Source organism: Excalfactoria chinensis, chromosome 18 (assembly GCF_039878825.1).
Source record: "Excalfactoria chinensis isolate bCotChi1 chromosome 18, bCotChi1.hap2, whole genome shotgun sequence".
Taxonomy (NCBI): Eukaryota; Metazoa; Chordata; class Aves; order Galliformes; family Phasianidae; genus Excalfactoria; species Excalfactoria chinensis.
The window spans coordinates 16,609-1,050,217 of NC_092842.1; the positions used below are offsets into that span (position 1 = coordinate 16,609).

Here is a 1,033,609-nt window from a genome sequence, read left to right on the forward strand (position 1 = left end):
AAAGAAAGCTGCAAGGGACTCTGATATGGGAGGGAAGACCCAAGAGAATACAGGAGAGAACACCAAAACAGAAAACAAACCTAACAGAATGCTGAAAAGAACAGCAAAACTGAAAACAAAGAGAACACTGCAGGAAATACATGAGCAGTGACAAAGTGCAAAAGCAAACAGAATGCAGAAGGACGAGAGCAGACAGCCCGTAGGGCACCCCAAAAGTGCAGAAAGGAGCTCTGGAACTCTACCTTAAGTCACAATATAGAACAGATAAAACACAGTCAGTGTGTGCTGCTCTTACCTGCTGGGCTGAGAGTTACCCCTCAGCAAAGCTGGTTCTGCGAGGTTCCAGGCAATGCAGGTTTCTGTTCCTCGCTGTTCTCATCGGGAGCCGCGCATCTCTCGGGGCTCTGCTGGCACCTGTTGAGCACAATACTGCAATGAAGGCACTGCCCAGATCTGCAGGTACCACACTTGTTCATAATGCTTCTTACCTGCAGCAATAGGGCTGGGAACACAAAAGTAGAATGCTGAGGTACTCAACCACATTTGTACCTCTGTGTTCTCTGATCGCTGCTCATTATACACAGCCCTCGCCTTTGCTTTGGGAGGGAGGGATGGAGGAAGCGACGCCAGCCCTGCTGGTTCCCTCCTTGTCCCGCGCTGTGAGTGACATCCACCTTTAGATGTCCTAAGGACCTGAAAACCAGGACTCTGTGGATCCTGATGAGACGCGTCACAGAGCGAGGAGGTAATTCAGTGCTGCAGTCACCGAGCTGCTCTCAGTGCTGTGTGAGAAGTGGTGGCAGTCAGGTGCGGTCCTGGTGAGCTGAAACACGGCCAACATCGCACTCCTGTTTAGGAAGCGTAGAAGGGATGATGATGGGAACTGCTGACCCGCCAGTCTCGCTGCTGTGCTGAGAACGACCACCGAGCAGATCCTCCTAGAAGAGAGCCAGGGCACGTGGAAACTGGATGTGATGTGGGAGAACCGGCGTGGCTTCACCGAGGGCAAATCCTGCTTGACCGACCTGGTGGCCTTCTGTGACGGTGTCAGTGCAGGGATGGAAGGGGAATAAAGAGCTGCTGATATTATCCAGCTGGAACTCAGCAAGGCCTCTGACGTGGGAGCCCACAGCATCCTCGGCTCCAAATGAGGAAGACACCAACTGGATGGGTGGACTTTGGATGCATGACCAACTCGCTGTACAACCAAGTCCAGACAACGGCGGCCAAAGGCTCCACGTCCAGATGGAGATGATGAAGATGGTGATGATGGAGATGATGACGATGATGACAACTGCAGCGACGAGCGGTGTGCCACAGCAATCACAGCTGTAGGAGATACTCTGCAATACATAATCATAGAATCATATGATGGCCTGCGCTGAGAAGGATCATTAACTATCATCTCCTTCCAACCCCCCTGCTATGGCTAAAATAACCAAGCACCACAGCAGGCTACACGCAGCCTAAACAGCTCCAAGGATGGGACAGACCAACTTGTGCCCCCTGTTCCACCCCGCTTCCTTCACCCCCAAAGCCCTGAAATAAAGAAAGGATGGGAAATGGCTCACCCAGCTCTCCAAAGGAAGCGGATTCCAGACACAAATGCTGCTCCTTCTTCCCATCCTTAAACGCAGCCAAGAACCACAAAAAGTGGAAATCTAAAACCCAGTAATAAAGAAGGAATTTCTTACCGCACTGCAAAGCCCAACACTCACTGTGCAGCCCAAAGGAAAGGCTCTCCAAGCAGAGACAAGGCCCATACCGCATCCAGCAAGAAAGAGCAAACACTCATTGGAATGCTCTCTTGGAGGCACCGCACGGAGCTGATGCTGCCCCCTGCCCTGCACAGCCCTTAAATGTGGCTCAAGGAGGGGGGTGGAGCCAGGCTGGGCCCAATCAGCTTCCAGCCCTGAACTGCTCCCACCTGTGCTCACTGGCTGCCCACGCCCCCCAGCAGGAAAACAATCAGGCTGTTACGTAACAGCTGCAATCAATACTAAAGACATATACTATAGTATAGACAATACTATAGACAATACTAGACAATACTATAGACAATACTAAAGTCATAACCAGCCAACAATCACATCTACCTGTAAAGAAAGGGGGGTGCATCAGTAGATGAGAAATGACGGCACGTAGATTCCGTCAGGGGGGTGACATGCGGGTGATGCAGGGGGTGATGCGGGGGGCGATGCCGGGGGGGACGTTGGGGTGCTGCAATAGAAATGCTGAGTCATGCAGGAAGCCATGATTGGGGGCAGACATGGCAGCAGAGCACAGCTGAAGGCAATGCACCTGATTGGCTGCAGGGCGGACCCTGGCTCCGCCCCCTCTCAATCCTCATATAAGGGCTGCCAGTGGAAGGGAGAATGTTTTTGTTGCAGCTCCTTCTGCCGGAAGCTCTGCCCACATTGAGGAGCTCCTCTTCTCTGTTCTGCCTTCGTAGCTGCTGTGTGTGACCGTTACCTGCCGTGCTGTGCTCCTGGACTGCGCTTCTCTGCCAGTGCTGCTGCATTGCCTGTTCTATTACTGCACTACAGCAGGTAAGGCCTTGCTCTGAGACTGCACTGATGGTGTGGGGTGAGAATGTGGGGCAGAGACAATGTGAGAGTTGATGGGAGTGAGTGACACTGTGGGGCAATGAGGGAGAGTGAGACGGTGGAGTGATGTTGACTTAGTGTTGGAAGGCCAGCAAGGACTGAAGGGGGAACTTTGCTGGACTGACCCGGAGGACTGATGTTCCTGAAGTGACCCGTAAGGCTGATAGGGCCGCCATAGGGCCGTAATGCTGTGCTGATGCTGTAGATAAATAGCAGGCATGGGAAGTTGGAGCTGTCACTGGGACGAGACACTGAGCTGATGTTTGGCACTGAAGCTGTGTGTAGATCTGGAGGCATCGTTGGTGTTACACAGCAAGGAGCCGTGCTGGATTGACGCTGTAAGGGACGCTGTGTGGCAATGCTGAGAGCTCATGGAGGGGGAATCGGGTACAGAGTTAGTAGAGAATTAGAACAAGGGAATGATTACGGTCAGAGGCAGAGAATGATGACAATGAGAGGCAGCAAAATAGAAGAGAAATGAGGCAGAGAATTGCTAGAATGAGTGAGGGAGAAGAACTGTACCTGGTGGCAAGGAATGGTTGGACAAGGAGAGGAAAGAACGGTAACACAACGAGAAGCAACCAGGGATGCCAGAATAAGAGGCAGACAGTCATTACAACAAGAGGCAGCTAATTAGTACACAATGAGAGGCAGAGAGCTACGACATTTGTGGGCAGAGCGCTGATAGAAAATGCTGGGCAGTGAGGGGTGCCCAGGGATGGACAGACAGAATGGTTGGACACTGAGTGGAATGAACGGGGAGAGAATGAGACAGAACGACTGGACAATGAGTGGCACTGAATGGGGAGAGAATGAGACACGGAAAATGGTTGGACAGTGAGGGGCAGGGAATGGGTACAGACTGAAACACAAAGAACGATTGGACAAGGAGCAGCAGGGAACTGTGACAGAGTGACACGCAGAAAATGATTGGACAGTGAATGGCAATGAATGCGGAAAGAACGTTCATAAACCCCATAGGATCCCCTAAGACCCCATAGGGCCCCATTAAACCCCATAGAGAGCCCAGAGAAGCCCCAAATGATATCATAAGACCCCATATGCCCACATTAGACCCCATAGATACCCCACATAGACCCATAAGACTCCATAAGCCTCATTGAACCTTATAGACACCATATAGGACATTGACAGCAGCAATCTGAATCTCCCTTTGCTTTGCAGCCCTATTAACAGCAATGAGAGCAACAACCTGGTGGACACAACGCAGATCTGCAATGGAGGAGCAACAGCAGCAATAAAGAACTGAATGGAACCACGGGGGAACAGAAACGAACTTGGGGGGCAGAATATGATGGCTGGACATGGGGGCAGAATGTGATAGCGGCACTTATGGGGCACAACATATAGGCTGGACTTGGGGGGCGCGATGATTAGGCTGTACTTGGGGGCTCGATGCATAGGCTGTACTTGGGGGGCACGATGCATAGGCTGTACTTGGGGGGCAGAAGAGAATGGCAGCACTTAGGGGTCTCAACGCATAGGCTGTACTTGGGGGGCAAAAGAGGATGGTGGCACTTGGGGGGTGCAACGCTTAGGCTGTACTTGGAGGGAAGAAGAAGATGGCAGCAATTAGGGGTCTCGACGCATAGGCTGTACTTGGGGGGAAGAAGAGGATGGCAGCAATTAGGGGTCTCAACGCATAGGCTGTACTTGGGGGGAAGAAGAGATGGTTGTACTTGGGGGGCGCGACGCATAGGCTGTACTTGGGGGGTTTGATGCATAGGCTGTACTTGGGGGGTGTGATGCATAGGCTGTACTTGGGGGGTGCAATGCATAGGCTGTACTTGGGGGGCAGAAGAGAATGGCAGCACTTAGGGGTCTCAATGCATAGGCTGTACTTGGGGGGTGCGATACATAGGCTGTACTTGGGGGGCTCGATGCATAGGCTGTACTTGGGGGGCAGAAGAGGATGGCAGCAATTACAGGGCGCGATGCTTAGGCTGTACTTGGGGGGCGCAATGCATAGGCTGTACTTGGGGGGCAGAAGAGACTGGCAGCACTTAGGGGTCTAAACACATAGGCTGTACTTGGGGGGCAAAAGAAGATGGTAGCACTTGGGGGGCGCGACGCTTAGGCTGTATTTGGGGGGAAGAAGAGGATGGCAGCAATTAGGGGTCTCAACGCATAGGCTGTACTTGGGAGACAGAAGAGGATGGCAGCACTTATGGGGTTTCAACGCATAGGCTGTACTTGGGGGGAAGAAGAGGATGGCAGCAACTATGGGGCACAACGTATAGGCTGTACTTGGGGGACAGAAGAGAATGGCAGCAATTAGGGGTTTCAACACGTAGGCTGTACTTGGGGGGAAGAAGAGGATGGCAGCAATTAGGGGGCGCAACGTATAGGCTGTACTTGGGGGGCTCGATGCATAGGCTGTACTAGGGGGGCGCAATGCATAGGCTGTACTTCGGGGGCGTGATGCATAGGCTGTACTTGGGGGGCAGAAGAGGATGGCAGCACTTAGGGGTCTCAACGCATAGGCTGTACTTGGGGTCCAGAAGAGGATGGCTGGACTTGGGCAGCAGAAGAGGAAGGCGGCAGTTAGGGGGTGCAATCCTTAGGCTATACTTGGGGGGCACAATGCATAGGCTGTAGTTGGGGGGCAGAAGGCAATGGCTGCCATTGGGGGCAGCAAGAAGGGCACTGCACTCAGCATTCAGCACTGCAGTGCAGCAATGAGCTCTGGCTCATGAGCTCAAGTCCCACTAAGGAACAGATCCAACACAGTCAGTGTGTGCTGCTCTTACCTGCAGGGCAGGCAATTCCCGCTCAGCAAAGTTGAGTTCCGAGGCGTTCCAGGCAATGCAGGTTTCTGTTCCTCGCTGTTCTCATCGGGAGCCGCGCATCTCTCGGGGCTCTGCTGGCACCTGTTGGACACGACACGGCAATGAAGGCGCTGCCCACATCTGCAGGTACCGCACTGTGAACAATGCTGTTACCTGCAGCAATAGGGCTGGGAACACAAGCAGGCACTGAGTGAGTAACATGGATGGAGGCTGATTGATTAGCAATGGAGTCTGATTAGCAATGGAGTCTTATTTATTGGCAATGGAGTCTTATTTATTAGCCATGGAGTCTTATTTATTGGCAATGGAGTCTTATTTAATGGCATTAGATTCTTATTTATTGGCAATGGAGTCTTATTTATTGGCAATGGAGTCTTATTTATTGGCAATGGAGTCTTATTTATTGGCAATGGTGTCTTAATTATTAGGAGTGGAGTCTTTTTAGCAATGGATTGTTATTTATTGGCAATGGAGTCTTCGATATTAGCAATGGTATTTTTTTAATTAGCAATGGAGTCTTATTCATTGGTCATAGGGTCTTAATTACTGGGAATGGTGTCTTAATTATAAGCAATGGAGTCTTTTTCACTGGCAATATAGTATTATTATTGGCAATGGAGTCTTAATTGTTGGCAATGGAGTCTTATTAATTAGCAATGGATTCTTATTTATTGGCCTTGGAGTTCTATTTATTGGCAATGGAGTTCAATTTCTTGGCAATGGAGACTCATTAATTGGCAGTGGAGCCTTACTTATTCACAATGGAATCTCATTATTACCAATGGAGATTTATTGATTAGGAATTGAATCTTATTTATTGTCAATGGAGTCTTATTTATTAGCAATGGAGTCTTATTTATTAGCAATATAGTCTTCCTTTGCAATGGAGTCTTATTTATTGGCAGTGGAGTCTTATTTATTGGCAATGGAGTCATAGTAATTAGCTAAGGAGTCTAATTAGCAGTGGATTCTTATTTATTGGAAATAGACTCTTACTTATTAGCAATGGAGTTTAATTTATTGGCAATGGATACTAATTAGCAATGGAGTCTTATTTATTGGGAATGGACTCTTATTTATTGGCAATGGAGTCTTATTATTAACACTGGAGCTTTACTAGCTCTAAAGCGGAATTAGTATTTGACGGAGCATTATTAATTAGCAATTGGCCATTATTATTATGATGGAGGTGATGATGATGGAGATAGATGATCCTACCGCACACAATGGGGTCCTTCAGGCACGGGATGATCCTACCGCACACAATGGGGTCCTGCAGGCAATAAGATGATCCTGCAGCCAATCGGTGACTGGTGTTTCATTGTGCACACAGATGCTGAGCTGACACACATGGATGCGGAGCGGCAACAATCTGGACTCAGTGGAGGAATCCAACGTGCAGCATGTGAGGATGGAAAGCAGGGAGGATTAATAAAGGCATCAGCACTGCAATAGGAACAACAGGATGGATATGGGGTATAAGGGATATATATATATACACACACACATATACACACATCAAACCCCATTAATACCCCATAACTCCCCATTACACCCCTTACGGACCCCATCAATTCCCATAGTCTCTATGTACCCCCCATACGGATCCCCAATAAACCCCATAGGACCCCCTTAGACCCCAGAGGTCCTCATTAAAGCCCATCGATGCCCCATATGACCCCGTTAGACCCCATAGGTCCTCATTAAGCACCATAGAGACCTAATATACGCCCCATAGGATCCCCTAAGACCCTATAGGGCCCCATTAAACCCCATAGAGAGCCCATAGAAGCCCCAAATGATATCATAAGACACCATACGCCCACATTAGACCCCATAGATACCCCACATAGGCCCCATAGGATTCCATAAGACTCCGTAAGCCCCATTAAACCTTATAGGTATCATATAGGACATTCACAGCAGCAATCTGAATCTCCCTTTGCTTTGCAGCCCTATTAACAGCAATGGGAGCAACAACCTGGGGGACACAACGCAGAACTGCAATGGAGGAGCAACAGCAGCAATAAAGAACTGAATGGAACCACGGGGGAACAGAAACGAACTTGGGGGGCAGAATATGATGGATGGACCTGGGGGCAGAATGTGATGGCGGCACTTATGGGGCGCAACATATAGGCTGGACTTGGGGGGCGCGATGCTTAGGCTGTACTTGGGGGGCGCAATGCATAGGCTGTACTTGGGGGGCAGAAGAGAATGGCAGCACTTAGGGGTCTCAATGCATAGGCTGTACTTGGGGGGCAGAAGAGGATGGCAGCACTTAGGGGTCTCAACGCTTAGGCTGTACTTGGAGGGAAGAAGAGGATGGCAGCAATTAGGGGTCTCAACGCATAGGCTGTACTTGGGGGGCAGAATAGGATGGCAGCAATTAGGGAGCGCGATGCTTAGGCTATACTTGGGGGGTGTGATGCATAGGCTGTAATTGCGGGGCACGATGCATAGGCTGTACTTGGGGGGCGCAATGCATAGGCTGTACTTGGGGGGCACGATGCATAGGCTGTACTTGGGGGGCAGAAGAGAATGGCAGCACTTAGGGGTCTCAACGCATAGGCTGTAATTGGGGGGCAAAAGAGGATGGTGGCACTTGGGGGGCGCAACGCTTAGGCTGTACTTGGGGGGAAGAACAGGATGGCAGCAATTAGGGGTCTCAACGCTTAGGCTGTACTTGGGGGGAAGAAGAGGGTGGCAGCAATTAGGGGGCACGACGTATAGGCTGTACTTGGGGGGCTCGATGCATAGGCTGTAATTGCGGGGCGCGATGCATAGGCTGTAATTGGGGGGCGCGATGCATAGGCTGTACTTGGGGGGCGCTATGCATAGGCTGTAATTGGGGGGCGCGATGCATAGGCTGTACTTGGGGGGCGCTATGCATAGGCTGTACTTGGGGGGCAGAAGAGAATGGCAGCACTGAGGGGTCTCAACGCATAGGCTGTACTTGGGGGGCAGAAGAGGATGGCGGCTTTTAGAGGTGCGACGCTTAGGCTGTACTTGGGGGGCAGAAGAGGATGGCTGCACTTAGGGGTCTCAGCGCTTAGGCTGTACTTGGGGGGCAGAAGAGGATGGTGGCACTTGGGGGGGGCGCAATGCTTAGGCTGTACTTGGAGGGCAGAAAAAGATGGCAGCATTTGGAGGTGCGACGCATAGGCTGTACTTGGGGGGCAGAAGAGGATGGCAGCACTTAGGGGTCTCAACGCTTAGGCTGTACTTGGGGGGAAGAAGAGGATGGCAGCAATTAGGGGGCGCGATGCATAGGCTGTACTTGGGGGGCTCGATGCATAGGCTGTACTTGGGGGGCAGAAGAGGATGGCAGCACTTAGGGGTCTCAACGCTTAGGCTGTACTTGGGGGGAAGAAGAGGATGGCAGCAATTAGGGGGCGCAATGCATAGGCTGTAATTGGGGGGAAGAAGAGGATGGCAGCAATTAGGGGGCGCGATGCATAGGCTGTACTTGGGGGGGCTCGATGCATAGGCTGTACTTGGGGGGCAGAAGAGGATGGCAGCAATTACGGGGCGCGATGCTTAGGCTGTACTTGGGGGGCAGAAGAGAATGGCAGCACTTAGGGGTCTCAACGCATAGGCTGTACTTGGGGGGCAGAAGAGGATGGTGGCACTTGGGGGGCGCAACGCTTAGGCTGTACTTGGGGGGAAGAACAGGATGGCAGCAATTAGGGGTCTCAGCGCTTAGGCTGTACTTTGGGGGAAGAAGAGGATGGCAGCAATTAGGGGGCGCGACATATAGGCTGTAATTGGGGGGCTCGATGCATAGGCTGTAATTGCGGGGCGCGATGCATAGGCTGTAACTGGGGGGCTCGATGCATAGGCTGTACTTGGGGGTAGAAGAGGATGGCTGGACTTGGGCAGCAGAAGAGGAAGGTGGCACTTAGGGGGTGCAATCCTTAGGCTGTACTTGGGGGGCACAATGCATAGGCTGTAGATGTGGGGCAGAAGGCAATGGCTGCCATTGGCGGCAGCAAGAAGGGCACTGCACTCAGCATTCAGCACTGAAGTGCAGCAATGAGCTCTGGCTCATGAGCTCAAGTCCCACTAAGGAACAGATCCAACACAGTCAGTGTGTGCTGCTCTTACCTGCAGGGCAGGCAATTCCCGCTCAGCAAAGTTGAGTTCCGAGGCGTTCCAGGCAATGCAGGTTTCTGTTCCTCGCTGTTCTCATCGGGAGCCGCGCATCTCTCGGGGCTCTGCTGGCACCTGTTGGACACGACACGGCAATGAAGGCGCTGCCCACATCTGCAGGTACCACACTGTGAACAATGCTGTTACCTGCAGCAATAGGGCTGGGAACACAAGCAGGCACTGAGTGAGTAACATGGATGGAGGCTGATTGATTGGCAATGGAGTCTGCATTATTAGCAATGGAATCTAATTAGCAATGGAGTCTTATTTATTGGCAATGGAGTCTTATTTATTAGCCATGGAGTCTTATTTATTGGCAAAGGAGTCTTATTTAATGGCAATAGATTCTTATTTATTGGCAATGGAGTCTTATTTATTACCAATGCAGGCAAATTAGCAATTGAGTCTTATTAATTGGCAGTGGAGTCTAATTAGCAATGGAGTCTTATTTATTGTCAATGCAGTCTTACTTATTGTCAATGGAGTCTTAGTTATTAGCAATGGTGTCTTATTAATTAGCAACAGACTTTTATTTATTGTCAATGGAGTCTTAGTTACTGGCAGTAGAGTCTTATTTATTGGCAGTGGAGTCTTATTTATTAGAAATGGAGTCTTATGTATTATCAATGGGGTCCGATTAATTGGCAATGGAGTCTTAATTATTGGCAATGGTGTCTTAATTATTAGGAATGGAATGTTATTTATTATCAATGGAGTCTTATTAATTGGCAATATAGTATTATTATTAGCAATGGAGTCTTATTTATTGACAGTAGAGTCTAATTAGCAATGGAGTCTTATTTATTGGCTATGGAGTCTTAACTATTGGCTATGGAGTCTTATTTATAGGCAATGGAGTCTTAATTATTGGCAATGGAGTCTTAATTATTGGCAATGGAGTCTTAATTATTGGCTATGGAGTCTTAATTATTGGCAATGGAGTCTTAATTATTGGCAATGGAGTCTTAATTATTGGCAATGGAGTCTTATTTATTGGCTATGGAGTCTTATTTATTGGCTATGGAGTCTTACGTATTAGCAATGGAGTCTCGGACATTGGCAGTGGAGTCTTATTTATTAGCAGTGAAGTGTTATTTATGGGCAATGGATTCTAATTAGCAAAGGAGTCTTATTTATGAGCTATGGAGTCTTATTTATTAGAAATGTTGTCTTATTTACTGGATATGGAGTCTTATTTATTGAATATGGAGTTATATTTATGGGCAGTGGAGTCTTATTATTAGCTACGCAGCATTATTAATTAGCAATGGAATCTTAGTAACAAAGGAGTATAATTAGCAATGGAGTATTATTTATTAGCAATATAGTCTTATGTATTGGCAATGGAATCTTATTTATTAACAATGGACTCTTATTTACTGGTAATTGAGTCTCATTTATAGGCAATGGATACTTCTTTATTAGCAATGGAATCTTATTTATTAGCAAACGAGTCTTATTTATATGCAATGGAATCTTATTTATTTGCAATGCAGACTTACATATTAGCAATGAACTCTTATTTATCAGCAACGGAGTCTTAATTATAAGCAATGCAGTCTTATTTATTGGCAGGAATGGAGTGTTATTTATTAGCAATGGAGTTTTATTAATTGGCAATGTAGTATTATTATTGGCAATGGAGTCTTATTTATTGACAGTAGAGTCTAATTAGCAATGGAGTCTTATTTATTGGCTATGGAGTCTTAACTATTGGCTATGGAGTCTTATTTATTGGCAATGGGGTCTTAATTATTAGCAATGAGGTCTTATTTATTCGCAACGGAGTCTAATTAGCAATGGAGCCTTATTATTAGCAATGCAGACTTTTATATTGGCTATGGAGTCTTATTTATTGGCAATGGAGTCTTATTTATTGGCAATGGAATCTTATTTATTGGCTATGGAGTCTTAATTATTGGCTATGGAGTCTTAATTATTGGCAATAGGGTCTTAATTTATTAGCAAACGAGTCTTATTTATTAGGAATGGAATCTTATTAATTTGCAATGCAGACTTACATATTAGCAATGAACTCTTATTTATCAGAAATGGAGTCTTAATTATAAGCAATGCAGTCTTATTTATTGGCAGCGGAGTCTAATAAGGAATGGAGTCTTAATTGTTGTCAAACGAGTCTAAATTGTTGGCAATGGAGTCTTATTAATTAGCAATGGAGTCTTATTTATTGGCCTTGGAGTTCTATTTATTGGCAATGGAGTTCAATTTCTTGGCAATGGAGACTCATTAATTGGCAGTGGAGCCTTACTTATTCACAATGGAATCTCATTATTACCAATGGAGATTTATTGATTAGGAATTGAATCTTATTTATTGTCAATGGAGTCTTATTTATTAGCAATGGAGTCTTATTTATTAGCAATATAGTCTTCCTTTGCAATGGAGTCTTATTTATTGGCAGTGGAGTCTTATTTATTGGCAATGGAGTCATAGTAATTAGCTAAGGAGTCTAATTAGCAGTGGATTCTTATTTATTGGAAATAGACTCTTACTTATTAGCAATGGAGTTTAATTTATTGGCAATGGATACTAATTAGCAATGGAGTCTTATTTATTGGGAATGGACTCTTATTTATTGGCAATGGAGTCTTATTATTAACACTGGAGCTTTACTAGCTCTAAAGCGGAATTAGTATTTGACGGAGCATTATTAATTAGCAATTGGCCATTATTATTATGATGGAGGTGATGATGATGGAGATAGATGATCCTACCGCACACAATGGGGTCCTTCAGGCACGGGATGATCCTACCGCACACAATGGGGTCCTGCAGGCAATAAGATGATCCTGCAGCCAATCGGTGACTGGTGTTTCATTGTGCACACAGATGCTGAGCTGACACACATGGATGCGGAGCGGCAACAATCTGGACTCAGTGGAGGAATCCAACGTGCAGCATGTGAGGATGGAAAGCAGGGAGGATTAATAAAGGCATCAGCACTGCAATAGGAACAACAGGATGGATATGGGGTATAAGGGATATATATATATACACACACACATATACACACATCAAACCCCATTAATACCCCATAACTCCCCATTACACCCCTTACGGACCCCATCAATTCCCATAGTCTCTATGTACCCCCCATACGGATCCCCAATAAACCCCATAGGACCCCCTTAGACCCCAGAGGTCCTCATTAAAGCCCATCGATGCCCCATATGACCCCGTTAGACCCCATAGGTCCTCATTAAGCACCATAGAGACCTAATATATGCCCCATAGGATCCCCTAAGACCCTATAGGGCCCCATTAAACCCCATAGAGAGCCCATAGAAGCCCCAAATGATATCATAAGACCCCATACGCCCACATTAGACCCCATAGATACCCCACATAGGCCCCATAGGATTCCATAAGACTCCGTAAGCCCCATTAAACCTTATAGGTATCATATAGGACATTCACAGCAGCAATCTGAATCTCCCTTTGCTTTGCAGCCCTATTAACAGCAATGGGAGCAACAACCTGGGGGACACAACGCAGAACTGCAATGGAGGAGCAACAGCAGCAATAAAGAACTGAATGGAACCACGGGGGAACAGAAACGAACTTGGGGGGCAGAATATGATGGATGGACCTGGGGGCAGAATGTGATGGCGGCACTTATGGGGCACAACATATAGGCTGGACTTGGGGGGCGCGATGCTTAGGCTGTACTTGGGGGGCGCAATGCATAGGCTGTACTTGGGGGGCAGAAGAGAATGGCAACACTTAGGGGTCTCAATGCATAGGCTGTACTTGGGGGGCAGAAGAGGATGGCAGCACTTAGGGGTCTCAACGCTTAGGCTGTACTTGGAGGGAAGAACAGGATGGCAGCAATTAGGGGTCTCAGCACTTAGGCTGTACTTTGGGGGAAGAAGAGGATGGCAGCAATTAGGGGTCTCAACGCATAGGCTGTACTTGGGGGGCAGAATAGGATGGCAGCAATTAGGGGGCGCGATGCTTAGGCTATACTTGGGGGGTGTGATGCATAGGCTGTAATTGCGGGGCGCGATGCTTAGGCTGTACTTGGGGGGCGCAATGCATAGGCTGTACTTGGGGGGCACGATGCATAGGCTGTACTTGGGGGGCAGAAGAGAATGGCAGCACTTAGGGGTCTCAACGCATAGGCTGTAATTGGGGGGCAAAAGAGGATGGTGGCACTTGGGGGGCGCGACGCTTAGGCTGTACTTGGGGGGAAGAACAGGATGGCAGCAATTAGGGGTCTCAACGCTTAGACTGTACTTGGGGGGAAGAAGAGGGTGGCAGCAATTAGGGGGCGCGACGTATAGGCTGTACTTGGGGGGCTCGATGCATAGGCTGTAATTGCGTGGCGCGATGCATAGGCTGTAATTGGGGGGCGCGATGCATAGGCTGTACTTGGGGGGCGCTATGCATAGGCTGTACTTGGGGGGCAGAAGAGAATGGCAGCACTGAGGGTTCTCAACGCATAGGCTGTACTTGGGGGACAGAAGAGGATGGTGGCTTTTAGAGGTGCGAAGCTTAGGCTGTACTTGGGGGGCAGAAGAGGATGGCGGCTTTTAGAGGTGCGACGCTTAGGCTGTACTTGTTGGGCAGAAGAGGATGGCTGCACTTAGGGGTCTCAACGCTTAGGCTGTACTTGGGGGGCAGAAGAGGATGGTGGCACTTGGGGGGCGCAATGCTTAGGCTGTACATGGGGGGCAGAAAAAGATGGCAGCATTTGGAGGTGCGACGCATAGGCTGTACTTGGGGTGCAGAAGAGGATGGCAGCACTTAGGGGTCTCAACGCTTAGGCTGTACTTGGGGGGAAGAAGAGGATGGCAGCAATTAGGGGGCGCGATGCATAGGCTGTACTTGGGGGGCTCGATGCATAAGCTGTACTTGGGGGGCGCAATGCATAGGCTGTAATTGGGGGGCAGAAGAGAATGGCAGCACTTAGGGGTCTCAAAGCATAGGCTGTACTTGGGGGGCGCAATGCATAGGCTGTACTTGGGGGGCACGATGCATAGGCTGTACTTGGGGGGCAGAAGAGAATGGCAGCACTTAGGGGTCTCAACGCATAGGCTGTAATTGGGGGGCAAAAGAAGATGGTGACACTTGGTGGGCGCGACGCTTAGGCTGTACTTGGGGGGAAGAACAGGATGGCAGCAATTAGGGGTCTCAATGCTTAGGCTGTACTTGGGGGGAAGAAGAGGGTGGCAGCAATTAGGGGGCGCGACGTATAGGCTGTAATTGGGGGGCTCGATGCATAGGCTGTAATTGCGGGGCGCGATGCATAGGCTGTAATTGGGGGGCGCGATGCATAGGCTGTACTTGGGGGGCGCTATGCATAGGCTGTACTTGGGGGGCAGAAGAGAATGGCAGCACTGAGGGGTCTCAACGCATAGGCTGTACTTGGGGGGCAGAAGAGGATGGCGGCTTTTAGAGGTGCGACGCTTAGGCTGTACTTGCGGGGCAGAAGAGGATGGCTGCACTTAGGGGTCTCAACGCTTAAGCTGTACTTGGGGGGCAGAAGAGGATGGCTGGACTTGGGCAGCAGAAGAGGATGGTGGCACTTAGGGGGCGCATTGCATAGGCTGTACTTGGGGGGCAGAAGAGGATGGCTGGACTTGGGCAGCAGAGGAGGAAGGCGGCACTTAGGGGGTGCAATGCTTAGGCTGTACTTGGGGGGCACAATGCATAGGCTGTAGTTGGGGGGCAGAAGGCAATGGCTGCCATTGGGGGCAGCAAGAAGGGCACTGCACTCAGCATTCAGCACTGAAGTGCAGCAATGAGCTCTGGCTCATGAGCTCAAGTCCCACTAAGGAACAGATCCAACACAGTCAGTGTGTGCTGCTCTTACCTGCAGGGCAGGCAATTCCCGCTCAGCAAAGTTGAGTTCCGAGGCGTTCCAGGCAATGCAGGTTTCTGTTCCTCGCTGTTCTCATCGGGAGCCGCGCATCTCTCGGGGCTCTGCTGGCACCTGTTGGACACGACACGGCAATGAAGGCGCTGCCCACATCTGCAGGTACCACACTGTGAACAATGCTGTTACCTGCAGCAATAGGGCTGGGAACACAAGCAGGCACTGAGTGAGTAACATGGATGGAGGCTGATTGATTGGCAATGGAGTCTGCATTATTAGCAATGGAGTCTAATTAGCAATGGAGTCTTATTTATTGGCAATGGAGTCTTATTTATTAGCCATGGAGTCTTATTTATTGGCAAAGGAGTCTTATTTAATGGCAATAGATTCTTTTTTATTGGCAAAGGAGTCTTATTTATTACCAATGCAGGCAAATTAGCAATTGAGTCTTATTAATTGGCAGTGGAGTCTAATTAGCAATGGAGTCTTATTTATTGTCAATGCAGTCTTACTTATTGTCAATGGAGTCTTAGTTATTAGCAATGGTGTCTTATTAATTAGCAACAGACTTTTATTTATTGTCAATGGAGTCTTAGTTACTGGCAGTAGAGTCTTATTTATTGGCAGTGGAGTCTTATTTATTAGAAATGGAGTCTTATGTATTATCAATGGGGTCCGATTAATTGGCAATGGAGTCTTAATTATTGGCAATGGTGTCTTAATTATTAGGAATGGAATGTTATTTATTATCAATGGAGTCTTATTAATTGGCAATATAGTATTATTATTAGCAATGGAGTCTTATTTATTGACAGTAGAGTCTAATTAGCAATGGAGTCTTATTTATTGGCTATGGAGTCTTAACTATTGGCTATGGAGTCTTATTTATAGGCAATGGAGTCTTAATTATTGGCAATGGAGTCTTAATTATTGGCAATGGAGTCTTAATTATTGGCTATGGAGTCTTAATTATTGGCAATGGAGTCTTAATTATTGGCAATGGAGTCTTAATTATTGGCAATGGAGTCTTATTTATTGGCTATGGAGTCTTATTTATTGGCTATGGAGTCTTACGTATTAGCAATGGAGTCTCGGACATTGGCAGTGGAGTCTTATTTATTAGCAGTGAAGTGTTATTTATGGGCAATGGATTCTAATTAGCAAAGGAGTCTTATTTATGAGCTATGGAGTCTTATTTATTAGAAATGTTGTCTTATTTACTGGATATGGAGTCTTATTTATTGAATATGGAGTTATATTTATGGGCAGTGGAGTCTTATTATTAGCTACGCAGCATTATTAATTAGCAATGGAATCTTAGTAACAAAGGAGTATAATTAGCAATGGAGTATTATTTATTAGCAATATAGTCTTATGTATTGGCAATGGAATCTTATTTATTAACAATGGACTCTTATTTACTGGTAATTGAGTCTCATTTATAGGCAATGGATACTTCTTTATTAGCAATGGAGTCTTATTCATTGGCAATGGAGACTTATTTATATGCAATGGATTCTTATTTATTAGCAATGGAGTCTAATTAGCAATGGAGTCTTATATATTACCAAAGGAGTCTTATTTATTGCCAATGGAGTCTTATTAATTGGTAATAGGGTCTTAATTATTGGGAATGGTGTCTTAATTATTCACAATGTAGTCTTTTTCATTGGCAATATAGTATTATTATTGGCAATGGAGTCTTATTTCTTGGCAATAAAGTCTATTTATTGGCAATGGAGTTTTCTTTATTAGCTATGGAGTCTTTCTACTTAGCAATGGAGTCTTATTTATTAGCAGTGGAGTCTTATTTATTAGCAGTGGAGTCTTATTTATTGGCAATAGCCTCTTAATTTATTAGCAAATGAGTCTTAATTATTAACAATGGAGTCTTATGTATTAGCAAACGAGTCTTATTTATTAGGAATGGAATCTTATTTATTTGCAATGCAGACTTACATATTAGCAATGAACTCTTATTTATCAGCAATGGAGTCTTAATTATAAGCAATGCAGTCTTATTTATTGGCAGCGGAGTCTAATGAGGAATGGAGTCTTAATTGTTGTCAAACGAGTCTAAATTGTTGGCAATGGAGTCTTATTAATTAGCAATGGAGTCTTATTTATTGGCCTTGGAGTTCTATTTATTGGCAATGGAGTTCAATTTCTTGGCAATGGATATTCATTAATTGGCAGTGGAGCCTTACTTATTCACAATGGAATCTCATTATTACCAATGGAGACTTATTTATTAGGAAGTGAATCTTAATTATTGTCAATGCAGTCTTAGTTATTAGCAATGCAGTCTTAGTTATTAGCAATGGAGTCTTATTTATTAGCAATATAGTCTTCCTTTGCAATGGAGTCTTATTTATTGGCAGTGGAGTCTTATTTATTGGTAATGGTGTCATAGTAATTAGCTAAGGAGTCTAATTAGCAGTGGATTCTTATTTATTGGAAATAGACTCTTACTTATTAGCAATGGAGTTTCATTTATTGGCAATGGATACTAATTAGCAATGGAGTCTTATTTATTGGGAATGGAGTCTTATTATTAGCACTGGAACTTTACTAGCTCTAAAGCGGAATTAGTATTTGACGGAGCATTATTAATTAGCAATTGGCCATTATTATTATGATGGAGGTGATGATGATGGAGATAGATGATCCTACCGCACACAATGGGGTCCTTCAGGCACGGGATGATCCTACCGCACACAATGGGGTCCTGCAGGCAATAAGATGATCCTGCAGCCAATCGGTGACTGGTGTTTCATTGTGCACACAGATGCTGAGCTGACACACATGGATGCGGAGCGGCGACAATCTGGAATCAGTGGAGGAATCCAACGTGCAGGGCGGATTAATAAAGGCATCAGCACTGCAATAGGAACAACAGGATGAGTATGCGGTGTGAGTGGTGTATTACTATACACACACACAGATACACACACAGATATATACACACAACTATACACGCACAGATATACACACAGACAGATATATACATGCACAGATATACACAAAGATACACACAGATATAAACACACAGATATAAACGCACAGAGATATACACGCGCACAGATATACACACGCACAGATATACACACACACAGATATACACACAGACATACACACACAGATATATACACACACAGATATATACACACACAGATATATACACACACAGATAGATACAAACAGATATACACACACAGATATACACACACAGACATACACACACACAGATATACACACACACAGACATACACAGGCATACACACACAGATATATACACACACAGATATACAGACTCAGATATACACACACAGATATATACACACACAGATATACAGACACAGATATATACACACAGATGTACACACACATAGATATACAAAAACAGATATATACACACACAGATATACACACACAGATATACTCACACAGATATACACTCACAGATATACACAAACAGATATACAGACACAGATATACACACACACAGATATATAAAAACAGATATATAAACACACACATACACACACAGATATATACACACACGGATATACACACACAGATATATACACACACGGATATACACACACAGATATACACACACAGATATACACACACAGATATATACACACACACAGATATATACACACACAGATATATACACACACAGATATACACACACAGATATACACACACAGATATATACACACAGATATATACACACACAGATATACACACACAGATATACACACACAGATATACACACACAGAGATAAACACACACAGATATACACACACAGTTATATACGCACACAGATATACGCACACTGATATATACGCACACAGATATATACACACACAGATATACACACACAGAGATAAACACACACAGATATACACACACAGTTATATACGCACACAGATATACACAATCAGATATACACACAGATATACACACACAGATATACACACACAGATATATACACACATAGATATACACACACAGATATACACACACACATATATATACACACACAGATATACACGCACAGATAGAAACACAGATATTCACGCACACAGATATATACCCAAAGACATACATACACAGGTAAACACACAGACAGACTTACACACAGATACACACACACACAGATATACACACACACAGAAATACATACACGGATATATACACACACTGTTATATACACACACAGATATAAACACAAATATACTCACACAGATATACACACACAGATACAAACACACCGATACAAACACAGATATACACACACAGATATGTACACATACAGATATTTACACACACAGATATACACACACAGATATATACAGACACAGATATATACACACAAAGACATACACACACACTGATACACACAAAGATATATTCAAACACAGAAATACACGCAGAGGTATATAGACACAGATACAAACACAGATATACACACAGAGATATACACACACAGATATACACACACAGATATACACACATAGACATAGACACACAGATATATACACATGCAGATATACACACACACATAAATACACACACACAGATATAGACACAGAAATATACACACAGAGATAAATACAAACATTGATATACAAACACAGATATACACACACACAGATATTTACAGACAGATATATACACACACAGATATATACATACACAGACATACACACACTAATACACACAGATATATACACACACAGATATACACACAAAGATATATACACACAGATATATACAGACACAGATATATACACACAGATACAAACACAGATATACACACACAGATATGTACACATACAGATATATACACACACAGACATACACACACAGGTATACACACAGATATACACACACAGAGAGATATACACACAGAGATACAGACACACACAGATATACACACACACAGATTTATACACACAATTATATACACACACACATATATATACTGACACAGATATTGTTGCGGACAGGGACACCAGGGAGAGACTCAAACTCGTGGGTACTCTAGTGTTGATTTTATTAACAAGCTCAGTACAACAGACATACAGAGCTCGGGTCACTCCTAGTGAATGACATTCAAGCTATACAAAGGTCCTATATTTATATGATCAGAAAAACATTACATCACTTATTTATCCATTCTTAAGACTAATTATTAATAGATCATCAGTTCTTCTTCTCGATGCTGTTTCCCATCTTAGGATCTGGTTCGTGCCAGTTTTCATGCTTCGCGTGTTATTCTTCTTTCATCTAAGCTATCCGGTCTTGACCAGTCCATTCCACCTGTCTCATGGTCTTCTTTCATCCGAGCTATCCAAGCTAGACCAGTCCATTCCATCTGTCTCATGATCACAAACTTATTAACTACTAAATAACAATGTCAGCACTATTTTTGTCTTACTCTACTGTTTATGATTTCACAAAGTCTAACACCCCTACATGGGTCATGGTTCGGGGCTGTACAGGGGATAAATGAGTAGCATATTGGCTGAGGATTTTACCATTTTCCTTATCAGATATACACACACAGATATATACACTCACAGATATAGACACACACAGATACACACACACATACACACACACAGATACAACCTCAAATATACTCACACAGATATACTCACACAGATATAGACACACAAAGATATACACACACAGATACACACAGAGATATATACAATCATGGATATACACACACAGATATACACACACACAGAAATACAGACAGATATATACAGGCACAAATATACAGACACAGATATATACACACAGAGATATATATACACACACAGACATACACACTAATACACACAGAGATATATACAAACACATATATAAAAAGATATACACACACAGATATACACACAAAGATATATACAGACACAGATATACACACACAGATATATACACACAGATATGTACAAACTCGGATATATACACACACAGATACAACCTCAAATATACTCACACAGATATACTCACACAGATATACACACACAGATATACACACACAGATATACACACACACAGACATACACACACAGACATACACACACAGACATACACACACAGACATACACAAACAGATGTACACACACACAGATACACACAAAGATATACACGCAAAGATATACACTCACACAGATATATAAAAACACATATATACACACAGAAATATATACACACAGATACAAACACAGATATACACACACACAGATATAATCACAGATATAATCACACACAGACATACACAAAGAGATATACACACAAACAGATATATACACACACAGATATACACACACACACAGATATACACAAACAGATATACACACACAGACATACACACGCAGATATACACACACACAGATATATACACACAGATATACACACAAACAGATATATACAGGTACAGATATATACAGGCACAAAAATATACAGGCACAGATAAACACACACAGATATATAGACACACATATATAAACACACAGACATACACACACTGATACACACAGAGATATATACAAACACAGATATACACACACAGATATACAGGCACAGACAGAAACACAGATATTCACACACACAGATATATACCCAAAGACATACATACACAGATATACATACACACAGACATACACACAGATACACACACACACAGATATACACACACACAGAAATACATACACAGATATATACACACAGTTATATACACACACAGATATAAACACAAATATACTCACACAGATATACACACACAGATACAAACACACTGATACAAACACAGATATACAAACACAGATACACACACAGATATATGCACACACACATATATACACACACACAGATATAGACACACACAGATATAGACACACACAGATATAGACACACAGATATACACACACACAAATACAGACACACAGATAAACACACACAGATACACACAGAGATAAATACATAGATATACAAACACAGATATACACACACACAGATATATACAGACAGATATATACACACACAGACATGCACACACTGATATATATTAACACAGATATACACACACAGATATACACACAAAGATATATACACACAGATATATACAGACACAGATATACACACACAGATTTATACACATACAGACATACACACACTGATACACACAGAGATATATACAAACACAGATATAAACACACAGTTATATACACACAGATACAGACACAGATATATACCCACAGATATACACACACAGAGATATACACTCACAGATATATGTAGACACAGATATACACACACAGATATACACACAGAGATATACACACACACAGATATACACACACAGAGATATATACAGGCACGGATATACAAACACAGATATACACACACAGACATACACACACAGATATATTCAAACACAGAAATACACACAGAGATATATAGACACAGATACAAACACAGATATACACACACAGATACACACACAGAGACATGCACACACAGATACATACACAGATATATACAAACACAGATATACACACACAGATATATAGAAACACAGATATATACACGCACAGATATACACACACACAGATATACATGCAGATATAAACACACGCAGATATAAGCACACGCAGATATAAGCACACGCAGATATAAACTCACGCAGATATAAACTCACGCAGATATAAACACACGCAGATATAAACACACGCAGATACGTACTCACGCAGATACGTACTCAGGCAGATACGTACTCACGCAGATACACACTCACGCAGATACACACTCACGCAGATACACACGCAGATACACACTCACGCAGATACACGCACAGATATATGCACACAGATACACACACACAGACATTCACACACAGATATACACACACAATGACATACACACAGAGATATACACACACACGCAGATATACACACACGCAGATATACACACACACAGATATACACAGATATACACACACAGATATACACGCAGATGTACACACACGCAGATGTACACACACGCAGATGTACACACACGCAGATGTACACACGCAGATGTATACACACGCAGACTCACACACACGCAGATATACACAGATATACACACACACAGATATACACGCAGATGTACACACACGCAGATGTACACACACGCAGATGTACACACACGCAGATGTACACACACGCAGATGTACACACACGCAGATGTACACACACGCAGATGTACACACACGCAGATGTACACACACGCAGTGTGTTACAGAACTTCTTTCTTCTTCCTTATGGTTTCATGATTTCCTTGACTTTTCCAGAATGAAAGATATTTTACTGAGAATCCTCACGTTTTTGTAGATCTTTATTGAAACTTTTTAGGTGTTTAATTGCCAAACCCATCCTGTCGCTTTTATTCCCATACCACTGGCTCAAGTATCTCCGTACAGAGCAAAAAGAAATACAAGCAGTCTTAGAAAACACCATAACAGAAAAGCCCAGAACAACAGATGATTGAGGAACTTTTTATTTCTTTTGGTTCAATTCAAGGCTAGCTTAACCTAGGAAGTGTTAAGTCTCCCAAGGCAGAAGCTGGATGGTCTCCAATCCATTCCATTTTCTAAGGTATTTATCCCCAAGCTGCCCACACTTAGTTGAGATCTTAGTTTTGCAGAGCCTTGGATTCGCCTGTGCCCCTGGGAGACCTCTTAGACTTCTATTCTAATGATCACAGCCTGACCCTTGGGACCTCCTGGCCTTCTTCCTCAGGCCCCCAGTCATAACTTGAAGTTATTTCCCACGGTGTCATGAGACAGTGAGAACAACTTCACATCGCCGGGTCACCTGGTGGCAGAATGCAAACAATGGGGTCCAGCAGCCAATGGGATGATCCTACAGCACACAATGGGATGATCCTACAGCACACAATGGGGTCCTGCAGCCCATGGGATGATCCTACACCCAATGGGATGATCCTACAGCACACAATGGGGTCCTGCAGCCCATGGGATGATCCTACACCACACAGTGGGGTCCAGCAGCCCATGGGATGATCCTACAGCACACAGTGGGGTCAGTGGTGCACAATGGGGTCCAGCAGCCAATGGGATGATCCTGCAGCCAATCGGTGACTGGTGTTTCATTGTGCACACAGATGCTGAGCTGACACACATGGATGCGGAGCGGCAACAATCTGGACTCAGTGGAGGAATCCAACCTGCAGCATGTGAGGATGGAAAGCAGGGAGGATTAATAAAGGCATCAGCACTGCAATAGGAACAACAGGATGGATATGGGGTATAAGGGATGGTTAATAAAGGCATCAGCACTGCAATAGGAACAACAGGATGGATATGGGGTATAAGGCAGGGATGGCTCATAAAGGCACCAACACACAACAGGAACAGCATAGGGACAAAACGCCATCCAGCTATGGGATATAGGGCCATTATACAGACACACACAGACACACACAGACACACACAGACACACACAGACACACACAGACACACACAGACACACACAGACACACACAGACACACACAGACACACACAGACACACACAGACACACACAGACACACACAGACACACATCTCACATCAGGTCTCTATGGGGTTTAATGGAGGCCTATGGGGTCTTATGGGGTCTCTATGGGGTCCTATGGGGTTCAAATGGGGCCTATGGGGTCTTATGGGGTATATGCACACACACACACACATACACACACACACACACACACATCATGGCCCATAAATATCCCAGAAGATCCCATTAAGCCCCATAAGGACCCCATAACATCCCATAGGCCCTTATTAAACCCCCATAGGGATCCCATAAGACCACATTAAACCCCATCGGACACCCTAAGGCCCCAAAGGCCCCATTAAACCCCATAGAGACCCCATAAAGGCCCCAAATGATCCCATAAAACCCCATAGCGCCCATTAAACCCCATAGTGACCATAGAGGACATTAATAGCAGCAGTCTGAATCTCCCTTTGCATTGCAGCCCTATTAACAGCAATGGGAGCTACAACAGCGCCGCCTTGTGGACACAACGCAGAACTGCAACGGAGGAGCAACAGCAGCAATAAAGAACTGAATGGAGCCATGGGGGAACAGAAACGAACTTGGGGGGCAGAATGTGATGGCGGCACTTATGGGGCACGACACACAGGCTGTACTTGGGGGGCAGAGAGAGATGGCAGCACTTGGGGGGCAAGAGGCAATGGCTGCATTTGGGGGCAGCAAGAAGGGCACTGCAATAAGAATTAAGCACTGAAGTGCATAAATGAGCTCTGGAACATTATCTTGGGTCTCAGTATGGAACAGATCCAACACAGTCAGTGTGTGCTGCTCTTATCTGCTGGGCTGAGAGTTACTGGTCAGCAAAGCTGGTTCAGGGCCATTCCAGGCAATGCAGGTTTCTGTTCCTCGCTGTTCTCATCAGGAGCTGCACATCTCTCAGGGCTCTGCTGGCACCTGTTGGACACAATACAGCAATGAAGGCACTACCCACATGTGCAGGGCAGCACCTTTTGCACAAGCAGGCACTGCAGTGGTCGGGATACCTAAAAATGGCAGAGCTCACAGCCCTGAAACAAAGCAGAAAACATTCACCCCATCCCAAAGACAAACACTCACCCACAGCCCGCAGGAGGCAAACTCCAGGGAGAAACACCACCCTTACAGCTGCTGACACTGCAATGTGGTCAGGCTGCCCCAGAAATGAGGGCAGCACAGCCCTGACATAAAGAACCCCTCACCCCAATCCAAGGCCCAGAGCTCACCCCACACTCCAAAGGAAGCAGTCCCCAAGGAGAGATACTGCCCTCATGGCTGCCAGCCTTCCAATGCAGCTATGAGCCCCAACAGGGGCAGATCACAGCCCTGCAATAAGGCAGGAATCACTCACCCCTTCCCGAGGAGCGGGGCTCACCCCACAGAAAACAGTCTGCAAGGAGATATGTGTCCCTTGCAGGTGGCACCCCTTAAATATGGTCACAACCCCCTGAGAAAAACAGAGCTCCCAGCCCCAAAATAAAGGAATCACTCACCTCATTCCAGAGACAAACAGCCCACACTCCCAAGGAAGCAATCAGGTACAGATGCTGCTCCTGCCGCTGCCAGCCCTGAAATGGGGTCAGGATCCACTAAAAAGAGAAAAACACAGCCTTAAAATAAGGAAAGGATCACTCACCCCACAAGGAAGGGAACACTCACCCCACCCCACAAGGAAGGAATCACTCACCCCACTCCACAAGGAAGGGAACACTCACCCCACCCCACAAGGAAGGGAACACTCACCCCACCCCACAAGGAAGGGATCACTCACCCCACTCCATGGCTCACCCCCACACTCCTAAGCAATGGAGGGCTATAGGGGGCAATGGGATGATGGGGGGCTATAGGGGGACATTAGCAGCAATTTTATATATCATAAGTAAACCAACAATAGACGACCATCTATTTCATAGTCACACACACTGCCGGCTTCACACTGCACTGAGTCAGAGCTGCAGGCCTTCTTTCAAGCGCTTTGATAGCACTGACTGCAATACACGGTACCTGGCCATAAGCAATAGATGGGAACAGCAGCACGAACACACCGTTATCGTTGCCATGGCTGAGAACAGCAACGAGGCAACAACCTGCAGCTCCTGCTGCGACGCTCCCGGACTTTTCCCTGCGTCCAAACGCTGTTCCACGGTCCGACTGTTGTTCCCCGGGCAGGAACTGCCGGCAGCTTTTCTACCCCAGCCGGAACCAACCGGACCCGGGAGCTCACCCGGCCGGGGGCAGCGACGATCGCTGCGCTTCTACCCCGCGTAGGACGGCTCCGTCCGGCTGACGGGCTGCCCTGATCCCACGCACAAACCGCTCCGCCGATGGAGGCTCCTTGTCGGCTCCCGCGGGGTTCGGCTGAGGGAGAACGGACGAGAAACCGCGGGGCGCGCAAAAGGCGGGAGAGAACGCCGCTAAAATAAGAGGTCGCCATTTTGGTCATGCGCAGTAGCGCTTTTCCGCCGCCATTTTGGACATGCGCAGTAGCGCTTTTCCGCCGCCGTTTTGGACATGCGCAGTAGCGTCCCTTCTGCCGCGGTGCATTGTGGGATATAACGCGGCAGGAGGAGGTCGGCATTTTGGACATGCGCAGTAGCGCTTTCTCCGCCGCCATTTTGGACATGCGCAGTAGCGTCCCTTCCGCCGCGGTGCATTGTGGGATATCCCGCCAAAATTGGAAGACGCCATTTTGGACATGCGCAGTAGCGTTTCTCCGCCGCCATTTTGGACATGCGCAGTAGCGTCCCTTCCGCCGCGGTGCATTGTGGGATATCCCGCCAAAATTGGAGGACGCCATTTTGGACATGCGCAGTAGCGCTTCTCCGCCGCCATTTTGGACATGCGCCGTAGCGTCCCTTCCGCCGCGGTGCATTGTGGGATATCCCGCCAAAATTGGAGGACGCCATTTTGGACACGCGCAGTAGCGCTTCTCCGCCGCCATTTTGGACATGCGCAGTAGCGTCCCTTCCGGCAATATAGTTTTATTAGTTGTTAGTTTATTAGTTTATTAGTATATATTTCCGAAAATATAGTTTTATTTCAATTAATCTTTTCGATTGGCAATGGAGTCTCATTTATGGGCAATGGAGCCTTACAATCAATACACTCTTACTTATTGGCAATGGACTCTTATTTTATGGCAATGGACTCTTAAGTCTTAATGGAGTTATATTTATTAGCAATGGAGTCTCATTTATTAGCTATAGAGTCTTACTAATTAGCATTGTAGTCTTTTCTGTTGGCAATAGAGCCCATAGGGTTTAATGGGGCCCATAGGGTATAATTGGGGCCTGCAATACCATTAACAGCCACAAGGCGGCGCTATAATGGAGCCCATAGGGTTTAATCGGGACCATAGGGTTTAATGGGAGCTGCAATACCATTAACAGCCACAAGGTGGCGCTATAATAGAGCCCATAGGGTTTAATGGGGCCCATAGGGTATAATGGGGGCTGCAATATCATTAACAGCCACAAGGCGGCGCTATAACGGAGCTCATAGGGTTTAATGGGGCCCATAGGGTATAATGGGGCCCATAGGGTATAATGGGGCCCATAGGGTATAATGGGGGCCTGCAATACCATTAACAGCCACAAGGCGGCGCTATAATGGAGCCCATAGGGTTTAATCGGGACCATAGGGTATAATGGGGGCTGCAATACCCTCAGCGGCCACAAGGCGGCGCTATAACTGAGCTCATAGGGTGTAATGGGGCCCATAGGGTATAATGGGGCCCATAGGGTATAATGGGGGCCTGCAATACCATTAACAGCCACAAGGCGGCGCTATAATGGAGCCCATAGGGTTTAATGAGGCCCATAGGGTTTAATGGGGCCCATAGGGTTTAATGGGGGCCTGTAATACTCTCAATAGCCACAAGGTGGCGCTATAATGGAGCCCATAGGGTTTAATGGGGCCCATAGGGTTTAATGGGGCCCATAGGATTTAATGGGGTCTGCAGTCTCCAGTCTAAAGGGGCGGAGCCCCATATGCTAATGAGCCATGAAGCCACACCCCCGGTAGGCTGGAGTCCAAAGGGGCGGCCACCAGGTGGCGCTCTAACATAAGCTATATGGGACCCCGTAGGGTTTCATGGAGCCCATAGGGTTTAATGGGGCCCATAGGGTATAATTGGGGCCTGCAATACCATTAACAGCCACAAGGCGGCGCTATAATGGAGCCCATAGGGTTTAATCGCGGCCATAGGGTTTAATGGGGACCTGCAATACCCTCAGCGGCCACAAGGTGGCGCTATAATAGAGCCCATAGGGTTTAATGGGGCCCATAGGATATAATGGGGCCCATAGGGTTTAATGGGGCCCATAGGGTATAATTGGGGCCTGCAATACCATTAACAGCCACAAGGCGGCGCTATAATGGAGCCCATAGGGTTTAATCGGGACCATAGGGTTTAATGGGAGCTGCAATACCATTAACAGCCACAAGGTGGCGCTATAATAGAGCCCATAGGGTTTAATGGGGCCCATAGGGTATAATGGGGGCTGCAATATCATTAACAGCCACAAGGCGGCGCTATAACGGAGCTCATAGGGTTTAATGGGGCCCATAGGGTATAATGGGGCCCATAGGGTATAATGGGGCCCATAGGGTATAATGGGGGCCTGCAATACCATTAACAGCCACAAGGCGGCGCTATAATGGAGCCCATAGGGTTTAATCGGGACCATAGGGTATAATGGGGGCTGCAATACCCTCAGCGGCCACAAGGCGGCGCTATAACTGAGCTCATAGGGTGTAATGGGGCCCATAGGGTATAATGGGGCCCATAGGGTATAATGGGGGCCTGCAATACCATTAACAGCCACAAGGCGGCGCTATAATGGAGCCCATAGGGTTTAATGAGGCCCATAGGGTTTAATGGGGCCCATAGGGTTTAATGGGGGCCTGTAATACTCTCAATAGCCACAAGGTGGCGCTATAATGGAGCCCATAGGGTTTAATGGGGCCCATAGGGTTTAATGGGGCCCATAGGATTTAATGGGGTCTGCAGTCTCCAGTCTAAAGGGGCGGAGCCCCATATGCTAATGAGCCATGAAGCCACACCCCCGGTAGGCTGGAGTCCAAAGGGGCGGCCACCAGGTGGCGCTCTAACATAAGCTATATGGGACCCCGTAGGGTTTCATGGAGCCCATAGGGTTTAATGGGGCCCATAGGGTATAATTGGGGCCTGCAATACCATTAACAGCCACAAGGCGGCGCTATAATGGAGCCCATAGGGTTTAATCGCGGCCATAGGGTTTAATGGGGACCTGCAATACCCTCAGCGGCCACAAGGTGGCGCTATAATAGAGCCCATAGGGTTTAATGGGGCCCATAGGATATAATGGGGCCCATAGGGTTTAATGGGGCCCATAGGGTATAATGGGGGCCTGCAATGCCATTAACAGCCACAAGGCGGCGCTATAATGGAGCCCATAGGGTTTAATCGGGACCATAGGGTTTAATGGGAGCTGCAATACCCTCAGCGGCCACAAGGTGGCGCTATAATAGAGCCCATAGGGTTTAATGGGGCCCATAGGATATAATAGAGCCCATAGGGTTTAATGGGGCCCATAGGGTATAATGGGGGCTGCAATACCATTAACAGCCACAAGGCGGAGCTATAACGGAGCCCATAGGGTTTAATGGGGTCCATAAAGTTTAATGGGGCCCATAGGGTATAATGGGGGCTGCAATACCATTAACAGCCACAAGGCGGCGCTATAATGGAGCCCATAGGGTTTAATGGGGCCCATAGGTTTTAATGGGGCCCATAGGGATTAATGGGGCCTGCAATACCTATAGCGGCCACCAGGTGGCGTTCTAACATAAGCTATATGGGACCCCATAGGGTATAATGGGGCCCATAGGGTTTAATGGGGCCCATAGGGTTTAATGGGGCCCATAGGGTTTAATGGGGCCTGCAATACCTACAATGGCCACAAGGTGGCGCTCTAACATAAGCTATATGGGATCCTATAGGGTTAATGGGGCCCATAGGGTATAATGGGGCCCATAGGGTATAATGGGGGCCTGCAATACCATTAACAGCCACAAGGCGGCGCTATAATGGAGCCCATAGGGTTTAATGAGGCCCATAGGGTTTAATGGGGCCCATAGGGTTTAATGGGGGCCTGTAATACTCTCAATAGCCACAAGGTGGCGCTATAATGGAGCCCATAGGGTTTAATGGGGCCCATAGGGTTTAATGGGGCCCATAGGGTTTAATGGGGTCTGCAGTCTCCAGTCTAAAGGGGCGGAGCCCCATATGCTAATGAGCCATGAAGCCACACCCCCGGTAGGCTGGAGTCCAAAGGGGCGGCCACCAGGTGGCGCTCTAACATAAGCTATATGGGACCCCGTAGGGTTTCATGGAGCCCATAGGGTTTAATGGGGCCCATAGGGTATAATTGGGGCCTGCAATACCATTAACAGCCACAAGGCGGCGCTATAATGGAGCCCATAGGGTTTAATCGCGGCCATAGGGTTTAATGGGGACCTGCAATACCCTCAGCGGCCACAAGGTGGCGCTATAATGGAGCCCATAGTGTTTAATGGGGCCCATAGGGTATAATGGGGGCTGCAATACCATTAACAGCCACAAGGCGGCGCTATAATGGAGCCCATAGGGTTTAATGGGGCCCATAGGTTTTAATGGGGCCCATAGGGATTAATGGGGCCTGCAATACCTATAGCGGCCACCAGGTGGCGTTCTAACATAAGCTATATGGGACCCCATAGGGTATAATGGGGCCCATAGGGTTTAATGGGGCCCATAGGGTTTAATGGGGCCCATAGGGTTTAATGGGGCCTGCAATACCTACAATGGCCACAAGGTGGCGCTCTAACATAAGCTATATGGGATCCTATAGGGTTAATGGGGCCCATAGGGTATAATGGGGCCCATAGGGTTTAATGGGGCCCATAGGGTTTAATGGAGCCCTTAGGGTTTAATGGGGGCCTGCAATACCTACAATGGCCACAAGGTGGCGCTCTATCATAAGCTATATGGGACCCCATAGGGAATAATGGGACCCCATAGAGTATAATGGGGCCTCTAGGGTTTAATGGGGCCCATAGGGTTTAATGGGGCTCATAGGGATTAATGGGGTCTGTAATACCCTCAGCGGCCACAAGGTGGCGCTATAATAGAGCCCATAGGGTTTAATGGGGCCCATAGGGTATAATGGGGGCTGCAATATCATTAACAGCCACAAGGCGGCGCTATAATGGAGTCCATAGGGTTTAATGAGGCCCATAGGTTTTAATGGGGCCCATAGGGTTTAATTTGGGAACGACAATGCGCATGCGTGAGTCCCTGAGCTGCACTACGCAGGCGCCGGTTCACTAACGAGAATACGCATGCGCGAGTTCCGAAGGCGCATTACGCACGCGCTAGTTCTAGAACGAAAATACGCATGCGGCGATTTAGGAATGACACTACGCATGCGCCAATTTGGAACGAGAAAACGCATGCGCGAGTTTGGGAGCCGCACTACGCATGCGGCACTTTCTACGCCAGTTGTGTCAAAGTAGTATCCTTGCGTAAGGCCGCGGACATCCGCGCGGTTACGGACGCAGAAGGAAAAACAGCGAGAATGCGGGCGCATAAATTGTGCCGTTCTGACACTTCCGCTTACGAATTAAAATTGGCGCATTGCGTATTGCCGTTCCGGAATGTTCGCAGTAGTAGTGCGGCTCCGCAACTTGTGCATGCGTATTGCCGTTCCTGAATTGCTGCAAGCGTACTGATGGTCCGTAACTAGCGCATGCGTATTACGGTTCCGGAATTGGCGCATGCGTTCTGCCGTTTCGAACCTCGCGCATGTGTATTGCCCTTCCGAAATTGGCGCAAGCGTAGTACCGCTCCGGATGTTGCGCATGCGCTTTCTCGTTCCCGAATTGGCGCATGCGTTCTGTTGTTTCGGAACTTGCGCGTGCGTATTTCCGTTTACATGTTGGCGCATGCGTGTTGCCGTTCCTGAATGGGAGCATGCGTAGTACGTCTCCGCATCTCGCGCATGAGTATTACAGTCCCAGCATTGGCGCAAAAACTGCCGCATGCGTAGTACGTCTCTGAATGTCGAGCATGCGCAGTTCCGTTCCGGAATTGGCGCGATAACTGACGCATGCGTATTGCTGTTCTTGAATCGGCGCAAGCGTACTGAGTCTGCGGAACTTGCGCATGCGTGTTGCCTTTCCGGAATTGGCGGAAAAACTGGCGCGTGCGTACTGCCGTTCATGACTTTGCGCATGCGTTCTGCTTTTCCTGAATGCGCGCATGCGCATTGTTAGTCTGTATCTTGCGCGTGCGTATTTTCGTTCCGGATTTGGCGCATGCGTACTGTTTTTCTGGAGTCGCACATGCGTATTGCCGTTTCTGACCCTGCGCATGCGCATTGATTTTCGGATATTCGCGCATGTGTATTGTCGTTCCGGAGTTGGCGCATGCGTATTTCCTGTGCGGGTACTCGCACATGCGTATTGCTGTTTCGTATCTTGCGCAGGCGCATTGCTGTTTTCCGATGCTGGCGCATGCGTATTACTGTCCGCGAATTTCCGCGCTACCGGCGCTCGCTTTTTCTCGTTCCTGACGTTCCGCATTGATGCGTCGATGTTCGTCAACTCGCACATGCGCAGTGCCGTTCCCGGACCGGCGCTTTCCTATTTATGTGCGGAATTTGGTATTTGCGTAAATTTGTTTCGGAACTCGCGCATGCGCCTTGATGTGCGGAATCTGGCGCATGCGTACTGTCAGTCCGGAGCTGGTACGTCAATGCGCATGCGCTCTTTCCGGAACGGCAGTACGCATGCGCTTCTCGTTGCTTATCGTTGCGCATGCGCCTCCTGTTGCGTAGGAATACGCATGCGTCAGTCTCCCTTCGCGCATGCGTCTTTGCTTCCGCGCTGCTCGGTACAGACGGGCTGCGTTTCTCTGTTTGGCCACTTGGTGGCAGCAGCGTCTGCGGAAGGAATTTCCTTGGGGTGGGCGCTGAGCTGCGGCTCGGCCCGTGTCCGCCCGTTCTGTCCTGACAGGAAAACCGAAGTTAGACGGGAAGTAGAGAAAGTAATAAAAGAAAAGCAAAAAAACAGAAGGGGAACTTCTCCAGTCCCAGCAAAGCTGTGCTACGTGCTGGGGAACGTCTGTGAGGAAATACATCATCATCACATTGATGTTGTCACGCTGTTTCGTTTTTCTCACAGCATCTGAGATGATGAAGAAAGCCGGTATCAATTGGACAGATTCATGCAGCGACGCCAAGGATGGTTTGGAATGATTACAAGAGCAACACAAAACAGCTGAGCAACTTATAAAAAAGAGCAGCCACAGCTTCCACAGCCGGCCTCACCACTCAGATTCTGTCCTGTTCACCCAAAGCTTGCAAATATCCCCTGGCTCAGTTTGGTTATCAAGTGATTTGTCATCAGTTCTTTCATTTGCAACTGTTGCCAGCCCCCAACTTTGTCACTACAGCGCCATCTCCATGTCCTCAGAATCTCCAGTGCCCCTATTGTCCCCAGTGTCCCCATGTCCCCCACCATCCCCAATGCTTCCAGTGTCCCCATTGTCCCCATTGCATACAGTGTCCCAATTGTCCCCCTCCAAAAATGCACTTTGCACCAGCCCCGTTGTCACCCCCCATGCTGTGACCCACATCCTGTATCACCATGGCTAGGAGGTGATGTGCATGTCACTCCCCCTCAGGGTGACTCATTGCTGCTGGGAACCTCACATATAACTTTTTTTTAGAGGGGACAGGAAGTATCACCCCCAACTTGTGGAGCGGTGACATGTGAAGGGTGACGGTGGGGGTGGGGATGTGGGGGTAGGAGGTGTTGGAACACACCCCACAGCTCAGGACACAGCGTGGAGGACAGGTGAGTGCCAGTGTCCCCATGTTCCTACGTCCCCTTGTCCCCATATACTTATGTTTCTGTGTCCCTATATCCCAGTGTCCACATCTCCCTGTATCCCCATGTCCCTATAGCCCTATATCCTGATGTCCCATGTCCCTGTTTCCCCACATCTCCATGTACCCATCTGCCCACAACCCTTTGTCACTATGTCCCTATGTCCCCGTGTTCCTATGGACCCATGTCCACATCTCCATGTCACTGTCCCTATGTTCCTGTCTCCATAGCCTCATATTCCCAAGTCCCTGTGTTCCCATATCCCTGTATCCTCACCTCCCCCACTCTCTCCATGCCCACACCCCCATGATCTCACCACATTTCCATTCCCCTGCAGCTGATCACCATGAAGACCACCCCCCACTGCCTTGCCTTCTCCATCCTCCTCCTCTTCAACCATCTCCCCACCATCTGCTCCCATTGCCACCGTGCCGTCGGCAAATCCTGCCACGTTCCCCCCGTCCCTGGCACCAACATTCTGGGTTCAGGTCTGGATGTCACCACCATGTCCCTCACTGAGGGACAAGTGTTGGCCATCACCAAACCCAGCAGCAGGCACTGCACTGTCTGCGTGGACCCTCTCCACAAAGGACGGTCCCTCCTCCTCTACACTGGCATCAGCAAGTGGCGAGCAGGGAGCAAGTGCCAGCAGAGGTCCTTGCTGGCCACTGGCAGCCAATCCATGAAGAATCTGGTGGCTCAGACAGAGAAGATGGCGCAGAATTGGAAAGTGGGGCTGGGGGCGGCCCTCAGCCCGGGGGCGGGGGTCACCCTGGCCATGGCTGGGTCCCACTCACGGGTGGCAGAATTCGGGATGCAGAAGGAACAGGAGGACCGCTACTCATACGCCAGCACTGAGCTGCGCTGCGTGCATTACTGGTAGGTATTCAGCTCCCTGATCCCTTCTCCCTGCTTCTCCATCTCCTCTCCTCCTCCATCTTCCCCTGCTCTTCCATTTCTCTTCCAGTTCTCCTCCTTCTCCTCTCTCTCCACCATGTCCTCCCCATGCTCCTTGTCTTCCATTTCTCCTCCATCTCCCCCTTGTCCTTCTTTCTCCTCCATCTCCATCTCTCTTCTTTCTCCTTTCCTCCAGCTCCTCATCCTCCATGTCTTCCTTCTTCTCCATCACCTCCACCATTGTTCCCTCTCCTCCGTCTCCCCCTTGTCTTTCTTGTTCTCCGTCTTTTCCCCATCTCCCTCATCATCATTTCCCTCTCTACCCCCTCCTCCATGTTCTCTATCTCTCCTCCTTCTCCTCTATCTCTTCCATCCCTCTACCTCCACCCCACGGACCCCCACACACTCCTCCAACACCTGCACAGCACCCCAAACTCCCCTAAAAAATCCCATATTCCACACAATCATCTCAGACCCCTCCAGCACCCCAAGACCCCCCCCCCCCCCCCACTGACTCTCCCAATCACTCCATAGACTCTTGTAATCATCACATAGGCAGTCCATACCCCCCCACTGGTACTTCACAGACACCCCACAGAACCCGCCCAATAACCCTGGTAGCCTCCCCAGAGACTCTCAGACTGCCCCATAGACACCCCGGGGACATTCCACAGAATCCTATAGAATTCCCCCACAGACCCCTTCAATTACCCCATCTACAGAGTGTCTTACATTTCATCATCACCATCCACTTTGCCACACCGCACTGACACCCAAGAAGTGGCTGATTTTTGGGATGCAGAAATGACCTCCATAGACACTCCATAGATCCCAGTCACACCACACATGGCTCAAACACCCCATAGGCTCCTCATAGACCCTCCTCCAGAACCCCATAGTCACTCCACAGACCCCATAAAATCCACCATGTCCAGTCACTCCACAGCTTTCCTCCAACACCCCATAGACCCCTCAATCACCCCCATAGACACTATAGAGGCCACAGACACCAATTATCCCATAGACACTTCAATCACCCCATAACTGCCCCGTAAATCCCCATTAACCCCAAAGGCTCTGTAGAGCCCCGATGACTTTTTCTCTCTCTCCCCCCCCCACAGGATCGCAGCTTCACACAAACCCAGACTATCACCCCACTTCCTCCACGCTGTTCGATCCCTCCCACCCCACTTCACCCCCACCACTGCCCCAGATTATGCTGATCTTTTGGCTGCGTACGGCACCCACTACATCCACTCAGCCCAGCTGGGCGGACTCCTCCGCTCCATCACCGCCATCCGTCTGTGCCGCGCCGCCATGATGGGCGCCGGCACCCAAGAAGTGGCTGATTGTTTGGGTGCAGAAATGACCGCCAACGTGAAGTCAGTCACGCTCAGCGCCATGTCCAGCGCATGCCGCAAAGCCAGATCAAGCAATAGCGCCCACAGTGCCTTCAATCAACTCTTCAATGAGAGGATGGTGGAGGTGGAAGGTGGTGAGCAACATGGCGACCTCCTCTACGGTGCACCGGAGAACTACGCCAAGTGGTTGAGCTCCCTGCAGCGCCTGCCTGGGTTGGTCGCCTCTAACGTCAGGCCCCTGCACACCGTGCTGCCCCGCCAGGATCCGCGCCGGGCAGCACTGAAGGCGGCCATTGGTCACTACATCGCATGGAGAGCGCTGAGGGCGAACTGCAGCCAGCAGTGTGCCGGTCATGGTACGGTTGGGTTGTGCCAGTGCGGGTGTGCAGCTAACAAGGTGGTCAGTGCCGACTGCTGTTCCAAACACCGCGGGATGGCGCAGGTGACAGTGACAGTGTTGGAGGGCAGCGGGTGGCGCGGTGACATTTTCACTGCAACTGATGCATATGTGCTATTGTACTTCAATGGTCACCGTGTACGGACAGCAACAGTGTGGAACAACAATCAGCCCAAGTGGGGTGCACGGTTTGATTTGGGGTGGGTGATACTACACCCGCACCAGAAGATGAAGGTGGAGGTGTGGGATCAGGATAACGGGTGGAATGACCACCGCTTAGGGGTGTGCGAATTACCGGTGCAGGCCACAGGCAGACAACAACGCAACGTTGTGTGTTTTCCGGGAGGTGGTCACCTGAAGCTCAGCTACAGCGCAACGTGTGGGCCAAGTCTGGGGGGTTCTCAGTGTTCAGAGTACATTCCACAGCCCCCAAAAAGTCAGGGTGGGCTCTATAGGTTGTCACAGTGGCCACCGAAGTCTGGAGGTGGTGGTCCTGTGGCATGGCCACAGCACGAGGAGGGAGAGGAGGACGAAGAGGGTGAGGGGGAGAATTTTGGGGAGGTATTGGGGGTTTCTGAGGACAACTGGAAAATGGTTGAGGATGAGGACCACCAAAATCCGTTACCAAGTCTCCAAAATCCATCATTCAACCCTTGGAATCTATCAGTGGGTCTCAAGAAGGATCCAGATCCGCAGATTCCATTTCTGCACTATGGGGCAGCTCCTCCAGCCCCATAACATCCACCCTTCATCTTGATGGTGGAGTCACACACGAAGGCCTTTGGTCCTCCAGCCCCAGATCCTGCCCTGCAAGTTCTGGTTTCCCCCATCTCCAGTATAGTGTAATCCGTGGGACCTATACATTTCCCTCATCCCCACAGCTATGGGTAGGATTAAATGCTTTTTGCTGCAGCATCCCCTCTGACTTGGTCTGGTTTCTCGGGGTATGTTATGGGTCTCCATGGGGCACTATAGGGCTCTATGGTGCTATGGGACCCTACAGAGTTACATGGGCTATCAGCCTCTCTACTGTAACCTTTCTTGGTCACCAACACATAATGCTGACTCATGATCACCTGCTGGGCACCAGAACACCCACGTCCTTTGCTGCAGAGCTCCTCTCCAGCAGGTCATCCCCTAACCTATACTGATGTGTGTAGTTCTTCGTGCCAGTTCTGCAGACATTTCTGTTTGTGCAACAACACAAAAACACATCAAATAAGCAATGCACAAACAGTGGGTTCCAGAGACTACAGAGATACTGGCACAGCCTAACGTCTTTTATTTCCTTGGCCGGATCCCTGAGGTCTTCTAAGGTGTTTCTTGCTCCTAGGAGAGGCTGGGAGGGACCCAGAGACATCCTCTTTACTCAAATACACCTCTGCAGGAATCTGCACTAGCTCAGGTACTGCTGCCTCCTGGAACAGAGGCTCTAGGAACAGACATACAGCGGCATTAGGTATGGGGCCACAGGGGACGTGGGAAGATGGAGGGGATATGAGTGAGCAGAGGTCAGACACTAAAGCTGGGAGTACATGCAAACAAGGCACAGAGCGTGACAGAAGCTACAGCTTGATACCAGTGGCAAGGAAGTGCTTGGGAGCACAGGGCAGGAGGGACAGATTAAGAACCTGGCACAGGGCACAGCAGAGACTAGGAACACAAGGGACATGTGTCACCAGGAACACAGCAAGACATGGAGAAGACAGGGTTCAAGACAAAGCTGCTGATGGACAAAAAAAGCCACAGAAGAACCATGGGAATGAAGCAATGTATAGGCTGCTCTTGGGAGTTCCCAAGGCCACCCATGGTCTAGGTCTGCCTTCCAGATTTCACCCAGAACCTCACAACCCTAAGGACTCCCTTTGATCCTTCTGCATGCTGTGGTGCTTCACAAGGCCCTCACTGTAATCATAACCACAAGGTGCCCCTTTAATCCCACCAGACCACTGTGTGCCCCCAGGAACCCAATGCCCTGACCATGATCTTCCAGCCTCCTGAGACCCTAGGGTATATCCCAGATATGAGGGTACTCCTCCACTTACTCTACGGTCCCTTTCATTACCCTGTACTTCCCTATACTTAAAATCTCTCATAAACCCTCAGCCAGGGGGATACCACCTGTGTCGGGATTCCCAGTCTCTCCTTCTTCCTCGGGGAGAGTGGTAGGCACCTCTCCCTCTGGGCCATGTTCGGGGCTATCCACATAAACCAGGGTCAAATCAAGGCAAGCCTGGGCACAGGGACAGAAGACAGGCAGCAGAATCAGGGCAGACCTCACCTCCATTGCCCATTTACTTTCAACAGTGTTGAGCTCACCTGAGGTGTAAGGACATAGGCATAAAGCTTGGCATGCCGAAGGACAGTTCCAAAGAGGTGATCTGCGATGCAGGCAACCTGGGTCAGCCCAAATACAGCCACACTGACTGGAGGATGCTACAGCGATGGCACCATGGTAGCAGCAGGCAAGAGAAAGTCAGTGGCTGAGAAGCATGCAGAGGGTGTGGGAAAGAAGGGGAGGGTGTCAGGAGTCTGAGGGTATAGAGCACAAGGAACATGCAGGTTCTGGTGAGGCTGCAGGAAGTGTGCAAGAGCGTGCTGGCTCAATCAAGTACAAGGCAAAAGTTTGTAGAACATGAAGGCACCAACAGAAATACCAGGAATGCTGGGGACATAAGTAAGTATATGGAAAGTACGCAAGGAGCACAGGAAACCCTACAAGATGTGAAGACCATGCAGGCTTCAGTAAGCACAGATGGAGTGTGCCAGTGTCAATAACTTAATAACTCCATGAAACATATTTAGGTTGCTGTGAGGATGCTGGGGAGTGCACAGGGAGCACACTGGTACCACTGAGCATGCAGGGGTGCAAGGAGCACCTAGGGGCCAATAAGTGTATGAGGGGTGAAGACTCACGTGCACAGCATGGCACAGCAGCAGCTCGCTGAAGTAGGCATAGCACTCCTCCACATCAGGCAGGGGTGTCTCTGGGGTTGGGGCAGTCAGTGGTGAGACCTTTGCAGTTCTGTGTCCCCTGCCACCCCCTCCTGGCTCTGCACTCACGGGTGCACATGGAGATGGCACAGCGCACAATGGCCAGCAGGGCAGAGAGTGGCACTGGGGACAGCTCTAACTCCTGGCCCAGTTCCACAGCTGCCTCATAGGCATCCAGAAGGACAGGGGGACCTGGCAGGACCTCAGCCAGTACACTGGAAGAACAAGCATACCATTAGAGGGCCCGACAGGGACACCACGGGGAAAATGGACATGGAAGGGACAACCAGGGACAACACAGCAGGGAAACCAAAAGGGACCAGAACATCGTTCAGAGATGCAATGTGGGCACTTTCAAGGAGAGTAACAGAGATACACTGAAACACTGAGAGGTAGGATACAGTGGTAACAGCTTATGGGGAAAACATGGACACTTAGAGGGCTGAGAGGGAGAACAGCACTGGTGAGAGATACAGGACCATCTTAGGAAGGGACATATTCACCCAGGACTGGGTTCTAAGTTGTCTTGAATGAGACACTGGGACTGACAGAGAACCAGAATACCACATGGATGAGAGGAAGACTACAGGAATATAACAGTGAATGGAGTTAACCAAGTGACATCCCTGGCTATCCTGAGGTGAGGTACCAGAGTTGTCTTAGTGGTCTCGGGCCTGTTTTTTTTTTTAGGGATTCCCAAAGGCATTCTTCAGGTGTCCCATGCATGCCTAGAGTATGTTCAGGGTTGTCCCACAAGTGTATGGAATCCCCACAATGTCCTAGTGTGTTCCCAGCGAGTCTTACAGGGTCCCAGGTGCTCCCGAATGGCTCTACAGTGTCTCCAGGGTGCCCTGTTCTTGTTCTGGTGGCTGAGCCCCCAGGTGTTTTTTCTCCTGGGTGTCTCAAGTGACTCAGGGTAGCCCAGGGTGCTCTGGAGTGTCCTAGGTGTCCCAGATCCCTACAGACAGCCCTGTCCCCCCACTTACACACGTCGATCCTGCAGGGTTGGGGCTGCCTGAAGTCGCTCCACAGCCACTACATCCAGGTCTGTCCTGCAGAGACAGAGCTAAACTAGGGAACGGCAGTAAGGAGAGGACAAGGGACATGGGGACAGATAGAGAGAGTGGAATCTGAGGGAGAAAGAAGACAGCTGGGAATGTGGGTGCCCAGATACGCAGTTGGGAACCCACTGACCTGAACAGTCCCGAGAAGAATAAGGGACAGAAAGGAGGAAGGGGCAACTGTGGACAGCCGAGAATAGGAGACCTGAGCATGGCTGGGGACAAGAGGGTAAAGCAGACGCACGGTGGTTATTTCAGAACAGGGCCACACTCACCACAGGCAGATCCCGGTTTCACAGCTGTCGGGCTAGAACAAAAGGAGAGGAGCTGTGAGCACGGCCACTGCCAAGGCCAACGCCCAGCCCCGAGTCGAGGAACGGGGAGCCCCAGCACTACAGGGATGGGTGTGTGGCACCTCCAGTCCAGCCGGCACAGCCATCGCTGTCACAGCCCCGCCCCGCCGAGCAGGCCGCTCCCATGCCCGCACTCAGGCACAGGACGCGTCCGAACCGCCAGCGGGGCCGCAGCCGTCCCCAGCTCCGGGCCTCTCCGGCCTCAGCAGATCCGCCTCAGTCCGACCCCGGGGACACGGGAAGGTCCCGAACCGCTGGCGAGGCCTTACTGCCCGTCACCTCAAGCCCTTCACCGCGGCCTGCGGGCCGCACGACGGCCGCCACCGTAACACAACACAGTAACACCGTAACACAACACCGTAACACAGCACAGGGCGGCGCTGCCTGCCCACTGCAGACGGGGGCGCGACCACCGCCACCCTGAGCCGCCCCACGAGCTCCCACCTCTCTGGTCCCCGCCGTTGCCATGGCTACCGCCGCTCCGCCGCACCAGAGGAGGCAGCCACTCGGCAGGAGGGTTGCTGAAAGGCGCGGAAAGCGATGACCAATCAGAGAAGCTCTCACTGCTCCCCTACAGCCGGTGGTAGGGGTTCTTCTTCCGAGGTGGCAGAGATTCTAACCAATCAGAGAGTGACTTCTTAGCAATACCCTTCTTTCAGTCCTCCATTGCACTTCCCGGAGCGAGTCCATCAGGGCGCGCGGCTGAGCGCAGCCGTCCTGCCATCCCTGCCATCCCTGCCTGCCGTCCCTGCCTGTTCTGCCTGCTGTTCCTGCCGTCCCTGCCTGTTCTGCCTGCTGTTCCTGCCGTCCCTGCCGTTCCGTCCTGCCGTCCATTCCTGCGTCCACAGCTGTTGTATATGAGCAAATCCTCATTTTCTGCAGCCTGGGAACCTGCTGCTCTGCTGTCATTATTGCTCTTCGACCGTGTTACAACTGAAGATCATGAAGTCCAGCCTACACAGCGCTGCCAAATCTACCACTAAACCATGTTCCTAAGCACCGTGTCTGTGGTTTTTAGCTGTCTCCATAGATGGTGACTCAGCTACTGCCCTGGGCTGCACTACAGTAAAATCCCTTTGGAAAGGAACTAACGAATTACTGAGTGCCGCTCTTACTTCATGTATGTAGTAAATAAAGGAGTTTGTTTAGCAAATGTACTTAAAATGCTACAGATAATATACAATGTACATATATACATGTTGTAATGTATGTTTTTATTTTTTAGATTCATTATTCTAAGGTTTGATTGATAAGGTATTTTCATAGCTTGTAACACTTCAAATTATTATCATAAATATATATACAGTAATAACATTTAGTATATAACATCATGGTATATGTAATAATCATATATACAGCACGTTATAATACTTTCTCCTGATTTCATTGCAGCCTTACAGAAACAGATGTCACATCTGTTTCTGATGTCTCAATTTATCATTAACTTTCCGGTTCGGTTCTGAATGGAGTGTTGCTATAACAATTACCTGCACAGGTAAAACTCCTAAGAGACATTCAGACTTGAAACGGTGAGTAGTTTAGGAGCAGTAAAAGGTGTCTCACAAAAAATGAAAGGAAAAAGCATATTTCCAATGAGCATTTTCGAAGGCTGCCCCAGACAAACTGTAAGGACGAAGCAGACCACAGTTCTAAGTAGATACAAAGAACACTGCATTTTCCAAGACAGAAATGTAAGTCATACCTGATAATATTTATAATAGACAAAGCACCACTTTCTCACAGCGAACGGTGCCCTGTCTTCACCAAGGTTTCATCCTGCTAGCTGTACTGACAGAGCATGAAGATGGTGCTGTGCTTCAGCAGCAGCACTCTGCACAGGATGAAATGGCCATGGAGCCAGGCAGCAGAAGCACAACAGGTCCTTCTAGCAAAGATCTCCTTTGTCACCTGAGACTCAGCATGGGTCTGGATATCTCTTCCAAGAGAGTGGATGGGGCAGGCAGAAAGCCCAGCAGAAATGCAGCTCTGCATCCACCTATGGCTGCCTTCAGGATGCCAAGCAGATGCGGTCTCACAGCCATACAGATGCCAGCCGACAGAAAGTCATTCCCTGCTGTGAGCTGCATAACCCAGACCAGCTGCATCCAACTGCTGCCCTCTGCCTCCAGGGCAGCCTGCAGACCTTGATGGCCCATGAGGGATGGTTCCCAGTTCGCAATGATCCTCACACCATGTCCAAGTGCTGGGGACAGTGCTGGTGGTCTGGGGCAAGCCCACAGCAGTGAGGGACCAGCTGCTGCAGTGCTGGTGGTGGCTGGCTACCCCTGAAGACACAAGGTATATCAGTGCTGTTTCCACTGCCTTTGCGGTCCATTTCACTCCAAATTGAAAAGCAGGCACTCTGCCTTCCATCAGGTTAAAAAGCTTCCATCCTTCTTGGTCTCCTGCTTCCCAAGGCTTTACTCCTCCCACTGGCAGCATTTCCCAGCAGGAAGCTGTTTGCTGGTGTGTGTCTCTGCTGAGCAGGTTTCCTGCGCGCAACTGTCATAGCACAGAGAAGCACAGTGGTAGCTCCAGGGATAGAGGGTTCTGGACAAGTGGCTGAGCCGATGATCCTGGTACCATTCAGCGCGTTTCATGTTCCTTATGATCAGGAATCTGCTGAAAACACTGCACTCCACCACAACTTCTGTCTCAACACACTACCACTGCTCCTTTATGTGGGTGCCAGGGCGCAGAGGCACTGGGTCACATGTGACCCCAAATTCTGCCCAAGAGCTCGAGATGAGGTCCACACATAGGTCTACAATGCTATTTGCACACCTCATTATATAATCTACAAATGCTTTTTGGTGCACAAAGGGTCCCTACTCCAAGAGGTTACAGTCTACAAGAAGAGATACACATCTCCACCACCATACAGCTGTCACACCTACCGACAAACATGGATACTTTGGTCCTAAGTAGAACACATCCCTCCCAATGAGGCCTGGCAACCAACTGAACTGGAGACAAGTACCTGTGGGAGGATGAGAGGTGCATCTCTCCCACCTCCAGACCCTGACAGAGGGCTGTGGGAAGAAATCCAGATAGCTGCAGCACTAGAACAGAGCACAGCACCAGTTCTAAGAGGAGATATTGGTAGGTTGGCTCACACCTTGGTGAGGCACACCTCCCCCACACCTCCCCAAAACCTCACAAGATGCTGGTGTGCCCTATGCACACGTCAGGGGATCCCACCAGCATCACTACACAATGCAGGCATCCCTGCAAGGCCACCCAAGGAGGGTTTTAAGGCGTTGAAGTGTAAGGCAACTCCAAGGCTCTCTACGTGCCCCAAAGCCCACAGCTTTGCTCCAAAGGGATCCCAGTCCCCACAGAGGTTCCCCAAGGACAGAAGAGACATGGAAGGGGAAGGCCTGAAGCCCGGAGAGCATGGGGAAGCAAGAGGGCTGCATTTCTGTAGGGGATTTGGAAAGCAACCTCAAAGGGAATCCAGGTCCCTGACCTGCCCTCCAGGATCATTTACTTTTATCAAGCTAGAAAAAAAAAAAAAAAAAAAAAAAAAAAAAAAAAAAAAAAAGGCTGTTTGCTGTCTGAATTACATCTGTTAAAAGCCTCAGATAAGACCTTGATTAAGTCTCCTCTCCATTGGGTCACTTAGTTCTGTTCTCCACCTTCTTTCTTCACTTCTGACCTTCCATTTACAGTCTACCCATTGGGCTTCGCAGGGGGCCCACAGCTCAACTCAAAAGTGGATTGTCCCTCCTGGGCTCCAGGCTCTCTGCAACATCTTCCAGCTCATCCAGGATATCGGAGAAATATGGCCTCTTAATAGCTTCCACCTGGAATGAGAAGAAAGAACTGAAGAGGACATCCCGGACAGGTGGGTACAGTGCAGCAGCCCTCCCAGGTCCCCCATGGCCAAACAGCACTCACCCAGTGCCAGAACTGCCCAGACTTTGTGCATGTGCACAAAGAGCTTTCTGGCATCACACACTGAAAGCTGGCCTGACATCTCCTGACACCAGTGGGGTGTGAGAACTGCTCAGCCCAAAGGCAGCCTGAGCAGAACAGGATCAAGGGAAAAGCTAGAGGGAGCAGGGGGAGTTGTCTCCTCCCCAGTCCTCCCAGCACCACTGGGTGTTCCCAAAGCTGGGATTCATTCCTTTTCCTTTCGAAGGTCAAGATGCATTCCTTACAAGAGAAAACCCAGCAACATGGTGGGGGCACCTCTTAGTCCAGGTCACCCCACTATGCCACCCTGATGCTGCTCATTCCTGGCAGAGCTGCACCAACCCTCGCTCCAACCTGGGCACAGAGCAGTCCCAGCAACACTATCAGAAGCTGTCACAGAACACCTCGCTTCAGAGGATGTCTGTCAGAGGTACAACACCCACGCAGCTCACAGCCAGTTGCTGTGTCACTCGTGAGTTACTCATGAGGAACAGGGAGGACTCACCCGACAGCAACAGGCAGCAAGGTCCAGCACCCGCCGGGGGCATCCACTGACCATCCTGCAGAAGGCAGTGACATCCAGGCCATAGTCCTGAGGGAAGGGGAGAGTGTGGGGCAGCAGCCAGCTGGGCAGGGGGGATGGAGCTTCCCCAGGAAAATGGGCTCATCTCCTGTTCAAGCATGTCCCACCTAACCCTCACTTACAGAGATGGGCCTTGTCTGGGTTTTATGCTCCTCTCAGCTGGAATGCCATCCTTTCACCTCCCAGCCACCAGGATAAAAGGCAGGGGGAAGTATCTAGATGATCTTTTAGGTCCCCTCCCACATAAGCCATTCTATGATTTTACATTAATGTATTAAAGTTTTTAGGGTCTCCACCTCAACTGTCTTCCTGATGACTCCACAAAGGTACCAGGGAACTATCAGCTCTGCAGTGTGGCAGAATGGTGCATGACATGGGAGTGCGTATAGAGCAAATATATGGCACTGAATTCCTCTATGCAGAAAAAATGCCAATGGATGTCATTCATTGACACTTGTGATCGCTGATGGAAACCAAATTGTGGATGTGAGCACAGTGAGGGGTGGGTGGTGCATTTCAGCAGCGGTAACAGCAACAGTGGTTACCTCAGCTGGTGTGGGTTTGTACAGAGCAGTATGCATCTCTTATCACTGGCAAAAATGCAGAGCTAATGGTGCCGCTACATTGAGAAACAGTGTTTTGTATCTAAGAATTTGTTCTATCCGTGTTACTATGCTGACTGTATCTGTTTAAGTTTCCATGGAAACAAATAGGAGGCATTACTTGCAGATCAATCTACATACTCCTTTGATGATGCTTGTGTTTCATTTTCTGCTTCAATGTAGATGTTGAAATGCCAGAGCCAAGTGGAGCATTTGGACTTAACACCTCTAAACAAAAGAGTCGCTTCTCGTTTTGTTGGTGCAACCAAAATTTTGATAAACAGATGATTCCATTTGTGTAACGAACATTTTGTCATCAGATTTTCTCACAATTAAAATTCTGGAGTGACACCTCAGTGTGCGCACATACACGCACGCAACTCTGCATGGCCCACAGAGAAGCTTCTGTCCAGAATCATGGAGAAAATACTGTTAAATTTGGCTGTGGGAATTATTACCTGAGTTCTGGGAAGTACTTCGGGATCCGCTGGGATCCTGCCCAGGATTTCACAGAGCACAATGCCAAAGGAAAACACATCCACCTGCAAGAAGGGTGGGAGAGGTGGGCTCAGGCATGCACAGAATGCAAACTACAGGAAAGAGGAGCACTAACATCAGCAGGTTCCTCCATTAGGGGATGCCCTCCATCTCGTGCGGGAGCTGTGCTGATGAGCCAGGAGCTGGAAGCAGCGCCATACCTTCCGGTCATAGGGCTCTCCCCGCAGCATCTCAGGAGCCATCCAGTAGGCAGAGCCCACCAGGGACAGCTTCCTCTCTGTATACTGCACAGGCAGCTCCACCACTTCTCTGGCCAGCCCAAAGTCTGCAACTAGTGCCTCGCGGCCACGTGACGTCACTCGAATGAGGCAGTTCTGAAAGGAGAACCACAGGGACATGGCATGGGATGTGGCAAGGAAGGGGCCAGCTGCTACAGAGCCCTGCTGCCCTGATGGGTTGCAACCTGGGCATGCAGTGCAGGCCAGGGCTGGGCTGATCACACCCAAAGCCAGAAGCAGTGGGAAGGAGATGTTCCTCAGCCCACCTCCATCAGTTCACTGCCCACTCCACACCCTCACAGTGCAGTCTGCCTGGCACCACACAGCCCTCAGTGCTGCCCCATCCTGACACATCTGCACTGAGATTCCCAAAGGCACTTGATATGGACACAGTGATCCACATCCTTCCATCTGAAAGAGACCTAGAAACATGCACATCAGCTTTGCTCAGTCAGCCCAAGACAGGCGAATCACAGCCACTGCCCTACTCACTGTGCCGAACTGTACATCCCTAATAATGCCTTCTGAAGAAATTTCTACAGAATTATCTTGAGGTTTCTCAAAAATCCAAGTGACCTTAAACTATTCAGATCCCTGGGTTTTACTCCTTGGCACCTGCTCCCAGAGAGCCAGCAGAAACTGCAAACAGAATGGCTCCAATTGGAAGGGCCCTCACAGCCCCCTGTCCCACCCCTGCCATGGGCTGGCTGCCCCCCAGCTTAGGCCACCCAGGGCTCATCCATGGCTTTTGGGAACCTTCAGGGATGGGCACCACAGCTCCGGGCAGCAGTGCCGGGGCCTCCTCCTTGGGAAGCAATGAATACAGCGCCATGGCAGGTTTTACCAAGAAATCTTCCTTGTCCACAGGGCTATTAGCATGCAGCAGAGGACCCATAACATGAAGTCCCCAGGTCACTGCCCCACATAGCCTCTGTGGGGTCCCCTAATACAGCTCCCTTCCATCTGTGTACCTTAGAGTTGAGATCTCGGTGGTAGATGTTCTTGGAGTGCAGGTAGATCATGCCCCTGGTGATGTCAGAAGCTAAGTCCACTTTCTCTTTCCATGACAAAGCAATGTCTTTGCTGGCCAGGAGCTCCTCCAGGCAGCCCCCATTCACATACTGTGAAGAGACAAAAGGCAGCACCTGTGTAGCTGGACGCAGGGTCTCCTGGAGCCCCCCAGGCGTAGGAACAAAATAAGGCATCCCCGTGCCACCCCAGGCTTTCCTGTTCATTCACAACACTGCCAGAGTCACCTCAAAGGCACTGCCAGGCTGCATCCCAATACACTTGCTCCTCAAATCCTGTTCCTCTGCTCCCCCACACTGGCCTGTCCTGGTCCTGTGGTGGTACTGGGCCACCACAAAACCCTTTATGGACACTCTGCCTGAACCTCACAGTGCCTGTGCCCAGCTCCAACCATGAGAGGCTGTGGGGCAGAGTGGAACAGAAGCCTACCCAAGGCAGCCTGCTCACCCAGAGTCACTCACAGCTCCCTGCCTGCCCAAAGCACACTTAAAGACAATAACATTTTACCTCCAGAATGGGGTACAGCTTGTCATCCTTTACGCATATCCCAAGGTACCTAAGCAGGACGGACCAAAACAAAGAAAACAAGCCATCAAGGTTCCATTCAGTCCCTCCCCACAGAACTGCCACAGAGACACTGAGGCAGCTCCAGCCCCATATGCGCCCCCTCCCATGGCCAGAGTTCATGCCTACCTGACAATGTTGGGGTGGGAGAGCTTCTGCAGCAGGCTGATCTCACGCACTATCACCTCCTGGTCCACATCGTTCTTGTAGATCTTCACCACCATCACTTTACAAGCAGCAGCTTGGGTCACCTGGAGCAGGACATGTGTCAGCCTCCAGGTGTCTGCCATCCCCTCCAGACAGCTGCACCCCTTCCCAGCCAAAGCCTTGGCACCTGTTTCCCTGCTGCCCAGAGCTCGAGACAGCCACCAGCACAAGTGCAAGGTGCTGTCCCTTCCCACGCCAGTTCCACTTTGCAATGCCTGACATGGTGACTGGGGGCAGCTAGCCCCCTCCTGCCCCAGCACACCAGGACACTCAGCCAAAATTTGAGTCACTTTGGCTGGAGCAGTTTCTCAGCCCACACTGAGTTACATCAGTGCAGCAACACACAGTTGCTCTCCCCCATTTCTGAGCTCCCCCGGAGCAGTCGCCTCACTGCTCAGGTTGCCCCAGCGCTCTCACCTTGTACACCTTGGAGAAGAAGCCGCTCCCAACCAGTTCGGCACTGAAGCTTTCCCAGAACTCCAGCCTCCGGACGGCCGTGCGCAGCCTCTGCCAGCGGTCCATGTGGCAGCAGGTGTCCGACGACTCGCCATAGTGCTGCGCTGCCTCCGAGGGCTCCGGCGCCAGCAGCCCCGCCTCGCACATCACGGAGCAGCAGCTGAAACGCAGCGCGTGCCGCAGGGAGCAGACAGCAGCACGTGTGCTCCAACCCAACTGCTGCACTGGGAAGCAGCTGCACAGAGCCGCAAGGACGGAGGGAGAGCAGACGCCGTGCCACGCCGCACCCCAGCGCACACGTCGCCCGTGGACACTATCTCTGTGATGAGGCGCTCTGGGCTCAGACCTGCCTCAGGTAGGCTGCGTTCAGACTCCTTCAGACAAGAATTTAAAGATGCCACATTAATATACATTCACCTATACTTCCTGCAGATCTAGGACAGGCAGAACGCATTGCCTTCACTGCCTGACAGCGCAGCCCACGGAAAACCCAGGGAACACTGCCTGACCCGACCACCTCACACTGGGCTACAAGCCACCACATCAGAACTGTGCTCCTAACGCAGGTCACGCGGCACTGACTAACACCACGTTCATTACTGCAGACCTCCAGACAGGCCTTCTCCTGAGCGTGCCATGCCAAACATGCCATCTTAAAAGGGTCTTGGCTCAGTGGGTGCCCTCTGTCCAATAGAGGACCTGAAGAATAACATAAGGGGGAAATGCCCCAGCAACTCCCTGCCTCTCTGTGCATCCCAAATCTGTCTCTAACTCCCCAGATCCTTCTATTAAATTGTCTCACTTCTCCACTGATACCATCTTGACAGCCCTCTCCCCCCAGACCCTTTCTGCCTTTGTTAGGACCATGTTCAGAACTCTCCAAAGTGCTCCCCTCTACTTCCCCACTGCATTGCTTTCCCCCAGACGCAGGGAAGGCAAATACAGAAGTGGAAAAAGGGATTCTGAGGCTGATGCCAGAGCAAGTACTACTTCTAGGTACCTCACAAGCCATCTGAGCATTTTCCCCTCTCAGACCATAACCTAAGAAGACAACAATTGGCAGAAGGGTGACTCTCCAAAGCTTCCAGCTGAAGCCACTGAAGCTCTGCCCTCTCTGAGCTCCCATCCCAGGTCTCGCACCACAACATTTGCACCAACCTCCCCACCCTCCGCAGCCCTGCAGCCAAGATGCAGGGGGAGAGCTGCCAAGGGAGCATGGGGGCAGCAACTCGCCCTCCCTGCCTGCAGGCTGCCCACACAGGCACGCACAGCTCCTCTCCAGCCAAGCAGGCTGCAGGGAGCTGCCCCTGCACAGGAATGGTGTCCTTTCCACAGCCCACTCTGTTCCCTGCTTTTCCCACATACCATCTCCTCCTGCCATGACCCAATTCATCAATTGCCCCTTTGTCCACAGAAGAATCCCCACTATGCCCTCGGCACGCCAGGATGCCCTGAGCATTATACCAGCCTTTATTTTCTTCCCAGAAACGCGTTTGTCCCCAGATGAGGGCTGACACACAGTAGGCAGGGGAAGAAAATGGCCTTCCAAAATGCCAAGACTTATGTCACGGCTTCTTTGCAGCCAGGGGAGAGGGGAATGTGGAACACGGGTATTTCTCAGGACTCCCCAGCTACAAGCAGCAGGGCTGAGCACATCCCCACAAGGCTTGGAGCACCTGAAGCTGCATGCTTGTCTGAGTGGGCACTACATGGGCACAGCTGCTTGTATTTTGAAAATCCTCTGGGATTTCTCCATCTATAGATGCTGGGACACCCAAGCATCCCAACAGACCCAGGCTGTCCTGCAACCTTCCAGCCTGTGGAGGTTTGAAGGAAGTGAAATGTGACAAAAATCGAAGGAAAACATTCCCCAGGACAGCCAGCTGCAAAGGCTTTGATTGAGCTTGCTGTGCAAAATGGTGACTGATGAGGCACACAGATCCCTTTGAAACAGAAATAGCGCAGAAGGAAGAAAAAAATTCCATAACACCTTAGCAGTCACAAGGCCAGTCCCACGACTCCCACTACACACACTGAACAGGACCACCACCAAACACCCTGCACGTGCCCTGTCCAGGGTATGTTTAGAGGCTACAAATAGGGCTCTGCACTCGAAGCCGCGTGAGGAGTGACTCCATTCTACAAGTGGAAAGCCATCTGAAAAGGGCTTGGTGACAGAAGTAAGCAAGGCACTGCTTTGGAAAGGTCCTGAGCCCTGTGCTCTACCTACATCTGTCCCTCAGAAATGGGGAAACAAGGCAGGTGAAGAGACAGCTGACACAGACCCACATCCCAATTGCTCTTGACCCCAACTGAACCAATTTTTCCATCCATAACCAAGTAGTATTTGTACTACAACACATGAACACATTTCTCAAGGCAAGCAAGCTGCTTTCTTGTGCTCTACAAGCAGCAGCAGAGACAGCTAACACTAGGAGCACCAACCCATTGCAGAGGGTCATGGAAACTCAACAAGAGAACAAACTTGTACCGGAGATGACCGTTTTTGTAGCAACACAGTGAAGTAGCCTGAGTCCTGAGGCAATGCCAGCTCCGCACAGATGTGAGCTCCAACCTTTCTCGCCCTGGTTTGCAAAGACCTTAATATTGCTAAGAGATAGGAAAACTGAAGGCAAATCGTCCCAGGCAGACTCACAGCACACAGACTCTTTCCAGACTCACCCACTCATCACACCACGCTGACACAGGTCAGAGCTGCCAGCGCATTTGGCATCGCAAGGTAGTGCCGGCAGTGACACCTCACTCCTTGCCCAGAGGTATCCATCCATCACCTGCGGCCCTTTCAGCCACCACCAGACAGAGCAGGAGCAACAGAGCTGCTGCCCCAGAAAACCCAAACCCCACGGCCTTCCTCTGTACCAGCTTTCTTCCCCCAGCCTGCTTTTAAATTAAAACTCCGTGCAGTATCAGAGACGTCGCTCTGCACGGAGGGGCTGCAGCTGGGGAACTGCAGCCCAGCTCAGCCCCGCCGGGGCCACGCACAAAGCGGGCTCTCGAGCCCAGCACCAGCTCTGTCCCCTCCCGAGGCCGCCAGCCGACAAGGCTTCACTAACCAGCAGCCGCCCGCAGCCGGGTGACGGCCGGCACTCACCCGCTCGCCCCGCAGCTCCTCCGCTTCCTCGGACCGAGCATCCCGCAGCACCGCCCCGCGGCTCCTCCCTCCGTGGCCCCCGGAGCTGGAGAAGTTCCCCCCGCGCCGGGGCTGCGGGTCACCCCCGAGACGAGGAGCGCGCAGCGGCGGCCCAAAACCAGACAGCGCTGCTCGCAACGCGTCTGCCTCACGAGGACGCTGTTGTCGGACCCCACCGGTACATGGAGACTGACCCCTTCACCGGGACGACCCGGCACTTGCGCGAAGCCAGAGCCCACGGAACCCCAACCTGAGGAGTGCGTTTCTCTTCCCATCTCTGGCAGCAGCTCACGTCCCCTCGCCGGCTCTGCCCCCTGTTCCAGCCCCGGCCTGGCCCGCAAAGATCCGACTCTCCATGAACCCCCACAGGGCATCAGCCGGGCAACCCCCTACTTGTGCAATGGGCGCTGCAAACCCAGCAGCCAATGGGGTTATCCGCTGAGGGCAGGCCAACCAAACCTGGGTCACATGCTAGATGGAGGCAGCTGGGACTGGGACGCAGCTGGTTGTAATGGGGGCAAGTACTGGCACTGCATATGGACACGGGCAAAGGAACACCTCGTGGCTACCGGCATCAAGAGAGCATTGCCCAGCTCTCCCCAAACCCCAGCCACATCTTGCAGCCCCTTCTACCCCTATAAAACGATCCTTAACAAGAGCAGCAACAGAAGTCACTCTCCTGCAGGATGCCGCATGACCCTCCAGGGGTCACGTAGCCACGTGACTCTGCAGAACGCGCCACCAAAAGCTGCTGCAGAGCAAAGGGCAGCATTTAGATGTAACCGGTAATTGAGACTCTTGAAGGCTGCTAGATACCTGATCTGAAGAGGGTTTAAAGCCCATTTACTGCTGTCTTGCACACATGGTTGCTAAGCAACAGCTGTAAGTAACATCTCCAGCAGCGTGCCTCTGCTGCAGCAGTAGAGAGCAATCAGCCCTGCTGTCACAGAGGAGAGTTGGGGCAGCAACAAAAACAGAACTGCACAGTGTGACCATGCTCAGCCAAACCAGGCTACAGCTTCAGGCTACATTGTTCCTACCAAGCAGGGACTGTTTGGTGTACACCATCCTTTCAGCCAGCAGCAGAAATGCGAGGGATGCAAAGAGTAACAAGATTTCTGCAGGTACATTAGTAAAAGCATGAAAGACAAAGAGAGCGCACCCCTCTGATAAAGGAGAAAGGGGAAATGGTCCAGGCAGAGGCCAGTGATAGCGGTGTTCCCAAGGGAGTCGGTCTTGGGACCTGAACTTCTTGGAGAAGAGAAGGCTCTGGGGAGACCTCACTGTGGCCTTTCAGTACTTGAAGGGAGAGTATAAACAAGAGGAGAACAGCTGTTTACGAGGGAGGGCAGTGACAGGACAAGGCAGAATGGTGTGAAACTGACACAGGGCAGGTTTAGGTTGGATCTGAGGAGGAAGTTCTTCCCCCAGAGGGTGGTGACGCACTGAACAGGTTGCCCAAGGAGGCTGTGGGTGCCCCATCCCTGCAGGCATTCAAGGCCAGGCTGGATGTGGCTCTGGGCAGCCTGGGCTGCTGGTTGGTGACACACAGCAGGGGTTGGAGCTGGATGAGCACTGTGGGCCTTTGCAGTCCAGGGCGTCCCATGATCCTGTGACTATTGACAGGGGACAAAACCAGATTCTTCCTTTGTGTCTCAAACGGCTTTTTGTGCCACCCACAAGAACTTCGTCCTGAGATGCTTTTTCACTGGGATCCAGTTACACAAAAGGCCTCGCAGAAGAAACCTTCCATTCAGCCCAGGCAACTTCGTCCCTCAGCATCTCTGGGTGTCCCCACGCTCCTCTTAAAGCTCAGCAAGGAGAACAAGTAACTTCCTCCTCCTTTAGAGCCCTGGACCTCAAGGATCCTCCCCAGCTCCGGCTCCACCCTGCGCTGCCCACAGCGGCTCCCACTCGCACGTGGGCGGCGATCGCCGGAGAAAAGCCCCATGAAGACGCCCCGGTAGACAACATGGCAGCGCCTCGGTAGGCATGGCGGCCGCGCGGTCACGTGAGGAAAGAGGCACTGTCACGTGCTGCCACTGGGGTCACGTGCGCCGGTGGTCTCCCGTCTGGCGGTCGTGTCCGCGTGCGGAGCAGGGCGGTGCGATGGGAGCGCGCTCGCCGCCGTCGCCGCTGCTGCTGCTCTTCCTGCTCTCGCTTCTGCCGCCGGTCCGCGGCGCGCACGGTGGGTGCTCGAGCCGCAACCCCCCGTTTCTCCCAACCCCGGGCCCAGAGCCGCCCCCTCTATAGGTGGGAGCCTTCAGTCGGACCGGGAGACTCCGGGCTGCCCCGCGCTGGGCCGGGCCGTGGGGCGGCGGCGGCAGGCGCTGCCGGTGTCCCGGAGCTGACTGTTCCTTCTGCAGCCGCCCGGCCGGCGGGGCCCGACCTGGAGGAGCGGCTCTTCTTGCAGCTGCGGGACCACTTCCGCTTCGAGGCCGGCGGCAACGAGACCTTCCCGCAGCGGTACCTGCTCTCAGGTGGGTGCCGGGCGGCGGGGCCGCTTGTTTTCCTTTGCTTGTCCCCGACCCGCTGCAAACCCCGGCCTCCTTCCCTTCCGCTCCTGGAGAGGCGCCCCGCGGGTCCGTGTTTCCCATCGCTGATAGCCCCACAGCTGCAACGCCAGCGCTGTGCCGAGCAGTGGGGGCTGCGAGAGGGGCGGGCGGGCTTCCTGCCCGTGTGGTGATCTGGGGACAGAAGCCCTTGGGGATCAACCTGTTTGCAGTGTTTCCTCGTTAAGCTTCTGTCCAGACACACCAAAACGAGTCCTTTCATGCTCTGACACATTTCTCATGTCTTCTGTCAATTGTCTCATTCAGCAAAGTTCTGGAAGAAAGGGTTTGGGCCAGTTTTTTTCTACACTGGCAATGAAGGTGACATCTGGACTTTTGCTGAGAACTCCGACTTCATATTTGAATTAGCAGAGCAGCAGCAAGCTCTTGTGATTTTTGCCGAGCATGTGAGTATGGCAGTCGTTGTGCACACTGAGGAGTTGTGCTGACATTACCAACTTCAGTTTTCTCCATGTCCAGAAGAATAGTAGCATCTCTTGCCATGAAGCTGGGGCATACCTGCCATAGGCTTTCTCATTGTGGAAGCAGCTCTCGTTTTTTGTTTGTTCTCTCAGTTATGAATGAATTAGTGGACGCTGTGTGCTGTTTCCACTTCCTGTCTGAGCAAGCTTATCCCAGTCCGGTAGTAAGGACAGGGAGACCCCATCATTTCTGCAGAATCTCTCTTTCCTTTCAGAGGTACTATGGAAAATCTCTTCCGTTTGGACTTGAGTCAATGCAGCTAAAGAATACTCATCTACTCACTGTGGAACAAGCCCTTGCTGACTACGCAGTGCTAATTACTGAGCTTAAGCAGCAGTATGGAGCTGTGGGCTGCCCTGTCATTGCTTTTGGCGGCAGGTAAAGGTTGTGTATAGCTGTACCCTTTTCTGCATCCTTTTCCAGCCACAGTTGTGTTATTCTCATAAGTCTACTTGCATTTAAAGCTTGCTGAAGAGCCAGAGCTCTGAGCTCTGGCTTAGTGCAGATGTGCTTGTGGCCGAGCTCCTTGGGGGAGTCAGACGTCCCATAAAGCATTAGTCTTGACTTGTGATTGCCTTTGAGAATCTTTACTTTGGATACTGGAAGTTTCTAGGCATCTTCAATGTCAGCCAGAACTTCAGAAGATGGAAATTGTACCTGCAGGATCAGAACAATCTACGTGAAAAATACAGAAAAATAATAATTAGCAAAATATTCATTTGAGAGACCATCTGGCAATTCATTAAACGCAGCCTGCTGTAGTGTTGGATATTGGGGCAGCGTTTACCTTTATCTGCAGAAGCAAATTGGGCTGCTGTATTCCTGGAAGAATTGACCCAAGGGTCTACGGGGCAGATGATGAGAACACAGTGTGCTGCTCATCAGCCATAACTGCTTCTTTCTTTGTTCTCCAAGTGAGGATGGGTTTCCCTAAGCTTCTTGTTGCTCTGGGTGTGGTGAGCTTGTGACTACCGGCCTGAGCATCCAGCTTTACAACATCAACTGTCTGTTAAAGGAAATAACACTTTCCTCTCTCCTGTGCCAGCTATGGAGGAATGCTGAGTGCTTACATGAGGATGAAATACCCAAATGTTGTGGATGGGGCATTAGCTGCCAGTGCTCCTGTGCTGTCTGTGGCTGGGCTTGGAGATCCCACTCAGTTCTTCAGAGATGTGACAGCAGTAAGTGGTAGCTCTTTTCAGAAACATTATCCTTCTTCCTATTAGAAGCCAGGGTTTTTTTCTTTTCAGTGCCTTTAACCAGACATGTACCTTCAGTGTGACTGCTGGGCAGACCTGTAAGGAAGAACAGCAGCTGCAGTTGTGATGGCTGCTGTGTTTGTGGCAGCTCTGGGCCCAAAGGCACTGCTCTTACGAGCAGCACAAATTGGTTCCAGTACCTTTAGTATCAGTGACAGTTCCCTTTCCCATTTCTAGTAACTTAGCCAAATTACAAGCCTGAAAGTTTCCCTTTATGCCTGGCTGTAACCTTTGGATAATATATTCTTCAAATCCTCTTCCAAAATATGTTTTGCATTGGTATGGGTGATTTACAGCAGGTCCTTAGGTGCGGAATGGTGACATTTTTCAATGAAGAGTTTGAAAATCTTCATTTCACTAAAAAAATGTGCAAAGTGTCCTGGGTTCACTTTAAACCAAAACTTAAATGTCTTTCCACATTCTGAGGAGATCAGGACACTTGGGGAGGTAGTATTGCTGATAACTGACTTGCATTTAGTTCACATGGATAGAAATTTACTAGCTGGTAAGACTGAAAGCTTGTGAGAGTGTCTCTTTTGCCTCTTTCTGACATGAATTTCTAGATGTGGGCGGCACATCTAGAAAACAGGTGCCTACCTGTTATGAAACGCAGTCCTTGTGACCTTGTTGCATACACAAAACTTGATTTTAATGCAAACGTTTACAGCACAGACAGCATTACTGCTAAGTGTAAAGAAAGAAGAGTTTTGTTGAAATAAACTCAAGTACTTGAAATTTTTAGGTATTTAAAGAACAAAATACATCTTGCCTTAAAATTGTACATTTTAAAACAAAATATACAGTACTGCTCCATTATATAATGGGCTCTGCAGTGGGAATTCTTCCCTGGAGGAAGGTAATTACTTCTGAGAAGCCCCGTTCATCTGACAACTCTTGCTTCAGTTGTGAATGTGCTGTGAGTCATTACACCCCTGAAACTGGAGCCTTGACCTTTTTGTGTGGGGAAAACAATGTTTCTCATTCATTTTAAAACATATTCTATGCAGTGGTAAGTCAGCCCCTGGGCTGGGATCATAAACAAGTAATTCCTTCCACCTTCCATATGTTTAAATTGCAGCAATCTGTGCATCTGAAGGCTGAATTCTGCTCTTCTTGGTGAAAGAAGCAAACGTGTGCCCCAGAGATGTTAATGCTAATCGAGGCACAGAGCTTCCATGAATCATTGCAGGAGCACTCTTCTGCTCTCTGCTTCTGAGTCAGAGCACTTTGTTTCAAAACAACTTTCTCTGTGACTTTTATTGAGTACCTCCTGCACATTTCATGCTCCTACAGCTTGCTGGGGAGGGGGACTGAGCAAAGGGCATACATGTTATTTTTTTATGGCATTTACACAAGGCCAGGTTCTATGTGCCCACTGCCTTCCCTGCAGCCACAGCAAAGACACGTGTGCAGCAGGGTGCTGCTAAGGGGCCGCAAAGGGCATGCCCACAAAAATTCCAAAGTGATTTCGGCAAGAGAAACTTTCAGACAAAGAGAGGAATCAAAGAGAGGGTCCCACATCTGTTTTCATTTGAGGCAGTGTCATTTTGAGAAAAGTGCCTGGGTTACCTGCCATTGCTCTGGAGGGTGAGGGCACTGTGGGGGAGCCCTGCTAGTTCCTGTTGTTAAACTACAAAGTACACATTGCCAGCAGATGGCAAACTGCCTTACATGCTGATAGAAGAGAAATAGTTTGGGTTGCTGGAGACTTCAGTGACAGGAGCAGCTTGTTGTGACAGCCACAGCCCTTCAGACATACCTTGAAATGCTTTGTCAAGAGGATTAGCAATGGTTTTCCCAAGAAAAAGTGACATAGCTTTCTTGGCTATCTGGCTAGTTCTCAGCCCCATGTGGCTCCTGCTCATAGACATGGAACAGTGTGATGACAGTTGTGTTTTAAAGCAGCATCTCTGGGGCTGAGCAGCCTGGCAGCTGTTCTATGTCCCAGCTGAGGCAGGTGTGATCTGATGGCTTCATGTTCAGTCTGTCGGCTCCTCTGGGCACACGTGGTTCTGTCTGACAGCACAGACCTGGTGCAGCAGCTGCTGCTTGCTCTGAGCTGTCCAGGTGTAGTTTGTGCTGGGATGTGCTGGCTGCCTGGAACTGGAGGCAGAAGCACCGGTATCACTGCATCTGAAGGTGCAGGTGAGACTCTGTCCTCTCCAGGCTGGCAAGCTGCCGCCTCCCAGTACAGCTGGTGTATCCTCTGCGCAGCTGTAACACCATGACTTTCCTGTCCCTTCAGGATTTTCAGAAGTCCATCCCAGGCTGCGTCACTGCTGTCCGAAGAGCCTTCCAGCAGATCAGGGATCTGTTCCTGAGTGGAGGTAAGGACAAACAGCCACACATGGCAGTCAGCAGGCAGGCCAGGGGTGGGAAATGAAGTTGGTTCCGTTTTATTTCTGTTAGGTCTTAAACTGGTTTTGCTAAATCGGTGCAGATGCCCACCCGATCTTTCTGCTCATATAATTGATTTTTTTATTGAAACCAGCTTTTTTGCAGTTAAAAAAACAACAAACACAAAAACACCTGTGGTTTGATGCCAGTAAAGCCTCATCTTTCACCCAGTGCTTGTCCTCAACAACCATGCTGTTGTGAATTGTTCTGGTGGGTATGACAACAGTATGGTCCATCTCACTAGACATTTCTGGAAGGCGATGTAGGTTTTGTAGTAGCCATCAGTTTCTCTCATTTCCAGCACTGGACAGTTAGTGATGTCAAGAACAGAGACTGAAATGTCTGGTCTCATCCTTTTAGACCAGACCAGGTATCATGGCTCAGTGAAGCTTTTCCTGGGAGCCCTGCATGGCCTTGGAGCCCTCATGATGGGTTCATGGTCTATTTGCTGGGCAGCCTTGAGCTACCCTTGGTCCAAAACCACTTGTAGATTTGCATGACAGAAAGTACATTACTCTTCAGTGGCTGAGGTATTTGAGATCTGTCTGGCACCACGCTTTTCTGCAGCATGGTGGTTGTATTTGAAGTTCTGTTACTCAAGTGAGTATCCAGACGTAGGTCCCTTCGGGCTCCGGTGGGACAGCTCAGTGAGTAGAATGAGGACAGACAGGAGACATGGAAGCTGAAAGGAGTACCTTCTTCCAGCAGGAATGCAAAAGTGCCCAAGTACATCTGGAATTTCTTAAAAGGTAAATTTCCTGACTCCAGCTGAACTTTCTGTGTAACATCAGAGTTTGAAGGCATATCTCAGGAGTCCTTGGTGGCACTGTGAGGATTACTGTTGCCTGTCAATTTTTCCTGCTCCTAAGAAGCTCTTTTTTCCTATGGGATATCTGTGTTGTACTCTGTTTTAATGCGTGAGCCTGGCTGATGAGCTGCCCTGCCTGGCACTGCAGTGAGCAGTGGTGGGAGCCAGTGGAGCCCAGGGGAGCAAGGAGGATCTTGCCAAGCAGGGTGCTGGGCAGTAAAGCCTTGTAGTGAGCTGCTTTGACTGCATCCATTTGGAACATTCTGCCTAGGAACGTACTGCTGCCACTGTATTCCCCAGGGAGGTTTCTGTGGCTCAGCAAGGCGAGATGCAAGCAGTGGATCAGCACAGGGTCATGAAGTCACAGGGGAAGTCTGTTCCTGAACATCTGTGTTTGTAAACTTAGGTGTAACATATCCTCCTCACTGGAAACCTCACCTCTGTGTTCCAATATCACATGACTCCAAAGTGAAACAAGATGCTGAAGCCTGATCGCAATTTACTCAGTTGAAGTTATTACCTTTCATTTGCCTTCCTTCTGCAGCTTATGATGATATCAGCAGCAAAATGGCCACATGCAACAAGATTTCTAGCAAGGAGGATGTTTACCAGCTTTTTGGTTTTGCTAGAAATGCCTTCACCATGATTGCCATGATGAACTACCCTTACAAGACTGATTTTATGGGGCACCTCCCTGCTAATCCAGTGAAGGTGAGTACCAGGACACAAGTGAGAACTGCTGTGTGTACAGAGAGGGTCACGCACCTCAGTGACCAGACCTGGAGGCTGCAAGTGCTTCTGGCCTTGTGCCTAAGAGAACAGCTGGCATGTGTGGTTCAAATCTCACCTGGAGCAAAATACATGCTTTCCAAGGGATCACACAGGCTGTGATGTGTGGGGGCACAGAAGATGCTGTTCCTGGCCATGCAGTTCATTTTTAGGGTCTGTTTAACAAATAGTAAAATGGAAGAAGTTGTTCTAAGTTTGCTTGAGAAGGGCCTTAAAAAATTTTGGTTGGAGGAGGAAGGATTTGTTGGTTATCACTGGCCTCCACACAGCTGCTTTCTCCCTTTGTCTATGTAATTTTTTACTGGAGAGAGAGAAAATAAAAAGATAAATGTTGCTTTTGGCCATTGGAAAGCTGTGCAAGCAATGCTTTTAACCTCCAGCTTACCCCTCTGCAGTGTAGACTGTTGTCTGTCCTGTCTGCAGTTTGCCTTTAACGTGTCTCATGCAGGTTGGCTGTGAACAAATCCTTGCCCACACAGACCCAGTTCAAGGCCTGGCAGCTCTTGTTGGTGAGTTAATCTTATCAGATGGATCTTTTATTTAAAATCTTATTCTCCAGAGGCACCTGTATGTGGGAGGTGGGAGACCTACAGTGAGCAGAACGATCCCCTTCCTCCCCTGCCCCTTTCCAAGGCTAAAGGTTTCTTGGCTTACCTCATTTGATGTCTGCTTTCCTGTGGGACTGAATGTGCTCTGCCCCACCAAGACAAAGAGGAAGTCTTTGATGACAGCTGTGCAGTGGTTGTACAGGGCATGCAGAGGTCCTCAACTTTGTGCCAGGTGCTGCAGCTCTGCTCTGCAGCCCACATCTCTGCAAATGCTGTTGGTGGTGGTTCTGCCGCCAATGATGAGCAGCACAGGGGAAGCAGAGCGGAGGGTGGTGTGCAGGGTCTGCCGGGTGCAGAGCTGGAGGTGGTGGGTCCTTCGGCTCTGGCAGCCACTGGTGTAACTGCATTCCTGCCCTGCTGTCTGGTAACCGCCCCTCTGCGCAAGCAGCCTGTTCCTCCAGCCCTCCCCAGCAGTACTTTGCTGGGCAGGTGCTCTTTCCTTGGGGCAAGCCTGCACATGCCAGCCTTTCCTGTCTAGGATGCATTCCCCCACATTGGTCCTCCTGTTCAATTTGATGCATTCACACAACAGTAATTGTCAGGGAGGGGGTGGGGTGGTTGCAGCAGTCGCACCCATCTCAGATGGGTCCCAGGACAGTTCCCATGCACGGAGCTGGGATGTTGTGCTGGAGATGCAGGGGCTGACGGGTGGGTCACAGTGGTGAGCAGAGCCCCTGGGAGCTTGTTGCAGAGTGGGGTGTAATATGCAGGCAGCAGCAAGATATGAAGCTGTGACTGTAACCTACAGCAGGTGCCTTGCTCTGGGCCTGCCACAGCCCCAGCCACCCCCCAGCTGGTCCTGGCCTGCACAGAGCCTGATGGATGAATCGGCAGAGGGTACCACACCGATGAGTCTCTTTGTGCCCTTCCCACTTGGCAGGGGTGTTCTACAACTCCTCTGGCTCAGTGCAGTGCTATGATGTGTACCGGTTGTACCAGAGTTGTGCTGACCCCACGGGCTGCGGCACCGGCGCGGATGCTGAGGCCTGGGACTACCAGGTGAGGCACTGGGGATGCCAGCAGGCGGCAGCCACTGCACCGCCAACCGCTCCTCCGTGCCAGCTTGCATTCTGTTTCAGGTGTGTACGGAGATCAACTTAACTTTCAACAGCAACAACGTGACAGACATGTTCCCTGAGATGCCCTTCACAGAGGCCATGAGAGAGCAGTACTGTTGGAGTCGATGGCGTGTGAGGCCACGAGCACAGTGGCTGCAGATCAACTTTTGGGGCGGAGGTATGTCTGCTGAGAGGTGCTGCTTGCTCAGCCCTTTGTGCTGCTGTGCAGTTCTCTCCATGTTCCACCTGGCTGAGCTCTATGGGAAAGACACAGCTTGAGGTGGAAATAGGAAGTACTTATCTGTGTTTGCTGTTACTGTTGGCTGCGGTTGCTGGGCAGGGAGGGGGCTCTCACATGTCATCTTTGAATTTCAGACCTGAAAAGTGCAAGCAACATCATCTTTTCAAATGGAGACTTGGACCCGTGGGCTGGAGGTGGGGTAAGCGCACACACTGCCGCCCCCAGGCACAGAGAGCTGCCTTTTGGGGCAAGCACTGCCCACAGCTCTTTGAGAGCAGCCCTGCTAGTCAGCGTTAGCCCTTGTGAATTTCTGTGTGTGGCTGTTCTATGCTGCAGTCCCTGGGGACATTAATGACAGGCACTTGGAGTGGTGAGATGCCACAGCCAGGAACATTGCTGTGGCAACGGTAGCTTCATGAGCAGCAGGTTCAGCAGGATAGTCTGCCCCAACCCTGGGGGTACTCGGAGACAGGTCAGATGGGGCTCTGGGCAACTTGCTCTATGGAGGTGCCCCTGACTGTGGCAGGGCTTGGAACTGAGTGGGCTTTAAAGTCTCATCCAACCCAAACCACTCTGCGATCCTTTAATTCTGAAAACCTGTTGGAGTTCTGTTTTGAGACAGCACAGACAGCTCAGTGCTCTTTGATCTCTCCCTTCTCCACATACGTTGTGAGACCAGGCAGTTGCTGTAACCAGCAGCCAAAGCAAGAAGCACTTCAGTTTAGATTCAACAGAACTGAGCTCTGGTTATAAAGGACCCAAAGCAGGATGCAGAGTTAGTTGAGATCTTAATTATAATGCTGCAGGCTGGCTGAGGAGTAGGTTGCTTAGGGCGGGTGGCCATGAGGAGCCTGCAGTTTCAGCCTGCCTGTGCTGGGTTAGGTTGATGGTTCCCATCTAATGGGAAGTCTTGAGACAGAGTGGCCCACACATCCTGTGAGCCACATGCACAGTACTGGCTGTATCACAGATCTCTTTGCACACTTTTCCCATGTCCTTCCCAGCTCTTCATCCAGTTTTCAGAACTGATGTCCAGTTTTGCCTGTTCACTTGATGAGAGTTTCTCTCTGCTGCTGTCATTCCAGATAAATAGCAGCCTGAGTCCTTCACTGACTGCCGTGACCATTCAGGGAGGTGCTCATCACCTGGATCTGCGGTGAGTACGTGTGCACTGACAGCTTCCAGGCAGTGATGTTTCCTTTGCCAAACTCCTCCTCCCCTGGGCCAAGAACCTAGGAGATAATTATGTTTAAGCAGAACTGGATACCATGTTGCTACAGCATCATTCAAGAAGAATCCTTTTTTAAACCTCTACAAAAGCTCTTAATGTTTCAAAGTCATAGAATCATAGAATAGCATGGATCAAATAAGACCACAATACTCATCCAGTTCCAACTCCCTGCTATGTGCAGGGTCTCCAACCATCAGACCAGGCTGCCCAGAGCCACATCCATTCTGGCCTTGAATGCCTCCATCAATGGGGCATCCACAGCCTCCTTGGGCAACCTGTTCCAGTGCGTCACCACTCTCTGGGTGAAAAACTTCCTTCTAAGAACCAACCTAAACCTCCCCTGTGTCCGTTTGAAACCATCTCCCCTTGTCCTATCACTATTCAGCCTCATAAACAGCCATATCCCATCCTGTTTGTATGTTCCCTTCAAGTATTGAAAGGCCACAGTGAGGTCTCCCCAGAGCCTTCTCTTCTCCAAGCTAAACAAGCCCAGTTCCCTCAACCTTTCCTCATAGGAGAGGTACTCCAGTCCTCTGACCATCTTTGTGGTCCTCCTCTGGACCCACTCCAAGAGCTCTGTATCTTTCTTTTACTGGGGACCCCAGGCCTGGACCCAGTACTGCACATGGGACCTCACAATAGCTGAGCAGAGGCAGACAGTCACCTCCCTTTCCCTGCTGGCCACTTGTTTTTTAATGCAGCCCAGCACACAGTTGCCTTCCGGGCTGCAGGCACACAGTGCTGGCTCGTGCCCAGCTTCTCATCCACCAGGACCCCCAAGTCCTTCTCCACAGGGCTGCTCTCAAGGAGATCTTCCCCCAGTCTGTATAAAAACCTGCACTTGGCTTTGTTGAACCTCATTAGGTTCGCATGGGTCCAGTTCTCCAGCCCGTCTAGATCCCTCTGGATGGCTTCCTTTCCCCTACAGCCTATTGACTGCACTGCTCAGTTTGGTGTAATCTGTGAACTTTCTGAGGATGCACTCAATTTTTCTGACACTTCTCTGCTGTCCCCAGGGGACACAACCCAGCTGACCCCCCATCTGTCATAGAGGCACGCAAGTTAGAAGCAAGTATCATCAGCAACTGGGTGAAATCTGCAAGGGTGGAAAGAGCATGGGAGCAACATTCTGGAGCACCAGCAGGGGGCTGGCAGTGAGTGCACCCACGGGAGTCATGCTCAGGTGCTGCCAGATTGCCTGAGGCTGCAGAGCTGTGCTTCTGGAGGTGTTGCCTCCTCTGCAGTAGTAATTCAAGCAGCAGAAGAAAACAAAAAAGCTAAATTACTGACTGAAGTAAAAACTGTGTTGTATGGGTTTCATGCTCACCTGCTCATAACAAGAAGGTACTTGGAATGGTGGAAAGAATAAAATTTTCCTGAAGGTCCAGGAGTCATTGATGTCCTGAACAATGTGTTGAGTAGGATGAAGGTAAATTATTAGTCATCTCCTTTTTATTTTCTGTCTAGAGGGAAAGCAGAGGTATAGTCATTATATACATGGATTCGACATAAGAACTGATCTGCAGAAATCCCATTTTGTCTCGCTGTTCCTCAGAAGCCACACATTAGTGAGGAGGAAAGCACATTTACACTTGAGACAACATCAGCTCTTTAAAATAAATAACAAGTTTATTTAAGTGTATGACAATTTCATGGCTTGGTAAGTATAACCGAATACGACAAAAAAGGATTGCTTTGATTTTTCAAAGTGGAGCAAACTATCTCTGCACATTAACAGGTAAATTCTCACCTACTCGATGTACTCTGTACCAGTAAATACCAGCAGAACCATAAAAATACATGTTTTGGTCATCAGGTGCCTCGTTTCATCAGTTTACAATGCTTTCATGAGTTAGTGGAGAAGCCTCGTGGCTCACCCCAGGCTTGCACTGCTTACACAGTCACAGCATTGCTCCAACTTACATCACATGGCTTAAACACAAGTATTTGCACTACCAGGTCCTCCCTGCTGTCACAGTACACCGGTTCCCAGAGTTAGACTCTCGGTCACTGATGTTACTTCACAATAGTCAGGTACTGATAAAAGGTCTATGCTTTGTATCTGTTGTTTTTTTGCATATAGACCAACTTACCTCTGCCCTGTTCTTATGCTCAGAAGGACAAAGCTTCTACCTTGTGCTCCTCTTCGAGAGGTGCGGAGAGGAAGAACAGGACCAGATGTTCTATTTATCAAATTATTCAGATATTTACAAATGAAGAGCAACATACGGAAGACCTGATTAGGCAAACTCCAGCCCCAAAGAGAGGCTTTAAGACTGTTAACAGAACTACTACCTCAGTGAAATCTTTTTTTCCCCTTTTGCTGTAGGAAGTCCTGCTACCTCTGCTAGGATCTGTCAGCATGCCTTTGGCTCACACTGAAGTCAGGACTCAGGTTGTCTTGCTGAAACTATGGCTCAAACTGCTCTGCCACCGCCAGCCACATTGAGCTGGAGTCTGGCACTCTCCCTCCACATGCACAGACCCCAACTTCTGCACTGAGATCTGCTGTACCCTAGCAATTGTTCAGGATGAGCACCACATAAAATAGGCATATAGCAGCAGGTGTCTGTGCAGACACAGAGAATCACATCTTGCCTTTATTGCCTTTGTCCCTGTTTTACTGCAGCTCCCAGCAAGCAGACACTCTAAACCAAGCCAGCAGTGCATTACAGCAGCCAAGTTCAATATTAGTCTTTTGGGTAGCAGTCTGCAATTTACCACCTTTGGACAGTTGTTTGCTTTGTGCCTTTCCATTAACAGGTCCCCAAGGTGTCTTCTGACCTTCCAGAGGGATACAAGTTCTTGAATTCTTACAGTGGACTACACAAATCCTTTTAGCTTCCTTCTGCAGACAGTACTTGCCCCAAAGGAATTCACAGTGTGAGGGATATACATGAAGTGTAATATAAATAATTTTAAAAGTCTTCAAGAGCAGAAGTGCCACAAACTGTTCGAACATGGCAGATGCAAGAAATCCTTTATGCATCCTTTATCTCTGCAACATCACGCTATAGAATAGGAAAGAAAGCTGACTGCTCATATTTGGAGATGCAAACACTGCTGTTTTTGAGCTTGGCACGCAACGCTGAGAACCTCGCAATCAGAAAGCAGTGTGAAACATGGAAGCTCCCTATAAGCCAACACCATGGACTTTGCCAAACTGCCAGTTTCCATGCCTGGTATGGAAAGTTCTGTGTTCAAGAAAGTTGAACAGATTAGATGCTAAATGTGCCTGCATCCAGATACTGAATTTTCTTTGAACAAACAGGTTAAATCCCAAGCAGGATGCTTCCAGCCCTACACCTGAGGATCTTGATGGCTGTCTTACCCCATCCACTTCTCAGTGAATGGTATAGGTAGGAAGGGTTGGGCTTTTTTGCTTTATTTTAATTAGACAAGGCACTCAAGCTCTTGGAGAGAAACCAAGGCAGCTCTCTGTGCAAAAGGAAAAAATCTTGGCTTGAAGTAATAACTTTTCCCTGATGTTCAGCCTGATCACCAGAAGCACATCATGGTGGCAAAACATCAGAGTGGATTACAGACCCCAGAGTTAAGGCTTTGGTTCAAAGAAGCACAAGAATATAACCCCACACCATGGAGAAAAAAAAAGGAATTTAAAGGTGTGCAAAGTTTCTGTTGGGCTTCAGGGAGAGTAGCAGGGAAACGCGTATAGAAGTTAGAAGGACAAAGTTGATCTGACAACACATTATGCTAAGGAAGCAAAAATAAATAAGCAGTTTAAATGACCTTTGCAAAAGATCAGGAAGAAGCAGACGAGCTCTTATCAGATTATTTAGGTTTGTGGCATTGCATATGTGACAGAGATGTCAAACATTTGCTTTCTAAACTAAACAGAGCTAAGCAATCTTAACTTCATATTTAAGGGATGTGCACAGTAGAGACACTTTGCAAAGACAACTAAGTTTCCCAAGAAGAATTAGGTAGAGCAGAAATGGAGTTGGACCAACAAGCTCAGCTCTGAGACAAGAAGTGTGTTGGGAAAGTGCATGTTTATTCTGCTTCCTTTCACTCATTCTGCAATGGATTAGCATCACCCTCATACAAGACAAAAGAAAATTATCTGTAGAGTTAACTACACTAAGATCAGTACAAGACTCCACCAACTTATTTCTGGCAAGCTCCTCAACGCATTCCACATTGTAATAGTTGTCTTTATTTCCTCTGTGGGGTTTGCCCCATAGGTGAAATACCTGTTCTGGAATTTGTATCTTTCACTGCAAAATCCACAGTTCAGGGATTGCTACGAGCTGCAGCGGGAGGCACAAGGCCAAGCAACACCTTCCAAAGTTACTGCTGCCCTCACAGCAGGAGGAACATGAATCTTCTGCACAGGTTTGTCCTGTATAGGAGAACTTGGGGTCCCTCTGCTGACAAAAAAAGGTGCATTCATGTAATTTGCACCATTTCTCCACTCCCAAACGCCATCGTTACTACATGGAATGATATATGTTCTTTAAAGGACTTTAAGAGCAGTCCAAAGGACAAGTTCTGAATCCAGTAAACAGAACTGATCAGCACAGAACAAAGCAGTATTTTACTTTACGAATCAAAGGTTACAGAGGCTGTAAAACACACATATACCCAAACTGCTGGAAATTAACCATTGGAGTCAGATTAGATCTGTTTTAAAGCCCTCGATTATGAGGGGGCTGTATCTCACCCCCACCCCCACATACCTGCATGCTTCCCACTGCTCCCATTAATTCATTAGAGAAAAAAGGACGTTTTGGCAAGAACAATCTCTTAAAAAAAAAAAAAATACAAACAAGCACATTTCTGAGATTGGTGAATATAAGACTGTCCATACAGTTACAAAATCAAAAGGTAGAAAGCTACAGGATGCTGAAACAGAAGAACGCTGATTTCCAAATTCATGGTTTAAAACCTATCTTGCACATATAAAAACAAAAGGTCCGAAGGCTCCCATAGGATTATCTAAGAAGCAAGCCTAGCTCTACTTCCTTTTCAAACTGAAAAGACTTCAGTAGTTCTACTGGGTCCAGAAATTGTCATAACACATGGAGACTGCCTGCTTGTAATGCTCCTCATGGAAATACTTCTATTACAAAAAAACCAAAAACTGACAACTTCCCTACAGTCCAAAAACTGATGAATAACATGAAGTTTGCTAAGCCTGCTGAGTCAACAAACACAATGCAAGATGTGAACAGGAAGGGATGGGAGGAGGCTGACATGGAAATACAACTAATGTGCTCACAAGCTTTCCCAGTGCCCAGCCTCACAAAGCAGCTTTCAGTCAGAATACCTGAGTCTAACTGATGCAAGTAATACACAAAATGCATGTGTATTCACTTTTTTTTTCCACATTGTCTCCTGCATTCCGCAGATAAGTTAAAAAAACTGCAATATGTCTATAAAATTATATACCATTTTGAGCCAAACCAGTAGCAAATTCTCTCTCACCATTCATTTCAGCCACTCCTTGAACAGACTGTTCGAAGTGCTCTATAAAACTAAGACACTGTACAACAGACACTTTGCTGCCACTTCCTCCTTCTAACACAATGCAGCACAGCTCGGCTGCTTGGAATGAGATCTCACTATCAGTATCAACACTGACAGCTTTACTTCTACCTTGGACAACATTCAACACTTATTCCACTTACCATCTGAAACACCACAGGCACTTATGAAGAAGTGGTGCCATAACCAGGTGTTTCACATGTTGGGAATAAATCAGAAACCTGAAGGCTTATTCCTTCTCTCCAGACACTCCTGTGCTTTAAGACAACTTTCTGCATTCCTGGTATTTAATTAGTGTTTAGTAAGACTGACAAAAGGAGTTCTGATTCACCAGAGCCCTGTGTCATGGTCCACACTATGATTATTCTCTGAACCTCACCATCAATACCAGGAAAAACAGCTTAATATTGCACAGTTTTTTCATCCCAGGTCCAAAGCACAGGGATTAGATTTAAGACTGACATGACATCTCCAAATGAGAGATGCTTTCTCAAAGGTTTTGTTTAAGCCAGAAAAGGTGTCCTATAGCATCTCTCCACACACCCTGCAAAATAAAGTGACTCGAAGATTAAAACACCACCACTGGAAGCCCTGCTGAGATCCAGTCTATGCTGGCACCCAGATGGGGAGTGGATGAGCTTCAGTGTTAAATACGTATTTGTCAAGATTAATCAAGTCTATGTCATCTGAAAACAGTAGAAACATATATTTGAGCGTTTCCCCAAGAAAGAAACTCTCCATCTTATCTCGTGGCTCTGGGTTAATGGGGTTCTGAACGTTGTTAATAGAAGTATAACCACCTGTAGGAACCTGCAAAAAGAGAAAAAAAAGCATTTCATATATTTCTATTATCTAAAATATTGTTTTAACCTCTTAGCATGCAGATGCTTTTAGAGAAAAACAAGTACTAGGCAGCAGAATTAGTTCTTGTTTTTCATTTGTACATAAAAATCAGTTACAAAAATTCTGTGCAATTCACTGAATTCTGTGCAAACCACTGAACACACCACCAGAACAAAAAGAAATGTCTATTTATGCTCATTTTGTAGAGACAGAGCAAAGACCACACCACTGATGTTCGTGGACAAAGCTACAGGAAATCATGTACACTTTCAGTTGGTCAGAGCACCACGCTTATCTTTTAAGAAGAGGCCACAGATATTTAATCACCATTGCGTGTTTTTTCAGCATATCAAAGTGGACTCTTCAAAGCACTCTCGTTAGAATGACTACGCAAAAGATCTCTATTAAGGCACTAATGCACTTCCCATGGCAGTCTGTATCTGGCAACCAAAATGTTGTTTCAATCCAGCAAGATCCTTCTCAGCTTCTGAATATTAAAGATCACAGCACAGATTCTAACAGCTTCCAAGAAGACACAGATGTTTTGGTAGTCTGCACAGAGCTTCTTCCATTCACTTTCTAATCAGTTTAATTTTGCGCATCTTTGACTGTAAGACACTGCACAAATTGACTTTGTTTTGCTCTTACGAGACTCCCTGCAGATCTTTGATGGCTTTGAGAGACAGAAGATAGCCTTCAGCTCTTCTTAGAGAGCAAGTGAACATAGTTTTGTAAGAATGACAGCATTATGAGCCAACCTTACCCGTGTATATTTATTGAAGTTCTGCAAGATTTCCCAGCCCCAGTCTTGGTATTTCTTATCTCCGGTGAATCTGTACATATAAAAAAGGCTTTCCACAGTTTCTGGTCGCAATAGGTTGTGCCTGTCTGCAGGCTGCAAGAGAAAAATAATAAAGCCAAGAGGAATTCAGATAAGTAGTTCCTCCAAAAGCACATACACAGAGAGAGAAACAGCAACTCCCATCCCCATCTACTCCAAAAGAGTTTTCTACACATAACTTAGAAGCTAAATACTCTGCAGGGATAATTTTTAAAAAAGGGCTAGTATACACCTGCAAAGCAATGCAGTAACAGAACAACCTGCTTTATGAAGTACATCACCAATGTGTGGCCAGGATATTCAGCAGCAGAATAAGAGATAAGAAGGGTCATTAATGCCAAACTGGCATCAATGATACCAGTTGGCTGCTCACCTTGATTTCTACATCTTTGTGGCCATTTTGTGCATGGAGATTGAAGTGTACGATCTCTGGACTCAGGCCTGTCTCTACTTGTGCATACATCTGGTAACATGTTTCTATCAGGGCTTCAGCCAGCTTCATATGATCAGCAGTCAATCCATTGTGAGCTCCCAAAGCTAAAGTCCCAGGCAGGAAACAAACCAAGTGATCCTGTAAGACAAAACAACTCTTACTAGGAAAAAAAAAAGTCATATAAATCAAGTGAAGTAGGATTCATATCACACTACTGGAACACAAATTGTGACTTTTTTTCTCCCTGACTTTTTAGGTATCAAGATCTTGAGGGTAAATTTAGCAATCTGCTGTAATGCAGTACTGAACTGGAAGCATTATGACAGTGCCAACCCAAATCTGGAAAAAGTACAAGTCCACATGTTTTTATGTCAACTATCCGAAAGAGAGGTGGGAGGTAAGGGGGAGGGGAGAGGCAGCAATCAACAGAAGATAATTATTATAATGTTATCATCATGTATAATATAATATATATTACATATATATATATATATTACATATATATATGATATATTATATCATGTATAATATATAATATTATATATTGTGTATATCACGTACAGAATTTCAAATGATTCTTAACATTCAGAATGAAAGCTCTGGTTTCCCGCTCTAACACAGTACACATGCCCTGGTACTCAAGCAGCACTGGTATGAACTGTTAAACACTTTGTCCAATTCCATAGACATTGGTTGAGGTTCAGCATAAACACAGGAGAGTGACACCATGCTGCAAAAAAGAGCTGAATGCTATAAAGAAAACAAATAAGCCAAAGGGTTCCCTAAAGCTCACTACAGGTATTGAAAAAGTGCACACAAGGCCACACATATATCAATAATGCACCACTCATCTTACAAAAAAAAAAATAATAATAATAATAATAATAATAATAATAAAATCTTAACATACTATTTATATTTGCATAAGATATTTAACTGAAAGACTTTAAAACCGTATTTTAAATAGTTTGACTTTGCAGATTAAGAGCAGGGAGTTAAGCTTAACAAGTTCTCCCAACAGCAAATGGCACAGTGCTACAACTACTGAACCATGTGCAGAAAAGTGAACAAATGTCATGAATAGACAGAACCTTCCAAAATTCTCAGTTTTTAGTACTAACAGAGCAAGATGAGGTCAACTGCTTGTTTTCAAGGTTAATCTGAAAAGCCAGGTGTATTTTAAGATTCTTATATTTCTAAATTATGGAGAAGTAGTAGTATACAAAGCAGACATTGTCGCAGAATCTACAGACACTAGAATTCTATGACAAAGGTGGGTGGGTTGGAGTAGAATTCAAATCCAACACCAAAACATTAACTTTCGTATGAAAGTAAATGCAGTTACTGAGCTAACTCAAAAGGTAAATATAAGTCAAAGAGAAGGGCCCCAGGTGACCATTATCCTCAAACTAATTATTGTTATTACATTGCTGCACACATCCATAGAGCCTGCAGCCTTTGAAAACAGGCCAGTGAGCCTGGTGGAGCTGCAGCAATTCTCCCACTCTCTCTGCAGTGCTCCTTACACCTCAGCTGTGTGTAAACTGTCAAAGCCATTGCTAATCATCTTCAAGTAGTGGCTCACAAAGCCAGAGGAAACATCTTTGCTCAGAAAGTGTTTGCTACAGGTCCGATTTTGTCTGAAAAGCTACACACAAGAACACCATAGCCTCACACTTGCATATGTTGATTTTTTTTGTGGTGGTAGTTTTGCTCTTGTTTTCTTGTGTAGTTGTGTGCAGGTGTATTCTTACCATCTTAGCACTGAAATGGCCATGAGCAAGCTCTCCTACAAAGGTAAGCTTCTTGGGTTGTGATCTCTGAAGAAGATGCTTTTTCACTCCTTCTATGGCTCTCATATAATCCTCCAACAGTCTGCAAATTAAAACCATTCCCAGTTGGCTCACATACAGAATCCATTTCATCACAGCTGATGATGTACATTTATTAGCTACAGCTACCACATAGCTACGTTGGGTTTATTTTTCGAGTAACTCCTCGGTAATAAAGCAAACATAACTCCAGCTCTGTTTCCAAACAACTTAATTTTAATTTCAGGAGTCCTTAGGAGTATTGTAATCACAAAAAGCCCCAGCTGGTAATGATGTCTTAGACATCTGCACAGTGCAGTCTCCTACTCTGAAGCATGTTGGGTTTTATCAGGTTGCTTGGAGAGTTACCCGGTTAATCTCTGAGCATCTTCTAGGCAATGACTTCAAGCAGTCTTTGCTGGTATCTAGCAGGACCTGTCCTTCCCCAACAAACCCAGAGAATGCTTGGACAGCTGGTGAAAGGCAGCTGTCATTTCCAAAGGCAGCCTGTTTATGCTCCATATTTAGTGCAAAGACCTGAAATTATTCTCCTGTCTGTAACATTCATCACATCTGATGTGATGATGAAAAAAAGTATTTTGAGGAGAAGACATTTTGAGAGCAAGTCCAATTCTCAAGCTGTTTTAACTTCAGCTTACCAGAAGTCATCACACACCTGCTTCTAAAGGTGAGCTACTTTAAGCTGACTGTTACATATACACATTATATTTTTTTCAGCATTAAGCTACAACAGAAATGTTTACAACTTGTATCATTTTCATATCGGGTATGTGAAGTAGAAAAAACTTACTCGTTTTCTGTTTTCCCACCCTGAATCCACTGCTTGAGCAAGTACTCATAGTAGCTGTCAGCTCTGGCTCCAAGAGTATAAACACCTAAGTGAGTGAACTGCCCACTGTTGGTGTTTATGAACATAGGCACCAGTCCATCATTCTTCCCTGAAAGGGTGTGAACATGCTTCATCACCTCATCAACAGCTTTCTAGAAGAAAGAACAATATAAACATAAATTACAAACATACAAATGACAGATAAAAACTGTGGCCAGTAGCTTCCGGCCAGTAACAAATCTTTAGTTACCCTTCTGAAAACAAGCTCTGCTCATGGGATGTAATAAACACAGCATTTCAAACTCACTGACTATCAATCATGTTCTCGGTATGTTTAAGTACTCTGAAATAATTAAAATTCTTTCCTTCTCAAATACAAAACTCAAGTGTATTCCTGAGTGCAGAAAGTCCACTCAAAAACCAGTACTTTGGTGTGAGACTGTGATCTGATTCTCTCATACAAATCTCTTTAGCAAAGCCCAGCTAAAACAACTGCATGAACCATGTTATTCCTAAATAAATAACAGCACTATTCAAAACACGAGCTCCAGATACAGCTTAAAAACAACAGAATAACATTACCAAGAAACAACAGTGGAAATTATTATTTTCCATGGAATTATTTTTGTTTTAAATAAATTCTTCTTATACTACGACACAGAATCTAATTTATTGCCATTTTAATCCCACAAAGGGCAACAACAGTATTTTTTTCTTAGAATTTACATAATGACATGAAGTCACATGCAGAACTCTAAGAACATTAAGCTATGCACAGCTTCACAGCCCACATTTAATTTTTTTTCAAATCTGATAATGTAGCGTCAAGCAGAAATATCAGTCCTGAGAGTGAAGGGACAAGTGTGAGGAGATGGTTGTCCTGTTTTTGAAAAATAAAAAGCTGTTCCTTAGGAAGAAAAATAATTATCTACACCTTTTGGCATTTAAGGAAATAATTGGAATGACTAGAATTTTCCTTTCTTCACCTATAGTTTCATAACATTTAACATCAGGGAGACTAAAGTGCTGGTTGTGCTGTAGGTAAGTACAAAGAAAAAAAAAAGGAAAAAACAAACAAACAAAAAAGAGTAACATCATCTGGTCCTTCTATACCTGGTATTTTTCATCCCCAGTGAGTCGAGAAAGCTCTCTGAACTCCAGCTGAATACTGGTCACCTCTGCCACAGTGCTGTCAGACGTCCAGCGGGGCGGATGCGCAGTGCCCCGGCCAATGTTGACATCAGAGTATGGAATCTTGGAAGGAGTCTTGAACGCTGGCATTAGCCTGTTCCCAATGTCTTTCTACAGAAAACAAGAGCACAGGATAAAATGAAAAGTAAACACAAACACGTGCAAACTTCCAGGTTTTCTTTCAACAGTCAGATGAGGATGACAGCAATCTAGTTTTAGACTGTGAGAGAAAGACAAGAATTTATAATGGCCACAGGTTAATTTGGAAGAATAACTGGAGTTTCTACCTTGTTCCCGCACTGCATGCCTCAACCAAGCCTGCAGTCCCTATACAACATGACTTAATGCTGAAATCATTGACTGTCAGATTTAAGGAGGTAGCTGATGCTGTCAAGATGCACTGAAAGAGTGACAAACAATGGCCAATTTCAAGCCATTTATTTAACCTTTTGTTTCATAAAATTCCTTATGGTGGCCAGCTCTTCATCAACAGAAGAATCTAAGAGGCCCATCTAAAATAGTACCAGGTAAAGCACAGTAGAGCTCTAAGTTGATCCAGAGAGCAAACAAAAATTGAAAAATTAATGGTAAAAGCCTCTCCCAACATTCTGATTATGAAACAGCAGTAAAATGCAACATTTAACTTCCTGATGAACCCCTCTCCAACTTTTTCAACTATGAGATACTAATCCAGTTTAATTTCCAGGACTAATAACTTACAGCTTTTTCCAGGAAGAGGCCATCTCCAGAGAGATGGTAGGTGCTCAGCAAGCCACCCAGGATACGAATAGTGCTCTCAAACAGGTTCACATCCACATTTTTATCAAAGGCTAAATCATTTGCTACCCATTTTCTTGCTTCTTCAAACTCTGCAAAGTATAAAATATATAGTACAGTTATGAACCTCTGGTCTGTTCTAGCAACTGTCCTAGAGGCATTAACATAGTACCTATCTTTAACCTCTCCTGGCACTGCTTGAGGCCATCACCTCTTGTCCTATCACTGTCACCTGGGAGCAGAGGCCTACCCCACAAAGTGGCTACCACCCCCATTCCTCAGTTTCTTACACACATATATCCACATATTATACATAATAGTTGAATATTCTTTTCCAGCATAAAATACTAAGCCAAGAGAAATGGCTCCTGTTCACACAGGGCTGTGGGGTATTACATGCATATACAAACATATTTACACATGCTGTTTTTGTGTGTGTAGAATTTTATTTATATAAAATTAACATGAAAACTACTCCTTTCAGCCATACGTAATAAACCTTCCCCACAAAAACCTCTAACCATACACTGCCTAAATAGAAAACAAAGAATTTCAGGGGTGAGAAAGGAGAAGCAAAAAGAAATTACCTTCTTTTAGGCCTAAAATCCACATAGTATCCAAGGCATCAATTAATGTGAGCCCGAGGCCAAACCACTCACTATAAGACTTGGACAGTGGCTTCAATTCATCGTGGCCCCAGGCAAAATCTTTGTATCCTTTCCAAGCATGGCGGAACGCTTCTACCACAGCCATCTGACGTTCATTTATGGGCACTGCAAAAGGAAAAAAGCATCTTGCTCAAGAGTTCTGTAGCAATATCAAACACTGTTTCACTAAATCATACCCACATAAACTTTATTCTAAAACTCTGTGAAATGTAAATATGAAAAATACATTCTTTTAAAAAGTTATCCTTTTCAGCACAACCTTTTCTACGTGGGATAACTACTCAGTAACTGTGGTCAGAAAGTGAAGTAGGCACAGAGAACATACACTGACAACGTCATTTCTCCAAATAAAGTATTAAAATACAACATCCACAGATGTGAGATGTGAATTGCTAAAGCTCAAAAACATGAAAAACGTGAAACACCAAAATTAAGACTTCAAATCAACTGTAATTCAACTGCTGCACATGTATGCCTACTAGTAAAAGCCTCATCTCATTTACCAACACACACTCTTTTCCCTAACTTTCCCTGTCTAATACGTTAATTTCTGCTACATTTTAAAGTCTGTTTAAATAAATAAATAAATAAATAAAATCGCTTTTCTAGAGCTTTTCATTTAAATTCAGGGAAAATTGTTACTTTCTATTTTGGGCAAATCCACATCTTTTTCTACAGTTCAACTGAAGTCTGGTTTGGTAAATGCTGCAGGTAAATCATATTTCCTACCTGTGTCCTTCTCCTTCCAGAATTTCCTTTATTTAAGACAAAAACAAACAAAAATGACACAAAAGGAGGAACTGGATAATTTCAAGAGTAAAAGTGAACCAGAATAAGGGTGTTCTACTTACCTGGTTCTTTCTGGCTCTCACTTTCCACAGACGAAGGCTTTTCTGGTTCCTTTATTCTACTAGATGGAGGTTCACTGCTTTGGTCAGGTTCTATCACTGCTCCTCTCCAGCTGCAAAAGCAAGAGGCTGACATCAATAATTCATATATTTCATATTTAATAACAATAATTTAGAAAAGAAAAAAAAAAAAAAAAGCTATAACTTGCTGGAAACCCTTCTACCTGATAACAGATTTCTCTGTTTTCCCCTGTTTATCAGCCTGGGCTGGCTCTTCTACTGCCTTGCTGGTGTCATGTCGGGTTTGCTGCCTCACATCCCCCCATGGGGGCTTGATCTGAAAATTGGAAGGATTACGCCGACCATGTAGTAATTTTGGCTTCTTCTGCAAAAAAGAAAAAATGTGTGCTCAGTATTTCACACAAACAGTAAAATTCAAACTATAAGTCAAAAGCATTAATTCTGATATAATACCAGCATGCAAAACCTGCCTTGAACGGAAGACATGCAGCAATGTCTTTGTGTTGTTGGTAGTGCTAGCTCTGGTTTGTTTCTTCATTTAACAATTCATGAGAAAAATACATGTAGAAAAACACAGGCGTATGTTCAGCAGCAGCAATCCTCTGCTCTGCTAATCCAAACAGCCAATTCTTTTTTCTTTCTTGTCATGCTGCCTACAGATGTAACCCTTCAAAACCTACTGAACACCCACTCTTTTCACTGCTATTTTTCAAGTTACCACAAAAGCTGTGCTAATTCAGCATGACACTGACTGCACCTTATGTGTCACAGTCAGCCACTACATCATTCAGACACATCACAGCTGTGTCAGTGACATCCAGAGCACTCCAGGTGCAAACAAATTTATTACAGCAGGTAGGTGAGAGGTCAAGTGAGAGGTCAGTGTGACATAAAGTCCTATCACTATGACATGTATCACTGACTACAAAAAAGTGAACTGAACACTTAGATCAAAAAGCTAAAGCCAGGACACGGATCATGCCAAGAGTTGTTCCTAAGATGACAGCACTGTGTCCACAGCAGGTCTGTATTGCAAGTTATAAAACTTCTTTCCATAACAACAGTTGGAAAATATCACTACTTGCATCCTCCACAAACTCTTCAGCAGGTCTGTAAATCCAATTTCTTCTCTTCATACCTGAGGTGAAAGCTCCGGGTAGTCTCCAGCATTGGCATCTGCCTTCTGGGGTGCCGGCAGGACAGCTGGATTTGCCAGCTTTAATCCAGGTGCATCTGGTTCGGTTCCACGCTCATCCAGTGATTTGTTTGTTAAACCTGAACGCACAAAACTGCTCAGTAAAGGCAATCAGCAACTTTGGCTCCAGCTAGGATATCCTAACAGCCTGCATTCCTACAGGAGACCTCCTCCAAACAATGTTTCTGCTCATCAAACAGAGATGAACATGTTATAATTCTTAGATACAAAGTACCAAGTGGCATTAACAAATTCCTGAAGTCAAAGGAGGCTGCTGAAAGGCACATGCTTTCCAATTTCCATTATCCTTGCTTCAAAATACAGTCGAGAATATTAAATCAGAGGTAAATGTGCCTTTGTACCGTAGAAAACCTTGGAACTTCAAATCTTATAGACAATCAAAACCAAAAGAGGATCATCTTATCCTACTGCTTTGGTTTGAGTTACTGATACCTACATACAAGCATTATGAAAAGAACTTTCACAGCCTCCAAGCCTTCATCAACTAAAGCAAAATGCTCTCCAGTCAAGATAACACAGAGGCATGAAAAATGTTTCTGATTAAGCATATCCTTTGAAACATGTCATAATGCTACTGCAATGGATGCAATCAGCCACTGTCAACAGAATAAACACTATTCAGAAGCATTACCAAAACCTCTTAAGTGTAGCACTACGTTCAAGGAATTTAGAGCCATTCAGAACACGTACTTTTCCAAGGTTCCCCCACGCTTGTATATGAAATTACTCCGCAGACTGTCAAGGCAGCAAACAGGAAGAGAATTATGCTCCGCTGTAGTCGAGACAGCTGCTTCCATTTCTTCCGGAGAGAAAAGAAGAGGAAGAAAATTTAGCACTCCATTAAGGGCCCACTCCACCAAAACTAAATTCCTATCTGTTCATTCACAGCAAGGGACGCAAAACTAAGTTTAATTTCACCCTCTGTTTCCAGCAGAGAAGCTCACTGCTTATTTCCTCTGATGACAGAGAAAACAGAAATACAACATGCTGCCCTCGGGCACAGCAGGCATGGTGAAACACGAGAGCTGCTTGCTGCAAGAACCCTGGAGAACGCCACATGTTGAGACTGCCGGAGAGCATCACCTGCAGCACACTGCCTTCCAGCGCAGCCCTGGCTGGCTGACCTGTGCATCTGCCCAGATGTCAAATTGGAAACATGCCACAAATCCCTTCCAGTGCAGAGCTTCTAAAGAACAGACGTGCAAAATGAAAACAAGGAAAAAGTGGCAGGAAAACTAAAAATATTACTGCAGCAAAGAAGAAAGGCTTCACATCAGCCACTGCCCAGGAAAAGTATGGCAAACTGCATCGAAAAAACACATCTGTAGAACTGCCATATGTAATGGTTTGTCACCAGAAAAAAAGCCACCAACCCATACAAAATAAAGTGAGCCAACAGTATAATGAACAAAACAAAAACATGACAAACTGTACTTACAGCAAATCACTAAAAGCCAGACACCAAATGCCACATCAATCTAACAGAGAAGTCAGCTCCAAGAACTCCAACCCACAAACAGGTCAGAGTTAAGCATTAACAGTTAAGTTACCAATGTGTTGATTTTCTAAGAATAGAAGCAAAATGCATCAGAGCAGAAATTTGCGTCCAATTTCTGCCTTTGGCAGACGGGGAGTTCTGGCGTTAAAGCTTCGCTCGGTAACATCCCGCAGCCCTGCTACGAATCTCTCCGCACCTCACAGCTCTTCCTACAGCTCAGTCAGGGCCGGGGGCTGTAAGCACCCCAAGACAGACCATCCCGCCCCGCAGCCCCTCTGCTGCCCGCCCCACGGCTGACAGCAGCGCAGCTCCGCCACACGCACTCCACAAAACGCTTCTCCTGCTCTGCCGCCTGCAGCTGCCCGCTGCGACACCCCAGCTGCAAAAGGACGCTCGGAACGCGCCTCTTCGCCCCGGCAGAGCAGCCCCGTCCCGCACAGCCCGCAGCGCCCCGAGCCCTCCGCGCTCACCCGCCAGCAGGAGCGCCGCCTCCAGGCCTTGCTGTTGTTGTAGCCGCCGGCGCCCGCCGCCTCCTCCGGGCTGAGGGTAACGGAGATGAAGTCCCGCCTGGGCGGCGAGGCGGCGACGGCGGCGGCAACGTACATGGCGGCAGCCTCAGAGGCCGCAGCCCGTCCGCCCCGCGCCCAGCCGCGCGCCCAGCCCCGCGCCCGCCGCCATTTCCCCGCGGCCTCCCCGCACCGAGCAACGACGGAGCGGCCGCTTCCGAGCGCCGCTCTCTCACCCCACTACGCTTCCGGGTGCCGATCTCTAACGCCGCAGCACTTCCGGGTGCTGCGCGAGCCCCGCAGTACTTCCGGGGTTGTGTGCCGCTGCCGGCTGCAGGCACGACACAGCCTCACAAACGGGGAAGACAGAGACATGTCGAGATCACAGCAACATCTTTATTATCACAACGCTCAATTGTCCAAAAATCTCTGGAAAACAAAACAAAATATACGAGGCACTCGGCATCCTAATTCCTCTCCTAAAAACAATCTCTAAAGCATATCAGCAGTTCAGCGTTCACATGACTAAACCATGCACAAAGTGAGCTATAATTCAACTTTCAAAAGCATTTTAAAAATAACAGAAGAATATTCTTTCTTTATAGCACAGCACAATTTAAAACAACCCGAACTGATGAGCAATGCTCCCGAAGGTACAATGAATCAGTTCTCGGATGCAAAACTCAACTGAGTGGAATGGAAATGACCCATAAAAACGCACAATAAAAAATACAGAACTGAGTGTCAAAGACAAATGCTCAATTTATACTAAAAATTCTACTCAAAATACTAGTTGCACACGCAGCAAGAGGTAATCAGAACTGTAGTTAGAGGGTCTGCACATAGAAAAGGCTAATTACTCATATTCTGCCGTCGGCATTTAGATGGTCTCTCTATAAAACATAAGTCTACTTATAAATGATAACTGCTCTCGGAGCTATTTTCATTTTCTTCAGCATTCTGAATACAGCTTCACAGAAAGAATTTCACAATGGTATAAAAGATTAATGCTTAATATCAGCATCAGCAATTCTATAGTAGAAGCAGAAACATGAAATGCCTCATCTGAAACATCTTCTCCCCTACTAATACTTGAAGGGAGAGTATAAACAGGAGGAGGAACGTCTGTTTAAGAGGGTGGGTGGTGATAGGACAGGGGGGAATGGTGCTGAACTGCACCTCCTGAGCAGCAGAGGGTTACAGAAAAAACTGATCTTCGGACAGAAAGGGTCCGGTACACAAAGTCATTCCATACTTTTCAGATTGGGGCATCACAATGATTCTTCTTCAGCTCTTCACAGTTTAATACAAACAAGCAAATATATGTATATACATATATATAATAACAGCACAAATAGGGTTAAAAAAAAAAAAAAAGGCACTGCAGAGATCTAATTTCATGAATGCAAAGCTGATCGATCAGATTCCAGCTGGCTCTGTTATATATTTGTATGCACTTGAGAAAGGAAATACAAAATCTGTCTGGTACCTGGAAAGTATTAATCATCATTCACATCGCTGTCTACAAAACAGACCAAGGTAAAAGGCACAGACTTCAAAGTCACCAAACGGATCTGGTGAGTAGGCACAGATGTGTATATACAACTGCTGCAAGGATCTGGCATCAACATGACACTGCAGAGCAAGTTTTCGTAAGGCACTTCATATGACAGTTTAGTAGGGTCAGTTCTTATAATGGCTCTGACAGACACGCATCTGATTTGAGGGGGAGAAGTCCTCCCTCCTCTTCAAGAACTTCCTAGCATTGCTGCTTTGTCTTCATCGAGTATAAAGGGAGAACAGAAGTCTTTGTTCTTCATGTACCTCTCCAGACCCTGAGAACGCATGAAAATCGTAAGGTTAGGTTGTAAACACATCAGATTGATCACATGTACTTTTTTAAAGTCTCTGTAACATTTACAAGGAATGACTGACTCCCCAAGTTAAAGGGCCACACAAAGGACAGACAGTAGCAACTGTTCCCCAGTGAGGGTAGAAAGCACTTCAGCCATATGACTAGAGTTTATGAGAGGCACAGACAAACTATAGAACAGTGGACCTCAGGAGCAAGCCCTGCTGAGGAGGGTGAGGCATGGGGCAGGTGTGTTCTGAACTCATACTAGAACAGTCCTAGCAAAGAAAGTCACATTGTCTCACCTTTGTTTTATTCTTATAAGAAACCAACTGTGGTGAGCCAGCTACCTGCAGACAGAAACTTAACAAAGATGTAAAGGATTCAGTGAATCTCAAAGTACCAATGAGTCCTAACGAAACTTCACCATCTCATTATATATCTCATTTTAGGTATTCCTAAAACTGAGATACGTGAAATATTCCTGAGCAAACTGCTCAAGGATAAGCCACGGTGGAACTACAAATATAACACAAACCCTAGCTCCCTTTACCTTACCATTTCTGAGCAAGCACAGGCTAAAGAAATCTCATTTCTGTAAAGAAATCAGATGTATTCCTGCATATCTTAAAAATTTCATTCTCACCTCTCCAAAGTAAGATACTAATGGAGAAATCTCACACACGGCCGGAGGATCTTCGGTTCCTGAAAGACTGAACAACAGAACACTGGGTTAACTTCTTGCTATGCTTACAAAACAGCGTGTTGTCTTTGAATGTTTGTCAAGAGTAAGACATCCAGAAGGATACAACATTTGTTATGTTCACATGCATCAGATACCACTTGAATATAAACTATGAAAGCAAAAGAGAATTAGCAGGTTCTCATCAAAACAATTACATGACTTTTTAAAAGGTGCTTCAAATAAAACAATCAGCTTCTGGGTTTATTAAACTGACAGTTGATGAAATAATTGTCCCACATAGTAAAAGCAGCTTTACATTCAGCATGGTGCAGGAAGTGTCTGAATTGGTAACTGCTGTAATATCCATCTGAGACTCTTCCTGGGCTTTAAAAACTGGGACCACAATCAGAAGAAGTAGGAATGACTACAGATTACAGTCCCTTGAGCTGGTTACATCCTGAGTGATAGAAAAGTCTGCTTCTATCTAAGGCAGTTGTCTTACTGTGTTCAAGTTGCTATAGGAGGAGTCAACTTGTAACCCCCAAGGCAGGAATCTGCCAGAGTTAAAGCAAAGGGTACTGTGCACAAAGTACTCACAATACCAATGGAGCAGTAGGTGTAAGAGGATGTTTGGGAAAGGCCGGCTGAACAGAACTCATACCAAGTGATCAGATAAATGCTCTGTTTTGTAGAGCACACTGTGCATGCCATCAGCCAGCCATCAGGCTTGGGAAGACACAGGCAAAGAAGCTGCAGGGAACATCACTGAGGTTCACACCTGAGCTTCTCTGGTATCGTGCAGCCATCTGCATCCAGAAATCTGGCCCCAGCCCTGAGAGCCCAGCGGTAGTGCTGGGCCAGGAGGGACTGCCGAGCAGTGGTAGGATTGTCTTTCTCAGATGTGTCTGCATTTTTTAATGGTGAGAACTCCTCTTCTCTCAGAACTTCAAAGGCCACAAAATTCCTATCAGCAAAGGGGAGAAAACAAGAATAATGAAAAGCAAAGCTAGCCATCAGATAAAAGATGCAACACCAACTTTCATGGGGAAGTGCTCACATATATTTTAACAAGCAGTACAGCCTGGGGCAGAGTCACGCTAAGGAAAGTCCACCTCCCATCTGAGAAGCAAATAAGAACCAGGGCTGTATGACAGAAAACCAGAATGAGTTGCAACGCCTGAAGCCCAGATACATGGCAGTGCTGTGTTTTTCACATCAGAGCACAGCACCCCTGGCTCAAAGAAACAGTCGCTCAACATGGGAGCCTGAGGGCAAGGAGTGACTCAGGACTGCAGTTTCCAGGTATGAGTAAGCAGTATAGAAGGACATACAGTCAAATGTATGTACAGAAGTTTACCAGAAAAGGGAATGCAAATAAAACCACAGCAGCACCTTCATGTTTCTGTACTTCACACACAAAGAGCATCTGCCAAGCAATTTGTTCCATATTATCAAAAAAGTACATGAAGTAACATGAAAAAAAACTTAAAGTAACTGCTTGCAGTTGTTTCAAAACCCACTGCTCTGCATTATTTCCACCACACTGACTTTGCTTTTAAGTATGTTTCCTTACAGACTGCATGTCAGGGACTAAAGACCAGGGTTCAAACCTTATCTCCTTCACCTACAGTAAATCCTCTTAAAACAAAACCACTACCTTCAAACAAAATACTTCAGTTTGCCTAAGGTGTCTTTTTTGCTGCTGTTGTTGTTGTTAATTTCAGCTTAGAGCAGAATCTTTGTTGCTGAATTCTAGGCTTTGGAAAAGAGGATTCATACACTTATGGTAAATTCCTAAATTATCAGAAGTCCACATTCTCTGAACACAAAGTGCTGTGATAGCACCACAGAGATAACACAGCTATCTCTGCTATGTCTTAGTGCTTGGCAAAGCCACGTTTACAGTTCTGATGGCAACCTATCCCCAGGGGGCTCTGGCAACTTGTTCTCTGAACACAAAGGGTGTGAACCGGCTTCGGCTTCTCATGCACCTAAGACCCAACAAAAGCTGCAGTTGCCATGGAAGCCACAATTATGAAAGGCCAGATTTCTGAGAATCTGAACATTCCAACATGCTCTTATTGTACCAAATGCTGGCTATGTTCTATGTTTCCTGTCTTCTTTCTTTCCTAGGGTCAGCAGAGGGAGGGCCAACCAAACCATCCTCAGCAGAATTAACGATTCCCAATGAATGATTCCCAAAGAACAGTCAGAGCAAGCCAGCTCTGCACACAAGGACTCCAAACGCACTGTTAGTGCCTGCAGAGTTACTGCCATACTATACCTTGATAGATCCAACAGTCTCTCTAACACAAACTACACACAACCTGTCAAGGTCTTCTACAACTTACAATCATTCAAACAAATATTGAAAAGGGGGAAAAAAAGATCACTTCTGCCACTAACTTAGAGAACTGGAACACATCAAACACAAACTTCTCCAGCTTTATTCCATTCGGTTTTAGTGGTTTTACCAGATTTCCCTCCTCGTCAATGTAAGGCACCTTCTTTATGGCCACATGGTGCTTCAGCTGGGACTCGTGTTTTCTGCAAAAAGAAGGAAAAACAAGTTCATTTGCTTCATGTCTACTCTGGAAAAAGAAGTACATTTCTGGGAAGCTGAAATGGCTTATTACTACTCCAGGTCATATCTCAACTGTTGTGGATGTTGACCTGAAGTAATGTCCAGGAAACACTTCACTGAGCAAAGCAGCTCAGACACCTGCATGACATGCTCAGACAGCCAGGGCACTCCACTTCTAATGCACAGTGTGACACTATAGGGTAAAGCAAAAAGTGATGGAGTGCACAGCTGCAATCACAGACAGAGGGGGAAAAGGTAACCTGCACTGTTATTTGGCCAGGACTAAAGTGGAATTGAACAGATCCTTCGCACAAAGGGATCAAGCTCTTCTGGAATGCTGTCTGCCTCAGAATTAGACAGAAATGAAATCAGGTCTCCTTTAACTGCCCCCACACCTTTAAACTACATCGCTTTCATATCTTCCCACAGCAACAAACCCCACAAGAAAACAGTACCTACAGTCCAGGGTCAGAACTGGACTTACTGGGCCACTGTCTGCAGAAACTCAACAGTGAAGAAATGGTTGCAGATATTGCCAACGCTGTACATCAGCCCTCCATCAGGTCTTCGCTGCTGCGCAGTCTCTGGGCTGATCTCACTGTACTCCACCACCACATGAGAGACCCCATCCATGCGGCACACCACCCCAATAGGCTCTGTGGGGTAGGCCTTCTCCACCACCTGCAGCCACAGGACAGAGGGCTTATCACAAAGGGGAAGAAAACGCCAACAATATTCAAACTCCCATGCACAATTTGGCCTACGAGACATTGCTGTACACTGATCCTCCAGTGCCTCACTGGGCAGAGATCTGAACGCATCCAAGCTCACACTGAGATCTTAACTCTGCTCACCCCCCAAGATCTTAACTCTGTGGACAATCAGCCCAGCATTAGCACCACCTCACCTTGGCACCACAATCTGCTCCTTTGGAAACACAGAAACCTATGAAGACTGGATCTGCTATTTTGACAAGAATGTTGTCTACACAGTACACATGGACATACTGGATACCACGCTGCTTCATGTCATCCAAGATCTTATTATCCACCAAAGCACGATATAAACCACCATTGCCATCTATAACGCAGGAGAAAAGAGGAAGACCTGGTTAATTAGTGATTTTGCAAGGTTTATTTTGTGACTAGCAGAGCAAAGGCTAAAAGTACTAAACAGATTTTCCTGAATAGCAAAGTAGAAAATGTTTTCTAGCTGAGTCAGTGCCAGTGGGCTTCACTTCCAGATCTGATGCAGTCTCAGTTCAGACAAGGCTGTCTCCCTCCACAGCCTAGTTCCCTCATCTGCAAAGCAGGGTTAATGGTATCAGCCTCACAGGGAGGCATTATAAAAGTTGGAAGTGTTGTAAGACTTACTATCAGCCCTGAAAAGGAGCCTTCAGCCAGGCGGATTTTCTGCACAGCCTGACAGCTTCATCCTGGGAAGCAGCACCCCAGGAACAGAATCCTGGGGCCTCTTCCACTGAGTATACACACAGCACTGCCCACGCAGGCTGGTCCAAAACTGCAGCAGACACACTCTTCCTAATCCTGCCAATATTCCCAACTTTGATTTAAAAAAAAAAAAAAAAAAAAAAAAGAAAAAAAAAGAAAACGTGCAACATGGACAAAACTCCAGCAAGAACTAAACAGAGGTGTTCTTGATTACCATCCCAAAACACCTAATGGAACTCTCCCATGCTAACTAGAGGCATTGACAATGATCTCCCAGGGCTGCTCCTGGGTGCCAACAATGGCTAACAGTATTTTCAACACAGGATACTGCATCAAATAAGGGCAAACAGCAAGGTACCTGGAGCCATAGCAATTTTCCCCTTCTCCTCCAAGATGGCCTTCCCATCAAAGGTGACAGCTGGCAGCATCCTCTGCTCAAACATGATTACACTGGATTTATCCAGGTTGAAGTAGCTGTGTTTTACAAAGAACTTCTCTGTTGGCCCCAGCGTGAACTCACTTGTCATGATGTACCTGGGTAGGAGCAGGTGCAGAGCAAGGAACAAGAAAAATAAAAAACTACAGGTGGGACACGGAAGGGAGGAAACCTTAGGATGTTAAATGAGAGACAGCGGGGTATCTTGAGTTCTGCTGCTCAGCCACATGCCTCTTCTCCAGAACCCATCCTCCAGGAAGGCTGCGCAAAAGGACTCAAGAGCAATCCTACCCACAGCCTTAGCTCCACCCAGAACAGAAAAGCACTTCCCTAAATGTGCAAACGTCTGCAAATACAACTCCAAAAGAGCGCAAAGAATGGCAGAAAAGATTCATTCATTTCAGTTTGAAATGGAAACCAAGGGACCTCAGCTGCTCCTCATACATTTTCCTTTCTAGACCCTCTCCCATCTCTGTTGCCCTCCAGTAGTTTTATGTCTTTATGCTGTGGCACTCAACATCTGCTCCAGGTGAGGCTGCGCCATTGCAAAGCAGAGAGCATCACGAACCTGTCAAACACTTCAACAATTTGGTATAGGTGTATGTGGTCCTCTGCTAGCTCAATAGAGTATCCATAGTCTGCATAGGAGAGCCTAGAGCTCATACACACACTGATTTACATATTTGCAGCACAGTAGATACTGTCCTCCCAGGTACTGCAGCTGCCAGCTGTCCCTTCAACCCAAGGGAGATAAACTGTAACCATTATCAGCAGATGTTGCTGATGCCTTCCAGCAGCATCAGGGATGGATACATTTGCAATTCAGGTCATGTATATATAGCTTTAGAAACATACAATCTGGAGTTGAATCACCTTCAGTCTCCTTCTTGTAAAACAATGTGCCATTCTGAAGACCTAAGACATACACACTCCTTCATACTTCCCACACCCTGCCCCAGACTAGACAGGGATTTTGTAATGGTATCTCTTTATAGGCTAAGGGTGAACACACGGTCAGAGCTTTCCCCTGGTATGTCTCTGCATGGCACCTGTCAAGGCACTTCTAGAAGACAAGACACACAAGACTGCAAAGCAAAACCCCCATAGGGCAGCCCACCTACCAGGGGATGGTACACTTGCAGTGGTGCCTCTGGCCAGCGAGCTGCTCCACTTTGCGGATTCTTTCTGCTTGGATCTGATACAAGGTTTTGCCACTGGGCAATCCCACATTGTACATGCCCTTGGGGTAGCTCACACCCAGGCGGGTTCCTTGTCCTCCAGCCAGCAGCAGCACTGCCACTTTGTTCTGTGAGATCTGGTACAAACCTTGAACAGTAGAAAGAAACCAAAGAGATTGTGAGAATCACAAAGACAGTCCATGCCCTTCTCCTGAGCCTTTCTACAGAGCTCAGGCAACAGCCAGAAGCTGTTCCATGTCAACTGCTGGTAGTTCAGAGAGCAAAATGGTGCTGTATGCCACATTAAAACAAATCACCTCTCTCTACACGTTTCCTTATCTGAAGCAGCAGATGGCATAACAACAGGAAACAGCTGTGAGTGCAGCTTAGCATGTTCACACTGGACATGAGAACAGAAATGATTTACTGGGAAAGTTGTGCATCCCTGGAAAAGACATGCAGAGAAGTGAGGGCAACTGTCCCTTGGGGTTTTCAAGACTCAGAAGTATCTTGGTATAAAAAAGCCCCGCAGAGCTGCCCTAGTTCAAAACAGGGACACTTTTCAACACTCAGACTAAAAGACGCAGGCACCAAAAACAATGCATTATAAAGAAATCAGAATCATTATTACGCTCACTACGAATTCATAGGATCACAAAACATTGGTTGGAAGGGACCTCTAGAGATCTGTAGCCCAACCTTTGGCTACAAGTGGGATTAGGAGAGCTTTCTAGGGGGAAACCTGCACCTTGGGTCTTGGAGTTTCAAAGTTTCAGGAGGTTCTTGGCTAGATAGAAAAGCCACTTCACATTCGTGAACAAAGCGATGTGAAATTTAAGAACTGCATTCCCCTCTCCTAGTGGAAAACAGAAGAGGCCTGCAGGCGAGATAGGGATCAGGGTGATCTGGATTTTAGGGTCAAGTGACTTTTGTAGGGTGCTGGCAGACAGTCCCAGTCACATGGGGCGTTCCAAATTCCCACCAGTGAGAACTGCTTGCAGCAAGGAAGGCCAGCCCCATGGTTTGCCTTGCTCACTGCTGACACTGGCACAAGTCAGCTGGGCCAGCCCCTCTCTGGCCTGGAGCTGAAGATGAAGGACCTAGCTGCCTAGTTTAGTAAAGTAGTTAAATTAACTGTGAAGCTCTGACCTAGATCAATCCACCCCTAAAATTCATTGCTCCTCAATTTGACATCCTGAAGCCTGAGGCAGCAAGCACGATCCTCACAGGTCTGCTCCCAAGCCATCCTTGGTACTCCTGTATGGCTGCTATGGGCCCAGACAGCAGCTGCCACTTTATGTGGATCAGGAAGACTCTGTACAGAAAGGCCCAGTGCGATGTGTCAGCACCACCACTGGAAAACCTGGCTGGGAACAAATGTGACTGCTAACCAGGAGCCAGCCCAGAGAAGAGGCAGAACTGACACTGGACCCCAAAGAACTCTGCCCCAGCAGTGGGGCAGCTGCCTCATCACCACTTGGCCCCATCTGGGGAGTCTGACACATCAGAAAAGATCTTCTGCCCTGGAACCTCGTGACTCCTATTTCTGCATTTTTGTTTCCGTTTGGAAAATTTACTCCTCTGCCCACACAGCCCCATGTCTTCACTGGCAGCTGTGGGTCAGGACTGTGCAGATGGTTGCCACTTCAGGATATTCCTTTGCCTGCAGCCGTTTTTCTCTTGTTTTCTTTCAATTTTGCATCAATTTACTTGTTAACAGCATTGCTGTATATTGTAAAGAAAAAGGGGACATGGCTTTGAGAAGAAACAGGGTGTACGCTCAGAAAAAAAAACACGAGATGTTTAATACACGTATGACGGGGAGGGGGAAGCTCAGCATCCCACTGCACACAGCCCAGGTCTGAGCACCACCTCTCCCACCAGCCCAACCCTTCATGGACCAGGGAAAGACATGCGGTGCCCTGCAGCTCATCAGAGGGATGCAGGCAGGCCAGCTGGACTGGCCTAGCCAGGCACAAGGAGTCTCTGCACCCCAGACAAACCACCCATCTGCTGGCCAGGCCTGCCCCAGGCTCAGCAGCCACCAGGGATGATGCAGAAACTGTAACACACACAAAGTCAGAAGACACTGAGAGCAGAGCTATCCTCCAGTGTGTGCTCACCCGCCCTCCTCCTGTCATCAACACTTTCCTGTCTCCTGCACTACCTGCCACGTCAGCACTTCCCTACTCTGCTTTCAAATTCTCGTCTTCCTCCTGGAACAGAGGCTCTGTGCTAATGCCACACTGCCCTCAGCAGAGCTGCAGCCCACAACACAGTGCGTGCTCTGCTGCAGCTCTGGGCCCAGCAGCAATGCTCACTGTCTGTAAACAGTGCCGTTCCACATCCCAGCAACCTCATGCCTCTCCAGTCTGTGCTGCTGTGTTTAATTGTTTGCAGCGCCTGCCTCGCCAGCATCTTCCCCTCACTGCAGGTCAGCACCACACGCTGTGACAGTCACCACGGGTACAGAGGCACAGCCGTCACACCGGCTGCTGGCCGCTCCCCCGACGTGACGCAGCTCTGCCTCGCTGGCAGCAGCGCTGAGCCGGGACTCGGCCGAGACCTACCGGGGCACCGCCGTCACGAGCAGCGCCGGGGATGGCAGCGCACGGCTCGCGAGGGCAGCACGGGGCGGCTCACGGGCAGACGACGCTCTCTATTTGCGGCGCTCCGCTGTGCAAGCGCCGTGACCATGAGTACCCCCTGACAACTGCTTCCTGCCAACCTCAGCAACAGCTGCAGCCTCGCAGCCTCACCAAAACCCAGCGTTTTTAGAGACAACGCTTCTTCGCCGGGCCGACCGGCACCGGTGGGCACCGCCTGCAGTCGCTCCGAGCCCCGCGTCCGTTCCCCCGGCGGCGATCCCCCTCCCCGCTCACCTTCGTCCTCCCAGAGCTGCAGCGCGGCGGGGCCGCAGTGCCGGGCGCTGCCCAGGAGCGCGGCGGGGAGCGGCTCCACGCGGCCGTCCAGGCGCTCCAGGTGCTCCCACTGCCGGGCGCAGGCCGCCGCCAGCCGGCAGTGCTCTCCCAGCCAGGGCGGCAGCGCGGCCAGCAGCTCCGCGCGCTGAGCCGGGTCCAGCTCGGCCCAGAAGCGCAGGACGTGTCCCTGCCCGGCCCGCTCCAGCCGCGCCCGCACCTCCTCGGGCGGCTCCATCCTCGCAGCGCTGCCGCGCGGCCGCGACGGTCCCGGGAAGCGGCTGGGCGGGGCCGGGAGGCTGCCCTTCCCTGCTCGGCCCCCGAGCCACCTCTCCGTCTCCTTTTTCCTCTCCCTCTTCCTCTACTTCCTCCCCGCGCCTCCCTCCCGGCCCTGCGGGGCACGACGCTGTCGGCGTCTGCGCCTGCTGCAGGGAAAGGCGTTTGGCTGTTGGCGTGCATCCGCCGGGGATGCCGGAGGAGCCGGGAATTTCGAGCTCGGGAAACTGACAAGGATGACACGGAGCAGCAAGCGCTCAGCATTATTTCAGCACAGCACACGGCCTCCTTTTTCGCTTTCTTATAATGGGAGCAATGTTACCCTCTTTTCCAGTTATATGGGAGCAATGTTACCCTCTTTTCCAGTCCCCGGCTTCACGTGATAGCTCTGGAGCGGCTGGAAATGCAAGGTGTTCAGATCTCCCTGCTTACAAAGGGACACATTCCACTTTCCACAAGGTTACAGTGTCCTTGATGTGGAAGAGGCAGACATCCCAGGGAGTGAGCTGAGAAAGCTTCCCAGGAGAAGAATGTGCACTCACCAACCTCGCTAAGGCTGTGCACCCCTACTCCTGTTCAGATAGGTGGGCATCTCAGCTTCAGAAACACACGAAACCCAATGGGCACAGAGCCCTGTCCCTGTCAGAGGCTGCCTGTCACCATAAGACAGTGCCCATTGAGCACAGGTAGCAGAGTCCTAGTTCTGCTGGGCAATAAGCAGATTTACAGCAACAGGAGCAGCAGGTGAAGGCCTGTGCTGTGAGAAAAGAGGATTTGTGCCTGTTAAAATAATAGCACTGCTCAAACCGGTGTTGCTTTTTATGGGTCTCTCTCCTGCAGGGAATGTCTGCAGGCAGAGGTCAACACACCGTTCCCTTACACCACACGGCAGGGGGGCAGCAGCTGCCAACCCAGCACACGGCCAAGCCAGCAGCCACGGGCAGAGACGGAGGGATGGGAGCAGGCAGCGTGAGAGCCGTGGGGATGGAAAAGCAGGGAAGGACTTCCAGAACACCCTGAAGCGGCTGTGAAGATGGAGTGATGTGTGCGAGGAATGGCTGAGATCCCCCGGTTTGTCCAGCCCAGAGGAGGCTGAGGGAAGCCCTCGTGGTGTCCTGCAGCTTCCCACAGGGAGCAGAGCGGCAGCGCCGATCTCTGCTCTCTGGTGACGGCGACACGGCCCGAAGGAACGGCCCGAATCTATTAGGGGGAGGCTCAGGTGGGGCTGGGGAACGACTGTCCCCACGGAGCAGGGCGCGGCACAGCTCCCGGGGCGGCGGGCACGGCCCCGAGCTGCCGGAGCTGAGGGAGCGCCGGGACGCCGCTCTCGGCCGCAGGGCTGCGGTTCGGCTGGTGCTGCGCGGGGCCGCGTTGGGCCGGGCTGGGCCGGGTTGGGCCCGGCGGTCCCTCCCAGCTCGGGGCGGCCCCACGGACCCCGCGGGGAGGAGCGAACCCAGCGCGGGGCCGCCTCGTGCCGCGCGGAAACTCAAACCCGCGGCCGCCCCCGCAGCCAATGGGCCCGAGGCGCCGCCCGCCGCCAGCCAATGGGAGCGCGCTGCCGGGGCGGGGCGGGGCGGCGCTGCGGGGCGGCGGTAACTCTCCGGGCCGCGGCGGCGGCGCTCGCGATGGCTCCGGAGCGCGGGTCCCGGCCGTCTCCCCCGGGGCCGCTCCCCGCCGGCACCGAGGGGCTGCCCAGGGCCTTCCTGCAGAGCCTGCGCACCCTCTTCGACATCCTGGACGACCGGCGGCGGGGGTTCGTGCACCTCCAGGAGATCGAGTCCCGCTGGCAAGGCGCCGAGGCCCGCGAGCTGCCCGCCGGCGTGTTGGACGGGCTGCGAAGGGCGGCGCCGCCCAGCGGGTATCTCACCTTCGAGCGCTTCGTTCTGGGGCTGCGCGCCGCGCTGCCCGGAGCCGACGGCGGAGTCCCGGGCAAGGGCAGAGCCCCGGGGCGCGGGGAGCCGCGGGACAAGGAGCGGGACAAGGAACGGGACAAGGAACGGGACAAGGAGCGGGGCCGCGGCTCCGCCGTCAGCTCCTCGCGGAGCCTGGAGAAGCTGCCGAGCCCGCACGGCAACGAAGAGCGGCGCGGGCAGAGCGGCGGACACCGCGAGCCGGAGCCGAGCCAGGGGCAGCCCCGCGGCCGAGGTGAGCGGGACGGACCCCCGGCCGGGCTGGGTCGGGCTGCCGGAGCGGCGGGGTGGGCGGGCCGGTTCCTAAGCGGCACCGACCTGTTCTTCCTCTGGCATTTAAAACAGCGGCAAATTCTTGCCCCGGGCCTGGTGTGGGACTCTAAGGAGTCGCTGCTGCTTTTTATTTTGGCTTCCGTGGGCTTTGTTTCAAGCTCCAGATAAACCGGAATGGAGAGCGTGCTGTTTGCAAATCCTGCTCTTTTCCCAGGCTCGTTCTTCCCTTTGCAGTTCTCCTCGTGTGGGTGCTTGTCTGTTTATAGTGGTGACAAGAAGAATTAAGGGCTTTGCAGTAACATGTCCGGAGTTGTCCTCTGGCACCGATTCTGTAGGTGACCTCCATGTGGGGTGGATCTGATCCTCAGTCGGAGCTGCTGGGCACTGCGATGGAGAAGCAAACTGCTGCCAGCCCGGTGCTGCGGTCGGTGGCAGAGCCCAGCAGCACTCAGCACTCAGTACTGCCCCCGGGCCCTTTCCCTGGATCCGAGGCCACTGTGCCAATCTGCTCCTGCTCTGTCTCAGTGAGCTGTCAGCAGGTCATGCTGTCTGTCCTGCGTGGCTGCAGGCTGTTATGGAACCCACTGCAGGGTATCTGCCTCCTTCCTTGTGTTGCACAGTGCTGGGGAGACTTGTATTGAGAGCCGTTCAGCCAGCTGGATGGGTGGAGGGTAGAAGCATATAAGGAGGTACGTGGTTTTTGATAGCTCAACAGTGGTTCACTTTGACAGACCAGTGGGATCTGGGGGCTGACAGAGGCAGGAGAGGGAGAGCACTGCTCCCAGCACCTCTCCCCTCCATTGGGAAGACTCCTTCACTGACCTCTTGACTAGCTGCCAGTGTGAAGGGAATGCCATAAGGAATACAGGACCTCCCGGCTGCTCCTGTGCAGTGCTCTGAAATCTCCTGACACAGAGTTCTGTGTGAAAACTTGGTGTTTTGCTGTTTCAACACTTGAGCACAGTGCCTTCCTTTACCTCAAAAAGGTGCCCAAGCTGGTTTCCCTTCCCTTCCCCACCCTTTCCTTACCAGTTCCTTCTGCAAGGTGGAGAAGGAATGTTAAATGTCCCAGAGATTCTCTGCTTTTCATTTTGCTTTCAGGTTAACCACAGGAGCTTCTCCCAGGGGACTGTTGTTAAGCAGACTGGTTTTTGTTTGTTTTAGCATTAAGAATCTAAATCTGGAAAAAAACCTGCGTGAAAGGTAAAATCCTCCTTGATAAGTCATCATCAGATTGAGAGCTCTTCACTAGCTGAGACTGAGCAGATGAGAGCTGCAGAGCACAAGCTTTGGGTCAGTCCCAAACACCAACAGTCCCAAGTTCCAGGTTGGTTCAGCAGCTCAGTGTTCCATTTTCCACTTTCCCATTCTGGTTGTGCTGCAGGTTCAGGAGAACATGTGTTCAGTTGTGCTGCTTGTGCTGTCTTAGCTGTTCCTCCCAGGTAGATACTGGTGTCTGAAATCAAAGGTATCTGGCAAAACAGATAAGTGAGTGATGTCAGACTTTGTGTTAAGTGAGATGCCAGAGACCTGTCTGTGCTGGAGCTCTTGATGGTAAGAGAAGCAGGATGCTATGATGAACCAGCAGCAGGACTTCTTGTGTGCCACCCCGGTACCTTTCTGAAGTAGCACAGTAATGGTTTAAGTGAGGTGAGTGTGCAGCTGCACTGCTGCTGGGATGTTGCTGGCTGCTGCTGTGAGCGCACTTCCACTCCTGTTTCTGAACTAATAGATTCTGGCAGCACAGACACCCTTGCAGTTGTGCAGTTCTCCTATCTCTCTGCCTCTCAGCCCCCTCCTTTGAGCTGGGCTCATCTTCCAGATGAGTGGTGACTCCTGCAGCATCAGCTCGCTTCTCCTGCCCCATATTGTGCACCTTTGCATCTGTGTGCCCTGCTGACAGCTGTACAGACCTCACACCCTGCTCAGTCCTGTCTGTCCTGCCTGTCTGCACTACAGAGCATGCTGCGCGTGCCTGGCCGGTTGGAGGAGAGAACTGCAATGGGTGGGGGTGCCTGGGAGGTATGTGGGCAGCAGTGTCAGGGAGATGTGCTCTGCAGCTGTCTTGCTGCCTGCTTCTCCTTGCCTACCTCCCTGCTACTATTTTCTGCTTCTTGTTTAGAATTCAGGGTAGGAAAGAAACTCTTCGAGAAAGCAAAAAGCTGTGACCAGAGAGCAGAGGGAGCAGCAGGAGAGAGGGGATGAGCACAAGGCAGGCTCTGCTGGACACGCAGCAGGGGCCTGGAGTGAGTAGGGAGTGCAGCACGCCTGCTGCCCAGGCACGTTAACAGAGGGTGCTAGCTGCACTCTGGGTGCCTTGGTGCCATGGTGCTTAGCAGCAGGGCAGTGCTCTGACAGCGTGTCCAGAAACACAGGGCTGAGCTGGCTTGGATGTGGCTGCAGGGCTCCTTTTCTGGCAGGGTGTGGAGCACAGGGGACGTGCGGACTTGGGCAGGTGCTCAGCCCATACCTGCTTCAGCACACAGTCATCCAGAGCTGGCAGGAGGCATCTGATCCTGCCCAAAACCTGCCAGCATGAACTTAATCTGCAGAAGTAGGTTACGTGTGGATTTGAACTGGTGTCATGTGTTTGTAGTAGATTGGCCTTTTGAGAAATAGGATGTTGAGATTTTAATAACATCTTGGAAACCCTGGAGACAAATTTTCTGTGTTAAGACCACATGCACGGGGGCTTCTGGTGTGCATCACCTTCTTGGACAGCAAACACATATCTGAGTGGGGAAGGAAAGTGTTTGCTCTGAAATGAGCTGGTCTGCTCTTCATGGTCACCTCTAGAGCAAGCTCCTTGTGAGAGCTGACATGTCCAGAGATGGAGCTGACTCCTGATGTTCTTTGGTGCTGCCAGGCTGCTGCAGCTGATGCAAATGGGCCAAGGGAGCACCTGTGTGGCTGAGTCCATCACCAAGCAGACTGCCTTCAGGAGATGAGTGCTCGGCAGAGCCTGTGCTGCCTGAGTGGGAGCCAGGGGTCCTGTGAGGACAGAGCCAGGGCAGGCGGTGTCGCTGGTGGTTTGGTTGTGCTGAGACTGAAGCAGCACTGCCTGGAGGCTGCCTGCTCTATTCAGAAGGTGACCACAGAGGGCACTTGCATGCCTGGCCCAACCAAGTGAAATTACTGTGGTCTGTCTTGCCTGTACAAATATTTTTTAGCAGATGCCAGGGCTGGTGCTTGCTCAGCTGCTCCCTGCCTGGCTGGCTTGCAGGAGTGCCTTGCAGATTAGCCCCACGGAGGCACAGTGGGGAGGTTTCTTTTGCAAGCAGGTGGTGCCCTTATGCTTTCTTCTGTTACAGGTATTGATGTAAAGTCTGCTGGGCAGTCCCAGGGAGATGGTGGCCATGTCGGACCTGGGGACGTTCGGAGACATCAGAGGGGACGTGCAGAACACCGGAGACACACTATTGCCAATGGTGTGGACTTTGGCATGGTAAGAGAACAGCCCTGTCATGGACTCTTGCCCCAAGTGAGGATATTGCAGAGATCCAAGCTGATATGAGTGCTATGGGCTATTGCTCTCTCCTGTCCACCTTGCACATGGGAGCTGTAGGATCTTTGGATGTCAGGAAGATCCTGGTGTTTCTGTTACAAAGCTTTGTTAATGTACATGATGGCCATGCAGTTATTTCTGAGGTATTTTGCTTCTTGAAACGTTCAGGGGAAGGAGGAGGTACATATTTCCAAGAGCCAGGTCAGTCAATGGAGTTGGCATGTGTGCTGTCAAACACTTTCTCCATGGGCAAAAGTTTGGGCCAGGAAAGGGAAAAGTTTTGCAGTGTTAGGATGAGGCCCCAGTGCTGCAATGGTCTCAGTAGATCAGTCTCTGGGCCTTTCAAGCACTCCAGAAGTCACATGCGCCTTGTGCTGGTGACTGGTGGTGCTGAGGCATGCTGTGCTGCGGCCTGAGGACCCCAAGCAGCCAAAGTCAGCCCTGCAGGCTTCCCTTCTACCAGTAAGTGGACAGAGCACAAGGAAAGGGCCTTGTGTTGTGACCTCTGCTAGATGACGTGGGTCTGGGCTCTAGCGTGTTGATCCTCATGGCTCCTGAGAGACTTTTTGCAGAGAAATCTGAACTGAATTTGGCTGGAAAACCTGGAACCAAGTGATCTGCTTCTCTCTCTGTTGCTTAGTGGAGAGGCTTAGATCATGTTACCCAGACCAAGGGATCTGTTCCGCTCCCAAGCAGAATGCAGAAGCTGACTGGGTGTATTGCTCACAAGCTCAAGCAAAATTTGATTGGGATGAGAGCCAGGACCTCATCTGTAGGATGAGTGATCGTCCAACCTTCCTTGCTTTGTCTCATGGCTCTGGAGCTGCTGGCAAGGCTGCAGCTCTCACATCTGCACTTCCCCTTTTCGCACCCTGGTGTCACTCGCTGCCTGTTCTGGGCCAGCTGGCAGGCTGTGTAGCTTGTCCTTGTGCAGCATCGATTGCAGAACTGTGCTGGCTTTGGGAAATATAACATGCTCTGTTTCCTGGCCTGGTCTGACCTGCCTGGGAAGGGTTGGATTATGCACATGTGGGAAGAAGTCTGCTAGGCTTGCTGCAATGCAAAGGGCTGGTTCTTTCATTTCCTCTCAGACTGAGAGGGTCTCAGCTGAGTGGTGCTGGCAAAAGGCAATAACTGTGGATGTGCCTGCCTGGGGTTGGGCTCCCTCTGCTCCTCAGGATGGGGAGGGGATGCCCTCCTCTTCTGGCAGGGCTCTTGTGTGTTCATGCAGCTCCAGGCCAGAGTGCAGCAGAGGTGGCAGTGCTCCATCAGCTCCACTTCCTTCCTGGTGCTGGTGAGAAAGGGTTTTGGTGGCCAGGCTGTTTTGCTGGGAGCTGCTGTTTGTTCCTGGGACTGCTATGCATGCTGTAGCTTTGGGCTAGTATTACTCTTACCTTTGTTTCACTACACTGCTTAGTTGCCATGGGGGATATGGGAGGCAGTTATCCCACATTTCTTCCTTCCACCCCCTTTAATATCCAAGTGCTGCACTGCCTTTGTGCTCCTCCTCTCAGAGATGAGGTATGCTTGGCACAAACATATCCCAGGAAGCCTTCCCCAGCACCAGGGCACAAACGTTTGGGTGCCAGTTCCACATTTCAGTATGCAGAGTCAGCTGGGGCAGGTTTGAATGTATCAAGGATTGAGTTTGTGTGCAGAACAGTGCTTTTGCCTGCTTCCATCCTCCCTGGAGCTGGGAAGATGCTGGCCCTGCAGAGACAGGGTGCACAGCTGTGATTAGGCTAATTTGCCCCATTTCCAGAGGAGTGGGAGTAGAAAGGACTGATGGACTGATGTCTGTTTGGCCTATGAACACAATAAGACCTGTTAAGCTTGATCAGCAAGGTAGAGGTTTGGGGGCTGTGCTGCAGCCCAGGGATGCTTTAAGATGGACAGCTGGTGCCTGTTCAGATGGTGTTTTGTTTGTTTTTTTGTTTTTCCACTGTCTATTGATTGGCCCCATTTCCCCATGGCCTTAGGGTAGTTGGGATGAGGCCTGTGAGAGGCTGAGCACTTTAATTTGTGGGCAGCCCAGGGCATGACACTCTCCCCTCCCATTCTACCACAGCCCACTCCACCTCCCTGTCCTGGCCCTGCATGAGCTGCTATATCCCATCCTGCTGTCCCTGCTGCCAGCAGAACTGCTGATGTCCCCCTGCTCAGTGGGTTGCTGCCCCTTCCTCCCGTCTCTATGCTGACCAGCAAGTCAGGTGGGATCAGGATGGGACAGGCAGTAGCAGGCTGCAGCCAGAGCTGGATGGGGGTCCTTGCCACATACAGCACCTTCTTCATGCCCCTCAGCAACAGCTTGTGCAGTACGAAGGCTCTGCAGTTCTTCCTGTGGGTATGTTCCTCTGTCTGTCTGAGCCTGTGTGTGTGTTGTTGCTGTATTGTAAACAGCATTTCCAGGAGAAGAGAGAGCAATAACAGCCCTGGTGTTATGGGGTGGCTGGTGTGTGGGGCTCCTGTTATGAGGATGGGGAAGTTCTGCCATCTCAAGGAACATTTGGTACATCCTCGTCTATCTGTTGGGTGAGGAGCTGACCAGGCAGTGCTTCTCTGAGTGTTTGGCTTGGATAAGGAGAGAGTAACGTGTCTGCACTCTGTCCTGCAGCTGAAGCATATGAAGGAGCTGGAACAGGAGAAGGATTTCCTGCTTCAGGGTCTGGAGATGGTTGAGCGTGCCCGTGAGTGGTACCACCAGCACATCCACTTCATGCAAGAACGCCAGAGGCTCTTGGGGAAAAACAAAACCAGCAGCGTGAGTCTGGGGCTTGTTCTGGGAATGCTCATCAGCTTGGGAGAGTCTGTGGGCTTGAAGAACTAACTGGGCTGGGACATCTTGTTGCATGTGGCATTGGCCTTGCTATGCTGTCTGTGTGTGCTCGCACTTTTGGCCTGGGGATCACAGATGTGTGGGGGGAATTGGAGCAGCCCCCCACCCCAAGCAGAAGAGGAGGAGAGGCAGCAAGCAGGGTCCCTCTGTTCTATGGGAGATCTTATCCACACACGTGGTGCAGAGCTGAGACATAGTTGCAAGGATGGGATCAGGCCTGGCCTCATGGCAGTAGCTTTTCCAGGCAAATATGACCTATGCAGTAAGACTGGCCCTTCCCCACTGACTGGGATGTTCTGCTGCTCACATGCCAGCCACGGGGCTCTCCCTTGAGCCTGCTGAGAGGGATCTGAGCCAGCATGCACCCTCAGCACAGCTGGCCAGCCCCACTCACAGGATCCTGCATACAGCATCAGGATCCCAGCCCAACAGAACAGCCACAGCCTTGGCCCTCGTGCTGGCTGTGCTGTGAGGCAGTATGCATCCTGTGTCATCTAATTGCATATGCATCTCATGGCTTGTGTGGGCTTTGTGCTGGTGAGGCTGTGGGGCTGGGATGTGGGAATGGAGCAGTGCCCTGGTGCTGGGAGGTGTGGGGAGAGCTGCAGGATGGACAGCCACTGAGCCTTCTCATTGGGCAGCATGATTCCCTGGAAGCTGGCACTGAAGTAACATCTGGCCTCTTTCACCTCATTTTCCAGGACTTTCTCCCTGATGGCAGCCAGAGCCACCTGGGACGCCTGATCCCAAAGCTGCAGGAGGTGAACCGCTGCCTGGGTGACCTCCTGACAGCTGTGGGCAAGGTGAGAACAACGCCTTAGTGGCTTGCAGTCACTTGTGTGAGATAGGTGCATGCCCTTGTGCAGGCAGCTGAGCTGGTATATGGGTTACGAGAGCTTCCCCAGGCTATAGAGAGGTGACTTGGCTCTGTTGCCAAGATGGGTGAAGAAGGATGTGCATCTCGTCCTGGCTGGAGTGTGCTCAAGGCATTTGGAAACCTAAAGAAGATCCCCCTGAAGGTGTAGATCTTTGCATGCGAATAGGGAAAGCATCCTGCTGAGGTGCTGAGTTGGTCCTCTTAGAGCTGAGTGTCCTGGCTGCTGCATGGGCTCCTTGCAGGAGCAGGACACGCTGCAAGGAGTGCTTCCATGTCTGTCTGGAATAGCATTTCTAGAGACACTGCATTGGCCCGTGCTGACTGTACTGGTGGATCTTAATCCTATGCTGGGTTTCTCTCAGCTCCCAACCCATTAGTTCCCCTTGTGCCACTGAAACAGCTTCTGGCTGCAGCAGTAGGTGAAGGAGAGCCACCAGAAGGTCATTGTCTCATTCTTTCCCTTCATCCTCTCCACAGCCAGGGGACCCCAGCCCAGCACTGAGCAGACTGGCCCCCGCTGCCCCTGCAGCATCCCCGGCCTCAGCAGGTACCCAGCAGGCCATCAACATGCTGAAGGAGCAAAATCGGCTTCTCACCAAGGTGAGCAGGGATGGTGGGGAGGAGAATGCTGAGAAGGAACCATCAGAGAAAGAATACGTGACCATGGAAAGTGATCCTTCAGCTTGGCCAACCGTGGTCATCCTGGAGATGCTCCATGGGCTGCACTTCAAGCCCTTCCCTCTCACAGTTGAATGCCCCTCATGCGATGGGCTTGGGCTGTTTGCTGGGTATGGGACAGTGGATGTGGACCTCATTGGGCCTGCTGTAGAGAAAAGACTGTGACAGGTGAAGACTACAAGAGGATGCAGATGCTAAGGATGCCTCTGCCTGGGTAGACTCACTGCAGGGGTTTTAAGTTCTGACATCTGCAGATGGTGCTTTTGGGTTGCAGGGAGCGCAGAGAATCTGAGCCTGGCCCAGATCACGGGGACCTTGGGCACAGCACAGAGCTCTGAGCAGCATTTATCTCTTTCCAATGCAGGAGGTCACTGACAAGAGTGAACGCATCACCCAGCTGGAACAGGAGAAATCTGCTTTGATCAAGCAGCTCTTTGAGGCACGTGCCCGCAGCAATCATGAAATGAGCCAGCTGGACTCCACCTTCATCTAGCACCTGTCTCCCAACACTCCTGGCGCCGTATCGAGCTTCTCCAGGGGGTTGGTGGGCTGGGGCTCTTGCTCTAAAACCATTCTGTTCAGGTGTTCATCTCAAGGCCTATGGAGGCCTGGAACTGCCCATAGTGTCTCAGTGGGAGGAAACTGGGGACAGTGCTTCCCTGACCCTGCTTGGTCAGGCCTTGGCAGTCCTCTCCCTGCCGTGCTGCTTCACGTGGCTGGCAGTGTTTCTTCACAAGCTGCTCCTATTCTAAACTGACTGCAGTTGACTGCTCTCCCACCCCCTGACCCCCCAGTGTGTCAGGTAGCATAAGGCTGCTGCTCTTACTGTGTGAATGGGGAGAAGTGGGGGAGAGCTGCTGTACCCTGAGCCTGACCTAGGCTGAATTTTGGCTGCTCTTAAAGAAAGATGCTGCATCTTTAAAATTCCATCTGGCATTCCCAGGCAAGCTTGGCCATTGGAGGGCATCCTTTCTGCTGCTTGTCCCTCTGTCAGAGGATGGGATTGAAAATCTGTAATGGAGTGTGCTTAGTTCCTCCCTGCTGCCTGTGTTCTGCCTGCCAGTGGAACCAGATTGGGCTATGGCAGTGCCTGAACTGATGCCCCTCCTGGAATAATCCTTTCCAGTTTGCCATAGTGATGCCATAGTTGCTGTTTACACGTTTGTAGGCTCCTGTAGTTGGTGAGCCATAGACCTGGATTGGGTAACCTGTACCTCTGAGCTGCTCTTTCGGGCTGCTTGCAGATTGAGGCAGATACCTCTACCTCTCTTTATCTTCCTGACCTGGCAAACATTTCCTAATGACTGCCAGACTTATATTTTTTTCATGATGACTTTAAAAGCAGAGGTTATGTCTTGCATGTCAGCATGAGCCTGATTTCACAGTGGGGCTTTAGGACTTGTTTTCTTGTTTAAGTGAATTTGGGTGATGGAGAAGAGGCTGATGGTCTCTTTCTTTTGCACATCTCCTAGTGGAGAAATGGCAGCTTTGCTTGACCTGGTGGTATGTGCAGACCACCCATTCTGGGTGTGAGCTGCACCCTTGTCCAGCTCTTCTGGGGTGGTGGTGTAAGCACGGGTCGTGTTAGACTGATGTGTCTTGGGATACCTCTTCCTTTCCATGCAGTCCAATGATGGGTCTTGACCCGAGTGATATTTTCCAGTGTGACTTTTTACTTTGTATCCATGGTACTTTTGTAGGTGATCGGTGGGAATCCCCACACAGCACAGCTCTGGCCCTTCAGCACTGTTTTGTGTTCAGACTTCTGGCTCAGTGCAGTGGCACAATGCACCAAGCTGGGCAAAAAGTGCTGGGCCTGCCCTGCTGTGCCAGTTTCAGCTGTGTTAGGTTGGGAACCGCACAGACCAACTCCTTGCTCACTCCTGAGAAGATCCTTTTACCCGTCCAGTGTGGTTTGTACCACTCTGAGGCTGACCTTGACCTGATGTGCACTGCATGGTGTTCAGTCCCTGCTCATTTCTTGCACCTGCTGCCAGAGCGGGGATCAGCAGAGCACAAGGGAGAGGGAGGAAGATCAAGGCCAAGGCGAGTCACATCCCCTATCTGCCAGAGTAGGGTGTTAGTTATCCCCTGGGCATCCGTGCCTGCCGTTCCTATCATGATGCCACCTCTGGTGTCCGGTACCTGTTTTATCTGAGGCTTAATGAAAAGTGACTTTCCTCGTAACCTGTCTTTAGAGATAATAAAGTGGGGTGGTCTATTTAATTTATCCTTCTGTCTCTGACTGAATCAGTCATCAATTGCTGCAAGCCTTACAGTTCCTGCCTATCTTATCTGGAGGGACTGCAGGTGAGTAGAAGTTGAACAGCCATGAGGAGCCTGGTGGGTCATGTTCCCATGCCCTTTTCTTTTCCCTCTGGGCATCCCTGTGCTGTTGGGCTGGGGTCACTCCTGGCCTTTCCTCACTGCTGTGCAATGGGATTACAAATCACTCATGCCCTGCAACCCTTGGAGCCTATGGCTGCTCCTCCAGGAGCTGTGCTGTGAGGCTTCTGCTCAGGAGGTGCTGGTGTAGAGCAGTGCCCTCCTGCAGTACAGCTGGGATGCTGTTGCACCCTGTAGGAGCCAACCTGCATTTCTGTGCTCTGCAGCTGAGCTGTCTGTGCCTCCATCTGGTGTGGGAACAGAGCTGTGCATGAGGATCTGAGCCAAAGCCCTCCTGTGCTTGGGAGAGTGATCTTTGCAGCGGCTCTTTTCAAGTGGTGAGTGGGGCAGCCACAAGTCCCAGACAGGGCAAGGAGGGAGTGATAATTGCCATAAATACCCCGGTTTTTGCTAAGATGTGAAGCCCAAAAGGTCTTTTAAAGCAAAGAGAGGATCATTGTCTCTGCTCAATGCTCCTCTGTGTGCGGAGCCAGGGCAGCTCTGCCCCTGCCCTGGTGCTGGGCCTGCCTGACTGCATGGGAACATCCTGTACACTGTCCAGACTGTGCTGGCCCTGGGCCTGCTCAGTGCAGGGAAGCCCTGGGAACTAGGAAGCCCCTGTTGGGATCAAGGTCTCCCTGGGAGTGGGAGCCCCTGACACTGTGCTGATGTGTTGCTGTGTACCTGTCCCTCATCTCCATGTCTGGCCATCCTGTTACCATGAGTATGGTGGTCCAGTGCAATGAGAGCTGTGTCTGTACCCAGGGCTGTGAGCAGTGCTGTGCGCATCTTCCCTTCTTGCTGGGCTCTGATCTCACTGGGTTTGTACAGATCTGTGAATGCACAGCCAGAGATGCTGCTCACAGCTGGAGGCTGCTATGCATAGCAGGTCTTGGCTATGTCCAGCCTAATAAGCTGCACTAAGCCCTGACCCTGAGATGGTCATTATGGTGCCATGCCACCTGAGGACTCAAGACTTGAAGTATCTGTCACAGGTCCCATAACTGCTGGCTCAAGAGCGAGACAGTATAGGGGGTCCCCCATTGTAGGATCCTGATGTTGGGGCTGTTACTGGGCAAGGGGAAGCCACAGAGAGGCCTAGGCTCAACCAGGAGTTGCATCTGGCCTCCAGCCTGCACCAGGGGATGCAGCAGAGCAATTATTCCAAATGCCAGCAGGAACCACCACATCTTGGGACCCCAGCCCATGTGTTTTGTGCCTTTGCTTTTCCCCCCACTGTACAGAACCTGCTTTCTGCACGGTCAGCTTTCCTGCTGCTCTGGGCAGTTTACAGGAACTCCAGTACCCGGTGTGCAGTCGGACTGCCCACACCTTTCTATCCTGCTCTCTTCGTTGCAAACCACTGGGATGTGAACTGAGGACCTGAAGAAGCCACTGGGACCTGGGACACGGTTGGTCCCCTATGAGGTATGGAGTGAAGCCAGGCAGGGTGTGCTGTGCAGCTGCTGTCTGTGTTTGCTCTCAGTGCCTGGTGCTTTTCAGCCCTTTGGCCTGACACCCTGCTTATTCACAGGGGATGGCAGTGCCCCTGAGGTGTTCATCAGCACAGCACTCCTGGCCGGGCCAGTGACTGCAGCATAACCCTGACCTGCCTCATGTGCTCACTGCTGTCTAAGTCTGAGCCTCTTCCAAGGTACAGATTATTGAAGACAGATGCTCCCTCTGCAGGGAGACCTGGCAGGATGGGGATGGGGTGGAGGTGGGGCTCCCAAAATTCCTACTTCCTTCCGCAGCTGCGTTCCATGGGGATCGTGACTTTACTCTCCCCATTACATCAAGTGCAGCTGCTGTGGTGGATATCTGCCCCGCTTCCTCCCTGGGGGAGTGTCAGCCATAAGGGAGCAGTGTGGTGCTGATGGGGCCTTGAGGTGCACAGGAACATTGCCACGTGTCCCTGGGAGTGCTGCAGCCGTGGGGAGGGCTGAGAACGAGGTGTGCTGTGAGCAGCTGCACCCCTGAGGGCTGCTAACAGGCAGTTCCTGCACAGTGCTGGGCTAACCGGAAGAGGAATGTGCTTTGTCATGGACTAAACAAAGCAACCCCAAAGGCATTGCCTCAGAACCAAAGTTTTGTTGAGCCCAAAATGCTTTGTATTGGTTTGAGTTCACTTTGGACTTGTTAAAAGATGCTTTTTTTTTTCCTTCTTCTGTATTTAGGGCCAGTTCGAAGGGAAAGGCCATTTTTAAGTGACAGATGCAGATTTGGTCCCATCTTGGTTCCTCTGGTATGAACTCTCTACACAGAAAGTATCAACTGCTTTGGGATGCTTCCAAAATCTTGATTAGATCTTAATGTCTTCCAAAACCCCTATCAGTGCTCAGGCCAAGGCACTTTGCAGGCAGTTTGATGTACTGGGCTGGGAGCTGCCCGGGGTTCAGAGGTGAGCCCAAGGCAGCCTGGAGAGAGCTCAGCCATGAGTAACCAAGTAAGCTCAGATGTCATTAAATATTTAACGTGGATGGCTTGGTAAGAAAACTGGGCTTGCATGAGACATCTTGGTGCTGTGTCCCTGTATGGAGCTGGGGACAGAAGTAGCTTCCTCCCCATGGCTTCCCCTGCTTTGCACCATCCAGCACACGAGGCAGTGCCTCTTCCCCCTTTGCTTCTTTGCCCAAACCTGGAGGGCTGTTTCTGACTCTGCTGCTTTGCACATTTCCCTCTGCTGAGCAGAGTCAGCTGCTGCTGACTCTCAGAAACCCATAAATCTCCTCAAACCTTCTGAAATTGTGAAATTAGCCAAAAAAAGAAGAAAAAAAAAAGAGGGGGAAGGAAGGAGGAAGAAAGCTTTGTCAATAATACATCCAGGAAAGAATTTTTTTCCTCTCTGGGGGGTTCTGTATGCACAGGAATCATCTCAGAAAGCATCTCAGAACACAGCTATTCCCACCACCTTTCCCTCGCCCATGCCTCTGCTCCTGCTAAGGAACCAAGTTTTAGTGAGCATCACCCCAGGATCAGGCCCTGTTTGCTCTTCTACTCCACAGTGCAGAATTTCAGGATCACAGAGTGCCATTATTTCCTCCAATTGCAGCTGCCGACATCGCGTGTTTCAGCTCAAAACTCCAGTTCCCACCAAAAGACAAAAAAACCTCCAGTTTCGCCATCGTGTTCAAAAACTGAAAACTGCAACATTGTTCTGCAGCTCGTTAGCTGTCTCTTCCTCTTTTTCTTAATTGTTTATTTAATTGTCATGATTTGGGAATATCCAATTCTCATTTTTGAGTTCTGAGTCATTTGAGAAACAAAGCCCAAGAAAGACAAGGCAGAACGGGAAGGCAGGAGCTGTGCAGGAGGACTCCTACCAAAGGTCCTGGCTTGGGCAGCCAGGAGGGGCGAATATGGAAACAAATGGCCTTAGTCAGCTGATTGGAGTTGATTTGTCCCTGGCCTGGGTATGGGTCAGGTCGATAACCTGGCTTCGGTTAGGTGGTTTAGCAGCAGCTGCACAAAGCTTGCAGGTATTGCCCCGCACATCCCTGGGTTTGCTGGAGGAGCTGAGCCCAGATGCTGCCCAGGAGGCCGCATGGAGGTAGATGTCAAGGCAGTGGCTTAAGGAGAGCATATTTCCAGCATCCTTTGCCCAAAGCAACAGCTGGAGAGTTTTCCTACCCAGTACCCAGGTGTCTGTAAGCGTGGAGCTGCAATCCTGCATGTTTGGGCACAAAGGTGGCTGTGACACAGCACAGGGCGGCCACCGAGCTCTGGGAGCTGAGATGGGGAAAGAGGCCACATGGCCAATCCTCGGCCTGCAGGCTTTGCTCCCCCATCCCTGTGCCCTGGGAAGCTCACTGTGCCCTCCCTGCAGTCTGTCCTGTGAGTGCCTTCATCTGCACCGCCCACGCCATCACAGCAACACTGCTCTGCTGAGCACCTGGGTTCTGCTGCCAGGAGTGACACCTCAAGGCAGGACGGCTGCACGCAGGGAGCTGGATGGTCACAGATGGGCTTGTTGGGGAGAGGGTGGGAAAATGCCATTTACACAAAGTGCTCCTTTCCTCATCACTGGGACAAGCCCCAGGGCGACAGCTCCAGAAAGGAAGTGGTTCTCAGGGGGTTTTCTCCTTGTGTTCTGGGGTGTGGGAAGGACTGGAAACACGCCTGCTGGCTGAAGGCGCTCCTTTGGGGCCGTGTGCCTCCACCGAGGGACAAAAACCATCTATCAAAAGGAAACTCTGTTGCTAGGGTGAGAGACAACAATGCCAGCACACTTACACTGAGCCACAAAGCCAGCGCTTCCCCTGTGGGACCGGCAGGATGTGGCAAGGAGAGGGCATGAGGTGGGGGGCTGCTCTGGGGGAGCTGGAGCATTCACTGCTTCATTTTGCTTCAGTTGTAACTCTGTCTTACATAGTTTTCTTCCGCTTTATCCTTATTCCATAAGAAAATGCCTTAATTCCTGAAAGGCTGATCGGGGCCTCAAATCATGAGGCTTTCAGGCTGTGGGTGCCCATCCCTGGGTCCCTCCAACCCAACCGTGCTTCAGTTCTGTGATTTTGACATCCCAGCAGGGCAGCTCCATCCACCCCCCAACCCCCCCCCCCTGCAGAAACGGCCCTATTTCCTGGCTCTTTGGGGACTGGGAATGCTGCTCCCCCAGCCAGGGACCCCTCTGTGAGCCTCTGGGCCACTGTTGCCCTGGGAGATGAGAGCAGGAAAAGGTTTTAGAAAAGAAGGCAAGAATGGAGACTTGTGCTTGGGTTTGATCTTCGCTTCCAGGCAAGCAAAACTTGCCAGGAGCAGATTATAGTCTTGGAAAAGCGGCTACATTGTTGGTGAGAGGAAAAGCTTTGGGCTCAGAGCTGAGGCTCAGGGCCATCGGGGTGAGCTCCCACCCCCAGGTGCTGCGGACACTGGCTTAGCAAGAGGTGTCCTCATTTTGTTTTGTTGCACCCCTTCATTTCTTCCTATCCCAATGGAAACTGAATCTGCAGCCTTGCTGCCCACAGATGGAATTCCAGACACAGCAGCTTCACATTTGTGTGCTGGTGGCTCGGTGCTGGAGGCTGGTGCATGCACTGAGGAGACATTCAGCACCAGCAGTTTGGGCGGCCCAGGTGCCCAAGTCATTGGGCTCATGCAGAATTCAGAGTGCTCACAGGTTCATGGGGAGGATCCCCAGGCTCTCAGCAGGTCTGAGCTCAGTGTTGTGCTGGAGCAGCTCTTGAGCATGTCGTGAGGCAGTGTGAGCGCTGCTGAGCTGTGCTGGGGCTCATCTTATCACAGCTCATCCATATCTCTAGAAGCCGCTTTCACTGCTCTCCTTGGTGATATCTCCTTGTTTATTATTTTGCTCACTGTTTGATCCCTCTGTGTAAGCAAGCTCAAAATGTCCTTCTCAGGCAGGGGCCCAGCCTTGCTTGGCTTGGTGCTCCATTTGGAAATGCATTACATTATTCACTTGTGACCGTATTCAAAACAATCCCAATATATGTGTGAGCTCCTCAGGGCTGTCATAAACTTGCAATGATTAAAAACAGTAACGGGTTGGTAATACTTAATCTTGGAAGGCGAGACTCCTGAGGGCTTTCCATAGCGTTCCTGGTGTTGCATACACTGAAGCTCTCGGAGTCTTGGGGACGAGGGGTCCTCCCCTTTCCCGGAGCCCGGCTGGGGGTGGGGGCGCGGGGGCCTGAGCCCCACGGGAGGGTGATGGTCAGGGGCCGGGCAGGGTTTGCGCCCTGGGACGGGGACAATACCTGGAGCGGGGGGAGACGGAGCCCCGTTCGGGGGCGTGGGGCGGTGGGGGCCGAGAGTCCGGGGCGGGGGTCGGCGTAGGGCCGAGCAGCACGGCAGGGCCCGGTGTCCCGCCCGGGTGGGCCGGGGCGGCGGTGACTCAGCCGGGAGAGGCGGGCGAGGAGGAGGAGGAGGAGGAGCGGCGGCCGCCGCAGAGCCGCTCACCTGCCCCCACAGAGCAGCAGCAGCGCCCGCCCGGCCCCGCCATGGCCCGCCGGGCCGCCGCCGTGCTGCTGCTGCTCGCCCTCGGCTGCCTCCTGGGCATCCTCCTGCTCTGCCTCGGCTCCGGGGACACGCGCGGTCCGCCGAGCTTCAAGGTGAGCGGGGAGGGACCGCGCTGTGGGGTGGGGGTCCCGGGAGCGTCCCGAGAGCCGGGCAGCCTCTGCGATGCGGGGCGGCTCCGCGATGCGGGGCTTCCACTGCGGTCCTCGAGCCGCTGCCGCGGGGTCGGGTCGGGGGACGGCGAGCCGGGCGGGCGCCTCCCGCTGCACTGCACTGCGGAGCGAGGAGAGCAGCTCTTGTCTATGAGAACCAGCTGCTCTTTTTTTTTTTTTTTTTTTTTTTTCATTGTACTTTCAGGCACCGAAGGAAGTTTCCAACCAGCTCCTTGCTGGGGAAGTGCTCCAGTTTACTCTTTTGTTTTAAAAAATCCCATGTCCTCCAGGGACAGACAACTAGTGCAGGCAGCTCCTGTCCTGAAAGTGCTTCACCCCAAACCTCTTTCTCACCCCAAGCTTTCTGAGCGAGCGTGGATGCCAGCGGTGTGTCTTCCCTCTGGATTTGACCGCTGCCATAAAGATTATGTTGAGAAAATGAGTTGGCTTAGCCGGGGTGATAGTCCCCAGTTGTCACTAGACTGTAATAATTAACTCTTTCCCTGTGACGCATTGCTCTGCCCTGTACTGTGGCATTTAGGACTAGGCTTATAGCTGTTTTCCAGATGGATTTCTTCCCTTTGGACAGCGGGGAAACAGATGGACCCCTGCTGAGTCCCACCTGTGTTTGCAGTGCTTTTGTCGCTGTTCAAAGCCTGTTCTCCTGCAGTGGAAACCTGAAGCCAGCTGTGCTTTCCTCTTTTCCTTTTCTCTCCCTGCAGGATGGGGCTGCACCCAGGTTCCCGAGGCTGAGCCCAGGGACCCAAGCTTTGCCCCATCTCTGGATGGAGCAAGCATAGATGCAATCCAGCACAGTGACCGCAGTGGGGCCGTTGCCACTGAGGCACCACCCACAGCCACTCTGGAAGACAGGAACTGTGTCCACAGCCCTGCTTGGGGCAGGAGGAGGCTGAGGCAGTGAAGCAGGGGGTGCCAGGCAACAACCAGCAGCTTCCCAGCCTGTGTCACGCTGCTGGGGGATGAAGGTGCCCTTGGGGCGGGCGGGGTGTGAGCTCCTGCTGGCCTCAGGATCAGCCCTGGGGTCAGGTTGTTGGCAGTGGTAGGAGTGGTGCCGTGGCCCTGCTCCATTACTTAGTCCTCTGCTCCTGTACTTAGTCCTCATTAGCAGCGACTGCTGGATGGTAGCTCAGCTCACTGGTGAGATAAGGTTAACCCACAGCTCCACTTCTCCTTCCAGCTCCTCTGCTTGGAATATAGCCCTAAAAATACCCCAGATTATTTATTCTGCTGCCAGAGGGACTGATCTTGGGAGTGTGCTCTTCTTCCCTTCTGGGTACACAACTGAACTTACAGCATCGCAGCCTCACAGCTCTGAGCCATTTTCTTTCCTTCTGTGGGATCAGTGGATCCCGTGGATACACAGTTCAGCTGTCACAGTGCCACCACTGCAGTGCACTACAGGTGCACAGGGCTTCTACTGCCTGTCTGGCCCAGTCATCCAGGGCAATACTGGGGATGGTGTGGAGGACATTGGGCCCCTGGGCCACCTTCCTGCTGGCCGCAGGTCTGGTGGGCACACACGTGGTGCTGAGCAGCTGGGTGGAGCTGGGACCCCCCTGGGGACCCTCACCTTCAGGGCCCTGTCCCCACCAGCAGCCCACGGGCAGGGCTGGGAGAGAAGCAGCCTGTCTGGGGGCCATGTGGGTGGTAAAGGGCTTCACAACATGCAGGTAAAGCCCTTCTCCGGGCCACGTTTAGGATGGAGGTGGTCTCACCCCATGGAGATACTCAGCTGGGGCAGAGTGCTTTCTGTCTCCTGCCAGCAGCAGCACAGCCGGGCCCGGCCAGTGCAGGATGCCCAGCAGTCCCATGTCCTTAGTGGAGTCTGGGGGCTGTGGGTGGTTTGGGAAGGGGTGGCTCCTCCTGGAGCCGGGTAACCATGCTTGGCAGGAGGAAAGGGGTTATTTATAGCCGGAGAATGGCCGAGCCTTACAAGGGCAGGCAGGGATGAGGTGGCGGGCTGCCCTTCTTTGGAGCGCAGGGTCCCGGGGCAGCACTGGATGAAGGGAGCGCTTCCCCGTGTCCCCCCGCCCTGAGCCGCGCCTGTTCCGCGGAGGGAGCGCGGTGCGCGTGGTGGGGCCATGCCGGGCACAGCGCTGCCCGCCTGCCGGAAGGGCCCGGCTGACCCTCACCTCTCCGCCTGCAGTATGGCATCGTGCTGGACGCCGGGTCCTCCCACACGGCCGTGTTCATTTACAAATGGCCCGCGGACAAGGAGAACGACACTGGAGTGGTCAGCGAGCACAGCATGTGCGACGTGGAGGGTAAGGGCTGTCCCGGGCGCGGCGGTGGCACGTCCCTCGCTGGCTCTGCCGCCTCCCCGCGCTCCGAGAGGGAGCAAGGAGGTGCTAGGAGGGGTCCTGCCCTGCTCCCTAAACCTCCCCCGTTCCCAGGGAAGATGTGCTTGGTGGGAGCAAAGCCTCTCTCCAAGCATCCTCCCTCCATTCCCGTGGCTGCAGGGTGATGCAGTTTCCCTCTCTATAGGTCCCGGCATCTCCAGCTACAGTTCAAAACCTCCGGCTGCTGGGAAAAGCTTAGAGCACTGCCTGAGCCAGGCTATGAGAGATGTGCCCACGGAGAAGCATGCAGGCACTCCACTCTACCTGGGTGCCACAGCTGGCATGCGCCTGCTCAGGTGAGCGTTAACCCTGCTGTGCTGCCAGGGGCTTGGGGATGTCCCTGCAGGTATGCAACCTTCCCCACCTGCCTGCAGCTCTTGCTCTGCTCCTTGCACTACCGTGTCTCCATCTATCCTGCAGAATTGCAGACCCACAGTCCTCAGATGCTGTCCTCAGTGCAGTGATGGCCACACTCAAGTCATACCCCTTTGATTTTCGGGGAGCAAAGATCCTGTCGGGGGAAGAGGAGGGGGTGTTTGGCTGGGTCACAGCAAATTACCTCCTGGAGAACTTCATCAAGGTGAGCAGGGGCACGCAGCAGGGCAAGTGGGACAGCCAGGCTGCCTGGCAGCTCACCACGTCCTACACCCACCACTGTCTCCTTGCCTAGCGTGGTTGGCTTGGGGAATGGATCCAATCCAAGAAGAGGACCCTGGGGGCCATGGACTTCGGAGGTGCTTCCACGCAGATCACTTTTGAAACCAGTGATGCCATTGAAGATCCCAAAAATGAGGTGATGCTGAAGCTGTATGGCCAGCCATATAAGGTGTACACCCACAGCTTCCTCTGCTATGGAAGGGACCAAGTTCTCAAGAGGCTGCTCTCAAAGATCCTCCAGGTACTGGCACATGCTCACCTGCCTCCACCCCAGCATTCATACAGAATGGGAGGTACCAGACCCGACTCCCTACAAGCACCATGCTTTGGACTTTTGTCTGCCCCCCTGGGTTCAGCAGTGGGGGCTGGGGAGGGATGATTTGCAGAGACCCAAGGGTTGCCAGGCCTCTTGCTTCCCCTGCAGGCATCTCGTAGCCCTGTTCACTAGGATGGGACAGCTGCACACATTTCCCAGGCAACTCAACTCAGTGCAACTCAGCTCAAAAGCCAACACTGGGTTTTGCCCCTTAAACCTCTCCCACAGTCCCAGGGCTTCCTCCCCTCTCCCTAAGCCTGTGTCAATTATCTCCAGACACTGATGGCAACTGCTGGCTTCTGTGCTCCTCTGCGTCCTGCTGCCCAGGCTCATCAGCACCTCCCGACCAGGAACTGGAGGCAACGCAGCACGGGCTGTGGCACAGGGGAGCTGGGATGATGTGTGTTGCTCCTCCGGCAGGCTGAGAACTACCAAGGAACTGTTGCCAATCCTTGCTGGCCCAAGGGCTACCGCAAGAGTCTGTCACTGAGCAGCATCTATGACAGCCCCTGCACGGAGAAGGAGAAGCCTGACCTTCCCCTCAACACCACCATCATCATGTCCGGCACTGGGAATGGGAACCTCTGTGCTGTGCACGTCAGCAAGCTCTTCGACTTCACCAACTGCTCTTTCTCCCGCTGCTCCTTTGATGATGTTTTCCAGCCTGAGGTTTCAGGAAACTTCATTGTAAGTTCCAGCACAGAGCAGGGTGGTGGGCTGGCAGTGTGGAGGGCCCAGGTGTCACATGGCAGCAAAGCCAGACCACAGCTCTGCAAGGGTTTGCTATCAGCTTGTCATACAGCTGCTTCCATTCCTCCATTAGGCCTTCTCTGCCTTCTTCTACACGGTGGACTTCATACAGACAGTGATGGAGAGACCTGTACACTTGCCCAGTGACCTAAAGGATGCTGCTGAGGCCATCTGTGCTACCAACTGGAATGAGGTAGGCTCCCCAGGGAAGAGCTTTGTGTGGCTCACAGGCTCAGAGAGCATCCCTTAGAGGGGCCTGGGTGTCCTGGCACCCTCCCATCCCATGCAGCAGGGTTGGTGATGGTTCCCACATGGGACTAAGAGGGGCTCAGGGGGGTATGAGTAGCACCTTGACCAGCCAGGTGCAATCACCCAGAGCCTCAGGCTACAGAAACATCCTGGACCCTACTGGCTTGATCTCTTCTCTCTGTCCCCCCATGGTCCCATTCAGCTGTACCAGAAAGCTCCCAGGCTGGAGAAGAGGCTGCCTGACTACTGTGCTACCAGCATGTTTGTTTATCTGCTCATCACAAAGGGCTACAACTTCAACAATCGTTCCTTCCCCAATATTGCCTTCCAGAAAAAGGTGGGTAACACAGGGGCAGGTAGCCATCCCATGGTGTTCATTCAGCACTGGGACAAAAAGTAAGGGAGATGAGCCCACACCATTAGCTGGAAAATGTGCAAGGGAAGGTCCTTGGGAACAGGAGCAGGATGGGACTCCCAGTTTTGGGGACAAATGAACTGAGTTAACCGTAGGGTGGTCACTGAGTCAGGAAATTCAGAGTCCACCAGTTTCTCGTTGGTTCTCCAAACAGTGCAGATCTCAAACAACCCGGGCTTGTTGGGAAGTGAGCTCAGGGTGGGACCCTTTTTGCCAAGACCCACCACGTACCTGGGGCATGGGATGGGCAGGAAGGTCAGGACTGACCCAGGCACATAAAATCCTCTTCCCATCAAATGAGACCAGTTAAGAATATGAACACTGACCCACCAGGGCATTGTTTGTGCCTGGGCTGACCGGACCCACAGGTGAGCAAGGACTCGGTGCTGTGAGCTGCATTGGGCTGACAGTGGAAGGTCCCCTGGATGGCCTGCAGAGCTGGGCTGACTGGGACAGTGACCATGCTGTGCTGTTTCCAAAGGCAGGAGAAACATCCATCGGTTGGGCCCTTGGCTACATGCTGAACCTCACCAATATGATCCCAGCAGAGGAACCTGCTTCCCACAGAAGCATGCTGTACAACTACTGGGTCATCCTCATCCTGCTCTTTGTGATCACCACCCTGACAACTCTGCTGACTGCTGTCTACCTGCTCCGGCACAGCAAGTCCAGCACAATCTAACCATGGGACAGGACAGGCCTTCTCTGCAGCACTCAGCACCATCCTTCCTGATGGAGTCTTCATGGCCTGAGTACTTGGGATGCAGCAAGTGCTCAGAGACACCCTCCCCGACACCTGATGCTGTCTGCCCCAGAAGGAAAGCTGCACCTTTTTGCCCTCCCCTTGCTTTCAAGCTGCAGAAAGAGGGGGGATAAAAGAGGAAGAGAATGTCTTAAGGGATTCCCAGTGCTACTCAGGGACAGATGCTGGAGCAGGCTTGAGGTCTGGACATTCGTATCTGGGGTATCTGTCTGCCTCTGGTCTGGACCACTGAGCACAAACAACTGTATTCTCATATACATGGGGAAGGTGGGAAACATTACTCTAGTCCTTATAGACGATTCACTACCTGTCCCTGGAGAACCAGCCCAGCCATTCAGGGGAGCTCTGGGCATCACCCGGAACTTAACTGTCTTTCTGGTTGATGCACAAACCCCACTGAACTCCCTGAGGGCCAAATCCTCACCTGGACTTCCACCTGTCTCAGCTCAGGGCCATCGGGAAGGGGCTTAGCAACAAGCAGAGCAGGCAGCTTCCCATGACCCCCCAGCAATCAGATGCAGTGCCTTCCTCATTCCTGCAGTTCCTACACCAGTCTCAGCTCTGCCACAAGTGCTGCCTTAAGTTCCCAGGTGTGCGACTGCTTCAGCAGGGGCTTGGACTTGCTGCAGGAGCAGTGCTTTGTGTTGCTTGAGGGTTTGAGCCCTGTGTCGCCCCAAGGCAGACAGCTGGGAGGATGTGCCTTTATTTCTGAATGAGTGAAGGAAAAAAAACAGGGACATGGGAATGTGCAGGAAGGCTTGTGGGCTTTGTTTTCTTTTGTTTTGTTGGTTCTTTTTTTATAATCAGAAATAAATCTTTGTAACCACTCCCATGGCTTTGTTGGTATCACAGCAATGGGCTGACAAAGCCTGGCTGTGCTGCAGGCACGGGGGCACCAGTGGGCTTCTCTGGGATACAACTGCATGCCCAGCTTTACCCAAAGGACTCACTCCCTTCAAGCCCACCTGGTGCTCAGACACAGCCATGGCTTTGTATGCTCTCCCAGCTGCAGAATCCCCAAAGAGAGGCCAGGCTGGACTTAAAGTCTGCGATCAGGCCCACCTGGAAATGGAAGTTTCAGCCAGCCTAGCTGAGTTCAGGCTTCCCAAACATGGTCAGCCCAAAGGCGCACGCTGGCAGCTCCGCTCTGTGCAGTCCCTGCACTCCGGGACACACAGGAAGGGCTCTGGTGGCCATGCAGGGCAGAAACATAGTCTGCAGCACTCCAGTTTGTCAGGGCAGGCTGCTCTGAGCTGCCAGGCTCCCAGAACCACCCCGACAAATGCACAGAGGCCATCCCAGCTCCTCAACCCCATCCGCTCACAGACTGCTGCCCAGCCAAGTTCCTCAGGAGAGAAGCAGCCTCTCACTGCCCTCCTTGTTCTCACAGTACCATTTCTGCTCCACGGGTTTCCACACCGACTGACATCCTGCCCTGTTCTCATCGCGTTCCTGTAGCACCGTGCTCTGCTTAGTGCGTCCTTTTCTCATTTCAGCTTCTTCCCATCTCCCTTTAGGAGCAAATAGGATTCCGGCTCAGACGATGTTCCAACGTTGCCTCCCGCCTTTCCCTTTCCCAGCACAGGAGCTCCCTCCCGCGGCTCTGCTCAGGGACTGTGCTCGGCTCTCAGGCGGAAGGAAGCGCTTCTGCTCCCCCTAAGAAGCCGAACTGCTGCCGCCCCGCTGTAAGAAAGGAGCTTGCTGCAGCACCCAGGCTGGGCTCTCTGAGAAATTCAGCTGCAAGCGATTCAGAGCTGCACATCCAGAGCTGCCAGTTTAACCTACGGGCTTCATTCGGGGGTTGCAATTAGGAGAGAAAAAAAAGGACATACAATTCCAGATCTTCCCCTGTGCATCTCTGGACACTTGAGCATTCCCTTCCCCACGGGTACAGCACCCAGAGGCAGAGCCTGAGGCCAGTGGGGTGTCTCAGCCCGGCTCTGGGCACGCGCACCCTGCTCCCTCCATTGGGGCAGATAGCAAGGCAGTTCAGGGCAGCAGCATTTGGGTGAGCAAACAAGCTGCGCTGTTGGGAGCGCAGGGAGACTGTGATCAGCAATGCTCAATGACCAGAGAGCGTGTGGCAGCAGCTTTGCCCCCTCACAGTTCTGTCTGGACGTGTCCATGTCTAGAGACATTTCACAGCCCAGCACACTTGCACTGTGACTCCTGTGGTCTCAGACAGACCAGATTTTTCTGCTTCAACATACAGCAGAGATGTGTCCAGCTGATGTTTGCCACCTGCACTCCAGCTCCTTCCATTCCACTGCCAGACATTCCTTCCACCACAGTGTGTGCGTTCAGCTCAGAACTTTTATTGGGTGCCCAGACACAATCGCTGGGGACTCATCTGAGCTCCCCAGCACCACTGCAGAAGTCTTCCATGCTGCAGGGGCACACCAAGCAGACAGAAGGGCTGAGGGCAGGAGCAGCAGGATGTGGGCACAGCATGCTGTGCTCCTGGCTACTCCATTACGTCCCCATATTTGTTCCTCCTCACAGGTGGTGACACTCTCTCTACATCCTCTGGGCCAAGCAGATTGTCTGCAACAGACAAGAGCAAGCTCCTTGGACCCCAGATAATCCCAGCAAACAAAAAGCCCCAGCTCTTGTGAATGTACAGAACAGGCAGACCAGCAGGCAGCAGCTGTGCCGGGGAGCTGCTGAGCAGGCCATGGGCACAGAGTGCTGCAGGGCATCGGGGTGGGGGCAGGCAGGGTGCTGCCACCCCAGGGAACTGCTGCAGTCCCGCGAGAGGGGGGTCCTCAACTGGAGGGTGCCACCATGGGACAAGGATGCAGACAGCAACCAGTTTAGTTATGAGGCAGGAACAGCAAAGAGCCGCAGCAGGGAAGCACTAAGCCTATCCCAGGGAGAGCTGCAGGAGAGACACAAAACCCACCTTGGGGCTGAGGCACTCCGTCAGCCATGCTGTGCTCCTGCGGGGACGTGCCCGTCTCCAAATAAATCCAGAAGTCCGAGCACTTCTGCGTCTCCGCTCTGGTCACCGTATAGCTGGCCAAGGACCCTGCCACTGGACAGACCAGCATGCGAGTGTCCTCCCTCTAAGGCGGGCTGTGCAGCCCCTGCGAGCAGCGCCCGATCCCTCCGGGGCACTGGGGAGCAGGAGGGCGATCGGCCAACAACCACAAACGCGCCTCTGCTCCATCAGGCCCGGGCTGTGCTCCCCGCGGGGCCGGAGATATCACCGGGCAGTGAGCGGGGCTGGGGGAGGTCGGCGCGGGGTACTCACCCACAGACAGCAGCAGGTTCCACTGCAGCGGGTACGGCGGTCTCCTGCTCACCAGCTTCTGCACGGCAAACGCAGCGCCGCCGCCTGTCCGAACAGCAAACCGGGCGGTCCTGACCACGCCGCCGTCAGGGCCTTGGGGGGGTCGTGGGGGGGAGGGGGGCAGTCAGAACCGGGGGCGGCCCCTCCCGCTGCGTTCCTTGGCCACCGTACCTGCCAGGAAGGTGCCGATGCCCTTCATGAAGGCGTGTGCCTGGCAAGCCGCGTACTGCTGCAGCGCCTGCGGAGACACCGTCAGCACGGCGATACCGGCCCCGCCCGTCCCGCTCCCCCCGCTCCCATCCGCACCGGGTGTTTGGCGGCCACGCTGTCCTCCACCCGCCGCAGCCCGAGGTGCACCATCACGGGCCGTCCGCTCCGCAGCGCCGCCCGCACCGCCCCTTCCGGCGCTGCCATGGCGGAGCCGTCGGGGCCGCTCGGAGTGCTGCGGGACGGCCCGGACCGCTACATCTGCTACTGCCGCCCCGCGACCGACCCCGGTTCGGCCGCCACCGTCTAGTGAGTGCCGGACGGGGCGGGGCGGGGCGGGGGGCGATGGGGCCCGGCCTGAACCTCTGCCCCGCAGCGTGACCGACGCGCTGGAGGTGTGGGCCGGGCGGCTCGGCGGGGATCCGCCGGAGGACGGCGTCGCGGAGCTCAGGTGGGCGCCCGGCGGGGGAGGGAGGAGGACCCGGAACCTCCGTTAGTCCGTCCGTCCCCCGCCGGGCTGCGGGTCCCGGCTCACCGCGCTCCCTCCCGGCAGGGCAGCGCTGGGCCGCGGGGCCGCCTCGCTGGGGCTGCGGGACGGTGCGGCCGCGCTGCGGCTGCGGGAGGGGCACGAGGCGCTGCTGCTTCCCCGGCTGCCCGCTGCCGAGGCGCGGGCGCAGCTCCAGGCGCTGCTGTTCGCCATGGCCGTCCGCGTCCTGGACCTGGAGGAGCGCCTGGAAGGTGCGGCCGCGGGGCGGGGGAGAGGGGCGGGAGGCTCGCGGCCGTCGGAGGGGCCCCGCGGGAAGTGGGGGGGGTCTTTACTGCATCCGTCCTCTCCTGCTGCGGTTGCCGTGTGCCTGCGGGCCGGGCCGTCCCGGAGCACCTCGGGCAGGAGATCCCCCGCGTGGAAGCTGCTCTCCGCCTGCAGCAGCACAGCCGTGTTCTCGCGGCATCTCCGTGCGCAGAAGCGCCCTTCCTGACGGGGAGGTCCCCGCGTGGACGTGGGCCGGAGGAAGGCGCTGTGTGGCCATACAGGGCTGGGAACTGTTGGGCATAGAACTGCTGGGCAGGCGCTGGCGTGAGCTGTGACCCTTGCTCCTGTCTCACAGTGCTGGGCACGCTGAGCTACAGCCCTGAGAAGAACGCCCCCCAAAGCCAGAAGCCCATCCTGCCAGGTGAGTGGTTCTGGGGCCTTGCTGCACGCTCGTTTGCTTTCTTACCCCCAGGAGGCTGCAGGGGCTGGGAGCCCCCCGGGGTGCTGAGCCTCCTTCACCATGGCTGCTGCCCCGACTGCTGTCAGTGCCCTCTCTGGTGCAAGAAGGGCCTGGCTCAGTGCTCCTGAGGTGTGCAGTGCGTCCCTGGGCAGGCAGTGTGCCTGTCTGCAGGGGAGGGCTGGTGTTCATGCTCTCCCAGACTGAAGGGCCTGGCAGCTCCCCTGGGCGTTCCTGCCCCACTTTGGCTGCCAGAGGTGCTCAGAAGGGCCTGCAGGGCTGCCAGAGCCCCCCGCTGACCTCTTGCTTTCCCTGTCCCTCCCCTCACATCTGAGGCAGATCCCAGCCCCAGAAAGAACAGGACTGCTGGCTCCGCTTTGTCAGCAAAGAGGAAGATCCCAGGAGAGTCCCTCATTAACCCTGGCTTCAAAAGGTATGTGCTGCTCCACAGCCCAGTGCTGGGCCTGAGATCTGCTGGGCCATGCTTTGCAGGGTGCACAGCTCGGTCTGGCATGTGACTCCCCGTATCCTTTTCTAGCAAGTCTACTCCATCTGGAGTGGATTTTGAAGACTCGTGACTTGCGTTGTTCCACCTTTTCAACAGTAGCCGTAAGCCATGTGGCCACTGAGGTCTGTCTGCACCGTGCTGCTCTGCAGGTGCGATGCATGCAGGGCTTAGAGCTGTGTGGGGCAGGCAGGACCTGCAGGCAGCACCAGGCAGACCCGATGGGCAGCAGCTCCTTGGCTGTGCTGGGGCACAACTCTGGGGGCAGGTGAGCCAGTGCTGACAAAGTGGTGGCTTTTTGCCTTGCAGCTTTTCCCTGCTGACAGGTGCCACTCCTCTACCCCACTTGCTATGAGTTGCTGGGGTTTTTTAAAGAGCATTGAAAGATAATTTATAAAGGTTGTCTGTGCTTGTCTTATTGCCAGTAAAGATGGTACTCAGCCAGCGTGACGGTGTGTGCGTTTCATTCTACACTTCCATTGCTGTGCAGCCAATTTCAGCTCAATCTGGAAGCTCAGGGGCTCCAAGGAGTGTACCGTCTCACCAGTTTTGTACCAGTGGACGGGTGGGTGACTGGTGAGAGCCTCCCCAAGCTGCAGGGGGCAGCTACAGTGGCTGGTCACTCCAGAGACTCTTGTCTTGCTTGCAAAGCCTTTATTGATTTCCAAATGCTCTGATACATACGTGGCTTGGATTTTCCCCACTTCATCCCCATCCCTGTCCCAAATCTGCTCCAGAGAACTTCCTAGCAGCAAGTCCTGGTGGGACATTGCCCTCTGCTCCCCTCGGTGGGGCAGTGGTGACAGGGCAGGGTGCTGCAGTGTCCCCCCAGCTCCATTCCCAGGGCTTTGCTGCGGCTGTGCCAGTTCCCCTCGCCCTGTGATGCTGTTTATGGACACCCTGCAGTTACTGCTGTCCTGGCCACAGACACACTTAAGGCAGCTTGTGTGGTGGGAGGCTGCAGGGATTCCCACTGCAGTGTGCTGCCCTCCAAGCAGCTTTTCTTCCCAAGCCCCTGCTGTTCCCCTCAGCATCGCCCAGTTCTGTTACAAGCAGTGCCCATGCCTGTACCCATCCTTAATGCTTGAGGGATGCAGAGTGGGTCAGGGATATCCCGGCCAGGCAGGGAGGGCGACATGAGAAGCAAGAAAGTGTTGGCAGGCTTGACGCAAGGCACCTTGGGTGCCAGCTGGGAAAATCTGGGTGCTGATGCTCTGCCCTCCCAAGCACATGTGGGCAGGATGGCGATGGGAGCAGCAGGACCAGGTGGTGCTGAGCTGCTGCCTGGCCCTGTGCCCGCCTGGGCCTCTGCCCAGCTCACTGTGGGGACCGGACAACGGAGCGGTAGGCCTGCACAATCTCCTCACTGCTGGGACAGGTGTATTTGAACTCCTTGGTTTCAGCAGCGTTGTTAAGGTAGCGCCACACTGCCTGCAGGTCCTTGGGGATGCCGAAGCGGCGGTAATGCTGGCAGACAATCTGTGGGCAGAAATAGCCCATTGCTGTGTGCCTGTGGTGTGCTCGGGGGGGGCTGCAGCTGGGAGCTGGTGGTGCTCACCAGTAGGAGCCAGGGAGGATGGCATGGGGCAAGAGGACATCACTGGCATAGCACAGGATAGAGGGGGGGCACCCAGTGTAGGATGCAGAGGGAGTGGGGCCTGGGAGGGAGTTGTGCTGGGCTGGAGCTGTGGGGTGCCAGGCAGCCACCTGAGGGGTACAGCGAGCCAGGGGATGGCACAGGAGGGGAAAGGGAATTTGCTGCAGGCAGGTGGCAGGTGAGTACCCAGGAGGAGGTGAGAGTGTGGGGCAGGCAGCACCAAGGAGGCAAGGCAAGGAAAGGCGGCAAGGCAAGGGAAGGCGGCGTGTAGTGGGAACAGCCATGCACCTGCACGATGTTGAGCTTGGGCAGCAGATTGCAGTCAGCCGATGTGAGCTCGTTGCCATCGAGGAAGCGGCGCTGGGAGGTGCGGAGGTGGGGCTCACGGGCCAGCTCATGCTCCAGGGGTGTGCTCAGGTACTCATCCAGCTTCAGCAGGGCCTTCAGCAGGTTCCGCTGCAGCGCTGTGTAGGGCGGCAGCAGTGTGCAGTCAGGGCAGCAGGCAGCCTCCTGCCCCTGCTCTGCCGGCACTGTGCCTGCACCGCTCTCGCCTGGCCTAGGCTGGCGCTGCCTCTGCCCCTGCCCCCCACAGGGCACGGCACGGCACGGCCTGCCCTCAGCTCCTCACCCTCATCCTGAGCAGGGACTGGGTTCTTGATGAAGGTGGAGAACTTGTGGAAGATGTCGTTTCCAGCCAGCCGTGACTCCTTGTACCGCGGGACCAGGCTGGGGAACCTGCGGCGACATAGGCACAGCTGGGGAAGGAGACAGCAGGGCTGGGAGCTGCCACTCCCGCCCCTTCCTCAGCTTCTCCACCCCTCCTTGGCCCCTCTCAGGGCAGTGCCAGCCACTGACGTGGGGGGGGCCAGCCTGGCCTCCAGGAAATCCTCGATGGTGACTGTGTCGGTCTTGGAGTCTCCGTTGTAGAGCAGAACGGGCAGCTGAGCGCCGGGCGCAAAGTCCTTCAGCACATCCAGTGCCCTGCAGGAGAGAGGAAGCTGCTGATGCCCCGCGTTGCTCGGGGATCTACAGCACCGGGACCCGGCGTGTCCTGGGCAAAAGGATGAGGTGTTCTCCGGGGGCTGTTCCTGCCCTGGGTTTGCCTATGGCAGCTCCGCCCAAGAAGTGACCGCCGCCCTTCCTTACAGTAATGGTGGGCAGGCAGGGGGTACAACAGGTGTCCTCAGCCCCTTTCCCACGTGGTGAGACCTCCCCGCACCCTCCGGGCCAGTGCACGCGACAGGGCGGTCCCCCCCCACGCCCCCAGGCCGGCAGAGCGTCGCGGGGCACGGCTCACCTCTTCGTGTCCACGGTTGTGAGGGTGAAGGGAGCTCCTTTGAGCAGCAGCACCATGAAGATCCGCTGGCAGAAAGGGCAGTGCCCCACGCTCTCCCCGTCCTCGCTCGCCTGCGGGCAAAGTCAGAGCTGAACCGCCACGCTCCGGTGCAGCCCCCGCGGCGGCCGTGGCAGTGGCCGAGGCAGCGGTCGGACGCTGACGGCGATGCTGGCGGTCCCGGCATTCGCGGGCAGCGGCAGCCGCGACCCTTGGCCCGGCCACCCCCGGCCCCGGTCGGGTCCTCACCTTGACGAAGAGCTGGATCTGGGGCTTCTCGTCCATGCTGGGCGGTGGCTGAGCGGTGACTGTGCAGTGAGTGCCCGTGCCGGAGCTGCGGCCCCTCCCAACCCACATTCCTCCCCGGGGTGCTCCCGCTCCCACCCACGCGTGGCCCCACGGCACAGAGGGGCCGCCCCGTCGCGGGGCCCCGCGACCGCAGCGGAGCGGCAAAGGGCGGCTCAGCCCGAGGTGTGTGTGTGTGTGTGGGAGGGGGTGCTGTGCCCCGCGGCGCTCCGTGCCCCCCCACGCCATTCCCGCACCGGCTTCATGCGATGTCCGTGCCGTGCCCCTGTACCCCCCTGCCCTGCCCAGGGCACTGTGAGCCGCTCCTTACCCCCTGCCCAGCCACCTCCCCCCGCCCCGTTCCGCAGCAATGGCATTCCCACTACCCGGCCTCGCTGGCTCCAGTTATTTTTTATTGAAAACAATCATTATTTTCACATTTCATTTTCTTTTTTCTTTATGCTAGCAATGTACAGGCTCCTCCGGAGCACCCTCACCCACCGGGGTGCCTCACACTCGGTGCCGTGCATAGCACAGGAGCTGCTCCTGCGGCGGTGCGGGGGGGGGGGAGGCGAGCTGGGAAACGGGGCCAAACTCAAGAAAGCAAACAGTGTTAAGGCAGCGGGCACCCCGCCCTGGGCAACGCGCCGCTCCAGCCCAGCTGCCTTGGGGCACCTTTCTGCACGGCCCTCCCGCACCTGGAGCAGGGAGGGCACGCGGCCCCCAGGCTCTGCTGGGGACTCTGCGAGGGGTACAACGGCTTTGCTGAGCACCCAAGGACGGCGAGACGGCACCGGGTGGGAGTGCTGGGGTGAGGATGTCTCCTTGCACGAGTAGCCCCACAGGCGCAGCAGTGGGACGAGCACACAGCCCTGCAGCAGAGCCGGGGGCCGTGCCCACCTTTTGGTGCCCGGAGGGGGCTGAGCTGCCCCCACTCCCAGGCCACACCTGGATACCTACAGGCGACACGGTCCCTCCTTTCCCTGGTGGCTACGGGCGAACCCAAAGCGCTCGCTCTTGCCTCCTGCACCACCCAGGGACTGGCTAGTTTCCAGCATGCCATAAAAAATATATGGTCTGAAAAATCTGAAAATAGAGCTTATCTCCCCCCCAGTTTTTCCCCTATTGAAAATACTGTATATTGTATCACAGTCTCTAGTAGGTGGCACACTGGACTGGCGGTCTGTGGGCACAGCAGAGGGCAAGGTGGCACTGCTTCCACCCCCATCCTTGAGCAGGGGCAGCAGCAGCCCCATCCCACACCCCCCAGCACTGCCCCCACCGCAATGAGCCCGTGCCGGAGCTGCCCCGTTGCACGCTGGGCAGGAGGCGGGCACAGGCAGCACAGTATGGACAGCAGGGCATGGCCACCTCGGAGAGGATGGGAGCCCTGGGGTGCAGAGGGTCGGCCAGGTTAGCAGTACAGGCTCAGCAGTCACCCCTGCTTTGGGTATGGCTGTGAGCCGCTGAAAAGCTGCAGTCCGGAGATGTCGGGCACAGACCCCATGGTGAGGAGGTGGCAGGACCATTTGCACCAAGGAGGGCTGCTGCTGCCCTGAGGGTGCCTGCTCCAGCCCAGGGTGATGCTGTACATGGATGGGCACAGCACCGCCGCCAGCTGATGTCCTTCCCTGCTTAACAGCTTGGGTACTGCTGCCAGGATGACCAGTGCCCTGGTGGGCTGCCCTGCCCTTGCCCCTCGAGGTTGCTTCCAGGCTCAGAAACCATCCTGGGTGCAGCAGCTCCTTCTCAGTATTTCCAGTGACCCAACACTTCTGCACTGGGCCGTGGCCATGGAGAACAGGATGGGTGAGAGCAGAATGGTGGCACAGCTGCAGCACTGACCTGTGCCTGCTGCGGGGCACAGGAAGCAGGGGGGCAGGGCAGGGACCTGGAGGACGTGGTTGGGGGCAGAGGGGAGAAACAGCTGGTGCCAGCATGTGAAATACCCTGTGAAATACTCCTCTGCCCCACCATGTGCCTCTTGGTGCGGGTGGTGGTGCCCTGCCCCAGCAATGGCACTGAGTGCCCAGAGCAAGCCAGGGGAGTCAGGACAGAGCAGGTCCTGGGTATGGCAGTAAGCAGGGGGGCTCAGGGGGGTGAGGGCACAGCAAGGTCCTGGCAGCAGCACCAGCAGCAGCGATCCAACGAAGGTGAAGCACCAACGAAGGCCGTGCTGCACCACTGAGCCCCTGCGATACCATGGCTAGCAACCAGCCCAGCAAGCGATGGAAATGAGAAAGCAGCAGTCCTTCCTCTGACCACACCAGGGCCAGGCCTGGGCTGGGACAGAACAGGGGCATTTCCATAGCCAGGGGTCCCTGGGGTGAGTGCAACGTGGCTGTCTGAAGGCACCACTCTCACTGGCCTCCCTCCCCACTCTGGGATGTGTGGGGCTGGTGGCACTGGCATCATATCCGTCTCTTCACAGTCTGTTCGTGGCACACGTCAGCCCGACGAGCTGGCGAGGACGGCAACCCCAGGTATGGCACGGGGACACGGCCCAGGAGCTGAACGGGACAAGGCAGGCTGGGGTGGCAGCTTGCAGGGTCCATCAGGGCTGATGCTGCACCCACCGCATCCTCCTCAGCAGCAGGGCAGGAGGAGGAGACCATTCACATCCCCATGCCAGCTGCATCCACTTGATGGGGACGAAGGGAGGGGAAAGGCAAAAGTGTTCAATGGCATCACAACCCGGGGATGTGGCTCCTCCTCAGCACAGAGTGTCCGTGTTAAATGACAGCTGAGCCTGGGGACACACAGATGGCAGGGCTCAGGGAGAGGTGCTCTGCTCAGGAGCCGGAGGAGCCCCCAGACCCCTCCTTCCCTGATGAGCACCCTCACGTCTAGCCCCCATCAGGCCTTGATTTCCCAGGCATGATGGTAGGGCCCCTGACAAGGACAGAACTGAGAGTGGGGACGCTGAGATGCCGGGACACCAAGATGCTGGGGTTGCCTCTCACCCTCTCCTCCTCAAAGCTGATGAGGCCTTCATCATCTGTCTCCAGGTCCTCCTGCTCCTCCACCACCAGGGCCCGCAGCTCCGTGGGTGTAGCTCGTGGGCGCAGCAGGCTCAGCACACGCTCCCAGGGGGACTGCAGAGCACAGCTGGGGCTCGTCTCTTGCTGCTCCAGGTTGTCACTTTGCTTCTTGGCAAAATTCACAAACACCTGGAAGGAAAAAGGGGTGAGAGCCCTGCCCTGGGGCTGCCCCTCACCTGGCATCTCTGTCGCTGTGATCCAGCTTCCATGTACCCCCACATTCTCAGCCCAGAACTTGCTCCTGTCCTGAAGGCTTCTGGCAGGCACATGGACACTGCCACCCCCCCTCAGCATGAACACCTGGCTGCTTGCATCATCCCCAGCCTCACATTATCCAGAGTGGTCTGGCTGACAGAGTAGTCCTCAATGCCCAGCACATCCACCACCTGCTCCATCTTGCTGAAGATCTGTGCCAGTGAAATCTGGTCCGACTTGAGCTGGTACTGGGCCTTAGTGTGGTGCCTCTCCTGCAAAGTCACCGAGGTCACATTGGAGCACTCACTCTCCACACCACAACAAATCACCCACATCCCCCTAGCTGAAGGGAAGATGAGGTCCCTTGGGGGATGAAGGCTGCTTCCACCACAGCACGGGCTGGCAGAGGCATCACTGCCACTGCTGGGATGTTACCTTGAGGATGGCCTCAGGAAAGTTGCGGTTGAAGAACCTCACCACCTCCTTGACGTTGAGGCTGGACTTTGTGCGCACTGTGATCATGTAGCCATCACCAAACCTGCAAAGGGATGGTGTCCCCGTGAGGCCCTACCTCCTCACCTGCATCTCTGTGGGGAAAGACCAACTGCACGGACACCTGTCTGCTAGGGATGTGCCCATCAGGACCCCCTGCCCACCCTCTAAAGCACCTGCACAAAGAATTGTAAGCTTGGGGTGGATGCCATGCCATCGCTCTGCCACGTGGCACCTGGCACCTCCTGGCAGGCTGCTGGATCTCCCCCCAGGCTCTTACCTGTTCTTCAGGTGCTGGATGCTGCCGAGACATTTCAGCCGCCCATTCACCATGATGGCCAAGCGGGTACAGAGCGCCTCGCATTCCTCCATGCTGGGGACAGAGGGCAGGCGTGAGCCTGAAGACACGTGGCATAGGCAGCCAGAGGGGAGCTGAGCTTCCCAGGCCTTCACCTGGTACACCAGGGCCACCACCACTGCCATCAGTGATGGGAGACAGCAGCAGGCTGACCCAGGCTCCCTCTACTTCTATGCCCTTTGCCATATGTTGTCCCCAGAGGCCAAATAGACTCTCTCACCCTCCCGCCCCATTCATCCACAATGCATGAGGTGCCTAGAGGCACTGCAGGTGTAGCCTAAAGCCCCTCGGACCTGTGGGATGTGAGCACTACGGAACGGCCCGTCTTGATGACATCCAGGATGAGGTTCCAGAGGAAGCGCCGTGCCTTGGGGTCCATCCCTGTAGTAGGCTCATCCTGTGGGACACATGGAACCCTCAGACAAGCCAGCTCTTGGGGGGAACCCCACAACTCCATTCCCATTGCATGAGCACAGCTCTGCCTCCCTGCCCCCCCAGCTTGGAATGCTCATGGCAAAGCCCAGGGCGCACCAGGAAGATGAAGGCTGGGTATCCAATCAGAGCAATGGCTGTGGACAGCTTCCTCTTGTTGCCTCCGCTGTAGGTGCTGGCAGGCTTGTCAGCATACTTGGTCAGTTCAAGCTTCTTCAGTGCCCACTTCACCACCTGCAAGGCGGAGAGGGCTGTGATCTCCCCCTGGGGACCCAAACACTGCTGGGCAAAGGATGTGAAGAGCTGGCAGAGAGCAATGGACAAATAGCCCCGTGGCAGCCTCTCACACAGCGCTGAGCACCACTGGGGCCTGCCTGCACCTATGCCCAGCCCTGGACATGCAGCATGAGCACTGCTGGGGCAGCACTACCCTGGGGCAGAAGAAGGCAGAGCCATGAGTGGGGCTGCACCCACTTTGGTGCCTACCAGTGATACCTGAGATGCTGTTCCCAGAGCAGAAGGTGGCACAGCACCAGCCCTCAGGCACTGCCAAATGCCCGTCCGAAACCCTACCCTCTCCTCGTCCTTCCAAGGGATGCCACGCAGGCGCGTGTAGAGCTCCAGGTGCTCCTGGGCTGTCAGCTCATCAAAGAGCGCATCAAACTGGGGGCAGTAGCCCAAGCTCTGCTGGACCTGCAGGAGCTCCTTCAGGATGCTGTGAGAACGACAGAGAGGCCAAAGGGAGAAGGAATGCCGAGGTCACAGGCAGCACACAGGCAAGGGTGGTCCAGCAGGATGCGGGGCTGCACCACCAAGCCCTGGGGGCAGGCTCATGCTGCTTTTTTGTGGGAAGCTCCAAAGCAGTCCTCATTCCATCCACAAGCAGGAGGGCAGCCCCCGCCAGCCCGTGCTCCCGTACCTGTGCCCATTAACGAAGGCCTCTCCTCCTGTCGTGCTCTCATCCCCTGTCAGCATCTTGAAGGTGGTCGTCTTCCCCGCACCATTGACACCCAGCAGCCCGAAGCACTCTCCTGGCCGCACACCCACACACAGCCGGTCCACAGCCAGGATGCGCCCGATCTTGCGGGACTTGTACACCTGGCAGGGCAGAGCAGGGTGCTTAGCCCAGCACCCCAGCCCAGTCTGCGTCCCTTGAATGCCCCACAGCATGTGACCTGTGTCACCCCCCCAGGGCAGCTGTACCTTGGTGAGGTTTTCAATCTTCAGCATGTCATTGTCAGCATCACCGCGCAGGACACGGTGCCGCTCATTGGCCACGTCGATGTCATCTTCAATGGGTTTGGTGGAGACTGGGAGCCTCCTGCAGAAGGAAGCAAGGGGTGGGCTGGGGGGGCAAGCTGTCTTCCCGCACCCCTCCACGGGGCAGAGGCTGGGGACAGGTAGCAGGGGCAGCGTGGAGCTGAGGGTCCTGCAGCAAAGCTTTGCCCCGTTGTAAAGGGCTGGGGAGGCAGCAGCCAGAGGGAGCATGGCCCTGCAGAGCCCCACAGAGCCCTGCCACACTCACTGAGGCTTCCGGAAGAAGTTGTACTGGCACATGATGGTGATGAAGAAGCCCACAAAGCCTTCGATTGTCATGGCAACGAGCCCTCGCGTCACGATGTCCCATTCGAAGGGTGATTTCATTTTATCAAATTGCCCTGAGTGGGATGAAGAGCACAGAGCAGATGGGGGCACCTTCCCAGGAGGACAGCCAGCCCATGTGCTGAACCCATAGCCCCTGTGTGACAGCTCCAGGGGACAGAGTCACCACAACAGACTGGAGGTAATGTGGGTAATGCCTCTGCCCAGAGGGTCAGCAGCAAAACTGCCAGGTAGCAGCAGCTGCTGTCTCACTGCCATGCTCACCGTAAGTCTTAAACTAGGCTGACATGTGACAATGCCCTGCTTCTGCATCCCCTCCCCTGCCACATTCCTCCATCTTTCCAGGCTGGCTGGCATTGCTGGCACCATGGCTGGTTACAAGGCTTTCCATTCACATTTGTTGTTGCAATTGCCTTGCAACTTTTCAACCTCGGTGAAATACCCAACTGAGAGTGGGTACTAAATAGATAAGTTGGATTCTGCTCCTAAATACTTACCATGATGCCAGCAGCACCAAAACTTTCTGATGCCAACTTGAAGCTGCAATTAGCAAAAGGGTGGTTTTGGTAGGGCAATGCAGCCATGCAAACAAGAGATTACATCTGGAACAAAATAGCCCCTGCTTTCCCATCTCTCAGATCGCTGCACAGTGCCCACACCACGGGCAGTGTGATGGCAGCAGAAATGTGCAGTTCTGCCAGGGCTCATATACGGAATGGCCCGAGAAACCACGTTCCGCATCACTGGCACCACAACATGCCTCTCAATGGGCTCAACTGTGGCTGCTCCCTCATTCACATCCCCCAGCTCTTTGCTCTAGGTTGCTCTAAATCCCAGGAGGGTCCCACAGGGTGGTAGGAGGGGATGTGCAGCACAATGACCTCCCCTGACCCACTGTGGAGCAAGGGAGGGTGGGAGGAAAAGGCCATACCAATCTTGGCATAGTATTCATTGATGTATTCATTGTAGGCCATCTCCATCAAGCCATGACCCAGGTTGTAGTTCGGGAATACAAGGAAGCAGCTCTTCAGGTAGCTGTTCACCAGCTTCAAATCCTGTGGAGAATACAGCCATTAGAAACATCTGTGGGAACTGAGAGCACCTGGTGGGATCAGGATGGCTGTGAGCAGGAGTTTGCAGTAGAGACCTCCTGAGGTCCCATCCTGCCTGGCACCGCCTGGCAGCACCACCACCAGTTGCTGTGTGGGAGCCACAGGCTTTGTCACAGTGTTCTGGCTCCTTGTACCGTGCCAAGGGCATCTCCCCTCTCAGCAAGTTAAGGGAGGCATCTCCTCCCTTCCTGGTGGCCGCCACCTGAGCTGTGAAGCTCATACCTTGTCATGCTCAAATAGCTGCAGCAGGAACGTGGCAACAGTGGCTGTGATGCCAATGAAGAGGTTGATGACGATGAGGAAGACATAGGCGGAGCTGGGCACCTCAAACCAGAAGGAGGCAGGGTACATGATGGGGGTAATGGACCAGCTGGGGAGGCAAGCAGCAGGACTGCATGTGAGTGGGGCAGGAAAGGGACCGTGGCAACAACTAGCGAGCCGTGGGATCTCCCAGAGCCCATCTCCAAGCCCCATCCTCCCCAGGGTCTCCCAGCCCATAAGCCACAGAAACTGCAGAACAGAAACACAAGGCGGCCCCAGACCTGGATCCTGGTGCAGCCCCAGTGCAGATGGATACGCCATGGCTCACCCCCTGCCCTGCTCACCCCATCTCAGCAACATACCCATACAGCAGGAAGAGCGAGAGGACAGCAGGGAAGTTGGTGGGAGAGGTGTACGCTGGGAGGTCAAACACGAAGAGGATTATGATACAGCACGTGGCCGGCACCAGGTAGTTCAGCTGGAGAAGACAGAAACTTCAGTGACTGCCTGCCTGCTCAGCCCAGGGTGATCAACAGTGAAGCCATGTGCCCTGCTCACCATATCCCACACATAGTTGGCCAGCCAGTAGATGACAGGGTCACAGCCGCTCACAAACTGCAGGTGTTTGGCCTTGGTGGCCTTCTCAGCCACCAGGAACACCACAAAGCTGGCTGGCACAAAGGACATGGCCACGATGATGAAGATGGCAATCACCACATCTGTGCCTTGCAGGCTGCATCAGGAGCAAGGAGAAGAGCAGAGACACCATCACCCATCATTCTCAGCTGCCCGCCCTACTGCGAGACAGCCTCTGTGCACAGAACAGGGACTCCCGTGTCACATGTCCCTCCCCATGGTGCATGCACAGCAGAACCCTCAGCTTTCCCCTGCAAACCACAGCAGGGAGCTCCTTTCCATTCTACATGATGGCCACCCTCCCATGAACCAGCTCCCCACACGTACAGATAATCCAGGGACAGGCTGGCGCTGGTCTTGTTCATGGGATGGTTGGTGACTGTGATGCCTGCAGGACAAATAAATGTCGAAGTGTGAAAGCTGGCCTCAGCAGGATGAGCTTCCCTCTTTGCAGCTCAGAAGCAATGCAGCACTCTGAGGCCAAGCCCACCCTCTCACCAGCTGGCAAATAGCATCTTTCAGACAAGTCTGCAAACCCAGGAGGTATTGCCCCAGCCAGACCCTGCCTAGCCCAGACCCCAAGCCACATATAACCAAGGAGAGTGAGCCCTCTGCCCCAGCTGGGCATTAGCTTGCTTGGGCCAAGGGGGAACACTGCACTTTGGGGCCTTGTTGGGTCATGTCCTCAAGCTGTTCCTGCTGTGCTTCTGCCCTCAAAACTCCTTCAGGTTCTCACCATAGGCAGCAGGGTTGCCTTTGCTCTTGGGCAAGTTGGCTCTCAGGATGGCATTGTTGAGAGCGTTGAGGTAGGTGGGCATGCTGTGGTAGCCCTTGTTGTTGTAGAAGACCTATAGGAGCAGAGAAGAGTGGTGGGAGGCAGCAAGAGCTGGGCAAAGCCAGATATGCAGGACAGGATGGGGTCAGGTGGGACAGCCACAGGGTACTCCTGTGTTCATGGCTGCGAGGAAAGCAGGCCACTGCTGAGCCAGCGGGTCTGACCCGCTGTGGTGGGAGCGTTAGAAAGTGCTCCACGGTGAAAGAGCCCTGACAGACCCCTTAGTAGAAACCATGGCTGTAGAGCAGCTGATAAGTGGGCCCTGCTGTGCAGGTGGTGCTGTCCTCCTCCTTCCCATCATGCTGGGGCTGCTGCCACTCGCCCACATCCCAGGTGCCTCAGGGCTCAGCATGCTCCTACCTGGGCTGTTCTCCGGACTGCAATCTTGCGCACCATGGCAGGAGCTCTGGCCCCAAAGGAAGCTGGGATGGATTTCTGGACATTGCCAAAGGTGAGTGCTCCGTACCTGTGGGACAAAGCATGTCCAAAGAGTGACTACTGTACCCTGTGCTCAGGAATGGGGCCACACTCGACTGCACCCCTGGCTCCTGTCAGTGCCCCTGAGGGCCCCGCTCCCATCCATGGTGCTGGGTGGGACCCCCAGCCTCTCTCTTGCCTGTGCAGCCGGAAGCGGTCCGAGGTGTAGAGCAGGTACTCGGAGACGTTGCGCCCTGTGATGTCTGCCAGGATGTCCCCTGTCACCACCTTCATCTGTGGGGGGTGGCCCCCCACACCACTGGGGCAAGAGAAGCCAGTCCCCTGCATGGAGCACGTGCACTTGATGGGCTCATGGATGATGCGGGGCAGGGAGGGGGCAGAGGTGACAGTCTCTGTGGGATAGAGGAGGCAGTTTGTAGCCAGGCTCCTGGCAACAGTGGCTGTGGGGTGGCATAGGGCAGCCAGGACAAGAGGATCTGACAGGGAGCAGTGCTGTGGGGCCAGCACCAGCCCTGAAACAGGAGTGCAGCCAAGCAATGCTCTGCCATGGCCAGAGCAAGCTGCACCTGACCAACACTTGGATCTGCTCCTGCAGGAAAACACACTGCCCCACTGGAGATGAATTCCCAGCCCAGACTGACCTGCACACCAGGTGCAGGTGATACCTTTGATGGTAGAGAAGGTTGTGGAGTTCCAGGCACGCAGCAGGTCCTCATCCATTGAGACAGGGTAGTCAGAAGGTGCTGGGGATGGAGGTGGTGGCACGAAGTTGGAGAGCGGCAGGCCCTGGGTGAAGGAGTCAATACACATAGCATCAAAGTACTTAGCTGCCAGCATCTTGGACTCGTTGCTGTTGAGGTTCAGGGTCTGCATGGGCTGGTCCAGTGTGTTGTTGAAGGCTGTCTTGAGCACACAGGTGGCCCCTATGCCAGAGGGCAGGTGGAAGGTGTTCACCAGCTGCTGTGGGCTGGCATCAGGAGACAGTCTGAGGCTGCAGGGAAAGGAGTGTGTTAGGAGAAATGAGAAACAGAAGATTGGGGAGTTCCCACCATGTCCATCTTTTTCTGGGCAAGTCCCTGCAGCGTCAGTACATGCAGTGGCTGAAGGTGCACAGGCACTGTGACTGTACAGCCCTGGGTACCCACACAGCCCAGGACTGGCAAGAGTCAAGCTGCTGCTCACTGTCAGCATCAGGGCTGGCACCTCTCCATAGGGGAGGATAGAGGACACCGTGCATGGGGACAATGTGTTGACCAGGCTTTGCTCCAAGCCCAAGCCAGCTCCAGCACCAGACCTGCTCTGAGCTGCCCTCCCCTCACCACATGGAGGTCCTGGGGACAGGGTTGGAGAAGAGGATGCAGCTCTCACCGGTACTCACGCCGTTCCTCATTGGCATAAGGAATGAAATTGCCCTTGGGCTGGGTGTAGTTGTGGTACTGTGATGGGGAGAGGATGAGGGGTGGCAGGTCACCTGTGCAGATAAGGACATAAATCTGCTTGTGGCCTCAGCACCCTGCCACGTGGCCCCACACCCACAGACCTGCTGGCCAAACACCCTCAGGCCTTGGCCTCATCCCTTCTCTTCCCCCTCAGCATCACTGCTGGCCACACTAAGGCAGGCAGGAAAGGGCAGGTCAGTGAGACCCAGCTGCTGTGGGGGCAGCGGAGTGGGGCACATACTCTCCCTCCAAGCTGCTGCCAATGTAGAAGGTGAACACCCAGTCTGGGGCTGAGGCATGAGCCTGGGCCCTGGAAAGGGAATGGGACAAATACCCGTGTCCTCCCAAACCCAATGGGACAAGGGCTCGCAGGTACCTATTTCAGGAACAGAGAGTGCCACAGTCATGGCCACGCAGACAAAGAAGGCGGGCAGGAGGATCTGAGAGAAGAGGGCCTTGGTGTTGCGCTTGGCACAGTGGAAGCGTTTGACAATTAGTCCATGGAACTGGCGCAGCTTCAGCCATGAGCCCTCCAGCTTGAAGCTCCCCTGCCCAGCCAGGTCGTGGTCCTCTGCCTCCACATCAGCCTCTTGGTCTGCAGTGAGGGGACAGCAAAGAGGAGAGTGTGAGCCCAGAGGTCTCACACCTGTGAGTTCAGTGCCCTGGCACTGAACTGGGGACAGCCAACCTGAAGGGTCACTGAGCCATGGCACGACCATGGCATGAAGCAAGGTGGCTGGCTGGTTTTCTCTTGGCCCAAAATGGGAAACTGTGACAATAGTTTTTAAAGAACAAAACTGGTGCCTTTTGGCAGAACACCTCCATCTTCCCACTGGCTGCAGTCAGCCCAAAGTGGTTAGCATTGATCAGGAAGAGTGGGAACAGGTCACACGTGTAGGGACCCAGCAAGCACAGAGCTGGGACACGAAGAGCCCAGCTGCAGTGCCACGCTGCTGCTGCTCTGCCTCCCGCTGACCCAAATTCAGCAATGCTCAGAGCAATCTGCAGCCCTGGCAGGGGAGGGAGAGTGTCACAGCAATTAATTAATCATGACAAGAACTGGTGGGATAACCCAGAAAAGGATTTGTAAATAAAACAGTCGCCTTCAGGCTTCCGTCTGCATGCTCTGTGCTTGTGCAATTTGAGCATCCGGGCAGGGATGGCCTTGAACCTGTGCCAGGGGCTGGAGGGCAAAGTTGCTCTCTGGAAGACAACTCCACACTGGAGGGCCAAGAGTTGAAACTCAGCAGCTCAGCCATGGGGTCAGCGTGCCCTGTGCCGGACAGTGCTGCTGCCCCAGCGGCCACTAGCGCAAGCAGCATGTTAGTGAGTGAGTGTGCAGGTCAGCACCCCGGGATTCGAGAGAGACAAAGGGAAGGGCTAATGCAGGTGTGCCTCCACCTGCCCATGAGCCTGCCAACTCCGCATCTCAGCACGGGGTCCGCCAGCTCAGGGGCACAAACTCTGGCTAGAAGCATCAGTCTCCAGCCATCCCCCCCCAGCCACGTCCTCAGGCTGCAGACTCTGCACTTCCCCTTCTCTTTCTCTGCACAGGCTCCCTGGACACATCATCTGCTGGAACACAGGCTCAGCCCCATGGGGCTCAGCTGAGCCAGCACGGTCTCAATCTCCAGTGCACCAGGCACCATGTTCCTTGGAGAGCCAGCTCTGCTCCTGCCTTGGAGCAGCCATCTTCCCCGTCCCAGAGCACCTCCATCGTGGTGCACAAGCAGCACACCGCTGCACAGTACTACGAACCTTGCAGACTGATGTTATCAGGGTCCTGACGACTGTCAAACAATGGAGAGTAATCCCCAAAGAACTCGGAATAAGCCCCACCTTCATCACCCCGTACGGAGCCCACCGAGGAGACTGAATGCAGGGATGCCTGTGACTGTGCTAGCTTGGAGCAGGTCACCAGGTTGCTGAGCTCCACTTCGGGCTTCTCAGGCTCATCCACCTCAGCCAGTGGCTCCCTGTTGGCCTCTGGCTTCGGGTCCAGCTCAGGGAGGGGTGGCTGCAGGGCATCCTTCTTGGACTCCTTCATGTCTGGAAGAAGGGGAGCCGCTGCTGGTTGTGGCAGCCTTCGCTATGCCTCACCCAGCAGATCTGGTTCACAAACACAGGCTGCCCCTAGCTGGGTCAGCCCATGTGAAGGCACACAATGCCTTTACCTCACTGCCATGACCCCCTGCCAGAAGCACCACAAGCTCCCCAAAAGCCGTACCCGCATCGCTGTTCTCCAGGGACTGGTCTTCCTCAGATACTTTCAGGAACACCTCCTCAAGTGTGGTGTCCATCAGCCCAAAACTGGTGAGGTCCAGCTCCTCCAGGCTCTGCTCCAAGTGCTGTGGAAGAGAAAATGAGGAGGGCAGGAGGCTCCAGCACCGCTGCAGCTCCTCATGAGTGCTGGTGCCAGATGGGATCCCTGCCCCACACCAGCTGCTGTTGGCAATTACAGGTGATGCTCTTTGACAGAGCTGGAACAGGCTCAGTGCCATGTCCTGCCCCTCAAAAGCCCACTCACACATGCTCACATGCACATTTTCCCCATGTCTCACAGGGTGCTGTGCCCACTGGGCTCATGCCATGCCTCAACACTGACTCTATCCTTGTGCAGCCAGCAAGGTGGTGAGGTTGTGTGTGACGTGGGTACCTGGAAGAGCCTCTCGAAGCAGCCCTTCTTGACGGCCTCACTGGGCAAGATGTAGGAGAGCTCAGTGTTGGTATCTGAGATAAGGAGGCAGGAGGCCACGTACTTCTTGATGAACTGAGAGACGCGGGGCTCGGAGCAGGGGCTGACGGATGAGTGGCCTGGAGGACTGTGGGGCTGGCCGGGCTCTGTGGCAGAGGGGCAGCACTGGTCACTCCTCATCCAGCCTTCTACCAGGACCACCTCTCCCTTCCCATGCTATCCCCAGTGCCTTGGGGGATCCTTCTGCACTGATCACAGGGTGCTGTTGGCTTTCCAGCTGCCCCAGCTGTGCCATCTGGTCCTGAGTCCCATGGGGCACCACTGCCCATGTTGGGCATCAGCAGGCAGCCCCTAGTCTGGACCAGGATCAGAACCTGGGGGCAGTGCCTCCATGCAGGGTCTTTCTGGGGACCCAGAGGGAGAAACCAGGGCTGGGCAGTGCCACCTTCTGCATCACTGTGCTGTCCTGCTGTGCCCTCCACCTGGCCTATAGAGACTTGGGGTGGGAGCATTCAGGTTTTGACCTCTTGCTCCTTTCCCAGGCACAAAAAGGGCTGGTCCCATCTACTGATGCTCTGAACCATAGGTCCCACTGGGCCCACAAACCTGCACTGTTCCTGGTGTCCGACTGCTTCTTTACCACAGTCAGCTTGTAGCCATCACCATAGGTGCTCTTGAGGAAGAGTGGGGAGCCGCAGCACTTGAGCTTGCCATGGGAGATGATGGCAATGCGGTCGCCCAGCAGGTCAGCCTCATCCATGTGATGGGTGGACAGCAGGATGGTCCTCCCTGTGGCACAGAGTGTTAAGAGAAGGTGTGAGGTGGTGCCAGGGCTGCTGTATATTCTGCCTGCCCTACCAGGCACTGCTTTGGCATGGCATGCTGTCAGCATGTGTGGGGACTGAGGGCATGGAGCTGGCTGATCCTACAAGGATCTCACAGGGACCCCTGGCTCAGATGCAGAGGAGTCTGACCACCATACAAAGACAGATGTAGGGAGAGGTCATGCCACAGCTTGGGCTGGGAACCAGGAGAGGCATACCTGGTCCCTCTTAGGAGGACAGTGAGAGGTTCTCCCTCCACTCTTAAGCCTAAGCTCAGTTTTCTGCCCCATGCATGGCTCTGCCCTTCCCTGCTCACCTGGCTTGTATTTGAGGATGAGGTCCCAGATGGCTCTGCGCGCATACGGGTCAACTCCAGCTGTGGGCTCATCCAGGATCACAGCCCGCGACCCACCCACAAAGGCAATGGCCACTGACAGTTTTCTCTTCATGCCCCCTGAGAGGGTCTGCACTAAGGAATGGCGTTTGTTGGAGAGCTCCAGATCCTCAATCATCCTGGGAACAGGGACAGAAGCAGCAGACTGCTGGGGCCAGCCTGTGCCTGCAGGGAGCACGTCACCGCTCTTTCCCATGGCTCTTGGCAGTCAGGGCCACCCAGCTACAACCAAGCTATGAAAGGAACTTATGCCAGCCCAGTACCCCAAGTTTCCAGACACACTTGTTGGAGCTGCAGTAGGGGTGATCCCTGCTCCCAGACAACTCCCTGCAGGCACAGCCAACAGAGCGGGACCTGCTTCTGCAAAAGGTGCATATGTGGGCAAAAGGAGCTGGGGGTGCCTACTTGTCCATCTCCTTGCGGATCTCCTCCTCTGCCATGCTCTTGAGTTGTGAGTAGAACCAGAGGTGCTCTTCCACTGTCAGTCTGTCAAAGAGCACGTTGTGCTGGGGACACATGCCCAAGTTTTTCCGGATCTCATCCATCTCTGTCCGGATATCATGACCATAGATGGTAGCGGAGCCTGAGGTTGGTGGGAATAAGCCAGTCAGGATGGACCTGGATGGATGAAGAAAGGAACACAGTGAGGGACCTTGTGTACCTTCCTCTGTCTCCAGTCCCAATCTTCACTTCCCAGAGTATCTGCTGGGCCCTGGCAGAGCAGTATCAGTGCAGGGCTTTGCATTGGCCACCTCTTGCCCTTCCACACCACTCTCATACCCACACCACCTCCCTCTGGGCACAGCATCAGACATGGAGCCCAGTGAGGATGGCCATGTGACACCTTCCCAACTCATCACTGACCAGGACAAAGCCCATGGCTGAAACTCACATGGTGGTGGTCTTGCCTGCACCATTGTGCCCCAGGAAGGACACCACCTGGTTCTCATAGAGGTTGAGGCTCAGCTTGTTCAATGCCAGCTTCTTGTCGGTTTTGTAGACCTTGGTGAGCTTGTCAATGCAGACAACCAAGGGGAGGTGGGTCGGCTCCTCCTCGATGCCCCGTGTCTCCTCTGTCGTAAAAACAGGGTTCCTGGGGACAAATCTCCCCAGCTCCACCCTGGAGTGGCTGTGCTGGCTCCCAGCCCTTCCTGCTCTGAGCTGTGGGCAGCAGCCCCCAGGTATGCAGCACCAGGGATGCACGGGCAGCATGCTCACAACAGGGACCAAGCCCTAGAGCCTGGCTGCCACCCCTGCCTGCCAGCTTACCCAGCCTCCTGCTCTCCATGGCACAGGCCTGATCCTCCTCCATGATGCTGAGGCGTGTGGTGCGGGACCAGGGCCATGTCCACTCCCAGGTCTCCACTCGCCCGTTGCCCAGCCAGTAGGACTTCTGGAAGGGGAAGTACCAGGGCCGCGGCAGGCCGAACATGCCTGCAAGCACAACCCTGTGCAGTCAGGGCCACCTCTGCAGCGTGTCCAAATTCCCAGTGGGTGAGGGCAGGTGCCCCCAGGAAGACACACACAGGGGACCACAGAGGCACATTGTGCTGAATCTGGTTGTATCAGGGCTGAGCACAGGCAGGAAACAACAGCATCCCCAGTGAAGAGGTGCTCCAATGATGCCCCTGCCCACACATACCTGGGTGCACAGCCTCAATGTACCACGTGAGCACCCCGTACACCACGGTATCGATGATCAGCATCATCATGGACAGCAGGAGGTTGAAGTCATCTCCTTCCACAGGTGACTGGCTGAAGGTGTGCCACTGGATGCCCACACCAGCCACCTCGTACAGCGCAAAGTACTTGGAGCCCAGTCCAAACGCTGTGGTGGACATGAGAGACTGCAGGGAGGAGGAAAGGGCACGTCAGCAGGAGCCACATGCCAACTCTGGAGTAAATTTCCATCTGGCTTTGCCCCACCCAAACCCATGGAAATGCTTCCCACCCTGGGAGTCACCAGACCTCCTAGAGATGCCTCCAAAGTCCCATGGAGAGCCAGTTCACATGGGCACAGATCTGCCTAGGGGTCGGTGGCCCGTCAGTGAGATGTGGGATGCCCAGGACCAGTAGCTACACAGGGGACATAGGGTACCCACGGCAAAGCCTGGGCCAGGCACCTCCTGACAGCTGCACCCAACTCACCGCGATGCACTTCTCAAACGCTGTGATCTTATCATGAGCCACCTCCTCCCGGATGGCCACATACATGTAGGGCACGTAGCTGAGGAAATAGATGATGCCACCACAGGCAGAGGCCAGCTTGGCCTTGGAGTAGAGCACCGACACTAGGAAGCTACAGAGAGGACAGTGTCACATTGCCAGCCCCACTGCAAGGCAGAGGTGGCCCTGAAACCCCAAGGAACGGATTGGACCCAGCACGTCCCTCTGATTAGTAATGAGAGGGCCAAGGATGGAGGAACCCTCCAGCACCCAAACCAGGATCCTGCCCCACCAGGGTACTCCCCACACTGATTCTGTTGGTGTTGAGGTAATAAAGGCAACCCTCAAATTGCCTGGTTGGGGTGTCCCTCCCTCCACCAGCCCTTACCACCGGGTTCCCAGCACCCACACCCCAAGGCACAGGGACATTCCGCCAGGGACCTGGCACTGCTGGTGGACCCTGAGCCCACTGAGGGAGCCTGGAAACTCACCAAAACATGATGGTTGCTACAGCATAGATGGCAAGAAAGAGCCAGATGATGAGGACGTCGCTGTGCATCAGGACCTTGCCATACTTCAGGATGGCGGTGAGTGCTGTGACTGAGATGGAGAGCTGGACAAAGCCAGTGATGAACCAAGCTACCCAATGCACTGCATTGTTCAAGCCCATCATCTTCATCACCTGCAAAGCCGACACTGCTTAGCGAGGCTGTCCCCTATCCCACACATCCCCCAGCCCTTCACTCGCAGGGGCTAGAAGAGCTAATGGCAGCACTGAGGATCCAGGGTCTGGCTGCCTAGAGGCTCCGTTCCCTGCAGGGCTTCTACCAGGGATGCTCAGTAGAACCAGCTCTGCCCAGAGATGAACTGCAGCAGAGCTCTAGGAGGTGAGATCTGTGCCTGGGGCACCAGGAGTGCAGAGAGAGACGAGGTCCTGCAAAGGGTATCCCCATCCCAGCAGCAGCAGGCTGAGTGCCTCAGCACATGGCAGGATGTGCCACAATGGGGCTGCAGGCTGAGCTGGGGTCAGTGCTCTCCTGCAGGCCGCCTTGGCTGCTGAGGGTGGTTCTCTGAGACACTGGCCAGCTCAGCCTGGCACTATGCCTAGCAGCGCACTCTTGATGGCTTTAGAGCTCTTCCCTTATCAGGCAGGGCTCTAGGCTGCTGCTATCTAGGAACTACTGTTGGATAACATAGGGGGCAACTTGGCAGCAGAGCACAAGTTCCTGTGCCTGGGCTGCCCTGGGCAAACAGGCATGGAAGATAACTGCTCATCCCCAGGGATCTCCCCCACCATCCCCACCTCTTTCAGGCGATGTTCCTTCTCTGTCACAATATGCTGGATCATCATGGCCACTGAGTAAACCCAGGAGATCACCATGCACAGAGGCATCATATGCTCAATGACGAAGAGAAAGCTGGTGGAATGTAAGAAGAGAAGAGAGAGCTGGAGCCTGGGAAGACCCTAAGGACAGGCTACCAGACAGTGGAGGGGCTCTCCTGCCACCCAGGGACTATTACAGCCCTCAGCAGCTCCTCAGTGACCTGCAAGAGCTACTTGTCCCATCACCATTCAATATGTGAGGAAACTGAGACACAGGAGGGGAAAATGTTTCTCAGAGCTCCTCTAATGAGGAACACCTGTGCAGGCCCTCAGGTTCCAGCAGCCAAGCCTGCAGCACTGTGCAGACTATCCCAGTGCCCTGCCTACCCTGGTGTGGACAGGGCCCCTAGCACCTTCCTGCCCTGCAGGTTTGGGACTTCTCAGTGCTTCATTTACATCACTGCGCTCAATAACCACTGATGTGGTTACTATGTGCCACCCATTTACCACACTTCTCTTTGTTCTTCCTGAGTATTGCAACCTCTGAGATGCCCTGCAGCCATGAGTCCCTCATTTGAACTATGAACTGGGGAAAAAAATATTTCCCCATTTGCTTGGCTTGGGAGTTCAAGATACAGCATAACTGGTTGCTCGTCATTCCCAAGGCATTCTCCAGCCTTTCTAAGGCCTCCAGCCTTGTCTCTGTATCCCAGACGTGTCCTGGCTGATTCAGACTGGCTGATGGGAAGAGGGAAAGTCCTGCCCCTGCCCTTCCTTGCCCAGAGAAGTGTTACTCACTCATCACGGGTGTAACATGGATATGGGAACATCTGCACATAGTTGCCAGGTTCCACCACATCATGGCCAACAAACGTGTTGATGAGGGCACGCTCCATCATGTCTGGGGAGGAGGGGAGGCCAGGCTGAGTGGGCTGCACAGGCAGGGGCTGACGGGTAACCGGTCAGGCAGCTGGGACTCACCCTGGATCCAGACAAAGCCATAGAGGAAATAGAAGCGGCCTCCAGTGTTGGGACCAGGCCGCCAGTACGCCCGCCGGATCTCATTGGTCTTCTCGGTGAAGCTGGAATTCTGCCGGATCTTATACATGACATGCGGGGGCAGCGAGCCATCCTTGTTGGTCTGGAAGATCACACCTGTGGGCAGCAGAGAGGCAGACAGCCTGCTGAGATGGGCAGGGACACAGCGGGAGCCAAGATTCAGGGCTCAGCATGTCTCTGCCCAGAGCAAGGCAAGGGCTATGATGGCCGAGGATGGTCCTGGCACAGGATGTGGGGCCACTCTGACTGCAAGCAACCATGGTGAGCCAGGACAGTGGCCAGGACCAAGGGACAGCAGAGAGGGACAAAGAGCTGGCATGCTTGACCCATTCATTCATCCAGCACACAGACTGAGGTGGTCAACATCCCAGAGCCAGTGGCCCCAGGCCTGGGGCACAGCTTTGGATATGGTTTCAGGGACCCCTGTATAGGAGCTGGTTCCCAGGGACGCACTGGCAAAGACTGTGACATTGTCCTGGTAGGCCTGGTTCAGTGTGTAGTTGACGATGCTCTCCTCATCTGGGAAGCCCTTGAAGATGTCCACGCTGACCTGGAGGGATGGGACAGCCAGTGAGATCCTGCTGCCTCTCACAGGAGGTCTGAGCTCTTGGGCTCTGTAGAGTACAGCAAGGGGTGACAGGTGCTGCTCCAAGCTCCCGTGTGTCTACAGATGGGTGCAGCCTCACCTTGGCCATGAAGTGAACCCAGCCGCAGGCAGCATTATCAATGGTGTCCAGCTGCTGGAGCAGGACACTGGCATTGGGCAGGGAGAAGTTGCCATTGAGAAAGCTGTGCAGAAGGTCATTGTCGGAGACGTTCAGGATTTCTGGGTGCTTGCGGAGGTCAGTGGTGAACTGGAACAGGGCAGAAGAGTTGAGAGAGGGAGGTTGGAGCATCCCCCACCATTCAGTGCTGCCCCCATTGTGGACACAGATGGAACCAACACATTGCAGTGCTCCTTCTGGACATGGCAAGACAGCACCCAGTCTGAGCAGGGAGACAGCCTGGTCCTCACCAAGGCAGGCTGGGCACCCAGGAGCACCTCATAGACAGAAGTAGAGGGTACCTGAGGACACGACATCCCCTTTCTGCCCCTGGGACAAGCCAAGGCAGATTCAATCCCAGCACCACTCTACCTGCTGCAGCCAGCGGATGCGTCTCTGCAGCCTGCCCTCCTCCAGGTAGGTCCGGATCTCGGGGGAGATGTTCAGCCACACTTTGGCATAGTGGGTGACATTGCCCACAAAGGCAAAGGTCTCATTGGCCTGCAGGAGAGAGGTAATGCAGCTGGAGGAGGCAGGGCTGCTCACTGCCCAGGCTGCTGCTGCAGAGCACCCAGCAGCCATGAGGTCCCTATCCATCCCAAAGGCACCAGCTAGCAGCTGCCAGCCTCCTCCTGCTCAGCCCTACCATCACACAGTGCCTGTCTCACTAAGCCCATCTGGCAGGGCTGGCACATAGAGATGGACAGGCACCCGGCCTCTGTGCCCTCACCTTCAGGATGACCTTGTCCACTTCAGTACCCACAGGCGCATACAGGATTTTGGGGTTGCTGGTCATAAGATGCACAAGGAGGCCCAGGTTTCGCTGCTCCTTGCTGGTGAAGCCCAGAGAGCTCATGTTGCCCTGCTTCAGTGCCTCAGGTTCAATGGTCCTGCGAACACAGCCCAGGCTGCAAACCCCACACCAGCCCCACACCCCTCACTGAGGGCAGTCCCTGTGCAGGGCTCCCCCAGAATTTCCCCCAGCCATGGCACAAGGACATGGTGCAGCATCAACTGCTGCACGCTGTGAGGAGCACCTGGCCTAGGCTGTCCCCTGCTCCCATTCTCCTCCCAGGCCTCCTACCGGTTATTGCCACAGAGGATGGGCTGCAGCCCAGCCCAGAGCTGCACAAAGGCTGAGAACTGCCCCTGGGGGTTGTCACTGCCTGCCGGGTCCCCCCCGGCACCCTCCTCCTCTGTTGTGGTGTTGCTGGAAGTGGCATTTGCACTGGCCCAGCCAGTGCTGTTGGCTGTGGGCAGCGGAGCCTTGGTGGCACAGGCCCCCCTGGGCAGGAGCCTGGCCAGAGCTGAGAGGATGTCCATGTCACGGAGAACCTTCTCTATCTCTACGATGTCTTCCAGGAGTGTGCGGAGCCGGTGCTGGGCTGCTGTGCTGTTCACCTCATCCAGCTGCAGCTATGAGGACAAGCAGACAAGGGGTCACTGAAGCGGCCCTGCTCGCCTGCTGCCAGGGAAAGGGGGCCAAGGGGACCCCAAGTGATGCCATTTCCCCTTTCTTGGTTACAAGGCTGAAGCCGCATCCAGGACTCATCACAGCACATCTGCAGCAATCAGGCAGCAGGAACATGGCCAAATGCTGACAGGGTCTTGCTAGGGGACACGTGAGAGGCTAAGGGGTGGCCAAGGCATGTACTGAAGTACGTCTCAGAAACCTGGGCTGGCCGCAGGTCCCCACACAGCCCCAGGTGGTTGGAGAAAAGCAGTTTGGAACAGCCCTGCCCCACCACCCACCCCATGCCATGGGGCCATGGATGCTGGGCCCGGCTGGCGCTCACCTTGCTGACAATCTTGGGGGTGTCCATCTGGTCCCGCAGCTCAGCAGCCAGCTGAGCAAAGCGCTCCTCGCGAGCTGCCCGGCTGCCATTGCACGCCAGCACACGGTACGCCTGCAGCAGCGGCTGCTGGCTGGGAGCCACGCGCAGGAGGCGGCGCAGCGTCCCTGATCTCTGCTCACAGGTCAGCTGCTCCAGAACCGGAGCCGTGAAGAGGATGCGCTGTAGGGAGGGAAGTGTGGCTGAGCTGTTCGGGGCGGTGGGAGCACCACGGCTATGCCAGCACCTCCATGTGGCTCACTGCGGCCGGCTGCTCACCTCCATCTCAGCAACAAAGGCCTGGGGACTGTAGGAGCCAGTGGGGGCTGCAGCGGCACTGGCGAGGCCCAGGGCCTGGGACAGCAGATGGAGCAACGCCGGCCGCTGCAAGGCTGCAGAGGGGTCACGCAGGGCCCTGTGGACCAGCCCCTCCCGCAGGCTCTTCCAGCCACTGGGGAGGCTCTTCTGCAATAGGACCAATGGGGTAGATGGGCACTCCCCAGTGCCCCCTCCATCCCGAGCACATGAAAGCCCCCGCAGCACACATGTCCACAGTGGGGACAATGGGAGCATGCAGAACTGGGGTAGCACCATCCTTGGCACGTCACAGGGCTCTCTCCCCACAGCCAAAGGCACCTGGGGCCACAGGGGGTAATGATTTCCTCCTCCCTTCCTGACAGTGCCATCACCTTTTGCCACAGGAAATTGAGGCACAGGTATGAGCCTGCCTTGAGGGATCAGTGGCAGCACCAGGATGGAACCCTGGTGGCCCTAATGCCACTCTGTCCACCTTGACGGTGTCCCTACTCAGACAGATAACTTCACACAACCCTGCACGCAGAGCAGAGGGGATGTAGATGAGCTTGTCTCTGCCACATCCCCACACGCTCCTCACCTCCAGCTGTGCCATCTTCTCACGGCGTCCAAACCGATCCCACAGGTCTCGCTCATAAGTGTCATCAGGTGCCAAAGGAGAGGTCCCAAAGAGCAGGCGGTACACCTGAGCCAAGGACAGGAACAGGGCTGCTGAGTGTGCTGACAACAGAGAGAGCCCACTGCCGGCAGTGCCCCAGCATTGGGTAAATGGGACGACAGGGCAGGACAGCAGGAGTCCCACAGGTCTGGCAGCCAGGGCTCAGTCTGGGCCAGGATGTGCCCACCAGCTGCTGCAGCACCGAGCTCAGCAAAGCCCACACTGTCACTCACCTCCCGCAGGTCAACGCTGGAGCCCAGGAGCAGCTCGGCTGTGCCATTGGGGAGGGACAAGTTCTGTGTGAGAAAGCGGTGCAGTTCCCCCCGATCCTTAGCAGCCCACCCCAGTGTGAAACCAGATCCTGTCAAGGAGCAAAGCAGGGGCTGAGAGCAGTCCATGAGCAGCCAAGACGTAGGACATAGAGCCAGCCCTGCCACAAGGGCCTGTGGCTAGGCACTGCCATATCGCTGGGTGCCCACTGCAGGGACCCCCCTACTGACCTGCCTGGTTGCTGAAGTGGGTCTCCATGGAGCTGGGCTCACTGCTGCTGAGGGCCTCCAGGCGCCGGCGCAGGGATTCCAGCTCCTCCTCTAGGCCTGGGTGCTCTGGGTCAAACAAGTTGCTCTGCTCCACCACCTCAGTGAGGTGCTCCAGGAGCTGTGTCACCCTGCAGGGAGCAGAGTACCATGCAGCATCAGGTGTGGGATGCATGCAACCTGAGGGGATGAGCCCTTCAGGTGCACTGTGCAGCTGCACATCAAATCTGTGCATGTGCCAGGAATGCAGGGGACAGAGCCAGTAATCCCAGGTGTGGCCAGGGCCACCTCCTTCCTCCTCCCCAAATGCTGCCACTGGAAGTGCAGGGAAATGAATGGGCTTAGGTGTCCCCTGAGGACAAGGGACTCTGTACCCAAACACTTCTAAGGATGCTCACTGCTGCAAGTTCTCATGCAGAATGCAGTTCAATGTCACCGATGGGAAAATGGGTAAACCATGCAAAGGTGTGCATTCGAGTGTGTGTGTGCATGTGTGTGCATGGGCATGTACAGGACCAAGAAGAGCATGGCAATGCATGACTCACGTGGAGTTGGAGTACTGCAGGAAGCCAAACTCATCGCGCTGGCCGTCGGGACACAGGGACTGCATGACAGGCAGGATCCCGGCTGAGGTGAGTGGGGCCGCCGTGTAGAAAGCTGGAGCCAGTAAGAGCGTAGAAGAGGCAAGGGAAGGCAGGGGCAGGAAGGAGGAGAGGCAAGGGCAGGCAGGGGCCACCAGGGAGACAGACACTTAGTTCAGAAAGAAGCATACACTGCATCTGGTGAGGCCCAGGGGAAGGTTGGGCAGCCAAGCTCAGAAGTCTGCAGCCCATGGCGGCTGTCCCACCAGCAGCTCCTTGGGGCTGGGGGCAGCAGCTCCTGCCTGCCACCAGGGCCACCCAGCTCCACCCAACAGCCCGTGCCTGCTCCCCTCTGAGTGGCAGTGGCCACCCGGCCCCAAGACAATGCTGACTTCTGATGCTTGCCTAGCAGGGTGCTGCCAACCTCCCCCAGCCTCACAGCTGCTCTTGTTAGTAACCTCAGAAGCACCGCTGGATTTCCAGAGGAAGAGAAGGAGGAAGAATACAACAGGAAAGAATTGGCCCCCAGAGCTTCCCAGGTCCCCCAGGCCCTCTTGAGACCCATCCTCCTCCCCACCCGGCTGCCCCGATGTGTGGCTGCTGGAGATGAGAAATGGAGACACGGTAAAGGGGGAGATGGAGAAAACAAGGAGCAGCAAGGAGACAGCAAACAGGAACCTGGCCAGGGATGAGCTCTCACCAGCCGCAGCCTCCCCCAGTCCTTCCTGGGCAGGGGAAGCCTGGCAGCCCTTCCTGAGGGGGACCCAAGGTAGTCACTGGGCAGGGACAGGGGTCGTGCAAGAGGGGTGAGTCCCAGCCCCAGTGCCCCAGTTAGAGGCAGATCAGTGTGGTTAGCACAGCCATGACAGGAGGGCTGGTGAAGGTGGGCTTGTGTGCACAGACAGGGCCAGTTCAGGGCAGATGGGGCCAGTCAGAGCATGGAGCCACAGGCTGGATAGGCCCCATGTTAGCAGTCATGCCACAGAGAGGTGACAACAGCATCACTCGGGAGGCATCCCACTGTCCCTATGGCTGCTTCCAACAGTGCCATGTCCCAGCTCCATCCCAGAGCTTAGAGGCTGGGACAGGGACCTGGTGGCAGGGGACTACAGCTGCCTGCAGCCTGGCTGCTTCGGGGGTGAGCACAGACACATCTGGGCAACCAAAAGCTGCACTGGAATCTGCAGGCAGCAGAGTTTGCCCCAGGAGAGATGGGGGAGGGATCTGCCTGTTCTGGGAGGCCCTGTGCAGCCCAGCCTACCAGGGTCACAGCTGCCAGTGGCCCCAAGTTCCCTCTGACTCAGTCTGGGCCAGTAACAAAAACCCACTGCAGGCAGCAGCAGAAGGGCTCTGGGCACAGCAGCTCGAGCTCATCTTCACCAGCCAGGGAAAGAAGGCAAGAGGTTTACAGAGGTGCTGATTAGACCAGAGTGAGCTGATCCCAATCGGGCTCTGTCTCCCCAAAACTCCTGGCTGGCAAAGGCAGGGGAGGGGGAGAGGCACCCACCCATCCAACCAACTTACAGACTGGAGCATGCAGCAGAGGCATGGAGGGCAGGCAGGCAGGGATGATGGTGGGAAAGAAAAAGAAAACATGAGAGAAAAAGAAAGAAAAAACAAACCAAAAAACACAACACAGAGTGCACATCAGCACTGGGGCAGGAACCAAGGCAGCACCCATCACTGCCCTCCACTGGGATTCCCTTGCTGGCACGTGCTGAAACAAAGGCTCACGCTTTGTCATGCAGGAACACAGCCACCAGCTCCTGGCACCTCTGCCTGGCCCTGCAGCAGCCAACTCCAAGCATCTTGCTGCCACACAGTCCTCCTCCTGGTGGCATGGCCCCATGACCTCCAGCTGCACATCTCCAGGGCACCTTGAGTTCCTGCCCCATCCATTGCTGGCTTTGCCTCAGCCTGGCAAGCCTCTGAACCTGCACAGCTGTGTGCAGGGCTACATGCAGAGCACAACCCCTGCCCCTCCCCAGAATTCCCCCAGCTGCTCCCTAGGAACTCAGGGCACTGCAGCTGTCCTGGCACCACCCAGCTCCAGCACCCCTCTACCTGCAGAAGTGCCTCCAGGCAGAGACAAAAAAAGCCCTGCTCGTGGCATCTGGAGGCTGCTTCACCCCTTGGTTGGGAATGCCTCTGGCTCTCTAATCCCACCATTCTGGTACGCAGCTCCTCCTCTACACTGACCCCCCAGAGGCTTCAAGGGATCCCTGCCAGCTGTCAGCATCCTCCTCAGCCCCAGGCTGTCCCAGGGGGCTGGAACAGCTCCCCAGTGTCCCCATCCTTCCCCCAGGTGTGGATGCCCTGGGCACCACCTGTTTACACGCACCTTCCTTCACGGGGATGGTCGGCTTCTTCTGCCTCAGCCCCAGAAGGATGAAGAAGAGCACCAGCGGGATGAAGATCTCGAAGGCCAGCACCCACTGCAGATGACACAAAGCAGGTGGACCGTGATGCTCGTGGCCAGGACCCCATTGCCAGGAGGAATGTGGGCATCACCAGGTTGGCAGTCCTGGGAACACCCCCTGCTTGTGCCCCAGTGCAGTACAGCACTATGCCCATGTCCTGCACCACAGCTCTGCCAGAGATGAACAGGGCTACACGCACCTGTACCTCTCCAACTGCCCACCCCATCCTGCCAGGGGCACCGCAGGGTAGGAGCACATCGCGCTGGTGGGCCCCTGGTAGATGGGCAACAGCTGGGCAGGATTTCCACCAGCAGCATATGGTGAATCACAGCAAATCCTCAGGAATCCCTGACCCCAATAGCACAAGCGGCCCAGGCTGGGCTCTGTGCCCAGAGGCCCTGGGGAAAGGCACCAACACCTTCATCTGTCCGCAGATGCAGGCACAGCTACTGCAGGTTTGCACCAGGAGTGCCGAGACCACACCGCAGTACTACTGCTGCTCTGCACTGCAAGACAATGGGAAACACCACATCTGGGGGAACTGAGACAGGCATGAGGTAAGCCAACCTCCACCTACTCCAGGACTGGACCAGACCCCAGGTGACCTATGCAGAAAGGGCAGCCTCACATCATGACTTAGGACACATCAGATATGCTGGAGAGCAGCAAAGCCCCACCATGCTCAGCCTGGTGCTGCGTGGCCATGCCGGCTGGGTCACAGGGCACCTGGGCTGGGCCATCCTCCTGCTCTCTTGGCCTCATCACAGCGTGTGGCCATGGCTACTTCCATGGGTGCTGCCCACAACATTCCCAGCCCATCCTGTGAAGCCTCTCCACTGCCCACTCCGTGCTGGGAACCAGATCTGGGAAAAAGAAGGTAATGGAGGAACAAGGTCTGGAGCAGGTGGGAATGGAAGATGCCCCAGGAAGGAGGCCAGGCTGCCTGGGAGCAGTGCCAGGGCCAGGGGATCCCTGTTTGTGCAGTAACCCTGGTCCCACGCACCATTCCTACTGTCACTGTCCCTGTGCTGGAGGCTGGCAGGGGCATCCTGACCTGCCCTGCCCATGGTCCAGCTGCCACAGGCTGCCTGCACCCCTCCCTGCCTGTTGCCTGTTTACCAGGCACACAATGGCATCTCTGTGTGCAGATGGGTGCGGGTCCGTTCCTCCGCCGCCCCCCCAGCACCCTGCACTGGGCCCGTACCAGGCGGGGCTCCTTTGGAGGCTGGTCCTTGTTGGCAAAAGGAGGGGCCTGTTTGTTGTGTGTTTTAAAGCAGGTCGTTGACCTCCTGCTCAGCTCCTTCCCTGGATCAAACCAGAAATGGGTCTGTGCAGCAAAGCCCTCCCTCATCCCCATCCCAGCACCAGGCATTCACTTGGGGGGCAGGCAGGAGGGGGCCTGCTTACAGGAAGGACACTGCTCCAGCACAACCTCAGTCTGTGCTAAGGGGAGGCAGACAGCAGGGCCACCTGCCACTGGTCACCACCTATGGGCATGGGACACTGCAGGGCAAAGGGAGCACGTATCATATTGGGACTGCCCAGGTGCTGGGCACCAGGGGAAAGGATTTGCTTGACCTCTGACCCAGGGAGCAGGGAGGCAGCAATGTCCTGCTGCCCAACTTTTATGGCTGAAGAAAGCATTTTGATGGCACCAAACCTTAATCACCGCATTGCCAAATGCTGACTTACTGCAAACACGGAGTTATAGCTGACCCTTGTGAGAAGGGTATCACAGAGCTCAGCACCTCCAGGGTAGTACTCAGAGCTGGGCAAACCCACAGCCCCCAAGAGGGGGTGGTGACCCACAGGGATGCTGCCTGGCACTGCCGCGCCTACCCAGCACCAGCTGCAAACAAAAAGGGGGCAAAGAGCACCCTGCGTCAATGCAGGGCCCAGCCCAGTGATCCCTGGCCAGGGCTGATGTCAGCTCCCACCCAGTGCTGGGACGGCTTCTGGGAGCTTGTGGCAGAAGCAGGATGCCATAGTCTGATTGAGCATTGTATCCTTTTTCTAAGGGCATCGAGGTCATCCTACTCGTTCACACACAGAAGGACTTTTCAGGACAATTCCCCTGTGCAGTGGGATGCTTCCCAGCCCTTCAGCAAGGAACAGAGAAGCACACAAGCCCTTCACAGCATGAAGCAGCCATGCCACTGCCCAGCTCTCCAGGTCAGCTCTGCCCTGCACCCTGGGGACCCTGCTGACACTGGAGACAAGCTGCAGCGTCCAGAACCTCATCTTCTGTTCACCACTCCTCCAGGAGTCCTGTGCAACCTGCACTTTCAAATAAGATGTCAAATAATATCCAACAGTGCCCCTCCATCACGGACACTTCAAAGCCAGTAATTCCTGTGGCAGCTGCATTCCTGTCCCAACCACATTTGCACAGAAAGCGGCCAGGAAAGGCTGCCGATCACCCTGTTATACCCTCAGTGTCCAGGGTAACCTGAGTTCACCTGTTCATTTTACACCCCATGTAGGTTTAATTAACCATTGAGAGTTATCTGAGAGCCCATCCCTCAACAAGATGCATGCAGCTCTGCTCCCCATTCCAGCAGAATTGAGGCACCTCTCCAGCCCGCACCACCTGGGGCTGCTGAACCACCTCCTGCACTGCAGAATGGTGCCCGCACTCCAGGTAGCCCCCAGCTGTGCGGGGCAAGGAGAGGGATGACTCAGCCGAAGGACATCACCCTCAGCCACGCACAGGGCTGCCCAGGCAGACACCTGCAGGCAGCACGGCGTCACCCGGCCCTGCCCACACGCACTGCCCTGCGGGTATCGGGATGGTTAAGGAGGCCAGCAGGATGGGCCTGCACGGCATTCGGCGTTCGGGAGGGAAAAGAAGTGAGCATCATCAGTCGAGAGCAGCAGTCCGCTACCCTCCCCCAGCCTCTAAAAATAACCGGCTCCCCGCACCCATCCCCGGCCAGCCCTGCATGCGCGCCGGGCCGCGGGGACCTCTGCACCGTGAGGACCGAGCAGGGCTGGGGGAGGGCCGTCCGCTGGCATCGCGCCTCCCCGCACACACAGAGCCCGACACCCCCTCCTCCCATCACACCCTCCCCTGCATGCTGCAGGCCGACGAGGCTATGGAAGGGTTAATCCGGTTCCCAGACCCCGGCGCACCGCGCGCACCGCAATGTCCCGGGGGCAGGTAGCGGGGAATCCGCACCTCCCTGGGATATGAGGAGGGCCCGAGGGGGCCTGCAGAGCCCCGCGCCACTCCGCCCGGTGCGCAAGGAGCCCAGCGGGCAGGGAAACCGCAGCCCCGACCCACGTACGGTTTGGAATCCTATTTATAGCGCGCAGATAGCGAGCGCTCGGAAAGGCTCTCAGCCCCGAGACGCGGCCTGGAGGCACAGCCCGAGGGCGCCCAGCGCAGCCGGCACGGAACGAGGTGGGGGGCAGACGCTGCGCACGGTGGGACCCGGGGAGGGCCGAGGAGCCAACTGTTGCTGCTGAGCCGCGCTCCCGGGCTGCGGGGTGCGAGGGACGAGCCTCAGCCGCACCGTTTGTTCGCGGATGGCATCCGCACTCCTTTTTCTCCGGCCCCCGAGGCGAGCAGACGTCGCTAGATCTCCGCATCCAGCGCCCCATGAATTATTCATCTCCTGAGTCCGACCAAGAAGAAGAGAAGGTACCCCGAGGCGTCAAAGGGAGCGGCGAACCCGGGACGGCCCTTCCCGGCGCACGGCCGGCAGCGATGCGGAGCGACCCGCGGCACCGGGAGGGGATCCTCCGCCGGCGATGGGCCGCGCTCACCGCGCGGATCGACCCGCACAGCACCGCAGCCCCGAGCCGGCCCGGCGGACGCATCCGAGGGGACACCCTCCAGGCCGGGGGCCGCGGTTCACCCCCGGTCGCTCCCGCAGCGGGCCCCGCCGCACCGCACCGCACCGCACGGCCCCCGGCGCTCCGCCGGCGCTCACCGGGCTGCGCCGCTTCAGCGTCACGTTCTTCCAGAGCAGGAGATGGAGCTGGTGCAGGAACCCCATGGCCGCGCCGGCCCCGCCGCGGAGGCAGCCCCGCTCCGCTCCGATCGGCGCCGCGGCTCAGCCACCTCCCACCGCCATGCCAGGCGCGGGCCGCCGCCTTTGTCCGCAGCAACCTAAGCTCGGTTCGGTTCGGCTGGCGGGGCTGGCAGCGGGCGGCCGTTCCCACCGTCCCAGGCCCGGCCCCGCACAGCACCGCCTCCGACCTGCGCTGCCGCCCCTTAAAGGCACCGCCGGGACTCCGCTGCGGTGGCCGTGGGGCTCGGGGCAGAGCTGCGCAGTGACGCACCTCGCGGCCGCGCTGCGAGATGCACCGCCCCGGTACCCTCGTCCGCCCCGAAGGCGAGGCGAGGCGTGCGGAGCACCAGCAGCCTCTGCTCCTCCCTCCATCACGGAGCACAGTTACAGCACAGTTGTGTTGGAGGGACCTTAAAGCCCCCAACCCCACCCCAGCCGTGGGCTGTCTGCCTCCCAGTTCAGGCTGCCCAGGGCTCATCCACGGCCTTGGGCGCCTCCATTGGTGGGTACGCACAGCTCCGGGCAGCAGTGGCACCGCAGACCCTGCTGATTCCGTAGCAGTCATGGCACACATCCTCACCCCGAGGAGTGCCCGGGACAGCGCTCTTCCTCGGTGTAGCCCGGACGACCTGTTACTGGGAGATTTACGTGGACCCGTCTAGTTGCTTTTGTCACACGGCAGCGACCCTCTTCCCTCCTGGACGTGGCATGCAGTGCCACGGACCCGTCGTGCCCACCCCTTGCAGCAAGGCTTGCCTGGGGGACCACACTGGGGACGAGCCTTTGGGGGTGGCCCCTTCTGTTGCTCGTGTTCACAGAAGAGCAGAGGCAGCTCTAGGGGCCGGCAGCTTCACTGCTCACCCTCCATACCCCTGCTCCCCTTCCCCTCTTTACTTAATGTCCTACCATCCTGATCCCACGCTGCTGCCAGGGCCAAGGGCAGCATAGTGAGTGCCTTGCCTGCCCGCCTCCGAGTTGTGTTGCTAAGGGCAACGACGTTGCAGGCTTTGCTCCAGAGCAGCTGCCTGGGCACCACAAAAGCTTCCCTTGTCCTGCCACAAAGTGCCATTATTCAAAAAACTTCTGGGCGAAACCTTGCATGGCATCTTTGCCAGGCAAGTGCCACCTCCCAGGGCTGATGGTCAGTGGCTGAGGGCAAGGGATGCCCGTGCAGCATTCCTCCTGCTCTGAAACCCTGGTGGTATTCTCTCTCAGCAGCACCAGGGGAAGCCGGGCCATAGCATTGCTCTCTGTGCAGACTGTGATAGAAACCCCGAGGCCACCTGTGCTGGGGACAGCAGGGAGTGCTGCCGATGGTGCTCAGGTCGGGGCAGCCTCGGGCATGCAGTGCCAAGTATCCGGGCTGGCAGTTAGGGAGGAGAAGAAACACAGAAAGGAGGGTTGACAAAGGTAGCAGGAAACAGGGTACATGTCTGAGAGAGGAAAACACCCAACCCCAGTGCTGCAGTTGGCAACAGAGGTCTCTGAGAGCAGCACTGAAACCACAGAGCCCCGCTACGCCCCAGCACGGTGGCACAGCACTGTGCCAAGCCTGGTGCCAGCTGCTGCCTGCAGTGCCCTCTGGTGCTCCATCAGCACTGGGGCTGGAAAGGAACAAGGGTACGATGGGGGCATCCCCCAGAGATGCTTGAAAATCCCAAGGAACCCCGTGGAGTGGTTTAGGGGTGCAGAGTATGGTGGGACCTCACTCCCCTGCTCTGTGCACGCTATGCAATGAAAGTGCCAGTCTGCACAGGACAGCACCGTATGCCCTGGAGCTCTCCTCTCTGCCTCTCCTTCGATTTCCTCCCCTCTTCACCCTGCCACAGCTGTGGGGGAAGGTGATGCCCAGGCAGTGATACCAGTGAAGATATAACTAGGTGAGAAGATGCATTAGAACAGTGGTATAGACTGACCTGGGCACAGGAGCAGCTCTCTCTGCAGGTGCCATGGGGGCATACACATGCCAGCTTCCCCTTTTGGCCACATGTGCCATGCCTGGCAGCAGAGAGGAGCTGCTGGTGCCTCTTTAGCTGACACTTTCAAGATGAGTCAATGTGAGCCAAAATCAGGCTGGCATCCTGTTTTCAACCCAACTGTGGGGTGGCACACTGGGTTGGCTGAGGGCAGGGCCGCACCCAGTCTCAGCACAGGCACAGACCCAGTGTGCACACCTGGGCTTCTTCCCAGCACTCACCAGGAGGCCATTGGCTCTGGCCTAACCAGGGTCTGAGTGGTCCTGCTTGCAGTGCCAGGCTGAGAAGCTGGGATCATTTGTGCCCCTCTCAGCTCTGCAGTGGGCTGAAGCAAACGCAGAGACAGCAGCAGGTTTCAGTCCAAGCTGAAGGAGCATCTCCCTGTTTTGTCAGACCAGGCTGTGTGTGTCTCCCTGCTGCTGCCTCCTCAGTGTCACCTTATGCCCCCTCCCTGTCCCTTGGTGCCCTGCTGCTGTGGGATGGGGGTAGAAGGAGTGGGAGAGCTATAGACCACAGACTGTAAGCATGGAGCTCATCCCTGTCTGCTTGTGAAGGCACCCCAGGTGTAGGGACACAGGGACATTATACAAACCCCAAACCAGGGGCAGGTACAAGGGAAAGCTGAAGCTAATCCGGGGCTGAATAGCAGCAGGGATAGGAAAGGTGCTCAACAGGAGAGAGGTATTCTTTGTTCTTAGTTTCAAGGCTGACTCATCAGAAACAACTTTGGAGACTTGAAACCCTATGAAGGGTCAAATGCCTCTTCTGCAAAGAGCCCCTGGAGCCACAGCCATGCCAAGGAGCGGAGGGGAAGCGGCAGGGCATGAGGCAGGACACCTGAGCACAGGGAGCTGTGAGCATCCACCAGGCTGCCAGCACACTGCTTGGGGCAGAAGGATCCCATCTGGCACAGGCACACATCTGGCCACGGGCATTCACTCATCCAAGGTTGATACTGCCACCCGTTCTGCATAGGGGAAGTGATCAGAGTTCTGACACCAGGAAGGATCTGCTGAGAGGCAGTTGCACAGCAAAACCACAGAAAAGAGGAAGCCCTCGAGTACTTCAGGCCAGAGCCAGCAACTGCCCGCAGCACCCACACTGCCGTCACCCTCTACGCTGTGCCACGGTCCCTTCCAAGGTAAGTCTGCAGGCTGAGCCCATGTGCCAGCACTGCCACACACCAGGGCTGGGGCTGAGCAGTGCATTGGCTCCTGGCACTGCTAGCCTGGCAGCAGTTCCCCAGAGGGTCCCTCCAAAGTGGGGCTGTGTCCCAACTACAGGGTCAGGCAGGTGGGGGGTCATGGCCTGCACACAGTGCGGGACGCATGCAGAACTTTCCCAGCCTTCCCCTCTGCGGATGATTTTCTTCTGAAGCCTGAACTTGGCATTTAGTATTTTAGCATGACAGAACGAGCAGGCCAAAGCAGGGAGGGATTTTCAAAGACAAAGCTGCTGCAGCTCAGCTGAGAAAGCAGAGCAACCTCTTCCACAGCCCTCGGAAATCAGAAGGCCCAGCACCCCCGGCTGGGTCAGAGGCATCCAGTGGGCTTTGGGGGGTTACCCAGAAAGGAAGCAGTCTTTGTGCGGAATGCCGTGGGCAAGCTGCAGGCTCCGAGCCTGGACAGGAACATGGCTGCAGCATAAGCAGAAGTGCAGATTGCTGGGCAGTGGGGGAGCAGAACTGGGGAGCTGTGCCCTGCAGCCTCCTCCATGGCCCTGCCACCCAGCATTGACCTGACATGGCAAAAACAGGCAGTCCTGCTGTGCAGCCCCTGGGACTGACACTCGAGGGGGTTTTGTACATCCCCCTTGCAGCCCCACAGACATTCCTGCCCTGTATCTGTGGGCTGAGCCCTGCTTACTTCAGTCCTATGGGGCTGAAGGGCCCTCTGGCTGCAGCACCCAATGCACTGCTGGCTGGGGACATGGGACATGCTGGAAATAAGGGATGGGCATTGAGGTGCCCATGGCAAGCTCTCAGCCTGGACAGCTTGGGGTCTGGGGAGACACCCTGAGGCCAGCAAGAGCACTGCCTTTGCTACACTAGGGTGTAGGGTGAGGGGGACAAGTTTTGAGGAAGACGCTACTCTCTGGTCTTGGGATTTAGGACTTGCCAGCTGCTGCCAGGAACATCTCGAGGGAAAATCTGCCGGGGAAATTGAGGGAGGGGGGCAAGTGGCAAGACAAGCATTCTTTGTGTGTCATTGAGAGTGGTGCCCATCAGCTGTGAGCAGAGGACAGGTGGCTGCTGCTCTGTGTGCCCTTTGGCAGCAGCACTGCTTGCTCCAGAGATGGGGGTGCTGGGGGGGAGCATGTGGAGGTGATGTAAGTGGTAGTGCTGGGGGTGATGGGGACGGGATGCCTCCTGCCTCTTGATGCCCTGTCAGGTAACCTTGGGCACAGCCTTTTGATTTTTTGTATGAGGGATTTTCCCTGGTGCAGCTGCTGTGGGCACACAGGGGTCAGGCTCACTGGGCTCCCAATACTCTCTGCTATGCTCGAACCCCATAGGGTTTGGGTGGAGGAAGCAAAGAGAAGTCCTCCTCCAACCCTACCAACCCCGTATCTCCCCTCTGCCTTTTGCCCCCCCAGCTGGGTGGCTGAGCTGCCAGTTCTCACAGGCCTCTTCTCTGTCCAGGGAGCTGCCAGCAGACCCCAGGCACCATGTCCTGGGAGCTGCTGCTGCTGCTGCGGTGGTTGTGGGGCCGGCCCAGTGTGAAAGCAGCAGCTACTGCAGGGCTGTTGGTCACTGCACTCTGGAACCTGAAGTGCTTCATCCACTCATCCAACAGCTCTGATGAAGCCTTCAAGCACATGAAGGCGCTGACAGTCCTGGTGTGGGAGTGGCCCTCAAGGCAGGTCCCAGACTTCAGCAGGGATGTCTGTCTGGAGCGGTACGGCATTGCAGGCTGCCGGCTCAGCACGGAGCGGCGGCTCCTGAGCCAGGCTGACGTGGTGGTGTTCCTTCACACCACCCTCCCGCGGGGCCGGGACAAGCTGCCCCGAGACAGACCACATGGGCAGAGCTGGGTCTGGGTGTCCCTGGAGTCCCCCACCAACACAAGAGCATTAGCAGGATGGAACCATACCTTCAACTGGGTGATGACCTACAGAAGGGACTCGGACATCTTCATGCCCTATGGCAAGCTGGTTCCCAACCAGTCAGCCACTGTGCGCATCCCCACAAAGACCAACTTGGTGTCCTGGGTCATTAGCAACTATCACAGGACTCAGAAAAGAGCTGAAGTCTATAGGAACCTGTCTAGGTATCTCCACGTGAACATCTATGGGAAAGCAGCCAAGAAGCCGCTTTGCAAGGACTGCCTTTTGCCCACAACATCCAAGTCCAAGTTCTACCTGGCCTTTGAAAACTCCATCCACCAGGACTACATCACTGAGAAGCTCTGGAGGAACTCTCTGCTGGCCGGCACGGTGCCGGTGGTGCTGGGCCCCCCCCGGGCCAACTACGAGCAGTTCATCCCCGCAGACTCATTCATCCACGTCGATGACTTCAGTTCCCTGGCAGATTTGGCCACCTTCCTAAAGACCATGAACTCCAGCCGCTACCGGCAGTTCTTTGCGTGGCAGAAGGGGTACAGCGTGAAGCTGTACGCAGACTGGAGGGAGCGCATCTGCACCATCTGTGCCACATACCCCCGCCTGCCCCAGGGCCACCTCTATCCCAACCTGCAGGGCTGGTTCAACACTTAGCACAGGGCTGGCGCTGGGTGCATTTGGGTGTCAGAGAGCAGTCCTAGAGAGCAGGATGCCAGGCAGGGAGGATGTGGGACCTCTCATCCCGGCCCTACTGTTGCCACACTGTGACCTTGAGCAACACCATGTGACTGAACTTCCTGCACACCACAACCACCCCCATTCTGACCCACCTCACCGCGGTGCTGCTGCAACCACAGGGTGCTTTGGAAATAAACAGCACAGATTTCCTGAGGCTCTGCCCATCTCTCGGGGCCTGGACAGGACTGAGGGCAGTCAGGGGCACTAGGAGCCCCCAGACAGGGCTCCCCAGCCTCCCTTTCTCCCTGTGCCCTGCAGTTGCTCTGTGTTCCCATTATCTGAGCATTGAGTCAACAGTGGCAGAAGCTCCACAGTGGCATTTCTAGCTTGGTGGGGGAGCCGACCACTCCTGTACCTCGAGGCAAGAAGCCACACCCTCCTGGGGGCCCAGCACCCTGCAAACAGGGAGGGGACCTTGTTATCATGCCCCAAATTCTGCACCAGCACAGCCCTGTGGCACCCATTTCCCCCACTGCTCTCACCGCAGGTGTCACCATGCCAGCAGGACATCAGATGCTCTCAAGAGCAATCACAGCCTGCTCAGTGCAGGGCGACTCAGAGCAGAATGGCTGCGCTTTCTCATTCATATTGGTTCCTCAGCACAGAGCTGGTCACAGGGCAGGGCAGCCCCAGGGCCAGCACCCTGGTACCAACCCAAGCAGCCTGGGGCAGCATGAAGTGGCAGCTCTGCTGCAATTCAGGATGCTGCTGTTCAGCAGAGCTCCTGCCAGGACACGGGCATCAGCCCACCCACACCCCACACAGCTGGACCAGCCTGGCATGGGGTGCAGGGCAGGCAAAGAAAGGAAGGGGCTGACTAGCTCTCGTGCCCCAAAAAACTGAGATTTATTTAATTGCCAGAGGGAATATGATTAAGGAAAAAAATAAATCATCAACTACAGCAGGATCACGGGGTGCTAGCAGCATGGACAGGATGGTGTCAGCCCCACTGGCCCCATGGTGACACAGAGGGGGGCTCACGGCCCTCCCTGCCCCCTACTCTGCCCACAGCGGATGCAGTGCAACCCCTTTCCTGTGCTGTGGGCAGGGGGGTTGGGGGCTACCGGGCTCCCCCAGCACTATCACAGCCCTCAGCTCCCCCTGGCTGCCCGGACAGGCACAGAACCTGCAGGAGACTCCCGCCCTGCAGCACCCCAGCCCTGCTCTACATGGTGGGGAGGGGGCAGCTGGGAAACTAGAGATCACTACAAAGATTTTTCCCTTTTTAAAAACTAGAAATACAATCAAAACCATTAAAAAACCCCACCAAAACAAAAAGCAACAAATCCCCCTCCCCCCAGTCCCTCAGACAATTTAAGAAATGCTTTTTTCTGGTTCTCGCAGGAGAGCAGCTTGGCTGGGGCCTGGCACAGGCGGCTCCCCCTGGCCCCGGGCAGGTAACAGGGAGGGGGGATCAGGAGGGGCTGACCCCACACAGGTCTGCTGCTGGGACAGCGCTCACATGGCTGGGAAAGGCGGGGGGGGGGACACTGCCCTCTGGACGGGTGCACCGCTGCCTGCCCCCCTGGCTGCTGTTCAGTGGCTGCTGTTGTTCATGGAGATCCCGGGCTGCAGAGGTGGGGGAAACATCTCAGCCTTGTGGAAAGGTGGCATGTAGACGGGAGGGGACGGCGCCAGGCTGTAGCCCTGGGATGTCACTGGGATGGGAAGGCCAGGGGGCACCAGGGACTGGTTCATGTCGTACATCACCCCCTCTGACTCGTTGCCAAAGGGCAGCAGCAGCCGCTTGCCTTTCTGACGCCGGTTGCAGAACCAGACCCGGACAACCTGTGAAGGAGGGGAGAAGGGAGAGGGGCAAGGATGAGTGGAGCTCAGTGGCACTGTGCAGTGTGAGTGCCTGGGGGTGTCACCTAGCGCAGCTACACTCCCACTTCCTGGCACCAAACCAGCCATATGGGGTGCTCAGGAGCTGAAGCTGTTTGTGATCCCCCCCTGCCCCTGCCCTCCCAGCCCTGCCAGACCTACATCTTTGTCCAGGTTGAGGTCCTCAGCGATCTGGGAGATCTCCTGGGGACTGGGCTTCACACATTTGCGGAAGAAGCTCTCCAGCGTCCCTTTTACGTTGGTCTCAATGCTGGTCCTGCGTTTCCTCTTCCGGGCTTGGGCCAGCACTTGCTCTGCATTGCACATCTGGAAGTAAGAGACACCACACGTGGTCACAGGATGGCCCAGGGCTGTCCATGTCCCCCCATCCCAGACACACACAGCTGGTTAAAGGTCTTGGCAAGGGTCAGGCTTTCTCCCCATGACTGTGCCAGCACATCCTCAGAGATGCAGTAAAAGCTCAGAGTACTGCTTCACCCCCTGCAGACAACCCCACTCACAGCATCCCATCACTGACCCCCCACCTGCAGACACAGGGGAGACAGATGCATTTTCTGCCATGTACCTCCTGCATGTTGTCCGTGTTCTCTGCCTCATTGAGCCAACGCTGCAGCAGCGGCTTCAGCTTGCACATGTTCTTAAAGCTGAGCTGGAGAGCTTCAAAGCGGCAGATGGTGGTCTGGCTGAACATCTTCCCTGCGTGAGGAGGTGGCACATCACACACAGCTCCCCCCAAACCACAGGCATAAACTGTGCCTCGCCCAGGAGCCCCATCCTCGGAGACCCGTTTCCAGCATGGTGCTCTTCCAGCTGAGTCACCGGGTTCCCTTCTTACCATAGAGTGTGCCTAGAGCCAGCCCCACGTCAGCCTGCGTGAAGCCCAACATGATGCGCTTGTGCTTGAGGTCCTTGGCGAACTGCTCCAGCTCCTCTGATGTCGGTGCATCCTGGCAGAGGCAGACATGCAGTGAATGGCTCAAGATACCGCGGGTGGCGACAGCCGCGCGGTTTGTGTGGCTCCCCCATCCGAGATCCGCACTTTGGGACGGCCGCTCACCCGAGCATTGGCTTCCTGCCACCGCCACAGCCCCAAGTGCCGCCGTGGGCATTAACCCAGCTACGCACTCGCAGCAGGTTTTTGGCTTTTACATACATGCCTCCTGCCGGCAAGCGTCAGCCTTAGCCGCTCGTGTTCGCCCACCCCGGGCAGCCCGGTGCATCCCTGACTCCGTTCACCGGTGTCGGGAGCCCCGCCGCACCGTGGCGGCTCACACCAAACCGGCCGGCCCACGCAAACAAAACGCGGAAATTTTAAACGACTTCCATCCCCGTCGCTGCTGACCCCGGCGCGCACATGCCGGGGCTGGACGCTACTACGCGATGCCGAGAAAAGACTTCAAACCAAAACCCCCCAAACACAACTGCCGGTCAACCACCCGTGGGTGTCGCGCGTGGTGGTGTCCGTCCCCAAAGCGATGATAGGAGGCGGAGCTCAGAGCGCGGTCCGACGGGACCCACCGTCCGCAGGGGCAGAGCGCTCCAAAGGTGCCCGAAGATCTTCCTCCCTCCCCGGCAGAGAAATGCCCTGCTACGCTGCGGGCACGGCGGACGAAGGGCCCTTCGGGGTGTTCTCATACTACGGACACGGGGCCGGACTCCCACCGCAGCCCCGCGGGACGCGGCCGGGGATGTCCCCGCGCGGCCACCCGGAGCCTTTACGGCTCTCCTTTCCTCTGAACATTGGAAACTATAAAAGTGCTGCAAACCGCAAAGATGCGTTTGCTTACGCCTCGGAGCCAACCGCGCTGCGCGAAGGAACGCCGCTGGGGCGAGGAAGCGTCGCCCGAGCCGCGAACGCGGGGCCCCGACGGCCAGGAAAGCCGTGAGCAGCCCGACCCCATTGCGGGCAGCGCCCACCGCGGCCCCGCACAGAGTCGGACGGCTGCGGCGGGACCGACACGCGACGTTGCCGGGGTCGGGCACCGTCGGCGGGACCAGATCGGCCGTCGGGGGGAGCGGTGTCCGCGTCCCGACGGGGTCGGCCGCGCGGGGCTCGGGGCGGGGGGAAAACTCACCTCGTCTCCGCTGTCGCTGGAGTGGCCGCCCTCGCTGGCCGCGCCGCTGGAGCTGCCGCTGCTGCCCAGGTTGGCGAGGCCGCCGGAGCCCGGCTGCAGGGCGGCGGGGCACAGCGCGTGGCCGGGCGCGGCGGGGAAGGCGGCGGCCGCGGGGCCGGGAAAGGGCGGTCCGGGCACGGCGGTGGCGGCGGGGGGCGCGGGACCGGGCCAGGGCGGCGCGGCCCACGCGGGACCGCAGCAGGGCGTGGCGGGCGGCGCGGCGCGGGGCTCGGGGGAGCCTTGGCGGCAGGGCCGAGCCGGGCGCGCCTCCGCCTTGGCGGGCGGCCCCGAGGGAGGGGGCAGCCAGGCGCGGGCCGTCGCGGCATCGCGGGCGCCGTCGGGCTCGGAGGCGAAGGGGAAGAAGAGCTGCTGCGCGGCCGCGCCGTCGTAGCCTCCGCGCGGGAAGGGCGGGCCGCCGTCGGGCAGAAGGCCGAATGGGGCGGCCGGCAGCCCCCCGTCCGGGCTGAACATGGTGGCCGAGGCCTAGGGCTCCATGCGGCGCCGACGGGGCTGCGGCTTGTCCCGGCCGCCGCGCTCAAGCCGGGCGCGGGGCGCCGAGAGATGCCTCCATGCTGCCGCACCGCCGGGGCCACTGAGCGCCGCGGGGCCGGGTCGGGCCGGGCCGGACCGTATGGAAATGGGCCCCCGCCCCATTGGTCCCGGCGACGCGGCCCCGCCGGTGGGTCGGGCGTGAACTTGATCCCCTTTCTCTGAGGTGTGGGGGGGGCAGGGTTCACGTCGCGCTGCCCCCAGGGCCGCTGGGCGAAGGAGGTGGGGGGGGGGGGGGGGCACCGTCCTGCCCGCCAGCGGAGCTCTGTACGCAGCATCTCCCGCCCGGGGCGGTGATGGGGCATTGCACGGGAAAGGCAACGGGAGCAGCGGGAGCGGCCCCGACGCCTGGGAGCGGTGGTGCCGTCTGTGTCTGCACGGCCTTTGCGCGCTCCTCCGTCCGCGCATCGGCGCGGCCCCGGGACGGCGCACAACGTCCCGCACGTCGCTCCCCGAGCACAGCTCGGCTGTGCTGACCTCCCACCGCACCGACCTGCTCTGCGACGGAGCGCGCTTGAGATTTGCTCTCAAGAGCCGTCCTGTCGCGCACAGTACAGCTGTCAGGCCGCGGGTCGCGGCGTTTTCCCCGTCATTCCCTCCTCCCCAGCGCTGCTCGGGGCGGCCTCTGATCCGCGGCCAGAAGCGGGCCGGGGCGTGGGACCGCGCCTTCTCCTGTTTATTAACCCGGATTACCGGGAGCCGCTGTTTGGCCTCCGCAGTCTCACACCTGAGATACGCCAAGGAGATAGGCTCGTCAGGACGGCACTGACGGAACTGGAGAGGCGCACGGGGGAGCGAAACTTCCCCCTGTACTGGCCGTCATATAGGGGAAAAGTGGTGGGGCGAGGGGACAGGCCTTCACCGTCGTCCTGCTGCCCTCGGTGGGCCTTCACTCCGACCCCATGTCTCTGAGGAGGGAAAGCAGCCCCAGCAGGATGACCTGGGAAGGATGTGAAAAGCCGGTGGGGACATGGGCAGTCCCAGCAGAACCCCACGTCTGTGCAAGCTGCCTGGGATGGGAACTGCTTGGTGGGGGCCCTTCACTCTGGGGCAGCATCAGGCAGAGAGGAGCAGCACGGCACCCCTCAGCAGCAGCACCCCAAAGGCTGCCCCGCCGCCTGCCTAGTGCAATTGCATCCCAGCGGCGGAAGTGTCGCCGTGGGACTCCAATCGCAGCCATCAGCCCCGGCTCCTCCCGGGCTCCAGCTGCGGCCACGGGGTTTCAGAAGATGCCTTGGCTGGGCAGTAACCCCTCTCTCCTTTGATTTATTGTTCTTGGGCCGGGCCCCCTCCTCCTGCCAACCTGCTCTTTCTCTCCATCCCCCCAGGAAGCGGGACGGGCCGCCCGCCCGCCAGGGCCTCAAACGCATTCCTGCTCCCTTTCATATACAGGCAGAGGGGAAGGGAGACGTTGACTTTGAACTGTCCCTTTGTAGGAGCAGGGCCCATTGTGGCGGTGATGGTTTTAGCTGGGGGATGTGGAGTGAGTCAGTGGGGTTCCTCAACGTCCCCTGTACATTTCAATGGGGCGATCTCTGGGGCTGTACGAGGTGCCCGGCTATTCTGGGGGTCACTGTGCAGTGGTGGCTGGGGCTCACATCTCTCTCTTTGGGGCGGACTTCCAGGAGTTGCATGCCCGGTGCAGGAGGGATGCTGCAGGCAGGATGCCCTAGGCATCCCTCTGTACTTGGTCTCCAGCTGTAGTTCCTGCTGGCAGCCCAAGCCCTGTAACCCACCAAAGATCAGTGGGATCCTGTTGGAAAAAGTTCAGTGGAGTGAACTGTGCATTCTGCCCAGGTCAGTAGGAAGGCAGCAAGCTGGGATGGCAGAAATGTGCAAACATCTGTCACTTTGCCAAGTGTTTTGGCTTGCGCTCCCTTGGAGAAGAAGGATATTAAGACTGTGTGCTCAAAGGTGATGTTTTATTAACTGCCAGTCAGTGACGCAGCCATCACTCCTGGATGCCACAGTTTTAGTTGGTGAAGCCCAGGCAGAGCCGTGCGGTGGGCTGCAGACTGGCACGTGATGAGAACGGGGCCTGACTGGGTCCCATGTCCCCATATGCACCTCAGGCCCATCTGAGGGGCATGAGCACTGGGTTCAGCCCCAAAGTCCCATCCCCAAAAGGAAAACTGCCACTCCTCCACGGCACCACGGATTGCTTGGCTCTACCAGCAGAGCAGCTGGGGCTGAGCGTGCCAGGGCCTTCCTGAGCCACGGCTCTGTGCTCCCATGCCCCTCTGCTCAGCCTGTGTCCCCCTGCTCCCTGGGCTCTGAGACTGCTGTGGTGTTGGGGACAATGCAGGGGCTGAAGAGGGCTGGCAGGAGCTGAGCTGAGCATCCTGGAGGTTGCCCAGAGCACCGTTCTTCTTGGAAAGGCCTCCCCAGTACAGATCCTGGGGTGTGATTTGGGAGTCACCCACACCACCACTGCACCTGAACCTACCAGCTCTTCCTTCTCTGCTGCCTTATAGATGAGGAAAGCCAAAAGACATGGGTGTGCTTTGAGAGGCTGTTGGGCTCTGGGAGCAAAGGAAAGACAGAACTGGGGACTCTGGGGGCAGTGATTATGTGAGAGCTGCATTTCCTCTGGGCAGCACATAGCACAGCCCTGGTGATGGGAGGTGTGATGCTGCCTGCCCAGGGCTGCAGCTGGAGATGGCAGAGTACCCCAGAGAGAAGGTCACCAGGTGGTGTTGTGGGGAATCCAATATGGTATTAGGGTATGGGCGATGCCATACATGCCCCAGCTGTGGGGCAGCCGGGAGCAGGGGTGAGCCAAGCACCCCCCCCACCCCACCCCCGATGGTACCCGGGTGCTTTGGAGATGAGTCAGCCAAGGACCCTTCGGGGCTGCACAATAGCACCCGACCCTGCAGCGCCGAAACCCGGAGGAGACAAGATGGTATCAGCGTGAGGGGGGTGCCGTGATCAAAGGGCCGGGAGAGGAGCTTCAACGTCTACACAATGGCTGGCGGGAGGGGGCACCGATAGCTCTTATCTGCCAGCTCTGCCGAGGTGCGAAGGGCCCGGCCCCGGGGGGCTAGAGATTATCAAGGTGGGAGGGACCGCCCCGGGTGATTTAGGGCCGGGTGGGTGCGGACAGAGGCAGCCGGGGGCTCCCATCCAGTGCCTCTGCAGGGAAACCTGCCCCAACCCAGGGGTTGTTTTGGCAAGCACCCCCATCTGAGAAGCAAGAAATGAAACTGTCTCTGATTACGTCTGGGAGAAGCACTCCCTGAGAGCTCTGCAGCTGGAGCAGGAAGTCACCCTCACTCTCTCTTGGGTAAGGTTTTGGAATAGGGGAGCAGCAGCAGCTGTCCTGGCCCCTCACACCCCCAGCTTTCCCCGGCCCGAGGGCCCCAGCACATCTGCTACCGCCACAGAGCAAAGCTGCGGCAGGGCACAGCACACACTCGCATGGGTCTCAAACATGGTTGTTTAATAAAATCTCCTTTTAAAATAACTACAATCCATACAATAACAATGGTCTCAGGGAGAGGGGCAGTGACCCACGTGTAACAGCACGGCGAAGAGAAAGGATCTGTGCAGTGATGACCGCTGCCATCCCCGCTGTGCTGCGCCTGCAATGGGCCTCCTGCATGCAGCAGGAACACCTGCGGCTGCAATGCCCGTGCCAGGTCTGGACATGACACCACATCTGTGAAAAGTAACCCCAATCTCATCCCAGGCCGTGCCAGAGGCGTTGTGGCCGATGCAGTGCAGACTTTGGGCTCAGGGATCTGTCAGCAGCAGATGGCAAGGGCACAAACCCTGGCTCCCGCATGATCCACCTGGACACAGACATGGGCAGAGAGTGCAGGTGGGGGGCGGGAGCCCAGGATGGACAGGAGGAGGCTGTCCCATGCCACAGAGAGATGCTTGGGGCAGGACCACAGGGAGGCTGTGAAAGGTATGGGTCTGCCAGGCAGGGCCATGGGCACAGGGAAGGGCAGGGGATAGGGGAGATGGTGTGCAGGGGGTGCAGTCTGGCTGCCCCTGCTCAGCACTGGGCTCAGCCATGCTCACCCCGTGGGCACCGTAGAGCTCAGGGTGCAGCTCAGCACTGCAGAACAGCAAGTGACCCTGGCCTGCAGCTCCTGCGCTCCTCTCTCCTTCCTCTCCCATTGGTTTAAAACTGAAAAGCTTAAACCCTTCTGACTGTTCATTGCACCGAGGCCTGGGGTGAGATCCCGGTGAGCTGCCAGGGCCTTGAAGATGGCCTCTGCCTGCAGCTGGCCTACAGGGTCCCCCTACCCAGGAGCTCAGCGGCACTGGGACTGCACTGGGACTGCACTCAGCTCTGGCCTGGGATGGGGCAGCTCAGGGCCACCTCACAGTGGGTCGCTGCCGCGCTGAGGATGCAGCACCAGGACACGAACAGCCGCCCTCTGCACAGCACAGCACAGCGGGGATCCCAGGCCCCCTCAGACCTCGGGGTGCCCCTGAGCAGTGGGCGGGTGGCAGGGACGCGATCACAGCGGCAAAGAGGACAAGGACGCTTGAAGCAGAGCAGCCCCCGTCCCACGGCTGTTAGTGGGTGTTTATTGGGCAGGCGTCGAGCAGTCCGGCGGGGTGGGGGGCCGTGCCCTGCCCGGGTCGTGCGGTCCGCAGAGAGCTCGAGTGCGGAGTGTTAAGGGTGCACTTTGGGGTTCGGGGGGTGCAGGGAGGAGTCGTCGAACAGCGGGTTCCTCACTTCCATTTCTCCAGTCTGCAGAGCGAGATGGAGGAGAGAAGCGGCCGGTCAGGGCCTGCGGAGGAGCAGGTCACCCCCCCGTGCACAGCTCTGGGCCCGGAGCCCTAGGGGGGCACAGAAGCCCGTCCGGGAGGACCGGAGCCGCGTCGGCAGCAGTGGGGTTCATCGCCCAGACTGCGCCAACTGCCCCTTAATGGGCCTGTAAAGACGTAATGATGACCCTTAATCTGAGCCCTGATGGTCGGGCTCCGCACCATTACCATGTGAAAGGCGCCTCTGAGACCGCTTTGTGCTCTTTGTAACCCAGGGCTGTCAGGAGCTGCCCTGCCCGGGGGTCCCTTCGAGCTGCAGGGCCAGAAGTGGCCTCTCCGGCCCCGGGAGGCGAGGAGCTGCGACTCTCCGTACACGCGGCCACCGGGACGGGACAAGACACCAGCCCCGCGCTCACGTCCCGGACACATCGAGGGGCTCATCTCGGGACACGGCGCAGCAGCCGTCGGGGCACAGCGGGAAGGCGGAGGGGCTCGGCCGCCTCGAGGTTTGGTGAAGGCTACTCGCCAGTTGTGGGCACGGGGACCCGCCCCCACCCCCGCCTTACCGGAGCCAGCCCGGGGCACTCGTACACTGTGAAGTCTCCGTCCTCGTTCTCCTCATCGGATGAGGCGGAGTCCGGCACCTTGGGCTCTTCTTTATGTCTGTGGAGAGAGGATGGAGGGAGGGGAGGTCAACTGGATCCCAGTTCACGGGACAGCCACTCGGACCGATGCTGCCCGAGGACAGAGAGGAGGGGGCGGGGGGAGGTTCTGGAAGGACGGCGAGCTGTCCTCGTGGGCTTTTGGGATATTCAGTCCTGGCACCTCTGGCAAAGGTGAGGCTACTTACTTCTCCATGGAAAGCATCTGCTGCTTTTGGTGCTGGTAGTGGTACATTTGGGCGCTCTGAGCCAGCGTCTTGTCCCCAGGCTGCAGAGAGAGCAGCAGCAGCGTGAGGGCAGCGCTGCATAGAGCAGAGTGCCCAGCCAGCAGGGCCCCGTGGAGGGGAGAGGGGGCCGGGACTGGTTTCCCAGCCCACCGCAACAGCTCCTTACCGAGATCTTGTCATAGGGCAGAGGGCTGACCACTCTCTGTGCCGAGTAGTCCACTTTCTGTGCCAGCCTGACCTCCTTCTGCAGCCTGACAGGAAGAGAGGACAGCGGTGGCAGGAGCCCTTTCCACCCTGATCCCTGTTCTGTGCCATGGCACAAGAAAAGTCACAGCCACCTCCATCCCACAGGCCATGGCATGCAGGGAGCTGGAGATGAGCCACCAATGTGTGGTGTTGGCACCCAGTGCTGCAGTGATGCCACGGCAGGTGCCACTGCTCCCAGGAGCCTGGCAATGGGATGTCCCACAACTGTCCTGAAGCCCCAACTTCAGGGGACATGGACACTATGGCGTCTGCATTAGGACCATCAATGACAGTTCTTGCCTTTCCTCCAAGCCCTGGAGGAGAGTATGAGAAGAGCTCCCTGGGCATGAGGACACCGAGGGACACCAAGGGATTTACTGCTACCAGTAGGCCCAGCTCACCTGCACCAGCAGACTGCGGCCACAATCAGAGCGGAGATCCCAGCCAGTGTGCACACCACGATCAGCCCTGCGGAGGGAATTGGGGGTGAGCCCCAGGGCGCAGTGGCACCCCAGCACTGCAGAGCCAGCCCAGTCTCCACCTGTGTCATCGGCCTTACCGAGCACCACATCATCATTAGAAGGGACGGGGGCTGCCTCCACAGGGTACTTCGGCACAGTGGCGGTGGTAGAGGTGGGGAGGGTGGCTGCCACCTTGCTGCCAGCTGGACCCCTCTGCAGAAGCTCCTGCCTCAGCCTGCTGGACGCTCGCTGTTTCCCGGTGGGGGCTGGGGTGGCTGCAGGACAAAGCCAGGTGTGAGCAGAGCAGTGTGCTCGATGTGTGACCATACAGTAGGGGCTGGTGTGGCACAAACCACCTCGGGTCAGGAACTGGGGAAGCAGGGGACACCTCAGCACTAGGGTAGGGCTGCATGGCCCTGAGCAGCCCCAGACTGCCACTGCTGCCCCATCCCATGCAGGAGCTGATAGAAGCCGTGATGGAGTTCCCTGCCCCATTAGCTCCCCACGAGTGGCCTTAGTGGGACTTCACCGAGCACAAGCAGCACTTACTCCTGGGCTTGCCATCTCGCAGGGCATGGGGGCGGGTGGCATCTTGCCTGGCCAGCACGTCTGCCAGAAAATCGATTTCTTCCTCTAAGCTGGGAACAGATGTCCTCCCTGCACCAAGAGAGACACGGGTGTGAGGTGGGCACACGGACCAGCTGCCAGGGAAGAACCCAGCCCGGGGCCAGAGCAAGGATCCCCCAGGGAAGGGACTCATGCAGCGCTGTAGAGCTCAGCCTGCAACCCCACAGCGTGGACACAGCCCAGGGGTGCCCTCCTGTGGGGCGGCAGAGCAGAGCGGCGCTGAGCCTTACTCGCAGTGCCCACTGCTCACATATGCGGCTTTTAACAGGATTAAACTCAACTTCAAAGCCAGAAGACCTCCGTGCTCCCTCTCAATTGCTGCATTAGGGCTGTCCCCAGTGGGAAGCCCTGGAGGGTAAATCAAGACATACAAAGGCAAGGTGGTGCAGGCAGCTCGGATCCGGGAAAACTCAAGGTTATAACAATTACAGCTCCTTCGGAATTTGTCATCACCTGGAGTGTTTGGAAATACACACCGATCCCTCCCAGCTGGGCACAGAGCCCCTCGGCCGCCTCCGCCTGTCCTTGTGACTCACAGCCACTGCCTGTCTGCCTAAGCCAAGCATCAGCCTGAAACGGGGACACTGTGGGCTGGACCGGGAACCCAGGGCCATACTGGAGTGCAGCAGAACAGCAAGGTCACAGCTCAGCACCTATGTGACCCATCCCACCTTAGTTCACAGAGAGGAACAGCCCTCGTGGTTCCCAGAGTTGCTCCTGGTGCACCCCTGACTACTGTCTTCTGGGATCACAGGCTTGGCTGAGAATCTCAGCTCCTGGTTTGAAATACAAGGCTCCAAAATGAGCATGAAGCGCCATCACTGCAACCCTAACCCTAACCCTGACACCAAACTTAACCCCAACCCCAACCCTACCCTGAATCCCTGGGAGAACTGGGCTGTGTCTGTGCCCGTGGTGCGGGGGTGCAGGGCCCATGTTACAGCTGTGCCTTAGGCAGATGTTGCTGTAATTGCTGATGTTTCTGGAGCATTAATGTGATGTGCCCAAAATAATCTAAAAAATGCAAAAAACCCAAAAAACCCAACCCCCCCCCCAACACTGAGCAGACAGAAAGGGCTGCTCACAGGGTGCTGAGGGATGCAGCACTCAGAGCTCTCCCAGCCTTTAAAGCAGCATTAGAACATTACAGCCATGCGCTCGCTTTCAGCAGAACCCAGGCAAGTGACTCACCTGCATTAACCAGTTCATAATTCCATGTTCCCTTTCAGCTGCTAAAAATCCCCACAGGAGCAGAGAAATAACTTCCCCCAGTGACCGCCACGTCTGCCCGCCTGCAGCGCAGGGCAGGGGCACTGAGGATGGAGCGGTGAAACACTGGCACATGGAGTGCAGCCCTGCACCAGGATGTGTGAGGGTGAAGGGCAGTACAGGGGCACAAGGGGCAGCTGGCATGATGAGGGCAGTGGGACGGCAGGATGGGTGCCCTCTGAAGGCAGGTACCAGATCCCAGCCTCAGGGTTCCCTGCCCACAGTCTCCTAGACTCAACCCTGCAGCACATGGGGTCCCACCAGGGGGGCCTGAGGAAGGAAGGAGGAGGGACACATGCAGGCTGCTGTCCCAGGTTGCACTGACAGCAGGAATGTCCAAGTGCAGTAAAGGGGAGTTGGCCGACCCAGGAACCCCCCTCCTTCTCCTGCATGTTTGGCAGGATCAGCCCCATCTCCACCAGCCCTAACTGTCCTGTGGGCTCCGTGCCACAGGGACCGAGCAGCAGCAGTGATGCTGAGCACAAACCCACCACCACTTCTGCCGTGCTCTTCCCACAGCACGGGGGGCTCAGACCCCACCACAGGCCTGAGGCGAGCTACAGCAGGCAGGTAGGGTCCCACACAGCCCATCTCACCTCTGTGCTGGTGCTGTGCCAAGACCCCCATGCACGCTGTCACCAACGGGAGGAACACGCGGCTCACATGCATCATCTACTCCAGACCCAAAGCAGCACTTCTCACCCTGCAGAGCTGAGCCAGCAGCACACAGCTCTGCTGCCAGCACCGGGGAGAGGAACCCTTGGCTCCTGCCCACGCTGCTGCCGGGAGCCAATTGCAGGAGCAGCACCGCAGTGAGCAGCTGGGATCCCAGGCTCAGCGTCACCAGCAATCACAAGCGTCTGAAGAATTCCTGACCCTTTAAAGGGGCTGTGTGGGCAGCATGGCTGTGTGGGCAGCCCCTTTAAAGGGTTAGGCATCCTTGAGGACATGGCAACCACTGTTTCCAAGCTGGCACTGCATCTTTCCCACCTCCAGCTCCCCCCCCCCCCCCCCCCCCACCATGCAGCTATTGCAGCTCCTCTGCACCCCTGCAGAACCCTGCAGATGCATTGAGGCAGCCAGGAGCCAGATACTGCCTGAGCAAAATACAGGATCAGCACATAGGATGCAAAAGTACCCAGAGGGAAGTCAGTGCCTCCCTGCAAAGGGCACTGGGCAGCCTCAGAATGCCACTGGACTCCAGCATGCTAAAATATAGAATTCAAGAATCTGTTTTCTCCTACATAGACAGGGGCTGAAGGGGAGCCAGACAGCAGCATGCTGCCTGAAGCCGCAGCTGGGATGATTGTGGCTGTGGGGATGGGAGGGACAGCAGTGGGGGCACCCTCAGCAGAGGATGCTGCTTGCAGCCCCACATCTCCTTGCCACACTGACACAGAGCTGGGTTGCTATGGAGATGCAGGCACATGTGAAGCACTTCCAAGAGGAAAATTTGCTCCCAAGACTTCACAGAATAAACCCAACCCCTCCAGCAGAGCCCACAAGCAGGATGCCCACCCCTGCTTTCTGATGAATACCATGCACAGACCCTACCCCAGCACCCATCCATCAACCCCCTTCCAGTGCCCATCCCCTGACTGACAGCACCAGGCTGCTTTGCTTTATGGTTCTCTCCTCCCATTTAGAGGTGCCCATCCAGCAGTGACCGGCCCCCCAGTCACACCCAGCACAGGCTCCTTGTTCCCTGGGATGGGTATGAAGGAGGGAGAAGGGTCGTGCCAGAGCTGATGCCACTGTGTTCCCAGCTTGGGGCTGCAGGCAGGGACAGGGGACCCTCCTCCCATGGGGTGCAGGGCTGAAGTACAGGCAGTGCACATACCACTGGGAGAGCGCTTCTCCTGCAGGCAGTGCCCATGGCTGTCCTCCAGGAAGTTGGGCAGGCAGGGCCCGCAGCTGCTGGATCCCAGCGGACAGAACTTCCGTCGCTGCAGGGCGCAGTCCAGGCGCCGCGGACACGGCTCTGCTGCAGACAGGAGGAGAGGTGTCAGGCAAAGCAGAGGGGATGGGCGCTGCCTGGGAACCCAAGCCCCAGGCCCCACCTCCCCTTGGTGCCTCCTGCACATCCCCATCCCATGCAGAGGGCTCATCCCCTGCCCACAGCATCTGGACATCACCGAGCGGCTGCAGCCAAAACCAAACCAACACGCAGCCGATGCTCGCGCAGGAGCTGTCATCTAAAATAGTAAAAAAGCAAAAGCCTGCTCCTGAGCCTCAGCACTGCTGCTCGTCACCATCGGCAACAACTTCAGTTCTTGTCCCTCTGAGAACAGGGAAGGGAAAATTGAGGGACCGAGACTCAGGTGTCAGGGTGTTGGGGAGTCAAGGTGTTGGGATGTCAGAGCCCAGCCCAAGGCCATCTGTTTGGAGTCAGTGTGGGGCTCAGCTGTTCAGAGCACTTGAAAGGTGAATTAATGCACAGCGGGAAAATAACTGGGGGGTTAAGCACAGGCTCTGGACCTCCTCTGCCTGCTGCTCACACACCCTGGTCTCTCACTCAAGGCCATGCTGATTTTGTTTAAAACCGCACCAAAACCTCAAAGATTAGCTTCAGAGCAGAGAAGGTTCCATGGCAGCCACAGGGCTGGGGACACCCGTGGACCTATGGGAGGCAGCGATGGACACACAGCCCTGGCGTGCTCAGCCAGTGCCCAGCAACCAGTTATATAAAGCAGCCTGCAATATATAATAGGTTGTTATCTCTGTTTGAGGAACGAGCTGTGCTTGTGCAGCTGTCATGGGTTGGGATTAGGAGCGAGACAGACGGGCACTGATCTAATTAAGCTCCCGATGTTTAATCAATCGGTGTTTAGCGAGCAGATATCACCATGGGGTGCGTTGCTGGGGCTCCCCACTTCACCATGCTGGCTCTGGGTCCTTCAGAGTCCTCCAAAGCCCTGCTTTGTGTCCCAGCAGTCAGGCCACGGGGCCCAGCACCCAGCTGGGAATGGGATGCTCCACCAGACCTCCTGCAGGTAGGCAGTGAGTGGCAGAGCAAGCCAAGGCAGTCTGACACCAGGTTCTGGTGGGGACCTCCCAGCTCAGTGCCCCAAGGCCAGGCCCCAGCAGGAGGACTGAGAGAGCTAAACACATGGCAGTCAGCATGGAAAAACAAACAGTAGGGTGAGCCCAAGCCAAGGGCAAGCAGGAGTGGATCCAGCTCTGAGCACAGGAGCTGCTCAGCGAGCTGCAAGGTGCACACACACACATGCACACACACACACCCCAAAATGGGTGACCTGGGTCAGAGAGCTCCCCACAGCACTCTCCTTCCCCATGGACCCACAGTAGTCACCAGGGCCACACACCCGCCGGGGCACTCAGATGGCATGTGGAGCTGCTGGCATTCACAGCCCCAGGGAAAGGGTTTTGTTTTGTTTTTTGACATGTGTGCCAAAACATACAGGTGAAAATGAAATAAATTCCAGGAGGACATCCGGGTAGTAATGGAACACAGGAAACTCCCCTAGAGCATAAATGCAGCAGGTGAAAAGGTAAAAGTTAATGCGAGATGAAAATTAATCAGTGCAGGAGGTTGATATGAGCACTGCACACAGGTAACACCCAGCTTCCAGGCTAACAGGGCCCCAGACCTGTTGCCAATGCCAGTGGCACAAGCACACAGGCACCCAGTGGGGCACTCAGGAGCTTAGCAGTGCTCCTAGCAGTGCAGCGATGCGCCCAGCAGGGCACTCAGCATTGCCTCCAGTGCTCCACAAGTGCTTTCCCCAGTGACTGGATATTGGGACAGGCACAAAGAACTGACATTTTGGCCGCTGCCCCTCGCTCTTGCGCTTAGAAGCAGGCAGCAAAACCTGCTCCAGCCACATTGCACTGCTGCTCCTGGGAGCTGAGCACATGGCCATGGCTACGCAGATTGCACCCCATACTGCTGCCCCCCCCACAAGCTTCCCACGCAGCCTGCATCAGCCTTCCTGGCCCGCCGTGCCACGCCAAAGGCTGCAAATAAATCACCCCACAGTTTCACCCACCTCCTGGTTTGGCAGGTTCGGTTAAGCAACACCTGCACCTTCTCCAGCCCGTGCCTTGCAGCGTTCACCTTGTTTGGGTGCTGTGCTTGGAGGCACAGCATGGGCAGGATCTGAGCCAGGTTCAGAGACAATGAGCAAAGCTCGGACTGCCCCCCCAGGGTGGCACAAGACAGGGGACACACACAGGGGATGAGGTCACCACACCTGCCTCACTGTTATGAAGAACACACAGGGGCCTCACGGCAGAAGAAATCCCTCCTGGAAAGTCCCTGCCCTGTGCAAGCCGTAGGAGCAGGATTTCATTTAATTGCTCCTAGAACCCCTTACTGGGCAGAAAATTTACCACGCACCGCCTTGGCAATTTGCTGGGCACATTAAGGAAACAGGAGCGGGATTAATGGGCGCTGCAGGAATGGGAGATGTCAGTGGGACAGATGGAAATGGTTCCCGAGTGCAGGCAAGGCTGCTGGCATGCTCAGAACCATAAGGGAGCTGGGGGGCAGCAGGGAACAGGGACAGGGACCTGCAGGTGGGTTGGTGGCCACCGTGATCACACTGTGCTCCTCCTGGGACCAGCTCTTGGTCAGCTCCAGAGGGAGGTTTTGGTGTCAGCTTTGTAGCAGCAGGGCCAGCCTCCAGCCACGAGTCATTAGCTTCACATAATCAGGAAGAAATTAAAAAAAGAATGAATGAAAATAAAAGAGAGAAAAGAGAAAAAAGAAAGAAAAGGAAGAAAAGAAAGAGGAGGAGAAACAGATGCTGCATGCAGTTTCCTTGGTGCAAACCAAGCAGCGCGTAGGCCTCTCCCTGGGCAGGCTGACAGGGCACTACGGGATGTGGATTGAGCTGGGGGAGAGATGAAGTGTCCCCACAGGGACCACAGGCTGTCAGCGGTGCCACAAAGCACCTTGCTGTCCTTGCAGCCTAACACACCAACCGTCCTTCTGGCTGCAGCAGGCAGGAACAGCTCATAGCAGACACCCATGCCCCTGGAGCAGCAGCAATGCGCCTGCCGGGCCAGATGCTCCCACAGCCACAGCCTTCCCACTCCTCGCTGGCAGCCCACACCTCCAGGAGACATGTGGAAGCCTTTAATGAAAATGGATCAGGCACGATTTCGCTGACAAAACGCCCTCCGGCAGCTCAGAGGCGACGGCAGCAGCAGCTGCTGTGGGGGTTCTGCTCATCCTGCCCACACTGCCCGACTACGCACTGCCCCCAGGCACAGCATGCGCAGGGACACGGGGAGTGCCCGCAGCTCTGGGCACAGAGGGTGCATACCCCTCGATACCCCTCGCAGCTCTCACTGGGTGCACGGTGCCTTCCCGCAGCACGGCCATGTCTGGGGCCCCCAGGGAAGGGCTGCAGGTGGAAGAGCCGAGCAACTGCCCCGAAATTCCTTTTGTTTTTTTATCCCCCTCGAGAGGCAGCTGGTTGGAGCAAAGCTTCTCGTTTCCAGCCAGGAAGCCAAGAATTAGCGCTGCCGGCAGAGCGCCGCAGCCCAGCGCCGGGTCACATTACCGGCAGATTATCGGGGTCTCTCTCTGCCAGTTTAGCAGGCGGCTCGGAGATAATCCCCGGCAGCCTCACAGCGCCACAGCATCCTCAGCAGCGGTACTGTCACCCCGCACGGAGCCGGACTCTGCCCCCACACTGTGCCACTTCTGCCTCCTTCCCCAGAATTAAAACCAAGGGCAGGAGCCACGCCTGGCTCTGTCCGCAGGGGGAGAGCCCAGAAAGGCGCTACCCGGGGCAGCACGGAGCTGGGCACAAAACGGAGCAGCTGTGATTGCGGTGCTCTGCCGGGAGGATGGATTGGAGGCTGCCTGCTCTGCCTGCGTTTTCTTCCTTGAATTCAAAACGCACAATGAGAGGAAATGGAAACTGCCCATATGGAAACAGGACTTGGTACAGTGTGCTCCAGCAGCCCATGTGAAGCGCTCGGAGTAGGGAGAACAAAATGCTTCCATCTGGGGCTGCCCAAGCCCCAGCCTGCTGCAGCATAGGCAATGCCACCTCACCCTCCCAGGGGCTTCTGCCCAGCTCCGGGCACTTAACGGTCACTTTCTTCCCCTTGCAATTATCCTTAGCTCATGAAACGGCTAATCATAGGCCTGCTGCCTTCATTCAGTGCTCTTATGACCCTCACAACAGCTGCTGTAGATAAAACAAGCAGAGCACAGGCTGGGAGAGGAGATGAGGCCCTGGAGCTGGGCAGGTGGGGAGCAGAGCCCCACTAAAACACCCGGCGGGTGCACCATTGGGTGGGAGCCCAGGGAATCCCTGTGCTGCACGGAGCAGAGCCCAGGCCCAGAGTGGGGAACATAGCACCACATGCATGGTCCAGGCTGGGGTTAATGCACAGGGCAGGAGCAATGGCTACCCCTGTACCCATGGGAAGGGCCACCCCTCCCATCACCATCAGCCCCAACCCTGTGAACCATCTGTCCCGGTCAGCCCCCACCCTGTGACACCCCCATCCCCAGCCACGGAGCTGGTATTAAGCCGATTACATCCCTTAATACTCTGATGGCCCAGAAGGACTGTTTCAGGCAAATGTCTCAAACTCATCTGGGTGTTTTTCGGGGGGGGGGGGGGGCAGCTCTACAGGGGCTGCAGCAGCACCAGAACCTCCTGTGGCAGAGCAGCTGTGGGGGCACCCTGTGGGGAAGGGACAGCTGTAGCCCTGGGAGGCATCACCCAGCACAGTAGCCCTGGCCAGCAGGGACAGTCAGCAGCCCCCTCTGCAACGCAGGTCTGGGTGACATCCATCTGTCACACAGGCATGGAGAGGGATATTGACCATCGTGACCACGATGACTCAGACGATGCTCTGCATCTCAAGAAAAAGCAGAGAAGCTCAGAAGCCTCTGCTCATTGAAGACTGACACAGCAATGCCACGACCTGTGTGGCGTGGGGCTCTGAGACCACTGTCTGCTGCCATCCCAGGTGGGAAATCTTTTTGATTATAATAACAGATCAAATTTGGTGACCAAATTTCTCAAGAAGTGGTGAGAGTCTTGACTTTCACTGATGCTCTGGGAAATCCAGCCAGGAAACCAGAATAGGCAAGCACAAGTGCTGCTGGGATCTGTGCACATTGGGCAGGCACGTGGGGAGCACCAAACCTCCAGCACTGGCTGCATCACCTCCAGCGCCAGCTGTCACCCTCCTCCATCCCAGAACAAGGTGAAGACATCCCTGTGCCACATGCTGTCTGTGTCCCGGTGGACTGCTGAGCCTCCTGGAAAGGAGAACCAGTGCTTCCCTTCCTGGCTGTGCAGCAGTGCCCCACTGGACAGCAGCTGGGCAGAGAGACAGGGCAGGGCAGCCCCAAAAGGCTCCTGGAGATACAGCCATTGGGTCGCTGCGTGCCCTGCAAAGCCAAGCTCCCAGCCTCAGGATGCTGCTGCAGTCTGCACTTCCAGGCTGCAGCATCTTGCCAGCCTCTGCCTGGGGGAAAGCCAACAGCAAGCAGAGACTCTGCCTGAGCTGTGCTGCAAAGCCGCCGTGCAGCCATGGAGAAACCCAGATCCTGCAGCCCAGGGCAGCCCGAGGACCCCTCAGCCCAGCACAGGAATGGTTCCTCAGGGAGAAGAGCTGCCTTGAGCCCACAGTCCCAGGTGAACCACCCCAGCTCTGAGGTGGCCTTAAATTCAGAGCTAGCGGAGGCCAGGCTGAAGGGTTGGTGGCTGCCCAGCACATCTGCAGTGTGCGTCACAGTCCCTGGGTGGCTCTGCTGGCTGCTCTGCCCCTGTGGGGTGACATGGGGCTGCGCCCTTACTGCATGTGACCACACGGAAGCCTGCCCGCAGCCCCCTGGGGAGATGGCCAAACCTGTCTGCAGCCAGCACAGCGCCGGGCGGGCTGGGTGAACAATGCCTGCCTGCAAACAATGCTGGGAGCAGAGGGCAGCCCCGGCTCTGAGCAGCCAGTGAGGCAGAAAGCACTGCCAAGAGCCATGCAGGTACACCACCTCTGCAGCAGCACCCAGCAGCCGGACACAGGATCACAGCCCTGCACACAGCCCTGAGCATGCACCGAGCCCTGTGGAGCTGCGCACTTGCAACCGGGCCTTCAAAACAAAGCGAAATCCCCTGAAGAAAAGAGAAAGCAGGCCATGCACAGAGCTGACGGGAAGTGAAGAAAAAAGGAAAAGGAAATCAGGAGCAGCTCCTGCTAACACATCACCCAACGGGTACCCCGCCAGCACAGCGCACAGCAGCGGGGGGGTGGCAGCGCCCTGCCCGGGCTGACGCATCCCCCGAAGCTCGGGCAGCAGAGCAGCTCCATTTGTTTGTTCTCGCAGCGCGGTCACCGGAGCGTAGCGCAGAGCCCCGCTGCGTTCGCTCCCGGCGCCGCTCCGGGAGTGTCCCCGCTCCCGGGCAGCCCGGCACCCCCCTCCCGGGACGCGGTGCAGGACGCCCCGGACCCGCCGCCCTCGGACCCGTCCCGAAGCGGAAGGACGAGCGCAGCGGGCGGCAGCGCGGGGGGCACCGCACCGAGGGACGTCTCCCATCCCGCTCTCGGCCCATCGCTCACAGGACCCCCCCCCCCCCAGCCGGGGAACCCCTCACCGGAGCGGAGCCGCTCCCTCGGCTCCACCCCCCCGGGAGCCCCGCGTCCCCGGCCCGAGGCAGCCCCTCCCCGCCGCACGTCCCGGCCCGGCCCCGAGCCCGGCGCGGCGGCACGCTGGAGGGCCCGACGGTGCTGCGGGGCCGCCGACCTTCCGGCCTCGAGGGGCGCCGGGTCCCGGGGTTGAGCCGCGGGTCCCTGGGGCGGGGCGGAGGCCGAGACCGCGGCGCGCACTCACCGGTGCGGGCGGCGCGCGGGCGGCAGGCCCCGAGGGCGGCGAGCAGCAGCAGCAGCGCTCCGCGACGGGCGGCCGCCACCATCCTCCAGCGGCGCGGACGGGCGTGGGGCCGCGGGGCTGCGGGCGGCGGCGCCGGGCTCGGCGGGGCGGGGCGGAGGCGGCCGCCCCCTGTCGGGGCGGTGCTCGCAGCGGGGCCGGAGCCGCGGGGCCACCGCCGCACCTGAGCGCGGTTTGCCTTTGCGCCGCCGCCGTTTTGCGTGCGGTCGTCTCTGCGTGCGCCGGCGGGCAGATAACGTCACATCTCGTATCCAGAAATGCGGTCTTCGCCTCTGAGAGAGCGGCGTGGGGCGGAGATGCTGCTGCGGAGCTCCGGGAGCGGAGCTGAGGGAAGAACCGCGGAAAAGGGGAGTGAGGCTGGGGCTGGAAGGCACCCCTGGGGCTGTCTGTCCAGCCCCTGACCCTGTCCAGCCCCCCCTGGCTGGAAGGCACCCCTGGGGCCGTCTGTCCAGGGCAGGGTGCACGGGGCCTTGCCCAGGTGACTTCTCCGAGAAGAAGATCTCCGAGGAGACCCTGCAGCCTCTCTGGGCATCTGTGCCACTGCTCTGCCGCCCGCGTGGCACTGAAGAGCTTTCTGATGTTCAGAGGAAACCCTCTTGTATTCCGGTTGGTGCCCATTGCCTCTCGTCCTGGCACCAGGTGCTGTGGAGCACGGCCTGCCTCCATCTTCATGGATGGCAGTGTGACCCTTTGGTGTATCCGCCTCTCCTCCCAGGTTTGTGCCATCTGTGAGCTTGTCACATGCAAGCCTTGCCCTGTGTTTCTGCTGGAGTAACACCCAGGCTGAGGGAACATCCATACCTGCTGGGAGCTGTGGTAAAAGGCTGTGAGCTCTGCTTGCCTGTCTTCAGCTTCAGCTGCATGCAGGTCCTGTCAAGCACCACCTCATGCTTGTGCTCAGGTCTTTGGGCCATGCCCTGCCCCTGCTACACAAGGATTTCCCCATGCTGGTAGAGGATGCCAAGGCACACAGGTTTGCAGAACCCAGGCACACAATCTGCCTCCCCGGGTGCTGGGCACAGACCCAAGGCCTTGGCACCAGCGAGAAGAGAGCAGCATTTGACAGCCACACTGCTGAGATCCTGCTGGCCGGCATTTGCTGTGTTTTCAGCCCTTACCCTTGGAGGAGGGATGCACGCTCCTGCTGCGTGGCTGGACTCAGCCCCAGCTGATGGGCTCGCTGTGGGAGCCCTGTTAGAGTATCCACAGGTCCTGGCAGGTTCCGCTCCATTGCTTTCCAAGCTGTGCTGGGAGCGAGCGGGCAGGGATGCAACCAGACCACAGGATATGGCACCTGTGGCAGCAGCCCCAGACTACTGTTTTTTGTTCTTGACAACAGTTTATGGGCAGGTTCAGCCCGGTTCTGTGACTAATGGGGTGGAAGGATTTCACAAAATCTGCACCTCTGGAAAAGGGAAAGAGGGGACCCCAAAATGTTTGAAAACCAATCGATTGCAGGACCCTTGGCAGAGCTCTGCTCCACAGAGTCAGATGTCCTGGACTAACTACCTCTGGAGCCTGCTCCTGTTCGCCCTGATAAGCACAGTAATATCAATGTGCTATGAAAGGGCCAAGCCCTTGATTCTGCCCTGCTTTGTCCTTGTCACAGATGGATAGAGGCCAAGCTCAGCCAGGACTGAGTTTTGGATCTGATCTGGAGGAGGAAAGGGCAGTGCTGACTGGGGAACTCAGAGCAGCTCTGGGAGCACATCCCCTGGAATGGCATGGGACTTCCAGCATGCCAGCTGTGAAGAAAATGCACTGATTTCTGCCTCTCATCACATTCTAATGCCTACAGCAGACTGGGCACCTTTCTGGAAGGTTCATCAGCATGATTAATTGGGCCAAATGCAGAGGTGAAGTGGGTCCAGTGGGATCCTACAGCCAGTGCTAAACAAAACAAAGAACTATAAAGGTCTATAAAGCATACAAAGCCATGTCAATCTTTTTCATTGAGAAGCTCATTTTTTTTTGGCCTCTCTTCTCAGATGTGGTCCCAAAATGACAACTGAAGACAACCCTGCACTGATATAGATCAAATCCAAAGATGTTTCTGTCTCATTTCTGACATTTACCAACACTTCTGCAGTCCCTGGCACAGCCTGATAGTGGTGCAGAAACAATAATCCTAAATGGTTGCTCACGCTGCTCTTGAAGGTACTTTACAAACACCCATGGATGCGTTAAATCTCTGGCTCCATCTACAGCTGGAAGGAGAAAATCTCCCCTACCACACCAGAAGGTTTTCTTGCTCAGTTCCTTGCTGTTGCTCCCCGACTAGGCTGTACTTCAAGGCTGTACCCGCAGCAGGAGCAGCTGTGGGACAAATCTTGCCCACTCTCATCTCCTGAAGTCTCCAGTCATGCAGCTGCTGCTCCCATCTCCACTGTATTTTCCTGCTCCTGGTTGATCACTGTTCCAGGTTGGAGGACAGAGGCTGTCTCCAATCACAGAAAACCAGTTCCTACAGTTTCTGCAGAATAGGAGCCTCTCAGAGTCTTGGTTGCAAAGGCACCACAGCTCAGCATTCAGCTGAGGTCCAAGAAGGATGTGTTTCACTGTGCCTATAGGCCTATCTTCTCGTAAACACTGAGATGCAGTTGCAGGATCTTTTCACTTCCCTTTATCTGTGACCACCAAACAATGTCTTCCCAGCTCTGTACGATGCCAAAAGCCCCATGTGCTCTTTCTGAAAGCATCGCATGAGCCAGATTAATCTGCTCTTCCCAGGCATGCACAGGTGCCACCTACACTCCTTCCTTGTCACCACCATTCTGCATGCAGAAGCAGACGTCTGCTCCCAGGGTTGGCTTTGATTCCTGAAACTGCAAAGATCAATCCCATGGCAATGGTTTTCCTACTTATCCATATTTTATTGCATTAAGTAAAAGACATCCGGCTCTGCAAGGCCAGCCCAGACAAGATTATCCACCACTTAGCAGGAGATGCTTACAGCACAGCATTACTACTGCACTTTGCATTATTTCACCTCAGAAAGAGCTTTGCTTAGGAATAAAAGCTCTTTCCAGAAAGCCTGACGAAGCCCCAGTGCAGATAAATGATTGATTAAAAAAACAGGTCTCACCAAGGGCACTGTCACAACAAAGGCATCTCGTGGACACTCAGAACAACTTCTTTACCTGAACAATACCTATTTCTTAGGAAAACAGCTCCTAGAATTATTTATTGGGAAACCTGTGGCCAAGGCATCGCAGTTCTATGGATCTACTCCTGCTCTACTCACATCCCCAGAGTTCACCCTTCTGCCTGTCACTGGTCTGAGGGTCCCAGCTCCCCCATCACAGTGGGTCACCTGCTGCGTGGTGAGGGCAGAGGTTGCTCTGCCTTTGGGGGACCTCAGGAAAGCCCCTGCATAGGGTTTTCCTGATGGCCGCCTGGAACTCATTGTTTCTTAAGCTGTAGATGATGGGGTTCAGCATGGGGGTTACAATGGCGTATAGCAGGGCAAGGATCTTGTTCATCTCCTTGGTGCTGCTGGATCGAGGCACCAGGTACGTAACAGCCCCAGCACCAAAGAACAGGGACACCACGGTCAGGTGGGAAGTGCAGGTGGAAAATGCCTTCTGCCTCCCTGCTCCCTTCTGCAGCACAGCCTGGAGGATGTGAACATATGATGCGACAGTAAGGAGGAAAGAGCCCATGGCAATAGTTGCAGCCAAAGCATATGAGACAGCCTTGTTGAGAAGGGTGTTACGGCTGCAGGACACTTCCAGCAAGAAGGGGATCTCGCAGAACAAGTGGTTGATCACAATGGACCCACAGAAGTGTAAGTGGGCTGTGAGGAGGGCCTGGATCAGAGATGAGAAGGAGCCACTCAGCCATGAGACAGCCACCAGGTAGCAGCAGATCTTCTTGCTCATGAGTGCTGTGTAGTGGAGGGGGCAGCAGATGGCCACGTACCGATCGTAGGCCATGGCAGCCAGGAGCACACACTCGGAGCCCCCAAAGCAAAGGAAGAAGTAGATCTGTGTGATGCAGCCTGCCATGGAAATGGTCTTCTGCGTTGAGAAGGAATCTCTGAGGATCTTAGGGAGCGTGACAGAGGAGTAGCAGATGTCCAGAAAGGAGAGGTGGCCCAGGAAGTAGTACATGGGGGACTGCAGGTTAGTGTTCAGGCAGATCAGGGTCATTACGAGTAGGTTCCCCAACACAGTCACCAGGTAAATGAGAGAGAAGACCATGCAGAGGGATACCTGTGTTTTGTAGGCAGTGGAAAACCCCGAGAGAAGAAATGATGTGGGGCTGCTGAGATTTCTCCTCTGCAGGGACTCGAGGTTCATCTGTGGGGAGAGCAAGAATAGATACAGGGCAGGCAAAGGGAGGTGAAAGCTTAGCCCTGCCATGGGACATCTCCAGCCCTCTGTTCTGTGGCGTGGACTGAAGCTGTGCTACAGTCTCTGAGATGGGAGAAGGGGACAGGTGGTGGATCTCAGCCCATGGGATTTCAGTCCTCAAGTCAGCACCACAGGATGCCACTCATGCATTCCTATGTGTGTTCCCACTTCCCCATAGCTTTTTCAGCTGGCACAGGGACTGCTCTCTGGCCACTTACCCCAAGGACTGTGAGCAGGCTTAGTTAATAACCAGACAGACCTGGCCAAAATGGCTCCAGCTCTTCAGGCAATGGCTTGAAGTACTCATGGCAAAGCCATGCAAGCCAGCAAAAAAGCCAGCAAAGCCTGGCTCAAGCAAAGCCTCTCAAACTGTTGAGGGAGGGAGGAGCTGACAACCCATGGTTCCATCTCATGAGCAAGTCTGTGGTGCTTGCAGAACTGGGAGCCTCCAAGAACACTCCTCCCAGTGCATGGAGGCATTCTGGCAGGAGAGAAGGCTTTTGGGATCCGGTCTGGGAGAAGTGACACATCAGGCTTTGAACCCAGAGGGCCTGGAGACCGAAGGAAAGGTGTGTGCTCCCCATGCTCAACATGGTATGTGTTGGTAACAAAGGCATGACCACAGAGGGGAGAGACAGAGAAAAGAGAAGCACCTGTAGAGATAATGTTAGCTGGGAAAGCAGCACAGTTAAACAAAAGGCTCATCTCTGGCTTAGGAAGAGCAGATGGTCTGTAGGAAATAACACAAATGGTTGTGGCTTCAGGCAAAGCCAGCATGGAGGAACTCAAACTACATGCAGTGTCACATAACAGCAGATATTCCTGGAGGTCAGAGAAATAGCTGCTGTAACCAGAGCAGACAGTGGAGAATCACAGAATTGTAGAATGGCTGGAGTTGGGAGGAATCTCAAAGATCATTTAATTCTAGGAGAGTGCAAGAAAGGGAGATGGGGAAGGGGAACACAGCACAACACACTGAAAGACACTGGGTCCAAAAGACTTCCTGGATCCAAAATCATCTTGGGAGGGAGGGGAAGGAAGATCTGCCCAGACCTCTCAGCCAGAACACAGCAAAGACAAAGCCTTGGGGGCAAAATTCTGCCAGGAGAATAACTCTTTGAAGGGGGGAGGCTATAAATCACTGCCTGGTGTGTAAGAGGCATTCCAAATACCATTGGATGTGTCATCTCACACGTTTTTATCAGGTCACACACGAAGCGAGCTGATGGGGTTTTTGTTCTTGTTCGTGAAAAACAGGCTGCTTATAGAAAGGCTATTTGTGGAAAATAACTTCAGCTAGAATAAGCATGAGTCAATGTCATTTTGTGTAAATGGGAAGATCAATAAGAGCAGAAGCTGGACAGGTTTGGGAATCCAAGCACACAAACATAGAAAATGGACACTTTGTGAATCCAAAGGTGAAACCTTTGTCTAAAACTCCCTCCTGAGCTGGAGGGAGAGGCTGGCAGAGCAGAACGTTGGACAAGATGATCTTCAGAAGTTCCTTCCAACTTCAACCATTCTGTGATTCAAGCAAGCAAACAGCATACATACACTGAGGGCAATGTTTGGAACAAGTGGAATGCCTGCAAGGAAAGAAAAGAAAAAGCCCTAAGAAAAGTCTCCATTGAAAGATGAAGGAATACAGGGAGATAATGAAAACTGTGTGTAGTCTTTGGAGATTAACATACACTTTTCAGCCATGTAGTTCATGGGGTGCTTCTCAGCTCAGAGCTCATGAGATCTGAGCACACCCAGTCATAGTTTTCCAGAAGAACAATGACAATTTATGGCAAAGGTCCCATGGCCAGGACAGCCTGAAGACATGGGGACGGCAGCATCTTGCAGGGAGGAAAGTCTTCAGAGGTCTGCTGCACGTCAGGGGGCTGCAGGAAGGGAACTTGTCTGCACCTGAACTTGGGAGGAATCAACCCTGCTTCACCTTCAGAAAAGGTGCAAAGTATCTTTGTGAAGTATCTACATCTGATGAGAGAATGGAAGTTCAGCACTGAGTACTTGAAGAGCTTTAGAGGAAAGAAAAGTGGAAATCACAGTAAAACATAAATCCAGGCTTCCAAATGGAGACTGTGCTGGACAAACCAACTGTCCAGCCTTTGTAAGACACTTGCTTTTTTTTTCTTTTCAGCAGTGGGAATGACGCTGCTATCAGTTGCCTCGATCTCAGAAAACAACGTCCCACGCTGTGTTAACTTGGGAAGGAGCAGAGGGGAAAGATCAGGGAGCATCAGGAAGGGTCCTGGGAGACCTGGGGGACAGGCTGGCCCCAGCAACATCATTCCAGAGCAAAACACCAAGAGCTGTGATGTGCTGCAAATAGGAAACCAATTGTAGGGGCTGCTAATGGGAACTGGCAGCGCACAGGAGCTCTGAGACCAGAAGTGTGCCCACAGGGACCTCAGCCAGATACCCAGCAGTTCAGCCAGTCTCGGGTAATGACAAGTCATGAGTGTGGCAGAGAAGCCAAACTGGCCTTGGCAACAGCAGAAATGGTTTGTAATCTATGTGGGAAAATACTGATACCAAAGTACATTAGTGAGACCTGCTGGGTGGTGCACAGGGAGTGAGGAGCCTGCTGGAGGAGGGAGCTGCTTTGCTGTGGCACTGAGCCTGGCAAAGGGAGAGTCCAATGGAGGGGGCATGGCATTACATAGTCATTATGGAGAAGCAGAGCACAACAGGGAGGAGGCTCCTGCATGGGGAGCAGAGCCCTATGCCAGAGCATGGTGCTGTGAGCAAATGGTGTACAAGTGGCACCTTCATTTCGTTTTCCAATAACTGCACAGGTTTACAATTAAATCTGCAGTCATTGGAAATGTCTGTTTGCCTTTCTGCTAATTAAATTGCTTTTGATTTGCTACCAAACCTAACACGAGACAGGAGAGCTCAAGATAGGGTGGGGAGCAGCAGATCAGCACTCTGCTTCACAGAGCACATGCCTACACTGTGGTCTCACTAGGTTTGCAGAGCCACATCATGGCAAGTTTGGGAGCAGATGGCAAATGCAGCAACACACAAGCAAGCAACATGTCTGTGCCCACACACAGCAGTGTTTGCAGAAAGGGCAGGGTTCCTCTGGTGCTACAAACAGGCAAACTGCAGATGGGTGAACTTTGAGATGTATCCCAGGGCACATAGAATCATAGAATTGCTCAGATTGGAAAAGACCTTAAAGATCAAGTCCAACTGCAACCTAACCGTACTATCCTAACTCTAACAGCCCTCCACTAAATCATGTCCCTGAGTACCACATCTAGATGGTACTCAAACACATCCAGGGATGACCCAATGCCCGCACGGCTTACCTGGAGCTGATGCTTCCTCTCTTCACACCAGGTGTATCTGTCAGCAACAGCAGTCTGGGTGAATTTGATATAACCCTCAAAGGCATGTGGGAAAAGATCCCCTGTTACAGCAGAGCGTGTAATTGCTCAGGCACAGCCACTTAGGCAGAGTGGTTTGGGATGCTGTGGGAGCACACAGAGAGCAAAGGAAACAGAGTCCTGAGGATGCTGTGTCAGCACCCCTGCAAAGGGGCCTCAGCCCTCCAGAGGCTGGTCTGAAGCTTCCTGAGCATCTTGGCAGCCACACTCACTCAGCGCTGACCCCACTGTAGGACTTGGGCAGTGCTGCAGGCTCTGCAGCCCTATTGTCTCTGAGAAACCCATGAGAAAGAGCCTGAGTCTGGAAATATGTCAGAGGTAGGATTTGCTGCCTGCACTCTCCTTTCCCAGCTTGTTTTCCTCATTTTTGTGATCAAGAATAGCTTTCTTTGATAACCTTGGTTTCTTCTAGGCAACTGGTCTGGATAGAAGAATGACTTATGGAGCTCCAGCAAGTGCAAGGTGCACTGCTTCTCTGCTTCCAGAAGCTGCTCAGAAACCTTTAATCTCTGAGCAGTTTGGGATTCTGGGAAGAAGGCGTCCTCCACACCAGTCTGCAAAGGACAGAATGGGACATTCTCACCTCTGTGGCAAGGAAGCGATGATGCAGCTGGGCAGGAACAGGAGACTCCCTCCCTGACATGGAGCTCCTTTGGACTCAGCCCCTCTTCCTACTGTCAGCACACCCTCCATTTCCCCCCATGAGTGTATTTTGCAGCTGGAAGTCTCCTTTCCTCTGCCTCCCCACAACAGCCTTGGCCCTCTCCTGCTCTGCCTGCAGGCAGCTAGGAAGGCTGAAGGGTAGGGAGCAAGGTGTGAAGGGTAGGTCTTTTCACTGGTGTTGATCACAAGCCTAATTAATTATGGGATGGTCAGCAATTAACAAATATTCTCTGAGTGTTAGGTTCTCTGCTAGTGCTTTTTGGCTGAATTCTTGATTATTAGTGTCATTTCTTGGCCTGGGGAGCTCCAGGATTTCTGCTGGAAGGTCCTCAGGTCCTCTGGTCCAGGCCCTATCAGACCATGCTCTGCCAGGACTTGTCTGCTCAGTTTGGGCATCTTCAAGTGTAGGGATCCTAACACACTTTCGAAGACCCAATCAAGTGTGGGACCATCTTCATTATGAAAAAACATTTACTTTTGTCTAACAGAGATTTTCCATGTTACAGCTTGTGTCTGTTGCCCTTTGCCTTGCCATGCTGTACCCCCAGGCAAAGCCTGACTGCACCTTCTCCATGTCCTCCCTTTGAAGGACATGTTGGAGATAGCAGTCAGACATCTCTCCTGAAGGCCAACCCAGCCCAGCTCTCAGCCTCCCATTAGACATGCTGCGCTGCAGGCCCTGACCAGCTTAATGCCCCTTTCTCCCTCCCTCCCCGCTATACTTGCTGCATTAGCAATGGCCTTTCCTGCACTGTGGAGCCCCAGAGTGGGCCCTTCTTTCCAGGGGCACTTCCACAAGTGCTCCTTGAGCTGTAGCCACTCTTCATTAACTCGGACCAGGTTGCACTGGTTGTCTGCTGCATGTGGTGCACCTTGCTGCCCTCTGGCTGTGCAGCCCTGTGGCATGGGGTTAACCTTCCCAGGGGCAAGATTTTGCAACAGCTTTGGCTGAACATCAGGGGTTTGTACTTCCCTGTTTCTGTGGGCCACCGAAGCCTCTCTGAATGGCAGCAGTCTGCCAGCACATCCCAGAGCTTTGCTGTCCCCAAAGGGCACATTGTCACCAATACTGGGCACTGTAGGACTGACACATCTTCATGTGTGTCAGGAGATGCTGGCGCTGACAGCCTGGGAAGTCCCCAGCCATGTTGTTTCACACCTTCAGGTCACTAGACATGTCCCATTGGCTGCGTTGGGTCAGCCGGTCACAGAGCCAAAGCATTAAACCACACCCTGTTGTGATCCAAGTTGAAAATAACCGCATGACTTCCACCTCTGGAGGAAGCAGGAATGCCCAAAGCCTGTTGTATCCCCAGTGCCAGTGTCTCATGAAGTAATGGCCCAAAGGGCACCTTGCTGCCCCAGCAACAGTCAGTTCTCAGTTGGCATCATTAAAAGTTTCTTGACTTCTGCAGCCTCAACTTCTGAAAAGGGCTTGTTGTGCCACTGCAGTGCCTGGAGACAGGAGCTATATTTGCCCCTGAACAAACTTGGGAAGAAACACTGTTTATTCCTATGTGGGGCTCAGACCCAGCACAGAGGTGTCAATAGGCAGTAATTGGCAATTTAAGTGTGACTCACTCCTGACCAAGGAAAGTTCAGGTGGATTGTGCCTGTGCTGCAGTCATTGCCCACTGGCACAGATCCCCACAGGGAACAAATCCCAAGACAGATGGGCTGAGGGATGGCTCAGGTGGGCTGGCACAAGCCAGGTCCCATGTTCAGCAGCACCTGGGGAAGCCCATGGTCTCATCCCATGTGATCCAAGATGAATGGATGAGATCTGACTCCTGCTACAACAACCATTCCTCCGGCAACAGACAGTGATGCCCAGCACACAAAATAGGGCATCCATGAGGTTCTAACGTGTGGATGCTCTGTGTGGTTGGATATGCACCCATGAGGCGAGCTGCAGAGGTTTTAGGGTGTGGGATGGCTGAGAGCCTCCAGGTTATGAGCCTCTGGCAGGGCTTGGTTCATAGGGCTGGAACCAAAGGGTTGTTCTCATTACAGCCAGCACTGTGCTTAGTGCCAGATATGCTCCAATACATCATATTGTGAGAGGCAGACTGTGTTTTTGCAGTGGAAGTTTCCAGTATTTTTTGTGTATAGCAAAGGATAAGTAACCTACAAAGAAAACTCCTGAACAGAGTGAAGTTGATACTGGGGCGTTCCGACCTGGGTAAAACTGGCAGAGGAACTTGGGTAAAGGAGGGACAGAATGAGTGAAAATGTCCTTCTATCGCCACAGGAAGCCCAGAACTTACCCAAAGAAAATGGGTTGGTAACATGTAGCCATGGAAGCACAATGTAGCCATGCAAGTGTAATGTAGCCATGAAAGTATAATGTAGCCATGGAAGTATAATGTAGCCATGGGAGTGTAAATGTAGCCATGGAAGTGTAATGTAGCTATGGAACTGAAAGGTGGCTATGGAAGTGTACCATAGCAATAGCAACTGAAGCGATAAGAGCCAGGAAAAGCTTTACCTGCGCCGGACCCAGGGTATGTAACGGGCTGGATTTCACTGACCAGTTGTGCAATTTCTCCCTTGTCAGTAGGGGTGTGCACCCCTTATTGCAATAATGAATGAGCTGCTCTTCACAGACATCTTGGCCTGGTTGGAAATTTCTGATCTTTTTATTTTTGAATGGGAAAGAAAAAGAATAAATAAATAAAAATAGAAGTCAGGAGGATTAAACACCACGTGTGGCACAGAGACGGAGGCAACAAGCGTCGAGGCAAAGCCACGTGTGGGCCCAGCATTCTTGGGAGCACAGCTGGTTCTGAGCTGTTCCTGCCCAGACTGAGCAGGAGGGCAAACTCCTGCAGGAAGCACTGGGCTTCTTTCCAAAGAAGGCAGAGGTGATGCTGGCTCTGGAAGTCCCGGTGGAATCCCCTGCCCAGCCACTGCTGGGATGTGTCCAGCTCCAATTCTGCTCAGCACCAAGGCCGGGAGGGGAAATTTCTCAACCATATTTTCCCAGTCCCTGTGCTGGGGAAGGAGCAGCTGGGAAAATCCCGACGAGCTCAGTGCTGGGACAGACCCTGCCTACGTCCTTGCCAGCAGTGAGCAGCAGGGAGGCAGATCCGCTGGGGTGAGCTCACTGCGGGACCGCCCCGGGTTGTTTTCTTTCCGTCCGCAAACCCCAGCAGGACAGCAGGCGGCAGCACCTACCCAGACTCCCCAGATTCTCCCCAGAAGGTCACACCAAACTCTTGGGAAAGGTTCTGTTTATTTAGGCAAAAAAGGACGGACCGTGTGCTGGTGAAGCGGGAGAAGCCTCAGAGCCGTGATATGGGTAGCAGAGCAGCAGCCTGGAGCTTTGGCACATTAGTCTTGCTTTGTTTGGGAAGCAGCATCCATCAGCCATCCTGTGGAAAACAGCCGGGAGGTGTGAGCTGAGTGTTTGAGCTGGGAGGACAGCAGAGTGGGCAGGGTCTTCCTCCGCTCTCTGGGCTTCAGCCACCTCCAGGGATGAGTTTCTAGCCTACCCGTATGACTAAATGTGCACAGCTGTGATGGGAAACGAATGCTAGGGCTGCCCAGTGGGATGAAAGCCAGCATGTTTCGCATGGTGAGACACAAACCCCGATTTGCCAGCTTTACTGGTTCATTTCATTGCAGTCCTTTTGGTACGACCCAGTGTCCTGGCTCTTGCCATTGGATGTGGCAGCAGCCATTTCTCCATTTAGCAGGTTTTGGTTTGGGTGCCGCTGCCAACCAGGAGGCACCTGCATCTCCATTGCACCGCTGTGCTTCCCACTCCAAAAGAATCCATCCTACCTGTGTGTGTGCTCAAGCACATCTTCAAACAACTTGGCCTCCAGAGTAATTTGGGGAACTCATGATGGCCCCGTGTTAGGGTACCAAAGGGGGAATTTCCAGATGAGGATACATTGCAAATACTGTATTGCACTGTAGCAACTCACCTACACTTCATCAACGGTGCATTCCTCTGTGGAAATAAAGAGAAAGTCTGAGTGCAGGGCTGTGGTCTTGCCAGTCCCATTTAGCACCCACAGCAGGAGGCAGACAACCCAGGAACGTGAGCAAGACAGAAGTCACATTGTGCCAAGCCCCGCATCACCTCCTGGCTGGCCATACTACCAACCAGTCCCTGCCAGCCCACTCAGGCTCCCCGTGAGGACTGAGGAAGCCTTGTGGCTCCAAACACAGCACTTGGCCACACTCACCCTGTCTGGGCAGCATGGTGATCACCTCATCCGTGTAGTTCCGCTCCCTAGCAAGCTTCCTGAAGATCGCTGTGGCTGCAGGGCTCACCTCAGGGCTTCTGCCTGAAGGTAAGGAAGGAATTAGCTGCTGGCTGGGTGGGACAGGTGATGTCCTGGCACCAGGGCCCCCAAGCAGCCCAGTATCTCTTGGATCCCATCCCCACCCTTTCTGACCTCTCCTTGCAGCAGACCCCAGGTCTTAGCTCTGTTTCACCAGATGACTTACCAAGGCCGTGGATACAAGTGTACATATACGTGGATACAAGCACAGTGTGGAAACCTGAGACCCAGTCCTAAACTGCTGTTCCTTCCACTACCCCCTGCCTTGATCCACCTCCTAAACCAGAACTGGCACATGGGCACTTTCAGCACAAGGTGTCTCCATGTCCCATCACTCCCTTGCCCCTCATGCCCACATCCCCAGCTTGGCCACGCACTGTAGAGCCTCATCATGTGCAAGGTCCTTCCATCCTTCACCCTAGTTGCATAGATTACTGCATAGCTCTTGTAGTCAGTGTCCAGCACCTCCACCATTTTCTCGGCTTCCTCTGAAAAAGAACATGGAGCAAAGTGAAAGATTTGCTACATGCTCCTGAGATCTCCCATGCTGCAGAAGGACTAAAATGTCCATTCATTCATCCACCCAGCCCATATTTTTGCTGCATCCCCCCTCCTGGCTTTCCCTCTTGGTAAGGCTCCTCTAAAAGCCTGGGGATCATGGCACAGATCATGGCACAGATCAGCAGAGTGACCAGGACCTCGAGTGCAGGAAGGGCTGGGGGTGGCCACTATGAGCAGTAGAACAGCCTGGCCAATTTGGGACTTGCACTTGGGTAGGGGATGGGGAAGGCAATGCTGTTATGCCCCTGCAGGATCTCCCAGGTCCCAGGGACAATCAGTGTGCCTCTGATTCTGCCCACAACTCTGTCCCCACTCACCTGAGTAGTAGACTTCACCATCGTCACTGGTCTTCTTGAAGGTTGTCCCCCATTTTCTGCACCCCTTTGGGCTGCAAGGCAAGGAAGAATCCCCTGTTACACATCCTCAAGGTGTGCTCAGAGCCATCTGGTTTTGTCCCTGCTGCATTGAGGTTCCCCAGCCCAGGACACAAGCACTGCAGTTGGGGTCACACCTCCAAAACAGGAGATGCTGATAGAGGATGGTCTGTCCTGGGGAGAGCTGCCACCCATGCAGCAATTGGTGCCAGAGCAGGACAGAGGGAGCGGAACCTGTCACTTATATGGGGTAGCAGAGGAGACCTTCAGCTGCTGACAGCTGGTGCCCCAATTCAGTCTCCCTCCAGGTTTGTGGATGTAATGGGTAGGGGCACCTGGGTGGGCACCCACTAACCAAAGCCCAGGGAGAGAAGCACCCAGCACTTACTTGGGGACTGCATAGGAGACCTTCAGCTCGTCCTCTCCTAGGAAAGAGATTCTGGCCATTGCCATCTTCATCTTGTCCTTCTCACGCAGGAATAACTCGGAGTTGGAGGCCAGAGCAACAATATACCATTTCCCTGCAATCTGGCAGTAGGAATGGGCTGTGAGCCTGGAGGACCTGGCAGGATGTGTTCCTTTCTGGGCACCTGCACCCCGTACAGACATCTAACCCCCTGCTGCATCACTGTGCTGGGGCTGGGTGTGCAGTGCTTCCAGCTCTAGCTGCGGTGCCCCCAACTATCCCCAGCAACCAAAAGGTCCTCCCATCCCCACCCTGGTGAGCAGAGCCCACAGTCCCTTCCCCAACACTAGGCAGGTCACCTCGCTCCTGTCCGGCACTGTGGCAGCAGCCTCATTATGCAGCAAGCAGAGCAGGGCCAGCCCCAGGCTCAGCGCCAGCGTCCTCATCTCGTGCAGCCTCCGGCGTCACCACGGGATGTGGAGCGGTCCCGGTGCTGTTGGCTTTATAGGGCTGTACTCCCCCCCTTCACCCCCCCGTGCCCCCACACCGCGTGCTGTGCTGCACGGAGAGCGCTGCTATTGTTGGCATGGGGCGAGGTTGGCTGTGAGAGCTGAAACCATCCCAGGGTAAACACAGTCTTACGGAAAGAGGAAAGTGTTGCAAGGCCTGAGGAAGGGTCTGAGCAGTGGGGTTGCAGGACTGCTATTGCACCACAGCTGAAGATGAAGATTTTCTTGTTGAAGTCTCTTGTGACAGAACAAAGGAACTTCTTGTTTCCCGGCTGAGAACTGCCGGTAAAATCAGGAAGGTAATTCCCGGCACAGCGTCCACGGGCTGCCCCAGCACTGCAGTGACTGACGTCTGCCCCGAGGTCACTCCAGCTGTCAGCCCCACGCCTGGATGGCAGCGCAGGATGCCAGCGTGCTGCTGTCACGTGTGCCCTCCTGGCCAGGGTATGCTGCCCCTCTGCCCTGGCTTCTATGGGCTCCAGAGTTCCAAAGGGCTCATGTTGCATCCTCACAAGCCCCACACCCAGGTGTGCGCTGAGGGACCCAACTTCCTCAGCCACCACATGCTGAGTTATGCAGAGGGGATGGAGGCACGGTCCTACCGCCCCCACAGCTCTTTGCCAGTGGGTAGATGGGGCGGTGGGTGGCAGATAGATGTGGGGGCCATGATTAGACTTGGGGCTGCCCTTTGCCCACCTGTGCAGGGAGCTGGGTCTCATGGGGGCTGCATGCTGCCCACTCTGCCCAGCTGGGCTCCCCACACTTGTGTGGGCTCTGCAATCCACACAGCAAAGGATCCCCCAGGCTGCCCTGTGGTGTTGGAGGGATGGGTTTGGTGCAGGGCTGCTGGCAGCACCCCCAGCCCTGACAACAAAAGCACTGAGCTCAGGGCCAGCTTCTGCACATGTTTATTTTGATCAGAGAGGTGTGCTCACAGCACGGAGCAGCAGGACTGGGAGGGTGGGAAGGGGCAGCATGGAGCACTCATTGAGCTGCCAGGGACACACAGCCTTGTGTCAGCCCCTCAGCTGCGGGGAGGCAGGATGGATGGACAGATAGATGGGGTCAGTAGGCACTTGGAGGGGCTGCACATCCTTGCTCATCCTGTGCTCACTTGCCAGTCTTGGTGCACCGATCTGTTCAGTGGGAGGAGAGGGATGAGCACGGCTCACACTGTGTCCCCGTGGAGTACCCCCACACAGAGTGGACATGAATGCCACCTCCCTCCTGGCACTCACCTGAGTGCGGCAGCACGACCAGCATGTCCTCAGTCAGGCCCATGGAGTGGGAGAGCTCCTTGAACTTCTGCAGGAGATGTGAGCTCATGTCCCGATTCCTTGCTGCAGGTGGAGACCAAAGCAGGGGCTGTGAGCAAGGGGCCCTACAGCCAGCATCACACCTGGGGGTGGTCTCCCAGTGGGACCCCTAGGATGGGCAAAGCACTAGGGGATGAAGTGCAGGATGGGCACTGGTCACCTCTGTAGCCAGCAGAAAAGGATGGAGACCCACCCTGGTGGCTGTGCACCCCCCATACAGCCCCAGCAGCCCTGGGGGTCTGCAGCTCTAGTGGCATGCTGCAGGTGGGGGGTTAGTTCAAAACGGTGCTAACTGGAGATACTGGTAACTGGGGATATGGCCAATGTCATGTTTTGTTCACTCCAAAATGGACTCTTTGACATGGGTAGGTTCTGGCACACCAGGTGCTGAAGCAGTGGCCCTGGGTGGCAATGGGGGTCCCAGCCCTGCAGCCCCCCATGGGACAGACACCCACTGTAGAGCTGCAGCGCGGTGCTGGGCTTCTGGCTGTCCTTCAGCTTGGAGTACACGATGGCATAGTGCTCGTAGTCTGTGTCCATCACACGCAGATCCCTCTTCTCTCCCTTTTCTAAAAGATCCCAGAGAGCACCCAGTCAGGCCGTGGCTGCACTGGGATCTGGGAAGGTGCCACACAGAGCCAGCAGCCGTGTGCAGTTATTGGTGGAGGCAGAGGAGCCAACCCAGCTCCTGCTGCCCCTGGGCACAGCGGGCAGGTGCTGCCCACACATACCTGTGCTGACGTAGTGCCCTGCCTGCCCAGTGCTCTGGAACAGCATCATGATCTTTCTGCACTCTTCTGGCCTGGAAGGGGAAAATTGAAACAGCGAATGAGGCTGGGAGCCAGCGGGTGGCACGCCAGGCAGTGGGACATGCAGGGCCGTGCAGCCCACAGCCTGGAGGGCACCACTGCAACGGGACTCACAGCGGGAGGACTGTCTCCATGGTCATGTGTCCCTCCGGCGTGAAGCTGACGGCGGTGACAGACGATGTCATCTTGTCCTTCATGCTCAGGAACACGGGGCAGTTGGAAACAGCTGCCATGAGGTGCCACATCCCTGCAAACTGCAGCAAGCCATCACTGCCAGGGTTTGGGGAAGATCTGGGGAGTTACTACCTGCCAGGGGGACCTATACCCACCGTGGGGTCCTGTCAGCCTGTGGTGGAAGACCTGCCACCCCAACATGGCGACCCACTACCCACCACTGGGACCTGCCACCTGCCTGGGGGACCTGTACCCACCAGAGAGCCCTATCAGCTGATGGTAAGGGAGTTGTCAGCTGCCATAGGGACTTTCCACCCCATTGCAGGGACCTGTCATGTAGTGTAGGGACTTGTCACCTGCCCTGGGGGACCTGTCACCCCGAGGTAGGGACCTGTCACACTGTCACATGCCATGGGGACCTGCCATCCCACTGCGGTAACCTGCCATCTCCAATGGGGACCTGCCTTTCTTCGCAGGGACCTGTCATATGTCATGGGGACCCACTGTTCTCTGCAGGGACCTGCCTCCTGCTGTAGAGACCAGCCAAACCTAGTAGGGGGACCTGCCATCTCCCTGCATGCAGAACACTCCTGCCCTGTGCCATGGAGGTGAGCATGGGATCCAGCCCATGTTCCTTGGGGCAGCCCTGCAATCCCAGGGCCAGCATAGCCCCAGGGTGTGGTATTCCCACAGCAGGGCCAGCACAGTAGTCCAGCACTGGTCTGGTTGTGCATAGGTACCCACAGCCTCACAGCAGCGGCTCTGGAGAAGACTCAGAGGTGAGATCAGGGGGTACCTGGGGATGCAGCTCTGCCACCCTGCCCCAGCCCAGGCACTCTGGCACCCTATGCCATTACCTTCTCGGTGTCAAAGTCCAGCTGCACAGGGACCTCAGCCCCTGCCCGCAGCAGGCAGAGCAGGGTCAGCACCAGGCTCGGCAGCACTGCTGTCATCTTCACTTTAGGTCTGGATGCTACAGGAGAGGCTGCATGGTGCTGCCTTTCCTTGCACCTACCTTTATAGCCCCCACTGCTGGCAGCACCCCCCACCCACCCCACTTTATGCAATAGGTTACACAAGAGCAGTGATAAGTTGTCCCCATATTAGGTGACAGCTTTGGCCCTTTCCCAGTCTAATTGCTCTGTCCCAAATGAATGCAGCGTTGTGCATTCTGTGCCACCTGTGCCAAATTGGGTCCAGGGAGGGGGCCATGGGTGGAGAGGCGTCCCCTGGCTTCCCTCCCAGGATCCGGCTGTGTCAGGATGGGGAGAGCAGTGGGATGGGGCTTCAGCCTGCGGTCAGTCTGCAGCCTGCTGCCACTGGGTGCAGACCCCGCTCCAGGGCAGGGCTCAGGGTCACAGCACAGGGAGCACTGGGGCAGCTGGGACATCTGCTGCTCAGGGCCATTGCTCTTGTTTGTGTCCATCTTCCTGCTGTGGTTTTGGAGATCCTCCCTGTGATCACTCACTGCCACATGCCCACACAACCGACCTACTCTCCAGAGAGGAAGCAGAGGCAGGGAGGCTGGCGTGGCCAATGTGGCAAATAGGATCTGATCCCCACGGCTGGTGTCAGTCCTTCTCAGCCCTGGGACCCCTTTGTCCCAGACTGGGCAGGTTTTTTGGCCAGGCAGCACCATGTAGTGCATACAGGGTACAAACCCACCCCCTCCCCTGCGCTGCAGTGCCTCCCAAACTAAATTAAGCGGGACCCCGGGAAGGCCTACTGGGCCCCCACTCTACAACAACCAGACACGAGCAGGGGAACAGTGGTTTATATGGGCTTCAATAAGGATGGGTAGATATGCAGGGTGCAAAGCCAGGAAGTAAAGGTGGATGTGGCACTGGGTCAGGATGGGATGGCTGTCGGCTCATGGTGCCCTTGGAGCTCCATCCAGCAGCAGCCTGCATGGGAGAGAGGAGAGACAAGTGCTGCTGTGATGTTGGAGGGGTGGGGGGTGTGTGGGGTGTCAGTACCTCTGCCAGCCCCACGCCCCCCATGCAGGGCCACCCCAAAGGGAGATGGGTGACGCCCCAGTGAGAGCTGAGCATCTCCATGGGCTGACGGCACCAGGGCTCTGCAGGGCGGAGGCAGCGCTGGGAACCCCCCAGCACCCAGCAAGGGCAGGACTCACCTAGGCAGCATCTGCCATGCACTTGTCTGCAGAAAGAAGAAAAGCAGAGATCACTTCACCATGGGTACAGGCACTACTGGCCCGGGATCTGCTACAACTCCTCAAGGGCCTCCACCTCCTCCCTCCATTCCTATGGGCTGAGCGTGGCCAGGAGCCACTGTGAGCTGCCCACCCTTACCAGTCTGGGGCAGGATGAGGATCTCCTCATCTTTCAGGCCCTGCTCCTGGGAGAACTGCATGAACCTCTCCAGGCGCTGGGGTGCAAGCTCCTTGGTGCGGCCTGTGGTGAGAGCAGGGTGAGGGCAGCCCCGGGGAGGCAGGGGAGAGGGAGCCCGGAGCTGCTGTCCCACCACCCCCTCCTGCAGGACGGATCCCCTCTGAGGAAAGCCCGGGGGTCTCAGCAGAGGGAGGGCAGCGTGAGGACGTACTGTAGAGCAGCACCATGTTGGAGGAGCCGGTGCTCTTGGAGATCTGGGTGGCCACCAGGGCATACTCATCATAGTTGGTCTCCACCACACGGATGTCATGGTTGCTGCCCCAGCCTGTGGGGATGGAGAAGGCACCGCTCAGCCCAGTGCTGAGCCTGGGCCCCCAGCCCTGAGGGCCACATCGCTGCCCCACTGCAGGGTTGGGACAAGGGCCCAGAGGCTCACGTGGGTTGGTGTAGCTGAACCGCCCGGGCTGCTCCGTCCGGATATAGAGACTGTTCCTCTTCTCGCACTGATCACCCCTGCAGAGCAGCACAGGGACATCAGCAGGACCACAGGGGGGTGAGGGGATGGGGGTTGGAGCTCAGCACCCCCAGCACCCACCCAGCAGCCCCCAGCACCACGCTGTGCTCCCACAGCTCCCCGCCATACTTGGGGTAGGTGGAGGTGACCTCCATGTTGCCATCAGCAGTGACAGCGATGTCTGTGGTACACATCTTCATCAGGTGCTTCTTGTCCTTGAACCAGTTGGAGTTGGAGGCCAGGCCGATGCTGTACCATCTCCCTGCGAGCTGCACACAAACTGCTCAGCGCTGGGCAGGAGGGCTGTGCCTTGCTAACGGAGCACCTTGCTGCCCTCCCCATCACCCCCAGCCCTGTGTTGCCATTTACATCCATTCATGGCGCTCAGAAGGGGCTGGGACCGCAGTTCAGCCCCAGCTGGGGCCGGCACAGACATGCCCCCTTCCCCACTACATCTCTGGGGCATCTGTGCCACCCAGACCACCCCGGAGGCTCCTTGTAGGACCCGGCAGTACAGCCCATACCCCAGCTTGGTGGGACTCCAGTTCTGGGCTGGACCCTTCTCCCTGCTCCCAGGGCAATAGGGCCCCCAGCCCACCAGTGCCCCCCTTGCTGCATATTCTTGGAGAGATGAGCCCCCCCCACACCCCGGCCCCATGCAGGAAGGCTGGCCAGGTTCGATCACCTTGTCCTGCTGGAAGTCAGCTTGCACAGGAATGCTGTTCTGAGCGTGCAGAGCCCCAAGCAGGGCCAGCCCCAGGATGCTGATCAGTGTGGCTTGCATGTCGCCAGCTGAGCAGAGCTGAGCGGAGCGGGAGCTGCAGGCAGTGCTGGACGCAGAGCTGAGCCCCTATTTATGGACAGGCAGCGCAGCGGCCCCAGGGGGCCAGCGAGGCAGGCAGGCCAGCCCTGTCTCCCCCTGTGCCGTTATGCAAGCAGGAGCAGGGGCAGCAGCTGAATCCAAAGGGCAGGCTGGGAACCTGCGAATTTTTCCTTCCTGTTGATATTACATGTTTGCCTCGGGGTGCCAAACTGCTCTGCAGCACAAACACAGCTGGCGGCCAGTTCTCTGACTATCCCTGCCCCAGGGCTGCACAGCACGGGGTCTGGGGGAAGAGAGGCAGCCATGGACAGAGCATGGGGACGCCAGGGGTGCGCAGCACCAGGGATCAGATCTTGCTGCCTTCCCCCACCTTGCAGAAAAACCACATTCAGACCCAGAGAGGGGCCTAAGCACAGCACCAAGTGCCTGCCAGGTCCTGATCCAATCCATGGGATCAGTGGGTACCTTTGGGTACACCCATGGGAACCCACTGCCTTGTTCTGACCCCTTCCCTACATAGCTCCCAGCCAACAACACGCAGTCAGACTCCCTGTGTTACCCCACACCCTGATCCAGGAGCAGCCGTCCCTTGGCTCGGGGCTGCAGCAGAGTGAGGGCTGGGGCTGATCCCTGCTGTTACCAGCAGCCCTGTGGGGCTGGGCAGGACTGCACGGAACAGAGCACCAGGCAGGTCGTGCTGCCCTGGGGCCGTGGCTCTGGCAGGTGCCCACTGCCAGCCTGCGGCTCTCCCTGCATTGCAGCCCTGCCAAGGCTCTTTACATAAGGAGCGTGTTTTCATAGCAGCTGTTTTTTTCCTCTCGGCAGCCCACCCTGCCCGGCTGCCTGAGCACATTCCCTTCTACGCATCCAGCTGCGAGCCAAGCCTGTGCTGCACAGCATGTGCTGGGGGCTGGGCTGGCTCTGCTGCTGCGGATTTATTAAAACAAAACAAAAGCTGAGCTGGGCAGGACTGAGCATCACGAAAGCATCCCAGGCCTCCGCGTGCCACTCTCAGCCCAGGGCTGAGCACACCCTTGGTTGTTGTGGGTGCACACCATGGGCCCCTCGGGGTGCGGGATGATGGGGAGAGCTCTCTCCACTAGGAAATGGCAGAGACGCTGAGGAAGCCACAGGGTCCCAAGGGGTCGATGCCAGATGGCTGCAGGCCAGGCTGGAAGAGCCCATGGCTCCCATGGCCAAGCCGTGCTTCCACCGTGATGCTGCCACTTCTGGGGAGCAGCACCACCCTGGGTGAAGCGAGCTGTACCGGGTGGCCCAGGCCCACAGTGCCCCGACTGCCCTGACTGCCCTGACTGCCCGGCAGCGGGCTTGGCGGGCAGCCTGGCGGCTTTGTGAGCATGGCCAGACATGGCTGCCCCACACGTGGGCAGCGGGACAGCAGCTGGCTTTGTACGGGTCACGTGGCGGATCCTTACATAAGGCCCCGATAAACAACATGTGTTACCAGTTTCCGCTAAGATTGCAAAACGTCGGTGCTGGGGGCAGAGGGCTGCTCCCACCCCAGGGCTGCAGACCAGTTTGCTGTGGGGGGACTGAGGGAGCTTTACAGCCTCCTGCTGCCTCAGCAGAAACAGGTGGGGGCTCCTCTCAGGCTGTGCCCCTTCCCTCCAGCTCCAGCCTGCATTGGGAGTTTGGAACCAAAGCAGCCCTGACAGGCTGAACGTGTGTCAGGCTGTTGGGGGCCCTGAGCCCCGAGGGTTAACCCTACAGCCCTCAGGCTGTGTGGAGGACAGCTACAAGGCTGCATTTTCCTCCCCTGAGGTCCCTGGTGGGAAGAGCTGACCCACTGCAGGTTCCCAGTGCACCCCAAGCCCACCAGCCCCAGGGCACCAAGTCCTGTGAGCTGCCCAGGCCACACTGCTGCAAGCCATCAGGCATTCTGCCTTGCCTAGACACAGAGGTTTTCCTCGTGTTTATTGGGATGTTGCTGGTTGCTGCAGGGCATGGGGCAAAGGGCACAGAGCTGTGGGGTGACACAGCCAGGCTGGAGGAACAGGGGAGCCCAGGGCGTGCTCCAGCACTGCAGAGCAGCAGCAGGGTCTGGCCAAGCCCCAGCTGGTCCCTGTGTGGTCCTGTCCACAGGCGTCTGCACGAGGTGAGAGATCAGTGCTGGGCAGGTCCTGGAAATACTGCCTCCATCTACAGCTCTGTTTCTGGAAGGGAAGGGAAGATGCTGAGGGGTTGGGGCAGAGCCCAGTGCCGGGGTTGGGACTCACCTCTGGCTCCCCAGGCACCAGCAACAAACGGTGGAGCCATCTCCAGGAACACCCATGTTGTCTCCATCCCAGGATGCCCCACCCCAGACCCTCATCCCGGTGCAGACACCACTAAGCCCAGCTGGACCCACGTAGGGGCCAAACGGGGCTCTCCTTTGCCAACGTGAGGGTGACAGCCATGCTGGGTGATGCTCTGCCACCTCCCAGCCCCACACTGGGTCACAGAGGGACCCCTGCCATGTGCTGGGCCAGCACTGCAGGGCAGGGCTGTGGCACTGTGGGGCCATGCTCACCATCCAGGATGTGGAAATCGTCAGCAGAGTCGCAGAACCCTGTGAGAGAGAAGGACCAGGGCCGTCACCTGCCCTGTGCAGGTCACGTACCCACACCCTTGTGGATGTGCCCTCCCCTTCCTGCCCTGCTGGTATCAGACCACAACCTGTATCAGACCACAGCCGGTACCAGACTGCAGCCGGTACCAGGCACCTCTGGCTGCCCCCCCTCCTGGCAGCCGCGTGGCACCCACCATATGTGGGGAAGTAGTGGGTCACATCCTCACTCAGGCCCACGGCTCTGGCACGCTGCTCAAACTTGTCCACTATGGCGTCACTGAGCTGAACGCTGCGGCCTGCGGGGAAAAGCCACCATCAGAGCTCTGCTGCCAGCCCCGCTCCTTGCAGCAGGCATGGTGTGGGGCACAGGCATCCACTGCCCCATGACAACCCACCGTAGAGCTTGACGGAGAGGCCTTGGCTGTCCTGGTAGTAGATGATGGCATAGCTGCGGGGGTCCACCTCTCCCACCGCCACCTCCATCCTGCTGTTGTAGCCACGGCCTATGGGGGACATTGGGGCAGGTGTGTCCCAGTTGGGCACCGTCCTGGGACCTCGTGTCACCACCAGAGGGCACGAGGGGTGTGACTGGGCACCAAGGGCCCACACATCTCCATGGCACTTCGGATGGCAGCACAGCACAGGGACACAATCGGACCCCAGAGGTGGCTCAGTGGGAAGCACTGGGGGAAGACACTGGTGCCAAAGTCCCATGGGAACAGGAGGGGCCCACTCCACGTTGCCCACCTCTCACAGTGAAGTGCCCATGGGCTCCTGCAGGGACGTAGCGCTGCTTGATCTCCCAACACTGCCCATCCCTGTGCAGGGAGAGAAGCACAGTGCAGGGCAGGCTGCAGCTGGACCCCAGTTCTGCCCTTCCAGCTTGTACATGGAATGTGTTTTCTCAGGTTTACTCCACTGGGCACTGATGTAAGGGGATGCCTGATAACTGCCATGCCAGCCACCCCTACCCCTCCTTGCAGCTCCTATCCCTGACACCCCACAGCTGCATCACCCCACGGCCATCCAGTACTCACAGACAGCCAGACATCAGCTGTGCTGCCACTGTGAGACCCTCAGGAAGCAATCCCTGTGCAGGTGGCCATGGAGCAGCCACACACCTGCTTGGTGCCCCAGTCTCCCCAGGATGCCTGTACCATATCCCACCTGGGCACCCTAAGTCCACCCTTGATGGCAGCCCCGTGGCGTGCAGGGTGCTGGGTTCACCATGATCAGGACTGCTGGTACAGAACATCCCAGAGATCCCCTTGCACAGCTTCAGGGCAGCCCTCCCCGCTCGGAGCCCACCGCCAGGTGCTGGCCCTGCTCTACCCCATCCATCAGCAGCCGGCGTCACTCACAGCTTCCTGAAGGTGCTGATGGCCAGGCTCTGCCCATCTGGGACGGCCACCGTCATTGCCGTGGCCTCCAGCCGGTGGCCGTTCTCTGCCAGGTAACTGCAGCGGGACGCCGTGCCGACCAGGAACCACCTCCCAACCAGCTGCACAGCACCGGGTGGGCACCGTCATCCGGGCCCCGGGATACCCCGGTCCAGGGCTGCTGCAGCACCCGCTCGGATGTTTCACGTTGCCCCCCTTGCTCAGCGCTGCTGCCCGCAGCCCGGCCCCGCGCCTGGCGCTCCGCAGGACCCTCATTCAGGAGCAGCGGCGTGACGGGGTGCCCAGGACGTCGCCCCGCAGCACCGCCCCGCAACCCCGCGAGCGCCAAGAGCCCCGCGGAGCTTCACCGGCACCCGGGAACCGGGCGGAGAGAAACCGGGCAGAGCCGGGCTGCGGCGGGATGGGACGGCTGCGGGACCGGGCCGGAGAGGGGAGCGGCGGGGGGCACAGCGGGGGGCACAGCGGGGAGCAGCGGGGGGCACCGCGCAGCCCGGCCTCACCTCGCTAAGGCTGAGCTGCCCCTCGGGCACCACTTGCTGTAGCGCGCTGCGGGCAGGAGGCGGCCGCCGCCCCGATCCGTGCGGCACGGCCAGCAGCAGAGACAGAGACAGCAGCAGCACGGAGCGCGGGGCGGACATGGCGCGGCGGGGACACGGGAGGCGGAGAGCCGGGAACAGCCGGGCGGACACGGGGTCACGGCACAGGGGTCACGGCACAGGGGTCACGGGGTCAGGGCACAGGGGTCAGGGCACAGGGGTGAGGGGCGCGGAGCCGGGCTGGGGCTGCGCGGGGCGTCCCGAGAGCAGCCGGGCTCATGGCGGACACTGAGGGCGCTCAGGGCAGCGCTGATGTGACCCCCCAGCCCCGCGGAGCCACGAGCCGCCCCGACACCGGCAGCGCGCTCCGACCGCGCGGGGCGGGGCTCGTTGCGGAGGGGCGGGGCGGCCGGGAGCGATCGCTCTGCGTTCGGCTCGTCGTGCCTGAAGCGCGGAGCGGCGCCGCGGGCGGAAGGGCGGAACCACAGAGACGGCGGCCAGAGCGGCCGAAGCGGAAGTGCGGGGCGGCGAAGCCGGAAGTGCGGGGCGGGGAGGCGGGGGCGGGCCCAGCGGCGTCCCCGGGCCGGGCCCGAGCCGAGCGGCGCCCGTTCCGCGTGCGGCGGCAGGATGACACGATGGCCGCGGGCGGCGCCCTGCTCCCGGACAGCGCCCCGCTCCCGGACAGCGCCCCGCTCCCGGACAGCGCCCCGCTCCCGGACAGCGTGCTCCTCGAGATCTTCCTGTACCTGGACCACGCGGCCGTGCTGGCCGTGGGCCTCGTGTGCCGGCAGTGGCGCGCCGTGTCCCGCGACGAGTTGCTGTGGAAGGAGCTGTTCTACCGCTACTACCGCGTGTCCCGCGACGTGCCCCGGCATCCAGGTGCGCCGCACGTTCGGGCCGCGTTGTGTCCGCGGGGTTCGGCAGCCGCCGCAGCCTGACGGGGCGCCGCCGGTGGGTCCGTGCGCTGCGGATGCCCGGCCCGGAGCGTCCCGCGGGCGCCGCCCGGCCCGGCGGTGAGTGGCGGTGAGTGGCGGTGAGTCGCGGCCCGGCTGGATCCCGCGATAATCGCTGCCGGCTTTTCCCGCTCGGGGCCCGCAGGCGCCGCTCCGCGCTGCGTCCCATCCCCGGCGGCACCTGGAAGGGCCGGAGCCGCGTGAGCTGCTCGGGCTCCGTTCCCACGAGGTGCGGGCAGCGGCTGCAGCCGGTGGCGGAGCGGAGCCCTGCAGCGGGTGAGCGTGCGGCGCCGTGATCGGACGGACGGCAACGCGGTGCCCGACCCACTTTGCTGTGGCTCGCTGGGCTCGATAATAGGAGCCTCTGCAATAGGAAAATGACCCATGAACGGTGTTGGCTGGGCACCCCGCATTGCCCGCCCTGCCTGTTGATGAGGGTAGACGGTGATACAACAAGGGGGAATGGTTTTATGACAAGGGGGAATGGTTTTAAACAGACGGGGGAGGTTTAGGTCGGATCTTAGGAAGTTTTTCACCCGGAGGATGGTGACCCAGCGGATCGTTCCTGGGGCTGATGGCAGGGAGGGGAGGTGGGCAGTCCCGGGAGCTGAGGAGAGCCCTGCCAGCCCCAAACTGCAACGTCTGAGCATCCAGGGAGCCGTAAGGGGAAGCACTGGGAGTGTCTGACCAGGTGGGATCCTTCCTGACTGTTTTCCTGGCTGAAACCGAGGACTTTGAGGCTCTGCTCACTGAGCAGTGCTGGGATTCCCTGGCAGCAAACTGTGCCCTGCCTCAGGGGAGGGAGCCTCCGAGGCTACAGCGAGGTCCAAAAACCGTCTGTCCTGTTCAGTGTAACTAGGAAAGTTGGCCATTATCCATATAAATGTCTAATCCTCTTTTCTTCCTTGGGATTTGCTGCCACAACAACTCCATAGGCACATTAAAAATTTTATTTATCTCTTTACTGTCAGTGAGAAGTTGTGTGTTCCTTGGAAGAAAAGGTTTTGTGTGTGTGTTGGAGTGGGAAAACTACTAAGAAAAACGTAAAGCCCTGCTAACACAGCTGAAGCTGCAGGGACTATGGCCACAGCAGAGCTCCTGGCAGCACTGTGTTTTACTGGAGGCTGATTTTGTGGCTCCAGTGTTCACCTCAGGTCTGTCACTTCCCTCCCATGTACATTCTTGTCATATGTCCCTGCTTGTGTTCCAGCTGCCGTCTCCTGGTATGATGAGTTCCAGAGGCTCTATGACACTATCCCTTGCATTGAAGTGCAGGCCCTGAAGGAGCACAGTGACCAGGTTTTGCACCTGAGCTTCTCTCACTCTGGCTGTTTGTTTGCATCGTGCTCCAAAGACTGTACTGTTAAGGTAACGTGGTGGCATTCCTTGCACAAAACTTTCAGCTTTGATTTTTTAGGGCTCAGCTGTGAGTGCAGTGTTCAGGAAACCCGTGGAGAGGTGAAGCCTGACGGGTGGCTCTGGGCTTTTCATCTGTAGCTGCTGAGTTGTTCTCAAAGCCACAGAACTAATGACTTTTGCCAGTGTAACCTTGAGAGGAGCAGATTCCAGCTTCAGCCCTTCTGAAGATAGTAGAGATGCCTAGCTGGCTCTGGCTGCTTTCCAGGTGCAAGCCAGTCCCTCATTGTGACTAACAGTAATAATGACCTGCTGCAGAATATGTCTTGCATGGATGGTTGTCTTAGGAGAGATCTCTGTCAACATGCTTAAAAATCCAGCCGTGTTGCTAACTTTCAGTGCCTGGCTGATGGGGAAGTTTGGAGAAGTGCAGTGTTTAGCTGCAGCTGTTCCCTGTCAGTGGAGCTGACAGAGAATTTGGGTCCTGAAGGTATTTAAGTAGGGCTTTCAGTAACTTTTTGTTCCTTTGACTGGCGAGTGCTGACAGGAGAGGTGAAGTGGGACAGCCTTCAGGCTTCTTGCAGCTTCCTGACTGCTTGTCCATCTGCCTGTAGATCTGGAGCAACGAGCTGGACATCTCCCTGCAGCACAGCTCCAACATGAGGCCGTACAACTGGAGCTACACACAGTTCTCCCAGTTCAACTCCGATGACTCCCTCCTTCTGGTGTCCGGTGTCTTTGTGGGTCCTCACAACTCCTCATCAGGGGAGATTGCCGTCATCAGCATGGGTAAGTTATGCCTTTCACTGAGCCTTCCTGAGAGGTGTAAAGTGGTGGGAGATGGAGTTTTCTTCTGCTCCTTGCCCTTTGTATGCTGTGGCCTTGACCTGTGCTTGTCCTTCTTTCCAACATCTGCACAGAGGGTCCTGGTTGCAGTTCTTTGGGTAGGCCTTCTGGGTATCCTTAGGGATAACTCATGTCATCACCTGAAAGCGCAGTGTGGCATATATGTTCTCATTTAATTTCATCTCTAAGCGAGAGTCTGGGCAAGGTGTGAGGTGCCTGTGCTCCCTGCTGTCATGAAGCCGCCATTTCTGCCTTGAGCAGAGCTGGTCCTGCCCTGAGGTCTCACGTGGCTTTGAGATGCAGTCACCCTGCCCAGCTCAACCTTTTCTGCTGCAGTTCTGTGAAACCCGCTGAACCCAGCTGTGTTGTCTCTTGCCATTCTGTGCTACAACCAAGGAGTGCTGCTAAATGCACAGCTCTCCTGTTCAGAAGGGCTCCCATGGGGTGGGAGACTGGGATCATGTGAAGAAGATCTGTATGTGTTTGACTTGTTCTTGTCCTTGGGGCATCTGTTTTGGGCCGTGCTTGGAGGAAGGCTGTGTAGCTAGGTTATATTCTGGACTGGTTCTGTCTGGCTGCCGTTATGTTTTGTTGTCCCTCTGCATGTACTTCCCACAGATCTCTGTAGAGGAGAGAAATGGTCTGTGTCTGCAGCCATGCCTTGGGGCTGGTCACTGGTTGGGCAGTGTCTGCTCAGCTTGCAGTGAAGGTGCTGTGTCAGTGCCTCCCCTGCTGTGGGCTGAGACCTAACTCCATTTCCCATTCCTTCTGCAGTGGTTTCTCCAGATCCCCCGTCTGTCTCACGCTCCTGTTTCCCCTCTCTTCCAGAGAACTTCACATTGCTTTCCAGGGTGAGGAATAAACCTTATGACGTGTTTGGCTGTTGGCTGAATGAAACAAACTTGATATCTGGCAATCTGCATCGGATTGGGCGTATAACCTCCTGCTCTGTGCTGTGGCTGAACAACGCTTTCCAGGTGAGGTGCCTCTGTTCCAGCTCCTCGGGCAGTGCAACTTCCTGCTGGTTCTCATGGGAAGAAAAGCTGTGGAGGAGATGTGAGAGGGAAGCAGTGGCTCAGACCCTTGTCTGCCCTGTTTATCTCCTCTGACTCACCTGCTGGATACTGAGCTTGAGGCAACCCTGGCATGGAGTTTCTCCACCCTTGGTGTTATAGTGCTCATTGCAATATCCTTATTCTACCCTTTGCTTCCATTATTATTATTATTATTATATTTGCCTTATTAATTGGGATGAGGAGTTGGTGCAGAGTTGTAGAGCAAGTGTTGCTGAACAGGAGGGCAGATGAACTGTGGCGGGGTTACTGATGTGAGGCTGGGCCTGGGATGGCTGCAGCCTGGCACGTGTCGAGCAGTGACTGTTCTCCCACTTGGCAGCTCATTGCATCGTTCCTGGAGGTAGCTGGGAGGCTGGCTCTGTCCTGCCTGCCACAGCTGAGATGTGTGGGCCGGGTGCTGTCTTACACTGTGCTGAGACCTACAGATGGAGTGTGTGCTGGCCTTAGCCTCTGTACTGCTTGTTTGTTCTCTGCTGCTTGTGCTTCTCAGACACATTGCTCTTCCATGTCTTGCCTCTGTCCTGTTGTCACAGCTGCACATCCTGGTGTTTTGTGTCTTTGATTCAAACCTTTGATCTATCTGGAATTCCCTGTGGAGGCCGGGACCCTTCCAATAACCACATCTTTGTGTTGCACCTGACACTGCAGCATTAACTCGTGCATCTCCAGAAGGCATGGAATGACCTTGCCTGGTTTGTTGGAAATGTTGACGTGTGGCTGCAGACAGCCAGAGCAGGGGAGAGATTTGCAGCCTGTTTTGGGGAGCAGACAATGCAGCTGATTCTGCTGAGGGGCACATGCAAGCTCCGGGAGCACTGAGTTCTTCTCCCATTGCTTCACATAGGCTGGAGGGATGGTGATTTGCACTTCACCTGTTTATCATGGGAGGCTGTTCCTGAAATTCTCAGCAGTGCCAACTGGTGACCTCAGGCAGGGAGGTGGGAGCAGGGCTGCCCGGCCTCTGTGTTTCCAGCTCAGATGTTTTCCTGCAAAAGCCTGGCCCTGGCTTTTTGTCTCCTCACATCCACCTCCAGGATGGGAAGGAGTGTACAAAGCTGGTTGGCATCTCTGGCAGGTCCTGATGGTAATGCCTAGAGATGCCTACAGGGCAGTACTGGGAGGTCAGTGTGTGACCAAAGCCAGCAGATGGGCTCAGGCTGTGGGCGGTGGCTGCGTGGAGGCTGTAGGAGCAGCACAGTAGTGAGGGGACTCCTGCTTACTTCTCTTTTCTGCTCCCAGGGCATAGAATCTGAGAATGTGAATGTAGTGAAGAGACTGTTCAAAATCCAGAACCTGAATGCCAGCACTATCCGGACCGTGATGGTGGCTGACTGCAGCCGGTACGATTCCCCAGACCTGCTCCTGGACTACGAGGAGCAGCTGGCTGCCTCTTCCACCTCCACCTGCCCAGTCTTTGATCTCGGCAGTGACAGCGAAGAAGAGGAGTCCAAGCCCAAGCAGACTCCAGAGCCAGCAGTACAGGAATTGCCGGATGATGGGGGTGTGCCAGCAGAGGATGAGCTGCAGCAGTTCTTTGATGATATCATGGGGGGCTGTGTGAGGCCTGCCATGACTGAGGCTGAGCTGGAGAACAAAGTGGCTGAGCTGTTCATACGCAACAGAACTAAACCGCCTGAGGTGAACCTGCTTTCCACGGACAACAGCAGCAAGACAAAATACTTAATTTTCACCACAGGGTGCCTCACCTACTCTCCGCACCAGATAGGTAAGGCTGTGGTTGAGCTCCAGGGCACATCAGCCTTCTTAGGGGTGTGGGCTGCAGCTACACTCTGGATGTTAATCTGGAGAAGACCTGTGTTGTTTGCTGCTTGTTTGTGGTGAGTTGCAGTTTTGCTCAAGCTGGGTTCTCTTTTTGGAAACACCAAGTGGTCTGTGCCTGCTGGGCTCCCTGAGGCTGAGCCTTGCAGGAGGTTGGTCCAGCCCCGGGGCTGCACAGGGAGAGCCTTTCTGCAAGCAGAGAGCTTATGGGGCCATCACAGCTCCTTTGTGCTGCAGAAGCATGTAGCCAGGTGAGGCTGCAGTGGGTGGGTTGGCCTGGGCTTCTCATCACTGGGGCTGAATGTGGCAGCATGTCACTTACAGGTACTGTTCTGGCCCAAGGCACTGCTAGTGAGCCTGGAAACAGCCAGCAGGGACAGGAGCCCTGTGCCAGCCCTTCCCTCAGCCCCTGACTGGAAACAAGCCAGTCCTCCTTTCTTAGCAGTGCTGAGGAAAGTCCCTTCTTGAAGCCGATGGGCTTTCGTCAGCCCTGCTGGTTTGTGGCAGAAGCCCATGGATGGCACGATCCTCCTTTCTGTTCCTAAGGGATTAAAAGGATCCTGCCCCATCAGATGACAACTGCTGGGCCGGTGCTTGGGGAGGAGAGACGTTCGGATGAGTTCTTTGACTCGCTGGATCACGTCATTGACATCCATGGGCACATAATCGGCATGGGTCTCTCCCCTGACCACCGGTGAGTATGACTGGGTGGGGGGAGGAAGCTGCCTGCTGGCCTCGGGCAGCAGAGAGTTTGGGTTACAGCTGTGTGGGGGCTTTGGAGTGAATGGGAGGAGAAATTACTTTCTGCCTGGAGGGGAAACCTCTCTGCATCAGACTGGGGTGAGGCACTCTGCATTAGGGCACGTGGCTGCCACTTACTGGCTGCATGGAGTGGTAAAAGAGAAGTCTGGAAGCACCTGGGTCATCTCAATCAAATGCCTCTTGGCTGAAGTTATCCACAGGGACCCATTTGCGTACCTGCATGTGGCTGCCACGACAGTGGTTACTTGTCCTTCCTTGAGTGCTAGCAGTAAACTACACCTGGAAAACAGTCGCCTGTGGCCCTGCTGCCTTTATCTAGAGCTGAGAGCAGATTCAGACCTTTGCTGCAAGTCTCTGGAGTGCTGCTGGCAGGAGGAGGGCCCTGTGCTGGCCTGGAGCAGAGAGCCTGCCCTGGCCACCTTAGACATTTACATCCCGTGCTGATGAAAGGTGAACATCTGAGCATTACTCCCAGTCCTGTCAGGAAACCTTTCCTCCCTCTGTGCTGCTGAGCCCTAAACGTGTACAGGTCAGGCACAGAGTCATGGCAGAGTGAAGAAGCTGCCCGCAGCAATACATTTCATTCCTCAGACAGTGGGATAGTCTGCTGTCTTTGGTATTGGTTTTAATGAGACAAAAGAGGCTTGGCCTAGTCTGCAGGACCTTCCAGCTCTAACCCCTTCCTTTCCAAGGAGCAGTTCAGCACCGTGTTTTGTTTCTGCCTGTGTTTCAGAGCTGCAGGCCTGCTAAGGACCAGCTGTGTGGTCCCTGCCCTCCCTGCCTGTGCGAGGGGAGAGGGTTTTATGCTGTGGCTCCACGAGCGCAGGGTAACCCCTCTGCTTTTCTCCCCAAGATACCTGTATGTGAACAGCCGTGCCTGGCCTCGGGACTGCGTCATCTCCGACCCCATGCAGCCACCCCCCATCGCTGAGGAGATCGATCTGCACGTGTTTGACTTGAAGACAATGAAGGAAGTGAAACGAGCCCTCCGTGCGCATCGGGCCTACACACCCAATGAGGAGTGTTTCTTCATCTTCCTGGATGTCAGCAGGGACTTCGTGGCAAGGTGTGTGGCACTGGGGTGGGCAGGATGCTGCCCCGGGTATGGGGTGGCCTTGGGTGTTGTGCTGTGCACTGTCATGCTGCAGGTAGTGCTGGTCCGAGAGCAGGAGGCTGCTGTGAGCAGGGCAGGAAATGGGAGGCTTGTGAGGAGCGGCGATGGAGTCAGAGGGCGCTGCTGGAGGATGTTCTGGTCCTGTTGTGAAATCAGCAAGGAAAAAGGAAACGTGGAGCTGTGGCTTGTTTGTCAGTGGGTGGCAGTTGTTCTTGAGGGCTGCAGGCCGCAGTTGTTACAGGGCAAGTTGGGATGGCTGGAGCAGGCTCAGTGCAGCCCAGCACAGGGCTGGCTTGCTGCAGGTGCCACAGCGTGAGTCTGGCTGCATTTCCAGAGCTTTAATTGATGCTGCTGCGAGGCCTCATTTCAGACTCCACTTCTGGAAACCCAGCTGTGTTTGTGGCAGGGCCTGGGTCACAAAGGGGATTTGTCCCCTTAGGGTGGGTGCCCACGGGCGATGGCACTGCAGACGGAGGCTGGGGCTCCTGGCTGGGTCAGGGCGCTCGGTGCAGAAGGCAGAGCCTGCCTGGCCGCTGTCCTCACTGCTGTCTTGTCTGCTGCAGCGGGGCAGAAGATCGCCATGGCTACATCTGGGACCGACACTATAACATCTGCCTGGCCAAGCTGCAGCACGACAACGTGGTCAACTCGGTGGCCTTCAGCCCAGTGGAGCAGGAGCTGCTCCTGACAGCCAGCGATGACACGACCATCAAGGTGTGGCGCTCCCCTCGCACCGTGCGAATCCAGCAGGCCAGGAAGCCCAGGCCCAGGAAACTGCTCTTCTCCTGGCTCATGAACCAGAAAAGCTGAACCCAGGTATACCTGCTCCTGCAGCTTCCTCACTGCAGCCACCTCTGGAGCTTGCAGTGCTTTGAGCCCTGCACAGCAGAGATGAGCTCTGAGCACACCAATCCTGTCAGCTGAGTTAGGAGGGACCCCGGCAGTGGTAATGGCTTCCTCCTTGGAGCATCTGCTTCAAAGACAGAATGTAAGGGACCTGTTCCTGGGTCCGGTGGACGGCAGCCCAAGCTGGTCACTGCAGGGAAGCCTCCCCACAGCTTATCACAAACGCTGCTACTTGGTCACAGCTCTCTCTGGGTGAGCTTTGGTCTCAGAACGGACTGAGGCACGTCTCCAGGATTTGTACTGTGTGGGCCTGGAACGTGGCTGACTTCACTGAGAGCTACTGGCTACAGAGCACCTGCAAAAGCAGTGGTACAGTGCTGTGCTGCCTTATTGTGGGTCTCTTTTAATATAGTAGTTTTATTATTGTTTTGTTTGTCCCAAATTTCCATGGGCAACTCGTCTGGATGCTGGGTGTGCCTAGTGCCACCCCACAGTGTTTGGGCCACAAAGGGAGGGCAGGAAGGATCAGAGGGCTGAACAGGCAGTGAGGGAGGCAGTGCTGGGACAGAGCTGGAGGAGCAGGGCTGCCCTGCCATTGCCTCCTCTTACAACTAAATCCCGATACCATCAGTTTACAAATCTGAGAGTGGGGAAGAGCTGGTGGTAACACAGATCTGGCTTTACCCTGGTCTTCCCCTGTTCTGCAGCACCTGAATAAGCTATGGCATTGGTAACGTATTTATTCCAGGGGCATTGCTGTCCCTTCCAGGGGGTAAGCTGTGATGATGGGTCTCATGGTCACCTCCCTCCCTATGCTACTTGAGTTGTGGCACTTTAGGTTTTCCTGGTTTGTTCTCTGTGAGCAGGTGAACAGGCGGAGGTGCAGCCCTCCTGCCTGAAGGACTAAGTGTGAATAAGCCTCCTTCCACCAGGGCTGACTCACCTGGGGGTTGGTGATCAACTCCCTCTGAGGGCTCCTCTGATGGGGGAAGCTGGCTCACTTTATGAACTCAGTGTTGTTTACTCTGTATTTGTCCCTGAAGCTTTTCTCTTTCCAGCCTTCAGCCAACTGTTAGAGTCTAAAATTAAGCTCCTAATCTCCACTTGGCCCAGACAGCAGGAGCTGAAGCTCCCAGGCCAGCAGTGACCCCAGGAGCTGCACCTGCTGTTAGGCTCTGGGCCCCCCAGCTTGGGAGCACCAGGGCGGGTGTCTGTGCCACTCACAGCCTCAGGTTGCAAACAGACTTCATGGAGACAGCGGCTGCTGTCTTAATATGCACTGATGGCTTTAACAGCTCCTCCAGCCCTCAGCAAGCGGGTTTCACACCCTTCTCTTGCTCTGCCCCAGCAGGTGCCCATGGCTTTATCCAGAACCCCCATACTCAGGTTTTCTGTCATCACAGGACTTCTAGAAACAAGGGAGTCCTTTGTGAGTGTGTGTGTGTGTATGGGCGTGCACTCAAGATCCTAGACCCAGCTCTCGGTCCCCTTACACAGCAACAGAACAGTCTCCACCTTCTTACATCTTCCATCCTGCCCCAAGATAGCAAGTCCTGTTTTCCTCCCTTGGCGCGGTGTAGTAGTGAGCAAGGCACTGAGGGTTTATGTTTGTACCAAGTTTTGCTCTTCACCATGGCATTGAATAAATACTCTGCTAAAGCATCTTGGCAATGTAACCTTGTTTTTTCTTAGTACTATTTTTTCTACAGAAGCAAAACTGAAGCCAGAAGTACAGAATGGCCCTGCGTGCTGCAGGACCTGGGCAGTACTGCCTTCTTGCTGTCCTTCCTTGCCCTGCCTGCAGGAAAGCAGCTGAGCTGGGGGTCAGCTCACCCCACAGGGGCACGACCCCAGCTCTGGGTATGGGGCAGAGCGTGGGGACTGCAGTAAGGCAGCAGGAGACCACAGCATAGCCCTGCTGCTGTCCTGGCCCAGCACTGCCTCATCAGCCCCACACAGCGATGGAGCCTCCCGAGTTCCACAACACAGCAGCTCCTCACGCTGCTTTTATTAGAGTTTTTCACCACACACCGTCCTCAAGGAAAAGCGACCTCACAGTGATGGGCTGAGGCGGGTGTTCCCTGGGAGCTGTGTCAGATGGGGGAAATCAAGGAACAAAGGGAAAAAAAAAGAAACACTCCAGCTGTGCTTTGTGCCAAATGTCCATCTTACAGCACAGCTTCAGCGCTGCATCCAGGGGAGCACCTCACCCACATGCAGTGTGCAGCAGCAAGGGACGCACACTGCCATTAACCCTCAGCCAAAGGGGATGCTAAAAGAACCAGAAGAGGACCAGGCAGCGCCATCAGCAGCAGCGCTCAGCCATGGCCTGAGGGCAGGGAAGCAGCAGCACAGGGAACAGCGCTGGGCTGCTGTGCTGCTCCATCACCCCAGTGCTACACACAGCTCCTGGCAGCCTCCCCGACCCACCTGGCTGAGCCTGTGCTCCACAGCAGTGCCAGCACCACGGAGGCAGACCTGCAGCCCCCCTGGCAGAGGGTGCTCAGCACACACACATTGTTTCACCATAACATGTAATTCCCACTCATCCCCCCCGTACACTGTCCCAATTCTAAACTAGTGAAGCTGACACCCACTCAGGGCAGACATCGGCCAGGGTCCCTCCTTGGCAACTGCTTTCAGAATGGTCTGCAGAGCCCAGCTTTTGCCAGGCTACGTTCCCTCCTAAGGCACTGAGGTGAAGTACTGCTGGGCCCAGCAGAGCCCTGGAGACAGGCTGGCAGAGAGAGGGTCTGTGCAAAGCAGCAAGGCTGCAGGCAGGGTGCAAGCAGCAGGGAGCATCCCAGTCCCACTCCACAGCCATCCCCTCCACTGCCCAGACTGGAAAGAACGCACAGCCCCCGGCCAAGCTGCAGCCTTCACCTTTGCACAAAGTTGGACTGCAGCAAGGAACTGGGCACAGGACCCACACAGCAGCCAGTGCTGCTCCAAGGGAGTGGGGATGCTGTGGGCACAGCTCCAGCCCTTCACCAGGCTTTAATACGTGCCCGCAGCAGATGCAGAGCAGCCTGGGGTCATTTTTCACTTCTAAGTCCCAGCTGCTCTCGCTGTGTTCCAGGCAGGGGGCTGTGGAGCTCAGGGCCTCCTCCACGGAGCACACAGCAGCACAGCAGCAGAGCAGCACAGCACCCACAGGGCTGGGGACAGCAATTGCTGCCCCGAACCGAGGGAGATGCGCTCCCCTCACAGAGGCAGAAATTGCAGCCCTGAGCACTGAGGGGTGTGTGGGGGGTCACCACTCTCCAAGCAGCAGCAGCAGCCTCTCTGCCTGTCCTCCAGGGCAAAGGAGCAGTGCTGGGGCTGGAGAGGACCCGGGCAGGGGTAGGGGCTCAGCCCTCCCAGCTCACCACTCCCACAGCTCTTGGGGCAGCGGGATGGGGGAGGAAAAGCACAAGGAGGAAAGGAAGCAAGCTGTGAGGGGCCAGCGCGGCCAGCGGCCAGTCTGGTGTTACACGTGGCCACCACAAAACAACTCCAGAGGGACACACGGGCCGCGATGGAGGGATGTGACAGCAGGCTCTTCTCCACGAAACAGAGACCTTCTCTGGGGAACAGGCACAGGGCACTTGCCCAAAAGGGAGCAGTGCAAGCAGTCCAGAAACAGAAAGGGCGAAAGCAAGCTTCCCTCAGGGACCGCTCCAGCCCTGGTACCAAAGGCTCTCCAGGATGATGAGGATTGGGCTTGAGGAGCTCAGGGACCAGGGAGGGCCTACCAAGTGATGCTGGAGAGCAGGGCACGGTGGGTCTGGGGCACGCTGGGGTGCCCACAGTGCTGCAGCCATCCCATGACCAGGGTTAAATCACAGGATGGATTCACATCTCAGGCCTGCTTCCAGACACCGTTCTCCCACCACTGCTGGAGCCAGCCGCTCTGGTTATGCAGACCCCTGCACAAGACCAGGTTTCAGGTGACAGACATTTCTATCTAACGCCACAGGCAGCCCTGCTGTGGCCCCATACAGCCCTGCTGTGGCCCCGTACAGCCCTGCTGTGGCCCGATACGTCCCAGGCAGCCAATGCTGCCAGCCCAACCTGCTCTGAGCACACCTGACCAAAAACGCAGCCACAGGGACACAGGGCTCCCCTGTGCCACCTTGTGCAGACAGCAGAGGCAGCAGTGCTGCACATGGCCCAGGCTGGGGGCAGCAGTGCTCCTCAGGACAGCCCTGCTCCCAGGACACGCGTCCAAAGCCCAGCCTCGCTACAAAGCTCCGAGGCCACATGCTGAAGCAGCCGGGGGAGCTGAGCTCACTGCCCATGGGAAACTGGAGCGGGGCCGTTCAGACATCCGAGTCCCTGCAGGAATTCCTGCACACACAGCCTGCCAGCGTCCACCCCAGTTCTTCTCCAGAAAGGTCTCTCTGACGCCGGGGAAGAGGGCTCCCATCAGACACCTCGTTTCCATTCAGCACTAAGGCCCCTTTTTGGGAAGGACCAGGTCCACGCTTCCGCCCCTCCTTGCTCCGAGACCTTCCTGCAGGGCAGTGCCCAGGGGCTGGCTCTGCGTTCCCTGCTCCATGCTGAGAGGGTTAAAGGCCCGTGAGGTCAACGATGGCTTTAATGAAGATGGCGTCATCGCGGACGTAGGAGTTCTTGGCTTCCATCACGGAGACGGGGCAGAACAGCGGGCAGCCGCTGGCAATGTTCATTTCCGTGACGGGGCGCTGGAAGGAGGAGGAGGTCACGTCAGGTCGGAACGCATCAATGATGTGCTCCCGGTTGTTCTGATCCAACAGCATCAGGGTCACCTGTGGGAGGTGTGAGAACACACAAGAGCAGCTGAAGGAAGAGGACAGCGGAGCCCATCTGGGCGGCTCGCTCACTGTGGCTGCGAAGCACAGCCATCCAAATGTAACAGTCAGCTTCCATGGATCAGAGCCACCCGCAGCCAGAGCAGCACAGAACATCAGCCCTCGTCACTGACACCGCGGGGTGGCAGAACAATCACAAACTGAGCAATCCCTCGGCAGGCACAGAGCTCCTGCCTCCCACACCGCTACCTCCTTTGGTCCCAGAGAGCTCCCATCCCACCAAGAACTGATGCCGAACGCTCAGCTCAGCATCAGGCATTTTGCAAAGCCCGGGAGCTGAAATCTGAACGGGTGATGCCGTGCAAGCACAGACTGCAGGCAGCGCAGCATGCAGAGGCGGGTCGGCCCTGTGGCAGCAGCACGGCTCCGCTCTCTCCAGCACACTGACCTGCAGCCCTCGCTGCTCCCCACGCCCTGCAGGATGGGATGCTCTCAGCCCTGGAGCAGCTGGTGGCTGCAGGCCGTGCTGGGGGCTCCGACCCAAACTCACCTTCTGGTTGAAGGGCCAGCGCAGGAGAGCATCGTTGGGTCCTTTCATCACCACGAAGAACAGGGACAGATGGGTCCCTCGCCCGGTGCCGTCCCCGTTCAGGTAAACACGCAGACACATCTTGTAGCCGTACTTGCTTGTGTAGAAGGCTGTTAACAAACAAACACAGCGTGGGTCAGGAAGTGCAAAGCCTGGCACCAAGCGTCCTCTGAAGACTCTACAATTGGGACCCCAGAAGAAACCAGGCTGAGGCTGTACAGGGCTGGGGGGGTTGGGGGCACACCAACACAGAACGCCCCTCACTTCCCAGCACCCAGAGCTGCAGGGAGGGACGCAGCCTCACCTGGCCCCAGCAGAGCAGCACAGCAGCCGCCTTCTGACAAAGCAACTGGGTGGTAACCGCACTTCCTTCTATTTGCTTTACAGTGGATTTTATCTGCTATCTCTTTGCTCCTGCATTTTAATACAAACCCAACTGCCATACTCATTTTCCTTTCCCAGCCCACCCCTCTGCTCCCAACCTGAACAACACCCACCTGCCCGTTTCGCTTTGTAAGAGGGAAAACAACCTCCATAATGACTTTTCTAAACCAAACACAACATTCTCAGTCCAGTTCCTCGGCTGAGGCAGCACATGGAATGGAAATTTCATCTGAGCGGTGCTATCAACTACTGCAAGAAGAAAACTGTGCAACCCTGCTCTTGCAAAACAGAAGACAGCCTACCCCCTTCCATAGAAATCCCAGTGTGCCAGGCACAGGCAACCTTCTCTTCCCTCCAGCTGCCTGCTCACAAACCTCCAGGAGCCGACTTGGTCATGACCTTGGACACAAGGCGGGTCCCCCAGTCAGGGCCTGGCAGTATCAGCTCCTTCAGGGCACAGGGAGCAGCAGAACCCAGGAGCTGCCACCTCGCACCGGGCTCCAACCTAAAACTGCAGCCTCGGGAGGTGCTGAGGTCAAGAAACTGTGAGTGCTGGGCAGGGTGCAGGGGGGAAGGTCCTAGCTCTGAGCCAGACAAAACAGATCTGAACCCGATTCAGTTGCTCTGAGAAGGAAGGAAGTGCCGCCCTTCTAGAACAGGACAGAGACCAGGGGTTTTCCACAGCTGTCACTGACTTTTACAAGGAAATGCTAATTGCATGCACAGTTTCAGTGGCAGTTTAGTTCCCCTCAAGAAGGAGGAATCCTTTTTGCCTTCAGGTTTTCATAAGCAAAAGGACCCCAGACAGCCTTCACCCCCAGGGAATGGTTAAAAATAGTGTTAGAAGTGCCCTGCTTTTATCTGACCCAGCAACAGTCTGGTTTTCCATTACACCAGGAAGCAGCGCAGCATTTACACCCCCAGCTCAAATGCAGCTCTGGCCAGTTTCAGAAAGTGCCCCAAAGGGCAATTCCTGAACTGAGAGAGCTGCATTTTCCACTGAGAAATTACAACGTCTTCTACAAGGCAGAAAGCGCCTCCCCCAGCACAGCTCTAACATTCAGCCCAATGCTTCTTATGGATACGAAACAAACTAGAAGATGGTTCAGATTTCCCTGGGAAATAGGGAAGACCAGAAGCAGAGCAGAGCAGCCGTGCATTCCACATGCTGAGGTCATCATTACAAGCCCCACAGCCAGATGAGGCACAAAAAGGCTTTATCCATTTTGGGACAATAACCTGGAGAGAAGATGGCAGGAGAGCGGCCTGTGATCGCCTCCTGGCGCTTCCTGGCAAATTCTGTTATCTTCCAGATGAAAACACCATCGTAGGTGGAAGCTTCCATGTTGCGGATCTTTTCCTCCATCTCAGCCATGGCCAGGTCCTTGAGCCCAATGCTCCTTTCCAGCTGCCGAACCTGCTCAGGGGGACAGACGGCACAGCCTGGTCAGATGCTGCAGCGAGCAAAGGGCCAGGGGAAGAAACGCAGGAGTGTAAGGCAACCCAGTACAGCCTCCTTTGGAACCCCATCCTTCTGGAGAACACACACTAATACAACTCAGTCTGAGCCAGAAACCTCCCAGCCATGAATGGAAAACCTCTCTCCGTGAGCACTTCCGTTGTGTTGCAGAACAGGGGGGAGGTCGAGGGGGAAAAAGTCACTTTTGTGACAAAAGTAGATTGAGAAACAGAAGGCCCTATACACAGCCAGCCAAGTTCGTTGCTGTGAGGCTGCAGGGTTACATCTGTATGGGCAGATTCCAGACTGAGAGAGCACAGAAACCACAAACTGCACAATTCCCAGCCCCAAGACATAAGGGCACTGCACCAGAACACAGAGCAGGGAGCTCCTTCCCTCCAGGCTGAGCCCCCACTATCACACTTCTCCAATGAGCGGCTGGGAATGCAAAGAGATTCAGTGCAACACCGGCTCCTCCCTCTCCAGTTGGAGGACTTCACCTACCAACATCTCAGTGCATCAATTACTAACAGAAACCATAAAGCATTTGCTTTAGGTCAATTCATTTTCCATCTTTTCCAGGAAGCTCTCAAGGTTGGCCATAGTCACAAATGGCATCTTAGTGCTACCTTCAGATTTACGGAGAGCCAGGAGTGGATGCAGGTGGAGCTTTGCTAACAGCACGGGAAGGAAGCTGACCCTTCTGGCTCTGCTCAGAGCGTGGGGAACCCAGGCCAGGCGCTACACACCTTGTTACTCAGCGTCTCGATCTGCTCCTGGTCTAACCGATGCTGCCGGCTGTACGCTTCAGCTGTCAGAGATACCCTTTCTACCTCCCTATTGAGCACGCAGACAATGTTCTCAAAGGTCACTGTTTTCTTCTCCAGGGCATCACACCTTCCCAAGAGCTCCAGGGACTTGAAGAGCTCTGACTCTGGGCAAAGGGAGTTTGCTGCCAGCAGTGGGGAGCTGCTCTGTGATGAGGGAAGGGCAGGAAGGTGCTTCAGGTCTCCGGATCCACTCTTGAGGCTGAGCACAAAACTCAGCAGCATGTACAGATGCTCTGCCAGGCACTTGCTCTCGTGTTCTGGTAGCTTTTCATTTTCCACCTACATGAAAAGAAATATATCCCATTCAGCAAGTTCAAGCTGTCACCATCCACAGAAAAATGTCCTCCTCTTGAGGCCACAATGTTAGCTTCAAATTATGGAGGGGAAAAAAAAAATCAAAGAAAAGCAGTTTAAAAAATGTGAATTTTGTTGGTGTTTTTATTACAGAAAAGCTGTGATCATACACTGCGATGGATGCTTAACATTCCCTCAGCTGCACACACTGTTCTGCTCTGCCCCCCTCCAGTCTGTTGCAGAAGGGCTCTGTCAGACTGACTTAGCAGCACCAGTGGGCAAAGCCTCACATAATCCTCCCGAGAAGGGATTTACACCAACATCACCAGTCAGAGCTGAGAAACCCACGTCACACGGGGAAGTACTGCCCTGCCCAAGCTCCAGCAGTGGAACGAGCTGTGGGATGCCCATGTCCGTGCTGACAGCTGTCAGCACCATCACCACCCAAACCCCAAAGCATTTGATGCAGTTCTCAAAGTGTCCTGCATTGCTCGTTCTCTGGTACCCAAATCTGTGCAGTAGATAATGCAAAGTGGCATTTACAAAGGATCTAAAACACCACTCTGACGAAACAGCTGAGCACCAGGTTGGGCTACAGCCAGCTGCATGTCACAGCTAACACTGGAACCGAAAACAAGACAGACAAGAGCAGACAACCCGTACCATCTCCGCACAGCCGACAACCTCGAATCTGCACGGCACTTTACATTTGCCACAATTCTTCACATGGTCCTGAAACTAGAAAAGAAGATAATGTTAAATGGGTCTTACGTCACACAGGTCGCTCCCTCTCCAGCTCACTGAGGTCTGGGAACCTGAAGACAAAGTGAAGAACGGCCTCAATCCAACACTAATCGCTGGCAGCCACGTGCAACTCAGCCTGCTCACAGCTGGCAGCTGCCCTGAGCCATGGGGCCAAAGCTGGAGCTCTGCAGAGCAGTGCCAATAACCCACCAGCCTCTGAGATGACTCGCTTGGATTCCCACACAGCACACGATCATGATTTTGAGTGGGAAACATTCTCATCTCTGACTCCCTTCCACTATGTTGAGCCTCATGGAAGAGCCACGTGTGCACAGCGGGATGCCACCTCATCGCTCCCCCACTCTGCTCCTGGATGGTCGCAGCTCACCTCAGCTCTGCTGCCCTCCGCCAGCCACATACCTTCTCTCTGGGGATCTTCTTCTTCCCGCAGCCATCACAAGTCAATGGAAATTTTGGGCAGACTTCATCGTGAGCCTGTAAAAGAGCAGACAGAAAGTTTGCTGCGCTCAGAACTCTTTGCACCGGCTCAGTTCCGTGACCTCCGGGCTGCCTCAGCCTTGCTTTAAAGAGCTGCTGTAACATTTTAAAGTAAGAAAACAACAACAGTCAGATTACAGCTTTGATGAATAACCAACGGGAAGCTCCATGCAGGGCTTTGCCAGGAAAAGGTGCGTTGGGGCAGCGCTGCAGCAAGGTCAGGGGTGTCATTTTTTGTGATCAGTTCAACAGAAAAGCATTTTTCAGCCAGAAACGGAAATCATTTAAAACCGCCCCAGATACGCCACGTTGTGACATGGATCACGGCAGTGCCAGGCTCTGACTGCAGCACACACTGCTCAGTGGGCTCTGCTGGGCTCTGTGCCGCTGCCACACGGCTCAAACCCATCTCCTTGTGCACCAACCCACTGAAACAAATGATACTTGGCTTCTGTAATGAGCGATCCAGAAATCACCTCTTGCTTTTCTGTCCGAGGTTACACGAGCTTCGATACACCTCTGCAAATTCCATTAATAGGCAGATCAAAATTGAGACTAGAATAGAAGCGTGTTTAACAACACAACACCCTTCTGCTGGTAACAGAAGAAAATGATCATGATATTTACAGAGCAGCTATCTGAAACCAGATGCCTTGAAACCTGCTCACATTTATCTGTATTAAAACAAGTCACCGCCTCCGGAGGGGGGTCACGTGTGAGTTGTTCTCTCACCACATCACAAACTGGAGAGTGAAACCCACGAGTGGCTCAGGTTGGGCATGCTGGGAACTCTCTCCTTTCCTTGAGATGAGCAGGCAGAACAAAAGGCTCTCAGCGCGGTCCCTGAGCAGCCACCTCCTGGTCCCCCGGGGCAGAGGCAGCCTGCAGAAGGGCTGAGCCCTGTCCTCCAGCTGCTCCTGCTCTGTGGTTCTACAGCACCAGACAACACCTTCCCCACGACACGCAGAACGCCGGCACAGCAACAGACGCTCTGGCTGAAGCGGGAGCCACTGCAGGAAGAGCCTCTTGAAAGAGGGGATGCTGCACTTCTGCACCAGCTGTGATGGGTGAAATCACCACCTGGTTGTTGGCAGCCTCCCACCTCGCAGCGCTCCTCTCTGTGCTGGCAGCTCCCCACAGCACACAGCCCTGTGATGGGCGCCGAGCTCACAGCCAGAGCGCTGCAGAACAGCCCTGCATGGTTCCAAGTGCCACTCAGCAACACGAGCTCCAACCAGCACAGACCCAAAATGTTCACGGGACATTTTAACATTAACAGCGTGGGGCTCCTCCAGAACCCCCACTTCTGCCCCTGCCCGCTCCGTGTGGGTGCCGTATCACGCAGGAATGCTGTCTGCCAAAACCCACCCTGCCCAGCAGCTGGGGCAGGCACACGAGCCTGATCTGCAGCACTCCACCACCCAGGGATGAGGCAATCCTCCTGCCATAGCCCTCCCAAGCCCACGGCTGCACAGACGGGCAGCTCTGATACCCAGCACCAGCCACAAGCAGCATTGGAAGCCATTGATGCCACCGTGCCAGGTAAGAGCAGGTCACTCTCCCGCTGGGGGAGGAGGAAGGAGACAGGAAAGGAACTAGAGCAGAGCTGGAGGAGCACGGCTCAAGTCAGATCGTCCCCTGCTACCTCAGCACCGTGTTTGCAGCAGGAGAAAAACAAACTTGGGCAGAGCTCAGCCTCCGCAGCAACACCTCCTCCTTCCCACCCAACCACACCAAAGCCATCGGCTGATCTCACAGACCGATCGCCCTCCCTAAAAACAAAGTGCTCCCATTAGCGCTGCTGAACAGCACGTCGGCTGCACCCCACAACGATGGGCAACTGCAGGAGCTGAGCGGCTGGGGAAGCAGCCTTCCAGCAGTGTCCGGGGGCCAGAACAGCCCCACGCTCATGGGCAACCACTGCAGCACAGCACAGCGGGACGCAGCGGAGGCACCCGGCGCTCCTCCCCTCACCTCCAGGTCCCGCAGCAGCCTGCGGTGCGCAGGATGGAACTCTCGTACCTTAATATCAGGGAAGTAGAAAAGTGATTTGCAGTATTTGCAGTTGAGGGTTCTCTCGGGGCACTCCCGCTCAGAGTGGCGCTCCTTCTCATTCAGAGGGATCACACCCCTGCATGCCTTGCACTCAACCAGCAGGAACGGGCAGTTCCCCTCATGGCAGCTCTGTGACAGGGAGAGCAGCACAGTTCAGTACAGACGGACAGAAAAGCAGACACACACACAGGCAGAGAAGCTGGGTTTAGCAACAGCAGCTGATCCCTGGAGCTGGAATGATCATCTGCTAAGGAATGCCAGGAGGAGCTGCTCTGCCAGGCCTGCGTAAATGAGACAAAAGGGAAAACTGCAGTTTAATCTGATTGCTGCTCTGGGTCTCAAAAGCTGAACTTGACTTGAACTACCGCTGAAAGTCACCATCCCCACGTCATGGTGGTGGAACAGGACGTGTCCTTGCCCCCAGCTGCCCTGCTCCAAACAGGGCACAAATGCACACCTGTTCTATGGGTGTTTCTCAACTGCACTGGGAAATCCATCAGCAAGACACAATGACAGGGACAAGGCAGGCAGCTGAGAGCAGCCGGCAGCACTCTGCTGTGAGCCCCTGGTTCTCTGCACACAGCGCAGGCTGGGCTGCACCCCGCAGTGCTCCACACAGCATCCCATGGGTGCAGATTGCTCCAGGAAAGCGCTCTGAGCATGGAAACAACAAGCAAAGACATGCACAGAGCCAAAGGGGGTGGCAGCAGGGAGGGAGCAGGTAAGAGGAAGGAAAACTTGCAGAAAGGCCGAGGAGAAACCGCTGGAAGGGACCGGCACACAGAGCATGGCCAGAGCTGTGGCACTGCCAGCCCAGACACTGCAGCATGGCTAATTCACCCTCAGGAACTGCTGAACCCGGGGCTGGTGCACAGATCAGCCACCACTCACAGCTCAGAGCCGTGGCTGGGTGCACCCCAGGGCATGGAAACCACGGCTGCCTGCACAGTGCTTGCTGGAGTGCAGCACAGAAGTTGAGGTGATGTCGCAGCTTTCACAGGGCCTTCCTCGCTTCTGTTTGCAGAATGAGGACCTCTGCTGCACAACTTTAGGAGTGAGGAGACAGATGTTTGATTTGGTATCCAGAGGTAGAAAGAATTCAAGGCAGCGCTTCTGTCAGCGAAGCAGCTCAAAAGGTGGCAGTGGGGTCTGGGCAAGGCTGGCACCACGAGAAACACTGAAAGCAGCGGCAGCATTTCTACCATTCCCTGGAATGGACTCTGCCTTTCCTACTGCTCTGAGCAACATGACGCTGTGGGGCAGCCAAGGATGCTTTCCCCTAATTCCAGTTGTGCAGTTCCTGCCAGCCCAGAGGATGGATTCTGCCAGGAGGACTCAGGTCTCAGATGGAGCAGCCCGAGCTCCCTGCTGGGTGGGAGCTGCTCCTCACTCTGCCGGAGCCGCTCTGTCCACACCAACGATCTAATCTGCCTCCAAGGCAATTCAGCGTGTCCATTTGGGGCTCTCATGGCTGGTGGTGAAGTGCTGCTCGATAAGCAGGGAGGTTCAAAGAACTGCAAGCACAGATAACACCACGGGTCCAGCTCCCAGATACCAGGCAGCTACTTGGCAAAGCCCCAGGATGTGCTGCCCGCATCAGCCAAGGTCACGGCCTCAGAACAGCCCCGTCACAGCAATGCTGGGCACCAGCGCATTTCACAGCGTGCAGCTCAACTCACCACTGCTGCACAGTCCTGACAGTCAAACACTGACAGGAGCTACCAGCAGAAAAACCTGCTCTGCTCCACACACTGTGCCAAGCAGCCTGCAGGGCCCCGCTGCTCTGCAGAGCTTCCCCTTCCTCTGAGCACATCCAGCCCCTGGCACGGTTTTGTTGCTCTCCTCTTATGTTTTAATGACAAATATATTACAAATAAAAATGTTTTGTTATGTTACCTATATTATGTACCTTACAAGGGCTGCACTGCAAGTGCTGCCTCTTGTTGGCCCACAACACCAGAAACAGATGATGGTGGGATGGCAGCAGAGGCTGAACCTTCACACCAGTATCCCGTTACGTGTTGCTGCTGTGTGACAGACGGCAGCAGAGGGGCGGTGTGACAGAACGGTGCATGACATGGGAGTGCATATGGAGCAAATATATGGCATTGAATTCCTCCATGCAGAAAAAATGCCAACGAGTGCCATACACTGATGCTTGTGAATGCTGATGGAGCCCAGATAGTGGATGTGAGCACAGTGAGGGGTGGGTGGTGCATTTGCAGCCCCCTCCCACGTGCCTGTTGCACCCCCACGCTCACCTCCCACCGCACAGCCTGGATGGAGCCGCCAGCCACTGCTGCTCCCCATGGGAAGGCACTGTTTGTGGGCTTCAGCTCCTGAGAGCAAGGGAGCATCAAGTCCCTTCTGTTGCAACAGGAGGCCCTTCTGGACACCCCTATGTGCTACTGCGGGGTACTGCAGCACGTGGGTCCTCCTGGGAAGGAGCAATCTGGTTCACATCAGCCACCTGAAAACAGCCAAATCTTCCAACTCCTCATGCTATAAGGAACTTCTGCCCAGGGCAGAAGGATCACACAGAACCAAAGTGCCCTTTCTGGACTCGGAATAGGACCGGTTATCACCACAGCTGATAGAAAATCAATTTCAAACATTGCCATCTCGATTAAGCTTAAAATGAGAGCTCCCCTTCACGCAGAACTTGTTGGGCAGACCCAGCACAAATATTTACATTGCTCCCCCAAGCTCCTGGACACCACAGGACATGCTTTCTTGGTCCTTCCCTTTGCTTTCAGGTCACAGTTTTAGTTTCTCTGCCCCTGCTCAGATTTTCCGCCTGCACCCAAAGGCTCCTGCCCACAGCTCGCCTTCCTGTTCAGACTGATTATCACCAAACCCAGATCTGAAAAGGGGGTGCAGATTAAAAGGAAAACCCCTGCCAGCCCCACCGCAAAACACTTCAGCTGAACACCACCAAATATTTACAACTGCATCCAACAGTCACAAAAGTGCATTTATAAACCCAGGCGTGTTCCGAGTGCCTGCACATTCCGTACGCTTTGCACAACTTTGAGCAGCATTGCAAGTCGTGTCTGAGCAGATTTCACTCTTTCAGTTCTGTATGTCCCTGTGAGACGTGAACTCCTGGGGCCTGAACAGAAAGTAAAACTGAGCTCAACTCTGTCCTTGTTTTTTGTAGAGCTTTGCAGCTGCAAAACATTTTTTACTTGCTTGTACCCTGATAACGTTTGCAAACCAGAAGTGACAGTATTTCTTGATTTATAAGTGGAGAGCAGCCAAATCAGTCTCTCAGTCCCAACGCTGCACTAGTCTTAAATGAGCAAACAATGAATTAGCTCGGAGGGACTTTCCATGTCCTGTCGGAAATAGCACAGCAAGGGACTTTCCATTGCAGGAGCACTGCTGCCACAGGACGTTACACACACTGTTACACACGCTGCTGCCTGCAACGCAACCGTACAGCAGAGGGCAAACTGCAAAGCTGAGCTGTGCCACCACGGCCACACTCAGCTGTGAGCCCGTGGGGCACTGCTGGCAGCCAAACATGTGCACAGAGCACTGAGTTAGCACTCAGCCCATCTCTCCTTCCCCCACGTGGGCCCTCAGCCCCACGCACTGCACACCATCACTGCAGGAGCTCTGGATGCTGAGCACAAGAACCCAAAGTAGCGCAATGTAGCGCCTCTTCCTGCCATCCTGCAGTGGCATTGCCAAGAGGATCCACACCAAGCTGAGACTCCTTTCTGATACACACCTCAGCCTGGCGAGCAATCAGGCAACAGCCTTTATCTAGGGATAGTGTTGGGGGAAGAAAGGCTTGTTCCTTTTGTTTTGGGCCCTTCATGTAATGGTTCATCCACTCTGTTAAAAACGATCCTTCAGGAGCAGCAGAACTTCACAAGTGGGTAAACATTGCTCCCAACTGCCAACACAATCTAATGATGCTTTCTGCACAGCAGAGCTGACCTGTAGGAAGGCACAGGGAAGCAAGTGGCTCACTGCAGTCCCCAGAATACTTCACATGAAGCACGTTAGCTGCACACATGCTAAAGTCCAAAGGCCTGGAGTGAATAGCAGGAAGGGCAAATGAAAACCTTTCCCGAGACAAGCAGAAAACATCCTGGAGGCACAGAGGAACTCGGAGCGGTGTGTGCTGAGCCTGCAAACGAGAGCCAACCCCCCTGCCCTCTTTCTGCAGGTGCTACTTGGCCCTGCAGCCAGCTGGAAACAGGACTGTGGATGGCCAGGCCGCCTGCCCCAAGCTCACAGCTCAGAAACAGACCGCAGGTTCACGCAGCACAGTGAACAACAGCCTGATTGTAAGGCACAGCTCCTGGACAGTTTCCTCATCTCTTAGGGCAGAAAGCACTGACAGGCAGAACAAGCGGTTCTCGTTGTGGAACTGAAGAGTTCAGCCCCTGAGATGACAAGCAAACCTGGAGTTCTTTCAGAGCAGCGCATGCCCTCAGCAGGACGCACAACCCCAGCCCCGCAAGGAGATCTCTGCGGCTCCCAGACGGCTTTGCTTACAGCAAAACAGAGGTGAAAGCTCCCATCATCACCGCCAGCTTCAGTAGAAAGAACCCCCCAAACCTCTCCTGTCAGCGCAGAGGAAAGGAAAAGTGCGCAGACACCAAAAGGCCTCCTCTGAGATTTACCTCATACTCTTTAATAGTCCCTTTCCACGTGCAGCCCTCGTTAATGCAGACAGCGGGCAGACTTTCCACCTCCCGACGAGCTGCGTTGTCTGGGAAAGCCTACAGCAGAAATAATAAATAACACAGCGATCAGTGGGGGGGGCACACATGGTCCGGCCTCTTCACTCTTTATTAACCATTCCCAACAAAAATGTAACATGGATAAAGAAAGGACTCCTCCCCGGGCAGTTGCCACATCCTCAGAGGTGTGCTAATGGCAAACAGGTCTTTATTACTGTACTTAAGTAGGTCGCTGCTATATTCCCATGACCTGGATTCTATAAGCTGGGGAGTTCACCTCGTTAATTGAAACTCTCGCTGCTCAACAGGACGTTTCCAAAGAGCAGACGGGCCCCAAAGTCTCGTGTTCTAAAGGAAAACTCTAAGTTTAACAGCAGGGATTTTTTTGTTCTTTTTGATGCATTTTTACTTACAGAGCTGGTTTCCAAAATAGAAACTCCTTCTTCATATATTCCTTCCTGAATGCAGCTCGCACACTTTTGGGGTCCAGAACTAGCAGACACAAAACCAACAATCAAACACCCAATTTATGGTACGACTGGTTCCTAATAACACAATGAGAGGATTCTCTTATCCTTCCATCTGCAGAGCCTTTGCTCAGGTGCAGTCTGGACACCCATTTCTGCAATTAGGGGCTTTTTATTCGTGAGTCACTCTTCTTCTAATTGCTCCTTTGAGGGAACCAAAGCGAACGCCTCTGAGCTGCCCCACCATCAGGGATAAGAGGCACCCGTCAGTCCAGGAGCAAACTGAGGGAAGCCGCAGAGGAATGAAGCACATCGGACACCACACAGCCCCGATGCTGAACCTCACAGCGCTCCTTCCCTCAGGCAGCACAACAGCCCTGCAGCCCCTTCATCTCTTCCACTTACTTCTAAGTCTTTGTTTTAAGGGCGAAGGCACGAGAGTTACCTTATGATTTTCTTCAAGCAATAGGAGCAGTAGCGATGCCCGCACTGAGCCTGGAAGGGCCGCCTCAGTATGTTCCTGCAGTCGGAGCAGAGGTACTTCACCTCCAGCTTAGTGCCCAGGATCTCCTTCGCAAACCCGGGCTGGTTCAGGTCCAGAGAGCCGGGAGGAGTCGAATTTGCTGCTGCCATGGGAACAAAAAATCCCGGCTGTACACCCAGAGCCTGGAAATAAAGACACGGTCCGTGTTTGGTTTTACCTGGCGGCCGGCACCGCCTATCACGGGGCGCGGGCAGCACCGGCAAACCGGCACGCGAGGCACGGAACGGCCTCGGCCCGGCTCGGCGCCCGCAGCCCCGCGCGTGGAACGCCGCCTCCGCCGCGGCCGGGAGCCCCAGGCGGACCCGGCAGCTGCAGGGATGACCCGAAGACGCCGCCCCGGCCCCGCGGCCCGGCCGCTCGAGGGCGACCGCGATCTCCGAGGCGGCGGGGCCGGGCGGGGGGGGCGGAGCGCGTCCCCACGGGGCAGAGCCCGTCGGAGCCGGCGGACCGCCTCGCCGAGCCCCGCCCCGCCCCGAGCCCCCGCCGCTCCCCCGCGGGCAGCCCGGCGGCAGCGCCGCAACTCACCGGTCCGTCCGTCCGCGCTCCGCACCGGAAACGCGCGCAGGCCCCGCCCGCCGGACACGTGGAGCGCAGCCCGCCCCGCACTGCGCCACCGCCCGGAACGGGACGGAACGGAACGAAACGGAACGGCGGGACGGAACGGGACGGAACGGAACGGCGGGCGGCTGAGGGCGGGGCGGGGCGGCCACACCCGGCACGGCCACACCCAGAGAGACCCCCCGCCCCCCCCGCCGAAATCACCCCCCGCGCTGCCCTCAGTGCCCCCCGCGGCACCCAGCCCTGGCCCCATCATCCCCCCATCATCCCTCCACCCACCCACACCTGCATCCCACGTTCTCGGCGCCGTCCCCCGGGTCCGGGCAGCACCGCACCAGGACCGGGCTCGGGTCCCCCCGTACGGCGGCATCCAGCACCGCCCCGGAGCCCCCACGCGTCCCCAGGACCCTCCCGGGTCAGCCCCGCCCCCCCCCGCTGCCCCTTAACTCAGCTCCGGCCTCCCAGGTAAGGCCCGGCAGTGAGCGCGGCCCCCACCTGCACGCACAGCGCCATGGCCGCCGCTCGCAGCCGCGGGTTCCCGAACCGACCGAGGCGGCGGCCGGGCAGGTTTTGTGCCACGGGAGGCGACGGGGAACCACGCGATGCGGCCACGTGGCGGTGAGGTCACGCCGAGGTGCTTTTCTGCGGGGAACTCGGCGCTGCCGGACTCACGCAGCAGCCGCCCCGCAGCCCTGCAGCCCCCTCCCCACGGCGCTGCCCGCGAGCTGCCGGTGCCGTCCTGCCCCGCACGAAGCTGCGGCCGACCCGAAGGCGCAGAGCCGGGAGCAGCGGGGACGTGCCGGCCCTGCAGGCGGGATGGCGGGGCTCGTCCGGCCCCGCGGGGGATTCGATCAGGGCCGGGAAGTCCCGGCGGCCGGGCGGGACGCGCTGCCGGTTCCCGCCGGTACCGGACCGAGTCCTCAGCGCCCGCGGGCGGCGCGGGGGGCGCCGGGACAGGTGGGAGCTGCGGGACAGCGGACAGGATACGGGATAGCGGGCGCTACGGGGGATCCGACGGAGGCCAGAGCGCCGCCCTGGAGGGACAGCGCGGATCGGACGGGCGGCCCGGCGGGACCCGCTGGCATCACCGCGGCAGCCCGCTCTGCCGCCCGGCACGGGACGCGCAGCGCAACCGAGACCCGCTGCGAGCCCTGAGCGACGCGTGGAGCCGGACGAAGCGACGAGGGCGGCAGCCGCCACAGACGGCACCGAGATAACGGGCTGCGGGCGGGACCCAAAGGGATCCAACGGCACCCAACGGGATCCAACGGCACCCAACGCCGCCGGGAACGGCCGCCCGCCGCAGCGCCTCAACGCGCCAGAACGCCGTTCCGTCCAGCTGGGCTATTGGTCGGCGATCTTGACAGCCCCGCGCTTTAGACCAATCACGTCTCGGCGCGGAGTCATTGGCAGTTACAGCAGCCTATCAAAACGCAAAGGTGTGTGCGCGCCCGCCTCCAGCGAGCCTTGCGCGCTGGCCAATGAGAGCCGGAGGCAGGTTGATTGTCAGCGCGCTGCCCCTATGGGGAGGCAGTACGTCACACCTGCCAAGGAGTTCCGCGTTCTGCCAAAGTCCAGCGGGCAGCCCGTAGTCCCGCCTCCCGTCCCGGAGAGGCCGCCTTTCCTGACGGGCGTGAGCACAAACCTATCGGAGAGCGAGGCGGCCGGCGAGAGGGCGGCGAGGCCCGCCCAGCGTCCAATCAACGGGCGGCGGCGCCGGAACGGCGGGCGCGGCACCGAGGCGGGGGCGGGGCGAACAGCGGCGGCATCATGGCGGAGAGCGACTGGGACACGGTGACGGTGCTGCGCAAGAAGGGCCCCAGCGCGGCCCAGGCCAAGTCCAAGCAGGTCAGCGGGGCGGGGGCGGGGCGGCCCGGCCGGGGCCGAGGCGAGGAGGGGAGCGCGGCCGAGCCCGGGGGGTGCCGCCGCTCGGCTGACGCAAGGCCCGGGGTGGGGCCGGGCCTCGGCTGCACGGAGCGGCTCCCGCCCGGCAACGGCTGACGCGGCCGTTCGGTCCCGCAGGCGGTGCTGGCGGCGCAGCGGCGGGGCGAGGACGTGGAGACCTCCAAGAAGTGTGAGTACGGCGCGGCACGGCATCCAGCGGGCGGGCGGCGGGTGGGCGGCGCGAGGCTCCCGGCCGTTCTCCGGTGGATCGCGGACGCCGAGCAAGTTCCGTGTCCGCCCCGCTTCCTGCCGGGCATTTCCCGGCTGGTGCCCATTCCGGGGCTCTGCCCGCGGTGCTGTGCAGGCGGGGCCGCCCGGCAGCTCTTGCAGGGCACTGAGTGTCAGACTGACGTTAGAGAAGGGATTCAGACTGGAACAAACAAGAAACAGCGAATCGCGGATTTCTGACCTGCTGCCTTCCAGTAAAGCTGTGCAGTAAAGCTGTGCAGTGTTACTGCTTACTTCTCAATGGCGTCAGAAACTGGGGTGGGAGCAGCCTTGTAAGTAAGCAAACAAGGCTAAACTCGAATGTGAAATCCCCCTGTGCTGTAGCAAAAACATGCACACGTGGAATGAAATTGGAATATTAAATCCCCAAGTAACAGCAAACACTTGCATGTGTACAGTGACGCTCAGATGTGCAGCAAAGAGAACAGGGGACCTGGAATGACTGTTCAGCTGTCAGCATTGAACAGGGCTGAGATAACACATTCCCCGACCTCCAGCAGGCAGGATCCTGTTGAGGTCACTGCTGATGTTGGCATGAACCCTTGAAAGCCCCGTGGGATTCTGGGCAGCTGAGAGTTTAGGAAAACTGCTTTGATGCTTCTTGGTGCTGCTCTGAGCTTTGCTTGGTTTGTTCTTGTGTTTTTTTGTTCTTGCTTTGAATGATAGGGGCAGCAGGCCAAAACAAACAACACTTCATCACAAAGAACACAGCCAAGCTCGACCGAGAGACAGAAGAGCTGCACCATGACAGAGTTCCCCTGGAGGTGGGCAAAGTAATCCAGCAGGGTCGGCAGAGCAAGGGCATGACACAGAAGGACTTGGCCACGGTGAGTATTGCCCTCCAGACTCTGCTCTCACTGTCTGGAGATGGATACAGGCACCTCGTGGCAGCTGAAGTCAGACTTTTCTCCTGTTTCCATACGGGTGTTATGAACAAGAAGTTTGGTGAATGCGGCATCGCTGATGTCTAATCTCCAGGAGAATTAGTTGTGTAGACTTAGGGGATTATTCCTGCAGCCTTTGGACATTTGCTTAGAACCCAGGCAGTGTCACTGCCGATGAGCTGGAGGCTTCTCCCTGCTCCTCTTGCCATCAGTGAGTTTTTTTGTACTGTCTGTGCCTGGTAGTGTGTTCAGCAGCTCATTGCTTGGTGGCATTCCTCCTGGGATGCTAAGAGAAGTCTGTCCAGGATGTGTCACTATCACTGTGACACCTGGTCTGTGGAGGGAGGTGATCGGCTGACCACACTGCCAGCCCAGAAGTAGGCGCTGTGTCCTCCGATCCTAATCTAATTATCCTGTGTCATAGTTAGAGACTGTTACTTATCTGTGTGAGTACTGGGAGTTCGGTTCTGAGCGTTTACTTTGTATGGAGCCAATGTTTGAGGCATATCGTCTCTTTTTAGAAAATCAATGAAAAACCACAAGTCATTGCTGACTACGAATCAGGAAGAGCAATCCCCAACAACCAGGTTATGGGCAAGATTGAAAGAGCCATTGGTAAGTGGAGAAAGCAGAGTTCACAAACAGCGCTGCGGTGTCTAAGCAGCGCTTTTAAATTATTCATACTTCCGTGTCAGCAGCTGTTCCTGGCTGTGGGTTATTGAGGCTGTGATGTCATTAAGCTGCGTGCTGATAAAAAGCCTGTATCTGCTGATGGAAACAAGAATGCTCTTATTCTCCTTTGCTCTCCAGTATTATGTGTACATGAGCCCTTGGCACACTCTGTATACGGCCCCTCTAAAAATCCATGATATGCTGTGTTGTCTGAAGGTCTGATGCCTTCTGTTCTGGATGCTCTCTCCTTTATAGCAAAGATGTTAAAGCTGTGAATGACAGAGTGCACAACAGCTGATGGTCGTTTCCTTTGTCTTACTCCAGGCCTTAAACTGCGTGGCAAGGATATTGGAAAGCCGCTCGAAACTGGCCCCAAAGGGAAATGACAACAAAGCCTCGAAATCAGTTTGCTTAGACTGATCTCGTCTGGCTGGTTCTCCTCAACCACCGGAATGTCTCTTCATATTGCCAAGCTGAACAAGAGGGTTTCAGACTTGATCTGTGTGGGAAATCTGCAGAATCTGTACCTGCTGTAAAAAGGCAACTTTAAAGAAGCGATTGTCCTGATTTTGTTTTTTCCTTCCTCCTTTCCAGAGATTGATGAACTAAACCTTCCCCCCCCAAAAAAAAATACTGCATCTAATTTGCCAGCAAACATGTGAGTCTTGGTGTTTAGAAGCAGCTAATGTTAAGATGGTTGGGGCTGTCTGAAATGTGATCACTTGATTGGAGAGATTTTGGGGAAGGCTGAGATATATTATAAATAACTTGGGAGAGTTGGGGTTTGATCAGTGGCTGCATTTGAAATGATGACTCATTTCAATGCGTTGCAATGACATTTTTGTTCCTTCCAGCCTGTTTTAAAGAGATCTATAATAAAGTTTGATACCCTTCAGTTGCACAGGGTGGTTATTCACGTTTACCAGCTGGCTGTACGTTTTGGTGGTTGGGTGTCACTGGGGCTGTTAGCACCCTCACTCTTCTGGGAGCATTACGGATTTACCTGAAGCGTGCAGGGTAACAGCTGGTGTTGTCACAGCATCTTCACTGCTCTGCTGCTTCCTCTGCCTATGAGCACTGCAGCTTTGGCTTACAGCCCAGAGATGAAATCAATACTCTGTTTTTATCCTGTGCGGAGGTGTGTAGAGTCTTTGGCATTGTACAAACCAAGGCTGATGCAGAGACAGTGGGGCACTGATGTGAAGCCAGAGCCTTCCTTATGTCCTTAACCTCTTTGTGCACTGCCAGAGTGGGAGCAGTGATGGAGCTTTAATACCTGTGATTGATGTGACTGTGTGGCCTATCCTAAGTGGAACAGAGCTGAAGGGAGAGTTGGCTGCAGCAGGATAAGGGGATAAGCAGGCTTATGCTGCAAACCTCAACAGTGGCATGCTGTGTTCCCTTCAGCCGAGCTGTGGAAGTTTCAGGAGAGCAGTCTTGTTAATGAGCCATTTGCCTCCACAGAGGCTGAACTGGTTTGTCTGCTGTTGCAGTTATACTGCAGGCTGGCCAAGGGCATGAAATTGTTTTGAATGCTGTGGGGGAAAAATGTGTGGTCCTGGGCTTAAGAGTGTGCCAGGGCCTGGCTGCGGCAGTGGGTGATGTGGCCCTGAGCCCCAGCCCGTGCTTGGGAGAGTTTTTCATTTCCCAGTGAAATTGAGACGTGAAGTCTGAAGAGTCCTTGAAACACGTGTAGGCTGTGCTGTGTGGCTGGGCTGGGGCTGTTGGCTGCCAGCAGCTGTTCTGCGTGGTGCTTCTTGTCCCACCACTGCCACCCTCCCCAGCCCCACGCAGTCCTGCCTGGCTGCTCAGGCTCTCCTGTGCTCTGGGAGCTGCTAGGTTGCTCCCTGGGGATGAATCCTGGGAGACCCTTCCACCTGAGCAGTGGGCGGCCAGCAGAACCCTGCTCGTCTGGGAGGGCAGCTCTGCAAGAAGGCCCTGCTCCCCGAGTGTCAGTGCACGGACACATCACACCATCCCCATGTGGTGCAGAAAGTTCATGTTACAAAATAGAGCAGTGCTGTTTCCAGGGCTGTGGAGGTAGTGGTGGAAACGGCCGCACTGTGCCCCCGGGGCCGCTGCCTGCTGCAGCTCTGCAGAGCGAGATGCGGGGTGGTGAGCGCGCCGTGGGGCTGCAGCTGTGGGCTGGATGGAGTGTGAGGTGCTGCAGGAGGGACACTCTGCCCTGGGCACACCTCGTGGGCGTGAGGAGGGTGGTGCTGGCTTCGTTCAGTCTTCGTCCCGCTCTTTTGGTACTTGTGCTATAATGACCTTGTCCTGTAAAGAAGGGTCAGCATGAGTTGGTTGCGGTAAGCATAGTCTGATAGGAAACATAAGGTTCTGGGGGGGGATGAGCCATGTGCCGGCACAGGGGGGCCCTAGCAGCCATGCTGCACTGTGAGGCCGGGAGGGCTCCATCCTTTGGGATCAGCTGCAGCACAGCTGCAGTTGATGGCTCTGCTGGGGGCTGTGTGGCACAACCCCCTCAAAGGAAACTGAATGTGGTTTCAGCTGCCTCTGCAGGTTTGAAGATGCTGGCTGGAGAAGGAACAATGTTTGCACAGCCCGCTCCCCAGCAGGGCTCTGGGGAGGAGGAGCGCAGCCTCAGCTGTTTCTGGAGCAAATGCCTGATCATAGCAGCTAAGTATCCAGGTCAGTCCCGCAGCCCTGGAGTCACTCATTTGCCAGCGCTCAGATAAGGGGCAGAGCCCTTTGCCCCCCTCTGACATGTTGGCAAGTCGTGAGCCCACTGGGTGCCTTCTGGGATTTGCTGAGCTTTTAGAAAGCATTGTTGTGGTGCTGCTGGGGGCAGCTGAGCCAACAGGAGCGTCCTGCACATCCCCCAGCACACCAGGGCTGCTGCTTACGTCTCGAAAAGTGATGTTGTCGAAGCCCTGCGCAGTGCTGCTGTCCACGGCCATCCCGCTGCTCTGCGCTCTCCTCTTCAGCCAGTACCGGCCACCAGCTGCTGCCAGCGCCAGCACAATGACAGCCAGCAGCAGCCCCAGCACCACTTCTGCCACGAAGGTACTGGAAGACTTCACTACAGAGGAAGAAAGATGCTGCCAGGTTTGCAGGGACCACGGTCACAAAGAATGTGTGATACTGTTGTTGGGGATGACCCACACCTTTCCCTGGTGCCTCGGGGTTGGAGTCACAGCCTGCAGTGGCACTGTACTCAATATCATCCAGCGCCACGGTCCCCTCCATCGGCCACATCCGCGAGGTGATCTCAAAGACAATCTGTGTTGGAAGGTGCAGTGCTGGGCTCGGTGTGCAGGGAGGGCACCCAGCATCCCAGGAGGGCACCCGCTCACCTGGAACTCGCTGGGACTCTCCAGAGACACCCTGCTGCCTTGCCAGCCTTGGCTCCGCTGTCCTGCGATGCTCCATACTGTGCGCTGCCCCGCTGCGCTCTGCAGCTTCACCTGCAGCTCCCCACCTGCTGCAGCACAAGAGAACAGCCGTCCCTGTATCAGCAGCAGCTCGGAGCCCACGGGAGCAGCCAGGCCCTGCCTGGAACTGCAGTGCCTGGTAGAACCCCAGCTGCCCTGCCAAGGCTGTGCCAGGCTGCCCCCCACAGCCCCCAGCTGTACCCTGGCTCCTGCTGCAGGCTGAAGCTCCCCCCCAGGGGCAGCACCCGCCCTCGCCCACCCCCTGGGGCCGCTCTCACAGAGGTGCTCCGGGATGTCCATGTGGTACCAGAAGTGCAGGCAGCCGGCAGTGGTGGCGGGGAGGTGCTGGCTCTCCAGCCGGGCCGTGGTTCCCCCAGCGCCCAGCACGCGGGTATCAAAGTACACGTAGTGACCTGGAGGGGCAGGATGGCATGCAGGCGGCCTCCGTCCCACAGCCCTCCCTGCTCCTCACTGCCTTTGGGCGCAGGCTGTGGGCTGCCATACAGCCAGCTGGCACAGTGTGTGCCGGGCTGGGGCTCAAAGCGGGGCCATGATAGTGCCTGGGGGGCAACAGCCCTCATGGGGTCTGTCCTGTTTGTACCAGCCCATACCTGGCGTTGGGACAGAGCTGACACAGGCACCGATCTGTGTCCTGGCCCTTTTAGGCCTGGGACACAGCAGAGGGGACATTCCTGGGTAACCCCATCCCTCCACAGCTCCTGCTTCTCCCTCCAAACCACACCGCGGCTCCCTGAGCTTCTCCTACCATCCTCTGTGCCCAGCGTGTGGTCCTGCTCAGGGCCGGGGTACTTGGCCAGGGGGATGCCGCTCTTCCAGCCCCAGGCGAAGCCGTGCAGGCGCTCATCTGAGGGGCTGCTCCATCCGCACACGTCCCACTCAAAGTCACAGGATGCTGGGTGGAAACACAGCTTAAGACGCACGTGCCGCTGGTGGTGGATAGAAGGGCGTCTCCGTCCCTGTTGCCACGTGTCCCCACGGGGTGCCCAGCACACAAGCTCCCACCTGGCTCAGGACAGGCTCCATCTGACACGTGCAGGTCATCCAGCGCCATGTAGCTGTGCTCGCTCCCAGCTCCCACTGCCTCAAACACCACCTGCGGGGAGAGCACACCGAGGCTGGCAGCCATGTGGGAAGGGGGGACATCCATTGTCAGCACGGCCCCTCCTGCAGTCTCCATCCCACCAGGAGCTGCCTGGGTTCTTCCCTCACCTTCCAGTCTGTGTCTGCTCTAACAGTGACATGCCCACGGTGCCAGCTATCACCCTCCATCGTGCTGATGCTGAGCAGCTTCCTCCGCTCACCATTCTCCTCCACAAGGACGCAGAGAGTCCCTGCCCAGGGCAGGGTGATGCTGAATGGTGCTGTGCTGCACGTCCATGGCACAGGGCAGCACTTGTCCCACGGCACCCAGCCTGTGCTGAGTGGGGGCCATGGCTCAGAGCATGTGAGGCTCACCTGGGGCTGCGGCACTCAGCTGGTACCAGAAAGCCAGGCACTGGGCAGGCACAGAGCGCCGGTACGGTGCAGAGCTGAGCGTGGCCACGTGCCCCACGGGCAGCGAGTGCTGGCTGGTGTCCACCACCATGTAATGTCCTGGAAGGAAAAAGCCCCCGTGCTGTGACTGCCCCATTGACTGGGCAGCCCCCATGCAGCTGGGGTTGCGGGCTGAGCGCTGCAGCCATGTGGGTAGGGCAGGCACAGCGCGCTCAGAGCCCCGGTACCTGTGGTAGTGCCGGTGGTGTGATCGGCCGTGGGGCCGCTGGTGATGCTGGTGCCGCCGCCCTGCCACCTCCACTGCCCACCGCCCGCCAGCCCGCAGGCGCCTGCCTCAAAGGAGCAGGAGGGCTCGGCTCCGCAGGCACCCGCCGTCAGCGCCACGTCGTCCAGCGCCATGTCACCCACAAAGCCGTCCCGCAGCGCCTCGAATGCCAGCTGCCGCCGGCACAGACAGCAGCTTCAGAGCAGCCCGGCCTGAGCCCCCCCGGCACAGAGACCCGGCCCGGCGCAGCCCTTTGCTCACCCGGTAGCGCTGCCCCGTGGCAGGGAGCGTCGCCAGCCCGCGGTGCCACACGCTGCCCTGGCTGCCCCGCTGCGTCCACAGCACCGTCTCCTCCGCTCCTTGCAGCTGCAGCTTGAGGCTCAGAGTGCCTGCGAGGAGGGAAGCAGCGTCGCATCCAGCCTTGTTATGGAACCACGGAGTCCAGGGCTGCCGGTGAGGATGGAGGGCCGCGTACCGATCTGCGGGCCGGCCAGGCGGTACCAGAAGGCGAGACAGCGCGGGGCAGCAGCCGGCTCCTGGCTGTAGGTGATGAGCTGTGCACGCTGCCCGCGGCTCCACGGCGCCGAGGGGTCCACGGCCAGGAAGTATCCTGAGCATCGGGAACAACCAAGCTGCGCCCACCCATCCTTCTCTCCTTGCCACGTCCCCAGCACAGGAACTGCTTGCCCCTGTGCTGCCCAGCTGAGCTCACCCCCCTCGCTCCCAGAGCTGCTGACAGCACAGGGCACATCCCACCCGAGGAATTGGGGCAGTGGGGCCACTCCAGCTGCCCAGAGTGGCACAAGAGGAGCCAGGCCCTTACCTGACCCAGTGGTGTGGTCGGAGCCCTGCCCTGTGCTGCGGACCCACTGGAAGTCACTGCCCCGGTCCTGGTACCAGCCGCACAGATCCAACTCGAAGTTGCAGGACAGCTCTGCCCGGGGAGAGGCGGCCATGGTGAGGGTGGTGCAGAATAAGGCACCCGACACATCTCCCTGCCACCCGCTCGAGGCAGCACTGAGTGTCGGTGCAGACGGTGTGCTCAGCCTGCCCCAGAGCCCAGCTGTGGGGACACTGGGGGCGCAGGGCAAACCCTGCAGCTCAAGACACCCACGTGCCCCCACACACCCGCAGCCCCCGGGGGCTCCACGTCAGGGTCGCACTGCACGAAGGTCACATTGTCGATGGCGATGTCTGCTGGGTCCTGCAGCTCTGCCATCCCCAGCAGCTCCACCTGGGGGTGGGGGTGGTGAGTCCTGGGGGCCACGGCCCTGCACCCAGCCAGGCCACCCCTCGGCCATACCTGGAAGGGTCGGGTCCTCTCCCCCAGCGGGACGTGGACGCGCTCCCAGGCCGTGCTGCCGTGTCCCCGTGTGTGCCAGGCCAGGTGCGTCGTGTCCGTGGAACGCTCCGTGACAGCAACAGCGAGGAAACCTGGGCATGAGAGACGTGCTGGGGACACGGGCAGCACTTCCCAGTGCCACCCAGCCTGCAGCCACAGGGCTGGCAGGGCTCAGACAGGCTGGGATACCTTGGGGGCCGCTGTGCAGGCGGTAGCTCATCTCCATGGTGCAGGCCAGGCCGGAGGGACCCAGCAGAGGTGTGCTGGCTTTGGCGGGAGCCACCATTTGTCCTTCTCCTCTCTGAAGGGCCAAGAAAGCCCCTGGGCAAGGAAACAGCCTGACAGGTGTGGGCAGAGCCACACAGCATCCCTGGGAGAAGCACCCTGCTCCCGTCACCCTTAGCTCTCCCATGGGGATGTCCCTTTCCCAAGCAGGAGCAGTCTCTGTGCCTGCAGTCCCGGGGACCAAGGAGCACAGTCTGGGTGGTGGGAACGTACTCACCTGCTCCCGCGAGGGCCGTGGACTCGGTTGCCCTCTGCACAGCCCAGCGCAGTTGGCCCACGCTGGTGTCGTGCCAACCCCCGGCCCCTTCCTCAAACGTAGTGGCTCCTGCAACACCCATAGCTCAGTACAGCCGTGGCATGGTGCTCCCGGGACCCCCTGCACTGCGGGGGCTGCAGGCAGGGTGAGCCAGGTGCCCCACATCCAGCGCTGGCTCTCACCACAGTGGTTCTCATCGGAGCCATCAGTGCACGTCTTGGCGAAGTCACAGGCCCGCTCAGCGCTGACACAGCTCCCGTCATCGCAGGAGAACTCCTCGGCCATGCAGGGGCTGGCACGGGCCTGGCCCGGCAGTGCCACGGGAGCTGGCTCTGATGGCAAAAGCCCCGCACTGGGGTGTGGTGCTGGCAGGTTCTGCAGCCAAGCCCGGCTCCAGGCATCACCCTAGCACTGCCTTTCCAGCCGTGGCCCCACCATGTGCCCCTCGCCTCAGCTCACCCTGATGCGGCACACAGCCCGGAGACAGGATCAGGTCATCCACAGCCACAGTGCCCCCATTGCCCACCTCACCCGTGATCAGCACCTGCAGGGAAGCGCCGCGGTGATGGTCAGCACGCCCTGGGGAAGGGTCTGTGTGGGGATTAGGGCGATGTTGAGGCTGCAAGCAGTTTGGGTTTGGGGCAGTGGTGCTGCCCTTGTGCATATCTCATGTCCTGTGGCTGCCCAGCGTGCCACTGGGTGCTGTTGGGGTGCCAACATGGGTGCCCTTCATGGCTGGGAGGCATTGGGTGGGTGGGTGGCCATAGTGGAGGGCAGATGGGCTGGGGGAAGTTGTGGGGTGACACGGTGTGTGTGAGGACGGCTCCCCACTCCAGCAGGGTGGTTTCTGGTCTCTGTGCAGATCTGCAAATGGGGGATGTGGGGACACACCAGGAGGCTCCGCACTGGCCTCAGGTTCCCAGTCCAACCCTTATTGCTGGTCCCATGAGAGCACACTGGGGATGCACAGACCAGAGACATGGTCTGGGGGAGCCCCTTGTGGCAGTGCTGGTGGAGGCTGCCATAGGGGCAGGCTTTGGGGCCAGGGCAGTGCCACCACCAGGTCCCCGGTTGCAGAGGGGCAGTGGGTACCCACTCACCCAGCACAGCCCCAGCTCACCTTGAAGCTCTCTGTCAGGTTGAAGTTCACTCGCTCACGGACCCAGCAGCTGCCTGTGTCCCCTGTCCGCTCTCTCACCACGTGCTCAGTGGAGTTGATCACATAGGAGATTCTGAGGCTGCTGGTGGCCAAGCCATGGAGATGGCAGTACAGCACGAGCTGGGAAGATGGCAGTGGCAGTGAGGGCTGAGCAGGGGCACAAAGCCCCCACGTCCCTTGAAGTGCTCACCCATGGAGCTGGAGAAGGTCAGTGCTCCCACCAGGTACTGGAGATGCCACCAACCACCCCTAGACCCACCGTCCTCCCCAGGTAAAGAGCCATGGCAGCCCTGACCCCATGCAGGGATCCCTGCAAACTGGGATCCTGTCCTTTACCACCACCATGCCCGTGGGGCTGCTCCCCCCTGCGCTGCACACAAGTGACCATAGTGACTCACGGAGCAGGAGTTGGTGGCCTGGAAAGTGGGGCTGCTCAGCCTGGCCACGCTGCCAGCCCCCCCAGCGATGGTGTGGAGGAAATAGCCTGAGGAGACACCAAGATGGCTCTAAGCAGGGCTGGGCATGCGGGCACAAAAGCGGGAGGAATCAGGATGGTGGGAGGCATGGGGACCCACTGCAAGCACACACCTGTAGCGCTGTTGGTGCTGTGATCCCGAGTGGGAACACCAGAGGTGGTCCCCAGGCCCATGCTTGTGTTCCTTCCCCATTCCAGCTGCCCAGCCTCCACTTTCCAGCTGCAAAGACCTTCCTCGAAGGAGCAGAAGGTGAAGAGCCCTGTGGGGCAATGAGAGCAGTGACACATGGATGAAGGTCAGCCCTCCCCAGGCAAGGGGCTGCACAACAGGCTGTGCAAAACCCACTGGGTGTTTTCCTCCCTGCAGCTGCAAAGCTCTGGGACAGAGCTGGGATCACTCATGTCAACCACGTGCCACCCCATGGTCCCATGGGCTCAGACCCTCTGCCCTTCTGTTTCCCCTGGCCCCAGGGCTGGAGATGCTCACGGCACTGTTCTGCATCTTCGTCGGAGCCATCCCCACAGTCATCGGTGCCATCACAGAAGCGGCCCAGGGCCAGGCAAGATCCTCTGTTGCAGCTGCTCTCCTCCACCCCACAGCTCTGCTGCTCAGCCACTGGGTTGCAGGACACAGAGTCAGCACCACTCTGTGCCAGGCTCCCCACTCTATCCCCCGGGCTGCTCCCCCCACCCAAGGGATGGTCTCTCTCTGCCCACTGTGCACCCTGGCTGGGACAGTTGTCCCCATGGCACCACGGGTGGTGGGAGATCTTGCACAGAACACCAGGGCTGATCACTTCCCTGGGGTCCCAGCAGCATCCCAGCAGCCACAGCACTCACCCGGCAAGCCGCAGTTCCTGAAGACAATGTCATCAAGGGCCAGCACTGCCCTGCAAGTGGGCGGCTGTGTCAGGGCGAAGGTGAGCTGCAGTGAGAGGTGAAGGATGGGTGAGTCTCCCTGACAGCCACTGCTCCCGGTGCAGCCCAGCATCCCCATCTCACCTGGAACTGCCCCTTGATCCGGCCGGGGTACGCCACCAGCTGGTGCCAGCCCTCAGCGCTGCGCTCAGGGCTCCGCCACAGCTCCACCACTGTGTTCCCAAATGCCACAGTCAGGCGCAACACGGGGCATTCGGTTTGGTTGAGCCCTGCAGAGAACCCACAATGGGCACTGACACAGGTCTGTGCATTGGGGTGACTTGGAGCAGGGTGGGGGCACTCAGGTCCTGCCACCTCCATGTATAGGGCATGGAAAAGGTGAGCGAGATGGCAGAGACCTATTTTGAGGCGTTCTGTCCCTCCCCATCGCCCCCATGGTTGCCTCCTTGCCCTGGTACCCACTGCAGTATCCTGGGTGCACTCACTGCTTCCCGAGAGGTGGTACGAAGCCCAAATCTCACACGTGGCGGTCGCCTCCTGCATGACTGGTGACTGGAGCCAGGCCGTGGCTGTGGCCTTTGTCGGTGGGGACACTGTCACCATGAACCACCCTGGGAAGGGCAGAGCAGAGCGGGAGCTGCACCCATGCAGCGGCACCGGCACTGCAGCCAGCACTGCTCCTGCACGCTCTGCTCCAGCACCCTGCCAGGACAGGAGATTCAGTGCTCTCAAAGCACCCTGGACCAGAGGAGTGGGAGCCGACAATGCAGCCCCTGCTTACCCCGGTCTGTGCCCACCGTGTGGTCTGAGTTTGGCCCCGTGCCCCACGAGTCCAGGCTGGCCCGGCCCCGCACCCATCTGTAGGTGGAAGTGCTCACATCCCGCCAGCCACAGCCATCGTCCTCGAAATCGCAGGTAAAGGGGGAGCCGAGCACGGATGAGGTCCCCAGGTACCCTGGGGTGGGGGGAAGAGGTCAGGGCACAGCTGGGTCAGCCTGGGGAGCTGCGCTGCCCCCACTCCATCACCTGCTCACGGGCACCCACCGCACTGGTTCTCATCGGAGCAGTCGCCGCAATGGCACACGAAGTCACAGCGGTGCTCAGCCTCACTGACACAGCTGTTGACAGCAGCAGCCCTGCAGGAGGGGACGGCCCTGGCTGCCAGAGAGAGGAAGGAGCTGAAAACCCCATAGAGGTGCTGGGCAAGGGGCCACCATGCATGACAGAGGGTACATGCATTCATGCATCTGTGCAACCCCACTTGGGACCCTGCATGGGGGAGCACTGGGATCTCAGCAGCATCACCCCTTAGACAGGACCTCCACCTCTACCCAATGGGCTGGTAGCCAGGGTAGGGCCTGGAGTAAGGCCAAATCCTGCAGGCCTGGGGTCCTGCCCCTTTCCTGCCCTCATGGATTTGCAGCTCCCACCACAGGCACTCAGCACCAGAGGCCACCAGGGCAATGGCACCAACCCTGCCACTCTCACCCCATTAAATCTCACCCCTGGTCCAAGCCCCAGCCACCATCTAGGGAAGAACTGGTATTTTGTGTATTTCTCCCCCATGCTGAGCAAAGCCATTGGTGCTGCCCAGCCTGACAGGGACTGCCCCTGGTATTTCCAGCACACTCACCCCAGGGAATCCCCTTTGTGTCTGCACAAGAAGAGACCTGGTTGAGGGCACAATTTTCTGCCCCCCAAGCTGGAAAAGCTTCCACAGTGCTGTGAGGTACAGGAAGCTCCCAGTGGGGCAGGCACGGGTAGGCCCTGTAGTATATACATATATAGCCCCTCTCACCCCCCAGCAAAACCCAAGACATAGCCCCAGCATGGGAAACAACTCACCCAGCAGCAGCAGGGCCAGGAGGAACACGAGTCCCGACATCACAGGCAGAAGAGATGTGAGAGGGCAGAAGGGAGTCGAGAGAGGCAGCAGCCGGGGGAAGCCACAAGCCCCAGGCTGGAATCTGCTCCCCAGGACCCGCTCTGGACTTCAGCCCCTGTTATCTGTGCTGCTGCGCAGTGATTGCAACAGGTGTAGTAAAAGATGGGGCCTGACTCCCGAGTGTGAGAGGGGACACGTGGAGGTGAGGAACCCTGTGCCCTCCCACAGAGGAATCACTCTGGCTGGGGCACCCCATGTGCCACCCCAGGGGGCATCACACCCCAGGGCAGAGCTTCCCCTGTGGGGCTGACCCCGCTGATCCACAGCACTTCTCTCACCACCCTGGGTTTGATGTCTGATATCTGTTTGGATTCAGGGAATGGGACTCCTGACATCAGCAGGGAGTCAAGGCCTGAGCTGCTCTTCCAGGGCACAGTGCTGCAACGCTATGGATCTCTATGGCAGACGACTTTTCTTGCTCGCAGACATGAGCTCTGTGCCTTGTCTCTCCTTGGGGTGGTTTGATCCCTCCCCAGTGAAGGTGGCAAGATGCTGCCTCAGGGGGACACTCTATTGGGGAGTGTAGTGACAGGGCAGAAGGTAATTCTGTGATTCTGTGTATGTGCTCTGAACTGAAAGAGAGATTTGGGCTAAATGCGAGGAATTCTTCACCCTGTGAGCAGTGAGGCCCTGGCGCTGAGGCCCAGAGAAGCTGTGGGTGCTCCACCCCTGGAAGTGCCCAAGGCCAGGCAGGACGGACCCCTGGGCAGCCTGAGCTGCACCCAGCCCACAGCAGGGAGTCACAACTGTGATCCTTAATCCCGTCCAGCCCAAACCATTCACTCAGCTGCTCCCAAGGCTAATCCTGACACGCTCTCTGCTGTCCGTTCCAAAGCACTGCCTCCAACAGAAGCCTGCAGAGCTGGAAGCCCGGAGACTTGCTCCCACTGTAAGGAAACACCAAACCCAGCAGACGTGCAGGAAGGAGCTGAGCCATTAACACACAACCAAGCAGAGCCAGCGGCACTCCCCAACGTGTTTAATTCTCACATATACACGGACAAATCCTTGCCACAGGGGAAGCCGAGCACCCACCTGCTTCGCCCAGCTAAGGACTTTGCCTGCGGGCTTTGCAGCTCTGTGGCAGGGAGACGGGAGGAGTCCACGGCACGTGGGAGGTGGTGAGAGCGGAGACGGGCGAGTTCCCCCCGAGGATGGAAGCTCATCAGCGCAGCGAGTTCAAGGGAGAAGCGCAGCTCAGGGTGCTGTGAGCACGGAGACCCCGCTGCCACGTTGTGAGTGCTGGAAGCGACCCCACCAGCTCCGGGCTGGTGCCGCTGCCCTGCCAGGTCAGTAGCCTTCATCTGCCCAGGTGATCTCATAGTCTGGGTACTTGGCTTTCAGCTTCTCCGTGGTCACAGAGTGGTTTGCTCGCCCGAAGCCCTGCAAATGAAGGGAATTCAGGAGCGAGGCGGGTGCGGTTTCCAGCTGCAGAAGAGCTCAGGGAGCCGCTGGGCCGGTCAGAGCCATCAGAGCCCCGGGAGAACGAGGCCGGGTCAGCGCGTCCGAACCGCGGCTCGGCGCAGCGCGGGGCGCCCCGGGGCGGCACTCACCACCGAGTACCCGAACACGTGGATCTTCTTCTCCCCGCTCTGGTGGGAGATGCGGCCGCCGCCCAGACACTCGCACTCGAATCCCTGCGGCTGCAGCTCGGCCGCCGCCCTGTCGTAGATGTCGGCTGCGGGATATGGCCGCGGGGTCAGGCGGCACCGGGACGGCGCTGGGCCCCAACCCGCCGCGTCCGAGGGACCCGCCGCACCGACCCGCAGCTCCGCCGGTTCGAGGGACCCGGCACGGCGCCAGCAACGGGAACCGCGTCGCACCGCGCGGCGCTCACCGTGGAACTCGGCCCAGCCGTGCCCGCGCACCACGTCCTTGCCGGGCTCGGAGGCGGCGGCGGCGCGGGGCCGCACGCGGAGCAGCACGTACTTGAACACGCCGCCATCGTCGATCTCCACGTCCGGCACCCGCTGCAGCGACGCCGCCATCGCTCCCGCCCCGACCGAAGCCCCGCCCCTTCCGGGGCGCAGCGCGGCCAATCAGCGCCAGGCCCCGCCCCTTCCGGCCCACGTGCGGTGCGGGCGGAGCGGCCGGTTGCGGGTTGTCCCCGCGGGGCGGCGGGACGTGAGCGGGGCGTCGCTGCACGTGGGACCCGGCCGGGATCCGGCCCCGCTCCGTTGCTCTGTTCCCGCCCGCCCCCAGCCCCGCCGCGCCCGCGGCTCGCACGGCGTCCCGCTGCGGACACGGCGCGGCACCGAGACCGTACGCTGAGCGCGCTCCCACCCGGCCCCGCCTTGCTTTGTGGCCCCGCACTGCCTTGTAGCCCCGCACTGCCTTGTAACCCCCCATTGCCTTGTAGCCCCGCACTGCCTTGCGGCCCCGGGGCGGCACTCGCTGTAGCCCAGCAGCGCTCCGCGGGTCCCGGCCGGGCGGTCCGTGTGTGTCGGTCAGGGGACGCTCCGCGCTGAGCCCCGGCCGCGCTCAGGGTGCGGGCGGCTGCGGTGCGGCACGCGGAGAGCCGCGGGATGCTGCCGACTCCGCGCTCCGGCACCCGGCGGCTCCAGGTGCGGCCCCGGTTTCCCCCGCCTCGGCCTCCTCCCGGGCCGCAGGGGGTGCCCGTCCCGCCGCTCAAGCTCCCGTCTACGGCCGGGCTGCCGGGGTCCGAGTGCCGCGTTCACATGATGTCATCCAGGAGGTTGGGGCTGGCCACCCAGTCCAGCGTGCGGGGCTCGGAGGCGGCCATAATCATGCACATGAACTGCTTGCCCGTCCTTTTGTCGATGGGGTAGATGGTGGTGGGGGTGAAGCGCTTGTTGCTCTCCACGAAGTCGCAGAGCTGCTCGTAGACGGCCGGGAACTCGTGCCGCAGGAAGACGCCGCGGATGCGCAGCTCCCGCTGGATGTTGATGAAGCAAACCTCCCGCGCCTTGCGGCCCTCCTCGCCCTCCTTGTCGATGTCGGCCGTGCCCGGCGGCGGCGTCAGGATCAGCGTCTCCATGTCCCGCTCCTTCTTGGGGATCTTCTTCTCGGGGCTGGAGGAGGCTAAGGCCACCTTGGCGTATTTCCTGACCGTCGGCACCTGCACCTTTGGAGACGGCCTCTCCGGCACTTTCTGGGCCACGGCCACGGTTACATTCAAGAGGAAACATTCGTCGGGGTCGTACTGCTTGCCGGTCTCCCGCAGCTCCCGGGCGTACTCCCCCAGGTTGTCGGAGTAGCTCTCCAGCTCACGCAGGGACAGGTACGTGGGGGACATCAGCAGGCTCTCCAGCCCAAACTGCAGGAAGTTCTCGGCCGAACCCGAGTTGGGGAAGCCCAGGAAGAGCACGCCGCGGCCGCGGGACAGGTAGCCCACCTTGGCGATGCGTGAGAAGGCCTTGTGCACCTCGGCGTTCTCCCTGCAGAACTGCAGCACGTGGCGGCAGACGCTGCCCACGCGGCCGTAGACGCAGCTCTCCTTGTGCGTGTCCCAGTCCTCGCGGCGGCAGTGCCGGGAGCAGTAATACGTGTAGCAGCTGTGGCACGACTTGAAGTAGAGGCAGGCGTTGAACATGGTCTCGGTCCGTCGGCACTTGGCGTTGGAGCACATCATCATGTCGTCCTCCTCCGCGCTCAGGTCGGGCGAGCAGTTCTCCAGAGGCTTCTCGAAGGTGCCGCTGGCCGGTGGGGAGGGCTGCGGGCGCGGGGTGCTGCCAAAGGAACTGGGTCCCGGCTGCTCCTTCGTGGGCCGGAAGCTCTCAGGCACGCCGGGGGGAACCTTCCTTCCTTCGCCCCGCCGAGGCGGTCCAGGGGCGCTGCTGCTCAGGAGCTTCTTGAGCTGCTCAGCCAGGCTGTCCCTGTCCCCCGCGCGGTGTCCCGGTGCCGGCTTGTAGTCGATGACGAGGTCGGTGATGAGCTCATCCAGCTGCTCCAGGCTGCGCTGCCGTGCCGAGCCGCTCTCCTTGGGGACGGGCTGCGGGGCGTAGGGCGCAGCACACGGTGTCTGCTCCCGCCCTGCGTCCAGCACGTCCCAGCTGGCCGAGCGCCGCTCACTGCGGCCCATCCCGTTGGCGCGGATGTCGTTGTCAGTGATGGTGATCTCCGGCGTGACGTACCACGAGCGGCCCAGGGGGCCACGGCTGCTGTCACTGTGCACCCGCTCGAGGATGGAGCTCTCCGACAGGGACAGGGCGGCGTAGCGCTTGGGCGAGCTCGACAGGTTGATCACCACTGGCTGCCGGCGCTCATCGGGGGATAAGGCACGGTGCTGCTCCTGGACCAGCAGGTTCTCGTAGCTGCGCCCGCGCTGCAGGGCGTCCTCCCTGCGTGCCGCGGGTGCCAGGATATTATCCCAGGACTTGGAGTAGTGCTGGCTGTCCCGGCCCAGCCGCGGCGGGTTCGAGCTGTAGCTGGCGTGCCAGGAGGAGAGCATGGCCTCGCGACCAGCCGGCTGCGGGGCAAAGCGCGACAGCTGCAGGCTCTGGTAGGGCAGCGTGCTCCGCTCGGGGCAGTACCAGTCGGCGAACTGCAGGGGCTGCGCGCTGCGGGGAGGGGGGCACGTTCGTGTGAGCAGCTCCCGCTCCCGGTACTTCCCGTAGTCCTCGGCGTAGAAGACCCTGGCGGAGGAGCCGAGCGCCGGGTACGTCCGGGCGTCCTCTGCGTACAGCGCCTTGACGGGGGTGCTGCGCGGCGTGTACAAGCGGGGCTCCTCTCTGTAGAAGCCGTGGGCGGGCGCGTCCTGCACAGGGAAGCCCCGCGCCTCCTCCACGTACAACGTCCGCGGCGGCACCGTGTGCACGCCCGCCTTGGCCGGGTCCTCCGCGTAGAAGTGCTGCGCCGGGCCGTGGCGCACAGGGTAGGGGTAGCTGGCGTAGCCCACGCTCCGCAGCGGCACGGCGGGGCTGGGGCAGCGCAGCGGCTCCTCCGCGTAGAAGAACTTGGCGGGGACGCCGGCCGCGGAGAAGGTCATGCAGCCCCTCTCGGGGTACTCCCTGAATTCCCGCGAGGCCGGCACCGGCACCGTCTGGTAGGTCAGCGCCCGCGGATCCGCCTCCAGGTACTCGCCGGGGTAGGGCAGGAGCGGCGGGTCCCCGCTGTAGGAGTCGCTGGGGGTGGGCGTGCGGGACACGGACACCTGCCTGCTCCCCGGTACCGCCAGGCTGCGGGCGGCGGCGCGGGGCCATTGCGGCGGCTCCGGCCGGCTCTGCGCGGCCCGCAGGCTGCGCGCGGCGTGCAGCAGCACCGCCTCGTCCGGCTTGATGTCCACGCGGCACTTGACGTGGGGGCTGGCGCCCGCTTTGCCGCCCGGCCCGTCCTCGAAGCAGTTGCCGCCCACGCAGAGCGGGGAGATGCGGCTGACGCCGCTGCGCTGCGGCTGCAGCTTGATGGGATGCACCTCGTTGGCCAGCGCTCGCAGCGGCACGTGGCTCTCGCGGCGCGGCGACGGCTCGGCACGCGGCGGCCCCCGCTCCACCCGCAGCGCTTCGCGGCCGCGCCGGGCCGGGGGCGGCGACGCCGAGACGGCGATGGGCACCGGAGCGAAGTGCGGCTTCATCCGCGGCGCGCTCTTGGAGCGGGCCCGCCGCTTGGTCTCGCCGCGCGGAGCCTCCCTGGCCGCCGGCGGGGCTCTGCCGCAGAACGGGTCCGGCCTGGGGGGCGCGCGCCGGCCCGGCGGCCCCGGGGTGGGCTCGGGGGTGCCGGTCCTTGGGCACGGCCGCTCCATGGCTGGGGCAGCGCCCGGCGGCTCGTCCAGCGACTCGAGGAAGTCGAAGCTCCGGCAGTGGCGTTTGTTGAAGGGCTGCGGGTCGCGGGGCAGGGAGGAGGACATGGAGGCGTCACATCGCGCCAGGGGCTGGCGCACGACGGAATCCCCGGGGGCTGCGGAGGCCACCTTTATGTCTTGGTACACCGTAGACACCAGGATGTCAGGTGGGTCCGTTCGTGTCATCTTCAAAGTGACACTCCTGTCGCCAGCTTCCTTCAGATGGCATCACGGGAAGGCGGCTGGCCCTGCAAGAGAACAGAAAGGTCCCTAAATCCTGGCGAGGAGCTCGGGGCCGCGGCAGCGTGGGATCGAACCCCACACCCGCAGCTCAGGGGGGTCGGCCACCTCTTCAGAGCAGGGAGATCGGGGCTGAGCCAGCCCTGCTGCTGCTGTTAACACACTGCTCCCGCTGGGACAAAAGTTCACCGTCCAGAGGGCACATCAATGGCACAGCACCTGCGGGCACAGCTGGGAGCATGGCGGCGTGGCACTGCTGGGCCAGCTCACCAAGGGCAGGAGGCCACCAACCGCCATGCCCAGCTGCTGGGAACAGGGCATGGAGGACATGGAGACCCTCCTGAAGTATCAGCAGCTGAGAGCGGGGCATGAGGGACTCAGCAAGGGAGGTTCTGTAGCTGGGGATGTTTCTGGCAGTGCACTGTGACCATCAGAGCAGCTGGGTGGGCTCCCAGGACCATGCATGCCATCGTGCCACGCGTGCACCACTGGGAGCATCACTTGAGGATGGGCACTACAGGCACCCCCCGCAGTGGGCAGGGAAGCTCCACACACCCACAGCCCACGAGCACGCTGGAGTGCCAGCAGTCCTGGCTGCTCACAGCCACAGTGCTCCCTGAGCTCATGAAGACCAGCGCAGGTGGCAGCAGGGCTGTCATGGGGGTGCCGTGGCTGTGCCCCCCACCCAGAAGCCGGCAGCAGCTCATCAGGCACTTCCTCACCACCCGTGGCTGGGGTGCCCCAGCACCAGAGGTTGTGCTTGCTCACCACCTTCCAGCTTTGTCCTCTCCCACATCCCGTGCTGCCCCGCACCAACATTGCTCTCCCTGGTGGGGCCATTGGCTGAAGTAGTGGGATGGGGGTCAGCAAGGGGATGGGCACACAGCAGGCACGGAGCCACCACTGCAGGACGACACTCCCAGTGCAGGGAGCAGAGCCCCTGGCTGCATGTGGGACAGCTGGGTGGCAAAGAGACACTCTGCATGCAGCTGGCGTGCCGAGGTGAGCGGGAAAGAAGGTGGGGGGGCTCAGCCAGGAACCTGGTGGGTTCTGCAGTCATCTTCAGAGAAAGCACATGGGGGAACAGCTGCAGGCAGCGCTGGGCGCACACAGCCCGGTCTGCTCGTGGGTACGGCTGCCCAGCCCTAATGCTCAATATGTGGACACCTGACTGGGGGGCCTGGGAGCATGGGGCTGCAGGAGACAAAAAGGTGCATTGCAAAGGGAGTCAGAATGCGTTTTGGTTTAAACAGAAGCAGAGGACCACAGAGAATGTGTTTCAGGGAGAAAAGGAACAGACTTTATTTGGCAAGGTGTAGTGTTGACTGTGCACGTGTGTGGCAGGGGGCCTTGCAGCCCTCGTTTCCCATCTGGATAAAGCCCTGTCTGGTCCTGAAACTGGGGGCTGGGGTGAACATAAGTGCTGGGGAGGGGGTGAAGGCGGGAGGGCAGTGGGAGGCAACAGGGACCTCTGCCAGGGGGAGCCTGGCGGCCAGGGAGTGTTTGGTGCCTGTCAGGAGGTGCCCCTGGGAGCACCTGTGAGCACAGGAGGGCAGCACCATTGCACAGCGATGCCAGCAGTGGCACCGGGCAGCCCATCCCCACAGCATCGGGGCTGTTCACAGGCAGGGAACCGTGGCCCGTGGGCCAGGGTCCTACCTGGTCCAGCAGCAGCAGGGATGGGGCAGGTGGGCTGAGCTGGCCGATGGCCCTGCGGTGGCTCCATCCCAGCTCTGCAAAGTAAAAGAGGTGTGTGAGGGTCCCGGCCATGCGAGCAGGTGGCTGCCAGGGCCACGGGGCACAGCGAGCTCCAGGGCTATGGGCTCTGCATCACAGACACCCCCAGTGCCTGCTGAGCTGTGCGAGGTCGCACTGCCGGGGGAACCCGGGGACAGCGTGGTGCATCCCGGGTGTTGCCATGGTTTCCCCAAATTATTCCTCCTCTGCAAGGATGGCGTGGGTGCGTGGGGAGGCTGCGCGGCAGGGGGCTGGGGGGCTCTGCAGCACTGCACAGGGACGGTCCCGCTGTGTTCATTGTAGGACAGACACCGGTGTGACACAGCAGCCCCATCTGGGCACTCAGGCAGAACTCAGCAGGGGCCCCGGGAGGAGGCTGAGTCCTGAGGACTGTGAGGTGTGGGTGGGGACTGTGTCTGTGCGCCTCAGGGTGGGCAGGTGCACCGCCACACTCCCACATGCCCCAGCACCACGTCCCCTCTGCAGGGAGAGGATTTTGCCCTCACCCACATCCTGCCTCCTGCTGGTAGGTGCCAGCAGCCCTGTTCTGTCCCCAGCCCTGCTGTATCCCCCAAGGATGCCACCATTAGCTGGCAGCATTTTGGAGCTGCAGATGCTCTCTGCATGGGGCCTGTATGGGGCCCATGGCACCCTCTGGGGGCACAGCAAACCTGCCACCTGCATCCCACTGCACCCTCTCCAAGAGAGGGCCCTGGTGGTTTGTCACAGACCCCGATAGCTCCGCTACCCTGTGTGTGCCATCAGCGCTCTGCCCACCGGCAGTGCCTTTCCAGCAGCTTGCAGGGAGCAGCACGAGGGCATTTGGGGCCAGCTGAGACCCCGGGCTGCAGGAGGGGCCCTGGGGAGGCTCCAAGAATTGGGTCACTCCTTGCACGTGGCACGGGCAGTTGGTGCAAGGGCTGCACAACCTGCTCTGCCCCCGGCCTGTCCCGTGCCCACGCTGTGCTCAGCACTGAGCACTGCCCTTCAGCCCACCCAGCACAGCTGCACGCTGCCCCAAGCACGTTGCCAGCCCATGGGCATTGCTGCACCCCGCGTCCATCACTCCACACACGGGCGTTCTGCCTGTGGTGTGCTGCCAGCACAGCCCCCGCCTGAACCGCCCGCACGCTGCCTACATGCACCGCACCGAGCACGCTGCTGCTGCAGCACTGCACAGCACGATCATGCTGCCACTGCATACTGCACTGCACTGAGCTGGCTGCCACTGCACTGCCCTGCGGCCTTGGGCACGCTGCGTGTGTGTGCCCTCTGCACTGCAAGCACCGTGCTTGTGCAAGGCATGCTGCATGCTGCACTTGCAGCACAGGCCTGTGTGCTCTGTGCAGGGACCTCCTGGTCATGCTGATGTCCCCTCCCTGCGTGCCCCGGCCCATTCTGCTCTTTAAGGCTGGTGCTCGGGGCTCCCTGCCCCGAGGGGCACCTGCAGATGGATACAGACAGGCAACCCGGTGCAGCAGGGCACCGTGCCGGGTGGCATTGCCAGGACTGCTGTCACGCACGCAGACCCCATTACCTGCCCGGGATGCAGAGCCCGGCGGGACACGGCCGGGGAAAGCAGAGCTGCCGGTCTCGGGGCGGTGGCCCTGCGTTGCTCACCGGCACCGGGTGGCTCTGGGCCCGCTGGGCCGCGCCGGGTGCTGAGCCGGGCCCGGTGACAGATGGCACTGAGGCGCGGTGATGGAGGCACGGGAGTGGGACGGGATGGGGATGAGGATGAGATGAGGATGCAAAGGGGGGTGGGATGGAGATGGGATGGGGTCGGGGATGGCCTGAGAGGGCGCCGGAGATACGATGGGATGAGGAGGGCAGGGCGCTGGGCTGGGGGGGGAAGGGATGGAGATGTGCGGTATGGAGGAAGCAGAGCGAGGATGCGATGGGAAGAGATGCGATGGGATTGGAAGGATGGCTCGGCGGAGCCGCAGGGGGATGCCCTGCCGGGGTCCCTGGGGTGCAGAAGGCCCCGACCACCCTCCCCGTTCCCCCCTTACCTGCTCCACTCTCGCCGCCCAGGCGGCGCCCCCGCTGCATCCCCGCCGCCGCCGTTCTAGGCTCGGCCCGCTGCCGCCCCGGTGCCCATGGCCCGGCCCGGCTCCGCCCGATACGGTGCGCTGCGGCACGGCACGGCACGGCACGGCACGGCACGGCACGGCACGGCACGGCGCTCCACCGCGGCCACCGGGCTCTGCCGCCGCTTGTTTTCTCATAAATACAGCAGGCGGAGTTACCAGCCGGGGCCGGGCCGGGCCGGACCGGGCCACCACCCCCGGCACCGCCTCCCGCTCCCCGCCCGGCCCCGGTTCGGCTCCGTTCGCCCCAGCCCGGCCCCCCCCGGTTCTCCCCCGCTCCCCCCCCCGGGACGCGCCGTGACGACGCAGCGCCTCCGTGTCTCCGCGCTGCCGCGCAGAGGGACGCGCTGGCGCTGAGCCCCGGGAGCGCAGTGCGGGCGGGGACCGCGCGGCCCCATCTCGCCGCGGGCAGCCCCCGGGGCGCCGGTGCTCGGCTCCAACCCCAGCGCTTCCATTTTCCTCCCTGCGGGACGCTGCGCTCATCTCGGCAGCCCCCGGCCCCGCCGCGCTGCTCCATCTGCTCCCCGTCTGCTGCCGGCCCCGCGCCAGCACCGAGCCCCGACGCGGCTCATCGCACCGCTCGGCGGCCGCGCTCCGGGCAGCGCTCGTCTCTCGGGGGGGGGGGGGGTTGGGACTCAGCACGGGGCGGGGGGCAGAACTCCGCGCTGAGCGGCCGGAGCCGGGCACGAAGCGGAGCGAAATCCGCGGATGCGGCCCAAACGATGCGGGATCCGTCCCGGCTCCGGGTCCTGCGGCCAAGCGGACGGACGAAACCCGGAGCGTGTCGCGGCGGGGCTGAGCCGCCCCCAGAGCTGCCCTCGCGGCCCCGGGACGGGACGGCGGGAACCGCCCCCGCGGGTTCGGGACCGCCCGTGGCAGCGGCACCGCACGGCCGCGGGATGAGCGGGCAGCGCTCGGGGGGAGGCGGCGACGGGAAGCGGCGGAGCCGTGAGCGCGACCCGGGGCCGCAGCCGCTGTCAGCACGATCGTGCGGCGGGGTGACGGTACGGGGTCGCGGGGCACAACGGCTCCAGCGGGGGGGGGGGGGGGACGTGTCCGCCTCACACGGCAGAAGCTCCGCGATCAGCTTCGTGCGGAGCGCCCGGCGCTGCTGCGGGGTCCGTGCGGCAGCCGAGTCCCCGCCGGGCTCACCCCCAACCGCTGCCTTTATTTCAACGCATCCGTTCCCCGGCGGCCGAGGCCGTGGCGCTGCCGGGTGGGACCGAAGAGAAAAGCATCTGGGGCTGCGTTCTGCTCCTGCCGCTCCTCTGCACCTTTCGGGGCCCGTGTTCCTCCGGAGGTCTCTCTCTGCTCGGCGCTCAGCAGCCGCCCTGGGAAGGGCTGAGCGCAGCTCCGCGCACTTTCTATGCCGGTCGCACATCCGCAGCCTGCGGTGCGGGAGGACGGCGCTGGAGGCAGAACCGCAAGTTAAACGGGCTCTTCCACGTGTGCCGGTGTCTTTTAAGCAGCGCATGGAGCCAACTCTGGGTTAATTACATTACAGCACGATGAGGCTGTCGCTAGGTTACGGCTGGTCCCTCAGCCCATCCCACTGCGGGAGTTCCCCAGAAGGGGCAGTGCGGAGGGCACCGAGCAGCCGGGGCTGGCGGGGCACAGTGCCCCCCTGCAGGGAGAACCTGAGTTTCAATAACCACTGCGCGCTCATTGCCGGGGGAAGGAAGCAAAACCCCCAGCCCGGCTGGGCAAGGCAAGGGAAAATCTTACGGCCTTAGAGGAACAAGAGAAGTAGGGCGCAGCTGAGCGCCCTGAAGTGCAGCATCGCGCACTCCTTGCACTTGGCCCTCTTCAAAACTCCCGGGGAATGACGAAGAGCCACCTGCAGCAAAGCACGGCTGTGAACAAGGCAGCACCCCGGGATGCTGCAGGAGGTGTATTACATGGGCAGCATTAAGCACGAGCCCTGGCACGACCTCATCTGGACTGGCACAGCATCAAAAAGATGAACTCAAAGTGGAAGCGGTGCCAAGGCCGGCTGCTAGCACAGCAAGGACAGCTCACATAGCACTGCACGCAGGGCTGGGGCAGCAGCACTGGCACAGGAACGAGTGAGCATAAGCTGGCCAAGAATAAAAGTGGACAGCAATTGTTAGACAGCTCCTCAGCCTGGAGGCAGAAGTAGTTTCCTGCAAGGATGCCGGGAGCAGAGCTGGTCTGCAGGCTGGGAACTGCCAGGAACAGCCTGTCTGCCCTTGTGCTATTTTCCTACCTGGTGTTTTGGCAAGGAGGTGGAGCAAGGCACAGGTTGGGTACTGAGAGTATTGAGGTATTGAGAGCCAGTCCGTCTGCTCAGCAGCAGGGCTAAGCAGCCTGGTTCTCTCGCAGGGATGAGGTCTGTGACAGCCACCAACAGATTAAACACCAGCGAGAGCTTTAGCAAGCAGGGCTGGCCACCTGTGCTACGACTCAGGCCATCAGGACAACGCAGGCATGCTGCCTTGAACCAGGACTCTGCAGGGTTCAGTGCATGCACAGGGAGCAGTCACAGCTGAGGCCGCATGGCTGCAGGTGAACTGTGGGCTCCAGCCAGCACAGGCTGCGGTGGTGCAGGCACACAGGGCAGGCTGCAGAGCCCACAGACACACACACACACACACACACACACACACACACACACAGGGCTGCCTGCCTGCTCTGAGTACGACTTCACTTTGTTCCCATCATAACATCAAGTCACACACAGGGACTGCCAACAGCGACAGCAGCTGCAGATGCAGCGATGGATTTGCACTTCTCCCTCCCCTCAGTACCGAGACACTGTACGACATGCAGCTCCAGCCAGCATCAAGCTGCACGTGCAGCTCTTCAGCCTCAAGGTCTCATTTTGTTGCTTTTTTTTAAATAAACCCCAAAGCAAATGCATTGCTACCTCCAGGGGTCTCAGAGGAACTATATTTACCAGTGTGATCCTGCAGAAGCTTCCCCGCAGTGACAGGCACGTACACACACTTCTTATATTTAGCTTATTCCAAAGGCAGGGGATGGGTGAGACCAACTCAGACAAGGTCTGTTCCTTTCTCCCTTCACTCACTGGGTCTCACTGCTGTTTCCAGTTCAGCATTTCCTGAAGAAGGGGGAAGAGCAAACCTGAGAAGTGCCTTTTTGCTCCCATTCCTTTCCACTCTCCCACTTTACCCACTTCTGGGGGAGGGATGGCAAAGCCAAGACATGCCACATCCCCTCCCCGGGCTCTGCTGTAAATAAAGAGAGCTCCCGCCTCTGCTTCTCTTTTAAAAGAGGGTTTTGAACACAGCGAGTGACTCATCTTTGCCTGGTGTTGTCTCAGCTCCCTGTGCTGACAATGAGCCCGAGCTGCAGGGAGCAGAGGCTCCTGCTGGCCATCAAACCCGGCCCAGGTGAGAGAGAAACCTGTGCCAAGAGGAACACGGTGCCTGCGCTGCCTTCTGCTGACCCCTGAGCTGCACTCGTCCATAACAACGTGTGCAACAGCAGCTCCCCCAGGACAGACCTCCATTTTGGGGAAAAGCTGCTGGTTTTTCAGTTCCATTTTCTCTCAGTGATTTTTAATTCATCACCCATTTCATCCACGTGTGAGAACGCAACAGAACTGCCCTGTGAAACAGACCCAGAGGGACACGCAGCTCACGAGCCCAGGCAGACACACGTGCAGCGGAGAAGATGATGCACAGAGGCAGTTGTACAACAGAGCTTTATAGTCAGAATGGATTGTACCAGATTCTTCGATGCAGAATGGAACATGACCCCAAACCTTTACAGAACAGAAGCGCTTTCAGGAACGCAGGCAGCTGAAGCCCCGACGCCTGCCCGCCTTCTCCCAGGTGAGGCCACAGAATGGCGGCATCCCCGCCAACATTCCTCCCCACGTGCACAAAGGTTGAACTGTCCCATGCCACTTCCCTACAGTGTCACAAGAGATGCAGTAATGCTCAGAGAATTAGCAAGTGCTAAAGGGAAACCGACCTGAACAACATACTGCCCATGCAGAAAAGCCCAGTTATTTTTGTAAGGAAATAGCTACAAGTGCAGTTTGGGGGGAACCAGAGCCACAAATTGCCTGCTACTCTGAACAGCTCTGAAGAGGACGAGGAATCAGAAGAATGCCTTGCCTTATGGGGATGCAGCAGGAAATCCCCACTTGGATATCATGGTTGACGGTTTACAACAAAAATGGGAGAGGGAGAACAAAACCAAACCTCAAATCAACCTGGGTGCAACAAGGTGATGTAACACAGCACGTGCAGGGAGCTGCAGAAGGGACAGCAGAACCAAAAGAGAAGGGGATGTGGAGAACCAACAAGCTCCATCAAACACAGCGGCAGCTTGCTGAGATGCAGAAGCACGAAAGGCTGCTCTGCTGCGCCCACCCAGCTGCAACTGATGTTACTGAGGAGGCACTAACCCATGGGTCTATGTTCAAAGCAAAAAATCAAATGGCTTCCCCAGCTCGTGGGGTAGGAGGAGGCTCTCTGCTCGGGGCAGGGAAGGGCAGCACACTGGGGGCTCTGCAGTACCGACTGGCTGGACTGGGAAAGGCTGTCAGAGCTACAGCTGCTGTCCCTCTCAGTGCAGAGAGGCAGCCGGTGCTTTAAAGCATGACTGTAAAATGCCTGAGAAGCAAATGCCTTGCCATGCTAACGCTGGTCTGAAGACGGTCCTGAAGCTCTGGGTATCTTCATTTCCATGAGAGTCATGTCCCTGAGAGGTACTGAAAGGAGGGGATTCTACTGTATGCAAATTCGAGGGTGGGAAATGCAGAAAAGCACTGATTTTTTCCTCTCTCTTTTTCAGGTTTGCTTTGCGCTTTGCATTGTTTTCCCAGACTGCATAGCAGCTTACATGTAGTGTCTGAGACACTGGGGCCACGGAAATCAATGGGGTTTCATGAATTCCACCAGCAGCACCAGTGAGTGCTAATTAAGCTGCTGTGCAGAAAGGTCCCTTTCGAAGGACTCCAAAATCACACACACTCTCTTTCACTCTGGTCCTGCAGCTGCTGTACCATAACATGATCTGCTCGATTTAAAGCATCAACTGCTGACTGGAGCAATGGCCAATACCACCTTTCTCATTAAAAATAGGAAGGATAAAAAGTTAAAGACTTGAGACAGGCGAGCACGATGCGTTCATGCAGCATGGTTTGTTGTACTCCTCTTACTAAGACAGGAGCTTCAGGTGTGCAGGAGTGGCATACAGCAGGGGTGGAGATGGAAGAGGTCCCCTTCACCTCCTACACCCTGCCAGCAACCCGAAGGGGCATCTCTGGAAGGAGAAATCACAGCCTGGAAGTGGGCCTGAGAACCACGCTCTGAACCTTCCCCTTACTCACACACATCTCAGCTGGATTTTCTCTGTGTAATGAACCCACCAGCACAGCAATGCAGATGTAAAGCTTTTGTTCTGCCAGCTTTGTTTTGAGTGAACATACGGCAAAAAGCTTTACACATCTGCACCCATCCTGGTGTGACTCGTACAAAAAGATGAGGACAGCCATGATAGAAGAGTCCGCTGCGTGTAAATGTGGGCAGCCTACAGCTCCTCATAGTCCCCACCTCCTCGTGGCTTGCTCATGCTGGCTCCTCCTCCTCCAAGGAAAGCCTCCAGTTCATCAATCTCACTGTTCTTCTCCTTGCTCCTCTTCTTCTTTTTCTTTTTGTCTTTCTCCTCTTTGCTCTCCTCTTTCTCTTTGACCTTCTTGTGTTTACTCTTCTTCTTCACAGACTTCTCCTCTTCCTGCAGAACGAGAAAATGTTCATTAATAAATGCTCTGAGCTTGCCAGTAACCCAGCACAGACCGCCCCGAAACCTGGCTCTGACAGGAACCGTACAGAGGGAGAAGCATGCACCACTGAGGCTGGCTGGGCACCAATTCCAGAAGACCCCCCTGCAAGTTTGGACAGAAGAGAGGAAAGACCATCTGGTTTCCACATAGCAATGGTCTGTCAGGCAGTTTGTGCCCAACAATACACTGCACCGGACAAGAAGAAATGTCAAAGAAGATGCCTCCTACAGACTTCCTTGCTGTCTCTGAGATTAGCTCCGTCTGGGACCTCCCTCTGCCTGGAAAAAGCCACGCTGCTCTCATCAGATTCCACTCAGGAGACATGCACGGCTCTGTTCAATCCCACACTTCCCAATCTCAGACATTCTCAAAACTCAGTTGTTCTGAAAGTTTACTTTTAGGCTGAAAAAGTGGTTAACAGTCCGCAGACCCTGCGAAGCACAGCTCTGGCTGCAGGAAGCCAGAATGGAAGGCAGTGCACCAGGAGCACAGAACACACTGTGGGCAGCCACCCTGCTCCCTGTCTGCCAGACAATACAGCTCATCAGCTCTGATTAATTATATAGTACCTCTTTGCTTTTCTTCTTTTTCTTCTTTTTCTCCTTAGAAGCATGTTTATCTGTTCAAACAAACAGAAAAAATGCCATTTAAACAGCAAGTCATGCAATTCTGCCCTGCCTCTGTTCCTCAGAACAAAATGCTGTCCTGAAGCCACATTCAAAGGTATTCATAGAATCACGGGATGATTGGGTTGAAGGGCCCTCACAGCCCCCAGCCCCATCCCTGCCCTGGGCTGGCTGCCCCCCATCTCAGGCTGCCCAGGGCCCATCTATGGTCTGGGGCACCCGCAGCTCTGGGCAGCAGTGCCAGGGTCTCACCGCCCTCTGAGCAACAGGCTCTCATTTAACCATATAGATCCAGATTAATTTTAAGTATTATGCTGTCTGTATTATTTGTGTTACAAAAACTGACCCAGGTGTTCATTGTACAACAGCCAAAGCACCCGTGCTGCAGCCATGCTCTACAGCAGCAGCTACTTTCAATGCACTGAATGAGCCCCAGAGTCCATCGCTGTCTCAGTGTTAGTCCCAGATGGCTGTGGCTGACGGCTCAGCTGCTGCTGTGATTGCTGAACTTCCACTGAGTTTGCACAAAGACTCCTTGAATGGGAGAGTATCTGCTTGGCTGTCACACGGGATGCTTTGTAACCGCACTATATTTCACACTGCGGTACTGGATACTCACACACTCAAACTGATGTTCCCACGCATGCAAACCTAAGCAGGAAGCCTCAAGAAGCAGCTGGTGAAAGATGTGAGCCTGCTTCCAGCTGGGACAGAAGTAATATATGGCTGATGCCACAGATGAGCCAAGTTCCCCTAACCCCCAAGGGGAAAAACTAAAAGAAAGTTCTTTATGCTGTGTTAAACCACATTAAAGGCTCACACAGGGCACTGCATGAACTTACAGGGTGTTTCATTTAGTGCAAATTGGTTTGCTTACACCCTGGAACCATTCTGGAAAAAAACTGGTGCCTGACAAATGAGATTGGCAAGAGGGGAAGCAGGGGTGACCTTTACCTTCTTCGCTGCTCTCCTTGGGACCGGCTTCTTCCAAACCCAAACCAAAGAGGTCCGAGTCATTTTTCAGTTTAAAGGAGTGGACTGTTGATTTCACAGGCTGTGGTGGCTTTGCCAATGAGGTATCATCATCAGATATTTCAGAGAGATCTTCCCGGACAGGGAATTCATCCTAGAGACAACAAAGGCAAAGTGTCCAACCAAGATCTATAAACAACCACTATATGGAGATATTAGCTGGCAGCAGGTGAGGAAGGAGGAAGGAAATGGTAGCTGAACTGAGCTGCTGTTAGCTGGAAATCAATGACCACAGTACTATAAGTGCTCTGTATTTCTCACTATGGTAAAACAGCTAAGTAGCATTGGTCCTGGAAATCACACTTGGATGACTCGACATCCATGGTACCAAAATCAAATTCCTGATGTAAAGCAATTAAATGAGACCTTCAACTGTTTTAGCTCAACAGCAACAGGCTTTAATTGCCCTGGAGAGGCACCTCTTTTTTGGGGAAAATCAAATCTAACAAGCTGAAAATGCTTCCAGATCTGACAGACAAAACCTCTCCTGCACAGCTCTGTGAGGTCCAGCACAGCAGAGGCAACATGCAGCAGGGCCAAGAAAGCAGCCTGCGTTTGCAGAATAAATCCCTTCATCAACTCAAAAGGGAATGTGCTCCCAGTGCACATTTTCCCCTTTAATGTGGGCTAAAAACAGGATGCTGCAGAGACTGGCTATCCCCCAAAAATCCCCTGTCTCTCTGCACAATGGGAATGGAAATGAAGTTTAATAATCTCTATGCGCCAACTGATCCTCTTCAGAATTTGTTAACCTCTTTTTCTTTATACCATTCTGACCATGCAGATCTCACTCTGCTGCTGATTTAGGCAACATCTCTCTCCTCCTGCCAAACGATGGTGTTCTACTGCTTTACCTGACCAGTAAACCTCGTACTTGAAAAGCACTCATAAGTGGTGGGGCATTTCCCTGACACTGCTGCATCAGCTGGTTCCCTCACAAACCTCATTTCTCATCATCATTACCATCAGTTACAAAAGGTAAACTCTCTCCAAATACCACTGCTTTTATATTCAGGTGCCAGGAAACGCAGGTACCGAAACGCTAAATGAATGGAAAACTACTTAATAAACAACAGCATGACACACAGCCAAGGTCAGAGAAACTGGGACAACCATCCTCCTGCAGGTTTCTGAAATGAGGCAAACATATAAAACACTCTTGAACAATAGCTGACCTAGACACTGGAAGTACATCTGAGCAGCAACTGTTCACCACAAATAACGATCTGCAGTTTCTACAGAGATTATTCTGCTGGTTACGAGTGTGGATCACTGAAATCAGGGTTACAAAGATGCACAGCAGCAAGTTCCTACGAATGAACACTCTGAATTCACTGAGAACAAACAGCACATTGAAGTCTGCAGGCACAAACCTTGCTGCCACACGGCTTCAACAATCACAGCACTAGTGGGCTTGTGCTTAAACCAGCCTCTTCAGGTTGCTTAGCACCTGACTTGCTGTGACTGCTGCTGAGATACCAGAAGAGCAGATGAAAGCCCTGCTCACTGAGATGCCTCAACACTTCAGGCTCAGCTCTGCAGCAGTGCACAGCGATACACTCATGCTATTTACCATTTTCTTCCTCTGGCTGTCAGATTCCTCACTTTCAAAGTCTGGGTCATCCATAACAAATGAGAGCATTTGAGTAGCTATTGGTCCCTCTTGATCACTGTCAGACTCCTCAGGCTTTTCCTCTTTGACCACTTTCTGTTTAAGAGCAGGTCCTTTGCTTTGGGAAGTGGTCTTTGGGGCCTGGACTGCTGGGGTGGCAGCAGCACCTGGCAGACTAGCACCGAGCTTGCTGCTGCTGTTCCTTTCAGACCCAGAATGTGGAGGTAAACTGTCATGAGGCTTCAGGTCGGTTGTTTTGGTCAGAACTGCTTCACTTTGTGGTTTCACAGAATTTCTGGAAGACCTGGAGAGGAAAAAATAACCAAAAGAAAAAGGTTGTCAGAGCCTGCGCACATCCCATCCGCACTCTGCAACTGTGTGAAACGGAGCACAGTGACCAATTAATAGCTGAACTTGCCTCAAGGGCTTCAATGTGCATCTCAGCAGGAGATGTAAGAGACATAGCTCATCCTGGGGAAGCGTGTGTGTGTTCAAATGGAAACCACTCAGAATTTCCAGCAGTAAGTCAAAGGCTGAAAGTTTTTGCATTCCTGAGGATGCTGGTGCACAGGTGCCCACATCAGTTGGCCAAACCCAACCACATTACCCACAGGATACAGGATGTAGAGAACACGATTCCATTCACTGTTCTCCAGCACAGGGTGTGAAAAATGACTTCCATTGCAAGATCTGACTCCTCTGTCCTCCTCACACTGCTACACACAGACCTTCAGCAGCTTTTAGGCTGTGCCTCATACCTTTTTTTTTCACGTTCTGTGTCAATGCTCTCATCAGGTATGAGTGTGACTCTAGAGTCCTTAGCCTCTTCCTCCTCTTCCTCCTCACTGGACAGGGTAACATTCTTGCTGGGCACCCGCTCTGTTGACAGCACAGCTCTGCTGGGGATTTTGTCATCCAGGTCAAGGTCGTCTTGGAAACCCGCCACCATGGGGTTCCCCCCAGGTGTCTCTCCATCACTGCAAAGTAGACAGTGATTAGACAACACCCTTAGACACGCTAGGACAGACATACCTCCCCTTGAAAGCAGAGTGCCGCTCACCAGGCATTTAGGGCCAACTTCAGGCTCACCTTCCCACCATGTAGGGCAGCCACACCACTGGTCTCCCTGCTGCAGAGCCGCCCGTGTTTCCAGCAGGGCCTCTACCACAACATCTCTGGTCCAACATGCAAGGATGAGACAATTAAGGAGTGGGAACTGTCTGCCTTGATCTCCTCATCCTGTAATTAAGCCTGATCATATACTGCCACTTCTGCAGGGATTCATTTGCAGTCATTAGTATCTTAGAATTATTTCTGTTTCTCCAGTGCTCCCTGCAGCAGGAAGCTACTCAGGCACCATAACTGTGCTTTAACATTCCCCAAATTGAATTAACCTAAGGACACACTTTTCGAGCTAAGAGTCTGTCAGGCTCCATGAATGTAACACAGTTGTGCCTTCAGAGTGATCTTTAGATATAGAGAGCTTCACAGCTGAAATTACCCTCTGAAGGATCCTTGTCTGCATTTCTGCAGGACTCAACAACCTTAATACCTTCTGATGGACTTGCTCATGTCAGGGATACACATTTTTCATGGCCTCATGAACCTTTGAGTTACTTTCCCCAATTCCTTTCTCTGCGGCAGACATTGGGTTGCTTCCTGGTAACCTGCCATGTATCATACCCACAGTCCTTTAACGACTCAGTGCAGGCAATGCAGACTGCACAAACACAGCACTCATTCTTAGGCAAAGACAAAAAAAAAAGACAATAGCTTGGGACAGATTAGGTCTGAGAGGCACAAAAGGAACCACCAAAATCTGCAATCCTTAACCTGGAAGGAAGCTGTGTTCCTAGCAGGTAGCCTGGTGCAGCTGACTGCACAACTCACTGTGGCTCTTATAGCTAATTGCTGCTTTACAAGTCAAGGAATTAATACATTTGCCAACAGCCAGTGGAGCATTTGTGTCGTAACGGACACTACGCTTATCAGGATTGGCATAGTACATTAAGAGCCACTACAATTAATACTTGTCTGAGTTAGAGCAGGAGTAACATCTATTCCCTGCTGCCTTCCATGTGGAATCCTGAAAGACTCCTCTGCTCTCAGGACTCAGAGCTCAGCTTCCAGCTTGGCAGGAGCAGGCTGCTCAAGAGCCCCTTCATAATGAACACTGCTGCTCTCATACTGAGCCAGAAGAGCCTGACCCACACAAAGGAGAGGAAAACTGTGGCCCAAAGCAGCCTCCAAGTGCCGCACTGGCTGGAGGGATTAAAAGTGAGGGATTTCTGAGAGATGTGAAGTGCTTCCTCTTGAATTGTGCTGAAAAGAAAATGGAGTTGCATCCTAGAAAAAAAAATGGCAGCATATCATCTTGACACTGCATTTCTTCACCATCTTACTGTCTGCTAAGCACGGGAACTCTTTAGAGTGCTGCTATTGCCACCGTCCTGCCATCACACACATTAGACTTACAGCCTCTAAGGCATTCCCAGTCTAAAGAAAACATCCAAGTGTGTAATACAGGCGCACACACACAAAGTGGGTCAGCTCTCTTTGCAGTGAATGCACCACTTCCCTCTCTGACTTCTTCTCAGATCGCTGAATGACAGTTTAAAAGCAAAGCAAAGAGGTCAATATACATCAGGAAAAATCACTGCTGCAGTATAAACAAGCTCTGACAATGCAAAATTAGTATCAGCTCCTGGTCCTGAAATTCCAGCTGGAAGGAATTCAGAGCATGCAGCAACAAGCACATTGCAGCACTCTTGCCAACACTCGACACGCTGCCAAGCCTGCGTTAGTGTTGAGCCAACGTGTTTGCAGGCACAGGTACCCACCAGAAACAACTGTGCTCACGAGGTACTGACCAAAGAGCACAGCGGGGTTTCCTCAGAGTAACCCTCTGCCGTGTGCACTGAACAGCTCCTGATGGTGGAACAAATCCTGCTGCAGTCTGAGCGTACACTCTCAGTCCTGGCTTGACATTATGCTGCCAGCCCTGCCGAACAGCCAAGGGAGCCAGCCCCACCAGGAGCCAGCAGAATCCTCTTGCCACATCAGTTTTTGGGGCTAGGGAAAGAGGAAAAACCCAAACTCTAATAAAGCAGAGAAGCTGAAGGAATCACATGGCACAAGGTGAGCCTGCACGGCTACATTCTAGGAGATGGAAGTCTTCTAGTGTGCATCAAACAATGCCTTCAGGTTCCCTTTCTTCATCTAGCATAGCTGCATACCACTATATAAATAACACAGGTAATAAAGCGAAGAACCAGTTAGAAGCCTTTCAGATAGAAGGATGTGGAAATCTAACCAATGCTTATGATAGATGTCTAGTGTCATGGCGAAAACTCAACAAGAATCCTGTTAGCTTCAGCATAAGCCCACTTCCAGTAAGACACCTGCAGCCCATACACAGAGGTGGGCAGCCTGGGCCAGCAGCAGGGACCGGGGGAGCCTGGAGCCAGGCTGGCTTCTCTGGCATAGACACATGCACACTGCCCTGGGCACCAGGATAAAGAGCAGCACAGTGAGGTCTGAAACAGCAAACTGGAATAAATTAACTGTCTTCCTATTCAGCGAGTAACGGAACTGATTTAGGGAATTCTTCCCACAGCCAGAACGGCAGCTAAAGAGCTCTAAGAGCTCCATGCCAAGCAAACCCCAGGTAGGTTGGGTCTCCTGACATCTCTTTGTTAAACACGGAAGAATAACCCAGCCATAGGCCAGCACACTTCCAGCAACTACTACCTTTTCCTTCCTTTCTCTTTTCTTTTTAAAAACCATCCATGCATTCTGCTGCCACAAGGGATGATGATTCAGGCTGACCTGCATTAGACAGGCATTGAGCCTTGCATACAGCACTGATTTCAAGTTGCTGTGGTTGAACTAAAGAACACTGAATCATGACAAAGCTGTCAGAAGATGCAGAATCCACAACATTCACAGACAAGCTGTATCAGTGTTTAATTACTCCCCTGGTTAATGCAGTGGTGATGACAAGAGACAATCGGCGTGGACTGCTCCAAGCAGATGGATGAAGAGCCTGTGAGGACACTTAGGTCACCTCTCAAATGACAGCATGCTTTCAGATGGCCTCACTGCACATCCTCTTGTCTGAGCAGCTCAATATACCACAATCTCTTGGGTTTTTTTTTTTTGATAAAAAAAACATCAAAGTCAGGAAAAAAAAAAAAAAAAAGAAAGAAAACTAAAGAACATAATCCCAGCTCTGCCATTCTGAGAATGCTGGGAAGGGACATTAGAAGTAGACATAGAAAAAGAAAGCCTCTCCCTCAGATTTTCTGGGATCTGCAAGCAAGCACACGAAGATATTTCCGGAAGAGCACAATCATCTCCATACATCCTTCCAACTGAACCACAGAGGGATCCCAGCAGTTACATTTCTAAAATGGCTGCAGAGGCCATGAAGGAACACGTCTGTTCTTTGGGCAGTGGCACGGTATTCATAAGGTAAAACACAGTAACACTGCAAAGTGCATTGCATTCTAGGGGGAAAGTACCTCAAATGTTTCATCGTACTTGGTGAGAAAAGAAATGTCTTCCTGGCACAAAGCAAACTAACGTTAAATGTTCAACACTGAGCGCAAAAGGAAGACTGCAAAACCAAGAAGGTGGTAATGAGCTTCTGCTGCCGTTCCTTGGATTCCCAATAGCAGTGGGAAATAGCAGTGTATCATTAAAGAGGAGTCAGCAGAAGAAATGTACGGGAGAACTAATTGCTCTGCAGTCGCTTTCTGAACAGTTGCAACAGGTTGGCAAGGCCTGAGCAATTCCTCAGACTGTGCATCATAGTGCTCCCCCCTCTCACCTTCCTTCCATCCTCCTTCCCTTACCTTTCACTATCAACACGGTGCTTTGTCTGTGGTTTCCCCTTGTCCTTCTGCGGGGCTGAGTCTTCCAAAAAGCTGTGATCCAGGCTGTCATCGGGAACAAAGTCCTCCACGCTCTGTACTTTTGCAGCGGCTGCAGGATGGGGAGGAGTAGCAGCAGCAGCATCTGCATTAGCAACAGCAGTTGTAAAACACAGCTCACCACAAATGGAACAGAAATTGGCTTTTTACAGATCTATCCTGCTCAAGGCATCTTCAGCACACAGATAACAGCCACCTCATCTACACAGCAAAGGAAGAGGAAAGCCATATAGCAGGATACTGAAGCCAGCCCAGAACCTCACAGGATGGCACTCACAGACCACACGTAGCCACTGTGGTTTACAAAGCTCAGGCCCCCGAACGAGTCTGAAAAGCCCTTGAGCACGGTGCCTCTTTCTGCTCTGCAGTGAATGCTGGCACTGACTGACCAGACCACAACCAGATTTTTATACCTATGCTGTGAGCATCACTTCGATGTGATATCCTTTCAATATTCTTCCACCCTTTCTAGACTGTTCAGTTCACTCATTCACTTCCTCTTGCTTTTTCAACTGTATCTGTGAAAGGCAGAATCATTCACACTGTGCTTTCAGGTGTCTTGCGTAACCAAGTGCTCAAGACCTACTGCAAATAGAGACTCACTTTAATATAGGTTATTTGTAGAGACATCCTTGCCCGTCAAGGTATCAGGATGAATACTGGAAGCCTGAAGAGATTAACCTCTGTAGAATTTATGATGTTAAGCCTTTTTCTCCAGCCTGGACTTCGGTTCACATCTAGGCTATTTTCTTTCGGGTGAGCAAGCTTTCACTACGAATATAGATTTTGCCCTACTAGCCCAGCTTTCAGTTACTTCTGCATAGAGTAGAACTATTGCGAACATTACAGCGTAACTTCAGTGTAAGAAAAAAACACAGCTAAAAGAACTACTGCTGCAAGGCATCACAAAAAATATAACACAGCTCCCATAGAAAATGTTTGTGGCAGTGATTTTCAGCTGCTTTCCAATTAGCAAGTCCTGAGGCATGTTCCAGTAGAGACGCAAACCCTTGGCACACTGTATAAACCCGAACGACTGATCAGTTTCTCCTTGCTGCCTTTTGCAGCCCTCCTAGAAAGTGATCTTGAGATCCTGGGGCTGCAGGCTACAAACCTGAACATCTTGAGCCTGGTAACTGATTAAAAAAAAATCCAAAACCACAAAAAACCCAAAGTTGTGACACTCGTGGCAATTGCTCTTTTTTTTCATACTCAGCAATACGACCAAAGCTTTTTTGTTGATGAAGGATTTCTAATATTTTCTCTCTTTTACTGTTTGTTTCTGGAAGGAAGAATCACAGATCAACCAAAATGAGAGTACTGTGTCATACCTGGTAACAGACCCAGGAAGCAGAAAATTGTGTATATGCCTAAAAGTGAAAGAGTTCAAAGATTTCAACATCTGAAGCCCCAAGTCCCCCTTCCCAGCACTCCCTCCTTTCTTTCTGCTGATGTTTCAAGAGTACTGTGAGCTCCGAGGATCGTCAGTTTGAGAGGGAAGGTATTTCCAAAGGGTGATTCAAACCATGTCACGCTTATGATTTTTAGGCAGTGCCAGCTCTGCAGCTCCAGCTGGTTTCACAAACAAAGTGAATATGACAGACAAATTAAGGTGCAGATCAGTGAGAATGAATGCAACAAACCCCTCAATGCCTCTGCCCTGCAACTTCATCCAGCTGAGGTTCAGATTGAACGATGCGCCGCTCTGCTCCATTGTTCACTGGCGTTATGGAAGAAGTGAAGACATGCTGCCCTCCTCCTCAGAACATCTCTGAAGGAGTTTATTTCCCCAGAGGGGAATCCGTTACAGAGCCTGGACTTACGTGATCATTTATGGTTGAATAACCTTTAAAACTAGCACTCTGCTATTCTCTGCTAACAAACAGGAGCCCCTTTGAGCTGTGAGACTTTTGTGAAGACAGCACTTCAAATAGCTTCTCTAATGATTTTTCTTGCTTTTCCAGAGGCACGTGTGCTCCCACTGAACAGATGACAGTTATTTTCTTAGTGTCCCCCACGTGCCTCCCTCAGGGAGCACACTACAGCTCCCAGCCAGCTGGATGGACACATCCCTGTCCAAGTCAGCACAGAGACAAACCAAAACACCAACTGGGACAAAAGAAGAGAGCAAGCATGCAGCTTTACTGGACACGCTGCACACACACAGAACAAAGATTTGTTGGTGACCTGTCTGCCCAGCCTCTCACAAGGATTTATAAAAAACAACACAAAAAGGAAAACAGAAACACGTGTCCAGACCCACCTGGCTGGGGAGGAGAGGGGTCTGGTGCAGGAGATGTCCCAAAGAGCCGTGAGATGATGCTGCGCTTTGGCGGCAGGGCTGCGGAAGGAGGGGCAGGGGAAGCAGCAGCTGGCGGAGGCGCGTGTGGTGACTGGGCCTCAGGTGCAGGCACTGGTGAGAAGGATGAGGGGGGTTCAGGAGAGATGGTGGAGCTTGTGGAAGGTGGCTGTGGAGGCTGCGGGGTGCCAGGGCTGGAGCTGCCCGTTGATGTGGAGCTCGGAGGTACTATGGGTGACTGGGAGCCAGAGGAAGGGCTTTGCCCATTAGTTGTCAGTGGCGATGTGTGCCCTCGACTTCGGGCTTCCATCATTTCAAGGAATCTGCAGGGAAGAGAAAATGCAAATATAATCAGTAGGAAAACATGCCCAGCGTATAGTGCTGCACTGCTTTGACTGCGTGCTGAGCTGGAGGGTATGGGCCTGTGACCCCCTGGGCTGTGCTCAGTATGGTCCACTCACGTGAGCTAAACTCACACTGCTTACACTGAGGTGTGGAGAACCCCAACCTGCCTTGTGCTGCAGGATGAAATCAGCATTTGCAGCACTGCTGGGAGCTCCCTGGACAGACAGATTGTAACAGTGTGCCAGGGCTTGAAACTCAACTTTATGTCAGTTCTTGGACGTACGTCTCTAAGGGAATAAGTGCTTCAGGGCTGGCACATTTCCATATTCTGCAGAAGAGATCAAAGCATTCAGGAAAATCTGAACACTATAAAAACCTCTTATTTCAGCCAATAATGGATTTGTGAGGAGAATCCTTGAATGTCCAAAGAACAGAGCTCACAGAGGGCTGACTGCAATTACCCTCACAAGCAGACATAAGTGTGGTCTCTCCCTGCACACACACACTGTGCGTGGGAGCCAAGGGAGCCATGCAGCAGAAACTCAGAAACCTGCTGCGGTCCTGGCTGGATTCGTGACTCAGAGAGCACTAAAGCCTGCACTATCTGAAAGGCAAAATGCTCTGTCCTTCTGAACAACACCAAGCCAGATCCTGCTGCAGCCCTTTTGGTTAGCAGTCATTTCACAAGCTTTTTGAAATAAAAAGGCTTTTACTAATAAGTGGTCTCAAAATAAGATCTGCTACATGTAGCGCATGTGAAAGATACAAAAAGGATAGCCAAAGTATATTGTGTCTAAAGTCTAGCAAATGCCACGGTCTCACCCCATTTCATTAAGCCCCATGAACTCGTGTGCACAACAGCTCTGGGTTCAACTGCATCGGCTGTGCTCCAGACAATGCAGCTGTTGGAATGGAGACCACTCTTCAATATTGAGCACCACCTTGGCCAGCACAGAGTTCAGTCAACACCTTCATGGGAATGAATTCAAAGCAAACGGGTCACAACACACACAACTCAGCATCCTGCAGGGCAGGCTACGCACCGCAGCCGTGGTGAAGTAAAAATAAGCCAAGGTTACCTGCAACGCAGCCCTGCTCAATGAAGTGAATGCTCTGAATCTACCCAACAGCTATGGCCTGAAAAGCTCTCCAAGACACTTGTCTCTGCACATGCAGAGAGTTATGCAGCTCTGCAGATCTACGCCAAAAGCACCCAGGGTTAAATTCTGCCAGCCCTTATCTCTGGGTTCTGCACTGGCAAACTGAAGGCAGGGATGCTGGGCAGCTCCGCTTTGTAGGACTGATTCCTCCTCCTTGCTCAGGGTTAAAGACTCCTGCTTTCTAACTGTGAAGGAAAGTTAATCCATGCTGATCTGTATGTATCCCTATTCCTGTTTATAGCAACAGAGATTCTGGCTGGAAGGCCTGAGACAGCTTCATCCAGCATTCCAATGCCAGCTCTGCTCACACCGGCTGAGCTTTCTGGCTGAGGGCAGCTCTGTGGGCACCCACCTCACCAGTGTTACACAGAGAACTGAACAACTCCCAAGCTGTTGATCAGAAGGGCAGCTGGATGACCCAGGTAGGAAAAGACAACTGTATACTGAAGACTAAGGGACCAGATCCTATACGAATTACATACGAAGAGCATCTAGAATCAGTTGAGTTTAGATAAAGCCTAAATACCAAAGAATATTCAAAGCTGGTACCAAAGAAGCACAGGACACTTCATAATATCAGGATATTTGAAGACTTACTGCCCATTTTGGAAACAACCTGCTTTGTTCTGGGCAAGTAGCCAGCTTCAGGAGGAGGGAGGGCTGTGACTACCACCTGTTTCTCCTGAAGAAATACACAAATTTTAAGAGCTGGAGGGTAAAAATCCTACATGATTGAAGTGTAAAGAGTGCCATTCCCCCGCCAGCTCAGCTAGTCTGGAGAGCAGCACACACGCTGGCTCCCTTCTGCACCTGCTCCTATGCTTTCCTCATCTACATTAAACGAAGGGCAGAAGAATAAGACACACCACATTATTTTTAGCAGAAAGGTACAAGCGGTTATCTGGGGACAGCGTGACACGGGCTCTTACTTCAGCACAGCACCAAGGAGAGCTCTGGCACGTGCACTTCACGTGACCTTCCTCATTTCCAGCTATGCACGTGGACCAAGCTCTGTGTAGTGTGCCACGATGCTGGAGAAATAGGAATACTCTGCTGCTGGTTTAACATGGGCTGGCTGCATAGGCTGTGCTGAGCTTTCATATTCATATCTTCTTCCTTGGAAGAGGTGGGTGGAAAAACAGCATACGTGAAAATGCTGCCAGCAAGCTCTCAGTAATTTCCAGGGCGGAGGTGTCCAAGCATCCTCCACACTTGAAAAATACTACATAATGCATGAATGCTTTCTCTGGCTTTACACACGCTCTCCTGAAGCATTAGTGAGGCTGTTTGAGGAACACACCAGGTCAAACCTGCCACGTGCCTGTTTTTCTCACATTCTATACATTCTGGCCACTCTGCTCCTTCTACTATTTTTTTTTTTTTTTTTTTTTGCAGGCCTTTGTAAAAGGACTCAGAATCTTACTGCCAAACAAGCAGTTTCACATTCACATTAGGTTTAATAGACAGCTGATGCACAAGATGAACTCATGCTGTGACCTGGGTACATTTGTTTGTTTTAGAGACAGCAAACATGACATGTAACCCCAGATGGGCTTCTGTCCACATCCACATGGGCAACTTGTTTGCATTTTGATCCTTCAATTTCAGGCTAAATAACAAGTTCGTATCCTCAGAACTGGATAACTCGGTGTGTGCTGGGCCGGCTCACAAGAGACTTTTATGCAATTTTAAAGATGGAACCAAAATTTATCAGGGCCTGAGGTGGCAATTGCTCTTTGCACAGAACAAACCTAAGAAGAATAAAAGGATTCATTATCTTCACAGCCCTAAAATTATCAGTGTTGTGTTCATTTGCTATTGAAGATGGCAGCAGCCTGAAGCTTTTGGCTCCCGGTTCTAATGCACTGTGATCAATTTTTCAAATGCATTTTACGTGGCAAGAAATACTCCAGGTTATTTTATTAATTGTGAAAAGAGGATTAACAGACCTTGTGACATCAATTTCATTAGGGTAATTGCACAGAAGGCTAGATTTCCTTGTTTGTTTTGGCCTCCTGAACCTGATACCCCCTTGAGCCCATGCTCCTGGACATGAAATCAATCCACTATCAGCAGAAGCTGGGCTGGGACTGGCTGCCTGGCCTCAGAGGGACCATCTCTGCCAAGCTGCTCCTCAGGTTTTCCATCCGACACAAAACTGACGTAGCATGACAATGGCCCCCCCACACCAGTCCATACATGTCCCATGTCTTCCACTTCTCTAGCAAGATCAATGACGAGAGAATCAGTCACTGATTTATCACGTTCCCTACCTGGGCAGCAGTACCTGGCTACCCAGGATGACCTGGCAATGCTGATGCCAGCTGTACAGCAGTACTGAGAAAGTGTCTAGGAGTTCTAATATGTGGCAAACCTGGAATGGACTCTGCTGCTGCTGAAGTTGTAGCCAGCATCATACAGTATCTCAGACAATCTGAAGACCAACTGCTCTGAATATATTTTTGCAAAGCCTGACTAAGACTTTGCTTAAGAGCTCTTCAACAGAGTTCATGATGTGACAATTTGTTTCTAACGAACAATTCATGTGAAAAGGATGGACTTCACATGCTTACAAATCAAGCAGTCACATAGTGGTTGATAGATGACAAGTTTCTGGCTTCCTCAAAAGTGACTGTCAAAGAAAATGAGAGTTCTCATCAAAAAAAAGAAAAAAGACTTAAGCATTGAGTAACTTGTACTAACATCAAGGTGGGGGGAGGTAATTGAAAGAGAATTGACTCCTTGAAATTAAATTCCGCCTTTTGATAATGAAAGGTGGAAAAATGCACCAAAATAATCTGAGCGTATCAAAACCACACATTAGATTTGCTTCCTATAATATTTGGAAAGGAGCACGGAAGCACATTGGTTCTGGAAAAAGAGATGAAGAAAGAATGTCCATCATGCCCTAAAAGCACTGCTCCATGAGTACCACTCAGTGAGGGAGACTGCATGCTGTAACCCAACAGACACAATACATTAAAAGTTTTCCTTACGACATGAGGTAAGATGGACATAATTAAACATGGGAAAACTGAGCAAATTCAGAACAGTCAGAAAAGCAATTGCTTAATAAGAATTCTGCAACTGAAGAAGGACTGAGACATGACTTAGCAGCACTGAAAATGCAAAACCGTATCAGAGCAACAGGTGCAGCAGGCAGAGACCAGGCACAAAGAAAGAGCTGGAAGCCTCCAAACACATCTTATAAAGGCAAAGCCTGGCCAGCAGCTGCCAAGGGACTGCTTACATAAGCCAGATGAGGCAGAGTTGTGTGCCACCTCGTGTTTTCTTTGGGATGCACAATTTAGAGCAATGACGTTTTGTCCTCAGGTACCCAGCCACAGCAGGATGAAGAGCTCTTGTGCTCCTTCTGTTCTCACTGATCCAAATTTAGCACCAGTCATTCTGCCAGCAGCCAGACACAGGGGTGAACGAAATAACTGAGCTGTCCCAGCATGGCCATCCTGCCTTGTTCCACTGCCTGACTGAAGGCACTGTAAGCTAGAGAACACAAGGACAGCAGGAACCACCTAAGAGCAGGTGATGCAGCACCCAGGCCTGCAGACACCTCTTGCAAGTGCCGTCTAAACCTGAGCAACCAGCACTAGGTTTTCCCATCTGCCAAGGGACAACAACTTACACTGTATCAATCCATGAGCTTTAAACACAGTGACAAGTACAACACATCAGGATGTTCCCAAGCCCTATTAAAGAGCATGAAATCCTGCTCCAACAGCAAGTTCTGATCCCTGCCCGATATTGCTGGTGTGCCTCTGAAGCACTTCTCATTTCTTGCTGGGATGCAGACAAAATCTCAGAATCTCCTCATGACAGGAAGCATCCACAGACATTTTAAAGACATTTCTCTAAAAAAAAAAACACACATTACTTTCTGGAAGTAAGGAACACTGGCCCGAGTATGCAGACGACGTTGCTGTAGCTGAAGTGAAAGCAGGATTTGGCCAATTGCATACAAAAGATCACTTCATCTACTGAACCAGAATCCTGGGAAATTTTTATCTTTTAATATTTTAGCAACTCCTCACAGCTATCATTGCCAAGATATTTCCTACACCATGTTCAGCCAATTATGCAGCCCAATAGTACAGCTAGTTACCTGTGCATATTGCCTGCACCAATGTGGCCTGCTTGGCCTTAGGACTGTGGATGCCGACACACTGTAAATTATGTTATTACATAACTACATTCCCTAAATAATGGAGTGAGGCGACTGCTCTGGAAACAATAACGCTTTGTGTTTATATGGGCAATTTCAGTGCTCTCACAAAGGAACACACTGACCAAGGTTGTAGAATTTGAAACTTGGTCAAAAAGTGCTTGTCAAAAGGCTGTGCATGAATATTTCATAATCATTGATTCCTACTTCCACTGAATGCTGCCTGTAAAGAATCTTCTTCCAAACCATTCTGGGGTTGACTCGCCTTGCACGTTAGTGAAATAAAGACCTTGCAGTAGGACTTCATGGAACCCATTCGCCAACAACATGCAAATCTGAAGAGGCTCCAGTTCACTGTGCTACAGATGCACTAGCTTTCCAGGGCTAGCTCTGGCAAACACTCATTTCAAGCAGCAAGCAGATGAGGCACTGAACAAAGATCAGGCAGCAGGAAATTAGTGTCTGCTTCAAACGAGAAATACTCTGAGGAGATTAAAAGTATTCAAAGGGAACAAAAGACAACCACGTTGTAGCTATCCGTTGCTGCCTTTCACAAGACACACCATACTCAGGAATGCCACAGCTAGAAGGAAAGGAATCAACTTGCAAGCTGAACACCACAGAGATGGAAAATATCCCCTTTCAGCATCAGAGGCTACAACATACTTATCTATAACCCCATTACCATGTACTGCTTCCAGGTGTACTGCTCAGCTCCACCTCCACTGCCCTCCCATAGGCCACATGCTTGTAGCTTGCAGGTAACAGACCCCTTGACAGGGATCCCAAAGTGCATTCTTCATGCTGTATTCAGGGAGACATCACTTAAAGTGACGTTTCACAACTTGCAAAGAAACCCTAAATGTCACTCACTGGCTACCTCAGCCTGGCCACAAGCCATAGCTGGGGCTGCACAACATTCATATGATACCGAGTGCAACAAAACAAAAACTGCTCAGTGACATACAGTTCGTAGTTTTGATCTTCTGTCTCTTGCTGCACTGACAGTTCCTCCAAAGTCGCATCAATATCCAGCTGATTTGTCTCCAGCTGCCGTAGTAACGTCTCCCTCTAAAGAAAGGAAAACAAGACGGGTCTGAGCAGGAAGGGTCATCGTAACAGATCTCTGTGCACTCTCAGGGTGCACCAAGATCTGGTGTCTCCACTCTACCCACAGCAATTAATTAAACAGGAGCTTTGGTCCATCTCATGGTGTTCAATTTAAATATTCCTGTACAACAGAAAGCAGAAACGGTAGCAAAAAAAGCATGTTAATCCAAACAATCAGATTGTATGAAAGCTTGTATGAAAGCAATCTGTTCCAATGGCCATACAGAATCACATCATCAACCAGTAATATGTGATTTCCAGAAACAGGATCACTAGTAGCATCAGCTCCTGTGGAGAGCAGTTGTGCAATCAGTTCATTCTGATCTTTTTTTTTCTCTTTGCAATAAAAAAGCCCTCCTGTGAGAAGGACTCAGTTGGTACAAAACCTCACAATAATTTTTCTGCTACTGCTGGGACAGATGAGGGATCACAACCTGCCAGTAAAGAGGCCCTGGCACGACCCTCCTGATAGCCTGAAAGGCACCGTGAACAGATCACTAACCACATGTGTTATGCTGAGCTGGTGCCTGCACTCCCAGCTGGAGGGCTGGCCTGCAGCAGCTGCCCAGAGGGAGCTGCAAGGCAGCAGCACCAGCAGCTGCACCGCCCCAAGGAGCTGCCTGTCCTCCTGCTGCAGGGCCAGCATAGGTATCCCTCCAGCAGCAGCAGCTCCAGCATCTCCCTGACAGGTGATTTGTGTGGACTGATAACTGCAAAACATGTTAATCTGCTGAAAGACATGGCCTTCCTCAACATGTCCATGATCGTTTAATTCACTGCTTAGTAGATACTGACGTTCTTAATTTGTATGCCTTGTTATTGTGTTAATCCATTTTCCTGCACCAGGTTCTTCTCATTTTTCATATTCATAAGCACTGTGCAGATGGAAACGTGAGCTCAATTAAAATGCATACAAAGAGTTATAAAGCCATTGGTTAACCTGAATTCCCTTCAATGTGTTATACAAGGAAGTTTCAGCAAAACATGCTATAGATTTAAACCTGCTGCACTAAACAGAAGCACTGATCTGGACTCAGTGACTTTAAATGACCGCATCCAACATTTCAGAAGTAACAATTTCATCCTTTTTTATTATTCATAGACTGCAAGCAAGAAATAAATAAATAAATAAAAGATCCACACAAAGGAAAGATTCCTGCTCCTTGAACTCTTCTTTTTCCTACATGAGTGAAGGAAATGCTGATCAAATTAGCTGAATAGACGGTCAAAGAGGACACTGCTCCCCAATGCTTACCTTAGGCACTTTGATAATGGCTTTTATTAAACAAGAGGTTTGCCAGGTTTGCCTTTCCTTGTTCTTCCGCAATAAGACATGCACCTGAGCTTTTATTTATTTCTATTTCCCCTCATGGCAGTAAACTCAGAACTTGGATTTAATCAAGAAAAACTCATTACTAATAGTGGACTTTCAAACACATAAAAATAAATCCTATTTTACCGTACTGGCATTAAAATATTACAGCAGCAGCTTATTTTTAGCAATGACCCAAAAGAAGGGAATAAAGCATGTACTGCAGACCAGGGCTTTGGCTGAACGCCACTTTGAAGTGCTTTCTGGGAGAAGGCAATTTCAGCTGCCTGCAGAATTCTGCAGCGCTCTGAAGGCCCAGCTGACCCGATCCCATTAGCACACCATGCAGGCCACCGGCTGTACCCGGGGCTAAACCACGTCCTCAGATCTGAGGCTCCATCCCCTGCAGAGGAGCTGATAAATAATTGAAGAGGCCAGGCTGCCAGGGGGAGCTTGCTCTGTACCGCGGGTATGGATTTCACCCACCACTTCCTTTATGAAAGATGCATGGGGAAGCTGAACACAGAGCTGTGCAGCCCAAAAGCAGGGCGCTGAACACCGGCTCCATGAAGGACACAGCGGAGCCACACGTGCAGCCCAGCAGCTCCTCTGCCCCCAGGGAACTGAGGGAGAGCAGGCGGGTAGCACACAAACCTCAAAAGACAACTGAGGCCAATGAAATCCTGTGCACATTAGTGCGTGGCAGGACCTCACTTCTTTAGCCCCACTTTGCACCCAAGCACCAGGAGCAGCACTGCTTTCCAGGCCTCTAACTGCCAAGTCTCTCTGAACTAAAACCAATCCAAAACACACCTTGTGTTCTGGATGATCCCCAGTGCCACCCAAGCCAAGATGGCTCAATTACGACATAAATCAGAGACTTGGGTCTGCTTGATATAGAATCCAAGCAGATCAGGTACAATTAGGACAATGACTCTCAGTAATCTGTTAATTCTGTTAACTACATTCTTATGAAAACAAAAAATCTATTTGGGATCCTCAATCAGCCACAACAGAAAATCTCACATATAAAGTCAAATGTCCATGAACTCTGTCCTGCACACATCACGGAAGCAGCGTCTCTTACCTGCAGCTGCAAGAAGGGGATGTTGAAGAACTTATGCAGGTACTTGAGGCCAAAGCTGTTCTTCATGGAAGACTCAGCATAGCGAAAATATGAGGAGCCAGGAGGCCTGTCTCAATCAGAAAGGCAAAGAGAAAAAAAACCATACAAAGGACATGCATACACTCAGAAGAGACACCTGCTGAACTAAATTCCATGAACAATCCTCCAAAAGTAATATCTCCTACTTATTTCCATGGAAACTACAACAGATACAAAGAGCATGATAACGTTACTTGATAGAGCAAATGCTCAGCTACTGAATGATATTTTTCAAGAGTTACCATTAGCTGATTTGTGTGGATGAGCTGATTGAGATGGTCTCCACTGCTGAAATGCACCCCCCACACCTCACTCTGCTGACACCACTGTATGGTCTCCATAAATGTTCAGCAAGCACCAGTGAATGTCAATGGGTACCATTTTTTCTGCACGGAGGAATTCAACTCACACTTTTACTCAGACTCTGTCCCTCCTGAAGGGCAGCAGAAAAAGCTGGAATGCTGCTGCTGGGGGGCTGCAGTGCCATGGTAGACTGAGAGATACTGCGTTAGGACATTGGGTCATTGGTTTACTAAACTGGGAGGGGGTTCACAGAACTATAAGCTTTTCATTTCTTAGTTAAGGTTCTATTTCAAAAACAAGCAGCAGACCCAGCTTGAGTCACGTACTCAAGCATCAGCACCATGCATTAAACTCAGCTGAGTCACATACAGAGATGTATTTGTAAAGAAATGATTACTGTACAGAATCGAGCCTCGATTCTGATACCACTGCTGTATGCATAACAGTCATAAAGACTGAGAAAATAAAAAATTGCCTTAAAAACATAAACACGCATTGAAAGGTGCTATCTACTGAATGCTGATCAATAAGTAATATGCAACAGAGAGCCTCAGAGAACTCTAAGATGAAAAATCTTGCCTCGTTTGCAAAGGAGGAGTATGATTTGGCTGTACCCAGAAAACACACTGTGGAGATGCTGAGGGCTGGAGGATAAACGTGATGCAGATTTGAAACTCAATGGCAACAGTTTTCTATGGATGATGACAGAGAACAGTGAAAGTCTGCTCCCCTGTCCACTGAGCACAGTGCCACCCCCAGTTACCTGTTCAGATTGTCAATGAAGTCCCGCACGTCACCAGGCAGAATGACCCGGTGCTCCCCCATGTCTCGGTAGTTCCCAAGCACGCACACTGGAACGTGGGTCGGCACTTTAGGAAGCTCCCTCAGAATATAGTTAAACGTCCTTCACCAAAGGAGAGACAGACACAGGCAAATGAGAGCGAACCATCATTCTGTAAGCAGTTGCATGTACAAACCACAGAAAAAAGACACAAAGAATTTTATCCAAAATCCCTTCTATGCTGTGGCCTTCCCCACCCCCCTTATACATCCACTGTAAATATGTGTGTGATGTTCTTTATTCAAAAATGACAAGTTCAATAAAGCACTTCCAGCAGAGACCTCGCACCTCTTGCTGCAATCTTTCCCTCAGTCCTACAAAAATCTGTGAGGGATGCAAAGAGTTCCCCCACTCCTGCAGGCTCACTGAACCATATCAAACCTGCATAACACAAGCTTAAGTATAAAGCAGAAACTCATACCATCTCCTCTTTCAATTCTTGCTCCCACATGACTCTTCCCCTCCTCCTCATATATGCAAAATGAACAGCTCATTATTTCTGTGTATTAATGCAGCCCAAGCCATCTAAATAATCCTTCCTGACACCTGTCCTCCTGGAAATTCCTCTCTAGCTTTCCCTTTCCCCTTGTGGTCTGCACAGCAAGGCGTAACATGCGCCCCATACACTCTGCACCTGTGTCAGTGCTCATTACCAAGCCTCAGATAGCAGTATATCAGAAACTGCAGTCCACAAGTCCACAGGGAGATTGCTTGTACAAACCCAGGAGAGGACTATATTAAAAGACATGCCAGAAGATAAAGCTATTACTTTGAGGGATACAAGCTAGCTTTGACTCATTAGGCTGCTTATCAGCACCAGAGGCCACGTGGGAATCAAGAGGTCCAGAAATCACTTGCTTTAACCAAGCAAGTGAGAATCATGTGATGTAATGCATGCTGCTGAAGATGTCTTACCACTGTTTGGTGATGTCAAACATCATCACTACACCATTGCAATTTTTATATACGTCCAGAAACTCTGCATCCAGAGCCATTTCTGACTCTGCCTGAGGAAAAAGAAGAAAAAAGAAAAGCAAAAGAGCAGTAAATAATTCAACTTCAGGCTCATCCAGAATACAACTGATACGGTGCTGAATAGACAAACTGCCAAAAGCAACAGCCACTGTAAGAAGTACCTATGGAGTTCATAATATCATCATTGAGAAAAGGTGCCTGATGGGTCACAGCTCGCAGTGCCCACAGGACCAGCACGTGTTTCACCTGGCAGCCTCTGAAAAAAAAGAAACCATGACTGACAGGAAGTCTTAAAATGCACTCCTTCCTCTCCCTGTGCCCCCAAATCCTGCATTAGCAAGATAAGTCTGTATAATCTACAAAACAGAGTGCAGGGAACTTGCCTCCTACATCTTTGCCAATCCAAATATTGACTATATTTCTAATGCTTCTGATGTGTACAGCTAGGATGTAGTTTCTACTGATTTTCTTCCACGCAGAGTTCAATGTAAGTATTAGCAGCCAGTTTGGTTTTCACTGCTTGGACTCTGCATAAAGAATGGTGTTGGTCACAACTGAACCTGCAAGGCTCCTGCTGCAATTTGGTACCAACACAACAACTCTGACTCATTTTCCAAGAGTGAAAAATGTGTACACAACTGTGAAGGAAGAAGCAGCTGCCACAACTGCTCTCATAGAGGATTTTTCCCATAAGAAAATATTTTTAAAGAAAATCCTTCAGATCTGATCACACGGATTGAGGAGGACTGCCACCCTCAGTGCCAGAAAACTCTTTACCGCCGTGACTCATCCCCATAACTGAGTACTCAGCAATCTGTGTAACAGTAACACCCCACTTTGCATCCATTTCTAGTGGTTCTCAAGAAGTTACTGAGCATGTACCAGAACTCTGCCCATGCACTGCACTCCAAAATGCAGTGACACATGAACAGGAGAGATAAAGCTCTGCAGTAAAGACCATGCAATCAAGTGCCTTTAAAACTAACTTTTCCTGAGGATAAAATAGTGCAGCTTTTGAAAGAGATAGCACAGAAATGCAATGACAGTCCAAATGCAGTTTGGGGAATGTGAGATTAAGCTCTCCCATATGGCACTTCGTTCTACAAAAGTAGATCCAAAGGACACACATTTGTGCAGGAGCCTGGAGGAAGCCACTATTTATGTTTACACTCTAGTGGCATTTCTATTGCTCCTGCCTCCTCTACATTTCAAAGGGTGCTAAAAGGTAATTGCCATACCGCTTTTAAGGAGCAGCAAGGTGGCATTCAGCAATTTCTTCATTTTTTTTAAGAAGCCCAGTACAAAAGGGCTTCCTGACACTCACTGTGTGCAAACAGGTACAAAGCTACAGGGTAAACAGCTGGGGTGGGGTCATTCCCAAAAGACAAACAGCAGGAAAGCTGCGATGGGGGCACAGTCTGGGATAAAAAGCACAGGCAAAAGAGTGAAGAACATCAGGGATCACTTATTCACCATCTGGGTCAGTTTTACAGTAGAAACAAGTACAGCACTTACTCTCCATGGACCAAAGGTGGACAAGAGGCCTCCTGCTGAGAGGCAGATACCAACATTCAAGGTGACTCACCTCCTGAGGGTCATTCTCCAGTTTCAAACCATCTCCTCGTTTTTTGCATTTTCCTTAAAAAGAATTGTAAAAAACAAATGCATTACACTGGGTAGAGAACTCCAAGATGGACCTGTGAATCCTTGGTCAGGACCACAGAATTTAGAACACGGCCTTAATGCAGATTCAAATTCTACTATAAGCCTTAGGAAATGACAGGAAAAGAAATCAATCTCCAATACAGTGGAAAGAGCTTATGCTATTCCAGGGGCCACAAAAAAACACGATATGACCTGATCCCTTCAGTATGCGTATGAAAAAGGTGCAGGAACCTAACTAGCAAAACATACGAGATCATCTGAATTTCAAGCAGCTTCTTTGCATTCAGGATCTGCTACAGCTCCACAACCTGCAGCAGTTACACAACACGCAGCAAAGCCAGAAAGATGAGTCAGGCCTGTGACATCTGCTGATAGATATCTCTTCTATGTTCTTTTCGTTCAAGGGCAGCAAAGGAGTCTGTACTTAGTACACTATTAGATAAAATTCAGTACAATCCATAGCTGGGGGCAAGCTTTACTTGCTAAGAGTTTAACAAACGGCATCATTACACAAAGGAGCTCTCTGAGCAGGCTCAGGGAAAACCTGCAAGCGAAAAAAAATATTCCAGAGAGTCAAGGAAAAGGTAAGAGGAGCAGCAGTTTAACAGCTGCCATTCCCTCCTGCTCCCATGCACCAGCCTGACACAGGGACTCCAAGCTTTCCCAGCAGCCCTTTCCCCCTTCCTTACGAATTAACATCTTTATGCTAAACAAATGGCACCAATTCACCACTCATCAGTCAGGCAGGGCCAACAGTGCTGCTTCCTGTCTTCCTAACACAGTCTGGAGAGTAAAATCCAAGAGCACTGTTGAGCCAATAGGGACAGGGAGGCACAATTCTAAGTGCTAGGCAAAACACGACTTAGCCAAACCACATTAAACTCAGTGCAAAAATGCACATGAAGCTTTCTGGGGTGCAGATTACTGAGGTTCCCCATACTCTCCTGTGCATTTTCGCACCAAGATACAAAGAATGGCAGTGCTGCATGACAGAGAAGTGGCTGAAGCTGCTTTAGAAGACTGAAGTTGAACACTGCAGTTCAACTTCACATCCTTTAGCAGCAACATACCCACATCAGTGGGTCCATTTTCAAGATGGGTTTTCTAAATTTAAGTGGATGTCTCTTCATTTTCTCTAACAAGGAACAATTGTTCCAAAATAGGAAATGCTAAAGAAATTTAGCCTGGAAAACAGTGTACATCGAAGTGCACGTTCAGAACACGCATTTCTGGCAGGCCCACATCCAGCCTGCTAAACGCAGCATTCTGCACAAATCTGAACAGGGACACCAGCCAGGATCTTGTAGGTCGGGGAAAAAAAGGAGGAGGATCAGGTCTCATCAGCACTCTGCTGCAGCAGCACTGAATACTTCACTACTTGAAGTCTACTGCCTACATTGGTGCCACTCTCACCAAAGGCATCTCGCAGGAGGATTTTTTGTCCTAAGCAGGCAGCAGGAAGAACAAAAATGTCACGAAATAACGTTAACCTTAAAGATCATTGAGTGCATTTGCACACATTTTCCTAAAGTTGCATTTATCGAGAATCTGCAGTGCTGTGGCAGTGGGGAAGGATTTGTTTTTGTTACATTGTGGTAAAGTGAATTTTTATACTACACTGATCAAATACATTTAACTACATAAAAATACAAATCTGTGGTCCATAAGTAGGGATCTTAACAGAATGTGTTTCACCTTGAATATAAAGTGGGGATAAAGCATCCCTTCAGATTTCTAATACACGTTCACTGCCAGAAATGAAGGCAGTATCAGAAGAGCTGTTAACAACATCTGCTCATATCAAATTCAATCCATTTTGCCAAAAAAATGACAAGTCTCCAGTTTAGAAGACGACTGTGCTCAGAGAAGCTATTCACAGAAATAAATGCTGGAACCACACAATTCCCGAATTAAATGCCTATCTATTCATACCAAAGTTGCAAGGCAGAGAGAAAACAGCTGTTTTGCTCAGATTCTACATACACCTATATACATCGTAACGCTTCTGTTGGTAAGCACTTAGGAAAGATGGAAGTAAATGGCTTCTCTTTCAGCCTTCCCTCCTGCATGCATTACTCCCATCAGGTAACATTTTATCATTTACCAATATCACTTCTTTGAAAAGCAGCTTGGCAAATATTTTACAAACAGAATGCAGAGCGTATACCTGTCTAAAAGTATAAAGGAGAGAAGATGAAGTTTATAGTAGAGTTCAGAGAAGCTAAATAACTCAGCAGCAGGCTCTCGTCAGCTGCACAGGACACGAGACATCAGCTTCCAAACACTGGGATTGATCTCAAGATCAGACTGCAAACAACGGGCTCCAGCACACGAGTCTCCCCTCTCCCTTCTACATTTTCCTAGGAAGTACCAGCCATGTAGCTGAATAAAATAAATACGTGCCTTTTTCTAAAGAAAAGTAAACAGGTACATCTGATTCCAGGTAAGTTCTTAATTAAAGCTACAAGACAAAAACAACAACAAACCGGCAATAGAAAGAACTTATAGAGCTTACCTTTGTCAACTACGTCCCACACTTCGACTTTAACAATATCGTCAGTGGCTAAAAGCACAAAAAGAAGACAGTGTCAGCAAAATGAACACTCCCAGCTCTCCCCAGAGCCCAGCCTGGAGCCCACAGCTCACAGGAGCAGGTCAAAGCCAAAAGCAAAACGGTGACGCTCGAGTTGAAAGAAAACCTACACATCACTGAATGAATGGGAGCTGTGGAAGGAACAGGTTGTGCTCCAGTGCTGCCTTATCTGAAGAACTTCAAGATTCTTAGCTATGTGATATTTTCTTTGCATTTAACAGCAATTGGAAATGCATTATTCACAGAGATTCTTTTCATAACATATAGAGGTTCTCATTCTCTTTCAGTATAAAACTTCTGAAGGCCTGACAGGGTGATGTGTTCCCTGCCTAAAAGGTAAACCTAATACAAGGCAACGTATTGAATATTTGACTGCAATATAATTAACATCTGTAAATATTTACTGCCAGCTACCTCATAATGTTTATTCAAGGTGGCTTGAGAGCACAATCAGAGGAAAAACAAACTTAATTCTTCCTCTACAGGTTAACTGAGCGAACAGGGCAGAAATCAGCTCTGAGGCCATTTCTCACATTGCCTGTGGTAGATGGAAGGTTTTCTCAGCAGGAAACACACCTTGCAAGATTTGTAAAAAGGGAGTTATTACTGCAAACTTTGAGGTCAGTGTAAAATTTCCTGTTGGAGATTATTAGTAAGGAAATAACAGTGTTTGATCAAGTGAAGGAAACACCAACGGAAACACTTCTCCCAGCAGCTTGGCGGTGTAGGGAGACGCTGTCCCTAAAACATGCAGATACGTGAGACGAACAGATCTTTGTAGAGCAAGCTCATGCTGAGTCAGTAGTGCAGCCTGCAAGGCTGTGGCATTTTTTCTTCAGGAGCCCAAGAGTTGGACTTAATGCACTGCTTATACAATTACTGTGCCTGCAGTGTCTTCTCCAGACTAGATCCAGGCTTTCAGAGCCACTTACTTTACACTGCCAGAGCAGATGGGAAAAATCACACCTCATCTCTCAAATTCAGACAAGCACTTAAAAAAGCTGCTTCTGTGCTTCAGTAACTCAGCCTGGAGTTATCAGTGCTACAACCATTTTTAAAGCATCCTCACCACCACTTAGGGGATGCTCTTTACATCTTAATCAGTGAAAGAATAGTTTGCACCAAGTTTTTCACCTGCACACAATACTGCAACACTGAGCAGAGACAGATTTTCATCACAAACCTGTTGGCATTAGCAAATCAAGCACATCACACATATTTTTCAGAATCTTTTGGATCACGAATTAAAACCCTTCCCTGAATTGCCATCACCAAAGCTTATTTTTTAGCTCTTACAGCATACATGTAGGTCACTCTGAAAGTAATGCCTTCTATTTATTTCCAAGGAAATACAACAAATACAAAGAACGCAATAACACTGCTTGAGAGAGCAAATTCTCAGCTACAAAGCATTATATTTCAACACAGTCACCACCACTAGACCTGCATTTTTGCCAGCAATAAGAGCCAACAAGAGCCTGCATGTTACTTGTAAAAATCTGCACCAGTAGAGGTGACCACTGTCACAATGGCCACTGCTGAAACAAGCCCTCACTGTGCTCACATTCACTCTTTGGTCTCCATCAACGTTACAAGTGTGGATGAATGTCAGTGAACGCCCTTTCTTCCACATGGAGGAATTCACTACCATCCCTTACTCCCATGTCAGGTGCCACTCTGCCACACCACCCCTCTGCTGCCGTCTGTCACACAGCAGCAACATGTAATTGGATACAGGTGTGAAGGTTCGGCCTCTGCTGCCATCCCACCAACATCTGTTTCTGGTGTTGTGGGCCAGCATCATGAAACAGGAGGCAGCACTTGCAGAGCAGCCCTCATCATTTCTGAATAAAGTTACTAAAAACGTGACTGAGAAGCTGTGAACAATAAACTAAAATAAGAGTGATGAAAGCCCATTTTATCTCCCAAGCAGCCATGGAAGAAACAAATACAGCTGTAGTGCAATTTCCACCTCAAGACACAGAGATGTGTGTCACTCCCTCCTCCCTCTTTCCCCTTACTTTTATAATTCCAGTGGATGCTGGTGACCTGGATCTCCTGAGTTGGAATGTATTCCTCAATGAATTTCTTTCCCTGTAGTCGGTGCCAGAGTGTGGTTTTCCCAGTGTTCCTGTCCCCTCGGATAACAATTTTCACTGCAGAAAAGAGCAAGCAGATCAACAAAACTCATTAAAAACAAAGGAAAGAACGCTGTGAAAAGCACGTTAACTTTTTGCAAGCATTATGCAGATGCAGTTTGATCTCCCATATTACAAGGGCATGATGGGTTCTGTTGGAAAACATGAGCCTCAGTCATTACAATCAGTGCTCATTCAGCGACTCACACCAGCTCAGCAAAAAGAACCCACGTGAAGACTGGATATTCAGAACGCGTGCAAGCAGCCAGCTGTGCCTCTGCTCCTCTCACCCTGCTGCCTTCAGCCACACGCAGCAAGGAGCGCACAGGAAAAAGTGCATTCAAACCCATCCCAAGGAAAGAAGTGTCCAAAACATCTTCATGAGGGGAAAACAATGCACTGGCTGTACTGCTGCCATTAACCATATGCAGCTCAGCAAAGCAAATTCTGCAGCAGTTAATAATGTGAGCATTCCAGAGCCTGCCTTAGTGCTATCTTGTTCTTTCTGAATACGGTACGTGTTGTTTCCAAAATCTTCTGTTGCATTATGGGATTTTTGTTTTCGTGGTAACCACGAGGCTGCTGGGAGCCATAAGCTGACTTGCACAAAACCAGAATGTTCACGCTTGCATTTGATCCCGAAGAGCTGCTATAATGCACTAGAAAAATGGGCCACTCAGAGACGTCTAATGGCAGATTCAGGTGATTTGCATTAGGTTGTGTATCATCGGCCGTGCAGGAAATCGCAGACCAAAGGCTGCCTCCTGTTGTAACATAGGAGTTACTGCAGTCAGTTCGGAGAAGAGCAGCAGTGCCTGGAGGAACTGCCAGCAGATGCCATGTCTGCAAAGGGCCCGTGCTGCAGTTTTGCTGGCAACCATCGTGGTTGCTCTGCTCTCGCCCTAATACTAAGAGGTATTGCCTTTACAAAGTTCCTCATTAAAAGGGTGATAAAGGCACAAATTAACTTAGTATTTATAAGGTGCCTTCATTTACAGGTACCAGAGCATCTCTGCAGAGACAGCAAACCATTTCCTACTGCCCTGCATGAGAGCCTGTTTCCTGCTTACAGATGGAGAGAAAAAACAGAGGCGCATTGTCTTCGTTTCTCTTTATGAACGCAGCAGGTCCGTGACGGAGGAAGAACAAGACCCTGTTTGTCCTCTTTAGAGCTTGAATCTCTTGAAATGCTCTCACAGGTCAGCTTAGAGAGACACTTCAAAATCCAGATTCCCTCACAAAATGCCGTATGAGATACTGAGGCAGTTTGTGCTTGGAGACCAGCAGACCCTGCAGCAGTCAGGCTGCTCTTGGGCTGCAGCTTCAGGATCACTCCAGGATGACTCAGCTGTGAGCTCTTCTCCAGAAGGGACAGCCTCACCTCCCCCAGGTTTCCTGCTGCCAACACCATCACTCACACAGTCACTGCTGAGCTGCACCAAGGAACAGGAAGCCTGCTTGCAATGGGGGTGGACTCGATGATCTCTAGAGGTCCCTTCCTACCCCTACAACGCCATGAAACAGGCTTCAGTTGACAATAATGGACTGCAAAAGCACAGAAACAGCACCTTTTGGATTACAGTTATGGGGAAAAGTTGTTAAAGATGGCTACAAAATGCATTCCAACACCCTCTGTTCATTTTCCTGTATTTCCTAGTGAAGCAGCACTGACAACACTGGGATATGCAGCTCTGCCCTGCCCTTAGCAACAGCTTAGCATGCCAACCCTTGCCAGCCTATACTCAGCTCAGACCCACCCTATTTACCCAGTGCCGTGGCTAGGAGAGTGCTTCAAAATTCTTTCATAACCCTGCCTGCATCTCCTACAACCGTTATATAACAGTGATACTGGGAAGAGTTACTATGGAGATTGGAAAGCTTCCCTTATGGCAGGACAGAAAGATGCAGCTTTATTCCTGCTATAACAGCAATAATTAGAACACAGATCCTGACAAGGCAGTGCTCAAAACAGAAAGCTTCTCCAAAGGCTTTTGCTAATGAGACAAAAGAACAACAAAGCTCACCTGTTTGCAATCTTGGTCCTGCTGTATTAATGACAAGCAGGTACACATGCACACAGGTTAGGTGACGATGCAGTTAGTCACCACACAGCAAAGGGCTGTCCCCTTCTGCCGCTGTGCCAGCAGGATGCAGCTGATCTGCACAGCACAAACACTGTCTGGAACACCAGCTCCCTTCTCTTACATAATTCACAAGCTGATAGAAGCTACCCGAGCTCGCCCATGTAACACTGAAGCACATGGATGCGCTCTGCCCTGTGGGCACAGCTACAACTCTGCAGAGATGGACAGACTTCAGGCAGGAGATCTCCAGGTGTGAGTCTGGTGGTGCAGTGCTGTGTGTCAGGGTACGACAGCTGCAGCCTCGCCACTCATCTGTCACTAGAAACAACGTGCTTCTGCTCAGATTTAACTGCTTGCTAAGTTGCTAATTTTCTAAATTCAATGCTGTCAGCACATCTAATATCTGGTTCAACACACCAAATGCTCTCCCCAGTAAAGCTGCAAGCTCCTAAAATCTCTCAGTTCAAAAACACACTCAAGGGTGATAACGCTAAAAAAAGAAAGCAAAAAAATCCCTCAACCCAAGGCCTGCCCTGCTAACCTCTGCCTTCACATCTCAGGTTAAAATACACTAATTCTGTTCCTTCACTGTGTGTGGGGGCACAGGAACGCTCAGCACTGTGCTCACAAAGCAGCCCTGCTCTGAGCTGCAGAACTCAGCCGCCTGCAGCTGCTGCCCTGAGCCCGTCCTCACAGCATTCCTGCTTGCAGCCCTATTTTCAGCTGGGACGGTGTGATTATGAATAGTGGAAAAGGACTCCTTTTTCACTATTCAATTACTGACCCTGTCTCACTACGGTTACTCAGAGATGGATACACATATTTGCAGGGCCTTCCTGAAACATATTAGGAATAACCTTTATTGAGCCCCAGGGGGCAACGCACAACTCTGAGCCTCAATAGTGAAAGGAAAAAAGTGTTCACTGAGAACAGAACAGCTGCACCAGGCACAGAGACAGCTAACCAGAACGGCATTACCTGCCAAGGACACAGAAGGCACACACCGCTCACTGCTGCTAAGCCCTGGCAGGACACAGACCCTCATCACACAACCACGGGATCTTCAACAAGGACACCGTGCTGCAGGAAGAGCACCCACCTGCCCCGGGGGGTGATTCCCCACACTTGAAGCGACAACAACCCGTTAACAAAGAACTGCCCGGTGCCACAGGGACGCGGCCGCCCCGCACCTCCCGCACACCCCGCACACCGCCCGGAGCTCGCAGCCCCGGCCCGCCCCAGCACCGAGCCGCCCCAGCACCGAGCCGCACGGCTGCTGCGGACGCCGGCAGGGCAGCACGGCGATAACGGGAGCGGAGGCCGCGCCCGGCGCTCCGGCCGGGACTCACTGTTGTACTGGACTCACTGTTGTACTGGACTCCCTTGGCGAACCTCCTCTGCAGCGCCTGGTTCATGGACTGCAGCCCCGCGGGGATGTTCTTGTCTCGAACCGCCGCCTGGTCCGAGCCCACCAGCTTCTTCAGCGCCGAGAACATCGTTCCGCTCCCGCGCTTCGCCGCCGCCTTCGGGAAAAGGGCCGCGGCCGCCGCGGGCTCAGGAGAAGCGCGGCCGTGCGGGGAGCATAGGGCCGGGGCGGCCCGGGGGGAGCTCAGGGCCGGGGCGGCTCGGGGGGAGCTCAGGGCCGGGCCATGGGGGGCTAACCGGGCGCGGCGGTGAAGGGGCTCGGCCGGGCCCGCCGTGTGCCGGACGGGGCGCTAACCGGGCATGGCCCGCGGCGGGCAGCTCCTGCGGGCGGTCGGGGCGCGGCGCGGCTCAGCTCGGCTCGGCTCAGCCTCGTCGGGCGCCGCTCAGGGCCGGACGCGGAGCTGCCGCCGCCGCCATCTTGCCTCTTCCGCTTCGTCGCCAGAGACGGAGCGCGCGCGGCGCCGCTACGGAGACCGGCAGGGGCCAAGAGACATCAAAGCGCGGAGCGGCGGCGGGGGGCGGGACTTCAGCGCTACGGCCGCGGAGCGCTCGGCACAGGGACTCAACGGCCTCTCCTGCCCCTCCCGGAGCCCCCTGCCCAGCTCCCCGCCAGCTACGGGATGGACCCGGGGATCATCGGTCACTTCAGAAACGTTTATTGTTGGAGGTATCTCCTGCACGGGCAGCAGCTCCTGTGAAGCCCCAGCGCTCGGTGCTCGTCCTTCATCCTCGTCAGTTCGACAGGTGCAGAAACTCCTCATCCTCTGCAAGCAGAACGCTGTGCAGTGTGACAGCCCCACCGCTGCCATCCTCACCCCTACTCATACCCTACAAACAGGTGATGGCTGATGCTTCCCGCTGTGTCCTGATTGGCAGTGATAGGAGCAGTGGTCCACACCCTCTGCACGCCCCCTTGCTGTCCTGGGGTGTCACTTCATGTCCCACCATAGTGGCATTAATGCACTTCATACTGGCGGCAGGATAATGAAGATAAAATGCTGCCCCATGACCCCTTACTTCGTCCCCATCTCCCACCTGCTGGGCTACCAGCTCCACTTGCCACATGTGGATCAGGTTCACCGCAGGGCTGTGGATAACCACGCTCTGCAGTAAGATCTTCACTGCTGAAAACTGCTTGTCCCTCCATCCTGGGGCAGAGCGGTGCCTGTTGAACCTCACACAGAGCTTCAGTATGGAAACCTCTGTGCTGACTGGAGCTGGAGGGTGATCATACAATCATGGAGGGTTCATCCCAAGTGGGTTCCCCTGTTCGGCCTCTATCCAGTGTTAGGATCCCTAATGCCTCCAAATCCCTCAGCTGCTCCTCCTGTTGACACCCCTGACACCTCCGCTGCTCCCTGCTGTGCTCTGCCCTGCTCACAGCCTTTTCCCCTGTTATGAGCATTGTGGAGTACAGTCCTGGCCTTGGTGCATTTGTGGTTTAACAGTCCCCATGTGTGATGCTGTTCATAGATCTATCTTTTTTTCTCAGTCCATCAGAGTCCCTGGCCCAGGATGGACCAATCCCAGGTGCAGGAAGACCCAGTGCAGGGACACAGCCTCAAGCAGGATGGGATGCACAATCAGCACCTGACTGGTCCCCAATGCAGCAATAAGCCATACCTGCCTGTGGAGGAGCCCCACAGTACTCCTTGCACTCCTTCTCTGAGTAGAACTTGTTCCCGTTGCCCTTGCAGCCTCCATAGCTGAACTTGATGCACTTGCCCCGTGCCGCATCAAAGGCCCAGCGTACCACTGGTTTCTGGCAGGGCCCCTGGGCAATGGGTAACCTGCAGGCAGCTGTGGGGAAAGGAGACTGGAAGACTGGCAGAACTGGGATCCTGTGCTGCATGCTCAGGGCTTGGGGCCAGCCATGGCTCCCCCTGAAGCTCTGTGTCCCCTCTCCCCGGTGTGGCCCCATTCCCACTCACCCTCGGTCCGGCAGGCCTGCAGGCACTCCTTCTCTGAGTAGAAGTTGTTGCCGTTGCCCAGGCAGCCGCCATAGAGGAAAGTCTCGCAGGCCATGGAGGAGGTGTTGTAGAAGAAGCGGGACAGCATCCCGCTGCAGGGTCCCGGGTCCCGGCTCAGCCGGCACGCGTCTGCAGGTGAGTGCAAGGCAGGTTGCAGTGGGTGGGGGGGGCAGGGACACCCACTGCAGCCCTTCAGCAGGACCCACCTTCTTTGTTGCCAACGTATGAGGGCAAAGGGCCTGCAGCTGAACCCTCCTCGGGCGGCAGCACTGCTCTCCGTGTCCTCTGCTCCAGGAGGAAGCACAGAGCTGCCATCAGCCATGCCAGCCCCACTTCCCTGGTACCCCCACGTGTCTCCAGATATCTGCCCGGGGTCAGCAGGCCATGGTCACTCCATGCCTCCTGGTGTTCCCAGCCTTGTATTCTTTCCAGGCGGGGGCTAAGATCACACATTTTGGATGAAGACACTCAAAGTGCACCAGCCATGCCCTGTGCTGAGCTGAGCGTGCTTCTCTCCTCCCACTGATACATGGTAGTGCATCCTCCAGACATTATATCTGCCCTTAGCTGTGCTGTTTCTCTTATGAAGTCCCATCTCCTCTTTAAAATCCTTCTAAACTCAACACGAGACTGGAACACACTGGGTGATAGCAGCCAGAGCATCAGCAGGGCAATTAGCTGCCTCCCCCCAGCTGGAGCACCATGGGCAGGCAAGGGGTAAGGAGGCACCAAGCTCCCTGTGCAGGAATCTACCCCGTGAAATCAGAACAGGAAAGAGACATTGCCTTCTACTTGGAAGTGAGCCTTGGTGCTGCCTGAAGCACTCAGGACTCTCATCCCCACAGCCTGTGTTCCGTCCTAGCTGGCAAACTCCATCCCCAACCTTGATCCATCTCAGGAGGTTCTAGCTCAGTCACTCACCTCAGGGGCAGCAGCAGTCTCCTGTGGGATGCATTCACCTAGCCCAGATCACAAGAGAGACAGTCAGAAACTCGAGAGTGGTGGCTTTACAAAGAAGTCCTCTCACCATGGCCCTGCACCGAGCTCTCACGGGTCCTTCAGGAAGGGGCTCCCTCCTACCTTCACCCTGACACTAACACTCTTCCACTCTTGCTGTTCTGTACCTCTCAGAAGCACTGCCCTAAAATCCCCATGCCAATCTGCATCAAGCATTTGCTGCCACTCATTGAGCAAGGCACTCATCACATCCTGGGAGCCTGCCGCCACAGGGAGCAGCTGTGCGTGTTCCTGCTCCAGGTACAGGAATGCCTCCAGAACAGCCATGTTGGGGTGCCTCAACCTGACAGCACAGAAGGATCCCACCAACTTCCCCGGCTATTGCAGAAAACTGGGTGCTAGTGGAATCCTGGCTGATCTCAGCCTCATGCCTTTTCCTCCCCTTCCCAACAAAGCCTTAATTTCTCCTCCCTCCATTCTGGCTGCCCCTTCTCTTCAGTCCTGTGTACCAAGAAGGAACAGCCTCAGCACACCATCACACTGTGGGCACGGGCAGCAGGAGCGGTGCGTGCCTCACAGAGATTACCTTTGTTGGCCAGGATGAAGATGGAATCTGCAGGGATGCCCATCTCCAGAGCCAGCTGCTGGAAAGCCTCGGTGAGCTCTTCCCGCAGCTCTGGGCTTCTCCCTGGGTAACAGCAAGGAAAGGACTGTCAGCTGGCGTCTGCTGCTTCCACATCTGAGTTTCTCCCACACAGATCACGTTCATCTCAAATAACAGTGTTCTCAGTGTTCATTGTGTGATACGGCTCTAAGCTGAGCCATAAAACAACCTCATTTGATGCCAAAGACAAGTTGACTGAAGGCACCACCTCTGCAGCCAAAGAGCGGTGTTACTGAGCCCACCCCAGAGCTTACTTGCCCACGGTGCCACAGCAGACATACCATACAGCTTCAGTGTGGTGGTTGGGCCAAAGTTACTTGTCTTCTTCATCAGAATGACTGCATATTCTTCATAGTTGGTGCGAAGCACGTAGGACTTGATAGACACATCCCACTCTGGGTGAGAAAGAGACACAAGGGACATCATTCCTACCCTTAGGGGGGAGCAGGGCTGTAGAAGGCAGTCTCAGAACTGGGGAGTGAAATCAAATTCAAGACACTATCAGATTAATGAGAGGCAGCTACTGACCAGGGCACAACCCTGACCCTCTTTCACATCACCAGATTCTTGTTAGTCAAGGAGACTGGAATCCTAGGGTTACAGATGATGAGATACCACCAACGCTCCTGAAACATGGCTGGGGGCACTTGTCCCATCTTGGAACTCTGGGGTTGGGAGGGATCTGCTGGCATACCTCACAGTGCTGTACCTACACAGGCAGTTCTGAAGCAGCCCCCTGAGACACGGCCTTTTGTGCTGAAAATGACCTGAGCTACGGACAATCTTCCTTCTCCTTGAGCCCTGCTGCCCTGAACCACTCTCCCAGCCACCAGCTGTGTCACCTTCTGAGGCCCAGACCTGGTTCAAACGCCCTGACAGCACAGTGGCTCTCAGGACGCAGCAGGCCAGCAGCAAGCCCAACTTACTGGGGTTATAGTAGGTGTATTTGCCAGGGGTGTCGGTTTTCTGATACTCTCCTGAAACGCGTTTGCAGTCACCTTGCCTGGAGGGAGGAGGAAAACAATCGTCTGATTGAGATGACCTCTTGTTTATCTCATGAAAATCACATCTGGAGCACAAAACTGGCCATGGCATGGGATCCCTGAGATCCCTGAGCACCCACAGCAATGCCCGTACCGCAGCCTGGTGCTGATGGTACTGATCTGGTCGGCGTTGGGGCCGGGGCCCAGCACCAGTGTGCCCATGCTGAACTTCTCCTTGTAGTTCTTCATCCATTTGCAGGTGGTGCCAACAGCTACATCGTACCACTTCCCGTACATCTGTGGGGAAAAAAAAGAGGTGTCTCCACCACGGGATCCCTCCACCGAGGCAGGGCATCCCAGAGCTTTCTGCAGAGCTGACGTTCTTGTGGCCAAGAAGTCAGTTGGTGAGCGGAGTGCCAGGGCCAGAGCTGCTGAAGGAAAGTGATCGGCACTCGGTCCTCTGCCCACCAGGCAGGGTCTCGTACCTGCTGTGTGCCCCAGGAGAGCTCAGACCTGCTGCTGGGTGTGCAGAACCAGGCAGGGTACCTGCCGGTGACCACAGGCCCACTCCCAGGCAGGACACATCCTGCACACATCCTGCAGCTCCCCACAGCTCGGGCTGGGCTGATGAACAGACTGGGATTCATTTGCTCTGTCCGTTCGCTGGGGTGAGGCCATCCCAAAGGCTGGGTCCCCATAACTGGCATCAAGGGAGGCCTACCCCACACAGCCCATTATGGGAAATATCATCTTCCTTTTGGGAGGAAAGTGAATTAAATCTTCCCCCCATTCCTTCTGCCCCCAAATGCCAGGGACCGCCAAGCTGCCATTACCTTCTCAGGCTCAAAATTCTCCTGCACTTGGATGTCCTCATCCTGGTCCCCAACAGGAATCCCACTGGCCACAGTGAAGAGGAGGAGGGAAAGAAGACCCCAAACCATCATGCCTGCCAACTTCAGAGTGCTGCTGAGCAGGACTGGGGACTCTGCACTGTCCCCACTGCGCAGCAGCGTGACCTTCAGACCACAGAGAGCAGAGCTGCTGGAACGGCCAACCTGGGGAGGGCCAGGCAGGGAGGTGTGGGGGCAGCTCCTGGTCCCACATGCCCGGCCACATGGCCTGGGTTCACCATGGCCTGTGGAGCTCCTTCTGAGCTCCTCTTTTCACCTGTCCCAGACCTGGGCCAGCACTTGCTTGTCCACCTTACGCAATGCTGTGATTCACACTCCAGCCCTGGGATCCTACTGAGAGCCCTGTGCTGGAACAGCATTACCCTACAGGCAGCAGAGCATCAGGAGACCCCCAGCATGTAGTGGGGTGGGGGCTGAGCTCGGCAGGGCCCAACTGCCAGCTCCCTCTTGGCAGCAGGGTGAGACCCTCACGGAGGTCCCAGGCACCTGGGCAGGCTGGTGTCACCCACCCTGATGGGAAGTGTGGGTCGTGTGGGCACACCATCCCTCCCCGCTGCTGTTTGCCTTCTCAAGATGATTAACTGAAACCAAACAGCTGGAGGAAACTGCAAACAGAGCAAAGGGCAGGAGCCTCTCTTCCAGCCGGGTTGTAACCCAATATTTGCAGAGCCGGCCCAGGCCGCTGGCACGCTCACAGGAGCCGGACGGACTTTCACCTCACAGCGCTGCTGGGCCGATGCACTGCCCGGGGAGCGGCGGGCAGTGGGTCCGGCCGGGAGCGCTCGGAGCCCTACAGTCCCGGCTGCTGCCCGCATCGCGCCCCGGACCCCGCCCGGCAACACTAGGTGGCAGCCGGCGGCCAGGAATGCCCCGCCGCGGCCTCGAGAAGCGGAGCGGGGCCGGGAGGAGCCGGGCGGGCAGCGACCCCGCCGGGAAGGGGATCTCGGCGCTGCCCACCCCGTGCGGGGGGATGCCGGGGTGCGGTGCATCCCGCCAGCCGCACGGGCGCTGCTGAGGACGCACCCGCCGACCCCATCCCCGTCCCCGTCGCTGCGACCGCGTCCGCTCCAGGACCGCCGGCCGTCCCGGCTGGGCACAGCGGTGGCAGCCCCTGCACGGCTCGCCGGGCCGCGGGGTCGGGCAGCGGGACTTCCGGCTCGCAGCCCCCCGCAGCCCCGCTCGGTGCTGGGCAGGACGTGCCCGCGGGGGGGTCCGGCAGCGCTCGGGGCCGCGGGGCTCCTGCGGGAGCTGCGGGCGGCTGCCAGCTGGCAGGAGGGGCGGCCAGAAACTCGGTTTGGACGGAAACCAAATGCAGTGAGAAACCACCATGAAATTCCTGCAGACCGAACCCCAGGTCCCGCTGCTCTGCCTCCGACCTTCCTCCTGCTCCCGCTCGGCGCCAGCCGCTCTCCTGCAGGCCCTGCCGACGTCTCGCAGTGCCCCGGGATGTCGCGGCGTCAGGTGGACCCTGCAGGGTAATGGCTGCTGGGATCCAGTGTCCGACTACGTCCGTATGGACTGACTGCACTGCCCTCCTCTCCCACTCCCAGCAGACCCCGTGAATCTCAGCCCTGAGGAGACCCCCCTGCCTCATCCTTTCAGTGCCCCTTTGCAAACCTGTTGTCCCTAAACTCATCAAGTCTTTTTCTGGTCCTGCCAGCAACAAGCTCAAAACTCTCCACATAACGAAATTATAGCTTTTTTTCCCTGTTTTCAGCCCATCTCCTGCCAGCACACCTTACTCCAAGGACTATGGGAGTATTACAGTCTCACACTCTGCACTGTCCACCTCTCCCTTGACTTTGCAGTCATTACCTGCCCTTGTTCTCCCCTGCTCCTAACAGGACGCTCTCAGCCTTTCCAGGCTCCTCTCATCATCAGGCACTTCATCTCATCAGTTACCACAGAGCAGCTCTGAAGAAAGTTGACTCCTCGTCTCTTTCCCGAGCTCAAGCACACAGCGCCCATGGTTTCCTACGGAGTCAAAACTCTGTCTTCTTCCCTTACTGATCACACAGCATTCTGACCATTGTTTTGGCTGCTCTGCCCATTAGCAGCTCTCTGCTGTTTAACTCAGCCCTCGGCCTCCTTCCGCCAGGTCCCAGCCCAGCACACGATACTGCTGCGTGTACCAAGCTCTCCATTTCCCCTTGTGCATCCAGATCAGAGCAAAAGCATTTGCAGTTGTGACCTGTGTCCAGGGCTGGGGAGGGAAGTGATTAATCTGACTGGGGTGGCAATGGGAACAAGCTCTCAGGATGGTGGCAAGACTGGAAGGTGTTTCAGCATCCTTGGGCCAGGGTGGCAACCTTCTGCTGTGCCATCCTGCGTGGGCGCCCAGCTGTTTGTTTCCAGACAGAACCATCAGCCCAAGCACCTCCATGCCCAGCAGAGTGAGGACATCTGTCCATCCTCCTGCATGCATCTGTCTGCTCGGGTCATTCCCCTGGGGCTGTCCCCTCCACCGCCCAGCCCCGAGGGTCTTCCACAGGCGGTAAAGCAGTAAAGCATCGCTGTCCCCGTCGCTGTCCTCTCCACAGCGTGGCCCCAGCCGTGCAGATGGCTCCGGCACCGCGCCGGGTCGCAGCCTCCACCCTCACGTGCGGTGCTTTTTGTGTCCCCTTCCCTGCGTGCCGCCCTCACCCCACCCGTCCCTGCCCGCCACCGCCCGCGCCCCCCTCGCAGCCCCCACCAGAGCCAGCCACACACACAAGTGAACTTTTCTGCGTTTTCCAGCAATTAAAAAGAATAAAGCAACAGTTGTCTCCAGGCAGGGCATGGATCCTGGTGACCCTGATTTTCTGTGTGGCTGGGCAGGGTGAATGGGGCTATTGAGACCCCGATGACTGGCATCTCCACTCCAGGATTGTCTCCCCGTCCAAGTCCCCCTCCCCGCACTCTCCTCCTCCCCACCTCCTCCCCGCTTTTAATTTCCTTCCTGGAGAGAGCTGCTCATCCCCTTCCCATTGGCCAAGGGCCTGAAAGGGAACGGAGGAGACAAGGGAAGGATTAAAGACACTCTGCTTAGGAGCAGGCAGCCTGAATACGAGATGCACCGGCTGGGAAAGAATGGGGGCTTAGCGGGGCACCAGATCAGACCCGCCCCGCCGCATTCAGCCCGCTGCATTCCTGCATCTCTAAGCAGGGTTCTTTCTCCCTAGCCAGCCCAAGGAGACCGCTGGCCCCCGTCCTACCTGCCCTGCAGGTAAGCCCTGCCCACCTGACTACCAGGTCTTGTCCCACTGGACCGCCTTCAAGTGAAGGTGCACAAGACTAAGCTGGATGGGGCCCTGGGCAGCCTGACCTGGTGGGGGGCATCCAGTCCACAGCAGGGGGTGGGGCTGAGGGGGCTTTCAGGACCCTTCCAAACCAACCATGCTGTGATTCCATCATTCACCTGCGCTGTGCCACCCATGTGTGTGTGATGAAGGACTCGTGTCAGGCAAGGAGCAGAAAGCAGCAGCTCCATGCAAGTCATCAATGAGTGCAGGTCTGGTGCACGCTGCCTCTGCCCAAGGCTGATGCAGCAATGGCAAAGCTGCAGCAGTACGTCCTGCCATGTGTTGCCACTGGGCTGGATTGCTGCTTGTGCTCAGATTCCCAGCAGAAGGTGTGGAAACACCCCTCTCCTCTGTTAATTGGGAATCTGAGGCTGACACTTTCTGTTTGGAGCTGTTTCCTTTGCAGGATGGGGGAGGCTGTTCTTGGAATCCTATTGAGGTTCCTGCTGGCATTCATCCCAGAGAGCTGTTTCCTGGGGGAACACATCCCCAGTGGAGCCCAGCAAGAGTTTACTGGGCCAAGAATCTGGAGGACTGCAGTGCAGGGCAGAGACAGGGTGGATCAGCAAAGCCCAGCAGCCCTAAAGCATCAGTTCTGAAAGCATGCAGGGATTCCATGCTGTTAGAAGTACCCTTCTAGCCCAGGTTCCCATGCAAGGACATGTTTTGCTGTGCTAGACACACAGATTTGTGGCCTTTCACAGCAAGGACAGAGGTCTGAGCTCCCTTATCCCTCATAGAAGTTAGTGTTGTTCTCTGAGGGCTGTCCCACCTGTCACTACCTCCCACCCTAAACTTCTTGCTGGCCTATGCTATCTGATAGCACCACACCAGCCCCCCGTGCAGCCCAGAGCCAAGCAGTGCTGTGATGGGCAGGATGGAGCCCTGGTGACCACGTAACCACAGCTGCAGAACCCACAGTGGGACGTGGCTCAGCCTGTGAAAAGGCACATCATCGTGATCTCAGTTGCCCACTGAACTATGGACAGCTTGTTCCTCTTGAAGTGTCCTAGCGTGCACATGAAAATGGGGTGTCCTCTAGAGCCTGGGCAGAGGTCAATTAAGACATGAGAGGATACCAGAGGCAGCAGAAGGTGCTCGGGTGTGAGCATCTCCGAGTAATCAATGAGCATACCAGTGTTATAGTTAGGAAATACACAGAAGAGTTAGGCTAAACAAGTTGTTATGTAAGAGAAGAATGGATGGAGCTTACCTGTATCCCAGACTTGCTGAAAGTCCCCACAAGGAGCAGTCTCCACAAGAGATCCTTCTCCTGGAGTAGTCAGCTCTTAAATGGGCTCTAGGACAGGTGCAGCTGGGCTCCACCCCTTCTGATAGCACAGGAGAATTGACTAATTGCTCTCCTCAGGTGGTCAATCAAAGGTTCAGCCCGTGGTTCAGCAGTTCCCATACAGTTTCCATCACTCCCTGTCCTCACGGCCATGAGGAAACCCAGACACCACCTCAGATGGCCTCCCCAGGGCTGGAGCTGAATCCCATGCTATTGACCAAGCAGCATAGGCTGTGCCTGGTTATTGCTGCCAGCCCATAAACACCCTATTCAATATTATTAATAGCCCCAGCTGCTGGAGCCTTAGGACTCTATCAGAAACTTGTTACTGTGTAAGAACGGGACCTGCTTCTAGAGCTGCACCTCTGTTTCCATCCTGGAAGGCATGGGAAGAAAATGTCCATGCTCATCCATTCTCCTTCCCCAGAGAACAGCCACATGCCCATAGGTGTCCCGCTGCGTGACACATGGAGAGCAGTGGGGTCCCGTCCTGGGCTGTGATGGGAGCACCAGGAGCGGCCTCCCCTTCCTCACCCAGCCTCCAAGACCGGCTGCCCTGCATGTTGGGATCAGACACAGGGTGTCCCCCTCCCCATCCCTGCTGTCACACCACACACACTGGGGGCCCTCACCTCCTTATGCCTGAACATCCCAACTCCACCACCCAGGGTGAGCACAGCCCTGACAGAGGAGCCCAGCAGACCCAGGGACAAAAGATGCGGCACAGGTGGAAGGACACCCTCTCCTTGTGCGGTACGGGGACTCTTTTGTCCCACGGCACCTCCTTGGTGCCCGGGCAGCACAATGGGTGCGAGCCCTTCCCTCCATGGCTGTGTGGAGAGGGACCACGGGGCTTTCTTTTTAATGCAATGCTATGAATACTCGGGGTCTTTCTGCTCGCTGTTTAATAGATTTGAATGTGAAAAGGTGGTGGAATTGGGAAGAGGGAAAGGGGGGGGCGGGGGGGGAGGCCAGGCCTCTTTGTTCGGGGATGCTGCTCCAGCCCGGGATTTATTTGGCATTTGGAGGGCTCGGGGTCTTTCTCTCCTCCCCAGCCACTGCAAAGGCTCTCTCCCTTTTCTGCCTCATGCTTATTAGCATAGCAGCTGCTCCCTGAGTGGGGCTAGTCAAGAGAAAAGGATAGAGGCGTCCGGGAAATGAATAGGAGGGAAAAAAATAGCTTAAAAGGACGGGAGCTTTCAATGGGGGGGGGGGCGTGTAGTCGTGAGTGGATGGGGAAGGCTCGGTGTTGTCACCATCACTGTGAATGTGAGCAGGGTGCAATGCAGAGAGCTGCTGGGGATGGCTGCAAGGTTGGGTGCTGTGCTGGGGGTGAGGACACATCCTGGTGCCACGTGCAGGGTGCTGGGTGCTGGGTGTTGGGTGCTGCTCACTGCTCCTCCTGTGGGCACAGGGGACCCCAAGCCCTGAGCCTACTGCTGCTGCACTGGGTGGACAGTGCCAGGGGGTCCTCTGGCCTGCGGGGGGTTTCCGGTGTGTGCTCCACACCTCCAGACCCAATCCCCTGCCCTCCCCAGAGAAAACCAAACCAGGACAGTGCTGGGGTCTGCAAGAGCTCCCTGATAACACAAAGCAGCCAAGAACTGCCTTACACCCCTACCTACGCCTCCCACTCTTTGTGAGCTCCACTGGGGGACAGTGATCTTAGGCTCCCAGGGAGCATTCTGCAGCAGTGGGATGACAGCCTCCAGCCCCAGCACAGGAGGGATCTGAACCTTCTCAGCCAAACCTGGCTCAGGCCCACATCCAACACTGCAGTGTCTGGGACACAGCAAAATGGGATAAGATCAGAGTGTCCTGTGCGACGTGGCTGCAGGCCCTTATGTAATGTGCTCTGGCCCTGAGATGCTGCTATGGGCAGTGTGCCATGACCACCCCACCACCCCATTATGCCACATCACGGGCTGTCACCCCAACAGTGGGCAGCTGGTGATTGAGAAGTGGCAAAGTGCTGATGCTGGGAAGGAGGAGAGCGGGGCCGGGCAGACTGAGCCGCCTCCTCCCCTGCACCCAACAGTGGGCAATTGTGGTCTTTAGAAAGGTAACTCCCATTCGGATCTCCAGGCTGTGGCATTATCATAGTCATACAAATGCCCGACAAAGCACCTATTTAAAATGTACTGAATTTTGATTACAGGCCGTCCCCTCTCTCTCGCTCGCTGTCTTTCTTTCTCATTCATTACTTACTGTGTTAAGCTCCCCGAAATTCAAATAAAATCCCACCTCCTCCCCCCCCCATGCGTTGTTCGTTTCAGCTCTGATGTCTGGGCTTGACGAATGAAGGGGAATATAAGAGAAGACAAAGCTGTCGAACTTCTCGGGCCGTGTTGACTTCCCATCACCCCTGCGGACAGAGAGGAGGCCGATCCATCTGTTTTGGAGTCAGTAGCACAAACAAAAGCAAAAGACAATGGCAGGAAGCACTTGGAAGTTCAAATTCTTTCTTTGGTTTCTCTTGGAACAACAGAACCTACGTAATGCGGCCAGCGGACAATAACACGCAGCCTGGGACACACAAAAATGCCAGAAGAATGTGCTTACGACACAAAACGTTCCAGTATTTTTGTTTTGTTGGAACAGAAATAGAAAAGGAAAAAAAGAAAAGGAGCCTTTGGAGTTCCTAGATTTCTTGGACTGGCTTTCTTTAGAGACGAGTGCTGCAAAGTGAGGCAGCTGTGGGCAGTGCAGTGGGGCTGGGGGTGGCTCGGATCTGAGCACCATCAAATCCACACCATCCCCCTGCACACCCCCCAGCCTCACTGCTGGGGATGTAAGATTGGCACTCAGCAGCAGGCCATAATGCCTGCAGAGAGGCTCCTGGGCACCCTGACCTGCTTCTCCTTGGGAAACCTGTCCTTGAGCTCGTGTCCTGCACAGCCCCACCGGGGCAAGGTGTGTGATGGAAAGCCACGGGTGAGCTGAGCTCAGCCCCAGGTTTCTCCCTGCAGCAGTAAGAAGGGCACCTGGGTGTGCAGTGCTTTGTCCTGAGCAGAGGTGGATGCTGCTGTGAGATGAGCACTGTGCCTTGTATGGGGCTGCAGCCCAGCACCAGGACAGGGGGAAGTGGGGTAGTGCTGTCCCCAAGTCCTTCAAGGGATCGAAGCCCTGAACACACCATGGGGCCGCACCCTCAGCCACACACCGAGGGACGGGGATACCCACAAAGCAGCCCACAAACCCCACCACCACCCTCAGGGGGGGGCACAGCCCCACAGGAGCTCCGGGTCACAGCTGCCCTGGGGACTCCAAGCAGAACACAGTGACCAACAGGAGGAGACGTGAAGCCGCGGCTGGCAGGCACTGGGAAAGAACACACAGCAGCCACGGAGTAGGAGCTTGTTTTTTATAAAAAGATCAATGAAAAATTTATTTATAAATTTCGCACTCTGGGGCTACACGTCTATATCATACACTCAGGAATATGCTGTACTGTACAGACTTTATCCAGTTAGAAATGATCATATAGTGACCCACATACAGCTTCAATATAAGCCTAAAAATTCTTAACATTAATTAACATAATTAAAAAAGGTATTTGCATCTAAAGAAAAACCTACAGAAAAACTCCTTTCTGGAGCAATCTGTGCATCAGCTTCAATGTCTGCTTATTCCACTGACATTATCAATATATTCTTCTTACAAAAATAATAATAATAATTAAGAAGACGACCGCCGTCAGGTGAGCAGCCACGCACGGAGGGCCCCCCCCGCCTGCCTGTCGTGTATCCCCCGTCTCGGCACGAGGGTCAGCAGCACTATGAGCCAATGCGGGGGGCGGGGGAGCTGGGGGGGGGGGGGCCCTCGTTTCTGTATCTGAATCGACCTGCATCCCTTTCACTTCTCAGGATGGAGAGAGGCGGGGGGCGCGGGGGTTGCATAGAACATTGGAACCGGAGGGACGAGGGAGGGCAGCAGCTTTTCAGTACAATACACAGGGATGTAAAAATACATCAACTCACAATTTCAGAGCAACCCCCCCCACCCCCCCCCCGGCGTACAGCTTCCAAAATCTCAGCGCATCCACAGCTCCAGGAAGCTGGAAAGGAACAAACTTCCCTTCCTTCCCCTCACTCAGCGATTCACACGGGAGATTCACAGTCTCAATAGGCATTTTATAAAAATATAAATATGGGTTACATCACGTTGTCTTTACAACACTGGACAGAGCTCCCTTTAGACCGGGTTTATAACCAAGATTTCTCTTTAAAAATCCATCTAGAACTTGGCTTTAAAGTACACTTTCCTCCTTTAATACCATGCCATAAATGTTATGACATTTCCACCGTGGCAAATCCATTGAGGAAAAAAAAAAAAAAAAAAAGAAAAAAAAAGAAAACAAGATAAAAGAAGAAGATGTGCAACCATCCGGTAACGACAACACAACCTCACCGGGAAGGTGCTGTTCCCACCCCGGGGAGCGGAGCCGGCAGACCCGCAGGATATCGGTGCTCCTCCGCCTCCCGTCGGGGCTGCAGCGCTGCGCCTCCAACCGCACGGACTGCAGGTGGAACCACGAGGCAAAGCAGAACGCTCAGTGCAACGGGAAAGAACAGCGGCAGCCTCGAGCTGTGTTCATGGTGAGACTGGGGGATAAAAAGGGGGGAAAGAAGCGTATTTCCCCCATATCTGAAGGGCTCACCGCCAGCATCCGACAGGAGCAGGGGCACAAACGTCACCCACAGACATACAGACAAGATAAATAGTTTCAACACGGCCCCAAAACCAGCAGGTAACTAGTTTCTTTTTCTTTTTTTTCTTTTTTTTTTTTTCCTTTTTTTCCTCTTTAATCGTAACGGTCGGGGGGCGGCAGTGGTCGTTTTAGTGCAGACGGACAGCAGAGGGACGAGGGAGGGATGGGGGGGCTCTGAAACGTTCCGCATTTTCCAAATGGACGCTTTTGTGCCATAGCAATAAAAGCAGCATTGCCATTATACGTGCAGTCACTTCAAAACGCGATCGGGGCGGCTCGCTCCTCCCCCTCCCTTTCCTTTATAAATATATATATCTCGGTTCGGGCACATATATATATATTTATATATATACACACCATCTAAAAGGCGGGCGGGCTCTACGCACAAAGGGATCGTTCCGCATTGAGAAGCGTGATCCAAGTTTCACCAAAAGGACGACAACCAAAGTTCCCAAACTATTGCTCAGTAGTTTTCAGGCACCTCTCGAGGCAGCAGAGAGCGCTCGCGCCCCTCTTCTGTGCAAAGCGAATCCTCTGCCTCCTACAGTTCATTTCACCTATTCTTTTTTTTTTTCCTTTTTAATATATCTTTTTTAATTAAAAACTCAGTTCAGGATTTGCTGACCCCCCCCTTCCCTCTCACACACACACGACGCCGGGAGGAAGGATTCAATGTCTTTTCCTGTGGTCTCACTTGTGCTAAATGGATTCAAGGAGCGGCTGAGGATGCAGACTTTCTTCAGACACCCCCAAAGAAACAAACGAACAACAAAAAAAAAAACAACGGAAAAAGGGGAGGGAAAAAAAAACCAAAAACCAACAAAACAGGAGGCAGGGCACGTGCACCATATCCAACGGAGGGACAAAAGTAAACCCACAAACCGAGCAGGAGGAGATCGATCAGCCCGGGAGCCGCCGGGCCGGGACACCTGCACTGCTCCAGCGCCGGGCACGGCGCACAGCCCCGCGGGGACGGGGAGGGGGTGGGAGTGTTGAAATGAACTCGTTCTGCCGCAGAGTGCTTTAAAACCGAGGGACGGGTGAGGGGTCGGGGGGGAGGATTAAATATCATCGGGAGGTGGGAGAGTTTTAAAGCATCTGAGCAGACGCCGAACTGAAACCGTGAATACTGTGAGTGCAGCCGAGGTAGACGGAAAAAAAAAATTACAGTAGGAAAACAACCCTCGGAAGGAAAAACCAAACCGGACCAAACAACGAGCTCGGAAGCGGGTGAGCGGCGGGGCGTCTCGGCGGGGCGGAACCACGGAGCGCGCGGTCCGAGCGGCTTCGACGCGTCGCGGGGGGGGGGTGTCGGGGTGGGGGCGGCCCCGCATCACCGCGCGCCGGCGGAGTATTTGGCCTTGGTGATCAGGTAGAGCACGATGTCCTGGTGGCCCCCGAAGGCGGCGATGTGCAGCGCGCTCCAGCCGTCGCGGTTGGCCAGGCGGATGTCGGCGCCGAACTTGACGAGCAGCTTGACGAGCTCCAGGTTGCCGTCGATGACGGACTGGTGCAGCGCCGTCTGCCCCTCGGGCCCGAAGGAGTTCACGTTGAACTCGCAGTTCGTCATGTTCTGCAGCAGCGACTGCAGCTCCTTGGTGTTGCCGCGCCGAACGGCCTCCTGGAAGACGCGCTGGCTGGGCGGCGCCGCGCACGGCGACACGTCGCTCTGGCTCATGCTGCCGCGGCCCCGCTGCGCCTCTCGCCCCGCATGGACGGCGCTCCCGCCGCCGCTACCCCGCGCGGCCGGGCATGCGCTGCGGGACGCGGGATGCGGGCGCACAGCGGCTCCCCGCCGCCCCCTCCGCCGCGCTCCGCCGCCGCGCCGCGCCCGGGCCTCTCTGGAGCGGAGCCGGCCCCGCGGCGCGCCTTTTACCCCGCTTTTATTTGCATAACAATTGCACGGCGTGACGGACGCCGCGGGGCGGGGCGCGACGCCGGGGGCCCATCGGAACGGCCCCCCGGTGGACGGGGCGAACGGAAGATCCGCCCCCGTGTGCGCGCCCGGACTCCGCCCCCGGCTGCGGAAGGAGGGGGCGGCGGGGGCTGCCCGGCCCGGAACGGCCCGAGACGGCTGCGCTGGGGGCAGCCGGGCTTCGCCGGCTCGGCTCGGCTCGGTTCGGTTCGGTTCGGCACGGCGTAGCCCTGCACGACGCTACCGGACTTCGCCCGGCTCGACCCTGCCCAGCGTCTCTGTGTTTCACCCGGCTCGGCTCGGCACGGCCCGATTCGGCACGGCCCAGCACGGCGGCTCAGCCCGGGACTCGGTGTCCGTGCGCTGGGAGGGCTGTCCCGGGGAGGACGCGCTGCGGGGCGGAGGGGGAGGTAACAGCGCAGCCAAAGTCGCGCGGCGACCGAACGTGCTGGGAAAGCCGAGGTGCCGCGGCCCCCCCGTCCCCGTTTGGTCCGGGGAAGAGCAAATGGCAGAGGGACGTGGGAAGCGGGGACCCCCCGGCCCGAGCGGGGTGGTGTGCGGGGAGGGGAAGGAGAGGCCGTAAAACCGGGGGTTACTGCCGGTATCCCGTAGTTGTCACCTCGGACAGCCGCCCCCGGCCGTGTGCCGTGTCGGTCTGGGGATGGAACGGCACCGATTGGCCGCTGAGCTCTGCTGACACGGAGCAGCGGGCCCTGGGTGGGATCACTGCGAGCTCGGGGCCTGAGCTGCCCTGCTGGATGCTCCCGTGGCTTTTCCCCATAGTGGGGGAAGGCTGAGCCCCACCGCAGTCCCCATCCATTCTCTGTCCTTCTCATCCCGGTCCATCTCCATGCACATCCCCACGCACCCCATCTCTATCCCTATTCCATTCCTATCTCAACCAAATCCTCATTCCCAATCTCATCCCATCTCCGTTCCTATGCCATCCGCTTCCCAATCCCCACCACGTCCCCACATCATCCCCAACTCAGTCCCTCTCCCACTTCCATTTCCATCCCATCTTCATCCCACTGCACTCCCGTTGGGGCACCGAGTTGGAGTGACCTGGGATGTTCCCTGGGCCGTCCCCCGCAACGCTGGGACGTGGCACCCGGCGCACTGTGCCCACACTTCCAGTCCGTCCTCACCCCACGGGGCCCCTCCCCACCACAAGCAGGAGCAGCTCGCTGCTCGCTGCGGGGCCCCACTCGGCCCGTCTGCTCCAGAACGGCCCGGGGCGCCGCTTTGGGGCAGGAGGGCCGAATCCTGCGGGGCGCCAGCAGCGAGTGGGAGAGTGGGAGCTGCCCGCATCCTCTGGCTGGGGCCGGACCGGGACAGCAGCGACCCAGCCACGCAAATGTCCCTCGCTGGCAGGTGGGGGCGGGACCCCTCGTGGGAACGGGGCCGGAGGGGCAGAAAAATAGAGAAATGTAAAAAAATAAAGAAATGTCAGTTTTGAAGGCGCGAGTTTCAGCCCCGACTCGTGTTTCGGTTTTTAAACGGAGCCGCTGCGAGGACGGGACGGGACGGACGGGCGAACCGCAGACGGGCAGGGCCGGCTCCGCTGCGCTGTTAGCGGGGCTCGGGGCCGGTCCGCGCCGCAGCGCTCCCCGGGAGCAGAACGGGCCGCGGTCGGTCCGGACACAGCAGCGCTCGGGCCGCAGCGCCGGGAGCTCCGCGCGGGGAGCGGCGGGGGACGGAGCGGGGCGGGCGGCGAGGGGGGCGTGTCACCATTTAATTCATTAAAATGTGTCGGAGAGCGTGGGAAAGGCGGCGGCTTTTCTTCCCAGCGCACGGACCCGGACGAGGGCGCGCACGCGCGCTCCCGACGGGAACGGCCGCGGCTCGAAGCGGGCCGGGGGGCGTTCCCGTCCCGGGGGGCGGCGGGGGGGCAGTGACGGCGGAGGGGCCTCGTGGCGGCGGGCGCAGCGCAGGACACGAAACGAGCGGGCCGAGCGCGTCCCGCCGTTCACCCTCTCGGTACCGGCCCGGTTTGCAGCGCTCGGCCCGTGTGTGACAGCGGGAAACGCCGTCCGGGCGGACAGCCGCTGGGTTTGATGGAGAACCGCTGGCGGCTTCAGTCCCGGGCTGCGTGCGGGGTTCTCCGGCTGCGGAGCTCGGTTTGGGGCCACGTGTGTTGGGCTGGGCTCCGGGGGATGCGGCCGTGACCCTCTGCAGGACGCGCAGTGAGGAGTGACTGAGAGGATGGACGCGTTGGCCTGGCAGTCGTGCCCAGGTGTTGGCAGGCCGGTGGGAAAAGAGCGGTCCCAGCGAGCAGGCATCCTCTGGGCACCAATGTCCCCTCGTGCGGCACCGACACCTCCCTGCTGCCCACGGGGCACTGCGGGGCAGCACGAGGCCTGCAGCTCACAGCCAACCTCGGGCTGGGCCCGTGCCCAGAAACTTGTCAGATTGTTTGGAAACGGCATCCGAGCAACAGGGAGCTCACGTGGAGCGTCCGTAGCGTGCGGGGAGCCTCGGCCCCCGGACGGATCCTGCGCCTGCCGGCCCCGTGTGAGCCACAAAGGCACGGGGAGCGGAGCCGCTTTCCTTGAGCCGGTCAAGTATGCGGCACGGCTTCCGATCCGGATTGCACAAGGAAGGAAGTTTGCTCGGAAGGGGATGGGGATAAGGTGGGGGAGAAGGGAGGGAAGCACATTCCTGCCTGATGAGGAACAATGTTGATAGATTCATTTGTAAACTAAAGCTGGCCTCGGTGCCAAACACCTTGTCCCCATCAAACCGCGAAGGATGTGCAAGAAATACACAAGGCGAGGAGAGGAACTGCCTGATATCCGACGTGGTGTGCGAGTTCTCAGGGCTCTGCAGGGCACCCCGGAGCCGCCCCAGAGCTGCACAGTGAAGCACACAGTGTGTGGGGAGCCGGAGGTGCTGTGCTCCTGCTGCAGCAGGTGCGGGGTGAGCAGGATGTCCCCGGGCCCTGCTGCATCCCACCCAGGAAACGGCTTGTTTTGCACTGCTTTCATCCAACCCAGACCCTTCTCCCTCACCTTACCCCCATCCCTTCCTGAGCTCTCAGCTCAGGGTCCAAAGGTGAAGCCAAGTTGTGAGACTGGAGTGACTGGATCCGTTCCCTTCCCCTCCCTGCAGCCCCCACTGGCTGCTGCTTTCCTTCTCCTCCGTCACTGTCCTACTGCAGCATCCCCCAGCAGCAGGCAGAGGCAGAGCACTGCACTCATGTGGCACCCCAGGGACAAACACACTATCAAACAGCCCCATAAAAGCACAAAGGGCCCCTTAGTGCCCCCATAAACGTTAAACATTACTACGGCGCAGGCAGTGGGGTAGGTTTGCTTATTTATTTATTTATTTATTTATTTCCAAAGAAGCCAGATAGGGAAACAATATTGCAGGCTGATTAAAAAGCCAGCTTCATTCTCTTTGATCCATCTCCACCATTGAAAACCGGACGATTTATTGCTTCCTGGATGCTGCTCAAGGCCGGCCCGGCTCAGCAGTTTGATGCTGGCCCTGCTGGGGACGACCTCACCGCACCTCCACGTCCTCTGCTCCAGGGCACAGCGGGCAGCACCCCGCGCCCATCCAGCTCAGCACCTGGGGGTCACATCCTGCTGCGCCCTCGCACTGCCCACGGGCAAACTCAGTGCTGCAGCGCTGCCTGTGCTCAGCCCGTGGTGCCCAACCTGGCGGAGCGGCGTCCTGCCGGCTGCTGTGCCACAACTGCTGCAAAAGGGACCTTGGGGTAAAAGAGAAGAGGAAATTCCGATTCCAGCTGAAGAGAGAATTAAGAAAAACGCGTTAGCACCTAGACAGAGTGCAAGAGTGCTAGACAAGGGGCTGGAAAACCAGGAAATGAAACACAATTCCTTGAGGTTATGCAGAGAAAGGAAATAAAAAATGCAGACAACGGAGTGGGAAGCTGTAAGAATCGATAGAAAAACGATGATGGCTGAGGGAAGATCAGAAGGCATCTTCATCCCATTAGGAGGGGTAATCCCCAGCGCATCACATGGCTTGGGGTGACACGGCCCGTGTGGGGACTGTCCTGTGTGGCAGCACCAGCAGCCAGCCTGCCGGGCACATCTTCATCACGACGGTGCAAAGCAGGGACTGCTGGGGAGGGCTGATGGGCACCTGCATTGACAGCATGGAGGAGAGGAAGGGAGCACGGTGTGTGAGGCTGTGGGGAGCCACCTCGGTGCCCTTCTGACACAGGGCCCACCGGGGGTGGGGGGTGAGAAGCATTGGGTGTGATATCCCTGAGGGGAAGGAGCCCTCAGCACTGCACGGCCATGAGCTTTTGGAGAGGGAGAGTGCATCAACACTGCAGCATAAGCTGCCCGGGCAGGCGTTTTGCTGGCCTGTAAATGACACACTTAAGCCAAGAGCCCCTCGGGCCCTGTTAGCAATAACATCAGTGCCTGGCAGTTAACTGGGATTAGGGCAGGAATTCTGCAAATGCTCCTCTGTTACAGGGTGGAGTGCTTTCAGCCCATCCGGGATGCAGCAGCCAGCAGGGCCCAGAGCTGTGGGACAGAGGGTAGCATCACCCAGACACGTGCCCTGTACCCACAGAGCACACTGAGCGCTGGAGGTGCTTTCTTGGTCTTGGGGGCAGCAGCTGGAAGTGGGCACAGAGCAGAAACCTCCTTCAGTGACCCTCCCATGGGGAGCAGAGAGGCTTTGCTGGACAGGGACACACCTCACCAGGGTGAGCGTGCTGGGCCCCGATGGGCGCCATGGGGTCAGCAGCACCTGGTGGCATTTTGGAGAGCTCTGCCATCCTCTTGCCATGCCCAGCCTGGGGAAGGGCAGAAATAAAGCAACAGATCCGTTCCCCAGGTGCCTCTGATTTAATGCTCCCATGGAGGCCACGTTGCCAACCGTCACCACATCAGCGCAAATGTGAGAGCCCCCCACCCCGCAGACCCCAGAACACGAGCCCACTTTCCAGCCTCACACCACAAACCCAAGCCCACTCCCCACAGACCTGCCCAAGCTCACAGGGGAGTGCATCCTGCAGTCCCCATCCTGCTGCCGAGCCATCCCACTCCCCGTGCTGCCCTCAGTTCAGCTCGTAGACACGCTGCTCATCCCCCACGGTAACAAGAATGTCCCGAAACTGCGAGACCACACGTCCAAAATGAGACCCTTCCCAGAACACCTTCCCGCAGCGGGTGCAGCAGTAGAAGTCAGTGAGCTCGGCTTTGTCCAGCACCCCGGGGGGGATGGCAGCCACCTGCAGGGCTGTGCCCCCCACCAGCCCCACGTCTGCCCCGCACGGCCCCGTGCTCTCCAGCCGCTCTCCCGGTGTGCTGCCGGTGGGCTGAGCGGCGCCGCAGGTCCGGCCAGGCTTCTCGTACGATGTCGGGCAGCCTGCAGGGACGAGAAACAGCAGAGAAACAGTCAGCCAGCAGCGCGCTCAGCCATGGGAACAGCCCACCTTGCCCGGCTGCACCTGCGGGAGGAGCATCTGGGAGGTGAGTGCCGGGGCACTGCGGGGACTGCGGGGTACTGCGGGGCACTGCGGGGACTGCGGGGCACTGCGGGGACTGCGGGGCACTGCGGGGACTGCGGGGCACTGCGGGGCACTGCGGGACGCGCCCAACGCGCTGTCCCTGCACGACCCGGCCGTGTCTCCGCCGGGCCAGCGGATCGCTGCCATCGCAACCAAAGCACCTCAAATCCCACGGCATTTTTGGCAGCTCGGTGCGGGCTCTCGCTGCTCGCGTCCCCGCGGCGGGGAAACAGCGGCTTGTTGGATCCGGGCAGCGGAAGCGAGGGCCGAGCTGACTGTCATCCATCAGGACGCCTGGCAGCCGGGCCGCGGGGCGGGCTGCGCTCCCTGCTACGGGATGACTCATTTCGGCAGGGGGGGGACTCATCCTGCCCAGCGTCAATTAAGGCGACAAAAGGCATCTTGCGGCTCTCCGGCAGCATCTCTGGGGCTTCCAACCTGCCCCTGGCGAGGATCAGAGGGAGCTTTGTTGGGACTCAACAGTGCCGGAGGGGGCACCAACGCTCCGGACCGGCTGGTCCCTGCATCGGCACACCGGGAATTGCAGTGGGGCAAAGCAAGGCTGAGGGCTGCTCTGTGTTCTGTCTCTGAGGCTCAGATTCTGGGAGTTTCTGCAGGAGAATCCACCAGTGGGTGGACTAATCCTAACCCCAACCCCAGCCCCAACCCTCACCTGGCATCAGGCAGCCCCCAGCCTGGTGCACAGGGATGGGCTCTGTGCTGCAGCTCCGAGCACACAGACTGGGCTGCCTGCCTCACCCCAGGCACTTGCTTTCCTTCAGTCTCAGCTCATAACACTCAGACAAAAATACACCCTTTCCCAACTTTTCTATTCATAGTGCCTGCTCTCAGGACCCCAGCAGGATGGATTCAGCCATCACCACAATGACAGCAAGGACACTCACCGTGAAACCCCCTAAAAGCCCCTCCAGCATCTCAGCCTCTGCAGCATCCCAAACCCTGCAATACCTCAGCCCCTCAGCATCCCAACCCCACAGCAGGGCACTCACAACCCCATAACCCCAGCCATTCGCTCTCCCTTTGGGCACACTCCATCCACCCACCCAGGTGCCCACCTGGCTCTTGCCAAACAGGATCCCCCCTCCTTCCCTGACACACCTCTGACTCCCAACCACCCCGACCCCATCCCCCTGGTCAGTGTCTCGTGAGAAAGAGGCAGGCAGGGAGGAAAAGTTCATCTCTTAAAAGCCTGGGGAGAGAAAGGCAGTGACAGTCACCCAGTGTTATGCCTTTGGCCTGCACCAGCCCCCTCCCTAATTGTGGCGCTTCAAAGGGTTGAAAATGCTACATCACTTCAAAGTAACCATTTTTGAATGGGAGATTGTAAAACCCCCCTCCCCCTCCCACCAAATTCTTTGCGGGGCTTTTGAAGATGGGCGCAGGGTGCCGCTGGGCGCTATCAGCGGGGAAAGCCACGCTGGGAAAAGGTCAGAGCCCCAGAACAGAAATGGCTTTCCTGGGGGAAAAAACTTTGGGAAAGAGGGAACTTTTCTCCCCTTGTCAATTTGCTGCAGTGTGGGCACCCTGTGACAGCCCCACGGGCGCTGGGCACACCAGGATGCGGCACACAGTGCGGGGGGTGGGGTGGGGGTGAGGCTTTCTGGCACACCGTGGTTTTGAGATCTGCAGTCTCAGGAGGTCTGTGATGCTTTGCACCAAAGGCTGCATTCCCACCGCAGCTCCGCAGAGGAGAAATGAAAGCAATTCCTTACCGAATCAATTCGAAACACCTCTTGGGAACTAATAATCCCATTATAAAACATCATGAAAATAAAAAGCCCTTTGGCCTCTCGCTCACCTCTCTCACTCTTGCCTGGGTCACACAGGGACGATGGAACCAGGCGGGCTGTGCAGGGCTCACAGAGCAACGGGGCCGGGGCTGGGCACAGCACAGCTCCCAGGGCAGCAGTCACGGCCCTGAGCTGCTGGAGCTGGGACACACTCAGCTGTAGGGCTGGGGGTTGGGTGCTGCTGTGCGGGGCCGGGTTGGGCTCAGTGATCCCTGAGGGTCGGTTCCAGCTCGGGATGTTCTGTGGTTCTGAGATTCTGATGGCACCATCACCACAGGGGATGCAGAGCCAGCAGCTCCGAGGAGGGGACACCATGCAGGGACCCCCTGCTCAGGTGCTGCAGCATGGGGTTGCTGCAGTCTTGTCCCGGGGACCCCAGGAGAAGCGTGGCCAGGAGCTTCAGCCGTGAGATTCTGGACAGGAACTGGGCAGGGGATGTGCACCCCCAGCAGCAGCCCCCAGCACTGCAGGGCTACTCAGAGTGCATGGTGAAGGAGAGCAGCACTGGTGAGCTGCAGACCCCACACCCGATTTATTCTGCAGAGCCCTGGGTCGGCGGAACGGTTCCGGAAGCCCCCACTGTGGGATGGGGCACAGGACGGTCGGGGGAGCCAGGACTGACCGTGTTCCTATTTCCCTTTCTCAGGCCGAACAACCCCTCCCCCACTCTGGGCACGCTGGAGGTTCAGTGCCAGGACATGGGTGAGTAACCCCGACGTCCCTTTGTGCTGCTCTTTGTTCCCACAGCACATCCTGCCCCCAGGCCCCGCTTCCAGCCCAGTCTCCCTGTGCCCCCCAAGCCCATCCATGCTGTGTTCTCCTGCCTGGCCCCAGAGGCTCCGGGCTTTGGCAGCCCTTGTGCAAGCCGAGCCCTTCCCACAGCCCCGCAGCCGCACCCAGCTGTCATCGCGCACACGGGAGACTCGTCCATAATTAGGCAATTAAGGATTGGGTGTTTTGGAGAAAGCGCGCATCGTAAAGACTTTGCACAAGTCTGAAAGCAGACCTGGGAGCATTCTTGGAGTACAAAGGTGCATGGGAAACCTCAGCGTGGTGAAAGATTGAACTTGATAAGAGGAGTTACGAGCCTGAGAAACACTGGATTGCAGGGTGCTGAAGATGCCTGGTTATCTTTTCCTCCTCTCTAAGTCAGATAAGCCAAGGACAAAGGACTTGTGATTGTGCAACCTGGGCTGCTGCGGCCTGGCCACGTTCTTGAGACGTTCCCAGGGTGGTGCTGGGTGGAGGAGCTCAAGGCAAAGGGGCACCTTCAGCAGCTCCAATCGCTGTGCTGCCGTGAGAGCAAAGATCGCAGGTTCTGCACCCAAAGTTGGCAGCCAAGCAGGAGCAAAGCTTCATGTGGTCTCCATGTTTGCTCCTGCCTCAATGCCTGCCCCCGGTCCTGAGCAGGAGCTCCTCAGTCCCATCCCATGCCCCATATGGACACCCCAGCAACCCCACTCCACCCTGTGGGATAGCTGCTTGGTTTGGGGCTGAAGGGGCTGCACCCCAGCTCTATGAGCGCAGCCTCTCGAGGTCTGATACAGGACCAGTCCTCTTCCCTGCCTGCAGAGCAGCCCAACATGTGCAGGGCTGTTGGCTGCCCTGCTCGCTGGGGCTGTGTTCCAGCTGAGGTGGGGAGGAGGCCCAGGATGCTCCACGGCTGTGAGAGCAGTTGTGGGATGGCTCAGGGACCGAGCGCCCTTCCCATGTGCCAGTCAGACTGGTCTGATGCCCAGAGCAAAGCCACATACCGCAGATCATTGAAGCAGGGTAGGAAAAACATGCACCCATCCTCAAGGTTTTGGACACGAGGGGTCCTGCTGTGGAGCAGAGCCCCTGGCTGAGGAAAAGGCTCTGGACCCCATTGCCATGCCTGGGAACTGCTGTGCTCCCTGCCCACTCGCTGCTGTCCTGAAACTTTGCCTGCCTGCATTGGCAGAGCATCCACAAGCACCAGGGCACAATGCCAGCTGGTTTTACCACACTGACTAAGCAAGAAGCTTCCCTTGGCCAGACAAGAGCCTGTGACACAACCCATCCACCTGGGTCATCAGGAGCCTGCACGCTGCCGACGGCCTCCAACCACTTTGCACCTTGCCTGTGCCATGTGGGGACCCACAGCAGTGCCGCCTCCCACTGCTCTGTCCCCAGCCTGAACTGGGCAAACAGCCCACCAGGAAAGCTGCTCTGAGCACCCCACTGGGACAAAGACATCATGAGGCAAAGCTGCCTGGGCTTGAAGTGACTTTCAGCACTTCCATCAGAGCCTCTTGCAAGGAAAATGCAGCTGTGTCAGGGAAAACATTCCCTGCAAGCTCGGTGCGAGGCTTCTCGCCAAGGCTGGGTGCTGGGCAAGCATCTGCCCATGGTCCCAGGGATAAATCTGAGCTGATGAACTGCCCACCTGGGTGAGCAGCGGGGCGCTGAACCCCCATGCTGTGTGTGGGGCAGAACTGCTCCCCTCTGCCCATCCTGCTTCGGCTCACACAGATGCTGTCAATCCCAGCAACACCCAGAGAACTCTAAATAGGGTCAGAAATCCAAGCGTGGCTGAGCACGGGGTCACGAGGGACCCTCTGGCAGCTCCTTGGGATTCGCAGCACAGGCAGAGCCCAGCTGGCACAAGTCAGCTTTTCTTTCATGTCTCTGTGGCAGCAGAACACCGATCCTGCTGAGGTGTTTGCTGCTGGCTGCCCTGCAGTGAGGGATGCTCCCTGGCATGGCCGTGGTCTGTGTGGGGCTCCTGCAGCCTTGTGTCCTTCCCCGCTGACCCCATCCCTCTGCAACAGGGGAAGCGGTTGTGGGGCTGTTTCCCATTGCACAGGAGGGTGTGAAGGCTGCAGCAGCTGAGGGTCCCCAGAGGGGCCGTGTAAAGAAGTGGTGGTGCCATGTGAGCCCCCACAGCTCCATCACCTCTCCTGATGGGGGAAGGGGAAACTGCTCACGCGGCTGAATGCAAACCACAGCATTGCTATTTCCCATACTCCAGAACTGGTGGAACAGGCTGGGCTGGTCCCTGGGTACACACAAACAGCGAGTGCCCTCACCAGAGAAACCACCAGGAGGATGCCCTGGCCTTTCGGAAGCACAGTGCTCCCAGGCTGCCGGCACCATGGGAAAAGTCACCACATTCACTGTCCCATGAGCCACACACGTGGCTCCCAGCAAAGCCACAGCTGGCCAGGAGCACACAGCAGCTCGTGCCTTGCACTGCCCTGCTCGGGCAGATGGGCAAACCGAGGTCTGGGGGAAAGGGCTGCGCTGGGACGAGCACGAGTGCAATGGGCGGGGGTGTCTTGGCAAGGCTCAGCAGGTCTGCACCCAGCTGCAGCCTGGTGCTGAGGGTCTCCATTCCTCATCAGGGAGAGATTCTGTGCACGCAGCCCCGGGGCAGCAGTGGGACACACATCTCTGCCCGCCCTCCCTCCTGTGCCCTCTCACCTGTGCTGCCGTCCCGCAGTGAGAGCCTGCTGCCCTCCACCAGCTGCCTCATCCTCTCCTTCGGGACTTTCAGGTATTTGTCACAGTTGCACACCTGGGAAAAGAGTGGGGGGAGGTTGTGAGATGGTGCTTGGGATGTTTGCAACCTCGAGCACCAGCCCCATCCCTGGCCTTCCCAACTGCGCACATGGGGACACCGAGGCATGTCCCACTGAGCTCAGGGCGCTGCCAGCAGCCAGGCACGCTCAGCCTCCCCTCGCCCTCCCTGGAGCACTGTAAGGTGCTGGAAAGCAGCAGGTTGATTGCCAGGATGTGCCACAACGCCTTTTGTTCACTATTTGCTTTGAGGGGCTGTTTTTGCTTGCGGAGCACTTTAGGCAGACTGCATGGAAGGAAAGCAGTGAGACAGGTGCACAACTTCACCAACCAGAACAAGTTTCCTGCCTGGGGGTTTGCTCCAAAGCCTGTTGAAACCAGAAAGGTTTCCACTGCCCAAGCGGGCACCAATGAAGGCCCTCAGCGTGTTTGCAGCTGGAACGGCACCGGGGTCACGGCAAGGTGCAAAGATGGCCCTTCTTCCCACACAGCAGCTTCAGCAAGGACCATTTGTTTGAAAACGAGCTCTGCCCCACAGCAGGAGGAGCAATTTCCATCCGCAGCCTCACAACGTCTGCAAAAGCTCCACTGGATCCCCAGAAGACACCAAGCTACAGTTCCTGAAGGCAGAGGCTGAGGCGGGCAGAGCTGTGCCACCACAGCCGTGAGCCCCAGCCACATCCTCGGCACGTCCACGGCAGCTTCGCCTCCTTGCCCTGTGGGATGGAGGGCAGCACAGGGCCTCGCTCAGCCCCCCAGGCTCTCCCATTCAACCTGCAACCCTCACTCTGGGGCATTCTGGCCACAGTTCCCACCCGCTCCGTGCCCTGCTCTGCCCTCCTTCATGCGGGGTAACCTCCAGACAATTCCTCTGCCTTGCTGAAATCCAGCACTGCTGTGACTAGGGACGATGCAGCCCCTGGGGCCACATACACCGTGGCCATGCGTATCCTATTGCCTGGGGCTCCCAAACACTGCTGGGAGGTTCTGTGCCCCCGCCACCTCCAGAGCCCCTGGGCCTTCCCCATCCTCAGCTCCCAAGCACACTCCGGAGCCAGATAAGCCACTTAGCAGCAGCAATTAGCTGTAATAAAAATTGCAATTCATGTTTTCTCGTAACGCCCTGCCAGAACAAGACAGAAGAAACGAGGCGAGCAGGGCAGCCTGCCACCTCAGGAAGGCAGGGGGGGCAGCGCCGGCCTCGGGCTGGATGCTCTGGATGCTCCTCTCCCGCATCCCGGGGCCGGGAGCAGTTTTTGTACGACTGGCTGCACGGGGGGACAGGGGAGAGTCTCTGCTGCGGAGCCGCGGGGCGGGACGGGGCAGCTCCCCACGGGCTCCCGCAGCCCCGCGCTCCGTGCCACAGATGGGGTCTGTCCCCGCAGGTGCCCGGGGCCGTGCGTCCCGGCGCGGCCCGCAAGCACACCTCGGAGGAGGAGCAGCTCGTGCTTTCTCACGCTAGGGCAGCCCTTTGCCAGCACACGCTTAGTCACTGGTAAATCCCAGCCGAGATCTGCTCTGCCCGCTGTGAAACGGATCTTGGCTGCACCCCCGCTGAAGCAATCCCAGCGCTCGGGAGCCATGGCGGGTGCGCTTTCCCACGGCAGCCCGGCTTCCAGCGCCCCGTGTGAATCAGCCCCGGCGCGGGCAGCGTGAGCGGGGCCGGCAATGAGCGCCCGGCGTGGCACACGTGCAGGCAATGGGCACCGGTGCTGCTGGCTGCCGGCCGGGCACAGCCAGGCGAGCGGCTCCCATCGCCGTGCCCGATGTGCTGAGCGGCGGCTCTTTGGGTGGGCAGGGAAGGCTGAGATCTCTGTGCTCTCTTGGTCTCCGCTCACCATGTCAGTGTCAAGGGCAAGGTCTGAGTTTGGTCCGTGCCAGCCTAACCTGCTGTCCCCGTTACCGTCCCTTTCTGTTGCTTTCTGCTCCCCTCTGCCCACCAGTTCTGCACCGCAGTGCAGGAACCAGCAGCTGCTGTCCCACTGCCCAGCACCCGCTGCACACACAGAGACTGCTCCCAGGTGTTCTGCAGTGCCACCAAGAGACTCATCAGAAGGGGACAGAAGCCCCAGACTGTGACAGCTCAGTGAGTCAGCACAGCCGGCACCGAGCTGGGACATCCCCAGCTCCAGCAATCTGAGCTGGCCCAGCTCTGCCTGCACAGCACAAGGAGCACAAGGCCCCCAGATGCCTTTTGCAATGCTGGGCCGGCCGGTGGCTCCTTTGTTTCGGACAGTGATCCCTGCCTCTCCCAGCCCCGTGGGGGGAACTGCGCCGCAGTGACGCACAAACCTCCCAGGACTCGAGGGACTGGATGCACCAGCCCGGAGCTCCCGGCCATCTCAGCACCCCACACTGTCCCAGGTTCAACAGGCGTCAGGAGCCAAACTTTCTGGGTCTTTAGAAGGGCCCTGGGAGCTGCCCTCAGCCCAGGCGGAGGCTCAGAGGCTGGTCCCGGGCACCTGGAAGGTCAGCGGTGCCGGCTGGAGAGGGGCCAGTCCTGCTCCTTCCTCTGATACCCCAGAAAGCTGCACCCTCTAAGTGCTCCGGAGTCACTTTGGTGGTACAGGAGTTGGCCCATAATGGTGTCCAGCAGAACGGGCTTCTCCCATTCACTCCGCCAACACACGACACCAGGCCAGCATCACTCACCAGTGCTGAAGGCCCTTGGCACTGGTTGTGCTGGTGATATGTAACTCTCTGCCTGGAGAGCTTCTGGCTTAGGAAATCCTCAGTGTACCAACACTGGCTGTAAAGGACAACATCGGTGTTGCCTGGAGTGAACTCTGTGGGGCAGCTCAGGGCAGCTCATGTCAGGACAATTCCCTGGGTGTCTTCCGCTCGCCGTATCACAGGGCCACACAACTGCCACCTGCAGTGACATCTCTTTCCTACTCACCGCCTACCGTCTTCCTTTCTTTCCCTCTCTCCAAGATGGATATCATGTGGTGAAAGGGCCACTCCTCCGGATGGAGGTTGCAGCTCTCATCCTGGTTGTGAAACCACAGCTCTTGAGCATCCCAGAGTTTCTTTCGGGGACATACTGAGGCCGGAACGCTCACCACACTGCGATGCAGGGCGCCCAGGCCCAGCACAGGTTGCCCTCATTGCTGGCCCATTGCACAGACAGGCCTGCCTCTGTGGGACCCCAAAGCACAGAGGACCTGGAAGGGAGGGGGACTGTGGGGATGTCAGTGACAAGAAAATCAGGTAACCACCGCTGGCAAATTCCAATCGCAAGTCAGGGTTTGATGCCTCATGCTCACCTGCTGCCTCCACGTGTGTATTTCCTCATATTATTCCCAACTCTCTAGCTCCTTCTTGCTGCAGTTACAGCTTTGACCTTCAAATGCTCTTCTCCTTCTCTATCAAACATAGGTCTGGATTCCCCTCTACCCTACAGCAACTCTGAGCCCCACAAAGTGTAGACCCTGTGGGTACAAAGGCCACCTCCAGGCACAGCCCCTGGGACAGCCACACGTCCAAGGGAGATCAGAGGGCAGTGGGCTGGCTGCTCCCCTTCCCTGAAGAGCCAAGAGCTTGTTTTATCCGCTGTCATATCATCAGTACCTGCTGCTGCTCCTGCCTTGCTGCATGTGGTCTGACACCTTGCCTTGGCTTCCCGCAGAAGCCATGCTGGGAAAGTGGGTGAAGGTGGCCACATGGGATGGCAATCTGAGCACAGTCTGCTGGTCCTGGCTGTGCAAGGGGCACTGGTGTGTGTATGGCCACAAGAAGCCCATAATGTGGTGCCGGTGGGTTCCTGGGATCACGCAGGGGCATTCTGGTTCACAAAGAGGGAAGGGCTCTGTTTATTGACTCATTAACATCACTTCCCTCATCACCAGCCAGGTACTCTGAGAGGTCTCTTAGGCAAGTGCTGACCTAGCCCAACCCTGCTAAGCTGGTAAGATGACATGGGATCCCATGCCAGCCTGGTATGGCGTTCCCACTGCTTTCTCTGCTCCCGCTTTGCTATTAGTCATCTGTTTCTGGAAGGTTTCTCATGCATAATGAAGTGTTTCAACACTCGCATAAGCCAGTTCTTCTCATCAGGAGTGACCTGCTGCATTTCCCAACGCTTTCCCTAGGCAGTCCTTCCGATTGCCACGAAATACAGAGTTAAAACATGAAGTTTTCTATCCCCCTCGGAGGCAAAAGGTGTGGGAAATTGAACAGATAAGAATGCCTTTAATTAGTATCATTTGCATAAGCCCTGGGAAAGGCTCACCTGACAGCTAGAAGGGCCTCATTTGTCTGGGAGCACGAAACAAGAACCACGGGCACGAAAACGGGCAGATTAGTGGAGCTGACAAGATTGGGGAGATAGTGCCAGCAGAGGTCAGCCCCGGGGAGCAGAAAGTGGCCAGGGCTGCTGCAACCCCGGCGGGCAGCGCTCTGGCTCCAGGCCTCTCTTCAGTCTCCCTCTTTGGGGCAACCAACTCTCAGCTGCCACGTGCCGGCACACGGCTGCTCTGGGGAAGGAGAGGGGAAGGGTAGTGCACACAAGTCCCCAGGTGGCTTGGGAAGGCTGCCAGAGTGAGCTCAGCATCCAGCAGGGCTGGGGCTGGGGTTTGTCTTCCAGCTCTGCCCTGAGCTCCCAGGCCATCACGTCCTTCACATCTCCCTGTGCACGCTCACTCATTCCTCCACATAAGCACGTGCTCCTCCCGGGATCCCAGCAGGTGGGTGCCTGCTCCACCGGGAGACCTCCTGTGGGGCTGCCTTCCTGGTGGTGGCAGCTGTGCCATTTAGCGCCATGTAGAGCCGTGCTGTGCTGTGTTGTGCCATGCCATCCTGTGCTGTGCCATTTAGTGCCACGCTGTGCCATGCCATGCTGTGCTGTGCCATGCCATGCCATTCTGTGCCATTGCAGCCGCAGCAGCTGACTACTGACTGTGCTCACTCCTCTCCACACACACGTGCTCACAGCAGCAGGTCCCTAACCACAAACCCCATCCCGCTGCCGTGCCGTCGTGCTGCCTGGGGTAGTTGGCTGCACTGAGGGCGACTTAATCGTCAGTGACACCAAAAGCCCTTTTCTGCACCTCAAGGCCTTTTCAGTGATGAGAATCTCACCTGACATTGCACCTAAACCCACATGCAAAGCTGAATTTCCCAGGGGAAAAAAAGTAAGATGCTCAACCCCCCACTCCCACTGCTCACATGCACCCCCCCCACATCCCTCCATCTCCTACAGCCATGTCTCAGCCTCACTTGCTTGGCTTCTCCTCCGGACTAGCAGAGCTGGGCTGCAAGCTGCAGATGTGGGGGCTGAGCCCCTCTGAAAGACTCAGTCTGCAGCAGCACCCTTGACCCAACCTTAACTGTAGCAGCAAGCCCTGTTTGTGCAGCTCCCAGCACAATGGGGTGCTGCTCTGGGACAGGATCCTTGGGGTTACAAGAAGTTTAATAACAAAGCCAGAACAATAATAACCGCCTTATAATCTTATAATGAGGTTGCTCGGCATCCCCAGTGCCTTTATTCCGGGGTGAGCTCCATGCCAGGAGCTCCAGGGCTGGCCCCTTCCCTCCCCTTGCCTGACCGCCTCTGCCTCTGCTCCTCCAGCCCTATGCCGACACTCTGCTTTTTGCCTGCATAAATCAACCTCCCTGCTTTATATACACCTCTGAGCACGGGTGAAACCCTTCTGGGTGTGCATATGTGCATCCTGCAGCCATCGGCTCCAAGGAACACACCTCCTGTGCGGGGCTGGTCCTGAGCCATCCCATCCCATCCCATCCCATCCCATCCCATCCCATCCCATCCCATCCCATCCCATCCCATCCCACCCCATCCCATCACATCACATCACATCCCATCCCTCTGCACCGTGGCAGACACAGGGATAACTTGTCCAGCTCTTCTTTGTACAGGGAAATCCTCCCCTCTGGTCACTAGCAGTCCCACACAGCACTGCTGGGCATCCCCAAAATGTGCACCGGCCCTACTGGAAGCTGTTTTCTGCCTGATTCAGGTGCCACATGTTGCTGTAAGCAGAGCCCGCGCTCTGTCCTCTGTCTCTGCACTCTCCTCCTGTGGTGGGGTCACACAGTTGCATGTGAAACTACCCTTGGGGCTCTGTTCTCTCCTGCAGGTGCTAGGAAAGCATCAGGAAATTACGTTCACAGTGTACTAAGCCAAATGCTACCCTTATTCTGGCTTCCCCTGACTTCCTCTGGCAGCTGTCCCACTGGACAGTTGGGGTCACGGGGCCAGCTGTGTAACATATGCCAGAGGGTTTCTCCCCTTGCCCAGCACTGAGCCCACCGAGTTTTCCCAGCGACCATCCATGCCCTGGAGGGGCTCTGATTTTCCCCAGAGCAGCGAGCAGCCTTGTGCCAACTGCTCCATATGCATTGCAGCCAGCCCATGTCCTTGGCACCCCAGCCTCCTGTGGAGCCCCAGGCAGGGGCACATGAGCAGAGGCTGAGCTGGGTGGCGATAGCAGTGGCCAGGGAAGCCGGGCTCACGTTTCAGCTTCTATTTTTATCTGGGAACCAAAGCCTGCCTGTGTTGCAATCTGGAGGCCCCCGGGGGACGCGCTGCCTCCCCAGCTGGAGCCAGATAGCATCAGCTCGATACCTGGCTTCCTTGTCAGCCTGCCAGACCTCCTGCGAGAGGGCAGCATCTTCCGAGGCACCCAGGCATCCCCGCCTGTGGTGTGCAGGGCAGGGGATCCTGGATGTCCTGCTCCTCATCGCTTCCAACCACCCAACACCCAGCATGCCACCAGCACTGCCGGCAGTGGGATGCACGGGTCCCCTTTCAACCTTGGCCCCAACCTTATGCCACAAACAAACTCAGGAGGACCAGGATTCACCCCCGGCCCCTGTGGTTGGAAGGCAGCAGGGTGAGTTTGGGCCGGGAAGAGGAGAGGACACAAAAGTGGTGGCAGCACCACGGTGAGGAGCCGGGCAGGGTGAGACAGCAGCCACCCCGAGCACCCTGCTGTTGGATCTGCGGGATTTGGTTTAAAAAACAACAAAATAGATTTAGTTGATAGGGCTGCAGCAAAATGGAAGCATCGAAAGCTCAAGGCGCTTGCTTGGCTTGCAGCAGTGCTGGGCAGGGACCCAAGCTGGGATTTTGCTCTCCCAGATGCAGGAACACCATTATCAGAGCGACAACATCACAGGCAGCACCAGAGCACAGCCCGGAGCCTCTGAGATGGGCACCAGGACAGCTGAGTCCTCTCGGTCCCCCGGCCGGCAGCAGCGCCTGCTCCTTTAATTGGGGCGAGACCAGAAGCTGCAGCAGAAAACGGGAATTAAAAAAAAAAAAAAAAAAAAAAAAAGCGTGAGAAAGGAAATCTGAGCAAGGCCTGGAGCGATCGAACCCATCCAGCGGAAACAATAGCCCAGGAAGAAAAACCAGTTCCTACACATAAGGTAGAATAGGCTGGGAACGGCTGAAGGAGGGGACGGGAAGGCCAACCCTGCGCTCACAGCCTGCAAAACAGCCCCGCAGCAGAGCCGGACTGCCCACCCCCCTATGTTGCCCACCCCCCCATGCTGCCCACCCCCCCATGCCCTTCCCGCAGTGCCCAGGCAGCCCCACGGGGCAGCAGGCAGCTCAGTTCCTCCGGCTGGAGCTCAGCACCCACTTGTAACTCGGCTGGGATCAGCGCCCAGGCAGCCGTTAGCCCTGAGCGTGGGATTAGCCCTGAGCAGGTCTGACCCCCAAATGTGGGTCTCAGGGTGCCTCCAGGAGAGGGAAAGCCGTTGGTGGCAGCACAGCCTTGGCACCGCCACAGCCCTGTGGGTCAGGAGCATGGGCACAGCTCCCTCCCTGCTCCCCACATCCCACAGCGGAGAGTGAGCAGGGATGAGTGGCTTAAAACCTGCAGGGCTGCAGAGGAGCGATGCGGGCACATCAGGGCAGCCTGTCCATCTGTCCCTCCCAGACACCCGTCCTCACTACCGGCCTGGCACACGCAGCAAGGCAGGTAAAGCAGCCCCAGCGCGGTGCAGGGCTGCTGAATGCGGTCCCACACTTTGCACCTCCACGTGCCAAGCCGTTCCGGCACCCCGGCATCCCCCCCACGCTCTGGCAGCGCTCTCCCTGCCTGCCCCAGGACTTGGCCTTGCCTGGCGTGTGCAGGAGGAGCCAAAGAGAGCAAGGGCAAAGCCGTTCCCAGCACATTTTTCTGCTTTGACACACTCGCCAGCCCTCTCAGGCTGCAGCTGGGTTCCCAGCACGCCGCCCGGCCTTCCCAGCCCGCTCCCCTCAGCGAGCAGCGCGTGGGGCCCCGGATTCCCCAGCTCTGGCAGGGAGCAGCACAGGACAATCTGCGGCTGGCAGGGGGGGCTCTGCGTGTGAGCCCCAGGCACCGTCTGCAGCCGCTTCGGGTCCCTGTGCTGAACCGGAGCCCGCAGCTGGGTCAGGAACCTGCACAGCTCAGCTGCGGAGTTCTCTCAGTGCCCAGGACGTGCGTCCAGACGAGCCGGGGACACCCGACAGGCAACGCCAGCCTGCAGTTCAGTAAGGAAATAGAGATCCTAAGGCAGAGATACCGCATTCGTAACACTGTGGGGCCCCTTGGGCAGCTGCCAGCAGCCCGGTGGAGGCACTGCTCTCATTCGGTGTGTTCCCACTCCAACGTCCAGGCAAGGCACAAACCCTGCCCGGCTCTGCTGGGGCAGCCCGGAGCCGCGTGGGGCTGTGGACCAGCCCATCCCGTCCCCTTCTCTTTTCTTTAAGACCCAAATAGAATGGAATAGAACAGAACAGCTCACTCCAGTTGAAAGGGACCTCCCAGCCCACCTTCTGACCCCCTCCGTGCAATCCAGACGGTAAAGCACCTTGTTCAGGGCATCATCCAAATGGATCTTGAACACTGACAGGCCTGAGGCACCGACCGCCTCTCACAGGATCCTGCTCCACTGTTTGACCACCATCACAGGGAAAAACATATGACCAGTGCCCAGTTTGAGCCGCAGGGCTCTGCTGGGCTGCATGAAGAGCCCCGACAACCAGCTCCAGCCCTGCAGAGCACGGCGGGTCCCGGCAGCGCGGCGTAAAGCATACCCACATGAGGGAGGGAAATGGTCAGAGGAAAAGCAAACAGATGAAAGCAGATCTGACATTTTGCAGAACAGAAAGGGAAGGAGCGATGCTGGGATGGAGGGGAAATGACCTCACGCAGGCCTCCCTCTGAAGGAGGAGGTTTCTATTCCGACTCTCAGCTCTGCGAACCATCTGACAGCTCAGCATGGGGCTGTTTGCTGCTGTTGTGCACCCCTGGTCCCACCGTGACCACTGGTGGTGCTGAGGGCTGTCAGATGTGTGCAGCCACCAACACAGCCAGACGTCCCCTCGACTGTCACCCACGGGTGAGGATGGTGGCAGCCTGTGGAGCTGGAGCTGCTCGGCACCTGGAAAATGAAACCATGACCCCATCCTGTACGCAGCCTGCCACAATGGGCGGCTTTCCTGGGTCAGCAGGTGGGAAGAAGGAGCAAATATTTGCCTTTGCAAACGCGATTGTTGCCATTACAGATATTGTGAAGCAGGAACGCGCTATCTCTCACGTAATCTTTCAGAGCCCTGAGCAGAGACCTGGGCTGGCCAAGTGGATCCACTTCTCCCAAGGTCGCCATTTGTCACCCTATTGTCCTCCAGGTCTCCCTTTGTGCCTTTCTGTTTCCTGAGCCAGAACCTTCCATCAGCCAGGAGCTCAGGGGAAAGAAATGGGTTCTCCAAGACAGGTTTTACATCCTGTTTTATCCAGGCTGCCCTCTTCTCATCTCTGGTGACTGCACGTCTTGTCCCAGCCCCAATGACCCTGCAGCATCAGCCTGATCACGTGGGTCCAGCAGCACCGGCCCCATCCTGCCCATCAGCACCCCAGCCGGACCCTCATGGCGTCAGGGCTGCTCTCTGCCCAGGGCTCCTCCCTGTGGTCCCAGCCCGGATACAGCCCTGCAATGCAGCAGCTGTTTGTGTGTCCCCAATGTGGAGGGCCACCATGTCACCAGAGGAGAATCAGAACTACTCCTCTGCCTCCATCGTTTCTAACAACCTCTGTTGATGGAGATGCCCATCCTCTTCAGCTCAAGAACTAACCTGAATCTTCCCTGCTGTGAGTCAGGACTTGTCCCCATCCTCGTGGAGGGTCCCACACTCTGGACTGCATTTACTCTGTTAGCTCAAAATCAGCCTCACTAGTAGGGGATAAAGTCGTTCTCAGTACAGATCCCACTCCTTGCAGGACCAGTGGTTCTGGGTGGGATTCCTGACAAACACTTTGCAGAGGGACCGAATTTCACCTCTCCAAAACAAATAACACCCGTGGATGGAAAGTGCTGCCGGGAGCTTCTGCTGGGGAAGGGAGGTGTGTGCCTATTCCCTGCGCTCCTCCCGGCTCCGGTGGGATGGTGGCAGGGTGGCTGTGGCCAGGACGATGCTGGGCTGGGGGTGGGAGCAGCACTGTGGCCTTGCTGGCTCCGGGCAGGGCTGGGCTCCGTTCCTCCCGGTGGGGCTGTCCCCCCCCGTGGGCTGTGCTCACACACGAAACCTCACATCTATCTGAGCTGCTCTCAGCGCCACTCAGATGCAGATTGCTCAATAACCAGCACCGCATCCCCAGGTGCCGTCGCTCCGCCTGCGGAGCCCCATGTTCCACCACATGCACGGCCACAGCCTGGTGTCCCCACAGCCACCAACTTGCCCACACACCGGATGCTCCAGAGCAGGAAACCACGGGCTCATCTGCCTGCCCAAGCACAGCTGGAGGCGCACGGCCTCCTCCAGCACCAAAACACCCGGATGGAAGCTGGGCTGCAGGGTGAGGCTGCAGGAGCTGCGGCCGCTCCGTGCTCCCATCCCCGTGCTGGCTCCCTCCCGGGCACATGAGCGAGGGCACAGTGCCAGCAGCTGATGGGAAAGTTCAGGGTCGGGGCGAGCTGTGGGGAGAGGCACATAAAGGACTTATTGTGCCGCGGGTCTCCCTCGGCTGTGCGTGTAGAGGGCGAGCAGTTAAAAAACAAAACGCAGCCCAGAAATATGACAAGACACCTTTTTCCCAGGCTGCTGTTAAACTCTAATTAAACATTTCAGCACACTCAAGCAAGGGAATGTCTGCTTCTCAGGCCCAGGCGATCTCAGCTGGAAAACATCTCTGCTGTGAACGGCCTCGCACAGTGTGACCCAGAAAGACGCCCCTCAGCCTGCAGCAATGCAAAGGCACACGCAGGGTGGGAGACCTGCCTGCACTGCATGGAGCTGCGGGTCGGGGCTGCATCGGGATGTGGGGCAGCACAAACTGCACAGACCATGTTCTGAGTGCGTGGCTGCCCCGGGTGCAACGCAGAGCCAGGCTCAGGGCTGCCCTGAGCACGGCCTCTAAGACCCTCAGATTGCCCACTGCTGAAGGGCTGTGAATCTGCCTCACTGCCACCAGCTGCATCTGAGCTGATGTGAGCTGAGACATGGGAACCCTTCAAGCGGGGCTACCGTAAAACCAGGCAAGGCCAGAGCTGGCATCGTGCTATTTCAAAGAGTGAAGAACAAACAAAACAGCACAAAAGAGCAGAGAAACAAAGCCAAGCACTGCAGGGAGTGCCAAGACTCCTCAACCACGGCGAGTGAGCAGAGGGGCACAGGGTTTGATCCACCCCTCTGCAGGTCCCCGCAATACTCAGCACTGTGATGCCTGATGCCAGGTGAGCACCACAGGGGCCCTTCCGGCAGCACCCAGCCCTCTGCACTTTATCAGACACAGACTCAGAGTTATCAGCTGCAAAAATCCCTCAGCACCTTGTTTGCATGCACAGACCACATACAGTGCATGGGATGTGCTGCCACAGGGGCTGCAAACCTGCAGAGAAGCCTTTGGTGGGACAAAAGTGGAATTAAAAGGGGATCCGGTGAGAAGCAGGCTGGTTTGAGTGATGTGATCCAATGGCTGCAGACAGACTCTGGCAACACTTGCAACACAGAGGGCCTCAGGGGGAGCACCGCCTTTGGGAATGAAGATGTGCATCTTAGCTAAAGGGGCATCAGCAGCTCTTGCAGGACTTCTCTGAGAGGATGCCCCAAAAAGAGTTTCAGAAAGAAGCTCGTTCAAAGTGAGAACTGGGACCTACAAGGACTCACCCCACCTGACACGAGGCTGAAGCCACAAACCACACTTAGTCTTCTTGGAGCCTCAGGAGCTCATGGTTTCCCACATGCATCCTCAGCATCGGCCAAGCCAGGGAAACCCTCCTGAGCTGCTGCATGATGCAGCAAGGTGGCTTTTGTGCACCAGGCCTGCAGTCGGGTCAGCATGACAGAGCAGTGCTGTGCATGAGCTGCAGCTCCACTGCTGCTTACTGATGCCACAAGGTGCGCTGCTCGCTGACGCTCTTTTGACACACAAGAAAAGGTTACCACGAAAACCTGCAATTTCTGAAATTGCTGGATAGTGGGAAAGCGGCGCGTCCTGCACGGCTGGGATCGCAGGGACAGCCCGGCTGGGGACACTGTCATTTGGCATCTCGTGGGGGTGGAATTTGGCAGAACTGGTCTCTCCTGCTCTGAGGACATTCCAACGCCCTGTGCGGGCAGCCTGAGTTACACTAACTGGATAAACACAGCAGCTGGGGGTTATCCATCTCAAGCCCCTTCACTTGGAAAGCACCAGTGCTGCTCCCTGCCCTGCAGGGAACTGTCAGCCCAGGTCAGCAGTGGCCTTAAATGCTCTCAGCCAGGGAACCAGGCTGCACCACAGTGGACTGTGCAGGACGCATCCATCCCCATCCCCAGCTCCACCAAATACATCTTGAGCTGTTCCAACAGTCCCAGAACACAGCAGGAGGTGATGGCCACAGGGATCGCAGTGCACGGGGCACATCCTGCAGCCTTCCTGCTTCCCGGGGGTGCTGCTGACTGGGGAGTGAGGAGCACTGTGACACCAGCAGCTGGTGGTGTGGGTCGAATCCTGACCTGTTGGCCAGTTGTTTCCCAGGCTGCCCCCTCCGGAAGGAAGCGTGTGCCGCCGCTGGAGCACAGCGTGGGGATAAAGGCGCTGCGATGCGATGCGCTCCTCCTCCCCTCTCTGGGCAAGGAAGGGGGATACCAGCTGGGGAGGGAAAAGGTTCCCAGGATGAAGGTGTTAAATGCCCTTCTCCCGTGCTGCTGTCACCTCGCAGTCCCCGGGGTGTGAGAATCAGACTATTATCCCCTCATTAGGAACTAACATACTGTACTAACCTTTTCACATGAAAGCTACAGTCTGTTCACCAACAAAAGCTGAGGGTTGGTTCCCAGGAGTGGAAAAAAAACAACCCAACAAGCACTTAGCAGGGTTGTGAGCCAGCCGTCCTCTTGGTGCTGAGGGCTGAGCCCCCACCAGTGCTACGAGGGGGATGGGGCTTTGCGAGAAAGGGCAGCGGATGCCCCTGGGAACCCCTTGCCTGTCCCCCCCATTGTGGGACTGAAGGGCTGTGGGTATGGGTTCACTGCAGAGAGCCCTGCTTCATCTGGGCACGCTGCCTGGGCTGACCCCAAGGGAGGGGATGCGCGGCTGGCAGAGCCCTTCTGACCACTGCTGCCACCATGGCTGCTCCAGGCTTCCCCTGAGCACCCTGCAGGGTCCTGCGCTGCTGAGCAAAGCACAGTGCGACCTGCATGGCCCAGAATCCCCACTTCCCTTCAGATTCCCTCCTAGGAGCTACCGCACTGCTCACCCCACCTGACCCCAGCAGCTGCTCAGCAGGGCTGGGAGAGCATCACAAGCCTGTGAGACCCACGGGAAAACCATCAGCAGGGTGAGAGAGGCTGCAGGCCAGCAAGATGAGCACAGCTACGCCTTCCTTGGATGCTGGCAGGCACTGCTTGAGGATAAGAACAGTTGGAGCAATGTCCTCCTTTCTCAGGCTGTTAGTTGAAGGAAACCTGCGGAGGGCAGAAGCTCAGGTCACTGCAGGTCACTGCAGCCTCTTGACGCTGAGATAACAGAATAGAGCAGAGATCTGGAGTGGAAAGGAGTTTCCCTTCTTTCTTTACGTGATCATCTGCCCCATTTTGGGCTGGAGACCTCTGTCAGCTGGAGAAACTGGTCTTGGGAGGAGCTCACAGCAAGTACTGAATCCTTGAGCAGGCTTCAGCAGAACAACTCATGGAGCTTTCACATCCCTGGACACACATCTGCCTTTCCTGCATCACTGGGAAACCCCCTGAGCTCCTGGTCCATTTGTAGCCCTGCAGCCTCAACCAGCCCAATGAGTCTGATGAGGAGAGCAGCAGGAAGGAGGGACACATGCCTATTTTTATGCCATAATTTCACCTCCTTATTGCTTCCTTCCCTGCCTGCCTCCCCCTGCACCCACTCTGCAGCTGGCTGTGAAGGCAGCTCCCTCCCAGTTGTACACCATGGCTCCATTGCGGAGAGGCAGGTGGGTTTGGCATCACACATTTATTAGATCCTGGCCAAGACCACAAAATCATTTCTCACAGGCTGCAGGCAAAACTCTTCCGGAGGCTTCACTGCCGCCTCGTGATGCAGTGAGGGAGCTGCTGTGGCACCCTGCTCAGCACAGGAACTGCACTAAACCCAGTGGGATGTCTCAGTGTGGCCTGGCTGCTCTCCCTGCTCTGAGGCACCTGCAGCTGCTCTCCTGCACTTTTAGGGAAGTCTCTTTTCAGTCGCTGCAGTCAGACTTGGGTCATCAGGTTTGGCCTGAAGGTGTCAGAGGGCTGGAATTCAGAGGGAAGCAAAAGCATGATAAATGCAGGCTGTCCCCCACTGCATTTCTGTGCTGGTTTCAAGCAGCTCAGTTCACTCCGGCGCAAAGTGTGTTGTGGGCAGGCAGAGCTGTGATATGGGATGTTGGCTCACACATGTCCCCAGCGGTTTGCAGCAGCAGGCAGGCACCTTGTACAGAGTGTGCTTGTACAGAGCGCGGCAGCATCGTGTCCAGGGAGCAGAGGTCAGCACTCAGGTCAGCAGTCACCCATGGATGCAGTTCAGAAGCATTTCTGAGCCATGACTCGAAGCCAGTTCACGGGAGGGAGGTTTTGTGTGAGATGAGATGCAATCCTCACCCAGCAGCTGGCGCGGATGTGGCAGGAACTGGTGCAGAGAGGAGGAGCAGAGCTGAGCCAGGGGCACGGCCAGGAGCCCCGTCCTCCCAGCCATCGTCCCTGGGCTTCCCACCGCTGGCCAAATGGTGAAGGCCCTGAAACCGCTGGTGCTCTCCAAGGCGGCAGAGCAGAGGGGATCACACTGCTGCCACGAGACAGGACGGGCCAGGAGGGCTCACACAGCACCTTCACCCCAGCTGGGCTCCCTGCTGCTCGTCCCCAGCACTGTGCATGGGGTCTGCATGGGTCCGGCGTGGAAAATGCATGGTGGCATCCAAGAAAGCACACTTGTTCCTGGGCAGTGCTGTGGCCCCAAACCTGCTGGGAGACCTGGACTCCAGCCAGGAGACACAAATGGGGAAATCATTTTAGAGGCTGGCCCCAAATCTTCTGCCTGAATGTGGTTTCAAACAGGCTAAAAACAACGAAGCAATGAAAATGAACTACATGTGCGACATTTTAAGTTTAAAAAAGTGAATGTCCCCCTGCCCCCCACAAGTTTTTCAGTTCAGTCCATGCAATAATGAGCACATTGCAGCCCTGGGCTTGCAAATCCCAATTCGGAGACTTCTTTGGCTTCATCACTATCACTACTGAGCACAACCTGCTGGTCCCCAAAGCCTTGCTGGCCCCCACCTGCAATGCCAGAGGGCTCAGATGCCTTCCTTGGATGCTGGCAGCCATCCCCAGAGCAACAGCCCAAAAGCACTTACATACAGAAATGCGGCACAGAAATGAAAACCACAATATAATCAGGTACCTGGGTAGAGTCTTAGGGGAAAGTAATCTGCAGTTTGGCCTTCAAGGCTAAACCTCAAAATGAAAGCAAGTAAAAATCCAGTCCTGAAGTTCCCAGTTCTCCTGGGACTGTGTGCATACCTGCCAGCACAGTGGCCTCTGGTCACTGAGGGATCCAATTGGTTCATACTGAGCCTGATTCCCCTCAGGATTGCTGCTCCCCCAGCTTTTGTCCAGACACAAGGGCTGAACAAAGTTAAAGGGGACCCACATTGGTGCTGTCTGTGCCCTGCCTGAACACAGAGTCAGTGTGGAGATGGCAGAGGAAGCACTGAAAAATCAGCCTGAAAAGCCAAACAGACGCAAGTATCCCCTATGGCCAGCACAGGGACAGCACAGCCCAGATCCAATGGGCCCCACAGTGCTGCCCCACTCCTGCTTTGGGCTGGGGACAACAAGACACAGACCGTCACATGCGTACATGGCACGTGGGGTTTGACTGTGCGTCTCCTGGGCAGTGCAGAGATGGATCCCACTGTCCTGTCCTCTGCAGCACCAAGCAGTCCCAGCAGGATCAGGGTTTTCCTGATCTCCTTTGGGGATCTGCTGCCAGGACTTCAGCACGGAGCGTGACCGCGGTGCTCCCAAACTCAGCACTCACTGCTGCAAATGGGCAGTCTCAGCCCATAATCTGGCTGTGCATCTCCGGCCAGTTCTGAATGGTGCAGAGGCATGTGTGAAATTTGGGGAGTCTCAGGGGGGGTGGGGGAGTGTCAGGGCTGCTGGGCCCCCATGGCTCAAATCCCACGTTTCCTGCTGGCATCCCATCCAAAGCAGCACTCAGCCCCCTGCCAAGTGTTGCCTGTTCTCTGGGAAAAGCAGCACGATTTTCTCACCGCCAGCACAGAACCATATATCACTACAAATTGCCCAGAAAACTCCACCTTGCCAAGGCTGGCTCGGCACACACTGCATGGAGCCTGGGGGCTGTCACCCTCTCCCACAGGCTGGTAGAAATCAAAGGACCCAAGACCAAGCTGGTGCCTTCCCCTTCCTGCATCCAGCCTAATTTCAGCCTTTTGGAAGGGGACTTCCTGGACGCACTGGAAGTGCTGTAGATATTCAGGATTCACACATTCCCCATTTCCTGGGCTTCACCATGAAGGCAAATGGAATTATGGAACAAAAAATACTCCATCAGGAGGCTCGGGCCTTTGTTTGGCAGCTGCCAGTCGCTCTTGGAGCTGCAGAAGCCACAGCTGCATTCCAGAGCCCTGAGTGGAGGCGATGGGAGCACAGCTTGGCATAGCACAGCACGGCATGGTACGGCACAGCACAGCTATGAGAGCTGCTTGGGGCTGCTCTTCCCTTCGCTTTGCTGCCCACAGGCATGCCCAGCAGAGCAGCAGCTCTTCCTGCTCCAAGCACACGATGGTTAGCAGCAGGAGCTGGGTGCAAAGCGGGGGGAACAAGAGGGACGAAGTAGAAAACCAAGTTTTTTCTGTTAAGGCAAAACACGGCTGCTGCTGTGCGCCCTCCCCAAGGGCAGCAGCTGGACACTACTCCCCATCACATCACTGGGGTGGATGGGAGCAGCGTGGGGATGCTGCAACATGGGACCCCCGCACAGCGATGGCAGCCACAGGGACTGTGAGCACCATTGCTCGATGTGCCACCCCACTCCTTCCACACTGACCACCAAGCCCTGTCCCACCGCTCCACCACGGCTGAACCCCCAGCCACGGCCACGCAGCTCTGCATGGGAAAGCTCAGCAGCGGAGATGACAGGGAAGCCAACTGCCGGCTGCCCTCCCCTCCCGGCCTCTCCCTGCCGGCTCTTTCATCTCCAGCCGTGCGGCTCTTTCATCTCGGCCGGCGGAGGTGTGAACAGTGTGGGGTCCCACCAGCACTGTGCCCAAATGGCTGCGGCCTGCCTGCCATCGCCGCCTGCCAACACGGTGACGACAGGCCCCAGTCTGGCTGTTACACATATCCATCCCTATCACAGTGTCCATCAGGGTGTCTGGGGATGGGGGCACGGCTGGAGGACTGAGAATCCTTATAAGCGGCATTAAATAATGTGCTGACTGGTACCAGCTGCAAAAAGAGTGCAGCTGGGTAATGGGAGAAGCTGGAAGAGAAGGAGACTAAAAAGAGAAAGAGGAGGAGGAAAAAAAAACAAAAAGGAAAAAGAGAAAAAGAGAGAAGGAGAAAGAGAGGAGGAGGAGATGGGGAAGGAAAAGGTGAAGGAAAAAGAAGAGGAAAAGGTTCAGGTTCACCCAAGCACAGGGACCCAAACTCTGTGTGATGCTGGCAGCACCTCTGAGCTGCATGTTGTCCCTCCAGCAGCCCAGGGCTGCATCCTGGGTCACAGAAAGCGGTGGCCAAGGGACAGAGAACCAGTGGTGGGACAGCAGGGGAAAGCACTTCTGGGATGGAGAAAGCACCCACCTTCCCTTCCCATCCAACAGCCTCACACCCAGGCACAGAGGGAGGGTCTGGGGAAGTTTGCACTGCATGTCGCAATTCCTTACAGGGCACCACAGACCCCAGCATCAAGCCTGTTTTCTGCCTGATCAAACGCTGAGCAGCAGTGAAAAGGAAGCAATTAGTACCAGTTGCTTACTGAAATCTATTACAGTCTTGCTGAGACCCGAAGTTTGATGTCCCCCCCAATTTAAATTCACCTTGCAGAACAGTCCCTGGACTTGAAGAAACGCAGCCTGCTGGGACACGGGGCCGTTTGCTGTTGGTGCATGTGAGCTTTAATCCTGCAGGAGAGCCGAGGCAGGCGCGTGCTGCCCTCCCTGCCCCATCCTGGTGACAGAGGGGACCCTGCAGAGGTGGCAGGGGCAGCACTGGGCGGGGGGCTGCAGGGCTGTGCCACCCCGTGCTGCTTCTCTCTGGCAATCCGGATCTCACCTATTTAAATAAACCCTCCGGGGGGTGCAGCAGCAGGCCTGCTGTTGAGTGCACAGGAAACAGCTGCATTCGATTAGGCAGGGCTAATTTGGTGGCTCCGATAGCCTGGGAATAATAAAAAAAAATCCCCTCCTGTTGCAGCACTATTTATTTTCTATAGGAAAATCAAACAGAAAGTAAACAGCCCATCAGACAGGCCGGCAGGGTCCTTTCAGCAGATCTGCAGGGGTGGGAGAGTCGGTGATAACACACGTAGATGGTTTATCCCAGCTCCCCGGAGCTGCCACCTGGGCTGGGGCTGCGCGGCACTGAGCACGTGGCACAGGTCGGTGTGTGGGAAGATGCCTTTGCAGTAGGTGGGCACCCAAGAGGCAGCGGATGGAGAGAGTGTCCTCACCCACAGCATCATCCCCAGGGGTACCGGGGGCTGCCTCTCCATGCCTGTGCACCAGTGGGGCAGGATGCAGCTCCCTCTGGCCCTGTGTGCTGGGGAATGTGAGGTGGGGTCCACAGCAGCAGCCCAGGGAGCACAGCTGCTTTGACTTGGGACGAGAATGAGCTGACCCCGTGTCTGAAAGCATCCCGCCTGCTCTAAGCAGTAGAGGAGTACCACTATCCCCATCCCATCCCCATCATGTCCCCATCCTCATCGTCACCCCGCAGCCACACACACTCCCCAGCTCACCAGGATCATCCTGCTCTCACCAAGTGCTGACTCAGCACCTGGGCACAAACCAGCAGTGCTGTGGCACGTGGTGCCTGGGACTTGGCCTCAGTAATGAATAGGGCTGCGGTGGCATTTTGGGAAAGGGGACACAGATGCAGACAGGTGTTGACTCACTCCTCCCCCCCCAGGAGAACCAAGGCAGCACAGACTGCAATGCAGCTTCTCAGAAGCTGTTTTCCGATTTTTCTTTCACATCTCTTTGAAAACAATTGGCCGTTGCCCAGCCCTAACTGAGCTAAGCTGCCCCTCCAGCTCCTAGACTCCCAAGTGGCCGCCAGGACTATTTATGCTGCTGCCCACACAGATTTCCCAGGGAGGGCAACGTGCAGCCCTGGAGAGGCGCACTGCAGCCGAGCGGCTCGGGCTTTCGGTAAGAGCTCTGCTCTCTGCTGTCCCACTCGTGCTGCCTCATTTCTCCAGGGTAATTCCAGTTCACAGAGCAGGCTTTTGTTTTTCATTCCTGAGATCTCCAACGTGGCAGAGCGCGGCCAGAGCACGGGCAAGCAGCAAGCACGGTCATTGCTCCCCCCTTCTGCCTCCCTGCTGGAAGCCTCAGCACAAAGCCTCAGGGTTGTGCTGGGACGTGGCCATTCAGCCTGTTTGGCTGCAGCATTCTGGAGGTTTGGGGTGGCTCTGGAGCCGCACGTCCCCAGTGGGGACCCTGAAGGATGCGGGGACAAAAGCCACAGTCAGCCACGCTGGCTCAGCACAAGTCCCAGGCACCCTGGGGGGACTCTTGGTGCTCAGCTTATTTTTGGACACGAGAGACGTGCAAAGCCCTGGACAGAAAAAGGCAGCTTGCAGGGTTTGAGGTCATCTGCAGGCCTTCACTGCCAGGTCACAGGGGAAAGCTGGAGGAGGGATGGAGGGATTTTCCCAGCAGGCTCCCACCCTGGCATGCTGCGTGGCTCCAGATGCTCCAAGATGCTGTAGCAAGCCTGGGCACCAGATGCAAAGCAGCTGAGCTTCATTAAGCCTCTCAGGGCAGCTTTACTGTACACTGCACAGTGTTTCATCAGGGAAATTCCCCACCCATTCTTTCCCCAAAATGAGGCCGGAGCAGGAGGCTCCGTGGTGCGGGCTGGACCCAGCTCTGTGCTGCCCCAGGCCCTTCTCCCATCTCTGTGGGGTGTCTGCATGCAGGCTGGAACTGTGTCCCAAACAGGGGCTGGAGATCGATGGAAATGATCAGACACCCAGAGAGCAGCACAGACACTGCTGGATCTACAGGAGAACGTGGCTGCTGGCCGCATGCTCAGCTCACCTCCAGCAGCAGTTTCCTGGCGTGACTTTTGGCACGGCCCTGCCTCATCTTCTCCAGCTGGGAAATAGACTGATAACACTGAGGCTGAGATAAAGAAAAACACCCTCCGAGCTCCCCACAAGCAGTAAGCCCTGCGAGGGGAGAAGTATCCTGCCAGCCCCTCCACCAGCTCCAGGGCCACGAAGGCAGGGCACCCCGGGGCGCCGCATGCACCACGGCACTGCGATTCCCACATAACCCCGAGAGCACGGCAGCGAGCAGGGGGCCCTCGCACGCCTGACAATAGCGCTTTCCTTCCCCATCAATAGCGGCGAGATGCACGCTGGGCTGACACGGAACTGTGCACAACAAAAGCCAGTGTCCGAACAAATCTTCTCAGGCGCTGGGTCCCCCCGGTGACCCGGGGTTAGCCCGGACTTTTGCTCCTGCCCGGCCCTCCGGAGCAGGAATGTCCCTCTGCGCTGCGCCATGGCTGGTTCCCACGCTTCCAACCTGCTTTGCTATTTATCAGCACCGAGCCTCTAATCCCCTTTGTGAAGGTCTGATTCAAGCTCAGCACAATGTGGCAAAAAGCAAGGGGGGGGGGGGAGGAGAGGAGGGGATGGGAGAGTGGGAGAGAGGGAGGGGAAACAGTCCCAAAGAATGAAAATCAAACCCTTTACCTTTCCCCCTTCAGTTCCCCGGGGACTCCCCAGCCCCTGACTGCAGCACAGGCAGCATGCACACAGCCAGCACTGCTGGCCCCGGGAAAGCCGGGCTCCAGGGTCTGCTGCTCTGCTGCCCTGCTCCCACTGCAGCTCCATCTGATGTGGGATGGAGGCTGGTGGGTTCCCATGGGAGCAGGCAGTGTGAGTCCCCATCCCTCACCCTGCAGCAGCCCTCCTGCACACACCTGGTCAGGGCAGTGAGCGACACAGCCCTGCGCCACCAGTCACAGCAGGAGCCCCATGTTGGACCCTGTTCCATCCCCACACGGGCTGGTCCCCTGCTTGCTCTGGTGGAGGATTCGTGAGCCCCTTCCCAAGACAGCTCAGGAACAAAACAGTTTCCAAAGGCTTCGCTACTTACAAATGAGGGTTTTCAAGCTTTTGTCCCAAATCCAATGCTGTTTTCTTAGCGAAAGGCGGGGAAAAAAAGTAAAAGAAGAAGAGACGACCTCCAATGCTAATCTTGTTAGGTTAAACTGTTCTCTAAACAGATGGAGGTGCAAGGCAATGGGATTTTTGTCTTTTCAAGGAAGGGGTTAGATCTGTAGGGCACCGGGGGTCACCCCGGGCAAACTGGCAGCTTTGGCCTTTGTGTCCCAGGAGCCAGCGGAAAGTGAAGTAACAAACGGTCAGGGTGGGAGCAGGGAGCCGGGGGCTTCCCCTTCGCAGGGCACAGCCTTGCTCCAGGCACCGGTGCCAGTGAGGGCTGGAATGAGGCCCGGCACCGTGAGCAGGGCATGTGGAGTGGGCAGGGACCTGCGGGCTGCTCCCCGCTGCAGCCCATTGCATCCCCAAGGAAGAACTCACAAAGCTGCCCCACGGCTCTGCTGGGACTCGCCTCATCTGGGGACAATGCAGACCCCGGGCAGGACACGCAGCATCCATTGGGCCCCGCTCCAAGCCTGACTTCATGCAAGCACTGCACGGCCGTGGTCTGCCAGGAGATTCTGTGCATGCAGCTGTGTCATGGTTTTGCAATGTTGTAATTTTGCTATCAGTATTCCACATCATAACATCATGTTAAGCACAGATAATTTTGACGAATCTGCTGCTCACAGAAAGAAGACTACATGTCCCAGGGAGCACCACGGTCAGTCATATGACCAGGACTATATAATCTCACTTCAGTGCTGGACTCGCTCTCTTGGATCCTGCCAGCCAGGGGGAGAGCCGTGTGGGAGCGTTCCAGCCGTTTCGCCTAGAGTTACAGTAGGCCTCTCGGTTTCGGGACTCACTCTCTCTTATTTTACTCGATTCGTTAGCTTTAATTCCAATTATATTGTATTATATTGTGTTATTCTGTATTCCGATATAGTATTTAGTAAAATAGTGTGCCTCCTTAGATCGCTGCCGCTGTATTTATTTCCTTTTCCCTGTTTTCTTTTCCTTCTGGGCCAGCGGCCTGCGGGCCGACTGCCCCCCCTGTCTTGGGTGCAGGTAGATTTTAGGCTAACCCACGACAGGATTTTGGTGGAGAATGCGGGCAGATTGCCAAGAAATTTGGGCAAAAAGGGGCAAAATTGGGGAAGAACTGCAAAAGCTGCTGTTTTCCCTGCTGTTCCTATAGCTTTTACAGAGCTACGAGTTTTTTTTCGTTAAGGAGCTATCTAAAGTTTACGTTTCTGCACCTGGGAGCTTGACCTTGAAAGTCCAGGCGGACGGCCAATACCCCAGAATATTTTGTAAACTTTTAGCTCTGCTATCTCGTTATAGAAGAGAGGAAAAAAAATGTGTGCTCTGTTAAAACTGCTAGTAAAACTGCTTTTCAGGGGACTGCATGCTCCTTGTCCCTTCCCTGAATCCATTATGCAGTTTTTGAATGCCCATTTGACCACACTGTTAATTTCCCTGAACATACTGTTGGTTATTTTATTAATCTCACTCAGTATCTGGATTTATAACATTCTGAGGAAGTCTTCCCCAGAACCAGAGAATACTGAGTGGCAGGGAGTGTGGAGAGGCTTTGAGGAGACTTTAAAAAGGCAGACATCTTCAGCGTCATGGAGCTTTACTCCTGAACACTTGAAGAATCCTGAGAGCTTGATCGCATATTTGAGGCAGGAATGTTGCGGCACAGGCAGATCTCAGGAGGCACAAATGATTTGGGGCCTGGCTAATGCCTATTGGGCCTTATTCAATTTTGAAGCTGAGAGAGAGAGTCTCAGAGCTGAAAAGGCAGAGAGGGAAAAAGTTTTTGAAGCTGAGAGAGAGAGTCTCAGAGCTGAGATGGAGAGTCTCAGAGCTGAGAGAAATGACCTCCTATATCAGCGTGACACCCTCCGGTCCGAACTTGATGCCCTCTGGTCCAGGCAAGACACACCCCAGTCTGAGCGAGACGCCCTTCGGTCTGAGCGAGATGCCCTTCGGTCCGAGCGTGACACTCTCCAGTCCGAGCGTGACGCTCTCCAGTCCGAGTGTGACACCCTCCAGTCTGGACATGACACTCTCCAGTCCAAGCGCAACACCCTCCAGTCTGAGGACGACGCCCTCCAGTCCGAGTGTAACAACCTCCAGTCAGAGCAAGGCTCCTTCCTGAGCCCAGACGAGGCAGCCTGTAGCGGAGCAGCGCAACCCCAGGCGGACAAAACCGGTCTCGGCTCCCCCGGTGGGTCTGTTCCATATCTGGAAGGGGTTGGTGCGCTTCCGGGCTGAGCAGGCACCCGCTACTATGGCCACGGGGCAGGAGGTCGTGTTGCCCCCCATCCAGCCCGCTGGAGGCCCGGCCGTCCAGCATGAGGGGTGGCCTTAGATGTGGCTGAACGGGAGAGGTGGCCAATGCTTTATCTTTATACTGATTCATGGATGGTGGCAAATGCCTTATGGGAGTGGTTGCAGCAGTGGGAACAAGACAACTGGCAACGAAAGGGTAAACCTGTTTGGGCTGCTGAACTGTGGAAAGATATTGCTGCCCGAATAAGGAATATTGTTGTAAAAGTGCGCCATGTAGATGCGCATGTGCCTAAAAGTAAGGCCACTGAAGAACATCAAAACAACCATCAGGTTGATCGAGCTGCCAAGATTGAGGTGGCTCAGATAGACTTGGACTGGCAGAACAAAGGTGAATTATTCCTAGCTCGGTGGGCCCATGAGACGTCGGGTCATCAAGGAAGAGATGCAACATATAAGTGGGCCAGAGACCGAGGGGTGGACTTAACTATGGATGCTATTGCTCAAGTCATTCATGACTGTGAAACATGCGCTATAATTAAACAAGCCAAAAGGATGAAACCTTTTTGGGGGGAAGGGCGATGGCAAAAGTATAAATATGGGGAGGCATGGCAGGTCGATTATATCACCTTGCCACGATCCCGAAATGGTAAACGGTATGTACTCACCATGGTCGAGGCGACCACTGGGTGGCTTGAAACATACGCAGTACCCCATGCTACCGCCCGAAACACCATATTAGGATTGGAAAAGCAAGTCCTGTGGCGGCATGGCACTCCAGAAAGAATTGAATCAGATAATGGAACTCATTTCAAAAATTCCCTTGTAAATACTTGGGCCAAAAATCATGGCATTGAGTGGATTTACCATATTCCCTATCATGCACCGGCGTCTGGTAAAATTGAACGATTCAATGGATTGTTAAAAACTATGTTGAAAGCAATGGGCGGCGGAACATATAAAAATTGGGAAAACCATTTAGCAGAAGCCACCTGGTTGGTCAACACTCGAGGATCTGGTAATCGTGGTGGTCCCAACCAATCCAGCTCCCTACGTACCGTAGAGGGAGATAAGGTTCCTGTAGTACACGTAAAGAGCGTGTTAGGAAAAGCGGTTTGGGTCCTTCCAGCATCTGGAAAGGGAAAACCTCTCCGAGGTACTGTTTTTGCCCAGGGACCTGGATGTACTTGGTGGGTGATGCACAAAAATGGGGATGTTCAATGTGTTCCACAAGAGAAATTGATGCTGGGGGAGTGCAGCCAATAATTTCTTGTATATATAAGTAGAGCCTTAAGGATATATGACGAATGTCCAATTATGGTGCAGGACTTAAGATAGATGGATTAATGTTAAGAAAACATTTTTCCGTATACGTAAGCTAGGCATCCTATAGGTAAATTTTTCCATCTGGGCTCTATATCATGTACTGGCCATGCATGTGTAGAGCACACGTGGAAAGAAGTTTAATTCAAAGGGAATTTGTGGTGGTTGGGAAAGGATGGGTGCACCTTGATGTGGGGGACGCCCCACTAGCGCTGCTTTTCCCTTTCACCGCTGTCATATTCCTTTTCCGGCAGTTTTGCCATTTCCTCAACTTAGTAAATAATAGGGTGTTAAGATATAAAGTTTTATTTTCAGCCTAAGGATTTGCATGAAAATAGATATAAATTGTTAAGAAAATAAGGTTGCTGATTGCTCACGACTATATATATGTGTGTGTGTGTATAATAAGCATAATGTAATGATGTAGAATAAGGGGTGGAATGTCATGGTTTTGCAATGTTGTAATTTTGCTATCAGTATTCCACATCATAACATCATGTTAAGCACAGATAATTTTGACGAATCTGCTGCTCACAGAAAGAAGACTACATGTCCCAGGGAGCACCACGGTCAGTCATATGACCAGGACTATATAATCTCACTTCAGTGCTGGACTCGCTCTCTTGGATCCTGCCAGCCAGGGGGAGAGCCGTGTGGGAGCGTTCCAGCCGTTTCGCCTAGAGTTACAGTAGGCCTCTCGGTTTCGGGACTCACTCTCTCTTATTTTACTCGATTCGTTAGCTTTAATTCCAATTATATTGTATTATATTGTGTTATTCTGTATTCCGATATAGTATTTAGTAAAATAGTGTGCCTCCTTAGATCGCTGCCGCTGTATTTATTTCCTTTTCCCTGTTTTCTTTTCCTTCTGGGCCAGCGGCCTGCGGGCCGACTGCCCCCCCTGTCTTGGGTGCAGGTAGATTTTAGGCTAACCCACGACATTAAGGGGAGCAGTGCCGCAGTGCCGCACGCCCTCTGGGGATGTGACCCGCAGCACAACATGGGAGGCCCCCAGGCTGAGGATCAGCAGTGGAGAGCAGCACTTCTGCCTGGGGCTGGGGACGGGAATGAGCTGCACGAGCCTTGCTGAGCTCGGGGGACATGATGAGGATTAACCCAAGTTGTGTCCACACCGGCATCATCCCCAGCTGTGGACAAGGGCTGGCAGAGCCCCAGGAGCCAAAAAGGGAAATGAAAAGATGCAGCGGCCAACACATACCCTAATCCAGACCCACACCTATATCCAGTGCATACCTATACCCATACCCACACTACACCCAAGCATATTTTCCCAGTCACAGGCATTCTGCAGCCACTCTGAAGCTGGAAGTTCAGGTGGCAAAGGAGAGAGCTCTGCTTGGTGAGATGCAGTGCAGCCTTCAAAGCTCTCTGCATTTAGGGGGTGGTCCAGCTGAGGGACCAGGGTTTGATCAGCACAGAAGGAGCCAGGCAGATACTGAGGCCCCTCGGGCACAGGGCTTGTGCTGAGCCCATCTCTGCCCTGAAGGAAGCGCTGGGAGTTCCAGCCTCCATCTGTGTGTGCTGTCAGAGGGTGTGCAGGTGACAGGTTGGAGAGCAAACCAGGTGTGGCTGCTTCCATGCACTAAACATCCATCCATTACCTGCAACAAACAGAGCAGTGACTGCTCCCCTGGCTCAAAAATAAATAAATAAATAAATAAAATGTCCTTTAAAATTTATTAGTTTCTGTTCTATGAACATTTTCCCAGAGGAGAAAGCAGAAGTGACAAACCTCCCATGCCAGCCCACACCATAAACATCTCCTGCACCTTTGCAACGCCAGGGAGGAAAATGCCAGCACACGATCCACTGGGAACACCGCACACCTGGGCACCAGCCCTGCTCAGCCTGTCTTTGCACTGCAGCCTCTGGGTGTCCTCATGGCCTCCTTTGACCCGCTCCAGCAGCCCCATGTCTTTCCTGTGCTGGACACCCCAGCTGGACGCAGTACTGCAGATGGAGCCTCACGGGGGCAGAGCAGAGGGGGACAGTCCCCTCCGTGCCCGCTGGCAGCCCGCTGTGGGTGCAGCCCAGGGCGCTGGTGGCCTCTGGGGCTGTAAGTGCACACTGCTGCTCATGTGCAGCTCCTTGTCCAGCAGGACCCCAAGTCCTGCTCCACAGGGCTGCTCAGAGTCCCCTTAGGAGAGTCCCAGTCCCCACACAGGATGCCCTGACTGTCAGCTGTGCTCGCTCCCACACACACCTACCAGCCCTCAGTTACGGCTGTCAGGCAGGAGGAAGCTGTCTGGGTGGGAAAGTGTTCTGCTGTCAAAAGAGGAGAGAAGCAGCGGCAAGAGCTTCCTTAAGCCAGAAATCAATTTGGTGACAAACCAACTTCTCAGCTGTGTTAACAAACAGAACAGCCAGGCTATCTACTGTGGCTGCACAAAACAAAGCCCCAGGCTGCACAGTTTCCCTCTGAGGAGGAGGACGGTCCCTTCTCCTGCGCTCTGTGCTGGTCCCAGCAGCCCCCCTGCTCCCCGATGCCAGCAAAGGTCCCTGGACCCTGCACGGCTCAGCCTCCGCAGGGGAGACCCAATGCAAAGCTGAACAAATAAGAACCGCAATCAGGCAATAACGTGTGCTCTGCTTCTGCCGCTTTCATCGGGCACAGCGGAGCTGTTGGGGTGGCAGCCCCGTGCTGGGATCAGGGCACCGCGGAGCCGAAAACAAACAAACAGTTTGAGTTAATGGGGCGGCAGTTATTTTTGGCCTGGAGGGAGTTCACACAGTGCGTGTTGTTGTAGTAAATAACTGCGAACGGAGCCAGCGAGGGGAGCGGGATGGGACGGACTGCGCCTCACCGCCCCGTGCCAACAGGAAGCAGAGCCGCGGGGACACCATCGTCACCTCCATCCTCACCTCCATCGTCACCTCCATCGTCACCTCCTGCCACCGCACCACGGCACAGCGATGTGAGTGGCCGTGGGGGATGCCAGCAGCCGGCAGTGCGGGCACCGTGACCGTACCTGGCACGGGATGGACGCAGCACGGCCCATCACTGCTGCACACAGTGCAGGGAGCAGGCAGCGAATGGTGCAAACACACACAGCTCACAGCCCTGCAGGGACCCAGAACAACAGGGGATGTGGCTGGTAGTGAGGAGGGTACTGGTAATTCATAGCCCCAAAAAAGGGCTAAGGAAGAACAGGACTATGGGAAGAGCCAAATCCTGAGCAGGTGGTGCTGGAAGGAACCAGCCCCAGGCTCTCCCTGCAGAGTGCTGCCTGCTGTGCAGGGCTGGAGCCCCTGCACCCTCCTGTAGACCCGGGAGCTGCTGGCAAAGCAGGCACTGATGGGTCCCCCTGCACTGTGGGAATCGGCCGGGCTGGCTCTGTGCTGGTTGTGTGCGGGGCTGCAGATAAGCGGCCCGGGGCGCTGTGGGAAACAGGAAGAGCTTATCTCCCACCCCGAGCTGCTCCTCCCACCGCAGCCTCACTTTCTTCTCGCTGCTTTCCCAATCCTACATGATGTGGGGCTGCAGAATGTGCTTTGTGCTCTGCTTTGTGTGTGAGCCCTGAGCCTGGATCTCATCAGGGGATGAAGTTTAGCACCAGGACAAACCCTCTGACGTGCCCATAGGTCAGGGCCATGCCACATGCAGAAGTGCAGACGCTGCTTATCCCCCAGTCCTCGGGCCCCTGGTGCAACCCTGGACGTGAGGCTGGGAGCTTTCCACTGCAAATCTAACTACTGTTAATGTAACTGATTCAGTTCCTCTGCTGCTGAGCACCACCTGCTAGCTGCAGCACTGACTGGAAACCAACTGCATGGGACAGCTTAATAAAGAACACTCGGGTGCGTTGGTGTAGGAGCCAAAGATCCCCCCAAAGCAGGACCAAAAGTCAGAGTGAAGCGCAGCTCCAAGGCTCCCCATGGTCCTCCAGCTGCAATTAACCCATAGCACTCAGGATTCACCTCACGGCCGCACGCAGCAGCACTGAGGGCTGTGCCCCAAGGAGTACACCTGGCACAAAGCTTTGCCCTGGGGCCAAGGCTGAACTTGTCCTCCCACTGCCCCACAGCTCTATGGGATGCTCCACACGGGCTCTGGTAGCTGACGGCAGCACCAAGAGGCGGCTCCGAGACAGCAGAAAGCAGCAGGAGATTGTGGGGTGGGGTGTGGGGCTGGAGACAGCTCTGCTCGGATTCACCATCAACACTGGGATGGGGCTGCCGGGGCACACAAGAAAACACTCCGACCCCGGCGAGGGGAGGTGAAGGGGATTAAAGGGAAGGATTAGCAGAGAAAACTGAAGGTCGTCTGCAGTGAGAAAGAAAGGAGGCAGCGGCAGCGGGGCCGGCTCTGCCCCACAGCCTGGCTCCCAGCAGCTCCTTTGTGCCTCCACTGACCCAAGGATTATGAGTGTGGGAACGGGGTCTGCCAGGGAACCCCTGTGCTCACAAAGGCGAGAGCAGGACTGGGGTGGGGGGGAGGTTTGGAGAGACGAGCTGCCACTGCGGCTCTGCACTGGGGCTGGCAGTGGTGCGACGGGTCCGCCAACCAGAGGGAGCTTTGATAGCGGCCGGGTGGGTGCATTCAGGTTCCCTGGAAACCTCAGACACTCAGTGTCCTCCCAAACACCCTCCGTTCCTCCTCTTGTCCTCACATCTGACCAAGGTGCACTTCCAGCTATTGCAGTACATGGGGATGTGCCCAACTGGAATTCCCATCGCCATCAGCTCTCCTCTGTAGCCCAGCAAGGCTGCAAAAAACCACCAGAAACCTCCCATTAAAAAACCCAAACCCCAAATGCAGCCACCTGACGGGACTCGAGCCCTTCTACCAGCACAGCAATTAATTGAAGGGGGAATCAGAGGTGAGACCTGCGCTGGAATCAATGCCCAGGTGGGTATTTGTTGGATACGGTGCTGCAGACGGATGGGATCAAAGCTTATCAGTTATGAGCATATCGGACAAACACGGAGCAGATTCTGCGATAAGAAACAAAATCTCAAATGCATCAGAATTTGCCTAGAAAGCCCTGCCCAGGAAGCACGGTGCCACTGTGCCAAACAGGCCTTACTACAATCCGGCTCCAAAGCCACTAGTGTGCACACTCCAGCTTTCAAACAACTCCCATTAACTCCAGGAGATCAGTCCGAGGGATCAGTAAATAGATCAGCTGACGGGGCTGTGTTCTGCAAAGTGGAAAGTGCTCTGCAACTGCTCTGCCCTGTTAGAGGATCATCGCAGGGATCCTCCAGTGAGCAGCGGGACTTCTCCACTCAAACTGCCAAGCACCTCCTGGCTGTGACAGCAGCCAGAGCACTTTTTCTCTTCCTTTTTTTCAGGCGATGGGTGAGCACCGACACAGCCATGCAAGCAAAAATGGAAGGAACTGGTATTGCTCCTTGTTAGGTGCACTGGGAGACCGACCAGGCAGAACGAACGCACGTGGTGCAGCCGGCACAGACACCTGAGACAGCCCCAGCCCCCACAGCCCATGGATCCAGGACCTGGTGCTCAGGGAAAACCCAGTTTTGCTTTTGCTGGCACTGAGACCTGATGCTCAGCTCCTCTTCCTCCCCTCGCCTGCCCACAGGAGCACATCCAGCCCGTACCTGGGTGATGCCCCCAGCACAGGCTCCTCGGGTTCGCTAAGTGCATATTAAAACCAAACCAGAACAGAACAACTGAGCAGTGACTGCGGAGCACCAGCCTGCCTTCCCACTCTCCAGCACCCGCTGGACCTTCCTGTATGTCAGTGACCACAAAGAGCCCCACTGTCCTATCAGCCCTTCCCAGTGCCAGGCCCCATTGGTCCCACCGGTGCTGTCTCTGGAACCAGCCCTGGTGCTGCCAGCCCCCAGCACAGCTCCCATCCCTGCCGGGGGTTACACCGACCCTCTCTGTGAAGCCTCGTGTGCCCCGCTTACTTCATCTTGTGCAGTGACTAATTCCACCATTCAGAGCCTTGAGATGATGGAAACAAGCGGAACGATCAGGAAGGGAATTAAAAATAGCCCTCACGTGGCACCGTGTCAAACTCATGTTTAGATTTTAATTTTATTTTTTGATTCCCAGTTTCTTTGATAAAATATTTTCCCATGCCGACTCCACGCGGAACGTCCCCCCCATTCCTGACGGATGAGCTGGGCCGCATCGGTCCCATGTCGGGAGCTCTGCCGTTCTCCCACATCCCCACCTATGGGACCTAGAGGCCGCTCAGCATCGCACACCAGCCTGGAGGTCAGGGCTTCACCTTTTGTCACTGATCCCAAAGCACACAGGGTGGGAAGAGCAGCCCTGCCCGACAGCAGCACTTGGGCAGGGGCAGCACCCAGGCCGTGCAGCCCCTGCTCACCGGGCAGGAACGCTCCCAACAAACTTTCCCAATGTTCTAAGTTCAGCATTTTTTGCAAATCCTCTCCTCTCCTCTTTGAAACCTCCGATCTAAATCAAAGATTCACTTTGCCTTTCCCACCAGGAGCAGCTATTTGCATTTGGGTTTTATTTTGACCATTATTCTGTACTTTTTCCTTTGCAGACACCTTACCACAGGAGCAGGCGCCAAGCACGAACCGCCAGCGTTTCATTATGAAGAATCACTGAGCTGCAAAAATAGGAAGCGGCGCTCCTTCCTCGGGCTCCCACCATTCATTCACCACCGGCGAGGAAACACAAACATGTCCAGCCCCTCCGTTTAGGAGGATGCACTGAAGTGCACTGATCCTCCTTCAAAACCATCTCCATACTCATAACCAATTCTCACATCCATACTCAGCTCCAGACTGCTCAGTGCTGTGGGTGCCCCAGTGCTGGAGGGGCTCAAGACCACAGATGGGCACTGGGAGTGCTGAGCTAGGGGGGATGAAGCAGCCCATGGCAGGAGTGGGGCTGGGGGGCTGTAAGGTCCCTTCCAACCCAACCATGCTGTGATTTGAGGACACTGCCCATCTACAAGACCTATTTCCTCCCACCAGACATCATGTCTTGGCCTGGGCTGCTTCCTCCACAAGTAGAGTCAGCTCTGCCCTTCCTTCCATCAGAGGGGTACCTCTGAATGATGGCAGCTTGGCCCCAGGCACCAGCCCTGGAGAAGGACTCTCCCTTTAAGGAGAAAGGCAAAGCACTTTGTGCATGGATTTGTGCTTGTTTTGTCATGGGACACATTACCATGAACCCAAAAGAGGAAGGAAAAAGGGGGGGGGGGGAGCTTTTGCCTTTCTGGTGGGAACAGCATTTGAGCTAACTTTGTTTCCCTTGGGGAAAGGCACCAAAATAACAGAGGAAGGGGGGTGTGTTGGGGGGGAATGAAGCTAAAACGGCGATGTAATCTGCCTGGGAAAAAAAGCTCTCCCAGCATCACTGGGGAGCCCGGCCACCAGCCCGCCGCTGCACAGGGAGGCATGGGAAGAGGGCAGGGCATTGCCACTGCGTGCTGCTGGTGGCACCCAGCCTGCATGTGGGGACAGCCACCTGCCCCAGCAACGTGCCTCACATCTCTCCCGCAGAGCCAGACCCCCCAGTGACCGTCCCATTTATTCTCACTGTGCTCCGACTTTCCTTGAGCAACGCGGGCCATGAGCCCGCAGGAAGCGTGCCAAGCAGGGCCATGTCCGGTATTCCCATGTAGGATGGAGGTTCCCACCTCCTGATGCTGATCCCAACATCCTGAAGCCCGTAGGCAGCAGCTGAATGCTGCTGAGCATCCCCTGCAGGAACCTGCAGCCTGCAGGTACAGTGCAAAACCCAGCTGGAAAATGCACTACCTGCACTACAGGAGGCTCTCACTGCCCCTGTGCTGAGCGTAACCAGAACGACTTTATTATTAACACGGAATTTAACAGCAGTTACATCAATGGAAGTAAACACAAAACCAAACAGCTTCAGGACGCAGCGCTCTCTGCCTCTGCCCTGTAGGGAGCTCAGGAGCCTCTCTATGAATTCAGGTGGGGAGCAGTCCTGGCCAGCAGATCAGCTCCTCTTCAGAACTGCAATGAGACACACAAACCAACTGGTCACCGCAGAACTGGAGCGCTGGCGTTTCTGCCTTTTCCTCCCCTCACCCAGCAGGGCTCTTAGGGCGCCGAGAAACAGACCAGACATTTGCTCTTGGCCAGCCCTGAGTGCCTGGTTTCTATCACCACATTGATTTTTGGGTACTTACAAATGGATTTTTTAATGACCAAACCACCTCACTCTGGGTATGGAATGAGGACTCAGCGTTTTGCCAGAGCTTTGCATGAACTGACTGCTGAGATTTGACTTCTGCCCTCGATGAAGCCCTTAAGCAGCTGTTTCAAGATTCCCTAAAAAGCAAATGAAATATCTGCCCAGTTGCCTCCCTGTGCACGTGGTCGTGTGAGCTGGCTGACTTTTGTTCCCGCTCACATCCTGCAATCCAGCCCATAATTACAGGGCCACGCAGGTGCGTGGTTATGGCTGGATGTCGGCACCTAGATGGGAATGGCAAGAAAGCATCCTCTGGCTTTGGGAGGTGCTGGGAGGCAGCAGGAGGGACAGGGCCTGGCCGTGCAATGGGGAGAGTCCCAGCCCTGCAGGGCTGCAGCAGCACAGCCCAGTGCTGCTCTCCCTCTGCATCCAGCAGTGAGCACAGCACAGCACAGCCCAGAAGCGACGAGCTGGGAACGGACAAGGAACGGCTGCACACCTCCCTGCCCTGTGCTCCTCACAGCCCGCTGCCACGCGTCAAAGCAACTCGAGTGGAGCCGGATGCGCCCTGCACACCCCTCTGCACACAGGAGCCCCCCCAGCACAGCCCCACGCTGGGATAAGGAGTCCAGGCGGTTCTGTGAGAACATTTCTCAGAGGGCAGTGCACTTTTATCCCAAATAGTTTTCCATTCCATTTATATCTATATAATAGGAGGTGGCGCTGGGGTCCGAGTTTTCCATGGCCCCGGCCCTCATTTCCCCGTCCGGGCTGACCCCAAGGCAGCTTCCCCAAGAATAACAGAGAAAAGTTCAATGGGACGGAAGGAGCCGCGGCTCTGAGCTCCCACTGCTGCTGTGGGGACACGGCCAGGCGGCTCAGGGACCAGAATCCACACAGTGACACACCTGGGGGAAGAGCTGCACCCGGGGGGAGGTTTCCAGGTGAATGGAGCTGAGGAACACCCGGCGCTGCTGCAGCTCCTGGGCGGTCCCACAGCACTGTGCTGCTCAGCACTGCACTGCTGGGCAAACCATGGTCTGATTCTTTATTAAAGAGGTTATTCTTTCTGTTCAAAATATTTTGATTAAAATATATATATACTTTTCTTTGAGCAAATGTGACATTGGAAAGCATTACTGACACCTGGCTTGTTGTTAGGATACCGTATTGATAAGCAAAAGATAAAGACTAGAGTTTCACAAAGCTGCTGGTTCCACGAGTGTCTCCATCACTCACTGAAAGGGAAGGACCTGCAGGAGGAGGACCTGGGAGTTGTAGCTGACCGGTGGTTGGCCAATGGTTGGCCATGAGGCAGCAGCAAGACCAGGTGGCCAAGAATGCAAATGGGACCCTGGGATGCATTGCAAGGAGTGCGGCCCATAGGGCAAGGGAGGTGATGCTGCCCCTCTGCTCCACCCTGGGGAGGGCACAGCTGGAGCACGGTGTGCAGGGTTGGGCTCCAGGCAGACAGAACTGCTGCTCAGAGCACAGCGCTGTCCTGATGGGGAGAGGCTGAGAGCCCCGGGGCTGTCAGGGGAGAGAGAATCTGACCATCCCTGGAGGCATTCAAGGCCAGGCTGGTCTGGTCGTGCACACGGCAGGGGCTTGGAACTGAGTGATCATTGTGGCCCTTTGCAACCCAGGCCATTCTGTGATTCTACGACCAATGCTTATAAATATCCAAAGGGAGTAGGGGAGTGCCCTGACTCCACCTCAACAGCTCTAAAGCAGACCAGTGAGCCCTGAGCTGCCCTGTTCTGAGGCCGCCTGCACGCCTCCCGCGCTCCCCACGCCACCATCCTCAAGTTGGCAGCAACATAATAAGCACTCCTCCAAACTTCCTAAATGTCAAGAAAATATTTACAGGGCCCACTTCTGCAAAGCGTGCACGCCAGCCCAAAGGGCACACACGCACACTTTGCTGGGTGCTGCCTGGCATGCTTTTCACAGTGATATTTATTAAACATTTGCGGTTTTCCTGCTGAAAAACCCAGTAAGAGATGAATGCCAAGAAGTGGCTCCTCTGGGGCTGGAGCTGTCTGGGAGCCAGGACACGGAGCGGCTGCTCTGTCCGCAGCACAGGAGCACTGGTGGGGGATTCCGTGCTGCGCTGAGTGCTGGCTGTGTCATGCAGAGCCAGAGCAGACTCTAACCCTAATGCCAGCCCTAACTCTAACCCCAGCGTTAACCCTCATAGGGGTATTGATGGAGATTCTAACCATAGCCCCAACCCTAACACAAACCCCGAACCCTAACAGGGGTTTGATGGAGATCCTGACCCCAACCCTAAATCTAACCCCAAACCCAACCCAACTCCAGCCCTCAGCAGCGAGTCGATTCACATCCCCTATTTCTCACTCACACCAGCTGTGGTGCGTGGCACAGCAGTGGGCTGAGCACACAGCCCTGTCCCAGCGCGCTCTGGGTGTGCACGGGCCGGCAGAGGAGGGGGCTCAGTCCCCCAGGTGAGCCCTGAGGGCAGCGCTGCACCACAGCCTGATCCCGAGCTGATCTCCAGCTTCCACGACAGCGCTTAATTGAAAGTCTCCTAATGAGCTGTTTAAATAGTAATTAGAGGCCGGCGCTGAAGAGGGAGATAAGTCTTGTGGGTATCTCACCCTGCAAGAAAGGACCTGATAAGAAAGAACTGAAAGATTTTCTTCTGGGATCAATTCCAAAGAGCAATTACCCCCCTGATACCACGCTGCTTAAACAGGAATGGATTGAAAAAACACTTTGCCGGAGCTGGTGGCGAATGGGCCGCGTTCCCAGCGCCGCACAGGGGAGGGCTGGAGGCTTCCTGCCAGCACCTGAGATAGGAGATGATCCAAGCGGTGCCGAAACCGCCTTGTGCTTACATAAAATCATCATCAATCTTTGTAAAAGCTCCATGCATGTGGGAGCACCACCAGCAAGACGAGCTCTGCTTCCTGATGGGCTCCCATCGCAGTCGTTTGCTCACAGTCTTGGGTGCTGTGCATGGTGGAACACCCACCAGTCACCCCCAGCTGCCTGAGTATTAAGCAAGCTCAGACTTTGTAACAGGGTTATTTTCTTCCCTTTCTACCACCTTCTGTGCCACAATGCAACATACCATCCCATGGGGTTATTACCAAACACAGAGGGATGCACTCAGGCCGTGTCCTTGTCACGCTCCGCCAGCACCAGTACCTGGAAGGGACTCCACAGCCAACGGCACAGAAACAACAGGACTATGGAAGTGGTGGAGAGAGAAAATCCAGGAGGGATGTTTTGGACTGGAGTATTTCTCTCATCCTGAAGGGCATCCGGCTCTTCATGCGCAATTTCCCCCAACTCCTTTGTTTTATGACGATTCCCAATTACGGTAATTACCGAATTTCATTAGCCATTTCTACTGCTTGTGCCAAAGCTATTTAGGAAAAATATGAAACGTTTCACAGCTGATTTTTGAGAACCCCCCAGCAGAGCCCTCGCAGCCCAGCAGCTTCTTGCTCCTGTGCTGAAGCCCAGACAACAGCAGATCCCGTCTGCTCCGTCAAGAAGATCAGGTTTCTTTTAATCTACCCTGGCATCACTTACTTTCAGAAAAGCCATCTCTCATCCATTTTCCACGCTCTTAATTATTTTCTATCTTAATGTTCATTCTAAAGCTTTGCATACTAAAAGATTCAGACTAATAGACTCCTACGTGCAGAGTGCACATTCTCCTTACCCCAATTAACAGACCTCTATTTGCTGTTCTCCGGCCAAACCATCAGCCCCTGTGCTTTGACAGATTTATTGCAAACCCTTGTTCCGTGACTCCAGCTTTGTGCCGGTGCTTTCCCACTCCTGGAGACGCTGGCTGGTCCCACCTGCCTGCATGGAGGACTCTCAAATGCTGCTTCCATTTTGGTTCTGGTGTTTCCCATCCCCAAGCACATGAGTCAGCTCCTCCCAGCCAACATCTCCATCGCTACCAAAACCCAGGGCAAAGTGCTCGTTTTGTTTCAGGACTATACTTAGATTACCTTTCATCTCCGTCCCATCCTCGGCACATACCAGCCCCACTTCTTCTTTCTGGCTTCCCTTCCCATTTATATGGCTGGATGCTTTCCAAGAGCTGCACAACGCACCGTTGGCCATTTCCTTTAATAACCTTGACAAGGTTGTGCTCAGCCTTACGCTCAGCCCTGCAGCCCCCAGCCCTGCGGGAAGCCGGTAGGGCTTTCTATCAGCAGGAGGGAGCTGCTGTTGACTCACAGCCTTCCTGGCTGCAAGGCCAAGGGCCATCCTGTTTGCATTGGGCCAGGGGATGGGGTGGTTAACCCTGACATGGACCTGCTGGGTGAGGATGTCCAGGAGCAACACCTGAATTGCATTGCTTACCCCAAGCCTCATGCCCTGCTGCCCGGCCAGGCCCACACCAGGCACGAGAGGAGCGATGTGGACAGGTGTTTGCACTCACTGCAGCCTGAGGGGCCACAGGAAATTCTTGGCATCACGCAGAGCTTGCGCATGATGGCTTTTATTTTTAGATCTCTCCTTTCAGAAGCTCCCCAAGGCCATTAAAGGCTCCACTGAGCCATGCAGCACAGAGTGCCTTTAGTGTAAACCCACAAATATCCACAGAATTGGAGGAGAGAGGCAGGTGGGAGGAGGGAAGCACTAGGAACGTGCCTTGGGAAACAGCTCTACATGAGCACACCTTGCTGCAGGCAGGGGGACCACGCACTGCGTTCCCGCTACACACCAGCTCACAGATGCACAAACCCCAGGAGCAGGATTCCAACTCTGCAGCCCTGCATGGAGCCTGCTGCCGGGAGCTCTGCACCAGCCAGGTCTGCCCTGTGGCAGGAGGAGATGTGGGAGCCTGCTTGTCAGCTGCATGCCCTGCCTGCAGGCGCTCCTGCACCAGCCCTGGGGCACTGCCACCCTGCAGGGTTTGTACTGAGAGGAGCAAAGCTCTTCAAAAGAAAATGAGAAACACTGCAGCTCTTGGAAGGGCTCCAGCCTTGGCTGGGACGTTGAGACATGCCTTGGAGGGGATGGGAGTCCCCTTGGAAGATAATCAGAGATTTCAAGTCTCTCCTACTTCCTCCTATTTACAAAGTCAGTGAAGACAGAAAGCTGGTTCTCCATTCCCCACCTCGCACACAACAACCTCTGCTCACAGCAGCACGGGGACACCTCCATGCCAGGTGACCACAAGGTCCTGGCAGCCTCAATGATCATCATCCACAGAAAGGTGGTGTCGGGCTGCGGGATGGGCACCAAGCCCCAGGAGCAGGGCAATGAGATGAATGCTGGAGGGACTGCACCTCCTGCCCGCTCGTCCCCAGAGGCAGCCACATGTCCCAGCAGCCCGAGATCCTGGGGCACTGCCAGCCCTCGCAGCATGAGCAAGTACAGCTCTGCCCACCTCTGCTCTAACAGGAATGTGAACGGAGCCAGTCCAACACCGACCTCTGCACCCAGACATAGAAGAGCTGAGCACCAGAGCATTGTGCACGGCCTTGCACCATCTGTGCTAACCTGCATTCACAGCAACATCCTCTGCAACACGCACAGGGAGGCCAGAAGGGTTGGATGGAGAAACCGTAGCAAAACCCCCAAACAGCGGAGGGACCCATGGCGTTTGGATGGAGGCTGCTCCTGGGCCAACCTCACGCCTTAACCTGAAGCTCACCCTATTGCTGCAGGAAACTGAATCCTGTTCAGAAAGTCCCGTGGGCTCTGGGCTATCCTGGCACTGGGAAGAAAAGCAGAACCAGATTCCTCAGCTGCTCTGCAGCACCGAGGAGATGTCGGACGCGTGTTGAGGGAATTGCGGCGCCTGGTGATACATTATAATCACGGTGATGTTTATACAAAGCAGGAAAGGTCACGCACTGACTAAACAGCTTGGCTCTAATGGTTGGGGGCAGCCAAGAGACACAGGCTGTATCCCTGGCACCTCAGGAATCCCCTTCCACGTGCTGTGGGTTCCCCAGCTCTACCAGCAGATAGACTCGGCCTTGGGGCAGGAACATCCGGGAAAGTCCATGGATACAAAGAGCAGAGAAGAGCTGAGATGGTGGGAATGTGGAATCAGCCAACTGCCCTTCTGCACCGAGACATCGCATTCAAATGAGGCCCCAGTGGGAATCTCAGGCAGACTCACCGCCAGGATGAAGGCCATCATTTGCAGGGCCGCCAGCGGCCGCATTGTAGAGCAGTGAAGTCATGATGGATTCCCATTCACAGCTACTGAGAGGCTTCAGAACCAACGTGAGACGTGGAAAATGCTGTGAGTGGGATCCCAGCGCCCTCCAGTCGGGTGCGTGTTGTGACCGCTGACCTGCAGGTGGACGGCTCAGGATGAGGAAAGAGCCTTTTTCTTCTGTGCCTCCGTGAGAAACAAAAGGTATCTCCACTGCACTGCACAGGTGGGCGCCCTCCTCCACACAGATCAGAGCTGACTTGAGATGCTGAATCTCAGCTGTATCTCCATGGGAAGGAGCCAAACACTGGGTACACCATTCAAAACAGAGCCATAAAGAAAAGCCTAAAGCCTTCATTTTCCCCCTTGGCCCCCTCCAGAAACAGGGAAAGGTTTCCATTCTTTGGGAAATCCTTCTGGCAGACGTGCTCAGTGCAGTGGACTCAAACAACCTCTCGTTCTTCGGTCTATGTTGGCCATTCCTATAACTGTCTCAATTGCAGAAGAAAATCTTTGACCTCCTGTCAACTCTGGAGTTTGTGTGCTTATATGTGCCCCAAACCAGGGAAAATTCATGGGAGAAACTGCTTCTCATTAGCAATCAGAAAGAGGAAAACCTGGAAGAGGTGAAGGGACTGCGGGGAAGTGCACAGTGCTGTGACCATCATCTGTCCAAGTCAAATGAGAACACCCCTGCATGGGCAGCCGAGCTGCTGCTGTCCCAGACTGAGCACTTGAGGGACGGGGTCCTGCTCCCACTGCTGCAGTAGCCATGGGAGAGTCACGTCCTATTATGACTCAGCCTTGCGCTGTTCAGAAAGATGATGCCTTCCTACCCGACCCCAGGGATCTAGAAACACATTTCTTTCATTCAGTCTAGGAAAGCCCAGCCCTGCTTCAAAGGAGAAAAGTGAAAGCTCAGAAATTAGGAATTTAGCAGCCCCAAATGGCACTGCCACCCTGCCACCGTACGGCCAGGGTGAACAGCCTGAGAGCAAGGAGAGGCCATGGCAGCCGGTCCCTCCGCCCCAGCTCTGCATTATAGGGCAGGATGGTGAGAACGACTGACCCAGCGCAGATCCATCTTATTTTTAAGTTGATACATCTGGGATCTTCCACGGGGCCACGTGGAGCTGGCACACAAAGCCCACTGACCCCTCCAGCCCAATGCTTTCACCTGACGGGAAGCCCCACGAGAGGCAGAGTCAGGGATGGGTTGGTGGCCATGGAGCTGAGCACCGTGCCTGCAGGAAGCCATTTGTCTGCAAGGCAAGGAAGCAAGGAGGTTCTGGAGACGGCAATCCCATGCAGCTTCTCGCTGGTTTTCCCAGCTACCGATCCAAGAGTGCCTGTGTTTACTTCCAGCCTTCCTCTCTGCTCGGCTGCCAAGCAGCCCTAATGACCGGACGCAAAGCGCTCCACCAGGAAACGAGCTGGATTGCAGCAGACAAAAAAGCCTACTGCAGCTCCCCACGTTAACCCTGCTCTACCTGGGCTGCAGCAAGGTGGGAAAGGTTCCTGGTGGGCAGGTGAGCCCCAGCATCCCAGCCCTGCAGAGTCCTGTTCCACTGGCTTCTGCTGCCTGAGTTTTGCACCACAGGCTGCTCTGCGATGCCATGAAGTGTCACACCAAGATGATGCTGAGGAGCTGACAGGAGGAAGGACACGGCACTGCCCCAGCTTCTCCTGCCACCCTGGACATGTCACACAACGTTTCTCCTCCCCATTCCCAGGCTGTGAAGTTACCACAAGGCCAGATTCTCCTGTCACCACTGTGTGCCCAGGACATGGCCACAGCCACTCTGTGGGCACCCAGCTCACTTAGCAGGGGAGGAGAGGCAGGAAATCAAGCAACAATGAAAACAAAAATCCATCCAAACCCTTGAACTGCTTGTGGCCAGCTCCATTCCAAACCCACCTCCACTCAAAGGACAGGCGCTCACCTCTTACCACTGCAGGAGAAGAGAGAAGTCCTGCAGTGCCTCAGCCCTGGCAGCAACATTCACAGCTCAGCACGAACCTGACAAGCAGCCACTGATAAATAATTCTGCACACATTAAGAACTGCTCCATCTCACCTGTGTCCAAAGCTGCATTAAAGCAGTTACCAACCAACCCTAAATAAGACACAGCACTGTTGCTACCCTGCAGTGCAGCAGCTGATCTGATTTTGCTCCAACTTCTTACCAAGGATCAAACATTGCTTCAAGCCAGAGCATCCAGAGCAAACGCCTGGGCTCAAGGACCTGAACCATCTGGGCCCTCACCATTTGGCTGCCCACACAATGGGCCAAGCAGAGGCCCCAGACTCCCTTTTTGTCTCCTTGACAAACCAGGCCATCTCCCCACACCCCATCACAGCCAGAGCCCTGGCAGGGCAGAACTCAGCACCTGGTGTGGCAATGCACGATGCTGGCACGGTGCTGGGCTGCGCTGCTGCGTGACACAGAGCTGGGCTGCATCTGGCAGCTCTCACGCATGCTGGCCTGAGGCCAGGCGGCAGAAAGACGCAACCTTGGGCCAGCGGAGCCCTGCCTTTCCCAGCCATTGAAAAGGGACAGGGGCTGAGGCAGGAAGAGCAAGGAGGCAGCTTTTCCCTTTCTTCCTGCGGCAGCTCCCCACCCTGCCAGGCCTGCCCCATACACACACTCCACACCCAGTACCAGGATGGATGTGATCCCTCACCTTACTCAGTACACTATTGAAATAAGCACGATAAGGGTGTCTGAACTTGAATGTATACAAAAAAGGTGCATTTCAGCTTTTGCAGTGATACTTTCCCTACCAAGCAGTCCAGCTGTTGAATCCTGACCTGAACCTACGCTGCTGTCTCTCAGCACCTGGCTAGAAGTGAGTGCAGTTTCACAAAGGTCAGGAGATGCTGAGTCCCAGAGGAGTTATCTGAGAATGAAAAAGCAATGCCAAAGCATTGAACTGAAGAGCGAGGAGGACTGTGCCGGGCTGGCTTTGCTGGCTTTGTCCCTGGCCGGGGCAGTCCCTGGGAAATCCGGTGCTGCCCCCCAGGGCGGCGCTGCCATCGCTCTCGGGGTGCGGAAGCGCTGCGGGTGGGAACGGGAGTCCCGGGAGTGGCAAGTGGGGAAGGAAGCAGCAGCCCGGGATGCTCGCAGATGAGACAGGAAGGGATTACACACATCCCACCGCCCCGAGCCCGCGGCCCCTCCAACAAAGCCATTCCTGCCTCTGTGCACATGGGCTCTGGGAACTCCGCAGATCACTTTCCTTTCCCACTGTCAGCACCTGCTTAGAGGTTACTGCCTTTGACCTCCAGGGTAACCCCGTACCAAGGTTTTACTGCCCTGAGAAAGAGATGGGGATGATAAACCAGGGCGAAGATGCTGAGCCCTCACCCCCCCCCCGTGATCCTACAGCTCCAGTGGACACACAGCCCCGCTCAGCGATGGGTATTTGCGGCGGAGCCGGGTCCCCTGAGGGCAGCCTGCGTGCACTCTCTCCCATCAAGCTGGAGACCAAGGCAGGAATAATATGAACATATATTTTTAGCAGCAGCAAATTATTTCTCTTACAGAAGGAATATTTCCATGCTGGGCTCTTTCCCTTCCCTTATCACAGACTGTATATTTAGAGCGTGAGAACTCTACCTCGCACAAACAAACGCTGCCAGGCCACCACGCTCAGCACGGAGCTGCTCCGGGCTCTCCAGCAGGCCCCTTTTTCGGACAAACCCCAATCTGTGCTCCCAAAGTGGGAAATGTCAAAGGGAGAGCCAGGCTCGGGACAGACGTGCACAGGAAAAGGAAAACGCACTGCAGAGAGTTATTGATCAGCGAGTTAGCAAATGAACTGCACGGAGAGGAGCTGTATGGAACCCTGAGCAGACCCTGAGCCCTGTGGCAGTGACGAGCAGCTCCTCTGGCACGACAGAGCAGGCTTCACTGCTTCCCCCTTAGCTGCAGGTGCAGGCAGGAATCCCATGGGATGGATGGAACGACGGGGACATCCCTGCGGCTGCCTGGCTGCTAAACCACTTCATACTTGCCAGCAGAGACTCTCATCAAGAGAGTGGCTTTATGGCCTGTGCTGCTCATGACTGAACTGCTAAAGCTCCTTCCCACCAAACATGCAAGTGCCGGCTTAACAGAGAAGGGACACGCAGCTCCATCCCCCAGCTCCCTCCACCCGCCCCACTCCGTGTCCAATCCTACCTTCATCACCCTGCCCCACTGCCTTGTCCCACCACCCTGCTCCATCACCCACCGCTGTGCTGCCGCATCCCCCGGCTCCGGGGTGCTGCTCTCCAGCAGGCAGCCTGCAGCAGGCAGAGCAGCCCTGGCTCACAGCTACAGAGGCCTCTCATTCCTAGAGAGGAGGCTGATTTCACAGGCTGGCCGTGGCAAACATCCCTCCGATTTTAACCGCTTGTCATGGCTGAGCTGGGGAGAAAACATCACACATGGTGGTGAACACAGGGGGAGAAGTGACAGGCTCACTCCTGGCTGATGGGGCCCAGAGCACTCCCCGTGGCATCCCTAACTCAGATTTTACGCATTTCAAACAAAAATGCATCAAATGCTGTAATTCAACATTGAACGTGGGGATTTCACGGCCTGTGTGACTTTCATGACACTGAGATTGATATGGACTCTTAATCATAGGTAACAGTTGTGAGATGAAGCTGCAGGGTGAGGCCTCGGTGTGTCAGAGGCCAGCCTGCACTTTCTGCTCCCAGCTTTGCTCTGTTTATTTTCCCCACACCTCTGCACGGCTCTCAGCCCTCCCAGCGCCAAGTCACTGCTGTGCACATCACTGTGCCTCCTGACCTGCACCAAGCTGTCTACAAGAGCAGCATGGGAACGGAAATGAATTTGACCGCCTAAACACTTGCAATTTGTGGTCAGAGGCAGCGTCTCGTAGCAGCAAGCTGCCTACACATCTGTGAGATCCCACACTGGCAGGTGAACAGACGCTTCAGGGGGGAAGCAGTGCTGCCCTGAGAAGGGTCCCGCAGCCAGCACTCAGTATCCAGGCTCTGGCTGCTGCCCACTGCTGCTTTCTGCCCTCCTGAGCCCAGGGCAAGCCCATCCCGGGGCACCACGGGCAGCGGGAGGTGGAAACAGGCACGCTGTCTCACACATCAAGTTGGAAGGCTCCGTGCTTCCTCACCTGTCAACTGCTTTCAACTGCTTCCCATACTGAGTGCTTCTCAGCTCAGTGCATACTTTAAGGCCAGGAGAGAAATGACGTGCCTTGGCCCATTCCCATTCCCTTTCTTAATCCTCTTGATCCAAGTGTAACAGGGATTTTCCCAGCCGTGAGTTACACCATCGCAGTCGGGAGCAGCTGTAGATGCACCACATCCAAACTCAGGCCCTGACCCTGCATGTCCTCCGCTCCTGATCCGGCTGCCGAGCATCCCAGCCTCCTGCAGGCCCAGTGCAGGCAGCACAGGGCTCCGGGCTGCCCCCTGCATTGCACTTCTCAAAGCCGGTCTCCTATCAGCCGTTTGATTGCTGTCAGTGCCATGCAGGTGCAGCAGATGGGCTGTTAGAGCAGTTTCCAAGCTTGGCAGATGGGCTGGAGCTATGGAAAGGCTCAGGTTCTCACTAAAGACACTAAAGGGGAAGAGCAAGCTGCAGGACTGGGGCCAGCCACATGCTCCCCTCACCGTGCCCAGCACCTGGAGGCATCTCTGCTCCCTTGGCGTGGAGGAGTTGTGATGAGGAAACCTCCCTGAGCTGTGTGTACCTCACCCACCTGGTGCCCTTCCAGAGCCAGGGCACTGGGCAGGAGGACACGACAGCCCAGACCTGCCCTGAAGCTCTCAGTGCAAACCAACGGCTCCTGAAGACAGGGAGGAAGCTGCCACCTCTGAGCTGAGCTGATCTCTGGGAGCTCACATGAGACCCACATGCGCTTTATCAGTTAAAGGGCTGCAGCGGGGACCAGGGACGGGTGTGGGGTGCTCCAGAATCAACACGGAGTGGGAGTGGGTCCCTGGTGCAGCCCCACAGGAGCACACTGCAGGCGGAACGGAACAGCAGAGCAGAGCACAGTGCTCTGCCAAGCCTCGTTTCTCCCATGCATGGGGCCAAGATTGGTTGCAGTGATATCAGCCCCACATGCAGTTTGCAGTTGGCTGGTTTCTCCAGGACACAACCTCTCTGGCAGGGAATGAGGCCGAACCCAGAAGCTGAGCTACACTGTGTGAACTGCTACTGATAGAAATGAAATCCCATTGAATACTGGAGAGCGTTCAATGCAGCGTGAAGAGCACAGACCCCCCCAGAACCAAGATGGCAGCTGGAGAACTAGCACTGGTGTCTCCCACCCACTCAGCAAGAAAAGAGGGGAGACCGTGAGGAGCTCTTCCATGGGAAACCCCGCTGCCAGGGAGCCCACGGCATGCGGGGGGTGCAGATGGACGCTGCTGGGGGCCTGAGGTCAATGGGGGAAATAAAGCCAGGAAAACTGGAAAGGATTCGCACACATTTCTCACGACCCAGATTGCTGAGAAAAGGGCTGCGGTGAGGAGCAACCAGCTGAAACCCTGCACTGAGAGGTGGAGATGGTCCGGGAACTGTGGGCCAGCTGTGGGACCACGGGCAGGGGAGGGGGGTCTGTCAGAGCAGAACATGCACACAGCAACTGCGGGACCCCGGCTGTTCTTTCCTGTCCACCTTAGTCCCAAAAAATACTTCAAACGGGGAAGAAAGCAAGAAGTAAAAGCCAAGAAAAAAGGAAGGGAAAGCAGATGCAAGTTTGGGGCAGCATTTGAATTGAAAACACAGGCAGTGGGAGTGTGAAAATGAGATCTCCAGACAGACGCCTTCTCTTCTATGTGACCTGATGACTGGCTGCAGGAACAAACCATCTGACACTGGGAGATTCATGGCCACACACATCTCCCTCTGGGTATTTCCAAGGCTGCTTTCTGCTCAGTCCCTGCATGAAGGGACAGTCCATTGCACAGCACTGCTCTTCCCTTACTCCCTTCTTGCTTTGCTGCTGCCACCCCAAATAAAGGCCTGGGGAAAAGCAACCTCTTGATGTGTGCTCTAAGACCCAGCAGGAACAAGGAGTCCACCATAGGGGTCACGCACAGGTGCTGCAGCAGTCACCGCAGAGACACATGAATGGAAGTGACCTGAAACAGCAAAACCACTCAGAGGTTAAACCTGAGGGCTGGAGTGAAGACTTCACTCACTCAGCAACACAGTGACCGCTCTTAAGCACCCCATGAGTTGCTGACTGACTTGTGCAGGTACTAAAATTGCCAGTGCAAAGGGGAGAAGTGTGACCCAGCCTATTGCTGCTGGCTGTGAGCTGCCCAGAGCCATCACCTGTGCATCGACACACTGGGATGGGCAGGAGTGGGCTGGGTGCAGCACAGAGCAAGCAGGCTGCAGGGAGCTGCTGCTGGGCTGTCCTGAGTGCAGCAGCACAGCTGCAGTCCAACAGCTGCAACAGGAGCCATCAGCCTGCACTGCACTGGACAGCAAGAGGAGAGCAGGAAGGGTTTCAGGATGAAGGGAGCAAGGGGAGAGCCAGGGACTGCCGTGAGACAGAGCTAAGCATCCCGAGGACCTTCCTGGCACAACCGCTGCAGGGCTGGGCACCACAGAGTATGGGGAGATGGGAAGGAAGGGCCGAGTCCTCCATGCTGGGAGCTCAGCAGGAATCAAGACAGAGAAGTGAAGGCAGAAGTGCTGGTTGATAGTGCTCTTGGAAAAGCAGCTCCCAGCCGGTACGTGGTGTCAACCTCTGCCGCCCAGTCTGCAGGGAGCTGTGGGCTTAACTCAACCCCAAGCAAACAGCTGCATTCAGGAGCACCTCTGGATCTGCGTGGAACTGGCGATGGTTCGTACACTGTGCAATAGCTCTGCATGTAGATGATCTTTCCATGCTCGGTGTCTGTTGTTTCACCTGTCCCACGATGGCAGCAGTTTGATGGATGAATTTAAGGGTCATATCCAGTAGTTTCACTGCGGGGTCTCCCTGCTGCACTGCTCGATCCTCCGCTTTCATGCAAGTTAGCAAAATCCCATGCAGTCCTCAGCACGGGGAAGGCCACCGAGGGACTATTCTGTTTCTTAAAGGATGAGAAACTCATTACCACTGCAGATGGCCTGGCTCTTCCAGGCTTCTTGCCCAAAATGTGTGTCCAGCAGAGGCCACAGACTTTACAAGATTACTGCTACGTAGAGTTTATGAGGTTACATAAAACATTTACGGTGGAGGCATTAGTAACACAGGGGACCACATTGACGGCCGGTGCATGCCCAATGCAAAGCAGGGGCTGCCCCGCGGCTGAGCTCCAGCCCATGTGCTGGGATTTGGATCCCTTCCACCAGCGTTAGCAGCTGGGCTCCAAGGAGGGGCTGGGGGCAGCTCAGATGTCACCTCCCAGCTCCAACACCCACCCACGGGCTGCGGCAACGTGCCAAAGGGCCTCTGCACCCCAGCACAGCACCTGGCCAGCACAGCCACCGCGTCTGTGCCCCCACACAGGAGCTGAGACCAAGCTGGGCAGGGCGGCCCACGGCAGGGCAAGGCGCTCCCTTCTAACTACAGAGCCCAGCACTGCTTCTCTCCTCCATCACCCTGCATCCAAATGGCACTCATTTACGCAGAAGCAACATTAAAGATTAAGGAGAGGCAGCCCACAAGGCGAGGACTGGCTGACACATCTGGGACAGGGTGCAGAGCCCGCAATGGCTGCAGAGTCCCCTGAACACAGAGGGGTCGGGTGTCTGCGGGGCTCCCCCCATCGCTCAGGAAGAAGGAACAACAGGAAGGGAACTTGCTCAGACCAAAGATAAACAAAACAGCCAGATAGTGAAGCCAGGAGCTAATTAACCTCAAATTGCTTTGGAAAGGGCTCTGAGTGGAGCGTTTCCTTCTGAAGAGTGAGAAGACAGAACGGTCCCAAGACACAGCTGCTGCTGCAGCCTCACTGTGCAGCCCCAGCTGGGCTCCTGCTGTGGCCTGGCTGTCCTAGGTGTGAAAGCAGGAGCAAGTAACCTGGAATCACACTGTGCTCTTCACTCAGCCTAAACCTTGCTTTGGTTCAACAGCAATGGGCTCCCACAGTAACTGTGCAGAGCAAGGCGGGTGCATGCAAGCAAAGCCCGGAGCTGCAGAGCGCCCAGAGCAAACCTGAGCTGCAGCGTCATGGAACCCAGCAGCAATACGGCTCGTAAATAAAGCCCTTGCCCTTGCTGAGTGCATTTGGCATGCTGTATGATAAGGAGATTTACAGGAGGGGGCTGAGGCACAGCTCCCTTAGGCACAGAAATAAATGAGAGAGAAAAATTAAACTGATTGCTCAAACCCGAGGGCCAGTCAGGAACAATCTGGGCTCCTCAGAGCAGGAAATGACACTCAGCTGAGCATCTGTGTGCATGTCAGGACGGATTAGGAGCCTGTTAGGAACTCGACGTCAGCTTTACAAGATGATTATGTGAGGCTGTGGAGGCTCTGACACCAGAAGCACTGCAGCCCCACAGCATCTCGGAGCCGCTCTCTTGCAATACACTATTTTTGTCTCCCCTCCCCTTTGAACAGCCTTAAAAAATGATGCCTGGCTGAGACGCAGAGCTGACAAATGTAGCTGGTAGCAAGGACAGGTTTCCAAGGGCAGGATGCAGAGGGATGCAACACCCCCACTCTGTCCATGTGCTGCTTCAGGGGTGCAGGGCAATTCCAGGCCTGCATTGGTCGAAGAGAGTTCTTGACATCAGTTTGAAAGGAAGTAAGCCTGGTTCTAACACATCCCTAGCTGGGTGGCCTATATGTGCAAACGTTAATATTCTGCATGGTCTCAATATTTTTGGATTAGAAAAGGCTGCGAATAAAGCCTTCATGCAGCAGCTCAGCCCTCAGATTTCACCTTGCACACTCAGAGGGCTGGAGGAAGGTAACGCTTTCACATCCCGAAACATCGCCAGCAGACACCCCGTGCTGCGACCACGTGGGCTCCTGGATTCCCTACACGGAACAGGCAGGAGCAATGGCAGGAGGCAGCTCAGGACACACGTTTGGTCCCCAAAGTTGAGGGTCCCTCACAGTGCTGGGCAGGACACAGAGGAAATCACAAAGGCTGGTGGACTGAGACGGGACCTGCAGCAGATCCCTTACAGCCCAGGTGCCTCTCAGGACTGGTGGAAGAGGGTCATGTCCCTACCAGCAGCTTACACCAGCTGCCCAACCATCACGAGTCCAAGGGTAGCAATGTCCACTGGGACCCCAGATCTGCCACTCAGTGTCTAAAGCAACTGAACATAAGAACTATTCTCATCTATATAATAAAAGACACCAGATTTTAAGCCCATCAGATTCTAAACGCTCTAAAGACATTCTGGAAGCTCTCTGCAATAAACATTCACCATGAAACACCCAGATCCTGCGCCAACTTCCCTTTCCCACTGAGGAGATGGCGCTCATAAACCCATTCTCCATGACTGAGCCGTAGGCACATGATGTTGAGGATTTATGGTGGGAGGTCTCTAGAAGTTCCCCATCCCTTTCTCATGGGATGCGCTGCAGCACTGGAGAAACACCATCCAACAGTTTATAACCTTGCAATTATAAAACCAAGTGCTCACTGACTGATAAGGATCCCAGCATCTGCCATGCAGCAGTAACTGACTGTGCCACCTACGGCTGAAGGTTGGTATTGAGATTTGGGCACAGACAGCTGTGGAAGAGAACAATCTGGATGGGAACAGTCCCACTTGCTGAGAAAATTCTCATGACTAAACAAGGATGGGAAAAAGACCCAGTGCGACACACAGCCGTGACTGCTGCTTCTATTGCTAAACTTTACTACGAAAAATAAGCCAGAAATTACAGCAAACAAACAAAGGCAACAAACAATCTTTGTCTCAGAAAAATCCCAACCTCGTGATAAACTGAGATAAGAAATGGTGGAAAAGTTATTGTGCTGTTGTTAATGAGGGCCTGTATGTGCTAAACTGCAAGAAAAACAAGTGCCTCCCCCTCAGATGGAAGAGAATGTTTCTTTTCAGTCAGAGAAAGAAAAACATAAAGTGGCTCAACTGCATCCCTCAGATTGTGCAATTTACTTTGCATATTTGGCAGCAAAAGTAGCAGAAGCAGTTTGTAACCCAGGGTTTTCAGGCAAATGACAGGTTCTCGGTTCTCTGAGGAGCAGTTCGGTTTGGAATGCTTTTCTAATTAACACTCTAATAGCATGTTAGAATTAAAGGAACCCCAGCAGCTTCAAAATCATCTGGCTGTTTGAGCACTCCTAATGAGCGGTGTCACCGCCATCCTTAAAAGAACTGCAATTGGAGCAGCAAGCCTGTTCCTCCCTACGTAGATTGAGGTTCATACGTACAACCAAAGCATTCCCAGCAGTGATTTTCCCTGCCCCTTTGCTGTGCAGCTCCCCAGGTTGTGTCCTTCAAGCAGCCAGAAGAGCAAAGACTCAAAGAGAAACTCCAAAGCTGTGGATACGTAAGGAGTGCGTGCAGTAGTAAGGGTTTGTCCTTCCGTAACCATGCCATTATAAAGGTACAAACTGATGTTCATTTCACTGCTTTTAAATGTCCATCTACACTGACTGCAGGCGGGTGCCTAACCGAGGTGAGAGCTGTGCCTACAACAACCTGCAGGCTCTTTTTTTTGCCTCCAGCAGTTGGTTCTGTACCTGAAGACACCGACCAGCTGATGTGAAACACATCTGGAGAGAACGAGGGCACAGCGTGCCTGCAGGAACTGCAGAGACTCCGCTGATGACAGTCCTGTGTTGGAAAGGAGCCCAACCATGCGGATCCCCAGGCAGCTATCATGGTAGCAGAGGGAACCAACAACGCTGCTGCCTCCAAAAAGGAAGGAAAAGAACACCAGGGAAGTGAAACTGAGACAATTCATTGAGTTCAACAGACTGAGTCCTATAACTGGGCACAGTCCTGTCACATGAAAGGTGTGGGAAAATGCTGAACGCTTGGTTACACTTGCATTTCTAGCTTCAAAAATAGCCTGAGAACCACAACCACAGCCGGGGCAGCTCGCAGCACAGCTGTCCATCCCGGCACAGCCGAGTGGGCACTGGCCCTCCCAGCACTTGGGAAGGGCAGGAAAACCAGAATGTCTCTGCTAGGTGGATGTCCTCCTGCTGCGGCGCTGTGCCCGGCTTCTCCTGCTTGTGCTCATCAGTCCGGGTCTCAAAGGGCTGCAGGCCCGAGGCACCACCAGGTCTGCTTTTCCTACAACAGCAAGGTGATGTGGAAAAAGGGGATGCTGGGGAAGTAGCAGCTGTGCCCCGGGGCACCCTGCTCTCTGCAGGCACACGCTCTCTGCAGGCACACGTTCCCATCAGCCCTCGTCCCCTTTTCTTGTCAGCTCGGGCTGTTCCACCCAGCTCCGCACGCATCGCTCCCAGGCACATGCTGACAAAACTGTTTGCTGGCCGATGCGGTAAACCAAACCCGTGAACTCATTTGTGCTGCACGTAACCTGCAAAAAGACAGACCAGTGGTGCCCCATGTCTTTGTTTTCTTTCAGTTTTCCCCCCTGAATTTTTTGCATGCTTTATGTCGCATTTTGCCCTCGTTCCATTGCCTCTGCTGTCCGGTGGCGGTAACAAACACTAATTAAACACCATTTTCCAAGCTGCGTTTCTGAATGAGACTTTGAAAAATAAGAGTCTTTAACAGCTCCAAAAAAGGAAACAGCATTTCCTCTTCAGCACAGCAACAACAGAAACAACGCCTGCTGCTAGAGCGGGGCTGAGGAGCACGGGCAGCACTGATGCTACCCAGGAGCCCAGAGAACAGCTGAGCTGGAAATGCTCAGCAAGCAGCAGGCTCTCATCTGGTCTCAGACCGCACATGCACGCGGCCAAGTCCAGGTATCTGTAAACCACATTTGGAAGTGGCAGAGCAGAGAGCACTGAGCACCAATAAGCTGTAACTGTAATGGATGGATTTGCAGCTCCAGGCTGGCTGCGAGCAGCAGCCCAGGGCAGGGAGCCCCAGGGGTCAGTGTCCTTTCTTGCCCTCTGTCTGAGGAAAGTGCAGAAGGAAGGACGCACGATACCATCAAAGGATGCAATAACCTCAAACGAGGAATCCCTGGCACAGATCCACAGGGATGGAGCAGCCGGGGGTCGGAGGCAAAGATCCCTGTAGCGTCGTGCTGCTTTTGGCTCCCATCCTGCTGCCGCTCATGGCAGCCACAAGGGACAGGTGGCTTGGAGAGGGCAGAGCGGTCCTTCCCAGGCTGGCAACCTCCACCCCCAAAGCTGTGTGTTCCTGGAGCTCAGCAGCTTCACTGTGCATGCTTTCCATCTCTTTGCAGCCTGCGTGCAGGGAGCCCTCCTGTTCCCACTGCAGCTCTGCAGTTCAGGGGTCCCCTTATCCTTCTCTATTTCTGGATCTTGCTTTCCCTAGACAGCCACGCTCTGATCTAATCACTGCATGATGTTCAACACATACAGAATGAGGAAGGGTGATGAGCAGCGGGTAACTCTTTTTCCAGTGATCTCATCACTGTGGTTAAGAAGGGGAACTCAGATAAGCTTTGTGGTCTAATACATAGAAATACCCATGTTCCTCAGAAACAGTTTCAAAATCTATGTGCAGTGGTGCACAGAATTTACACAAACAGCTGCCACGACTTGTTGCTCAAATCAGATCCCTGCATTCAGAATTCTCTGCTCATCCCGATGTCTGCTCATTCGTCTGTTCAAATTCCTACTGCATGTTTGCACTTGTTACGATAACGACATGCAGGAATCAGGCACACCTTGTTTGCACATCTTCACCCAGACGGTTGCGTACCTGGCACGACAGGGCAGCCCAGACCGCGGTTATGGATGGGTAAAGTCAAGACAGAATCAGACACCTGGGGAGAGAGCAGCGAAGCAGCAGCTCTGCTTTCTGTCACTTGGCATTGACAATGGGAAGGACTGACACCTGCCCGCTTTGCCCCAGCACACACTGCTCAGCCTTTACCCCTGCAGAGGCCGAAGGTTCTCCCACCAGCCGGGAGCTGCCAGAACACAGCACTGCAGTGCAGGAGTTAAGCAGGGAGCCATGTGTGTGCACTGACACAACTGGCCCCATTTATACTGTCTTTGTGAGTCCTGAACTCACCACTGCCGTAATTATTTCTGTGTCCCTACCTCCTTCCAACAGGCTGCTACTTTCCTTGACCCAATGATGCTGCTCAGAGTCACACACTGATATTCCAGATCCCTCAATTTCAAAACCACTTGTATATTAATTAGAGGAACTTCTACAACCATTCTCTTTGTTGGATGCAGAGGAATGATCTGCAGTTCATCTCTGCTGACAGTGCCCCAGAAGAGGCTTTGAAGGACTTCCTAATGGGAAGAATGTTTCATCACAGACAACTTCGCCTTTTTCTCCTCCTTTTTATGTAGAGAAGATGCTGTCGTGGTTTTATGAACACACGACCTTCCGCTGAGGCGAATTCAGAGTTTATTTCCAGCTCCACATCAGATTAGAGGCTTGCAAAATTTCAGTTAATTGCTGGTGAAACTTCCTGTGGTGATGCAGCAACCTGCAGCTGCAGGTGGAAGAGGATGAGTGCAGGCTGCGTTTGGGCTCAGCCAGGGGCCCATTCATTGTCCCCCTAAGGCCGGTAGCAAATCTGATGTGACCTCAGAGAGAGCAGAGAGAGCAAAATATTTCTATCACCCTATTTCCTAAACACTCCCACTGAGTTCATCTCAATTCCCCCAAATCTCGGTGCCAGCGGGAATGCCAGGCCAAACCCAGCGCGATTCAAACCCAATGAATTCATTGCAAGTACCATCTGTACAGGTGAGCATCCACAGGAGCCGGATGTCCAGAAGCACCCAGGAAAGCTTTACGATCCAGGGGGGCTGAGCTGAACCTGCCCTGCCACATCTCTTCCAAACGAGTGGATTGATTGGGGAAGTGCCACGGGCAGAGCTGAGGTGTGTTGCTGCAGTGCTGGTGGTTCCAGCTCCTCACCTGCAGAAGGGCAGCACTGTCAGTAGGGGCAAAGCTGCAGGCAGCAGCTCCTGCATCCCTGTCTGAAAACTCTGCACAATGCAGCTGGGTCTCACTTCTAAATCCCCTGGGTGTGCAGGCAATTTTATCACTTGGGGGCACAAGTCTGGGGGTTATTTTACTCAGCCGATCGGATACACCGCATGGAGCATTTCCATTCATTCCCCGTGTGAATCCTCCTGCTTTGCAATTTGGCAATTGCCGGCAGACAACGTCTGGAAAACAGATTTGAAGTCCAAAGCTAAAAAACAAGGTAATTTGGATCAGCACTGAAATCAGAGCTTTGCAATCTAGCAGGCCAGGTATTTATTTCACCCTGTTTTTATATTAGCGCAGCAGCAAGCTCTGCTACAGACCATCCCTGAGTTGTGCTAGAAGAGCAAAAGCCCAATATTTGTATACATAGGCAACGGCATCAGATTCTCCTCCATAAAGCAGAGTGCTGCTGTCACGTGCCTCAGCCTCACGCTGTTTTTTTCTGAATGATTTGCAGTCCTCTTTCCTATTTTGATAAAAGCAAGTTACTTTCAAAAGTAAAGGCTTATCATTTCTGGTGATCTAAACAGATGTGACTTGACAAAGGAGGCCATTGTAGGGCCATGTTAGTGCTTTATTTTTAACGATGAAGGCTTTGGTTGTTTGTTATGGTGAGAAATAGTTTCCCCTCCGTGCAGCCCCCTGAGAAATTCATGAGAGAAAATCCAGACTGTGAAAAGTGGCTTGTCAGGAATCTGAAACAACACGACGGGGGAAGCAAATCATCACGAAAATCCTATTCCAGCAGAGCTCACAAGCACCTCCAGTCCCAGCGCGTCCCCCCCAGCCCCAGGTGAGCAGTCTGCACACAGATGCCTGCTGCAGTCAGAAGCAGCCCTGGGTCCCTGTGCTGGGCTGCTGCCATCGCACGGGGTTCTGCCACGGAGCACACCTGGGGACGGCAGTTTCCAGCCAGGGACAAAGCACACGAGTGAGCAAAGCAACGGGTCAAGGTAAGGAGGAAAGAACTGGCCTCGAGAAAGCTTGCAGTTTCACAATTCAGCTAATCAGGCACAGACACAGATGCAAACCTCCCGTGAGCACTTAAGAGAAGTTTACATTACAGCTGGGTTTCACAGCTGCACTGCGACTGCCTCGCATGCAAGGCTGATTTCTCCTGGGTACGGCTCCAAAGGGCCGAGTGCTGCGCTGCCTCTGAGCAGCTCCAGTTTCGGAGACGTTGTCAGTTTTTTTCCCCTTCCTCCCAGGCACGTTTCCACGCACATGTTAAAGTGCTCTGCTACACCGGCATTGAAATATAGCTCAATAAGCTTCAGTTCTCATTTCAGACTTCATTCTTTAAGGTAGCAGCGTAGCTTGGGTTCATGTCAGAACAGTTTTACGGCCTCCAGCCCTAAGTCTAAAAATACCAGCTTTTCAGAAAGGAGATGTGGGATGCCAAGAGATTTCACACACGCACAAACAGTTGGGAGATTGGGCTTCACGTTCAGCTTGCATTTTTTCCATGGTTACCTAATGCTGGACACGGCCATCCAATCCCAATCCCCTCTGGGTTCTCCTCCAGTGCTCTCCCCAAAGCACAGTCTCAGCATCACTCAGCAGAGCGCACGTTTCCTTTCCTGCTGAAGGTGATAAGAACTGCACACAGCCATCACCCTGCACTCCAACCTCTGCCTTTTGCACAGCTCCTTCCAAGAGCTGACCCGTGGGCACGGCCAGGCACAGCTACTGACAGCAATGGAGATGAGTGTCAGCACAAAACAGCCAGCGTGCAGGAAATGGGTCAATTACCCAGCCCCGACTTTTAGCAGGAGCTGTACAAAGGGATCTTTATAAGGGAGAAGATAGCTGGGGAGGAAGGAGAGAGGCGAAGATCAGGGGAAACAAACGGCACTGCAGAGTGTGATCAGATATTTATGGCCATCCTCGGAGAGGCTGCTCCCAGCCCAGCTTAGGAAGAGTGATTTTTCTAGTAATAATTACTCAGAAAAACTTGCTAAAATAAACACGAGGAGCGATGCTAAATCACAGCAAGCAGCACTGCCAGAAGATTCCCCAAGGAGAAGAACTTCCAGCGACACCTCACTGCATCCTTCCAGTACTTACAGGGAATGGGTGAACAGGAGGGAGAGTGACGTTGTATGCGGTCTGATAGTGACGGGTCAAAGAGGAATGGCTTTAAACTAAAAGAGAGGAGATTCAGGTCGGATGTTAGGAAGAAACTCTTTCCTCAGAGGGCAGTGAGGCCCCAGCACTGCTGCCCAGAGCTGTGGGTGCCAGCCCAGGGCAGGGGTGGGACTGGGGGCTGCAAGGGCTCTTCCAGCCTAACCACGCTGTGGCTCTGTGGTTCTATAAGATAAGAACCTGCATCCTTCCCAGCTGTCCCTCTTGCACATCCCTGTAGCCACAGGATGAGGAGCAGCAGCATTGTGCTCATCACCTGAGCACCAACTTGTCCTTTGGGCCAATGGCAACCAAAGAATGGGATGCTCAGAGTCCATCAGACCTCAGCAGAATAACTTAAACTGGAGCAAGATGTGTCAAAATAATAAGAAATGAATGGAGAGGAGACCGCCAAACCTCCACAGCCAGCAAAGACAGCCCGGCCTCACGCAGACCGGCCCTAATTACACTGCTGCTTGGCTAAAGAGTTATCAGACAATATCCACTGAAAAATTCCTTTTTCTGCCCGATACTGTAAACACAAGTTCAGCGCAGGAGACTCCGCAGGATAAGATGCTTTTGATGACTTCCAGCAACTTACACACTACACAGAGCTGCTTTCCAAGAAGGCTATTATCACTGCGCAGGCAGCTCATTTATTTGCTGAGAATTCTAATTTAAAAAACTAATCAGTCAAGATTTATTGCCCGCTGATAAGGCACAGGAGGGCACCGCTAAGGTTCTGGCTTCTGCCGCTTGTCAGGCTTCCTGCCTAGTGGTTAACATCAAGCCAACACCACAGCATGGCTCTCATGCATCCCCTCTGCCCGCAGTGTGTCCTGGGCTATCTCTGGGAAGTGGGGCTTTGCCACACTGCTCCCACAGGCCACTTAATCGTCCCGCTGCCTTGGTTCCTCCAGGAGCAAAGCTGGGAGCTGTCAGTCACTGTCCATAAACATGCAAAGGCAGCTGCCTGCAGAAGTGCTGAGAACTGCCTGAGCCTTTATGGAATGCGGCACCAGGTGTGCCCTGAGCACCTGAAGCTGCTGGACAAAGGGGAGGTGAGGACAGACGTCCACCCAGCCCAAATCTGCTTTTTTCCCATCCAGGTGCCACTGCGGACGCAAGGCCAGCCCCCATCCCTGCTGGGTGCAGCAGTGAGCAGACAGAGCCCCCCGCGCCGCCCCCCCGCAGCTCCCGGCTTCCCAAAGCGCTGAGATTATCATTGGCAGATGTACCTTCCCCAGGGCTCCAAAAGCTCTGTCAGCAAGCAGAAAGCAACTGGAAGGGGGAAAAAAGAAGAAAAGAATGCCTGTATTTGAAATATGCTTTGTTTTCTTTTAAAAAATCCAGGATCCCGTCCAGTTTGAAAGTGGAGGCAAGCACTGAAACGAGCTCTTTGTTTTTCGCATTAGTTCAAGAAGAAAACATTCCCTTCCCCCATATCCAAATATTCCTCTGAGGTTTAAATAATGCCTCTGGCCCCCACACTGGGCTTGTGGGGAGCACAGGTACTGCTCCCAGATCCCTGGCATCGTCAGAGCGGCCTCCAACCCCACAGCCCCCATATCCCACAGGGCGCCGCAGCTGCCAGGCAGCACCATGACTGGGACACTTGGCCTCACACGGCTCCACTCCCACCTGCACATCACCCAGCGCTGCTCAGCCCGGAGCAGAAGGATGCTGTCAGAGCCCTGCCTGCTCTGTGGGCCTGCAGTCAGCACGCAGGGCTGCACCCAGCACCCAACAGACAGTGCTGGTGCCGGCTGAGGGCACGGCCCTGTTTCCTCTTGGCAGCACTGAACACACAAGCTGCACCGTTGGCCATTGAGTGCCAATGGGATGCGGGGATGTTTGTCACGAAGGGCTCTTGTTTTTTCGTGGCTTAGAAGCTAACAGCCGCCTTCCCCAAGTCCTTTGGGCTGAGATTTGTTGTGCCTGTCCTCAGCCCAGCGGAGAATTTCTTCTGGAAGTTCAATAGCGTAAGTAGCAGCAATCCTTCATCTGGCTTCCATCGTGGAGATAACAAACGTCTGCACAACGCTGCAGTCTCTGTGAAGGAGAGGATTCCTGCCCCACAGCACGACCCACGCTCAGGGTTGGAGGCTCAGTTCTTCTGAGTGAGCAGGGCAGCAATTCCCGCACTAACAAACACCCCTCTGAGCCAAAGCACTCCATGCAGCCCCACACGGCTGGTTTTCAGAGAGCTGAGCATGAAAACGTGATGTTTATCGTTGGTTAATTAAGACATTTTCCAGATGCATCCCGTGTGCATCACCTCGCGAGCAGAGAGAACATAGTGCACCGTGTGAGAGGAAAAAAACGGCCAGTTAAAGACTTGCAGCCACTCCAGATAAAAGAGGGATACTTTAATTGCAGTGGCCTTCCTACAGATCACGTCCAAACCACATCAAATATGAACAAATGCCGAGTGCAGGAAATTAAAGCTGGAGAGGTAAAGATACGAACAAAACAAGAAATTCTCATGCGTAACTTTGTCCTCCGACTCCCAAGGTCTCCTTTTCTCAGCCACTTTCCAAACATGAACAGAAAGTCGGTCCATCTGCCACAACCCGCCCTGTTCTCACCTCCACGTGGCCTCTGTCCTCTGCCCCACTGCCTGCCGGGATGTCTGCGTGCCATTTCCCCACTCACAACAGCCCCAGCCAGTGCTACCCCACAGGGTTTGACTCACTGGTTGCTTTGCTTCATCTTGCAAGGGTTTGGGGTGAACGATGCCTCCCCCATCCCTGTGGGCATCTCAGCATCCTCCTGTGCAGCAGCTGCAGGGATCTCCTGAACACGGTCTGCTGAGCCAAGCTGGGCCAAGAGCAGAGTGTCCTCCCTGCAGGAGCTGTACAAAATAACATCCAGGGGTAGAGAACAGCGTGAAACGAGCCACACAGTGTGAACAAACCAAACAGTTCTGGCTTGGGCAAATAATCCATCTATGCCACCCATGCTAGAAGGGCAGCACTTCATCTGGAGTAACCTGCACCAGTCACTGATGTGGTCAGATGGCATTTCCACATGGAAGAGGCAAAGGATGAAAATGGGAAGGATGTCAAGTGAAAGCCAGGCAGAATCGCACGGCTTGGGGTAATAACTGCGTTTCATAAGGAGATACCAACAGCCGCCCTTCTTATCTTTGCTGCACACAAAGGAGAGGTTTCAGCCTAGCTGATGATCATAGACTTGCATCCACACAATAGAACAGGCACTGCTTGCTCTTCCAAGGGTGAGATAAACTGTCAAGTGAATTGGAGATTAACTATCCAGATGTAAATGAATTCATTGCTATGCAACTGATAGGGCTCAGGCCCGGTTTAGTGCAGGATGGAGTCAGGTTTGGAGAGCTCTCTCAATGGCCAAAGAATTTATAACCTGTATTCATGGCACTCTCTGTAAAAGGCCGCCTAACAATGCAGAAGCCCACAATCATTGTTCCTTTTGAAGGGCTCGCCACTCCACCCCCACTCCTCTGCCCCCAGTTTACTCCCCTCCTCCCTGGATTCCCCAATAGACCCACTCAGCACCTTCCACCCTGCCCGTCCTCTGATCACACAGGAAGAAAGCCGGGGGGAGGTGACCTCCGCAGCAGAATTTGCTATTCATGTTCCGTTCCCCCTCACAAATCCTTAACTTCTTGTCTCTTTTTAATCTTTTTTCTCTTGAGAAAGAAAAGATCAAAGGGCTCGGGGCTGATGCTTTCTGAACTAGGCACTTGGTGCCATGGGAAAACAGCAATGGGGAAGGCCTATACAAAGATGCTTGTGACTGGGGGTGGGAGGGAAGATGGTGGGACAGGACTTTCTTCCATGGAAATGCTTTCTAAAAGCCTTTACCGAGCATCCCTGCGAACAGGACGCATCCACCCGGCACCCACCCCATCCTGCTGGATACCACAGCAGTAGCAATGAGAGCGCACTGTGTTCCACGGGCCACACATGAACAGCGTTAACATCTTCCAGCAGAGAGAAAGGCAGAGTCCAGGTGCACGCTGCACCACGGGGCGAATGGCCACCACCAGCAGGTCTGCCTGCAGCACGGCCCAGAGGCCGCTCATTCCTCCTGGGTGCCTTGGGAATGCATTTCCAAGAGAAGGAACAGATGCACTCACATGGCTGCTCCAAGCACATCGTCTGTTCTTTTTACACGCTCATTGCTGCAGAGAACAGACAACCAAAGCGGGTGCGTGCAGAGCAGTCCTGCATGCCCTGAGCTCGCCATGTGCACGCAGCAGAGCTTCTTCCATTCACATCTGCAACTGCAGCCTGATCTGGGGCTGCCAGTCCTGTGCAGGGCTAAACCCGAGGGCTGCAGTTCAAAGCTTTATTTAAAATACTCCCTAGTTGCAAAAGGACAAAGGATTTCTGACGCACGTTCTGATGTTATGTGCCTCCAAATGACCCATATTTGATATGAAGGAGAGTTAAGAGCTTCTATATTCAAACAGAAGGAAGGGGAAGAACCGTAGATTTGCAGCAAAGCATTGATATCAAATATTCCAGGGGGAAAAAAACAGCTCTTGGCCCAAAGGTTTGTGCAAGTTTCCAGCTGGAGATGGAACTTCAAAGCAGAGGCTCAAATCTCTGATGAGGGAGCGGGTCTGCTGGGAAACGTTTCATCACTGTCACTTGGACAAGCAACACACAAATAATCCCCTGCCAGAGGTCCTGTGCTCCTGGGAAGTGGCTGTTCTGCACTTTTATGTGCTTGAAAAACGTTACCTGGGCTCGAAGGACTTAACCTGAACGACATGTTTTACTTTAAACCTGAAATGAAAGCTTGCTGGCACAGATGGGAACCTTGTGAAGCTTATTTGAGAAGCTGGTCCACGTTCAGCCCCACCATCTATTTCTCCCCAACAAACTGCCCCCATGGAGCCCTCCAGCCCACCAGCACCAAGCAGCTCAGTGACAACTGTCTCGCTGCTCTTCCAACACTGAGACGCACAGGAGAGGGCAGGAGCTGAGCTTTACTTCACGCATTTCATGCTCAAATACTTTAGGAACAATCTCATTTGTATTGCACTGGAAAAAGCCCCATTCTGCCAGGCAGTGCTCAGAGCCACGGGCTGCGCTCAGCTCAGCACAGCTCTGTGCACCAGCAACCACACGGCACCGCCGGCCCTTCTCATGCAGCAGCTTCTGACTCAGCCCCGTCACAGCAGAGCAGAATCTGCCCGCAGTGCTGCAGCGTGGATCCCATGAAGGCAAACTGCGCACGACCTGCGGCACCCGCCGTGCTGTAACAAATGGCAGGTCGCACAGGAACGCTGCAAATTCACACGGCTTTTCTGCCTTTGGAGCCGGTTTCCTGACACAGGCTTTAAGAATGTGTTTCCTCTGCAGGCTCAACAAATGCCTGAGACGCGCTGGAGAGCCAAGGAGAACAGCTGCCTCCCTTCAGATTTGAACTACTTTCACCACCACCCCCAAAGCCAGGCGCAGGAGCGTTCTCATTGCTGGACAGGGCGAGTGTTTGTGCTGAAAGGAAAATGGAAATTGTTCTAAAGGAGATGCCAAATGAGCACAAGTGACCCGCGACCAGCAGCGCACAAGTTCTCTAGAGGAGATCTCAGGGCAGTTGGATGCCTCAGCAAATTTGCTCCGAGGCTGCCACGATGACAAACCTCCCCCTGCCCTCCCGCTATGATAAGCAGAACACAGTTGGCCTTCCTGAGCGTTTCTGATCAATTTTTGCTCTACCACCAGGGGGAAAAAAATGCAAACTGTCACCATCATAAAACTGCCAGATGGTAAATCACACCGAACCTCTGGGTGACAAACTTCTCCCCCATCGTCCCAGCTCTGCCAAGTGTATTTCAAACCTTGGCATTTACTTCTATCGAGCCTGAAGAATAATCCCGCTGAACTCAGGCATGGGTATTTCTTCAAATGGTGAGCGAGCAGACCTTCTGTGGAGCAGATGTCATTTTTACACTGGTCCGTATGCCACCATAAGGACCATTCAGGCACCAGGTCCTCCCATCTCTGCTCAGTGAGGACCAGTTTAGAGCCATTTCCCTTGCCATATCACTATACACCATACAACAACACAGGCTGCACAAAGAGAAACCCCCTTGGTGGCACCGACTACAACATAATATACAAGGCTAAGAAAGCTGCAAGCATCTCCAGGTAACTTCCAAGCTGAAATGAAGTCTGCATTCGAAGCAGGTTTCTGGCTCCCAGGGACAAACCCTTGAGGCCGCCCCACAGCAGCCTGCAAATGGGAAGGGTGCAGTGGCCCCAGGAGGAAAGCCAGTCCCCATTTGGTTTACCTGACTTGCAGCAAAGCAGCAAACGTCTTCTCCTCCAGCTTTTCCCCCTGTCTCATCTGTACTTTCTCATTACCTGTTGAGGGATGCTTTTATGGCAGCATCCATCAGCACCGCATCTGAGTGTGCTGCAGGAAGACATAAAGCCCCCAAAGGCCTAATTTGCTCCCCAGCTTTATCATTTTGCTTTTGAGTTTCAATTATTTGTATAAAAACAAGGCTGCAAAGCCATCAAGATTGTTGTAGCAGGCAACGAGCAAGGAAGAGAGCTGCTGCTACAAGCACATGCTTTTCTCTAATGGTAACTTGGAAAAGAATCACATTTCTCGTCCAAATGTGCTCTGCTCTGCAGTCCTCCATTAAGTGGAGAGTAAATCGTTTCCCATAAAGGCCCAAGGGCCCATGAAAGAGTCTAACAGAATCCGATTCCCTCTTTAACTTTCAGAACCCATTCATTTCCCCCTCTTTACAGCTGCCCTGGCTGGTAGTGGTTTCTGGAAGCACCCGTTGGCAGCAGAGCTGCTCCTGCCGGTGCAGCGCAGTGCGGTGCAGGTGGGAGCGGGGCTGATCCGCTGCGCTGGATGTGCGGCTCCGCAGGACTCCCTTGGCTGCAGTTCCTCCATCTCACAGCACCTCCAGAACATAACGTCACAAAATCAGTCCTTTTCCACCTCCCCCCATTCTTTTCTTTCTTTTTTCTTTTTTTTTTTTTTTTCCCACTGCTCATTTTATTTTACTGAGCTACTGCATACGGAGCCGAATCTTTATTTTGGCTCCTGTCCTCCTGCAATATCATTACCCTCGCGCAAAGGAAAAGCCCTCTGGAGATTTCCAATCCAAACAGGCCCTTGTTTTATCTACAACTATTTGAGTACATGACCTCAGATAACCCCGTGGCCAACTGCGTGCCAAATTCAAACTGCAGCCATGGGAACTTTAAACACAAGGATGGCTTTCCAGCTTCCCTCCGAAGGGAAGACGCCGGGCTCCTGGCTGCGCCGGGCTCTGCCATGGCAGCACAGCCCCGGGCAGAGGTGGCACTGCTGCCACCAAGCCAGCTCTGCGGCTGCACCCAGGGCACCGCTGCCCTCCTGGCCGTCCCCTCTGCCACCAGCCCCTCTGCATCCAGGGCACCGCGCTGGCTTCGGATTACTGAAAAGACAAACAGCTGCACTTGGGCCAACAGAGCGATATGTAAGGCTGTGTTTGGATTACTCCGGACAGGGGAGGTTTTTCATCTTCATTAGCCTGCTGCTCAGAGCCACATCCGCAGTTTCTCACTGGGTCAGAGCCTCCCGCTCTCCACTGCTGTTTATGAATCTAAGTAAATCAATTAATCTGGTATTTCGAATGAAGCTCAGGAGACTTCAGCAGCCGGAGTTGCACAGATGTTCCGTGCGTCTGGGCATCTCACTGTGCAAACACTGCAAAATAGCTGCTCGGAGAAGCCAAGAGCTCAGGAATCAGACCCAGTGATAAGCAGCTGTCAGTTCATGACGGCGCTATCGCAAATCCATTAGTGTGAAAGGGGAAAACGAATCCTAGAGCTGAATGCGAGCACAGAGGACAAAACCTCAAGCTCTAGAAATAGCGCAGGAATTTGGTCTTGACAGTCTCTGCATCAGTTTCTGACACCGTCACACTGAACATATGCCCACACGGCCTCACGTCGGGAACCAGCCCCACTGAGAAGGGCACAGCTCGGCGACCCCTCCTGCTGCTCTGCTTCTGCTCAGGGGTTGCTGTCCCCCTGCAGCAGCACAGCCGCAATGCTCTGCACTCATGGCCACGTGCAGGACTGCGTGCTGCCAGCACCCGAGGGCGCCCCAAGCAGAAACACATTGGTTTCTACAGGCACTTAAGTAGAGGCAGCTTTGGCACAGGGATGGAGGCAGAGTGCAGCCGTTCGGACAAGTGGGCATCGGCCCTGGGCACCGCAGCACAGAGCCAGGGAACCTTCAGCCCTGGGTAACTCTATGCTCACATGCATTATCCAGAGGCTTGTGCATTTCTAGGCTGGCCTCACTTGGATCTTCACCCCTCCTGACAAGATGAGTGAAGTCTCACAGCAGGAATTTCCATGAGGCCGCCCCAAGGCTTCGTGCATTTCCTCTGGTTCAGGTCTCAGCACTCTCAGTGTTCCCCTGCTTCATTTATACCCTCCTTGCTGCAGGGCATGCCAAGTAAATCATCCACTACCAGTTTCCTCTCTTCAGCAACACACATTACGTTTTTCATTCGGGCTAAATGAAGCTTCAACCATTCTGTGTAACAGCAGCTCACTTAAAGGCACAGAATCACTGAGAGACAGCGGCTGCCCCACCAGGGAAAAACCCAGAGATTATTTTAATACAAACCAGAAAGCATTAATTTTGATTATTTTAGAAAGGGAAAAGGCTTCACTGCATTTGGCAGCACCAGTGCAAGGAAAGAACCAATTCCAGCAGCCTCACCAGAATTCATCGGTGAATCTCTGAGAAGAGCCTTTCGCACTATGAATTAATGGGGACACTCAGCGTTGGCTGCTGCTGTGCCAGCCTGCACCGACCCAACGCTCCTGAGATTGCGGGCAGAATCTGGTCTGGGATGTGTTCCCAACTGGCCCTCGCTGCTCCTCGGGTGTTCTTCTGTCCCTCTGGAAAATAGCATGCAGGTGCCCGGCGCAGTCAGACACCATCCCCATCCCCACCTTTCTCCCATTAAAACCACTGTCTCACACTTTCCAAAGCCTTTCAGCCCAGGCTGTGCGCAGTGATGGAGCTGCGATGCCCCCGTTCACTGCAGGCAGTCGGACTGGATGGTCTTTAAGGTCCCTTCCAACTGAAACGACTCGTTCTGTAATTCTAGATTTTTCTGCTGCTTCCAAACAAGGGCATTTCCAATGCTGAAACGCAGTAACACCTCCACCAGCGGGTACTTTTTCCTCTGGAGGTTTAGCCTTTTTATTCCACGTCCTCTACTGACACAGCCATCCCTCCTCTGCTAAGCAACCGGCTCAGTACGCATGGATGAGTCTTTGCAACTGCAAAAACAAGCAGGCTGCTGCAGCTTAGGTAGGAGAATCTGACGGCGTGCATTCCTCCTGCGCTGGCCCCAGGGAAAGGACACCCTGCCACTGCCAAACCTGGGAGGTCTTTGAGAGTCTGGCAGGGCTCCCCCGGGAGGTCCGTCATTAGCCATTTAGAGCTGTCTACAGCGGAGGGCTGAATCGCAGCGCTCCACAAAGCCCCGCGGAGATATCTGTCAGGAAAGGCTCCCGGTACTGGCAGGGGCTGTTAACAGTAACAATGATGACAATATAGGGGGGATTTTCAGGGGTGGGGACTTCAAAGAAACCCTAAAGAGGTATTTTTCATTAAGAAATAAGAAAGCAGCCGAGTATTGCTTTTGGCACTGCAGCTGAATATGAATGATACCGCGCTAAGTCTCAGAGCAGCAGCAGCATAAATTGATGCCGATTTCAATATGCATGTGCTGCTGTCACGGCTGGGTTACACAGCGTCTGCAGTACCCGGGCAAGGCAGCAGCCCTCGGACCGTCCCTCGTGCTTACAGTGTGCTCAGTGCCATCAGCACCTGCCCAAAGCTGGGCCATGGCATCCCTCCGGGCAGCAGCACCCACAGTTGGGATGCACGGGGAGGTTCCATGGGGACCTTCCTGCTCCTGTTCCCAAATCTGTGGGGTGCTGGGCAGACAAGGAATGTGATGATGCAAAGAGATGGACATCACCAAACATTCCTGCTGCAGGAAGGCCTCCTCCTAGCGATGAGAACTTCCTAAGCACGCTGTTGCTTAACGCATGGGATGCCACGATGGGTCTGTGAAGCAGAGCAGCCAGGGCGCTGCAGACAGCCAGGCTGCACACCTGCAGCCCTTGTGGATACAGCCCACCGCCTGCAGGCCCTGCACCTCATCCCCTCCCCACAGCTCAGCCCCAACCACCTGCGTTCCTTTGAAGGGAACTCGCCTGGCTTTTCTCTTATGACAGCAGAACCCCAGAGGGATCCTACAGAGCCAGCGCAGAGAAAGTGCCCTCAGGGTTTGCAGAGTAGATTGACTTTCACACCTCGCTGGCCGCACAGAAGAAACCCAATCTAAACAGCGTAACTTTGCATAACCGATTATTTTCACTGGGGTAATCTGAGCTCTCCAGTAAATGCCACAAAATGCTGCTGATCCCAGGCAGCCCCGCTCCGGAGAAGGCAGCCAGGGTGAGCAGAGCCCAGGGATGGGCTCAATCCTGAGAGCAGGAGCTCAGCCCCGTGTCAGCTCAAAGGGACCCGTGATCACCATCAAGTGCCCAACTCACATACCTGCAGTGTGCAAGGTAAGCCAAGGGAAGCAAGCTAATTGGAGCTGTGAGCCAGGCTGCAGTGCAAGAAGTGCTTGGGCTTCACTTGATGTCTTTTTAACTTTCTTGTCTACTGTGTCCTACACATTCCGCGAGGCTTCAGCTTTCATGCTGACTCCCTGGTGACCTATTATCCTTGCACATCGATCACTCTGTCCTGTCACCAAGCAGCCATTCACATGACCCTGTTAGTAGGGAACCATGTTCCTCATCTGACTCCTCTGTCACCAGCTTCCTCTTCCCAACCACCAGCTCATTTCCTCCTGCGTGACCCAGCTCCACGATCTCCCCTTTTTTAAAGTCCATGAATTTACGCAGTTAAATTCAAAACTGAATAGCTGCAGACACTAGTGGTCTGTCCATGACAATTCACTGCTTTTGAGGTGAGGTCAATCATCTAAATCTGCTTCTCCAGAAAAAGCACAGTGACTCACAAGAACTGCGCCCTGAATGCTCTGCTCCCACCTGTGCTAAAACCCCTGAGCTGCTGTTCTCCCTCTGAGCTGCCACTGCCACTGCCAGGAAGGCAGAGTGTGTTGGGGTTCTATTTGTGCTGTAAGGAGACTGTTTTCCGGATCAGCACCCACCCAGGTACGCTCCCTACAAAGCCCTTGGTGCCATCAGATGGCTTCTATTGCTTTCCTGGGGGAATAATGAGATGAATGTACCCCGAGATTCTTATAAATGACTGAATCGAAACCAGCATCTGGCTGGGAAGCCTTTACAGGGATACTGCATGTGCTATAAGATGGCCCACATCAAAATGCTTCAAGAAGGGCTCCCGTCCACTACTATTCAATCTCCTTGACCGACAAGGTGAAAATAAAGCCCTGGAGGCTTTCTGGATGAGTTCAAATCAATCTACTTCACCCAAACCACTAATGAAGCTGGTTACTCCACTGTGAAAACAAGAACTTTGACATTATCTCACTTTTAAGGTATGAGATATCTCAAACCACAGGAACCATTAATTGTGCTGCTGGTCTACGTGTAGGATCGTTATCCTGAGAACCCAGCAGTACAAATATACAGCCGCTCACACACCAAGAGCTGGACACCCAATCCTCACCACGACACAAACAACGAGCATGATAAGGGCACCCATGTCAAAAAGGAGGAGAAACTCCACAGTGTATAAAACATGGGAATTCTGACTTCTTGACACAGTCAATACACTGAACTCTGACCTCAGGAGGCACAGGGGACTGGAAACCAACAGAACTTAAATTGGCTACAAATCTCTTGTTTTCTCATGACATTTGAGGGAAAACATGGGGACGGTTTCTTTGGGACGCTTGGGAGTTGTAGCTGTGTCAGTGCCTTCTCCAGAGTCCCGCACTCTCCCTGCAGTCACTCCATCACTGCCACCAGCTGACCTCCCATTGCTTCTTCCCATTGCTTCTTCCCATTGCTTCCCCCCATTGCTTCCTCCCATTGCTTCCTCCCAGTGCCACCAGCAGCACTGCTGACCGACGCACCTCCCGATCCATCCAAATCCACACGAGGAAGAAAACGTCTCACACAGAAGTGCAAGAAGGGGTGTTTGCTCTGTACTGCATCGTTCCTTCTATGCTAGCCTAAATACAAGTGCTGTTTTCACTGCCAATCCTTGTTTGCTTGTTCCACTTCTGCCAGCTAAAACCAGCATTATTTCACTGGTGTTGCCCTCCAGGAAAAAACAGACATTTGTACCTTTCTTGCACTTAGCACAGGAGAACAAGGCCGGTTCCCAGAACAAGGCTGATTTCCTCAAAAGAAAACACTCACTGTCAGCTGAGGTTTGACCTCTAATAGCTCGCCTGGCATCATCGTTTTGAGCAGCGTAAAACATAACACTGTGAAAAATTAACAGCTCGCTTCCCACTGAAGTTTAACATTCGCCTGCAGCTTTACAAGCAAAAAGAGGGAAAGGAAATAAATACACAGCCCCAAACCTCGGGTGCAGCCTCACATACGTCCACAAAAAGCCTGCAGACAAAGAGCTGTAAAGGAAATTTCACTGGAAATCAAACCTTTGCAGACACTGAGAAAGCAAGTCTGCAACACGAGACCGTCTTCCTTGAAGAAACACAGCTGATCTGCTGCATTCCCATATCTGACTTCCACTGGTCTGTGTAAAACATAAACTTTCACGCTAACCCTATGAAAACAGTCAACATGCGAGAGAGAGAGACAACAGTCTGCTCCTCGCTGCTGCAAGGGGAAAAAAGTCTCAGGCTGTCATTCTTCCCTTGCTGTGACCTTCATGCTCCGCTGAATTTCTGAAGATACTGAAATCTTGGCAGGGAAGTGTACAGTCTGTGGGAACCAGGCGCTGCTGTCCAGGCTCGCTGCAGAATTAGGCCCAGCCGAGCCTTGCTTTCAGGGGGCTCTGAGCTTTACACATGAGAACACAGAGCCAGGCAAGCCGCAGGCTGCGAGCTGTGCAGGACTCGTGCTGCTGCACTTGTGTGCTCTCTCAGGGGAGTGCAGGTTCCTCACCCTGCTTTGCACACAGCGGTCACCCCCTGCAACCTGCTCCGCACAGCCCCCTTCTACCATCAGCACAGCACGGCTACATCCATCCCTTCCCACCAAAGCTGTGTAATTCCTGGCAGTGAAGGCTGGGGGGCTGCTGGGTATCTGCAGGTTGGGGGCATGCGGGGTGAGCAGCTGGCCCTGCTGAGCCCACCCCGTCCTGCCCGCAATGCTGACTGCTTGCTGCAGCTCTCGCTATCAGTTATGAAGCCCCAGAGGTCAGCAAATGGAAATCTCAAGGCTCGCAAGGAGCACGGTTTGCTACGACAAATGATCACCAGCCCCGGAGCCGCCGGACGGCCGTCACGTAGAGCCTCTCCAAACAGAAAGAGCCGCATCCGTCTGAGTGCAGCGCTGCCGTCGCAGGGCTGGGCATTCACCACTGAGTGCTCACAGACAGACGGGCCCAGGGACAAGAACCTTTTGAGATCAATTCACTCCTTCAACAATGTCTGTAGAGGCAGAATAATACCAGCTGTGCTTCCCGGCCAGAATCTAAGCAGCGCAAGTCGTAGATTACATCTAAATTGCCAAGCCCAGGATAAACAAAAAGATTAAGAGGGCCTCACCCTTTGTGTTGAACAATCACACTCTGAACCAAGAAATCACAGCCCACGTTGTGGGTAGCACAGGGCTGATTTCGTTTCAGGTTAAGGGCTGGGGAGCAGCTCGCACATCTGGGGAGCCCACAGGTGCTGTTATCCACAGTTCTCCTGACCTGTAGGTGCTGACAAATCACATCCTAGGGATGAACCTTCTATGAAACCACAGTGGGTTTAGGAACCATATTCTCTTCCTCAGCATTCCCAGGCCTACAGAATGCAGTGCATGGAGTTCTTCACTCCGACGGCAACGCACCCCTTCCAAGGAGATGGGGCAGACAGGGAGCCAGCAGGGACAGCACGTTCTGCCAGCAAAGGGCACCTTGAAGCTGAAAGCAGGGATCTGAGCAGGGGCATTCTCCAAATTCCTTGAGCACACCTTGCTCCCATTTTGGCTGCAGATGCTTTTTGTCCTGAGCAGCTCCTGACACGAATCTCTCACTGTCTTTTAGGGCAGAAACAGTTTTTGAAATACGTAGCCTTTAAATTCTATTTCCCTGGTGCACGGGAAGCACAACTGTAACATTGAGAAGAATGAAATGACTGTTGTCCGGGCCAAGAAAGGTGACCACAAAGCAAAACTGCCCCGGACCCACTTCCACAGCATGACAGAGCAGGGAGATAGCTGCTGGCTCACAAGTTAGTGAGAAAGATGATGTCTGGGAGTTCTCATCATCATCTGGACCAACAGAGCAACCCACATAAAAGGAACAGAAAAGCCTGCTGATCAGATTGGTGTGACAGAGGCTCATGAGAGACGTGCACATTTTCAACCTAAACAACAGCTTGAGGGATCTATATTACTAATTATCGGCTAATATTGCCGGCGTTCCCAGGCTGGCTTCAAAGGTTCTCGCAAAGTGCCCCGAGCACCGAGTTCCTCATCTAATCATAAGGACTCGCTCTTTGTCCCTGCTAGACGGATTGCTCCGTATGAGGCGCGCTGCGTAAATCAGTTTGCACATGATGAGCTTTGCAGCACTGAAATTCGTTACCTTAACCACAAAAAACAGCAACCTTTGCTGTAACTGTTATAACACTTTTGCACCTCGTTTGAAAAAAATAAATGGTGGTTTCCTCTCCCCCCCCCATTCCACCTACTCCTGATCCCATGCAAACACCTCCCCAAAGCTCTCCAAAGGGACGGGGCGAGCGGCTGCGGAACTGAAAGAGCAGGGAAGGGGGAGAGAGAAAACATATCAGATCTCCGGACAATGAACTAAAGCAGTTATCTCTCACATCCTGCGGGCTGAGGTCATAAGTTAAACAGGACATCAGAACAGGTGATGTCATTTGCTTATTTAGGATCAGAGCGTTCAGCGAAGTGAAAGAGACGAACCTGTTTGAATTTGCAGATAACTGGATAACAAACACAGGGCTGCCCAGCTGCCGAAACGGCACTTGGAGCCTGAAGTGTTTTGTTCCCCACACACTTGTTTTTGCAGGGGATACAACAGCAATCATTTCTGCTTGCAGGAAAGCCTCCAAACCTCATGGAGGTGCAAACCCCACTGCACTGTAGGTGCAGATCCCATTGCATTGGGCATCATCGCTTGGAGCGGCCCCTGCACTGGAGTAGGAGCAGCCGTAGGGTCAGCACTAAGGCAACCCTGCTGCTCCCATGCCCAGGGTAGGGGATGAGCTCAGTGCTCAGGTAGGTAGCTGCTACACGCTCAAGCTGATGGGGAGGCAGACGGGCCGCCCTGGCTCAGAATCTCCCTTTGGCGCCGTGAACCAGCAAGGCCTGGAGCAGTTATAAACCTTTAACCACGGGCTCTTCTGTACCAGGAAGGATTTATCGGCCTGTCCAACACTGCACGCACTGCTTTCTCCTTGAACCTCCGTGACAAACGCTGGTGATATAAAGAATTACAGCCAACAACTCACACTGTTTATTGCTCCTGCGATAAACAGTTCTAACCTGATTTCAGCCTGCACGGAGCAGCACTGCTCACTGCTCCCAGCCCTTCCACATCCGTGCTGTTCTTGCAGAAATGCTGCCTCAGTGGCACCGGCAGCCGGAGCTGTGCCAAACCTCAGCCCAAGGAAACAAGTCCTTCGGTGGCTGCGGCTCACTGTGAGGTGGGGCAGCAAACAGAGGCACTGCCCAAATTCGGGCTCAGCAGATGCAGCCTGCCCCACTCGGCGAGGCAGCACAGAAAGCAAGATGGAAGAAGGAGAGTCCGTGATGCGGGCCATGTCTGCAGACAGCACGTTTGTTTCCCAGAGCCTGAGCACAGACAGAGCGGTGAGAGCGCCAGACGTCAAACCCAGGTAAAAGAACCCAGCTGTCCCGTCTGCACCCAAAACACAGCCGTCCTCGTGGACACCTTCGTTAGCAAACACTGATCCTTTCTCAAAAGCAGGATGCTGAGAACCTCCTCTGTGCCGCCAAGGGCCCTGCTGGTGCCACCTCTGCTCCTGGAGCTTTTGAGCAGAGCACTCGTGTTGAGGATGGCAGAGGTGGTGGGAAGCACAAGGGTAAACTTCTCCTTGCACTTGCTGAGAGAAGTCAGATGCAGGTAACTGGCATTTGGCATCGTGCTAGCAGAACATGGTGGTGTTCTGGCAGAGTCACAAAGCCGTTCTGCTCTCTGTATCTGCAGAATGGACATCATCCATCCCCACGGAGGGACCTGACACAGGAAATGTATTTTACAGCAATCCTGGCTACAGCTTTGAATTGAGACCTATTTTTACCATCCGCTCTGCACTACGTGCACTAATTGTTACAGTGATAACATTTGCTGACATATTCACTCCAATCATTTGCAGGAGAAGCTCAAGAGACAAAACAAGCCCTTGCTCCACGAGACAGAGAGAGGCAGGATGCTACATTGCTTCCTGTGACACATGCAAACCCTTATCTATGTGAGGTGACTGCAGCTGTTAATGGACCTCCAGCACTGGTGAGCAGAGCTGTGCTACCCCTTGGCCATGAGCCTTGGCCCGGGCACCTCGTGCTCGTTGCTCCTGCAAGGCAGTCCTGCTCGCTGCCCTCCCCTGCTCCAGGGCCAGCCCCAGGTCCCAGTCAGCCATTAGCAATGCACATCTCTGCGAGGAGGTGGCAGAACTCAAGCCCTGAGGTCTGTAACCTGGTTAGAGACCAGAACAGGGACGGTGGGGGAGGAACAGGAGCCCCTGTCCTCATTTTAAAAAGCAGAAATCTGCCATTTTTTCAGGCAGCAATTAGGCAGCAGCGCCCTGATCCCGCTCAGCCCCCTGACCCCAGCTCTCCCCGCACACTGCACAGGGCTGGTGTCTGCATGGAGACAGCTGTGCACCACAGGACTCACCCCCAGGGCAACAGCATCATGGCAATGAAACCTGCACGGTCTGCAGAGGACAGCTGAACAAAATCAGCCCTGAAACGCCAAAGCCTTAAATGCAGGCAAATACATGATTCAGAACACAGCGCAGTTTGACAAATAATAGCATCTTCCCATGCCTAGCAGTATAAAACATGCAGCTGTTCTACCATCACAATTTACAAGGAAGGCATTTCTCCGGGAAGTAAGAGAACACTCCGTATATACTCCTCGCCAGATTGATTACCCCTATTTATACTGTAAACTAAGACAGCACGTACTGAAAATGCTGCACAGTTAAGCGGTTCCAGACTCCAGACCATGCACAAGGGGTTGGATTCAGGCTGGATGCTGCGCAGCCTTCTGCGTTTATTACAGACATCGCAGCCTTCTGCAGCGGATTTTTGTGGCACTTCAGCAACCCCCAGGAGGAGCACTCACACGTCACGGGAGCTCAGAGTCAAGGAGTCCACACACTAAACAGCAAAAAAGCCAGCAGGTCTCTATGTAACAACTGAGATCTGTTCCCGGAGCAATAAAACCACACGACTGCATGCACTGTCTGACATCTGAGCACACACATTTATCTTGCAGCAGGATCAGCCCATCAGCCCACGTTGTGTTGATCCCATCTACGTGCTGGTCCATCATTCTCATCTTACAGACAACCTGCACAGGTGGACAACTCTCACTTTTGCTGCAGGGTACAGATATGGTTTCAGTGACCAGCACCAGGTCCGTGCAGAGTTCTACATAGTGCTCTCTGCCCGGGAGTCACTGCTGCTCCTACAGAACACGTGCACTGCACTGGACCAGGAGACCCTGCTGGTGTGACCGAGAGGCACGGAGCCAGGAATTACTGGCTTATTTACTCCTAGCAGAGAGCTTTGCAGATGCTTCTTTTTCTCTCTCTGAATGCTTATAAGGTGAGAGATGGGGAGGTCGCGATTTGGTTTACACTACAGGTTTTGAAGGGATGGGTTGCAGCGTGTTACTGTAACAAATACAAGAGGGAAACTGGAAGGGATGGAGATTTGAGCGAACAATTAAAATTTCTTAAAAACAACCTGCAGATATTCGGTGCCAAACGCAATCTGGAGTCATCAACTAGCATGGACATGAATTAACCTAATCGCTTCTGAAATAAAATGGCCCCAAAAAGTCCTTCTATTAAAGTAATTAAGTGTTATCAGGATCACAGAGCCATAATTAAACACGGTTTATAATTAAAACAGCGTGTGTCCAAGACAGAGAACACGGGAACAAAGAGAACGTAACAGTGACGGCCAATGGCAGAACGCATGCCAAGCACCGAGAATTGGAAAGGCAAAGCAGCAGCCTGCAGCGAGTTGCAGGTGCGGTGCCTCTGCTCTCCTGACCTCACAGCACCTCTGCTGGACGTCAGCGGGCTCAAAACTCACAGCTCTGCACAGCGTTACCAAAGTTTAAGCAGCAGCCTTGGGAACCAGCAGCCACGAGTGCAACCCCCCCCCGTGCAGAGGCAGCGCCCGCTGGGTGACACGGCCACGATGGGCAGCACCCGACATACCTGGCAGCGGCTGAAGATGTCGGCCAGCGTCACGCGAACGTTGAAGTGCTGCAGCACCTGCAGCGCCTGCTCCTTCGCCTTCCCGGAGCAGTTCACCGAGAAGCACCTTCCTTCCCCGACCTGGGACTGCAGCTGCAGACACAAGGCACACACCAAAAGAAATGAGGCGCTCCGTGCATCCCCATCTCTTGGGGCTTTTGTTTCCTCATAGGCTCAGTTTGGTTTTAATTACAAATGACATTGGAAGCTGAGTTTGATCACACGTGAAACGGGGCTGGATCACACTGGGAAGTGCTCAGACACTTCTTTATGAGCATGATGAGCGCTGACAGCAGGCTGGGCTCAGCCACGTCTTACACATGTGTAAAGGAGCCCAGCAGAGCCATCCTGTCTGAGTGCAGGGCACACAAAGGCAAGGAGCAAAGGGACCAGATGCTTCCCAGGGCAGGCCTGTACACTGCAAAACAGCTACTTTCCTTTTGCAATTCCTACTCGGAAACTGAAGTTGGCCAAGTAAGATCATGCTGGACTCTGAATTACCTGCTGCATCAGGCCAGAAGCCTGCAGCACAGCACAGCTGCAATCAGCTCTCAGCATCGTGTCTTGGGGGGAGCACTCAGCTTCTGTCTAGGAAATTAACCACCTAAGCCCTGCAAATACTCTGAGTAACTGTCAGAGTAGTTGGGAACTCTTCTATCAGTAGTTTGCAGCAAAAAAAGCCCTGTGCCCTGGCTCACGTGTGTAATAACAGAGCAGTTTCCAAATGAATGTTTGAGTAATAACAAACCACAACAGACCTGCAGCAGGCAGGTAACCAATGACAGGTCTGATATATTCCCATCGATGCTGTTTGGAAGTGTCTCATGGAGGGCTCTGAACATCAAGGCTGGGTTTGGCTTTCTTGGTTTCTATTCTGTGTGTGTGTGTATCTATAGAAACAAAAAGCCTTCACAGCCTCCACCAGGACTCATACTTGGTGGCTTCCATTCTCTCCCTTCCAAACCAGAAGAAAAGTCTCTAAGTGTTGAAACTGTCAGTGAGGAGCCAGGCAGTAAAAAGAACCTCTGTGATAAAAGGCATGGAACGGAGCTGCCTTTCACCTGTCAGGGGGCCAAACAGAAACACCTCGTTCTGAGATTGCTGGGTTTGGCTTTTTATCTTTGTAGTCTCCTAATGGAGGTCAGCTGCACTCCCCTCCCATGCTGTGCTGTGTCTAGAAGACTTCTCAGCCCAACCTTTGGCCATTCAGCAAGCTTCACAGGACCCTGTACAGAGTTCTTAGTGCAGGAAACATCAGCTGCTTCCTCATCAGACTGCTCCTCTCCCCCACTCTGCTCATCCCACATCGTGCAACAGCACAACACCATAGGAATGCCCAAAGCTCTGAACACTTACAGTCTGATATGGGAGTCCAGAGGTTAAAATGACCCTTCCCTCCTGTCTGGCAATCTGAAAAAAAAAAACACAACAGTACAAATCATAAGGAATGTGGACTGAAGCTGATACTGGACTCAGTCAAAACAGAGAGTACAACCAACTGGTGACGTGGGCTCTTTCTCTGCACGTGGCCGTGCAGCCGGCCAAGAGGATCTGGGTTCGGTCCAGCGAGATGCTTCTGACAACAGCAGCTTCAGGTACAGATTGCTCAGTGCACATCCCCTCCCTGCCAGCCCCTGCCTGTCTCACATGTGCTGGAACAGCTACTTGTCCATCTGCATTGCAGATGGTGCAGGGAACGGATCCACCTTGAAATAATCCAACCAAAACGGTTTTCTCTCTTTTTTTCCCTTATTGCCTTCACCACTCCTGTTCCCTCGGTGTGGCTCACAAAGAAGCAATCAGTTCTGCTCCCATAGAAATACACAGGTGAGAAAGACAGTCCCTGCAGGCAATCCCAACAAAAACACCACAATCCCACTGTACACATCGGTGATCCTCACAGACATCCACAGAACTGCACTCACTGCACCCCTCAGAGATAGGATGGTGCTGTTCTCCCAGCAGCCCGTGGGCAGACATACAAAACTCCGCATCCTATTGAGGCCATCAAGAACATCCCCGTGAGAGCTCGTCCCTCCCTGGTTGCAATGCTGTGCTTTTCTCAGAGGCCTGGTCCTTCAGGGGCAAGATCTGCACTGAATGGCCAGGGATCTCATTGTCCACACTCGCAACCTTGGCAATAGAGTAAGAGGAAGGTTCAGATGGTTCAGTGCCAAGAACTGGAACTGCAGTTCTTCACAGAGATGAAAGTGCATCTGATCCTTGTATGATGAACGACATCGCCCCCTCCCACCCCTTCATCCTCTCCTCTAACGGAGGAATCATTTCACCTCCATAGGAGCAGAAGGGTTCCCATGTGAACCAGCGCTTCTGCTCTGCTGGTGCTGACAAGAGCTTGGCCCTTGGAGGTAGGCACGAGGTCTTCTCTCCTCTGGCTCCCATTCTGCTGGAATTCTCGTGTTTTTACTATTTCCAGATGTGTGTCACGGAGGTCTCCCTTCTGGATCTGCCTCAGAAGCTCTCTCTGGATCACCGTGTAACCCTGGCAGAGAGATGCCTTGGGGATCTGAGCCTTGATGCACTTCCCAGGCAGTCTGACAGCACCGAGTACAGCCAGGGAACACCAACAAATAACAGGCTGAGGTTTTACAAACTGCCCTTGGACAGCTCATCTCTTAAGAGCCACCTGACCCACAGCAACACGAAACCAGGGCGAGAATGCTCCCAAGGCACGAACTCTCCTTGCAGTAAAAGCAGCAACCATTTTGTTCCCATCCTGACCTTTCAGGTAGCCTCTTTACTCCTTTCTTCTATGAAGTCACTGCATTGGCTGCTGATTCTGCACTGAGAAGGCAATTGGCAACAACTTCTAAAGCATCTTCCTACAGGCAAAATTGCTGTATTTCTTTCAAAATCAACCCTCTCTCACACGTAAAGGAAAAAATCCTCTAGGAACAGGAACCTTGGAGCAGAGACAGCCCTTGCCGCACACAGCGCTGCTACAAGCAGCCCAGCTTACAGAACGGCCCTGCCGACAAATCGCCCTCAAGGCACGTCAGCAAGAGAAGTCCAGTAAGAAGAAGGCAGAACTCCAGCACAGTGATTCGCCAACACGGGAAGGGAGATACGAAATTCCTTCAGAGCCGTGTGTGCTTCAGGATAATCTGAGGATTTCACAGCTGAACGCTCCACTCTGACTTCCTGCATCCAGGGTTAATTAGTTCAAGCTTGATAAATCCCCTTATCTTAATGGCTCTGCAGAGATCAGCAAAGAACACCAAATAAAAAGGAGAACAGCAGTGACTCTTCCAGCATGTTTTTCTGCTTCTGGAACAATCAGTGGGAGAAGGCAGAGCCAGAAAATGCACGTGAGAGCAGATCTGACTGCGACCCACAGAAGGTGCAGGATGGAGGAAGGAGCACAATTTCTTCTCTTCCCCTGAAAGAAATAATGACATTCAGCACTGGGACCGTCTGGGAGCTGGATGCCTGCAGCCACCGACAGAAGAGCAGGAGGATGTGAGCTGTGTGCTGGGGTCTGTGTCAGGGGCTGTGCCAGGAGCTGCAGAAAGGGCACTGGGCTCGGTTTCACCATCCAGGCAGGTCCAAAAGTAAGGCTTCCTATGGATTATCATGGAAGATACAGCAGATACAAAGAGCGCAATAACACCACTTGACACAGCAAATTCTCAGCTACAAAATCTATTTCCTGACAACCACCATTAGCTCCATGTTCTCACCAGAAGTGAACAAGAGCCTGTATGCCACACTTAGAGAATCATGTGCCAGTGAAGCATGTGGAGGTGACCCACTGCCACTGCCTTGAAACGCCGCACCCAGCCCCCACTGTGCTCACATCCACTGTTTGGTTTCCATCACTGCTCACAAGCTCAGATGAATGTCAGTGGGTGCCACTTATTTCCACGTGGAGGAACTCAATTCCACACCTTTGCTCCACGTGCACTTCTATGTTAGACAACAGTTTTTCAGAGTATCCCTCTGCTCAGTTATGAGAACAACACGGAGCAGATGTCAGGCTGTTCAGCAGCTTTGGTGCAAGGAGATGTGCTACATGGCTGATAAATCTTTCATGAAATGACTTCAATGAGGAACAAAGACCAGCCCCATGCACACTTGTGTTCCCTGCAGCACTACTTAGAGACCGTGCAGGACAATACCCAAACTGCCTGTCCTGTGTTTGGTGACCAGGACCCAAGCTTATATCCTGGCCTTTGCAAAAACATTTGCTGCTTTTTGAGCATACAGTGGTCAACACGCACCATTTATTAACCCAAGACTGCTAGATATAAAGCAGGATGGGAGGAGCCTGTTTTTATCTTTGATTATCCAAGCACAGATCAAAGGCTCTACAGTACGGTAACACTCCAAGGGCTTTTGATAGTGACAGGATGTTTGTGTGGTCACCATAGAGAAAGCAATGTAAAACATCCTGTCCGTAGCACGATAAGGTATCAGGATGAGAAGCGGAGACGGGGCTCTGGGGGCAGGCAGTGAGAACCAGTTTGTTTAAACTTGTGCAGTTTTGGCAGAGACAAGATATTAATTATTTGTGCAGAAGTTAGAGCTTGCCCAGCATTCAGGCCAAGAGACGTCTGAAGAGGAAACATCCTGTGCACCAGGCCGGGTGATCAGCACACATTTGATAGCAGCACACTGTGTGGGCTGGATATCTCCATTTCTGGCACAGTAGAAATATGCCTGACATGAAGAAGGCGTCTCTGCTCTGAAAGGCAGAGGGTCAAAGTAGTTACGGGAGTCCAGATCAATGTTCGTTGTCCCCACGCACGCTAGAGACTCTTCCTTACCCAAACACGTCACTGCAGTTTGTGGCTGATCTGAGACATTTCACAACTGGCAGCCAGCTAGAAGTCACACTGCGCTCCATTACAGAAACGTTTCCATTCACAATGAACACTCACCTTTTGATTGTGTTCCTTCTTGATCGACCCAGGCACAAGGCAGACAAATACCTTCCCTATAAGACTAATCTGGAGTCTTAGACTCAGACTTGTACAAGATTTGAGTTCACAGCACACTCTGCTTGCTTCCTCCTGGAAATGGAGCACCAAGCCCACACGCTCCTGCAGGGAGTGCCACATCCCAGCTGCCACACAGTGCAGCTTCTTGGGCTGAACCAGAGAGCTGGGGCTCAGCACTTGCACTTGCAGCTCCTGCAAGCGACTAACTGGTAATTCAGTGAGCTGCTCCAAGGAGTGCAGATGGGAGCTATAAACACACACGCACACTGACCTCAGCAGCTTTTCTATGGTCATCCTCATTCTCCAGCATCCGGACGTCCACACCAAGGCAGCGGAGATAGCGCCCAAGGCCTTGCAGCATGTTGTCACAGACCACGCTGAACTCTTTTGGGGAGATGGGAGCAGGGGGACGTGGGGTCTCCTTGTCAGATCCTTTGCATTGCTACAGAAAAGCAAGAGATCTGTAAGCAGCAGAGAAGGCTGGTGGCCACCGTGACTGTTCTGCTTCCCTGCATCCTCCCACCACGACCAACCCAGCTGTCCCCTACCCTGTGTTACAGCTTCCCCACACCCTGCAGCATCCCCAGCTGTACGTTCGTTCTTCAATGACCACCTACAGCCTGGGCAGAGGAAGCACATCGTGGGGCTAATTAGTCATCTACCCACAGACACCTGGTCACCCAAAGCAAGGATCCGCAGCCTTTCCCTTGAGGAATGCTACCTTGGCCTCTATGCTTTACACAGAGGGAAATATAGCTTCCACACTGCTATCCCCCTATCAAACTAGACTGCAATCAATACAGATGTGCCAAGGTTTTCTGTGGGAAGGGGATCTGACAGACAGGGGGAGAAACAGGTAGACAAAGCAGTCATGTCGGCCTTGTTATCTTTGGAAGTTTAAAAACAGGCAGTGCCTGAATTCTGTTTATTTTATTTCCAGTTGCTGCTGGGGGAGTTCCTGCACTCAGAGACTTTGTCTCTGGGAGGCTCCTGCTACAATGCACAGAGAAGGGAAGTTAATAAGGAGCCTCCAGGGTTCAGCACTGCCTTCAGGAACTTGAACCTGCGGGGATGATGGAAGGGCACAGCCACCAGCTATGAGGGGCTACAGTTCTGTGCCATCCCTGCAGCATTTCAGATTAGTTCTGCAGGAGCTGCCTTGGGCCTGGAAACGCAGTGGAGCATCATTCAGACACACCTGGGCTGACTCTGAGAACCAGTTCAGACCCCAGGGCTCAATTTGTGTGATGCTGGACTCTCAGAAGCTGCTACACACCCTGAAGGCTCTGCAGCACTGTGTGGAGAGGCTGGGCTGTCCCCAGCTCCTGGAAGGACCCTGATGAACAGAGACGAGCCCTGAGGACCAAGTTGTCCCTTCAGTGTTGAGGTAGTTGGAAAATACTTAAGCATGTGGTGCTGCCTCTCTTCCAACAGATGCAGAGGAGCAGCAGCTGGCTCTTAGCTGTGTTTATTCAATGGCTAACTATGCCATATGTAGCTTTTTTCTCATGTTTCATCCCAGCAGAACGCAAAAGGCTTCTAAAGGAGAACAGTGTCATTAGCCCCACTAATAGAGGACAGTGGATAAGGAAACACTGAGAAAGAGAGGTCGGAGTCAGGCAGGATGCAGGCAGGAGAAGTCTGCTTCTCTGAGTCCCAGTCCGGGTTTTACCAACTACCTCTTGGTGAATGAATCTGACTGTGCAGAATACAAAGATGACCCAGGAGTTCACAAGGTAATTCAAGCCTGAAGTACTTACTTTTCCCATCCCTGCAGCAGCCAGTCAGGTCTGCTGTAATGCACAATATTCCCATGAACACAGAGCAGAAGGAATTAGGAAACTACTGAGGAGCTTTGCACTTCACTATCTGACTAATGGGATATTGCAGATTTACACATTTAAAGGTAGCTGTGATCAAGAGTATCTGATGCCATCTACCTGGATTTGCAAGGCCTTTGCTATAGTCCCACACCACATCCTTATCTTTAGGCTGGAAAGAGATGAATTTGAATGGTGGACTAAGGAACTGGTTGGATGGTCGCAACCAGAGGGTTGTGGTCAACAGCTCTATGTCCAGGTGGAGGCCAGTGATGAGTGGTGACCCCAGGGGTCCATCCTTGGACCAGTGCTCTTCAACATCTTTATCGGTGACACTGACAGTGGGATTGAGCGCACTCTCAGCAAGTTAGTGGATGACACAAAGCTGAGTGATGCAGATGATAGAACAGACAGAAGGGATGCCATCCAGAGAGACCTGGACAAGCTTGATGTGTCTGCCCCATTTGGAGTACTGCGTCCAGGCCTGGGGCACCCAGCACAAGAACGACGTGGGGCTGCTGGAGTGGGTCCAGAGGAGGCCATGAAATGATCAGAGGCTGCAGCACCTCTGCTGGGAAGAAAGGTTGAGGGGGAAGCAAAAGTAAGGAAGCCAGAGTTTTGAAACCTGACTAATGCAACACCTAGGCTACAGAATTCAAACCCACACCAATGAGGAAACAAAGGAGAAGCATTTCTACCAGCAAAGTTAACTGGATTATGCCACACAGATCTGCACCAACATTTTGCAAGGACAAATGAAGCTAAAATTGCAGGGAAAGCCAAATTGGGGCATGCAAAGGAGGAAATACATCTTAGCCGTAAAGGGGAGGAGCAAGGAAGATATTTGCTGCAATAGTCCTGAGAACAGACTACAACCAGGCATGCCAGGCATAGCTAACATTATGACTGAGAGACAAAGCAACATATGATTTACAGGGGTCTTGAGCAACGTGCAGCTCTTTGAAGCTGTTTACAAACCTGTCCAGAAGGTGACGGTACCTCCTGTTTATTCAGGTGCTTCTTTGCCCTGGGTTTTACACTTGGTTTTCCCACCAGACTCTCAGTCAGGTCTGAACTCAGACCAAAGCTTTCTGGGTCCTTACACAGTTTCTCGTAGACCTCCAGCAAGCAATACGCATCTGAAGCTGAGAAAAGCAGAATATGAGCGTCAGCTGGATTCACTCAAAGTCAAACGGATTTCCCAATGCAGTGAAGAGACATCTTTGTAACCTCCACTGACTGCACATCCCCTGTGAAGCTCCAGCCTACCAATATTACACCCTGTACTCTTTTACTGCACAATCACAAACTAAATGCAGAGCAGCTGAAAAAGTGAGAGGCCCTGTTCCTTCTGCTCCAATGTAATGCAAACTGCAGCGTGCCTGTTTAGGCCACCGGGTACGACAGCTTCAGCCAAACCATTCTGCTCTCCATTAATCCTGAGCAGTGCTTTGCCCACAGTTTATTACGGCACCTCAGCTCTGGGAAGGCAACTTCCCCAGTAGATGCAATATCTTAAAAAGTAATAACTGAGTTGTTTGCAATCTCCTGCCCACACGCACTGCCATGCGGCCTCTGCTCCTTGCAATGGGAGCAAAGTCTCCAAGCCAGTTTTGCAAGTCTTGGTGATTAACTCTTGTGGGAACTGTGTCAGCTCCAAGGATAGCTGAACTGAACAAAGGGCTGGTTCCTTCAGCAGGACGTCCTTTGATGCCTCAGGAAAAGATTCAGACTCAGACTTCTGACTCTGGGGTAATCAGCACTAAATGCCACCGTTGCCTCCACAGTAGATTCTGTGCTACAGTCCCTGACACCACGTCTACCCACTTGTAACCCCGCTCTAACAAGCCCTTCACTATGACAAATGAGCACAGTATTTGTCTCCCAGAAGGGCTGTGAAATGAGGCAGAAGGAAGTGGACTTTCTTCCTTTCATTTACTCTGAGGAGTTTCCACTGAGATGATGTTTCATCAGACGGAATCTGCAAAGCGCAGGAATTCCTTCATAAGGGAAACAATGAATCACCAGCAGTTTAAACTTCAACCATCAAAACCGCGTCCACAAAAGGACAGACAGAACATGTGCCGTCTCCTCCGCGCAGGAACGAACCTCCATTGCCACTTAATGGTTTTACTGGTGACAGACAACAGACACACAAGGCCTCTAAGGGACAACTGCGCCCCGAGCAGACCTGCATAGAGGATCTGTTCCTCCCGCAGCGGCCGTTTCTCCCAGTTGGACATCTGCTCTGTTTTGTCCAGCGGTTTTCCCAGCACGTGTTGCACCAGGAGGCTGAGCCCTTTCTCCGGCTGCCTGAGCTCTCCATCCTCACAGCTCTGCTCTGGGGGCAGCACATCGACCTTCAGGCCGCCCTTCTTCCAGTCAGTGGAGCTTTTCTGCAGCTGATGGAAAGAGAAGGAAACAAAACATGTGGTGGTGAATCCTACAACACCTCCTGTGTCGGTGGGTGGGGACATGCAGCAACCCTGTCATTTTTATATCTTGCCTGGCACACTGAATCCTGTTGTTGCAGGCAAGGGCTGGGATGGCATTAGATATACAAAGCAGCTGAATATTTGCTTAACAAACGCATTTGTTGGAAAGAAATCCTTCCTTTCTGAGAAGCAAAAAAATGTGCATTGTCTGACAGCGGTGCATCCCAGCAGCAGGGCTGTGACTGGGGCTCTTTGGAGGTTTGCAGGGTACGCAGCCACTCTAAAGGCTGAACACCAACTCAATAAAAGCACAGCGGTGGTTCAGCACCTTTCCCCTCCTGCATCCAGAAGGAAGGTCTTCCTGCAACACAGTGGGCAACAGCCCTTCTGAAGCTGCCACTTCTCAGATAAAAATGAGCCAGTAGTTTTTGCAGGTACTTCAGACACCGCTGTGCTTCCCAGGTTAAACTACCCGTCCCAAACATCTGGGTCCTCCCCAACCCAAAGCCTTAAACATCCTCTGCAAGTTTTACCCATTAAAGTGGATGTCCTTGAGAACTCTGCAGATTGCTAAGAACTGCTGTGTGCTAACCATGGGCATCTGTGTCTCAGCTGAACAGACACTCCTGTGCTGAACCCACCCGCAGCCTCGTGTTCAAAAACTTCCCCCAGCTGAATGGAGCTCCGTCTCCATTTGGTTCCATTTTTTCATAGTTTGCATGTAGTCTATGAAAGGTGCTACAGAATCAGATTTCCCTTGAAGGTTGGAAGCAGAAAAGGCCTGTTCACTCACTTGGCCACCTCCCTGCCAATACAGGATACAAAGACACAGATGCCAGTTATCTACCAGCGCAGGCAGAAGACACAGTTTGCCACATTTTCATGTGTTAATCCTTACTAGTTTGTCTATTGTGAGTAGGTCCACTACACTTTGTGACTGCTTGTCCATGCCTTTCAAAGTGGAGCATGTGGCTGCAAGACTGCTGAGATCTCCAGACATCCCATAACCTGGAGAGAAAAAGACCAAATCACATGATTAGCAGAACTCAAATTAAGGCTAAGACAAAATATTGGTGAGATATTTATAAACTTTGGTAGAAAGTGTTTGGATAGAGAACAGTGCAGACTTCCAGTCTCTCCTGTTCTTAAAACAGAACAAGTGGATGAAAAATGCTGAGTTTAAGCTCAGTTTTGTTAAAATCTTCTGGGGAAAGGTGAACAGAACAAACTCCACAAGCCTCTAAAAACTTCAGTGGGAGGACAATGAATTAGCATTGAACTCCTGTGCAAGGGCCTCCAAACAGAACGTAAAGCCAGGTATGGTAAGCTGCAGAATGTTGGTGTCCAGCAGGACTGCTCTGGGACAAGGCCAACCAATCCAGAAAGCTCCGGACAGCTTCCCTACACTGCTGAAGGATGCAAGTTGGTTTGGTATGGAATGAACCAAGACAGTCCCAGCCCTGAGGGGGAGGCTAACTTGGAAACCTGCTCGAAAAAGGGAGACATCTACTATTTCCAGCCATCCTGTTCAACCTGCTTCTTCATATAGGCAGCCTTTGAATACCCAGGGTACAAAACTTATCCCGTGCTAACTGGACAGAGAGAATGACAACCCCAGCAGGACCCAGGCACTTCACACAGAGCTGAGCTGCCCTCAAGACCTGAGGCAGGGGAGAAGCACAATACCTAGTTTAGTGATGGTTGCATTTGAGTAGAGCGTCTGGATGAAACGGGGAAGCTTCTCCTTCTCGTCCTTGACTTCAGCTTGCTCAAGGAGCCGTGGCAAATCCAGCAGGAACACCTCATCCCTCACGGCGAGCTGAAGGAGGGAGACGCGGGGCTTCCCAACCATGCCAAATGAAGGCCTCCACTCCATGTCGATGCCAACAACCTGCCCAGGCTGCAACACAGACAAAAGCTTTCTGCACTTGCAGGTTGCCCACACTTAAAAATTGCCTGAACCAGACTGAAGAACAGTTACTCTGCAGGGTATCAGTATTGCTTTTACAACAACTGCATCTCTCTGCTGCTGTGCAAATGACAACAAGTGACTTTCACAGTGCCCTCAAACGACACCTGTGGGGCTTCCATGCTGCAGCAATTCCCAGCACGCTCCCTAGGCAAACAAGCCTTCAGGCCTCACTGCAGCCCTTGACTTGAGGAGGGAGATGTTAATGGCAGTGACCCACAAGCACTCCCATGTACCTGCCTCTTATGCAGCTTCTGCTCCCCGATCTCCCAGCATACACACCACAAGGATGCTCACCTGCAGCACCTTCTCACAGCACTGCACCATCTCTTCCCAGTTCTGCAATAAGTGAATATTTGCACGTGGAATAGGAAGCTGGTAATAATCCTTCTTCTTAACCTCTCTGTAACTCTCTTCTTTGGTTGCCTCTTCTACCCTGCATAGAAGCAGATACAACAGCTTTAAAGTATTCAATGAGGGCAAATGCTGGTTTGGAGAGAAACTGGGGTGCCTTAATCCCCTTATTTCATGCTGGCTCCGCATTTCCCCGTGACACTCCACTCTGTCTCTTACCTCTTCTTTCCTCACCATCCCTATAATCTCATTCTCCTTCATCCTGACTCCTCTTCTCATGGTCATCTCAGACCAGCACTGAATCAAACAGGAGCTTCTCACTTCCCCACAGCATAAACTGGCTCAGAATGAGAACCTCGGGCTGCTGGGCTCTAGGATTGCTCCCAGAGGGAACAGGTGAGTCTGTCTCATTGTTTTTCCAGCAAAGCTTCATGCATTGCCTGCAGTTCTCCAGTGCCTCCTTCTCCATCCCCTTCCCTGTAAAATGTCTACACAAGCAGAACAAGAACACGCTGCCAGCTGCCTCCACAGAGCACGTGTCCTTGGTGTTCAGATGTGCCACAGAGAGAGATTCGGTGCCTCCATTAACGCTGTGGGACTGCTGGGAAGATGCCTGCAGCAATGAGCCATCTGACTGCCCAGCAGGACCTGACACAGCACTCTGTCCTTACAGAACACAGCACAGCCTCCTGGAACGGCCTCGCAGCTGGAGGTCAGTGTATTGCTGCGGCGTCTCAGCCAGATGATGCAATCAGAGGAAAGAAGCTAATAAAAATATCCAGCTATTTTGGACATGACACAAATCTCTGGATAGTCTCTTTCCCATAGAGACTTGAAATGGTTTATTATTTGAGAAAATATTTACTAACCTTATGTTTAGGGGACTGTGGGACTAATTTTGCAGCAGAGCAGCTTTCACTGCACAAATACCCCTTTCCATCCATTTGTGTGCACGGGGAGGTCAATATCTGTGTAAACTATGTAATGAAGGTGTGCAGTCTCAGGTCTCCAGGAATACTCTCATCTGCAGAGCTCGGGAGGGACAAGTGCATCCAGTGGGGAGATGCTGTCAGTTATGTGCAGGTACCACCTTGTCCTCTACAGTGTGAACACCCTCACTGGCAACCTGCTGCCTTCTGAGCTCAATAAACAGTAATGCAGACAGACTGTTTTATTAGGTTCCGTGGCTCCACTAATCTTACAGTAGCTACCACAGCAGGTATCGCAACTGGATACAGAAAACTGGGGCTGCAAAGGATTCTGCCTGTCTGCTACAGCCCCCATGAATGGCAGAGCACATGCTAGTCAGCGCGCCTCAACTCCACCTGCAATAGACGGAGGCTTCCTGGAGCAGAGGCATGCACTGGCATTCCCAACCTCTTTGCTTTTTATCTCCTGACACGCAGTTTGTGGCCAGGTCACACTCCTGTTAACCACCCCTTTGTGTTCTGAGGGATTACACCTCATGCAAAAACCTCCTGGCTTCCAACAGGCAGCTGCTGCAGCTTCAGCACCTACTCAATAAAACAGATGCGTGCTCAGATCCTACACACATCATTTCATTTGTGCTGGTAACCTGGCAGAGAGTCTAAAGATTCCTCCACAGAAAGAAACAACCTCATATAGCTTCTAAATTCTCACGAGTGAGCTCTCAGTGCACCTTCCCAGACACTTCCAGGCACATGAAAAGCAAATGTGCCACGTTCATCGCCAAGGTGTGATCTCAGTAAATGGAGGAAGTTTTCACAAAGCTATCTCCCTAAGGAAGCATTACGGCAGTTTTAAGCAAATACACAGCCCTTGTATGATAAGTAATCTACACAGAACAGGCACGAAACAGGGTATTTACCTCTCTTGCATTTGAAGCTTTTGAAGCTCATCAGCCACTTCAGAAGGCAGCATCTCCTTGGGCACATTGCAGCGTTGTGCCCATCTTGCCGCTGTGCTCCAATCGCAGTATCTGAGCAGCAGCTCTATCAGGTGCCCCTGCAGCCATCGATTCTCTCCAACTGTGCTCTGGAAGGAATCAGAGGTGAAGAAAGATGTCAGTGCAACGTCCATCGTGGGTGTCTCTCACCCCTCCCAGGAGACAGTGTCCTCCCGAGGGCCAGGAACCAATGCAGAAAGGGGCAGGAATCCCTGTGCTGCAGGACTTGCACTGCTCAAGCTCAGCAAATGCTGCACTTCTTTCTGCTAGGAGACAGAGCACATCTGGCTGCAAAGAGCTCACCAGGCTCCTTGGATTCTTCAATAACAAGGCAGCTCTGAACTGTATTTGTTCAGGGAACATCTGTCTGAAAGCCATGGGTGCAGCAGAGAGAAGTGAGGGTAAAGCAACACCACGCAGCCTGCTGGTGGCTACCACAGTTTGGTTGGTCTCAGACACTAACTATATTCGGCACCATCAGAACCCATGACTGAGCAGTGAGTACAGCTCTTTGGGCTCATCATGCAGGTAACCATAGCAGAGGATGGCTTTTGGGTTCATTTACATGCTTTGTGCACACATGGCACCATGGAGCAGCTATGAACAGACAAATACAGCCCATAATAGTCTTCACTTTGACACTCAGGTCCACCAAGGCTCTGTTCTCTCATTCACCCCCTTGCTGGATGCTCTTTAGGGTGCTGCAACACAGCAGCTGTAATTGGAAATCAGAGTATGGTGATGCCGACAGCCAAGAGAGCTGCGGGGGGTGGCAGCAACCCCTCCTGCCCAGCCCACCTGTGCACACACGCTGCCCAGAGCCACCGCAGCCAGACCCTCATCCCTCCAGCCAGTCCTGCTGCCTGGTTCACTCGCTGATCTCCCTTAGAAGTTAATCTTGTCAAGGAAACTTAATTGCTACAACAAGTTGAGACTCTACAGGGCGGATCAGGTTCTGCAGATACACAGCTATACTGCAGAGAGCACCGCCACCAGGATTCTGTAGGGTAGCAAAAGGCCACAGGAATGAAGTGCCCAGGTGTGCGTGTTCCTGCCACCCCTCCTTTGCAGCCCCACCAGGCTCCTGCAGGTCAGGGGCTGTTCCCGGGTGTGGGCACCTTGCTTTTCCACCCCAGCATGTGGCAGCAGTGCAGGGTGTTACTGGGGCCACGGGGCCTCATTCCTCACATTCCTTCAGTTACTGAAAGGTGAGAAGTTTTCCTCACGCAGACACCCTGAGCAGAGAGCAGGAAACAAACCTGGTGATGGCCTTGAGCTAAAGGGGAAGGAAAACAAACAAACAAACTCAGCACCACGTCTGAACTCCCTCTGCTCCGCCAGCTGCCCCAGCACATCCCCTGCCATGGGCACACGCAGGACTTTCACTGCTGCTCGGAGGAGGAGGCGGCACAGCAGGAGCAGCACCAGCAGGACGGGGGGCACAGGGGGCAGCTGAGCTCGGCCCGGCACCTGGGGCAGGAAGGGTGGGAGCACTGCCTGCACTGCCCAGCCGCTTCTCACAGCCCTTCCCCCAAAGAACATATTTCCTGGTGAACATCACAGCGCAGTTCCCTCTCCTGGCTTCCCCTGTGTCCATCCCATTGTCTTTCTGCCTTTTTTTCCCACAGCACAAAGTCTTGGTTGGATCTCTCTCCAGTTCAATTGTTAATAAATCTCGTCAGCTTTATTTCTGGAGATAATGAGGTGCAGATCTTTTTTCTTTTTTTAATGATAACAGATTTATTCTTCCAGCCACAAACACAACTCTGGAAAGAAGGTTAATGTCTGTGGGGATATTCCATCTTGTGCTCGGAAACGGAGAATAGCTTTGTTTGTTGTTTGTTGTTTCTTTGAATGAAAAGAAATAACATTGCTAGAAGGGGAAAGGCCTCCACCACAACAGCTCTGCCAGGAGCAGGAATGTGGACGGCGGTCCCATAAAGGGGCAGGTCGGATGGAGGGACCAACGCTGCACTCAGGGTGACATTTTGTGCCTTCTGCTCCAGGATTTGGCTCAGGACAAAACTGCTGCAAGGGGGGAGGAGGTGAGGAGCTCTCCTGGGGTCACTGCGGTGCTGCAGGTGCCTCCAGGTGCCTCCAGGTTCCCCCGAGCATCCAACCGCGCTGGCACTGTTGCTTTATTTGTGATGGAGGTTTCTGGATTGCAGTTGGCGCCGTCCGTGCATCGCGGAGAGCCGCGTTAGCAGCTCATTTATGGACGGGATTTACAGATGGAAGCGGAGCGGGGACCCCGAGCAGCAGCTCAGCCCGCTCTCCCCCAGAACGGGACCCTGACCCGCGGGTACCCGCCCCGCTCCCGGCTGAGAGCTGCCGGTTTCCTCGCGCTGCATCGCGGCTCCTCGGGAGCGCAGCCGGCCGCTCACCCGCGGGCAGCGCACAAAGCAGCAGCATGAGAAAGGAGCACGTTCTCACCACTTGAGCCGCGCTCTCTCTCCCGGCGCTGGCTGCTCAGATGCACTAATTTAGGAACCGAAGAAGAAGAAAATAGCCTCCATTCATATCCCCGAAGACTGACTTTCAGATAGCGATCAGTGCGTCATTGACACAGCCACACTTCAGTGTTCTGGAGGCCATTACCACATCAATGGCGGGGAAGTGGTCTTTCTTCTCTCTTTCAACACAGCTTTGGCAATGGGCTCCCTGGGGCATGTTCACACTACCTTTGTGAATCAGGAGCCTCGGCTTCCCAGCCTCCCCGCCATCAGCTGGGTGAGACGGCTCTTCGAGAGGCCATTCAGAGGAGCCTAACTCCCCATTTCGCTTGGATCAAGGCGAGGGCAACGATGGGAGACAACGTGCCGGACTCCCCTCGGGGAGCTCCGTGCTCCTGGGACACCTGGGAGGAGCGGCTGCTTTGTGAGCCCCGGCCAGGTCTGCACCTGGGCTGCCTCCCCTCTGCAGCTCTTACAGTCCCACCGATGCAATCTGTTGCTCACAAGTCCAACACTGCACCAAATGGTGGCCAGAAGAAATAGGAATGTCCAGCTTGTCTGTTAAAGTCCACCACGAGACTGCAAGTCCATCCAGGGCTCACTTCATGGTCCTCCTCTGTGCAGTAGTGTAGGTGCAGCCTGACACTTTGAGGGACTTTCATAGAGGGAACATCAGAACTTCTGTCTTTTTAACCCATAATTAACTCGCATTCCTTACCTACAACCCACAACAGCTCCAGGTGTATGGGTGCACAAAATCAGGGTGCATTCACCTGCAGAATTTATCCTCCCCTCCACTACCTGCTCAGGGAATATTGCACACGTGTGCCTCTATGAGCAGCAGAGTCAAGCTAACCCTATTCAGACAAGAAATAATCACATGGCATCCATCAAAATCCAAAATGAATACAACTCCTTAACAAACAGACTAAGAACTGTTTCTCACTAGTGCTGTAGAGGCATCTTCTGAATTCTAACATAACCCCGGCCCCCAGATTGCTGAGCGTGGTTCATCACAGGGATCAGTAAAGGACTGCGGACTTGCTCCGAACAAATAAGCCACAGTCTTGATATGCTTCCAGATTTCTCACACCTCCTGGTCCCACGATGGCAGGATGGAGATATTTTCTGGGAAGATTCCAGCACTTGGCAGGACCGAAGATGAATGAGGATGGGGAAATGGGCCAAGCTCTTTCAGAGTGCAAAGTAATATGTTACTTATCACAGTAGATGCTTTGTCTGAGACCAATAACAGCGCACTGAAGACAAACTGGCATCCCTTATCTTCCCAGTGTATTCTGAAGTAGCATTTATCTGTCAGCCTTTTGTCACCCTGTCACACACACACACGGACAAAGTGTCACAGTGGCAAACAGCCAATTGCTCCCCAGTTTAAGGCTCCCACCATACACTGCACATGGGCTGACCTGCGCTGCTACTGAAGTTCACCCAGCCTGCTCTTCCTACGATCCAACAACATTCCCCATTCCTTCAAGCCTAAGAAGGTTCGCGTGCTTGCCAAGCACTTCCATAACTTGCTACAAATGTCACCATAACATAACTCTATTTTATTTTGTGTCTTGAAGCATGAACTCATGCACAAGGAAAATACGACGCTTCCTGTACGGCCCAGCAGAAGTCTGAGGCTGCCTGAAGGACTGCAACCAGATCGCGGTTATTCCAAAATCCAACTCAGCAGAAGTGCGTGACATCCACTCACACCACAGCTGTCTGCAGGAGCTGCACGGCAGCTATGAAAGCACAGCAAGGGGCTGCAGTGACAGCCACAGGCTGCCAGACGACAGCGGTGCCGCGGGGATGAGAACAGAGAGTAAAGCATCGCTTCACTGCAGGACTGCGAGCTGCGGATGTGCAAAGAGGAAGAGCCTGCAGGAACAAAACCACCATCGCTGTGTCTCCTCTGCTGTGAGGAGCAGGGTTACACTTCATCAGGATGCACAGGAACTGAAGCCACCACGACGCCTTCCCATTTGTCTTGGAAACCATAACATTAACCTTAACAAGCTAAACCAGTACACCAATTAACCTAACCAATCGCTCAATTAAATGTTCCCATACTCAGCCACATGCATAATGAGAATTCGTAAACTCCTTTGTAAGGAGAGGTGGAATTCCAGCACTGTTGTTCCCCAGCAGGGCAGGAGGATTCACAGCTACTGACAGGCTGTGTCAGCTCCAGCCAGAGCAGAACTCATCAGAACCTGCTGGCAAGGGAAGAGCCTCAGAAACATCCTCCTCCTTCCTGCTCCACTCTCTGCTCAGGTCCAAATGCTGTTATGAAGGCAAACAACAAAAAAGGAATCTCCCATTACTTTGTCGCCACGCTGGCTGGACGCAGCCCTAATGGCTGGCAGTGCCCCCCAGAGCTGCACTGCTCCTGTGGGAACAGCGACATGAGAGATCGGTCAGCAAAGAGCTGCAGGTCCTCAGCTGCATCACGACCTCAATTAGGCCTGTAACAGGGGGAATTTATATCTAGGAAAGCCTTCCAAGTGAATAAGCGAAATGTAAGCAATGGAAATACTTGTCTGGGAGCCCTCGCTCCTCCCATCACTGGTCTATGATAAATAGACACCCACAAGAAGAATGTGGGCTACCACTCATGTTACCCATCGCAATCCCCACCTGGCTCACAGCCATTGCAATGAAGGTATCTCTGTGGGATCTTTACCAAAAGCGAAGCTTGGCAGAGGGTTTTCCTCTCCTTTAATCTCTTTTGGTGCATTTACACTCCCAGTGATTTTTTGTTCTGAAGGAGAATTGCCTGAGAGTGTTGGTTGAATGAACCCTGAAATTCACACCCCAGCAAACGGCTGATTTCCCAAATCCATAATTCCAACATTCCTCAGAGATGCACATTCCTGCAGAGCGAACAAGGGAAGGCTGGTTCCTGTTCCTTCCCATTTGCACGACTCCTCCATCCAGAAGAACGTTCTTCCTCCTCAAACAATGCTCTGTGTGAGCAGGAAGCTCAGTGTCCCATCCTTTTCTTTGCCTGTTTCTGCTGCAGGAGCAACGTGAGCACTCCTCATAAAATCCCCTTTGCATTAGAGCAGGAAGAACGTGGATACTCGTCTGCTTTAAGTTCTGGAGGAACAGCACTGTCCTTACTTTTCCTGTAGTTGATACAGCTTGGTGTCAGTGACAGGCATCCTGGAAGCCACACCAGAGTCCCAGTGTAGCTTTTAAGGGCCTCGGATGTCCCACATACTCCTATAATGTTCTGAATGACAGTACTTCCTATATTCCCCACAAAAGCAATGTTTTTCCAATTTGGTTGAACTAAGCATCCCGCCAGGGCATATCAGTTGAGTCTAACAGCTTGCTGAAGGCCTTACTCTTTAATCTAACGCTGACCTTTCAACCTACAGCCATAAGCCAATTACCCTCTTTTTTATACCATACCAAATCTCTTTCTGATGAAGCTGTGCTTTTGAATGAATGCATGCCAGTGACACAAATGTTATTATGCTGCTTAGCAGCAAGCCCGTGCTGTCTGACTGCAGGAGTTTTAAGGTCAGAAAGCATCTCTAACACAGTGAAACTATTCTAAGAATGACTTCTTTCCCCAGAGCGTTCTCTCCAGTTTCCTTCTCTTCAGTCTCTGGTTCCATCTGTGCATAGAGGCTGTTTGGACAGAACTTTTACAGCGGAGGTGCTGAGCTCTCAGAACAATTCCTTACCAACACCTCACTGAAGCAGGAGATGGACACTCGGCTGAACTCCCAGAGCTTGGCCCTTGTATTTGTGCTTCACCACAACTGTGTTATCCAGAAATAGCTGGAATATAAACAAGACTGTGATAACGACTATTAGGCACAGCTGCCCTCCAGGTCCATCACACAACAACCCTCTTTGAGCTGTGCAGGAGGTACACTGAGGTCTTCATTTGTAAGGATATATATCGTCCTTTGCTAACTTTTCTCTGGATAGGAAGGCATGGAAGGCACAGCATCTTTGGCTTTTCCCACGTATTTGTAGCTTGTTAAATGAGAAGTTCCCATTTCCTTTAGAATAACAGTGCTAACTTCATTAGTAGAGATGCAGATTTTACTACTCTCCATCCAGAAAGCAGAATGTAACTGAAGAATCACAGTAGGCTTTTCCAGAGACATCCACAGATACACCTGTTTTATGCATCATCCCTTTTGCTCTGCAGATCTGATGGTGTTTCAGCTATCAATAAGAACATGATGCCACTTACAAACTGAACTGGAAAGTAGAAGGAAATCCTTACACTGCCTGCTACTTGCATTGCCCAATATCTCTGTGCTCTACTATCCCCTCAGGTGCAGTATTCTCTTACATTACATCATGGCTGTACGGTCCCTCCACAGACTCCTGATGAGAACAGAAAACATAAAGAAAAAGGGCTGGGGCAGAAGCAGAGGGGCTGGTTGCCATGATCAATAATGGGAACGTTCCCACCACCACTGAGCTGGTGATCGGTCTCTGAGCAGGGGACAAATTGCAGGGAGAGGAATGGAAATAGCAACGGGAGCAGCATGGGGGGTGAAATCCTGCTGGGTTTCAACAGATAAAAAGCTTCACTGCAAGGGACCCCAGTGGGACAGCCTGAGCCCAGCATGGGGCAGAGCACAGAGTAGTCAGTGCAGCCAGAGATTCCCCCAGTGGCTGTAAGGCCAGAAGGAACTAAACTGGTCACCCCCCAGCTCTGTTCCTGCAGGAAGAGAGGCCATACGTACTACTGAGCGCATGGTTAAACTCCTTCTGGGTTCTACCTTCCCAGAAAACAGCCAGTCTAGATTTAACATCTGAGTGATGAAATCCATTACATCCCTGAATAAACAGTCCACTCAAAGAGACTGAAAGGTAATTTGACAGGCAGACCTATACTGCAAAACACATCGTATATTAATCACCTCCTGAGTATGATTCCCATTTGCATTGCAGAGCTTGCCTAATTCCCTACAGATATTAAGTTCCTTATGCTATGGGGACACTGCAGTACTCAGAACAATCTCGAGCCAATTTAAAAGTTCGCCTCAGCTCGGGGCTCCGAGGGAAAGACACCAGATATGGCTATTTGCAAAGAGGCCTTTCTGACCTCTTCTCCTTATTAAAGATTCCCCAGAGGAGGATTATTGGCCAGGTGTTCTGGCCACAAGAACTTAAGAAGAAATAAAATAGTAATTGCATTCTGCCCTTTAAATACCCCTCAAAATCACTTTCTTGAGTGTAATAGCTCTTACATTTTATTCCATAGGTAGTTACACTTTCATTGGGGTCAGAATGGCCCCGCAGAGAGACAGCGGTGCCACGCTGTGTCACCAGCATTGCACGAGTACTGCAGATTCTGACAGCTAAACCAGTGAGATGTGCCACCAGCAGCACTTCCCCACACCCCTCACCCACGCTGCTGTCTATGTGTGCTCATTTTTAAAAGCTCGGCAGATGATGAAAAAGCAGGACTCTGTCCAGATGGAGGTGAGAGATAAGTGGCGTCCCACAGGGGTCAGTGCTGGGATCGCTGCTCCTTAACATCATCATTGGGGCTGAGTGCACCCTCAGCAGTTTGCAGATGACACCAAGCTGTGAGGCTGGATCAGCATCGCACCGGTTGGTCTGCAGTTTTTGTACCCAATTCTACTAACCTTATGCAGCTGGTTAAGGCTATGAAAAGCAATAAACATGCAAAAATGGGAGCAGAAGGGCACACAGCAAAGCAGACAGCTGGCTCATGCCCTGCCTGTTTTTCTCCTGCATATCTACCATCAATATCCTACACGCCTTCCCCTCTGCTTGTGAGGACAGGCACTCTCCTTGTGTGTTTCCACGCAGCTCACAGGCTCAGTTAGGCGAGCTAATGCAGAGCGGCACAGCTGGCACTGTGCAAGAAGAGTGCTCTTCCCCTCCCTGTGCCCCGAGGTATCCGTGCTTGGAGAAGACACACAAAGCGCAGCTCTCCTCCTGGGCTGGCAGGGCTTGCCAACAGGCAGTTGATGAGGGCACTTTCCCTACGGGATGAAGATGTTTTGATCCCTTTGCTTTCCCTCCAGCCCCTGCCTGCCCACGGCTGCCATCCCTGCCTGCTCAGCCGCAGCCCGGCCAGCACAGCAGGCAGCAGAGAGCAAAACCAGTTTGCTACAGGGCTGAGAACAGGTTCTGTCGGCCCCGCAATTAACTACGGGGCTTTTGCCTTTTGTAGGAGCAGTCAGCATCACACCTCCATTCATCCCACGGGGCAGGAACAGGAACATTCTGCACTTGTGCAGCTTTGGGTGAACAAAAAGTAACACCACATCGCCATACGGACTGTGGTCAGCCGCTGTGAATAAGAGGGGCTGCACTCTGACCGGGGCTCTTGATATCTGTATAATTTAAGACTTTTGTTACAGATGTAGCAAAGAAAAATTGGGCTTTAAACCCGTGGAAGCTTTCCAAAACAGAAATAAAATGGCTGTGCAAAAGTTCTGGCTGTTGTCAATTGTGGGTTTTTGGGAGTTTTGGTTCCCGCTGCCCCAAAGGACCCAGCGGTCTCTCTGCATCCCTCCCCCTGCTTCCCACTCAGCGCTGCATGGCCAGGCAGAGCTCCAGACACCAAAACTTGCAGTGAGCCTGAACTAAACACACAGATGGGACACACAACGCCAACCACAGCCATTTCCAGCCCTACGAGGCACTGCCTAATGCCCTTCTGTTGTTGTTGTTGTTTGGTCAAAACATGCCAAGTCATTGGTGAAATGCTGAGCAAGAAGGACATTTTTTCCCTCAGGTAAAGCCCAATCTTGCAAAAACAGTTACAGTCAGCCTTGGTTTTTGCAATGGTAAACAAAGCAGACCTGGAGATTTTCCTTTTCTTTTGCTGGGAGCAGCCATGCTGCTAAGCAGCGTGAAGCAGCAGCTGAGCTGCACATGCAGTTATTTCAGTTTCCTCCAGATGCTCAGGTACAGGCTCTGATTGCTTTAATGTGATGCCAAAGACAGTAATCTCTGATAGCACGAAGGGCTAGGGCTGATAACAGGCAAGTTTAAGCACTACCCATGAGATAATTGCACAGCTATCAAAACTGGGTAAGATGCAGCAATCAGGAAATGCAACGTTTGCATTAGTTGGAGAAAGCAAAGACGACCTCCTGCCACAGCCCAGCATCCAGCTGAGATCCTGCCAGGCTCCAAACCTTCCTGAGCATCAATTCCCACGTGGCCCATCTCTACAAATGACTGACACGATCTGTACTTGTGTGTTAATCAGGAGGCTTTGGGAGGTTTTTCCCACCATCCACACTATGGCACTGGCAGAAACCCCTTCACTGCACACACCAAGGCCGTGACAATGATGTCTGCTATACCCTCACGGTCAATCCCATGTCAGGTCTTGATCCAGCAAGAAGCTGGCACTTGTGTTGGCTTTCAAGTCTGTGGGAATCAAAGGAAAACCACAAATATGCTTAAAAGATCACTGAGATCAAGAGACAAAACCAATTCTTCCCTCACAGTGCCTGGCCTCTTGCAGGGGTACAATACGCCGCATGTGAAAGTTCAGCTCAGAAAGACACAGAGCAGGTTTCACAGTTAGCACGAAGGGATGCTGGCCGCCTTATCAACCATCTGTCTTAAGAAACACTTCCTCATGAACTGGCACTCTCCCTTTTCCTTCTACCTCAAGGGAGGGAGAAGAAGCATCTCATGTTGAAAGTGCAACCAAATCTGGTGTGTTCAGATAGGGCACAACATCTCACGTTGCATCAGTTGTCACTAATGGTTTGTCACTGTGCCATTTCTCAATATTTCACTGTCATAGATGTACTTATTGCAGTATCAGGCCGAAACACAGTTGCCTGAGCTCTCCTATTATACACCCAGAAAAAGAAAATGCTTCTTTCTGCATTATTAAAACTCCTTATGTCCTGGAGCACACGGTGTAGGAGTCACGGTCCCTAACAGCCACATTATGAGCCCGCTGAGCGTTTCCCAAGGCGGCTGTTCGGTGGGCAATCCGACATTGGTTTTGCTCACACAGTTTGCTACCTGCCTGCAGAAAATCTCTTCCTCCTCATAATTATGCAAAGATGTGAGAAAGTGCAAAAGTGCGACAGCTGGGCTCCAATATTTGGCTGTCTATCCTGAACACCCTGAAATAACCCCCAGCAAATAAAGCCTGAGAAAACGGGAGAGAGAAACCTGTACTCACCTGAACGTGATCTGCCCAGTTCTCCTGAGTCATGGTTTTCTGAAAAGACAAAATCACTCCTGAGCCATCGGACAAAGAGCAGAATGCAGCACATGAGATGAAATTTAACACACCATCTTAAGCACTGGCATCAACTGAGGAATGCATACAGGAATGCGTGGGAAACCTGTGCTTCTCATACGTCACCAGCCAGAGAATGGTAGAATAACAGCCTACACCGTGTCATTCGGGCAGCTACAGCACGCGGGACAAAAGCCCCTACCTGACCGCAGCACACGGGCAACACAGCTCCTCTCCCAGCAGTGCCTCAAACACTCCCACTACCCAGAGCTGGGATCATTTATATAAACCATCACATTAACTTGAGCGGTGCTCCTGCAATGCCCAAAGCATCGCTGAGCAAAGCTGAAATGGGCCGTGCTGTGGTGGAACACGTGGATCTTTACTGCTGCCTTCTCCTCAGGAGATCCGCACTGTGTCCATAGACTGTTCCCCTCCGTGGCACAGCCGGACACAGAGCTGTCCCCGTGGGCTCCTGCATGGAAGTGATCTCAGGGATTATCTGCAATGCTGAGCCTCCAGAATACGAAAAGACAAACTCTTCTCCACGGCCAAGTCATGAAAAATCCTCTGAAATCATGAGGCCTGGGAAAGGAAACCGATAAGCTAAAATTCCCATTCAAATGTAATTCAGAGCCAACTTTGGGAGAGACTTGGGACAGGAGCTGTTCTCCACGCTGCCAAGAAAGCAGGCTGCAAGGGACTGATCTGCCATGGATGCCAGAGCCTCACTGCTGGCTTCTGGCAGAGTAACAGTGACTACTAGTGCCACGTCTATGGAAAGGTACAACAGCAAAGGGGCAGAAAGAGCCTCAGAGAAAACATCTTGGAGATGTACAAGCATGTAATCTAAATACGGCTGAGATAAAGGAGCCGTTTGACCAGGCCTCATACACAGCTGAGAATGGTAAACACAGAACACCAAAGAGCTCTCAGAAGAAGGGATGGTGTCCAGAAACAGCTGCCAAATGTACCTTAATTGAAGTCACTGGCCAGCTTGGATACTTTAAATCAAGCGTAAGTTGCAAAACAAAGGAAATGGAAGGCCAGGGAGAGCAGAACACCAGATAAAGAATCCATTCCACTCTGCTAAATAAATACACCTGGACAAATGCTTTCGTCTCTCTCTGAATGGTCCCTAGAATGACATCATCCAACACTACAGCCTTGTGATGAAGGATGCGGAATGGCCCCAGCCTCCCCAGGTCTGTGTCGGTGCTTCTGCTAGGCAGGAACGACAGCTCAGAGCCATCACTGCTGGATCAGGAGGGCCTGAAACAGAACTGCCTGTGCCAGAGCAGTGTCATCAGATCACCACTCAGCACCATGTGCTGCTGTACACATGTCCCAGGGCACTGCTGGGGACACAGGTGAACGAGGACCCAGATCTGTGTAATTACAACTCCTGGTCATTGGGATATGAATGGACACGGCAGCCTTTCTTTAACAGAACATGCAGGTCTGATAGCACACCCAGCACGCCTGCATAATAGCTATCACAAGAGCTTGCTCACATGCAGTCCATGTAATTCTGCAATGTCAGTTACTCAGAATGCGAAAACAAACAGAAACTCATTCACAGCCCCGCCACGCAGAATAGAAACATACCTCCACAAACCTCTTGTAAAAGAGATAATTCAGAGTTCTCAAGTGCCGCTGATTTATGACGTTAGGACAGAGAGCTAAAAGGAAAAGAAGACACGTGAGTACACAACGTAACCCAACTTCCTATCAGCTTCACTGTCTAGACATTACATTTTTCCTTCCCCAGTTTCAAACTAAGTAAGAGGAAGGCAGGATGCCATCAAACTTGGAACAATGAGGGACAGGCACACACAGTCAGCTTATCTCAGCTATGAACTGTTATTTACACTTTCAGCCATGATTACCAATGCTAATCCTTGGCTACCGATACCTCTGGTTGCACCACCCCTGGCTGATAAGATCGCTTGCTGGTTCAATATCCTTCACAGTCAATGACTTCACACCTTTAATTATACTGCATCCTCTCAGAAGTACCACCTCCAGTGTCTAAAGGTTGTGTTTTGATTTGAATGGAAGTTGTGCTGTTGGCTCAATTAAGCAGTTCTGAACACGTTGCTCAGGATTTACACCTGTGGCTAAAGCTCATCCAATCAAACATACACCCAGGGAAGAGACTCCGTACCCATACAAAAGAGGGAAGTGACAGCCATTTTGCTGAGCTAGCAAGCAAGTTGTTTTTGTTTGTACCACTGTCATCCTCATTGGACACACTTCATTACAACTGCAGAAAATCAGATCTTCACATAGCTCGTTGTTTTGAAATCCACTGCAGTGAGAGATAAGAGTGAGTCTGCTCAGATCTCCTGAGTCAAAACCATTGCTTGTTTGCAGCAGCAAAAGATAATAACCATCTTCCTATTCTGTAGCTGCACTGCGGGGAGCTTGGGCATCGGGGCTGGGCTGTGGAGCACCAGTGGAACACAACCAGTATGACAGTAGGGAAGCAGCTCCATGACAGCTGCACAGCCATGCTGCACAGGGGTACACAGCTGGGACCGACCCAGAAGCAAACACTGCCCTGTGCTCTGAGCCATTAGCAGCGAGTTAATGACTGAGCAGTGGAGAGGAAGTAAAAATGAAATCTGTTTGTCACATCGGATGTGAAACCACCGATACGCAGCTATTTCATTCATGTAACACCAGCACATGGTGCAATGTATTTTTGGGCGTGTGGCTGTTGCTTCCAGGTCACAAATGACTCCTGGGCTGGGATGGGGATGGGGTCCTCTCGTTCCACGGAGTGCCTGACTCCACTCACAATGGGACTCCTTTACTCTGCCCTGGCAGAGCAGGAGGGCCCACACAAAGCAGACTTTGTTTTGGGACAAAGTAAAGCAGCCTTGGTTTAATAAAATCAGAGTACCTGAAATCCTAGAGGCTTTTACCCCAGTATTGCTAAGGACTGCTGGGGAACCTGATGAGGAGTGAGCTGTGCATTAATCGCAGTATATTATGATGGGAGTATTCCCCGAGTGCAAATCAGGGGAGGGTAAGGCAAGACTCAAGAAAACCTCTTTCTGTTGTAGCCTCAAAGATGCATTGTCTCCTACAACGTGCTCTGAGCCACTGCAGGTTGGACTGAGCACTCCTTGGAAGGGAAGGGGAGCAGAAGCCCCAGCCTGGCCCCAAACCCTCGAGCTCCCTGCTGGCTTTGCTGCCGGGTGCTGGCTGAGCGCAGCACGTGGCTTTATTCAGTGCCTACAGGAAGAAGCGCTGCGGTGTGGTCTGTCCACATGTAAAGGTAGGATGAATCCAGGCTCAGAGCACCAGGACTGGTGTGACATTTCCAAGGGACAGCACGGAGCTGATGGGCGCTTTGTCTTGCCTACAGCAGGTCATGTACCCTCCGTGCTTCAGCACAGAAAAACGCACTGGAGACAGTAAGGAGCAAGGACGGAGCTGAGCCGCTCCCTTCTCCATCAGCCCGGCTGCATCCCAGTGTGTGTGCGCATAGAGTGCAATTCGGAACGAGCTGGCATGCAGCGCGAGAGCTAACAAGCCTAAGGAACACCTTAGGAACACCTAAGGAACACCGGCGGCCGCAGGGGGCACAGCCACTGTAAAGCAAGGGAAAGGAATCACCTGCTCTTAACCAGCAAAGGGTGAAAACGCCTGAAATTTCCCCCTGCCAGGAGCCGGCCCAGCCCCCCCCCCCCCCCTCCAGCGCATCACCTCCGCGCACTGCCCGCTGCCGGGCGGCCCTCGCCCGCCCCCTGCTGCCCCGGGACGCCGCGCCGGGCACAGCCGCACTGCGGGCAGCGCTCCTGGAGCTGCAGAGAAGGCGGAGGGGAACCACCGAGCCGCTGACCGAGCCAGGAGCGCTCCGCTTGGTTTACACCGATAAACGCCTTCCAGAGACATTCAGAGCTCGGGCAGCAAGGCACGCAGGCGGTTGACGATGCTGCTGAACGGCCTTTTCGCCCTACATTCAATTGCCATCCCTTCTCTATCACTGCTTTACTGTCACACGAGCAGACAGGAGGTGATGCCGGCTGTACTTTGCAGTGATTCCCTTCCTATCTCACAAACGATGAACCCCCAGCTGAGCTGAGGGGGAAAATCAGCTGTGTAAAAATACAGGCAGAAATAAAACTACTTATTTCAAACTCAGGGTCTGCTCCCCCATCTCACAGAACTGCTTTGCACTAACAATTGGTTTGTAAATCTAACTCGACCTCAGAGAGTCTCCAAAGAGCATTAAGCAATTAGGCAGCAATAGCTACAAGGCTCGTTAAACCAGAGCACACTGACCCAGGTGTGAGAAAAGACTCTGTAAAATGCCATTTCCTCAATCCCACGCCATTTCTGCAGACTTCTTCCTTCCCCAATAAAGCCAATTATATGGAATCCACACACAGTTTATGAGGACGCCTCTGGGACTCAACAGAAAGTCTTCCACTTCCCTTGCCCTGCTTTGTGTGCTAGCAGGGATGCTGGAATACAGTGCAAGAAGGATGAGGTGGACTAACCTCAGCCGATGATTTATTTGCTCTGAGGCTCCAGACCTGTTATTTTTATTGGGCCACCTCCTGTCAGCCTCTGAAAGGTAAAAGTGGCAGTTCCAAGGGGTGCTTCAAATCTCAGAGGCTGAACACAAAGTTCTGCTTAGGTTCACCGACATTCTCTGAGTGGACAGCAGCGAGCCCTTGGCTAGACAAAGAATGGAAGTGGATTTGCAGCTACAATAACTGAGTCACGTACAAGCTTGCCTTCTCATACCAAGAAACCCCATCCTCCTCCAGCCTTTCTCACCAAAAGCCACTTCCCTCTGCTGCTGCTGCTGCTCTCAGCCTCTTTCAGCAAGTGGGAGTCATGAGAGGAGACAGCAAGCAGCCGAGGACTGCGGCATCGAGCAAGCCCACAGCCAGGTTAGGTAACACTAAGTGTGAGTTTCACCTCACTGCTTGCTTCTGGTGGAGCTGTTCAGGACGAGAGGAGATCTCAGAACAAGGTTTTTGATCTGTCCATTCTACCAAGTCTGTTTCCTTCTTGCACTCTTTTACCACAGTTAAATTTATGTGCACTAAAGGGAAAGAGGAGTGGAGGAGAGCCACGTTATTCCAGCTGCCACCACTTTCAGTTCAGTTCAAGAAGATCTAAAACAAGATTTCCCATGCACAAAGAATTTCTGAAGCACTTCAAAGGAGATGCAAGGCCCCTCGTTTAGCAAAGTGTGAAGTGCTGCTCTGAACTACACGTGATATCAGGTACAAAACCAAATATCCACTTCCACATACACACCTGCCCTTAGCATGGCAGCTACAACTCCTGGGACACTGTCACCAGCTACGACACGCTGCCACCCAATAGGGAGCACCTGCCATCAGCAGCTCCACATCCTTCTTTCTCCTGGGATTTTTATTCTTGGTGTAATTTTACTGTCTCTGGATTTTGCAGGTGAACAATGATGGCATGTCACGCTTATAGCTAAAGGTGTATCTGTACATCTGTGCTGCATCTTTCATAAAGGAAGGGGAGCAGCTCAATGCCCTTCACAGACCAGGAAGGACAATACAGTCCAGTGAATAATTAACCTCACAAAGATGGAAAAATTACTGACGATCAGTAAACTCCAGGGAAGGTTTTAGATGTTACATAAATCACCCCCTTGTGCCTCAGATTCCACACCAGCGTGCTAAGCTTAATTATATTGACTTATCCTCCAGTGAGGGTCTGCAAGGATTGTCTCATTAACTTCTGAGCAGCAGGTTGAAGATGTGAAGATTAAGATGCAATATAGTGTTGCTGCCAGGCATAACAAGCCCACAGTTTGTGGTTAGAAACCACTTTTCAGTCCAAGAAAAGAGAGCTGCATATCTTGTGGAGGTGATGGAAAGCTTCGTAGGGTGAGACCTGACAGTGCACCTAAAGGTTCCCAGCGTGGTCCCAGAGAGTGGAAATAAAATCAGCGGTGCTCACTAACAACAAAAAGCAAAAGGAAGCAGATTTTATTAGACAACTGGTGGTGAAGCAGATCTATTCAGTGATGTAAAACGTTTTACTTCTCTCAGCAGACTGCAAGAGTCTTCAAGTTCCCTGCTGCCAACCCTGTCTTACAACAAGAATACAAAGGACTGCAAGGCTCCTGCTTCCGAAGGGTTATCTCTTTACAGCTGATGGACTCATAACTCAAGAAAACAGATCCCCAGATGAGTAATGACTTGCTTCTTATGAGAGCGGAATGGAGTCATAACTCAAAGCTGACCATCATGTGTTTACGTAGAGCCATTCTGAGGTCAAGATTTATTTCATATCATGGAAGAAGCAGCCTATTAGTCACAAGCACTTCATTCTCCGACAGCACAAAGTGATAATTCCCATAACTTACCAGCTTTGTTTTGGAATACCATTAATTAAACTCTGAAACCACCCATGATAAATTACAGCAGAGGTTCCTTGCTGAACACGGAAGAAGACAAATTAGCTTCATCTGTTCTGTATTAGTGAGATAACTCCAGAACATGCTGCAGTATCACATACCTGGATCTACGTTAAATCGGTCTAGGAGTCTGAAGATCAGCTTGCTTAGCATTTTGCGGTTCAGTTTATCTGGCTTGTACCTGGACAGGCCTTGATATTGTCTGTAAGTAAACGAACAAATAAGTTCCACGCTTGTGGAACTGCTTATGGTTTTGCAGACAGTAGATACAAGGCAGTATTGATATCAGGGTTTGGTAGGTGTTGGCAAGAACAGACCCCTTCCTTTCCTGATTCATAGCAAAAAGCCAGTAATGCAGCCACACAAATTTCCCAGTCAGTATCTGGGAAACAGAAAGGCAGCAATTCCCTCCCATCTCCTCTCAAGGCTATGACTGCAGCCATTGCATCTACACTGTGACTTTTACTGTACTGTTGGCTTTGTGACTGACAAGAGCTGTTCTAGTGAGAGGCAACTTATGAATTAAAACACACAGAACTATTTCACAACAACATGAAGGTTAACCACCCGTATCTCTAGTTTTTCTGCCCCTTCATCACAGTATTATCTTCCTGCCAAACCTGTACAACCGATACTGAAACTCAGCCTTGTCTCCAGCAAAGCACGAGACTGCGATCAGCACGACCTCCTGGAGGGAGCTTTCCTGTTTGTCTATTGCTAAGATCGACTGCACGCCTTTCATTTTGCACTCCTCTCTCCTGACAGAAGTGAAACATCTGTCAATAGGGAAGATATCTCTGCCTTACCAGCAAAGGGGTTTGAAAAGACTCTGGCACAGATACCGGAATTTCCCCATTCTTAGCTGAAAAGTAGACACTTCGCACTCCGTTATGTGGAGAAAATGATCTTAGGTCGACAAGCAAAGAACATTCTGTCCTCTGACAGGCAGCCAGCCCCAGCTGCTCAGAAGGTCAACAAATATTCCTACCTTGCCACGTCTCTGATATTAAAGTCAGGTTCACACCAGGTGTCCAGGATCTGTAAGAGTCTGCGCTGGAGCTCAGGATGTTCTCCCACATAATCTTCAACCAGGTTAATTTTATCTTGAAACAGCAGCGGTGCGCACATCTAGGAAAAGAAATTCGAGGGTATTTGCTCTAGATGTTAATTAAGAATTATGCCCTGCCTTCTATCAGGATGGTCAGCAAACAGAAGGCATGGAAGAGGTCCAAGTCACCAAGCCCTTGCTTAACCAACCTGTGCTGTCTGAAAGACAGACGTTGCATTTTCAACACAACTATCAGCAAAAGTGGCAAAGCTTCAAAGCAGTAAAACCAATAAACTTGACCCAAATGATCATTTGTCAAGAACCCAGCTAGAATCTTTGATTATAGTGGCTCTAAGTAAGAAAACAGTCCAGTAAGGGGTCTAACAAAACAGACTCTGTCATTCCTCTAGAGGTGAAGGTGCCTTAGACATGTAACAGTGACTTCTTGCAAATGAGATCAAGCCTCAAGTGAAACGCATCACACCTCAGAGGGCTCTGATGGAATTCCTGCTTTACAGCAGGTGGATCTGAAGACAGAGAAATCTGCAGAGGAAATGACTCACCTTCTCCACGTCTTGGTCTGGCTGCAGTTTTAGTTTAATGCTCAGGATGGCTGCCTGGAAAACAATCATTGAAAAAGTGTATTTAGGAAAAGAACAACACGGGGTAAATAGGCGTTATTTCACAGGGAAGCAGGTATGTGACTACACAGAGTTTTAATGAGAATCATTTCTGTTATGTTTTCAAGTACAAACATTTGCCCACATACAAGAGCGTTTTGTCAACAGAGGTCACGAATGCCTGTTCATTCAGATGAGGATAAGAACAGTACGTCAGGACTTACAGACAAAGCTATTCTCTTAGGCAGGTTTCTGACGCTGTTATTCATTTTGCTTTGAGAGAAAGATAATATTATGGATTCTTTTTCTCAAGGATGGCGTTCTTGAACTGCTACTTGTCAGAATACAGAATAAAGGTGTCTATTTTTTTTACTACAGTAAAAGTGCAAACGCAAACCTCACCTTTACACAAAGCAGGTACAGAAAAACTGAACGAGAAATAACTGGAGTAGATTGGAACACAGCTGGATACCTTCTGTGGAGAACAGCACCACAGACTGCAAGCACAGACACTGCTCTCAGGCTGCATTCAGGCTGAGAGTTGCTCTGGATGCACGAAGAGCTTTGTGCCTCCTCAGCTCTGACAGCTGATTTCTTCCTTTTTATTTTTTTTGTCCCTCCCAGCTACCTTCACTGACAGAATAATAGAACCTCTAAAAATCTCATGTCACCATCTGTTATTAAACAAGTAATCTGTGAGCCTCAGCATGCAAGCGTGCAGTGGTTTCTGTAATAGCTTTTTAATGCTGACATGCACGTTCAGATTAACCTAATTGCAGAACCGTTATCTAAATGGTGTGGCGTTATCTCCACCTCCATTAAGAGCACAGGTGACTTAATGAGGTGAGCAGGCACTGTTAGCCTGGCTTCACCTCTTACACTGGATCTGCGTCCAACCTGCGCAGGGCACAGAGCAGTGACATGCAGCCAACATGGGAGATGCCGGTCTTCAAACCCTGCTGCAGCAGAGCCAGCTCCTGGCACTCACAGGACAACGTGCTGCCACCAACACTCACCCACCCGGGGCAGTTCCATGACACAGCCCTGCACACCGCTGTGCTGGATGGGGACGTGCAGCCCCGGCCTTAGGAACAAGCAGCTGGGCTGCAGGGTGCACTTACACGGGCTGGCTGAACAAGGAGGAAAGCTTAGATAAAATCAGTGTGTTTACAATGGGAATAATAAGAGATATGAGTAACTGTAATAAAGATGAAAGTGCTTGGCAGCTGTGCCTGTGGTCTCAACTTTAGGCTATTTTAAGATTCTGTTTTGTTATTATCGTGTTTTGAATCGTTTCGCTCCACAAACAAGTTTTGTGTAAAACGACCCTATTTTTAACAGTCTGTTTATAGGTGATAAGATCTCCAGAAAAGCAACACCTCACTTGCAGACTCATTTTGTAGTTAGAAAACAAACACGTTAATGAGGCAGACGGCATGCTGCAACTGAAACGGGGAGAATCCCCCTCCGCACCCAAACCAAGAACCAAGTGTTTCCCCATATGTGGCACTCAGCAAGCCGTGTGAGCAGACCAGACAGGGGGCTGGAAGCCAGCAGTCATGTTTGTCTGGCTACAGATCCCCAGACTCAGGTTGGATCTGCAAGGCAATGAAAACCCTAAGCAGCAGATGCCTTCCCCACCTCACCAGCTGAGTAACAAGAGCAAAAAGACAATTTCTGCACAGGAACACCAGAAAGCTCTGCTGAACTCGAGTATGCTACAGCTTATCGTAGAGTCATGGAATGGCCTGGGTTGTGAGGGCCCACAGTGCTCATCCAGCTCCAACCCCCTGCTGTGTGCAGGTCACCAACCAGCAGCCCAGGCTGCCCAGAGCCACATCCAGCCTGGCCTTGAATGCCTGCAGGGATGGGGCATCCACAGCCTCCTTGGGCAACCTGTTCAGTGCGTCACCACCCTCTGGGGGAAGAACTTCCTCCTAAGATCCAACCTGAACCTCCCCTGTGTCAGTTTCAAACCATTCCACCCTATCCAATCACTCTCCACCCTTGTAAACAGTCATAAGGGGTTTGACCTACACCAAAACCCCAGCTGCCCCAGCACTGCATGCCACTCTTGCCATTCGTTCCCAAGCATACAGGGAACAGGAATGTGATGAAGCCACTGCTAAGTACAGGATAATAGGGCGATGAACCATCGTCTGACTCAGATCTTGTCAGAGTTTGTGAGACTTCTGAGTGTGTTCAGGGAGCTTTGGGCCACTCTTTAACTAACTATGGGGAAAGCAAAAATCTTGTTTTGAAAATTAGCTGCCGTTTTGGTTACTGAGGGTGAGCAGCTCCCAGTACAGGGGAAGGGCTGGATGAAGATGGGGGAGAACCTGAAGAATTTGAATACTGCTTTAATTTATATCTAGAAAGTGTGGAGGTGTGCAGAGCACAGCGCGGGGGGAAGGGACAGATTTGATGCATTCATGCCACGAGCACGAGGTGCTGCTGCTGCACAACCACCACTCCTCGAGTCATGCGACTGCAAGAAGATCATGAGAAAATGGTGACAGTTTCTGAGTGAACACACACGCATCGATACCTGATCCTCTCCGCTTGTTTTGAATGCATTTGGCTCGGTCTCATCTAAAAATGACTGTTCTTTCCACATACAGTGCGAAGCGCAGGAAGCCACACGAGATCTTATCTGCAGGGCTGTGCGCACTGGGGTGGTGTCTGCGCTGACAATTTAGGCAATTTTCCCACGGTGGGGTTAGCACCAGAGGAATAACCTCTCGCTGGCAGCGCTGCTTGGGGTGGTGATGAAGGACAGACACAAACAGTTTGTGATGACTCCTGCGTTACTTAGTCCTGGTGTAAGCAAGCTGAGACAACACAAAGGTAAATACGCCCGTGCTTCACTTACTGCAGTGTTTCTGAACACACAGTGAAGGAATGTCTGAAAACCCATCGAACAACCAAAGAACAGACTGAGATTTGCAGAGGAGGACCCAGCGTCAGCTATGAAAAATCACAGATCAAAGGGGAGATAGATAACAGTGGTAGAAATAACTGAGTAAAAGGCACACCGCTTCTTAATCATCGGGAACATCTGCTTTGCGTTTTTCACCATTGCTCATTTCAAACTTGTGGCCAATCAGCTCTGCACAGACTCTCAGAAAGCATCGCTGCACAGTGCATGACATTAGTTATGTGTTTAATTACTTCCTGCTAACAGCCTATACGATGTACACAGCTGTCTATAGGAAGACCTTCAGAAACACGAAAAACATGAGATTGACCAGGTCCACTTTGAAGAGAGCCTGGCCATGTTTTATAAAGGGTGAGACAGTCAAAAGAAAGTAGTGATGGGTTTAGTCATATGCAAAGAATTTGAGGTAAAGAGGCAGAAGTTGAGGTTGGAATACGTGTGTGTACAGGTGAAGGGAGGAGGGAAGTGAAACAAACACTGATCTCCTCAGGTCACTCAAAGCATTTCTAAACTTGCTTTACCTGCTCACTGCACACTCACAACCCAGTCAACCTTTCCCGCTGCTCGCTTCCTATGCTCATAGGCCACTCACCTTCACCAGGTTCTCCAGATCCAGACACAGCACAAACACAGCAGAGGCATCATGTGCCATCTGAACTATTACTTCCCACCAGCACATGAGCTCCTTCCCAGCCACCTCAGCAGAAGATGCCAGCAGTGGCTCCAGGAGACACAGTGCTTGGAACAGGCTGGGAGCAGGGCATGGCCTGCAGGCTGGCTGCCTCTGCTCTGGAGCAGCATGCAACTCGCAGGCAATGTGCTACAACAGTAGGTTAAGTTGACAGGAAAGTAAGATTGAGACCAGCTCTATCATTTTATAGGAGAAATACCTCCTGGTACATTTTCCTTGGTTTCCTTACCAAATACTGTTTAATTTAAAGAAATAAGGAGGTTGAGTGCGTACATTTTGTGTATTAAAATGCACACACATTTGAAATGAACAAGCCTTGTAATTAAGGTGGGGAACTGGAGACCAGAGCAATATCAGACCTGAGAATAGCTCAATAAGTTCAGAGTGAAGAAATCCAAAATCTGCATATCCATTACAGCGCCCAGTGAATTTTAGCACAGAGCAGTGCTGCCGGATTTGCACAGTACGTGATGTACACCCCAGCACCACCACGAAGGACTACAAGGAGTACCAGCACTGAGCCAGTGCTCCAAACATCACTACAGTCCAGAATCTGCTGCTGATTGAATTATGCTTGTCCAGATTTAGCACGTCTGTATTCCTTTAAGCTTAGACCTTTGGTCAACTTCTCTTCCTACTGAGCTACCAAACAACCTGTGTATTACAATGTGCTGCTGACAGAAATCTATGCTTTGTATCTGTGAAGCCCTTTAAGCAGGTATTCAAACTTTGTTTGCAGCAACAACCAAATTTCAGTACAGTAACCCACACTATTCTAATGGAAATAGCAAATATTAAGGGAACTTGATATACAGAATCAACCACCCCTCATTGCAAAAACTAACAGATAAAGCATCGGTAGGAAAATACGCTCAGCTTTAGAAAACAGAGAAACCCGAACAGACAGCAGCAACTTGCTGAAAAGCAAACAGTGCCCATTGCACCAACAGCTTCGACCTGCGCTCCTGCTTAAGAAACAAACTGATGGAGGGGCAAAGCAACACGGCCAGGCACGGCGCAGGGCAGTCGGACTGCGAGCTCTCTCAGGCCCAAGAATATTTCTGCTTGTCAGAGGCTAAAAAGATTATTTATTGTTTCCTTCCTAAACCCAGCTCCGCTGCCACCTGTTCAGAATTTACTATAAAGCTGTTAAACAAGATGAGAACTTTGATGCTGACTGTGAAAACAAGTTTCACTGTATCTGACCCGAGCAGCACTTACTACTGATCCAGAAGCAAAGGAATTTGATGTTTTTAAGCACAGCTATCTTTTTACCTTTATAAGCTGTTTAAAAAAATGTAAATAAAATAACTCCGCGGACAATAGAGGGCATTCATTCCACAGAAAGACAGCCGCCACCCTTAGACATGAAATATCGCAGCACATTAAGTCATGAGACCCCGCTAATCAAAGCTGACAGGGCCCTGAATGTGATTTCTGCTGAGACTTAGCGATATCATGGGGCACTGAAGCATGCACAGCCTGCCAGACTGCCCCTGTTCATGTGACAATGGCTTTTATTCCCGAAAGGGGCCTGCGAGTGACAAGAGTCTCCTTTGTCTTTAGCCTCCCGCATTCGCAGTGCAAGAGAGGTTCATTCAACCAGCCCCAGACACTCTTTGAAAGGCTGAAGTGTAACATAAGATGATCATGAAACACTAGCTTGCCTTCTGCCTACCCCTCATTCTTCTCAAGCACAGCCTGGCCTATTCAGGGCCTCTTACAGACTCGCTCGCACTGCATTACCCCCGGTCTGCTGAATCCCCGCATTGTCCCGGCCCCACCAGCAGCCATCGGCCTTCCCACAAAGCCATCCACCGGCACCGGGGCCACGCGCCCGAGGAGCCAGTGATGAAAGGCTGCGGTGCCGCCGGCCGCCCCGGTCCCGCCTGATGTGCGGTGCCTCATGGCCGGCCCAACCCCACGGACACACGGTGCCTCTTGGCCATCTTGGTCCCATAGACGCATGGTGCCTCATAACCATGCTGGTCCCATGGACACATGGTGCCTCATAACCATGCTGGTCCCACGGACACACGGTGCCTCTTGGCCATCTTGGTCCCATAGATGCATGGTGCCTCATAACCATGCTGGTCCCATGGACACATGGTGCCTCATGGCCATCTTGGTCCCAGGGACACAGGGTGCTTCACAGCAGGCCCAGGAGGGGATGAAGCTGGGCACATCTCGGCCAGAGCCACCAGGGAGGGATGTTACAATCCGTCCATCTAGATCTTCCTCTAAAAGAGGAGTTTCCATCTTCTACAGGTTGTGAGGAGCAAGCTTGGAAACCCTCTTTCCTGCTCTTCCCCACAGGTAGCCCAGACTGCCTTCCTCCAGCAGCTGTGAACCTCATTCATAAAAGAATGGATAATACCCCAAACATGCCAGACAACTTGAAAACACACTTTTATGTCCCTGTTGTTTCACTTTGGCTATCACTTCATCAGCTCGCTCTTTGCGTCATGGGAGCAATAGTGCCATCCGCTGGCAGCTAACCTGTTACTCTCAAAGATAATTCTATTCACCCTTCTGGCAGTAAACCAGAACCAGAAGAAAGTTATGGCTGAGAATAATCGCCAGTTGAGGCTTCCTGTTCTTCACACTTGGAATAACTACAGAAAAAATAATTCCACCAAAAAAAACAAAACTAGAGCTTTCCAAAAACCTGATCTAGAAAGATTTGCAATTCTACCAGAAAACAGCAACTATCTGTGAAGTCACAGGATTCAAACTCACAGTCAGATACACTCAAATAATGCCCTTTTGTTAAGATTTTCAAACACTCGTGTTCGAAGAGCAGTCGAACAAAAGAGTGAACTTCATGAAACTACCTGCAGACTCGTGACCAAATGTGGAAGAGCCTTCGGTCTGTATCCACAGAACCAGCAAGGGTGGAATTCCACGGCCGCATGGGAGTTAGGCCTTACTGAAGAACGGGGCATAAAAATGCTCTTTCACTTTCTCCTACTGCTATGAAAGGTCAGGATGCCTTTCACAGTCAAAGCCAACACCCTCCCTTTGAAAAAAAACACACCTGTATTTTTTTGCTTAAAAAAAAAGAAAAAGAACCCCTTGCAGATGCATGCAGACTGGAGATAGCACAGCAGATCTATGACCGACTACTGAAATCCCTTCTCCTGCCAAGGACAAGAAAAACAAAAAAGAGTACAATCATCCTCCTAAATTCTCCAAATTAGACCCTATTAACCCATTGCTTTCAGAGGTCAGAAAAGCTCTGGGAGAAAGATTCACGGTCATTCTCCACTCAGCTATTATAAAAACCGAGCTTGAACACAGTCTACTCGTACATGAGAAGACCATGCTAAGCTGTACCATTCACAGGGTGCAGCTGCTGTGGTGAAATGGAATTCACATTGAAATGCATCCAAAAAAAGAAAAAGACACAGACCTTAACAGAGCAGCAGAGAGCTCGGAAGGTGCATTTATTTGAAAGACATGACCCACCTCTTTGTAATCGCCCCTGCGATAAAGATGACTGACGTGTCCAAGCAAATAGTTCCGGTCTGCTGTATGGAGCTGGTAAATGCTAATCAGAGGGTCAAGAAGATTAGCTGGGCACTGGTCTAGTATTCTGAATACACGGGCCTGCAGCTTCTTCAGCTTCGTGCCAGACTGTTAAAAAAAAAATCAGACACAGATTTAGTAAAGATGGCTGCAGTTCAATGGCACTTGAAAATTCAGCTTGTTTAAACAGGGGAAGAAGCCAATTCCTTGGGAAGGGATTCTCCAATTTCCCCATGGAGTCTGCAAACAGAAATCAGAACAAGATGATATGCAGTTTTGTTCACAGCATCCAATTTACAACCATTAAATGTTTGCAGGCTAATTCTGTAAGAGGCGCAGGGCCCTGTGCAAGAGTACAGCATGAGGCTGGAAAAACGCTCTTTTACTAACACAGCTATTTAGAAATTCTCCCAGTTCCCAGCAGAAGATCTTGGAGCACAGCAGCACCTCTCAAGGGAGGTCTCACCTATCAGGAACAGGAATTCAACCTTCATTCCCAGCCTGGCTCCTGGGTGCAAGAAGGGCAGGAAAAGCAGAAGCACTGCAGCGGGACTCACAGACACAAGCATTAACCCTGGTGGTTTTATACGACCACTCTCTTATGGCACGAGATTTTCGGTGCTGGTAGCACTTCTCTGCATTTTGCAATACTGGAAAGGCAACGCTCTCAGAGAATCTAAACAGAGCTGAACGTCTAAAGAGTCATTGGGAAAAATGGAGAACGGAACGACGTAGATATGAAAATATTTTACAGTTCAAAGGTAAAAGCACAGAAAGCAGGGAAAGCCTTGGGAGGTCAGAGTACACCATGGCATAAGGAATGGTAAACGTTAGGCCATATAATCGGACGACCCAATGTTGCAAAGTTAATCATTCACCCGAAAAGCCATACTGTTACCATTTTCTGCATTCCTAATGATAAAAGCTCCCCACCAGATGGTAGGAGTTAAGCAATCCTACGGTAACTGGCTTCTATTTGCAGAGCTGGAAGAATATGCAGAGTAGATTACTGCAATTGGGTTTATCCTGACAGCAGTGATGTGAGCTCCAGCGGGAATGCCCCCAGCCAGCAAGGGCTGTAAGATCCATGTTTGATCAGAACAGCTTGATCTGGAAAGATGGAAATCGCAACTTGGAAGGGGAAACAGAGCTCTCACATCACAGCTTGTACTGTTACTCCATTTGCAGACCAGCATCGCCAGATCACAACATGTCAGCAGGAGTTTTACACCTTGTCACACCGTGTCTGTATGCGGCCACAGAGAAGACACGAGACTATGGAATGAAGTGAAACTGGGGCCATTTGAGGGACATTAAGATCAGCTGCCCTCTCCTTTGCCCAAGGTCTCTCGCTCCCTCCTTTTCTAACCTGTTGAACAGCAGGATGCTCTTTCATCCAAAGCTGCAGCTCACTGCTGATGTAATACCCGAGGGAATGCCCTTTCCCCTTCCAATCACCGCTGCTCTCCAGCATGTCCAGCAGTCCTGCCAATGGGTCCTCCAGTCCTGCAAAGCCCCGCCTGATTTCTTCCTTGAGCTGCTGAGATACAAAAACACATTGTCACGTACAAAAAGATTAGTGAATCCTCCCTTCCCCCAGCTGAACACAAAGCTTTATTTTTTTTATTTAATCTATTCAGAGGTAACTGTTGCTATTCAGCCACCATCCGCGCCTCCAGTGACTTTTCATGTCATTACAGATTCCTTCATGGCTCACTGCACCTCAAACCCAATGGGAAAAGCAGCAATTGTCCACACTAATTATCCCATAAAGACAGAGAAGTTGTTCTGTGGGGCAGACAAAGGGGCTTGGGATTTGGGGGAGGGGGAGAAGAGAAGTGAGCAGGAGAAAGGGGCGTTATTAGGAAAATGGCAATAGGGAAGGTAGATAATTGGGCTCACAAACCTACTCATCTTCTGATGGACCCACAAGTAATAAAGCACATAAGCTCCTCCTCCCGTGCCACAGATTCTGTTTGACCTTATACCGATTTGAGCCACGATGGCGTAACTCAGCTCCTCCATGTGTGGGAGCATTGAAACGGTTTGGACTTTATGTACAGGAATGAAAAGAGAGATCCAAGTTCGTACCCTGTCCTGCTCTGCCATCCAAGAAACTGCAATCTGTCCTGCTGGGCTCCAGGGCTACCTGCGCAAGGTACCTGCTGCAGGCACTCACTGCAGCACAGCTAAAGGCTGCAGGAAGGGGCCTGGAACATGGGAAAATGCTGCGCCATAAATCTTAAGGATCCCAGGGTGATGTGCTTAGAAATGTGAAGGAACTGGACACTCACTTTGCGAATGTTAATAGGCTACTTACTACCCATCTGGTAGAAGTGATAAATTAGCAGCACCGAGCAATATCCTTATAATGTTTACATTAGAAGTAGTTTCCAAGGAGCTGGGAGGGTTGGCAGGGTGAAGCAGCGGCATCCCTCAGTGCCCACACGGGACCTTTCGCCGCGTGGTACATCTACTGGCGTGGAGCGAGGCAAACGCAGAGACAGAAAACAAGAAGTCACTCCGAGCAGCTGCTCTTTCTCTGCTGGCTAAAAAGCCAAACCCACAAGGTGCTCATTCCCGCCTGCAGTCAGCTATTGTAGTTTGCTGTATAAGACGGCCCCAGTCCTGGCTCCCAACGGAAACAACATAAAGTTCAAAGAATGGTATGGAAAACAACAGAAAATCTACAGAAAATCTGCCAATGATTTTGTTCTTTTTTATTCATCAACAGTGTTTACTGGAAGACGGTTATTTTCCATAGTGTCTTTCATGTTGGGAAAAGCCACAAAACCTACCGTTTATGACAGAAACTGTTTCCTTCTCACTGGATTATCAGATGCAGCAAGAAAAAGCCGATGACTAACAAAGATGTGACTTCAGATAACAGTTTTCTCCCTGTAAGTGTTTTTCCCTGTGGTAAGAATTTGCAGTGTTAAACACAGGGCTCCAGCTTCACTGCGAGACTCAGCAGAAGGAGCAGGCAAACCTTACCCGACCACAAATATCCAACACAACAGCCAAAGGAAAACAAAGCGACCGGCCAACTCTATTGCGCTGTTTATAGATGGCCTCTCTATTTTCCTTTCCCCAAAGCCCCACTTCAGCACATTCAGATCGAACTAAAGCTTTCACCACACCACTCAGCTCCTTCTTCAGCTGCATCCTCAGCCTGGCCTTTGGCAGGGCAGTCGCAGCAGACACCACGTCCTGCGAGAGCTCGATCCTGCTTTCGCACGCAGAGCATCTCCAAACACCTACACAACTGGCAAGAGTGCTGACAGCACGGCCAGGCTGAGTCTCACACTCCGACTGGATCCACTTTTAGAAGGGGGCAAAGCCTGCCCCAGAATTTCTTGGCAATCCAAAGACTTGAACCACGGTGAGGTGAAAAGACTCAGACCACCACGTCTGAGGCGAAAAGATCAAAAAACCAAGACAAAACACGAGACACCTGAATCAGAGAGGAAAGAGTGCTGTGCTGCCTGGCTCCGCGCTGTGCCAGAGGATTCCTCTCAAACATGTAATTGCCATTTCCATTTCAATTGATTCCCATGGCAGGGAACGCTCCTTGGGGGATTTCTACAGCCCGACAGATCATGGGAATTGGAAAACTTTGCCGGTGCTCCAACAGCACAGTCCTTCATTCAGTTTTGGTCCCTCATTTCTCAGCTCAGGGCACTCTGCTGATGGATCGTTGTTACTGCAGAACTGCCTTTATGCAGGAAACGATCACGTTCTTTCACCACGTCCCAGCACTGACGTCACGCCAGGGACAGGTACGCTCCTTTAGTTGATCTTCACTGATTGGAGCCCGATGGGCATCACCTAATAGGGAGGACTGATTCACACATCAGTTAATAGCCAGTATTGACTTACACCCACACAGAGCATAAGGCAAAGTAGCTCCCTGCCATTTAAATGTCAAGCTGTGTTCCACTTAAGCCAAGCTCCCTCATTTATTTTAACTGGAATGTTGGATACTGGTGTGCTTAGGACATGAGCAGCACCACGTGCTGAGCTGCACGCAGAGGCAGGGCAGCAGATGCCCCTGGAAGAAGTGCCTTGCTGTGGGTGCCTTGGGGAGGCCGGTAATGTTATGAGAACCAACCGGGACATCCCAGTGTCAGTGTGATGGGCATGTGTCAGAAACCACCGCGGACATCCATCCTGTGCTCCCCACTTTGAGGCAGCTCCTGAGCCTGGCCCCAGCAGCCACGTTCCACACCTTTCCAGAACGACCTTGTTCTGGTTCAGAAATGCAGCATCCAAGCCTGGAGCCAGCAGTGCACTGAAGGATGGGCACTGGGCAGCCAGGCCTGCCCCGCCGTGAAGCTGCAGCGTGCACACTCTGCACAGCCGTGCACCTTCTTGGGGAGACCAGCCCAGAAACAAGCGAACGGCGCTGCCAGCACAGCTGATGGGATCCTCGTGCTTCTCCATCCTCAGCAGAAAAGCTGCGGTGCCCAAGGACACATCGATGGGAGCCTTTGTCTTTTCCAGAGTATTTTTCTCCACAGTCCACATGTATCCATGGTACACAGCACGCAGACTCTGATGATTATTCTCTCCTACTGCTGTTCTGTGGGATTAGCTGCCCTCAAAACCTAACAAACAATATTTTTTTTCCCTGCAACTCTAACAGAACTTGATAGAAAGCTCAAAGCTTCACAGTTGCTGAGCTCAAGTCTACAGCGGTGACGGGCCGTTTGGAAAGGCACCTCTCATGCCGGGTTTCCAGTGCTTCAGTTACTCAGGCTGGAAACCACAGGCTGTCAGGAAGGGACCAGACAAGGACAGTGACCCGACACTCTGGTTCCTGGGATGCTGTGCGTACCCCATAGTGCTGAGCCACGGCTGCCACTTCACACAGCCCGCATTCCACAGCTCTGCGGTGAGCTGCTGGCTGCAGAGTCCTTTGGAAAGGAGCATTTCAGCTATGGACCTGTCTGAGCAGCACAGGGTTCGACATGGGAAACTAACCACGGCGCGCATACATGTACTGTTTTTGTTAGCTTTTAAGCTCCCAAATTTAGATGAAGTATATTTTACTCCCTCTGAGAAATCTCCACGTAGAGCCCATAGGGTGCTGTATAAAAATATAGCACTAATTTTAGAGAAGCCGTGTAAATTGCATTCACCACTCTAAAAGGCAAAACCGAATCAAACAAAACAAAAGGGTAAAAATATCCCCAACACAAAGGATTTGATATCGTTCCACTTGGCAAAAAGCGCTTTTCTATTGACTTCAACCCTCATTTTTTCAGCTTCTCGAAGCATTCCTCGCGCTGCTCCCGAGGCGCTCAACGTAACGGACAAAAAAGTGTTTAAAAGAAAACAAAAGCAACTTTGAGGTTTTCTTCTCTGCTTGCAGCTCAGCCCTGTAAACTCCAGCTCTTTCACAGCAGCCCCTTTGCTGCCTCGCATCACACAGAGCTACCTTTTCTTTTTGCTTCTAGGCGCGGGCTCGTTCCCTGTGTGCTGGGACTGAAAGCAGCCCTGGACTCGCAGGCTGACCCGCGTTCTGTGCCTGGACATGCTCTGCATGCAGCCACCGTCGGCAGCGAGGAGGGGAGGCCGCTACACAGCCTTACCTTCTGCATCTCTTTCTTTGTCCACAGAAGCTGGAGGGTTTTCAGCAATAGCAGCGGGTCTTGGCCTGGATTGGGGGGAATAAAGGGAGAGAGGGAGAGGGAGAGAAGGGGGGGGGAAACAAAACAAAACAGATTTATTGGCTCTGTGAGGCAGCCTGGACACACTGGTGCATTGTTTCACTGAAGCAAAATCAGCTACTCCGTGCCACTGTGTTTGAAACCACCAACCTTCCAACTGCCAGTCAGGATTAACGTGCTAAAACCCCTCGCTCTGAGACCCTAACTAAATAACAGGCATCATCCATGCATGGCTTTAACTCAACACCCACGCGGGCTCGCAGACTGAAAGGCCGTATCGGTGCATTTACAACTAAATCACACTGCTCTGCACCCAGCACAACCACCGCGGTGCTTCCCCGGCTCCCTCTGTTTAATATTAACTCAAAACTCTCCTAGAAGAGTCGGGCAGCACAGAAAGGAGTTATCAGCATGCACTGATTTTAAGGGCACGGCTCTGAAGCGCTCATCTCAGCCACCCCATGAGAGCCCAGCTGCTGTGGGATGTGGGTGAGAGGTGTGAGAGGAGGGAGAGCTGGACCGGTCCCATGGATGCTGCTGAGCCTATGGAGAAAGGCTGATCCACCATCCCTACGGAAGGATATTTACAGTGATACTTTGACTTTTCACTTAGTTATTTGCAAACTCTCATCCAGCTGTTATGTAGCACCTAACACTGCTAATCACACCGATATCATTCATCACACCACTGTGTCTGAACCCAATGTTTAGGAGTGTTTAGTTTTAAAAGCAGGAACGTTGTTAATATCTGCTTCTATTGAATTTGTAGGCACTCACAAAACTTTGACTCAAAGTGCAGGGCAGGGCACCCAGCGGGGTAACTTCCATGCAATGCAGCAGGATGCAGTGGGACGTACTGGGATGCAGTGGGGCACAGCAGGACACAGTGGAATGTAGTGGGATGCAGTAGGATGCAGTGGGATGCAATGGGATGCAGTAGGATGCAGTGGGATGCAATGGGATGCAGTAGGATGCAGTGGGATGCAGTGGGATGCAGTGGGATGCAGTAGGATGCAATGGGATGCAATGGGATGCAGTAGGATGCATTGGGATGCAATGGGATGCAGTAGGATGCAGTGGGATGCAGCAAGGCCAAGCCAAGCTGCTGGCAGGAGGAGCTGACCAGAGCTCAAGGCACAGAGCAGCTGCTCATCTTCAGGCACAGCCTGGCAGAAGGGTTGTGCTCTCCCTGTTCAGAGTGTAAGAAGGGGGTTCTCCAGAACAGGGACTGGGGAACGAAGGAGGTACAGCTGGTAACTGTGCAGTTAGTGTCGTACCTTACTGGGCAAAACCTTGGGAGTAGCTCAGGGTGAAACACAGGCAGCCAAACACCACAAAATACCCGTCAAACAGACACTGCTGGAGTCAAACGTGAACGGGAGCATTTTTCATTTTAAAAAGCAACTTCCCGTGCCCTGAATCTGGTACCAAAAGTGGAGAAGCTGGTAAATCAAATCTTCTCCAGTTCTCAATAGCTGCGGTTACGTTTCAAAACCAGACAAACCACAAGGCTGATATTTTTGAGTTAGAAAAGTGTCTTTGAGGAAAGCTGTGAACTATTTGCTGCTCACTCTCTTTCTCCTTTGTGCAGAGATCACTCAGACCTGCTGTGATCACAACAGGAGAGGAGCCTGCGGGCTGCAGAGGTAAAGCAGGGCAAAATTCTGCTGCATTATTCACTGATTCTGCTGAAATGGCCTGGCAGGAGAAACCCCCTTTGTGACGGAGGCTGCTCGTGCGTCTCCAATAGGGAAAGTGAGACATCAAACCCCAGAGGAGGAATTTACCAATGAAAAATCTCTCAGCACTTTTCCTTTGTGTCAAAAGCCATTGAACGCCCCACGGCCTGAGATGGGGGAGAATTACAGTCAACTCATTAAAAGACCCAGAATGAAATAAGGGGAGAAAAGAAAAACAAAAAGGGAAAGAGAAAATAAAAAAGAAAAAGGAAAAGGGGATGATGTGACTGAAATGCAGCAGCACGTCGAGCATCAACTACAGCCAGAAAGAAAAGGTCAGATGGTGAGAGGGGAAAGGGAAGGAGAAAGAGAAGGGAAAAAGGAAAGAAGGGAAAGGAGAAAGGGGAAACAGAAAAGGAGAAGAGGAGAGAAGGGGAAGGGGAGAGGGGAAGTGGAACAGTGAGAAGACAGGAAAGGAGAAGGAGGTGGGGAAGGAGAAAGGGAAACAGAAAAATCTGAAGATGAAAAAAGCCAGGATCGTATCACTGCAACTGTCCGAGCACAGCATCCCTGCCTTGCCTTTCAGACATCTCCCATCCTGTCAGTGGTGTGAGGGAGAGATGGGGCTTCCAACAGGGGAACAAGGGCCGCACAAGGGCCGCGTCTGCCCCTTCCTGAAGCTGCAGTGAGGGCAGGGATCGCCCCCAGCTGAGGCTGCCCTGCCTGGAACAGCCGCCTCCAGCACCACGGCAGCACGGAAACCCCCAGCACTGCACACACCATCTCCCACTGAGAGCTGCAAGTCCCTGAGTTAGGAGGGCTGACAGTGCCTGGTACCAGGGGAGCTTCCAGCGCCCTTCCCCTGCCCTGCACATTGTTTCAAAACGTAGCTTGCATTACCTTGGGGACAGGGAGGTGATGCAGAAGATCACCCACTGTTCCAGATTGCAGGTGCACCAAAGGGTTCAAAGGCTTCCTCGGGGCAGAGGCTGTAGCTTAGCAGAAGCAGCTGTTTCCAGGAACGAGAGCAGATCCCTTCCAAGAACACTGTGACTAAGGGAAAACCGCGCGGTGATTCACCCCCATCCCACTGGCTGCCATCTCTGGATTCCCACTCAGAACCAAAGCGCCTCCGAGCTCTTTGCTCACAGGGAAAGGCTGACGGCACCGTGCCTGCAGACTGCAGAGCAGCACTGCCAGCATCCCCATCAGCTTCAATGTTAATTGCATCCCAGCGCTGAATCCTCCAGTGCAGAATTTACAGGAGGATCAGATGTCACAGAACTACTCCATTTCAGAAGCACTAAATTGCGCCGCTTTAGCACAATTCACAGAGCTCCCAAACTCACTCAGCACACCCAGCCACCATTCCTTAAATGCTTTTAAAATGTCTGACTGTGCTGGTTTAGCTGAACTCAAACAATAAGACAAGGAGGTCCTTCCCAACAAGGTACGCTGGGCTCGCTCCAGCCTCAGTCTCAGCTTCCAGCCCCAGCAAAGGCTTTCTGACCAGCAGGGCTTTGAATGCACCGCACAGAAGGCTTCAGATCTTGGAAGGGAAGCAACCACACGCAGCTCCCACAATCCTAAAAGCTGCTCACCCCACACAACTCCCCTGTAACTTTAGCATTGAAGGTTCAGCCCCTTGGGAGGTCTCTGAGCCTAGCTCAACACAGGAGAATTTCCCCAGTATCTCTGCCAATGCTCATCACAAACCAGCTAAGCATTCCAAGCAATGTCAGCTTTCCCCTTTGGCTCTCCTAGAAGAAAGCTGGAATTCCTCAGGTGCCATTAGTGAGTGCCTTCCTCCTGGGGTCACTGGGGTGAGCCCCACCTCGGTCTTTGCTGCTGGCTGCATCACTGTGTAAAGCCAGTGTGGCCACTGAAGGAGCTGCACAGGCAGAACAACCCCAGAGAAACTTGCATGCTGGAGGGAAGCAAAAGGGAAATGAAGAATAGCGGGTTGAGTAAAAGTTATTAAATGCAAGACAAGTTTTTTTCTAGAAGAAGAATCCGTTCTTTCTCAATGGCAGTAAAAGTCATTCTTTCACTGAAGGCAAAAAAGATTGCTTCCATTCTGAGAAATGTGAGTTATGAAAACATCATAGGAAACCTCACGATTTTGCTAATACATGCTCTATTTCTCAGTGAGTCACAAGTTCACATTCTTCTAATGCAACCTCCCAACTGAAAACAATCCCCACACTTCAAGCAGAAGAATAATAAAGCACACATGTGCTTCTTATAAAGCAATTCTTACAAATAACCATGGCTTTTGTTTTCATAATGGCTAAAATTCATCATACCCCCCCCAAAAAAATGCAGATCAAACAAAATGCGCTCTCATTAAAATAAAAGGCTTGCTTGCCCAAGCTGAACAGCCAGTTATGTTTTCCTCTTACTTCATTTGTGCTTTTGGTCAATGAGAAGGGCAGCCTGCTTACCAGCACCCAGCAGTGCCCTCCATCCCACCCCAAACCAAACCACAGCAGGGCACCATCCTCTGCATGCTGCACAGCCACCCCAACAGCAGCGCCGTGCAGGCACTGCATGCATGCAGCCCGTGAGCTGGGGGTGCCGCATCTCAGCCATCAGCCCACAGAAGCTTTCCACTATCGGTGCAGCGGTTCCTCTTCACCGCTCCATCCAACACACGTTACAGCACAAACCTTCCCTATTAGTTGAAAAATGAAACAAAGGGAAGAATGTGCAGCAGATCCCGGTGTCTTCTCCCCAAGTGCATTTCTACCTTTAACAGATCTACTGAGAGGAAAAGATGCAGAAAAGTGAAAGAAATGTCTCTCCAGTTTTTATCTCCCATACAAGGATTCTGTTCGGTGGTTCAGCCCTCACTGCCTCCCACATCTGCAAGTTGAACAGCACCTTCCAGGAGCTTCCCCTTGCTCCGTGCTGCTCTCAGATCCAGAGCCAGAGCCACCTGGCGGTGCCAGGCACTCTCCCCATTCCTCTGGAAGGTTCCCTTGGTGTGGGATCTGCTCCCTACACGCACCGACCTCTCCCTGGTGGGACTGCCATATGCAATTCAGTAACCCAGAGCTAGCCTTGAGTTTGCAGTGTTTCTGACAATAGGTGTGAGGCAGAACAAAAGACGTCGTGGCTACTTCAGATAAACCAGGGATGGGCATTCATCTGCAGAATTTCTAAGTGTTCCCTCTCCAGTAAAAATCAAGTCATTGAGAGGTCCCAATATATACACAGCTTGCAAAGCTGCAGCTCTTGGGAGGTTAAATAGAAAAGAAAGGACACCTGACAGCTACCACCAGCGTGTTTGAAGAGATCTGCTGGTTTCCATGGTGAATGGGGAGGGCAGCGTGCCTGCCTGCTTACAATTATGACTGACGCACATCTCAAACAATCGTTCTCTTCCTGTTCGTATGACATAAGAAAAACAGGATGCTGAGAGGTGTTTATCTGAATGCACGAGATAAGCTCAGCGACATTTCTACAAGTATAAGATTTAACCAACTCGATGCTAAAGATTTGCTATGGGAAAAAGGAATCCAAACGCTGAACTGCTGAATGTGATTAAATTATGCATGGAAAGATCCTTTCCCTCCTAACCCGCAGGAAACAGTGAAGGAGCTGTTATATGAGCCCTGCATACCAATGGAAAGTCTATTTAGTGCGAGGTACTGAGTTACACTGCTGAATCAAAACGGAGAGAAATAGCTTAGTCTGCAACGCCTGCAGCTCCAAAGGTCTGCACTCACTGCAGGCACTGCTGATGCTGGGGACATCCCTCTGGGTTTGGGGTGGTGTTTGGCACCTGTAAACCACTCAGAATGGTTTATATGGAGTCAAACAGAAACTTAAAGAGAAGCATATCTTGATCCAGCCTGACTTCCTGAGGGTTCACTCCTCTTAAGGAACTGCCATGGCCTAGAGTTCAAGTCTGCTCAGTATTTGGCCTCACAGTAACAATTATACTGCCAAATTTTGGGGCTTGGGGTGTCCAAGAATTAGATGGAGTTCAACAATCTTTCATACATTCATTTATTCATAGCTTTGCCTATTTAAGACGCATATTTAATGTAAAATATCATATTCATTAAGGCCTTCTGCATATTCTGTGCAAGAACCAAACTGTGCGCTGCACTTCTCCACTCCTTCAAAAGGGATCACACGGTGTGAGATGTGACTGAACATAAAGCTCAGCTGCAGCACTTCTTTGTGCTCTTCATCCATCTTTGTGCTCTTTGGAGCATCTTCATCCAGGAGCTGCAGCAGAATTTATGAGCCACGATGGCTTGAGGCTGGTCCAGGAGGGAAGGCGATGGCACTGAGCCCTTGGGAGCACCAAAGCCAGCCCATTAGGATGGGCTTCCTTCGCAATGCAGAAACAACAGCGAGCCCTATCTGAGCAACCTACCACTCTGTCCATGCGTTTGTGAGCTGCAGTCACCTAAAGTATTTTCCAGCTGGTTCACCTCTTCCACCACTGCTTTTTTTAAAGACATTTGAAATAAAGGTGTTAGAAACCTCTATTGTATTGCTTGGGAGACACGAGCCCTCAATGCTTGTGTTTTTCCTCTTCTACCTTGAGCAGGTGTTGGCCTCCTTAACCAGCCGCCCTTCAGCCCATGTGTTACCATCTACAAGGCTGGTAGATGCCGGGTTTCCTGCACACGTCCTGCCTGCCCAGCTCCCAGCTCCCCTTGGAAGGCTCAGAGCAGGGTTAGGGGCCATAGTGGCTCCATGTCCCCCAGCAGCCATGCCTGGAGCTGCTACGCCTCCGTGGCCCCTCTGGCCCACTGGGATTCCAGCTGCTGCAGCCCCGTCTCCTCACAGCTACCAAAGAAACAAAACCGAAAAGCACACGGCAGTCAGGAATTCATGACAAATCAGTTCTCTGAGAGCAGGGGAAGTCCTGCAGGAAAAAACAGATGAGTTTTACTACCTGTGAGCAGACGCAGTGCAGAACACTTCAGTGTGAGAAAGCGGATTCCTACTGACTTTTATGTAAATGCTGTTTGCCCATTTGGTTCACATATTTAAGTCAGTATCAAAGGAACAGAATGGGAACCCAATCATTGTCTCCGGCTTGGCTGGCTTACAGATCAGCTCCCAGCCTTTAATTCTAGGAAGTGAGCGACCGCGGAGGCTGCTGACAACCAAAGGCCCCCTCCTGCAACCCCATGTGCTGTTTGTCTTGGAAGCAGCCAGGTTAGCGCTGCCCCATTCAGCCTGCGAGGGAATGTGGGGCAGACAGAAAGACGGACAAAGACGTACAGAGAGACACGGGAAAGGACTGAGGGACAAAGACGGGCGGCGGGATGAAAGCGTGGAACGAAGGCAGGGCCCAGCCAAGCCAAACAGCGTTTTCCTTGAGTGATTACATCTGCCGGAGAGTCCCTGGCCTGCACTCTCCTTGCTGAGAAATCCTTTTAACCGGCTCTAGGACACTTTAAAGGTCCCAGGAAAAGCTCCGCTGCAGTCGTGAAAGCTCTGAGCTGCGTGAACTTTTGCCGTGCTGAACGCTGACAGCTTGACACATTCTTGTTGCAGTAAAAGCTGCAATTTGCAGAAGATTGTTCTGAGGTGGAACCACAGAGAGTGGAAAGTGAGAACAGATCTTCCTTTTTTTTGCCAAGAGAAAAGCAAACAACCTTTGAAACATTCTCCCCCCTGTGTGACACCACAGTGGTGAAAGTGTGTCCTGGAGCAGCATGTAACAGCCACACGAAGGTGTGCTTTGGCATTCACACATATCCCAAAGTATTTTGAACGTGTGTTTGTTGTACCTCACCCAGCACACCTCGCACGAGCTGGTCCCACCCAGGCTGCTGGCACAAAGACAGCAGATAGTGGGACATGCTCTCCATTGACCTGCAGGGTAGGTAGATACCACGCTGAGGTTTGTGTTCTCTACCATGCTAAAGGTGTGGTGTGAAGTTCACATAACCCAGACACGGTCACAGCTGGAACCTCTGAACGCACAGCAGTGCGTGGCCAGGCTGACACACTGCAGCACCGGCATCTGCCACAGGGTGTGAACGCACAGAGGTCAGGAACATCCAGGTTTATTTTCTAAACAGTCTGTGTTAGCAACTTGAAAGCACTTGTAAATAGCACCTGCATCCTTAGAGCAGGCAGCCTTCCCAGGCAGAAGCACCTCCAGCCCCAGGCTCCACTCCTCTCCTCCAGAAGCACAGCCAGGATTGTGCCCTTCAGAAGCTCCAGCTTGGAATCCACTGCACAATGTTTCAGCAGTGAGGCTGAAGGGAGGTTCAACAGATAGAAGCTCTAGAAGCTGTAAAGGAATGGGCAGCATTCATCCCACCATGATGCTAACCAGAAACCTGGGAGGCAGGGAGCCTGACCTGAACCCGGGAGCTGTGGAGCTCTCTGGCCCCCAACCTCTACCAGAGGGCAAGGGGAGCACACAGTCCAATAGGCAAAGCAGTCTGAGAGCATCAGCTGTAATCATCCCAATCCTCAGAACGGGGGAGTTTCCTGAAAACAAGCGGTCTGTCAGGGACAAGGTTGGGGTTTGTTTAATGCTCAGTTACCCACTAAGGCAAAAACAAGAGGCAACGTTCAGTTCCAGTAACTGTCGACCAAAGTGGAAAGGAGTATGTAACAATAAAGTGCAAGAGTCCATCATGAGTAATAGCGAGCCATGTGCTTTTATGAAACAATAACACACCAACATAAAATAAATCAGTGCTTTTTAATTTAACAATGTAAATTACCCTCCCACCTGCTGTGAATCTTGCAAGGAGAAAAGCAGGCTGCATATTTACCAAGCTGTCTATCCCCGTCTCAGTCTGCGCTGGCCTAATGCCCTGGGGTTAGACTGTAGGACTCTGTCATCTCTTGCACTCGTATGACCTAAGAAAGGGAATGTGGCCTTTTTCCCACAAGCCCAGAGTGAGAACATCATAAAAGCTGAACTTTAGCCCCCTTTTTGGGCAGGCAGCACAATAGCAAGGAGGATGCTGTTACTCCCTGGAGGCTCTGCTGCTGAAAAACATCACCAAGCTCAAGTAAAAGGTCAGTAGTTAGGATTGCATCGCTTGTTTTCTTCAGTTTTCCTCCTCCGTCAAAGGCAGTTAAACATTCTTTGCACACCCCCCTCCCTCCTTCTGAGAAATGCAGGAAGGAAGTGCTTGCAAAATAGTTTAATTTAAAAGAATGCACAATCACACACACAGCAAACATGGCTTTCGTCTCGGAGCAGAACACTTCCATTGCCCCACGGTTCCCACTAAAACACAAACGAGTCCTGGCAGCAGTGTGGCCATCCCTCCCTCCCTCCCTCCCCACACGAAGGGAGGCCGTGTTTTACTCCCAGCCCCTTTGGTTTAGGGGCAGACACCTTGGGTGTGCAGATGTGCAGCTAAGCACATCTTCAGGTTCTTTAGGACTTCTGCCCAGTGACTGAGGGCAGTGGAGATGGACAAAGCAGATGCAGAAAGGCCTGGCAGCTCTCACGGTGCTGCAGTGGCAGCAGGTGGCAGGAGCGGGGACGCAGCACACGTCCCTATAACTAATCACCTCTGATTCACCAGCACTCACAAGTGCCTCTTTGATTTCACAGCACATTTTTCTGCCAATGTTTGTTACTCGCACCTGGCTGTGTGGGCTGCTGGCTTTAACTGCACCCTTTGCCTCTCCTGAATGCATCTGAAAGGGGCAGAGTGAGAAGATGCGGCTCTTACACTTCATCCCCTCTGCAAATGGGGAGGCAGACACCAGCAGGCGACCCGGGGAAAACGTCTTTGTTACCAATCACTTCATGCCCCACGACTCCGTGTCCAATCTAAACATAATTCTCAGTCACAACGGTACCTCTGGGCAAACAGCATTCGCCACCACGAGCCAATTCCTTTGACTTCTCAGAGACGTTCTGCAGTCAGGGTTGGCCGCCCTTGAGCCATGCTGGCCACCAGCACCCAAATGGGTTTATGACCCTCCCCCTGCTCTCCTTTTTGAGCAGCACCAGCATCCATGGCCACGGCCTCAGGAAACGAGCAGCCCATCCCTCACAGCTCCAATCACCACTTTGGCTCGGTGGTTTGAGCACATCCGATCGTGTTACTGCCGCCCTGCGTGCCTTGCATTGCTGAGCGGTGGATTGATTTCAAGTTGGCCCTCCTGTACTGAAGAGGGACGCTGACAGCCCCGTCTCTTTTTCTTTTAACCCAGGACATGGATGGATGAGAAAGGCAGGAGACTGGTGAGTGCAGGAACCGAGCAGCACTGCCGCTGGAGGGATCTCCCTGCACAGCAGACAGCCAGAGGTGGGCTCACCGTAAATCACCTTCTACAAGGAAATTGAGGAATTCTGCATGCTGTCAATGCGAACTCTTTCCCAGGTCTAGTCAAAAAGCTTCAAAAGGGCAAGAATAATACTTTTATGGAACAGTTTGTGGATGTGGCAGCCTCATTTCCCTGCATGGGGACTTCATGCCTAAGGCAGGACCAGAAGCTTGGGTGCACGGTATTGCTTTTTTGCCTTTAATTGGTGGTACAGCTTCCAGCTGACAGCATGTTCTCCCAGCCTTAACTGGGGGGAGATCTGACTTTTCTTATTTCCAGCCCTTTGCCCTGATGGGGAAGGGTTCTGTTTGCTTATTTCTGCTATTGTTTCTACAAACACACAGCTATTACTGATCCCTACCATCCGCCCCAGGCCCAGCCCATGTTACCTCCTTTCTCAGTTGGTGTTATCCATGCCCATTTTAAAGAGACTTAAACACAAATGTTAGCATTTCAGAGATGCCTTCAGATCTCAAACAAGGACTGCACAGTGCTGCGGTCTGTAAAGACCTTACACAAGAAATAATTCCCATCCCACAGAGCATCTGAAGGCATGTGAGGAGCTCACTCCCCACCCGCCCGCTACAAGCCCGGACGAAGGACAACAAAAGACAGAGTCAGAAGAAAGGGAACGGCACAGCCCAGCACACACATCTGGCTGCATGGAAAGGCGCTCCCGCAGGTAGCCAGCATGGAGCTGGGCTGGTTTCAGACTGGAAAGGCTGTTAAGAATTACCCACGGTTTTTACATAATAGAACAATCTGCTGGGCAAGGTGTTACCATACAGCTGTCACGTAGGCCAGCAGACAGGGAGGAAATCTCAGGGTGAGTTGTGGATTTACTATTAAGGTGGACTCTGAGCTGAATGTTACCCCTGCTCTCCAATGACACAAGGACACAAACGGGGGAACCTTGGAGGTGTACGAACACCTTGCTGTTAAATACCAGCTCTGGGATGGGAGCTTTGGAGCACTTCGCACCAAAGCGCAACTGGATGGCTTCAAAAACATCTGCAGGAAGATGCAGGGTACGTGGTAATACAGCCAGAGCTCTGACCATGTGCCTGCCCACCTTTAGAAGGACTAACCTGGGTGTTCAGCCTTACACGTACATCACTCAGACTGGATGTATAGGGAAAACTGAACCTCAAACGTTGGAACTTTGCTTCCCAATCACAAATCACCCAGATTCAGTTCAGAGCCCTTTGCTGGAGACAGGCAAGGAACTGTATTCAGATGAGGTGATTCATTTAAAGGTGAGGCTTCCGCCTTATTTATTTCCTCCTGCAAAGCATCACAGACTGACTTTGCCTCATCACTGCCCTACCCTGGAGACCTGACAGAAATCTCTGCCCCCATAATGCCAGACAACACTCACTTCCTTCCCCTGCAGCCAGACACATCACCAGGGGTGTAGTGGAACAGGGAGCATCCCTGCTCACCTCCTTGGCTTCAGTCTGCCAACCCAGGAGCTTCTTTATCAAACATCAGCCCTTTTTTTTCTTTTTCCTTCGTTAATCTTAATCTAAAGGAGAATTTTGATTATTGTGATACTTCACCAGGAAGGGAAGAAAACCCCCAGCAGCCCGATGACAGACAAAGCTGTACAGATCAATCCGGGCTGCACGTGAACTCCAGCGGTTTGCACTCAGGTTGCCTCCAAAGTGTTTATGTGAGATGAGTGTTTTTTGCCCTGCGCTGCTGTGATTGTTTGGCTGGGCCGGGTGATGGATGGCGGAGAAGGTTGTGTCTGGAAATGTGCTCTGAAGTCGACAGGAAGCTGGGGAGGCCCTTGCCAGCACTTCCTTCCTGCATACAAGGGGAGGACAGAATGGGAAAAGCCTTGGCTGTCTCCTACCCTGAGAAAAGCGCTACCCTTCCAGCTGGATTACAGTAAAAATACTTTAATCTTTCACAAGATTATAATATCCTTCCTCTCTAACTATAGCTACAATGCTAGCAAGGCTCAGATAATGAAATGAATTGACAATGGAAAAAGTAGGTGGCTACAGAAGCCTGGTGCTGGAAGCTGAGCACACCGACCCAAATGTGAAGATCCCCATCCTCAGCCAAGACACAAACCATCAGTGGATCAGTGATCAGTGGATCAGACCTGTGTAACCCAGAACTTGGACTGCAAGGTACTGAGCACTACAGGAGGCGTAAAATACTCTCAAGTAGCAGGCTGGCAGCGTGTGCTTACTGACAGCTTCGTCCTAGTGCCTGTTTCTACCAAAATCATGTTGCAATACACAGTCTATGAATATTTTGACCGGATGACCCACACCTCACTCATGAGCACCCAGGAAGGTTTGTGTTATGGAGTCATCCACAGAAGGCCTTTTTCCAAAGACCCTGCCTTGAGTTCTTCTGTGGATGACTCATGAATGTGCGTGGCATCCTGATGTGCAATCGGCATCTGTTCACAGCAATAAAAGCACAGGCAGAGTTCAAAAGAAGAGAGATTCTCGTCCCCATGGCCAGCCAAGTGCAGAAAGGAACCATGAAAGATCCCCTTGTCTTCCAAGCTACCAAAAGAATTGTTCAAAATATTTCCACCCTTGAATTCTCAGATTCAGCTCTACAGACAAGATCTTTAGTGTTCAGCATCCCAAACTCGACAATGTGCTCTGCCTACACACATATGGATAGTGACAGCAAAACAGCGTGGCAGAAGGGTGGCAACCAAGAGGACGGCTCTCCTTGCTGTACCACTAAGGGGATATTCTAACAATCCATTCAGGTAGATACAGTCTGGGTGGGTTTGCTTGGGCAAGTCTAAAAAAAGGAGGAGGAAGAAACAGAATCACAGAATCACACAGACCCTCTTGGCTAAGAAAAAAAGAAAGAAAGAAAAAGGCCCCCACAGTTGTGAGCAGACAGCTCCCATAGCAGCCTCTACTCTGAAAAAGGAATCAGACAAAAAGACCTCACCCATTAACAAAGAATGGGGAACAATGGAAACTGTCAAAAAATAGCCCTCACATCAGAAACAAGAATGCCCCTTCACACATCCAAAACAGCGCACAGCTGAGCCTGGAAGGCTGTCAGGCACAGCTTCTGGATTACTCGGGCAGTTCTCCTTTGCAGAAACTGCCAGAAGAACCAGATGATACTGAATTCCAGTACCCAGAGATGGGGATGGAAGAAGAGAGGAAACGTTTGGCACGAGTGAACCAGAGTAATAATGGATTCCTGTCCGTGCAGTCTCTGCACCAAGGACCCCGACACCAAACCTTTGTGGGACACAACAACAGATGAGTGTGCATCTTCCCTGGGTCTTACTTTATAAAGCAATTCATGAGAAACCTGAATTATAGATATCATCTGAATGAGCTGTGTAACACAGTGATAAAAATGGCACACACTTCTGAATTTGTGGGAAGTTACTGAAGCAATTGTTACAAACACTGTCAACCTGGAACACGAGTCCAAGAACACTGATATCTACCTGAGCACCCACGAAACCTCAACAACCTGATCACCTTCATGGCATGCAATGTGGCACTAAATTCAAAGCTTTTGCTCTGCTTGTGACTCAGCATTCTCCTCCAATAGCACCAAGCAAAATAAATGGGAAAGAAATGATGCTGAATGACAAAGGACAGGTAAATGTCGAGAGAAGCACCAAACTCACCAGCAGGCCGATCACTTGAGTTGCTCTCTTGACTCATCCTCCCAGAGTTGGCACCAAATTAGGATGCTGAGATTAATGGCCTACAGCTCGGCGTTGGTGGCCCAAGATCTTGCTCTGAAAAGAAGAAGGCAGCGTTATGATCAAACTGTAGGAGCTCAGTGCCATGTGGTGGAGGAAATATCACGTGTATGATGCATAGACTCTGTATGGAATCAAGGTAGTGGACAAACTATGTGAGTCCATGACTGCTCATAGAAACCATAGCTCCCTGCCTGGAGCTGAAAGAAGCGAGAAGGGAATTGGTAAAGTCAACTAAAAAACGGTGAACACCGGCATGTGAAACCTCATGGAAGTAATTACATAGAGTTAAAACTACATCTGGTTCCTGGAATAGCGCAAGATTGGACTTCAGTTTTCAGTTGCACCAACAGGAGTCTTTATCACTGTTTACTTGATCGAGACAACCGAAAAGCAGACCTAAATGACCTCCAAAGTGGACTGTGAACATGAGTGCATGTTTTTGCCACAGTCAAACAGCTCCTCCTCTTTGTTTGCTTGCCCTTCCACTCATCACATCTTGACTGTGGTTGAGTTGGGAACAGAACCCATGTCTCCCAAATCCCAATCCAGTGCCTTAACCACAACATCCTTCCTGCTGAATCACACTGCAGAATTGTTTATCAGGAAGGAAATTCCCCCTTGGGAGTCCTCACTCTGAGTGTGCTGGTGGAACACAAGTGCTTAGAAAAATACACATGTACCAGGAATAACAACAAGTGATTCAAGTCACTGTACAGCAGGCTAAAGGTACACCAGCATTTTGGGTTTTGTTGTTAGCAGCAGTGTGAGGAAGGCACCATCTAGCAGGACATTACACAGAGCCAGCAGTGCGTCCAGATGTCCTTAGAGTAACAGCCCCCTGCTCTCCAAAAGGTGACACGTAACTTCACAAACATCCATCCCACTCTGAATGTTACGTATATGGCATTCTGAGGGGGGAAATCCAAAGGTTACCAGGCACTGCGAAGGTCTCTTTTTGTAGCATTACACACTAAGCTGCTAAGTGCAAGCAGCTGTACAGTGAGATCTTAGGGTCAGAATTAACCTCAGCATCTTGTAACAGCAAAGGGCCTCCTCTTTCTGTAGGGTTTTCAGCCAGAAGTAAATGTACGGTGGAAGCAGATAGCAGAAGTGGAGCACATACTTTTTAACCTAAGCATAGCTTTCCCCATCAGCCTCCTAGAAAACAGAAGGGTTGCAGTTCGTCTGCAGTCCGTCACAGTGCACAACGCCCTGATACAGCAACTTCAAGCTCCAGGATTCTGAAGAATTTGAAGCCTCACCAAAGCAAGCAGGAGGTTTCAGTTCCGCTTGGCCATGGAAAACAATGTGAAAGTGCGAAGTGAGAGTAACTGAAAGTGTTAGAAACAAAGAGGACAGCGACCAGGAAGTGATGTTTATTTGTATTCTCCATGCTGGGATTGCTAAGCCTACCTCACATTCTTGCAACCTGGCTTTTATTGCTTTATTGTTATGCAATGTACAAGCACACACAGCCAAAGACACCAGCATCCAGGATTCCTTTCTAGAAAGCGAATGAATCAGGAGTAGCGGTAATGCTAGCCCCAGAAGCCCTTCTGAAAGCCTGATCCCAAGTCCATCGGGGTCTTTTAACCGGCTTTTACAGACACTGGATCTTGTGCTAAATCCATCCCCGCAGTCCTGCAGCCAGACTTGGGTTTCCGGCTTCCACTGGTCACAAATTCAATCTCTTCCCAGCACGGAGCCCCACACTGGTAACCTGCAGCACCCAAATCTCTGGGGCTGCTGGAGCGGGTCAGAGGAAGCCATGAGAACACCCAGAGGCTGCTGCAAAGACAGGCTGAGGAGCTGGGAGTGTTCAGCCTGGAGAAGGCTGCGGGGAGAGCTCATTGCAGCATCCCAGTACTTAGAGGAGCTCATAAACAGCAGGAAGGATGACTTTTTACACAGCCTGATAGTGACAGGATGGGGAGGACGATTTTAAACCAAAAGAAGGGAAGTTTAGGTTAGATGTGAGGGGGAAATCCTTTCCTCAGAGGGCAGTGAGGCCCCGGCGCTGCTGCCCAGAGCTGTAGGTGCATCCCTGGAGGTGCCCCAGGCCGTGGATGGGCCCTGGGCAGCCTGAGCTGGGGGCAGGGATGGGGCAGGGGGCTGTGAGGGCCCTTCAACCTAACTGATCTGTGATTCTGAGATTACAGCCAGGAGATACCGGGGGTGGGCAGAGATAACCTAACAGAACTTCCTGCAATGAGATGAAGCCTCCTTTGCAAAGGAAAGGAAAATAATAATAATAAAATCACAGCAAAAACTTGAGTTCCTGAAAGCATGGAAGACCTTTAAACGTGATGCTTCAGTGCCTCCTGCCTCCAGACTCTCCCACTTGAGGTACACGGTGACTCCCAAGGCATGTGTGAGTCAGAGGAAGGAGCCCAGGCACCCACACAGCGCTCCTGCCGCTGCCTGCCCCACGCAGATCCGTGCCCAGGCATCTCCCTGTCGGAGCATTTGGTGAGAATAACGCTCGTCCTTTATTCCCGTAGATCTGAACACTCAGGACTATTGATGACAAAGTAAATACGTGATTCTGAAGAATTCCTGCAGCCTCCAAAACTACCTGCGGGGCAGTTTGCTACATGGCCTCCTAGAAGTGAACTGCACCGAGAGGAAGAAATCTGCTCACAGCCGGCCCTGCACCGTATCTGCTCTGGAAATGTCCCGCTGTAAACAAGCAGCACAACCCGAAGAATCGCTGAACGCCGGGGCAGCGCTGCGGCGCTCTCCCTGGAGCCCGGGGCAGCTCATTCCGCAGCGCGGTGCACGAAGGATGCCGGCTCTGGCCTTCAAGGTGCTGCATCGCACAGCCGCGGCTCCTCTCGGCCGGAGCAGCGCAGCTCTGTTTGCTGGACTCGGGCACCCCCTGCTGACAAACCACAGCCGAGCGGCTCATCCCAGCACTCATAACGGAGATGGCTGCAGTAGGAGCATGTAACTCCTCCTTACTAGAAGGCACGGTGTAAACGTACCGTAAATATTTACAATTCAGTAACTCGAGTGCTCCCTCCCATCCCTCCCCCCCTCTGTAATCTTACTGTACTGTCTTATTTCCAATCAGAGAACCACCTCATGCTAACAGCATAAGCAGAACAGCTCTGCAGACTCAATACGTGACTTCACCGCTTCCCAAAACAGAGCTGGAGCAGTTTCATTTTGACTTCTTCAGGCTCTTTGTCTGCTTCCCAGCAGTTTGATGTCAAGTTTCGGCACCACGATTAAGCAATGAAGCCAGCACTATTAACATCTGTCCAGCACTCTGTGACAGAGAGCATGTGAGTGTTTTCTCCTGGACTGCAGAGGAAGCCTCACTATCCTGCACAAACCTGTTACCTCTGTTAACGTGTGAGCCATCCTCCCGACTCCGACATTTCCAAAGGGCTCTGACTGAGGGGCTCTGCTGAGCGTGGCTGTGGCAGCTGAGGTTGCCCCTCGCACCAGCTGTGAGCCCACCTTCCCCTGCCAGCAGAGGCTGCCTGGGAGCACAGCTGGCCTGAGCCTGCGCAGCACATGGCTCTGCTTTCCGTTTTGGCACATTAATGTGAGCAGTGGGTGAAAGTATTTGTGCGAAACTGCTGTGCTCTGAGATAGAGAAACTGAGATAGAAGGACATGTTCCTTCTGCAGCACTAATAAACAGTGGGGGACAGTCATGTCCTAAATCGTTGCAGCTGTTTGGCCAGCAGACATGAGTCAGAACGCTAACATGGATCATCAATGCATGCAGGAGCACGATCTGAACTTTTACCTTCTGCTGAACGCTTCACTTTGGGGGTCAATCCCAAGGGACCACACAAGAGAGACTTCAGCCATATCTGCACAGCAGAGTTTTGGAAGCACACATTGGTTGAGCTTGCAGTAGAAATCATCACTTCCCAACTCACAGATGCTCCAGCAAACTTCCAGACAAAACGGATGCAATTTGAGGCATGGTGTCCTTTAGGGAAGGAGGGAGGGAGGTTTGTTTCTGACAAAACAGAGTTGAAGCTTTGCTTCTCCTGGGGCCTTTGCCCTAATGGCTGTAGCTACAGACACAACACTAAACACATAAGCCTTTACTGGATGAATGCATAATCTCACCAATCCAGTACATCTTCTCCATCTTGATCTGCTTCCCTTGCTAATCTCCCTTTCTGTTCAATTCAGAGGAGCTTAAGCTATTCCATGCTGATTTCTTTTTGATAATATTCACTCCAGACCAGGTCCAAACACCACAATAATCCAAGGATTTCCTCTCAAATTAACATTTCCTCTGTTATCGCTGTCATGAGCAAATCCCTCAGATCCCAACCATCTGCAGCTCCGCATCTTCCCTCCTGGACTGTTCTCACCACTCAGCAAATGGGTCTCACAGTTTTAGGAGAAACAGAGTACTCAGCTTAAAGGCTCAGAGCAGTCCCAGCAGTGCTGTGCACAACGCTGCATGTGGTCGCTGTGAGACCGGCTGCTCAGACCAAGAGATGCCGGTGTGATAGAAAAATCTCCACCGCTGCCTACAGAATTGGAGCCAAATGTCGTATTAGCCAGGTCTGGGGTTGTTAGATATCCATACGCAGTGTTATTAACCTGAAAGGCATGTGTTTTTCTCAGTATGATTTATTAGCTGTACTTACAGTTGCAATAATGACAGTCTAATTTTTCACCAAGCACTACAGTTTATGCATAGTTTTAACCACCTTTTGAAAGACCTTTAAGTAATGACGAATCAACTCATAAAACAATAAAAAAGTTAGAACCGACATATTATTCTCCTTTAGGCATAGGCAGGAATATCTGATTTATGTCTGCCAAATGATTTGGCGTCTGAACAACTGGCAGCAAACTCAAAGTTAAATACCAAAGCTGTGGGCAACCGCTGGAGAGATCAGGATTCTTTCCCTCTTCATTTCTACACGAGATGTCTGCTCGGGGCTGAGAGAATCTAATTCACTTGTTCACAGGGCAGCGAGTTTGATACTTCATGCAAGTGTGACTACCCCGCTTTGCCATGAAGGGTCTCTTGTGAAGCTTTATGTAAACACAAGTCCACACTTGATCAAAGTAACCACTGGAGAGATCCCACCCTGCGCAGCTCGCCTGCAAAGCTCTCCACTCTGCGGGTGTGCAGATGCCTACCAGAAACTGCAGGGACTGAAAAGCAAGCAAAAAGGGAACCCTGACTTCTCTGGTCTCACTAATTCAGCTGGCAGGCACTGTGGAGGCGATGCTCACGTGGCTGGTTAAAGGAGCAGGATGCTACACGCTCATTCCAGAATCCTCAGAACTGATATGTGAGAGAGCAGCACCTCCATGTCCTTCCCTACCTCCAGGGAGGCACCTGAATGGGACCAGCCCTGCGCATCAACCAAAGGATGTCTGATAACAAAAGTGTTGGGTGCTTTGGCCAACGTTTGCCATATGCTGCTGTGCCACATCTGCTTGCCTTTAAACTGTCCACATTGCATCCCTTTCTTACACGCTCTTAATGCTTCTTAGGAGTTTATATAGATGGTCCCAAATATCTCTTCCTCCATCAGTCCGCCCAGTGGCCTCCCACACTGGGAAACCGGTCATGATGCTATTTAACTATTTTTCCTGACTGCTTCAAAAGTGGATGGGGGGCTGTCATGCATTAGCTTAGAGACAAACTGCTCTTGGTCTGCACCTCAGTGGAAAAGTAGCAAGTGAGGCACCAGCCCTGGGCTGCACAGAGTTCTGTGAGCGCTGCTGTGTGTGCTGCTGTGCTCAGCATCAAGCACTGAGGGGTCCCTGGAAGCAAGGCAGTGCTCGCCTCCTGAAAGGCTCTTCTAAGCACCAGGCTGCATCCATGGCCACGCATATTAATTAAGCCTCAGAAAGGCTGTGAGAGCTCATGCACGGAGGGCTGGGGCACACTTGCAGCCCAGCCATTTTGAGACAGGAGCACTGAGAAAACAACCACGGTGCGAGCCTGCAGGGTGCCCTACCTACACTTCTATTGGCGTTTGCAGCTCTGTTGTGGCTTTGCCCCTCTGCAACATGGACGCATCGTCTATCCCGGCCCAGAGGAGGAAGGACGCTGACACTCAGCACAGCCTCCCCAGTTGTCACCCTGAGCAGACATTTGTTTCTCAGATGGCACAAACTCGATCTAATATGCTCACAGAAAGCAGCCCTGAGATTTGGAACAGAGCTCCTGGAGACCCGCAGAGCTCCCCCAGGAGGAAGGGTGAGCTCGGAGGATGCGCCTGCTGTACTAAACAGGCAGATGCCTTCAGAGCGCTGCATGCTCAGTCATCTCTTTATCAAACCCTTAACTAATTAAACAATCCTCTCGTCAAGGAGGACAGTCATTGTCTGTGCGGCCGATGCCCCGTAAACACAATGGGATGATCCGCCTTTCTCCTTTTTGCTCCCCCAGCGGGGGGATGCGCTGCCCGCTGCCGGGAAGCTCCGCTCATCTGTCATCCCGCCCCGCTCACAGCGCTGCACGCAGCATCCGAAGCCACGCTGCACGCAGCGACGCCTCGCACGCAGCCACAACCAATCTGATGAGTCCCCGGGCCTCCGAAGGGCCGAGCGAACAATTAGCAGGGAGGCAGAAGCCATTCCTGGATAGAATGGACAATTACAGCCGCATCGATCCACAATCTGCAAAAGATGCTAAACTGAAAGCATTTCCAGCAGCCCCTTTTGACTTCGGCACCAAGGCAGAAAGCGCTTGCAAACGATACAGCTTTTATCAGATGGCATCAGGCTCCTCGCACATCTGCGCAGTGCCGGCCGCAGAAGCTGCTGGCTGTCCGTTACTGCTGGGGTAAGCTGTGATGTCGGGCAGCAGAGGGGACAGCCCGTCTCAGCGTCACCCCGTGCGCACACACCGCCGTTATCGGACAAGAGCACGAGGCCAAATGCTTTGTCATGCACCACAGTCGGGCATTTTACAGCGCTGACCGCTCCGCTTTCTCTTCCTCTGCTCTCCGAGTAGCAAAGCACTCGGATTTCCACACACATACTGAGTAAGAATGAAGCCCTTCTGGAAAAATAGAAAACAAAACTAAACCAACGAGACACCGATTTCCTCCTCTAAGTGTAAAGATGGATCCATGGATCCATGCAAATCTTTCTTAAAAAAGAGGAGTGCTTCTGCAAGCTGCACCGCAGCAATCACACCTCCCAGAAACAAGTACCTGCTTTTCCTGACCTACATTTTCGGGCTGGCAGGGAATCAAAGCACTCGTCAAATTACAACAGATTTTGAACAGACTTGCATGCGCCCTCCAATCTCAGCTATTAAATCTGTTCGGGCCCCATCCGTTTGTTTCTGTAAGGAGGAAGGTACCTCTGTTTGAAATTGCACATGCTCAGCGTTACACAGTGCAAAGCAATGGGCTTTTTGTTCTAATGCTGAAGAAAAGAATTGGTTTTCCATAGAATTCGGTTCAGTTAGAGACATTTTCCTCCCCTTGAACTGCTGTGTGCTGTCTGCTCTATTTGTAATAAAAGCTGCATGCTTAAACAGCCACAGCCACAAACAGAAAACCAGCCCAGCTTTGTCCTGGAGGCCTCAGGAATGAAAGCCCTCCCCAGTTCATTGCAGCCCGTGTGGGTCCTGCATGTGCATAAATGAGCAGCCGCCAACAAAAGGTATTTTCTTAGCTGGATCCCCCCACAGCTGACAAGCAGAACTCAGCACAGCATCAGCGCAAGGGGAGCATTTCCTGCCAGCCCCGAGACCCCCTGGCTGGGGGAAGGGATCTTCTGATCCCAGGAAACAGAGGGATGGGAAGGAGCGGAGCATCACAGCCAGCATTGGGGAGCAATCAATCAGTGCAGATCTCCCCACGCTGGCCGTGCAGCACATAGTGGAGCACACTCTCCATCTTTGCTCCCCGCAGTTTTATTTGAGCCCAAAGCCACGAACCACTCCGCCCTGCTTTTGCCACTGTCTGGTTTACCATAAGTTTGCATAAGCTGTGTGTGAAGGGAATGCATTTTAAGTCTCCTTTCTTTTTGTGCCCATTTTCAGATCTCTGCAGTTTCACAATGTCCATATTTCACTAAAATTAAAATTGCCGCATTGCAAAACACATCCGAGAGCAGAAGTTTTAATTAAGCTTTCTTTTAAAAAGTGTTTTTCACAATCACAGCAGAAATTCTTGAAAAATGCTCCTCCCTCAGGCCAAGTGGAACGTGCTGCAATACACTGTGAGTGCAGCCCCTGCTCTGGTGAGCGGATTTCCCACCCCTCCGAATCCGTGCAAATCAGAAAGCACTGAAAACAGGTATGCTAACAGGAGGACCTGCCTGCTGCTATCTTTACTAACCAGACAGGGCTGAACAGCTCACGGTACCCTGCTCAATTCCAGCCTCTGACCGACATAAAGCATGGAGAGCCAGACAGCCATTAGCAGGAACCTGCACAGCCCTCTGCTCTGGGAACTGCTGCTTTTGCTTACCTTTTTGACTTATACCTCATAACTGCAAAAGTAATAAGAGTCTAATGAAAAGTGGGACATGATTCACTTGTTTTCCCTTCAGGAGGCTGAGCATGTTTTCAACAGGAGTGTTACTGATTAAAAGGAGAGGTGATGGTTTTAAAAAGCCAGAACACAAACCTGTTCCCAAACGTGCATGTTCTAAAATGAGACACTGGTTCCTATAGTTTATAACTTCAAAAGTCTTCACTGCCATCAGGTACCTTATTTTTTTTCCTAATTTACATCCATATATTTTACTTGACACTGCATCATTCACATCCAACCCACTTGTCTGGTAACTGCAACGAGATCTTGTGCCAACCCTTGGGTGATTTCCCTTCTTCCTGCTCCACACCAATCACTGAGATGCACTGCATGGATGTAAAGCATAAGACTGTAATCGGGTTAAAGACTGACTTAGAACTGACAAACTAAATGCAAACTCGGGTGCACAGAACATTACGAATACCCATCTATATAGCTCTCCTTGTAGAAAGAGCTGCAAATCCAGCCCAGTATGTTAGACAAACCGAAGAACACACACAGTAGGTATTAGCATTAGGCTGACTACTGAGTCAGAAAGTTAACATGTTCTGAGCTCCAGCGTATTCCACATAATTTGTGGGCAACCAAAAGTGCTTTACATCGCCTTCCTTCACACTCAGAACAGTGCAGATAGCACAGCACTCTTAGAACCTACTGTGTAACAACATGCAGGAAGGCTCTGATCTGAAACTCAATCCCTCAGTACAATACGGTCACTGAGAGGAGAAACATTAAACCAGAGCTCTTAAATTGGCATTTAAATTAGGAAATTAGTTCTACAAACACAAAACATTTGAGCCGTCCGTTTGTTACGGATAACACAGCAGGGCCGCCAATTGCAAAAGCCATGGACTCCAATTTGGCAGCGCTCACTTTCCAATGTTACATCAAAACCCTGACTCCATCACACGGGAATTTAACTCCTCGAGGCACAAAACAGAAACACCAGCTACAAATTACACGGGGACAGTTTTCATGCTTTGTTCATTGAAGGACATTCAGTTACTGCCTCACGGCTGCGTTGCACAATCCAAGTGTTAAAGATGTGGATTGCAGAGGGCAGCTTCTCTGCACAGTGTGGCTTTGCCCTTCCTCCTCTTCCTGTACGCTAAAGGACGGGGTACCAACAGTGTCCTTCTGCTGCCAGCATTTCCCCCCTGGCAAAACAATCACCTGGTGCTTTTGGGGGAGCGCGGGGTCCAGTCTCCCAAATACAGAATATTCTTGCTGATAAGCAATTCAGAAAGTGACCCACTGACGAGGAACGTCCCACAGAAAGCACAAGCAAGATAAGCTGTTCCACCCGGCCGCAAAATCGCTTCCTCACAGTCACACCCTCCTCACATGAAAGCAGGAATCTTTCTAAGCTCGCACTGAACAGTCCCAGTGGAAGGTCACAAACATGAGCAGTGGGTAATTAAAACAACAATTGGGCTTAGTGAGACAAAAGTTAAAAGTGAACTGCTCTTCATTTTTTCCCCCACGCTGCCCAAGCCTCAGTAAGAACATGTTTTGGACGAAGAGAAATTGAAATGACACGATTCCAACGATCTGCTGTTCACCCCAGGGCTCCTCCTGCCTTCCAGTCCTGCGGGATTCACCACAGAGCACAGGGATTTCTGGGATGAAGGACAACAGAATGCAGCGGACACGCTGAAAAGGTATTGGGGAACCATCCGTGTTCTTACCCTGCTGGGAGATGAACCATCCCAAACCCAACAGGAATGAGAAACCAACACCAACAAGGAAATCAGTTTTTGCAGCAGCTAATGGAGTTTTTGCAACAGTTGTAGCAGCCTTAAATCTAAAAGGCAGTCTGAAGGATTGTTCTCAATGTCCTCAGCTGCAATGTATCTGCTTCTGTACAAGACCTCTATGGAAGAAACAAAACTAGCAGCTGGGGCTCTGTAGGAATGCAGCTCGTCCTGCAGGGCTGCATGGCTGCCCCTCCGGCTGCGGGCGCCTGGCAGACAAGAGCATGCGTAACTGTGTGCTGCGGAGCACATCCCTCCTCACTGCTGTGAAAAGCAACAGTTCTCTGGGAAAAAAAAGGCAGTATGTGGTCACGTAATTAAAGACTGTCATAATTCACACCCACATTGCGGTAGGTTGGTGTTGCGCAGGCATCCTTAACTCTGGCATTTCCTCATTTTAGGCTACTTGTATTCGAAATGTAAGTCATGTTTTTACCACACCGCACCATAAATTAAGTGCGCAGAAAAAGCAATGTCTGTAGAAAATAATTCTTCAGCAGGAAAACCCATCCAGCTCCCCTGCAGCCGCCAGCCCCGGCTGCTCACAGCACTGCCGGCCCACAGCAGACCTGCCCTGCAGCGAGCGGAGCACACGAGCCACGCAAAGCACCGCACGCTCAGACATGGCAGAGGGGGCTGAGATGAAAGAGCAGCAACTGGAACGTCAGTGAGCTCAGAGGGGCCGCGGGCTGACACGGCCAGGCCACACACGTCATGCTCGAGCACAACCTTCTGCTTTTTCGTTCTTACGCCAAACAAACAAACCAAAGGATCCCAACGCCGCGAGCGGCAGCAGTGAGGAGGGAACGCCGCTCCTCCGCACGGGTCGCGATGGGGCGGAGCAAAGCGGTTGCCGGGGGAACAGGCAGGAAAGGTGGAAAATGGCCCGGATAAGGAGCATCGCCACCGGCCTGTGCCAGCCTGGGGGCACGGAGCCGCGAGGAGAGACTCGGGCCGTACCCGAGGGTCCGGGCTGAGCAGCCGGAGGGGCCGGGCGGGGTGTGGGCGGGCAGGGCGGCAGGGGAGGATGGAGCCGTGGGGACGGAGCCGACTTCCCGGCCGCAGGAGCTGCTCGTGTAGCGACCTTCACACTGAGCTCCTTCTTTCTAGGAATGCAGGGCGAGCTGCTCTCCCGGTTCCCACGGGCCGCCCCGCACCGCGGCGCACTCAGCAGCATCATCTGCTCCTGCAACCCGTCAGCTGCGGCTGGAAGGAACACACCAGGAGCTAAAGCGAGTTTCCGAGAATGGAACCAGCTGGTACAGAAACAAAAGCCAAATATTCTCCTGGCTGCTGGATGCTTTATTATTATTATTATTATTATTTGAATTTAGCTTAAAACAAAATGAAAAGAATCTGCTTGGAACCCAAATAGTCTCTAGCTGAAAATGTGGTGTCTAGCCTGAAAAACAGAGGCTTCTGGACACAGTGCCAACAAGCGCAGGATTCCCATGGACCTGGTGTTTCTCAAGCCCTTATTGTGGTTCAACTTAGGCAAGTGGTTTTAGGATTCCCAGTTTAAAATCCACAGCGCACATCTGCGATTCATTTTAGTTTCTTATTTTATTTCTTACTTCTTCAACCAACTCCAAATCGTTTTACGAGCTCTCGCAATCCGGTACTAATCAGTTACTCATGCTGCAGGAGTTCCCGCTTCCTCAGAAGGGCTCCCTTTGCACAAGAAGCCAAGCTGTGCATTTCATCAGCTGCATTTCAGCAGAAACAACAGTAACGACCTGCTGAACAGGACTGCCTGGCAGAGCTCAGGGACTGCAGGACGTGAAAAACTTCTGCCCCAACCTACAGCACAAACAACTTTCTGCTCCTTCCTTCTTCCATCTCTGAATTAAATCAAACACGACTTCTCCACTAGCAACATCCTGGCCTATTTCTGACTCAGGGATTTGAGCGAGTGGCTCCAGGTTAAGAAGGCAAAAATTTTTCATCCATCCATAAGGAAGAAATTCCTGCACGAGAAACACGACGGGGTTAGAACTTCATGTAGGAGCGTGCCAAGAATTTGACTTTCAGTATCTGCCCTCTGAACAGCTAATCTGCCAGGAGAAGTGCTGAGAAGACACGCCAAGTAGGGCAGTTATTCTCAGAAGCAGTTTTGAGTTGGTTAGAAATGCTAACACAGGATAGAGCCTGCCTCCTCACTGCTCCTCTTGCTTGAAACACAGCTCGTCTGAAGGAGACTCCATCTTCCTCAGCAGCAAACAGCGAGGCACCCTGTGGGCAGAAGCATGGCTACACATTCTGTTGCAGCAGCAAATCCCACTCAAGATGCAGCTAATTAGAAACAGGTGGTTGAAGCAGACATGTCCTCTTCTTCACTACAATGCCAATGAAAGCTGTAGGTACAGGGTAATCATTGCTCTTGGCTTCCTCAGCAAGGTTCATTACACTAGCAATACAGAGATGCAGTCAGAGGAGAATAACACACTTTCCAGGAGTCCATCACCGTGACACAGAAACCCACACAGCTCAGACAAGGAACCAGAAGCAGGCCCCTACCCCCTGAAGAACTCCACTGTTAGACCGTACTTGGCCACAAGGAAAACAAAGACCAACAGTGATGCTGGTTTTGCCTTGCTGAGTTTTTCTTCGACAGAACGCTATTATTATTAAGAATCTTTAAAAAGCATCAGTTGGAAGCTGCTGTTCCTCTTATACAGCTCATGTGACAAGTACAACTTCATTAGGGCATCTATTATTGCTGTATTTGTTCACTTCCCAATCACAGATCTGGCTTTGATGAGGAGATTCATCAGCCCAGCTGGTAGATAAAGCTCCTTTCCTCAGGGCTGAACCACTGATTGCCTCTTTCAAGCTTCCAAAGAGACCACAGGAATGATTCAGCTGAGGTCCTTTCACACAGAGAGCAGACAGAGCTCTGCTGCTTCTTGGTGAGGGACCTCTGAGGGAAGGCACTGTGCAGTTCTCCCCATGGGAATGGCTACACAGCAGATAGAGGACAGATCTCTCCTCGTTATCCTACAGCTCGGGCACAGCGTAACAATGAGCTGATAGCGCTTCCTGGCTTCCAGGCTTTGAAGGACGGGCGCTGGGGAAACATTCCTCTGATTTCCTGTTTGAACAATGCAATCCTCACTGTCTGGATCTCGCAGTCAGGTCATGCTACGTCTGGGCCAGCTTTACTACATCTTTCCTGCTCAGTGTTTATGTTTTGCCTTTCACCCTCCACATGTTTTCTGTCCAGTGCTCCTGAAGGTAAGGCATGAGCATCAGCTATTGCACAATGCAACACCTCCAGGGAGCTTCAGTGTTCTCCAGATGGCTGGGTGCACAGGACTCCTCTGCCACCCCGACAATCTCAAATGCCGATTAATCCATGTCTAACTAAGCAGATATTGTTATTTACTCTAACTTCTTTAACTTCGCATGCTGGAAAAGATTGGAAAACTCCTGGCAGTGTGGTCATACTTAGTATACAAAATGTCACTCAATTTGCCTGGCAACACTGCTGCAATGATCCATTCTTGGTCAGCTGCATTTGTGATGACAGTAATGAACACTATGAAAATGTTTTGCTGTAGAAAGGAATCAGAGTGCAGAGCTGGACCGGCCCTTCAGAGCTCATCCAGTCCAGCCCTTAGGCTTTAAGGCAGAATCAACTGTAGTTCCTCCATTTTCAACAATACTTGTCTGATCCACTCTTAAAACCTTTCCAAATGGAGACTTGACAACTCACAAGGGACTGAATTCCAGCCTTCCATTATTTCTGTTCAAAACATACAGGAAAAACAGCTCACTGCTCTTCAGCTTTTGGATTGCTAACAAGCATTAGATCCTCCTGGTCCAAAGCGAATAGCTCGCCTCCCGCCTTGTCTCAAATCACATTTTCTGGACCTACCCATTCAGCTCTTCTCTCTAATTAGTGGCCCCCAGTTTTTCTCACAAGCAGCATCTCAGCTTGGGCCCTGTCCTCCAATCAGGGGCTTTACTGTGGCTCAGTGGTATAGCAAGGTTACTTCACCTCTCAAAATAACAGCCTGGGGCTGCTTCCTCCATGCAGCACAGAGAGTGCAGCAGAGCACCGTGTGGACCCAAACCCAAGGAGTTCACACAGCTGCTGCATTGCCACTTGCCTCCCAGCCTGAACCTACGGTAATTTCACCTTCACACCAAGCCTTCTGCTCACCAGCACTGACCCACAACTCTTTTTTAGGCCTTTTCTCCCACCTCCCAGCAATCATTTAACCCAGCACACCTCCACACCTACAGTAATTCCTCCCCAACTCTGCTTATCACCTCCATCCCTACAGCAGATTTCCAGTTCTAGAAGCCTTGTTCCCCTCTAACATGTCACACATTCACCTCCGTTTTCTAACCCCCAAACAACTACACCCACACTTAATAAACACAGTGTGACAAAGCGCAGTAATCCTGCATGCAGGCAGAGCAGGGAGGCACACACTCAACGACCGCATTCAACACGGGAGTGAAGACAGCTTTCAGAAACACCTCGGGAGCCTCGCTGGGCAGTCTGGACTATTTCTGTCATCCTGCGTGTTCTGCGAGCAGTGTTAAATTAACTTCTCGTGTAATTCAGAGCAAACGTAACTGCAATTATTCTGCCTAATAAGAGGTTCTCATGGTTCGTGCCAAATTCTGCCATGGTATTTTATCACATGATAGCATTTAGCAAGCTGCACATGATTAAATTCGGTTACGTCAGCAGAGCACAGAACAGCTCCATACAGCTGCCATCACAGCGCTATGTGGGCAATCCCTCCATCTGCCATCAACAGAAAGTGAAATAACTCCGATCCTTCAAGGTAATGTTTGCACTAAACAGCCATTCTCTCCAACAAAATAGTAGCAGAGTACTATGCTAAATAAAGCATGACTTAATGTCACGTTAATAAGGGGGTAAGGAATAGAAAGAGAAGAATAAGATTAAAGAAAAGTCAGGAGAAGCAGAAGCTGCAAGCCAGCAGCAAACGAGCTCCCAAGGGACCGCCGTGTGTAAAAGCATCACTGCTACAGTGGTTCTCTTTCCTTGCTAACTGGAATTAACTACATCAAATAATCATTAATAAAGGTCTCTTCTGCTGCCTGCGCTTCTACTGGACCCTGTGATAACGACAGGGCAGCACAAGCAGCCAGCTTACTAAAGATCCAGCAAGGAATGGGAGGATGTGGTCAGCAGTCCCAACAGTAAGAACACAACTGCACACAGCGAGGTGAATGCACCCAGAGCACAGCTCCACCGCCAAGACAAAACTCTGTCTCCTTCTGGAAGCACAGCAGCGCTCAGCAAGCACTGCAGCAAGCTGAGCAGCTGTTCCCCAAGCGGCCTTCCTCTAAAGAGAACATTATGTTCTATTCTGCACGAGCTCAGGGAAGCCAGGATTTCTGCCCTTGCTAAAACCACATACATGGAGCCCCTTTCCAGGCTGCGATGCTTCACGTATCCTGAAATGACTTCCCGGAGCATTCTTTGGAAACCCTTCTGTGAACACAACCGCCCAGCCAGGAGTGGACTGGATCTCATTCACAGACTGTTACTAAAAACTGTACCGACTCATTTTTCTGGCCCCTGAGGATGCTGCATGCAATTGGCTTTTTTCTTTAAGGATTTCACCCCAAGATCACTCCTACAAACTATTTCCAGACTTGGGAATAATTGCACATCTAACGCGCTTCCAAAAACATCATTAGATTATCGCTGTGCCCAGTGAGCAAAAAATGGACATGGTAGCAAAATACCCACAAAAACACGCTTACGAGCGGTAAGAAATTTGCAGTGTGACTGAAATGTGGTCAGAGATTCAGCTGTTACCCCTCCCTCACAGTTTACTCTCACCAACACTGACTGTTTGCATGTGAATTTGGGGATGTTCGTTCAAGCCTCAGCTCAGGATGTTGCTGCTGTGCACGTGTCAACTTCCACTTGTTTGACAGACGAGTCATGTAAGAAATGAGACGCATCCTACGTGTGTAAGGAAATAGCATTGCAAAGAGAGGGTTTCAGAACTGTACGGAGGCTTCAACACATCTTCTTCCTTGCAGCAGGAATTAGCAGAAGGTGGTATTACTGTTTTTGGAAAGGGGGGCTATGTGAAAGGCAAAACCAAAAAGCAGCTCCCGTTTTAAAGCAGCACTGAACGATGGCACTACTGAAAGCCGCAGTTACTTTCGTGGCCGGCTCGGTTCAGGAATGCGGTGGAGACCTCCCAGCCCTCGGCCAGGTGGGAGCAGCGCTTCCCCCGCACGGCGCTCACTGCTGCGCCCCATCTGCCGCCGCCGGGTGCCAGCAGCACATGGAGAACAATGGGCCGCGCTGGATGCTGAGGGCTCTGACGGTCTGGCACAGAAACAGTAAGGACTTGCATCACTCCTTTCAAACTGGGAACTTCAAAGTCACTTACATGACACGGGCTTTGTGTTTCCTTCCAAAGAAAAAGCATTTTCACCAAGCAGACATGCATTAGCTCTCCTGTGAGTGCAAACCCAGGGAGAACAAGCCGGGTTCAGCTTTCCTGTGCATCAGCCCAGGCTTGGAGGTTCCCAGCACGGAACAGGGACAAACCTTGCTCCCCCACGAGCACTGCACACCCCCCTCACACAGTGCAACTGCTGAGCACGAGCTCTCAGGTGGTGAGCATCCTCACCACACTCCACCCCGGTGCTCCCACAGCCCAAGCTGCCTTGGTCACCCTCTGTCCTTGCAGGACCTTTTCCAACAGCTCAACTCTCGCAGAGTACCAGCGTTTGGTTCCTATGTGCCACACGGCTTATGCAGACAATCTCAACTGTTAGCGCTCATTAAGAAAGGTGCATCTTGCGTAGCAGAAATAAAACTTACTAGTAAAATGAACATAAGGGGAAGCAGAGATGACTTGTGATCCTAGGTATGAGACAGCAGCATTTCAATAGCTCGGTGCTGTGGTTTGCCGCTGAGTTAAATCCATTCAGGATTTGTTTCTAAAGCGATGACAGAACCACAGCCAGGCTCAGAACACACCTTGCCGACGGGAGGATCTCATTTCCTTTTTCATGCGCATACAAAATTCAGGTTAAACGTCCAACAAGCTACAGAAAAGCTCACAGCCATCATTTATTCAGACGCCTTTGGGAAGATCCTGTAGTTTGGCTCCACTTTTCTTCCCTAATTCCAAACAACTGGTAAGTATGTTAAAAAACCGTGCGGATGATCCTTATTCAAATGTTTTGGCAGAAGTCAGTAAAAGCAAAGAACCCTGCGTAACCTCGGGCTTACAAAGCAAAACAGAGGGAGCTGGAGGGGAAAAAAAGAAAATGTAAACTAAATGTACGTTGGAAAAGTGCACAGAAATAAATGGAATTAGCAAGAACGGCTCAGTGCATAAAGGCACACACAGCGCTTTGCAGAAGACAGCAATGCAGACACAGAAATGCCTGCTCTGCTCTGCACGAGGAACTGCTTGAGAAGGTCTTAACTGCCCGCTGGGGTGAGCTGTCCTATGTGGTGATGCATCCTCGGACATCTTGGTGCCTTCTATCAGGGAAGCACTGTGCACAGGGTACTTGCAGCAGGGGACCAGAAAGCCCTTGGGTGCAGGTAAAGAGCTGAGGCTGTGGGGTGCTGGATCAGACACAGTGCTGGGAGGGCTGATTGAGGTGCACGAGGCTCAGCAGAGGAAGAACTGACGTGTAACACCAAGGAGAACTCCAAGAGGCAAGCAAGGCCGCAGCAAAATGCAGCAAGAGCAAAAGGTAGGATCAGTGGCTGGGAAAAAAACCTTCAAGAGAGAGAATCAATATAGGGAATTACCCCGAAGGGAATCGGTGGAAGCGCTTTTGCGTGGGTATTTTATGAGAGACTGGGCATACCACCAACAAATGTACTGCAGGAAAGAATCAGACAATGGCAAGGAAATGGATAAAACGTGTTACTAAGACAATTTCCAGATCCGATTTCTGTGAAGAGAAGACCATGACCTCACCACTGGATCTGTGGTGCTGCCATTAAGCACTGCCCCATACAGGCCCCAAGTCCCTCACTAGCAGGGATATTGAGACAGACCACACCAAAGACCAAAAGGGATCTGGGAGTGTCCCTTCATTGTTACTTTATTTTTGCATTAATGATGGGTCAATTTATGTCCACGGATTTTGTAAGGCAGAATTCACTGGGGATACTGAGGAGCAGAAAACTGAGACACAGAATAAAGCTTTTGGAGAAAACAAGAGGTCTGAACTTGATTAAAAGGAAAGAAAGAAACAAGAAAAAAAGCCCCGAGAGGAACCGAACATTTGAAGACACACATGGAGAGAAGCGCCAAGGACATCTTCCAAGGACAGATGGTGGCAATGGAAACGCTGAAAATGGCTGGTTGGCCAAAGTGCTTTTCTGTCTTTGCCGTGTCCTTTCCAGTTCACTCCAGTTCCCTGAAGTGCAGCAGAAGTGCCAGCAGCTTTTTCCTAAGGAAGATTCCCAAACTGTAAGCAGCACAGAAACGATGTGAACACCTCCTGTCACTGCAGGTCACAGGCACTCGGTGGGCCTGCTGCGTTGCTGCCATTTGCACTTCCACATTGGAGCAGCTGCTCCAGATGCTGCTGCAGGTTAAAGCAAATGCCAAAGCCTCCCTTTCACCGGCTGACTGGCAGGAATTGGCCACAGCACCCAAACAAACAGGAGCTTAGCAAGCAGACAAAAGGTTTATTCAGGGGACTATCCCGCAGCAAACCACCACACTGCCCAATTTAAATGTCCTTCCCCTCTCGTAAGTGCTGAATTTATCAGCCCTGCATGCAGCCTCCTAAGAAGATGAGAGTCAATTATCTCAGCAGCCAGGCCAGAGACACAGAAGAGGACACAGAGATGCGGCCCTGGCCACAACAACTCTTGAGCATCTCTGATCAGTGTTTTGCCATCTCCTTATTTGAGTGCTCCCCAGAGTCACCCATCCCTTGGGACAGCTGCTGGCCACAAACATGAACATGGATTGTTCTCAGAAGCACCAGCAAGACTTGCCTTTGTAGAGTCACGGAGACTGGGCTTGCTGCTACAGCTGCACCTCCAAAGAACTCAGACACGAATGCCAGTAGCTCTGGTGAAGGCTTTAAGAGCCGACAGACTCTCCTTTACATTCATTTCTGCAGTAGTTAAAGAGACAGTGGGGTAAATTCTGCTATCAGTAGGAAAGAAAGCACAGTAGCCAGTTGTTTATTTTAACATCTAACACTGAACACCTCCAGGTCATCTGCTCAAGCAAATACAGAAGATATATGGAGCAAGGCTTCAGTTAAATCAATCTGTGGAGTCCTGTATCCTTTTTACCATTATTATTAACCTACTGCCCAAAACAATGGGAAAGGAGCTCTCAGTGTCTTGTACAGAGGAAAATAATGATGCACATTCCTCTTAATTTAATGCTGCTGTTCCTAAAGGAGGTAATAAATACAGAATGAATAAGAAAGCTGTGACTATGCCACCAGCGTGGACTGTCATTTAAATCCTTTCCAATTATAAGAACAATGAGAATATATGCCTGGAAAGGACTTTGGGGAGCGATATACTTTTAGCCTCCCACAGCTGTTTGGTCGAGGGCTCCCCATGGAGCTGGGCAGCAGGGCACGCACTGTGATAAGCTGATTGCTTACAACACACCCTGCAGTTCAAGAGCAGACAAAGCTGTGCTAACAGCTGCACGGTGCACCCAGCTCTACTGAGCAAACGTTTGTGTGAATCGGGAATTCCAGACAACCCTTATTTCCAAAAACGTACTGACCTTCAGCAATGCAGAGCTAAGGAAGGGAGGTTCTGATCTCCACTTCAGCCAACTGGTAAAACTGGACTGGAGAAAAACAGAGCAGCTTTCAAGTTCTGCTTGTAAAACTGCCGCTGAGCAAGAAAGGAAAGTGAAACAGACATTTCACACAACCTTCGTGCTTTTGATGTAACTGTGAAATCAAGTGACAGAAGAATTCAGGAGATCTGGTGTCCCTGCACTGGTACGGCTGGATGCACAGTGCAACAACACTTAAATCATGCAGGGCCCAAGGAAGGAGGAACTCTCACAATTTTCATTGTTTTTACTCTTAAAATTGCTTTACATTTTACAATATTCGTGAATTTTCCATAAGGTTGCATTTGATGAATCCTCCTGCACAACACAAACGTTTCCTGATAACACAAAGAACCAGAGCAGGGTCTGAGGGAACAGAACAAATCTATCTGCCACAAGGATGAAACACGGTTTCCTTCTACAGGTGGCTCAGTGGCACCTGGACACCCACCAAGCAATAAGAGGATCAGTGAGTACAAATGATGCTCTGTGAGCACCAGTGTACACCTCCAGATTCCACTCCCATTGGCAATGATGGGCCCCAAATCCTCTTACAGATCTCAGCTCCACTAATAGCACAATTTTCAGCTCTTTTGAGCCATGCTGATGTGTTCATGGTGTCTGGGAAAGGACGTCTTCTTCAGCTGAAAAAACACACTGAGCCCATTGGGGGATCCTGCATATGTATTTACTGAGCAGTTTTAGCAAAATTTTGGCTAAAAGTTAACATATATTTAGTTAGCTGAAACAGACTGTAATCACGGCATTTCCAGCCTCCTGTTGTATTCTCCATAGTCTTCCACCCCTTCCTCAGGACATCAGAGTCAGCAGGGATCTGGCCTTGCTCCTGCTGCACAGGATTGTACAACTTATCCCTGCGGGGTTTGTGTAAGCACAGATAGGAGACAGCAGAAGAAAACTGCTTTGCACACCATGCTGCTTCGGGGGGTTCTGGCAAATGTCTTTATACATACGGCAGACAAAGTTCAGCTTGTCCATAGCGAAATGTAGACAGCTCATTGTAAAGGACTATAACAATGACACAGGAAATGGAAGCCAAGACAAGAACAAATAAGAAAAGGGTGAAGCAGGCTCAAGAACTTTGTTCCTGAAAGTAGTTTGACAACTGAGTACTCGATAGCAACATCTGAACAGGAACATCTCTGGTTGTGGACAGGCGCCCATTTTGGCAGGGCAAAAACCTTGTTACCTTGTTTCCTCCCCTGCTTCCCTGGCATTTCTGTGAGGCTGTTCTTGTTCAGTTGGTACACTCAAGAAAAACCCCAGACTCTCTTTTGCAGCCTCAGCTATGGCTGTCACCAGAGAGTAACTGCTGCAAAAGAGATTTCCTGCAGCCAAGTTCCACAGCGTGTGCCAAAATGCCTAAATTCCTGATTAGATACTGACCGTGGAACAAAGTTTGGAGCTCTTGGAGAACTCAGAGTTCACTCTTACTGTTTTTTATAGACTGAACAGAGGCCAGGGCTGTAAACCTAAATCTGTGCTCCTTCTGCCCCCTCCTGCTCCCTTTGGCAATGGAGTTCTGTTTCCAGCTGTAAGTCGCTGTCAGCCAAGGGATGGAAAAGCACATCATCCAGCTTCCTGCCTCCTTCTCACAAGCAGCACCTGTACCAGCAGCTCCTCTGTGCTACCTGAGCTTGCCTCCTGCAGCCCTGGAACAACAGCCACCCTTCCCATCCCACTGTCATACACTGTGCTCTTTGCACTATTTCCATTGTGGAGGCTCTTCCAAGCCACCCAGACAGACTTCCTTCTGAGCCTACTGAATTCTAACACACACTGTGCAGCTTCCCTTCACTGAAGTCACAAAAACAGTAAGTTACAAAACGGACCTGAATTCCCAACCAAATTTTTTATTTTGATGGTTGAATTCTCTTTGTTTCAACCTAGGCAAAGTTACACATAATCCCAACGCACCATCACAGGGCGACCTCAGTAAAGTACATGCACTCCTCGAGTATCCCCAGGGCCTTCAGTATTACAAGGTCTTGCCTCAGTTCTTCTTCCTATATACTTCTTACAGAGATATTAAGGAGACGTTGGCAGTCTTGGCCAGGAATAACCAACAGGCTCCCCAAGCATCACAAATGACCTCACACATCCTGCAGGAGTCAAGAACAGATTTCTTCTTGTACATAAAGGCTACAGACTTTGCCCTGATCCTGAGCTCCTCAAACCTCGCCTCACTGTTCCTATTTCATTCATTTCCAGTGGTGACAGAAAAGCTGGGAGCTAGAAAACAGACTGAGTTAGAGCAACTGCCAAAATGTTCATTTATGTGCAAGTATTTCTTCAAGCAGAAGGCAGGGAGATAACACTCCACGTCAGGGCTCCCATTAACTTCTTCCTTCAGTGATAAATGGTTCAATTCCCCAAATGGAACCTGAGTTTTATGTGCTGAATGGGAACTGCTGGCAAGATTCAGGGGGTGATTCCAAAGACTGAGGTGAGCATTCTATCCTTTTGCTTACCCCTTTACCAACAAAGTTATGTCAAGTTTCCGAGTGACAAAATCAATATAGAACATCTCCTCTAACCTGGCTTCTTCAGATTCAAGCGTGAAATAAAAAAGCCCTATATATAAAAGCATACCATCTGTGCAACACAGCACATAGGAAACCAAATTTACACAGATGGGAAATATCACACGCTCCCTTATGTCTCTATCAACACACCAGCTTTGCAAATCTGCCCTAAATAAAAACAAAATTGACAACACATTATGTCTGAGGCCAACAGGGCTGCGCACGCCGAGCATGTACTTGGCAGAGCTGGGAGTGTTCTCTCCACTTCTAACAAACAACTCACTTATAAATGAAGAAAACTTGCTAATGTTCAAGTGTTCTTCTGTGTTCTAATGTCAGGAGGATTGTATTCAACTCATTTGCCATCAAATCCATAGAGACAAAGTAGTAGGTTGTTTAAAAGCCCACAGGACTTGACACAGCCTTCTTTTGAACCACAGCAGGGACAAATACAGATCTGGAACATTTTCTTGTTCTTTTAACTCCCTACCAATATGTGAAAGTATCATTTTAAACACATTTATTTCCACCAGTGACATTAGGTGAAGAATATAGCTGAGCACATATGGAAATGCTTACGAAGCGGCTCCATTTTCTGTCCAAGAAGTCTGTCGGCAAACACAACAAACTCAGTCACACTCACGGCAACTCAACGTATTTCACAAAAACAACCAACACAAAAAAACTTTGTTTCCTTGAAGGCCGTACTTCCTTTATTTTGCAGGAGGAGTATCTGAGAGGAGAAGGATTAGTTGGAACAGACGGGTACAGATAGAGCCAAATATGATTAAAAGAAACAAGGAGCCAAAGTCAAGCTATGCCAACTCAGATTGCATCTCCATCCCTTCAGGATGACATCTTGCACCGTGGTTAGCAGTGCACAGTTTAAGAAGAGCACTGGGCACTTACATTGCCCAACACATCCCTAGAGTTTGCAACAAATTATGGCTTAAGATTTCCCTGTGCCAGGTCTTGAAAAGATACTCCACGAAATACTGGTTTCTTTAGAAGTGGTGGCAAAGGACCCAGTCTGAAACTGACCATCTGAAGATACCTTACATACTGGAACACCCTAACCCAGGTATTCGATTTGCTTTTCTGGTCCTTTGATTTGTCAAACTCCCTTTGTAAAAGACATGTAGATTCCTTCGTGCTCATAAAAGGTTTATCACATGATCTATATTATTGTTTGGATGAAACTACCCACTATTAAGCTAGATTTCTCTTCATGCAGTTCCACAGTCTCCCTGAAGTCTGTTCCAAGCCGGCATCGTACCAGCCCTGTCTTTTGTTTGCTGGGGCTGAGGATGTTTTCAGTGAAAGTGTTAATAACTCAGCAACTTCCCCCTTGAATCTCTCCTGTGCTGTAACAACATCTGGTCCCCACAGCTCAGCACTTTTCACCACTTTCTTAAATCTTGCTGTGGTAGCTCAGTTTGAGGCTGGTTCTGGTGCAGAAACCACGAGGAACACAGATGCCACAGAACTAATGTCTCTTTCAATTCCACCTTCTCCAAGTGACTTGATCACACACCAGTATTTAATGGTCTAGGCAAACTTTTAGACAACCATCTTATTTCCAACACATTTGGAAAAGAACTGCTACTTTTTATACTTACTGAAAGCTGTTCCTCTAAGTTTTTGGCCTTTCAAAGTGTTTGTTCTTTTCTATCATTCTCACTTGGTCATGACTTCAGCTTTTGGAAGGATGCCTCAAACTAAAGCCTTTCTTCCCTGCTGTTTCACATCATGCTTTTTCTCCCTCTCTCAGCTTTTGGTAGGGCTGGGGCATTTGCTCTGCAGTATAATGCTTTTAAATAATCTTCACACCACCTACAAACATCTCATCCTTTCCTCCGCTCCTTTCCGTCTCTTTTTAACAAGATTCCTTATTCTTGGCTTGGATTTCTTCCACAAGGATGTACAAGAACGCCTGTGTTCACACTTACAGGGGGCCACCAGTAGTAAAACTTTGCACCAAGTTCTGCACAAATCTCAGAAGAAAGTTGGAAGTGTTCTCCTCTCGTCACGACAGTGCGCTCATTATCAACATTAATTATCATTTTAGTGCCTCCCTGAAGCTGAACACTGAAACACGTAAGAGAACAGACACGATAATCAGGGATCCTTACATCTCTTGAAAAAAAAGAACAGAGGAAAAAAAAGAGAGTAATTTGTTATACAGTTTCCTAGAAGACTGGAGGCAGAGAAAGGCAATGAAATGGCTAGAGAAAGGCTGCATCTCATGGACTTATTCAGCGAAGAGTGTATGTAGTTACAAACGACTGCAAGGTTTTGTTTCCTAACAGCCAGAACCGTCTGGCCTGCCGCTGCATTATCCTGCCTCTGTTCCTGACGTTAATAAGGTTCTATGGACAGATATCTCCTTATCATACTCATCACTTGAAAAAGCTCAGCAAAGAGAATGGAAGTGATTAAAGCTCTCAGCGAAGACATTGCATTTCACACCATATTTTAAATCCTCTCAAGGAACAAATACCGACTTTTGCTTGAAATCACACTGAAGAAACTGCAGAATCTGTTAGTGATTCATCAGCATTGACTCAACCCTAGGATAAGGACTGTGGGCCTTGCAGTTCCGGATGTTTTACAGGGTTTCAGAATATAATGCTTTGCAATAAGAAAACAAAACAAAGCAAGATCCCAGGCAAGCAAGGCTCACCGTTCTCTGTGGCCTTTGCTATGCAAAACTAGTCCTAAGACAGGCATTTTGTCACGTCCAGGAGGTGTAGCTGCATGTAAAGGACATGAACTACCACTGAACCTCAGCACAGCCTTCTCTTATTAAGAACCTCAGCTTTACGTTTTGTTTACATTTTTCATTTACAAAAGAAAAAAAAAAAAAACAGCAGTCTAATACCAAAAACAACCACTTACAATGAAAAAACACTCAAGGAACCGTGAGAACAGGTTTAAGGGGGAGGGGAACGTTTACATCATCTTCTCGAGTTGAAGGAATTTTCAGCGCTAGGGACAATATGGCCCAAGGGAAATGGTAATGGGAGAGAAATAAATTCTTTCACCTCTGGGTTGAAATCCAAGTCAGGCTGGTAGTAGCCAAAAACCATTAGCTTAACATCTGCTAGCTGTTTGGTAACCCATCTGAAATGAGTTATATTCCTCAGTGTCCACATCACAGTCCCACTAATTGGCACCATGTTGGCAATCTAAACAGAGAGGTTAAAGACTGAACATGCAGCAAGCAAGATTAGTCGTATGTTTGGTAAGGCGTATGTTTGGTGGCCCTGCTAGGCAGGGGGGTTGGAACTACATGATCCTTGAGGTCCCTTCCAACCCGGGTCATTCTGTGATTCTGTGTGATTCTGTGATTAGTCAAATTCAGATTCACATACACATGTGAGAAATGACACGTTTGGTGTATGCAGCTCCATCCAATGGTCCCACCATCCTGCTCTGCCCTCGGAACAAAACAGTAAATCGAAGCAAGCCAACAAGCTGTCAGCATTCCTGTGTCAAGCGCTCAGTTTTGGAGTTACCAAGACACGCTATTAAGTTAACTACTACTCCGAGCAACTGCATAAGTAGCAAAATATGGTACAGCAAAAAGTTAACTACAACCTGAAGTGTTTGAATAGTAGGTACCAATATCTATTTAAAAAATATTTCTCTTAACATCATTTTTAACTAAAAAATGCAACAACCTCTCTCAAAAAAGCAGCAACAATTTACAAAGTTTGGTAGATCCCAAGTAGCAAGACTCATTTCTCTTTGTCTTCCCAACAAAGAAAGAGAGCAAAGGCACAAAGCTGACCTTAGGACAAGATCCAGTAGCTTTAAGAAAATCATCCTTTGCTGTGCCCCACAGTAACACATTTGTGTCTGAGGGAAAAAATCAGGGGATCATTGTAATAAAAAACAATTTAAAAATGAATTTTTCATATCTGAATATGGCACAGTCTAAAAACAGCCTAAACTATGAAGGAAGGAAACTCGTGTTACACTTTGGAAACCATCCCTGATGTTTATGCATCGCTTCAGTTTAAAGAACCGCGTATGATGAGAACATGATGAAAGCTGCTGAGCATGAAAGGAGATATAAGCAAAGCCAAAAGATGCATCTTTGCCAGAACTCTACCAGAGCACAGAATTACTGAATACATTCGTCAGAGAGGGACCTCTGGAGGTTTCCAGGCCAATCCTCCGCTCAGAGAAGGCCAACTTCAAAGATGGATGAGGTTACCCAAGGATACTCTAGATGAAAGCACAACATAGTACAATGCCATGCAAAATCCACATATAAAGAAATTGTTCCTGCTAGCTGAATACCCCTTTCATTTACTACTGCTCTGGAAAGATTCAAGTTCTAAGTTGTTTAGAGAGAAGTAATAATGGCTAGCTGCTGTTAAGAACAGTGCTCAACTTCTATAACTGTTAGATGTAGAACAGGACCACGCCACATTTTTCAGATGCCAGAGAAATTGCTTCCCATTGTAGTCATTACTTCTAGCTTCTTTTCATGTCACATCGCAGCAAATAATTATACAGACACTGAGGTGGGATTTGCTGTGCTGACATATGAAAGAGAATTAAGGGAGATGGTGAAGACTGCCAGGAACCTAGCCAAGCTGGAAGGAACGAGGCCAGCACCAAGAGACAGAAGTTGCAACTGTTCTGCCTTTGGCTGCATTCAACCCACCGAGCTGCCAGGATGGACTGAAGTGAATCTTCAGAAGTGATTCATGATGCTGCATGATGTTAGTTGCACAACAAGGTCCAAGCAAATGATATAGTGAAGTGCTTTATCGAACAGCATTCACTTCTGAACTCACGTGCAGGTACTACGTGAGCTTTGGTACTCAAATAAATGTTTCCTCATGAAACTCACTATATAAATAATAACAAACTCATGAGTTTCCTGAGAGTAAATCTCCCTCACCTGAAAAACAGGAGGGGTCCAAGAAAGAAACTCTCTGCAGGGAGAGTGTCAGGAAGGAAGGAAGTGTGAATTACATAAACCTCTGGGTAAGTTCCCCCTTGTAAAAAGGAAGGAAATTAGAGTTAGCTGAAGAGAGCATGTTTAGCATTGCTGCACAAGCTGGGAAAAAACTAGGAAGTCCTGGGTACAGATAATGCTGCCTCCTCCTGTCACTGCTGGGCTTTCCATGGGGAGAGGTGAAAGGTTTGACTCTCACTCTTCCATTTGCAGCAACACTTTGAAGTTACCTACACATCACAGCCACCGTTTGATGGTCACCTCTCCCATAAGTCCTCTTACACTCTGTTGTAATTGATGTAATAGCGCTATCAAAAAACATGTGTTTTCACTTTTTTTTTTAATAAAAAAGGCCAACTTATAACTGAGCGGAGACAAAGGCTCTGTTGATACAACATGTGGATTAAATCTGAAAGGAGAAAGAAAGCTGTTCTGTTGAACTGACAATCCTGCATAGAGGGCTTATATCTAAATTGGTGCAATAAATCAATAGGAAAGATTTATTTGGCTGAAACAACCATTTACTTGGGCATGGAGCAAGAGCATTTTTAAATCACACTGGACACTGAACACAAACAGCTTCCTTGGTTTTGGTCTTTTTTTGCTTTTTTTTTTTTTTTTAAAGCACATCCCCAAAGTTTTGCATTTGTTTTGCTTAAGAATATCGATGTTTTGGCACTCTCTTCTGAGACCTACACAATAACTTGCTGTATGAGAACCTCACTCATGGGCACTAATGAGTCCAGTTGGTGCACACTGCACCCCATGTAATGCCTCTTCAGAGGCACACAAGCACCACCTGCAAGTGCTCACACAGAACCCAGCTGGTAGCACTGTTGCTAAAACAGAAGAGGGAATTTACAGGCTAAGTAAAGCAATATATTAAAGCTGCTGAGGTTTCTGTACTGCAGGCATCATTCCTGCATAGGAAACGTGCACTTCAGTTAGCCAAGCCTCCCCAGTGCAGGTATGATTCAGAGCTAATTGCTCAGAAAAATGTTTCAAGTTACACCAGTTTGTTATGCTTTTACAAAAGCAAAACAAGGTATGTTTGGGGCAAAGCAAAGATTGTGTTTATGTTTACAGACAATCTGACTCCCACATAAAAAGAGTGTTTCTCCCTGCACAAAAACAAAAAGCATCAAGAAAAGTCAAAATTAACGCAAATGATCTGCCTCTGTAATCCTGCCTGAACAGAAGAAGCACCAAAGCAGTTTTAGCAACATTAAGTTCAACTTTCCTGACTCCTGCTTTGTTCGACACTTTAATTATACTTCCAAAATCTACAACACTTGAAATTTCAGGGCACATTTCTATACACTAATTCTCCCAAGGTAAAAATGATTATCCTCTCCATTACAGAAAGAAAGTGAAAGAAGACAATAAGCAACTTGTCAAAGGCACAGAAAGAACTCATGTAAGGGCTGGGATCAAAATCCAAGACAGTCTGAGGAGTTTCTCATTGCTTCTAAGGGATTTTTTCTTAAAGATAACAGCAGAATACAAAAAAGTTCTCATAAGAACATCCATTTAGGATCAAGGCAGTTTATGGGGTATTATTTAAATAAATGAATCCACTGTTGGAAAACTACAGTGAATTATCTACTAGATTGCTGTCATCTCCTAAATACAGCGCTAGCTTTAAGTTAGCCCACAGTAAATCTTGCCTTGCATCATAAGATAGGGAAATGTACAGAATAATCCATCTTGGGTTCAAGCTCTGTACTCCGGAGCAGCACGTCACATCTCCACCAGGACTCCTTTTCCCAGCAGAGGATGTGCTGAAGCTGCCCAACAGCATCTTGCCGTGTGTTATTCAAGAGTGCCCTCTAACGAAGCTGCAGCCACGTTTCACAGCATGAACACAGGAGAGCAGAAAAACCCCACGTGAGACTTTCCAGAAATTTCTCGTTAAACTCCAACCTTTGTTTTCCATTGAACAAAAGGGAAAATCAGATGATACGCACTGACTGGTGACTGCGCCGGCACCGACACTTTACGTTCCCTTCTATTGCGGAAGTCTTCACTGGTAAATTTATCAGTAGGCAACAGGACAAAAGACAATAATGGAAAAATTCAGAGTTCCCACTTTCTGAGAAAGGAATCTGAATGTGATACCAGGGCATTTAACCGAGTACAACTGAAAGATAAACTGAGTTCTACACAATCTACTTTATCTGTGAGGAACCGCTGGGCAGCTTTTTATCACAGGGTACAGTTACATTAACCTTTACAAAAACAACAATCTCATGAAGTTCACAAATCAGAATTGAATCCTCATAAATCCACTCCCCAATACACTGCAGCTTCATAAAACATTGCTTTTCTGAAGGCATGTCTTCATTTTGAGAGCAGCCACGTAAATACAGGAAAGAATTGATTTCCTACAAGTTTGTATGGGTGGTGCTGGGTTTACTGCCCAGTTCACTGCCAGCTACATACGTAAGCATGTGAGTTTAGAGAAACATCCTGCAAACAAATGAATAAAATCAAACTCACCCAGCAGGACGGTGACGCTGCGATCTCTAAGTGATGGCTGGGGGTTCCACTGCTCGTAGTCCTGCAAGGAACCAAACAGCCTGTGGTTAGAACACACAGCTTTCTGTACACTCACTAATAGGACACCTAGGTAAGGGGTGTATTGGGAAGACAGCAATTCAAGTACACATTTCTTAGAACCACAGAATGACCAAGGTTGGAAAAGACCTCCAAGATCACAGACAGCTGTCCACCTACCAGGTATATTTCCCCACTAAACCACGTCCATCAGTACAACATCTACACGTTTCCAGGGATGCTGACTCCACCACCACCCCGGGCAGCCCATTCCAGTGCCTGACCACCCTTTTGGAGAATAAATGTATCCTAACATCCAACCTGATCCTCCCATGGCACAACTTGAGGCCATTCCCTCTAGTTCTATCACTGGTTACACAATGTTTCTTGAAACACAGCCTTAAACACTTGCTGATCTTTTTGCTTCTTGCCTAACACCTTCACTGTAAGGTTAAGATCATGGGTCTGAAAGTCACAACAGACAGTAAGAACACCACGCAGATGTTACAAAACTTTAAGAGCACCGCTGTCATATTCCAGGCAGACTGACTGTCCACTTTAATGAGCAGAACACTGCCAGGAAAACTCCACTCCCATTCCTCCGAATGACCTACAGGCAACAACTTATTACAAAACACAACAAAAAACCCAAGACCCAAACATTAAAGCGGTCAAATATGGCTACTAAGGACCAGCCTGACACAGTCCGGTGTGTATTCACAGCTTTACTCCGCAAAACAAGCTGGCATTCCCCATCTCAAAACAAACAAACCAATTTCTCTTTAGTTTGTAACAGTGGGAAACTTCAGTCCCCAAGGAATACTTCCCAAAAACTTACAAGCAATTGTTTAACCTAAGGAAAGCCATGTGAAGCAGTGTAATGCAGCAAGCACTTCCCAAGCAGTGCAAAGGTCCTCCTCCCACATCTTCACACATTCCTCACAGTGCTGTTATGTTCCAGGCAACTCTCTTTCTGACATAACAGCTTATTCCTCGAGGAGGTTCAGGCAGAGTTTGACATTACAAAGATCAGCAGTGGGCAGATGGTGTCCTGCATGTTTTGGAAAAGGGATCTTTCTTACACTAACACGTAACCCAAACAAGGCTCAGTGAGTCTGCATGGAAATCAGAAGTGGCTACAGAGTCCCTTTGGAACCACACAGCGGAAAGTTTCAGCGCAGAATGAGAAATGTAAGCACAAGAAATAACACAAACTGAAAGCTACAGTACTTTGCAACCTGAGCTGGAACTCAGCTAAGAGATTTGACCATTCCCACATGGCAAAAGTTTCAATAATGAATTTCATTGCAAAATACAACGAGCGTTGGTACCTGAGCCACGCAGCTGTGTGCGGACCCATAGGGACAAGCCCCAGTGCTGTCAATATTCTGCTTCTGAAGGTAAGATCGATATTAGCCAAGAATAAACCCCCATCATATGGTCCTATCTGGCTATAAAATAGGAACAGCATTATCTGAATCTCAAAAGAAGTCTCCAAAATGACAGCAGCCACACACTTGCACTTAACACAAAGCCAGATCGTATCCTTGGCACAGCTGGAGGGGCAACTAAGGGAGAAGGAACACATTTCAACGCGTGCAGTCCATGCAGAGCTACATCTACATTTCCTTTATCAGCAACTCCTTTCTCCTTCCAGATCTGTGGTATCACAACTGGAAGTGCAGGTAACACACAGTGAGAGCCAGCAGGACGTAGGACTGTACCAAAGTGTCATCTCAAGCGAGTGGCAAAGAGAGGGTTTTAATTACGTTTGATCATTATCTGCAGACCACAAAGCATTCTTTGCCCTAATTCACCTAGCAAGGAATTCACACAGCTGGGAAAGAGCACACTGCTCCCGATCCCAAGCAGTTGGACAACACTCTTGACTTGCAGGCAGTAAATGCCATTTGGTGATGTTGCAACACTAAACCTGCATGTCTGTTCACAGAAGAAACAAGACTTTCATCCCCTGGGAAAGGAGCTTTCCAGCCTTCTCTTCTGATACAAATCTAACTCTGATTCAGCCTTCCCTTATCCCAGCCATTCACACTCTCCTCTTCCATTGTTTCTCACAAGAATTGTTCAGGCTTTTATCACCGACTTCTACCACAGTTCTTCCCACACTGTATTAATTTACTGGACATTAATTCAGTTAAAAGATGAAAATGGGAAATGGAAAGATGTTCAGCTTTTAGTGTAACTCATTTCTGGTAATATAATTCCACTCCTCTCACACGCCTCTCAGTTCCTTTATGGATGCTGTGCTTTAGTCCTTCCAAACCTCTGTGAGTAGCGACGTCTGATTGCTCTGATGCAGTTTCACAAGAGCAGCTTCTTCAGCTCCAACAGAGCTGAGAAAAGTCTGCTGTAACTGCTGCCCTGTAAGCACCGACAGGGCTTTGTGCACGTGAGCATTGCCATTACTTGTATAGGCAGCACTCCTGCCTAGAAGACCCCAAATCAAAGTGTCCTGGCAGATGAACTGACATCGCAGGGTACGTGTTTTGCTGGTTCTGCTCCCCATGCTCAAATTTCTGATTATTCCTGCTCTATTGTTTGCAATAAACAGTGAGAAAAAAAAACATGGAAACCCAAGTTACGGCTATTAGTGACACTTGTGCCAAAAAGCTGTCACAGCCGTGAGCCCGTTGCCATAGAAAACCACAGAGAACACCAAAACAGCCAGCGCTGCCTAAGAGACTTCCAGGATTCATGGAAGCACGGGAAGCTTTTTACTTTATTATACAAAACTTCATAATTTCAGAGTGAGTCAACAGCTCCTCCAGTTGAGGCCTTCACTCAATGCATTTTTACAAGCTTGGGAGCACTCTTATCCTATCAGAACAATAAATGGGCACAAACAGATCCAAAAGCCCTTCAGAAGGACCTGATGGGATAAAAAGTGTGTCAGCAGGAAAACCCAGCATGAAAACTGTGCTCTTCTGGAGGTGAAAAGCCCATCGCATGCCTTAGACTTGGCTGGAAATCCGTCCCAGCACGGAGCAGCATCTTCTGTGATGGACACACGGAGCGAGGGACACACAGCTCCCCAGTTTGTCCAGCTCCGGCTCTGCTCCCTGTGGTGTTACAGTTATAACTGCAGCTACAGGCACACGGCCACTGCAACTGGGTTCTTTTAGAAGGGGAAGAAAATCACCAACTCTTCCCGTAACAGCAGAGTTCGGGTTGTGTCTCTGATGTGGCTGAACTCAAAGTCACCGCCTTCAGCTTCCCACTGCACGCACAGCGCCGTGACCGCGGTTTGCAGTGAGAAGACACAGACGTGACGCTCCTTCCCTGCTCTGGGCCCAACTTGCATTTTATTCCCATAACTGACGGAACCTTAACAGCCCCATAAAACACAATGCTTCTCTTTGCGTCCACTCATATCCTCCCTGTACCTCACCTTACACCTCATCTCTCACCTCATCTCACATCTCACCTCACCGTGTCCCGCTATGCCGGGCACTCCCGCGGTTAGAGGCTGAGGCGCCCGCCGCCCCTCCCCGCGGCCTCCACCCGAGGCGGCCCTGGCGGAGCCCGAAGGACCGACAAGGCTTTATTTCGGCCGCACACAGCGCACACCCCAGCGGCCCTTCGGGCGCTCCCGAGGCTCCGAGCGCGGAGCCGGTTCGTTCGGGGCGGTCCCGCTCCCGGAGCGCCCCGCGTGGCCGCCGGCGGCTGCACTCACCTGCCGCCAAACCGGAAGTGGCATCGCCGTGCCGTCCGTTCTCAAACCCTTCCCCGCCGCTCCCGGAACTCCCCGCGCCGGCCCCGCGCGCCGCCGGACCTCCTTTCCGACGCGTGTCGCTGCGCCGGCAGGGGGCGCTGTGAGCCGCACGGCGCGGTGTGGGGGGGCGGTACCGTAATGACCGGAAGGCGCCTACCGTATTTACTGCACTTAACGGGAACAGCGGCGCGGCAGCGGCAGCGCAGCTTGATTCGGTGCTTTCGGAAGCAGCGCCACGTGCTGCGCCGGACCCGCACCTGCCCCGTGAGGGGCTGATCAGCGCTGCCCGCTGATGAGTGTCCTCCTGGCCTTCCCTTCGCTGCCGAAGGCAGAGCAGCCCAAGGCAGAGCAGCCCAAGGCAGAGCAGCCCAAGGCAGAGCAGCCCGCCCCGCTCCCGTTGTGTGTCTGACCCCATATCTCACGTTCTCCCCCTACCGCCCCCACCAGCTCCCCGTGTTCCCGCACACCCGGCGCTGCTCGCACCCCGCAGTGCCGGGTCCCGCCGCCTCCCGCCCCCCTCGGCCGCCCCGGGCGGGACGGACCGTGGCTCAGCACTTCCTCGTCGGCCGCCTCCCGCCCAGGGGCAGCGCCCGCCGCTCGCCCCGCACGCAGGTGGGGCTGTGCGGGCGGCGATGGCGTACCGGGAGCTGCTGAGGCGCTGGCACCGAGCCGTGCTGGCAGCGGACGGCGGGGACTGGGACGCGGCCCTGGAGACGTTCAGCGGCATCGAGGAGCCGCCGGCCAGAATCTGCTTCAACGTGGGCTGCGTGCACCTGCGGGCCGGGCGGCTGCGGGATGCTCTGCAGGTGAGGGCGGCGCGGGGGGCTCGGGCTGGTCTCACCCGGCGTGGGAGGGAAAAACGCCCCAGGCGCTCCTGAAAGCGGCTGAGATCCATCGGTCTTTGTGTCCGACACGGCCCCGCTGTGGGGGTAAAACACGGAGCGCTGCAGCTCTGCGCGTCCCCGGGCGGTGCTGAGTGAGCTGAGATCGCCGAAAGGAGCCGCTGTCCTGGCGCACCGCAACGTGGTGCGTGTGCTGCGAAATCGCAGCTTGCAGCAGCGGGTGTCTGCACAGCTCGCTGTCAGCAACACGCCGAGGTGAATATTGATGCTCCCAAACGGGAGAAGGCAGAACTCGGGCTGTGCTGGACGGCGCTGGGGCAGAGCTGTGCCTCTTCATCGTGAGAGATGGTGCCTGAGAGCCACCGAGCAGCCCCAGTGAGGGGACACCGGCAGGGACACAGCTTGGCTGTGCTTCCGTGTAGGACAACGGCCGGTTGTTTGTCTTGTCTCTGTGTAGCACAACAGAGCAGACTTAAAGCAGGGAGTGCTGGCTGAGCCGCTGGAGGAGCCAGACACCTTCACCAAAGGTGCACAGACAGCCTGGGCTCACTGCAGTGCTGTGTGTGGGCAATGCAAGGAATAGCAGAGGTTCAAGCTTGGTTCATTGTCTGCATACCTCCACACTGCAGTAAGTGAAGGAAGAGGCCTCCAGGCATTCTCAGACACATTCTCGGAAAGGCTGTTTTGTAGCAGAGTGGGAAAACACGTTGAACTGCTGGACACGAGCTGTTACCAGCTTTGCTGATACTCAGCTGGGAAACTGCAAGCAGAAATATTGCACTGCAAGTGCAGTTTGTGAAGCCCTTCAGTTTCTCTCTTTACACGCACATCACTGTAGGCAGATTCAAACAGCCTGCTGTTAGATCAAGGTCTGCTCCAGGCAACAGGGCCTGCAGGTTGCAAGACTTCGGATGGCAGACGGGGCTCATTTGTTGTACTCAGTCTTTTTTTTCCCAAGGAAGGGTAAAATCTTGAATCTCAGCTCATAGAGAGTCAGGACCTGAAAGAGGACTTGGAGCCACCTCCTGCCCCTCAGCCTGCATCGCAGCCCCACATTTCTCGGAGCAGACAAGCTGTTCACAAGCCTCCTGCCCCCAGCTGGGCATAAGCCCAGGCACTGATGGAAGAGTCCTCACTCATCTCCAAGGTGTCTATTTTTCTCCTTAGGCATTTGATAGAACAGTTACAAAGGACAACTCCCTCGCTGTCGGCTACTTTCAGAGAGGGTTTGTTTGCCTGCAGCTGGAAATGTAAGTGATATTCTTGCCTGCTCATTCTTTGTTGCTTTTGTTGGTTTGTTTCCTTGCTGAACAGCTTCATCCCTAAAACTCGATTCTCCACCAATTTTGAGCGTTTTATAAGGTCTGGCTTGGCCTTGTAAACCATGTTACAGGTCAGCAAGTCTCATCTCCCTTTTACAGAGGAGGACTGAGAAGCCTCAGAACCCCAACAGGGGCAAATATGTAGCACTATCTTCCTGTACGCACAGGGCAAGAAGCCGCTCCTGCATTCAGGGCTGTTGGAGGGTTTTGTTGCCTTTCAGTTTTCAGGTGAAGTGAAAAAATCACAGTTGAGTGAGAATTTTCTGTGGGTACAATCTGACACACATCTCTGGTGCAGCTCTCCTCACACAAGCTATGAGGCAGAGGACATGTTCTTGCTGGTTTACTCTGTAATTAGAGCCTTCAGCTTTTCTTAGGCTCAGCTTCACCTGTAATTTCTGCTCTGCAGGTATGAAGAAGCTCTCTCTGACTATCAGATGGCCTTCAGTCATCTAAGAAAAAACCCCTTCATCGATTACAAGCAGCTGGGGCTGAGGCACATTCTCTATGCATGGGAGGTAAGGGTCAGTCTGGCTCCGTTGTCCTTCCCCTCTGTTGGGGCATTCCTCAGGTTTTCAGCAGCCAGCGTAAGTAACCCAAGAGCTTTTTTGAGACCCTGCATTAGGACAGTGGGGAAATTGCTTTCACTTTTCTGGTTAAGATCCTTCACAAACGCTCATAGAACAATATAATCTCTGAAGAGTTGTAACAAATTACTGTGAGACGTAAGATCTTTTGCAGCAGATCCCCATGAATTTCTTTGGGTTTTTTTAAGCTTGCTTGCAGTAACACATACACAAGTTTTATCAACTCTTCAGCTTTAAAGGTTGAAATTGTAGACAAATAGGAGCAAGACTTGCACAGAATAAAGTGTTTTTTTTTTCAACTTTCTGAAAGCTTTGTTCATAAAAGCCATCTTTTCCTTTTAGACACGGATAAATAAGATAAAAACCTGTTTGGTAACACAGCCTTCATCTGTTCTTCCCTGTGCCTGCCCATGCTTTGAACAGAGCTGGCAGTGCCAGCTGAAAGCACAGCTTTGATCTCTTTCCACTCTGATGGTGAAGTTTTCTCAGCAGTGCTCCTCACGGTGCCTTTCCTGCCATCAGTGGGGAGCAGGCTCTTGCTGCTGCCATTTCATGGTGGTTCAGTGCCAGCTCTCTCTTGCCTGGCTGAGCCCAGTTGGTAGCGCTGGGTGTTCAGCTGCTGCCTTACAAGCAGCAGGAAGACAGCTCTGCTCCCTCCTTGCTGGCCTCAGGTGCTGTACAGCACTGCCGCCGTGCAGTGCCGGCTGCAGCAGTGGCAGGAGGCCAAAGACACCCTAGAGAAAGCCATCGTGTGGAGACCTGAAGGAAGATCAGCAACGCTGGCCCTGGCCCTTGAGCGAGTGCAGGTAAGACTGGCTCTGTGGGTTCCTGGGGAATTGCTTTGGGCTCAAGCTGAGGAATCCAAGATAAGAACATGCAGTGTTTTGTGTCTTTGGGTTTTCCCGTCTAACCGCCTGTTCAATCACCTGATGGCACTCTAAGCCATTTCTGTGTGATGCTCTACCCAGTTCCAGCTATCCTAGTACCTAATGGCTCTGTCACCTCCAGGAGATCCATAGCACAGCAACACCAGAGCTGGGAATTGTGGGCTCACCTTTCAGGTTGAAGTCAGTGCTTTCTAGACCCTGCTGTTCAGGAGCTCAGTTGTGTTCATACTTGCGCTGTGAAACAAGTTGCCTCATGGAGTGTTTAAATGCAGATTTGGAGAGTCTCACTTTTCACAAAGCTGCAGACTTCTTTGAATCCCTTTGGATCGGTAGCAGCTCAGACATTAATGGCAATCAAGTTTAGAGCTTAAGTAAAGTGCAGACATGTTTACGGAGGTGATTCTACATAATAGTTTCCTGTTAAGACTCTTTTATGATCAGGAACGACTTACCGGTATCTGATTTACTTTCCCTGGAGGGTTCATTATTTTGTTGCCTCCAAACTTCCTTGTTTTGTTTGTCCCTGTTCTAAAGAGTTATCACTTTATTAATCTAATCACCTCCTCTAGCATCACATTTGTGCTTTACGTTCGTATATGATTTATATTCACTATTCACACGTTCCTCAGCCGTTGCACAGACTGACCAAACAAAATAACTGAAATCAGCAGCAGAAATGTAGAGATTTGTTTACCAGATTTACTGCACCGCCCTCCCCATCCCTGCTATGCTGACATTCTGCCTTTGGTTCAATACTGGGCAGTGGCTGCTGGACTTTTATTTTCATGTGCTTGTTGAAACTCAGTGACCTTCATCGAGTTCACAGCTTTATTTTTTGCCCCGATGTCTTCCTGGAGCTGATCTCCCTCACGCACAGAAGCCATATTTGCTTTTCACTTCTGCCATGTTTCATTTAATATTAACTGAGGACTTTTCCCTTCTTCCCATGCCCCAGAATCATCTATTTTTAGAGCCTATGCAGGTTCCCCCTGGGGAATTTTTCAGACCACGAAAGAAGGAAGTTGAACAGCTGGATTCAAAGGATTTCCTGGGTAAACCCAAGGTAACAGGCATGTGATGCTTAAGATAAACAGCAAACGGATTAACACCCCACCTTCCGACATCTGCAGGGAGCATTATTGCTGCCCACTGCACCAGTCACTGCACAGGTGGAGATCCAATGGCAGGACTGTCAGTGAAGGCGTCTGGGGCACACAAGCTGTTAGAAGTGATGCCTTATCTATCAGAAAATGCACTTTGCTGCTAAAATCCCTCCCAATCTTAATCACTTTCAACTGAAAATAAAACCAAACCCAACCACAACTGAGCAGGTGTTTACAAATCCCCGTGGCTGTCCTTTTGCTGACCACAGTGTTTTCAAAGGAGCACATTCCTCCTACTCGTTACTGCATTCCCAATGGGACAAACACGCATTTGGGAGAAAAATGCTTTGCCATGTACTTTAGTGCAAACCAGCAGAGAATTCTTCTGATCCCTCCCATGACCAGCGCAGTCAGCAGAAGTGCCAGATCACTCCTGCATGGACAAAGGAAAGGGAAAATAATCCACTCACACTTGTGAAGGGCTTTGGAAAGATGGAAAATGCACAGACAAAAACTGCTGAAGCTGCATTTCCACTAAATGCAGTGCTCTGCTTTAAGCCTGACCACGCGAGAGGTCAGAAGGAAGTGGGTCTGCATGAAAGGCTCGCAGGAGGTTTGAGCATCTGTTCATCCAGCCTAGGTATGGAGAAGGCATTATTTTTTCCTTCCGCAGGTGATCTCATCCATCATTCCCAACGATGAGTACATTGGCTTTGAACCTCTCAGGCCACAGGTGAGCAGGACATTGCTGTGAGAAACGGAATGGAGCAGTCATGGAGCCCCACGTAGGGCCTCAGATCCTCACACCATTAGTGTAGGAGTATGTTAATGAAAAAACAGCACTGTTTCTGTCTCTGAAGCCCAGTGCCAGACCAGATCCAGAGAGCTTTCAGAGTCAGCTGGAGTGCTGTGATGTTGACTGGAAAGGACTTGTCAGAATGAGTCTCCAGCCCTTGGATGATGTGTTTTTGTCTCTTTGCTGCATCCAGAGAGCAGTGGGGACTTTGCTGCACTCAACACACACTTGTAAATGTACTGTGTTACATTTATCAGCGCAGGCGTAGCTGCACTGCGATGGTTTGTTATCCTGCTCATGACAGGTAAAGAGGGAGAGGGAGAAGTGGCAGGTTCATCCTGGCAAGGTGTGGAGCAGCAGGATTCTCTCTGGATGCTGCGGTGGGACAAATAGGGATTACAGAAAATACCATGTGTGAAACTCCCTCCTATTCACAGGGACAGTATATAAGGTGGTAATGTTTCTATATAACATACTGTTATAAATATGTGCTGTTGTGCCCCCACAGAAACAGGGCTTTTATGAACCCAGTGCCGATGCTGTGAGGTACGTGTTCAGTTCTACCCTGGTCTAACTCTTCTCTCGCTATTTCTGTTCAAAAAATCATGTTTTGTTTTCCCATATCTCTGCCTTGTGATCCACACCCACCTGTCCCCGAGGACAGAATGGATGCTGAATGCGTAAAGGCTTGTGTGGCTGCATGAAGCACTGCACCCGGCAGGAGTGTGGCAGTTCAGCAGCAGCTCTTGTGCAGAGATACCAGGGCAGATTGCAGGAACTGATTCCATGATCTGGGGATGCAAAGATCACATTCTGGCTGGGAATGGGGGCAGAGAGAGCCTGTGGGATCTGCCCAGGTCAGTGGCAGAAAATGCTCAGCTGTCCAGATCTGGTTCTCAGTGCAGAGTTCCCAACTATTCATTAAGAGGTTCAAAAAACATGAAAATCAATTGTTCTGTGATAAGGTAGCAGCAGAAATTCAAGGCTGAATTCAGGCACCGCTTTGATCTGGAAGATGTTTATCATTATTCTCATTCTTTCTTTCCAGAGACCGTGAATCGGGCTACTATCGAGTTCTGTCCCATTATTACCCTGAGGGTGCGGAGAAGTTGGCAGTGAAAGCCAGCAGCCTGGTCTTTGTGCTGGCAAGAGGGGCAGATGGCTGGGCTACAGCCATACATGATGGGCAGGTAAAGAGAATTTATGGCATCTGGATGTCAGATGAATAGCAAAGCAAAGAGGAATTCAATAACGCTGCTTTTGGCAGGAAAAGGTGCAAAAGGGCTAATGGGTGTTTGTCAGCAATTTCTGAGGCAAATCCTTTTGCCCCACAGAAGCTGCACATACCGACCTCTCTCCTGGAGCCTGCCCCAAAGGTGGATAAATGGGTGAGTTAACGGCCTTGAAACCCAGGGGAAGAGGAAAGGACTGAGAAATTCACATTCAGAACTTTTGTTTGTGAGGTGATTGTGGGATAGAATGGTAGCAAAGGGAAGCACAGTGTTTGAGCTCAGGCACCTTGGGCAAAGACTGAATGCTCTTAAACAATAGAAGGGTTAAGAACAGGAAAAATGCTGGTTAGTTTCTGTACATCCAATCTCTGTATGGCAAGGTATAGATTCATGCCCAGGCCTCGGTGTCAATATATATATATTTTAATGCTGCTGTTTCTTCCAAGTGAATCCCTGGCCATAACACTCAGGAAAATTTATAACCTGCTGCAGCCTCTGACCTGACCATTGGCCTTGCCCACTCTCTGGTGTCTTCTGCTCACTCCTTTCCAACACTGTTCTGTTGCAGAAGATCAATGATGGGATTCCTCTCCCTCCTGCCCAGTTGCCTCCCAGCCGGCTCCATGTGAAGCAGCTCCCAGGTACTCTTGTGGGCCAAGGACGTCCGTGGGTGTTTTGTGAAGCTGCTGCTGTGCCCAAAGGGGCTCAGTGTGCATGGGGAGGTTGCTGCCCTCTGAAGCAGTGGCTGCCTGTATGCTGGTGGGTTGCAGAATGGCTGTGGGACCTCTGCTGACTGCAGGTGCTGTTTTTTGTGCTCTCATTCTGCAGAATCTCCTGGGGAAGAAAATGTTTCTGCAAATGATTCTGGATCCCAAGTGGATTTTGAGGTAAGGTGTTTAACAAACTGAAGCTGCCACAGCCTGAGGAAATGAAGGATATAAATAGCACTGAGGGTCAGATTATGGCCAGCTGCTCCTAGGAGCCAAAAGCCCCAGGCACAGCAGTGCCCAGTTTGCAGCCCATTTTGCCTTTGAACTACCTGCTATCCCTCGTCCCCTCCTCCCTTGTAACATTTAGTGTCCTTGTCAGTCTGCTTATGGTGATAATTCAAACATTCATACTAGGTTTCTTCTGGGATGATACCACCCAGTGCAGCTCCGTGTCATTGCCAGCCAACGTGCGGTGGAGCTGGAACTGCTTTCATGTCCACTTGGGGTCAGCACCTCTCTAGCAGCGCCAGCTGCAGATCAGCTCTAATCCCTTTGTCTTCCCTGCCCGTGTTTGCAGGGATTTGGGGGTCTTGTTTTGGAGCTGCACTTCTGAAGCAGGCAGCAGGACCTGCGCCTTGGCTGCACCTCTCCAGCTGCGTGGAGGACTTGGGGCTCGGCTCATACAGGCTTACCTCTAAATAGAGCTTGTTTTCTTTTCTTATCTGAGCCGGAAACAGGCTTCCTGGGTCATGACAGGAGCATTTAACCTAGGCTTTGAACCCACATTTTCCCTCTCTAAAAGTCAAATCTTCATTCTGATGCTTCACTGTCACTACGGCAGCACTGAAATAAGATCCCGCATCTGCCAGCTTTAGTGACAAGAGCTGCCTTGAATAACCAGGCTGTATTGCCACGTCTCTCTGCAGGTCCCCCTCACCCACAGAGAAGCTCCATCCAGCACGGACAGACCAGCCGTGCTGCGACTGCGCTGTGAGTGCACAGTGGTGGTGAGGGCAGGAGAGGTGCCGTCAGTGCCGGCGCTGCGGGCGCTGCTCCAGGAGAGCTTTGGCCAGCAGGCAGAGCGTGGGAGGCTGAGGTATGGTGTCCTCTGGCACTCGCTGTGCACGCTGCCCTTGCAGTGTTTGGCAGCGCTGATTTCCCTGAGGATGCAGGCATCTATCTGACCCCATCTGGTCTCCAGGGCCAAAGCAGTCTAATAGTCAGGGAGCAGTGTGTGATCCACGGGCTTTAGAGACCTGGAGGATCTTTCCAAGGAGACTGTGCCATTGTCAGGAAGGAAAGGAACAGAAGGAAAAACTCTGTACAGATGCAGCTGCTGTATGCTGAATTTTCTTCTGCCCAGCCTTAAAGACACACTGGGATCAAGGCAGAGCAATCTGGAAGAGCAGTGTGAGCTGGTCCTGGGGTGGGTATCCCTGAGCGTTACATCCCTGCGGACTCATAGTTGGTGCAGACATGAGAGATTCGGACCCTCCCCAGCAGTGCCATTTGTGCCCATTGAGCACGCAAGGTGTCCCCTTGTCATGGCACGAGGTGACAAGCTTGGAGCTGGTTTACAAAGAGAGCTTTGCAGACTGAAGATTGTAGAGGGCTAGAATTGCCTAAATGTTTGTCTTTAGATCATATGATTTGAGTCATGTTAATGAACCCTTACAGCTACAGGCGTTTGGATGGCAAAGAACTAGGTGCAGTTTCAGGAGAGGAAGATCTAGGGAAGATGTGGCAGCAGCTGACAGATGGCAGGATCACACTCTGCTGCCAGGTACGTGGGCTGTGACAAGAGTCTCTGCTGTGCTGGGCTCTAATCTAGTCTCTGCTTTTCCTTGCAACCTTCGTGCTGATTTTCTGCTGTAGGACTCGGACTCCCACTCAGGCAGACCCATCCTCTACCGAATGCTGGCTCAGCACTCATACCCTGCACAGGGACCAGGAGACCTGGAGTTCAGCAAGGGGGATGTGCTGGATATTCTCTCTGAAGGTAGCTCTCAGTCTGTCTGCAGGCTCTCTGAAAAAGTCTGATGTAGAGAGTGATGGAGGAGTGGTTGTTTGTGACAACAGGAGGTGCAGACTTTCACTGGGTTTTGCCCATAGTTAATTTTGAGCCATGAAAACTCTCACTAACCTTGCTCCTATGAGCCGGAGCTTATCTTGATTCTTTTTGTTTTCTCAGTGAATGAGGACTGGCTTGAAGGACACTGCAATGGCAAGACTGGCATCTTCCCTAAATGCTTTGCAACCCAGACCAGTTGTGCTGCCTTCCCATAGGGAACAGCAGCCTTCTGCCTGACTGCATGAGGAGCGCACTGCCATCAGTCCCATCAGCCAGGGATAGGAGACACTAGTACCAGCTCATCTGGCCACAGCTGGCCCAGGCAGGAGCTCTGCTCAGCCTTAACAGATGTCCTGCACTGACAGATTCCATGGGACATGTCACTTGACAGCATTTCCTGCAGCCTTTGGTTCTTTTCTCAAGCCCTTAGGCAGTCCTGGACTTTCCTGCTTCTTGCTGTGTGGACGGGGGTCTTGCAGCAAAGAGAGGCAGCTGTGGAGACACTCCTGCTCACACCAGCCTGGGGCTCAGGCAGAGGCTTGGAGGGTCAGTGTAGGAGGCAGGCTGGGCACTGAGTGCTGGCCTGGTGGCTGGAGCTGGAAGGACTGAAAGGACTGTCTGGTTCCTGCAGCTGAGCTGTGCCGGGCTCTGCTGATGTAGATAAAACACTCAAGTGCCTGGAACTGGAGCCTGCTATGGATTTAGTGTCTGTCAAAGCTGGAGTATATAACTTGAATATAAAATAAACACTGAGCCAAGTTGGCAGCTCTTAAATCAAGTTCCAATTGTATTTTTCTGCTGAGATATGCCAGTAAATATCTTAAAGACAGCTGGCGGTCTGTCCTTGGAAAGATATTCTACCACATACCACAGAAATCCTGCACATCTTGTACAAGACAGGATACAGAAAATGTCAGTCCTCTCCTCAGAGCGTAGGTGGCCACCACTGCTCTCCAGCACCCATTGCCTTCCACAGCTGCATCTGGAGAGAGCCAACCCAGCAGGAGTGGAAGCGCCAAGGGATGGAAACTCTGCTGGGCTGGTTAATGACCTTTGTGTTTGAAAAAGAAAAAGGGTTTTATTTCTGGCTTGAATTTATATGGCCGCCACGTCTCAGTTTGGCCTTTGTCAACCAGATCTAAGAGGTTTCTGGCATCTTTTCCTCATGGAGGTTTGTAGGGAGCTCAAGATGCCTTTGATGTCTTTACAGAGGTGGTTCAAGAAGACTTCATGAGCAGTGGAGGTGGGGCTTAACGCCTTCTTCCCTCTCTTGCTTCCACCTTTTCTTGCACCACGTTCTCTGCCTGGTTTAGAAGGCAGGGTGCCCCTAGGTTTGATACCTGGAGCTACTTGGATTTCCAGAAACACTGGAGGAGAATTGCCACCAGGCCTGCAACTATGGCCAGCACAATGAAGGAGATGGCACCTGCCCACAGACTGGGCTGCTGCCCCTTGACGTGTTCCAGAGCCTCCGTGGGGATCATGTTGGTGAGGTTCAGCATGAAGCCCAGCGTCCAGCCGATGTCCGCGTTTCCTGCCTGAGGTGACAACACAGGAGATGATCAGAAAGTGCCTCCCCTGGGCAGTGGTGGCTTTAGTGCAAGGGACTGCAGCAAACCTGGTCCTACCGGTACCAGTTACACTGACAGCTTTGCTGTCCCCTTTCCCAAGGGCTTAAAGGGCAGCTGCTGCTGTGCAAATGTGCCTCTGTGATCTGTGTCTTCCCTCAGAATCCTTCAACTTTGGTCACGTTCCGGTTCACGTGGCTGACAGAGCCACCATCACTTCCCTGATGCTTGTGTGAATTCTGCCCAACATTAGTGATCCAAGTAGCTGAATCTTGCTCTGCACTTCTCTCACCCCCTAATAATGAGCTTATGTTTCCACCTGAGTACCTAAGAGCTGGGGTCAGAGCTTTGGGGGCTGCACTGGGATCCCCAGGTGACAGACACAAGGCAAGGACACAGTTTCTGGTGCAGGAGAGTGCAGGGATGGTGGTCCTACCACAGAACTGTAGGGACTGTAGAGATCCTTGAGTCCAGCCCCCTGCAAAGCACTGTGTCCTCGGGCCAGGGCAAGGATGTGGCCAGAGCTGCCTGCCTGTTCCCACTGCCCCACAGGGCTTTATTTTACCTTCTGGCTGAAGTGGATGTTGCTCCACGTGTGCTCATCGAACTTATAGCCATCGACCAGCAGTGTCAAGATGTAAAGTCCCACCATGCAGTATGTGTGTAGGTGCTCCTTATTCTGCGGGAAGGTCTCCACCAGCTTCAGAGCCATCGGGGGACACAGTATAATGAGGAACAAAATCCTCCCTGGCCCAGAGAACAGCAGAGCATGTGCTTTCTGGGCAGGGATCTGGGAGAGGACAAGCAGAGGGCTCCTTCGTGCCCTTCACAAGGCTCTCACCTTGGACCAGTTCTTGTTGCAGAAGTCCCAGACCGTGGCATTGACATGGCTTAGAGACTGCTGGCTGGTCAGGTTCAGGAAGGAGAAGGTGTAGTAGAACCCAGAAAAGGCCTGGGGAAGAAGGGGTGATGGTAAAACTACATGTCCCTCCTCACGCAAAGGAAGTCCTCACAGCACCTCTGGGCTTGGAGTCAGCACTGCTATCCCTGCCTCAGACCAGTGCAGTACCAGGTTAGGAGGGCTGGCTGAGCCTGTGGCAGAACATCTCACTGCAGTCTTGGAGTAAAGCCTGACCAAATGGACCCTCTGCCACTCTACAAGACTTGGAGGTCATGGACAAGCCTTGGGGCTTCTGCTTGTACTGGGAGCCCTGCCAAATCAGACCAGACTTGTTCCTCATGGATATGATCTTCCTGTTTCCCTCAGGAGGGACTGGACCGCTGCATAAGGCAGAATCCACCTTCCAGCTTAGGGGCAGGGGTTTGCAGGACCAGCTTTAGAGTTCCCTCTCTTGCCTTCCCCTCCCACAACCAACAGTACAGAAAACTTCCACCCTCCATCCCACACCCCCAGCACCACCCCACGGTCGGAGGCTCCTTACAAAGAACTGTCCCCTCACGGGCGGCTGATAGACCCCGTCGAACCCACACGTCCTGTTGGCCCCGCAGGTGAAGTTGAAGAGCTTCAGGATGGCAGTGCGGCACAACGCCGGGTTCCCTGCCCCTGTTACCGTGAGGATCTGTGCAGGGCTGAGCATGCTTGGAATGGGGACACAGGGACTGTCATAGATCTCTGCTATGGTGATGTTCTCCTGGTATCCCTTGGGGTAGCAGGGCTGTGATATCTGCTGGGCATACAAGCCGTCCTGTTGAGAGAGAGGGAGCCATTACCAGTACGTGATGTGGGATGCCAGCGAGACCCTACCCACAGCTCAGCCTGTGCTTACACCCTTCCAGAAAGCAGGATCCAGATCCCAGGAGGATTTGGGATCCCAAAGTCCCCACCCGATCTGCTCTCTTTTGTAGGGGCACACAATGTGGAGACTCGATACTCCTGGCCAGGAGGTGCCAGATGATGCCTGTGGCTGACTGGACTCATGCCCTCTGCTAACTGGATGCTGCATCTACTGTCCAGAGAGGGACCTGCAAGCCACTTGAGATGCAATGAAGCTGATACCTGGAAACCACTGGGGAGCAGAGAGCCCCGCAGAAGCCCACCACCCCCTCCCACTCAAATGACAACATTTTTTTAGTCCAGTACATAAAATAAAAGCCTTTCTCAGGTTCTTGAATTCGTGAAACTTCCCTTGGACTTTTTCTACATAGATGGACAGATTTTCTGGAAGGCATTTTTCGAGGCAATGGGAAACGGTTGAGCAGATTCTACTGCCCAGCGGCTGCGATACCTGATGGAGGGCTGCCATCAGCCGCTTCAAGGCCTGCATCTGCCCATAGCACAGGTAGCTGTGGGTGTAGAGCGAGTAGTTGGTGCCGTACAGCCTGAAGTGGGCAGACGTGTTTTTATCTTCAATAGTGACTCCAGGCTGGAAGGTTATTTGCGTTGAGGCTCCTCCAAGGTCCAGAGCTCCCAACACTTCAGTGTTCTGTGGATGTTCCCATTTTCCTGTGAAGGAAAACTGGCCCCATAAGGCAGACAGTGTTAGTCTGTCCCTTCCCTAAAGGTTCTGTGATCTCAAAAGCCCCTGGGAGACCTTCCACACCCTATGTCCCCGTTTAACCCCTTTTTGCCCACATCCTCCTCAACCCACGTAGATCTCTGTGTGGTGCTGAGGTTTGGGTCCTTGGCTGCTGCACATAAGCCTGGATTCAGGGACTTTGAGGAGGAAAAGTGTGATGTTGTTCAGGAGTCTGATACTGCTGCATCCCCGTGACTCCAAAATCAACCCAAATGTCAATGGAGAGCACAGGACCAGGAGGAGCTGGACACAAAGATCCTCCCGCCCTTGACTCTCTTAATCACACCCATAGAGCCAAAGATGCAGCTCACAACAACGTGCTGCAGTTGTTTGGGTGACCATCGCTCTAAAATGACATTTCACTCTCTTGTGGGAATAAAGAAATCTGGTCTTCACTCAGATAGGAAGATACACACATTATGCATGTGCCCCCCCCCCATGCCCTCCCCTCTGACCCAAACCTTGATAAGTGTCTCCAGCAGGTAGTTGACGGTGATCCAGCCAAAGGAGCCCTCCTCATTCCCAGTGAGGATCCGAGCTCCACGGAAGTCCACAGGGTACTCACGAATGGCCTTGCTGACCTCAGCAAAGACCTGCTCAGCTTTTGTGCTGTTCTGCTCCCTGCAGAAGCAGACAAATGCCATGTGGTGGAAGAGGTAATTGCAGGGGAGCTTTCAGGGCAGGCTAACAGTAAAAGGCTGTGACCTGCAAAGCAGTGGGACTACACAGTGACAGCATATACCCCGTCCATCCATTGCTTTTCATCATATAAAGAGATAATAAAAAAGATGGTCAACCCCAGTGGGCTACAGGAATGGATGCTCAGCCCACTGCCTTGTTCTGCCTGAGCAGCAGCCCCCTGCCCAGGATCCCAGCCCCACACCCCTTCTGAGATGCTGAAGTGTGTGATGGGGGCAGTGCCCGTACCTCAGCAGCCGCATGCCCGCTGTGGCCCCCAGGTAGGTGGGTGTCTGCTGCTGCTGCTCTGCAGGGATAACTGTCATGGCCTTGTCCAGGCAGGGCTTCAGGCTGGCACCAGCTCCAGTGGGATCATCTGCATAGCTGGAGATGCCAGATCCTGCAACAGAGCACCTTGTGATGCCCAGGAGGAGCGGAACAGGATGACAGGAGACATGTCCACCCTGAAAGCCAGGAAGACCCACAGATTTTCCCCATGTATCAAGATCAATCGTGCCCATCCAAGGGCATCCCCAGGAGGGCACCGCTCAGAGCTGGCTTGCCTGGAGGTGGCACATGCACACTGCAGGAGCAGACAGTGAGCTCCTGCTCTCCAAGGAGTGGGGAGCTGCTGTGATGCTGAGCGTGTGGTTAATCCCCATTTCCCCGCAGCCAGTTGACAAACAGCAGGGTTCCTTACTTCCCTGGCAAAGAGGGATTCTCTCATTTGTCCTTCAGAGGGGATGTGTGGATCCAATGCACACACAGAGGTGCTCCCCATGCAGCTCAGCACAAATATGCTTTTACTTTTATAGGCTGGTGCTTGATGTGAGCTCCCACTGTGGTCCTGCACTGGGTGGGACAGCCAATGTCACTATTTACCCTTCCCCCAAGCTCTGCGCTCCAGCCCTGCCACTAGCCCAAGTGCCCTCTCGCTTACCCTTCGCCCTTCATCAGACCTTTGCTTTGGAGCACAGTTAACCAGTAACTGCCACACTGTGGCTGCAGAGCCTTGATTTGTCATCAGGGCCGGCTCTACAATCCCCCACCCCTCGCCCAGGCACTCTGCCCTAGGTCAGTGGCCTCTTGTCAGTCCCACTTAACTGACTGCCCAGATCAGCCTCCAGCCTGTCCCTAGGCTGAGCAGAGGGTGGGGAGAGGGACAGCCCCGTGCCGGCACTCACCATTCACGGTGCAGGACTCCACCTGGGAGACGATGCCCGTGCCGTTCTCCTTGTCTGCAGGCCACTGGTAGACGTAGAGAGCCGTGTGCGTGGAGCCGGCGTCGAACACCAGGCCGTACTGCGGAGAGAGGCCGATGGGATGCAGGGCTCCAGGAGGGGCAAAGCAGATTTAGCTGGCTGCAGAGCCAGGAGAGCTCCAGGTGAGCGGGCAGAGCTCCCAGTGAGCAGGGAGTGGTTCACATGACCGAGCCAAGAGTGTCACCAGAGCAGGGAAAGCGTGACATTGCAGTCACCAGTGCACTGGGGTCATGGCTCTGTGAGCTAGTGGGGAAGTTCCCTGGGTGCTCTGCAGCGCAAAGGCTGTATGTGCTGTAAGCAAGAAAACTGTGACAGACCCACTTGACTGCATGGCAGTTTGTCCCCATCTTAGTGAATAACAGCACAGCCTGCCTAAAGCTGGGGAGAATCTCAGAACAGAGGTAAGCCAACACCCAAGTGAGAGAAGGTAGCTGTGCTTCTGCCAAAGCCCTCACCTTAGTGCCAGGAGGCAGAAACACATCCTTCACATGTACAGCACTCAGTATGAGGGCAATGATGCTGAAGGCACAGGTGGCTGTCAGGAGACCTGTGATGACCTTGGCTTTGTACTCCATTCTTCTTCCAACCTGCAAAAACACCCCAACCCCAGTTTAGTGCTCCCGTATTTGCAAGGCCAGATTTGAAATGCGAACCTCATGGATGGAGGTAGGACCTGTCAAGGTGAACCTTCCCCCAGGTCCAAAAAAAGGGCCCGAAAGCATTCTTGGAATCACAGTCACAGAATCCCAGTGTGGTTGAGGTTGGAGGGGACCCTGGGGTCCATCTGGTCCAACCCTGCTGGATGGATTACGTTCTCTTCTGTTGACTGTTCCACGTCATGGGACACGGGATGTGGGACAGAAAACCTTTATCAGACCTTATCCTGCGCCCAAGAGCCCTGCCCCATATGGTAATGAAGGGCAGAAGATATCATCTCAAGGTGATGAACTCCTCTATTGTGCCATGTCCAGCCCGATGAGCCCTGCTGATTTGCACAGATGTAACCGCACTGCTGAGAAGTGCTCGCCCTGCTCCTGGTTTAACACAAAGGAAAAGGTCCCGATACCAGCACACACCTTGGAAAAAGGTCACCCCAGGCAGCATGCGATGGTGATAAATGGCACCATGAGCGAAACCACCTTCACCTGCCCTCAGTAAGGCCAAATTTCCATCTTATCTCAGCAGCAGGCGACAACTGCAAGCAGCACTGAGTCTGCAGGAGGAGAGTGGAGTGTGGGGAAGGAGCACAGCAAGCAGAAAACAAAGAGGGAGGGTGTGAAGCTGATGGAACTGCCCAGCATTTTGGAGGCACTTCAGGTTGGCCAGCACGGTACGAGCCACTGTGCCTGGCACAGCGCCCTTGTGCAGCAGGTTTGGGGCACAAGCAGAAGGGACAGAAGGGAGGTGATACCCTCAGAGCTGAAGTGGAGCCACGCTGCTGTACGGCTCCACAAGGAGCAATGCCCAGAGGCTTCAGTGTGCAGAAAGCCTGCAGCTGTGCAAGCTGCTTGAGCTGCTCCTGCACTGGTTGGTCTGTGACCGGACACAGCGAAGTGCTGACAGCTGCTGACAGCCCCTCACAGCGTCCCTCGAGAGGATGGAGAGAAGCCTCAAAGTTCAGGCTCGCAGGCACTGCTGGCCATAAACCATGTGTTGCTTGGGAAGATGTGCTGCTGTGAACATGCAGGATTTGGGGGTCAAAAAGCCTCTTAATGTTGTAAGAAAGGGGGGAATGTGCATGCTAGGAGCATCCTTGCCAGGCAGAGCGGTGCCCAACCTCCCTCCCTGCCACCAGCATGAGGTCCAGCAGTGCCCTCTGCATCCCCTGCGTGCATCGAAGGCACCTGAGCCACAAACCACCTGAGCCACAAAGCACGGCACCCTCTCACCTGCCTTCACACTCGCCTCCTGCCTTTCCCCGCATCAATCTCCCCATAGCCAAGCCCCGCCGATGTCACCCATTGCTGTCCCCTGCCCGTGCTCACCTGTGCCGCTGCCAGCGGGGCCGGCTGCTGCTCACCTCAGTGTCAGCACGTACCTGGAGTGCAGCGCTGTGCCTGGGACAAAGGCTGCCCAGGAGTCCCCTGCACGGCCCTCCCCTTGGCCCCAAACCAGCAACCTCCCCTGCAGGCAACAGGGCCGGAGCTGGAATAGAGCCTGGTTAACCACCTCGCTGCTGGTGGACAGGCTGTGCCCTGGGATCCCCCCCCTTTGGGGCTGTTCGGGGGTGCGTGGCAGTGCTCTCCTTGATGCTGACGGTATCCACGCCTCGAGGAAGCTGGTGAGCGGGCCGGCATCGGGACAGAGGCTGAGATCTGGGAGAGGGGCTGCAGTCCGGAGACATCCCAGTCCCGCAGCTGCCGCGGGGTGAGGCACGGCCGAGCTGTCACCTGCAGCCCACCTGCCGCCCTCCGCTCCGCTGCTCTGCTGCTGCGGGCAGCGCCAGGCAGGCAGGACAGGATGGAGCTGGCAGGTGGGGACATCACGTCTCACGGCCGGGGTCACATCTCAGTGAGACACACACCCCCAGGGCCAGGGAGCGGCCATCCCGGCCATGCCCCCATCTGTCCCCATGGTCAGGCCCCCCCCGCCCCGCTCCCACCCGCACCGTCCCCACGGCCGATTGCCGCTCGCAGCGCCGCGCCGTCCCGCAGGGCTGACCCTGCTCGGGGCCGAGCCGAGCGCCCGCCCCGGGCCGGGCTGGGCGGGACCCGGACGTGGGAGCCGGGCCGGCTTTCTTTTTCGCTTTGCCCCGCGGGTTCCGCCGGAGGCGCCGCTCCGTGCCGGCCGTGCGGGGCGCTCCGACATGCGGCCCGTGCGCCCGGTGCTGGCCGTGCTGGCCGTGCTGGTGACCGCCGCGCTCCTCCTGGTGCTGAGCGCGAACCGGGACCGTCCCGTCAGGAAGAAAGTAGGTGCCCGGGGCCGGGACCGCCGCCCGCCCTTCTCGGTGCTCGGCCGGCGGCGCTGCGCGGACAGCCCGCACCCCGCGGTCCCGGTGCTGGGGCTCAGCCCGCTCGGAGGGCGCTGCGGGACGGCCATGCTCCGCGCCCGGCACCCCGGCAGCCCCCGGCCTCTCTCCGCAGTACGGCCTGGTGTTCGACGCCGGCTCCACGCACACGGCTCTCTACGTCTACCAGTGGCCCGCAGACAAGGAGAACGGCACGGGCATCGTCTCCCAGGTGGAGTCCTGCACCGTGAATGGTGAGTGCCGGCACGGGGCTGTTCTTCTCCCCGCATCGCTGCGCCCGGCTCCTGCGGCACAGAGGGGAACCGGAGCCCCGCACCCTGTGCTGGGCAAAACGGAGTCGGCCCCAAAGAGGCCAGGGGAGCCTGGCAGAGGAGCAGCTGTGGTTTAAGGGTCCCCATAATGCTGGGGGCTGTGCTGCCCAAAGGTGGGTCAGCAGCTCAGCCCGCAGTTAGCATGGCTTATGGACCTGGTGCTGTTGTGCAGCCCGCTGTTATGCATCGCCTTGCGCCTTGGTCATTAAATGTGCAACTCTTGCAGTCTCTCCCCTGCAACCACTTCCTGGAACATCTTCTTCCCACAGGGCCTGCTAGAAGCTCTGCAGAACTCACTAGATCTCACTGTGTCTCTGCTGGCTATTTTTGCTTGTGGCTTCTATCTGCACTTTGAGTTAATAGTCTTTTTCCATCTGTTCAACAGAGTTTTGGGCTTTGTCTGTGGCTTCTGGGCATTGCCTAAGAGGATGAGAGCGAGCCCTTGGCATGGGGTGGGAGGAGGTGCCCTCACTCTGCTGTTCTCCTGGGCTGGCTCCATCACAGGCTGTTCTGTTGCAGGATCTGGCATTTCCAGCTATGCAGACAACCCCGCTGAGGCTGGAGCCAGCCTGAAGCCCTGCCTGGCCAAAGCCATGACAATCATCCCTGCAGAGCAGCAGCGGGAGACACCCACCTACCTGGGGGCCACAGCGGGCATGCGGCTGCTGAGGTACGGGCACTGCCTGCATCCCTGCACCCCCACAGCCCTGCCCCTGTGACTCCAGGGTCTGGGATGCTGGTGAGATTATATTGCGAGGTGAAGTGGCACTTTGCCATCCTGGCTGGTATCTCTGATGCCTGATGCTGAGCCTTTTGGGATGGGCAAACAGTGACTTTGTGGTTCCACACCACGTCTGCTGCCAGCGCCACGCTCCCTCCACCAGCATCTCCCTCCTTCCCTTGTCAGGGAGCAGAACAGCACAAAAGCTGAGCAGGTCTTTGCTGAGGTCAGCAAGGCCATTCGTGAGTACCCTGTGGACTTCCGTGGAGCTCGGATCCTCACTGGGAATGAGGAGGGTGCCTTTGGCTGGATCACCGTCAACTACCTGCTGGAGACACTTATCAAGGTGCGGGATGGTGAGAGGGCAGAGCAGCAGGAGGGTCTCACTGTACTGGGAGATCTTGCTGCATTAGAGCCTCCCCAGTGCTATGGGCATTGAGACTGCCACCCCTTGGGAATCAGTCACTGCTTCATGGTGAAACAGGGAAACCTGGAGACCTTTCAGCCCCTGCAGTGTCTGGAGGAGCCCCAGAGGCTGTGGGGCCTGTGGATTGTGGTTCCCTCCTCCCTGTTGCACCACAGTTCATTCAGGGAAGCTGGTATTCACGGGCTCAGCCTGAATCAGGTCCATGCTCCGTGTGGGTAATTCTCTGTGTGGGCAGTACTCCTTCACAGGCAAGTGGACCCAGCCACCAGTGGAGGATGTTGTCGGAGCTCTGGACCTCGGTGGGGCTTCAACCCAGATCACATTTCTTCCTGGGACCGCAGCTGGTGACGAAAACACGAGAGCCCTCCTCAGGCTGTATGGGACCAACTATTCAGTTTACACCCACAGCTACCTCTGCTATGGGCTGAAGGAAGTCCTGAAGAGGCTCTTGGCATCTTTACACCAGGTAATTGCCTTCAGCCTTGTGCTCCTCTGCTGCAGCCAAAGCCATGGTTTCACTGAGCTGGGCAGGCAGCACACACAGGGTATCACAACCATGGGGCTGTCCCTACAACTCTGTGCCTGCACCCCATAGCATGGTGTTGCGCTGGTACAGATGTAACCCCATGGGCAGTGGAGCCGGGTGATGGCAGGGTGTCTGCATCCTGTATCCAGTTGTTTGAATAGGCAGTGTCTGTGGGCTGCTTCTCTCCTTTCCATTCTCAGCCCTAGTGCCAGGGTGATGCTAACAGCTCCCTCTCTCTCAACAGGACGGCTTGTATGCCCAGCAGATATCACAGCCCTGCTACCCCAAGGGATACCAGGAGAACATCACCATAGCAGAGATCTATGACAGTCCCTGTGTCCCCATTCCAAGCATGCTCAGCCCTGCACAGATCCTCACGGTAACAGGGGCAGGGAACCCGGCGTTGTGCCGCACTGCCATCCTGAAGCTCTTCAACTTCACCTGCGGGGCCAACAGGACGTGTGGGTTCGACGGGGTCTATCAGCCGCCCGTGAGGGGACAGTTCTTTGTAAGGAGCCTCCGACCGTGGGGTGGTGCTGGGGGTGTGGGGTTGTGGGGCACCAGCCTGGTCAGTGCTCCAGAAAACCTGCTGTAGGAAAAAGTGACAATGGGTGCCTTGAAAGCTGGGGTGCACCTGGTGCACGGGGACACGCAGGGAGCTCAGCTGTGTGCCAGACTGCCACGTTCTGTATTTCGTCTCAGGGTTCAGTCCCCAGCACTATCCTGAAGCTGGCCCTGGGGATCCCTGCAGAGCACCCCAGGGGAGGGGTAGGAGGGTGCCAGGATCCTGGTTTTGTCATTAACCTCCGCCTTTGGTTGTAAATGCCCACAGGCTTTTTCAGCATTTTATTACAACCTCCATTTCCTGAACCTGACTGAAGAGCCGTCCCTGAGTTCCGTTAATGACACTCTCTGGAAATTCTGCTCCAGAAACTGGATGACGGTGAGATCCTGCCCGGGAGCTGCTGATCCCTGCCCTTGTTTTGCTCAGCCTGGGCACCGCGTGGCTTGGGGTTCTGTCTGCAGCCCGTCCTCTGCTGTGCAGAAGGGCTGCTGGGGGAGCCGGATGGAGCACAGTGGTCTCTGTGCTGGATGGGAGAGCAGCCAGCATCCTCCCACCTGCTCCTTGCTCCACAGGCCTTTGCTCCTGGCTGCGCTTTCCCTGCAGTGTGGGAGCACCAAGCATTGCTCTGTACATGCAGCCCCACCTTGCTCTTCCTCATCTACAGCTGCAGAAGGACTTTCCCACCAGGAACAAGACCCACCTCCGTGACTCCTGTGCAGCCGGCTCCTACATCCTCACCCTCCTGCTGCAAGGCTACAAATTCGACAACGGGACGTGGCACAACATCCACTTCCGAAAGCAGGTGAGGAGGCACCCTCAGCTTCACAGCTGCTTCACAAAGCTTGCATGCTTGTGCCTGCCCTGCTCCTGTCCCTGGGGTGCGGGATGATGGGTTGGCACAGTCCACCACCCATGTCTGTGTTTGTCTGTTACTTTGCAGCCCTTCCCATCTCTCTTCCTTCTCTGTCTCCTCTTCTCTGCACAGGTCTCAAATGTGGATGTTGGCTGGACTCTGGGCTATATGCTCAATCTCACCAACATGATTCCCTCAGAGACCCCCCAGAAAGTTGTATGGCTCCCCAAAAGCAGATGGATAGCAGCCACAGTCATACTTGCCATCACAGTCCTTCTCATCTTCTGCCTGATCGCAGCCATATGCTACTGGAAGGACTCCTCTGGCTATGAGAGCCTCTAGCAGTGCTGGCTTCAGAGGCTGCTGCAGCCGCCTGGTGCTGCTGGTGCCAAACTTGTGCAAGGAGCTGTTGCTGGGGGGAGCATCCCTGTGTCCTGGAGCTGCAAACTTGTAATGCAGGAACCTGGCCCGGTGAGCTGGGAGCAGCACAGGCCTTAGAAAAACCTCCCTGTAACTGTGCAGTATGGTTTTCTTTTGCCGTCAGTGCTGGTTGGAGAAGCTCTAGGAGGGCTACATTGCCCACTGCCAGTGCTGGGCAGAGGGATAGCAGCATTGGGCTGCATTCTGCTGGGTGCCCGCAGCAGGTCCTGGTGCTGGGGCTGTTCCTCCCTTGGGACAGGACTTGGCTCTGCTCCTTGCTGAGCTCTATGAGGCTGCTGTCATCCTTGGCGTTGCTCCCACATGTCACGGTCCCTCTGAAAGGCTGCATGACCCTCTGGTGCATCAGCCGTGCTACTCAGTTTTGTATCCTCCTCGATCTTGCTGAGGGAACACTCTTCCCCATCATTCTGTCCCCATCCCCCTGTGTCCCCATCGTCATTACCAGCCCTTACCTCTGAGGCGGAAGCAATAAAATCTTATCAGCACAGGAACAAAGTAACAAGCATTTCCATCTTCACTGCCTTTTCCAGTGTTTACTTCTGAATAACAAGAGCGGCTGAGTGCCTGCCTTTCTGCAACAACTGCAAAGGTCAGCTCTGTGCTGCCGGGAGGCAGACATGCTCCCAGCAAATAACAAAGTGAGTCATGCACAGGGCAGATAAGGAGTGAGCAGAACCAAAGGCAAAGGTAAGGGCACATGGGGAAGATCCAGCTCAGCAAGATCTGCAGCCAGCTGCACTTGCAGCCTGGCATCCACAGGGCACTGCGGAATAATGATCCCTCTGTCCTGCAAGAAAAGGAAGAGATGAGATGAGACGATGAGATGCACTATAGAGGCATGGACCACCTTTCTGGCTGTGGATGCTCAGTTTGCATTTCAGTGTCTAGGCCAACACCTGAGCCCAGGCAATAGGTCTGTAAGGAAAGCTAGCTGGGGCATCGCAGAGCTGTGCCCTCAGACTGGCACAGCTGGCAGGGACCTTTCTGGCTGACCGTGGTCAGACCCAGCACTGGAGGAAGCACCTCACATCCATCTGCCAGCACCCATGATGGTCCGGCACTCAGGTCCTGCACAGCCAGATGGGCTCTCCAAGCTCCATGCTCCAGCCAATGGGGTGGAGGACAAATCTCTGACACAATTAATGGTGCAAGGAGGCGGGTTGGCCTGGCTGTGGTGTGGAGGCTGATCCCTCGAGGGGATCCTCAGGAAACCTCCTGTGGTGCCTGCCTGCATATCTGGGGGCAGTTCTATGAGCCAACCCTTGGTTCTTCAGTGCAGCAGAGGTTACCGTTCCTACGTCCACAAAAGCACAACCAGAGCAACAAGCCCCAAGGCCAAGGTGAGGGTGATGAAGGCAACGGCTGCAGCCCACAGGGAGGGTGTGTGTCCCTTCACCCACACCGGAGCCTCCACTGGGATCATGTTGGTGAGGTTCAGCATGTAGCCCAGAGTCCAGCCCACACTGGTGCTCCCCACCTGCCCAAGGAGAGGAGATGCTGAGTTAGCCCCGTGCTGCACGTTCCCACCTGCTGGCCAAGTTCCCTGCTGACCTTCATCTGGAAGAAGATGTTGTTCCAGCTGGTCTCATTGAACTTGTAGGCATCAAGGAGGAGCGTGAGGATGTAGTTGGCGTTGGCGCAGTATTTAGGCAGGCGCTCAGGATTCTCCTCAGGGTAATTAGAAGACAGCTGGGAGGAGCGTGTGAGAGGAAGAAACAAAGTTATTTGTGGGCAATTTCCAGGTTGGTGAGCAGACACCAGCAGGGGTCTGCAGAGCTCCATTTTAGGACCAGTTGTCTTTAATGTTATGGTTAATGACCTGCAGAGTTGCTGCTCCTCTTCCCCCACCCATCTGCTGTTCCCCATAGCTTCCCATAACAAGAAACATACGTCCTGCCAGGTTCTTGCACAGAAGCGCTCTATTGTGTCCCTGACGGTGTCCAGCGACTGTCCCTCGGTCAGGTTGAGAAACTTGAAGTTGTAGTAATAAGCAGAAAAGGCCTGAAAAGCAAGAGGTAGAAATATCAGGGAGTTGCAATGAGGGCTGCCCTTCTCCCTCCAAGCAGGAAATCCTTCCTGCATGGGTGGCTTTCACTGGATCTGCCCCAGCCTTGCCCAACCCCCATCACACTATGCCTGTTGCAGAACAGATGATGGCTGGGGGTCTCACTAAGCACGTTTTATTAGAAGGTTCCCATTTGAGAGCTGCCTGGAACCTTGGTGTGCCCTGAGGCATTGGCAGACTGGCAGTATGGGTGCTGCTTGCCCCAGCTCTGCTGCAGGGAGGTGACAGTGACTCGGGGCTTAGCAGGACACCACAGCACCAGGGGGACACACACAGCTGGGGGGAGGAGGACGGGGTTTGCCTTACAAAGAACTGCCCGCTGACGGGGGGCTGGTAGATGCCATTGAAGGAGCAGTCCTGGCTCTGTCCACACGCCGAGAAGTTGAAGAGCTTCTTGATGGCAACCAGACACCCGCTGGTGTTGCTCCTGCCCTCCAGGGTCACATTTCTGTCATCAAGAGGCAGGCGTGGGTCACTCTGGTTGGTGCAGGGGCTGGTGCGGAAGGAAGACAGCGAGATGGTTTCCTTGTAGTCTTTGGGGTAGCAAGGGTGTTCAACTAGCGTGCTGGGGGACGACTCCTGAGAATAACAAAATGCAATGATTTGCAGGCTGCAGCCTCCTCCAGACCTCCTGGTGGATATGCTGGGTGCTTCCTCCCAGGGCATCCAGTGCGGGCATCTCTCACTGGTTCGGCAGGGAATGATCCTCACACTTCAGTTCTGACCTTGTCTGTTCACAGTTCCACCTGGAGCTGAGCTCTGCTTCTCCCCACATCTCATCCAGTCCCAGTCCGCATGCTACTCCTTCCCACTAAGGCAGCCAAATGCTGCAGCCCCAGCAGGGTGCTCTGGGACACTCAGAGCCCTCTGTACCCCAGCTATTACCTGTCTCCACTTCCAGCCCCTGCCAGGGACACCACCTGGGACCTTCCTGTCTGTGCACCATGGGCAAATACTTCTGCTCTCAGGCTGCTCCTCCATGAAGACCTTCTTTCCCTCTGACCTTCCATAAATGCCCTGAGAAATGTATCTGTTCTCTTCCCTCACATAAAGCAATTGGGGAGCAGCTATCAGGGACCGTGCCAACCCCCTCCTTAAAGCATCACTGACTAGGTCAGGTTGCTCAGAGCCTTGTCCCATCGAGTTTAGAATGTCTCCAAGGGTGGAGACTGCACGGTATTTGTCCACCGTTATTGGGAAGGAAGCTTTTCCCTGCACCTGGTCAAAAGCTCTCATGCTCCCTCCAGTTCTCCTCTCACCATAATTAACTCCTTTGCCAGGCGCTTCCACATCTCGTTCTGCCCATAGCAGATGTAGCTGTGAGTGTAGATGTTGTAGTTGTATCCATACAGCGTTAACGTGGAGGTTTCATTCCATTTTATGACTGAACCTTTGGGGGCAAAGCTGATCTGAGTTGACGCTCCTCCAAGGTCCAGAGCCCCAAAACTGTTGTCTGCCTCTGGATGGACCCACGTGTGTGCTTTTGGGGAGTACTGCCAAGGCACAACAGGAGAGGAAGAGGAGTGTGAGACAGCTGGGATTACCTGCTCTCAGCAAAGTTTTCACCCCATGTAAGTCAATGGAGGGTTGTTATTTAGTTTGGTGCATTTAGGATCTTAGCTGGCTCTTCCTGTACATGAGGTCCCACTGTCCCGCTGGGAGCAAGGGAGCAGGGTGTTTGGCTCCAGCTTCCTTGAGTGACGTGTGGAACCCAAACTAAGGCCTCCCAGCACCACGTGGGCATGGACACAGACTTTCCCTGGACAGTGAGGCAAAGCAGGAGCAGACTGTCCTCATTGGGCTACATGGTCCCTAAGAGGCTCCCATGACCACGTAGTGCAAAGATGTGCCCCCATTTTTTAGCAGGAACATCCCCATTTTTTAGCAGGAACACCCCCATTCCTGACTTCTCCCCTGTCTTTCACTGTAAATAAGTCAGAGAATAACTGGCTGCTTCCCCCAGATCATTGCTGAGAGACCCTTCCTTCTGTGCTGGCAAAGAAGTGGGCATTTCACCCCTCCCACCTTGGTGAAGGACTCCAGCAGGTAGTTGATGGTGATCCAACCATAAGCTCCCTCCTCTTCTCCTGTAATGATCTGAGCCCCATAGAAAGCCACAGGATACTCTTGGATGGTCTTAGCAATTTCAGCCAGGACTTGGTCTGCAGCTGAGCTGTTCTGTTCCCTAAGAAGGATTCAAAGGTTTGGACCCAGGATGAGACATTCACAGCTTCCCTGGAAGCCTCCAGTGCCTCACAGCTCTCATATGCACACCATCACATCTGGGCAGACACAGGACCTTCCTGGGCTGTGGGGTCCCAGGATTCCACTGTCTCTCTCAGGGCAGCTTCTGTGACCCCAGAGCAGCTCAGCCACCCATGGGCCGGCTTTGTCCCCTGCCCAGAGTTGGCAGCAGGAGATCTGGGAGCACTTGACAGCTCAGCCCCAAGCAGGACGTGGTGCCACTGCCCCACCAGCCCCGCGCCCCACAGCAGTACCTCAATAGCCTCATGCCTGCTGTCGCTCCAAAGTAAACTGAGACATCCCTCTGTTTTGCAGCAGGAATGACCTTCAGGGCTTCATCCAGGCACTCTCTTAGGGAAGCACCAGCTTTCGGGGGATCATCGACATAGCTTGATATGCCTGGCCCTGGAAGAGAGTCAAGCTGGGACAGGCTGATGAGGAACAGATGAAGGAGTGGGAGAACACAGGGCAGGGAGATCTGTCACCTCCTAGGTGTTCTTTATCAGGGTCCCCCTGTCCTGCAGGACTGGCTCACAGATCTGTTATGATCTCCATCTCTTCATGGTGGCCCACAGTACCTGCAATCCTAACTGAGCAGGTGTGTAACACTTGTCCATGTTTCACCACTGGGATTATAGGCTCTGCCCAGGCTTGCATCCTCTTTGGGTGCCAGAACAGGAGCACAGAGTCAAAGCAGAGCCCAATGAGTTGAAAGCAGAAGCAGTGGGACCTGCCTTCTGCAAGCACTGTGTGAGCCAATGCACCAACCAGAAAGGGCAAGAGCTATCTGAGGGTCCCCACCACAGCCCCCCCAGATACACTGTGTCAGGATGAGACCTTCCCCCCTCAGGACAACTTGTGCAGTACAAAGTGGAGAGTGAAATCCAGAGGAAGATCAAGAACATTTCAGTCCTACCAAGTTGTTGGTCTTGTGTGACATAGGCAGGCCAAGGAGAGGGAGGCCAGGTCAACCCACCCACCACACAAGCCCTTGCCCAGGGAATACTGACCCTGGACATCACAGGACAAGGTCTGGCTGACCACACCGGTGTTGTTCTGCTTGTCCGAGTCCCACTCGTAGACAAACAGAGAGGTGTGGGATGAGCCTGCATCAAACACCATCCCGTACTGGAAGGAACAACCAAGACATCATGCCAGGTTCGTCAGCCCAGGGCATGCCTCAAAAGCAGCTCTGTGAGGTAGGGCTGTGTGTGCCAGGCAGAGCACAGTGGTAATAGGACACATCCCATCCATGCACGGCCTCAGCACAGGCACTTATCCCAGCAGCAAAGACTTTTAGTTCCCTCTGCTGAGGTCCATTCAGTAATGCCAGCTCACACAGCATTTGTTGGTGGTTTCCTCATGCTTTCTTATTTTCTTTATTGGTTGAATACCTCTCGTGTCTGCTTCAGCCCCACCCCTGGGCCAGCAGCTCCCCAGCTCAGCACTCCCTGCTCCCCAGGCTGGCAGAGCCCCATGCAGCCTGAGAGCAGCCAGCTGCACCACCAGCCCCCAAAGTCCTCCACCTCCACCCAATGAGGGAACCCGGCCCCGGCTGCACCCAGAAGCGAGGTGGGGAATCAGGCTGCATAGGAGGAGCTGCAGTGCAGTGCTGCTGCGTGAGCAGCTGGGATGGAGCCCGGGGAGCTGTGGGGACAAAGGCCACATGGAGGTGCGTCGTGCTGCAGTGCTGCGCTGTGGGGCAGAGGGAACTCTGCCCAACCCACGTGTGGGTGTGCAGTGGGTTTCAGAGATGGCTTTTCTCTGCTGCCCAGGCTGTATTAACTGGGAGTGGAAGTGAAACACCCACCCACCTGTGACACGGCAGGTCCCAGCAGCGCTGTCAGCCCTAACCCTCAGAGCCATTGGCTCTCACCTCCCCAGTGCTGCTCAGGGACCCTCTTTTGGCTCACCTGGACTGTGGGTGGCAGGGTGACATCTTCAACCCTCACCAGGCTGAGGATGAGGGCGATGATGGACAGTGCGACCAGCAGCCCGAGGAGGGCAGTGGTGAAGAGCTTCTTGTTAACGAACATCATGGCACCTGCAAACCCAGAGAGGTACAAGGCGGGTGGCACGGCTGGCTGGGAGCAGCGCTGGTCAGCAGGAGCTGCAAAGAGAGCATCCCCAAAAGCTCTCCCCAGGCTGACACCATCACAGGCACAAAGGTCCTCATGGATAATGAGATCTCCCAAGAGATCCCAGCAGTATTAGGGCAACAGTGTGGGGCTGTGGATGGAGGGACAGGTTCCCAGCAGCCTGGCAGAACCGTGGTGGGGTCCCAGTGGTCCTCCGTTCCCCACAGCCCCTCCCGCTCAGCTCATGGCTATGGGAAGGGATCAGGTCTGGGAGAAGCACAAAAACCCTGCGCCAAACAGAGCGGGACATGGGAATTCACAGCAAAACTCACTGGGGGATATTGCAGAAAGGGACAGTGATGCTATTTCACATACATGTGCTCAGCTCACCTGTGGCTCCGGAGCTGCTGTGTGTGTCCTCACCACGGCTCAGGGCTCCTCTGCTGCCTGCAATGAGCCCAGCTGGGGCTCCACTTTATGTCCTTTGGAAGTGGACAATGCTTGAAGGTCATCTCCCCATTATTTTACCTCAGACTTCATCAGAAAGTTAGAGAAAACTCTTGATTGATTCATGTGTGTATTTACAGCCCAGCTCCTTCTGCATTTTTTCTGACACCTTACCCTTGCCCAGTAAGTTCCTCCTCCTCATTTGAATGGAATCATGTAGAAGAGTCCTTCAGCAGCTGGGTCACACCTTGTCTTTGACCACAGTTAACCCTTTTTCCTCTGCTCTCCTCCCACACATACACTTCTTTCTTCCCTCTCACCAATCCTAACACTTTCATTTTGAGCCTCAGCAGGGATAAGAGGTGAGAGTGATGTTTGCAGTCTGCAGTGCCCTGGGTCACACACAGAGTGGCAGGCAACTCAACCAGAGCAGCAGGGTGGTCCTGCTGGGGGTCTCAGCATTGTTCCCCGAGCTTCACCAGGGGGTGCAGGGCAGGACATCGGCACGGCCCAGCTGGGGCAGTCAGCCCTTCCCTGTGTGTGACCTGGCTGTCACGGGGCTGGTTAGGGTAAAAAGATGCACTTTCCGGGTGCCTTATCTCAGCTGAGTCAAACCCAGAGGTGTCGGCAGGGAGGAGCTCTTGTTGTCCAACCTTCCCGGAGCACTCTGCCCTACAGCTGTGTGCCCCAATGTAACACCCTGTGAAACTGGGGGCTAAGCCACCCCTGAGCTCTCTGTCTGCAGCACAGACCGCCCAGCCTGTCACCACGGTGTCCCTCACGCCGCCACGTGCTGCTGTGGGACACCCAGAGCCTGGACTGTGGCACCGCTCTGCTCTCATCCCCACCCATCACACAACCTTCGGACCCAGGTTGGTTGCTTCACTGGAAGAGAGTGGATGAGTGTCCTCTCTCTTCCTGGGTCTGAAGATCTCCTGCTGTCCACGCAGCAGCCAGGACGGGGCTTTCTGAGCAGCAGAGCCCCATCCCCGGGCAGGACAGGGGACACTGACCAGCCCTGATTCCATTCGCATCCACCTTTCCCCTAGGAGGAAATATGGATGAGTCTTGGGAGGAAACCTGGAGAAGCAAAGGCAGGAGAACCAGTTCCCCTGCACTGACCCTGAGCAAACAACCCGCCTGGTGCCGGGGGCTGGCAGGGCTGGGGCAGGGCTGCAGCGGGCACACAGCTCTGGGCAGGTACAGGGCAGGGCAGAGGCTTTGCTGGGAGTGGGAACGCTGTCTTTAAATAGCTCAGTTAGAAAATCCTGAGGCAAGTCACAGGAAAGGACTTAGTGATCTTGTTGACACAACTCTCCTTGCAGATACGTCGGGAACAGGAGACTGTGGGGTGCGGGGCTGAACTGGGGGTCAAGTATAGAACCCTTCCCAAACTTGCATCATGTCCTTAGCATGCAGCATGGCACATCCATGCCTCCTTTCTCAGTGGGCTCACTTCCACCCTGGGTAATCAAATCAGATCATTACTTCTAGGCTGAGCACCAGCCCCTTCTCTTCTCAGGAGGCACAAGGCTGGTTCCCACAACACCTGCCCATGTGCACTTTCTCTTTGGTGTCACTGTCCCAGTCAGGGTCTGGGAGGTGATAACAGCCCTGACTCCGTGCCAGAAAGTGATGCCACTTGAGGGAGTGGTCTATAAAAGCATGGGCAGGGGCTGCCCACTTAGCTGTATTTCCCTTGCATGTGTGGAAGCGAATTGCTGAGAGAAAGAAATTATCCAGGCTTGCTGCCAGGGTTCCTAACCCTCTGCACTGAGCATTGCAAAAAGCTGGTGAGGCAAGAACAGAGAGCAGCTGATGGAGATAAGTTAGTAAAGGCTTTGTCCCACCCACAGATCCCAGCCTCAGGGGTACAAAGAGATGAGGCAGCCCAGACACGAGCCCTGGGTGGCAGTGTACACTGTGCTGTATGGCTTGGCACCATGGCTGCAGCCTGGCTGGGGGGCAGAAGATGTCAGAAGGGTGTGCTTAGCAGAGATGGAGTGCTGATATTTGAGATGGTTGTGCTCAGCCTCAAAGCCCAACCAAAATTTGTCCCTTTGTTTCCCTTCCCTCAGCAAACACAGCAGACAATGGCTGCCCCCAGTTAGTTCTTGCAAGGCTTGGATTTACATGGGGGCATCTCCAGACATTTATATGCATGACAGAATGGCTCTGGAAAACACAGCCCATATCAGATCATACAGCTGTCTCCTTTGGAATCCCTCATGTCCCTGTGGTATCTCAGGTCACACTGGACACTTGTCCCTCCCATATATGAAGTCTGGCCGGGGTGTCCTTGCCTGGGCTGTGCTCTGAAGGCACCACACAGACATGGCAGCATCAGCCTTGTCTCCCTCTGCTGTGGTCGTACCCACACAAGGCTGCCTCTCCAGGAGCTGCTCCTGTTGCAGCAGGAGTGCTGGGACACAGGGAGGGGTGACAGCCAGGGCTGGGGCTGTCCCTGCCACAGGTTCAGCCCCAGCACAGGGGGATGCTCCCAGATGCATTAATGGCTTGTACCACCCCAACCACGTTCTCTCAAGGTCCTGAGAAGTTCTGCTGCAGGATTTGTATCCCTGAACACAAAGGGTGTTTCCTTTGGACAAGGAATGATTCCCAGGAAGCAGCCTGTCTGCTCCAGATGCCAGGCAAACCCCACGACCCCCCCACTGTGTATGCAGCCCTCTCGCCCTCACTAAGGGCAGCACCCACATCCCCACGCCATCCTCATGTCCCCAAACACACCTGAGAGCTTTCCTGGCTTTGGAGAGCAGAGCTGGGGGCGCATGAAGTGCAGGATGAGCCGCATGCAGGTAGATATGGCATCGTCCCCTGTGTCACACCCCACAGCTTGGTGACACAGGTTGGGCCTGATGGGCCTGGGTGAGCCCCACCACAACTCAGTGCCAGGAGCTGCCCCACGTCATGGCGGGGCTGTGGGATACTGTCATCCCTCTGATCTTCTTGTGGTGTGCCCCTTCCCTCCCTTAATTAGCTGGGAGGGTAGTGAGCTCTGGCAGCCCAAAGGCTTCCATCCATCCCTGAGGGACTCAGTGAGCGTCCTCACCTGACTCAGAGGTTCCTCCTGCTTCCCACTCCTCTCCATCCCCATGTGGGCACAACCACAGCACGGGGACTCCAAGAGTGGGGATGAACTTACTGTGCAAGCAGGGAGAGGACATGAAACAGCTCCTGCTTCCTCCCAGGTGCCGTGACCTTGGTGCACTGTAGCGTGACGCAAGTGAGCAACAGCTGGCTCCGAGTGGACCAACTCAAGGCAAGCATGGGAACATTGTGGCCTCACCTGGTTGGCATCAAGCCCTGGAAAACCACTTCAAAGGAGATGCAGGAGCAGAGGAGCCAGCTCCCCACACCCGAGTCCTGGCGCCACCTAAGGGTTCAAAAGGACCAAGCTAAATGGGTGCTCCTGTCCCCTGTTTGCAGTGCTGGACCCTGATCCAGGCTAGCACAAGCCACTTAGAGTCACCAGGGACGTGCAGTCCATAAGCAGGTCACACCACACGGCCCGGCCTGGGGTGCCAGAGGGATCCTGCTCAACTGACACTGGTTCTGCCACTGCCTTTGTAACAGCCTGGATGAATGAGCACCTACGTGCAGGGACAGCCTTCATCAGCAGTGGAAATTCCCTCCCTGTGCACAAGAGCTCACCAGGGAGAAAAGCAGCAGCCGTCTGTCTAAGGGAGCAATTGATCTCCAGCTCCACGCGCTCCTCAGACAGCAGTTATAAGAACAGATACTTTCTGGGGAAGAAAGGAAGACAGGAACGAACCAACGAATGAACCAACGTGTCCCATGCGCGTTTATTTTAAATACACCGCTATACACAAAGTGCTGCACTTGGGGCAGGTTAAGGCTCACACCGAGGGCTGAGCGAGCCTGGAATGCAAAAGCACCTTCTGCAGAAACACGGCGCTTGGCGGGACGGGGAGCTGCTCCCACACAGCCCGCAGAGCCGGGCCGGGCCCGCAGGCTCAGTTGACGCGGCAGGCCCGGATCATGAGCAGCTGCAGCAGGATGAAGACGGGCGCCATGATGAGGCCGTACCACAGCTCCCGCGTGCGCTCCACCAGCTTCTGGCACAGCAGCATCTCGAAGACGAACTTGAGGCTGAGGATGGTGAGGATCCAGAAGAGCCGCAGCACCGCCAGCCGCTTCTCGCCGTCCTGGAAGAGCCGCACCGACACGATGGCGGTGAAGTACGTGCTGAGGCCGTCGGCGACGAAGAAGGGGACGAAGACGACCCACCAGGAGAGCGGCGAGGCCTCGCCGTCCACCTTCAGCACCAGCAGCACGGAGAAGACGAGCAGGGCGAGGCCGTGCAAGAAGATCTCGAAGGTGGCGAAGCCCAACCACTGCACCAGCTCCCGCAACGAGAACAGCATCGTCCCGCCGTCGCTCCTCGCGGGGCCCGCGGCCACCGGGCCGAGCCCGGCCGCACCGCTCCCACCTGCGCCCGGCGGGACGCGGCGCCTCGTGATGACGTCGCAGGAAGTGGCCGAGCCGGAAGTGATGGTAGGGCCGGGCGGTGCGGGCTGAGCGCGGTTCGGTCCCGTTGTCCCTCGTGTCCCTCTCGCTGTGCGGTGACCCGTCCTGCCGCCCTCCCGCCCGGCTCCCTGCGCGGCCGTGAACTGGAAGCATCGCAGCTCATGGTGCGTGCCGCGTTACCGGGCTTTGGGCGCTGCCCCGGGCCGCTCGTCCCCATGTCTGCTGTGCCAGCCCGCTAATGTCACCTCAGCCCGCAGCTGCTCGGCGCTCCTTTGGAAGCTGGTGGTGGTTGTTGTTGCACGGCCTCACCTGCTGCTCCCCTTGTGTCTGTGCCTGCAGATGGCAGAGCGCAGAATCCTCGTTCTTTACGGCAGCCAGACTGGGACAGCGCAGGACACAGCTGAAAGAATCGGCAGGGAGGCCAAGCGCCGGCACTTCCAGTGCAGAGTGGAGGCTCTGGACAGCTGCGATGTGGTGAGTGACGGGCAGGATGCCGCACCAGGCAGCTCCATCCCCACCAGCACCATTGCTGGGCTTTGGGCATCTCCCACCCTTGTGGGACGTGTACATCTGTAAGCTGCACGTTTCCAAGCTTGTTTCTGCCTGCAGGCAAACCTCATCAATGAGATGTTGGTGGTGTTTGTGTGTGCAACCACTGGCCAGGGTGACCCGCCTGACAACATGAAGGTACGATCTGTTCTGTTCTGTCCTTGTTGCTTCTGTGTATCTGATCCGCCGATCTCATTCGTTCCTACAAGTAACTTTAAGTGCTGTTTCTGGGGGGGAGAGGACACTTCTGGGGCAGCATGCAGAGTGAAGCAGGTGTTGGCTTAGTCAGCATGGCCCATCAGAGTCTGTCTTCAGCCATAGTGCCCTGCTGCCAACCTTTGTAATGCTAAGGAGCATCTCAGTTACTGCTGGAATGCAGGCTGCTGAGATTTCAGCAGCTTTGGCAGCTGAGAGGGACCCTGCCATTGTAACATTCTCAGGTCTGCAGGGAGCTCAGAGAGCGCCATTGCCAGTAGAGCTGCTTTCAGGAGCCACTTTTGCAGAAGGCTGCGCTCCCACCTTCGTCAGGACTCAGCAGAGGGCTGAAGGAGCCCTGTGTGTGGGCAGGCAGGGAAGGTGTTTGTGCGCAGCAGTGTGATTCCTGGCCTTGTTCTTTGCAGATGTTCTGGCGGTTTCTGTTCCGGAAGAACCTGCCTCCTACTTCCCTTTGCCAGATGGACTACGCCGTGCTGGGCCTTGGTGATTCCTCCTATCCCAAGTAGGCAGCTCCTGCACTCCTTGCCTGCTGTGACAGCTGCTCCTTGCAGCTTGGGTGAGAGGGTAGGGCATGGAGTGGGCAAGCAGAGTCAGGGAATGACACTAGAGCAGCAGTTCAGGCAAAACCTAATCCATGCCTGTCTTCAGAATTCTTGCCCTACCAGTCTACGTCCCTTCCAACCCCCAGGACCTGGGCTCTGGCATAGCCCTGGCAGCACATGCTAGCCTGTGTAGCCAGCATCTGCTGTCCTGCTGGAGGAGCCCTGCCCTCCACAGCTATGATTATTCTCTGCCTAGGTTTAATTTTATTGCCAAGAAGCTGCACAAACGGGTTCTACAGCTTGGGGGCAACCCACTGCTGCCGGTTGCATTGGGAGATGACCAGCATGACTTGGGGTAAGAGCCTCATGAAGGGGTGATGGGGTGGGGGGCTGTGTTGCACTACTGCTCCCACTCTCCAGACATGGCCAGTGGCCTCCTGCTCTGTGTGAGCACGCTGGTCTCTACTCAGGGCTCTCCTTTGCCAAGGCTGGGGTCATTTGTTTCACCGGCGTATCCTGTGACCCCCAGCATATGCCTGGGTCTTGTAGAACTGCAAGGGGATGAGTGCCTGTGCTGCAAAAGGGCAGCAGAGATTGTGTCCCAGGACAGGTCCAGCATCGGCCAAGAAATGTCACACCCACCAAGGGGGGCAAAGCCACAGTTGTCTGTGGCACTGCAGCCTCCCTGAACTCTGACAGTAGTGCATATGGTAGGGGTAACATTGCTGGGGCTTGGAAGGGTCGTGAAGGAGGCACAACTTTGTTGCAACATCAGTGTCTCACTTGCAGGCCAGATGCAGTGGTTGATCCATGGCTCCTAGCTTTATGGAACAAGATCCTTGCCCTGTATCCTCTCCCTCCTGGCCTTGAGGTCATCAGTCCTGATGTATGGTGAGTGTAGAGGCTTGCTGGAAATGGCTGGTGTGAAATGTCTTCTGTGGCTGTTCTCTGCTTCCCGGGTGGAGGCCAGGACACCTCCCCACAAAGCTACTGATGTCCCAAGCATCCCTAAGACCTAACTCCCACTAGATGGACTTACTTTGCTCTGCTTTCTCCAACCTCTTTAAGATCTCCTCCTGACAGTATTGCTGCATTGTGATCTCTTACTGTGAGCCAGCTCCAAGGGGTGGGGATGATGGGTGATGGATGTTGTAGGAGACTTCAAAGTGTCCCTGCCTCCCTGTAAAGCTAAGGCAGTGGATAAACTGTGGAATGGAGGTGCACTGACTGCATTGCTATTATTCCCACAGTCTGCCCCCTAGATACACCCTGCACTACCTGGCTGAGGATTCCCTGCACTCTGACAGCAGCCTGCTGCAGCCAACACTACACAGGGCTCTTCCTTCTGAGCTACATCCCTTTGCTGCCCGGATGGTGTCCAACCAGCGCATCACAGCCGAGTCCCATTTCCAGGATGTCCGGCTCATTGAGTTCGATGTCGCAGGATCAGGGATCACGTGAGTGTTTTTCTGGCTCCCTCAAGCTTTTTTTTTGTGTGAGATCAGATGTCCTATAATCTTCCTTATTTCCTCTGTCCTTCTTCAGTAATGCCTGAGACTGCAGCCTGCTGTACTGTCCCACTCTATGACAAAGTCAGGGCTTAGGAGGATGTACAATAGTGTGGGTCCTGCTTTGTGGGCCAGCTCTAGGTCAGATTAGGGAGCTTAGTGTTAGAGGCACTGGGAATTTGGCTGAGCTGTGGCCTCTCCTCTGTTGTGGGTGCTGGTTGGAGTCACGGTGCTCTGCCTGCAGGGTTGCCTGTGGCCATGCTCAGCAGGTCCTGCTGTATTTGCAGGTTCAGCGCTGGAGACGTGGTGATGATCCAGCCCCAGAACTGCCCTGAAGATGTGCAACAGTTCTGCCAGCTCCTTCGCCTGGATCCAGACAAATACTTCTTGCTGAAGCCCACAGAGCCTGGTAGGTGCTGCTGGCTACCCCTTTACCTCTCTGTCAGGCCCAGAGATCTGCTTTTCCTTTGCTTTAGATCCAGTAAATAAGGAAATACAGATTTGAGGGTGGCTGGCTGATACAGAACATCTGCCTGCCTTGCAGTGCTGGGGCTCTCCTTCTCTCCCAACTCTCTATGCATATAGGTCCATCATTAGGGCTGACATGGCTCATGGGAGGGACGCAGGGAAATCAGTGCTGCCTTATGTCTTCAGCAGCTCAGAGCATGAAAGATCCTGCACACTCACCAGCCCAAGACCCAAGTCAGGTTGCTCTCACTTCTGCCCCCATCCATGCCTATGATTCTTTGCTGGGGCATGCAGGTTCCCTGGCTCTGCCTGCACCCCAGAGTCTTGATGGAGGTGCTTGTCCACACACTGCTACCAACAACCAGAAAGTCCTCCTGGAGGCACCCACTCACCAGGCATTGCTGTGGCTCTGCAGTCTGCATGGTGCAAGGAGAGGTTTCTTTTCTTTCCTCTCCCATCACCTCCCTGGTCTGAGGAACTGAAGATGGCAGGAAGTCAGTATAAGATCTATTGGAAAACATCACCCCAAGACTTTCCTTAGTGCTTTAAACTGCTCCTCTCTTTCCCAACTGCCTCCAAAAGTGAAAAAACACAGTAGACATCTTCAGCATCACAGTCTTTTTACCCATACAGGGAGAGCATGTGAATCCCTTGATATCCTCCTCTGCAGCCTGCCTGGTGTGGTCAGCAGCAGGAAGGGAGAAGTCCTGGACCTTAAAAAGGATGCAGAGCAATTGCCAGCCCCTCTGCTTGATGCCACCTGAAGCTAGACAGTGCTGTGAGGACTTCTGGCTGGGAAGTGCCAGAGCTGGCTCTGAGCTCTCTCTGGTGCCTCTCTTACAGGCACAGCCCTCCCTGCCCATTTGCTGCAGCCCTGCACCATCCGACACCTGGTCACTCACTACCTGGACATCTCCTGCGTGCCACGGCGCTCCTTCTTTGAGCTCTTGTCCCACTTCTCTACAAATGAGCTGGAGCGGGAGAAGCTACAGGAATTCAGCTCTGCACAGGGCCAGGAAGAGCTGTACAACTACTGCAACCGGCCTCGCAGGACCACCCTTGAGGTTGGCCTGGGGGAGCACAGCAGACCCATCCTTGAGGACTGTGCCATGGAAATAAAGCAGTCAGGGCAGAGGAGACAGATGATGAGCAGTAATTCATCGACTGAGGAATTTAATTCACTTTTTTTCTCAAGTGTCCTTGGAATAAGCAGGCTAAGACCTGCTCCAAATTCTTGGGCTCTGTTGTGGTTTCTGTGTTGCAACCTGGGGACGAGGGTAGGGCAGTGGGACAGGGAGATTGGTGCTCAGAGAATCCCTGCTGTGTGGGGCCTTTGGGTGAGGGTGGCAGTGGTACAGAACAACTTTTGCTGCCTCCGAAAAGCAGGCAGGCTGCCTTCTGAGGTGCACCATCTTGGCTCTCCGTGGCTTTGCAGGCCCTCTGGGATTTCCCTCACACCACATCTGCCATTCCACCTGAATACCTGCTAGACCTCATCCCTCGCATCAGACCCCGCGCCTTCTCCATTGCTTCCTCCATGCTGGTAAGAGCTCAGCCCTTCTCAGCCTCATGTCAGGCACTGAATTGAGTGTCAGGGCACTGCTGGTGCTATGCATGGCACGGGTGTTCAGGCTGCACTGCCTGACCCTGTGAATGTCCACAGCCTACCCGAACCCCCACTGCAGGTTAAGGTGTTTGCAAGTGTTGGGGCTTGCTTAGTACAGGCTCTGCTGTCACGGGGAACACTGGGATGTGGTACTATGGAGGCTGGCAGGTGGGAAGGCTGTACTTCTGCTTCCTTCTGCTGCCGGGAGGTGGCGGTGAGATCCAGCCATGTGGCTTGGCAGATGTCAGCCCAAGCACTGATGGCATTTGCTTTCCATGGAGGGCTCTTGGCTTGAACTGTCTCTGTCACCATTGCCAGCTGCACAGAGCATTTCTATGGCTGTGCTGCAATAGGAAAACCCTTTTACCCTGCTCTGTACTGTGTCTGAGCAGCTGTTTCAAGCTGGGATGAGTGTTGCCCTGGTATGAGCTGTTCCTGGTGGAGGCACTGGGTGTTCCTTGCTGAACTGTGCTGGGTATCTTGGTTTTCATGGCTCCTATCTGCACACAGGCTCACCCTGGCCGGATCCAGATCCTTGTAGCAGTAGTGCAGTACAAGACACGGCTCAGCAAGCCCCGCCGTGGTCTCTGCTCTACGTGGTTGGCATCTCTCAACCCAGAGCAAGGTAATGTTACTTGGACATGCTGGAACTGTCTCAGCTGCCACTGCCAACAGGGCAGGCTAAAGGCACAGCCTTCCTCACTGCTCCCATCTTTGGAGCATGATGTGCTCCCCTAGCTTGCCCTGAGAACTGTGAGCTCCCAGTTTGCTCCCACTTGTTTCACCCTCCTACTCCCAGCAGCAGTGTGCTCTGCAGTACTTGCAGAGGGCTGCTTCTGGCTTCCTGCAGGTGATATTGCTCTTATTGCTGGACATCTCCAGCCTCATTGCAACAGCTCTGGGAAGGATGGTCCTTCCTAACCAGTCTGTTTGCTTTGCAGGTGATGTCCGGGTACCTCTTTGGGTGAAGAAAGGAGGAATGAAGTTCCCAGCTGAACCTGACACTCCTGTGATCATGATTGGCCCTGGCACAGGGGTGGCACCTTTCCGAGCAGCTGTACAGGAGCGAGTGGCACAAGGACTGAAGGGTGAGGGGTGGGCGTGGGGTGCACCTTGGTGCTGGCAAGTCTATGTTCAGCTTATGGGAATGAGGAAGTGGGTGCTCCTGTGGGTTTGGACAGGCTTGAGCTTTACTGTGTTTGGAAGCAAGCTGGGCTCTGAGAGTGGTCAGCACCAGAAAGAGTCTGATGTGTGCAAACTATGTGGTTATTCACAGGCTGGGCTGTCAGGCTGCTTCTTGGGGCAGGACAGGGCTCTGAAATGCCTCTTTCTTGCTTCTCTGCAAGTGGAGTTGGTTTGCTGAGATTGTCTGCTAGTGCACAAGCAGTTTTCCCTCTGCCCTTGTCATTGCCCTGGCCCACTTGTGCATCTCTGCAGAAGGCTGCTAATAAGCTCATGTCGGGGAGCTGGCAGCCCTGCGAGGGCTCATCCTGCCCTACTTGCCCACCACGCCCCAGATTTCCAGCCTCTGGTTCTCACAGGTCATGTGCATTCACACACAGTTCTTGAGTTGCATGGGTACTGATGGCCCTCACGGGGCATTTGGTCTACCCAGCACAGCCCTTCTGATCTGCTCTCCACAGGGAACTGCTTGTTCTTTGGCTGCCGCCAGAAATCCAAGGACTTCTACTGCCAGACAGAGTGGGAAGAGCTGGTGACAAAGGGCTTTCTGATGCTTTTCACAGCCTTCTCCAGGGACCAGGTTAGTTCTTGGAGGAGCAGGCTGTACAAGAAGCATCTCGGCAGTGCTGATGGGAGCCTGCTGGGGCTTTTGTCCCTGTGCCTGTGAAGGACCTGGTGGGGTGGCATGGCAATTACCTTGCTCCCCTGCACCACCTGGGTGCTGGCCAAGATTACCACCAGCAGCACAGGAGCCAATCTGTGACACAACTGACTGTGCTGAGCTGGAAAGGTCACTGAGACGGAGCTGGCAAGTGCCGCAGCTGATAAGGTGTTAGCCAGCTTTGTTTGTCTGGGCCACGTGAGTGGCTCCCAGCCCTCCTGGGTGGGGGGGGGGAGTCACCAAGCAATAACCTTTCTTGGTTGAATGCCGCCATCCCCACTGTGTCCCTCTGATCACCAACTGAAGCTGAAGAGCTTGGCTTCCTGCCCCATTTCATGGTGCCCTTGTGCCAGCTCCCCAGAGCCTCAGCAGTGTAGTCAGAAGCTCCCAGGAGGGTAGAACACCCCACACCTCCCTTATTTCCCAGCCAGTGCCTTTGGTGGGCATCTCTGCCTTTCTCTGGGCTGCAAGGTTTTTAAATTGCAGAAGTGAGTCAGTGAGCTGGGACTGTGACTGCCTTACCCGATCGTTTGATAGTATGAAAAGCTCAGCCTGGCTTTGAAACAGAGATATCTGATGAAAAGGGTCAGTGAGAATGGTATTCCTGGGTAGCTCAGCTGTGCAGGTCCTTTTCTCCTGGCTGTGTGTATGCACTGACATGAAGCCAGCATCATTTATCTGGTCACTTGTAAAGCATGAGCTGGGTGCCTCTGTGAAAGCTTTCCAAGTCTTTGATTAACAGGAGTGGCACAGCAGAGGCTTTTTGGATGAGTACCTTGTCTTTTTTCTGTTGGCTTACACAGTGGATGGGAGACATACAGCTCCCCAAATCTGAAGGGCAGCCCCGGGGACTCTTCCTGCCCTCACAGACTCTGTAGGGATAGGACTTTCAGCAGTGTGTTCCTCCTGGCCCCTCCAGCTTTGCAGACTTTGCAGCACAAAACAGATTGGGTTCTGCTGCCACTGTGTCCCTGCAGTTCTGCACAAGGACCTGCTCGGCAGCACGGCCAGGTGGGATGTGGAGCCATTCTGCCCGCAGCTGTAGCAGATGCCACAGATGGTTAACTCATTTCTTCATAAAGAGCCTGTCACGAGCTGGGATGCTCCATAGCTGAGCAGGATTTCCCTTGTCTGTTAGGTTCCCTCTGTAGTGACCTTCTGTCACATCGCTTCTGCCCTGCAGAGCAGATTGATCCCTTCCTAATGCGACTGGTGCTAATTCTCAGCAGGATGCCCTGGGCTTTAGTTGAGACGTTGTGACCTGAGTTTGTCACTGAGGTGCTCTGGTTTCTAGGTAGCTGTAGGTCCATAAATGGCCTGCTCAGTGCCCTGGCCTCACTGATAGAGCCTCTATCAGCACTTAGCTGATTAACATTAATTATGCTGAAGTCGGGGCTACTGGCTGGCTGTGCTGGTGCTTGCAAAGGGCTTACTTACCTCCTGCACCTCCTGTAGTGGGGTCAGAGCTGTGGAGCTGTGCCCAGAGGTGACTTGACTCTCCTGTGCACTGCTGGCATCGTGCGAGACCTGAGTGCACTGTGACACCTCTTAGGACAAATGGGGCCAAAGCTGCTTGGGGTGCTCTCACACACACCTCCGGAGCCTGAAATGCGTCAGGAGCCTTATTGCCTTGGGGCTGGATGGGAGGTGTGACAGTGCAGGGAGGAGGCTGTGCCTGTGGCTCACCTCGCCCCTTTGCAGGGCCCAGCATGGTGGGACACGCAGCAGAGGCCTGGTCTGCATCACAGTGTCACCTTTGTCACGGAGGAGCTGTCTGGGCCAGCAGTGAATTCAAGCACGTTGGCAATGGAGTTCCTTTTGGGCAGGTGCCAGAGCTGTAGGCAGGATGCACGAAGTGGTGAGGATTAACCCTTTAGGAACTCTGCTGGTCTGTGCCGTGGGCCTGCTGGAGCCAGTCTGTAAGCACAGTGAAGGGGCAGGGGATGGGACTGACATGCACTGACGTGCACATGAAGTTCTGCCCTGTGCAAGAATTGATCTGCTTTGATGAGCACCTCGTGCCCTCCATTCTCCAAAGGGAGAACTGCCCTGAGCTCTTGCATGCGGACCCTGGGAGCAATTTCCTTGTGCGGTGAGGGCCAGGTGGGTATTGGTGCTGCTGGTGGGCTGAGCACTGTTTCCTGCAGGAGGAGAAGGTGTATGTTCAGCATCGCATCCGGGAGAATGGACGGCTGCTATGGGAGCTGCTGAACGGCCAGAGCGCTCACATCTACCTGGCTGGGTGAGTGAGGTGTCCGCACAAGGACGAAGGGCAGTGGTGTGTCTGTAGCTGTGTTCCTGCCTCTGTGGCTCTTTGTCTGGACAGATCCTTTCATCTGCTTGCCCTGGTACTGCTGGGGCAGGGAGGAGACTGCCCAGGGGAGAGCATTGGGAAAGACTTTGGGTTCCACGAGCTGACAAGCAATGGTGTTTGCCCTGCACCTGCATGACCTGGAAGGCAGGACACAAGCCCCACGACTGTGCCTTGCCGTTGACACGAGCAGTGATTGCAGGAGGCTCTTTCCTGCATGTCTCGCACTTCCTGGTGCCTTGCAGGGTGAGACTGGCCTCACTGCATTCCTGGGAGAATGAGATTTGTGTTTACTATCCAGGAAGGGCCGCTGGCTGCCTCATTGCTCCTGTGCTGGCAGTGCTGCCTGCTCTGCCGTGCCTCCCTGCATTGCAGGGCTGTTTGGGACCTGTAACCCACAGCTCTGGGGCTCGGATCTGGTTGTACATCTTGCATAGAAAGGAGCTTGTGTGGCTCTCTGGTGTGGGATTTTGGAGAGGCCATGAGGATGGATGTCAGGTTACTGTGGGAACTACTGACATAGGTGGGCTTTGGCCTACGGTTCAGCCCTGAGCAAACAGCTGGGGACTCAGGGCTATCCCTCCTTGTTGGCTGTGCCCAGCTTACCCAGAGCCAACGTGCTGAGGGTGCCTCTGCTCCTGCAGAAAACACACACTTGGCACATTCTCCATCACAGCCTCAGTTCCAGTATCCTGCAGTCACATACCAGCGCCTGACTCAGAAGCAGCACGACTTCTAAAAACAGAAGACCTCCTTTCTGTATATTTTGAGACATTAATCAGCTTCAATGCGAGTCAGAGCTCTCCCTGGTTCTTGGGAAACAGCAAGGACGTGTTTGTGCCCATTGGAGCTGCCTGCAGATTTTGTTTTACTGACTGTTTTTGTCACACAGTTCATCAAATGAAACTCCCGGAAAAAGGCTGAATTCCTTCTTTCCCCTTAGAAATAATCACACTTGGGAGCGTTGGATCCTATGGGGGTATTTTTACACAGGAGCTTGTGTTTACATCACCGTTTCTCTTACTTTGATTTCCATTGTAACTGCCACCCTCAAAACAAACGTTCTGGCTTTATTGGAAGGAGGCTGAGCTGGTGGTGCCTTTATCCTGCTCCCCTGCAGCCATTGTCCTGCCCAGCTCAGGATCAGACCCCTCTTCCACTGAATGCCTCTCTGAGATGAAAGGGTCATTTCCTGCCCTCCTGCAGTTTAATGATGACTCGGGGCTGTTCCCTGTGCCTCTAATGATGCTGATGGGAAATACAGGAGGCAAAACTGGGAACGTTGAGCTGTGATGTTCTCAGCTCTGCAGTGGATACTGAGGGCACATCTTTGCCTGCAGATGCCAGTGCTTAGATGCCCTGTGTGGGTAATGGCAGTGCTTTCTGTGTCCTGAAGCTGTCATTTACTGGTGGCTGAAGCCTGCACTGTGAGTGAGGCAGGTTCCCACTGCAGGCAGGCGCTGTGCTGGGCCGCTGGGTCTGGCTGCCTCACTGGAGCAGGGGGGAGGTGGATGTGCCTGTTTTCCTGCTCCCCCTGTCACACCACGTGCTCTCTCTTCCAGGAATGCCAAGCAGATGCCAGCAGCGGTGGCTGAAGCCCTGCAGTCAGTGCTGCAGATGGAAGGTGGCCTGTCTCCCTCCGAAGCAGAAGAGTATTTATCAGCCCTGGAACGGTCCCAGCGCTTCCAGTCTGAAACCTGGTCGTAAGCGTGGCTCCCTGAGCTGTGTCTGAATAAAGGAGTCAGCAGAACAATTTGCCTCTGGCATTGTCCTTGGGCTGAGGTTATCCAAGCTAGGGCAGAGGGCGCACATTAACCCAGCCCCATTCCCAGGGAACGGCAAGGGAACCTCCTGGGGCTGTGGGTGAGGCCTGGCTCCCTTTACTCACTCTCCCCCAGATTTGGGGCCGGGGGTCTTTGTAGTGGGAGGCTGCTGGCTGTCACAGCACTGAGCCACCATCTTGGGTCCTCAGCTTACAGTGTCCCCACGCTGGGCCAGCAGCACCCATAGGCATTGCTGTAGCTACGGCTTTGGCTGCGGCCGTTGTTTGTGGTAGGACCTAAAGGAAGTGAGCTGTTGCATGGCAGCCTCCCCACCCGGCATTAGTCAGCAGCAGCAGTGCCTGCAGTGGGAGGCTGCCCTGGCAGACCTGTTTCCCCTGTCTCTGGTGGCCGAGGCCAGTGGGGACAGGCACCAGAGGTTCAGCCCTGAGCTCCTGGAGTGCCACTGCTGGTTTCCTGTTCCATGAACTGCTGGACCCATCCTCTGTCCCACCCTGTGAGCTGCCTCCAGCCTGGCCCAAGCAAGTCAGCGATCCCCAGCCCTTTCCATGGCATCCCTTGTGCCGCCAGCCCTGCTCGTGCCCCACTGGGACCGGAGCCACCATCTTCCTAACCCAGTTCCTTGAACTCCATGTCACAACGTAAATAGCAATTAGGGACCAGGCTGCGATGACTCAGAGCCTGGGACAATCCCTGGGAGCAGACTGGGGCAGGAAGGGACAGGGGTGCCACGCCGTGCTGTGACCCAGCCACACTCCCACACGTGGGATCAGGGGTCCGGTGCGGGTGTGTGGTGCTCGAGGGCTGTGCTGGGGCCGTGTCCAGCCCGTCCTGCTGAGCTGGGGACTGAGCTGGGGGCAGCGCCGTGCCCGTGTCCCTGAGAGCGCTGGCCTCGGCGCCCCGTGTTGCTCCGTGGGGTGTGAATCGTGGGTGAGGGGCAGAGGCGGCCACGGGCCCAGCTCCTCCCTGGCTCCCACGGAGCTGATTGGTGCAGCCATGGCCGCCTGCCCCGGGCCGCCTTCATTTGAGCAGCTTCCAGAAGCCGACAAACCAGACCGGTGAGAGCCGGGCCGGCCCCAGCATCGCGCCGCCTTGGATTTCCCTGGACGGCGGTGAGTCGGCACCGCAGCAGCGCTGGGGAGGCGGCGATGGACGGACGGTCCCGGTGATGCCCCTGTTGGGCTGCTCCGTCCCTGGGGGCGATGGGGACACGCCGGGCGGCGGCTGATCCTGAGCGATTGACCTGGCACGTGGCCCCGGGCCGTGCTGGAGGGATGAGGGGATCCTGCGCTGCTGCCCTGAAGCCCTCCTGGCAGCGGGGCTGAGGGTGTCCATGGAGCCGTTGCCAAGCGAGGAGCTGGGGCCTGGCCCTCCATGCACACAGACAGATGCTGAAAGAAGCCCAACTGAACAGCAGGATGAACCCGGGGGGCCGGGGGGACCCAAGGAGCCACCCCCACTCTGCAGTGAGGGTCGCAGCACAGCCTGGGGCCACTGGAGCCCAACGAAGGCAGAGGATGTGACAGAATCGCTCCTGCACGGCTGCCACGAGCCGCCTGGCTGCAGTGCTGCTCTGACGGATGGACAGGGTCCCCCCACCGCCTCCAACCCTGTGCTGCCCCACGGGGAGAGCCCGCTGCCCTCGGAGGGGTCACCCAGCCTGGAGAGCTCCTCCAGCTCCACCCTGAGCCTCTCAGCTGAGGGCGGTGAGATGGTGAGCAGTGAGAGCACGGTGCCGGAGCTGTGCCGCGCGCCGCTGGGCAGTGAGGACGAGTGCCCCATCTGCACGGAGCCTTATGACGACGAGCGGCACAAAGCAGCCCTGCTCAACTGCAACCACGGGCTGTGCCACACCTGCCTGCGTGCCATCATGGACACGGCCGACAGCGCCGAGTTTGGCCGTGTGCGCTGCCCCATCTGCCGCCAGAAGACCCCGATGCTGGAGTGGGAGATCTGCAAGCTGCAGGAGGAGCTGCTGCTGCTGCACGCCGAGCCCGGGCCCCCCACTGCCCTGACAGCCGCCCGGCCCCCTGCGCTCCCGCCCCGCCGCCCAGGCCTGGCCGGTGCCCTGGAGCATCACTTCCAGGTGCGCTTCCACACCAGCCGCATGTTCGGCTGCCTGCCCTGCGTGCGATACCCGCCCGGCCTCATCCGTGCGCTGGGGCGGCTGCAGGGCCGATGCCGCTGCTGTTACCTCCTGCTGCTGGCCCTGCTGCTGGCGGCCGAGCTGCTCAGCTTGCTGCTCATCTTCCTCCCCATCGTCCTGATGGTGCTGCTCTTCCTCATCCTCGATAAGTAGCGCTGGGGTTGTGCCCCTGGGGGCTGCGGTGCTGCCAGTGAGCCTGGGCAGGTGAGGCAGCCCCAGAGCCGGGCGTCTCCTGTGTCCTGCAGGGCACGGCGTGGTGTGATGCCACAGACACACAGGGACGGGTGGATGGGGCAGGGGCTGGGCTCTGCCCACCCGCAGTGAGGGCATGTCCCCAAAGGGGCTCTGCTGGCAGAGCAGGACTGAGCTGTGTGTGGTTGGGACAGATGGATCCTCCAGCATGGACTGAAAATACAGTGTTTGCACCACTATGAGGTCCAGCTGAGTTTGGTGCCTGGCAGGGTGTCATGGTGCTGGGTGCTGGATGGGGACGAGCATGGTGGGGGGTGTTGGGTGCTGATTGCTGGCCCTGCCATATGGCATCCTGAGAGGGAACATCAGGGCAGGGCCTGCATCCACCACACCACTCCTGGGGGCTGACCAGAGCCTCGAGGAGAGCACGGGGACACAGGATGGTCTCCAGTCCCCTGGCAGAGGGCACCTGCACCCCCAGCGCCCCACAGCCTCCAGCTCCATGCATGGTGCCAGCCAGCGCTGGTGCCTTTCTCACACCTCTCACCTCCCCCTGCACGGAGATAAGAGAGCAAACACCACTGTGCTCCCAGCAGCTGCATGTGGGCAGTGCTGGGCAGGACACAGGGGATGGGGGGGGCAGCTCCTGATGCTGCTCTTGGGACCACTGGGCACATCCTGCATGGCTGGGGAGAACCTCAGCACTGGCATCCATCCTTGCTTCCCCATACTGTCCCCTGTCCCCACCCTGCCACCCCCACAAGGGCTGGCTGGCACCGCTGTGCCCTGTGGAGTTCTGAGAGCAGTCAAATGCCTCCACTTTGCCTTCCTTCCCTAGAAATGCACCACGGGTCCCTGCAAAGGGCTGCAACCATGGGAACAACAGGGCACTGTCACTGCATCGCTGCTTCCTCAGCACGTGACAGCACAGGAGGCAGAGGGGCATCCTGAAATGGCTCAGGCAGAAGAGCAGACCCCCCTGAACCACCGCCCCATCACACCGAGGGACAATTATTTATACAATGTGGAGCAGCTCCATTAGAAGTGCGAGCTTGGCCTGACTGAAGGGCATTTTTTGGCTCTGTTGGGCCTGCAGGGAGGGGAGGGCCCTGTCACCACGTGGGACACCTGACACATGTCCCTGCTCTACATTACATTGTGGAGGGGACAGGTTTTTTGGGGCGAACCAGAACACAGCAGCTCCGTGGGGGCCAGCACGGGAGCACCACACTCAATGCCATCCTCCAGCAATCCGCTTCCCCCTCTCCAGGCCATTTAGGGGCAGGAAGAGAGTGAATGCCCCCCAGGCCCCAGAGATGGGGTTCCGGCTGTGGGGCGGTGGCCCTGGGGAGCGCAGGAAGGGCTGTCCCTCAGGAATGTGGTGTCCGTGTCTGCTCACAAGGACTCTGTTATATTTAGCACCAATAGAAGCGTGCTGAGGGCTGGGCGATGCTGCAGAAGGGTGCAGGGCTCAGCCCCTAGAGCTGCTCCCATGTGTGCTGTTTATCTTGCTCCACAGCTGCTGCTCTGAAGAGCTTTTCATTCCCACACATGTGCACCATGCCCTGCTATGTCCCACAGCCCCGTCTCCCCATGCACACCCCGTGTCCCCCAGCACCATTCCATACACACCTCCCTGCAGCCCTCCCCCACATCTCAACTGCCCCATCGTCCCCTTGCATCCCACAGTCCCTCCCCTCCTCCATCACAGCCCCCACCCCACTGCCCCATGCCCCCACCCTGTGCCCTTTCACCAGCTTCTCTCACATGATTTCGCCCCAAATACTTCACAGCTCCCTGCAGCTGATGGCACAAGGGGGGCTGCCTGGTGTCCCCATTGCGGTGATGTGTCTGTCCCCATCCCCGCACACCCAGCAACACCTCTGCCCTGGTGACTGTCACTGAAGCCCTCCTGTTTTTCTGGCAGGTGGCAGTGGGGACATCAGGGCTGAGGGACGGGTTGTGCTGAGCAGCACCCATGTTGCACACCACCAGAGGTATGCACTGAACACGCCAGTTCTCAGAGCTGGTGTTTTTGGGCCCCATGATGTGGGACCAGTGCTGCCCTGGGATCTGTCCCAGCTGCTTCGGCTCTGTGCCACATCCCGTTATCTTCACGTCTTGGGGTTGCACTCTGTTGTGCAAGGCTTCTGGAAGGAGCTGTTGCAAGCAGCTTCCTCCCTGCTCCCATGGCTGCCGCGTGCCCAGGTTCCCCATGCAGGCTGCACAGCAGCATTGTGCAACTCGGGCAGGATGGGGCAGAGCTCTCTGTTGTGTTTTCACAGCCAATGGAACTCAGTGTGCTTGGAATATACAACCTGAGGCACATAGCTCTGCCTGGTCACAGCTGTGGGAGCCTGGCTTGGGGTGCTGGGGGGCCTCTAGTAGGCTCCGAGTTCCCCCTACAGCTGGCACTTAGGTCCTGTCCCTTAGCAGCATTCCTGGGCCCCAGCCCCAGCAAGCGCTTGTTTGAGGTTAATAGGTCTGGAGAAATGCTGGCGCCCAGCACTCAGCCCTGAAAGGCCCCATTTCTTCCTTAATTGCAACTCAAAATCAAATTAGTGGCGTTAAATTTACTCTGTGCCCAAGAGGTACCACGGAGAGGGGAGGACGCGCTGTACCCTTCATCCTTATGTAACAAACAGGGCAAATCCCTGCTTGGAGGGCAGAGCTGCCCCAGGGCTATGCATGTGGGGCTTCGCTCCCTTTGGGGCACTGAGGACAGCCAGAGGGCAATGCAGCATTCCCACTGGAGGGGAGGTTGGGGCCATCCCACTACTGGGGCTGGTCATGCCCCACCGTGTGCCAGGCTGCATGGCCCAGCTGCACATCTCCCCAGCAGCAACCCCAGTGCTCACTTGGGAGAGGTGCTGGGTGCTCCCTGCAGGTGCTGTATGCTCATGGTGCAGAACATCCTACCTTGTGCCAACCCCACAGCCCGGTCCTGCTCTTGCAGCACTGCTGCTCTGGATGCCCCCGTGTCCCTCTGTGAGTGCCCACAGGGTTAGCATTGCAGGGGCAGGGGATGAACCACAGGGGGATGCAGCAGCTCCTGCTCCTGGGGAAGCCCATCCTTGGGGTCTGTCTGCATCATCAGTGCCCCACGGAGCACATGGGAACAAGCTGTGGTGTCCCGCTGGTACACAGCCCCACTGCCCCACAGCATCATGCCTTGATACACCTGCTCGCCCTTCGTTCCAATATAATCTTTATTGGGGAGACTGGTCGGGGTTGAACAAGGCCGGGTATAAAACATGGTCATCGTCACAACCAGCGGTGGGAGGCGTTGGCAGAGCAGAACAGAATCAGGGTCGGCCCCCGTTCCCCATGCCCTCAGCTCCGGGCAGCGGGGCAGTGCCAGGGCATCACCTGCCCCACCGCTCCACAGGCCCCATCCCCAGCGGGTGCTGTGCTCTGGGGGCTGGTCCTGGCTCCAGATATGTAGGGTGGGAGGGGGCAGCTCAATGAGGGCCCCAGCTCCCCCAGCCCCAGTGTCCTGGGGGCCGTGCTGGGGCTCAGCCTCCTGCCTGGTGCTGCAGTGCTCAGCCCTGAGGGAGAACCTGCAAATTATGGCTTTTTCTTTTTTCTTTTTCTTTTTTTTTTTTAGGCTTTTTTTTTGTTTGTTTTTTTTTTTTTTTTGCTCTTTTGGCAGCAAACTTCTCCATCCAGATGCTCTGGGGAAAGCAAGACGGTGCACAGGAGGCGCCGGGCGCAGGGTCCCTCGCAGCCCCAGGGGGTGTCCCACAGAGAACGGGTGCAGCTCAATGCCTTTGTGAACGCATAGCGGCCTGGGACGGATGGGGAAAAATCCTCCAAAATGAGGATGAACAGGAGCTTTCCTCAAGGGCCGGCGGGGGGCACGGCCGCGTGTCTGCTCGGTGTGGCTGCGACTCGAGCGCACGGCGCGTGGCCGCTGAGACGAAAGCTTTGGCAAATAAATTACAGAGAGGGGGGCGGTGGGGCTGTCCTGGTGCCCAGCGCTGGGCACCGCATCTCTGGGGACTCCACAGCCACGGGGTGGTGAGATCAGTGCCACCGACAGGACAGCGTCCACTCCAGAGAGGAGCCCGAAGGGGGGTGCTCAGTGCTGGGGATGCACAGGGATGTGCCGCGTCGCCACGTCCCTCTCCCCAGCACTGCAGGTGCACGGGGGGCTGCCACTGGCTCTGTGCTGCGTCCCGAGGTGTGGCATCCCCATCGCCAGTCCGTGGCCGTGCTGAGGGTTGGCACATCCCCACGTGCACGGAGCATCCCACGCCGGGCGCTGCTGGTGCACGCGGTGCCGTCCTGTCCCTCGCGGGGCCGGGGCGCGGGGCTCACATGATGGTGCAGGAAGACAGCGGATTTCGGATGTGGCAGGTGCAGGCGGCCCCGCAGTACTGGCGGAAGGTCTGGTAGCAGCTGCGGTCGGTGTCGCTGCTCCACTGCACCGGGTTGGCAGCCAGAGCGTCGGCCGGCAGTCTGTTCAGGATACTGGTGTTGACTGCCAGAGCCGCCAGCCCGTAGTCGGTGAAGAGCACGGTCTCCCGCTTGCAGGTGGGGCAGGAGATGAACTTGTACTTGGGGCACGACTCGTAGAGGATCTGCAGGCACTCCTCGCACACCGAGTGCAGGCAGGAGAGGATGCGCGGCCGCTTGTTGGTGAAGTTGTACATGTGGCCGCAGGTGGGGCACTCGAGGGGCTCGCAGGGCGTCGAGGGGTGCAGCACGTACTGGTTGACGATCACCTCGTCCGACGGCGGCTGCCGGTGGAAGCACACCTCCGAGCTGCCCTTGCGCTGGGCCTGGTACCCGCGCTCGCGCCGCGGCAAAGGGGGAGTCCGGGGCAGCGGCAGCGGCGCAGGGGTGGCATCCAGCGCCGGGATGTCCCCGCACGCCTGGTTGACGATGATCTCGGACTCAGAGGGCCACGCTCGCTTGGCCACCAGGGGCGGCTCCCGGCGCGGAGCGGGTGTGTAGCGTGGAGGTGCCGCCTGCAGCTCCGAGAACTTCTCCGGGTGGATGATCTTCATCGCCTCCATTTTAATGATGACCTGTTGCCCTTTCAGACACGACATGAGGATCGTTTTCACATTACCGTCCACCGCTCTGGGGTCTCCGAGGGACGCCTGCATGAGGCTACAACATGCTGGCAGCATGCAGCGCTTTCAGTCTTGTTCTGGAGCAGGAGCACGGTGGGCAGCCGGCGGTGTGGGAGCGCATCGTGGGGACGTGCGGGCGTTGTGTCCCTTCTCTGACCGCCCCAGGGTGCAGGCGGGAAGGCGCTGCTCACGGCCGCATCCTGCCCTGCCTTTGAGGATGCGCTCGGGCAGGCGATCAAAGCATCTGCTCCCCGCGGGATGTCAGCGCAACATCGCTGTCAGCGGCCGTGTCAAGGCAGCTCCCCCTTGCCTTCGTGGCAGCTCCGCACGGGGAGGGTGAGAGGATGCCCACGTGTGGGGCAGTGAGGGAGGACACAGGGCAGGGGGGCCCGGCTGGAGCGTGGGCAGTGCCGTGGGGGGAGCGCCCGCCTCCTTGCAGCTCGATTCCTGCGTGCGCCGTAGGGACCCTCGTGGCGTTGGTGCGGATTCCTCAGCGCTGACTTCCCGGCTCTCCCACTCGCTGTCACCGTGGGCTCCCACGAGGTGTGGGGCTCATCCTGCCTGGAGCCGGGGCTGCCACGCGTCTTTTCGCTGCAGTCGGTGCCTCTGTTTCCAGCTCAGCTCTGTGCTCACTGCAAACGAAAAGCAAGAGGATGTTGGCTGCCGTGCTCCCCGGGGCTCTTCTCGCACGGTGCCGGCGATGGCTGCATGCCTCCATCCCGTAGTTTGCTCTCTCAGCACCGGCCCTACCGGTCCTTCCGTCCGCCCCACACATTTCCCCTGAGGCCCCTCTTGGGAATGGCCCCGCAGACTCCTCTGCCCCGGGGGATGCGCCCCGCAGCGCGGGGTCTGCGTACCCCCCCCGACACACACAGCATCTTCCCGGGGGGGCTCCCGCCGGCCCTGCTCTGCTCAGGGCTCTCGCTCACGTTTAGCCCCTCCTCTGCTCTGTGGATCTATTTTTACCTCTATCGCGCGCTCCTGATCTGTCCCTGCTACCATCGCTCCCTCCTCCTCTCCCCCTCCGCCGCTCCCTGCCCTCGACCCTGGGTTCGGGGACAGAGGGGGAGGCGGGCAGCGCCCCGGGGACGTTTTCTGCCTGGGACAACGCGGTGACAGCCCCCCCTTCAACCCGGAAAGTGCGAAGGCGCTCTGCTGTGCTCTCCTCCATCATGCCGCAAATCCTGTTAGCAGGACGCCTGCTCCCTGCCAGGCCTGACGGAGGGGGCCGGGGGGCCATCTGTTAGGGGAGGGGGCAGCGACGGGTTCAGCCTTGGATACCCGAGAGCTGCGGAGAAGGAGCCCGGCTGACCTCGAGGGATGACCCGGGGGGGGAGCTGCGGTGGGGCCCTGTGAGCATCCCGTCCCGCACCCCGCGGGCAGTCTCGATCCCCCCCCCCCGGGCAGACCCCCGCAGCCCTCGCACTCACCCGCAGCAGCGCACGGGCACGGCCATCCGGGCAGCGTCCGCCGTCACACCCCTCCGCGCACGAACCGCAGCGACACCGAACCCTCGGGGCGACGCAGCCCCCCGCCCCCCCCGAACCTCCCCGGCTCTCCGCACACCCGGCCCCTGCGCTCCGATTCCAGCGCAAAGCCCCGCAAAGCCGCAGCCACGGCCGCAGCCCAGCCGTGCACGCACACATGTGCACATACACACGCACACACGTGCATATACACACATGTGCGCGTACATACATGCACACACATGTGCCTCGACATACACGCGCGCCTGCGCGCCCGCAGGGTGATGCTCCCGGCCCGCGGCCGTCCTTACCTGCGGAGCTGCGGCTGTACGGACGGTGCTGCGGGCGCGGGGTGCCGGTGCGGCCATGAGCCGCGTTCCGGCCCCGCTCGGTGCGGCTAAAGGTTATCTGAAAGGCGCGGGGATGCGGCTCCGGCTCCTCGGGGATGCTGTCGGCTCCGCGTCGCCTCCCCCCGCTTCCCACGGCCCCGCCGCAGCCTCCGGCCGCTTCCCCGCTCCCGGGGTCGGTGGGGGAGAGACGATCCTTCGGACGAAGGCCCGGGGGGCACCGCGGAGCCCCGCAGCCGGGCAGCCCCCGTCCTCGGCCCCGCCGCCCCCCCCGGCCGCCGCGCCGTGCCCCGCCGAGGGCTGATGCAAGCGGCCGCCGGGCTGAGGGGGGGCTCGGCTGGGTTCGGCAGGTGCAGGCGGGCGGCTCCGCGCGGTGCCGGTTCCCTCCTCGCCGTCCCGCGGGGCTCAGCGCTGCCGGCGGCGCGGCCGCGCTCCCTGCGCGCTCCCGGCGCCCGCAGTGCCGCTGCAGTGGTGCAGCCGGCTCACATTTCTCTCGCTCAGCAGCGGCAGCGCGGGGCCCGCGGCCGCATCGCCCTCCGCCCCGCGCCCGCCCCCTCCGCACGCCGCCGCCCCCCCGGGGCTCAGCCCCGCTTCCTTCCTGCCCTCCCTCTCCCCAACACGCTGCCCCCCGGGGGGTCCGCCTGCTCCGTGCCCTCCCCCGGCGCGGCTACAGCGTGTGTGTGTGTGGGGGGGAGCGCGGTGACTCAGCATTGCGCTGCTGGTGGGGGGAGTTCTGTTAGGGGGGGGTTAGGGAGACAGCCCACGGGGATGTCGCTGTGTCCCACGCGGGATTCGGGGCTGGGGAATGGCCTGAGCCTATGGCACGCCGCCCCCCGGCCTTGCTTCTGGGCCAGCCCCGTGCAGCACACCTGCAACCCACGGCCCCACTGTCAGACCTGCGGCCCAGCTCTGCAGATGAGCCCCCGCACACACCTGAGGTTCAAATCCCACTGAGCATCATCCCGCACTCTGGGAGCCCCTGGGCACAGGGCCTGCCTGCTGTGCCACGGCTTTGGTGGGCTCAGCACGGCGTGTGGCCCTGGGCACCCAACTCAGCATCAGGAGAGCAGCATGCAGGGCTGCTCCCTCGGTTTGGGTCAGGGTGCTCGCTCTGCTCTTTCAGGTACTGCTGGGCTTCTGCAGACCTTTGGCATCTTCCTGCTCTCTGTCCTTTCCTCCTGCCCAGCCGGCCTCAGAATTTTGCCTGGTTCTGAGCTCCTTCTCCTCCCTGGCTGCAGTGCCCATTTCCAGCCAGGGATCTCTGTACCAGGCCCCTGCTGAGCCCTCACCACAATGAAATCCCTGAGCTGTGGGGTCTGGGGCTGCACTGGGGCCAGAAATGGGCACTGTGACTTCTCACTGCTGCTTTCACACGTGCAGAGCCCACGCATTTTCAGCTTTGTCCCCCTGCTGCTGCTGTCCTTCACCTTCATGGTGCGAAACAGAGGATTCCCTTAATCTTCCCTGTCTTCCATGCCATTTTTTGCCTGTTTTCCTGATGGCACTTTTGGATGCAGACAGCAAGAACCGATGTGTTCTGCCTGAACTCACAGAGCAAAGGAAATTGCAGGAAGTGAGTGAGTGTGAGCCATTTTCTGTTATTAATTCCTGTGGCATCCCCGTGCTGACCCAGCCACGCGGCGTTATTGCACTGCTATTTGGCGAGTTAAGCAACAGCTCTATTTAAAAACAATCACAAATGCTATCAGGGATCCTTCCTGCTGAATAAGAGTGTGTTGGTGCCAAGGTGCCCATTGCTTCCCAGTCACACATCCATCATTTCCAAACCTTGATGTTACAAGATGTAGTGCAAGTTGTAGCACCAGTGATGCAACCACAAAGATGCAAACTGTTATGCCAAAAAATAACCTGACCTTACATTTCTTCCCCATCGGCCCCATCACCCCAGAACTGCTCAAGCCGGTCACACATGGCACCTTATTGCACATCTGGATTAGCAGTGTGTTCAGCGATCTGCTCCAGCAGGGTGGCTGCTCATCCAACAGGACAAGCACCAACAGCCCCAGCACTGCACGCTGCCCCAGCTCTGGGCTCCCGCACACACTGTGCTCTGTTGTGTCCCCGTGGCCACCTGCAGCACCTGCACTGGCAGTGATTCATGTCCTGTCTATTTGCTGCCTGCCACTCTTGTTTTGGCGTTTGTTTGTCCATGTCTCGTACACATCAACAGCTCATTCCAAGATCCAGCCTGCTACTTGCAATGACCAGGTTGTGTACGGGTGAATCACTCGGTGTGCTGACAATGCACCCAAACATGAGCTCACCTCCAGCTTTGCAGAGAGCAGCTGTGCTCAGCAGGGCCGTACCAGGTACCTGGTTGTCCCTTCTGTGCAGTGCTGAGCAGCAGTGGGATCAGGATAGGACCGCAGCTGCTCCCAGCTGAGGTAGCATTGCTGCAATGGCACAGTGTGAGCCCCAGGCAGAGCAGGGTCAGGGCTGGGCTCCCACAGATGGGTGCTTGCCCAGGGTGAGCCAACACAGCTCTGAAGGAGGAATGCTGTTGGATCATTGGCCAAGGAGGCGGTGGAATTCTTGCTGTGAGTCGCTATTTCTGCCCCGGTTATGTCTGCAGCAGCAGCAGCGTGTGGGCTGGGGGCCATCGGGTCCTGACCATTTGTGCACTGTTTGCAGGGGGTTGGAAGTGGTGCCTGGGCTGCTGGATGGGAGAGATGCACTGTGTCACTGCAGCTGTGACCCTGCTGTCCCTGAGAGGCGTTGCTCGGGTGCCCAGCAGGGTGTGGGCACAGCCCCAGCCCTCCTGCTATAGCACCTGCCCAGCTCGGGCAGCCGGTGCCCACACACATAGCACTGCATTGCATTTCCAGCTCACTTGGGGTGAACCCAAGGGTTTTGCTTTACCCCCGTGGGAGCAGTGTGGGTGTGCAGCAGCCTGCCTGGCTCTGCGGCTGTAGGGGTGCATGGGGCCCCGTGTGCCTGAGCCTTTGCTGTGGTTTGAGCAGGGCTGAGCACAGCGTGCAGCACACAGAGCTGCAGCATGGGGCTCAGCACAGGAAAAGTGCAGTGATGTGCAGAGCTGGGGACAGGCTGCGGCCTGGGGAGCTGGGAGTTCCTGGGTGAGGATGAGGAGTCCTGTGAGGATGAGTCCTGTGGATGAGGATGAAAATGCTGCTCTGGGTGCACACCTGAGGGCAAGTGCAGAGCAGGGCTCTGCTGACGTGTGATGGGGTCACGGGAGGACCCTGAGTGGTGCAGGAGGCTGCAGCAGCACGGGGCTGCCAGGCTGCGTGAGCCCAGTGCTCACAAACACAGCAGACACAAATGGGAGCAGACAGGTTGACTCGAGTCGCCAAGCTCCAACCCTGGGAGCCCAGGGCTGCTGTCAGCACGAGACGGGCTGCTTGCAGCCATCCCAGCAGCACCACACTGCCTGCTGATGCCTGCACTGCAGTGCTGCGTCCTGGCATGACCGCAGCGAGGTCCTACAGAGGGGTCTCAGCCCCACGCTGCCACCGTGCAGTGGGGCTCTGCTCACCCTACAGCTCATGAGCAGAAGATGTGAGGTCTGCCTGCCCATATTCTCAGGGGATGCACATTGCCAGGGCACAGGAATAAATGCCCTGCCATGCCCTGCCCTACCTGGGGGTGCTCCTGCCCAGGGACCCCCAGCACCGCCCCAGGGCTCTGGAGGGGAAGATGGCCTTGTTGCATGGGAATGTCTGGGGGAAGCCACAGCACCAGCCTGTGTTGGTGAGTGGAAATTTCATGCGCCCGCCATGCGTGTTGTGAGGCCGGCAGCCGTGGGAGGAAGGTGACAGCTGTGGCATGTGGTGTAGAGAAAGGCATCGGGCTGCGCTCATGCTGCCTGCCTGAGGTTGGGACAGGATGGAAACCAGCGTGATGTGGGGCTGTCAGTGCTTCAGGGCTGGCAGCTGCAGGACCAGGCCCTGCCATGCTCATCCTCAGACTAGGGCATACAGGGAGTCACGGCCTCCAGACACTGGAATTTGGCACAACTCCCCACATCCCACCCCAAGCAAGAAGCTCCATCCCAGGTGCCCACGTCCCCATGGTGGTGACACAGGGGATGTCCCTGTGCATGGAGCAGTGCTGATGCCACCACCACGGAGAGGGAAGGACGGGGGTCTGCGGCACAGCCCGCAGCAGGGAGGGGCACGGCTAATTGGGATAATTGCTACAGCAGGCGAGGGGTGAGCGAGGAGGGGGAATGCCGGTGAGCAGCAGCAAACAAGGGGCCCTTGTGCATAGGCAGCCCCGGCACGCGGCCCCGGCTCCAGCCGGCAGTGAGAGCCAAACAAACGGGGACTGTTTGAGCCGAGCGAGGACAAGCGGGCGGCAGGACGGAAAGCAGAGCTCTGCTGAGAGCGAGCCGGAGCCAAGGGCCTGGCTGGGAGCTGGGTGCTGAGTGGGCCCAATGCTTTCCCATGGGTACAGTGCCCCTGCTCCAGCCCAGCTCTTTGCTGGGGACAGGGTGGTGGTGTCCCCATGCTGTCCCCAGAGCAGGGACTGGTGGAGCAAAGGCAAAGTTCTAAGAGGCACTGGGTTAGCACAGAGGTGACAGTCATTCCCACTGAGGCTGTCCCCAGCACGTGGAATTCCCCATCATGGAAAAAATAACAGGAAACAACCTAAAAACGTCCCCGGTTGTAGCCGATGTGACATCTCCATGTGGCTGTGGCACAGCTGAACCACGAGGCCACAGCGTTGCTGTGCACAGCTGCTCACAGTGAAACCAAAAGTGGTTGAGCATGGCTGTGTGTCAGCGCCGCTGCCAGCAGCACGCCTGGCCCCTCTGTCTGCAGGAAGCGATTTCTCAGCTCAGAAGACCACTGACATTTGAAGCAGGAGGCCTGTGGCCGTGCACGTGAGCTGCTGGGCCAGGTGTCCCCAGCTGGGGTTCTCAGGGCCATTTTCCAGTGCACAAATGCTTCTTGGCAGCACTCCGGGCTGCTCCCAGCTTGGACTGAGGGATGGCAGCCACAGCCCAGGGACCCAAATCCCATCCTGCATTGCTTCCCCAAGCGGGCTTTTGCCAAGACTGCAATGCTGTGGGGCCACCCCGCAGCAGCCCCATCCCCACCTCCCCCCAGTTAGGAATTTTGTGCACGGACAGAGCTGCTGGGACACCGTGTGGGTGCTGGAGTGTGATGCTGATCAAAGCACCTCAGCTCCATTTGCTGCCTCTGCGCAGCTTCCCAGCCCCAGCACTGGGCTGCAGGGAGGAGACGGGAAGGACTTGCTCCAGGCCAGGAAATCCTTGCTTTCTCCCACAGCCCGGCCACAGTGGGCAGCCACAATGCAAGTTTCCCTGTGCTGCTGCCAAGCCCCCATGTGAGCTGGGCTGGGAGCCACGGGGGAAAGGGACAGCACACGGGTGCAGGCAGTGATAAGGAAAGCGGCTGCTGGACCGGTTCCTGTGTGGGGACAGCCGGCAGGTGGCCAGGTGGGGCTGACCCATGCGGTGCCGGTCCAAAGTGCTGGGCAGGTCTGGTGGCTTTGAGAGCCCTGAGTGCTGTCCCCAGGGGAAGGATACCCAGTGGTGGGACTGCCTGTGGTGTTCTGGGGTTGACAGAGGGTTCATGATGGCCCTCAGGGCTGGGGTGGAGTGAGGTGTCCTGTGAGATCGTTGTAGGTTCTGGTGTTTGTGAAAAAAAAGCACCATAAAGCTCAGAGCTGGTCATGCAGGGCCGTGCAGCAGAGTGAGAGCTGGCACACAATAAGCAGCAACCTGCAACCAGTGGGGCTGCCTCGGGGTGTCTCCTCTCCAGCACCTTGCCCAGGACCTGGGCTGGTTTCTGCCTTTCAGCTGCATTTTTTTTCTGCCAACAGCTGCAGAAAATGAAGCAGTTCTGCAGTGATCACACGCCTTATTTCTCCTCGGCCGTTTGCTTGCTGTGAGTGTGCAGTTCCTAAGCAACCATCGGCTGCAGCAAGCCTGGTCCCAAATCCCAGCAGTCCCAAACCACAGCCGGGTCCAGTGCTCAGAGCTCCTGCCCATCATTTCCATATGTGCAAAGTAAGTGCCAGGTGCGTGGCTGCAGCTCCCAGCTGGCAGTGTCTGTCCCTTGCACAGTGCTGGACAGACATTGAAGGCTTTTGCCTCGTGGCTGCCACAGGATGAACCAGTTCTGGGGACAGGAAGAGGAGTGATGCTTTTGGATGCTGCCAAGGGCAGATCCAGGCTTTCTGTTCTCAATTGCCCTCCTAGGGAATGACGTGGTGGCCAAAGGAGTGATGTGCTTCCCATGGGGTCAGGGCAGGGTGCCCAGGCTGGTGCCCACCTGCAGAGTCTCCCTTGTGCTCATGGCATTTATAGGGTCCCTCTGCCATGGAGATGCTTTGGGATCTCCCCATTGTTCCCAGGATCATCACTGCCACCCCGCTCTGTCTCCAGCAGCATGACCCTGTGGTTCTCAGCACGTGAAAACCTCCACCTCCTCCTCCGCCAGGTTCTCAGCATCTGCCAGAAGAAAGCAAGATCAGCTCTACTTCCTCCCATTTACACCCCAGCCTGCCCAGACAGAGTAAAGCCCTCATCTTGTCGGGCATCCTTGCAGGGATTAAAGACAGAGCTGGCACAAGACCAGATCTCCCATTGGTAAATGGAGGCTGGGAAGCAGCAGGCCGCCAGGTCTGGAGCAGGAGAGCAGCAGACAGGGCTGAGATGGCTTCCGGAGGCTGCAAAGAGCCGAGCCGGCGCCGGAGGCTGCGTGCAACGAGATTATCCGGGAGAGCGTGGGCTGGGCCAGAGCATCCCCCGGCGCTGCCAGCTGCCACGGAGGGACAGCGGGACAGGGGGGCGGACTTCGGGCGAAGGCTGCCCGCTGACCACAGAGGCTGCAGTGCTCTCCGAAGCGCTACAACGGCATCTTCGCTCTTGAGACCCCTTGGGAGAGGACGGGCAAGGGGGACCCCCGCAGGTGGCGGTGAGCGGAGCCGTGAGCGGGGCGCTGGGGCAGAGCGCAGGGCAGCTGCTGCCGGGTCCCGCAGCGACACCGCCCGTGCGAGCAGCGACACAGCGGGCAGCGGGGCGGCAGGCAGGACGCTGCGTCGTGGACTTTTAAGCCTACATCTCAAAAAACACAGGAGCCTTTCCCTGAGGACACAGCTCCGCGCTGCCATCAGGAGCTGCGGGTTCTTCCCACCCAACGCTGGGTGCCGCAGTGCCGGCAGCCTCCCGGTCCCCGCGCTGGGGGGAAACTGAGGCACGGAGCCGGGCGGGCTCTGCTAGAGCTCTGGAGAGTTCCGACCTCGCAGCTATCCCAAAGTCCACCCCGGGTTCCGCACCCGGTCCCGCCGCTCCCGGATCCTCCCAGCCCCACTCACACGGCGCTGTGGATCCCGGCGCTCTGCGCGCGGCTCTGCCTGGCGGGGCCAGCTGGGAAGCGTAGTTCTGTCCCGCAGAACCCGGAGGAGGGGGCAGTTCGCTTTGCAAAGTGCTGTGGGAAACGTAGTTCGAGTCTCGGAGGGGGCAGCACGCGGCTGGAGCTGGGGGACCTACAGTGGCCCTGTGCTACCTCAGTGTCTGGCCACTGGCACAGGAGAAACCATGGGGCTGCAGGCAGCACGGGACAGGAGCTGTGCCCATGGCTGGGGATGGGACATCTCTTCCCAAGCACCTGACGTGGATGTAGTGCATAGGAACACAGCCCAGAGTCCTGCAGCCTGCAGCGAAACGCTCACTCGGGACCCACAGGTGACAAACAGGACATTGGAAATCAGCATCTCCTCTTGCAGCACTTCTGGTCCAGAAGTCCCTAGCTTCACGCCAGCTGTGCCTCTCATCCACCCTCCCCGTGTGCTTCACTCTCTAAAGATGCCCTGAGGGCAGGCACAGGCTAAAGCCCCCCAAACTCATCGGGGAAAATGTTCAGTGGGTACCAGCTCATATGAAGCCAAGGTCTCACCACAGAACTGCCTGTATCCTGCCCAATGTCCATCTCTCTACAGCAGACAGTTCTGATCCAGCCTGTTTGGTTTGTGCCACTCTCACCGCCTTACCCACAGGGACAGGGACCTCAGTGGGGACCTGGCACTGGGTAGGGACGCAGCCAGGCAGGGCGCAAGAGACCTCCGGGCTGCGGGAGACTGCGCTCAGGGGGTTGGGAGCAGGAGGAGCGTGGAAGGGAGGGCTGCGGGGTGCGGGGTGCGGGGTGCGGAGGGTGCGGTGCGCAGTGCCCCTGCCCGCTGCCCGTGCCAGTGCCCAGCGCGGCTGCCGGGGCCGGGCGGGGCGGGCCGGGGCGGGCCGTGCTGTGCCGCCGCAGGAGGAAGCGCAGCCCGGGGCAGAACCGCCGCGCAGCCGGCCGGAGCCGCTCGGCTCGGTGAGTACCGGCAGCCCCTGCCCCGCGCCCCGCCTTCCCCGCTTGCCCCCCGCCCCGGCCCCCTGCCCCGTTCCCTTTCCTGCCACCCGTCCTGTCCCCTCCCTCCACCCGTTTGTCCTCCTTCTCTTCTAACTCCCCCCGTTCTCCCAGACTCGCTCTCCCGAAGCAACCGCCCCACCTGCCCCTCCTGGCCCCAGCACCCTGCCTGCCCCCGTGGCTCTGCCCAGGTGTCCCCCTCGCCGTCCCCCAGCTCTGAGGGCCATACGGACGGGTTTTGGGTTCCTGTGGGGCTGCCAGGGAGATGGGAGCACTCTGCTGCCCAGTGTGCCCGCAGGTACCAACCCCTCGGTCCCCCCGTGCCCTGGCTTCATGGGGTCCCCGCCTTGCAGGAGGTGGGGACTGAGCGCTGCCATCAGGCAGAGACGGGGACATGGATCGCGGTGTTACCCTGGAGAACCCCTACGCCAGCGTGAACATCCCACGGTCCCAGTTCCAGCAGAGCTTCATCACTCGCTACCTGGAGGACGAGCCTGCATCACCCACCGTCATTGCCAACCCCGCCGTCGTGCCCGCGCACAGCACAGAGGAGCAGGCAGGCAGCTGGGATAAGCAGCCCATTTCCACGGAGAAGTCCTGGTCCCGGCCTTACAATCCCTATGCCAGCATGAAGATGCCCAATGGGGAATCACCCAACTCCTTCTACACTGTCACCCTGGACAAGCCACCCAAGGGCCATGGGCATGAAGATGGCAGGAGGAGCGGCTGCCGCAGGTGCTGCCCCTGCTGCAGAAAGTGCTGCTGTGTTGTCTCCTAAGGGGACAGGTGAGACGTGCAGGGATGTGGCCACCTGGACTGGGCACCCCAGTTTGCTGCCCCATCACCTGCTCTGGCTGCTGGGAGGTGATATTGTCTGGTTTTCACCCATGAGCTGTGCAGTCAAATGTGCCGGTGATGGAAACCTGCAGCATCCTGAGAGCTCAGAGTGGAGTGTGGGGGAGAAGGATGGATCTGCTGTCCCAACATAGACCGAGGGACCCTGGGGACAATGTGTGCCAATGTGGATGCCACTGAGAACTGCTCACACTGGGGGTGGTGCTGAGCTGAGCTTCCCACTCTGCCCTGTCTGGGGACCAGTGCGGAGGGGTCAGGGGGGCATTCCTGGCTGGTTCTGGGACACCTTGCCCTCTCCCAGCAGCATCCCCATGCAGTGTCACAGAGTGCTGCACTGATGAGCTCAGGGGGTATCACCTCTCCTTACCATGCTGCCCGCCTGACAGAGGGAAGGAGGCAGGAGAGACAGACAGACAAAGCACAGCTGAGTGCTGGCAGCACTCCGGAGCAGTGTTGGCACAGTGCAGTACTGGGGTGCCAGGATCCTTTGCTGTGCCATGTGAAGCTGCCAGTGCACCATCCTCAGCCCTCTGCCACTGCTGAGCACTGAGAACGGGGCCCACTGCCCTCCTTACAGCACACCAGGGCAGCTCAGCACTCAGGTCTGGGCTGGGGAACAAACCAGCCCTTGTCCTGGGGCAGCTGCGTAAGCACTCGTGGAGGCTGTGGGGATGGGGCAGGGGCCTGGAAAAAGCGCGGGTGTGAGCGGATGACTTCAGCGCACCACAAATAAATGACAGCCACCTCTTGCCCTGCCAAGGTACGCCTCTTCCCTCTGCCCTTGCTTTTCCGGGATCCTCAAGTTACTTCTTGCTTCTCCAGCTGGGCCCTGCAGTGCAGTGTGGGGGGCACGCAGCCCTCGCCTTTCCCCAGACCTTAACTCCCTCACTGCTGGCTGAGCTCCCCATCTCTCTGGTGCCAGACCCTCCCCCCAGCGTCCCCCTTCCTGGCTGCTTCCAGCACAGCCCGCTGCTGCCAGGCTGGGGATACTGCCCAGTGCTTGACCTTGCTCTTTGTGTTATCTGGGCCCTTGGAAAGAGAGAACTCGGCTTTGGGGAAGGGCTGGGGTCCTGGCTGGGGCAGCTGGGGACCTTCATGGCACTGCCTGGGTTGGCTGTGACTCCTGGGAGGCCACCAGCACCAGCGGCTCACCACCCCTCAGGTTCTCACTACCCCTTGTTTCCCACTACTCTGTTCCCATCACCCCAAGACCTCTGGGGCTAGAGAGGCAGAGGACTTGGATGGGCTCTGCCAGCTTGGCTCTTCCACCTGGCCCACATCCCACGCTGATGGGTGCCAGAGGGTGTTGCCTCTCGCAGGGCCATGCTGGCAGGGATGTGCTTCCACACACATCCTGCACAAGGAGCTCTTGTCTGGCCACTGGCGGTGCTGACAGGGAGACGAGCAGCGCTGACACAGAAACAAGCTGACCCTCCCACCCGTGTTTGCTTTGTGGGCTCCCTGTCCTGGCTGTCAGCCCTTCCCCACCCAGAGCCCACCCGCAGTGTGAAGGCGGTGGCACGCTGGTGACACACTGTGCCTACATGTGGGGATGCGCCGTGGGGCAGAGCCTGGCTCCCACAGCAGCACTGTGTCACTGCTGCCATTCAGCAGCGCTGTGTGTCACTGCTGCCATTCAGCAGCACTGTGTGTCACTGCTGCCATTCAGCAGCACTGTGTGTCACTGCTGCCCTTCGCTCCGTGTAACCTTGGGCTGAACATGGCAGGACGCTGCCTGCCAGCCGCTGGGCAATGATTAAGCTGAAGGCAGAGGGAGGGCTGAGAGGAGTGGGATGGGCAGAGGAGGGCTTGGGGATGGACCCTGGGATGGCCATGTGGGGCTTTGGGTGATGCTGGTAGTGGGGCCAATGGGTGCTGCCTGAGTTCATGGGATCATGAATTCCATAGAATCATAGAAATATAGAACACAGAATCATAGAATCATAGGCTTCTTCCCAGGAGATCTCGTCCAACAACTCCTTACACAGCCTGAAGTTGGCCCTCCTGAATTTCAGGGTTCTGACCCCACTTTTTGCCAGGCCCACATTCCTCAGGATCATGAAGTCAACCAGGTCATGGCCGCTGCAGCCCAGGCTGCCTCCCATCTTCATGTCTTCAATGATCTCCGTGTTGCTGAGCACCAGGTCCAGCAATGCTTCACCTCTGGTCTTTCTGTCCAAGTTATCATCAATGGATTCCAGGAGTCCCCTCGATTGCTTACAGCTTGCTGTTGTTTTCTCAGCAGAGATCCGTGTGATTGAAATCCCCCATCAGGATGAGAGCCTCTGAGTACGGCACTTCTTGCAGCTGAAGCAAGAAAGTTTAGGCAGTAAGTTCCCTATGATCACAGGTCCTGCAGCAGCCCCTGACCGCTAGCTGTCCTTTACTCATCCCATCTCTAATCTTAACCCACAGTTTCTCCACCTGTTCCTGACTGTTTCTCAGAGGCAACTAGTCTCAGTCTATCCTCTTTTCAACACAGAGGGCAACTCCCCCACCCCTCCCAGCTCGCCTGTCCCTTTACAAAAGCTTATAGCCCTCAACGGTGGCATTCCAGTGATGCGAACCATCCCACCATGTTTCAGCAGCAATAAGGTCACAGTTTTCCAACTGCACCACGGTTCCCAGCTCCTCTTACTTATTTCTTGTGCTCTGTGCGTTGGTATAGGGGCACTTCTCTATAGAGGTGGGGTGTTGGCAGGGTGCTGGGTGCAGGGAGGGTGCTGCTGTCCCATTTGGGTGCGGTGTGGGTGGTGATGTGCAGCTCTGGCTCATCTGCACCAGACCTTTGCACTCTGCAGATGGGGCCTCTCCCTGTTCTGCAGTGCCAAAGGTCCCAACGGCTCCCGGGGACAGTTTGCAGCTGAGTGCTGGGAACAGATAAACACTTTTCCCACCCACTGGTTGCTGCTCATTGCCCTGTGCCCAGGTTTGGGTATCTCTGCAGGGCACACACAGCTGAGCTGATTTCAGGCAGCGTGTCCCTCGGTGTGCCCATAGCACCCAGGCCCTGCCCACAGGTCCCATATGTCCCAGTCTGGAGGAATCACAGCAGGGCTGAGGCTGGAGGCAGCTCTGTGTCCATCTGGTCCCACCCCTGCTCCAGCACAGCATGCCCAGCACCACGACCGGGTGGCTTCAGAGACTCCACAGCCCCTTTGTGCAGGCACTTATTGAAGGGATCCCCCTGAGCCAGCTCTCCTTGCCAGCTTTGGGACATGCAGGACATCCCCAAGCTGCCAGGTGCCCATCCGTCCCCAGGCTGTTGAACGACCCATTGCCCATCTGTACACCCGGCGCTGCCCTGGCTGCCAGCACTGGGGTGCCCCAGCCGGTCCCGGCAGTGGGAGCCCATGCGGTGGGTGCTGCTGGTGACACGTCAGGATATGGCCGCTTCGACCCCAAAGCTGCCGTGCTGTCCTGCTCCCGAGCTCGGGGGTCAGGGTCGGGCTTTCCTGCAGAGCCCCATGAGGCTCTTGGTTCTCTTAACCCCCTTCCCCAACCCCCTCGATTCCCCCCACCCCGGCACTTGCCGCTATGGCAGCGTGGGAACAGGTTAGGAATCCGTTCCTGCCTGCATTGCTGCCTGCTGCCCTCTCCTGCCCGCAGGCAGAAGTGCTGCGGGCTCCTGCCTGTGCTTCAGTGGTTTTTCCAGGGAGCCGGCCTGCCGGTGTCCCCTTGCTCCTGGCCAACACTGAGCATCTCTGAGCTGCTGCCACCAGCAGAGCTGTGCTGTGCCACCTGCCCCTCCGTGGTCAGCAAGGACACTGGACACCCAGCACAGCTCAGGTGCCACACTCCTTCCCCACTGCTCTGCCAGTTCCTGCCCAATTCAGTCCTCCTCACCCCCCTGCTGGCCTTCCTCTCGCAGCCATCACCTCCAGGCTCCGAACAGGGACTGTCTCCCAGTACTGCCCTGCACATGGAACCCACATGCCAAGCAGAAGCCGTGGTTCTCCCTGTAGCAGACCCAGCCCCCCAAGCCCTTGTCCTTGTCCTCACCCTTTGGTGACAGCTGCCCCATGCATGTCCCAGAGCATCCGCAGGGCAACGGGACTTCAGCTGGCTGACATCTGCCCAGATGTGCCCGGATGAGGATGGGGAAGACTTTGCTGCTGCTCAGGCACAGCCTATGTCTCCCAGTGTTTCTGCCTGTTCTCACAGGAGCAGTTACTCTTGCTAATGAGGCAGAGCAGGTGGCTAATAAATGCTCCCGGGAAGAGAGGCAGGGCTTAGATTTCAGAGGGTTTTGTTATCTGGGTGCTCGTAACCCGATCTCCCAGGCTTGGCTTCCAGGAGCAGATCTGATACTTGTCTGCCCCTGAAAGGTGAGCTCCTTCACACCACACAGCTGCCCGTGGCTGCCAGACCCAATGCTGCTCCCAGGAGTGCCACAGCCCCCTGGGATGGTGCAGCCCCTCTACCACCTCCCCTGAGGACCTGGGGAGGAGAGCATCCAGGTAGGGATGGGGGACAGGAATGGGGGAAGAAGGGGTGCCCACGTGGATCAAAATGCCTCTTTAGAGAGGAAGTGGGGTCCTGGTGGTCCCTGGGAGAGGGTTGCAAATGTATTGAGATGATGTTGGACCCCCAAGTTCCTCCCTGTCAACCTGCATGTTCCCTGCTGCTGGTATCCATGGCACAGTGCTCCAGGGCTGGCATGGAGCAGGGCTGTGGCATGGCTTGGCCCTCAGTGCACAGCTCCCACCTCCTCCATGCTCCGTGGTGCCCACTGACCCATAGCCCCATGCAGGCAACTGGGATCTGTCCACCCTCAAACCCTTTGGGAGGGAAGGGGCATTCAGCACAGCTCACAGAGGGGACACAGGATAGCACAGCCCCACGCATGTGGGCACCCCAGAGCCCACCACAGGGCAGGGCCCCGGTAGCCCCAGGGACCCACAGCCACTCCAACTGCATGGAGCTGCTTTCTGCAGTTCGGTTACATGCTGATTCTTTTCCCCAGCTTTAGGACTGACACATTTTCATCCCCCCTCCCAGCATGTCCCAGGCTGGTGGCAGCCCTTGTGCAGAGGACAGGGGGCCAAGCGCCGAGGTGCACACGCGCACCCTGAGCCGGGGCAGCCAGAAGCTCGAGTGCATCATCTGCTACTCCTCGTATGACCTGTGTGTCCGGCTGCCGCGCCGGCTCTACTGCGGCCATACCTTCTGCCAGGCCTGCCTCAAGCGCCTGGACACCGTCGCCAACGAGCAGCGCTGGATCCCCTGCCCACAGTGCCGCCAAAATACGCCCACACCACGAGGCGGTGTCACCATGCTCGACCTCGACCTGGCCACTTTCCTCCGCGTCAAGGCTGACAAGGAGCATCCCCGGGCAGCCACACGCTCCCTGCAGGACGTGGCCACCAAGGGCTTGTGCAAGGAGCCTCCGGTCACACAGCAGCCGCTGGGGCTGTGCCAGGACGCAGAGACCCGGGCACCGTTCCCGCACCGTGGCTGCTGCCGGCCGTGCGTCTGCTGTGGGGTGACGGCAGCATTTGAGAGCTGAACGCTTTGCCCTGCACCAGGTGCCAGGATTGCAGCTGCAAGATCCCAATGTGAGCGCAGCACATTCACAATTCTGCCACTTGGTGTCACTTGTCGTAGGAGAGTTGGAGCCCCGAGCTGTGACCAGCAGAGTCCAGGCATCTGCATCTTCATCACTTCATTTTGGGAATGGTTTTGGCCCATTGGCTGCGGACTCAATTTCAGTCCCTTTGTACAGTGCCTTCAAGACCACTGCCAGCCAGCACGGCCCTAGCACTGCTGTAGCACAGGGATGCCCAGAGCCCAAAATCTCTGAAGGAAGCATTGCCATGAGGTGCAGCCCCAGGTGGGAATGGGGACTGGCAGATGCTGTGTTCCCTGTCCAGAGAAGGAGTCAGTGAGAGGGACACAAAGTTCCACGCTGCTGTTGGTGTTGGGAACCTGGTGTCCAGCAGGGGACTTACAGGGATAGTGAAGGGATGGTGGTGGTACTGCTGGGGTGCAAGACCTGCTGCTGAAGATGCGTTTTGCCACTTGTCAGTGGAGTGTGCTGCAGAGTGGCAGTGGGAGGAGAGCTCTGACAAACAACCTCGTAATCTTTTTCTTGATGATTTTCGCGCCTCAGTGCGCTGGGCAATGCACTCTGAGTGCACTGCGTCCCTGAAAACTCACATCTGCATCCATCCCAGGGTGCTGCACATGGGTGGGTGCTGCAGGGCCCTGTGGAGCGTGGCTGTGCCCTAACCGGGCTGGGCTGGGCTGGGCTGGGCTAGAAGATTCCTCTGAATTATTTCCAGATGGGGATTAATGCAGCACACTGAGTTTGCTGCAGGGTAGATAAACAAACCAAAGCTCCTCTTGAGGCTATTAATAAACCGGTCTGCCTGCCGCTCCTGCCCCGGATCTGGGAACATCCTGGATCAGGCTGGGGATGCAGGCTCTGCAGGGGTGGCAGGAGGTCTCCCGGCTCTCAAATGGCAAAGGAGCCATAAGGATACCTCCAATCCATTGCTGAGATGGGTGGCATAAGATCCCCTGGTTCCCTGGGGTTCCCTGGGTCCTTGACAGGAGCTGAGGCATGGGGAGCTAGAACCTCCCTCCTGTGGCACCTGCTGTGGGGCTTTGAAACCAGAGTAGGTATAAACAGGGTGGGGGCAGACTTTGAGCCCTCCGGTGCCAGCACTGCCAGGATGAACATGTTCCAAGTGGCAGCAGTTGGCACAGCTACCTCCCTTGTGCCACCTCAGGTGGAGGTCACATCCCAGCTCTCCTCACCCTGCCCCATCTGCCAGTCCCCTGCCAGGGAAAGCAGAGCCCAGCCAAGGGCTGCCCAGTGGGGACATCTGGCAGGGCCTCTGCTGATATGACTGATGCTTTGTCCCACCCTTGCCAGGTAAATTGCCCTGGGTCCTCTGTGCATCCTGTGTGCAGGACAGAGGCAGGAAGATCAATTTCTGCCCCTCCTCAGCCTGCAGTGCACGCAAGCAGTTAACCATGGACAGCACAGATCTGGCTGCTTACCTGGCTGGAGCAGTGCCTGGCAAGGGGAGGGGTGAGGGCACGGCCGCACCTTGCCAGGGCAAGCATCACTGCAAAAATATTTGCTAAGAAAAGTGCAGCTCCACCCCGAGGAGAGCACAGCGTGCAGTGGGGAATGCATGCAGCTATTGGGAGCCGGGCACATCCAGCTGCTCACTGCACCCAAAGGTGCCAGGCAGAGACGCGTGGCTGAGCAAGGTGAGGGGTGCTGGGCATCCTGCCCCGGGGCAACCTCGATGCCAGGGACTAGGGAGCCCTCACCGCGTGGGTGGGCAGCCATGGGCAGGTGGAGGGGTCCCAGCATCCTGCTGGCTGTACTCCTTCTCCTGTGCCCGCTGCCTGCTCCGGCGTGTCCCCACACCTGCTATTGCTGGGCAGGGGACGTGGACTGCCGCCAGCGTGCCCTGCACGAGGTGCCTCCGCTCCTGCCCACCAATGCCAGCACCCTCTGGCTCGGCTACAACCTCATCACCGTGCTCGGGGCCCGTGCTTTCTCCTCCCTGCCGGTGCTGCTGCGGCTCAGCCTGTCTCATAACCGCTTGGAGAAGATCCACCGGCAGGCGCTGCTGGGGCTCGGGGCGCTGCAGGAGCTGGACCTCAGTGACAACTACCTGTCTGTGCTGAGCCCTGAGACCTTCCTGCCCCTCACCAGCCTGTCTGTACTCAACTTAGGCTACAACAGGCTGGAGGAACTGGAGGCAGGGGTGCCGCGTGCCTTGCCCCAGCTCCAATCGATCTTCCTGAATGGGAACCCCTGGATGTGCTCCTGCAGCATCCTGCCCCTCTGGCGCTGGCTGGGACACAACAGGGAGAAAGTGCCAGGTGAGTGCCCAGGGAAATGTGTCCCCACACCCCCATCTGCTCTATCCTTGCTGGGCTCCCCCATCAGCTGCCAAGCTGTAGGTGCAGGGTTTGGGGTTCCTGGGGGTGCTGCAAGGTTCCCAAGAGCCAGCCCCATTTGGGTGGATTTGTCCTCAGATCTGGATCCTGGTGGCTGCTCCTGATTCACCAGCAGGGACTGCCCAGAGTGCTGGAGTGGGCATTGGCACCCAGCACTTTCCCCTGTAGTCCTGACAGAGGGAGGGCAAGGATGGACAATGGGCACCTGTGGGGTGGACATCACACTTGGCTTGATCAAGGCTTTTAGCTTTCACGAGTCTGGGTCTGATCTGCTGGTGAGGTCTCTCCTCCCACTCCTTCCCATCCACCTCCACTGGTGTGGCTTTCAGTGCCATCCCCAGACTGTCTGCTCACTGCTGCCTCCAGAAAACCGTTCCCCAACCTGCCTGACCCCATCCTGACCAGTTCTGTGCCCACCTCCCCATCCCATCCCACTCCCCAGGGTATAGGATGAGTGTGGGACCCTTCCCACTTCCTTTCTTTGAGCCCTGCTCTGTGCCACTTTGACCAGCCTGGCCCTGCAGTCCATCCTCCTGCCCTGTTCCCGTGTCCCACAGTCCTGTCCTGCCTGCCTTATCCCACAGCCTCATGTGCCCACTACCACCACTTCTCTCTTCCAGAGAGGAGTTCTCTCCTGTGCATGTTCCCAGAGTCGCTGAGCACGTACCCGATCATGGCCTTTAGGAACGATTCCTTCCAGCAGTGTCAGAAGGTCCCACTGTCGGCCGAGCACTACACTGCCTTCCTGCTCATCGGGCCCTTCTCCTTCCTGGCCAGCATCTTCTGTTGTACCTTGATAGGCTCCATCGTGGTCGTTTACCAGCATCTACGCAAGGAACCCCAGACCTGGAGGAGAGCTGTCAGCAGTGGGGGTCACTGAGTCAGGGCCACCAGGGGCTGAGGGGGCCTTTTGCTGATCCTTTTCCTCCAGCTCACCCCCTCTTGCCCCTTTGCGTGCATTTCAGTGCACCCCATTTACCTCCTTGTGTCTTTCGGTGCCTTCAGCTCCCTCCACCCTCCATCCATACTGGCATCCCAGAGTAGGAACGCCTCACTCCTCCCAGTCCTTCCTGCAGCTCCTGGCCCTCTCCCTGCTCCATCCCTCCCTGTCCTCCCACCTTTTTGCCATGAGCCCTGAAGCAGTGCTGGGTGAGGCCCTGATTCAGCACAGGGCTTCTTGCCAGCTCTGCCTGGAGGCAGAAACAGACGGAGGCACACGGCGCAGCAATAAACCACTCCACAATCCAGTCTAGACTTTACTGAGCTCTTGCAAAAACTTGGTATCAATGTTACACTGACGTATAAAGTCAAATGGGCCTGATTTCTCAGCTGGAGTGAGATGAACTTGATGGAGCCACTGCAGTCAGTGGGATGATGCTCACAGACCCCAGCTGCCACCTGAAAATCTTGCCAGCCCTGTCTGCCACACCTGCTTGGCTGGGGCAAGGAGAAGGTGCTTCTCACCACAGGGGCTTGGTACCATCTTGCAGGTGGGTTTTCTGCCCTCGCTGCTCACGCGCACTCTGCAGACATTCATCCCCAACCTGGACAGTGTTTCCTGGGTGCTGGAGAGCCCACGGCCGCTTGATGCACCCACCTGTAGGAGCTTGGGGCATGGGGTGGGGTAGCTCTGAGCCGTCTTCTTTAGTCGCCCTCTGCTGAGCTGGCACTCAGTTTGCCTTGTTTGTCTCCTGGTCAGGTCAGCTACAGTGTGAGAGTTACATGCTGGCCACAGCCAGGCCCTGGGGATGCCTTGTGTGCAGATATGGGAAACCAGGATCTTGGCTGGGAGCTCCAGGGCATCACATTTGGTTGTACCACGGGCACTGAGCAGGGGCTGGTGGAGAGGAATGCACGCTCATCCCCTGGCCACGAGAAGCGTGCACATCTCCCAGCCCTGCTGTGCAGGTGGCAGATCACCACATGGCAGCAGTCCCCAGCTGCTCCATGAGAACATCTCTGGGATCTGAGAGAACCCAGAGCCTGCAAAGCCAAGTACGTGGCTGCAGCCCGACACCAGCTCTTCCCTGTCACGGCGGGACAGCAGGCACCACGTGCTTTCCAAGTCCTTTCCCCTCGCACGCAGCCAGTCAGCGGCAATACTGATCAACAACAGCACTGGTTGGGAGCGGTTATCTCTGTACAGTGAAGTCCAAACCCTGTCCTGGTTCTGCCGTGCATTTTGGGGTGTGAGTATGGCAGCAGGCCTAGGGAGGGAGGGAGATATACAATGAAGTCACTGTGTATGGATGAAGGATGCTTTACTCCCATCTCACCCTGAAGAACCCATCAGTGTCCCTTGAGAGGCAGTCCTGGCTGTGCCTTCCTGCTGTACCAGGCAAGGACTGATGGTCCTCGGGGAGAAGGTCACACCACAGTGCTGACGGAGGGGTCAGAGAGGTTGAGCTGGCCGGTGATGTCAGTGGGATGGTATTGCTGCAACACACAAATACACAGACAGAGAGAGAGGAGTGTTAGGCAGTTCTGGCACTCGCCCCTGCATCTCCTCGCACCTCCTGTGTCCCTATGGGATATCTCTGGGGGTGATGCAATGGCACCGCATCTGCTCGTGGCTGAGGTCCCCTGCCCACCACATTCCAGCCTTGTGCAGAGGTCCTTGCAGACGTTCTCCATGCACTCTATGGCCAGATGGGGAGGACACCGGGGCATGGCGTGGTGCCTGGCACCTGTGGAGCCAGCCCACCTCCACTTAGGGACTGCCACAAGAGAAAGCTGTGACCTGCCAGCCCAGCCCACAGCTGAGCGTGTGGCTGCAGGGCATGGCTGGTGGCAGCTCAAGCTGTGCTTTGAGGCCAGGGCAGTGCACCTCCTTGCCTAAGTGCCTCTGCTGTGCCTACCCTTCTATGCAGGTGAGGAGCTGTGCTGCGTGGTTGATTGGTGACAAGCTGTAGCACCACTTGCTAATGTGAAAGTGCAGACTGTGCAGGAGATGTGGCCTGGATTTGGGGTTCTGCACTCCTTGCAGCGGGGTGCTCAGCCAACATCCCTGGGAGAGACCTCCCCCAGCTGCATCCCCACCAGCAGGGAGAGCAAAAACACCCCTCCAACAGCAATGAAAAGAAAAAAAGAAAAAAAAAAAGCCTTCCTCCCCAGGCAGGGGCTTTCAAATGGGCAGCTGGTTCCTCCCTGCCTCCTTCATATGTCCTTCCTCTCCTCCTAGCTCCAAGCCCTGAGTGAGTGGGTGGCACCGATGCAGAGCGGTGACGCTGACTTCTCCTTTATGCTGCTCTGGGGACCTAACGCGATGCCAGGACAGGAGGAGGTGGTGGGTCTCATGCGCTGCTGTGTGAGCCCTCTCCATGGATGTTCACCATGCTACCTAGGAGGGCTGCTGGTGTGCTGGGCTCCCAAGGGTTCCTTGGTCTTTATAAGGATTTCACAGGATATAATGCATCCTGTGTTTGTTGGCAGCAACCACGGCCCCTCTGCCTCTGCTGGTGGCTCTGGCACTGTGGCTACCCTGTGTGGGGAGGTCTGGTGGCCCCTTGAGCACAGCGTGGGCTGTTTGGGGTTCCCCTGCTTTATTTGGTGCTTCACAAGGACCCAAGTGGGAAGCTGCTGGGGTGGGGACCGAAACCAACACGGTGCCATCCTTGAGGTGCACATGGTGAGGAACATCTCTTGGGATGGCTCATCCATGTAGGGCACCAACAGCTATCAAAATGGAGACTCTAAGAAATCCCTTGTTGCTCTGCCAAGTGACAACACCTTGGCTACCCCCTGGAGGTGCTGCTCTGCCATTCTGCTCTGTCACCCTGAGGAGCTTTCTGTGGCATCCTGCCGGTCTGCCAAAACCACACTTCTTCTAAAGGAGTACAGCCAAAACCTCAGCTGCCATAGCAAAGCTGATGGGATGGGGCTGGAGCCCCACCAGGAGGAAAAGGCTTGGAGAGGGGAGAGGCAGGGCGGGCACCCATAAGAGATGATGCCAGCTTCTGCCGGAGGAAGAGCTCTGGATAAAAAACCGAACAGGCAGAAGAAAAGGTCCTTTGTTCAACACCCTGACGCAACCAGGAAAAAAGCAGTGTGGGTGCAGATGTGTGTGCCTCGGTGCACGTGGACGTGGGGCAGCAAGGGGGGGCCCGGCGGGGTGGGATGGGACGGGGTGCTCTGCCCTCTCTGCACAGCTCTGGGGGACCCTGACGTCACCAAGCAACCTGGGGAGCCTGGCAGGAGAACTGCGATACAGAGCGGGGCTTTGGGTTGAAAGCACATCTCCTCCAATCACAGCGTTGTCACACGGTAACATTCGCGTTTACTTTTTGTTTTTTTTTTTTTTTTGTTTTTTGTAGAGTTCATGCATGCAGCTTTTAATATTAAAAAAGGAAAAAAAAAAGGAAAAAAAAAAGAAAAAGGAAAAGGCAAAAAAAAAAAAAAGAAAAGCAAGAAAATCATCATATCAAAACTATGTTAAAGTAGAAGTAATGCTAGAAGCACATATCAGTAATTTAAGGTAAATGATGTTACAGGGATGGTGCAATTATCCCCAAACCAAACATTATAAAGCCAAGAAATTAATTAATATTAACTGCAGAAGAGACTCAAACATGTTAAGGTATGGAAGTGAAGTGAAGGCACCAAAAACTTTAAATGACATCAGGAAGAAAATATAGACAAGAAATCAGCATGTCTGTAAAAATGACTTCCACCTAATCTGGGCTCTCATGGCAGACCCTGGCTGGTGGGAGATGTTCTGGAAGAATTCGGGGTTTCTCTCTTATTTTTTTTTTTCTTATTATTTTTCAATTAAAAATGAGGATTCCAGCTAAACGTAATCTTGCTGTAGAAAATGTCAACTTTCCTTTAAAAAAAAATAGTTGTCTTTGGCCTACGGATGGTTGTTCGGGGCCAAAAACTAGGTCCTGTGTCAGCCAAAAAGCACTTGGTTTTGGGATGGCTGATCTCTCACTGAAAAGGTGACCTTTTCCATGCACCCCCTCCATCCTCGACCAGTTCTGGCATCGTCCCCACGCTCTTGGGGCCCTCGCTTGGCGGTGGCGTGGGACGTGTGCTGTGCTGTGCCTGGGGGCCCGCGGGCTGGCAGTGGGGCTGTGGGGGCTGATGACGTCTGCAGTGTGGGCTAAGGGATCTGTGCGTCTCGGTACGTGTCTGTACGGAATGTGCCGGCTCGGAAGGTGTCTGTGTGGTTTATGCGTCTCACATGGCTTCTGTGGGGTTGCGGTAGCGTGGGTGGCTGCGATGGATGGCAGTACATCAGCTCTGCGAGTGCTATTCGAGTTGCAGGAGCTGCCTATGGGGAACACATGCATCTCCTCCTGGGGCGGTGGGGATGATGTGCCGCGGAGAGGCTGTGCAGCTCGGGTGATGGTGGGCGCTAGGACGTTCAGAGTGGGGTGGCAGCTTCCCGGGGCTGTCTTGGCTCCATGGTGCCAGCCTGTCTCTCTGGCACTCCTGAGGGACCATTCTGCAGGGCTGCAGAGCAGAATCCATTTTTAAAACTCCCGACAACGAAAAGGGAAGAAACAAGGCCGCCAGGTTTGCTCGCCAGGAGAGTCCATGGGGCTGGGGTCAGCCTGGCCTTCCAGCCCCATGGGCTCTCCGGCTTTGCCCAGCTGAGACCTGGTGTTGGGCCCGCGGCTCTGCCAAGCATCATCATAGAGCACCTCACTGCTTTCTCATCTTTACAAGGACCCCGGGCAACGTGACCCCGCATGCTACAACCTCATGGGGTGTTCCACAGCAGGAGGGCTTTGGGGTCTCTGAGCCAAGGCTGCTGAGTGGAAGTTGGGGGCACCAGATGGCAGGCTGTGACACGAGCTGGTGACAGCACCCTCCCACTGGTCGCTCGCCAAATGGAGCACACCAGTGAGCCTGCCCAACATCACCACAAAGCTTGCTCTGCTGCTTCCTTCCTTGGTCTGCTAGCCTCAGCCTTGGAACTTCTTGGTTCAGATCTTGGTCCTATTGACCCCTTGGTGGCCCAGCTACCCTGACGGCCTTGGGAACATGTCTTGGGGCCCTTGCCATGGCATGTCGTACTGTGCAGATGGCTTTAATAGGCTTGCAGACAGTAGGGCCTCATTGCCTATAGCTGCCCCACAAATGTAGCAGTCATCAGAGTGGCAGCCATCATCTGGTGCCTCTGGTGTAGTGGCCCCAGGCCCTGGGCAGCTCAGGGTGCTCCTACCACAGTTGTGCTGGTGTGGCATGGGGCTGTGAATGCTGCACCGTGAGCAGGATCAGGCCCAGGATCACTGGGGAGGAAGCTGGGCAATGGAGAAGATACTGGGGTGCCCCACTGACTGTGGGGGAATGGGCAGGCACCAGCCCCTGGCACTTGGGGAAGGGCACAACCGTTGCCAGGGCAAGGGATCACCTCTCCTGGCACTGGCCACGTGCCTGCAGTGGACACGGGTCTCCCCAGGCTCCCATTTTGCTGTGACGTCTGGCTGCCCCAGGCCAGGACCCCTTGGCATTCTACACCTTGGAGTCAACAAAACATGGCATTTTCTCCAGATATTCCAAGGGCTTCCCTTCATGTTTCTTTCCCCAGCTGTCCCTTCTCTTGGCTCTTCTCACTCCCCAACTTCTCCTCACTGCATCGCCCTCCCCATCTCTGCCTCCTGCCCCTGGTCAGGGTCCAACTTTCCAGAGCCTACTCCAACCGTCCTCAGCCTGAGGATACACACAGGTCTGATTTTGTGGCACTGAGATGCTGGGACACCACCAGGGCAAGGATCCACTCCAGGAGCGTGGTGAGTGAAGGAGGCTATGGGGATGCTCCTCTTCCCTGTTGGGTATGGGGACAAGCAAGGAGAGCAAGGAGAGCACGAGTTCCTTAAGGAGTGCTTTGCGTGAGATGGTGGCAGCTGAGCCTGGCAGGGGGCTCAACTGTCCCTGAGGCCATTTTCCAGGGTGCTGGGGACAGAGCCTGCCCTGGTGCCAAATACAGCCACTTCCATGCAGTGCCTTGGCCGGAGACCCCTGCGACATCGCACGCCTCTCCCCCCCGCCAGCCTGCTGCCATCCCCCCATCCCCACCGTGCACCACAGGGACCCCACTAGCAGCAGCTGAGCGGCTCAGGGAGCGGATTTCGGGCAGCGCCCGCGTCCACACAAGACAACAGAGTAGCCACAGTGCAGAGTGTTGTACGACAGACGGCAACATGCAGAGGGACACTGGCTCAGTCCGACAGACCAACAGCCCAACCTGACGCTGGCGTGCCTGAAGCTCCAGCACGAGCAGACACGTTTGCACAGTGGGGAACGGCTGGCTTTAGAGGCAGCTATTTGGAAACGTTCTCTGGTTACGTGTGAGCAGCGGCACTGTGAGGTGGAAAGCCTGAGTTTGAAGCAGGCTGGGTCTGTAATGACCTCCCGTGCCTCCTCTTTGCTAGAGCGGCTTGGATGCTGCTGCTGATAACCAGAGAGAGCTGTCACTGCGCCGAGTGCTACGTCCCGAATGCTAATAGTCACAAACAAAAATCACATGTAGAGAATGCGACACGCATGGCTCTCGGTGAGGTGACACGGTGCCCAAATCAAATTGGGGTGATTGTTTTTAGGCATACAATGACAAACAGGTACAGGAACACTCAGGAACAGAAAAAAAATAAAAATAAAAATGTCACTGGTTTCAAGAGGTCAGCACCGGTATGGTGAGCAAAGCACAGAGAGGAACATCAGAAATCATCCAGGCAAAAAGGAAACGGAAACGAAACGAAAACTCGGTTGCATCTCCCAACTCATCACAGGACTCCAAAGCACCTCCTGCCTGCCCTCCAGGATCCCAGCATCCTCAAGGAACACGGGATGACTGACTGACTCACTGACTGACTGACTGGTGACGAACATGAGCTATGCATGTACACTGGCAGCTTCAGGATGAGTGTGTGGCAGTCGATGGGATGGCAGAAGAGAGAAAGAGAGAGAAAGAGAGAGGGCAGAATTGTTCTTCTTCCTCTTACCGTATCCTTGGAGGACCTACGTCTCTTGAAGCTGGAGGCCAGGGTGGAGGTGATGGACCTAAAAGTGGCTTTCTTTTTAGGGTCAGGTTCTGCTCTACCACTTTTTCTATCCTAAAATGAATATGTATAAGCAATTAGATCTCTAGTGTGCTGCTGGAAACACTAAATCTACTCGAATACTGCCCCGTGTCATGTCCTTCATTTGGGTGAGCACGCTACCGGAGATGGCACTCCCAGTCCTCCAAGGGCCTCTGTGACCCGCAGGCACAGCGCGGCCGCCTCGCTGCTACAGCTACGGGGCCGGCCTCGCGTCCGCAGCGCTGGAAACCCCTCTGGGAGCAGCCCTGCGTCTCCTGGGCATCTGCCGGCAGCCTGCGGCGCTGACCTCGCTTCCTTGGGAGAGAACCTGGGGATGAGCTGCCTGGCCCTGCCCCTGGCCGCCACCGCCAGCCTGCCTACAGCGGGAGGTGGGATGCTGCTCCTGCACTACCAGCGCCTGCTCTGAGGCTGAATCCTAGCGCCACAAGAGAGAGAGAGTGCTGCATCGAAAGAGAAGTCATTGTATGGGTGTTCTGCAAAAAAAAGGGATTCCAAAATTTAAATGACGCGCTTGTGCAAAGCCGAACGTGGTTGCTGGTGGTGTTTGTGGTGGTGGTGTTTGGTTGGTTGGTTGTTTTCCAAAGTAAAACCGGCTAAAAAAATTTAAAAAAAGTAGAAATAAATAAAAGGAAACTGGAAGAAAAAGAAAAGGAAAAAAACAAACCAAAAACCAAAAAGAAGAAAAGGAAAAGAAAGGGAGGAAGCAAAGCATATTAGCGCTATGATGTCATCAGGGTCAGGATGAACTCAAAGAGAAACAGAACTGAAAAATGTAGCCATTGGAGTTAGCGAGTCGGACCTGGTTGGCGCAGGCTGGGAGCACCAGCCGCCACGGTGCGGGGGCAGCCAGCCGTGGGGACCGGCCGCGCTCGGCGGCGGGCGCTGACAACGATTCCTCCCCAATTGCTTTCGTGCCAATGAGTGTGACCTTGCCGACGGGGGACGGAGTGACCAGGTCTGGCTCTGCTACCGCACGGGGGTAACCAAAATGTATCCCGCTGGTGCGTAGAGCATGCTCGGGGATACATTTGCTCCTCCTTCTCAGTTCTCTCTTTTGCGGACATGCACAAACGGAAAGGAAAGCAAGATGAATGGAATGAAATGTCTTTTTCTTCCATGGCATCTCAGGAAATAGCCATGGCAAAACTGTGATCCCCAAAACCATTATTTTTGTTTGTTTGTTTTAACAAATAAATCTTTCCACTTGCCTACCTTCTAGCAATGTACCAGATACTAGTGCTCTGACGTTTCCTCCTGTGGAAAAGTCTTACAATGTCAAACGGCTCTTTACCATGAGGCTGTTAATCCCCACAGGGCAGCATGCTTTGCTCACAGTCCCACAGACTCTGCCCAAGGACCCAGTGCAGTATTTTCTAGAAGGTTGGCAAGTGAAAAATGGCAGTTCAACTAGTGTGCTCTGTCCCAGCAGCCTTAACCCCGTCGCTGCTGCTGCTTTTTGGAAGCAAAGGAAAAAAAAAATAAGAAGAAGAATAAATAATAATAAAAAAAGAAACTGCTCTTCTGAAACTCGTATCAGTGAACTGAACCCGGTGAGCTCTCAGGATGTAGCAGCCCGGCCTCGTGCTCCCCTTGCTGCCTTTGGGAAGATGACGTTCCTGAGCATCCCCTGCTGCTCTGCGGGGCACCCATTATTGGGGGCTGCGTGCCTTTTACCACCCAAAGGATGCCTGGTGCTCTAAATGCAGGCTTGCTTCCCCAAAGCGGGGCACAGCCCAGAGAGCAGCCAGGTGGTCCTGGTGGTGAGAGCAGGGGAGGCTCGGGGACGTGCCCGGGGCTCAGTGCCAGCAGCAGGCACGTGGCTGCCCCTGGGCTCCTCTCACCTGGGGTGCTACAGGGATGGGAGATTCTGGGGGCAGATGTCCTTGTCCCCAGTGATAAGAGCATGCACCGCCTCTCTTTTGGAATCGCTTTGGATGTGGCAGGGGTACCACAGCCCCAGGGTGGGGGAGGGAAGAGGAGGTGATGGAAATCTCCATTCCTGGAGCATTTCTGCACATGGGCAGCATGAGACCGCAGGAATGGGCAGCATGGGACCACGGGGATGAGATGCTCAGGGACCCAGGGCAGGGATGCTAGAGGGCTTTGGGGCAGGGATGCTTGGGACCATGGGGAAGGGATGCTCAGGACTGCAGGGAAGGGATGCTTGGCAGCTGCAGGTGAACCCTTCCTTTCTCTGCTGGTGAGCGTGGCTGGAGCATATCAGAGATTCTTCATGAGGAGCTGCCACAGATGCAGCTCTGACATATGGTCCCCAGCAGAGCAAGGTCACTGTCCCCAGCACTGCCAAGGGCAAACCATGGCATTTGGACCAGGTCTCTGTCCCGGACAGAGCTGGGTACGACACCTCCCAGGGAGGTGGCATTGGCCATGTGTGGCCCTGGGGACAAGCAGCCCAGTAACACCCAGGGGAGTTACTGGAGGTGGGACAGGGGACCCCGTGCTAATCCACAGCTCTGCATTCACGGAGTTGGTGAAGGAATGGAAAACGCACCTGTTGGAGATTTGCTCTAAAAACGGTTTGTCCTACCTGCAGGTTTTTCCTCCACACATTAACGGCCGCAAACGCCAGCTGCATCTGCTTCCTCCGCGCGTCCTTATGCCTTTTGTAAGCTATTTCTATGAATATTAAAAATATCCCGGCAACAATACCTCCAGCCACCAGCATAAACACACCTGAAATAAGCAGGAAAGTTAAAGGGGGCAGTGGGAATCACACCACGACACTTCATTTTCTCTGCATCGCACTCAGCACAAGTGGCATTTGCCAGCCCCAGCCATCCCACCCCCCCAAGTCCCAGAGGGGCACCCACGGATATGGGCATGGGGTGGTGGGTGTGGGGTGTCTGCATGGGCTCCTTGCAGTCAGACACTGGTGCTGCTGTGGCAATGCTCGGGGTGGGTGTGTGTTGCTGGGGGCTGCAACATGGACTGGGGCAGATCCTGTTCCCAGGGCTGTTTGCAGCAGAAAATCCCAGCTCTGGTGCTGCTGCTTGGTGTGTTGTGAAGCAAAGCATGCACTGAGTCACTCTCAGCTTGCTGAGACGGGACGGGGATAATTGGAAATGACAAGGTGGGACAATACACTGAGACCCAAGGAATAGAATAAAGTGCTCCATCACACCCTCAGTGTTGCCCATGGGACACTCCTAATCTTCCCCCCTGGAAGAAGAGAGCCCACCTGGGGGGGACCAAGCAGCTCAAGGAGAGGAAAACATGGCATTAACCATCACACCAGCCCTCTGCCCCAGCATACTCCTTGGGGTGGTCCCACTGCAGACTGCTCCCTTCTCACCCCATCCCAAGTGCTTCTCCCCTCCCTCTGCACCCGTTGCACCCCAGCAGCTGCAGCTCAGCCAGACTGCAAGGAGGGGATGGAAGGGAAGGGACAGTCACAGCGGCCACTGGGTTGAGGAGGCTGCCCAGGGCAGGTGGAGGAAGCTTTGCAGAGCTGTTTTGGATGAGGTGGGATGGGAGCCCACCACAGCAGCCTCCCAGCGCTAGGAAAGCACAAACCCAGAAGAAGCAGAGCTTTGGCCCAGGAGGAGAGCTCAGGAGAGGAGAATGTCTTGAGTGAAAGCAGGCTACCCAGCGAAGAGGAAGAAAGAGGTTTGCAGAACAAACCTGCCATATTTTCAAAGGTGAGTGTTGCTGGGGCATTGCTACGGGAATCACACTCCTGATACCTCACCCAAGTCTTGTCCAAATCCTCCATGAAGCCGTTCTCGTGGGACCTGGAAGCACAAGGAGATGGGACAGTCACAGGAGACCTGGTGCAAGTGGCTGGGATACAAACCAGGATGCACACCCTCTGCACTAGGACCCTGTGTATAACTGCAGCCTGCTGGCAAGCCTATGGATGACGTGTGTGCACAGGGTGTGTGCTTGTGTGTGTACATATGGATCTTGTGCAAGGCGATGGGTCCCTTCTGTGAGGTTAGATCCCAGCAAGATCCCCCCTGTGAGGGCTGGAGCAGCCCCACAGCACAGCACTGGGATGGAGGCAGGATGGAGCACACATCCACCATGATGCTCCTGCCTCCTGTGCCTTTCCAGGCTTCACAGGCCCTGGTCCACTTTTCCTGTTGCCATCCTTCAGCATGGCTCCCCTATAGGTGGGGTCTCAGGGCTTCTTATGTTACCCCAGTCCTGTAGGTAGTTACACATCCTGAACCTACACATCCTGAACAGCACCCTACATTTTCCCCTCCTTCCACTCCCTGGTTCCCATCACCATCACCACACTCTCCTCACTTCAATGAATGTGACATTTCTAAACTAACACATAGAAATCCCTTTTTATCCACGAGACCAGGTGCTTCGTGGCACACAGTGCTGCAGGCTAATGCTGATAGTAGAGCCTTAGTTAAACTCCAGAGGGGACCTGCAGCATCTCTGCCTAGCAGGACCAGAGCAGAAAGAACAGCCCTGGGAAGATGAAGCTGGGGGATGTGGGGGGAAATATCTCCCATGGGTGGGCGGCAGTGCCTGGCACGGGGCTATTTGCATGCTAGCACATGCAGCGTGAGAGCTGAGAGCTGTGTACGGACTTGAGGATGGCCAGCGAGACATTCTGTTTCCATGGGCTGTCCTTGCGCATCCCGATCCCGAAGCCGGAGCGGAAGAAAAGTTCCCCTGTCGTCACCAGGTCGCACTTCTGTGAGGCTTCAAACTCCAGCACTGCTGAGTCCCAGATGAAGGCGTGGAGCTTGCTGAACACCAAAGAGGACAGGTATTAGGGTGGACAGCCCAGCTTGTCTGCAGTCACTGCAGAAGCAGCGAGGGGGCTACCAGCACTAAGTTAAGCCCTACAGATGGGGATCAGCATCCTGCTTGCTCCCCCCAGCCCCAGCCCAGCAGAGTGCAGGTGTCACTCACTTGTCTCGCACAGCCTGGATGGCTTCGGCTGCGCTCTCGTAGTTGTGTTTCTCCATGTGCCGGTACATGGTGCTCAGCTCCACCTGCCGTCGGAAGTAGATGTCCACCGAGCTCTGCTTCACCGTGGCATAAATGAACTTATCGGAGGGGTTGCGCAGCTGAAAGACAACAACAGGTCTCCTATTTCTTCTGTCCTGCATCAACCAAACTGGCTCACCCCATAGGTGTGTTTTACCCAGCCCATACAACAATCTGTTTCCCTGGGAAGATCTTGATCTCCTCAGTGGAGCTGCAGATGCCATGGGATAGTGGGTGCTGCAAAACTTGGGATGGGACAGGGGATGCTCCTGGGTCACAGTGACAGACAGATAGCCCTGTGACAGGGACTCCATGGCACTGAGGATACAGAACCCCCCCTCTGAAATGAGACTGATGATGCTGAGGACAGAGGATGCTGTGGGGTGTGGGATGCAGTGGGTTGGCACTGCTGTGGGGTTCATTCCTGGCTGCTCAAATTGATAAGCTGTGGCTTTGTCCTTGCCAGAGCAGGAAATGGGTTTGAGTCATGCTTGTATCTGCTGAGAGTATTGACTGCACCGCAGGGACAATTTCATTAGCTATAACTCATCCATAATGAATCGTTTCCTCGTTGGTTAGTGCAGGCTCTCCAGGAACTGGCAGCAGTTTGGCTGGCCTTGTACTGTTTCTGGACAAGCTTTTTCTCTGCTGATTCCTGCCTGTGTATTCCCATCCCCAGTCAGCACAGGGGCTCAGCCCCAAGCACAGACCCACATTAAATAGAGCTCTAACTGCTATCAGCCACCAAGCCAGGAGGTACCCACTGGAGGCAACTGCATTTCTGCCTGGAGATGGGCAGGGAAAGGAAAATGAAGCAAGGGATCATTACCCGGGGGTCATTGATGCCCGTAATTCTCTCCTCAGGACGGTCCAACACCAGGAAGGCAGCCAGGTTGGCAGTGTAGGAAGCCACAATGATCATAGCGAAGCCAGCCCACACCATGCCCAGAATACGAGCAGAGAAACTCCGGGGAGCACCTGGAAGGAAAGAGGAGAGCTCAGACTGGAACAACAAGGGCTTGACTTGGTCACCAAAGCTGTGACCACCTCCCACAAGATGAATGGCACCTTCAGATGTGCCCTATCCAACAGCTGTGTGAAGAGCTTTTGTGTTACCCAAATAAATTAAAACACAGCTGCTGTGCATGATGCACTGAACCCTGCTGGATGAAGAACCCCAGGAAAGAGAGCCCATCAGTGATGGTGAAGGCGGGCAGGATGGTCTGCAGCAGCTGTGCCATGAGTGTGCCCCCCCCTCCAGCACCCCCAGTACCCCTCCAAGGAAGTCTCAAGGGACAAGAGCTGTACCATTCTCCACTGGTGACCCAGGGCAAAGATAAGAGCATGTGGAAAGGGGCACAGGCCCCTCTTGCGTCCCTGTGGGTCCACAACAGTGTTCAGGGCACAGCAGCACTGCTGCCTGCTGCAACACACCTTCTCCAATGCCGGAGTTCAGCAGGACTCCCCAGGAGAACCACATGGCTGAGGAGAGTGTCAGGGCATCTTCCTCCTCCTCCTCGCTGTTCACTTTGAACCGTCCAAATGGGCTGGAAAACAAGAGCAAGAGCTCTTCTGATGCCCCTTATCCTGCTTCTCTAGGCTTTCTGCCATGCCCTAAGCATTCTGATGCAGCCTTACAGCACTGAACCCTGGAGATCACACTTGTACTCCACACTGCTCTTCACCCCTGCCTGGCTCCGCAGCCCATATGTCCCTCACACAGCCTTTCATGTCCCCTCTTCTGGCCTGCAACCATATCTACCTCATGCTGGTGCTGTTCCCATCACATTTGTCTCCAAAGACCATCTATGTGACACCTCCCCTTCATCTGCAGCCCCTGGGTGACCCACAGAGCACTCACCTGAATCGATCTAGAAGGTATAGCATCACTGCCACCACATGCACAGACAGCCCCACCAGAAGCCACAGTGTACTCTGGAAGGGCTGCATGAACGAGTCCAGGGTGCTGCGGGGGATTTCCTAGCACAAAGGAGAGAGGTGAGAAGAGCTGGCACCCACCAAGGCTGCACCCTGCCCACCCCAGCCCTCCTACAAGCAGCTCAGCCCATACCTTCTTCACAAGGATGGTGAGACCCTGGTACTTGAAGGGCTTGGAGAACTCGATGTACTGTGCCCGCTCATTGTTGATGGTGAGGGGAGCCACAATCATATCAGCCTGGCCACTCAGCAGCTCCCCCATCATCCCATTCCACTCCTTCTTGTTGCTGTTGTTTACCTGCCAGACAGCCAGTGCAGGATCAGCTCCTGCCCTATTGCCCGTTCCCACTGGCCAGCTCTGCTCTGGAGAATGGCTTGGCCATGCTTTGACTCACGATGTGATACCCCAAGCTGCCAAAACTCACCCTCTCTTGGGTACCAAATTTACCATCAGCCACCAGGTGAACCTCGTAGGTGAAGTTCATCACACCAGCCAGGCGGATGAGCAGGTCGATGCAGAAGCCGTAGCAACACAGTGCCACAGTGGGCCGGCCTGTAGGCAAGAGAAAATGGGAGGGGATAAATGGAGGCAGCCCTCTGCCAGGGACCCCCTCCAGGACCCATGGTTCTCCCCAGGGAAAGCAGCCAACTGTGTGGCTTTAGTTTCAAACCATACTGAGGCAAAGGGAATGGGAGCATGTCAGAAGGCAGCAACATGGGGTGCAATCCCTCAAAGCAGCCTTGGAGCCCACACAGAAATGAGGCAGCAGGAAAGTCATTTGCTGGGATCACAAATGTGCCGGGTGGGCTGGGGATGCTGCTGTGCTCACTGCCAGATGGAGTTACCTGGGATGGTCTCGTTGGGCCCTGTGCAAAAGACCTTTTTGACAGGGTCACCATTGATGGTGAACTCCTCCCTGCAGGTCCCATCTGCTTGCGTGGGCTTCACATACACAAAGGGCTCTTGGTGAATTGTTACGATCTGTGGGGAAAACACAAGCACCTGATTGCCACCATCCCCTTCCAGGGCTGTCCCCACCTGGATGGGGAGTGGTGGGGCTGTCCTCTCCATGCAAACATGGCCACAATGCCACAGTGCCACAGTGCCATCTCCATGGACCATGCAATCATGCAGCAGGATCTGACTTTGGCATGGGGGGACATTCATTTGTCTTCTCTCCAAGATGAGGATCAGACAAGCCAGCCCACCTACTCTTTGTTAGCTCGTGTGGTCACCTCATGAACCTATTTCCTTCTGATCTTCTGGCTTCATCAGCAAAGGGTTCCAGACCTGAGCCTTACGTTGGCTGTATGCGCTGCAAACCTGTGCCAAGTGCCCTCTGACTCCCATGCTCTGAGGAACAGCAAACACCTTCTGCCTCCACTCTGTCACTCTCTCTCATATCCCATTTCCAGCTGTCTTTTTCTAAACCAGAAGCTCCTGAAGGAAGCTGCGCTCTGCTCTGAGCACTCCCTAGCACCTCTGCTAAGTGTCTCTGCTATGGCCTCTCTGGAATGGAAGGTTCTGGCAGCTGTGGGGGCAGCAGCAGGATGTGGATGAAGTCACAGCACTTACTGCCATTTGCTGTTACCTTCAGTTTGGTCGACATCTGATAGCCTTGAGGTTTCTCAGTTTCTCCCCCTGGCCAGATTATCTTCCGGTCGTTGGTCAAGACCTGCAGTCAGTGCCAGAGGAAGGAGACAGACATGAGGCCATGGGTAGACACACCAGCACACCTCAACCCACCTTCCTGTCCAGGCCTGTACGTACATTGCTACCATTGTAAATCCCAACCTGGACCAGTTTGCGGTTCTGCAGGTTCATGATGCTGTAATTGGCAAACTTCCTGTCCCCGTCCTCATTGAATTCTACCCGTCCGGTGACACCCTCCGAGTACTTGGAGGACATTAACACCCTACAACGAGAAACACAGTGGGCCAACCTAAAACACCTGCTGTGGCTGTTGGGATAACTAAGAAGGGATCAGAAGTCTTTCTCTCAATTGCCTGACATTTTCATATGCCCATTACCTTATATTAGCTTTGATACCTGTGACCCATTCATAGCTCCATGCCAGGCTGCATGCTGCAGAGAGCAACGTGTGTGCTCCAAACCTGCTCTACATGCCCTGATCTGCTGCCACAAACATGGCTCCAGGATTCGTTACAGCAGAGAGCAGCCTGCTCCGCGGCCTCATGTCTCTATTCCTGGGCATCACCCCAGCTGATCCCAGTTTTCCAAGCAGTGCCAAGGAGATGCCCCTGGGATGGCATAGACTGAACTTGTGCCAGACACTAATGGGCAAACCAAGGGCCTGTGTGTGAGCTGGTGCTCCCACCTTTTTGAGCCCCTTCCCCTTGGGAAAATGGCATCCACACTCCCTCAGTTACCTCTTGAAAAGGGGCCCCGTCTTCCAGATGTTGGTGTTGCCCACACAGCCCCGTGGTGGGTCGGTGATGTTCTCCTTCTCAAACAAGTCGTGCACAGCCTGGGCCACCACCGCCACTGCATCACTTATGTGGGCTGACTCATTTTTCCCATTGATGAGCTGCAAGCCGATGACTCCTGTAATGAGCAGAGGAACGGATCAGCCCCACTGGCCTCCGGTGTGGTTCCCACATGTAGGGTTTGGGGCAAGTGAGCACACAGTCATGGGACTGGGGACCCTTCAGAGGCAGTGGGGGAGTTGCACAAGCTTCAGTGCTGGGCTGGCATCTTTCTGCCTGCCAAAGGGTGATGGGATAGCAATGTGATGCATTGGCATCAGTGCTCCATCCCCATCTCATTGCCCAACCATTTCCTCATGTGACAGTCAGCCTCAAAGCCCTGGACAGCTGGGTTTGGGGCATGGCAGCATGGCCAGAGCTCTTAGGCTGCTGCCACCCCGTGCAGATCTAGGAGAGCACAGTGGGATTCAACACGTGCTTGGGACCACCATGGCATGGTGTGCTCCTGGACCACTTGCCCCAGCCCCAGACAAGCTTCCGTCCAGCAGCAGGGTGGGTGCCTCTGGTGGGTGCCTACCATCAGGGGCATAGCGCAGGGCATTGCCCGAAATCTCCCGTTCCCCCACCAGCCACACGTAGCCGGAGCCCGTCATATTGAGCATGGCTGCTGATCTGTACACTGTTGCCGCATCATCCTCACTGCAATGAGAAGAAGGGAATGGCAATGTGGCTCCAGGTGCCAGATGGACCCCTTCATCCTGCCTTGCACCCCTGGGAACCCTGGAGATCCCTATCAGCCGCTCCGACTGCTGGTTCTCCTGGGCAATGGGTAACTCCAGGATGCACTGTGAAGGTTTCTCCCAGCTTCCTCTAACCCCTCAGCACCCTGCAAATCCGGCCCATTCCTTGTCACTCACCACCTATAAGAATGGGGCAATGAGACACCATTCCTTTGCATGGGGCTCAGGATACATCGCTGATAACACCTCACTGACATTCAGCCACCTCTACCATAACCTCAGCTGTGATACACAGCACCTCCCTGCGATGTGGGACTTGATGTGGATTTTCTCCCATGCTCCCTAAAAATGACAACGTGCCCCAAATCTGAATGGACTCCAGTGCTGGGCAGAGCTGCAGGGGGGAGTGAGGAAACTGGAGGCTCGAGGCCCCGCGGGCCTTACCTGGCGGAGAGGATGATGACACGAGCCTCCAGCTCTTTCGCCTCCAGCAGCAGCGATGTCACATTTTTGGTCCCGGGGTCAAACTGCAGCACTTTCTCAGCCTGCGATTAGTGTGAGCAAAGCTGGTTAGTGCGGGACCCTGAGGACTGCTTGTGAGAGCCATGCTATCTAGAAAAGGGTCAAGAAAATTCATTAAACTGCACAAAAGTCTGCTAAATAAGGTTGGTTACAGCTAGGTTTTTTTTTCTTATTTTCTTTGCTTTTCTTTTCTTTCTTTTCTTTCTTTCCTTCCTTCCTTTCTCTTTTTAAGGTTTTGGTTTTGTTTTATTTTTTTTTCTTTTTTTTTTCTTTTTTTTTTCTTTTTTTGCACTGTGCATGCAAACTGAAGTCAATCAAGACCCAAAAAGAGGCGTGCATTGTACAGGAAAGAGAAAAAGGCTTTGAAATGCAATTGAAAACTCAAACGAGTGTTGTTTTTCAAAAACATGGGAAATGAAAAAAAAAAAACATTGCACAGGGTTAACCTTTGGGAGTAAAAGTGGACGACTTACACCAAGGAACCGTTTCCTTTGGGGAGGAAAAGGGGGTTGGTTCAACTTTCCAAAGAAAAAAAAAAAAAAACAAAAATACTTGCAAGTTAATTACTGGTTCACATGCATGTCTCAAAAAGAAATCCTTCCAGGGTCAGCTGGCTAGGTTTCCATTCTCAAGTCCAAACCAAACTATCTCAACATAAAAACGTGCTACCAAGAAACATGGACATAGTCATGGACCTTTTTTCTTTCTTTCTCTTTTCTTTTTTCTCTTTCTCTTTTTTTTTTTTTTTTCTTTTTATTTTATTTTTTAATTTTTATTTTTTCTGGTGGCTGTGGCTATTTTTCATTTGCTAGTTAGGTTGGTGGGCGGCGTGCATTTCCATGCATATATACCTTGGGTCCTCGCTTGTTGTCATAGGAAAGTTGGTCGAGGTTTTCATAGTTCCTTTTTTTACTCTGATGAATAATGTGCACAGAGAAAATATGCAGACACAGAAGAATATTATAAACAGTTGAAAATGACGTGTAGTAAAGCAATCCAACATCCACCTCCTCCTCCACTGTTTGCTAAAGGGTCTCTATAACGCTGGAGCTCGCAAAAACCACTATCAGGAGAGAGTGCCTCAGCTCTCGCGGGAGCGTCACGGTGCAAAGCAAGCCTGAGTGTCACAGCTGTGGCGATGCGGTCGCATTTCCCTTGTGGGACTGGGGGATTCTTCAGCAAGAAATTTTTATCTTAAGCTCAGAAACAATCTACGCATCTCTAAGGGCCTAAGTGGTGGGAATTCCATGGGATTACTGTGGAAGTAAAGGACAAAATGTTGTGTACGGAAAGTGCTGGATAAATACAAGCTGTTACAATCAATCGCATTAGCATTGCTACCATTACTATTACCATTACAATCCTGTTTGCCCTAAGAGAGTTCACAGCAAGTGAGGAGCTCAGCTTCACCTCCTGCAAGGAGGGAGCAGCGTTTTGGAGCTCAGTTGCCATCCAAAAGAGAGAGGAAAAAAAGCTCGCTAGGTCCTGTGTTGGCTCAAAGCATGGCAATATGAAGCAATGGTGACCATGGGATGACACTGCGGCTGTTACTTGGTGCTCAGGGGGCACCGGGTGGCTTTGCAGCACATGGGTGGCCTCAGGAGGTGCTGGGGAATGGGGACCTGTTCCCATGCGGCACCTTGTGGTCCTGTTGGTGACAACCTGAGAGCAACTGCAGGACAACTCTTGGCAGCTTTTGGTGGGACAGTCTGACCCCTTCTTTTCGGCCCCTTCCCACCCATCTGGGCATCCCTGACCTGCATGTATGGGACACAACTCTACTCCAACCTCCATTATTTTGCAGCATCTTATGGCAACTGATTTCTGCCAGGAACCCAACCCTTTGCACCCCTGTAATGCCAGGGTTCCATTTCCCAGGTCGATGCTGAGGCAGCCATCCTCTGCTTCTGCACCTTGCTTTCCACACTAAACAGCTCTCTTCTTCCTGAGCTCTCTGGCCGGTCTTCAGCTTTGCCAGCTCTCCTGTCTGTGCAGTTGTGTGATTTTTCCATTCCCCTCCTTGGATACTTTTCACTGTTCTAAGAAGTCAGGATCTTGCAAGGAAAAGAATCTGAGGAGGAAAAGTGTGTTCCAAGCCCAGCTCCACCTTCATTCTATGTGACATTCATGGTGGGATTTTCTGCAAGTGCTTCTTTGAGTGTGCTCAGCGTGCAGTGAGACTTGGAGGAATAATGTCTTTGAGGAGAGCAGGACAGTATGAACAATTTCCATCAGAGAGACGTTGGCTGTCTTCCTTTGGGCACCATCAGTTTGTCTGGAAACCTGGTCATCCATTCTGCAGCCTCCAGATGTGACTGAGTTCATGTGCCTGGGGCGTGCTGGCACCTCAGCTGGAGGTCAGCAAAGTGAAGCAGAGTCTTGGGCCCAACACAATTGGAACTAATGGCATCTGGTCACTTCTGCCACCACTGTCCCCATCTCTAATGTAGCAACCAGCAATGGCAGTGTCTCTTCTCTTTCCAATGTTTGGTGTGGTTTCACAGCTACTTCTCAGCCCATGTTTCATGTAGGGACCCACAATATCAAAATTAATTTATATGAAAACATCTCCACATTATCCAACATCAACTTAAAATTACTCATAGGAAGTGAGCTGCCACACCAGGGATTTGCCATCTCTGACCTGGACAGACTCTGATGTTCACAGCATCTTGTACCCAAGCGGAACCCAAGCAGTGGTGGAGGTCAGTAGGTATCGCTGTACCACTAAGGATGAAGCAGCAGACCCTGGGGAAGTTTCTGCAGACATCTCAGGCAAGTTTAGCACATGCAGAGCACCAGAGCTGGCCAATGCTGGGCTCCAAGCTCCTGCTTGAAGTGTTAATCCATGTATGAGGAACTCCATGTCCTGACGTTGACTCCAAGAGACAAGCCATGGTAGGATCCAGGTGAAGCTCTGACCCACAGCAGATCTCTCAGGTCCTTGGGAGCCGTGATTCACACCTTGAAGAAGTCAGAGCTGCTCTCCTGCCTACTCATCCCAGGGTCCAAGCTGCCCCAGAGGAGGTTAGAGAGGGACCTATGACATCACCTCACAGCATGAAGTGAGCACTCCAGTGATTAGAATAGCAGTGAGGCAGCAGAAGAGATTGAGGAAGAAGGGAACGCCCTGATGGGAATAACTACCACCTTCCAGAGCAGCCAGGCTGGCCAGCTGATCACAGCAAGTTCTATAAGGGAAAGAGAAATGAGAGTTTGTGGCAGACCACAAACAGAGCACAAGTCCCAGACTGGTGGATGGCCGGGACATCTGGAGTAGCTCCATGACGACTGACCAAGACATGTCATAGATTCAGGATAGGTCTGCCCTGCCTTTCAAACCAAGATCTCAAATGCTTTCCTGTTTGATGGTCAGGCAAAGAAGAAATTCACCTCATGCCTGGAAGCACGGAACTGGATGAGAAGAGTGCAGGCATCAGAGGGGTCAAAAATGATTCATGGAAGCTGCAGGAAAACAGCAGGTGGAAAGCAGAAGATGCAGTAAGGGTGAGCAGACTTACAACAGGAACGCTTCAACAGATATCTCTTGGTCACTGCTGGCAAAAGAGGTGCTGGGGAGGAGCGTGGTCCTGCTGTGACCCAACAGAAAGGTGTGTTTGGAGGCAGGAGGATGCCATGCCCAGTGGCACACCAGTACCCCGTGATTCCTCAGGCTGCAGCAAGGGTGAAACTTCTTGGAGACAAGTGCCAAAACAAAAAGCGTGTTGGTCAGCACAGACCTCTGCACTGGTGGTTCCTTTAGTGGCTTGACAAGAGGTGGCTGCTCTCAACTCGGACACCAACTCCAAGCACAGGATGCATCTACAACCACATCTCCTTGGCATCTGTCTGCCAAATGTCCAGCAGACCCTGGCAGGAATGAAAAAGAGCGGACTGGGTCCCTGCCTGAGAGCCAGGAGGGAGATGGAAGGAATGGTGCCAGCCCTGTGGCTCCTGAAGGCGGGCTCCACCCAAAGAGGACCTAGCACTGCTTTGAGCCAGATGATGTGCTGGGACTCGACCCCTCAGGGCAGGCTGCTCCTTGCTGTCCAGGTAGGTGGCCGCCTTTGAACCACTGCAGCCAACCAGATCTCTGTGTTTTCCTTTCTTGCTCATCTTGAACACTTGCTTGATCCCATCACTCAGGTCTGCGGTGATTACTGCCAGATTTCTGGCAGGCTTGGGGTCCTCCCCTGCCTTCCTCCCTGCTCCCCGCATGCCCTGGGTGCAGGTGCCGCACACCTCCTCCATAAAGCTGCTCCCGTGAGCCTCAGCCACACCCTGGTGACAATATGGGGTGTCAGGAAAGCAGCATTTAGCATGTGCTTCAATGGAGATGGGAACGGGCACCAGCCTAATGCCTCGGAGCCAACAGCTTTATAGAGAGGGTGTGTGACACCTCCGCGCATCAACGCGCCGGCCGCCCTCACCCCTCCTACAACTAAGGTGAGCTCCAGTTTGCCAATTCAGAAGCTGCTTTCTGGGTTGGTTTGGCACTGCTGGATGGGCTGTAAGTGGGGCAGGTGCTTCCCTAAGCTGAGCGATTGGTCCTCTCCTTAGGTGGGACTCTTGGGCGAGGCATTTGCAGAGCTCCAGGTTATCCTTCCCTTCATTTTGTAGTCGATTTACATGTAGGAGATTTTGACCATGGCAAAGCAAGTGAAATGAATAAAGTACAAAGTTCTGTCAGGTACTAGTCAGACACTGTTGATGCTTTAAGCATGTTAGCCATGTTACAATGGAAAGAAAGGGTGTTTTACATACAGAAATCTACATACATACAACAGCCCGAGACTTCTAGTTTTGTTGTTGCTTAAACAAAGTTACAAGACAATGTTCAGGAACTGACCTTGGACTCTCTCTCCTCCAAGAGGGTCTCCAGCTTCTTTTGTGCAGCACGACCTTCGTGGTCGTCGCTGACTATCAGAATGACGTGATTCCAGTTGAAGACTCTCATCATCTCAAACCAGACGTTGGCCTGGTGAGAGTATGGTGGGACCGTGCGCAAAAAGGACAGGTGGATGCTCTGCAAGGAAGAACAAGAGCTAAACATAGACTGGTGTGGGTCAGCTGCCGGTGTGCATCTCGGGGTCCGGGTCTGCACAAACAGGGCTGGGACACGAGGCCAAAGGGACAAAGCTCTGTGTAATCCTCTGGTTCCTGCACTCATTTCTTTCAGCTGAGAATCAAACCTTGGCTACGATTTTGTGCTTTTCTGTGGTCAGTTCATTGCATGGGAGGGTGGGTTTGTTGCTTTGTTACCCACAAACACGTGGTGAAGAACAACCTACCCAGGAACAAACTGACAGAAATGTTCAGTGCAAACATAGCTCTCATTATGCTTATCCAAAAATATTACAGAGCTGTGGGCACTAAAGGGAAAACTTTGCCTTCAGAGCACAGTAAGGAGCAGCTGCAGGTACATGCAGGTATACGGCGGCCGTTTGTCAGAGGAAAGCTCAGAGAAGTAGTTTCATAACGTGCTGTTGGGCTGTTTCTAGGTCAACTTGTTCTGCAGCAACATGCAGGAGGAGGCAGGCTGGACTGCTGCCCCAGCGAACCGATCTGATTTGGTTAAAGACATCATTATGGTTGGCTGATTGAGCAATAGCGATTCCAGCTTAATTAAGTTCAGAGCTCTTTGGGGAGCAATTGGACCAAAAGCTGTAGCTAGCAGAGAGCTTTCAAAAAGTGCAGCTTTTCCAAAAGGCCCTGGAGTCAGCTATTAGAAAATGGCAGTGCTTATGCTCAGCACGGTCGCTGCTCAGCAAAGCAGCCCTGCACAGGAGGGAGGCAGAGGACAGAAAGGATAGCACAGTAATGCTTGCTTTTAAGGGCTGAAAAGATCCCCAGGGCCAACCGGATCTTGTCCAGAGCTGCTCACCCAGCATGGGTCACACATGTCCAGATCAGTCTGGAAGGGAAAAGGTGTTGTACAACCATAGATCTCCATAGAAAGAGCAGCCCGAGCAGCCACCGCCTCTTCCCCATGCACAGCACAGGGACAAAGCCCAATCAAACCAAGCAGCACACGGATAACAGGCACAGCTCCTGTTCTGGCCGTGTCTCCATGAGCAGGGACACATGAAGGACAGTGCAGCTGCTCCACCAGCTGACCCAAAGAAAAGAAATGCAGTGGTAAGCAGCAGAACGCCAAAGCACTGCAAACACTCCCTGATTCCTATGGGATTCGTGCAGCAATATTATGCTCTAGTGGGAATCATGGCCTGTGCCCCTCTCAGCAACACGCCACAAAGTGTGGGAAATCTCAAGGAGACTTGACAGAAATCCCAACATAGGAAGTTTCTAATAATTACTCAAAACCCATCAGCCAGATACTAAAAAGACTCAGTGGAAGGGCCTTGTGCTGCTGTGCTGCCCGCACTGCTCAGCTGCCCACCCCTCAGAGGCACTGCAGGTATGGGAGGAAGCTGAAAGAACTGCAGTAGCTCAGTTGTGTGCAGGGAGGTGGTTCAGTGGGGGCTGATGCACGAGTTCATTTGGGCTCCATTCACAGTGCTCAGCCCATATGGAGCTCTGGTGAGGGAACAGGGAATGGTTTCATAAGATGTACCGAGGAGACCAAACAAAGGCTGCTGAGCTGGCTGCAAGCCCATTTCTGGAACAAACACTTCTTTGAATATTGGGAGCAAGAACATTCGCACCCCTCAGGTATCTCCACAGAAAGACCGAGTGCCATGCTTGACTGGAGATGCTCGGAGAGCATCAAAAGGCTCTGGGAAACCTGCTTTGAGAGGCGCACGCCTCCCCTCTCCAACAGTTTAACCTTGGGAGGACCATAATTAACTCTGAGTCTTCAAACCCCTGTGAAATTTAGCTAAAATTGGCTGATGCCTTCAAAACCAATCAGGGGCATGCACACAAAACGATCGTACAAGTGTGTTTCCATAGAAACGAAGCCGAAAGCTATAATTTCCTGAATTAAAAAAATAAAATATCAGCATGCTGATGACTGCAAAGCCAAAAGGGAAGCAGCTGAGCGTCCCAGCGCAGCATCAGCCCATCCTGCAGAGCTACATACCACTTCATCCCATGCCCTCCCCTTTTGCTCTCCTGTTCTCTCCCCCCTCACACTTTGATGTTGCCTCCAGTCCATTATTCAACCTCCTTGCTCCTCTCTCCACCCAGCCCTTCCCTGTGCCCATATTACATATATTACATACATATTACATATACACTGGCACCATAGCTCTCTGCAGGGAGTGCACTCAGGCTCAAGAGGTGAGATGTGCCCACTGCAGCCCTGCATGAGCCCCACCATCCAGTGGGGAGCATCTCCATATCACTGCTGTGGGCTCCCCCCCAGCTTTGAGGCAGAAAGGAAAACATGGATGAGGCATGGGAAGTGCTCACCCTCTCAGGGTGAGAGGTAAATGCAGCTCAAGGTCATCACCTGGATATGGCAATCAGGGCTCTGCTGAGCCCAAACAGGACCAGCAGCACGTGGGTCCTCACTCCCTGCACCACATCTCTCTTGCAGGCACTGATGATCAAACCCAGCCCCATCCTGCAGCAGCACCAGCCCCATCTCTTCTCCCTGCCCTGACCCCTTGCTCCCCTGGTCTGCCACTGAGCCCATCCCTGTCCCCCTCCTGCAGCACCACAACCCAGCAGGGTGTGCACATCTCCAGCCCTTGTCTTTATCATTGTCAGGGATTGCTGGCTGTCCTGCCATGGTTTCACCAAGCCCTGCAGCTGCTCCTGCACATCAGCCCTGCTGGTTTGGCTCTCTGCAAGCTCCTGCTCCTCCCCTCCTGAAATTTAGCTTCATTTAGCATGTGGGCGGAGTGACTATTTTTGCACTGAACATTTGCATTTGTGAATATTCACATTTCCCAAGTAAAGGCTGTTGACTCGTGCTCTGACTCGTGCTCTGTAGCGGGCCTGCTGTCATGCACTGAGCTCATGCACCTGAACAAAACCCCACACCAGGGCTGTGACAGTGTATAGGTGGCTAATATACAGATGTTAGCAAAGATAGTAGTAAATGTACAAAGGTTATAAGCAAAACTCACCAGTGGTGATGCCTTAGCTGAGGAAGCTGGGACAGTCTCCACTGGGGAGCAATCTCCAAGAGATGCTGCCTCAGTGAGGGTCAGCCCTTAAATGAGGTCTTAGAGGAGGTAGAGTCGAGCTCCACCCCTTCCAGGAGCACAGCTACATCACTCTCACCTGTGCTCCCGCAGCTGACCCCACACTTGCCTCAGCTGATTAATCAGAGGTTCGGGCTGTGATTACCAATCTCCCATACAGACAGCATCTGGGCAACCCGGCCCTGCTGCTTTTGCTCTCACTGATCTCTCTGTGATGTGGGGCTGGGAGCTGAGGGCATGCAGCCAGAGATCTCTCAGCTGAGGGGATTGTTTGAGACACTGGAATCTGAATCCATCTCGAATGCTCATGGAATGGATGGGTTGGAAGGGACCGTAAAGCTCATCCAGTCCCAACCCCTGCCACAAGTAGGGACACCAGCAGTAGCCCAGGGTGTCCAAAACCCCACCCAACCCAGCCTTGAGCACCCCCAGGAATGGGGCATCAGGATAACACATTAGCCAATTCTGTTTGCTCCTCTATTAATGTCACATGAACCTCTTCCCCTCCGCAGTTTCCCTGTACCCAGGAAGCACCCCCAGCCATGGGGGCAGGAGTGAGTGCGAGCACTTGGCTTGGCTGGAGAGCAGCGAGCCTGACAGCCTGGCAGGGAAATGCTGCAGAAATCATCCTGCACTATGTAGGTCAACACTGGCAGCTGTGAAAAAAGGATGTTCCAGGGATGTGAGGGAGGGAGGGAGCTGCAGTTTGAACTGGAGAGGGTGGACGGACAGACAGACACATAGATAGCATTTAATGTCATCAACCCTCCTGATGGGCATTCTTGATTTACACCACACGTACGAAGTACCAGACTAGAAACATGCATCAGTTACCTTATCAGAATATATAGACATGCGTGTTGTCAGACCAATGACAGGGATCCTGTAGAAGCCAGCTGTGTATGATACGGGTGTTGGTGTTAGGTGATCGTTGGGAGCAGGAGGGTGACTAACTAATATTGCATAGACCTGCAGGACAGGATACACGACACAAACATTATTTCACGGGAGCACATCGGCCATCAAGTGTGATTTTCCTTTTCTGCAATGTTAAAGAGCCCCACGTTAGCACAATAATAGCATTCAAATCACCATCGACAAAGCATCGACTGCACTGGGGGAGGGTGGTGTGAGCCCAATGCTTAGAGGGGACCGGGCTGCCCAGGGCTGGACCTTCATGGAAGGGCCATGCCGAGCTGCTCGGCTAAACGAATAACTTCCATGGATTACCGATTAAAGGGAAGCATCTCCCTTACAGTCGCACTGTGTAATGCGATTTCTTTAACCACACATTTAATACTGGGTTGTAATTCCCCTCTGAGGACTATTACATACAAAGTGGTCAGCTGGGAATCAGAGCTGGAGGAAGAGCACTGAGCCACAGTGCACATAGGCCATCTGGCTCCGGGCACATGGGAATGCCGGGGAGGGGGTGGGGGGGGAGCAGTGATCAGGCAAGGAACAGCAGTGTGCTGGGTGCTGGGTGCTGGGTGCTGGGTGCTGGGCTGGTCCAAAGTGGGGAAGGAGGACGCCAGTGAGATCCTGCTGTGATAAGAGGGCTGGGATCCAGCAGGATCCTGGTTCCTGTCAAATGGAGTGGAAAGGAGCTGGGTAAACCCTGGGGGACCCTTTGTTTCAGGAATGTTCTCTGCTGGCAGCAGGTCTCCTGCTAGGGGGGAATCTGCACAAGGACTTCAGTGCTCTGGAGAAGTCAGCACTTCTTCCCTCCTTCAAGCATCTGCCCCAGCACTGGGACGTGCTGCTCACCCTGCTGCTGGGCAGGATGGGTGATGAGGAGCAGGAATGGCTGGGGACAGGGACTGGGGACAGGACGGTACGAGGGGCAGGGTTTGGAACCCCTACTGTGGGAGAAGGGGCACATTACTGAGGGCAACATGTGTGGGTACAGGGAGGAAGGAAGGGGTGCCTGGTGCTCAGCTGACACAGGGGGTGTGAGGGGTTGTGTCAGCAGGACTGGGAAGTGACTTGGGGATGGTTATTGGGTAGCAGTGGGCAGGTGGAGAGGCAGGAGGTGAAGGCTGCACAAGCAGCACAGCAGCTGACCGAGAGGAGCCATTTTGTGGGGCCGGCACAGTGCCAGGGGCTGGGGTGGGAACAGCTGAGCCCCACAGCTCTGTGGAGGCAGGATCACGGCCATCAGGATGGCACGGCAACCCCAGCACCCTGACCCCCAGCACTGCGGCCCTCTCTGCATTGCAACGGAGAAGCAGCCCCCGCATCTACTCAGCCCATGGGGTTTTCTCTGGGAACAAGGCTTGGAGGTGGCCTGGATATGGGCATCCATCAGCTGGGTTACAAAATGAATCTCAGCCCTGCAAGGTACCCAACCAAGCTGGAAGAACCCCGGCAGCCTATGGTGTCCCTGGAGACGACTCCAGCCACCCCCACCACCGGCTAAGGAAACTGCATCCCAGTCAGCTGCCACCTCCAGCTCCCTGCTCCCTCACTGGCTGGCTGAATGCTGGGCATGCATGCACCCAGCGTGACTGCATGTGTGTGTCCCCATGGCTCAGGTGTTGCACGCTTTGTTGTGTACCCATGCACAGCTCTGCCAGCGCCTTCTGCGTGTGCGCAAGGTGGGCCAGGAGTCCATGTGTGGTCGAAGCACATGCATGGTGGTGTGTGCACATGTGTATGTATGCAAGTGTGTGTGAGCTCCAGGTATGTGCCCGTGTGTCTTATGCATGTGTGGCACTAGGGGAGCAGCGATGCTGCGTGGGTGATGGGGGTGTGTGAGCAGCCGTGCAGCCATTCAGATGCGTGCCCTGCAATGGGTGTGTGCATGCAGTATTTTGTGTGCTTGCAGGGCACAGCGGGGCATGCTTGTGTGGCAGTGTGCGTGTGTGTGTGCACTGGTGCAGTGTGCACACAGATGTGGCATACGCAGCGTGTGCAAAGCAGTGCTGCACTCTGTCTTCATATGCAGCATTCTGAACGTGTGCCCTGTTTGCATGATGCAGGCATGCACATGACGTGTGCACACAGCACATCCCGCGGGCGCTCCTGCAGAGCTCCACGAGAGCACAGTGGGTGTGCATGCGTGGTGCTCCCGTGTCCGCACGCAGCGTGCTCGTGCCCACGCGTGCACCCACCTCTGCGCACACCCACGGTGTGCATGCGTGTAGCCGCGCGTGTGCCCGCGTGCAGTGGGTGCGTGCCCGCACCGCCGCTCGCTTACATAAAGGCTGCAATGCGGGCAGAGGCGCCCCGAGGCGGCGGGGCAAGACCCCGCTCCGCGGCTTTGCCTTCCCCGAGCCCCGGAGAGGGCATCGCGGGGCGGGGGGGGGGGGGGCGGCTCGGAGCCCCTCGGGGACGGGGCGCGGGGCGCCGACGGTGGGGGCGCCGTCCCGGGGTACCTGGCTGGAGATGAGGTCCTCGCAGACGGAGAGAGCCATCTGAATGGCGTTGGGTTTGTGCGTGACCGAAGTGGCGTTGAGCTGCAGCTTCCAGGTGCCGTGCCGCTTGTTGGCCTGGTTCACCGCCTCGCGGAAGATCTGCTCGTGCTTCTTGGTGCTCAGCACCGCGCCGATATTGACGATCTTGGGGTCGCAGCCGGCGCGGGCGAAAGAGGAGGAGAAGAGCAGTGCGAGCAGCAGCAGCCGCATGGCGCTCATCCACGGCCGGCCCGGAGCCCGCCGGGCCCCCCCCGCCCGCCGCCCGCCGCCCCCCGGCTCAGCTCAGCTCGGCCCCATGCGGCCCGGCGCGGCGCGGGGAGCTCTCCTTGGTGCTGAACCTCCCGCTCCGCTCCGCTCCGCGCCGCTCCTCCCGCCGCCGGCTCCTCCCGCTCCGCGGCCCCGCGCTGCCGCAGCGCCCTCCCCCGGCCCGCCCCCGGCCCCCGCGGCAGCGGGAGGGACCCCGGGTCGGCCCCGGGCGCTGCGGCAGCGCTGCTTCGGGTGGGGTCGGTGTGAGACCCCCAGCTGCCGCTCTCTGACCCACCTCGCCTCCTGCTCCCGCCCTACGGGGTCAATAGGAGCAGAGCGGAGCGCTGCTCCCTCCCGCGCCGGCCGCCCGGGAGCCCGAGGAAGGACGGAGGGGAAAAAGGGATCCATCCCTGAGGAGGCTGCCGGAGCCCCAAGGACTGCAGGGCTGGGGTCTGGCTCCTGCAGAGCATGGGAGCATCACTGGGGCAGGGGGCAGAGTCCATGTGGGGCCGAGCCTCCAGTTGCCAGCAAAGCATCTCCGGGGGTCCAGCTCCTTTCCCATCTTTCCTCTTGCACTGTCCATTCAGGGTGTGAGCGTTCCCGTTACTCTGGGGAACACAATCACACCCCGTGTGGGGTAAAACAGGGTCTCCTGGATTTGCTCTCCCCTGCAAATATTCCCAACTACTCAGCACCTCTGACACATTCCCCATCCCCATCTGGGGTGCACTGCCCATGATGTGATCATCACCATGAATTTTCACTCCAGAGCTGGATAATCTTGTCCAGCACATCTCTGGGGCACAATGGTTAAGCAGCACCCACCTGGTTCCTGCCTCTATCCCTCCAGGGAAAGCCACCATTCTTCCAGGAGTACCTCATGGAGAAACTAGGGCAGGCTTTCACCATTCAGTCCTGGGCTATGACGTAGAAATTCTTCTTGTTCTCTCCATCTGTCTGACCCTCAACTACCACTTGCCTCCCCCAGAGAGCATGGGGCCATAGCAGCTGGTGGCCAACATCTGGAGCTCCATGGTGAAAGGCATTGGGTTTCACCTCTCTCCAGCTGCAGGAACAATGCACCCAGAGCAGTCGCTTTGGCCCTTTTGGAAACAAGAATCAAAGGGGCTGTGGATAGCCACAGTGTGTTGCTTTGTAGCTGCATGGGACAAATGCCATCGGCTGAATGCCAGCCAAGAGAGCAGGCTGAGCACTGCAGATGAAAAATCACCAGAGATATTTTTACATCAGCCATTTTGAGGGTACTGCCGCAGCCCACCTCTGCGCTTGCTTTGCAACGTGAGTGGAAGCAGAATTTTCTCCCCCAACGCAAATTTTCTCACTGGCATCTCTGAAGTGCAAGTTGCCATGGAAACCATTTTGCCTGGGTCCCACGTTGCCCACACGCGCTCTCATGAAGCTGCAGAAGCAAAATGGCCGTTGTGCAATCTGCAGGGTTGCAGTGTTGAGGGGCCGTCGTGCTTCACAGCTCTGTGCCAGCAAGGAGCCCCAGCAGAGAGCCTGCAACTGCTGGGAGAGCAACGGAACCCATCGCAGCTACGATGCACTGGGTGGGAGAGGGAGCATGGCCCCACCTCACCTTAACTCTTGCAGTGCTCTGCATGCAGCTCCACAGCGATCCTGCTGTGCTCTCAGTACAGACATCCAAGCACATCAGCTTGCTCAGTGCTGCTGCATTGTTCCCTCTCCTCCACGCATGGAGCTGAGTGTCTTTCAGTGCTTGTATGTGGCTTTGCCCACCCCGCAGGCTCTCTTGGAGGGACGGAGCGTGTGGGTAAGTAGTGGTGCATCCATACCAATGGACTGCATACATTTGATTTCATTTCCTCCTCTTCTCACCGGCTGGAATCACAGAACCACAGAACATCCCAGGCTGGAATGGACTCATGGGAATCATGGAGCCCAACTGGCCTCACAAAGCACCACCCAAACCCCATCCCGACTGCTGGAAGCCTTGTCCTAGTGCTCCCTGAGCTCCAGCAGCCCGGGGCTGTCCCCACCGCCCTCAGGGGCAGACCTTTATCCTCGTACCCAGCCTGGCCCTTCCCTGACAGCTCCATGCCGTTAGGAACCCAGTTCTAAGCACTGTGTCATCTCCATTCGTTTTTCCCTCCAGAGGCTGTTGTTCCTGGCACCGGGATCAGCCCAGATCACAAGCTCCCACAGCACAGCTCAGCCTGCACAGACGATCTCACCGCATGGCTTCCACTCGTGCTGCATCCTCAGGCTCTTTGATCATCTGCAGGCAATGGGTGCATGCAGGGCTTTCGCAGGGTGAGAGCTGTGTAAATGGTGGGGACAAATGCATTCAGCAGCTGATCTGTACGAGGCTCTGCAGCAAGCAACAGTCTTTGCTTTTCCTGTAGCTTCCTCCTGGCATGTCATGGCAACCTTTTTAATCATGGTTTACTGCAAGCAATTAACAGTTGCCTGTTAGCAATTAGCACGTGCATAGTATGATGCTGCTTTTTACGTCTGGCACCTTCTGGATGCAGGAAAGTCAAGCTGCAAGATGGAGCCGATGCTTGTGTGGTGTCCCATTGCTTGGGGATGGTGTGAGCCATTTCCTGGGTAGAGAAAAAACACACAGAACTGAGAGGCTGCAGGGGAGCAGCACTGAACTCAGATACCAGCTTCATGTGCCCCAGGGCAAGACATCAGCCCAGTGGGGGAAAAGACAATATGGAATTTTATAAATGAGGAAATGAAGCACTAGGAATATATGAGCCTTGCTAGTCATCATGGACCTACTAAACAAGCTGAATTCCTCTTCTGAGAAAGTTAAAATTGAATTGAAATCAGAAAATGTGTGGCTCTAACACAGGCTCCAGTAATGCCTTTTCTGTACATCTGCAAGATGGAGGAGTGGTAAAGTTGATGCATGAAACCAAGCAAAGCACCCACTGAGTGCAGCCCATGGCAGAGCTCTGAGAGCTGCTGTCAGAGAAGAGCTGTAAGAGGAAAAGCTGTTGCCAATGTGCAGAGATTAGACCAGGTCACCTTCAAAAGTCCCTTTGGATCACCCAAACCTTTCTATGATCCTGTGACATGGATCTGCCTTGCACATCTCAGCACTCCTGGCTTCATTATACTGCTGGGATATTTTCGCATCTCTGTGAACTGGTTCCAAGGACTTTCCAGCTCATGCAACTCCCATGTGCTCCTTACCTAAGGAGAACAGAAAAATTAGGGGTTTTCTTTCCAACCTACTATATATGACGCTTAAAGACACCAAACATCATAAATGTGAGGCACCCAGCCTCAGGAATAGCTTTGGAAGATGTTGAGCAAGTCAGATGAAGCCAGAGTTGGCCCGGTTGTGTCAATATGGCATGTGGAGGCAGAAGCTGATGGCACCAAACTTGGTGCTGCACTGGATGTTCCTCACCCCTGAGCCAGCTGGCAGGCTGGAGCACGGAGCCTGGGTGTACCCCTCTGCAGATCAGAACAGATAATTGGTGCATTAGGGCTCAGATGCAAAGCCCGGAGCACAGGAATGTGACAGCAGACATTCCCCTCTTGGGAGCTGTGCCCTCCTGTCAGCTGTGATTGATATAAGCGAGGAGATCAAAACCTTGTTGTTGAGAACAGAAAGACTGATTGCACATGTTGTTTGGTTATGAAACCAGCCTAAAAATAAAGAAAAACGTGATGAGACAAGGTTGAAGAACAGCGCTCTGGAAGAAGACTCTTTTCTTCCTCAGATTTTCCCACTAAGGTGCACTCACATAGCACAGACACATGGGGTCAGGATGGGCTTCCTGGGAAGACGAACACACAGATAGGGTTATCTGGTGGAAAGTGCCCTTGAGAGGCTTTACGGCTGATGGCTCAGCTCTCCAAGGCTTCATTCTCCTCCTGCAATTCTGATTTCCAAGATTCAGGTCTATAGGTTCCCCCCACTCCTCCCCTGGCTGCCATCCTCCGCTTCTGGTCACTTCCCTCCTTTCTCTGTATCTCCTCTGGCTTCACCCCACAGCAGATGAGGTTCCCACCATAACGCACACCTTGCAGTTCACCAGCTGTGCAGGTAGTTTTTGCTCTGCTCCCCGTTACATCCCAGCAGTTCTGGAAGGAGGGCTGTTATGCTTGGAAGCTTGTCAACAATTTTTTCATCTCTATCAGCTCATCTAAAAGAAAATATTATTGTCCTCTACGGACCTTCCCTCCCTTATATGCTTAGATCATCCTGCCTACAAAAGCATTAACACTCATTACTCCTAACATCACTTCTGTCTTTTTGAGCAGTGTGGAACAGTGAACAGATCCAGAGACCACGTCAAGCAACACTCGGATCTCTTGCTAAGTGCCAATTAACAGCTAACCCTCTCTGTGGGCCTTGGCCACATGCGCTGCATTTCACTGCAGGCATTGCTGTTTGCCTGTCAGTCACTGAGAGATTTGCAAGGCTTCTTCAGTTGTTCTTCACATTCAACTTTACTGTAGTGAATAATTTAGAACCATTTTCATCAGAAGATTTAACGTCTGTTTATCCCCTTTCCCACGTTCCTCATGATCAGGCAGATACAAAAGCCAGTCCTCATTCTCCAGCTATTTCCTTTCCTGGCTTCCTATCTTCTCACCAATTGCATAAGCAAAGAGGATTCCCCTGCTCTTATTTCAGGCTTATTTAGGGGCTTTTTGTATTCAGCCTTAAAGGAAGAGTCGTGAAAACCCAAGTGAACAAAGCACCAACTGCTGCCCTCAGCCCTGCCCGCCCAGCACCACCCCGCCCGGGGCCGCCCGCTTTATAAGGGACGGCGGCGCTGGGTCCGTGCGCGCTATGGGCTGGTGCGGCACGGAGCTGCTGGCCGCGGGGCTGGGGGACGGGGCGCCGCTCTTCCTCCTCTTCCTCTTCCTCCTCCTCGTCCTGCTGCCCGGCTGCTGGCGGCCGCTGGAGCTGCGGCGCGGCCCGGGCCAGGTGGGCTACTTGCCGGGTCTCGGCCCGAGCCGCCGACTGTCTGCCCGCCGCTCCCGTCGGCCCGGGGCTCTGCCGCCGCCCTTCCCCAACGGCTGGTACCGCGTCCTCGACTCCGCGCAGCTACCCCGCGGCGCCGTCCGCAGCCTCGCTCTGCTCGGTGAGTGCGGGATCCCCCCCGGGCCCTGAGGGAGGAGAGGCCGGCAGTGCCGGGCGGGGTGCGGGGCGGCCCCGACGGATCCCCGGGGTGTTTTTGCCTGGGCATCCTCGCCCGGGAATGGGGGCGTCCCTGCTAGGTGCTAGGAAAAGTGCTGATCGTGGGGCAGGGCTGTCTGTGACCTGGGGCAGGGGTGTAGGGTGCGGGTATAGGGACGGAGCGGGGGGACGCGGGAGCCGGGTGCGGGCTGCCACCTGGCGGTGAGGTCCGGACAGGCTGATCCACGGGCTGAGCCCAACGGGGTGATGAGCTTCGACGAGACTGAGCGCCGGGTGCAGTTGTACATCCTCATCTTAGCGGTCTTTTCCTGCCTTAACGATTCTAAGCTTCGTCCTGCTGCCCTCTTGGATGGCGCTGAGCGTCCCCTCCAGCCCCCATCCCTTGCTCCACGTTTGCAGCCGCTCTCATGGCCGCGTGTTCCCACAGGAGAACGGCTGGCCGCGTTCCGCACGCAGGACGGGCAGGCGCACGTGGTGGACGCCTACTGCCCGCACCTCGGGGCTGACCTGGCTGCCGGCGGCCGCGTGGTGGGCAGCTGCATCGAGTGCCCCTTCCACGGCTGGCGCTTCCGAGGAGAAGATGGAAAGTGCGCCCACATCCCATATGCTAAAAAAGGTGAACCTCCCCCAGCTCCGCAGGGAGAACCCGCAGCCATGGCAGTGCCTCGAAGTCTCACTGGGAAAGGAAAGGCCGTCTCTGTCAGAGCTCAGCCCGGTGCTGCTCGCTCATTTCCTGCAGCTCTCCAACTTCCTTGGCACGGCCCAGCCGGGGCGCAGCGCTCTGATGGTCTGTCATACGCTGAATCACAGCTGGGACTTTCGCCCACTGGGTGTTATAAATTGCTCTGCACTCTACAGTGACAGCTTATAGCAATTCAGTGCTTAAAGAACAGAGAAAATAATCTCTCTGTCACCTCTTTCCCCCCTCTTTTTAAGGCTTGAATGCTCACCTTTTGCAGCAGCCACGAAGTGACACTGAGAATGCTGGAAACGCCGCTTTTATCCAATCCTTTTCTTTTCCTCAGTGCCAGATTTTGCCAAGGTGAGGAGCTGGCCGTGCTGCGAGGTGAATGGGATGCTGCTGCTCTGGTACCACTGCGATGGGACTGGCCCTGCGTGGGATGTGCCTGAGCAGCCGGAGATCATTGCCGGGGATTGGGTGTTCCGCGGGCAGACGGAGCACTTTGTGGATGCTCACATCCAGGTGGGAACACAGCTGGGCTGAGCTCACCTCCTTCAGTGCTGACCCAGCCTCCTCCCATTAAACCCAGCGCCGCCGCACAGAGCCGGGCCTGGAAATGCATCAGTGTGCCACGTGCAGAGAATGTGGCAGATGTTCCCCGAGCTGAACCACGGGCGGCTTGAGAGGGAGCAGATGTGCTGGGTGCTTACAGGGTGCCCAAAGTTCATTTGCTTTGACTTATAACTGATGCAGCCTAAAAAAACATCCTCCAGGAACTGCAGTGCTCGGTGTCAGCGGGAGATTCAACTCATTGATCACAGGATGGGAAAACGCGCGGTTATTTTGCTATTAATCTTTATAACCACACTTGTTTGCTGGCAAACGTGGAACAAAATGCTGCTTCTGTCATCTCTTGGTGGAACGGAGCTGGAGGAGGAGTGTTGTGTGGCACGAGCAGAGCTGTGCTGGGGTCAGTGCGTGCAGTGAGCTCTGATGCTACGATCCAGCTCTTGCCATAAATTGTTCCCCATGCAGGAAATCCCTGAGAACGCAGCTGACACAGCTCACCTGGCCTTCCTGCACGGCCCAGCCATTCTGAGCGGATCCGACCTGAGATACACCAAGTCCCGGCTGTGGGACTTCATGAAGCACGTCTGGAAGGTAGCACCATGGCTCCCCTCGTGGCCACACATTGTTCAGAGCCCCCCCGGCCAGGTCCCTTTTCTGCCTCTTGTCCTGATTCCTGCCATGTCCCCTCTCTTCTGCTCACGTCTCTTCTGTATCTCTGAGCCTTCCAGCCACATCCCCTCCTCCTGCTCTGTCCTTCAGACACCACCTCACTGTTACTTCTCCTCCAGGCTGAGTGGCAGCCAGAGCCGGAGCCCCACAGGCACTGCTCCCGCATGCAGCTCCAGCACACAGCCACCATCTTTGGGAAGCACTTCTCCTTGCTGGACCTGTCGGTGTCAGCCCGGCAGGTACGTCCTGTGCCCCATAGAGCTCCCTCCTCCCTCCAGGGCAGGAGGCTGTGAGCCATGGGCACAGGGCCTGGCCCCTTCCTGTGGGAGTGGGTCGGCCATCGCTGAGCTGATGAATGGCTTTGTTGGCCCAGAGGATGAGACTCCAGATGGCACCACCGTGCCCCATCCCTCAGGGTGCTCTGATCTCTGCAGGTGGGGCCGGGGCTGGTCTTCCTCATCTTCAAACACGCGTTCCTGGGCCGTGGGCTCATCCTGCAGACGGTGACGCCCCTGGAGCCTCTCCTGCAGAACGTGGTGCACAAGATCTATTACCAGAAGAACGTGCCGGCCATCATCCCCAAGTTCATCCTGAGGGCAGAGTGCATTCAGGTGAGGCTGTGAGGAGCTGGTGTCCCACGGCTGGGGGTGCAGTGTGGGCAGCACACACGGGGCTGCAGGTGCGGTTTTCTCCCCGCAGTTCGAGCGAGACGTGACCATCTGGAACAACAAGCAGTACCTGCACAAGCCGCTGCTGGTCTGTGAGGACGCCGGCATCCAGAAGCACCGGCGCTGGTTTGAGCAGTTCTACAGCGAGAGGAGCGTGCGGCCAGCAGTGCCCAAAGGGGACCTGGACTGGTGAGGGCTGTGGTGCTCTGCAGGGCGCTGAGCAAGGCAAGGAGTGTCGTGTGGGCACATGGAGCTCCGTCACTCCACCAAAGCCCTAACGGTGTCCTGTGCTTCCTGTTATACCTCTGCTGTCATCTGTGAGCGGAGCACAAACTTAAGACTGACAGAACTCCCCCTTTGTCCCTCTCTCTGGGCAGGTAAATGAAATGCTTTCTGTGTGACCCTTTATTGCACCACATTTCCCCTCCCAGCCTTCTTTGGTCCCATTAAGCTCTGCAGGAGGGATCTCCCCAAGCACCCATTCAGACAAGGGGACTATCCCAATGATCAGTGCACTTTGAGAAGGTCGCTGCAGGTCAAGGATGTGCTCTGGAAAGTCCTGCATGCCAGCAATGCTGTGGATGCACAGTGGGCATCCACTGTAGAAATCTGTAACTTGTGGCAAGATCACAGGTGTCACTGTCGCAGTGATCAGAAATGAAGCTGATACTTGGAAACCAGGCTGCAAATCTGGCTGAAACTGATCTACACTCTCTTATGCTTTGTGTCTATATGTCGTATGTAAAAGGGTTAAATTCTGCCTTGCTGCACACCATAGAAAGAGCCTGCAGGATTCTGGCAGCTACTCAGTGTCACGGTCCAGCAAGAGCCAACGCTCAGTGTGAGCACCTTTCCAAGTTGGAGGCTGCTCTGTGTGTGCTATGCACTTCTTTGTGCCTTCAGAACTGCACTGTGCTGATGTTTCTGGTTCCTTCTTCCCCAGTACCGCACAGACCAGGAGCAGCTCATCGTCTACCTAACAGCAGACTAACACTGTGCAGGCGGTGCCTTTGCCCTTCATTCCACCCTATTGCATTGACAATGTTTTGCTATTAAATTAAAAAAGCAGTCTGACCTTGTGTTTGCTGTTGGCCATTTCTCCTGTTCTGATGGGGCTCACACGTGCGGACACTTCCCTGTATGTGTGTCCTTGCATGGCGGCTGTGGGAAACTGCAGGGGTTGGAAGGGACCTCCAGAGACCACCACCAACCCCCTGCCCAAGCAGGTCAAACCCACAGCAGGTCACGCAGGTGGTTTCACAGATTGAAACATCCCAGTGGATGCCCACGCCAAGAAAAGGCTCCATGAGGGTGACAGGCGATGTGCCTTGGACTCACCAGCTGTAGGGTTGGGCTCTTTGACCCCAGGCCCGTGCACTACTTCCATATGGGACAATTCCCTGCATTATGTCTGTTGTTCGGAGCACTCGGCACGGAATGAGGCCCCGCAAGTGCTTAGAATAGAAAATTACAGACACCTCCTTTTTTTTTTTCCTAAAGGTTGTTTTATTGTAAAACCATAAATACAACACTGACATGAAAATCCTCAAGCAACGGATGCTTTCTTACAGTTACAGTTTGTCTTCTGCCTTGGCATCAACTCTGAAAAGAATGTTGCAGAAATACACCTCTACGAGGTCTCCCACTCACCCAGCTCTGCCCGGAGCGCGCGGCTCCTTTGGCAGCGCAGTGGACCCGTTCCTCTCTTGGGGAACGTTTCCATTCAGACAGCAACAGACTTGTAAAAACAGCAACATTTCAACACCCCCATTGTTTTTGTTTTTGTTTTTTCTTTAATAATCCTTTTTGTTTGACGTCAGTCCAAGTTTCAAACAGCACTGATCGATTCAGCTGTAAAAAACAGAAAGGAAAAAAGGAAAAAAACAAAACAAAACGAAACAAAATCCTTAAAAAAAAAAAAAAGGAAAAAAAAATAAAAGAAATCAGGAGAACTTGAGTTGGCCTCAAGCGTTCATAAATCACAATGAAAACCAGCAACTCAACCCCGTGCAATATTGCTCTCTATTGAGTCATTCGATCCACACCAACAATACATGAGACTTCAAACAGGTTTCGTTTTGTTTATTAACACAGCAAGTGTGACATCAGATAACCGTTAAATACAGTACATGGAACGGCGCAGGGCCGGCTGCCCGCGCTGCCCGGTATGAAGACAAAGCCAGCGGTGGCGGTTTATAAAAATATTGTGTTGCTACAAAAGTATAAATTAATGCTACCGGTATTAAGAAATATTAAACACATAAAACTTATAAGGATTAAGAAAAATATTCATTAATACCTGTAGAAAACTCTGGCCTAAAAAAGATATTTTTTTTTTTGTATATTTTTTTTTGTATATTTTATTTTTTTTTGTCTTTTTTTTTGTTTTTTTTTTTTGTTTTTTTTCTTTAAGATGACATGAGATCCTTGCACTCGCAGGTAGAGACACACGCAGGTGCATCTGTGGTATTGCCTCGAACATCTGCATCTACAGAAAGGAAATGCGGCGGGGAGGGGGAGGAGGAGACACCCATCAGCTGCCAGCAGTCTGCAGAGCCCGAGGCAGGTAGGACAGCCAGCCCAACCCTCCGGGCTCACAGCCTGCTTCGTCCGCGTCCGTTTTCCTTTTAAATAACTTAATTAAAATAAAAAAAATTAACAATAAAAATAAAGGTCCCCGTGAGAGTAAAGGGACCGTGGCAAGCAGCTCTGCAGCTGGGACACGTGGCAAGGAAGAACATCCCTCCTCCCGGCCCAGCCTGGCCGAACCCCCTCCCACGCACCAGAGTGCCACGAGAGCCCCAGAAGGTGGATCACGAGCATTCGGGGCTGGTGGGAACGGAAGGGTCTCATTAAGGAACTTTGGTTGTAAAGAGCAAGGGTTGGGCACGCCTGCGCTCATCCGCACTGCCAAATGCTCAGTCCTTAAGGCTGTGGTGCTCGCGGCATCGGGACACGCTTACGCTGTTGGTGACGCTGAGATGATGGGAGGGAAGGGAGCAGGATGTCGGTGTGCCTCACCTCCCAGGCTACCCTCAGACGCTCCAGCTCGTTAAACCCTATGGGGGCTTCTGGACACACTGCTGTCTAACGTGAGCAAAACTCTTCTGCCAAGTCATAAAACAAAAGGCTCTACCAGGAGCAGCGAAACAACCCAACCAACAGCCAGGCATCCCCCACACATTCCACACAGTTAAATTCCAGGGCGACACACTCACTGGTTAACCATTTCTGGCCTAGTACATGCAAACTGTCCTGCAGCACCAGCAAAGTCTGCAGCCTGGGGCTGTGCCTGGCTTCACCTCCCCATGCTGTGGCTTTGCACCTCCCTCTCACAGCCCTGTAGGTACCGTCAGGCTGCCCTCAGCTCTCCCCACAGCCTTCCCTTCTCCAGGCTGCACAGCCCCAGCTCTCAGCCTGCCCTGGCAGGGAGGTGTTCCATCCCAGGCATCATTTCTGCGGCCCTTCCTCCAACAGGTCCGTGTCTCTCCTGCACTCAGCACTCGCCATCAGGACCCAGTGCTCCAGGTGAGGTCTCACACACAGAGCAGAGGCGCAGATCCCCTCCCAGCCCTGCTGACACGCTGCTTTGGATGCAGCCCAGGGTACGTTCGGCTCTCTGGGCTATGAGGGCACAGTGCTGGCTTGTGACCAGCTGCCATTCACCAATAGCTTGCAGGTCCTTTTCAGCAGGGCTGTGATCCATAAAAACCCATCCCTGTGCCAATTTCCTCCCAGGCAGCCGATTTCTCCTCCATAAAAAAACAAACACATGAATGATTCCCAGAACCTGCTTTTAGTGTCTCTGTTGGTTGTTCACTCTCACCTCACAACTCCTAAAGGCTGCAAGGTACGACCTGCCCCTCTAACAGCTCACAGAGCCTCTCCCTCAACCTCAGTGCTGAGCTCAGCAGTCTCCAGAAGTGACTCCAAACTCTTATGAGTGTGTCTGCCCCAACTTCTCTGCAGGGTGAGCTGCCTCTGAGTGCATTCTGAATGCAGGGGAGAGCAGCACCACGCACAGACAAACCATGCCAGTGGGTCACAGCTGTGCTTAAACCCATGGATCTCAGTGAGACTGCTTCAGCCAGCAACCAGCAGACCTCCGTGCTGGGCAAAACCCGAGCCTGGGGTTGGCTGCCACAACATTTCTTGCAGATTTCACCAGTTCAAACCCAACCAAATCAGTTTTCTCACAACAGACAAAGCTTTGGTAAAAGAAACGTTTCCTTCCATCCGAAGGGACCCAGGAGCAACACATCCTGCAAGCCAGAACAACTGCTGCCTACTGCCCGAGACACAAGGGGAGACGGACATGGAGACCAACGGCACCTGACTGCCATCCTCACACAACACCCTTCTGAGCTCAGTTTCAGAGCCTCAGGTCTGGCTTTGCTTTTTAACTGCTAGTTGAGTTTTGAAGTCTTGCCTGCCAGACATTGCTGCGTGCTTGCCCAGATCCCTCTTGGTGTTAGTGCAACGATAACCAAAGGTGCCCCAGAGAAGGCAGTGGGAAGGAGAGCCAGGCAGTCCCTGCATTTAGTCAATGCTGCAAGAAAGCCTCAGAGTATGAGAGTCACAGGATTGTAGGAGCTGGAAGGGAACTCGAGATCATTGTGTCCAACCCTCAGGAAGAGAAGAGGAAGAGGAAGGGGAGCTCTGGGTGCTCGCCCTCAGGAAAGAAGTGCTTGGAACCCTGTCTCAAAGGAGCACAGAGATGCCGCGCGCCGCCCTGGGTGTCACAGAGCCTGTGAGTGGCTCTCAGAGCCTAAGGCAAACCAAGTGCAAAGGCTGAACGTGCCATCCAGAGAAAGCTGCAAACCCTGCCCCAGCTCTGCCCTTCGCTGAGCTCTGTAGGCTCAGCAGCCCATCCTGCTTTCGACGTGTCCTTCAGCCCTGTTTTCCTCCTGCAGGATCCCTCCTGCTTTTCAGCAGGCCCTGCAGCACAAATGCTTGATAACTAGCACATCTCCCACCTCTACCTGCTGCTTTTTTACTTGTTTGTTTCAGTCCGAGGCTCGGGGTTTGTTTGCTGCAGGTTTCTCCTGGGATGTGCAGCTGGGCGAGCAGGAGCCATGTGGGAGGAAACAAGTACAACCAGCAAGGAGCAAAGCTGGCCTGCTACCTGCACTGCCATCTGCAAAAACCACTGCCAGAGATCGGGCCACGCAGTAGCTCTGCCTCGGCTGCTCACCTTCACGCACGGCTCTCCCTGCAGTTACCCACAGGGTTGTGGACTCCATCTTTGAAGTTACCCATATGCAAAACTCAGTTTAGGAGACAATTGGTTTTGCCCTGAGGCCACTAACCACATGCCAAAAGGTGCTGCCAGCCCGAGGTCTGTGCTCAGGCTACAGTAAGTACTGCACGACGCAAGCCAGCCGTTCTGAGGCAAGACACTCGGGTACAAACACCATCCTTGATCCAGGGAAGGACTCAAGCATGCCCTTCAAAGGGCCCCACCACCTTTGATGGGTCCTACCACCACACTCAGCCACCAGAGACAGCCCCGTGCTGTCCGAGGGTCCCAGCCTCCCACTGAGAACCCCAGCTGTGCTCCCACACCTCTGACAGCAGCTCTGGATCGCGCTGCTGGAAGCTGGAGGGTCTGCTTCAAAAACCAGAACTGGTTTCAACTGACCTCTGGGGACCAAGTCCCAGCGATGGGAAATTTACTGTTTGGCACCAGAAGTCGGGAATTGTCCAAGAGGCACCAAATGTGATGGCCTGCAGAGCTCCCATCCAGCAGCACGCAGCGCTGCGCCCACGGCACCGACACAGCAGAGCACTGGCCTTAGGGAACGCAGCGACGGAGACGCTTCTGTGTCACGATGACCTCTAATTGCATTCGGGGTGAGCCAGTGAGTGTGAACGTTTAAGGGCCCGAAGCCTTCCTAGCCAGAACGATTAAACAACATAACAAGTAGTGTAATGCACTGTAGGTATTAAAAAAGACATTCGTGCTACTAGAGGAAACCATTCCAAATAAAAGGGAAAGATATTCTTTGCACTCAATCAGGAGCACTTACATTCAAGAAGGATCTTGGAGCCCATGCGCTTCTCTAAGCTTCCTTCAAACCCTACTTTGACAAAACTGATGATCTTTGTTCCCCTGAAAAATCATACACCTTGGTTTGTCCTTGGCCTTGCGAAGGCTATTTCGAGTGTGAGGACTGGAAGGTTTGCAAGAATTTTAGGTCTGAGGGTTCTCAATGGCAGATGGCAGACCCCAGCTTGCTGCTGGCCCACAGGCACTGCGTGGGCACCACTCGCCTGTCCTGGTCTCTAGCTCTTCCATACAAGCAACTGCTGTGGCTCCCATAAGGACGTTATTTAATCACAAATGGGCTACTCTACAACAAGCTTGAGAACCCCTGATGCACAGAATTCACAGAGAAGCTAATTTACACTGGGAGTTCAGAAAAGATGGTGTGCTGTGAAAAAAAGCAACTCCAAGAAACGTAACAGAGACATTTTCTACCTTGAATCACTTCTCTTAGCTTTAACTCAAACTTAGAAGCTCCAGCTAACACGTTAAACTCAAAACTGGGAGACAGGAGAGTAACTTTTGGTTTTGTTGGGTGCTTTTTTTTTCTTTCTTTTTTTTTTTTTTGGAAAAACCCTCTATGTAGAAGTGAATAATAAAAAGTAAAAAAATCAAAGTCTCCCTTCCTGATTTCTAAAGATATTGGTGTTCGTAAAACACAGCTGCCCTGATAACGTGCACCGTATGTCGAGAAGGCTGTAGACAAATGCCCTCAAGGTGTACAGTTATTCAAAGGAGCAAAGTCCAGTGCAGAACTGCTCTGTTCAATGTAGTCTGATTATCCATGGCAAGATGGCCCAGGGGACAAGAGGAAAGGTGGGGTGGAGGAGAAACAAAAGAAACTTCAAGTCACTTTAGATCTCAGCTGCCTGAAGACTTTAGAACATCAGCCTCCCATTGGTCTGCCCACTTGAAAACATTAGAAAGTCTGTCAAGTCCACACACTATCTATGGAAAGGAGCACGTTCCTGGCAGAGGGCTGTTCTCTCTCACGTGCTCAGCTTTCCTCTCAAACTTAATTTTATATATATTTATATTTTTATATATATATAAAAAAGCACTTGGTTTCCAGGGGCATTCATAATGAGGTCCACAGTGTTTAGAACTTAAATTCTTTTTTCTTTGTTTGGAACAGTGTTTTAAAGTTTTGTTTTAATTAAAAGACAGTCTTAAAGCATGTTGGACTTCAAAAACATGAGTTTGTTCATGTCTTCCGGACTGAGCAGCCGCCTCCTTTTGATTAAGAGCGCCTGCTCACACATATTTACACATTCGCTTCTGGCACCAACAGCAGGCACTGCTAAGAGCCAAAAGGCTAGCTTGGCTAGTTTTGTATGCTTTTGGGTAACACACGACCAGTACTGAAAGAGGTCAGGAGTGGCCTGGAAGAGAGGTTCCTGCAAGTAATCGTAGACTTCATTCTTCCCGAACCAATCTTCTTCCTGAGCTGCTGCGGCTTCCCCCGCTGCCCGCGGCTTCTTGGTCGAAGGTTCGAATTCTGTCTCTTCGGCCCAGGATTCTTTCACCTCGTTAATCAGCTCACAGACCTTGCCGATGATCTCTTCGTGCTGGTACGGCGGGACAGGCCGCAGCTTCTGCTGGGGGTCTAAGATCATGGCTACCTTGTGTGCCGAGTGAACCTTGAAGTTCTCCTTCAGCGCCTCCAAGAAGAGGTGGCACAGTTTGCTGACCACGCCAGCATCGTTAGCTTTGGAAGTGAACAGTTTCTCCAGTTTGACGTAGGTGGGCAGTACCAGCTGCAAGGTGGGCCGGCTCTCGTTGCTCAACTCAATCACGGCCTGCTTCACCGGCGCCAAAATAGCCGCCAGGTTGCTGAGCAGGTGCTTGTTCAGGTTTTGGATGAGGTTCATCTTCTTGGCCCTGCTGTAAAACTCGCAGATCTGCTCGTAGCGTTCGTGCACCAGTAGGAGGGAGTCGGTGACCGAGTTCCAGCAGGGCGGGGGAGAAGTCTCCTCCAGGGAGCCAAAGGTCTCCTTCGAGAGGCCCGTGGATCCTGCCAGATCTTCACAGACATTCAGGAGCTCGATCACCTCGTGCATATTGCGAGCCTGTAGAGTTCGCTTATTCAGCACGCTCTGCACTACCGAGTTCAAGGCACAGGCCGAACAACGCAAGCACATGCCTGCCTTGGAGAACGCAGAGGAATTGACTTTGCAGTCTGTGACGTACACCGTCCTGATCTCTGACATCACAAACTCTGAGAGCACGTTCTGTACCCAGTGGTGGATAAAATCACCATTATCTCGAATATCTACGCCCTTAATTCCCAGGACATAACTCTTGATGTGGTTGCCTTCCACCTGATAAGCTGTGAGGATGTAGCAAGAATCGGGGCCAATGCTCTGCGAGTGACAAGTGACCCCAATGCCCAGGCAGGCGTTGCTGCCCAGAGCGCAGGTGACTTTCACCTTCACTTGGTTGTACATCCGAGGCAAATGCTTCAGAGCCAGTGTGTTGAAATTACCAAGGATCTCGGTGACTGAGAAGGCACCATAGCGAGCCCCGCTATCCACCAGGGTCTGTGCCAGCTTGATGAACTCCTTCCCGCTCACCACGCTGAGCGCCCCGAGGTCAGTGCACATCACCCTCAGGAGCCTCTCGGCGATGTTCTGCCGCTCCTTCTCCGGGATCGCGCTGTTCCCCAAGGAACCGCTGGCAGAGGCTGCAGTGAAATACAAGGAAGGAGAGAAAGCACCAAATGAGAGCTGCTCCTCTGCAACAGCGGGAAATGTCAATAAACAATACTGGGATTGATGTAAGGAAGCAGAACAGGCACAGATGGCAGCAGGGACATTTTCAACCCCGTTCTTCCTCCCCAAAGGGCTTCTGGACCTGCAGAGAACATGCAGCAGCTTGCTTAGAGCAGCTAAGAGCTTATCTGCATGCCTTCCACAACGGCTATTCACAACCCAAATGCCATCTCTGTGACATTCATTTAGATATCACAATCCTGCATGCAATTTGCTACCCATTTCTATGGGCTGCTGTACCAGCTCTGCTTATTTGGCTTGGTCCAGCTGGAGAGATGGCTTTCTTACCACTTTTGTCATTTAAATCATTAAATTTCCTTGAGCCACTTGTTTTAGGGCTGAGGATCTGCTCTGCAGAGTGATACATGAACTACATATGAAATCAAGTGCAGGCGGGAGGAGACAAGAGCCTTGTGTGTGTCCAAGTCACTGCTACACACCTGGCAGCCACTCTTAAAGCCAACAGGTAAGCCCAGGATGGAAGAGCAAACACTGCTACGTACTGTTGTTAGCGTTATTTCTTTGGAGCTGTGGTTTCCACTTCTCTTCAACAACAGGTAGAGGTGATCTGGGCTGGCTAGAGGCAATATTGTTCTCGTTGTCAGCTGCGAGTGAGAGACAGGGAGGTATTAGAAGCATAAGGTACTAATGCTTAAAACACAAAGGGGAAACAATACCCATCTGCTAAGCATTTACTTATGGGTCCCTCACTAAGGTGACACCAATCTACTGTGTTTTCTGCAGCCAGTTAAGTATTTTTCAGAGATGGCACAGTACTGTCAGTAACCCTGAAAACTGTGGACTGGAACTCCATCACGTACATTACAGCTGTGTCTGTAATGACGATAGTTCCTCCTGTGCATCAGCACAACTCCAGAACTGTCTCAGTCAATTGAAGCTGCAGACCAGGCAGATGTTCCTTTTGCAGCCTGACCTGTGAATATGCTTGCCTTCAAAATGAAAGCAGGATTAGCAGACATTTACCCTTCTGTCTTATTGTCTGTCTTTCTGCAGAGCTAGAGGCTTCCCCCTTCTCTACTTTGTTACTTCATTTATCTTTTGTATCTAAGGATCTTACTATGAAACTCACAGATGTTTGTCTTCCCACTGTAGAGAGATACCAAACTCTTGGGCTGCTCATTGCTGCATTAGACTGGAAACAAGAAGGAATAAAAAGTTTGTGGAGTGTGACTGTTCCTCCCCATGGCTGCAGAGATGATCTCCTGGGGGTCTGAACGTTACATTCCCATTTTCTTATAGATATGGCAGGCTAAACATTTTGGCTGCCAGTTTGAAGGGATTTTTCCAGGAAATGCAGACAAGATCAGTAAGTTTCATATCATACCCATCATGTCCTTCCCTGTGCACCAAGAACTGCCCTCCCTAAGGAGTCTTCTAGTTTTTAGCATGCTTCACTATGAAGTTGTGCTCTGAAACAGTCTCTGAGGCTACATTAAAGTGCATAATGAAGAGAGGTGGAAAAGGAAGGAGGAAGATGGGGAGACTGATGACCAAGCTGAACAGAAGGATGGAATTAAAAGAACAAGAAGACAGAACTGATCCTTATTACAGCAGGACACACCTTGTCTGATTTTGCACATCTGTTACACGTTCCTCTCTTCCAGGTGACCACTCTGGGGCTTCTTTTAGGCTCAATAGTGTGACACATGCCTATAGCGTGATCCATTCACCCAGAACAAGGTGCCTCCTGCAGGAGGAGATCCAACGGCTCCTGACACCATGTCACAAGTGGCTGCAACTCCACACATCAAGGAGATCAAGCAAAATGAAGGATGCTGGCTATTAACTCTGTTCACTGTTTGGGTCTACCTACATGAAGGCTTCCTCATCTTGGGGCGGAGGGGGGAGAAAACCTTTGAATTTACTCTCCCCAACTCTTTATCTATTTTACAATAATGAGGCGTTTATGAAGTGTAAATATCCGCTGGCGTTCAGTCTGGCCTTAATGAGATTTGTACATTTTGGTCTCGCCTTCTTTATCGGGCAGTCAGTGAACTATGCAGACCACGGGTCTTCAATGTTTCTTCCCGCCTCCAATCCTTTAATCCAGATTCTGCCTAGTTGTCTTTTTATTCTCTTAGCTCTAGATGGAAGGAGGGGCATTATACAGTAGCACTCGACCTGAACAAAGTACCCTAAAGGGAGTCAAAGCTGTATATTGTACAGTGTAATTACAGAACAAATTCCTTCTCCTGATGTTCCACTGTTCTATTTCTGCCTTTCAGCCTCCAATTTACATTCTAATTACTTCTTCTCATTGTGTAGCTGCTTTATGGATCTATAATCTCTCCCTATTACCTTTTAGCCTCCAGGCTCAGCCCTCTCAATGACTCAGGAGCCAACATGTCCCTGCACTGGCTCCTTGCAGCCAGCAGCACATTCTCTGCCCTTTGACCACTTGCAATAGGGGCTCAGTGGACATGCTGCATTCAGCTGGAAGAGATGAGCCCTTTGCATCAGACACAGGAAGCCAAGCAGGACTCAAACACACCAGGTAAGGGAACATTTGACACCTGGATCTCTAAACCCATCATGAAATACATCATGAACACAGGCATACAAATGGTTCCTATGCCAGTATTCCCAGTATGGGGATCCTATGCCACCAGTTCTGCTAACCAGTCAGGTCTCTGCCTCCCCAGGTTGCAGAGATGTTGTGCTGATGCTGCTTCTTGGATTTGCCAATCCCCAAGATCTCACAGACCACAAGGCAACAGAACTCTGACCAGTAACTCCACACCGTGTCACCTTCACTGCTGCTCTGCTTGAATTCAGTTTCCAGAACCAGAGACACCAAAGCTGGCTGTACCTCTCACGCCCCTTCACTTCGTTTTGCCATCCCTCACAGTAGCAAACACCCAGCGGTACAGACACACAGAGCTGGAGGAAAGGCTGCTGCCTCCCCAGGAGGACGAGGCATGAGCACACACTGCCACTGGACTGCCCTTCTCACCCTCACACCTGGGCCTCAGTCTCTGCTTTGCAGCTCCTCGCTGTCACTTTGCACTGTAACACAGCACTGCTGCTCAGCAGCACAACGCCAAGGCACTGCACACCGATCAGTTCATCCTCTAATGGAAAGTAACATCCAAAAAGCTCAGCTTCTGCTGTCTTACAACAGAACACCTTGAAAGTCCACCACAGCACTGCGAAGATAATAAATAAAGGAGCTGCTGAACAACACACGGAGCCTGCACTGAGATTTGCCAAAGGAACAGAACCTGAGGAACCGCCGCACACAGGGAGAACTCCAGGAACACTGCCATTAAAATCAGGACTAAAATACAACAAAGTAAGAGCTTTGATTAAGATTGCTGGTGCAGAATGGAATACATGCTTTTCCTCGAGCAACCCGTCCTACTCTGCCATTGCTCAGGGCTTACCTGCAATCTGAGCACAAATGAAGCACAGAATGTGCACTAAAACACAGCAGCTCTGTTGGAGAGCACAGGTGGTGCCAGAGGTGAATTGCTTTGTGAACCTGCATTAATTCACTTCAATTTTCCATCAAGATAGCGAGAAAAGAAGGTCTGCATATATCAAAAATATCCTCTTTTCTCTTTTTTGAATATTCTGAATGCTGCCTTTGATACAACTTTGGCTTTGAAATGCTAAAATCTTCTTTTATGTACCGAGATAGAAAACAAAAAAGGTGGCTTAGAAATAAAGTAGCAGAATTACAACTCCTCAGCGTTTTCCTTTTGTAGAGAAGGAAACGAACACGAGTGCTGAAATGGTGAACACTTCTGAGAGCACATCTCAGCCCTTCGCAGAGCTCCAGGACACATAAGCAGAGAAAGGGACTCGTGTGGGCCAAGGCTCTGCTGCCCTGACAGCACTCCGCTTTGCCTGAACAGAACTGCGCTGTTTGTGGGAGCAGAGGCTTCCTCTGCTGTAGGAGCAGTGCTTCTAAAAGCAGCACTCCCTGGGTATCTCTGGGTAAAGGGAAGAGCTGTGGGATGTGCTGCAATGGCAGAATTCCCCTCTTCATAGGGAAGGGAGCAGACACATCCGGAGCCTCACACTGCTGCAACTGCTGTTTCAGCCTCCCAGGGTCTTTTTGCTGAAGGTGGCACTCGGGGCTTTGGAAGCTGTGAGCACGGGAAGCTCACATTCTGTGATTCTATGAAGCTGCACTGACACACAGCAGGGCCAACCCCAGGCATCAGAGCAGAACGTCATTCTCCGCTTTAAGCGAGTCGAGGTGCCCAGCTTACCTGCATGGGACTGCATGTGCTCCAGGAGATTGTTATAAAACTGGAACTGGATTCCACAAGCTCCACAGGTGTAAGGCTCTGTTTGGGAAAAATCAGTTCAGAAGAATTACACAGAGTATGTGGGGAAGCAGCACCCATGTGTACTTCAGTCTGTGCAGCAGTGGGGCAGCCCAAGGGCACGGTGAGTATCACCACAGCCCTGTGTTTGTCACAGCAGCTCCATAGGGCTGGGGCACGGCCACACGGCTCTGCAGGGCTGGGCATGTGTGTGTCGGGTTGCACAAAGCCCTGAGGAGCTGTGCTCCAACTGGGCCTCGCTGGCTCACACCTGGAGGAGCTCATCTTTGCTCTTTTGAAGCCTCAGAGCACAGTGAATGCACTTTACACCTGTTCGTGTGAAATACCAGGCTCTGCTAAGGACGTAAGGAGCACTGGGATGTAAGAATCTTGTTGCTCAGGAAGCTGGGATATGGAGAATTGCCGCCTGGGGATGGGGATGCATTTTTTTCTGGTGGCTGCTGAGAAGTGCAGTGAGATTGGGGCACACGAGTGCTGGCAGGATGCACAAAGATGGGGCGAGCAGAGCCGGGGGCAGGAAGAACAGAACCCAGAGCTGTGCAGGCAGTGCAGAGCAGAGCCATGTTCCAGTGCTGTGGGCAGGAGCTGGAGCCAGAGGAGAGCTGGGAACAGAGCTCCATCATGTGCTAAGAGATACAGTTAGTTCTGCTCTTACAAGTGTGGGGAAAATGCATTTCTTCCACTGAATTAACCTAGCAGCACATGTTTGCAGTTGCTTGGCTTAAACAGTTATTAGCTGAGTGCATTAGCTGACAGCTGTAACACCAACCTACGGGGCTGAGATACGTTAGCACTGAAGGCTGTTAGAAACCTCCGGATAAATCAGCACACTGCCACCTTTCTATTGTGGAACAGGTGAGTGGACAGATGCAGCATTCAGCACACGAGCATCCTCCCTTACAAAGCCTGGCACACAGAGTCTATCACTACAATATACCATAAACCTGTACCAACTTCTGAAAGGAAAAACGTTATTTTTTCCATCAATGAAACAATGTAAATCTATTGCACGTAAGTAAAAGCTCTGGCATCCTGAGTGGAAGAGCCAGAATACTGGAAAGCATGAGCCTGACTGGGCTCCATCTGTAAGGTGTCTGTCTCAGGTAGCAGAACACTGAGTTTATCCGATGGCAACAGGGAGCTGAGGGGGAAAACACAAAAGGAACCACAATACAACACTTATGTGCTGTAAGGTTACACACTGCCATGCCTTTCCCCCAAAATGCACAGCCCACTGAAATGAAGGAGCAGCCCCAGCTGCTGAGCTGTGCTCAATGCCTTATTTAACTGCCTGCATTTTCTGGTGCTGCTGCTGGGTTTTGCTGCAGTGAGTCGTGCTTCCTCCTTCAGAAACTGCTTTTGAGGAAAAGGGAGAACTGTGGCAGCCGAGCAGACTACAACACACTGCATCCCCACTGCATCCCCACTGCATCCCCACTGCACTGCGGGAGGCCTCCTGTTTGTGGATCCTGGAAACACGCTGCTGATCTTATTTCCAAGAGCCCCCCACCCACAGAAGCAGCCAGCTCTGGTCCCAAAGCCATTGCCTGCTTTGAAAACTCATTCGCTGTTCAGAACCCTGAAACGTTTTCCATGACAAAGATTCACTGAAGTTACCAGTTTCCCTTTCTCCTTCTGCCTCATCTTTTTCATCTCTTCTTGATGCCTTGTAGTTTCACTCACCCTCCTTAGCTTAAAGGTGGTGTTACCACAAATTAATTGTTTTACCACAGAATCATCTACAAAGTCCAAGTCAGCGGATTAAAGCTGGATTGTGCTGTAAACCTGAAATCATTGCCCTTGAGGTTTTCTGAAGTCAGACAAGAAGTGAGACAGCAAGGACCCAGAAGTGTGGGCCATAGCACACCCACGGTTACTCCGTGCCACGGCTGGAGCAGGCTGCACAGCCACAGCCCAACACTCGGCTGCTCTGCTGGGAAAGGGGAGAGAAGAAGGCAGCAGCCTCCCCTATTGAGCAGCAGATGGAAGGAGAGGGGAGGGTCCGTCCTGTCATTCTCTGCACATTGTCGCCAGCTGCTACCCTGGCTGGAGCGTAAGAGAAGACAAGCCAACATTGCCAGAGCTACTCCAACAGTCCCCATCACACACACGAACATTGTGCCACGTGGGGTTTGTTCCAGCCACTGAAACACAGCCATGGAAAGGAGCAAACGGAGATATAATGATACGGCAGCTCTTCAATACTAAGTTACAGAGAGCTCTGCTTGGGCACCCGAGCACATATATGCCTACAGAGCTTTCCACACCCTCCATACACCAGTGCATAGTATCAGTGAGAACATTCAGATTAACTCCTGAGAACACAAAAAAATGAGAGGAGATGGTTTGGTGGAAGAGCTGGAAAAGGGCATTGAATGAGACACAAAGGAAGCAGAACAAAGATGGAATCACAAGGAAAAGCAGGGCTAGGGAACAGGATGTGGGAAAGGCATAGGAAAGAGGGAAGGGGAAGAAGCTTATACATTGCTATACACCAGTCTGCTTGTAGGGAGCACGTCAGCTACTTAAATCAGAAAGGAATACTTCCAACCAGAGCTCAAATCCCCTCAAACCAGCCCCGAGTAGCTGAAAACACTAAAGTAAACTGACCATTCCTGTGGTGCAGGCAGAAACAATTCTTACAACGAAAGAAGATGAGCAAATTGTAGTAAAGCAAATGCACAACTTTTAAGAACTCCAAGTCTTTGTTGCTTTTTTTTTCCACTATGAGCTTTAAGAGTTGAGTGTGTGAGATGTGTCATAGCAACAGTGGGTCAGTATTTGATACCAGTTCAGGCAGAACTAAATTCTTGTCTATTCTATGACTATTTGGTGCAGCCATTCAGTAGTTTTGTGTGTACTTCTTGTCAGCAGTTCCTGGACCTCTTCCCATGCTGTAAGTTCTTTTCTCCTCCTGAAAAACTTATCACGAGCACATCTGCAGACAGAAGGTTTGACAATACACCCTTCTGGAGTTTAGGTACAAGTTATTTGATAGGAAGGAAGATAATTCATCTCTTCCTCCATAATGACAGGAAAGACTCGACAGGAAAACAAACAAAGGCTGCTGTTTTCAGAGTGCCTCAGAGAAGTGAGAAGCCCAAAAAGCACACTGGCTTTTAAAGATGTGCATGTAAAGGCTTTGAAACCCTCCAGACGAAGCATTCATACGACCTACAGAAGACAAGGCACGGGGAGCAGGCTTGCCAAGAGGCAAGTGGCCACTTCCAGAGCAGCAAGTCAGGCTTACAACTCCTGGCAGTCACTGAACTACATCTGCCTTCTGCTGCATCTAACAGCCTGCCCTGACTGACTGCATGCAGACCTGGCCAGCCAAGCTCTCCTCACTGCTGCTTCCCAAGTGGGACAGAGCTGGAAAGTACAAGCACCTGAAACACAGAGACAAGCTCACCTGATGGGTTCTGCTTACATCTCTTTTCTTTAGGTTTTTCTGTTCCCGAATGAACAGCTGTAATTGTGTGAAGGCTTGGGTTAGTACAGGACAGTTCCCAAAACACAACACTCTATACTTTAGAAACGAACAATTCTTTTGCCCATTCAATATCACACACTCTGCTACTGTTAGCAGGTTATCCACCCCCCCTCCGTTCCCTTTTTATGCAGTTGTAGAGCCCCCTCATTTGGTTCAGAGCAGACATAAACCCCTACTGCAGACATGGTACAACCCATTCCAGGGAGAAATCGCTTCCCTTACCTGTCTATTGCAGGCAGCAGCACTGTGAACACCACATGTTTTGGTGCCCTGGCATGGAGAATGGAGGGAGGCCAGCCTCTTCTACTGGCATTTTATTTATCTCTGCATCGAGATGCTGAAATTACATTACTTCTGATCTGCCTGTTAAGCTCCATTTAGGGAGTGCACAAGAAAGGCAGTGTTCCACTTGAGGGCAAAGGGATACACAGACAGTATGAAAATCTTGTAAAGAAGACTATAGAAGGTGTTGTCTTAGAGACTGTCCAGGCCAGTGGTTATGTTTAGTTACCAGAACTTGGCCCTAAAATTCAAAGGAAGTTGTAGAAATGGGGTAAATTCTGCTTCCACATCCACACAGCTCTTATACTGTGATTTCCAAACTCACAAACAGCTGGACACAAGTTACAGTGATCTGTAAATACAGTGTCACAGCATCACTGTAATATGCAAACTGCTCTACTGATGGTCCTCAGAGCTCTCTGGTTTGTTGCAAATGGATTTGCTTCACAAATACTTCACTGATGCACAAAGAATGAATACTGCTTTATCTCCATCCACATTTCTACCTCTTTGCTCCCCACTGTAAAAAACCATCCAGGTACTTTAGTACTTGACTTGGGAGCACGATTCCCACATCATCATAAACCTGGAGAGGAGCGAAAGGAGGACAATACCCCATGAAGGGCAGCTTCTTTCAAGCTTAAAGTAGTTTCCCCACATCATATATGATCACCAATCAAAATGATTCCTGCTCCAGAGCAGGAAGCCATGGCAGGATGCATGGATGCACTTACCGCTGGAGTTCTGGGAGTTGCTGTTTGTTTCTTCAAAGTTGTTTTGCGTTTTGCCTTCCACTCTCCTGCTGAAAGCACTTTCTGCTGGGTGGAGAACAAAGCAGGGATGGTGACTGGTCAACACTGGACATAGAGCTACACAGAAAGGAGGCACACAACATTCTGTGCCACATAACTGCATTCCCTGAATACAGCCAAGAAGTCCAACATCATCTCACTTTGGTGGAAAACAGGCTAGATTTGCTGAAGAGATAACAGAAAGGACAGTTTCTTTTATTGCCCTCTGGCTGAGGGGCCTGCAGTGGCTCTCAAGGAGCCTGTGACACCAGTCCTGACTGAACCAGAATGTGCACCAGCCCTTCCCACAGATGCACCCGAGCTCTTCCCTGCTGTCTGGACACGTGAACGTTGTGTCTCGTTTCCTGTTTCTTTTCTTTTTACATCTGATCTCGTTTGGAAGGATGGAACAGGGACTACAGGAGGATCTACCTTGAGTTTCCTGACCCTCCAATTATTTCTTCTGCTGGTGCCCAGCTTATCTCCCAGTGGTTCCTGTGGGGAGCGGAGCACTGAGAAAACACCTGTACTCCATCTCACTTGCTAAGGCCTAACCCTGCAAATATCAGCTTGAAGGAAATGAAAACTAAAAGCCAAATAAAGCTGAAATAAAACCCAAACAACCCAACCCAAATCCCCATACTTGACAAGCTAATAAAGCCAGCCCTTGTCAGAAAGCTCTGTTTGTGACACCAGGATTTGAAGCAGGGCTCTTTGCACCTTGTGGTTAGCGTGATGCTTTGAACAACAAGAACTTGTCACTGGGTTATAAAGACCTATGGCTGATCTAAACTTTCACTTATGTTGTGCTGAAGGATCGAAACCCCTCAGCTGCTGCTTGGAGTAACTTTTCAGGGACAGTTACGGATGGAGCAGATTGAGCCCAGGAAGGGTCAAAAGCCAACCCAGGGCAGGGCTGCACACCAAGCAGTTAAGCAAGTTGATGGTAGAAAGGCAATTGGTACCTGTGATGGCCTTGCTTCCTGGGGATCCGGAATTTGGAGCACGGAACATCTGGGACTGGGACGTCGGTGGGACACCAGAAGGGGTGCGATGCAGGAGGGTGGAACATCGGTTTACTGAAGTCGGTGTTTTTTTGCTGGATTGGCTCCCCTGTGTCTTCACTGCCACGAAGAGTGGAGATCGAGAGAACTCTGGATATGAACACTCAGAACTAGTGCGTGGACAGTCAGTCAGCTCCCAGCTCGTGTGCCTTCTGGGAGGGTTCTTTCTAACAGCCATGCTCACGAATCCCTTGCATGGGGACCTGCAGCATCTGTGGATCCACTGATCCCATGTAACAAAATTGGTTTCCCCACTCACCCGAGTGGACAAGTCCTGAGTTGTTAGTTAGTTCCCTTCCACACCTCTAACTGCTATGTGACCAACCCGTGCTTCCTCCAGTAGGAACCACCCCATCCACCTCAGAGTCCTGTCTGACTTCCATGGCCGGGCTGGATGTACCTGCATCTTTGTGCTCCATTTCTTTGTCAGGAAAAGACTGAACCAACAGTGCAGGTTTCTCAAGTGCCAGTCAGAGCTCTGCATGGGGAGAGACTTACACCCTTGTTCCCTGAGCCTTACATGGATCCTGGAGATTCAATGCTACACTCCTTGCCTGCCTAACATAATATAAAGGAACGAATTACAAGGCAGAGTTCTCATCCTGCAAGTCAGATGGGGTCTTTTGGTCCCCATCTCCACACAAATGCTGGTGGCATATGGAAAAATCCCAGGTATTACTGGGAGATGCTCTTTGAATTTATCTGAGGTACATTTTAGTCTCTGCAGTGCACACGGAGGATCACCAGGAATTTTTAATGCCAGAAGTCACACAAAACACCTTTGGGAGGTCAGCCCTTTGTCCAGGCTGCATGGGTTAAAATCAATTACAAAAATGGAGAAACAGCCTGACAACAGCCCTCGTTCCTCGGGGATTTCTACCACTGAGATCGAAATATGGCTCCCAAAGCCAAGTGCCACTGCAACCATCTGCCAAGAACCACCAAGGAACAGGGTTCACGTCACCCACAGCCAAAGCTCATTAACAGCAATTTCTATACTTGAGTGATAATCTGGGATGCCAACAGCTGGAACGGACAACTGCAGCACCTGCTAATCCTGTACCGTAACTCAGGAGCACTTAAACAAACTGAGCAGCTCTAAGCCATGCACGGCCATAGCAGCACAGCAGCCTGGGTAAGGAGACAAGTCACAGGCTGGGACTGCACACATTCCCCAAATCAATGTTATAAACCTCATCTATCCCTCCCTGCCAGTGGTCAGCAGCATGGCAGAGTGATGATGTCTGTATTCAAAGCAACTTGCAAACTGGTACTCGAAGGAAACATTTTTTTGCTGTGTTTTATCCGTTCCAGAGCTCCAAGATGACATTCCCCATATGTGTTTTAGTGTACTTCAGCAGGGGACTCTGCACTAGGCTTTCTCATAGTTTGGGTCAAGATACTTCTTCTCTGCTTGTTCTCTTGCCAGCTCAACAGGCAGGACACTTGCTTTTGCTTCCTGGACTTCATTTCTTCTCCATTTACTGCCAAACTGCCAGCAAGTGTGTAGTCAGGTAGGACAACTTCCTGCTTATGCGTCATCTAGTTTCTAGCAAGGCCTGGCCCCACAGATTGTCAGTTTATTTCCCAGTTCATACCAGCTGAGAGAAGAAGCAACCAGCCAAGTATGCAGTGTCAGGAACTTTGCAGTAGCACAGTTACCTCCAAATGTGGAACAACAAACATGCCAACAATTCCTTTTTTTGGAAACAGCATCTGACATCCCTCCTGTTGGCCAACAAAAACACTCTAAGTATCAATATTCTAGAAGAGGAACAACTCAGTTCTAGCTTTAGGAAAAAGCCCTGTTTCCTCACTACCAAAAAGGGACTTCTGAAGGAGACATCTGGCATTAGCAATTCCAGTGACCCCCGCAGCAGACAGCAGAGTGCTTTTCCAGACAGCGGATATCGAGCAGCACTGACCAAAAATTACCCTGGAAGGCTCCACAGACTCTGCAGGATATGAGCCTTTGTTTTAGCCTCTTTCCAATAACTTTTAATCCATTCTCACAGAAGAACAGAAAGGCTCCGGAAGGGAAGTTTGCGCTCTAGCAGAGTGAGCCAAAAAGCTGCATCGGTCACATTGAAATGCATTCTTGATTCTATAAGGCTAATTCTCCCAGCATTTGCCACATAACCATGAGGGCACGGCCAAGGTAAAGGCAGAGTCTCAGCTTTACTTCCTGTGACTGCTGGGGGCTGAGAAAAGCCAGTTGTGCACTGCATCAGAAACCAGGTGTTGACAGCTACCTCACAGGACCTTGGTTTATAGGAAGAGCAGGAGCAAGGCAGGAGAACATACGGGCCAGTTTGCCTGGGAGCTAATCAGAGCCTCTCCTGTGTGCTCAGCAGGGTTAGTGGCCTGTCACTGTAAATCATAAATGTTACTGGTCAGGGCAACTGAGGGAGGGAAAAAAAATGTAAAAAAAAAACAAAAGGGAAAAAATTTATAAGGAGGATTTAAACCTTACGGTAGAATTATCCTGATCTGCTCTTAAGTGTCCTCTTAGTTAAAGATACTTGCTGTAAGGACTGGACATGTTCTCTCTGTGACTGCTGGTCTAATTTGAAGTAGGGACAGGCTTTTTCTTCTTTGCAAAGCTTACTGCACAAACCATGGTCCAAGAATGGCTCCAACCTCAGCATTCAAAACCATGTGCCACCTCCTCTAATACTGGTGACAACTGGGAAAGCCATACCCTCCTGTCTGACAAAGCCCTGCCCCAGGCAGTGGAGATCTGACACTTCAGGGCTCGGGTTTTCACTCAGCAGCTCTCCTGACACTTGGTTTTCTGACTTCCCCCAAATTACAGTTTCAGACTCTCCTGACTTACAGTAGCCAAATAACATACACTGAGCTCACAGCACAAGCCCTAAGTCTTATGCTGTACTGATGATCCCATGACTGCACCCTGCACAGGAAGAAGTATCTGCATGGACCATTTGTGTCTGCAGTCAGACCTGCACAGCTTGCGTCAGGCTAATTCCTCTCACAGAGGAATGGTTGTGTTCTTCTATTGTAGGACAGCCTGGAATGGAACCAGCAGCTGCAGCCTATTATTACAGATTGCTGAGAGGAGGGAGAGAGCTCCTCAGTGATAAAACCCCTTGAAATGGATGTACTGGGAAGATAATTATCTGTTCTTGTGGAGCAGAGATTCAACATACACTAGTCACAACACACTGCTCCTTAGCCATACAACCACCATGTTTCTCTGATTATCTGCACGTGGGTGGATTAAAGACATCCAAGCTTTGCTGTCTGTGGGTCCATTTATTCAACAAGATCGAGCTGCTGCTCTTTACTTCCAGCAGCTTTTCTGAGCACCTGAAAACACCCAGGTTAAGATTGCTGTCTACTCTGGGAAGTGGAATTTGAGGGTGCAGGGTTGTTTGGGAATAACTGTTAGGTGTATAAACATAAGCACTGGGTTAATTCCCATGGAGATAAGATCAACTGTGTGAGGGCAGTGGCAGAGGTTTTCTATGCCCCACGTCTTCTACCATTGTCTTGGTCTATCTCCATGTTCCAGAGAACCTACATGGGAGCTGTCAAGAGCCACCAAGCCTTGATCTACCTTCAAAGTAATGGTCTGGTGGATTATGTCCCCAATTCATTTCTGTGTAAATCTAAAATGAAAGCTCCCTTATTTAAGTAACTTTAGACCTCAACTGGAACTCATTTTGGTGAGGAAGGAGTGTGCGCTCCCTCTGCTGGCTGCAGATGAGCAGCTAACAAAATCCACTTCATCTAATGAGCTCAGTTCATCCATCCCCATCATCAGCCAAAAAGCTGGCAGCCTGGCAAACACGGGCAGAAGAGCAACTCTGCTGGCTCACAGCACATGAACTGCAACACAGCACAGGGCAAAGCGATGACAAAACACAAAGTTCAGGGACAAAGAACTTCTCTGCATACTTTTAAAGCATCCAAAGCCAGCAGGTAGCAAGAGCTTCTCAACTATTCTTACTAGACTTATGCACTGAATTACACTTAATTGCCCATTACAACCTCCCCTTTGTCTAGGGGGTGCAGCCCGTGGTGTCCTGCAGTAAGCTGTGAACTGCCTTTTCCTGAGCTCCCTGAAATAAATATTTTATTGCCTGTGATTTAATAGCAAGCTGCCAAGGTAATTCACATGGCTTTGAAAACCAGTTTGAACTTGCTGTCTGCAATCGTTTCTCAGAAGCTCCTAAGAAAGATGCTTCCCCACTAGGATGCACGTTCATTATTTAGGGGAGGCTAGAAAAGTTCGTGCATCTCTTAGTAATGTACACTTTGGGTAATGGAGCTTTTAGTTAAGCAATAAATAAAGTATCAAGCCCCAGGGAACACATGAAGAACAGCATGGGCTTTGGTAAAAGCTCAGTGACATCAGACACCTGACAGCAACGGGGATCCTGGAGGAGATTCCAGCTCAGCTCTGCAGTGCCCTGGTCAGCACATGATCTGCAGCCTGCCAGCTGCAACCCCACAGGGTCCAGTGGAACAATCCACTAAAATGATCTCACTCCTGCAGCCCTCATCTTTATCACCAACCACTGTATATATCACAGTCTGCAATGAAAGATTTCCAGCAGGATACTCACTAATAGGTGCATGCAGTGCCACGTGCTCTTGGTATGGAGTGTAGTATTTGTACTGCTTGCCACAGAACTCACAGGTATAATTGCCAGTTTCTGTGAAGATGAAATACATTAAAAAAAAAAAATCAGAAAGAGAGCAGCAACCTCACACAAAATAGTGACTTCTTGACTCTTTACGTAGAAACTAGGCTGGGTGACAAAAAGAACACCAGAGCATTTTCCTCTTGCACGGGGAACTTAACTGCCTTATAAATGCCCTACAATTCTTTTCCCCAAAGAAGGCAGCAGTTAAAGCAAGTGTGCAGTGATGGACCGACTCCAACAGAACTGAACAAGGCACTGGAGGCTGTTGGAAATTGCAGCAGGTAAAGTGCGCAAAGCAAAGGAGGGAATCTATTTTTAAAGTCTACACTACAGACCATTTTGTCCTCCTCCCTCATCTCTGAGCAGAGCTCTTGAGCACAAAACATCACAAAGCTGCACTTCTCAGGGCCAGGGCTGGTGATGGCTGGTGTTCACTTCAACCTAAAGGTACCTTTCACCACCCCTGAGGTCCCAACATCTTTGATAACGCCAAATTTGAAACCCTTGTGCTTCCTCTTTCAGGTGTGAAGCTCTAAAATAACTCATACTTGGACCAATCTTCTGGAACGGTTCTGGCTCCTCCTCCTTCACTTCTTCTGCTGCTATGACAGCCTGGTCATAGGGGTCTGCAAGAGAACAGAACCAGAAAGAGAGCTGACAACACCTCAGGTTTTCCTTTCACAGCTGCACAGGCACTGAATGCTCCTGCATCTGTAATGGTGTTTTGATCTGTAACAAGACTTCAAAACATGAATTACGAACCCAATGATCCCTCTGTCTGACTTGTCCCTCCTCCACCTCAGGTGCCCCAGGCAGATAATAAACCCCTTCCAGCCCAGTAACCTGCCTTTCAGATAAATAATGTGTCGGATTTTGCTTGAAGAAACACTGAACAAACAGAGGCTGATTTACCTTTCCTGATTTCCTTCCAGTGCATCTCCCACCTATTGATATTTTAATGTCTGAAAGGGGCACAGTGATGCAGAATGCCAGCAAGTCAGCCACCAGATACTGACCAGTGACTTCCTAACACCTCACAGCGCAGCTCAAAGCAAATCAGAACCCAACCCACTTTTTAAGATAACTTAATTTATGCTTTGAACGAGTCACTAAATCACCTGAGACACAAAATACCCGTTTCCTTGATTTTTCAGAAGCCTGATCAATTGTATTTATAACAAAAGCCTGGGATCTACTAGGGCTGGGCATTAACCTATGGGGTTTACACGCCAGGGAGGAACAGAGGATGCTTTTCTCCCACTGTAATCGGTGACAGAACTCCCTGGACTCTTGCAAGTGTAGAACCAGACCTGCTGTGCCTGAACTACTGAATGCTTCAAAAGGTTTGTGAAATAAAGCACACGAAGGATCTCAGCTTACCTGCCCGGTTTTCTGGGGCCCCTTCCACACTAAAAACTAACACAGAATAGAAAAAGGAGGGGAAGAAACAAAAGAGAAATTAAATCCTCTTAAATGGCCGTGTTTTCCTCCTGCACTTCACGCACCGCTTCAGCATGTTTCAGCCCCACAGAATACACCAGGCTCTGTGCCCCAGACCCTCCTCTTCCCATCAGCATCCACACAGGAACTACTAGAGCATGCCCAGCCCTAAAATACAAAGATTCTCATGGCCTTTGTTCTGACACAGACACAGCCTGATGGGAAGTTCAGATGCACTCCAGCCACAGTGAGGGTTTGCAGTAGCTGTGGGCTCCACATCAAGGGGCTTTAAATGCCCTGCAAGCACAGGCAGGCAAATGAAAGACAGTATGTTGCTGTTTCTATTCTGTCCAGTATAGGAAAACAAAACAAAGTGCTTCTGGAGGAGGGAGTCTGCTTCTGTCGGAGTGTCACTGCCTCAAGCACATCTAAATCTGCATAGGAAGAACTGGGCTGAACAGCATCAGGTCACTAACACAGTGATTAACAGGAATGAAACAATATTTCTCAACCCTGAAACACCACTTGTCACAGAGGAGCATGTTAGGAACAAACCTGTGAAGTAAGAAACCAAAAAGCAACCAACTCTTGCCAAGCCAGAAGCCACACCGACCATTTACCTTGGGGCACTCAGCAATAAGATACCCATCTTAATCATAAACTGGAATACAGACAGAGGACTGCAAGGACCACAGGTCCCAGCAGAGGGTGTTGTTCTGATGCATGCAGAGAATGAAGCCCAGCAGCATTCTCCCTGCAGAGCCTGGGGACTGGGCCTCCCCTGACAAAGGCAAACGAGGGATGCTGCAGCACATCCACACGTCAGGGCTGCGAGGTCCTGCAGGACCACATCTGGCCTTCATCACAGTCACGTGGCACTGACTTCTCATTCTAGCTTAGGTATTTAAGCATTACAGCGGTACTCACCATCCACAGCGTGCAGGTCTCTGTGCTCTTGGAAGCAGCTATAATATTTATATTTTTTCCCGCAAATGTCACACGTGTACCTGAAGTTGTCTGCAGGAAGAAGAAAAAAAGCCACTTTAGAAACCTTCGAGTAACAAGCTGCAGCCAGCACTGCTCGGTCACACTCCCCACACAGTTACATCCACCCCACGTGCCCTGTGGAATTGCTCAGGCACGCAGACAGCCACTGCTTCGCACTGAGCCCAGCCAGCACCACACCAACACTCTGCATTTCTATTTCACAGTCAGGCAGCTCCGCTCTCCAGTGAAGCCCCACTCAACAGGCCCCATTGAAATCTCCTTTAGAAGCACTGGGTCACAGCATGGACAGGCTGGAATGAACTGGCAGAACTGAACTCAAAGCCCAGGAGTGAGCTGTTAGAAGCCAAAGTCAAAACACACCACCTAAAGAAAGGGACTGGCTGTGTGTACTCACACCATGCCTGGTTCTCACTGCTGCTGCCAACCATTTCCTATCTGCACCCAGGGTCCCATGTGGACACGCTGGAACAAACACGAGAGCTGCAATTCAAAGCACCATGGGCAGCAATCTGCTCAACAGCGGGACCAAATGAGCCCGATTCTATGTCTGCACCTACATCTTCTTTGTCCACCTCAGCAACAACAGCTCCCTTCCCCTTCATCACAGTTATTCCCACTGCTATTTGCTGTCTGCTCCCTCACATCAGCCCCATCCCACATCCCCATCCTGCTGCAGCCCTGTGCACGTCCCTTTCATTCACGTCCATTCATTGCTGCAGCTTGCAGCCACAGCTGCACTGTCTGCACTCATGTGTACATCAGAGAACCAAAGTGCTGTTTGCTCTTATCTGCTCCACACTGCATTCAAATGCTCTAGAGTACGCACATTAAGCCATCTTTTATTTTACTTGCCCATCATTTTATCTACATCAGAGATATATTTACAGCACACGTATTGATACAGTCTTCACAGTCCAGCTCAGGGTTGCAGCACTACGTGAAGTTTCACTTCCCTCTCTTTACTCCACTTGGCAGAACAGAAGTAGAGTTACAGCGATGTATGGGAGAACAACACCAAACATGCCGGGTGTTCAACAGCTGGGCACTGAACTTTGCTTCTGCTACCAGAAGATACTTTTATCTTACTTGGAGCAGAGCAATGCAAGCCAGACAGAAAGGATTTGTTAAAGTCCAGGATGGAAAAGTGAGACTGAGCGCAGATGAACAGAGCAAGATGCAAAGGATCCACTGCTTCAGGGGGATGGAGAGAAGACAACAGCATCCAAGTGACAGAAGCACAGGGAGTGGCTGCAAAGATACACCTAATTACAGCTCATCAGGAACCTCACACTGCCTCCCTCTGTGGTCATACAATGGTGCAGAGGGTCTTAATCTATCCAGGGCCCTACGTGACAACAAAGAGAATCTAACGATCCCCGGTGAGCACCTGTGTACCCGCTGTGAAAAAATACAGTCAATTATTAGCAGAGAAAATTCATAACGAGTCATCAGTAATCAGTCCCACATCACTGGGCTTCCCAAAGACAAGAAGCCAACCTCCTCCTTGAAGAGTAATGAGCCATGCAGCAGATAACTGAACTCTAATTCTGCAGAGGAGTACCCAACGTCGAGCACTTCCAATATCTCTGTTTGGAGGAAGAAAACTGCTACAGCCTTACTTGGAATTAGCTCGATAAATAACACTCAGTGGAAGAAAATGGAAGGAAAAGCTGGGCATGCCACGGCTCTGGGGTAGCAGCTCGCAGGTCCAACAGGCAGAGGACGGCTCCTGTAACTCGGGAGGCTGTGGGGATGGCACTGCCAGGGCTGGGCCCGACTGGGCGACCTCCTCCTTCCTGGGCAGCACAGGGAAATGAAAGCACACCCCAGGTGCAGACAGGAGAACGGGCTTCGGTTCGCTGTTAGCGGAATGCTTTCCCTAAGGAAGAACAACCTTCATGACGAGAAGTGAGAATGTGTTCCAGCTGGTATTGGGATAAGCTGTTCCTCTCTGTGTCACGGAGACAGCACTCAGCAAGCAGTGCCAAGTCGCAGATACGAGGAGCTCTGTGGAGCACACAGCAGCAGGCTGCTGGTGTGGAGTGAAGCTTTCCCCTCTCTGAGCAGCAGCTACTCTTGCACGGCACGCTCCACTCCTCCAAGCTGTACCCAATAAAGCTGTCATTGCTGGCAGCACAGACACCTCCTGTGCTGCTCCCAGCCACAACAGCCTCCTTAGCAGGAAGCTCAGTGAGCACAACCAGTCTGCACATGGCTGTTGGATGGCTTCTAGCTGCTACTATGTACCCTGCACCGGGTACAGCAGGATCCAGCCTGCGTGCCATACCTGCTATCCACAGCGGCACAGCTGTCAGTGGGAAGAGCTACGAGGGACTATCGTGGGTTCACTGCTTTTGCTTATGGCTGATTCTGTTAATTACTGTTTAGGTGACAGTGCAGCATCTCTGCTGCAAGCTGAGCAAGCAGCACATCACACTGCTACAAACCCAGTTTCCAAACGTCTAAAGGACAGCCAGTTAAAAACAAACAAAGCCACAACAAACTCCAGCAAACCCAATTCCTCCTTCATGAGTCCTTCAGAACGGAGCAGGATTCAGGAGGAGCTGCAGCATGATGGCCCTACACCCACAGTCAGCCCACAGCTGTGCCATGCAATGCACGCACCAAAGGACAGCATCACCTCTAGAAAGCAGCTCTTCAGATGTGAAGGGCTGGCACACCAGCACAGCAAACGGGCTTTGCAAACACCCCGTCTCTGGGATCAGAAGGCATTCTCAAGCACTTTGCTTGCAGTACAAGCCAGGGAACGCGCTGCTCTCTGCCTGCCTGCAGGGCTGCTGCCGGCTGTGCTGTCGCACTGTCTGCGCTCAGCACTGACTCGTGGCTCCACCGCCCCAGGGAGCAGCAGCCAGGTCATCTTTCTTCCCAGACGCAGCGCTGAACAGTCTGCGATCTTTTAGCTGTTTTGCTTCAGATATCCAGCAAAGAAAACACACAGTTCATTTTGGCAGGGCAGGGGGTGGGCAGGGAGCACGTGCCCAGTGGTGGCAGGCAAAAGAAGAGACTTCGATCCTCAGGGCACTTGGCCCAGGACCTCCGGATTCTGCTGCTGTAGAAACCCAGAAGGGAACAATAGCAACCAGACTTGTTGAAAGGTCGGGACTTCTGTATCGCAAGCTAAAAATACCGATCAATTAAACGGCCCTCGTCAGTGCAGGAATCCCAGCCCACACAAAGCGCACAACCTCAGATTTCCGCTGGGCCGAGCTCTGCACAGCATCAGAGAAACACAAACTGGAAACAGTTGCAGAGATCATCCAGATGACAGCCCTGCAAGGATCAGATCACGTTGCCCGCTGAGTGCCCACAACGGGGTATCAGCACAACAGGCTGTGGGACTGCCAAAGGGCTTCCCCAATAAGCCCTGCCTGCCCCACAATCACGTTCAGCTTCTACACGGAGGAAGCCACGGAAACCATCTGCCAGGGGAGCTCTCACAGCAACCAGGCACTTTGCAGACACTCCTCAGACTGAAGTGATTCCACCCTGAGAGAGCGGAGCACACACAGCTGTGCGTCTGGGACGGCCTCCAAATGCAGAAATGCAAAACTGGAGAACAGAAGTTGCAGCAGCCTGCTGAACTGCTGCTGAACTGCTGCTGAACTGCTGCTGAAATGCAGCCGTGCTCCGAGCTCCCGGTGTGCAAAAAACCCAGCAAAGTGTATATACCCTTCTGAGCTGTGTCCCACGACCTGAGCAGTATCCCCACAAGACTCACAGTGCAGCTACTGCCTCCTTACAACAGAGACAGAGAAAAGCCACCTGGGACCCTCACCTGTTTCTGCAGCACAAAGACAGCTCAGAGCGAGGTTTCTACAGTCTTTCCGAAGCCAGACGGGCACCTGGAGAGACGAGGCCACATTTATGGCTTCCTCAGCTTGCAGAGTATTTCCCAGGCAGACTCAAAGCGGTTCCTCTGGCTTTGCCCTTCAGCATCTTTAGGAGCTCCCTTCTAGATACCAGACTGGCAGCGGGGTGACAGCGCGCCTGCTCACTGCCTGCAGCCCCCCCTCCAGCCCTCGTTCCAGCACTGCAGCCAGGAGCTTTACACCTGCCATTTTACAGCCAAAGAGAGAATTGCCAGCAAAACCAGTGGCGAGCTGCTGCAGAGCTCGACTCAAAGATGTTTAATGGCAAAAATTCATTGGAAAGAGAGGAGCAGTAAGCCCAAAGTCAGCAGCAGCCCCGCAAGGGGATTAAAGTATCCCAAGTTATATTAGTAAGGATTAAATCATCATAAAATCCAGAAACTTGGAGAGAATTCCTCACACACAACGGCCCCACGGCTCCAGCTCCTAAGTTGGGGGTTAGGACAAACCTTTCCCTGTGTGCTATTCCAAGAGCACTCATTTCATGATCACTTCCTTCCCATGAACGTTTGGCCTTCGTCACAGCAGACATGTAGGCACACATGTAGGCCACAAATCACCTGAATGGATCAGCACGATGGATATTTCAATACTGCGCATCCAGGGCTGGATGTGATCATCCCAGCTGTGGGAACCCAATGCCAGGCCGGCAGGAAACTCCATACAGTGCAACATCCCAAATCCGCTGCTGACAGCCAGCCAACCCTCCTTCATCACAGCAGCACCTTCACCTTCTGGGGAGCTCCAGGCTGTACTGCTGGATGGAGACAGAAAACCCTTCCCAGGAGCTGCCCGGCTGCTCACATCGCTGCGTTTCCTTCTACCCTCAGCAGTACGTTGAAGTTGAATCAAAACAGACGGCAAGTATCAGCAATTTGAAGTGAAAATATTATGGCACTTTGCAATTATCCCCCAAATCAGCATTCCGAACAGGATGTTCAGATTCCGTGCCACAAATCAGACGTGCCAGACAATATAATTAACGCCGGCAGATCGAGTTTTGTGCTCGTTTCATTCTGGTGTCAATTCGGGGCAGCGCCGGATCCTTTTCCATCTACATTTTAACTCAGTGTAAGCAAAATGCTGGAAAGGGAGCGCTGATGTTCCCCGACCAGGAACGCGACAAGGAGCGGCAGCCATTCTGCATACCAACAGCAGGCACACCGGTACACATCACTTGTTGATGCAATTACATTGTCTGTAAACACGGTCTGTGTGCTCAGCATCGGAGAAAGAGGGAGAAATTCTTTCTTTCTGTTTAATAAGATGACACGAAATTCCCAGAGCTACAGAAAACCTGAATCCTTCTTTCTGAAACCTCAGCCTAAAACTACACACAAAGCAACCGGCCCTTCCCAGAGCTACACAGCGGCAGATCACAGCCTCCTTGTTTTCATACCCTCCTCCTCCTGCACAGAATTCATCATTCTTGGTCTCACACCGTTTGAAGATGAACGCGTTCATCCACTCGTTAGGCAAATGGGAATCTAAAGAGGCTTTACCTACTTAAAATGCAAACGCATTAAAAAATAAAACCCATTTTTATAGCTTTCCCCGAGGAGAGGAAGTATTATTAAATAACAACAGTGGGGAAATTAATCAAAGTTGTAAACGAGTAACTGCTGGCTGTGGTACACGCAGGTGGGTGTGCAACCATGCACTGTGTTCACAGCAGGCTGCACTTGTGCAAGGCATGAGGGGCCTCTACCACAGCAGTGACACTGCCCAATTTTTGCTGTTAATCTCTAAAGAATGACAGGAAATCAAAGGCTAAAATAGACTTTAAGAAAGCGTCAAGGTTGCAAATTTGAATACTTAAAGCTACCGAAGGCACGTGGATGGTCTGGGCACTTCCTTCACCTGGAATTAACAGCAGCAAACTACTTACAAGTCCTTCCATGGCCAGTCTGAACACTGAAATCACATCATCCTGCTGTGGGCAAGGAAACCCTCATTCTGAACACATTAATTTAATGGGCTGAATTCACAACTTCTAAGATGTTTGTGCACGTGTGAGGACTTAGCACCACGCCTGCCCAGCTAACGACTGCACAGCACATTCCAGCCCACATCCTCACTCCCAACCTTTCACTGCTTTCTGAACAAATTCCCTTTCAGCCTGAACTTTCTCATGCTTAGTCAGAGCCCAAAGGAAAATCTGTTTTTAAAAGATCGGGCCAATCTTTTTTTTTTTCCTTCTTTTTTTTTCCCCTCCTTTACAGGGATGTGAAACATTATTTTAAGAAGAAATAAATTACTTTTCTTCCTCCAACTAAACAACGTCACACAGCACAGACACGCTCACATTGCACACAAGCAATGAGTCCAAACACATTTAGCTAAGACACTGGAAAGGACCCAGCCAGTGCATCAGCACCAGTGGGACACTGCTGGTGACAGCACAGGTACAGCCCATTCTCGAGCAGCTCAATCCCCAGCACCACCAACCTGATGAGAATCACAGCCAGCTTTCCAGGAGTCCAAGAGCACCACAAACTAAAGGCAATCCCGCTACACCTTGAGCACCTGATGCATGAAAATGTGGCTCACACTTGGTACGGCACATGCCAAGACATGCAGCAATGCAGGCGCTGCAGCACGAGCTTTGCAGGCAGGCAGTTCTGCTGTGCCCCCCCAGTGCCCAGCTCTGAGCCGGGGGTGGTGACAGCATTCAGTCAGCAACCCCAACCCATGAGACACAGCACTGTAACCATCACCGCATCCATCTGCAGCTGGGGCACTGCTTCTGACATGGGTCCCTCTGCACTGCACAGGCACCTGACCTTAACAGCAGCTTTTAACCCCGCGACACCACAGCAGATGCTGTACATCACCTCCTTCCTTGCTGTGTCCTCTTGTGTGCCACTGAATGCACGTGCAAGGCACACTGACCAACGTTCCATCCCCAGGCCGGTAGCACTGGCAGCCCTGGAGCTGAAACACTCCTCAGCATTTCATCATAGCAGGATGATTTCCATCAGCTTCTGGCTCTATAGGAGTGAAGAGTGAAGCCCATCCACTTCCCAGACTCTCATCATTAAGGGCCAGTTCTGAGCTGCAGAGATGCTGAAGCCTGGACTGTATCAAAAGAACTTAACAACTCTCCTCATTTCCAGCTGTGCTGACTTTCCTGGAGGAGAGATCTCTGTTTTCCTCTCTGTAGGATATCAACACCTGAGTAAGCCTTCCATTATAAAAGCTTAATACCCCCAGTGCAGTAAAGCAGCACTCTTTAACAAGAAAGGCAATTCATAATACATCAAAAAGTTGCTCTAAGCTGGGAACTTCAGTCTGAAATATTGGGTAAATAGCATCACCTGCAAGACTGTACAAAAATTCCTTGCAAACAGAAGAAATGGGCTCCAACACAACACAGCCAACAGGCACAAGGTACAAAAACAGCTGCGTTATCTGGGGTCAGTGCTGGTCTGGGCTGAGATTTCTCAGCCTTATGGAGCCGCTCACAGGCTGCACGAACATGGTAGGAAAACTGCTGCCATTTCTGCCAGCATGTTAAGAAAGAAAAAGAGCTGGCAGGCACACGATGCTCTGTGTTTACAGACAGGATCTGCACATGGCTCCTGAGCAACTCTTCTCCATCAGTGCCACCTCCACCCTCTGCTTGAACACCTCCAAGCACGGTGACTCCACCATCTGTTGGCAGCCTGCACCAGTGCCCAAACACTCTGAGAATAAATGTTTCCTAACACCCAACCTGAACATCCCCGTCTCCACACTGACCCATCCCGGCTCCCCCAGCCGCTCCCCATCACACTTGTGCTCCAGACCCCTCACAGCTCCATGCCCATCCCTGGACACGCTCCAGGCCCGCCATGTCTGCATTGCCCAGCACTGAGCACAGCACTGAGGGGCAGCCCAAGCAGTGCCCTACAGAGGGACAATCCCCTCCTGCTCCTGCTGGCTGCACCTCTGCTGACACAAGCCAGGATGCCGTGGGCCTTCTTGGCCACCTGGGCACACTGCTGGCTAATCACTAAGCAATCACTTAGCAGTCACTGACCCAACAACAGCCACAGCCTAACTCTTGTCCCTAAGCTGTGAAACCTGCACTGAAGGCAGCCTGCAAAGCACCTGCTCACACCCGAGCTGCTGCTGCTGCCTGGAGCCACGCTGCTGGCACCATCCCTGCTGGGAAGGGTTTGGGGACCCCTGCTTGCCAGTGGTTTAATTCAGCTTCCTCTCAGGTTGCCAAGAATGTCCCAGGTATGTGAGCAGCAGGAGGGAGACTGTTTTCACAAAGTTTCAACCTCCCTTAACCACGAATGGAATTTCCACGCAGGATGATGGTGCAGATCTTGTACAAACACCTTCCCCAGGACTCTGAAAAGTCTGGAGCAAATAACACAGACATGAAAACATCTCAGAAGTGGCTGCCAGACCCTTCCATGGGAACAGTCAGTCAAACTGCTCATCCTTGCCTAGGAAGAAATACCAACGAGGGCTTTCTTTACAAAACCTCCCTGCTCCCCTCCTGCCTGTCAGTCAAATTTAGTGGCAGCTCGACAAGTCTCTTTATTAACACATTAGCACTGTGGGTTGTATTGTTTTCTTCTCTCCACATGTGGGAATTCTGGTCTTGGACCTTGAGCCAAGGCTAAAAAGAAGCTCCCAAAGTCATGCAACTCCACCCCAAGGAGCGCTCCCTCCCCTCAGTGCCACGGATCTCTGTCAAGAATGGGTCCAAATCAGAATACCGAGTCCCAGAGAAAACCTACAGACTAAAAGCCCCAATGGCTGCACATAACCAACAGGGGATCTTCCAGCTGAGTGCCAGCACAGTGGACCACTGCCAAGGATCTGCTGCTGGGCAAGGGGGATCCTCCTCAGTATCAGCTTTGCATGGATGCAGTCTGTGTCCCAAAGACCTGTGGAGGAGCACATGAGGGAGCACAACATCCTGCCTTATCTGTTCAATACTAACAAATTTCGGGAAAAGCCAGCAAACATCGCCGGCAGAGCCGAAGAATCTACAAGTTCCCAGCAAGATCAAAATAGCAAAGGAAGGTTTGAACAATACAGATGTCTGTAATAGAAAGGGTGTAAACAGCCAAAGCGGGTTGCAGAGGAATGGGCACTGGAGAGCAGGAAAAACAAAAATAGCAGGAAAGGAAAGGAAAGATAAATAAAAAATTCCTAAAATATACGAGGAGCAAAACGGAACAAGGAAACAAGGGGGACATTGAGTCCAAAAAGAGCCATGCAGAGGCAAGCAGGGAAGCAGCGACTGAATCCAGCCCCAGAGGAGAGAATATAGGGAGGAAAGATGGCAGCTGGACTATTTCAAGGAGGGGAAGGCGAAGGTGACTTGGCCAGGAAACCAATGCAATTAGGAGCAGCAGCGCTGGCCGAGCAGTTCTACATTAACCTGGAAGACAGGTGACACATACAGTGGCTCTTCCACAGAGGTGGGCAATGGCACCACTCACCACTTCCCTGCTCTGATGGCTTGCTCTGGCCTCCAGCACTTCAGAGGCATATAATAAACAAGAGGCAGTTACTGGCCACATGTGCCCTCCTATGGCTCAAACGGTGCGTGCTTTATTCACGTAGCAGGGCCACAAACCCTCACTTCTTTCCCCTCCGTTTCTCAGCAAAAACCACTCCCAGGCAAGAAGGGAAAAAGGTGAAAACCAAACCATGCAGAGCCCAGACAGAAAGATGCTGTACTGCCCAAACAAACACACCCAGGATGTGCACAGCTCCATGCCAAAACCCAAAGCAAATGAGCAGGAGATGAGCCTGGAAAGCTCAGGTTAGAGCACAGCAGCTGCTGAGTGACAAACAGAGCAGACAGCAAAGCCTGCAAAGCAGCCTCCATCTCTGCCCGGAGCTGCACACCCATCCCAGCAGGTGACCCGACAGGCACCATGCAAGGTGCTGGCTGTGCTGCTGCTGGGCTGCACGGATGTCCTCCAGGCACCATCCCACCTTCACCTCCCACGGGACGGGCCTGAGAAACAGGCAGCAGTTTATTAAAGGCAGCACGGCCGCGCTGCTCGCTTTTGCTGTATGAGCTAACTCGGTTTTTCACCCGCCGGGTCAGTTTGGTGCCATCCATCCTCTCTGTGCCACTGACACTGCTCACTTACCTTCCAAGATACCCGCAGCTCTCCCCACCCGCCCACAGACACACGTGCTGCTCGGAGCTGGAGGCTCAAAGTCTGACCCCGCCGCGGTGCTGCTCGCCCAGCACAACCGCTGCAATGAGCCCGGCCGGACGCGGCGGCACAACCAGCGGCATCCCGCACAGCAGGGGAAGCTTTTCCCCTCTCGCTGCCGCCCTCCTCCTGCCCGCTGCCCCCCACGCGTGCTCCGCGCTCCCGACGCCGCCAGTTCCCCGCTGCACCACCGCCTTTCCTCAGCGAAGCCGCGGGGTTGGGGTTCAGAACCCTACAACAACGCCTGGCTGCCGGCCGCCTGGGAGCTGTATGTCGGGCTGCATGTCGGGCTGTGCCCTCAGCGCTCCCCGAAGGCCGCCCCCCCTCTCCGGTCCTCCCGCCCGCCGCCATGTCCGCGGCGCGGGGCGCCCCCTGCCGGCCGAACCCGGCGCCGCAGCTGCAGGAAGGGCCCGCGGGGCCCCTCGGCCTCCAACCCGGCTCCTGCCGGCCCCGCGAAGGCGGCGCGCCCGCGGTGCCGGCACACGGCAGGCCCCGCTCCCCCCTTCCACGCACGGCGCCGTGGGTACTTACTGCCTTGTGAGGCTCCTTCACCTGAGGCAGCTTCAGTGTCTGCAAAGAGAAAGAGCTGCACTTAGATCTGACAGCGCACTCTCTGCCCCGCTTCCCGGCCGCCTGCACGGCTGGCTGTCCTCCTGCGCGGGGCTCTGAGAGGCCGCGAGGGATCCCCGCACCCAGCGCTGCGCCGCGGGGTCAGGCCGGCCGCCTCCACACCCGGCCGGGCGGCAGCTCCGTCGCAGCCCCGTTGGGACAACCCGGCTCCGTCACCTGCCCAGCGCAGCGCGGGGCCGCACGTGGCGGGTTCGGGGACTTGGGCTGCTCGGACCGACCGACGCGGCTCAGCTGCTGCTCGCTCGAGCGCCTTTGTAATTAACGCTGGAGGAAATCGCTCAGCTACTTCGTTCCCGGGCAAGCGCTGTCAGCCCAGGAAAGCGAGCTGTCAGCGCTGTGCCCGGCTCAGCTCCCATGGGAGACACACGGCCCAGCCAGCTGCCACAGAACAACCCCGGGCTGCTCCATCCCGGCTTGCTGGAGACACATGAAAACATGGGAGAAAGCTCCCTGCACTCTAACACACTGCTAGCAGCACACTGCAAGGATTACATCCAAGCCCCGAATGAACGCCATGGGCAAGGCTGCAAGCTGGAGAACAAAACCCAGTGCTACAAGTCAAGGGTTGTACGTGATGAGGACTTCCAAAGCAATCTGGTGTTCCACGTTCACCCTAAGCTGTACCTACCACACGTAACCTAACAGCTGCCATTCACATGCCCCGTGTCCCTGCAGTCCCACTCCCACAGCCACACAACATCACCGCGCTTTGAGATTTACTATTTGCATCCTTAATAAACAGTTGGCATTTCATTCCCTCCTTGTTCCCCCAAGAGAATAAAAACGAAAGCCTGCGCGTCTGTGAACCTGTGCACTTGGTCCTGCTTAACCTGCCCCATCTGATCTGATCCCTCTTCTGGGCACTGAGATTAATGATGCGATTAATTTGGCACAGTTTCATAAGCGGAGGGGCCGGGTTGGAAAGCCTCGGTACTGAATGTGAAACCTCCCAAGTCCAACCCCTGCATTTTCCCACAGCTGCTCCTTGTTTGAATTCCCCCCATCACTCCACAGACAGCTGTGGCACGATGCAGCTCTGCAAAATGCAGCAACATCAACCATGAGAGACACGTGCTGTGCGTGCACCGGCCGCTTCTGTCCTTTAGACAGCTTTCAGTAGTTGAACTCAACAAGAATCAAGCAACACGCAAAGGCTGAAGGTGCAGCCCCGTCTGAGCTGTCAGGAAATGCTGGTACTCTTAGTCATAAGATAAAATCCTCAGGAATAAAATGAAAGAATAAAAAAACCTTAAAAATCCCCCAGCAGCCCATTCTGAACCACCTCTGGGCTCAGACCAAGTCATGTCAGCCTTAAACAAGAGAGCAAATTCGGAGAAAGCTGAGACACTGAGAGATCAGCAGGAAAGCAAGAATGTTAACTCCTGTGGCACAAGAAACGTTCTGGATTCCTATTAGAACCTGCTGCAGAATGGGATACAGGCAGTTAGAAATAGGGATGCCCGGGATGCGGCACAGAGGGCAAACACCTCCCCAGATACGGCATGGCTGTCCAGCAGCAGGTAACCACGCAGGTGGAACCCAGCTTTCTTCAGAACAAAACCAGCATCTCTACCCAACATCACTCGGTTCTTCCTTAATATTCAACTTCTCACCTCGAAACTGTTTCCGTCACAGAACTGCTCCATCCCAGCCCCCAGACAGGCACCCTTCCACATTCACAGCTGGAATGAGACGTCTTCCTTGTCAGCCTCCGTTCCCATAAAGTATCGTTGTGAGGCTCTGGAAGCTCTGTGAAGTTCTCAGATCATCAGAACGAGTCACCAACCGCACTGCAGAGCACACAGCACCTCCTGCAGCCACACCGAGCCAGCTCACAGCCAGCCAGCCCCTCCTCAGGGCAGCACAGCAACCAAATAACCCCACTAAATAACCAGGAGCAACAAGCCCAGCAAAGCCATCATTCAGCCCAGAAATGCTCATCTGGAAATGCAGATCTCCCCCAGGGCTCAGAGCGGAGGCGATGCCCCCTGCGAGGGTTAACCTCCAGCTATTTGCTTTCATTTGCTTTCTGAAGAATTCTCTGCTGGGTAAAAATTTCACTTGTTTGGCCTCAGCCCAGAGGTTCTTACATTTGCTTTTCTTCTTTTTTATTTAAAGCCTAATAAAGTAATTTCAGCCATTTCTGAGTTACCCAGAAGTGAAATAACTTTCCTGACTCAAAACGTGCCAATGTTTTGCTGCTCAAATTGCTCCAACCCGACCAAACTGCACAAAAAGAAACTTTGGAGCTGATTAATTCCTGAAGAGACTCCAAACCTCCTCCTGACTCGAAAAGCCCCACGCAGCTCACCAGAAAGCACCGTGCATGTCTAAGGCCCAGCCTTCCCGTAGGCGAAGCCGCAGTGTTTGCCCTGGATGGTGCCGACCAGCGCAGGCAGAATCTGCAGCTCCAGCTGTGCAGCAGGAGAGGAGCAGAGCGGCTCACAAAGGAGCCTTTCAGCTCAACAACGTAACTTCTTGGGGCTGATTTACAGTTTTGCTTTCGAGGAGGCACGGGGTGAGGAACGCAGGTGCTGCTGATCACCATCTCTGCCCATCTGCAGGAGCAACTTCCCAAGTCCGGTCAGTGACATGGGAACAGCACAAGAAAGCAAAAAGCAGCAAAGCTGTTCAAGGGGGAATGGGTGTCCTTCAATAAAGAACCCAAAGGAGGTAATTCTGCTAGAGGAACCAAGAAGCCCTGGAAGAAAGCAGCTGAGAAGAGACAAATTAACTCCAGCTGCTCTGACACAGGGCAGGTGAGCTGACCTGAGTCAGCCAAACCCTCAGGTACCGGGTAACTGATGGGGGGCTGCAGTGGTGCTCAGAGCAAGTATCAGGCAAAGAGGGAAGGCCAGGTCCTGCCCTCGGCCCTTCCTTGCCCAGCCAAGAAGAAATGATGGAAGGAACCTTCAGGCAGCTGTTCATTGCACATAAGAGGCCAAGGGATCTCTTTGGTTATGGTGGTTGATACAAGCCATATAAAACCTTAGATATGCATCTTTCACCAAAAGTCCTGCACCCTTCTGCTATTTCCAGCATTGCTGCAGGTGCAGCTCAGTGTCAGATTCTCACTGGATAACAGGACACGGGGCCTTCCTCTAAATAAGCCCCTTCTCTCCAGCACACATGCCATGCACACGCAGTGGCGTGCTGTTTCCCTGCATTCAGGTGTGCTCCTGAAGTGCTTTAGCAGCCAGCTCGGGCTCTGCTGTTGGGAGAATCACATTTGCAGAGTTGCATCAAGCTTTCAATTTGATTTCTTGTTGACTGCTGTACAAGAATAAATATCTCATTTTGATTTTCATTGTTTTAAGGCAATTTAAATGCACTTTAAATGGTACTACTGCATGCATCAATTTACAGCAGCATAAAACGACCCTTTATAAGTTTCAGATATACAACTCGTGCTTCTCCATTGCTGACATGAAAATTACAAATAAATTTCCACATAGAAACATTTGAAAATGTCCATCTTCTACGGCTACACATTAAAAAGACTTTGAAAGCAAAAGGCAAAATGACGCCTTCACTGAGTTCATGAGAAATCTATGGATATCAATTCGATGAGTGCATCCTGATGCACCCAGACCATGTGATGCACAGCCTAATTTCACAATCGATACAAATAAACATAGAAATCCAAATACATTGAACCACACAACAGGAGGTGACCTCATAGCAGCACAGCTCCTACGAATCCCTGCCCAAGTGAGGACCCCACGGAACCTGGTGGAAAGGAGTGAAATAAAAGCAGTATCTAAATACTGCAATTGTTATTGCAAAATCACTGCAGTGCTGTGGAACAACAGCCAAGTCCTCTGTATGATGGTATCACAATAACAGCCTCACAGCAGGTCTGGGTTGGAGGGCCCTCACAGCCCACAGCCCCCCCCCTGCCCTGGGCTGGCTGCCCCCAGCTCGGTTTGCCCAGAGCCCACCCATGGTCCCACTGCCCTCTGAGGAAAGGATTTCCTCCCAGCATCTAATGTCAATGTACCCTCTTTAGTATGAAGCCCTTTGTCCTATCACTGCAAGCCTTGGCAGAGTCCCTCCCATCTTCCTTGTAGCCCCATGTAACATGTAAGTACTGGAAGGCCGCAATGAGGTGTCCTCCTCTCCTCTCTCCGGCCATCCAATTCCCCATCCATCAAGCAGTCCATCCATCAAATCCACATCTCTCCAGTTTAGAGACGTGGATGTTGTGTGGGACCACATCGAAGGCTATGGGCGAGTCCAAGGAGATGATGCCAGTTACACTTTCCTTGTCCACCAATGCTGCCTCTGTGTCACAGAATGCCACCACCTGTCAGGCAAAACTATGTGCCCTTAGTGAGGCTACGTTAGATGTCTCCATCATCCTCCCTGTTTCCCACGTGCATTGATATGCCCTCCAGGAGTATCAGCTCCATGATCTCACAGGGCACAGAGGTGAGGCTGACCAGTGTGCAGTCCCCTTTGTCCTTCTGCTCACCCTTTTAAACATGGGGGTTCTGGTTCTCCTTTTCCATTCTCTGGGGGCTTCACCTGACTGCCGTGGCTTTTCAAAGGTGAAGGAGAGCGGCACAGCAACTTCACCCAGCAGTTCCCTCAGGACCCTGGGATGCATCCCATCGGGTCACACAGATTTCTGCACATTCAGGTTCCTTAGATGGTATCAAACCTGATCTTCTCCCACGGTACGTGGGACAGCTGCTGCTCACTATTATCCTATGGATTTTTTTCTTCAGCTGCCGAGCTCCTTTGCAGCAGCACTTAAAGGACTTCTAGGAATTTTGTTGGTGTTTAGAAAGAAAAGCCAACGTTAAAAAACAATTCCGCATGTATCTAAGGATACAGAAGCAGCTCTGTGATGTTAAACAGCACACAAGGACTACGCAACCGAGCAATTAAAGGACGTATTATGTGATGGAACACTGACAAGTCATGGGCACGCATTCACGGTTCAGCTGCACAGTTGCCGACTTGTGAGAGTTTAAAGCTACCAACTGTCACTGTCACACTGCTGGCATTCATCGGTCCTGGACATTCAGCTTTCTCTGGGGGATCCCCTGCTCTCCTTCAGACATTCCAGTCCATCGTTGAATGGAAGCCCCAATGCACTGATATTGCCAGTGACAACGGAGGGGTGAACACGGCTCCTGCACACCTGACACACACACACAGCGCCCGACTCGGGTGGGAGAAAATACAACCACTGAAAAGCTCCTGATGTAGCTGTAAGCGCCTGCGGTTCTGCTATCTCAGATACACACTAATTGCACTAAACAGCCAAGTGAGACTTTCCCACCTCTGCAATTAAGTAACCTGAGACCGGCCAGGCTTAGAGAATTTAAATAAAACAAAACGAAACCCGCTTCTGACTGTGCTGTTTGCACACCTGGAACGGGACCCCAGCAGCGCCACGGCGGTGATTTCAAGCATCGTTCTGATGTGTGCATGAAAACACAGGGGCCATTGCCCATACAAAGGGAGATACCCAACGCAGCAACCTGCACTATGGGCATCCAGAAGTAGTAACCGACATCAGCACCTCGTATGTTTCACCACGTGTAATCCTCTTTTATAAATAAAAGCAACCCTCTCAGCCTGCACCAACATCCTGAAGTTTGCCTCAGACTGCCACTGTCCTCCACTCACACACTGCAGGGATGGACCACAACACCTCAGGCAGATGCCGACCCCTGGGGCCAGCATGAGACTCTGTCTGCAGGGAGAGCCTCGTGACCTGCAGCTCTGCCAGCACTCAGCGCTGCCCCAAAGAGCCCCTTGCAGTCAATACTGTGGCTCCCAGCACAGCAGCTCATCACCATTTCACTGCTGGAGCATAAAGCTGCAGAGTTCAGCCAGTCGCCAAGCTTACCCTGTGCACAGGCCGCCCAACAGAGAAGCAAAGAGCAACCTTCGAGGCCTACTCAAAAACACTCCCTGAGCCTAAACGTTACCCCAGGATTCCCAAATATTTGAGCAGGAGAGAGATACCTCTATGCGCTCGCACATGGGTCTGGAAACAGTTGTAATACTTGTATTTCTTCCCACATATTCCACACTCATAAGACCCTGAAAAACAAGACAGAAAGGTATACATCACCACATGAGATCAGGAAAAACAGCCTCACAATTTACTTATCCATAAACCGGGGACAAAAGAATGCAGTTTGCAGCACAGTGACTTTTGGAAGGCTCACGGATTTAAGTGCAGGAAATCGCTATCCCAGACTCGATTCCTTTTTCAGCCTCATTTAAGATTCCGTGGCGTATTACCCTGAGCTTACACCTTCGGTATAACTTTATACATTTGCTGACATGAAAGGGCCTCTCTCAAAATAGCACGGCTTATGATTTTATAATAATGACTAATATTTCCTACCGACAGAAATAACCTCCTGTTGCTTCTCAGTAAGTTCCTCGTATATGGGAAAAGGAGCTCCGACTGCAAACTGCAGGCAGTGCGTTACCGCCGGGCAGGCAGCTCCAAAAGCTCCCAAGAAATGTACAGTGCACCCATTTCTCAGCTCTGAGGTTTGGTAAATATCCACCCAAAGGAAACCAAAGGGCACAAACAGGACCTGGGGCCTTTTTAAGGAGAACCCCATGAGCTCGGCAGTCTCTCTTCTCAATCTGCGCATCTAATTCCAGCAAACACACATTTGCAAACAGTCGTTTGAAATGAGACCAGAGGAGCAGGGCCGGGAGAATCGTCTGTAACGGTGCAATCCTGCAATGAATCCCAACTCTCCTGTTCGTTGGACGGACAGACACAAACTTCCGCGGATTTGTCATTGAAGACAATTCAACCTTTCTTGCAAACAGGCCATAAATCGGCCTTTCAAGCTCTCATGTGGCATCTCTCAGCTGTCCATCAGTGGGCGAGAAACCGACCCTGCACGTCCCCACCCACAGAGCAAGGGCAGCACCCAATGCAGGAGGTGACAGCACCCAATGCAGGAGGTGGGACAGAGCAGGGCTGAGGTGCGGCTCAGTGTGAGCAGAGCTCCCTTCCCACGGACACACGTGCAACCTCGGAACAACCTTTTCCTGACCGTGGGAAACAGCCAAACTCAGAGACAAGCCACAGGTGAGAGCACAACATTCATACACACGTCCAAACAAACCCCCCTGAGCATCACTGTACAGCAATACTTACCAGCGCCAATCAATAGGAAGGAACAAAATCAGGAGTGCTTTCTGAACACACTACGCTCACATTCTTTTCTTCCCACGTCCTGTTGCTTACAGCTTGGGAAGAAAACAACCCTCCTTCCATCAGAGCAGCACCGAATTCCCTGCCCAGCATGGCAGCATCACTGCAGGCTGCCCTTTGAGCTTGAGGACACTTACTGAGTGATGCTGAAACAGGCAACTCGCTACAGCCCGATGCACAGGAGCACACATCTGACCTCATACACCCTCCACACTGAAGCCAGCTCGCTGTGTCTCAAACTGCTCCACGGCCTCTTAATTATCACAGCTGATAAATCACCAACCTTCACAGTTTTCTTCTGCAAACTCTTCCAGCTGGAGCCCCATAGGAAGCACAGCCAGAAGATGAGCAAACATGGGCCCTACCAATCTGTAGCTTCACACAGCAGCTGAGGTTCAGCTGTACCAACAGCAAAACGAGATCAGCACCCACCTGCACCCTTAGAGCAGCACTGTGCACATACAGAGCACTGGGGGGAAAAAGGTCAAAAGCAGTGAGGGGTTCTAGGCTGACTTTTTTTCCCTGCGTTTCCTGTATTCCTCCCTTCCTCTGCAGATGGTCTAACAGCACATAAGTGCATCTTCCTGTGCAGAAGTTCTTCAAGAAGAACGTAACCCCACACAAGTGACTGCAGTGCAGCCACAAAACAAAATGCACGGGGGGCTCTGCCTGGAAGTAAGGACAGGAGGTGGCCCAGGATATCCCACGGCCACACATTATCCCCCTATAAGCACCGAGGTCTCACGTGCAACCTGGGGTCCTCCAGAGAACCTCTCCCCACCTCCTGCATGTGGATGGCAGAGCAGGATGACCCACGTGGGGACAGGGAGACAACCCAGCAGCACAGCCAGGTGGGGGCGGAGGTCCAACATGACAGAAAGAGGGACGATTTGCCACAATAATGTGTTAAAGTGAAGGGAAGGTAAAGCAAAGGAAAAGACATCACTTGGTAAGGTCTTATCAAGTGTAAGACCTTCTGAGTCTAAGTTTACCTTCTGTAAAGCACAGACCATGCTGGGAGTTCCATCAGCCCTGTATAAAGCTTCTCCTCATCATCTCACAGGTAACTCAGCCCTTCGAAACACCAACACTGAGGTATCCCCAGCACTGCACAGTGACCCCCCTTCTCTTGATTTACAACACCAATACTGTTTCATTTTGCTCTCCAACTCAGTTGGCTCTGAGGTGAACTTCTCAGCCTCCCTGCCCTCCCAGCCCTGCTGTGCCCAATGCTGATGTGCTGGAGCTACTTGAATGGCCGTGGCTGAGGCCAACATGTGGAGCTAAGAAGAGCATGACAGGAAGGGAGGAGCAGGGCTGCTGCCTGTGCTGGGAGCAGCAATGTGAAGGCACAGGGCCGTGGCCTGGTGCTGGGAGCAGAGGGACCAGCTGGCTTCCTTTGCTCGGGGTGCCCCAAGGGGGAACTCATGTGGCTTGTGAGATTTCTGTGGAGAAGCAGATGAGAAGCAAGCTGTCCAAAACCACAGAGATTAGCACTGCGCCTTCAGCCGGGCTGGGAACCTCCTGCTCAGCCACCACGAACTCAGAACAGTTTGGAGCAGTGCAGAGCTCAGGGAGAGACACGGGATCCTGCAGCCGGGCACAAGGCGGGTGCACGAAGCCTCATCTGATGAGAGCACTGCAAGAGAGCAGCCGAGTTGGGAATCTCCATTATAAACTGCTGGAAGGAGCAGACACAACCAGGAGGACAGCAGGGTCCTGCAGGGTCCTGCAGGCGATGTGTGGCTCAAAACGAAGCATAAACCCTGCAGTGCACGACGCAGCACAGCCCCAGCAGATCCTCACAAGACAATCCCCAGCTAACGACACCCTCCTGGGTCTCTTCCCAACAGTGAGAACAGCCACCAACAAAAACCAGGAGGAAATCAATCATCAATGCCTCTTTTCCCTCCCTGTGCAAGACAAACCAACCACAACAGCAACACCAGGCAGCTCAAATTAGCTTCCTCCCTCCAAGTAAACCTGGTTCAACTCCTCTTCTTTGTATCAGCAGCTGCCTCTGCTCTCAGTGGCTGAGACCTGCTCTACGCCACAGCCAGAGGAGGAAACCTTCCAGCAGGAGCAGAGCCTCTTCCAGGACTCCACAGCCTTCCCTGCTGTGGTAGCAGAGGACAGTGTGATGTTCACAGGGAGAAGGAAAGGATTCTTCTCATCGCAGCTGTAGGTGGGGTGGGGACAGAAAGGACTGCCTTACTGTTTTGGAAGTGGTGCACCACAGCCTGCTAACAGCTGAAATCATTGCCACAAGGTTACAAGAGAAGCAAACAAATAATCAGCAAACTGTAAAAAGCTGCTTTGACTCTAAATCTAATTATTTACAGGAAACACTTGCTGCCTCAAAGCAACCCTCCTCACATTCCAACTTCCTCTCCTGCTCTTCTCTTCACCTACAACCATCACACCTGGCAGCAGCCCTGGCTTCACCACGAATTTTGTTCAACTGACGGACAAGTGATTTAACACATCAAAAGACACGATAATCCTTCTCTTATAGCAACCCTTATCTTGTCTGAGTCCTTGGTGGTGATCAGATACAAAAAGAAAGAAACAGCTTATAAATAAAGTCAGCCATCCTGAGGCAGGAACTGCAGTGCCCCTCGGCTCCAGCCCATCCAGCAGAGCCGAGACTTCAGGAGCAGCTCTGCAGAGCATCGATGGTTCCTGTCCCCACACCACGGGCTGTGTGCACTGAACGATGGGATGCACCGACCCACAGCTCACCGACCCACAGCTCACCGACCCACAGCTCACCGACCCACACCTTACCGAGTGTCTGCTGGTTGCGGACCCCTCCGATCACCACGCAGATCTCGGCTGGCACATCTCCCGGCCCGTCCTTTACGTTCTTCTTGGAATCTTTGGTGTCATCCTGCCAGATCACCTCCTCGATGTAGTCATCCGGTACCTCCGTTTTCACCTTCACCTCAGTCATCATTCCAGCCTCTTCACTGGGTGAGGACTGAGATGTCACCGAATCGGAGCCCTCCGCTTTTGGGCTCCGCGGGCTCCTCTTCAAACACTCCCTGAATAGGGGGAAAACAGGAGAAAAAATGAGTTCTAATTTTCAAGCATTCGCTTCTAATGACTAGAACTTAATCAAAGGTACTTTTGCTTTATGCCATTTCTTTAAAGTGAGTGTCTGTCATATAAGGTAAATAATAAAAATACCGCCAATACTGAAAATAACCTTAAACATCACAAACAGCCTGAAAACAGCCTGAATCACTGAACCAGACCTGTCAGGTCCAGGACCCCAATGTGGGCAGTCCCCATTTCCAATGCTGTGCCAAGAGCAGCCCACTCATGCACCATTCCAACACACAATGCAATAATAATAAAATAAGTTGTACAAAATCAGAACTAAATACATAACAAGAGCTTGGACTGTACAGACTGCAGATCTGAAGGAGCCTGTGATGTTACTTGGAGTCATAAACAATCAAAACAGCTGACAGGAAAAGTTGTGAGCAGAAGCAATAGACAAAAGTAAGTGAAAAAATAGGCTGAACTTTGGGATGAGAGTTACTAGACCATGCAGAAGAGAAGGAAAATCCCACTGCCTGGAACATCACAGGAAGTCAGAAGAAAGCACAAATTAACGTGACAGAAAAGCAACTCCTGCAATGCTTTCAGATTCTGGTTACAGAGCTGGAAGACAAATCCAAACACGGCAGGTGGAGGGGAAGGCGCTCAGCGGGTACGGCTGGGAGATGAGAGGAGAGGATGAAGGAAGAGAACAATCTTCTGCAATAATTACTGCACAACCTCCTACATGGACATGGAGCTGCTATCTCAGAACGGGTCAATCACATCCTATCGCCAGATATTTTATTATTCATCCCTTCATTCTCATTATGGAATGAAATGTGCAATTAATAGCCCCTAAACAGAGCGAATTAGCCTTGACCCGCCATAGCAATCATTCCCATCCTCCTCACACACGCTTCCCTCCATACTCCCAAAATCATCCAGGGCTTTCACGAGCGAGAAAGATGAATTAAGACAGAGAAAATGTGGTTGAAAATTGGAAGTTCTTTATGGTAATATTATTGGATGTCCAAAAAGGTCCATCAATCTCAGCAGACAGCAACGCCACCGAGCGCCTGCTCCAAAGATGAGGCAAAGGCAGCAGCCAGGAGTGTGTACAGAGGGTAGGATCAGCTGTAAAACAGCCACACAGCAAAGGCGTGAAATGCAGAACACTGATAAAGGCAGTGAGAGCTGTCGGTCCTGGGGAGACCCATCCTCCCACTGGGGGCAGGGGAGGAAGACCAAAACCAAAGCAATACAGCTCTCACAGGTAAGCAGAACAGCAGTCTGTAAAAGCTGGCTTTTCACCTCAAATGAAGGTGAAACAGCTCAGTTTGATGGCACAACAACCTGTACTGGCCAGTCCTGCACAGAGCAACACAAAAATCAATGCAGGACCCGGGTGACATGGAAGTAAGAGCCTGCAGAGCCAGCAGTGAGGTTATGCATACAGCTTTCTGAGCAGACTGACAGGAGAAACACAGATCTTCTGACAGTGCCTGGCTTTGCAATATCCAGACATAAATCGGTACAAGGCCCACAGAGAGAAACAAGCCCAGTGCAATAAGGTAAAATGCTGTCCTCAACATGTACTGCTCCTGAGCAGAGGCATTTCCAGAGGGCTTCCAAAGCAGTTGATTAAGGGCAGATTTATTCATGCTCTGGAGTTAAATCTGACATCACTGCTGCTAAAATTGACCCAAGGAGAGGTGGAGTCGGAGAGCAAGGCTGTGAAAGGGAGACCAAAACTCAGTCACTCTGGACAGCAGCAACAAGTCCAACCTGCATTTAACATGGCACGATGTCTAGAGATACAAGAGGCTTTTTCTTGTTGAGGAGGCAGAAGCTGCTCACACCATCACTCAACAGTAAGCTTGGTTGCTCCTACCTGTGAGCTACTATTTCACTTTCCCGAACAGGCCTTATAGATTTTAAACACTGAAGAGACAAACAAACATTGTATGTGTATGTGTCACTCCTCTGCCTAAGTAGGTCACATAGCCAATTACTGCATTACCAGCTCCACCATCTCACAATGCTCATTTCAACACCGCTGCCTGCTTTGATCATCAGACTTTCATCTTCTGATGACGATACGGCCACTTTCATGTCAAACACAAGCATGCGAAGGCAGAAGAGATTTAAGGAGGTTTGATGAAGAGTCAGCATGGGGAGCTGGACAGGTACGGGTAGGTACATCTTCCTGAAACCATTTAGATGGAGCTACAAGCCTCCTAAAGGCTAAAGCTTTATCAGCCAGACAATGCAGCAAGGAAATAGGCAACAATGCCTCGTGAGCAATGCTCTTCCAGAAGGGAGAACCAAGGAAGAGGGTGGCTGCTTGCAAGTCTCTGCCCTGAAACTCCATCGATGAAACCAGTGATCCCCTTCCAGCCAGTTTTCTGCCAAAGAAGGAATGGAGGGGAAAGAGGTGCACACTTCAGAGCTGCAATACGGTGCTGTTTTCATCTCTGAAGAGTATTTCTTTCTGGCTGTGATAAGCGGAACCCGCAATGACTGAAAGCAAATGGGACCCGTCAGCTGCTGCAGCCAGAAGAGACTCGCATTTGCAGTTTGCTTTTCTGATCTGGAGTAGCATCCTCATAAATAATGAAAGTGACTAAAAGCTACTTAAAAAACACACACTCCTCCCTTATGAAAGAATGAGGGAAAAAAACCAATTACAAAAGGACATTTCTTCCAGCTAGGAATAATTTGTCATGTAATTCTCTGAAGACAGCAACAGCAACATGCATGCTCAGTGCTCCCTTTTGAGTGATCTGTGATTGCGTATGTACTCAGATGGCTTCTAATGAGGCTATTTTTATAGCACACATCCTGCTGAGCTTTTGGGGAGGAGCAAAGTGAGATCAACGAAGAATCGGTCTGCAAAGTCAGCTCCTGTGTATTTTCTCTCCAAAGGAAAGGAAAAGGAAGCAAACGTGGAGGAGGACCATACTCTGAATCAACACCTCCAAAGAAAGCTCTTCCTCCCCAGCAGCAAACATGGAGCACCCACAATTTCTTCAGGACTCCATTCAAGCTGGAAGAAGCACAGACACATCACCAATGCCCCAACAGCAATGATGGCAACACCCAGCTCCCCCATGGCCAAGCATGCTGTGTTCCCTTCTACACTACTAAAACACTATTGCTCACTCCTAGGTTTGCTCTTCTGGTCTGCAGGAGCAAAGAGATTCAGAAAAGCACAGTAATTAGGATCACACAGCGGACGCTTGTAGGGCCGTGCTTTGCCCAGTATCACCAGTGGGACACCACAACTCGCCTTCTCAAAACCAACGGGCAGCTGGCTGATGTCATGCCAGATGAAAAGGCCTCGGCTGCCCAAAAGGAAAGGAAGCAAAGGAAGCAAAAACAGAAGCAACACCATGAATGAAACAACTGCCAACACCCGGGGAAAACAAAAAGCAGCATCCTTCATTTTTCCAGCTACCACGGTCCTCTCCAACACAGCCCTTCTGACAACAGACTGCTGCTGACAGCGTAGGAGGGATTTAACTGCGTGTTCATCCCTCAAGGGATGCTCAACAGCTCCGAATCCTTCAGAACAGGTAAACGATGGGACCAAACCGGGCTGCCTCTCCGCAAGAAAATAAACATTAAAACACAAACCAAGACAGCAATGAAGAGTCACAAAGAATTCCTCAGTTATTAGCAAAACAAATTCCCTGAAGTCCTTATTAGGAGCATCATGAGGGCGGTCTGAAGAGGAAAGTCAAACCAAATTAGAAAAAAGATGGCTTATCCAACAAAAAACAAACGCTCAGCGCTCGCCAAAAGCAAAAGAACCCAGTCTGATAAGAAGTGTGACAAACAAACAACGCAGGTTAAAAACTAAAGTTAAGATGATAATAGAATAGCTGCCAGCGTCTTTAAATTTTCAAGCAGGGTAATGTCAACAGAGACAAAGAAACTCAGGAAAAACAAAGAGAAGAGATGAAGGATTTATTCCTATCGGTGGAAGAGCTCCACGCTGCCTCAGAACTGACGGAGGGGGTGAGAACTGCCTGCAAACCCCCAGAGCTCCCAGCACGGCTGAAGCGCAGCCCAGAGCCAGCCATGAACAGGCAGCAATGGCACAGTGTGAGAGGAGTGGGATACAAGGGGCACGTGGGAGAGAGCAGCAGACAGGACCTCAGGACCAGGAAATCTCCTCAGCTGGGGAGCAGCACAGACAAGGCAGCAACGTCCTGCTGCTGGAGATGGATGGAGATGGAGATGTTAAGCAGCAGACTGTGGGCTGTATCAGGACAGCCCCGAGCTGCCCAGGAGAGCAGATGGCCAAAGGGAAACCAAGTCCTGGTAACCCCACTTTGCTGCACTGTGAGTGCGGCTCAGTGCTCCACAGCTCCAGAAGGAAGCGTTGCTCCACCCCACGTCACCAGAAGCTCTCCTGGGCTCTGACGTTTGGCACTGTGGCTTGTGCAGAAAATAAGTCAGTCCCACGGGAGCTGGGATGCATCTGTGTGCTGCCGCCCCTCCTTGCACATCCACGGCTCTCCAACCTCCTTTTGGGCTTCAAGGAAACATCCACGGGTTTCTCACAGTTTCTGTCCCCATCTCGGTGCAGAATCCAACTGTTTGCTCCTCTTCTATCAGCTGCTTGCTTTGCTTGTCGCTCTGTTTGTTCCTTCCTAAAGATGGCTGGTGAGAATCCTTCCGAGAGCACCAAGGCTATTAAGCACCCTGCCTAATTACTAATACTTCCCACTTTTCCTAATGCAGGGTGTCTTAAGCTCCTCGTGCTCTGGGACTGAGCATCTCCCAGGTGGTCTTTTAAACAAAAGGGAAACAGTTTAAACAGCTTTCCTTCTCAGAAACACTCACACACATCCCCTTCCTAGAGGCTAAAAGTAACAGAGCTGCTAAGGATGGCGTCTCTGCAGAGTACAGAGCGAGCAAAGGAAGGATGCCACCGACAGGGCAAAGGAGCAGCTGAGGAGGAGCAAAGTATATGCAACCATTTCTTGGGATGCTCTCCTCCAGCTGGAAACGTTACTGAAATAGTTGGTTTTTTTCACTCATCGTACTAAAATTAGAACTTTTTTTGAAGCGGTATCATGAGTGAAAGAACTACTGAAATCTGGGTACGGCAGACAAAGCAGCACGCACCATTTTCCCAATCTTGGTCTACCAAAACACAGCCTCTCCTGACAGCACCTTCTTGATGAAGACCAAAACTACCAGATGGCCTGAGCACCACAGCCTGGGCTGCTGTGTAGGGGGAAACTGTGCTGTATGAGAGCTGGGAGATGCCCATGCCCCAGCCCGGAGGGGCTGCAGGGAACTCCACCTCCAAGAAAGCTCCCACTCTCTCTGTGACTCCTACAACAGCGCAGTAAAGCCAAGACCCATCCATGCCCTCACAGCCAGCTCACAACTGCAGCAGGTCTGGGATTTACCTGCGCTTTGGGCACGGAGCACAGCTACATCTGCGCTGCAAGCGGGCTCCCCGGCTGGTGACAGCCCTCGTGCAGACGGGGGCTGAGCTTCCAGTTGGCTCCGTTCCCTCCGCAAACAGATGCAGTTCCAGGATCGGGGTCTGATTTATTCAGCAGGAGTCTCGCACATTAAGTGTATTTAAGTCTGAAAACAAATCTAATGACTTTAAAATAAATAGCCAACAGAGGACGTGAAACTAAAATTCTTCCTTCCTCTGACACCCGCCATATAAACAGTAATAATTATATAAAACGTGTCTAACACATGACTACACAAGGCTCTGGTGACCAAGAAAAGCACGCGCTGCTTGTCAGACATAATTGCACATTTGGTTTTTCAATTATTTCTTGTCAAGATCCAGAGCCCACCATCTGAACGCTGACATTAATTACTGGTAAGTAGTTTGTTTCACACTGGTGTTAAGGAGATTCCCAGCAATTACCCCAAGGTCTGCATCCCCAAAGCTGCGCCACGCTGCCTGCCTTGCCTTCCTGCGAGCCCTAATGACAGCACGTGGGGCTCCCAACTGCTCCACCTTGTACAGACGGGGCTTCAAAGTCTTGGGGACCTTTGCACAGACAGCAGTGGGATATCCAACCCCCAGGAACCATCCCTGCTCCAGCAGAGCCCACATCGCATACAGCAGCATCTTCCAGTTGGGTTCCTTCTGAGCCCCTCCGCTCTTGGCACTGCGCTCCCACAGCTCCCATCACACAAGAAAAACACCAAACAAAGCTTCTTCGTTCCTGGCTTTTAATTTCCTACCTTTTAATTTTGTTGACTGACTCCCTTTTCTTGCAAAAGGAGAAAGAAGTCTGTGATCTGCCTTCTCTGGAGCGTTCAATAACACGCATAGGTTTGTCACGTTGTCTTTTAGTTGTCATCTTCTCCAAGGCAAACAGCCATCTCTCCTTTCACTCCCTTAAAGAGGAGTTTTTTTCCTACCCTCCTAATAATTCTCCTCGGTTTTCACGATATCCCATTAATAAGCACACAGTGAGGTACGGGATCCACACACCACTTAATAAGGCAGGAAACAGAGAGTTCTATCTGCCACCACCAATTCTCAGCTGAAAACAGCTGCATGCTGAACCAATGTTATTTCAAAGGCAGCAGCCAGGCCCGATCAGAGCTGCAGAGGTGATAAGATCAGAAAATTCCTGTGCCTTCGGAGCTTTTAACATTTACTTGAAACAGAATAAAATCAATTCGCTGTGATAAATAAGTAAGAACAGGAGCGACCCAATGCTGTGGTCACCACATTAAGATGGAGCGAGTAAACGGCTGGTACAAAAATACCAACAGAAATAAAGGGTAAAGTTGCCCTGGCAACCTTATTTTGCTTACACTTCTTACCGATAGAAATTAATAGTCAAAAGCTTACATGATAGCTTGCAATTAATGAGACACATTCAAGCAGCAACAACTTTGCCAAACAACCACCTTGCACTGACAGTCACTAACGGTCTGACTTCATCCAAACCAAATTTCAACCTTCAGCCACGGGCAGAGCTTCCCTTTAAATGTGAGCAGGTTTGGCTATGTCGCTTTCTGTGACCGTCCTTTGTTCAGGCAGGCAATGCTGAAGTGCATTTTGTTCCCGAGTTCCTTAGCCAATTCCTGGTTTTCCTTCTGGCGCTTCGTTCAGGCCATCCTGACAGCACACACCACTGGTGCCCCCTGATGAGTCTCCCAAAACTGGGAAAGCCTCAATTTTCTTCTGCATAAGAAGGATGATGGCACTGCCGAAATCCGCCCGCAGAGCCCCATCCACTGGGTGCCCCAGAGGTGTCCAAAGCCAGGCAAGTGACAGCAGGTGGAGGTGACACCAGGTTGGGGTGAAGCCTGACGAGAGCTGATGGCCTCATATTTCACCATCGGAGGTTCAGAGTGGATATTAGTAATAATTTCTTCTCATAAGGAGTGGTTGGGCACTGGCACAGGCTGCCCACGGAGTGGTGGAGTCACCATCACTTGAAGGTGTTCAAGAACCATGGAGATGTGGCACTTGGGGACACAGTTAGTGGGCATGGAGGGGGTGGGTTGGCCACTGGACTAAACCATATCAGAGGTCCTTTCCAACCTTAACCATTCTATGCTTCTCCAACTCTTGCTTTCCAACTCCCATTCCTCACTGCAGCAGCTTGCCATGCCACGTGTTCTCCTCCAGTACATCTTCAATGTTGTCACCACTTAAATCCTCGCATCACTCAGCTCCTACATCTCAACCTATTTTTACCACAAAGCCTTGGGAACACAGGCTAGGAATTTGCTGTGCTGCATGTGAATCATGGAAGGGCCACAACTGGAGATGGTCTTTGCACCACAGCATGGTCACGCACAAGGAGACACAGGTGGATGCACTTCTTCTCCCAGTGCCCACAGATAGAATTACCTCCCTTGCATCCATCCCCAGCAAAATCTAAATGTGTGTGTACAGTCACTGCTCTCCAACAGCTCCCAACTCATCCTCCTCATGCAATTGCTCTCTGCCATCCATCACCAAGACAGGGAATGCAGCTGAGCAAAGCTGAACCTGCCCACCACGTCCCCACAAAGAAAGGAAATCTGTTACAGACCTGCTGGAAGAGCTCCTCCTCCCACTGCTGTTGCTTTCGTCAGCCTGAAAGACAGAAGACATTAAAAAAAAGGTGGTTTAGGTTAAGGATACAACACTGTCCTCTTCATTCTCCTGGTGCACCTTGCGCCAGAACTACCCCAAGTTGCACAAGCCCTCAGTGCTCAGTTTTGGCAGGATGCTCCACTCACTCACATCCAAGCCCACAGTTTTCAGCAGACCAAGGTATGACTTCAGACACTGCTCCACCGAGGAGGTGATTTTATTATCCTCCTCCAAACACACTCAACCAGCAACAAATGCTGGAGATCGCTCATGCAATTATTGTACTGCGTTCTACCGTAGCCACCCAGAGTTTGTAGCAAAACATCTTCCTATTCAAGAGGAAAATAAGGCCGAAACATTCAAATTACAGAAAGGAAATCTCCAAATTCAATGCATCCACGCTCAGAAGGCCTAAATTCACACCAAAAAAGAAGAAAGCACAGCAACATGCAATGGCTGCGCCCAACTGGATCAGGCAGTGGGGACACCAGGTGTCATCCCAACATGCATCACCCCAACCTCCTCAATCCCACCCTTCCTCATCCCAAACCACAGCTCCATGCCTTCTCTCTTCTCGGATGCCCTGGCAGTCCCTGCCCCGCACACACCTGGCCCAGCCCACACTGCTCCCCATGGGCGCCCCAACCCCATCCCCGCACACGGGAAGGGGACGAGCACAGAGCCGCCTCCTCCCCGCCTTCATTCCCCGTCTCTCCGATTAGAGCCTTCCTTGGAAAGACAATATTATTCCAAACCCAGAAATTTTATTTCTGAATTTGTGCAAATAGAAGTTAAAAGATATTAGCTGCATTTCACATTTTGTGCAAATGGCAGAAACAGGCAATTCGTGTGCAGCAGGATGGGGGCCAGCCAACGATTTCGATAAAATAAACCCTTTTTTAATTTAAATGCTAATGCACTGAATTAAAATTTAATAACTGAGGAAATTGAAAAGCCGAGCAGGAATATTGGAAATAAATCCAAGCAGAAACAGCCGAAATTAAAAATTCTAGAGAGTGGGAGGATAGCAGCTAAGCTGTCTGATATGATTACATTTTTTTTTTCAGAACGAAGGGGGGAAGGAAAAAAAGCCTCCTCTCTTTGGCTGGCTGTAGGGCAGTAAATCGAGAGCGCCGTGATTTATTGCTCAATTTTCCTGAGGGAAAAAGGCTTTCTTTCATGCTGAAATATTTCATAAATTTCAAGCCAGCATAAATTCTTAATTTAAAAGTTCTGGAGGTCACATTTGGTGCAGTGCCGCAATCCGGGATCTTAAAGGAGCAGCAGCTGAAAATCACAATTTCTTTTTTTTTTTCTCTTTTTTTTAATTCTTCCTGTGAAATTTTCTCCGAAGGGATTCCCAGCACCACCAGGAGCAGAAATGCAGCCCGGCTTCTGAACGCCTCCGAAACCCAACTGGAAATGAAGAGATAAAAACCAACCGGAATTACATCAAGTTGGTTGTTTTTTTTTTTAACCATTATTATTGTCGGCCACTTGAGGAATTTCTGCTACAAAATTTCCTCCCTCTATTGCCTGGGAAGAGCCAGAAGGGAGGAGCTGACAATGTAATTGCTTCTGTTAGATCTCCGATCTTTTGTGAGCACTGATATGTTCATTTGTTATACAGCTGTTCGGCTACAGAAAGGATGTCAGAGCGCCCATAATTCAAAGCAATCAATCAAAAATTAATGATTTGTCATGCTTACACAATGGGGGAAATAAAAAAAAAGGAAAAAAAAGAAAGCTTTCTGGGTTCCTGCAACTGGTAGATTGCTGCAGCCCTGGGGCGCTGCGGGGAGATTCGATCTGGGTGTACAAAAAACTGAGAAGATAAAAAAGGGGAAAAAAAAGGAAAGATGAAAAGGAGACTTTGTACTTGGGCAGGGAGAAGCCCTGTGGGTGCTGAGCTGTTGGCTTTATCCAGAATCCCACCAGGGTTGGGACATCGCAGGGCCCGGCCCTTCAGGTATCTGCAAACCCAACCGTCACATCACCTGCACGGCCACACACCATGGGCCCACCGGGACCCCCACCCACCCCATGGGGACCCACATCCAGCTCTGCCAACCCACGGGGCAAGGTTCTGGCTTAGGAAGAGCTATTTTGGGAAGTTCTATTGGGAAATAGTGTTTCTAACAACAGGCTTTTTTTGCTTTCTGACCTCTTTTCCTCAGCAATTCTTGGGACTCCCTTCTCTCATGATGCCACATGTATGAGTGCGAAGGGTAGAGGTACAAGAGGAGCATAGAAAGAGAGGTTTGATGGTGTAACCCCCACCAACACGAGGGACTTCTCTGCTTCAAAAGAGAAGAGAAACCACAGAACGAGAGAGCTCTCAACACAGAATTCACTGATGTACCTGTTGACTTGCCCACAACACACTGAGCAAAGAGGAACTGTTTTGGGCCTCATATGAAATATATAATATAGTTAATGAATGTAAGTAACAAGCCCAACCCACAGCTTGTTGTGAGCCCAACGTCCAGTTTTGTCCACATGAAACAAGCAAAATGTTGCATTTAACTTCTCCAAAGTCCCATCTAAAGGCCTGAAATATCCAAAGAAAGTCAGTGTGTCCAATCGCTGCACACCACCATTCAAGCACCTCCAACCTGAACACACTGAAATGGCTCCAAGCAGCGTTCAACAGAGCAACGTCTTCAAGAAGAGCAAAACCTCCCCACAGCAGCTCACCCAGTTCGTTATGTGAATGGTTTCCTCAATGTTAACTGTGGGAGCAGAGCAGCAGGGCTCATCCCGGCCTGCTGGTCTGTGAGGATGGGGTGCATGGAGAGCTGCAGTGGAGGCAACGCTCCCATTCGTAGCAGTAACAGAGCATCAAATAATTTACAGTTCAAAATAGGACTCCCTAAAGCTGCTTTCATGCCTGGTACATTGAGGGTAGTTACACAAAACTAACACAGATAAATAGCTATTAAATTAAAATGTGCAATACCAGGGTGTGCTTTCTGACCATATGTTCCCCAACATGAGCGGAAAGAGAATCATGAGATAAATGAGAAACGTATCAGTCAGCATCTCCTAACAGGAGAAAAGTGTCACAAATTAGGAGTCCGAGCAGATGCACAGCTGACCCCAGAAATGTGTGCTTAGAGAAAGGGCTGCGCTCTGCGGGGAAAACTGAGACTCAAATTAACAGTTACTGAGAAGCACCAACACAACTAAAAAGCACGAAGATGCCAAATGAGATTTCAGAAGACTGAAGCACGAGGCTCAGTTATGGCTACTCCGTTATGGCTACTCCGTTATGGCTACTCAGCCCAGACCCAAAACTTCAGCTGATGTAAGCAGGGGGTTGTGACACTGAGCCCTGCACTGAGCTGGATGCCACCTCTGCTAATTAATGAATTAATGGCTATGAATTAACGTCTCCCACCCACGGTACCGACCCTGTGTTTTTACTGAAACTTATGAGGTCCTTCCGCAGCCTCTCCCAAAGCGGAGGTAAGGAGAGTTTGAACCCACAGATTGTTTGTAAAAGGGTGGAATTGTTTGTTTTACCTGGAGGGGGGGAAAAAGGGGGAGAAAAAAGACAAAAGCAACTTGAGAGCGTTGCAAAAGAGAGCTCAGCCCTTCGTGGCGGAACACAGAGCTCACGTACAGGGCAGGAGGAGCCAGGAGCACACTCAGCATGGAAAACTGCACTCCAATAATTAAAATTTGGCACCAGGATAACCAACTGAAAACAGGTCTTGCAAAGGAATGTGCCATAAAAATAACTGCCGGCCTGCCTACCTGTGCTGCCTGTTATTATTAACTTCAGAGCAACAGAACGTGCAGGAAGTGGTTGGGTTTTTTCTTTTTTTTTCCAATAAACAAAGGTTAAGATGCTGGCAGTCTGCTGCTAAAAAAAATGGAAAGAAAGGGAGAAGGAATAATCCACACTGCACCAAAGCATCCGCACAGCGACCAACCAATACACCTGTGCCTGTGGTTCCTGATGATGCTACGGGGATGCTAAGGCACAGATGAAGTCCTGAACTTTGAGTGGCAACACAGACCCAACATCACCCACCTTGTTCTTCTCAGCCCTCCCCATCCCAGTGACCCCCCCCCAAATCTAATTAAAAGCAAAGGGCACCGCATCTACATGTGTGGGTCACATCTATATGTATGGGTCACATCTACACGTACGGGTCACATCTGCTGGAACCTGGTGCTCACAAAACCATAGAATCATGGAATGGCCTGGGTTGCAAAGGCCCACAGTGCTCATCCAGTTCCAACCCCCTGCTGTGTGCAGGGTCACCAACCAGCAGCCCAGGCTGCCCAGAGCCACATCCAGCCTGGCCTTAAATGCCTGCAGGGATGGGGCATCCACAGCCTCCTTGGGCAACCTGTTCAGTGCATCACCACCTTCTGGGTGAAAAACTTCCTCCTAAGATCCAACCTAAACCTCCCCTGTCTCAGTTTAAAACCATTCGTCCTTGTCCTATCACTGCCTGATTGAGAACCACCCTCCAGATTTCATGGCAGCCTGTGGGCATCAAGGGGAAAAAGGAGAACCAGACAGCGCCAACAGCTCGGCCAGGAGCCGAGTGGATCCACAGCATTCTGCTCTCGAAACTGAACCAGAAAGGAAGCCTTTGAAGCACCCGGGACTTCCACATCACCTACCATTCGCTTGGGCTCCCAATACTTCAGGTAGTCCCAGACAGGTTTAAGGACTGCAAGCAGTTGCCTTTGAGCCGAGGGAATATTCATGTGAGTAATTTTATGAACTCGCTGGCAGAACTGGCAGAATCTGTGCTTTGAATTTCAATTCTTCCCTCGTGGCAGCGCAGGGAAATTCAAGCAGCAAAATTCTGGCAGGGGAGGACGGGAGGAAGGGAACAAATTTTAACCAAAAACTGCAACCGTTCCAACAAGCATTAAAAAGCTCCGACCCGCCACAGCCCGCGAGCTGGTTTTGCCTTCTGCGGTTTGGGTGGTTTTATTCTTTTTGCATTATTCTTCTTCTTTACTTTTTTCAGGAAAGTCGTGAAATTAAAATCATGAATTAAAGCAGTGCGGTAAATTGGCCTGGATTAGAAGAGTTACCCCGTGATTATAAGCAACCGAAAAGTAATCAAAACATTTTCCCCGTCTCGCGTTGCTCGGCGCTCTCCTCACTCCGCTCTTTATGAGAAAAATAATCAAATTGAGGGCGAAGAGGAGAAAAAGCATCACTGATTGCTGCTGAACCCGCATCACTCAAAGCTGGAAAATAAGAGTGACCGCGAGCAATAACAGAATTATCTGCATCGGGCGCTTGTTTACAGATGGCGCGAGTCTCCCCAAAAAAGAAACAGCTGGAAGTATTTCTAAGGAAGAAACGTGTGTGGAATGAAAGCTGGGGGGGGGGGGGGGGGGGAATTGTTATTTTTTCACTTGGGGAAAAAAAAAGGGGGCAGAAAACCCGCACAATAGAATTTCAGAAATCCACCCATTTCTGCGGGTTTCCAATTTCACAGGAAACTCGCAGGAAATCAATTCTTACAAAATCCCCTTACAGGCACTTTTCCAAGTTGATAAAACCAACCTATCCAGCACGAGACGAGCTCACGTGAAGGGAAAGTCAAAACAGGACTTATTTCTACACGGAGTCCCACCCGCTTTACTAGAGAAGCACTGCTAAGCACGTTTCCAGGTCCTGCTCCTAACACCATAAAAGACACAAAACTACTCCTACAAGAAAAACCCCTCACAGCATTTAGAAACGGACTAAGAAGCTGAAACTGAACAAATCTTCACCACTGGATGGTTAACTACAGACCATCGTCTCCTCGCCCAATTTGGTGTGACTGCCTTTTATAATAGCACGAAATGGTGGTAATTTTACTTTGGAAAGGAAAAAAAATAAATAAAGCAGCAACAAACCACGTTGATCTAAAAGTAAGAAGGGGGCGGCACCCAGAGCTGGGTGACTGCTTCCAAACTTAAAACAGAGCAGTAATTACAGGGGGAATTCTGCAGCTGAGGCTGCAAGGAGCGGGCGCCCTCCCTCTGTGTCCCAAAGTGACGTTTTTAAGCCACCCGTTGGGCTACAGACATTTTCTCTCAAGGCAAAGTGCACGAGACAAACAGTGCCCGGACCCAGACTGCACGACCTCCTATTCTCTGTAGTTGATGGAGCTGAAATAAAGGAGTGCAGAGAGCTGCAGGGTAAGGATATTGAGCCAAAAGCGCAGCGATAGCAAAACCGACCATGGCATGGATTTGTGTTGCTCCTGCTGCACTACCGACACAATGTTGTATGACATTCACCTTGGAAAAGAGGAAGTGACACCATCTGACACGGAGGAATGTACACAGAAAACACCCACCCTGTTCATTTCTTCAAGTAAGAACTCTAAGGTACGTTCAGAGTCTAAAGGGAACACTTGCAAGCCCCAAGTTTTGTGCGACCCAGAGAGTCTAGTGAGGGTTACCTTCCTCACTAGAGCGAGATCACTGCCCTCACACACTGACAGAGGACCCTCACCAGTCCCAGGACCTGCAAACACCTGAATGACATCTCCACTTCCTCACCAGAATTAGAGCGGGTAAGGGAGAGAGAAATGAAGCCTTATTTCTGTAAAGGAGAGCAGCATCTGCAGTTCTGTGTGTCCACACTGCGCTGCTCCAGAGCCACCAGCCCACCTCAGAAAGGCAGGACCCAAACAAGCCTCTGGTTCCTCAACAAAACCTGAGATGCCAAAGCAGCTTTCTGGTTTGGAGGGTCCTCACACAGCTTTGTGCATCACGTACAAGATGTTGTGGGTGCTGCGTACTCTGCAGAAAACCACAGAGCCAAAGTTATTCTGCCTGCTGCCACGAGGGCACCACGCAGCCGATCCCCTCCAGTTCTGCCTCTGCACAGTGAGCAAAGCAGCTCCACTAAATTGGCACGGATTCACTACAATAATTCTCCATCAATGTTATTTTGCAGTGCTCTGTTTTCTACTCACACATATGGCAAGGCGGCAGCTTGCGGACTCACTGTATTGGTCTCCTGTGACTAATTGCCTAGGTAATAAAAAACCAGCAAGCTCTCGTCCCGCAGCCATGCAGCCACTACACTCCAACACCAAGTGGACACACTCCGAAGCCTCGTGGGATGCCCCTAAATCTGCAGCTGGACGTGGGTTCAGAAAAAGGACACTCAAAGTGCAGCCCTGCACTGCCTGAAAGGCTCCTCACCGTCACCTCCTGCCCTCCCTGCAGCCACTCGTGGGCAGAGTCAGCCCCGCACACAAATCCTCACCAGTACCAAAAATATCCTTCCAACGCAGCTCTCATTTCCATATATTTGATGCTGCTTCCCCCTTTTGTTTCTTCTCTAAACCGGTTAAAATGAGCATTAAGGGATATAATTATGTTGTTAGCTTAATTGCCTACTTAAAGCAGAATCTACAGGGGTTTAATGCAAGATTTGAGAGGGGGGGTATGGTGGGGGGGGGAAGGAAATTGGGATATTAATGGATGCAATATTAAAAATGAACCTCTTCTGGGTTCTGGGGAGCAGTGGGTTTGGGGCACGGGATAGAGCACCTGGTAGGGGAGCTGGGCTCAACCTGCTGCAAGGTTCTGTGACAAATGCAAAGTCAGCCCACTCCTCCAGCAGTCTAATTTTGGAGAACTTGACCCAATTAATCATCAACCACCACCACAAGAAAAAAAAGCATCCCTCCAGTTTGAAAACTTAATGCTATTATTGGCATGACACACTTAGGCTCAGGACAGGGGCTGCTATCTGGTACACGCACCATGTGCAAGGAGCAGTTCCAGCTGAGATGCCTCTTGCTACCAAATCATACAGCAGAAAAGCAACAGTCTGAAGAGCCCAAACAGGGCGAGGGGAGCACAGAGCAGGCACTCAGCCCTTGTTCTGATAGCTGCTGTTTAAAAGGCAGCAGTGTCAACATGCAAACATAGAATGAAGCCTGCCCTACAAGCCAGCCCCTCCTCTCCCCCACACGCTCACAGGCAGGCAGTCTTTTGTATTTATTTAGAAACCCTTAAGTAAATCTGCAAAGCTTTCCGTGTTTACACCGCCTCATTTAACTAATTTTATGCCAGACCAAAAAAAGCACAGCGTGAAGCCTGCCGACACGCAGAATGCAGCGCGATGCTTTTGGAGGCCTGGAGACCCAGCCATACATTTCAATGGTCCCCCCATGCCCCTGGAGCATCTAAGTGCATCGCATCGCTCTGCACTGCAAAGACCTCTCAGGATTAGGCAGAACCTGGATTTTCGTGGTCCTAAATGCCTTCTGCACCCATCACAGAACCGCCGTCCTTCAGTGCCTCCTCAGGAGCAGCAGGAGAGTGCACTGTTACCAAGTCTGCCATTGCCAAGATGCACAAATCAAGGACTTCATGGGAGAAGCCACCTTGGATCATTTGATTAATAGAGTAAGTGCTTCCTATCCAGATGTAAGTGGATTTCAAACAACTTGAACTCAACAAAATCGAACGGATTAATGAAGCACCAGAATTCAGACATCAGGCTGAAAACTGTGAAAGAATTTAGAAATGAGCAGAAAGAGACAAAGCACGAGAGAGAGGGAACGAAGGGCTGCATTGACAGCTCACAAACCCCACCATGACACAGCTGCAAAATCCAGTGTCAGAAGACACCAAACTGCTGGCTGAATGCGCCCTGTGCTATGGGCTGCCAGCCTGCAGCTCACACTGCAGCACCAACACATCAGCACTCAGGTCTCTGAGTTGGCTGGAGATGGAGATGGCAGGGAGCACTGCAGGATCACCAGGCCATTGGTTCTGCAGTATTAGTCCAGCTTGACTTTTTGAGTTTAAAATTAGAGCTTTTAGGACAATAAAGAAACGCCTTGCTTCTTTGATCCTTATTTCTCCTTCTCTCCCATGCTCCTCAGTGATTTGTTTCAGTTCACTGTGGGCAAACCCATTTTCCCCCAAAGCTCATTAATCACTGTGGGCAGAAGCGGCTCATCTGCGACTTCTCCGAACGTGTTCCCCCCTCAGGCAGACACCTGGCTTGGAACAGCTCAGCCCCAACACTTAAAGTTTGGCAGAGTTATAAGCAGCTGAAAATGGGGGCTCCTAAGAATGAGGCAATCTGCACCGCCAGAACCGCTGCCAGCTCCACAGCAACGCGGCCACTGCAGGAAGCAAGGGCCAAAATCTAAAAATAATAGTAATTACAAAGAAAACAGTGCAGGAAAAAACAAACAAACAACAAAACGCTGAACAAGTCCTTGTTCAACAGAGGAGGAATAGGGATTTTTTTGTTTACTTGGAGGGGGTGGTGCTGCAGAGATACTGAAGGAAGAGAGGCTGTTTTGTTTTGCATTGTTTCACAGATACACCACAGGAAAAGTCTTGTTTTGCCATTAAGTGGAGCTATTAATGACGAGCAAAATGGCTGTCAGTCACAGCCTACGCTCCCCAGCGATGAAGGAAGCATTGCTGTGATCATTCAGCACAACACACTGGGCCTGCACCAGCGACATCCACCACAGAACTACAGAGCCACGGAATCCTTACGGTTGGAAAAGAGCTCTAAGATCAGGATCTAAGATCACGTCTGTCAGGGTCACATCCACCCTCTGCTTCAGCATCTCCGCACAGCCCTCACCAGCAGCACACGAATGCCCGCACCATGGGTCACATCACTGCCCATTCCAACCAGAGGATGATCAACTCTAACCTTAACAGGTCATTCCTTGGCCTACACAAGAATTCCCCACAGCCACTGATTCTATAAAAGGACTGTGGAGCTGAAAGCATGAGAGTTTTAAAATTATTATCTTAAGTTTCTTCTTGGATTGGCACCGAATTTCAGGTTTTTTTTGAAGCAAAGGTGCAGCAACAAGCCCACCAAATAGGTTTCATTCCCAGCAGTCAGCGCCTCAGAGCCAGTCTTATAATCCCTGCTTTTCCTAGATTATCCCAGCGTGGTTTTCTCCTGTTTCATCACTGAGCACTATTTAACCAGCACAAAGCATGCAGCCATTAAACCGTGTGATGCAGAGCCACCTCCCAATGCTGAGGGCCAGCCTGCCAAAGCAGGCAGCATTTCCCCCATCCCTTCCTCATTCAAACTCAACATTAGCAAAGCCCTGCAGCCCTCTGCCCCTGTTCTGGCAGGGATATGGCAGACCCCGAACACATGGAGCTGCGGTCCCTCAACTTGGCCAGGCTCAGCAAACTGTCTTCTACCAGCACTAAAAGATGCAAGCTGAAGTCATCCCTTCGTTTGGTATTGATGTAACCAACCATCATTCCTCCTGCACTGCCAGCCACACCTGCACTGCCGGGCCACATCCTGCTCCCAGGTGCTCAGGAACATGGCTGATGTGGCACTGAGGGACGTGGTTAGTGGGAGGGACGTGGTCAGTGGGAGGGATGTGGTTAGTGGGAGGGATGTGGTTAGTGGGAGGGACGTGGTTAATGGGCATGGTGGGTCTTTTCCAGCATTCCACGCCAACGTGGAAATAAGTTCTGAAGCGCAGTACAGAGCACCATCACTATGAAGTCACTCCATTGGTTGCCTTGTTTGCAGTGGAAGGACGCCCAAAATGAAGGCTTTGCAATTTTTCAAATACAGAATTTGGGCTCTCCAGAGATCATTAATTTTTGGATTTTTTTTTTTTTTTTTTTAAAAACAACATTATTTTGTAACAAAAACACCGAATGTCCAAACTAAGGCAAAAGTTGAACGCTGTGCTGCCAAACGTCTGCAAGGCCCAATCGCTATATTAAGAAAAGGGATCATAAAGCAAACAGGGCTCCAAACAATGTAAGACCCACGGCAGCCCGCATCCAACAGCGGCACTTCTTGCACTATGTGCAAATTTCTAATTATAACTCTGGCAAAAAAAATCTGCCCGAAATCCGCCCCGAACGGCTCCGCCTCGTCCCGGGAGACCAGATTTCCCCAATCACAATGTTTAAAATTCCTTCCATATGTTCATTATTTCTTGTAAGCGATTCACTCACTTCTCGTTTTTGTTCCAGCAAAATCCATTTGAAGGGCTCAAACCCAGCCTCGGCTCAGCACCAAATTATGGGACTTTTCCCCGTTTCGAGTCCAAAACAGACGCTTGCAAAGCAAAATGTGAACCCGAGCAAACTTTTACCCAGTCAGGTCTGTCCCCATCAGCTCACACGTATTGGTCAATGTCTGTTTGAATGCCCAACAGGGATGAGAATGAACATGGAACTACTGGTTGATGTCCACCCAACGGCAAAGAGCATGAGAGATCCTTGCCAGGGAAAGCTGCTTTAATTCAGATCCAGCTGCTGCTCTGGCTGTTTAAGATAAAGATGCCAGTGATTCAGGCGGTGTCTGTCAGTCCTTCTCATGCTCCAGCTCCTTCAGTCTACACAAGCTCTGCTATCACAAACCCAAGCTGGGGCCAGCCTCAAAGCTGGGGACAGCCAAACCACGTGGGTACCCAAGGGGACACGCAGCAACCCAACATGGATTTTATGCATTACTTTACATTGGGATTGTTTCCTATCCCAGCCCTAAAGGACCAAAATGACACAAAACCAGGCAGCCACACTCAGGACTGAAGAGGACGCCTCCCTCCAGCAGCATGGAAGCAATCAGTTGCCTCCGGTCCCATAAACCTACACCAATCCATCAGACTGTTTGCTTTGTCAATACGAAGGTACATCATAAAGCCTTCAGGCACCAGTTAAATCTCAACATCATTGTATTTATAGTTATGAATAATAAGAGCTTTTCCACAGCACTATAGCAGTAAGTCATAATTCAACAAAAATTCAATTTTTACAGGATGATGAATTGTGATACACTGAGATTTTTATGCTCCTATGACTATTAAGAAGTCTGTGATGTTCATTTTAGTAAAGTAAAAATTGAATATGGCAAAGCATTGCTCACAACTCTGGGATGAGCAACACTGCCTGCATCTGCTCAGCTCTCCACCGTGGGCAGGAGGTGCACACCATGGCCACCAGCCACTGAGCACCTTCCAACTCATCAAAAACTGCTCTAAGACCAATTCCAAAGCCTTTCCTCCAGACTTTCTCCCACCTACTCTTCAGCTGTCCCATCTCCTCAGCAGCATCCCAAAGAGCACAACAGTAATTCCAGCACAGACAGCCCTCTGCTTGATACAGACCTACTCTCATCCATTATCTTCCTTGAGAATCACAAGTTTGTGCCCTGTTAGGATTTTATGTTAGCTTATTCTGGGTTCCTGCAGTCCTTCTTAAGTCAAGCATTCCTTTCGCTCCTGCAGACCCAAACTCCCATCCTTTTGTTCAGTCTCTCCAGCCCGTGAGTCAATTATCTTGAAAGCATCACCAGAATCCACCTCCCGACTGTCCCCAAACCGACTGTTGGGATGAATCACAGCAACAGAAGTGATGCCCTGACTGGCAGTGCCACAATCAGCTGAAAGGGAAAGAGGAGGAGAAATTGTGGAGTGAGCAATTACAGACCAGCCTGTGCACGAGGATGCTTCTGCTTAATTTGATCTGCTGGTGGATGGCTTTTACCCTAAACTACAGGGGTTTCTCCCTTTAATGAGAACCTTTATACCCAATCTATATTAACCACGAAGGCTTTCAGCTTCCAAATAAAGATGTTTTAAAATTCTGACGCTCTTAACTTATCACCAGCTTCCAGCAATAGGCTCCGTATCCACAGCTCTGTGTGTCGTTTTAAAGGGACTGATTCACCATCAAGCTTCATCTGACCTCCAAATAAAGGCATTAACACATCTCAGCCCTATGCCTGAAAAAGAAGCGCTTGTTCACAGACCTCCACACAAACTGGCTTGTTCTTAGGCACAGCACCCTGCAGCCAAGCTCGCTGTTGCTTTACGGCCCTACTTCAATCCAGCAATCAGTCCCCTTGGCCGACTCCTGGCACCAGATCGATGGGGTTTCCCCATCAGGGCAGGGTCCAACACACAAGCTCTCCCATAGCATGCTGCAAACACCCAGCACAGCCACACTGCCCAACTCTTCTACCACTGAGTGACTGTCAAGGTGTTTCAGCGATTGCCCAGTGATGTCTTCAGGACGTGCCACATATCTGGAAAAACACCCAAAATGTGTCTGTTAAGAAAGGAGCATCAAAAAGAGGCCACCAAACCCCAGCACCACGCTCCTCAGTTGCTACAGGGAGGAGGCACGTCCTGCGTCCTACGAGGAGGATGTCCTGCTACACCACAGGGTAACAGGTCTGATCCCATGAAGTGGTAACATGGACTTTCAACACAGATGAAGCTTCTGATCAGCTCACAGCTCAGTCTGGCTCTACAAGGCTCACACAGCTCACTCCTTTGTAAGAAAAAAAGAAGGGGAAAAACAGCTACGAGGAGCTGGTAGTTAATGTGTGATGCTGCCAGAGCAAAGAGAGGCCTGGATGCACCACGGCAGTTCCTCCTTCAAATCTCCTGCCTGCAGCACATGCAAGGGACACATCAGACAGAGCAGCGTCAGTAAAGGATTCAGAATTACCTTCCTGCAGCCCTGTGCCAACCTGGCTGAAAACACCTTAACGAGAAATTCATCCCATGTGTCTTCTTATGGGAGAGAAGAAAGAAAACCACCTTGTCGAACAGACTTGGTGTGACATCCCGGTAAGACTTACAGCTTTGGATGACAAAGATAACTAATATAGCAAGAGACGGCCTTCTGCAGGGTTCACTATTGCACAAGATGTTGATTCCAAACAATCAGCCCTAGAACAGAAATCAAAGCAAACACGCACTAAGTGGATTAAAAATGGGCTATTTTATAAATATTGAAAATGAACTGTAATAGGGAATCCTTATTTCTTTTACAAGAAAGCAGACCCTGAAAGGGTTTGGTATCTATCAGCAATTTACAAGCAGCCAGAAAATCATTCCCAGTCATGTTTGCAGAGAACATAAAATTAAAAATTAGTTGCACATAATTAAAGAGGACAGGTCTCTAATATAATGCCATCTGGATCAATGGGCGTGCTGGACTCATTTAAACAAGATGCATTTCCATGCAGCCAAACGCGGAGCTGTACAACCAGCAGCAGATGGGCAGCGTCCTGGAACAGCGGCTGGAAACTGCTCGTGCAGGAAACCAGAGGGACCTCATAGCCTGCATGGGGCAGGGGGAGGAGCACAGGGCTGGAGGACGTACTGATACGGCTTGTGACATCACTGCTTTGTGCTATTCCCGTTTCTTCCGCCCTTTTAAAGGCACTAATTGGAAACCGAAAGAGAAAGAGGGAAATCCAGCACCTGACTCCTCACATCCTTCAAGTGCAAGAAACACGTCATCCCTCCTCACTGAGCGAGGACATCTCAGGAGAGGTTCACACCATTTCCAGAGTCTTAGAACCAGATTTATGTACCTTTTCCACAATAAGCTTAAGGCCAAACAAAAACCGAGGGTCTGACTCTGGAGCCGCTGCCCTGGGCTGCGCAGGGAGCTGTGACTGAAGGATGCAGAGGAGCTCCAGACGATGCTCTGAGAGCTGGAACATCTCACACCCCTCCACCTTTCCTGGTCTGTCTGCCTGCAGTCCAAGAGCCTGTTCATTTCTGCTGAATTGCTCCGACGGGTTCCTGCCGCAAAACAAAGCTAATTCTCCACAAAACGTGATCGCAGCTAACCAAGGCCTGCATGGCGCGGCCTCAAGGATCCAAACTTACACTTGTAGAACCCAGGGAAAGAAAGAAGGAACAAGGCAGCAATTATTTTCTTCCCACTTTCTGTCTAATAAACCCCTTTTTCCTCCTTGGTCGCCCAATTTATTTTTTATTACTGCCCTAGATGGCAGCTCCAGAAATGAAACACTTAACCTCTGCAAGTTGCTTTTCTTAATGAATACGCAGCAGTTTGCTATTCATTACATCCAAAAGGAAAAGCCAAATCTGTTTCTGCTGCATTAGCCAGCACGGCTGTTACACGCTGCACGGAGAGTAGTCATGGCGACCTCCTCGGAAAGGAAACCGGACTTTTCCAAAGGCTATTGTCAGCGCTCAGAAAAACAACACAGAAGCAACTTGTGTTTTTTTTTCTTGTATTGTTTGTTTGGAAGCAAATTCAATGCCACTGAGAGATGGCAGACTGACAGCAAAAGGAATGAGTTTGTCCACAGACCAAGTGCAACACACTCCAGGTGCCGAGAGGGTTTCCATACAACGCTTATTGCCTGGGTACCTCAGCTCCAATCTGGAAACAACCACCTTTAAAAGGATGCACCAAAATCCTTGATTACGAGGTCAGGCACAGACCAGAAACACAAAGGCAACAAGCAGAAGCACCAAAGAGCTGCCACAGCTTCCTAATTCTACCAAATCTGGCAAAAATACACCAACGTCCCAGACCCCGAGGCCTGTCCTGGCATCCCTTTGTTACATGAGGGTCCATCCACCCAGCTCCCTCCTGCTCTACAACAAGGGCCAGAGCCCGGGCTCCCAGCCACCCCAGTACAGTAACCGCTTGAGGCAGAAGTGATGTTTCCCTATCCACTATGGTAATTAGCCAGGTTAATTGGGGATTGCCTCAATTCAGCTACACTAGGCAGCTGTAGGGCTTTTATAGCCAGCTGTGACGGCACCCTTCCAGGAACAACAAGCAATGGCACTTGCAGAAGTGGCCTGGCAGCCAAACACACTGACCAGGAACCAAACCGTGTCGGCCAGCACACTCTACTTGGCATGTAAAGTGCCAGATCAACTGCTTCTGGTTTTAAGGCTCTAATCTATGGCTTTGCAAAGGCAGCACAGCGACTATTTCCTCCAGCAATACACAAGAAAACACAGAATCTGGATGAAAAGCATGGAATTGTGACCCAATACCTTCCTCATCTTTGAAGTAAGTGGCAGACACTGCTGAGGATCACAGACCATCCCACTACCTGGCACCCACAGCTCTGAGCCCTCCAGCTCCAGGAGCTGTCTGCACAAGGAGCACCAGCACTACTACCACTGCACCTACAGCCAATGGGATGGGATGAGAAAGGATGATGTGTGTTGAGATGGGATGAGGTGGTGTGGGATGGAGTGGAATGAGCTGGGATGGGATGAGGCGGGACGGGATAGGATGGGATGGGACGGGATAGGGTGGGACGGGACGGGATAAGACAGCTGCTGAAATTCACACTCGGCATCACAGACAGGCTGCAGCCACATCAGTGCCATCGGTTTATTTTTCCCCCAGCCCACACCCTGCACTGTCAGATCTGCATGATAGAGGGGGGATCTTTTCAGTTTACATTTTTTTTTGCTTGTTTTCCCTTTGCTGCATAAGAAGGGCACCAATTTCTAAAAGTGAAACAGAAACTGCATGGCACGCCTGACTGTTACCAAACACTGCCCTGCCAGCACGTGGGAGGTGGGCTGAGAAACATCCCTGAACAGAAGATCCAGATTGCAGAGACTACAAAGAACTGGCTGGCAGCCCCTGGTGGGAGCCAGCGCTCCCAGCACACACCTCACCTGCAACCAAAGGTACTCTCAGAAGGAAAGCACAAGGATTCGTTGTTTCGCTGTTGCTTTTGTACAAATCTGATGACACTGAACCTCCTGCTCTGCTTTTTTAATTACTGTGTTGTAAAGCCCAACGTCAGCAATTTACTGAGCAAAACACAGCGCTGAACTGCTTGCTCGAGTCTCAGATTTCCAAGGAAACAGCTGAAGAGGCCGACAGGAGTTGGGTCTCACGCCGTTATCCGGCACTGGGCAGTGCTGCAGCAGTGCCAAAATGATTCAACATTTGGGATCTATTATTTCTAAAGCCTCACAATTTGCAAAAATCTACCAGGAATATTTTCACGATGTTACAAAATCCAAATGAAATCTGGGCTCCAGTTTAACCTCCCTTTCACATCGCTGCCTCCAGAATTTCACCATGCTGGAGAGGAACCAGAAAATGAAAAGACACAGTGAGGAGAGCCTATTTTCACCAAAAAAATGCCCATTTTGTGGGACTTCTGTGTTGCTTCACCCAGCCTCCATAACCCTTGTCACTGCCAGAGACATAAGCGACGCGCTGCTCACTGCAGAACAGCCTTTTCCCCAGTAAGCACGGAGCCCTCCAAAGCACGATCCCTTCCAGGCCTGGTGGTACCCGACGGCTGCAATACAGACAAGTTTCTCTCTCCATAAAACCAACTCTGCCATTTGCTACTACAAAAGTTGTTTCTGTACCTAAAGACAGCAGTGCTATACAGAGAACACAAAAAGCGGTGATGCCAGGGACGGGTGCCAGCTGCCCACCACCCAGCGCCCAGGAAAGCTCCTGCAGTCCCGATACCACACCACAAATGGCGCAAAAGCACAAAAATCCCTCCTGCAACAACCACTCCATGCACACTTGCCGGCACACATTTCTGCAAGAGTGCAATCTTAGCATCAGCTAAGCCTAGTTTCCAAACCCAAAACTCTCCCCAGGGGTTTCTGAGGGTAAACAGATCTACTGTCATTAGTAACAACTTCTGGGGAAGGGATTTGTTGCTCCCTGTGCACCTCAGCTCCCATTTCCTGCCAGAGTCCCCAGCAGCACCCAGCACTGCTGCCCAGAGAAGTCACCAGTGCTCCATCCCTGGAGGAGCCCAAGGCTGTGGTTGGGGCCCCGGGCAGACTGAGCTGCTGGGGGGCACCCAGCCCAGGGCAGAGACTGAAGCTCAGTGGTTCTTAATGTCCCTTCTGACCTAATCCATCCCATGATCAGAGCAACCTGCGGTGAGGCAGCAGGCGACAGGTCACCCATCCTTCATGTGGTAGAAAGATACAAGAGCAGAAATGTTGGCACCTCACCTTGGCTGCACCTCCAATGCCCCTCCATGAAGGCTCCCTGTGGGATCACACAGCACCCTCAAATTCAGTATGGAAAGAAACGGGGAGCTGCTCTGTGCTCAGTTTGGGGAGAATCCTGAATTTTCATCAGCGGCAACCAAAAGGTCAGCCTTCCTTATGGGATTCCAGCCATCCGAGTGCCCTTTTGAGCTACAATCCTGAAATCAGGAATCATTCATTCATTACAGGGTGCTGATTAGGGGGAGGGGAACCAAAATTTGACATTTCTTTCCAGTTCACCAAAAGGTCAGTCTAATGATTCACAACTTTTATATGGATTTTAACTCTGACGCTGTCACGTTGGGCATGAGGCACCCAGGTTGGGAAATGAAGGTCACTTAAGGTCTTCAGTTACATTCATCATTTCAGATGCAAAATGTCTCAGAAGCAAAGGTGGCACCACAGGAGCCAAGTGCCCAAGTCACCCCAATGGAGGCAGTTGCCAATTTACACGTGCTACAACACATTCTGTTGGACACAACAAAGGCTTTTTGTTTCCTCTACCCACACGTTGCCCAGCATTAAATGCACCTGGTTAATAATTAATTAATTAACTAAAAATTAAAGTCTTTTACAGCACTACAAACCCAGCTCATGAACCAAGAGATACCCACAACACCTCAAAGCTCCGTCAGTCTCTCTCAGCTCTTTGTCAGAGACACCCACTGTTGGTACCCAAAGGTTCCCATCCTTGGGATCCTGACTTTCAACTCAGGAACAAAGCTACAGCCATGGCCAACCTGCCTGCTGGTCCAACACTGACCATCCACACCAGTTACCACCGCTCCCTCCTGGCACTCCAACCCATTCTGTGACTCCACGTTCCCGCTATGAGCTCTGCCCACCAAACCCTTTTCCAGCCCACTCAATTTTGCACTGCAAGTAACTTCACTTGTCTAATTAATGAACACAGAAAGCTGGATTTCACTACATTCCTTTTAGAAAAACAATTCAACCTCTGACGCTGCTTTAAAAATTGGCCCTTGTAACAGCCAGGGTTTAAAATAAATTACTGCATTTTAAACTGCTAAAAATATCAGTCCCTCTTTGTATTTCTTCTGCTGGCAAAAAAAAATGGCAGAAATCAAATCACAATCAGACATCTGTATTTTTCTGCCTTTTAATTCAGTAACTTGTGAATTCGTGCACTGACCCAGCCGAACAAAGGGCAGGGACTGCTGAATTCCAGAGCCCAGGAGATATCTGGTTACTCATTCAAGGCCGTCTGCAGGGCTTTTATAAGAAAGTACAGAAAAAAGCACAGATGTACGGACAAAAGGGGCAGATTTGGAAATGATATTTTGAAATTCACAACTGAAAATGGGGAGGGGAGGGCTGGGCAGAGATGTGCACAATGTGCTGCCGTGGGACAGCGGGGAGCGGGTCGGAACTCATCAGCCCTGTTATAAAACATCCTGATTTGGCCAACTCCGAAGGTAGAGAAAGAAGCGAGAGAAATGAACCTTTGGGTACAGGAAAATAAGGTAGAGCTGGGGGACAGGGGAACAGAAGGAGGCTTTACCTGAATGCATGCCACCATACCAGCTCCCTAATCACAGCTCCTTCCCTCAACAGCCCCATGTGCAATGGGAGCCCCATGCAGGGCTGGGGGAGCCCAGATCCACGGGAGGGAAAAGAAATCAGACAGCTCGAAATTTCCCTTCCTCCTGTCCCTGGAAATCGCATTTCATTGAATTCAAAAGCCTTCTGAAATTTTACTAGTTTAGGAAAGATTGAATAAGCATGTAATTAAATTAATTACAGAATCACTGCTCTGCATCCTACTGCAGGAATAGCAGTGAATCAACCAAATGGATTCAAAATCACTTCCTAAATGCTTTCAAGTTAAATAAAACTTCAAGGACTATTTTAAACCACTCACAGCGCAGCCCAGAAAAATCCAAATTGCAATGGCTTCCTGCAGGCTGCTGCTGCTGCGCGCTGCTCCTGCATCCACTGCTCATGCTGGGCCCTCCCTGCAGCCCTGCCGCGCTCCAGCCCTACCTGAGCTGCCTCCTCATCCGTGGGGCAGCTCTAATTAAGCATCCTCCTGCTCATGGGGACAGGAGAAGGCGAGGGCAGCACAGCCCCAGCACTGTGGGAGCCCATCCCTGGAGGTGCCCAAGGCCGTGGATGGGTGAGGTGTGGGGAATTTCTCTTTGCTGAGAGGCCTTCCCAAAGACGTGATGAAATTCTTCTTGCAATGGAATGCCTGACTGCAACTCTGCAGGTAACATACTTGGGACCTACGTGCTCCGTGGGGGACCAGCAGTCCTCACCCTCATGACCCAGCAGGGACTGCAGGGAACAGCAAGGCAGGCTCTGACAAAGTGGGCCAGGGTGATGTGGCACCATAAATCCCCCCAGCAGGTTCCCTCGCATCCATCCCTGCTTGGCACCAGCAACCAGAGCAGAGTTTGCTCAGGAACAAGTCTGGTCCCTGATGAAATGGGGTGCACTGACAGTCCTCCAAAGGAGAGGTCCTACATAGAGAAGAGCATCTCAGGATCTGACTGAATCTGAAAAACTGTTGGATTTCCCTGATTCCAGGATTTTACCTTTTTCCCCAAGGAATGGTGCCAAGTGGATGCACAGGAGGCTGCAGCACAACAGCCTCTTCTGAAGCTGGGAGCAGAAGGCTCCTTTCATCACATTGCTTGTTAGCAGCCTTCTGTGCACCACAGTGAGCAACAGCTTGGGATCTCACAGCAAATTACAGAGAAAATAGAAAAATACTATAAAATCAGCAGTCGAGCTGAGCTGCCCAGCACACACCTCGTTTTCCAGTCCCTCAAGAGAGGAATGAACACAGGAGTGAACACAGCCCAGGACTGGGAAGGGACCCAAACCAACAGGTGACAGCCTACAGCTGGCAGGTGATGCTGTGTCACTCCTGTCACCTGATGACGCTGTCACAAGACTGCGGTGCAATAGGAACTTGCACAGGGTCCGGCTCAAGTCTGGAATGGAGACTGTGCGTGGCAGGGTGGTACTGTGACCCCGGGGATGTGGCTCTGCTCCAGGGCTCAGCTATGCAGTTCTGTGCCAGCACTGCTCAGCCACCCCCTGGGAATGGTTTGTTCTTCAGCCATTTGTCACCACACGATAAAACACGGGACCTTGTGGTGCTCAGCTCCACAACACCTGACCTCAGCTAGCAGGCTGAGCAGCTGACCTTGCGCAAGGCAGCACCGCCGCTACCCAACGCGGCCAAAAAAGGCGTCAGCCACCTGCTGCTGTAACCACAGAGGGATCACAGCTCCAGATTCTGAAAACGTGCCATGACTGAAAGCACATGGTGGGAAGGGAGCCAAGTCCTCAGCTCTGCATCAGCAGTGGCCGGGCTGGGGGCAGGCAGGCAGCTCTCGAACCACAGCAGGCACCAGCAGCAACACCCCTGGACAGCCAACAAGGCCAGGGACAACAGAACTGGTGAGAAGCAGGAGTTAAGATGCAAGAGTTTGTTGAGTGATGCTGCTCTGACATCCCTGCCCGACCACAGCAATGTGACAAGCTGCACTACAGGACACTCGAGCACGCTGTGAGCCACGCTCCTGACCTCGCTGCAGAAAGCTCTCAAAGGAAAAGCCCCCCTTCCCACTGGTTGCACGGTGCAACTTCAGCCCTATCTCTAGTTTTCCTGCCACAAACCTCAGCTCCTTGTACCATGAGGAACACAAGCCCATGAGTGAACTGGGTCCAACAGTACAGCATGGGGAGCCTTCCTCCTCCTCTCCACTCACTGCTCCCATCCAGCTTTCTCACCAACCTGGCAGAAAGTCCTGCCTCTTCTACCCCCTGTTGGCTTCTTATGCACTTTTCCTGGGTTACAACAATAGCTCAACTCACAGACAGCTCCAGCAAACCACAGCACACAGGACCAGCAGAAGAGTGTGGACAGAAGATGCAGGAGCAACACCTCCATCATTTGCAACAGCGTGCTCTTGGCTGGGCTCCCTGCCCCTATTGCTGCCACCCACTCCTCCCCTCCACGGATGACCAGAGGTGCCATTAACAGCCAACAAATGAGGGCTAAGGGACTTCACACCTCCTTGAGTTCTGCAGTAATGCTGTCGGCAAACTTACACAGACTGTAACATGTTGCTCCGCCTTCAGCTTGCGCTTGGAAAATGTTCCTCACAGAAAACACATTTCCATCTCTCAGCTATTTTTAAAGGAAATCCTGGATGCTTCTGAATGCGAATGCAGCAGGCAGCCACAAAGCCAGCGAGTCAATGGGCTGGATCGGGCTCGACACCACGCCGCTACACCGCACGAGCAACGGCAGCCAGGGATGAAGCGAGGCTGGAGAGCACTCCAAAGCCACGATCCTGCTGCTGGGTGCCAAAAGACACAAGCAGGCAGCCAGCAGCATGGCAGGAGGCTCACACGGGCTCTTTGCCGGAGGTCAGCAATCGCTAACACGCCGGCACGGCACTGATGGCTGCGGCAGCGCAATGCTCGGCACAGCCGGCAACACCGAGAGCTCGCGTGTCGTTAGTCCTGTGCGGGCTGTTGTAGCAGCTGATGCAAACAAGTCAATTAGCCAAAGCTCACTCGAGAGAGTTTTAACTGAAAATCACATTATCTGGCCTTTATAGGCTCCCAACAATCCTTCCATGGAAGAACAGCTGAAGAAAAATGAAACAGATTAATCTGCAGAAACAGAAGGAACAAAATATCTTATTTTTAGAAATAACATTTCACTCCAAATCCAGTAAGAAGGAAGGATCAAAACTAGCAAGACCTGAACTGAAATGTCCCTGAAGGAACCGACTGCTGGGAAATCTATCAAGAACAGCACAGAGGAGAAGAGTCAGAACAGCTCACACGGACTCTGTATGCGGCACCTCAATCCCAGCCATGGTGACACCGACCCTACAGGCCGAAGGTTACACCATTCCCTGCCCTCTGCCAGGAACTGAGCTCAACAATGTCCCACAGCAAGGAGGCCCAGTGTGTGGCCTCCTGCATCCCAAAGAGATGCAGACACTCACACCTACGCCATGGTCCCAAAGGCACCATAGTTAAGAGATTTTCACTCAGCCACCTCCTTCTTAGCCCTCTCGTTTCCATTAGGGCTGATTGGAGGGATGTTCCTCAGCAGCATGTGTGTGGGCAGAGAGAAGAGATTTTATTCTTGCATTCTTTTTGAAAGTCAGTCAAATCAGTGACTTCCATTGACAAGGCCGAACCCCAAAACGTTCTATTTGTCACGCTTTAGTACCATTACACACCCATCCCATCCTTGGCTTCCCTGCAGCACTGAGCCATGCAGCTGGCCTTGGGCTCCTTCTGCCATCTGTCTATGAACAGGAATAAAACCTCATGACCTCGTCTCACCCTGCCAAACACAGCCTCAAAGTCCTCTGCTGCTCTTGCTGTCAGCAGAAGCATCCTAGTCTGCAGGATGAAATCCTTTGCCATCCATCCACAGCAGACCTAACACCAAGGATGCACTGCCAGGAGACTCAAGAAACAAGGAAAGGTGCTTTCACTCAGTCTAGACAACAAATATAATCTTATTTTCAAGCTTCCTCTCTCAATTATCTTCCGTGAGAAGGAGAAAAGACAGGTCACAGCATCTGAAACTTTCTCTAGGATTTCTTTCCACTTCCATGCAATGAATTAGGGGAGCAGATAATAAAGAAACAAAGTTCTGCACTGCTGCACATGGAAGCCAAGCCACACAACCAGCCCTGCTGCTTCCTCCTCCCCACTGCTCAACTGCTGATCCTCCACACCCGAGCCACATCTTGCTCCAGGCACAGCCTCTGCTCTAGGCACAGCCTCTGCTTTAGGCACAGCCCATTGCCTCCTGCTGGCTCCTTCTGAGCCCAAGGGAAAGCAGCCAGCAGAGCCCTGGGGCAGCACGCTGGCTGGTTCACCCCACCACCAATGCGGGGCAGGCGAAGAACTCAAGGCCAGGTCTCCCAAAACATCAAGTTTTCATTACGTGCGCTGCATGTATTCCCAGTTCTCCTACAAGGCAGCCCTGGTCTAACAAGGTATGGAAGAGACAGGGATTGGAGGTCCAGCGCTTCCATAAGATCTGCAGGCTAGCCCCAAGGTCTTCTTATCCTCCATCCAAGCAAGTTACCGATATTGAGTTTGCACCTCATAAACACACTCTGAGAAGCTGGAACAAGCACAGGTCCTCTGCAGCAGCCACACTCATAGGCAATATGTTCACTTTCCACTCCAAAGCAAGCTGTGATTTGAAAACAGCAGCGGTGCCAGCTCCAGCACAGCCTCAGCACGGCACCCACAGCTCAGCAAACCATCCTTCCAACACTGCAGTCCGTGTCTCTCTCCTTCATCTCTTCCTTGCCTGATGGCTTCAGGACTCCAGACCCTCCTCTCCCCCTCCAGCACAGCACACAACCTCCTGTGCTGCCAATGACATCTGCTGATTTACAAAAGCTTTTCCTCACGATCTATGTCACTTTTGCACAACTATCTCATATATTGTTGTTTGTTTGGGATTTTTACTTCAGCTTTTCTCCCCTTGAATTACATTACCATTTTCCTCTGATCATAATTTGGTTGAATGAAACAAAGTTGAAAGATATCAGATTTGAGGCAAGAAAGGAAACAGAGCAAGATGACAGATGCAGCATGCCCTTGTCTCGCCTTATTTCCCATTCTGTCCAAACGACACCCTGGTCTCATTAGCACTTAATGCAGGTGAAAATAAAGGGATTTAAGATTAAAACAGTGTGGGCACAAGAAAAACAACCACTTCAGACCTGCTGGAACTTGCCACGTATCAGCACTAAGCCCTTTCTCTGCATGGAGAACTCTTACACTCACTAGACAATAACTTCTTGTCTGGGCTAATAACACTGGATGTGAAACCTCTCAAATCCTGTTTGAAAACTTAAGCATTTGGCACTTAGAACATTTCCATACTACATTAAATACTGTAACAGCTAAAAGAGCACCATCCCACTAAAGAAACTGCCACCACAAAATGGGTCAACTATTTATCTATTGGTTACAGTAGCATCATCTACTGGTTACAGTAGCATCATCTACTGGTTACAGTAGCATCATCTACTGGTTACAGTAGCAGTCTTGAGCTTAGAGGAAGGTCTTTGCCGTCCCACCACCTGCAAAGCAAGGAGGGGTTGTGCAAGGGGATGGTGACCAGCTTCTGCAGGCCAGGAGCACCAGCACAGCTTGTGCAGCAGCAGCAGCAGCGCCATGCACAGCTGGATGCCTCATCCAAGCAGATGGAGATGGCAGCCCCCAGCCAAACCAGGCTGCGAGGCTCCGTGTCAGTGCTGTAATGTTCCAGGGGACGAGCTGTAATGCAGCAACAATGGGTCTGGTTGCGATCCCAAGGAGACAAATTGCACCCTGCAGTCAAGATGTGCCAGCAGCCACCCGGCACGCGCTGACACGGAAACTCAGCCCATTGCTGAGGCATCACCCGTGCAACCACAGCACCCCAGGAACACAGCCCAAGAGCCGTGCACTGCAGCCACTTGATGTATTGCTCATTTCCTCCTAAATCTGTTGCAACTCAAGCCAACCCCATCTTCCTAAGCGAAATGCTAAGCAGCAGCGCTGCATCGGGATAGATGATGGCTTTTAATTACGTACAGTGAGGAGCGCGTGGCACTTTGGCTCTGCTACAAGGGCTGCTCTCTGAGAAAAGCAACTTTGATCAAAGCTCCAGGACTCCTCCACAGACCGTGAAAAGCCAACGCAGTGACCTTATGGAGGTACTGCTTAATTCGTCTCCAGATTCTTACCTGCAAGGCTCTATGCAGAATGCATTTCATTTGCAGCATTACCTTTGTTATTTATATGTCACTTCAGCTCACACAGGCAGAGTTTGGGAGGTGGAGCACACAGCAAACACACGTACACAAAATGGCCCTTTTTTTCTCCAGATGCTCACTTCCAAACGACCTTTGTGCTCCAGTAAAAAATATTATATGTATATATGTATATATACACACACAAAACATACACATATGCACACATACACAGATCTACATCTGACAGCTGGAAAGTCTTACAAACAGCTTCAGCCTTTCAGACCAGCCCATGCACAAGGTCACCCACACCTAGGACAGGCAGCAAGCAGGCCCTGTTGCTGTGCAATGACAGCCGGAGCTCCTTGGTCACCAGCACACACCTCCCTAGCTCAGAAACAGCCCCCAGGATGCACGTGCCCAGGTGCTGTGCTTCTCTCCACTGATGATGGAGCTCCCAGCACACATCACTGGCCAGATCCTGCACTGTCAGCCCATCAGCTCCCAGAGGCACTAAGCTGCTCATTTACGGGTCTCCTGCCCCCAGCTGCTATCCCCATCTTTAGTGGACAAGTTCCCTCTGCTAGTTTCTGTCTGCTCCGAATACATCAACAGAACCCTTTGAAGTCAAAATATTCTCAGCAATTAGATCTTCTCTATTTCTTTTTGCCTTCCTAATTATCCTTTTAACTGCCTTCTGCTTATTTTAATAGATCTTCCAATCCTCCTCCTTTGCAGACTGTTTATACTCTTTAAAAGCCTACTGCTTACTGCTTCTAATACTGTTTACATCTCCGTTTAGCCACCTCAGCTCACTCGTTGCTTTTTGCCCGATTTCAGTGTTAGCTGGGGGAAATTTCCTCTCTGATCTCTACAACAGTTTGCAAATACCTTCCTTTTCCTCCTCCAATACATCTCCCTCTCATCTGCACGAGGGAGCAAAGCCTCCTCCAGACCACGAGGAAAAATCCATACTTGACAGAGCGCTGCCTGGGCACTTCCCTCTGTGCTACGCCCATCATTCCCGCATCAGGGATATGAAGCAGATTATTAATGACTATGTCCATGTTCTCCCTAACTCACTCATTATCATTTCCTGCCTGAAAACGTAAACAAACAGAATCACAGCCTTTTGTGCAGTGTTACAGCAGGTTACCTATCAGTTTCGTTAGTTGTATGTCTATAACTGCCAGTGACAGGACAAGGGGGAACGGCTTTAAACTAACAGAGGGGAGATTTAGGCTAGATGTGAGGGGGAAATCCTTTCTGCAGAGGGCAATGAGGCCCCAGAACTGCTGGGGGCACTCGAGGCCAACCTGGATGGGCCCTGGGCAAACTGAGCTGGTGGGGACAACCCTGCCCACGGGTTGACTGGGTTGGTTGGTACTGGGTGACCTTCAAGGTCCCCTCCAACCAAAGCCACTATAGTCTATGGCTCTATGCTGCGTGAGGATGAACATCCATCTTTGGTTCAGCAGATTCAGGAGCACGGCATGGTTTGGAGCACAGCAGCTCTTCCAAGCACCACGGTGGATGCGAGCAGGGAGCAGTAATTGAGTTTCTCTTGCTAATGACAGAGGTTCAGACAGGCTCTGGCTCAGGAAGTCCCCACACCATTATCCGACAGGAGCAAGTATATTAAAGGCTCACTCAATATTTTCTCTGTTCGTTATAATCCTTCCCCAGCCATCTGCTGCTGGACACTGGGAAACAGGATACCAAAAGAGAGGGACAGAGAGCGAGACCTTTTGTTTAAACCACAGAATAGCCATTCTTTATCACATAACAGCAATTCTCCCTTCTAACCGCTCAGCTCTGCCAGAAAACACTGAAGCACGTATTCCATGGATGCAGAGAATAAGTGAAGGCATCGAGATCTGCAGAGTCCACACTTTCCCTTGGTAGTCTGCTCAAATGGCCAACCTCCCCCCCCGCTGCTCCGAATTTCCACCTCCTGCTCTTAAAAATACTTTTGTTTCTTCATTTTCTCATCTGAACGTTTGGATTCAGCTTCCAGGTATCAACCCTTGCTTTGTGGGCTGGTAAAATGAAGGGCTATTTGGTACCTGCCTCCCCCCCGCCCAAGAGAGAACCAGCTCTATGGAGGCAGAATCAACAAGTGAGATTTGTCTTCACTCTTACTGTCAGGGAGTTTCCCCAAATACGGAACGCATCCCAAAATGCTTCAGAACAAACACCAAGGGCTATTTCCCAGCTGGCCGAGTTGCTTCACTCCAACCACAGTCTGTGTCTTCTCCAACTTTTCAACATCTCTTAAAACTTGAAAATAGGGGGATTGTATTAATGCATAAGCAATAAGAAAAGAGAGAATCGTGGTTTTCACCAAGCTCTGCACGCCCACAGTTTGCACTGTCCCATTCCCAGGGGTTCAGTGTTGCTGTTTCTGTTGCAGCCATGTCTCTTTCCTACCCCAAAGCTGCTCTGGTTTCTCCGGTCTGTCCCGTCTCCCCATCCATAAAGGATCCTACAGGATCCCACAGAATGGTTAGGATGGAAGGGACCTTTAAGGGCACCTAGTTCAAACCCCCTGCAATAGACAGGGACACCTCCCTCTAGACCAGGTTATTCACAGCCCTATCCAGCCTGGCCTTGAATGCCTCCATGAAGGGGGCACTCACAGCCTCACTGGGCAATCACCTCCAAAGGCACAAATCCTAAGATTCTCCAAACTCAACACAGCTCACCTGATGGAATCCCACGAGTCTGCAGGCCCCCTGGGCCAGCTGGTGACCAACACGTCCCCACTGGATATCCAGGGTACCCCCGAGTCTCCAGCTCTCATTCTACACAAGTGTGATGCTACAAGGGGCTGCTGGAACCAAATGCTGTGTGACATCACAGTGTTTCCCCATGCGCTCAGCACAGCCTCCATCACTGCTGTTACAAACAAGCTCAGTTTGTTCCACATTCCCATCACCTCTTTCCCAGCACTCTGTGCACCCCACGCTCTGCTGTCCCCAGCCTGACATCACGCTAAGAATAGTGCAGAAACAGCAACCGCCAGCCTTTCTGGAATGGTCTCAAGATATCCAAAAGGTGACACAAAAACTAATGACATAAAAAAGGAAGCACAACAGCCACCCCCCAGGAGCGCCCACGTCCAACATCCATCCACACCGGCTGGAAATGCTCCTCCAGCTCCCAGCTCAGCACCCCCAGCTCAGCAGCAGACCCTGCTGCACACGCACTACGAATACATCCCGCCTCTTCTTTACAAATAGGGAACAGCAATATTTATTAAACCTGTCTAGTTTTGCTGCTTTATTATGCGTTTTAGCTCTCCTCAGTCGTGATAAGTCTACACAAACCATTATTAGAATTCCTTTTGTTCCTGATATATTTTCTTTCTGTTCTTTGCAGTGACAGTCGCGGATTTTTTTTCCCCTTGTGTTTTTTAACTTCCTTTATCAATTTTCTGCACCTGATAACTTCTAACTCAAGGATAACTGTCATCCCTTTTATTCTTCTTTGTTCCTCCTTATTTGAATTCTCACTGGGCATGGGGGGGTAGCAGGATACGGTGGTGTGGGATTCGGTTTCGGAGCAATTTCAAAACCAGAACTGACAACAGATCCTGGAAATGAAACAAACCGTTTGGGGAGAAGCAAAACCCAGGACTGACGGGGAACCCCCTCCTGAAATCCTGAGGCCTCTCCAGAGGGTGCAGGTGGGGGATGAGGGTCCCAAGGCTCACGCCAAAGGAGATGGAGCCCCTGCAAGAGAGATGGACTCCAACAAAGCCAAAATGAAAACGGATGCCAGCATAGAAAGGACTATCCATAGCCTGAGAAAATCAACAGGCACAGGAGTAGAAAATGGAGTTACTATTAATAAGGCATGTGTCGCGTACCTGCAGTTACAGCAGACACAGGTGTAAGACAGGTCCTGCCCCACAGAGCTCGCTGCCAAAGCTGCTGGCTCACAAGACAACCTGGAAGACAGCGCTGCAAATCCTCTCCTAACTTACAAAGTTGGCTGCCACTCCACCAATGCAAACCAAAGCCTCACCACCACACGTGAGAAGGCTTCACCCTATGGCAGAGGGCATAAAAACACACAGGGGGAGTGAGAGAATCCACCCACCTAGCAGCAGCCTGAGACAGCACAGGGAGCAGAAAGCTGCTGCAAAGACAAGTCTGCTGATGTGCTCGGAGCAAACGAGGCCTCAAAACGCAGCCAGCACAAGGCAGCGGGGCAGACAGATAAAGGAAAATGCTGGAGGATGAATTCACAGAGGTGTCCAAGAGGCAAAAAACGGTGATGATCCAACATCTCACCTTCTCCGGGCAAAATTCTTAACAGTCCTCGCGCAGCAATTCGTACCAGAACCAACACAACAACAACAAAAGAAGTTTCTGCAATTTGCTTTAAAAAAACAAAACCGACCGATGGCTTTTTTGGGTTTGTGGGATCATTAAAATAGCTGAGCTGGGAACGTCATTCCCTTGGTGGGTTCTGCGAGGAAGGAGTGCCTTTGGGTAACAGTGGGGATGTTTGTAGGGGAAGAAAGGCTTTTTGTTAATAAATTCATTCAACTATTGAGATGCAAAACACACCAAATGGTTATTTATATAACAAACCATTATAACGCCATCAAACCTAAATTAATAAAAGAGAGGAAAAAAAAAAACAACACTTTGGCAGAAAAGAAACTGAAATGTATTATTGCTGACGCCAGAACAGCTCCGTACGAAAGCATGAATTAAGGGAATCCATTCCTCCAATTCATTGCACAAGGGCCCTCTTGCCATAGAGGGAGTTAAGGTGGAAGGACTGCGTGTTTTGGAAACAGCGCCGGCCTAACACTTGAAAATGACATAAATCCAGAGGAGACAGATAATGTTTTTTTTCTATTTTTGGGTGGGAGGAAGGAAGACGCTTGAAAAATGTAAATATTCCAGCGCCATTTTTTCCTCCCGAATGGTATTTTCCCCATAATAATATTCTCTGAACAGAATTAAATCCTCTGTCCTGCGGAGTCAAAGGGAAAGGCAGGAGCGGAGGACTGAGGAACCATTTTAATGACTGCAGTCAAAATACTTGTGGGGAAACTGAACCACGAGCACAAACCCCGGCAGGAGCAGCCCTGTGAGGATTCCTGAGCTGAACCAAATTTGAAGCATTGAAAGAAAAAGGGAACAAAAAATAAAAATAAAAAGCACATCCTATGAGGAAAAGTCAGGACAGAAATGGAAAATTCCTTCCTGGCTCCATGGCCGCTAATTGCACATCTTCTGCTCGGAGACGAGGATCAGAGATTTCTACATATATATTTAATTAGGTTAATTTGTAAAACGTAGCCATCTGTCTGCTTAAGGTAGACAGCAACTTTTCATTTTCTACATTTTAAATATCACCTGACGAACTGCAACACAAGCACTGGTTATGCTGGAATAGGAAGGCCAGAGAGTTCTTTGTAAGAGAGGAAAACACAAACACACACGGGCTGGACATTCACAGTGTGTGACTGCTACCTACACAGCATCACCACAAATCAAAAGCAATGGGCCATTCTCAGTCAACTTGCTTTTTGGCAAATGAACCAATTAAGATGATTAAGAAAGAATTTAAATAGATGCAAGGTTCCAGGAAGTGGGACTCTTGTGTCTGTCAGTTTGGGGATGTTTTTTCTCATCTACAAATGGCAAGAAGTCCATTGAGCGGAGGATGCTCCAATGGGCTCAGTCCTACATCCCTCCAACACCCACACCCCTCAGGAATTTGAGAAGGTATTTCGTCTCTGGCAAATAATTACCCTCTATCCTTACAACTCTTCCTTCTTACCCTCGAACGCTGAGTTACAGGAATGCTGGTGAAAGCTGAACATTTGCATCTCACAGACTGAAGACCTCGAGACCTTTACACCCCAATGCCTGCAACATTTGGGCTGCCCCGCTCTGATGCTCCCCGCAGCCCTCCCGCACTGCAGCACTGCCGGCTCTGGCCGCAGAGTTTTGAGCACTGAGGTTTAATACTTCCATAAATAGGCCTAGAGCAATGAAACGCTCACACTAAAGTCGTTCTCCCCACGCTGTAAGCAGAACCTAAATGACGGGCCTTCAATGCAAGCACAGCCAAGTTCTGCTGCAAACTTTGCTTCTGCTGTTATTTGCAGGCAGGGAAGGACACCTACACCCACATGGAGTGAAACATTAACTCCTGAAAAATTACTCGCAGCCTGAGCATACCTGGCAAAACAAAACTGCAGCATTATGAACGGAGACCCGAGGACGCGGGGTGCCACGCAGACCATTTACAGCCCGAGGCCTGGCCAGTACAGTGCCAATGGCCCAGGCCATGCCCAGCCTCCCCAGAGCCCTCCCTCCATCCTCCATCAATAGACCCAGCCTCCCAGACATGTCTGTATGCATAACCATACACACAGGTATTGATTCCTCCTACACACAATGGCTCCTCAACGGCGTCGGCAGCCCCCACCTCTGCTCTGCGTGCTGATATTGGCTTCTCCCCTTTGTCAGCCAGCGTCAGGATACACATCATCTCCAGTCACTGCTTTTCCACTTCCAGTGTCATTTTTCAAGTGATGCCAGCCAAATGCAGATGTGAAACAAACAGCAGTACTGTAAATGACAAGCAAGGAACCTTGCTTATGTCATTAAATCTTTACAGGTACGGTGCACCAGCTAAGCCTTTCTAACATGCATATTAAGGAGTGCCCTGGCAATACAGGTTAGAGAAACAACCATTGAGAAGGAGTCCTCAGAAGAGCTGCCCCGGCAGAACACCAGGTGTGGTGACACCGGTCCCACCACGACACACTGCATTTCGCCCCAGGCCCTTTGCATGTCAGCCCCAGAGCAACCCTGCAGTGCTGCCTCAAAGCAGCCACGTTGCCTTCAGCACTGCCCTGACCCCATCCAGGAGTCACCCAGACCCACCTACAGCCACAGAGACCGATGGGTTCAGCTGCTCTGACTTCCACTGCTTGCTTCCCTGTGTCTCTTTCCCCCTCCTGGTGCTAAAGCTTAAAAATTCAGCTCTCATGCAGCTGCTGACGATGCAGAGCCACTATGACAAGTTGCACCAGTGCTGCATGCCACTGCTGAAGGATACGATGCAAATGGTTATTTTTCATATACTATCCACCGTAAACAGCATCATTCATTTCTATTCCCTTGCTCCAGACAAATCAATGATTGTTAATGCTAAGTCAACATGTCCAGATGTAGTTTGCATACCAGTTAACCACTAAATTGGCATCACATAGTACAGAATAATCAAGAGACATTCAAGGAACCAAACAAAAGCGGAAAGGAGGCAGATGACTGCTGATTAATCCAGAAAAGACCATTAAAAATTAGAAACTCCTTCCCCAGAAAACACAGCAGGCCCAAACTGAACGCACAACATCAAAAACCTCACCACTGCATTAGAACAGCTCGGAAATCTAGAGACCACCACAAGTCAACATCGCCCAGCGCCATTTATTTCTGCTCCTTACCAAAAATGGACCACAGCCCCTGGCCACGCTCGCAGGCCCAGCAAAGGTGCTTTCTGCCACCAGTTGTGCCCCTGTCTACAAGCAGGGCCTATTTCTGCACACAAGATGCCAAAGACACTTTGCTGGGCACCACCGTGTGATCAACCCCATCCACTTTAGGGCTTTCCACTCCTGAAGCAGCACAACCAGCACACTACAATTGTCTGTGTGGGCCAAGCAGGAACTGGAGCAGCTCACAGAGCAGAGCACAAACTGCAGAGCCATCACACCCAGCAGGCCTCACACACACAGCAGGGCCATAGAAGTTCCCTGGCTGGGTTACCCTTCTGCCCCGCACCGCATTGCTTCCAAAAACTAAACGACCTTCAGGGCACAGACCCCAGATGCTGCCCAGCGCAGGTCGCCAAAATGAAATAAAAATAATAATAATTAAATCTAATTTACAGAACCCTGATTTCAGTGCTGTAACACTGCAAACCGACTGCACGTCACCAGCCCACGTGACTGCAATGAGACCGGCGCTACTTACAGCATTACGGCAGCAAAATGCATTTAAATCATCCTGGAGTTCTGCGAGTGGGATCGTAACGTTTTATACAGTGCTTGTGTAAATACTATCCGCTGTTTAATAACGTTGTGTCTATTTTCATCCCTCGCTGAGGACCGGGTACTTGAAATGCTTCTTTTGAAACACACCGATCCTGCGCTGAGCTGTGCTGGTATCTCTGAGCTGGGGTGGCTCCTTCACTTCACATCACTTAGAATGATAAATATCGGTCAGCGTTCCACAGAGAAAAAATAATAGTAAAAAAAAATCCTTTGGAAGCAAACTGCAATGAGAAATTGTGGAAAAACCAGCAGCAACAGGAGGAGGGCCTTCCTGGAAGGACATCAGCATGCAGCAAGTTTAGACTGAGAAACCCGCTGCAACTTCAATTCTGGCTTTCTCTTGCCAGTGGAACACATGGCGGGAGCTGCTGTTCCAATGAAACCGACTGAAGCTGAAGTAAAGGAGTTGAAGTGCATCCCTGTGCAGCCCAGCCCTGTGACACCGTATCCCAAAGCCCAGAGAAGAGCCTGCAAGCTGCCCGCTCACCCTCAGCACAGCGCGCAGAAACCAGCCCCAGCACTGCTATTTTCAGAGACCTTGGGAAACTTCAGAGATAAAACTCTAAAAGGTGCCATTTGTGACCCCAAACTGGAATATATCCATTATCTCTTATTCATTTCAACACCCAACTCCTGCTCCCCCCCAAGAGCGCAACCCCGACCCTCCAGGTGAGGGTGCTGGGGGGCGGCGGGGGAGAAATGGCATCAGCAGAAGGTTCTGCTTGGAGAAAATGAGTGAAACCTGAAATAAACAAAGTTAACATTTACCAAAATAAATAAGTACATAAAGAAAAACTGAAGCCAAGTGGTTTCTTTTGGTACAACCACAGAATAGGTGAAATCTGGGGGGGCGAGGGAGGGATACTTGGTGTCCAACACCAAGCTACGGATCCCGGCCTGGAAGCAGCAATGAAACCCAGCGGGTAATTTCTGCCCCCTCCCTGCCTGCACACCATGGTCCTTAATCCGGCATGTGCTAAAAAAGGGTTTGGGAAGAGGGCCGGGAGGGGGAGGGGGAAATAAATGCAACAATAAGAAATATGGAGTTGACATTCGGGAGCGCTCGCTGCTCCCCCAGGAGGAATCCCAGTCCTTTCCATCACCCCCCCTGTGAGAAACACAAACTAAAGAGGAGCAGAGGGGAGGAAGCAGCGCCGGCTCCTCCAATTTTTCAGCTTAATTTGAAGGAAAGATGGAATTAAGGCGGAATCCAATTAAAAAATTAAAACGGGAACTTTTCTGAGCTCTGAGATTCAAGATTGGAAAATTCATCCCAGGCTGAAATTTCATTTCCCTGAAGCAGGACTGAGGGAGTGCACAGAGCCACAGAAACAGCAGAAATAGGGGAAAAGGGGGAAAAAAGAAAAAAAGAGAAAAAAAAAAAGCAAAAAAAAAAAAAAAAAAGCTTTTTTTCAGGAAAAAAAGAAGAAAAAAAAAAAAAAAGCAAAAAAAAAAAAAGCAAAAGGCAAACTGCAGCAGCTGTGGAGCCCAGAGCAGCGCCAGCCATCTTGCTATTTTGTCCCCATTTTAGAGAGGAGACCGTGTCAAGGTTGGTAAAACTCAACGTTGACCTCATCGTCCCCTTCCTCTCCCTCCCCCACTTTTGGGTGGAAAGGCCATGGGTTCCCCCTCTCCCATATTGCTTTTGATTGAAACAATGCACGACGCGGAGCTCTTTTGTTATTTATTTGTGAAAGATCAATACCAAGACCCCACGATTCAAGGGCAACCCTACAAAAACAAGCGCTCCCCTCGCAGCCCCAACTCCTCCAACGGCACAGCACCCCCACGGCCAGCAAAAGGGAAACGAGGGAGAAAACGACTTCCACCCCAAACTCCAGCAGGGCTCCGCAGAAAAAAGCAATGTGAAATTGGGAGAAACGTCCTCCCAGCGCCGGCCGCAAGCACTTCGGATTTGCAATTTGGGGGGGATGGGGGGAGGGAAGGAAAAACTGAACCTGCAATGAGATGTTGGGTTTGGTTTTGTTTTGCCCTCGGATCGTTCATTATTCACGTACACAATGTCATGGCGGAGCTCCCACACCGGATCTGGAGTTGTTGCAGTGTTGAGAAAAGGGGGGGGGGGAAATAAAAAAGGAAAAAAAAAATTAGAAAGGAAAAAAAAAAAAAGGAAAAAAAAAGGAAAAAAAAAGAAAAGAAAAAAGGAAGAAAAAGAAAAAGAAAAAAAGGAAAAAAAAGAAAAAGGAAAAAAAGGAAAAAAAAAAAGAAAAATGAAAAAAATGGGAAAAAAAGGAAAAAAAAGAAAAAGGAAAAAAAAGGAAAAAAAAGGAAAAAAAGATATAAAAAAAAAAGGAGAAAAGAAAAAAGGAGAAAAAGGGGGGAAAAAAGGGAAAAAAACGAAAAAAAGGAGAAAAGGGGGAAAAAGGGAAAAAAAGGAAAAAAAGAAAAAAAAAAGGAAAAAAAGGGAAAAGGGAAAAAAAAAAAAGGAAAAAAAAGGACAAAAAACCTCCAGTGGAAATTTTTCTTTTTTTTTCTTTTTTTTTTTTTCTTTTTTTTTTTTCTTTTTTTTTTTCTTTTTTTTTTTTTTTTGCCTTCAGAAACGAAATAGGAAATTAAATATTGGAAAGTGTTTTAATGATGGCAGCAGAATCCAGCCGGAAAGCCAAGAAATTCAAAATCCAATCTGCCATCTGAGCCCCGGCTCTGCCCGCCCCCGGGCTGCGCTCAGCACCTTTATTGTTTAAGGGCAGTTCTGCATGAAACCCCAAAGCAGCCCCCAAAATAAACACACAAATAAACCCACAAACAACAGAACTGAAACACACCGGGGTGTGTCCGCAGCAAATTCTGCACGCTCCAATTTTTCCTGCCCAAGTCGCGCTGTGCCACCAGCCGCCCCCAGCACTGCAGCAAAACCCGGTTCTGGCGCAGCGTGCAAGTTCAAAATTACAATGAGGCGCAATTCCTAATTGCTCCGTGGCAGCAATTCGCCCACTTTGGGAAAGTCAGCCTGCCGAGGGGCCGCCCCCAGCCAACTCCATGAGCTCCCCCCGGCCCGACGCCCAGAGACACACCGACCAGCACCCCCAATAAGCAACGGGATCCGAAGGAGAGAAGAGGGGAAAAAAACAAACAAAAAAACAAAAAAAAAAAAAAGAGAAAAAAAACAAAAACGAAAAAAAAAGGAAAAAAAAAAAAAAAAGGAAAAAAAAACCTACCCAGAATTCATTCAAATTCAGCTCAATTTTCATCTCCACATTCCAGCTTTGCCTTACAAAGAGCACTAAGAGCCGTGTCCCCCCCGCCCCAACTTTCTGCTCATTCACGAATAGCCGAATATTGCCTTTTTTTTTTCTTTTTTTTTTTTTCTTTTTTTTTTTTTTTTCCAATTTTCATTTGCTCCATGTCCGGGATGCTCTCCTCTAGGTGGCGTCGTTTTAATGGAAAAATATTTTTAAAAAATAAATAAAAAAAATTAAAAAATTTAGGAAAAAAAAAAAATTTAAAAAAAAAAGAAACCAGCCTGGAGCTCGGGAGGAAAACGAGGAGGGTCGGAGGGGGGTCGAAATGGGACTCGGGGTGGGGATGGAGGAGAGAAGCTCCGGGAGGGACGCGGGGCCGGGCAGGGCGGTGGGGGAGCGGGCGGCGGGCCGGGCCGCGGAGGCATCGCTCGGCCGGGCTGCCCCGCCATGGCCGCTCCGGGCGCCGCTTTGTTTTCCGCTCGCCGCGGACGGGCCGGGATGGGCCGCGGCCGAACGGGGCTCGGCGCCCCGGCGGCGCCCCCCGCGCACTGCAGCAAAGCGCCGCCGGCGGGGGCTCCGCGACGGGGCGGCTGCGGCTGCCGCCCTCCTTCCCTCCTTCCCTCCCCGCTCCCTCCGCCTTCTACCCCCCCCCCCTCCACCCCCCCCCCCCCCGGGGACACGCCGCCCCGGCCCCGGCCCGGCCGCCTCGTACCTGCGCTCCCGTCGCCGCCGCCGCAGCGGAGCCGTCCGGCCGGTTCATGGGGCTGGGGCGGGAGGCAGGCGAGCCCCGCGCCGCCGGGGCCTGCGATCCGCCGCGCACAATGCCGCCGCCGCCGCTGCCTCCTTTCCGCCCTCCCAGGAGCGGCGAGTGGGGGCGATGCCCCCGCTGCGCGGGTGGGCGGCTCGCCGGGCTGCTGCAGCCCCCCTTCCCCCCGGGGGCATGGGCCGGGGCGGCCGCCGCGGGCACACGGGCGCTGCCGCTAGCGGCGCGGCGCGCAGGGCTGGGCGGGCGCCTCCCGCTGCCGAGCCCGCGCCGCCGCCATCACGGAGCCGCTCTGGGGGCAGCTCCAGCTCCAGCCGCAGCGCGCTCGCAGCCGGCGGCGCCGGGAGAAAGGGGCTGAGTCTGGCCCAGCGCGGGAGCCGCGCCGCCGGACGGCCCCGCGCTGCCCCTCCGCCCCCGCGCGGCCCCGGCCCCGGCCCGGCCCCGCGCCGGTGCGCCGCCGCGCAGCGCCGCTCTGCCCCGCTCCGGCCCGGCCGCCGCACGGCGAAGCTCGGGGCCGCTGCGGGACGGGACGGGCGCGGCCCCGCGCGGAGAAGCGGGCGGCAGTCCCTGCAGAGCGCCCGGCAGCGCGGAGCCCCGGAGCTCCGGCACGCGGTGCCCCCTCCTCCCCGTCTGCGAGAAGTCTCTCGCGCTGTTAAAGCCTTTCTCCATCCTCACGGGAAACTCGTCCCGTCTCCCCCTGCCAAAGCGCTTGTTCCCCGCACATCCCCGCCGCGCTCAGCGCTGCCCGGCAACATTTGCACGGCAAGAAAAAAAAAAAAAAAGAAAAAAGAAAAAAAAAAAAAAAAAAAAAAAAAAGGAAGAAAAAGTAGAAAAGAAAAGAAAAAAGATCCTGCGAAGAAGTGGCTCCAAGTGGCTCTTCTCCTCCCGTGGCAAACACTCAGCGCTCACTGGGCGCATCAGTCGATCTTGCACCCACCTGGCGTTTGTCTCCCTTGCGAAGCATTGCCAACAAACAGCCATTAATGCTGTTAATGAAACAATCTGTGCTGCTGGGATTCCCCGGCCCGCAGAGCCCCCACAGCTCCACGAGGCTGGGAGCCGGGCGCTGCCTTCATTCTCCTTGCCCACACTGACGGCGGCTTCCCAGACATTGTGAAATACTGCTAGGGGTTTTTTCTTTCACGAGGATTTTGTTCTGAAATGCTCTGAGATGCTCTGCCATCGGACTGCAACATTGCGGAGCGGAATAAAAGCAAGGGGGCCGGGGGGTGGTGGGGAAGGTGGGAATGAGAGACAGCTCTGGAATGAGTGCAGGTGGGATGGAAGCCCGGGTTGTCAGCTCTTTTGCCCCAGAGTGGGAGCCAACAGGAGCCCCCCGAGGATGTGCACAACTCCAAATGGTGTTTAAATGTGGTGTGATGCAGTTGGAGGAAGATTTGGGAGTGTGGTTGTGTTGGGGATGCTGACTTACCCAATCCGCCTCCCCACTCCTCTCCTGCCTTCTGACTGTGGGTGCAGAATGGATGTACAACCTCAGCGGCAAATGGGAAACTGCCAGGAGCACCAAGCAGGCCTTTTCATGCAGCATTTTGCTTTGCCCATCCAACCACCATTGCTTCCCTGTCGGTTCTGGGCCTGATGGCAGTTGCTGAGCTCCCCAGCTGCGTGCTGCTTCGGCTGTGTTGCAGCACCTGCAAAGCCACACCTTCACTGCTTAAGCATCCCCAGCTGTGCTGGGTGACAGCTGCTGAACGGCCCCTTCAGAAACGACCTTCTGACTTTCAGTGTCTGCTCTCCCATTATATCCCCCTCCTGGCTGCAGGCAGAGGGCACAGCGATGCTCCCTGCAGCCCTGCACTCCCAGCCTGGGAGCTTCACGTTTCTCCGCTTCCCTATGTGTCAAATGGGGTGGCAGGACTTCACTGTACTCCAGAAAGCTCCGCAGCTGCTCCAGGCAGGGAATGCTGCCCCTGTTCCATCCATGTGCTGCAGAAGGTGAGGTCCTGGCTAAAGGTTGTCATAGCAGTCCAGCCCTGTGCCCAAGCAAAGTGCTGAGCGCTCCTTGTGCTCTGCCATAAATAAGGCAAACCACAATCAGGAAATGGCAAAATGGATATTTATAAACCATCTATCTGCAGTGATATTTGTGAGACCAGCAAAAAAAATCCCCATGTCGCTCTTCCTGACCCCAGTGCCCTCTATTTTCTTCACTCTGAGGCGTTTCAGCTCATCAGAAATGTTTGCCAATGATTATGTAAGAGGAAGAGCAGGACTGTGTTCGTCCTTGGTGGCACTGAGCTGCTCCTGGTCCTTCTTCAGGCTGCCATCCTCTTCGTGCTCTCCCCTGCCCGGGTTGGAAGGGACCTCAGGGATCACGAAGCTCAACTCTCCTGCCTCAGGCAGGGCCACCAACCTCCACATTTCATAGCAGCCCAGGCTGCCCAGGGCCCCATCCAACCTTGAACGCCTCCAGGGATGGACGGGGCACCCACAGCCTCTCTGGGCAGCTGTTCCAGCACCTCCCCGCTCTCACAGTAAAGAACTTCCCCCTGACATCCAACCTAAACCTGCCCTCCTTCAATTTCAAGCCATTACCTACCCATGTAAGGAGTTGAGGATTGCATTCGGCAGGAAAAGGTGTCCAGGAAAATTCAGGCACGGAAGCAAAGAACCTTAATAAATGGGATTTAAATAATAGATTTAGCTGAAAATCCCCAGAAGACGGGCTCTTTATCCACACATCAGGTGCTGTAAGCTTAGAGAAAGATAACAAAAATGTTCTTCAGACAGAAAAGGTTGAGTTTCTGCTTTAATTGAAAAATCCTATGCGGTATTGATATTCCTGGAGAGATGTTACGTTAAGAAGGAGTTTATACCAGAGATGTACCGTTGCTTTTTGGGGGTAAATGAGATTAAAGCGATCCCGGTTATCCCGGTGCTAAGTCGCATAAACGGAAGAAATGGGAAGTTAAAGTTGTGCTTGAGAGCAGCGCGTGGAGTTGGAGCAGGAAATCCCAGCTCTGCTGTGCTGCAACACGCAGCCATCAGCTGAGCGTGACGGGGGAACCGCAGCGTTCTGGGCCCGTCATCTTCACAGCGTCGTGGCGGAGCAGAATTAAGGATTTCTGCATGCCTCAAACGGAGCCTTTCTCTTCTAATTGTGCAATTATGGAAATCGCTATTCAGGGATCCGCAGTTACGGCGCAGTTGAATTGTGCGCTTCAGGCAGGCGTGAGATCTGCTTGTGGCACAGTATTGTCTCCAAAAGCCCAGCACCTATTTCTGGATATCGAATGCATGTCCTGGGCGTGTATCTGCAAATCCATTAATTAATGTATCAGTTAAAACTAATTAAACATCGACCCTTTAACAAATCTTACGTGTTGTGTCAGAACTGTCTATTTCTCTCTCCCAAAGATCCTATTAACGGAATAATGCAGACCCTGCAACCTTCCTGTGTAATTAATACTCTGAAATCTTACATATCAATTTCACTTATTTTACAATGAATGGTCTCTTAAGAGATTCTGCCCGGTAGCTGGAGGTTCATTCAGCAGCTCTGCTCTGTGGGCTTTTCCCTCAAAAACTGTGGGCCTGGTGGGCATGGCGGTGATGGGCTGATAAATGGACCTCCGAGGTCTTTTCCAACCTTAATTCTGTGACTCTATGAGTTGGAGAGCTGGTGTTTGGTCAGTTCTCAGCTGTGCTGCTCCCAATGGCCCATTCATGGACTCACCACGAGTAGCAAAATGACCATCTCGATGGATGGCAGCGAAGCCCTCAGAGCCACCACAGGCAGCATCACCTCAGGGAGCCACCCAGAGCTTCCATGGGGTGTTAGCTGGAGGAGACTTCGGAACAGATTATGGGTTGTTTTATGTTCTAGATATGGCACATTAATATCTACTTATTTAATACTGTGATTTTATTTCTTTAAAGTTCCTTTCTCTAAAAGATGATCTTTATTTCTCTGAAGATTGCCTGCTGGAATCCCCGCTTGTGCAAATGAGAAGTGAGTGCTGCACACCAAGAGCTGAGTGCTCTGAGGCTCAGCGGAGCTGCCCTTAAACGAACAAAATGAATGGGGGGAAAAAAAATTAAGTAGAATTAATATTATTAAAGATAATAATATAAATTATTAGTAGTATTCTATTAAGGTCAGATTAACCCCACTACAATTCAATTGGAATAATACGTTGCCATTTATGCGATCGCAAATGTTTTAACATTCAAATTACCTTCTTGGCATTCCAGAAACCTGCATTTTACATCCTGCAGCAAGGCAGCGCTGCGCCGTGCCGGGAGTGGAGCCATGTGTGTGTGGAAGGAGTTCTGAAGGGGGGAAGTTCATCTCCTCTCTTCCACTGCTCAGGGTGCTGGCTGAGCATCAGTCAGGGGGTGGTGGGCAATTGCTTGTGCATCACTTGTTGTATGCAGTCACATATATATATATTCATAACTACTGTCCTTTCCCTTTTATCTTAGTGGTTTTATCCCAACTCCTGAGTTCTGCCTGTTTTTTGCTCAGACTCTCCCATCCCACTGGGAGGAGGATGATGAGCGATGCTGAGCCACCTGCTGGCTTAAACCTCAACAGACCATTTGGTGCCCAACGTGGGGCTCCAAGGGTTGAGATAACAGCAGCTCTGACCAGAGCGTGTTAATGCAGGCTGTAGTGGTACTCTGATAATTGCTGGTCCCGATGTTTTCCCTATTTATGGAGCTCTTTGAGAGTCTTCTCTTTATTCAGCTGAACAGATCCCGGGAGAAGCACCAGGTATGTATATTACTGGTTGGGACTGTCTTTTATTATCCCATAATTAATGTAATCAGGTCATGATCACTGGTCTCTAGGCAACCACCAATTTCTAGTTCAGTGATCAATTCATCTTTATCCATCATCACAAGGTCTAAAATGGCATTACCTCACGTTAGGTGCCATCCTCCTGTGTTAGAAAATGATCATCTAGAATTTTTAGAGATGCCACCAGTGTTTTATTGCTGCCTGCAGGAGGTCTCTGCTGCTCATCTCCAATAATGTCCTGCAGAAAAGAGCAAGTTTCCTTTGGGTACCCTGCACACCCAGCATGGGGTGCGATGCTGTGTGCCAGCATGCAGCCAGCCTTTACCCACAAAGCTAGACACCACGTTGCACCATGCTCACATTACTGCTTATCAATACAGCATGAATTGCCACATCATCTTGTTTATGGACAGTTATCACAGCCATTTCTTCTTCTATAACTTCTTGCCTTGCTTTCCTATGCTCACGACCCTGTCAGTTTCTTATGAAGATCTTCCAGCCCTTCCAGAGACCTTCCAGCACACCCAGCTCCATCACTGTGCATGAGCTGGCAAATTGTGTCACCATCGTAATAATGGAGGGATTCCCATCGAGCCCATCTGTACAGTGCTAAGTCATAAAGATGTTCTGAAATATTTCTGATCAATTGGGATCATTCAGAATTTTGAGGAGCGTAATGAAAACCGGTGGTTTAAAAAATCAATCTTACTGAAGACAACTGACTTTTTAATCAACATTGCCATTGTATTCCCATCGTTATTATTTCCTCTTGGCTGATTTTAGACTGAAAAAAAAAGTGTCTGCTTTTAGTCTTTGGAGCTGAGATTGCATCTCGCGTCTGTGCAAATCCTGGGAAAGGAGCCCTGTTCTTGTTTGGCATCTTCGAACAGCACTGTGAGTGATAGGGTAAATAAATCAATAGAAGCAACGCTCAGTTTTACAGGGAATCCATTGCAGGTATTGGCAGGAGCAGGGCTGGGGCAGGGTTGGTATCTCCTGCAGCCTTGAAGGCTAGGATAGGTATGTTGAAGCTTTCTGTGCTCATGTCTGCAGGTGACTTAGGGACACAAGCAGCCCTGGAGATGAGCAGAGGCTCATCCAGGCTCTGCAGCCTTCGGGAGGTGCGTCCTCCCATGGCTGGTGGACAACTGTGTGCAGAGCATCTGTCCTGGGTGCCCAAGGGGTGACACGAGCACATCACCCGCTCCCACTCATGGTGAGTGTTGCACTGTGTGTTGGCAGCCATATGGCAGAGGATATGGGGTCATCCTGCACTTCTTTGCAGGCCGGTGTCCTGTTCCATGGGCAGAAGAAGAGATGGAGCTCTGCCCTTGAGCCTTGCTCTGCCTGTGTCCCATTCTCAAGTGGAAATACCAAAAAGCAGCCCCTGGTGTGAGGCTGTGCAAGTGAATCATCCCAAGGTTGCATCAGGCTGCCTGGTAAGAGAGATAGAAAGATAGCGACATGAAAAATAATTAGAATAATTATTCAAAAATCAATAGCTGTCTGAAAAGTAAATAAATAAATAAATAGCAATCAATGATCCTGGATACATTTCAAAATGAAATCTATACTGATTGGGTAAACGAGGTCCAAAAGATCACTTAAAATTTCCAGTCACCCTATGTGATAACCCTAACCCCTTCCTCACGTCTGCCCTCACTGAATGCACTCCATGCTTGGTGCCCTCCTTTGAGCTCAGCCGGGCAGGTGAACTGATCCACATCCATCCTTTGTGCTAAGTTTGTGCAGCGCTTTAGGATCCAGTGACAAGTGTTGAATATTTAAAGCAGGGAAGAGGGAAAAATGAGCAGGTAGCTGCCAGCTGCTCTGCCCTCGGCTCTGGACCTGCCCTCTAGGAGCCTGGACAGCCCTCTCTGCTCTCCCATTCCGCATTAAGCCAAGTTATTGGTTTTTTAATTTCACTTCTCTGCAAAGAAAACACAGGGATGGACAGAAGGGAATGTTACAAAGAGTATAATTTTTCTTTTTAATTCAGCAACCTAAATAAAATTAATAGATTTAACCCAATTCTTTCTTCATATTGATAGTCTCTGGCTAGTCCCTTATTGTTTCCTCGGGGCTTGAATTATGGTGCAATAATTCACGCTGAGTTGCATGGATGGTACTCAGCTTTCAGCCTTGTGCCTGACAATGCTCCAGGCATGAATTATTGTACTATAATTCACACCTTGTCATATCTTATTGCCGGAACATCCCCTATATGACAAAGCTGGATTCATTAAGTAGAAATTCAGTCAAAACTTGGGAAAGGCATTTGATGGCAGGAAGGACCACGTACTTAAGATCTTCATCTGTGTCATTTCAGCTTAGAAAGGAAGAGCCCGAAGCAATTAACACAGGGGCAGAGACTTATGCATCCACATCTCTGTGTGTGAAAATCTTGGGTGGAATTTCTCCATATAAAGGAAGATGACTCTTCTGAACTTGATGCCCACACGCAGCTAAGGTATATGGATCATCTGGTCTACAAAAGGCTGCCAGCTGTCAGGGTTCCCAAGCAGACCAAATAACCTTCAGGCTCCCAGGGAACTTCAGCAGGTATTCACATCCAAAAGATGCTCCCAAGGTGCTCAAAGGTCACTACAGCCCTTCACAGAAACAACTCACAGCCTCCTGCACATGGTGAGCACCTCTCCCTCCCATAACCCATCTCGATCCACAGCCAGAACTGCATGGGGACAGTTTCTGCTGTCACCCAGCCATCCCTTGGGGCCACAGTAGAGTGGGGAAAGGAATCCTGGATGGCATTCTGAGCTCATGGAAAGGCAGCCCTTAAGGGGGGACAAAAAGAGATAGAAATCACCATTTCAACAGCAGTAGGCAGCTGGAAAAGCAGCAGGGACTGGAGACATCTCCAGGGGGTGAGCGTCAGGCCAGGCCTGGCACCATGAGCAGATGGCAGAGACATCTTCCTGTGCAGAGGGTGCTAAATGCAGGCAGTCCCAGAATCAGCAGCATGCTGGCGTTTGGGGTAGTCGAGAGTAAGCACTGCCAAACATCTAGGTGCTTAAAACAGCACCAGGCATCTGCTGTGAGTCAGAAAATTCACACCCTTCATGCCCACTGCTGTTAAAAACATTGCAGCTGAAATATTGGTTTCTACCCAGCCAGCACATGCTGGCAGCATCTCGCACTCACGTGGGCTGTGTGGTGACCATCACTGCTCCCCTGGCACTCCTGGTCCTCCCTTCCCTGCTGGGAATGGGCTCGTGTTCAAACAGATGAAGTGGCAAAGACGTGGCCATCCCCGGCTGCTGCTTCCTTTACACCCCACCAACCTGACTTGTCTGACCATAAGAAGCACTTTAGCCCATTAAAATCTCCTCTGGGATACTGAATGGGACTGCCACCACCAAAAAATAGGCTTGTTCCTCCAGGATTGTTGATGTAGCTTATTGCTGAATACTCGACTGTTTGCAGATGTTCTATATTTTCCTGACATGAAGTTTCTTAACATCCCTTTTAAATTGTCTTTATGCTCACAATGTTGATGCATAATCTCTTTTTTTCCTTGAGAAGTTACTGTAAGTGCCTCGTGCAATGATGAGATGAAAGCCTTCTTTGTGTTCCTGCCAATCCAGTTTGTATGCCTCTGTTTGTCACCTGCAGATAAAAGCCCGGAGATGTTGTTTAGAGCTCATCTATGAAGTAGAGACTCAACTGGAGGCAAGGACAGGAGGGAAATATGAGCAAAGCAGCCACCTAATTCTCCAGCATCTCGGCACCAGCCATTGTGAAGCCTTGCCCAAACAAGCATCCCCACCTAAAGCCTCTTAGGGTGACTTACGTGAGTGCATTGCACTTCAAAGGGGTGCACACAAGGCCAGCGCCTGCAGCTCAGCTGATGAGCAGCATCTCATTGAGCTGCAGTAATTTGGCAGCCTGTGTTTACTTATATCTCAGTTGGAGCACCACATTTTGTGTACCATTTCTTTCCAATCAGAATGCATACCAAAACATTCTGAATTGTGTCACGCTGATGAAACCCAGTAACAGGGACCTTAGTGTGGCTTAAAAGCAATACCTTTAAGTGATGAACAGGGAATAGACTGCTCAAGAGAGAGGCGGAGTTCTCTCTTTCTTGGTACTCTTTCTCAGGATTGCCTTGTTTCTGGAGATGTTAACATTTTGCATTGCATGAAAAACGCAGTTTTCTTTCTCTTTTTTTTTTCCAAGGTAGGAAAATAGTTTGCTTTTCCCCTTCGCTCCTCACGCAAATGTGGCCAGGTTGATTTCCCTCCAACTTTCCGCAAAACACATTTATTCCAAGAGGAGAGTTTTGGGAAAAGGTACAAGTCTGTGAAGACAGAGTGTTCTTATGGAGGCTGGAACTGTTGCTCTAACCAGAACGTTTGTGGCACGTGGCCTGCAAAAAGCAGGGATTAAAATTAACTGAAGGAATATCTGCAGGGAACACCTTAGAATGGGAACACAGAAGTAAGAGGGTGGTTGTGTGCGTTGTACAACAGCATGGAGCATCGCCCTGCATGCTGCTCCTGGTTGGGGCCTTGCTTTGGAAGCAGTGCATCCACACCTCAAAGCAGGGCAGTAATGAACACAACGCAGCAGATAATGGAACCGTCAGACACAACTCGGGCTGCGGTTTGCTCCAGGTGGCGGGTTGGATAAAGCTCACGGTTTGGCTGACGCTTGTTCTGAATCTTCTAATGAGCTCTAATTTTGATTTCTTCGAGCTGTTTTATGGAGGAAGGTCAATAAAGCACCACTGCAAATCAATTTAAACAAAGGTGCAGGAGTAGATAACTGTGAACTCCCAACTACTTAAAATAGCTGCTGCATCCTTAGCAAAGAAAAGAGACTGAGTTATTTGGCTCATCTTTGTCAGCTAATGAAACATCCTCCATATGGAAATGTGCTTTCTGCATATTTTTGCTGAGAACTTGTTGAGAATAATATAGGACAACTCTCTCCTTTCAGGTTTCTCTCACGTTACCTGGAAGACTTGTTTATTTACAGCTTTGTGAGCTCTCAGATACAGTCACTCAGTTGATAGCGCTGCATTATGGCTGCAGTTGAGCTCCCACTGGCAGACCCATGGGAGGAGCGAGGGGCGCAGCGGGCTGGGTGCCGACAAGGGAACTCCTCTGTGTGTGGGGTTGCATGGGCAAATCCACAAGGCTTTTTTGCAGATATCTGTTCTATGGGACCTCCCAATGAGAGCTGGGGCTTTCCGGTGGGGTGGGGTTTGCTTCTGCTGTGAAATTGTTCCCCTGAGGCAGACGGTGCATGTGAAATGCTCAAGATTTAAAGTTGCTGAATGTTACGTTTCTTTCTTAGATGGAGGAGTGTGCTCAGAGCATCTTGGTGGAAAGCAGCAGTGCTGGATCACTGCACACAGCTGGCATCTGCCTCCGAGCCAGCCCTTCCCTTGCATGGACCATGCATCTCAGCATGTATCCTGGTGTTCCCCTTGTTAAATGCACAAGGAAGGCTGCCTGCTATTAATACACTGTTCCCAACATGTTTCAGTGAAGCACCCTTGTCCCTGGCTGCCTGCAGAAATGATACACGGTATTACAGCTACTGCACAAAATGTGAAGTAAATAAATAGAGCATTCATACAGCAGGATTTCCCTGAAATTTGTTTCTATCCTATCATCCTGATTTGGTTGTCTGCGGACATCAGCTCTGCAATATAATAAGCAAAGCTTCTGAAATACCTTCATGAGAATTAGGGTTCTATAAATTAACTGATTACTGATAAAGCCTAATTATAAATTAGGTCTTATTATCTGAAGCTTCTGAGCTTCATTGAATGAATTAAAGCTGTAGGAGCAGAAATATTTCAGTTAATCATGTGAACCTTGACAAATGTCTGAAGAGGGACTGCTCTGCAGTGCTCCCTGCCCTGGCCCAGAGCATTGGTGTCAGCTGCACACAGATGCACGGGGCCATCCCCTGAGACAGCCCTCCCATACCCTGTGTTCCATTGGGAGCTCTGCACTCCTTTCTGTGCTGCTTCCCCAGGGATGAGCTGATCTTTCCTTAGATGTGGGATACCTGTTTGTTGCATCAGGCCCTTGGCTGGCAGCAGGGACACTCCTGTCCTGAGAGAGGAAGAGCTCTATCTTGAAAAGAACTTCAAAAACTTTTCTTGGTAAAACTAGTAAAACTGGCTGCTTGTAAGGTGCTGGAATGCACGACCTACCATAACCTTCATGGCATTTCTCCTGTGCTTTTGTAGGTGCAGATGAGAAACAGAGTGAGCTCAGACAGTGACATCAGACAGGAGAACCACCCTCTCCAGGTGCCTGGTCAGGTGGTAGAAAATACCACAGCAATCATGCACCTGCTGCATGATCCCAATGGGAACCCTGCAAAACGTGACAGTGTCCTTTACAGACACTGCAGGAACGACCTCAGGAAGTGCACGATTCTCATGCAGGTGATTGCCATACACTGGCTGGGGGTGCCACCAACTGCCTGCAAGTGCATTGAGAAAATAATACCCATCTGCTCCTCCAGCATGGAAAAATCATCATTTGGCTTTTGAAGAAGCTCCCTATAAAGCTGTTTTCATTCCTCCCCAGCAGAGCACACAGATGGGATGGGATTGTTTTCACGATGACAAGGATTTGCTCCCTCTATTTGCCAGTGCAACCAAACATTTAATTATAAAAGCTCCTGAAATTAAGTAGATGCGAAAATTAAGATGAATACGCTCATTTTTGCCAATAGTGTGAAATGCTTTTACTCTGAAAGACTCATTTCATTACAATATAATGTAACGGAACGTTAACACTCACATAATGACCTTAAAACCTGCTTAGAATGCAGAAACAGGTCAGTGCTGTTCACTCTCTAAAGGAAAGTTATAAACCCCTAAAAATTGAGTTTACAGTGGAAACACTGACAGACCTTTAATTATAGGAGAGCAGCACGTGACACCATAACGCTGTGGCTCAGTATACAGTATCTCCAGGAATACAGACTCTATAGGGTATGCTCCTGTCTCAAGGTCACCACTAGTTCTTGGTTTCCTTAATTTTCTCAGCTCTGAAACATTTGCAGCAATAAAGATTCTCATTTAGGTGGGGCTGGATTGCATGGCAGACAGACCAGATGCCCAAGGCTGCCCATAGCACATCTTCCTTGCACTGCCCTATCTCCTGCACTGAGCACTTTGTGTGTGCACACCTGGACCCTCCATGGGGCCACACCTGATGTCACCTGGAGAGGAAAAAAGCAGCCAAGAACTGAAGTGCTGAAGCCCCTGAGGTCTGAAGAAGGATCACCCAGGAAAAGTGGGTTTTCCCCTTGCCCTCAGCCCATCTGGTGTGGTTTGCTTGGCATCCCCATGTGTTGTCCTCTAATTCAACTGCGTACGTAGTACATGCATGAGTCTGTTGTATTTACCCTAAGATTTGTAGTAAAATAACAGTGTACCTGTGCATGCAGGCTGCCAGGCATTAGTGTTGCTTTATGGCTGTCATTATAGAAGAAATGCAACACCCAACAATACACCATTATCACTACAAAGTGACAAGACTGTAGCTGAATCTGTACTAATGTGCTGCACTATATGATAATTACAAATGCTTTTCATACACACACATTTATTTTTAAAGAGAGAGACAAGCCTGAAAAGAATCTGAGCCAACAGCACTGCATGAAATCCTTATTCCAAGGGGATGATGGGCTGAGAAACAGCAAGTTGGTTCATAGCATCAACCCCACCACCAGCACCCTCACACGATCCCACACCCTCTGTTACACACTCAGCCCCGCTTTGCAAATAGAGTAAAAAATACTACATAGGAAAGGTCCAATTAGCTGCCTTCTTTTCCAGATGAATATGCCTTTGAGAAGCAAAAGGACTCTTGGATGGCATGAATGGGCATGGAGTGCCTTGGTGCAAATATGTGTCATGGCGTACAGATGTGTTTCATTCTGTCTGCTGGTAAACCCGGATAACATCAAGCAGCATCTGTGACAGACTCACAGGTTCATAGGGCTTGAAAGGGACCTCTGTGGAGATCATCAAGTCCAACCCCTGGTTACAAGTCACCAATGTGATGTTTGCACTTGTAGAAGGGTACAGGAACTGGAGAAGCTGCAGGAAAGAGCTGTGAGAATAATCTGAGGGATGGGATAAAAGAAAGTCCCTACACGGAATGATTTAAGAAGCACAGTCTGTTTAGACTGTAGGAAGGGTGAGTGAGAGGTGACTTGATTAGCGTGTAAGTACCTTCGTGGGAAGGAAATACCAGGTACTAAAGGGCTCTTGAATTTAATGGAGAAAGGCATAATAAGAGCTAATAGCTGGGAGCTGAAGCTGGGAGAACTCAGACTGAAAAAGCCATGAGGTTTGAACAGTGGAGGCAATTAAATGCTGGAAGAAGGTCCTGAGGAAAGGTGAGTGTTCTGAGTTCTCCTCAAGGTTCCTTTTCAGAGCCCAGGTTTACTTCCTGCAAGATGTGCTCAACCCAAGCGCCATGGATTTGCTGTTTTGCAGATGAGCCTTCTCTGATGGGCAGGAATCCATCTCAGCAGCACAGAGGGATCTTCTGGCTTTTCTGCCTGGATGTGCCAAGGGTTGAGGGGACTAATTACAGTGGGTCTTTTTACTGCCTATCTATAAACATTTCAGTCACTTGCTCATGGAACCAAAGTGATGTCAGGTGACTTATGTGACAGATTGTTCACCATAAATAAAGAGTGGTGAAAGAAAGATACCACTGTGAAAGGTTCACATGCCAATTGCTGCTGGTGGCAGCAGGAAGGTCAGGGCAGCACACATATCTTAAAGAACACTGCTCTAACCAAGGCAGACACTTAAGAGGCAATGCCCCGCCTGCCCATTTCAGTTCCAGACAACATGCTCAGGGCATGCATTCATGTGTGTTTATCTTCATTTGTAAACATTATCCATTTAAATCTCAGTGGTTTAACACTTAAGAGCATCATTTTCTACTTCTCCACTGTTATAAGAAACTAATGTCCCCGATCTCCACAGCACCTGGTTCTCCTCTGACTCTCAGTAACAGCAGTAAGCCACCTGGACGCAGACTGGTTTAGGCCACCTGGTCTGCAGATTTAATCTCATGTCGTTAACTCCTTGGTGTCCCCAGTCAGTTCATTTCCTCACACTGAAAAGCAGAGACACGAGAAAAGAGTGTTTCTTCCCTGGCCGAATTGTTCAGGTTCTGATCCTCACAGAACTCACTGAGTTTTGTCGACAGGTTTGGCTCAATTTCTAAATTATCTTTTGCTGGAGAAAATATTGGCAGGACATCAAAATTCTCCAGCAATCGTTTCAAGTGCTTTTGATAGACCTTCATCGGGTGGTTCTGAGGAATTAATTCTGGTTTTTTTTTGCATTCATCCCTAATAAAATTAAACAAACACAATCCAATCACAACACATCACTTTCTGTCATAGGTTACCACCATGACACTTTCTTTCCCCCAGTAACCTGAGATTTGGACTTCTGTCTGATTATCGTCATCCATGAGAGGTGTGGACACCCAGAAGAGGACACTTGCCAACAGACACCACAAAATGGCAATCACAGCATGTGATGATCCCATATGGATGATGCAATGGGGAGGATCTGTCAGACCTGTGGACTCAGTGATCTCCAGAGGTCCCTCCCTACCCTTACAATTCTGTTATCTGCTCCCAGAGGACCACGGGATGAGCCATGATGTGCAGACCTCATAAGGGGTCTAGCTCAGCTCCTAATGCTGAGAAAAGATAATGGTGGTGGTCTTTGTGAGTACCACTGGACCAAGGGATAACAGAAGGAAAGTTATAGACACAAACCTTAATTTGATATTAAGGATTTAAACAGCAAGATCTCAACGGTGTAGTGATGCCCTCAGAGCCAACCGTGAAGCAGACACAGGGGAAAGGAAATGTCTCAAGGCATGTATGAGAAAAATGCACACAGGATTGAGATGTGGACTTGATAGGAATTCAACCATTTTTTGAATTAATACAAAGTGCCCCGGAGTGTTGGGCTCCCACGTGGCCAAAATAGACCTCAGCTAGAAATGGCCTTTAAGAACTCAGTTTAAGAAACAACATCTGTGCCAAGACTGAATGGAATCATACTTGCATGAGTCTGTTTGGATGCTAGAGTTTAAAAGATTAAGACAGGTGAACAGAGAACTCAATTTTAAGTGGGAGAATTGACTTAACAGGCCTACTGGGTACCTGGCAGAGCAGTAGCAATCAGTGGGGCATTCAAACTGGGGTGCAATTCATGGAGTAACAACAGTAACCAGCAGCAGTGGACAAGAGGCATTAGGGAAATCGTAAAGGTAAATAAAATGTTTGTTTTAACAATAAGTAAAACAATTCCTGTGACGTAAACTGCACAAAGATGTGGGAAGAAATGCACACTGTAGTCTATGCACAAGTGAGAACATTGTGGTGGTGATGGAGGTCATCAAGCACTGAGTCATATTAGAAGTAGACTTCAATTACCCCCATGGTGATCAGTGACTGTTAGAAAGGGGTGAGGTGTGAGCCTGCATTTTCAGGCAGACTAAGTGACTTCCTTCAGAGAGTATGAAAGAGGAGAAGCAACTTTTGATGTAGAGTGGAGCAGTGTGGGAGAGCCGGTTCAAGGTCCAGCCATCAAAACACGGCTCCGCAAGAGTGACCATAACAGACTGAAGTTCAGAACTCTGCAGGAGTGTGTGGGGGAAAAACAGAAATAATTCTGATACGGTTTAAAGGGAATCTACCAAAAAAAAGAACCAACAAAAAAGAGGAGACCAGTTAAAAGGGAATCTAAAGGAATGGCAAAAAGGATCAAATGATTGAAAGTGGTGGGGATACTTTTAAAAGACGTTATATTGGAAGCTCTGGAACAGAACTGAAAACTCTTAATGAACAGAAATAATTCTGGTCATGGTTATGGAGCAGCCGTAAAAGAAGTGACTTGAACTGACTTGAACTAACAAGATACCTTTCAGATGGGGAAAATAAATTCTTGCAAGTTAATGTAAAACCATTAATGTGGGCCAAAAGTTCTGTGCTTAAGGAAGCACTCACTAAAGGCATTCACATTTTTTCAAGCACAAGGAGGTGAGCGAATGCTGCGGGGCCTGTGAACCCATGGAAGTTCAAAAGTCAGAGGGACAACAATGGAAGGAATAGTTCAACAGGAAAGTTAAATAAACAGAGGAATCCAGTAATGTTCCCACATGGGAAACTTTCATTACAAGGGATGGGTGTAAAGAATCGCTTTATATTTTAGGGTTGAAATTAAAAATTGAGTAATAAAAATTCATAGAGACCAGATGTTATTTTCCAAAGAGCCGTGATGAAAAAAATGAAATTCCAACCTATTAACAGTGCTGGGTAACCCATCCCTTCTACATACATAGGCACCAGAAAATGGAAGACGGAAAATTTCTTGCCAATTGATTAAAAGGTTGAAGTGGAAATATGGAAAGCTGCAAAATGAGAAGCCAGATTCTTTCTTTTTTTTCCTCATTGTTTTAAGGAAAGTCTGTAGACAATCTAAGCAGACCCATAAGGCAGATGTAACATCCCAAACTGACCAGTACAGCACCCTGGGATCCTGCAGGTGAGGACAGTTGTAGCCTTGAGAACTCAGATTTCCTCAATGAAGTTTTCCCTGATAGTACTCGTAGGGTGAAAGGAAAGGCCCTTGTGCTGCGCAACAACATGAAAGAAGAGGAACCGCAGAATCACAATCAGAGACGTTTATATCTCAAGAGAGTAACGCTGGAGCTGGGGGGAGTCTGTCTACAGTGGTAAATTAAACAGAGCCACAGAATCATGAATGACACTGACACAGTGAGCAGAGAACTGTCAGCATGGAGCAGAGAACTCTAAAACCTGCAGTCAGCATCTCTAGGGATAAAGCAAGGGGCACAAAACCACTAAGGATCACGCAGTTACAGTCAGTAACACAATGGCTGAGCACACTGGTGAACCCATAAGGGTGGCTAATACAAAGATGATGGTAAATATTCAAAGGTTATATGCAAAGAAAAACTCACCAATGTCGATGCCTTGGCTGGAAAAGCTGGGACAGTCTCCACTGGGCAGCAAACTCCAAGAGATGCTGTCTCAGTGGGGGTCAGCCCTTAAATGAGGTCTTAGAGGAGGTGGAGTCCAGCTCCACCCCTTCACGGAGCACAGCTACATCACTCTCACCTGTGCTCCCGCAGCTGACCACACACTTGCCTCAGCTGATTAATCAGAGGTTCAGGCTGTGATTTCCCATACATGAGCCCAAAGGTGCAAACAGAACCAGGAAGCAGTGGAACAGACTCATGGCTAAAAAGGGTGGGATCTGACATCCAACGGTGCAGAACAATGCTAAACAATAAGACACCTGCTGGGAGATGGGGCTCACCAGGGAAAGGCTGCTCCACACCAGCTCTGTTTCTCTGTTTCTCCTGAGCATCCTCTGGTGACCATTGGCAGCACTTTGTAATGGGTAGATGGACCTGACCAGGATGTCTGTTCCTTCAGTGTTACCCCATCCTGACACAAGGTTTGTCACTGGCACAGTGTGAGGATTCTCAGTCGGGGGATTTTGCAATAAAAGCACTGATTGCAGTAGTGGGCAGCAGTGAATTAGAATTTCTGACAACAAAGGGAAGAGCTGATCTTTATTCTGCTTAGAGAACAGAAATACGATCAGTCTTAAAAAACTGGGACACGTATTTGTCAACAGTGTTTTTAGAATTAAAAAATGCACAGTTTAAAATGTATGCTGGCGTCAGATCCAATTCAACAGTGACAGGAGCACATTACTTGGTGTGGAGGAGTTTTTTTCCCAGTAACTCCATGTTCTAATGAGCTTATCATGAATCACTGAACAAGCATCACTGACACAAGCTCTGAGCAGAGGACCAGCCCTTGGGAGTATCTGCACAGTGACTCGGCTTTCCTCTCCATTCTCACACTGTTTTTTTTTGCACTGAAATCTCCTTTAGCCAGGCTGTTTGATCCTGGTAAGCACAGGGTTGGTTGTGGTCAGGAAAGCAGTACGTCTTGCAGAAGCATATTGCATTACTATTATTATTATTATTTTAAGGCCTTGTCAGAACGAATTGCAAAACTTTCATGTGGTGGGATACCAGACCTGCACAGAAGTGAAACCCATTTGAACTAATAAATAATGGGTCAGTCTCTTGCACAGTGAGTTGGTCATCTGTGGCTCTTGGAGGCATCGAAATCTCACCCGATGAATTCCCTCTGAAGTCCCTGGCAGTCTATTAGATGTAGATGGATGGAGAGACTTTGTTGCACAGCTGGCCCAGATCCCACATGAAGAGCTGTGCCCTTCGCCACCTGTAACTGTGAACACGTTGTCTTGCACTTCTCTTTCCTCCTGCTCAATCTAAGTTGTGTCTCCTCCAGCTGCAAACACTTCAAAGTCACTGTGCATGGGGGTGAGAAATCAGATCTGGTGTGGGAGAGTCTGAGCTCAAAAACTGCTGGGATAGAACCAGAAGGATGGAGAGAAAACAGAGCCCAGTGAACCAGAGAAGAACTGGATAGGGAAGGTTTATTGCTATTTTCATCTTGACAAATATCAGCTACCAGGACCAAGGGGCAATTGAAACTGAGTAACCGACTGACCTCCTCGTGGGCCAGATGCTGGTACAAAGGGTATCCATTTTCCAAAAAGGAGATGTTAATTTATTAAACATGGTATTTTTGGAATGAGAAACTCCATTTGAAATTATCACTCTGGAGCAAGACAAAAGCATCTTGGTCTTGATTTGAAATACAAATCAGCATATTAAACTTGAAATTGGGTAGCGAATGTCCTGAGTAGTGAAATAAAAACTTCCCTGGGCTCCTAAGGAAGGGAGGATCTTGAATTCTGGCAGAAAAAGAGATGAAGAAGATGACTGGGAATCTCCCTCACAGGGTTGGCCGCCTTCCACCTACAGCTTTCATCAGCCCTTTGATCTCCCTCCATCCCTGATGGTTCCAGATGAGCCACCTCTGGCTTTGGAAGATCTCAGGTCCTCACAGAGACGGGGACGGTGCTGGTGCCCAGAGCCCCGCTGTTCCCTTCCCTCTCAACCAGTTCTAAATTAAACTGGATTGCACTTTTCCCACTTTAGTAATTTAGATAAAAGTAACATTTTGTTTTGAGAGCAGCAGCAATTATACCCCGGGGTTTGGGATTAACGTGATTAATACTTTCTCCATCTCCAAGTGGCCCTCCCACCCCCGCTCCTGCTGCAGTCAGAGTCTTTCAATGGTGCTACAGTGGAGAGCGTTGCCCAAAAAAGAGGCTTTATGCATAAATCCTTATTAGGGAGCATTGCATGTGTTTAGCAATGAGCATCTCGGAGAAAAAAAAATAAAAGGGAAGTGTATCGCAGTGCATTAGTGTCTGTATCACATGAAAAGCCTGTCACTTCGCCACCCAGGGAACTAATGAAGATCCCAATTATACAGCAATAAAATATACATATGCAGTACGGACGGGCTTATGCATTTTTAATTTTTTTTTTTTCCAAAGCCAAAAGCAGAAAGAAAATTCTAATTAGTCGTTTTTTTTAATAGAAAGGTAGGCAGCCATGGGAAACGCCCGGGAACACACTGAAGTCACCCCGTGTGCACAGCACAGCACAGAACCCTTCCTCCCTGCTGGCAGCTCCTGGGAGCAGAACACAGATGTGGGTCCCTCCACTACGCATCTACATGCATCGTCCCCATCTTCCTGCTCTACGGGGGACAACGTAGTTGGGCAGGGGTGGGTGTGCTCAGCTCAAAGCCCTCTGCTCTCCAAGCAGCTCTGCACCACAGGTGAAGGTTCCACCTTTGTCATGGAGACAGGAAGATCCAGCAGATTTTCCCTGCTCTGAAGGTTATTTTGTCCTGTAGAACACAATACTTACACACCTGGCTGTTGTCCATGGAAGCAATAAGACACACATCTAGCCAGACTGTCACACTTCCCAACCATGAAGCTATCAGAGCCATTCAACACACACACAGAAAAACTTCAAGAGCTTTTAGACATCAGCATAGCAATATATCTCCCTTAATTGTGTCCAAAGAGACAATCGACCTATTTGAGTTTCAGTTTCCAATGAATATTTGTATTGAAAGCATCAATCTGAGGCAGGAACTCAGCTTGGAGAGTTCCTGACAGAATGCTCAGGATCTGGCAAGGCTTTAAGAGATGCAGAACGATGTTTTGAAGCAGAGTTGTCAGGCAACCTGAAGCGTAAAGCAGTTCTGCCAGCTCCCCTTATAATAAAAATAAATGATCATTTGTTGCTTTCTAAATTCTAATATGCAAATGAGTGAATGCATTATACAGTGTCCTATGTCCCAAACTCCATCTTCATTTAAATTTTAAAGTCACAATAATATGTTGCATAAATATAAGGGGGAAAATAATGACTGATGATGGTACCGTTCTGAAAAGTTTTCAAGCATGCAAAAAGCACAGAAATGGTTCTTCTGACATTAAAATAAAATCCTTTATCATGCATTTGAAACTCATCTCTGGGCATCACCTTTAGAGGGAACCTGTCCATTGCGCTCTGCTCAGTCTGCAGAAAGGCAGATCCCCTTTCCCTTATCCTCCTGTAGAGTCACAGGTGCTGTAATGCTGCCCCAGTCCTCAGAAGAAGAAGGAAATGACTCTGATAAGGTAGACAAGAGCCTCTGGTTCAGTTTTTCTTCTGGGTCGCAAATTTCATCTTGAAATCCCGGTGTCTACCTGACTGCCTTCCTAATTACTGGTATCTTAGCTGTTGTGCTAGTTTTAAATTACAAGTTGAACTGGAATAAAAAGCAAAGAAAGTTTAATTAATTGGTTAATTAATTATTTCTCCCTCCTTTAATAAGAAGATAATGCTCACGGAGGCCAAACGGGGGGCATGAAGAGGTCCTGCAGGTGGGCCTTGCTGCAGTCACAGTCCACCATCTCTGGGCACAGAGATGTCCTCCAGGCTCCCTTTCACTTGAATATGAAGCAATGGTCAATGAACACCAGCTAGATTCTGCTCACCTTAATGCATATATATACATACAGTTCTCTAGATAGAGAAAGGGAGGAGACCGTAGATTTATGGCTGGGTCTGGACTTGATGTTCTGGCTATTTTCAGTGGTCCAAGCTGGACTGCATGGCCCTCGGCTCCCTCCCAAGCTCTGAGTTGTCCAGAAGTCGCTCCTCCATTGAGGTGGCCAGCTCCATTTTCAAGCTCTGTCTCACAGCAGAATCCTGCTGTTACTTCTGCATTCAGCATTTTCTTCATTACTGAAACCTGACACAAAATATATCTGTAATTTTGGGACCACATCCAAAAAATCCTTAATCCTCACCATCACTGATCAGCAAATACCCTCCTTCCTTTCTTCTCTATTTATTCATAACACGAGCAAGTCTTTTACAATTCACTTCAATTCAGCTTTAACTCAGCTTGACTTTTACCAATTCTCACTTTTTTTCTACACTTTCTGCGATTCAAGATATAGGTTTATTTGCTGCTCAGTTGTCTCTTCTTGTCCTTGCAGCCCATCTGCTCCATCCTAACAGACTTTTGGATGAGGTTATTCTCTGTGTTAAACCCAGAGCCCAAACTCCCAGGATTTTTCCACTTGCCTTGGGAGCCCACTCCAGACTCTATTGCATATTGGATTTCAGTGCCTTCCCACTGCTTTCTCACTTATGTCTCTGAGCTGCTCAGGGCAGTCATCTTAGCCCCCTAGGCTTATTTGCCCTCTGGAAACAAGAGCAATCCAATTCTAGGGGCAGAGAGAGGACAGGAGGACCTCAGGGGCTCCCTTTTTCTTGGACCATGACCTAAATAAGGCAATGCCCATCATTAGGAGCAAGTGTTACCAGCTTCTGCCTGATTAGGGCAGGGTGGACATCTTAACAATGCTGGTAGAGTGAAAAAGCTCCTTTATTTCTCAACCTGATAATAAACAACAGCAAAGTTCTATCTGTCTCATTCCTGAGTGCCACCACCACGTCTCCACAGCCCGTACCCATGGGCAACACTGTCCTAATTGCCCTGGAACCAACTTCAACTGCTCCAGCTGGATCAATTCACGCCTGCTTAAACCAGCAGCTCAGGAATACGAAATACCATCAGCCTTTTATCTTAAAACACACTCGTATCAGGAATTTACCTGTGCTTTTTCTGTGTTTCTTCAGCGAGAAATTAATCTGTCTGTCAACAAGTGCCCTTCCATTAAACCCGAGCTTGTTTATTTTAAAATAAAAGTAAGCTGCCGCGCCGAGCATAAAAACATGCAGTGTTTCATGTGAGAATCTGAAAGAATATTATATTAAAATGCACATTCTTTGCTTCTTTCTGAATCTCGTGGGACTCTCTTTCAGGAAATTTCAGCTGGGAACTGTGTTCCTCTGCATTAAGGTAAATGAAGCCTTTTCAGCTCTAAAAGTTTCTTCATGTAATAGACACGTCTTTTGTGAAGTTTGCTTTGAAGTAAATAATAAACAGCACTTTGGTCCAACCGCTCCTCCCTGCAGAGAAAAAGATGTGCTTCACACTAATGCACCCCTTGCCAGTCCCCATATCCAGGTCACCATCTCCCAACCCTTCTCCAGTGCAAATCAAACTCAAGAGAAAAAAGGGGATGGCAGGAGCTCAGGTCCTCCTCGGAGCATGAAACGTGGGTGCAGAAAATAGCTGTGATACGAGTGTGTATGTTCAGCTGTAATTAAAAGTCCTCGCTGGGATTCTGGCTGACCCTCCGCTTTATACACACACGGATGTCAAATGTCAAACTGTCTCCCCAGCTCCAGCAAAGCCGGCCTGATGAGACAGCCGCGAGTGAAAGTAGAGCAGTCTATTGGGACATCTGGCATTCAGCGTAATTGTTTATGAGACAAAACTTGCCAGAAGCAGCAGCAGGCCAAATTGGAAAGAACTAATGGCTAAATATTGGGGAATTATCTGGCTGGAGCAGTACGGCCCAGCCTGGTTAATTAGGAGCCTGCAATGAATATAGAATCGCTGTTAATTTTAACACACCATGCCTTTCCTGAGGCGAAATAGTGAGAGTATCAGTATTATGTGATTTGGTAAATGGTGGAAGGGAATGTTTAATAATGGTGGATTTTCTTCTTTATCTCCAGTGCTTCTCCCTTCATCTTGCAGATACACACCCACATCAGCAAGTCAGCTAAGCTGATGGCAGCAAGCACAGCCGAATTTGGCCCTGAGCGCCTTATCAGTATCTTCTGCAAAACCTTTTCAGAGGTAGGAGTGCCCCAGTGTGTACTCAGCACTCTGAATGTGCTTGGAGTGGCCTTACCTGCTCTGAGGGCCCCACTCACCCTTGGTGCATCAAATCACTGCCTTCACCTCTGAGCAGGAGCCTGAGCCTTGCTGCTGTGGGGTGGAGGTCAAGGGGCAGGACAGGGATGATGCATAGCAGGAGAGGGATGATGCATACACCAGGTGATGCCGTGAGGGTTGTCTGATGGGCAGAAAAGCTTCTCCTGGGGCCTGGAGTGAGAGGGCTTTGCTGAAGACAAAAGCTACAGAAGCTATTAAGCTACAAAAGGTTCCAATTCCCAAAGCACAGAAATGGTGGAGGTAAATGTCTGAGGTAAGACACAAACCACCTCCAACTACTGTAAGTAAGAAACCACCATCATCTGGAACTTGGTTCCCCTCAACAAGCCAAATGAAATCAGTTTTGATTCTGGACCATTGCCTCTGGATGCTTTCCTTGGATACATTCAAGCTTTCAGCATGGCCTGGGGCATAGCTTGGCAGGAGAAACCTGCACTTCCAATTCTCTCTGTATATTAGGCTGATTTGGGTAAGCAGGATTACATCTTGGCTAATGCTCTCACATAAGTGTTTGATATCCCAAATTTCAATAGTAGTGCCCTGAGACTCACAATAGTGCAACAGTCTCCAGCTGAATCTCCAGCAGCCCACCTCAGCCATTCCTCACTGGTGATACAGACTATTTAAGCACCAGTTCCCATCTCTCACTCATTGAACAATTCCTCTGAGTCACAGAAGGCATCGAACAGGCAGTTGCTGCTGGTGGGAACATCAGGCCAGCCTGGCTTCAGAGATCATGCTGTGAAATGGTGAATGGGTTTCAAAGTGTAAAGAACTGGCTGAAGGTGTCCTCACTGTGGGCTATCAGTGTTTGGCCAGATAATATTCTGCCTAGCAATTCTGGTCACTTTTAATTAGTAGAAAGATTTATGAAGCAGCACGGAGGCCTGAGATAGGGGGAGATTTATGCGTGCAACCACATCTTACAATTCATTATGCTGCATCTTTCCTGTGCTATCATGCATCCTCTGTCTGTGATCATCCCATTGGTGCGCCTGGTCCGAGCCAGTCTCAAAAGCAACCATTTGCTTTAAGCTACTCAAGAAATTCTTAGTTTTCATTTAAAAAAAAAATAGAAAATAACGATGTCTGTTCCTGCCTCAGCACTAGAAAATAAGCCCTACCTCTGTGCAGCTCCCACCTGATCCCTCAGCCTACGCATGTCCTTTCATACTTACTCCATCTCTCATAGGATCTTCATGTCACGATCTCCCTCTCAGGAAGGAAGATTCATTATGGGATCGGTTCCGAGTGACCATTCTTCCTTTATCTAAATCCAAATTTACTTCGTATTTCAAAAGGCTGTGGAACAGAGAGCAGAAAACACGGTCTGAGCGCTGCAATGAAGTGCACTTTCCATATTATTTGTGACAATGTATTTTTACTGGAAATTTCAATACACGTCTGGTGGGACAGCAGTTGGCTCCCGGATCTGCTGAAGTGAAATAAAATCCTCTGTTTTTACTAATAGCTGTGAAAATTCTTAGCAGGCGTTAATAAGTAGAAGAAAAATCCTTTTCTCTTTCTCTCTCTCTCTCTCTTTTTCTTCAAAGAAATAGATTGCGAGATCAGACTTTGGAAAGAATTTATGAGCAAAAAATGTAGGAAGATACAGGGTGATACCTCGGCAAGAAATGCGCCTCCTCTCCCATTGAAATGCGTTCCTGGCTGGTTCAGTGGTTCTGCTGCCTATTTTCTATACAATTTGTACAATGTTATCTTTCTTCTCAAATGTTTAACAACCTGTTACACTGTTTGGAAAGCTCACTCAGGGGTATGTCATTTCAGCTTTTCATCAAGCTCCAGTGCATATATTTGTTGGTATATGTTCTAAAACAAGCAAGCATTCCTCACTCACCTGGTACCAATTAGAGATGCAGAATTTTTAGCTTTCCATCCTGAGCAAAGCAACCTCAGAAAATCCCAGAACAGCTTTGGTTGGAGGGGATCTTAAAGATTATCCATCTACAAACCCACCAGCCATGGGAAGGGTTGTCAACTGCCAGGTCAGGCTGCCCAGGGTCCCATCCAGCCCAGACTTGATTGCCTCCATGGATGGGGCATCCACCAACTGCTCCAGCCTTCAAATCCATCTCTCTCTGATTTAAAGATAAGGATGTGGCCCAGCATCGTGTCAGAGGCCTTGTACAGGTCCAAGCAGACAATATCAACTGTCCTTCCTTTGTCACAGCTGTCACTCCATCACAGAGCCACCCCTGTAGACTTACTGGTGACATAGGTGAGAAGTACTGGCAGCATTTTCTGCACCCACCCTACAAAGAGAAAAGAGAGAGAATTGGAAGAGGAGCAATACCTCTCTGTAGATCTGAAACACAGTCTGCTTGCACCCTTACAAGCCAAGGATGTCTGTCCAGCACTGAACAAGACATGCTCCAGCACCAAGCAGCCTTCAGGACTCTCCTGATGGCTGTGTATCCAAATGGCCATGTATCCAAATGGCCATCTGAGCAGCTTCCTCTAAGAAACCAGACCTTTTCCCAACCCCACTGTCAGCCAGAAACCACTCTGTAGAGCAAATGTGGTCTCTGCCAGAGGCTCTGGGTCTCTTTTGTGCTTTGAGCCCGGCGTGGTTCGAATAACTGTGATTACAGCCTTACATGTTCTGTGATTCAATTAACAGCCTGATTAGTAGGATACCATTCCATTTTATAATTAGATTAATGAGAGTATTCATTCAGAAGTTGTTATCTCACTTAATAATGACCTCACTGATTATTCTATCTCCTTTAACTGACTGATTTTGATTAAAATAAATATAGCTCACAGCACCTGGAAATTCATTCTTTTATTCAGAAGGAATTTGATAGAAAGAGATTCCCTTTTAAGAACTTGGTGAGAGTGATTAAATATTTTGGTCTTCCTGAGGCTGAATTTTCATGTTTTTAAAGATGACATTTCTGAAATATTTGATGATAAAATATTTATCAAGCCCTGTATTTATATTTTCAATACATCTGTTTCTACTTTGACTGTTTGAACATAATTTCAGCAGAAATACATATTTGCATGCTGTGCTGATTGTAAAAAAAACACCCGCAAGTGTTTCTACACACACACATCTTCACTCACACTTATGTGGCACTGAACATCACCACTCAGGCAGTCCTGGGCCTCACACCACGAGTTCTGCTTTAAGGACAAACGCTGCCATCAGTCATTTGGCCCACTGAGTTCTGCTCCAATTCTCTGCTGCCTGTAACGATATTTCATTTAGTAATCCATTATTTTCTGAAAGTTTTAAGAATTAGAAAGGACAATTGCATACAAAGGTGGCAAGGTGCTGCACGGGTTGCACAGAGAGGCGGTGGTGCCCCATCCCTGCAGGCATTTGAGGTCAGGGGATGGAGCTCTGAGCACTGGTGGAGCTGTGGGTGTCCCTGAGCACTGCAGGGAGTGGGACCTGATGGCCTTTAAGGTCCCTTCCAACTCAAATGATTCCACAGTTCTAACATTACTATGTGAAGGAAAGGCAAAAAGCCAGGCAGACTGTGTTAGTGGGTTCATTGGAAAGGCAAAGCATATCTGATCATCCCGACAAACCAATTAGTGGCAGCCACCAAATCTGTGCTTAGAAAACACCATTTCCAAATCCTGCATCCCACCCAGATAGCTACAGGCTCTCAGGTCTAAAGGTTTGTCAGGAAAAATAAACCCAAAGAGCACCAGCAGGTTACATCTCACTCCAAACTGTGCCTTTGGGTCCTTTGCCTCCTTTAAAGGCAGAGATTTCTCACATTACTGCATAGCACACCTAACACTGCAGTTAGCCACGTCTCGGTGCCCCATCTGCATGCATAGACCAGTGTCTTTTAGCATTTAATCTTGAAAGACCACTTAGAGTAAGAAAAAAAGAAAATATCCCTGAGATCTGTTCTGCAGAGCCTCCACATGGTTTTCATTTGCAATCAAACAAAACCTGCATTAAATTCTGAAAGTCCACTTCGAGATTTTATTTCCTTGGAGGCTTTTTTTCCTTCACTTACTGTGCTGGAATTCACACACATGATTTCTACGCTCTCTTCACAATGCAGAATATTGTCTGATATCCACAGAGATACGAAATCAAATGTATTTTGAAAGCCAGAAACACTGCTGGACGCTCGACCCACACAGTACTGATTCACTCACAGGTCTCCTTTGGGTAGCCAAGGAGCTGCTGTGTGGATGCTCATCTTCCATAGATATCCCATTTCCAGTGGGATTTTTGGGAGCACAGCCATAGGAGTTCCCTCGGAGCTGGATTGTGCCAAGCCATAAAGCTCCGAAACAGGAATATATATCTTCTAATTTTTTTCCTGACTGGAAAACAGCAGTTCTGAAAACTGACTTGAAGCGACGCGGTGACTTGGCAGAATCTGTCAGATTCCCGAAAAGAACATACGTATTTCTAAAGGAGCACGAGTAGCTCTGAAGGAGGTTGCAGAATGTTAATTGCCTATGGATACTGTAAGATGAGAACTAAAATACCAAAGGTTACTAGGTCCCCATCAGTCATTTTTTTCCCAGAACTCGGGCTGCAGCTCAGACTTGTTATAAAGGTAAAAGGCTTTTTCTTACGTACCTGCAGATGCAGGATGAGACTTGTCCCTGTCGTTCCATCCCAGACTCGGGTCATAAAACACTATCTCCATCCACAGAATCCATCCAAGATTGACATTCTTCTATGCACATTTCTGACATGCAACCTTTAAAGACTTTACCATAGCAAGAAATTAAAATGAATGCATTAGAACTCACGAAGTAAGAAACATGAGCTAAAACAATTGCCTCTATGCAGAAGCGTCTATGTCTCTACTGTTACCATAGGAAAAAACTTGTGAGGTTATCAAAGTCAGACCCCCTGTTGGTTGGCTCTGTGCTGTGCAGACATACACAGCATGGAGATCTCCCCAGAGCCTTCTCCTCTCCAGCCTGATCTCAACTCTCTCAGCTCCGATTTGTAGCAGAGGTGTTCCAGCCCTCTGACCATCCTCATGTCCTGCTATGGAACCAACTCTGGTTCCATCAGTGATAGAAAAGGCCTTAGAGTCTCTGCTCTTCACACAGAATGAAACAGATAACAGCTCTGGGTCTGTTTTAGTGTATATCAGTGTTCATGTAAGCAGGAGAGACAGAGGTCAGTTCAAGGTAAATACCAGATGAAAAACTTCCAATTCAGCAATGATATCTGTCTCCAAGAATAAAGAGAAATATTCAGGTTTCTGACACAGTCAGACCTAAATAATGAATGTGAGTAAAGAACGGGTCATTAAAAATGCTGTAAATTCTGCATCTGAAATGCTTCAGTGTCCTTGTTCTGTGAAGGACACTCAGCTTGGCCTATTTGCACACTGCAAGAAACGCAGCTCTTTCTGGAACATGCTGGGCTCTTCAAAACATCTCTGTGCTGCTGAACCTTCACTTGGAGCATCTCCAAAACACGAGGATGCAATTTCATGGCGGTTTTGCCCCCTGAAACATTCCCACTCTTTCCCATAGCCCCAAACAAATGCCACCTCTGACCTCCCAGGTGCTTCTGCCAGCAGAGACTGTACAGAGCCAAATGGTTAAGCCGTGTATGCAACAGTGTCTATGATTACAGCCGTTCAGAGATGGGAGTATAAAACTGCTGTTAGAGCCCATCTCAGCGCTTTGTTCTCACTCTCCTTTTGAAGACACCCCCGGATTGAGCATCGTCCTGTTCTCACCTCTTCACCCTTCCTACCAGAGCTTAAGCAACACACAGCTTTCTAGATTTCTCATCACCTTCATCCCTTTTCTCTGGACCTGTGCAACTTGCCCCACACTCAGATCCCTATGTCGCTTTTTGCCTACAAATTAATGCTGCTCCTGAGCAAAGCCAGGTCCTTGCAGCAGGGGAACGAAGCTGTGGGTCAAACTGCTGCTAGAACAGGACAAGCTGCACCTCTCACACTGCTCCTTGCATTCTTTCTTCTCTCCATGCTTTTCTGGAACAAAGTAGAGAATTGAAATCAGATCCTTTGTAGGAATAGGGCCGGTCCTCTAAAGCTCAAACCACTAAATACCGGGAAGGTTTTTGAGCAAATCACTTTCATTCAAATCAGCCATAAACACTTCAGGTTTTAGAAAGAGACTCACCCCCTGAGGGCAGCATTAGCCAACACAGTTGTGAGCAAAGGACTTGACATCAATTCGCTTTCTGCTGCTGAACAATCAAGTACCAGAATCTTTTATATATTTAAATGGCATTCACCTAGCAAATGGCAAATGTACCACAGCTACTATTATATCCTACTGCTAATGAGGAGGCAGCGCTGGTTCCTGGCTTCTGGGGGGCTCAATCCTGCAGCTTTTATGTAGTTTTGTGGGAAGAAATTTGTTTGGATGAAAACTGGGATCTCTGAGACTGGCCATTACGGTAGAGCAGAGAATGGCACCTCGCTATGCAGAGTTCACGCTGTAGAAAAGTGCCATTTTTTCCCAGCACAAGTGCTTACGGTTGTGCCGAGGCTGCTATTTAATTCAATCATTGGTTACATTGTCCAAATTAACTTCTAGGATCAAGATGTAAATATTGAAAATAACCATAATTCTGCTTCTTGGAGCAGACCGTGCCGTACAAAAGAACCCAACTTCAGCTGGTCTGTGTAAGACGATCTCAGCTGAAGTCAGTGGAGATGTGCTGATTTATACCAAGGGACCTTAGCAGCTCGTTAATTTTGCAAATCAAGCATTTGGACATTGGGAAATGCCTTCAGGAAATGTAGCCAGGTTCCTGGTGCACCTTAATTGCCTATGTTCATTATGTTGATTGGTGAACAGAGACGCCACAAGAGTAAAGGCTGAGGCTTACATACCGTTTAACAAATGAGTTCTTCTGAAGTCTGTTTTATATGGAAAATTGATCAGGATAATTATACCGCCGTTATAATTTTACCAGTACAACTCCCACTCAAGTTCCTTCCTACAGATGCTTTTTCCAGTTTAGTGTCTTTGCTTTAAATGCAGTGCAAGATAAAACAAAAAAACTCAGCTGCCTGCAAGGGCTCATGTGAAGAGTTGTACTTGTAGGTGTATAATTACACTGGCAGAGCTGAGTTGCTGAAATTTTCCTTTGCAGACAGCCTAAATCCAAGTGCATCAATTTGCTTCCTTGGATTCCTTTGAAACTTGCAGCAGCAGCACTGAGACTTCTCATAGAAACATTACATTTCATGAGAGTTTATCCACTCTGTGTAAAACAAGGGGTCTCACTTATCATTCACTCTTCAGTGAAGATGTGGATCTTCAGAAAACAGGGATCTGAGATAACTGTGAAGTATCACAGGAGCAGATGTTGGATATTCAACCCGGTCCATGGCAGGGGGATGGGATGAGATGAACTCCAAGGTCCCTTCCAACCTAAACCATCCTATAATTCAGTGGTTCTGTATCACCTCCTTGTTCCAAGAGCAGGTTGCTCAGGACTAAGTCCTATTGGGTTTTCAATGTCTCCAAGAACGGAGACCCCACACCCTGTGTGGGCAACCTGCTCCAGACCTGGGTCACCCTTAAGATGGCAAAAGAGGAGATGGCCAATCCATCCATCCATGACATCCAGCACAAGTCAAAACCAGAGTCTCCCTGAGACCATTACATCACAGAGCTGGGAAAGAATGTCTGTGTCAGACACATAGAATTAACCCAATATTTGGCAAGAAGCGGGCTGTAACCAGGGTCAGAAGCAGAAAGGTAGATTCAGGGTTTGGGTAGAAACATGAAGAATATGGATCTGCAAGAGAATATGATGTCTATGAAGGACATCAGTGATTGTCAGAGGAGTCTGTAAGTTGGATTTAAACAGAAGAGATATTTAGGCACCAAAAGCCATTTGTGGATGTAAGTGATGATCCTCACTGAAATAGTCATAACAAAGCTGTAACGGGAGATTCTCTTCACTGCTGAAGCTATGCACAAACAGCAATAAATATTTCAAGTGAAATTGTAATGTGAAAGTCATATTTTTACAGATCTTCTTTTTCTCCCAGGCTAAAATGGAAAATCTAGTATTATATGGCATTATAATCTCTTGACTTCTTGCAATGATATTAGACAACCACTCTGCCAGGCAGACAAGCTGGGGCTCTTGGGCCATATGGCCAACAGATCAGGGCAACCGACTCCATGACATTTTCGAATTCCTTGGTGCTCCCCTTTAGAGCCTCACTTTCCTTTTAATGTAATACTTGGATGAGCTTCCAGGTTTTTAAAACATTTTGGAGGAAAAAAACTTGGAATCATTTTGGCCCCTTGCATGGGCTGTTGTCAGAGTCAGGGCCAATAAATTCAGAGACCTCCACCCCTAACCACGATCCACAGCGGAAAGTTTGCAAACCCAAACTGAAGAAAAATTGTGGTGGGAGAATGCAACTGAAGTGAACAAAAGTAGCAAAGTTATCAAAAAGTGAGAATGGAGTCTCATAATAGAAAGTGTCAGCACATTTATGCATTGCTGCCCATAGTTATTGTTGGTTTTCACCCCAAACCAATTCACATGGATTACGTTTATTGAGAGGCCACTCTCTGTTCTTTGTTTAGTGAATTTCTTTAGCTGTCTGCCAAGAGGGAAACACTTATCTGAACTACATATATTTATTATTATTGCTATTACTATTATTATTTTGCAATGAACTATATTTCTAAAACACTCTGCTGCAATTTACTGTCTGATACATCAAGCATTTAAAGATTATATTAAATTATTTTTAAGGCAATTTCCCCATTCCATCAAATCCCATTTTTCACTGCACCTTCACTGTTTCTTTTTTGCTACTTCATTCGAAACCTGAACTCTGCCCAGGTGGGCAGAAAATTCCCCAGCTGTCTCCAGCATTTCCCTCCCACCTTGTGCATACATTTAATATACATCTATCCACGTCCCCTGCTTCACAGAGTTGTACATTCTTAGTGAGCTTCTTATTTTTTTTTACAGTTACTTTCCTGGAGTAATTCTTAGGTCTCTTACTGGGTGAGTGGGTTAAGTCAATCATGCCTATCTCTGTTCCTAGCTTCCCAGATATCTTACTGAGACTATACAAGCTTGAAGAGGCACCTGGAGCCCAACCACATCGGTAGCTCTGGTCTTTTGTACCCAGACTGGGAGCTGGGATATGCTGTTGGGCTGCAAGTGCTGTGAGAGACCCCTTCTTTGGCTCAGGGACACATCATCCGTGCAAAAAGATGGATAGCATTTGACTCAGCCAAGTCTACTGCTCTTTTTACTTTGAACAACTGTTAGGGGCACACATCAGGCAACCAAACTCTTAGCACACATTTGCCCAGGCATTCTTAGAGTAACTTCTGAAAGCTCTTAGTTCAGCCAAGAGTGGCACAAAGGAAGTATAGGAACAGAAACCATAGCACAGCTCTCCGTACTGCAGGAATCTCATTCTCCTGGCATAATGAACATGGACTGGAAAAGAGCCCTGCCATCATTTCATTGAAGAAATCTGATCCAGCTGTATACTTATACTTGAAGACATCCTGAACTACTCACACAGAGAGATGAAAAGAAAAAAGATACCAAAACCGTGGAATCAATCATTTGCCCAACACTGCTGGCAATATGACACCAGATTGCTTGGAAGTCCTGAGATGTTTCCAGGCAGGAAAAACAGGTTCATTTTATTTGAGATTCCAGCCTCAGTCTGAACTGACAGCATTTTGCAGGGAAAGCAAAGCATTCAGCCATCCTCCCAGCCACTATTGCTGTGGTTGGCTTTGCAACTTGCTTTTTATTTTGTACCCTTCAGATCTCCTCAGGACACCAGCAAATTTGCCTGTGTGCTAAAAGGTGTGGTTTGACAAGGTGAGCCTTTATCTTGTTTACAGAGATCAGGGCAATGGATCAGCCCAGGTGTTTTCCTAACAGCTAATAGGGATGCATGGTTAGTGCCCCATGGAATAATGAGACTTTCTGCTGACTGGGTTCACATGGGACCTTGTCCTAAGATGAAGAAAACTGGAAGATAATAGGTTATGGCTGCAGGATGTTTGTTGCTTATTCTCCTCAGTGCAGCTGAGGATTAATGTAATGCTCATTTTCCCTCTATTTCTCCAAGCGTTGCAATAGTTTTGCTCTAATTGATTTTCAAAGAGTAACATTTCTGAGGCTGTGTCTAACTGTGCATCTGTGCAATCTCAGCTCACCATTCAGTACAAGTTTGGTCTAGATCAAACTGGGGCACTGATCACATTCCTGTTAGATTAAGCAGGACATGTGACACTGAATAAATGTCAGCTTTTTGCAGGCTGTGGGACAGCAGCATTAGACCTGGCCAAAAGCCTGCCAAGGCAAATTCCCCTGTAAACAATCTTGTAGAAATTTGAACTAGCCAATTGCTATGTGCCAACTGAATGCTTTGCACAAGTTGTTTCTACACGCTCTGATGTAGAAGAAGGTGATATCTTGGACACTGATGTAGCAAACTAACCTTCCCCTGCCATGCAGACAGTAATCATTATCATTTTACAAGTTATGAAAGGGCCTTAGAAAGGTTTTGTTGCATGTTGAGTCAACCACACTGTAAGGGTGGCTAATACAAAGATATTAACAAAGATGATGGTAAATATTCAAAGGTTATATGCAAAGGAAAACTCACCAGTGTCAATGCCTTGGCTGGAAAAGCTGGGACAGTCTCCACTGCAGAGCAGTCTCCAAGAGATGCTGCCTTGGTGGGGGTCAGCCCTTAAATGAGGTCTTAGAGGAGGTGGAGTCCAGCTCCACCCCTTCATGGAGCACAGCTACATCACTCTCACCTGTGCTCCTGCAACTGACCCAACACTTGCCTCAGCTGATTAATCAGAGGTTCAGGCTGTGGTTTCCCATACACACACCAATGAAAGTCAAAGTTTTGTACAGTTTTGGGAAAATGGATGGAATTATTATTTAATTCCCTTTATAGTCAGGTCCAGATTCAGTTCAATAGGCCAAGAATAGAAAATCTGCACGTTCACTGAAAGTTGAAAGCTGATGCTTTTATTCATCTGCAGATTGGGTATCTTCAGTCAGCACAGCTCAGCATGGATCTTAAACTCACCTTTGCTACAGCTGCTGCAGCAAAGCCACCTTTAGCAGCAAGTGTAGCATTCTGACTGTGCAACAAGAAGAAAGGAGTCAGAAATTAAACATCTACACAATCTCCTATCAGTATCGTCTGGTGGTTCTCGTGCATCGTTGCTCTTGTGCTGATGAGACAAAAGGCTGCCTCCTCCATTTGGCTTTCCAGGCTGGGGGTTACCCATTGTGTCGTGCTGTCATTGATGTCAAATACAAGTTCTAGTCTGCTGCCAAAATATGAAGATAATGCTGAAGCAGATCGTGTAGGCAGTGCTTTAGGAGAACAGCACTGAGACCACTCCTCACAGACTGGGGAAGGCTGATGAGGCAGTTACAAGACCTAATAGGACTCTAATTCTTTAACTTATTTCACTCCACGTGTTGGAGTTGACATAGTGAGCACTGAATTTACACTGTAGTACAGCTATTCATCTAAATTCTTTAATGCAGTTAGTGCTTTCACTTTTTCTTGAAGAACAAATCCCTCTGCAGTGTTTTCCCCCCTCTATTTTTGGTTTCTTTTCCCCGAGTTTGTCAGTCCATTCTACCACAGAGCATTTTCCATTACGACCTTCACTACAAACAGATTGAAAAAGATTAATTCTCTAGAAGGAAGAAGTCACAGAGCTATAACAGCTGAACCGTCTGAACCATACAGCAAAATAAAAGCCACAACCACCAGGTTTGGCTGGTGCAATTTGCTGTTCAGCAGCTCTGCTGTTTATTCCTTCTGCCTGTCCCATGGAGACCAAGCCTTGGTGTTGCTATTGTGATACCACTCCAGAGAGTATTCTTGCCATTGCCATCCGTGGAGTAGATGTGGGTTACTGGTTTGTGTGCTATAGAAGAGGTGTCTCAGCAACGTGCCTATCACAAAAAGAAGGACTTGTTGCATCCACATTGCCTGGAGACAACCACACACTTGCTTATTTTCCAGCAGATTGCCCAGCAGTAATACTTTCTAAAATACCTATTACTTTGCTAGTTATTTGCTGTCAAGAGGATATTTAAAATGGGAATAGCTATATGCAATAAATATTTGTTATATAATTGGAAAGAAGGAAGTTGATGTACTTTTCCCATGTAAAGTCAATGAAGTATTTACAAAGTCATCAGTAACCAAAGATAAAACACTAAGCTACATCGGCTGTACAAGAACATTTTAAGATTCCCAGCCTTGGATGGCTTGCACCTACAGTACAAAGAGAGCTGATCTAAGTCTCTGTGAAGTGTCTGTATGCTGTTCATGAGGATGCCTCTCTGGAAAATCACCTTTGGTGGATGGCAGCCTATGAGCATCTGTGCACAAGCACTTGGTCCCAGTTTCCTGGAGCAGGGTGCAGGGCAGCATCCCCTCCTTCCTTCCTGGGAGCTGGGAATCTGCCATTGTGACCTCAGGCAAGAAGTTCCAACCAATCAGGTACTGCAGTCTGCAAGGAGTACTGAGCACCACTGCCTTGAATTCCAATTTAAGTGGCTGTACAACCTTCCTAGATAATCTAGGTCGACACAAAATCATCCCAATATCATATCCTAAGGACAGAGTAACTTTTTTTTCCCCACAAATCATTCGAAACCAGCCTTGAGAAATGATTGACTGTTCCACTTTTCAAGACTAGAAAAAAAATGCAGTACTTTTAACCTGTCTTCAGAGGTCAAGATTTTCAATCTCTCATCATTTTTACTGTTCTTCTCTGGATCCTCTCCAATACTTGTCATGTGGTGCCCTGGACTGGACAGACTCTGGCTGAGGCCACATGAATGCCAAATAGAGCAAAATAATTATTTCCCATATTTTATTTCCATGTGAGACAGCTGCTATATCAAACCAGAATTGACAGTGGGTTTGGCTACTGTTGGGACTGGTTGGGCAATTACTCCATTTGTATGTAAGCATTTTATTTTAGCTTCCTGTGCACAACCTTCTCCTTTTGAATTACTCTATACTGTCATTTATAAGCAGACTCTTCCCTCCGAAGAAAGGTTGAAGGAACTGGGCTTGTTCAGCTTGGAGCAGAGAAGACTCCATGGAGAGTCTCATTGTGGTCTTTCAGTACTTGAAGGGAGCGTATAAACAGGAGGGGAACGGCTGTTTGTGAGGGTGGGCAGTGACAGGACAAGGGAGAATGGTTTGAAACAGAGACAGGGGAGGTTTAGGTCAGATATTAGGAGGAAGTTTTTCACCCAGAGGGTGGTGAGGCCCTTTCTGCTCATTGCAGCTCTGAGATTCTTTGCCCCCTCAAGAAACTCCTCCACGAATCTGAATGCAATTGTGTCAGTCTAAATGACTATGAAATTTCTGAAGGGGTTAAATTAAATCATTACCAATCTGAAACAAATGGATAGATTAAATCTCAAGGACTTTGATTGTTTGGTGGGTCTGGAATCCAGTATTCCTTCTTGCAGAATTGCAAATAAGAACAATTTGGCTCCTTGAATACATGGAAATATGCCAACGAGCGGCATAAGAATATCAGAGTACATTAAAATCAAAATAAGTAAACATCAGAATGAGTTAAAATCCAAGTGAGTTATTGCTAATGGCTTTCAACCTTCAGTTTAGTTTTTCTTTAAAAATAACTATAAATTCAGAAGCTTTACAGGAAACTAAGTGAATATGAAACTAATCCCCTGAGATTGGCTTCAAATTTCAGCTCTATCAATCTCTTTTCTCTTTCTGTGCAAAATAAAGGAGAAGGAATAAGAAACAGCAGATAAAGCATATATGCCATTTTTTCCACGAACACAGAAATATTAAAAGTAGGCTCAACTTGATAGAATTTTGTTTGATATCAAAGCACCCAGTAAACAGACGCAGACATTTCAGAATTTGGGAGTTTTTTGATTGCGTTTTATTTCTTTTTAGCAGCAACGTCCTTTGAATTTTAATACCATTTTTCATGTGAGTGACTCATAATTTGTTGTGTAGAATCCCCACGGCCATCTCGGTGATTTCAGCTGCACTGAGTGCAGGCGTTTGCTGCCAAGCACACAGTGCAGGGAACGCAGCCCTCAGAACAAAGGAACTGGGCTGGGGCTGAATTTTCAAAGGACCTGCTGCTCCCATGAGATTTTGACACAAAACAGCACTTACCAACAGAACCGGCTGATTGCAGGAGTTTTGCACTGCTCGGAATGATGGCAGTTCTGTGATAGCTGGTGGTTCTGTATGGCCTAGGACAGCTGATGACATTTAGACTCTGAGACAGCAGTTTTTAGCAGGGATCTATGAGCAAACACCTACATCTTGAATGCACGAGTATCCTTCAAATTCAGGGTCAAAGTAGTCTGCGAAAGTAGTTTGTTTTTAAATGCTCCTCTTGATGCCTATATGGGATTATCCCTGGTCATACCGTGGTACGTTACTTTTGTTTTGGCCATGACATGATGACAAAGTATGAAACTGAACCAGACCAGAAATCGCTGAGAAGAAACTGGGCAAAAACATGCTGAAACATTTTGTGTTGACTGCTGAACTGCACAGACCTGAATCCATCCTTCATTCTCTTCCTAACACACCCTGTGCACAGCCACCAGGCTCAGTGAACACAGGAAGCCACGATGCTAATTGTGAATTAGGGTTTGGCAAATGACTGAGCTGCTCCTTCAGTTCCAATGTCAAAGGTGTTATATCTGTGCTGCACTCTCTCTACAACTACGATTTACCTTCTGTGCCCTTTTGGCTACGGCAACAAAGCTCTCCAAGTGCAGAGCTGTCAAAATATTTCACCCAAAGGGATTCTGATTCAATTTCTGAGATTTTCCTTTTTGTTACAAATTCCCTCACGATGAGATTTTTAACCAAATCAGACAACAATGAAAAGTCAGAAAAGCTGAGTTTTTCCTCCACATCTACACCCATCCTTCTTTTGACAAGAAGCCACCACTCGCCTGGAACACACTGGAACTGGGTTTTCGGATTAATTAAAGTCAAACACAACAGTCGCCATGGATTTCAGGAGGGAGTGCGAGGTTCTCCTTTTTGGGTTCTTCCTGCACCACCTACAGCAGTAGGTGAGAATCTGCTGCTTCTGTAGAAACGGCACCTGAAATTTGACTTTAAAGTAATTAAAAGCCAGATATCCTCAAAACCTTCTAGAAAAAAACACGCCCGCTCACAGCCAGTACAAATTCTCCAAGGGTTTTTGACTTCAGAATAAATCTAAGAATCACCATCAAAAGCAGCTCGGATTTTTTTTTAAGATCCTGGCTTATCAAAACTGTATTTTTCTTTGAATTCTCCGGCTCAAGCTTTATATTTGGCTTGTCACGTTGGGTAACATCACTTGCAGTGGTTTATTATTGGATGTAACACAATTTGACTGATGCAATGTGATGTGATAGGTCACAGTCTGATGTTTCATCTCGGTTATTAAAAATGGTTTGTCAAGCTGCAGCAAAGGCAAGCTTGGTTTAAAAACAAGGAATGATGTCTGGGATTAGCCTGCTTTCTTTTTGTTGTTTTTAAAAGCCGTAACATAATACAAATTCAAGTCATGTTTTACCTTACATTAAGCACAAAGCCCTCAGCAGTTGGACATGATGTGTTTCAACCCTCTCAGTGGTAGAAGGCTCCAGATCAGGGCAACAATATGTCCAGAAAGCAGGACGCTTCCAGCTCCTTTCCAAACGTGATTGCTTTAATCCAGTGTCTCTGTGGAAGGCCATTATCTTCTGCAGAGATTTCCCAGGGCCAAGTCACAAAAAGGGACCAGGATTCATTCCTAAAAGAAGCTGTGCCTTCCTGCTCAGATTAAGCAAATCTTGGCTTCTTCTCATATGTAGGTTGCTCTGAAAGTAATGCCTCCTATTTATTTCCATGGAAACTACAACAGATAGAGCAAATTCCCAGCTACAAAACGCTGTTTTTCAGCATTGTGTGCCATTTCTCTGATTTTGGTCAACTTTTTGATTTTTCAGTGTGAGAATATTTTAAAATTTCTCACGTAATTTTTGGAATGAAGTTACAGATTCACTTTGAGAACATGTTCAAATAGACTCAGAAATTTTCTGTATCTTGAGTGATTTTCTGTATGAGTGAAAAAGTATCCGAGCAACATCCTAAAGCCATTGCCTGGATTGTCTGCATGTCATCCCTGAGGCTGCATTCGGTTCTGCTCAGAGCTGGGCTTTCAAATGCATCTAATGCAGAAGTACAAGCCCTGGCTTTCCAGAAGCATTTACAAACCTCCTTCCCTCCAATTGCTGTGGAATTTAGATGTTTAAACATCTTCGAGGATCACCCTTAGGCATTTCTGTATAGCAGAACTCCATCTCAAGCTAGGTGTTACAGAAAGACAAGAGCTCTTTTGTGAAAACAGGCTTCAAAAATGGGCAGCATTAAGTTTTAAAGGAGGCAGAAAGTGGTGACTAGGCAAGGTAATGGGAAACACTGAATGATCCAGAGGGAAGAAGCCATTTTATGATTCATTATTTTCCTATTTTGAACACCAGAACTGTCTCCTTTGAAGCTGAATGACACAAAACTTACCAATACCAAAGGAAAATTCAGTAAGTGATCTCTCTGAGGATCTCAGTATCACAGCTGAGCCCACAGGCCATCATTTTAGTAGGCTACACTGCAAGAAGTAGAATATATATATTTTTTTCTTTTACTCCTTTTCCCCAAAGAGAGAGAAAGGCCCCAAGAGATGATCTGAAATGGGGGAGTGGGGAAAACATTATTTTTACCTGGAAGATACGTAGAATTTTCTTTCAAACTCTAGAGAGCATCACCAGCACTGACAAAATCGCCAGATGGCTTCTGATATTTCTAAACACAAACTGAGGCATCAGTGCAGGAGTCCATCCTCTCTCCAGTCACCTCTGCATGCATATAGCATCACATACACATGGAGGTTTCTACTTGGCAAATAACAGCAGAAAACAAACTTATCCTGCAGCTCAATTGAGATACTTGAACTACCAAACTTCTGCAAGATGCCTCCAACTCCTTTGAGGAACACAGCGCAGCAAAGCAGCAAAAATGTTTTCATAGGCAGTTTTGTGAGAGCAGAATGGAGCTTCATGTGGCATGTCCCAATCTGCTGGACTTTGGAAATAATTGGTTTTTACATCGCAATCAGGAAATCGTGTCATTTAGACATACCCTAAAAACGTGTAAAAGAAATGCAAGCGTCCCAAATTCAGCTGCTGCAGTATGTTAGTACGTTTGCTACACACATTTTTCACAAGTAATAATGAGTGACAAAAATAACTGACCTACTTATAACTCTGCAAATACCTGTACCTCACATTTGGAGGCAGTGAAATCAGCATGGAGACATTTAGAACAAGTCTATTCTTGAATACCCTTTTTTAACTCTCTTTAAATTATTCCAATTTGGACAGTTTTTAATGTAATTTTTTTTTGTACCCCTTGCAACTCCCTGGAGCTGTTTTTGTAGTTCCAGGCACGTCTGCACCGAGTACAAAACCCTGACGACCATTAATATTAAAATAGTTGGGCTTCCTCAGTGGAGTCCACTCCCGCCGTGACATCCGTCCCGGTGGAGCCAATGGAGCTTTGCCATGCATCAAATGAAGCTTACCCATTCTGTTAAAAGTAGATCTTATTCCCCGGGCTGAAATGGCTAATTCTCTCTCCACTGGGAAAGTGACCTTTGCAGCCTCGCAGTGCCAAGCTACAGCTCCGTATCGAGGACTTTCAGGGTCTGAGCTGTTTCTGGTCTACTCCATCACACTGGTTTTCACTCCACACTAGGGACTGCTTCTTCCTAGGGGCCATTTTGGAGACACAGCAGAGTCCACCAGTCTTGCAGTAACCAAAATCATAATAAGAATGGACAAATTCTCAAGTGTGACAAAACACAAACACCACTAGAATGCTAATTGGCAGATCAGTGCTTGCAGTACTGTACAAGGGTGGCTGGAAGAGGAAAAAAATTCCACCAAGGTTCTTCTGAAATGAATGAATTGCTCTTTTTCCATTCTAAGAGAATTTAACTTTGGATACAAGGATTATTTGCAGCAATTTGGTTTGATTTCTCTGGAAAATCAGACTAAAGTTTTCCCAATGCAACCTGGCTAAAATCTTCTGGGATTTGGATTTTCATCCTTCCAGCAAAAATGAGAATCGCCCCCACGTTTGTGTTCCTTCTTCACAATTTTCTGACAAAAATCTTCTATTTTCTGACAATCTGATCAAAACAGGCTTCGGGAGCTTGGGCTGAAACCAGATTGTAAAGGAATAAATATTGAATATGTCTAACACTGAAAGCGAACCCTTCAAAACTCACATAGCACGTTCCAAAGATTTAAGAGCAAGAGCTTTTCATGTATTTGTGGACAGCATGACTCTCAGTTCCGTATTTTCACAAGAGCTCAGCACCCGCAACTCCAGCTGAAATAAATGCCAGGTCCCGTGTTCAAAGGATGTTACTGATGTGTGAACTGAATTTGAAATCATTGTTTAAATGCTGAAAGGCAGACATCTTTTCAGGCGCTGCATTTTTAAGTCACTGCCTGGCAGTTCTCAAATAAAAGTTATACTGGAGCCCGTGCTGTTAATATTCCTCCTGGTATCAGCTTAGCTTTGGCATTTGGGCCTGGAATTGTTCTTCTCAAGTCTGTGTCATGCTGCCTGTTCACTGCCAGCCTCCTCCTGGAAATAATTTGCTGCAGCACCTCAGAGAAGCACATTTAAGGTGCAGGTGGAACCGTACGATCAAACAGAAGTTTGGGGAAGAGCTAATGGGTGAGTGAGCAAAGGCTGAGGTTTGTGGCCATTACTGCAACCTTCCACCAAAATAATCAGCTCAGTTCAGCTGCAGGTTTCTCCATTCCATGCACATTTCTGCTCACATTTCAGGGAAATTACAGATTTTTTTGGCCTCTTATCCTAAAAATACAAGTGCAAAAGTTGTAGGGATATTTTTCTAAAGAACAGAAAGGTCAGAATGGTCCAAGGGTTTGCTCATCACACTGGCAATGGGAGGAAGCAGGCATCTTGGTTTCCCCATCCTGACGTGCTCCCTGTGGCTTTTAGCTGCTTTGCAAACAGAAGTACCCAGCTTTTGTGGGTATCAGCAGCACAGCCAGACAGTGCCACATAGCACAGAGGGAGAGGGAAGCAGAGGTGCCACCTTTCCTCCAACACACTGACATTTTTCATGCAAAAAATTACAAGGGCCTTTTTGGGGAAAGAAAACTTCACAGAAATAATACCAAAAAATGGATGATCTGAAAGCACTTCAGCTTCTTCAGCTCCCCTCATCTCTCAGGCAGACCCGTCCTGGGATGGAAAGGGGCCTCTCACAGCAGTCGGGACACTTTCAGCAGATGGCAGCCATGCAGTTCTGCTCACAGATCTCACCCCTCTCCTTCTGCCTCATCAGCTCCATTTTCATACACAAAATTGTTCAAGCAAACACTAACATAAAAAATCCAAGATGTCACCACCATCAAGCATTTCAAGCCCAATGCTCTCTTCACATCTCAAAGGAGGAAGACTTACAAACATCTAATACAAGTAGGAAAGATGAATAATATATGAAAGAAAAAGCAAAAACCAGGAAACAGTCAGAAGTCTGAGCAGCTAATTGCCGTACATTCCCTACAACAAAGTGACAGACAAGGAAAGGCATCCTGATGCCGGGCTACAGGAATGGATGTGACAGCAAAGGCAGCACAGCACCCGAGCAGCAGTAGAGCTGTGGTGTTCCCATCCCTGCACCTCTGCACATGCAGTGACACCATCCCACACAGTGGGTGAAGTGCCCAGCACCTGCTCCAAAAGCAAACTTGTGAGCACACATGGTCCAGAAGGACCAAGCATGAGTGGATGCACAACAGTGCAATAAAACTGGGGGCAGATCCCACAACTGCAAACAGGCAGCCAGTTTGCTCCCCTTGGCAGTTTTAAAATGTGAGACATGAAGATGCTCCAAAAGGCCTCTCTGTGGCCCATCTCACCCCACAGCCCTCTTCTCCCCCCTTCCCTCGTCTCTCTCAGCTTTGCTGCACTGATGGCCATGAGAAATGCAATTGCTCAAAGCTTTGTGTTTATGCTGCAACGTGAGTTTCACTTTTTGCAAACCACAACCAACCCAGCCCCAGAGTAACCGCCCACCCACTGCCCATAGCTGTCCCACTTTCCTTCCTCAGGAATGGACCCTGCAGCCTTGGAGCTGCCACATTTGTGGTCACGGGCATCACAAAGCAGGATGTCCAGCAGAGTCACAGTGCTCCAGACCAGTCACCCAATAAGAGTAGGATGCACAGAGTTTGTTTCTGGGGATTTGACCCCTTTTAGCTTAGAAGTCATCTCCTTCCCATCCATTTTTGTGGCTCACTCATTCCAGCCCTTTCCCCACCTTCACGTAACAGCAGCGCTGCTCCTGCAGCCTTCCCTTTCGATACCTCTCCATACCTTCAGCAGCATATTTGTTACTTGACAGCTTTTACTTTATATTTCATTTGCCATTTGTCAGCCCGGTAACACAGATTCAAATTCCTTTTTGATGTTTTCTTGTTATTTACAAACGCTTTAAAGTCACAGCGCTGCCTCTGCTCCCCATCAGCACGGGCACCTCCCTCTAGCGGCCCAAAAGCAACCCAGACTTTTACAAGAAGAGAACTATTCTCCTGGAATTTTGCACGTGAGCAGCTCAGCCACAGCAATACCGCATCTCCATCCTTCCCAGGGCACAGCAGGGAGGTGCGGCTCAGCTCCACCGAGCCCTGTGTGGGGAGACTCTCACACCACCCACCACAAATATTGTTTCCTTCCTTGGAGAACAGGGAAACAGGCAGAGAAGATCCCGTGAAGATGCTGCACTGAGTCCCCGTTTTGTGCTTTTGAGGTTGTAAGGCTCAGTGAGCACGGAGCAATAATCTAATTCTGCTTTGTACTCGTGTGGTTACAGAGATCACTAGGCTGTAAGCTTAAGGGGTGATTTAGAACACAGTTAAGCTGGAAAAACTGAAATTAAGAGTCTATTAAAATTACACAGTCACGGCCACTGTGCCCAAACTCTGCCTTTCCCTGCTACTGCTGCTAATAAATGCTGTATTTAAGACATTATATGTGCAGAGGCCAAGAGCTAATTCCTGCCTGGCTGCATGCACTGCCCTTCGTGTCCTAACATGCTGCATTCTCCTGGACACTGTGTCCAACACAAGACGATACGAACAAATGATTTCATCACCAGCGTGTTTAGTTTAAGCACTGTACTGGAAAATGACAATGCAATTCAGAGTCTAAGATGATAGTTTATAATTTCTCAGAGCTATTGATGGATGAATTTTCTTTCCAGATAAGCTCATTTGTAACCATCCATCTCTTCACAAAACTATAATACAGAGGCAGATTATTTGAGTGTCTGAACACAGTTTTTAGAAGTTTCCCAGTATGAATTTTGAATGGCAGTAGATCTATTTGTATTTCCTAAATGATATTTTCAAAACCCCAAGCAGTACTTCTAAAGTAAAAGAAAGAATGCTGTTCATCTGTCAAGGAGCACCTTTGCTTCTTACATCTCTTTTTCCTGGGTAAATTATAAGATAAGGAGACATCCTCATTTCTGGAATCAGATCTGATATCAAGATACAGTAGTTCATTGCATCAGCTGCTTAAACCTGCCTTCCTGCATAGACTGAGTCAACTTAAAATCCATTCAAGAGAATTACAGTGCTCACCCTGAGAGCCAATAGGTCTGGTAGCAAGAATATGCCAGCAAGCATCATCTTAGAAGCTGTACATTTACAGCCCACTGCAAACATATTGCAGTGCTGTTTGTCAGAGCATGGGTCTCGATCCATTCAACAAGGTCAGAATAAAGGTAGATTCTATGATGCATAGAAAATATCATATTTCATCTACCTTTTTTTCCCCTAGTGACTTATAAAAGTACAAGGTTTCCCTCTGAGGGAACTCAGCTTAATGTGTGTGGGTATCTTCTCCATCCAGCCCAGGATCTCCAGCATCATAAACACCAACAAAGCAACACCAGCTGCCAGCAGGGAAGGCAGCTCCCCTCAGAACAAACACTTTGGAAGGATTTTCTCCTGGTCAGCCTCACAAAGCTCAGGGCAGCCCCAGATCTGCTGAAAAAGACCCACTGGACTAAAGCAGAGGCACCAGCTCAGTCAGATAACACAGAGCAGAAACCAAAGTTCCCTGGAGAGATACAGGCTCCAGGCTGGTTTGTGATGGCCTCTCCAAATAGCCATTGCAAACCACAAACCACCAAGGGACAACGTGGCTGGAGACATTCCTGGCAGGCCAGCACTGGAGCTGTGACTGCCCTAATGCTCTGCAGGACTTGGCACAGGGATTGCCAGCTGGTGCCACAGCTCTGCGGGTTGCCAGAGCGCTTGGGTTTCACTGCAGCACCATCGTTCTTTGTGTCCTGGGCGTGCAAACTTCCAGGCCATTGGAGGCAGGTATATTTCTGGATGCTTTTGCCCAAGCGGGGCTGGTGGGAGACCTGCACTGCATTGATACAGCCTGTATGTTTCTGCTGAGCTGGTAAGCACTGAGCTGTTATTTTAGAAAATAGTAGTTATTAGCTTTTACCATGGAAAACTTACATTTGTGGGACTCTATTTTTACCACTCCATGCTACCACTGTTTCTACCACAAATTTATTGACTGGGCTAAGAAAAACGCTGCTCCCTGAACTGTAACTGTTACGATGCCAGCACTGAGTTCATCGTGGCTCCAACAGTCTCTTAATACTGAGAACTGTGCCCTATTTTGGAGGGATATTGTCTATAAAACAGCACAGGCAGCTGAGCTGAGTAAACACGAGGTGGCTGTTTGGTCAATGGTTTCTAATGAAAACAAAAGGGCTCAGTTCACTTGTGGTTTTTAAGTGGGACATTCTGAGAAATCACTGTATTTTCTAAAAAGATCCCAGCAATGGTTGAGCTTTCATAGAAGCAAGAGTGAATTCCAAAAGTTCCCCAACGTTTTTGCTTGAATGATTATCCAGACCAAAAAGTTTGTTATGGACTGTTTTCTGATCTGCCGTTTGAAAGCATTTCATTCATTCTTCTCAGCAGAAGCAGCCCTTGTTCAGCAGCTCCCAGCCCTCCTCAGCTATTTGAGAGCAGGTTTCAAAAGCACCAAAATATCTTTCTTCGTGCATTTGTGACTCCATTTTCAGTCGACATGAACACGTTACCTTTGAATTTTCAGATGGGATCTGGAGAGTTACAGTCAGACACTCAACCCCAAAATCTGATCGTGTCTCTTTACCTTGGTAAGCCCTGCTGTACCAGGAACGATACCCCTTGCTTCACAGGCACACCTTCTTCATGCCATCACTTTTTGACAGCGCACACATTTGTGAGCAACTGCTCTGAGGGGAGACCAGGACGAGTTAAAGTTGATCAAAAATCTCCAGCCTGCCTCCTTCCATTCCCAGGGCTTCCAGTAGAGGTCAACATGAGTCTGATGCACAGAGTGGGAAGTTGGCTGTTGTGTTCTCATACCGATGTCCTCTCAGGTGATAAAAGCTCTTTGCACAGGATCAGAGAGGGCAGTCTGGAAGAAGACAGTCAAGTATGTCACCACTTTCCTACTCCACATTTTCCAATGCTTGGTTCTCCATTTCCAAATGGAGTGACATTGCTTACGTGCACCACGAGCTGCAGCTGGCTCCCATGCTACATTGCCCCATTGCCTCCTACTGCCAGGCATGGTGAGAGCACAAACAAGGAGCAACCACAAACAGTTGTGCCTTGCACAGCACCATGTTGGGTCTTTTGTCTTCAGTTTGTTCCTTTGTAGATCAAATTCTCACGGACAATTAGAACCAGGAGAATATTAACAAAGGAGAAAATTATGCACTGAACATTTTGCTTGCAAAATTCACTGAATAAATTATTCAGATTTAATGTGGAAGAATAATGGAGGAAATAATTGAATAATGAAATATCATAAAATTAATGATCTCTTCTATTAATAATTTTGCGTCTCAGCCCAGCAGAACACAGCGGAGAAAAAGAAAGGAGGAAAAAAAAGAAACAAAAAATAATGTGTTCGTGCTTTCAAGAACACAGAGAAATGAATCTGTTTGTGAAACTGTACTCAGCACTGTAAGCCACTGTGACATTCATCATCATTCCTCTGGTGCACAGCACTCCTCTTACAGCCACTGCATCTGACCAGCTGAGCTCTGATGGGAAGGTGTCCATTAGCTACTGAGACAATGTAGATTACAGTTCTTACATATGCAGAAGGTAGATGACAAGAAGATGCTTCACTTCAGGTGTGCATAAATCTGCTTACAACCAGAAGCCTCCTCCCCAGACACCCAAAGACTCCATCCATCCAAACATGCAGTAAGACTCAGTGTCTCAGCAGAGTCCTCTAGGATAACTGTGGTAAAAGCAATCACCAAACTACTCATCCTCATCAGGTCCTGAGCATCCACAGTTTTTTATTTTGCCCAATAGAGGGGTGCAGAGGTTTCATTCCACCTCATCTACCTCTGAGCACACAGGGCTGGGCTGGCACCCTCCACACACAGCAGGAGGATAGCATTGCTGCAGACCCTCAGTCAGGCTTTCGTTTCATTTCATTAGTTACCATAACTGATGAACCCACAGAGGGTCAGTATGTTCTTTAGCAATTAACCGAGCTCCAGAGACTGTAATTTGTCTTGTTCATGTTACAGCACCAAATGAATTTTGCTGTGTTTAATAATCATTCTAAAAGCAGATCACAGAGCCGGGAGGGAGGAGAGATCGTATCAACCATTTGTTTTCTGACTCTTTCAAGGAATTTCCTACTGTGTTTAATTTCTTGCTGGTAAGTCCTACATGAGCCTCGGGAAGGCAGGCACTGCTATTACTATTCATTTTTTAATCATCAGAGGAAACTATTTAGCTGCTCTAGAAAATTAACATGCTCCCAAATTCAGGAGGAACCAACAATTGGGAAAATGTAATTTGCACAGACGCTGTCACATTAAGTCTAAATGGCATCATTTAGGGCAGCTTCAGTTAGGGATTTTTGAAGGAAATTTAGCTAACGCCCTTGGATCCTCTTTGCACTGAATCACTTCTGGGCTGTGGTGTCGCTAGTAAAAGCACCGCACCTGTCCTTAGTGGGTTATGGACATTGGAAAAAGCCACAAAGAAACATCTCACAAAATGGACAGCAGAAGAAAATTTGCTGTGAAACTTCAAGCAGATCCTCAGGAGGCAAAGCTGCCTCCAGCCTGCCCACTTCAGTCACACCTTTCAGTGTCTTCATAGAATCACAGAATGCCCTGGGTTGCAAAGGCCCACAGTGCTCATCCAGTTCCAACCCCCTGCTGCCCAGAGCCACATCCAGGCTGGCCTTAAATGTCTGCAGGGATGGGGCATCCACAGCCTCCTTGGGCAACCTGTTCAGTGCGACACCACCCTCTGCATGAAAAACTTCCTCCTAAGATCCAACCTAAACCTCCCCTGTCTCAGTTTAAAACCATTCCCCCTTGTCCTATCACTGTCCATCCTCATAAACAGCCATTCCTCCTCCTGTTTATATGCCCCCCCTTCCATTAACCAGGTAATGTCAGCTTACACCATCTCAGCAATGAGTTTTCTAAGGATAGCTCTTCAGGATGCTCAGTGTTTTGCTTGAGGAGGAAACAATGCCTGGGATACACAAGACCAGAAGGTTCACCTCCAAAGCACCTTACAATTAGCATGGCCAAAAAAACCAAACCTAAAACAGCATAGAAAATCGTCAGAACCCATTGGTGATGCCCATGGGTACTTGTCCTTATGTGCCACATTCCCGTGGCAAAGGCATCAGCAGTTTGGCCATGTGGGGTGCCCATGGGATATGTTCACTGTAAGGAGTGAGGCCGGGATCCTTTTTTGGGGCATGCAGAGGTTGGAGTGATGGAGAGTGAGCTTCTCCTGCACTAGAGGGCACTCTTGCCATACAAACGTTATGCTGATGCTTTAGGACAGGATCTAGGATATTTCCTAGGCTACAGTCAGACTGGGGCACTGAGGGGAGTCAGACAGGAGGGGCTGCAATGGAGGAACCCTCAGACAGCTTCCTGCAGTCCATCCCCTTCTTCTGCCATCACCAGAAACAAAGAGCTGGTCTCATTGTACCTGGAAAGGCAGCCCTGCCTTCAGGAGTGGCTTCAAGCAGAGCTGGGTGCTTGCAGTCCCTTGTGTTGTTTCAGGACCCAGATGTGCTGAAGGAGGCCCAGGGGGCAGGCAGGGGTGGGCAATACCCATAGCGGGCCTGTCCATGCCAAACAGTCCAGGCAATGGCTGTAAGGTGGCCCAGCCTAAACATGGACAGCATTTCAGAGGTCAACTAAATAGAGATATTAAGACCCCCACAATCCCATCACGTTGTGCTCTGAATGATAGGCAAACACCCCTGTATTGGTTATTAATATACAGATGGTAACAAATGTACAGAAGGTATAAGTAAATATAAGTAAAGGAAAACTCACCAGTGGTGGTGCCTTGGCTGAAGAAGCTGGGGCAGTCCTCACTGGTGAGCAGTCTCCAAGGGATACTGCTTCAGTGGGGGTCAGCCCTTAAATGAGGTCTCAGAGGGGATGGAGTCGAGCTCCACCCCTCCCGGGAGCACAGCTCCATCACTCTCACCTGTGCTCCCACAGCTGACCCCATACTTGCCTCAGCTGATTAATCAGAGGTTCAGGCTGTGATTACCAATCTCCCATACACACCCCTAAGTACACTGTAATTGATTTAGACACCATCTGCTTCTCTGCTTGTGTGAAGAGTTATTGATTCCACGTTAGTCCCCGGAGTGTTTATTTTGCTGCTGGCTCACTGTGAGCTTTACCATTCCTACTACAGCCGCCTATTTGCTGGTGATGGCACCCACAAAAAGAGACACCCCAGGTCACAGAGCTGCTTCTGCTTTGGTGGGCAGCCCTCAGGCTGGTTGTTCTGGGTAACCCTCAGTGCCAGAAGGACCGTGGGGTCCTTGCCTTTTCAAATAAAGAATGCTTTGTCTCTTCACCATAATTTAAGCTTGATGATTGTGACCAAGACACATTTCCTTTGGTGCCATTCTTTGCTCGTTAAATCCCTGAAATCACTTTATTTACTGACATACTTCTTCTAAATTACTTTATTACTTAACTAAATTTATTTCTCTGCGAGGGATTGCAGAAGAGAAAGGCAGCTGCGGTGCTTCCTGGCCAACAGTCACCCAAAGCACAACGTGATGGTAACAAAGACAAAGCTCCGGATTTGGGGCACTTCTGGCACGTTGCACAACTCCGGACAAAGCAGGGAATGTGTCCCTCTGTGAGACACTGCCCCAAACTGGAGGGCAGATTGTCAGATGTCTTAATTGTCCCCAGATGTTGCTTGTCCACAGGAATACAAGCCAGACCCCCCTCAAGCATGGATTTAATGGTGTGAACAGCACACAGCAAGCCACGGAAAGTCTGGGGTGCTTCTTGCAACATGCTATCTTCTAATTGACAGGATTAACAATGGATTCAGTGCAAGCCACTGAACTCTGGGCAACCAATTACATAAATGGAGGCAAACCAAATGCTCCTTTGGCTCCTTCATCCCAGTCATTTCGGTGTGCTGAAGGTTTTTGTTTATCTTGCTCTTAATGGGGTCATTAGAATGGTGCAAGCCAAGAAGGAAAGAAAACATGCTGGTTGTTCTTTTTAATACCATGAGAAATAATGAACGACAGCTTTTCCAGGAGACTTGGAGGGAGTTTTGCCCAGTACGAGACCAGAAACGAGGCTGTGTGCCGCTAAGGGACCTCTGGTCATTCTGCATGGGCAGAAGATGGTCAGGAGAGACTTTATTGCTCTGTACAACTCCCTGACAGGAGGTTGTGGTGAGGTGTAGTGCTGTGCTTCCCCCAACCTTCCATCAGACGTGGAGTAGTTGGTGAAGAGCCGCACGGGGATGGAAGATGGGCGCTGGCATGGAAGGAACCGGCACTTACGGGCCTGATTTGTGACACACCAAAATGACAGTGGCAACATTTGCTTATTTTCTCACTGAACAGCTGTGCTTTACAGCGATGAAGCAGCACAGCTCCTACATCTGCATCTGCTGAAGCAGTTGCTCATGTAGAACAGAAGCGTAAATCCCTACTTTTATGCACTTACATTATTAACCTATCCCAGCAATTACTGCGTGAGAGGCCGTGACATGCTGCGTCTCTCATCTCGAGGACAGGAAACTACCATTATTTCCTCTGCTGTGATTAACGTACAGAGCAGCATCGAGGTTTACTCAATAAACTGAAGTCATTTTTCTTCTGCAGCGAAAAGCGGCATGGCTCAGAAATAGTTAAGTGCCCGTAGCTTAGCAACTTATCTGTAATTAAGGGCATCTGCCTATAAAACATCTTCCTCTATTATAGGCCGTTGTGCTGACAGGTGCTAATGGTTGTCATTAGCGGTGGTTTTGTTCCCGGACAATGACAGAGCTCGTTAGAGGCTCTGGCTCTGCCCGAACACCGGGGGCATCGGGATGTGATGGGCACCATCTGCCTGCGGTGGTGGCACTGGGCTGAGCTGCGGCTGCCCGACAGGTCTGGGAGTGTCCATGGAGCTGATGGACCTGCTAAATGCAGATGGGGTGTAGAAGGTGCCAGCTGGAGCACCAAACCCCATAAAACTGCATCCTTCTGGGGCACTGGAAGTGCTTGATACGATACTAAGAAATATAATTTTTAATAGGTTGTGAAAGTGTTCTTGTAAATTCTTGGAAAGGCGGCCTTTGACTCGTGCCTGCTAATCTCACCCGGCAGAACCAGCACTGACAGCTCTGCTCCCTTCTCAGAAGAAGTCAGATTTTGCTCTTTGCTAATCTGAAGTGGGTCAAGGGCAAAATTTCGGCCAGCTTTGTGTTCCAAGGGGGACTCCAGGGAGCAGTTAGCACCGCCTGAAGAGGGGCAGCTGCATTCCAGAAATGACTTGTGTTCTCTCAGCACGGGGAACAAAGCGGGCACCCTTGGAGCAAGATGTTTCTTCCAAATATAAGACAAGTTTTCCAGAGCTCAAACTCTTTCTGACTCCCAAGAAAACTTTACAGTGGTTGCAGCCGGGAGAATCAACCCAGACTCCAGGTGTCCTTTTAAGGACAGGAGCAGCCCCAGGTCCACAAAATACTGCATTCATCTTTTCAGCTTTCCCTTAGCTAGCTTTGTCTGCCCACTGTTGGAATGAATTATATGTATATAATATATACATATATATACATAATGCAATTTAGATAATCTTTCAAATACGGGTTCAAGTGCAAGAACAGAATATGGTTTTTTTTCCTTCTCCATGCATTGGATCAAATGCACTGCTGAAAATGGACAGGTTTCTTATAATTGGTTGCATATACAGCTTATTGTCTTCTGATCGAATGATAACTGGGGCCTATGTGTTCAGTCTGCAGAGTCCAACACGTTTCCCAGCCTTTGTTTGTATATGAGATGGTCTCCTGTCTGCAGCATCACAAAATCTGAGTTGAAAGCTGGGCTCCAATGGGCTGTTATTGTTGGTTTGCCAGAAAATCAATGTGATGTAACACTTTATTTTGCTGTAGATAAATAGCCCTGTAAATAATGTTACCAAAGCTTGGTGTTACTTCAGGACGGATCTTTCCAGCTGTGGAAAACAAACATCTGAGCTTGGCTTTGTTACTTTATTGCAAGAGACGGTGCCCATTGCTGAGCTTTGGCCCATAGATAGCAGCAGGAGGTCACCGTCCTGTGACTCCCTTTATATGACTTTTATTCAGGATATATTTTTGAAGATTGCTAAAATTATCCCTGATTCGTGCCAATAAGGTCCAATTTGTGGTACACAAACATGTCCACTTTGTAGCAATTTCCCTCAGCTCTGGGTAAAAGCAGTGGTAGCTTTTATTTCCCATAAAAAGCAGAAGCATTTCAACTGTCAAGTTTTGTTTTTCATGCTCCACATCTCATAGGTGAAACTGGGACAGCTCAAAGGCACCATCAGGAAGTCTAGATCAGAAAAAAAAGCCAAGAATGCAGATGGGAACCATCAGGTAGAGGAGAAACAACATAAAAGATGGGGGGGGGTTGGTGCTAGAAATCTGCAATAGGCACTGGGGTCTGTCCCTGTGCTGCTATTGCCAAAGTGGTCAGGTGATATTTTTTGTCGTTGTTGCAGCTAAAAAGAGAAGGTTTAAGTGACAGTAATCAGTTCTGGTCACAGTGGTGCTCCAGGAGCAAAGAGCAGCCAGCAGAGAGCCAGAGGGACACCGGTGGTTCTGCCCCTTGCTGCATGAAGAAGGCTCTATTCCAGAAGAAAAGCTGAACTATGTCAGCAGTGAACTTAAATATCATCCTCACTCGTGATTTATTAGTGCTGGTTTTGAACTGGAGAAGCATCTCCTGTAGAAGAGCTGGGGTAGAGCTCCGGATGTTTTGGTGGTCAGGTGCTTCTTGGAGTAGAAACCAGGCTGTAAATGCAGTTTGGATCCAGGCAGCCCACCACAGCAGACAGCAAAGAGCAAATCACGAGGCAGCTTCTCATTAGTGTAACTCACACAGAACAAGAAAATCCAGCACTGATACTGCCATTAACAGAACGACCCTGGGCAGCCCTTCCTGAAGGACTTGGCCAAGGACTTTTGCCCAGAGTGGTTGTGGATGTTCCACCTCTGAAGGCATTCAAGGCTGGGTTAGGGGTGTCTCTGAGCACTGGTAGAGCTGTGGGTATCCCTGTTTATCACAGAGGTTTGGACCAGATGGCATTTTAGGGTCCCTTTCAATTCAAACAATTCCATGAAAGAGGCAGATTCACCCCTAGGCCGTGGAAATGAAGATATTTATAATAGTGCTGAGGGTAAAAAAGAGGCAACTGCAAGACTTGCATCCTTCATCCTCATCCTGAGGATGTCCTGCTTGGAGCAGTGGTCACAAGGCAAGATGCAAACCTCCTGTGTGCTGGGACAGGGCTTGACAACCTTTACAATGCAGTTCTGTACCAGCAAGCCTTTCCCATTTGCCCCACCCTATCACTCTTTAGTAGCAGAAGTATTAACTTCTCATCAAAAGGCTTCCAACATCTGTACACATTTAAACTGTATTATTGTTCAAAGCAGAGTCTGAAAACAGCCTGTACCAAACAGTGTCCCCTATTTCCTTCTGCCAGCCAGTGCCTCTCATGGCTCAGCCATGTGCTCCCACGCTATGAGCCCAGCTGCTTCTGCAAGCCGTGCTCCAAGCACATGTCCTTGCATGGGATGCTGAGAATTATTTTATTGTTGTATGTCCTCACCGTATCCCTGAAGGGCTCCTTTAGGCAGGGTCTGGACAAAGTCAGATGATTGGCTTCCAGCTTCTTTGTGTGTTTGCCCAATGCCAGGCTGAGGCGCTGAACCCATGCCAGGTAATTCATCATTTCTCCCTGAATGCTATAGGCAGAGCCATGCTCTTAGTGTGTCAGATAAAGGCCTGAGAATTGCTTTTCAGCCCACCTAATGAGGGTTTGTGTTTTTCTATGCTTGGAAGGATGGACAGCCTTAATTTCCGATTTCTTTCAAAGAGAGCAATTTTCTTCCACAAAAAGACTGGGAATAATAGATACAATGTGGCTTATTCTGAGCACCCTTTGGCTATTCCTACTGATGTTTTCCTTTGTGCATCTTCTGACTAAGACTGGATCTCAGCACCCTCTTTAGTTATGGCCCTATGCTTTCCCTACCACAAAAGGTTTCATTGCCTTGGGACTCCATGCACCACCACCGTCCTCTCCCTGACCTTATCCAGGCTGTCTCCATAAACTTTGCCCTTAAATTTGGGGTCCAGCAGAGTGGGTTTCTCTACCCCAGCTTTGTAGGACTCGCCTCTTTGACACGACACTGAGGCACACGGGGCTCTGTGAGGATGGAGCTCGATTTCTTCTGTGCTTGAAAATCACCCAAGGGAAAGCTCAGTGCACCACACTGAGACTGGACATGGCTCACCCAACCAGCCTGGGACAACTCATCTTTACCACTTTTATGCTACCATTGAGGATAACAGGTTTCTTGTTGCCCTGTGCTTGGTCAAATGCTACGTACTAAGCCCTGTCCCGCCCCATCTGCTTCTGGCTCCCTTCACATTTACTCCATTCTTGCCAGTATTTCAGCCCCACATCTGGAAAAATAGAAAAAACATTTTTTTAAAGTTTGGTTGCTGTGGAACTTGGCTTCAAACTCACAGAAACAAGGAAAACTGGAGGCCAGATTTGTGCTTGATGCTCACTTGGCTTCATGCATCCAATGTGACTGCAGCAAAATTCATGGAGAGAATTATGATATGAAATGTTTAGCAGTGAAAAAAACCCAAAAAAGCAAAGGCTCCATAGCTCAGGGGTTAGAGCACTGGTCTAGTAAACCAGGGGTCGTGAGTTCAAATCTCACTGGAGCCTGGGGTTCCCCTTCATCTTGCAAAGACCTCCAGCCGTATTCTTTCCTTTTTTCCCCAAAGGAATGCTTGCATCATTTTTGCAAGCATCCCAGCTTAAGTGAAATGCATCACAGAGCACCTACACCAAAGGACAGCAGCAAGAAGCCTCGAGAAACAGCAGTGGTCAGAGTTAAGTCATTGAGTGAGAGAAGTGAAATGTTATTAAAGTACAGAAATGAGAGATAGGAAAAAAAACTAATAACAAATCCCGCACACTTTGTAAAGCTCATTGATGAGAGAAGCTGAAATAGCTGCTGGAAACCCAGACAGATCTGGTTCATTTCCTCATACTTCAGCACACCAATCAAATTACATCTCCAGAGCTCAGCAATTACAGAGTTGGCTGTGAAATAATAAATATGAGGTGTGGAGGAGAAGTGATGTTGGTCTTCTGCGGAGTTTATTGGGGAGGGTGTGAGAAAGTTCCCATTTTTAAGAAAAAGAGAAGGCAAGGAATGAAAGCTGGGTTGTATCCTGAGCTCAGGGTGTTGCAGTTCAGATTTGTGGGGTATCGCATCCTGCACTGACACATTTCCCAGATGTTTTGCTCGTTTTCAAATAGATTTCCCATTTTCTTCCTTCAAAATGATCCAAACCAGTGAAGTGAAAGGACATTTCAGGACCTGAAAAGGGACTTTTCCATCCAGAGGACAGAAAAAGAAGGCTCGCAGGTCTGAACTCATCTGCCCTGTGGAGGTGGATGTTGGGTGCCACTGAGGACACAGAGCCCAGTGGTTCCCTTCATCCCACTCCCTTGCAGCTCTGCTTTCCCAAAGCAAAGAGTACATTCTGCTCTTGGGCTGATGCATTCTCTCCACAATAGAAGTGACCTGCAGGAATTTCCTCTGCATATGTCACAGCAAGGCTAAAGAAACAAAACTCAGCAGGGTTCCCACTAATCCGTAGCCTAATAGACTAGTACAAGTTATTGTTATTTTAACCCAAGATACTGGAAAATGGAAAGTCCTGATAGTGTTTTACTAAAAGGGAATTTGTCTCCAGACTGTTGTGGCTATGTGCCTGTTTACCCTGCCCCTCATTCTGGCTTATCTCTTTATTTCACTTTCATATGATACCACTGAGCAAGAGCCAAAAGCATCCTCATTGCTCACAGTCACTTCTGCGCTCTGGCTTCCAACTCCAGCTCAGCTGAGCCCAACAGTGATGGAAATGATCCTCTGAAAAATTAATGCCTCTCATCTCTGCACAGTTGATAAATGGTCAGGATATGTTTTGCTGAATTCTTAGTCTATACAACACTTAGTATCAATGTAAAAACTCCTTCTCTTCCAGCAGTCCTGCTGCGATACATAACACGAAATATAAGCCTGATGCAAAAATGGCTTTCACAGAGGCTGTGCCATCAGCAAGGAGTTTCAGGAGTATCTTGTGCTGAGCCTCGCAACAAAAAGACTGAAGGAAAATAGACAATTTCATATAAATACTGCAGGTGTGAACAACCAGGAGGAAAAGAACAGTTGAAACAAAATTATGACATCAGCAAGAATAAATATACCCGGCTGGAATTCAGCAGGACATCTCTATCAAGCAGAGCAGTCGTGTTTTCAAACAACCCCAGCAATGGGAGGAGCAAACCCATGAAGGAGCTGGATAACCACTGGGCTGTGTGAGCCACGAGCTCCCCTCCTGTCCCCTGCTCACCACAGGGAATACATGTGCCCATCCATGTCTATTTCTACCAATAACTTGTTTCTCCAAATGCTTCCTCTGCTTGCAGAAGCAGGAGGTAATGACTGTGAGCTTGTTTTCTCCTCCACCCTGGGTAGCGTGCAATGGACCTGTTGATTGCTTGGCCTCCCTCCTGCCTGCTGGGAGGCAGCTCATTCCCTGTGCAGTGAGCCTAGTTAGGCAGCTCAGTTGCTCTAATAATGGTCATCTATTTATAGCCTTTCATAATTTGTTTCATGACAAAGGGTTTTGGCAGGATGCTCCTTGATTCTTGCAGGTTGGTAAGGATTCCTGTGTCATTCAAAGTGGCTTTTGTGCTCAGAAAAATGGCTGTCACAAAGGCCATTGGGTGTGCTCACAGCAAATGATCGAGACTTCAATCGATTTCTGATGAAACCTTTGAATTTCTCTTTGTTTTCCTTCAATTCTTTTCATTCTCCTGAGTCACTGGAACCCAGCTTACCTTAAACTTGTTATGACAGAACGGGGATGGAGTACAGTGATCTCAGTGCAGTACAGCCTTCCCATCACTAGCACACAGCTCAAACCTCTGCCCAAAGTCCTTGGCAATGGCACATTGCAAACAGCAGCAGGGCAAATTCTGCAGGCAGCACTTCATGTGCTCACTCCATAGCTGCCTTTCACCAGATTTGACAACCTAATTATGCTGGTTAGACCAGCTATTAAGTTCTGTTGGAACTCCTGCCACTGGGCTGATGAAACACTCACCCTCCAGTCTCTTCTCCCACAGAGCTGTCCCAGCACCAAACATCTCTACTGACCCTGAATCCTGTTGTACAGAACTGCATCATTTTTCCTCCAGATCTTCAGGTTTTCTTCATGTTTACAGTATTTTTCATCGTCATCCCACTTGGTGCCCAGAGCATTTCCGCATGAACTGCAGATAGGGATGGGATGCTTCTGGTACCGTCCCCATGCATCCCAGCAGCCAGACGACCTTGTTAGCACTGGAAAGGTACAGGCCCACTCTTGTGCCATTAGCGAGATGTGTTTGGGACCACCAGGAGGCATTAGTCCTCCACTGAGGCAAGCAGGAGCAGGAGAGCCTCACAGGGCTGCTCTGTCCCTGGTTGCTTGTAGTGCCCATCAATGGCTTTCAGCATAATCCTGGTGCCAAGAGAGATGGAGCACTGTCACCGGCATCAAACCTGGGGTCTTGAAAAGCCCACCACCATTTGCTCTGATGTCAGTCCCGGGGCTGTGCTCCTCACCATGAGAGGGCAGCACCTGGGAGCAGAGCTTCCAGCAAAGCAGCATCAGGATCCTCCAAAAACATTCAGCAAAGCCACACAGAGCACTTTTAGCGCAGCTCTAACACTCAGTTACGCGATGATGGCTCTGCACTAACCCTGTCGCACAACTTTCCTGCACAGCTGGCCTGTTTGCTTCTTGTTATTGTCAGTTCTACCTCTCAAAACACCAAGAAATTCTCCTACTTCCTCTCAGGACGGAGGTGAATTGTGTTTTGTTTTGTTTTCTCAGCTGCTGTAACCAAAGCATTTCAGGAATTTGTGAGGACCGGACAGGGATTGAGAATCCGAGGCTGCTGGGTTTCCTACCCACCCACAGCTGTAATTCCTGAGCTCTCAGCAGCCCCAAACCTGAGTGGTGATGTCCGTAGCACATAAGGGCGCCTGCTGTTTGCTTTCTTCTTGTGTTTCCTTTCCCGGGGAGGCAAAGCTGATTGAGATGTGCATTTGCTTTTATTTGTCTTTGTTTGCTCCTTCCCTCCCCGGAGCAGTGGGAGAAGCAGGATCCAATTTGCACAGTACTGAGTGGCTCAGCGTACGCCGGAGTGCAGAGAATGCTTTCATGGGGCTGAACACAAACAAGCTCCTCTCTATATTTGGGTCTTTCTGGCTGGGAACCAAATGAGCAATTTCAGCAGACACCATATATCACATGGACATCCATCTGAATGCTTCCAGGGGGTGGCACATTCACTTTTGAAGGAAACCATGTTGTAGGAGTTACTCTGGTTTTGTTTGTGGAGGTAATTTTCCTGGGAACTGGGCAAGAACTTCCTGATTCAAACACAACTGACTGCTCACAGCTGTGTCAGTGCTGATAGAAAGCACGATAATTGCACCGGCATCGATGCTCCACTAATAACATCAATTAAGGATCTATCTTTCCAAGGATCAGATCAGGAGAAGTTCAGGTCAAAGCTGAGACCAGGAGAAACTCATCAAACCACATCATTTATCAAGAATGTGTGAATGTGAGGGACTGAGGACGTAAGGAGTAGTTCCAAGAGTTCATTTTCTGCTGTGAAATTCACAGATCGAGTGCAGACCAAAAAAAGAAAAAGATGAAAATCCCCAAAGAGAAAAGAATGAACCTTTTCAGATGGTTTCGTTGGCAAAGGACTTTTTTCACAATAACTGGTTGTCTCGGTTGATTTTGGAATGAGCAGTCGGAGCTGAAACAAAGCCGTTGGGTTTTCCTGAGTGGGAACTGAAACGTTAGATCCTCTGCTGACTCGTGCTGGCCCCATAGTCAGATGTGATATTCCCCCCGGCTTTTCCATGTGTTAATGAAGACCAGAGACGACCTCAACTCTTGTTTTATGTTTCACAAAACACTAATGGCAAATGCAGCCCCCCGGCCCCAGCCAAGCAGATGGCCAAAACCCGGCCTTGGCTCCATTTCAACACCTTTCATAGCCTCAGGGCAGAGCCTCAACTGGCGCACACCACCACAACTTGAGACACTGCAGCCATTTCCCTCAGCTGGGGATCTGCTTTTCCAAGTGTAAATATTGCATATTCTGAGTCTTTACCCCAAGGTAAATTTTATCCTCATTGCAGCTCTGAGCCCAGCCCTGGGCCTGATCCAGAGCCTGGATGTTATCCAGAGCCTCCTCTGTGCTGGAATCATCCCTGACTCAAGTAACACCTTTTTCCGTGCTGGATGCAGCCGTGCCCCACAGGTCCACCACTGCCATACACCATTACATGTGATGTTGGTGATGTAACTCCAAACTTGATATGGAGTGGGATGATACTCCCATGGAAGCATTGCTGGTGGGATTCAGGCAGAACTCTGCAGGCACTGAGGCAAGGGGATGCCCTTTCTGCAAGGGGAGAGGAGTGAGCTCTGAAATCATATATTCTGATAGCAACAAATGGTTGGTGTGCTTTCCCTCTGGCCCCACTAATTTAAGCAATGCTGTTCTACTGCTTCTATTTTCTTCTGTACCACAGCTTTCCTCTAGGGCTTCCAGCCACTTAGCTTCTTTAGAGTTTCAGAAGTAGGGAATTAATCAAACACTGAGGTAGTGACTCATATTGAGGGAAGGAAAGTGCTAATTTTACACCTCTGCCCACCTGGAATACAAACAAGATCTCCTTGGGATCTCCCGGGGGAAGATATTGGTGCGAAATGCACAGCAGTCAAAGGCAGAAAGATTTTTTTAGGTTCAGGACACTCTGCACAAAGCAAACTAGAAGCAAACAGTGCAGGTACAAATGGCACTTCAGCAGCGTACCCCAATGGTTCCACACTGGAGCTTTAGGTGAAGAAAACAGCTAACTCAGGAAATGCCAAGCAGTAAGAGACCCAGGAGAAGGACCCAGGATGTCTGCAGGGTTCATTTTATAAGCCATCCTCCTGCAGAACATTGCCAGGTTGTCTCCTGCAGCTCTTGCAGCAGGGGCAGCAAAAGTGTGCCCATAGTACATGGAGGCGACCCTCCAGCGGGGTTGATTCAGGCTGAGCATTAAGTGGAGAAGTTCTGTGAGCTGCAGGTAGTTGCCCAGTAAGGCTGCAGCAATGATAAGGTTTTCCTCGTTTTCCTGGTATGTGCACAATGTCCTTGCAGAACCAGTTCAGCTGGAATGGTCTCACATTTCTCTGCAGAGCACAGATTGCTCACAGGCACTGGGGATTTCACTTGTTCACCTTTAGTTCACCTCTTGCACTGTATTCCCAGCTCCCAGCTGAAGACATCCTGGGACTTGGGGTCAAAGGGGCAGGCTGTGCACCCACTGTGTCCCACGAACTCCCCGTGCAATCCCATTACAGTGATAAAGGGATGCCCCTGAGGTCCAACTGAAGGCCTGGGGGAGGTCGTCATGCTGTGATTCTTGAAGATGCTCTGCTCCATCAGGGCCAGGACTGAAGCTGTCTGTTGTCTCTTTGTCACTCAGTGGTGTTGCAATTTACTTGAGCAAACCTACCAGCAGCAAGGAGTGAACTACTGCCCAACCCCCCTGCATTTACTCATGGATTTCAGTGTACAAACAGCACAGAGCTCTCTACCAAATCAACCAACAAACTGCTCACATCCCATACTTTCTCACTTCTACAAACCTGCTCCTAGAGGCATATTTCCTCTGGTGTGTGGTGACATCACTTCTCCAACTGGTTCTACTTCATGCTCACAAGCCCCCATTCAGCCCTTAGCTCCTTAGCTAGACAGTCCAATGTTACAACAGCCCAGCAGCATCTTCACCAGCTCCTCCCCACTCTCCCTCTCAGAGCTTGGCCATAACCACTCCTGTCCCCTCCTCCCTTGCAGATTTTGATCCTTTTTCCCTCCTTCCTGCAGACTGACCAGCTGCAGGCCAGCAGCTTTCCCCCAGCGTTGTGCTGACAGATGGGCCCGGTGGGTGCCCTTCTCTGGTTGCAACCACACATCCTTCCTGTCAGCAGCACCAACACACTGCAGGACAGGTGCTGGGAGCAGCCCAGCTCTCACCATTGAGGCAGGACGAAATGCACCCAACTGCAGCAGACGGGTCAGGGAGAAGTTACCCCACAGCTCATGGAGATCCCAATCATAAATCGGTGCCAAACAGGATTAGTGCCAGCTGATATTTTAGCTCATTTCTGGGTTCCCACAGCAGCTGTTTTGCTCGCTGCACTTGGGGCCCAGCCCTACCCCACACTGACCCTGTTCTAAAACTGCAACAAAGAGTCAGATGGGATTTGGTGCCTTTTGGAGCATCCATGCCAAGAAATCCTTGAGCGGTTTTGTCAGCGCTGCCACAAGTGTGGATTTGGCAGAAGGGCTCCGTGTGAGAGAAGGGAACGCAGAAAGAGCAAATGGATGTGGAGCAGTTTTCCTGCTTAGATTCAATAGTTACAGAAGCTCCAGAAGTGCTGGAAGAGGAGAAACTTCAAAAAGTAAAGGCTGCTGCCAAGGCTCGTGTTTTCCTGCAATGTTTGAACTTTTGCTGATGTTCTGTCCTTCAGGAGTCACAGGATTACGTAAAATGCCTCATTTTTGTCAAGCTAAAAATATTCTCATAATAGAGAAAGAACAGTCTGTGGAAACTGTGACATAAGCACGAACCTGGAAACACAGAAATGGAAGGTGAAATAATAATTGGGTTTCTTTCCTCAAGAGGGGACACCACAAGAAAGTCAAGTCTATGATCTGGGGGAATGTGTCATGATTTTCAGTCACGTCACAGTTGGCACGGTGGGTCCCCCTGAGCCTTCTTCCTCCTCTTGACTTGCAGACAACAAGTATAACAGTGTCTTCTGTTATGAACCTACACAGTGAACAAAAGAGCAGCCTGTACATGGCAACCCTCTGCTCCCAGCCCTCCCTCGGGGTACGTGTTCACTTCAGCTCTTCTGAGCTCTCCTTCAGACTCTAATCCGCCTGAGTTACCATGACTCCAAGTCAGAGATGAGCCACGGTTGGCCATGGCACCATCGGGGACCCAGTGTCACAAATGGGGTCTGGTGTTGGCAATCCACTGAGCCCAGCACTAACCCTGTGGAAGCCCTGAGCACATCCCACTCTGGCTCTGCAGAGCTCATCCTGCTCCGTCTGCAGCCCTGTGCTGCCCCAGATCTTAACATGATGGACCACACAGGCCCCATTTGCAATGGAAGGACGAGCAGCAGCACTCAGAGCCCTGCAAACCCCCGCTGTGCTCTTACATGGCTTCAGAAAAATTCCCTGCAGGCACTTCACAAGAAAGCTGGAAAACAGAGGGCAGCTGCTCCAGGACAAGGCATCCTGCACTGCAAACAGGAGGCTTGAGAGGAGCTGAGGGTTATCAGCCACGCTATCTCTCCGTCTGAGATTCCTGCACTCAAATGAAGCAAGGAGGGAAATAAGTGGCATTCCACAGCCAGGAGCCACGTTTCGTCCCACTGGACACAGCTGTGTGCTCCTGTGTGCAGCCCAGGTGCCATCCCTGCTCTGCTCCATGGGGACCCTCTGGAGCAGGGCTGGGCAGCAAGGAGCTGCGGAGCTGCACAGGCAGGGACCCTTAGCCCCTCTCCTGTGCCCAGGCTGCCACGAGCTCCATCTCTGCTTGGGAGACACGGGGAGCACATATGAGACACTCCTCGTGCTCCCACGCCTAAGGGTAGAAAACGAGAATGAGGAGCTGAAGAGCAGACTTTGGCAAAGCAGGAGAAAGAAGCTTGCATTAGAAACCACAATGCACTAGAAAGCAATCCCCCGCCGTGTCTGTGAGCATCAGCAGGGCTGCATTAAGTACTACCCTCTGGTGTCTGTGGGTGGCATTCTGCACACTCCATTCTGATGGGAAACAAGAGGGAGCCAAGAAAAGCATACCTGCAGGAAATAACATTAGTTCAACAAATTGCTGAATATCATCCCTTTTTCCTCCCTCCAAAATAACCTGTAATAATAACAAAAAAAATCAGGTCACCAACAAATGACAATTCCATTTCCTCTTTTGTTCAGTAAGATTTCCTGCCAGTCTCTTCCCAGCCATTTATGGACACAGAGCTAAAATCTGCGTGGTGGGTTCTGAGTCTCCTGTTTATCAGATCCCACCCTGGGAGCTGCCATGTGGTTGAGGACAGCAGCACCCGAAAGCAGCTGATAACCCATCACAGCTGTCGCTGCAGATGTGCACCCATCCAGGCTGTGTGCTGGTGGCAGTGAGAGAAAGGAGAGCTTTTTTCTTCCAAACCATGGCATGATATAAATGAGCACAGCGGAAAGGCTGTGGATACGATTCCATCAGGGACAACTGCAACACTGATGTGTATTGGTTGGACCATAATTCAGTAAAGCGGGGACCATGAGGGCTTTGAAGGAGGGTGGTAGTTTTCATGTCAGCAAAACTGGCAGAAAATCAGCATAAAGAATGACGTATCTCACATATACTGTGAGGACAGGGTGCCTGGGTGAGCAGGGCAAGGGTGGAGGTGAGACAAACCCCTTTTGGCTGTGCAAGAAGTTTGGTGGATTTGGGCACATCTCCATGCAGAGGTTGGCCAAAAGCAGCCATGACCATCACAGGGCCAACACGAACCCCCAGACAGCCACAAAGGGGAAATGAAAAGCTCCAAAAACAGATTCGCTTTGTTGGAAGGGATGAATCAGCAGGTGGGATATTCTGCAATGAACACAGCAGCTTTGGGGGCCTTATTGTGTACTGCTGCCAGTGGGACAGAGCTGGGGTTTGGTCCCTGAGGATGATGAGAGTGGAGAGTCTGCCCTGTTGACCAGCTCTGCTCCTATGGGTCATTCTGGCTTCCAAGCTCCCAGCGTGACAGTGACATCTGGGACAAGAGGAAGAGCTGTCATGAAAAGCCACCAGAATTGGGATGTGAGCTCTTTTCCACTCCAAGCCCGAGCTGTGTGAATAAAATTAACAGAAGTGCTTCAGAAATAACCATTAAATAACTCTGCCATATAGAACTCTGCTGTGCAAAAAAAATAAAGGAAACAACAACAAAAAAGAATAAAATCCCTCTTGATGTTTAGACAGTGCTGTTTTATTCAGTTGCAGTAACAGCACAGCAGAGAAGGCTCAGGAGACTGCTTATTACAGTGGATGTTGTTTTTTGTACATTACAGGATGCATTTTCTGTCAGAATTTGTAAAATATTAATCAAACAAACAGAAAACAGTACAGGAACTACAACTTGAAATGAAGGGGATTTCACAGCAACACTAAATCCATAATGGCACATTCCCCATCTTTTTTCTGTCAACTGTGCCACCTAAATGCTTCATTTACAGGAGGTTTGCTTTTGTTTTGGTATTTCTTGACATTTTCTTGTCTCAGTTTCAATGAAATAAGAACAAAGGAGAGAATCTCTCTGTGAATATCAGTGTTAAGAAGCAATTAGCCAGTAGAAATCAAAATACACGATCATGCGATTAAAGTATGTGACAACTCACATGCACATGCTCTTAGCAGACAATGTGTGTACGTACATTCACACACCACTGTCACGCTCGTGGCTCAGGCTGTGGTTCTGGCAGCTGGGGAGCTGCCTGCATGATGCTGTGCTGCTGTCTCCCTTATATCTCTCCACTGTTACTGCATGCCCATAACCATCCCCAGCTGTCCCAAGGGACCCACGCATGGGATCACGGCTCCCACCAGAAATGAGTGCTATATGAGCACGCTGTGCTTTGTGCTTGCCTCCCTAAATATCTGCTTTGAACCCACTGGCAATTTTCAACTAGATACGGATCAGTGTATTAGCCTAAGGACCCATAAATTAGTTTAGCAAAGGGAATCAATAAGTGCTAGTTCTAAAACAGCCCCATTTTTCTCAATGATCCTGCTTCACCCGAGCACTGGACTCACAACTGATTCCTTTTCTCTTTGCATCCACCAGGTGCAAGGACTTTTTCCTCGGGTTTCACATATATTGCTGTGCACTGAGATAGAAAGTTGCTCATTATGGCGCAGCAAGCAATGGAACTTTGCCAGACTGGAGAAAAAACAGCTCATGATCGGCCAAAAGTCACTGAGCTGATGATGGAAAAATGAGGAGAAAGTTTGTGGTCTAAGGCCACCATAGGCTCCCACCACACATGGCCAGAAGGACACTAACATACATTAATGAGTTCTTGGAAAAGAATATGTATGCCAGTGTATTGCATCTCTATGCTTTAGCTGTTTCAATGTAGAACTTGATTCTGAGAGAGCACACTTGATTTGTCAAGTCATCCGGTGTGTATCACAAGGAGTAAAGGAAAGCTGCTTTCAACACCACTTTGCAGTTAGAAAGTTCTCTTCCCACATTTTGGCCATGCCCTCAGATGTGCCTTCTCATACCCTAATGGCCGACTGAAGCAGGAGAGAGCTGGCAGGATGTTGGGAAGCTGATTAGAAATCTCCTCAAATATTCATTCTTTCTCTTGGTGAATGATTGGGGCATGTGCCAAATTGCTTGTTGTTTAGACCAGTGGCAGTGGAGAGCTGTCCCGAATGGCAATATGCAGCTCTGAATGCAGTGTGAGGTAATTGTGGGCTCAGTTACACTGCACAACAACAGCAGCCTGTGCAAGTAATTGCCACTGCCACCACAATTGCTCTGTTTGTGATCTCATGTTTAGTCACATTCTTCTAAATGCAGAACTATAAGGGAAGGTGATAAAAAATATGTGCAAATAAATCCTATGTCAGCAGCTGAATGCAGCACAGGCTGGGAGCCAGTAGGGCAGGACAGGATGCACTGCCATGCAGATGAGCTGATGGGATGTGTCAGAAGCTCCACATAAGAGGGAACAAAGAGAAAGCCAACAGTGGGTAAGGGAAGAAGTGGGCTGGTTGGTGGAGCAAAGAGAAGTATAAAGCAAAAGTGAACAGGAGACTGTCCTAAAAGCATCTGGATTCTGTGGTTATGGGCAAGAGTTTAGCTCTGGCCTGAGTGATCCAATGGGTCTTTTCCAGCTGAGCCTTTGAGTCTCCACCAAGCTGCTGGAGTCGCTTTACATAACCCGCTGGAGCAAGAGACATTCCAGAAATAGTTTTCCGAAAGAAAAAGTACTGAGTTAGAGCAACTTCTTCTTAAATCAGTCATGAAGGAGGGGAGAGCTGTCACAGGGGCCCTGGAGGGAGCTCAGTCAGTATCAGACTGTTTTTATTGCCACATGAAGTCTTTCCTGGCTCTATTTATACTCTTAATTTGAAACGGGGTACATTCCTGAGGCTAAAAAGGCAAGAACATGTTTATTCAATGCAAAAAGCAATCTGCTTTTACACTGCAAACACTGTGCACTGGAACAGGATGGGATCATTTCTCCCCAGCTTCTTCTTGGTAGTCTTTAACATTTGATCCAGTTCCTTCACTGGTAGAGATGCTCAGGACAGCATCCCCTGGAGGGACTGAGAGAAAGAGGATGGTGGCTCCTACCACAGACCCAAGGCTGCCAGTCCTGGCCAGGCTCTGGAAGCCCTGAGCTCCAAGCATCTTACTGCCCATCCTAGAAATAACTACTAAGAAAAGTATCATGGAGAAAGTTAAACACGAGGCCATATCAAGTCCTTGTCCATGTAATAGATTGTAAACGGTATGACTTGCATTAAACTGCATTAAACCATTTGTTTCTCTGCAAGTTTGGTTGTGCCTTTCATGCCTGGATGCGGGAGTGATAACGTGGTTCTATTTCTGTCCCATCAGCACAGCTGGATCCCCATTCCTTTCAACTGTACATATCCATTAAAAAGAACATCTGCGACATGGAAATCAAAACAGTGTGGCTGTAAATAGCAGCAGGAGGGGAGGCTTATTAGACCAACATGATTGTGTGGAAAACACTGGGAGCCAAAAGGAAATGAAGGGTTTAATGGGAAGGTGAAGTATCAGGAAGGGTTAAGGCTGGGGACTCTCAGAGGATGGAGGTGTCACTTCTGAAGGGGCAGGTAGAAAAAGAGCACTTACGGTTAAGATGGGGTCTAATAGGAATCTGGCCACAATCAGATCCAGTCGTTCATATCCCAGATAGAGCACTGTGTGGTGCTTGCCTTCCTCCCACTCACATCACTGCTACCCCCTTGGGAAGCATGGGTCCTGTGCAAAACAAGGTATTAAATAACACAGAGATTTCCAGACCACACAGGATCCCACCAGGACAGAAAAGTGAAGTGGAAACAGTTTATCACTCTTCCCAAGCTTTCTAACAGCATCCCTGTTGGCCATAGAGCCCAGTGAGAGACACCATCTGCTCATGGAGGGCAACATCTTGCAGGGAAATCTTCTGGAGTTTAGGAACAACAGCGTGTTTCATCCATAGCCAACAGGAATGTGTAGTTGAAGGTCTGAGCTCACAACCCTCTCTGCCAAAACAGAAAGGCCGTGGAGAGGCAGCCAGTGTCCAGAAGACATTTACAAAGCAGTGCATCCCTTCATCCACGTTCACTGCAGGTGCAGCAGCAACCAGGCTCACAGTGAGGATGAGGGTTCTGGTGCCAGCATGCAGATCCAAGCTGCAATTCCCATAGCTGCGCTCATGGCCTGCACTGCCTCCCCAATGGTCTGCCACTATAAAAGGCCAGAATTTGGGATCAAGTATGCATCCCTAAGACATCGCCACAGGCAATAAGATTGCTTACATAAACAAAGGGTAGTTGGTTTTCCAATAGATGGGTTTTTCATAAGAGCCAGGAAGGATCTGACTCACAGCCTCATTTATAAAGCCAGCACTCTGCGCTGAAGCCTTGTAAAACAAACCAGTCCTCTCCATGTCTACTACTAATAATTTTTCTTGAAGAGGCTCGTTACAGACCGAAGTGGGGCTGCAGGCTCCAGCTGCGTTATTGTGTTCTTTAATCGGTTCCCATAAAGAGCAGAGCACCGGGAGCAGCGAGGGGCAGGCAGGAGCTTGGGCTGGTGCCAGCGGCAGAGTGCTGGGGAGCTCCAGCAGCACTTTGTTTACCAGTCAGCTGCTCCCAGGTTTAGGCCTTGACAGGATGATTTTACAGTTTTCTCTCTCCCATTTAGCCTCACACCTCCTTGCAAACACAGCACTTCCAAGGACTGCTGTGGCATAACACAGGTGCCTTGTTAGGTTGGAATTGTACTGGTGTGTTTTGGGCCCCACCTTCAGTCCCTTTCTCGGGGCACCTGGGGGGCTCCTGACCCCTGCATGGGGCTCCACTGCATCCAGGCAGCACGAGGCTCTGCCAGAAGTGCTGCTGTGCTGCGCCTTGATGATGTGCTATGGAGGCAGTGCTGAGGATGGACAGCTGTGAAAGCCATTCTGCAGACACAAAGCTTGCCAAGGAGCAATTGCAGGGTTTCTCACGTCCTCTAGGTTTTATTTCCAGCAAGGGCAGCCCACAGAGCAAGAATCTGTGCCCTCACAGCCCAGAGAGCCAACTGCACCCGGGGCTGCATCCAAAGCAGCGTGCCAGCAGGGCAGGGAGGGGATCTTCCCCTCTGCTCTGTGCTGAGACCTCACCTGGAGCACTGCGTCCTGATGGGGAGTGCTGAGTGCAGGAGAGACATCAGGGGCTCTGAGCTCTGAGGGAGCTGTAGGTGTCTCTGTTCATTGCAGGGAGTGAGACCAGATGGCCTTTAATGGTCCCTTCCAGCTAATGAAATTCTGTGCTGATTCTATTCTACGCTGATCCTACAATTCTCATCCCTTGCAGCAGCTCCATGGACACACTGCCTGCAAGGCCACGAGCACTTGGAGCCACAATGGCACCTTGCAGGGTTAACTGAGGTTAGCCTTGGTGTACAGCCACATTAATCCTGCTCTGGGGAAGCATTTACCTGACCCAGCTGACCATTTCTGCTCCCTGCAGCCATCCCCAGGAGCTGCTCACTTCCCATCACCACCACAGTGCATCCTTATTCTGGATGTAGTTGACATGCTGGCCATAGTGCTGCTGTTTGAAAACAAGAGGCAAAACCACCCTCGTGATGGATAAATGCAGCTGGGAGCAGCATAAAAGCACTCACACAGCGAAGGGTGGGGGGGAGTCACAAAGAACGTTGAAGGCTTACAGCTGTGAAACACATGGGTGGCAGAGAAAATGAAGACAAAGAGAGATCAAAGCAGAACCCAGAACGTAGGGACGGTGCTGGGAGATGGCAGCTGCAGAAATGCAGGTGCTGAAAATGAAGGAGCTCTCCCAGCTTGGAGAAACCAGAGGGTGGGATGAGAAGGGTGAGAGCTGACTTCCCATGCACCCCTCGAGTTTTTCAGCTGCCCGATGCACAGAGCTGTCACCATGGGTGGATGTGCACATCCCTGCATGCACAGTGCTCAGCTCTGCAGAAAGCAGCCTGTATGACAGCAGAGGCCGGACAGTCAAGCAATCATTTGCATCTATTTGAAATTTAAATGCAGGCTGAAAGTTTAGTGGATTTCTTTCTTCTGCTCTGAAGAACAGGAGCTGCTCGAGATTGAGAGGGAGGGCCAGAAATGGATTTCTTTCTTATTTTGGAGTTGAGTTTCTTTGATCTCAAGCTGCACACGCCAAACCCATGAGCCATACTAACTCCTGGTGTTAGCAACAAAGAACCTGAGCATCCTGTTCTCCCTCCCTTTTATTTAGTACCCACTACACAGGATAAAAGCAGAGCCCACCCTCCCGCAGTGCATCAGTGGCGGCTCTGCTTTACAGCTTCTCCTGCTGTAAGTGAACGAGCTGACATCTAGAGTTGTTTTCCTTTTAAAACTGCTGCTCCACTTAGCTAACACAATAAGAAAGCCTACACCAGGTGTGGCTGATCACAAGTGTGATGTTCTGCCAACTGCAGCTGGGAGAGCCTCGGAACATTGTCCCATATTGTGACCATTGGTCATGCGTGGATCAGCCAGGCTGAGCTGCCAACAGCAGCCAGCACTGCAGCCTCCACCACAGCAGCTCCAGTGTGACAGCCCAGCACCTGTGAGCTCACTGCCTCCTGCAAAGCAAAGTGCATGGACCTTTGCACTAGTCACCCCATGAGCACTTACATGGCAGAGGGAAGAGGTGCAGCAGGCATAACCCCAAACCAGAGCACGCAGAGACTTCATCTCTTGAAGGGCCACCACTTATGAGCTGTTTGGGCAGGATTCCAAAGGCTGAGGCTGCTAATTGTGCCTGGGTTTTAGTGAGCTCTGGGCTTTTTGGGGGTTTTGGACAGCTGTCTGATGGCAATGACTTACAGAATGGTTCCCAGTGCAGGGAGAGCTTTGAAGCTGTGGGGCTGCAGGAAGCTGCAGGAAGCAGATGGATTCAACCGACAAATTGGAGCTCGCTGAGTTTTTGTTTAATTAACTTTTAATTGGCAAATTTGGACCTCATGCATATTTAGTATAATGAGCTGCTTAAATTAGCTTTTAACAGAGTTTAAATTTAGAAGCATGCTTTTTATATCCTCTGTCTGGTTTTACACTTAATGCATGCTGTGATTCTTTTTTAGAGGGCTGCTTTAACACTACGGCACCAAAGTAAATCCAAAACCAGGCTGGGCAGATCCATGCTGGTCTCAGTCCACCATGGATAAGGGCAGCAGCAAGGGTAGAGCCTATGCTGAGCAGTTACCAGTTTTGCTACCAGGTAGTTAAACAAAACTCATGTTGGCGAGGGCTGAATACATTGAATACAGCCCAATACACAAGCATGAACACAGCAGGGGAAGGCCAATCTGAACAAGGGCTGTAATATGTAAATCTTCTCTTTCCTCGAGAAAATGTCTGAACTCTACATTTTTCTTCTCTTTGCTAAGTTCTACATTAATAGAACAGGAAATATGTTGGGAAGGAATGAACTTTACCCAAAGCGGACAAGAAAGCCATTGTCAGGTCTCCTTTCTTTCCTGGTAAAAAGGTCAGAAAGTATTTTAAGAACTGCTGCAAGAATGGAAATGTGGGTAAGTGGAAATTCAAGTGGAGTAGGAAACAATAGCGAGGATTAGGTCATGTTCAGCAAGAACACAAGGGCAGAAAACATCAGGGATTCAGACTCTCCGCACCCCACTTTTCTCTCCTGTTTTGGGCAAAGAGAGGACTGAGTTCATCACCCAATCCTGGAGTGAATGAATTGGTGGGGAACCACAACCCTCAGCTTTGGGGAGCTTCTCCCCATTGGGCTGGGAGCCTTGAAGCCTTCACCCCCTCTTTTCATAGTAATATGTTTAATGACAGTGCACTAAATGGCTGCACGTTGTCAGTAGGCTCTGGTATTCATCTGGCCCCGGCTCTCACTCAGAGATTTGGGTTCGTGTACATCCGATAGAGAGAGCACAGCTGTCCAGAAGCCTCCCACACAAAGCTTTTTTCCAGGGGAAATGCTGGTTTTACACAAAATAATTAAATAATAATAATTCCTGGAAGAGGCCAGATTGCTGCAGAAATGATGGGGAATTGTGGGTGGGGAGGAGAAAGCAGGGACATTTTTCCACCAACGCTGTGACTAAAGCAAAAGAAGAAATAAGGCATTTTCACCACAGTTTTCTCTAGAAGTTCCTGCCAGCATTTCCGACACCTTTCAAATGGCGTTTTGCTGAGCGTTGGGGACACAGTCCCCGTGACCACACAATGGCCATGGTTTCTCCAGCTGTACAGCCCAAGGACCTGCAGCTGGAACCTGGAACAAAAATTGCAGAGTTGGGCAATGAACCGGGTCTCCATTGACTCAGGGCATCCCCACCTTCCCAGTGCACAGCAATCAGGGTGTACTTCTCCATTGGCTGCAAGCAGATTTTGGCCAGAGACCCCACCATCCTGGGGAGGCTCTGTTCCCCACCCTGTGCTGGAGCAGCCCTGGCTCTTGTGCTCTTGCTTTGTCCTCTCCATTGACTTGCCCAGGGGCTTTGTGCCCTCCCAGCTGTCCATCCGTCTCACATCCCAACATTCAAGAGCCCAGCTGTCTTTTTAGTCTGCAGGAAGGCGAATTTAGGACTCAGTGAGCAGATGGGCAGTCTCTGGGATGAATGGGAAGCATTGCCTGAGTGGAGATGAGAAACACCTCATCGATCCCGCTGCAGGGCTGCAGAGAGGGCAGCCATTTACCCCGTGGTGGGGAAGCAAGCAGGGAGCCAGAGCAAGCCTGAAACATGTGAGAAAACCTCCATGTCAAGAAGGAGTGAGGAGAGCTCCAGCTGTTTGCAGGGAACCTCTGCACCTGGCCAACCTCATAAATCTGTCATGAATTCAGCAGCCGTCGCAGCAGGACGGCTCCTATCGGGCTCTTTTGCACATCCTGCCCAGAGGAAATGTGCCTGGGAGTACTGAAGCAAGGCCATGTTTTATAAATTGGTCACATCCTGAGCCTTTCAGCCCTGCAGCAAGTCAGCATCAAACACCCAAAGGGATATTTCCTAAGAACTCTAAAAGGGAATAAACTGACAGGTTAAAACGCTGGGTTTATCAAATTAGGGAAGAGACTCTCCTGCTTCCTAGGTGATCTCAAATAAATTAGAAGCCCATCTGTTGTGCTTGGTTCCAAGAAATTAATTACTTTCAAGGGTGATGACTTTTTACAATGAAATAATTATCTGGCGAATCATAAAAACAAAGATTTGAAGCTCCAACGAGAGCAAATTGCTGTAACTCCAGGGCTTGTAACTGGGTGCTCCTGAGACTGCCCCGGGGCTATTGGCTTCCAGGAAACTGATACGGTTTAATAAATAATGGTGGCAGCACACACTGGGCTGTGCTAAGAAACACACACAAATGGGCTTCTGAAGTATAAGTTATGTTATGGAACAGAGAGGTGGTGGTGCCCCATCCTTGGAGACACCCAAGGTCAGGCTGGACAGGGCTCTGAGCAGGAATATAGGAGAGAAACAGGGACAGGGAGGAATGTTTCCCTGCCTGCTTTCCAGAAAATCATGGAGGAAAGTATAATTTTTCTTAATGGGAAAAGGTATTTCCAGGAAATGATGCAAACACGCAATGTTCCCTTTCCCTCTTCGTGTCCCTTTGATCTGTGCCTTCACCCAGTTGCCTTTGAGTCAGGCAGTGGAGGAACAAGGAGAAGGTTCTGCATTATTTGTACTATCGCTGCCACTTCTAAAAATACCCAACGCTGTGGAGACAAGTTTGGCTTCACACAATTGAATGTTTCAGTGTTGGCTCAGACTTTTCTCCTACGATACGTCATCGTTAAAGACACGGCGGTATTCATGTGAGGCCAAAGACTCTTTTTCCCACATAGCTAATGGCCAAAGAAGTGATGAATCAGGGCTTCGGCGTGATTTATCTCGTGCAGTCTCTTCTTAACTGTATTTTCTATTTCTAGTATCTCCTGTCAGTCAGGAAAATCTTGTAGGTATCAACAGCAACTGTGACTCACTGACTGGCTCTCCCAGCTGTTAGGAAAGATTTTCTCTGTGATTCCAACATACTGTGTCACAATGAGTGGCCACCTGGGCCTGGTACCACAGCTGAGAAGAAGGAAGATGCTTAACTTCACATGAGTCAGCCCAACGCTGTTGCCTTGTTTGTTTTGTCATTATCAACACATTCATTTAGTTGGAAGCATTTTAATAAACTTGATGACGGTAACAGTTTTAATAATGGTTTTATCTGTTAATTGTCCTTCTGCCTGACTACGTCTCCCATCCTGCAGGGAGTCTCTCCATTTCTTCGGTGAAGTCAGAGGGAAACCCAGACCCCTGGAAGTCTATTTTCCTTTGAGGAGAAACCAGTGTCTCATATCAACATGCTCCATCCTTCCCAGTATGCCTGCTCCTGTGTTTTAACCAGCTGTGCTGGGAAGATGGATGGCCAGGTCTGCAAGAGTCACCAAATGCACCAGAGAAATCCAGAACAGCAGAGTAACCCCAGTTCCATACTAGAGGGAAAATGCCTGGCTGGGAAGCAAACGTATACCCAGTTCAGCATCTTCAAGTACACCTCCATCCCCAGGCACAGCAAGGTGCTTGTAACTTGTAAAGGCTCCAGATTGGACCCTTGTATATGTTGCCATTGCCCTGACCTCTGCTCATGTTTGCATGTTTCCCTCCAGTTCCCAGCCCTGAAGGGAAAGCCAAGAGATCTTAGAGGGCAGATACCCAGGAATCTGGTCCCAAGGTATCACTTTAACCCACATATCTTCCTCTCCAACCAAGCCTGCAACAGCCTACTGCTCCTGACTCTGTGAATTAAAAATGCCCAGCATCTGTAGGCCCTCATCATACCCACACGGTCACAATGGGGAGAGATTCTGTTGCAGAGAACAGATTCTGTCTCACACCATCAAAGCAGCTTTCTCACTGTCTTTTGGAAGATTCCGACTCAATGGGAAATGAACATAAATATCTCTTTGTGCAGCTGAACTCCAGTGGAGCACAGACTGTGTGTACCAGGAAACTTCCATCTCAAACAGATCCTGGAAAAAAAAATCTAATTCACTCTGGCTCCAACTCCCTATTTCAGAGACGGAAAGTTGCACCATGGCAGAGATAGTGCCTTTCCATGCTGGACACCTTCAGACTCAGGCAGCCTTGTCCAGCTCAGATTTATGGCTGAGGCCATAAAAGGGGCTGTGGGCTCCAAATTGCATCGCAGAAGCTGCCTAACGGAGCATGAGGCCCATCTCTTGGTGCAGACGGGATAGGAACGAGGACCTTGTCAGGTAGAGTGCCTTGTGCCCCTTGTCTATCCTCCCTGCAGTCCCAGTCACACCCTACAGGAGCACTTGGGCAGTCACCGTGCTTGCTGTTGTGACACAAGGGAGGTACAGTGCAATACCCATTCACGCAGTAAAGACTGAGCCAAGAGCTGCTTTCTGCAGCCATCCTGCTTGCCACAGTAGGGTGGCAGTGGAGGGATGGGTGGAGGAGGATGTGGAGGAGAATATGTCCCGACTGAGGAACTTGTAAGAAACTAGGTCACACCTTAATACACTTCTCAAGGAGTTTTGGGGAGGAGTTTGACTTTGAGCTTCCTTTATAAAAATAAGAAGTGTCCTAAATAGGACCGAGCAGAAAATGATATAAGCATCCCCTGGTAACGTATACAGCAGCAGTAAACTCCAGAATAGCATCAGTGTGGGATTTCTACCCTCAGCAGAGACCAGCTGAGATGAGAAACTGAAACTTTGGAAACCAGCGTGTTGGGTCAGTGCAAGAGGAGAGACTTCTGCTGTGATTGTACAAAGTGGGGCATGTGCTGGAGGGAGAGATCCACGCTGAGATAGGACAAGCAGCACTGACAAGCTGCAGGCTCTGCCAGCACTGAGACAGAAATCGCCAAAGCTGTGGGAGAAGCAGCCAAAGCGCAGTGGTGACGGCGGTTCTGTGTAGACAAATGGTGTTCCTGATTTGGGATGTTTAGGAAAAAAAATAAAGCAACTCTCAAACACACCTGCTCGTCCTCAAAACAATTTAGTTCTGTTATTTCTGTCCCCAAAACTTTACTGAAGGTCAAAATCTTCTACCCTCTGTATTCTCCATTTCCGCGACTTTTCTCGTTATATACAAAGGTGCCATCTATATTTGCCTAGTAGAGTTTATCACTGCTGCATTCATCTCAGAGAGTGATCATCATTGGATTAACCCCCGAGTTTCCTTTTGGAGAAGTATCAAACTCCTGCAGAAGTGACCTGGTTTGCATGAAGGTGGTCCATCAGCCCAGGGGCACAGACAGGACAGGATACCACTTCAGCCATGTTCCTGTCTGTCTGGCACAGCTCCACCTCGGTCAGCAGCTCTGGGTCTCAGCCAGCCCAGCCAAGAGCCAAACTGGCTCCACATCCCTTGCAGGTGGCTGAACGTGGGCTTCAAGAGCCTGACACAGCTGTCAAACCCCCGAGGAAGAATTCTGACTCCCTGCAAGGAAGGAAACGAGGATGAGGTTGAAGAGGAAGCCCACAGAGGAACACAGAAACAAGCTTCCAGCATTCCAGCCATTCTCTCAAACTCAGCTTTGGATTAAAGCTCAGATCTGGATGAACACTGGTCAGCTGCACAGTGCAGAGCTGGGGGTTTGGTACCGCAAATTGGAGCACTTATCCCTGGTAGAGGGAGGAAATGCCACTCTATAGAGATGAACTTTTCCCAGTGGCAAAAGACAGAGTGGCCCAGCCATAGGTTTCTACTGGTATGTGGAGATACCCTGATGGACCCCAAAGGGGACCCTGTGGGTCTTTCAGCCCCATGTAGATAGATACCTGGGGCTCTCTGGATCATAGTTACCTCAATTTCAGCATCTAAACACCCCAATGCTGCTCTGTACCAACTACCAGTATGTTCAGGGGCCAGCAGCTCCCAGCTTGGGTGTACAGCAAGTTGCTGGGACAGGCTTGTGCCAGGCCCTGGCCCTCAGCCACATCACACAGACAGAGGCTGAAATTCTGGCTCTGATGCAAGCAGTGGCAACATTCCCACCGCTTTACATGCAGCCATGATTTCCCCCAGCTCACTGGTGTTGCTCCCAGTGCTTTGGCAACAGCCACGTTGGCCCTCCTACATGAGATGTCCCAGGGCACCAGGCACTCAGCTTCTGCCTTCACGTCCAAAAGCTGTGGGCAATTGGGCTGCTTGGTGTCATCACCAGCCTACCAAGAACCCTCCACTGGGACCAAGTTGATCTGTTGCATAAGGGAGCAGATCCAGCCCCAAAATGTCCTTCAGCTCTCACACTTGAGGGGATCATGGGGCAAAACTGCACCCCATGTGTCTGACTCTGCTGCGCCGTACCTCCTCCTGCCTTGTGCTTCTAATAAAATCCACCTGGAAAAATAATCCTGGACAAATGACTAACTCTTCCTGGTGCAGCAGTTCGCTCCTTCACTTTCCACGTGTGTGTTTTGGAAACCAAACAGAGAGAAACCCTTGGGGCGGCCAAAGAAAACACGGCCCTTTCTGGGCAAGTGCTCTGCTTATAAATAAACTGATGTATGGACAAATTACCAAGAAGCATAAATACAAACCCTGCCATCGGCCAGGCATTTCCAGACAGCAGAGCCAATGAGGGGCTCTTTTGGCACTGTCAGATGTTACTGCTGCTGCCAGGTTGATTTACAGCAGCTCTTTGTGCGTTGCTGGCTCCTGCAGGAGAGAGGCTCTCACAAGGGACGGTCCTTTGCCATTCTTCATCTACTGGATGCAAACCCAGCAGAGAAAAGCCCAAACCTCCTCTTGTAGCCATGCTACAGAATAGAAGAAAATACAAATCCACCATCTTGGTGTGATTTCTTCACTTAACAGCTGTTTATAAAGAATTTCTGAGGGGGCGGCAACGAGCAGCCGCTGTCTGCAAAACACATCAGGGTCAGCGCTACCTTCTGCCTCCCTGAATGAGGGACGGGGGATATTTTGGGAACTTGTGGCCTGGAAAGGCAGAAAGGGAGGAGTCAGGATGGAAACACTGGGACAGGTTCTCAGTCGGCACAGAGCAGCATTGGAGGTAACAGAGCCGAGCTGCCTCCCCCCATTGCCTCTCCCCAACCAAAGATACCTCTTGGAGACCCAAGCTGTGCCCTGGGGAAGGGGCATGCCCCATGGGATAGGGCTGTTTGTTGGAAGCAAGTCTCTGGAAATGAGAATGGCTGTGACTTTCTCCAGCTGGAATGTGGGAGTTTTATGGAGTAAATGGTTTTCCAGCCATGCATAAAAGCAGCAGAGCAGAGTGTATAGGCTGCTGGGCAGCACTGGGCTGCTCCCCATAACACCGCGCTCCTTGGTGCAGCTGCTCAGCGTGTATCCCAACATCAGCTGAGCTGTGCAATGGGAACAGCCCTCCTAGGTCAAAGCCTGAGTGCTTGGGAGATGGAAAAAGTCAATTGCTAAATGTTTCGCCCCATCTCTTTCTAAATGTTTCATCTCTGTCTCTTACACTGAGCCAAAGGCCCATCTGATGACTTAGGCTGAGACTGACCGCAACGGGAATTTTCAATCTAGAAATGTAAGTCTCAGAAGTGATGCTGCATTTTCCATGAGAACGGAGAAAGGATTTCATGAGGGTGAGAGCAGACGGTGCTGGTCGTCCAGAGGCATTTTGCAGTTGGAGCAAAGGAAATTTCTCAGATGCTCACAGCGCACCATCAAGTGTAAAAGAGGGTCATGAAAACAAACCTGGTGTAATTGTTAAGAAGGAAAGCTCTTCAGGCTTCCTTTTGTTGCCTAGATATAGCAAAACATTAAAATAAGCAAACGATCGCCGCAAAAGACACAGATGTGCACCAGAGTGCTGCTCACAGTCCTTTGTGGAGAAACACAGTTGTGATGGCAAATTAAATACAGTTGTTTTCCATGGCTACAATGCTGCTTTGTGGTCGGGCAAAAACTTTGTGTATTACCAAGAACAAATCAGCCATTTTAGGAGAAAATAATTCAAGACCTGTCTAAAATGTTCAGACTTGGTGGTTGCTGAAGTCTTGAAGCTGGGGCATTCCAAGGGCTTTCGATTGGTCATCACCCAATTCAAAGGGTAATCACAGCATTGCAGGGGTTGGAAAGGACTGCTGAAGATCATCCAATCCAACCTCAGCTATGGCAGGTTCCCTGGAGAAGGTCATAACGATCAGTTGTGTGATTATTCTCAAGGATGAAACAGCACAAGGAATACTGGAAAACATGAAAAGCCTTTCAGTCATATGGCTTGAATTCTGATGATGATTCATCATTTGCCATCACATTTTTAAATTCCAAAGTCATCACTCTATCCAGAAATGGCTGCATCATTGCATCTCGTTGCTCAACTCACATGTGCAAAGCATAGCAAAACACAGAGTGAGTTCACTGTGCAAACTTGAGTGCTGAGTAACAGCTTTATGGGCTCCTTTCCACAGGAGAGGGTGTAAGAACTGCAGAGGGGTTGGGGTTTTTCACATTAAACACAAGGGAAAGTTGGGGCAGCCCCTCACAAAGTGGCCCTCTCCATTGGAAAGTTATCCTGGCACATTCAGTGGGATCAGCCCAGTTGAGGTCTTAACAGCTGAGGTAGCCCTAAAAAGCTGGAGTAGCCCTTAACACAATATAGACAGCCTGAGAGAGGGAAAGTGCTTTGTGCCCAAGTGTTAAGGGCTAAGAGCTTTCAACAATCATTTCAAAACACATAATAATACCTTTAAAATGAGACTACTTAGCCCTTTTTGTGCCAAAATTTAGGACGTATTGACTGAAGTGTCAGCACAGCCAACGACTGGCACCCAATCCCTCTGCTGTAAGGGCAGCCTCTATGGAAGAGAGGCAACAGCACTGCAGTGTTGGGTGGGTAGCAAAGGTTTTAGTTTGGCTGAGTGCATTAAGCTTCAAATACCTGCATGATGATATCAGCAAATGAAATTCACTCAACCTGATTCAGTCACTCTCCTCGAAATGAACACTGACTTCTCTGGTAATCACAGACATCACTGAGCGTGGAAAGCTGAGAGCAGGTTTTCTGGGAGCTCTGTTTGCCAGGAATGAGGAAGCACGTGGTTTGACTTTCTGGAATTAGAGAAGGGTCTGATTGTGCACCTGAAAGTCCCAGTTCTCTCTGTTCTCCAAAACTGCAGGGATCTCACGTAGCAGTTATGGATGTCTCAGTGTGCATCCTGTATGAGTGGATCTGCAAAGACATCAACCCACTTTGTGTCAGTTCTGCTACAGGATGAGCCTCAGGTTTACCTTATTTGTCCATATAAAGTGCTTCACAGATCTACTAAAAAACAAAAAAGTGAAGAAAATATGAACAGGAACCTCATTGCCCTCCTGTCTGTGAGCAATAACGAAAAGCTCCTGAATGAGGAACTCCTTGGCAGGAAGGCTCCCAGAGATGCCTGTGCTCCCCAGCAAGTCCTTTGAGAAACCTCTCTCCTCTAATGTTTGACTCCAAGAGCATTTTGCAAAGAAAGAAAGAATCTCAGAGTGTTGTGGAACATCCCAGTGCCCCCTTCTTGGCTGAGTAGCTGCTTGAGCTCAAGACCTCATGAGATGCATGGGCTGGAGACCTACCAGTTTGATAACACAAGAGGAAATGGTTTCCAACTCAAAGAAGGGAGATTTAGACTGGATATAAGGAGAAAGTTTTTTACACTCAGGGCAGTTGCACAGACAGGTGCCCCATCCCTGCAGACAGCCAAGGTCAGGCTGTTGGGACCCTGAGCACTGATGGAGCTGTGGGTGTCCCTGTGCACTGCAGGGAGTGGGAGCAGATGGTCTGTAAGGGTTCCTTCCAACTCAAACAATTCTGTGATTCCATTGATTCTAAAATAAACATCCTGCATTTGAGCTGACCGACATGCTCCACTCTGATTTGGACAGAATTTGTTCTCCTGGAGTTGCTGGTTTGGAGGCAAAGCTGTGGCAGTGCCATTGCACACAGTCAAATTTGCAGTGCTTCCTGGTTTTGCAGCACCCACGGGAAGCTGTGCAGTGAGTTTCCCACACCGGACATTGCAGCTGAGCTGCCCAGCTCATGTTTTGGGCTGATATAGGCACAAATCTGAAACAAAGGCTGCTCGGAAAGCTGGCGTGCAGGGCTCTTTGTTCCTGCTTTCTGCAGCCACTGTGGGTAATTTCATACCAGCCCAGGCTGGAAGGTAGCCAGGCAGCACAGCGAAGTGAGGCAGTCTCCATTTGGCTTATTAACTTCTTTCTTGATCTCAATAAGTGTTTCCCGAGGAAAAAAAAAAGGAAAACTCCTCTCTCCTGTGGGCCAGCATGGGGTGAACAGATTGGAGAGCAGGCCAAGACCCACATGTCACGTTTCCTTTTGCTCCGAGAAACCCAAGCTCCAGTGCTGGGGTTCCTTGGCTGTGTGCCCACGAGCACCAGCTGTCCCCAAGCTCTCCATAGGGACGTGTAGCTCCAGCTTCTCTCTTGCCTGTCTCTGGGGAAGGGAAACCAAGAACTACCTAAATAAAGCAAATGTTAATTGCTTAAAATGGTTTAAGTGGGTTGTTTTGCTTCGCTTTCTATTTTGGTGCCTTTTTCTTGGAGGGTGCAGCAGCCCAGAGGTCTCCAGCTGGGCAGCCTGCCCCGTGTACTCGGCCCTTGTTATGTTACAAGGGACGTGGGGCAATGAAATAGTAATTCCAGCAATATAGACGACAGATGCATGGAACCAGCTGAATGGCAATGAAATCAGCATCACTTCAGCCACTTGCCCCAGATCTCCATCAGCTGAACAGACACCAGGTATCTGCTGCTCAAAAGAAGTATTTCTGCACTGCCAAGCAAAGCAGAATGATGCTTGTGACATCAGCCCACGGGCATCATCTGTCTGAGGAGCTCTGGTATGCCCTGTCCAGCAGATATAACCTTTGTACAAGAGATGATGTTCAGCCGTTGTATTTTCTGGCTATTTCTGGAAAGAGAATGCAATAATCCCCAACTCGGATATGACGGTTTCCAGCATAAACAAATCCAGGCTGGCTTTGTACCGCGGGTCTGAAGTCTGGAAACATCATCACTGAGGACGTTTGTTTGACTGTTTCCACCTTTTTCAGTTCTTTGATTTGTTTTCAGTCTCTGCATTCATCTGAAACAACACAATGCAGCCGAACTCACCCATTTTGTAATGCTTACCACAACCTGAATGCCTTTCCCATTGGCCTTGGCATTTTTTGATTCAGAAGTTGAGAAACAATCAACCTACTCTGCAGTTTCCATTCAGGACACGGCACTCTTCCAAGCTGTCATAAAGCCTAAGTATGTATTCTATATACAGCAACCAACGCTGAGAGCATCTGTTATCCTTGGCATAGGTGGTCATTCATTATACTGCTGCAACAGCATTCCACATCCATCCTCAGGCTGGACATATTCCTAATAAACATATTCCTAAACATGTTTGCACATCGAGCATCAGAGCTCAGCATTTGGTTGGCCTTTCATCACTTAGGTGACGTTTCTCAGAGCATGCAGGACAGTCGGGTTCTGTGAACTTGATTTCATGTTGTACTGGCAGCTTCCAGTGCTGTCGTAGGACGCTGTGATGGCATATCGCCTCCTGACAGCATAGATTCCCCCGAGGATACGTGGGGACAGACTCATCGCTCTGACTGTAAACATACCCTGCACAGATGTCTCCATCTGAGCCACACATCCAGGCTCCCTTTCAAGGCAGAGGAGAGGAAACCATCACTGAGCTGTGAATCTGAAGTTTAAGATGGAACAGCAGTGATTACATGAGAAATCTGGAGTCTGCCTGTGGACGCTGGATGAGATCAGTCTCCTTTCCCCAAGTGCAACAGGTCTTAAAGCCAACGTACTTAAAGCCATTGATTCTCAAGGTGCCTCCACTGCTCCAAGACTGGACATTGCTCAGTGTGGCTGAGGCAGGGAACTGAGTACTGTGGGAAAATAGGAGTGCATTTTCCAGACAGGCTGGTTTCCTTCTGGCTAGCTTGGCCCTGCTGAGTTGTATGGGACACTGAAATCCCTTTCCTGGCCACACTGCATTGGGCAGCCCAGGGAATCACTGCAGCTGCTTCTCAGTGTGAGGACTGCATGTCCATCCTCAGCCCCCGGATCAAGTTCCCAAAGGCACTCGTGGCACGGCACATACGCCAGCCAGCAGGTAAAGCATCTGGTGTGACTCATCACACACCACAGCCAGAGGCACGGCTCTGCGTTTCCCTTCTGTCCACTTGTTGCCAGTGGACTAAAAGCTGTCGGAATCAAATTTTCCCCGTGGAAACAGTTGAGATAAACACACACAGTCCTGGAAGGCGGTTACGGTGGAGGTGAATCACTGCTGACGCTTTGTAACATCAAGGCAAACTTTCAGCCAACAGGAGGAGGGCTGAGAAGCAGCATTTCATCACTTCATCTCCCCCCACTCAGCTCCAATCCCCCTTGGGAATTAAACCCCTGTTCTACAGACCCCTGAGCCAGAAATCACCGCAAATCAGAGGTGCGGACCACCTTCGAAACATCCGAGTGTTTTTGTCCACCCCCCTCCTCCCCCAAAAAGCACCTTTCTCAAAATACCTGCTATAAACTATATTGACTCAGCTCTGCTTTTGCTAACAAACAAACCTTTAGGGAGCAAAGCACCAGAACAGGGAACAAGTTAATTTGGTACGTGCCCTCCTCAGCCCAGCATTACAGCAGCAGAGAACCGTATTTTTGTCCTCTTCCTCTGAGATATTTTTAGCCCCTCAAGTGACTTGTGGCAGCTCCCTGAGGCCGGAGTGATTCATATGGTTTGGAAGAAGGGCCGCAGACAGCACTGGAGCTCGTTTTGGGAAGTGAGAGTCAGCCCAATAAAATCAAGAGCGAGTTTCAAAGGCATCGAAAAACGGAACGGTATTTCCAGAATGAGGTTTTAGGTTCTGGCTAAACTGGAGCTGTTGAATTTTCTGATTCTTATATCATGGAGGAGGAGGGATCAATCTTTTCTGATGTTGATGAAAGCGAGTGATTAATATCCCAGGCTGGACACAAAAGTGCAGCATGGAAAATCCCTCTCTCCCCAGTCATCAGCATCTTTTAACCCTGTCCTGCGCATCGGCTCTCATTTTTGTCCTGCCCTCCTCCCCTGTAGCCCCATCACATCTGCAGCACACATCAGCTCTCTCCCCTCCAGACCCGTACTCAGTGTCTCTGACAGCCCAGTTCCTACAAAGGGCTTCCACAGACTTCTTCAAGCTCTCCTTTTTGGACAAGTGGGCTTTTCTAGCATTTGTAAGGTTCAGATACCAAAGGGAAGTGGAGAACAGAACAGCTCTCTTACTCCTCCAAGTCTTGTCTCCCCTTCCCACAGGCACTCCCTCATATTCTGTTCAAGATCCGCTTCCCTCTGAACTGATGAAAACCAGAGCAAGGAATCTCATGTTAACCCACGTGGAGACGAGACGAGATTGATTCAGAAGAAAAGTCCTTCCTCTAACCCTCCTTATTGCTACATTTTGGGATGGGGCACACCCCCAGTGTATATAGGTCTCCATTGAGCCCTGTGAGCTGTGCTGAGTTGGAAGAGTCGGAAGAATGGAACTGAGAGAATATTTTGATACTTTTTCTGCTACCTGGAAGAACATTAGAAGAGGGAGGTGTTTGCCCAGCACGTAATTGTAAGGACATTAGATGGCAAGCCTGCCCAGCAACTCATTCCAAGAGGGAGCAGCCCACAGGGCCATGATGAAGAACAGAAAAGATCAGAGAGGGAAGAAGTAGCACAAGTAACAGCTACAGCAATTTGCCTTCAGCACCTCACAGGGCAGAGTCAGGATGCTGCTGACCGCAGCTATAAGATATGAGGGACACAGGAGTCCTCCTAGCAGTGCAAAAGATCTTGAGGCTGAAAGGAAGATGGGAAAGCAAGGGAAGAAGAGACGTGGCCAATGCTTACTGCCTGGCATAAGTGCCTGAAAGCCTTGTCTTGGGATGCTGCTTGGGGCTGAAGCAGGAGCCAGGCTTCCAGCCTCATTTCTTGATGTTCCTGGTCATGTGGACTCTGCTGGACTCCAAACATCCCACAGCAACAGTGTTTTGTGGTCAGATAACTCATGGCTGCTCTTGCATGTACACTGTTGGAGATGGTAAGCGAGCCAACAATACAGGGCAGTTCTTGATCAACGGATCCTTCACGAGGTATTTTTGCAATGGACAGGAGCCAGTGAGATCATGTGCTCAGAAGCCAATTATCTTTTGCCGTCACAGGCTTGGACACGACAGTCAGGCTCCAGAAGTTATTTACAGCAAACCAGCCAAGCCCTTTGGCAAAGCGGCTGGTAAACTCCACCGCCAAAGGCAAGTGCTGAGCCCAGGATCTTTCTCCCCGTGACCAGAACTGCTATAAAACAGCTTTTTCAAGTCCTGTCTTGCCTGGGATCAGCTTCCATCAACCACAGCAGAAGCAGCTCTACAGTGTCTGCACTTTCTTGGTGTGCTCCAGGTGAGCACAGCAGTGATGGCTGCTCCTGGAAGCTGGATGCGTGTCTCAGCCGCAGACCAGTGGGTCGGATTCTGCTGACATGGGGACGTGAAAGGACAGCTTTGGTTGTCGGTAGTGAGGAGCTTTGCACCTTTACTTCCAAGGTTGCTCCTCCACAGACCATGGCCACATGGAAAATTTGTTTATCAGGTTGTACCCCAGAATAGCATTGGCAGTGAAAGGTGACCATGTACTTAGTGTTGATTAAGCCCTGAGGACATGCCAAGCCCCACAGAGGAGGTATGTGGTTATCAGCCGCATGTTGAGCAGACACAAAGTCTTCCAAGGGTGTCTAAACCAGCCTGGGCTGAGGGGTCTGCCCAGCACTAGCAGGACTAGAGAGGAAACCAAATCCATCTTGAGAACATGAGAGCAAAGAGAAGCCAAAAGCACGACATGGAGTACATGGGAACAAAGGCTCCAGGATAAAACCTCACTGCACAGGGCAGATAAGTTGTTCTGAGAACACGTTTCCCACTGAAGAGTGTGATGACTCTGGAATGCTCACACTCCTTGGAAATGGCTGGAGCCGAGTGTGATACCCACAGCACCCAAAAGTGTTGGACACGTCTGTCCAGATGTTTGAATTGCTCCTTAAGGAATAATACTCCTTCCCTTTTAAAAGAAATATCAAAGATGCCCACATCAAAAGCAGCAATAAGTCAGAGCCATGGTAGGAAATATGCTGTGGATCGTTAGCTAGCATCATGAAAAGCAATGTAATTGTATAAAAATTACAAGTAGTTTCGCTGAGAGAGATTGATTGCTGACTTGCACCAAGAGGAAATTATTTCATAATTCCTCTTCTGGATGTTTCCCAGATTTTAAGGCACCGCGGTTTTCATTTAGTTCTAATTGGCAGAGCAGCAGTAAGTGAACAGAGATACAGGGAAGAGGCTTTCTCCATGTATTAGCAGTTGTGTGGCTGGAAACTCATCTCTGAGCAAGGCTGAAAGAGCTCTGCACACAGCACTGAGCAAACCTGGACATTAAATAACCTGACAAGGAGGGAAGGTTGGTACAGCAGCCCTAAAGGCCGGGATTGCTCACAATTCACCTTCAGTGCCTTACAGTACACAGTGCTCCAGCTCTTTTGTGGGGACACTACTTTTTTTGATGTATAATAGAGTATCTATGTGTCTGCCCTTGGTTTACATGACCCACAGGGACAGCAATGGCAGCACCAGCCCCACATGCCACCTGCTTGTTACTGACACCCACCAGCTCTCCCTGGAGCCGAAGCACTTCCAAAAGGCTTTCTCAGAGGAAGCCCAACATCCTCAACTATACGAGGCCACCCAGCTGCCCTGTTCAGCTGCTGGTTCTCACCTAGGAGGCACCAAGGAGGCAGCAGGTCTCCCAAAGCAGGGGTCAGATGTGGTTTGTGCCTATCATCTCTGGCCTGTTGGGGCTGCAGGATAGATTCAGCCTCTGATTTTTGGGACTGTTGCACCCAGAGGGATGTAATGACTCACAGTCTGGCAGCCAGCTGGGAAATTACCATCAACACAAGCCAGGTTTATGGCGTAAGTAAGCAAACATCTATTCCTGAGTGTCAAACAGTAGAAACACATTCGTGAATGGTATATAGAAGACAGCAGGAATTCAAAGAAACCAGTCTTGGCTCTACGAAGATAACCCAGAGGCTTCTCTCATTCTCTTCAGCACTGTTGTGCACAGGCACATGGTCAAGTCTCACATACTTTCTGCGTTCAAGCTCACGAGCACTGAGGAGCACCCAGCGCTAAAGTTGCTGAAGAAGGCTCTTTGGAGATACCCAAGGTCAGGCTGTTGGGGCTCTGAGCACCTGGTGGAGCTGTGGGTGTCCCTGCTCACTGCAGGGGGGTTGGACCAGGTGGCCTTTAGGGCCCTTCCAACTCAAACGATTCTAGGATTCAAATTTTTGTGGATTTCAGTGGGTCAGATCTGGGTTCAGCTGGAACCTGGACAGCAGCGTGATGGTGCTGGGACCTGCTGAGCCAGTAGAGCACAATGACAGCATCTCTTTGTCTGATGGAACACTGCACAAACCAAAGGATGTTTACCCAGCTTGTGAGGGATCACTTGATTGGAAAATGCATCTCCAGAGCTGCAGTCATGCTTGTCTGCCTGCCAGCCCTCCCACCTCCTCCAAAGCCAGAGCCCCGACCACATCTAAGCCTCCTAGAAACAGTGCAGGACTAAGCAGATTCACACAGATAACAGTCTGGGCTCCATTTTTTTTCTCCTTCTTCTCTTTTAGTCTGAGATCTGCTGTTCCTCCAGCAAAGGTGCGAAGTCTGTGTTAAATCAACCTGACCATAAGCCCATGCAGCCCAAACACCTCACTGCCCCATTTCGAACACGTAAAAACAAGTAAAACCTGTTTTTATCACCCCACATCTGCCATCCGTGCTCCAAGGTGCACACTTTCCCAGGAAACACAGCCAACTCTCTGGCCACAGCTACAGAACTGAGATGGCAAGGAAGGTGCCGGGTGCTGCAGCTTGTTGTTGGCACTGCAGGAGATGCTGTGTACATCCTTCTGATGGCAATGAAGAGCTGTCAGAGCAATGGAAATGAATGGGAAAGTTCCACATGGTAGAGTAAGCTGGGCTGTGCGTCAGATAAAAAGGTTAATGCATATATGAGAAGACCACGCTTTGCATTTTAATAGCACCTTTCATCTGCAGAGCACTTGAAAGTGTTTATAAATAAGCCTGGCGTGTCTCTCCAGAGGAGACTTAATTCCTTTTTAAAGTTGGCCAACTGCACAGGAGAGAGTTGGGGAACTCAGCAGAGCTGAGCCTGATGCTGCCAGCTGTGACCCCATCTCCTCCTGCTGGGGCACACAGCCAGCACCCTGTATCACCTCAGTGCCCAGTTGAGGACAGACAAAAAGCCCATCTTTGAAGGGCTTTAACATGGACCACACAGCCTCACCTCCCCAAATCACAGCCCAATGGCTGCAGAAGAGGCAGGTCCCTGCTGCCCTACAGTGCATCAAGAGCAGCCTACATGGGACAATGTACCCCCACTCCATCCCACAGAGGAGCTCAGGGAATCACTGGCTCTGCCTACTAAGGCTTTTGGGGTGCAGGTAGAAAGGGAGAGGGTGAAACTGCTGGAGTCATAGATCAAATCCCAAGCAAACTGCAGAGCCAACCCGCCACCAGCTGCATGGATGTCCCGTGTCCCCAGCACTCTGCTGTCACCAGAGAGCAGCCCCAGCTCCTTGTGCCAGCATCCATGTCACTGATCAGCAAGAAAGTGTGAGCCCAAGGGGCCGTACCAGGGGATGGGAACAGAGCCCAGGACAGCAGCTCATGGGAGGAAGCAGCCTGCCATCCCAGCAGCCTTCCCTGCCCTCCCCAGAATAGCTCTGTTGTTCTGCAGCCCCTTTCTGCTTAGTCAACTGAGCTCTCATTAGCTCCTTTTTACATCCTCGTTAGTGCATGGCATAAATGGGCTGATTGTTTCCCCTCTGCCTTGAGTGAAGGGGTATTTTGTTTGTTAAGAAGTTACGCTGTTAATAAGGATCTTCTCATAGACAAAAATAACCGAGGCCGCAATTGTTTCCTCCCGGCCTCCTTATCTGTGCTGGAGGACTCACAAGGAGAGCTGTGGCCAGAACATATGCAGCGACTTGCTAAAAATATGCCTTGAAGCAAGAAAAAAATAGAGAAGATACTGCAAGAGTGGCAAAGGGCATCAGCAAAGTTCTTTGGCCTACGCCATCAAAAGGCTGCATTTCAAGGGCATCTCCAGATGTTCGCTGAGGACATCAGGTCCAGGTGGTGTGTCTGTGGATGAAGACCCCTATCTGCCCCACGGCTCTGAAGGACGGGCTTACTCCACCCCAGCACATTTCTGACCTGCCAAGGTTTCTCTTGCAAATGCTGCAGATGGTGCAGGGCAGGGCTGAGGGCAAAGGAGCAGTGAGGGGCAGCATGGGGCTCTCTGCCAAGGAGCCATGGCTAGGAGCCATCCTCAGCAGCAGCCTTCAGCCCTCCCAGCACACGAGGAGCCCGCCCCACTCCACATCTGGCACTAAGGACCAGCAACCAGACCAGCACTAGCCATGTTTAAGGTCTCTGACATTTCCTTCACTGCCTCTCCAAGTTGAGGGATGCTTCATCCCTACAGACACCCAAGGTCGGGCTGGACAGAGTTCTAAGCACCTGATGGAGCTGTGGGTGTCCCTGTTCCCTACAGGGAGTTGGACAGGATGGCCTTTAAGGATCCCTTCCACCTCCAAGGATTCTGTGCTCCTACACACAGCACACTACAACCCAAGCTCAGACCTCAGGGAAGAACCATCTCCCACGGTGCTGCAGCTGGAGCTTCACTGCAGGAGCATTGCATGGGCCAGAGTGGGGGAAACTGAAGTATGCAGCAGCTTTGGAACAGCTTTGTGTTGCTTTTCCAAGAGTCTAATTTTTGCTTTCTGGCCTAAACCGTGCTCGTTTTTTCTGCAGCAATGAAGATAAATGGCAATAAATCTTCCACAGTCATTTTGCAGAGGCAACAGTGATCTCAGCCCTGAGGCATTTCAGCATCCCACAGCCCATGCTACACCCTACGGCCCCAATCCAGCAAACAGCTTCCAGGGGTCTGTAGCTTCAAACACACAAGCACCTCCTTCAAGAAGGTGAGCAGTCCCTCTGAACTCAATGGTACCTCTATGCAGGCAGGTTTTGCTGGATCAGCTCCTAAATAAGCAGCCTGCATGCAGCAGAACACACCGCTGGTACCACAGCCCCATCCAGCACCCTGCAGGAGCACTGGAGTGGTGACAGGCATGGGGTGATGGTTGGACTAGGTGACCTTATTGTTCTTTTCCAACCATAATGATCCAATGTTTCTCTGCTGGCTGTGGTTTATTTAAAGTCCTGCAGATCAAGGGACACCTTTATCACATCCCCTCATTGAGCTGTGTAGGAAGAGATGGTGCAATAGGTGCTCCTGAGCTGCATCACCAAGCCTGGTGTACCCATGCATGCTGTGCCACTTGTGAGTCAGTGTCACCATTGGGACATACCAGGACTGCCACTCCCTTCCTCTCCCAGCCCTGGGCGATAGCAGATATGCCTCACAGCAATATCGACCTCCGCTTTGTTCCACCTTCTGAGGAATCCTGCCGCAGGCCAAGCAGCCCAAGGGCAGGGTCAGAGGATGGACGGTCAGAGTGAGGTCACCCTCTGTCATGTCCTGGAGGTGCTTTGTCACCCTGAGATCAAGAGCGCTGGAGGAGAGAGAGGTAAAGCCATTCACTCTCACATTCCTGGCTCATCCCCAGCCCTGTTGTCTTTTCCCACCCAAGCACCAGCCCCTTGTATAGCTAATGCAAGAGAAGAGGAGCTCACAGCCTGCAAAAATGAGAGTGTGTGAAATGAAAAAGCCCCATGACAGGAACGGAGCTGGAAGGCAGGAGCAGAGCAGGCGGGGAAATGACTGAAACAGAAGCTCAGGCAGCTTCTAAGAAACAGAACTGCAACAGACCGGATCCAATCCCAAATGGAAACTGCTCCCAGGAGAACCACGGCTGCTTCAAGTGGTCAGGGTGTAAATGGAGGAACCTCAGCCCATCTGAACAACAAGCCCTCCAGCCCTTGGCCATGCACCCCATTCTCCCAAGGACCTTGGCTGGAGGACTGGAAAAGGGATGAGTGTCCTGCCCAGAGCCTGATGGGGGAGGCCATGTGGTCAAGGTCTCAGTGCCGGCCATGATGAGACATCTGGATTGATGTGACTCGGGCTCAGAAAACCCCAAACTCACCGTGCCAGTGCAGTTAGCAGCGGGGGGAGGCTCTGTGGAATAAGAGCAGGGTGAGAAGGTGCACAGCCACTGAGAGAGAGTCGGCCATCCCTGCACTGTGTCTGATTTATGCCAGCTTTGGAGAGCCAAACAGGAACGGCCCCACAGAGGCCTGCAGCCCTGAGCAGGGTCTGCAACACATCAGCCTGATGAGACACAAATGAGTGAATCTCCCAGGGCTTTATTTCCATTCACCACCACAGTTATTTTAGGAGCTCAGCACAACAGGGCGTGCGTTGGCAGGGCCCAATCTGATCCAGGAAGAAAATAGACACGTTTTGTTTTCTACCAAAAACAAAAAAAAAAAGAAAAGAAAAAACAAACACCAAAACTGACCCAACACGGTGGCTTGATTGGAAAAAGGCTGGGCTGTGTTTTTCTGTGCTCTGTTTGCCTTTAGCTGGGCACCCGTCCGACATTCTGGAGCATTTTAAGGTTTTCCAGAAAATGAAGAGCAGCCGCCAGAGCTAAAAGTGGCAAAGGCACCAAACGTTTCCAAAAGCCGCAGCTGGAAATAGCTGAGCACACGTTCCAGCCTCAAGAAACACGTTCCTCACCTGGCCCGGCACCACCAGAGCTGTGTCATGGGGGGAACGGGGGAGGATTGTGCCCAGCTGTGTGTCCGAGGAAGCTGACACAGTCATCAGGATCCCCACAGAGCTGTGGGACGGCAGAACTTTGGGATGCTGGTCAGGGAGCAGAGCAGATGGGACGCCACGCAGCAGTGGGTTTGAAGCTGGGATGCTTGGAGGAAGCAGTGGGGATCAGTCTCAGATCAAACCAAGAACCTTTGGGTCTTTCCTATCCGACCCCAATGTCTGTTGCTTTCCCTGAGCTCTATTTGAAATGTGGCCATGAACGATAGACATTTGTGACTGCAATGATGGACCAGCAGGTCTAAGGTGAGACCCCTCTGGATCTTCAAGCAGTGGGAAGCACACGCAGAGCAGTGATGAGTGTTCCTGGGAAATAACATCCCCAACATCCAGGCACCTGGCAGCAGATGAGTGCTGGTACAGCAGAACTCACTGTGCTCACTGCTGGAGTCAATTCCTGGGCCGTAATGAGGCAGCAGTAATTAGAGTGTCCATGATTCTCATCTAATTAATACTGTGCTGGTTCTTCAGGAACTGCTGCTTTATGGCTTAGCCATAAAAGTTGACGTTCTGTTGAACCGTGATTTGTGAGGTCTCCCATTCTACTTCCTTCCATCCTATTTGTTTTAGGAAAGATTAGCTGCATTAACTTATCAGACTTCCTACCTGTACCAACCTGGAAGATTAATCTAGTCAATTAAAATCAATTATTTGTGTTCAAAAACAGATTAAATGAAACGTGTTGGGCAATATCCGCAAGAGCCATCCAGGATCCCCATCCCATGTCTGGTCCCTGCACAGGTATCAGGGTGCTGCTCAGGCCTTAGATCTATGCCCATCCCAGCAGGAACCTCTGCAGCTCTCCACATCCTTCTTGGAGCTGGACACAAAATCAGACACGCCGGTCCAAACACCTGGGGACAAGCACTGGAGCCGCATCAAAGAGCTGACAAGTGTTTGTTCTGCTTCACCACGTGCGTCCATTTGCTGCAGAGCTGGGCCAGGTTTGTCTGACCGGTCACTGCTGTCCCCGGTGCCACACGCAGGAGGTTTCACCCACTTTTCTTTGTCTAGAAACGCTGCAAGGCATTAAGGAGAACAGAGCTGCTGCACCAATGGACTGACGCACAGCCTACGTGGGACTTTCCATTAGAAACACGTGCATGCTTCTAAAATAATTACCCTATTAGTTCAGGAAGGGACAAGAAATGACTTACACATGGTTCCCATGTAAACACTCCATCCCTGCTCCCCACCTGCTCCTGCCCGGCTCTTCCCCCTCTCCCACCTTCCTCTTTCTCTGCCACAGATGAAAGCTTGGGACTGGGGGATGAGGCTGGATGTTTGCAAGCTGGGGATCCCGCTTGTCACCTCCAGCTTTCTCCATGAGTAGCTCAGAGCTCTCTGGAGTGGGGCTGTGATGCTGGTGGTGGGTCACCCGGTGAAGGAGATCCTCCCCATGCCACAGAGCTGCTCAGCTACAAAGGGAAATGTGCTTCTCCCTTCCTCCAGCCCTCCCCAGTGCCTCCAGGAGAGCTGAGAGTCAGCATTGTTGGCCTTCCTCCCCCGGCAGCGGGGAATGTGTGAGCTGGACGGGCTGAGTAAAAATGACCTAATGCAGAAAAGAATCAGAAAATGAGCAATGAGAGAGAGGGTTATAACAATGCTTCCCGTATGAGTTCGCAGCACCCAGGGGACTCCCACAGCCGCTGGATTTCCTGTCCTGGCAGCAGCCCAGCCCGGCTTATTTTGCTTCCTTGACAGACAGCATCTGAGCTGTTGTTATTTTTACCTCAGAAGTGTGTTGTTTTCTCTTTTTTTTCTTTCTCCCCCGGATTTCTGCAGAAGTGACACCACAAACGCCAGCCCTGGAGCTCAGCAGCACTTGTTCTCCCAGCCGCAAGGCAACGACAAACAGCTGGGGGGCATCACTGCCTGCTGCGCCCCTGGGCAGGGCGAAATCCCACAAAGGACGGCTCTGAGCCCCCCAGGGTCACAGCTGGTACGGAGACAACCACTTCAATGCATCCCTGCATGACCCCCATCCCAGCAGAAGCAAAAGTCCCAGGACAAGCCCAGACTGACCCCGTTGCCACACAGGTATTAAAGACCAGGTGCCCCCACAACAGATCCCCCGTCACCTTCCAGGGAGCTCAGCTACCCAAGAGAGAGGAATTTGATGTGGTCTCCACCCACCTACATCACTTGCTGAGCAGGGCTCAGTGGCTCACACAGGAGGTCAGCTGCTTTGCCGGAGCAGGGGAATTCTTGTGTCTGCAGATTCGATATCTAGCTGCTGAGTTATGTTTAGTCTACGGCTGTAAAGTAGCCTTGTTTCTATTCTGAGAGTATTTGTCTAATCAGGGGTCCAAGGAATTATTCTGCTCAGTAGAAAGCTGTGTTTATTTGGTTAAGTTCATGCTCCAGGATGGACGCCTTGGAGAAGCCCAAGAAAGGTTGAACGCTGCTGGAGCGCCCTGGGACACGGCACACCTGTAAGGAGGGCAAACACTTCACTGACTGCAGAACAAAGAGGAGGGCTCCATTCTCCCAGCTGCAGGCAGCTCTGAAGTGGGGCTCACGTGCAACCTGGCACTGCCCAGCACAAAGCATTCCTCCTTCCCAGGTGCTGGGCTGCTCCTTTGGTGCTGCTGGGTGGACACGTGGCTCGGTGCCCCTTCCCAGTCAGCCTCCATCCACCACACACTCATCAGCCTGAAATATTTTCATTTTCTATTTTCAGAACTTCATTCATAGATCACAGATGACCGCAACACCCTCCTCTGGAGGCCTCAGCTGACGAAGCACTGAGCTGCAGGGTGTTTGAAGGGCGAGGACCCATCACCTACGGTAGGTAAACCTGATTTCAGTTCACCCCAACCTCCCCATCCCTAACGGTGTGGGGAAGCCATAGTGATAAACCCATTGAAATCATTTCCCCATGGCCCTTTGCCTTATTGCTGCCTTTATCCCAATGAGCTCCACACCACCAAGGTACCAAGGGCGCTCATGCCGGGCAGATTTCCCCCTCTTTGTACACTACAAACACAGCTGAGTTGTGACTACCACAAACTGAGCAACCATGGGTTTTATCTCCAAGATAAATCCCTGCTATCTGCTGAGATAAGGCCCGCTGCAGCACCCCCTCATTTGGGGAGGGAGCAGCTTCCCCACTGAGAATTGACCTACAGCAGCCATGCCCACAGAGCCCACAGTTGGGCACTGGCAATAGGATCTTTCTCCCCATGGTATCTCCAACCAGCAGATCTGAATGCACAGGATCCACTGAATGCACAGGAACCAGCCCCTATAGAGCATTTTCCCTACAGATCCCAGCTGAGCACAGCCAAGCAGTGCAGCCAGGACTTGACACAGCATTACTGGGCTTTTTGCTGCTCCTTTTGATGTGTCCCATGGGGACCCACTGGTACATGAGGTCACTCACATCTCTGGGCACTCCCTCATTCACAGGCCCGTGCCCCACTGGGTTTACACAGCAAACGCTGTCCCTGGGAACAGTCTCATTTTGGGCAAAACTCGCTGCATTTCTGGCCTCAGCCTTTAACCTGGGAGCATCTGGCAGCTGCTGCAGCACACAAGACAGCTCAGCATTTCATGGGACCAGGTTTTCCCATCTTTAGTCACGTTTACGCTCCTCCAGCACAGAGAAACATACCACAAAGAAAAGGCTACGAGAAATGACATTCTCCTTTTATTTACCTATGACCATGACAATGTATTTTTGCTAGCTGCAGAGATGCTTCGCACTGTAAACTGGGCGCCCGGATGCATGCAGTCCATCCGGCTCCGCCGCGTTCAGCAACAGCCCCGCGTCTCCAAACGCAGTGTTGTGATCCGGAGTAGGGAGAGCACCGATTCCCAGAGCTGCTTATCTCCACCAGCAAGCCCTCCGTCGTCAGGGCAGGATATGTACACCCAGGCTCCCCCAGCGCTGCTAGGGAACGCGTTATCGGTTTGGTTTTTTTTCTTCCTTTTCTTTGTCAGATAAAACCTGCAAACTTAGAAAATGTTGCACGCACTCGTAAAAGAGAAGGCATCCGCTCCACGGGAGAACTCCGCCGCGACACGCACAACTATTGCACTTGTAAATTGGGAACGAGGGTTTCCTATAATACAGCGATGCGTCCAGCGAGAGGAGGTCAATAAATAAACCAGGAAGGAGGGGAGCCAGCAGCTCCTGCGGGACGGCCGCTTCAGGGCAGGGATGCACAGCAGCACCGCGGGGCTGGGTCAGGTCAGGAGTCCTTTGTCCAGGGATGACGCCCACACGGGTGCTGCCCGGGGAAAAGCAGAGCCCTGCATAAAAGCCTTCCTCCTCCACGCTGGGTCGGGATCAAGCGCCGCCATCCAGCGATGCTCGCAGCTCAGGTTCACAGTAGTCATGCGGGAGCTCCCCTCCTGGCTGACAGCCGCCCCGACGGCGTCGTACCAGCGATGGCGGGACGGGGCGATGGAGCAGTACCAGCCTGCTTGGCGCCGCTGCCCCCCGCTGCCCCACACCAGGGGGGCATGGCCTGCCACAGCGAGGTCCCCACCGCCGGTTCCATGTAAACACGCAGCTCCCAGTCTGCCCCGTCACCCTACAGCGGGGAGCTGGCTTTCTTCTGGTGGATGATGTCCAAGTACAAGTCAGAGCGGAGGAAGCGGGGGTACGAGTCCTTCTCCATCAGCCCGTAAATCCTCTTCTGCGCGAGGTCGAAGCAGCCGCGGGTGATGTTTTGCAGGTTCTCCTTGGTGTGCTCCCGTGTGTAGGAGTCCAGGTTCACCTGTGGGCAGAAAGAGCAGTGAGCGGCCCCACGGGCCCCACAGCACTGAGCTGACTCTGAGCGGGAGCCGGCCTCACCTCCTTGCAGGACTGGATGGCGATGTACTCTGCAAAGATCTTCTTGGCCTTGGAGACCATCTTGGACTGGGATTTGATCTTCTTGTACTCCTCACATGCCAACCAGAACTCCAGGTTCTCCTCACTGAACTCGGTGCGCAGGAAGGCCCTGAAGGCTGCGAGCCCATCTGTGGGGACAGACACAGGGCTCTATCAAACCCCAAATCCCTGCCATCTCACTCCCTAAATATCCCCTACGAACAGCAGCGATGCAGGTGATGATGCTGGGCCTGGCAGCACCAACATAAACCACATGTGTGCTTAGTGCCCAGTTCTCAGCCATCTGAGATCACAAGGGGAAGCTCAGCATGGATTGGGTGCAGTGTTGGAGCTGGGATCCCCACGGGGACATGCAAACAACATGTTGTGCAGTTGTGGTGCACAATACGGCAAGGAAGGGAGCATTGCAAAGCAGCTCCTGCCCCACAGACACGAGGCAAGAAGGGGATCCTGCCTTTCCCTCCCCAGTTAGAGTTGGACCACAGTCCCAAGCTCTCCTCCGCTCCTGCAGCAAAGCGCCCCCCTCCCCCCTGGTTTGGTAGAGGAAAAATGAATGCAGGGAAAGGATCATAGAATCACAGAATGGTCTGGGTTGAAAAGGATCTCACAGATCATCCAGTTCCAACCCCTCTGCCACGGGCAGGATCACCAACCACCAGACCAGACTGCCCAGAGCCACATCCAGCCTTGGATGCTCCATTCCATCTCCACACCAGAGCTTAGGAAATCACAGTGCTCCCCATGCACACACCTGGACATTCCCCATTGGCAAAGGCAAAACGAGAGGGGCAGACACTCACATTTGTGCAGCAGCAGCTTTTCCAGGGACTCCCCCCACTTGAGAGCTTCCTCAGGTGCAGGCCTGCAGGACGAGAGCATTTATTAGCAGAGTGAAGCTGCGAAAGCCACAGTCGCTGCCTGCCACCACACAGCTGCCCCGGGGGAAGAACACTTCCAGCAGCAGCGGCATCACTGTGCACCCTGCAGTACTGAGCTGGCTGTGCTGGAATGAATGCTCTGCACTTAGAGTGGCAGGAAGAAAACCAGAGGTAAGAGAGGGCTGTGTGTGCTGCTGCCTCCGAGCCAGCACTGGAAAAATCCCAGGCAGTGCCCAGGGCTGTGGGATTTCAGGTGCCCCAATAAAGCCGCAGGGCGTGCGGCCGGGCAGCGCTCGTCCCAGCTGCTGGAGCACCTCCAGAGCTGAGCAGTTTCCCAAAGCATCCTCTGTCCAGCTGAAGGTGTCATGGTGAAGCACTGGGGGAAAGCAGGGAAATTTCCAGTCCCGAGTGCTGCTGTGCCGCCGGCACAGGGCAGGGAGATCCCCGCAGCCAAAACCATATTTAACACAGCTCACAGAGCTCTCTGCCCACAACCTCCCCAGCTGGATGACCCAGCATTGCCAAAGGTGGCACCAAGACTGGACAGAGCTGGTCCCCAAACCCCGTGCCCCCGGAGCCGCACAGTGCCCACCCGCAGCACCTACTTGAGCGACTTGAGCACTTTGTCCAGCTTGCCGGAGGGGTTGGCTCCCGGAGACTCGTTCCTCCGCCGGAAAATCCCCAGCCGGTTCTTCATATCCTTGGCTCTGGAGGAGAAGAGCAAGGTTTAGGGGCGGGCAGGGCAGGGAGCAGCACCCGGAGGTACACGGTGCCACGGGGAGCCCCGTCCCGCTCGTCGCCCATCACCTACTCCTTCATGGTGTGCCGGCGCTGCAGGCTGCCGTTGTGCGGCCGCTGCACGCCCAGCAGCATCTCGGCGTGAAACTCCAACGGCTGCGGTTTGGAGAGGTCACGGAAAAAGGGCATCGTTTGCCGGGACAGCTCCCGCACTGCCGGCACACCCGGCCCGGCTCTGCGCTCTGCGGCTCCGCACCGCGCTCCGGGACAGCGCGGAAGTGGGAGGGCCGAACGGAGCTGCGTGGCGTGGATGAGGTGTGGGAGAGGAGGGCTGTGTGTCAGCCCCAGCGCTGCTCGGGACGGCTCCGCCGTTGCTGGGGAAACTCGAGGAAAGGTGGAAAAAAGCATGGGAGGGGGCGGGGAGATGGGGCCTGTCAAGGGACGGAGGGGAAAGTCATCGCGGCGGGGATTTACGAGCGCTATTTATAGGGCGCTGGGGAATGCGGCGGAGCTGAGCGGGGCCGGCGGTGCGGGGCTGTGTCCCCTCTGCGGGGCCGGCAGCACGGCCGGGAGCCGTCGGGATGGCAGCGACCGGGTGTCAGTTTGGAGTGGGCACGGCCATGGGGACATCCCCGCAGCGGGATGGTTGGGGCACAATGCGTAACCCACAGCGACGGCACCGCACGGTGCCAACCCGCACGTGTCCCCACACTGCCGTGCCCAGATGTGCAGCCGCGCACGGCGCTCCGGTTGCCCAGGAAGCTGCAATGGGCACACGGCACCGCTCTGAGCAGCGGCCACGGGAAGGGCCGCAACGGGCACCAGCATCGCCCCGGTCCTGCCCGGTGACAGTGAGCACGGGACGGGCGGTGCTGACCCCTCGTGGCACAGCTCCTGAATGCACCGGGGCTGGTTGGGGACGCGGGGTGTCCCGCAGGTCCCGCATTGCAGGGTGCTCAGAGGAGCTACCACTGCGAGTGGCTGCGGACGGGGCTGGCTGGGAACACGAGGGACACAGAGGGGTTCACGGTGTCCCCAGCCGTCTCCAGCTGCTGCCGGGCCCCGGCGCAGCGCTGACACCGGACCAACAGGTCCAAGCAAGGAGCTCTAAGCCCCACCTGCATCCCATCAGCGAGGCACAAGGCACCCCACACAGCTCCCAGCAACAATTTCAGCACTGTTCCCACTTTAGCAACGTAACCACCGCAGCTGGGAGCCGGGCGAGGTGTGAAAAGCACTGAAAAGTCCCTGTGTTTGTGTGTGTGCGCCCATGTGCCCATCCATCCATGTAAGGAAGCAGCATCTGTGGGCTGCACTTTGTGCACCCTGTGCACCCACAGCTCTGCAGCGCCAGGTTTCCTGGCTGTCCCACACAGGAAGCAAAGCCCCTGAGGAGTTCCCAAACTTAAATGGGAGAGCTGTGCTCTCACTGCTCCTCTTGCAGATGCTCACGAACAAACAACAAGAATCCACAATACACTGCTGGGTTCTACCTGGAGCCACCCCCATCAGCCATCTGCAAGGCCTCGTCCAGCCCCATCTCCCCATGCCACCTCCAAGCCATGCCCTGCAGCGCACACCCTCAGGAACCCCGTCCTACCTTTCCAGGCACTTCTCTGACAGATCCACCATGGTGAGGAGCATCGGGAGCAGCTGGCAGTGCAGAACCGCAGCCACTCTCCCCATAAATACCCCACAGGCCGCCTGGCAGCCATCCCTGCAGCCAATCGCCGCCCGCTGCGACGCACCGATCCCACAGCCATCCCAAGGTGAGCGGCACAAACCCTCCCCGCGCCCTACAGATCCCCCCCCCCTCACCGCCCCAATTCCCCCTGCTCACGTGGGGGATGTCCCCGCTGCAGATGGCGAGGGATTGATTTTCATCTCAAGTGTTTGGAGGATGAAAGGAGCTATAAATAGGCGGCTGCGGCAGAGCGTGCGGGACAACAGTGCCGCTCTGTGGCAGGCAGCACGCGGGGAGCTGCCATCCAGATGCACACACAGCCACGCACGGCACCACGGCCACGTGCAGCACTCCACCTGCCCCCACTCACGTGCGTGGGGCAATGCCAGGGCACAGCAATCCTGCCTTGCAAAACTCACCCCCCATGGCCCCACCGAGCTGCAGCTGTGCTCAGGGCAAGCGAAGGCCATGGCTCTCCTGTCCTTGCCCTGACCAGCTGCGGGGCATCCCAAACCCTTCATGCAGTGTTGGAGCTGCAGCGTCCCACCCGTCACATCACTGTGAATGCCAGCACTCATCCCACCCACCTCCCAACCACCAGGAGCTCTGGGTGAATGGGGTATGGTACCCCATGGGCTCAGCCCTGGTGCTTTGCCCATGGCACTATTGAACCACAGCACTTACAGGCTTCTGCTCCTCTTCTTGCGGGAGGTCTCATCCCCTTCATCACAGCTGCATTCGGGGTTGCCTCCACTCAGCTGGGGGGAGAAAAAAGCAGTGCTTGCATCACTGTGCCATGCATGCCCTCACACCACCAAGGAGCTCCACCAGCACCTCCTGAGGTCCCTGTGCAGCAGCTCCTTCCCCCAAAGGCTGCGGCAGAGCAGGGGCTGAAACCCTGACTCCCTCCCTGCCTGTGTCCTGGGACATCCCACAGCTGGTGGCCTGGGAACCCCTTGGCTTCAAGGTGCTGACAGCGGACCCCCCTACAGGGACACTCACACACTCCTTCCCAATGTTCCCATCTCTGCTGTTCTGAGTGGGCAGGGGGCTGGAGCACCCCAAATACCCTGGGGGTCTCCCAGCAGTCCCCAGGCAGGAAAAATCAGGGCAGAACTGAACCATAACATGGCAGCTGCTGGGAGCACCCGGAGCTTCCTATCACCAACCTCCACCCAGAGGTGATCTGGGCAGCCCTGGGGACCTCGGAGGTGCTGCGAGGTCAGGGTGTCACCAGCACAGCTCTGAGCCACAAAGCCCACTGCTGGGGACCTCATGGGCCACCTTCACTCAAGGGGCTTCGCCGCCTCACTGAGCACAGCTGGGAGGGGGCTCATAGCCAACCCCACAGCCAGCCCCACAACCAGCCCAGCCCCACACCGCTTCCTCGGGGTGCTTTCCAGGATCTCCGATCCATGGCAGTGCCGTGGGAACCCGCTGCACGGCCCAGCAGCCCCGGGCTCAAGGCTTCTGACACTTCCTTCCATTCTGCGCCCGGGTTTCCGGAGTTTATCGGCCCCAAACAATGCAGCCCCTGCAAAGCGCCTTCCCCCCACAGATAGGGCCGGCCGGGGCGACGCGCAGCCGGGCCACGCTTCCTGCCATTGTCCAGAGAGGCTCCGCTGAGCTCAGGGACAAAAAGCAACCGCTGCTGAGTCCCAGCACTCCTGGCTGTAAAACAACAACCTGCCCAGACTGAGAGCAGTGGGAGGCACAGGGAACCGTGGGCACAATGGGATGATCCCATAAATAATCCCACTTGGTGAACAAGGCGAGGCCACTGGGTGCCGTAGTGCTGCAGGCAGTGCTGGGCCTGGGGGGATGCAGAGGGGAATCGTACATCAGCACCAGATCTGAAAGCTTGGAGGGTTCTGCTGGGCTCCTCCAAATGCAAAGAGCACCAAAAGTCCCTCCCAAGTGTAGGCAGGGAATGGCTGTGGCACAAAGCCCCCTGGGCAAGGGGGTTGGGGCAGGGAGAGGCGGCACAGGAGGAGCAGGAAGGGGACCAGGGGCTCCAAGGGCAAATTGTGCTCCAAGAAATGGCAACCAAGGTGGCTTTTGATGTATCAGGAGAATGGCACGGGAAGGGTTAATCTCATCACGGGTTTAACCCACTGTGCTGTCAGGCTTGGTAGCACACAGAGCTCTGCACCAGCATCCCCTGCCAAGAGGTGGAGCAGCATGCAATGCAGTCCCAAGCACTGCAAGGTGCTCTCAAGCAGTGTGATGTGGTCCTGAACCAAACAGCATGGTTATGAGCCATGCAACAAGGCCCCACGCTCTGCAACATTGTGCACCAACCCACGTACCTTCCTGTGCCCTGAGAAGAGCAGGCTGAGCTGGTGGATGGAGCCTCCATTCTTGGTGAGCTCCTTCTTGAGGGTCCTGGGGGAGGGCAGGGCCCAGTGCCCTGTGCTGCCTTGGCTGTCTGAGCAGTTGAGCGTGGTGTCGGAGGTGAAGCAGTGCCCCTTGGCCTCCTGCAGCAGGCTGCCCTCGCTGTGTGTGCGGCGCCGCAGGGAGCTCTGCACGCTCAGTGTGTATGCAGGCTGGCAGCCCGACGTCTCAATCATGCTGCTGCGCTTTGCCTCGCTCCGCTCCAGGTAGTTCTCATCACTGTCATCCTCTTCATCCTCATCGTCCTCTTCTTCGTCATCCTCATCTTCTTCCTCCTCATCCTCACCATCCGTGGTGCTGCTGGCTGTGCCCACCACGCTGAAGGAGCTGTCGAGGCGCAGCTCGGGGATGACAAAGGCCGGCACAGAGCTGGGCTGCTCCTCACCCTTCTCAGCAGCCGCCGGCTGCTTTTTGGTCAGGAGAGGCCCCTGGGCGGCTGCTGGAGCCTCAGATGGAGCTGGCGCTTCCGTGGCCAGTGGAGCATTGCCTGCAGCCACCCTCCTTTCCTCCAAGTGCATCTGCCCCGGCTTCTCGGCGTCTGTCTCCAGCATCTGCCCGGGGAGAAGATAAAGGAGGATGAAGGCAGGGGCACCCAAATCTGGCAGCCCTCCCATACAGCCTCTCTGCTCCTAACACACAACACAGGGCAGGAGTGCTCCTACAGCACTAACAGGGCTCCAGCAGTTGGGACAGCGCTGTCCCATGTTCTCCTGTGCCCCACAGCCCCCCATCGTGGTCCTGGTCCCCAGAACACCATGTCCCCCACTATGGCTATAGGGTGGAAGCAGGATGGGGGTAATGAGGCTGATGGATCCAGCACACAGGCAGAGCTGGGAACATCCTTACCACGATGGATCCCTCGTCCTGCTGGGGGTCAGCCCTGGATGGCTGCAGCAGAGGATGGAAAACCCAAAATGCAGCTCCAGCACCTCCAGCCCTGCGTTCTTAAGGGCAGGAGGGAAGTGCCGGGCTCTGCACATCATCCAATTGCCCAAGGCTCAGCAGATCAGCCCCCCTGGCCCACAGCCACCGCTGCGGGGCTCCCCGCAGCCACACACCGTGCTCTTGCTAAACCACAGCCACTCCTACCCGCCCTGCTTGGAGTTTTATGCTTTTGAGGCTGCCTTCTGCCATTGAGTGCTGCCCTTTCCAAGGGAAAAAACCTGCCTGGATTTTTCGTGAGCTGGGGGAACTTGTGCTGAGCCCTCCAGCCAGAGCAGCTGTATCTCCTTTTAAAAGCCAAGCATCTTCGAGAGCCCAAAGAAAAGCAGAAAGCTGGAGTTAACCAAGCTTCCACTCCTGCATAATGGAGGCTTGATTCAAAAATGAATCTTTAAGGCTGCTCCACTCCCCACAGTAATTTCTTGCAAAAGGGAGTGTTTCCAGACATGCAGTGCGAGGATGCTATTCGCACTGAGTGCTCCACTGATGCTGGTTATGTCTTATTTGTATTGCAATTACTGTCATCATTATTTCATGAAATAATTAGAGGAAAAACCCATGCAGCCCTCAGTCCAACCCTGCAAAGCCCTCCCCATCTCTGACAGCTCCCTTCTGCCGAACGTTGCTGGGTGCCCACATCAGATAAGGCTCTAGAAGAAAATGAACAGGCTCCTTTAAAATGAGAGAGGTTTGGGGGTGAAATTAAATTCCTGTGCTAATTCAATCAGAGAATCTGCTGCTTTTCAGCAGCACGGGGATGTGAGCAGGAGGCTCACTGCTGAGCAAGGTTTCAGTCTTGGGTTGGAAGTGCCGCTGGAGCTGTGAAACCCTGGGGAGGACATAGTGTATGCCCTGTGCAGCAGAACATCCCTCCCTGGGGCAGATGGAATGAGAGCGAAGCACCTCCATGGAACAGAACAGTGGCTTGGATAGGGAGGGACCTGAAGGGTCATCCAGTTCCAACCCCCTGCCTTACGGCCCCCCTGCTGTCAGCCATCACACAGGGAAACACCAAAGTTTCCAAAGTATGTTCTTCCCAAAGTGGTAGGAAAAAAAAACAACCCACAATTTCAGGGGTTTTTAGCATGGGATGAACTGTGCCGAGACCAACCCCATTAGAAACTCTTATCTGCAATGCCCCTGTAATGCTTCCAAAACCACTGATGATGAACACCCCAAAACACAGTAAGTGACCATAACAGACTATACACAGCTGTGGGAAGCAGCACCTAACAGACAGCACGGCGCTGAGGAACAAAAGGAAGGCAGAAACTCAAAGCAGAACTACTGAAACTTGAGATAATTTCCATGGGTCATTTTGAAAGAGCTCCCGAGCATCCCCACATTGCAGCACCACTCCTGGCCCCACCGCCAGGCCCTGCACACAGCAGGGTGTTCTACCCAACCCCTGCTTTGTTACTGTGCTGATGAATAATTGATACAGAGCAATTGCTGTAACTGCAAAAGCAAGCAGGGATGTTCAGTTCCAAGCAGCAGGACCCGCGCTGTGGCAAAGCAGTGAGGGCGGATGGATGGCTCCAGTGAGACCCACGGGGTGTGAGTGCTGACACTGCCCAAAATCCAGTGCTGGGAACAGCTGGGAGCCCTGCGAGGAGGAGCTGTGCTCCGTGGCAGGAAATGATCCCATAGCAGCAGCAGCCGGCGCTAATCCCATTACTGCCATCACCAATTGATGGCTCTGGAAATGGGACCTGACCAGGCATCGCCCAGCGCTGTTGCTGCGTGTGGGATGGAGCCCAGCTGGGAAGCTCTTGCACTCCACATTTTGGGATCAGACAGCTGAAGGTGTCGACAAACAGCATGGGACAAAACCTCCCCGTGCCACGTGCTTTGGTTAACACAGGTTTGTCACCGACGCAGCACTGAGCCCAGCAGCCCTGGCCATCCCCAACCCATCCCTCCCTCCCCACAAGCACAGACCCAGATTTGCATTCAGTAGCAAGGGCTGAATTTGTTCTCTTTTCCCCAGCACCAGAACACAGAGGGTTTCCAAAATCCCCAGAGCAGAAAGTGTGCATGGTGGGCAGGCTGCACTGACACCAGCTGACATGGAGCTGCTGGTCCAGCCCTGACTTAAAAGAGAATCTCAGAAAGTCCCTAATGCTGCAAACATTCCCTGTCCCGCATGCTGCTCATTCCAACCCTCCCAGTGCAGCCCAAAGCCAGATGGAGCCATGAGACCCCCAGGAGACGGCGAGGATCAGCCCAGCCCAGGGGAGCAGAGCAGGCGCATTTGATTTAAAGGATGTTGGTGCTGCTGTCGGCACAGCACAGACCTGCCTAGAAGAGGGCACAGCCTGTGGGCTGCAGATGTTGCAAGCAAAACATACCAGATGTGGGCTCAGTTGCATCCCAGCCAGAGCAGCATCTCCCTCCAGCTCTGGCCCCGACGTGTGCCCGCAGCTCAGCACGGCAGATGCTGGCGCAGCGCTTGGCTCTGCCTCCACTGTTATTAATGTCTGTGTCAGGCAGTAGCTGCAGCTGCCCAGCCTCTCCCAGACACCGCTCCCTTGTGCCCCGTGTGCTATTTGCAGCTCTGTGAGCCGTCCCTGGAGGTTTGGTTACCTGCTGATCCCAGCAGACGTCCACTCCGCCTGGAGGGAGAGCCGTGCATCACCCTGAAACCTGCTTTGCAGCTCCTCTTCTCTGCTCTCATCTGCCCCTGGGCAATGCTGAGCCTCAGACCAATTTTGGTGCTGCTTAACGAAACTCCACTTCAGGTGGGCGGTTGTTTTTTTTCCAAACCACTTTCTATGGGGAAAAGGGGCAGCTCTGTAGCAGGAGATGCATTGCAGCACAGTGTGCCATAGGTTATCTGCACCGCAGCACCACTCACCGATGGATCCCCATCAGTGTGGGCCCATGGGGGTCCCCACCCCAGGGGTCACCATGCCTGGGTGCCCAGCTGCTCCCCAGCTCAGGATTTGGAGATAAGGCTCTGATGTGCACAAGTAAAGCACCAGCCTCCCTGACTGGGAACCCAGGGCTGGAAGGCAACGAGATGATGTCTGGGTCATAAATATCCCTGGCAGTAAGAAAGCAGAGGGATGGGAAATGGAAATAAATAGATGCATCATTGGCACCAATGCAGTGGGTATCAGAAAGGGACACAGTCAGAACATGGACTCGAGCAGGTCCTGTCTCATCCAACTTTCAGTCCTGTCCTGACCCGGATCAAAACCCCAATTCTTTCCCTGGGTCCCTGCACCATAACGTCCCCTTATATGCATTTGGGCAGTGAGAGCCACATGGGTGCAGGAGAGCAGCAGCACAGCCCTGCTCATGGTGCCAGCCCAAGTGCTTCCAGCGCCTGCATTAAATCACAGCAGTGCTGGCTTCAACCACTTAGTCTGTGCCTTTGACAACCCTGTGCAAATGATCTCAGTGATGCTCACCCCCCGGGCTGCTGGCATTGCTCCCTGCAGCACGCTGGCTCTCTGCAGCCCTTTGGGGATTCACAAGAAACAAGCAGCCAGGGTTTAAAAGTGCCCCCAGCTGCGATGGAGGTTCTGGCAGCCTCTCAAGTCCCCACTATGCTGCCAGATCCTCCTGCCTGGGGAATGTGGCCCTGCACGCAGGAGGTGCCAGAGAAACAGGAGCTGGTGTTTGCCAGAGGGGAGAGGTCTGCTCTCCTAACAGCCTGGAGTCCAGCTAAGCAAATGAACAAATAAAGCCAGAGCTGTGACTCTCTGCTGGCCCATCTGCTCCACCAGCACACACGTGCCTCAGGAGCCCACGAGCAGCTGCCTTGTGCTGGTGGCACAAACTGTGCTTCTGTGGAACCATTGAGCAGCACACGCAGAGTAAAGAAGGCAGTGCCTGAGGACCGGGGAGAAGCCAGGGAGCTTGGGAAGCTTGGCACCCAGCACCCAGCCCTGCTCCAGTATATCCCACCCCCTCCACGCTTTGTACCACATTGCTGTGCTGGGAGTCAGCTGCTGTGCAAGAAGGGGGTGGGGGGGTGGGGGGTGATGGAGCCCCAGGAGCCCTCAGCACGCAGCCAGGCCCACTCACACAGCGTGGAGTTTTGGGTCAGGCCAAGACTCTGCATTAAAGGAGCCCATAAACTCATAAAGTGATGTCTGGGACGTGCTTTGAAGCTTCACAGGGAGCTGTAGCATCCCTCCCACAGAGCACCTGGAGATGCATTTGGGGCTTGCGCCTATGAAGGAGTGCCATCAACCCAGCAGGAAAGCTCTTCCAGTGCAGCCCAGGAGAGGAGACTGCAGACAGGACTGCACTAAACCCTTGGATGGAACAATCTGGATCTAACTCTTCTACAGTTACAGCCTCATTCACACACATTATCATCAAATTCCTGTTCTGGCTGAATTAAAGTCGATGTGTTGTTCTCCTGGTGCCAAGGGTGAGCTCTGCATCTCACTGTGCCACAAGGTCAGCACTGTGGGATCCCGCTGGCTTCTGATGGCACCGGGATTTCCTTCAGATATTAAGTGGTCGGAGATGGGCTGGGCCCTGACTCACACCACAGGGTTGTTCCCACAGCCCCTCAGACCCACAGTGTTACCAACACAGCCTTTGGCTGCCGCCAGTAATGAGTTTTTCCGGCCCAGGGTGAGAGCCAGGTTGTGTTTGCTGGTGTGGAACAACGCATTTATTTGCTTTCCTTTCATAACCTGGTTCACAAGCTCTGCCAGATGAGGCTTTAACCCTTATTGGCAAAGAGTGGACCTCAACAGTGTCTCCTCCTGAGCAGCCTGACAGCAGGAGCAAGGTGCAGAGAGGGTACAGGGCAGGAGCCAGGCTGGCCCCGTGGGTGCTGTCATGATATGGATCTTTGGTGCTAAAGCTAAGTGACAAGGTGCAGAATCCTCCCTCCCTCCCCTCGAGCAGCTGATGGTGTTGAGCTCAGCCCAGCGGTCACCAACCCAAGTGCTTGTCATGCCCAGCACCAGCCCACGGGCACACGTGGAACCTCCATCCAAAGGAAGGTTTTGGAAATAAAGAGAAACTGCTACTGAAGGGAGCAAGGTGCCGGGGACTGGGACGGCCGGGGGATGTGGGCGCACGGCAAGGCAGGTGCCTGGGCTCAGGGGGTGACGGGGTGAGGAAGACAGAGAAAGCACGGGGCTGCTCCCTGCCTGCGCATCCGCTGGGGCAGTCCTGGTGCAGAGCCCTCCCCGCGCCGCTCCAGCCCTGGTTTCAATCATCTCTCCATTACACGCAGTTTGCTTTTGTTGACAGCACATTTACTTGCACTTGTCAAGTACGCTGTAAATAGTGAGAGAACCAGCCCTGCCCTTCCTGATCGGAGCAGCGGCCAGGAAGGGGCCGGGCGCCTCGTTCCCAGGGCCGGCTGGAGATTGGTCCACGCCTGCTCACAGCATCAGCAGCCACGGGGACAGAACGGCCGCGATCCGAAAAGTGCCGAGGATCCACCACCTCCCTCAGGGAGCGCCGGGAGCTCCCAGCTGGGCTCCCACGGCCCAAAGTCCGCAACACCAAGTGTCCGTAATTATTTAGCTTAAGGACAATCTACATCTTTCAGACACAGCCAGCCATCATCTCCGAGGTAATCTCAGGTCACGGAGTCAGAAGGAAGAGTAATCAGCCGTTCTGAGTGTGGAAGACACAAAGAAACAAGCAGTGAGAATCAGGTGGTCGTAGGGGTTCGTTATCTGCACGGCGCTATGCTCTTCGTTTCTGACCCCACAGCCAAAACTGCTGGGGCAGCTCCAGCCCCGCTGCCTCCACCTCGCTGTGCACTGCAGATTGCCCCGTGCTAATGTGGAAACTGGAGCAGCGCAGTAATGCAGGGTTAAAAAAAGCACCGTGCTCTGTGCAGATGGTCATTATTCGGCCCAAGGAGGCAGCGTCGCTAACTCGATTAATGCATAAAGCTGCTTTTGCTATAATCACATTGTGGTGGCTGTGGCTCCTCGCCAGCCCCAGCCCACCTCCAGGCTCCGCACCAGCCCATTTGGGGATGTTTGTAAGCAAACGGGGTCAACACCATCAGCGTGTTTTATGGAGGAGCTCCACAGATCCCTGCCCAGCAGCCGCCTGAGCCAGGCTCAGACCCCAGGACGGGCTTTGTGGATGGAGAAAATACCCACGGCACAACCCTGTGTGCTGCTGCAGCCACAGGACGGGCTCACCGCTTGGGGCAGTTCCACCAAGCCCTGCAGTGGTGGCAGAGAAGCCACCAGATCCCTGCTCCCCCCACATCCCATCACCAGGGGACCAGCCAGCAGGACCACACCAGCAGTCCTGCAGGAGATGCTCTCTACTCTAGTGCACAGCTGGCACACCACACATCTGTCTGGTACCAAGGCCACTCCGGCCTGGGGCTCCTGATGCCCAACAAAGCCATGTCCCTAGATAAGCTGCCTCCTGCCAAGCTGGTGCAAATCTGAAGGCCATACAAACCAGATTCTCATTTGGAGCAGAAATCGGCCATGCAGAAGCTGTTATTTCCAGCTTAATTTGTCTGCTCACAGAAGGTAGACACTGTCAGCTTTCCTTAAATAGCCCCAAATATCAAATGCCTCGCAAGCAATGAGAGGAAGCTCCCGGATCACTCCTCCCTTTCAGGCAGGGGCTGATCTCCCTGCACACACCCTGCTGCACTGCCATCCCAGGGATGGTGCCCGTCATGCAGTGTCATCCTAAGCAGCACACACCACTCCGTCATGATGGAGAGCTGCTGAGCTCTCCTGTTTGGCAATGCTCACATTTAAGGTGTCCGTGCAGAGCTTTGCCCCAGAGGATCCGCAACCCAGGTGGGATGTCAGCCAGCTCAGGGCAGAGCCCGGCCACGGCATCATGACAGCAAGAGATGTCACAGAACCTGCTCACTGCACTGCCCCTCTGTATTAACGTTTCTGGAGCTCAGCTGTTAACCAGGTTCTCAGGCTTTTTGCACTGTTTCTATTTTGGTAGGGCTGAACAGGCAGGAAGAGGAATCCAAAGGCTCTGCCTCCTGCAGAGACGCTGTGAGCACTGACCTGGCGTGGGATGCTGCAGGGCAAAAGCCGCATCGCTCTGCCTCTGTGTCTGGCAGCCATGCAGCAAGAGCAAAAGCCAGACCACCCCATGGCTGCAACAAACGGCCCCACAGCACAGGCACTGCTCCATCACTGGGCACAGGGAGGCGTTTGGGAGCTTTGCCCCCAGGATGCCCAATTGCATCACTTAAAGCACTCTGTATGCTCAGCACAGCATGTTCCTCTCATCCCAGCACAGCAATCCCCCACCACTAGTCCAGCCCCAGCCCTGAGGGACCAGACAGCTCCAGCACCAATGGTTCCACACAGCCCCTCCAGGCAGTGCTGCCATGCACCAAGCAGGTGGAGGTGCTGACTGCATTCTCACCAGGCAGACGCACCCTACATGCTTCAAACCCGCTTCACGCACACTTTCTCCTGCCAGCCCTTCTAAGATCACACTCCTGGGCCAGGCTGAAGCTCTTCAGTGTGCAAAAGCATCGGTGTGGCCATGCTGGTTATAGACAGCAGCATTCAAAGGACCTCCCCATGCTATGGGAACCTGAGCATCACAGTGCATCCGAGTGCACAGAAGGACGCATCTCCACACCGCTGCTCCCATGACCCCAGTGCCTTTCAACTGGGACCCAGAGATCACAGCCCCAACCACCCCCTCAGCACCAGGCCCTGCCCTGCAGCCAAGTTCTGCAGAAAGGCCACACAATGGGTTGCACAGCCTCAGCTGTCCAAATACAGATGCTAGGAGGCATCAGAATCAGGCAGTGCTACTCAATTCAGCTCAGCGGATGCAAAAAGCAATCACTGCTTCCCCAAGCTGAGCAGGAAGCTGCAGACGCAGCAATGCTCGAATGCAAACTACCTCCTCACCTGGCACAAAAACCATCCCCAAAGCATCACTGGAGCACAGCCCCGTGGCACTCAGAGCCTTGCAGTGCTCTGAGCAGGGGTTCCATCAGGGCTGCACTGCACGGGTTGCTTACCTTGCTCTCTGTGGGAGCCGATGCCGGATGTTGCTGCTTGGTGATGTTCTCAGCCAGACACCAGCAGATCCTCTTCTTCTGCTCCTGGGAGTAAGCCTCCAAACTTAATAAGCACTCCGACTTCTGACGTAAAGGAAACACAGGCAGAGAGCAGGTCATTAGCTGCACGGCGCAGGCCCTGGCTTTGTTTGCAAACTCTTCACTTCCAGCACACTGTCAGATGAACAAGAGTGTAAGGGGAGGGCTCACACGGTGCCCAGAGCTCTGGGCATGAGGAAGTAAAACAGGTGAGAAATCAGCTGTATCAGGGCTTCTCCTGCAGGCAGACAGGAAAGGTGGTGGGTGCAGATTTGGCTGTGAGGTGGGAGCAGAGCAGGAAGGTGCAGGCAGAGCACCGGCAGTTCTGCACCCTGTGCCACCACCATGTGAACGTGCTTATTTAGCTGCACTGGGAGGAGGGGGAAATAGTTCTCTGCTGTATGCAAACATTAGCGAGAGGTCGAGTCAAAGGAAACAACACCTTGGGGCTGGGCAGGGCTGGGAGGGACGCAGGTCTCCTCCGTTGGGGCACCAGGGAAAGTTTGGAGGAGGATGCTCAGCTCTGCTGACACGCTGTCTGCAAACAGCACGTGGCAAGGAGGGAATGAATGGAGAGAAAGGAGGGGAGCCTGGGAGCCCATTCCTGTGAACCCAGTGTGAGCTCCTGGGCCCGCTGCTGCCCCTTATGCCCCAGCCTTACACAGCCCCATCCTGACAGGGACCTGTTCCTCATGTCTTCTCTAGGCCAAATCCCAATCATTTACAAAACCACCTGCTCAAATTCCCTCACAAATACTCTTTCATTGCTCATCAATCTTGCAAAAAATGAAGAGTTAGCAGCAATTAATGCCTGTTGCATGACTTGCTTTACAAAGGGCCAGGAATGCCCGACAGGTTGCCTTCATCTGTAGCCGGATGTGAAAGAAAGTGGAACTTTGGCACAGAACTACAAAGAAAGAAAAATGTCCTGTACTAAAATGGGATGAAAAAAGTCTTTCGTTTCCCTCTAGGATTTCCTTGCAGAGGGGCAGCTCTCTGGCCTGCCTGCTTTTCCCAGAAAGGTCAGACAGAACTAAGGAACTTGCACTCGGTGACTCCAGAGACACACAACTGAAAGGGGAAATGCTGTTTAGTCACACCATTTAAAACTGTTTGCATTGGATGCAAACTCATTCATGTGTAATCCACAATTCCTGCCATAGAGGTAAACAAACCAACCTCCCATGTCAGCTCCAGAGAAACAGATCTGCAGCCCAGCTCTCTTCCCCCTCCAAGGAGAATTCTAAGGAAAGAAGTTTTGACTTTTCCTATGTCTGTGCTTCACCACATCTGTTCCTAGAGCAGAAATGGGCTTAAATATGGAAAATGCATGCACAGGCTGATCAATACACAAAACCAAACAGAGGACACAAGGTGGTGTGACTCCATGCCCTCAGATCCCAGTTGTTCCAATGCTCTGTTGGAACAGCAGTGCTCACACGCACAGCAGCTCTCTGGGTTTCCCCCCATCCCAGCACCAGGCTGTAGCACTGTGACACCCACACGACCCCAGAAAAGCATTTAATCTTTCCTGCTTTCAGGGGAAAGGACAGATGCCCATCTACACACTAGAAATCCAGGCTAGCACTTACCCACCCTGCAACTTGGGCAGAAGCAAATGCTAAGAAGGACTCAGAAGAACTTAAAAACCATCAGCACAGCTGCAGAGCCCAATGGCACAATGATGCTTTAGCTAATGCATGCTCCAGTCCCCACAAAGCTCCTGCAATCCCCTGGGCACAAGGCTTAAAGTGATTCCAAGGGCATCTCAGCTCCCCTTGCTCATGATGGATGCGTGGCTCACCTTACCCTGCCGTGCAGCCCCTCGTTGATTTGATTACCATCCCCATTTCTCTGATTGAATTTGGCAGAAAGTGATGCTCAGCCACTACTGGCAGCTGACAGCAAAGTGTCCCTTTGCCCCCACCCTGCTCAGCAGCACGGCAGTGTTACAGCCTGCAGAAGAGGTGGCCTCTGAGTGCAGCCCAAGGAGGGCTGTAGGGTCCATACTGCCCAGCCCAGCCCACTGCAGGGCTGCAGCACAAGCAGCCACTCTCAAGAGCGCTGGGAACCAACCTCCCCACCACTGTTTTCATTCAGGGAGGCTGCTGCTTTGCCTGCCAATATTTACAAAGAGAAAATAGGGTTTAATCTCACGATGCTGGGAAAGGAGGATGCAGATGGCGTGAATGGGGTGTTTGTGACCAGATAAAGCGAGCAACTGAAGTGGCTGCCAGTGGCTTTCTGCCTGCATTCATTCCAGCATTTTGAAAAACATGTTATTGCAGGTGCTGCCTGGTGAGGTTAGTGGACCCTGCACCAGTGCTGGACCCTGCAGAAGAGCACCAGGAAAACATCAAGAGAAGAGGACCCACAGTAGCCAGCACAAGCCGTAACTGTGCCCTGTTTCAGCCAGTGGAGCCCAAAGGACAATCCCTGCTTGCCACGGTGTGAAAAGCTCTCTGCCATAGGGCACTCCCCAGGCTGTCCACAAAGGGAGACAGCAGGCATGGATTCAGCAGGCAGAGCTCCTGAGTGCCTGGCAGATACCAGCCAAAGGGGGGACATCGGCTCCACGGCCCAAAAATCAGCTCAGGAGCTCCTGGAGAGCAGCTCCCAGACCCCACACACCAACTGCCCCGTTCCAAGCACATCCCTTGGTGCAGGACCAAGTGTGCAAGTGTGGCTCTATACATGGCTGCAAAGCAAAGGTACAAAAAGGAGCCAGCCCCAGCCTGACACCTTCCAACCCTGAGTGCAGGGGCTGGCCTCATCTCAGACACACTGCTGGCACGGCCAGGTCCCTGGGTGGACGTTTCATAGAATCACAGATCTAAGGAATATCCCAGAGCTGGAAGGGAGCCACAACGATCATTGAGTTCAACCCTGCAGAGCTCCTCTGCTCCCCTGTGGGGTTTATGGCAAGGTGGTGTGGGGCCGCAGCTCGCAGCCTGGCCCCGTCATTCAGAGCTTGGTCCATGGCCAAACCCAGTAAAGATCCCAGAGGGGAAGTACCTCGGAAACAGACTCCAGACTACAATAGCTTTCAAATTGCAGAGAAAACCTTCTACTGGTAAAACAGCAAGCCCTGGGAATATCCTGTGCACAACACTGCCTTCATGCCCTGCAGAGCTTGGTCTGATGAGAAAGTTCAGTTTGCTCCCTTGCTGGGGAGGCTGTGGGGACCACATCTCTTCCTGTGTTTTTTGGACTGCTGGACACACTAGTGGTGCCCAAAACACACATGCTGGCACTAACAGCATGAGTCCTATTGATAGCTGAGATGGTCAAAAGGCGATGGGGTCTCATTTTCAGGCCAGGGAGACTCTGTAACAGGAGATAAAGGATGGATGCATCCCATCCTTCCTTGCCACGTCAAAGGTTGGCTCTTACAAAATGGGTTTTCTCACTGTCCTACAGCCACCAAAGGGCAGGGAGCAGTGGAGCTGCCACGTCAGCCACACACACCTGTGACACCCGGCTGAAGGGGTTCATAAGAAAATAGCCTTCAAAGGAATCCCCAGCCCTGACACAAGACACAGAGCACCCTGGGCAAACACTGCTTGGGCAAACAGAGAACAGGTCTACTGATTCCCATGCTGCAAAGAGAGCAATGCTTACAGCAGATGACGTTGAGGTATAAAACCAGAGTTTTAACCACTGGTTTTGTACTACCACCATTTCCCATCTTTCTAGGTTTTCAGGCCAAGTGTTGCATCATAGCAAGGCAAGCACCTCTGTGAGCATCTGCTCCAGTTGTTCTCTCTTTTCGCTTCTCTCTCGCTCATTAATAACACCTCTCTATGTTCTTTACCAAACAAATCCACCATAGCTGCCCTGTTGTGCTGTGCAGGTTTGATGTCAGCTCCAGGCAGCCCCTCCACCTTTGTCCCCACCACCAAATCATCTGCCTAAATGCCCCCTATGTCTGCCAAAAAGAGCCCAAAAAAGTTCCATGCTAACTGCTCCGATGACACATCCAGAACTTCAGCTTTACACAGATACAGACTGCCTACCACGTCCCTGAGCCCTTAAGTCCTCTGTAAACTGCCTGTTCAGGTGCAGATACCCTGCACAGAACGGGAACCTGAAGGGAATTAAAGTTCACAGTGCTCTGTCCTGGGAGGAACAGAGACTTTGGGGAATTAATTCTCCTATCCGGGACATCTTCAGTGAAGAGCCGTGTACACTTACACAGCACTGCCCCTTACTGCAGGGGTTCAGCTCAAAGAGAGAGCTGTGCTAAAAGTGCCCCTGCCAGCAGCTGGGACACAGCCTCATTGCCTGAGGATGCAGATGGGAGCAGTGCCCGCGGGAGCACACAGCGCAGGGATGTCCCCACACACACCCAGGGTGGGAGACGAACCGGGGCAAGCATTGATTTGCTCAGGTCTGTAAGCTGTGCTCACTGCAGCAGGCCAAGGATCTGCTGGAAAGATTTTCTGTCAGAGCAATTTCCCCAGAGAAACACCAGTGTCTGCAGATGAAATCTGCCAGAGAAAGCGATCGATTTTGCTAGCGCTTTTACAATGAAAAAACTTAATGAGCTCTTTGATTTTAAGTCAGTTTGGTCTGAACATGTTGGGCTCGAATCAAAAATCTCAAACAATGCAATAAAACCCTGTTTTGCAGTTTCCTATCAGTGGGATATTTCCGGAGCAGGGAAGGGTGTGAATGCAGCCCTGGAGCACACACACACCCCAGGACAGGTTCTCTGGGGGCTGCTGCTTCTCACCATGCAGGTGATGTCCCCCATCCCATGCTCAGCATTTCCCATGCAGGAGGCTGCGTGCCCCACAGTTTGCAGGACCTCAAAACACTGCAAGTTCACAGCCTGCAGTGCCTGTAAAAGAAACACCGCTGTAAGCTACGGCAGGCAGCAGAGATCAGTTTGCCATCTGGCTGTCAATGCCCATCGTGCTCAGGATTGAGGCTCTGTGAGTGATTTATTTACACGTGATTGGACACGATGACTAGCAGCAGCTCCTCTCATGACACAGCAGTTTCCCTGAAGGTTGGAATATGCTTTAAAATAAAACGGCACTCTAACATGAGAAAGGAGCTGGAGCTCAAGGCCTGGCAAAGCACTAACGTGTGGGCTTTGCATCAGGTGACTCACAGGATCACGGCTGTGACTCAGGAGACATCACAGCCCCATGTGCCAGTTCAACACAGGGGTGCAATGCTGGGTCCCAGCCCCAGCTTTTATTTAGCACCGGGTATGAGCAAACCCTGCTGGGTATGGCACAAGGCTGCCTGCCCTGAAAGGCCCTGAGTGGACAGGAGGAGTAAGAATGGTTTTACAGAGACCATGAACAGGGCCTGCAGGAAAGAAAAACTTACACATTTCATATTTCAGTCAGCAGAACCACAAGAGCCAGGGCCACTGCAGCCCATCAGGGAAAAGCTACAGCCTTCACTACATCTTGCCAAAGAGGAGCCTTCCCCTCCCACAATCCCACAAAACACAACCATTTCTCATCATTTGGTTACTTTAACTCAGGGCTCCAAAGACCCTAAATTAAATGTCAGGCTCCAAATGCATTTTTCCAGGCAGATGAGAAGATGCAGGAATGGGATCAGCAGGCAGACACCGGTCTCTGTGCTGAGCAGGCAGCTCCTGCCCAAACACCCCAAGAAGAAATAAAGACAAGGAAGGAGCAAGGGTGGACCTTCAGGAGAGCTGTCGGCACACGGTCACGCTTTAGCCTGTGCTCTGGCCCCACTCCCACCCGCCCAAGGTGAACAACTTCCACCCCGAGCGTTTTTATCCAGCTTTCACAATAGCTTATTATATTGCGTGGCCGCTGAGCAATGTGTGCCTTTCTCCTCAGAGCCCTGGGGATCTTTCCCAGACCCACATTTCCACCCTGCAAACACAAGGCCTTGAAGCCAGGAACAAACTAAAGTCAGATGAAAAGAAAAATAAAGAGAATGAGCTGCAGCACCCAGAGATCAGGGAGGACCAGCACTGAGAACCAATTCTGCAGCCTCCTTGGCTGCTTCCCAACACAAAAGTAACCGTCAACGTCTGAATGATTTCAGATCTGTTCCGAGCATTCAGCCACGACTGTGTGTCCCTCACACTGGGCTTCCTTACTTTATTTGAGGGTTTCAAAGCTGGGTGCTTGAAGACAAGGAGAGGAAGATGCCTACCAAAGTCAAAACAGCTGTCACGGAGCTCTTGGGTGAAAGAACTCCAGAGAAAGTGGAGGGGAGAAGCAGTGAATAAGATACACAGGGGAAGGGAAAAGCAAGCCTGTCTTGGGGCTACCAATCCTCTCCCAGCTCAGATTCCTCTTAGCAGCTTCTTAGTAATATATTCTGGCTGGGGCTGACATGTTTCCTTTCCAGACCTCTGACAAACTAATAAAAAAGGAAGTTAAAATCAACCAGCTCCAGCAAAAAGAAGCAGAGTTGTTAGTGCGTCTCCAGCTCCCACCGGAAAGTTAATTTGGAAACCAGCAACACTCACCTCTGCAAGGTAAAGGATGCAGAATTTCCGATCTTCTGAACCTACAAAGAAGAGAAATCAGGATGAAAATTAAGCTACAACTGCATTTCTGCGAGCAGAGGCACTGGCAGAGGAATTGGCTAAGAGACAACTTTTAATGAATATTTATTGTTGTCATCCCACAGTACCAGGCTGCGCTCTGGGAGTGATGTATGCTGCATCTGCAGGGCCATGAGCCACGCGGGCTGCACTTACGTGGCTTTCTTACATGGACTTACTGCACTATCACAGATTCTCCTGTGAGTCCTTTTGGGCAGAGGTTTGATTTGTTCAGAGGCCATATATGGACTCTCCTGCCTAATCTCCCACAGCAAATGCAGCTCAGTTCTTTTGCAGGTAGCTGGGCACCAGGGTCAGATCTCTCTACAAATGCTTTGCTCCCAGGAGGACTCACTAGAGCAGCTCACATTCCTATATCCTTGCTCATTTCCAGCTTCCCCCCTTGAGCCATTGCAAAGGGCAGCCGTAGTTCTGCCTGCTGCTGTTTGTTCCAGTCTCCATCAATGCTAAGAGCTAGAGTCGGTGCTTCTCCAAGTAGATGGAGCCAAACCACAGGGCTAGGGACTGCTCCCCCAGGGCTTAGGAAAGGGAGATAGTGCTGGATGCTCCTCATCAGGAAGGCTGTGCCAAGGCTTGTCCTGGCCTTTGCTCCCCACCAATAGGACACAGGACACCCCGGCCCCAAGGAAAGCTCCAAGCACACATCACTTTGCAGGAGGACACAAAGCCAGCACAGGGCAGAGCACCCCAGCTCCAAAGCAAGACATCCCACACCCAGAGCTGGCTGTGCTGCTGCACTGCCCCCACCGTGCCCTGCCAAAGCTTTGTCCTTGCTAGCGTGCAGCACTGCTGGGCAGCAGCTTTCATAACCTCTTTAACGATGTTATCTCTGCCGTGAGATCAGCCCCGCAGTCTGGGCATGGCTGCAGAACCTATTTGAAGCATGAGCTCTGCTTCATTTCAACATCCCATGCTGTGCAAGCAATGGGAGCAGGCTCTGCATGGCGGTGCAAGTACCCCACTGCTGAGAAGTGCAGCTGCAGCTCAGAGCCATCAGAATTAAGCTTCCTTCAGAATTCCACTCTGACTCTCAGCATCAGCAGCCCCCCCCACCCAGCAGACTCAAGCCCCATCCCTCTGAGGCCTCACTGTCTCACATAGCCAAGCACCACAGTGCCCATTGCACACACACAGAGCAGGCAGGCAGTCAGCCTGGGCCAAAGAGTTGCTTAAATCCCATTTTTCCACAAGCAATTGCCTTTAGCAGGAAAGAAAAATAGGATCTGAGAGACTCCCAGGTCTTCCCCACCCCACAGCAAGGCTGTTATCAATGCCAAACCCTGGTGAGACCCACACAGTGCCCTGTTCTCTACACAGCACCATGGCTGTGTCCTTTTTGGCAGCTGAGCAGCGTGTACTCAGCCACGGCTGGGGATATGCTAAAAGGAACTATGCAGGGAGGAGGGGAAACTCACTTTAAGATATTTTGGTTTCATGTTGATGTATCATGACAGGGACTGGATTATCTCTCACAGTAACCTGATCCATGGCTGGGCTGGGTAGGTTCAGCACAAGAGGAGCACATGGCTTTTTTAGGAGCACGTCCCCCTCCCCAGCTCAGCCCTGCACACTCATGCTGGCACAAGGGGTGGGTGATACACAGCTCCCAGCACAGCAGTGGCTGTCAGCACTGTTCTGCCCACCTGCCCTATGCAGCCCATGTAAAGTACCCTCTGGTTGCAGTGCACATCAGGTGTTGGGTCAAAAAGATAGGAGGAGGAGGAAAATCGGTCCTGCTCCTTTCTACTGAGTCCTTGCACAGCCTAGAGGACACTGACAATAGCCACAGCTCCCCAGCCTGCTCAGTGAGGACAGCACTACATCCAAAACACAAAGAGCAGCTTGCAGACAAAAGCCCTGAAAATCAGAGTCTGGGCCTCTGGATATCTTAAAGCTGTTTGCTGCAGGACAGAGTGCACTGGGACGTAGGAGACAGCAAAGCAGCAGCATCCAGCCTAAGGATGGGGCTCAAAGGCGGGGTCCTCACTCAGGCTGCTGCATGGGAATTCTCCTCCCTGTCCTCAAGCCAAGCACACCCACCCAGGGGCTGAGACCACAGCAAGGCAGCAGCGTTAGCATGGAAATTCCCACCACATGTAGTGAGGAAGCCAGCCCCATCGCACTGGAAACATTGGCCGGCGTGGTGCTCATCAGCCATGCTCAGCTTCTAAAGCAGGAAGACAGAGCATTGTAAAGCAGATTATACTGATTTGCTTTCGCACAGTGCAGCAAGAGGCAGAAACAGGAAACATCACAATGGTCTTCAGTGTACCGGAGATGTCTCAATTGTTATACTCAGCAATACGCCTGTTCCTATTAATGTGCCATTCAGTTACGAGGAGACCGACAGAAAACTCCTGCCAAAAGGGACAGACATCTCTTTGCTTGTTCTACCCACCTTGAAGCAGCCCTACCCAAACCTGCCTCAGAACTGACTGTGCTGGATTCCTGGTGCACGGGGGACAGTCCGGTGTGGCACAGGCAAACATCCCCTGAGAGGCTCACTGAGCTACTCCAGATGTGATCTAGCCAGGTCATTATGGTAACAAGGAAATAAGCAGCAGAGAACCCAACCGATCAGCTGGAGGTGAGGAGGCACATTCTTGTGCCAACCTGCAAACACACCTCAGCGTGCAGAGCTGCAAACAGTGGGGAAGACAGTTTCTTCCAGGAGAACAAAAGCAGTGCAGCAGCTTTGAGAGCAGCCGGGAACCACACGTGCACTGGAGCAGATGCTGACCAACAAGCACTTCTGTGAGGAACAATTTCTTTTGTTCTTTCCTTGTTAATAAGCAGTGCTGAGAACAAACTCGACAAATCTCAATGAAGCTCAAGGGCTTTTCTAAACAGCTTGAACTCTCTGTGTCCCTTTTTACCCTCGTTTCCCCCACCAAATACGTTAGCAAATGAATCTGGAGATAGAAAAGCTGTTGGAAATGGGTAACTGTGCCATTGCAGATCCCCAGCACAGAGGCTCATATGTTGTGGGGCATGCAGACAGTCACAGCTCCTAGCCAGAACTATTTGCTCCATTGGGGAAAATCAGGGAAGTCACAAAACGATCCTGAAAACTATCCCTTATGGAAAAGCAGCCAAGCTCTGGGTTAATCTCTCTTGATCAGAGCCACAGGACTGCAGTGAGATGCCAGCTCACACAGTCAGAGTAAGGCTAGAAGGAGCCTCTGGACATCTCTATTCCATGTCCCTGCACAAAGAACCCAGGTCACGAGGCTCAGTACTGTGTCCATTTGAATCCTGAACATCTCCAAGGCTGGAGGTTCTGCAGCCTCTTTGTACAACTCAGGATTCGACCACTCTGGTTACAGAAAAGTTCTTCCTCTCATCCAGTCATGGTTTTCCTTGTGGAATCCCCAACCATACTGCCTGGGCTTGAGGGGCAGTGGAGCCCAGCAATGTGCTGATGGAGTCAGGCAGCTGTACAAAGAGCAAGCCCATGGCCAAACAGCCACTGCACCAAAGAAGGAATGTGGTGGGACTGGAATGGGGCCAAGAAGTGGCTCCACTGTAGGAAATAGGATGTGGCAGAGCAATTTGTTCGTTCCTCTTTTGACCCTAGGTAGCTGAGGTCATCTTTTGTACAGCCTCAGAACTCAAAATAGCTTAATTCAAGCCATCCCTTTGCCCTAAGAACACTCAGCTGGGTGTGAAAGCTCAACCAAGGTAAAACCAGCAACATGCAGCCCACAGCCTCCCACAAAAGGCCAAGGTTTGCTCTTTCTTCACCAACGTGCGCTCATGGGAGAGGGATGCTCATGAGAGAAGCTGTGGGCGGCTGAAGGAAGAAGCGGTGAAGTAAAGGTCAGTAGGGCTCAGCTCCTCTCTCAAGGCACTGTAGGGGTGAACCTCAAAACTTCACTTCCCTTTGCAGCCCCCACTGCAGGCTGGGTGACAGCAGCAAGAGGAACAGCCCAGCAGAAAAGAACCCTGGGGAGCACAGCACAAAGTCCCTGAGACAGGCCTGCAAGGTGGTACCAGGCCACACCAGGGGATAGAGCTGCTCCTGGGTTAATGCTGGGCTGGGAAGAGTGGTGCTGGCAATCCAGCACAGGGACGTTGGCAGCATGCGTGAGCCAGCACTGTTGCAAACTGGAAGCAATGGGACAGCGGCTGCTGTCCAGAGATCTTTAACCATGGGCCCAGAAAACACCCCAAACACCTCCAACCACTGCAGCAGACACTCACCCTCCTGGAGCTTGACACTCTGCAGGTAGAGAGGGTTCCTCAGTACATTGCAGCGTCCAGGCTCATCCTCCTTGGTGAAGAGCAGCAGGTCAGAGTAGATGAAGAGAGTCACCTGGGTATCAGAAGAGCAGCAAAGGAGAGGTTACGAGGAATCCATCTCCTGGTACTCAATGCCTTGGAAAAGGTCCTGCATGTCAGAGAGATGCACTAGCCATGAGCAGCAACCCAGGCACCTGCCCTAAGGGTGCTGCATGCCACAGGGTGCCCCCAGCAAGCCCCAGGCAGGGCCCACCGCTTGGCAGCCACCTCCCAAGGCTTGTACAGTCCTGTGACAGGAGGGGTAAACCTGCCCAACAGTGCAGCGTCGCACAAACACACCCTCTCTGTTCCCTCGAGTCACTTCCCATTTACATAAGTTACAAATCAGGGGAGCAAGAGGAGGGAACGAGCTGCCAACTAATCTCAGCACACTGCAGAAACTGCAGCCTAAAAGCAAATGTGATTCCCCTCAACATGCTCCAGAAGGAGCTTCTCATTGTTTTCACTCTTCATATGCTCTGTTTACCTTCCCCCTCTACGTTTGGAGGGGGGGGATTTTACAAAAGCAGAACCCATAAGAGTGTTTGCTTGATACCTTTAAACCACTTGGAGGGGTATAAAGCAAATACTGTACTAGACGTCTGTCCAGCTCTATGCTTGAGCAGTGACTCAAGAGCACTAGAAGCTGGGAGCTACTCCTGGAATGTGCTTCAACTTAACAGGCAGATTTTACCCTGCCTCTGGCTCTTGAGGTCCCTCATTTGATCAGTAGAGGCAATGTTGATTCTTAAAATAAGAACCAGCCTCTCTGCTGCACTGCAGATCCTTGACCCAGAAGCCCCGTGAGGTGAATGACAAGAGTCTGCCCTGGTCACAAGACACAGCACAGGAGCACACAGCTGCTATTAACCACTCCTGGGGAGGCCCCCAGACATACCCCAGCACAAAGGGAAAGACGCTTCGCAGCACTGAGCAGCAACAAGGAGTGTTTTCAGACCTTTTAGCAACTCACCCAGCATCCCACAGGCTGGCACCACTGCCATCAAGTCACTCCTTGAAAGATGACTTTGCTCAGGACAGGGGCTGAGTCACTGTTTATGGGGACGCGCTGCCGGCTGACAGGCACGTGTCAGAGGGGACAAGCTGGGCAGCAGTTTATCACATGGTGCTGAGACTCGTGTCAAGGCAGTGCATCCAACTTTTCAACCAAAGTCAAGTCCTGGCCACAAGAGTTCTCCTCGCTGTGCAAACTCATTTTTGTGGGATTCTTAATAAGCAAAAAGCTCCAGCACAGCTTTAACGGGCAATTAAACCAGGGAGCGTCTGTATCTCTCTGTATTATTTGGAAAATCCCTTCCCTTTCTCTCAACACTGTTGGCCTGGTGCCCACGTTCCCCCTCTTCATTACTTCTGGCATTATTACCACTAAACAAGCACGAAGTGCACTATCAGCTTTCTCCTGTGCGTTTCTTACTCCACAAGGTTTCTGTTCTGGGACAGACCCGGTGCCATTCCAGATCCCTCAGTGCCAAAGAGATGTTTGGGGTTTTTGACAAGAGCAATGAAATGAAGGAAACAGAAGCACAACCAGCAAGGGATAAAAGTGGAAATGGAGGAAAGAAAATGTAGACCTAATGCACATGGAACCTTAAAGGGAAGAAAAAGGGACAGAAGGATTAGCAAGGAAAAAAAGAATATTGCTTTGAAACCAAATAGACTTAAATGGGGAATCATTGATGCGATCACATAAAGAAGCATTTGCAGGTAACACTGTGCTTTAACAAGAAGATGGGACTGATTGAATTCAGGATGCAGAGAAGATAAAAGCACAGTTGGTATGGGTTAGGTAAGAGCATCTCCATTACACTGTAATGGCTAGAGCAAGGTATCTTGAATACAATCCATCTCCAGATCTACACAGAACTTCATAACGCTCTTATGAGCCCACACTCCAGGAAGCAGACATCTCTGCTGGGCTCACCAGGCCACAAACAACAGCTCCCCACAAGCAGAGTGTGAACACCCAGACAGTTGTATTTGCTGCTCCCCTGATCACATGCTCCGAAGTCACAACTTTCTGGGCTGCAGCTTCACAATGGCAGTTATTCACTTGGTTTTTGCACAGACCATGGGATTAGGAGCATGTGCCAAAAGCAGATCCATGGTGCGGGCTTCAGCTGTCAACCTGGAACCTCACCTTGGTTAACTGGAATCAAAGGACCCAAAGGGTCACACACCCACACTCAAGCATCAGCATAAGCAGTGGCTCTGCAGATGAGGAAATGACATCACCTGATTCAAAAATGACTGAGAATATAAAGAGGCAGTAAAAAAGAAAGGACAGAGTGAGAGGAACTAGTGTGGTGGAGGTAGGAGGTTAAGTGCAAGTTTCTGGTTTCTCACCCAAATGAAACTGTCTAAAAACAGATCATGAAACATCTGTGCCAGAGAGTAGGGGTTTAGTTAACCCACTGTGTAGGCCAAACACAGCCACCCACTGAAACTGGGAGCTGGCAGATCCAGAAAAGGACCAACAGACCTGCCAGGATGGCAAAGCAGAGAGCTGAGAAGGGCTCGAGTGTGATGTACTTTTTGAAGGTTCCTCAGGGAAAATTGCCTCCAGGTGCAATACGGAAACACCAAGAAGGAGAAAGCCTGCATCCAACACCTTGCACATCGTTGTCTGTGTTGTGCTGGCTCCTCTGGCACTCTGCAGGTTGGAGGGATTTCAGAAGATCATAAAAATGAGAATCGCAACAAAGTCTAGACAGGATGTGATTAAGGCCTGAATAAGGATTGCCCCAGAGGTAAGGTCAGAGAAAGGACAGATCCTGGCATGCCTCCAGAGAGATAGGTTGTGTCCTTCAGGAGATGGGAGAGGGTTTGCTCAGTGACAAGGATGCATTACAAGGGGTAAAGATTCTGGTTTAAAAACTAAAAATGACACAGCATCTCAATTTCTAGTCCCTGCACCTGGGCTGTCCTTTCTTCAGCCACTTGGGCAAAGCAGAATGAGATGCAGAAAGTAGTCCTGCAAAGTGTAGAACTTCAGTTTGAGAGGCTGCAAGGGAAAAGCAGTGAGCAAGGACGAAAAGGCTCATCAGAAACAAGAGAAGGGAGGAGTGGGTGCTCAAGTCCAGTGAAAAGAGAAGTAAGAGTCCTTCTGCACCAGGGAAATTCCACTGTGTCCAGGCCACCTGGGGTCCTGCTGGCCTCAGAAGTTCATCCACAGCCTGTCAGGACTAAAGCAGACATCCTTGCTCCACAGGAGAAAGGAGGTCTCTGGCTGAGGGAAAGGCTCCTGCCTCCCAAAGCAGTCTGCCATATGCTTGTTCCCATTCAGTGCTTCTGTTTATTTCACTGTGCTTAGTCACAGCCTCTCTCCTTGTCCCTCTGCCAGGCATGCAGAGCTATAACAGCCTCAAGGCACCATCACTCTCAGAGGCTGCCTAGTGCTCCTGATCACTGTACAGCATCCTGCCCTGCCCTGGCAGCAGCTCCAACTGGGAAATCCTCTTCCCAGCTGCACACTCATCCTCAGGGCATCATTAGCAAACAGAGAGCCCTTTTCCTGAGGCATCCTCCTAACCCCCTCCACAGCTCAGTCTCCAAAAGAGTTAATGAGGCCACTGGGCAACAGAGCAACACACCTCCTCCAAACACCATCATCCTGAGACTGCTTCATCTGCCTTCAAACATCCTTGTACATACAAACATACTTCAGCCAGACTAAAAATGGCATCAGTTACTCAGACATAGTTTATATTTGGCTGCTTTTACAAACCTCTGCGGCTGACCTGAAAGTAAGGAACACAAACACATATAGGAGGAGAATCCTGGACGCAGGCAGGCCACCACGTTTCCAACCATCATAGCACCACTGTGCTACACAGCCATGTGTTTTATTTATGTTTTCATTCATGCACGCACCCTGAAGACCCTGAAGAGCAGCAGGACAGGCAGGGGAGGAGTTTTATCGACAAATTTCCTGATGAGTGACGCAATTTCTCATGTACTCAAGCAGAAAAAAAGAAATAAGACAAAATAAGGGATGAATTACATGCTGAAAGCCAGAGAGAGAGCAAGGAAAGTCCTTTAGCACAGTCTTGAACAGCTTCCTACAAGCCAGCAACATGATATGTTTCTGGGATTCTGCTGTCAGCCACCCAGAAAGCATTACACAGAAACTAAATTACCCAAATGAAAGTTCCTCCATGGCTGTGTGAAGACGACACGTTGTTCAGTCCAACTAAATTCAAAACACGTGTTCTGTACAGTTGTGAGGTTCACTGACGCTGCCCCAAAAGGCACTGTCACCATTCAGCACTGCTGAGCAGTGCCCAGCTGAGCAGTTCTGGCTGCCCAATGCACTGTGCCATTCACTGAGTTACTGTCCCAAATTCACTGCTGGATACAAGCAAAGCCAACAGAAACGCACCCAACGTTACAAACTCTGCTGGTTTGGCTGTTGAAAGCTGTCATATCGTGGGTTCAACATGCAACCAAAGCTTAGTTGCTTCCCCAGATTTTTAATATCCCCCCGACAACACAGAATCATTTGAGTTGAAAGCAACTTGCAAAGGTCCTCTAGATCAACTCCCTGCACTGCAGAAAAGAAGCTGAAATAACACAGTGGAGAGGATTTTGGACAGGACTCTCGGGAGCTAAACCCCATAATGCATTCCATGGCTAGATCTCTACACTGGCACAAAATATTCCTTATTTCCCTCTTTCAAAGGATTTGTCGTGTGCATTTTCTCCTTCATGAGCATGAAGAAAAAGTTGATTTCCAGCAAAATAAACAAATGAAAATAATATAAAGCACTGACATTTAGTTGATCCCAGCATAAACTGACTGCAAATTCTTTCCAACTATCATACTAATAAAAGCTCAGCATAGTAGTGCATCCCCCTTCTCAATCTACCATATGAGTCTGCAGAAAAGCGAATTCAGAAAGCTCAGGCAGCACAGAAATAGCCTTACCTGGATAGTCCTGCTTCTGCTCTCATGAAGAAACAGCTCCTCTGACAGAAGCAGAGTCCGGGCTGGGTTACAAAGATCTAAGGGCTACATTTGAAATGGAAAGAAAGAAAAAAAAGAAACAGTCAAACCTTCCACTGGAAGTGTGGTTTGCCAGAAAAACTTTCCGCCCACCAAACCTACTTTGTCTTCACTTTAGGCTGTAACTCATCCAGGGAGAAGTCACCCTACACTGCACTCAGAAATACAGAAGTCTGCAGCCCAGCTATGCAACAGAAAAGCAAACCTTACATTTAACACCTATCTCAGGCTCATCTATAAAAAGGCAATAACCAGCTGCTTGCTTCTTGGTACATGAGCTGCTCTGCACCACACAGGTTATGGGTGCTGTGCAGCAGGAAGCACAACCACAACTGCAGCCCGTTCTCACGTCCCTCGGGCAGAAAATTTGCTCGATGGTTCTGTGGATTACTTTCACAGCAAGTTTAGGCAAATGTAAGGCTTCTGCCCTTCCTCATGTCACATTCTGCCCTCCAGTCAGCACCTCCAGTGTGTCCCATTTCACAGCTAAGAATAACAAGAGCATGTTGGCTGTCATACCTGCTGCCCAGCCCTCACCCCACTGAGCAGCACAGCCCACAGGCAGGGTACAGGCACCCAGCACAGGGGCTATGCAGTATGAGACAGCAAAGCAGGAGAACTTGCTCCTGAAGTGGCAGAAACAGCCCAGGTTCAGTCCAAGACACAAATTTTGCAGAGGAGTGGAGCCCAGAGTGTTAATTATGTTACTGCTGATGAACAAATGGTGCATATGGCCATGGGCAACAAATGTGCAGCTCCCCGGCCTTGGCCAAAGTCACAGACAACAGACATCCCAGGTTTGAGAAAGAAAAGCACCTGGAACTGAGTCCAGCCAGCCCCAGGGAAGAAAACTCAGTCTGAGCTCACACTCTAGGAAAGGCAACCAGCTGGAATGGCAGCATGGACCCAAGAGATGGCAGCAAGCTCTGTGCTGTGCCACAGATCCATACCAGATCACCTGCAGCCACACTTACCTGCACAAAGACAGGGAACACCAGCACTTTGGGAGCCAGTGTCACGTATGTGCCATAGCTGGAGTGCGGGATGTGTGGCCTCACTATAGTGCAGTTCTGGTAGTTCCCATAGCTCTTCATCGTCTGCACAGTCTTCATCAGCCTGGATTTTCTCCCAGACCCCGTGTGTGATTTTCCCTTGCATCCATTTCCTGGACCAAGAGAGAAAGCAGCAATACAGAGAGAATTAGGAGCACTCCTGCAGAGCTTCTGCACACTGCCACCTCAGCTCCTGCCCTCACAGGCTGGAGAAGGGCACAAAGAGCCCAAGAGGAATAGCTGGAGCCTGGAGCTGCAGGACCATTTATCACTCTGCTATCAAGGTCTCTCAGGGATTCATGAAATAACGGTACTGACTTCATCTCTCCTAATGCAAAATGAGATGTCCCTTGATGCTTCTGCACAATTAAGAGCTACTTTCTTGCTGGACCCAGGACTTCAACCAACAGCAGCAAGACAGACAGACAAAGCCCCAAAGTCACAGCTGGCCCCATTGCAGGCCAGCACGCCTTCCTGTGTTTGGGTGTGCACAGTGTTCTGCACAATTTATGAGTACAGTGCAGTACTTCAGAGAAAGAGATGTGGTGTGATCACATGCACCTCTCTTTTTTCAGTACTGAGCGTACAAAACAAGGAACACAGAACCCTAAGCACCTCAATAGCTTTTCCTCAAATCACACAAGCACTAAGGAGGATCTCCCCCCCAAAAGGAAACTGCTGCCCACACCACCAAACCATGGTCAATTCCTTCCCAGGTGGGGAAAACCATCCATGACTAATTCAGGGTGGAAGTGAAACACTGGAAATTTAAACCCTGGGACATTTTTACCCACAGGGCTCCTGCCTCCTGAACTGAGGGTTTGCGAAGTGCAGGAATGTAATATCATAGGGAACAGCTGATGCTTTTAATCACAGCTTTCAGAAGGCATTTAGATTGGAGAAAAGAACAGAAGAGATAAACAACACTCATGAGCATGGGATCTACCCATGTCCTTCCAAATTGCCTCCAGGGAGTGATGGTTACTCAGCCACGGAGGGGGATTTACAAAGGATGACCTCACTAGGCATGAGGCTGGCATACCATCCTCCACAGTTCTCAGCATCACATTTCGGTGCTGGAGGAAGTCTGAGCAGCCTGACTGGCTTTTCACTCTGTCCCACTCCACTGCAAAGAGCTGTTATCTCCATTCAAAGGAGGGATTATACAGAAGTGGTGTGACACGGCCTCAGCTGGGCAAGCACAGCTTCCACTTCCCCCAGCAAGCCAATGGCAGCTCCCACAGCCACCTCGTGCCCACCAGACTGCACTGCTCAAAGCCAGCTGGCACTGGCTGGTATGTCACACTGGTCCCAGACAGTTCTCTGATCAAAAGCATTATGGATTATCCTTGATCCCTGCTAGGTGCTACTTGGATGAGTCCTTCCTTCCCTCGTTGCTGTGTATTGGTAGCTGTTAGAGCTTCTAAGCCTTCTGCTCACTACCTCTGAATACATCCAGAAAGCTTCCACCAGTGTCTTGTCACTTAGCACACTCCAGACACCTGTGCTGTCTTAAAGCTCACAGGAAAAAACTCCAATGGAAACTGGATGTCTCCCTAACCAAACATCCACTCTCCAATGAAATACTGCAGTATCTTCTCCATCCTAAAGCTGATGAACCAAAGCAGCTCAGATCCAGCAGGCAGACCAGGAGAGAAGTGCAGCATCAGTCCAGGACTCTCACCCACAGCAATGTCTCAGGGCCATGCTTGAGGGATGCCTCAGCACAGCTGCCATGAGCATCCCTCCTCCAGCCTCATGTCTTTCTGTTCCTACCATAGCAGCTTTCAGTGAGGTGCTTTCTGCCTTTGCACCACAACAAATACCCATAACTTCCTGAGCAGAATAGGCCAAAACACTTCTGAACATGGAGCAGAGCAGATAGGGTCTGATCCAAAGCAAACACATGAACCTACCCAACATTACATGTTCCATTAAGTATTAGGAAGCAGCATGTTTACTTTCAGATAAATGCCAGCAGAGCCAGACCATACTCTGCTGGCAACTTGGCCCCGCTGTTTGCTCTTATTGCCTGCATTTGGGGTAGGGGGGTGGAGGTTCTCGTGACCTAGAGTGTTGTTTCTACCTCTAAGAGCAATAAGTCTGGTATGTTCTCTTTCCCCTTTCTCGTGGTTGTACTGCCAGATAAAAATCAAAGCATGAGAGACAATCCAACACAGGACAGATACAATCTGTCTGGGCCATGCAGAGTTTGCTTTTCCTCTTATTCCTGTATCACCTTCTTTCATTTGAGGTGTTCATCACCTGCATAAGCCCCATCATCTCTCAGTAAGACCTCATGTTAACCTCTGCTTTTATGTTTGATCCAGAAAGGGGGAAGGTGACACTGCCAAGGGCCACTGTCCTCAGAACGTGAGGGACTTGATTGTAGGGCTAGGAGCAAGGATTGCTGGCACTGAATAGACTGGGTCTGGCTCTGCCAGGTGCTCGGAGTAAAGTTTTCACCACATCAGCAACTCACCATCAGTAGCATCGTTCTCCTGGTACACAGGCCTCAGCAGCTGCAAGACACAACCCAGAAAGGAAAAGCCACCTGAGGGAGGCTCAAGGCAGACTTCACAAAAACAAACAGTAAATTTCAGCGTGCCAAACTCAGCAAAGCTAGAGGTGAAAATCATCTTTGCCCTATTACTATCAGAACATGAGAGAAATGGTTTGTGCTGCAACCTGCATGGTGGAAAGACTTTCCATTCTCCCACCCTCTGCATGAGCCCTGGGAGAAGGCAGCAGCTCATTCACGATGGCTCTGCAGCCATATTTGCAAATGTTTCAGAAATAAAGGCCATCCCAGGACACAGCTCCAGCTCAGAATCACAGCACGTGCTCTGGCAAACATTTAGAGATGATGCCTGAGAAGTCTGAAGCCTGGGTCAAGTCAGAAAGCAGCAGGCACAGCCATCACCTCATGCAGTGACATGAGTGTGGGGATGGAGGCAGCCCTACCTGACTCCCTGGGTTCACAGGCGCAAGGATGATATAGTTCTGGTCAGCAGCAGAGGGCACATGGGACAGAGGAGGCATGGTGTTCTGGCCCCGCTTGCCAATCTCTGTGTACCTCTCCCAGCCATTCAGCATTAGCCCATCACTGCCATCATACAGGATGTGGCAGCTCCGACGCTGCTCAGGCCGCAGGGGCGCAGTGCTGTTTTTCTCCCGCTTGTTGGGAGGGGACTGCAGGTCGTAGGCAGACTTGCATGATGAGCGGCGAATCATGCCATCAGGTCCAGACTTGATCTGTGGGACAAGCCTCCAGACCAGCAGGATGATCTCTGTGGGACAGTTCCTGGAAGAGATGGGGCAATTCAGAGCCAGAGCAGTGGACACTGAGCCATTCGGACAGCCACCAGCCCTTCCTTCCCAGTCCCTGCATCCTTTCTTTTTCCCCCTCCAAAGACTTCTTTGCCAGCTTCCCTCATTCCACAAACCCTTCTTCTTTCTGCAGCCACCCAAAGTTCCTGCTGTCCTGCCCTGGGCTCCATCAGGTTGCTCCCCCCATACCGTTGCACTGGTGCTTTGGGTGAATGCTCACCGGATTTCATGTGCCAGCTCCACACACTTCCAGTGCTCCACGGGCCGCTCGTTCAGCTGCAGCACTGTGTCAAGCTGCTGCAGACCAGCCTTTTCTGCAGGGCCACCTATGGAGAGAAGGGATGGGTGAGTGTCAGTCAGCTGCTGGACACAGAGCTGAGAACACCAGGGCTGACGGGACACCCATATGGCACAGCTTCACAATTTGTACCACTCCCTCATCCAAAACTCAGCTGTTTCCCCTAACAGAGCTAAGGTTCTTTTTCGCTTTAAGGATAACATATTTTTGAGTCTTGAATACAGCACTAAAATAATAACACAGCAGCCTCTGTCCTCTTAAGATGCAAAAGAGAGTTCATCCAGAGGGATAAAATCGAGCTGATCTCTTACCTGAGTCCACTGCCTGCACACGGACTGGGGAGTCACAGCAGATCGTGAAGCCAAACCCATCACTTCCTCGAGGGATCGTAATCTGAAAAGAGACAGCAGGGTCACCCCTTACAATAGGAAAGCACCCACCGCATGTGGTCAGTGAGCATCCCTTGTTTCACCCACATGCTACCCCACACCCCTCAGAAATGCAGGTACACAGCATTTCCAAAAGCAGCTTTGGAGCCCAGAGGAATTGTCCCAATGAACACTGTCACTCCGTGAGCCCCACTGACAACAGGTCTCTCCCGTTCTGCAGCCAAGAGGATGAAAAGGACACAGAAAAACTATGTGAAATCAAGCCCAAGATCAGCAGAGATGAATGACGCAAGGTGAGCACTTACTTAGCACATGTAAGTCCTTGTTCATGACTCCTACAAGTATACGGAAAAGTCTATCAAGACACTAGAAAGGAAAACCTGGCAACTTGGCTCTGATGCTTACTTCTAGCACAGCTTCTCCAAGCAAGCACTTAAACATTTCCTCCCCAGTGGGGCAATACAGAAATAGCAGCACTCCTCTGCTCCAGGGGGAGCTGTGAGAACCAGCACTCAGCCTGCCAGGCACCAGCTGGGGTGGGCTCTGTGCATCACCCCGTTAGATGAGGGATGTTTCTCTTGATGAGCTTGAATAGGATGGATGCTGTGTTGATCTAGGATCATTTCTCCTCCTGATTCTAGAAACAATAATTCTCTTTTTTTATATGCTGGCTTCCAGCAGCAGCTCAGCACGACGGTTCCTGCAAATCCCTGATTATCCTCAAGACATTTGTCAGAATTCCTGTTTTACTGACAGAGAAAACAAAAAAATCTGACATGTGTGACCTGAGCTATTTTGAGACCAAATAGAAAGGAGAATCCAGCTGAAGCAGCCAAGAACTTCCACACTCCTTTACAGCAGGAGGGCAAACCCAGAGAGCTTTCCTGGATATATTTTTGTCTCTGGAGGTTATTGTATTCTCACACATGGAACAAGACTCCATGCTTCCCACTGCCAGTGCTTTGCTTTCCTCAGCTCCCACCACTGTGAGATTAGCAGCGAGCTCACCATCCATTTTTGCCACTCAGCATAGAACTAACAAATATGAGCATCTGATGTAAGCTGGAAGATGAGTGATGATGGTACAAGGCTCCAGCCCACAGCGGGCACAGGCTCACTGTGCTCATAGCTTTGTTGGAAGGTGCAGCAGAAATTGCCAAAATAGAGAATTGAGGAGATGTAGGACAAGTCACCATCACCTCCGCTTTGCACAGCAGAGGAGCATGCCTGCATGAGACAGTCACCACAGCCCTGACAAGCAGCAGGCATCTTTAATGAAGCTAATTCTCCCTGCAACCCCCACTGCAGCCATACAAGATGAACGCAGCAGCACAGAAAAATGCTGACCAAGAGCTGAGAGTCCCAACACAGACCACAGTGGAAAAACTATTCCAAAGCGCAGGAGACCGAGACCAGCACCAGCAAAACTCCGACCAGAGCTGCACACAGAGCACCTGAGAGCCTGTGGTGGCTCACACACAACACAGTGAGCTGCCTTGGTCAACTTTGGTTGTGGCCAGCAGCAAGTAACACTTCATTCCCATACACGTTTCTGTTCAAACAACTTCAAAAGAGATCGCAGCCACCTGGCAGAGCGCTGACCCTGCAGCTATGTGCAGTAAACAGAAATACCCTTTAGCTGAGCACTCTCACAGCCAGCTGCTGAGCTGCACCCTAAGTTACGCAGCAAGAAGCCTCCTTCCTCCATCCCCACTCACTGCAGCATCGTGCAGCAAGAGGTCAGAAACCCACGTGAAGGCACTTTCCTTCTATTCCTAACATCACCATTGACAAACAACAGATCAGCAGAGCACTCACAGCCCGACAAGAGAGAGAAAGTCCATGGACAAGCAGCCACACAGAGACCCACAGGATGGGGGGCACAGACCTGCCGGTATCTCCGCTCCGAGCACACCTTGCAGAGTCCATTGAAGCGGTTCATGGCTGCAGCCCCAAACCTCGCCGTCAGCCCATGAAAACGCAGCGTCCCGAAGCAGCCGTGCTCCCGATCTCCTCGTCTTGCACCAGCGAGGAACAAACCCCAGTCAAACTGGCATGACCGCCCATGGGAACCCAGCTCCAGAGAAGAATGGCAGGAAGCCACCTTTCACCTTCCCGGCCCCTGTCTGCACTGTATGCCGCTTTACGATAAGCCAGAGGGCTTCCTGAAAACCCCAAGTGACAAGGAAGAGAGAGAGTTTTATATTAAAATTCCTGTCAACTCTTTAGTATTCCCTGCTCCCCGCTCTGTTGATGTGGCTTTTGTTCCCGTGGCATTCTTCAGCCGCACGGAGCGCTTTGTTATTGCGACGTTCTCACAAACACTCGGAGGATGTCTGAGCGGCGTTTCACAGGCACTGAGTGCGCGAGCCCAGCTTCATTGAAGGGATGGTTTGCACTGCTTACACTTGGAGAGGACAACAGAGAGTGGCTTTTTTTCTTTCTTTTAATTAAAAAAAAAGTAGTTTCTGTAAGCACAGAGCCAAAGGAAGAGCACGTCCCCATGCTTTGTGCTCATGGAGTGGGATCAGAGTCAGCTGAATTGTACCTGTGGTATCATCTCAGAATTAAAGACAAACTCCCAGCCCAGCCAGCAGCAGGGCATGGAGCAGCACTGGGCAGCTCTGCACTCTGCAGCAAGGCTTCCTGGAGAAAGCTCCTAACATGGAGATGGAAAGGAGAAGCTCGAAGAAAGCCAAGCACAGGGCCCCCTTTGTAGGGCAAGGGATGGCCATGGAAGGAGGAGAGGAGCTCCAGTGCTCCTCATGAGCCGGCACCTTGCAAGGCCAGTGGAGCTGCTCCTGGCACACTGGCACTGCTAGGTCTGCATGGGGAGATCCACCTCCCCCAGCCACCATCGCTCCAGTCAGCAGCACTGCTGGAGAGGAAGGGAGGAGAGGGGCGCTGGCTTTGTTTGTCTTGCTCAGTCCTACGCTTTAAAACAAATAACTGAAAACGCAGCTGAGGGAAGCAGCAAAGCGGAATCCAGCACAGATAAATCACAGGGACGGCCGAGCCCTATTTCCGATGCAGGCCATGTGTTTGCATTCTCATTTCCCATCTTTGCCTCTCCTATAAATCACTGAGGCTCCACCAAGAGCCTTTCCCTTCCCAGAGCAAATGGCCCCAGCAGGAGGAGGGGAGCAGACGCACCCGTGCACGGCGACGTGAAGCCGGCCAGGGACAGATGCTGCACTGCAGGCAGGCAGCCAACTCCAGCCCATTGCTCCTTGTTCCCATCACTCCCACTCAATGGCACTTGGTCTCTGTGGTACTGTCCTGGACAAACAGGAGGTCCCTATTCAGCAACAGGAATCAAGCGTGGGATTACTACACCCATTGCCTCCTTGGGCTGGGAACATTAATTGCTTGTAAAGCCATAGAGTCAATAGGAAAACCGACACAGCTCCCATCTCAGCATCATCCTCACTAACACTCTGCCCCTCCTGCTCATCTAAACCCCCACACGCAGGCTGTGCTGCTCATACATTGCTGGCAGGACAGATCCCAGTTGTACCCACCTTCAGCTGCCTCATGTCTGCAGTGTTCTGGCCCTCACACGCTGCACTCCGACCTCCCAGTACTGGTTCTTAAGGAAAAAGAAAAAAGGCACATCAATCCAACAGCACACAGCTCCTGACAGCTGCTCTCCCCCACCACCACATCCACACACCGTAAATAAGATCATTTTGTGTTAGGGAACATCACCTCTGGGCTGGGGCTGCCCCACATGACGGCAGCTGTGAGGAGGGCTGCACATCTTGGGGGGGGGGCATTACTCCCTCACCCTGCTGTCCCCCAGCACATCCTCCTCTGCACACCACAGCACTGTGGCAAACAGACCAAGGTAGGAGAGAAAACCCATCACAGTCCCCGGGTATCAGAGCCCAGCCACAGCGTCACCCCAAAGGATGAGACAGCTACAAGGCTGGGGGCCACAGAGAGCCCAAAGCAAAGCATAAGTAAAAGACAAAGGAGAAAGCTCAGTGCCAATGCAGAGACTGCCAAACTGCCCAGATGCCCACTGACCACAGCATCTAATGTGAGGACACAGACTCCATAGGGCTGGTGGCTGCACCACACCACAGCAGGAACAGACACGAGTCCAGCACCCCTCCCACACCATGCCAACTTTCCCAGGCTGTTCTGGAGGGTGACACACCTCTGCTCTTCTTCAGCCGCCGCGCAGCCACCTTCAGGTGCTTGGTCCTGCCCAGATCCTCCCCAAGGAGGTAGTACCAGCCACTGATCTCCTGCATGGGGGGAAAGAAGCTCTCAGTGTTGGGGCAGGTACTACATCCCATTTAACTCAGTCCGGGCACAAAGTTCTGGAGTCTTGCTGCAGGAGCTGCCCTGGCCAGAGCACACACGCTGCCCTGGAGCACTTCTTGCAGGAGATGTGGACCCAGGTAAAACCACCCACACTATGCTTGCAGAGCGGGGTGACCACACCAACCTCCAGCAGTGCTGGGCACTCCATGTCAGAGCTCCCTCTGCCCCATCCCACCCATGTGGGATATCTCATTTCTTCTCTGGGCAATCAGCAGAAGCCAGAAAACAATCATTTGTCCACACTACCTCTTGCTCTCACTACACGTAATTCAAACAAACAGCTCCTTATAACCTCTTGCTAGGCAGCAAATGTCCACACCTCAGGTGATTTGTGAACAGTCCTCAAAGCCCTTCCAGCACCTGCTCTGGGCTGTCCAGGGATAAAATCTCCTTAACTGCCAATGGCTAAGATGAAAGTTTTCAACGTTTCAGTGGATCAGCAGAGGTCGTTCACAGCGGCAGCTTTGCAGCCTCCTTTAGAAAGGCAAAGCCAGCTATGTGAGAGCTGTATTACCCAGCAGCAGCCAGACTGGGGCAGCAGCAGGGACAGACCTGCAGCAGCTGGGACAGAGCCTGGCAAGAGGCACCTTGCAGCACCGCTGCTACTGGGAACATTCTCAGATGTGAACACCCCTGTATTTGCCCACCCCACACTCACCTCAGCTGTAGAGCCCTGTCTGCTTAGTGCAGGGAAAGAGGCAGAATCCTATTCCAAAGACAGTGTTCCCACCACCCATTGGTTACCAGCCAGAGGCCACTGCACAGATGTGACAAGTGCCAGCAGGCTGGGTAAGGCTGGTCCCATCTCCCAGCCCTACACGGCACTAACAAAAGCCACATATCTGCACCCAGTGGTGCTGCTGAATGTGTCATCACTGAAAGGAGTGGCAATCCCCTGATTTAGGATCCCTTCTCTGCTCCCCACCCCTGCCTCCAGCAGTGGCACCCATGCCAGCTCACAGTGGCTCTGTACCGGCAGGTCCCTGGACAATTTCAAAGTCCCTTTGCCCCTTGGGGCAAACAGCCAGCTGCTCCCTGCTCCTGCCCTGAAGGTGCACTACATGCACCTGCTCAACCCAATCCCACACACAGCACTCCAGATGGAGGTACCTTGTCCAGGGTCAGGAGGGACTTCACACCAAAGCTCATGCACCCAATCAGTCTGCTCTGCCTGCAAGAGAGTCAGAGACCATCGGTGAACACTACTTGGAACCTCCCCCAAGGACCATTTCCCCACCTACACCCCTTTGCAGGGACCATGTGGATATCCCTGCCCACACTGGGAGCTGGACTGTGTCCAGGACATGCCCCTTTCTCCATACAGATGTGATGTAACCACACAATTTGGCTGCAGCAGGAGCAGGAGCCAGCAGCCACTTGCATGAGCAGGGGGTACTAGAGCCCAAGCTGCTGGGCTTTCCTTATCCCTGCATCACCCCAGGAAGTAGGGGGGATCCCTGGCTCCAAGGCCCTGCCAACAGGGTAAATGGGAATGTGAAATGCTGGCTGTGGTGACTGCCACCAAGCAGCAGCATAGTAAACAGAGGATATCAAGGGCCATGTCTCCTCTCCAGCAGTCTGCATGTAGAGCAGCCTGAATTCCCCATGTGCAGCAGACTTGTTGTCAGGTTCTGCTCTCGAGGAGCTCACATGGGGGGGGGCAGAGCAGAGGGCAGGTGCACTGCAGTGACAGCCCTGTCCTAACAAGATCAAAATGCAGCGTGGAAACCCCATACCTGCAATCTCTCTCTTGGTTCCAGACTGTGACCAGGAGACGTTTCTGTTCATCCTCCTCCCGTACCAGGCTGCAAGAAGCAGAAGTAGCCCATGAGCACATTCTGCCCAGCAGAGCCCAGCATAGGCTGCCTGCATGGCCATGGGACCCACACCCTCCTTGATACCAGGTGTTCTCCACTCCTTGCACAGGCCCTGCAGCATCACCCCAGCTGCTGTTCCTCCAACAAGGCACTGTTGCACTGATGTACTCATTCCTGACAAACCGCACCATAGGGATGTGAACTCCCCTAGGCAGGTGCTGGCAACACTGCCCCAGTGCTTAAAGGAGGCATCATGCAAAAGGACACATCCAACATCAATAGACAAATACGAGGAATAAGGAATTGTGCAAACTATGAAGCAAACATTCTGACCCAGATTAAACATTACATGAAGATGGAGGTCTGACAGACATGTTTGCTAGCAGTGGGGAGCTGCACTGAAACATTCCATGCCATAGAGCTCCTTTCCCATGCAGAGACATGCTGGAGCTACCGGAAATCCTTTTACCTTTCTCCTCCATACTGGTGCCAACACTACTGCAGGCGCAAGGAAACTGAGCGTGTTTGCTCAACTCCTGCCCAGCAAGAGTGTCCAACTATGCGGGAACACCACTGCCACATCGTGTGCTGACAGCTTTATGAGCTCTGCCCAAGAGTTCAAGACATTTCAGCTATAAAAAACAGCAGAATAATGCCTGTCACTCTTCATCTCAGCAGCAGAGCAGTTCATGCGTGATGCATGTTTATTACAGATCATAATGTAAAAGCAAACACATCATCTTGGCTTCCAGAGGGTGCCCCAGGACAACAACGACTGTTTCCCCATTGCTCTGTGGGAGCTGGGGGATGAGCCATAGCCATCCCTGCTCCATTGTACTCACAAGACAAAGTGCTCGTGGAAGACTGGGTTTTTGCTGTCTGGCACAGTCTTTGTTTTCTGTCTGCACTTCCAGTCGGCATCTGGCACAATTGACATCTGCATGGGGAAGCAAGCAGCTCATCAGCCATCTCAAAGTAACACTCAGCACCAGTACAGGAGAGCAGCACAGCCACTGTTACAGGTGGCTGAGCCTCAAAGGTCTGGCTGAGCCCATGCTCACAGGTAGCTTAGATCACTTTATCTTATGTATGTCAAACAGCCACGTTACAAAACTCCTTATAGGGTGGTGGAAGGAAAAAAGCAGAATATCAGAGACTGGTGCATGAAAATGGTGCTGGTCAGTCTCTGACTTGCAGCCTGTTCACTGAGGAGATGCTCGCTGCACTGCACACACCACAGGACAGCCCAGGGCACCGCTCCTTTGGTTGCACAGTGGGATGCTCTCACCCCTGAATGCCTCCCATAGCCCCTCTCAGGAGTTCTCCTTTGCTCTTCTGGCTCCGCGCAGGCATCATATCAACAAAGCCATCATCCCAGCCATGAGACCAGCAAACTCCCCACATGCTGCTCAGCCAGGGTAAGGTAGAAGAGCCCAAGAAGGAAATAGAAGGGACCATGCTTGGAAGAATCAACATCAAAGCCCCAAAAGAGCAGGAAGAACCTACCTTCACATAGGAGTTGCACGGCCGGTACTCAGTCCCCATCAGACCTTTTGCTTCCATGACTAGAAAGGAAACAAAGCAGTCAGGCCCCAAAGCATCAGTAAAGCAACTCTGCACCTCCCTCCCTGCAGGACCCTGCACACCTCCCTAGTAGCTCAGCCTTAAACAGGGGAGGGGTTCTGCCATATTTTGTCTTTATGACAACCCCGTCACAAATTCTGGAGTCTGTGGGTGAGGCTGGCAGCAGATGCAGTGCAGCGCTCAGATGGCAAACAGCATTTCATCTGCTTGACTTGCCTCTGCACTGTGCTCTCAGCCCTGGAGCCAAATGTATCATCAAGTAAAATACCCATGGCCACATCCTGATAGCAGCCCCACCAACAGGGCCCCAGCTTCGTCCCAGTGCTGACAGCAGGGGACCCTGTGCTTCCTAAGCAGGAGCTGGAGGCAATATCTCTGCACGAGAGAAGGCCTGTACAGCACTAAACCAAAGCACTGCTCTACTGATGGAGCTGTTCCCAACAGCCACCACAATGCTGTCCCTTGGATCTGAAGGAGGGAATAGCAGTGTTGTACATATGGAATGTCCCCGTGGCTCTGGGGCAATCAGTGCTCACCATGCAGCATCAGGGAGCGGTCCCGCACCTCTATAGACAGCTTCAGCTGGCCTGGGAGAACAGAGAGGAGAGAGAATGAGGAGGTAGGACCCTCATGCTGTCACCAGAGTTCACAGCATGGGGACCTCATGCTCCCCACGTACAGGGCCAAAACCATCGTGCCTCCTCACCCCAGGCATGGGGGTATTGCTCAGGGAGACAGGCAGATCCAGACTCACACTTGTGTGCCTAGGACAGCATCAGCTGAAACCTTGGGGGACCCACACTGGCCTCTGAATCCAGACAGCCTCCTGCAGAGATGCAGGGACAAGATGGGAGCACCCCTTCCAAAAAACACAGAGGAGCACCCCAAAGACACAAGCACAGCATCCACAGCTGAAGACCACATCACCCACTGCCCCCTCTGCACACAGATGATGGCAGAGCCAAGAATAAATTCCAGTTCTTACATGTCTATAAACCCAACCTGAAGCTTCTGCTGCCTTTCAAAGCTCCCATGTCAGATCCCCAGGCTCTCACCGCTTATCTGGAGCTACAATTTGTGATTGTTGGCACTGCCCAGACCTGTCTGCAGGCAGCTGATTCCCAGCATTGAACTCCAAGCAGTCACAGAGCATGGGGTTGAGGCTTTGCCATGCCAGCACAGTTATTCTCCCATTCCCATGCATGAGCAACTCCACATTAACCCTGAAATCCATCTCCAGCGCTCAGACTGGCAGAAATCTCACACAATGGCTTTTGTCGGGATTTAGGTAAAATGCTGCTGAGATGTGGAATGTGAGATTCCCCACTGAACAACAGCCCAGAAGGGCCCCAGGGAGCTGCTCCCAGCCTGGATGTGATGTGCAGAGTTTAGGGGTCTCACATTCACATAATTATTCCGAATCAACTCAAAACCAAACATTTTCAAACGCTCCTTGAGAGTCAAACAGATGGAAAACATCACTGGCAAAACACCTTCTTTAGTCCAAAGCAAAATAGGCCATTTACACTCTTTTCCTGGCATTCAAAGAAACAACAAACTAACTGGTAAACATCACTCATGCACATATAAACATCATTTCAATTACACAACAACATTTCATTTGGTAATAGACGCACCCAAGAGCTTGCTTTTGCAGGGGTGGGGATATCTGAAGGGATTGTTTAACCTGAAACAATTCAGAGAACTCACACCTCATCTTCCGCACAACAAAAACCACCATTGACAGAACACTGTCAGATCTCTCTCCAACTCACGTGTTTGAGTGCATAGCCATGTGTACATAAGGCAAGAAAAACAAGACAGACCTTCCCCCAGGTGGGTAAATCGATGCAGCTTTTTAATCTCAAACCAATTTATGGCACTGAGAATTTCGAGCCACCAAAGCCTTCTGAGCCAAGACTTAACCCTCTGCAATCTCCAGATCTCTGGCCCTGTGGAAACCAACTCGCTGCTCCTCTATTAGCATTTAACAGTCACTCCAGCACAAAAGTAAAATGCCCATCTAACCAAGCATGACCAGGAGTCATCCCGGTAATGAATGGATTTTGGGGAGGAGAAAGGAAGCCTTTGTGCCGGGTAGTGCGGGGGGAGGTGGGGGGCAGTTCGGATGCCCAGCCCTGGGCTGGGAGCAGCTGGGGCTGCACAACTCCAGGACAACCACGGGACCAAGGCTCTGCCTAGCAAGGGTTGGACAAAAGGCTGGAGTGCACAGGGCCCTGTATACAGGTGTGTTTGCACAGAGCAGCTCAGCAGCAGCAGCTGCATTTTCTCAGATGCACGGAGCAGTAACCTTCCCCCAGGGATGGGAAAGCAGCAACACAGCACCTACCCAGGCAAGCACTTAGGCTGCATTTCCACCACTCACCAAAAGCAAAAGGTCAGAGAGAGATTTTCCCAGATGTGCCAGCCACATCTCCCCACGGATGGCGGACCCGTGAAGAAAAGTGGGCTGTCAAGACTATAGGATATCCCAAGTTGAAAGGGACCCATAAGGATCACCCCAAGCCAAGCCAGGCTCATGGCTTACCGAAGGTGGTGAGGCAGAAGGAAGCTCCCAGGGGCTCAGCCCGACGGGTGCAGAGCGAGACCCTGTGCACACTGCCGGGCTCCATGGCAGGACAGCTCTAATTAGCAGTAACTGCAGCCCTCCCTTGCAGGCCAGGGAAAGCTGAGCGAGTTGCAGCCAGGAGGGACAGGCTGCTCAGCAGCGGCGTTTCCAAGGGACGCGCTCCAACCGCTGCGTTTGAACAGCGCAGCTCCCATTGGCCCCAAGGATTTGAATGGAGGCCGCACCTGTCTGAGCAAACAGGCCCGAGCCCGCAGCGCACAGCAGCGCTCTGCCCGCCCCGCAGCCCTGCTGCCTCCTGCTGCGTGCTGTACCGCCGGGTCTGTTGGGGTGCGCTCAGCTGCTGGGGCACCAGAGCGAGGGGAACATGCACAGCGACTTGGACAAATAACACAGGAGGGGAAGGGCTGCAGGGGAGTTCGTTTGTGGGGATTACGGAGGGAAGAGGCAGCAGGGCAGGGTTATGTGCTCATGACAATGAATGGAGCCCTGGGAGCCAGCAGTGCGCCCAGCAGTGCACCCAGCAGCTCCAGGCGCTGTGCTGCAGCTCACCAGAGTCACAGAAGGTGAGAAAGTGCCCCATCCCTTACCTTTCCCCTTCACTCGTGCAGGACTGATCTTCCTCCTCCTGCCCAGCAGCGCTCCCTGGCTCTGGCAGCAGGCTCGCACTGCCCTGCATTGTACCGCTGGCAGCCCCCACATCCGAGAGCTGTGCCTTGTGCCTGCAAGAGAAAAGAAACAGACAGGTGAGGGCATAGAGCTGGAACACAGAGGACATCACTCTGTGGTATCCTGCACACCCTGCTTTGTCCCCCAGACACCATGCAATCAGAACACGTGCTGGCCCAAGCCTTGCTTTCTTTACTGCACATCCCCACAGCAGCTCTCATCCTACAAATGCAATCCCACAAGGAGCCGAGCACCTCCAGTACTCTGCAAAGCAAGTGTGGGAGATATGGTCCCCTGCCTCCTCCAAGCACCAGGTCATGGAACCTGGAACCCGCGTGGTTGTGATTCGTGCTTCACCCAGCAGACAGCAGCACTACAAACTCAGTGAGGAATCACCCGAGCACTCACATGCCAGCCCTGACTCTCCCCGCTGCTCCATGGCTCTGGCACAGGACTGTCCCTTGCTCCAGCAGTGTCCAAGCACTCCCGTCCTGCACACACTGTGATTCAGCAGCTCGGTATTACTGTAAAAGAAGGGGTGAAAAAAAGCATGGAAATGTCCAAAGAGAGCAGGGCTTCAGCACTTGGAAGTCGAGAATGTGCACGGGGAAAAGGTGGTAGCTGTGATGAATGCTGTGGCTCCGCTCCCTACAGGCTCCCAACAGCACTTTAGCAGCTCCTTCCCTCCTAACATTCAATCCCCTGCAGTCTGACCTTCACCTGCTTTTCTACCCGAGTTTCCAGCAAACTGCACACTCAGCTGCTTGGCTTGGGAGTTAATGACTTTCCTTTAAAGTTTAACACAGTTCTCCATCACAGATTTCAGTTTGCCAGCACTGGGGTCTGCCTTTGGCTGGGTATTCAAATCCAAACACGTGCTTAGACAGCTATGTCAGGCTAAAGGGTAGCACAGGCACACAGAAAACCTCCAAGGTTACAGCTGGCTTTGAAACTCAAGGAGCTAAATCACATTGGGGAAAATGACCTTCCTCCCCAGGCAACAGGTTTTTAGGAACAGAAAGGCACCTGGGCACCACTTCCTGCTGCCACACCAGTTCAGCCCTGGAAAAATAGGTCTTTCTGAGCTGCAACGCAAACAGAAGCAAGATTCATAGCGAAACAAATGCAGGCAAACAGTACGAAAGGCAAATCAGAGGTTACCCCACAGGTTTCCTTTACAAAAGAAAAGTGAATTAACGTTCCAAAGTGAATTAACAAAGTTAGCATTAACGTAACAATTGGTACACACAGCTGAAAATAGCTCCTTAACTCGAACATATAACTTGTCCAAGTGTCTTTCTTTGGGCAGACAGGGATATGTACTCAATCAGTAGAGTTTTTGGATGGCGGTTTTTCGTAGTCAGACCTACTGAATTAGTTTATGGTGAGTTTATCCCAGAGAGGTTTCTTAAAGACGGAACAGCTGAACTGGAAGACCTTCATCAGAGACGATTTAACCTCACCAGACATGAGGTCAGGAGACAATTGGGCAAGAGCCATCTGCATGCTGTGTGCTGAGCTGGGAACCAGGCTCCTTGCAGTGGCTATTTGTTCTCTAGGAGATGTGGGGGAAAAGGGACTATTCCAGACATTAGAATTAAGTTTCAGGATAAAAACTTAATAATACTCAACAATTTAGAAGATACCATTCAGAGGGGGAAATAAAAGTAATGCTATCTTATTTTCTTCCAAAAATACAAAACAAAGAAATAAAGCGCACAGAGCAGCCAGGAGCAATCTCTAAAACAAACCTAAGCTAGTGAAAACAGGCTCCTGTGACAACATCCTGCATCACTGAAGTGACTCTGATTTGAGCTGCGTCCTGCTTTCAGCTCTGTGAACATTCACACTCTTCCTGTTTTTCAGCCAGCGCTAATAAAGCCAGCAGGACCTGCCCTCAGCTCTGGCACTGGGCACCTTGCAGCCCTCCCTGACTTGTGCTCACTCAGAACTTGCTCTGAAAAGCGGTTTAGGGTGGATCCTGGTAGAACTGATGTGGAAGAAGAGGTGTGAATTGGATCACGAGCCTGCAAGAGTTGGGAATACAGCTTGGCGTTACTCCCTGGCCCTTATTTGGGAGCAGAGGAGCTTTGTCTGTCCCTGGCTCTGGACCAACATCATCTCTGCTTCTATTCCAACCTACCCCCATTGCACAAGAACACAACTTTGCCTTGCTTTGTTCTGAAGTTAGGCATATAGGAAACAACCTCTCCTTCTGGCAAAGCAGAGATCAGCTTCCGATGGCTTTGCTAACAGCAAGCCCCAGCTGCTCCAGAAGCGGGCATTAGCAGCGTGTGTTACAGTTACAAATGGACCGGCTACAATCGGTCATTATTCCATTAAAAAGTAATGCAACACCTGCTGCAGAGCTTCACCCGAGAGCCACCGAGTGACCCTGCAGAAGAACTGTTAACAGAAGAACACATTGAAGAGCTGGAAACAAGATTTGAGAGCCGTGGTTCGTGTGAGCCGCGACAGGCTTTTATTAATACAATTACTGTAAGTGGAAAAGTAATCAGCGCTGTCACGCACACAAGCCTTCCTCCAGCTCTGCCCTTTGTGTACCCGTAATGCTGTGCCCAATACAAGCTATAACTTCAGTTATTAACACATCCTACAACTGCTGTGCATCATCCCCAGCGCTGCTCCTGCTGTAGGAAAGCCTGCACTGCCAGGTCCTGCTCCCAGCCCCGGGTACCAGCCCAGCACAGCAGCAGCTCGACCTGCTTCTTTAGCAATGGGGATTAGTAACCAATGTGTTGCTTTAGCAAAAGGAACCCATAAGCTGCGGGCTGGAAACGTTCAGCCCTAGTGAGCCTGAGCTCAGCAAGGCCTTACAAGCCTTACAAGGCCTTACAAGGCTTACAAGGCCTTACAAGCCTTACAAGGCCTCACAGCAATAGGGATCTCCCGAAGTGGGAGCAGTGTCAGGTCACCCGGTAGGTGTGGTGAGGAATATGGCAGTGCTTTTTCTCACTCAGATCGTTTTCTTTCCAGAGGTCGGATGACACAGACCGCCCCCCCCACCGCCCCCACCGCCATAACGCCCCCCCCCCCTCCCATTTCCCGCCCACCGCCTCCCCGTCTCCAGGCAACGGCGGCCGCGGGGCAGGGCGGGAAGGAGCGGTGCATTGTGGGACGGGGCCGCGCGGCGCGGGAGGCCCAACATGGCGGAGCGACCGGAGGATCTGAACCTGCCCAACGCCGTCATCACCCGCATCATCAAGGAGGCGGTGGGTGCCGGCCGCGGGGCTGGGCGCGAACACGGAGCCCTCGATCTCTCTCGCCTCACCTGAGGGCCGCGCTGAGCTCTGAGTGCCGCAGCAGAACCGGCGTGTGCACGGGGCAGCGCTGGGCCGCACGGAGCAGCAGCTGACAGGGCTGTTTGCTTTCCGGCATGTAACACTGTTGGTCAGAGCAACACTCCGTGTTGGTTGGTTTGTTTGCTTTCCAACATGTAACACGTCTGTGTTGGTTGGTTTGTTTGCTTTCCAACATGTAACACGTCTGTGTTGGTTGGTTTGTTTGCTTTCCAGCTGCCCGACGGGGTGAACATCTCCAAAGAAGCCCGCAGTGCGATATCCCGAGCAGCCAGTGTGTTCGTGCTCTATGCGACCTCATGGTAAGAGCTCGCTGTGTGGGATGAGCAGCGGCTGGTGTTATAACACAGATCTCTGCTGGCTGCTCTGGGGCTCGTTGTTTGCATCCATAGTGTATTTTTGTGGCCCTCCTCTGGACACGTGTAGAACTGTAATGAAGAAGAGCGGGTTGATGGCAGTTATCCATGACATCTCTTCTCCTTGTTTCTGACCAGTGCAAACAACTTTGCCATGAAGGGGAAGAGGAAAACGCTGAACGCAGGCGATGTGCTCTCAGCCATGGAGGAAATGGAGTTCCAGCGATTTATTGCCCCTCTGAAGGAATCCCTGGAAGGTATCGGCCTGTGATCCTACGGAGGAGCTTCAGCAGCACCGAGTTGTTTCCTTACAGCATCAGACAAGCAGCCCTTACTTGCCTGTCCTGTAAAAATAAGACTTTGCCCGGCAAGCACTTGTTTGCCTGCCATCTTACAGTGCATTTGTGTGGAGGTTAATAATGTGCACCTTAACAGCTGGGATGGCATTTCACGACCGATGAGAACTGAGAAAGTCTTATCTGATATCAGTCCCCCATGGTCTGTGTAAGGAAAGTCGTAGGTGTTGCCTGCAAACGTGAAATCCTGTGTCCTTTTCAGCATTTTTCTGCTGAAACTTAGCCTGATTTCTCACAGCGCAGCTCTAATAACAGGGGGAGTTGCTGCTATGAGTTCAGCAGGTGGACACTGGGCTGCTGTAATGTGGTGGAAACACTGGCTTGCAGTTTTTCACTGTTGTTTTTCTTCTTAGTTTACAGACGTGAACAGAAGGGAAAGAAAGAAGCGAGAAAAGATAAAGACAAGAAGGCAGACTCAGAGGAACAAGATAAGAGCCGAGAAGATGATAATGATGATGATGATGAAAGGATGGAGGAAGAAGAGCAAAATGATGAGGAAGAGGTGGACAACTGAGCTTGCCAATGGGACATACAGGGTTGGGTTTTTGTTACTAGGGATATAAATGGTGTAAAGAAATCTTGCTGTGTCCCCTCTGGTTTCCAGTAGAGCTCTGTACTGTTCTTCTGGAATCTCTCTTTGGCTTTAGCGTGTACACAAAGGACTTGGCTAAAGCGTTTCTCATGGGTGCCTCACCTCCCTGCATGCAGGGGACTTGGCAGCTTCCCCAGGTGCTGAACAGACAGTAATGGGTCTGGTATTTTTATGCTGGATTGACTCTAAAACAAAGGGAAAAAAGAGCAATGTCAGATGGCTCAGCACAGAAGTGACCTGGAGAACCTGAAAGAGCTTATGAATAAGCTCAGTAAACCAAGCGAAGATCTGAATCCTGGCTTATTAACCCTTCGGGGTTTAGAGTCTACACGATGATGTTGAGAGCCTTAGAAGCTGACTGTTCAAGCTCTTTATCCAAGTGATGTTTTTCCCTTCACTGTCTTGCATTCTGGCTGTGCCTTCTCTTCCCTGCTCTTTCACAGTGATGCTGGATGCAGCACACAGTACAAGGGCCAGTGCTCCCCTGAACCGAATTCCTCCCCTCAATGAACCAGAATAATAATTAAAAAAGACTTGAAGGCACTTCCAAAGTGAACTCGTTACCAGAAGTGCTTGTTTTGTGTCTTTAAAGCCCTCGGAGACAAAGAGGGACTTGGATGAACAACCTTAAGCAAAGCTAACTGCAAAACTGTGCCTGAGGAACAGCAAAAGGCTGCAGGAGGTGCGTGTTGTGCTGCAGCTCCGCAGCGGGCAGCAGTGGCTTCCGATGGTCTCAGCTCCGTATCCTCCACTGCGGAGCTGCAGCTCCTGCAGACAGGCTGCTGGTTGCTGCGTTACAGCAGTGGTGGCTTTGGGGCTGGGTTGGTTTCTGAGTTGCCTTTTAAGCCCCTGGAGGTGTGTGGCCTTCCTCGTGGTGCTGTGAGCTCCTGGGGCGCAGCAGGGACAGCACAGTCCTGTGTGGGAAGGCCGGCTTCAAACCTGTGCTGTTCTAACAGCCTCTGTGAGAAAGATGGGGTCAAACCAGCTGAGAAACTACCTGTTAGAATCAGCTCATTGTTTGGACACGGCGCTTTATTTGACTGATGCTTTCCAAGGCTTATAAACCCAACATTGGGACTGAACTGGGCTCTGCTAAAGGAAACATGAGGAAAACTTCTAAACAGATGCAGCCGTTTGGCTGATGTGCGATATAAACACGTCTTCCCAAGGCCCCGAGAACAAAACTAGTTCTCCTTCTTGGTTTGGGGGTTGTACTCAATAATTATTAAGTTTTTTTGTACGTGTTGGGGTGTATCCCGGCACAGACCAGGATTTAAATAAAAGATTCTTTACGGAACTTGAACCTTTGATCTCCGTCGTTAATACATGAGCTGTTCTCGGTGTTTAAGTGCGGCTGAAGCAGACACGGCGCTGCGTTGCGGGGCTGCCGCGGGGCTGGGCACACAGCGCCCACTGCCGCCTCCAGCCGCGCGGGGCGCCTTCCCGCCACTGGGAGCGCGCCAGCCCTTTCCCGCGCTCCGCCGCGCGAGACTTCGCGCCTCTGCGAGGAGCCGAGGGGTGGTGGTATGCAAATGAGAGGGCGGGACTATGCAAATCGAGCTGGGCTCTTGCGGCGGGAAGCGGCGGCAGGTGAGCGCGGGGTTGCGGGGTTGTGAGCGGGGTTCTGCGGGCGTTGCTGCGGGCTCGGTTCGGTGCCGCACGCACGGAGAGGCGGCCTGCCGTGCCCGGGCTCGGCGCGCAGCGTTCCGGGGCCGGGAGGCGTCCGCGCGGCCCGGCCCGTTGAGGCGGTGCTGTTGGCCCCGGACGCGCTGTTACCTGCGGGCTCGGCGCTCCCGCCGCCTCCCGCAGCGCCGCCGGGCGGGGGAGACGCTCGGCCGGGTCTCGGGGCGTGCGGAGCTCCGGGCTTCCTCAAGGGCAGAGCGGCCTTGGGGAGAGAGCCTGGCAGTGCCGGGTTGTGCCCTTGGGACCGGCGGCGCGCGGAGTGGGGACAGACGCTGCGGAGCAGCTCCAGGACGAGCCCTGAGGGCTCAGTAACGGCGTGCGGCTGTGCCGGGCTGCGGTGGGCCAGCAAGCAGCGAGCAACCCGCGCCTGGTGCCGGGCCTGGCGGGAGGCACGGAGCTCTGCCCGGCTCTGCCCCGAGCGCTCCAGCAGTGCCTGGTTTGAGGTAAAAAGGGAAGAAAACACGGGAAGTCACAGAGCAGTGAGTGCTGCGAACTGTGCCACCACTCCTGTGCTGTCACTGCATGTGCTTCCACAGCATCTGCGAGCACACCGCTTCCAGATCCTATCTGGAAGCTACAATCCTTCTGAACACGTTGTCCTTTGTTGCTGACTGCTAATTAACCCGCCCTCATTAATGTAGCTCAATTGTGTCTCCTGGGAGCTCAGCTTTCCGCTTCGGCTGTGGGCAGTGCCCCCCAGCCCCTCCTTGCTGCCTTGTGAGCAGTGTTAGCACCAAGCTCTGCTGATGGCAGCTTCCCCTGTGGGGGCCCAGGGGCGGGGGTCCCCCAGCAGCACTGTTATCTCCTCTGGACAAGCTCCTCCGGTGCAGGCTGTGGCCGATATCTGCCCCTGACAGAGCAATGGGAGCTGCTGCCTCCGCTCCCAGCCGTCCCCGTCCGTGGGATCAGAGCTTGGAGCATGTTGTGGGTTCTCGAGGTGTGCTGTGCTCACTGAGCCCTTTGTTCTGCTGCCTGGAGCTGCGCCCGAGCACTGCCGGCCTCCCAAGGGCTCTGCTGTGTGGGCACGGAGCGGGCCTGGGCCAGGACACTGCCTGTGTGTTCTGCACCATGTGTGAGCATCATCGTGGTGCTTTTATGGTCCTTTTATGTATGCAATTGTGTGAGTAGCCTTGTTGTTGTGAGATGTAGGTCTAAATTGCCCAGTCACAAGACGATTAGTGAGGTGTGGGAGAAGAAAATACTGTTACGGGCAAGTCCTGTGGCTGCGCAGGGCGGCGTGCAGCCTGCAGGCTGATGTTAGCAGAGCAGGAATGGCATTCACTGGGTTATGGGGCGGAAGCTCCTGCTTCATCCCTGCAGCCTGGGAAGCAAATGCCCTGGGGAATTCAGTGCAGCTCACAGAGTCCAAGCAGAGCAGCACACGGGGCCGTCACGTTCTTTTTTCCCCATCTCTCATTCCTTCTGTTTCAGGGTCTCTCTTCACCACATCCCCGTGCATTCCCAGGATGCAGGCAGATTCACTTCTTCACAGTGGCTATTTCCACCCCGTGCTGCGCTCGTGGCAGTGCACAGCCACCACCTTCAATGCCTCCAACCTCATCTACCCCATCTTTGTCACGTGAGTGAGCCCTGGTGCTCTGGACTGGAGGCAGACCAAGCTGGGGTTGGCTGGGCAGGACACTGCAGGCAGGGACACCCCCCGAGCAGTCAGAGGGGATGAGGTTACCCACAAGATTCCCTGTGGACAAGTGTGGGGCAGGGCTGGGTTCTGTGGGTACTGCCCGTCTGTGATCTCCCTTCTGACACCAAGTGCTCACATCTCTGTCCCATCTGCCCTCTGCAGTGACAGCCCTGATGCGGTGGAGCCGATTGCCAGCCTCCCTGGACAAGCCAGGTAAGGGCCAGAGCCAGCCAGGAGCTGCTTTGCAGCCAGGGATGAGCACAAGACAGGGACAACACTCCTGTATTGTTGTACATATTCCCTGCGCTGGGGATCCCCCCAGCACCAAGTAGGGTGGAAACATCCCTCTGCTCAAAGCAGAGCAAAGTGGGGGTGCTGGGTGGTGCCAGGGTCCCATTGGGCACACAGAGAAGCTGGAAGAGAACAGGGAGGCCAACAGCAACTGCACGTGGACTCCTGTCCTGCATTCAGCCTTGCAGGGTGGGCAGCTGCTGCTACCTTTGCAAGGTTTGGACAGAGGCCGGGGTGGGACGTTCCCAGGGGCAGGGTGTGCTGGGCAGGTTTTCCACATCAGCCATTGCTGTTGGGCAGTGGGAGGTGGGTCAGCACGAGAGGGGCTCCTGGAAGCTTGGTGAAGTCACACAGGACTTCGTTGCTCCCAGCTCTCAATCTGCTGGTCCTGGGCACTCAGCCATGGTTGTGCAAGCAGAGCACGTACAGCACAGCCTGCACTCTGTGCCGTGCCAGGCATGGTGTCCAGCACCCTGCGTGCTGTGCTGAGCCCAAGCCTGGCATGCTCAGGGCTGTAATGGGAAAGCTGAGATAAGGGATCCAAGGGCAGGGCACGCTCATCCTTTCAGAGCAGAGACAGCATAAGGCTCCCTGCTCTGTCCCTGCCTGTAGATAACTGTGCTGTTGCCCCAGATAAGGGTCCGGATTGTTCCTTCCAGCAGCACCTCCCCTGTATCTCCCACTGCTGCTTGGTGTGCGCCAGCATCCAACTTAATGTTTAACTCGGGTCCATCGCTGAGTGTCCCAGCAGGCAGGGCCTGGCCAGCAGCTGGGTGCACTGCTCAGGTCAGAGGGCTGTGTGCCGGCACTGGGTGTACTCATGGTGTGTTTGCTGGATCACAAAGATGCCGGTGCCAAAGCAGAATGAGCTGAGGGTGCTCAAGTGGGTGCTGTATGCTGCTGAGCATCCCTGCCCCTGGACATGAACAGCCCCCTCTGCCTTGTGGCAGTGATGCAGGGTGTCCAGGTCAGCCTTCAACATGGCTCCTGTCCACCCCATCCCCCAGGGCAGGTCTGGGTGCCTGGCAGCGCACCTTCACTTTGGTTTTCTCAGGTATGGAGTCAACAAGCTGGAGGGGATGCTGCAGCCCCTTGTTGAGGATGGTCTGAAGTGTGTGCTCATCTTCGGGGTGCCCAGCAAGGTCCCCAAGGTCAGTGTGCATGAGCAGGTGGTGGCAGGGGTCTGCAGAGGTGTGGGGGATCACTGTGGGGCCGGAGGGTCTCCCAGTGAAACACGGGCAGTTTGGGGTAGTGGCAGCCCATTCCACAGAGCAGGATGTGGATGGGAAACCGCAGCAACACCCAGATGCTCCCAGTAGGTTTGGGTGCCTGTGCTGTGTTTCTCTGTGCGAGTGGTGAGATGAGAACAGAGAGCTCCGCATTTCAGAGAGCAGCATGGAAGCCTGAGAAGAGCACATCATGTGCTGCTCCTCCTGACCCAGTCCTGCACTGGGAGCTGTTGCAGGGAGTCCCCAGGATCTGCACTCATTTCGGTGTCACTGCTCTGTCACCCTTTTCCACCACTGGTGATCACCCCGCACTGCAGTGTGACGGCTCATAGTTCAGGAACACTCCCTGGGTTGACCTGTGGCCATGGAGGAGCTGGTGGGAGGACCTCAGCTCTGTGTGCTCAGCCGTGTTTCTTCTTGCAGGACGAAAGAGGCTCTGCTGCAGATGCAGAAGACACACCTGCCATCCAGGCCATCAGGAAGATCTGCTCCACGTTCCCACAGCTGCTCATTGCCTGTGATGTCTGCCTGTGTCCTTACACCTCCCACGGGCACTGCGGTGAGCACTGGGGTGCTGTTTAGGCACCTTCCTCTTACCAGGAGCACCTGGGGGTTTCTGCTTTCTCATGTGGACTTTTGGGTGCTGGTGGGGCCTGCTCAGCCCCTCTTTATCCAGCTCTAACACCTTCCCCACTGTTGCTCTGAGCATCTCTATAGACTGTTAAAGAACTCCAAGGATCGAGGCCATCATCTCACTGTTCTGCCTCTTGCCTGACTCACTTTTTCTTCCAGGCATCCTGCGGGAAGATGGCACCATCCAGAATGAGGCCAGTTGCCAGCGGCTAGCAGAAGTGGCACTGGCTTATGCCCAAGCAGGTGAGCAATGCCTTGCAGCAGCAGCAGCAGCCACACATGGCTCTTGTCACTTAGAGTCAGCCCAAAAGCAAACCATGCCTGGCTGCAGTGGGAGGGCTTCCACTGATCTGGGGAAGATGTACAAGGGTCACCTCCTCCCGCAGGCAGTTACAGCCCTGGGCTTATTATCTCTGGCCTCCTCCACAGGCTGCCACATTGTTGCCCCCTCGGATATGATGGATGGGCGCGTTGCAGCCATAAAGAAGGCTCTGATCTCCAACGACATGGGCAACAAGGTGAGGATGTAATGTGTGTGCCACGGGAGCAACCCCAGTGGGGTGGCTGCACCTTGAAGCAGCCTGGGCACAGAGTGGATGAAGCAAACCTCATGTTGCTCAGGATATGCTGCAGGCATTTTCCTGCCCTCGTGCATGGAAGAAGGGAGGGTTCTTGGCCAGACACGTGGGGCCGGTGAGGTGCCAGGCCTGTGGTAGGGGGCAGAGGAACAGGACAGAATATAAACCAACTGTAGGAGGGAATTCCTACCACCCTTGAGCCATGATGCAGGAAAGAGCTCCAGCCCTCACAGCCCCACTCTCCTCTGCAGGTCTCAGTGATGAGCTACAGTGCCAAGTTTGCATCGTGCTTCTATGGACCCTTCAGGTGAGGTTCTACAGAGATGGGAACAGCCCACGTTTGCAGGAGCAGCAAGGAGGGAGGGAGCCAGCGCTGCACCAGAGTGTATTTGGGGACGAACCTTGGCTCCTGAGTCAGATGGGGAGGAAGGGGGAGCAGCTCTGGACACTATCCCGGCCTGGTTTCACACTGAAGGCACCGATTCCTGTGCCCTGCTTGTTCCAGGGATGCTGCACAATCCAAACCTGCCTTTGGAGATCGTCGCTGCTACCAGCTGCCCCCGGGTGCCCGCGGCCTGGCACTGCGGGCTGTGGTGAGTCCAGCTGGGCCCTGCGGCTTTGTGGGGACCAAAAAGTCATCTGTCCAAGATGGCCAAGGGGCCTTAACCTGCGCAAGGCAGAACCTTGACGACTATCAGCTCAGCTCAGAGCCTGAAGGCCGTGTATAGGGAGGGCGCTCCATTCCCCACTGTGGCTTGGAGTGTGGGGAGAAGGGATGAGGTGCCAGGCCCGGCTGTGGGCTTCTATGGCTGCTGGGGGCCCGTTCTGTGCCCTGAACTGCTGGGAAAGTAACGGCTGGGTCAGGAATTGTGAGGAAACATCCGTCAGCCGTGAAGCCTTTGGGACATTGTGTGCATCTGCAGGACCGGGATGTGCGTGAGGGCGCAGACATGCTGATGGTGAAGCCTGGGATGCCCTACCTGGACCTCGTGCGGGACGTCAAGGAGCGGGTAAGGCCGGGCTGGGGGCACCGGGTGTCCCAGAGGAGGGGTCGGGGGGTCGGGGGCGGCCAGGCAGCGCCGCAGCCCCGCCGTCCCGCTGAGCCCCGTTCCCCGCAGCACCCCACGCACCCGCTGGCCGCGTACCACGTCTCGGGGGAGTTCGCCATGCTGTGGCACGGCGCGCAGGCGGGCGCCTTCAGCCTGAGGGCCGCTGTCATGGAGGCCACGGCCGCCTTCCGGCGTGCAGGTGAGAAGCGGGACGGCACGAGGGCGGGCCGCCCCCAGCCCCGCTCCAGCCCCGCTCCAGCCCCGGCCTCCCGCCCGCTCTCCCCGCAGGGGCGGACGCCATCATCACCTACTTCACGCCGCAGCTGCTGCGCTGGCTGAGGGAGGAGGCGGCGGCGGGGCGGGCCTGAGGCGGAAGGGGCGTAACCGGAAGCACGAGGGGGGAGCGGCGCTTTGCGGCCCGGCCCCGCCGTCCCGTCTTTGTGCTCGGCCCGGTCTGACCGCAGAGCGGCCGTTCCCCTCCGCCCCCCCCCGCTCCCCGCACAGCGCAGCCCCCACCTCGGGGCTGGTCCGGCCCCGCGCTGCGCTGCAGGTTCCATCCTGCCCGCGGCCGGGGCGATGCTCAGGCTGCGCCTCGTGACGTGGGACGTGAAGGACACGCTCCTGCGGCTCCGGGAGCCCGTCGGGCTGAGTTACGCGGCCGAGGCCCGGTCCCACGGCGTGCAGCTGCAGCCCGAGGCGCTCAGCCGGGCCTTCCGCGCGGCCTACGCGGCCCAGAGCCGCCGCTTCCCCAACTACGGCCGTGCCGAGGGGCTGAGCTCCAGGCAGTGGTGGCTGGAGGTCGCCATGGAAACCTTCCGGCTCTCGGGTGTGCGCGAGGACGCCGTGCTGGCCCTGATGGCAGAGAACCTGTACCGGGATTACTGCAACGCGCACAGCTGGGAGCTGCTGCCGGGAGCCAGCGAGACCCTGAGCTGCTGCCGGCGGCGCGGCCTCCGCATGGGGGTGGTCTCCAACTTCGATAACCGGCTGGAAAGCATCCTGCTGCGCTGCGGCCTGCGGCACCACTTCCACTTCGTGCTCACCTCCGAGGCCGCGGGCGTCGCTAAACCGGACCCGGAGATCTTCAGGACGGCCCTGCGCCTCGGCGGGGCGCTGCCGGAGCAGGCGGCACACGTCGGGGATGACTACAGCAGGGATTACAGGGCGGCGCGGGAGGCGGGTATGCACAGCTTCCTACTGCACGGCCATGGGCGGAGCGCGGGGCCGGAGGTGCCGCCGGGCCACGTCCTGCCCACATTGAGCCACCTCCTGGCCCTCATCGAGAAGGGGTAGCAACGAGAGCTGCCCTTGGGAGCGACCGGAGCTGCTGCTGAGTGCTGAGCCGCTCCTGGGCTCTGACTTCTTGCTGCTGTTTGGGGTAAGGAAAATAAACGAGCGCTTCTGAGCACGCAGGGAGCTGCTGCCCGACATCCAGGCAATAAAGCTACTGGAACACTCAGCATTTGGGCTGTTTTCTTTCCAAGTGCTTCATGTGGGGCAGGGCCTGCTGGGGCTGGGGAACGTATCTGGGTGTAACACAGAAAGCATTTCACTTCATCAGTGCTCCAGCAAGTTAATTCCATCAGGAGGGATGGCAGACCAATAGTTATCCCTTCCTAGTCACGATGCCTGCAGAGCTGCCCAGGGACAGGCTGCCAGCAGAGCAGTGGTTGCACTGCCTGCACACCTGGCGGACCAAGCAGCTCCCTGTGCCCTGGAGCTGGAGGCAGTCACAGCTCCTGTGTGCAAAGCAGTCTGGAGATGCAGAGTTTTGCTTAGTGTAATTTAGTGCCAGCAGAGTTAATCACTGATTGGGACTCTGAGAAATAAAGACAACGATTTTTAAACACCAAGGAAACGCATTTCTTTCCCCAAGCTCAGTGTCAGTCCAACAGCTTTCCCACTATCAATCAGCTGCCTGTTTTCACTGTAATATGCTCAGCCTTGCCAAGCCCTAGGAACAAGCAGCTCCATTCACATCAATGCTAATGGATCCTGTCTTGCTGCTCCTCTGCTCTGGGAGATGCTGATGTCCATGGGGGTGTTCCTGCCCTGTGTGGGTCACCCATAAGTGACAACCCCAATTCATGGTGTCCCTCCCCCTGCTGGGTCTCCTCTTTCCAAGTGTCCCCTACAGCCTTCCATGCTTCTGCCACTTCTCTTTCATTTCCCCAAGCAGCTCTTAACCTTCAGTCAAGACTGAAATCATTTGCATTCCTGCAGCATGGAGTGTTTTGTTGCCTGCTCTCCTCCCCATCGGAGCTGGAAAGAAGCCCTTGTTCTGAAGAGGAACTCAATGATTCGCTGGCAGAGCCAGGTGTTAAACACTGATCCCATGCCCCAGCTTTCACAGTTTTGCTCTCCCCACTTTGCACTTGCAGCTCTGTGCTGAGCAAAATGGTGTGGAGGGCCAAGGTCCTCCTTTGCTGACCTGGGCTCAGTGGGAGCTCTGCTCCCTGCTGCAGCACCTCCCAGCTCCCCTCCCCCAGCCCTGAGGACTCCAACAGCTGTAGGAGGTGTTTGGGGACTGATGTGGGTCTTTCCCAAAGCTCTGGGTCCTGGAGGGCAAACACCACGAGCTCAGTCACCCAAAGGAGATTGAAAGCCATTGTAAAACAAGAGAACAGATGTACAGGCTGAAGGCAGGTCTTTTCTGATCACTGTACATGCTGGTAGCCCAGTCTGGGCACGTGTCACCCCACAAAGGCACTGTGTGCTGTATACAGTCACTGTCCTTACAGCCCTGTGTTTGCAGTCAGCCTCTCACTGGCTGAGTGAGATGCTCTGGTGTGCCACTGCGAAGACAGGGTAGAGCGGTGCCACAAATGCCTCCCTGTGTGAGAAGAGGATGGTGCAGGAGTCGGGGTCGTAGAAAAGCACTTCTCCTCCATCGAGGTCAACCAGCACACCGATCTCAGCCGGAGCTCTCAGCAGATCCACGGGCTGGGGCTGACCGGCGTGCAAGAACCTGAACTCCTTGTCGTAGCGTGAGAAGACCCAGGAAGCAGAGTTGAAGCCCAGACGGGCTTCATTGCCGGGCCCCTTCCGTGGCAGGGAGCCGTAGCACACCCCCAGCTTGTAGGCACAGCTCTTCTCCACGCTGACCTTCCACGCGTGCAGCCCTGTGCGGAAAGCTGCAGCAGCCAAAGCGTTGGGCCAGTGGTCGAAGCGCTCGGGGCCATCCAAGTCCAGCTTTGCTTTCCTGGCGCTGAAGGTCAGGGTCTTCTTGTCTTCCGACAGGCTCAGGTGGGGGCTGACAGTTTTCTCATCTATGCTGATTTCCTCAGAGCCTGGGAGAGAAGCACACAGTGAATTCACCGCCCCAAGAACCACAGCCAGAAACACCCCTACAGTGATGGGCCCACCTGCTCCCCACAGTGATAGGGGCTGCGCTTACGTGCCACTTCCTAGAGTGGTGTGAGAAGGGAGAGAAGGAAACTGCTCTGAGCCACGGGCCCAATCCAGGCAGGAACCTGCACTCACTGCACCGAACAAACACAGCAGAGGCAATGGCCTGGGGTTCCTGTCCCATACAGACAGGATGCCAATAGTACGAAGGAGAGCAGTGATCCCAGCAGGGACTGGCTGTCATTCCAATGCATGGCAGGGAGAAACCAAACCCCAGCCCCATCCCTGCAGCCTCCCTGACCTGCTCTTCCTCCCCAGGGTAAGCCAGGAGCCCGCCGGGATGGCACCTGTGTGGGGAAACCAGCCAAGCTGGTACCGCAGGAACAAGGAGGGGTGGGCAGAGGAAATCCCTGCCCTGCCACAAAGCACAATCAACCCAAAGTCGTTCATCAGCTCAGAACAGTCCGTCAGCACGGAGCAGTTTGGAGCAGCCTCAGGAGGTGGCACCAGGGATTGGATGAACCGCAGCTGGTCTGTTTTGCTGTGACGCAAGGACAGGTGCTTCATTCACAGCACAGAGGCAGCTCCCAGCCCTGTGGGGCCCACACGCTTTCCCTGTGCCATCCTTCCCACACACACACACCTCAGCAGCCCGTGAGCGGGGTGTGAGCACTGAGTAACTGCACAAGCATTTCCCCTGCCCTGTAAATCCCTACGCGAAGAGGAAAGGTGCCTGCGTGACTCACCTCTGCCCACTCCCAGGAGATGCAGTTTCCTGCCCGGTGCCTTTCCTTGCCCTGCTTTCCCCACCCTCTCATTTATTTTATGCCTACAGCTGATGCAGAAATGGGGCTGGAGCAGGTGAGCCTTTAGCTGTGTGGGGTTCCTGCTTCATCAACCTCTGCCCAGCATTCAACACCTGGCAGGATGAGGCCCCCAGATAACCAGACCACTGGGCTGCCACTCCAGAGACACAGTCAGCCTTCCAAGCTGATCGCTGCCAGATGGAAACCAATCCTGCTCAGAGCTGCCACACCAGCACTGCTGCCCCAACACACGTGGCTCCTCAGCCTCACAGCCACCAGCAGCTGCTCAGAGCCACTGCCCGCTCCCCCAGCTGCCCACCCTGTGAGCCCCAGGCAGGACATGGAGGTGGGGCAGCACAGGGGGACGGGAGGTGCCAGGTCCTCCAGTGCCGAGGCAGGACGCAGCCTCAGGGCGGTTACGCTGCACCCGGGGCTTTAAAGGGGTGCAAACTGAGCTTGCAGGAATCCAAATGGGAAGGACACTGACCTGCCACGCAGCAGAGAACCGCAGAGGCCCACAGCCGGTGCAGCAGCGGACTCTGAACACGCTGCTGATTAAAGTTTAACTTGGCAGACTCCTGAGGCTCTAAGATTCCCTCCGCCACCTCCGTCCTAGCAAAGAGACACAGCAGTTACTTTGAAATCTGGTGATTCACTGGCAGTTGCTGAGAGGTGGTGGTGGAGCCCTCCAGGAAGGAGCAGGGAAACGTGAGCTGGAGGAGTCACAAGAGCGGGCTGCAGGGAGAGCATCGGGTTCCCCTGTGAGGTTTTGTGTGGATAAAGCCTGATTGCTGGAGCAGGGGAGTGAGCTGGGACTGCAGATCCCACATAACGAGGGTAAGGACCTGCTGGGTCCCTGCAGCTTCCAGCACAAATCGGCTCATCTGGCACCATCCAGCACGCTGTGCTGCTGTGGGTTTATTGCTCTCTGCAGGGAAGCTGCAGGCAGAACCAGCAGGTCAGCTCCTCAGGTGGGCGATGTGACCCTGCCTGCAGGGCAGCACTGTGCTGTTCTCTGAGGGGCTGGAGGTCTCCTGCCAGCAACTGTCAGAGCACCTGCAGGCGCCTGCGGAGGTGCAGAGCAGTGCGTGAAGCAAAGAGCAGAGGACACATGAGAATCTCTGTGCTCCGTTCTTGTCCTCAGCACAAGGGAGGGAAGAGCAGAGCTGTGCTGCACACTGGGGGAAGGCAGGAGGCGCTGGGCAGGCTCGGAGAAGGGGTGAGGAAAAGCAGGAGCAGGCAGGTACTGACCTCTCGAAGATGTCTTGTTCTGCATTCTGCGGACAAGGAGAGAAAGAGTCATCACAGCTGAAGTTCCCACAGGGAAAATCCCAAACCCAGGGACCCAGGGAGCACCAACCTTCTTCCTGACCCACAGAAAGCAGCCCTGACCTCAGCAAGCATCCAACATCCATTTTCTTTGGCTGTGGCACTTTTCACTCCTTGTCTCAGAAAATGAATGGGAACAGCTGAGGACGCTGCACCACCTGCAGCTCAGCTCTGCCAGGTGGTTGATATCACAGACAGAGGTCTGTGCTGCACAACAGGATGGACACCCAAGAAGAGCTGCGGGTGCTCCTAAGAACCACATGTTTATTACCAGGGCAGCAGAAAGCTGACAGCCCAGCCTGACCTGCACCAAGCGGGCAGCATGACGCCCACCTAGAAACCCAGGGGGACTGTTGGGATCACCTGGAGCCCAATTCCAGCTGCCTGCTGTCACCACACAAACCAATCAGTGCCATCATTCAGTCTGAGCATCCGTGATGAAAAACAGAGGCAGCTGGAGCATCCCTTGTCTCGGGGATGGATACTCACCACCAAGCCCTGGTCATCCAGGTTGGTGATCATGTCCACCAGGTACGTGCGGAGGGCAGACAGCTTCTGCAGCGCCTCCGTCCAGTGTGCCTGCTGCGTCAGGATGCTCTGCTGTGCCCGCTCCTCCTCGGCGTGCACCTCCTCCAGCAGCCGCTGCTCCTCGTTCTCACACACCTTCCCCACAAAGATCAGCCTCTGCACGACCAGCTCTCGTGCACTGTTGGCAGCGCTCTGCCAGGGAAAGGAGGAGAAACAGCTGCGACCCAAATGAGCACCGACAGCCCCCGTCGGCTTCCTGAGGGCTCAGCTCTTCACACTGCTCTGTTAACTGAGCCCGAGCCACAGCAAACAGAGCTGAGTGGGATAACCAACCCCAAACCTGCTGTGTGCCCAACCAGCACACCAACTAATTGCACGCTGACCACTAACCACTGCAGCACGGGAGCACCAACCGCCTGCTCTGCCTGGGACAGGGTGGATAACAGCAGGACAAGGGGAAATGGACTGAAGTTGAAGGAGGGCAGGTTTAGGTTGGATGTCAGGGGGAAGTTCTTTACTGTGAGAGTGGGAGGTGCTGGAACAGCTGCCCAGAGAGGCTGTGGGTGCCCCGTCCATCCCTGGAGGCGTTCAAGGTTGGATGGGGCCCTGGGCAGCCTGGGCTGGTATTGATTGTGGAGGTTGGTGGCCCTGCCTGTGGTGGGTGTTGGGGCTTTGTGATCCTTGAGGTCCCTTCCAACCCGGGCCATCCTATAATTCAGTGATTCTAGAATGATGTTGGATGGCAGCAGACCAACACCTGTGTGCCAAGAAGCCCCGGGGCCGACTTTGCTCCAGGACAGGGCAGGGACTCACCAGCACACCCTGGCTCCTGGAGGGCAGCACCTCGGCCACGTGCTTGGCGATGGCAGCGCTCTGCAGCTGCAGCCGCTCGCATCGGTCCACGAGTTTGTTCTGGAAGGCAGAGAACAGAGCAGCGCTCAGGCCCGGCACCGGCGGGGCTGGCAGAGCCGGGACATCCCTGCCGCGACCCCGCAGCCCCACTCGCTCCCACCGGGCCCCCCGCAGCCAGCCCCGGTTACGCCCAGGCAGGAGGGAGGGGAGGAAGGAGCGGAGATCTCCCCACCCCCGACCAGGCGCAGGCCCGGCCCGCAGACCCCGCTCGCCTCTCGCCCACGGGGAGGACACCCCGGGGATCCCCGTCCCGCTCACCCGCAGCTCCGTCGCCCTCTCGGGCAGCGCCCGCGGCTCCGCGCCCCGCCGGTTCATGCTGCGCGGCGGCACCTGCCGCAGGTGCGGGGGGCGGCGGCGAGAGCGGGGCCGAACCGGGAGGGATCAGCACCGCCCGCCCCGTCCCGCCCCGTCCCGCCCCGCCCGTCGCCATGGAACCGCAGGGAGCGGAGACACGGAACGGGGACACGGAGCGGCCGCGGTGAGTGCGAGGCGGCGCTTCCCGGCGGTGCGTCCCGGCCGCGCGGGGACGTCGGGTTGTGCTCGGGATGCGCGTGCGGGAACAGCTGCCGCCGGTCCCTCGTTCTGCCGCGCGGGCATCGCTGCGGAGTCACTGCAGCGCCCGGGGAATGGGAGGGACGGCTTGAAAACGTGATGAGCTGGTTATAAAAGGGTGATTCGGGTTGGTGTGAAGCGGTGCGGCGGGAGGTTCTTCCTGCTGCAGCGTGCAGTGCTCGCATGCTGACTTGCTCTTGCAGCAGCCCGACCAAGGGCCGGAATTTAAGCCAGCAGTGAAGCCTCAGCATCCTCCTGCCGCTTTATTTTGCAGGAGAAACAACTCCCGGCGTTCTCTCGCTGTCACAGAAAATCCACCTTTCCTCCCAGTGTCCCAAAGAGCTGCGATGCGTTCTGATGGAAGGAACTGAACGGGTGACAGGACGGAGCTGTGGATGGTTTGTGCCCCTTTGGAACACACAGGCTTGTGGACAGAGCAGGCTGAGATTAGCTGGTCTTACTGACTGCTAATCACGGAGGCTGCAGGGTAAAATTAGAAAGGGAAGGTGGTGTGGAATGCCACTGACCCCTGCCGAGTGCTGCCGGTATGGAGCTTCCCCGGCTCTGAATGCATTCCCTTCCAGCAGGAAGCCTTTCAAGCAGTGGGAGCTGGGTTTTCTCCTGCCCTTCTGTTGGCAGAACACCTGTCCAGAAGATGGGAGTGCTACCATACAGCTAACACAGAGTCCAAGTGGTAAATCTTCATCTGCAGAGAATCCAATTACTGCACTTGGGAATTCGCTGCCATTGAAAGAAGCAGAAATCTCTCTGGATCTGCCCCGCTGCATCTCCCCGCTCCCAGCCCCATCCCAGCAGTGTGTGCCTGAGCCCAGCTGTGCTGCTCTGTGCTGCTGCCTGCAGCTGATGCTGTGTGATGGGGAAACTGCAGAGTAAGATCAGTTTGCACACGGCCACGTACAGGTAAAGCATCCTCGGATGGTCACATCTTGGCTTGTTAAAGGGGCTGGGTGAACGGGGAACTCTTCCCCACTCTTCCTGATAAGGAATTTGTCCCCATATCTGACCTTAACTCACACTGCTGCTGTCCCTCTGCTGCTCGCAGGGCTGACGGCTCCATGGGGAGGCCAGGACACAGCAGGGCAGTGGAGCTACACAGCCCTGTGCACAGAGATGCCGTCACCTGCGTGGCTGCTGTCAGACCGGAGCTGTGCGTGTCGGGAGGAAAGGATAAGGTACAAAAGATGGGATGCTGTGTTGGGGATGGTGGGATACTCTCTGAAGATGGTTGTGCTCAATGTACGAGCTCAGAAACAGAAGGCTCTTTCCTCTTTGGGCTGGCTGTAACACAAAGCAAGGCTGAGCCCTCTGCATTGTGTGAGCCCTCTGCGTCCCGTTCTGCTGACCCCGCTGACTCCCTTCCCCGGCTCCCTGCAGAGTGTGGCTGTCTGTGACTGGAGGTCTGGAGCTGTGCTGGGCCGCTTCATCAGCCATGAGCACGAGGTCACCAAGGTGAGCAGCAGGGAGCGCGGTGGGGTCTCCTGCCTCCACCACAGACGGGAACAGGAGCGGCACAATGGCAGCCTGGTGTCTGCAGAGCTCCAGCAGCCCCTTGTGCTCCTCCTTCTCACCTTCCATACATGCCGATGCTCACAGTGACTGCAATGCGCTCGTTTGGGTTTATATGGAAGTTTTCTTTATCCCATAAATGTATGTTCTGAGGATGGAATGGAGGTAAGGTTCAACACGATGCCGATTCCAGCAGAGCCCAACCCAGTTTTCCATCCTCTCCTCTGCAGGTCACCTGCACCCACGATTCCAGCAGAGTCTTCAGCGCCTCCCGGGACAGAACAGCAATGATGTGGGAGCTCCGTGGGACCTCGGGGCCAAGGCAGCGCTTCCCAGGACACGACCTGGTTGTTACTGGCCTGGCTGTGAGCCCAGGTGAGCAGCAGCTCACTCCTCACGTGGTTCTTCCCGCTGCAGCGTGGCACTGCTCGCATGCTGACTTGCTCTTGCAGATGCGTCTCAGCTGTGCACAGGGTCACGAGACAACACCGTTCGCAAATGGGACGTGGAGACTGGAGAGTGTCTGTGCAGAGCTGCTCTCTCCAGGAACCTGGTAGGAGCCCCTGGTTCTTCACATCCCATAATGGCAGCTCGCTGCCTGCTTCGGTCCCTTGCATGCAAAGCCCCAGAGAGTGAATTTGCCCCGAGTTTGGCACTACACAAAAGCCCTGAGACAGCACAAAATTGACCGGTGCTTCTGGAGATCACAGCTTAAGGCTGGTCTTCCTCTCCTCCAGATCTGCACCTCCAGGAGCACAAAGGCACCCACAGATGTACAGCAGTTTATTAATTCCCTTTTGCTAAGCAATGGACAAAGTGGTGCCTGTGGTACCTCTGCTGCCACAGCACTGCGTCCTGCTGAGCTGCTGGTTCCTCCCTGCCCAAATCCTGACATCACTGCCAGCTATCCCTTCCCCTCTGCAGGTAACACATCTGTGCTGGGTCCCTGGGGAGCCCTACGTCATCCAGACATCAGAGGATAAAACCATCAGGTAAATCCTTCGCAGCTGCAGAGAGGGGAGTTGCAGCCCGGGCCACGTGCTGATGGGTACAGCAGGGTCGGTGCACAGGGGGCTGTTGGGGCAGGTGTTGTTCCTGCCTTCCTGCTCTCCCCATGTGTGGCTGGAAGCCATTCCTGGCTCACATGGGTCTCCTGCTGGGGGAGGACAGCGCTGGGAACCACCTGTGGGTATGAAGGAGAATGAACAGAGCTCCACACAGCTGCCCTGGGTAAAGGTTTGGTTCCCATCCCCTCTCTTGCTGCTTGCAGGATGTGGGACAGCCGGGAGCTGCAGGTGGCTCACACGTTCCCAGGCAAGCAGCACATCCAGACGAGCTGTGATGTGAGCCAGGACGGGCGGTACTGCGTCAGCAGCAGCAGTGGCTTTGCTGGGGAGGGCTGCGAAGCAACGGTGAGTCTGTAGGGCACCCAGCCCACCTGCTGCTCTTTGCAGGAGCTCCTTTAACCAAACCCACCTTCCTCTCTCTGTAAAACCCCTCCGTGCTGCCAGGTGGCAGCGACAGCCCTCAGCACTGCTTGTTGCCTTGCAGCTGTGGGACCTACGGCAGACCAGGAGCAGAGTGTGTGAGTACAGAGGGCATCTGCAAACTACAGCCTCATGTGTCTTCCTCCCACGGGGCGCTGCTCTCACCCCCAGCATCGCCACGTCCTCACACGACAGCAAAGTGAAGGTCTGGGACCGGGACACTGGAGGTAGGCAGGGCAGTAATTCAGGATAAGATAAAAAGTAGAAATCTGATCATCTCCCACGTTAAAGCCTCTGTCCTTCCCTCTCACTCACCTTTCCTGCTGCTGGAGTGACTTTGCTCTTCCTTCCTCAGCCTGCCTGGCCACTGCATGCCTCGAGGGAGCCGGACCGCTGGCCTCGCTGGCTGCCTGTGACAGCTCCACGCTGCTCTGCGCCAGCTTCCACTCCGGGATCCACGTGCTGCAGCTGAGGCACCGTGAGGAGCTGGAGCTGGAGGAGGTGGCAAGACTTTGATCTTCCCAGCAGATCTGATCCCCGGATTCTTCCACTGACAGCAGGCAATGGGTGACCTCGTGCCTGCAGGGCAGTGATGCAGATGAGCCGTGGTGCACAGGGGGTGCTCACTGCTTGCTTGTGGGTGTTGGGAAGCAGTTAGAGCTGGTTAGAAGAAAAGCTGAACCAGTGATGCACTCAGGCCAAGTTCTCACTCCGGTATTGTGGGCTTTAGTCAACCTGGCTGCAAAGCGATTTAATTGCTGTGTTCTCTTGTATAAGCCTAAATATCCAGCTATGTGTGCTCAATCTCCTCCTCAGGTATCATTTGAAGGGTCTGCATGCTGCCAGCTGCACAGACAGGGACCTCCCTGCCCATAAGGGACAAACTCCTGGGGTGTTTTTGTGCTATTTCCTGGCCTTGAATCTGTTCACATTTCTCCTGGAGTAAATAAGAAAACATGCAGCTCTTGGCAGATGCCTCCATACTTCTGGAAGGGAGCAGGGAGCACACAGCCCTCTGCTAGAGCAGGGCAAGTCACTCATGAGTGGCTTTTTGATGTCCCCCTCTACTACTGTTGAGAACAGAAGCAAGTGCACACTCAAGCCACGTTTTGACTGTCTAGAACACATCTGATATCTTCAGTTTAAAGAATAAACAACAAATAAGTGGAAGTTATAAGACGACCCTACAATGAAGCAGCCTTCTGTGCATCAGTCTCAGGTTGAGACTCATCAAAACCTTCAACAGGAGATTGTGAAACACCTGATTTGTGAGACAGCTCAAGGAGCCGGGACGTGAGATGTGCATTGAAACAACATCCGCTGCAAGTGGAAACAAAGGAGATACAGCCTCGATGTTCAGAGACCGACCTGCAGAGGAACTGTGGTACGCTCTGCTCTCACAGCCAACTCTGCTTTATTTTTTGAAGACAGACTGCTGTTAAAGCAGCCTGGAAAACAGGAGGTAAGAAACCAGAGGACGTACAACACACTGTACATGAAGTGCTGTGTGAGCCCTACACAAGTGCGAAACAGACCGGAGCAAACCCATGAGCCTGTCTCGGAAGGGAGGTGGAAGAAGGTGGTTCATCTCCAAATTACTGCAGAAAACCACTATCTGCAATACAAAACTAGTCCTAAAAAGTGGAAGAACATCATCCCAGCTTTGACTCCAACCAAGCCCTGGTCAGCACAGATGCTTCAAAACCACCTCAACCAGGAAACCAGCTTCTGACCACAGTCACTGCGATACACGCTGCAACAGCCAATTCCTTTCCTTTTTTTAAAAATTTAATATACAAAAACCCAGCTCTTAGTTCTCAGCCATTATTAACATCTCTGTCCCAGTTCATCAGCTGTGCCTCTGAGTTACTCTGCTGTCCACAACTTGAAGGTTCTGTCATAGGAGCACGTTGCTATCAGCTGGCCATCGAGGGAGATATCCAGTCCCATCACCTTTCCTTCATGACCAGCCAATGTTTTCAGAGGGGACCAGCCAGGGTGAGTCCAGATCTTGGCGGTGTTATCATAGGCTCCTGTCAGCAGGAAGTTACCGTGATTGGCTGCAGTTGAGGGAAAAAAAGGGAGAAATTAGTTTTGCAAATAAATACATGACAAATCTTCTACCAGTACCCAGTACAGATCCTCCTGATCCAAGGATGTGGTTTTGAGTTGCCCCATTCCCTGCCACCTCGGTAGAGAAAAAGCAGGAACATGGAACATCAGACAGGAGGTGCTTACGTTCAAATTTCACCCCAGTCACCAGGTTCTGATGGGCAGGAATGGTGTAGATGCACTTCCTCTGCCGGAGGTCCCACACCTTGCAAGTATTGTCACCGCTGCCAGTTGCAACGTGGTATCTGCCAAGGAAAAGTGCATTGGAAGCTGAGCTTTGTACTCAGAGCTCCCACACAACACATGCAAGCTCCTGTCTTACCCATTTGGGGAGAAGTTAAGTCCATAGATCTCCTTCAGGTGACCTTCCAGAAACATGATACAGCGCCCGGTGCGCAAATCCCACACTCGGCCAAAAGCATCCAGTCCACTGAGAAGAGAAAACCCAAACAGCATCACAGCATCACCCTCCAGACCAGCAGCTGACAGAACACCAGTACTGTGGCTTTTGGAATCAGTGAGCAACCTTGGTAATGTTTCACATACAGTCCTGATGCAAACAGACTCACCCAGTCCCAGCAAGAGACCCGTCTGTGTGAAAGGCGATGTCATAGACCCCTTTGCTGTGCCCCTCCTGATGGAGAATCTCTTCCTGGGCTTCCAAGTCCCACAAGCGCCACGAGTGATCGTAACTGTATAGCAAAGAAAAAAAGCATTAGAATCTGATCACATAATCCTATTTGAACTGGGCACACACACACCAGCTGTCAGGACATTCAGTCCCCCTCTCCCTCAGCATCACTGTCCTCCTCAGATCACCTCCTGTCCACTGAGGTGCAGGGAAAGGAAGGCTTCCATGAATCCCAGTGACTGTAAATAACAGCATCGTAAACAAGCAAAAAAACCCAACAGAATCCCCTTACCAGGTAGTGCCCAGGAACCTCCCAGAAGGGTGCCACATCACACGTGCCACTCTCATGCTGTGGCCTTCAATATCTGCCACTGGTTCATCACTGAAAGACACAAGATCAGACACTGGTCAGGGTAGCTGACTCAAGCCAAACCTTTGCAGCTGTGACCACAGTGAGACAGATTTTAATGCAGGCCTGACAAGAAAGTCAACGTTCTGACTATTGACTCTAAATGCTGCTTTCTGCTCACACAGCTGAAGCTCCAAGTGAAAGCCCTTTATCCACATTCATAACCTCAGCAGTAAGTTCTCCTGGAACAATTAGTTTCAAAAATTGACGAGGCCCTTTGTTAATCTGAAAGTGTCAACAGCAAAAACTGCCTTTGCTGTCACTACACAGAACATCCCATACTGCAGCAAACTCTGCTATGCTGAAGAAAGCCAGGTCAGGCAGGATAGAGTAACTATTTATTCTCCCAAAGCTATGTGCAGCAGCCTGCAGTGGAAGATCAGAACAGTACAGAGAGTATCTTTCCAGCAGACTAAAGAAAAGTAAATGTCCATTGTTTCATAAGATAAACCCCAAACAACAACACTGCATCTATGTATGACACCCTGACCTTTCAAGGCTCCAGAGTTTGACAGAACCATCAGCTGCACACGAGGCCAAGTTAACATCCTTCTTGTCGAGGGAGACAGTGGCTTTGGGATGGAAGACTATTGCTCCTACATTGGTGCTATGTCCTAAAGAGAAAGGAAAATCAAAACCCAAATTACAGTTCCAGCGGCACCCATTTAAGAATATCAAACGCTGAGATTTGCAGCCTGCAAAACACAGTGAAAATTCACCAAATGCGAGTGAAGAGATTTGTATTTAGTCAAAGTTGTGCCCATGTTCAGAGAACCTCACTGGTACTACGTGGTCTGACCAAGAACGTTAATACTTGGCTCAAAATAACTCAAACAAGGTTTTGAAGTGAAGCAAAATAAAAAGCATCATCCGGAAATGGAAACAACAAACTCTGTTTTTTTCTTTAAGAGAAAGGTCAGGACTTTCTCTGGACTGTCTGACACATTTTCAGCCACAAAACAGTTCAGGCGCAGGAATTCAGCCTAAAGAGGAACAAAAGAACACAGGATTTCAGTGAAAGTCATTCTCTACCTCGTAAGGTGTGAACAAGGTTGCAGTCAGGCACAGACCACAGCTTGCACAGTCCACTCCTGTTGAACAGAAGAAACAGAAGTCAGAGTAGACAGGAACATCAAACAGCTTACCAAACCAAGCTACAAAACTACACCAAGGGCTTCTGCAGTGGGTGAGTCTGACAAAACAGCTTCCTACATGGAAACACATGGAGTAAAAGTGTGTCACTGAATTCCTCCATGAGGAAAAAATGGCACCCACTGACATTCATCCACATCTCTGAATGTTTATGGAGACCAAACAGAGGATGTGAGCACACTCAGTGCAGACCAGGCAAGCCAAAAGACTGCGCACCCATGCCCTAAAGTAAATGCTTTGAAGAGAACTTACCAACAGGCAGTAGCCAAGAGTTTGGAATTGGGACTGAAGTGGCAGTAGGACAGTGGGCGATCGTCCCCAATCTGACTACAGAAGTTATTCAAGGACTGCAACCAAATACAGAGAAAACAATGAATAAATACGAATGACCTGGGGACAGTCCTGGCCAATGACTGAAGTAGATGTTGGAGAGCACAGGGTCTCATTTCCAAAAGGAGATGTTACTCCAGCCCCAAGCAACAGGGTTATGGAGCTTATCTGACTGGAAGAAGCTAGCACAGCCCCATGGATCAGCTTAGCACTCAGTATGCCACCCACCATACTTGCCATCAATGATACTGGAGCCCCACATTGCAACTCAAGCCTTGAATGAAAAGAAGTAATCTGCTTAGCTTCAAAGGCAAGAGGCAAATCAATACAGGGATGTGTCTCTTCATCCCTCTGCAGTGTCAGAATACAACAAAAGCAGATCTCTCTGTACAGCTGCAGAAAGAGCTAGAACACGTGTACCACTAGAAGAGAGAGAAAATGCAAAGCTCTTCAAGGCACAGCACAGCAAATGACACGCATCTGGACAGCCCCTCCGGGCAGCTCTCTCCTTCTGATCTCTTTGAAATTCGGGAAGAAACGTTCAAAAGCAGCAGCTGAACAGATGGCAAACCTACCCGGAGGGATTTGTGCAGTTCTTGTCTCTGCGATGTCCTGGTTGCCTCTGGAATCTCTTTGAGCAGCCGGGCTTCTTCCAGACGCTTCGCTGCCCTGTGAAGAGCAAAGATGAAGTAACAGATGTTCAAATTTCCCATGCCTTGCTGCTAGAAACCCTCGCTTCCCCATTAGTGGGCTAACAGATTTGTCTACCAGTTTATGTTCTCCATTCATTTGATCTCAAATTTACTGCACTACCCACAATGGGGTTAGTGTTAAGAGTTTACAAATGGTTGCATTTCTCCCCTTCATTGATGTGAGTTTTCCTTACCTGGGAAGTGAATAGTTAGCAAGCCACAGCCTTGCTGTTTTCAGACTACGTGGTCCTTCATGGTACCAAGTCTGCTGATACTGTATGGAAAAGAACAAAGCCAAAGAAAAAGGCTTGCACGATACTGCTCATTTCAGGTATCCTGGGTGACTTCGTACATCAGCCCCCCACAATGGTAAGGGAAAAATGGATTCCAAAAAAGAAAGGAGAAGCTGAAAGAAAGATGAATCAAAGGCAGGAGGATGCAGTAGCAGAAACAGTTTTTTCTTCCTGGGTGGGAAGACAAACAGTAAGATCTCAGTACACTGCAACAGTCCAAACATCAACCACACAACATAGAATTTGGCTAAGTACAAGCCAGCCTTAATGCTGCCGATGTGAACAATGCAATGACAGTTCTGCTAAAATGGGCAGCAAAAAAAAAAGAGAAATTAGGGAAGATATTAGAATCTGCACCCTGACCACAACCAGGTCTTGAACATCTCAGAGACCACCCAAATAAGGTATCCAAAGGTGACTGTATAAATCTCCCCCAGTGCTGAGAAATCATTACCTCTTCTTTGGACTTCTTAGACCTGTCATCATCTTTCCTCGTCTTTTTTAATGCATCTGTGCCGACCACGGAGAGGATATTCCTTAATCTGAAAAGAAACACGTTAGGATACGTTCACTTGGTGAGGTCTCATACAACCTGATGCTCATTGTGTTCCATTCTTGTTATGCTGTAAGAATACACGGACTGGCAGCACTCGCTGCATGTCAACTACAAGGAAAACATCAGGACTATGATAAACCAGGGGAAGCCGAGCGTTCCCTCTTTGCAACACACACGGGCAGACACAGCACCTCTCCCTCCTCTCTGCAGGCCCTTCTCCAAAGAGCGTTATGGGCTCTCCCAGGGCTCGCAGGCAGGCTTTCACTTCGGAGTCATCCGTGGAGACGTTGATTTGCCGGGCTCGCTTCCTGCGCTCAAACTCAGCCAAGACTTCGGCCTGTCGCTCGCTCATGTGATCCTCCAGATCAAAGACCTCGCCTAAACCAAAGCAGAACCATCAGGCTGGGCACAGAAGCTGGGCAGGAGATCCTCCTCCGACAGGAAGATCCCAGCAGAGCTGGCAACCCAGGCAAAAGCCTCCTGTTGTCCAACCTCATTTATGCTAGGAGATCACTGCAGTGCCTTTATGCCACATTAAAAGGCAGAAGGCGGCTGGTCACTCACCGCTGCTGATGTTGATGTTGCCGGCCTCGAGCGCAGCCTTCATGCCCTCCTTCCCCAGCAGCCCGGGCTCCCCCTTGGCCAGCCGCTCCCGCTCCTTCTCCTCCAGGCTGCCGTAGAAGATGGGCGCTCTCTTGGCGGGGGGCGCATCGCCCTCCTCGCACGGTTTGTTCTTTGCGGGCTGCGAAGGGAAACCAAAACCGACGGGAGTCCGTGTGTGCGGGCTGCGGAGCGGGGCGCCAACAGCAGGAACGGCCGCTGGGCCCGGGCTGTGCGACCAGACCCGCCCGCACAGCGGACACGGCGCGGAGCCGACCAGACTCGGTAAAGCGGCCCAAAGCCGCAGCGCTCCCCGCTCCCCCCCCTCCAGCTCCCGCCGTTACCTCGGGCGGCGCGGCGGCTCTCACAGGCGCTGGCCGAGCCCCGCCACGAGCCAGCGGTGGCCGCACGGAAGCCATCGCGGCGCTGCCTGACCGCCGCGGCGCCTCACCGAGCACTTCCGGGCGGCGCGGGGCAAACCGGAAGCGACAGAGCGGAAGGGGCGGGTCATACGGGGTAACCGGAAGGTGAGGGCGGGGCGTGACGGAGCGGAAGGGGCGGGGCGCGGCGCGGGGCAGCCCGGGAGGCGGCGGCGGCGGCTGCGATGCTGCGGAGGAAGCCCACGAGGCTGGAGCTGAAGCTGGACGACATCGAGGAGTTCGAAGGCGTCCGGAAGGAGCTGGAGGTGCGCGCGGGGCCCGTGGGGGCGGCCGGCGGGGGGCGGGCCGGCGGGGATCGGCCCGGTCCGCCCTGACTTGGTCTCTCCGCCTCGCAGAGCCGCAAGAAGCAGCGGGAGGAGCCGGACGCGGCGGCCGGCGAGGAGGCGGCGGGCATCGCGCTGAGCGCCGAGCACAAGAGCCGGGAGCAGCTCATCAACGACCGCATCGGCTACAAGCCGCAGCACAAGGCGGGCGGCCGCGCCGCGCACTTCGGCACCTTCGAGTTCTGACGGCCCCGCAACGCACGGCGGCTCTTTTAATAAATGTGCGCTGTTTTACACAACAACGCCAGCTCTCCTCGCAGGTGCCGCCCCGCCTCCGCCTGGGAAGGCCGCGGAACGAGCAGCGCCGGGCAGCCGGTGCAGCCGGTGCAGTCGGTGCAGCCGCTTCCCAGCTGCGTCACACCCCGTGGCTGTGCGGGCACCGACTGTCCGGTCAGGGCGGGGAAATGCAGAACTTGAAACGCTTCAAACTGTTCCTTAAACTGGAAGGTCCCGATCCAGGCTAAAGCAGAGCTTAACGCTGCATCGAGTGAGCAGCGCTGCTCTACTGCTCGGCATTTCCAGCACACCTTGAGTCTGGCAGGGAAACGCCTTAGGAGGAACAAAAGGCCCTGGGTCTCCTTTGGTTGCACGGGGGAATAAAAACCAGCCCACTGCTTCCTCTCACATCTGGGTGAGCACAATCCATATCAGCTCGGTGGGGAAATCAGTTCCTTGCTGTATGGACGCTGCCACCCAGCAGGTACACTCACTTGCACAGCTCCCACAAGCTCACATCACTGAATGATGCCGGCCCTCACCGCAGCTGCAGCACTGACAGTTGTTTTTAAAGCACACGTCCACAGTAAAATGCAATCTATTTTATTAGTTAATTATATACAGGAAATCTTTGATACGTTACTAGTTAAGTTACCTTCACAAAGAGCAAGAGTAAAATCAAAAGTGACAGTCCGCTGTAAACAAAACTATCCATCCGTTTGGATCTGTTGGGACTGCAGACCAACTGAGAAGGCACTGGGGAAAAACAGAAGCCCACATTTGAACGCAGCCTGGATTCCCTGTGCGTTTCTTCCAAGCTGGTAACCCAGCAGCACAGCAAGACAAAACATCAGGGTGCGTTCAGACAGACACAGGAATCACATTCTAAGCATGCTACATATGTTGACACGTGAACTTCATTTACTCAAGTCTAATAATCATCCTCACCTCCCTGTAAGCACCACTCAACACAAGTTTAGTGTTAACGTCAGGACAGCTTTAAATCCAGCCAGCAGAAAGGCCAGGATGGCATCCAACGCAGTAAGTGCAAGTCATCAGCAGGGTGGCCAGGTTTTGCTCAGACTGGGGAAGCAAACAGCAGCCTGGGTTGAAAGAGCAGCTGGTACATCTGGTGGGCCTGAGGGAGGCTGGGGCACAGGGAGGCTTCTCTGGATTGTCAACAGTTAATTGTCCTCAAAAGAGAGGTGATTTCTAAGGAGGATACATGTAGAATGATGCAGAAAAGCTAGCAGTACTGAACTTATATTAGAAAAGTCACAGCTATTGCATAATTCCAACATAGCCTTCCCTGACTGGAACAGTCAGAATTTAAGTCTGGGCACTTGAATGCTAAAGGAAAAGTGGCTAAAAAGCTCCACTGATAGCAAGATCAGGTCAAGCAGAAGTTTAATTTTAGAGAACAATAGAGAAAGTGAGAGGTATCTGAATGAACTAGTGTCAACACACCGCAGTCACACATCCCTGCAACAGCAACAGCTGCAGATTGTTCAGGGGAAACCACACAGATGGGTGCTGGGAACATCAGCTCAACTCAAATCAGGGATGAGGTCTCTACAGGAGAGGTCTCTCCCTCCTTCAGAACACAGCCAGCTCCAACACGTACCTGCTGTGTTTTGCTGACAAGCACTAAGATGTCCCCACAACTCGCACACAGATTGGAAGAGTCTGTTTTCCACTCTCACAGAGAAATATGATTGCTTAGAAGGCTCAGAAAGTTTTTACTTTGTGACAGATGCAGAAAAAAGCACATCCTATGGTCTGCCTACATCCTGCAGTCTGCTACGTACATAACTCCAGAGACCTGACTAGGGAAGAGCTTTTCCTATTTCTCATCAGGTGTCCAGAACTTTCCTGTGAAAACTGCTTTGTTTCTTTCACTTGGATGCAAATTTGCTACAGAAAGAAACTATAAAAGTGAGCTCGCTTTTAATTAATCTCCTTTTGTTCAGTATTTGCACCGCCCAAAGAAAACAAGATGAACAAATAAATACTTGGGGTCACCCACAGGAAGGCTAACTTGAACAGAGCTGAGCAGGATGCCAGGCAGCAACAGCCACCGATTTCCTGCTGCCTTGCAAAGCACGCAGGCTCCATTGGTGGTAGCAGCATCAGCACATGCAGAAGGGTAGGCCTGGCTTCATAAGGCACACAAGCTAAAGAAGCCAAACCCCTCTTCACAAAGGTCGCCTTTCCTTACTCTGCTGCTGCTAATGGTGGGACTAGTAGCACCTTCAGAGAAAAGAACTGCTACTGTGTGTGCCCAGATACTTAAATCTCAAAAGGATTCCCTTTTGATGGCCTTGCCCATCCTGAAAGCTATCCTGGTTTGCCTGTGAAATGTGTAAAGCTCACAGCCCTGAATGGAAAGTTCTTGACTGTGCTGCTACAGGTGTCCACCATTGGTACTGCCAACTCCTGCACCTCCAAGCTAATACAGTCACAGCATGATTATTTTTACTTTTGATATATATATATATATATTTTTAATCAGCCCAAGCAACTCCAAATGAACTGAATTAACAGAGGGCTGCTGTAGTCCTACTGTTACTTTCTTCTCCTTCCCACATTTCACTCTCACAGGAACAGTTTTCTTATTTCCTTTGTTTCACTCAAGGAACGCCCTATTATGACATTTTAGCCTTCAGTGTAATGAAGTTATTTGTCTCTTGCCTCATGTACAGAATTAGTGTTAGTAAGCCAGAAGTCTAGCTCTAGACCCATTCAGGTGCAACCCAACCTGAAGTCAATATGGGTTCACTGGCCAATTTGAAATATTTTTGCTCTGCAAATATGTAATTTTTGTTCTGTATCTGCTCCATACATTGCAATGATTGGGAAGTGAAGGCAGCCAAATTGAAATGTTACCACTTGAAGCTGAGTAAAACTGCTGGAGGCATCTGAAGTCTAGCAACATTCATCATACTCTGGTGGGCTTGGAAGACAGACTCATCGTGACCCTCCAAAGCACAGGGCTCACATACTTCTGTCCAAGTACTCACTTGATGGGACAGATCTGAGTGTGTCTGATAAGCAGCACCACGTCTTCCTCTGCAAAACTCTGTGTTAGAAGGTATCATTGGCCCCAGAAGCCACAATGCCAGGGAGACTTGCCCAGGCACTGTGTACATATTAAAACAAAACAGCCATTTGCACACACTGGCTCCATTGGTGACTCCCATCTTTACCTACTGTTTGTAAAATCCTCACAGACAAACATTTACAATTTAGGAATAAAATGTTTCATTAAAAAAAAAAAAAAAGAATAAACTCTACATTTCAGTCATGGCACAATCTGACACTAAAGCAAATCCTAGCCAAGAACAGCTATCATGGGATTCATGAGCTGCCAACGTGCAGCATGGGAGTCTTGCATATCCCAGCTTCTCACATCCCTGAACCCCATCTAGGAAACTGTGGTGAACTCCAGTATATGTTTGTTATGTCTTTTCTTTCAACTTTGGATGATCCAGTCTTCATGATGGCTGCATCTTAAGAGAGTAGTGGGATGGAGGGGCTTCTGGGCAGTGTCCTTTGTTAATGGCAGTGCTCAGTGATATCCACAACAACTGCCTTTTTCCAACTGAAGAAGAAATAACCCATCCCTGCCCCTGCTGCCACAGCTATGCAGAGGTATCCGTTGTATGTCATGAAGATCAGCATAAGGAAGTAACTGACCACGACTTGAATGATGTGCAGTATAGTCTGCAGGAGGTGAGGTAAGCTCAGCATCTGCTGTCTGAGAACACAAAACCCAAAGAACGGTCAGCATCCATCCATGAGGCACAGATGAGAAAATGCACATCCCTTAAGAGAAAGCTGAGCTCTTAGGCTAATGAGATGCCAAGGGGGGTGTGAAATGGCAGAGAAGATAAAGCAGTCTGGACAAATTTCTACATGTGTTTGTGACCTGTAACTGAGTTTTTCTCTACAAAGGTCATCAACAGTAAGGGAAATTCGGCATTTACTGTGAGGACTAAACTTTTAGCTGAGAAACTTCTGAAAGTTTCTTATTCCCTCCATTAATAAGCAGAATGGGGTTTTTTGCTTTTGTTTTGTTTTGTTTTTCCTGTGTAGAAGCTGTGAACAGGAGGATTCTAAATATTTTCTGTCGGTGACTGGTGATAACACATAAATTCTGTTCCTGGGAACTTCCCAGATGTGGTTTTTAAAAAGCTCATCTGACCCCTTGCTGCTTTCCCTGTTTTGTCCTCCATCCTGGGTGGCAAAGTGGTTCGAGCAACATCCAAGCCTGAATTTAATTTACTTTGCAGACAACTATGGTGACTGCAAAGACTTTGTTCTGTCCCAGTTTTTGCCTTTCTCGGGTGCTGAAGAGATTTGTCTCTGAAGGAAGTGAGATTCTTACCCAACAGTTTTGTGCGTCTCCATCAGGATGGTGCCATTGGGACCCGGCACAGGCATGGAGTTGTAGCGAATGCTGACTTGGGATTTGCGGAGCAGACACTCCCGGGCAATCTTAAGGCCTTCATAAAACATGGCTAGGAAGAAGACAGCCACAAAAGCACCAGCCATTTCTGACAAAAGAGGAAATGTTATTCTATCTGTGCAATAGAAAACATTCGCTTCAAAACATGTCAGAAGAGACACTATGATCCATCAACCATGTTACACTGCACAGTTTACAGCTGGGCACTGAGCACACACATACAGATGGTAGAAGTGAATTTAACCCACACACTAATTGGAATTTCACCCATTAATCGAAACTAGAAACCACTTCAGCTAGGAAGACAAGTCAAACTCTGGAACTACATGAACATCTTGCTTATTTTCACCCCACAGATGTTGTTTAGAACAGATTCGCTGCAGTGTGTCTGGATACTTTTGGTATAAAAAGGTAATTCCAGCAACATTCATTAATTGCAACTATTTTATTTGGAATGGGCAAGGCAGTGCTACTAACCTCCAGGTGTATTGATTGTAAGACCAGAAAACAGCAACGGCACATTCTCATAGCTGAAGTGGAAAGTCATTGCCTGCCCAAGACATAAAGAACACCAAGATGAGCATGAATAGCTCAGCATCAGCAGTATTCAAAGGGAGGCAGCTGAAAAAGTACTTGGAAATTTTTCAGGGGCACAGATCCTACAGTGACCTCCACAGAAACTCCAGCATCTCTGCAAAGCTTTAGTAATGTCAGTACACACAAGTCTGAACTTGCTTACATCAAAGTCAGCTAGAGCAGCAGGACGCAGGACCAACACACCCTTAACGCCAATGTGGCAGTGAGCCCTGTAGCACTTTGCTCCATAAGCCCAGCAGGTGCTTACAGTTCAGGAGAAAAAGGGCAGGGAGTTTTTTTGCCTGCAGGTCAACACAATCCATTACAACAGCTTGCATTCCTCTCAGCGCGGGTTAAGGCTTTTACTAATAGCCCAGACAAACTCCATCCATCTCCTTTTCTTGCAGGAAAATGCTCACTTTGAATTTCTGTTCTTAGCTTGCTAGAGAACAGATACCTGGCTGGCTGCTAGAAAGGTTTTTGCTGAAAAGTGTTTTGTTGTAGGATCCCCAGCTCCAAAATACATTTCATGTTGCATAGCACCTCCTACCACTCCTTCACCATCAAAGAACCACAACAGGGCTTGTTATTAACTGGATTGATTCACGCCTTTCACAGCTAAGTTAAATTTCCACTTCTGAATAGCAAAACAAGTTACCCTGAACCACAAACAAGTAAATAAGTAAAAAAGCGGTTAATTCTGACTAACCACTTACCATCATCATCATCCCAGATCCATGGCCACCTCCTGGAGACTCTGTAGAGTGGTGATGCTCAGGATGTGTGGTCGTCAATGTGGAGCTGTTCATCATGTGGTGAGACATCTTTATGGCAGAGGCATTCAAAAAGGCACGTAGAAAAGCGGGACCCTGAAAAACAAAGGGGAAAAATCTAATAGAAAGCAATACTTGTCTAAGCAGAGTATGGTTTCTCTGCTGCTATGGAAAGAGAAAATAAGCCATCAAGGTATTGCCTGAGAACTACTGTCTACGAATAAATTTCTGGAGCATCCCCTTGGTCCTGCACTCCAACTAGAGAACACATAGCAAAGCAAGCAGGAAAATATAAAGGAGGTGTGTCCCTCACAGCTTTACAGCACTGCCTTACTGCACCATTCTAAACATTCTTGCCAGAAAAGCAGCCTAATGTGATTGAGGTAGGACATGGGGACAAGTGCTCAGCACAAAGGAACATTTCTTATCTGTCAGAGGAAAAAAAATCTCTGTCTCTTCTCAATTGCAGTCATGCAAGTGGCAAAAAATATCTCAAAGTCCATTTTAAATTGCATATACTAAAGGATCAGGATACAGTATTTCTTTTAATTGGCAGTTATGCCTTTTATTGGGAACATGTTTAACGAAGAAATTATGTTAGTGGTACAAAACCTATTGCCAGGCAAAGGTCTGCAATAGCCACAGGCAATCCAATTGCATTTCCATGAGTTTTACTTTGTCACATCTCCCCTCTAATCACATTACACACAATGAGAGAAACACTCAGAAGGCTGACAGCCTGAATCCCTTATCAGGTTACTTCAAATAAGGTATGTCTGGACATACCACATCGAAAACAAAAGCACACTGAGCAGTGCCCATGGCTTCTCAGTCTGCACCCCAGCACAACCCGGGATGGATAACCAGTAACGATGCTTGGTGTGAAGTGAAAGTTCTTCAGGTGGAAACAGCAACAAGAAAAACAATCCGGGATTACTGGTCAGTCCTGAAACAGCAGCATTCATCAGAGTGACAGAAAGTGCAGGTCAGACACCACTGAAGATAAGTACTGACACTGCTGTACTGCAGTCCAGAACTCTACGTGCCCTCCCAGCACAGACCACAGGAAAAATCAAGTGAAATCATGAAGTACAGATACAGAACAGGTAGGTGTGAATATATTCAGACTGAAAATACAAAGTGAAACTCTAGAAAATATTTCCAAACTGAAAGCAGTGTTAGCAACTGAAAAACCCAACAGCAAGCAGCTGCCAGTGGAACTGGTTCAGTCTGTGACAGTGACCTTACAACAGAGCTGCGTGGGAACCACTGGGGGCTCAGGACAGTCAACAAGTCCCTGCAGAGGAGCAGGGACAGGAGGTGGTCTCCAAAGGCTTTGGAGTTAAAGAGCCATGAGAGAAGCTGAAGATTTGATGGGAACAAGAAAACTACATTAGCAGTTCTGGGCAGGAAAGCAAGAGAAAGGATTAACGCTCCTTGCAAACACTAGCATTAATGAATGGAGTTAAGCACCTATTTGCATTAAAGTTGGATAGTATTAGCTGTATCAACAATAGCTCAGGTATTTTCTGCATCTCTGTGCAGATAAAGTTTGCAGCACACCTCTTACTGCATCAGGTTCCTTCACAATAACTTGCTTGGAAAGTTACCTCATAGTCTACTAGTACTGCCTAAGAGCAGAATGTATTCCCTGTCCATATTTCTGTTAATATCTTGTACCCATTATCATCCCTAATCTGTACTTACACATTGAGACCAGAAAAACAGCTCAGAAAAATGTTCAGAAGGGGGAAAAAAGGGGAAAAAAAAAATAGACTAATGCAATAAACAGCTCACCTGACACAGATAAGCATTACCAAAGGACACCTGCAGAGCAAACAGCACAAATTTCACACAGCAAAGCTTGTAAAATCACATTTTTTTCTGAGACCAAATACTCAAGAGCTAGAAGTGGAGTTCCAAAATACAAACAGCTGGAAAAAGAATCATCTGCCAAGACACACATGCTTCAAAACAACTTCTGCAGCAAAAAGGGAAGAGCAGCCAACATGGTTTAAACTGCAAGATCAAAGATAAGCGTCCCATAAGAGGAATGAAACAAACCAAGAACTTCCCCTCTCCTCTGGCCCAAATCTTCTCTCTTCCCCCTTCTTTCAGTTGACTGACCCATAGCTTCTGCTTTGACTGTTACACACTCTCACTAACGACTACAGTCCAATTTTATTATTCATTCATTTCAGAATGTTACGTTTCCTTCAAACACTGCAGGTTCTACAGAAGCTACTTCTATACCAGGTTAAAAACTCCCTCCGTGGTTGGTTTGTGTCCAGTTTTTCCTAATTTACTGTCACTTGTATTGAGAAAAACAGCATGCTTTTTCTCTAGATATTTACGGAGTACTAACCTTACCAATAAGGACAGCATTCACATGTGGCTGGGCAGAGTCCTGTACAGCTTAGAAAGGCCATGCTTGATGCTCACCAGCATAGCAACTTTCCACATTGGTGCTCTCACACCAAATCCATCTCCCTGCTGCAGTTACCTACCACTGAAAGACATGTTATGAGATACTGAAAAGCATGAGAATTAAGTAATGTAAGATAAAATAACCTACACTGAGACACTACAGTCATATTTTCTGTTACGTCTTCTGATAACACGTGGACAAAAACTCTGCTTAAAAATGAATCACTTCCAGTGGAATAACCCAGTGGAATAAGTCTGAGTTACAGTCTGGCAGGTCTCAAACTGCGCCTTGGGGTAAAAAACAGTATCTGGGGCAGCAGGAAGAACAGATTAAAGGCAAATATTTCAAGTTACAAAGCTCTGGTTTGCTTTAGCAGAGAGGCACTGACTGACACAGAGCTCTGCTGGCCATGAAACAAAGTCACCATTTTTTAACTAGTCTGACTCCATAACTGGGAAGAAAAAAAAACCAACCACAAACATGCAAGTTTCTATTGCAGCAAATTCTCTAAATAGGTTTAAGCCTTGTGCAAACTCAACATTTCAGCACCAGGTATTTTAGTCTGAATAGATGACTTGATCTCTCGACTGCTGCCTGCTTCATGTTTGCACAGAGGGAAGGAGGCACTGGGGTGGGCTTCTGAGCACCCCTGGCCAGGGGACCCGAACCAGATGGAGGCTGCACCAGGCTCCAGCATTTCTCAGTGTTTGCACACCTGAAGGGTGCAGACCGCATGGTACACCTGCCTCAGTGCTGCACAGTTACCAGGGACGCGCACACACAAAGATTTCTTTTTACTCTGCAGTAATCTCCTGCATAAGAAAACAAACAGGGTGGGACAGGGCAAAAGAATGAGGAAATTCTTCCCAGGACTTCTTTCCCTCCGGGTGCTGTTGTCCCAGGCCAGAGAAGCCACAGGCTCCATTTTGTGACCTCTCTGGTTTTCAGGGAAAGCAGCCAAACTCAGAACTCTGTGCAGGACTGGTGCTGCTTTGAGCTGGCAGACCTCAGCACATAGGCAGGCTCTGTTCACACAAGATATTTGTATCCTTCCACTGCAATGCCACCTTCACAGCTCAGCAAAATAGGATGATTCAGGAGAATCCTGAAGACAGGAACGGGATCTGGCAACAACAAACTATTAGCTCAGGTTCAGCATCAGACCTAACTTTAGCCCTCTGCAAGCATTTTTCCAGTTTCACGCACTCAGGGAAGCCATAGTAGCAGCTTCAGGGAATGCAGAAATGAAAGAAAGATATGGATCTTGTGCCAGTGCACAACAGAAACAGGGTAAATGAACTGGACCTGATGAGATGCCAAATATAAAGCCTCCTTCTGAAGCAGGTCTCAGCCATAAGACAACTGCCATTATATACAATCTCTGTATGTTCCCAATCTGCTGTAGCTTTGCCCTGGAAACTAGAATCTAGAGTTCTGCCAAATTTTAGTAAATTATAAAGTCATATTTTTCCATTGTAAACAGCCTTCCAGCTACCCAAAGGTGCTGCAGCTTTTAATAAGAAACACAAGACATGCAGAAACAGGACAGACCATGGGAAGGGTCTGCCAAGCTCCCAGAAGCCAGCTCAGCCTGAAACTCAGCACACAAACAGAGCTTCCTTAGAGTCAGATTCAAAAGGAACGAAGCCACTTTCCAAATCAGAAGTCTAATAGGATTAACGATGGAGCCCTAGATGAATGCTCACTACAGCAGCAAACCCTTCCCTTCAAAACAGTGCCCCATCCTTCCCACGCCAGTTCTGAAAAAGCAAGAAATAAAACTAATTCCACTGGCTTTGCCCAAGAGGACTTGAATCACCAAGTAACACCTCTCCAGCTTCCCTCACACCAGTGATTTGTTCAGCAGAGTGCTGGCTGCAGGTGCTCCACGCAGCAGCAGACGCAGCAGCAGCACACAGGACAGCCCTGCCGATCAGCTGGTTCTGTGTAGAACCTTCCTGCTGCTCCTCTGCTGGAGTGATTCTTACCTAATGTATCTCCAACAGTGTTTCGGACAGTGAGAACTGGGCCAGGGGGTCCTCCTCTCCTTCTGAAGAAGAAGTGAAAAATATCTGGTAAGCTTTACTGACAATCAAAATGAAAACACTCTAGAGTAATCCAAGGGAGAAATATTAAAAGCAGCAAGTTGGAAAGGCAAAAATCTCTTGCTTGCACATCGCATACAGCCCAAGTCGTGCGTGACACAAAGGAATGTTACATATGAAAGACGTAAGTAATGGAAAAGGCAGCCCAAAGTTATCAGTGTTCTACTCACAGCAGTCCTGCTGGCAGACTAGTTGAGTTACCCTGGCTCTGAGCTCACAGCCTTGAGCCCAATTTTTTCTTTTTTTCCCCCCTTCAGTGCAGTAAGTGGAGGTGGGAGGGGAAGCAGAGCGTCTGCACACGCTACTGCACCGCTCCCTGGCTCTGACAGTGGCCTCCACTGAATAGCCCAAGCTTGTTGTAAGACCTAAGCACTGCTTGCAGTCAATTCAATTTCCTGGCAAACTGGACAACTTTAACCACTTCCTTTCCTAACTCGTGGACCTACTGCTCCTCCTTCAGGATCTCAGGCTTCACTTCAGAGCTGCTCGGAGGCACACCTGAGGGACACAAATTCAGCCCAGCAACACCAGCCAGAGCCTTCCTGTGCCAAGCTCTACTGGCACACTTTAAAGATTGCTCTTCAGTTATTTTAATACAGTGTGCCTTACAGACACAGAGGCAGAGGGTACATTCACCCTGTAAACACAAGGCATACAGCTGAGCTGTGTGTGCTTCCAGAAGATCTAGAAGGAAGAAAACTCTGGCTTGAGCGCAGGGTATGATGGGCAAACATCACCTGCAACACGTTGTGTTCATCCTCAAAAGAAGAATGTGAAGCATGGTGTGGTGGCAGGCAGCAAGAATGTTACAAGGAGATGCAGTCAAGTAAGTAGCACATGAGGACCGGCTCTTGGCTGCTATTACACACAACCCAAGTGGCATAATGGAAGAATTAATCCTCTCATCACCTCTATCAAAAACCCCAGGCTGGAACCACTGCTGCCCAGCCAGGGATGCCAAAGGTGCCAACAGAACACACAGCATCTCAGAATCACCATCATTCCCAAACCATTCCCAAGTCTGACTTTTTGCCCAGGCTAAGAGATGTCCTTTTCTTAAGGCCATGCCAACAAACACTGACTCGAGGCAGGACAGGCAGTGAAAGTGAACAAAGCCTACACCACCCATGCCAGGAGCTCTGAGGGTGAGAGATAAGCCAGAATTCAACTGAGGCTCTCTGCAGAAGGCCAGATGCCAAGGCTGGGGGCAATACTCTGCGAGTATGGGCACCTTCTGCTTGGGGAGCTTTAGGGGTGCCCGTGGGTCTTGACAAAGGTTCCAAAAGAGCCATGCCAAGTGGAGTTATTTTGCTGTTCTTGCTTTCTCACACTTCATCTGAGCTGCAAAGCTATACCCTTCAGGGCTCCTGGCTGCCACAGTTCCTTTGAGTTTTACTTCCTAACTCCTTATGGTTTTTTTTCCCCACAAGCTGCACTTGTACCAATACATATTTGTCCCTCTCATTTTAAGGATGGCTTTTCCCCAAGAAACAGACTGCACCCTCCTCAAGAAATTATCACTTTACACTCCTGCATGTAGCAAAAACTGGCAGTCCAACTTCAGAACACAGATTCCATCTGAGATGCTGCCTCTCACAGGAGTTGCACAACATTTGGTAACTCACAGCAGTTACATCCATTAGTCAACTTTTAATTAAGGCTAAGAGAAGCTGACAAAAATATCAGCGTCAGTCCTTCATACTGAACCAAAGCAAAACCTAGATACACAACTAGGGTTAGAATGGACTGCATTCACTCAGCATGATCCCTGACACTGGAAAAGGGGACAGAGCTCTTCCTCCTAACACAGCTACAGCCACATCCCTTGCAGGGAGTTTATTTTCATAGCAAACCTGTCTGAGCACCTTCTGTTAGAGGCTCTGCTTGATCTGCTTAGGAGGTCATTCTTAATCTTCCAGCTTATCCAGCCTCCCCAGGGAATCTCTAAATCTTTGAACATGAAAAAAAAATAATCTCAGGACAGACTGTTCTTTACAGGACAATGCACTGAACTTCATGAAGCAGAGTATCATGCCAGCCCATGTCATTACTAAGGGCCCAATGAAGCGGAAGGCTGCAGAAACAACTCTGCATAGCAAATGTACAGCTATAGAACCAACAATAGTGGAGGAAAAGCTAAGAAGTTCTGGCAAGAGATCTTACAGATGGAGAAAATAATGCTGAGCTGGGCAGGCTGAGTAACAGAGGGACTCCGCTCCAGACAAACCTTTTGCTCAGCCACACTGAAACTACAAGAAGTGGAAAAGCTATAAATGATGGATGCTTGTAAGGAGTGTGGCAAAACTGAAAAGTCTCATGTTCTCCTGGCTGCAACCTCACTTCCTCAAGAAAAGCCTGATGTTTACAGCCCAGGCTCAAGCACCTGAAATGCACAGAAACTTCATGTCAGGACCCAAGTGTGATCCCCACAAAGGGTCCCAAACTACACCAAGCTGAAACAGTTCCTTTGCTGGTGTTGGCCACCTCTCAACCCTCACCAATAGGGAAGGTAAGATTAGTCCCACAATGACTGCAGCCACGGGGATTCACCACCCCACCTGCTCCCCAAGCTGCCTTTCCTGCTGCAGGACCCAAGAGAAGAACATCTCTTAACATACTGTGCTGGAAAATGTTTTTGAACTTGTGCAACAGGCTTTTGGGCTCACAGTACAGCTGTGGGTATATCTGACTAGACCACTGCCATGCTGTTGCAAACAGAGCCTAGTCCTGGCACTGACAAATACAAAAGGAAAGGACGTGCCCCTAGGAGAGCCACTGGAACTGAATTTGGCAGCTCCTGTGAATACCACAAGACATACAGGCTTGCAAAATACACCTCACTACTTGCCTTGTCTACAGGTGCTGTTTTTGCAGATGCTGTTGAACACACATCTGCCACAAGAGATAGGCTTGAGGGAGTTATTTTTGGGTAATGGACAGATACTGAAAGCTGTCAGGGGCTGACGATGGCTGGTGACACATACATGCATGGTTCTCGTTCACACAAAGGACAGCCATGAAGGATATACTGAACAAGTTTTGGAGAAACAGACGTTAGAAACACACACTGAACTGAGTATTCTAATATACCAGCAATAATAAAACACGCCCTAATAAAACACAAATACTTTTAACCTGAGGGATGTTAAATTAACGTAGAGTCCCAGTGGGACAGTTTTAAGGATCTGAGCACATTCCAACCATGGCCTGCTTTGACAGTCACAAGCTGAGCAAATCAAACATGCAGCTCAGGAAACAAGCACAGCTCTCCTGGCCCACAGCCACCCACCTGCTGACCAGAAGCAGAGGCCAGAACAGACATGTCAGCAGCACACTGCTGCTTCACTGCTAATGTACACCAACAAATGCCAAAGTATTCAGAAAAGGTGAAATGCTACATCAGAGGAGAGTGTATGTGAACAGTGACAAAGGCAAGCAGGATCTCTTCAACATTCCAACATCCATCTGCTCATCTCTGAGCACAACAAACCTTCCCCTTTGCTCACATTCCTGTTGCAGCTTAGACAGAGAAGCACTCAACTCCAGTGAGATCTTCTCACAAATCAAAGAGGTCCACACGCCAGCTCAGGTGCCAAAGCTTGTTCTGAAGCTCTGCAACACACTGAGGATTTCTGCACTCACCACAAACAGCTTCTTCCCTTCTATACATACACAGTATTTCCCCCCTGCTTGTTTTCATTTCTCTCTTTCTTCCATCACTGACCTTTCACATCACATACTTGCTGTTCTGCACTGCTGGTTCCTTTCCTTCCCATCCAGCTGGATGAGGCAGCTGTCTCCTGCTTCCTGCCACCCAAAGAAAACAGATGTTTTAGAAGAGCAGAATTGAGGCATCTCAGAAGACACCAGACCTGAGGAGCAGTGCCAGTCCCACAGCTCCCAAAGCAAAGGAGATGCCATACAATAGCTCTGTCGCTCATCTGGGTGCACTACAGCATTAGAAATGCTAAAAACTTACTGAGGATGCTGTGATAACACTTCTTTATAAAAGGGCTCTCACAAAAGCATGTCAGACATCAAAACTCCTTACAGCCAACAGCAGTGTGAATGCAGAGCTAGTGCTAACAAGTTTCCATCAAAGGCAGTTCCCAGGAGGCATCCAGAGAAGAATGTCTTCTGCAAACCTTGTGCATGTCAAAGGCTTCCGAAGCAATTACCCTGAGTCTGCAGTCTGTCTGTCCGCTTTATCACAGCTCCATCTCTCTCCCTGTGATCATCAAGGGTATGGAGCAGGAGTGCAGTAATTGGTCCTCAGCTCTCAGCACACCCAGTACTCAGCACCCTGGAACAGAAACCTGAGGGCTTCCCAGGACTGCGCTGTATTTAAGCAGAGATAAGGCAGGATGGTTAAAATCCCAATGGTCCAACAGGACTTGCTGGGATGCCAGAACAGCCCAGCACAATCTTACTGTGCACAACGTTCAGTCAGGGCTGCTTTGCTAATAATTTTGTAGTGCTTCTTTGTCAGCTGAAGTGAGCAGCGTAACTCTCCTTGCTACCAGCAAAAAGAAACGAGACAGCAGCTGGAAGAGGTGAAGAGGACAGAAAAGAAGTTATTTGTGATCTGCATTTTCCAGGATTACGTAACTTCTTGAGTAAGCAGATACTTCCTTATGCTCGGCAGTAATGTTACACAACTGAGTGCAGGAGTGGTGACCACTGGGATGGAATACATCCTGCTGCTTCTCCCATGACACAGAACTGAAGCACTGCAGAGCCCCGAGCCCTGCAATACACTTCAAAAACTTTTTAATCTAAAAAAAATAATATAACATCTGTTTCGGAATATTTACCCTGAAACAGATACTGGGCAACTTCTGCTTCTTCAGAAAATCCATCTCTGAAGAAACTCACATCCAGTTCCTCCCCCTATCTTATATGTCCTCATCAAGCACAAATTCTTCTACCTACAACAGACATTTTTACTGAATATATAATGAAGGCCAAACTTCAGTCTGAAAAAGAAAAACAAAAAAACAAAAGCACTTCTGTGTATGACTTTCTCTCCCGTGCTCACTAATTCAGCAAGCAGATTCCCGCAGGTTCAAACTACCTGCAGCACTGATGGCTCAGCTTGCCTCATACAATATGAGTATCCTTGCTGAGAGGGTAAGGAGCTATATTTCTGTTTGTGACCATTCAGCAGCCACACACCGAAGCAATCCATCAACATGGAACATTAGACAAGATACCTGCAAGATGATATCTAATAAACCATTGCTGTGTGGTTTGAGAAGACACACGTGAATAAATACCATGAGCAGCTCTGGCCAGACTTGGCTCAAACGGTGCCTTCCGGCCTTAAATCCTTCAAGAGTGAAAAGTAATCTTTGGAGACACAGAATGAAACTAGGAGCCAGCAAGCACATTCTCAATAAAGCAAGCAACATTTTATACAGTTGCAAAAATGCAGTGTGACTCAGTATGCCCTAAAAGAGAACACTCTTCATGATGGCCTTTCATACAGACCACAGATGCTATCTAGTGAGATCATAAATAACTAACTCTATTTCATGGAGATGGAACTAATGCAGAGAGTGAAAAAAAAACAGTAACATAAAAGAGAGCCATCAACACATGATTCAGATGACCGACACACTTTCTTCTGCTTGGCCTTACTGTTCCTAGTGCTGTATCTGGAGAATCAGTGGTTAACAATTTTGGTGCCAGAACTGCTGAGGTCTAGGAGACCTCCTGAGATCACCCAGTCTAACTTCTCTGATCAAGCAGGCTCGGCAAGAGCAGGCTGCCTGGTCAGCACCTTACTGCCACCTAAGCACAACAGCTACACATGTAGTTTGATGTTCTGTATGTGTGAAGGACCTGTCTGTTCTTGTAGAGATGATGTGGAGCTGCTGTGTACTCTGGAGAGCAAAATCCATCATTTTAGGACCTGGATCCAGATCTGTAGTCTAACTAAAAAGCTCCCTTTGTTGAACATTTCACTCTGGGGATCCTTTGGCAGAGAAATCTTCCCTCCAGTGAGCTCAGGCAATGAGCTGAGGTAACACAGATAGTTTTAACTTAATGAATCAGCTAATAACAACTTAGCTATAGACACAAACCTGCACATGCAGAAAAGAAGCTTTTTTTCTCCTTTGGCTGTTTTTCACCATCGTATACTGACTTAGCACGAGAACAGAACAGTCATACAAGTCCTAAACTGGCCTTCAGGTATGTTTTAGACTCTGGAAAAGAAAAACAACCTCCAGAAGTCTGTTAATCCCATTTTGGAATCCATTCCACACATATGATACGAAACATATTGATCTAAGCAATTCATACGTGCTCTTCCATCTCCTGTACTGTCATGCACTCATCACAGAGCAACACCTTCATCACACTTTTACCACACGTGGGAGCTTCCTTGAATAAAAATCCCAGGAGCACATTTCATTCTAATTTTTCCTCCCTTTCTTCTCACAGTTAAGTGGCTGTTTGTCTACAAACAGGTATGGGCCCATGTGCAGATGCAGCACTTTAAGGCAGCCACTCAACCACTCACCTTCCCTGGAGCTGTCGGTTCCAGCCTATGCCAGGCATTGCTGCAATAGCCATGCACTGTTGATGTCAGCTTACATGGGAACACACTTGGGTTTCCAAGTCCCAGTCTAACATGTCAGGGTCACCTCTTAAATGTGGGCTTTTCATTAATGTCCTAATAGTTTGCAAAGGAGACACTTAGAAAAGTACTGTTTTCCCTGCTTACAGGAGTACAGTGCATGCTTGTTCACTTTGCATCACCACCTACGCCATAAAACAAAAGCTTGCTCTACCAGAGCCAAGAAACAAATTCTTTTGTGCACTGATTGTTTGTAACACCAGTTTGTTTTGAGAAGCCTAAAGCTGTTTCTGAGCAAAATGCAAAGTAGAACATAGCTGTTTCTGAGCAAAATGCGAAGTAGAACATAAGTCCTCACCAGCAAAATCCTTTCTATAGAGTTGCGCATTGTCAATCTGTGTTTCAGCAGATGATTAAATATGTATCTCCAGAGGCACCTTCCTAGTTTTGCTCTCTGATCTCAGATAACAGCAAGAGTATGGTATATGTGGCATACAGTCATGCCAATACTTGTAAGAGTTCAGAGGACAAACTCATAGCCCTAGTCCATAGAACAGCCTAGCACTACATTTTCACTTTTGGAGAGGCAAAAATACAATCCCACGTTCACTTGTTTTCACCTCAGTAACAGAGAAGACCTGCAATACCAGGAAATGGGAAAGGGTGATGGAATCAAGCCATACTCTGGGAAGGAACTTGTCTCTGAAGAGTGAAGTAGTCTTGGTCTCATGATGCTCTTCTGACAGGATCAGCTCCAGGGCATGGAAAGCTACAACTGATAGCGATCAACAGATTTTTGAACCCAGCTCTGTGTGACAATGAACCATGCTGGAAAAAAAGCCTTAAACACTGCCTTTTTCATCTAGCTTTCAAGGCCCTGGACTGCCACGGAGATGCTAATCCAGAGCAGAAATGATCCAGAGCTTAAAAAAAAATAAAAAGTCTAAGTACTTACTATTCCAGAGACAGATTTTCCACCTACTGCCTGCAAGAGAGCAGACTTCTCCAAATAGGCTACAATGCTGAGACAGCCCAAAGCTTCTAAACTTTGAGATTATGCTGACCAGCAGAATGAGTATCACTATCTATATCAAAGGCTAATCATTAACTACTGCTCAGATTCAACTGTAATCACTTTTACTCTGCTTTAAGCCTGTTTATTGCCCAACTTGTAAGCTATTTCAAACCAAATCTATCACCTGTAATCTACTCAGTGGAAAATATTTCTATTAAGCCTTTCCTAGGTATTCAGAACAGGGATAAGGGCTGAAGCAGCAGGGACTTCGGCTACATTCTACCCTGGCTGAAACCATCCTCACAAAATATCCACAGTTCCTATTGTTACAGCCAAAGATTTCATATGACTCAAAATAAATATTTACTGCTTGGCCTGTGGAGCCTGCAGAAGACAGAAGCCAGCCATGTCAGGAGCAGAGGAAGGACTGGGATGCTCACATAAAACTCTACAGAATAGCTAAAGACCTTTGCAAAGATTCGTGGAGATTTTAGAACTCCCTGACCTTACCAGATAGATTCAGTGTGATGCAGAGATGACTTTTAAACACATTGCACAGGACACATCTCCAGTTCAAGCACTGCACAAAAAGGAATTGGCTGGCACGCAGCACACACGATCCTACTCTCGTGACGTACCAGAGAGTTTTACTTAATTCAGCAAATTAGGAAAAGCCACAAGGCTGCCAAAAGATGTTTTAAAGCCATTATGAATTCTGCCTGGGCTGCTTCTTCACTAAGAAAAAGTCTGAGCCTTTATTATGCATATAGCAGGGTGTTTTATAACCAAGGATGCTCATGCCCTGCATGAAGAAGGTAGCACAACAGTGGCTTTACAAATACAACCAACATCAGGAGCTCTCTTTCCTTTAACTTGTTTAGGCTTCGGTTTGACAGTTGCTGTAACATTTCTCTAGTATCCTTCAGTCTCACCTGACATCACCTTAAACATTAAGAGAATTCAGTACTTCCTTATGAGATAATGTCTTATGACAGGTTCATGATGGTAACTTGATTTGTATAAAGCTGCCAGCAGAGAACACAGATAGCATGACTCAGTCTCTTGTCATGCTCATTTGGCCAGGAGTGCAGACAAAGGGACCATAAAAGATGCAACAGAGAAAAAACAGAACAACACTGTGAGGTGGATTTTACTTCCATAATATTCTAAGGTTGGGCGTGCTCCTCAGGAGCCTGCACTGCTACTTCCCTTATCACTTTGATGTCCAAGGGTTGACTTACCACATCGGAAACACACAGGCTATCTCGCTGCCCTCCCATGGAGCACTGCACTGACAGAGCTGCTGCTGTCGCTTCCTGAGAGCTGGAGGAGAATGAGCCGGGATCGCCTGCCTGCTGGGAGCACCGGCCTTCAGTCTGCTCTCCATTTGTTAGTGTTTTTCTTTCCCAAGTAAAGGATGCAAGATTGAAAACGCAAGCAAGCTGTGACAATATGTTGTCCGATCTCTATAGTACAAAGCCTTTCAGAGCAGGAAAAGTTAGGTGAGGTATGAACCACTTAATCAGATCCCCGGCTCTCAGCACTGACTCTGACCAGACAATATGCAGGAACCCAGTCAGGAGCTGCACAGCCATGCTGTGCTGTGCACAGAGGCCAGAGATATTTCAGCACAGCCTCCCCCTCTAGATTGCCTTCCAGAGCAAAAAAGGCAGCTTCCAGAATAAAAAGAAATGAAAGGCTTTAGAAAGTTAATCTGCAGCGCAACGAAATAGAAGTTAATTAGTTTACAGTAACTACTTCCATTATTCTTCGCATTACAGGATTCTGGCTTTTAGCTGAAGAAAAGGTTACTGAAAAAATCATTGCTCTCAACTACCCCGGGATAAGAACATAAGACTGAAACAAAAGGTAGTGCAGTAGATTACTAACACTGGATCTTCAAGGAGGAATAAACAAAACAAAAACAAACCCTAGACTGAGTCTTTTTCATCCTCCTCTAAGGAAAAACTGCCAAGATCCCAAGTGATTTCCTGACAGATCTCTGGAGGAGCTCACACTGGCACTCAGCTTCAGCTCGACTTCACAACACTGAGGCAGCTTATGGGCTACCTGAGAGGGTGACCTTCAGACAAGCGTGGAGAAGGCAGGCTATGGAATCATGGAATGGCTTAGGCTGGAAGCCTGCAGAGACATGGCACCGTCCTGCTGGGCAGCGGAGTCTTGGCAGCAAATGCAGAAGCCAAAAAGGAGAGAAGAATGCATTATATTTCTTTCAAAACATATCAGTTTTGTCTTCTCTCTGACCTAACGTTGGCTGGAAAGCGAGAGAGCTGAAAGAAAGCTCCTTAGGGCACTGAGTGAAAACTGCGTGTGAAAATGGCTGATCTTTCATTCACACCAGAGCGCTGTTAAAGATTAGTATTCTCAGCACCTTCCCAGGCACGAAGCTTTTGTTCAGAAAAGGAGTCTCAATAATCCACAACATGAAGCTGCTCCGAGAAAGTGAGAAGGAGAAGAAAACTCCTCCCAGCCCCTCCAGCCCCCAGCGCTGTATGTCAGAGCTGCTGGCCGGGAATTCGCCTTTAAAGCAGAAGTGACTCAAAAAATCTGAATTCTTCTTTATTGCAGCCTGGAGAAATTATTGTAATTCTCCATCTGGCTAAAAAACTGCTTGAGATGGGACATTTAAGGGGAAATCTCGGAGGAAAATAGCTGTATGATGTGTAGCGGTCCTTAAGACAAAGCTCTGTGGGAACTTACAGTTCCCATGGCAGTATTATTTTATTCCTTTTATTGGTTGTTGTCGTTTATTTTCTTGGTAAGGAGGAGCACAGGAAGAAGAAGAGTTTTAACGCAGATTTTAGTGCACGTAACACAAAGCATCGCAGTGATTGAGTGTCACGTTCCAGGGCCGGACTAAACGCATCCTGCCCAGCGGCACAAACGGCCTCTCCACAGCACCGGCTCTGCTGACGGAGCTGCCAATACTTCTTTTAAACAGAAACGCGGCTTTGTGGCTCGGCCATTCTCACTCTAACGCATCCTCGCGACTCACCCAAACGCCACGCGGGGCTGCGCGCTGTCACCCCGCTCAATCCCTGCCCCCTCCTCGCCGCCCTCACGGAGCCCGCTCCGTTCCGAGGCTCCGCCAGGCGCCCGCCCGCAGCACGACCCCGCCGCCCCCTCAGGCAGCCGTGAGGGGGGGAAGAAAGGGCGCGAAACGATCCCGCGCTGTCACTCACCTCGAGACCGCCACGAGGCTGTCCGCTAAGCCCCGCCCCCCGGGACATGTCCCCTAAGCCCCGCCCCTTGAACATGGCCGCTAAGCCCCGCCCCCTTGAGCGTGTCCTCTGAGCCCCATCCCCGGACGTGACCCTAAGCCCCGCCCTCTTGACCTTGTCCCCTTATCCCCGCCCCCGGATGTGCCATCTAAGCCCCGCCTCCGCGCCTCCCTTCCTCCCGCCGTCTTCGTACGGCCGCAAAGCGCGCCGCTGTCGGCTGAGGCGTTTACGACAGCGCGGGGCTGCGGGGCTGCCGGGATGTTTGGCGCGGCCGAGGAGGATGACGCCGACTTTCTGGCCCCCGCCACCGGGTGAGTGGCCGCCGGGTGTCCCCGCTCTGGAGAGCACGGCAGCCGGACAGGCCGCAGCCGGCTGCCCTCCCGTGGGCCGGGCTGTGAGGTTCCGTGCGGGCTCCCCTCTTGACACGGGTTGCATCGTTCAGCAGTCACAGATTGACTCCTAGCGTTAGGCCTGTCCTTCTGGCAGCGGAGCTTTAAGTTCTGACGGAAGCACTTGTTTCCTCGAGATACTTAAAGAAGAAAAAGTATATTCTAAATGGTGTCTGCCGTCACAAGAGCAGTGGTTAATTGGAGGGTAGTCTTATTCATTGCTTTAAAGTGATTTCTCGTTTGGCGTTGCTTCAGGCCTTTATTTTTGTTCCCTGTGCTCACTTTTGAGGAAACGAAACACTGTGTTGCTCAGCTCGCTGTGTCTGCAAGTTCTGCTTTTTCAAAGCCGGATGTCTGATTAGTCCAGAGCTGCTTAACAGACATCGCTGTGTGTCTGAAATGGCAGTGAGCGCTTTGTGTGCGGGGTGACTTTCAGTCCTTTATCTATGAAGTCTGTATTTAACAGTTCCTTCATTTCTCTTTCTAGTGCCAGGCTGGCGTCTCTTTTTGGATTGGATCAGACAGTCTCAAGCCAGGGAAATGAATTCTTTCAATACACTGCACCAAAGCAGCCCAAGAAGGGTCAGACAGCAGCTGGTAAGTGACTGAAGTTGATCACGCGGCAGGAGGAGCTTTGGAGCAGCTATCCTGGCTCAGTGAGGGCTTTTGTGAGGAACAGCAATGCAAATATTCACTTAGCTTTTCTTTGCTGATGTTATCTTCCTCTGGTACTCTCTCTGGGTTATTTTTGCAGCCTGTAGAGACTTTGGAATATAACTTCTTTAATCCTTTTCTGGAGTTAGAATCATAGAATTGCTTGGGTTGGAAAAGACCGTAAAGATCATCAAGTCCGACCACAACCCAACCATACTACCCTAACAACCTTCTGCTAAATCATGTCCCTGAGCACCACATTCAAATGGCTTTTAAACACATTTAGGGGCTGTGATTCGACCTGCTCCCCAGTGCTTAACGATTCTGTGAAGAAGCTTTTCCTGATATCCAAGCTAAACTTACCCTGGCACAACCTGAGGCCATTTCCCCTCATTGTGTCACCTGTCATCAGTGAGAAGAGACCAACCCCACCCTCTTGGTTAGCACCTTTCAGATATTGGAAGAGTGCAATAAGGTCTTTCTTCAGCCTCCCTTTCTCCAGACCAAACAGTTCCAGTTTCTTCAGTCACTGAAGTTATTTTGTTCTGGGGGAGGAATGTATCATGACCTTGTCACTGGCCAGCAGATGTGGCAGTTCTGTGTCACCAGATGCTGCTTTCTGCTCTCCAGCAGGTCAGGCAGCGCAGAAGGCACCCGCAGCCCCAGCATCTTCAGGAACACCATCAGTCTTCGTGGCCACTGCAGTTCATGCTTATCGATAGTAAGTACAACAGTGGTTTTCTTCATTGTATTTTAGAGTCCGTGTCTTTGGGGCCTGAAACAGATATAAGGGCAGGTGTTTTTGGATAAGTAGGAAGAGGCATCTTATAAGGTGTGTCTGCATGCTGCGAGTCAATGCAAGGTTCTGCTCAAAAAATAAAGGGTCAGTTCAGGACTGCGCAGCTGCCAAGTAAACAGCAAGTTCTCAGTTTGTGCGTTGCTGGGAACTGACCTGACATCTGCACAGTTTCTGACCAGCTCTGTCAGAAGCTTATGTCTCATCTTCATTTGTGGAAAACTGAGGCATGAGTGTAGAATGACAGCAGTGTAACTGTACGTTTGCTGCAGCTGTCATGTGAAGATTTGCTTGCCTTGCATCTCTGCAATTTCCATCTCAAACTACACAATGTATGCTCCTGTTATCTGTGGGTAAGCAAGACAGTTGTAGTTTCTTTAAGCTCAGAAGTCCTCCCACGCATTTTGGTCATGAGGAAAGGGACCTGAACTCTAAAGAGGAAAAGCAACAGCTGAGGGAAATATCTGAGGCAGGGACAGTTCCACAGCTGAGTGTCTCACTTCTCTTGCAGTACAAATGGGCAGTATTTGAAGCAAGGCAAGTATGGAGCAGCTGTAGTGGGGAGCCATGCTACTAAAGAGGTGAGAAACACTTCACTGTGATATTTTTCATGCCGAGGATATGCTGGTATGAAGCAGTGTTTCTCTGAGCTCACTGGGGATGCCTTTGCTCTGCATGCTGAAGGTCTTCTTAGTTAGTCCAGTAAAGTGATGTATTTGATAGGATACCATACATGCTCTGATCTGTTCGTGTTGTTTTTTGTGGCTTGTTTCCTATCCCATGATTGATATTGTCTCGCTAAGTTACTTATGCTTTGATAAGAACAACTTATTGCTTACTGTGCAGTATTTATCACTGAACCACTTTGACTGCTTGCATGTTTTCAAGTGTCTGTAATAGCTGTTAGAAAATTTTGTTAAGTATTTTTCCTGTGAAAAATGATGCTGCAAGGTGTGTTTAGTAATCCTGTAGTGTTTGGCTCAGAATTAAGCACACTCAAATTGAAAACGTTTTCAGTTTCTGTTGGTTTGTTGTTGTCTTTTTTTCTTTTCCCCTGCACAATTCTTTGCGGAATCCAGTACAGGATTCTCCTTTACATCAGTCAGCAGCAACAGATCGCATCTGCAAGGATCCACCCAGGCTTTGTACTCACGGTAAGACCGGATTAGAAAAGCATCCGGTACACTGCACTGTTTGGAATGAACCTCTGTTTGCTGTGAAGTGTTTTCTTAGATTATAGCCTTTGAGATCAAACTCCCGACTGATGTAGCAAGAGATGGCACACTGACAGGGAGTGCTGTCCTCCTTGTTGCGCAATAAACTGTTAGATCTACCTATTGCAGAGCCCTATGAAATCAGTAGGTTTTATAATGAAAGTACACCTGTAGGAGGCGTATTTTTACCTCTGCATCACAGATGTTTTTAGATTCTCAGTCCTAAAATGAATAGTAACAAAATTCCTCCTGCTAATCATCTGTGGTTAAGTGACTCAGAAAATACAAATGAGTAAGCAGATGGAAGTGATGGCAAGGAAGTATTTCCGCTCTGAATCTTGATATTCAGCATTTTTGTGATAAGAGCCACTTAAAACATTGTAAGCCCTAAAATGGGATCTCTCAGGAAGCGGTTTTCTGCTGATTTTACAGAAAAGGGGTGTTGTGATTTGCTGTTGGCTTGTTATTATGGAGATGTGGAATTTCTTGGTTGATGACTAGAAATTCTTCTCTGAAATAATAGAATTCCAATCCTAATGTCTGATCGGGATCCTAGCTTGCTGTCTAGTTCTATAGGCATGTTTTGTAAGATTAAAGGGTTATGTAGCTATCTAGTTATGTTTTATTTAGTATTAAGTACTGAGTGAACCTCTGGTTGCATGTGGAAATCCTACTGTAATCAGCACTTGTGAAAAAGAGAATCCTTACAACTGGAAAATCTCAGTATAACAGAACGTAGCTTCAAAGAACCATCTTAATAAAGCTGCAGCATCCGTGAAGTACTGAATCTTTGCAACATTTCTCCTATGATGATGAGCTGAGTAATAAGGGCTTATTTCTTCAGCCTGAAATTGGGTGGTAATGTGGCAGGATTCTTTCTCTACCTCTAGTTTCAGTAGCTCATATTTAAAGTTTCTGTCAGATACAGTGTTTTTTAATTACTTTCATGTTAATTGAATGCATCTTTTAGCATATAACATTGGGCTGATTTCCTTTCCCACAGGTCCAGTCCAACAATTACAGCACGTTCTATGATGATCAAAGACAAAACTGGTCAATCATGTTTGAGTCAGAAAAGGCAGCAATGGATTTCAGTAAGCAGGTAACTACTTACTCTGTGCAGGATGTCACTTGCTACTTGTTTCAACAGCAGGCAGATTACGATGCATCTCTTTGTTTTTGGAAGGCGAAAAAATCTTTTTGGTTGAAGTTCAGCTGTCACTGGTTGTGACTGAGGAAGGTTTGCAAAGCTGTGCTTGATCAGTGCAGTAAGAAATGCATCAGATGTGTAAAGCAGTTGTGATGCCACGACTTAATGGTCAAGATGCTGATGTGTCTTTCTTTTTGCAGGTGTGTATTGCCAAATACAACAGCTCCCCAGTGCTTGATTCAGTCCTCTACCAGGATCTCCTTCTTGGAGAAGGGCAGGGAGTTGAAGGAGGGGACTCTCTGGAGATTGCCTACACAGGTTGGCTGTTCCAGAACAATGGGCTTGGACAGGTAAAGACCTTTCTGCCACCTACTAATGTATGGATTTGATAGTCCCTGGGAGAAACCTGCCACTTCTAGCATAGTGCTGGTGCTTTAAAGATGAGTTTTTAGTCATTTTTTTCACCTTCTGTGAGATTAAATGTGTTATATCTACAGATAGAATAATAAAGGATTTCATTACTGTTCAGAGGAGGTGATAGAAATGCTTTAAAATTTCATAGATACGCTAAAAGTGATGACAAAGGCCAATGAAGCTAGCTATGCTCATTTTGAAAGCAGCATGATGAAGTAGTAAGAAGACATGAAACACATCTGCAAGTGTTAAATGGATGAGGTTGCTTACAAGCCAGCAGGATAAGACAAAGCTGTTGAGGACAGAAAAGCGAAGGCAAAAGACTTGCTTTGGTATTCCAAAGCGTTATCTTTAAAACACTTCTCTTTTAACTATTACTATAATTCATAATAAAAGGCTTTTTACATTTGCATCTATCTGCAGTTGAGCCTTTCAGCTATTAAATATCTAGACAGTTGTTCTGTTTGTGCAGTGTTCTTGTTGGATCAGTCCTGTCCGGACCATCAAGCTTGAAGCAGTTTTAAAGTCTGAGTCTCCAGGTGTCATTCACTTCAAGAAATTGTGCTGCACAATAGACTAGAAATTCTAATTGTGCTCTGTCTTATGTTAGTTTTGAGTTAATTTTTGAAGGGAAACAGGAAGTGAAATAGTATGTAAGAGGCTGCGGGAGTTTATGAGATTTGTAAAGCAGTGTTGAGAATCTTGAAACAGTTGAGAAGTCAGTGTGATTTTGTATTCTTGCTCTTCGACTCTCCAGGTGTTTGATTCGAACGTCAACAAGGACAAGTTGTTGCGCCTAAAGCTGGGCTCTGGAAAGGTCATCAAGGTAGAACTTCTGGTGTTTCACTGTAATAGAACTATTGTCTTGAATCTTTCTGTTACTGAAGACTTTGTTCAGGATTCATACACACTCTTTCTTATATGTTTCATTTAATGGGAAATGCTGCAATGGTGGCTCATTCAACAAATTTCTGTTTCCTTAATTTATGTGATCTGTTGAGGTCTCCTTCAAAATAAGAATGGAAAGTTGTCCTATTTTGAAAGCAGGAAGCTCCCTATTCTGGAAGCGACTTAATCCATTACTTAGAAACAGGGTTTCTTGACACCAAACAAGGAAATTCAGATTTGCATGTTTATTCGTCAGTTAATGCTGCAATTTAAAAAAGGCCATTGAATTGATGTAAGACATGTATTTAATATTGCACACTAAAATTGATCAAGACTTTACACGAAGCTCTCTGTGCTTTGGAACTTTCTGTAAATGTGCCTGGAGCTGTCTTGATCGGTGTGTAGTTAAAAGAAATTGTAATGTCAGTAATCAGGCTGTTTGCTTTCTCTTCTGGCACCTGAATGCCAAAGGGCTGGGAAGAAGGAATGATGGGGATGAAGAAAGGAGGACGACGCTATCTCATTATTCCTCCAGCCTGGGCCTATGGGACTCAGGGAGTGGCTGGCCGTGTCCCTCCAGACTCTACTTTAGTTTTTGAGGTGGAGGTTAGGCGGGTGAGTGTCTTCTCCCAAGTATTTATCTTGCATCTGCTTTGTTGTTGGATGGTACAGGCTGTCAGCAGAAATCTGCTGTTTGCATGAGAACTGCAGCTCAGAAACAGTTATAAACAAAATGCCTCAGGAAGGTGTGTTTCCTTTAAAATAAAGCAATCTATCTAGGCTGTTTACTGAGCCATGACTGTTCCAGCTGTTTTGGGATCTCCTTACTGTCTTACCTGTGAGCTATTACAACTCCAAATAGTGAGGACTAAGTCTGTAAGGACTGTGCTTCTGCAGTTCCAAATGATGGAATGTTCTCTTGTATGTTCCAAGTCATTTATGTTCTCACTCAAATTGCATAAACTTGGCAAAGGAGTAGTCATCAGAAGTGAGCAAGTTGCTAAAATTCCTTTCTGGGAGCTCGGAATAATATTTTATTTGTATGTTTTTTAAGGTGAAGCTAGTGAAGGAAGGCTCTGGCTCAGATGGACAGAGTGTTAGTTCAAGGGATTCTCTTGCACCTTCACCAGTACCTAATTCAGATGGCTTCTCTGCAGACCCTGTTTTATTGCCTCCATCTACAATACCTCCAAAGCCCGGGTAAGCAGAAGCATTGTTAAAACAACTTGCTGCATTAAAATGTGTTAATGCTGATAAACATCTTGGACAGTGTTGTGCTAACACATCACTTGGCAAATGCGCATCCTCTGTGTGCCAGTGTTGTGCCATCAGTGTGTGGGAATGTAGGTGAATGTTGCAGAAAGGTTTCTTCTTGAATGCTGAGATGAGCACCCATGAAAGAAACCTTTGCTCTGCAGTGTTTCTGAGATCTAGTGTTGTTAAGCTGTATGGGTTCTGCTACAGCAGATTTCTCAGAAAAGCACAATATTGGATCCTGAATTTCATTTTGATTTACCACAGTTATTGACACATCTGTTTGACTTTTCAGGGAGCCAGCTGTTCGGGCCAAGTCAAACTCTATCAGTGAACAGTTAGCAGTAAGTGCTGTTACTTTATTTCCTAACTAATTTGAAGCCTTATGTAGGGAAGCTTGTTTGTTTTCACCTTTATATTAAGTATTGCTGAAGATCAAGTGAACATCATGCAGGAGCCCAGAGGGAGAGTATAGAAAATAAGACAGGTTAATACATTCATCATTTTGTCTTGAAAGTTACTTTTTTCAGTCACTGAAAAGTTGCAGGTTTATGTAGGTGAGTTTTAAGTGGTGGGGCAGTGAGTTGGGCCTTTGGCAGGGTTAGACTTCTGTATTATTTGGAGACACGGGGCTGAGTGGCAGAGGAAGAATAACTTCAAATGTTTTCTTTCAGAATCCAGACGTTGCAAAGGCAAAGCTGATTTCTCGAATGGCTAAAATGGGTCAGCCCATGCTGCCTTTCCTTGCTGGGACAGCAGGTAGTCAGCTTGACTCCAGTGACTCAGAAATAGAGGTACATTATTTGAGATTTTGTTTCAATGCTTTCTGTGTGACTTGCTTAGAGTTCATAGTAATAGCTCTCCCTTTCTCCAGGGGATGCACATTGTTTCTGTGGCAAAAGAAATTTCAGTAATTTGAGTATTCCTGAGTAGTTTAAACACATTAATTGGGTAACAGCTAGTGTCAAATAGACTTCAGTTCAAAATGTTAAGCTGCTCTTGGATGTTCATTTTAATATGTAGAAATGTTTTTAGGATCCAAATTCACTGAGAGGGGCAGCACAACCAGTGGTTTCATCTTCCATGAGATCATCACAGCCAGCTCATGCAGTACTGCCTACAGTGTCACCACAAGGTAATGTGCTGGTGAGGCAGTGTTGGGAACAGAGACATTTCACTTTGCTGTGGGCTTCAAGTGTCAGTGTGAGTAGAAGATTGCTCTCAGGAACCGAAGTAGGATCTGATGAACTCTGATAAGATGTACTGATCCAAAGCTCTGTAGGTAGAATTCATAAAGCATGAGACTGACGTCTTTAGAGTTTGCTTTTTTTAAATGATCTTGTGTACACATTGCTACTTGAGGAAAAGCAGCTGTATCACAGAATCATGTGTGAGTTGGCCTTTCACCCTGTCATTTAATGTGCTGAGATGTCTGAGATTTCTGTGGCTTGCAAAATTTGTTGCTTGGAAATGGTAGCAAAGGGTATCAGAAGGTTGGCAGTTCACGAGCAGACCTGACCTGTTTTTCCATCATAGAGCAGTGAATGTCAGCTGAGCAGCCTTCAGAATCCATCTGGGTAACACCGTGTGTTGGTTAATTCAAAGCACCTTTGTTTGAATGGCAGAGTTTGTCTAAATTGAATTTGTGGTTAGAAGTGAAATTTCCATGAAGGGTAATGCTTTGATCCTACTCTCGATTCTTTGACTGCATTTGATTTCTCACAAGACTACAGACAGGATTGTGTTAAATTTTTGGTCTTTTCAATGAGGTGTTGTTGTTGTTGTTGGGTTTTTTTTGCCTTTAAAAGCTCAAATATCTCTAGCAGCTTTCTGATGTGCTGGATTTCTTTGTTCCCTTTCAGTAGCTCAAGCGTCTGGTTCTGCACCCCCGGTATCTTCTGCTGCTTTAATACCTGCGACGATCCAGCCCCATTCAGTTCTGCCTGGAGGAGCACAGGGCTTTCAGGTACCAAACTCTAATCAAGGAGACTATTAGAACTTCTGTTTTTAATCAGAAGTCTTTGTTCACTCTGTTGCTGGGAGCAAGGACTCCAGCAGCATATAAAGCTGACAGGCTGCTTTCCATGACTTTGGCATTCTGAGGTTTAAATAACATGCTTCTTAGTTTTTGATTAGAAAGAACTTATTGAACTAAGAGTTAACCATCCCTTTTCAGTATCAGCTTTTGTGGTGGATAAAACAAATTTCCACATACTTGCAAGGCAGGTGAAAACTAAGGCATTAACATACATGTGCTTCAGTGAAGAAGGTCATTTACTACACTGTAGTAACTAAAACACTTAGATATTTTAGCCTTTAGGGAAATGTCTGTGCTGTTTTTCCTAAAGCAAAAGCTGTTGTTTGTGTTTCTTTGACTTTCTACTCTCTGTTTTTTGTTTTCATTCTTTTCAAGTATAATCTTTGTTTTGGGGTCTAAAACCATTTTAGTATGAAAGGAGAAAATATCTAACCTGTCGATTTTGTTCTGCAAGCCGTATCCAGGCATGCCATTTGCTTATCCCCAAACTGCTACATCTGCTTCTCAGCTCCAGCCTGTAGGACAGATGTATCCTGCACCTTACCAAGGTATGTTTCAGAAGTACATGCTTTATGGAAGCTTTTAATACCTGCAGTGAGCTGTTTATAGCTGACATCTTGGGTGGTGGTGGTAACATACACATGTTTAACCTGACTGTAATGTTGTGCTGTTTCAAATGTTCTTGTTTATTCTCTCCTTTCCTTTCAAGCACCTGGGGACGTTACTTCCTTTTTGATGACAGAAGTTCGGCAAAATAACACTGAAATCCGACTGGCTGTTAGCAAAGTAGTAGATAAAATGGATCATCTGGCTGCCAAGGTAATGTGTGACACAGGCAGGATTGATAACAGAGCTACTACTGTTTGCTCTCCAAATATAGTCTGTAGAGATGGCTCTTTGTAAACACCTGCATTAAGTTTGTAAATAGTATCCTAACTTAATGAGAATTCCGATCTTGTCAGACCTTGAAATGGTAGCAGTTCGGCTACTATGGAAAAAGTTAGTACAAGCTTTGGGGAAGATGTGTTTACTTCCCTAAATACGATCTGAAACGCTGTGTTGCTTCACTGCACTTTAGGAGATGCACCCTAGAGACAGAAAAGTGAAATGGTTCTGTGAAATGGCAGGTGGTTGGCTCCTACCTACATCCATGAACTCATTTCATCTGGCTTGTTTCTACAGGTGGAGGAGCTGAAGAAACAAAACGCTGGGAACAGCTCACTACTGCCTGGTATCTCATCTGTGACTATGGAAGCCTCTATGATCATGAGCAACATCCAGCGCATAATCCAGGTGATCATTGCCAGCCTTACTGGACTATTTCCATAAGGAACTGAAACTCACTGTGTTATTTCTAATGAAGATAGCTTTACTGGCTTGGGCTAAATGCTTGTCCATCCATGTGCTCTATTTCTATGTGGCCAGAACCAGCTCTCTAGGGAACTCTCTCACTGCTATAAGTCATCTGTGAAGAACAAATACTTAAGCTTCCTTGCAGCAGTATCCGAGTAGGGTGAATATTCATGCTGAACTTATTCTTTAGGAGAATGAGAGGCTGAAACAAGAGGTATTTGAGAAGAGCAGTCGAATTGAGGAGCAGAATGAAAAGATCAGTGAGCTGATAGAGCGGAATCAGAGGTAAGAAGTGGAAGGTATACTGTGCCTGCACCTGCAAGGAGTTTCTGTCTTACATTTGCTTAGATGTAGCTAGGAGGTGTCCTATCTCTATAACGGAGAGAAGTTCTGATTTATTTATTTTTTTTAGCTAAAATATTGGTGTTTTTTAATCCCCTTCTGTCTTTGCAGGGCATATCTCCAAATGAGATCTTACAGTAAACATGAATATATAAAAGGGAAAGATCTCATGCTACTTTCTTTGAGCGTGCTTCCTCTGCTTCTGGGGGGTTATTTTGCTTTTGCTTGCCTTTTAGTGAGGTGAAAGAAATCGTACAGGAAGTGGTGTTCCCGGATCCAGTGTTGTGTTCCATAGTTGAGGAAATAGCCTGGAAATCACTGGTTTCTGCTATCAAAAGTCTTGACTGTGCAATAAGAATAGTAGATTAGTGGCAGAGAGGTAAAGCATGTGTCTGAACTGATGTAATCTGTTTCCTGTGGTGGTAAGGCACTTTTTAGTGCAGGACGTGATACAAACTGTCTGGGGTTTCTTATCAATGAAAGCTGATTTGAAATCCCTTGTCTGTCTCGTCACTTCCTTCTCTATTTGTGTATTTATATAAATGCTTGTGCCATCTTCCCCTGTTTATAGATACGTTGAACAAAGTAACCTGTTAATGGAGCAGAGGAACCACTCACTGCAAGCAACAAATGAAAACACACAGGCAAGAGTGTTGCATGCAGAACAGGAGAAGGTAAAACCATGCTGACAGCACTGCAGAATCCTAGGCTTCTCCAGCCAGGGCAGGTTAAGTCAGATCCATACAGGATAACTGTAGTTTTCAATGTTTTGAAAGAAGTTTTGAAAAAGAAAAGTGAATGTTTTCATGGCTTTCAAGATAAAAGCAGCACAGAGTTCATAAATTCAGATTGCTATGCTGTCACAGCTTGAATACTCATAGATTAACTGGGAAGTATCTCATTAACTTTATAAGTACATGCCCAGCACGTTAAGGTATTATGTGCCTCACGGGGCCTGGTCTGGCTGAAAAAGCACATAGTTGTGCTGACAGTTTCAGAAGAGTTTTTTCTTTTTAATTGGCATAAAGATTCAGTGTAGCTATAAGAAAAAGTTTCCTATCAGAGCTTTTGCATCGTTTGTGCTTGGTTTGCTTTGTTTTTTAAACACCTCTTTTAATAGCAATCAAGGAAGTTGTTTCTAGGATAATGGGTTGTGCTTTTATGAGAGGGACTACTGGAAGGCAGCTTTCATTTGAGTTAAATGCACTCATGTGTGGCGTTTATACTGTGAAGTGCACTCATGTCAGTCTAACCCTTGTAGGGCAGCTCTGAGATCTCTAATTGCATGGTGTCTTCTATGCTTTCTCAAGCACTGTCAGCTTAAATTGCAGTGCTCTCTCTTGCACCATTCTCCTCAGCTGAATTGTGTTTCTCTGCAATCCAAATGTGATAAGATAAATGCTTGCTCTGCATGAGAACCATGAACTGGTGCACCGAAATTTGATGGAAGCAGCTGCTCTTTAAAGCATGCTAACAAGTGTTTCTGTAGAGCAAAGAATGAAGTAATATGGCTGATGTGTGTGCTGGTATCAGCAGATGAAGGAGGAATGTATTTTTCCACTGAGAGTTCAGATTGCATACCTATAAGTGGAGCTGTAAAAGCATCTGACCAGGAATAGGGTGAGAAGATAAATTCCTTTCTGTCACTGAGTGTGACATCCTGCTTGCATGGGGGAGGGAGCATCTTCTGGAAGTACAAGAAAAGTAGAAGGAAGTTTTCAGGCATCATCTGCAGCAGGACTCCACTTGATTGAGCAGTCACGCTGTTACATAAACAGGCTTCAGGCTAGAGCAGAGAAGCTTTTTCCCTAGTTTCAGTAAAGGATTGACTGCAATCTGAAGCCTGACATTCCTTCCTCTTCCTTTTATCTAATCTGCTGTTTCCCTTTATAGCTCTGGTAGGAGAACCAGGGAAGAGAATTTTAAAACAGTTTTATCCGTTCTTAAAAACTGGTATTTGTCCTTTATTTTATGGTAGAGTCTGGGAATCTGTAGATAAGGGTCCCTGAGAGGAGATGCTAGTAACTTTGCTTTGGTGCTTTGGGATTATGGATCTTTGGCCCTGGCAGAGCACATCACAGCTTTCAATCAAGGCTTGTGTTACATAACAATTGATAGTACCTACACACTCCTCAGGACAATGAAACAATAGTTATGTGTAGGACCTGGTGATGACCAGCCTGAAACTGGCTCCATTGTAATTCATGTGGTATGCAGTGTATCTGTGTGAGGATCCCTTCAGATTCTTTTCTTTCAACTCACTTCTCTACTTCCATCTAAGATTTTACAGTTCTTGAATAATTTAAATGTTTCTCTGGCACATCTCATGCTCCAGTAATAAAGCACTAGCTGTTCTGATGATGATGAATGCCTCTGCCTTTCAAGTTGTGTTCTTAACTCTCCCTGTTTCCTGTCACTGCTTTTTCTTCCTAGCACATGCTGCCAGTGGATCGGGGCTGGGACCAGGTGAGGCAGTGTGTCTGCTGACTGTAGATGATAGATAATCATGCCCTACGTGGTGCTAGTCCAGCTTCCTCTTGAAAGTAGTTAGGAGTTGGTTGACATGAAAAGAGCTGCCTCAGATCTTGAATTAGCATGGATCTTCCACTCAGAAAGGGGCTTTATAACTGATAGCAGTGTAGCTGCTGCCTGCCTCCTTGGGGAGCCCTTTCAACAATCTTTACCACGTTGCTGCTCATTTCATCTCCCTCACAGGAGAAATAGCTGTGATCATATAACTAAGATCAGGCATGAATCATGTGAGATTCTTGGTACCTGGAGGCTGGAGCTGAGCTGGTGCAGTCATGAAATGCTCACTGTAGAGTCTTCAGTCTAATAGCAGTTCCTGACTTAGGATTTCCTTTTTACTCTCCTTAAGGGCACACAAAGATAACAGGAAGCGTTAAAATATACCCTTTAGATACACCGTGGGGTTCTTTTTAACATGCTTGGAGTCTGTGTCCTGAACAGTAATGAGATGGTTATGGAAGTGTAAGAAGAAAACGGATCTGGTTTTAGTCAGTCCCAATCAACATGGTTCTTAAGAACTAATGGTGTAGAATCCCAGTCCTCAAGGTCAGCATGCATCATCCTTGCCATGACTGGAAAGATTTTGCACACTGCTCTTCTCTGCCAGAAGGTGTTGATCACAGTCTTTATTTCCTTCATGGAGATAACCCTGAGAGGAGCTTCAGAAGGACTTACCACTTACAGCAACGTGAAAGCCCGTTAGGAATCCAAATGCAAGCAGAGATGTACAAAATGTTTAGGTGTTCCTTGCAGCAAGTGAGATTTTCTGATGGATGTAGTTCTGCCTCTGCAGAGGATCCTCTGAATGTTGTGACTTATGCAACAAGATTGGAAACGCACCTCTGTGTCTTTGTCTTGGTGTCTTGAGCCTTTCCAAATGCGTTGCTTACAAGTTGTCTAACGAGCTGCCTCAGAACCACATTTTATGCAAGTTGCTGGCTTTGAACAATGCTAAATCTAAACAGGTTAACAAATTACTCTGAGAACCGTGCTCAAAAATGGCAGCCCTAACTGTGCAACTGCCTCAAGGTGGTTGCACCATGTGCTTGTGAGAGAATGTGCTTATTTTGCTACAATAAGCCCATGTTGTGTGTTTTTTCAGGGATTTGTAAGCTTAGTGACAATAATTAGGTCTTAGAGTCCAGGCTTTAACTTGAGTAGATAGTGGCATAGCATGGAAACTCAGTACCAGTACTGATGGCTCTATTCAAGTCTTATGTGTTTAAACTATTTAGGGGAAAGAAAAACAAAACTGGTTGAGTTAAGCAATGTAATGAGGTTGCTGGTGGCCTCGAGCACCTTTCGAGTTGGTGTGGAGACAGTAACATGGCGAAAGGTGATTAGTAACTCTTCAATTAGGGGGTGCCCGCTAGGTGCTGGATCCCTGACAAGGTCTCCACAGCCTTATCGTTCTTCCTGTGAGCACAGTTCTGGCACCTCCTCACGTTTGCATACCCTGCAATTTCTTTTCTTCCCCCTTTTCCCTGCTGTTTTGTGCCACAGGCCAAAGTTGCAGAGGAGTTGGCATCTGCCACAGCACAGGTTTCCCAGCTGCAGCTGGAGCTGACCGCACACCAGAAGAAGGAAATGGATCTGCGGAAACAGCTCTCTGCTGCCCTGCAGGAGGCAGAGCGACACGAGACACAGCTCAACAAAATGCAAGCACAGTTAGCAGGTAAAACTTAGCTTGTTCCTTGAGAGCTCCTCTGTGTCATTCTTTTTCCTCTTCTGTAAGTCATAAATGTTTCCTTTGTTCTGGGGTATCTGTTCCTGCTTTCCCTAGGATCGCTCACGGGGGTATCAGAGGATAGAGACACGCCAAAATGTCTGAAGGACACGTGCTGCATCCTTGCCACTACTAATAGGACAGTGGGCTGAACTGATGAGCAAAGTCACTCTGTCACAAGGGTGCCTTCTGTAGAAGCCAACCCTTGGCCTTACTGTCTAGCATACTGTATAGGTTATAAATTTCCTATTGGTTAAGAAGTTTAGATCAAGACTGAGTTTGTAAGCACTCCCACTTCACAGAAGCAGCTTTTGATACATTCCTGTTCCTGTTGCAGATGCAGGCCATGTTGGTGTGGTTGTGCAACAAGCACTGCTTCTTTCTGTCAGCCTTTAATTTGAGTCATGTAGTGCTGAAACCCACAGTAAAATGTATTTCTGCAGAACTCCGAGAAACCTCTGAGGACACCCAAACTAGATTCAAAGCTGAGAAGCAGAGCCGTAAACACTTGGATATGAAGATTTCGGCACTGGAAGAAGAACTGACAGACCTAAGGGTAGAGAAGGAGACTCTTGAAAAGGTGTGTTTGGTGCTGGCATTGTAGAGAGATGCAGGATTTCAGCTGTTTGCTAGAAATTTACCTCAGTGATGTTGCTTGTAAGCATGCAGATTAAGTGAACCCTGTCTCTGTCTGCAGGAAAGGATCCCCATGCTGGTGCATCTCTTGTGCTTATGTCATTTGATTTTTTTTTTCCAGCCTTACTCAGTACTATGCTAACCTTCCTACCTACTAGATAAATCAACTTTGTTTTGAAATAGGATCATCTCCTCAAGTAAGCTCCTCTAGCAAGAAGAAAAGAAGCTACTTTAGTGCAGTCTGGCCTGTGCTTAAGTTCTGTTCTGTACTACAGAATCTTGCTGAGCGGAAGAAGAAATCCCTCTCAGAGAGAGCTCAAGCAGAGGAAGAGATGGAAGAAATACGCAGATCGTATCAGCAGGAATTGGACAAACTTCGGCAGCTGCTGAAAAAGGCAAGGACTTCAACTGACCAGGCAGCAGCAGAGCAGGTAAGGAGCTGTGGGAGCTTCTCCAGCTGGTGTCTAGAAAACTTGTAGTGACCCACAGGTAGAAATAGTCGCTAAAAACTAGATATGTGGCTGCTGATGAGTGAACACCTGCATGGAAAAATGCCAGGAGATTTGAAGTCTGGGCCAACTTGTGGGGTTGTGGTTGGAACTGAACTCTGAGGTGTGGGCAGGAGCTGATGATGGCTGCCATCTGCATGTAGGTAGTCCAGCCTAGGGCGGGTTGTGTTGCTTTTCCACTATTTGTCTGGGCCCCAGGCTTTCTGCAGGTTGTTGTGCAGGTTCAGATCAATGTTTGTTTCTAACGATTATCGTACTCGGTGGGCAGCTATCACTCATCCAGGCGGAGCTGGAATCCCAGTGGGAAGCCAAATGTGAACGGACACTGGCCTCTGCCAAGGAGCAGCATGTTAGGCAGTACCAGGAGGTGTGTGAGCAGCGAGACTCCCTGCAGCAGCAGGTGTCCCAGCTGGAAGAGAAGGTAAAGGACTGTTCCTCATTGCTGAAATAAAATTCCAAATAATCATTGACTGCAACCAAGTCCTCTGCTCCCTGATGGAGGTTTGACTTTTAACCTCTTGGCTGTCTGAGGAATTTGACCTCATCTGCAAGATGTCGTGTGCATCTCTTACACTGGCTTTGTGGGGTAGTGAATTTGCTGTTGCAGCTCCTTGGTGAGCGAGAGCCAAATTGATGTATAGGCTAAAGCAACAGTCACAATCTCTATACTGCTCTATCTCAGTGGCTGTTTTTGAGCAGAAATAGTTTTGAGCTGGATGACATTGAACAGGGCTGTAAACTGATGGGCTCTAGTCCTTGTCTTTCAGCTTGTAGCTCTGAAACAATTGAAAAAAGCAGAGGAACAAAAATTGTCTGAGCTTCAGCAACATTTGGAACAACTGGAGCCTGTCAAAGAGAAGGTAAAGAGGATAACATAGCAGCTGAATACAAACTGGAGTGCAATAATGGTTAGCCTGAGGCCACCCGTGTACAGAACAAGAACGTGAGTTCAGGAATGTGAAAGGGAAGGAAGACTCATTGCTTCCAGCAAACCAGAACAGGCTGAGTGATAAGGCCTGGTCCCTGCCGTGCTTGTCAATTGACAATTTGCCCTTCACTTAAAAACATAAAACCAGCACTTTAAACATAGTTCCGCAAATAGCATTACAACTGTTGTAACTTTTAGTTTCTCTTTGGCAGTATTCAGCCTTGCAGTCTGAAATAGTGGTACTGAAGACTCACTATGAAGAACGTATCCAAAAGCTGGAGATGAGTCAGGACAGATCTTCACCTGTGAACTTCACAGAAGAAGTGAGTTTGAACAGCCAGTATTTCTCCTCACCGTTTTCCTTTGGATTTGTTTTCTCTATGAAAGCACTATGGTTTTGGTAATAGGACCTGTCGAGGAGCAAAGGAAGCTTAGACTTAAAACCTGAGAACATAGCAGTGTGTCTGCCTTGGGTTTGTGCAGCCTTCCTCAGTTTTGGAGGGATGGGTTTGGTGTGTGTAATAGTTCTGAATTAAAACGATGTGATGTGTCCTACTTTGTTATCAGAATTCCTGATTTGAAAAGCAGTAAGTTCTTTGAGTCAGCATGTGTTAGTTTGGGTTTATTGTTCCTTTGCCCAGGGGAGTACCTTATCTTTTGTCCTGTGCTTCAGATGTTAATGAGTTGCCTGCTTCATGTCTTGCTGTTTTCCAGGTAAAGAAGATAATGAATGGGGTCTTTCAGTGTCTTCGGGGTGAATTTGAGCTGGAGGAGACATACAGTGGCAGGATGGTTCTAGGTGTTGTCATGAACACTATCAAGGTACAGTAGCAATAAGAGATAGAAAGTAATAAATGTGAGAGATTAAGGCTTGTGCTGAAATAGAGTGCAGGGAGTACGAAATAACTGTGAAGCAGAAATGTACTGTGGGTAGCAAAACAGCCTCGTGGTGGGACAACATAGAGATCTGTGATTGTTTGTCTAGGATGTAACCTACATTCCCTCTATTTCTTAGACTGTAACACTGCAGCTACTCAGCAAGCAGCAGGAGAGACCAGAGCATGACAGTGAAAAGGAAGAGGAACCTGGAGCAGGGAGGCCAGAGGGATCGCCTGGAGCAAAGACAGACCAGGAAGAGCTCATGCAACACAGCCCTGCCCGGGTTGCTGTGTGCTCTGCTGATCTCAGCGAAGTGAGCACAGGCTCCACATTGTCTGGCCACAAAGGTGAATCTGCACCTCCTGCTGCTGAGACCAGAATGCCTGAGGAGGAGCGGGCACCACAGAGCAGTGGAGTGCTGGAAGAGGAGGAGGTCCAGCAGGAATCTCTCTCTTCTGGAACTGAGCACTGCTTGAATGCTGATAAAGGGCCTGAGCTTGCAGAACAGGCCGCTCCCAAGGTGAATGAGGATTTTGTTCTGACTGAGCAGCAGCAGGAGAGTGGCCGCGTAAGAGAAGCAGAGACTGAACGCAGTCCCTTCGGAGTGTCTTTGCAGGCAGAAGATGCAGATCCTTCTTTTCTAAAAACCAAGCCAGAAGTGGATGTGGCTGTGCTTGCAGACAAACCAGCAGCAGAGCAGGAGGCAGAGGAGCCTGTGGGAGGCTTAGAGCCCCCTCCCTTAAGTAGTGAGGGGGAAAACTGCACAGACCCATCAGATGGAGCTGGTTCCGACCAGGAGCCTGCTTCAGAATCCAACACAGAAGCGAAGAGCTCACCTACCATCAGAGAAGTCCCACAGCAGCAGGAACTAGGCTCCAGCCCTAGCCAAAAGGATTCCAGGTAAGGTGTAAGTGCAGGCCTAACTGCAGGCACATCTTCCTGCTGACGGGCTGGCACAGCAGCACGCATCAGTGGCTGGTACAGCTGTGCTGTAGCACAGGACAATGAGTTGAGGAGCCATCTGGTGCTGGTCTTGGATGCACAGACAGCCCCTGGCAGAGCACAAGTTGTCCAGGGCGCATTGCTGGGAGACAGTTGCTCAGATCTGGGTGGAGGTGGGTGGTGTTGGTGTCTGCTGGGAATGGTTCCCAGCTGAGCCTGGAGAGGAGCGTGCAGTTCCTTTGGGATCTGCTACTGGTGGCTGTCAGGTCCCATCACTGAACTGTTCTGCACTGGTGAGTGCTCTGTGCCTTAAAACATGAAGCAGAGTTGGTCTGGGTGGTGAGACTTTGATATCATTCTTAATAAAACACATAAAAGGAAACCAAGAGCCCATATCCTGCAAGTGAACTGCTTGTTCTTTATCTTCCAGCCTCTTTGAGGACGACGATTTCTTCAAAACAGCATCTCTTAAATCACCAAAGCCTCGAGTTCCCTCTGAAGAGGAGGATGAGGAGGAAGTGGTACGTCTTGTTTTCCACTCCTGCTGAATTTACTCAGGTGTTGACCTGCAGTTTATCTGTGGGGGCTGACTGGCCCCTGCTGGCTGAGCTTGGAACTTCCCAAACATTTTCTGTGTATATTCAGCTTCTGGGTTTGTTTCTCACTGCACTTGGAGGTGCTGCACAGGCTGAAATGGTGACAACAAACTCCTGCTTGCACAGCATTAGGAAAAGGTCATGGGTTAAGCAAAGGGGGTTTGTTTTTCTACTCCCTCCTGTCTCTTCAGCTGTAAGCGTCTCTCCTGGAAGATTAAGCCACCCTATGATAAACGTAAAAACATCAGTAATGATGCTTCTGGTTTATAGTCTCCTAAAATTGGATGGAGATTTCTGAGCCAGAGCTGTGTGGTAGTTACTGAACACTGGGAAGCTGGTAAGGCTGACAGGTTTCCCTCTGCTTTGATTTCCAGAGCATGAAGGGTCGCCCCCCTCCAGCTCCACTCTTTGGTGATGATGAGGATGATGATCTGGACTGGCTGGGATGAAGAGCTGCCTGCTGAGCCTGCGAGCCCCCTGCTGTGGGTATGGCCACTCCCAGAGCACTTAGCACTTAATGAGCTGCATCTGTGGGACAGCTGTGAACAGCCAAGGACTCCTCAGGCTTTTCTACTGCAGACTGACAGGGCCTGAGAGTGGGAGTCTCTCTTTGCACTCTTGGGCGCTCAGACCCATTTGTTCTGACCTGGCAGACATGCACAAAGGTTGGGATGAGCTGAAGGAACCAACTGTTCTCACTGCATGTTTGTATCACTGTCCTTCTGTGAACCATTGGTTGATTAATCTGAAACTTTATGCAAATACGAACTACGTAAATTGCTTCAGAAGAACAAATCCGGCAGGACCCTGCAGTAGGTAACTACTTTTGTAGAAGTCAGACTAAAAGTGAAGGTCTTTTGGAAATAATTCTGTCTGCTGCAGCCAGCCCAGCCTCTCTCCTGTGCCTTTTTCTCTGTTGCTGTGATGGACACAGCAGGAGTTGATGGAGTGGTGGCCAGGTGTGCTTTAATGCAGCCTCAGCTGGGCTCTGCTGGGAGCCAGGGTGTGCAGCTCAGCTGCTCAGCCTGAGTGCAGAGAGGGAGGGGGGCGATGAGGAGAGGCAGCTGTGCAGACTGGTTGGATTTCTCTTGGCACTTCTGTTTCTCACTGCACTTACAGCAACTTAGAAGTAGGAACAGTACGTAGTGTCATTAGAACAAGTAACGCTCGTACCCCTGCTCCATTAATAAGATGGAAGCCATGAGGATAACTCCACCAAGGGTTAGCTTCCACTGAACTTGGCCTGTGCCATCTTTTTTTGGGGGGCAATAGAAGTGTCTGTGCAGCCATCTGTCAGCTCCCTGCCCCGTCCAAAGCACTGAGTGGCAAATGGCCAAACACAGCTCAAAACTGGGGAGGAGACCAAAGTCTGTGGAGCAGCCAAGTGGCTGCTGGGGCCGTGCTGCTGTCACAGGGGCAGCGTGGCTGGGGTTTCCTAACAGCTGCTCCAGAAATGAAAGAGCTGAACATCTCAGTGCTGAAGATTGGTGTGTGGAAATCCTGTCCTCATGTAGGGCTGAGTGCACAAACCCTGCTGTGGCTGCGGCCTCCCCTCTGAGCAGTGCCCTGTGCAGGTTCCAACTAACACATTCCACTTCTTGTTTCCCGATACAGGTAGCCTGAAGGACTTGCATTTCTTGATAAATAAAGTGCAATTAAACCTGTATTTTCTGCTTCTGGTGGCTTTACCAGAATCCAGTTGTGTGCACTTAAAAACTGAGGATCTAGAAACGCTTCCAGGAGGACACGATGGGCTGTGCCAGAGGAAGGTGAGCGTCCCCACCCTGTGCCACCGCTTACAGTGCCCAGCCCCTGAGCTGGCTGCTGGGGACGGATGGCACCTTGTGCTCCTGAACCCCTCTGCTGCAAAGCTCTGCCTCAGGTGCATGGAAAAATGACTGGAGACAGTACTGGACCAATGTGCATTTTTAATGTCCTTCCCCAGCTGCCCCCTCCCTGTGCCTGCAGACAGAGCTGGCTGTGGTTCTGCTCTGAGCACCACGGGGAGAAAGCACAGAAAGTTGCTTTTTAACAACATTTCACCACCAGAAAAACAGCCCCGACCTTTCCCATCCCACCTCCTGTCGTCCTCACAGCCCTGTGGGATGGGTGGTGCCCATCTCTGACCCCTGCAGTGCACCAAGGTGCTGCAGCTCCCCATCCATCGCCCTCAGCACACTGCAGCCCCTGCTGCCCGCGGCTCTTCTGGATGCCAGGTGGATGCAGCCCAAGGAATCTTGCAGGGTGCCATGACTCCTGTGGGATGGCTGGAGGCTCCGGGAGGGTCATAAACGCGGCGTGAGCACAGCCAGCTCCCAGGGGGTAAAGGAAAGCACTGGAATCTGTTAATTTTTAGTAAGTCTGATGCCCACGTTGGTGCTGCACGGCCACGGCTGAGTGCGCCACAGCTCCCACACTGCGGGGCTGATCCTGTGGGAAGCAGAGCCCCCATCCTCTCCCCACCTCACCGCGATCTGATGTGCGCACCAGGGCTGAGCCCAAATGCCTGACCCAGCTGCCTGGAGGTGAGCCGGGCCCCAGCAGGGGCTGGTTGGGGCCGCAGTGCCGGTCCTGAGCCCTCTGTCGTTACTTGAGGAAGACGAGCAGGAAGAAGGTGGCGACGATGAGGATGAGGATGCCGGCGGCGAAGCCCAGGCGCAGGTTCTCCACGGACGTGAGGGGTGGCTGTGAGTCCATCAGTAGCCCCCGTCCTGGCAGCCCCAGCACGAAGGCTCCTGGTGCCTCGGGGCTGCGGCGGAGGCTGCAGGGAGCCACCATGCTGCTGACCGTAAAGATGGGAGCGTGGGCCGCGCATGCCACATCCATGGCCATGGAGTGCCCCGAGGCCTGATGAGCAGCGCTGCCTTCATTCTCTTCCTCCTCCTCCCCAGCTGTGAGCTGCGCTCGGTGCAGGGTCCCCGGGATTGCTGTCATCCCACGGCCACTCGGGGCCATCTCAGGCACCAGCGTCACCATCCTGCAGAAGGGGCAACTGATGAAGGCGACGGTGGCAGCGCGGCACACCAGTTTGCACAGGCAGTTCTGGCAGAGGGAATGGCTGCAGGGCAGCTGTTGGGGGGCCCGGCTGCCCCTGACGCCCCGGTACGCCTCATAGCAGATCCCACACTCCCCGCTGCTCTCCAGCCCTGCCGCCATGCCTCTCAGCGCTGCCACGCGGCTGCTCGTGCTTTTGAAGGCTGGAGGCAGGTGGAGGCCGTGCCCTGGAAGGCGGAGGCTGAACTTCAGCCTGGCCCCGGGGTGCCCGGCGGTGCCGGTCCGGCTCCTCCTTCCACTGCCCAGGGCTGCCATGACGCTCCAGGTGCCCCAGTGGCCCCGAAAGCAGGAGACAGAGCCAGCATTCCCAGCAGTGGTGTGTAATGGATGGATGACCAACGCCGATGCATGACCCCGTGATGCCTTATCTGCTCCTAGTCCACGAAACAAAATGGTTTTTCCTTCTTTCCCTCCACGGAGCCACGATATTCGAAGTATTTCCTAAGCACAACTTGTTGGTCTTGTTGACAGCACCAGGCGCTGCCCCGGCTGCCACTGCATCCCCCTGTGCAGCTGAGTGGGGCAGCCCAGCCCTGTCTGCTCCTCCTGCCCCTGGCTTTCCTGGCACAGTGTGTTACAGGCAGCAATGGACCTTGCCCGAAGGCCTGTCACTCATTACCACCATGCTGGGAACACCGGAGTCAGCCGGCAGCCACTGGCACCTCGATGAGATCAGCTGTGATACATGGGAGAGCAGTGCTGTGAGCTGCCAGCCCTCCTGCAGCCCAACCAGCTGGCACCCCACTGCTCCCCACCAGCTGCCAAACACCTGCATGCCCTGCCACGTGAGGGGGACACAAGTCTGAGCCCCTCTAAAGGCTCCGGAAGGGACCTGCAGCTTCCCTGCAGCCACAGCTCCATGCAGACGGAGGGACAGCCTTGGGGCTGCCCCAGACATGGTGAGCTATCAGAGTTCTCACACTGCTGCTCCATACACGATGAACACGATGGCAGCAGAGGTCCCCGAGGTCTCCAGCCACCCGCAAGTCATCAATGCTGCATCAAAAGCCTCAAATTCTTCCATGTCTTTATCTGGGCCAGGAGGAGGTACGGCTGGGACAGCCAGGCATAGAGCAATAAAAAGGGACCAACCAGCAGGAACCAGTTGTCTTTAATAGCTTCTCCTGGGGGAAAGGGCTGCAGTCGGACAAGACTTATCTCTGTGATAAGGTCAAGAGATTAAAAGCCCCACTGGGATAGTTACTTATTAATGACAATGGGGAACAACCCAGATGCCAACACACGTACGAGAGGCAGAGCTGGTACTCTGGGGCAGGAACTCTTCCCCCACACAACATGTCCCAGTGAGGAATGGCTTCTGGCCAGAGCAGCCCCTCAAGCACTGGTTCTGAGGCTGCTGCTGATGCTGCTATTCAATGGGAGTGAGAATGAGGCACAGGGAGCACCTCACTCTGCCCTGCCTCCTGCTGCAGCCCCTCAGCCATGCTGCCACTGATTGCAAGAGCAGAAGCCCCACACCTGTGGCAACAACACATGAGCAAGGCACTGTCAGCCACCCAGAGCATAACAAGTCCCAGCCACATCCTCCCGGAGGAGAACTCCCCGAGCAGAAGGATGGCAGCACCATGGCCACAACAGAGCAGATGAAGAAGGAACTCAAGGCAAAGGCCGGAAAGCCACCAGGCTGCTGAGAGCCCTGGGTGCAGCCAGCAGCCGACCAGGGTTGTGTGCAGGGAGAGGGCAGCGCTGGTCATGCTGTGTGAGTGTATTTAATACTGATAGAAGAGCCTTGCCCTGGGAGGGAGTGATGAGGGTGGTGCTGGGCAGCCATGCCGTCCTCCAGCCTGCCTAGCTGCTATAGAAGATGCGGACGTGCTGTGCGATGTCCCTGCGGCACAGGGGACAGGTCTGCAGCCTCTTGCAGCAGGTCTGGCAGCAGCACACGTGGCCACAGGGCAGAAAAATCATCTGGGCCTGTAGAAAGAGCAGAAGACACGAACAGTGCTGTTGTACCATAAACCCAGCACCACCTCCCTTAGACAAAGCACAGGAGGGAGCTGGAGATGATGGGCAACACCTACAGCTATCAGAATGAGAGACAGTGGCAGCACCCTGAGCCCCTGCACTGTGCAAAGAAGGCACAGTGAAACAGGCCTGAGGAAGAGCACTGCACACTGCCATGTTCCAGCTGGCCCTCGCTCACCCCTGCTCTAGTGGAATGGAAACTGCTGATCACAGCCTGAACCTCTGATTCACCATCTGAGGCAAAAGACGAGGCAGCTGTGGGAGCACAGGTGAAGGTAATTCAGCTCTGCTCCCCAAAGGGGTGGAGCTCGACTCCAGCTCTCCTAGATCCCATTTAAGGGCTGACCACCACAAATAGTATCTCTGTCTGGAGCTTTTGTGGTGAGCCTCAGCCCTGGTGAGCATCCATCCCGACTGAAAGCCCCAGCACTGGTGAGTCTTTTCTTAGGTACTCTCTAGCTATTTACTCTGCGATTACAACTATACACTTGTATTATCCCAACAATACAGCTGGCAGCACACACTGGGTTCTCACCTCCTGCTCCATGCAGACAACGCACTCTGACTTCTTCTCATCCCACTGCAGCAGGGGAGCAGTGGGGACCACAGAACTCGGGGCCTCCTCCTCAGGGGCACTGGGCTGTGTGGCTGCAGGGATCTCAGCGTCCACTGTCCTCAGCAGCTCTGCAACCACAAGCAGAGGTCTGAGCTCAAGGAGAGCTTCCATCTCCCACCTACCCAAGAGCAGCTGCTTGCCCATGGGAGCTCAGTGCTCTGAGAGTGCTGATAGTGCAGCACTCCTTGCCTCTCCCTTGGGCACACAAACAGCTCTACTCCCCATAGGCAGGCACCTGGCCCTACAGATCTCCCCCTTCAAGGTTTGGTTACCCACTGCTGCCACACAACGTGTGGAGGAGCAGGCAGGAAAGAACTGCTGGTACCTGGGATTGTCTTTGCCACAGCCAGGATCTCCTGTGCCCGTCCGAGGATGGCACGCTGCAGGCCAGTCTCTGCAATGCCCATCTGCAGTGCAAAAGGAGGGCTGTCAGCACTCAATGAGAAAGTACAGAGGACTGAGAAAGGAGACATCTCCAAGAGAACAGTGCCAACTCTTTGGCCATGCTGGCAAGACCTGTTCATGTCAAGGGAAAAGTCTCCATCAGCTGGAATGAAGGAATTCCCACGTGCCCCCTGTTGAGCTACAAAGAGCATCTGAGGGACACTGAAAGGCAGGGCTAAGTTACAGCTCACTGCAGGTGCATCACCTGCTTGGACAGGGCACAGAGTAGCATCAGCACCTCCCCCTGCACAGACATGGCGCACCAGGACCACCAGTGCTCTATCCTGCAATACCTGCTGTGGGCACAACCAGGAGCACAGCTTGGTAGGGTCAGAAGCAGTGCTGCCCTGTACTGCTTATCTGCTGCCTTGTACCTTTTCCAGGTCACTGGCGGTCATGGTGCTGAGCATTCCCAAGGAAATCCGATGGTGTGCAAAGACAGGCACATACTGTTCAGCTGACAGCTCGGTTAAAAGGTTCACCAGTTGCTTCTCCAAGCCCTCCTCCTGCAAAACACAAGGCGAGCTCTGAGACTTCAGCCTGGAGAAAAGGTGTGTGGCACATGGCTGTGCATAGTCCTGCTCTCAGGAGCAAGGCCATTCTAGAAGCATTTTGCTTCCATGCTCTGCCAGCCCGAGCTGACAGCAACGCAGCACAGCTGGAGCTCACAGCAATCTCTCTGGGGCCGCCCCGCAGCTGCTTTCATAGCACAAAGTCCTGGCTCAGAACTGCAAAGCACAAGGCAGCCAAGCAGAGCTGCTCAGAGCTTTGGCTGAAACAAAACGTTACCCTTCCTGTGCACCTGACAAGCAGAGCATTTTGTTGTGTGCACTACAGTGGAAGCATAAAACACAGCAGCAACCTGGAGCTTCAGGGAGAGTGGCTTCTGGTTCAGCAGGCGCTGGTACTGGATCAGCCAGTAGTTCTCCTGTTTGGTTTCGCTCTTTGCTTCCATTTCCAGCTGAAAAACAAACTCATTCACTCAACAGCCCGAGATAACGTAGCAGGTGTTATTTAGAGCAGCCTGAACTGTATGTGTAAGGGGAAAGCAGCAGCCTGGCTGTGTAGGGCTGGCTCAGAGGACTGCCAGGCTGGTCCCACTTTGACCCCCCCATCCCAGAACTCTGCATCCCTCTGCTCACTTTGCCCTACATACTGAAGCTCAGGAGAGTCTAGAGGTGTCCAGAATTACAAGGCACATCAGAATTACAAGGCACACGCAGACCCAGTAGGATTGTGCTCATTCTCTCCTGTGATCTCCCCAGAAATGGGAAAGGTCACCCCCGGGATGGGGAAGCAGGGCACGTTTCAGATGACAGCATCTCACGCTGCACCAGGGACCAGAGGTAACCCTGCCCCAAGAGCTTACATCAGCACCTTCTGAACTCTGAGTCTGGACACAACCACTCCAAGCCCCTCCCTGCTCTTCTTTATCCTTATGGATTCTCTCCCTGCAGACATCCTTTGTGCTTCCTCATCTACAGCCCGGAATTGGGGGCCTTCATTACCAGTATTTGTTGCAATTCTTCTTCCCTTTGCTTCTTTTCTTTGAGCAGCTGCTGCAGCAAGTAACCAAGTGCTTGGCGTTGCTCCGTGATCATCCCCTGCAACAAAAGGACCCTGGCATCCACTTTTCCAGACCACAGGTCTGCAGGAAACCCCTGCCCTGATTCCCAGCAAAGCACTTACCACATACCCAGAACAGACACAGCAAATGTTAAAGTCCTGTGCTGCGTGGGCCCCACAGCACAGCTGAGCAGGTGGCCTCAATCCTCCCTTTGGCATGACAAGCCTATTTCTTTTGGTCCTGTACTGACCGTTCACCAGTGGTGCCAATCCTCAGCACACTCAGGGCAGCCCCAGACTGTTCTGGCCTGCAGCAGCTCTTCATCCCTGCACTAAAAGTTCGCTCAGTGGCATCAGAAGTGTTTGAGGTCCTCCCTAATGAAGAACCACCTCAAACTACTTCTAGGAGCCTGCAGACATGCAAAGGAGCAACCAGCAGCAGCTGTGGGCACCCTGTCAGCACTGGTCTCTCCTAAACCAACCTTGCAAAAAGTAACTGGTGCAAACACCTCCCTTTCTCAGGCTTTGTTGTTGTTGCTTCTGCTTTCCTGCAATTCACCAAGCTAAAGCACCTGTATCGTATGGGAGGTGCAACCATCTGCTGCACAGCGGGTATTAAACACAACTGCAGGAACACTTCTGCCAAAGCACTTTGTGGGCACTGCCTGAGCAGTAAGGCCTTAATGGCAGCAGGAGCTTTTGGGCTGCAGACCGGCAAAGAGCAGAGGGGATGCAGACAGACAAAGCTGTCTCAAATCTGCTCTCCTGGTGTGCAGTGGTGCAGCTGCAAACACACTGTGCCCCAACAGACACACAGATGGGGACTGGAAGACATCCTCATTTTCTTGGGCTGACCAAAGAGGTGACCTGAACTGGGAAACAGTGCACACAAGGCAAAAAGTGATGCAAAAAATGATGCAAAGGTGTACCCACAACATTTAAAGCCAAGCTGCTTAAACTAAATGTGAGATTTCTCAACGTGAGACTGCTGATGAAGTCAATTGAATGGTGGGATGGTGGGGTGGAAGAGCCTACGAGTCAGGGCCTAGAAATGAAGGAGAAGAGCCGGCAGCCACTGTTGTTGGGTATTAAAACCCAACACAACACAGCTATGTGAGAAGACATGGGATGCTCAGCAGGGATTTCTGGGACAGCCAACAACTGGATGGTAAAATCCTTCCCCACCCAGCAAACCTACAGCTGCCACTGGTATGGAGGTCAGGTTACTTGTCTCTTTCCTAAAACTCATCAAGAAGTTTAAAAGCAGCAGCAGTGTTCCCATATTACCATGACAAAGAGGTATTTTTGGTGTCCTGGGGTTAAGTACCCTCTGACTAAGCACAAAACCACCTGGAAACTGCAAGAAGCCAGAGAAGCAAGTGAAGCTTTTGCAATCCCAGAGCAGAGAGAGGGTGGTGGGGCAGACCCAGAGCCCTACATACCTGCAGCGTCTCTGTGTCCAGTTCTTGCCTCTTTAACTCCAGCTGTGTCAGCTGCAATAACTCTGTTTCTATTAATTTAATCTAAACAGAAGATGAAACATTCTTTTACTGACATTGGAAATGATTTTGATTTACACTCTTTCAAAATGAGGTCTAACTACTGGCCTTGGAGGGACAACGCTGCAGAGCTGCCCGTAAGTTTGGGAACATGTTCATGCTCTACCATGACACATCTATGGGGCTGCATTTTGTCTCATGCCTGAAGAACTGCCTCCCACTCTCTGCACTAAACTCCTCCTGTTCAAGTCTAGAAGCTCAACGCAATCACTTTGTTCAACCAAACCCTGCAGCCACTCTGGAAAGCGTTATCAAAATCCTCTTCGCAGCAGCGTTCAAACTGCAGATGGGCTGGGAGCTCAGTCATGGATCCCAAATGCTTCAGCAGCTCCCACCGTGATACATGCTCTTTCAGTCAGGGTAACTGAGACACAGAGAGGTGAAGTGAGCTGCCCAAGATCCCACAGCAAAGCCAAGAAGAGAGCCCAGCTCCCCTACCAGCCTGGTTAGCTGTTCACCCCAGGCCACGCTGCTGTGTGCCACCTGCCACCAAGTTGCTGCTGACACGGAGGCTTTGTGCAGGCAGTACCTGCAGCCCCTGCCCTGCAGGATGCTGGTGGGATGGGTTTCAATAGCAAAAGGCCCAGCCTACGGTATCAAGAAACAAACTCCCTTTGTTTACAAAGCAAGAGCAAGCAAACTGCTGGGCTCTCACTGATCTCAGGCAATGGAAGGCTGTTAGGTTCATCTTCTGGATTGTCCGTGCAAAATCCATAGGCTTTAAGCACAGTGCAAAGATCGGTCATGAAGTGACTGAATATATCAAAGCTCTTGAGCTCATCTACCAGCTCCAGACATGAGACTTTTCTCCCAGTGTCAGATCAAGAGAGGGAAGCAACTGGAACACTGTGTCAAAACCAGCTACCCACCTCCTCGCCTCAATCACTGCTACCTCCCCAGCAGCTCTTGCTCTTCCCCTGGCTATTTTGCCTCACCTTCTGCAGGCTGAGAATGGGAAAGAAAAGGTGACCTTATGGTGCAGTTACAGTGTGCTAGATGGAGATACAGCGGACTCATGTGGAGATGACAGTCCTACTGAGGAAGTCTAAAGGAAACTGTAATTGCAATTGCAGACCACCCCTGCAGAGTAATTTATCCCATGCTGCACAACACTTTGTTTCAGAGCTCTCAGCAATACAAGAGCTCGCCATTTCCTTCCTGCTCTGTGCTCACAGCACTTTGATCTTCCTCAGAAGGGCCTCAGCAAATGATGAGGAGCTGGCTGCTCTTTCCTGTGTTGCTGACTCACCTGGTTCCTGATCTGTCTGTGCATAAGATCCTTCTTCACTTGGAGAGCTTCAAAGGCAGCTTTCTGCATCTCACTCTATGGGACAGACAACATCCTGCTCAGTGCAGATTGTTCATGTGGATGTGAACAGCCTAAAGAAACCCTGCTGCCTTGCAGTGGCTCGAGTGCAAACGAGCAACGCTAACTCTGCATGAACAGTGTCTACATTACAACGTGACTCAGATCTCACCAAAAGGTAAAGATCTCTGACCAGAAGGAAAAACCCTCCTTACAAAGGGACAGAAGTTACAGTCATGTTCCTCAAGCACACGTGTTGGGTGCTGTATGTGAACCCCACCTCCATCCTCTGCATTAATCATCACACCATTTTTGCTTCCCATGGTCTGTGCTGCCGTCCTTTATGAGAAGTTACTGTCTAGTTAAAGTATAAACACGTTTCTCCCTCAGATACCACAGCCGGTTTATTAGAACACCTGTCCCCAAGTTAAACAAGTGTTCTATAAAACAATTCTTGCAGACAGCCCAGCCCTGCAAACACTGCTCCCATCCCTGTCACTCTCAGCTCTGCTTTTGAATCCTGCTGCCTCTCTTCAGTCTCTCCCTGCATGCAATCTGCTCTCTTGCCTACCTGCTGCAAGATCTGACTAATGGCTTTGTTCTGATCCATCTGTTGCCAAGCCAGGATTTGCTGGAACTTCTGATCCATCTCAACCAGGCTGCAAGAAAACAGATTTGTCAAGGAGTTACTGCAAATCCAAACGGGGCTGAGGCTGCCCCAGCAAGCTGCCCAGGTGATGAATTTGCACAGAGTTCTGCACTGGAAAAGCTGAGCTGATGAAGGCACAGACAGGAGGGTCATGTATTCCCTGCGCTTGCAGGCAGGACTGTGTCTACCCACTGCCCTCTGCTGGGCAGAGCAGGAGTGCACAACGTTAATTCTGTTTGCCAGGCACTTCCAGATTAAACTTCTCATTTCCTGGTAAATAAAAGGAGCTCGACTTCATTAAGAAAGAAAGGAGCTTTACAACAACAGCATCTCCAGCCCCAGAGACCTCCCAGCATACCTGGAGCAGGCCTGGCTGACAAGGTCTTGCCGACGAGATTCATTGTTCATTTGGATGAGCTTGTTCTTGTAGCTCTCAGCCAGCATTTGTTGCATGGCAGCTAGGAGACAGAAGTGCTGTCAGCCTTTAACAGGAGCTTGTCCCTGGAACAGACACTAATCTGCCACTGCTGCTACAGGAACTTGCAAACAACAGCCCCTTTTCTCTCATTTCAACCTGTTCTCATTTTTCCCATTTCATTCCTGTAAGAGGAGATCTGTTCAGCTACGAGAATTGTGGCTATTTATTGGAAAAATCACATAAATAAACCCCACTCTGCCTGCATCTCTTCAGTGTTTGGAGAAGCAAAAATCAGCGCCTTAGGCTACAGCCCTGTCTGTACTGCTGTGAACCATCCACCCCTGGGGCAATAACACACACATCAATGTTACAACATTGTAACCCCAGCAGATCCAATGAGCAGAAATGGTTCCCTTGTGGCACTGTTGCTTAACTCCTGACATGCTTCCTGCCTCACGAATCTGATCAGTTAACATCTGCTTGGTACCTCTACAATAGAATGTACTTTGTGTGCACACGGGATGCCTTATAGACTGCTTGTGCAAAATGCTCCACCTACATCAGCTCACACCTGAGAATCAGCAGTGAGTCGCAGGTGGGAGCACTGATCAGCTATGGTACATGCACAATGTGACCCCCTTCCAGTCTGCAACAAACAGCAAGAATGTGTGTGTAGCAGAGCACCTCCCATACAGAAAGCTCCTTTCAGGGCGCCTCCAAAGGAACCAGGTCTTTCCAGTTACCATCCCAAACAGTTATTTGCACTTACAGGCCACTTCCCTTCTGCGTAGATGCTCTGTCTCCTCCTGTGTGATTGCCATCAGCTGCTCCATCCTTATTCTAGCAAGCAAACAAGAATAAGTCAGCCATTCCTTCAAAGAAGCACTACCTCAGCTGCTCACTCAGCTCAGATTCATCAAGCAACCTGTGCAGGAACACCATGTGCTCAGCAGAGACTCAAAAGGTTGCAGCAGTTTCTTGGAAAGGACACTCTAAGTCTATTGAAAAATCAAGTTTTCCTCAAACCCTTGGGAACAATTTGCTTCTTACAATGGGAAGATCATCCCAGAAGACCTAACGAGGGTCTGGAAAGGCAGCTTCCTTCTCTTGAGGTGTGAGGAGCACTTTAAAGCTGCAGTGAACACTGCCTCTAAAAGCAGATGAAAAGGAGGTGCAATCACCAGCCTATAGGGTCTGCCAGACTGGGCAAAACCAAGTACATCTGTCTTGCTTCCAAGTGACCAGAATCAGTCAAAGCAGCAGGAAATCCTTTGGTCAGTAAATAAAAGAATGATCCCTCTGACTTAACATAGATTCAAACTGGGGGTTCAGAATTGAGGATCCCAAAGCTGTTCTCTTAAAGAAGTCATTTCGAGGTTACTCACCTCTCATTCTCCAAGGATTTCAGGATGCCTGAACTTTGCTTTTGCCTACAGAAAGATAAAACAGAAGGTTTTCTCAGAGAGGCCAAAAATGAGCAGTTCAGAGCATTGACACGAGCCCCCAGCAGGCAGAGCTCACTGCGGGATGCCCTGGGACTGCCTCACTTCTGATTGTCCTCTATCAGCTTCTGGATCCGGCCGGCAATGCCTTGCTCTGCTTGCTTCAGCTGCTGCAGCAGTTTCAGGCGCTCCTCCTCCAAATGGCGCTGGTGCTTCGTCAGACCCTCCTCCAGCCTCATCTGATCCTAAGCCAAGGTTAAAGAACCAACGGAGAAAACGGTCAGTTTAGGAAAGGTAATGCCTTGTACAGGGCCAGGTCAGGGAGAGTTTGGTTGCAGTGACCCAGGCAGCTCCTGGGAGATGTTACAAAAAGGAGAATCCTCATCAGATGGAGCAGCCTAAACATGAAGGAAAAGAGGAATCGCTCCAAGGTGCTTCCAAGGAGAAGGTGAGGATCTGCAAAGGCAAGCAATTATGGATGGGAAAGATGAAAAGTGCTCCAGTCTGTACAGTCAAAACAGCACTGCTCCCACCTGTCAATATACTGTATGTGTTACAGTACCCCTAATGACCCCAAGAGAGAAAGCAGAAGCAAAACACTGAGTGTAGTGAGTGAGCTGCTTTCCTAGAAGGAAAGTTTCTGCATGCATGGATGCTCAAAACACCACTTCAGGTCTGCCCATAGCAGCAGGCACAGCCCTCGCTCTGCAAGTGAGGAGGGATTGGAGCTCCTACCTCTCTTACTGTCTGCAGGATCTCGTCCTTCTGATTGCTGACCTGCTGAACAAGCAGTGCATGTTCTCTTTGCCCCATGTTCAAGCGCCGCTCAAATTCAAGCTTCTCCTGCATTTTTTTCTCCTGAGAAGAAAGATGAATGGCAGGAATCAGCAGTGCTGGCTCTGCCCCTTCTCAAACCAGAACAAATTCTGGCAATGCAAAACAAGGCATGTTAATCCCCACAGCTACAAGAGAGAAAGCCAAACGGCTTTGACTAGCCAGGAGGCTTTACCAGGGGATGGAAACGTTCTGTCCTTAGGAAACCAAAAACTGTGAGGCAGAAGTTGCTGTTCTCTCTATGACAGCCTCCCACATCCTTGCAATTCCTTTCACAGTCACAAAGCCAACACCTCAAGGCATCAACTTGTACAGAGTCAGAGGGAACTTCTGCTTCAACACTAGGAGGGAAGTCCAAACTCAACTATATTGACAATACAGTCAATACAGTCTGCAATTCCCCATGCTCCCACTTGTGCTCTGCAGTGAGGACTGGTTTTGTGCTCTGCAGTGAGGACTGAGTGGCTTTTGAGGACATTCTGCAAGATCAGCATCCTCAAAACATTGAGTTTTGGCTGAGAAAAATGGAAGCCAAGACACAGAGGTGGTTCTACTCTCCAGACAAAGCATTGGCAGGGTTTGCCCTCACCTTCTTCTTCTCATAGTCCGAGAACTTGTTCTGAAAAATAAAAGGATCAGGAGATATTTACTTCTAGGAGCAATTTCCTGTAATCATTAGCACACATTATACCTTAACTGGGTAAACCCGTCGACCAAAGGCACATTAAGATTAATATACCCCCAAAGTCCAGTCATTCATGTTTATCCATGGCCAGAAAAATGTTGCCAGACAGCACAAGAATTACCATCATTTGTCACAATTACAGGCCCAGCCCAGGTAGGGCTGGAAGTGTCCAGCACTTATTGCGAATCACTGCGTGTTTTCTGCACTGCTGTTTTCAGGATAATGATCAAAACTAACGTATCTCAGATATGCACAATCATAGAAAAACTGGAGTCAGATCTCTGGAGCTCTGCACTCCAACCTCCTGCTCACAACAGCTCTAAAGCCAAAGTCAGATCAGATTGTTCCTCATCCTGCCAAGTTATAGAACTCTCCAAGGATGGAGGCAGTTCTCTGCAACTTATTTTCTAGGAGTCATTCCCAGTGAGTTATTCCCAGTGATGAGGTTTGATGTGCAAAGAGCTGTCAGACCTGCTGGACCAGCTGCAAGACTAAACTGAAACTGCACGTGGCTTCACATGCAGTAGAGCCTCACCTGCCACTTGCTCTCCTCCTCCAAGTATTTGTGCACTGTCCTGTCCCCCCCATCCACTGATGTTTCTTCTCCATCCCTCTCCAGCGCAGGGAGCACATGCTGTGTGGGAGGGTAGTATGCAATTCCACACTCTGGAAGAGATCAGATGCAAAACAAGACACTTGGTGCCTTAAGACCTCCTGGCAGCATGGCTGAAGGCTGGCCTATGTGTGAGATAGCTTCCAGCTGCGCTCTCTCCCTCCGACTTCCCTCATGTTTGCCCTTTGCAAATACAGTCTTTGAACAAGCTGTAGCACCTTGATAGAGCACAACACAGCCCCGAAAGTTCTCACCAGCATCCACAGACTCTTCTCACTTACCTTTGCAGAGGAACTGCTGAATGGCCTCTGTACCTGCGCTGCAAACATCAGCTGATGGGTAGGTCATGGAAGATGCATCCAGGGTCAGTGTCTCCAAAACAGAACACACAGAGCTCCAAGTTATTGTCACAGCCCAGCTAGGGTCCAGCTCTACCCCTTCATGGAGCACAGCTAAAATACTCTAACCTGTGCTCCCACGGCTGACCTGACACTTGCCCCAGCTGATCAGTCAGAGGTTCAGGCTGTGATTACTGATTTCCCATGCAAAAGGGTACATTGACTCCCACTGAGGATGACTTAGCAGGAAGGCCCCGAAATGCTTCACCAAACCCAAGGGAGCAAATTGCACAGGTCTCCACTCTCAAAGACTGCTTATAACAGAAGAGAAGCCTAATGCTGAGTCCTTAGGACAGGACAGCATCTATTCCTGTCCTCAGTGCTGGTGTCTGAGTTGGCTCTGTTGCCTGATGCTCCTATGGACAAATTTGGCAGCCAGAAAGGAACATCCTCATAAAAATGCTGGTGCTTGTATCATTTTGAATGTGCTCTCCAGGGAGCCAGAAACCTGCAGAGGCTGACAATGAGTCAGAGATCTATTAAGGCAACAGAGGCAAAAACCTCATCAGAAACATTCAGTCTGCTCAGTTAGATCCAGCCTGAGTGGAAAGAATCTGAGTTAAATTGAGCCCATAGGCTCAGTTTGGACTCTCAGTCCCCTACAGCGAGTGCCATCCGAGCCCAGAGATTCCCTTTTTAAGCTGAACTTCTTATCACTGAGCAAGCAGGGAGGCCAGGCAGCCTGCTGTGCATACCTCCAGCGTGCGGACGTGAGCCAGCACTCTTGGCAGCTCCTGCAGCAGGTTCTCACTGACGTTCAGGGTGCGCAGACTCCGCAGACCACTCACTGTAACAGGCAGCTCCCTCAGCTTGTTGCCTATGGAGTGAAGAGTCAGTAGCACATAGCACTGCTGGAGCAGAAACCAGCAAGCTCATCTCCTGGAACGTTGATCTGTGCTTGTAAGAGCCTCCTGTGGGTTATCTTCTATACTGTGCTGGATGGATGGGGTTGTCATGGGGTGCACTGAGACTCCAAACACTGTTGTCAGCAGAGGCAAACGGGACTGAAGATCTACTTGCCCACAGCCCAGCTGCACAGATCCAGCAGTGTTTCCACAATCCAAACCAGCCTTCGCAGCTGAGGCCACGGCAACAGACTCAATCTACTTCAGGAGTTGAACCACACAGAAGAAAATCAAGGCAGACTGCGCACATTTGTTAAGAAGCAGTCAGACAACCCTCCTTAATCCTAATAACTCGGGGAAATGTGGGGACTTATTTTCTGCTTAGACTTCCCTTGCCTTACCAACTATTTGAATTCAAGCCTGTCCTATGTTCTTCATAATGGAAACCATTTGGTGCCTGTCTTGGTTAAGAGGAATAATTACTATTGCAGCTCAACACAACCCAGAAAACAAGTGGTGCTTTGCCCACAGCACCAACAAGAAACACTGTCATACCTTTCACGTTGAGGACCTGGAGCTGGGCAAGATCCCCTATGGATTGTGGAAGACATTTTAAGAGATTCCTTTCAAGGTTTAGGACCTAAGACATTAACAGAAAAGAGAATCAGAATATTCTTTACACAAGTCTCAGGTCTCCACTGTATCCATGCTGTTGGGACTTTTCTGCAGTCCCAGAAAGGGTGATTTTAAATTAGTTTTCTAGGTTATCAAAACAAAAATGCTTTTTGAATGAGTTCTTAATAATCTGCCAGGGAAAAAATGTATATCTGTTAATACTGCTTGGATCCACAGGCTGAAAACACAGAGTTGATTTCCCAGACACCCTGGTACATGCAGCTACTGCACCCATCTGCAGACAACAGCCAAAGCAGGTGCTGAATGCAGATGCATGAACTGGAAGGAGTAACACTGCTTGCACCAAGCAGGGACCAGAGAATCCAGAACACTCTTCTCCTGGTCTCTCACTCTGACAAGGCAGCTCATCACAGCAGCTGTCAGATCAGTGATGCAGATCTGACACCCTGAGGACCATCATTTGAATTGTGCTTAACCTTCACACCATCTACAGACACTCGGCGTACAGACCCTTTACCTGAAGAGATGTCAGCTGGCCAATATCAGCAGGAAGTGATGCCAGCTGGTTGTCGTGCAGATCTAGAACCTGGAAGAGCAGCGAATGTCATCAAACAGTGTTGGGGAAAGACGTCGTCGTGCAAAAACAAAAGGCAGTGAATTATGGAATTCCTGAGCAATGGAAAATTCCAGGCTACGCTGCTAAACAAACAGGTGACCAGGGAAAGGAGTGGAACAACAGGACTGTCCCACCAAACTGGACATGCCAAGTGAACAAATGACCTCCATGAAATCAGGCTGGCAGAAAAACATCTTTTCTGCAGGGTCTGTGGGCTGAACTGCTCCATAGGAAGACCAACACCAGGTGCCTCCCCCCCACCAGTCTCACCCCCATTCAAGTGATCCACCAGGGTTTGGAAACCTACAAAGAGGAGCCGTCACGTTTTGTTCCCACTTTTTGGTAACAACAGTCAGACAGGAGGAATTTTGGGGGGCTCGTGTGTTTTAATGCAGATAGAATGGCTGTTAAAAGTCACAGTTACCTTCACAGTTATGAGACTCAGGAGGCTACAGGACTTTGGAACCAAAGACGTGAGATTATTTGTATGAATGATCAGCACCTGAGGAGGGAAATTGAAACGTGAGCATAAGGGGCACCACAGTCTAGAATAAGACTTTTGCTAAGACTTAATTGCAGAGGTTGTGTAAGTTTTGTACCTTATTCAGAGTCACCTAAAACAGTGAATAGTAATAGGGGTCAAATATTTAATATTAAACAGACATTTAGTTATTTTGTATGAGAAATGTTATTCATTAGGTGAAGATAGGAATCATCAGCTCATCGTTCACGACAGCAGCACTAATGCACACACGTCAGTCCTGCCAAATGATCAAACTCATCACAGACTTCACCCAAAGCAAACAAACAGCCAGAAACAACCACCTCAAACACAGCAGCGACATTCATGCACAGTAATACCATTATCCACCTCAGGATTGTAGCGTTACCTTTTTCTGCAGGACTTTACAAGTTGCAAAGGCCCCGTATGGAACCTAAAAACAATTCACAAATGGTCACATCAGACTTCACCAGATCCCATCTTTTCTAAGCCCTTCTACAACACCCGCCTGTAAAGCCTCAGTAATTAGCTTTAATGCAAATGCACATGATACTTAGCATTACTTAACGCTTGTTTTGCACAGGATGCCAGTGCTGCCTTTCCACTAATAGGGAGAAATAAGTGCAGGCAGTAGCAGTGCAGCACTGACTTGGTAACAAGCAGACTGAGAAAAAAGACTTGTCAGCTAATACCAAAAGTTCCAGAGAACGTACCTCTAACAGCTCACACCTGGAAATGTCAAGAACATCATCGGCACCAGCCTCTTTTGCCTGGTAAGAGAAGATACACATCCAAAGAGTGAGAACATGAAGAAATGAATGGCCCCTTGCTGCATATTGACTACACTACTCAACTGGCTGCTCTTGAAAAACCACAGAAGAAGAAAGGGAAGGAAGAAGCACAGAGGGGACGAGTGGAGGGAAAGGCACGAAGAGACCAGGAAGGCAGGAATAATATATTAGAAAGGCAACCTGTTAACCTGGATGAGATCAGTAACGAGGCATCTGGGACTATGTGCAGACAACAGAGGATACACCAGTGCTGCTTACCAGGCACATTTGGTATTCAAGGCGCTTCCGAGCATCCTCACTGGGTTTCTTCTTACGGAAGAAGAGCGGCATCGTGAGTTGTGAGTACAGCTCGGTCTGAATGGCACAGATATCAGCATAAAGGAAGGCAGATGGCTCTGGGAGCGAGTGGAACCGGGACTACAGAACTGTGCTCTATTAAGGGAAACAAAAAACGAAGATCACAGCCATTGCCTTTGTTTGGACCTTCCTTTGGCTGGGTCACGCAGCCCAGCACACCTCCGCAGCGGAAATGTCAACGTGAGTCATGAAAGCACTGATGAACTTCTGAGACAGGCGGCCTGTCCTGTCATTCCTGTGCAAGATAAATGAAGGCAAGCTGACACGGGCAGACAGGAAAACACGGGATCCACTCCAGGATGGGAATTAAGAAAGCTGGGTGCAGAAAGCAGGCACCGGGGGCAAAACCAAGCTACTGAAACAGAAACGATAAACTCTGGCGCAATAACGAGCAACTGCAAAATACGGGAGAGTAAATCGAGGCTGGAAATGAGACAATTCCTGATGTTGAGATTGAAGGGAAGAGAAACAGGCAGGACCGATGCGGTCAGAACACGGGGGGACTTGGGATGGGACTCTGCAACTGCTGCCCCGAGCTGAGCCCCTTCCGGCAGTTAAAACCCTGCCAGCTGCTTCCGGGGGTGGCCGGCAGACTCGGGGGCTGGTCAGGGCGTCCAACCTCAGCTCGCTTCTCAGCTCCGCTGTAACAGGTCCCGGCCCCGCATTTTAGGGATGGCGTGAGTTCAGAGCACACTCGGTTCAGAGCACACTCGGTCCATGGGCGCTACAGGCAGAAACTGCAGCACGGCAGCGCTGTCCGAGGAGGAACGATCACGGAATGAGCAGCGGGTTAAACTCGCCCTCAGCAGACCTGGATGTGCGCACAGCCCAGCAGCTCCTCCCTGCGCACATCAGCCCCGCACGCCCGTGGCTGCAGGTGGGAGCACTGGGCAGTGCCGTGCGGTGACACTGTATCAGCTGTTGGTGTTTGTTGCCCGCAGTTCCTGTACGACCAGCCAACCGCAGCGGGCCGCGCACGGGCGGTGCGAACCCCGCATCCCTGCTGGTCTCAGCGCGGCGTGCGGGAACAGCAGCGCAACGCACGGAGCCGCGGAGCTGCCGACCCCGCACAGTGAGACCCCCCCGCCCGCCCCTCCTGTCATTCGCAGCAGCGGCCCGCGGTCTCAGCGCCGCCGCCGGCCCCAACGCGGCAGAAGCGGCAGCATCGTCCCTCCGGCTCCGCGATGCCGCGGGCAGCCCCCCAGCCCGCCCCTCGGCCCGGCCGTGCTCACCGCCGCCCGCTGTCATGACGCCCCGCATCGCCTCGGGGCCTCCGCACCATAGAGATGACAGGTCGGAGCGCCCCCTGCTCGCACCATAGAGTTCTCCGCGCGGGGCGGATCCCGCACGCTGCCAAGATCTCGCGACATCTTGTCGCCTATATATATCTCCTCCGCGCTTCTCGCCGCCTTTCCGCCATCGAGCAGGCCGCAGTCGGTGCGATCCGCCGCCATCCGCGCCGCCCGCCGCCGCCATGCCGCCCAAGTTCGATCCGACCGAAGTGAAAGTCGGTACGTGTCGGGCCGGGGGGGGCGGCGGGGCGTTGGGAGGGCGGGGATGGCGGCGGGGAGCTGACAGAGCGCTGCTGTGCCCACAGTGTATCTGCGCTGCACCGGAGGGGAGGTCGGAGCCACGTCCGCACTGGCCCCCAAGATCGGACCGCTCGGGTTGGTACGTGTAGGCCGCGGGGAAGGGGCGGGGCCCCGTGTGTATGGCCCCGTGTGCGTGGCCCCATGTGTATGGCTCCATGTGTATGGCTCCATCCATATGTTTGTGGTTGTAATCCGTGTGTTGTTCTCAGTCTCCCAAGAAGGTCGGGGATGACATCGCCAAGGCTACAGGCGACTGGAAGGGGCTGCGGATCACGGTGAAGCTCACCATCCAGAACAGGCAAGCGCAGGTACTCGACGCCACCAGGGATCGCTGTGCGGAGCGGGCGCTGCTCGCTGCCACCACAAGCGTCAATCCCGGCAGGGTCGACTCAGCCCTTCATCCTTCCGAGGTGGATAAAATGAGTTCCACACAGTGTGTGGGGTCTTCTGGGAAGACCTGGGCAGGAAGGAACGTCTGATCCTTCTGAGTGTGTTGGTTGTGTGTGTGTGGGCTGGGAAACAAGGGCCGTGCAGGTCTGAACTAAGCCTTTCTCAGCCCGTCCTGCAGCCACCCGCCGCTATACCTGCTTTGAACTCAGTAGCTGGTATAGTCCAGTGGTGAGCTGAGAGCAGCCCCAGCCCAGGAAGCAGTGCTCCTCTGGCTGTGGGGAGGTCTGTGCCGAAAGGCTGGGAACAAAGTCCTGTGCTGTAGGAAGAGCTGGGTGCCGGGGAACAGAAAACGAAGGCCTGGCTTTGTGTTTATCTGACTGCTTGGATGGTGGGGAAAAGAATCTTATCTCTTTTTGTTTAGATAGAAGTGGTTCCTTCTGCCTCTGCTCTGATCATCAAAGCTCTGAAGGAGCCCCCCCGTGACAGGAAGAAGCAGAAAAACAGTAAGTTTTGTTCTGCCTTTGGTTCTCAGTGTCATTTAGTACTGAAAAGCACCTTGTGGCTGCTTAGCATAAACTGGAAGACAAATGCCAGGGGGCTTTCCTTAAACAAGTGCATCAAAGTGAGCAGAACAGCCACCCGCCACTGTACCTGTCTTGTAATGCAGTGACTTGTATAGTCCAGAGGTGAGCTGAGAGAAAATGCCAACCTAGGAAACAGAGTTATTCTTCTTGTGGGTAACTCTGTGCCGAAGGCTGGGAACAGCAGCACTGATCACAGCCCCAGCGCAGCTGTAACCTTACTGCTTCCTGTGTGATCTGAGTGCCAGGAATGGTGCTCCTCACTTGGAGCATGGGGAGCTGGAGGTGCACTGTGCCTCAGTGAGCTTACTGGTGTATTGTTTTGCTTCACAGTAAAGCACAATGGCAGTATCGGCTTTGACGAGGTAGTGAACATCGCTCGGCAGATGAGGCACAGATCTCTGGCTCGAGAGCTGTCTGGTAAGGACTGACCTTAAGGGATGGGACTGAGTCTTGCTGTGTGATCTGAGTGGCTCAGACTCTTGGCTGATTCCTGGGACAACCTAATAGCTGGTGTGGTGAAGCTCCTACAGCTTGTCTGTGCTGACAATGAACAGGTGGCTGTAACATCATATGCCAGCAGCCATCCTCTTACTGCCTGGTGAAGGCAGTGCCAGCTGCAAGGCATGAGTGCATGGCAGGACTTAACTGAGGGAGCCTGAGCTGTCTGCAGTACCTATTCCTGTCATTGTATGGGGCTGAGCAGTAGGTAGCAGCTTAGGCACTCAGCTTGCTTGTAGCAGACAGTGCTTTCTGGAGCCTTCTGTGAACAGTGCCCTCTAGCTGGCTTAGGCTTTGTGCTGTCACCTTCTGAACTGGGTGGCTGCTGACCACGGGGTAATGGCATGGGAGGGCCGAGGCAGTGAGGAACTGAGCTATCTACTGGTTCTTCGGGGTTTTCCCTGTGCTAAAGCTGTGTTTTTCAACTGCAGGGACAATTAAGGAGATCCTTGGAACTGCTCAGTCTGTGGGCTGCAGCATTGATGGCAGGCACCCACATGATATCATTGATGACATCAATAGTGGTGCAATTGAGTGCCCAGCTGTAAGTATTGGTCTGTAGCTGAAGCTGCTGTAATTGAGCTATTTACTAAAAGGGATCTCTACTAATGAGCTGTATTTTCTTCTCTCCACAGAGCTAAGTGGAAAAGATGCCATACGAAGGTTCTTACATCTTCTGTAGCACCTTAAATGCTTAATAAAACACCAGGCTGTCTGTAAACAGTATCACTGGTTTTGTCCTTGTTCAGTTCTGTGTATGTGGGCTTTGCTAGGCTACCTGCCCTGTGCAGGAGTACCAAAGTGATGGTTCTTATACAGGTGTTAAAGATGTAGGATTCCCATTTCCATAAGATGTTTGCTTGCAGTGATGCAGAGCTTACAGGAGTGGAGTTGCCTCAAGCATTCCCGTGTGCAGAGGGTAAACAAACACCTCTGACTTCTGTGAGCTCCTCTTGTCAATGCCAGATGTGCACACCTGTACATTGTACAGCTGGTGCCCATCACTGGGGCGAGTGCTGTTGTGGGTCAGCTTTCCCAGGTCAGTACAGCCAGGGCTGCTGCAGTGTCCCAGCAGTTGGCATCTGCCAGGGCTGGGGAATAACCTGGGCTGCCTGCCTCTGGGAGGAGCTGCATTTGTGCCTGATGGGATGGAGCTGGGCCTTGTTCAGCCACCAGGGGGAACATCTGGCTTAGGTGGCAGCGTGGGCTTCTCTGGTGCAGGTTCTTTGCTCAGACTTCTCCTGTCTTCAGTCAGGAGATGGGTTTTCTGCTGGCCAGAAAAAATACAGACAATTCAGATTGCTGTGAACTTCTGTGCATTTTTCACTACTGAGGAGCAAGCCCTGTGGCTGGGGTGGGATTCTGTCCATCTCAGAATGTTGTAAAGGGGCCGAGATCGTGTCTCTTGGGCCTCCTGACTCCTTGGATGGTGATGCTGGGGGAGCTGGGTAAGCAAGCTCGATAGCCGGGGTCTACATCGTATGCTCCAGGTCCTGGTGTCTCTGAAATTCAAAAGGCAGTTTGTGTTGCTGTTTCCCTTTGGGAGTTGTGAAAATCCACTACACCACCCTGCCAGGCTATTCCAAACCATTTCCAGCAGGGGCTGTGCTCTCCTTTGGGGTGGCAGAGCACCAGGGATGGAGTGTGATCTGTCAGGCTGCACAAAGCTGAAGTGGAATAATCCTGGTGATCTGAATGCTTTAGCTGACTTGGGTGCTGCTGAGCCCTGCTCACAGTGTTGTTATGAGTGCAGTTCAGCCCCACCAGCATCCTGGGCTGGGGAGGAGCCTTCTCAATGCACAGCTATTGTTCTGAAGGGAGAGGGAATGAAATTCCTCCCAAGATTCTGCTTAAGCCTGAAGTGTGGCTTTTGGCTACACTGCCTGAGTGCACAGCAGGCATGCACTAGGAATGCATCTCGTACTGCTTGTGAAGCATAACATGTACATAATGCTAGCATGGGGAGCAGGAGAAATCACCTGTTTGCACATGACTGGACAACAGGCTGCTGAGATAAGGTCTTGTGCCCGCTCTGCTTCTATGTTGCTGTGCCCAGTGTGGAAAAGGACAAAGCTTCCCAAAGGTGGAACCTCTTCCACCTGAGATGCTCACTGAGCAGCAGGGCGGTAACTTTACATTGGGCTCATGGGCAGGAGTGGGATGTGCAGCTGCAACAAGGGAGCAGCCGCCGGGACCCCTGGATGAAGGGACCCCTGGATGAAGGCTGGGCTGGGTGTGGGGTGGTTGTGCTGACCGATGGGTTTACGGTTCCTGAGAACATCCAGGCTTGTCCGCTGCTGCCTGATGAAGTGCGGGTACATGGCGCCGTCAGGCTGAGGGCTGCAGATGCTGCACATGGGCTGCAGTGACACGGAGAAAGGCATAACACAGAATTAGCTTCTAACCCTTCAAATAGCAGCAGCCATCAGCCTCTATCAGCGCTCCCGTCACCGAGCTGCAGCACTGCTGATGGGGGGGGCAGTTTGGCAGAGCAGCGCCTCTTTCAGAAGCACCTTTAGTTTAACGAGCTTTGAAGCGATTGCAAAGCTCAGCCTTAGCGGAGCCCCCCGATGTGACCCGGGAGCGCCCTGCGCTGGGCCCCGCTCCGCCAATAGCTCATTTCTCCCCCCCACTCCCGAGGCAGGAGGCGCAGGGACTGACTCAGCCGGTAACAACCTACATTGACTCCGCGTTTCAGCCCCATCCTCCTGCTCGCCGGCTCCGCGTTCTGCCACCGCGGCATCTTCCCGTTGCAACGCGATGCATCTGCACGAGGGAGGACGGGAAGGGCCGCAGCGATGCCGAGCTCTTCCCACGGCTGCGCCGCACCCCGAGGTGGCCGCGCGGACCCCGCCGCCCCCGTTTCCCCACGTCCCCCGTTTTTTACCCATGTTTCCGCATCTGGGCAGGGCCGAACACGCGGCGTTTGGCGGCGGTTCCGAGCTGCCGTTGGTCCGTCCGTCCGTCCGTCCGCTCCGGTTCCCCTGCGCCCCCCGGACAGTCCCCCCCGGTTTGGGGCCGTGCCGCTGCCAGCCCTTCGGGCCTTCGATGACCCCCCGCCGCCCAGTTACGATCTGTTTATCGTTATGCTGGTAACGCGACCACCCGCAGCCCCCGGAGGCCCGGCCCGCTCCCACGCCGGCTCCCCCCCCCTTAGCCCCGCCCCCTCCCCTCCCGCGCCCGCCAGTGCAGGCGGCACAAAGCTTCCCGCGAACGTGACGTCACCGCCCGCGCCTCCCTCCCCCCGCCCCCTCCCGCGCCCGAACCCGCGCCCGCGCGCGCCCCGTTCCACCTCGCTCCCGCCCTCCTTTCCCACGTGACCCCGCGGCGCGCCGCCCTCCCATTGGCCGCGCCGGCGGCGTAGTAAGAGCGACGCGGCGAGAGCGCGGGCCGCCATTGGCCGGCGGGAGGCGGGTGGGAGGTGGTGCGGCGCCCCGCCCCCCTCCCCGGGTGTGCGCGAGGCGGCGGCGCGTGGCAGCGGCTCCCGCTCGCGGGCTCCGAGCGCGGCCCGGCCATGACGGACTTCAAGCTGGGCATCGTGCGGCTCGGCCGCGTGGCCGGCAAGGTGCGGGCTGCGGGCTGCGGGCGGGCACGGCGCACGGAGGGAGGGGGGGGCGCGGCCGGGGGAGCCGCGGGAGCCGCGGGCCGGGCTCGGCCGCACGGAGCTGGGCGGCGGGCGGAGCGCGGGACGGCGGGCGCGGGTTGTGGGCTGAGCGCGGTGCTGTGTTGCAGACCAAGTACACGCTGATCGACGAGCAGGACATCCCGCTGGTGGAGAGCTTCTCCTTCGAGGTGAGCAACGCGGCCCCCGGGACCGAACCCGTCGGGATCTGCTTTCCCCCCTCCCTTTTCCCTCCTCCCTTTCCCTCCTCCTCGGCCCCGCGGCCCCGCTCCCCATCACCCCCCGCACCGCCCCGCAGCTCCGTCCCGCTGCCGCCCGCCGCTCCTCGCTGCCGTCCCGCCGTCCCTGCTGCTGCCGGCCGGGAGCGGCGCTCCCCCTGTCGGAGTGGGAAAGTTGAGAGGTTCCGTCCGCACGTGGCTGCGGATCCGTCCCCGAGCGCAGTCCCGCCCCGAGCTCTGCCGTTGCCGCCCGCGCCCCGGGGCTGGGAAGGCCGAGGGCTGCCCGGGTTGCGCTGAGCGCGGAGCTCCCGGCGCCGCGGCGTTTCCTCTGCGCGGCCGTAGTGACAATAGCGAGGCCCCACGTGCGGCGCCGCGTCCGGCGAGGAGAGATGGGGGCGGATGGGGGGGCGCGGGGGCCTTCAGCGCCTCCATCGTGGGGCGGGCTGGGAGGAGATCTGGGTCAGAACCGAGGGGAAAAGCCTTTTATCAGAGGGCCTGTGGGCACGTGGGAGGTGCTGCCGGTCCCTGCCGCTGTCCCACTGCAGCTCACTCTCCGCTGCTCAGCACCGGTTGATCTCACGCTCTTCCCCTTCTCTCCAGGCTCGCATGGAAGTTGATGCTGATGGAAATGGTGCTAAAATATTCGCTTACGCTTTTGACAAGAACCGTGGAAGGGGATCCGGCCGCCTGCTGCACGAGCTGCTCTGGTGGGTATCCCAACAGGAGCCGGGGCTGCTGCTGCTCACAGCATTTGGGGCTGCTCGGGGGCTCCGAGCCTCATCCAGAGCACAGCAGTGCTGCAAAGTCCTGGCCTGGGTCTGCTTAGCACTGTGCCCTGAGATGGCAGATGCTCCAATAACGTTATTTCTAGGGGGGGTGGCTACAGGTGAGTATCGTGTTGCTTCAATCTGAGAAATGCGGCTGAAACTCCACTTGGGGCTCCTGTCTTATAGGAAAGCTGGGCTATGTTGGAGAGAACCGTTATTTATTTTTAAAAGCCTTTTCTTTTAAACACGCTTTTCCGTTCAGTCCCATAAACTGTAACAAGAAGTCAAGAGTGCCCAAGATCTCCTTGTACTTTCCTCATTGCTTGAGGTTACTTGTTCTCCCCCAGCTCAGTCCCTGGATGAGAGAGGCAGGAAAAATGCCAGGCACAATTGCTATTATTTTAAATCTGCTCATTAAATATGGATCTTAACCTGCCTCTGTTATTGTTTAATCTCACAGTACACAACTCTGGAAGTGAGTCAGAAGTTTGCTGCGCTGCGTGTTGGGAGTGGGGCTGTCAGCCCCTGCTCACTGTGCACCTCGCAGCAGGGCCTGCAGTGCTTGCCTTGCTCCAGCGTGTGCAGGGCTTTGCATACAGCTCAGTCATTGCCTCTCTCGTTAGCTGGACTTCTGTTAGGAAACAGCTGTAATGTGCTCAGTTGGGTAACTCAAGTCGTGTGACTTCACCATAGGCTGGTGTCAAACCCCTGAGCTTCTGAGTGATGGGGATTTTTGGAGGCGAGCTGTGAGCTGCCCCACAAGGCAATCTGCAGGTCTGGAGATGCAGTCGGGTTCTTTGGGAAGCACTGAGTGTTTCAGCTGCTCTGTAAAGTTGGTTTGGTCCCTCTGAAGGCGTCTGTTTTGCTGTGGTCTTTAATTACATGCTATCACGAGGCAGCTCGGCGCGCTTTGCTGCCTGAGCCTTCTTGTATCTCTGAGAAGCCTCTTGGCTGCAGGTGCTGTGTGTGCTGGTCCTCCTATCAGCACGCTGCTCTGCTCTCCTTGTGCTGCAGCTGTTCTGAAAACAAACCTGCAGTGTGTTGAGCTGAAGGATCATCCCCCGCATGAGTCCTGGGACAGCAGGGAGGGCTGCAGGGGGCCCTGAGAGGGAGCTGGGTGGCAGCACCCATCACAGCTGTGTCTCCTGCAGAGAGCTTGAGTTACTGCATGTAGAGGAGTGCAGGTGTTCCACCTGTCCTTCCTGTGCATCCCCTTCTACCCCAGAATCTCACTCCAAAGGAACCAACCTGATGCTGTGCTTATGGTTTAGCGCAGTGTCAGATGTCTCTGCATTAAGGCTGGTTGATATTTTCTTCAGCCTTTCTTTAAACTCCCATCATCTGTTTCAAAGAAGTTTCTTGCTCCGTTTCCCTCCTTCCCTCCTCCCCACTTTGCTCTTACTTTGCTCTTTTCCTCCTCCCAGATCCCACATCTGTATCAATCCTCTCTCCCTTGTTGGCACTTTGTCCTGGTCTCGGTCTAATGAACCTTAATTCCTGTCTGATGGATGGCTGCCTTCATCTGTATGCATCCATGTACCTCCATGGTTCTCACTTCCAGCCTTCATGGTTCCCCATTTCACTTGTCAGACCCTTCAACAACTCCAGAGCAGCTTTCCCTCCAGCAGGGCCTTTCAGCAGACTCCTTTCCATGCTTGTTTTTGGTTTCTTCCCTAAATCCGGTCTGGATACACAGCTGTCCTGCTTTGGGTTCGAGCAAGTTTCAGTAGTTTCTCCTAGTCAGTTGTGCAGGCATTGCAGGCTGTCTGTTATTCACAATTAGTCAAACATATTTGCCTGTTTGGTGGTGAAAGCCCCGTCCTGTTGCTTAAGAGACGTCCTTAGTAAATGAAAAACTGACTCACGCCAGTGCCAAACTTGAACGTATGCGTCTGATAGAAACTCTTATTAAAGCAGTAAAACAACATTAGCTTCATTCAAGCTATAACGTTAATAATTACATGGGTGCTGCTGCTGAAACTGGAACGATGGTTTCTGGAGGTTTCTGTGCAATATTCTTACAGTTCAAATGTACCAGGATTGTCTTCTGAGTCAACTCATTTATAATGGAAATGAGCTCCTGAAACAGATCTCTGTCTTCTGGGAGCTGATACAGCTGAAATATCCGCTGCAGCCCGTGTTGTATCGTCACCGTTCCAATGGCAGCAGGCTAGGAGGCCTTCTGGAATCAGGGCAGTGCTTGGGGCTGCGGAGCATTGCTCGTTGCTGAGCTTCAGGATGGTTGTGTTTCCTGCAGGGAGAGGCACCGCGGGGGGATCGCTCCAGGATTTCAGGTGGTCCATCTGAATTCGGTCACCGTGGACAATCGGCTGGACAATCTGCGCCTCGTCCCGTGGGGGTGGAAACCCAAAGCTGAGGATCTCTCCAGTAAACAAAGGTGTGTTGAGATTTGGCGGGGAGATGCCATCAAATAACAACATCTTCACTCGTTTCACCTCTCCTGTTTGGTGGCGTCCATCTTGGCTGAGCCCATTTATTTGCCCTTGGGCTGCTTATAGCATCGCTGTTCCAGATTGCTCGTCTGAGAAAGACCAGAGTCAGCGCTGACCATGCTAGGGATGGTCGGTCTCACCCCATGGCAGTACGTAGAGGTTCTGCTCTGCCAGACGTCACCACAGTCCAGCAGTAAACCTGCATTCCCTTCTGCTTGAATGGTGGCATTTGGGGAGAGTTCAGCCTGCGGTTCATGCAGGCTCGTGGCTCTCATTCTCAGGCACTGAAGCTCAAACACAGCCTGCAAAAGCCAGTGGCTGCAAAATGCTTCCATCTGAAATAGTGTATTTAGATTAAAAACGAGTTCCTGGGAACAGCTTCTGTTGGTGCTCACTGCAGGCTGGGGGAACTTCCTACACACCACGTTGTGCTGATGTTACTCCAAGTGCATCAGATCCTTACATTGGGTTGGACTTGTTTCACCTGTGATGGGGAGGCCCAGGAACGTTCATTTTTGGTGAGGGACCCATGGGCTGAATTCCTTTGCATTTACACCAGAGTAACCCTGAAAGGATGTGACCCTGAAAGGATGCTGTGTGTGAGCAAACTGTATAGTCTGAGCTGTAGCAGATTCAGTGTGACGGTGACCTTACCTGCTTTCTTTAACAAATGTGTACTTGCTTTTTTAAAGGGAACAAAGTCTGTATTGGCTGGCAATCCAACAGCTCCCTACAGACCCTATAGAAGAGCAGTTTCCTGTACTGAATGTAACACGATACTACAACGCTAACGGGGATGTGGTGGAGGAGGAGGAGAACTCGTGCACATACTATGAATGTCACTACCCCCCATGCACAATGATTGAGAAGCAGGTGTGTTTGAAAGAGCTGGAAGTGAAGATGATGGCTTGGGCTGCATCTGTAGGGGAGGGGAGAGGTTGTTTCTAAAACCAGCGGGTTTTGCAGGCTGCATTCAGTTGCTAAAGGCAGAAGTTCTCTTTAACTCAGGTGTTCTTCAGCATGGGTTTTTTCTGCTGTGATTCAGGCTCTTGAGGCTTCTGCACAAGTGTTTATCGGGGCTTCTGAGAGGAAGGATGTGGATTTGAGTTGTCAGTTTGAGTGAACATTGTGTTGAATTGGGATGAGAAATGACCTGACGGTTTGCTGGGAGGAGAATAAAGGCTGCGATGTGCACAGAAAGGCAGGTGGAAGCATTCCAGGTCTCTGGTGACCCAGAATTTGAAGGAGCTTTGAGGCTTCTTTATCAGATATGGAGGAAGCACTTTAAGGCTTTGAACAGCAGCGGAGTAAAAAAATGACGTGCTTGACCTTTCATGTGAAGAGAGTGGACTTGCACAGCGCTTATTCGGTGCTCAGCTGCCAGGAAAGCTAGCTGTAGCTCTTTGCTGCGGGCAGATGAAGTGGAGCACCATAGTCCAGATGGAGTCAGGTAATGGAGTGGGGCATCTGAGGGCTGCGTCTCCATCAGCCCCATGTCTTTATCTAGGAATAAGAGCTTTTCTTTTGCGATAACAAACGCTGAACAGGCTAAAATCGTTTGATGCCCCATTTTAAGTCTTTTTGAGGAGGAAGTAAATGAGTTTTAAACGTGTCTTAATTTGAAACATGAATTTGAGCTTTACCTTCTGTTTGGGTCTGTACCTGAGAGCTGCCTGGATAGCCGTGCCCAGCAGTGACAGCCCTGCTGGCTGTGTCTGTATCAGAGATGTTTGCACAACAGCAGCAGTGTGAGAACACGTGTGAAGCTGTCGGGATTTAGTCTGCTGAGCCCTGCGGGAACCATTGCAAAATCAAACAGATGCTTTCGCTTCGAGCGGTTGTGGTGCTGGTGCTGGGATGTGCCTGTAGGCAGGAGTGAGAGGTGGCTTGTGAACCTCCTTGGGAAAGGCGGAGGTCTGGTGGTGCTGCAGTCTCGCTAACGCTGCCTTCTTCCTCCTAGCTACGTGAATTCAACATCTGCGGCCGCTGCCAGGTGGCCAGGTACTGCGGGTCGCAGTGCCAGCAGAAGGACTGGCCTGCCCACAAGAAGCACTGTCGGGAGAAGAAGCGGACCTTCCAGCAGGAGCTCGGACCCGAGCGGTGACCGGGTGGCCCAGGCCTCTCAGCAGCAGGATTCCTTCTCAAAGGCATTGGACTCTTGCTTTTGCACAGTAATGACAGACTGCTTATTGAAGCCAGAGGCACTGAAGAAGAAAAACCCTGTGATGCTTGAGCAGAACAGCTGACTGGATGAAGCCGGCTCTGACTGGTGCTGTGGAAAGGGATTGGGTCTACCCTTCCAGTATTATATTCTCAAGCAAAAAGACTACTGTGGAGGCTCCAGGCAGGAAGCTTCTCATTATTTATATGTTAATACGTTTGTAAACTCATGTACAGTTTTTGTTAGGAATTCTTGATAGGACTCATTACCTGTAATGTGCAGATGAGAACACATCGTTGGCCTCAAAGTTTAAAAGAAAAGTCATGTAGCAAAAGCTTTTCCTCCCATGTGGCTAGAAGTGTCTGGCTGTGCCAAGGCCAGGAGGCTCTGACATCAGCACTTGCTCTGGAGAACTCTGCATGGAAGTTATATTTAAAAAGCATAAAAAAAAAAAGGCAAACCCAGTAAAGGTTGGAATGAATCCTTGTGTGCTCTCTGCTTTTCTGCTCTTCCCTGCCAGCTGCTTTTTCAGAGCACGGTCACGTTTGGGTGTTGGAAACGCACACCTGGTAGGAGCTGGGGCAGAGCGTGGGGCCACGTGGGATGGCTGTGAGCAGGCAGGTTGTGCTGCTGCCTTCAGAGCGCTTCTAGTGCTGCTGGAGAGCTGAGCCGGCTTGTCACAGAGCCCTTGTGCAGAAGCAGCTGTAGGGAAGCACAGGTAGCAGCTGCTGCCCGGGATGTGGTTGCCCTCATGGCTTCCCTGGCAGCTCAGCAAATACTGATGTGCAGATACGTGTAAATGGCCCAATATTTGGTGATGGAGTTGTTTGTTTAAAGACAAAGTGTCAAAGCAAGAATCAGTTTATTTAGTAGCGAGGATTTGACGTGTGGAGCGTGTGCCTGTTTTTGTCTTTTCAGGTGTTTTCTTTTGTATAACTTGAAAGTTTCCTGGTCTCACTTCTGCCTTAAAGGTGTATTGCGGTGCCCCGAGGAGCTGGGCAGCTCAGTGCCAGCTGTTTGCTTTGCTTTGCAGCTCCAAGAGGGTGAGTTGCTGAGTTCTGAAAGCAGAGCTTTCCTCTGAGTGCTTCATGGAATACATTGCTTTTTCCACATGAAATCTGTCACACTCAGTTTTCAATTGGAGTTCACTTTCCACTTGGTGTTGCAATGCTGGTCTTGCTTGTGTTCAATGTGTCAGACAGCAGCCCGCTGTGGACGCCAATGTCATGTTATGTTTCTAATGGCTGCTCAGGAAGTTCTTCGTTATTAATTATTACTCCTTGGGTGGCTCCTTGTTCTTCAGGCATCAGCGAACAACAACTTGTGCAGCTTCTTGGTGGGCACGTTTTGTATCTATTCATGGTTATACCTCTCAGCCTTCGGGCTGCCTGAAGTGCCGGTGGGTACCAAGATCTTCCAAACTTTCCTTATCATCTTTTCAAGGAAACAGCTAATTGCTTTAAAGGAGCGGTAAGCTTCCTAATGGGGAGTGCGGGGAGTGCTGTTACCCAAGGTGACGATCTGAGAAGGGCAGGAATGTCTCCTTGCCTTTCCGAAGGGCTGCTGTTTATTACAGCCCCCTATTACAGCCCCCTATTACAGCCCCCTATTACAGCCCCCTATTACAGCCCCCTATTACAGCCCCCTATTACAGCCCCCTGTTACAGCCCCCTGTTACAGCCCCCTGTTACAGCCCCCTATTACAGCCCACGCGACTCCCCGCTCGCTCCGAGTCCCGCCTCCCCGCCCGCCCCGCCCCCGGCCCGGAAGCAGTCGGAGCTTCGGGCCTCCCGGTGCCGCCCGGCCCGGAATGCGCGGCCCGCCATGGCGGCTCCGTGCCGGACGCGGACGCTGCAGGTGGTGGACACGGAGTTCAGCGCCGACGCGGTGGAGTGGTGCCCGGTGGAGGGCTGGCACAGCATCCTGGCCTGCGGCACGTACCACCTCCGCCCGCCCGCCGCGGTGAGGCCGCCTCAGCACCGAGCGGGGCCGCGCTGTGCGGGGGGTTGCGGGTCCCCGCGGGGTCCTCCGGCCGAGCTGCGCTGGGCCACCCCGAGTTAGAGCCACCCCGAGTTAGAGCCCCCCGCGCGGGCGGGGCGGTGTCCGGAGCGCTGCTAAACGCGGCCTTTTCTTCCTCATCTCTGCTGTAGACTGACTGCAGAGGGAGCCACGAGGCCTGCGACCGGACGGGCCGCCTCTACCTGTACCACTACAACGAGGAGCAGCCCTGCATCCCGCTGACCGAGATCCAGAGGATAGACACGGCTGCCATCCTGGACATCAAATGGTATCGCTGGGCTGGGGGGGCTGCAGGCCGCGTTTGTGCATCATACAGTCGTTTGAGTTGGTGGGGACACTTAAAGGCCATCTGCTCCCACTGCCTGCAGTGCTCAGGGACACCCACAGCTCCATCAGCGCTCAGGGCACAGCCTGACCTTGGCTGTCTGCAGGGGCACCACCAGCTCTGTGCAACCCTCATTGCCCTGAGGGTAAAAACTTCCCCCTTATATCCAGTCCAAATCTCCCTTCTTTTAGCTGGAAACCATTTCCCCTTGTGCTCCTGCTGAGGAGTCTGCCCCCTCCCTTCTCACAGCCCTTTAGATACTGACGTGCCCCCCTTGGTGCAGCTTTGTGGGAACTAGAAGACCCTTAGATTTTCTTCATGAGATTTTTTAGTCAGGTCCCCTTTCCTTCTGCACCCAAGAATTACAGCTATTGCTTTTCTCCTTAAACTCATCCGGGTTTACATTCAGGACTTTTTGAACTGCTGGATCTTTCAGGTGCCACGTTCCGGTTGCAGAACATCCCATGGTTGGCATTGCAAACTCGCTGGGTGCTGTGGAGTTCTGCCACCTGACAGGCAGTGAGGTGGGTGGCCGTGATGCCAGACTGGAAGGGAATTCCGCAGTCAGAGCTTCAGTTCTGCACTTTGTTGCTCTCTGAGGGAAAGAAAACGTTAAGGAGGTTCAGTGGGAGATGGGAAGCAGGGTGGTGGGGCTGCTGGGGGTGCACAGAGTTTGTCCTTCTGCTACTACTGAACAACTGTACGTTGCTATGGGATCTTTCATCTCTTCTTGGCGTGGGTCTCTTATTTGTCCATCTCTGAAACACACCTGGCATAGATGTAAGCAGTTCACGTTGTCTATCTGGTGCCTTCCCCTTCTTAACCCGTTTCTTTTCTTTCCAGTAGAAGAACAGCTGCATGTTGGAGCCGTGCTTCAGGGTCGATCTCGGTGCGCAGCGCCTGGCCTTGTCCTTAGACTGGTCCACAGGACGTGAGCAGTGGTGAGGATGGGATCCCTTGGTACGGTTTAGTAACTGGCATATGAGGTAGAACTGGAAAGAAGCCCTGAGACACCAAAATGGGAACCTAAAGTTCCAGCTAACCTGTTGGAAGGTGACCAGTTCATGTCAGGGAATGAATACCAAGTCCATGAGAAGTCAAGTTAAGCTCTGAGGGGAAAGGAAGACCAAGGCTGTTTTTGTTTCAGTCAGATAAATGTGCAGTGAATAGGCATCACTAGTATGGATGGTTTTAAGATGGGAAGCTGGAAATAACTGTATAAATGCACTCATCCCTTCATCGTAGTGTCAGTTTCTCTTGATGCTCACTTGAATCAGATACCTGTACTAGCTATCTAGAGTTTGGCAGCTGATTTATACTCAGGGATTACTTAGCACATCGGTTTCAGACATTTCTGATGTTTTCTCTGTGTTCTGCTCTAGTGGATGCCCTTTGAGGGTGATCAGCAGTGATTCAGAGGGGAAGCTGAATCTGTTCTCCATAGATGAATCTGCACCTTCTGTGCATGTCCTGAACCAGTGGGAGGCTCACAAGTTTGAGGCCTGGATTGCTGCTTTTAATTACTGGAACACTGATATTGTCTATTCAGGTCTGTAAGTACTGGGGATTTATTTGGGGGTATTGGGGATGGTTTGCTTTGTTTAGGATAATGTGTTCCTTGAGATTTTGCTTTGCAGAGTTGGGTGTGCTGCTTCCCATCACACTTCTTGTAAGAGCTGGGGCTCTCTGATAGGGGGGAAGTGATGGGGGTTAATTAGGAGAAACCGTATCTTTTAAACCATACTTCGTCTGGCTCTTGGCAAAAAGCTGGTGATCCATTGGGGTGTGTAAGAGATACAGATAGAAGCAAAAAGATCTGAACTCTTGAAGCTAATTTTTTCCAACAAGCAAACTGGGGCACTGCTATTGTATGTGTCTTGTATGGTAAGGAGTAACGTGAGCCTCAGATTAGGTCTGATATGTCTGTTAAATGCTCTGATATCCCAGGGCTGAAAAGCAGTAGCTCTGCTTCAGTGCCTCGCAGTGATCTTCTGAGGGGTGTTCAGGATACCCGTGTTCTGTCTTTGTGCAGGAGGAGATGACAGCCTGCTGAAAGGCTGGGACACCAGATGCAATCCAGAGGCTCCAGTGTTCACCAGCAGGAGGTAAGCAGGCGATGCCGGCAGCTGGCGCCCACAGCTATTGTGTCCCTTCCCAAGCTGCTGCGTTCAGAAACGAGCAATGAGTGGAGTTTTGTTTCTGCCTCATCTGGGGAAACTGAGAGAGAAAATCTCTCTCTTTTCATCAGGATGGCTTCAGGTTGAAACTTTCTTCTTCGTGTCCTTCAAGACAAGCAATTGCTCGCTTTTTTGAGGGGATTTTTCTATGTGTTGCATGTGGGTATGTTATGGTGGAAGTTTTCTTAGAAGATGTTTTGTTCTCCACTCATTTCAAGTAATTTCTTTCCCCTGTTTTTTTCTGGTGGTCTGAGGTATCTTGTAGAACACAATTAGAGCAACACGAACAGCTTTTCAGTGAGATTTCACACGTAGCCTTCAAACACTCATGATCATTATTGCTATGGAAATACTAATGTTGAGAATAAAGTCTTCTGGGAATGGAGTTGTTTGGCTGAAATTCCTATGGGCTCTGAACAGCAGTTTATGGTCCAAGTATTACTAGAAACTCTGAGACAAGATAAAGTACAATTAGAAGTTCTTTTCTAGAAAGGCAGTTGCATTGTGTGACTGGAACCCAGTATGGGCTGACATTTCTGTTCACCTTCCTCTGCTTTCTTGGTGCAGCAATGTGCTCCCCAGAGCCTTGAAATTCAAGGAAGAGCCCCATTTCAAATAGTGTGTCATATTTTCTGTTGTAAATTGCTCTTTTGCAGACATTCAATGGGTGTGTGCAGCATTCAGTGCAGTCCCCACCGGGAGAACCTTCTGGCTACTGGCAGGTAAATCCCTTCTAGCTGCCCTTCACTAGTGTGCTCAGCCTCCTCCGTTGTCCTAAATGCGGTACTGCTTCTCAAGCTGTGGTTTCTTTAGCAGTTCATGGTAGGGAAGGTTATGTGGTATTTCCTCATTGTCTTCTGAACTTGCTGCACTTGAATCAGCTTTGCTGCTTGTCAGCATATTGATTTGTGATACATGTCCAGCTATGATGAGCACGTGCTGCTGTGGGACACCAGGAACATGAAGCAGCCTCTGGCAGACACCCATGTTGAAGGTGGAGTCTGGAGGTTGAAGTGGCACCCAACCTGTGATTTTGTGCTGTTAGCAGCCTGCATGCAGAGTGGATTCAAGATCCTTGACTGCCGTGGAAGCATGGGTGAGTGTTGGCACTCACTGCAGTCCCTCCTTTATCTTTGTAGCCCTCCGCTGGGCTCTCTATTACTGCCATGTCTCTCTTGTACTGGGGAGCCCAGAACTAAATGCAGTTTACAAATGGGTTATTGCCTCAGAAAAAGGAGTTCTGTGCAGTCTGGTTAATCTAGAATAGCATGAACAAGCCCTTCATGTGAATCTGAAGATATTTACATGTTTATAAAGCTGCGTGCATTTACATTACAAATATAGTATGCCTAAAATGGTTGAATTACTGAGTTTTTGCAGACCTTGGGCAGGTCCACAGCTTGTGAAATGAGGATCTCATTTCTTTTGTGTAGGGAAGGGAGGAACTTGGTGAGCATTTAATATCAGAGTGAGATGCTGAAAGTCCATGGGAAAGACTCATCTGCAATTTATTAATAACCAGAACCTCGTCTAGCAAACTTAGTCATATTTCTGTCTCATTTGAGATCACTGTCTGATCTGTCTTGAGCCTATTTATGTATTTTGAATAATGGAGCTCTTAGACCTCATGCACATTAATCCTTTTTCTGTCTGCTCACTGAACTGGGGAAAATCAAAGCTAGTGGGAGGTGGCTGAAGTGTCAGAAGCAGCAGGGTGCTTTGTTCCTCCTGAATGCTTGGCTGTTGTAAGGAAGGCGTTAACCTGAGCGGTGGGATAGGACAGCTCTTCCTGTATGGCTTGGTCAGGGCTGAAATGGTTCCTAAGCCGTCTGCAACAAGCTGTGTCACACCTTGCTTTCTGCTCATGTCATCATTTATTTGTTTTTTAAAGCGGAAAACACGGAGGAATGTGTCATCCTGTCATCCTATGTCTTGCACAATTCTCTGGCCTACGGGGCTGACTGGTCGAGGCTGTGTCCGAGGGATTCCTTGGCTGCACTACAGGACTCTGCTGCTCTGTGCCAGCCTTTGGAGCAGCCTGTGGCACGGGCAGAGGAAGGAGATGAGAGACTAAATTTGCAGGTCCGAAACCTGAAGATAATTTATGAGTCTCCTACAGCTACTTTTGATGTGATATTGGATGAGGACAGTGAAGGCCCTGCCTTGCAGCTCAAAGCAGAGGAGGGTCCTAAGTTGTCTGGGGATCCTGACCTGGGTAGGAAACCTGATTTAAAGGAGGGGTCAGGCTTGGGTGGGGGTGCCGACAGAGAGGATGGTCCTGAGTCAGCCAGCAGTTCTGTCTTGGGAGTAAAGAGATCCAATGGAATTGGCCAAAGTGGAACTGGTGATTCAGTCAGGTCTGCAGACAGTCCAAAAGCAACAAGCATTGTAGCAACGTGTTCTTTCTATGATAACATCCTACATGTCTGGAAGTGGGAAATGAACCTGGCTACTGCTGCAGAGAGGGCCGGTACTAGATCTCCATCGGAAAGGAGCTGAAAGTTGGCACTGACAAGTCCCAATGTAAAGGGGGTAGGAAAGCTGCTGTGCTGACATAAGCATCTAAGCTAACATTCTCCTTTTTTTTTTTTCCTTTTTTCCTTTTTTTTTTTACAATTCATATTGTTGAGTTTGTGAGTCTTTAAGAGCCGATAATGGTGGAATAATTTCACAATGTTTTTAATTGAGGAAAGCCTTTGCTTTGAGAAGTGTGGCCAAGCACAGACATGTTTATTTAGTTTTCCCTTAGTGTACTAATTCAAAGTAGGACAGCCTTTCTTTTAGAGGCTTCTTGTTCATGCAGTATATTTGAATCCCCTCAGAGCTGGTTTGCATTCATATGACTGATCTGTTAAGCCTATTTTCCTCCTTCCAAAACAAACCAGGCTTGTCTGTGCTGCTACACGCAGACGCAGTTTGTGGTCAGAGGTTTTCCTGAATTCCTCAGAAAAAAGCCCTTGAGTTGAGGCTTAGGTGTGTGTGTGTAGCCTGTGTGATCTGCAAACTGGTACATACTTAGAGACTCACAGACCGCTCAGATGCTGACAGTGCGGTGCTTACCGTGACCTTTAATAAAGAGAAATTCTTTCTAAGAAAGAACTCCAGACTGACTGAGAGGATTGAGAGCAGTTCAGTGATAGGAGGCTTCATTCTGAGCAGGGCTTTTTTTCTAAGGATTCTGGTGAGCCTGCACACTGATTTTACTTCAGACTCCTCACCTGGATGCAATCTCATTTTATCGCTGTCCAAGCTAAGCAAAAATTGGTTTGGTAGAAGCTGTGTAGTGAGCCCTGCTTATATCTTAGTGCCACACTGAACCCACCCTGCCCCTCCCCACACACTTTAGGTATCCAACTCATCTTTTTCTGTCCTCCGCAGTGAGACTCGCGTGTAGGTCTGAAGTCCAGATCTTACAGGGCTTTGTTTGTTTGTTTATTTTTAAGGTGAACAGCTTTAAGAACAAAACCTCCAAAAAATACAGGCAATGTTTCCTACCATCTTTTAAGTTCAAAATAAGTTACAGAAACCAAAATTTGATCAACATTGCCCTACCTACCTCCAGGAGTGGCTGCTTCATTCGCTTTCTGTCTTTCACTGTGAAATATTGGCAAAACACCGTTTCTGGAACATTCTCTCTGTTCTTAATTACCTTTCTTGAAAGCAAACCAAAACAGTTTAAACTTAGGTAAGGGACTTCTAGCTTGCATGGTTTCTTTTTGAGGGTCCTGGAGGGAAAGAAACACCAGCAACAAGCATCTGTAACAGCGCTGCATCTAAAGCAGGTACAGCAGATAAGATTTGTATTGCTTTGAAATTCCTATTTCAAAGTTGAACGTGTATTTAAACAAACCAACTTGTCGAGTGCTGTTACATTCATACCAGTAATGTGAACAAGAGCTTTTGTTAAACAAAACAAAAACAAAAACACCGTATTTTTGGATGTTTCTAAAATAAAAATCAATACAAGCGATTTCTGTTTCCTGGCTGTTTTGATTTTAGAACAGGTCCTTCACACTTTGTTTACAATCACTAAACTTAAAGCCTGTGTTGCGTACAACCCAATACTGATCACACATGCTTTGTTGCACTGCGATTTTCTCCCTTCTCTAGAGGTTGTGACTCAGGATGGAGTCCTGAACAACACTACAGCTGCTCCCGCCATGGAGTCACCTGCTGACTCTTCCTACTTCCCATCTTGGCCGTTCGGTTCACCTGAAGAGCTTCAGCCTTGTCATGCACCAGCCCAGATTCTTTCATGTTTTCAGCCTCCAAGCAGAGGAGCCCTGCAGGTACTTGTCTATCAGAGACAAACACATCATCTCCAACACCTTTTTTTTGACTGCATCTGTTTCTACTTTCAGCGGTTGCACAGAACTGTAAGCACTGCATGTATTTCATTGGGTGAACAGTACAACATCACTCCTCAAGGACAATGTCTAAAAAACACACACAATTTTCAAGATGTATTTCATCTTGAGATTTGAAGCAGCTGCACTGCTAAGGCCAGGCACCGATTCTAACTATGAACTGCATCTTGATTGAATTCCAAACACTGGTTGTAAACCTTGGGAAATATCACAGTTGTGACATTTGATCTGAGCTACAAATCCGTGCTCAGTTTGCGGTAAGGCCTTGTTGGAGGCCTGTCCCATGTTACGCTTCATATTGTCTAGGGGTGAATTCAGGTATTCTGCTTCTAGCTGAGCTTGCTGCTGGTGTTGGCAGCGCTGATGAGCCATCAGCTCCCAGCAGCTCCTTCCACAGCCAGGAAGCTGCTGGAGGCAGTTCTGCCCCGTTCCTGGAAGTCGGGAGCAGCCCGGAGCCAGACTGGTGCAGCTCCTTGCGTGGGCTCAGCAGCTCCAACAGCAGGACAGCCGCACACCCACACAGCGCCACAACGGGCACGGAGCAGAGAAACCAACACCTTCCTCGGTCTGACAGGAAACCAATTCCCCGCAGCGATTGAAATCAGACACAGCAGAAGGACGCAGCGGAACGACTCGCTTTTAATACTCAGTGGATCAAACCGTCCCGAGCAGCAGCTGCAGGCCCAGTTGACTGCTCACTCTTCACAGTCTATGCAGCGCCTGGTGCAGCCCGGCCCATTAACGCACGTAGTTCTTGGGGAAGAGCTGGAACAGTTTCCCCTCCTGCGTGGGCTCGAAGCCGTATTTCTGCAGCTCGTTCGGGTCGAACGTTCCGTCCTTCACGTCCTTCTCGATGCGCGGCGCCACCAACTCGTCGAAGAGCTGCCTGGCCGTCAGGGCCGGCTCGCTGCCCCGCGGGGCGCGGTACGACACGTACGGCTTCAGCTTGAAGGCCGCCAGGTCGGGCACGACGAACTGCGGCACCATCTGCTGGATGAGGATGAACTTCTTGCTGGAGGTCAGCACGCCCATCTTCTTGGCTCCACGGCCCTTGTTGTAGGAGCGAGGGCCGCGCTTGCTGGTGAACGGGGACATGCGGTCGGCGCCCCGCACCAGCCCGCGGGCCAGTTCGGTGAGCAGCCCCATGATGAACGGCGGGCGGAGCAGCGCTAGGCCCGATCCGCGCGGCTCCCACACCCCAACATCGCCTGCTCCCATTGGCAAAAGCGCGTTAGCCAATCGGCAGCGCCTATCTTACACCGTGCACGCCGCGGGCCACTGGGCGCGAAGCCGCATGCGCCAATCAGCAACGAGGAACCGGGGGAGTGGGCGGGGCTCGGCGCCCGCTCGGCGCTGCTGGCGGGGGGTGGCGGTGCGACCTTCGCCCCGGCTCCGCCGCTGACCTTTGACCCTCCGGCAGGAGGTACCGGCTGTAGCAGCGGGTGACGGGACCGGCTGCGCTCGGGTCGGGTTCGGCGGTAACTCGGGGCTGTCCGGGCTCGGCCGGTCCCACCGGTCTCCCCGCGGCGCCCGGTTGGACCGGCGGGTCCGTGTGGTAACTTCCAACTTCCAACTTCCCCTCCGCCGGTGGGCCGCGCCTCGGGCCGGGAACGGCTGTTAGTGCGGCGTCCGGTGCGGGAGATGGGAGCGATGCGAGACCAGCACTGAGTGACAGCCCGCAGAACTGATTGATTGACAGCCCGCAGCGCTGACCGACCAACCGACCGACCGACTGACAGCCCGCAGCCCCCCTCAGCACGGGCTGCCCTGCAGTGCAGAACCGGTCCGTGTTCCTGTTGTCTCTTCATTTGGTCATTTCTCCTCGTTTTATTTCATTTTTTCCCTCCTGCTGCACCTCCAGCCATGGAAGAGGAAGGCAACGGCACCGGCTTTGAGGTATGAACTGATTTGATGCTACTTTTCGTGTGTTCGTTTCTCTTCCAGCATTTCCAGGTTCTTGCTGTGGTTGTGGCAGCAGCTCAGAGCTGTGCAGCCCTTCAGCTGCCCCCCATCCAGCTCCCTCAGTTCTATAGTTCTCACACAGTGCTGTGTGATTTGGGGCATCCCCTGGCGCACTCAGCTCAGCTGTCCTGGTCCTGCCCCCTCCCAGCCCCTGCAGGGCACTATGAGGGGCACGATGAGGAGCTGAAGTATCCTTGGCTCCATACAGCACTGCCCAGCATCAGCTGAAGCATTGGTGTTCTGGTGTTCTGTCAGCAGCTTTTCCTTCTCTTAAAGCCAAAACAGCATCGGATCAGATGCTACGAAGACAATCTATTCTGTCCCAGCTGAAACCAGGACAGCCTGATTTGATAACTCTTGGGTAACGTCTCCAGACACATTGCTTTTATTTTCCAGAGCATTTCCTGATCAGGGTTTAGTCCTTCCAAAAATGTCCAGTTCGGTCCCACTTTTTGTGTGTATTTACTTATTTTTCCTGCCAACCATTCACGTGGTGCCTCGTGGTTTGATGTGTCTGCAGAACGGCACAGCTGAAGCATTTCGCTTCGGTGGTCCGATGTTAGACTGAGGAAGGATCGGGGAGCTCTTCAGCCATTGCATTTAATCTTCCTTAAGACACATCTTGCTTTTCCTAGTAATGTCAGACAAGGCCCCCAACAGGAAGTGCTTTTCTTAGAACTAGAGGATGCATCCAGCATAGCGATAAGCGAATAAAAGGTGTTCTGTGAAGATTCAGCACTTGTGGCCAAAGCTGCAGCGTGTGGTCAGCTGCATTTGGGAGCCACAAGGAAGTCTGTATTCTGAGGAACACTCATGTCAGCTCCTGAGCGCTGTGCCAATCGCCACCTGGCACCCCTCCCTGTGTGGGGTATGTCTCACTGTTTACCTTTGATTGCAATGGGGAGTTTTGGAGGACATGCCTGGGTTTCTTGTTCTGTGCTTGGTAATCCGGATGGGTGTAAATGTTATTTCAATAGCTGCGTGTTTTTGTTACCAGCCACAGTTTTGTTAAGAAAATGGGAGTCAAACATTAGAAAACACAGACAGTATTCCTGCCAATATATACTACTAGCCTATGGTTTTGTCTTTCTCCAATGGAGTGTGGGCCTTCTCAGGGTTGTGTGCTGAGTAGATTAATAGGTTGTGTTAAAGCAACCTAAGAAAATACACTCAGCTCCACATATGCCGACTGGACAGGCTGGACTCTGCTTGCCCTGTGAACCTGGAATGAACTTCTATGAGAGAGACTGGTTTGGTGACTCTGTGGGTGCTTCCATTTTTCTTTAGGATACAAAGCTAAATTAAAAGGTCATCTGGATTTGGAACTGAGAGCAAAAACTGGTTCCAGAACTTAAGGTTCAAGTACGACTTGAGGCTTACAGGGTGACGTGTCTGTTCTTGCACTCATTTGGTTTCCTACTTCTTTCTTATATTTGGGTTGCTTATTTTTTTCCCCACACTCCAAATTTTTCCTGGCATTTCTACAACTTGCAGCTTTTTGCCCAGAACAGCAGCACTCAGCACAGGTTCCAGGGCTGCACACCTGAGATGGAGCTTTTCCCCATGCACATAACTTTGTGTTGAATTTCATCTGTCATTTTCTGGTTTGTTTTCTTAGTCTTGTAACATTTACATTCAGCTCTTGTCCTTATTGCTCTGAGTAACGTAAAGCCATAACAGAAGTCAACACCTCCCCGTCTGATTTTGTGTTAGGGTTGTTTAGGAATCTATAGTGCTGTCACCAGATGGAACTCCAGTGGGAAAGGGTCAGGAGTGAAGATGTTGTGTTTTCAAAGTGGATGGTAATTGGAAGAAAGACACTGGAAAACAAATGGTGTTGTGTATGCCAGGCATAGGTGCTTGTATGGAGGCTTCTGGCCAGCTGCGGGAAACTAATTTCACCTTTCTTTTTGTGCCAGGCCATGCCAGCAAGTGGAATTCTTCAGTTTGTAGAAGACAGAATACAGAGTACTATGGTAATGTACAGCTTTGATGTAGTTAAATTTAAGCTTCTCACATGTGTGATGCTTTAGTTAAAACTGAAGTATTCACAAATACAGTTGGCGTTCAGACAGCTGAACTAAGTGTTGTTTAGTCCTCCAGAAATGAAGAATAGCTTTCAGCTATGGAAGTTACAGCTTTCTTTTCCTATGAATTCCTCTCACAGCTGACTGGAATCGCCATTGGAGCTGCAGTTGCGCTGTTCCTGATAGGAATTGTTGTGATTGTTGTTTACAGAAGAGTGAAACAATCCCGTAAGTACTCAACTACTTCTCCATAGAGCTGCTCTTACAGAGTTCTTTTCCCAGTCTGTGCTCGTGTCTGGGATTGCCCCAGCCCAGGTGCAGTACCTCGCACTTGGCCTTGTTGAACTTCATTAGGTTCATGTGGGCCCACTTCTCCAGCCTGTCCAGATCATTCCTTTCTTCTATCACATAAACTGCAGCACACAATTTGGTGTCATTTGTAAATGTGCTGAGGCACTGAGGTGGTTTCTGACATGAAGCTCCTTGTTGTTTTAGGACAACCTCAACCACAAGCTCCTCAATACAGATTTCGCAAGCGAGACAAAGTGATGTTCTATGGGCGGAAGATCATGAGGAAGGTGAGAATGTTTGGCATGGTGGGAGGGAAGGAGCCCTGTCTTAAGTGGGGCAACCTTCCTGAGCACAGGTGTGCTCACACCGAGGCTTTGTGGAGATGAATTCAAATATTTGGGCTCAGTAATTGATCACAGTGTTGTTCTTTTTTAGTTGTTCTTGGGTCGTACTTCATAAATTCTTAATTTAATAATGTAGTGTATGGGAAATTGGTAATCACAGCCTGAACCTCTGATTAATCAGCTGAGGCAAGTGCTGGGTCAGCTGTGGGAGCACAGGTGAGGGTAATCTAGCTGTGCTCCTAGAAGGAGTGAAGCTTGACTCCACCTCTTCTAGACCTCATTTTAAGGCTGACCACCACTAAGGCAGCATCTCTTGGAGATTGCTCCCTGGTAGAGATTGCTTCAGCATTTCCCAGCAAAGGCATCCATATTGGTGAGTTTTTCCTTCTAAATAACCTTGTGAATATCTGTTACCATCTTTGTATCATTCCACCTTACATCTTCATGTTCTGTAATACAGGTATTTACATACAGTATAAAAGCTCCCTAGAATTGCACATGGTAAAATCTTGTTTGTTTTTTTTTTTTTTTTTGGGGGGGGGGAAAGGAAGGGGAGAAGAGGTTAAACTTCTCCTTTCTGTTTCCTAAAAGAGATGTAGGGTATCAGTGTTGTAAACTGATACTTTCAGCTGAACACTGAGTGTGTTTTTGGTAAAAATCCAGGCTTTTGTGACAATAATAACAACAACAAAAAGAATTGAGAGGAATGTCTCCAAACTGTGCATTGATTTTGTTCTTTTGGTGGGAGAAATAGTAATGCTTGACCTTGCAGCTGTTGCAATTCTCCATAAGGTGGCACTTAGTTACAGTGAAAAGCGAGTTGAAAGGCTGGCTGCATAGGAGTACTGCATAGCCTACTGTAGGAGTACTGGAGCTTTCAGTATTATTTCTCTGCCTCATGTTAAGTGTTTCTGAGTGAGAGATGTACAGCTAGAGTGTGTTTTTTTTTTTTTCCCACCATCCATTATGACTGCATTAGTTTCTTATCAAGATCAAAACATATGCTACTTTCTGTCTAGAAGGAAGGTGATCCTGGAGTAGGTGTTGTTCCATTCCTTCAAAGCCTGGTAGGAATGCTTCGCTCTGATAGAAAGGTCGAACCCCTTGCAGGGTTGGAGCAGGTGTTTTTGCTTTCTCGTTTTAGTGAATGTTTCTGCTTTTACTATTTCCTCCTAGGTTTCAACTATTCCGAACTCTCTGGTTGGGAACACTGTGCCTCGTCAGAGGATGAGGAAAAGGGCCAAAGTTTTGAATTTGGCTAAAAGGTAAATGGGCTTTGGGGAAGGGGAGAATTCACATTGAGCAGTGTCTCTAGTTTTGGTAAGAAAGAACAGTTGTGGAGTGGAATACTATGGTTTTATTTCTTTGATAATGTGCAACAGTGCAGTGTGTACTGGTGTCAGTATACAGCTGGCTGCTAAGACTGATAGGATGCCATCCTGAACTTTCATTGTTTTCCTTTGTAGGATTCTGCGTATTAAGAAAGAATGTCCAACTCTGCAGCCAAAAGAGCCACCTCCCTCTCTGCTAGAGGCAGACCTGACAGAATTTGATGTAAAGAATTCTCATTTGCCATCGGAAGTCCTGTACATGCTTAAAAATGTTAGGTAATGTTAATTGGAAATGTAGGATTGGATTTTGCTTTCTATGGCTATTCAAGTGATATGAGTGTTTTCAACCACATGTAAAGCTTTAAATTTTATCTCTGTATGGTCGGAGTGAATAAGCACAAAAAGATGGGGTGGAAGGGAGGGAAAGGAGGCAGTGAGTCAGTTCAGTGCCTAAATTTGGAGGTATGGTAAAGCTTTGCTAACTTGAACCAATTTGCTAGTGCGTTCTTACAATTCCCTTTAGACAAGTAATTTGTCCAGGCCTGGGCCCCCAGCACAAGAAAGATGCAAAGCTCTTAGAGTCTTAGAGTGAGTCCAGAGGAGGGCACTAAGAGGATCAGAGGGCTGGAGCACCTCTCCTAAGAAAAAAGGTTGATGGAAATGGGCATGTTTAGCTTGGAAAAGAGAAGGCTGTGGGGAGACCTCATTGTGAACTTTGAATACTTGAAGGGAGCATATAAACAGGAGGGGGTGCAACTGTTTGTGAGGGTGGGCAGCGATAGGACAAGGAGGAATGGTTTTAAAGTGAGACAGGGAGGTTTAGGTTGTATCTTAGGAGGAAGTTTTTCACCTATTGCCATGCTACAGATTCCTCTGGAGCCTTCCATGAGGGCTGTGCTGATTAAGGATGGGTTTTCCAGGTGCGGTGCCAGCTTTTGGTTTCCCTTTGTAGAAAAGGGAGAAAAAAGCTGATATTTACTTGTCTTTCCTGCAGGGTTCTTGGTCACTTTGAGAAGCCTCTGTTTCTGGAATTGTGCAAGCACATGTTTTTTGTGCAGTTGCATGAAGGAGAATACATCTTCCGTCCCGGGCAGCTGGATAACAGCATCTATGTTGTGCAAGATGGAAAGCTGGAAGTTTGTGTTCAAGAAAGTGTAAGAATGAACTGAGCCATTGTTCTTGGGTTACATGCGTTAGCGTAGCATATGTTGGCATGAATCATTAAGCATTGGTTAAAGTGACATTTGAAGCATAGTGATTTAGAAAAGGGCTGTGGTATGTATAAATGTCAGTGTTTTCAGCTGTGGTCCTGCACGGCTTCCAAAGAGCATGTTTAGCTCAGTCTCCTAAGTTATCCTCACATGCTCTAGTTGCATAGTTACTGCAGCAGACTGGAGTGCAAGACTGATATTGTTGGAAACGTTCTCATTTATATAAAATAGGTATATAAAACGGGATGGTGGCAATAAAAGAGAGCACATGTATTTCATCCCAGAATGTTCTGGCCTCTTAGTTAGGGGGGTTTGCCTGGAAGGTGGTACATCCAGATTCACTTTTGGGTAGGAGAGGGAGAAGAAATGATAGCTTGTGTTTTGGATGAGTCTTAAAACGCTAGGTGCAAACCTTTGCAATCCCTTCTGCCAACTTGGATTAGCATGTGTGTATACATATATATATATGATATTTTTCTTGACTTTTCAGGTTTAACTTTAGTTTTTATGGCTTTTGCTGTTGTTTGTAATTTACTCAAATTTTGTGACTTCTGCACATACTTTTGTTTTGCTCCTTTTTCTGTTATGCTGCAGGATGGCACAGAAGTGATTGTTAAGGAGGTGCTGGCAGGAGACAGTGTCCACAGTCTTCTCAGCATCCTTGATGTCATCACGGTAAGTCCTTGTATGTGCCAGTTTTCTGCACTGCTGCTTTGTGTTGCTGAACCTGCTGTGGGGGAAAGTCAGCTTTGAAAGGGTCAGAATGATGAATGTCTTCACCAATCCTTTTTCTCCTTTCGGGATATCACTGACTGTTTCTCAGCAGCTTTTCATGTAAACAATTACTTGTTTGCTGCTGGAAAAACTGAGAGTTTGATTTGTTCAAGGTTGAAAGGGAGTCAGGAGAGGGACCAGAGCAGAGCCCAGAATTCCTAGCTTTTATGCAGTTTGATTTATCACTTACTGAATTTATCTGCTCTAATGAAAACAAATCTGACAGCTGTTATTATTGTAATTAGACTGTGAAGCTGGTTGATGGATTTAATTTTTTCCTAATATGTTAATGTTGCTGGTGACCATCTGAAGGTTGTGCTCTTTGGCACGCAGCAAGATGAGCTAAGTGCTGGCTGCTCCTATTTATTGCACAAATTACTGGTGTGGGTTTTGTTTCAGGTGCAGTTACAGCTATGGGTTTTCTGAATTGTCACTGTATCTTATTTCAGAATGCCTGAACTGAAGGTGGTGGATTCATCATGTTCAATAACACAGAAGCACTCGAGTGCTTATTTGGAAGGTGTTGATAGCTAAGATGAAGAGAATCTAATAAACAAATTGTTCATATTATTAGTGACAGGATGAGGGGAAGTGGTTTTAAACTGGAAGAGGGTAGATCTAGAGCAGATATCAGGAAGAAATTCTTTACTGTGAGGGTGGTGAGACACTGGAGCAGGTTGCCCCGTGAGGCTGTGGATGCCCCCTCCATGGCAGCACTCAAGGCCAGGCTGGGTGGGGTTGGAGATGTCCTTGCCTGTAGCAGGGAATTGGAAATGGATTATTTTAAAGGTCCCTTCCATTTGACCCTTGGTTGTCATCTGGATTCAACGACTACTTTAGTTTGGCTTTTGTCACCTGCAATGCCGAATTGCTCTACAGCTCTTAGAACAAGGCAGATGGAAATAGCTATCTGCTTTGAGAACAAAAAGTTCTCTGTTTAAAAAAACCCAAACAACCCAAACCCTACCTTGCTGTGGATTGTACCTTACTGTCACACAGGAGAGGCTGCAAGGAATGTGAAGCTGTGCAATTTAAACACAGTATTTTCCGTGGGGCTGGTTGCATTATATTGTAGAGAACTGACAATTGCAGGAACGTTTCCTCTTTCCACTCCTCTGACAGCTTTTAGCACATCCCAACCCTATTAGACTTGGTGCTTGGCTCTTTCCAAAGCAGGCTGCTCTCACACAGGGTTCTGGAAAAGGAACAATTATATGCTGAAAATCGGTTGGGGTGGGCTGTTCTTTGGAGGAAAGGGCTGCTGCATCATTATCTGTTATTATCCTTAGTCTGCTTTTCTCAGCGACTGTCAGCACTGCTCAGGGAGGGAAACAAAAGCCTTCTCTGGGTGGAGTGTGGACCATTTCATTGTGGTACACTGTGCTTATTTTGCCTTTTTAGTAACTGTTATGGGACACTATTAAACTTCACAAACAAGGGTGTTCCTGCACGTAGCAGGGGGTTAGAACTGGATGAGCACTGTGGGCTTTTGCAACCCAGGCCACTCTATGACTCATGCTCACCCTTTGTCCAACAACTGAAGATTTAAGAGGTGCCTTTAGTTTTTCCCTGTGTGTTTGGCAGAGCACGGTAGAAAATGCAGTTGGCAGAGAATCTCTAAACAGAACTTGTATGTATAGTATGTAGTATGTTGGATGTATATTTCTTTTACATTTAGTGTAAGAGGAATTCCAAAGGATGGCGTTGTTTAGGAGCTGAGCTCTGTAGAAGAGGGGTGTTACGTTTATTTCGGATACAGAAAAAGCACAGAAATGTCACTTGCTAATGTCTTTATTTTAAGCAGAAGGAACCGAGAGGAGCTGGGAGAAACCTTGTAGCTCTACGCTGTAGATCAAAGAGATATTTAAAACTGCAAATCCCTCCAGAACTTAAAAATCAAATCTATTAATACCGTCCCCAGACTGTATAAAAAGGTCAGCTGAAGTTGGTGTAATTAAGAAATTGGTTCCAATTAATTTAATTTTAGAACCTGCTTCTTGGTTGCTTCCAGACCAGCAAGACAGAGCTGTGGTGTTATTTGCTGCAGTGGTTGCTGTCATACAGAACGTGTCTGCTCTGGTGCTGCTGTGTTCTTAAGGCAAAGAATTCTTCTGCAGTGATCATGTTTGGCTGTTCAGTGCCTATGGGACTGCTTCTACCTTAGAAATAGCAGATAATTCAGTGCTTCTATTGGAAGATGGATTAATGGGAGCCAAATACTCTTCTGAGTCTTTATTGGTGGGGTGCAAGGAACGTTGTGTGGACTGTCCCATGCGTGTATTTGCCAGTAGATTTTGGTAAACTTCTGATTAAAGAGAAAAATCCTAAAACTCAGGTTTGTCTTGTTGGTTTGTTCACCCATCTATTCTTCTTGTAAGGCAGAATGGCCTAGATCCACTTCATCTGAAGTGCACAGTAGCTGCTTGGCTTTGTGGTGTGGAATATTTCGCACATATGTATGTATTTACTTTAGAACACATTAAGTCCGCCTGTTTAGTTTTGGGTTTTTTGGCCATGTTCCATTCTGTACTTAACAAAGTTTGAAGCCTGGCTCTGCCTGCAATAAAACTGTGACAGACTTGAGAGGTAGACAAGCCACATCTCCTTAACCTGATACACCTCCTTGTAGCTCTTATTTCCTCTCCCTCGATGTAGTGCTGGTGAAAATGCCTGTGTGAATTCACCTGACCGTGTTGCCCTCATTACACCAAGTGGAGGGCACGGGGCACCAGGTCGGGGCCTTTTGTGCTCAGGTGGTGTCTCCCAGGGACGTGCAATATCAAAGGAGAAATTCGGCAAGCAATTGGAAAGAAATGGGGCAGGGAATGAGTGGAATTGACTTACGGTTCTGCAACTTTCTATTAGGGTCACCCTGCTCCGTACAAAACAGTCTCAGCCCGGGCAGCCACTCCATCCAATATACTGCGACTTCCAGCAAGTGCCTTTCAAGATGTCTTCCAGAAATATCCTGAAACTCTTGTTAGAGTGGTACAGGTGAGCTGCACTGCTAAGCAGAATTAAAACCCAACCAAACAAAATTGAAACGAGACTCCTCACTCTAATTTTTGTTGCTGATGTTTACGGGGGAAAAAATGAGAAGTGGTATTTGGTGTTGGGAAGACTTTTCTGTTTTTGTTACTTCACTGTTTCCATCAAGTGATGGTTAAACCTTTGGTAAATTGCTTTAATCTTAATTTGCCTTAATTTGTCATCTGCTAACAAGGAATTTCAGCTCTTATTGTTTAGGGGGCAGTCTGTGGTTTGTTTGAAATGCCTTCAAATGCTCTGATGCTATTGACTGTATCTAAATGCAAGAATGGGTGTGGGAGAATATTGAAGCCATTCCTACTGCCTTTGACTTCTCATTTCTAGATCATCATGGTGAGGCTGCAGAGGGTGACATTCCTTGCCTTGCACAACTACCTTGGGCTGACTACTGAGCTCTTCAATTGTGTAAGTTTGGGGTACGTTGCTGTTATTACACAGCCTGTCAGTGATCTGGCATAGAGAGGTTTTGCTTGTTTCAGAAGATTATAAAGTAAATATTGCATGTTATTTTAATCATGGCAATACTTGAGAGGGAAGGTAACCAGCCCATAATACGTATCCTGTGCTGGTGCTTAGGGATGGATGTGTAGGGAGGTAAAACTTTGTGAAGGGGTATTTTTTGGAGGCAGAAACAAGGTTGATCACGTATCTGATGTTTTGGCTTTTAACAATGGAATACCAAACTCATATCCATTATTCCAACCCACAGGGGTCACTTTATCTACCTGAGGTTGTCCAGGCTGTGTTCCTTGTACTTCATTAACTATGTTACATTGTACTGTTACTACATGAACAGATTGCAGCGACTGGAAATTGAATAGATTCTTCTGCTCCTCTGATGGAGAACTGCATTCTTCCCAATGCTTCTTCCCTCCAGAAGCTCTATCTAGTTAATTGGAGTATTGCTTTTTCTGTAATAAGCTTTTGTGATATATGGGATAGTGACTTTAGTAAAAGGGAGCTGTGAGTGTAGCTTAAAAGCTACTTTAAAAGAGATGTCTGAGGTAGGAAAGGCTAAAGTGTATCCCTAGTGTACTTGTGCAGTCCATTTAGTAAGGTGGTATTTTCTGCAGGTCTGTCTTGCAAGACAAATGGAAGCAGTGGGCTGGGTGCTCATGTTTGCGTTTTCACCTTGCTTTTTGCAGCAGAACCAAGCCATCCCACTGGTCTCTGTGGCAAGCGTCACATCGGGAGGAAGTTCAAGTAAAGCAGTAAAAAGACAGGTGTCCAGTGTGTCAGAGGACGAGCGTGGAGAGAAGTCTGAGAAAGCTGGGGAAGCATCGGAAATGGGTAACATTTCTGGATATGGGCAGTTAGTCTTTGTGCTGCTCTCTGCTGTTGTGCTGTTTGTCAGAGGCTTTTTGTTTGATCAGAGTAGCTAGGCTTTGTCTTAACTGATCAATTTCAGGTTTGAAGTCTTCGGATCAACCTTAGCTTTAATAAGAGATTATTAATGTGCTGTCAAGGATACTGGGGGTGGAAGGAAGAAATAAAAAGTGGCATCTAATGTTGGCCCCATAGGAGAAGTTGCAAAAATTCTGTACCGGAGGTAATAGCGGAGCAGGCTTTTGTGTTGCAGTGTTGATGTGGAAGTTTAACTTAGGAAAACAATGTGTGCTGAATTTGTCTGTCCAGATTCAGAGGAAAAAATAATTAAAAACAGAAGGCTGGTTAAAACATATCGTCCAAAAATGGTGTTTCAGAATGTATTGAATCTATATGTTAGATTTTGGTAGTGGTTTTTGAGAGGTTCTTGCTCTCAGTGAAACTCATTTCATTAGGGACTCCCTTGTATTTGTGTAACTTTTGTTTCTAAACTTCAGATACGTTGAAGGTTTCTGGTACAGAAAACACTGAGCATATTTTCAGGAGGAGCCTTTCTTCACCCCCCTCTACAGAGACTTCTGGTAAGTACTGCTTGGCTACATTCTGGGAAATAAGATTAGGTACATTATATAAAATACGTGCTCTTTAGATCACAGACTTAGATAATCTTGTTTATGTTAAATAATCATCTCACGGTAGCACTGCTTCCTCACTTTCTTGAAGCTAAGGGCAGACATTAATTTTCTGAGCTGACAAATGGACTTGTATCTAGGAGAGCGTTCCCTTGCCATCTCTATTAGCAGCCATTTGGCTACTGAGAGCCCTGCAAATGAAGAGCTTTTATTCATTGATTTTTCCCAAAACCAAGTAATCTGCTGTATCTGCCATCATCTTTCAAGCAAAAGATGACATACGGCTCTTGCTTGGCTTATTGTCCCAAGGAGCACATAATGTGACTTTATTGCTTTTAGGGGAATGTTTGCAGAGTGGGTAATAAAGGTGATTTATCGTTGAATGCACTGTTGAGGCATTTATGATGCTCTGCTGTTTTGATTCCAGTGTTTGTTTCAGTGAACCTCAACTGTCCTGCAGGTGCCTTCCTCTGAGCCAGCTGGTTAGCTTGGCTGATCTGTCCTTCTTGAGAACTAAAACCCTGACATGCAGCTGAGTCAAATAGTACAGATACTCCTGAATAGTTGCATGTGAAAAGGTGATTAGCGCATGAGAAATAGCTCTGTTAGCTTGGGAGCGCAAGCACGTTTCCCTTAGCTGCTGCATGCTAGTGGGAAGAAAGTTGTTTACAGCTACAGAACAGTTTCTCCCAAACGAGTGTTCTTGCCTTCTGTAACTTTGTTTATTCTGAAATGTGATGCTTTATTGCCTCCTGAGTTAGGAAAAGCAGGTAGCTGTGAGTACTCAGAAGGAAAGAGACAGCTGAAGTGCTGCCAAGGAAGATGTCAGTTACCATTGTTTTTGCAGTGACTTCCATACCAGCAGTGTGTAGGATACCAGTGAGCATGTGTTCATCAAACAGGATTGCTTTCCGCTCTCGAGTTTCCCACTGCCTTCTGTTCTTTTGAGTCAACAGTTCTAGTTAAAGCTTGTTCTGCTATATCCTTTCTAACTCCCATTTGAGCAACAAGACAGTTTAATTAATTGCTGTGTGGGAAGCTTGTATCTGTGACTGGGATTAAAGGCTCCTACTTTGAATAGAAATCTCATAGACATTCTTTCACTCTTAGAATCCCTCCTTTTTTTCTCTGATTCTGAATATGCAGAGCAAGTAGTGGTTGATGGTCTTCATTCTACATACCCCTCATCAGATCAGGTTTAAGCTGGGTAGTATGTGTTTAGATTTAAAACGCACTTGATATATGGGGTCTTACTAATTATGCTGACACTAATTACTGATTTGCTGGGCAGTCAGATTAGTCCATATGGAGTTCCATGCTGCTTCTGTCCCAGCACTTCTTGCTTACAATAACTGGGGGACTTCAGTATTGCCATGTAGGCCTTTACTGTGTATGACATTCAGTTCCTAGTGGGAAGAGCACTTTTCCTGGTTGTGTGGTTTCTGAGTTATGCTGATGGTCATTTTTGGGTCAACTTGGTGGGGTTTTTTGTTCCTTTGTTTTGTTGGAAGGGTATCCTGCTTAAGGTAATTAATCAGAAGTGCTTTCTAGTTATGTTTGTGTTATTCAGCATCCCAGACGAGTACCTAGAAAGTGCTTGGAGCTGCCAAGGAGCTAATGCAATTAGATGTGTTAAACATTAGCAGGTAAAGACCAGAAGTTTTGAGTGACTGCCAATGTATGCATGAAGTGAGACCTGCAAGATAAGTCTTAATGTGTCTCTGAGAATGTGAGGTGCATTGGAAGTCTGGACCAGCTGTAGAAAAGATCCCAAATAACTTTCAGGCATCCAGAATGATGATCTTTTGATGTGAGAATTTTGGGACGTGTTGTTTGTGAATTCAAATGGGAAAATCTGGATTTTTTTATTGAACCTTCCAGGTCAAACAGAAGCAGGAAATACGTTGGAATGTGAAGGTGCCACTTTATTTAGTCCTTGGCTTCTGAAATACATAGCCTTGCACACAAAGTTACTTGAATTTTTATGCTGTGTGGCATTTCTAAAGTACTTTAAATATGGAAATACTGAAAAGAAGATTCTGTGTTGCTCATAGGTACGAAGTCAGATATGGACATGGCATATGAGAGAGCCAGGGTGCACTTCAACCTAGAGGATGCTTCTAGCAGCCCTGCTGTGGGCAAGGTGGGTTGTTTCATTTGGAGATTCCAGCATATTTTTCACACTGTATCTTCTTACTCTGCCTTTGGACAATTTCAGTGTATCAGCCTATGTATGAGTTTTGACATTTGTTTATTTTGTATTGGTTTGTTCTAAACTTGCAGCATGCTTTTGGTAACAGTTCAGGCTTTTTAGTGAAGATCTTAAACTCTCTGGAATTCTCCTTGTCACGTGAAGGTGATTTCCTTATCAAGGCAAGGGAAGTTTCCTTTGTCACTGTTGCAACTTCACCTTCCTCTGACTTGTGGAGGGAGTTGTTTGGAAAGGCAAATCCATCAGACCTGTGTCTCGGTTTGCCCTCAATGGTCACTTTATCTTTCTCCATCTTTGCATGCTGTGTTAGTGGAGTTTGAGTTCCATGAAGTTGGCAGTCTCTGGAAAGTCACGCTTCTCTCTGTCACAAACTGTTGCTGTTTAGGAAACCGACCTTTTTGGTTTTGTTTCCTCCTCTCCTTAGGCCACCAGCTGTGATTGTTGGAAGGTATTTGTTGGTTAGGTGCCAGTCTTAACATTCAGAATGATGCTTCTTTTCTGTCCATTGCAGTCGATATTGAAGAAGACTGTGACGGTGACAAAAACTCCTTCAGCAGTTTTGCATTACGCTGATGGTGAGCTTGCTGCACAGGAATCCTGTAATAGCAAACCCATCGATGCCATCTTTGAAGCAGCAAAGAAAGACCTTTCAACCCTGATGAAACTTGATGTAAGTTATTGCAGGAAAAAAAAATGGCCTTGTTTTTGCTTTTCATCTCATTCTGCCAGGCATAAGAAAGTAAATTGTCTCCCAGATACACTATAGACCAGCTGAGTGTTGTGTTCTCCAGTCTGTTGATGTTATTACTGTGACTGAAATAAATCTGAATTATTTGGCTGTTTGAAGAGCCTGTACTGAAGTGCACTGTGTGAATCTTTTCTCACTGTGCACACATTTGTGCAAATGAGAAGTGTGCAATTTCTGCCACGCTGTAATTTCATTCTCTTGTATACTGTGTGAATAAGCTATATAAAGGCATTCAGGCGATGCCTAGATCTATTAATCCTCTTGGCACTGCACTTAAGTGTCTCATTTGATTTCAGAACTGAATGTCTGTTTGGCCATTGGCTATGAATGTATTTCATAGCGGTGACTGTGTGCCATGCCTGTTCCAGGTTTTAAGTGCTCAGTTCCCTCCCAGCTGCCATTATTGAGTTCACCTTTCCTTCTCACCTTCACGTTCAGAATGAACAAGACTGTCTGTGTTCATTGTTCCTATGGCTGTGGTTGCGTTTAATTACATTGCTTCAGAGTTGTATCTGCTGATGGAGCTAATCACACAATTTGGAAATCGTACAGCTGTCTGAATTGATCACAGATATCCCAGATTTATTGCAATTTGTGTTTTAGTAACTGAAGTGCATCGATGCTGCCAGAGGCTTTGACACAGCTGCTGCAGCCTCCTCTTCTGGTTTAAGAGCTCTCAGCAAACGACATCTGCTTTACTGCCAGCAGAACTTTAGATACCTCAGTTCTGGATTCTCACGTTTCTTGTGGATTTTTGGCATATTTCTCTCACAAATTCAAAGTCTTGTTCCTGATCTTTCAGCAATGGGTACTGAGGCTTGAGGTGCACACTCTGCGTTGTTGGTTTTCCTCAGGCATGCAGTGCTGTCAGTTGCTTATGACACTCATGTTCAACTTTTCGCGCCTGTATGTCAGCATGAAAAGTGACAACTTTTTTTACAAGAAATTCTGGTAACAACTTGAGTAAAATAGAACTGTTTGCTTTCAGCTGCTCTGTCCCGCCTTGCATTCTTGTTAAGGCTGGTCTCAGGCTTTGCTTACATAAACATCGTGTGTCCAATATACAGCTGGTCATTTCCTAATTTGCCATTTCAGATTGCAAGCAATAATTCCAAAATCACTGACGCTACCAAGAGCAAAACATTCGTTTTTGAACCTAGGCAAAATTCCCCAGTAATTAACAACTAAGTGATTAGAGTTGGAGTTAATTTGGAATAGTCTAACAGGCAATCTTTTAATATGAAGATCTAAATGATAATGTAATAGGGGAGGCTTTTTGAGCTCTTGGTATTATAGCAGCTCTGGTTTCACAAGATAAGAATCTGCTGCTACGTAGCTAAATGCTAGGAACGGTGTTTAAAGGTCATGGTTAATTTCTCCTGTATGGTGTAGCACAAGTTGATTCTTCTACAGGCAATGAAAGAAAAATCTAACTCTGTAATACAAATTTATACTCAATATATTCACACCAATATGAATTGTTGGAGCCCTTCTCTTAAATGGACTCAGGTATTTTATTTCTTAGCTGACTGGAGGCATTTTGAGGTGTTGTTTTTCAGAGCAGCCAATTGCAGTGGATGAAACATCTCGATTTTAATGGCAGATGGTGCTTCTTTTTTTCATGTCACGATACAGAGAGAGAAGAAAATGTAATATAGCAGAGTGGCATTATTATGTCAAATGACCCTTAGTTACATGACTACATAATTCAGATGTTTTTCCTTTGTATTCGATGACTTGAATTCCTTGGGATGCTGTCGTGGGCTCTCTTCAATCTGCTACAACTCTTGTATATGCTTGGCTTTATCTGCAGTTATAATAGGAGTTAAATAATGCTGGAGGGCTTATCTATCTTCTGCATGGATTATATGGGAATTGAGTCATTTCCTTTGACAAAAAAAAAAAAGGTCTGTCCCGGCTAATTACTGCTTTTCTTCCTAAGTGGTTTCTGCTTTCACTTCTGTACCATGAACCTCTACTAATTTATTATCTGTTATAGTAACAGGAAGGTAGAACCTTGCTGTGAAATTCACTCTGTTGCATTTGCAACTTTCTTTACAAGCTTCTGGTTGGGGGCTGGTGTGGAGGAGGTCCATGCAAGGAGCTTTGGTTAGCTCAAACTCTGGAACTGTGCAATGCTACACTTGGATTTGCTGGTCTTCTCTCTTGGAAAGGGGAGATGGATTTTGTCTGTGATTCTTGTTTGTCAGCTCCTTTATTGCCTCATCAGAGAGGTGATATCAAAAGGAGGATTTCAAGGACTGCTTGGAGGTTGAGTCTCCTTCCGTGCCCACAGGCAGAATCAAATACTAAGTCATTCCTGGCAGGTTTTGTCTGACCTGTTCTTAATGATCTCTGGCGACACCGGCTTCGCAGCTTTGGGTGCAACCTATTTCAGTACTTCAGTAGGTTTAGATATGAAGAACGTCTTTGTAACGACTTTTGGAACTAATGCAGCCAAAAAAATCGATAACAGTTTACAAGTAGATCTGGTTTGGGAGCTTCTGTGTCTTTTACTGTGGGATACTTTCATAATACAGAATTTTACATGAGGATAGGTAATCCTATGCAACCATAGACGTGTAAATGGAGGCAAAAAAAATCAGGAATTAGTTGAGTTGATATCGCAGAACTGAAATATTTTGACAAGTGCTTGTCAGGTTATTTTTATTGGAAATATTCCATGAAACAGTTTGGTCTCAGTAAAACTTTTTTTTTTTTGGATGAAAATCTGTTCTTCTTATCAGCTGTAGGTGTAAAAAAATAATCTGATTATTTTTCTTGCTCTGTTTTTCTCAACTGACTTTCTCAAGTTATAAAAGCCTGCCGTGGCAGTTATAGTGGCAGTGTTCACATCTCAGCTGCAATAAGGTAATGATTGTAAGCAAGCTGTCATGCCTGCATGCCCTGAATTGTATCTCGGTGTGCTTCCAGCTCTTGGCTAAAGCAGTGCTGGATGTGACTCCAGAGCCAGGATTTGCTCTGCCTGTTCTGATGAGGGTAACAGAATGCTGAGCTCTGGGAGGTGCTGGTTTGGGTAGGTTGGAAGGTTTTGCTGGAGAAGATGAGGCCTGAAGCGTTCAGGTTTGGTGCTGAACAAGATGCAGGATGCCAAATAGGATGGGTGGCTCTTTGAGATGAAGCAGAGGTGTGTGACAAGGGAGGGGCTCTGGCAAAGGCAGTGCTGGCTCATCACGTCCTGTTCCTCCATGGTGTAGACAGTCTCTTCTGGTTTTACATTCTTCTCAATATCTTCTCAACCTTCCTTAATTTTCAGGGCTCTTATACGGATCTCTTTCCATTACATACTCAGTCTACAGGAACCTGGGGACAAAACTGGGAGATAGAAATTTGTTTAGAGTTTAAGTTTGGTCAACAAGAAAGAACTGAACTTTTATTCTTCTGGAAGAAATGACTGCTGGATAGAGAAATACAATAACTATGATCATTTGAAGAGCTTAACATACTTTAAAGCATTATCTTTCAGTAATTATATTTCCAATTTCCTTTGTTTAAACGCATCCTCACATTGGACCTTTGGAACCAACAAACAAATTGTACCTCTCTATTCCTTTCTCCAGGACCCTTCCTTGCTGAATGACAGAGTGACACTGCATCAGGTTACTGCTGGGACTGTGCTGTCAAGGCAGGGAGATCAGGTGGGTGAGTGCCTATGGGAGTGGGGGGAGAGAGAACAGGAGGGTCTGGCTTGGTCTTTTCTTCCTACCATAAGAGAGGAAAAGACAAGCACTCTGAACAAAGATGCTCCCTCACTTTGGCTGATCCCAAGCCTTCTTCATTGCCAAGCAATCCCAGCTCTCAACTTCTCTTCATATGCAGAGTAACAGCGTGGCCAGAGCTTCAGTGGAAATCTTGTACCTCCCCTCTTTATCTTTTTATGCCCCTCATGAAAAGGTGTGGTGGCCAAGCAGCTTTTTATTCTTTTTTTCCCCCCTCATATTTTTTATCCTGTCTCTGCACTGCAGGCCTTGGTGCCATTGCTCCATGTTATGTGTTTATAATAATACAATGGAAATAGACAAGCTTATGCAAAGCAAATGAAGGGTGGCTACAGCTAGAATGCTGCTGTATTCTGTTTTGCTGAACTGCAATATCCCTCATCGTGCTGCAGCAATGACCCCACTCCCTCCATTCCCAATCCTGTTTTTATTTCTTGAGATCTTACAGATGCAGATTCAATTTTTCATAACCATGCACAGAGAAACACATTTTCCAATATTGTGGCCATTTAGTTTTAAATATTCATAACCTTTTAATAATTCACTGTCGTATTTTACTCTATCACCGAATGGTTTAAAAGCTGCAGAGGGCTTTCTGGAACACAGATTGGCCATGATAGTACTGTTGCTGTGCTAATTGCTTTTAAAATCTTTGGGGATTTCACTGAGCTTTGTCTCCTTTTTCTCCAGGATGTTAATGTTTGCTTTGTGGTCTCGGGGATGCTTCACGTCTACCAACAGAAGATTGACTCTGAGGAGGACACCTGCCTGTTCATCACTCACCCAGGAGAACTCGTGGGTCAGCTTGCTGTTCTCACTGGGGAACCGCTGATTTTCACCATCAAGGCCAATCGAGACTGCATCTTCCTGTCTATTTCCAAGTCCCACTTCTATGAGTAAGTTCTGCCACGGAATCCTACATTTAATTCTTTGAAATGTATTTTATGACCCTTTTGAACCAGTAATGAGTGATTAATGTGCGTGCAGTGCAGTTCTACTGCAATACAACTTGTAGTCAGTCAAGATAACTTATGTGAGTATTTTAAATGCTCAGATGAGCTCTGACCCATCTATCAGAAGGGATTTTATCTTCAGCAAGAGGTAATACAGGGAATGTGGCAATATTAAATGGCGATTATCTCCTTTGTTCTAGGCTAACAGAGCATTTTGCCCAGTGGGGTGTGATTTATCACCTGAGATTCACAGACTTAACAATCCAAATAAGTGAATCTGGCCGGAGACCATTCTTTGCTGGCTTAAGCACTTTTTTGTCAGGCCGTTTCTCTGAACACATTATTCCTTTCTGCTGGAGAACCGTATCAGTTCTATTTCTGACTGCTGCAGAGTTGATCGGCCCAGATAGGTGTTGTAAAGGACTGGTCTTGGTGTAACTATAGGTGACAATGCTTACCAACAGCATAGGTCAAACAATAGTGCTCCTGTGCAAGATGGATTTCTTTCTGGAAATAATGCTTGACTTGTGACTTAAAGTGAGTAATGATGTTCAGTAGGTAAAACCCTCACCCAGACACTCCCACCACTGCTAAAATATCTGTGGCTAGTCTCAGTGTCCTGTATGAGTGCTGACTATTGATTCCATGATGTATCTATGGAGGTACTGTTAAGACAGTTGTTCCCAAACATAATTTTAGCCAAATACCTCAATTCCTAAACTACTTCTTCAGCTTCTTCTTGGGCTTACTGTCAGCCTGGATTTGTGTGCAGGGCTTCTTCCAGTTGTGCTTTCTAGGCTGCTACTATGTTATACAGTTCTGAGTACTTTTTACTTTCTAAATAATTTTGTTTGTTTGTGTCCCTAATGATTTCTACCAGAGTCTTATTCTGTAGCCTTGTTTTTCTACCTCAGGCAAAACAGAATGTGCTGTTCTCAGCAATGTGCTTGGTTGATCAGCTGGATATTTGCGAGTCTGTGTGTGGGATATCAAGTATTTGGTTTAATTTCTGATAGATACTCCCCTCTTGTCCCATCCCATGAAGTATTAGATGCATTTCCACTGAACTTTTAGTTCTTCCCTTTATTGTTTACCTACTTGTTCTTAACTTGAAATTTCATTTTGTGTTCTCAGCCAACCTTCCAGTTTCTGCCTTTTTCCTCTCTCCTGCAGTTCTGATATCAAATCTCTTATTTGCTTGAGCTTATTTTTGTGATGTTTTCCTTCTTATCTACTAAGAATTGAATTGTCTTTTCTTTGTGTCAGCTTCCATTTTTGCTTCCGTTAGCCCTTTATCTGAAGTGATCTCTATCACAACAGGGTATCGCCTCGTCATCATTTTGTGGACCTTTCCATATCTTTCTCTTTAAAATCCCTATTGCCCATTCACTGCATTTTACTGCCTCTATGAATCTTTCAGCATTCAGTCATTATGGTTTCTCGCAAAGTTTTAGCTTCATTTCTAACTCTTGTTCCCATATTTAAATATGTCATTGCAGAGAGTCTTTCAAAAGCATCTGCCTTCTTCATCTGTAAGAAAAGACCTGCTGCTAAAGCTTTGTTTCTCACTTATTATGCAAATGTTTGGTATGTAGCCCTGCCATCATAGACCTTTTCTTTCTCTCAGAATCCCGCAGGACTGAATTACATGTTTTTGTGATCTGATATTACTGACCAGAAGTAATTTGACCAGAACCTTAATTATTCTCATTGTTCTCCAAAAACTCTTTCTTCCTTTCCTGTCAAATACGTTACTTGTTCTCTGAGCTGCCCCAGAACACTGTGTATTTTTCCTCTGTAGTTAATAGGAAGGTGAAGCAGAAAGAACATGGTCAGTAGTTGCCGTCAGGCAAAGAGCGCAGTAATGGAAGTAGCCCAGGGTGCGGAATTGCAGGTTGGATGTTGTGCAACGGATGAAGTCCTTTTCACTGAAGCTTTGCAGCAGGAGCCTTTCGTGTGATGCTAATGTGCCTAAATAACGGTCTGTACATGTGAAGTTTAAGTGCAGGGGTGACACAAGCTGATTATACAGTTTGTACCTTAAATGTTTTGCTATTTTGCTAAAGTGAAGTACTGAATTTTCAGTGCCCACACTGCAACTGTTGGTGTCTCCTGGTGAATAATGTAACAGAGTTGTCACCAGGCTCTCTTGAGGAATATGCTCAGGTTCTCAGTGCTGGAAGTAGGACTCTGTCACACTTTTCCTTCAGTGGATTTCACAGTTTGGAGTCTAATTGTGTGTGTTTGCCAGAGAAGTACAAGTGCTTTGATTTTTATATTGTATTGCTGGCCAAGCTGAGTATCAAATTGTATCCACAGCCACAAGCTTATCTGTGGGAGTCCCAGGCTGTCACAGGCACCAGGGTAGCCCTTTTCTTTTGGTATTTGGTCAGCTTGCTAACAATCATTTGAGGAACCCTTCAGCAACAGACTTTGTAAAAGAGAACTTTGGCTTTTTGTTTTCCCCATGCCTGGCATGTGCCAAGCAGAAGAGAGACATGAAAATGCCCCCCTCAATGGAAGTCAACTAAGCTGATAATGTGGAGAAAAATCCACTTTTCTTGAGCATGATGGTGGACTGTTACCTTCCATGCCAATATACTCTTGAAGCTGTATAGCACTCGGTGAAATAATAAACAGCTCAGGTCTGAAATAAAACAGCTTCTCTCCAGTTTACATTTAGAGTGCATTAAGTATTAAGATACATATCTTGAGGGAGGGAAAGGTATAAATGGCTTTTATTGATCACAGCAGTCAGCCTGTGTGGGAGGAGACTTAGGGAGTGGAATAAGCCAGCAGGGTAAAAATAATGAGCTAAAGCACTCAGGAGATTTCAGGGAGTTTCTTTAACCTTTAGAGCAGATGAGAAGGTGTTGTTGTAGACTGGGGTTTTTGTGATGGAATGTCTTATGGCAGTCGGATGTCCTCACTGTCAAGGTAGCACCGATGCAGGAATAAATACTGTGTATTTCAAACTTTGTTTTTTGTCCCCATGTGTGGCTTTAACATAACTGTCATCTTCCTCCATGTGTGCTTTCTGAACTGGCTCTGCGTATGCTTACCCACTTGTTTCTTTCTGAATTGTGCTGCTGCTTTATGAAATGCCTGTTTTATGGTAGTGTGCCACGACCCTCCATGAGCTCAATTGCTCTCAATGCTGCACAGGAACAGAAAGGATATTGTGATGGTTGTGCATCTAGAGACGCGTGCAATCAGCTCACTGCTGTGGAGTAGCTCTTCAGAAAGAACTGGAGGGCTTACTTGGAAGGTGCCAGGTTACAGTGATCCTCATTCTAAAAGGGAAGAAAGAAAAACATTGTCTGGTGTCTGTGAGAGCTATTTACCTCAGGCCTAGCAGTCAGCGTAGTTTGCAGTTATCACTAACAGAACATTCCCAACGTTTTTCAGCTTAGAGAAGCGTTAAATTATGTGGCTTATTTAATGCTAGGGACCTTTAAACGTCACTCAGAAGATTCAGAATGAGATCACAAACTTTGTTGGTTCTGGTCTTTGCAAAGGGAAAAGGGAACTGAAGAAATTCTGAGCCTGGCTCTGACTTTTTAAGAGCTTCAGGCTTTACATGCAGCAAGGATCTGACTTGAAATAACATCAGTGGGGGAAACTGGGAGCACATCTGAGAGATGTAGAGGTGTAGAATGGCAGAGAGGGACAATCTTTGGGATAATATGAACGTTCCTGAGTCAGGTCTGTTGTTTCTGAATAGGAATTTAGGAGACTGGTCCATAAATGAGCTGGCAAGGCTGTCACTCATCTCTGCCTGGATTGATATGTGTGTGTACCTATTCTTTCTTTTGGGAAGTACTTAAATAACACTTTTTGTATTCTAGGATAATGCGAGAGCAGCCAAGCGTTGTGCTCGGTGTGGCCCACACTGTTGTAAAGAGAATGTCCTCATTTGTAAGGCAAATTGACTTTGCCCTGGATTGGATGGAAGTTGAGGCTGGGCGAGCTGTATACAGGTAAGATGTGGACAAAATTATATGTTCTTTGTTGAATCCAACCTTAACGATTCTGTGATTATCTAATATTCAGGTTTTCAGAGTTAAGGAGCTGTGCTTCCTTGGTGACATATAGAATAAAAACTGTTGGATTAAATTTATCAGCTATTCCATCAGGTTTTGTCTGTTTTCGTATGCTGAGATTCCTCTTTTTCTGCAGCACACTTCAGCATTGCTTTTGTCTCTTGTCTCCAGATGTTATTAAGATCCTTTCCTTCTATTCCTCATACTTTGTGTCATCTTGACATGCTTTTAAAGTGCCATAAGAGATTAAGACATAGCCAGCTGTATGTTTTTCTGGTATAATTTCTGCATTTCCAGGGGTATGAAACTCATCCACAGTTTTTTGGTCTTTACAAAGTAAACAACAGAACTGAAATAGGATTTGTTTAGAAAAATTTAACAGTGAATTGAAAATGGGAATTGCATTCTAAGTTTTGGGGTAGAAGTTACCCTTGGGAAAGCTTGATTTTATGAACTTTGTACTAGGATGCAATTAAGTCATGGTATGATTGCACTGGTGCAAAGGTCACATTTAGTATGTGTATCATATAACTGTGTATGTTATGCCTGCTGTACCCAGCAATGGGTCTGTTGTCTCCTCCAAAGCTCACACTTGCCTCCTGGTTTTCTGTATCCAGACCCAGCACCATCCAGTTGTTCAAACCCTGTTCATTGCAACCTATTTCCAAGTCACTTTTTAATGGATGCTTTTCACTTTCCTGTTTGCTTGTTCTGTTTAAGTGTTGATTAAACTTTTTCTCATAGTCTCTAAGCTTGTTAAGGAAAGATGAAGGCAACCTTGGATGTGTTTGCAGAGCAGTGATAATTCACTTGATTGTTCTTTTTCCAGGCAGGGTGACAAGTCAGATTGCACATACATCGTCTTGAATGGACGGCTGCGCTCAGTCATACGGATGGATGATGGAAAGAAACACCTGACTGGTGAATATGGCCGAGGAGACTTAATTGGAGTGGTAAGAGTTTTGGAGAATGAATGGCTTAGCTGAGAAATTGGTATTGCCCCACACAAAACAAACACTCCTGCTCTCATCAGATGGTAGACTTTGCACAAGCTGAGAAGATGAGAAGTTGCTTCTATCTGGAAATTCATATGATGAGATGTGGATGGGATTATTTCTGGAGGTTTGCAGAGCTATCAGGTTAAAACAGCTGAGCTGTTCTGCTTTCTGAGAGAACATGTGGATGATGATGCTGGAGCGTGTGGTCTGAACTCTCCCTCCCTGTGCAAGCAGGGATGCCGCCTTCAGAACAAGGTTTCATAGCTGTCTGCTAAGGGAGGTTGGTTCCATGCACATATCTGCCCTAACTGCTGTGTCTGTGGGTGCCTTCCCAGGCACAGATGCATAAATATCACACAACTTATGTCTGAGCTACTCTGGACCTGTGTTATGACATGAGTCATTTGAAGACTTCTATGATAACTTCTATGACTCTGTGGACGTCACCTACTCCTTCCTACCCATGGTTCCCAGGCCCACTGACTCATGCTGCCATTTGTTGAACGAAATCTCGATGCTCTGGCTGTCTTTTGAAAACACGGGGGTGGATTTGTAAAGATTGCCAAGATTAACACAGTCGTTCTTTGCAGAGGCCATTAGTAAAATGACATTTTTCCTTTTAAAAAAATGTGTTTATCCCGTTCTGCAAGATCTGTTACAAGCCTTTAAAAGTGGGCTGAAGGTTTTTCTGTTGTTGTCTGTTGTTTGTTTTCCAGAAAGTGAAGTCTTTGGGAGGGCCTGGGTCCTTCCAGGAATCCAATCAGTCCTTGCTGGTTTGGGCAGCCTGTGGTGTGTGTATCTCCTAAACCTCTCCAGCACCACCATGTCACACTGAGTCCTGAGCTCTAACTAAAGATACAAGACTTATAGTCGATGTATTTTTGTTTACCTTTATCTCAGATCTTTTAAGTGCCGTGTGTCATACGCATGGGAAGTGAGTGTCTGTCATTTCTGCTTTCAGAAGTGAGGCCCTGAGACATGAAGGGCTTCAGAGAAGATGTTAATTTTCAAACGTGTGTGTGCGCTCCCAAGGATGAACTTGTGGCTCGAACTGTTTTGTTCCTTCTCCTGACTCAGTGGCATCTGTTCCTGAGGTCTGTCAGTTTGGGGGGCAGGGCAGCACAGGAAGATGCACTTCTAGTGCTGCAGCATAGCACACCAGTTCTATGTGCAGGAAATCGTGCTCTGCGCTCTAGAGATAATGGCTGTTCCAAGTGTTTTTAGATGCTAAGCTGTTCATCTCATTAATGTTAACAGAGCTTGGAGTGCACGGCCTTTTTTCTCTCTGCAAAGTTAAAACCTAAGATAATCTGTAAATGGCTTCTGATTTCCTCGGGGGTTTGCAGCACCGTCCTTTTGAAACGTACCACTGTTAGAAATGTTTAATTGCTGAGTAATCCTCAAAGGGAACGCTGGTATCAGGATTACACTTGTCAGGCTTTTATTCCTTATCAGTATTAATGCTGTCATTCACTGCCTGCTCTCGGCAGCGCCCAGCTCACTGAATAGCATTTTACCTTCAACCACAGCTCTCAAACTGGGCAAGTTCCTCTCTGTTAGGGCTGGTTCCATTGGTAATTTTCAAGTGTGAGATTTTTTTTTTCCTTATTACTTGCATGTGATCATACTCAAACCATGAATTTTACAGTTCCTCAGCTTTAAGGCACTGAAAAATGAGAGGTTAATTCAGGATTAATGGCACCTCAGGCGCTCTGTGCACAGCCTGTATCTGTGGAAACTGGAGGCGGATGAGGTCCAGAAGTCACTTGGTATTGAGCTGGAGCACGTGGTTCTGGAAGGAGGTGTTCTCTTGCCATCTCTTGCACCGCCTGTCTTGGTAATACGTTACTAAAATTATTCTTTGCCTAGTATCCTAGGTGTGAAGTTGTAAAGACAAACAAAGATAGCAGCGTTTACCGGTGGAGAAATGAGACATGGAAGCTCTGAGAAATGAGCTCACACTCGCACAGCTGAAGTAGTGTCAGACTGAAATTAGAAGCTCAGTGTCCTGATTTCCAGACCTGCTTTAGGGATGTTCTTGGCTGAGGGGAAGTCATTGCTCTGAGTTGGCTGGACCTCCCTTTCCCAAGGACTTCTTCATGATGTTGACACACCATCAGTTCTCACACCTGCCACAATTTATTCTTTCACCACAACTCGTGTTTGATCTTGATTTGATTCAAGTTTTGACAGCTGATGCAAGTGGGAGACCGTGGCTGGAAACGGTTGTGGTGCAGTTTAGCAGTCTATTAACTGGCTGCAAGAAACACAGACAGCATACGTTTAATAGCTGCTGATTTTTTGCAGGGGAGGATGGATGGGAGAGAATTGCTCTGGGTAGCATTTAGTGTATTTGTGGGCTTTTTGTTGGTTTAGGGGAGTGGAACGTGTGAGTGTGAGCTCCCATCTTTGCTACAGCCAGATGGAGATGGAAGCAAAGCTCAGACACACAGAGAGGTTTGCTACCAGTCCCCTTCCCCAGCTATACCCCTTCTTTTTTCTCTCCCTTAATTACATTCAGCAGTGTAACTGGACTGTCACTGCACTGCTACTACATGCAGGCTCAGTTCTCTCTGGAGAAGCAGTAACCTGACTTCCACTGCCTTAATTACAAAAGGTAGGAAGCTCAGTCTTTGTTTTTACGTATGTGGATACACATAAGCTATGGTGTATATGTCTTCTTTGTGTATCTCTGTGTGTGTATAAGTCCTATATGTGAACATACATATAAATGGAAGAGGTTTGGATTTCTCTTTCTGCATAGTGTGAGTGCTGGATGTCCTCAGTGGCAGGGTTAATTTGGCACACAAAGGATTGCAGAAAGTGGTTGTTAGAACAACTTTGGAGAGTACATGGTGTACCACATTCATCCGCTGGCACTGCTCCCACAAATAGCATCGGTTTGCAGCTCGTCTGGTTGCACTTCCCACTCGTTCGTTGCTTCCAGCAGTATCTCCTCTGTCCTTTTCTGATACAAGCAAGTTAATGTTTCGGATCCATCCAAACTGGCTGGAGGAAGCATATTTGAGATAAGACACGTATTTGCTTCAGGTGCAGACAAGCTGAGGAAAGGCCTGAGAGCAGCTTGTTTAAACCAGAAGAGGAATGTTCCATGTAGTGCTTGGTTGCCCTTCATGTAACATTCATTAGGTTACATGGCCGTGTTCAGTTGCAGCAGCCTCATGTCCTGTCCTAACCTGGCAAGAGCGCTGCTGTGACAGTCCGTGTGTGCGTGGCTTTTGTCTGCCTGCACGGCTGTGCTGGCTGCTGGGCTGTGTGCTGCCCGTAGCTGCGTGGCTGCCTTGTTTTCCTTTTTCCACGAGCCTCCTAAACCATCAGCAGATGTCAGTGTTGACATTTCATCTTATGCCTCCTCTGGTGTATCTACACTTCCTCGGGTGGTGTATTTCATCCCTGGTGTCCTGTGGGCATGGAAGAACTTCGAGCATATGAATTTAGTGCTGGTTGAAGACAGGCTAACCTGAAGGAGCCCTTGGTTTGATCAAGTTCTCCTTGATGTATCTGAGGTGCCTACAGCTCAACATGCGGATAGCTGTGTGTCCTTCAATGGGACTGTTCACCCAGAGTCACAGAACCATAGGGCTTGGAAGGGACCTCTGGAGTTCAGAGTCCACCTCCCTGCTGAAGCAGGTTCCTTGCAGTAGTAGGCTGTGCATGCTGAAGTTTAGGAAACGTTGAAAAAGTGTTTTGTTGGATGTGGCTCAAAAAGGAATTTGCAGTAATTAGAGCAGCTTACAGCAGACGGGGTGCTTGCTGGATGTTACTTTCCAACCGTGCAATTTGGAGGGAGCTGGAGGAGCTGTCAGGGATGACTGTTGAAAGTGGAGTCAGAAGAGGTCGTGAGAATATGAATTGCTTTCTTCCCTTGTTTGGAAGGATTTATAGCACTTTTTCTTTGTAAAAGCTTGTAAGCCGAGGTTGTGAATCATTGGCATCGTACGTGATGCATCGTATGTGTTTTTATCACTATTTAATGCTGAATTAGGAGAAGATGGGAAAAAAAGCCTGTCAGAATTAACTGGAAGAAACAGTAAAAAGAGCACAAGTCCGTCTGTGGGTTTTTTCCTCTTTTTGTTAGCAGAAGCAGCAACAGAACTGCAGCAGTGAAGGAAGGATCACCTTCTGTGTGAGATGTGCCGTCGTGGCTGTGTTGTGTGTTGGAGCAGTTGATGGCTGTTTGAGAAGAAAGGGTTTTATTTTAGCGATTGAAATCCTTAATCTGCTTTCAGAACGAGGAAGCTTAATGGCAGATTGGAAAAACTGAGGTCAAAAGCTGCTAGTAGGGATCAGAGATGAACAGAAAATATTACACAACCATTGGGGTAACCCTAAAGGGGGTTTGTGAATGGATGGGGATGGCATAACCTCACCCCACAGCCTCTGGTCTGTGTAATTGGTTTCAAACGTCATCATGTAACGAAACACCCCTGTCAATGAACAAAAACCAAAGGCCATGTCTTGCAAAGTGGAGTTAATTCACGTTTCCTTGTGAGGTTGTTCACACACAGCACAATTGTGGTCGAATTAAGCTCCTCTGACCCAGCTATTTTAAAGCATTAATGATACAAACAGGCTGATCTCAGCCTTCTGGACCAATTGCGAGTGCTGCAGCCGCGTGCATTGCCCATTTAGTGCACGTGCAGCCTTCCAAGAATGCACTCTTGTTGTAAGTGGGGTCACGGAGCTGTGTGTTTTAAATTAATCTGCTCATACTGTGGGCAGAAGTACCTGTCTGGCACAGCTCCGCCAGCACACCATGTGCAATCCCCCACCTCAGCTCTGTCTGAGCACTGGTTGTGTAGGGGAGGCATCACGTCCGCTGGAATTTGCTGTAAACAGAAGCTATGCAACAAAATCTGTAAAAAGCAATTACCAGCTGATATGTTATTTTCTTCTATTTCTGCTGGGCAACTTACAATGGGAGTTGGTGCTTGTTTTTCTTCAGAGTGCCCACGAATTGCAGCCGGGGAGGGGATTTTGTTTTTGTGTTCATCTCGGTGATTACAGCTGGTACAGCCACTGCTGTTTTTTTTTTCCTGAATGCATGATTTATGGATTTCAAACCCCATAAACACTGCCTGGTGCTAGAACTTGCAAAAGTGCACTGGGCTGTTACTAAGCAATTAAGTGCTGCAGCTCACGCCTGAGCTCTGAGTGACGCCATCTCGCCTAGCAGGCGATCTCATTAGTGAGTGTGGAAATGTTTCACCAGGGGATTCGATTTCTGCATTTCAGAGCACCACGGGAGCGGGTCCAGGGCTGTGCGGATGGTACAGGAGGGGATTCGGCACACAGCTGCACTTTGCATCCACGTTTATGTTGTGTCAGTTCTTTTCCTGCGAAGGAGAACGTCTCAATGTCAGTTTTCATAGCGCCACCGTTTTCTTCAAACTTCTATTCTCCATAGATTAACTGTTTCTAAATGAAGTAATCAGATGCTGTATTCATGTTGCTGAATACTGTGATGTGTTTATGGGGAAGAGCAAAGTCCTCTTCTGCCAAAACGTGCGGGTTTGCTCCTCTTCCCTTTTTCATGAACTCTCACTTGTTTTAAGGTTGCTGCTATTCAGCATCTGAGACTGAAACAAACGTACTTCAGGGCGATGGTTGGTGAGGGGAGGGTGAACAAAGAAACAAAAAGCAGTAGGGAATTGGATTTTCTTCCTTTGCTCAGTTGGCTTTCTTGCAATTAAAAATGAAGGATTAAAAGATAGAGCAAAAAGATATAACTTCTGTTGCTATGAGAGTGCAAGACAGCGGAACAACTGTCTGTGAGATTTGGATTGCATAGATATTGCTACCTGCTGCAGATGGATGTGCCTTTAGGAAGCTGCCTCTGTAAGGGTTCCCAGGGGAGTGAGGGGGAGGTAATATTCTGTTTGCACTGTAGGTGACCAAAGCGTATGATAGTCCCATTTTTGGGGATGTTTGGTTTCTTCATTCTGACATGCTGTTTTTATAACGCATTAGATGTTGTCCTTGATGTTTTGGCTCTGTTCTCTTTCAGGTAGAGGCGCTAACCCATCAGCCTAGAGCCACAACAGTTCATGCTGTCAGAGATTCAGAACTTGCCAAACTCCCGGAGGGAGCCCTGACGTCTATCAAACGCAAATTCCCCCAGGTAGGAAAATTACCACTATTTTCTGTCTGCATCAAACGATATCTCGGGAGCTACAACTCTCCATTAGCACAGAGCCCTCTGGATTGGTTTTTTTGCATGATTGATGCTTTCTCAGAAAATGTTTTGTTCTGTCTCAATCTGATCTGATCTATTCCAGACTTTCACCGGCTTCTCTCCCTTTATCCTCTGTATATCTGGAAAAAGTTCACACTACTACGTATGCACGTCCTGCATTTATGGTGGAAGTTACTTAGTGGTATTAGCAATAAATAACTGCATTCCTGACAGTTTGATCCATCAAATCCCTTTGAAATGTTGTTATTCACGTGTCCTACTCACTAGGACTCAAAGTCAAGCCTTGATTATACATACTTTTATGTCCAGAGCATTGATACTGGAGAGCTGGTGTTCTTCCCCCCTTTCTGTGCCATCCATCCTCATTCCACAAACTGCCGCCATCTCTTTATGTCCTGAAGACTGTGATTGCTCCCTTGAATCCATCAAGTCATTCATCTTCTTTAATTCACTTGACATTATACCTCTCTCCTGCAAATCTAAGAGAGACGGACTTAAAATTTAATTGTTTTTGTCCCTAAGTGCATCACGGGCATTAAGCACTAAGTCTTTTAACTAGCCTTAAAGGCAATGCTTTAATGCTGTTACTTCAAATCATTTCTTTTCCTCTCTTTAAGGCATGCATTTATTTTACCAGATTTCTTAAAAAGCTGCTGCAGCGACAAGCCTGGTTAAAGCACTGATGTTATTTTGTCTTTCTAAGACCATGACACCATTTAGGAGATAGTTGTGAGTGAGAAGGTCTGTATTCACGCATTCTCACATTACAAAAGCTTAGAGGTTTTTGTCTGTGTTAATTCTGGTAAGTGTTTGGGATCTTCCTGATTTCCATGTAAGCATAATTTTTGCTGCAACCTTTTTGGACTTCTCTCGTTAGTTAGTAAGTCGCTCCTGGATCGCTGAATCTTTCCTGAATAGCTTGCTGATTCTTGTCTGTTCAGCTGAACAGATTTGTTGCCCACGTTTATGAACTGGTAGCAATAGACGGTTTCTTGTACAGAATTAGCAACAAACTGGGCAGGGATAGCAAGGCACGCTGCTTGAGCTGCCCTTTCGATATTGCTCTCCTTGCTGACTGAACAGGAGATGAGGAAATGAGGCAGTTGGAGTTTCAAACCACCTTTCTCCTTACTCATCCTTTCTTGATAATTTTAAATGTTACCCGTAGACATTTAAACCGTGAATTACTAGCGAGCCCTAAACATTTAATGTTCAGTAATATCTTGAATGCTGAGCTGCACAAAGGCTGGGCTCTGATTCTGCGCTTTTATCACGGGCAATAATTAATTTCTGTGTCTCCACTATTTCTACTCTTTTCATTTCTTGTTCTATCAAAGGGCAGAATCTCTTTCCCCCAGATAGAATCATGGAGAGACACGTGAGAGACTTTAAACAGGGGATTTGTTGGCTTTGGGCTGTCTTAAGAAAACAAATGTTTGTATGATCTCAGAGTCCTTGTGTCTTCTCTTTTTGCCTGTTAGATCCATTAGATAAAAGAGAGGAAGGATAGAAGTGAGAGAGAACTCAGTGATGGACCAGAACAATTGGCTAGAAAGTTTGAAAGCTACTGGGAAGTACAGAGTCAATGGTGAAGTTCAGGGGATGTAATGGAGTGAAGTCTTTGAGCTGGAAACTAATAAATTGCATTCAGGGAAGGCTCTGGGAAGCAGCTTCCTAGAAGAAGAATCCAGGGATCACAGACTTGTTCAGGTTGGAAAAGATCTTCAAGATCATCAAGTCCAACCACAGGGGTGATAGAGATCAAAAGCTGAATGTGCCTTAATGGTGCTGTGCCATGGTGGCTCTGTTATTAAAATGCTTTTTGGAGGGGAGAAATCCTTGCATTCTTCCTGACATTGGAAAAGCTTCAGTATCAGCCTGTGGCAGCGTGCTACCAGGGAGAGACAGACCAAATGATGAGAGGAAGAGGCAGATCAAATGATGAGAGGCTAGAGGATCAAAGCATGGTAGGCTGGTATTTGGAAATATTAACCTCCAAAGGCAAAAAGATTGAAAGGTTAATAGAAGAAATGATAGCTATTTTCAAGCATATATGGTTATCTTCTGATAGAAAGGGCACAAATTACTCACCGTATCGAGACAGGGCAAATGGTAGTGTACTGAAATTGCAGCAGCTGGATATTGAGAAAAGGCTGCATCTGCTTCCTGGAAAGGCTACAAGGTTTTTACTTGTTTGTATGACCCCTTAAAAAAATCATTATGTTTGAGGTGGTGTTCAGTGCTGAGCGGAGGGATGAGCCGGGTGAGCTCTGTGCTGTGTTCCCTCCTGTTGCTGCGGTAGAAGGATTCACATGCAGGATGTGTGATGTTCTCCCTGTCCAACCAGAAGGAATGCAGTAACGAAGGGGCAGCAGGTGCAGTCATTTTGGGATGACCAACTAGGATGCAATAACCAACGTGTGATTCTGTGGAGCGATGGAGGATTTCCCTCTTAGTTCTTTTGTATAGGAGAGAAAAAACAAAACCAAATCAGAACAAACTGTGCCTCTGTCAAACGTGTGTGTCCCTGACTGAGTGAGGAGGTTCTGCACATTTCTGTCTAGTTTGGAGGAGCAATGATCAACCATTGGTGCTTGTTCCCTGGGTGAAATGCTCAGAGGAATCCCACAGCAAAATTGCTCTTGTTTTGGTGCTCCTCCATAGAGCCTAAATGGCCAAAACAGCCACGAGTTGTGCAGTCTCTGAGATAGAATTACCCTTTCAGTCAGTTTCCCTTGAGCGTGTGAGGGGTGAAGATCCCTTTAATTCCAATAGGGGAGAGGCTTCATCCTGCATGTTTTTTTGCCAGTCCTGATATTTGTCACTGATCCACCAAGCAATTGAACTCCTGAATACATTAGCAGAAAAATCTACCTGATATGTGAGAGAATTGCAAACATGAGTTATGCTTGTTCACATCAGCAATGAGAAATGATTGAAATCACGCTCTGTTTGTCCTTACATTAATTCACATTCCTTGAGCTGTGCTGCACAGCTGATGCTCAGAGATGCACCATCTGTTTGCCTTCTTTTTTTCTCTTCTTTCCTGTACATCTGCTTTGGTCTTGTTATGGACAGGACAGTGGATTGCAGGGGTCTTTGTGACCCGCTCTAGCTGCTGTTATTCTGGGGGACGAAACAGATGGGTGAGCATGGGGAATCTCACCCAGCCTGTCAGTAACAGCCACGTTTTCAGAGTACGTGCCCCAAATGCCAGCTGTTGATTTCTAGATCCTGCTCAGTATGCATGGAGTCAAATCTGGCTCCTCAGGAAAGTGTCCCAACCTTGAGTTGCTCTGGAGAAGGCACCCTGAACACTCCTAGCTGAAGGTCCAGTGCAGAACATCTCCTTGTGCATCTTAGGAGGCTAACCTGGGCCACAGGATAACGGCCTGTCTGCAGCCACAGCTCCCCAGTGCAGCCATGGGGGCACTCAGCCATCAGCATTTGCTCCTCTGACAGCCTCAGAGTTTGCTTCTGGTGCTTCTTGGAGCTTTATAGAGTTGCAGGAGCGAAATGGAATTGATTCTTTCTATTTTCATCACTGCTCTCGGTTCTGAAAAGTAGGACGGAGAGTTAAGCTCACGATTTTTGGCACCGTGGAGCAGTTCTGAATCAGTAGCAAGAGTGCGGAATTTGTTAACAGATTAGAGATATTCTAACATCAATGTGGAACTTGGATCGCGTTTCATAGTTTCTTTGCCTCTCCTGAGCTGAGATTTTGATTGTATCTTTCTGTAACTCTAACTCAAGATGTAGACCTGCCATCGCTAATGGAAGTTGTGTTGAGAAATTGCTTTGGTGCCGGGGAGAAGTGAACTGTAAGACAACCTTCTGCGTGCTGCAAATGTGCTTGAGAAACTGCAGAGTTTTTCTGCGTCTTCCTTTTTAATTCTCTAAGTCTGCCCTCGGGATTTAAATATATTCAGATCTCATCATCCATCTTTAGCAGTGAGGTTTGCTGTGTCTGTCTGCCTGTTTTAACCGGAGCTTTTTGGATCTTTCCCTAGAGTTATCTGCCTTACAAAGTGAGCTCAGTAACGTGCGCTCCTTTCAAAGCTCTTCCCCCCAGCACTGTGGGTATTGCACATCGTGTTATTCAAGCTTGGTGTAGCACTATGCAGTAGGTCAGGAGAGGCCACGCTTCTGGATTCTTCCTGGTTAGTTTTTCTCCTGGCCCATTAAAATAAGTTTTCCTTGACAGTGGGAGAAGCGGATGTGAAAAGGAGCAAAGAGAAGCGTAGTCACTGACTGCAGCTCCCCGAGGTGAGGCAGGCAGCAGCGCGTGCTTACTCATTGCACTGATGTGAGACTGACATTCTTCTTCAAGTCATGATTGATCACAGGCATTAGAAGTTCGAACAACCCCAGGATGAAGCTTCAGTTCCTCCGTGTGCCTCATAAAGGTGCCAGGAATGGTTACAAGTGAGCGTTTAGGATTTGCTTTGTCACTGCGGTTCTTGAGCCATGTGAGTTTTAATCCGAGACCCCCTGCTAAGCTCCCTGGTTCTGTGATAAGTGGATGTTTTGTAGGCTAACTGATGTGGGAGGGAGCAAGCTTTGATGATGCCGTGGTTTTATGAAGCTGATGTGCCTCTCCTCCTCCCTTGTGCTCCCACCCCTGAAAGCCTTCAGAGAGCTGGTAGGAAATAATCTCCAGTCCTGGAACGAGCTCTACAGAAATGGGACTGCTATTGTGTGAGTTTGTATAGATAAAATGGCTATTATTACTATTTTACCCCAATCGCATTTACTTTGTAGAACAGAAAACCCTTGGCAGCCCTGTTTTCCACACTAGCTTATTCACGTTGGGTCTCTGCGTGGTAGAGAACCCATTTACTTGTCCTTTAACTAAATCAGATACATGTGCAGGTCTATAATACCATGCTCTGAAGGTGCCAATGAATTGTTATTTAATGTTTAAACTAAAAGTGGTCTGTCGGTTGCCTGTTTTGAAGGCTTACCTTTTAAATGCACTTCATATATATTTCTCAACTTCAAAGTCAGATGAAAATACTTCGCTCCGCTGCGAGCAATTTTATTCAGTGAGAATGCTGTTCTTTTGGGTGTGCATGATGTTAGAGGATCCACTGGAGAGGATCAGAATAGACTTGGAAAGGAAACCACCCTCAGATTTGTAGGGCTCTGTGGCGGTTGGTTGTTGTATGAGATCCAAGCTGTGCATCAGGCTGGCTCCCTGGCTGCCTCAGCCAAGGCTGGCTTCCCAAAGCAGCAGCCTGCAGGCAGGCAAGAAGACACCACTGACAAGGAATAGGACTGTCTCTTGGCTTTCTTGCAAAGGTTTTTTTGTGCCTTAAGTGTACAAAACAACATACGGTTAAACCTGATCCTTAGGTTGGATTTGTTAATTTTATTTCAAGCCTTTCAGCAATCACGAAATATTAATAAGTGATGGAAGAGTTTGACTCAATCAATGTGATTGGTTTGCCTTTTGTACTGTGAGGAGCAGCATGCTTTATCACATTCACAAGGGCTTAATGTGAAGCAGATCTAGAGTTTCACCATTTATAGGAAGAAAAGCATTAGCTAGACTCTAGCTTTGGAAGGAGAGAGACAGCAGGCTGAAATATTTCAGGGTATTACAGGAAATAGGGCACTGTAGGGTAATGGTAGCTATTTGAGTGTGGGAATTACCTTAGTGTGAAGCAGGTAGAGACACCTCAGGTGGATGGGGTGCCAGCTGGGTGCCTGCACCACTGCTGTGCTGGATTCCTGCCTGGCCCCGTGGCTGAATGAGATTTGTATGGAAGCTGATGTGACTCATCTGAAGGTCAGAGAACACGGTCCCCTTGGGAATGGGAAGTTCAGTCCCTGCCCTGCAATGCAGAGGCTGCAGGTCTTTTCTGTAATTCAATATTAGTTAAGCAGATGGGAGAATTAATGAGTTGCCACAACCTCTGTACCAAGTGCAGACATTCAGTGCGAGGCAGTGGGGGCTGCTGGGTTAACCTGGGTGGGTCTTTCTCAGCATGGAGCTGTGTCAGGAACAGCAAACACACCTCTGGGGAGCTGGAGTGGTAAGTGGCAAGGTGAAAGTTAGGAGGTGGTGAAATGGCAGTGGTAAAATGACTCAAAGTTCACAACTTGGAATGGTAGCACTGTGACTAGGAGGGCATTATCCTATGCAAGGATGAGTTCAATCTGCAGCATGGTGATTTCATCTGTGTAGCCCTATCCGTGCCTAGGCTTACAACAGAAGTGCCTAATTGAAGCCTCTGCTCATTATTGGTTCAAGTGATTAACTGCAATTACCTGAACAGGATTTACTCGCTCCAGGCATGGTTTGTAATCATGAGGAATGGTAGATTTAACTTCCGCACAAACTAAACCATACTTGCCTCTCTCTGTAATGTGAGGGATCGAAAAGTTGCATTTACTTTGCAGGCAATTAATTATTGTGGCCTCATTTAGAACCATCCAGTTGTTCTTAGATAAATGAGTTCTATCTAGCTGCCTTTTTTGCAGTGCAGATTTTTCCTTCAAACCAAAGTCAAACCTGAAATCCGAACAGAGTGCTTCTGTGCCAGCAGATTGGGCTGCAGCTGTGTCTGTGGGAGCAGGGCATGTCTTCGAGGTGCTAGGAGAGACTGAAATCCAAGGCTGAACGCACCAGGCATGTCTGTCTGTGCTGGAAGGGCTTCCAGGAATGAGGCTGCAGTGGGAATGAGACCATTTTGCATAGCTGGTTCCCAGCAGCACTGTGAGATTTCCTACTTTCTCACCTCTGCTTCCCCTTGCTGCCAATTCCAAGTGTTTCTCCTTCAAGGTGCACCAAAGCAGGTAACACAGGTGTGTCTGCTCCCAGGTGCCAGTGCCCGGTTAGCTGGCGTTCTCCTGCTGGTGCCTCTACCAGCCGTGTGTTCACTGGCACATTTGCAGTAATGTGTTTCCCTGATATCTCTTCCTAGCCCAGGGGCTTGTTTCTGTTCCCCTCCAGAGGCTGAGGCAGCCCATTCATGCCACCCAGCTCCTCTCCTGCCCCTACATCCCGTGTCTCTCGGCCAAGGCTGCCTTTGCCTGGAGCTGCTGGGAAACCTGAGGGATGGGCGGCTTTGGCTTTCTTTCCTTTTTTGTCTGTGGATTTTGAATTCTGCTTTGGCGAGAGCTGCTTTGGCTGCTCCGCAGAGCCGTGGGTTTAGGTTGGTCATTGAAGCTTGGATCTGTTGTTGATGAAGAAGTCTGATGTATAATACCTTTTCCCTCAAGCTGATGGACAAACCTTTGTTAGGGAAAAAATTGTTGCCTTTTTTTCTTTGATGTGAAAGAAAATGTATAGTGTAGGTAACAGAGCTCCAAGGAAATTTGAGGCCAGTTCTTAGCTACCATCTCAAATTGATGTTCCTTCGACGTTGCCATGACTGCGACAGAGTGACTCATCCTGTTATGGTGAGCAATTTGCTTGTCTTACAAAGTCACCGGGGAAATAATTTCCCCATATCTATATGTACCAAGGCTGCAAGGCTTGCTTTTGCAAACAAGACAAATAATATTTCCTGGTACTACAAGCAGCCAGCTGGAAAATGAGACCAATAGGTTCTATTCTTAGTTCTGTCATTAACCTTGGACATTTTCTTTAACTTCACCGGAGCTCTCCTTAGCTGCCAGTTATAAATACAGGAGTTGGTTTTAGAACGTAATTAAAATGCTGACGTTTAAAGTCATCCAGAAGAGTAAAATGTAGTTAAATAATACTGCCAAACTGCTGAAGTCCCAGAGTTTACCGGTGGGTTGGCAGGTGAACGTGTGAGAGATGGGGATGGTGATGCTCCTAAGAAGTCTCTGTTTAATATATTAAAGCTGTGAGGTCCCTCATTCTGTGTCAACCTCTTTTGAAGCAGCACACATGGAATAATGCAGGTGGGAAGCTGAGCTGTCACAGTGCTTACACTGCCTCCTATCTGGGGGATGAATCCTGCAGTGCTTGCTCCCTGTGGAGCCGTGTGTCCCTTTGGCTGAGGGCCGGGGTTGCCATTTGCTGCTGCCCGTTAGTTTGGAGATGCTTTGTGAGAACTGTAGGCTTTTTGTCTTGTTTTCTGTTTTGCTTTTCGATGCCCTGCTGGGAACAGACTGTGAGTTGTTTGCCTGGGGGAGAATGTCTAATGATTACTCTGATGATTCTGAACGCATTTAAGTATCTCGTTTCTCACTTGGTAAAGCATTTGTGTGGAGATATTTCAGAATAAACAGTGCATGTTTCAACTCTGCCATTGATTGATATTGCAATTATTAGTCTTCTACCATCCAGAGTATAGGGAGATATTGATTATTGGTGCTGGAGACAAGCTCAGAAGTTTTGCTTGGCTATGAGAAGAGTGGTTTCTATCAGCAAAAGTCCTCAGGGTGACTGAGGGAGGAAAGAAATCTGTCAGCTCCAGGGGACCTCGCAGATGTGATTTGAGGGGGTGGTGTGGAAACATCCCGATAACAATTCAGCTCTGATTCTGTGTGGTTTGAGTGCGTGTTTGTCCCCTTAGTGCAAGGCATCGGAAACTGTGTACTGTGAGTTGAGTAATTCCCAGGGGGCAGATGGAAGCAGGACTGCAGGAGGAACTGCAGTGCAGGCTGGAGCCTGAGCTGCTTGTAGCAGGTGGAGGTGTACAGCAGGCACCCAGCAGAGCCACTTGGGTAGGGATGCAGGCACACAGCAGAGAGAAGGCAGAGCTGGAGCAGGCTTTGACATGTTTGCCTTAAGGAACTGGATATTTTTTTTCCCTTCTGTTGTCAGTGTAAGTCAAATAACGGCTACTTTGTTTTGGTTTTGTTTATTTATTTTTTCTTAGGTAAAACAAGACAAATGATCAGATGCCGTACGTTACAACCAGGAAAGAAGCAGTGGATACTAAACTGTATCCCCTTGTTCCACCTAGAGATAATGTTTTACAAAACTCAGAAGCATCCATTTAATTGCATTGTTTTGAGTATATTCTGCCTGAACGTTTGTTTCTTTTCTTCCTCTTGCCTCCCACTGCTAGGTTGTGACTAGACTTATTCACCTGCTGGGAGAGAAGATCCTTGGCAGCCTTCAGCAGGGAGGTAAGAGTCATTGCTGGACTGTTCCCATCCATTCTGGTGCTTCATTGGAGCTGGAACTACGTCATTAAATTCAGAGAAAGAAAGTAACCACTTGACAAGAGAACTTGCCCCTAAATATTTTTGCTGTTGCTTGTCACAAGTGAATGTTTCATTTGTTATATGTAAGTGCAGCAGTTTTTTGGTGGGGAGTTGTGGCTGTACAAGGATGGGAGTGGAACAGTTTGCAAATGAGATGGAAAACTACAGCTGTGTACGTGCAGTGATACCTCCATGAAATTGCTTGCAAAAGAACAGCTCCAAGGGATGGTTAGAAATAGCTGCCATGATAGACCTGAATCCAACAGTCATGCTGAGTGGCATCTGCGTACTGACTGACTTAGTATGTCTGTATTTGCATCCTCTCAATGAATTGTCTGAGAGCAAATGGTTCATCATGTATTGGTTGGTGAGTTTTATGTATGTGGCAGAGGCAAACCGAAGTGTATTTACTAATTGAAGTGAGTAGGAGGAAGTTTCCCGTAGTTGGTTGTTCCTGAGCAGCTTTTAACAGAAAACAAATGTGTGTTAACCACTGATTGTGTCGTGGGATTCTTTGCTGTGGGCTTTTGATTGTTTTAATAGAAAAATTCTATCCTATTTCTTGTATTGCTGTTTTTATGGTATTCCAAGGTGACTGGAATTGAAGCTGTCACCTTGCAGGTTTTGAAGCCACTTTGGGGAATGGATTTCCAAGTCCGTCCTTTAAGTGCTTTGTATACAGCATCAGTTTTGTGTACATCTCCAGCAGTGATTGTTGTTAATCTCTTGTGCGTGCTGAAATGCCTTTGTGACCTGGGGCAGAGTTTGCACTGCTTGGGAAATGGGATGATATGTGTTCTGGAGAAGATGGAAGAAAATTAGTGGTAGGCAATAATAGGAGCTGGATCAGAGAGCAGCCATTGAAGTTCTGAGGAGAGAAGGAACGATGGAGATGAAAGAGTGGAGCAGTGACATGTAACTTGTTTGAACCTACAAATACCTTCTTGAAGATCACCTAAAAGAGAGAAAAACTATTTAATGTTCTGTGGAGAGCTATTTTAGAAGACTTGAATATCTCCAGTGCTGAATATATTTGAAACAGGTTTATCTGGCATTTCTTTGTGTCCTGCAGTGTACTATTGATCTTGCATATGCACTTTAAATGAGTTTTCATATCAATTACAGCGTGTCACATGCTTCCATACATCCACCTCAAAAATGGCACGTGTTGGAGCTTTGCAGGGTAGAATAAGACAAGCCAGTTGCTAAATCTTAGCTTAGATGACATTAATTTTACTCTATGCTTACAGTTGAATTGGCAGGTGCTAGCAGCAAAGTCAGCTTGTCTGAGAGGGGTTATAGAGGAAATAAATGGTATAAAACTGAAAAGAGCTGTTTGTAGAACACACTTATCATTCTTTCCCTGTGCTAAACTGTCTGGGAGGGGCTTTGTTACGTGCATCAAATACTGCTGTCAAAAAATGCATTTCTCTACCCGCAGCCCCTCTGTGTTGCTCAGCCTATTGCAAGATATTGCAGATGCTTCCATGGTTGCTTTGCATCTGTTTTAGAGGTTCCATATTTTATTTTCATGCTCACCTATCTGTAAAGATCCACGTTTTCCTATACTGGAGAGGAGTGAAAATAGATGTAGACACACATCTCCTAGAAGAACTTTATTGAAAGCATGTATTAATTTCCTTGATCAGGAATACCATAAGAAGTGATTATTTCTTTAGGATCTACTTGGATAGTGAGAACAAAACTGGATGGTAAATGATGTGGCTTTCTTATTTCTGTTTGTCGGGGTTGTTTCTCTCCCATTAGGCCGTCCTTTTGGATTGCACAGCTCGAGCAGCAAGTGGGATGCCGGAAATCCCGCCAGCAATCTCTCCACAATAGCAATTATGCCGGTGTCTGAAGAGGTGCCACTTACTGCTTTCACTCTGGAGCTCAAGCACGCTCTCACTGCTGTGGGTAAGAAGTGTTTGTGTGTTACTGCATCATGGGAAATAAGTGCCTCTTATCTTTTCAGAGAAGTATAGCCAGGTACCTGTCAATCAGCAGTGGATTCATGCTGTTATGTGGGGTAGCCACGTAGAAATGCTCCAGATGAGACCAGCTTAATCTCCTTCTGCTTCTGACTTGCTCTCTTCCTATCCTTATCATGCTTTCCTAACACGTAGTGGAGAATACTGTGGCCTCGATTACTCAGAAAGATGATCTGATTTGTGTGACCTGTTGCACTCCCAAGACTTGCAGGTACTCCAGCAGATGAGTGCCCGCAGCCTGTTCTGCTCCCATAGCGCCTGTTGGAGAGTTCAGGTTTTTTTTCCTCTTAGGTCTGAGCCTCTTCCAGGCTTTTAGTTGTACAGCCTGATCCCACAAAGGATTTCTCATACAATTTTCTGTTGTTAGCTAGGTAGTAAGTAGCAAACATAAGAACTGATAGAGAAGGATTGTGCAGTAGATCCATCCAGATTGGCACTGGAATTCTGAACAGTCCTAAATCGTGCCTTCCTACACTGGCTTACTTTATCCTGTTTGTTGCCAGCTTGTCTGTTTCATGCTCATGAAGCCATGTATTCGGCTCACAAGTGATTCATTAATTGATGTATCCATTGGTGAAGTTGGCTGTGCAAGTTCAGTTGCTCACGACGCTGTGTACTGAATTCACAATTCAGCTCATGCTCCACAACAGTCTGATGTTTCCTGAACATCTTTTTTTCATCCTTATATGCTATCATAGATTTTAAGTAAATCCCCTCTAGTTCTTTGAATTGAAACCCTGCTGTGTCAGCTTAGTATTCTGAGAAGTGCAGGTTACCTGATGCATGATCTGTAACCATTTAGGTTCACTTAATGGTTATTTCCTTTCTAGGCCTTATGGGTATCTGGCACTTAGGGCAGTTGGCACTTACTATTCTGTTTTAAAACCTTCTAGGTGAGCGGGCAAGGGAAACGTGGTTGGAATTTGAGCCCCTTCACCTTTAGAGACATAAATTTGCATTTGGTGTGCTACAGCAAGTACTGATTTGTGGGTGTTTGAAGGTTCCTTTTATTTTGGGGAGGCAAAAGAAGTTCATAACAAAGCACAGATTTCAGCCACAGCTATATTGCTAATGGGTACTTACAATGGATTGTTGCCAGCTTGTTTTGATGGGCGACAGCACTCGGAGCCTGTAAATAAAACAAACCAAGATTAAGTATTTAAAGGACTATTCAGAATAAAAATAACCCTTCTGGTTGAAAGCAACTCGAATGGAAGAGGGGGGTTTTGTTTTGATCACTCGGCCTTTTCTTGTGCACCCTTCATTTTTATTTTCTGCATCCAAACTGATGTCTGTGTAGTACTTGGCAGCTATAGATAGTATACAACCTTGGCATCTGAAGTTCTTGCCAAGATGGAGCAGACGGCTGCAGTGGGAAGAGGAAAGTGTTGTGTGAAAACACAGCTAGCCATATGGTCCAACACACAGCTGGTAGACCAAGCTCTCTAGCCTTGATAGCCCCTATTGGTCGGGTCAGCCTGGTGTTTATTCAGCCCTCAACCCTTTGAATCAGTGGTTAACCTCCTGCCAATGGTTTGTTGTGTGCTTCTGAACTGTGTAGTTCTGAGGGTCTTTTTTTTAACGCAGGCTGTATTCTATTCTTATTTTTTAGCAGCATTTTCTCTTTTTTTTTCCCCCTAATGCTTTTGTGCTTTCTGCTGAGGCTGTGAGTTGTGTGAGTGTTCTGTACTGGTGTGTGACAAATGGTCTGAGCAAGTTCAGTCAGTGCTGTGAAGCAAAATCTCAGCTTACTTTTGGGTTATCTTGATTTAGAACTCTGTCCATTTTCCATGTGAGGATCTCAAACACGCTGTGTGGAGAGATTTGGATTAGTGCTTAGTGAGCAGCTATTGTATAGGAACTCAGTGTCTTTGTGAGTGCTTACCTGCTTCTGGCTGTCAAAGTGGTGAATTAGTGCTTGGGTCTGAGCTGTGATTAGATGGTGAACTTCATTATGAAATGAGAGGTGTTATTGGATGTGTTTGAGGCTTAACTGAAGATCTTTCTCTTTGGAATGTCAGCTGGAGTGAATACTGAAAATTGGAGGGCTCTCTGTGTGTGTTTGCAGCCTTTCATCAGCACTTGTTGCTTATTCTGGTTTTCTCTTGGAAGGAACTTGTGGGTAAGTTGAGATGTTTAAGGTTTGATTCTTCTTGTTCCGTTGGTCTGGTCTTGAAATACGTTCCAGAGCAATATTGAGTAGCTGTGGTGTGTAGGAACTTGTGTGGAGTTAAAGCAGCTGGTTTTCAGTTCTCTACTGCAATTGAATATATTTTTATAACATTCCTCATTCTCCCCATAACGTGAATTTAGATGGCTGTTGTAGTGATGTCCTCGCTGCAGGTCGGAGGAAAGAGAACAGGAATTAGAATAAATGCAGTGATTCTGAAATGACTGCCAGAGCCGTAATGGGCTGTCATTGCAGGAGATGGTGACTTCTGGGGGGAGTCTGCAGGCTGACCTTCATCCTGGGCTGCATGGCCTGTCTGCAGGTCGGGTTGTAACAAAACCTGCCAAGTGAGATGAGGGGATGCTCTTCTTTCCCTGGGTCTGATATTAGAAGGTTGTTTCCAGTGCTGTGAACTGGAGCTCGTTGCAGCTAAATCTGCTTAATGGCTTTGGGTTTTTATTTTGGTTTGTGGCTACTTTCATCTTATTAGAGGAGCCTAATAGTAATAACAAGGAGAGTATCTCAGTCTGGGAGAATCAGCGTGAGTAACAGCATGAGTTAGTCTGTACTGCCCACGAGAATGGAAAAATAAAGTAGAAGTTAATTCACCTATAATAATGCTCATTACAAATAATAGGGATTATAGGCTTGTTACTTGAATCTGTTATGTGGATTTCATATTTAAATTTGTAGTGGAACCAATTGATGTTGTCCTGTCCAGGCTGGGCTTGGTTGGTCTTTCAACTATAGGCAGTGCTTTATTTCTGTATTATTTCGAAGCAGACTGTATAATAAGCTCATCCCTTTAGCTGATGCCAGTGTTCTTCCTGCTGACCCCATCAACTGGCAAAACAAGGGTGAAACAGTTACTTGGTACCTAATGGCAATAAGTCAGTGTGAACCCATCTTCATCTTGAGAAAGTTATGATTGTAAAACATGATCATGGTATCATAGAATGACTTAGATTGGGAGGGACCTTAAAGATCATTGAGCTCCAACCCCCGCTGTGGGCAGGGAATGATCTGAGCATTCAGGAGAGGGCCGAGGAGTCCTGCAGAGCGTGGCACATCAGGAGCTGCTCCTCACCGCTCGCTTTCATGCTGCAGTATCAGAGCCCTTTCTATGAACCTCGGTCTCTGGGTCTCCAGAGAAAGGAGAATGTGGAATAGAAAACCTGCAGAGAGCTGGGATAGAATTTTCCACTTCAGAACAAGAGTGAAATAAAAGTGAGCAAGTTCTTTGTTCTGTCTTCTTGCTGTGCAGTTGCACATTGGATCAACCATGCCGATGAATTCTGGTCCATGTCCTTTGGTTTCCTTTTGGTGTGTTTTTTTTTCCCCCCCCAAGTTCTTGTAGAGCAGCTCTTGTCAAAAAAGCTCTTCCAGAAGACTGAGGATTGAGAAGATGGATTTGCCAGGCTATTTTTCCTTTCTAACTGAGAGCCATTCTGTGGTGCCACACAACTGCTGTGCAAATGGCTGTGCAAATTCTGCTTTTTGTGGGAGCCCTCTGCTGTGAAAACTTCAGTCTGAAGTACAGAGCAAGGTTTCAATCCAGCATACACTTCTCCTCTTGCTTCTAGCCCTTAACTAAGCTTGCTTTCAGTTCCTAATTATGTATAATGCATTGGAAATCTCACTGAAATGCCTTTACTGATAATTTATTGGACGTTTTAATGCATTATTCTACCAGAATGTCCCTTCTTTATGCACAAATTAGATTTAAAGGTTAAGTATGGAATGTGTTGAGATGAATGCAGTGCCTGGAACCAGCACAAGCTGGTACTCTTTGCTGGGCACTGAGACATCAACCTCCTTTCTCAGGTCTTTGGCACGCAGCTTTGTAGGCTTTTCTTAGGCACAACAGAGGATCTGATTAGATGAAGTCCACGCAAGTAAGTTTGCTGTGATTGAACTTTTTCCTCAGTGCGTGTGATTCTTGGCTGTGTCTTTTTGTACCAGTGCTTTTATCCCGTTTGAGTTGCATTTGCAACCATGCCTAAGCATCAGCGATCACTTCCTTCATATGTTTCCTTACTTTAGTACTTCATATTTGATTTAACTGAGGTGTGTGATTTTGGGATTATATTAGCTGTAGAACTAGGGCATCTTCAGTTGCCACTCCTTCAGATCTTGGGAAGTGCTGCTATATGGAAAACATTATGAAAGTGAGACCGTGTTTATCTTTAGAAAGGGAAGAGGTTTTTGCATCTCTTACGTAATGCTTTTCTTCTTACTGGGCCACAGTATGAGACTGGAAGCCTTCCTGAAGTGCCATCTCGGGCCTGCCTTATTCTTAAAAGATGCAGTGAGCCAGACCTCTGATATGTGCCAGCACTTTGTTCTTCTCGCTTCTCTTTCACAGACTTGTAGTTCTGTCCTGAAAACAGATGACTTTGGAGAACCGATTTAGATGCTCTGTGAGGTTTCTCGGTGAATCATGATCATCTGTGCCTGGGGGTGAGGCTGCTGCCATGCTGGTTTTTCTCACCTGAAGCTCAGAAGAGCCAGGATTCAGACTCCCAGTGAATATGCTGAAAGATAGATCTCAAACTTCTAGAAGTTACCACCTCTAGCTTGGAAATTGATGAGCTGCAAATTGCTGGAGGCTTGGAGAATGGCACTAAGCTTTCCTTGCTCTGTTGTTGGTCAGAGTCTGACAGTACTGGGCTAGATAAATATTGAACATTACCTTGTATCACCTTTCCTGTGCTCTTACCTTTGGGCTGTTAACCCTGTGTCTAATCCTGAAAGAGAAGACCCTGAAGGATGAAGGGATGTTGCTGTTACACCAGGAGCAGCTATAAGTTGCCTGGGGGCTGCTGTAGGTGTGGAGAGAGCATCACGTTATCACCTGGTGACGTGCATTGGCAATGCTGTAACACATGGACTGGGACATTCCTGCCTACCCGCATGGCTGTGTGGAGGATGTATACTTGAGAAACATTTTCATTACTTGGTTATTCTCAGCACTTTAGTCTGAATAACATTCGGTCAGACTGTTTTACGTGCTTGAGAACACATATGTTGGTGTTCTTGATCGCATTGATGGAGGATTATTTAATGGTTGACTAATTGGGAGCTTGCTTGAAATTGAAATTGTAGAGCAGATGGTTGCTGCTTCTGAAGCGAAACAGAGCTGTTTGAGTTGGAAGCATCGCTGAGTTCTGTGCTGGTTGTGAGTGATGTTCTGCGTGCCCTCGTCCTCCAGGGGCAGGCACTGGGAGGCTCCTGCAGTGTGTCCATACTCTGATGTTGGGTGATGGGCTGAGTGCAGGCAGCCCCTGTCCCAAATGCAGCAGGAGGGCGCCTGGATGCGATTGCTGAAGAAATGTTCCACCTCGAGGTTCCTTAGATGTGTCGTCCCCACTTGAGCAGTGTCTGTGGGTAACCATCACCTTACTAATATAAATCTGAGTCCCAGCTCTATGTGAATTTCTCAGGATGAGAAATATGAGGTTGATACCCTAATAAATACTGTGCTTGTGGTGTCAGAATACAGCTGAAGTAGAAGCCCTCATTCTATGTGGCATCGAAGAACACAATAAAAGAGCTTGTAGGTCGAGGCCAATGCATGAATCCAGCTCTGGGAATGGGGAAAATGGGAAGATGTTACTGTAGATAAGTGTGAAAATCTTCAAGCCAGCTCTTCTGTGGCAACTCTCAGTGCACTTATCCATCATGATCTTTAAAGAAAAAAGCTGCATTTGTTATAGTGATATGGCTACGTTTTCCCAATAGAGTTTGTCAGGAGCTGAATGGCAGACGTTCATATATGAGCCACTCTATTCTTTCAGGTCCTGCCTTGCTGCTCACAAGTGATAACATCAAACAGCGGCTGGGCTCTGCTGCGCTGGATAGGTATGTGCCACCTGTATGACATGTGGAAAAGTGCAGAAAGGTGCTATGCAAATATACAGTGTTTGGGAAAGAAACCTTGTATTTATTGTGACCCTGCACACAGCAGGGGCTGGAACTGGATGAGCATTGGGGTCCTTTTCAACCCAGGCCATTCTATGATTCTATGTCACAGAAGCACTGCATCCTTTTTTCTCTGTGTATATATTGAATGGTATAGATAATGGAGAAATCAACATGCACGAGCCTGGAAATGAAGGCGGGGAGGGAATGTTGTGAAACAGCCTGAGCAAGCAAGAGATGTGAGGTTCTGATGCTCTTCAGATGCTGTGCTTGACATGCAGGACTTCACTCTGACAAGAGCTGTGGTATGAAAGAAGTTTGTTTCCTCTGTCCCCAGTATCCATGAGTACCGACTGACGAGCTGGCTGGGCCAGCAGGAGGACATCCACCGCATCGTCCTGTACCAGGCAGACAGCACCCTCACTCCGTGGACTCAACGCTGCATCAGGCAGGCTGACTGCATCTTGATAGTGGGGCTGGGAGACCAGGAGCCCACTGTTGGAGAGGTGCGGAACAGCTTCTTCCCGTGTTTGCTGTGTTAGCAGTAGAGCAAAAAAAAAGATGCTGTTTCACACAAGTGAATTTCTGGGGAATGAAGCATAAGTAATGGGTTTCTTGGGAATATTTCGTTATAAGTAGAAGAATTAAATGAGAATTTTCTGAAATGACAAGCTTTCTGTAAAAGTACTTCTGTCAGGGTTCCAGAGAATCATTTTGGTCAATAGTAAATCCAAGCCAAATCACACTGAAGCAATATGGCATTCCAGTTTCTGTCCAGAATTTCTCTGCAGGATCTCCAAATAAGCAGATAAAATCTTTGGTACATTTAGTGGTGTACGTGTAGGGAAAGCTGTATGTGAAGTGTGTTGTACAAATAATCAGTGGTATTTCATTACAGACTATAAGCCCTTTTTCCCCTTTTTTTATCCTTAATATTTTATTGCTAAAGTTTGTTGATCAGGCACAAATTCTACAGAAACTGGGAGGAAAATAAATAGGGCTATTAAGATTCTGAAGTGCTGAGTCTGACCTCCAGAGAGCCTGGGACTGTTCCCATCTGCAGCATTCTTTTGTGTCTGGTTCTTCGTCAGCATGGGGGAGGCAGGAAGCACAGTAATGGGAACTCACCACCTGAAACAAAAAGTAAGAAGGGCAAGGAGCAAAAAGTGGTTTGATTGGATGTAAAAAAAACAAAGTATACTGAAAGCTTTCAGGCTCAGGTGTGACTTGGAAAGCAATCTCATGCTGTGTGAACAGCACACACCTGTGCTGTGCTTTTAATGGTTTGTGTTCTAGTAGAGATCATTGTGTTTTACATTCAGATTTAAATCCTTGTCCAGTTGTGGGGTTCTCTTTGCCACATAAGCCCACAGCTATCAGTGTGTCTGACTGAATCCATCTTCTCTGATGTTCTCAGTGTTCATAGCAATCTACACATTCAGATTAGGTGTCAGATGTGTATTTGCACTTGCATATATCTATTCCAAAACAGAACATCTTAAGTTAATAATGGAGCAGCATGTGCCTGATACCTCCATTCCTTTGGTGTATTTAATTTCCTGTAGCTGGAGAGGATGCTGGAGAACACAGCAGTTCGAGCCCAGAAGCAACTGATTCTGCTCCATAAGGAGGATGGGCCGCTCCCTTCCAGAACTGTGGAATGGCTCAATATGAGGAGCTGGTGTTCTGCTCATCTTCATCTGCACTGTCCACGAAGAGTGTTTTCCAAAAGAAGTTTGCCAAAGCTGGTGAGATACATGATTTGGTGGTAAAATGGCAAAAATGTGGGAGGTGCATTTGATCACTAGGCCTGTTTGAATAGTTCATAACCCCCTTTTTTTTTTTTTTGGTATGTTGTTAACATGGGCAATGAGACATTCATGCTTTTAGAATGATCACTGTATCCCTCCTTTCTGCAGATAGAGATGTATGAACGCGTGTTCCAGAAGACACCAGACCGCCACTCGGACTTCTCTCGCCTGGCTCGTGTTCTGACTGGAAATGCCATCGCCCTGGTCCTTGGTGGTGGGGGAGCCAGGTAGGTCCCAGGATGTTCTCTGTCTGGTGCTAGAGATCCCAGCCTGCTGCTGTGCATCCTGTGGTGTGTCCTGGACGTGTGGATGCATTGCTGTAGAGTCCTTGAGCATCGCTCTTGCAGAGTTGTGATTGGAGCAGAATAACAGGCATCCTATAAAATCTGCACTGTTCCATAAATAATGTTCTGGAGAGAGGCTGAGGAGATGCTTTTCGTATGCAAACGTAATTGGGTGGATTTTTGTTTGGGTTTCTGTGGAAGGAACACAAGAAGAAACGTGAATGTTTGGTACAGAGTGTTTGTTATGAGTTCTCTCATACACTGGGCTTAATGCCACGAGGTGATGAGGGTAAATGTGACTCTTCTTTCTTATGTTGGCCTACACTATGGATTTTTCCCAATGGATTCTTGTGTTAGAAAGCGGGTCATGATACTTCCAAGGCCCCTCAAAGCTTCTCAAAGTTTGGACAGCAAGAGGGATTACATTCTCTGATGAGAGAACGTTCTCTTCTTTAAAGTGATGTGATACCCTGGGTACCTGTACGCCTCTCACAAAGTGTGTGTGTCTGCAGACACAAGGGTGGGACGTGTGCTGAACGCTCTGGTAGGATTCCAGCTGAGTTATAAGTGTGCTTTGGAAATGCACCGTTACCAACGTTTTTCTTTGGAATTCTTCTCAACTTCAGGACTTTTCTATTGAGAAAGATGTGGAATTTAGTATTCCAGAGGGCACCAACTTCATTATCTTCATCACCGTGTTCTTGCCCTTCTTTAAAACAGTGTTCTGAAATACCTCTCTTAAATATAAATGTGAATACATGTATTGCATGTGTGATTCAAATCCACTGAGATACCGCATTTTTGTCTTGGGACCACCATGTGCTTTGGGGAGGGAATATTCCCTATAAGTGAGGGTTAGAACTGCTTTGTGACAGCTGTTCTGATTAGTCACTGATGCTGAAACAGCCAGTGCTTTGCTTTGGCTGCTTCTTCGAGTGTCTGTAAAGATGCCTTTATCCTGGTTGCTTTTGCAGTTTCTTCACCTGAGATGATTTCAGTATTTCATTTCTGAGATAAACACTGTCCTGTGGAGGCACAAAATAAAGCAGAGGGAGCTTGTACTTAATGTGTGTATCTCAGGAGATTTCTTATCAATGATAGAAAGCACTTGGTTTCGTCTGGGATTTTTTTTGGTTGTGTTGTTCTGTTGGTAGCTGAGATCTCTCTTTACTGAAGCCTGTGCTATGCTAAAATCCATGCACTTGTATATTTCTGGCAGCACAATTTGCTTATTCCCTTCCTTTCTTCCTTCTGTAAACACTGCTGTAGTTTTTGCCAAACTGTTTTTTTTTGTTCTGCTGCTTAATTTGCAAGCTACCACCTGCTGGTGTTCAGGAGCAGAGGTAAGAAAGAGCAGGCTTGTTAGAGCCTGTTTGTCCTGTGTTGTCTTCTCAAATCTGAAGCATTGCACAGCTGCTGTGTTTAGCTTTTCTGGACGCAGTCACCCATTCATCAATGCACTCGTGTCTCATCAGCCATTAATTTGCCCATCTCCGCATCTGTGCAGTATGGAAGACTTTAAGAGGATAAAATGGCAGACGGTGGGTAAATATGATGCTTCCTTCGTTCTCCTAAATCCTTTTTTACATTTCATGGCCTGAAAAGCTTTCTCTGGGAGCTCGTGCTGGTGGCACATGGATGGTGGGAGCACTGTGTTTTTCAACAGAAAGGTACTTGCATGCTATTTCTGTAGCTGGATTGTCATCAGAACTGTGGTTGGATGAAAGACTGATTGCTTTTGTTTAATCTCTTTTCCAAGTGAGCGTACAGTTCAGACTCTTGGGAAGGGATGGAGTTATTCGGAGCTCAGGCTGATCCTTTGTGTGAGAGGTGCTGTGCTCTGTGGCTCCAGTAATATCCATTATTTAGTTGTTACTTGTCTGGCTTCCCAATGATAGTCAGTTCGGGAGGTTTCACCAAGGCAGCTTCCTAGTCATTATCTTAGGTTTGTCATGACAAAAGGCGCGTAGGAACTGAGGGTTTTCTTTCTCTTGTGAAGTTAAAAATATAACAAATCCAAGTGATACAGTTCTGAAATTACAGTGTTTTGCTACAGTCAACTGCTAACTTAATTTCAGTTAGAACTGCCGAGGAGTTTGGGGGAAGGAAAAGTGGTTTGAGTTTAGAAAAATAGCACCTTTGAAAGGTAACTGTGAGACTAATGACACAGCAAACCCTGCAATAAAGGCACGAACCTCCCATACGTCACTGCCGTGAACTTCAGCCATCCCACACACAGCCCACCCTTCCCTTGGTTTGCCGTCATTGTCTTATCAAAGCTGTTGGAAAACTGAAATTTATGGGCAGTAAATACTTAATAGAGAAGTATCAGAGTCCCTGGGGCCATGGGGAAAAACAATTGGTCGTGGTGTTGCACAAGTGCTGACTGACACTGTGCTGTGATGACAAGCCTTGTTGTTGGTTATAATGTCATTCTTGTAGGAGTTAATTTGCTCCAGTGCGCCAACTCTGCGTAGACACATTAAGAAAATACAAAGATTAGATGCATTTGTTTGGGTACTTTGAGTGCTGTGCAGTGCAGACACATGCTCATGCTGGGAGGCTGAGGGGAGACCGTATTGCTCTCTTCCATGATCTGAAAGTTGCTTGCAGTGAGAGTGGGGCAAGTGTCTTCTCACTGGTGACAGGTGACAGGACGAGGGGAAATGCCCTCAAGTTGCACCAGGGGAAGTTTGGATTGGACATTAGGAAACACTTCTTTACAGAAAGGGTAGTTAAACATTGGAATAGGCTCCCCAGGGGGGTGGTCAAGTCACCGACCCTGGAGGTGTTTAAGAGCCGTTTGGATGTGCTCAGAGATCTGATTTAGCAGAGGTTGTTAGAGTTAGGGCAGTTCTTTTCCAACCTGAGAGATTCTGTGATTCTACGATCCTGTGATTTACTGCCTGAATTCAGAAGCTGTCTCCAGAGAAGCGTGCTGAAAACACAGTTACAGAGAGCACAGAGGGGTGCTTTCCTCTATGGGCTCCTAGGCAAATTCAATATAGCAGTTACAGGGGGATGAAGGAAAATCCCCCCCAGGCATTTCCTCGACTCCCAGCATTCCTCAGATACATCAGAATGCAGGAAATACTTTTCAGAGCCTTTGTAGGGTTCAAAACTTTGCATAAATGGAGACTAACGAGCACACCCCTGGATATGAGGCACACAGGGATTGAGGAACCCAAATGTGCTGGTATTACCACATTCCTCATGCTGCACAATAGAAGTGCTGTTCACCTTAACTTGATTAATGTCTCTTCCAAGCTTCCATTCCTAGCTAGGTCCCCTCATCCTTTCTCTTTCCTTTGTTAGTCTGTGTGTTTCCTGTTCAGACATACCCAAGCCCTGAGATTAACCTGTTCTTTGCATCCTTTTATCCCGCTGTCATTCCTGCTTTTCTGCCTTCTGTCTGCCCTCCTTTTCTTCTCTTAGGATTCAATTTCAAATCCTCCCTCAAAGGAGCTATTAAAAAAGAAAGAAAGCAATAGTTTGCCAAGTGCTGCTCCCATACTGGGACATGTCCTTATTTGTCATCAACAGACACTGCTCGGCTTTGGAGTAATTCCCCCGGATCACACAGTGTGCTTTGGGACTGCACTGCCTTTTGTAAAGACGTTATTGATGGCAGTGCTTGGGGTTGCATGCAGTGCTTTATAGCAGGGTGCAGGTGTGCCCTGCATTTGTCATCCATCTCACAGTACTTAGAATTCACAGTAAACGGAGGGCCGGCAGCTTGAGAAATGTATAAAAATGGTATTCCTGCTCTTGGAAATATTAAAATAATATATCCTGATGGACAGAATTGTTCTGAAGGAGGTTATGAAACAAAATCACTGCTGGTAAAATCATTTGTTCCTTCTTTGTTCTGACCCTTGTTTAGGATGAGACCAAAAAGCACCAACAGCCTCTGGTGCTCACGGTGCCCTGAAGTTACTGCAGCCATGGAGGGCAGTCGCTGCAGCATGGAATGGGGAGGCTGCAAAGAACCCAATAGTCCCCAGGAAATGCATTGTGCTGCTGCTGCTAGATGAAACCGAACTATGAAAGAGGCCTGAAAAATGCTTCTGTCCTGCTTTTAAACCAAAGAATGAAACCAAGGCATTTGCAGCATTTACAGTCTGTTAGCGACCAGTAATGATTATGAAGCAAGATTTCCATGGTATAGAAGTGTCGAAATGATCTGAAAGAGGCTGACGCTGCTTCATGCCAGGAAAAGAGCCGAATGCTTGAGATATCCTTCCCCTCGTTCCCTTTCTTCAGAGTAATCCCTTTGTATACTGAGCCCAACCTCAGCCTTCTGGTATTTGCAAGGGCAGGAAGTTGGCGACTCCGGGTTAATCCCCCATGGCCTTTGCATTTGTCAGCCCGCAGCTCCTGCTTTCCTTCAAGCACAGCCAGCTCACTGCCATGGGTGCATTTGGTGCAAGGGAAGCTCTCTGCTAACCTGCAGTATGTTTGTGAGCTGTGATTGTTCTTTATTGTATCCCTCTTTCAAGCTCAGATGTGTGGGGTGTCAGAGCCCGTCAGTGTTGGAGGAGCCCTGTGTTTGTGCTCCTGTGGTGTGCAGAGGATCCACAGTGACAGCAGAGCAGGGCTCCTGTTCCTGGCCTTCCTTGACCTGGTGGGTGCCATTTCTGCTCTCAGTGAAGGGCACAGGTTAGCCAAACCTGTCTGAAGGAGTGATATAGGATAGAAAAGAGTTCTTGTTTATATAGAGACTCTGAGCTTTTCTGGAGTGCTGGGCAATACTTTGGGTTCTGTTGCATGTTATCTGAAAGCCATCTTTAGGTCATTTGTCCTTGGTGCCAGGAGTCCTTGTCCTTAACCCCACCAGGAGGTGCTCCCAGCACTGGGCAGCTGTACTGCCCCATCTGATATCCCCAGGGACTTTGCCCATAGGAGGCAGGGCAGTGATGGTTTGCCAGTAGAAGCAGCAATAATCTTTTGTGATTCATTCAAGGGCATCGTACAGTGAAACAAAACCAAACCCAGCGTGATCACATCAAACTCCCCATTTTCTGGATGCATGAACGTGTAGATGAGAAGATCCTATTTTGGGAAAGGTTCAAGGGAGGCAATCCAGGGTGAAACTAGTCCTGGCCAGCTTAAAATCATGCTCTGAACGGGAAATGCTTTATAGTAATGAATGTGTGGCAATGAATCCATGCAATGCAGGCGCTCTGCAGAAGGCAGGTCTGGTGGCATAAGGGCTGCTCCTCAGCATAGTGTCAGTATCAGAGTATCTTTCATCCCTGGAGGCATTTGAGGCCGGGCTGGGTGGGATCTTGGGCGGCCTGAGCTGGTTGAGGGCAACCAGCCCACAGCATAGGTTGAAGCTGAGGTTCCTTCCAACCTATGAGAAGAAACAATAGGACAGCAGCAGGAGAATTCAGGGAGGAAAACAAGATGAGTTACTCTCAGCTCCTGGTTTACACCAGTGCAGATCTGTCACTGAAGTCATTTACACCGCTACAGCTGAGAACTTGCCTCAAAGCTTTTCAGCAGCTGATGGGGATTTATTTTAGATGGAAAGAATGTGTTCGGCATAGCTTGGCCAAATGACACCTACAGCGGACTTGGCAGCTGTTAGCAAGTATTTATGGGATGTAAACAGCAAAGGGAAAAAGGACGGAAATAGAGCGAACTGCGGGGGAGCGGAAAAACGGGATGGAGGTGGGGAAAGGAAGTTTGTACAGCTGTGTGGCTGAGGCTGCAAGGAGTCCGTGCAGGTGAGCTGAGTGAGCTGATGTGTTGGCATTACCTGCACGCAGCACCAGGACTTTCTGTGCTCCGATGCTGACAGCCCCGTCACTGTGATTCAAGCAGTCTACACTTAAATCCATTTGTGGTTTGACTCCTTTGGCATGTGGGCACAGCGGGTTCCCCGCTTTGTGTTATGTGTCTGTGTGTAAATCCTTCCCTTAATGCCAGCCTTTCCATGCAGTGACCTCACCAGGTAGCCCCGTGTCTCCCTGCTCGGAGATGCTTTGCTATTTTTTTCTTCTTATCCCATCAGAGTTCATCTGTTTTGTCACCAGACTCCATCTCTGCTCTAAGATCCTTCTGCCTCTGCAGGCATCAAGAAGGATTTTAGATTTACCATCCCAAAGGAATTGGTGGTGTCCTCAAATGCTGCCTCCTTATCTGCCCCTTGTCTGTGTGCTGTCACTGTCCTGCACACTGAAATCGAGGAGGCTTTTTGAAGCCTTCTGCTGTCATTCTGCTTTTTCTGTATTTGGCACTTGTTTAGCAGTGGGGTGGCAGTTCAGCTGGTGTACGTTCAAGCTCCCTTAGAAGGCAGCATTCATACGTTCATGGTTTCTCAGTGGCTGTTTGTCTGATAATGTCTCTTTTTCTTCTCGGCACAGGGGGTGCTCCCAGGTCGGGGTTATCAGGGCGCTGATTGAAGCCGGCATCCCCGTGGATATGATTGGAGGAACGTCCATCGGCGCTTTCATGAGCGCTCTGTACGCAGAAGAACGCAGCTACAATCAGATGAGGATCAAAGCCAGGCAGTGGGCCATGGTGAGAACTCCAAGTATTGTGTGTCCCTTCTCAGATGAGAGCTTAAACACAAGCATTGTAGGCAGCAGCCACCTGAGGCAGTGTGGCCATCTGTGTCTGTGTGCCAGGCGGGGAGGGAGCGGAGTCCAAAGGTTGCTCCCTGTTGTGCTACAGCCCCAGGAGCTCCTTGAGGAGAGCAGCATCCTCATACTTGGTTTTGCTCCATGCAACCTCCCAGCTACGATAGGAATGCAGAATGATGTTGTTCAAGTGTGTTAGCATGCGCTGATTTCTGTTTTGTCCTTATTTGCTGTGCTGGAATCTGTTTTCAGCTTTCAACAAGTGTTTTTTCTTGTGTATAATTTTCTCTCTTTCGTTCTCACATGCTGTCATTTTTCAGTGGAACTGATTGATGGAGGTAATCCTTCTCTTCACTAAATGCAAAGCGTGTGACTCATGTTGTAGCCTCAGAGTTCTGGAGTGGTGATGCTCTGCTGCAGGAGAACTGTTTGCCATTAATACTTATTACAGACAAAGCCATACATTCATTCTTAAAGGAAGGTTTGGGAGGTTGTTTGAAGAAGTGACATCTGTGAGTGAATTTATTGTGGGATGCAGGGAGGAAAAGGGTACCAGCAGCAGGTTACACTGGTTGAAATGGATGGTGAACATCTGGCATTGCTTCTGAAGTTTGTTACTTATCGTACTGTTCAGATTTTGCATTATTTATATGAAAATCACATTTTAGTTTTGGTTTCCTTATTGAAAGGCAGTTCTTCAATCGCATTGAGCTCTGGGTGTGCTTGAGTCTTGAGTTTTAGGGTGAAAAAGGAGGCATTTCTTGTGCATCAGTACTGTTTGCCTCTTCAAGGCGCCTTCTTGGAGTGAAGCAGAATTGCTGTAGCTGTAAGACAGCCATGGACCTTGGAAGCTGGCTGCTCTGTGCCACTGAAATAAACACTGGGACCTGTGCACGTTTTTGCAGTGCCAGTGGGAGAACAGTTTGCTGCAATCAGAAGACTGCGTGATGTGGAGGAGGCTTGAGGTTAAGGGTATTAAGACCAACGATACTGAATCGTTTCAGAGCATTTAACCTTGTGGTCTTTATTTCCTGAACATCAGAGCAGTGGTGAGACCGCCCTGCAATGACTCTGCCTGCCTCCTGCAGTCTGAGGCTCATTGCCTTCTCTCAGCTGCTCTTATGTTTAATGGGCAGGTTGGAGCGGTGGAATTTTCCTCCATGCACTTGTCCAAGGGATTATCTCCTTGCCTGACATGCCAGGTCTGTTCTGTGCATGGGGAGGCTGACCTGGCAGTGCTGCTGTGTGGGCACCTCAGCAATGGGCTCCCATGGCACTTCCACGATCACAGCTCCTGCACTCACCCACCATCATATTTACTTTTACCAGAAATGGTTAAAGGTGAAATGAAGAAACTTCTGCTACTGATGGACTTTTGAACACAAATTGCAAAGCTGAAAGAAGGTTTCCAAAGGGAAAGACAAGCTTTGGCCCAGCGATCCAGAAATGAGCGGGCATAGAAGGGACTGCTTCTCTGAGTGACAGCTGAGCAGATCCGTGCTCGGCTCCCAGCATTGCAGTCCCAGCTCTGTTCCTGCAGAGCAGCATCCCAGGCAGCAGTGCTGCTGTGCGGGGGGGCTTTGAGGAGGGACCCCAGCACTGCGTGATGCAGCAGTGCTGCTTCTGTGCTGTGCAGCCCGTCAGCTTTTGCTGGTGAGTGGTTATTGCTGAGCTCCTCAGTGTGTCAAACCTTGCAGCAGAGTGGCTGCAGCCTGGGGGGGTTGGGATGTCTCTGTTGTGATGGATTAGATAACTCTCATTGGCTTTTTGCTTTTTTTACACCATCAAAACAAATGCTGGTATTTGTCCTGCAGTCGTTTCTCCTCCCGGTATTTTTAGCAATGGGCAGATCTATAGCACTGCACTTTGGGGCTGGGAGAAGGGAATGTTTCACCCAAATGTGTTTTCTGCTCCTGATGAAACAGCGAAGAAATGGCGTTATTTTAGGTGCCTCAGAGAGGTCTGAGGAGCAGCAGTCAGGTCGGTTCCTGCCTCTGTTTTCCTTCCATCCCCATGTTTAAACAGCAGGACTAAAACTAAACAAACCTGCAAACAAAGCTTTCATGTTAACAGAGTGTCGGGGATTTTTTTGCTCGGGAGGCTTTTCCAAAGGATACATGTTGCACAAAGAATGGAATCTTCTGTTGTGGAAAGTAAAAGGATTATAGGGATCTGCAGTTAAAAGCTTCCAGCAATGAGAACAGTGTTAGGAATTGCTGGGTAGGATGCTGCAGCCATTTTTCTGTCTGTGGGCTGAGTCTGTGCTTGCACGGCAGCTCACGTTGATGTAAGCTGGGCTTCCTGAGGTTGCAGCTGTACAAAGAGCTGATCTGGCCAAATTTAATCTCTTTTGTTGTTTGTGGGTTTTTTTTGTACCTTTTGCCATGCTGCTTTGTGGCTGGCGCAGCTCTCCAGCAGCTGGCACAGGAAGGGGGGATGCAGGTCAGGTTAAGGGCTGGGAGGAGATGGATGCAGTGGCCACGTGGAGGGGATTTGGTGTGGGACTGCTGCTGGGAGTCAGGGGGAAGCATGAGGAGGGGGGTGCAGCGGTGTCCCCCAGGGATCCACCTTGGGACTGGTGCTGTGCAGTGGCACAGGCAGTGGGATCAAGTGCATCCTTTGCGGTGTGTAAGTGATGTGGTGGAAGGAAGGGAGACCATTCAGAGGCACCAGAGTGGGGCTGGGGGCTGCGAGGGCTCCTCCAGCCCAAACATTCTGTGGTCTTTATTTTTCTTTGCGAATTCCTTTGCATGCTCCCGATTTTCTTTGTGTGCCAGATCTTCCTGTGCACAACAGCAGCTACAAGGATGGGTCCATGCAAACAAACTCAGAGCGTAGGATGAGCAGGCAAACACTGCCAAGCTCAATTGGCACGGGGAGCAGGTGGAATATTGTGGGAAAGATACCTCCTGGCCAGGGTGGATTGGAAAAAGGTGAAGGGAGTGTTGGTTACTGAGGCTTAGCCCTGATTCATCACAACAAAATGTGCCACAGGCAGAATGTACCACTCACGTGCACAGAGAACCTTGAAGAAAACTGAACTTAGTTACATATTTTGTGTAAATAAATGAGTATATTTTGTCTTTTTAATGGGGCCGAGAAGTTAGAGAGCGTGTGCTGGCTGTGCCTGGGCCCTGCGGGGGTTCATTGCTTTTTAACAGCATCTTAAACGTTATCGACTGGTGCTGAAGGTTTTACTCGCTGGGTTTGTCTGCCTGCAAAATCTAAATCAGGACAGATTGCTTTTCCCTTCCTCAGCTGACCATCGTTCCCTCTGTGTTGCCTTTCAGGTGGAATTCTGTGTTCCAGACTATTGACAAAAGGCAGAAATATAAGGGTGGTGGTGGTGCTAAATCTTAGATTTGTTGAGGTACAGGAAAAATCTGTTTTCCACGTATCTATAGTCCTGACAGCTCGTTTCCACCATTTGGATCGTATTACCTGCAGAGCTGAAATTAACCCCAAAATGAAGCAGCAGCATCTGGGAAATTCAGATCAGAGGTTGCACATAAAATCCTGACCACTGCTTTGAAAGGTGTTGTTAACCCACCCTGCTGCTGCCTGCAGCTGTTTGCCAACTAATGGTTGTGCAGGTGGCTCAGGAGCGTTGCAGCATAAGAACACACCTCACCTGGAATCCATTCCCTTTCCTCCCATCTCCTTTGCTGCCCTCCCAGCTGGCTGTGGCTTCATAATGGTCCAAGAGTTCATTTGGAACCTGCCTTAATTGCAGGGAAACTGTAGAGACTGCACAATATATGGGTCATTTGCAACAAGGACAGCCTGATGCGTGGTGCTCTATTTGGAGAGACCCTTCTTTGGTATTGAATAGTGGAATCTTCTTTCCCAGCACTCATTGCTCTGAGCACCACCAGAGCCCAAATCCCCATTTTAAGTACAGGATGAATTCCACATGACCCTTATGCTGGGTGGGACGTGCATTTTGGTGGCACGCTGTTCCCCCCATAGGAGCGATGGTCGCAGATTGCTCCTTGGCCCTGTGCTGAGGCCCTCAGCTTCTCCCACATTTTTCTCTTTATGTACTTGCTTTTCCAGACTCTTTTTTTCCCCTTTATTGTGCACGGCTGTGTTTTCTCTGCGTAGATAGATAATATATGCTTAAAAGCAGCTGGGCACAGCAATGTAGGCTAATCCTTCACATCACTGCTAAAGTAAAGCAAATGCCAGATGTTGATTGCAGAGCCTTAAATAGATGCAGGTTTTTAGAGGCTCCTTCATGCTGTGGGGCTCCAGCTGTGCGCTGCCCTATTGTCTGCCAATCTGTTTGTTAAACTGCAGAGCAACGTGGAGGGATTAAATATTTCATCTAATATAAATGTTTATTTTTTTTCTACTGAAGCCTTATTTGGTTATAAAAGACTAAATTTGTAGAATCATAGAATGGCCTGGGCTGAAAAGGGCCACAACGATCATCCAGTTTCAACCCCCTGCTGTGTGCAGGGCTGCCAACCACCAGACCAGGCTGCCCAGAGCCACATCCAGCCTGGTGGGTTCCTTGTGGTTTGTTTTTGTCTTCAGTTGTGAGTTAACTGAATATGATGTCATGTATTCAGCACTTCATTGGGGTTTATCAGATGCTGAGGTCCATAGCGTGCTTACAGGACTGTTGTGGCCATAATGCTGGTTGTGTTATCAGTTACGTGTAGGTCCTTCTCATCATTTCATCTGTCGGTTAATGCAAGGTTGTGCCACGTCCGAAATGGAGAAGAGGGGGAGAAAAGGAAGAAGGAGCCATGAGAGCTGAATTACAGCATGTGTTTTGGAAGATGTGATTGCCACTGCCTGCCCACTGCTGTGATACAGTGGTGTGTGCAGTGCTTGAGGAAACCCAATAGGATCCATGTCTGATCTGTGTTACTGAGTTATGGGCTCCCCTTCCATGCAGGCAAACTGTGTATGTTAGGGGTAAATCCTACACATGCTGTAGCTTCAACTTAAGAGGGAGATAACCAATAATTTGTACCATTTGTGTGTATCTGTTAATGCCTGGGCCCACGTGCGCTGCTTTGGATTCCAGTTTGGGTTTCCAGGTAGAAGGGACACAAACACAGTCCTCCACAGCCTTACTGCAAACCAGTGCAGAGCTTGGTGTTTCTTGGCGTGCATTTATGATGCCCTGCATGGATTTACTGGCTGTGGTTTTGTAGTTGTTTTTCTGTCCCCTTGATGACTTTTGCACAGCAGTAGCATTGCTTCCCACACGTCTGGTGTAGAGTCTGGAATATAACCTCTCTCAACTTGCATGTGAATAACATTGACATGAATTACTTGAAATGTTTTGTTTTTTTTTTCTTTTTAGGTTATGAATTCGGTGTTTAAGACTATTCTTGACTTGACGTATCCAATAACCTCAATGTTTTCTGGAGCAGCTTTTAACAACAGCATCAGCAACATCTTCAAGGATAAACAGATTGAGGTAGGTTGCTTGCTGTACCCACTCTGTGCACAGGTGTATGTGGCTGCACTGCATTCTGCTGTAAGAAATGCTTTTCTCCCATTCTAGTGTTAGGTACAGGGCTGTGGGATGCTGGAAAACATTACAAGCAGGGATGGATCACGCTGTTATGGTGGGCCTAGGAAAGCACAAGAGGAATAGTTTCACTACTCCTGTTTGACAGAGGAATGCATTTGGCTGAGAGCAAATGGTTAGTTGTCCCTGGAGTCATATTGCTGAAATGGTTTTATCATCATATTAGGGAAGTTGACTCTAAGAGACCCTTACAGCACTTTACCAAAGAATGCTGTTAACAGGACAGCAATGGCTTCATGGTCCATTGGTTTCTGAGGGCTGTGTGCTTATGGACAGCCTATTGAAAGCTGAGATAACATCCAGGCTTTCCCTGTTCTGCATGCGGTGCTGTGACCCCCAGGTGTGCTCTGTCTGAGCTGACAGCCTTGTGCAGAGTCGTCCCTCCTCTCCCCCCCACCAGCTGCAGCTTGTGAAGTCAATTATCAGTGCGTGTCTTTCTCCATCACTGGGCTCACAGGAGGTTTGGGTACCTTGTAGTCCTACCTCATTACAGCCTTAATCACGTTATTCCTGTGTTTGGAATCCTTGTGATAAAAGATTCATAAATATATTTAAAATACGCTGACAATTTGCTGCATAATCTGAAACATTCCCTACTTAAATGCAAGGATGAAAGTAAGTGATTAATCATCACATGTGGCTTAAAATAGTGTTGTGCTGTGCAGAGTGGCTGGTGCTGGCAGTGAGCAGCTTTTAGTGATAAGAGCCGAGACTGGAATTCTTTTTGTTCTGTTCTTTGGATGGCAGCAGCCGTCCTGTTGGTTCTTCAGTCGTGCTTGTCCCTTCCTGGAGCATTCCAGCTTCTATATTTGGTTTCAGCAGTGCCTGATAGGAAAACCAGAGTGTCGGGTGACTACAGCAGCTCTTTCTGCTCGATTTGATGTAGTGGAGGAGCTATAAAGCATTGAGACCTTTATGGTGGTGCTGAGCTCTGGCTTTTCCCAGTTAACCTGGTGTGAACTGTGGCATGGTGTGCTGCGGTGTGAGCCGTGGGGTGAGGAGTGCTCTGAGAAGTGAATGGCAAACGGAGCAATGTCTCCTGATCTTGGCTGGCTCCTGCTCCTCCTGGTTACTACCACCGTTGCAGTCAATTTATTGTACTTGCCTTTGAGGTGCAGTAATTTCTTCCCTACCTTCTGATTTTTATGTATTACAGCCGTAATTCCCTGATCTGTCCTAACCTTGTGGTTACAGGAAGGGAAATTTGTCCAAGAGAAATCCAGCTCTGAGGCGTACAGAGCATCACTGTGAGCGCAGTGCCGCAGGGCAAACCCTTCAGGCTGCAACTGTGGATATCCTCCAGCTGATAGATAAGAGGAAATGTTGTGTGCCTCTGCAAGGAAGGAGGCATTCACCTCTAACTGCAGTTCGTACTGTCAGTGCTGGTTAGCCAGGCACATCAGTGGAAAGGCAGTAGCTGAAAGCTAAGTGTATCTCAAGAAACTTCTGGGGTTGTCTTGAAGATCAGCCTTGCAGGATGTTCCTATAGGTAATGCTGCAAAGCTTTGTGCTGTCTTGGACTCCAGGCAGCTTTTGGTCTCTGGCTGCTCTGCATCCCCTGCTGAAGTGTCTCCTCACATCAGCACCATGCGGCACAACTTCCCAGCCATGTAGACCAGAAGATTGCTCAGAGGACCAGACTCGCATCCTCAGCTTCTCTTTGTCTCCTGGGTTCTGGGATTTCAGGGCGTGAGGTGAGGAAGGCAGCAAAAAATACTTGGTCCAGAAGGGAAAAAAATATATGTTTTTTCTGCCTTGGTTCTGCATGAGGTATTTGCGTAAGAAACAAACTGATGGACTCGAGCACAGCACTGATGGGGTTTCTCCAGGCATTTGTGTCTGCAGCTCTGTCAGGATACAAAGGCTGTTGCTTTGGTTTCTGTGTTAGGCATTGGTTTTAGTTTACATACGAGGTTACAGATTTAGTGACAATATATTCTCCTGTGGTGCAGGATCTGTGGATTCCTTACTTCACGATCACAACTGACATCACTGCCTCAGCAATGAGGGTCCACACTGATGGTAAGTGCGCAGGCAGCTGCTCCTGTTGTGGTGTGTGGGAGTGACGTGGCACTTCAGCATCACCCCTTGCCCTGCAACTCTCTGCCCCTTTGCATTTTTCTTTCCTTTTGTTTCTCCCTCCTCTGTTATTTGCTGAGCACCAAACTGGTCGTACACATAACAAGGAACAGAGCTGTGGGGAAGAAATTAACTGAGATGCTGAACTCGCTGTTTAGAGAGTAAATGGGTCCACTGGCACCATTCTGTGTCCTTAAAACATTCTGCAAAGTGCGGGTGTATTAACAATAAATCAGAATGAATGCAACCAAAGCAACTTAAGATTCAAATTCTCCATAAACAAAGATGTATTCCTAATGAAGAGGCTCAGGCACCTGAAGCTGGGTTAGGCTGTCATTTGTGTCCAGTCCTATTTATTTCTCTGGTGGAAAATGAATTCAGTTTGCAGTGACTAAACAGTGGAGAAGGATCTGAGCTGTCTGTCCTGCTGTCGGGATGTGGTGGCAGCCCGGTGGGATATTTGCTTTAGCTTTTGTCTGGCTATTTAGGGTAATGGTGCAGTGAATCAGGCATCAGTGAAGATGCTCCAAGCCTTCCAGCTGCCCCAGATATTTCTGTGGGTAGAGGAGAGGCCTCTGCTGCCACATCTCTGCTGCTCTGTCTTTTGTGCTGGCTGTCCCTCAGTAGGGCTGTCCCTTCCTGCAGCCCAGGTGTGGGCTACAGAGCCATAAAACCACACTGACCCCAGGACCAACCAAGGGGGGTTGATGGGGACTAACCCAGGGGGGCTGAGGCACACAGGAGGGGATTTACCTTTTGTATAGATTGTTATCCAGTTCCACAGCAGGTTCGGTCAGTGAAGTTCCAACTCACCTAAAGCTGCTGCTAATAAAACACAAAGCTGCCAATATTGACCTGTGCCAAGCAGTAGGAGCGCTTAGGATGTAATTAAAGCAAGAACCATTATATGTTAAAAAGAAAGAAGAAAAATGTCAGTTTCTGGTTTGCCGGGAAGAGTTGTTTGTTTGAAGCACGGGGTGGTTAATTACTGAGAAATGAGCCAACACTGCAGCTCCTGTTTATTTTTGGTGTTTTAAAGATTCGGTTCTCAGACACGACTCGAGCATCTTTGGGAGAGCAGCATCCAAATTCAGCTGATGCAAATGTTACAGAGAGAAATCGGTAAATAAGAGCCTTAAAGCGGGATGTCTGACAGGAAACAGAGCCCATCCATTTCTATTTGATTAAGCTTTGTTTATAACAGCTTAAAAGATGGCAGCTTTCTTCTTTGCAGCGCTGTTAGCAGAAGTGTGCTCAGCAAAGCTAAGATCTGAACCTGGTACCGATACTTGTGGTGAAGTGGAGAGGTTTGCTCCCTGCAGAGCAGGGGAAGCAGAATTCCTGGGCTTCTGCAATCTGTATTTTTCATGTTCAGCTCCTGCTGAAGGCCTGTTTTCTGTGTATCTCTGTGGAACTTAATGGCTTTAGCTGCACTTCAATCTACTTATTCTTCCTATTCCTTTCTCCCCAGGAGAAGCCTTTTCCTTTCCTTATCAGTGTAAGCTCAACAAAGCACTAAAGATGATCCCCGCAGTCAGGCATATGCTGACATCTCCTTACAGGCCACGAATACAAGACGTGTCCTTAAAACCCTGTTTCCTAAGGCTCTTACCTGACTGTGGGGCTGAATGGCCTTCTGGATGTATTTCTTTCCTAGCCAGTATTATGGTATAGAAAATAATGAACTGCTTTAATCACTTCCTAACAGTGTTCTCAGGAGCACCTCCACCTCCTGATCCTTGTAGTGAGTGTGAACGCCTGCCCCAGCTCTGGCAGCACATTAATGCTGCTGCTGCTCCGTTTCTCTCCTGCAGGCTCTTTGTGGAGGTACATCCGTGCCAGCATGTCTCTCTCTGGGTACATGCCCCCCCTCTGCGACCCGAAGGATGGGCACCTCCTGATGGATGGAGGTTACGTCAACAACCTTCCTGGTAGGTGTCCACATTTGGGGGGGGGAGGAAGCTGCTGAGGACACATCACAGTCTGCAGAACTGCCCCCTGTGTGATTGCTTTCCAGTACATGGAGTGGGGATCAACATTGCAGCCACCTTTAATCTCATGCTGGTTCCCAGCAGTCGCTGTTCTGTTTCCTTGGTGTCTGTTACTGCAGCTTTATTAAGGCTGTTCCTTGCTATGGACTATTTCCTGATACATTCCAAAAATGCAATTCCAAGCTCGTTTTGAATTTGTTATAATATTCGCTGCAAGGAGAGAGTAGAAATGCACTGCAGGCGTGTAGTCCTTGGTTCTTTTCAGAAAGCATCGCTTCAATAGCAAATGGTTCTGAGAAAGCAGGAGCTTTAATTGTTCATTACTCAGCCTGGTGACTGCGTTAGTAGAACGTACAGCATCAGAGCACTCGCTGGAGGGCTGTTGGAACTAAATGGTAGTTGGGATTGAAAGCAGCCAAGTAACGTTATTTTTACTTTATTGTCCAGCTGTGAGTTTTAGCTGTGATGTAGCTGCAGAATTGAAACAGTATTTCAGTGGTTTTGTTAAGTCAGGTGCCAATGAGTGTCTTGGAGGAGCTGGCGGGATGTATGAGCTGCATTGAGGGGCAGCCCCGTGCCAGCCTGGGGCTCCTGTGCCAGGTGTCAGCTTTGTCCTCAGACGGACATAGAAATAACACAGAGTAGAGCCTCACAGTTTCCCATTGGCTTTGATGTGTGTGACTGTGTAAGCAAAAGCTTGATTGCAAATTGAGATGCTGTTTTCACCTGTGCTTATTGGAAAGTGCACAAAGTGTATGTGCAAGTGACACAAAGTGGAGAAGGTACAGTAGGCTGAACCAGCCCAGCAATATAAATTCAAGTTACAGAGCAGCTCTGATTTAAATGTGTATCTAAATTAAGCCTATAAATTGGCTCTTCAAAGCTGTGGTTTTCCTACGCACAACTATTCTAGAAATTGCAACTATCTTGGACTCTGGGGGTGTGGAGGAAACATAAATGCATTCTGTAAGGTGTGTGTCCTTCTCTGCCCTCCTTTGGCACTTTCCTAAGTTCTCACCCATATCCAGAGGCTGCATCTAGTTCTCTTTCTACCGACCTTGAAGTGGGAGGTGTTGCCTCATTTCTCTCCCACTTCAAATATGAATCTTCCTCTTGGATCCAAAGCTTTTTGCAGACTGAAATCCTCCCAGCCTCTCCTTGCTGTCTGCTTCTTTTTCTGCTCCTTTTCTTCTCTGTCTTCTCTCTGCAGGGTTGCTCCTCTGCACTGCTGACTCCTCTTTATGGCCATCACTACCTGTTCTCTCTCCAGGTCCCCCAGGTCTTTGTTCTCATGGGATGTACGTATGCTGTGTCTGTGCAGCACCGGGGTTGACATCGTTGTTGGAGGTGTACTGATGTGACCTTTATTTTCCCCCACTAGCTGATGTGGCGAGGTCCATGGGTGCTAAGGTGGTGATAGCAATCGATGTGGGGAGCCGGGATGAGACCAACCTCACCAACTACGGCGACTGCTTGTCTGGCTGGTGGCTGCTCTGGAAGAGGTGGAATCCACTGGCTGAGAAAGTGAAGGTACCACAGACTGACTGCATTGCAATATCACCTTGTTCTATGGGCAGAGCAGGAAGCTTTCTCTTGGTAGGTGGTTGGTTTTGATAGCCTGAAATCCCTGCGCTCCTCATGACGGTGTGTCTGTCCTGGTGTGGTTGGCAGGTGCCGAACATGGCGGAGATCCAAACACGGCTCGCGTACGTGTGCTGCGTGCGGCAGCTGGAGATGGTGAAGAGCAGCGACTACTGCGAGTACATCCGGCCCCCCATCGACCGCTACGGCACGCTGGATTTTGGCAAGTTCGATGAAATCTGTGTAAGTGCTTCTTGGTGGAGGCAGCTCCCCGTCCTGACACTCTGCAGGCCAATTAGTGCCTATGAAGTGCGAGAGTGAGAGAATTCAGTTGGCACCGAGTGAATAATTGACAGTAAATAATGCCGTGGAATGATATGATGATTGGGATTGGATTGCCAGCAGAAATTGAGTTAGTGATTGTGATTATATAATAACCTGTAAGTGGATCGGTTCCCTCGCCGTCCTGTGACGGTTCTTTCTCAGCTGCCTGGTAAGACCTCCTTGGTGTCTGAGCTGCGTTGGGCAGTTGTGGTTTGTCAGATGGTGTCAGTTTCTCTTCCTTGATGGAGCTCGTTGCCACGTGAGAGATTTGAAGAAGCCTGCAGGGAAGCTGTGAATCATTGAAATGGAGGGCAACGCACTAAAATATCCGGCTTGGCTCACATGTCAACACTTCTATTAATAAAATGCCATCCATCTTTCCTCTACACCTGATAGCATATCAGGAAAATGGCACCAATGTCAGTGGAAGGACACAGCAAAGGGGTGGCACCGGGTTACATGTCTTCGGGGTTTAGTTCTGTTTGTTTACAAACCGGAGATCAGCCCCGACTCCAGATGTGCAATTGAAGTGTCTTGGTGACAGCATCCAGCATAGCGAACCAAAACATTTCTGCCTGATTTGAGGGAACGGTAGCAATTTCGGCTCATTATCTCTTGACAAGGAAGTTATTTTACTGTCTTTTTCCCTTCTTTGCTTCAGCTGTGCAAGTGTTTGCCATGTTCAGGTGTTTCTGCATAGCTTTGCTCTTCTTCTAGTCTGGGAAGGTGAAAAAGACAAGACACCCATTTTTGTTTAAGTAGCTCTACTTCATAGATGTGCTGAGAAGCCACAATACGCATTAAGCTGCAGGTTGCTTTCCCAGCATTGTTCCCTAATACTGTCTTATAAACACTAAGTAAAATCAGTAATACAATTAAGCCCTGCAGATTTGCATTTAAGAGAGTCCTGAGGACAGAAGAGCAGCAATTCAAAGCCACGGGCTGATTCTCCAGCATCACCCATTTGCCCAAGGATGTTTGGTGTCTCAGCTCTGGGGTAAGAGCTTGGTCTGCAGCAGGGGCCTAAGACTGCCCCAGTTCCATAGTGCTCTTCTCTCAATGGATGCTCCTGGCCCCTCAAACACACTGACAGACAGGCAGGTCTGATGGATCACCGCAGTAACAGTAAGCTGCCAGATCCTTGTTCGCTCTCTGTCTAATTTGACGGCATTACAGAGAGTTGAAGACACCAGGCAATTCTTTCTCAGTGGAATAAAAGATTGAGGAAAGTGCAGTTTGTCAGAGGTGTCAGTTCCTGTGAGCGAGTTCTTGGCACGCGATGCTGTAGGTGTGGGGGGGACGGCACCCTCCTGGGTTTTGCTTTGTACACTGCAGCAAGGAAAGCTTTGTCTCTGGGGGAGATTTAAGCTGTGCTGACCTTACAGAGCATCATTCCCTTATGACTGCAGGCTCAGAAGCAGTGGGTTGGTGGTTTTGTCGATTGTAATTTCAGCTGTGTTACCTGGGTTTTACAGCAAACAGGAACGAGCAACATGTGGCTGCAATTCAGTTTGTTCCAAAGAACAAAAATCCCTTCTTCTTCAGGAGCAAAATCCCTGTTCTGTATCTGCCTGTAGCAGTCAGGCTGCACGTCATTTCCCAGAGCTCAGGATCTTTCTGACGCTTGGGCTGCCGTAGATCTCTCAGTCCCCCTCTGCTGAGCACTCACATCCAGCCTTGGCTGAGAAGCCGCGATCGATCAGAGGTGAATTCCACCCCAAGTTCTTGCCCTGCTTTGAATCCTGTCCAAAAAACAGATGGGAAACAATAGCAGCTGGGTCAGGGCTGCTTCCAGCACTGCAGGGCGCAGGGCATGCTGCTGCTGCCAGAGCTGGAAATAGAATCCAGGGCTCCCAACACCTGTTGCTTTCAAGTTCGTTCTTAAACACAGTTTCTATTGTCTGATTAGAAAAGAAATAAGAGTAAAACTTGGAGTAATTGGCTTCCTTTTCCAATTGTTTTCTTGCTAGTGACAATGCTTTGCTACTGTCCCAAGTGCCAACTACTTTAGACTTCATTAGAAGTGGAACATGGAGTGTGTGGCTTTGCTGTGCACCTGGCATTGTAACTGCTCCAGCAAAGCAGCTCTTGTGTGCTTGGTGCTGTCTGCTGTAGCTCACTGAGGAGTGCCCCAAGTACTGTGGGGTCTTTTCTTTGTTAGACTTGATCCAAGAGGTGAAAAAGCACGAAATAAAGAGCACTGGAGGAGTGCTGTGCTTGCAGGGTGTGTATGGACTGAGATGCTTGATGCTGCTGCTATAAAAAATTGCTGTCAGGTAGCATTTCATTACATACTGTGTGGGGGAATCAAGGGTCCAGTGGGGCTTTTAGAATTAGAATAGCACTTGGGTTGCTTAATTGATCCCGATGGTTGTTGGGCTGAGTAAGTAGCCTTTGTAGCTAAAGGCTGGAAAGCACCAAAAATTGGATCCAGCCTTTAGGGTAGAGCTGTGGATTTCCAGTGGTTACATGGGGGTGACACTGTATTTGTGGGGTTTTTTGTTGCCAACAACTTTTTTTCCACCTTTTTTTACCTCTTGACTCTTTATGTTTCCAGGAGGTGGGATATCAGCATGGCAAAACCGTGTTTGGTGTCTGGTCCCGGAGCGGTGTCCTTGACAAGATGCTGCGAGACAAACATGAGACTTACAAAACCAAAACTTCTGATGTGAGTGTTCAGTTTAATTGCACTGCTCTGCAGGAGCTGCTTGGTGCCAACAGAAACCGGCCAGGGGGAGGAGGGAGAACCATTGCCTCAAGTAGCCCTGTTGGGCAGCTCTCCGCTTGCTGGTTTGTTCTGGCAGATGATTGATTCTTTCTTTGTACCCCAGAAATATTCCCAACACAAAAATACTGGAGGGAAGGTGGGATGCTCACCCCATCACTGCACCTCCTGCCACACACAGCTGGTGGCTGTGGGTATGTCTCTCTTCCCTTCTGCTGTGGGTCAGCACCAAACGCTGCTGGAGGAGCTGCTTCCTGCCCTGGGTGTTGCAGTGGAAGGGGTGACTGCGACCCCACAGGGGCTGGGGCAGAAGGATGGTCTGTGGGCTGCCTGAATTTCCAGTTTTCAAGCAACTGTTACCAGTTTTTTGAGGACTTGGGAACTATATTATAATATATTGGCATATTGTCCTCACTTCCTCTTCTTTAAAACCCAAGTTCTACAAAGGCTTCATGTTTTATCCAGTAATTCTTCTTTATTGTCTTTTAGAGATAGGGAAATTAGCAGTAGTATCTGAAGTTATTGCCAGAATGCGTTGTAGCTGTACTAAGCTCCAGCAGGGAGAGTCAGTAGAGGTGAAAAATGACATTAAGAGTTTGCAACTCTTCCAGAGATCAGTGGCTGAGCACTTCAGCTGGGAGAGAAGTGGTGTAAGCAAGGGGAGAGGAAGGGTAAGCCTCAAAGCAACGGGCATTAGCCTAACAACAAGAGGAAGAGCTCAGATTTGTCAGTTGTTTTTTATGGCAGTTCCGCTGCCAAGTAGGTCACACAGTGCTTGTAGGTAGAGCTTGTCACTGCATTTTTGTGTGAGCATTTAGTGGCGAGGCAGGAAGTGCTGGTTGCTGGGGTACCAAAATGGTGCAGATGTGGGTGTAAGGATGGCTGTTGGCTCGGTGTGCTCCCCAGGTCTGGTGCTGAGCTCTGGGCTGTGTTTTGAGCACCTCGAAAGCAGTCTGCCTCTCCAAGAGACGTTTTAATCTGACTTTTGTTTTAATAGATTAATTTCTACAAAGTAACAGGTATTGCAGGCTCCCATTGGGGCGCTTTGCTTTTTCCTTAGCCCTTCAGAGTCACTTAAGTCCTTTATCTCTGCCGTCTTCCAGGGATAACAGCTGATATTTTTAACTTGCTTTCATTAGCAAAGGTTTTGATCTATGTTTTAGTTCTCCAGCTATTTCAGGAGCATTCAGCATCTTGGAGCATTGGGTTCGGTTGCTTTTCATCTTGATTCCATGTTGCAAGCACTGAATTTTTACTTAATCTCTGGATATTTAAGCACTCAGATACTTCTGGCTTTCATCATTCAGTTGCTATTTATCTCTCCTTAAAATGCAAATACCGAAGTCGTGAACAACAGCAGCCTTACATAAAGTTCATGTGAACAACCCCAATTCTTCCCAGGCAGAGCAGTGCAGTGCCACTAATTGGATCTCCTCGGGGAAGTTTTGTCTGTTGAAATGTTATTCATAGCCAAAGTTAAATATACTCCAGCAGACGACAATAGTAACTGTCTCTCTGCTCTCATTTGTTTCATCAAGATCATGCTGAAGAGAATACTTGCTCCCTTCTTGGAGAAAATGCTGTTGGGGAAGTTTGAGAGTCGGATTTAAATGAATCTGAGGCACTTCTTTTTGTTGCGTTAACTGATGGGAGAGTGATTTTGTCCTTAAGAGTGTCAGGGGAAGTGGTCAAACATTGCATTCCATTTTGCAAAGCATCAGATGAACGTGGACAGTCACCTGGTTCCCCACCAGTGCAGTTCCAGTCTTTGGGCCCTTTGGGCTCAGTTTGTTGGTGTGGCGAGTCCTCCTCTCATAGTGCAGGTGATTGCTGTCAGCATTGCTGTGTGTGCTCTCTGGGCACTGAATGAGGATGTGGATGCTTTTTTCCTCCCATCCTGCCCGTCTGCGGACACTTTGCTGGGACCATTCAGGTCGCGTATTCACGGCAGAGTAGGACTGAGTCACTTTTCTGCTGGTTCCTTACTGCTCAGACCTTATTCTGAGCGTCTGTACTTCTTTATATTTTAAAAAGCCCGTCCTGAACTGCTGCTGTTTCATTTCATGCTGCTATTTTTTAATTCTGTTTGGGCCTTTCTGTCCACCGCACCCAGCAGCTGTTTGTCCCGGATCCGCACCCTGCTTTGGCTGCACTAAATCACATCAGAAGTTGCTTATGGATTAGAGGTCAACTGAGAGCAATCTGCTGCAGCTGTAATGGGCTTCTGCTGTGACCCTGCGGGGGCTGTGTGATTCACAGTGCCGATGCTCTTGCTGGAAGAGCAAAGAATTGCTCACAGAAACACTTTGTGAGGGAGCTGCTCTGGCTGGAAGCACGTGGGCAGTCCCCCACAGTGACTCCTACCCATCACGAGCCCCCTGCCAGCTCTTCACCTCTGCTCTCTTCTGGGGTGGGCTGCTGTTGTGCTAATGGAAAAGATTAAAAAGATGAAAAACAGGCAAAGGCTGTTTGGGTTTCCACCTGATCACCCTGTGACCCTCCAAGGGTGTGGGAAGGCCAGGATGGTCCTGAAACGCCTAACCTGGGTCTTATGAGAAGGGAAACTAGAGCAGGCAGCTCTTTGAAATAGAGAATGCTCAACCCATGGCTTGGGTGAGACAGTGAAGGGCTGGTTGAGCCTTGTTCCCATGCCTGCTTGCCCTTGGGAAGCCCTGCTGCAGGGTCACTGTTTGGGGAATTACTCACCAATGAGTAATGAGGAGGAAATCTATGGCCACTGTGTGTCTGGAGCTTTGTCTGTTCGGTTTCACTTGTACATCGTCTTGAATTGGGTATTTTGTGGACAGTGGGTAACATACTCCAACCTTAATGCTGTGTTTCAGAACATGACCTATCCCAGCACCTCCTTCACAGACCTGGCAGAGATCGTGTCCAGGATTGAGCCAGTGAAAGCTGCCGTGGCTGATGGTGAGTCTGCAGATGTGGGGGCTCCTGGTGGATGTGCTCCTCTTCCAGTTACCTGCAAAATCAAACGCGTGTCAACTTGTGCAAAGACAGACCCGTATTCCTCATTGTGCTGCCCGTGTCCCCATGCTGGCTTTGCTCTTTGGTCTGTGTCCTTTAGAAAAAGGACGGTGGCTTAAAGCGAGGCTGCTTGGTGCTGCCTTGAATCAGACCTGGAGTGAGTCACGGGCTCAGCTGCCATATACACACCCCTATTAGGAGAGCACTAATGGGCTAATGAGGAACAGATAACAGCCCTGCATTTTTACATGGAGAGTCCTGAGTGCTTTGAGCCTCATATGTGTGCTACAGAGTGCACAGTGTCAGAACCAAGGGCTGACTTAACAGCATCAGGCTCTGGAGCTCCAAATCTTTGAGTGTTTCACCAGAGATGGAGCTTCTTGTAATCAGTCTCTCCCTTTCCTCCTGATTTTGGTTCTTGCAGAGAAAAATCTAAAGTTAGCAGCCCTTCCATCTGTGACTGTTTGTAGAGATGTCCCCTGGTAATTTGAAATGCTAATTGCAATCATATGCCTTATGAAGAAAATATTAATCAAATGTCTGAAGCGGGTGCCGTGAGGATGAAGAGTTCATGCCGTGTGCTTATGGAAGGCATCGGCGCTGAGCGCTGCGGGGATGGGCTTCCTGTTACAGTTGGGTGGTTGGCCCTGTTAGGAAGGTTTGCTGGGTGAGGTTGTTAAACATGAGCAGTGAAAAGCAGACATGGCAAATTTTGGCCTAAATAACCCAAATTTGCTTGGGATATTTGGGACACAAGGGGCTGTTGCCGTGTGGCCCTCAAAAGTGGGATCTGCAGGTTACAGACTGCAGAGTGGGGGGAGGATGGCACAGGGAGCTGTGCATCTGGAAGGACATTCTGCGTTCATGTTGTGGAGGACATCATGCTCTCCCTGTAGGAACCCTGCCTGGTTTAGGGGTGTGAAGCTGTCCCTGTGAGCGTGGCCGTGGTTGTGTTCCCACCTGCAGGGTTTTCTGAGCACAGGGTCTGATGGGCTCCTGGGCATCTCCCACAGCAGCTTTCATTTCTCATTTTCCAAAGCAGTGATGTTTCAGGCCGGCCACGTGGCCACGTTTCCTGGGGTGAGGTAAGGTAGCACGCTCACTGCACACAGCGATGGGGTGAGAGCACGTCCTGTAACAGCGCTTCAGCAGCAGCCATGTGGGAAAAATACCTGGGGAGAAAGAGTCGTTGCTCTTGGTTTGGAATGCCTGGTTCTGCAATACAGCTGAAGCAGGAGACATCCCAGAATCTCTCAGGGGAGGCAGTTATCAGCCCCTGGGTTGCCCTCTGCATCTTTGCTCCTTGAAAAAGTACTTCCATCATAAAGCAGCAGTGCACCCTGCATTGGGGTGAGCGTGCGTGCTGCCCCAGTGATGGGAGGTTTGGGGCCTTTACAGAGTGCAAGCTCTGTTGGCTCTTTGGGGTCAGTATCATCACCTTTTGGTGATGGCAGCAGCCAGCTTGCTGCTGGGTCCTTTAAATAGAACAAATGTCAGCAACTGCTTGCTGTTAGGGACAGCTTTGCCCTTGTCTGTGTGTTCTCTGCCTGATAAGTTCAGGTTGTTTGGAGCTGAAGCCTTTAGTGCATTGAGAGGCAGTGAAGCCGTGGTCCCGCTGGGTGCTCCTGGCTGATGTGAACAGGCAGAGCCAGGCAGGGTGGGAGCAGTCACTGCCTGAGCCCTGGGTTGAGTCTCAGAAGGGATGATGGATGATGTCTGGAGAGGGGAACCACCTCCTGTCCTCAGGTGTGAGGAGGTGGGAGGGGATGGAGCCTGTCTTATTGCTCAGCCTCCACATCAAGCCCTGCTGAATGCTGACGGTGTTTGGTAGGTACAGACTGGGGCTTGATTCCATCAGTTTTGATGGAGCCGTAACCCACAAGTATTGTTTGTGCCGTCTGTTGTAGTTCAGCTGAATGCTGGTTTCTCCGGTGGGTTTTTATCAGAGGTTATCAGTGGTGTTTTCAGCACGAGCTCACGATGATTCTCTGATCCACGGGAAAAAAAATGACCAAATGTCTTTCATTCTAATGATCTGGCAGTTGGTTGTCGTGTTAGAAGGAAATGCTGCGGAACAGACTGTGCTGTTGTGTTCAGCATGGAGCAGATGCTATTGACTGTTCCCCAAAGAAATACTTAATCAAGAATCCAGTTTAAATACGAGCCACTTGTCTCACTGCTGAGCTGAAAAGTGGAAAAATCAGCTCAAAGCACACCTGAATTCATGACGGTGGCACGAAGCTTAGTGTAAAAACTGCCGTTTTAATGCATTAAATGGCCTTCTGAAAAACTGAGTGCCAGAACCTGTGCAAATGGAAGGCAGTCCTTTGTGATGTGCTTCGTTTGGCTCCAGTATGGAAGCGGCTCCACAACCACAGTGCGAGGAGGGGAACGAGTTGGAAAGCAGAAAGCAGCAGCAAAGGCCAATGAGGACATGTGAAAAGTGACAGTTTTGAGGGAAAGGGTCACATCATCTTGTTTTGAACTCGGACACAAAAGCTGCTGCTCAGGGCTGAAGTAGCAGCAATGATGCTTAAGGTCAGGTGAAGGCACCTGGCAGGTTCTTGAGCTTCCCTCAATGATGTTCGTCTGCTGGAGCACCAGAGGGAGGAGGATGTGCCCTGTGGGAAGGAGGGAGTGTAAATGTCACTGTTTCCTGTGGAGCTGAGGCTGTGAGATCTGCAATTATCATCTCTGTGGTGGTGAGGGGTTGGCACCACGAAGAGCTTGTCTTGTGCTTGCAATTCTGTGTTGCCAGTGAGTCAGTGACAGCGTGTCCAGGAGAGGCAGGGCCTGCAGTTCTGAGGTGTGTTTTTGGAGGCTTTCTACAGGTGTGGAGTGAGCAGAGAGAGATAACAAGTACCCCATGGAAGCTGGAGCATCTCCCATTGGCTGTGCTCAGTCCCATCAGTCAGTGCCCACAGGGCTGGCAGAGGCAGTTTGGATCTCACTGCTCTAGGCTCTTTAGATTCTGGAGGGCTCCAGGCCACCAGTTCATGTACAGGATGTGTTGAAGCATATGCTGTGGTCCGGCTGGAAAGCTGATGGATGTTTGAGCAGTCCCAGCTCACTGAGCTGCTCAGAGCTGGCCGGCAGTCACCGCATGCTGCTCTGCAGCTACCCTTCATTCCTCATCCAGTTTCTCTGCCTCTCTGAATGCTACTTAAACCCGTGGTTTTTTTTTCTCTCCTCTCTCTTTAGATGAGTCAGACTACCAGACTGAGTATGAGGAAGAAGTTCTGGACAACCAGAAGGATGATTACATTCATTTCATACGGAACCAGGCTGAGGACGACTCTGACTCGGTACGAAGTGCCCTGGAAATAGGCTGTCGCTGTGTCTTTGCTGGCATGAGTTAGGGGTGGCAGGATGACTGGGGATGCTGCTTTCTCCAGCTTGGAAGAGAGGAGGCAGAGCGGGCATCTGCTGTCCGTAGCTGAATGGTACAGTGAAGGCGTCCAGAATGCTCAGGAAAAAGTCAAGAGGTGGCAGGCAGGGCTCGCAGTCAGGGGAGTCCTGACTCAATACAAGGACACTGAGCAGTAAGCACACCTGTGTATTGCAAGGGTGTGCAGATGAGTGTGAGATGCTGGAACTCCATCCTTGCAGATACCATCCTGAAAAGTAAATAAGGCTCTGAACGACCTGATCTGCATTCAAGTTATCCCTGTATAGAGCTGGAAATCGTGTTGTATCTTCCAGAGGTGCCTTACACTTCAGTTATCTGTGCTGTTGGGAGCTCAGGTCCTGCAGCCTCACTTTGTGTTGTGCTGCCTATAGCCGGAGCAGCAGGGCTCCCTCACGGAGGGATGTCTCCTTACTCCAGCTCGAACAGTGGCAGGTTTGAAAGCTGAAGCTGCCCGTTGTGTTGGAGGGAGAGCTTTCCAGTGGGAGCGTGTGAATGGTTTGGGCAGCTGCCAGTCTGAGGATGTGAGAGGGCTGCGGTGTCGGGAGGAGGGAGCTGGAGGGATGGTGTGAAGGGTTTTGTTTGCTGGGTGATGGTTGGTGGACGAAAAAAGAAGCAGAGGAATGGAGGGCAGATTTTATCCAGCTCAGGGATGGTGCTGAGAAATAAGGCTGTGCTTTTTCCTCCTGCAGGATGAAGATGTACAGATAAGGAAGCGCAAGAATCTCCCAAACGTGGACTGCCAGGCAGGCAGCACAGGAGAGCCGGCCTAGAACTGAGTGCAGCAGCTGCGTCTCGTTTGTATTTACATACATTAAAAAAGGGAAAACATCTCAATGAGATTAAGCAAGCTTTTGGCCTCCTCCAGGCAGGGTGTGTGGCATCCAGCTGCCAGCAGTAAGCACCAGCTCCTGCTCTGTGCAGTGCAGACCTCTGGGCAGTGCCAGCCAGCCCTTGGTCACTCTGGGACTGGCAGAGTGGGAGCACCCTGGGGACGTGCAGTCAGTGCTGCCTTTGGCTGCTGCATGTTTTAGTTACTGGTTCTACTGCAAGGCCCAAAGAATAATTGGTCGTGGTCCTGCTGTGTCCGTTGATGAAAGGCTCCATGCAGCTGCACTGGAGAGAGGAGGAGATCTGTGGAGCGCAGCGTCACTGCTTGCTTTTCATCCGAATCAGGTAACTGTGGTTAACTCCTCCGTGACTTGCAATCAGGTGCTTGTGAGCAGTGCTCTGACTGGAGCCACTCTGAATGTATTTAACTTCCAATCTCAAGCCAAGAAATCAATTAACGTGAGCACTAGCTATGAAGCGTGTATCCTTAAGCCATCAGCAGACATTTACAGACAAATAATAGTGCTGACTTTCGCCAGGCAACTCTGGAGTCCCTGCTTGGCTGTATTTGCCCTGAGAAATAAAGTTATTCTGCTGGATTTAAATGCCTGTGTGGTTGTTGGCAGGTTTCTCTCTGTGGCACCCAGCGCTGGTGAGTTGATGTTCAGAGCTGGTGTTCTGATGTCTGGTTTGAGCACAGAAAGCTGCCGGACTGAGAGGGAGCTCAGCATCCCCACTCGTGTCGGTGATGTACGGGATGGCAGTTCCTCTGACACAGCAAATGACAACAGAGGTTGTTTCCTGCTATTGGAAGGAATGCATTCTTTCAAATAGAACTCTAAATGGCTTTTGGGGTGGAGGTGGAGCTGCGTGTGGAGCTGGAAATGCTCATTTCTGTTTGAGGAAAGGGTCCTCAGCTGGGGGCAGCCTGGGAGGGATGGGAGGAAGCTCGTGTGGGTCTGTCTGCACCTTACAGCTGTTGTAGAAGTGCCATTTGCTTTGTAACTGCAGAGCACTTCTGAGCAGTGGAAGAGGAGCGTGTCCTGCTCAGCAGTAACAGCACAGCTGAGCTTTGCTCTTCTGAAGAGGGGATACAAAACAGATGTGAGTCCCTCCAACGTGTGCACTGACAGGTGGCTGCAGTACAGGAACTTCTCTGGGAAGCGATGGATAGGGCCGGAGTGCAGATTCACCCTCGAGGTGACCGAGGTCCTCTGGACCTCTCCTGGTCTTCAGCCTTCCTTGAAAAGCAGAAGTGCCTTTAGCAGAGGGTGGATCTCTGTGGAGCCTTCCAGCCTCTCAGCAGTGGGCGGATGCAGTTTGTCAGACACCTGCGTTGCACTTCCCATTGCAGTGATGGTTCTGCTCGTTCCTCTTGCCTCAGCTGCCAAGCAATCTGGAGCAGAACGTTGTTTTGCAGGCAGGCAGCTGCTCTGTCAGCCCGAGCGCTTCTTGCATGGCTCTGCTGTCCCTTTGTGCTTGGCCGTTCCCATGCTTTGAGTCCTACCTCCATGCCTCCTGGCAGCTGGTTCTGCTCCTGGAGCCCGAGTGTGCACCGATGGGATCGTCTGCATGGGGAGAAGGAGCTGCAAGAACCAGAACGCCAGCTTCCTTGGTGTGCTAATTAGAGCCGCTGTATTTACTTTGTGCCCCATTCCATGGGGAGACAGCACTTAGTTCAGGTGTATGAAGACAGTGTATAAACCTTTGATGTGAGGCTAAATGTCTGTTCTAAATAATTCATCTCGGCTTTCTTTCCTAGCTGAGTTCTCTATAGCTGAGCTCTGGACACTGCAGCTCCTTCTGTGCGGAGGATTGTAGAACAATTACTGTGCAGTTTTAAGAGCAGGATTGTTTTCCTGGCTTGCTTTCCTTCTGGCTGTGTTTGCTCCTTGGCTGGGTGGTGGGGCTGCCCCAGTGACTCAGCCTCGTGCCTCTCCTTGCTCCCCCCACCCCCTACTTAACCCCCAGATCTTCCTGCAGGAAAGAACTGCACACAGGCCTCACATTGCTGTGCTGTTTGGGATCTTTGTGCTGTGACCCCGCAACGAGCTGCTCGTGCTTTGCTGTGAGGAGCAGGGCTGGATGGGGCCGCATTGGGCCCTGCAGAGCTCCTTCCTTGGCAGACATCGTTTTCTCCACACATCATTCCAAAATTAATCTCATCTTATTTACTTATTTACCTCCTCCGCTGTGTCGCTCTCCTTGTGTGCTGCCTGAGTGCTGTGTTTAAGCTGTCACAGCGCGGGCTCTGCTGCGCTTTGGGCTTTGATTTACTGTTGCTCTGAGTAAAAGTCAGTCATAAAAACAGCAAATGAAAAATATAACAAATGTTTTCCTCCTCTGCAGATGCTCCACGAGGCCGGAGCGGCACCCACCGTGCTGAGAGCCTGGGCAAAGCACAGCCTGGAGCGCCATTCCTCTCAGTGGGGAAGCAGAGAGCTGGCGAGTGTGGGGTTGGGGTTTTTGAGGTGCCTGGTAAGCGTGACGTTATGCTGTGGCTCCTGGTGGTAGCAGAGCACAGATTCCCATCAGTGGTTTCTGCCAGAGATTGCAGCCTTCCTTTCCCACAGGAGCACGGTGATGCTGGCTGCTCACCCACCCAGTGTGGGGCATGGAGCACTGCCAAGCTGCCTGTCTGACTGCGGTCAGGGCTTGGAGGGGAAAAGGTGATATCAGCAATGGCAATAAAAGCCTTTGCATGTATATAAAGGAAGAAAAGCTAAACCAAAGCATTGCTAATATGCATCTTGGTTTTACAAGGGATGATACCATAAATCCTGTTTAAGTTCTGTCTCAGGATTGTTCCTGGGGATGCCCTGCAGGAGCTGCCCTGGGCACACACCTGGGGCACCACGAGTGTCACTCCAAACTCACACGTGCTGCTGTCACAGGTAATTGGCTCAGCCTCCATCACTGTCCTCTGCTGCAGCTGGAGCCAGCAGGGGCGGCTCTTAATTAAATCTCACACCGTTAGGGGGTGAAGGACGGAGCACAGTGCGTCACGAAGCAGACAGGCCTCCAGCTCTGGAAATGCCATCGGGGCTGTCAGCGAGGAGTGATGGTTCTCTCTGACACAGCCTCAATAGAGAAGTGTGCTGTGCTGAGCCTGAGCTCTCCAGGACAGCGCTGAGCTGAAGGCAGCACCCACCAAGTGCGAGTGCTGAGGAAGCTCCTGGAAATAGCTGGCTTTGGAAACCTGGTCCTTAGCTGTGCCACCTGCCCAGGGGCTGCTCAGCAGCTCCAGCGGTCCACGCTGTCCTTGCAGGGATGAGCACAGCCCCAAAGTATAGCAACTGAAGCGGTGCATAATTCAGGATCAAAAAACACCCCCAAATGTGCATTAATTATAAATACCTCATAAATGACAGTGCTTTTCCTCAAAGAAGGCACATCAGATGAGCTGCACAGCCCCAAAGGACTGTGTCAAATGAGGCTGCTGCCTGTCTGGAGCGAGGCTGCGTGGCACATTGGCTCTCCCGTGCTCAGATGTGACACTGGAGGGTCCATGTGCCGGCTTCCTTTTCCTCAGCTCCATCGTGGTGCTTCCATCTGTCACCTGCTGTGGATCTGCGCCTCTGGTGGGTCACACGGCAGGTCTGGATCGGGAGCTGGAATGGTTGGAAGAGGCTGAAGGGTGACTGCTCTCTGTGCTGCAGAGCTGGGGGACACCAGGGGATCCCCGTACCGCTGCCCCATGGATTGGCCATGGCACTGAGTCTCCTGGTGGCTGTGAAACTGCTCCACTCTGCTCGTTTCTCTGCTGGAAATAGAAAGCTTTTAGCAAAATATCTGAAAAGCTTTTAGAGTTGGGCTGGCAATGTGATGCACCCCTGGGATGGGGGGTAATGAGAGGGGAGGGAGCTGTTGCAGAGGTGGTGTGAGCAGCACAGAGCAGTGCCAGGCTGTGGGGCTGCAGCATGTGCTGGGTGGTTAACGTTTCAGTTCCCTAAAGCAGGGGGGACAGCTAAGCCTTGCAGCAGCATTGGAGTTTGCACTTCTGGAGCCCTTCTCTGGTGAGAGCAATGCAGCTTTGGGTGTTCTCTGTGTCAGGAAAGCTTTTCTAAGTGCCAAAAGCTGCCATTTGATATATATTTTTTGCTCTGCAGCCATTCCTCAGCACAAAACGTGTGGCAGGAAAGAACCGATCCTCCCGACCAAGGATGTGGTCAGCTGTGGAGCTGAGCTGAGGGTTTGAAGGCAGCCCACCTGGGGAGCTGAGTCCAGGCTGTGCCACTCTGCTGGGGAGCTGCCGATTGTGCACAGCAGGCAAGGTAAAGTGCAGAGCCTCAGCACAAAGGCTGTCATGTCCCTGCAGAGCAGAGCCCACCTGGGACCCTGCACGTGTCCTTGCTGCTGGCAGCCCAGGCCCCATAGGACCCTCTTCCTCCTCCATCTGCCCCACGCTGTATGTGCTGATGCACAGAGAGGAGAGCTCCCAGGGGAGCCATTCTCAGGGCACTGATGTTCTCCCTGTCGTGTTGCTGAGTGCGGGGGGACCTGGCAGGGTGGGAGCTGTACAAGTGCTTTGTGTTGCCAAACTAGGTCATGCCATGAACTCGAGTGACGTGGCAGACAGAGCTAAAAATACAGGCAGAGCCGAGCGATTCCCAGCAGCTGTGAAGGGCTGCAGCCCCGTTGGGTCGGACTTTGACCTCAATCCTGGCCCCATC

At 51.8% G+C, this 1,033,609-nt stretch overlaps 60 protein-coding genes, 4 long non-coding RNA genes and 3 other non-coding genes across 141 annotated transcripts; 28 read left to right on the plus strand and 39 right to left on the minus strand.

Moving 5' to 3' along the window:
* Positions 1-335: 335 nt before the first annotated feature.
* Positions 336-12,502, minus strand: LOC140260484 (uncharacterized). Of its 2 annotated transcripts, XM_072352898.1 has the most exons (8): positions 12,343-12,502; positions 9,524-9,643; positions 5,378-5,497; positions 2,732-2,967; positions 1,572-1,661; positions 1,026-1,343; positions 489-938; positions 336-414 (listed from the first exon to the last, which is right to left on the minus strand). In XM_072352898.1, exons 1-6 carry the CDS (start codon positions 12,435-12,437, stop codon positions 1,324-1,326), a joined length of 681 nt encoding a protein of 226 aa, XP_072208999.1. In that variant the 5' UTR covers positions 12,438-12,502; the 3' UTR covers positions 336-414; positions 489-938; positions 1,026-1,323. The 2 variants fall into 2 exon arrangements, 1 of the variants encoding a protein (XP_072208999.1); XR_011905553.1 differs by lacking the exons at positions 336-414; positions 2,732-2,967; positions 9,524-9,643; positions 12,343-12,502 and having other exon boundaries at positions 493-1,343; positions 5,378-5,498.
* Positions 12,503-23,790: 11,288 nt separating this feature from the next.
* Positions 23,791-26,641, minus strand: LOC140260582 (uncharacterized). Its single transcript, XR_011905576.1, has 2 exons — positions 26,502-26,641; positions 23,791-25,926 (listed from the first exon to the last, which is right to left on the minus strand). It is a non-coding gene; the product is annotated as an uncharacterized lncRNA (long non-coding RNA).
* An 8,046-nt stretch (positions 26,642-34,687) lies between these two features.
* PRF1 (perforin 1) lies at positions 34,688-38,840 on the plus strand. Its single transcript, XM_072353076.1, has 2 exons — positions 34,688-35,799; positions 36,939-38,840. Exons 1-2 carry the CDS (start codon positions 35,267-35,269, stop codon positions 38,311-38,313), a joined length of 1,908 nt encoding a protein of 635 aa, XP_072209177.1. The 5' UTR covers positions 34,688-35,266; the 3' UTR covers positions 38,314-38,840.
* Positions 38,835-42,481, minus strand: CFAP119 (cilia and flagella associated protein 119). Of its 6 annotated transcripts, none has more exons than XM_072353071.1 (8): positions 42,428-42,481; positions 41,906-41,937; positions 41,556-41,621; positions 40,639-40,784; positions 40,492-40,562; positions 39,895-40,011; positions 39,697-39,808; positions 38,835-39,007 (listed from the first exon to the last, which is right to left on the minus strand). In XM_072353071.1, exons 1-8 carry the CDS (start codon positions 42,449-42,451, stop codon positions 38,847-38,849), a joined length of 729 nt encoding a protein of 242 aa, XP_072209172.1. In that variant the 5' UTR covers positions 42,452-42,481; the 3' UTR covers positions 38,835-38,846. The 6 variants fall into 6 exon arrangements, with proteins under 6 accessions (XP_072209172.1, XP_072209173.1, XP_072209171.1 ...); XM_072353072.1 differs by lacking the exon at positions 42,428-42,481 and adding an exon at positions 42,046-42,420 and having other exon boundaries at positions 39,895-39,972; XM_072353070.1 differs by lacking the exon at positions 42,428-42,481 and adding an exon at positions 42,046-42,420.
* Positions 42,482-43,177: 696 nt separating this feature from the next.
* On the minus strand, positions 43,178-53,330 carry LOC140260547 (dual specificity testis-specific protein kinase 1-like). Its single transcript, XM_072353024.1, has 9 exons — positions 53,231-53,330; positions 50,080-50,492; positions 49,585-49,706; positions 49,399-49,447; positions 48,834-48,983; positions 47,785-47,958; positions 47,545-47,628; positions 46,407-46,493; positions 43,178-45,789 (listed from the first exon to the last, which is right to left on the minus strand). Exons 2-9 carry the CDS (start codon positions 50,263-50,265, stop codon positions 45,688-45,690), a joined length of 954 nt encoding a protein of 317 aa, XP_072209125.1. The 5' UTR covers positions 50,266-50,492; positions 53,231-53,330; the 3' UTR covers positions 43,178-45,687.
* A 1,916-nt stretch (positions 53,331-55,246) lies between these two features.
* On the plus strand, positions 55,247-66,085 carry DPP7 (dipeptidyl peptidase 7). The gene is made up of 13 exons (XM_072353145.1): positions 55,247-55,457; positions 55,636-55,749; positions 56,089-56,228; positions 56,519-56,682; positions 57,350-57,485; positions 59,809-59,890; positions 61,313-61,479; positions 62,006-62,066; positions 63,046-63,164; positions 63,245-63,401; positions 63,599-63,663; positions 64,550-64,620; positions 65,712-66,085. Exons 1-13 carry the CDS (start codon positions 55,262-55,264, stop codon positions 65,851-65,853), a joined length of 1,614 nt encoding a protein of 537 aa, XP_072209246.1. The 5' UTR covers positions 55,247-55,261; the 3' UTR covers positions 65,854-66,085.
* Positions 61,515-63,035, minus strand: LOC140260609 (uncharacterized). Its single transcript, XR_011905577.1, has 3 exons — positions 62,212-63,035; positions 61,943-62,122; positions 61,515-61,858 (listed from the first exon to the last, which is right to left on the minus strand). It is a non-coding gene; the product is annotated as an uncharacterized lncRNA (long non-coding RNA).
* Positions 66,086-69,234: 3,149 nt separating the features above from the next.
* MAN1B1 (mannosidase alpha class 1B member 1) lies at positions 69,235-81,945 on the minus strand. The gene is made up of 13 exons (XM_072353144.1): positions 81,671-81,945; positions 80,393-80,501; positions 79,625-79,761; positions 78,690-78,850; positions 78,469-78,578; positions 77,537-77,722; positions 76,893-77,041; positions 76,095-76,283; positions 74,943-75,133; positions 74,075-74,195; positions 72,261-72,458; positions 71,810-71,941; positions 69,235-71,013 (listed from the first exon to the last, which is right to left on the minus strand). The coding sequence occupies exons 1-13, from the start codon at positions 81,803-81,805 to the stop codon at positions 70,810-70,812; spliced, it is 2,022 nt and encodes a 673-aa protein (XP_072209245.1). The 5' UTR covers positions 81,806-81,945; the 3' UTR covers positions 69,235-70,809.
* A 143-nt stretch (positions 81,946-82,088) lies between these two features.
* On the minus strand, positions 82,089-93,179 carry UAP1L1 (UDP-N-acetylglucosamine pyrophosphorylase 1 like 1). 3 transcript variants are annotated; one of them, XM_072353149.1, is made up of 10 exons: positions 92,775-93,179; positions 89,836-90,040; positions 88,637-88,812; positions 87,735-87,907; positions 87,312-87,508; positions 86,650-86,790; positions 85,022-85,207; positions 84,205-84,271; positions 83,864-83,921; positions 83,440-83,541 (listed from the first exon to the last, which is right to left on the minus strand). In XM_072353149.1, exons 1-9 carry the CDS (start codon positions 93,046-93,048, stop codon positions 83,877-83,879), a joined length of 1,464 nt encoding a protein of 487 aa, XP_072209250.1. In that variant the 5' UTR covers positions 93,049-93,179; the 3' UTR covers positions 83,440-83,541; positions 83,864-83,876. The 3 variants fall into 3 exon arrangements, with proteins under 3 accessions (XP_072209247.1, XP_072209249.1, XP_072209250.1); XM_072353146.1 differs by lacking the exon at positions 83,864-83,921 and having other exon boundaries at positions 82,089-83,541; XM_072353148.1 differs by having other exon boundaries at positions 82,089-83,921.
* A 1,470-nt stretch (positions 93,180-94,649) lies between these two features.
* On the plus strand, positions 94,650-105,395 carry SAPCD2 (suppressor APC domain containing 2). Its single transcript, XM_072352740.1, has 6 exons — positions 94,650-95,231; positions 98,581-98,714; positions 101,389-101,535; positions 102,312-102,413; positions 102,965-103,087; positions 103,530-105,395. Exons 1-6 carry the CDS (start codon positions 94,712-94,714, stop codon positions 103,656-103,658), a joined length of 1,155 nt encoding a protein of 384 aa, XP_072208841.1. The 5' UTR covers positions 94,650-94,711; the 3' UTR covers positions 103,659-105,395.
* Positions 105,396-111,393: 5,998 nt separating this feature from the next.
* ENTPD2 (ectonucleoside triphosphate diphosphohydrolase 2) lies at positions 111,394-118,016 on the plus strand. The gene is made up of 9 exons (XM_072352628.1): positions 111,394-111,621; positions 113,846-113,963; positions 114,184-114,334; positions 114,459-114,618; positions 114,709-114,936; positions 115,432-115,698; positions 115,835-115,954; positions 116,213-116,347; positions 116,907-118,016. Exons 1-9 carry the CDS (start codon positions 111,511-111,513, stop codon positions 117,105-117,107), a joined length of 1,491 nt encoding a protein of 496 aa, XP_072208729.1. The 5' UTR covers positions 111,394-111,510; the 3' UTR covers positions 117,108-118,016.
* Positions 118,017-119,483: 1,467 nt separating this feature from the next.
* On the minus strand, positions 119,484-120,920 carry TMEM141 (transmembrane protein 141). 3 transcript variants are annotated; one of them, XM_072352631.1, is made up of 5 exons: positions 120,787-120,920; positions 120,652-120,718; positions 120,442-120,525; positions 120,091-120,222; positions 119,484-119,732 (listed from the first exon to the last, which is right to left on the minus strand). In XM_072352631.1, the coding sequence occupies exons 1-5, from the start codon at positions 120,892-120,894 to the stop codon at positions 119,653-119,655; spliced, it is 471 nt and encodes a 156-aa protein (XP_072208732.1). In that variant the 5' UTR covers positions 120,895-120,920; the 3' UTR covers positions 119,484-119,652. The 3 variants fall into 3 exon arrangements, with proteins under 3 accessions (XP_072208732.1, XP_072208735.1, XP_072208733.1); XM_072352634.1 differs by having other exon boundaries at positions 120,091-120,253; XM_072352632.1 differs by having other exon boundaries at positions 120,091-120,304.
* Positions 120,872-122,845, plus strand: PAXX (PAXX non-homologous end joining factor). Of its 2 annotated transcripts, XM_072352630.1 has the most exons (6): positions 120,872-120,996; positions 121,064-121,138; positions 121,241-121,425; positions 121,794-121,859; positions 122,235-122,328; positions 122,434-122,845. In XM_072352630.1, exons 1-6 carry the CDS (start codon positions 120,893-120,895, stop codon positions 122,471-122,473), a joined length of 564 nt encoding a protein of 187 aa, XP_072208731.1. In that variant the 5' UTR covers positions 120,872-120,892; the 3' UTR covers positions 122,474-122,845. The 2 variants fall into 2 exon arrangements, with proteins under 2 accessions (XP_072208731.1, XP_072208730.1); XM_072352629.1 differs by lacking the exon at positions 122,434-122,845 and having other exon boundaries at positions 122,235-122,413.
* A 196-nt stretch (positions 122,846-123,041) lies between these two features.
* CLIC3 (chloride intracellular channel 3) lies at positions 123,042-125,762 on the minus strand. The gene is made up of 6 exons (XM_072352803.1): positions 125,580-125,762; positions 125,295-125,404; positions 124,853-124,978; positions 124,626-124,732; positions 124,286-124,461; positions 123,042-123,879 (listed from the first exon to the last, which is right to left on the minus strand). Exons 1-6 carry the CDS (start codon positions 125,685-125,687, stop codon positions 123,718-123,720), a joined length of 789 nt encoding a protein of 262 aa, XP_072208904.1. The 5' UTR covers positions 125,688-125,762; the 3' UTR covers positions 123,042-123,717.
* Positions 125,763-126,006: 244 nt separating this feature from the next.
* Positions 126,007-156,287, minus strand: ABCA2 (ATP binding cassette subfamily A member 2). Of its 2 annotated transcripts, none has more exons than XM_072353151.1 (49): positions 155,960-156,287; positions 151,946-152,039; positions 149,569-149,680; positions 148,988-149,154; positions 148,721-148,848; positions 148,410-148,514; positions 147,794-147,979; positions 147,479-147,697; positions 146,767-147,098; positions 146,413-146,572; positions 146,055-146,183; positions 145,605-145,772; positions 145,372-145,468; positions 144,841-145,014; positions 144,658-144,760; positions 143,839-143,953; positions 143,027-143,217; positions 142,518-142,668; positions 142,012-142,216; positions 141,639-141,803; positions 141,262-141,442; positions 140,775-140,987; positions 140,292-140,488; positions 139,758-139,940; positions 139,113-139,297; positions 138,684-138,804; positions 138,296-138,505; positions 136,833-137,051; positions 136,386-136,488; positions 135,683-136,008; positions 135,196-135,409; positions 134,940-135,045; positions 134,481-134,592; positions 134,072-134,132; positions 133,667-133,841; positions 133,471-133,586; positions 133,070-133,217; positions 132,667-132,790; positions 131,659-131,791; positions 131,337-131,454; positions 131,053-131,231; positions 130,707-130,848; positions 130,233-130,367; positions 129,995-130,098; positions 129,624-129,716; positions 129,287-129,389; positions 128,986-129,123; positions 128,579-128,785; positions 126,007-128,364 (listed from the first exon to the last, which is right to left on the minus strand). In XM_072353151.1, exons 1-49 carry the CDS (start codon positions 156,023-156,025, stop codon positions 128,329-128,331), a joined length of 7,449 nt encoding a protein of 2,482 aa, XP_072209252.1. In that variant the 5' UTR covers positions 156,026-156,287; the 3' UTR covers positions 126,007-128,328. The 2 variants fall into 2 exon arrangements, with proteins under 2 accessions (XP_072209252.1, XP_072209251.1); XM_072353150.1 differs by having other exon boundaries at positions 138,215-138,505.
* Positions 156,288-159,064: 2,777 nt separating this feature from the next.
* Positions 159,065-161,966, plus strand: FUT7 (fucosyltransferase 7). The gene is made up of 2 exons (XM_072353153.1): positions 159,065-159,157; positions 160,658-161,966. Exon 2 carries the CDS (start codon positions 160,684-160,686, stop codon positions 161,728-161,730), a length of 1,047 nt encoding a protein of 348 aa, XP_072209254.1. The 5' UTR covers positions 159,065-159,157; positions 160,658-160,683; the 3' UTR covers positions 161,731-161,966.
* A 1,287-nt stretch (positions 161,967-163,253) lies between these two features.
* Positions 163,254-166,244, minus strand: LOC140260611 (POU domain, class 5, transcription factor 3). Its single transcript, XM_072353152.1, has 5 exons — positions 165,735-166,244; positions 164,495-164,606; positions 164,225-164,355; positions 163,801-163,965; positions 163,254-163,602 (listed from the first exon to the last, which is right to left on the minus strand). Exons 1-5 carry the CDS (start codon positions 166,242-166,244, stop codon positions 163,351-163,353), a joined length of 1,170 nt encoding a protein of 389 aa, XP_072209253.1. The 3' UTR covers positions 163,254-163,350.
* Positions 166,245-169,743: 3,499 nt separating this feature from the next.
* On the minus strand, positions 169,744-183,509 carry NPDC1 (neural proliferation, differentiation and control 1). 3 transcript variants are annotated; one of them, XM_072352936.1, is made up of 9 exons: positions 183,367-183,509; positions 176,383-176,523; positions 173,196-173,303; positions 172,745-172,921; positions 172,587-172,653; positions 172,106-172,190; positions 171,901-171,980; positions 171,617-171,713; positions 169,744-171,033 (listed from the first exon to the last, which is right to left on the minus strand). In XM_072352936.1, exons 1-9 carry the CDS (start codon positions 183,446-183,448, stop codon positions 170,956-170,958), a joined length of 915 nt encoding a protein of 304 aa, XP_072209037.1. In that variant the 5' UTR covers positions 183,449-183,509; the 3' UTR covers positions 169,744-170,955. The 3 variants fall into 3 exon arrangements, with proteins under 3 accessions (XP_072209037.1, XP_072209036.1, XP_072209038.1); XM_072352935.1 differs by having other exon boundaries at positions 176,383-176,526; XM_072352937.1 differs by lacking the exons at positions 176,383-176,523; positions 183,367-183,509 and adding an exon at positions 175,139-175,320.
* A 3,213-nt stretch (positions 183,510-186,722) lies between these two features.
* LOC140260583 (olfactory receptor 1E16-like) lies at positions 186,723-187,787 on the minus strand. Its single transcript, XM_072353095.1, has one exon. It carries the CDS (start codon positions 187,785-187,787, stop codon positions 186,723-186,725), a length of 1,065 nt encoding a protein of 354 aa, XP_072209196.1.
* A 7,275-nt stretch (positions 187,788-195,062) lies between these two features.
* Positions 195,063-197,979, minus strand: LOC140260473 (extracellular fatty acid-binding protein). Its single transcript, XM_072352886.1, has 7 exons — positions 197,838-197,979; positions 197,461-197,600; positions 197,016-197,086; positions 196,515-196,625; positions 196,039-196,140; positions 195,775-195,800; positions 195,063-195,216 (listed from the first exon to the last, which is right to left on the minus strand). Exons 1-6 carry the CDS (start codon positions 197,922-197,924, stop codon positions 195,775-195,777), a joined length of 537 nt encoding a protein of 178 aa, XP_072208987.1. The 5' UTR covers positions 197,925-197,979; the 3' UTR covers positions 195,063-195,216.
* Positions 197,980-198,879: 900 nt separating this feature from the next.
* Positions 198,880-201,365, minus strand: LOC140260443 (lipocalin-15-like). Of its 2 annotated transcripts, none has more exons than XM_072352818.1 (6): positions 201,144-201,365; positions 200,227-200,366; positions 200,035-200,105; positions 199,759-199,872; positions 199,226-199,327; positions 198,880-199,123 (listed from the first exon to the last, which is right to left on the minus strand). In XM_072352818.1, exons 1-6 carry the CDS (start codon positions 201,237-201,239, stop codon positions 199,098-199,100), a joined length of 549 nt encoding a protein of 182 aa, XP_072208919.1. In that variant the 5' UTR covers positions 201,240-201,365; the 3' UTR covers positions 198,880-199,097. The 2 variants fall into 2 exon arrangements, with proteins under 2 accessions (XP_072208919.1, XP_072208920.1); XM_072352819.1 differs by lacking the exon at positions 201,144-201,365 and adding an exon at positions 200,442-200,518.
* A 679-nt stretch (positions 201,366-202,044) lies between these two features.
* On the minus strand, positions 202,045-203,995 carry LOC140260441 (lipocalin-like). Its single transcript, XM_072352817.1, has 7 exons — positions 203,837-203,995; positions 203,281-203,420; positions 203,074-203,150; positions 202,849-202,962; positions 202,599-202,700; positions 202,421-202,446; positions 202,045-202,190 (listed from the first exon to the last, which is right to left on the minus strand). The coding sequence occupies exons 1-6, from the start codon at positions 203,933-203,935 to the stop codon at positions 202,421-202,423; spliced, it is 558 nt and encodes a 185-aa protein (XP_072208918.1). The 5' UTR covers positions 203,936-203,995; the 3' UTR covers positions 202,045-202,190.
* Positions 203,996-205,876: 1,881 nt separating this feature from the next.
* C8G (complement C8 gamma chain) lies at positions 205,877-208,686 on the minus strand. 2 transcript variants are annotated; one of them, XM_072352816.1, is made up of 7 exons: positions 208,444-208,686; positions 207,905-208,044; positions 207,291-207,361; positions 206,939-207,046; positions 206,738-206,839; positions 206,505-206,543; positions 205,877-206,148 (listed from the first exon to the last, which is right to left on the minus strand). In XM_072352816.1, exons 1-7 carry the CDS (start codon positions 208,579-208,581, stop codon positions 206,135-206,137), a joined length of 612 nt encoding a protein of 203 aa, XP_072208917.1. In that variant the 5' UTR covers positions 208,582-208,686; the 3' UTR covers positions 205,877-206,134. The 2 variants fall into 2 exon arrangements, with proteins under 2 accessions (XP_072208917.1, XP_072208916.1); XM_072352815.1 differs by lacking the exon at positions 205,877-206,148 and having other exon boundaries at positions 206,307-206,543.
* A 2-nt stretch (positions 208,687-208,688) lies between these two features.
* On the plus strand, positions 208,689-218,873 carry FBXW5 (F-box and WD repeat domain containing 5). Of its 2 annotated transcripts, XM_072352810.1 has the most exons (9): positions 208,689-209,134; positions 209,171-209,358; positions 210,643-210,800; positions 211,403-211,577; positions 212,463-212,611; positions 213,950-214,436; positions 215,036-215,183; positions 216,105-216,317; positions 216,929-218,873. In XM_072352810.1, exons 1-9 carry the CDS (start codon positions 208,758-208,760, stop codon positions 217,173-217,175), a joined length of 2,142 nt encoding a protein of 713 aa, XP_072208911.1. In that variant the 5' UTR covers positions 208,689-208,757; the 3' UTR covers positions 217,176-218,873. The 2 variants fall into 2 exon arrangements, with proteins under 2 accessions (XP_072208911.1, XP_072208909.1); XM_072352808.1 differs by having other exon boundaries at positions 208,689-209,358.
* Positions 218,874-218,877: 4 nt separating this feature from the next.
* Positions 218,878-235,746, minus strand: TRAF2 (TNF receptor associated factor 2). Of its 4 annotated transcripts, none has more exons than XM_072352812.1 (11): positions 235,073-235,183; positions 234,449-234,669; positions 233,950-234,028; positions 233,477-233,575; positions 228,804-228,965; positions 226,704-226,778; positions 226,203-226,277; positions 225,165-225,524; positions 224,196-224,373; positions 222,534-222,682; positions 218,878-221,980 (listed from the first exon to the last, which is right to left on the minus strand). In XM_072352812.1, the coding sequence occupies exons 2-11, from the start codon at positions 234,634-234,636 to the stop codon at positions 221,762-221,764; spliced, it is 1,584 nt and encodes a 527-aa protein (XP_072208913.1). In that variant the 5' UTR covers positions 234,637-234,669; positions 235,073-235,183; the 3' UTR covers positions 218,878-221,761. The 4 variants fall into 4 exon arrangements, with proteins under 4 accessions (XP_072208913.1, XP_072208915.1, XP_072208912.1 ...); XM_072352811.1 differs by lacking the exon at positions 235,073-235,183 and adding an exon at positions 235,601-235,746 and having other exon boundaries at positions 218,885-221,980; XM_072352814.1 differs by lacking the exon at positions 228,804-228,965.
* Positions 235,747-236,801: 1,055 nt separating this feature from the next.
* EDF1 (endothelial differentiation related factor 1) lies at positions 236,802-239,728 on the plus strand. Its single transcript, XM_072352820.1, has 5 exons — positions 236,802-236,953; positions 237,128-237,179; positions 237,944-238,104; positions 238,683-238,776; positions 239,158-239,728. Exons 1-5 carry the CDS (start codon positions 236,876-236,878, stop codon positions 239,217-239,219), a joined length of 447 nt encoding a protein of 148 aa, XP_072208921.1. The 5' UTR covers positions 236,802-236,875; the 3' UTR covers positions 239,220-239,728.
* A 1,130-nt stretch (positions 239,729-240,858) lies between these two features.
* Positions 240,859-250,545, minus strand: MAMDC4 (MAM domain containing 4). The gene is given in 31 exon segments (XM_072353096.1): positions 240,859-241,110; positions 241,701-241,876; positions 241,962-242,076; positions 242,151-242,278; positions 242,507-242,641; positions 242,995-243,141; positions 243,252-243,342; positions 243,459-243,580; positions 243,705-243,842; positions 243,971-244,181; positions 244,270-244,397; positions 244,484-244,618; positions 244,832-244,942; positions 245,137-245,242; positions 245,312-245,442; positions 245,540-245,671; positions 245,853-245,960; positions 246,074-246,223; positions 246,351-246,435; positions 247,012-247,170; positions 247,449-247,534; positions 247,639-247,785; positions 248,013-248,141; positions 248,366-248,450; positions 248,528-248,673; positions 248,890-249,015; positions 249,186-249,359; positions 249,449-249,562; positions 250,250-250,312; positions 250,315-250,419; positions 250,527-250,545. Coding segments are annotated over 31 exon segments (3,750 nt in total). The 3' UTR covers positions 240,859-241,062.
* A 754-nt stretch (positions 250,546-251,299) lies between these two features.
* PHPT1 (phosphohistidine phosphatase 1) lies at positions 251,300-252,452 on the minus strand. The gene is made up of 3 exons (XM_072352729.1): positions 252,187-252,452; positions 251,903-252,027; positions 251,300-251,732 (listed from the first exon to the last, which is right to left on the minus strand). The coding sequence occupies exons 1-3, from the start codon at positions 252,335-252,337 to the stop codon at positions 251,640-251,642; spliced, it is 369 nt and encodes a 122-aa protein (XP_072208830.1). The 5' UTR covers positions 252,338-252,452; the 3' UTR covers positions 251,300-251,639.
* Positions 252,453-252,696: 244 nt separating this feature from the next.
* AJM1 (apical junction component 1 homolog) lies at positions 252,697-260,407 on the minus strand. 2 transcript variants are annotated; one of them, XM_072352726.1, is made up of 3 exons: positions 260,079-260,407; positions 257,989-258,062; positions 252,697-256,337 (listed from the first exon to the last, which is right to left on the minus strand). In XM_072352726.1, exon 3 carries the CDS (start codon positions 256,273-256,275, stop codon positions 253,024-253,026), a length of 3,252 nt encoding a protein of 1,083 aa, XP_072208827.1. In that variant the 5' UTR covers positions 256,276-256,337; positions 257,989-258,062; positions 260,079-260,407; the 3' UTR covers positions 252,697-253,023. The 2 variants fall into 2 exon arrangements, with proteins under 2 accessions (XP_072208827.1, XP_072208828.1); XM_072352727.1 differs by lacking the exon at positions 257,989-258,062.
* A 3,423-nt stretch (positions 260,408-263,830) lies between these two features.
* RABL6 (RAB, member RAS oncogene family like 6) lies at positions 263,831-298,009 on the minus strand. The gene is made up of 15 exons (XM_072352526.1): positions 297,676-298,009; positions 294,109-294,243; positions 292,010-292,057; positions 289,415-289,467; positions 287,770-287,861; positions 286,777-286,917; positions 285,633-285,738; positions 283,091-283,194; positions 276,403-276,761; positions 274,062-274,224; positions 269,964-270,182; positions 269,167-269,509; positions 267,516-267,687; positions 266,505-266,554; positions 263,831-265,886 (listed from the first exon to the last, which is right to left on the minus strand). The coding sequence occupies exons 1-15, from the start codon at positions 297,803-297,805 to the stop codon at positions 265,683-265,685; spliced, it is 2,319 nt and encodes a 772-aa protein (XP_072208627.1). The 5' UTR covers positions 297,806-298,009; the 3' UTR covers positions 263,831-265,682.
* A 339-nt stretch (positions 298,010-298,348) lies between these two features.
* AMBP (alpha-1-microglobulin/bikunin precursor) lies at positions 298,349-304,626 on the minus strand. The gene is made up of 11 exons (XM_072352527.1): positions 304,596-304,626; positions 303,142-303,363; positions 302,463-302,605; positions 302,252-302,328; positions 301,607-301,720; positions 301,248-301,349; positions 300,626-300,663; positions 299,911-299,989; positions 299,666-299,833; positions 299,358-299,534; positions 298,349-298,498 (listed from the first exon to the last, which is right to left on the minus strand). The coding sequence occupies exons 2-11, from the start codon at positions 303,250-303,252 to the stop codon at positions 298,467-298,469; spliced, it is 1,041 nt and encodes a 346-aa protein (XP_072208628.1). The 5' UTR covers positions 303,253-303,363; positions 304,596-304,626; the 3' UTR covers positions 298,349-298,466.
* An 8,169-nt stretch (positions 304,627-312,795) lies between these two features.
* NRARP (NOTCH regulated ankyrin repeat protein) lies at positions 312,796-314,348 on the minus strand. Its single transcript, XM_072353053.1, has one exon. The coding sequence runs from the start codon at positions 314,178-314,180 to the stop codon at positions 313,836-313,838; it is 345 nt and encodes a 114-aa protein (XP_072209154.1). The 5' UTR covers positions 314,181-314,348; the 3' UTR covers positions 312,796-313,835.
* Positions 314,349-317,802: 3,454 nt separating this feature from the next.
* EXD3 (exonuclease 3'-5' domain containing 3) lies at positions 317,803-494,173 on the minus strand. Of its 10 annotated transcripts, none has more exons than XR_011905549.1 (23): positions 493,384-493,502; positions 489,633-489,693; positions 459,481-459,594; positions 445,804-445,868; positions 441,579-441,749; positions 440,150-440,317; positions 432,996-433,049; positions 432,373-432,512; positions 431,486-431,586; positions 426,569-426,642; positions 424,901-424,939; positions 414,194-414,360; positions 412,288-412,426; positions 411,708-411,921; positions 410,920-411,029; positions 409,778-409,988; positions 408,565-408,731; positions 406,038-406,208; positions 402,162-402,215; positions 400,767-400,898; positions 325,173-325,266; positions 319,390-319,775; positions 317,803-318,135 (listed from the first exon to the last, which is right to left on the minus strand). XR_011905549.1 is itself a non-coding variant. In XM_072352860.1 (22 exons), the coding sequence occupies exons 3-22, from the start codon at positions 459,515-459,517 to the stop codon at positions 319,465-319,467; spliced, it is 2,616 nt and encodes an 871-aa protein (XP_072208961.1). In that variant the 5' UTR covers positions 459,518-459,594; positions 489,633-489,693; positions 493,384-493,502; the 3' UTR covers positions 318,261-319,464. The 10 variants fall into 10 exon arrangements, 8 of the variants coding, with proteins under 8 accessions (XP_072208961.1, XP_072208960.1, XP_072208959.1 ...); XR_011905548.1 differs by having other exon boundaries at positions 317,803-318,171; XM_072352860.1 differs by lacking the exon at positions 317,803-318,135 and having other exon boundaries at positions 318,261-319,775; positions 441,579-441,746.
* Positions 493,857-503,754, plus strand: NOXA1 (NADPH oxidase activator 1). Of its 2 annotated transcripts, none has more exons than XM_072352865.1 (15): positions 493,857-494,228; positions 495,432-495,514; positions 495,996-496,104; positions 496,845-496,979; positions 498,016-498,123; positions 498,837-498,896; positions 499,468-499,505; positions 500,008-500,149; positions 500,294-500,347; positions 500,763-500,832; positions 501,020-501,078; positions 501,828-501,997; positions 502,579-502,684; positions 502,777-502,900; positions 503,093-503,754. In XM_072352865.1, exons 1-15 carry the CDS (start codon positions 494,055-494,057, stop codon positions 503,185-503,187), a joined length of 1,527 nt encoding a protein of 508 aa, XP_072208966.1. In that variant the 5' UTR covers positions 493,857-494,054; the 3' UTR covers positions 503,188-503,754. The 2 variants fall into 2 exon arrangements, with proteins under 2 accessions (XP_072208966.1, XP_072208965.1); XM_072352864.1 differs by having other exon boundaries at positions 500,760-500,832; positions 503,093-503,753.
* A 265-nt stretch (positions 503,755-504,019) lies between these two features.
* Positions 504,020-511,090, minus strand: ENTPD8 (ectonucleoside triphosphate diphosphohydrolase 8). Its single transcript, XM_072352759.1, has 10 exons — positions 511,003-511,090; positions 509,473-509,604; positions 508,940-509,057; positions 508,005-508,155; positions 507,539-507,698; positions 506,787-507,017; positions 505,983-506,246; positions 505,382-505,492; positions 505,106-505,240; positions 504,020-504,510 (listed from the first exon to the last, which is right to left on the minus strand). Exons 2-10 carry the CDS (start codon positions 509,590-509,592, stop codon positions 504,319-504,321), a joined length of 1,482 nt encoding a protein of 493 aa, XP_072208860.1. The 5' UTR covers positions 509,593-509,604; positions 511,003-511,090; the 3' UTR covers positions 504,020-504,318.
* Positions 511,091-511,752: 662 nt separating this feature from the next.
* Positions 511,753-516,308, plus strand: LOC140260365 (ectonucleoside triphosphate diphosphohydrolase 8-like). Of its 2 annotated transcripts, none has more exons than XM_072352673.1 (9): positions 511,753-511,925; positions 512,101-512,218; positions 512,816-512,966; positions 513,204-513,363; positions 513,680-513,910; positions 514,215-514,478; positions 514,803-514,913; positions 515,200-515,337; positions 515,521-516,308. In XM_072352673.1, exons 1-9 carry the CDS (start codon positions 511,824-511,826, stop codon positions 515,728-515,730), a joined length of 1,485 nt encoding a protein of 494 aa, XP_072208774.1. In that variant the 5' UTR covers positions 511,753-511,823; the 3' UTR covers positions 515,731-516,308. The 2 variants fall into 2 exon arrangements, with proteins under 2 accessions (XP_072208774.1, XP_072208775.1); XM_072352674.1 differs by having other exon boundaries at positions 513,249-513,363.
* An 815-nt stretch (positions 516,309-517,123) lies between these two features.
* Positions 517,124-522,177, minus strand: LOC140260388 (ectonucleoside triphosphate diphosphohydrolase 8-like). Its single transcript, XM_072352717.1, has 9 exons — positions 522,052-522,177; positions 521,149-521,266; positions 520,393-520,543; positions 519,920-520,079; positions 519,154-519,387; positions 518,201-518,473; positions 517,720-517,830; positions 517,381-517,518; positions 517,124-517,306 (listed from the first exon to the last, which is right to left on the minus strand). Exons 1-9 carry the CDS (start codon positions 522,175-522,177, stop codon positions 517,124-517,126), a joined length of 1,494 nt encoding a protein of 497 aa, XP_072208818.1.
* A 4,292-nt stretch (positions 522,178-526,469) lies between these two features.
* Positions 526,470-537,962, plus strand: NDOR1 (NADPH dependent diflavin oxidoreductase 1). Its single transcript, XM_072352715.1, has 15 exons — positions 526,470-527,336; positions 527,512-527,646; positions 527,782-527,859; positions 528,342-528,439; positions 528,736-528,834; positions 529,269-529,370; positions 529,730-529,936; positions 530,275-530,396; positions 531,299-531,519; positions 531,891-531,998; positions 532,572-532,686; positions 533,003-533,149; positions 533,705-533,823; positions 536,052-536,146; positions 537,778-537,962. The coding sequence occupies exons 1-15, from the start codon at positions 526,569-526,571 to the stop codon at positions 537,920-537,922; spliced, it is 2,559 nt and encodes an 852-aa protein (XP_072208816.1). The 5' UTR covers positions 526,470-526,568; the 3' UTR covers positions 537,923-537,962.
* A 1,367-nt stretch (positions 537,963-539,329) lies between these two features.
* On the plus strand, positions 539,330-540,295 carry LOC140260586 (ring finger protein-like). The gene has a single exon (XM_072353097.1). It carries the CDS (start codon positions 539,330-539,332, stop codon positions 540,293-540,295), a length of 966 nt encoding a protein of 321 aa, XP_072209198.1.
* Positions 540,296-543,507: 3,212 nt separating this feature from the next.
* Positions 543,508-547,846, minus strand: RNF208 (ring finger protein 208). Of its 2 annotated transcripts, none has more exons than XM_072352955.1 (2): positions 547,193-547,846; positions 543,508-546,047 (listed from the first exon to the last, which is right to left on the minus strand). In XM_072352955.1, exon 2 carries the CDS (start codon positions 545,470-545,472, stop codon positions 544,651-544,653), a length of 822 nt encoding a protein of 273 aa, XP_072209056.1. In that variant the 5' UTR covers positions 545,473-546,047; positions 547,193-547,846; the 3' UTR covers positions 543,508-544,650. The 2 variants fall into 2 exon arrangements, with proteins under 2 accessions (XP_072209056.1, XP_072209055.1); XM_072352954.1 differs by lacking the exon at positions 547,193-547,846 and adding an exon at positions 546,846-546,964 and having other exon boundaries at positions 543,509-546,047.
* A 10,893-nt stretch (positions 547,847-558,739) lies between these two features.
* Positions 558,740-562,019, plus strand: RNF224 (ring finger protein 224). The gene is made up of 2 exons (XM_072353162.1): positions 558,740-558,769; positions 561,442-562,019. Exon 2 carries the CDS (start codon positions 561,443-561,445, stop codon positions 561,947-561,949), a length of 507 nt encoding a protein of 168 aa, XP_072209263.1. The 5' UTR covers positions 558,740-558,769; position 561,442; the 3' UTR covers positions 561,950-562,019.
* A 1,566-nt stretch (positions 562,020-563,585) lies between these two features.
* On the plus strand, positions 563,586-565,246 carry LRRC26 (leucine rich repeat containing 26). The gene is made up of 2 exons (XM_072352374.1): positions 563,586-564,288; positions 564,987-565,246. The coding sequence occupies exons 1-2, from the start codon at positions 563,586-563,588 to the stop codon at positions 565,244-565,246; spliced, it is 963 nt and encodes a 320-aa protein (XP_072208475.1).
* Positions 565,247-565,609: 363 nt separating this feature from the next.
* GRIN1 (glutamate ionotropic receptor NMDA type subunit 1) lies at positions 565,610-594,867 on the minus strand. Of its 12 annotated transcripts, none has more exons than XM_072352363.1 (22): positions 594,528-594,867; positions 591,985-592,119; positions 587,886-588,062; positions 583,888-583,950; positions 582,959-583,059; positions 582,352-582,473; positions 581,718-581,892; positions 581,098-581,242; positions 580,919-581,002; positions 580,173-580,308; positions 579,752-579,879; positions 579,460-579,624; positions 579,250-579,368; positions 578,823-578,935; positions 578,218-578,366; positions 577,311-577,468; positions 576,983-577,144; positions 576,057-576,166; positions 574,963-575,108; positions 573,214-573,465; positions 572,316-572,426; positions 565,610-566,802 (listed from the first exon to the last, which is right to left on the minus strand). In XM_072352363.1, the coding sequence occupies exons 1-22, from the start codon at positions 594,783-594,785 to the stop codon at positions 566,734-566,736; spliced, it is 3,078 nt and encodes a 1,025-aa protein (XP_072208464.1). In that variant the 5' UTR covers positions 594,786-594,867; the 3' UTR covers positions 565,610-566,733. The 12 variants fall into 12 exon arrangements, with proteins under 12 accessions (XP_072208464.1, XP_072208465.1, XP_072208468.1 ...); XM_072352361.1 differs by lacking the exon at positions 565,610-566,802 and adding an exon at positions 569,105-569,820 and having other exon boundaries at positions 594,528-594,866; XM_072352364.1 differs by lacking the exon at positions 572,316-572,426 and having other exon boundaries at positions 594,528-594,866.
* Positions 594,868-599,380: 4,513 nt separating this feature from the next.
* Positions 599,381-603,893, plus strand: LOC140260424 (cholesterol 7-desaturase nvd-like). Of its 2 annotated transcripts, XM_072352786.1 has the most exons (8): positions 599,381-599,911; positions 600,395-600,583; positions 600,993-601,171; positions 601,685-601,810; positions 602,008-602,127; positions 602,323-602,499; positions 602,588-602,745; positions 602,934-603,893. In XM_072352786.1, the coding sequence occupies exons 1-8, from the start codon at positions 599,617-599,619 to the stop codon at positions 602,935-602,937; spliced, it is 1,248 nt and encodes a 415-aa protein (XP_072208887.1). In that variant the 5' UTR covers positions 599,381-599,616; the 3' UTR covers positions 602,938-603,893. The 2 variants fall into 2 exon arrangements, with proteins under 2 accessions (XP_072208887.1, XP_072208888.1); XM_072352787.1 differs by lacking the exon at positions 602,008-602,127 and having other exon boundaries at positions 602,588-603,893.
* Positions 603,894-604,131: 238 nt separating this feature from the next.
* ZNF618 (zinc finger protein 618) lies at positions 604,132-695,477 on the minus strand. 11 transcript variants are annotated; one of them, XM_072352644.1, is made up of 15 exons: positions 695,049-695,477; positions 657,437-657,480; positions 649,131-649,387; positions 645,122-645,199; positions 639,041-639,079; positions 628,360-628,449; positions 627,373-627,408; positions 626,541-626,618; positions 625,912-626,001; positions 621,221-621,379; positions 620,199-620,282; positions 619,102-619,158; positions 615,612-615,689; positions 611,877-611,978; positions 604,132-611,285 (listed from the first exon to the last, which is right to left on the minus strand). In XM_072352644.1, the coding sequence occupies exons 1-15, from the start codon at positions 695,094-695,096 to the stop codon at positions 609,772-609,774; spliced, it is 2,754 nt and encodes a 917-aa protein (XP_072208745.1). In that variant the 5' UTR covers positions 695,097-695,477; the 3' UTR covers positions 604,132-609,771. The 11 variants fall into 11 exon arrangements, with proteins under 11 accessions (XP_072208745.1, XP_072208742.1, XP_072208741.1 ...); XM_072352641.1 differs by having other exon boundaries at positions 620,199-620,279; positions 621,221-621,409; XM_072352640.1 differs by having other exon boundaries at positions 621,221-621,409.
* A 24,835-nt stretch (positions 695,478-720,312) lies between these two features.
* Positions 720,313-728,878, minus strand: LOC140260286 (uncharacterized). Its single transcript, XR_011905521.1, has 3 exons — positions 728,832-728,878; positions 722,792-722,924; positions 720,313-720,482 (listed from the first exon to the last, which is right to left on the minus strand). It is a non-coding gene; the product is annotated as an uncharacterized lncRNA (long non-coding RNA).
* A 21,712-nt stretch (positions 728,879-750,590) lies between these two features.
* On the plus strand, positions 750,591-750,663 carry TRNAT-AGU (transfer RNA threonine (anticodon AGU)). The gene has a single exon. It is a non-coding gene; the product is annotated as a tRNA-Thr (tRNA).
* An 11,452-nt stretch (positions 750,664-762,115) lies between these two features.
* LOC140260570 (uncharacterized) lies at positions 762,116-765,013 on the minus strand. Of its 2 annotated transcripts, none has more exons than XR_011905572.1 (3): positions 764,874-765,013; positions 763,038-763,166; positions 762,116-762,828 (listed from the first exon to the last, which is right to left on the minus strand). It is a non-coding gene; the product is annotated as an uncharacterized lncRNA (long non-coding RNA). The 2 variants fall into 2 exon arrangements; XR_011905573.1 differs by having other exon boundaries at positions 762,116-762,856.
* Positions 765,014-790,998: 25,985 nt separating this feature from the next.
* Positions 790,999-838,308, minus strand: RGS3 (regulator of G protein signaling 3). 7 transcript variants are annotated; one of them, XM_072352778.1, is made up of 23 exons: positions 838,114-838,308; positions 836,102-836,152; positions 835,488-835,546; positions 834,824-834,918; positions 833,901-833,969; positions 833,275-833,335; positions 831,995-832,085; positions 831,354-831,421; positions 827,755-827,836; positions 827,366-827,471; positions 826,780-827,119; positions 826,298-826,337; positions 823,738-823,928; positions 822,686-822,769; positions 817,663-817,774; positions 813,361-813,401; positions 806,808-806,930; positions 797,812-798,447; positions 796,187-796,260; positions 793,686-793,787; positions 793,003-793,064; positions 792,164-792,330; positions 790,999-792,086 (listed from the first exon to the last, which is right to left on the minus strand). In XM_072352778.1, exons 1-23 carry the CDS (start codon positions 838,196-838,198, stop codon positions 791,901-791,903), a joined length of 2,925 nt encoding a protein of 974 aa, XP_072208879.1. In that variant the 5' UTR covers positions 838,199-838,308; the 3' UTR covers positions 790,999-791,900. The 7 variants fall into 7 exon arrangements, with proteins under 7 accessions (XP_072208879.1, XP_072208872.1, XP_072208874.1 ...); XM_072352771.1 differs by lacking the exons at positions 836,102-836,152; positions 838,114-838,308 and having other exon boundaries at positions 835,488-835,541; XM_072352773.1 differs by lacking the exons at positions 831,354-831,421; positions 831,995-832,085; positions 833,275-833,335; ... (3 more) ...; positions 836,102-836,152; positions 838,114-838,308 and adding an exon at positions 829,721-829,902.
* Positions 838,309-841,918: 3,610 nt separating this feature from the next.
* On the plus strand, positions 841,919-844,746 carry POLE3 (DNA polymerase epsilon 3, accessory subunit). Of its 2 annotated transcripts, XR_011905541.1 has the most exons (5): positions 841,919-842,054; positions 842,358-842,443; positions 842,636-842,754; positions 843,207-844,096; positions 844,211-844,746. XR_011905541.1 is itself a non-coding variant. In XM_072352736.1 (4 exons), exons 1-4 carry the CDS (start codon positions 841,989-841,991, stop codon positions 843,365-843,367), a joined length of 432 nt encoding a protein of 143 aa, XP_072208837.1. In that variant the 5' UTR covers positions 841,919-841,988; the 3' UTR covers positions 843,368-844,746. The 2 variants fall into 2 exon arrangements, 1 of the variants encoding a protein (XP_072208837.1); XM_072352736.1 differs by having other exon boundaries at positions 843,207-844,746.
* Positions 844,747-844,989: 243 nt separating this feature from the next.
* Positions 844,990-850,972, plus strand: ALAD (aminolevulinate dehydratase). The gene is made up of 12 exons (XM_072352992.1): positions 844,990-845,035; positions 846,560-846,707; positions 846,933-846,983; positions 848,116-848,212; positions 848,714-848,849; positions 849,083-849,166; positions 849,353-849,441; positions 849,753-849,808; positions 850,007-850,094; positions 850,425-850,511; positions 850,620-850,749; positions 850,839-850,972. Exons 2-12 carry the CDS (start codon positions 846,595-846,597, stop codon positions 850,916-850,918), a joined length of 1,011 nt encoding a protein of 336 aa, XP_072209093.1. The 5' UTR covers positions 844,990-845,035; positions 846,560-846,594; the 3' UTR covers positions 850,919-850,972.
* Positions 850,973-851,122: 150 nt separating this feature from the next.
* Positions 851,123-852,382, plus strand: HDHD3 (haloacid dehalogenase like hydrolase domain containing 3). The gene has a single exon (XM_072352991.1). It carries the CDS (start codon positions 851,127-851,129, stop codon positions 851,841-851,843), a length of 717 nt encoding a protein of 238 aa, XP_072209092.1. The 5' UTR covers positions 851,123-851,126; the 3' UTR covers positions 851,844-852,382.
* A 799-nt stretch (positions 852,383-853,181) lies between these two features.
* BSPRY (B-box and SPRY domain containing) lies at positions 853,182-857,846 on the minus strand. Its single transcript, XM_072352989.1, has 6 exons — positions 857,732-857,846; positions 857,375-857,473; positions 856,523-856,753; positions 855,956-855,981; positions 855,192-855,316; positions 853,182-853,840 (listed from the first exon to the last, which is right to left on the minus strand). The coding sequence occupies exons 1-6, from the start codon at positions 857,786-857,788 to the stop codon at positions 853,314-853,316; spliced, it is 1,065 nt and encodes a 354-aa protein (XP_072209090.1). The 5' UTR covers positions 857,789-857,846; the 3' UTR covers positions 853,182-853,313.
* A 45-nt stretch (positions 857,847-857,891) lies between these two features.
* WDR31 (WD repeat domain 31) lies at positions 857,892-862,211 on the plus strand. Of its 3 annotated transcripts, XM_072352852.1 has the most exons (11): positions 857,892-857,951; positions 858,300-858,570; positions 858,665-858,946; positions 859,089-859,218; positions 859,421-859,495; positions 859,783-859,927; positions 860,005-860,105; positions 860,477-860,544; positions 860,823-860,964; positions 861,104-861,266; positions 861,395-862,211. In XM_072352852.1, exons 3-11 carry the CDS (start codon positions 858,900-858,902, stop codon positions 861,553-861,555), a joined length of 1,032 nt encoding a protein of 343 aa, XP_072208953.1. In that variant the 5' UTR covers positions 857,892-857,951; positions 858,300-858,570; positions 858,665-858,899; the 3' UTR covers positions 861,556-862,211. The 3 variants fall into 3 exon arrangements, with proteins under 3 accessions (XP_072208953.1, XP_072208952.1, XP_072208955.1); XM_072352851.1 differs by having other exon boundaries at positions 857,925-857,951; positions 858,300-858,946; XM_072352854.1 differs by lacking the exons at positions 857,892-857,951; positions 858,300-858,570 and having other exon boundaries at positions 858,894-858,946; positions 860,823-860,972; positions 861,395-861,532.
* A 178-nt stretch (positions 862,212-862,389) lies between these two features.
* Positions 862,390-868,306, minus strand: PRPF4 (pre-mRNA splicing tri-snRNP complex factor PRPF4). The gene is made up of 14 exons (XM_072352534.1): positions 868,159-868,306; positions 867,779-867,956; positions 867,406-867,592; positions 867,113-867,200; positions 866,560-866,639; positions 866,249-866,342; positions 865,596-865,690; positions 865,224-865,282; positions 864,682-864,805; positions 864,075-864,164; positions 863,721-863,843; positions 863,474-863,581; positions 863,278-863,396; positions 862,390-863,099 (listed from the first exon to the last, which is right to left on the minus strand). Exons 1-14 carry the CDS (start codon positions 868,231-868,233, stop codon positions 862,906-862,908), a joined length of 1,614 nt encoding a protein of 537 aa, XP_072208635.1. The 5' UTR covers positions 868,234-868,306; the 3' UTR covers positions 862,390-862,905.
* Positions 868,307-868,339: 33 nt separating this feature from the next.
* Positions 868,340-868,879, plus strand: CDC26 (cell division cycle 26). The gene is made up of 2 exons (XM_072352535.1): positions 868,340-868,499; positions 868,590-868,879. The coding sequence occupies exons 1-2, from the start codon at positions 868,419-868,421 to the stop codon at positions 868,761-868,763; spliced, it is 255 nt and encodes an 84-aa protein (XP_072208636.1). The 5' UTR covers positions 868,340-868,418; the 3' UTR covers positions 868,764-868,879.
* Positions 868,880-869,380: 501 nt separating this feature from the next.
* SLC31A1 (solute carrier family 31 member 1) lies at positions 869,381-890,053 on the minus strand. 6 transcript variants are annotated; one of them, XM_072352539.1, is made up of 7 exons: positions 889,945-889,990; positions 882,868-882,950; positions 879,027-879,088; positions 874,554-874,706; positions 873,739-873,811; positions 873,181-873,349; positions 869,381-872,550 (listed from the first exon to the last, which is right to left on the minus strand). In XM_072352539.1, the coding sequence occupies exons 4-7, from the start codon at positions 874,659-874,661 to the stop codon at positions 872,349-872,351; spliced, it is 552 nt and encodes a 183-aa protein (XP_072208640.1). In that variant the 5' UTR covers positions 874,662-874,706; positions 879,027-879,088; positions 882,868-882,950; positions 889,945-889,990; the 3' UTR covers positions 869,381-872,348. The 6 variants fall into 6 exon arrangements, with proteins under 6 accessions (XP_072208640.1, XP_072208641.1, XP_072208637.1 ...); XM_072352540.1 differs by lacking the exon at positions 882,868-882,950 and having other exon boundaries at positions 889,945-890,053; XM_072352536.1 differs by lacking the exons at positions 882,868-882,950; positions 889,945-889,990 and adding an exon at positions 887,983-888,002.
* A 61-nt stretch (positions 890,054-890,114) lies between these two features.
* Positions 890,115-910,885, plus strand: FKBP15 (FKBP prolyl isomerase family member 15). Of its 3 annotated transcripts, none has more exons than XM_072352821.1 (30): positions 890,124-890,294; positions 890,860-890,969; positions 891,657-891,747; positions 892,334-892,403; positions 892,902-892,976; positions 894,040-894,138; positions 894,387-894,536; positions 895,358-895,426; positions 895,960-896,103; positions 896,543-896,688; positions 897,038-897,086; positions 897,417-897,536; positions 897,778-897,877; positions 898,605-898,708; positions 899,235-899,328; positions 899,490-899,599; positions 899,963-900,073; positions 900,324-900,418; positions 901,047-901,149; positions 902,909-902,941; positions 904,508-904,679; positions 905,174-905,310; positions 905,642-905,797; positions 906,144-906,296; positions 906,643-906,735; positions 907,016-907,126; positions 907,518-907,625; positions 907,819-908,582; positions 909,055-909,145; positions 909,595-910,885. In XM_072352821.1, exons 1-30 carry the CDS (start codon positions 890,242-890,244, stop codon positions 909,667-909,669), a joined length of 3,786 nt encoding a protein of 1,261 aa, XP_072208922.1. In that variant the 5' UTR covers positions 890,124-890,241; the 3' UTR covers positions 909,670-910,885. The 3 variants fall into 3 exon arrangements, with proteins under 3 accessions (XP_072208925.1, XP_072208922.1, XP_072208924.1); XM_072352823.1 differs by having other exon boundaries at positions 891,660-891,747; XM_072352824.1 differs by lacking the exon at positions 902,909-902,941 and having other exon boundaries at positions 890,115-890,294.
* Positions 910,886-913,287: 2,402 nt separating this feature from the next.
* On the minus strand, positions 913,288-929,901 carry LRSAM1 (leucine rich repeat and sterile alpha motif containing 1). Of its 2 annotated transcripts, XM_072352562.1 has the most exons (25): positions 929,770-929,901; positions 928,439-928,612; positions 928,103-928,159; positions 927,778-927,822; positions 927,312-927,389; positions 926,789-926,857; positions 926,191-926,275; positions 925,486-925,607; positions 924,674-924,764; positions 924,315-924,445; positions 923,684-923,713; positions 922,996-923,118; positions 922,366-922,505; positions 922,204-922,248; positions 921,588-921,658; positions 920,759-920,858; positions 920,323-920,410; positions 919,695-919,769; positions 918,329-918,409; positions 916,829-916,924; positions 916,183-916,281; positions 915,695-915,826; positions 915,202-915,283; positions 914,796-914,944; positions 913,288-914,209 (listed from the first exon to the last, which is right to left on the minus strand). In XM_072352562.1, exons 2-25 carry the CDS (start codon positions 928,508-928,510, stop codon positions 914,084-914,086), a joined length of 2,187 nt encoding a protein of 728 aa, XP_072208663.1. In that variant the 5' UTR covers positions 928,511-928,612; positions 929,770-929,901; the 3' UTR covers positions 913,288-914,083. The 2 variants fall into 2 exon arrangements, with proteins under 2 accessions (XP_072208663.1, XP_072208664.1); XM_072352563.1 differs by lacking the exon at positions 918,329-918,409 and having other exon boundaries at positions 913,367-914,209.
* Positions 929,902-929,903: 2 nt separating this feature from the next.
* On the plus strand, positions 929,904-932,327 carry RPL12 (ribosomal protein L12). The gene is made up of 7 exons (XM_072352564.1): positions 929,904-930,048; positions 930,135-930,208; positions 930,339-930,437; positions 930,941-931,022; positions 931,434-931,520; positions 932,033-932,145; positions 932,237-932,327. Exons 1-7 carry the CDS (start codon positions 930,012-930,014, stop codon positions 932,240-932,242), a joined length of 498 nt encoding a protein of 165 aa, XP_072208665.1. The 5' UTR covers positions 929,904-930,011; the 3' UTR covers positions 932,243-932,327.
* LOC140260630 (small nucleolar RNA SNORA65) lies at positions 930,701-930,828 on the plus strand. The gene has a single exon (XR_011905588.1). It is a non-coding gene; the product is annotated as a small nucleolar RNA SNORA65 (small nucleolar RNA).
* LOC140260629 (small nucleolar RNA SNORA65) lies at positions 931,158-931,286 on the plus strand. The gene has a single exon (XR_011905587.1). It is a non-coding gene; the product is annotated as a small nucleolar RNA SNORA65 (small nucleolar RNA).
* Positions 932,328-932,750: 423 nt separating the features above from the next.
* STPG3 (sperm-tail PG-rich repeat containing 3) lies at positions 932,751-934,723 on the minus strand. Its single transcript, XM_072352915.1, has 4 exons — positions 934,489-934,723; positions 934,282-934,367; positions 933,856-933,961; positions 932,751-933,103 (listed from the first exon to the last, which is right to left on the minus strand). Exons 1-4 carry the CDS (start codon positions 934,490-934,492, stop codon positions 932,973-932,975), a joined length of 327 nt encoding a protein of 108 aa, XP_072209016.1. The 5' UTR covers positions 934,493-934,723; the 3' UTR covers positions 932,751-932,972.
* Positions 934,724-934,993: 270 nt separating this feature from the next.
* On the plus strand, positions 934,994-941,303 carry ZMYND19 (zinc finger MYND-type containing 19). The gene is made up of 6 exons (XM_072352757.1): positions 934,994-935,166; positions 935,334-935,393; positions 936,042-936,148; positions 938,466-938,606; positions 939,354-939,534; positions 940,622-941,303. Exons 1-6 carry the CDS (start codon positions 935,116-935,118, stop codon positions 940,763-940,765), a joined length of 684 nt encoding a protein of 227 aa, XP_072208858.1. The 5' UTR covers positions 934,994-935,115; the 3' UTR covers positions 940,766-941,303.
* Positions 941,304-942,577: 1,274 nt separating this feature from the next.
* On the plus strand, positions 942,578-947,967 carry DPH7 (diphthamide biosynthesis 7). Of its 2 annotated transcripts, none has more exons than XM_072352784.1 (9): positions 942,578-942,755; positions 942,973-943,109; positions 943,603-943,690; positions 944,013-944,107; positions 944,549-944,715; positions 945,199-945,271; positions 946,000-946,065; positions 946,267-946,439; positions 947,235-947,967. In XM_072352784.1, the coding sequence occupies exons 1-9, from the start codon at positions 942,633-942,635 to the stop codon at positions 947,840-947,842; spliced, it is 1,530 nt and encodes a 509-aa protein (XP_072208885.1). In that variant the 5' UTR covers positions 942,578-942,632; the 3' UTR covers positions 947,843-947,967. The 2 variants fall into 2 exon arrangements, with proteins under 2 accessions (XP_072208885.1, XP_072208884.1); XM_072352783.1 differs by having other exon boundaries at positions 942,580-942,784.
* A 1,318-nt stretch (positions 947,968-949,285) lies between these two features.
* MRPL41 (mitochondrial ribosomal protein L41) lies at positions 949,286-950,935 on the minus strand. Its single transcript, XM_072352785.1, has one exon. The coding sequence runs from the start codon at positions 950,926-950,928 to the stop codon at positions 950,449-950,451; it is 480 nt and encodes a 159-aa protein (XP_072208886.1). The 5' UTR covers positions 950,929-950,935; the 3' UTR covers positions 949,286-950,448.
* A 111-nt stretch (positions 950,936-951,046) lies between these two features.
* Positions 951,047-1,029,539, plus strand: PNPLA7 (patatin like domain 7, lysophospholipase). Its single transcript, XM_072352934.1, has 35 exons — positions 951,047-951,606; positions 953,592-953,648; positions 953,840-953,927; positions 954,195-954,277; positions 955,511-955,599; positions 955,801-955,941; positions 956,660-956,819; positions 957,471-957,551; positions 960,516-960,644; positions 961,023-961,103; positions 961,844-961,988; positions 962,522-962,605; positions 964,711-964,799; positions 965,380-965,538; positions 969,198-969,275; positions 970,047-970,252; positions 974,158-974,289; positions 975,182-975,305; positions 981,379-981,492; positions 990,561-990,621; positions 992,467-992,616; positions 998,658-998,721; positions 999,119-999,287; positions 1,000,347-1,000,529; positions 1,000,701-1,000,819; positions 1,007,248-1,007,404; positions 1,012,784-1,012,900; positions 1,014,967-1,015,036; positions 1,016,908-1,017,024; positions 1,018,466-1,018,614; positions 1,018,756-1,018,908; positions 1,021,547-1,021,657; positions 1,024,558-1,024,642; positions 1,027,901-1,028,004; positions 1,028,798-1,029,539. Exons 1-35 carry the CDS (start codon positions 951,574-951,576, stop codon positions 1,028,876-1,028,878), a joined length of 3,963 nt encoding a protein of 1,320 aa, XP_072209035.1. The 5' UTR covers positions 951,047-951,573; the 3' UTR covers positions 1,028,879-1,029,539.
* Positions 1,029,540-1,033,609: the final 4,070 nt, after the last annotated feature.

What these genes read in the sequence shown, in the direction of transcription:
- LOC140260484 (XM_072352898.1), bottom strand. Translation starts at nt 12,437, where the DNA reads ATGTGTGTCAGCTCAGCATCTGTGTGCACAATGAAACACCAGTCACCG. An exon ending in GGGAATTGCCTGCCCTGCAG is followed by an intron (nt 2,968 to 5,377) that starts GTAAGAGCAGCA and finishes ATGAGCTCTCAG; the next exon opens with CATTGCCACACAGCGTCCCT. An exon ending in CGCTTCCTTTGGAGAGCTGG is followed by an intron (nt 1,344 to 1,571) that starts GTGAGCCATTTC and finishes TATGTATTGCAG; the next exon opens with AGTATCTCCTACAGCTGTGA.
- PRF1 (XM_072353076.1), top strand. Translation starts at nt 35,267, where the DNA reads ATGAAGACCACCCCCCACTGCCTTGCCTTCTCCATCCTCCTCCTCTTC. An exon ending in CTGCGCTGCGTGCATTACTG is followed by an intron (nt 35,800 to 36,938) that starts GTAGGTATTCAG and finishes CCCCCCCCACAG; the next exon opens with GATCGCAGCTTCACACAAAC.
- CFAP119 (XM_072353071.1), bottom strand. Translation starts at nt 42,451, where the DNA reads ATGGCAACGGCGGGGACCAGAGAG. An exon ending in CAACGGCGGGGACCAGAGAG is followed by an intron (nt 41,938 to 42,427) that starts GTGGGAGCTCGT and finishes CTTTTGTTCTAG; the next exon opens with CCCGACAGCTGTGAAACCGG. An exon ending in CCTATGTCCTTACACCTCAG is followed by an intron (nt 39,809 to 39,894) that starts GTGAGCTCAACA and finishes CCCTGTGCCCAG; the next exon opens with GCTTGCCTTGATTTGACCCT.
- LOC140260547 (XM_072353024.1), bottom strand. Translation starts at nt 50,265, where the DNA reads ATGTGCGAGGCGGGGCTGCTGGCGCCGGAGCCCTCGGAGGCAGCGCAG. An exon ending in AAGTACTTCCCAGAACTCAG is followed by an intron (nt 46,494 to 47,544) that starts GTAATAATTCCC and finishes CCCTTCCCTCAG; the next exon opens with GACTATGGCCTGGATGTCAC. An exon ending in TTGCTGCCTGTTGCTGTCGG is followed by an intron (nt 45,790 to 46,406) that starts GTGAGTCCTCCC and finishes TTCTCATTCCAG; the next exon opens with GTGGAAGCTATTAAGAGGCC.
- DPP7 (XM_072353145.1), top strand. Translation starts at nt 55,262, where the DNA reads ATGGCGGCCGCGCGGTCACGTGAGGAAAGAGGCACTGTCACGTGCTGC. An exon ending in GCAGCGGTACCTGCTCTCAG is followed by an intron (nt 55,750 to 56,088) that starts GTGGGTGCCGGG and finishes TGTCTCATTCAG; the next exon opens with CAAAGTTCTGGAAGAAAGGG. An exon ending in GCTCATCACCTGGATCTGCG is followed by an intron (nt 64,621 to 65,711) that starts GTGAGTACGTGT and finishes TGCTGTCCCCAG; the next exon opens with GGGACACAACCCAGCTGACC.
- MAN1B1 (XM_072353144.1), bottom strand. Translation starts at nt 81,805, where the DNA reads ATGTACGTTGCCGCCGCCGTCGCCGCCTCGCCGCCCAGGCGGGACTTC. An exon ending in ACAGAGAAATCTGTTATCAG is followed by an intron (nt 78,579 to 78,689) that starts GTAGAAGGGTTT and finishes TTGCTTTTGCAG; the next exon opens with CTGGAGAGGAGCAGTGATAG. An exon ending in GGTGGGAAAACAGAAAACGA is followed by an intron (nt 74,196 to 74,942) that starts GTAAGTTTTTTC and finishes TTTAATTTGCAG; the next exon opens with ACTGTTGGAGGATTATATGA.
- UAP1L1 (XM_072353146.1), bottom strand. Translation starts at nt 93,048, where the DNA reads ATGGAGCCGCCCGAGGAGGTGCGGGCGCGGCTGGAGCGGGCCGGGCAG. An exon ending in GATGTGTTCCAGTTCTCTAA is followed by an intron (nt 85,208 to 86,649) that starts GTTAGTGGCAGA and finishes CTTTGCTGATAG; the next exon opens with GAATTTTGTGGCCTTTGAAG. An exon ending in TAGTATCTTACTTTGGAGAG is followed by an intron (nt 83,542 to 84,204) that starts GTGAGAATGAAA and finishes ATGCGTTCTCAG; the next exon opens with GGTCTGGAGAGGTACATGAA.
- SAPCD2 (XM_072352740.1), top strand. Translation starts at nt 94,712, where the DNA reads ATGGCTCCGGAGCGCGGGTCCCGGCCGTCTCCCCCGGGGCCGCTCCCC. An exon ending in GGAAAAACAAAACCAGCAGC is followed by an intron (nt 101,536 to 102,311) that starts GTGAGTCTGGGG and finishes CTCATTTTCCAG; the next exon opens with GACTTTCTCCCTGATGGCAG. An exon ending in TCCTGACAGCTGTGGGCAAG is followed by an intron (nt 102,414 to 102,964) that starts GTGAGAACAACG and finishes TCCTCTCCACAG; the next exon opens with CCAGGGGACCCCAGCCCAGC.
- ENTPD2 (XM_072352628.1), top strand. Translation starts at nt 111,511, where the DNA reads ATGGCCCGCCGGGCCGCCGCCGTGCTGCTGCTGCTCGCCCTCGGCTGC. An exon ending in TCCTGGAGAACTTCATCAAG is followed by an intron (nt 114,619 to 114,708) that starts GTGAGCAGGGGC and finishes CTCCTTGCCTAG; the next exon opens with CGTGGTTGGCTTGGGGAATG. An exon ending in GTGCTACCAACTGGAATGAG is followed by an intron (nt 115,955 to 116,212) that starts GTAGGCTCCCCA and finishes GGTCCCATTCAG; the next exon opens with CTGTACCAGAAAGCTCCCAG.
- PAXX (XM_072352629.1), top strand. Translation starts at nt 120,893, where the DNA reads ATGGCGGAGCCGTCGGGGCCGCTCGGAGTGCTGCGGGACGGCCCGGAC. An exon ending in GACGGCGTCGCGGAGCTCAG is followed by an intron (nt 121,139 to 121,240) that starts GTGGGCGCCCGG and finishes CCCTCCCGGCAG; the next exon opens with GGCAGCGCTGGGCCGCGGGG. An exon ending in CCTGGAGGAGCGCCTGGAAG is followed by an intron (nt 121,426 to 121,793) that starts GTGCGGCCGCGG and finishes CCTGTCTCACAG; the next exon opens with TGCTGGGCACGCTGAGCTAC.
- TMEM141 (XM_072352631.1), bottom strand. Translation starts at nt 120,894, where the DNA reads ATGGCAGCGCCGGAAGGGGCGGTGCGGGCGGCGCTGCGGAGCGGACGG. An exon ending in GCGTGGCCGCCAAACACCCG is followed by an intron (nt 120,719 to 120,786) that starts GTGCGGATGGGA and finishes GTGTCTCCGCAG; the next exon opens with GCGCTGCAGCAGTACGCGGC. An exon ending in GAACCTGCTGCTGTCTGTGG is followed by an intron (nt 120,223 to 120,441) that starts GTGAGTACCCCG and finishes TGGTCTGTCCAG; the next exon opens with TGGCAGGGTCCTTGGCCAGC.
- CLIC3 (XM_072352803.1), bottom strand. Translation starts at nt 125,687, where the DNA reads ATGTGGGTTGGGAGGGGCCGCAGCTCCGGCACGGGCACTCACTGCACA. An exon ending in AGATCCAGCTCTTCGTCAAG is followed by an intron (nt 125,405 to 125,579) that starts GTGAGGACCCGA and finishes CTTTGCCCGCAG; the next exon opens with GCGAGCGAGGACGGGGAGAG. An exon ending in CCAAGCTCAACATCGTGCAG is followed by an intron (nt 123,880 to 124,285) that starts GTGCATGGCTGT and finishes TTCTGCCCACAG; the next exon opens with ATTGTCTGCCAGCATTACCG.
- ABCA2 (XM_072353150.1), bottom strand. Translation starts at nt 156,025, where the DNA reads ATGGGGTTCCTGCACCAGCTCCATCTCCTGCTCTGGAAGAACGTGACG. An exon ending in CCTTTGTTGCTGAGATGGAG is followed by an intron (nt 147,698 to 147,793) that starts GTGAGCAGCCGG and finishes CCCTCCCTACAG; the next exon opens with CGCATCCTCTTCACGGCTCC. An exon ending in GCAGGCAAGACCACCACCAT is followed by an intron (nt 140,988 to 141,261) that starts GTGAGTTTCAGC and finishes TCATCCATCCAG; the next exon opens with GTCCATCCTGACTGGCTTAT.
- FUT7 (XM_072353153.1), top strand. Translation starts at nt 160,684, where the DNA reads ATGTCCTGGGAGCTGCTGCTGCTGCTGCGGTGGTTGTGGGGCCGGCCC.
- LOC140260611 (XM_072353152.1), bottom strand. Translation starts at nt 166,244, where the DNA reads ATGTTCAGCCCGGACGGGGGGCTGCCGGCCGCCCCATTCGGCCTTCTG. An exon ending in CCAGCGACAGCGGAGACGAG is followed by an intron (nt 164,607 to 165,734) that starts GTGAGTTTTCCC and finishes TGCCTCTGCCAG; the next exon opens with GATGCACCGACATCAGAGGA. An exon ending in ACACGGACAACATGCAGGAG is followed by an intron (nt 163,966 to 164,224) that starts GTACATGGCAGA and finishes TCTTACTTCCAG; the next exon opens with ATGTGCAATGCAGAGCAAGT.
- NPDC1 (XM_072352935.1), bottom strand. Translation starts at nt 183,448, where the DNA reads ATGGTGGCGGCCGCCCGTCGCGGAGCGCTGCTGCTGCTGCTCGCCGCC. An exon ending in CAGATGCTTTCCATGGAGAA is followed by an intron (nt 171,714 to 171,900) that starts GTAAGTAGCCTC and finishes CTCTCTCCACAG; the next exon opens with ACATAAAGAAGAGCCCAAGG. An exon ending in AGTGCCCCGGGCTGGCTCCG is followed by an intron (nt 171,034 to 171,616) that starts GTAAGGCGGGGG and finishes CTCGCTCTGCAG; the next exon opens with ACTGGAGAAATGGAAGTGAG.
- LOC140260583 (XM_072353095.1), bottom strand. Translation starts at nt 187,787, where the DNA reads ATGGCAGGGCTAAGCTTTCACCTCCCTTTGCCTGCCCTGTATCTATTC.
- LOC140260473 (XM_072352886.1), bottom strand. Translation starts at nt 197,924, where the DNA reads ATGAGGACGCTGGCGCTGAGCCTGGGGCTGGCCCTGCTCTGCTTGCTG. An exon ending in CAGTGCCGGACAGGAGCGAG is followed by an intron (nt 197,601 to 197,837) that starts GTGACCTGCCTA and finishes TCCTACTGCCAG; the next exon opens with ATTGCAGGGAAATGGTATAT. An exon ending in GCACATGATGAGGCTCTACA is followed by an intron (nt 196,141 to 196,514) that starts GTGCGTGGCCAA and finishes CCTTACCTTCAG; the next exon opens with GCAGAAGCCCTGAGGTGAGC.
- LOC140260443 (XM_072352818.1), bottom strand. Translation starts at nt 201,239, where the DNA reads ATGACAGCAGTGCTGCCGAGCCTGGTGCTGACCCTGCTCTGCCTGCTG. An exon ending in CACCGCGCTGCAGCTCTACA is followed by an intron (nt 199,328 to 199,758) that starts GTGGGTGTCTGT and finishes CTCCACCTGCAG; the next exon opens with CAAGGAATCGGGACATGAGC. An exon ending in GGTCGTGCTGCCGCACTCAG is followed by an intron (nt 199,124 to 199,225) that starts GTGAGTGCCAGG and finishes CCCACTGAACAG; the next exon opens with ATCGGTGCACCAAGACTGGC.
- LOC140260441 (XM_072352817.1), bottom strand. Translation starts at nt 203,935, where the DNA reads ATGCAAGCCACACTGATCAGCATCCTGGGGCTGGCCCTGCTTGGGGCT. An exon ending in GTCACCTCCACCTACCCCAA is followed by an intron (nt 203,151 to 203,280) that starts GTATGGCGGGGA and finishes GCTGCTCTGCAG; the next exon opens with GGGTGATCAGTGCGAGAAGA. An exon ending in GTTCAGCTACACCAACCCAC is followed by an intron (nt 202,963 to 203,073) that starts GTGAGCCTCTGG and finishes CCATCCCCACAG; the next exon opens with GCTGGGGCAGCAACCATGAC.
- C8G (XM_072352815.1), bottom strand. Translation starts at nt 208,581, where the DNA reads ATGTCCGCCCCGCGCTCCGTGCTGCTGCTGTCTCTGTCTCTGCTGCTG. An exon ending in GGCAGCTCAGCCTTAGCGAG is followed by an intron (nt 208,045 to 208,443) that starts GTGAGGCCGGGC and finishes GGTGCTGTGCAG; the next exon opens with CTGGTTGGGAGGTGGTTCCT. An exon ending in TGGGCACTTCACTGTGAGAG is followed by an intron (nt 207,047 to 207,290) that starts GTGGGCAACGTG and finishes TGTCCCCCATAG; the next exon opens with GCCGTGGCTACAACAGCAGG.
- FBXW5 (XM_072352808.1), top strand. Translation starts at nt 208,758, where the DNA reads ATGGCGGACACTGAGGGCGCTCAGGGCAGCGCTGATGTGACCCCCCAG. An exon ending in GGCTGAACAACGCTTTCCAG is followed by an intron (nt 212,612 to 213,949) that starts GTGAGGTGCCTC and finishes TTCTGCTCCCAG; the next exon opens with GGCATAGAATCTGAGAATGT. An exon ending in GGTCTCTCCCCTGACCACCG is followed by an intron (nt 215,184 to 216,104) that starts GTGAGTATGACT and finishes TTTCTCCCCAAG; the next exon opens with ATACCTGTATGTGAACAGCC.
- TRAF2 (XM_072352811.1), bottom strand. An exon ending in AGAAGATCCCCAGAGAGAAG is followed by an intron (nt 226,278 to 226,703) that starts GTATGTGGCTGG and finishes CTTCTTTTCTAG; the next exon opens with TTTCAGGACCATGTGAAGAA. An exon ending in GCTGGCCCTTCAACCAGAAG is followed by an intron (nt 221,981 to 222,533) that starts GTGAGTTTGGGT and finishes CACCTCCCACAG; the next exon opens with GTGACCCTGATGCTGTTGGA.
- EDF1 (XM_072352820.1), top strand. Translation starts at nt 236,876, where the DNA reads ATGGCGGAGAGCGACTGGGACACGGTGACGGTGCTGCGCAAGAAGGGC. An exon ending in CACAGAAGGACTTGGCCACG is followed by an intron (nt 238,105 to 238,682) that starts GTGAGTATTGCC and finishes GTCTCTTTTTAG; the next exon opens with AAAATCAATGAAAAACCACA. An exon ending in CAAGATTGAAAGAGCCATTG is followed by an intron (nt 238,777 to 239,157) that starts GTAAGTGGAGAA and finishes GTCTTACTCCAG; the next exon opens with GCCTTAAACTGCGTGGCAAG.
- PHPT1 (XM_072352729.1), bottom strand. Translation starts at nt 252,337, where the DNA reads ATGGCGGCGTCGCTGCAGCGGGTGCCGGACGTGGAGATCGACGATGGC. An exon ending in CGGCTGGGCCGAGTTCCACG is followed by an intron (nt 252,028 to 252,186) that starts GTGAGCGCCGCG and finishes CATATCCCGCAG; the next exon opens with CCGACATCTACGACAGGGCG. An exon ending in ACGTGTTCGGGTACTCGGTG is followed by an intron (nt 251,733 to 251,902) that starts GTGAGTGCCGCC and finishes CTTCATTTGCAG; the next exon opens with GGCTTCGGGCGAGCAAACCA.
- AJM1 (XM_072352727.1), bottom strand. Translation starts at nt 256,275, where the DNA reads ATGACACGAACGGACCCACCTGACATCCTGGTGTCTACGGTGTACCAA.
- RABL6 (XM_072352526.1), bottom strand. Translation starts at nt 297,805, where the DNA reads ATGTTCTCGGCGCTGAAGAAGCTGGTGGGCTCGGACCAGGCGGCGGTT. An exon ending in CAAGGGAGTCCAGTACAACA is followed by an intron (nt 294,244 to 297,675) that starts GTGAGTCCAGTA and finishes TCTTTTCTGCAG; the next exon opens with TGAAAATTGTTATCCGAGGG. An exon ending in GTGGGACGTAGTTGACAAAG is followed by an intron (nt 289,468 to 292,009) that starts GTAAGCTCTATA and finishes ATTCTTTTTAAG; the next exon opens with GAAAATGCAAAAAACGAGGA.
- AMBP (XM_072352527.1), bottom strand. Translation starts at nt 303,252, where the DNA reads ATGATGGTTTGGGGTCTTCTTTCCCTCCTCCTCTTCACTGTGGCCAGT. An exon ending in CTTCATCCTGGCCAACAAAG is followed by an intron (nt 300,664 to 301,247) that starts GTAATCTCTGTG and finishes GATCTGGGCTAG; the next exon opens with GTGAATGCATCCCACAGGAG. An exon ending in TGGGGCTCCTCCACAGGCAG is followed by an intron (nt 298,499 to 299,357) that starts GTATGGCTTATT and finishes TTCTGCTTGCAG; the next exon opens with AGGATGAGGAGTTTCTGCAC.
- NRARP (XM_072353053.1), bottom strand. Translation starts at nt 314,180, where the DNA reads ATGAGCCAGAGCGACGTGTCGCCGTGCGCGGCGCCGCCCAGCCAGCGC.
- EXD3 (XM_072352856.1), bottom strand. Translation starts at nt 459,517, where the DNA reads ATGAGTCAAGAGAGCAACTCAAGTGATCGGCCTGCTG. An exon ending in AATATCAGAGACGTGGCAAG is followed by an intron (nt 431,587 to 432,372) that starts GTAGGAATATTT and finishes GTTTACTTACAG; the next exon opens with ACAATATCAAGGCCTGTCCA. An exon ending in TACTCACAATAGACAAACTA is followed by an intron (nt 409,989 to 410,919) that starts GTAAGGATTAAC and finishes TCTTTCCATCAG; the next exon opens with CTGCAGAAAAGCTCCACTGA.
- NOXA1 (XM_072352864.1), top strand. Translation starts at nt 494,055, where the DNA reads ATGGCGTACCGGGAGCTGCTGAGGCGCTGGCACCGAGCCGTGCTGGCA. An exon ending in ACATTCTCTATGCATGGGAG is followed by an intron (nt 496,105 to 496,844) that starts GTAAGGGTCAGT and finishes TGCTGGCCTCAG; the next exon opens with GTGCTGTACAGCACTGCCGC. An exon ending in TTGAACCTCTCAGGCCACAG is followed by an intron (nt 498,897 to 499,467) that starts GTGAGCAGGACA and finishes GTGCCCCCACAG; the next exon opens with AAACAGGGCTTTTATGAACC.
- ENTPD8 (XM_072352759.1), bottom strand. Translation starts at nt 509,592, where the DNA reads ATGGAGTACAAAGCCAAGGTCATCACAGGTCTCCTGACAGCCACCTGT. An exon ending in GGAGTCCTGCACCGTGAATG is followed by an intron (nt 508,156 to 508,939) that starts GTGAGTGCCGGC and finishes GCTCTGTTGCAG; the next exon opens with GATCTGGCATCTCCAGCTAT. An exon ending in CCGTGAGGGGACAGTTCTTT is followed by an intron (nt 505,493 to 505,982) that starts GTAAGGAGCCTC and finishes CTTCTTCCCCAG; the next exon opens with GCCTTTTCTGGGTTCTACTA.
- LOC140260365 (XM_072352673.1), top strand. Translation starts at nt 511,824, where the DNA reads ATGCGGCCCGTGCGCCCGGTGCTGGCCGTGCTGGCCGTGCTGGTGACC. An exon ending in ACCGTCCCGTCAGGAAGAAA is followed by an intron (nt 511,926 to 512,100) that starts GTAGGTGCCCGG and finishes CTCTCTCCGCAG; the next exon opens with TACGGCCTGGTGTTCGACGC. An exon ending in GCTCCAGAAACTGGATGACG is followed by an intron (nt 514,914 to 515,199) that starts GTGAGATCCTGC and finishes CCTCATCTACAG; the next exon opens with CTGCAGAAGGACTTTCCCAC.
- LOC140260388 (XM_072352717.1), bottom strand. Translation starts at nt 522,177, where the DNA reads ATGATGTTCGTTAACAAGAAGCTCTTCACCACTGCCCTCCTCGGGCTG. An exon ending in CTTGTCCTGTGATGTCCAGG is followed by an intron (nt 520,544 to 521,148) that starts GTCAGTATTCCC and finishes ACTCTCTTCCAG; the next exon opens with GGCCAGGCATATCAAGCTAT. An exon ending in GCAGGCATGAGGCTATTGAG is followed by an intron (nt 520,080 to 520,392) that starts GTACTGCTGTGG and finishes AATCCTTCTTAG; the next exon opens with GGAACAGAACAGCTCAGCTG.
- NDOR1 (XM_072352715.1), top strand. Translation starts at nt 526,569, where the DNA reads ATGCAAAAGCACCTTCTGCAGAAACACGGCGCTTGGCGGGACGGGGAG. An exon ending in TGGAAGCATCGCAGCTCATG is followed by an intron (nt 527,337 to 527,511) that starts GTGCGTGCCGCG and finishes CTGTGCCTGCAG; the next exon opens with ATGGCAGAGCGCAGAATCCT. An exon ending in CCATTGCTTCCTCCATGCTG is followed by an intron (nt 531,999 to 532,571) that starts GTAAGAGCTCAG and finishes ATCTGCACACAG; the next exon opens with GCTCACCCTGGCCGGATCCA.
- LOC140260586 (XM_072353097.1), top strand. Translation starts at nt 539,330, where the DNA reads ATGGAGCCGTTGCCAAGCGAGGAGCTGGGGCCTGGCCCTCCATGCACA.
- RNF208 (XM_072352955.1), bottom strand. Translation starts at nt 545,472, where the DNA reads ATGCTGCCAGCATGTTGTAGCCTCATGCAGGCGTCCCTCGGAGACCCC.
- RNF224 (XM_072353162.1), top strand. Translation starts at nt 561,443, where the DNA reads ATGTCCCAGGCTGGTGGCAGCCCTTGTGCAGAGGACAGGGGGCCAAGC.
- LRRC26 (XM_072352374.1), top strand. Translation starts at nt 563,586, where the DNA reads ATGCAGCTATTGGGAGCCGGGCACATCCAGCTGCTCACTGCACCCAAA. An exon ending in CAACAGGGAGAAAGTGCCAG is followed by an intron (nt 564,289 to 564,986) that starts GTGAGTGCCCAG and finishes TCTCTCTTCCAG; the next exon opens with AGAGGAGTTCTCTCCTGTGC.
- GRIN1 (XM_072352361.1), bottom strand. Translation starts at nt 594,785, where the DNA reads ATGAGCGCCATGCGGCTGCTGCTGCTCGCACTGCTCTTCTCCTCCTCT. An exon ending in CCTGCGCTATGCCCCTGATG is followed by an intron (nt 581,893 to 582,351) that starts GTAGGCACCCAC and finishes TGCTCATTACAG; the next exon opens with GAGTCATCGGCTTGCAGCTC. An exon ending in TCCCAGCCTGCGCCAACCAG is followed by an intron (nt 572,427 to 573,213) that starts GTCCGACTCGCT and finishes TATTCATTTTAG; the next exon opens with GATAGAAAAAGTGGTAGAGC.
- LOC140260424 (XM_072352786.1), top strand. Translation starts at nt 599,617, where the DNA reads ATGGGCTGGTGCGGCACGGAGCTGCTGGCCGCGGGGCTGGGGGACGGG. An exon ending in CCGCAGCCTCGCTCTGCTCG is followed by an intron (nt 599,912 to 600,394) that starts GTGAGTGCGGGA and finishes GTGTTCCCACAG; the next exon opens with GAGAACGGCTGGCCGCGTTC. An exon ending in TGTCGGTGTCAGCCCGGCAG is followed by an intron (nt 602,128 to 602,322) that starts GTACGTCCTGTG and finishes TGATCTCTGCAG; the next exon opens with GTGGGGCCGGGGCTGGTCTT.
- ZNF618 (XM_072352640.1), bottom strand. Translation starts at nt 695,096, where the DNA reads ATGAACCGGCCGGACGGCTCCGCTGCGGCGGCGGCGACGGGAGCGCAG. An exon ending in CCGCAACCAGCAGACACTCG is followed by an intron (nt 645,200 to 649,130) that starts GTAAGGTGTGGG and finishes CTTGTTTTTCAG; the next exon opens with GGTCTTATGAGTGTGGAATA. An exon ending in AGGAAGCAAGGCCATCACAG is followed by an intron (nt 620,283 to 621,220) that starts GTACCAATTGCC and finishes TTCTCCACCCAG; the next exon opens with CAGAAAGTGCTTTCAGCAGG.
- RGS3 (XM_072352778.1), bottom strand. Translation starts at nt 838,198, where the DNA reads ATGGAGCCCGGCAGTGTGCACAGGGTCTCGCTCTGCACCCGTCGGGCT. An exon ending in AACCAAGAGAGAGATTGCAG is followed by an intron (nt 833,336 to 833,900) that starts GTATGGGGTTTC and finishes ACTCTCTTGCAG; the next exon opens with GCAGAGCAGACTGATTGGGT. An exon ending in TGTTCCCTGTCTTTGTGCAG is followed by an intron (nt 822,770 to 823,737) that starts GTAAGTGTGGCT and finishes TTTCAAATGTAG; the next exon opens with CCCTTAGATCTTTGTAACCC.
- POLE3 (XM_072352736.1), top strand. Translation starts at nt 841,989, where the DNA reads ATGGCGGAGCGACCGGAGGATCTGAACCTGCCCAACGCCGTCATCACC. An exon ending in CCCGCATCATCAAGGAGGCG is followed by an intron (nt 842,055 to 842,357) that starts GTGGGTGCCGGC and finishes TTTGCTTTCCAG; the next exon opens with CTGCCCGACGGGGTGAACAT. An exon ending in GTGCTCTATGCGACCTCATG is followed by an intron (nt 842,444 to 842,635) that starts GTAAGAGCTCGC and finishes GTTTCTGACCAG; the next exon opens with TGCAAACAACTTTGCCATGA.
- ALAD (XM_072352992.1), top strand. Translation starts at nt 846,595, where the DNA reads ATGCAGGCAGATTCACTTCTTCACAGTGGCTATTTCCACCCCGTGCTG. An exon ending in CACCTCCCACGGGCACTGCG is followed by an intron (nt 848,850 to 849,082) that starts GTGAGCACTGGG and finishes TTTTTCTTCCAG; the next exon opens with GCATCCTGCGGGAAGATGGC. An exon ending in TGCTTCTATGGACCCTTCAG is followed by an intron (nt 849,809 to 850,006) that starts GTGAGGTTCTAC and finishes TGCTTGTTCCAG; the next exon opens with GGATGCTGCACAATCCAAAC.
- HDHD3 (XM_072352991.1), top strand. Translation starts at nt 851,127, where the DNA reads ATGCTCAGGCTGCGCCTCGTGACGTGGGACGTGAAGGACACGCTCCTG.
- BSPRY (XM_072352989.1), bottom strand. Translation starts at nt 857,788, where the DNA reads ATGAACCGGCGGGGCGCGGAGCCGCGGGCGCTGCCCGAGAGGGCGACG. An exon ending in CCAGGAGCCAGGGTGTGCTG is followed by an intron (nt 856,754 to 857,374) that starts GTGAGTCCCTGC and finishes TTTCCCTGGCAG; the next exon opens with AGCGCTGCCAACAGTGCACG. An exon ending in GGTTCTCTGCTGCGTGGCAG is followed by an intron (nt 853,841 to 855,191) that starts GTCAGTGTCCTT and finishes CTTCTCTCCCAG; the next exon opens with GCTCTGAGGAAATCAGCATA.
- WDR31 (XM_072352852.1), top strand. Translation starts at nt 858,900, where the DNA reads ATGGGGAAACTGCAGAGTAAGATCAGTTTGCACACGGCCACGTACAG. An exon ending in TTGCACACGGCCACGTACAG is followed by an intron (nt 858,947 to 859,088) that starts GTAAAGCATCCT and finishes TGCTGCTCGCAG; the next exon opens with GGCTGACGGCTCCATGGGGA. An exon ending in GGGAGGGCTGCGAAGCAACG is followed by an intron (nt 860,965 to 861,103) that starts GTGAGTCTGTAG and finishes GTTGCCTTGCAG; the next exon opens with CTGTGGGACCTACGGCAGAC.
- PRPF4 (XM_072352534.1), bottom strand. Translation starts at nt 868,233, where the DNA reads ATGGCTTCCGTGCGGCCACCGCTGGCTCGTGGCGGGGCTCGGCCAGCG. An exon ending in CTAAGAAGTCCAAAGAAGAG is followed by an intron (nt 866,640 to 867,112) that starts GTAATGATTTCT and finishes TTTTCCATACAG; the next exon opens with TATCAGCAGACTTGGTACCA. An exon ending in GGGTCTCTTGCTGGGACTGG is followed by an intron (nt 863,582 to 863,720) that starts GTGAGTCTGTTT and finishes TTCTCTTCTCAG; the next exon opens with TGGACTGGATGCTTTTGGCC.
- CDC26 (XM_072352535.1), top strand. Translation starts at nt 868,419, where the DNA reads ATGCTGCGGAGGAAGCCCACGAGGCTGGAGCTGAAGCTGGACGACATC. An exon ending in GCGTCCGGAAGGAGCTGGAG is followed by an intron (nt 868,500 to 868,589) that starts GTGCGCGCGGGG and finishes TCCGCCTCGCAG; the next exon opens with AGCCGCAAGAAGCAGCGGGA.
- SLC31A1 (XM_072352540.1), bottom strand. Translation starts at nt 874,661, where the DNA reads ATGTCTCACCACATGATGAACAGCTCCACATTGACGACCACACATCCT. An exon ending in TACAATCAATACACCTGGAG is followed by an intron (nt 873,350 to 873,738) that starts GTTAGTAGCACT and finishes CTCTTTTGTCAG; the next exon opens with AAATGGCTGGTGCTTTTGTG. An exon ending in GAGACGCACAAAACTGTTGG is followed by an intron (nt 872,551 to 873,180) that starts GTAAGAATCTCA and finishes TTGTGTTCTCAG; the next exon opens with ACAGCAGATGCTGAGCTTAC.
- FKBP15 (XM_072352821.1), top strand. Translation starts at nt 890,242, where the DNA reads ATGTTTGGCGCGGCCGAGGAGGATGACGCCGACTTTCTGGCCCCCGCC. An exon ending in CTGATAGAGCGGAATCAGAG is followed by an intron (nt 900,419 to 901,046) that starts GTAAGAAGTGGA and finishes CCCTGTTTATAG; the next exon opens with ATACGTTGAACAAAGTAACC. An exon ending in TGCATGCAGAACAGGAGAAG is followed by an intron (nt 901,150 to 902,908) that starts GTAAAACCATGC and finishes TTTTCTTCCTAG; the next exon opens with CACATGCTGCCAGTGGATCG.
- LRSAM1 (XM_072352562.1), bottom strand. Translation starts at nt 928,510, where the DNA reads ATGCCGCTCTTCTTCCGTAAGAAGAAACCCAGTGAGGATGCTCGGAAG. An exon ending in AGGAGGAGAGCAAGTGGCAG is followed by an intron (nt 923,714 to 924,314) that starts GTGAGGCTCTAC and finishes TTTATTTTTCAG; the next exon opens with AACAAGTTCTCGGACTATGA. An exon ending in TTGTCTGCATGGAGCAGGAG is followed by an intron (nt 914,210 to 914,795) that starts GTGAGAACCCAG and finishes CTCTTTCTACAG; the next exon opens with GCCCAGATGATTTTTCTGCC.
- RPL12 (XM_072352564.1), top strand. Translation starts at nt 930,012, where the DNA reads ATGCCGCCCAAGTTCGATCCGACCGAAGTGAAAGTCG. An exon ending in CAGGAAGAAGCAGAAAAACA is followed by an intron (nt 931,023 to 931,433) that starts GTAAGTTTTGTT and finishes TTTGCTTCACAG; the next exon opens with TAAAGCACAATGGCAGTATC. An exon ending in TCTGGCTCGAGAGCTGTCTG is followed by an intron (nt 931,521 to 932,032) that starts GTAAGGACTGAC and finishes TTTCAACTGCAG; the next exon opens with GGACAATTAAGGAGATCCTT.
- STPG3 (XM_072352915.1), bottom strand. An exon ending in GGCTGAAACGCGGAGTCAAT is followed by an intron (nt 933,962 to 934,281) that starts GTAGGTTGTTAC and finishes GTGTCACTGCAG; the next exon opens with CCCATGTGCAGCATCTGCAG. An exon ending in CAGGAACCGTAAACCCATCG is followed by an intron (nt 933,104 to 933,855) that starts GTCAGCACAACC and finishes TTTGAATTTCAG; the next exon opens with AGACACCAGGACCTGGAGCA.
- ZMYND19 (XM_072352757.1), top strand. Translation starts at nt 935,116, where the DNA reads ATGACGGACTTCAAGCTGGGCATCGTGCGGCTCGGCCGCGTGGCCGGC. An exon ending in TGGAGAGCTTCTCCTTCGAG is followed by an intron (nt 935,394 to 936,041) that starts GTGAGCAACGCG and finishes CCTTCTCTCCAG; the next exon opens with GCTCGCATGGAAGTTGATGC. An exon ending in GCACAATGATTGAGAAGCAG is followed by an intron (nt 939,535 to 940,621) that starts GTGTGTTTGAAA and finishes TCTTCCTCCTAG; the next exon opens with CTACGTGAATTCAACATCTG.
- DPH7 (XM_072352783.1), top strand. Translation starts at nt 942,647, where the DNA reads ATGGCGGCTCCGTGCCGGACGCGGACGCTGCAGGTGGTGGACACGGAG. An exon ending in TCCACAGGACGTGAGCAGTG is followed by an intron (nt 944,108 to 944,548) that starts GTGAGGATGGGA and finishes GTTCTGCTCTAG; the next exon opens with TGGATGCCCTTTGAGGGTGA. An exon ending in CACTGATATTGTCTATTCAG is followed by an intron (nt 944,716 to 945,198) that starts GTCTGTAAGTAC and finishes GTCTTTGTGCAG; the next exon opens with GAGGAGATGACAGCCTGCTG.
- MRPL41 (XM_072352785.1), bottom strand. Translation starts at nt 950,928, where the DNA reads ATGGGAGCAGGCGATGTTGGGGTGTGGGAGCCGCGCGGATCGGGCCTA.
- PNPLA7 (XM_072352934.1), top strand. Translation starts at nt 951,574, where the DNA reads ATGGAAGAGGAAGGCAACGGCACCGGCTTTGAG. An exon ending in CCCCTCTACAGAGACTTCTG is followed by an intron (nt 962,606 to 964,710) that starts GTAAGTACTGCT and finishes TGTTGCTCATAG; the next exon opens with GTACGAAGTCAGATATGGAC. An exon ending in CTTGGTGGTGGGGGAGCCAG is followed by an intron (nt 1,000,820 to 1,007,247) that starts GTAGGTCCCAGG and finishes TTCTCGGCACAG; the next exon opens with GGGGTGCTCCCAGGTCGGGG.